The sequence below is a fragment of the Lissotriton vulgaris genome, chromosome 6 (assembly GCF_964263255.1).
Source record: "Lissotriton vulgaris chromosome 6, aLisVul1.2, whole genome shotgun sequence".
In the NCBI taxonomy this organism is placed as follows: Eukaryota; Metazoa; Chordata; class Amphibia; order Caudata; family Salamandridae; genus Lissotriton; species Lissotriton vulgaris.
Genome location: NC_141694.1, coordinates 71,788,243 through 72,941,675, shown reverse-complemented (window position 1 = coordinate 72,941,675; position 1,153,433 = coordinate 71,788,243). Strand labels below are relative to the sequence as shown.

The window sequence follows — 1,153,433 nt, the reverse complement described above, 5'->3', positions numbered from 1 at the left end:
TATCATCAAATGGCTGAGGAAAATCCTTTGGATGCTGCCCTCCTCCACTCAAAAAAACGTAGTCAATTCCCTCATAACATCGCGGCTTGACTACGGAAACATTCTGTACCCTGGTACCAACAAAGCGGTAGTTCGGCGGCTGCAGCATGTCAAAAACTCAGCTGTTGGACTACTGTGCAGAATCCCTAAAAATTCTGGAGTCTCGAGCTACCGTCGTGAGCTCCACTGGCTCAGGGTAGAAAACAGAATTAGATTCAAAGCCCTGAACTATATGTTCAGAATCAAAGCAGGCATTGCACCCAAAAACCTTCTAGCTCTTGCCCATGCATACACTCCCAAGCGCAACCTTCGGTCGCAATCAGCTGCCAATTTCTGCGTACCAAGGTTCAAACTTGCAAGAATGGGAGGCAGATCCTTTGCCCACCTAGGACCATCCCTTTGGAACACGCTTCCTCTTTACATTCGCAATGAGGAAAACCATGCTAGGTTCAGAAAGAACGTCAAGACTTGGCTATTCGAACAATAACTTGAGTAACCTGAAATCCCCTGCTACCATTATGCTGTGTCTCGGCGCCGGGAAACCCTTTTTGGGTAGCTGTCGCGCCTTACAAGTTTATAAAATGAAAATAAATAAATAAATACGTGTAGGAACATCTGGAGTAGCAAACTCAAGAGCCAAAACCAAGGCACGTAGCTCAGCTAATTGAGCCATGCTATCTCCAAGAGATTGTGTGTGCACCAAGAACAATTTAAAATCACCATCTACTATTGTGCCTGCTACAATTGCGCAAGCTGCCAAATAAGCATTTTTAGAACCAACTGCTGGCTGTGCAGACCCATCAGTGTAAATAATGCATTTGTACCGATCAAGAGGGGGCAGTGACAAGGGAGGAGGAGGATGAACATGTTCATACAGTAAAAACTCCTGAGTTTGCAAAGAAAGGTCAAAAATAAAGTTGGCATCAGCCGACGTCAAAGAACTAGCCCATTGTATCCAAGGTGGATGCAAAGCTTTGGAATTTGGGACTCTATGCTTTGTAACTGCTTCTAAAGCAGTAACTGGCAAAACCATGAAAATGCACTTAACCTGAGCCAGAGAGTATTCTTTCAGAATCACCATCTGAACAGCTGTTAAAATCTTTTCTGTAGAGAAGAAACACATCTCAGCTGGAGTATGCAAATGCAATTTATAAGCAATGGGGACCGTGTTCCCTTCATTGAAAGTTACGCATGTGAATCCTAACGCTCCTGGTATGACCAAATTAGTAGTATTATCTCTCGTTAACAAGAACTGGGTTGCAAGCAGATCAGACTGCAAGGACCGAAGTACTGCTGTATGTTCCGAAAGCCAAATGAAAGATGAAAAGGAGAGTTGTATCAATGCATATAGCAGTTTGATACGCTGGGCATAATCAGGAATGTAAGTTCTGCCAAAATTCTAAAAACCCAGCACTGACTGCAATTTTTTAAGGGTAGAGGGAGGCTGCAATTGAGCACATTTCTGCAAAAAGTGGGGGGCTAACCACCTACCTTCGTTATTGAGTTCATAACCAAGGAACAGTACTGCTAGAAAGGCAAAAGTGTGACTTTATTGTGTAGTTAATTAAAACCATACACTTTTAGCATAAAATCCTCAAGTGTGAAGACGCTCTGAGTGATTTCTTTTGTCTGCCACTAGGCTAGTCCAGATGTTTCCCTTACCATTATTAAAAGAGTCCCTGCTAATAAGTAATTTCAATCCTTGGCACAAGTCTAAAAAATTTGAATATATACATCTAAAAACAGGAAACAGTGACTGTGTGCAATATGTTTCCTAGTTGACAGTTGTCCTCCATTACAATTGTACCGTATGTACATCTTCACTGTGCCCTTTGTGCCTGCCACATGATTGAAGTTTGTGTGCAAAACATGTGAATAAATAGCACCATCTTAAACAGTTGGGAATAGAGTATGTTACCATCTAATCCAATGGGTTGTACCTGTGTGCGGATTATGTTGAATGGCCGCTACACTCTTTTCCAATGATTATGTGCTTGCACTTTACTGTGTACAAGCAGAACTATGGGTTTGATATTTGGTACAGTTTGCTGACCTGTTGCAAGAACTTGGCTGCCCTGCATGAGAGCTGTAGCAACTGGCTGTTTAGTAATGCCATAGCGGCAGGTTGACATAATCGAATCCAGAGAGAACGGAAATCTGGAAGTATCTCCAGTTATTAACAGCTGGGCAGATGCACAGGAAGTGTAAAAATGACTCTTCCGCCTGTTTGCAGAGTTGGCACAGACTGGTCGGCCATGTTCGTTTCCATGTTGAAACCTGAACTTTTGAGCAAAAAGCTCTCAGTCGAATCAAAAGTAGAGAGTGCTGTATAGTTGGAGATATATGTCGTACAAGATACGGCTGCGGCGACCGAACCCCGTATGAAGATGAAACTATCTATCTATGTTTTTTTTTCTTTGCCAGTGCTGCTTTGTCCAATAGCCAGGCGTTGTGTTTGACAGCATTGTTTGCTATTTTTTTAATGCAAGGAAGCTATAGTTTGTGCCCCATGCTTCGTACAAGTTGAGAGTGGTTAACGCTTGCTCAGGTGCGGTTGGCCAGTCTTTCTTACCTTTTGGCTGGTTCTTCAGTTCCATCCAGCAGAGACCTAGCAAGGATTCTTCTCGAGCTGCTCTCATCTTTCAGCACAATTTTAGTATTGCTGCTAACCTTTCCGGGAGTTGGTTAAGTAGCCCAAATTCCAAGCAAACTTGTACCTGGGATGTAAATTGCGGAATCCTGATATTTTTTTTTTTTTTTTTTGAAGAGGCCGTATTGTTGTAGATTAAAAAAGTTTACATCTTAGCCCTTAAGTAATTCGGAGCTGTAAGTGAGAGTTGGAAGAAACTTAGCGGCAATTACTTTTAAAAGATGGGATTTGGATGGCCACATTAATTTCAGTCTTAGAGTGTTTAGTGCAGAACGTGATTTGTTTGCCTGTGCTTGTCTTTTGGTTAGATGTTCTTGGAGTGTAAATCCTAAGTATTTGTAAGTGCCACTCTGCTCTATGCTGTTCCCTTCTGCATACCAATTATGTTTTTTACTGTGGGGCAGGCATTTGCAGAGAAGCAGATGCCCTTTGTTTTGTTGTGAATTCCAAGAGCTTCTTAATCAGGCGCAGTAGGCCGATCAGGGTCTGGCCGCATAGGATGATGTCATAAGCGTATTGCAGACTTCTGACTTGGTGGAGTGCTAGCTTTGGAGGGTCACTTTGGACTTCTGTTAGCCTTTTGTCTAGATCTGCTGTAAATATGTAAATAAACAGGGAGCTAGCATGCACCCTTCTTTTAGACCTCTGTGTGTTGGTATCCTTGCTGTGGTTCTTCCTCCATTTCCTAGCTTTAACTGAACCCAGGTAGCTGAGTACAAATTAATAATGGCCCTTAGTAGGCGAGGGGGAATGCCCCATGTTTTTATCTTTTGCCATAGGAGTTCTCTAGGTACCATGTCAAACACCTCTTTCAAGTCAACTAAACACTTATACAACTTGATGTACTTTTGCTGCGCTTTTTTGACAAGGCCAAAAGATTACCCATTGTTCTCGTGCCTGATCTGAAGCCTGTTTGTGAGATTGGAAGGATCTTGCTGGAGGTGACCCATTCTTCGAGGTCGACAAGAAGATTTGACACATACACTTTGGCTTGTACATCAATGAGCGCTATTAATCTGTAATTTTCTGGGTTTGATCTGCTGGCAGCTTTGAATATTGGTTGCAGTATACTGCCTCTACATGATGCTGGTATACTGCTTGATTGCAAAGGGTAATTGAATAGCGGTGTGAAGAGATCAGCCCAGAAACGTTGGTCTGACTTGAATAGCTCGTTTTGCAAGCTGTTTGCACCCAGGGCGCCACTAGATCTGTTTGTAGGGTTTCTTAACGCAATTAATTCAAATCCACTTCCCTTCGGACAGATCTTTTGCACGCTCACTTTTCAGTTGGTTCAGGTCATGATGATGTTCCTCTATGGCTTTTTGTCAGTGTGGCTCAGGTGGGCTATTCATTTGGCCTCAAGGATATTTGCGTTGTAATACCGAAAGGAGCCATTCGCTGTGCGGTTTATTTCTGCCCAGAACTTCTTGTTGGATTTTCTTGTATTCAGCAGCTTGAGCCAGATATTTGTTTGATGTAATTTCTTTGCTGTCCATACTTCCTGTTTGTATTGCCGCCTTAGCTGGTTAATTTGGAGATTCACATTTTCGCCTGTTGTTAGTGCGTTACCCCAAAGTCTTCCTATTACCCTGTGGAGCATCCGGAGCATCCTTGTTTTCCATAACAAGTTAACAAACTCTGGTATTTCTTTCCTGGTTCTGTTTTCATGTTGCTTGTTGTGTGAAGAGAATTTGGAGATGAGAACCGTTATCCTATTTTCCCAGTTTTGCCATGACCCTTGCCCGTTTGAGACTTGTTCGTTTACCATCAATTTTTTTATATAATTCATTAATACTAACCCTTGGCATAGTGGGCATAGCGGGGCTACGCGGAGGTCCATGGAATTGCAAACAAACTCTGTGGAACTCCGCTACGCCACCCGCCTCCACCCCCATATTATCAATGAAATCTACATTACCTACTATTAAATTTACACCACTTACCTGGCATGCAGCGTCCCCTGGCTGCCCGCCTCCTCCTCATCCTTGCAGGACCGGTAATCCTTGAGAAAACTGCATTCTTGCGAGAAATGCCCGGGCGGATCAGAGGTCTCTGCCTGGGGTTAATTAATACAGCAGCGCTTTTGCAGTTCCGTGCTAGCCTTTTTAGGTTATAGGGGCTTGGGACCAGCAGGTCGTTGCTTTCGAAGGCTCCCTGGGGATAAATACGGAAATCAATTACCTGGGGACTATGGTCACTCTATAGTCGATGGATGATTTGATAGCTGATAGTCATTGAAGTAACTCTGTATCCACTATTGTATAGTCTACAACGTAGTTAGCATGCCTCGATATTCTGGTTGGTGAAGCTGGTTGATCTTGTGGTAAACGACAATTTAGGGTTAGCATTGCTATTTTGGCTAATAATGAAACACACAATTTGCCATGATTTGTGATTACTGAAATAATGTTTTTCCTGTTAAGTTTGTTTTGTTGGTTTCCTTGGAATGGTCCAGGATGTAATAAAAACATCTTCAAATCACCTGACCACAGTTGCCTGCTTGCAGGTAAATTAATTGTAACAATTTACAACAGCTCTAATTTCACCCTCTGAGGCGGAAGCCTGAGGTTCTTTGCTCTGCCTTTTCTTATTTGTCTCATTAGAATTATGCTTAATTAAATAAGCATTTTTAGCTCGTTTTTTAAACTGTGTGTGCAAATTACCTCCGCTTCACTTAGAAAGCGTTTCCACCGGACTAGACTCTTCCATCATCCCACCGCCGCCTGGGTCACTCTCAGCTGAGTATTGACGCTGAGAGTTGGTCCCGGGGAGGTGAAGGCGTCACAGCGGCTATATTGCGTGTGGTTATGCCCTGACGCGCTCTAGTTCTCTACAAAAGGGGACGGTCCTACTCCGCATAGCGGACGCGTTTTGCGGACGCGCCGGATTCATGCCGGAGTCATGCCAGAGTCCTGCCCATCTGTGCCTGTCTGTGCCCGTCCGGGCCAGGACGAGCCCAGGGTCCAGGCACCCTGTTTGTTCAAACCTAATTTGCCCCTTTAAAAGCTATAGTCGTGACGATCTACTCGCACTAAGGAGAAGGGAAAGTTTTCTTTGTACTAAGCTTAACACACACTTAAGGACTTTTAAACCTTGCACAGGATGCAATTATAAATTCAACTCGGGCAATCCCTGTGGGACAGAGGATACACCTCATCGGTTCCGCCTCGCATTACTGAATTTCAGATCACTGCCAAAACATGCGATCGAGCTCCACATGCTCCTGGAGGAACGAGACCTTGATGTGCTCTTCCTGTCGGAGACATGGATGGATGATAGCTCGGAGCCTGACATTATCTGGGCTCTACCCCCCAACTTTGCGATACTGAGGCAAGATCGCTCAGAAGGCCGGGGGGAGGTATTGCTATTATCTATAGGAACATTTTGACCTGTAGAACAGAAGAGATTACAATCTCAGGGGCTGAAAGCCTAAAGTTTGCAATTTCTTTTTCCCCTACCGGCACTTTATCTGGATTTATGCTCTATAGACCCCCAGGTCCCTATGGCCAATTCTGTGAGGACCTTTCTATTAATGCAATACATTGTGCAAGCTCTGCCCCCAACTTCACCATTTTAGGTGATTTTAGTATCTATTTCGATGAGCCTCACTCTCCAGCCTGTCGTAATTTGACCTCCAATTTGGAAGTGCTCCAATTGAAGCAAATAGTTACAGGTCCAACGCATAAAGCAGGACACATCTTAGATCACTGCTATACCAATATAGATACCCTTAGTTTTGACAATTCGATTAGGGTTCCCTGGTCTGATCATTCACTATCACTTTTTTCCCTGACCCCGGAGGAACAGCATGAACCAGCAAATATTACCAAGAGGACAACCCGAGTCTGGACTAAACTCCCACCCGACAGTTGGAATATGAACCTTAAGAAAACGCTACCCGATTTAACGAATGATCCTCTGGAGGCTGATGCGCGGTTTAACCAATGGATGGAGGCTTCTTTGGATCTCACCCTTCCTAAGAGCAATTTATTCCACAGAAGCGGCGGAAACAAAAAACCCGGTACACCCCTGAGCTGAAAGCTCTCAAGTTGCTGTGTAAACAACAGGAGAGACGCTGGAGGAAAGATTACACTGCAGCCAGTAAGGAGAGCTATAGGCTAGCCTTAAGGAAGTATAAACAGGAAATTAAAACTACACAATCCAACTACTTCCAGATAAAAATTAGCTCAGCGGCCAATGCGCCTAGAGAAATTTTTAAAATATTCAAATCTCTCGTTACCCCCCTGTTCCTACAGCTGACCCTGGCCAAGCAACTACACGCTGTAATGAACTTGCTAACTTCTTTTCCACAAAGGTGGCTAGTATTTTTTCATCCTTTCAACAGCCTCCCACTGAATCTACCTTATTCCCTTATGTGGGCGTTACTGAGCTCAAGCAATTTGCCCCTCTAGATGGCCCGACTACCAAGATGCTTCTAAAGAATCTAAAATCTGGTTCTCCTCTAGATCCTGCACCTCCAACCATATTGAACCTGGTGTTCGATACTGTGACCCCAGTGATTCAGGAGGTGATTAACTCCTCCTTAGCATCAGGCATTGTGCCTTCTTCCTGGAAACAGGCAAGAGTTAGGGCCTTGCTAAAGAAGCCCAATCTTAATCCGGAAGACTGGGCAAACTATCGACCTATATCTCTTTTGCCAACTTTTAGCAAACTTGCTGAGAAGCATGTAAATTCCGTGCTCTCTTCCTTCTTAGAGGATAGTAACTCACTACACCCCCACACAGACAGGTTTCAGAAGCAAGCAGGGTACTGAAACAGCCTTGATCACAGTGGTGGAAGAAACAAGGAAGATCATGGACAGTGGAAGTTGTGCGGCCATACTACTTTTAGATCTCAGCGCGGCCTTTGACACCGTGAATCATTCCATTCTGATTCAGAGGCTAGGAGAAGTAGGTGTCACGGGCCAGGCGCTTAATTGGCTGTGATCCTTCCTGTCCGACAGGTCATTTGCGGTGGTTAAGGACAATGTATCCTCCTCCCAAATGTGTCTACAGTGTGGTGTTCCCCAGGGTTCATCCCTCAGCCCCACCTTATTTAACATATATATGAGGTTACTTCAATGACTATCAGCTATCAAATCATCCATCGACTATAGAGTGACCATAGTCCCCAGGTAATTGATTTCCGTATTTATCCCCAGGGAGCCTTCGAAAGCAACGACCTGCTGGTCCCAAGCCCCTATAACCTAAAAAGGCTAGCACGGAACTGCAAAAGCGCTGCTGTATTAATTAACCCCAGGCAGAGACCTCTGATCCGCCCGGGCATTTCTCGCAAGAATGCACAGTTTTCTCAAGGATTACCGGTCCTGCAAGGAGGAGGAGGAGGCAAGTAAGGCAGGAATCAATGAAGTCCTTGCATGAGGGTCTTCATCAGGACGAAGGAAGGGTGGTGGGGCTAACAACCTGAATAAATCAGTGCTTTCTGGTCATTGGTCAGGATGGGTCCGTTGAGAGGCATTCAATCGATGGACGATTTATCCAGCGTCGAGGCTCCCGCAAAGACGCTGGATAAATCTTCCATCGGTTACGACTCCTGATTAATGCGGACATAATCTATTGAAACGGGGACACTCTGAAATTCTCTACGCTAATCGATACGTAGAGTGGTCTCCTATGCCCAGTGTCCGGATCCATTTCCCCTATTATATCGGATTTAATCTAATAAGATTGAATGCCTCTCAACGGACCCATCCTGACCAATGACCAGAAAGCACTGATTTATTCAGGTTGTTAGCCCCACCACCCTTCCTTCGTCCTGATGAAGACCCTCATGCAAGGACTTCATTGATTCCTGCCTTACTTGGGGTCGAAACGTCGACACACTCCCCGGTTTATGACACAGTCTCTCTCCTTACCCACCATTCCTGTATATTATGGACAATGGGGCATGTGTACTATGAACTACTGGTCTGAACTTTGACCGTTTTGTTCTATATCTTTCATTGAATTTGTGCTAACGTCTGATATATACGTGTTTTTAGTGTCACTATCCCCTACCTACACCACCCTCACGACTTCACGTCCTCCTTACCCCCAGGGGCACTAATACAACCGCAATGTTTGAAATTATAATTGCTGGTTTTTTCCCTATAATGTGAATAAAACATTATAGACGCATTTTTGTACATTTGATTTAATTAATTGGTTGTGATCACACGCACCCCTCCGTAACTGGGACCCCTTCTTAATAAAAATCGGACCAGCACTTATTCAATCAATGTTCTGCCCATATAACCCCAAGCGGACTCTGAGATCCAATAACAAAAATTTGCTAGTGGTTCCCATAACAAGGAGAGTGCATACAGGGGGGAGACACTTTTCCTTACAAGCCACAAATTTATGGAACAACCTCCCCGAATCAATCAGAATGGAAGTAAACCATTTAAGATTTAGAAAGTTGCTAAAAACCTTCTTGTTCGCTTAAACCTCAGAGAATGAATGAGTCTAAATGGCTGGGATGCCTTCGGGTAGCCATGCGCTATACAAATGCATAATTCATTCATTCAAGTAAGGCTATAAAGGACTCAATTTTCTCAGATTTTTCCTTTGATCCCCAATTGGTCTACACATTACATATTAGTAATGAATCTTTCTCATGTTTGAGCAACGATTCTGTAAGAGTATCTTACGGTAAGGAAATATTGATTTATTGGATCCAGGTTTGGCCTAGCTCAATCAATTCCGATTTCCACCGTTTAGCGGTGGCAAGGTAGTTTGATAGACCATCAGACGCTCTGCCTGATTTTTTTCCCTTGATGGCGTATTGCTGGTATTCTTTGAAGCCAGTGATCTTTGTTGGTGCTGTGGCCCAGGTCTCCTGGAATAACAAGATGTCAAATTTTTTAAGAAAAGTTAAAAGGTCGGCCTCTTCTATCTTGCTGCCCAAGTCATTAATATTCCAAGAGAATGTGTTTTAAATTGCTTACTCATGCCTCACTCTTTGAGGCCACGGTGCCCCAGGCTGTCGGGATGCAAACTTGTCTGTTTTGAGTAGCTGCTCCAGATGCAGCGTAATGGGTGATGCGTAGATTGAAAAGGCTCTCCAGGGTACTGTTGGAAGGCCCTGCGGCCCCCCGGAGGTCTGACTTTTACTGTTGGACATAACCGGCCTGGGTACTGTTCTGTTTTGATTGTTTTAATTTCAATTCCCCATTTTGCAAACAGTTCTCTGTGGTGCCAGACTTCCATCGAAATTGTTGGATCACTCCAGGTTACCACTGTGATTTCTCTCCCTTTTGCACTTGTCTGGTTTGAATTTTACACTCAAATTCTCAATGGGAGCTCAGAGGGAAAAAGGAAAGGGTCGCCCTCCACTCAAACTCAGTAATACAACAAAAGACCCAGTCCACGGGCGTCAAAACATATCAGTGACTAAATCAAGGGCAGTCAATATGTACTGCTACCTACCACTGTCCTCTACAATTTATAAGGAGACACTGCACTGTACTCCGCCCAGGTTATCATTAAAAGGAAAGCCTATTCTCCTTGACAGCGACAAAGAACAGCAAGTACTATGACCTATATAGGTCAATGACAGGTGTCCACACAGTAGTGTTGGACTGAATTCTGCTTAGAAAAAATGTGTGAGAAACAAATGACCCCTCACGGAAACACCACCAACGGGGTAACTGGTATGTAATTTCCAGACAAGCCCCTGTCTCATCATCGGTAGTCACTTGATTCTCAAAGAAAATAAGAAGAAAGGAAAGAAGTGTCCAAAACAAACAACCAAATATGTGACAAACAGTGGAAAGCAGAAGCATCTGCTAGTGACAAACATATAACATAAACAAGTGCATAAAACACAGCATAAGGTTCCCTTAGCCTCTTGGCTGCTAATGACAAGGGTAACTCGTCATGGACTTTCCATTGATTTCAATGGAAATTAAAGACAAATTCAAATAATGCCTTAGCAGCCAAGAGGTTAACCAACTTTATTGATAGGGAAGTGGTTATATGCTGCAGTGCTAAAAAGGCTGGTAGCTATTCATGCATACCATTACCTCTTACCAGTGCCGATATGTTTCACTGCTATATCAATTTAAGCAGTTTCATCAGGGCTGCACTTATATGCCGCCACTCCACTTTTGGACACTCGTTCTGTGTGCACCAGAGTCAGCCTAGTTACTCCTCCACGAAAAGCGTCTAGATGACGGTAACACGAAAGCTTAATGATAAGTGAAGGTGAGAACTCACAGTTGGAGTCCCCCTGTATCCTTCTCAACCCCGGAGCAGCTCGTATGACTAACTAGGCTGACTCTGGTGCACACAGAACGAGTGTCCAAAAGTGGAGTGGCGGCATATAGGTGCAGCCCTGATGAAACTGCTTAACCCCTTCCATGCTGATGACAGAAAGGTTCCGTCATCAGCATCGGTTGAGCTGTGCTGATGACGGAACCGTTCCGTCATGACTCCGCCCGCGTAAGGCGGAGTCAGCACAGGCGGGGAATACGCCCCGCACGCAAGGGGTTAAATTGCTATAGCAGTGAAACATGTCGGCACTGGTAAGAGGTAATGGTATGCATGAATAGCTACCAGCCTTTTAAGCACTGCAGCATATAACCACTTCCCTATAAATAAAGTTGGTTAAGGGAACCTTATGCTGTGTTTTATGCACTTGTTTATGTTATATGTTTGTCACTAGCAGATGCTTCTGCTTTCCACTGTTTGTCACATATTTGGTTGTTTGTTTTGGACACTTCTTTCCTTTCTTCTTATTTTCTTTGAGAATCAAGTGACTACCAATGATGAGACAGGGGCTTGTCTGGAAATTACATACCAGTTACCCCGTTGGTGGTGTTTCCGTGAGGTGTCATTTGTTTCTCACACATTTTTTCTAAGCAGAATTCAGTCCAACACTACTGTGTGGACACCTGTCATTGACCTATATAGGTCATAGTACTTGCTGTTCTGTGTCGCTGTCAAGGAGAATAGGCTTTCCTTTTAATGATAACCTGGGCGGAGTACAGTGCAGTGTCTCCTTATAAATTGTAGAGGACAGTGGTAGGTAGCAGTACATATTGACTGCCCTTGATTTAGTCACTGATATGCTTTGACGCCCGTGGACTGGGTCTTTTGTTGTATTATTGAATTTTACACTGTCAATATGATTAGTGTTAAGAAATTTTAAAGTATAAATAGAGCTTGAAAGCTTTAATATTGCGCTACGGTTGAGTATGTCCTGGCGTCCTCTTGAATTATAGTGAAGAATCAATTCTAGTGTTTAAAGACCTTCAGGTGATATATGTCCTTCATTTTTTGAATGCATATCAGCACTGTGAAGGTATGGGCCAGCAGAATTTCCACTAAGTTTGTTTTCTTCTGTTGAGGATTTTGTTTCGATTGGATTTTGAGTCAAAGTTGTTACTGTCCGCTCAATTTTTTTATCTGGCTTTCAGCTTGCTCACTAGGTGTGGAACACAGAGTTTTTTAATTTGACGGGTAATGGGACATTTTGGCTGGTGGCCCTGTTTCATCCAAACCTTTCCTGTTGTGTTAATTTGATTGTTTTGGAAAATAGTGGGATATAATTGGCTGTTCTAACCGGGGATTGTGCGATGAAATTCCATATTCGCTTTGATCTGAGATAGTGAGAGATAATGGAGAAGTGGCTTTGTGGCCGCTAATCTTGGACGTTGTTGAAACTGAAGGGATTGTGGATTTTCCAAAGTGATCTATTTGTGGTTTGAGAACAAGCGTATTTTTAAGGGGATTTGTGTTAACCTTGTTCCCCAAGTCCCTGTTTCCGGGATCTGCTGAGTTGAAAGGTTTTGTTAATGACCTATGTTATTGCACGTGCTGACCCCATGGAGCGGTTGGTGTTTGAGGTAACTCTTGTGCCTGGTTTCGAGGCGACTGGACTATTACTTGCTGCCTTATCTGTTTGTTGTTCCTTGATTTCCTCAAATGCTTGCGTTCCCTTTTTATTAGCAAGCCACTAGGTTTTTGCAGCTGCAGAATTGTAACTCTTGCATGGGGCGATGGGCCACCACATTGTTGGTTTGTTTGTGTGAATGTGTTGTTCGGGATGTCATTAGCTGATTGTGTTTGTCTGAGTCCCAGTCTCTCATGAATCCATCAATTACGTTCTCACTTTCCAGTTTGCCCGAGGAAATGATGAGATCCAGTTCCCTCAGTCCTGAATTGGTTGGGACACTGGGTGATGAGGTGATATTCTGTGGTTTTACTTCTGCCACGATATCTGTAAGAATCTCCGGAATGGACTTCAGATGATTCATGGTACTGGAACATTGATATTTGTGATACATTGTGTGGGGATCTTTTTGCACCCGCTCAATTAGGGAGTTTAGGTCTTGAAGCTTTTTCTCGATGCTAGAAACATGAGACGCCAGGGCTTGAAGAGGACAACTTGCAGGTCTAGTTTTTCTGAGTGATGAAAAGTGCAGTAGAGATGGTCTTCTTTATGTTGATGAAAGGTGACCATAACAGGGCTGCGAGAGGTGGGGAATGCTGTGCATCCATACTCTGACTTAGGTGGATAAAATCGATTGAATTGTTCATGTTGTCCTCCATGGCATTCTGCACCAGACCGCTGCTCGGTTGAGTAATGCTGCCGGGCCCTGGCTAAGTCTTTATTGGAGAGAGTAAGGTGTTGTAATCGTGGAAGGGACCAGAGATTGTTTTGGCATTAGGTGACACAGTTGCTTCCTTCTGGGCTTCCTGTGTTAGCTCAAATGAACTAATGAAGAATTCCTGTGTTTCCACTATGACTTTTGGCAGGTCCTCTGATAGATCCCTGCTGCATTGACTTCTTCGATGGCGTTATTGTCCTGGCTATCCCTGGGCAGGGTGGGTAACCGACTTTCGCCTGTTGAGGCCCTCAGAATGGAGTAATGTATGGCTCCCAGTTTGCTGTTGTAATAGTGCTTCCTTTACATTTATTTGTGCTTTCACGATTACTTGGTTGCCGGCTGCTTTACAAATGTTTGGGGTTACTAAAGTTGTCCTCTGGCAAGTTATTGGTCTGTGCAAGCTACATGTTAGATGTGGATGAGGATGGAGACGAAATACTTGTAGTGGAGTCCAGTGTTCGGAACCCTGGAGAGATTAGAAAGTCCATGATTTTTGTCTTCCTGCCTACTGGCTTTTTATTGGCACAGGGGACAATGCTGTTGGTATATTAACGTTTGTTTCCAACTGTCTCTCTTCCAAGGTTGGAACTGGGGCTCTCTTGTTGTTCTCCCTTGTTCTTCTGGCAGGATCAATTGCATGTAAAATTGAAACAATGCATCCCGCAAACACACCTGGTCTATTCTTATATCCCATAGGCAATCTCCCATAGCGGCTCTGATTGCCTAGGGCACTGAATGAGGTCAAATCATGGCTTTCCGGTGCCAAAGAATGGCTGAAAAAGCAGTTGGAGATATCCAAAGTAGTTTTATTCTTTTTTTGGACAATATTGTTTTCTGATGCAGAGCTAAGTGTGTTCTGAACCGCAAATGTACGAACATGACTGTTCAAGCACCTGTAATATAAAACTATATGATATGAACTGTCCGGTATCAATATCGCAAAAAGAAAAAAGAGTGGTGTAAAACGATCCAAAACAGGCCAGGTGGCCCCATCGATAGACAAGGGGCCCATTCGAACAAAAGAAACAGGGTGAGGAAGGGCGCCATTAAACTAAATGGTATGCTCTCATGATGTCAACGGAACTTCAAGTAATGCATTAGCATGATATGCTACTGGAGAAGCAGTGACCGTATATTCACGAAACAAATTATCATTTCCATCCACTGCCGGAAATGTAACCCAAGAATATAATACCTCGGGCGTGGCCAACAGCATGGCCGGTTAGGACGTGCTCTGCCTCGGCTCCTGATGAGCTGCTCGAAATCCGACATTCATGCACCGACCTGAGGCCCCGTTTTGCTCCGAAAGGGAACGGAACAGTCCAGACGCGCTCAGGGGGCAAACAGAACCTGAGAGCCACCCGGAACACTGAGTTCTCGGACTCGGATGCGGCTGGGATTGAGGAACCGAGTCTCAAGATGGCAGCCGGACATTGAGAGAGGCGGACCAAGCACGGAGACGAGCCACGAGTGGGGGTCCCGCTGGGCGCGATCCCCGGGGACTGCAGAGAGGAGCGACAGCGGAGCTAAGCCAGCTAGCGGTCAGCCAGGCCAGCGGCGCCCGACGGCATGGAACTCCGGTCCCGGAGCAGTGCGGGAGGTGCCCCCGGGGGACGTAGGGGAGCGAGACCGAGGACCGCAGGCACGGAGCCTCAACATCAGGTCGGTGATGAGGGACTGCCGACAGGATCCGCGGCCCTCCCCCGTCTCATACCCCACACGCAGAAAGCATCTCGAACGGGCCCAGCTGCCTTGTAACACTGGGGGGGGGTCTCACGGTTGCTGTGCGCGGGCCCAGTGACGGGGGCTCCTGAACCAGGAGGCGGGTAGGCCCAGAAGACTAACGGGAGGCCGGCCCAGGGGCTTTATTGATGATCCGCCCCTGCCTCCCAGGCATAACTGTGTGAGGACCGTCCCCAATCCATAGGCGAGACCGGGAGAAAAACCCTGCACACCTGTTGGCACATAGGGGCAGAGGCAATAATGAGGCATGCACGGCAGATAGGCGCGGGACACCTGGAGATTCGGCGCTGATGGAGCCTGGGGAAGGCCGAAGCACTACGGATGGAAAGCCTGCACGCTAAGGAACGAGTGGGCCTGCACAGCACTGCTGTCTGTGGCCGCGGAGGTGCAGGCCGCTGGCCTAGGAGAAGCAGGGGAAGAGCCAGGAGAGCCCTGTGGACTACGGCAGATGCGGGGTTGCAGGAGGTGGCGGCCTGTGTAGTAAGAGAAGACTCCGCTGGCAGAGAAGAGCAAGGACCGGGTGGAGCTTCCACGGACGGGACATAGGAAGACAGCCCCCCCCTCACACCCAAACGGAGTGGAGGAGACGAGGGGTGCGAGAGGACGTCCTAGGTGACAGGGACCCCACGGAGGTGCCGGACATGGGAAAAGGGAACCGGCCGCCAAGACCTCTAGGCAGGCTACTATGGATAACTACACCACATCCAGGCCGCAGTCAGAAGCTGCACCCTCAGCCCCGGGAGCGCGCTCGGACACTGAGTTGCTGAATGGGGCGATCCAAGCGTCAAGGACTGACATCCAAGAGTTCCGGGCAGCCCTCGAGGTGAAGATCGCCGAGGTGGGTTTAGTGACATTATTGAGACAGGACTGAATAAATCTCACGGAGAGGGTCATGACGGCAGAGACGCGGCTTGGCAAAGCGGAAGACTAGTTTACCACACTCCGGAAAGACACTCCAGGCCTCCCATCGCCAGCTCATGTGGAAAGTGGACGATGCAGAAAATAGGGCAAGATGCAACAACCTGAGCTTTGTAGGTTTTAGAGAGGGCATGGTGACCTACCTCCATACGTGGCTGAAGAAAACTTTCCCGAAGACACAGTTCTCAAATTGCTTTATAATCGAACGAGCACACAGGGCTCTGTTAGTAAAGCCACCAGAGGGCGCGAGGCCAAGACCAGTCATTGCACGCTTCCTCAACTTTGCGGACCGCGACCTGATAATGCGAGAGGCAGGAAAGCTGGGGGAGATCCGACTAGACAATACGAACATCATGATGTTCCCAGATTACAGCCAAGAGGTCCAAAAACAGAGGCGCTCCTTTGATGTGGTTAAAGTGAAACTGAGAGACCGAAATATGCTCCTCTACCTGGTAAAATTGAAGGTGATATATGAGGACAAAACGCATTTCTTCACCCACCCGGATGATGCATGGCAGTGGCTGGAGGAGCGCCCTCAGTTCCCCAGAGTTGCAGACGAAGGTACCAGGAAGTCGGGCAGACGGGTGGGCAGGGGACCCCGGTGAGAACTGCCAAAGTCTCAGAGGCCAAAGAAACCAAGGAGCAAGAGAAGGAGACAGACAACGCCCTATCCAAGACACAGCTCGTCAGAGAGAAGGAGAAGAAACTCAGCCTCGCCTGGAAGGGGAGACGCGATGGGCAATATGTTCAGCTGCCTGGAAAGGAATGTAGGCTCGGAGCAAGAAGAGGACACTGGGGGCCGCTCATCTGGAGGAGAAGGAGAGGAACTCCGCTCTGTGCATCCTCAAGTGGAGGCGATCCATGAAATGGAGCACGAGGCGTCTGGTCATACGGACGATCCGAGAACTGAAACGCAGGACTCCCATTTCGTGAACGGGGACTGAGCAGGCAGTTGGGGGTGCAGCTTATTGTTGAAGGAGCACGCAAGTTGTTAAACCCCTTTACATATTGTTTTGTTTTGTATGGGTATATAATGTTCTCTTGATCTTCCAGGTTGATTGGGGGGGATTGTGTTACACACCCGCTGCATAGATCGCAGTGGTAGATTAAAGAGGGGGGGTTTCGCAGGAGGGCGACAGACCTTCTCCACCGGCGGTCCTATTTCTGTGGATGATGGGACTGAAGGGGGCGTGGGGAGGGGGGGAGTTTTGGGAGTTTACAGTTTTGGAGAGTGGAGGGAGGGAGGGAGTGAGTGGGGGGGATGGAGGAGGTGGGGGAAGGGATGAGGGGGAGGGGGAGGGACGGGAGCATGTCAGACAGGTCACACACACCGAGCTACGGGACACTCCACTGCCAACCGGCCAGTACAGCACTCACAGTGGAGCGTGGAGGGATGCAGGGTAGTCACGTGGGACAGGGACAAGACCTGGAGGGGCTCTCGATTCTGACATGGAATGTCAATGGGCTAGGCAGTAGGGTCAAGCGAGGCCTGGTAAATACATATATCAAAAGGGCTGGTCCAGACATTGTGTTGCTACAGGAAACACATCTCATGGGGAGCAACTGTGGATTCCTAGCGAGAGGGCACTACAAAGTACTAGCTCATGCGGGGTTTACGAAAGGCTCTCGAGGGGTGGCTATACTGATACGGAAGGACCAACCGTTCCAGGTAGTACAGACATGGACGGACCCACAGGGGACCTATGAAGGGGTGCGGGGCACTTGGAAGAGGAAAGACTACACGATACTGTTGGCGTATGCACCGCCTAAGCTCCAGGCAACCACACTGAATGGGATTACAGAGGTTCTACTTCAAACATCAGATACTATACAGGTGTTGGGAGGGGACTTCAATGATGTGATGTCCCCGACCCTGGATAGAACAGGTGACAGGACCAGGGACCAGACCCCGACTGCCCTCTTTAACCCCTTCCATGTTCATGACGAGCTGAGCTCGTCATGAACCATGGAAATCAATAACTCTCAACACAGAGGGAGAATTGCTGTATCATTGATGTGGTTAACATGATAACTACTATCGGGCTACTAGATATATGGCGGTGGCTATACCCGGGAGACAGGGCATATTCCTTCTTCTCAGGTGCTCATAAGGTCCACTCTAGATTGGATTATATTTTGTTGGCCCGACATGCCGTAGCAAGAGAGGACTTAGCCGAGTACAAGGCGAGGGGAATATCGGACAACTCTCTGCTCGTGGTCAAGGTGGGGAGAGGGATTTGGAGACAGGGGACCTGGAGACTGTCGGCCTGGGACCTGCAGAACCCGACTATGTTGAAGGGCCTTAGGGCTGATGTAAAGGTTACCATAGCAGAAAACGAAGGGTCGGTCTCATCCAAGGTGGTCCTATGGGAGGCCCTTAAGGCAGTCATGCGAGACAGGGCCCAAAACAGGCTGGCTGAGGTGCGCAGGGAGGTACAGAGGGAACTAGCAACATTGGAATCCAGGATAATGCAGCTAGAGAGGGAATATCTTGAGAGGAAAGCCCCGGGGACTCTCCGTCAACTGACGGACACCCAACGACAGTATAGAGACCTGGTGACGGGGGAGGCAAAAACACAGGCGCTGGCGACGTTACACAAGATATATGACGTAGGAGACAAATCAGGTAAATTATTGGCCTGGCTGAGCAGGAAGGAGAGGGATGCCCGGTGGGTTGAGCAGGTGCGAGACGCACATGGGAATCCGACGGGCTCGGATGTAATGATCGCAGAGGCATTTTCTGCACACTACCGAACATTTTATGAGGCCCAAGACCTGGGCACCCAGGACGATGCCCTGACGTATATGGAACACCTCGACCTACCTGCTCTGGCGGACCCAGATATTGAGAGTTTAGAGGCGCCCATCACTTTGGAGGAGGTGAGAAAGCCCCTGGCTCGGCTGCGTGCAGGGAAGGCCCCAGGCCCAAATGGGTTCCCGGCAGAGTTCTTAAAAAAAAACGGCGGACCTTTTGACTCGCCATCTGCTGGGTCTCTTTGAGGGGGCTCGCCAGGAGGGGATACTCCCCCGAGATCTTCGCATGGCCATGATCATTCCGATTATCAAGTAAGGTAAACCGCCGGAGGGCTGCGCCTCCTACCGTCCCCCTTCTCAATATTGAGGTAAAGCTACTGGCAACGATACTTGCACAGAGATTGCGAAGGGTCATACCGGACCTGGTCCATTTGGACCAGACGGGTTTTCTCCCAGGCAGGGCAACAAGATTTAACCTCAGGCGTGCCCATAATTGGCTACAGGAGGTGAGTGGGAGACGAGACACTCGTTGGTTCCTTTCGCTGGACGCTGAAAAAGCGTTCGACGCGGTCCACTCGCCCTTTCTGGAGGGAGTTCTGATACGGATGGGATTTGGTCCCATCTATCAACAGTGGGTGAGGCTATTATATACGGACCCGAGAGCGAGGGTCAGGGTGAACGGGATCACATCCGGAGACTTCCCAGTGCGCCGAGGAACTAGGCAGGGATGCCCTTTATCCCCCCTCCTCTTTACTCTGACAATTGAGGTGCTGGCAGCGGTAGTCAGACAGCATTCAGACATTAGCGGTTTCCAGCTGGGTGCTAATGAAGAAAAGATATCTCTCTACGCAGATGATGTCCTCCTTTATATTACGCGCCCAGAAAACAACAATACCTATGCTCTTCTCAGAGCTGGAAAGGTATGGGGAGCACGCGGGATATAGGATCAATTTGTCAGACTCCACACTGCAGGGTCCGGATGATGCACATAAACTCCACCTCCCGATCTCACCAACACACTGGTAAAAAACACAGTGGGTTCGAGCGATAGGGCGAGGGAAATAACAGGATACCAAGGAAGGGAAAGGAAGGGGGCTGCTGGGAAGGGATGGCTGAAAGACAAGAAAAACAATGCACTGGTTATATCTGGTCACTTCAAACCCCTGTCTCTATGCCTCTGTGCTACTTGTTGTTAGAGGGTTCACCTTTCTGGAATCAACGCTCTCCTCCTCCTCCCAGTATCATGGGTGTGTTTAACCTCCTCCCTGTGCAATGGTTGTGAATAGGGCTGCACCAAATTCCTAAGGAATATAAACAGTAATTAGGTCTCACTCACCCCTATAAGGAATGTAAAACTATTGGTATCGTGGCAATACCTACCCCTCCTTTGAAAAGTGTGTGCCTTAAATAAACGTGCAATAAATCCACCAAGTAAGTGTTATCAACTCAAACAAAGTTATGTTCTTCAAAAGAGCTTATATGTGATGCCAGTACATACAATATTCTCCTTCAGGAATACGGCAAGACGTAGCAACCAACTACAGTCCTCCGCTCCTTTTCAGCAACTCCAAATGTCTCTCAAAAATCCAAGGCTCCAAACACGGCAAGATGTAGGACTTCCCACTATCTTCCGCTTTGGCACTTAACACAATGGACACTAGTGCCTACTTCGTAGCGGCAGTGCGCAGAGTCTGACCCCACTACACTCCGCTCTCCGTCGACAAAAACAAATGTATTCCAATACAAGTCTTAGACAATCAGCAGTTCAATGTCTATGCATCACAGTTTTTTAACTTTCACTGCAGCGTGTTAATTTCACACGTTGCGTGTAAACTCACAGTACCCAAAGATGCTTCCTTTCGGTTCGCCTTTCATCCGTGGCTCTTCCTCCAGACTTCAGTCCCGATGATTAATAGCCCGTCTGCCCGGCCGGAGACAATCAAATGTAAGGGAAACTCCGTTCCCGTTTCCACAGGCAAAATACCAAACCCCTTGCGCGTCCCTCAATCACTCGCGCTGGAGCCAGGAAATGAACAGACAAAACTTCTCTGAATAACGATCCCAAGAGAAGACAGGAAACCAAGTATTACTAGAACCAAAAAGCACTGTCGGTCACAAAATTACGAACAGGAAGCAATGGGTCCACCTGACTTATATAGGACCCCGCCCCCTGTTTAGGCATTATGGGAGTTGTAGTCTCATGTCTTTAGGTAGGCGCCTTGGCAGATCCTGACACAATTGGCATAAATCGGTCCTGTATGATCCCAGGGGCCAGGAGCAGTGGTCGAACCTCCCAGGCAGGTTGCAGACGATGGTAGAGGGCTTTCAATACCTGGGAGTCTTTATGACACTGGATAAGACCACTTCGTACAACAGAAATGTCGGACGGATTATACATAACTTCCTGGAGGATGCGGCTAGGTGGCGGCTCCTGCCCTCACGCTTTTAGGACAAGCGGCCATGTTCAAGATGGTGACGCTGCCTAAGCTCCTATACGCGTTCCAGAATGAGTATTAAGATCTTCCTCGCAGGGTGTTCCGAGACATAAATTCGGAACTCCGCACTTTTCTTTGGCTTGGTAAGCAGCCTGGGGTGGCACTGTTGACTCTACAGCGACACCAATATAGCGGGGGGCTCTCTCTTCCCAATGTCAAAGCCTACTACTGGGCTGAACACTTGATAGTGGTTAATGACTGGTTCCATGCCCCAGCGACACACACCACGTACGCACTGGAGAGACAAGCTATGGGCACCCGTTCCTACAACTACTACCTCTACGGAGGCGGGGGAGGGGGAAATTGATCCCCGCCACAAGGCTCACATTGGTGCTATGGCACAGAGCGAACAGAACCCCAGGCTGGGAGTAGAGGCCCACCAGACAAACACCCCTGTGGCATTGTTCCTGGCTGCCGGAATTGAATAAACTGAAAGGATTCCAGAGGTGGGACGCCATTAGGATCTCGACGGTAGGGGATGTGCTCGCGAAAGGGGAACTGAAGCCGTTCTCAGTCCTAAAGGCAGAGTTTGTACTGCTCCCCACACAATATTTTAAATATATGCAGCTAAGACATGCGTGGAGGGCAGGGGGTATCCCAGTGGATTCGATCCCATAGTATGCCCCTCTGGAGGGTCGTCTACTGCAGGAATGCATACCTGAGAGGGCAGTGTCTCTCACATATAGGATTCTTCTGAATAACATGCCAGACGATCTAGGGACCCTTAGACGTACATGGGAGACGGATGTGGGCACCATGGACAAAGTAGAGTGGAACACTGTACTTATGCATCCACGAGAGGTAGCAATTAAATCAAGGCTGAGGCTTATACAATTTAATGTCCTCCATAGGACCTACTTTGATAGGGAACGCCTGTATAGAATGGGAAAGATAGGTGATACGAAATGTCTGAGATGCGGCCTGGAGGGGGGGGGGAAACTTCTTCCACACACTATGGACGTGTCCACGGATCCAGGCATACTGGGGGGGATTCTGAGAGAATTGGGGGAGGTCTTGGAGGCCCCTTTGCCAACAGATCCAAAATTAGTTTTACTGGGTATGACCAACGATGTAGACCTTGCCCGCCCAACACTGATCTTCTTGGTCCTGGCCTTAGTGGTAGCAGAATGGAGGAGAGGCCTGGACCTCTATATGGCTGCTTAAAGGGTTACATACAAGGCGCGGGCTGCCCTAAAAAATTTGGGAGAGTGTGGGGTAAATGGAGGACATATCGGGCCTTGATGGGGGTCTGTGAGGCACAAGGCGTGATGCAGGCACACATACAATTATGGAGGGGCGGGGGATACCATGAAGAGGTATGGCAGACATGGACACAACTGAGACTGGGTGATTGGAGGGAGATGATTAGTGGAATACTGTCTGTATTGGTTGGGATAGGTGGGTGGAGGGTCGGAAGGGGTGATAAGTTGACCTGTGATGACATGACTGTTTTGTTGCCATATGATAAAATGAAAATAAAAATGTTTATAAAAAAAAAAGAATATAATACCTCGAAGCGGTATGCAGGATCCGCCACAACAACGAAAATATTTGCCCCTGCATTGGCGACTCTGTGTTGAGTTAAATATGCCATAACAGTCACACAGTTATGTGCTGCAATAGCGACAGGTTGTACCATGTCCATAAAGAAAGCAACTATTAAAACAGCAGTGCAAAACAGGGTCAAAAACCTTTTAAACTTCTAGCTTGAGAAACCTATAGGAATAGTGATACCCTACAAATACATAAGGCGAAGCCCCCACCACCACCGACGTCTCTGGGAACCTGTGAGAGGGTATCGTGGACAAGCTCAAGCGCTACTCGCTGATCTCGGCAACGTTTGGGCAAGGGAGTTTAATGTCTCGCTACTTACTCATCAGCAAGAAGGACAGTTCTATCAGGCCCATTCTGGACCACAGTCCTTGACATCGGTACATCCTCTCCAAATACTTCCACTGCAGGATGTCAACCCTCTGCTTCAACAAGGCTTTATACCCCAAGGATGCCTCCTTTCACATCCCCATTCATTTTGCAAATCGATGCTACCTACGCTTCCCTATAAGTGCCCATCACTGCCATTTCAAAGTATTTCGATTCATGACACCACTGCCCCAAGGGTCTTCAAGTGCCTAGCATTAGTGCCCACCCAATTTTTTTTTGGTGGGGGGGAGTTTATATAGAGCAAATTCAACCTGAAGGTATAAGAGCGCTTCACATGAGTATTAGTAGCCTTACAGACGGACACATTCATTTTGTTAGGCACGGGGAGATTAAGTGATTTGCCCAGAATCACAGGATGTGGAGTGTCCCTGCTAAGCATCTAACCCAATTCCTTAGCTTCGAGCTTGACCACGTTAGCTGTTATGCCACATCCTCTCCCCTTAAGGGGGTAGGAACATCTACGTCTTCCTCAAACTTGACAATTGGCGGAGCAAGACCACAGGCAAGTACCAGTGGTTAGTGCATACCCAGCGTTCCAACTCACTCTCCACATTCTCAGGTTCCCTAAAAATGCCACCAAGACTCATGTATGCCCTCTAAATTCAGCCCTTCTTAGAGGAGGCAAAACCTACCCCTGTTTTTTATTCTAGCAGCTTTTTTTAGCCAAATCGTCATCTCTTAGACAGAACCATGATGTTACTCCTAGGTATGATGGTTACATTCATCCCCCAGGTTCCCCCCCAGTCCGGCTGCACATGTGTTATGGCAGGGTTTTTGGCTTTATTTAGCAGTGATAATAGATCATTATTCTTGCTCGCATCTAGTATAGGCCTTCTTAGCCTGTGTTGGCCCTTTTAAGCCCTTTTTCCAGACCTAGAAGAGGATAGCTGCTTAATATGCCTTTATTCTTGACTTTAACCTGTCTATTGCCTATTGGCTTTGACATATTAGACATATTGGTATGGTTCATGTAGGTATTCTGACAGAGCTAAGGAGCATTTCACCCCTTTCAGGCCTAAAGCTAGAGAGACTCCATCTTGATGGAAGCAGAGAGGCTTTTCAGGGCAAAGGCGAAGTTTATAGTTAAGGCTGTTTTCCACTTGGAGAGAACCGGTCTGGGCCAGCCCTTATCGGTAGGCTGTATTATTCTCTGTGTAGAAGACACAACAAAAGGCCGGCCGGCTGGTGTGTGTCCTTGATGCGAGGTGATGCAGAGACCTGGTAAGCGGTGGGCTGATGGATGGAACTTTCCATGAGGAAACAGCATTCTATATTTGTGAAGTGCAGAGGCGGAGTTAGTTAGTCAAGCAGAGGGGAGTCAAGCAGGAAGGAGTCGTGCAGAGGAGAGTCCAGCAGAGAGGAGAGCAGTGGAGTGGAGCTGGCAGAGAGAGAGAGAGGGTTCAATCTGGAGAAGAGCTGAGTTGAATAGTGAGCTGGAACTGAAGGAAGCAGTCAGAAGCAGTTGTTTATCAGGAGGAAGTGTGAGTAGCTGGAGTCTGAAGTAATGCCTTTTAGAAGAGATAGAGGAGAGCTCGTGGATTAACCTATGGGAGCAGATGGAATTGGACATTGGCGCAGAGATAGAGCGAATAAGAGAGACAGAATGAACGGTAATCAGAGCGGCAGGAACTATTAAAAGAGTGAAGAAGCAAAGTGGAGAGACAGTTCGTGTGGGGAAGAGGAGTCCAGAGACAGAGCGATCAGCGCAGAGGTGTACCCAAGAGTGCAGGAGAGGAGAGAGAGCATGAGATGAGCCAAGGCACAGACGAGAGAGGAACCCAGATGACAGCTAGAACAAGACTTCACACTAATCAGGTGATATTGTTTTCATCACATTAGCTACACTTAATCTTTTCCCTTTCAGCGGAGTGTTCCTGTTATGTGTAATCTTTTCTCTTTCAAGCGGTGTGTTCTACCTATAGCCTTTGTTAGATATGTATTAATGTTTATATTACTGTAATAAAATAACACCCCCCAGTTTATAACTAACTGGTGTGTAGTCCCTATTCTTGTTCACTAAAGGTAAATGTATCTCCTAGGTAATTGCTGCATGAATGGATGAGTAATCCCAATCAGGTGAGTGGTGATCACATAAATAGGGAGTGAGTGGACCTTTGATGCCAAGAACAGGTAATACATAGTAATCTGAAACCATATCCAAAGTCATCATTGTAGTTTCATCCCGAGTAGACAGCTGAGATAATATCCCAATATATATATATATATATGTATAGGTGTTCATAGGAATGTGGTCGTCGTTGATATGCGGCGTTAATGAGAGCGATAGGAGGGATACTATCGTTTAAAGCCACCGGATTGTGGCATAAGATTAATGAGAGCACTGGGGGGTCGAACCAGTGTGTAGGTTTCGCAGGATCGCGAACGATTTGGAAAAGGAGAGCACTGGGGCTGCAGACCCACGTGTGTAGCAGATCTGCCCTAGGGTAGAACGGTCTGGGTCAGGGTGGCCGCGAGACCAACTGATGTGAATAAGTGTAGTGTAGGGTATGGATATCCCTAGTAATCAGTGAGTATTCTTAGTATCCCTATAGATTTAGTGGTGTTCTTAATAATATGAGCTTGTATATTGCGAGTTCCCTATCCTCAGGTAGGTACCAGGTGCCTGGATATAGAGGAGTCCTGAGGACGGAAGGTGAGTACGTTTTGGCTGGGTCACAGGGGCCCCTGGGGGCTGATCCCATCTAAACAGAAAATCCAGCCATTACATTTTGGCGTAGTCGGACAGTTTACGAAGCCTGTGTGCCTGGCCATGTGCTTAGAGAGTTTCCCATGTGTTCTGAGGGAGTGCCCTGAACGCTAGTTCCATCTGGCATAATGTTGCAGTTTATGTAGCCTGTTAGACCTATTGGCTTGAACAGTTGCAGCGTGAGGAGATTGTATTTCATCATGGCATTTGGTTTATTCAGGGTGGAAGGAATAGTTTTCATCTTGGTGTTTAAACTGTCAGAGTTGAAGGATGGCATTACATGAGGAAGCCAGTTACATCTTTGTGATGGTCCAATTGTATAAATGTGTGTAAAAAATGCTTTTAAATTGCCCATTCAATTGCTTGCTGCATCTGCTTATGCTGTGCAATGTGAAATGTGTTCATTGTTCTATGATCTGTGGAGTTATGTGAATATAGCTCCTTGTGAATAGCGCCATATTTTTGTGATTTGTGAGGTGCATGTTCTCATGTTGATCTGTTGTGTTCCTTGTGCATTGCGCCTTGGATACATGGTTTGTGTAAAGATTGTCTTGTAAATATGATTTGTGAATAGCGCCATATTTTTGTGACTTGTGAGGTGCAGGTTCTCATGTTGATCTGTTGTGTTCCTTGTGCATTGCGCCTTGGAAATGTTGTTTGTGAAAGGCTTGTCTTGTAAATATAGCTTGTGAATAGCGCCGTGTGGTCATGGCTTGGACAGGGCATGTTATCATTACGTTTGGCAGGAGAGAGCTGGATCTTTCTCGGGTGCTTGGGGATAACGTTTTTGAAAATATGTACGTGTCATTTGTAAACGTGAAGAAATGTGCTAATGATTTTCCCATGTAAAAATGGACGTTGGGAAATGTTTCTATTTGAGCTGCCAAAGGGTTAATATCTTGAGTTGAGATGGCAGCCTTTATTTTTTACATGCTGTCAACATGCATGGTTATCTGACCTGACTATAAAAGTCAGTGAATTATTTTAAGGATTTTTGATGGTTTGATTTTGACTTTTTTTTTTTTTTGGTTTCTTGGTCAGCCTACGTGCTTTGTCAGTTTCTTGACGGAAAGGTAACATCTTGTGTTTTGAGAAGAGTTCTGTTCATTTCACATTCCTTTTGAAATGCGTCTACGTATTTGTGTGGGTTCACCTTGGAATTGATGTGGTTATAAATAAACGTTATGGAGAAAGCTATGTTCTTTTAAAATGAGTGAAATGTTAAAAAAGATAGCCCGTTAGAGTGCACGCTACGAGCTGTTTTCATTAATTATTTCTGTGAGGGGTTTCCATCTAGACAGGAATGTGCTGCTTTAAAAATAATAAATCTTGCCCGACTGTGCATGGTAACATGTGCTTTTAATTAGTGACTGGCAACTATTTGCCTTTGAAATGAAAATGTTAAAATGTAAATGTATGTTTTTATAAATGTGAACTTAAATACAATGTTGAAATGTATTTGCATTTTTATGCTGTTTTACAAATTATCTCTCTTTGACAAATGGACCCTAAATAAGTGAAATGTCTTGCCTTTAGTTGAGTTAGTTGGACAAACGTCTTTTTAAAAAAATTGGACCTTTTTTAATTGGCAATGCACTGTAACAGAATTGTTTTTGTTAAACTCGAGCTTCTGTTAGTTACAAAATAAGGCAGGAGAAATTTGTTTTTTGACCTTGGCAAGACCAGCTGGTCTGCGCAGACGAACTTTTTTTTTCTCATTCTGCAAGTTTCGATCACGTCCCAGTGTGTTATGATGGGCTACAATCCAATTTTCTTCCGCGCACGGCTTGTTTATTTAAGGGCGGGGTGGCCTGGCTCTTCAGACTCTGACCTGGGAAAATGGGAGGCTTGCAGTGCCCTGCTGATGCTGTCACCATTTGGCAGTATTTCAATTTTTTTTTCACACTGTAGCATGGTTCTTGCCCAGAAGGGTGAGACTGGCTTAGTTAGGATTAGGGTATGTTAGGCCCCACTCAATGTTGCTAAAAGTTAAAATTTTGAATGTTTTAATTAATTAGGATATTTCCTTTTCAATAATGAAAGGCACCCGGGGTGCTTTTTAAATGGAAAATTTTATTTTACAAGAATAATGATACTTGTTCTCTTGTTTCTAGGATGGCTGCAGTTGGGGTGCGTGCGTGCGTCTGCCCACTCCCTTTATTTGTTTTAGCTTTTTATTTTCATGTTATTATTTTAGTTTATTGTTTTGGATGATGGAACCAGACCAGACCAGACCAGACCAGACCGGGTGATGGATGGCCGCATTGGAGGAAGTGCCCAGGATGCAGGGTGGTGGCCTACACTGAAGAATTTGGACATTAAATAATCCCTTGGACAATCAGGCCCCACTTTTAAAGCAAAAAAAAAAAAAAATATGTCACCTATTATAGTTTTTCTAAATGAAGGACTTTTTTCAATGATGGTGCGCACATGTGTTCCACCGTGTGATTTAAAATGTTTTTTTTTTTTACTGTTCTTACATTTTCACCTTGACTTATCAATGGGTGGTTACCTTAAAATTTTGATTATTCTGGGTAGAGTGTCTTTTAGTATGATTATGTATTAATGTTTGCCCAGACCTTGTATCTGTATTTCTCAGATTTCACTTTAAATTGACAAATGTCAGCAGGTAGGCCTCATTTAGGCCTATTGTTATTTTCATCTCACATATTACCACCTACACCAATAGTTTCATGAGTCATCATTAGCTTAAGTTGCCTATAGTACGTAAGGCTCATTTAGGCCCTTTCTTGTTTTCTCATTAGAAATTGAAACACATTTAGTTTTTAAGTTCACAACTGTAGGTAGGCCTCATTTAGCCTTAAGTTGTCCGAAGTAGGCCCATTTAGGCCCCTTGCTGTTTTCATTCAACACATAAGTCCCTACATCATTAGATTTCACCAGTTATCGTTAGAAGTTGAGGCACATTTAGTTTGAGGATGCTTTGGTTAGTTTCTGTTGTTATCAGATCCAATCTCAGATATTTTCAGCATTCAAGTCAAGGGTGCTTTGATTTGTTTTTAGGTTTCTATTCCCTACAATTGAGTTTCAGGTGGAATTTTCTTGAGTTGTCATTGTTTTTAGGGAATTTTTTAGGTTTTGATTTGTTGATAGATTTTGTTGATGTTTGTTTATGTAGATGTTATTGTTTGTCAGATGTTCGCAAGATAAGGATCTAAGGGTGGATGGCAGAGTCTTTTGGGCTTTATTTAGCAGTGATATAGATCTTAATCTTGCTCACATCTAGGATAGGTATTTTTAGCCTATGTTGGATAGATTATGTTGATGTTTGTTTAGATGGTTGTTGTTGTTTATAAGATGCTCGCAAGATAAGGATCTAGGGTGCAATGTTATGGCAGGGTTTTTGGCTTTATTTAGCAGTGATAATAGATCATTATTCTTGCTCGCATCTAGTATAGGCCTTCTTAGCCTGTGTTGGCCCTTTTAAGCCCTTTTTCCAGACCTAGAAGAGGATAGCTGCTTAATATGCCTTTATTCTTGACTTTAACCTGTCTATTGCCTATTGGCTTTGACATATTAGACATATTGGTATGGTTCATGTAGGTATTCTGACAGAGCTAAGGAGCATTTCACCCCTTTCAGGCCTAAAGCTAGAGAGACTCCATCTTGATGGAAGCAGAGAGGCTTTTCAGGGCAAAGGCGAAGTTTATAGTTAAGGCTGTTTTCCACTTGGAGAGAACCGGTCTGGGCCAGCCCTTATCGGTAGGCTGTATTATTCTCTGTGTAGAAGACACAACAAAAGGCCGGCCGGCTGGTGTGTGTCCTTGATGCGAGGTGATGCAGAGACCTGGTAAGCGGTGGGCTGATGGATGGAACTTTCCATGAGGAAACAGCATTCTATATTTGTGAAGTGCAGAGGCGGAGTTAGTTAGTCAAGCAGAGGGGAGTCAAGCAGGAAGGAGTCGTGCAGAGGAGAGTCCAGCAGAGAGGAGAGCAGTGGAGTGGAGCTGGCAGAGAGAGAGAGAGGGTTCAATCTGGAGAAGAGCTGAGTTGAATAGTGAGCTGGAACTGAAGGAAGCAGTCAGAAGCAGTTGTTTATCAGGAGGAAGTGTGAGTAGCTGGAGTCTGAAGTAATGCCTTTTAGAAGAGATAGAGGAGAGCTCGTGGATTAACCTATGGGAGCAGATGGAATTGGACATTGGCGCAGAGATAGAGCGAATAAGAGAGACAGAATGAACGGTAATCAGAGCGGCAGGAACTATTAAAAGAGTGAAGAAGCAAAGTGGAGAGACAGTTCGTGTGGGGAAGAGGAGTCCAGAGACAGAGCGATCAGCGCAGAGGTGTACCCAAGAGTGCAGGAGAGGAGAGAGAGCATGAGATGAGCCAAGGCACAGACGAGAGAGGAACCCAGATGACAGCTAGAACAAGACTTCACACTAATCAGGTGATATTGTTTTCATCACATTAGCTACACTTAATCTTTTCCCTTTCAGCGGAGTGTTCCTGTTATGTGTAATCTTTTCTCTTTCAAGCGGTGTGTTCTACCTATAGCCTTTGTTAGATATGTATTAATGTTTATATTACTGTAATAAAATAACACCCCCCAGTTTATAACTAACTGGTGTGTAGTCCCTATTCTTGTTCACTAAAGGTAAATGTATCTCCTAGGTAATTGCTGCATGAATGGATGAGTAATCCCAATCAGGTGAGTGGTGATCACATAAATAGGGAGTGAGTGGACCTTTGATGCCAAGAACAGGTAATACATAGTAATCTGAAACCATATCCAAAGTCATCATTGTAGTTTCATCCCGAGTAGACAGCTGAGATAATATCCCAATATATATATATATATATGTATAGGTGTTCATAGGAATGTGGTCGTCGTTGATATGCGGCGTTAATGAGAGCGATAGGAGGGATACTATCGTTTAAAGCCACCGGATTGTGGCATAAGATTAATGAGAGCACTGGGGGGTCGAACCAGTGTGTAGGTTTCGCAGGATCGCGAACGATTTGGAAAAGGAGAGCACTGGGGCTGCAGACCCACGTGTGTAGCAGATCTGCCCTAGGGTAGAACGGTCTGGGTCAGGGTGGCCGCGAGACCAACTGATGTGAATAAGTGTAGTGTAGGGTATGGATATCCCTAGTAATCAGTGAGTATTCTTAGTATCCCTATAGATTTAGTGGTGTTCTTAATAATATGAGCTTGTATATTGCGAGTTCCCTATCCTCAGGTAGGTACCAGGTGCCTGGATATAGAGGAGTCCTGAGGACGGAAGGTGAGTACGTTTTGGCTGGGTCACAGGGGCCCCTGGGGGCTGATCCCATCTAAACAGAAAATCCAGCCATTACAACATGTGCCCGCTATAGCAGTGCCTTTCAGTCCAATGGTCACACACTTAGGGTTGAATGGATGATCTATTATTGGTAAAGGCCTGCACAATTCACCCTCTGTAGTGATGGAACAACAACAGTCTGTTGCATGACAGACCCCATTCGGCAAGTTACCATTACATGGACACCTCTCAAGTTGGTGGGGGTTATCTCAAACATACCACTGTGTATGGAATGCGGGCCCCTCTTCAACTGGGGCACCACATCAACTGTCTCCAGCTCCTCACCCTCACAGCCTTTCTTCCTCTCATTTGGCCCTAGTAACCCTCATCTGGACCAACTACATGACTACCGAGTACTACCTACAGGAGCGGGATAGCACTCACTCTCTACCCCCTCTCGCTGTGAGTGTTAAGCCCCCACACTAACCTGACACCGGAGTACCTTCCGGGGGTAGACAACGACCTTGCACACCTGCTCAGAAGGACTGATCAACAAGTGTAAGGATCCGGTAGCAGTTTCCGCAGGAGTGCCAGGAGCCGACGAGAAACCCGACCCTTCCCCCCTACACCTCCTGTGTCTATCAAACACTAGAACACAAGGGTGATATGGAGGGAAAGGAGGGAACAAAAAAAGAAAAGTTGGGGGAGACAAAACACTGGACTCTTCGGACAGTTCTCTTCTTCAAGTGGAAGATGATGCTAAAAGGAATGGTAGGTTAATACAACAACAGTCAACTCACCAGCCTATAATGTAGATACATAAACCACCTTTACCTGATAGCACAATGATGTGACAATGAAATCAACTAGGATATCTTCTGGAAATATAAGTATGATCTTGGAGTATATTGGTATCCAGTATGGCCTAGTTTGGGGGGTATGAAATGTTACTTCTGAGTATATCACAAATAAGTACATGAAGTGAGGGTATATCGTATCGTATCTTACCCAGCCAAAACCACAGCCACGCTAAGGTGTCTTATATAGTAAAAGGACTGGGTCACAGAAGTAGCTGGATGGAAGTCGATGATTGTATACATAAACATAAAAGAATCCTGACAAGAACACAATGTAAATGTAGTGCGCTACAAGCGCTTTACCGGTTCTTCGTGTCCCTGTACTGTGACGAATGCCAGCATCCGGGAAGTCCAGTGAACAAATAAAGGAAAATAAATGGAAGGAGGAGGAAATTCGCCAGGCGGACCACAAATCCCACAATGCCTCGAAAACCACCCGCACCACTACCCCAACAAATATCGGCCGTTCGACGGGACCGTAGTCCGGCCGAATAACGGGTCAGCTGGAAACAGGGCGCAGAATGAGTCCCAACAGCACAGAGGTAAGACAGCCGGCACTGAGCGAGGGGAGATAGGAAAGGTAGTACCCACGGGGCTAAAGGAGAGCTCTTCAGTAATACCGTTGAGAACCACCAGAGAAATGGTGACTCGGTGCGTGGTATTCTGAATGAAGAGCCCCGAAATGAAAATCAGGAAATGAAAGCGGCTTCAGGATAGGAAGAGTCGCTATGGCTTTCAGGTAAGAGGTGAGGTATCCGAAACCAGAAAGCCACGACTGGATCAAAGAAATTGAGTGGCACTTGAAATATAAATACCGTAACACGGATCAAGGAAAGATTCCAATAACAAACATAGTTGTGAAAACGGGGAAAAGGCCAAGTGGAAGTGACTAGCTGAAAGAGCGAGAAACTAGAGCGCAAAGCGCTGAGAGCCGGGGAGATCGAGCTTAAGTTCCGGCTCGAACCTCTCGTGCATGCGCATTACATCGAGGCCATCTTGGATTGGTCTTGTCAGTTCGGCGTTCTGTTCCTCGGATGATTGGCAGGCGTGACAACAAGTCCATAAGTGGGAACTCCAGTCCTGAGCCAGTATATTTGATGCTGGGGACTCCACTAATAGACCTACATGCCACCCCCAAAAACACAAAATGTCCAAGCTCCCCTTAAAGGTACCCACAGTCCCTGCGAAACACAGTATGGATAAACTGATCAGGGATCATTGCCTTTGCTTTTCTGCCTCTCCCGCTCCTTCCATTTGTGCTATGGAAGGTGCAGCAGCCTTCTCAGAGCAATAACAACAGACCTGCCCTACAGATTAATTAATATATAGGTGGTGCATCCTATAATAGAAATATCATCATTGTCCCACAGACAGTGTTTTTTTCTTAATTTATTTTATCAAAAACTATTTTTTGGAGTTTATATATAAATTCATTTATAAAAAATCTTATTAGTTCCTATACATGAAGTCAATGGAGCAGCCCCACCATGACATAATACAAAATCATCACAAACAAAGCCAAATGTGCAACACCTCAATTCACAAGCACACCAGACATAGCATACACAGCTCAATAAAGAAAAAAACAAAAATACATCCAACCCAACAGACCATCATTACAAAAACTGCACAGTAATTATTTCAAAATTCATAATAGAACAACAAACAAACAGCGCTGACGCGCATTTCGGAGTGAAAATTGGACCAACAATTCCTTCGTCAGGGCGCAGAAGGTACAATTCATGAGGTGGCCAGGTCCCATCCAAAGATTTCGAATATATATTTACAGAGTGGTTTTGGGGGCTCTTTTGTCACAATATATATGTATATAAACATAAACTGTGGACGACAATGAAGAAGCATATATAAATATATACAGCTCACCAATACATATAGGAGCTATAGTGAACATGGATTTAGAAACACACCCAAATTGTGAAAGTGCAAACAAAGCAATCTACTAAGAAGAATACCAGTGTAAAAGGAAGTTTTTGTACATGGCGACACCATTACCAAATTCAGGTAGATATGAAGATTAGAAACAGAAGGCCATAGACAAGAAAAATACAAAGAGCCAAATACCAAGGTGACCGTCTCAGATACTAGTCAAAATTTAAGAACTAGCACAAGGCGCCCAGTATAGCAGCAGACGATAGGCATTATAATCCTACAGGAAAACCTACTCAGATGACACGGACAAGCAGGAAAAAAGACCCTGTACTCGGTCATAAATCAGGGTAACTTCAAGGAGGTCAGAAGTACATTGGAATGTGGAAACAACCCGCTGAAAAAGTGAAACAAGCAGCAATTTATTAAAACCTTATAAATTCTTCTGGGAAATATTCCCCTAGCTGACATACATAAAGCAGCTACTGGGACAACCCCACATACATTCACTAAACAATATTGTATGGATATCTTAGCCAGACAAAAAGCAATGGTTGACCTGATGGTCTTAAGGACCTTATTTCAGACATCTGCATCATCCAAACACTACTCACCATTTGTAGGAGGTGGTACTGCTTTACAGTTTATGCAGAGCATGTTTATCTACAACAACACATGGGACAAATTCAAAATATTACTTGCCCTTTAAGCATGTGTTTGTAACATTCTGTGCTGTAGATTCCCTTGCACCCACCCTCTTCCCCGTAAGCGTATGCCTACGATCGCAGATCTTTCCTTATAAATGAGCTCCCTTTAGCAATACATGTGCACCATACTGCATTTTCTCATCACTCCATACTATTTTCACCTTCCATGCAAAAAAAATCTGCCACTGAGTCAACTGAGGGAGGAGTCACATTTAACATTGTGACTCAAAATACTTAGGGGCAGATTTATGATGCCCTTGCGCCGCAATTGCGTCACTTTATTTGACGCAACTGCGGCTCAAACAATGCGCCCTATTTACAACGTGACGCATCTAGGAGATGCGTCATGTTGTAAAGCCCTGCGCCATAAGGAGGCGTTCCTGCGCAGGGGGGGGCGTTCCTGTGCAGGAACGCCTCCTGAAAGTGGCTGAGTGAAATCTATGAGATTTCACTCAGTCACTTTCAGGCCAATGCTGCGTCAAAACCCTGCGCCTGCTTGAAGCAGGCGTAGGTCTTGATGCAGCATTGTGTAGATGGGGCACCCCCGAGCCTTGCTGGAGCTGCGTCGCGCTTACGACGCAACTCCAGCAATGCGCCTCATTTCCGGCACAGATGCGTCACGCATCTGTGCCGTTCTTGCACCATGGTGCGCCGCATTATAAATGCGGCGCACCATGGGTGGCGGAGCTGTGGCGCACTGTGGCGCACGTTAACTGGCGCATCCCTGGGGATGCGCCAGTTAACATAAATCTGCCCCTTAGAAGGAAAACAAGCTGCAGATGTCCAAACCCAACACTAGATGGCAGGAGTATGCAAAGCATGTGGAGGTACAGCACCACACTGTACGAACAAATGCTTTGTGTGTGTGTGTGTGTGTATGTATGTATATATATCTATATATACACGCGTGTGTGTGTATGTATATATATATATATATATATATATAATGTATTTAAAAAAAAACAGAGGTTAAAGTGACATTATAGTTAGGTGAGTATGTCAGTGAGAACATTAACATTTTGAACAAACCAAAAACACAAAGATTTACCAGCTATAAAAGAGCTATGTATAACATGTGCCCCCGCCATTCGCTGCTGATGCCGTCGCAAATCACATCGCTCATGACATGTTCTATAACATCGTTTATGATATCACTGATGACATAGTTGATTTTTTTTAACGTAAGGTAATATTTTATTACCATACTTAAAGCCAACATCCTGCCGCACACAGCCGGGACTGGCTGCAGCAGACTTCGCCACAGGCAGGCAACCCCACACTGGGCATTGCTTTCGGCCATTCACAGCAGGGGGTTGACCACATGTTCTGGCCTGCATCCAAGCCCTTTGGCAAACCCACCTGGAGGCGACCGACCACACACTGAGTATGGCCTTTCGTTACACATGTCATGGTGTTGGGTGCAAGCCAGGCCCTGCATCTAACTCCCCATAGGCAGCTACTTGGAGACAGCCAACAACACACACGGCTTTTGACTGTGAGTGGCATGGGGTTAGCAGCAGGACCTGTCTGCCAGCCAGGCCCTTCTTCCAACTCCCCACTGACAGACAATCCCATACAGCACACAGGCTTTAGCCTTACTCAGCTCCGTGCTGGCTACAGGGATTGTCATGCCTCCAGACCGTATGGGCAAACTTCAGCAGGGTGCTAACCCCTCAGCACATATACACTTTGGGAAGATTAAAAGACCAAAATCAGGTGACCTGTTTACACTACACTGACAAATATATTGCTACTGCAAGACATTACACACCAACAGTAGCCCCAACCATTTTCTGGTATTTTAATCCTGTAAGGAGAACCATCACATTAAAAAACGATTTGGAATCTCCTAGAAAGTTTTACTTCATTTTCCTCCATCCATTACATACAATCACCCCACACTTTAGGATAACCTCACACTTAAACCCATCATCATATGGCATAAACGACAAAAGATGTGGGGCCCTTAGGGCATTGCAGTGCCTGTACAACTAGGAGCAATACCCAATAATGAAGCATGAAATCCCTAGGGGTGTGTGATCCCAGCATAGAAAACAGTCTGTAGCATTCTCCTCTTGAAATTAGTCCACCTTTTTTATGTTCCCTCTCTCATCTTAGCAGGAACAGTACCTCCCTTTAATGGCTGCTTTCGGAGCTTAGGTACTTGACCTTTTTCGGTTCCTAGTCCCCCTCCTCTTTGTTTTGAGACCATTGTTAGCACTGCCATACGATGCAAAGCGTTGTTTCGATTTTGTAAAAGGATTTGCACGATCAACGTAGAATTTCATGCAGTGTTTCAAATCCAGTGAGTGCAAACCCCTATCAGGCATGGTGGCTGGTTGTGGGAAGAAAGTTGGCTCTATGGATTTTCTGGTTCAAATGGAACTTTTAAAATGAAAAGGCCGTTATGGGTTCACTACGGTTTTCAGCCATGATTTAACCCCTTTGCTGCGGGGGTTATTCCCCCGCTGTGCTGCGGGGGAGGGGGCGCGCACAGCGCCCGCATACTCATGATGAGCTGAGCTCGTCATGAGCTACAGTGCTCCTGTGCTCATGACGAGCTCAGCTCGTCACAAGCGCATTGGCTCCGTGTAACGTTCAGCACAGCCGGGGAATTCTCCCCGCACCTGAGCGTTCCACGGGCCATGACGAGCTGAACTCGTCATGAGCACCGGAGCACCGTGTCTCGTCATGAGCATGGAAGGGGTTAAGGGCGCTTAACAGATAGCACAGCACTTGAAGCTCATCCACTCTCCTGGCAGATGTGATGGGGAGAAAAGTAGCTGTTTTTCTGGACATCTTCAAAGGAGATCTATGAAAACGTTTGTATTGACTTTTCAAGACGCTTCCCAGGACAGTATTTCACTACCAGGCTGGCGAGTGTTTGGCTAGCATGGGTCGGTGTAGAATAAGCCATGCAACCTGGGAAGCGGAGACACTCCGTTCCTACTCACAGTGCACAGCGTAAGGCCCTAAGGCTTCTGCATTGAAATTCGTGATTCAAAATCTTTTTTTAACCAAACAATCAGACATTTTTTTCCATGTAATGAACAAGACTGTGTATCTTCATTTAAAGTTGAAACCTAATATATCCAACTTGTATTTAATCACAAATCATGATAATGAAATACAAATCCCATAATTCATACAAATCAATACAATGCGTTGACCATCAGCATGGTATTACATGTACATCTATCAACCCCAATGCATTTTGGGTTAATACCCTTCTTCAAGGGGAAAGTATTTTAACAATTCATCAATGCAAACAAAATTTCTGCAGCTTCCTGCCGAAACACACAAACAAAAAATTAAAAAGACTTATTTAGTTGCTGGTAAATGAAAAGGAATACATGACATCAAAGTTATTGTCATGGCTATTTGTAGTGCGCAACTGTTACACGAAGGTGTGCTGTGCTGTATGAAATCCTGCTGAGGGTTGTAGATGGTAAACCTAACTCTGGCAGTTAATTGTTGAAGAGCCATGTTTTTAAAGCTTTTCTAAATGCCAGAAGATTAGTTATATTCCTAAGGTAGAGTGGAAGGCCATTCCATGCCTTAGCCACATTGGTTACAAAACTTCTCCCTCCCTAGCAGGCTTTTTTTGCCTTTTGTACCATTGCCATTTTCCCACCAGATGATCTTAATGTTCTGTTCGGAGTGTACCAGCGTATTCGTTGTTGCAGGTAGTCTGGTCCATTACCATGGAGGGCCTTAAAGACCAAGCATAGTGTTTTGAAACGAGTATGCTTCCTGACCGGTAACCAGTGAAGTTTCCTTATCTCAGCTGAGATAGAGGCATACTTAGGGGTACTGGTCAAGATTCTTGCTGCCGCATTCTGCAATTTATTTATCCTAAATGTTGAGATAGAAACTATTGCAGTAGTCCAGACTGGACATTTTTAACGCAGTTATAATAGTTTTTTGAGAGTCTTTGGGAAGGAGTGGTAGTATTTTCCTACAAGACCTTAGGATGCATGAGGTAATTGAAGCCACATTGTTCACCTGGTCCGTGAAAATGAGATTGCTATTAATCCATACTCCCAGGTTTTTCACTTTCCTGCTGGGAGTGGGGAGGGGGCCCAAGGTGTCCAGCCAACATTCCGGGGACCAGAAGTTGGGGTTGTTACCGAAAAGCACAACCTCTGGTTTTCCTGAGTTGAGTTTTAGGCAATTTTGATTCATCCATACCCCAACGGCATTCATACAGTCCTGGAGCCAGGTTGCGGTACCCTGAATCCCCTCCGGCCGAATAGACACAACAATTTGGGTGTCATCCGCATAGGAAGTCAAATTGAAACCAGAGGATTCAATTAGAGGCGCCAGAGAGGGCACGTAGATATTAAAAAGGGTTGGACTTAAAGATGACCCTTGCGGCACTCCACAGGGTAATGAGAATGAATCAGCCTTGTATTCACCCAGAACAACCGTTTGCGTTCTGTTGGAGAGAAATTAATTGAGAAGTTTCCATGCAGAACCCTGGACTCCAATCTCATGTAAATGGTCCATCAGCAAAGCATGATGGACCGTATCAAAGGCTGCTGAGAGGTCCAGCATTATCAAAGCAGCTTTTCCTCCCTGATCTAAAATCGTCCTGATCTCCTCTGTGGATTTGATGAGCGCGGTTTCTGTGCTATGTCCCTCTCTGAAGCCATACTGAGTATCTATGTCAGCACATACTGTGATTCACCGTTCCCCAAACGTGTTACATTCTGTGACCGTGCTGCATGCAAAAATGTGCCTCTCCTTAAAAACGATGTGATATGACGATTTGTTTAAAAGAGCAATAGATATGTGATGTGATAAAATGCATCAGAAAAAGAGTGTGCGGTTAACCTGTTGATTACTGCGTGGAGGCATGCAAACAGCTCAGCGTCGTCTGTGTAGATCATATACATTCGAAACAACCCCCAAACTTAACTACCTCTTAATTATCATGGAAATCAGATGAACAAGTAAATGTCGAATCCCAGATAATTCCTGTTGTGAATAAAAAATACTGGTATAGTCTGAATACTAAGATTAAACAGACTACAAAAAAGCAGCATGTGGTCTTACCTTTCACATGCGCTGCTGTTATATACCTAAGTAAGAACAAGCAAACAGTGAACCCTTTCAATCTCCTGAGGCGGAAGCCGGGAGACCGCCGATCATTTTAAAAACTGTCACTTTGTTACTTTCTGTGTCACCACGTAAAATTGTACTTTTAAAGCGCACTCACCCGGCAAGCATCCCAGCAGCGGGCTAGAGTCACGCACAAACAGCGACCCCTTCGCTGCAACGAAGATAGTCAGGAAATCACTTTTCGCCGCCATTCACGGCGAGGAAGCGAGGCCACGCCCACCTGAGGCCACGCCCACTCCCGCAGTATAAATACGCTGCTGTCAGCGCTAAGCGACCAGAACCCTTTCAATCTCCTGAGGCGGAAGCCGGGAGACCGCCGATCATTTTAAAAATTGTCACTTTGTTACTTTCTGTGTCACCACGTAAAATTGTACTTTTAAAGCGCACTCACCCGGCAAGCATCCCAGCAGCGGGCTAGAGTCACGCACAAACAGCGACCCCTTCGCTGAAACGAAGATAGCCAGGAAATCACTTTTCGCCGCTATTCACGGCGAGGAAGCGAGGCCACGCCCACCTGAGGCCACGCCCACCTGCCCCCTTTTTTCTACCTATAAGGATGTGCAATCACCGGACGCGCAGCGGACGGACTCAGCGGGCGCGCCGTCAGCGCGCCGAAGGCGCGCCAAAGGCAAGCCCGTCTGGGCCCGTCCGGACCCAGACGGCCCTAGGCCCCGTTACTCTGCCAGGTGGCCCTCAGGATCGAGTGATGTATTCAGCAGATACATTACGCGCCCTTCGACCTAAGAACATCCTTGCCTGCTACCACACGCTTACCGCAGGTAATGCTTTCTCGATCTGTCCTCAATGCAATCCGACTCCCCCCCTGAAATCTACCACACTTGCTCTGAAGTTGGGACTTCTTAACTGCCGTTCCCTCCCCAAACATGCTACCGAAGTAAATCTTTTGATTCAGAATCAGGATCTTGACCTACTGTTCTTAACGGAAACATGGCTATCAGACAACACCGACCCGGACGTCGTCGCGGCCCTCCCCACTGGGTACCTCTGTCAAGCTTTAAATAGACCTAAAGGGAGAGGAGGCGGGGTAGCTATAATTCACAGGGAACAATTCACCTGTAGGATGGCTAACGCTGGTATCGAGGACTGCGAGAGCGGCCAATTCTCCATCCAAATCTCACCAGCCCTTACCCTGGCAGGGCTATTGATCTATCGCCCCCCAGGAGCCCCAGGCAATTTTATCAATTCCATATTCGAATCTGTATCACAACTAGCTTCCTCCATCTCCAACTTCCTTATACTAGGTGACCTGAACTTCCACTTCCTGGACCCCACGGATCGAGTAGCCTCGGACATTAGACACGACTTAACATCTTTAAAGATACATCTAGTGAACAACGAGCCAACCCATGAGAAGGGCCACCTATTGGACCCTAGCCTCACCAATATAGCAACGGTGACCACCAACTCACCTGTGACCCTACCATGGACGGACCACTTTCTGGTCCCTTTCTCCTGGGAAATCCCCACACCTATTCTCCTAACCCCTAAAACCCAGGTTACCGATCGACAATGGCGCAAACTGTCACCTGAGAAATGGGCTGCTTCCCTTGCAGATTCCATTCCCGAGCTCTCCTTTGACTCCAACACGGCTGACAAACAATTTAGTGATTGGATCACTTCGTCCCTTGATACGATGCTTCCGAAAACAACCACCTTTAAACAGCCCAAGAGAATTTCCCCCGCTTTATGGTATACTCCAGAGCTTAAAGCTCTGCGCCAAGAATGCAAAAAAACCGAACGCTCTTGGAGACGCGAAAAATCAGGAACCAATAAAAACATCTACTCTACTTCTCTTCTAGTCTACAAAACCGCTATACGCAAAACTAAAAGTGCGTTTTTTCAGGAGAGAATAGAGAAAGCGGGATGCTCCAGTAAGGAAGCATACGCCATCCTTAAAGAGCTCTCAAAGCCCCCAGAACAAGGACTGGGACCTCCCTCCGACCCTAAAGCCGACCAGGAGGAATGCCAACAATTGGCTAATTTCTTCCATGATAAAATCCGACTAATTCTGGACTCAATTCCTCCCTCGAGCCCGGGGGAAGAAATCGTTTTCCCATACAAGACATCTTCCACTTGTCTGTCCACATGGGGCCAGGTTACGATAGACGAAGTGAGAAATACGTTCAACTCCATGAAGAGCGGCTCCCCTAGGGACCCTGCTCCTCTTCGGATCCTCAAGGAGGTAGCCCCCACTATCATTCCCTCCCTTACTCATCTGATTAATACCTCACTCCAACAAGGAGTTGTACCCTTGAGCTGGAAGAAGGCTGTGGTAAAAGCCCTACTGAAGAAACCTTCTCTCGATCCTGAGAACCTGGCGAACTACAGGCCCATTTCCCTACTCCCAGGAGTCAGCAAGATTGCGGAAAAATTAGTCAACAGGAAACTCTCGCAGTTTCTAGAGGCCAATAACAAACTAAAAAGTTCCCAGACGGGCTTCCGACCAGGGCAGGGCAGGGACATCGCCCTCCTGGCAGTGGTAGAGGAGGCCAGAGCGCTACTGGATGGGGGAGGATCAGTGGCAGTGATCCTCCTCGACCTTAGCGCGGCGTTCGATACCGTTGACCATCAACTCCTTATCGAAAGATTGGCAAGAGTTGGAGTGGAAGGTACAGCCTTATCTTGGCTGTCATCTTTCCCGGCCCAACGGTCCTATCAGATTTGGGAGAAGAACGCCCGCTCCTCCGAAATGCCCCTCCAATGTGGTGTACCTCAGGGCTCTTCCCTGAGCCCCACATTATTTAATATCTATATGTCCACATTGGAGGAGGTTATCACCCCATTCGGAGTGAGCGTCGTCAGCTATGCTGACGACACACAATTAGTGGTGTCTTTGTCCCATCCCAAACAACAGAAAGCTGATCTCTTCAACTGCCTTACGCAGGTCCATCGTTGGATGAATAGATCAGCCCTAAAGCTAAATGGGACAAAAACTGAGGTCCTTATACTTGGCCCGAAAGGAACCTCACTCCCCCTGGACAGTTGGCCAGCTTGTCTAGGTCCTCCCCCTGACCCAAAAACAGAGGTGAAAAGTCTGGGGGTTTGGATCGATTCCGATCTTTCATTTATTTCGCAAGCAAAGAAGGTAGCAGGGACCTGCTTTGGTCTTCTAAAATCTTTGAGGAAAGTCCTGCCCCTTCTTCCCCCTAAATCCCAAAAATTACTAATCCAAGGTCTCATAATATCGAGACTAGATTACAGTAACGTGATTTATCTGGGCGCTCCCGAAGCGACCCTTAATAAACTGCAGAGAATTCAGAACACTGCTGCCCGGATTATCACAAACACCCCGGCCAGATCATCCGCTAAACCCGCTCTCAAACTCCTCCATTGGCTCCCCATAAGGGAGAGAGTCAAATTTAAGGCCTTGTGCCTCGTCCACAAAACGTTGCATAACCAAGGCCCCCCAGTCCTCAGCAATTTTGTCACCCCTTACATAACCACTAGATCCCTCCGTTCTAACGCAGAAAACCTCATCAATACCCCAAGATTCAGGAAAGCCCGAACAGGAGGAAGACGCTTCTCGGTACAAGCTGCCCGTCTTTGGAATTCACTCCCTCATGACTTACGTCTTGAACCACAATATCTGCGCTTCAGGAAGCTGCTAAAAACTCATCTTTTTCCCTAGCTTCCATGCCCCCCCCTGTTTTGATTTCTCACCCTTTCTCTCTTCTGCTCTCAGCTCCCGGTCCTCAGATTTACTGAATTAGGGATTTTAGCGCTGGGATACCTCCGGGTGACTATGCGCTTTATAAAAATAAATAATAATAATAATATAAAAATAAATATTAATCTTGGCCCATTGTATATTGTCTGGGATGCCTTTAAGGCGTGGCTTAGAGGGACACTAAAAGGGGCAGTCTCAGTGTGGGCTAGGTCAGTGAGGGAAAAATTGACCAATCTAGAACTGCAGATAGCGAGGGCTGAAGCTGAGCTTAGGGTGAGACCTCCTGAAGACCAGGGGAAAGAGCACTCGGTAAAGAAAGTGGAGGACTGTAAATTAAAATTCAAACTTAAAACTGAAGAAATTTTGCAGCAAAAGTGGGAGTTAAGCAAAATGAGGGAGTTTGATCAAGGGGAGAACTGCGGTAAGCTTCTTGCCATGAAGTCAAGGTTTGATAGAGCCAACATGTATATAAGTAAGATCAAGAAGGATACACAACTGACAGAGGAAAAAGATGAAATAGCTCAGGTTTTCACAGGGTTCTTTCAAGATCTATATCATGAAGACCTCCACGGGGTTGATGAGCTCACAGATAGCTGGCTTAAGGAGAAACGATTGCCGCGGTTAACATAGACCAGTCAAGAATTCCTCTCTCGAGATATATCAGGGAGTGAGATATTGGAAGTGTTAAACCTGGCTAAAAAGGGGAAAGCTGCCGGACCCGATTCAATTCCGATTGAGGTTTATTATATGCTGCAAGATGAAATTATCCCGGTCTGGTTGAACCTGTTTAATGAAATATTAAAGGGTACCTCTCCATTACCTGAGTCATGGTCAGATGCAGTTATCAGCCTGATTTTGAAGCCCGATAAGGACCCTTTGGAGTGTCAATCGTACCGCCCAATTTCATTATAAATTGTAGGATATAAAGTATTTGCAGGGATTTTGAACAAACATCTCTGTAAAATTATACCTCAGATAATACATGAAGACCAGAAGGGTTTTCTTCCTGGTAGGCAAATGTCAGAGATGGTTTATACCCTGATTGGTTCAGTCGACTTGGCTTTGTCTACGGGTTGCCCTCTGTCAATCATTACGGTTGACGCAGCCAAAGCTTTTGACCGCGTCAACTGGCATTTTTTAGATAGAACCTTGAATGTTATGGGCTTCATCGTGGGCTTTAGAGAGGTAATTAAAAAAATCAATAGTTCACCCAGTGCTTGTATTCTATTCAATGGTAGCCTATCCCCAATGGTGAACATAGAACGTGGAACAAGGCAAGGATGCCCGTTGTCTCCTATTTTATTTGATATCTATCTCGAGCCTTTTGCCCAGAGCTTAAGGTTAAATGAAAACATTGTCCCATTTAAAATGGGAGGGCTCGTTAGAAAATTGACTATCTACGCAGATGATCTAGTCTTGTTCTCCTCCTGTGTAGATACTACCCTGCCTGAGCTTATACGTAAATCTGATACCTACGGGAAGTTCTCAGGTTATGAGATAAATAAAGATAAAATGAAGGTCATGGCTTGGAATATGGCTAATCAGGGGGAAGTTTATGAGACAGAATTAAGATACCTTGGGATTACAATAACTCAAGACCCTAGGAAAATTCCAACGGCGAATCTAGGCAGAATTTCAAGAGAAGATGAGGTTCTCTTTAAAAGATGGCAAAACATACACTCTCACAATATGGTCGTGTTAATTTAATTAAGATGTCTGTTCTCCCAAAGTATACTTATCTTTTTAATAATATACCTTTGGAGATTCCAAAAACTGAGATGCTGAAAATCCAGGGTAGGATTTCTTCTTTTATCTGGGCAGGGAAGGGGATTAGACTGTCCTAGAAAAAATCTGGGCTTAAATTATCACAGGGGGGTGTGGGTTTACCTGACTTTCAACTTTACTGTTGGGCTTATCAACTAAAAAATGCTCAGATGTTACTGCACTCCCAGGATGATTCCTTGACTGGTATTATGTTCAAGGCTATGTTGGAGGGGATAGGGGAATCTAGATTTATGTATAAATTTGGTTCCCCCAAATTCTACAAAAAGGTTAGTCTGAAAACGCTGGGGATGGCGGCCAAACTTTGGTCGGACTCTCGACTCTGTCTGGGGCTTCCTTATTACAGAGAGTGGGCCCCGGTGTGGGATTACCCTGGAACGCCGGAGTGCATTTTAGAAGCCCTAGCTTACCCATTAAAAGCGGCAGGAGTCTTAGTATGGGGGGATCTGGTACAGAACAGCAAATGTCTTCCCTGGGAGTTTTGGAATCAAACCACTACTGGAACTTTGTCCCGATTGAAGTACTACCAGCTTCTGTTATGGTGTAAATCGCAAACTTGGTCGTGTAGTCTGAATGATGATATGGAGAATGACTTGCAAAATCAACTCCAGAGGAAGAAAGAAGTTGCTCTATGATATACCTATATTCTGGCTGTAGCAGAAAGAAGAATTGATAAGCCGTACCGGGTCTGGGAGAATAAATTGCCAGGCGAAGACTGGAAGGAGTTATGGCAAGTATCTATTGACATGCTTTATTCAGTGATTAAATCTGCTGCTCTCAGAAGAAATCATTTCTTCACACTCCATAGGATATATGGACTCCCCTTAAGGTCTTTAAACTGAGGGGTGGAGGTGCAGCAAGCTGCTGGAGGTGTGGTTTCCAGAGTGCAGATGATGTCCATATATTCATGTCCTGCCCCAGAATACACAAATTTTGGTTGGATGTCGGTAAGACCATCTCCAGGGTTCTGGGTCTAGAAATGGAGGTAAGTCCAATTCTCATTTTATTTGGTATGGCGGACATGCTTGGTGGGATACGACCTCAGTCTGGGTCCCAATGCAAATTGGTGTTTTACTTGATATTGTTGGCAAGGAGGGAGATTTGCCTGTTGTGGCGACAGGAAACGCCCCCTGGTTGGAACGATTGGTGGAAGTCTGTTAAATATTATCGAGCCATAGACCAGAGGGTTAATCTTTTGAGGGACAGGTCTGATTCTGCCTTGTTCTGGAATTGGCTGGATGACCCTCCTCCCCGCCCCCCTCCTGAGTAGAGTCTAGATTATAGATCTTGGATGTAATCTGGTTAGACCTGGATTTTGGAAATTTCCAATGATTAACACCTTTGGGTCAGCTCAAGTTGAGTATAAACGGGTTTTCCGGTTTAGAATATATCAGCTGAGACTAAGTAAACGAACGAATCGCGCGAATTTGCCCAAAAATCCGCAAATTCGCAAGCTGCGGATTTCTTTGCTTGGTCGCGCTTGAAAAATACAATATCACGCGCGCTGCGTTGACTTACCATGATTGTGTGTTCGCCGAGTTGTTTTTCTCCCGGTTTGCGTGTGCTGCGCCATTTTGGATCTTGCTGCGTTATCGCGCAAGAGTTTTTCGACCGAGATTACGTAATCGCAGCCCGCCATCTTGCACAGCGAGAGTTTGACAACGCGAGTATGTCATAAGGGCCCGCGATCACGTATCGCGGGAGTAAACAATGCCGAACACGTAGATGCTAATAACACAATAAATAATGTTCCTGAAGGAGTCATTCAATATTATTTTTCAATTCTCAAATTTGTCACATAAGTGAACATTAATTTCACAATGCTCAAGAGAAGTATACAATTTATTAATACTTTTATTCAATCAACCTATTTTTCATTTGTAATATAAACCATAAACCCATCCATATACGGCAACCTAAATCAATACTGCTACACAATTTTTTATATAACATGCGTAGTATCTTGTGATACTTTTGTACAGAATATATGGTGGAGTGGTGTGGCTCACTGGTTAGAGGCGGCAGACCCGAAAGCAAAGAACGGCCCGGGACCAGGGTTCAATTCCCGATGCGGCAGGGTCGTGGACCAGGGTCAGCGTACTTGATAATTCTCGCCTCAGTGCCTACTCTAACCAGGGATCACACTCGGCAACTCTGGGCATTAGCTTGCCTCATCTCTACAACGGCCCCCCACATTAGCCGGGGATGCCTGGTTTCACCTTGGAGATACCCAGTAGGGACCATCTCACAGGGAAAGCCAGGACGGGTTCCCCAGCGGTCCACAGCGCCACGACGCCTCAGGACAGCAGTGCGCTTTACAAGACCACATACATACATACATACATATATAGACAATATTTCATATATGTCATATATGCCTCATTTAGCAATTCTATGTACAATTCAAAATCAATGAATGATGATACTATTTACAAAGAAGTGGCATGTCATGGAATGGGCTAATGGATTTACAGCCTGATTCATCAAGCTGAAATCGGCTCGCAAAGGGTCAGATTCTGAGAATCTGGCCCTTTGCGAGCGCAATTTTTGCATTTGGGATTCATCATCCCAAATGCAAAAATCGGTAATTGCTAATTCGCTAAATTGCGAGGAATTACATTTAAGGAATCTCTATTTGAGATTCCTTAAATGCAATTCATAAACCATTTTTAAATTGCTAATTCGCAATTTCGGGCCGCTATTTACCGAGAGGTCAGACCTCTCGGTAAATAGCAAAAACTTAGAAAAATGCTTTTAAAAGCATTTTTCTAAGTTGCATGTTGCGCACACACATGTCCTTTGGACATGTGTGTGTGCAACACCTGTGTGAAATTTCATTTGAGGGGTGCTACAGGGTGTCCTGTGGACACCCCTGGCACCCTTCAAATCGCAATCTTATTTGCGATTAGCTAATTGCTAATCGCAAATAAGGAATACTCCCCATTCATTCCTATGCGCCTTTTGGCCCATAGGAATGAATGGCGAGTTATTCCTTATTTGCGATTAGCAATTAGCTAATCGCAAATAAGGAATTGTAAGGAATCGCATTTTTATTGCATATTCCTACTTGAATCCCGTTTTGCGAGTCCTTAATAGCGATTCGCTATGAATCGCTATTAGGGCCTCGCAAAACGGGAGCATGATGAATCAGGCGGTTAGTGTTTTTAAAAAAACGGCTAGTGGACTAAAAAATGCCTTCCATTATTTCAGGAGTTGTTAATAAAAGAGGCAGCAGGTAAGATAAAGTCACCAATGGGTGTTTCTAGGTCTGTTGTATATTGACTTCGACATTGTTTCAGCTAATGGGTGGTTATCTTTGTTTCATATATTAATAACTGAGGCGTAGTGCTATTTGTTCTAAGTATTTTTATGGATTCATTTTACACTGACACTTGAGGTGTGGGTGCATGTCAATTTGGGGCATGACCACAATATATGTATATATAGATGTAAATATTTTAGTCTTTTGGCACAATTGGTGTATTGTGATTACACGAGATCACTTCACTTAGTTTGATGTGGGCAGACGATTCAAGTTATTTACTCAAGAGTGTATATAAACAGAGTTTTTGATTGTATATACATTATTTTATAATATGTCCATGGTGCAACGCGGGTCCTGATGATGGTCTCGATGAACTGTATTTTATGAGACCGAAACGTTGACGACATGACACTTATTTGTAAATAGTATCATCATTCATTGATTTTGAATTGTACATAGAATTGCTAAATGAGGCATATATGACATATATGAAATATTGTCTATATATATTCTGTACAAAAGTGTCACAAGATACTGCGCATGTTAGATAAAAAATTAAATTGTGTAGCAGTATTGATTTAGGTTGCCGTATATGGATGGATTTATGGTTTATATTACAAATGAAAAATAGGATGATTGAATAAAAGTGTGAATACATTGTATACTTCTCTTGAGCATTGTGAAATTAATATTCACTTATGTGACAAATTTGAGAATTGAAAAATAATATTGAATGACTCCTTCAGGAACATCATTTATTGTGTTATTGACTATACCCAGTTCCTTGGGAATATTGGGTTGCCCTATTATTTTTGGAACACGTAGATGCGGCGCGCAGATGACTTTCGACGGGAGATTTGAACAGCTCGCTTTCCCGAAATTGCAAAAATTCTGCACAAGAAATCCACTGCAGGCAGCATAAACCTTCTGAAAATGATGATTTTGATCAGAATAACTCCTCAGATTGACATTTGGCTGCACTTTTTGGTGCAAGGAGTCTATTTTTGGGGGTGGGGGGGAGGAAGGAAGTCTCCAACTTCCTGTTCCTGTCCAGCAGGCTCCTCCCAGTGCTTTGTCCATGTCCTGGTCACTTTTCATTTGGATCTGGAGCTGGAAGGATTACTTTTTGTGGCTGCTGTTGGATATTTGTATTTGAGGACTTTTTGTTTGGATTACTTTTGGATTACTTTTGGATTTGAGATTTTACAAGTAAGTTGGTGTTGTTTGCTTGGGGCATTTCAGTTGCTGCAACTACAATTGTTAAACTTTTTCACAACTTTAAAAAAAATATATTGTGGGTAGCCACACTATGGAGTAGGCCCAGGGGTAGTCATGGGTGCATTATACAATTGTTTCTGTAAGTTTTGTTGAACTTAAATATCATTTAGGTAATGGAATTGAATAGCTCACTGTTATATGTGGATTTTTTTTATTTATTTTGGGGCTGTGTTTGGGGGAGCGTCTTGAATATAACCCCTTCCACGCTGATGACGAGCTGGGCTCGTCATGGCGTAGCCTCCTCGCACGCTGATGACGAGCCCAGCTCGTCACGTAACATGCGATTTAAAAAATCTCAGCGTGCGAGCGGAATTCCGCTAGCGCTCATGAGGTTAAACATCATGGAGGGCATGGATGGCATTGGATTGTGGTGATTTTTGTGTGTTTTTCGATTTTTTGGGGTGTTGATGGGGCCGGTCCATGTGGGTGGGGGCCATTTTGAGTGCTGGTACAGGCAGGGCCTAGCCATGTGCTGGGGGGCAAGGGGCCATTTTGAAGGCAGGCAGTGTTCTCAGGCCTGCACCCATTTTGCCTAGCTTTCATCCATCATGCCCAGGGATAGTGAGTGGTGCATGGGCCTAGTCTTTCTGTGGGGTGTCTTGAATGTAAACATCGTTGAGGGCATGGATGGCATGGGATTGTGCTGATTTATGTGTGTTTTTAGATTTTTTTGGCTGCTGTTGGGGCCTTTTGCTAAGGGGTTCCCAGTGCTGGATGGACCAAGTCTTTCTGTGGGGTCTCTTTAATGTAAACATCATGGAGGGCATGGATGGCATTGGATTGTGCTGATTTTTGTGTGTTTTTCGATTTTTTGGGGTGTTGATGGGGCCATTTTGAGTGCTGGTACAGGCAGGGCCTGGCCATGTGCTGGGGGGCAAGGGGCCATTTTGAAGGCAGGCAGTGTTCTCAGGCCTGCACCCATTTTGCCTAGCTTTCATCCATTATGCCCAGGGGTAGTGAGTGGTGCATGGGCCTAGTCTTTCTGTGGGGTGTCTTGAATTTAAACATCATTGAGGGCATGGATGGCATGGGATTGTGCTGATTTTTGTGTGTTTTTCGATTTTTTTGGCTGCTGTTGGGGCCTTTTGCTAAGGGGTACCCAGTGGTGCATGGACCGAGTCTTTCTGTGGGGTCTCTTTAATGTAAACATCATGGAGGGCATGGATGGCATAGGATTGTGGTGATTTTTTGTGTTTTTCGATTTTTTGAGGTGTTGATGGGGCCTGTCTATGTGGGTGGGGGCCATTTTCAGTGCTGGTACAGGCAGGGCCTGGCCATGTGCTGGGGGGCAAGGGGCCATTTTGAAGGCAGGCAGTGTTCTCAGGCCAGCACCCATTTTGCCTAGCTTTCATCCATTATGCCCAGGGGTAGTGAGTGGTGCATGGGCCTAGTCTTTCTGTGGGGTGTCTTGAATTTAAACATCCTTGAGGGCATGGATGGGATGAGATTGTGCTGATTTCTGTGTCTCTTTCGATTTTTTGGGGTGCTGTTGGGGCCTTTTGCCCAGGGGTACCCAGTGGTGCATGGACTGAGTCTTTCTGTGGGGTCTCTTTAATGTAAACATCATGAAGGGCATGGATAGCATTGGATTGTGGTGATTTTTGTTTGTTTTTCGATTTTTTGGGGTGTTGATGGGGCCTGTCCATGTGGGTGGGGGCCATTTTCAGTGCTGGTACAGGCAGGGCCTGGCCATGTGCTGGGGGGCAAGGGGCCATTTTGAAGGCAGGCAGTGTTCTCAGGCCTGCACCCATTTTGCCTAGCTTCCATCCATTATGCCCAGGGGTAGTGAGTGGTGCATGGGCCTAGTCTTCCTGCGGGATGTCTTGAATTTAAACATCATTGAGGGCATGGATGGCATGGGATTGTGCTGATTTTTGTGTGTTTTTCGATTTTTTTGGCTGCTGTTGGGGCCTTTTCCTAAGGGGTCCCCAGTGGTGCATGGACCAAGTCTTTCTGTGGGGTCTCTTTAATGTAAACATCATGGAGGGCATGGATGGCATTGGATTGTGCTGATTTTTGTAGGTTTTTCGATTTTTTGGGGTGTTGATGGGGCCATTTTGAGTGCTGGTACAGGCAGGGCCTGGCCATGTGCTGGGGGGCAAGGGGCCATTTTGAAGGCAGGCAGTGTTCTCAGGCCTGCACCCATTTTGCCTAGCTTTCATCCATTATGCACAGGGGTAGTGAGTGGTGCATGGGCCTAGTCTTTCTGTGGGGTGTCTTGAATTTAAACATCATTGAGGGCATGGATGGCATGGGATTGTGCTGATTTTTGTGTGTTTTTCGATTTTTTTGGCTGCTGTTGGGGCCTTTTGCTAAGGGGTACCCAGTGGTGCATGGACCGAGTCTTTCTGGGGGGTCTCTTTAATGTAAACATCATGGAGGGCATGGATGGCATAGGATTGTGGTGATTTTTTGTGTTTTTCGATTTTTTGGGGTGTTGATGGGGCCTGTCTATGTGGGTGGGGGCCATTTTCAGTGCTGGTACAGGCAGGGCCTGGCCATGTGCTGGGGGGCAAGGGGCCATTTTGAAGGCAGGCAGTGTTCTAAGGCCAGCACCCATTTTGCCTAGCTTTCATCCATTATGCCCAGGGGTAGTGAGTGGTGCATGGGCCTAGTCTTTCTGTGGGGTGTCTTGAATTTAAACATCCTTGAGGGCATGGATGGGATGAGATTGTGCTGATTTCTGTGTCTCTTTCGATTTTTTGGGGTGCTGTTGGGGCCTTTTGCCCAGGGGTACCCAGTGGTGCATGGACTGAGTCTTTCTGTGGGGTCTCTTTAATGTAAACATCATGAAGGGCATGGATGGCATTGGATTGTGCTGATTTTTGTAGGTTTTTCAATTTTTTGGGGTGTTGATGGGGCATGTCCATGTGGGTGGGGGCCATTTTGAGTGCTGGTACAGGCAGGGCCTGGCCATGTGCTGGGGGCAAGGGGCCATTTTGAAGGCAGGCAGTGTTCTCAGGCCTGCACCCTTTTTGCCTAGCTTTCATCCATTATGCTTAGGGGTAGTGAGTGGTGCATGGGCCTAGTCTTTCTGTGGGGTGTCTTGAATTTAAACATCATTGAGGGCATGGATGGCATGGGATTGTGCTGATTTTTGTGTGTTTTTCGATTTGTTTGGCTGCTGTTGTGGCCTTTTGCCCAGGGGTACCCAGTGGTGCATGGACTGAGTCTTTCTGTGGGGTCTCTTTAATCTAAACATCATGGAGGGCATGGATGGCATTGGATTGTGGTGATTTTTGTGAGTTTTTCGATTTTTTGGGGTGTTGATGGGGCCTGTCCATGTGGGTGGGGGACATTTTGAGTGCTGATACAGGCAGGGCCTGGCCATGTGCTGGGGGGCAATGGGCCATTTTGAAGGCAGGCAGTGTTCTCAGGCCTGCACCCATTTTGCCTAGCTTTCATCCGTTATGCCCAGGGGTAGTGAGTGGTGCATGGGCCTAGTCTTTCTGTGGGGTGTCTTGAATTTAAACATCCTTGAGGGCATGGATGGGATGAGATTGTGCTGATTTCTGTGTCTCTTTCGATTTTTTGGGGTGCTGTTGGGGCCTTTTGCCCAGGGGTACCCAGTGGTGCATGGACTGAGTCTTTTTGTGGGGTCTCTTTAATGTAAACATCATGAAGGGCATGGATAGCATTGGATTGTGGTGATTTTTGTTTGTTTTTCGATTTTTTGGGGTGTTGATGGGGCCTGTCCATGTGGGTGGGGGCCATTTTCAGTGCTGGTACAGGCAGGGCCTGGCCATGTGCTGGGGGGCAAGGGGCCATTTTGAAGGCAGGCAGTGTTCTCAGGCCTGCACCCATTTTGCCTAGCTTCCATCCATTATGCCCAGGGGTAGTGAGTGGTGCATGGGCCTAGACTTCCTGCGGGGTGTCTTGAATTTAAACATCATTGAGGGCATGGATGGCATGGGATTGTGCTGATTTTTGTGTGTTTTTCGATTTTTTTGCCTGCTGTTGAGGCCTTTTCCTAAGGGGTCCCCAGTGGTGCATGGACCAAGTCTTTCTGTGGGGTCTCTTTAATGTAAACATCATGAGGGCATGGATGGCATTGGATTGTGCTGATTTTTGTAGGTTTTTCAATTTTTTGGGGTGTTGATGGGGCCTGTCCATGTGGGTGGGGGCCATTTTGAGTGCTGGTACAGGCAGGGCCTGGCCATGTGCTGGGGGCAAGGGGCCATTTTGAAGGCAGGCAGTGTTCTCAGGCCTGCACCCTTTTTGCCTAGCTTTCATCCATTATGCTTAGGGGTAGTGAGTGGTGCATGGGCCTAGTCTTTCTGTGGGGTGTCTTGAATTTAAACATCATTGAGGGCATGGATGGCATGGGATTGTGCTGATTTTTGTGTGTTTTTCGATTTGTTTGACTGCTGTTGGGGCCTTTTGCCCAGGGGTACCCAGTGGTGCATGGACTGAGTCTTTCTGTGGGGTCTCTTTAATCTAAACATCATGGAGGGCATGGATGGCATTGGATTGTGGTGATTTTTGTGAGTTTTTCGATTTTTTGGGGTGTTGATGAGGCCTGTCCATGTGGGTGGGGGACATTTTGAGTGCTGATACAGGCAGGGCCTGGCCATGTGCTGGGGGGCAATGGGCCATTTTGAAGGCAGGCAGTGTTCTCAGGCCTGCACCCATTTTGCCTAGCTTTCATCCATTATGCCCAGGGGTAGTGAGTGGTGCATGGGCCTAGTCTTTCTGTGGGGTGTCTTGAATTTAAACATCATTGAGGGCATGGATGGCATGGGATTGTGGTGATTTCTATGTGTTTTTTGACTTTTTGGGGTGTATAACTGATGTTCCTCTGTCTTCCATTGCTTTTAGGTGCACAAGAGAACCACCAGTGTCAGGAAGAAGTCCTGCAGCGGTGTGTGCAGCATAACGTCACGCGACGTCACGTGTGGCCACAGACAAGACAACTCTGCAACTCGTGCAACTGCGACCTGCTGTTCTGACATTTGAAGAAGATGGCCCCAAAAAAAGTTCCCCGTAGCTCCTCTAGCAAGAAAGTTGCCAGTAAGGAGCAGAAGAAGCAAGTGGCGCCACTTACCAAGGAGACTGGTGTGCCGCCCGCCACATTTTTTGGGAAAAAAAGTACGCTTGCAGCAGCAGCGGGGTCTGCTGGGGACCAAGCTCGGAGCAGCACCCCCGATGCTTTGGGCTCCGTGCCACCACCACCACGCCAACTTAAGTCCAAGCCCTTGAGTGCTTTAGAGGCAGCCAGTATAGTTGTTCAATCACCATCGACCAGTGATGTTGGCTCATTGCAAGAAAGTAGCAGCATCCCTCAATCAACACAGGTTGTTGTAACTCATCTGACGAGTGTTCAACAACCACAGCCGCAACAACAACCACATGTGCAAGTACAAGCCCAAGTACATGTGGAAGGAGAGGCAGCGCAAGGAGATGCGCAAGCAGAGGTGCATGGAGCGGCACAAGTTTCCACAATAGTTGTTCCTCCCGAAGTAGGGGCACATCAGGAAATCGACATTCAAGCTGAGGTATCATTTGAGGAAGCCACTCCTCCTGATCATTCATTGTCTTCCAGATCCCTAGCAAGGAAAAGATCAAGGATGGTGTCTACATCTTCTTAAGCCCCTTTCCTTCTGATGATTTGGATGAAAATTGGGAACCACCACTGCCGTCTGAGAGTGAGGCACACCATGATCTGACAAAGGTAGCTAAGCGTAAAAGGAAGGTCCCCGAAACTCTCGTACTTATGGAGTGTGATGATGACTGAGGAAGCAGAAAATTTTATATGGCCAGTGTGTCCCCCACTCACACCCTATCCATGTACCTATGCCCCATGTATGTCCCTGTTATCGTGTAATTCCCATCCCGTGCCTGTAATAATAATGCCCCTGTATTTCCGTCTAATGTTAACATGTCAGTTATTAGGCCTTCCATGAATGAGACGTTAATTCTGCACTGAGGCCTACGTTGCCAATGCATTTACATGGTACACGTTTAAAAGTCGAGAAGCACACGTTTTTGTGGCCCAGCCGAGCCAGGCCCTGAATTCAGGCTCCGAGCCCCTTCTGACTCTGAAAGCTGCAGTTTAGGTATGCATCCCTGACCTCTCCCTTACTCCCTGCTCAGCCGAGAGGTGCCCGGCCTGGCCTGCCTGCCAAGACGGTATTTTGCCTACAGTTATCTGTTCTGCTCCGAAAAAACACATTCCAGTCTAGTGAAAGGGATAAACATATTCCGCCTGCAGAGCATAGGGCCTAGCCTTCCTGTCTCCATTCAAGTGATTTACAGAACCCGTTGCCATAGAAGGCCCATGGCCCCACGCAATGCACGAAGAAATATATGCACACACTAGCATTTAGTGATGAATGGCTTTTGCTCGAACGACCTTTACTTCAGACAATACATCCTCCAAACATAAGATATCAGATATGCCAAAGATGCAGGTTGTTCTGAAATCCCATTCTGACACCCCAGACTCCTCTACTAGTGCTAAAATCAGCTCCCCCCAGCTCCCCCCAGTTACACGTCAATTCCACGCCATGACCAGTTTTGCGCACACATGTAGGGTAAAGGTTTCTGCTGACCCTGCAGACCTCCTCTATGCATCCATCCACCTGTGACACACCTATGACTCATCAAGTGAACACCCACGTGTGCGCCTCTTTACACGCCTTCTTTCACGCCCATGTGTTCTTATCTCTTTCACTTGCTCTGCCTGGAGCGTTCCGCCTTCTCTATTCATTGCAATTGTATGGCTTTACTATATATAATGTGTTATGTGAATAAAACGTTAGATGACGACCCTTCCTGAACCTTAGTGGTGATGGAACCCGATTCTCCAGTGACTCGAGTCATTGTAATAAAGCCCTTTTGACTCGGACACCACGGACTCTGCCTCTCATTTTATGAGCTATCCTTATTCTTTATTAATGTATAGAAATTATGACAGGGTAATGTTTTATTTACCACATTAATCTGGCGCCCGAACAGGGACTAGTCCCCTTCCCCTTGCGATGAAAGCGCAGCCCCCTGACCCCTTCTATAGCCGTGACGGACTCCAAGTGTACACGTCAGCGGGATTTCCTGCCAACTCCCTCAGGCCCACGGAGGAGACGGAGACTGCGACCAGGCATCCACACGAGGCGGTGAGGATTGCGGACCATCCCGACCAGAGCCCAAGCCGAGAGAGCAAGGTCCGAGGTATCCCGAGGCCCACCTGTTCCGAGGCGCATGCGCAGCAAGCAGCAGTAGCAGTACCAGAAGCCGTAGCAGTCCAGTCCAGTTTCCGAGGCCTTCAGTTTTGCTTCCTGGTGAGTACCGTTGTTGGGAACGCATAAGAGACGGGTTCATTTATTTGTGCCCGGTCAAGACGGGTCTGGGTACACAGATCCGGTACAGACGTGTCCATTTCGGTGGATACGGTAAAGACGTGTCTCTTCATGAGACCGGTATGACTGTACTGTTTAGCAGTGCATAAAGTAACAAGTAATTCAGGATTGTGTATTTCTATGTACTAGTTAGTATCTGTTTCTAATGTTTTAATGTCATGGTATGAATGATTGTTTTCAGTCTATTATTGTGCTTATTGTGTTTTCGTTCGAGTTAGTTCAAACATGCCGCTGTTTCCGAAATTACGTCAGATAGGAACCAGGAAAGGGATACTCGAAGAGGCAGTTCCCGTCCCACCTAGGGACACTCCTGGTCATTTTATGTACCAGAAGCATGGCCTAGATGCCATACTGTTTTTAGATTTACGGGTAGATTACACGAAGGACCTGGAAGAGAAATATAGATGGCCTGTCTCAGGGACATGGGATGCTGATTGCATCATGAGAGTAGAGGAAGCACTGTGGAAAAAGAAAGCTAGACAATCCCAGAAAGATGCCATAGAGTTGTGACGTAGAGAAGCGCATAGAAGAACAGAGAAAGAAATCCACAAAGCAGAGAGAAGTAAAGAAGCATCAGAAAAAGCCAAAGAAAAAGAGCTAAAGGAAGAAGGTGAACGGGTTAGAGCAGAACAAATCGATAGACAAAGAAATGCCCTTATTAAAGGCATGTACCCCATCCTCGCCGAAGGCCTACCTAAAGTGACCCCGGAAGTACCTAGTAACTTGCCGCCACCACTGATCCCGACTAAACTTCATAGTCATGAACAGACAGCAGCGGACATTTTTCTTTCCTCCTATCTAGACGACGCTGCTCCGGATTATGTAAATGAAGATTTTCCTCCTCCCAACCCTACCAATCCTCCTGTCACCATCCCTACCAATCCTTTTCACCAACCACCCGTAGCACAAGATCAACCTGCATTAGCGGCAGCACTGGCAGTGCAAGGCGACTCAAGTCAAGGGGCATCGGGAGGGGGGCCGCCCACTAGAGACATACCGCACACCCCACCACCACTATCACGAACACTGCGAGATTTAGCACTACAACGCACGCCAAAACCAATGACACCAGCATCTCTTAGATAGTCACTTTCCGATTGTATATATGATCCAGTACCAGGTGAGGGTTTAATGCTCATATACTCAATACGTTTAAGACGCGTTGCAGACTATTTGATCACTTTACCAGACATGAAGGAACATTTAGACAGAATATACCACTTCATTAGAACGGGGGAGGGACCAGAAAGTACACATGAGGCCATGGCAAATAGAAAAGTGGAGCTTCAACGCCTGCTTTTAAAGTTTTTAGTTAATTGTTTGATCAGGGAACAAGACCAGCCAGATAAAGAAGTAACTAAAGGTATGATGAACTGGAGTGACAATATAGCTGTCGGTAAACATGATACACAGAACAGAATAGAATGCATGTACAAGAAAATTCGTAAAGAAATTCTTGATATACACAAGAAAGAACAAGCCGAGAAAGAGGACGACGAAGTCTCAGAAGACGATGATACAGAAACAGAGGAAATAAATAAAATGAATTACGTAGGCAGGCCCATAGGCCTAGATTACAATACAATACATGTTCCCTCTCTCCAATACCAGAACGATATTCCCTCAAACACCTATTCCAAGCTACTGAACATGCACTGAAAAAACGAGTAGGGAGTAGTGAACTTTGTACTATGCATGAACAGGAACTAGCCCGGTCAGCAGTTCAATGGGCTTGTAATTCTAACATATATAAGGATGACATAGTAGCGCAAACATTTTTGAGTCTTCCTCCGGAAGAACAGTGTTTAGCTGGTATTTACATGATTCAACATCTCATCACATTGTACGAGAGTCAGCATTCTGATCCAGGTCCCTTGTATAAATTATTGGACGATTTACTCCTGGCGAGATGGAGAGGCCTAGGAACCGAGTTGATTAATGTCATTCTAGATCAACGACATAAGTACTTGACTTTTCTGACCCCGCACTTGATTCCTGCCCCACATCGAGAAAGAAAGACCTTTCACATAGACAGACAGAACCCCCTACGAGAGGTTCATCCCGTTAGACTTGCAGGGGGTGCACTTCAACGAGTATACGTTTACACGCCCTTGACGAAAATGGAATTACTGGAAATGAAAAAATTATTGCCCTGTCACGATAAAGACCCAGGGGGGTTCCACCGTGAATTAAAAGACATGCTCCGCATGGGGGATTACACATACGCTGATACAATTAAATTATTGAAAGTACTGTTACCAGCAGGCATTTACGAAAAGCTTAAAGAAAAAGATTGGGAGGTGGGGGAGAAAAAGATCAATTGGACAGAATTAGAAGACGAGGATAAACTCCGAGGCCCTGGTGTTGGTCTTGGGGACAAAGCTAAGGAACTACCCGAACTATTAATACAGGTTTTGCCGAGATTATTGACTACTAAAAAGGAAGATTGGGATGCTATTTCAGCCTGCAAACAGAAACAAGATGAAAACACTAGTGATTCTAGATTCGAAAAATGTTTTATTATTAACAGTGACCTGAAGACAAGTAGTGAATCGTACCCCCATCTTTTTGTGAGCAAATTAGTAGAGAATTCCTTACCCCAGATCAAAAATAGAGTACTGAAGGTTGAAAGTACCTGGCAAGCAAATAGCCCTTCCCAAATGTTACAAATGTTACAGTATCACCAGAACCGAATTAGAGAAGAACAGGAACACGAAAAGAGACGTATGAAAGATACGAAAATGAAAGTACTAGTTGCTCAATCAGTTCCAGCCGATGGCCAGAAAAAGGGCGCGGCACCTGTCAAAGGGAACTGTAATTACTGCAAACAGCCAGGTCACTATATAAATGAATGTGCTGTCCTGAAACACAATATAGCTACAGGCAAGACAAAAGAAAGACCACGTCCTCCTAGACAGGATAACGTCCCGCAGAACACGCAAACTCCACAGAACACGCAACAGACAGTAGCTGTACCCCAACCCATTGCTGCCACACAACATGTCACGCAACAAAGGTACCAGTATGCACAGTCAGACTACCCAGATTATCAACAGTACTCATGAAACAGCCTAGAGAGGGAGGTTGGCTTGCCCCTTATTGAGGTTCCTGTAGATCAAGAGGGTCCCTATGTACATAGTCATGTATTGGGGAAAGACAGAAAATTTCTGATTGACACAGGGGCGAGCAGAACTACCATCAGTCATGACGAGGTTCCAGGGGCACCCCTCTCAGGCTCACAGAATATTTCCCTGGGATTTTCAGGAAAGCCTATTGTTAACGAAGTGTCAAAGCCAGTTTCCCTAGAAGTTGGTCCATTGTCCCGCACTACAGACTTGTTGCTTACTAAATCATGCCCAGAAAACTTGCTTGGTATAAAGACATTGAAAGAACTAGGAGCAGTGATTTGTTGTTCTCCGGAAGGAGTGAGATTGTTTTTACGTGATTTTAAAGGACATTATGTGTTGAGAGATTTTGATCCCAGACTCCAAAATGTACCACAGCATTTATGGGCGCAAGGTCCGACTGATGTAGGTTACATGCACATTACACCATACCGTGTCACACTCAAGCAAGGAGTTGTACTGCCACAAATCCGACAATACAAGTTACCACCTGATGCTGTAGTTGCATTACTGAAAATTGTTGACGAACTCATTGCACAGGGAGTGGTTGTAGAAACTGACTCCAATGTATGTAATTCCCCTATCATTCCGATTCTTAAACGAACTGACCCAAATGCACCACCGGTCTACAGACTAGTGATTGACCTCCGAGAATTGAACAAATGCATAATACCACAGTACCCAGTGGTCCCAGACATTTCGTCACTACTGACTGCAATTGATTCCGAAGCGACGTTCTTTACTGTCATAGATCTTAAGAACGCCTTCTTTAGTGTTCCGATCCATCCGGAGAGCCAATACCTCTTCGGATTCTGTTTAAATAGCCGAAGCTTCAAATTTACGAGGGCTCCTCAAGGGTTCACAGAAAGTCCTAGTATTTACAGTCAAGCATTGAAAAGACAACTAGACAGTATTCACATGCCTACTGACACTGCACTGCTCCAATACGTTGACGATCTTTTGATCACAGCACGAACAGAACGAGACTGTGAACGTGCATCACTGACAGTCTTATACTTCCTGGCAGAAAAGGGGCACAAAATGTCCCCTTCAAAATTACAGTTCTGTGCCCAGAAATTGGTGTATCTTGGACACTTGCTGTCCAAGAGGGGTAGACAGTTGACACCTGATCGCATTCAGTTAATTGCACAACTTCCACAGCCCAAGACACAAAAGGAAGTACGGGCCTTCATTGGCCTCACTTCTTACTGCAGACAATGGAATCCTCAGTACGCATATCTAGCCAAACCACTCATACAGTTGACAACACAGGAGGCAGCGACTTCGACTGTCCTCCCTTGGACTCAGGAACATACACTTGCATTTGATGAATTGAAGAAAGCTCTATGTCAAGCACCAGTTCTAGCGACACCATGTTACAGCAAACCTTTTACACTTTTTGTCACTGAACGCGATGGCACAGCATTATCTGTCCTTACACAAGATCAGGCAGGAAAACACAAGCCTTGTGCTTACTTCTCTAGTACATTGGATCCAGTGGCCCAGGCTCTGCCTGCGTGCCTGAAGTCAGTTGCAGCCACAGCTCTAGCAATCAGACAAAGCGATTCCATAGTGTTAGGACATCCCCTGACAGTACAGGTTCCACACTCAGTGGAGGTTCTCTTGAACAGGACACAGACACAGCACCTGACTATAGCAAGACTGACAGGATATGAACTGACATTGTTCCAGCCACACATAGAGATCAGACGATGCAATACTCTGAACCCTGCTACACTCTTGCCCTCAAGCACAGTAGATCCTGCGCCACATGACTGTGTGGAAGTAATTAATACAGTGACGAAGCCAAGACAAGACTTCACAGACATTGCATTATCCGACCCAGACCTGACACTTTATGTAGATGGTTCATGCATGAGAACAAACACAGGAGAGTTAGTGGCTGCATATGCAGTGACCGCTGATACTGAAGTCATAGAGACACATCGAATTGACACACTGTCAGCCCAAGCAGCAGAGCTCATCGCTCTGACCCAAGCCTGCATGCGAGCCAAGAACTTGAAAGTAAACATATACACAGATTCACAGTATGCATTCGGAGTCGTACACGACTTTGGAGTCCTTTGGCAAGAGAGAGGTTTTCTGACCTCTCATGGGGCCAAAATACAGCATGGTCCCCTCATTCAAGCTCTGTTAGATGCAATACACTTGCCTACAGCCATAGCCATCATGAAGTGCAAAGCACACACTAAAGTCACTGACACTATTTCCCAGTGTAACGACCTGGCAGATCGAACAGCTAAACTTACAGCCCAGACTCAAGCAGACGTTCCAGCTGACACGACAAAGACAGAAGTACCATCACTGACAAATTGCATGACAGAAAGGGATCCCTCACAAGATGTACTCGACATACAGACGCATGCCACTCCAGACGAAATCAAGAAATGGACTGAACAAGGAGGGGTCAAGACAGATCAGGGATGGATGACAAAAGGCAAAGTCACGTGGTTCCTCCCTGACTCCATGGTTCAAGCTATCATTAATACAGCACATAGTCCAGCACACTTAGGAGAAAAGGCCATGTTAGACAGTTTACAGAATATCTGGTTCAACAAACATTTACGTGCAGCAGCGAAACAGAAAGTGCGTACCTGCATGATCTGTTGTCAGTTCAATCCAGGCAAAGGCATTTCCGTGGAACAAGGTGGATTTCATCCTCCTGACCACCCTTTTGAAGTCCTCCAGATGGATTATATTCAGATGGACAGATGTCGAGGATTCAAGTATGTCCTCGTAGTTGTATGTGCCCTATCTAGATGGACAGAAGCGTATCCAGTCCCAGATTACACTGCCGTGACCACTGCCAAGCAGTTGGTCCGAGAATTCCTTCCCGCGATACAGCTTGCCCCGTGTCGTGTACTCAGATAATGGGCAGCCATTCTCTTCTGAACTAATGAAACAAGTATCTCTTCTGTTAGGGTACCAGTGGAAATTCCATTGCGTACGACACCCAGAGGCAGCAGGCCTCGTAGAGAGACACAATCAGACACTCAAAACAAAGTTAGCGAAAGTCTGTGCAGAAAAAGGCGTGGATTGGATGGTAGCCTTGCCGGTTGCCCTCTTTTACATGCGTATGGTAGCTCATTCCAGAACCGGATTATCCCCGTACGAGGTGGTTTTTGGTAGACCACCGAATATGTGGGGTACGTCTATGCCACGAAAAATAACCGATGTCGACAGTACTATGCTGACAGATTACCTGGCTTCCTTGATGTCTGCACTCCTTTCTTGTCGTTCACAGGTTGCAGCTGCCTTCCCCGACAACACCCAGGTGAAGACTCATTCAATTGTTCCGGGAGACCTGGTGTTTGTCCGCAACTTCGACCGTTCAAGCCCTCTGGAGCACCGCTGGCACACACCCAAGTTGGTCCTGTTGACGACGAGGACCGCCGTCAAGGTCGAAGGGAGAAAGGGCTGGCTCCACGCCCACCACGTGAAACGTTTCCATGGACTTGGTTCAGTAAAAGACTCTAAGGACTGTCCCGTAAACATTGACTCTAAACTCCCTTTGCTAGAAAAGACTCGGCAACAAGAATATAGACAAAAACTATGGTCTAGTAAGTCAGACAGCGTTTAATTGTTTAAGTCCCCCTCGGGTGAAGCGGTTAGACAGGTTCCTGACATGTATAAGATCATAGACCCAAATAACAGAGAGATAGGCAGAAAGAGATGAAAAATAAGTACTGCAAAACCTTACGCAGTAGATGCATAGTAACTCTGATCATTATGTTTTTTCTAAGTATATCGATTATATGTATAAGCTTGACGCTACATGTTTTCTTTCCTCCTCTTGGTTCACATATACACTCTTCTTTCAATGACACTGTAGAGCACACATTTAGTGATCTGCCACCACATGAATTGTCATATCGACTAGCACTGCGCAACAATACTTTTATTCGTATGTTACACCATTCTCACCAGACCAGCAATGTAACGAATTGCTGGGTATGTGGCCGACTCCCACCTTATCAGAAAATGAAGGGAGTTCTGCCCCTCTTTCCTTATCCGTTTTCGCACAATGGTTCGTGCGGAGCCTGGTTTGCTTTGATGTCCTCAACACAGGACAGACAGTTCACAAATTCCCAGAGTGAATGGATTTGGGGGGACCTGAATATAGTCATGAATAAGGCATGTTTTCCCGATAAAGATGGTTTTCCCCAAAGGAAAGGAACAGATCTAGAAAATGAAGTGTACGAATTAGGAAATGTTTCCCTTAGCCTCATGATTCTGAACGTCCAGTCCGAGACAAATACAGGTTCACCGTTTATAACAGTCTTACCAGTAAAAGGTGAATTATGCGTTAGGAAAAATGGTTCAGTGCACTTAGGACACAGTGATTGTAATACTGTGGTCGAATTCAATGATAAAGGAAAGTCTACTTTCAAAGCTTCCCGCCATTCCTATTTCATTTGCGGTCAGACTGCCTATGTACGTCTGCCCTTAGACTGGGGTGGAACGTATTATATTGCGTTCCTACTGCCACCTGTTTTTCTAGCCCCATCCCATTATCATCGAAATTCTCAACTCGTACATGTAAGACACAAGAGGGAGACCGAGTCCCCGGTTGTCGATCAGACTGAGACAGCGTGGGAGCAATATACAGACTTCAATAAAGGATTCTTTTTCTTCATAGGTCCCGTCCAAAACAGTAAATTAATACGCAAATTAACCAGAACTTTGGAAGCAGTAGTGAATGAGACTACTTCTGCCTTAGGTAACTTGACCGAGGAACAGTCTGCTATGAGACTCGTTGTTCTACAGAACCGCCTTGTTCTTGACGTCATCCTGGCCGATAGGGGCGGGGCTTGTAGAGTGATCGGCTCCAGTTGTTGTGTGTTTATTCCTAATAACGCACCATCAGTGTATGCAGCAATAACAAGGCTCCATAAGATAGCTCACGAGATACACCAGAACGCAGGCACCTGGACTTGGTCCGGTTGGCTCTGGAGTGTTATATCAGCCTGGGGATGGAAAGTATTGTCATTCCTAGGAATAATACTGCTCATAGTATTTAGTTGTTGTCTCTGTCTGCAATGTGGCCCAGCGATTTGCGGCTTGTGTGCCACTGCCTGTATTCCCCGTCCACATTCCCGTTCCCGTGCACAAATGAAAAAAGACGAGCAAATGATGCTGTATGAACAGATAGATGGTCTCATGAATATAGATGTATCCTAAAGGGCACAGTAGGGGACAAGGAGGGAATGAGGAAACAGAAAATTTTATATGGCCAGTGTGTCCCCCACTCGCACCCTATCCATGTACCTATGCCCCATGCATGTCCCTGTTATCGTGTAATTCCCATCCCGTGCCTGTAATAATAATGCCCCTGTATTTCCGTCTAATGTTAACATGTCAGTTATTAGGCCTTCCATGAATGAGACGTTAATTCTGCACTGAGGCCTACGTTGCCAATGCATTTACATGGTACACGTTTAAAAGTCGAGAAGCACACGTTTTTGTGGCCCAGCCGAGCCAGGCCCTGAATTCAGGCTCCGAGCCCCTTCTGACTCTGAAAGCTGCAGTTTAGGTATGCATCCCTGACCTCTCCCTTACTCCCTGCTCAGCTGAGAGGTGCCCGGCCAGGCCTGCCTGCCAAGACGGTATTTTGCCTACAGTTATCTGTTCTGCTCCGAAAAAACACATTCCAGTCTAGTGAAAGGGATAAACATATTCCGCCTGCAGAGCATAGGGCCTAGCCTTCCTGTCTCCATTCAAGTGATTTACAGAACCCGTTGCCATAGAAGGCCCATGGCCCCACGCAATGCACGAAGAAATATATGCACACACTAGCATTTAGTGATGAATGGCTTTTGCTCGAACGACCTTTACTTCAGACAATAAATCCTCCAAACATAAGATATCAGATATGCCAAAGGTGCAGGTCGTTCTGACATCCCATTCTGACACCCCAGACTCCTCTACTAGTGCTAAAATCAGCTCCCCCCAGCTCCCCCCAGTTACACGTCAATTCCACCTCATGACCAGTTTTGCGCGCACATGTAGGGTAAAGGTTTCTGCTGACCCTGCAGACCTCCTCTATGCATCCATCCACCTGTGACACACCTATGACTCATCAAGTGAACACCCACGTGTACGCCTCTTTACACGCCTTCTTTCACGCCCATGTGTTCTTATCTCTTTCACTTGCTCCGCCTGGAGCGTTCCGCCTTCTCTATTCATTGCAATTGTATGGCTTTACTATATATAATGTGTTATGTGAATAAAACGTTAGATGACGACCCTTCCTGAACCTTAGTCCGGGTCTGGTGGCTCAGTGGACTAATGCGTCCACTGCAGGGGCCTGTGTTCGACCTCATGGTCACAGGTTCAAATCCCGGCGGGTCCACTCAGCCTTTCATCCATCTGAGGTCGATAAAATGAGTACCATTGAGTTGGGTAACAATAAACATCTGTTATTCAGCGCCAAGAAACCGCTGGGTGAACGTGCGCTTTACAAATACACATGTTATGTTATGTTATGTTATGTTAGTGGTGATGGAACCCGATTCTCCAGTGACTCGAGTCATTGTAATAAAGCCCTTTTGACTCGGACACCACGGACTCTGCCTCTCATTTTATGAGCTATCCTTATTCTTTATTAATTTATAGAAATTATGACAGGGTAATGTTTTATTTACCACATGACGCTGAACAAGAAGCGGCGTATACTACTGCTGATGAAGACTCTCACGACGATGACGCAGTCATCATAAACGTCACTGCAGCCCCAGCGGGCATGCAGCAAACAGACATTTTGATCCTAGCCCGAAAAGCTGCTGAGCATGATGTTGTCGACGAGGCAATGGGACCACCACCAATGCAGTTAACTAGTACACCACCACCTACCGATTCCATATTTTCTCGCCAGAAGGGACCTCCATCCACCTCGACCTCCATTTCCTCAATTAGTGGTGCTGCAAGTGCACAACGTAGTAAAGTTCGGCAACACACATCCTCCACTTCATCTGGCATTAGCATGACCAGTATCGACTCCTCCGCCCCCCACAGACATTTGAAGTCCGCAGTTTGGGACTTCTTTAGTGTTAGCACAACAAGGGAAAACATAGCCATTTGTACCATTTGTAAGCTTGGTGTTAGTCGTGGTAAGCTTGGTACCAACTATGGTACCGGAGGCCAGAGAGGTCATCTTGAGAGACAGCACACTGTCAAATGGCATGCGCACCTAAAGAAGATCAAGGAAGCCCGAATTGCCAGTCAACAAACTGTATCCATTGATGTTTCATCTGATGATGACGAGGAGGAAGAAGCGTCAAACATTTCTTCACTTACACCCAGTACCCCTGTCAGTAGCACACCCCCTGCAAGATATATGAGCCACACTAAGGGTGTGGGAGAGAGTGAGACACCAATACGAAAAAGTTCATCATCACGGAGCCTAACTGGGTCGAAGAAGTCATCATCCCGTAAAATGGTCCAGCCTGAACCCACCATTAGAAGCATGTTGTTTTCAGATGCGCCATTTGAACGCAACCAACCAATGACGCGTCTGTATAACACTAAGCTGGCTAAAATGCTAGCGCTGGACCTTCTCCCTTTTTCTTTTCTGGAAGGGGTTTGTTTTCTTGAATTAGTGGCAACGCCTTGCCCTAAATGGAAGGTTCCTAGCCGGTTCTATTTTGCCAGAGTTGCGGTTCCAGCACTACATGAAGATGTGCTGGAGGTGATTGGGGCAGCTTTGCAGAAGAGTGCTGTTCACACTATACACCTGACAACAGACATGTGGACCAGTTGCCAAGGCGTTGATTACATGTGCATCATTGCACACTGTTTTTTTTTTTCAGGGGTTACAGCAAAGCTAAGGGCAGGTGTTGACCCGGACAACGTTTTTAAAGCTGCTCGGAAACATGCAACACTAGCCATGTTTGGCATGGAGAAAAGTCTTACAGGAGAAAACATTTTGCAGGAGTTTAACACAAAGTCAATGGCTGTCCCCAATAAAATGCAAGATTGGTTATGTTTCCACGGATAATGGCGCCAATGTAGTTAAGGCCATGGATATGGGTAACTATTTCAGAGTGCCGTGTTTGGCGCACTGTATAAACCTGGTTGTTAAAAAATTCTTGAGTGAAGAAAGTCCAGTGTGCGAGTTACTGACCACCTGCTGAAGAATGTGCACACATTTCAATCATTCTTTTAAGGCCCGGAAGCATCTGAGGGGCCTGCTACATGAACGTAAACTGCCAGTGAAAGAACTCATCCAGGAGGTGGCAACACGTTGGAACTCAACCTTCTACATGCTTGAGCGTCTGTTTGAGCAGTGTGCGGTAGTCGATCAGTATTTCTTTACACAGGGTGCAGCTATGAAGGACCTGAGGATACATGCGGAGCAATGGAAGCTAGTTCAAAGCCTGACAGACATGCTTCATCCTTTTGAGGTCTTCACGCGTGCAGTCAGCAGGGAGGACTGTAATTTGGGAAAAGCTATCCCATTGTTGCGCATGCTAGAGCACCAACTGAAGGCGGTGTCTTCTACGTTTCAAAAAGATGAAAAAATGCAAGAAGCTTTTGATTTGGCAGAGAAATTATTAGAGCGCCTACTTTGCGATGAACGTCTTCAAAAGATCCACTTCTGCATCTGTGGCTGTGGCAGAAGTGAGTGATTTTCCCTCTCAGCCGTTAAAGACACCAGCAACCAGATCAACTGTACCAGACACAACAGTAACATTGTGTGAAAAGAGGATTGGCTAACTCAGCTTGGGTTTGCTTCTCAAAAGGTCCCAGCAAAAAGTAAGCAAAGTGGAGGAACCGTGGAGAACCTTGAGTCGATGATGCAGGACTATCTGAATGACTCAATAGAGGTCTATGTTCATGATGACCAAATGGCGTATTGGCATGAGAAAAAAGAATTGTGGCCAGAGATCTCCAACCTGGCTATAAATTACTTGTCTTGCCCACTCGTAAGCGTGTCTTCTGAACGTGTTTTCAGTGCTGCTGGTGGCATTGTAACTTGCAAAAGGACCCGCCTCTCGCCCAAAAATGTGGAGAGGTTAACAATGATCAAGATGAATCAGCACCTCATACCACCAGATTACAAAATACGAAAATACACGCAGGAAGAAGACGAGGAGGACACCAACTTAGATGAGGGAAGTTCTTCTCTGTTAGGTGACCTACTCCTGCCTGAATTCGCAGAGTATGAGGACGAACTCTTCTTCCCTGACACCGAGCCCTGAAAATGAGCCAATGAATCAATAACTTTCTTTTTCGTCCTTATTCACTTCTATTCCTGTGTGTCTGTCTTTCTTTGTTTTGCAAAATCTACATAAAAACAACTTTAATCACCCAAGCACAAAAATAAGCCCATCAGCAGAACCGTCTTCACTTATTTGCTTATTGATTTGAAGGTGCCGCAGTCTGTATTCCTCAGGTTCACAAGTTCACAAGAACATGCTCCTCTATCCTCCTCGTCCAGACTCCTATTTCCCTCAAAGCAGATGGCTGGATTACGCCCAATGAAGAAAGACTCTGCACTTGTGGGGGTGTTCTACTTCTTTGCGGGTGAGTTGACGGGTCTGGGGCCATTGCTGGGAAGGTCTAACACCGGATAAAAGTGGTTTGGAGAAAATCGGAGCAGAAAAAGATTTTGGGCTTTTGACCACTTGCCTGTCTTTGGGGTGCTGTTTGGTGGGCTTTTAGGTTGTTGTGGGTGGGTTTTGGTGTCTGGGAGCACTGCTGGCATAGTCTAATGTGGATTGCATTTGTTTTTCAGGAAATCCATGGTGGAAAAGGGGAGTTAGGGCCTAGCTGCACAGCGCGTTTAGACAGGATTCCAGGTAGGTGGCCCATTTTTGCTTTTTGCTAGTTTGGGGGTGTTCTGTTTTTTTGCGGGTGGCTGCAGGGGTCTGGGGCCATTGCTGGGAATGTCTAATACCGGATCAAAGTGGTTCGGACAAAATCGGAGGTGACTTTTTTTTGCGTTTGTGCTGACTTGCTTGTCTTTGAGGTGCTGTTTGGGGGGGTTCCGGGTGTTTGTGGGTGGGTTTTGGGGTCTGGGAGCACTGCTGGCACAGTCTAATGTTGATTGCATTTGTTTTCCAGGACATCCATGGTGGAAAAGTTGAGTTATGACCTAGCTGCACAGCGCATTTGGACAGAATTGAAAGGAGGCCGAAAAATATTGTATGAGATTTTCCATTTTTACTTTTTGCCTGTTTGGGGGTGTTGTGCTTTTTTGCGGGTGTGTTGGCGGGTCTTGGGGCATTGCTGGGAAGGTCTATTACCGGATAAAAGTGGTTTGGAGAAAATCCATGAGGAATTCTTTTTTGCATTTTCTGACATTTCGCTCACTTTAGCGTTTTCGGGGGCCTGTTTGGGGGGGCTTCCTGGTGTTTGTGGGTGGGTTTGGGGGTCTTGGAGCAACGCTGGGTATGGATACCTTTGATTGCAAGTGGTTTGGAGAAAATCCATGCTGAAAAGCATTTTGGCACATTAACTTAGGGCTCGTTAGGGTTAGCAGTATTGTATTGCATGTGTTTGGGCGGGGGCTGTTTGTGGGGGGGTTTGCGAGTCTTGGAGCGATGCTGGGTATGGATACTTTTGCTTGCTTGCAAGTGGTTTGAATACAATCCATGGTGGGTAAGGGGGGATTTAGGCCAACTTTACTTTCAAAGTACGTTTTGTCACCATTTTCTACTAGGCCTCGTTTTTGGAGATCTGATTGGGGGTCTTCTACATTTTTGAGACTGGGTTTAGTAAGGGTCTGGGAGCACTGCTGGAAAGGTCTAATTTTGTTCTAAAATACAGTTTACCGTACACCTAGCTTGAGGGGAAAGATCCGCTAAATTAATTCGCCCATACTTATTTATCCTTCAAAAGGAGACTCAGACAGGGTACGCACTTTCAAATATATTGTACTGTCTAATAGGAAACTCAAAGTGTGACTTTTTGCACTACACAGCGTACATACCTTATATTTATTTGTCAGTGGTGTTCTAATATCACTTCCTGTTTTTCCATCAATAATTACGGGCCGGGTTTCAGCCTGTGCAATGGGAAAAGGATGAAGTCAGGCTTCACATTAGCGAGCCGCAATTCAGCATCCGCCAGGCAGGCAGTGGACAGGGTGTCTTCTGGTCACCAACATTGATGGACGGAGCGTCAGATAGAATGGAGGAGTCCCGCTAATAAGAGGAATGGTTGGATGCATCTTACAACTTCCCAAATTCAACAGGACAACTACAACAACATACAGATACAGTATCCGTTCTTTTCTAATTATCTTTTAAGTAATGTTATTGCTGTGAACTTCTATGAGTGTGACTCTGCATTTCTTTGATCTCTGCTTCTAAATTCATCCCTACAGCCATTGTATAGGTTTTACTTCTGCTATTTTTCAAACCTAATTTAATGTATGAAGTGTTTCTCTGAGTGCAGAGATAGGCAAGTGAAAACGCATAATTATTACTGCAGCCCTGTACTGTCGCATTCTTTCATTCACGGTTGTCGAAAGTACTACTTACTTTTCAGTAACCATGCATGCAGTAGTGCATGCACTTCCTTTATGTCACTTAAAAGATTTATGGTTAGCTTTGTACCCAAAGATTTGTTTATCTTCAATTATAGTTCGTCCATGCTGTGCTTTTTTTTTCTTCTCTCAACAAAACTTTCCCAAAAACCCCCATTCCCATCCATTTTCCAAACCCTAGCCCTCTTCCCCCGGGCTTTGTGGTTTTGATTGATGTGTGACTAAATGACAGCGATAATTGCACACACTTGCTGGGGAGGATAAGGTCATAGCAACAGGCTGGTGAAGGAATCCGAGGATATATTCTATTCTTACTCAGCTCGACACTGAGTCACTATTGGCAAATGAAAACAGATTTTCATGTTCGCCATCAACTTGATTGGTCATCAAGAACATCCTACTCCTAGACGTGGCAATTTATTACGCTGCTGTGTCCTTCACCTCCAGTACTATTTCTTGTAGTAGTAGCCAATGTCAAAGAAATTCAACGCAAGTACTAGTTATACTTTCAATACTTTACCATTTGTTAGGCTACATTGTGGCACTGTTCTAGTATACTGTCACCTGCTATATTCTCTATCGTACCGATTTAATGCTACGGTAAGGACAAACAAGGTTTCATTTTCTTTTTTTCCAGATGCTGCAACTGCCACTGTGTAACACCACAAGTACCACCGCAATGATGACATTTCATCCGCCCAGGATTGCCACCCTTAATCACCATTTCGCGTGCAGCCAGCCCTGTGCCTAGCCCTATTTCCAAGAACAAATTACAGGTAAGATAAGCGTTTGGGGGGAGGTAGTATAATGGAGTATTAGGAGAGACGAGAGACTGACGGTTCTAGGACTATTGAATTCACTTACTCTGTGAGAGGCACTTAGTTTTGAAAACATTTGGGCCATTAGTACTTACACAACTTCAATCAAGATGCCACTTAAGTTTCAGGACTGTTAAACCCCCACCCACCAGCCTCAAAAGCAGTAAAAAACACGTATGCTAAGATAAAGTTTAAACTATATTTATATATCCCTAACATAAATAATCTCCCGCAAGACCCAACCCAACCCACCCCCCTCCCGAACCCCAACGAATGTCCCTGAAAACTAAGTCCAAAAAAGTAGAAAACCCAACTCCCAATTCCCACCCCCCAGAAGTCTTTAAAAAAGGGGCAAGGGACAGTCTCCTCCTACTGCTGGCTGCTGTTGACTTTTCGGGCCAGGTCGGCATGCTCTTTGCGGAGGGTCTCGAGGTAGGAAACCCTCGGGGAAAGGCGGTGCATCCTTTTTTTGCAACTGCTGTGGGGGGCAGCTGATTTCTTTGCTGCTCGGAGGTGGCGGGTGGCTGCGGTACCCCGGCTCCGTACTGCTGGAGACCTGCTGCGCTGACTGGCTGACCCAGGGAGCGCGGAGGAGGAAGCAGGTGTCGCTGTGGATGTTGTTGACGTACTCTGCATGTCCTCCTCCTCCTGGGCCACCAGCCGCCGATATTCGGCGACAGTGGCCTCCAGCCTCCGTTGCCGGGCCCTTTTAGCCAGCTCCTTCCGTGTTGGTTTGGAAGGAGCATCTATATGAAGAAAGAAAGACATAGTCTGTAACCAATGCTCTTTAAGATTAACACAATATGATTCAGCAGAAAGTTGTGTCACCGTAGAACTAGCAACTTGCAAGCGCAGTACATAACCATTGTGGCCAGTATCTATCTAACCTCCCACTTCTTCATCCTTGCTCTAACATTAGTGGGAGTTTAAGGAATCAATTCTATGAGCACTATGGACTCACTCCATTAAAGTCGACTATGACAGTACACCAGTCTTATTCTTCTTCTTCTCTCTTGTTTAGCAAAATTGGTACGTTAACTTCTGCAAGCCGGCATAATGCCAGCGCAGTCAACTTGCACCCGAGAAAAACAGACGCCCGCCATGATGAGTGAAACAGACTTGCTTTCCTGTACCTGTCCAGTACATGCAGGTGGTGATGCTCTTACTTTTCTATTATGGGTGGCACTGAGAATACTCTGTTAAAAGGGCTACTGCTTAATTATTTTAACTTTCACCCTACAGTGCCAATGAATACTAGAAAAGGAAAATGAAGAAGATAAATAATCTGATTATCTATCACTGCACATGGTATGTATTTGCCTACATATGGGATGACTTTAGGTGCTTTGCTTTTTATTGAGTGAACAGTGATACATCCACACATGAATGACCGAGTTCTACTAAACTTTTTAACAGAGGTAGTGAGTGGCCATCGTAATAGCCGGATATATGCTGTGCTTGCAATACAAACTACTGCTACTATTCATGGTAGTATTCGGACAAAATTACAACTTCTTTTCCTTGCCTTTCCTACACTGGGACAGACGTGCGGGTGGGTGTTACATGCTCTTCAAAGTAACACTTAGTTCATCCAGTGACCATCTACTCTCTCTAGATACACATATGCTATCCAAGAGTCAGATAGTACCATGATCCAGGCATCCATCCATTCAAACTATATGTCAATCATTCTTCTTCATGTCTCTCATCAGGACAAACCTTACGTTTTCTCACGGGGAGCACACTATGCAGTCTGCATTCTCAATAAGTAAGGAATATAAGAGCTTACCACTGCCCGCCACTACTGTGGCAACCCGCACAGCAGTTTCGTCTGGCACTTGCACCGCCTCCTCCCCTGAAGTCTCCTCCTCCACCTCCGCGCTGGGCCCAGCAACAGATATTCCACCTACAAAGTACATTTAAGAATGTTAGATGTCATAGACATACACCACTCACTAGTATTTTGTCTAGGAATGAAGAAATGTGAATACAGGAACCAATCTAATAATTTTTGACTGTCTACTCTAAAGTAAAAATGTCCCTTTTTCCAGGGAAGGGTGTTGTCTTGCTGCACTTTTTGGCACAACTGATGAATGCTTGCTTTTTAACACACACCATTTTTCTCATAACAGACAGAAGCTTCACTTCTAAGAACAAATCATCATCACTAGGACGGAGTGACCAACGATTCAGCACCAAAAAGAAAAATTAAAGTTCAAACCAGGTGAGGGCTCGGCTCGCCCACAATAAATGTGTGAAATAAATCATCACTAAGCACTTTTCCATTTTTAATCAACCGTTTATGTTTTATGATAAGCTTGATTTTAATAAATATTTTTACTTTTAATAAAGCTTTAAAACTTAAATAGACTCTGTGGTTTTTGTTAAGAGTGAATGAGAAAAAGGTTTTGCAATTTGCAAGCATGAGTCCTTGCCTCTGACACTTCTGGACTCTGACTCCGTACTATTGTCCTGCGTTGGATAATCATCATTGGGGATCAATCATTGATGAATTCGGGAGCTAAATGACTCTGCCACACTATCTAGTCAGTAAGGAGATTGGGGGTTCTTCAAAGTCTGATATCACTGAGGTATGTGGAAAGTCTACTGGCGCCTATTATAATTGATAAGCAATGCACTATTTGGTGTCCATAGTTCTGTTTGTGCGGATTTGTCCCTGCAACAGTAGTAGTATGGATTGTCCTCCTATCCAAACCAAAAGTAAAGTAGTATCTTATTCTTTCTTAGTGGGCATTCACATTTTATTCTGGAGAATTGGCAAAGCATAAACATTTAGAAGACTTGAAAAGACATTATGGACAATCCCAGAGGACTGCACTCACTGCATAGAGCTATTGCTGACTAGAATGGGAGTTTCGGTTAACACCTTTTCCAACTGTGCAATCTTAGTTGGCTACACAGCCAGACTAATAAGAATAATCTAGTAATACCACAGGGAGTCATAGTAGAGGCAGGATAAGAATTTAGATACAGTCTACAAGAAGATCAAAGACGATTTAGAAAAAATCGAATGAAGAACGCTAGGAAAAACAGGTACTCTATATTAAAATGAAAACTTACTGGGGCCAGCATAGGAGCCCTCTCCTGACCGATCCTGGCCTGCATCCAGTTCCACAGCAGCCTCCTCCTCTGTCGTCTTGCCCCTGGGGGGAGTTGCTGTACAACATGAAAGAAAGAAAGACCCAAAAACATGGATGATTGTTGTCAACCAAATCAAACATTTCAAAAGAACGATAACAAAATATTTTGGCGAAATAGCAAATAGACAACTATTCCACGGGATATATTGACCTATCTCATGTGGTCTACTACGATATTTGTATTGCTTGATTTGCGGACCGTCGACTTGGAAAGTTATGTAACTCACTAAACAAACTACTAAAATGGTTCGCCTAGGACTTGCAGGCAGCAGTCCGCAGCACGAAAAGTGACAGACAAACTCCATCGTGATTGCAGATCAGCGACAACACTAAAAAGTTTCCTACTACATTAACAAGTTATTAAAATACTCAAACTATCAATCCACCACCACTATTTCTTCTTATTGCCAGGTGTACAAAGGAAGGACTGGACTTGAGTCTGTAGGGGCAGATTTACAAGCCCCTTGCAGCTCTTTTGCTCCATTGTTGCGTGACTTTTGTGACGCAGCGACAGACCAAAAGAGGCGCAATGGTGCGGCGTATATTAACAACGTGACGCTTATGGGAGATGCATCAAGTTGTAAAGCCTTGCGCCATCAGGGGGCGTTCCGGCGCAAGGGAGGGCGTTCCTGCGCAGGAACGCATCCTAAAAGTGGCTGAGGGAAATCTACAAGATTTCAATCAGTCACTTTTAGGACAATGATGCGTGACTCAAACCCTGCGCCTGCTTGAAACAGATGTACGGCCTGACGCAGCATTGGGGAGATAGGGCACCCCAGAGCATTGCTGGAGCTGCTCTATCATTGCGAGGCAACTCCAGCAATGCGCTGCCTTTACGGCACAGATGCGTAACGCTTCGGTGACGTATTGGGCCCATGGTGCGCCGCATTGTAAATACGGGGCACCATGGGTGGTGGTGGCGTGTCGCACAATTACTGGTGCATCCCTGCTACTTTGCAGGGATGCGCCGGTAATTTAAAATCTGACCCTTAGTGTCTAGCATTACGCAGTTCTTTAAACTACACTCATACATAATTTCTCAGGCCAATGAAATGAACACAACATCGAAAACAAATAAGCATAGTAGCAACGCTACTGAGAAGGAGAGCAGTACACCTGAAATGCCCAAAAATATAATTAAATTTACCTACAATGAAATCGGCAGCATTATTGCTCTTGGTAAAAAACAAAAATTTGCAATATAATAACACACAGAAGTAGTGATGAATAGCTACTACTACTCATCAAGCCCGGGGATCTCGAGGCCGAGCAGGTCGACCAAGTCGCGTTCCCAGTCCAGGAGATCCGTCCAACGGTGGGTCGCCTGGTTGTAGGTGCGCCGGACCCGAGAGTGTTGGTACATGGCCCGGCACACCTTCTCCCACCGCTTCCGGCGCTCCCGGATCCCGTAGCCGCTAGCGATCTTGCCGCCTGCCATGATGGTCCTGGGGAGGCAGCGCTGGACATAAAAAACTAGTGCGGCCACCTCCTCCGCGTTAAAGATCTCCCGGGCTGTGACTGTCTCCCCCCTCAAACACCCGCACGGGAGCCGGGCGCGGGGTGCGGGACCCTTCCCCTTCTCAGGCTGCTTCCCGGCTCCCTTTACCATGGTCTGGACAGAAAGGAAGGTAAATAATAAATAATAAATAGAATAGGGAAGAAGAAAAGAAAAGAGTTTAAAAAAGTAGTTTAAAATTAACCAAAAGTAGCAGAAAATACAAAAATATAGAGCTAGAAAAATAGAGGGATAGATAATGAGTAAAATAGATTAAAAAAAACTTCAAACAAGCAAAGGATGGCAGAGATTGACAGAGGATACAGAAAGCATGCCCAGAAACATAGCAATGAATGAGAAACAAGATGGCTGCGCCAGTTCACAACCGCATGGGTAAGTTCGCGCGAGATTTCCCTCGCGATCACACGCGAACTTGTACTAGCGAGCCACACACTTTGCGAGATTACACATAGCGCCCGGAAACGGAAATACGTCATGCAAACAAGATGGCCGCGCCCGTGAACGACCGTGAGGGTAACTTTCCGCCGTTGCGCTACAAGCGGCTCGCTAAAACGCACAAAACCTTGCGAACTAACACGCCGCAAAAAAACAAATTGCATATACGCACAAATTCACGGCTTCTGAATTCGATCTCGCGCAAATTTGCACCCGCGAATCCCGCGAATTTGCAGAAAAACGATTTTTGCAAAACTGAAAGCACTCAGCAGGTGCAAAAGTTCAAACTCATCATTAGTAACCATTCCCTGTAGTGCTTCCTGAGGGGCCTCTCCAGAGTTCAGTTGCCTACTCGCAACTATTCTATGACCCTTGCTCTGACCCTCACAGCAGGCTCAGAGAATAGCTACAAGTAGGCCACAAAGGTCCTGTGAAAAAAAATTGCACTGCAACAGAAAGCAATTACAGATAAGGAAGCAGGTGCCAGACTGGAAGTTCAAATTCAGTGACACATTAATCAACCCCAAATTAATTCATGTCAGTTGAAGCAGGGCAGGTGTGCTTTTCCCCCCCATAATCTACAGTGATGAACCAGAGAGTAGCAGTGATGTACCAGAGGGTGGCATGGGTCAACCAGAGAGTGGCAGTGGTGAAACAGAGGGTGCTGTGATGAACCAGACGTAGAAACAACATAGTCACGACCGTTGCAAGCCGTCAAGTAAGTTTGCGTTTGCGAACTGGTGCAAAACCCTTGCGAACTGGCAGAAACCCTTGCGAACCCAAAAAAAACAAAAAATCCGCAAATTCGTGAAAGTTCGCGGATTTTGCGGTTGCGAATCGTGAAAACCCCTACTTCTGATTGGGCAAAGAGATGGGAGAGGTAGTCACACCATACTAATGTCATTCTTTTTATTTAGTTCATTGTTCAATATTCCCACCCCTTAATTTACTTTCCCAAGCTTTATTCCCACCCGCATATTACATTAGGATCAATACATTCTATACACATTTTTTCCTTCCCCTCTTCGGGTCGAGAGGTGAGGTTCCCAAGCGCTTCTTGCTAGAGCAACCTTGGCTGAGTTTCAACGGACTCATCATGGTTCCGGATGGGTTTTGCATGTGCTTGTGCACAAGTTAGGTGGGGTAGGAATTTCAGTCACCCTCCAGGCCCAAATACGAACTATTAATAAAGTCAGAGAAAGACATGTTAGAATGCAAAAATAAATTAATGCACTGTATACCACTGATTTCTACTCTAATACCATTAAATTATGTAATCGTTTGCGTTAGAAATTTAACAAAAAGTGCAAGGTTTAGTTTAAGCACAGCATAGGCATTAACATGTGAGTTTCAAGCGACCATTTTAATAGCTATTGGGCAGCTGCAAAGTTTCCCCACCAAAGCAAAGGACGTCATACTACGGAGATGCAGTAGACACATGTGCAGAAAATTCCAGCGTTTTCGGCAACCATTTTAAGTCACTCTGGTAAAGGTTAGTAATACACTTAAGCAAGCTTCCCCTAGATTCTGTATAAAGAATGTAATGCATTATTAGTATTTACGAACATGTTGGTTACAGTATTACATGTTATTTGAGAGGATTGCATCTGAGCAAGTCTCTTTCATAAGAAACCTTGCTCCATCAATCTCCTCTCTGATGGCATTTTATACCATCACTAATTTCATTCACTAAATCAGATACCAACGTTAGCTATTTTCTAATTCAATTTCTTCAACTCTTTCAATTTTTCCCTTCTTTCTCTTATATTGTAAACCTTTCATTCTTTTGTAAATATCTCCTCTTATCGCTTCAAGCTGAATTTCATCAAATTTTCTCTTCTTTCCCTTCTCATTCACTCCATACCATTTTCTTTCACTGCAACATTTGCACCAAAACATTATTTCTAAAACTAATAAGGTTATTCCCATTATTGGCATTTTTATTTGACATATAATACTTTTACCTATGTTAGAAAACCAACTGCCTATGGTGAAAATACTATTTGTTAGTTTTTTCCATACACTGTCAACTTCCAGTGGTTTTAAATCTTCCTCGAAATTTGTGATATTTTTGATATAGCCTTCAATTTCAACGCTTTTGTCTGGAATATAAGTGCAACAATGTTGCGCTTTCAACATTTTACAGACTCGCCCTCTTTAGCCAATAATATATCAAGAGCAAGTCGATTTTGCAAAACCATAGACCTGACCGCAACCAATTCGGTATTGATCAATAAAAATCCTCCAGCAGTGTCAGTTGATAACCGACCAACTACTGTAGACAATTGACAGATTTTTCGTGAGTTCAAAAGAATTCCCACTGAAGGTATCAATGCACCACATATATCACCTACTCTATTTCTGAAAAACTAGCCCTTTTATATCGTGTTAGTCTGTTATTATCTTCATTGCTTCCAGTTATTCTTTTAACATGATATACTTTAGGGAATACTATTCTGAAATAGCAACTCCGTACCAATGATCAGGCAGCTTAAAATAAACTTTGTTTCCAAACACATAATAGATTCCGGGAAATACTGGATCTGTTCCTCCTTTTAGTCCCCATCCCCCAATTACTAAGAAATTGTGTTCACATTTACTGGAACCAATAAATATATGGTTATACTCTGTTTTTAACCTATGGAGACAGATTTTCCCTTTCTTCTCAAGATCGAGGGACATAGCAGCATGAGTCTTGCCAGTTGCAATTAGGTATTTTTTCTCTCTCGCCCATTTAGGTATCTGAGGTTTCAGTTCAAAGGCCCTTCTTTGGAAATCCTGTCTCCTTTGCTCAACTAAATTCAAAAATATCTTTTTTTTTTAATGTAATTTACATGTTAATTTGTGCTTGTGTGCTTCAGCTATATCTATTAGAAAAAATTCACCCATGAATTGTGAGTCTCTAGTACTAAGAACTGGGTTCATGCTTTTTCGCAAATGAACCTCAGAAAAAAATCACATCTGCATTAGAATATTAATATTGTAATTTTCCAGTTTGATCGAATAAACTAAGCTAAAACACTACATGAAATACCATATGTCAGCAGTAAATGATGATACGTTACACCTTCTGCTAGTGATGTTGGCAGTTTCATACACACATAACAATCGCTAACTTCCATGGTTTCTACATAGTGTACTAATAGGTTTGCAAAAACATATAAATCTGTATAATTTTTATTCATGGAGTGATATAGGTCTAACTCATCTGGTTTTTCCTAAATCTACTCTGTCCTGTTTAATGTTAGCCACTCTTTCAAGTATATTAGTGCTGTTCTGTTTGTTCATAACCATCAAATAGCGGTTGGCTATTGTTAATACTTACCATGTTATAAGTACTAAAAAATTTGCTACATATACATATTTTACAACATTTCTTTACACAGTTTTGTTTCGGTTTTCCAGCAGCTCTATTGTCTGTCATTTTGGGTTAAGAAGATTTCTCCCCTGTTTAGAAATTTTGTAAAAGATATAACCTGGGGAGTTGTCTTTTCTTCAAGTTGGTCTCACTTCTTCGTCAATTCGTTCAGCATTTAATTCTTCATCACTATCTCAACTTATTTCAAGATTCTCAAAATCTTCAAGAATTATGTATGTCCATTCAGGATCCTTGAATTTATTATTCAGTCTTTTCAATCTTGGACTTCTTCTTGGCTTTTCAGTGGACGGACCAGATTGGCTGGATACTTCATTTACTTGGTCAGGTTCTTCATTTATGGTTTTAAGATGGTACTTCAGTTCTTAATAATACTAGGCCAATTATCGCCTCTCCTGACCCTTTTAGCTTGCACTGTGCTTTCAGCTTCTTCTTCAAGAGTTCTTTTATTTTCACTGATTTGTGGCTCAACTTGATTGTTGTTGTCCTCAGAATTCCTCTCTATCTGACCTGTCCAGGGCTTATCACCTCAGCCGTTTCTGCCTGGATGCGTTCTTCTTTCCTAATCTGACCCTGTTCTGGATTCGTTTGGATTTATTTTTCTTCTTCCTCCTGAACTTGTTTTCCTTTTCCTAACTGATCCTGCTCAGGTCTTTCAGTTTCTTGATTTTCTCCTGCCCGGGCTTGTTCTCTAAGACCTATCTGTCCCACCTCAGACTTGTGGATGGGGTTTTTATTTTCTTCCATCTGAGTAGATTGTTCTTTCCTTAGCTGGTCTTGCTCAGGTTCTTTTACAACTGTATTTTCACTTATCTGAACATGTTCTTCTATTCCTAACTTGTCCTCACTCTCGTCCTGTCTTTCTAATAGGGTTTGACTTCTTGTTCTCACAATCACTTCAGGTATGTCCACTACTGGGATCCAGTCATCCTGACTAGTTCTAGGTTGTTTTTGATTTGCTACTTCAGGTTCTGCAATTTGCGACGCATCAGCTGCACAACCATCAGCGGCCTCAACTGCTCGAGTCAGTTGGGGCTCTACTTCATCAGGTGCTGGTACTCTTTTTGTATATCTTGCATGAATCCAATTAGGCAAGCCTGCACATTTGACAGCTGTTGTTGTAACCAATATAACCTGATGTGGTTTTTCCCACCTTGGTTCTAGGCACGATTCTCGAGTGTGATACTTCACAACTACCCAGTCACCGGGATTCAGATCAAGTGCTTGGTTCGGCTGCCTGGCAACTGCGTTTTTCCCAACCTGGTGAGAAATAGAACGCACTTGGTCAGCCAACTCTTTGCAATACTCCAGTACCAAATAATCAGATATATTCAACAGCTTGTGTCCTGGGATGCATGCTTGCCTCATTGCTCTTCCCATGAGTATTTCATGGTGACTCAACCCAGTATTTTTATCTGGGATACTTCTGAGTCCCATCAGGACAAGAGATAAAGCATCAGGCCACTCCAGTGGGGTGGATGCACAGACCTTTCCCAGTCTTCACTTGGTTGTTGTTCTACCACTCCAGATGCCTCTGGGCGGTATGCACAGTGCAGTTTTTGTTCAATTTTAAATGCTTTACAAATCAATCGAATTATTTCATTATTAAAATGAGACCCTCTATCTGATTCAATAGTCCCTCAATAGGAGTTTGGCCACTATCAAGCTTCCACCCACTTAAAATAAACAAACTATGACAAGTACATATTTCAGTCATCGACAAACAGGTAACTGAATGAAATCAATTTGAAGTCTTACAAATGGACCTTCTGCCTTTCCAATTTTTTCCGTGCTGACTACTATTTTCCTGCCTGGATTCATTTGTTGACATGTTTAGCATCTCTGGCAAAGACTGTCTGCGACATTCCTGAACCTAGCATTGAACCAATCTTGTCTGAAAAGTTTAATCATGGCATCTCTGCCTATGTGGGTGTCTCCATGATACATTCTAGCCGTGGATGCGAGCATACAGTCTGGCATCACTGGTCTTCCATCTAAATAGACCCACACACCATCTTCAGCTCTTCTATAACAACCTATTGTCTCCCACTCCTCCTTTTCTCTTATGTTTACTTCATCTTGTAGGTCTTTTACTTCTTCCCATGTTCCTATATCCCCAAGTAGCATAAGTTGGCAGCTGATTCCACATGTTTCAATGTTCTTGTTTAATACTATTTTGTATTTAGCAAAGTATTGGGCAACCTGGTCAGCATATCGATTACCGGCTGTCACATGATCATCTCCTGACTGGTGAGCAGCACACTTGATCACTGCCACTTCTTTTGGCAATTGAATTGCTTCAATCAATTCTTTCACAAAATTTCCATTTTTAATGGGGGATCCTGAAGAAGTCATGAAATCTCTCTGCATCCAAAGCTGGCAAAGTCGTGCACAACCTCGTAACCCTACTGTCTATCAGTGTAAATGGTTACTTTCCAAATGTTCCCAATTTTACAAGGTTTAATTAAAGCTATCAATTTGGCTACTTGTGCAGACTTGACTCCTGGTAAATAGGATGCTTCAACTATTCTAGCCCATGTACACACAGCGTAAGCAGCACTCAATCCTCCTCCTTCATGGTGCATACATGAGACATCTACAAAGAGCTCATGTTCTGCATCTTTCAAGGGTTCTTCCTGTATGTCACGCGGTTTGGTACTAACAGCCTTATTCATGAAGGCTAAATCGGCTCGCAAAGGGCCGGATTCTGAGAATCCGGCCCTTTGCGAGTGCGATTTTTGCATTTGGGATTCAGCATCCCAAATGCAAAAATCGGTAATTGCTAAATCGCTAAATTGCGAGGAATTACATTTAAGGAATCTCTATTTGAGATTCCTTAAATGCAATTCATGAAGCATTTGAAAATTGCGAAAATGCAATTTTGGGCCGCTATTTACCGAGAGGTCAGACCTCTCGGTAAATAGCAAAAACTTAGAAAAATGCTTTTAAAAGCATTTTTCTAAGTTGCATGTTGCACACACACATGTCCTTTGGACATGTGTGTGCGCAACACCTGTTTCAATTTGCATTTAAGGGGTGCTACAGGGTGTCCTTTGGACACCCCTGGCACCCTTTAAATCGCTATCTTATTTGCGAGTAGCAAATTGCTAATCGCAAATAAGGAATACTCCCCATGCATTCCTATGGGCCTTTTGGCCCATAGGAATGCATGGGGAGTTATTCCTTATTTGCGATTAGCAATTAGCTAATCGCAAATAAGGAATCAGTGGGAATCGCAATTAATATTGCGATTCCTACATGACTACCGTTTTGCGAGTCTCAAATAGCGATTCCTTATGATTCGCTATTTGAGCCTCGCAAAACGGCCCGATCATGAATCAGGCTGCAAGTTCAGTAACGTTGAGACATTCATGTTCAACTTCATCTTTCACCTCTTCCTGGTTTTAGAATAGTACGCCTGGCTATGGTCATGTTCTCAGCCCCTAGTATAACTCGCTAATATTTTGTCAATTGACTAGGAGTAAGATACAAAGTCTGTGTTCTTGTCAACAGAATTTCATCTGAGTGTGGGACGTACACTTTTACAGGGTGGCCCATCACAATTGATTTGCATTGTTCCAGACTCGTTCACATTGCAGCTACAACTGTTAGACAACCTGGCAGTGCAGATGCCACAGGGTCCAAAGTACCAGAAAAAGATGCCACAGGACGTCACATTAGGCCATGTCTCTGGGTTAGGACTGAGAGTGCACAATTGTCTCTCTCGTAGCAGAATAATGCAAATTCTTTCGAGTAGTCTGGCATACCAAGGGCATGTGCTTCACACAAAAAGTTTTGTAACTTTAAGAAGGCGGTCATGCTTTTATCATCCCACTCAACTGGATCTTTTCTCGTTTCTTGGTCATTTGTATCAAGGGTTTGTCAAGTAATGAAAATCCTACAATCCACTGCCTGCAATAACCTACGACTCCAAGAAACATTCCTATTTCTTTTTGGGTTTGTGGTAATCGTATTTGTCTTAATATTTATATTCTTTCTGTGGTCACTTTCCTAACTCCTCTTTCGATTTGGTGTCCCAAATATTTGACAGAATTTTTGCAAAACTGTAATTTCTCTGGTGACACTTTGTCCACCTTTAGTAACACAGTCACTTCGGCTTTTTGACGCAACCAATACGTCAGCAATATATTCCACCAAGACTGATTGTCTGGCCAACACCAGAGATTCAAGACATCTTTTCAAAAGTTAGTTAAAAATTGAAGGACTTTCAGTGTACCCTTGAGGAACACAATTCCAAACGTAAACACACTTGATAAATTTAAAAGAAAATAAAAATTGACTATCAGGATGCAATGGAATGGATAAAAAGGCATGGCATAAGTCAATTACGGTATCAGGGGGGTATCAGCACAAGACCCCAGACATACCTTGCTGCCAGACCTCGGACTGTGGGGGCTGCCATACCGAGGAGGGACAGGTCCTTGTGTGCCGTGAACGCTCACTCCCCGCCGCCGCTTTTTACATCGCACTGCGGCCGCTGAGAAGGGGAGAGCGTGAAAGGGCACTACATTTCCCTGAATCCATCGCGGCCGGAAGCTGCACACCTGGGACACGCGCCAGGCGGCGCAGAAATTGACGCGGCACTCCCGGCAGAGCGGGGGGTATCAGCACAAGACCCCAGACATACCTTGCTGCCAGACCTCGGACTGTGGGGGCTGCCATACCGAGGAGGGACAGGTCCTTGTGTGCCGTGAACGCTCACTCCCCGCCGCCGCTTTTTACATCGCACTGCGGCCGCTGAGAAGGGGAGAGCGTGAAAGGGCACTACATTTCCCTGAATCCATCGCGGCCGGAAGCTGCACACCTGGGACACGCGCCAGGCGGCGCAGAAATTGACGCGGCACTCCCCGCGTCGCGGGAGCGCGCGGGCAGCGCCGGGCTAAGCCCGGGCAAAGGGCGGGCCCTCTGTGGCCCTCAGAGGACCTGAGGAGGACGGGGCGGGCCACCCCCCTTGGCTTTCACACCTGACATTACACCACGAAGGTAAAGACTATTTCTTATGCATCTGTTGGTATTCCCTGTTTATCATGAATACTAAAGTGGATCACCCAGCTACCGTAGCAGGAACTGTGCAAAAGTTTTCTTGGTTGGACGAGCTAAACCTCCTATGTCAAACCACCTATGCACCATCAGAAACCCCCCTTTCGCCCAAAAGCGACATCATACTACCAGTTAAGTCCACTCTTTCGGAGCACCCCACATTACTCAACAAAACTTGTAGTCCTCATATCGCACCCCCCCAGGTTTCATCGGTGAAAAGGACTCAAACACTGCCTCCAGGTTCACGCATTGTTAATTCCCCAACGATATCATCGACTCCTGAGGCCCAAGATCCCTTAAGCCCTTCTATACACCCGCTTTTAGTACCGCTCATTGAAAAACTGCTTAGCTCTCTGATAGCCCCGTTGTTGGACAAAATTAACATGTTAGGGGATAGGCTTACTTGTTTAGAGTCAGCAATCAAGTCAAATTTGTCGGCCGACAAGCACCGTGACACATTCAACCGTCCAAAGTCACCTCCCACTCACGAAGGCTTTAAACGGGATAAAAGCTGCCAAACACAACTAACTGGCCCTAGTACAGTGGGGCAAAAAGTAATCAAACACTCTCCAAGTGTCTTCTCCCCCCAGTTGACCACACCTAGAGCAGTTCATGATAACATTAAACCAATCCATCTACCACCAGAAGCGGCCCCATTCGTGTGCATACTTGCTGGCGTCCCTGCTCTTCCACCTGGAAAAATTGAGAGCCAACATGACTTACTAAACAAAACCAAATTCTGGCTGTCAAAAAATAGGCCACTGCCTCGTCACCTATATGGAGCAATAAGGAGCGTCAGGAGGGTGGACTGGCTGGGTTCTCTTCATAAGGATCTTCCTGGGGACCTGGTACTCGTGAGATTCAGAGACACAAACATTGTCCCTTACTTGAAAACCTGGCCGCCACAAGAGACAGACGGCCCAATATCTATATGGGACCTATATGACTTTTATCCCTCAATCCCTGGTTTTCCCCCTTCCTTGAAATCATTCCCTACATCATGATCTTTTTGGGAAATACTGAGAGTGGTAATAATTAATTCTAACCCCCATTTTCACCATCTCAACCCGGGGGTGGAAGGGAACTAATTAGGTTTGGGACCCTGTCCTACTGTCTTTGGATTCAATCATGGAGGAATGTTGAACTTTGCAAGGTCATACCTAAATTTACTCCTCTTTTTAGACTTTTAAACCTTTTTTAATTTTTTATGTAAGCTGACACTGGTTCTTTTGATTTTTCTTTTTAAATGATGATCATCTTTCCCTTTACCCTTTTATTTGAATGAAATTGTTTAAATGTACTGTATTATTTTTTTTTTCTCTGTTACTGTATGCTTATATGATATTCTTTTGGTAATATCGAATAAAGCTTATTTTGAACCTCAATTACGGTAAACCATCCTGCTGTCCATGGTATCTGGTATAAAATTACTGCTGGATTTGGCACTACTGGGCAACATGGTATGACAATCTTATTAACCTTTCTCAGATCTTGAACCACCCTATATTTCCTGTTACATTTCTTTATTCCAATTATGGGTGAGTTACAAGGGCTACTTGTTATTTCTTTCAGAATGCCATGCTCAACCAATGGATCAATTTCTGCTGCAACACCAGCTTTAATTTCTGGACTCATTTTGTATTGTCGGGTATTTGGATAAACTGCACCTTCTTTCACAGTGACTTTTACTGGATCTACATTTCCCATTAATCCTACTTCTTTTCCTGTAAAATCCCACACTTCAGGATTTACAGTAGTTTTGACCTCATCTGGTAGCTCTTCTTCTGTCATCATGGAAACATTTCATTTACTTCTGTTCCCTGCTTGGCTAACATGATTTTGTAGACTACTTCTTCATCGGGGGTCTGAACTGCAACACCATCCGGTGTGCAGAATATTGTGCAATTCTTTTTGCACAATAAATACCTTCCTAGTAAGTTTTACAGTACTTGAGTCACACATCACAAATGTATGCATCTCTTTAAAACTGCCAATACATACCTCCATTGGTTTTTCAATTGGGGTCCTAATTTATAAGAAACGCCCACTACTTGGATTGCTTCTCCCGAGAGGGGTAGATTTGGGATGTCTGCTGTTCTCACAGTAGAATGGGTAGCACCAGTATCCAACAAGAAGGTGATGTAATTGCCTTCAACCTTACCATCTATATATAGACCTGACTGATCTACCGGCAAGGATGTGCCCAGAACGCACTCCTTTTACTCCCCTCTCACTCACCGTCATTGTATCTCATTGTCGAAATAGGAATCCTGCAAAAGAAACTGTGGTGTTACAAAATGTTTCTTACCGCTTCCATCCTGGAATCCGGTGTCCACACTGTACTTGGCTTGATTCACAAAATTTGGCATAGGGGCTGGTGGCAATTGACTCTGTAGATTTACAACCTTCTGCGGTTGTCTAATTAACACCTTATTCTGCGTCTGTGGATTTAAATTTTGGTTTTGGGTGTTATTATTCTGTATAATTTTACACTCTTTTTTCCAATTCCCCAATTTTACGCACCTGTGACAGGGAAACCTTTTCTTTGCCTCTTCTCTGCTCAATCGCCCTCTTGGTTTACCCCCACTATTTTTGCCTTGGTCTTGCCTATTTCCTTGGTTTCCTGCCTGATTATTTAACTGGAGTTCTTGCTGTAATGCTAATTTATCTTGGGCCCACATTACTTTTTCTTCTAAATTCTTTCATCTGTTATCCATTTCGTCTCCACAGTACTTGGTGTATTTGAGGATTTCATCTACGAGCTTTGCTTGCCAGCATAACATCTGCTGCTTAATCATTTGCGATATGTCCGACCTTAACCCAGGGCCAAATCAGTATACGAAATGTGTCATGTCTTTGTCTCCAATATTCTCAAACCCACTGTACTGCTTAAACCCCTGTAGAAGTCGTTCATAGTAGGCATGTACTGACTCATCCTTTTTTTTGCGTTGTTCTGTCTAATTTTATCCAATCAGTTTCTTTTGGGGAAATCTCCCCTTTCAGGAAAGCGATTACCTGGTGATATTTTTTCATTACTTCTTCTGATGGGGCTCCTGTCTTTTCATCCCTTGGGTACTCATCATTGGGCCAATTTACTGTAATTTTACATTCTGTCCACAAATCGGGAGGTACAAGTATGTCGAATAGACCATCTAAGTCCTTCAACAAAACTTTTGAAACCTTCACAAACCTTTCCTGTACCATTCTACTGGTTTTTCTCTCAACTCTGGGAAAATCATTGGTAAAAGATAAAATATCCTGTTGGGTACATAACCTCCTCCTGGAAATTCTCTCATTGGGCACAGTCTTTCAACCTTTTCTGTTTCTTTTATTAAATACTCAGATGCCTTTTGATTCGCCTGTACTTCTTCCTTCTTCTTTGTCCACCTAGTTTTCCATCTATCTAAATCTCCCCATTTTTGCAACAGTGTCAACAACTCTTTTATCTGTAATTTACTTCCTGACACATTCATGTTTTCTAAATCCTTATCAGAAAATTCTGCTCTATAGGGTTTCTGCAATACATTGGATTTCCCTATGTCAATTACCATTTCGGAGGCCAAATTCATCAATTTTTCATGAAATATTTTTGTATTTCGGGTAATGTTTCTGCATATGAACAGTAACTCTTCCTCACTAAAGTTGTTTAATCTATCCACTCTTACATTCCCAGCTATCATCTCTTCCAATTCAACTCTTAATTTAAATATATCTAATATTTTCTTTTTCTTGTGCCCATCTTTATATTTCTTCTGGGGTTACCGTTGTGGCTCTTTTTTTGTCCTGTTGATGTCTCAATTCGCACTTCTTTTGAACAACCTGGCATGACTTTTCTGGGTGAATCATTTATTTGCTCTCTTATTGGCAAATCTATTAATGAAATTACCGATTCACATTCACTGGCTTGATCATCAATTATTATATTTTCTTTTCTGGGTTGCATGATTGGTGTAGTCATGACAGGTGTTTTAGGGCAATTTTGCTTATCCCCATATGAGGGAACAACGGGGCCTATAGTTAGGGGTATCGTTAATGCTTCAGGATTTGTGTTCAGCTGGGTTATTTTCTGAATGAATTCACTTCTATATTTATTGATCACTTCCTTTTCTTTTTCTTGAAGTACCCTTACCATTGTAGTCTTGTGTACAACCTGCAAAACTAAAGGTGTTTTCAGAATCGGGGCACTAGGGGTAGTTCTATTTGACTCTTCTACGTAAGATGGAGGATTTTTCATCAAAATATCTTCAAAATAATCATCTTCTGAATCTCTGCATCTCCACTACCTGTCATTAAATGTTTTGTTTTCTCTGTACATTTACTTCCTGTCTGTTCTTCTGTTGTTACTACAGGATATAATCCTTCCACCGCTATGGCTTGTCTGCATTGTTTCATCTGACTATCTTGAGTTTCACGAGGAAATTTGGGATAAAATTTACTCAGCTTCTTGTTACTTCGTGATCTATCATGCTCAAATGCTTCAGTTTCCCATTCTTCTAAAGCTTCATACTGGGTCAATCTTGATCTTGGGTCTAACTCATTCATGCGAGTTCGTAAATTGTGTAAAATTCTCCCATTAAATGTTCAAACTCAGGAAATGCTAATATTCCATCATCTTTTATATATTCTATCCAATTTTCTAGCCATACACAGGTATGATAGCCTCTCTCCGTCATCATGTATGATGCAGGCATTTTCGGGGGTGGGATAAGAATTCCTTCCCTAGTTTTAATGGGTTTATCCTTTTTAAAATAATTTTAAATTTTCTGCATAAATGAAATTTTTCTCTTTTCTCCATACATTTTATGTCAATTTCCTTTAATATACTGTTCGTGAGCAAACCCTATAAATCTTCTATCTGGACGAGCCCCTATTATGTTTGGATTGTATCTCCACATACAAATCCCACTGTCTATTATTATCGGGGCTTCTATTTTGATGACTGATTAGATGTTCACTTTTACTCTGATGCTTCTCCAATACCCGAGCGTCTTCTATTCTGCTGACCAATCAACTTCTGTTTTGCTTATTCGCTTAACCAATGTTTGCACAGCTTTTCAGTGACATCAGTATCGCTCCTCTCTACTGACCCATCCTTTACAATTTCACATCAGCTACACGCCTGCTGTCTCGAAACCGGTGCCAGGATGCTTGTTTCCAGTCCAGGAAAGACATGGCTTAGCAGTTCAGGCTGGACTGTTCCCATGAGGCACAGGGTCAAGACTAATACGCATATAGCTGTGTCTGAACTGGGGTGGCGAAGTGAGCTAAAGAAGGATGATGTATTCAACCCAGATCTGTGACTTGGGGTGAGTGTCTGAAAAGTTTTAGCTCTCCATCCATCATCTCCTTGGGTTAACTTTGTTCGCCCTAAGTTGGCAGGGCATGCCCAGATGTGGGTCCCTTGCTCACTTTGCCACTGGATCAAGCTAGCCTGGCTGATAAATGCTTGTTTCTGGTCCAGGGAAGACATGGCTTGGCAGTTCGGGCTGGACTGTTCCCATGAGGCACAGGGTCAAGACTTATTTGCATATAGCTGTGTCTGAATTGGGACAGATTTAGACGCAGAAATTGGGACACTGAAGTTTTTGACAGCGGATCGGACTGGAACAATTCGATAAGTGGGTCTCTAATTTGTCAGGATATTAAGCTCATGAGCTTATAACGATTCAGTTGCAAACCTATTTTGTCCTTTAAAGGGTCCCCAGCGCCGTTATTCATCCGATATTCAAACTACTCTCAAACTTAAGTTATTTGATGTTCAATGGTCAAGGTTGTTGCAGGATGGTGCCAGGCATCGCATATCTGGTCACAGTAAGTTGTAGGGTTACTTGATGTATGAAAGTATTGTTTCTACCAAGCCACACAGTCTGGGAGGCGCCGTCATGGCAGTCGTTGAATGCTTCATTTATAAGGTTTGATTCTCTGAGCAGACTGAAAGCCATACTTTTACAGAAGGAGGTAGCCCTAACCTCCGCTCGAGAGACTTTTGATCTCCAAGTTGCAAGGTCTTCAGCTGAGGTACAGACTCTAGTCCAAACTAACTTCATGCTCCATTTCAGAGAAATGGAACATCATATCTTTAACACATCTGATACAAGTGAGATAGTATACCTGTTTAAGAGCATAGGTTCAGGGCTATTAAGCACCTACCAGACGGTTATCAGGATCATTCCATCTTTAATACACTTTGTATTTAGAGCATTTTTGGAAAGCTCCCACTGATCCTGATACTGGTAGTGGGTATCCTGGTTTAAATGTTTCTGCTATGCAATGGACATCCCCAATTTCAAGGAGATGGAAAAAAGCGCTCTTGGAGCAACATTGCCGTGAACACATGGTACTCCATATGGGCACAACTCAGCTTCAGGAGCTAAGCGAGCATTGGTAGTTTTCATTCAGATCAGTCTGGGTAGACTGCTTCTTGCCTGTACTCCACTGCTTATTCTGCGGACACAATTGCATGTTGCACATCTGTCTAACACTCAGACATCGGTTGTCCTCAGCTTATTCCAATCCTGATGACGGCATTCTTAGATCCACTACAGGATGCTTCATCTCCTGTTGGAATGGACACCGGCTCTGTACCAGGCTTACAGGCATCTATTGCTGCCTCAGCAATGGCTGTGAAAACCAGAGATGATCACCTTTGCTCTATTGACCTGATCCAAGAGGTGTTACAGGGACCGTAGTCTGCGAAGGCAGGCAACAGTGATGTTTCGTCTCCCACACAGGACACATACAAATTTGGCTCTCTGTGTGCTGGAACAATTTGGCTTTTTTTTTAAAACAAATAAAACTAGAATTTGAAAACATTATTTTGTTTTATTTTTCCTCTTCTGCTCTTACTGAGCACTATGGCTTTCGACGTACTCCGTTGGTCTCAAAGTATGTTGACTTTCTAGAGCACTCATAGGGATTTTTACGGCTACATCATTTATATATATCTTTTTACATATAGAGGGCCAGATGTAGGTAAATTGAATGTACCAACTGTAAAATACTGAATGTTACCGATTTGGTATTTTAGAATCGGTAAATGCAATGTAAAATTCAGAATCTGCCATTCGGTATTTCCCGAATAGGCCTTTGGGCCCATAGGAATGAATGGGAAATACCGATTCGGTAAATACTGAATAGGAAACAATATAAAAAAGAAAAAACTGAATCAGGCAGCCAATCCGGTGCTACCACCCTCCCCCACCCTACCAGGAAGTGGCTACACAGGCAGCTGCAAGTAATTAGAAGCTTCTGGAGAGGCAGTTGGAGCTAAGCTGAGTCCCTGAGCCACAGAAAAAGTTTTGCACTTTTAAACTGTGAAAATGGTAAGCAGCATTGAAAATAAACAGCCAGAGAGGAAGAGGAAAATTAAATTTAGCAACATGGAGCTGCAGGTCCTTGTGGAGGAGGTGGTGAAGGAACACCAGAAATTGTTGGGCAAGCTGTCCCTGACTGTGGCTGAATCTGCCAAAAGGAAGATTTGGCTGGACATTCAAGCAAAGGTGAATGCTGTAGGAGTGACTCCAAGGGACATAGACGACCTGAAAAAGAGGTGGTATGACCTCAGGAGCCCGACAAAGAAAGAAATTGCTGAGCTCCACAAACAGGCAAACAAAACTGGCGGAGGGAAGAACCGTGCACCCCCGCTGACTGACCTGGAGGAGCTGGTGGGGTCCACCATTGAACCAGAGAGCGTCTGTGGACTGGGAGATGCAGACAACTCTGCCAGAGCTGCCACCAGAAAAGGTAAGATGAATGCACAGCAATCACTACCACCCCATCAGCCTTCCCTTTACCCTATGTGGCAAAGTCAACCACTGTCCAGTAGAGGTAGCACTATACAGGAGCAATGCATTATGGGACATGTAGTCAGTAAATGAAGGACCATGTCATACAGCACAGCAAGCAACAAGTTAGGCTAATCATTTCAGACATAGTGAAGTGCATGCAACATGTAGATTGTACAAGTGAAAATTATTTAATTGTAGTGGCTGTGAGGCAGTTGCACCAAGCTAATGCACGCTCATATGTCCACAGGCGAAACATCACACAGGCGTACCAGAGAGACAGAAGGCACGGCACCAGAGAGGGATGAGAGCCAGGGCCAAGTGGAGAGAATGTCACAGAGGACACAGGTGCACCAACTACACAGCCACCATCCCAAGACCCAGAAATGTCTCCACATCTGCAGGCGTCCCCAGAATGTTCAGGTTCCCCTCTGCTACTGTCCTCACCTGAACTGCCTGCATCACTGCCTCTGACAACTCCTGCATCACAAAAGAGCAGGAGGCATGTAGTTGCCCCACTTGTCCAAATGGAATCACCAGCGGGTGACATGGAGGGGGATGCCACACCAATCTTGCCTGGGGAAGGTAGCCCTGCCACACAGCAGTCCAGTTCAGAGGTTGTCCGTACAGGTAGCAGACGCCGCAGGCACAGAGAAAGCATTGTACCAGCTAATGTGGGGGGTCCCAGTGTCTTCCGTGGGCTTGAGGGTAGCATGGTAAAAATCCAAAGGATGCAGGAGAAGGCCATCCAGTCTGTGCAACGCCAGATGAGGAACCTGAACACAAATGTGGAAGATATAGGGAAGGGCATTCGAGAACTGGTCGATTTGAACAAGGAGATGGCTGCAGGGATGCAGGACATGACACAATCAGTGCAGCTCCTATGCAGCAAACTGGACCAGGACATGTTAGCAAGGCGCAAGGTGAGGCAGCGTGCACAGCAGCAAAGTAAAGCAATAAACCGCCTGGCCACAGCCACTTCCCTGCTATGTAGACATTGCATTAACATGCAAGAGGGACTCACCCACAACAGCAATGAGGTGTCTAGGGGCATTGCTAGTTTGACCGGTGCTGTAGCGGTGCTGATTAATGCACAGACAGCACAAACTGCTGCCTTGGACGTCCCAGAAAGTGAGGAAAGCACCAGTAGGAGCAGCATGACAAGCCCCCTTGTTGTGGAGACACGGAGGACCAGCAGGCGCCATGGTGAGCCAACAGCCCAAACGCACAGTAAAGAAAGCCAGCCACTTACACCTGGCACTGGTAGGCGTGGGCGGAAATTACTTTTTCAGTTAATGGGGAATTGACCCAGGACTACCATTATTACATGGATGACATTTGTGTTGCACATTTGTGCTTTTGAATACCTACGTAGTGCCAAAAATTAAACTACGTTTGGTGCATACTCCACCTGTCGGGGTCTCTTTACTTACTTAAAAGTAGTTGCGTGTGATCTCTGCCCGTCTGGACTGCCATCTGTTGGTGTAGCAACTCCTGCTGTGTTGGGTTCAGGCAGTGCATGCTCATCATCATGGTCCTCATAGTCGCTCAATTCCACCTCTGTGCCCTTCTTAGTCGCAACGCAAGGTTGTGCAACATTGCACAAGAGGCAATCATCTTACAGCAGGCTATAGGTGTATACTGGTGTGCCCCTCCACTTTTATGGAGGCAGCGGAACCTGCTTTTCAAGAGGCCAAAGGTGCGCTCCACAATGTTCCTGGTTGATTTATGTGCCCTGTTGTATCGCCTCTGGCTGGGGTTTGAAGGGTTGAGGTAGGGTGTCAGGATAAAGGAGCGGACGGCATATGCACTGTCCCCTATTTGAAAATGGAAAAGACATTACTCACATGCACACATACAAATACATCTGCAATATCTATCAGGGTGTGTCACAGTGTTTTACCTAGCAGGTATCCTTCGCCAAATTCCCCCGCTGTCAGTAGTGTGTAGATCCCACTGTTCTGAAAGATGTTGGAGTCGTGGGTACTTCCTGGAAACTTGGCCACTATGTCCGTGATAATGTAGTTTGCATCATAGATCACCTGTACATTTATTGTGTGGGTTGACTTCCTGTTCCTGTAAATGTACTCTGTGGCAGCAGGAGGGCAAATTGGGATGTGGATGCCATCAATACAGCCGATGATGTTGGGAAATGTGCTATTTGATAGAAGTCTGTCTTGGTCCTGCGTAGTTCTGCGTGCGTTTCAGGGAAGCTGATGTAATGATGCATTCTCTGCATCATGGCCTCTAGGAACTTCCTAAAGAAACGGGACAGGCAGCTCTGGGACACCCCACCCAGCGCAGCAATCACACTCTGGTAACTCCCAGAGGCAAGCAGGTGTATGCTACACACACCTGCACATGGAGTGGGATGGCGTGCGCCCTTGGGGTTGGGTGCTCCAAAAGTGGGTGCAGGTCCCTGATCAAGTCCAGGATGGTTTGGGGGTGTATCCTGTACCTTTGTAGGATCTCTGCCTCAGTTAGTTGGAATAGGGTGATCCTCTGCCTGTAGACCTTCTCCAGACCCTCTCTCCTTCTGCCTGTAGCCGTAGCCGCCTCGCTATGACGTAGAATGCCACCATTATGGTCAAAGTGTTGCATTTTGCGGCTTTTTTTATAGCCTGCACCTGGTTACCACCTGCTTTCAATGCATGGTAAATACAGACTCTTAAATAGCTAATTTCATGCAAATTCGGTATTTTAGAGGTTACCTACATCTCAAAAGTCAATTTTTCCATTTCTTATTTACTGATTTGGTATATTTACCGATTCGGTAAATTTACCGATTCGGAAAATGTTCCGATTTGGTAAATTTACGGATGCGGTAAATGTTGCCGATTTGGAACATTTTTCGACCCCTACATCTCAATATCCAAATACCGGTCAGTAACGGCCGAAATTCGGTATTTTCGGCCATTACCGACCGGTATTTGATTACCTACATCTGGCCCAGAGTGTTTTAAGATGTTTTTATGCTCATATTTTAGCAATACGTTTATGCTTTTTAAACAGGCATATGTTAGCATTTATTATTATGTCATCCAGTCGGATGTGGAGTGGGTGTTATGAACCCCAATGTATCCCAATATAGGTCTAGGTAGTTGCACAACCTTTTACCTACATTCGTTCTACAATTGTTCTACATAACCGGTTTGGTGACCTTTTACCTAGTTTGGTGCTGCATAAATGTTGCATGGTTTTCTCTGAAAACTAGCCTTATGTATCATGCACGAGGATTCTCAGTATCACAGCAGGATTACCATCTTCTGCATAATAACTATATAAAAGGGTCACCTCGATCGTCATACTTGCATGACATGCCCATAGTACACTTAATGGTAGAATCCCTGAAGGTACCTTTCAGGTACAAAAGCACTAAATCTTCACTGGGCAAGCCAGAGGAGAAAAGACTTCCATGCTGACACGGTGACGCAAGGTGCTGTGGTCCCTGCACGCAGACACTTCAGCATGCAGTGCTCTGACATCCCTTGTGGGGTGTTCATCTGGAGACCAAAATGGGGTCCTTTGCTCTTCCACATCAGGTAATGGGGTTTGCTCCATCCTAAGGGAATTCTTGGCTATACACCTACATACATGCGAGGTAACCTTAGGTACATCTAGTTGTGGTTTGCATCGTAAGTGTACACATTATTATTGTTATGTATCTATATGCCTGTATATATTAATTGTTTTAGCACTATGGTAGAATTTTACCTTTTCTTTACTCTGCTGGTGCTTAAAACCGTATATATCTGTTTCTGTCTCATGGATGACACTGGTTCAATAAATTCTTATTGAAAACGTCCCCAGCGGTTATTCTGTGTATCGCTCTGAGACAAAATGAGCACGAGTGACTGAGCAAAAGGTACTGAACTGTTTCCACGATCCCTGAGGGGTCAGGGTTGTCATGTTCGATAGTTGCCAGAAATGATTTGCTCCTTGGTAAGAGGGGCTCATAGTGGCACTGAGAGCTAGCAGCTGGTATACAAAATAACGTATCCCTTCGTGGTGTCTGGAATCAGTCTGGACACTAATCCCATAGTTTATGTTGTCTAAATGCGCAGATCCTATATAGATTTATAGGAACTACACGACACAACATGCTGACTCTGGACGCAGGAACTTTTGGGAGGAGGAGGCAGTTACTGCCCAAGGAGAGGGAATGAGCGGCAGTATCAGGGGAGCCTGAGAGGGTAGGGGGAAGAGAGCGAGCACGAGAAAGATAAAGGGCTTGTTCGAATTTTAAAAATTGTTTCTGAACAGAAAGTCAAATAGAAAAAAGCGGAAGCCCACAAGTCCTGGGGCTATACTCTGGGGATTGAACAACTTGGAAAAAAGAAGGTAGGAGGAGACCAAGTAACCAATAGCAAGACAACCAACTGGACCAATCCAAAGTGATAGGAGGAGTCAAACCCCAAAAAAGTACATACAACAGATCATCTTTTAGTGCAAGCGCTTTGTGCCGCACTTACAAAAGGTAATATCAACAATTGCTAGACTGCCAATAAATAAGGTGCCTAGCCCAGAAAGGTTCACCCCATTTGCAAGCCTTTCACTGAAATGGAAATCTTAATGACACAAAGCAAGCAAGCAAGAGGCAGTAATAACCATAATTCCAAAACCAGGGAAGGATCCCGGTAAGTGAAATTCATATATGCCTATTATTCTATAAAGCATCAATGCTAAACTATTTATGGGGATCCTTGTGAAATGTTTAAATCCATATATGAAGGCACCCTGACCATGGTGGGTTCATAGCTGCAAGTGGATTTGGAGACAACATTAACTTAATGCGCAATGTTAAGAGAACTTTTGATTAATGTGAAAAGGCATTTGATGGAGTGCAATGGTCTTTACTTAAAGAGATCCTAGACAAAATATAAATAAGTCCTCAATTTAGAGGGGGAGGGGGTGCTCAGCCATTAAGGTAAACTGATAACCTAGGTCAGCGTGAATGGGGTGGCATCCAACACTTTTTATATAAGGAAATACATGAGACAGGACTGCTTCCGGTCTGCGCTCCTTTTCACTCTCTACATGTAGCCTCTAAGTTGATGGAGTGTGGCGCAAGGCAGATATATATGGGGTGAGACTGGCCGTCATACATTGCCCATTGTGCAGACGGTTTGATCAATCCCCATCTTCTTATCAGAACTTAGCAGCTTTGGCTTAGCCTAAGATTTTAAAATAAATGTTCAAAGGCCAAATATGGAACTTTTCCACACGTGGTGATTAACTGGAAACATTAAAATCTAAATTCACATTACAATGGGCTAAAACACATTCAATACCTAGGTATTAAAATAATGGCATACATAGATTAGGAAGCCTAAAAAAACTTCTCATATCCCCAAAGCTTTTCCGGGAAGGACGGGGGGATATCCTGGTTAGGAAGACACGCAGCAACTAAGATGACCTTCCGACCAAAAATACTATATGTGATGTAAGCCCTCCCATTACAAACCCTCAAAAATACTGTTAATAAGGTTAAAAAAATAGCACAAAGTAGTTTAATAGGTTGTAAGAAATCAAAAATGGTGATGAAGCAGGGCTAGCATTTACCTGAAAAGGGCAAACTGGGTTGCCCCCACCTGACCAATTATTGCCTAACGGCACAGATCTGATATTTTTCCTATTTGTCTCTAGTCACAAAGGTCACTGTGGCAGCTCAGGATAAAGTAGTTATAACGGGGGCTGCACGATCACTGCCTCACCAATAACACCCATCATAAGCAGCCCAGACCTCTCCTCAGTACTGAAAGAGGAAGCCTATATGCAGACTATACAAGATAGGGGATTTCTATCACCGCAAAGGCCTTAGGACTTTTCACCATTTAAAAAATATTTATTAGGATAAAAGAGCGAGAGTGAGATACCTTCAGATTAGGCACTGGGTCACACATGGCTCAGTCAGACCACATGACAGGACACCACTAACATCATTGGACAAGTGGCTCATCATGAAAAAGATGGCAAGCTTCTGTTGTCAGAATTGTATGCATTTCTCACAGAGACTCCACGAGCCAAAAGAAACATGACTATGCACTGAGGAGACTACATACACTAAACCACAATTAAAATATTTGCTGGCTGATGTGACTTTCTTCCAGGAGAAGACTACTGGGAGCTAATGCCAGAAACATCTCACCCCAAGGATATCTAAGCCTCTTTAGGCTTTAGCACCTACATTGCTACTCACAACGATGGAGAAACTACATATACACTAACTGTGAAAGGGGTGTTGTGAGTTTCCTACTAATCCGTAGAACCTACGCATTGTTCGGGCAACATAAATTAAGGGCTTGGTGTCAAACAGATTCCAGACACCACGGCAGGATATGTCGGCCTATAGAACAGCTAGCACACAGTACCACCGTAAGCCCCCCTAACCTACCAGGGAGCTAATGGTTTCTGACCAACACTGAACATGACAACCCTGATTCCTCAAAGAATCCTCAAAACAGTACAGAACCTTTCACTCAGTCACTCGTGCTCACTTATTCTCATAGAAATGTACGAAGAATGCACAGTGAGACGTTTTCAATAATATTTATTGAACTAACCTTGTTCTTGCATAAAATATGTGTGCTGCAATGATAAAACGTGATTACAAGCATAACAAGCGTAAATAGTAGATATAGTTATACATACAAACAAGATGTTGATCTAGCGTACTCCTACTATGCGAACCGATTCAAAGTGGACCTAGAGTGTGTGTAGGTGTGGAGCCAGGAATTCCCCTAAGGGACGATCCAATCCAATTACCTGATGGGATAGAGTGAAGGACCCCATCTTGGTCATGAACTGGACACCCCACACAAGATGTCAGACCGCTGCATGGTGATTTCTTAGCATGCAAGGAACTTCGGTGTCACCTGAAGGGCCTCCTCTACTAATCTATTGGGATGCTCATCTTTTATACCAGAAAGCAGCCTTGCGATGTACGCATGGATTAGTGATGTTGTGGATATGTAGAGAGCCCTGTCGCCCAGTGGATGAAGATAGTGACGACATTTGTACATAGTAAGGATCGAGACCTTGTATATGATGTTTAAGGCATTGTGATAATGTTGTGCGGAGCTAGATGTAAAACAAGTTTAGTTTCAGAGAAACTAATCTAACATTGTCGTGCGTTCAAATGTCTTCAAATGATTACAGCTTGGAAATGATATTTTGAGGACAATGTAAGAAATGAGCTGATTCACTACCTGGAACCAACCCGGTAATATTAATTAATTAATTAATTGTGGGTTTGTAATGCGCTAGAATCGACTCCCGAAGGAGTATCTCTGCGCAGTAGACCGCTGGGGAACCCATCCTGGTTTCCCTGTGAGATGGTCCCTACTGGGTATCTCCAAGGTGAAACCAGGCATCCCCAGCGTATGTGGGGGGCCGTTGTGGAGATGAGGCAAGCTAATGCCCAGAGTTGACGAGTGTGATCCCTGGTTAGAGTAGGCACCGAGATGAGAATTATCGAGTCCGCTGACCCTGGTCCACGACCCTGCCGCGTCGGGAATTAAACCCTGGTCCCAGGCTGTCCTCTGCTCTCGGGTCTGCCGCCTCTAACCAGGGAGCCACACGACTCCACAACATAACAGGGATGAGGGAGGTCACTGCTAAGAGCCATACAGATTGCATATTGAACATGTGCAATGTTTGTAGAGCTGCAGTGAGACTTGTCTATGCAACTTGAAAACTGTGCCGACTACACGCCATACTCTATTTCAAAGTAAAATTATGTTGACAAGCGTGGAAACTGAAATGTTTACTTTTCCTTTTGCTTTGTTGATCATAGATTTTTAATTAAAAATGAATATGTGGTGCTTAATAGAAAATTGCCTTAAACTGAGAAAGGTCTGGAGGAAGGTTCTGGCAGATGTTGACACAATCTTTAACACCAGATTCACAGCATACATACTCCTAGGCCTACCAATTAAGCAGACATACCCCTTACAGTCTCCTTGGATGAAAACTATCTCACTTTTGCCATGTGCAGCAGTGCAAACCATGACAAGCCTTTGGGACACAAACAAAGTACCAGAGCACCATAGCTGGCTATACCATATGTGGGATTTATTGGGCATCGAAAAGGTACTGGACCTAAGGGAGAATCATGCTGAAGACCTGCGGGCCCCATGATTACCCTTCCTAGCAAAAGAATTTAAATGGCTGAAATGTCTCAGAGTACTGGGGATAACCAACCAACATGTTACAGAAAGAGACAAAGGACAGGAAGACATATATAGTGAGAGGTAAGACACTGACCCTCAAAACAAAGACCAATAAAACATACTCTGAGATCCACCAAGGTTAAACAGAGAAACTGCAGGTATTAATTATGGTGTACTGGGAGGGAGAGAAGAGTATGCTTAAATTGTGAGTATGTCCCTGAGGTTATCCACTCCTCCAGTCAGCGAATGTAGGTGGGCATATGCGTTGTGAGGCAGAAAAACCCATAAAAATATAACTGAACCACAAAATCAGGCCTGGTATTCCGGCACCTAGAAAATCGAGGGCAGGAACACAGGGTCAGGTGTGATTGGGCAAAATGGTATCCCACCTGCAGATAGCACTCTGCCTACTGTCTATAGGGACCAACAGTGTGAAGAATGTTAATTGGAAGTAGGAGTTGTTGGGCTATTTATAATATATGCCATAGAGTGACATTATTTACCAGTCAACCAGTATTGCAGTAAAAAAGCCAGACCCTATTTCAAAGTAAAATATTGCTGCTGTTGATGGAACTAAAATGTTGACTTTGCTTTTGCTTTGTTTGTCATATAACTTTAACTAAACTGAAAAAGGTCCAGGAGGAGGTCCTGGCAGTAGTAAATACAGGGGCTTATTTACAAGCCTCTATCGCCACAGGAGCGTCACTTTTAGTGACATTCATGTTTCAATTTGGGCTTCGCATTATTCACAGGGCAGCATTAACCCACTTACCGTGGCTTACCGCTTCCTTGTAAATAAGGCCCCTTTCAGGCTATGCTGAGCGTGAAAGGGGTGAGCAATGGGTGTTGTGGTGGTCGTTTCACCCCAACACCCATTGTCTTTGGCGCTGCCTCATATTTTCAAGGGCAGCGTAAATATGGGGCAGCACCAAAATGAAGACCAGCGAAAATCGGGTCTTAAACAGGTGCAATGAGGAGAAACGTTAATTTCTCATTGTTTTTGCTGTTTCTATGTGTGCTGTGTTGTGCAGCACACAGAAACAGCAAAATGCCATTCATTGTTTGTGTGCAGGAAGATGTCCCTTCCTGCATATAAACAGTCAATTTGAAAAAAATGAAGTTTTGCAACTTCAATGTGTGAAGGCAGCACACATTACAAGTCACAAAATGCCATTTAAAGATTGTTTATGTGCAGGAAGGGACACCTTCCTGCACATAAACAATCTTATCCTACAATTCAGGGACCCTTGCACTATGGTGCAAGACTGTCTGCTTTGGTGCTAGGCAGCTAACATTAGCGCCAGAGCATGGGGAAACACAGGGCTGCACCGTAGCCTTCTAAATATGGAGCAGAACTGCGTTTTGGAAGTGGCGGAGTGGGGCGTTAAGCCAAGGAGGCTAAACTGCGCTCCGCCACATCCATGTAAATATGCTCCACAATGTTTAAAACAACACTTTCCAGATACCCAGCAAACATACTCCTAGGCCTACCAAATACGCAGATATACCTCTTGCAGTCAATCAATCAATCAGCATTTAAAGAGCGCTGCAATGTAATCCGTGGGTGTATCTTGGTGCTGGGGTACAAGGTATCTGTCGTACCAGCCTTCTCAGCAAAATGTCTTGAGGAAACAACTGAAAATGGCAAAACAGAGGGCAGAAAAACATTGGGAGCAGAAAAGGCAAAACTGAAGGCAGAAAAATTAGCCGAAAAGGCAAAACAAAGCAGAAGAGGGCTAAACAAAAGACAGAAAAAAGAGTAGAAAAGGCCAAAAAGAGGGTAGGAAAAAAAATACTGAAAGGGCGAAATCGGACAGAAAAATGAACAGAACAGGCTAAACAGAGCAGAAGAATTCAAAACAGGGCAAAAAACGAGAAGAAAGGCAAAACAGCAGGCAGAAAAATTAGGATAAAGGCAAAACAAAGTGCAGAAAAACAAGCCGAAAAAGACAAAAACAGAGGGCAGAAGAGCTAGTAGAAAAGGCAGAACAGAGCAGGAAACAAACACAGGAAGCGCCAACAGAGGGCAGCAGGTAGACAGGCAACAGAGGGTAGCGAACTGCGGGCAAGCTGGAAGGAGAGCTAGCACAATGGTCCCACTCAATTGGGTCTCTCTTCGCCTTCTTTAAGCAGGTCCTGGGGTGAGGGCAGGGTGCTGGGAAGCGGAATGAGGTAAACAATGGGAAAACTAGCAGAAAAAGGCAAAACTGAGGGCAGAAAAACTAGCAGAAAAGGCAAAACAGTGGGCAGAAAGATGAGCAGTAAAAAGGCAAAACCAGGGGGCAATAGAACGATCAGAAAGGCAAAACAAAGGAGAAGAAGGCATACCAGAGAGCAGAAAAACGAGCAGGAAAGGCTAAACAGAGGGCTGAAAAATAAGCAGACGATGGCAAAACAGATGGCAGAAAATCTACCAGTAAAAGCAAAACAGAGAGCAGAAAAAACAAGCGGAAAAACGTCAAACAGAGGGCAGAAAAGGCAAAAATAGAGGGCAGAATAATAAGTAGAAAGGTAAAACAGAGGAGAGAAACAAATGCAAAAAAGGCAAAACAGAGCTGAAGAGAGCAAAACAGAGGGCAGAAAAAGGCATAAACGAAGGCAGAGAAACAAGTAAAAAAGGCCAAACAGAGGGCATAATAACAAGTAGGAAAGGCTAAACAGAAGGCAGAAAAACAAGGACAAACAGGGAAAAACAGGGACAAACAGGGAAAAACAGGATGGAAAAATAAGCAGAAAAGGCAAAACAGAGTAAGAAACGAGCAGAGGAGGTGCAAACAGATGGCAATAGGTAGACAGGTAGCAGAGGGTAGTGAACCGCGGTGAGCTGGACAGGAGAACTGTTACAGGGGAGCTGGCATGAGGACCTGCTCAATGGGGTTGCACTGCGGCCTACATTAAGAAGGCTTTGGGGGGAGGAGCTACGCGGGCATCCAAGATGGTCGCGTGAGCAGCGAGCTCCCGAGACCCGCGCCGCCCTTCTTCATTTATCCTACACTTATCCTGATCATTTCGACGGGCTTTTGAAGCACTATCCTTACTGATGCTGACGATCCTTTTTTGGTCGAAATCGGACCTTGGGGACCATTTTTCTGTCGTCTTCAACTTTCTGGCCTGCCCACGAGCGCGACCGGGGACTCGGCTGCCTACTGTGGCCGACCCGTAATTCAACAACAACGGCTGCCTGGCATCTGGCCCACCGGAGGTGTACTGCTTTCGCTTTCGGTTTCCTGCCTCATTGTCTCTGTCTCCTCCTACTCTGCCCTCGCCTGCTGCCCTCATGGTCCACACTTTCCATCATTGGACTGGCAAGGAGGCCGCGATACTCCCTCTTGAATTGCACGTCGGAGTTTCTGGATTTTTCCTCCGTCTCACAGCTTCTCCTGGCTACTCGGCCGACATCGAATGCGACATGGCAACAAAAGCTGAGGCCGAAAAACGCAGGAAGGCTGCAACCCGGGGGGGGTCGATCCAGTCCAACATGATCGAACGCTACACCCAGCCGAGAGGCTCCCCCGGTGTTACAGGCGTGGGCGCTGAAGGACCTCAAACGGATATGCCGTCTTCTTCGGAAGTATCGCTCCAAGATCTGTTGGCTGCCATCTCTGGACTTAAGGCCGATATGAGTCAGCAATACGAAGCCATCGTGTCCAAAATAGACACGGTGGCTGTGGATGTTACTCTTATTCGGGCCGATTTAGCCAAAACAAATGAGCGGGTGAAGGCATTAGATCTTAAGGCGTCGAGTCTGGTGACGGACATGGCGGAGGCACAGTCTGAGATTGGGAATCTGCGTGCCTCGCACGATCTGCTGCTCAAGCGTATGGAGGACTATGACAACAGGGCCAGGCGGAACAACATACGCCTAGTCGGAGTGCCGGAATGTGATGGTGCTGCCTCGATCGACTTATTGGTCGAGGAACTTATCGTTGCCAAACTTGCTCCGGTTGGACTCAGTAAGTTCTTTGCCGTAGAGCGCGCCTATCGTTTTCCAGGAGGACAAGTGAAACCAGGAGGCCCGCCGAGGCCTATCATCGCAAGACTATTTCACTATCGAGACAGGGACGCTATCCTCCAGGCCGCCCGTAAACACGGCCCGTTGAAGTATGACAACAATTCTGTCTCCATCTATCCTGATTTCACTCCCCAAGTGCAGCGACAACGATCAGGGTTCCTTGGGGTGAAACGTCGCCTGAGAGACCGGGGACTGAAGTACGCCATGTTGTTTCCAGCCCGACTACCGATTGAATTTAGAGAACGTGCCTACTTTTTTGATCAACCGGAGCGTGCTGCCGACTGGTTGGACTCGTTGCCGACAGATGACTTTGGGAGCGGAGGCCCTGGTGGTGCGGAAGGTGGTGCAACGGCCCAGGAGTAATATGGGGCCCCGGAGGTCCGGACTGAGACTACGTATTGCACTGAGTAAACTAACTGTGTGCTTTATGGTTCTGCCCGTGGCGGTGCGGGAACGGGTGATTTCTCCCTTCCTCCTCGGGGGGTTCTTTGTGTAGATAAGATGGGGCGACTGGCACACTGCAGTTGGGGGTGGCTTTTTAGTCAGCAGGGGTGCAGGGTGGGGGGTGTTGTAACGGGTTTCTGTTGGGGGGTTGGTTCTTGGGGATTTGGTTGTGTTTTGTTTAGTTTGTTATGTCTCTGTTTTCATGGTATTTCACAGTCTGCAATCACTCCGAACTTGGGGTTGTGGAGGGGGAGGGGGGTGGAATGTAGTTGTCGTAATGGGGGGGGTGAAATGCGGGTTCTTTCTTGGAACGTAAACGGGTTGGGTGATAGGATCAAGCGGGGCATTGTACTACAATTCTTGAGGCGCCATGCCCCTGATGTTGTGTTCCTACAGGAGACCCACTTAATTGGAAATGCTTGTAAAGCCCTCGACCGCCGGGGCTATCGCCTGGTTGCACATGCTGGTTTCACTTCTGGGTCCCGGGGCGTGGGTATCATGGTGAAGTCTTCCCTTGCTCTCGCTATTGACGAGATTATCCTTGACGACCGTGGGCGGTATGCTGCTGTTTCTGGGAGGTGGGAGGGTAAACAGATTGTGCTGGTTGTTGTCTATATTCCCCCAGGACTGCAGGCTACCACCTATGCCGATCTTGGCAGGACTCTCCTTCGTCTTCCGGATGGACTGTTAATCCTGGGCGGGGACTTCAATTCTGTTATGTCTGGTGAATGTGATCGACTTCCCCCTAGGGTCCTGCTTCCGTCCCAGATGTGGCTCAGTGAGATGGCTGACACTTTTGGCTTAGTGGATGTTTGGCGCTCACTACACCCCACACTCCAACACTACACTTTTCACTCTGGTGCGCATGGCAGCCTCTCCCGTATCGATTATTTCTTTATGTTAGCCTCCACTCTGTCCACCGTTCGGGAGGTACGACATCTTCCCCGGGGTATTTCGGACCATTCTCCCTTGCTGCTTAGGATTACTGTGGGTGGTCTACTTGGCAACAGGGTCCCCCCGATTCCTCCCTGGCATTTCCGAAGCCCCCGGCTCCGTTCAGATTTGGTTAAGGCAATTGATTGCTACTTCGACAAGAATGTCGGCTCGGTCACTTCCCCCACTGTTCTTTGGGAGGCCTTCAAGACGGTTATCAGGGGTTCTGCCCTATCACTCATTGCTGCAGAGCGTAGGGTAAAGAGGGAGGCTGTTCTGGCTCTTGAAACTGAGATTACTGCGCTTGAAAGTGAGTTGGGTGGGAATGACACGCCTGCATTGTTGCACACTCTGGAATTAAAACAAGCTGACTATAAAGCTTGTGTCACAGATGCTGCTAAACTGATGCGATCGAATCAATTAGGCCGACTGTATGATGTGGGCGACAAGGCTAGCAAGCTCCTGGCGTGGCTGGATAAGTCTGAGCGAGCGAGTCGTGTTGTGCCTGTCATTGTTCGCGAGTCTGGTGAGAGTGTCTCTGATCCTGGTGAAATTGTGGATTGCTTTGTGGACCACTTCCGGAAGGTATATACGCCTGTTAGTGATCGGGATGAGGCCGATTCCAGGCTACTATTGCGGGACATTGCCCTGCCTACTGTCTCGGATGAGGATGGCCTTGTCTTGGAGGCCCCTTTCACCGTTGATGAGATTGCCCTTGCTATCCGATCCTTGCGCTCGGGAAAGGCGATGGGCCCAAATGGACTGCCCATTGAACTCTACAAACTTTGTCCGGACAGGATGGCCGCCCACCTGCGCCACATGTTCCTCGAGGCGGTTGAGGCTGGCAGCCTCCCCCTCGAGCAGCGCCTTGCTACCATAGTGGTCATTTATAAGGACGGCAAGCCTCGTGACCGCTGCGCCTCATACCGCCCCATCTCTCTCCTTAACGCGGAACCCAAAATCCTTGCCAAGGTTCTGGCCAATCGGCTGCTTAAGGTGATTTGCGACCTGATCCACCCGGATCAATCCGGTTTCATCCCACACAGGAACACGGCCCTTAATCTGCGTAGGCTCCACAGTGTTCTCGCGAGAGCTCCAATTCTCGCCGAGCCGGCTGTGGTTGCCTCCTTGGACGCCACTATGGCTTTCGACACTATCGAATGGCCCTATCTCTGGGCGGCTCTCGCTAAATTTGGCTTTGGCCCTAATTTCATCGCATGGGTCAGGCTCCTTTACGAAGGGCCATTGGCTCAGGTCGTGGTAAATGGTAGATGCTCTGATCCCTTCCCTTTAGGCCGTGGTACGCGCCAGGGCTGTCCGCTCTCCCCGCTTCTATTCGCGTTGGCGCTCGAGCCCCTTGCCGCGTGGCTTCGGTGGGAACCTTCCATTAAGGGGATCAGATGGTCTCCAGACCTCGAGGATCGTGTCTCCTTGTACGCGGATGATATCCTTCTTTATCTTACATCCCCTCAAAAGTCGCTTAACGTTCTCTTTGATGTTCTCACGTCCTTCGGTAAGAACTCGGGACTAGTCATTAACTGGACTAAGTCCTGTGTCTACGTCATAGCCGGGACTCTGCCGCCTCTACCTCGCAGGTTTCCCATACTGGTAGCGACAGACGGCTTTAAGTATTTGGGGATTTATGTCTCCATGACCTCTTCTGTCCGCTATGAGCGGAACTTGTATGCTCCGCTCCGTAGACTCAAGCAAGACGTTCGACGGTGGCGTGAATTGCCCTTATCCCCATTGGGCCGAGCGGCACTCTTCAAAATGATGTCGCTCCCCCGATTTCTCTACGCCCTGCAGAATTTTTTCGACCCTGTCCCTGCTCGCTACTTCCGTGAGGTTGAGAGTTTGCAGCGACAACTGATTTGGGATGGCCGTGCCCGCATTGCCCTGTCCAAGCTCACCCTCTCATGGTATGATGGCGGTATCGCGTTGCCGGATATTAGAAGATACTACTGGGCCTCTCACCTGAGCGCTATCAACCATGCGACATACGCCCCGGAACCTGCTCCTGCCTTTGCCTTGGATAAACTATTGTTACCCGGAGGCAACTTTAATAGGGCTCTGTATTCTAAGGCACCCTTCCGTCTCCTTACGGGCCCGACGAAATGTGCAGTGCGGGCGTGGAGGGATGCCACTGTGGCCACGGGCTGGGGTGGTAGGCTAACGCGTATGACGCCATTGTATGACTCGGATCGGTTGGGCAATCTGTGGAAGACGAAAGGATTTGAGAAGTGGGACATGATTGGGATCAGTACGGTGGAGGATCTATGGGCACGGGGCGCGGTTAAATCCTTCGAGTTATTGAAACTGGAATACCGGCTTGATGATAGAGAGCACTTCCGGTACATGCAGGTGAGGCATGCCTTGTCCTCCGTCTTTCCATCTGGTACCGACATACCGCAGTCCTCCCCTTTGGAGGATCGGGTTCTAGACGGCCACGTCCCTGATAGCACTATCTCCTTGATATACAAAAAGCTTGTCAACAACAGGGCTGACCAACTTGAGAAGCTTCGCGCCTCCTGGACGGCTGACGGACTCGAACTAGACGACGAGGACTGGCAGTCAGCTGTATCCTCCCCTAAGGAGGTGGCTATTCCGGCTCGGCTTCGCTTTGTCCAGTTGAAGATCCTCCACCGTGTGTATCTGGCTGGAATGCGTCTGGTGCGAATGGGTTTGGTTTCGGATGGACGATGTAGGCGTGGGTGTGGGATGGATGGTACCTTCCTTCATGTTCTGTGGGAATGCCCGATGATTGCAGCTTTTTGGTCTAGAGTGCATGATGTTATGGGCCGTGTCACCGGGATCCCACTCCTTCCTGAAGCACGACGTTGTCTGTTAAATGTGTGGGAACCGTCTGATTGTAATGCTGCCCAGACTGATGTAAATAATTAATTTACTCTCTTAATTTCTATGCAGATAAGTACTTAATCAATAATAACTCAATCGAAATGAAGGAAAACAGAGTCCGTGGTGTAAGAGTTTCTAAGGGTTTTATTCCTCATAAAGGAATCAGGATATCATGTTCTGACCACCACACAGGATGTCAGAAGGGATAGATGAGCGCGCTGTCGTTTATTGACAATACATAGCTTATATACTTGATTTACATCATAATGTTCAATGTAAGAGGCGTAACAGCTGAGAGAAGACAAGATAACAGTATACACGTGGTGCTAGTACATCATCAAGAGGCGTAAACTAGGCGTGAACTAGGGTGTGTGCTAGAAACGTCACTGATAGGTGACGCAAGTGGGTGGCACCAAGGGGTGGTGCTAACAGAATGTTGCAATGTCAGCAGAAATCGGAAGCTTGGATGCGCGCGCAGCTGCATGACGTGTGATAGACGGGGTGCAGGGGACTTGACATTTACACTGGCGGAAAGAGACAGAAGTCTGGCATGTCAGATCAACTTGTGCTTCTATCATATCTGATATCTGATGTTTAGGAACTAAGCTATCTGGGCAGAAAGGTCTCTAGAGCAGAAGCTATTCTATACTTGCTGTGAGTGCGTGTATAAGCGCCTGAGTGTCTGTATGAGAAGCGTGGGGGCATGGGGCCTTCCATGGAAGCATGGCAACAGAGGCTATGAATTACTTGCATAAAGACAGGTCGGCCCTTTAGCCCTGTAGCTGAGGAAGGATGTTTACTGAAGCTAGCAGGCTGGAATGTATCTTCGGGGAGGAAAACAGATAACTCGAAGATTATAGTCAATCTTGGCAGGCAGCAGGCTGAGCTGAGCACGGAGGGCCGCGCTAGAAGTAAGTCAGAGTTCACGGGTACGGGGGCTGCTTGGGCAGAGGCCCTCGCAGTCAGAAGCCAGAAAAGAGGCTCGGTGGCAGAGATTCAGGGCCTACTTTCAGCCAGGCTGAAAAACGTAGGAGTACACTTCAAAAAGACGTTGGCATAGCATACTTAGGAACGGACCATCAAACCCATTCATGGTGGGTCTGAAAGAGGACAAGTTAACGTTGGACGCAAATGTATTTGCGTCTTCATAGCTGGTACAGGAGGGAAGTTACATGCACTTTTAACTCGTACATGGAGTCGGTGGGGTACTCGCTAGGGAACACAACATGACCATAAAATTTATATTACCTCATTCCCTCCTTGTTCCCTACGGACCCTTCATGATATATCGATCCTCATAAATCGATCAGTTTGTTCTTGTAACATTATATGTTCGTCTTTCTTTCTTTGACTGTTTGAGAGGCAACTGGAATGCTCAATGCAGGATGTGGCACACAGTCCACATATCGCTGGCCCACACTGCAGGCACAGGCAACAACTGAATACTATAACAAGGCCAATGCCTAGGAAGGATAAGATCTTCCATCCCCAAGCTGTTAACGTAGTCCAGAACCAACCGGACCAAGTCCAGGTGCCTGGATTCTGATGTATCTGATTTGCAATTTTATGTAAACGGGTGATAGCTTGATAGACAGATGGTGCGTTTTGTGGAATGAAAACACAGCAACTTGACCCGATGACCTTACAGGCTCCACCTCTATCTGCCAAGATGACGTCAATCACAAGGCGATTTTGAAGGACAACAGTCCGTATAGCAGACTGCTCCTCTGTTAAGTTACCTAGAGCGGAGGCAGTTTCGTTCACTACTGCTTCGAGTGTTCTCGTTAATCTGCGTATTAATTTACTGTTTTGGACAGGCCCTAGGAAGAAAAAGAATCCTTTATTGAAATCAGTGTACTGTTCCCATGCCGTTTCTGTGTAGTCGACAAGGGGAATATCTCTTTTGGGTCTATTCGGTGCTAGATTCGTATTTCTATGGTAATCAGGGGGAGCTAGAAAAACAGGTGGCAGGAGGAAGGCAATGTAACAGGTACCATCCCAATCTGGAGGCAAACGTATGTATGCGGTATGACCACAAACAAAGTAGGAATGACTGATAGCTTTAAAGGACGATTTACCATGGTCACTGAACTCGACCACAGTAGTGCATTTACTATGACCTACGTGTACTGAACCTTTCTTGCTAACACATAATTCACCTGTGACTGGTAGTACTAACATATGGGGCAGAACTGGAGCAGTTTCAGATTCAACAGTGAGGATCATAAGGCTAATTGTGTAATTACCTAATCCATATACTTCATTTTCTAGATCAGTTCCTATTCGAGTGGGAAGTCCCTCTTTATCAGGATAACAGACGTTGAGCAGGACTAAGTTCAAGTTTCCCCAAACCCAGCCCCCATCGAAAACAGCAATATCAGGATCTAAAGAATTAATTATTTTAAACCATGCTCCACAGGAGCCATTGTGAGTGAATGGGTACGGAAAGAGAGGCAGAGCTCCCTTGTAATTCTGGTAGGGAGGGAGTCGGCCACATATCCAACAGTCTGTAGCATTATTTGTCTGATGGGAATGGTGTAACATACTAATGAATGTATTGTTGCGCAGCGCAAGTCTGTAAGAGAGTTCATGTGCGGGAAGTTCACTAAAAGTGTGTTCAGCAGAGACATTGTAAGCAGATTGTTCACGCCTGAAAATAGGCCAGTACATAGGAAGCAGAATGCTGGCAATAATAATTAGAATACTCAGAATAAACATGATTATTAGTGTCACTATGCAGTGACTACGAAGTGATTTGCAATATGTTCTTCTCTTTTCCTCTCTCTCTCTAACTCGATCTAGGGGATACATGTCAGAAACTATTTAACCGATTCACCTAGGGGAGGACTTAAACAATTAAACTGTCTGACTTGCTAGATCGAAGCTTCATACGGTAAAGTTCTTGAGGAGTCTTTTCTCTTTTAGGCACAGTAACGTCTTGTGCTTCAACACAGTCTTTGGTGGGGGTGGACGAGTCAGAGTCCTGTTTCAGTCCGTTTTTTAGTTCATTGCATAGTTTGATGTGACTCGTGTGGACCCACCCCTTTCTCCCCTCGATTTTCACGGCGGTCCTGGTGGTAAGCAGAACGGTCTTTGGAGACTTCCAGCGGGGCTCCAGCGGACTTTTCCGGTCGAAATTCCGGACGAGTACCAGGTCCCCTGGACGGACCTCATGCGCCTTTACATCGGTGTTGTCAGGGAAGGCTGCGGCAACCTGTGAACGACATGATTGGAGTGCAGACATCAAGGAGGCAAGGTAATCTGTCAACATGTTACAATCAATATCAGTGATCTTTTTCGGAACGGGCGTCCCCCACATATTCGGCGGTCTGCCAAAGACCACTTCGTACGGGGATAGCCCTGATCTCGAGTGGGCGACCATTCTCATGTAGAATAGTGCCACGGGCAGGGCGACTATCCAGTCGACCCCTTTTTCCTGACAGATCTTGGCAAGACGGATTTTTAGTGTCTGATTATGCCTTTCTACAAGGCCAGCTGCTTCGGGATGTCGGACACAGTGGAACCTCCACTGATATCCTAGCAAGAGGGAAACTTGTCTCATCAGCTCGGACGAGAACGGCTGTCCGTTATCTGAATACACGACACGGGGCAAACCGTACCGTGGGAAGAATTCACGAACCAACTGTCTGGCAGTGGTCGGAGCAGTGTAGTCTGGGACTGGGTATGCTTCGGTCCAGCGGGACAGAGCACAAACAATTACAAGGACATACTTAAATCCTCTACAGCTATTCATCTGGATATAATCCATCTGGAGGACTTCAAAAGGGTGATCGGGAGGATGAAATCCACCTTGCTCAACAGGGACACTTTTACCTGGATTGAACTGACAACAGATCATGCAAGTACGCACTTTCTGTTTTGCTGCTGCTCGTAAGTGTTTGTTGTACCAGAGATTCTGTAAACTGTCTAACATGGCTTTCTCTCCAAGATGGGCAGGACTATGTGCTGTATTTATCATGACTTGAACCATTGAGTCGGGGAGAAACCATATAGATTTTCCCTTCGTCACCCAACCTTGATCTGTCTGAATCCCTCCTAGTTCAGTCCATTTCTTTATCTCCTCTGGAGTAGCATGTGTCTGGATATCAATTACATCTAGGGCGGGATCTCTAACTGCCATACACTGGGTCTGGACTATTGTCTTTGTCACATCAGTAGTCTGGGTGTGAGTCAGTGCTGTATGTTTTGCTGTCTGGTCTGCCAGGTCGTTACCCTGGGAAACAGAATCTGTGACTTTAGTATGTGCCTTACACTTCATGACTGATATGCCCGAGGGCAAATGTATTGCTTCTAACAGTGCTTGAATGAGGGGGCCATGTTGGATCTTGGCCCCATGGGAAGTCAGAAAACCTCGTTCTTGCCAGAGGACTCCGAAGTCGTGTACAACTCCGAAGGCATAGCGGGAATCTGTGTATATGTTAACATTTCTGTTCTTGGCTAGAATACAGGCTCGAGTCAGAGCGATGAGCTCTGCCGCTTGAGCAGACAGTGTGTCAATACGATGTGTTTCTTTAATTTCAGTTTCAGTGGTCACGGCGTACGCGGCCACTAATTCTCCTGTACTTGTTCTCATGCATGAACCATCCACATAAAGTGTCAGGTCTGGATTTGTCAATGGGACATCTGTTAAGTCTCGTCTAGGCTTAGTTACTGCATTAATTATTTCTATACAATCATGCGGAGCTGGATCTGTCATAACTGTAGGTAACAGTGTTGCTGGGTTCAGGATGCTGCAACGTCTGATTTCTATGTGTGGCTGGAATAGTGTTAATTCATAACCTGTCAGTCGTGCTATAGTTAAGTGTTGAGTCTGGGTTCTGTTTAACAAAACCTCTACAGAATGTGGTACTTGAACTGTTAACTGATGACCTAAAACAATTGAATCACTTTGTCTTATTGCTAACGCTGTTGCTGCTACTGACTTTAAGCACGCAGGGAGTGCTTGAGCTACTGAATCCAATGTACTAGAAAAATAAGCACAAGGCTTATGTGAACCTGCTTGGTCTTGAGTGAGGACAGACAACGCTGTGCCATCACGTTCTGTAACAAAAAGTGTAAACGGTTTGCTGTAACATGGTGTCGCTAAAACTGGTGCTTGGCATAAAACTTTCTTTAATTCTTCAAAAGCTTGTGTGTGTTCCTGAGTCCAAGGGAGGACAGTCGAAGTCGCTGCCTCCTGTGTCGTTAACTGGATGAGTGGTTTAGCTAGAAATGCATACTGGGGAATCCATTGTCTGCAGTACGAGGTGAGGCCTATGAAGGCCCGCACTTCCTTTTGTGTCTTGGGTTGCGGCATGTTCACAATTAACTGAATGCGATCGGGAGTGAGCTGTCTCCCCACTTTGGACAGCAAGTGACCCAAGTACACAACTTGCTGAACACAGAATTGTAGCTTCGAAGGAGACACCTTGTGTCCCTTGTCGGCCAGGAAATGTAAAACTGTCAGTGATGCTTTTTCACATTCGGGCTCACTTCGTGCGGTGATCAGCAGATCATCGACGTATTGTAGTAAAGCGGTGTTAACTGGCATTTGAATACAATCTAGTTGTCTTTTCAGTGCTTGACTATAGATGCTGGGGCTTTCTGTGAATCCTTGAGGTGCGCGCGAAAATTTGAAACTGCGTCCATTTAAACAGAATCCGAAGAGATATTGGCTCTCTGGATCAATAGGCACGCTGAAGAAGGCGTTCTTGAGATCAATTACAGTAAAGAACGTTGCTTCTGAATCAATAGCAGTCAAGAGAGATGATATATCGGGGACCACAGGATACTGTGGGATAATGCATTTATTCAATTCTCGAAGATCAATCACCAGCCGATATACTGGCGGTGCATTGGGATCAGTACGTTTAAGAATCGGAATGATGGGTGAGTTACAGATATTGGAGTCGGTCTCGACGACCACTCCTTGGGCAATGAGCTCTTCAATGATTTTCAGTAAAGCCGCTACAGCATCGGGTGGTAACTTGTATTGTCTGATTCTGGGTAATACAACACCTGCCTTGAGGGTAACGCGGTATGGTGTAATGTGCATACATCCTACATCAGTTGGGCCTTTTGCCCACAAGTAATCAGGTACATTTTTCAATCTGACGTCAAACTCACGAAGGACGTAATGACCCTTGAAATCCCGCAGAAAGAGTCTAACCCCCTCCGGGGAGCAGCATATTATAGCTCCTAGAGCCTTCAGTGTTTTAATTCCTAACAGATTTTCCGGACATGATTTTGTTAGCAACAGGTCTGTAACGCGTGATAATGGACCCACAGCCAGGGGAACTGGTTCTGATACTTCATTTACAATAGGTTGTCCTGAAAAACCAAGGGAAACATTTTGTGAGCCTGAGAGGGGTGCCCCTGGAACTTCGTCATGACTTATTGTAGTGCGACTTGCCCCTGTGTCAATTAAAAACTTTCTATCTTTCCCCAATACTTGACTGTGTACATAAGGACCTTCTTGATCTACAGGAATCTCGATAAGAGGCAAGCCACCTTCCCTCTCTAGGCTGTTTCATGTATATCGGGAATATTCGGGGTAAGCAGACTGGGCATACTGGTACATCTGTTGTGAGACTTGCTGAGTTGCAGCAATGGGCTGTGTATTCTGTGTAGACTGATGCTGGTTATGGTCTTGTCTAGGCGGATGCGGTCTCTCTTTAGTTTTACCTGTCGCTATGTTATGTTTCAGAACTGCACATTCGTGTACGTAGTGACCTGGCTGCTTGCAATAATTGCATGTCCCTTTAACAGGAGCTGCAGCGTGACTTGTCTGGGTCGTACCTTTCCTGTGACTGTCGGATGGGACCGTCTGGGCTACTAACATTTTCATTTTCGTGTCTTTCATGCGCTTCTGTTCCTGATCTTGTTCTTCCCTAATTCTATTCTGGTGATATTGTAACATTTGTAACATCTGGGATGGCGTATTTGCTTGCCATGTACTCTCGACTTTATACACTCTATTTTTAACTAACGGTAGGGAATTCTCGACTAACTTTGATACAAAAAGATGTGGGTACGACTCGCTACTTGGCTGGAGGCCACTATTGATAATAAAACATTTCTCGAATCTTGAATAAAAGTCGCTAGTATCTTCATCATGTTTCTGTTTACAGGACGAGATTGCATCCCAATCCTCCTTTCTAGTTGTCAATAATCTGGGCAGGACCTGTACTATCAAACCTGGTAATGCTTTAGTTTTGTCCCCAAGGCCTAACCCTGGAACCCGTTTTTTCTCTTCGTCTTCTATTTCTGCCCAGGCAATCTTTGTGTCTCCCACCTCCCATTCCTTTTCCTTTAATTTCTCGAATATACCCGTAGGCAATAATACTTTCAACATTTTCATGATATCATCATATGTGTAGTCCCCCATTAATAACATGTCTTTAAGCTCTCTATGGAAACCTGCAGGGTCTTTATCATGGCATGGTACTAATTTCTTCATTTCTAACAGTTCTAATTTAGTCAGAGGCGTGTGCACATACACGCGTTTCAAAACCTTGTCCTCACCCATAACAGGGTGTACTTCTCGTAAGGGGTTCTGACTTTCAATACCACCCCCGCACTGCATATGGTACATTTTCCTTTCTGGAGGTGGGGCGGGGACATATTCAGGACTTACAAAGGTATCATATCTGCGTCGTTGTTCTAGAATTATTTGAACTAATTTAGTGCTTAGGCCTCTCCATCTATCCATCAGTAGTGCTTCTAGTGTCTCATGTAAGGGACCTGGATCGGAATAATGTTTTCTGTACTTAATGAGAAGGTGCTGAATCATATATACCCCTGCTAATTTCTGTTCGTCGGGGGAGAGGTTCAGAAATGTCTGTGCTACGGTGTCATCATTATATATGTCTGCATTTTCGGCCCATGATACCGCTGATCGGGCTAATTCTTGTTCATCCATAGAATTGAGTACATGGTACCCCACTCGATCTCGAAGCCGTTTATCAGTTTCCTGGAACTGATGCTCAGCAGAATTCGGATTCGTTAAGGCAGAGAAGAAAACTCTCTTGCTTTCTGGACGGATACCCTTCCTAAGATAAGTTCCCTTACCTACATATGCTATAGTGCTTGTAGTCGGTTCTAGTTCTTCAGATTCTTCTTCCTCCTCGGAGGGAGCCTTTTCTTTCTCTTTCTCGTGTACTGCTATCACTGCTTTCTTAATCTTTTTATACATGGCCTCTATGCAATTTTGTCTGTCATGTTTTCCATCAGCTATATTTTGACCCCACTTGTTCAATGCATCTAATTCACTCTGATCTGTTCCGGGCCTGTCTCGTTCTCTTATTAGACAATTTATGAAAAATCGTAGTATCAGTGCTTGCATGTTAACTTTCTGTTTCTCCAGGGCATCCTTAATACTGTCGGGGTCCTTTCCCGTTTGAACGAACTCATATATTCTATCTAGGCGCTCCTTCATTCCTGCATAACATAACAAACTATCAGTAGCAGATCTTAACCGTAAAGACGCTAATATCATTAAGTCGTCCTGTCCAGGTTCTGGATCATATCTACAAACTGACATATTTTCTTTTAGTGCATCAAGACGGGATGAATTAGAAGAACGGGGGGATCTGTGCGTAAGAGGACTCTGCATACCTCTGAGATTTAATCTGTGAGTCGGTGGCGGGGTCTGGAAACCCGCGGTCGCACCTCCTGAAGCGGAAACTTGGGCATTATCTCTGTGTGTAGTCAGTATCTGAATTTGTCTTTTAGTAGGATCTGATTGAAGTGGTTTCGGCAGATCAGTTTTAGGTGAGGGAAGTGGCGGAGCTGGCGGAACGGAACTAGTCTTTTTCGGTGTCGGCTGAGAGTGATCTTGGGGGGCAGTACCACCCCCGGCCCTGTCAGTAGGCAGGGCACGAACAGGCAGATTGGTGTAAGCTGGCGCTACATCTTCGAGATATGAATTTAGGAATATGTCTTTAGTAGTCTTATGCATTACTTTAGTTGGAACTAATGGTGACGGCAAATTTTTCGGTATTTCTGAAATGGCGTCAGGGGTACCATCGGCCAAAAGATACATGTTGTTCACTTTGCCATTTTGGATACGATCTATTTGTTCTACTTTTACTCGAATTCCCTCAGTAACTAATTCGTTTTCTTGGGCCTTTTCTGATTCTTTAAGCCTGTCTTCTCTACGGAGTGCTCTATCAGCACGCTTACGTGATTCCTTACGCCAAAATTCTATGGCGTCTTTCTGAGATTGTCTAGCTTTCTTTTTCCGTAATATTTCTTCTACCTTTATGATGCACTCGGCATCCCATGTTCCGTTAACTGGCCATCGGTATCTTTCCTCTAGGTGCTTGGTATAATCTGTCCATAACTCTAGATACAAGATGGCGTCTATGCCATGCTTATTATACATGAAATTACCTGGAGTGTCCCTAGGGGGGATTGGAATCTCTTCCTCTAACATCCCTTTCCTAGTTCCTATCTGCTTTAATTTGTTAAAAAACGGCATTGTGCCTACTTGATACTGAAATGCTTGATCCTTAATACTTAATTTCGCCTGTAACTATTTAAACAAAAAAAACACAATAATGCACAAAAACAATCACATTCATACCACGACATTAATCACATGAAACATTTAAAGACATAGCTAACTTCCCCCTACTCTGAATGTACCGCTCAACGATACAGATACACTGCTGTAACAGTGCAGAAATTCGGAATACTTTATATACTGCTAAACAGTACAGATACACTGCCTAAAAACAGTGCAGACCGGACTTGCGTACCCAAACCCGTCTAGATACGACCCAGCAATGGTACTCACCGGGAAGCACGGAAAACAGAAGGCCTCGGAAAACTCGACTGGACTCGACTCGGAACTTCGGAAAACTTCGGAAAACTTCGGAAAACTTCGGAAAACTTCGGAAAACTTCGGAAAACTGGTGGGCCTCTTCACACCTCGGACCTTGCTTCCTTCGGCTGGGCTCTGGTCGGGATCCTCCGCACTCCTCACCGCCTCGTCTGGGCACTGATCGCAGTCTTCGTCACCTCCGTGTGTCAGAGGGGGATGCAGGAAATCCTGCCAGTACACGTGTGGTCCGTCTAACTGATGGCAGGGGACACGGATTGCAACGCACCTTCCGGCGCGTGAGGTGGGGGAGGGGTCCCTATTCGGGCGCCAAAATGATGTAAATAATTAATTTACTCTCTTAATTTCTATGCAGATAAGTACTTAATCAATAATAACTCAATCGAAATGAAGGAAAACAGAGTCCGTGGTGTAAGAGTTTCTAAGGGTTTTATTCCTCATAAAGGAATCAGGATATCATGTTCTGACCACCACACAGGATGTCAGAAGGGATAGATGAGCGCGCTGTCGTTTATTGACAATACATAGCTTATATACTTGATTTACATCATAATGTTCAATGTAAGAGGCGTAACAGCTGAGAGAAGACAAGATAACAGTATACACGTGGTGCTAGTACATCATCAAGAGGCGTAAACTAGGCGTGAACTAGGGTGTGTGCTAGAAACGTCACTGATAGGTGACGCAAGTGGGTGGCACCAAGGGGTGGTGCTAACAGAATGTTGCAATGTCAGCAGAAATCGGAAGCTTGGATGCGCGCGCAGCTGCATGACGTGTGATAGACGGGGTGCAGGGGACTTGACATTTACACTGGCGGAAAGAGACAGAAGTCTGGCATGTCAGATCAACTTGTGCTTCTATCATATCTGATATCTGATGTTTAGGAACTAAGCTATCTGGGCAGAAAGGTCTCTAGAGCAGAAGCTATTCTATACTTGCTGTGAGTGCGTGTATAAGCGCCTGAGTGTCTGTATGAGAAGCGTGGGGGCATGGGGCCTTCCATGGAAGCATGGCAACAGAGGCTATGAATTACTTGCATAAAGACAGGTCGGCCCTTTAGCCCTGTAGCTGAGGAAGGATGTTTACTGAAGCTAGCAGGCTGGAATGTATCTTCGGGGAGGAAAACAGATAACTCGAAGATTATAGTCAATCTTGGCAGGCAGCAGGCTGAGCTGAGCACGGAGGGCCGCGCTAGAAGTAAGTCAGAGTTCACGGGTACGGGGGCTGCTTGGGCAGAGGCCCTCGCAGTCAGAAGCCAGAAAAGAGGCTCGGTGGCAGAGATTCAGGGCCTACTTTCAGCCAGGCTGAAAAACGTAGGAGTACACTTCAAAAAGACGTTGGCATAGCATACTTAGGAACGGACCATCAAACCCATTCATGGTGGGTCTGAAAGAGGACAAGTTAACGTTGGACGCAAATGTATTTGCGTCTTCATAGCTGGTACAGGAGGGAAGTTACATGCACTTTTAACTCGTACATGGAGTCGGTGGGGTACTCGCTAGGGAACACAACATGACCATAAAATTTATATTACCTCAAGACACTTTGGGTTACCCTGGGCAACATGGTCGCAAAGAGAGATATAGCGCAGCTCTGGGGCTCCCCTAGATTACCATTGCTCAGTGCCTGGAAGGAGAACATGGACTGGTGCATGTTCAGGGAAAAAACTGTGTATGAGGCGCGGGGGCGTCCAAAGAAATGGTCCAGGGTCTGGGCTCAGTGGAATTCGTATCGTGGGGATATTTGCTCTCCTCCATTGGACTATGAGGTTCCTCTCCCCTCCTCTCCATGATTTACGTTCCTTCTCCAATTTCCACCACACGCTTTGTTCTCCTCTCGTGCTCGCCCCCCCCTCGCCACACGTCCTTCTTTACTTGTTCACCTTCCCCCCCCACCTCCAGCAACCCTTGCCACTATGATACCATGTGTTTGTGTGTTGTTGTTCCTTTCGACAAAAACATAAAATTAAACCTTTCTTATCCTGTTTATATGGTGCTATGTTCTAACCGATAATGTGGACTCGAGAGATTGCTTTAAACGACGCACTGTCTCATAATCTACTTTTTAATCATCCTGCTTATGTCATAGCGGCCAGCCCCGCGGGGTTGTAGGCAGACGCTGTGTATTGTGCATTTATAAATAAAGGTTTAAAAAAAAAAAAAAAAAAAAAAAAAAGAAGGCTTTGGGGGAAGGTGGGGCGCTGGTTGGCGGGAGAAGGGAAAAGGCGTGAAGATGGAAACAGCAGGAAGAGGGAAGAAACAAGAGGAAAAGGCAAAACAGAGGTCACAAAGACAAGCAGAAAAAGGCAAAACAAAGGGCAGAAGAACAGGTAGAAAAGGTAAAAAAGAGCAAAAGAAGGGATAACAGAGAGCGAAAAACAAGCGGAGAAGGCCAAACAGAGGGCAGAAAAATTAGCGGAAAAGGCTAAACAGAAATGCATTAAAAAACGAGCTGGAAAGGCAAAATAGAGCTGAGGAGAGCAAACCAGAGGGCACAAAACATGCAGAAAAGGCAAAAACAGAGGGTAGAAAAACTAGCAGAATGGCAAAACATGGGGCAGGAAAATGAGTAGGAAAAGCAAAACAGACCAGAAGAGCGAAAAACAGGGGTCAGAAAAATGAGAAGAAAAGGGCAAACAAAGAAACAAGCAGAAAAGGTAAAACAGAGGGCCGAAAAATGAGTAGCAAAGGTAAAACAGAAGATACAAAAACAAGCAGAAACAGGTAAAACAGAGAGCAGAAAAACAGAGGATACGAAAACAAGCAGAAACAGGGAAAACAAAGAGTAGAACCAAGGAAAAAGGCAAAATAGAGTGTAGAAAAACAAGTAGAAAAGAGAAAACAGAAGGCAAAAAAACATGCAAAAAGAGCCGAATAGAGGGCAGAAAAGGCAAAAGAGAGGGTGGAATAACAAGTAGAAAAAAGCAGAGGGCAGAAAAACTAGCAGAAACAGGCAAAACAGAGTGCAGAAAAACGAGCTGCAAAGGCAAAACAGAGCAAGAAACGAGCAGGGGAGGCACAAACCGAGGGCACCAGGTAGAGAGGCAGCAGAGGGTAGCGGACTGTGGGAAAGCTGGACAGGAGAACTGTTGGAGGGGGAGCTGCCACAAGGATCTGCTCAATGGGGTCTCACTGCAGCCTTCATTAAGTAAGTCCTGGAGAAGGGTGGGGCGCTAGGTGGCTGGAGGAGGGAAACGGCAGAAGAGGGAAGAAACGCACAGAAAAGCCAAACGAAAAGGCAGAAAAACTAACAGAAAAGGCAAAACAGAGGGCAGAGAAATGAGCAGAAAAGTCACAATAGATTAGAAGAGGGCAAAACAGAGGCCAACAAAACTAGCAGAAAAGGCTAAACAAAGGGCAACAAATGAGCAGTAAAAGGCAGAACAGAGGGCAGAAAATCAAGAAGCAGGGCATCACAGAGCAAGAAACAAGCAAAGCAGGAGCAAATAGACGGCGGTAGGTAGACAGGCTGCAGAGGGTAGAAGACTGCAGGCAAGCTGGACAAGAGAACTGTTGCAGGTAAGTATGGGCGGAAAATCCGTTACGCTCGCGGATTTTGCGTAAATTCGCAATCCGCGAGATTTGCGAATTTCCCGCAAAATCCGCAAATTCGCACGCAGCGGATTTCTTTTTGTGGCACGCGGCGTTGATGATACAATTTTTGCGGCGCGCGGCGTTTATCATCGTTTGCCGAGTTGTTTTTCTCGATATTTTGCGAGTGCTGCGCCATTTTGGATCTTGCTGTGTGATCCCGCGGGAATTTGGCGAGCGCGATTACGTCATCGCGGCTTGCCAACTTGCACAGCGAGAGTTTGTCAACGCGAGTACGGCGAGATCACGTCTCGCGGTACTTCGCAATTGCGAGATTTGAGATGCGGCGAGCAGCAACAATCTCGCACAAGCGAAAATATAAAATTTGCAATTCTGCACAAGAAATCCACCAGCAAGCAGCATAAACCTTCTTGAAATGATGATTTTTATCTGAATAACTCCTTAGGTTGACATTTGCCTGCACTTTTTTAGCGAGGAGTCCATTTTGGGGAGGGGGGGAGGGGGGTGGGAGGAAGGAAGTGCCCCACAGTCTTCAACTTCCTGTTCCTGTCCAGCAGGCTCCTCCCAGTGCTTTGTCCATCTCCTGGTCAGTTTTCATTTGGATCTGGAGCTGGAAGGATTACTTTTTGTGGATGCTGCTGGATATTTGGATTTGAGGCCTTTTTGACTTTCTTTGGATCACTGTTGGATTAGAAATTTTACAAGTAAGTTTGTTTGGGGCATTACAGTTGCTGCAACTACAATTTTGGAATTTTCGATTTTTGGGCTGTTTTGGGGCCTTTTGCCCAGGGGTACTCAGTGGTGGGTGGACTGAGTCTTTCTGTGGGTTGTCTTGAACTTAAACATCATGGAGGGCATGGATGGATTGGGATTGTGCTGATTTTTCAGTGATTTTCGTTTTTTGGGGCTGTACTTGTGGCCTTTTCACCAGGGGTATTTGAGTCTAGCATGGGCCTAGTCTTTCTGTGGGGTGTCTTGAACTTAAACATCATGGAGGGCATGGAAGGAATGGGATTGTGCTGATTTTTCAGTGATTTTCGTTTTTTGGGGCTGTACTTGTGGCCTTTTCACCAGGGGTATTGAGTCTAGCATGGGCCTAGTGTTTTTGTGGGGTGTCTTGAACTTAAACATCATGGAGGGCATGGATGGAATGGGATTGTGCTGATTTTTCAGTGATTTTCGATTTTTGGGGGTGTTCATGGGGAGGGACAGGCCATGTGGCTGGGGGCCATTATGAGTGCTGCTACAGGCCCTGGCCATGTGCAGGGAGGCAAGTGGCCATTTTGAATGTAGGCATTGTTGTTAGGCCTGCAACCATTTTGCCTACTTTTCAACCTTTATGCCCAGGGGTAGTGAGTCTTGCATGGGCCTAGTCTTTCTGTGGGTTGTCTTGAATTTAAACATCATGGAGGGCATGGATGGAATGGGATTGTGCTGATTTTTCAGTGATTTTCGTTTTTTGGGGCTGTACTTGTGGCCATTTCACCAGGGGTGTTTGAGTCTAGCATGGGCCTAGTCTTTCCGTGGGTTGTCTTGAACTTAAACATCATGGAGGGCATGGATGGATTGGGATTGTGCTGATTTTTCAGTGATTTTCGTTTTTTGGGGCTGTACTTGTGGCCTTTTCACCAGGGGTATTTGAGTCTAGCATGGGCCTAGTCTTTCTGTGGGGTGTCTTGAACTTAAACATCATGGAGGGCATGGATGGAATGGGATTGTGCTGATTTTTCAGTGATTTTCGTTTTTTGGGGCTGTACTTGTGGCCTTTTCACCAGGGGTATTTGAGTCTAGCATGGGCCTAGTCTTTCTGTGGGGTGTCTTGAACTTAAACATCATGGAGGGTATGGATGGAATGGGATTGTGCTGATTTTACAGTGTTTTTCGATTTTTGGGGGTGTTCATGGGGAGGGACAGGCCATGTGGCTGGGGGCCATTTTGAGTGCTGCTACAGGCCCTGGCCATGTGCTGGGAGGCAAGTGGCCATTTTGAATGCAGGCATTGTTGTTAGGCCTGCAACAATTTTGCCTACTTTTCAACCTTTATGCCCAGGGGTAGTGAGTTTTGCATGGGCCTAGTCTTTCTGTGGGTTGTCTTGAATTTAAACATCATGGAGGGCATGGATGGAATGGGATTGTGCTGATTTTTCAGTGATTTTCGTTTTTTGGGGCTGTACTTGTGGCCTTTTCACCAGGGGTATTTGAGTCTAGCATGGGCCTAGTCTTTCTGTGGGGTGTCTTGAACTTAAACATCATGGAGGGCATGGATGGAATGGGATTGTGCTGATTTTTCAGTGATTTTCGTTTTTTGGGGCTGTACTTGTGGCCTTTTCACCAGGGGTATTTGAGTCTAGCAAGGGCCTAGTCTTTCTGTGGGGTGTCTTGAACTTAAACATCATGGAGGGCATGGATGGAATGGGATTGTGCTGATTTTGCAGTGTTTTTTGATTTTTGGGGGTGTTCATGGGGAGGGACAGGCCATGTGGCTGGGGGCCATTTTGAGTGCTGCTACAGACCCTGGCCATGTGCTAGGAGGCAAGTGGCCATTTTGAATGCAGGCATTGTTGTTAGGCCTGCAACCATTTTGCCTACTTTTCAACCTTTATGCCCAGGGGTAGTGAGTCTTGCATGGGCCTAGTCTTCCTGTGGGTTGTCTTGAATTTAAACATCATGGAGGGCATGGATGGAATGGGATTGTGCTGATTTTTCAGTGATTTTCGTTTTTTGGGGCTGTACTTGTGGCCTTTTCAACAGGGGTATTTGAGTCTAGCATGGGCCTAGTCTTTCTGTGGGGTGTCTTGAACTTAAACATCATGGAGGGCATGGATGGAATGGGATTGTGCTGATTTTTCAGTGATTTTCATTTTTTGGGGCTGTACTTGTGGCCTTTTCACCAGGGGTATTTGAGTCTAGCATGGGCCTAGTCTTTCTGTGGGGTGTCTTGAACTTAAACATCATGGAGGGCATGGATGGAATGGGATTGTGCTGATTTTGCAGTGTTTTTCGATTTTTGGGGGTGTTTATGGGGAGGGACAGGCCATGTGGCTGGGGGCCATTTTGAGTGCTGCTACAGGCCCTGGCCATGTGCTGGGAGGCAAGTGGCCATTTTGAATGCAGGCATTGTTGTTAGGCCTGCAACCATTTTGCCTACTTTTCAACCTTTATGCCCAGGGGTAGTGAGTCTTGCATGGGCCTAGTCTTTCTGTGGGTTGTCTTGAATTTAAACATCATGGAGGGCATGGATGGAATGGGATTGTGCTGATTTTTCAGTGATTTTCGTTTTTGGGGGCTGTACTTGTGGCCTTTTCACCAGGGGTATTTGAGTCTAGCATGGGCCTAGTCTTTCTGTGGGGTGTCTTGAACTTAAACATCATGGAGGGCATGGATGGAATGGGATTGTGCTGATTTTTCAGTGATTTTCGTTTTTTGGGGCTGTACTTGTGGCCTTTTTGCCAGGGGTATTTGAGTCTAGCATGGGCCTAGTCTTTCTGTGGGGTGTCTTGAACTTAAACATCATGGAGGGCATGGATGGAATGGGATTGTGCTGATTTTTCAGTGATTTTCGTTTTTTGGGGCTGTACTTGTGGCCTTTTCACCAGGGGTATTTGAGTCTAGCATGGGCCTAGTCTTTCTGTGGGGTGTCTTGAACTTAAACATCATGGAGGGCATGGATGGAATGGGATTGTGCTGATTTTTCAGTGATTTTCGTTTTTTGGGGCTGTACTTGTGGCCTTTTCGCCAGGGGTATTTGAGTCTTGCATGGGCCTAGTCTTTCTGTGGGGTGTCTTGAACTTAAACATCATGGAGGGCATGGATGGAATGGGATTGTGCTGATTTTTCAGTGATTTTCGTTGTTTGGGGCTGTACTTGTGGCCTTTTCACCAGGGGTATTGAGTCTTGCATGGGCCTAGTCTTTCTGTGGGGTGTCTTGAACTTAAACATCATGGAGGGCATGGATGGAATGGGATTGTGCTGATTTTTCTGGGGTTTTTTTCGATTTTTTTGGGGTGTATAACTGAACTGATGTTCCTATGTCTTCCATTGTTTTTAGGTGCACAAGACTCAAGAGAACCACCAGTGCCAGGAAGAAGTCTTGCAGCGGTGTGTGTACAGCATAACGTCACGCGACGTCACGTCTGGCCTCAGACAACTCTACAATTCGTGCAACTGCGGCCTGCTGTCTGACCTGCTCTGAAGAAGATGGCCCCAAAAAAAGGTCTCCGTAGCTCCTCTAGCAAGAAAGTTGCTAGTAAGGAGCAGAAGAAGCAAGTTACCAAGGAGGCTGGTGTGCCAACTGCCACGTTTTTTGGGAGCAAAAAAAAAAGTACGCCTGCAGCAGCAGGATCTGCTGGGGACCAAGCTGGGAGCAGCACCCCGCTCCATTGGGTTCAGTGCCTCCACCACCACGCCAACTTAAGTCAAAGCCCTTGAGTGCTTCAGAGGCAGTCAGTGTACTTCTCCAATCACCATCGACCAGTGATGTTGGCTCATCGCAAGAAAGTAGCAGCAATGTCCCTGAATCAACACAGGTTGTTGTAACTCATCTGACAAGTGTTGAACAACCACAGCCGCAATAACAACATGTGCAAGTAGTACAAGCCCAAGTACATGTGGAAGGAGAGGCAGCGCAAGGAGATGCGCAAGCAGAGGTGCATGGAGGGTCACAACAAGTTCCCACAATAGTTGTCCCTCCCGAAGTAGGGGCACATCAGGAAATCGACAATCAAGCCGAGGTATCATTGGAAGCCACTCCTCCTGATGATTATTCATTGTCTTCCACATCCCTAGCAAGGAAAAGATCAAGGTTGGTGTCTACATCTTCTTCAAGCCCACCGCCTTCTGATGATCTGGATGACGAATGGGTACCACCATGGCAGCCTGAGAGTGAGGCACACCATGATCTGACAAAGATACCTAAGCGTAAAAGGAAGATCATCGAAAAACTCATAGCTATGGAGTGTGATGAGGCACAACAAGAAGTGACGCATACTGCTGCTGGTGAAGCCTCTCACGATGACGACGAGCCAGTCATCATAAAGGTCACTGCAGCCCTAGCGGGCATGCAGCAAAGAGACATTTTGACCCTATCCCGAGAAGCTGCTGAGCGTGATGATGATGTCGACGAGGAGGCAATGGAAATGGAAACACAACAATCATTAGATTTGGAGTTAACTAGTACACCAACACCTACCGCTTCCGTATTTCTTCCTCGCAAGAAGGGACCTCCATCCACCTCGACCTCAATTCGTGGTGGTGAAAGTGCAAAACGTACTGAAGTTCGGCAATCCACATCCTCCACTTCATCTGGCATTAGCAGCAGGACCACCACCACCAGTATCGCCGCCTCCTCCGGCCCCCAAAGACATTTCAAGTCTCCAGTTTGGGACTTCTTTAGTGTTTGCCCAAGAATGGAAAACATAGCCATTTGTAGCATGTGTAAGTTTCGAGTTAGTCGTGGTAAGTTTGGTTCCAACTATGGTACCGGAGGCCAGAGAGGTCATCTTAAGAGAGCGCACCCTGTCCAATGGTTTGCGCACCTAGAGGCGGTCAAGGAAGCCCGAATTGCACGTAATGAAAACGTTGATTTTTCATCTGATGATGACGAGGAGGAAGAAGACGATTCAAACACTTCACTTACACCCAGTACCCCTGTCAGCAGCACACCCCATGTGAGGCACACTAAGAGTGTGGGAGAGAGTGAGACATCAATGCGGAAAAGTTCATCAGCGAGCGTAACTGGGTCGAAGATATCATCATCATCCCTTAAATCCTTGGTCCAGGGCAACATTAAAAAGATGTTGTTTACAGAAGCGCAATATGAACACAACCACCCACTGACGCGTCTGTATAACACTAAGCTGGCTAAAATGCTAGCTCTGGACCTACTCCCTTTTTCTTTTGTAGAAGGGGTTGGTTTTCTAGAATTAGTGGCAGCGCTCTGCCCTAAATGGAAGGTTCCTAGCCGGTTCTATTTTGCCAGAGTTGCGGTTCCAGCACTACATGAAGATGTTCTGAAGGTGATTGGGGCAGCTTTGCAGAAGAGTGCTGTTCACACTATACATCTGACAACAGACATGTGGACCAGTGGCGCAGGCGCTGATTACATGTGCATCACTGCACACTGGGTCTCTTTTTCAGTGGCTAAAGCAAAGCTAAACACAGGTGTTGACACGGACATTGTTTTTAAAGCTGCTCGGAAACATGCAACACTAGCCATGTTTGGTTTGGAGAAACGTCACACAGCAGAAAACATTTTGGATGTCTTTAACACAAAGGTCCTTAACTGGCTGTCCCCACTAAAACGCCAGGTTGGTTATGTTTCCACGGACAATGGCGCCAATATAGTTAAGGCCATGAGGCAGGGTAACTATTTCAGAGTGCCGTGTTTGGCGCACTGTATAAACCTGGTTGTCCAAAAATTCTTGGGTAATAAAGGCAGTGCAGCGTACAGAGTATTGGACACCTGCCGAAAAATGTGCAACCATTTCAGCCATTCTTTTAAGGCCCGGAAGCAGCTGAGGAGCCTGCTATATCAACGTCAAATGCCAGTGAAAGCACTCATCCAGGAGGTGGTAACACGTTGGAACTCAACCTTCTACATGCTTGAGCGTCTGTATGAGCAGTATACGGTACTCAATCAATATTTCTTAACAGAGGGTACAGCTCAGGATGACCTGAGGATGGGTGCGGCGCAATGGAACATAGTTCAAAGCCTGACACGCATGCTTCGTCCTTTTGAGTTCTTCACGCGTGCAGTTAGCAAGGAGGACTGTAATTTGGGAAAAGCTATCCCATTGTTGTACATGCTGGAGGACCAACTGAAAGAGGTGTGTTCTGTGTTTGAAAAAGATGTAAAAAACCAAGACTCTTTTGTTCTGGCTGAGAAATTATTAGAGCTCCTACAAGGTGATGAACGTCTTAAAATGATCCACTCAGAAGAGCATTACATTTGTGCTACTATTCTGGATCCACGCTACAAAAAGGCGCTGGCAGGCCAAGCATTCTTTCCTTTTGATGATGAACAGTTCCAAAGTACAAACGTTGGCTAGCCTTGTCAGCCAAGAGGTTTGAAAGAGAACAGCTGAAAATTGAAGGAAATGGCAGTACATCAGCAGGCCATCCCCAGTCAAAACAATCCACTTCTGCACCTGTGGCTGTGGCACAAGTGACCTCTCAGCCGTTAAAGACACCGGCAACCGGATCATCTGCACCAGACACAACAGAAACATTGGAGGCTGAAGAGGATTGGCTAGCTCTGCGTGGGTTTGGTTCTCAAAAGGTCACAGGCACAGCAAGAGCTAAGCAAAGTGGAGGAACCTTGGATGAGGACCTTGAGTCGATGGTGAAGGACTATCTGAATGACTCAACAGAGGTCTATGTTAATTCTGACCCATTGGTGTATTGGCATGGGAAAAAAGAATTGTGGCCACAGCTCACCAACCTGGCTTTAAACTACTTGTCTTGCCCACTCACAAGTGTGTCTTCTGAACGTGTTTTCAGTGCTGCTGGTGGCATTGTAACTCCCAAACGGAGCCGCCTCTCGCCCAAAAATGTGGAGAGGTTAACAATGATCAAGATGAATCAGCACCTCATACCACCAGATTTCAGAGTACGAGAAAGCGCGCCGGATGAAGACGAGGTGGCCAGCAACATAGATGAGGGAATTTCTACTCTGTCAGGTGACACTGAGCTCACCCTGCCTGAATTCGCAGAGTATGATGACGAAGCCTTATTCTCATTCCTGGACCGTGATACAGAGCCCTGAAAATGAGACAACAAATCAATAACTTTCTTTTTCGTCCTTATTCACTTTTATTCCTGTGTGTCTGTCTTTCTTTGTTGTGCACAGTTAATATATTTCAAACTTTAATCAGATAATCACAAAAACAAGCCCATCAGCAGAACTGTCTTCACTGGTTTGCTAATTGATTTGAAGTTGCCGCAGTCTGCATTCCTCAGGTTCACAAGTTCAGAAGAACATGCTCCTCTATCCTCCTCCTCCAGACTCCTATTTCCATCAAACCAGAGGGCTGGTTTACGCCCAATGAAGAAAGACTCAGCACTTGTGGGGGTGTTGTTCTACCTCTTTGCAGGTGAGTTGACGGCTCTGGGACCATTGTTGGGAAGCTCTAATACCGGATAAAAGTGGTTTGGACCAAGTCCGAGGTGCAAATTTTTTAGTGTTTTTGCTGACTTGCTTGCCTTTGAGGTGCTCTTAGGGGGGGTTCCGTCTGTTTGTGGGTGAGTTTCGGGGTCTGGGAGCACTGCTGGGACACTCTAATCTTGATTGCATTTGCTTTTCAGGAAATCCGTGGTGGCAACCCCGACTTATGGCCTAGCTACGCAGCGCGTTTGGACCGAAGGCCGAGAAATATTGCAAGTATGAGATTTTGCTTTTGGCCTGTTTGGGGGTGTTATGCTTCTTGGCGGGTGGGTTGGCGGGTCTTGGGGCATTCCTGGGAAGGTCTAATACCGGGTAGAAGTGGTTGGGACAAAATCCAGGCCGATTTTTTTTTTGCTATTTCTGACATTTTGCTCAATGTAGCGTTTTCGGGGGCCTGTTTGGGGGGCTTCCTGGTGTTTGTGGGTGAGTTTTGGGGTCTGGGAGCACTGCTGGGACACTCTAATCTTGATTGCATTTGCTTTTCAGGAAATCCGTGGTGGCAACCCCGACTTATGGCCTAGCTACGCAGCCCGTTTGGACCGAAGGCCGAGAAATATTGCAAGTATGAGATTTTGCTTTTGGCCTGTTTGGGGGTGTTATGCTTCTTGGCGGGTGGGTTGGCGGGTCTTAGGGCATTCCTGGGAAGGTCTAATACCGGGTAGAAGTGGTTGGGACAAAATCCTCGCGGAAAAGCCTTTTGGCACTTTTTGTAACTTAGGGTTCGTTAGGGTTAGCCCTAGCAGCAGGATTGCATGTGTTTCGGGGTGTTCTAGATTTTTGTAACTGAGTTCTGGGGTCTTAGAGCACTCGTGAGAATGTGTAATTTTGGTTGCAAGTCATTTGAAGAAAATCCATGGTGGGAAAGGGGGGATTTGGCATAGTTAAAGAAAGCCTTTGCCACTATTCTTAACTTAGGGTTCGTTAGGGTTAGCAGTATTTCTATTGCATGTGTTTGGGTGGGGGGGTTTTCGAGTCTTGGAGCGATGCTGGCTATGGATACTTTTGCTTGGTTGCTTGCAAGTGGTTTGAATGCAATCCACGGTGGGTAAGGGGGTACTTGGGCCTACTTTTACTTTCAAAGTACGTTTTGTCACCAGTTTTCTGCTAGGCCTAGTTTTTTGAGATTTGATTGGGGGTCTTCTACATTTTTGCGACTGGCTTTAGTAAGGGTCTGGGTAGGAGCACTGTTGGGAAGATCTAATTTTGTTCTAAAACACAGTTTACAGGACACCTAGCTTGAGGGGAAAGATCCGCTACATTAATTTGCCCATACTTATTTATCCTTCAAAAGGTGACTCTGACAGAGTGCGCACTTTCAAAAATATTGTACTGTCTACTAGGAAAATCAAAGTGTGACTTTTTGCACTCCACAGCCTACATACCTTATATTTATTTATCAGTGGTGTTGTAATATTATATCACTTCCTGTTTTTCGTTGAATAATTACAGGCCGGGTTTCAGTCTGTGCAATGGGGAAAAAAGGATGGAGTCAGGCTTCACATTAGCGAGCCACAATTCAGCATCAGGCAGGCAGTGGACAGGGTTGTAGGAAGGTACCTCCTGACTATGGTTGCCCCCAACTTTTTGCCCTGTGTTTTAGCTGGTTTTTGACATAGTCGACCTGGGATCCTGCCAATCAGGACCCCAGGCCTACTGCTCTCTCTTTAAAATGGATTCCATGTACCTTAGGTGCATTTCCAATTGGTACTGGGCCACCTTATCAGACCCCGTAACGCAGGGCATAGGTGTACCCAGGGCCGCCAGGGGCTGCAGCATGTATTATGCCACCCCTGGCTGGCCTCCTAAATTTGACACAACTGGCTGCATGACAGCTGGGGCAAAGTCGTGTAATCACCTTTTGCTTTAGGTATAGTAGCTCTATATCTAACCATACAATGGACACCCGAGTTCCTATCAGTCACTCCTATGGCAGGCCTTGACAATCCTGAAGGAGAGTGCGTGGGCTCGTGTGAACTAGGTTCTGGCCCGAGCCGAGCCCGGTTGCAGCTTGCGGAATCAAGACCCAATGGCTGTTCCATGATAACGCGTACCACATCGGTAACTTCGGTGTCGCGTTATCAAGGCATGTCGAGTAAGGTGTCATACGAATCGGGATGCTGCCCCCTCACCAATTCTGGCGACGAGGTTAGCATTCCGCCCTTGTAGAGGGACACGACATGTACGTAACTGTGAACCCCGGTTAAAGTTAACTAAAGCCTCAGCTCCACAAAATGGATGCTGCCACCACAGACACGAGTCTGACCTCCTGCTGCTGGGAGTCCTTCCAGCGAGGAGAGCTTGGACAAAGGGTTTCCTGTCGAGGCGGTGTTCGCACCGTCCCAGACAGGGTTTGTGTATTCTGGGTAGGTAGGGCTTTTGCGAGAAGGTGACTGCGGAGTGGCACCCCGGTGCTCACTACGCATCTGCCGGTTAGAACCAGTTCCAGGGGCACCAGCCCTGGCCTGGGGAAAGTCCGGTAGGGGAGAGGGGTGTAACTACCCCCCTTCCTGGTCCCACCCTTAGGGCAGGACCTAGTCATGTACCCACCCCTTTCTTTAGAATAAAGGCCGGAGCGGGGACCCTTCCAAATTAGATCATCTTTGAATCAAGAACTACTTTCTACGAAAGGACATTCAAGACTCTTCTCAAGATTTCTCCCTTGTGACTAAGGAGTAGTCACCCCGCATCAGCGGGCACCATCTAAGAACTCTGCGGTTTGCTGTAAGTCCTTCCTCAAGGAATCCGACGGCCCAGCTCGATGAGAACCGGCTTCCCTGGCACCTCTGACCTCTACCCACGTCATCAGCTCAGCTGTGATCTGTGGGTGCGACGAGACCTCGAGGGACCGGCCATCATCAGAACCTGCACGCTCTTAACCAGCACGACCATCGAAGCAATTCCCTGGTGAGTGCTCTGGGGTCCGAGAAGCCCCGACCCTGAGCCGCTCCAGCACCGAAGTGCAGTCTCCCAGCATCTCCACGATCTGCGTGGGGCCCTTCTGCTCGCTGCTCAGCACGTTGTCTGGTCACTAGCCGCTGGCTTGTGCCCTTCTGTGACGACATCCGACAATCAACACTGCTGGTCTGGTTGCTCCAGACTGGCCCTTGCTTCCATCCTTTCGAGAAGCACCCCGGACCCTCCTGGTCCACTCAAGACGCCATCTTAGGCCCACCACGTGGCCCTGAGATCTGCCAAGGCTTGTTGCCCATCCTGGGTCCAGCGACGCCGACAGCATCATCCTCCGTGGGACAGCTCGCACCTCCACCGTGGTCGCCGACAACGCCTCCTGGTCCGTGAGACTGCAGAGCCTAGCGTCGCCCACTCACCTGGTCGAGGTGACGGCCAACCGGTGCCTTCCTGGTACCCTCTGACTACTGGCTAGTAGTACGAACTTGGTCCCCTCTGCTTTCAGGTATCAACGATCTCTGATCCAGGCTTGGATCTCTACGAACTATTCATCACTGGTCGCCGGCCAGCAACTCCTTTTCTTCCGGCTCCTGGCTCGTCAGCGAAGACCCCGACGCCTGTAAGACTTGTGCAGCCGCAGCCCTCGTGGCTAGGTAACTCGGCATTTCGGTGCCTGCATAGCCTCTTTACTCTAGGGTCCCGAGTCCCTCGCTTCCGACTTGCCTTATCGGGTCCGCCCGAGACCTTAACTTTCCGTGTCCTCGGACACTTGTTTTAATTGTGCACTTGAAGTATTTTCCTAAGAGATTTGGTTTGTGCTTAGTACCCTGTCCTCATAAAGAGTACAGGGCTGTTGTGATTCTTAATAAATATCCTGTTTATTTTCATAACACTTGTGTGGTGTCCTTTCACTGGGTGTTCAAGGGGTACATGTGTGGTAAACAGCTGGCTTAACACGCCCTCTCGAGTCTTTAGCCTTAGACTGCTCGTATCCACGCTACTAGGATAGCTGGTCTATAGGTTGACTTACAACCAAACACCATAAGGGTCGTTGGAACGATACATAGCGGTCGCTAGAATAGCGAACGTTGCATATCGGGCCAACTTCTCACATTGGTGAGCAGCGGGTGGGATTTGAGCTTGCTGTTGTTTTACCACACGTATCCTAAGAATATCTTGTTGAAAGATCACATAAGTACTGTTAGTACATATAACTAAAGCTTAGAATACTCTGAGTTCTACTGAACCAGCTGTTGTAGCTCCTCAAGGCTTAGCACACCTTGGCTGCAACTCTTAGCAAGGGACCAGTAGGTAAACACATAGTGTAGGTAGGTGCATCACTTACACCACACTAGAAACAGTATGTCGGACAAAGGAGGAAACTCCGAGTCTCCCCTTGTGTCAGTTGACCCTCCACAGGTCATCCCTTCGAGATATACTGTGCTGAGCTTCAAGGAGTTAAGACAAGTGTGTCACTCCAGGAAGATCAAGCAGGGGTCTAACCCCACAACGTCCTTTCTGATTGGTCTCTTGGAGACTTATGATGCCAGAAAAGCTGAGACCCTTCCCAGCTCTTCTAATCCAGAAGGAGACATGCCTCCCCTCGAGGGAACCAGAGACGATCCTGACCTCATCCACCTCGCAACTGAGAACGAAGATGTGAAGGATGATGAGGATGAGGATCCCTCTGGGGATGAGGCAGATAAGGGACAGGTAGAAGTCGTAAGACTAAGCAGGTCCAACTTAAGCAAACATGACAGTGGTACTGGGGGACCCCTGGGGCCACTATCAGGTCAGCTTAACATTGGGAATGGACGAGTTAGGTCTCTATCAAGAGGCTCTAACAGATCCTTTCGAACCAATGGCTCTCTCAACTCTTCTCACAGAGGGATGTCTTCCCCTAAGAGGAGAGTGTATGAAGCTGAAGAAAGGGCAATCAAACTGAGGATTGAAAGGGAAGAACTTGCCCTGGCCAAAGAGAGACTTGCCCTTGCTAGAGAGCAAGAATTATGTGGGCTACAGCCCACTGGTGGCAGCATTGTACCTAGTAATAGGGAAAGGAGTTTTGATACAAAACACCTTGGTAAGATAGTGCCCCCCTTTAAACAAGGGGACGACATCCACAAATGGATTACTGCTTTGGAGAGGGCCTGCACTGTGCAAGGTGTTCCCCAGAGTCAGTGGGCAGCTATCTTGTGGCTCTCCTTTGAAGGTAAAGGTAGAGACAAGCTCCTCACCACAAGGGTAGAGGAGGCTAACAATTACCAAGTCTTGAAGAATACACTGGTTGAAGGGTTTGGCCTAACCACTGAGCAGTACAGGGTGCTGTTCAGGGATACCCAGAAAACGCAGTCTCAAGATTGGTCTGACTTTGTTGATTGTGCCACTAAGGCTTTTGAAGGCTGGCTACTGGGTAGTAAGGTTACTGATTTTAAAGGATTGTATAATCTAATTATAAGGGAGCAAATCTTAAATAATTGTCAGAACCAGTTATTACACCAGCACCTGGTAGACTCTGATCTGACCTCTCCACAGGAATTGGGTAAGAGGGCAGACAAATGGGTCAGAACCAGGGTTAGGCCTAAAAACCAGGGTGGTGACCAGAAAAAGGAATCAACCAAGCCTCAAGAGAAGGGTGGGGATAAATCCACAGAGAAGACTTCCCAAGGGCCCCAAAACTCCAACAAGGGTCGTGGGTCCCAGAACACTCCTTCAGAACAGAAGAAACCTTATTGCCATACCTGTAAACAGGTGGGCCATTACAAAAGTGATGCCAAGTGCCCTAAAAATAGCAATAAGAAAAACATACCCCCAAGTAACACTCCCAGACCTCCTGTTACCACTAGTGGTAATCCCCCAGGTGGTGGGAGTGCCCCCAAGAATGTGGTGGGCATTACTTTGGGCCATCAGGAGGACTATGGCCTAGCCAGGTTCCCTGACCACACTCTTGTCTGTGAGACTGGCATGGGGTTTGCCAACTTCACTACTGGACCCCACATTTTGGGAAAGTATAGACAAGAAGTTTTAGTGAATGGTCAGAAAGTTGAGGCATTCAGAGACACAGGGGCCAGCCTCAACATGGTGAGTGACCATCTGGTCCCCTCTGCTCAACTGACCCCTGGTTTTACTTATCAGGTGACAAACATTCATGGAATGAAGAGAAGGCATCCCATGGCAGTAGTCAAGCTCAGCTGGGGTAATGTCACAGGGCCCATGAGAGTGGCAGTGACAGATAACCTACCTGTAGATTGCTTACTAGGGAATGACCTGGAACTCTCAGCATGGGCTGAGGTGGAACAAGAAACTCATTCCAGAATGATAGGCCTATCCAGACAGGTTAGTGGGGCTGTAATAGCTACAGCCCCAGTCCAAGAACCATTCCTCCCTGAAAAGGTTGGAAGGGCAGGCTCAGACAGACTTTCCAGAACAGGATAGGAGGGCTGTGACAGTCACAGCCCAAACACAGACTGAGTGCTCTCCTGAAAAGGTTGGCAAGGTTGAAATGGTCTCAGCCTCTACTCAAACAGATAGTGAGGTTGTGAAGCCTGAAACAATGGATCACTCCACTCAGACAGAGAGCATTGAGGAGGAAGAAGAGTCTTCCCCCTCCCAGACACTAGGTGAGAGCCAGCCTCCTCCGGGAACTGACTCTACCCCTGTTGAAGGAACTGCCCCAGAGGTAGTCAGGCCTAGCCTGGCAGAGCCTCTGATGGCAGTGGACCCTTCCCAGGTGGGACCCAGTCTGAAGCAGGTAACCTGCCCCTCTCTACCCTGCCTCAGTCAGCCCAGGGCTGAAGAGATCAGGGAGGCCAGTGGTGGACCCCAAAGGGCCCCCTGTGCAAAAGAACCCCTTAATCAGCAGATTAGGATCACTGAAGCTGGTAAACCTAGCCAGGTGAAAATAGAACAGACTCCTGAGGGATCCCCCTTAAAAGTAGTTAGGGAACTCCCACAGCTGGACACTGTTGGGCACAGCCAAACATGGGGCCTAAAAACCCCAGACCTGACCTGTCCCTCCAGTAAGCCAAACAGAGGGACTCAGCCTCCAGCTTTAGGTAGCCAGAGACTGACCCTGAGAGCTCAGTGCATCTCAGCTAAATAAAGGAAGGCACACATGATGAATGGTGATTGGAGGAAGTTGAGCCCAAAGGTAGAGGAGCCTCACTTCAGTACTCCATCCCAGCATCAGCCTTCTTCTTTCCCAAGACACACCAGAGACAGAGATTCCCTATGGTGGAGACCCTCAGATACCCTTAGGGTGAGGGGTTGCCTAGTGGACCATGACACAGGGGGAAACCAAGCCAGAGCTGGTCCTTCCTTATATGGCCACTTAGGTAATAGAGGCTTACCTGGACAAGGATAGCCTCATCTCCTTTCGTTTGGTGGGGGGTTGTGTAGGAAGGTACCTCCTGACTATGGTTGCCCCCAACTTTTTGCCCTGTGTTTTAGCTGGTTTTTGACATAGTCGACCTGGGATCCTGCCAATCAGGACCCCAGGCCTACTGCTCTCTCTTTAAAATGGATTCCATGTACCTTAGGTGCATTTCCAATTGGTACTGGGCCACCTTATCAGACCCCGTAACGCAGGGCATAGGTGTACCCAGGGCCGCCAGGGGCTGCAGCATGTATTATGCCACCCCTGGCTGGCCTCCTAAATTTGACACAACTGGCTGCATGACAGCTGGGGCAAAGTCGTGTACTCACCCTTTGCTTTAGGTATAGTAGCTCTATATCTAACCATACAATGGACACCCGAGTTCCTATCAGTCACTCCTATGGCAGGCCTTGACAATCCTGAAGGAGAGTGCGTGGGCTCGTGTGAACTAGGTTCTGGCCCGAGCCGAGCCCGGTTGCAGCTTGCGGAATCAAGACCCAATGGCTGTTCCATGATAACGCGTACCACATCGGTAACTTCGGTGTCGCGTTATCAAGGCATGTCGAGTAAGGTGTCATACGAATCGGGATGCTGCCCCCTCACCAATTCTGGCGACGAGGTTAGCATTCCGCCCTTCTAGAGGGACACGACATGTACGTAACTGTGAACCCCGGTTAAAGTTAACTAAAGCCTCAGCTCCACAAAATGGATGCTGCCACCACAGACACGAGTCTGACCTCCTGCTGCTGGGAGTCCTTCCAGCGAGGAGAGCTTGGACAAAGGGTTTCCTGTCGAGGGCGGTGTTCGCACCGTCCCAGACAGGGTTTGTGTATTCTGGGTAGGTAGGGCTTTTGCGAGAAGGTGACTGCGGAGTGGCACCCCGGTGCTCACTACGCATCTGCCGGTTAGAACCAGTTCCAGGGGCACCAGCCCTGGCCTGGGGAAAGTCCGGTAGGGGAGAGGGGTGTAACTACCCCCCTTCCTGGTCCCACCCTTAGGGCAGGACCTAGTCATGTACCCACCCCTTTCTTTAGAATAAAGGCCGGAGCGGGGACCCTTCCAAATTAGATCATCTTTGAATCAAGAACTACTTTCTACGAAAGGACATTCAAGACTCTTCTCAAGATTTCTCCCTTGTGACTAAGGAGTAGTCACCCCGCATCAGCGGGCACCATCTAAGAACTCTGCGGTTTGCTGTAAGTCCTTCCTCAAGGAATCCGACGGCCCAGCTCGACGAGAACCGGCTTCCCTGGCACCTCTGACCTCTACCCACGTCATCAGCTCAGCTGTGATCTGTGGGTGCGACGAGACCTCGAGGGACCGGCCATCATCAGAACCTGCACGCTCTTAACCAGCACGACCATCGAAGCAATTCCCTGGTGAGTGCTCTGGGGTCCGAGAAGCCCCGACCCTGAGCCGCTCCAGCACCGAAGTGCAGTCTCCCAGCATCTCCACGATCTGCGTGGGGCCCTTCTGCTCGCTGCTCAGCACGTTGTCTGGTCACTAGCCGCTGGCTTGTGCCCTTCTGTGACGACATCCGGCAATCAACACTGCTGGTCTGGTTGCTCCAGACTGGCCCTTGCTTCCATCCTTTCGAGAAGCACCCCGGACCCTCCTGGTCCACTCAAGACGCCATCTTAGGCCCACCACGTGGCCCTGAGATCTGCCAAGGCTTGTTGCCCATCCTGGGTCCAGCGACGCCGACAGCATCATCCTCCGTGGGACAGCTCGCACCTCCACCGTGGTCGCCGACAACACCTCCTGGTCCGTGAGACTGCAGAGCCTAGCGTCGCCCACTCACCTGGTCGAGGTGACGGCCAACCGGTGCCTTCCTGGTACCCTCTGACTACTGGCTAGTAGTACGAACTTGGTCCCCTCTGCTTTCAGGTATCAACGATCTCTGATCCAGGCTTGGATCTCTACGAACTATTCATCACTGGTCGCCGGCCAGCAACTCCTTTTCTTCCGGCTCCTGGCTCGTCAGCGAAGACCCCGACGCCTGTAAGACTTGTGCAGCCGCAGCCCTCGTGGCTAGGTAACTCGGCATTTCGGTGCCTGCATAGCCTCTTTACTCTAGGGTCCCGAGTCCCTCGCTTCCGACTTGCCTTATCGGGTCCGCCCGAGACCTTAACTTTCCGTGTCCTCTGACACTTGTTTTAATTGTGCACTTGAAGTATTTTCCTAAGAGATTTGGTTTGTGCTTAGTACCCTGTCCTCATAAAGAGTACAGGGCTGTTGTGATTCTTAATAAATATCCTGTTTATTTTCATAACACTTGTGTGGTGTCCTTTCACTGGGTGTTCAAGGGGTACATGTGTGGTAAACAGCTGGCTTAACACGCCCTCTCGAGTCTTTAGCCTTAGACTGCTCGTATCCACGCTACTAGGATAGCTGGTCTATAGGTTGACTTACAACCAAACACCATAAGGGTCGTTGGAACGATACATAGCGGTCGCTAGAATAGCGAACGTTGCATATCGGGCCAACTTCTCACAAGGGTGTCTTCTGGTCACCAACATCGATGGACGAAGCGTCAGCTGCAATGGAGGAGTGCCGCTAATAAGAGGATTTTTTTTCTGCAGGCAACTTACTTACCAAATTCAACAGGACAACTACAACAACATACAGATACAGTATCCTTTGTCTTTTTCTCTGACTGTGACTGCATTTCTTGGATCTCTCTCTGCTTCTAAACTGATCCCTTAACACATCACTTAGTCCACTCCACTATCACATCTGCACCACACATAGTCATTTGTAAGTGCTCCTACGTAATTCGCAAGTCGCAGCACGCCCCAGTCCGTAGAGGACTGGGATGGCCCCAATGATGAAGCATGTCACCAAGGGGCAACCCTGGTGAGTGAGGGGACACCTAGAAAAAGAGCAATTTCTCCTTTTTTATCTACTATACCTTCCAGACCAACCCCATTGAGTGTTGTGAATAGATTTATAGTGACCAGCAAGGCTCTCAGGTATCTGGCAACAGAGACCTTATGTTGAATATAGTTATCAATAATTCCACACACGCCCTGTACTGTCGCATTCTTTCTTCCACAGTTGTCAAAAGTACTACTTACTTTTCACTGACATGCATCCAGTAGTGCATGCACTTTCAAAGATTGATGGATAGGTTTGTACCCAAAGATTTGTTTATGTTCAATTGTTTGTCCATGCTGTGCTTTTTTTGCAGGGTGTCTTCTGGTGGTGACCAACATCGATGGACGAAGCGTCGGCTGCAATGGAGGAGTGCCGCTAATAAGAGGATTTTTTTTCTGCAGGCAACTTACTTACCAAATTCAACAGGACAACTACAACAACATACAGATACAGTATCCTTTGTCTTTTTCTCTGACTGTGACTGCATTTCTTGGATTTCTCTCTGCTTCTAAATTGATCCCTTAACACATCACTTAGTCCACTCCACTATCACATCTGCACCACACATAGTCATATGTAAGTGCTCCTACGTAATTCGCAAGTCGCAGCACGCCCCAGCCCGTAGAGGACTGGGATGGCCCCAATGATGAAGCATGTCACCAAGGGGCAACCCTGGTGAGTGAGGGGACACCTAGAAAAAGAGCAATTTCTCCTTTTCTATCTACTATACCTTCCAGACCAACCCCATTGAGTGTTGTGAATGGATTTATAGTGACCAGCAAGGCTCTCCGGTATCTGGCAACAGAGACCTTATGTTGAATATAGTTATCAATAATTCCACACACTCCCTGTACTGTCGCATTCTTTCTTCCACAGTTGTCGAAAGTACTACTTACTTTTCACTGACATGCATGCAGTAGTGCATGCACTTTCAAAGATTGATGGATAGGCTTGTACCCAAAGATTTGTTTATGTTCACAATTGTTTGTCCATGCTGTGCTATTTTTTCTTGTCTCCCAAAACCTTTCCCAAAAACCCCCGTACCCATCCATTTTTCAAACCCTAACCCTCTTCCCCCGGGCTGTGTGGTTTTGATTGATGTGTGACTAAATTACAGCAATAAATCCACACACTTGCTGGGGAGGATAAGGTGATAGCAACAGGCTGGTGAAGAAATCCGAGTATATATTCTTACTCTGCTTGACAAAGACCCATGGCTAATGTCAAAGAACTTCAACCAAATTAGTAGTTATACTTTACCATTTGTTAGGCTACAATGTGGCACTGTTCTAGTGTACTTCTGTCACCTGCTATATTCTCTATTGTACCGTTGAATTGCTCAGGAGGACAAACCAGATTTAATTTTCTTTTTTTTCATAGGCATGCAACTGCCACTGTGTCACACCACTAGTACTACCGCTATGAGGAAATTTTATCCGCCCAGGATTGCCAACCTTATTCGCTGTTTCCCGTGGAGCCAGCCCTGGGCCTAGCCCTACTTTCAAACACAAATTACAGGTAAGATAAGCGTTTGGTGGTTTGGGGGTATAATGGAGTATTAGGAGAGACGAGAGACTGACGGTAGTACTACTAAAGTCCTAGGACTCTTGAATTCACTTCACTTACTATGTGAGAGGCACTTAGTGTTGAAAACATTTGGGCATTTACACTTAAAGGAAGAAAATGGAACTAAACTTTCAGGAAAACAAAGTCACTGTTAAACCCCCACCCACCAGGCAAGCAGTAAAAAACAGGTATGCTCAGATAAAGTTTGAAAAAGTATATTTATATCCCTAACAAAATAATCTCCCGCAAGACCCTCCCTAACCCCAACGATTGTCCTTCAAAAGTCCCCAAAAACCCAACTCCCAATTCCCACCCCCCAAAAGTCTCTAAAAAAGGGGCAAGGGACACTATGGGTGGATGCTGTTTACTTTTTGGGCCAGGGCATCATGCTCCTCGCGGTGCAAGGCGTGCTCTAAGCGGAGCCCCTCCAACACGTTTGTGAAGTGGTGGAGCTCCTGCTGAAGGCGGGACACCATCAGGGTACTGCGGCGCAGGCTTGCCTTGACTGCCTTGCAGGTGCAATGGCTGTGAGAGGCAGCTGTTGTCCTTGCTGCTCGGCGGTGGCGTTTGGCTTTGGCAGCCCGGCTCAGTCTGTGTGGACCACTGTGCTGGGTGGCAGCCCGTGGGGGCACGGAGGCCGATGCAGACGACGTTGTTGTTGTGGTCGACTGCACACTTTCTTCGTCCTCCAGGGCCACCAGCCGCCGATATTCCGCAACAGTGGCATCGATCCTCCGTTACCGGGCCGCTCTAGCCAGCTCCTTCCTCCTTGTTGGTTTGGAAGGAGCATCTATATGAAGAAAGAAAGACATAGTCTGTAACCAATGCTCTTTAAGATTAACTCAATCATTCAGCAGAAATTTGTGTTGCAGTACAACTAGCAACTTGCAAGCCCATTACATAACTATTGAGGCCAGTATCTATCTAACCTCCCACTTCTTCATCCTTGCTCTAACATTAGTGGGAGTTTAAGGAACAAATTCTACGAGCACTATGGACTTCCATTGGAGTCGACTATGAAAGTACACCAGTCTTATTCTTCTTCTTGTCTCTTGTTTAGGAAAATTGGTACGTTATCTTCTGCAAGCCGGCATAATGCCAGCGCAGTGAACTTGCACCCGAGAAAAACAGACGCACACCATGGTGAGTGAGACAGACTTGCGTTACTGTACCGGTCCAGTACATGCAGGTGGTGAAGCTCTTACTTTTCTATTACGGGTGGCACTGAGAATACTCTGTTACAAGGGCTACTGCTTAATTAATTTAACTTTCACCCTACAGTGCAAATGAGTACTAGAAATGGAAAATTGAAGAAGATAAATAATCTGATTATCTATCACTTCACACGGGATGTTTTTGCTTATATATGGGACGACTTTAGGTGCTTTGCTTTTTATTGAGTGACCAGTGATACATCCACACATGAATGACTGAGTACTACTAAACTTATTAAGAGAGGTAGGGAGTGGCCACCGTAATAACCGGATCTATGCTGTGCTTGCAATACAAACTACTGCTACTATTGATGGTAGTATTTGGACAAAATGAAAACTTCTTTTCCTTGCCTTTCCTACACTGGAACGGACGTGCGGGTGCAGTGTTACATGCTCTTCAAAGTTACACTTAGTTCATCCACTGACCGTCTACTCTCTCTAGATCATGGGTACACTACTCACAAACTTTCTCTCAGGGGCTAAATTTACAGTGTAGTTTGTGGCCGAGGGCCGCACTGGTGGGGGCGGAGTCAGAGGGGGCGGGGCTAAAGCAAAACTAAAACTTGTGACCATGAGGTTGCACACAGGTCCCTGCAGCAGATGCCTTCATCCACTGAGCCACCAGACCCAGCATTTACATACATCTCTCTCCCTCATGCTCTCCCTCCTGCCCTCCCTCTCCATCTCTCTCTCCCTCCTGCCCTCCCTCTCCCTCCCCCTCTGTCATCTCACTGTGTGTGTGTCTGTCTGTGTCAGCCTTCAGCCCAGGCTGAGACAGCTTCCTCAACGCGCACACACAGACAGCCACACCAAAGTACTTAACAGGTCTTTAAAAGACCATTAACATATTATTAAGGCTTTGTTTGTTGTAGCGCCCCTGCATCTACACCCTGACAATCACTGCTTGCCCGGCCCCACAGAGCAGAGGCTTTGTTCTATTTCACCTCTTTGTGGCCCTGCATCTCCACTCTGCTCTGTGGGGGCCGGGGGAGCAGTGATTGTCTGCAAGGTCTGCGCACCGCCAAGGAAGGCTTGCCGGGCCGCCACCGGCCCGCGGGCCGTACTATGAGTACCCCTGCTCTAGATACACATATGCTATCTGAGAGTCAGATAGTAGCATGATCCAGGTATATGGACACATACAGTTTCTGTGTCACCCACCCAGGCTGTTGTCCTTCCACCAATCATTGCTTCATCATTCACCCAGCCATGCATCTCATATTCTTTCCTTTCCAGCCACGTCTTCAATCTCAATAAGTAAGGAATATATAAGAGCTTACCTCTGCCCGCCACCACCACCGTCTGAACTCTCACAGCCGGCACTGGAACCTCCGCATCCTCCCCTCAGGAATTGCCCTCTGCCTCCGTGTCGAGCACCACCACCTCCGCGTTGGCCCCGTCACCAGATGTTCCACCTACAAAGTACATTTAAGAATGTTAGAATAAACCACTCACTAGTATTTGGTCTAGGAATGAAGACATGTGAAAACAATGTAATGCAGCACTTTTTGGCACAACTGATGAAGGCTGGCTTTTTAACACGCACCATTTTTTTCCACACAGACAGAAGATGGACTTCTAACAACAAGATCAAGTTGAAACAAGGTGAGAGCTCGGCTCGACCACAAGAAATGTCTTCAATTAATCGTCAGCACTAACCACTTTTCCATTCTCAGTTAAACGTTTCGTTTTTTTATTATGACTTCATTTTAATAAATGTGTTTACTTTTATTAAAGCTTTTAAACTTAGAGAGACTCTGTGTTTTTTGCTCCAGACTTGAGTGACTGAGCGAAAGGTTTTGCAATTTTTGCAAGCATGAGTCCGTGCCTCTGACACTTCTTGACTCTGACTCCGTACTCTTCAGCTACGTTGGATCATTGGGGATCAATCAGCGATGAATTCGGGAGGTAAATGACTGTGCCACACTTTGTAGTCTAGTCAGTCAGTAAGGACATTGGGGGTTCAAAGTCTGTTATCACAGAGGTATGTGGAAACTCTAACAGCGCCTATTATAATTGATAAGCAATGCACTATTTATTGTCCATAGTTCTGTTTCTGCAGAAGAATTGTCCGCGCCACTGTAGTGGTATGGATTGTACTCCTATCCAAACCAAAAGGTAGTATCTTATTCTTTCTTGGCGGTCATTCACATTTTATAGTTGGGAATTTTCAAAGCAGATAGAACACTTCAAAAGACATTATGGACAATCCCATGGGACTGCACTAAGTTGATAGAGCTATTGCTGACTAGAATGGGAGTTTCGCCAACCGTGCAATCTTAGTTAGCTACACAGACAGACTAATAGGAATAATCTAGTAATACCACAGGGAGTCATAGTAGAGGCAGGATAAGAGTTTAGATACAGTCTACAAAAAGATCAAAGACGATTTTGAAAAAATCAAATGAGGAACGCTAGGAAAAATAGGTACTAGTCTAAAATGAAAACTTACTGGGGCCAGCAAAGGAGCCCTCGCCTGCCCGATCCTGGCCCTGTTCAACAGCATCCGCCGCCTGCTGCTCCTGTGTCCTCCCCTCGCCCCTGGGGGGAGCTGACGTACAACATGAAAGAAAGAACAGAAAACATGGATGATTGTTGCTTGTCAATGTCAACCAAATCAAACATTTCAAAACAACAATAACAAAATATTTCCGCGAAATTATATTGATTAGGGGTAGTTTTCATTGATTTGCGGACCTGTGACTTCGAAAGTCACGTAACTCACTAAACAAAGTACTGAAAGGTTCACCTAGGACTGGCAGGCAGCAGTCCGCAGGCAAGACGCAAAGTGACAGACAAACTCCATTGTGATTTCAGTCAGATCAGTGACATCACTAACTGTTGCCTGCTACATTACCAGTCATTTAAATAGTCAAACTATCAATCCACCGCCACTATTTTTCTTATTGTCAGGGGTACAAAGGAAGGGGCAGATTTAGGCCCCTTGCGGCTCTTTTGCTCCGTTCTTGCGTGACTTTTGTGACGCAGCAGCTAAACAAAAGAGGCGCCATGGTGCGGCGTATAATATTATAACAACGTGACGCATTTGAGAGATGCATCCCGTTATAAAGCCCTGCGCCATCAGGGGGCGTTCCGGCGCAAGGGAGGGCATTCCTGCGCTGGAACACATCCTAAAAGTGGCTGAGGGAAATCTACAAAATTTCAATCAGTCACCTTTAGGACAATGATGCGTCACACAAACCCTGCACCTGCTTGAAGCAGACGTACGGCTTGACCCAGCATTGGGGAGATAGGGTACCCCAGAGCATTGCTGGAGCTGCGCCATCGTTGCGACACAACTCCAGCAGTAAAGCTTCGGTGACGTTTTGGGCCCATGGTGCGCCGCATTGCAAATACAAAAAAAGACAGGTGATGGACCGAATGTGGATCAATGTCACACATTCAACCCAGTCAAAAGATCTGGGCCCAAATCCATCGTTTTTTGCACTCCACACCACCCTGGGTTAGACAATGGCAATATGCAAATCAGCTCTGACCCTGTGCCCCATGGGAACAGTCCAGTCCGAACTACAACAGCCATGTCCTTCCCAGAACGGAATCAAGCATCCGAGGACCGGACCGGTTTCGAGGTAACACCTCTCATCAGCCCGGCTAGCTTGACTCCAGTGGTGTGGAGTGCCTGGGACCCACGTCTGAGCATCCCCAGCACACTTATGGCGGCAATTGCAAACAAAACAGGTGATGGACCGAATGTGGATCAATGTCACACATTCAACCCAGTCAAAAGATCTGGGCCCAAATCCATCGTTTTTTGCACTCCACACCACCCTGGGTTAGACAATGGCAATATGCAAATCAGCTCTGACCCTGTGCCCCATGGGAACAGTCCAGTCCGAACTACAACAGCCATGTCCTTCCCAGAACGGAATCAAGCATCCGAGGACTGGACCGGTTTCGAGGTAACACCTCTCATCAGCCCGGCTAGCTTGACTCCAGTGGTGTGGAGTGCCTGGGACCCACGTCTGAGCATCCCCAGCACACTTATGGCGGCAATTGCAAACAAAACAGGTGATGGACCGAATGTGGATCAATGTCACACATTCAACCCAGTCAAAAGATCTGGGCCCAAATCCATCGTTTTTTGCACTCCACACCACCCTGGGTTAGACAATGGCAATATGCAAATCAGCTCTGACCCTGTGCCCCATGGGAACAGTCCAGTCCGAACTACAACAGCCATGTCCTTCCCAGAACGGAATCAAGCATCCGAGGACCGGACCGGTTTCGAGGTAACACCTCTCATCAGCCCGGCTAGCTTGACTCCAGTGGTGTGGAGTGCCTGGGACCCACGTCTGAGCATCCCCAGCACACTTATGGCGGCAATTGCAAACAAAACAGGTGATGGACCGAATGTGGATCAATGTCACACATTCAACCCAGTCAAGTGCAAAAAAACGATGGATTTGGGCCCAGATCTTTGGACTGGGATGAATGTGTGACATTGATCCACATTCGGTCCATCACCTGTTTTGTTTGCAATTGCCGCCATAAGTGCGCTGGGGATGCCCAGACGTGGGTCCCAGGCACTCCACACCACTGGAGTCAAGCTAGCCGGGCTGATGAGAGGTGTTACCTCGAAACCGGTCCGGTCCTCGGATGCTTGATTCCGTTCTGGGAAGGACATGGCTTTTGTAGTTCGGACTGGACTGTCCCCATGGGGCACAGGGTCAGAGCTGATTTGCATATCGCCATTGTCTAACCCAGGGTGGTGTGGAGTGCAAAAAAACGATGGATTTGGGCCCAGATCTTTGGACTGGGATGAATGTGTGACATTGATCCACATTCGGTCCATCACCTGTTTTGTTTGCAATTGCCACCATAAGTGCGCTGGGGATGCCCAGATGTGGGTCCCAGGCACTCCACACCACTGGAGTCAAGCTAGCCGGGCTGATGAGAGGTGTTACCTCGAAACCGGTCCGGTCCTCGGATGCTTGATTCCGTTCTGGGAAGGACATGGCTTTTGTAGTTCGGATTGGACTGTTCCCATGGGGCACAGGGTCAGAGCTGATTTGCATATCGCCATTGTCTAACCCAGGGTGGTGTGGAGTGCAAAAAAACGATGGATTTGGGCCCAGATCTTTGGACTGGGATGAATGTGTGACATTGATCCACATTCGGTCCATCACCTGTTTTGTTTGCAATTGCCGCCATAAGTGCGCTGGGGATGCCCAGACGTGGGTCCCAGGCACTCCACACCACTGGAGTCAAGCTAGCCGGGCTGATGAGAGGTGTTACCTCGAAACCGGTCCGGTCCTCGGATGCTTGATTCCGTTCTGGGAAGGACATGGCTTTTGTAGTTCGGACTGGACTGTTCCCATGGGGCACAGGGTCAGAGCTGATTTGCATATCGCCATTGTCTAACCCAGGGTGGTGTGGAGTGCAAAAAAACGATGGATTTGGGCCCAGATCTTTGGACTGGGATGAATGTGTGACATTGATCCACATTCGGTCCATCACCTGTTTTGTTTGCAATTGCCGCCATAAGTGCGCTGGGGATGCCCAGACGTGGGTCCCAGGCACTCCACACCACTGGAGTCAAGCTAGCCGGGCTGATGAGAGGTGTTACCTCGAAACCGGTCCGGTCCTCGGATGCTTGATTACGTTCTGGGAAGGACATGGCTTTTGTAGTTCGGACTGGACTGTTCCCATGGGGCACAGGGTCAGAGCTGATTTGCATATCGCCATTGTCTAACCCAGGGTGGTGTGGAGTGCAAAAAAACGATGGATTTGGGCCCAGATCTTTGGACTGGGATGAATGTGTGGCATTGATCCACATTCGGTCCATCACCTGTTTTGTTTGCAATTGCCGCCATAAGTGCGCTGGGGATGCCCAGACGTGGGTCCCAGGCACTCCACACCACTGGAGTCAAGCTAGCCGGGCTGATGAGAGGTGTTACCTCGAAACCGGTCCGGTCCTCGGATGCTTGATTCCGTTCTGGGAAGGACATGGCTTTTGTAGTTCGGACTGGACTGTTCCCATGGGGCACAGGGTCAGAGCTGATTTGCATATCGCCATTGTCTAACCCAGGGTGGTGTGGAGTGCAAAAAAAAAAAAAAAAAAACGATGGATTTGGGCCCAGATCTTTGGACTGGGATGAATGTGTGACATTGATCCACATTCGGTCCATCACCTGTTTTGTTTGCAATTGCCGCCATAAGTGCGCTGGGGATGCCCAGACGTGGGTCCCAGGCACTCCACACCACTGGAGTCAAGCTAGCCGGGCTGATGAGAGGTGTTACCTCGAAACCGGTCCGGTCCTCGGATGCTTGATTCCGTTCTGGGAAGGACATGGCTTTTGTAGTTCGGACTGGACTGTTCCCATGGGGCACAGGGTCAGAGCTGATTTGCATATCGCCATTGTCTAACCCAGGGTGGTGTGGAGTGCAAAAAAAACCGATGGATTTGGGCCCAGATCTTTGGACTGGGATGAATGTGTGACATTGATCCACATTCGGTCCATCACCTGTTTTGTTTGCAATTGCCGCCATAAGTGCGCTGGGGATGCCCAGACGTGGGTCCCAGGCACTCCACACCACTGGAGTCAAGCTAGCCGGGCTGATGAGAGGTGTTACCTCGAAACCGGTCTGGTCCTCGGATGCTTGATTCCGTTCTGGGAAGGACATGGCTTTTGTAGTTCGGACTGGACTGTTCCCATGGGGCACAGGGTCAGAGCTGATTTGCATATCGCCATTGTCTAACCCAGGGTGGTGTGGAGTGCAAAAAAATGATGGATTTGGGCCCAGATCTTTGGACTGGGATGAATGTGTGACATTGATCCACATTCGGTCCATCACCTGTTTTGTTTGCAATTGCCGCCATAAGTGCGCTGGGGATGCCCAGACGTGGGTCCCAGGCACTCCACACCACTGGAGTCAAGCTAGCCGGGCTGATGAGAGGTGTTACCTCGAAACCGGTCCGGTCCTCGGATGCTTGATTCCGTTCTGGGAAGGACATGGCTTTTGTAGTTCGGACTGGACTGTTCCCATGGGGCACAGGGTCAGAGCTGATTTGCATATCGCCATTGTCTAACCCAGGGTGGTGTGGAGTGCAAAAAAACGATGGATTTGGGCCCAGATCTTTGGACTGGGATGAATGTGTGACATTGATCCACATTCGGTCCATCACCTGTTTTGTTTGCAATTGCCGCCATAAGTGCGCTGGGGATGCCCAGACGTGGGTCCCAGGCACTCCACATCACTGGAGTCAAGCTAGCCGGGCTGATGAGAGGTGTTACCTCGAAACCGGTCCGGTCCTCGGATGCTTGATTCCGTTCTGGGAAGGACATGGCTTTTGTAGTTCGGACTGGACTGTTCCCATGGGGCACAGGGTCAGAGCTGATTTGCATATCGCCATTGTCTAACCCAGGGTGGTGTGGAGTGCAAAAAAACGATGGATTTGGGCCCAGATCTTTGGACTGGGATGAATGTGTGACATTGATCCACATTCGGTCCATCACCTGTTTTGTTTGCAATTGCAAATACGGCGCACCATGTTTGGTGGTGGTAGCGGGCCGCACAATTAATGGCGCATCCCTGCTACTTTGCAGGGATGCGATGCTAATTGCAATTCTGCCCCTTAGGGGCATACTTACTTAGGCGTTCTGGCGCATCTCCAGAGATGCGCCAGATCAAATGCGTCACGCAAAACTACCCTTGCGACACGGCAGATGCGCCTCATTTACAATGCGGCGCGCCCTGGCGCAAGGGTAGGCACTTGCGTGACGCATCTCGTCACGTAAGAGCGGCGCATCGCTGGAGTCACGTCGCCAACGCAATGCAACTCCAGTAATGCTCAGGGCCACCCAATACTTAACATGCTGTGTCAGTCCTTACGCCTGCTTCAAGCAGGCATAAGGAATTGAATTGACGTAGCAGCGTCGCAGAAGTGCCTGCGTTAAATCTTGTAGATTTCACGCAGGCACTTTTGCGAGGCGCACATTCTAGAGCTATTGCTGACTAGAATGGGAGTTTCGCCAACCGTGCAATCTTAGTTAGCTACACAGACAGACTAATAAGAATAATCTAGTAATACCACAGGGAGTCATAGTAGAGGCAGGATAAGAATTTAGATACAGTCTACAAAAAGATCAAAGACGATTTTGAAAAAATCAAATGAGGAACGCTAGGAAAAATAGGTACTAGTCTAAAATGAAAACTTACTGGGGCCAGCAAAGGAGCCCTCGCCTGCCCGATCCTGGCCCTGTTCAACAGCATCCGCCGCCTGCTGCTCCTGTGTCCTCCCCTCGCCCCTGGGGGGAGCTGACGTACAACATGAAAGAAAGAACAGAAAACATGGATGATTGTTGCTTGTCAATGTCAACCAAATCAAACATTTCAAAACAACAATAACAAAATATTTCTGCGAAATTATATTGATTAGGGTTAGTTTTCATTGATTTGCGGACCTGTGACTTCGAAAGTCACGTAACTCACTAAACAAAGTACTGAAAGGTTCACCTAGGACTGGCAGGCAGCAGTCCGCAGGCAAGACGCAAAGTGACAGACAAACTCCATTGTGATTTCAGTCAGATCAGTGACATCACTAACTGTTGCCTGCTACATTACCAGTCATTTAAATAGTCAAACTATCAATCCACCGCCACTATTGTTCTTATTGTCAGGGGTACAAAGGAAGGGGCAGATTTAAGCCCCTTGCGGCTCTTTTGCTCCGTTCTTGCGTGACTTTTGTGACGCAGCAGCTAAACAAAAGAGGCGCCATGGTGCGGCGTATAATATTATAACAACGTAACGCATTTGGGAGATGCATTCCGTTATAAAGCCCTGCGCCATCAGGGGGCGTTCCGGCGCAAGGGAGGGCATTCCTGCGCTGGAACACATCCTAAAAGTGGCTGAGGGAAATCTACAAAATTTCAATCAGTCACCTTTAGGACAATGATGCGTCACACAAACCCTGCACCTGCTTGAAGCAGACGTACGGCTTGACCCAGCATTGGGGAGATAGGGTACCCCAGAGCATTGCTGGAGCTGCGCCATCGTTGCGACGCAACTCCAGCAGTAAAGCTTCGGTGACGTTTTGGGCCCATGGTGCGCCGCATTGCAAATACGGCGCACCATGTTTGGTGGTGGTAGCGGGCCGCACAATTAATGGCGCATCCCTGCTACTTTGCAGGGATGCGATGGTAATTGCAATTCTGCCCCTTAGGGGCATACTTACTTACGCGCTCTGGCGCATCTCCAGAGATGCGCCAGATCAAATGCGTCACGCAAAACTACCCTTGCGACACGGCAGATGCGCCTCATTTACAATGCGGCGCACCCTGGCGCAAGGGTAGGCACTTGCGTGACGCATCTCGTCACGTAAGAGCGGCGCATCGCTGGAGTCACGTCGCCAACGCAATGCAACTCCAGTAATGCTCAGGGCCACCCAATACTTAACATGCTGTGTCAGTCCTTACGCCTGCTTCAAGCAGGCATAAGGAATTGAATTGACGTAGCAGCGTCGCAGAAGTGCCTGCGTTAAATCTTGTAGATTTCACGCAGGCACTTTTGCGAGGCGCACAGCCGCCGGACCGCCCACCCTGCGTACTAGGAACGCACCCATTGTGGTGCAGGCACATGGCTTTATAACGTGACGCATCTCCCTAGATGCATCATGCTGTAAATGACTCGCAGGGATGCGCCACGTTTACGCCGCTGTTGCGTCACGCAAGGCAACGTAAACGTGGCGCAAGGGTCTTGTAAATGTAATCTGCCCCCTAGTGTCTAGCATTACGCAGTTCTGTAAAGTACACTCATACATAATAGTTACTCAGGCCAATGAGACCACAAAATAGAAAACAAATAAGCATAGTAGCAACGCCACTGAGAAGGAGAGCAGTGCACCTGAAATGCACAGAAGATTTTGAAATATAATTTAACTACAATGTAATCGTCATCAGCGGCATTATTGGCTTGCTCCATGTAAAAAACAAATATTTGCAATGCAACAACACAGAGCAGGAGAAAACATCATAGTAGTGAGTGATGAAATAGCTAGTACTACTCACCAAGCCCGGGGATCTCCAAGCCGAGCTGGTCCAGCAGGTCGCGCTCCCGGTCCAGGAGGTCCGTCCAGCGGTGGGTGACCTGGCTGTAGGTGCGCTGGACCCCGTAGAGGTGGGACATGGCCCAGCACACCTTCTCCCACCGCTTCCGGCGCTCCCGGATGTTGTAGCCGCCGGCCGCGATCCTGCCGCCTCCCGCGATGGTCCTGGGCAGGCGGCGCTGGACGAAGTAGACCAGCGCGCCCACTTCCTCCGGGCTGAAGATCTCCCGTCGCGTCACCTGCTCCCCCCTCAATCGACCGCATGCTGTCCTGGCACAGGGTCCAGGACTCCTCCTCCCCGCCGCCTCTGCGGCCCTCAAGTGCCTGGGCTGCTTCACGGCGCCTGGCTTCACCATGGTCTGGGCAGGTAAGGTAGGAAGTAGAAAATTAAGAAGGAATAGGATAGGGAAGAAGAAAAGAGTTTAAAAAAGTAGTTTAAAAGTAAAGAAAAATAGCAGAAAAGACAAAAATATACAGCTAGGAAAAGAGAGGGATAGATAAGAAGCAAAATCGTTAAAAAAAAACTGAAAACAAGCAAAGGATGGCAAAGATAGCAAGAGGATTAATCACCATGCCCAGACACAGGAAATTTATGAAAAACAAGATGGCCGCCCCTTCACGAGCGCGAAAGTAAGTTTGCACAAGATTTTCCTCGCGATCTTGTGCGAACTTATACTCGCAATGCGCTTACTGCGCGAGATTATACATAGCGGGCGGAAACGGAAATACGTCACGCAAACAAAATGGCCGCGCCCGTACTCGACCTTGGGGTAAATTCGCGTGTTGCGCTGCAAGCGGCTCGCAAATACTGCAAAAAAACTCGCGAAACAACAAGCCGCAAAAAAATATAAAGCTCATTCGCACGAATTGGCGGCTTCCGCGGTCGGTTTCGCACGACGCCGCGCCCCGCGAATAGCGCAAAAAAAAACGAAAAACGATTTTTGCAAAAGCAAAAGCAATGAGCAGGTGCAAAAGGTCAACCTCATGATTTGTAACGATTCCCTGTAGTGCTTCCTGAGGGGGCCCTCCAGAATTCGGTTGCCTGCTTGCAACTATTGTGTGACCCTGCTCTGACCTTAACTGTATGCCACAAAGGTCCTGATTTACAACTAAGGGAGCAGACAAGCAGGTGCCAGGCTGGAACTTCAAATTCAGTGACACATTAATTAGCCCCTAATTCATTATTGTCAGTTGGGGCAGGGCAGGTGTTGTTAATAAACTAACCCCAAATTAATTCATGTCAGTTCAAGCAGGGCAGGTGGGCTTGCTTTTCCCCCCCATCTTCTACAGTGATGATGAACAAGAGGGTGGCATTGATGTAACAGAGGGTGGCATGGGTCAAAGAGAGGGTGGCAGTGGTGAAACAGAGGGTGCTGGGAGGCTGTGATGATGAACCAGACGTAGAAACAACATAGTCGCGACCGTTGCGAGCCGACAAGTAAGTTCGCAATTGCGAACTAGTACCAAATCCTCGCGAACTGGCAGAAACGCTTGCGAACACAAAAAAAAAAATCCGCAAATTCGCGGGAATTCGCGGATTTTGCGGATTGCGAGTTCGCAAATCCGCAAAATTCGCGACCGCGAGATTCGCAAAATTCGCTTATACTTAGTCGCAGGGAGCGCTGGCACAGGACCTGCTAGGACAAACTCAGAGGGAGAAAACAATCTCATTTTACCAGTATGCAACAGCGCAAACCATGACATGCTTGTGGGGGATGGACAAACAACAAGAGTTTAGTTTAAATATCAAAAGGGGAAGGATCACTTGTACCTGAGTAAACAGGTTTCAATGTGCTTTCCGTCTTTTTAGGAAAACCCTAAATCACATACACATGCCGTGAGGCAATATGTCTTGATTCTACGCCTTGTTTAGAGACGTGACAGCATCATCATTGGGTTTCTTTTTTCATGCTGTCCTCCACCAGTTGGGAAAACCACTAGTTGTTTCAGTAGTGATCAGTTATAAAAAGTGAGGGTGCTCAGATGAGGTGAATAAAAAAAGGTTGAGACCTGAAGGAGGAGCTACATGGGCATCTAAGCTGCCGCGTAGGCTAGTAGCTCCGTGTGACCTGTGCCCTGCCTCCAGAATTTTGTCATTATCCTGTAGCGCCTTGGGGTGCTTTGGCTGGTGGAGAGGAAGCGGTGCACATCGGAGCCGCTCCGGGCCCGCTGCATGCTCGGGGAACGAAGCGGCGCGTTGGTGAAGTCTGGGCCTATTCGCGGACTGGACCGGGGACTGGCGTGGCTGCTGTGACCGGCGACAAATGCGAGAAGGAAACCTGAAGCTGCCAGCCGTGATGAACTCTCCATCGGATGCACTGATTGCAGCTTCGAAACACATAAGGAGACGCTTCGGACACAGTGTCCATCACGAGGAACCGTGCGGTGATGTATTGTGCCCCTCCGGCTGTGTTCGGAGGCAGGGTTGCTCTCGGTTCCACGAATTCGGGACCGAGGAGGTGCCGTCCGTTCCTGCGGTGGCCGGGTATTGCAACCCCAAGTGGATTAATAAATTGAACTGCCAATACTCCAGCGCTGAGGGGGCCTCTGCCCGGGGGCGAGATAACCCACCCGGCCAAGCAGTGCGAAGATCTGTGGGTCCAGTCTCCCACCTGCCCTGGATAGCGCAGCCCAGTGCACTTGAATTGCAGGTTGCTAAGACAGGGCAGCGAGCCAGTGTAGCTTCTGATGGGCGAAGATACATAGAGGCTCTGCGGCGGTGTTGGCGGCTGGCTGGGGTGCGGTCTGGGATGCTTTCAGCACCACATACTGGCAGTGGTGCTCCTGAGCAATCGGCTAGAGGCGCACTAGGATTACGGACATCGGGCCTCCTGGAGGGGATTGTTGAGGTGCGCACTTGAGGATTGAGGTGCAAGTGGAGTTCCTTCTGCGTCTTGCGGCACCTGAGGACGATCAGCCTACATGAAGCGGTGCAGCATATCTAATTGGAACCCCCGATAGATGCCCGCTGGGTTGCTAGGTGGTTAACGGGCAGCACCTCACGCGAAGACAGTTGAGCGTAAGTCTGCCACACCAGTGCCAACCAGTGATTGACATGAGGGTTGCCCCCCGGGGGGGGCCTGAGGGATCGACGGTGATTACCGGACCGGTCTGGTGAACATGACGTGATGTGGTGCGCAGCGCAAACCCGGATTTAAGATGCGGCGGACTGGTGGTTCTCGTTCGGTTGTGGTGACATTCTGGTTCTCTGATGGACTACTGTCGTGGCCAGGACTGTGGTGGGGTTATACCTTTCCAAGTAAAGAATTAAGATAGCGGCTAGACCCGAGGCAGAGAAGAAGCAGTCCAGGTCTACTAAGGGATCCCGCTCCGTTCAGACCAACAAGCTTGACCGATATACGCAGCCCAGGGGCTCACCTTCTGGGTCGGGGAGGATGCCAGATGTCAACAGAGAGTCCATAAGCTCGGCATCGGAACCTACTCTGCAAGATGTGATGGCCGTCATAGATGTGGTCAGAACTTCCCTCGGGAAGCAGATGGAGTCGCTGGACCACAAACTGGACACTGTGACCATAGAGGTCAACCTGATCGGTGCAGACCTCACCAAAACTAGTGAGAAAGTGAAAACGCTAGATATCAAAACGGCGAGCCTGACAGATGATGTGTCGCAGTTGAAGCAGGAGGTTCGTAATCTCAAAGAGGCTAGTGACCTGACATGTCACAAGCTGGACGAATACGAAGGGTGGGCCCGGAGGAACAACATACGCATAATTGGTGTCCCGGAGAAAGCAGAGGGTTTGGCCCAAGACCTCTTTGTAGAAGACATTATCCTTAATCATCTGAAACCGAAAGGGTTAGGAAATTTCTTTACAATAGAACAAAGCATAGAATACCAGGAGGAAGACCAAGGCCGGGAGCCCAGCCTCGTCCGATGATCGCGAGGGTGCTCAATTTTCGCGACAGAGATGTTATCTTGCAGGCTTTCAGATCTGGGGCCCCACTAAAGTACAAGAATTACACCCTCACCTTCTTCCCAGACTTTACTCAAACGGTCCAGAGGCAGAGTTTCTTTGGTGTCAAGAAGCAACTGCGGGATAGAGGCTTGAAATACGCGATGATGTTCCCTGCTAAGCTACGGGTTGAGGTTGATGGGAAGGTTTGGTTCTTTGACAATCCAGAAATAGCCTCTGTTTGGCTGGAGAGACTTCCCCTCCCGGGGGGATCCCGGGGACAGGACAGAGACGATGGTGATGGCACACAGGAACTGGAATGATGAGTATTGTCGATGCTTGTGGTGTGTGGACTTGTGGTGAGGGGATCCGCCTTTGAGAAGCTTCTATGGAGGGGCTCATCCAGATTACGAGCTATGAAGGGCGCAAAATATGTTATATTATGGGCGGGGGCAGGGTTGGGTAGCTCTTACATCCTCCTTCGATCTACATTTAGATAGTGGGGAGTTAGAATATGGGGCGACAGGCACACTGCGAATGGGGGGTTGGCGAGTGCCACGAGCAGGGGTGCAGGGTGGGGGGAGGAGGGATGGGACTGTTGTTGCATGGTTATTGTTTTCTTTCTCCTTGTTTTCTTTTTGTTGATGGCATCAGCATATTGTGCTTGGTTTGCATGCAGCAAACAGAAGACTGTTACTTCCATTTCATGTATGATGATGAGGGGTAGGGAACTGAAGGTTTTGATTTGGAATGTGAATGGGTTGGGGGACAAAATTAAACGCAGTGTGGGTCTTCAGTATCTCAAACGCCAAGCAGCGGATGTCGTCTTACTTCAAGAAACACATTAAGTCAGTAAATCATGAAAGGTGATGCACAGAATGGGGTACAAGTTGGTGGCCCATGCAGGATTCACATTTGGTTCCAGAAGGGAGGGTGGTCATCCTAATTCAGAGAGCGGATCCCCTTTGTGATAGATTCCACGTGGAAAGATGATAGGGGCAGACATGTTGGTATTACGGGTTGTTGGGAAGGGTATGTTCTTAATCTCTTGTCTGTCTATGTCCTCCCGGGTATGCATTTGTTGATCTGGGAAAGCTCCTGCTCAGGATGCCGGTCGGGCTCCTGATTTTGGGGGGTGATTTCAACACGGTGGTTTATGTAGCATTGGATAGGCATCCTCCACAAGATGTGGGGCGCACCCAGTGATGGCTACCCGATTTTATTGATGCCAAGGGGTGGTGGACGGGTGGAGATTGCTCCACCCTGATCAGAAGCAATATACGTTTCACTCTGGTGCTCACAGCAGCCTCTCCCACCTGGATTATTGTTTGGTTCCGGCTGCTCAGGCATCTTAATTCACTGAGGCTGTTCATCTCGCATGGGGTATTTCTGATCATTTCCCGCTCTGGTTCTGGTTTTGTATCGCTTTAGGAACAGCGGGTAGGGTAGCCCACATTAACCCCTGGTATCTACGTAACCCCAAACTTCGCAAGGACCCCATTAGGCGTTGGATGAATATTTTGTGGATAATGAGAGATCTGTGTCCTCCTCCGTGTCTCTCTGGGAAGCATTTAAAACGGCCTCAGGGATCAGGCTCTGTCAATAGAGCTGGAGCAAAAAAGGAAAAGAATAGAGAGGTAGTTGAGGCAGAGACTGAGATCGCTCGCCTGGAGGGGGAACTGGAACAGGAGGTAACACAGGCTAAAATTACATCTTCTAAGTCTTAAGAAGTGTGATTACAAATCAATGGTCACTGATAGTGCAAGGGTTCTTGGTAGGGAGCAGCAGGGTAGGCTCTACGACCTTGGGGACAAGGCCAGGAAACTTATCGCCTGGCTGGACAAGAGGGATAGAGCTGACCGAGTGGTCCCGGAAATTGTTAAGGAGGAGGGAGCATCGATTACAGATCCTCAGAGTGTCATCGATAGTTTTACGACATACTTCCACACTGTTTATACCTCAGTATCGGACCCACCGTAGGAGGACTTTCAATTGCTACTTCGAGATATACAGCTCCCCTGTTTGTCCAGTGAGGACCGAGACTTTATGGATAGTACCTAAACGGCTGACGAAATAGCTCAAGCTATTCGCTCCTTAAATTCGGGTAAGGCGATGGGTCCCAATGGGCTCCCAATTGAACTCTATAAGCTTAGACTTGATAAGCTTGCTCCTTATCTTAAAGGTATGTTTTTTGAGGCCCGGGAACAGGGGATCTTACCTAGTGATCAGAGAGTTGCGTCGGTGGTGGTGATTCACAAAGAGGGTAAACCCAGGACTAATTGTGCCTCTTATAGACCTATTTCATTATTGAATGCTGAGCCCAAAATTCTGGCTAAGCTTCTTTCCAATAGGCTGGTGAAAGTGGTCAGTGGACTGATCCACCCAGATCAATCGGGTTTTATTCCCCACAGAAATAAGGCCCTGAATTTACGTAGGTTGCATGGCGTGATAGCTAGGGCCCACACTCTGCAGGAAGCAGTCGTAATTGCTTCACTTGATGCGACCATGGCTTTTGATACAGTAGAATGATCCTATTTGTGGGTGGTCCTGACTAAATTTGGATTTGGCCCTGGTTTTATTGGCTGGTTGCGCTTACTGTATATGGAGCCATTTGCCCAAATAGTCGTTAATATTTGGGTTTCGGTGACCTTTAGTCTTGGTTGGGGCACTCGGCAGTGCTGCCCTCTTTCTTCCCTCCTCTTTTCGCTGGCCCTGGAGCCCCTGGCGGCTTGGGTGCGTTGGGAGCCATCTATTCAGGGCATCCGGTGGTCCCTGGACTGGGAGGACCGGATCTCCTTGTACGCGGATGATATTCTGCTGTATTTAACCTCTCCTCTGAAGTCCCTCATTGTCGTGAGCGATGTCCTGGCTTCCTTTGGTAAGAATACAAGGCTTTCTATTAACTGGGGGAAATCTCTGTTGTTTGTTCTTAAGGGGGAGCCCCCGGTCCCTCCACGGAACTGTCCCATTCAAATTAATACAGGCGGGTTCAAATATCTTGGAGTCTTCATCTCTCTTGATCCAGCAGTCCTGTTTACCAGGAATCTCCTTCCCCCTTTGCAGAGGCTTAAAAGTGATATCTCTAACTGGTGGAAACTTCCACTCTCTTTGTTGGGACGAGAGGCTCTGTTTAAAATTATGTCTCTGCCCCGTTTTCTTTATGCCCTCCAGAACACCTTAGATGTAGAGCCAGCCAGTTATTTCCGTGAGGTTGAAGGATTGCAGCGTAGTCTTTTATGGGAGGGCAGACCTCGTATCGCATTAGCTAAGCTGACGCTCCCCTGGTATGATGGAGGCGTTGCCCTCCCAGATATTAAACAATACTATTGGGCTTCCCAGTTGGCCGCGATCAATCACGGAACATATGGCCCTGTCGCAGATCCTGGTTACGCTATGGATAGATGGCTCTTCCCTGGAGGTAATTACAATAGGGCACTGTACTCTAAGCCAACGAAGTTGGACTTGACAGGGCCAACTAAGCATGCTGTTCGGATCTGGCACGATGTCACAAACTTTTTGGGAAGGAGGGCCAAACTGACACTAGCTACCCCTCTGTTTGGTTCAGAGAGGGTGGGTAAGCTTTGGAAGACGAAAGGGTTTATAAAGTGGAATCTGATCGGGATCTCCACCATTAAAGACATCTGGGGCAAGGGAAGGATTAAGTCATTTGAGGAAATGCAGGCAGAAATGAGCTGACAAGATTCGAGTACTTTCCCTACGCACAAATTCGACACTCACTACAGGCATCCCTGCCCGTGGATGCGGACATACCGGAGGCCTCCCCTCTCGAAGATACAATTTCAGATGGTCACCTCCGTGAAAAAACGACCTCCCTGATCTATAAGACACTAATCAATCACAGAGTGGATCAGCTCAGGGAGTTGAGGGATAAGTCGGTGCGAGACGGAATAGAGCTTGATAATGAGGACTGGCAATCGGCTATGTCCTCTCCAAGAGTGGTTGCCAATCCCACTCGACTGCGGCTCATTCAGTTAAAAATATTGCACAGGGTCTATGTTACAGGGCCCCGCCTTGTACGGATGGGGTTGACTGATGCCGGACGGTGTAGGTGGAAATGTGGCCTTGTGGGGAAGTTCCTCCATATCGTTTGGGTGTGTCGATATGTGGCTGAGTATTGGCGTGGGATTCACAACACTGTGCATGATGTTTTGGGGGTCTCCTTACTACCGAAGGCGAGGAAATGCCTCCTTAACATATGGGAACCCACTGACCTTATCTCTGCACAAACACAGTGGGTCACATTAAGTTTTATGATAGCGAAAAGAGATATTGCCCAGCAGTGGGGATCCAAACAGCCCCCCACCCTTGAGAGTTGGAAAAAAGATTTGGATTGGAGTATGTTCCGGGAAAAGACTGTTTACGTGGCAAGAGGCCGCCCTCAAAAGTGGGCCTCAATATGGGGACCCTGGAATACATATAGAGGAGAAATCTGTGTGCCGCCTAGGGATGCTGTTTTTGATGTACCCCCATCCCGTAAAGTTTTTGATATGTCTGTATTTTGGTTTCCTGTACCTCCGCACATGATATATTGACTGCAACATGATTCTTCTGTACTGTGTTCTGTTATGATGCCTTGTTCAATAAAAATAATTATTTTTAAAAATGGTTGAGACCTCCTATTCACTAAACTGTATTACTTTATTCAGTTTGGAACGAAGGTGAATTAAAACAGTGGTGTGCTTGCAGGGACGAGTTATTAGTCATAAAGCACTGCGTTGTCCTTATGTAGGGTCGACATGTTTCAGCCCCTTGTGGTCACCCTTGCGGGTCGGGGGGCCTTCATCAGGACCTATAAAAACTTAGGAACTGTGTTTTGCCTCAGTTCTTGTGAATACAGCATTGGCATATCACTAGTAATAAGGTCAATTAGTACTTATAAATGTGTACAAAAGAAGAAAATGAAGATACCTGTATTGTAAAAATGCATGTCACTATCTCACTTATATTTTCTCACAAGTGATCTATTCACAATAAAGTATTGAAATCCATAAGCAACTCAGAAAATGGCAATTCTCTAGCCCCGTTAGCCCAAAAGGTGGATGTAGGGGTACTACGGGGTTAGCATCCCCATTCATTAGAGTGTTCCATCTGATCATCTGGGACCCCGTTTTTTAAGACTTATTGATGTATTGTTGCATCAAAATACCTGCAAAAGGTGCCTTTATTGTTAGTCTAAGGTTTGCGCTGTCCAGTTTAACGTCTGTGAACTTCGTCGACATTAAACTATGTGGTACTATATTAGATCAGAGGACCTCAAAGTGGTAGTGACACTCGTAAACGGAAGCGCTTAGTCATTATTGTGTCTATGTGAGGTTTTTAGGTCTTGCATGCGCTGATCTGGCGAGACTTATCGTAAGGGCTTCAGAAAATACTACCACTGTGGCGATGAGCTTGTGGTTACGTGTGCAGGCGGGCGCTTCCGTCATGGCTCATTAAGTGCATCGCTCCACGATCACTTCCACTTTGACGGGCGCAGCTGAAGGCTGGATTTGCTGTTCCCTCCGAGCAGCGTCCCTATCACCACTCTTTCAGGCTCTTTCCACTCAGTGAAATAGTCCAGATCTGAAGGGCCATAAATCTATAGACGGCAACAGCGCGTGATAGCGATCTTGATCAGTTTCACTTTCATGGCAACAATAGTTTCACGGCCTCGAAAGTGCAACTGATCAACATCGCAATTGCGTGCTGTTGCCTTCTGCATGTTCTTCTGACTGCACTGAGAGGTTTGAGCAACTACCATGTCCTGTTCTCTACAGCTGCGTCTATTATTTGCCAGGGAAGAACCAACATGTTTCTGCGCCGGACGGCTTCTGCAGTTCTTCCAGCTATAATGCTGCTGCGCGCTCCGTTGTGTGCAACCTCTGAACATACAAAGGAAGCTTGCACACTGTTGTAGCAGCAGGTTAAGTAACATCACCCCATATCCTGGCGGTCTCTACTGCCACTCTCTTCAGCCACCGTTTATTTTTAACCAGGGATGCTTCTGCGCCCGATTGCTTCCAGCAACCTCCGAACATACAAAGGAAGCTTGCACGCTGCTCTGGCCGTAGTTTAACTAACTCCCTCGATAGCCGGCTCTCTGCGGCTCTCTGCAGTCACTGTCTATTTTTAGCCATGGATGAACAGCAATAATTCTGTGGGACTGCTTTACACTCTATTGTGTGCTACCTCTGAGCATGCAAAGGAAGTTTGCAAGCTGCTGCTGCCGCCTCCCGTTGACTGTCATCTTCCAGTGGATTGGAGCGCACCACTGTGGCTATCTGCAGCCACAGTCTATTTTTAGCCAAGGATGAGCGGGGATGCTCCTGCGCTGAATGCCTTCACAGGTTCCTCCCAGCCCTAATGCTGCTGCACGCTTTATTGTGCTTAACCTTGAGAAAGGAGCCACTAGGGTGCACATGCACACACACAACCACACACACAACAACACACACACAACCGCACACACAATCACAGCCCCAACCACACACACAACCATACACACAACCATACCCACACACACCCACACACACAACCACACACACACAACCCACAACCACACACACAACACCACAAACACAACCACACACACAACCACACCCACAACCACACACACACAACCACAGCCACACACGCACACAACCACACACACACACAACCACACACACACAACCACACACTATCACACACAACCACATGACAACCACACACACAGCTACAACCAACCACAACCACACACCCACAACCACACACCCACATACACACACCAACTCACACACACAACCACACACACAACACCACACACACCACAAACACAAACACAATCACACACACAAACACAATCACAACCACACACAACCACAACCACACACACAACCACACACACACACAACCACACACACACAACCACACCCACAACCACAATCACACCCACAACCAAACACACAACCATACCCACACACACAACCACCCACACAACCACACACAACCACACAACCACACACACACACAACCACACACACAACCAAACCCACAACCACACACACACAACCACACACAGGCACACTAGGGTGCACATGCACACACACAACCACACACATAACAACACACACACAACCACACCCACAACCGCACCCACAACCAAACACACAACCATACCCACACACACAACCACACACACAACCACACAACCACACACACAACCACACACACAACCACACACACACACAACCACACACAACCACATGCACAACCACACACACAACCACACCCAACCACAACCACACACCCACAACCACACCCACCAACACACACAAGCACACACAACACCACACACACAACCACACACAACTGCAGACACAACCACACACACACACACAAAACCACACACACAATCACACACACAACCACACACAACCGCAACCACACACACACAACCACACACACACAAACCACACACACAACCACACACACACAACCACAACCATGCATACAACCAAACACACAACCACACACACCCACAACCATACCCACAACTGCACCCACAACCACACACACAACCACACACATACAACCACAACCACACACACAACTACCATACACATAACCACACCCACACACCCGCACAAAACCACAATCACACACACAACCACACACACAACCACACAAACCACCACACACACAACCACACACACACAACCACACATAAAACCACACACACACACAACCACACACAACCACACACAACCACACACACACAACCACACATAAAACCACACACACACACAACCACACACAACCACACACAACCACACACACAATCCCAACCACACACCCAACCACACATCCACACCCACACACACAACCACAACCACACACACAGTCACACACCACACACAACCACACACACAATCACAACCACACACCCAACCACACATCCACACCCGCACCCACAACCACACACACACACACACACAACCACAACCACACACACATAACCACAACCATGCACACAACCACACCCAACCGCAAATCCACACACACACCACTCCCGCACCCACAACTGCACCCTCACCCACAACTGCACCCTCACCCACACCTGCACCCTTACCCACAGACACAACCACACACACAACCACACATAGAACCACAACCACACACATAACCACACCAATACACAAACACAAACAAACCACACACACCACCACAACCACACCAATACACAAACACACACAACCACACAACCACAACCACACACACAAACACACACTACCACACACAACCACACCTACTCACATACAACCACACACACCACCACAAACACCCACACCCCCCCTCCCCTCCACACACACAACCACACACACAACCACACATACAACCACAACCACACAAGCCACACACACACAACCACACACACAACCACACACACACCCACCCACACACACCACAACCACACCCACACACCCACACACAACACACACAACCACACACACACTACCATACACACCCAACCACACACACAACCACACACACACAACCACACACAACCACAACAACACCCAACCACTCACACAACCCCCCCACACACAATCACACACCCAACCACACACACACACAACCACACACACAACTGCACCTACAACCAAACACACAACCAAACACACAACCACACACACAACCACACACACACCACACACACAACCCCACACACAACCACACACACAAACAACCACAACCACACACACAAAAACCACACACAACCATGCACACACAACCACACACAATCACACACACACACAAAACCACACACAACCACACACACAACCACACACTCCAACACACACACAACTACACACACACACAATCACAACCACACATACAACCTCACACAACCACACCCAACTACACACCCACAAGCACACCCACACATACACACGCAACCACACACACACAAAATCACAACCACACACACAAACCACACCCAACCACACACACACACACACACACACAACCACACACACAACTGCACCTACAACCACACACACAACCAAACACACAACCACACACACAACCACACACACACCACACACACAACCCCACACACAACCACACACACAAACAACCACAACCACACACAAAAAACCACACACAACCATGCACACACAACCACACACAATTACACACACACACAAAACCACACACAACCACACACACAACCACACACTCCAACACACACACAACTACACACACACACAATCACAACCACACATACAACCTCACACAACCACACCCAACTACACACCCACAAACACACCCACAAACACACCCACACATACACACGCAACCACACACACACAAAATCACAACCACACACACAAACCACACCCAACCACACACACACACACACACACACACACACACAACCACACACACAACTGCACCTACAACCACACACACAACCAAACACACAACCACACACACAACCACACACACACCACACACACAACCCCACACACAACCACACACACAAACAACCACAACCACACACAAAAAAACACACACAACCATGTACACACAACCACACACAATCACACACACAAAACCACACACAACCACACACACAACCACAGACTCCAACACACACACAACTACACACACACAATCACAACCACACATACAACCTCACACAACCACACCCAACTACACACCCACAAACACACCCACACATACACACGCAACCACACACACACAAAATCACAACCACACACACAAACCACACCCATCCACACACACACACACACACACCCTGCCCCCAGCCACTCACTGCCTATCAGCCTCCTCTCAGCCAGCTAGCACAATCGCGACAAGTTTCACTTCCACGCAATCGCGATCAGTTTCACTTTCACGGCCGCGTTCACTGTGAAAATGTTCGCGTTTCTAGTTTTAGTCATCATTCACTCTTGATTCCTAGTGCTTGACAATCCAATCGCTACAATATTTAAGCAGCCTGCACGTCTCTTGTCAACCATACCACTCCATGCATTTTCTCCGATCCACATAGATATCAGTGGTACAGACAAAGGTAACCAGGTTTCTTATCCTTCCTTCAAGCAATAACCAGAATACTAAACTACATTTGTGCCTCACTTAGTTTTAAACATCAAACAGTTATTCTAATCAGTTTATTTCACAGAGGTTGTGTCTTAGGTGAAGGGCAGTGGCACTCACATGACACTATATGCAAGTGGGATCAAAAGAGTTGTTTACAAAAAATACGTTTTATGAAAAATTGACTCTCTTAAAAATTCTGATTCTACCAGACTCTGAGTCCTCCACAACACAATCTTTTTTTTTTGGTTGTCAGCTGTGAAAAGGAGACCAATATTGCCCCCATTTTAATTATTCTGTATCCTCGGTTCAGTTCTGGTGTGCTTTTTCAACTTGTTGCTAGTTCATTGTAAATCCTACCGTTACTAATTCAAATTTTGTTAGCTTTGGCTTATTTGCAATGCAAACTTTATCTCAATAAGTTGATGTAACAAGCTGCAAGTCCGCTATGGAAGCCCATTCATTTGCTAATTATTTTCCACATAATGTTGCAAGACCACAAAGCGGAGTTGTCAGGATTCTGAACAGTTTCTTGTTTGCAGATGTTACTCTCTCCTGCGCACCCCACTCCTGCACTAAGGTTACAAGTGACTTGGCACCCGCCTTTCAGAGGTTCTTGCATTCACCCAAGTATGGCCTGGCACTGCTGCGTCCCAGCCTGGCACACACCGGTTGATGATCTCCGCACCTCCTTCTAGAACCCAGCTCACTACTGTTTGCAGTATGTCACTCACCCCTCACCTCCCTGGCACTCACCCTTCACTACTCAGACCTGGCAGTAACCCCTCGTACCTGGCACTCACCCTTATCCTTCTCTGGCACTCAGTATTGACTCTACGTGACACTCAACTGTCACCTCCCTGATACTCACCCTTTACCCTCCTGGTACTCATACTTCCCCTCCCTGGGACATATCCTTCACCTCCGTGACACTCACCCATGTACCTCTTGGCATTCACTACTCGCCCCCTTGGCACTCACCCTTCACCTCCATGGCACTAGCCCTTCATTGCCCTGACCTGGCAGCTACCCTTCACCCCTTGCACTCACCCTTCCCCTCCCTGGCACTCACCTTTGACCCTCCTGACTTTTACATCTCACCACCATGAGTTTGAGTTTGAGATTAAAATATTTCTTAAGCGCGCGTACACCTAGCGGTTTCATGGCGCTATATTGAGCTGAACCCCTGAAGCGTCAGAGATGGGAGGATGGAAAGAGGGGTTTAAGAGGAAAAAGCTTGTGTGAAAAGTAAAGTTTTCAATGCCTTGCGAAAGAGTGTATATTGGGGACAAGATCTCAAATGAGCCGGAAGGGAGTTCCAAAAGGTAGGGGCGAGTGTGGGACTCACCCTTCATCTCCCTGGCACTCACCCTTCATCCCCCTGACCTGGCACTCAACCTTCACCTCCATGGCACTAGCCCTTCAACCCTCTGGCCTGGCAGCTACTCCTCACCCCTGGCACTCATACTTCCCCTTCTCGGCACTCACCCTTCCCCTCCCTGGCACTCACCCTTGACTCTCCTGACTCTTACGTCCCATCTCCCTGGCACTCACTCCTCACCTCTCTGGCACTCACCCTTCACCCCATGCCCTGACAGTCACCCTTGTCCCTCCTGGCATTCACTCCTCACTTCCCTGCCACTCACCCTTGAACCTCCGGGCACTAGCCTGGTTTCCCCCAAGAACAAAAAATTAACAAGCATTGGCATAGCCAATAGGTCTCGCCTGTGGGACCTTATAAGTGTTTAGCTACGCAACAGTTGATGTTGTTGCACCAAGGATATTGTGCTGCATAACTAAATACTTAGAAGGTCCCAAAAGCGAGACCTATTGGCTATGCTAATGCTTGTTTAAAATGTTGCAACCTTCGTCAGCATTAACTTGTTTTATAGAGGTGTCATTGGTTATGAGACTATAACTTCTTTTTTGCTGAAATTAAATAAGACTGCCCCAGGGATTGTAAAAAAGTATATATGAATGTTCTGTTCATGTTTTATGCGGTGCGAGTCAAAGGTCGCGGCGGAGCGATCGTGTTTCGTTAATGAGCAGTAATCTCAATTACCTTACTGTCCACGATTTAGGACTCCCTAGGCATGCCAGTGGGCAATTTTGCCTGCTTTGGATACCAAGCACGACTTGTGCTCACTCTTCCTGCGGTGTCCCGTTGAAGTAATCAGGTTTCCCAAGGCCTACATGCTCCGAAGACAACCCACTTACACTCAAGAACTGTTGGCACGGAAACTGTAAAAGGCAAAGAACAAGTTTATTAAGACCCCATGGGGTGGTGGTACACTCAAACAGCACCCTTCGGTAATGCAAGAGGTATCACACCGAACACCGGTGTGACCCCGATTTATATACAGTTTTGGGGCAATAAAAGATAGGCGGCACAAGTTAGAACACATTTTAGGGACATATATGGTCATGTTTTGGAATACTGCCAGCTCATTGGAGGGGGCACAACTCTGCTGGTCAGTTTGGCGCACATTCCTGTGGGCTTACTGGTCAGTTGGGACTGCGCATGTGTAAGCTTGACCAGTACTAAAAATAGCCTGTTGCTGGGCAGACTGAAGTGGTCAGTGGAACGGACAACGGACTAAAGGGCACGCCGGCCACGAGGCCGCTTATGGTCTAAGATGGCCGCCGCAACATTCAAAATGGCGTTTCCGTATATAGCCAAGTTAAGGAGGACAACGTGTAGTTTCAGCTAATCGCTAACGCGGCCATGCCAATTACGACAGACGACCCTTTTAGCGTTTAGCTGAATCTACCTCACAGTGAACATAATCAGGATGTTCGTCCTCGATGTCTATTAACATTATTTGGGTTACTTCTTTATGAAGCATCATTTTGTCATGAGCAAGAGCTCGTCTTGATGGTATGCAAGCTGATAGGCACATAGAACATAAGGCTGGGCCACATTGAATACATAGGCATATAAAAAACATTGCTCCCACGATTATACATAGAATCGTCAACAGTTTCCAGCCCCAGGTAGCAAGCATGGACCAGAACCATCCTGAAAGTGTCCAAGTTCCATTGTCCGGATGTATCTCAGCTGCGATCTTGTGGAGCTTGGATATGGCATCATAAACAGATGGAGAATTGTCCGGTATGTATACACAGCAGCTGCTTCCGATAATTCTGCATGCCCCCCCATGGTCAGCCAAAACTACGTCCAACACCATCCTATTTTGGAGCGTAACAATTCTGGAAATCTGTAGTTCCTCAGTGATGTTTCCCAGGGCAATGGCAGTGTCATTCGCTACAGCCTCAACAACACGTGTCTGTCGTCTTATTTTCCGACTGTTCAATGCAGCCCCCACGAAGGAAAATAGTCCCAAATTAAACTCCACATACTGTTGCAAAGCAGTATCGGTCTGGTCTATGTCATCCAGAACAACAGTCCGCTTAACCCTATTCAGGACGAAATCATGGTACAAAGTATAATCATTGTGATACATTGGTGGGGCAATGAATACAGGAGGTAGCACAAACGATACATAGCACGTGCCCAACCATCCCAATGGAAGCTGATGGTAACCCTTCGTTCCACAAATGAAGTACGTGTTTCGTGATGTTACAAATGAGATGCCATTCGGGCTATCAAAAGTAAGAGTAGTGTTACATTCGCTTTTCACCACTGCAATCGAACCCTTATTTCTAATACACAAATCGGCTTTAGTAGCAATGACATTAATAACATGTGCGCTGGATACATTAATATTTCTCTGGTTGCTGTACACACGTGGGGCAGACACATTATCGGGCCTGTACTCCTCCCATTCAAATCGAGTACCCTCAGCCCGTGGAAACCCATCCTTGTCATGGGAGCATACTTTATTCAAACGGAAAAGCACCCCCCCTTTTGTTGGCCATCTCAAGGTAAAGAGGAGGGTGTACCAGGCGTTGCATGATCCATTATGTGAAAACGGGAGTGGAATGAGTGGGGTGCCCCCTCTCTTCTGGTGCCCTGGCAACATCCCACACACCCAGCAATTCGAGGTATTGGTCATATTATGTGTGTGGTGAAGAATCTGAATAAAGCTGTTATTCAGATAGGTTTGCCGATGTCGTTCTTCGTGATAGGGTAATGTGAAGTGAAAATGTTCAGAAGGAGCCGGGGTAGTCGGCAGCAAATGTTCACGTACAGGCACCACAAGTTCAACTACCCAGGCTATTACAGCTATCACCACAATAGTCAGAACAAAGAGAAAGGCACCCAATATTCGTTTATCTCGTGATGCCGTTGAGGCCATAGTTCAGGAATGTTTGTGCAAAGTCTCAAATAACACAAATTGTTCACAGAGTCTCAGATACACATGCGTGTATACCTAAAAAAGAAAAATGCGGTGCTGAACTCCGAGGTAGCCGTTGTTTTCTTCTCCGGGCCAAGACGGGTGTCGCTACACTGGCAGAACTGATCCCCCCCCCTTGGAATTCCCGGTTTCCGTTTCACAAACCTGGAGCGGTAACCAACCAGTCATTAAAAAACCCCAAAAAATCTTCTTATCGAGGACGCAGGTTGTAGCGCTCTCGTCCGGCAACAGCGTGGTCCGGGAAGGCTCCCTCAACTTCGGCCGACGTCACAGCTGGGCTCTTTTCTTTCTCCAAGATCTCTTTGTAGTCGGTCAGCGCAGCAGGAGTCACCAGATCCGGAGAGACACGGCGACAGTGTGTCGAATGCACCCACCGCTTCCTGTTGGTCACTCGTACAGCGGTTCGGGTTGCAAGGAGGACCTGTTCGGGACCCTTCCACCTGGGCTCCAGACTGCTCGCTCTCTCAAACGACCGAATCATGACGTGGTCCCCAGGACGGAGATCATGGCCCTCTCCAGTAGAGTTGTCAGGGAGCGCTTCTCGAACCTGTTGATGAATAGAGAGTAAATCATCTGTTAATCGTGCCAAATAGTCGTTCATCATAACACAAGGCACATCATGTATTAATCGCGGCTTAGGCACCCCCCAGATGTTCATGGGGCGCCCAAACACCACCTCATAGGGCGTAAGGCCAGTTCGTGAATGGGGTACTGATCTAAGAGAGAGCAGTGCTAGCGGCAAAGCGTCTGGCCACTTCAACGATGTAGACGCCACAATTTTGGCCAGTTTAAGTTTCAACGTAGCATTGTACCGCTCGACCAGACCTGCTGACTGAGGGTGGAATACAGCGTGGAACTTCTGCTGAATCCCTAACCCCTTCAGTACATACTCCACAATCTTTCCAACAAAATGAGGCCCATTATCGCTCCACAGAAATTTGCAAACTCCAAAGCGAGGAAAGAATTCCTTAAGCAACACCTTAGCTGTTGTCAAAGCCGTATTGTCTTTCGTGGGGAAGGCCTCAACCCATTTGCTAAAGGCACATACCACCACTAGGACGTACTTCAGGTTGTTGCAGCGCTCAAGTTGGATGTAATCCATTTGGAGTACCTCAAATGGTGCAGAAGGTGGAACGAACCCTCCTTTCGGAGTATGGGTCCCCTTTCCAGGATTGTGTTGTAAACAAACCAGGCAGGTCTGCACTACTCTCTTCGCAGTATTAGCAATCTCAGGATGTTCCCAAACTCGTGTTAAGAGCCGAGTGATTGCAAGAGCTCTGACATGCGCCAGTCCATGTGTCATCTGGACCATCGCCTGCAAGTAAGCCGCAGGCAATTTCCATTTCTCCATGTCTTTGCTTCTCCAACAACCCTCGTCATCTAGTACCCCATCTGCTGCCCATGCCGCAAGTTCAGATTCAGTAGCTGATTTTTGAATGTCCAATATTTCTGCTCTAGCATCACTCCATCGCTCAGCCTGCGATTGTACCACATACATGGGGGAGCTAGTTCGGGACATAGCCGTTTGTCTCGCTATGCTGTCTGCAAAGGCATTTCCTTGGCCCACTTTATCCGTGATCTTTTTGTGGGCACTGCATTTTACTATCGCTACTTTCTTTGGGCCAAGTAACGCGTTTAGGAGATCACGCACTAGCTCTCCGTGCATAATGTGTTCTCCGTGAGATGTCAAAAACCCACGTTCTCTCCAGAGTAGCCCGAAGTCATGTGCCACTCCGAAGGCGTACCGGCTGTCTGTGTATATGTTCACACATAGACCAGCACTCAGTTCGCAGGCTCTTGTTAAAGCTATCAGCTCTGCTGCCTGAGCCGATTTTTGTGGTATCCTGGCTGTTTCTACCACTGTCTTAAGTGTCGTGATCGCATAGGCTGCGGAAGTCGTGCCATCTGGCAGCCTTAAACACGATCCATCAACCCACAGTTCCCCATCCACATCTGGAAGTGGGACATCCTGTAAGTCGACACGACCCTTTGTCTGTTCCTCAGTCAGGAAAACACAATCGTGATGTTTTTCTTCCTGACCCTCCTCGACCGGATAGGGCAATAAAGTGGCAGGGTTCAAAGTAGCGCATCTTTTCAGTGTAATATGTGGCGCCAAAAGTGTCAGCTCATATCCTGTTAGCCGTGCACTCGTGAGGTATTGGGTCTTTGTTTGGTTTAGCAGAGCATCTACTGCGTGAGGAACTAACACCAGCAGTTTGTGCGATAACACTATTCCCTCACTCTGTCGTATGGCTACTGCTGTTGCTGCTACCGCTCGAAAACACCCAGGCAACCCTCGTGCTACAGGATCCAGAATGGCAGAGAAGTATGCACATGGTCTCTGCTTATCCCCGTGTAATTGCACTAACACTGACAACGCGCACCCATCATTCTCGTGCACATACAATGTGAAAAGTTTCGTGTAGTCTGGTGTACCTAACACGGGTGCGGAACAAAGGGCCTGCCTCAACTGTTCAAAAGCCTTCTGACATTCATCTGTCCATTCTAGGGGCATTGGTGTAGCTTTGGACAATAACGCTAGCAAGGGTTTTATGATGTGTGAAAAACCCATGATCCACTGTCTACAAAAGGACGTCAACCCTATGAAGGCGCGTACATCTCTCTGCGTGCGGGGGACTGGTGTGTCTAAAATTGCTTGAATTCGATCAGATGTTAATGCACGCCCCTCCTTAGACAACAGATGACCGAGGTAGGTCACCTGAGGTCTACAGTATTGAAGCTTTTTCTTCGAAACCTTATGATTGTTCTGTGCCAAAAAGGAAAGCAAAGCAAGTGTACTTTCTTCACATTGTGCATAAGAGTCAGCAGCAAGCAGAAGGTCATCCACGTACTGGATGAGAGCAACGCCAGACTGCAATTTAAAGGAATCTAGCTGCCTTTTCAAAGCCTGGCTGTAGATGCTAGGGCATTCAGTATAACCTTGGGGAACACGACAAAATCTATACGATTTATTATTTAACGTGAAGCCAAACAAGTATCTGCTATCAGGATGAACAGGGATGGAAAAGAACGCATTCTTTAAATCAATTACGCTAAACGTGGTGGCCGTTGGTGGGACCAATGTAAGCAAGGTCGTAAAATCAGACACCACCGGGTATTGGGGAATGACAATTTTGTTGATCTCTCGCAAGTCAATAATAAAGCGATAGACTTTGTCGTCAGTATCTCTCTTAAGGATCGGAAGAATAGGACTGTTGCAAACATTATAAGGGACCTCCTCCACAACCCCTGCAGAAATTAAATCCTGAACAATATGTGTCAATGCAATTTCACCTTCTCTCGAGATCTTATACTGTGGCACTCGTGGTAGAGGGGCCCCGTCCTTAACAGTAATGTGTATTGGTGGAATACGCATCTCTCCCACATCCGTATCTGAGATCGCCCATAACGTATGCGGTAGAGAGGCCAGAGCTGGAATATCTGAGATGGCGTAAAACCTGTCGGGGTCAGGATAATTGTCATTCAGGATAACCCGCACTCCCTCAGGGGCGCAACGTATCGCTGCTCGAAAATATTTAAGCAAATCAATACCCAGGATATTATCTGGTGTATGGGGTGATAACAAAAATTGACCAAAACTGAAATATTTGTCAAGACATAGTGCAAGGGGCTTGGACAATGGGCTAGGGGAGGGTGTGCCATCGAACCCTACACATGTAATCATTTCGCCAGACAGGGGAGCCCTCGGAACCAAGTTTTTCGACAAAGCGCTACGTGTAGCTCCTGTGTCGACTAGAAATTGATCAGTAGAACCCAGAATACCCGCTGTTACATATGGACCCTGCTGATCTACCGGCACTTCAACTGATTCCTTACCCCATCCTATGCAGTCCTATGCATGCACATAATCCTGGTGTTCCACATTCTCACCCTCCGAAATCTGATATTGATTCCGCCTATCAAACGTGTTTCGTTCATCCTGGCCACGGCCCCTCTCCTCAACCTTTCCACGATCACTTCCGCCACCTCTCGCTCCCGTATAACCTCCTCTCGACCTACCACCTCCTCGACCACGCTGACTACGCTGCTCACGAAGTACCGGACAATCATCAGCCCAATGCCCAAACTCCTTACAATAAGCACACTGATCCTCCGCTATGTCCGTACGACCATACAACGTATTCCCTCCACCTCGTCTACCTCTCTCATTCCCTCTACCCTGTGTTCCCCGAACCTGCGCCAACATCACCTTCGTTTTCAATTCCTTCGCCTTTTTCTCAACACTTTCTTTAGCCTCCAATTCCTGCCGCTCATAATACTGAGCCATAGTTAACGAGGATGCAGGGGTCGCCGTGGCCCAGGAACTTTCACTCGACTTCAATCGTTTTGCAATCTCCGGTAGGAGATTAGCCACATACTTATCTACAAACAGATGCCGACCCGTATCGTCTGTTAAAGATTGACCACTGTAATCATGGAATGCCTCCTCGAAACGTGTAAAGAAATCTGAAACCGTTTCATCGGGTTTCTGTTTGCACGAAGTTAACATAGTCCAATCGATCTTTTTAGAGGGAACAAGCGTCTTTAATTTAATCAAGATAGCTGCCGGAAGATCTAGAATTAACTGACAAGGCTTACATGCCGGTTCCCTATCTAAATCGGCAGCATTTATTTCTTTCCATGTGCCCCCCAATATTGTTTCATCATTATGTTTACGAATTTGCCTCCACATATCAGGTGGTAGAATTAGCCCAAAGAACAAGTCTATATCCACGAGAGTCATCACACAAGACGAAATAGCCCCTTCCACCCCTTCATAAAATGCCGCCGGATTTTTCCGAAGATCAGGTAAAGAATTTTTCAATGCCATAACATCTGCTCTATTCCAGGGCGTGTACACCCAATTGTATACAAAATACCCCTTCGCATCTTTTGACAATTTATCGTCATCCGTACCTTGCCCTTTAGGAGGGACATACAAAGGTGCAGCTTCACGCATAGGCATAACATGCAATGCAGAACTCTTATCTGAACCACGGAGAGAACACTGCTTAATCTGCTCGTCAGGCTCCGACTCAGCCTCCTTTTGCCTCCTTTTCCGCTCCTCCCGCAATCTGGTCGTTTCATCCCGCAGCTTGATCAGTTGCTGGAAAAGGTCATCAACATCTGAAAGATCAAATTCACCTTTAACCAAATTCTCACGATGCACTGACACAGATTTAGGTTCTAGCGTGTCTGAAAGGTCTCGATACGCGACAACAACTTCATCCGCTAAACTAGACAAGAAATACATTAATTCAAGATCCGACCATGAACGCTTCTCCGCAATCACCTCAGCCTGAGAAACACATGTCTTATTCACTTTACGAGCCCAACTACGCAAATGTGCAGACCTCGACGCAGTAAACCTGAGAGCGGATACACCCTTCTGGTCCGACTTATCCTGTCCATCATCCTCCGAATCTGCATCTGGAGCCGTCGGCGAAACGTACGGAGGCGGTGACCGATCTAGCAAAGAAAAATCATCAGTTTCATTATTAAGGACAGGATAAAGCGGTCGGCGGATAGGAAATTGACCAGTCGTCTGCAATTTGCGTTCCTGTTCCTCCCTCTCTTTCTTCTCCTGAGCCTCCTTTTCCTCAAGCTGTAAAGCCTTATCCCGAGCAGCCTTGCGCTGCTCTTTGTCCGCCAAGGCAACTTCACGCTTCATTCGGTCGCGCACCGCTTTCTCCCACATTCGCACACAATCAAACATGTTTTGTCTAGACCTGCGTTGAAACAAACATTGCTCCACAAACTGTACTTTTCGTAAATCGAACGACCCATGTAGAGGCCATTGCAATTCAGGATCGGCCTTTGTATACTTATGCCATAATTTGCTGTACATAATAGGGGGAAGGCCAAGTTTGATGTACATCTCGCGATTTGGTGTTCCTTCTTGGGGAGCCGGCTGTGCTTCCGCTAACCTAATTGTGGTACCTTCTCCAAGACAGCACATCCCTCGGAGTGTGCTGAAAACAGGCATGTTCAAAAAGTATCACGAAAGCGTGACACCGTACAAAATGGCACTTACAGTACTTCACACAAATGTGCCGCTCAGAGGAAAAAACAAAGTTAGAGAAACATCTCTACATGCCTGCCTATGTGAAGTGCACTACACATATAAGTTCAAAGATCACAAAGTCACAATGTTAGCTAACTCAAATCAAAACGTAGATCGTAGGACTTCGGCAAGCGTCCGAGGACTACCTTACCGATCACAAAGCATAGAACTTCAGTAAGCGTCCGAAGACTACCTTACCGAACACAAATCATAGAACTTCAGTAAGCATCCGAAGACTACCTTACCGAACACAAATCTTACCCAAATTCTCAAATGTCCAGGTTCCAACTGCCAAGGTCTTGTAAGTCAAATCAGCCAAACGGCACTTTCCCAGCAACGCAGACACTCGAAAACTCAGTCGGAGACCGGCGGCACCTGGAAGGTCAGATCGGAAGGAAAGGAAGAAACACCGTGGGAGCCAAGACTCGAGTCACTCGTGGCAGCGCGCGTCCATGGCGAGTTTCCAAGCCTTCGTCACGACCTCTCCTTCGGGCATCCGAGTCGCCGATGAGTCCCTGGTCGTGGTCGCCAATTTGAAGTAATCAGGGTTCCCAAGGCCTACATGCTCCGAAGACAACCCACTTACACTCAAGAACTGTTGGCACGGAAACTGTAAAAGGCAAAGAACAAGTTTATTAAGACCCCATGGGGTGGTGGTACACTCAAACAGCACCCTTCGGTAATGCAAGAGGTATCACACCGAACACCGGTGTGACCCCGATTTATATACAGTTTTGGGGCAATAAAAGATAGGCGGCACAAGTTAGAACACATTTTAGGGACATATATGGTCATGTTTTGGAATACTGCCAGCTCATTGGAGGGGGCACAACTCCGCTGGTCAGTTTGGCGCACATTCCTGAGGGCTTACTGGTCAGTTGGGACTGCGCATGTGTAAGCTTGACCAGTACTAAAAATAGCCTGTTGCTGGGCAGACTGAAGTGGTCAGTGGAACGGACAACGGACTAAAGGGCACGCCGGCCACGAGGCCGCTTATGGTCTAAGATGGCCGCCGCAACATTCAAAATGGCGTTTCCGTATATAGCCAAGTTAAGGAGGACAACGTGTAGTTTCAGCTAATCGCTAACGCGGCCATGCCAATTACGACACCGTTAGAGGTGGGCTAGCTATTCGTCATTGTTATATTCCAACTCGATAGGAACCATAGTGAAAAGACTTATCAGTATGGTCCTATATCCCCAAAAAATTGAGGTTTTTTTGCAAAGAAAGGGATTTGCTTCTATAAACAGTACTTTCATATTTTGGAGTTTCGCAATGAATTTACTGTGTCAGGATGAGGCCTTGAGTTGATTTGCTTAGGGAGTGGTAGTTGTTTCTTTTAAAGATACTCCTTCAAAAATAGTTCATTACACTCGACACTGTATTTACTAAAAAAGGTTTTTGCAGATTGATTACGCTAATGTTCAGAGTAAATTTGGGTCCTTACTCTGAAAATCTTGTTGTTATGAGCACTGATTTCGTCTTACAATGGGGTCATATTTCAGAGTTTTGATTATTCCTCTTGTCAGAATTGACGTTTCTATTCATAGGAGATTGCGAGCTGGATTTGACCAATTCACTCTTTTGCGATGTCCTTTGTTTTAATTATTCATTCCAGGCTTATTATAACAATAAGGTGAAGAAAGGGTCACAGGGGAATTTAAAGACCTAGCCCAGGTTATCCCCCCTAAACAATTAATTTTATCACAAAGAAAACCTAGGGGTCTAGTTCAGAGGGATATACGAAAACCCTCAATCAAAATCACGCTGAATGGACATGGCAAACATTAGGAGTGGAATAGCCCAAAATCTGAACATGAGGAAGTGTCTATGGTTGTGAATAGAACCCGCTCGGTTCTTAGGATACCCATCAAACTATTGTATGATCAATTTTATCATCTGGTCATCCTACAGTGGTAATACGTTTCTAGATCATTGAGACCAAATCTTACCCTGTTAGAGAGCGGGATCACTGCCCACAAGCATTTAGTGACCAGTGGAAGTCCAAAGATGGGTCAAAAGTGCAGTGCAAAAAAAGGAGAAGTGGTGAATATAAAATAGGATAGAGGACAGAGCAATAATTTTATTAGGAATATGCCCTCTCCCTAATTAAAAACAAGGTGAACAGTGCAAGAACGCAGTATGGAACAAATCACTGCTTCAATGGCCAACATGTTTCAGCCTCAATGGGGAAGACCCTAGGCTTTCATCAGGACCTCTGTTCAAAACATTGCTACTGCCAAGTGAGAATACAAAATAATTCAAAATTGTGATACAAATAAAAGGATTAATTACAGCTCCTCCATGTAGATAGATCCTTTGCGTTATCTACAAAAACAAACACAAACCACCAATGTTCAGAAAAGGAGGTGGAATAATCAGTCACTCCTTGTTTCCAAAATATAAGGGTAAATAAACCCACTCACCCAGCACTACCGGGGAGAAGACCTCACCTCGCCTGGACTCAAACTCAGGAAAAAATGAGGCCACGCTCTAGGGGAAATAAGAACAAACACACTAGAACGCCAGCTATTGAACTACATTTTCTAAACATACTAGCATTCTTTTAACTATTGACATGTGATCCTTAGTTCCATTGTACTTCATAAGCGTGCAACCCCAAACCCAGTCAACTCTACCTTAAAGAACAATCTTCTCTATAGACCCTTTGAATGGTCATATTACAATTAATGCGAGCGTGTCTTAAAATCTCAGTATCTCACACGGACTAGCCGAGTGAAACTTTTTCAGTTAATGGCGAACGTTTTAGAAAAAAAAGAAGAAGAAAGAACTATGCACAACTGTGAGCATAAGCTAATTAGTTGCTCCCACTCACCTCTCCGTCGTTGCTTCGAGCAGTACCCGAGAAAGGGGGAGGCAACGACCTGAGAGGATGAGGGATATTTAAACTTTCAGCATAGACACGCCTATCAGGTATATACGTCACTGAACTGAACTCTCATAGGCGTGTCAGGCTAGGATCTTAAATGCCTTAATGTAAAGATTACCTTCCGGCGCGAATATGCCTCTTCTCAGTAAGTGACAATCGATGTTGTATCCCAGCATCCGACCAATAGGGAACGCGAACATTAACGTGTGTCGAACACGCAATAGACGCGCTCGCTCAAACCCTCGCGACATCTATTAGGAACTACAACATGACATCAATATCTTTCTTGTTGTAGTACTCTACGGGTCATAGTGCACCCGTCAAACATAAGGATCGCTATTAAAAATGTAGAAAAGCCATATAACTCGATTGCTAAGGAAGAATTAGAAAAGTTATTGATGCACCAAAGGGAACACTTTAAATCAAAAACCATCAATGGCGCTTTCTTAATTCTCCTTACTCTATGGTGTTAAGACAACGGACTGTTCTATAAAACATAGTGGAAAATAGTGCTAATAATGCGCTCTTAGCCTAAATCCATAGCACCACCTCGGAAAAAGGGGCAAAGATTGTAACCCTTGTTCAGCCCTGTGTGTGTGCATGTTCTAGCATACAAGCGGTCATTTAGGTATTTAAGAGATATGAGGGTACCATCTTCAAAGCACTGCATGAGTGAAAAGAACACTCTCAGTACCTCAAAGCGTGGTCCAGGGTATCTCATCGTTGAGTCCTTGGCTGTCCAACCGTAAGCGGTAAATCATTCCAGGCTTAGCCAGGGAAAGTTGTTGTTCTTGCCTCTGACAATGGCCGTTAGGCGGTGTACCCACCTTCGTTCCCTTTCCAAGAGTAGGCATTCTGTGTCTTGATTTTTAGAATCCATAGTTTCTTGGGTTACCCAATTCAGGTAGTCTATCATGTGCTGTAACTCAATGTAGTGGAGAGGCGTAGCTAGAGCTTGTGGCGCCCGGGGCTATCCCTCAGATTGCTGCCCAGTGGGGGGAGGGGTGCGGGGGAAAAGAAAATGTCGAGCACTTGAAAGAGAACTGAGAGACGCGTGGTATCACCGCTAATAGTTACCTCAATCATGCAAGTTACATGCACATACATGACACGGACCGCCCCCACCTAGCTACGCCGCTGAAGGAAAAGCAGAAGCAAACCCAAAACTTTCATCAGTTCTACCTGCTCTGTTTGTGACATCTCACTTATAACATCACAGCTTGTGCAGGACCCCCTGTCCCCTATCTGCCCCGCCCATGACATCTCACTTACGACATCACAGCACGTGCAGGACCGCTGTCACCTGTTCCCTACCTGTCCCATCCATGACATCTCATCCGTGACATCACAGCTGGTGCAGGACCCCTGTCCTCTGGTCATATTCAAGCCACCTACCCCATCACGTGCCCAGCTTCTGTGCACGAACACCTACTCCTCTAGGCATAAGCTGTGATTGTAGAGAACTGGTTTTAGGGTGTGCTTATCTGGTTACATTTACAAGATCTCACTAGAAAAGTCACCCTGCAAATCTTGTTGGTCGGAGAGATGCTTCTATACTTGCACCGATATTAGGCTCTCAGATAAATAGTTGCATGTTTAACCCAACACCTAATTGGTGCAAGAAAAAGGTTGTGGGTCGTATGCAAACACTGATTGCCCCACTATCACCCAATCAAAGGCTGAACTATTTTCAAACTCCATGGATGTGTCTGCTCAAAGAAGAGGTTCTGTAAGACAATTAGAGCAGCCAGACCAATGGGTGTGTATCTTGGTTCTCCATGAAGCATAAACATTTATCAAATAGTTGAATGAAAGGCTAAAGCAAATCTAGACTAATTATAAGACGTGGATGAATGATAACATTATCATCATGAAATGCATATCTTTCTATAACTAAAGAGTATTTTTCTACATCTGCACTTAGTTTGTATCGGCTTAATATACCCTTAAGATATTATGTATAATAGTTTGAGGCAGAAAAAAAACCGCCTGACTAAAATGCTGTCACAAGTTAAATAAAACTCTAGCCATACACTACTGGAAGAAAATAACCTCCAATCCGGTGTCAAATAGACGCAGGTACCACATCTTGTCCCATTATGGACGACCAAAGGATACTGTTTCTGGAAAAACAAAAACTCCAACCTGAAAGCCCCGCTGCTCTGGAAACCGAACCGTACCTTTTCATGACACCAAACAGCTTTCACCTATAAACTGTGATACGAAACCGCCTGCATCCTGGGCACACGCACACCTCAGTCTTTGTATCTAACCAGCCACTATTCACAAAAGAGTTCTACTACTGTTTTATCTTGCCTAAGATGATAATCAATTTACTACGTGTAGAATATTCCTTTAGCAATCTTTCTCTGTTGTTACTGTAGAATCAAATACATCAGTCAATCAATTTTATTTTTAAGTGATAATATAAGTAGTTCATTTATTACTTCATATTCAAGAATTATTTAATACTTTAAAAAGAAGTTTGCATATGAGGATAAAATAGATAATGTCCCTATCAGAATGGATAGACTGAGTCCAATAACTATTTGGTGCAATCTAATTTGTTAGGACACGACATGCGTAGACTTAGCATAAATGGGGTACAGTACTGAGCCGTCGATTCACCACTTACTAAACATCATTTAATTCATGTTACTAATGTGATTCCTTTATTGTACTACATTAAAGATGGGAGTATGACTGGTGATTAAGTGTCGAGAGTGAGAGATTGAGTGATTCATCAAACCTTCTCTAGTTGACTTGCCTGAGCTATGATTTACGGTGTCTATCATCTTGAATATGGTGTTACTGACTGTTGAAAGCCCCTTTGGTATAGATTTTACTATTACAACTGAATCTAAGACTGCACAGAGCCCTCAAGTTCCTGTTGTTGAAGAGTAGAAGTGAAGCCTAAATACACTATTGTTGCATTTTCCTTAGTCCATCTTTAGTAGCAGTTTTAATAGTGCCTGGAGGCTAATAGACAGAGGTCTTCAGCTATCTTCTCCATCCCATGTGTGAGTAAGAAATCACTCCTTAGTGAGCTCAGTTTGCCTGCCATTTGTAGCTGAATTTATACTCTTCTTAGGGCTGGCCAGGGAACAGCTTTAGTTGTTTGCCAGCCTCATGTAATCCAAAAAATAATGCCAGCCTCATGTAATCCATAAAATATATAAGTATATAAGTAAAATATAGATGCACATATACATACTGCGTCAGTCTCCGGTACGAACACGTAACCACCTTGATTTTACCCACGGAGGTGACCACATATTGGCAAGGGAAGATAACCTGTGGTTCCTCCATCCATTTTTTCCAATGTTTGCGCACAGCAGCCGTCACTGCCGCAAGTAGAAGGATGTCCTGAGCAGGCAGCTCGTGCCTGTCCATGAAGTCCTGAAATGGTAAGAGGGTACCATCCTCATATAGATCCCCAATGGAGGATATCCCCAGCTCCCGCCCATTGCTGCAGCCGCTGCCAATCCCCTCCGTGGGGCAGTTCCTCGCAGAACCACACCGGAATCTCAGGTGCATACGCAGGACTCACTTTATTGCGCCGTAGAGCCCTTTTCCAGCATTGCCGCACTACCCATAAATCTCTGGGCACTTCTCTTTCACGCACCGGTAGCTGTAACAGAATCCGAGTCAGGTGGAGAAGCCCCAGGTCCCTACCTCTCTGACCTACCTCAACTCCCAGTTTCTCCACCATCGGCTGTGTGAACCATTAGAACTGGGCCGCATGGTAGTAAGCCTCGAAATCAGGTACTGCGAAGCCCCCTTCTTTTCTGGGACGCATCATAGTAATCAGCGCCACTCTACGCCTCCCTAAGCCCCATAGAAAGCTCGAAACCATTGAGTTTAGTTGGGCAAAGCACTTCCCAGGCACCCAGAGTGGCAGCGTAACAAAGTAATAAAGCAAACGGGGCAGGGTGATAATTTTTAGCAATGCCACTCGTCCCGAGAACGATAGAGGTAAGGACCCCCAGAATTCTAGATTACTCTTGGTAGTTCGCAGGGCCCGTCCGACATTGCCCTCGAATAAGTCAGCAGCCTCATGATAAATTAGGACCCCCAAATAAGGCAAGTGACTGCCTTCCCATCTGACATCAATCCCCTCAGGAGGGTTGCCTCGCCTCCCATGCACCGGAAACAGGTCTTGGCCCAATTAACTTTGAGTCCTGCCACTCGCCCCAACCTCTCCAGCAATTCCCAGGCTCCCCGTAACTCATCAGCAGCGTTGGAAAGAAACATTAACAAATCATCGGGAGGAGCCAAGATGGCGACCGGAGCAGAAGCGTAGGCTCCCGGCTCCGTCAGCCCTTGAGCCCCGCACCGAAATCCTGATCACTATCCTGGTGTAGTTCTGCAGCGGGATGCCAGTGAAGACACGCTGACATCGCTCGCGTTCCCCCGAGGTCTCTGCCTGCCTGGCGACCGGAGATATTCGTGAAGCCGTCTGGTGGCCGCCGCAGCCCTGGAACCGTGACTTGTGCCACCGTGCGCCGCCGGGCTCGGATGGATCAACAGCGGCCAGATTGGTTCAGGCGGTGCCGGCTGTCGGGAAGCGTTGCTTCCTGAGGGGACAGGGACCGGACTTAGCTGCTCCGACATTGTTTCTCGCACAACGCGATTGCTGCACGCTTGCGAGGAGGGGGCCCACTGTGCAGGCATCTTCTTTGTTGAGCGCTGGAGGTGTGCCGTGCAGACTCCATTATTGATCTTGCCCGACATCGGCGGACCACTCCTGGATTTGCCCCAGCTCGGCGCCGGAGACGAGATGGCTCTCTGTAAGGGTCGTTTCATGGCAGTGGGCCATGCTAGCACCAGTGGTTCAGACTGCGGCTTGCCCATGCCACTTTCGCCCCAGTTTCCCCATTGCTTCTCCGACGGGGTGGACATGCCCGATTGCTTACAGACTGGGAAGGATCGCTTAACCCTGCCCCGGGACTGCAATACCCTGACTGGTGTCGAGCTGTGGGACGGACTGCAAGAGACCCCTCGTGATGCTGAGATGGGGGGACCGCAGTCTGTACTATCCTGTGGGGCCGTCCTAGCTGCCCTTTGTGATCTACGGTCTGCGCTGGAAGATGGCTCCCGTGTACTGGGTAAGAAGTTTGATGACATCGCGTTCGCACTGGGGCGGACACGGAGGGCCTGCTCCCAGCACCGTATGGATTTGCCTTTGCCGGTGATTGAAAGGGCTACAGTGTTTCCACATGGTCGTAGAGGGGAGTGGATTGTCTCTGATTGTGCTGGCGCCTGTGGACGGCCGTCCGCCAGCTCTGACTGTGCTACAATGTTTCTCCCTCCTCCGAGGAATGAGTCTTTGTCCATTTTACCACCACTATTGACTTGGGCACCGCTTATGCAGCTACTAGCCCCCCCGACTGCCATCTCTTTGCGGACTCCGTTCTCCCTACTGTGGAACTTGTGCCATCGGGCTACCCTGGGGGCACTATTCATTGAGGAAGACGGACCTAATTTATTTATTTAAAACATTTATTAAGCGCGGCTGTCACCTGGCAGGTATCCTGGCGCTGGTATCTGGTAGCTACTTCTGGGTTTTTGGGCGGGGGGGGTGAACTGAGGGTAGGCAGGCTAGAGGGGTGGGGGGAAAAGCCATGTTTTGATTCGCTTCCTGAAGGGTAGGAGATGAGGGATTTGACGAATATCGGCCGGCAGACTGTTCCAGAGCTTGGCTGCAGCTACTCTGAAGGATCTTCCCCCAGTCCTGGCTTTCTTACATCTGGTTACTTTCACAAGGCAGGCGGTTGAGGACCTAAGTGTTCTGGTGGGGGTGTACCACAAGAATAGACGTTGAAGGGGTCTAGGTCCTGCGCCGTGTAGTGCCTTGAAGACCAAGCAAAGGGCCTTGAAGGCAATGCGCTGCTTCAGAGGCAGCCAGTGCAGCTCGGCCAAGGCAGCGGTGGCCGAGGATCTCCTGGTCCGACCAAGAGCTAGTTTGGCTGCTGCCGACTGGACTCGTTGGAGTCTGTCCAGCAGTGTCGCAGGGGATTCCAACAGGAGGGCATTACAATAGTCAAGGCGGCTAAGAATAGTGCACCTGACTATCAATGCACGGGCTGAAGGTGGAAGAAGAGGGAGGACTTTGCGCAGCGAGCGCATAAGAGCAGAGCAGGTGGCGACTGTTCTTGAAACCTGCGTTTCCATGCTCAGTTGGTGATTTAGCATGACGCCCAAGTTGCGAACACTGGTAACAGGTAGCGGGTTGTTAGAGTTTTCCGGGGGCCAAAACTCAGCAGGCAGGGGGCGGGGTATGCGGCTCGCGGGACAGAACAGAACCTCGGTTTTTGAAGAGTTGAACTGGAGGGAGTTCCGGTGTAACCAGCCTGCTGTGTCTCTTAGGCAGTTGTGGAAGGCTTCTAAAGAGATGGAATCTTTGCCCTCCCAAGAGAAAAGGAGCTGGGTATCGTCCGCATAGTTTACTGTGGTCATATTGTGCGATTTAATTAATGTGACCAGAGGTTTCAGGTAAACATTAAAAAGAATCGGACTGATTGAAGAGCCCTGGGGAACACCGTGAGGGACAGGGGAGAAGACCGATTGGAAAGGGGGAAGGGATACAGCCTGTTTTCTGTCACTGAGATATGAAGGAAACCAGAGCAGGGCCCTGCCTCTCTCAGCCTCTCAAGCAAGGTCCCATGATTGACAGTATCGAATGCGGCAGACAGGTCTAATAAGATCAAGGCCACAGCTTGGCCCCTGTCTGCACTCATTCGAAGCTCTTCCATGGCAGTGAGCACTGCAGTTTCAGTGCCATGGGCTGGGCGAAACCCAAATTGGAATTCGTCCAGAACATGGTGCTGCTCGAGGTGGGTTGAGAGGCAATTGCTGACCCAACGTTCAAGCACCTTTGCCGGAAATGGCAGAAGTGATATGGGGCGGAAATTGGACAAGTATTCTGGATTCAACGTAGGTTTCTTTAGTAGCGGGGTGATGAGCGCTTGCTTCCATGGGGTGGGAACGAGACCACAGCTGAGAGATTGATTACAAATCATCCGTAGGGTGTGGAATAGCTCGTGCCCACATGCTTTCCAGATTTTCGGAGGTAAGGGGTCAAGGGGAGATCCCGAGGTGATGCCCAGTGTCAATTTCTCAAATTCTGCTTGAGAGATCAGGGGGAAGGCCAGGAGACTATTCATAGGAGGGCACGCTGACCTCGGAGAATCAGAGTGGATGGTGACTGACGACGTTCATTTTGTATTTACGTGCCTCTCCTCTCTCGTTCGTGGCCATTTTGTCCCTTTGTATCGGTTGGGGCTGGCTTTCCCCAGGGGGCATGTCTCGGGAGGCATCCACGATCAGGCCAGGGCTAGGTGGTTCCCTTTGTAGGTGTGATTTACTGGCTGGCGGAGAATAGGGTTGGAATGCTTATGTAACTGATTCGGATGCGCAATATGTGATGACTCTCCCCATTTGCACTCGTAACTGTTATTTGATACTTTTGCTTTTGTTTCATGGGGTGGAGGATGTATGCGTGGCTGAGGAGACCGGGAGCACACATGTTTGGCCCTCTTTTCGGTTCTTATGTGACTCCTTTTTCTTTTTTCTTCCTTTTCTTTCTTGTCTGTATTTCGGGTACTCTTTTTGGGCGACAGGCACACTGCAAGGGGGGGAGGTAGGCCGTAGCCTCTGCATGCATGTAGGGTGGGGGGTGGGGGGAGGGGCTTCTTTTTGTCTTCAGTTCTATGGGCCTTATTTTTTCTCCCTTTTGACTCCTGTTCTTTTCTTATTTCTTTCTTTGGATCGGTGGGGTGGTTAGGTGAGGTGGGGTTACGATCGGCACGCAGCGTGATTTGTCATGATCTATCCTTATATGTTGCTTTGTGCCGCTGCATTGACTATGTTTTTGCTTGTTTAATGCCTGCTGGTGGAAGTTGCCCGCTCCGGTTCTAGATGGGTTGTTTGGTCCCTGATCCTTCTTAGTCTCTATTCTTTATAGTATTTAAAATTTAAAAAAAATTAACCTTCACACCTCCTGTTTCTCGGCAGTTCAATGATATTCAGTGTAATTCGGACTGATTGTTAACTTGTATTGCGGCACTGCTGGGATCCCTCTACTTTGAAAATGTGCTTACAATGTCATCGAGGCCGGCCGGATGGTTGTGGGCCTGTATTTGTTCGCTATTTCTGCAAAATAAAGGTTTTAAAAAAAAAAAAATAAAAAAAAAATCATTAGCATAAAGGGCTATATAGTGCATCTGACCCATCCCCTCTAGGCCCCTGTAGTGCCTCCCTGTCCGTGCACGAGCCACCAGTGGCTCCATTGCCAGGGCAAACAGAGGGGGAGACAGTGGGCAGCCCTGTCTCGTCCCTCTGCCTGCGTCACAAGCCGCAGAAATCGCCCCTCCCGTCTGTACCCTGGCCGTCGAGCGAGTGTAGAGAATCTTCGTCCAGGCCACAAATACCTCACCTAAACCAAAGGCCCTTAAAACCCGAAACAGATAAGGCCACTCTAAGCTATGGAAGGCCTTTTCAATGTCTATCGATAGTACACATGCCTCATCACCCCCCCCGCCGCCTCGTGCAGCGATTGACACAATCTCCGAATATTCCTGGCCGTGCTCCGGGTAGGAATGAACCCCGTCTCGTATGGTGCGCACCAGAGTTGTTGTGTGCCCCATCAGGCGATTGGCCAGAATACCGCTCAGAATCTTATAGTCTATATTTAACATAGCCAGAGGGCAATACGCTGTATGGTCCCACTCTGGCTTACCCAGTTGAAGGAGTGGTACAATCACTGCCGCCCTTGTCGAGCGAGGCAAATAGCCAGTCTGTTTTGACCGGTTATAAAGGGCCATCAGCTGCGTAGCCAGCACGTCGATATAAGTGACATAGAACTCTGATGGTAACCCATCAGTGCCCTGCGTTTTGTTCCTGGCCATACGCTTGATAGCTCCCTGGACTTCGCCCAATTACACTGGACGGCCCAGGTTCTCCGCCTCTTCCACATCAATCTGAGGTAACTCTATGTCAAGAAAATCCCCTTCCTCTAACTCTCTAGGGTCCAACTTGCAGCAATAAAGGTTGGAATAGTATTCCAGGAACTGCGTGTTAATGGCCTGCTGTCTGTAGTGAACTGCCCGACCTCTTCTCGTAGTTCAAGAATCTGGGTACCTCTGCGCGACGGATTTGCCAACCAAGCTAGGAGCGCCCCAGACTTATACCGCTCCGCATGCGCCGGCACCATGTATGCCCTGTAATCAAAGCACCTCAGCCTCTCCTCTTGTGTTGCCAACTCTTCCTTCGCCTTCAGTAGCCCTTCTTGTGTGTCCTCCCGTCCCGGTCTCTCTCTTTCTTTCTCCTTGAGCCGTCGTTCTGCCTGCTGCACCTCACTCAATAGAGTTCTACGGACTCCCACAGCTTCCCCAATGCACCGTGTATCACTACCTTGAATGCGTCCCACTCATTATGCAGACTGGAAGAAGTGCCCATGTTGTGCTGGAAATAGTCCTCTATGGCGGTACCTATGGTGGTTCGGAAGACCTGGTCCTCCAAGACCTCCGTTCAAAGACGCCAATTAGGGATTGCCGTCCTAAGTCGAACCCAGTTTAGGGTCACCAAGAGGGGGTTATGATCTGAGGTTGTCCTAGCCAGATACGTGATCATCATGTGGACATCAGGGGAACACAACACAGTGTCTAGCCTGACGTGCAACTCATGGACCGCTGAAAAATAAGAGTAGTCTCGGTCCCTAGAGTGATGGGCCCTCCAAGTGTCCCTAAGCCCCGAGCGCTGCTGCCAGTCGTGCCTGATGTCTGCAAGCCTACGGGCAGGGACGTCTGGAATTGGTGGGTGGGATCGGTCCAGGTCCACGTCAGTCACACAATTGAAATCCCCCCCCAAAGAACAGAACCCGTTAGTTCCCCCGCCTATTTCTGTGAAAGTTGTGCAAAAAAGGAGGACTGGTCAATATTGGGAGCATATATGCTTCCTAGTGTAATGTCCCGTCCATCAAGGCGCCCCATGACCACTGAAAACCTGCCCTCTGGATCAATTACCTGCCTCACACATAGAAATGGTACCCCCTTCTGCACCCAAATCAATGTCCCCCTGGCATAGGCCGAGTAAGTACTGTGGAATACCTGCCCCCTCCAGCGGCGCTGTAATGCCATCCCCTCTGTCTTGGTCAAGTGGATTTCCTGAAGCAGTACGATTTGCACTCCCCGCCGCACTAGGTAAGCGTGTATTTTGTGTCACAACACATAGTGTGCATCCCCCGTACATTCCAAGACATACCTTTAAGACCTATGGAGGTACCCATGGATGCAACACATGCACTCTCACTTCTTAAACCCCCTTAGTGACATGTCTGACCCATCCCCATCCTTCCCAGCCTTCAAACTTCACCCAACTCCCACACCCCAGGACACGCACACAAGAACAGGTTCCCATCCAAACCAAACTGGTCGTATACAGAACTGTAACTAGGAGGTAACGTGTGGCTTGCGTACAATGCCCCCAGAACCCCCGCCCCCCCCCTCCTTTGTGGAAACCTGCTTAGCCCGTTGGGTCCCCGGCAGTCCTGGAAAGTTATCTTCTGCCATGTTGCCCTGCATCAGATTGGCCCCGAAGTCCAGCAAGCGCAACTGACCTTGTAATATGTGCCCCGCATACCCTCTGCAGTCCCATCACCCAAAGATCCCATCCGCTGTCTGGGGGGTGACGTCCGGCATCTCTGTGTCCTAAAGTCCTTGGGCGCTACCAGATCTTGGGCTCTCTATTCCACTCTTCTTGATGTCTGTATCATTGCCCGCCGGGCAAACCGCTCCTTGACTGATGGCCGCCACCACCTGCACCGCACTGTCTCGCTCCTGACGCTGATCCACCGGAGAAGTAGGCCTCCCCCTCGGCTGAGTCCTCGCCTGTTGTTCTCGGGGCGAGGCTGCCCAGGAGGCGGGCGCAGCTGCGCCACTGCGTCGCTCCAGCCAGTCCCATGCTGCCTGCGGTGTAAGAATGAAGTGGGTCTTTTCATCTGCGGTCACCCATTGGCATGCTGGAAACAGCATGGCGTAGGGGAGATGGAGCTTACGCATCTTTCTCTTAACAGCCAGGAAGGATGACCGTTGACGTTGGACCTCCCTGGTGTAATCCGAGAATATCAGCACCCTACTGTTTCCTATTTGCAAATTCTGTTGTTCTCGAGCCACCCTCAGGATAAAGTCCCTTTTGCGTTAATGTAACAGTCTCACCACCATTGGTCGCAGTGGAGCTCCAGGTTTAGGCGGGCGAGCCAGAACCCTGTGCGCCCGCTCCAGCTCGTAGAATAGAGATAGGCCCTCTGGTGCTACCTCTATTCTCAGCCAGTTTTCCAAGAACTGGACCGCATCCGCACCCTCCTCGTGCTCCAGGATCCCCACTATGGGGGGATTGTTGTGCCATGAGCGCCCCTCACTGTCCTCTGCTCGTACCTCCAGCAATTTGACTCTGTGTGTTACCTCATTCAACGAGTGGCGCAGGGCAACTACTGTATCCGGGATGTCCTTCATAAAGGTTTCGTGGGTCGCCACTCTCTCTTTAAGTGTCCGACGGTCATCCTTTAGGAGGGTGTGATCCGATCCAATGGCGTCCATTCTCTACTCGAGTGCCTCTCATGAAGCCACAATGGCCTGCATTATTTCCCCCAATGTAGGGTCTCCATTCCTTCCCGGCTTCCGTCTCCCATCCTCATCCTCGGTGTGCTGCTCCACTTCGTCCAAGCGTAGCACCTCAAATACCTTTTTCTTTGACACCCTGTCTATCGTGATCATCACGCACTGCTGACACTAGTAGCTCCGAGTATGCCCGAGATCTCACCCCGCACTAGCAGGGCACTGCCGTCCCTTGATGCCTGTTCCGGAATTCTCAGTACCCGACTCTGCTCCGAGCCCGTGCAGGACCAACCTGTCCGTCGCCACCAGGTCACTCTGTCCTTAACAGATTTGCCCCTCGCCCCCTTCCACCAAGGCAAGGCTCCTAGAGTAAGAGCGCCGTCCTGCAGTAGCTCTCTGGGCCAGTGTCGACCCCCACCGCCGGTGCAATCAACAGGACCCTGCAAGACCGTGATCGACGTCTATCCACCCTCCGTCGACCTTGTGGTAGCACACTTTAGAGGAGGCTCACGGTGTCAGCCCGCCCGGCGGCAAGCAGGAAGTCTCTAAGCAGTGCCTCTGGTGCACTGCCTGCTAGAGGGTGGCCCAGTTCACCCCCGTCTGTTCTCAATCTCACCCCAGATCCGCCATCAGCACAGCGACACCTAGATGCATCCCCAGTACGGTGACAGTCCCACTGTCTCACATGCCGCAGTCCTTCCTCAAAGTCATCCTCTAGGGCCACCTACCAGTGGGTCCCCCAGTCTGACGCGCCCTCCTCTCCTTCACCACCAAGGTCCGCCCGCCGGGGAGTTCGCAGGGGAGTCCCACCTCGCCCTCTCCCTCTGCAGCTCAAGCCAGGCAGTCCGTGGGAACTCACCCACTGTAATTGTAGCCGTCAACACCGCCGCTCTTGGTCGCTCTTTTGATTCCCCTCCTCTGCAAGCAGACACAGGGCCAAGAAGCAGCATTCCCAGAGTCACTCAGGGTTCCAGCTGGCAGCAATGGCGGCGCAGCGCCGGAACAAGGCGAAGGCCAAGGGCACATTCCCCACTGCTCCACTCCGGGGAAATTCACAGTGAGGGCCCAGACAGCACAACAGCACGGGCAACAAAGATGCAGGTCGGGGCCCCGAGCTCCGCCCCCCCTTCCTTAATTCCGGGCCGCTCCTAAGATCGCACCAGACTGCCCCAGCCCAGCAGTCATCAGTAAGTATAGGCGAAATGTGCAAATTTGCAGTACGCAAATTCGTGCGAAAGCGAATTCGCGATCTGCAAAATCCACGAATTCGTGTGAATTTGTGGATTATTTTTTGTGCATGTTCGCTGGCTTTTTGCGTATTCACGGGCCTCTTGCAGCGCACGGACCGCGAAGTTACCCATGCGGTCGTACATGGGCGCGGCCATCTTGTGCGCGTTGCGTAGTTCCGTTTCCGGGCGCTATTTGCAAGCTTGCGTTGTGTGCGTGGCGCGATTGCGTATTCACGTGCATTTTTGTGTGCTCGCGGGGGAAATATTGCGCAAACTTACTCACGCGGTCCTCAATGGGCGCGCCCATCTTGTTTTTCATTCATTGCTATGGTCCTGGGCATGCTTTTTGAATCCAGCTTGAATCTTTGCCATCCTTTCTTTGTTAGTAGTTTTTTTGGATCTTTTTTATTCATTTTCTATCCCTCTCTTTTTCTACATCTATATTTTGTGTTTTTTTCTACTTTTGGTTACTTTAAAATTACTTTTTTTTACTCTTTTTTCATTTCTTTACTTTTTCCCTTTTCTTTCCTTTTTTATTTTACTTTACTATCCAGGGCCATGGCAAAGGGAGCCGGCAAAGACCTGAAGGGGAAGGGTCCGGCACCCCGTAGCCGGCTCCCTTGCGGGCACTGGAGAGGGGAGGATGTGACGGCCAGGGAGATTTTTAGCCCGGTGGAGGTGGCTGCACTGATCTTTTATGTGCAGCACCACCTCCATAGGGCAGCAGGGTGCAGGCTCACGTCAGGGTATGGCCTCCGGGAGCGTCGCCAGATGTGGGCTAAGGTGTGCCGGGCCATGCGGAGGGAGTCGAGGATCCGGCGCACCTACCATCAAGCAACGCACCGGTGGTCGGACCTCCTTGACCGCGAGCAGGACTTGCTCCACCTGCTAGGTGTGGAGATCCCTGGCCTTGGTGAATAGCTATTTAATAACTACTTTGTTTTCTTCTGCTCTGTGTTATATTGCTAATATATGTTTTTACCGAAGAGCAAGAATGCTGCCGATTCGATTACATTGCAGGTAAATTTAACGTTTAAATAGCTTCTGTGCTTGCCTGCTCAGTGGTGTTGCTGCTATGCTTACTTGTTTGCAACTTTGTGCCTATTTGAAAGGAGAACTGCGTAATGCTAGAGAGACTAGAGACTCAAGTCTAGTTCTTCCTTTGTACTCCTGCTGCTAGTAAGAAGAGATAGTGGTGGATTGATTGGTTGAGTATATTATGACTAGTTATTTAGTAGTTGGACTTTTTTTAGTGGTCTGCAATCATGATGACGGACTGTGTCTGTCACGTTGCGTGCTGTTGAGTGCTGGCAGTCGTAGTAGAACCTTTTTGTTGTCGGTTTAGTTAGTGGTTTACATAACTTTCCAAGTAGACGGTCTGCGAATCCAGCAATCCTGTACTATCTATCCTAGTTGACCAGATCAGATAGGTCAATCAATACATGTAGTGCAATTGTTGGTAATTTGTTTCCCCGAGATAATTTTAGATTGTGGTCAAAGAAATCAAATATAAAAAAAAAACAATCATCCATGTTTGTGTTAATTTCATGATCATCAGCACCTCCCAGGGGCAAGAAGACAAACTCCGGCGGAACAAGGTGGGCAGGAACGGTCCTCTGCAGGCTCTTCTGCTGGCGCCAGTTTTCTTCTGCTGTTAATATTAATAATTATACTTCCCTAACTTTTACAGGTCCTATTCATTCAAAATTGTTTCCTAATTCTATTTTTTACAAAATAGTCTTTGACCTTCTTGTAGACTGTTTCTACATTCTTATCCTGCCTCTACCATCACTATCTGTGCTACTACTATTATTTACTATTATTATGAGTCGGTCTGTGTAGGTAGCTAAGCTTGCCCAGTCGGCATACGGTGTTAAACAAAACTCTGATCCAGGCACTGAGTGCAGTCCTCTGAGTTGCTCGTGCTGTCTATTCCAGTCTTCTTAATGTAAGTGCTTTGACAATTTCCAACAACAAAATGTCAATGTTCCAACAAGAATAAGCTAGTAGTTGGCTTTTTTGATTTGATAGGAGCACATACCATACCGCTAGTGTTTCAGGGACTATTCTGCACATACAGAAGTATGGACAAGAGAAATAGGACATTTTTGATGATAGGTGCAGTTCGACTTTCCACATACCTTATTCTGAACAGAAGTTGAACCCCCAATCCCCTGACTGACTATCAGTGTGTCTGACCAATGATTATTTACGACCCAGAAGAACAGAAGAAGACTACCGCCAAGTCCCGAACTATCAGAGTCACGGAAACATGCCTGCACAGTGCAGCACTTCAAAGTTCAAACCCTTCCGCTCACTCAGTCATGAACAAAAACCACACAGTGTTTGTTAGTTTTAAAGTTTTATTTTCAAATAAGAAATAAAAAAAACTATTTCTTCATTTTTAATAGCGCAGTATTTCGAGCGAGCACTGGTGATGAGATAGATGACCTTAAAGTTTAAACAACATTCCCTTGAATCAATATAACTTAACACATCAAATTATTAGAATAACTGTACGTGAGCCCCCACCTTCTTTAAAGTACTTAAAGTACTGCCGGTGATGAGGAGTAGGTGGTGAATTGTCCTGTTGGCAGAAGGGCAATGGAATCTTCTGTCTGTAATTATAAAAATGGTGCATGTTAAAAAGCAATCATTCATCAGTTGTGCCAAAAAGTGTAGCATTTAATGGCTAACCATATAAAAGGTTATCATCCTCCCCAAAACAGTCACTTTTTTTCATTCCCAATAATTAAAAATTGGTTATGTATTAAAATGTTCTTTCATTACGAGACGACATAGGGGGTGGTGTATGGCATCTGAAAATATGACATGTTTTTTCTAGACGTCACAACATCGGATACGGCACATAACATCAGTGCCGGCGCCACAACAAGTCCCACCAGGAGGAGTTGCGGGGAAGGCTCAGCCGCGGCGGACGGTGGTAAGTTATTATACTCCTTACTTATTGACATTTTTGAGTAGGCTCGCAAAGGAGTGTATATGATGTACTGTACAGTAGACAGTACACTAGTACAAGTACACTGTACTGTTAAGAACAGTTACTAATTTAGAACTACATTTTTGCCAATCACAGAGAAGACAGTCAACCTTGACTTAGCCATAGCATTAGTGGCAGTAGTTCTCGGGTAAGCAATGGCCCCCACTATGACTTCAACTCAGCTTGGAAACTTATATCGTGAAGCCAAGTCATATCAGATTAACTTGAGGGATGTGAAGAACGAAAAGGGAAAGAAGGGCGAAAGGAAGGACGAGCGAGTCGTAACATTTATGACTGTAAAGAACGATACGTGTTTTTGAATGCAGGCAGAGGTAGTTGATAGGAAGGAATCACACACATGGCTGCTTGAAGCAAGGATGGTTGGAGGAGAAAGAAAAGATGACTGCATGTGTGGGTGAATCAGAGAAAATGCATGTGTGGTGTGCATTGCAATATATCATTTGGGTCAAACTCAAATGCAAGTCAAGATGGCGGTTTACCAAATAAAATGAAAAGGGTGTTAGTTGGTTGTTGAGAAAGCAAGGCAAACTGGGTGCAGGCCTGAGCACACTGCCTGGCTTCAAAATGGCCCCTTGACCCCCAGCCACATGGCCAGGCCCTGCCTGGACCAGGCCTCAAAATGGCCCCCAACCACATGGCCAGGCCCCAACACCACCTCAAAAAGTCGAAAAACACACAAAAATCACCACAATCCAATGCCATTCATGCCCTCAATGATGTTTAAATTCAATACACCCTACAGAAAGAATTGGTCCATGCACCACTCACTACCCCTGGGCCTAATGGAAGAAAGCAAGGCAAACTGGGTGCAGGCCTGAGCACACTGCCTGGCTTCAAAATGGCCCCTTGACCCCCAGCCACATGGCTAGGCCCTGCCTGGACCAGGCCTCAAAATGGCCCCCACCCACATGGCCAGGCCCCAACACCACCCCAATAAGTCGAAAAACACACAAAAATCGCCCTAATCCAATGCCATCCATGACCTCAATGATGTTTATATTCAAGACGCCCTACAGAAAGTCTTGGTCCATGCACCACTCACTACCCCTGGGCCTAATGGAAGAAAGCAAGGCAAACTGGGTGCAGGCCTGACCATACTGTCTGGCTTCAAAATGGCTCCTTGACCCCCAGCCACATGCCCAGGCCCTGCCTGGACCAGGCCTCAAAATGGCCCCCATCCATATGGCCAGGCCCCAACACCACCCCAAAAAGTCGAAAAACACACAGAAATCACCACAATCCAATGCCATCCATGCCCTCAATGATGTCTAAATTAAAGACACCCCACAGAAAGACTTGGTCCATGCACCACTCACTACCCCTGGGCCTACTGGCTAGTGATGCTTTACAGGCACCCAAAAATGAAAAAAAAATAAAAACATATAACAGTAAGCTAAAATTCCATGACATAAATGAGAATTAAGTTAAAAAAAAAATCACAGAAACAGTTGTATCATGCACCCATGACTAACCCTGGGCCTACTGGATACTGTGGCTACCCACAATATGTAAGTTGTGAAAAAAGCTTTAAAACTGTAGTTGCAGCAACTGCAATGCCCCAAACAAACAACACCAACTACTTGTAAAATCCCAAGTCCAAAAGTGATCCAAACTCCAAAGTCCAAAAAGTCCTCAAATCCAAATATCCAGCAGCAGCCACAAAAAGTAATCCTTCCAGCTCCAGATCCAAATCAAAAGTGACCAGGACATGGACAAAGCACTGGGAGGAGACTGCTGGACAGGAACAGGAAGTTGGAGACTCTGGGGCACTAACTTCCTCCCCCCCGCCAAAAATGGACTCCTTGCACCAAAAAGTACAGCCAAATGTCAATCTGAGGAGTTATTCTGATCAAAATCATCATTTTCAGAAGATTTAAGCTGCCTGCGGTGGATTTCTTGTGCAGAAGTGCAATTTTTGCAATTTCCGGAAAGCGAGCTGTTCAAATCTCCCGCGGGAAGACAGCTGCGCGCCACATCTACGTGTTCGGCATTGTTTACTCTCGCGATGCTTGATCGCGGGCCCTTATGACGTACTCGCGGTGTCAAACTCTCGCTGTGCAAGATGTCGGGCCGCGATGACGTAATCGCGGTAAAAAAACTCTCGCACAATCACGCAGCAAGTTCCAAAATGACGCAGCACACGCAAACCGGGAGAAAAACAACTCAGCGGACTCAGAATCACTGTAAGTCAAAGCAGCGCGTGCGATATTATATTTTTCAAGCGCGACCAAGCAAAAAAATCAGCAGCTTGCGAATTTGCAGATTTTTGGGCAAATTCGCGGAATCTGCGGATCGCAAATTTGCCAAAAATCCGCAAATTTTGCGAATGAAATGGAGTTTACGCCCATGCTTAGTCATCAGGTGCCAATCACCGATTGTCGGGCCGGTCTCAGGGCCCCTGTGATCCCAGGTGACTGGCTTTTAGATCAGACAGCAGTTGAAGAGTCCAAGCTGAGCCCAAATGGCGCCTATTATGTCCCAGGTGCCGCCATTTTAGGATCAGGCATCTGCTGTTAGTCAGACGGGATAAAATCGCTCACCCCCGCCGATGCGCGATGTCTCCTCATGGCCCAGGTCCAGTGAAGCCGCAACCTCCCCTCCGGTGGCGTTAAGAAGGCCGCAAACACCCCCGGGGACACCTTCGATCTCGGTGGGCACCGCCGGAGTGAGGCGCCAAATCCTCTGCGCTGGGTCGCCATTTTGATGCCAGAGTCCGCAGTCTGCAGCAAGGGGAGAATTAACGGGGGCGTGGCTAAGCACGCAATGGCGGAGGACGTGCTTGGGTAGAGCTCCGTGAAAAGCTCCCCTTCCCCGAGCCTATTATCCGCCAAAGTATACTGAAACCGCCGGAAATTGCAGGCGGACACCCGCGGAGGTCATCTCGACAGCCTGGCTGACTTTTGACCCGAGGCTCCATCGGGCCAGACCCCGGCCTGCCCTACGACCCTCCTGCGGGCCTGGGGGCCTCCCGGCCGGCAGTGACGCCACGAGAGACCGGGGCTTGGGCCCGGCATGCAGGCCCCGGCCCATACTCCCTGAGGGCCGCCGGCGGACTGATGCTGCACCGAGAGTGACCACCGGGGGTTCGGCGGAGGCCAGCCTCGCCACTACCGATGCGACCAGCGGACCACGGCGGCCTGGCACCCGCGCCGCAGCCCCTGTGAGGCAGCCTGGGAGCGCGACCTGACCCGGTGAGGAGGGGGAGAGTCGGGCGACCCCTGGGGCGCTGCGCAACATCAGGCGCTGCCCGGGGAGCTGCGGGCACACAGGCAGGCACGGAGTGACCGGGACGGAGAGGCCGCCCACAACCCGCCACCGCGCCCGACCCGCACTCCCCGAGGGCCGCCGCTCAGAAAGCGACCGCCAAGGACCCGGCGGAGGCGCAGCCTGCACCTACTGCCCTGGCAAGAGGACGAAGAGGGCCCAACACCCACGCCGCACACCCAGCGAGACGGCCGCCGGCGCGCCTGAGGCGACCGAGGAGTGAGAACCGACCTGGTGAGGAGGGGGAGAGTCGAGCGACCCCTGGGGCGCCGCACAACACCTGGCGCCACCCGGGGGTTCACGGACACAAGAGCGGAGTCGGAGGGACCGGGGCGGAGGGGCCAACCACTGCTCGCCAACGCGGACCGGTGCCCCCGGCCAGGCCTGCAATCATCGGCTGGTGACACGGCGACCGTCCCCCCTCCCCCCCTCCCGCAGTGAGGGCGCCTGAAGAGACAATTGAGGACTACCCCCACCCCCTCCGCACGGACACACGCGCAGGGGATAACGGGCCAGGAAGGAGTGATCCGCCACACGCGAGACACCCGGACCCCTAGGACGCCCACTACACTGGGGGCTGCGCGGCGGAACCGGGCCACAGAGAGGAGGGGAACCACCGGACCCCCCTCACCCCCCCCTGCAGAGACACCGGCTACGGCCGGGGGGGAACCCCGGACCCGCGGACCTCCAACCCAGGCGGGAGGTGATCCCAGAGGTGCTAAACAGAGGTGCTAACGGAGTGGCGGGGACAATAACTTTGCTAGAAGAGCGCCCTCACACATGTCAGGAGGGGCGCGGACCCGCACCAGGACTGGTGGGGCCCCGCAGAAAGGAAAAGCGAACAAGCAGCTCGACAAAATGGCTGCCGAACAATTGGCCACGAGACTGGACAGCGTGCTGGCGGCCGTCGAGCGAATGGAGCAATCGCTACAACAGACCAGGACCTGCCTGGAGTCCAAGATAGACGGCGTGGCTGTGGACCTGACCCTCTTGCGAGACGACCACAGGAAGTTGTCCGACCGAACCAGGGTCCTGGAAGGCGCGGTGAAGGAGATCGAGCCCAAAGTCACCCAAATGGACAGACACGTGCAGGACCTCCTGAACAGAGTAGAGTTCCTGGAAGATAGGGCCGAAGATGCGGAAGGGAGGGCGAGACGCAACAACGTCAGGCTCGTAGGGGTCCCGGAAAAATGGGAAGGGGCCCACCCAGCCCAACATGTGGAAGACTGGCTGCGGACACTGCTGCCTGAAGGCACGCTATCGCCCCACTTTGTCGTGGAACGCGCGCACCGAGTGCCGACCAGGCCCTACGCGACCGGCGCCAACCCGAGGCCGCTACTCTTCAGGATACTAAACTACAGGGACCGTGACACAGTGCTACGGGAAACGAGGAAGATGGGTGAAATCCGCATAGACAATGCGGCGATCATGTTTTTCCCCGACTACACCATCCAGGTGCAACACCAGAGACACGACTTCCTGGAAGTAAAGAGGAGGCTACGCACTGCAGGCCTCAAATACTCCCTGCTCTTCCCCGCAAAGCTGAGAGTGGTGGCGGGGGACAACACGTACTTCTTCGGGACCCCCGGGGAGGTCAGCGAGTGGCTGGACGGAGGCATGGACGCAGCACCCAAGCACCATCGTGGGGGCGAGGCAAGGCCCAGGCGGCGCGGCCCACGACACCGCCGGAGACACGGAACTCAACAGTCCCAGCGGGCAGAAGAAGGGTCGCGACACTCTCCCCGTTGGATCAGATGCTCCAGGAACAACGCGATGCGCTGCGGAAAGTCTCTCAGCTCAGCAACCCACCCTCCCAGGAATCACACCATGAGGACGGGCAGCAGCCAGCGCCCAGCGATGACGACGAAGCCATCAACGGGATCCCAAACTCACAGATCTCTGTGGAATTGCCAGTGGTCACGCCGCAAACCTCAGACCTGATCCACTAGCCCCATAGGGGAGGCCAGGAAAATGACCGTACGGGAGGGGGGGAAGAAACAGTGGCCGGCGGGACGCTGAGGTGCAGCCAGCGCCGGGTGCAACTGGGAGTGCGCTCCTCTCCCCCCCTGACAACGGAATGGACAGCGGACCGCAGAAACAGTGAGTACAGCCTAATTGGCGTTGGTGGTTGACGGGGTTGGCGAGGGTGGGGTCACCCCTTGACCCGTGCTCATCCTTGGCCGTCTGCTGATGCGGCCTGGAAGAAGAGGGGTGCCCTTCATGACTGAGGCCGAGAGCTCGCACAGAAGCGCGACCCTTCCCCCCCAATGGCCGGGGTCCATGCAGGCGGGGCCCCATGGGACCAGAGCGCTGCCATGCGCCAGTCCACAACCGGTGGCCAGCGAACGGCCTGCAAACTGAGGCTCGGGGATGGAACTGGAATCCCTTTAACAGACTTAACTTCCTCTTAGCCTTAATCGTGCTTATGCACACTGCCCCTTAGACTGGAAATGTTGTCCCTCTCAATTGAGATTATGGACGGTGGCCCGTTTCGCCACTGCCCCTTTGGTATTTCAGTGGGTCTTGCCCACAGTTGGTTAATGTTGTTTATTGTTTTTCCCCTACCTAATGTCTACCTGAACAATACTGAGTGTACTACGGGGGGTGGGGTTGGGCATGCTGTGGATAGCGATGGGAGAGCCCCTGGTGGAACTGCTGCTGGCACGGGGGACGGGGTGGAGCACACACCGCTAATATGACTTCGATTAAGATATGCACTTGGAATATTAGGGGAATGCACATACCCGCGCGCAGATACCAGATATATTCCTACCTGAAAAGGCAGCAAGTACAGATCGCACTCCTGCAGGAAACTCACCTATGCGGGGCGGAAGTGGCTGCACTATGGCGCAGGTGGAGGGGTCAATTGTACGCCACAGAATACTCCTCGTTTGCCCGTGGGACACTACTGTGGGTTAGGCCGGGCACCCCTTTCACGATGTCGGAAGTGCTCACGGACCAGGGGAGGAGATATGTGCTTGTGAGGGGTAGGATGGACGGGCAACCAGTAGTCCTGGCGTCCGTTTACTCTCCGAACACGGACCAGGGAACCTTCCTGACACACCTATCGGAAAAGTTGGCGCCCTGGCACGGGGTCCCCTGGGTACTGGGAGGCGACTACAACACAGTGCTAGATCCTGTACTGGACCGCTCGACCCCACCCAGGCCAGATGCTACATCTTTAGGGGCTGCAAAGGCGTTCACTAGATGGGCGACACAGTGGGACCTCAAGGATGCATGGCGCGCGCACAACCCAGACACCAGGGTATATTCATATTACTCGGGGGCACACGCGCTACATGTCCGCCTAGATAGATTCATGGTGACAACGGAAATGCTGCCGCAAATCACTGAGTCACACTATCTCGGTCGGACACATTCAGACCACAACCCACACACGCTGGCAATAGCATGGGAGCGCCCACACACACCCATCCCCACGTGGCGGCTACAACCCGCCCTCCTACTCGACGCCCCCTTCAGAGACGCCCTACAGGCCCGAGTAGCGCAGTACTTCACCGACAACTCGGGCACGGCGTCCTCCCCGAGTGTGGAATGGGACGCCTTCAAAGTGGTGATACGGGGTCACTGCTTGAGCACACAAGGGAGCATACAGAGGAAGCTGGAAGCAGACCTATGCAGGGTGGAGGCAGACCTGCTCCATTGGGAGCGGGAGGCGGTGTCCGGCGCGGGTGACCACCTACGGGAGGCCCTGAAGAACATGCGGCACTACTAGAAAGACTGAGGCACGTCAACTTCGCTGCCCACTCTGCGCGGGTGCACCAATACGGCGACAAGCCGGGGAGATTACTGGCTTGGCTGGTCAAGCAGGAGTCCCGCACGGAACCGGTATCCGCTATTCGGACAGCTGAAGGGGAGATCGCGTACACACAAAGTAGGATACACCGGGCATTTGTGGGGCACTACCAAGCCCTATACAAGTCACAGCTGAGGGTCTCTGCGGCTACCATCGCGGATTTCCTTGCTGATATCCAGCTGCCTTCCCTGACGGACACGCAGCAGGGAGACTTAGGGGGCCCATTTACCCAGGAGGAAATGCGAGAGGCCATCTTTGCGTTGTCCAACGGCAAGTCTCCCGGCCCCGATGGCCTGCCTGCCGAGTTCTTCAAGGCCTGCTCAGACGTACTGGTCCCGGAGATGCTCAAACTATATACACATGCGATCGAGGACTCAGCGCTCCCGACCTCGCTTAATGAGGCGAACCTGGTTTCGCTGTTGAAGCCAGGCAGGGATGGCACGTGTATGGGGTCCTACAGGCCTTTAGCCATGTTAAACACGGACTACAAGGTATTCACCTCCCTGCTGGCCCGCCGCCTGACCCTGGAGGTCCCGGCGCTGGTACATGACGACCAAAACGGGTTCATGCCGGCGAGGAGCACTTCCCGCAACTTGCGACGCCTCTTCCGAGTCCAGGAAGCGGCCACCACACACTGGCCGAGGTCGGGGTGCCTCGTCTTAGACCTAGAGAAGGCCTTCGACTCGGTGGAGTGGCCGTACTTAGGTGCGGTGCTGGACAAACTTGGCGTGGGGGAAGCCTTCATGGACATGGTCGGGCTGCTATACCAGAGACCTAACGTCCGCGTGCGGACGGGCAAGCTACTGTCGGAGACGGTGCGGGTACGCAGGGGCACCAGACAAGGCTGCCCCCTGTCGCCCCTTCTCTTCTCCCTGGCCATAGAACCCCTGGCAGCTCTACTGCGGGACAAGGGAGTGGAATGGGGGATCCCGCTGGCTGACGGGGTGCACACGGTCTCGCTTTACGCGGACGACCTATTACTTTATGTGCGAGACCTCACTGCGGTGCCTGCAGCGCTGTCGGACATATTCCGGACCTTCGAAGGGGTGTCGGGCCTCAGGGTCAATTGGACCAAGTCCGGTGTATACGCCTTCAGCCCGGACCTGGAGGAATGCGAGGTACACCTTGGTGGCGCCCGGCTTACCTGGTACCCGACTACGTTCAAGTACCTCGGGCTACAAATCTACAGAGACCCGCAGAATATACTGGAGGGCAACCTGGTGCGCGCCGTGTCCTCGCTGAGGGCCCAGATGAACTTCTGGAAGACCCTGCCATTGAATGTGCCTAGCCGGATTGCCCTGTCTAAAATGATTGCGCTACCGAGACTACTCTATCACTTTGCAAATGTCCCACTGTATGTCCCCACAAGGATCTTCCGCGAACTGGAGTCGATGCTCCGCGGCTTAATCTGGAACACGGGGCGCCCGCGAGTAGCCTTGGCGAAGTTGTACTCCCCGACGGCGGAGGGAGGGCTGGCGGTCCCCAATATGGAATTGTATTACCTGGCAGCCCAGCTGCAGTGGGTTACATACTGGCTCAGCGACACGCACCTAGATGACACCGCCAACGCGGACTACCAATGGACACACCCGCAGGTGTGTGCCCTGTTTCACCCGCTGACCAAAGGTCCTCGCCCCCTGCCCCTTCACATGGCCGTAGCCCGCAAATGCTTCCTTCGCAGCTTGAAGCTGACACAGAACGTCAGGCCCTACGCCCCCGCCCTTCCCCTACTGGGTCCCCCCCGGAGGAATGGGATGGTGTCACTACGCAATATGGAGCCCTGGGTTGCAGCCGGAGTGGAGACAATGGGAGACCTCTAAACGGACGGGGGCCTGCTCCCATTCGCGGAACTATCAGCGAGCACAGGCCTACAGGCGGGGCAATTCTTGCTCCATGCGTCAGTGATGAGGACGTACACGGAGTCCTGGGGGGATATCCAGGAGGAGCCACCGCTCCATCACTTGATCCAATACCTACATGTTATGGGCAGAGGCTCACACATTACACACTGGCTGGCACAGGCGCTCCTCATACACACCCAGAGGACCACACAACCGATTAGGGACAAGTGGGCGGCCCACCGAGGGAGGGAATGGACAGACAAAGAATGGAAACTGGTCCTAGCCAGCCCTGTGAACGTCCCGCGCAACTCCCGCTTCCGCACTATCCAGCTATACATACTGCATCAGGCATATCTGTCACCTGACAGAATAAACAAATACTTCGCGACGGATACCGCAGCCTGTCCCAGATGCGACCTGCGGGACGCCGACATCCTGCACATGCTTTGGAGCTGCCCGACCCTGTCCACATACTGGGGGGAGGTGACATCGCTCCTGACACACAGCACAGGCCCGGGGCTACCTACCACGTGGGAGGCATGCGTTCTTGGGCTATACAAGAGGACTAAACAAAATAAAACACAAGCCCGGTTCTGGGACCTAGGCCTTATCACGGCCAAACGCCTGCTCACCAGACACTGGAAAAGAAGAGAACCACCAACCCCCGCACACTGGTACACATCCTTTACTAACTGGGCCAGAGCAGAGGGCACGGCGCTGCGCGATGAGGAGATAGCAGGTTTGAGACAGTTCCCGATCGCACACGTCTGGGATGACATCCTGGGATCCTTGCGGGGGGAGGGCGAGGCCAGGGGGCTTACGCAGAGACAACTGAGAGGGGTAGGCGCCCCGCGAGCGGCGCCACCATAGACAGGACTGCACGCTGCGCACACACCCCCCCCCCCAGGTGAGCAACACCGACCCCCGGAACACAGGCCACGACCACAATTGGACACACACACACACTGGGGCTCTCCACCACACAATGGCCCGGCCACTGCACTTAGCACTATAGCCTAGACACAACCCCCACGAGTACACTCCACCCACCCCCCCCTATTCCCGACGCCCCTACACACCCCCACGTTAAACGTTTCGCACTCCTATTCTTACTAGCTGCGTGTATACCCACCATCACACAGCGGCGGACAGGTGCCGCTACTTGAACCCTCGGCAGGGAACGCGGGAGCAGGTGACACCCATAGTCAGTGCAAATGGGGAGACATATATGTCTTGCCACACACGCCGTACACTGCACCGGCAGTTGGGGTGACATTACCGCTCACCGGGCCCGTACCCCACCAGATTTACAGCTACTCATGCAAGCGAGCCATAGATCCCACACTTGACTGACGCGCCACCAGCGCATACCTCACAAGTTGATGGGACACTGGTGCCGTGCTCGCCGTTGGTACGAGATGCAGCACTGGCACCACAGACACACTGGGACACACCGTAGTGAACAGCCCTGTTTTTATGCTGAGGAGTTAATGGTTGAGTTATAGAAAAATGTAAAACGAGACGTCAATTACAGGAATGGTCGTGCAAAAAATGTGAGGAATATGTACAAACTATCTGTGTCAAAGCACGCCAGACAACGAACGAGACACTGCATAATGCCTTCCCCTGTACCCTATGCCCCAACAATGCACGGACTACTTGCAGCCGGCCCGCAGGGTTGTAGGCTTGGCTATATGTATTGCATTTTTTCTCACAATAATAAACGTCTTCAAAAAAAAAAAAAAAAAAAAAAAAGGGGAGAATTAACTCTCCCTCTTTCCCTAGCGTGCTCTCCGTCGTCCCAATCTTAGCTCAGTGTGGGCACCGGCTGTTCCGCCACTGAATGCAGTGCCGGGGCCTCAAATTACATGCCAGGATCATCTATTTTGGAGGGTAGCCGCGGAGGAGCTCCGGAGTCCACTTCTGCTTACATCTGCGCTTAAGCCACGCCTCATCTATTTAACTGTTATTCATATTTTGCTTCCACCCACCAGAGCATAGAGAATTGGACAATGGATCAGTCTACTTTGGCTATTGACTACCTGGCACTATAAGTAACAGCAATGTGCTTGGTCACATTTGCATGCTCACCTTAAAAGTAGGAAAACGTCAGCACCAGGGCGAGTGAGCTAATAACTTATTTACAATTTTTTTCTAATTCTGTATCACTTTTATTGTTTTTAGTAAAAAAAAAATCTTTTTGTTAAGGTCGCAGTAATTTAAAACTAGTAATGATTTTTCTTTGTATCAATTTGTATCCTCTGATGTGCATTACAAATGAAAGGGTGCTTGCCTTTGACGCGAAGGCGCGTCAAAGGCAAGCACGTCTGCACCCGTCTGCGACCCGTCTGCAACCAGCACCAGGAACCCTGGACCTCCGCCCCGTCAACGCTACGACCCAGCAGCACTCCACGCACTCAACCCAGGCTGCAACAACAACTGCAAGCTAGCATCACCAGCCGACACCCATGGACCCTTCAGCTGTCACCGCTGCCGGCACACCTGCAGCACCGCCAAGAACACGGATCCAGCACAACCCACCCACAAGAACACAACCAAACCGAAGACCCTGCAATGCATCCTCCTCAACGTCCGATCCCTCCACAAACACGCAACAGAAATCTGGGACCTCCTCGACAGCACCACCCCAGACGTAGCATTCTTCACCGAAACCTGGACCAACACCACCTCGGGACCGGACATCGCCATTGCCATCCCCCAAGGATACAAGATCTCCAGGAAGGACCACCCCATCCACCCAGGAGGAGGAATTGCCATCGTCCACAAATCCAGCCTCCGCCTGAGCACACTCCCTGACGAGTCCACAGAACTGATGGAACACCTTCACTTCAAGATACTGGCCAGCCCCACCGCCGCCCTCCAAGGAACCCTCATCTACCGACCCCCTGGACCCCGCGGACCCTTCGCCAACTCCATCACGGACATTATCTCCCCGCAGGCCATCGCATCCACCAACTACACCCTGCTGGGAGACCTCAACTTCCACCTCGACAATCAACTGGACCCCAACACCACATCCCTCCTGGACAACCTCCACAACATTGGACTCCGCCAGATTGTGACCGAGCCCACGCACTCAGCAGGACACACCCTCGACCCCCTCTTCACTACAGGAAACTCCATCACCTTCAGCCACACCACCAAACTCCCATGGACCGACCATCGTTGCGTCCACTTCACCTTCAGAACACCCACCATCCACAGACACCAGCACCTGCTTCCACAAAGAAACTGGACCAAAATCACCGATGACCAGCTCACCTCCTCACTCAACAACTCCACCCCAACCATCACGGAAAACGACGACCCCAACACCGCAGCCCGAACCCTGCATAGATGGATCTCGGACAGCACCAACACCATAGCCCCCCTCAAGAAAAACAATACCCGTGCCAAGAAAGCCAGATGGTTTACCACCGAACTTCGAGACTACAGGCGCACATGCCGCCGCCATGAAAAGGCCTGGAGAAACACCAAATCCACAGAAGCCCACAACAACTTCAGAGCCGCCACCAACGCCCACCATCAACTCATCAGAGAAACGAGGAAAAAAGCGATTAAAGACAGAATCTCCACCCACGCACACAACAGCAAGGAACTCTTCAGCATCATCAAGGAGTTTGCCCAACCCACCAGCGAGTCTACCGACATCCCTCCCTCACAAGACCTCTGCGACAAACTCAGCATCTTTTTCCACCACAAAATCAAGAGCATCTACGACAACTTCGACGAAGACAACCAACACACTGAACCCTCACCAACCACCCCCGACACCCGGAAACCAGCGATTGATGACTGGACAGCCCTCACCACCGAAGACACACTGAAGGCAATGAAGTCAATCCACTCAGGGGCCCCCACGGACCCCTGCCCCCACCACATCTTCAACAGAGCCGCCAACACCATCGCACCCATGCTCCGCCAAACCATCAACCGCTCCCTGGCGACCGCCTCGTTCCCCGACGACTGGAAACACGCCGAGGTCAACCCCCTCCTAAAGAAACCCTCAGCGCACCTCACCGACCTCAAAAACTACAGACCCATCTCCCTGCTCCCGTTCCCAGCGAAAGTCATCGAGAAAGCCATCAACAGCCAACTCGCCACATTCATTGAAGAACACAACATCTCGACTCCTCCCAATCCGGCTTCAGAAAAAACCACAGTAAGGAAACCGCCCTCCTCGCCGCAACAGACGACATCCGCACCTTACTGGACAAAGGAGAAACAGTAGCCCTCATCCTCCTCGACCTATCAGCGGCGTTCGACACAGTCTCCCACCGCACCCTAATACGCAGACTCTACGATGCAGGAATCCAGGACAAGGCCCTCGACTGGATGTGCTCCTTCCTCTCCGGCAGGACGCAGCGGGTCAGACTCCCCCCTTTCCTCTCGGACCCCACACCGATCACCTGCGGAGTCCCCCAGGGCTCCCCCCTCAGCCCAACGCTCTTCAACGTCTACATGGCTCCACTTGCCCCCATCGTCAGAACCTACGAACTCAACATCGTGTCATATGCAGACGACACCCAGCTCATCCTCTCCCTATCCAACGAGCCCAACACCGCCAGACGCAACTTTCGAGAAGGCATGGAAGCCGTCGCCAAATGGATGAAAAACAGCTGCCTTCAACTAAACACCAACAAAACAGAAGTGCTCATCATGGGCCCAAACCCCGACGCCTGGAGCGACACCTGGTGGCCCACCGCCCTCGGAAACCCGCCAACCACCACAGACCACGCACGCAACCTGGGAATCATCCTGGACTCCGGGCTCAAAATGGACCGCCAGATCAACTCTGTCTCATCTTCCTGCTTCCACACCCTCCGCCTCCTTCGTAAGACCTTCAAATGGATCCCCCTCGAACACCGAAAGACAGTCACTCACGCCCTGGTCACCAGCAGACTCGACTACGGCAACGCACTCTACGCCGGAATAAACAAAAAGCTCATCCACAAGCTACAGAACATCCAGAACGCCGCCGCAAGACTGGTCCTCAACCTGCCAAAACACTGCCACATCTCACAACACCTGCGCACACTCCACTGGCTCCCCGTCGAGGCGAGAATAACCTTTAAGATGCTCACCCACGCACACAAGGCCCTCCACTGCACCGGACCAGCATACCTGAACAGCCGACTCAAATTCCACGCACCCCAAAGGACCCTACGATCAGCCCAGCTTTCCTAGGCCGTGGTCCCCCACACCAGAAAGACCAGATCGGGAGGCCGCTCCTTCTCCTTCCTCGCGGCCAAAGCATGGAACGCCCTTCCGCTCCACCTCAGACAGACAACATCGCTCCCCATCTTTGCAAGAAACCTCAAAACCTGCCTCTTCGACAGACCCCCTCCTTGATGGAATGGAACCTGCACCCCCCCACACCCCCCCCACCCCTAGCGCCTTGAGACCCTTACAGGTGAGTAGTCGCGCTTTAACAAACTCCTGATTGATTGATTGATTGAAAGGGTTTTAAATACCCCTGCTGCTAAAAAGCACCCATAGTTTTATAGTACAATTACAGTGACAATAAATATATTTTATAATGGCAGTGACAGGAAATATATTTTTGAATGTAAACATTCTCTTGCATTCATATGGCCGCCACATTTAGGTAGCTGCATTTTTTATTCTTCTTTTTACTTTGTGGTATAGTCTTGTAACAAAAAAATAAAAGAAATTGAACCAGCATATGAAAGGCAGACCTATTGGCGTAGCCAGTGCTTTTTATCTCCGTGCTAGTAGCTTTTGCAAGTTATAGTAGTCAAAAGGGTACCACAAGCACCTCTGAGCTCTGGTCACTGCTTTTAAAAGTCAGAGATATTATGAATATCAGGCACATTTTATGGGGCTTGAGGGCACTGTCATGCCCTCCGCTGCAGATCCTAAGGAGATCACAGCATCGCTAAAGCTTGGGGCTCTTAAACTCTTTAAGACTGAAGGGGCTTTGTACCCTCCTTCAATTGCTTTTTCCAGTTCCCCTCCACACTTCTCCGTAAGGTAGCTTTAAAAATGGTAGATGGAGTGATTGAATAGAGCGAGGGGGATTCTGTTAGCAGAACAGACCAGACACACCGACTAGGATACCGACCTAGAACACCAGTCCTCAGTGGAGCTGCTGCTACTCCTGGTATGTAGTCTATCTGCTCTGCTTGTTAGATTTAGTGGCTTCGGCTGTCTCTCATCAACACTTCAACCAGTCTGTCGTTGTTCACCCTAACTTGATACCTTGTTTATAGGCTTAAGGGCAGCTGGGCCCCCTCAGAATCACAAGTGTTCAGGGGTTCCAGCAGTCGCTCAACATTGGCACCTTCTTCCGCATGCAAGGCTATCTCCCTGCACACACTTGAGTATATAGTGTGCACCACCACCCGCCGCTTCCACTCTGAGGACAGTGTTACAGCAAAACCACACAAAAACTGACACATATTGGGAACATGCTCCTCTGGATGCCAAGTGCATATTCATCCCAAATACTACCACACATTTCCTACTAGAGTAAGTCTTCAACAGTTGAAGTGAAGTTATCACCCCTCGTGCGGCAAGAATTGAACGTCCTTCAGGGCAGTGACGCATCACCGCTACATCCTCAGGCGCGAGGGCTGGCCAAAAATTATGCCCAGGGCGCTCATTGGTAGCGCTTGTGTGCTACAAGATTGACGGCACTGGGACAGACATCACAGACAACCACAAATGCAGAGGTACGTCGTGCACCACACCACGACTAATCTAGGTGGTGGTGCGTGCGATGCAGGCAGCATTTGTTGCTTTTTGCAAGCAAGTTCACAGCGCCTGCACTTAAAACGGCGGCTGCGCAGCACTGGCCCGTTGCGGCCACCTTTATAATTTATTTGGGTACACTGACTGACAGTAGTGTCAGTCAGTGTCCCCAAATAAATGATAAAGGCCGCCGCCACGGGCCAGTGCCGCGCAGCTGCCGCCCTCAAAATAGTACCGTCTGGGGCGGACCGCCCTCACCGCCCCCCACCCCCCAAGCTACAACGCTGATGTAGTGAGTGCTCATTCTTGTCGTTGTTTTTTTGCACTTCACATTGCTACTGTGTTCCCATATTCTTTGCTTCACTTTCTGGTATGTCATCCCAATGTATCTTAGTGTGCATGGACGCATGGGTAATAGGTGGCATCGTGTGGTTGTTACTCTCTTCTGGAATGTTGAGTTGGTCTTGTGTGAACAAGGATGTCCTTGAAGTTTTTCGTTCTTTTGTTGGCAAACCTTGCTTTCGGACAATTAAGTGAGCCAGATGTTAGGATCCTCCAGTTCTTATTGATGATCTTTTAAGCTTCGTTGATCGCTGTACTGTACGTTGTGACACAGGTTAAGATATCTTGTTGTGGTTCTCTTGTTGTGGTTTCTAGTAGACTCTCTCTGGGTTGATTCCTGGCCCTTTTCTGACATGTTTATCACAGAGGTCTTCTGCCTGGGTTTTATATTCCATGAGGTCGCTACAGTGACGTCTAAGAGGTACAAATTGGCTGTACGGTAGGTTGTCTCTTAGTGGGCAAGGGTGACAACTTTTGTATGAAAATAAGCAGTTTTTGGATGTTGGTGTGAAGAATATCCTGGTTTTAATCTGATTATCCTCAATATAGATGGTTATATCCAGAAGGTCAAGTTCTTTATTGTCTGCACTGCAGGCAAATTTTAAACAGCGGACTCTGGTGTTGATCCATATAAGGAAGTTCTTCAGACTCTCATGGGTGCCTTCCCAGATCATGACTATGTCGTCTATGTAGCTTTTCCAAAAGCGTATCATAGAGACAAACGGGTTAGAGATGTTCTGTAAGTATGAATCTTCAAAATTGCTTACGTAGAGCTCGGCCACGCTTGGGGCAAAGGTGCTGCCCATTGATGTTCCGTGACATTGTTGGTACATAGTGTCCTCGTATTCAAAGTAGTTCTCAGTGAGGGCTGTTCGACAGCATTCCAAGACAAAGTGTCTTGGTGTCTGGAAATCCCATTGTTCCTTAAAAAGAAGTGTTTCTAGGGTCTCCAAAGTCTCTTGTTGGGGAGGCTCGTATATAAACTTTCTACGGCCAGTCCCACTAGGAGCATCTTTTCGTCTGCAAAAGTCTGGTCCAGTAGAAGGTTTAGCAGGTCCCGGGTATCTTTTAGATATGTTGGTGATTTTTGTACCAGCGGTCCCAGGTATTGATCAGCGAATTGTGAAAGTGGGTCTAAAACTGAACCAATACCTGAGACAATGGGACGTCCTGCTGGTGGTCTACGCTCCTTGTGTATTTTGGGGAGTGAGTAGAAGTAGGGGACTTTAGGCGAGTTAGTTCTTAAAAAATCTGCCTCATTCCTTGAATTCCAATCATTTAATTCTGCTTCGTCTACTGTTAGTTCTATGGTTCTCTGTATTCTTTTGGTTGGATCTGTGGTAATTAATTTGTAATATTTTCTGTCTGAAAGGAGTTCTTGGCACTGTTAATCATAGTCTACTTTTCTAAGTAGGACTATTCAACCTCCTTTATCAGCTGGCTTGAGTACAAGATTCTCATGTTGTCTGAGTTCATCTAGTGCCCATTGTTCTGAACTTGTCACGTTCATGAAAAGTTTTTTGACGTGTTTTCCCATATCTTCTACTTCCTTCATGATGGCATGTTCAAATGTTTGTATTTCTATTGGTATTTAGTCATTTAGAGGGCAGAAGGTCGATTTCCGTCGTAATGTAGTGTCACCTGCCTTTGCTGGTTCTTCCTTGTTGTTAAAGAAGAAATGTTAGTTTCCTGCAGAACTCGACCATCTCACATTGCAGTTTAAAGATATCTGGTGGTGGTGTAGGTGCATGACCTAAGCCTTTGTTAAGGACATTCTCTTGTTCTTCAGTCAAAGTGATATCAGTAAGGTCGACTATAAGCGTGTCGTTCTGGTATTTCTTTTGTCATGCTGCTGGTGTGGACTTGTCGCTCTTGGTCCGTCCATGTCACTCCTTTTCTCCTTCCTCTTTGGCTGGCCTGGCCCCTCCCAAAAAAGGTGGTTTTTGCATACAGTGAGGACCCATCATTGGTCCCACTGGTGGTGGTCCTTGGAAATAGGAGTTCATCCATTCTTGATATTTCATCGTGAAAGGTTGGAAGGGAGAAGGTGTTTTTTCTCCATACTGTGGTATGCGCCATGTGTTGGGTCTACAGCGTAGTTGGCGTCTGTTCTGTCCTCTGTTCCTCCGTTGAGCTGGTGTTTCGTCACTGCTCCAGTCTGAGCCTTCTGTGGAGAAGCCTCCACTTGAGTCATTATCAGATGTTTGGTCAGGTGCCTTGCAGTCATCTTTAACCCCTTGCCCGCGGCCGGAATTCCAGTCCTGTGCTGGACATTCTGATCGCGGGTGTGGTCATGACGGCCCCCAGCCGTCATCAGCACACGAGCACTGTGTGCCATGACGGCTAGGGGCCGTCATCAGCATCAAAGGGGTTAATGTAGGTATGCATCTTCTCTATTGATTAATGTTTTAAGTCCTTTCCTAGTTTTAGTATTTTATTTTGTGGTAAGTACTCCTTATTTCTTATTCATTTCACGATTGATCTCCGCTAATCGTTTTTTGCATACTGAAATATGGACCATGGTTTTCAGTTTGGCCTCACTTATTTGTATCTTCATTGTGAGTGCTTCTGTTATTCTTGTTGCTGTCTTTATGATCAAGACAAGGTAGTCTCAAGTACACTTCCATGAAATAGCTGACCAGTCTTCCGAAAGGCTATGTCCTGGAGGAATATGCGTGGGGTATTGTGTACCCAGAGGCCTTTAGGTGCAGCATTTGCGCGGAGGAACTCCGTCATAACTATTTCATGGATGGCGGTTATTACTTGTTCTTTTTTGATTTCTGAAAGTTCATCCCTGTCATTTGTTTGCGCTATGGTTTGGGTCAAATCACTCTTTTTTAGCATGGAGGGTAACAAGAGAATTGCTTTTATTTCTTCTGTTGAATAACTTAGGCCTAAGTTTCTGCCATCTTCATTTTCCGTGATTGAAATTAATTATATAGCCTTTGAATATCCAGACCAATTTGGTGGCGATTAAAAGAGGGGTTTACCAACACGGGTGGTAGACTTCAATTCTATTGTTCTCCCGCAGCTGTCCGCAGCTCAAATCATATCCTATCAAGAGGGGGGAGGAGAAGGAAGTGGTAGTGATCCATTCGACTTCCTTGTCACAATATTAAATATCAAAAGGGGGAAAGAAGCGTAGTGTTTTTATCTAGGAACCTGAACTGATACTACCAGTTTATGCCCTTACACGGCTATAATCAATAGATACCCCTATAATGGCATAAGAAGCAGATCCATATTTCAGTAAATCGCCCTTGCAGCCCAAGGCATGGCAAAAGCTACTTCCTTAGATTCCTAGAAAGCACAACGAGTTCTTTCAACATGCCAAACCTCCATTAACCTGGGAAATCCCCGCTTGCTTTGTTTTGATTTGTAATAGAACTCCTGCGAGCACTGTAAGAACGTTGAGTTCTTAGTGACATCTTTATTGACGTCTTATGTCCAAACCTTACGTCAAACTCGGCACCTTTCAGGTATACCAACGTTGCCTTAAGCAAACACACGGTGGTGGTTCTGGAGCAGAGCAGCTAAACTACTTGCCGAGAGCCTAGCAGACGCGGAGAGCCCACGGATTCTGCCCCTCCTCTTTTACGCGCTGAGAAAGACGCTGTCTTTTCTCCTGCAGAGAAAATCCAGCTCCGGCGTTTCCAGCCTACCCTTGCGGGTGACTGGGATATCGAGTCCTGAGAGAGAGATACCAGACCTCCTACATTCTATTCCCAAGGTACAGTGCTGACTAAACCCTTTGAGAGAATTCTTGAGTCAGATTCTTGGCAAAAACCTACTTAACTTAAACTGCTACTTACTTACTCCTTCCCACATATTAGGCTTAGGTCGGGTACACGTATTTTAGAAGCACCAGTTGAGCACATTAGCCTATGTAAATATGTATATATATTTTATCCATTTTAAAGTGTCTTATGGCTAAGAAACCATATCAATGCTTTTACAGTATTATTTCATAATAAATATAATTATACTCCTTTTACTGTACGTACTTTACTTTGCATTAAGTATTGCAATTGTGGCAATTCATTTCTCTTGCATGAGAAGGAAGACTGCTCAATAAATAATACGGTTTATTGAAAACGCCCATCTCTCTATTCTCTGCACTCTGGTGAAACTAAGTATGCACATCTGACTGAGTGAAATAGCTGTCTATTGTTTCACACGACTCTAGAGATTGACTCTTATTCTGAGGGAGCAAAGTTGTCATGTTTATGCGGTTGTCGAAAGCTGAATCCCTTCTCGTCTGAGCCAGGGAAGCTGATCACTTCCTATTCAGTCAAGAAAGCTTCCAGTGACCTCTGAGCTAGCTGGTGCAAACCTAAATTAAGTCTAACATAGTCAGTAGAGACCTAGATGACCTCAGTCCTACTTTTACACTGCTGTTTATGTTATTCCAATGCGCAGGGCCTATAGGGAAAATAGCAACTACACTACATGGCGCCCATTGTTTGGTAAGGCGATAAAACTAACGCAAGACGTTAGAGTAACTCAGTGGTGCTTTTTCACGCAGACCCTTTCTCCCGTAAATACTCCAATAGACGTCTGGAGTGGGTGAAAGGGTAAAATCTGCCAGAACTTAGTAGGAAGAGATTCCTATGTAGAGTTTCTGGTTTAGTCAACGTTGAAGGATACAGTGTTCCAAAATATTGTGCACCTAATATTTTGTCTCCTTGAAACTTGATCTGCTATAAAAACCTTTCTGACATTAAAATGCCAGGGAGTGAAGACGAAAGGGAAGAAGCTAGATTAGCAGCCCGACTAATGGAGGATGACACGAGTCTCCTACAGAATGACCAGAATGCTATCCTCATTCCGGTCAACATAAGAAAAACTATAACTTTAAAACTTATAGAAAACGGACTGACACCACGAGTTTGTACAGTCATTTTCGTGATAGAGGCACACGAATATCGGCAGACAGAGGTATTCTATACATGGATAAACTTTCTAGCGGCAAACGCTACAACACACTATTACAAAATAGAGGAACCACCGGAAGAATACACACCTTTCGAGGATATTGAAATACCACTAAATTACCAAGAGCACCTGCTCTGGTTTAAACGTGCCCTAAAACATAATGATCACATCACCAGGCTCGGTCCACTGGGTAGACCAGGAGCAACGTGGCCACTTCTAGCCAGCTACACACCACATCCTGACATTGATAAAATGTCAGACAAGGAACTTTTAGTCCAGCTAAAATTACTAATTAAAATTCACAGACAGTTAGTCCAATATGTAATACGGACTGCAACAGTCCAACCAGCTGTTAATATTCTACAGCTGACCCCTCATCAGGGGAACACAAATAAAATTACACCACAGAACATACAATCATGTCTAGGAAAAACTCCCGCAAAACGGGAACAAATTCCTTTTTGGTTAGCACAGAAAATTACTCAAATAGAGGCAGTATTCCCTAATACTACCCCTATTGAGAAACACAGAATTCTGACCATCTGCCTTCCAATGGGGGTCGCACCACATGTGGAGGACTGTGACACTTGGGGCACAGTCTTTGCTTCCATTTACACAAAAACACATGGTGTTTCGTCTCTGGCGGTAATACCAGATGTGCTAAAACAAATTCAAAATGAATACGGTCCAGAACCTGCTTTAACTCTTGGTATGAAATTACTGAAAGACTTCAAGCAGGTCTCGGCTATATTATTAGCCAACATAAAAAGAGAAGCAGCATCTGTGGCGATCCGCCAAAAATTGAAAGAAACAGATAAAACAGATCGACCAATTGAGCTTGCCAGAATCATAGAAAAATGCTATGAAGAATTAGGTAGAGATAGTTTGGGTGGGAAACCAGTAAAACCCCAACTACTTGAAAATCCTGAAAAGATATTTATTAAAAATAATCTAAACACTCCAAAAAAGAGCTGGGATGGAAATAAACAGTCCACTCCCAAAGAAAAAGGTTTCCAGTCCAGAGGAAGGTCTCCTCAGCGGAGAGTAAGAGCTCCGAACCGAGAACACCAGTCTCCCCAAAGGGAGCCCTCTGAAAAAAGATACAACCTTAGAAATAGGGATAATTTGAAAAAGCCTGATAGATATCAAGATATTGATACACGTCCCTCTCGATCTTTTTCGCAGAAATCGGAAAGAAGAGGACGGTCAGAACACAGGGAAGAGCATGTCAAGTCCAAAGACAAGGAACCTGCTCAAAGTAAAAAATTACAATTTCCAAAAAAGAAGGTAGCCAGTATTAAAATAATCGAACATGCCGAGGATACTGAGGACACAGCTGAAAAACGGAGAATGGGCACAGACAATGCTGGACAGCGCAGCAGAAATCACCATAGCTCGCAAGATCCTGATGAATCATCTGGAGACAGTGGACACGAATGAATACATTCAGGTGGAAACTGCAGATACCAGAGTTAGCGAACCTCATAAAATATACGAAATAACATTGCGTCTAGAGGGAGATAAGACTAGGAAGGTAAGGGGTCTGTTTTGGGATAACCTCTCAAAAGGCTATGACATCCTGTTAGCCGAGAAAGATTGGCCTCCAGAGTTTGTCAGGGAGTGCCCTCATGACGAAGAAATGATTATGCCTGCCTTCTCAAATCATATTCCAATACATAGAAAATATATATATGCCAGAAAATGGGATGGGATGAGGACTCTCCTCCTCACAAAATCCAGTTAAAAAGTCAACCAACTGCACAAAGGCAGTACCCAATAAAGCAAGAAGCTAAAAAACAGGTTAGGGAGATCTTAGATCAACTTGAATACCAAGGGGTGATTGAAACATGCACCTCTCAAATGAACAATCCTTTGTTTCCTATCTCCAAACCAGACAATTCATATCGTCTAGTCTTGGACTACAGACACCTTAACTCATGTTGCAAAACATTTGCGGTACAAAATTCGCAAAGTGCGGCACTAATGAATAGCATAGTTCTCAAAAAATACAAAACAACATTAGACATCTCTAATGGATTCTTTTGTCAAAATATCGCACCGGAAAGCAGGTATTTAACCGCTTTCTCAATAATGGGGTCACAGAAAAATTTCTGTCGACTCCCACAGGGATTCAAGAATAGCCCAGGATTATTTTCAGCAAGAGTAACAGAGTTACTATAAATGTATGATGATGAGGCATTATCTTATGTCGATGACATCTATCTCACAGACGACGACTTGGATACTCACTTGAAAAGAGTGAATACCATAATACTTGGGTTTGCAGCAGAGGGTTACAAATTCAACTTTAAAAAGTCACGAATTGCCCATCTAACTGTCCTATTTTTAGGATACGAATTATCAAGTGAAGGCAAAAGCCTAGCAGACAACAGAGAAGTGGAGAAGTGTGGCTCAGTGGTTAGAGGCGGCAGACCCGGAAGCTGGGATCGACCGTGGACCAGGGTTCGATTCCCCGCCTCAGCGGGTCTCGGGCTCAAAATTCCACGGCCTCGATAATTCTCTCTCCGGTGCCTACTCGACTCACGGGGTCTCACTCCGCAACTCTGGGCAATAGCTTGCTTAATCTCCACTACGGCCCCTCGCGGCGGGATGCCTGGCTTTCACCCTGTGGACACCCTGCCGGGGCCTCTCACAGGGGAATACCAGGACGGGTTCCCTAAGCAAGCGCCAGGATGCCCTTTGGGTGACAGGTTGTGCTATATAAGTACACCTACATTTACTAGTGCGCTTTACTCCAAGCACCAAAAACGCTGAAGAACTTACAATCGATACTAGGCTTCCTGAATTTCGGAAGAACTTACATTCTAAATTATGCTGAGAGGGTTAAACCTCTCTAGGAATTAATAAAACCTGATTTCAAACCAATAAATTGGACTCAAAAACACACAGAAATTTTGAGATCACTGCAAACAGACATGTTAGATAAAACAAAATTAGAAACGCGCGACAATACAGGCAATCTTGTAATCCGAGTCATCCCAGGAAGATGCGGATTCACGTACATGACCTCTAATGAGGGAGAAACGGTACCCATAGCTTACAAATCACACTTGTACACAAAAAGCAGAAAAAACATTCAGTCTTACAGAAAATACTGTAAAGGCAGTTCAGACAGCTATAGCAAAAGAAAGAACCCTAGCCCAAGGCAAAAGAATAACTGTTTTTCCAGCAGAATCAGCCTTTGAGGCACTATTCAGCCCAGTTAATTTAAAAACGGTGGCACTGGATCCAAAATGGATACAGCGGGAAAATTCTCTTGCTGCAGAAGATGTGACATACTATTTTGTCCTGAACATGAAAAAACTGATTTGAAATATGAAGAAGAATATCCTCTGTCAATCGAAATTCTGCCTCTCCAACAGTACTCTTGTATAATCTATACAGACAGATTTGTACAGCATTACAATGTAGAAGATAAATCCTACAATGCAGCCTGCGCGATCGTTTAAGGTCGCTGGCTCTGCGGTAAATTCAGACCGAAAATAACAAAAACTGAATCACTAAGAAACTGTTCGGCTCAGCGAGCTGAAATCAGATCTTTAAAGATGGCGCTTGAAAATGCTGAACGTGAATTCCCGACACTAATAGTGTGCGATTCGCATTTCTGTGTCAAATCTTAAAATAATGATTTGCAGAACTGGGTTCAAAACGATTACAAAGATGACACAGGTGCCACAATCAAGCATAAAATGCTTTGGAAACAGGTAGTTCTTTTACAGAAAAAACTACAAAAGACTCACGTGACACACACTCTGAGTCATCAACGTGATGGCGTTCACGTTGCAGGGAATTCATTGGCTAATACAGCCAAAGCAGAAGCTACTAAACCGGCTTCCGTAGCCACAAAAAAGTGTTCAGAAAAATACATAGACGGGGAACCAATGCTGGGGGTAAAAACGTCTTCAAAAGGCAACTGTGCAGCACATTCACAGTGGATGATTTGTAATTCGCTAAAACTGAACGGAGAGAAAACCGAAGTCTTGATCTTTGGAGGTGACCAGGATGCCTGGTCAACTGACTGGTGGCCCCCTTCCCTTGGAGAGTGCCCACGCCCCACTAAATCCGCACGGAATTTGGACGTGTTGATCGACACCTCTCTTGCTATGGACCAGCAGGTAAATAGAACAGTCGCTACCTGCTGGGGTATCATCAAGACCCTGAGGAAAATCACTCACTACCTCTCTCTGAAAGCCCGGAAACAGACTGTAGTGGCCCTTGTCACGTCCCGCTTAGATTACTGTAGTACACTCTACTCGGGTATCAACCTAGGCCTCATACAACGCCTGCAGACTATACAGAATGTGGCAGCCAGGTTCGTTCTTGACATCCCTGTTTGCTCATATGCCACCCTAGCCAATCAATCAATCAATCAATCAATCAAGGGCATTTATAGAGCGCACTACTTACCCGGAGGGTCTCAAGGTGCTTGGGGGAGGGGGGGTGCTGCTACTGCTCGAACAGCCAGGTCTTGAGCTTCTTCCTGAAGGAGAGGTGGTCTTGGGTCAGGCGCAGGTCGGTCGGGAGGGAGTTCCAGGTCTTGGCGGCCAGGTAGGAGAAGGACCTTCCTCCTGTTGTCGTTCTTCGGATGCGGGGGATGGCGGCAAGGGCGTGACTGGCTGATCGGAGATGGCGTTTGGGAGCGTAGAAGTTGATGCGGTTGTTGAGGTAGTTCGGGCCTGATCGTGTAGGGTTTTGAGTGCGTGGGTGAGGAGCCGGAAGGTGATTCTTTTGTTGACGGGGAGCCAATGTAGGCCTCTCAGTTGTCGGGAGATGTGGCTGTGTCGTGGGATGTCGAGGATGAGTCTGGCTGAGGTGTTCTGGATCCACTGGAGTCTCTTCTTTAGCTTGGCGTGGTTCCGGCGTAGAGGGCGTTGCCGTAGTCCAGTCGGCTGGTGACGAGGGCCTGGGTGACCGTCTTCCTGGTCTTGGTGGGGATCCACCGGAAGATCTTCCGTAGCATGCGCAGGATGTTGAAGCACGACGAGGAGACGGCGTTGACTTGTCTGGTCATGGAGAGGGAGGAGTCCAGGATGAAGCCCAGGTTGCGTGCGTGGTCTGTCGGTTTGGGTGCGGTGCCCAGGGCGGGGGGCCACCAGGAGTCGTCCCAGGCGGAGGGCGAGGAGCCCAGGATGAGGACTTCCGTCTTGTCTGAGTTCAGTTTCAGGCGGCTGGTCGTCATCCACTCGGCTACGTCTTTCATCCCTTCATGAAGGTTGGCTCTGGCGGCGGCAGGGTCGTTGGTCAGGGAGAGGATCAGCTGGGTGTCGTCAGCGTAGGAGATGATGTTGAGGTTGTGTTGGCGTGCGATGGTCGCGAGGGGGCTCATGTAGACGTTGAAGAGGGTGGGGCTCAGCGAGGATCCTTGAGGGACGCCGCAGAAGACTTCGGTGGCCTCTGACTTGTACGGTGGTAGACGGACTCTCTGTGTTCTTCCGTCGAGGAAGGAGATGATCCATTCCAGTGCCTTCTTATCTTATCTTATCTTATGCGGAATTTGTTAAGCGCACGGTCACCCAGGGGTTTCATGGCGCTGAAGAAACAGATGGTAGATGATAAATGAAGAGACAGATGGAACAGTGCTCTAACCGTGCGCTTGTTTGAATAGCCAGGTCTTCAATGCTCTTCTGAACTCTGTCAGCTTGGTACAGTTCCGAATAGACAAGGGCAATGAGTTCCAGGTTTTTGGGGCAAGGTATGCGAAACAAGATCCGCCAAGTCGTTTCTTTTTAAAAATGTCGGCACCGTGAGGAGGGACAGATGGAGGGCCTTGAAAATTATGCAGCCTGTCTTAAAGGTAATCCGATGGGCTATGGGGAGCCAGTGGAGGGAGGCCAACAAAGGTTTGGCTGACTTCCTGCGATTGCTCTTGAATATTAATCTGGCCGCTTGATTTTGAACAATCTGCAGGCGTTTGGCGATGACGAGGGGAAGGCCCCGGTAGATAGAGTTGGAAAAATCTAATCGTGAGAGAACCAATGCGAGTACCACCTGGATGAGAGCGGAATGGGTCAGCAGATGGGCGAATTTCTTAATCTTTCTGAGCTGAAAGAAACAGGAGGAGATCACTGGTCCGGCCTGGGTTTTCAGTGAGAGGTCGGCACAGAGAGTGAACCCAAGGCTTTTTACTGACTGGGAGGGGGATGGGGGGGTGCCCATTGAGGAAGGCCAGAAGTGGGGGCCCCAACTGAGTGCGCTGTTGCTAGGGAGTACCAGCTCAGTCTTTCCTGGATTCAGCTTAAGATGGTTCTGATCCATCCAGCCCCGAATGTGCAGCATGGTCTTTTGAAATTCCTCGATGGAATCCGGAGAGTTGAGGGGGAATACCACCTGCAGATCGTCTGCATAGTTGTAAATATTAACTTTTCTATTTTTTAGGGAGTGCAGTAGGAGTTTGAAGTTTTAAATTAAAAAGAAGGGGAGACAATGAGGAGCCCTGTGGGACACCGCAAGTGGTGGTCTTCTCCTGGATTCCGACGTTGCTGAGGCGCTGCACTAGGGTGCGGTGGCAGACAGTGTCGAATGCCGCGGAGAGGTCTAGGAGGATTAGGGCCGCTGTTTCTCCGTTGTCCATCAGGGCTCGGATGTCATCGGTGGCAGCGATGAGGGCGGTCTCGGTGCTGTGGTTGGCTCGGAAGCCAGACTGTGAGGGGTCGAGGGATCCATTCGTCTCGAGGAAGGCAGCCAGGAAGAGTCTGCATTGGCTTCCAATTCAGGCTAGGATCTCCTTTAAGATCCTATGCTTTGTCTATGGGGCGTTATGTGGTGACGGATCGGAAGACATACGGTCTCTCGTAGTCCTCTACACTCCCCGTAGAGACCTACGCTCCTCGAGTAAAAATCTTCTAACTATACCCCGGGCGCGGAAAGTCAGGTGGGGCGGAAGGGCCTTTTCTGTTTTGGCCCTGAGGCTGTGGAACACTCTTCCTGTGGAATTAAAATCACAACCCTCTATCGGTTCTTTCAGGAAGGCATTAAAAACATGGCTTTTCGCAGAGGCATATCTGTAAGTTGGTTTCCGGTACATATGCTTTCTTTATTTCTGTTAGGCGCCTTGATGCCCACGGGCTAAGTTTGCGCAATACAAGATGCCCTTCATTCATTCATTCATTCATTACCCGTGAACTATCCACTCAATTATACATACGTAATAGACGCAAACTCCGTTCCTTTTGCTCAAATCCCTGGAGTGGGGGATAGGGTAATTCCAAACATGAACAGGAGAATCCTATTAATAGCAGACACACACATGGGTGAAGGTCCGAGGCACAAACAGATGAAGGAATCTCTGACAGAATTACAATCAGAATACTGGTGGCCGGGGATGAGCCTGCAACATTATAAATTTGCAAAAAGCTGCCCAGACAGAGATCGCAGTAACGAGCCAACCATGGCTTTGACAAACTGTTGCTTTCGTTGATATGTAAAGCCATTTCTTATGATCTTGTTATTGATCTTACAAACGACATCAATGATGAAAAATACGTAAATGTAATATATTTGTGGTTTTGAGATAATGATTGAAGAATAAACAGAATGGTATAAAGAAAAAAATATTTTTTGTAGTGCGTACCAGAGTCCTAGTGATTCACGGCACTAGGCCACATAAATTTTTTCAATATTAGTTGGCAGGCACTAATCTGGTACAGCACACGTATCGTCAGAAAAGATTTAAGCCACAGCAAAAACCACGAGTGCAGCACCCTTCTTCATTCATATAGTTTCATACTGCACCCCAAGGGTACTTGCACCAAATTGAAAATGTCTTTCGACTCAATCGCCTCAATTACTGATAACCGTGCGAACACAAAGGCCTATACAGCAGATGAGGCCAGTCAAATATACAAACTTATCAAAGAAGCAAAGACTTTTGACACACAAGGAGGATCAGTTCAACAACAACTAAAGCAACTTGAATATTTAACTAGACGGGAATTGAATCAACGTTTGCATGCAACAACCTTAATCCAATACCATCGGGTTAGAAGGATTCCTAGAGGTCTCAGATTGGCCATTCGACCCATGTTATACAGACTCAACAACAATCCAAAATTTATGGAAAAATGGTTCGAGATCTTAAATAAGTGCTCCTTGCACCTAATTCTGTTGTTAGTTGAAGAACTCGCCAAAACGATAAAAGATCTAGAGGAAGAAATTTTTAATATAAAACGGGAATTATCTGAACGATTGGAAGAGACACAATGGGCAAGAATTTTGGAAGACACCAATACACGTCTTGATAAATATGGAAAAGAATTGCAGGAAACTAAGCTACGCAAGTTTAAGCACGATACCATCGATTATAAGCTTAATGAAACATATACGTGGCCAGAAGTTTATGCTAAAAGGAGGTTCACTGGCAAGAAACAACAGCCAGCCTCTTCAGATGAGAGTGTGGTAGGTATCTGATAGTGAGCTGAGCACCACAAGACAACCTATTGCATCCCAACCATCGCAAAGAACAGGTCAGACCACTGATTCCATGGAGATCACACCTGGGACCTCATCGATTGCTTTTTTAGAGAAGGATCTGCCATCCAGCAGACCACCAGATTTACCTTCGACACAACAAGAAAGAAGACGAGAAGAGGACAAGGAAAAAGAAAGGGAGAAAGAGAAGGAGAGAGAACAGCTAAAAAAAACGTCACTGCGGAGTCAGACCAAAAACTTGTCATAAACATCTCCAACTATTCGCTCTCGGATTTTGAAGAAAAACTTTTGAGCAAAGGAATCTTTTTTGTCAGAACGTATCAGTCAAATGAATTGGAAACAGAAATATCTTTCTTTAAATTTATGAGAGTTCTGAGACTGAAGTATTTCTTTACGGTTTTGAACCCAATAGAAAATTTGGATGAAACAGATAGACCATTCAAACCTAAAAGCAACTTCATGGCACCAACGTCTCATAAAAGTTTGGACATCTTTGAAATCTTAGTGAAAGCAGATTTAAGTAAAATTCATTACAAAAGGAAATTGAACAATTTGACAAGGGCAGAACAAAGCGCTATTCAATGATTAGCAAGAAATGACAATATTGCAATACAAAAAGCAGACAAGGGAGGAGGACTTGTGGTAATGGACTCTTCTTTTTACAAACAAAAAGGCGATGAACATGTGAATGATGCAAATACCTATGCTCAACTTGAACAAGACCCAATGACTAGTATTGTTCAGAATTTGGATGAAATACTGAATAATGCTGAAGAACTGAATTGGATAGATAATAACACCAAGCGGTACCTCAAGCAGATCTACCCAAGGAGACCGAAAATTTACTTTTTGCCTAAGGTGCATAAAAACATCGAAAATCCACCCTTCAGGCCGATAGTATCAGGTTGTTCGTCTATTTTTGAAAATCTGGGCATTTTTATCGATGCACACATGCAACCATTCATTCAAAATTGGCCAACCTATTTACAAGACACATCAGACTTCCTCAGAAGTCTGGCGAATATCAATACAACAGGATGTAGGGAATGGACCCTTTGTACCATAGACGTCACTTCGTTGTATACATCTATACCGCATAAGCAAGGGATAGAGGCCATGGAGTGGGCTCTCTTCAGAACAGACACACCCAATGAGCTAAAGATACTACTATTGCAACTACTGGAATTTTGCCTTTTCAACAGTTATTTTCTCTGGCAAGACAAGTACTACAATCAATTGACAGGTACAGCTATGGGTTTTCCAGGGGCATGTATATATGCCAACATCTACATGGCAAAATTTGAGTTGGATTACATCATAGAGGACCCAACTTGGCAGCAAGGTCTGATTTACTACAAGCGCTATATAGATGATATTTTCATCATATGGAAACGTCCAAAAGCTGAACTACTACATAACATTCATAGTCTGAATCTTGTGGACCCAAGGATCCAATTCACATATAATGCAAGCAATACAGCATTACCATTTTTGGATGTTCTTGTCGAAATTAAGGATGACTCTATCCAGACTAAACTATACAAAAAAGTAACGGACAAGAACACTGCGTTACTATACAGCAGTTTTCACCCAGCCAACTTGATAAATAATTTGCCAGTATCTCAATTCATGAGGATTAAACGCATATCTTCTAATACGGAACAATGTGACAAGAGTCTAAATGATCAAAAACAGCGGTATCTTGACAGGGGTTATCCAAAAAAACTACTGGAAGCACACCTTGAAAAAATAAAAGCAATACCGAGAACAGAACTCCTTACTAAGAAACCGAAAAATTCAAGCACCAGAATGGTTTTCGTGTCCAAATATTCAACTGCTTCTAGGGACATAAAAAGAACAATATCAAAAAGATGGGAGATTCTATTAGCAGAAAAAGACTTTGGAACATTGTTCAATGAACGACCATTATTTGCATATAAAAGAGCCCAAAATCTTAAGGAACTTCTCAATAAACCAACTCCATTGCAACAAGAACTGGCCTACAAAGGAACTACGAGATGCTTCAACTGCAAAAATTGTAATAATGTAATTCCAGGGAACATTTTGCAGCACCCACGGACTGGAGAAAAAATAATGCTTAGACATTCCACAAACTGCGACTCAGAACATGTAGTTTACTCGATCAAATGCCCGTGTGGGCTATTATATATTGGCAAAACTGATAGAAAGATGAAACTAAGACTTTCTGAGCATAAGAGCGCATACGAAACAAAAATTTAACGTCACCTCTGGCGCAACATTAGATTGACAAAAACCACAATATAGCTCAGCTTCGCTTTCAAATTATAGAATTGATACCTCAGAGACTAGGAATGGACAACGCCAAGGTACTACTACAAAGAGAAGTCTACTGGATCCGTAAATTACAGACAATGGCCCCTCTTGGATTAAATGATAAGATAGAAATGGCATGCTTTCTTTAAAGTCTAGGCGAGTAGAGATCCTCAAATTTAGCAAAATGCACACTATAGAACATGCGATTTTCCGCAAAGGTATAGCGTTTTAATTGAATATATTCTATAGTAATGAGATGTGACGCATTTACACTGTTACACTGTTAAACCTATCTTTTGAAATATGTCTATATTGTAAATAGGCAGGAATTAAATCACAGAAATTGGTTTGTTTAGACCTTAGGTCTCGTCCTATAACAGCAAGATAAAATTGTTACCTTTTCCCTCAATAGCACACATAAGTTAAAATAAACAGGATAGATGTTAGATTGATTTCGGTATTATGGAGGAGTCAAAACAAAAGCTTTGATCATAGAACACAAATTCTGAATTCAACATATGTTTGATGTAACAGCATAAAATCCCTTCATACATATCGGCTAAGAAAAGTTTCTTCGACCAACCATCATATACGTGTGTTCAGATTCTTATAGAGCATCTTCTGTCAAACAGCTCAAATGAGCTGACTTTGTATCAAATCACCGTTGTTTATGTTGAGTACGTTTAAGACGCATAAAGTATTTTTGATACTAATAGGAAAGCCGATCAACAATACGTTTGTCTTCATTCTTCATAGAGAACCATATATCAACAGTTTAAAAGAACGGACCTTATGTCAAATCACTGTTGTTCTTGTCGAGCGCATTTAAGACACATAAAGTTTTTTCGTTACGAACAGGGAAGCCGATTAACTAGGCGGTTCGTCTTGAGTCTGTTGTCGCTGTCTACTTTTGACAAGTGGACAGCTGAAATAGGTGAAGGACTTGCGCATCCATTAGAGTTTCCGGCCGGTGAGCTAGGTGACGGTTCAACCTTTCTGAATGAGAACATTAAAAATGTCGAACGGTAAGCTTACCTGTAGTAATTTCTTATAAAATATAGTGACTTATCAAGGTGAGAAAGGCAATGATAACAGCCTTCCTATCTTTGTTCTAACAGTATCGTGAAGGGAAACAGTTGCGAGATCGAATCCCCTATGTCTAGACTCGTAGGTAAAGGACGCCGTTTTCCTTGTTAACCCGCTTCATTAATTTGAACTCTTAGAACAGCGTATCGATGGAAGTCATTTGTTTCATTTAGGTTTCCTTCGCGTATACGAGACTTGTTTGATATGCAGGTGAGCCCTGTAATTTTATATTATATTATAAACTAAAATTAAAATTAAATGCCAATAAAACCGAAGTCATCTTCTTCGGGAAGGGCCCCACCCCCGCCCCAGAACTCTGGTGGCCTACGGAGATGGGCCCACCCCCTTCACCCAGTCACTCGGCAAAAAATCTTGGAGTGAGATGGGATGATAATATGTCCTTTACATCCCATATCCAACAAGTGGCCGGATGCTGCCTGAGCAAGCTAAAAAACCTCCGTAAAATTTTAAAACTTCTACCGGTGGGCTGCAGAAAAACAGTTGTCCACGCAACTGTCACCTCACGACTGGATTATGCCAATGGCTTGTACCTTGGCCTCCCTAAATACCTGACTCACAAGCTTCAGGTAGTTCAGAATGCGGCTGCGAGACTGTTACTGCGAATCCCGTTCAAGCAGTCAGTCTCTCCGCATCTTCGAACCCTGCATTGGCTACCAGTTGCCAACAGAACAAAATTCAAAGCGCTGACGCTTGCATTCAGATCTTTGCATGGTTCCTGCCCACAATACCTGAAAAACCGTCTCCCAAGATACTCCCAAAGCCGCGCACTACGGTCTAATGACCGTGTTCTACTGGCTGTCCCACGTGCAAAGAAGGCCCGACTAGGCGGTCGGACCTTCTCAGCGAATGTCTCCGCTTTGTGGAACTCCCTACCACAAGCAATTCAACAAGCTCCAACCGAACCCTGCTTTAAGAAACTGCTAAAGACCTGGCTTTTCACCCAGCCACGCTAGCTCCCCTATCTTTGGCCCAGGTTACCTGTGAACTACTAGCGCCGGGACACCTCCTTGTGAGGTAGCTGTTCGCGCTGTATAAAATCCAGTATTATTATTATTATTATTATATTCAAGAAAACGCATATATGCCACTTGTTGTAATCAGGTTATAAGAATTCTTAAAAAATTATTTTTCTCCATTTATAGATGCGATTTTGACTAACGGACAGGTAACATATTTTTCACTTTCCCACAAACACATCGTAGGAAAGATATCTTTTGGATAGACTTCTCATGATCGTTTATTTTTGGTTTTTTCAGAAATTTGCCTAAAAAAATAATACAAACCACACACAGGCTTCATTTTAGTCTCCGTTATTTAGGTAAGCTCCAGTTTAAAAAAACTCTTGAGGGTTAAATGTTCAAGTATTCAGAGAAATTGATGAGTAATATTCTCCTTATTTGTATGTTTTTTTCAGACCCCCGACGAAGGGGCAATCGCCCCGAAATGCATTGGGTTTTTTCTTTTTCTTTCTTTTTGTAAACCTGTGTTTTGACAAACTGTTGCTTTCGTTGCTATGTAAAGCCATTTGTTATGATCTTGTTATTGATCTTACAAAAGACATCAATGATGAAAAATACGTAAATGTAATATATTTGTGGTTTTGAGATAATGATTGAAGAATAAACAGAATGGTATAAAGAAAAAAATATTTTTTGTAGTGCGTACCAGAGTCCTAGTGATTCACGGCACTAGGCCACATACATTTTTTCGATATTAGTTGGCAGGCACTAATCTGGTACAGCACTCGTATCGTCAGAAAAGATTTAAGCCACAGCAAAAACCACGAGTGCAGCACCCTTCTTCATTCATATAGTTTCATACTGCACCCCAAGGGTACTTGCACCAAATTGAAAATGTCTTTCGACTCAATCGCCTCAATTACTGATAACCGTGCGAACACAAAGGCCTATACAGCAGACGAGGCCAGTCAAATATACAAACTTATCAAAGAAGCAAAGACTTTTGACACACAAGGAGGATCAGTTCAACAACAACTAAAGCAACTTGAATATTTAACTAGACGGGAATTGAATCAGCGTTTGCATGCAACAACCTTAATCCAATACCATCGGGTTAGAAGGATTCCTAGAGGTCTCAGATTGGCCATTCGCCCCATGTTATACAGACTCAACAACAATCCAAAATTTATGGAAAAATGGTTCGAGATCTTAAATAAGTGCTCCTTGGACCTAATTCTGTTGTTAGTTGAAGAACTCGCCAAAACGATAAAAGATCTAGAGGAAGAAATTTTTAATATAAAACGGGAATTATCTGAACGATTGGAAGAGACACAATGGGCAAGAATTTTGGAAGACACCAATACACGTCTTGATAAATATGGAAAAGAATTGCAGGAAACTAAGCTACGCAAGTTTAAGCACGATACCATCGATTATAAGCTTAATGAAACATATACGTGGGCAGAAGTTTATGCTAAAAGGAGGTTCACTGGCAAGAAACAACAGCCAGCCTCTTCAGATGAGAGTGTGGTATCTGATAGTGAGCTGAGCACCACAAGACAACCTATTGCATCCCAACCATCGCAAAGAACAGGTCAGACCACTGATTCCATGGAGATCACACCTGGGACATCATCGATTGCTTTTTTAGAGAAGGATCTGCCATCCAGCAGACCACCGGATTTACCTTCGACACAACAAGAAAGAAGACGAGAAGAGGACAAGGAAAAAAAGAGGGAGAAAGAGAAGGAGAGAGAACAGCTAAAAAAAAACGTCACTGCGGAGTCAGACTAAAAACTTGTCATAAACATCTCCAACTATTCGCTCTCGGATTTTGAAGAAAAACTTTTGAGCAAAGGAATCTCTTTTGTCAGAACGTATCAGTCAAATGAATTGGAAACAGAAATATCTTTCTTTAAATTTATGAGAGTTCTGAGACTGAAGTATTTCTTTACGGTTTTGAACCCAATAGAAAATTTGGATGAAACAGATAGACCATTCAAACCTAAAAGCAACTTCATGGCACCAACGTCTCATAAAAGTTTGGACACCTTTGAAATCTTAGAGAAAGCAGATTTAAGTAAAATTCATTACAAAAGGAAATTGAACAATTTGACAAGGACAGAACAAAGCGCTATTCAACGATTAGCAAGAAATGACAATATTACAATACAAAAAGCAGACAAGGCAGGAGGACTTGTGGTAATGGACTCTTCTTTTTACAATCAAAAAGGCGATGAACATGTGAATGATGCAAATACCTATGCTCAACTTGAACAAGACCCAACGACTAGTATTATTCAGAATTTGGATGAAATACTGAATAATGCTGAAGAACTGAATTGGATAGATAATAACACCAAGCGGTACCTCAAGCAGATCTACCCAAGGAGACCGAAAATTTACTTTTTGCCTAAGGTGCATAAAAACATCGAAAATCCACCCTTCAGGCCAATAGTATCAGGTTGTTCGTCTATTTTTGAAAATCTGGGCATTTTTATCGATGCACACATGCAACCATTCATTCAAAATTGGCCAACCTATTTACAAGACACATCAGACTTCCTCAGAAGTCTGGCGAATATCAATACAACAGGATGTAGGGAATGGACCCTTTGTACCATAGACATCACTTCGATGTATACATCTATACCGCATAAGCAAGGGATAGAGGCCATGGAGTGGGCTCTCCTCAGAACAGACAAACCCAATGAGCTAAAGATACTACTATTGCAACTACTGGAATTTTGCCTTCTCAACAGTTATTTTCTCTGGCAAGACAAGTACTACAATTAATTGACAGGTACAGCTATGGGTTTTCCAGGGGCATGTATATATTGCAACATCTACATGGCAAAATTTGAGTTGGATTACATCATAGAGGACCCAACTTGGCAGCAAGGTCTGATTTACTACAAGCGCTATATAGATGATATTTTCATCATATGGAAACGTCCAAAAGCTGAACTACTAAATAACATTCAAAGTCTGAATCTTGTGGACCCAAGGATCCAATTCACATATAATGCAAGCAATACAGCATTACCATTTTTGGATGTTCTTGTCGAAATTAAGGATGACTCTATCCAGACTAAACTATACAAAAAAGTAACGGACAAGAACACTGCGTTACTATACAGCAGTTTTCACCCAGCCAACCTGATAAATAATTTGCCAGTATCTCAATTCATGAGGATTAAACGCATATCTTCTAATACGGAACAATGTGACAAGAGTCTAAATGATCAAAAACAGCGGTATCTTGACAGGGGTTATCCAAAAAAACTACTGGAAGCACACCTTGAAAAAATAAAAGCAATACCGAGAACAGAACTCCTTAAAAAGAAACCGAAAAATTCAAGCACCAGAATGGTTTTCGTGTCCAAATATTCAACTGCTTCTAGGGACATAAAAAGAACAATATCAAAAAGATGGGAGATTCTATTAGCAGAAAAAGACTTTGAAACATTGTTCAATGAACGACCATTATTTGCATATAAAAGAGCCCAAAATCTTAAGGAACTTCTCAATAAACCAACTCCATTGCAACAAGAACTGGCCTACAAAGGAACTACGAGATGCTTCAACTGCAAAAATTGTAATAATGTAATTCCAGGGAACATTTTGCAGCACCCACGGACTGGAGAAAAAATAATGCTTAGACATTCCACAAACTGCGACTCAGAACATGTAGTTTACTTGATCAAATGCCCGTGTGGGCTATTATATATTGGCAAAACTGATAGAAAGGTTAAACTAAGACTTTCTGAGCATAAGAGTCGCATACGAAACAAAAATTTAACGTCACCTCTGGCGCAACATTGGATTGACAAAAACCACAATATAGCTCAGCTTCGCTTTCAAATTATAGAATTGATACCTCAGAGACTAGGAATGGACAACGCCAAGGTACTACTACAAAGAGAAGTCTACTGGATCCGTAAATTACAGACAATGGCCCCTCTTGGATTAAATGAGAAGATAGAAATGGCATGCTTTCTTTAAAGTCTAGGCGAGTAGGGATCCTCAAATTTAGCAAAATGCACACTATAGAACATGCGATTTTCCGCAAAGGTATAGCGTTTTAATTGAATATATTCTATAGTAATGAGATGTGAAGCATTTACACTGTTACACTGTTACACCTATCTTTTGAAATATGTCTATAGCTTGTAAATAGGCAGGAATTAAATCACAAAAATTGGTTTGTTTAGACCTTAGGTCTCATCCTATAACAGCAAGATAAAATTGTTACCTTTTGCCTCAATAGCACACATAAGTTAAAATAATCAGGATAGATGTTAGATTGATTTCGGTATTATGGAGTCAAAACAAAAGCTTTGATCATAGAACACAAATTCTGAATTCAACATATGTTTGATGTAACAGCATAAAATCCCTTCATACATATCGGCTAAGAAAAGTTTCTTCGACCAACCATCATATACGTGTGTTCAGATTCTTATAGAGCATCTTCTGTCAAACAGCTCGAATGAGCGGACTTTGTATCAAATCACCGTTGTTTATGTTGAGTACGTTTAAGACGCATAAAGTATTTTTGATACTAATAGGAAAGCCGATCAACAATACGTTCGTCTTCATTCTTCATAGAGAACCATATATCAACAGTTTAAAAGAACGGACCTTGTGTCAAATCACTGTTGTTCATGTCGAGCACGTTTAAGACACATAAAGTTTTTTCGTTACGAACAGGGAAGCCGATTAACTAGGCAGTTCGTCTTGAGTCTGTTGTCGCTGTCTACTTTTGACAAGTGGACAGCTGAAATAGGTGAAGGACTTGCGCATCCATTAGAGTTTCCGGCCGGTGAGCTAGGTGACGGTTCAAGCTTTCTGAATGAGAACATTAAAAATGTCGAACGGTAAGCTTACCTGTAGTAATTTCTTATAAAATATAGTGACTTATCAAGGTGAGAAAGGCAATGATAACAGCCTTCCTATCTTTGTTCTAACAGTATCGTGAAGGGAAACAGTTGCGAGATCGAATCCCCTATGTCTAGACTCGCAGGTAAAGGACGCCGTTTTCCTTGTTAACCCGCTTCATTAATTTGAACTCTTAGAACAGCGTATTGATGGAAGTCATTTGTTTCATTTAGGTTTCCTTCGCGTATACGAGACTTGTTTGATATGCAGGTGAGCCCTGTAATTTATATTCAAGAAAACGCATATATGCCACTTGTTGTAATCAGGTTATAAGAATTCTTAAAAAATTATTTTTCTCCATTGATAGATGCGATTTTGACTAACGGACAAGTAACATATTTTTCACTTTCCCACAAACACATCGTAGGAAAGATATCTTTTGGATAGACTTCTCATGATCGTTTCTTTTTGGTTTTTTCAGAAATTTGCCTAAAAAAAAATACAAACCACACACAGGCTCCATTTTAGTCTCCGTTATTTAGGTAAGCTCCAGTTTAAAAAAACTCTTGAGGGTTAAATGTTCAAGTATTCCGAGAAATTGATGAGTAATATTCTCCTTATTTGTATGTTTTTTTCAGACCCCCGACGAAGGGGCAATCGCCCCGAAATGCATTGGGTTTTTTCTTTTTCTTTCTTTTTGTAAACCTGTGTTTTGACAAACTGTTGCTTTCGTTGCTATGTAAAGCCATTTGTTATGATCTTGTTATTGATCTTACAAATGACATCAATGATGAAAAATACGTAAATGTAATATATTTGTGGTTTTGAGATAATGATTGAAGAATAAACAGAATGGTATAAAGAAAAAAATATTTTTTGTAGTGCGTACCAGAGTCCTAGTGATTCACGGCACTAGGCCACATACATTTTTTCAATATTAGTTGGCAGGCACTAATCTGGTACAGCACACGTATCGTCAGAAAATATTTAAGCCACAGCAAAAACCACGAGTGCAGCACCCTTCTTCATTCACAAAACGGATTACGGCATATATGGACTGGTCGAATATATCCTCATCAGTTTAAGGTTTCATTAAGTGATTTTGTAAAACCAAGTACATTCTCTGATGATTGGGACTTTGAAAGCATAAATAATATGATATCAGATTTAGTAATGTCAGCAAAATTTACAGAACATGATTATTTACAAGGTTCATCGAATTAGGAACAGATGTATTGCTATAACCACTATGCACACCACTACTTGCATAAATCTGCTCAACCTAGAAATGTTTTTAAATATAATCAATGGGAACATTGTGCAACTTCACCTAAAAGCAGTTCAAAAACATTCTATGAGAAATTCTCACATTTCTCAGGGTTTAACACAAGTGATGCAGAAACATCTTATTACAAACTGTTAGATAAAACAGGGACAAAAAACATGCTGACAAATACTTAATTGATTTATTCAGAAACATTTTATGAAAAAATGATTACATTTCGTTTTGATTTCTGGAAAAATAACATTGAAACAAAAACCATCTGGGGTACAAAAGAATGGCAGGTACAAGGCCTAGAAGCATTATTTCGAGCCTGCATGATCCCAGAACAAATAATGTTCTTGAATGACACCATTCAACAAACTACCTGTTTTGGCCTAGCCAAGATCAAAGACTTAAACAAACCGTCTATTCCAAAACCAATACCTGATAACACAACCACAGATATTGAGATAGACGTATCCCAAATGTTACATCATAACAGAACACATCCTGATTGGAAAAAGTGGTCAATCTGGCCAACCGACCCAAAAATAAATGTCAAGATAGATTCCCGAACAAAATACAGGGGTTAAAAATGACCAGACCAGACCCTAGATACTCCCAGAGACAACATCCAGGGATAGTAACAACATACAGTGTAGGGAAACTATGCCTTGAATGGCTACAAACATTCACACTGGCAGAAATTAAGCAACACCTGACTTTACTTGCTGACTTGCGCGATTTCATAATGGGACCACGCAAACAGCGTCAAAAACGTTTCATAGCGGCCAGAATATACGCTGCATACAACGAAGCTTGGAAAGTGACTCAAATTGAGACAGCAGAGAAAATACGAGAAATTGATCGTATTAATTTGGAAAAATCACTTTCTGTTGTGGACAATGGGTTAACGACTCTGTCCTCCAGAATATATTCACAGGACAGTATTGTATCATCTGCTATAGATATAATAGATCAGGACTTGCTAATGTTAAATCATGGTCAGTCCCAATTACGTTCTATTGTACAGCTAGGCTGGACGTTGCAAAATCTGCGTTCAGGCTATGTGCCTTGGCGTTTAATCAACACAACGTCATTGTTCTCTATCTTTAACCTTACTGATGAACAAATCATTTTGGCACAAAAGGGAGCAGACTATACGAATCTGAGCATTGAAAAACTTGAGAGATTACCATTGACAATGCCAGAAAGACCTGTCATTGAATGCATAATACATGGAATTATCACAATTCTGATAACAGCTTTCCAATTTAAAAAATGCCAGGAGTATATACCAGCAGGCCAGTATGAAAGGTTGGGTAAAGGCTACATTAAGTCATCATGGAAATTACCTTATACACATACATGTTATAGTGACAAAAACCAGAATGTATTTCTTAGTGGCAATAATTGTAAACAATCACTAAGCGGTATACTTCTGTACCAAGGTATTAATTTACATGGGGCCTGTGAGGGGACCTCAAATAACCTTTCATGCCACCAGCATGGCACACCTGCAACACAAATAGAGCCATTCTTTAGACAACTTTCTAACCGGAGTTACGTTCTAATAACGAACCACAGCTGTTGTGGCATGGTGCCAGGAAAAGCATATCTCGTAAGCGTTCGTTCCATGGTCACTTGCTGTATGCAAGCATTGTATCCAACCGTCCCTACTGATACAGAGGCGACAATTTGGCCTCCGTTGAATATCTCTTCTATACGAATTGATGCTTTAAGCAGAATGAAGTCTGTGCTTTTACAGACAACAGTGCATATTTCGTCATCAAAAGAAAACGTATGATCTTCAAGTTGCAAGGACAACGGCAGAGATACATACACTTTTATCAACTAATTGCCCGGTGCATTTCGTGGAAATGTTAAACCAAATCCTAAATATGTCAGATGCCAGTGGTACCGCAAATGTATTTAAGACAATTTTTTCGGGACTGTTAGCACCCTTCGAAGCAGTCCTGGGCATCTTTCCCAATTTTGTCCATTCGGTCTTTGGCGGCCTACCACTACTTTTGGGACTCGTGGCAGGAATCTTATTTTTGACCCTTCTGCTCTGATATGGCAAGCCAAAACACAGACATGACTCCAGCTACAATGGAAGAAACGATCCTAGCAATACGCTACCGGGACCGCATAACTAAAGTCCTTGGATTAGCCCGGCTAAGAGATCTGAATATGACCTGGTTTCTTTCATTCAGACCTATATGGCAGAACTGCATCTTACCTGTGCTTCAATGTATGCTATGCGGAGAAGAATGCGTGTTGGACACCTGTCTTACACTACAATCAGCAGTACCAATGGATATCGATACTTTGCTAAGTCCAGTAACGGCTCATGCATCGTGTTGTCCCCAGCGGTTACCAATCCTGATGACGGATTCGTTGAGACTCCTCCACTACGATTAGGTGGTGGCAGTGAAGCAAGAAATGAGAGCAACATCACCCAGGTACGACCTTCTGTGAGCATTGCTGATCCCGACACCGATGATAGCAATCATTCTCACTACTGCCCAGTTACAGCATTATCATCCTTGGTCGAACTTTCACCTGAAGCTGTAGACTGTTTTTTTGCACATCTATCTGAATTCATGGTCTCCCCTGAACCAAAAGAATAACTTTTAAGCAAACCGGCACACAGCGTTCCCCTGAACAATGAATTCGGCCTTCAGCTTTGAAAAAAAAAGCTACTAAAAAGATTTGGAACTATTTTTTCCTCTGAAACGAAATTATTTTTTTCCAAATTCCAAAATATTTCCTTTTTTTGGCACATGTACTCTGCTTACAGTAGAAATATTCATAAAGAACAGAGCTTCTATTTTTAGTAAATCTAGAGACAATATGTTACCGCAGCCTCTAGCACACTCACAAGCAATTTCATTTATATGTGATGAAATAGTCTTGACCTTCTTTTCTGTAATTAAGAGACATTTCATGTGTAATTTTCGCAAATCGTTCAGCTAAAGATATATGCAATTTTTTTGAATGATTACACTGCTTAAAAGCGTACAGTACCTATAACGTTTCGTGTATTTCGCATACACCATTTCGAATGCAAAATGTATTTTGGGGTGGGTTGAAATACACATGCATCTTTGTTGCTTAGTTTTTAGTAATTGATGGACATAAAATAGTGGAGTGGGTGTAGTGTTTTTATCTAGAAACCTGATTCGATACAACCATTTTTTGCCCTTACATGGCTATAATCAATAGATATCCCTATAATGGCATAAGAAGCAGATCCATATTTCAGTAAATCGCCCTTGCAGCCCAAGGCATGGCAAAAGCTACTTCCTTAGATTCCTAGAAAGCACAACAAGTTCTTTCAACATACCAAACCTCCAGCAACCTGGGAAATCCCCGAGCGCTTTTTTTGATTTGTAATAGAACTCCTGCAAGCACTGTGAGAACGGCCAGTTCTTAGGGACATCTTTATTGACGTTTATGTCCAAACCTTACGTCAAACTCGGCACCTTTCAGGTATAAATGTACCAACGTTGCCTTAAGCAAACACACAGTGGTGGTTCTGGAGCAGAGCAGCTAATCTTCTTGCCATGAGCCCAGCAGACACGGAGAGCCCACGGACGCTGCCCCTCCTCTTTGACGCGCTGAGAAAGACGCTGTCTTTTCTCGTGCCGAAAAAATCCAGCTCCGGCGTTTCCAGCCTACCCTTGCGGGTGACTGGGATATCGAGTCCTGAGAGAGAGATACCAGACCTCCTACATTCTATTCCCAAGGTACAGTGCTGACTAAACCCTTACAGAGAATTCTTGAGTCAGATTCTTGGCAAAAACCTACTTAACTTAAACTGCTACTTACTTACTCCTTCCCACGTATTAGGCTTAGGTCAGGTACACCGGGGTAGGCGTATTTTAGAAGCACCAGTTGAGCATGTTAGCCTATGTATATATGTATATATATTTTTATCCATTTTAAAGTGTCTTATGGCTAAGAAACCATATCAATGTTTTTACAGTATTATTTCATAATATTCCTTTTACTGTACGTACTTTACTTTGCATTAAGTATTGCAATTGTGGCAATTAATTTCTCTTGCATGAGAAGGAAGACTGCTCAATAAATAATACCATTTATTGAAAACGCCCGTCTCTCTATTCTCTGCACTCTGGTGAAACTAAGTATGCACATCTGACTGAGTGAAATAGCTGTCTATTGTTTCACACGACTCTAGAGATTGACTCTTATTCTGAGGGAGCAAAGTTGTCATGTTTATGCGGTTGTCGGAAGCTGAATCCCTTCTTGTCTGAGACAGGGAAGCTGATCACTTCCTATTCAGTCAAGAAAGTTTCCAGTGACCTTTGAGCTAGCTGGCGCAAACCTAAATTAAGTCTAACATAGTCAGTAGAGACCTAGATGACCTCAGTCCTACGTCTACACTGCTGTTTATGTTATTCCAATGCGCAGGGCCTATAGGGAAAATAGGAACTACACTGCAGAAGGATCACTTGTACCTGAGTAACCTGGGTTGAATGTGCTTTCCGTTTTTTTAAGAAAACCCTCAATCACGTACACAGGCCGTGAGGCGGTATATCTTGATTCTCCGCCTTGTTTAGAGACATGACAGCATCATCATTGGGTGCCTTTTTTCATGCTGTCCTCCAGCAGGAGGGAAAACCATTGGTTGTTTCAGTAGTGATCAGTTATAAAAAGTGAGGTTGCTCAGGTGAGGTGAATTAAAAAATAGTTGCGACTTCCTATTCGCTAAACTGTATCTTTATTCAGTTTGGAATGAAGGTGAATAAAAACAGTGGTGTGCTTGCAGGGACGAGTTATTAGTCACAAAGCACTACGTTGTCCATATGTAGGGTTGACATGTTTCAGCCCCTTGTGGGTCGGGGGGCCTTCATCAGGACCTATTTAAAAATTCAGGAACTGTGTTTTGTCTCAGTTCTTGTGAATAAAGCATTGGTATATCACTAGTAATAAGGTCAATTAGTACCTATAAATGTGCAGAAAAGAAGAAAAAGTAAATGAAGATACCTGTATTGTAAAAGTGCATGTCACTATCTTACTTATGTTTTCTCACAAGTGATCTATTCACAATAAAGTATTGAAATTCATAAGCAACTCAGAAAATGACAATTCCCTACGCCTGTTAGTACAAAAGGTGGATGTATGGGGTGCTACGGGGTTAGCATCCCTATTCATTAGAGTGTTCCATCTGATCATCTGGGACCGAGTTTTTTAAGAGTTATTGATGTGTTGTTTCATCAAAATACATGCAAGGTGCCTGTATTATCAGCCTAGGGTTTGCGCTGTCAAGTATAACGTCTGTGACCTTCGTCGACATTAAAGTATGTGGTACTATATTAGATGAGAGGACCTCTACGTGGTAGTGACACTCGTAAATGGAAGAGCGTAGTCATTATTGTGGCTATGTGCAGTTTTTTTAAATGACGCAACCTTCGTGAGGATTAACTTGTTTGATAGAGGTGCCGTTGGTTATGAGACTATAAATTCTTTTTTGCTGAAAGTAAATAAGACTGCCTCAGGGATTGTAGAAAATATATATGCACGTGCTGTTTGTGTTTTATGCAGAGTGAGTCAAAGGTTGTGGCAGAGCGATCGTGTTTCGCTAATGAGCAGTAATATCAATTACCTTCGTGTCCACGATTTAGGACTTCATCGGGGTGCTGGTGGGCAATTTCGCCTGATTTGGATACCAAGCACGACTTAAAATCTGAGCCCAAGATAATGAGATTGGGCACTCTAATGACAAGGGATGCTAACCCCGTAGCACTCCTACATCCACCTTTTGGGCTAACAGGGGTAGAGAAGAAAATAAGTTACTTACCTGTAACTACAGTTATCCAGTATTGGTATCTTTCATAGATTCACATGCCTGAATCATTCCCTGTCACCGAGGTGGGAGTCCCACGGTAATAATACATACAAAAGCAGTGCCTTAGTAAGAAACCGTAGTAGGCTGACAAGATCATAGGCCCCAAAGGCCCAAAGCTTAGTAGCCTATCTACCTCATTGTATGAAAAGAACCGAAAAATAGTTCCAACCAATCAGATACCAGCACCATCTAGAACCTTCCCAGCAGAGGCAGTTCTCCTCAAATTTTCAACGCACGTCGTGTGGAAGAGACTCTCCCTGAGTGCCTACTCAGTTTCTTCTTTTTCTTTCAGGATGTCTGAAAAGAAAGCTCTCTTCAACGCTTGCAGGACCTGTGATAAAAAGAGGGTCCATGTAGATGATCAGCATAAAGACTGCATCTACTGTCTACATCCTAACTATATTGTTAAGGATTGTAGGATTTGTCAAACCTTCCCTGCCAAAAACATCAGGGACAGGGAGGCAAGGGTTCTTTAATGGCTCAAATCATCTTCTACAGATGAGGAGGACAGAGCCTCTACTTCCAGCAAAAGAGCCAGATCCAGGGACAGCTCTTCCCTGAGAGGAGGAAACATAAAACATCCTCTCATAGAGCTTCAGAACACACAAAGGGGTCATCTTCTCCTTCTGGTTCACCTTTATCTCCGCCTTCAGAGTCTTCCAAATCTTCAGCTACAAAAACATTGAGTAAAGCCCAGATCAAGACTCTTTCTATGATGTCTTCTCACACAGTTTCTGTGACTTCTTCTACTTCAAGTACTTCATCTACAGTCTCTACAAGAGCTATAACCTCTCCTATTGTGTCTTCAAAAATGTATACTACAAAGAAGTCTTCTGGGACTAAGGAATCATTTTCTGTCACTCCTTCTTCTAAATCGCCGTCGACGACAGCGTCAACGTCAATCCCATCGACGACGGTTCCTTCATCTACAAAGTCATCATCGACGAAAACCCTGTCGACGCCGAGCCATCGATGACGAAGAGCCCGTCGACGTCGAAGTCATCGACGACAAAGAGCCCGTCGTCGTCAAAGATGACGTCGATGGGCAGTCGGTGGTGGCGCACATTCGCACGGTTACTGAACTCCAGATGGAGCTGACCCCCCTTCATTGTTTATTAGCTTTGGTCCCCAGGCCCAAGAAGTGTAATTTGTCCTACAAAATGTTACAACTACTTTTAGTACTGGCAAGGAGAAGGGTGGCAATCACATGGATGGGACAGAGGGCCCCAGAGATGTCGCAGTGGCTTAGGGATATGAGGGAATGATCCCTGGCGGAGGAAACCTTCATGCAAACCGTGCGTAGAGATGTAAAGCTACAGGACGACCTGCTTGCGTGGAGAATGATGCGAGTGGTGGGAGCGACAGCCGAGGATTCGGATGGTACGAGTGCGGAGTTGTTCACCCCTGAGGATACAGGGTCTGAGGATGAGGCTGGAGGGGAGGGAGAGAGAGGGCAGTGAGTTGGGGGAGTGCCTGGCCGTACACGCACGTGTAGGATACAATTGGGAGGAATTATGTTTTGGTATCTCAAGGTTTCATTCCTAATCTAAGTAACTATTGCTGTCTTATCTGCCGCTAGGAGTGCCATAATGAGGTGAACGAACTGCATACACATGTCTTAGTCATTAATGCCAAGGTTTTGGGGGGGGGGTTCCATTGGGGAGTTGGGGGGTAACCTGCATAAAAGAAAAATAAAAGCAGATCAGAATATCCTGCCGCGCAGTTACATTGCTAGGTTCATTGCCTGGTTTACATGCTACCACCTACCGCCGCCCGGCCTTCGTGTTGTGGGCTGATGGGCCGTGTGCACAGCAGTATGTTATTTGAAGTAAAGTCGTTATTTTATTGAAGCTGTCGGCGCAACTGTTGTATGCTATCACTGTCTGCGACAAAAATAAAGTTTTTTTTAAAAAAAGATGACGTCGATGAAGAGCCTGTCGACGGCAGTCTCATCAACGAAGAGCCCGCCGAGGAGTAGCCCGTTGACAGTAGCCCCGTCGGCGAGGAGCCCGTCGACGACAGCCCCGTCGACGAAGAGTCCATCGACGGCAGCACCATCGACGATGACGATTCCGTCGACGACGAGCCCGTCGACGAAGATTCCATCAACAACATCATTATCAACGTCTCAGTTGTCTATTACACCTTTGGTCAAGACGCCCCTGTCGACGAAGAGTCCCTTAATGACCAGAAGTCCACCTGCGAGAACTTGGTCAGCGATTCCGCAAGTATCTCAAGCGTCGTCTGTTATGTTCACCCAATTTCAACTAAAAACGTACCATAGGCAAGACCATACTAATATATCTCTGTTGTTACCATCACATATCTTGGAGACATATATAGAGGAAGAGGAATCTGATGAAGATAACGGGGAGGAAAAAGGCCCTTTTGGGATTGCACGCCATCCGTCAGAGTTGCAAATAAAATGTCAAAAAGAGGATGAAGAGGGAGACTATCAGGAACATTTTTATCATAAGACTTGTCTATGCCCTATCATAGACAGTCACATAAGGTTCCACGTTCGGAAGAAACAAGTCATCTTCCTCCTTCTCTGATCCAAGATTTGCAGGCAATGTTGGCTGATTATCGGCAGAGGTTTCCACCTACACCGACTACTCCAATGTTACCTACCATGCCGGCGGTTAAACCTACGCCACCAAAAGAAAATCCTATTTCACCGAGACACCCTGTAGAAGCTATACCGCAAGGGGGTCAGGATACTTCATCATCAGATGAGGATGAAAGAGAGGAAGGTGAATTGCCTAATGATAATGTACCTGGGGATCCTTGGGATGAATATATAATTCCCATGCCTTCGCCTCCTATGCCGCAACCCTCTGATTCAATTTCAATTTCAAAGTGCTTTATTCGGTTTGTAAAGAAAATACAACCATATAGCAACAAACATAAAAATTTACACAAAACTAACGCAAGTTACCATGATTATAAAAACATAATGCATCAAGATAGATCTACATATACATTTGGCAGCATTTATAGAACATAAACCTTAAGCCATTTGACAAATGCATTTACCTGTAATTTGACAATTATACGACCTTTAGTTATGTGCAAATATGCAGTTAAAGTGCTAAGTTTTGTCGCTATGTGCAATTTAGCAAATCAAGAGAAAGGTTCGGCAACATCCTTCCTAAAGTGCAATATGCAATTAGCAGCACTTAATCTAACCATACACAGAAAAAAATTAAAAAAATAAAAATAGATAAAAATAGATAAAACAAAGTGCAAGTGCTATGCCATTCCAACAGTGCATATTATACAATAGCAGCAATTAATCCAACATACATGTATGTGCAAAATAGCATAATAAAGTGCATGATGTCAACAACAGCTTATTTTAAAGTGCACAGTACATTTAGCAGCTAGGAAATTCATATAATTATTGATTTTGTTGCAAAAATACATTTTAAAATATAAGTGGCCACATAAAAGCATACATCTGGGGTCGCTAAATTAAACACTAGTTTCATTGCTGTTTGTAAATGATGCGTATTATATTTTAAAAAGATGGGTTTCAAATAATATTTCCTAAAAGAGATATAAAAAGTACAAGATAGCATAAAGTGACACGTGCTCTGTTTTGTTTTACCATCACATGGGCACAAACAAGTTCCAGGTTTTTTTGGCACAGGAAAGGCCACCAGGTGATGCACAATTCCTAGGCGGAGACGGGTTAACACAAATCGGTGGGAAGGGATGCTAACTGTTACAAAATAAGATTGAAAACCTGGGTTGATGTTATATTGCTAGTAAAAATTGAATGTTCTCTGTTTTTCATATTTTTCCATTCTAGCCTCTGCTATATATTTTAAAAACGAGACCTTCAACTCCCGTTTTGATAATATAGGCTCCATTATTAAATCGTTATAAATATCCAAACCATACAATGTTTTATACCAATGATGTATGTGATTCAGCCAAGGGATATTCGATCGACGATCAAGTTTAATACAGTCAGTTATTACGTCCTGTCAAGTTTAATACAGTCAGTTATTACGTCTCAACACCCAAGGATATTGGCGGCTTTCATATCATTATGCAACGGGCTACAGCATGGTTCGAACTTCCAGTTACTATCAAACAATCTGAATGTTTTCTTCATGACTTCAAAAAAGGTTATAAAAGAATCACCAGAGCAATACCAATCATAGATTTTATTTGGAAGGAAGGTCTTAAGATAATGAAGACACCTGCCTCTATACCCGCGGTCCTTGCTTGAATTGAAAAGAAATATCGAGCACTGCCAGACACTCCATCTTGCCTGTGGGACACCCGCATCCGGACTCTGTAATTTCGCAGGCTGCACAGCAGAGGTCAAAGAATCCATCCACTCCAATCTCAACTCCACCAGATAAAGAAGGTAGACGATTGGATTTGATAGGCAAAAGAATTTCCACCAATGCTGCATCATCCATCAAGGCAGCAAACTCGCTGGCAATCTTAGCACGTTATGACCGCCAGATGTGGTCAGAGTTATCTGAGTTCTTAGACCTTATACTTGAAGATCGCCAGCAGGAAGCACAGAGAATAGTGCTCAAAGGGGAACGGGCGGCATTGGAAATTATTGACTACGCCTTAGACATTTCTAATACTAATTTTCGGCAGCTAGCGGGGGCTGCTGTTCTAAGACGCCAGGGATGGCTCAAAGCAACCTCTTTTAGACCTGAGGTACAGACTGAAATACTGGACATGGCTTACGATGGCGACTCACTATTTGGTAAGTATATAGATGAGGCCTTGCTGACCATCAAGACAGATACTGACACTTGCAAATCGCTGGGTACCCTGCAGTATAAAAGAGGATCTTTTAGGGGATCAAGAGGTCATGGTTTTTCCTCTAGAGGAAATTACCACAATCAACAAAACAGGCAATACCAATCTCAATATAAGCAGCCTTATTACGAGTCCTCTTACAGGCAATCATCTTCAAGCAATTTCCCTCGTCAGGGCGGACAACAGTGGTCAAACAATCAAGGCTGTGACTCAAATAAAAGACAATGAGCTTTGCCGGACGGCAGTCAAACCTTCTCCCCTCCCTGTGGGTGCAAAGATCTCAGCCTTTTTCCAACAATGGCAGTACATCACATATAATCAGTGGGTCCTCGACCTTGTTCAAGGAGGTCACATTCTATAGTTCTTAAAGAAGCCACCTACGATCCCGCCCAAGGGTCCACCTTCCCCTCGTCTTCACAACAACCAGGGAGGAACGAGGTCTCTCTCCCTATTGCAGGAAGCTCAGGAACCCTCAGAGCAGAACATGTCAAAGGAATTCAGAATTCTCTGTCCGACAACCACAGCAGATCTCTCACAGGATGTCACCAGTGGGAGTTAGAACAAGAACAGGTGAAGAGGATCTTCCGGATGTGGGGCACGGCAACCCTAGATCTGTTTGCAACACAACAGAACAGCAAATGCCTTTATTACGCCAGCAGATTTCCTCAACAGGGATCAAGAGGGAATGCCCTGTCCATGCGATGGTCAGGGATTTATGCGTACGCTTTTCCCCCGATGCCATTAATACAGTGGGTTCTGAAAAAAATGAAGAGGGAACATTGCAGTCTCATCCTAAGTGCTCCTCGCTGGCCGAGGCAGTATTGGTTCCAAGAGTTATTCCTGTTGTCACAACAGTGTCCTGTTAGTCTAAAACCAACACTCACAATGCTCTTGTTGCACTGCTTTTGTATGTATTATTTCCGTGGGACTCCCGCCTCGGCGACGGAGAATTATCCAGGCATGTGAATCTACAAAAGATACCCCAATAATGGATAATTGTCATTTTCGGAGTTGCTTATGAATTTCAATACTTTATTGTGAATAGATCAGTTGTGAGAAAATATAAGTGAGATTGTGACATGCACTTTTACAATACAGGTATCTTCATTTTCCTATTCTTCTTCCAGGCACATTTATAGATACTAATTGACCTTATTACTAGTGATATACCAATGCTGTATTCACCAGAACTGAGACAAAATACAGTTCCTACGTTTTTATAGGTCCTGATGAAGGCCACCCGACCCGCAAGGGCAACCACAAGGGGCTGAAACAGGTTGACCATACATATGGATAACAAAGTGCTTTGTGACTGATAACTCGTCCCTGCAAGCACACCACTGTTTTTATTCACCTTCATTCCAAACTGAGATACAGTATAGTAAATAGGAGTTCTCAACTATTTTTTTATTCACTTCACCTGAGCACCCTTTTTTATAACTGATCACTACTGAAACAACTAGTAGTTTTCCCTCCCAGTGGAGCACAGCATGAAAAAAGAAACCCAATTCTGTCACGTCTCTAAACAAGGTGATAAATCAAGATATACCGCCTCACGGCCTGTGTTCGTGATTGAGGGTTTTCTTAAAAAGACGCAACGCATATTGAACCCTGGTTACTCAGGTACAAGTGATCCTTCTCCTCCCCTTTTGATATTTAATATTGCGACAAGGAAGTTGAACGGATCACTAACTCTTCCTTCTCTCCCCCCATGATATGATATGATATGATATATATATATATTCACTGAAAAAACCATAGGTTTCAGGCATGTTATAGTTAGAAATGAGCATTTAAAAAACCTTAGAAATTAGCAATAAAAAAAACCTTAGAAATTTACTGAAAAATCATAGGTTTTAGGGAAAGTTATACTTAGATGGACATTTCACTTGTACAAAACCAGAGAAATTCCCCCGTTATAGTTAGTTCAGCTAACTATAACTCGCGACCCCGCAATGCACTGCTGATGATGTCACATATTACATGACATGGTCAGTAACATCACTGATGACATCTCAAATGACATCACTGATGACATCATCCAGTGACTGTGTTTCTGTAAAGTTTAAATATGTTTAATAAATATAGGGAAAGGCGTATTGAAGAACGAATGGGTGTATAAGTTTCTGAATGGATGATTTAGTAGGTGCATGACTGACTCTATAAGTGAGTGATTAAACGTATGTTACTGAATGCATGGCTTAGTAACTAAACTGTGTTAATGTCTGTATCCGTCTGTCTATTGGTGTGTAAGCGGCTGCATGGGTTTGTGAATAGCTACATGAGTGTCAATATAGGTTGATTGGTTGTCTGAGTATCAGTATGGCTGCCTGAGTGTTTGTGTAGGTGGAGTGTGTGTGACTCTGTGCATAGATGTGTGAGTGGGTGATTCACTTGGTGCATGGTTTCAAGAGTGCATCTGTGATGGACTGTATGGGTGGGTGAGTGTGTGTATGGGTGTGTTAATGAGTGAAATGTATATCTCAGTGGTACATGTGTTAGTAACTACATATTTGAAAGGCAGTATATATGTGTATTGGAGTAAATAAATGGCTATAAGTGAGAGTGTGTAATTGTGAGAGTGGCTGTATGGATGAGTGTGTGCTTGTATCAGTGATTGTATAAGAGCATAAAAATGTGCTAGTATTTGTATGAGTAAGTGAGCTGGTGTTCGTATACCTGTATAGGTGAGTAAATGGCAGTGTGATTAATTATTTGCATGACTGACTAGGTGTGTGACTACCTCTATGGATGTGTGGCGATGTGTGAGTGTCTATATAGGTATAAGAGTGCATATGATAGTCCTGTACTGAGTGACCATAAGTATGTGTGACTGTACGGATGAGTGAGTAGATGTATGATGTCGCAGGGATTCTGCTCCTACTCAGAACTGTGCCTAGAGACTTGAAACCTCAGTGAATTAGGGTGTGCCAAAACTCACCTTAGTATCCAAAATACCCTACCAGACTAGCAATCAGTGTCTCATTGGTTCTTCCATACCCCCAATGATTAGACAACCCAGAACATGGACTTAGAACACCTCAGGTAACGTGGAACACACAAACACTCTTTCGTTATACTATCATACCAGTCCAAAACGAGGAGTAAATGAAGACACGTGCAAGTTTGAAATATTGATTTCTAATGCCGTCTTCTCAGGCGCAGTATCTTGGCTAATACAAACAGACATATTATAAGCAACAAGGTTATCAGCATAGTTACTATTCCATAAAATACAAAGGGAGAAAGCATGTTAAAATGCTAAAGGGAAAAAGGCTAATTCTTACCCTCCCTTGCTAGTATATTATATTATATCTACAGAAGGTCTCTTGGGATTACAAGGACGGCCCCATACCTCTTGTCCTAGTAGAAAGGTATCACATAATTTTCTACTCCAGCTCTCTGCATGCAAATGTTCTCCAACTGTGTGTGCATGCTCTGCGCAGTGCATTATTAAATGCGCCAAAATCAGAGGTGGCCGCAGCTGCATATGTGTTATGTCTAGGACGTGCGCTGATCAGACCGAACAACAACCACTGTGTTGAAATAACCTTGAAGGCCTCGGCACTCACTGTTCAGACATAGCTTACAAGCAAGACTGATACTATAGGAAAACATATTATTCTCGTGTGAAGCAAAATATTCTGCTAGACTCTAAACAGTTATAATATTGTGTGCCGTGTGCAAAAGCAGCAGAAAGGAAAAATGCTGTTTAAACTTCTAATAAGCTCAAGCACAATTTCTCTGGTTTTGTACGAGTGAAATGTCCAACTAACTATAACTTTCCCTAAAACCTATGTTTTTTTCAGTGAATTTCTAAGGTTTTTGAAATGCTAATTTCTAACTGTAACGTGCCTGAAACCTATGGTTTTTTAAGTGAATTTCAAAGGTTTTTTAAATGCTAATTCTTAACTTTGCCTACAAAGGTAGGACATGTGCAAAAGGAGGAAGAAAGGCGCAGAAAGAAGCAAGAGAAATCAGAAAGAGGCTAGAGAATTGTAGAACGGAGCAAGTTAGGTACAGAAGGGGCCAACAGAGGTGGAAAAAGAGGCAAGAGAGGTGCGGAAACAGTCAAGAGAAGTACACAAAGATGCAAGAGAATTGCTCAAAGAAGCAACAGAGGTGTGGCAAGAGAAGTGCAGAAAGAGGCAAGAGTGTTGCAGAAAATGGCAAGGGAACAGCAGAAAGAGGAAAGATAGATGCATAAAAAGGGAAGAAGGGTGCAGAAAGAAAGAAGCAAAAGAGGTACAGAAAGAAGCAAGAGACACCACCTAAAGGTCCTCGAATAACATAGAGCACAGACTTCTTCCAAAACCATAGGAGACTAACACATTCTAACGTACAGAAAAGACACCAACCTTTCAGCAATAAAATACTCATATCATGCAAAAAAAAAAACACAGGGAAACATATGCCTTCTAAAAGACTGAATATAAGCACCTTCCAGTAACAACGGCCACTAGTTCGTCCAAAATATGCACTAACACAGAGGGAATTATCATAATGAAAGACATACAATTGATGGACGGAATGCAGAATATCTCAAAACATTCTCCCCAGTCAAGAGATCTGGTTTAAATCCATCATTATTTTGCTCACCATGCCACCCCAGTTTAGACATGGCCATATGCAAATCAGTCTTGAGCCTGTGCCTTATGGGAACAGTCCAGCCGGAACTGCCAAGCCAGGTTCTCCCTGCACCGGAAACAAGCATCCTAGGACCGGTTTCAGGGTTTCTCCCCTCTTCAGCCAAGATAGCTTGAATCCAGTGGCAAAATGAGCCTGGGACCTACGTCTGAGCAAAATAAGAAGGGATTAAACCCAGATCCATGACTGGGGGTGAATGTTTGACAAGGTTCAACATTCCGTCCATCATCTTTCTGTGTTTTCATTTTCACCCTAAGTGGGAAGGGTATGCCCACACGTGGGTCCCGTGCTCACTACGCCACTGGAGTCAAGCTATCCTGGCTGATGAGAGCTGAAAGCCCGAAACCATTCCTAGGATGCTTGTTTCCAGTGAGGACCTTGCCTGGCAGTTCGGGATGGACTGTTGAAATTGGGCGCAGGGTCAGGACTGATTTGCATATGGCTGGGTCCAAACTGGAATGGCGTGGTGAGCAAAATAACAATGGATTAAACCCAGATCTGTGACTGGGGGTGAATGTTTGACAATGTTCAACATTATCATAATGACACAGAAATAAAAAGTTTGTCTTATCATGCAAGACAGAAACTCGTACCAACAGCACAGAATATAAGATTCAAACAGTGCACAAACTCTGTTAAAAAATGCGATAAGAAAAATGCATTCAAATGACATGAGCACAACAGGGACACACCTGTACTCACACCCATCCTCTTTTACAGTGCTTAAGCATGCTTTATTTTGGAAAATAGGCTTTTATCTCGAGCACTAGTGATCAGCGCCCTGAGACCCATATGTCACGGAAACAGACATGGAGTACACTTGTGGCAGTAGCAGTCAGAAGCCAATGAGCTGTAAGGTGCAACACTCCATCTCCACTGGTACAGAAAAGCCTGCAGCTCGCATGCACATTCACTGCTCATGAAACCATGACATATATTTGGGGTTGTGTGGATGACAAAGAGGATGTCTTGGTGGCTATGGCTAGTTAAGGGAAATTGTTTTTCTAACACCCCATAGTTCCAACAATACAAGTGGCAATCCGCTGGTGCTTTAGTTTTGCGTTGACAACACCATAGATGCTATGCAACGAGTTTACAGGTGCATGGTCACTTACAATAATATTATGAAAAAGCTGCCGGGGCAGCCTGAGAGAGCTAGCTGACTGCGGCACTCTATCACCGTCAGCTCCACACAGCCGAGAGGCTTCAATTTAAAGGGTGGGGGCACACTCCCAGCGCCGCTGGAAAGCCGAGACAATAGACACCCAAAGTCAAGTACCTGCACAAGAACTTTACGAAAGTTTTCGCATTTTCCAGGCGAGATGCCACTGCTTTTATTCACATCCCACCACTCTTACTGGTCCCTCCGTCTGAGGTACAAGATGGCTGCCAACACTTCCTGGTTTGAAGTGTTGGCAGCCAATTAGAGCCAAGCTCATGCTCGGAGATATCGAAACTTTTTATTTTTTTAATATCTCAGGAACTACTGAATGGATTTACACCATTTAACAAAAAACGCTCTTTCTGAACCAATGGCTACTTTTTTGCCAAATTTGGGGTAATTCCGTTCAGCAGTTGGGGCTATGGCCCTGTCTAAAGTTTCCTACGGAAAATAACATGGAGAAAATACGGTTTGGGACCCCCCTTTTTTCTCTGCCCCCGTTTGGCAGATCACCCCAAAACTTCCAAGATAGGAGCTGACCGGAACGGGCCATAAGTTTTGAAAATATTGCGACGATTCGGCAACCGGCGCCAAAGTTATTGGGAAAACAAAAAAACGCTTTTCCTTGGGTCAGCTTTTGTCTTTGCCCGTAAAGTGGATGCTGTGTGGCGAAGTCGAGAGACGCACACACAGACACACACACGCACACTCACACACACACACACACCCCCAATGAATACCCTTCTTAGCGCAGGACTTTAATATGCCCCAAATTTCTCAGAGTGCTTGGGATACCCAATCAGTATGTTCCAGATATAGCCAAAGCACAACATGACTTATATAGTGAGAGGTAAGACACTGACTCTCAGAACAAAGGTCAATAACGTATACTACAGGTATTGGTTATGGGGAATTGGGAGGGAAAGAGGAGTATGTTTAAATTGAGAATATGTCCCTGAGCATGTCCACTCCTCTAGTCAGCTGATGTAGGCGGGCATATATCAGCCATTTATGCCTCCTTCCCAGACAAAACCCCCCCACTGCCCACTGATAACAGCCCAGTCAACTCAGTTTCCACCCCTGCTTTTACTAATTTCGCAGAAATCTCCCTTGAACGTTCTCTGACAGAACTATCAAAATGTAAGTCAGGGTCACCCACAGACCCTTGGCCGGCCAAACATTACAAATCCCTGGCCCCGCTTCTTAATCCATTTCTTAATGAGATTTGGAATGATTCATTCCAGACAGGTATCTTCCCTGATTCCTGGAAGCATGCCCGTCTGGTTCCTATTCTTAAAAAACCCAATGCCGATCCCAACGAACCATCTAATTATAGGCCAATCTCGCTGCTACCTGCACCTGCAAAGGTACTTGAAAAACTGCCCATCAACAACTGGCGGACTTCCTTGAATCCAACGGCTCCTTTCACAACTCCCAGTCCCAACATGGGTTCAGAACCGGTCATAGTACTGAGTCGGCATTAATAGAAATGGCTGACTCTGTAAGATGGAGACTGGATGAAGGATCTAGAGCGGTGTTGGTGCTGCTCGACTTGTCGGCAGCATTCAATACCGTCTCCCACCCAGTCCTCCTTGACCGACTTCAATCTAAGGGCATTCAAGGTAAGGCACTGGAATGGCTTACCTCCTTTTTAAAAAAACGAACTCAAGTGGTTTTCACCCCTCCTTACACCTCGGCTAATCGCCCTCTGAAGTGGGGAGTCCCACAGGGCTCCTCACTTAGCCCCCTCCTATTTATTGTTTACTTTTCCCCATTAGCTGAGATCATTGCCCAATCAGGTATAAAATCTACCTCCTATGCTGATGATATTCAGCTACTGTTTGCTTACAATAACCCTAAACAGTCCACCTGCGACCCATTAAAGAACTGCCTCAACAACATAGCCAGTTGGATGGACGACAATTTCCTTTGGCTTAATGCCGGTAAAACTGAGGTCCTCTTCTTCCACCAATCCTTCCCCCTTGACTCCAATCTTTGGTGGCCCCACGAATTAAACACACCCCCCTTACCCAAAGAATCTGTGAAGAATCTTGGAGTCAAATGGGATACCAGTCTCTCATTTCATAAACAAATCCAAATGGTATCGGCTGCATGCTTTTCGAAAATCAGAATGATCAAAAAATGTATTAACTTTCTATCCAACAACACCAGGCATTGATCACGTCCCATTTGGATTATGCGAATGGCCTTTATATTGGACTCTCCCCTGACCTCTGCCATCGTCTTCAGATGGTTCAAAATGCTGCAGTCCGCCTGGTCTGTGGAATTTCCTTGCGTGACCATATCTCCCCTCACAGACAACCCCTCCATTGGCTTCCGATCAAACAAAGAGCAGAATTCAAGGCCTTGACTTTGACTTTGACCCACCGAGCTGTAAGGGGCAAGGGCTCTGCATATTTTTTCTCCTTCCTCCGCCCCTACAACAACACCAGACTCCTCCGCTCCAGTTCAAAAAAATTTCTTGTCATCTCTAAATTTAAAAAGGTACGTTCAGGTGGAAGAACGTTTCAAGTAGGTGCCACCACTCTCTGGAATAACCTTTCCCATTCGACAAATCCAAGAAGAACTACCATTCTGAAATGCTGTAAAATCATTCTTATTCTGTTAAACTCCATCAAGAGCCAGTAAATCAATATACTCACATACAACGAGCGCCGGGACACCCCGTTGGGGTAGCCGTGCGCTATACAAGATACACTAAATAAAATAAAATAAATAAATAAGGTAGAAAACCCCATAAAAATAGAACTGAACCTAAAAATCAGGCATGGTATCCCTGCATCTGAAAAATCAAGAGCAGGAACACCGGGTGAGGTGGGAGTGGACTGAGTGGTATCCCACCTGGGAATAGCGATCTGCCAACTCATAATCAGGGCCAAATGTGTGAAGTCTGTTAAATGCGAGTAGGAATTGCTGGGCTACTTTAAATTTAGGGCTATGAGAGAGGGGAACTTCTAGGCATATGCAACTGAAGTGACATTATTTAATGGAGGAAGAAGTTTGAAGAATGGACTATCAGTCACCCGGTATCACGGTTACAGGCAAATCCTTTCCTGGGCGATGACTTGTCTTGTGTATGACCAAGCTGCTCTCCAACAACTCTGCCTCTCTCCAGCAGACTTTGGTGTAACTTTGAGTCTTAGTCTCTGGTGCTAAATGGCAATGGGAAGTGGTTGCTGGGGCTACCAATTCAACACAGCAAGCGTCTTCAACTATTATGGCCCGATGCTACGAACAGGAGGTAAGCCAGTTTCTTACTTTGGTTGGGCTTCGGAGACGACCGCTCCAAAAGCAGGACACAGCATGTACAGACCTTTCTCCTTAGATAGGTATCAGGTTCGGCAGGTGCAGTCCACACTGGTGCAGCATCTATTTGCCGGTTTCTCGGTGCAGCAGGGCAGTCCTTCTTTGGTCCTCTTTTTCAGTCCAACGATGGATGTATGTCGTTACAACGCATACTTTTACTCCGCGTACCATTACAACGCGGTATTTACAACGCATACCGCTACAACGCATAGCGCTTTGGGGTGCTGGATAGTGGTAAGTATAATTTACTATTCTAACTCCAGTCCCCGTGGACCCTAGGGAAGGTGTTGGATAGTAAATTAAACTTACCTCTTATCCTAGAGCGCCCCCCAGCGCAATGCGTTGTAACGGTATGCGTTGTAATGCCTGCGTTGTAGTGGTAGTGCGGAGTAAAAAATGCGTTGTAACAGGTGAATACCTCCAAGGATATCTGACTTCAGAATGTCAGGGCTAAACATAGGGTCCCTCTTTCCTGATGACCACTTCCTACAAAGTTTGGCATGTGGCTATCCCAGGATCCACCATTCTGCCTGCTTCCAATATGTCAGAACTCCTTTCCTGGTGTCTAGAGCTCCTTAGCCCAACCCAGAGGTATTGCTACCAAGCGGAATTCATGCACCTAGGAAAGAAGCATCCTGAGAACGGAGGGCAAGTACCAAGGATACCCGTTTGTTAGCCAGTGGAGGGGGCTTGGAGTATACCCTTGCCAGGGTTGATATTGATCTCAAAGGCAAGACAGCCATGGCTGATGTTGGGGTAAATGAAAAGCAAAAAAGCTGGATGTCTCTTGGGCTAAGGGTGCACATCAGTCTCATAATGGGACTAGGCTGATTCTTGATTTGCAGAGACCAAGGCACGGTAGTTTGCAGGAAAAGGCAGATGCTGTGAAGGCAGTGGCCATAAGAGTCACACTTCTGCCCTAAAGGGAGTGGAGGATGAGGCTCCTGAAGCAGACCAGGTGCATGAGTATGTATAAATCATCCAACCTAGTACGTGACTACAACCAGAGTACAATATGCAGTTCGAAAGATCAGAGGTAAAGCAATTAATACAACATAATACAATAAAACATAATTTAAACACATTATAAATGAGTAGGAGGAAGCGCTACAATATTTCACAGTGTGGTGCCTGTTCTGTTGGACCCAGGATAGCTTGAAAGCTCACTTCTACTGGCCAGGGATGCTTGGCGGGTGCTGCAGTGCCTCCTGCGTGTTGCCGACTCTCCAAGTAGGACCACAGCCTTGCACGTGCCCACGGATGGGGCTCCCGTTGAGATGCTGCATTCTTTCTTGCTGTTTGGAATGGGTTAAACTGGTTATGGGCCTGTGGCCCCCGTGAGACTCGCTGCTAAGAGCGCTGCGCTGCCAAGACACTTATCACAACTTTCTAAGAGTTGAAGTGGACTCTTGAGTTAAGGCTACAAGAACATTTCCTCGAGGCAGTCACCAGTGAATGGGGAATAACCCCAATCACATTACATAGAGCTAGTGGAACAGGGATCTGCCAGTGAAACACTAGAGCCCCGGCCTCAAGGGGGAATGTGTTATTGTTTACCTATATTGTAACATTTCATTGAATACGAAGATTCTTGCAAAGGGCTATTGATCTTCGAACCTAGTTTTGTATAATGATTTTCATTAAGGTCGCGCTAAGGAACACAAGAGGGTTGTGCCAAATAAATTGTCCGTCAATTGTTTCCAATTAACTTTGTTGTGGGCAGGTGACGTTCATGAATTGTATTTTAATTGTTTTTTAACTGTATAAACATGTACTTTTATGGTATTTTTAAAACACCGAATAAAGGATTATTGAATTGAATTGAATGCGAAGAGTCAGAAATAAAAGACTTCTTTTCATTATAAAAATAAGTATTTGATTAAAATGTGATTGATGGACATCGCTGTGCGCTCTTTGAATTATGAATTGTGTTCACTAATTTCTATTCGCACATCCCCCAAGTGAGCTTTTGACTACTCGTCCACAGCTACAACAGAGAGTTATGTGCAGAGGGGGTACTTGGCCCACTTGCTCAGGATCTATAGTAGGCTGGGTCCCAGGACATCAGGAATAACACGCTTTAAACCACATGGTTGGATCCAGCAACCCCTGCGTGACCCATGGGCATCTGAAAGGTGTTCTGACAGGGGGTTTACCAAGGCAGTGAAAAGAAACTCTGCCAGAGCACATCAGGAGGAAGTGGGATCTTCTCCTGCCATGTCTCTTGTTTGCTTATTGAGAGATTCCACAGGCGGCGGTAGGGTTCAGTCCCTTTGAGATTCTGTATGGATACCCGGTGAGGGCTCCTCTCACCTTAGCCAGAGGAGGGTGGGAAGGGACCTGAGAGTCTCCAGAGAAGGGTGGATGCTAGTCTGTCGGTGGCAGAGACAGAGGCATCCATTTGAAACAACTGGACAGTAACTGTGCTGGGGTGAGAAGGGGGAGGCACATAGCGCTACTTTGGCCCGTATTCTGCTGGCTATACTTTTCAATCTGCATTGTTCTTAAAATTTGCTTGTCATTTTTAAAACTGTATACTACTGCTAAAATCTTTGTTTGCTGACTCGGGAGTCCTTACCTGCTTCTTTGTCCCGCTACGGTCCGCAGCGTCCATTGTGGGCCTTTGTGCGTAGGGTGAGGAACCCACCACTTCCTGCCTCCTCAGCGCTCGGGTTAGCGCTCTAATTGTTCTTGACCTATTTTTATTTAGGGAGGGAGGGACGGAGGCAGTGCCGTGGATGCTAGTCTGTCGGTGGCAGAGACAGACGCATCCATTTGAAACAACTGGACATTAACAGTCCTGGGGTGAGAAGGGGGAGGCACATAGCGCTACTTTGGCCCGTATTCTGCTGGCTATACTTTTTAATCTGCATTGTTCTTAAAATTTGCTAGTCATTTTTAAAACTGTATACTACTGCTAAATTGTTTGTTTGCTGACTCGGGAGTCCTTACCTGCTTCTTTGTCCCGCCCCGGTCCGCCGCGTCCATTGTGGGCCTATGTGCGGAGGGTGAGGAACCCACCACTTCCTGCCTCCTCAGCGCTCGGGTTAGCGCTCTAGTTGTTCTTGACCTACCTCTACTTAATGAGGGTGGGACAGCGGGCACGCCCAGTGCGAGCCAAAGGCATGCACAAGCTAAGCCCATCCGCGCCCGTCCATGACCGGATGCGGCCAGGGGCCAGAACCCCTGCTCCTATACCTAGGGAGACGGTCAAAGGTTCGCGATATTCACGCGAACAACTTGTACTTATCCGCCCCGCCCCTAGTGCCGCCTGTAAACACAACATGCGGCCTGAAAATATGCCCCATGAGTGTAGGGTATGTCACTTCAACACTGTTCTTGTTGGGGAGAACGCAGGGATGGTTGACCAATTGTCCATGTTTTTAGTGAATTGTCGCTCATTTAAAAAACACAAATTGGACATCCGTGACGTTTCAACTGACTACCTGCCGGATCTACTGTTCTTAACGGAGACCTGGCTGGACGAGGCTTCAGCGCCGGAGATTTTGGAGGCTCTTCCACCGGCTTATGGTATGCTAAGAATCGATAGGGGTGGCCAAAGAGGGGGTGGCTTTGTGATAGTGCATAAAATCGAGCTGGTGTGCTCTCTTGAGCCAGTGAGAATTAATAACAGTGAAGCAGGATTTTTCTCTATTAAAGTGTCCCCTGAGTGTACAATCATGGGCTATCTTATATATCGCCCCTCAGGGGGTCCACAAAATTTGTGGAGAGTCTACTAGAAACGGTGACTCAACCGGCCCTACGTTATAGTGAACTCCTCATACTAGGTGATTTGAATTTACATTTTGAGGATGGTAATTGTGCAGAGGCACAATCAGTAATCGCCTCTTTGAAGTCCCTGATGTTTAGACTTGCTGGTGGGATGCCAACGCATCAAGCGGGACATCTTCTTGACCCCATTTTTGCTAATTGGTAAGATATTAAGGTGCTCCCCCCCATCAGGATCCCGTGGTCAGATCATCTCTTGATTCCGTGCTCAGTAACAGGCACGCCCAGAGAGGATAAAGCTAATAGAACCATGCTACCTAAACGTAGGAATTGGAAAAAATTTGACCAGGAGGCATTCGAACTTGCACTAAAGCAGGAAACCCCTCCGCTTAGTGAGACTCTTAAGGAGATATGGAAGGATTATGAGGAATGGGTGTCTAAAGCACTATATAAGTTGGCTACATGGACCTTAAAGGCCCCAGTATGGGGTACCTGGTCAGCCCCGTGGTATAATGAGGAAATGCGTGCAGCCAAAACTAAATGTAAAGGTCTGGAACGCCTCTGGCGCAAAAACTATGATAATGCCCGCAAAGGGTTATACAATAGTGGTCTAAGGGAGTACCATAGTTTGATTAAGAAGGCAAAAAGGACATTTATTAAAGAGAGGATTGAGTCATCCGATAATTCCTCCAAAGACCTCTTCTTAATTTACACGGAGCTAACGTAACTCACAAGGACAGTGACCAAGGACCTCTTTTCCACAGAGATATGTGAATTCATTGCTGACCACTTTGTGAACTAAGTGGAAAAGATATATATGACTTTTCAGGAGAATCCGACTGTTGATATTCCAGCTTCGGATATTTGTCAGAGGATTATTAAGAATACATGTCTCACTGAGTTTAAGGTTCCTTCGAGGGAAGAGTTGTTAAAATGAATCACGGGTATCCAATCCGGATCCCCTATGGATGTTGCTCCCCCTAAGATTCTTAAGAGTCACATACATCTCCTGAGTACCCATATAGGTAACCTGGCTACTCTATCTTTTCAAGAGAGTCATGTCCCAGAGGAATGGAAACTTGCCCAGGTAGTCCCTATAAAAAAGAAAGCCAATCAGAATATATCTCAGTTGGATAATCTCCGCCCTATTTCCCTCCTGCCTTTTTGTGCTAAGGTGGTGGAGAAACTGGTCAATAATCAATTGGTAAAATTTGTGGTAGTCATCTTCTACATTTTTCCCTATCTGGTTTTAGGGCGAAACATTATACGGAAACTGCCCTTCTCTTCTCCACAGAATTGCTTTGTCAGAAATTAGACGGAGGACAAACAGCGGCCTTGGTATTGCTGGACTTGAGTGCGGTGTTTGATACCATGTCACACGCTAAGCTTCTGGCCCGCCTGAGCGAGGCTGGGGTAGCAGGGTCAGCCCATGACTGGATGTGCTCTTTTTTGGCGGAAAGGAAATTCCAAGTACACTGCCCCCCTTTTAAATCCATGTGTAGGTCTCTTAGACATGGGGTCCCCCAGGGCTCTATATTGAGCCCTACGTTGTTTAACCTGTATATGGAACCCCTTGCCAGGATGGTGAAATCTTATAGGGTAGATATTGTGTCATATGCCGATGACACCCAACTGGTGGTCACTCTATCTAACAACCCAGTTGAGACAGCAAATAATTTCTCCGCTTGTCTGGTGGCACTTGCCGGCTGGATGAATACCAATTGCCTTCGCCTCAATGGTAATAAGACAGAACTTCTAGTGATTGGTTCCTCTCCGTCGATCTGGGTCCCACACCTGCCCCCTCTGATACGGTGAAGAACCTGGGTGTTCTCTTGGACACTAACCTCTCATATTCCCAACACATTGGGAATCTGGTGGGAAAATGTTATGGTATACTAAAGGTTTTACGCAAAATCCTTGATCTTCTACCTATTAATGCTAAGAAAACATTAGTGCACGCCATGGTCACTTCTCATCTTGGCTATGGGAATTCTCTGTTCTGTGGCCTCAATAAAAAAGGACTGAACCAACTTCAAAGTGACCACAACGCGGCCGCTAGGCTCATTTTGAATCTGCCTAGAAGGTCGTCTGGGAAACGTACTCTTCAGACCTTGCATTGGCCACCCATTCAGGAATGTATTCGGTTTAAAGCCATGTGCATGACTCATCGTATTGCACATGGCAAAGGCCCAGTCTATCTCCAAAAGATGCTGACTATATACCGTACTGAACGCCTTTTGAGATCTATGGGTAGCATGCAATTTCTGGCACCCCGTATCTATAAAGCGCGGATGGGTGGTCGTTCCTTCAGGTATCTAGCTAGCAAGCAATGGAATGAACTCCCCATTGAACCTAGGATGGAACCCTCAGAAAAGCTGTTACGGCTTAAACTTAAGACATACTTGTTCCCCAAAGACAATAACTGAGGCTGCTTTCGCCCGTCCCGTCCCCTCCCTTCACTTTAGGAGTCCTGTTGGATTGCATCCGCAGCGCGGGGACGCACTGTTCCCTAGTGGAACCATGCGCTTTATAAATGTTATTATTATTATTATTATTATTATTATTATTATTAATAAAGTGGTGGGCTATGTGTATGGCCTCAGGATGTTGATGGCGCACTACAAGAGTCAGGTAAAGGAAAACCTTCAGCCTAGCAAAGCGCTGATGAAGGACTGTATGACCACATAGCTGCACTGAGTAGGTATCAGGAAATTCAGGAGGTGTTGGTGTTAAAGCCTATTTGTCCCAGGGCTTTGGAGGACAAATAGTGGGAACCATACAAGGTACTTCAGAAGGTTTCTGAGGTTAACTACTTGGCGGACCCATGTGCCACAACAGAACCCAAAGAGGTGTTTCATGTGAACAGCTGAAGCCTTACTTACCAAGAGATTACACTAAGAATATCATGGCTATGACAAAGGAAGTAGAAGATAGTGAGCCACTTCCTTACTTGCTGTATAGGGACATGAGGAGTCACCTGAAGCCATTAAAGAGTGGAAGGCACAGGCCATGGCAAAAACTTACCCTGGAAGCTTTTAATTAGATATTTCCTCAATTCAAGGTGGACCCTGGGCAACATTGCCAGGATCCCTTTGGCTACTTTGGCCAGTTTTAATTCTGCTTTAGTAAAGACATCTGATGTAGGTATTCCTTTTTAAGTTCAAAAAGAATTTTATTTCAGAGAAGGAGAAAGGAATAAGGTGTCAATACATGATATCATGAGAAATAGAAAGTACAAATACATCGATAAGTAATGGGCATAATGCAGTCATAAACAATAATGAAAGTTAAACATAGGCGTCAAAACTAAATAAAATAAAAACAACAGTTGTAGAAATAAAATTATACAAAGAGAAGTACATACAATTGACAATGTAGAAGAAACTGAATGTGGGGGGCATTTAAAGAGGCTTGAGAACTTCTTGTTGTGAAGTTTGCGGGCAAAAAGAGCGTTTAGTACACACATCAAGATAAAGCGTAACAGGAAGCCATAAGTCTATACGCTTTGCTGCCATATGGGCCGGAAAAACAAAAGCAGTATCTAGTCTGTGATTATTGCAAACGTTGTACCACCATGCTTTAAAAGAGATATTAGAAAAGGTCTTCCAGTTGACTGTAATTTGCTGAAACGCAACAGCTAATAATAAATCAATAATCTGACTATTAAGTTCAGCATTTTTCCAACAAGGAGAAAGACTTCCTAAAAAAACATTAGTGTAAGAAAAAGGAATGCAAGTATGAAACATTACATTAATTTGGGCCCAGACCTGCAGCCAAAAGTCATGAACCGGTTTACATAGAAATAACATATGAAACAAAGTCGCCTGCGGAGAAGAGCAGGACCAGCAAATGTGTGGAGTTGTAGGAAAACGTTTATGCAAATCAAATGGGGTGAAAAGAAGTCTATTATAAATGAAAAACAAGGTTTGTGTCAAGGTCGCTGCTCTGGAAGACTTGCGAATTTTATTCCATATCTTATCCCACAAAGGAATGGACCAAGATGCAGCAAGATCCTGTTCCCAACGTTCCTCCACCTTAGATTTGGATCTGATAGAGTCTCTAGTATGAAGGTGTTTGTAAATGGAGGAGGCTTTAGGAGTAGTGCGTAGAAAGGAATGAAGTAGTGAGATAGGCATAGAAGAAGAAGAAGGGGAAGGTGCGTGCAGAAGGCGATTGTAAGTTGCCAATGCAGCTTCTTTAGGAAGTATATATTTATGGGTAAAAGAAGCAGGCAAGCCAAAGGTGGTGCAGAGAGTGGGGAAGGGTATGAAAGAAGAATGTGAAAATAGTTGGGAAACCCAGATGAGTCCTTTGTGTCGCCACGACTTCCAATAAAAGGGCTTACCCCTTATTAAAAGGGAGGTGTTGTGCCAAATGGTGGAAGCAAGGAACTCAGCAACAGTCACAGGGGGAGTAGGAGAAGAAGATAAAAGTAACTTAGCGGTGAATTTGTGGATGGGAGTATGAGTAGAGGAGGGTTTGCGTGAAAAAGAAAGATATTCAGCAAGAGAGAAAGGGCAAAGGAAGAGGCGTTCAAGTTTGGCCCATAGGGGACAAGGGGAGGTCGGGTCTTGCAACCAAAGGGAAGCCTGTCGTAATAGAAACGCCTTATGATAAACTGGGAAATCTGGGAAGTTAACTCCACCTTCTGATTTGGGTCGTATAAGTTGAGCAAGGGACATCCTAGGTTTTTGGTTACTCCAGAGAAAAGATGTCAACATTGAGTTAATTCTCCTGAAAAATTTAGAGGGAATGGAGACAGGAATGTTAGAAATAGTATAGAGGACTATGGGAGACAGCATCATTTTAATTGTATCAAGGCGGCCCCACCATGATAAGTAAAGGGGATGCCATCTAGATGTTAAGTCTGATAGTTTTTGAATGCATTTATTTAAGCAAAGAGAGACCGTGTCTGAAATAGAAGGGGTGATATGAAGGCAAAGATATTTAATGTTGGAGGAGCTCCATGTAAAGTTGGAGGTACTAAAATCAGGCTTAAATGTGAACTTCGTCAAGGGCAAAATCTCGCACTTGTCATTATTAAGCTTGTAACCAGATATCTGGGAATAATCTTTTACTTCAGCAAGAAAGGCAGGAATGGATTCAGTTGGGTTGGAAATAAAAAGTAAAATGTCATCTGCATACGCGGCAAGCTTAACTTGAGAATCTGAAGCATGAAAGCCATGAATGTTAGGGTTTTGACGGAGTTTGGATAAAAAAGGTTCTAAGGCCAGGTTAGAAAGAAAAGGGGATAGGGGACAGCCTTGACGAACTCCTCTCCCTAAATCAAAAAAGGAGGAGACTAGGACATTGGCGCAGAGTTAAATTTAGGGCCAAAACCGAACCATTTAAGGGTATGAAACAAATAGGTCCACTCAACCCTATCAAAAGCTTTCTCAGCATCTAGGGCGATTGCTACAAGGGCATTGGGTAATTTATGAGATTTTGATAAAACATTAAACAAAAGTCTAGTATTATCCGTGATAAATCGGCCCTTGACGAAGCCTGATTGTTCCTCGCCTAAGAGATCAGGAAGTAAGAAGTCAAGACGTGCTGCAAGTGATTTAGCAAATATCTTGTAGTCAATATTGACCAAGGAAATGGGCCTATAGTTCTTACAATATTGAGCATATTTCCCTTCTTTGAGTATGAGGCAGATGTGAGCATCAGAGAAAGGACCTGAGGAACGCCTAAGGCAAGAAAAGAATCTAAGAGAGAGTGTAGTTTAGGGAGAAGGAGTTTTCAAAAATGAAGAAAAAATTCAACAGTGAGGCCATCTGGTCCAGGGACCTTGTCTTTTTTGAGAGTCTGGAGTGCTAGAAGTAATTCATGTTGAGAGATATCTAATTCTAGGGAAGATAGATCAAGAGGGAAATGGGCAGGTTTATGTATGGTAGAGAAGAAATGATCTAAAGAGTGGATGGAGGGCTGGAATTCAGAGGAGTATAACGTTTTGTAGAAAGAGGAGAATTCAGTGAGGATGTCTGCATCTTTATGTTGAAGATTAGAATGAGTGTCGTAGATAGACTCAATATTCAATTTGTTGTGCTAGATTTTCAGATAGTTGGCTAAAATTGTCCCCGCTTTATTTCTACCACCATAGAATTTTGCACTGGATTTCAATAAATATAGAGAGGCATCCTCTGTAGATTTTTTGTTGAAACTCATTTTGGCATTAACAAGGGCTGTTAAACTGTCTTGTGAGTGAGAGGTAAAATAGGCGTGTTCCAATTTCTTGATATCTTGAAGAAGATCACCAGTAAGTTTGCGGGCAAGTTTTCGTTTCTTTGCAACATATCCAATTATAAAGTCTCTTGCCGCAGCCTTAAAGGCATCCCAGATAGTGTGTTTGGGGATGGAGGAAGTATCATGAAACAAAAAAAAATCATCAAAAAATTCAATGAAGGAAGCGGTGAATTTGGGATCCAATAGAAGGGCGTTATTAAAACGCCATCTCTTAGGACCAATAGGTTTAGGAAGTATGTCAATATGGGCTATGGTAGGAGCATGATCCGAAAGTAAGATAGGACCAATTTCAGCATTAGTAAGAGTTTGGGAAATATTATGACTAATAAAATATAATCGATCCGAGACTGGGAATGATGGCATGGGGAATAAAAAGTAAATTCTCTCGTTGTCGGATTGCACAAGCGCCAGGCGTCAATGAGCTTGTGTTGAGAGATAGCTTGAGTAAATAACTTGTGAGATTTATTTGGGACATAAGGAATTTTGGAATTCCGGTCAAGGAAAGGATCGAGGGGGTGATTGCAGGCACCTGCTAAGATGAAGTTATCATCAGCAAATCTGGTGATATAGTGGGAAAAGTCATGCCAAAAAGCAGGATCACCACCAGTGGGGGCATAGACATTAAGAAGGGAAATTGGAACACCCTTTAGAGACAACTTAACATATATCAATCGACCTTCATAATCAGATTCTCAGAATCTGGCCCTGCAAGCCGATTTCGGCTTGATGAATCAGGCTGTAAGTAATGCAGTATGAACAATAAACGTAGCAAGTCAAACAGGAAAAAACACAAAACAACTCAAAAAAGTAATGGAGGAAAGGACGAAGAAGAAGCGCCAGACAAATCCATGTCAGCTGATCGGCAGGAATTTAAGAAGCTCTGAAGTCGAACAGGATCCTCATAGGTCGTTGTTTTGTTGTTGTAGGTAACCCTGAAAAGGCAAGAATGGAAAAGACCATATCTGGTGCCAATTGAACGGAGCAACGGTGTCAGAATGTGTCAAGCACACTTACCTGCATATTCTCGAACCCTTACCTGTAAGGTGCTTGATAGGTTTTGCAGAGACGCTATGTGCCAAACTCCCAGAAACCCTATCCTACAACCTGTGAATCTTTTATAACAGTAGGATGAAAGATAATAGTCAGGGAGGATGGCCGGAATCGGACGCTAGGGTTTCTTTTCTTGTAGTCGACCTGCGAAGCAACAAGAAGCTCCCCTTTAACTTTTGTTCAATTATGTAATTTTTTATTTTAGGAACATCAAACAATAATCCAATTGGTGTCTATTCTTAGATTCCTACCTGCGATCTACTTGTATTAAGCTCCGCGTCCTGGAAGTCGTGGATGTCAAGGTGAGCGAAGTCAAGTTGGGCTGAAAGTGGTTGAAGTCTTTTTGAGGCTTACGTTTTGATTGAGTTGTCACCCCTTGATCTTTTGCCTTGGACAATACTTCAAATAGTCGGTGAAACAATAACATAAAATCAGTGCTTTTCCTTTTTTCAGACTTTCCTATTATTACTTACTTAGTATTCCCCTGCTTGATACTCAATTCAACTTCAAGTTGAACGCTTCCTAAATTTAACATTTAGACCAAACAAACAGAAACATTCTAAAACCTTTTCACTGTACACGTTGTATTGTTTTAAACTTGTCTTTTCATCTGTAAATCTCTTATTCCCTTCTTTTTTTAAAAAGAGTCCAAAAATTGTTCTTTTTTGAAGAGTTGCCTTTAGCTAGCGTTGGGCGCCTTTAAAAAAAAGTAATTTGTACTTAGCTTTCTTCTTTCTTTGGCAGGTGCATCATGGATTCCTGAAGACTCTGACTGGCATGCAGCACCGATGTCCTCAAGGCCCGAAATCTCTCTGGAAATCTCAGGTAAGCACACAGTTAAACACGATGTAGCTCTGAAGCTGTCTGGAAGGCTAAGCACCTTCTGGAAGTCCGGGTGTGGCTTTTATAGTCTTGCCACACCCTAGGACGTCCGCTTGCCGTCTGCGTGAACCTCGCCCTACGTTGTGCTCAAACTGAACACAGCACGAGGGACTATGCGTGCAACTTAAAAGCTCCGAAAGTCTTTCCTTTTCAGATTACCCTCCCGTGCTGTGTTAAAACATGCACACAGCGTGAGAACATGTTTTCCTTTTAGGCGTTTAGTGATAGTGTGATCGTAAACAACTTTGGCATTCATAATGACTCAAATGAAAACAAGCATTGGCATAATCTCAGAATGCAATTGAAAATCAAGTTGGCATTTAAAACAGTACGCACCAAACATACTCATATACATAAAGGAGTGCTGGATGCATGGGACAGGGGCGGGTTTCTTTAAGGGAAGATCTCTTTTATTTACAAGGAGTTTTCTAAGTGTAGTAAAACACGGGTGGCAGAATCATGACAGTACCCTCCCCGTAGAATCCCCCCTAATACCATGTCAAGTCAAGTCAAGTCAATAAATTTATATAGCGCGCTACATACCCAGAGGGTCTCAAGGCGCTTGAGAAGGGGTGGGGAATTACTTCTCGAATATCCAGGTTTTAAGCTGCTTTTTGAATGCTAGGTGGTTTTGAGTGAGGCGAAGGTGCATGGGAAGTGAGTTCCAGGTTTTGGCCGCTAGGTAGGAGAATGATCTTCCTCCCATGGTGGTTTTGTTGACGCGGGGAACAGTAGCGAGGGCTTGGTTGGAAGAGCGCAGCTGGCAGGAGGGGGTGTAGAAGGAAAGACGTGAATTGAGGCATTCGGGTCCAAGTTCGTAGAGAGCTTTGTGTGCGTGGGTGAGGAGGCGGAAAGTTATTCTCTTATTGATGGGGAGCCAGTGGAGGTTTTTCAGGTGACCAGAAATGTGTTCTTTACGCGGGATGTCTAATATGAGTCTGGCTGATGCATTCTGGATGCGTTGGAGTTTTTTCTGAAGTTTTGCGGTGGTACCGGCGTAAAGGGTGTTTCCGTAGTCAAGGCGGCTTGTAACCAGTGCGTGGGTGACCGTTTTTCTAGTTTCGGTGGGGATCCAGCGAAATGTTTTTTTGAGCATGCGAAGAATGTTGAAGCAAGATGAGGAGACAGCGTTGACTTGTCTGGTCATCGAGAGTGAGGAATCCAGGATGACGCCTAGGTTCCGTGCGTGATCCGTTGGGATGGGTGTTTTTCCAAGGGCTTCTGGCCACCAAGAGTCGTCCCAGGTGGAGGGGGAGGTACCTAAGATAAGGACAGGTTTTGGTTTCTCAGGGTATTTGATATGAAAGGTTCTAAGAATTCTTGGGGCATTTTTCAAATTGGCTAAAGGTTCCCAAGAACGGTCTTCTGGACCGTAACCTTTCCAATCTACTAAGTAAAATAGTTCACCTTTAATCCTTTTTGAATCTAGTACAGCTTTAACTTCAAATTCAGGCATCCCGTCTACTTCTATAGCCGGGGGATGATCTAGTAATCTAGTTTCTGGATTGCATGGTTTAATCAAAGATACATGAAACCGGATGAATCCGATAAGTTGCTGGTAATTGTAATTTCACACAAACAGGATTGATTACCTTTTCTACAGTGAATGGGCCTATGAGTCTTGGACGAAAGGTTTTATGACACTTTAATTTTAGATTTTTGGTTGCTAACCATACTTTGTCTCCCACTGAATAAAATGGTGGATCAGAACGATGTTTATCAGCAAACAACTTTTGGGTTTCTTTTGCATGTTGTAAGTGTTGTTGAGCCTTTTGCTGAACAGCAACTAAGTGTTTCACATATTCGGTAACTGCTGGAATGAAGGTTGAGTTCCTACTTACACCTAACATGTATTTTGGATGAAAACCATGTACACAGAAAAAAGGAGACATTCCAATAGAAGAGTGATCAGAGTTATTGTAAGCAAAATTCTGTAGCCCATAAAATTTCAGACCATTCCTGATCACAAGTTACCAGCATACATCGCAGGAATTGTTCAATAGTTTGATTTGTGCCTTCAGTTAAACTATCTGTTTGTGGATGATAACTAGAAGACATGCGCACTTCCATATTTAGAGATTTCCCCAAGGTTTGCCAAAAATGAGAAATAAACTGAAGGCCTCTGTCCGAGATCACTATTGATGGAAGACCATGTAACTTAACAATCTGTTCCACAAAAATATGAGCCATTTCTATGGCTAAAGGAAGCTTTTTTAGGGGAATGAAATGGGCATATCGTGAAAAATGATCAACAACAGTCCGAATTGTGGTGAATCCAGATTTAGTGCGAGGCAATTCTACAATAAAATCAAGTGATAATGTATGCCATGGCTGTGGAGGTACAGGTAGAGGCAAAAGCAGACCACTAGGAGATTGATGAGTAGGTTTGTTTTGACTACAAACAGTACAAGTTTCTACATAGCTTTTAACATCTTTGAGCATAGTTGGCCACCAAAATCTTCTTTTAAGTAGTTGGTATATTTTGGTTACTCCTGGATGGATTGACAGGTATGAATCATGATATGTTTGCATAACACGTTTTTGAAGTGACTCAACGGGCACAAATACCTGATCGTGCATGTACAATACATTTTCTTTCCATTGTAATAGCGGATAATCTTTGTTCCAGTCTTCTTTTGATTGAGTTTGTAGAAAATTTTCTATATCTGGAATTACATCAGAATCAATGAGACCTACAACAAAGCGATCTGCTGAAATCACCGGATGTATAATTTCCTGTTTTACATTTAAATCATCACTTATACCTATTCTGGATAACGCATCTGCCTTGCTGTTTTCTTTCCCTGGGCAGAAAGTGATGATGAAATCATAATCATTAAAGAACAGTGTCCAGCGCAACTGGCGAGGAGATAAAGCTTTAGCAGATCTAAGTGATTGTAAATTTCTATGATCAGTATAAATTGTCACTGGATGACGAGCCCCCAGCAAGTAGTGTCGCCATTCTTTAAACACAGCTTTAATGGCCAATAATTCTCTGTCAGCTATTGCATAATTTTGTTCCGTGGGAGATAATTTTCTAGAGAAATATGCGATTGGATGCATTTGGCCAGAACTTTTGCTCCTTTGAGATAAAATGCCTCCTATTGCAAATTGGGAGGCATCTGCTTCTACAATGAAAGGCTGAGTGGGATCTGGGTGTTTTAATATTGGGGCAGAAATGAATTGGTTCTTTAGATCTTGAAAAACCAATTCAGTTTCTGGAGTCCATTCAAATTTTGTGTTTTTCCTTAACAATTTAGTGATTGAAGTTATCCTTTGTGAGAAATTATTTATGAACCGTCTATAGAAGTTTGCAAAACCCAAAAAGCTTTGAACTTGTTTTACTGACGTTGGACAAGCCAATCTATTATTGCTTGCACTTTTTTGGATACATTTCGATGCCAGCTGGACTAAGGATATATCCAAGAAAATCTACTGTCGTAACGTGGAACAAGCTCTTTTCTAATTTTACAAATAACACATTTTGTAAAAGCTGTTAAAGAATGGCTCGTACTTGCTTTACATGCTTGGATTCATTTCTGGAATAAATGAGAATATCATCTATATAGACGATGCAGCAGATGTCAAGAAATTCTCTTAAAACTTCATTTATAAAAAACTGGAATGCGGCTGGAGCATTGCAGAGTCCGAAGGGCATGACTTGATATTCATATAGTCCGAATTTAGTACGGAATGCTGTTTTCCATTCATCGCCCTCTCGGACTCTCACCAGATGATATGCTCCACGCAGATCCAGCTTGGTATAAATGGTAGCATCTTTGATTTGATCTAGTAATGTAGGAATTAACGACAATGGGTATCGATTTTTTACCGTTACATTGTTAATTGCACGATAGTCAATGCACAAACGCAATTCCCCTCCCTTTTTCGGAATGAAAAGAGGGGGGAAGAGACCGGGGACTTAGAATGCCTGATGAAGCCGTTAGCTAAATACTCATCAAGATAATTGCGTAGATGTTCGTTTTCCTTTTCTGTTAGCGCGTAAATGTGGCTAAAAGGTAAAGTTGCACCAGGAACTAAGGGGTCGATTAGGATCGCGGACGGAAACGTGTTCCGTCCGCCGAGGAAGGTGGCAAGATACTCCGACCTGTCCGCGGAAAAACCGCAATAGCGATTAGGATCAAATTTGATAGAAACGCCGATCGCGGCGGACGGAGCACAACAATCTCCGTCCGCGGCGGTCGAAGTACACCTGAGTCCGCGGCAGGCGGACGGAACCAAATGAACACCGACCGCCGCGTACGCACATGACCAGGAAAACAACAACCTCCCCCGCGATACCTGCGTAGTGTCCGTGTCCGCAATTAGGATAACTCTGCAAGTACCCCGGTAGCCACCGCGATCCACGTCCGCGGCCGTACCAATGCTACGAGAAGCCGTGCACCACAGCGGAAGTCCAACTCGAACAACATCCCTACAGTCAAACCAGTGCCATACATTGCGACAGAATTTATCACCAAACACAGGAAAATGAACGACCACCCACCTGACACATCTAAACCAAACACAAGACACAATGACCCACCCCCAAGAACCGCATAAACCACACCTGCCAACACACCCACCTATCACCTGACTGCCAATCAACATTCACACAGGGCCAACACACAGACTATAAATTAACTCCCACCCACACCAGAAATCCTCTGCATCACAGCATAGCTGCTAGCAGGAGACACCACTTAGCCAACAGCATAAAACACATATCATACACATAACCCACACCCAAACACACCCTGTACACAAAGACCCACCACACCATCCCTAAACACCACACACCAGCACCTCCTAATTCACACAAACACACACCCCGAGCACCATGGCACCCAAGAAAAACCCGAAGTTCACCGACACAGAGTTAAGGGTTATGGTCAATGAGATTATTCGTGTCGAACCCCACTTGTTTGGGGCCCTAGTGCAGCAGACCAGCATAGCTAGGAAGAACAGCATGTGGGACCGGATCGTCACCAGGGTCAATGCCTCCGGGACCGTCCCGAGGACGAAGCAGGAAATTCAGAGGCGGTGGCACGACCTCAAGACCCGGGTGAAATCCATCAGAGCCAAAAACTTTCTCCGGGCCAACCACACAGGCGGTGGAACCCCCCCGGAGCCCCTACCGTACACCGAGTGGGAGGAGAAGGTGCTGACCATCCTGCACCCGGAGAGCATTGATGGACTTGATGAGGGAGAAGAGGCTGGTAAGTACCAACCAAGCACCACAAACACAACAACACGTTGTGCCTCACACAACTCTGAAGACACATCTCCCAGACCACAACCCATGCATGCAGTCCACATACTCACCAACGTCTAAACCACTCCTACAGGCCCCCATGACCATAGGGAGGGTGGTGGTGGTGGGTGGGGTGTGTGAGGGGACGGAACTACTACTCCCAACAGGCCCCCATGTCCATAGAGAGGGTGGTGGTGGTGGGTGGGGTGTGCTACAGGTCACTAGACCAACTCCCAACAGGCCCCCATGTCCATAGAGAGGGTGGTGGTGGTGGGTGGGGTGTGTGAGGGGACGGAACTACAACTCCCAACAGGCCCCCATGTCCATAGAGAGGGTGGTGGTGGTGGGTGGGGTGTGCTACAGGTCACTAGACCAACTCCCAACAGGCCCCCATGTCCATAGAGAGGGTGGTGGTGGTGGGTGGGGTGTGTGAGGGGACGGAACTACTACTCCCAACAGGCCCCCATATCCATAGAAAGGGTGGTGGTGGTGGGTGGGGTGTGCTACAGGTCACTAGACCAACTCCCAACAGGCCCCCATGTCCATAGAGAGGGTGGTGGTGGTGGGTGGGGTGTGTGAGGGGACGGAACTACTACTCCCAACAGGCCCCCATGTCCATAGAGAGGGTGGTGGTGGTGGGTGGGGTGTGTGAGGGGACGGAACTACAACTCCCACCAGGCCCCCATGTCCATAGAGAGGGTGGTGGTGGTGGGTGGGGTGTGTGAGGGGACAGAACTACAACTCCCAACAGGCCCCCATGTCCATAGAGAGGGTGGTGGTGGTGGGTGGGGTGTGCTACAGGTCACTAGACCAACTCCCAACAGGCCCCCATGTCCATAGAGAGGGTGGTGGTGGTGGGTGGGGTGTGTGAGGGGATGGAACTACTTCTCCCAACAGGCCCCCATCTCCATAGAGAGGGTGGTGGTGGTGGGTGGGGTGTGTGAGGGGACGGAACTACTACTCCCAACAGGCCCCCATGTCCATAGAGAGGGTGGTGGTGGTGGGTGGGGTGTGTGCCAGTGCCGACTGAATGTCAAATATGAATAAATGTACACGTAATGGCCACATGACTCATCCTCACATTTTTGTTTTGCAGGGGATCCTAATCTGACAGCTGCAATAAACACCCGGCCTCCAGCCTCCCCACACTCAGAAGTTTCAGGGGACGATTGGCCAGCCACCTCCGGGGCTGAGAATGGTGCCGGCTCAAGCAGGCAGCCAGGGACATCTGGCTCCCAGGTCACACCTGCACCAACAACTACTACGGCCTCTGGCATTACCACAACACCGGCTACTGTGACCTGCACAGCTAACTCCAGCACCACCTCCACCACCACTACTACCACCACTTCTGCACCTGCCAACATGCCCAACCCACCGCCCAACGCTGGGCCAGCGCCATCCCAGCCACGCAGGGAGAGTGTGAGGCAAACCACAGATGCTAGGCCAGATCCGGCAGGCAGGAGCACTGCACAAAGAAGGCTTGATGAAACAACTACACCCAATGCCGTGCAACAGTGTCTAGAAGCACTAGCCAGGGTGGAGGAAAACTATCTACGTGGCCAGGCACAGGCAGACCGGGCCCACCAGGACTTTGTTGACAACACAGCAATGTTGGGGGACATCGAGAGGCGGCTTGGCCAACTCGTGGACATTTTTAGCACGTGGACATCCGCCAACACCACCCTCCCCACACCCCCTCAAACCACGCCACCGCCACCACCACCTGCGCCACTGGCGGCGGATGTGGTACCTGATCAGCCAGCGCCCCCAGCTGACTCCGTCCCGACACAAAGACGGAGGGGCCGTCCGAGGCTGGAAGTGGGCGAGAGCAGTGTCGAAGCTCCTGCCACACGCTCAAAGAGGAGCCGACAATGACTCTTTTGAGTACCTGAGCCTGCCATTCACCCTGCCAACTATCCGGTCCCACCTAGCACAGGCCTGCTGCACTAGGCAGACACCACCCTATGTGGTGTCAGCACGGACATCTCATCGGCCATAACCTTTGACTCTCACTCCTCCACCCCTTCACTCATTTGTAAATATGCACCTACACCTATGCACAATCTGTAAATAAATAACACTTACTCACTCAATGATGTGTTGCCTCCATGTTTATTCACATGATTGCAACAGAAACAGACGTAACCAGGTTCAGGGATCCAATTGCTACAGAATCATGCCGCAAGGGAGTGACCTAGGGAAACATAGAAAACGCAAACACACGTTAGGAAACACCATCACACTCATCCCAACACACTGCAGTGCAACATTCAACAAACCACACATATCACAACAGGAATGGATGAGACTACACACATCATGGAGACGTGCATGTACTCATAAATGAAGAGACACACACACATGCATACATCACATAACAGAACACATAGATGATGCCCAACACAATGACACAAGAGCAGCAAACCTACACAGGGCATACACAAGCAGCACATGAGGATCACACTCACATTCAAGGGAAGTGGCGATCAATGAGCTGGCGCCTCTAGTCCACACCTTCCTCCTCACCACTATCCTCATCAGTCGACATGGGTGGGTCGGGAGGGCAAGGAACTTGCTGTTCATCTGGGTCCAAGAGCAGTTCAATGTTATTGCGCACAGCCAGGTTGTGGAGCATGCAGCAGGCAATCACAATCTTGCATACTTTGCCTGGTGAGTAAGGCAGGGCCCCTCCAGTCTTATCCAGGCACCGAAACCTAGACTTAAGCAGGCCAAATGTTCGTTCCACCACTCGACGTGTCCTTCCATGGGCATCATTGTATCGCATTTCTCCCGCTATAGTGGGATTGCGTATTGGACTCAGAAGCCAAGGCCTGTTTGAGTAAGCCGAGTCGCCTGTGTTTGTGGAAATTAGAGAGAGAAAAACATCACTACCTGAACATGTGGGCACACCAAGCCACACAGATATCCCTCCTGTCACCACAGCATACTCACCAACAAGCCACGCTTGTGCCGGACGCAGATTTGCCATCAGTTGGGGGACAATGCTGCTCCGCATGATGTGGGCGCCATGTGCAGAGCCAGGAAATCTTGCACACACATGTGAGATTATGTTGTCGTCCTGGCACACCACCTGCACGTTTAGGGAATGGAAGTGCTTCCGATTCCTAAACACCTGCTCACGTGCCCGTGGTGGAATGATTGCAATATGCGTGCCATCAATGGAACCCACAACGTGTGGTATGCGACCCAGTGCATAGAAGTCTGCCTTGACCGCTGCCAACTCTGCCGCCTGTGGAAAATGGATGTAGTCATGCTTGTACAGCATCATGGCTGTCAGTACATCCCGAAGTACCGTGCTGAACATGGCCTGTGACATTCCCCCGGCATGTCCAACAGTGTACTGAAATGTGCCTGTTGCAAAAAAATGGAGTGCCGCCATCACCTTTTGGGTGGGTGAAATGGAACCTGGATAGGTTCTTCGCGGCTGCAGGTGAGGAGACAATTGGTTCACAAGCTCCAGCAATCGACGTCGATCAAGCCTGAATTTCCTGATCACCTCCTCGTCCACCATATTCTCCAGCACAGTGTATGGGCGATGGACATTTTGAGCCCTCCTGTGTGGGAGTAAATGGAATGGAAGTCAATTCACATACAACGCATGTCTGTGCAACTCACTCACATGTCATCGCACTCTATCCAACATGTAATAGGCAGTGTTCAATTAGCATATGTGTGACATCTCTGATTGTCACAACAACATGGATTGACGTAGCAACAATGTGCATCCACTAGCTACATGATGTGTTGCAACATGTGCAATGCACTTTGTCTCACCTCAACATTACTGCCAACAAGACATGTGACATGACCCACATGTGTATGCGCAACATGACATACACACATGCAAGTGCATGCACACAAACGAAAATATCCACACACCATTTCTTGATGCACCAATGGCAACACCAATAATGGTGACCAAACGGACATCACATGCATGGTCACCCAATAGGCAACACGCATGCACTGAACACAAGCGAACCCCCACCATAGTCAATATCACACATATACCACTCACTGACAACTGAATCACAATGTGCCAATACATCCGGAATCTACTGTGTAGATCTGAGGTACGATAAACTTGTGTATGGAAATAACCGATGTCGACATGCACATGTGATGGACATTTGTGGCACACCGATGGGCATGGTATGGACACACATGGGATAGAGCATGAAGTGTGGAGTCACGCAATCACACACACAACCGTCATCATGCAGCTGCAGACAATGAAACAAGGTGCATCGTCAGCTGACATGCAATCATTGACCCCGCCATGGCGGTGCACTGCTTCCACTGTTTACGTCTGGCCATACGCGGCCTGCGTTCAACATTCCCATCGTCTGCATGTGCACAGACCGTCACGCTCACACACCGGCAAGTGCATGTGCTAGACACCGGGACGGATGCATCATTTGCAACAACGTTCAAACAGTGGCGCCACCATGGCGGGGCACGTATTCGGCAGGGGAGGTGCAGGCCAAAACAACCATAAGCTGATGTCCATGCACATGGCAGTTCATGACCCCCCTTACAGTGACATTGCATCAGCCAGCCTACACCAGGCGGCCCAGCCCTGCCCATGACCGCCGTGCCGGCCATGCCAACTACCGCCGTTTCAGGCCCCGTCCACTTCCGCCGTGCCGGCCATGCCAACTACCGCCGTTTCAGGCCCCGACCACTACCGCCGTGAGGACCGCCGTGCCGGCCATGCCAACTACCGCCGTTTCAGGCCCCGTCCACTTCCGCCGTGCCAGGCCCTGCCCATGACCGCCGTGCCGGCCATGCCTACTACCGCCGTTTCAGGCCCCGTTCACTTCCGCCGTGCCCTGGCGGGGCCTGGCACGGCGGTCATGGGCAGGGCCTGGCACGGCGGAAGTGGACGGGGCCTGAAACGGCGGTAGTTGGCATGGCCGGCACGGCGGTCATGGGCAGGGCCTGGCACGGCGGAAGTGGACGGGGCCTGAAACGGCGGTAGTTGGCATGGCCGGCACGGCGGTCATGGGCAGGGCCTGGCACGGCGGTAGTGGTCGGGGCCTGAAACGGCGGTAGTTGGCATGGCCGGCACGGCGGAAGTGGACGGGGCCTGAAACGGCAGTAGTTGGCATGGCCGGCACGGCGGTCATGGGCAGGGCCTGGCACCGCGGAAGTGGACGGGCCTGAAACGGCAGTAGTTGGCATGGCCGGCACGGCGGTCCTCACGGCGGTAGTGGTCGGGGCCTGAAACGGCGGTAGTTGGCATGGCCGGCACGGCGGAAGTGGACGGGGCCTGAAACGACGGTAGTTGGCATGGCCGGCACGGCGGAAGTGGACGGGGCCTGAAACGGCGGTAGTTGGCATGGCCGGCACGGCGGTCATGGGCAGGGCTGGGCCGCCCGGTGTAGGCTGGCTGATGCAATCTCACTGTAAGGGGGGTCATGAACTGCCATGTGCATGGACATCAGCTTATGGTTGTTTTGGCCTGCACCTCCCCCGCCGAATACGTGCCCCGCCATGGTGGCGCCACTGTTTGAACTTTGTTGCAAATGATGCATCCGTCCCGGTGTCTAGCACATGCACTTGCCGGTGTGTGAGCGTGACGGTCTGTGCACGTGCAGCCAATGGGAGGTGTGGACATGGGCCACGTGTGCCCAATAGTAAGTACCGTATGCTGTTCACCGCAACACCAGGGCCAATCATTGGCCCAATTCCAAACACGCTTCCACGGCTGACCAATGGCTGGCGCCGTATGCCACTGACATGGCCACAGGGCCCTATATATGTGTGATGTGCAAAACCATACATTCTACGATGACCACCGACTGCTGCCTGTGACCATCACCTCCACCTGCTACTGCGGAGCTGACCACCGACTGCTGCCTGTGACCATCACCTCCACCTGCTACTGCGGAGCTGACCACCGACTGCTGCCTGTGACCATCACCTCCACCTGCTGCTGCGGAGCTGACCACCGACTGCTGTCTGTGACCATCACCTCCACCTGCTGCTGCGGAGCTGACCACCGACTGCCGCTCTAGTGCCATACTCCGTGACCTTGGTATGTCGAGAGTCAAAGAGATCCGGTCTCGTCCCTTCACCGCCGCGGAGCTTGATGTCCTCGTGGACGGTGTGCTCCGCAACTACGGACGCCTGTACGGCGCACACGGACAGGTGGTAAGTGCAGTGGGGGATAAGTTGTTGTGCATGAGGTGTCCTATGACACCTGGGCTCTGGAAACTTGGCGGTGTGATGTGTGACCAACAAATGAATCGAAATGTGCATGGCTGCAGAGAGAAATGTGTTGCCCCTATCTGTGTGACTGGCCAACTGGCCACTGACTTGGACCCTTTTCTCTCCCATCATGGTAGGTCAAGCTGCACCTTCGCAAGGACGTGTGGAGGAGCATTGCACGTGATGTACGAGCAGTGGGGGTGTCCAATAGACGACATACACACTGCCACAAACGCTGGGACGACATTTCCAGACTGAGCAAGAATGTAGCCGAAGTGACACTAGGGATGATTCCAAGGACGGCACGTCTGGCCCGACGCTCAGTGACCCCTCTCATGCACCGTATCTTAGCTGTGACGCATCCTGACCTGTCCGAGCGGTTGCGTGTGGATGAACAGCAACGTGGCGGTAAGCATACTGTCAGTGTATGTTGCTTGTGAATGCAATGCATGTATTGTTGGCCACACACATTAGTGACTTCCGTCTATCGTGTGGCTCATTCCAATGGCATGTTGGTGACATTGGCGCAGTAAAATTTCACTTCCCGGTGCGGCATGTTGAGACGCCACCCGCTAAGCAGTTCAGTGTTCATGCACATGCTGTAGTGCTCCGTCACCCCTTGGCAACACTAGTGTGCAGATGTAGTTCCTCATGCCCAGTCTGCATGCTGTACATGTATTACGGCCAACGCCACTTAATTCCTGTGAGGATGACTGGTTGGGGTGGGCCGTGTGCAGAGGGCACTCAGCCACAGACGGCGGAGAAGATAGAAGGCAATGCATCCGGATCAGACGTCGCGCACACGCAGACTGACACCGAAGGGGCCAGCGCCGGAGAGGGGGACAGGACCGTCCCGGAGGACTCGCATGTGGAGACAACATCGTCATCATCTTCCGACAGTGTTGGTGAGTCAGCACTGTTGTCACAGACTGGGAGTGGGCAATCAACACCTTCGGTCGGGACACAGCACACAGGGCCCACCCTGCCGCCAACTGCACCATGTACTGTTCGTGCACGCAGGAGTAGGGGGAGCAGAGTGGCCTTCAGTGTCGGCACCGCTGCCCCAGCCTCGGTGAGCCAAAATGCACTTTGTGCAGAGGCTGTTGATCTGCTGCGACAGCTGTGTGTGGGGCAGACCAATATGATAAATGCTTTCCAAGACCACGATAGGAAGTTGGGGCAGGTGGTGGCATTCATGGAAGGTATGCATGGTGATCTGGCTGGTGTACACAGGACAGTCCAGTCATTGGCTAACAGTGTGTCGTCTGCCATTGTACTGTCGCATGGACGGGGTGGTACTTCTGTTCCACCATCTACAACACTGGATGTCTCAGGGGGGAGTGAATATTCTGACCAGGACTCTAATACAGGTTATTGCACTAGAAGCAGCGTCAGCCAGCACGTCAAGGCACGGAGGCCTCAGACCCCATCCCCTAGGTTTGCTAAATCTGTTCACAAGGACAACGTCAGATATAGTGGAGTACACACACGTGAAGCAAAAGAGGGTTTGGGTGTAATGGCTACCCATGCTGCACAGCCATCCCACACACAAGGTACTACCAAGGCAAGCCTCACTCCCACTTCCATTGAGACTACCTTGGACGAGGACATTCGGAAGACGAATGAATCTCTTGAGGGCTCGCATACTCCCAGTGCCAGGGAGACTAGGAAAGAAGGAGCCACTCCCAAGGGCAGGGAAACTAGGAAGGAGGGAGCCACTCCCAAGGGCAGGGAGACTAGGCAGGGAGGAGCCACTCCCAAGGGCAGGGAAACTAGGAAGGAAGGAGCCACTCCCAAGGGCAGGGAGACTAGGCATGAAGGAGCCACTCCCAAGGGCAGGGAAACTAGGAAGGAAGGAGCCACTCCCAAGGGCAGAGAGACTAGGCAGGAAGGAGCCACTCCCAAGGGCAGGGAAACTAGGAAGGAAGGAGCCACTCCCAAGGGCAGGGAGACTAGGCAGGAAGGAGCCACTCCCAAGGGCAGGGAAACTAGGAAGGAAGGAGCCACTCCCAAGGGCAGGGAGACTAGGCAGGAAGGAGCTTCTACCAAGGGCAGGGAAACTAGGAAGGAAGGAGCCACTCCCAAGGGCAGGGACAAGGACAGTCACAAGACAAACGCACCTAAGAAGATCACGGACACTCCCAGGGGCAGGGACACACACAGGGAGAAGGTGTGTCCTGGGGATATGTACACCACAGACGACAAGTCTGCTGCCTGGAACAGGGCACCATCCAGGGAACAGGGAATGTCCGCAGACAACAGTACTCCTACGGAAATCGAACATCCAAGGCCCAAGGCATCTCCCATGGACAGTGGCGCTGTCAGGGACAGGCATACATCACCCATTGATGCACTGAGGCTGCTGTTTTCTGGGAAACGGAATACAGATGTCTCCGCAGTGGAGTCACCACTTACCTCCACTCCCATCAGGGCCCGTCAGGGGCGGATGCAGGTGGACCCTGTAGTAGCATCCCCCATGACACATGTTGCAGAGGCCACAAGGCAGACACACAGCAAACGACAAGCAGGCTCCAGCACGTCCCCAGAGAGCATTCCCCCCCAGCAGATGCACCTGCCATGGTGGGTGAAAATTCTTCTCAGTCCGGCCCACTTCTCAGTCCTGTCCTGTCCAGGGTGCAGGCACATGTCCACAAGAAACGTAGACACACAGCATTGACACATGCACAATCCGATGTCGGACAATTGCAACTATCCCCCGCTCCCAGAGCCACCCTGCCTCCTGGACCATACAGCCCTGTGGCTCTTCATTTCAGTGGTCCCAGTGGCGCTGGTGCAGTTGACTCGCATGTGTCTGTTAGTGGCAGTGTATCAGTCGAGACCTATCCTGTATCAGGTGCTGGCAGTGTATCTGGGTCTATGGGCCATGTGTCATTCACTCGGGCTGTGGCTGTGTCTCACACTCCTGTATCAGGTGCTGCCAGTGTATCTGGGTCTATGGGCCATGTGTCATTCACTCGGTCTGTGGCTGTGTCTCACACTCCTGTATCAGGTGCTGGCAGTGTATCTGGGTCTATGGGCCATGTGTCATTCACTCGGACTGTGGCTGTGTCTCACACTCCTGTATCAGGTGCTGGCAGTGTATCTGGGTCTATGGGCCATGTGTCAGTCACTCGGGCTGTGGCTGTGTCTCACACTCATGAATCAGGTGCTGGCAGTGTATCTGGGTCTGTGGCTCACGTGTCAGTCACTACATCTGTGGCTGTGTGTCACACTCCGGTTTCTGGTGCTGCCAGTCTGTCCGATGCGGGTACTTCACGCAATCCACCTGATAGTGTGATGTAAGTTGCTGTTGTGTGCCCTCTGATGTGCCTGCTCTGGTGTCCACACTGCCCTGTTGCTGTTCTCATACTGATGTACTGCATCTGATGTACCTGCTCTGGTGTCCACACTGCCCTGTTGCTGTTCTCATACTGATGTATGCCCTCTGATGTACCTGCTCTGGTGTCCACACTGCCCTGTTGCTGTTCTCATACTGATGTACTGCATCTGATGTACCTGCTCTGGTGTCCACACTGCCCTGTTGCTGTTCTCATACTGATGTATGCCCTCTGATGTACCTGCTCTGGTGTCCACACTGCCCTGTTGCTGTTCTCATACTGATGTACTGCATCTGATGTACCTGCTCTGGTGTCCACCCTGCCCTGTTGCTGTTCTCATACTGATGTACTGCATCTGATGTGCCTGCTCTGGTGTCCACACTGCCCTGTTGCTGTTCTCATACTGATGTACTGCATCTGATGTGCCTGCTCTGGTGTCCACACTGCCCTGTTGCTATTCTCATACTGATGTATGCCCTCTGATGTACCTGCTCTGGTGTCCACACTGCCCTGTTGCTATTCTCATACTGATGTATGCCCTCTGATGTGCCTGCTCTGGTGTCCACACTGCCCTGTTGCTATTCTCATACTGATGTATGCCCTCTGATGTGCCTGCTCTGGTGTCCACACTGCCCTGTTGCTATTCTCATACTGATGTATGCCCTCTGATGTGCCTGCTCTGGTGTCCACACTGCCCTGTTGCTATTCTCATACTGATGTATGCCCTCTGATGTGCCTGCTCTGGTGTCCACACTGCCCTGTTGCTGTTCTCATACTGCTGGCTGCCCTCTCATGTGCTGCCTCTGATGTAGCTGTTCGATGCCATGGACTGTTAATGCACCTGGGCCCTCTCATGTGCTGCCTCTGATGTAGCTGTTCGATGCCATGGACTGTTAATGCACCTGGCCCCTCTCATGTGCTGCCTCTGATGTAGCTGTTCGATGCCATGGACTGTTAATGCACCTGGCCCCTCTCATGTGCTGCCTCTGATGTAGCTGTTCGATGCCATGGACTGTTAATGCACCTGGCCCCTCTCATGTGATGCCTCTGATGTAGCTGTTCGATTCCATGGACTGTTAATGCACCTGGGCCCTCTCATGTGCTGCCTCTGATGTAGCTGTTCGATGCCATGGACTGTTAATGCACCTGGCCCCTCTCATGTGCTGCCTCTGATGTAGCTGTTCGATGCCATGGACTGTTAATGCACCTGGCCCCTCTCATGTGATGCCTCTGATGTAGCTGTTCGATGCCATGGACTGTTAATGCACCTGGGCCCTCTCATGTGCTGCCTCTGATGTAGCTGTTCGATGCCATGGACTGTTAATGCACCTGGCCCCTCTCATGTGCTGCCTCTGATGTAGCTGTTCGATGCCATGGACTGTTAATGCACCTGGCCCCTCTCATGTGCTGCCTCTGATGTAGCTGTTCGATGCCATGGACTGTTAATGCACCTGGCCCCTCTCATGTGCTGCCTCTGATGTAGCTGTTCGATGCCATGGACTGTTAATGCACCTGGCCCCTCTCATGTGCTGCATCTGATGTAGCTGTTCGATGCCATGGACTGTTAATGCACCTGGCCCCTCTCATGTGCTGCCTCTGATGTAGCTGTTCGATGCCATGGACTTTTAATGCACCTGGCCCCTCTCATGTGCTGCCTCTGATGTAGCTGTTCGATGCCATGGACTGTTAATGCACCTGGCCCCTCTCATGTGCTGCCTCTGATGTAGCTGCTCTGGTGTCCACACTGCCCTGTTGCTGTTCTCATACTGATGTATGCCCTCTGATGTACCTGCTCTGGTGTCCACACTGCCCTATTGCTGTTCTGATACTGATGTACTGCATCTGATGTGCCTGCTCTGGTGTCCACACTGCCCTGTTGCTGTTCTCATACTGATGTATGCCCTCTGATGTACCTGCTCTGGTGTCCACACTGCCCATGCTCGATCCTAGACTGTGATGTTACTCCGATTATGCGTAAATAAAATTGTCAATCATGTGTCGTGGGTTGTCGGAGTCATTCTTGCGTGTGTGATGCTGGTGTGTATTTGTGTTCACTTGAGGGCGGTGAGTTCAGATACATGTCACTCCCCCCATACCTAGGTGACGACCCTTGGAGGCGTTGCCGTACACAAGAATATGTGGTTTCCGGGACATGCCACTCTCCCCTCCCAACGTCACGGACCTTGCAGGTGCTCCTCTCCAGACAGCGAATGGTTTGTAGCCTACCTGCGTCGTCCTCGATGGTGGGCCAAGACTAGGACGTAGTGGATCGCGAAGAGTATCGGGTAAGCTTGTAGTGCAGGATTCATGTCGGCGAGCGGCTCGTGGTGGGTATGGTCGCTGTGGGGCATCCGCAGTGTTCAGGCAGGTTGTTTTTCCGCAGCGCTTTTATGTGTATTTTCCGCCATCTTGATTTGGAGGACGGTCCTGGACGTCAGTCCGTATGGCGGAGTCTCTGGATAGGTTACGTCCGCCGCGTGGTTGGGTGTGGTGGTGCGGCGGACCGTGATCTACCGCCGCGGATGGATTTTGGCCCATATTTCGTATCCTGATTTGGCGGACGGAGTGTCCGCGACGGGCGCACGGAAAATAGGCATGTTCCGCATGCTCTGGGTCTGCGGAGGCACTTCCGTCCGCCATCCTAATGAACCCCTAAATCTATTTGACAATCAAAGTCCCTGTGAGGTGGTAGGGTGTTGGCTTTTTTTATCAAAAACATCCAACAGATCATGGTACTCTTCAGGAACTTCAGCAATAATCAAAACACTCTTTGATTCCTTAGGAAAATCATATCCTTGTATTAACAATTCAGAACTTGGGAATTGCTGAAAGCATTTAGCATGACAGAAGTCTGATTTAAACAATATGGTTCTATTAGTCCAATCTATATAAGGATTGTGTAGTACAAGCCAAGGAATGCCTAAAATTAAGCCAAACTGTGGAGCATCGATTATATCAAAGGTTATTTCTTCTACATGTTTTTTAGCACAAGTCATGTTCAATAACTCAGTATGATGTTGTATTGGTTCAAAAGTCAATTCCTTACCGTCCACTGCTCTAACTATTTCTGGAGAAACCTTCAAAATCTTTTGTAAACCCAACTTACTAAGCAATTGGGTGTCTACGAAGTTTCCAGTAGCTCCTGAGTCAATTAAGGCATCTATGGACCAAGATCGGGTTCTATCATTTTGTGACTGAAGCAAACTTTGCATGCTTAGATGGCAATGTGAGGCAGTTGGTGTTAGGGAGGCCAAACTAGTATGTGCACTTGGTAAATTGACCTCTTTGTCTACCGAGTACTCTAGCTTTCCGACTGTTGTGTAGCTACAACATCTGTGAATTTAGTCTTTGGTTTTACTGGACGTGTGGGGCAGTCTTTTACAAAATGTCCTGTTTTTCCACAGTACAAGCATTGATTTAATTTCCTACGCTTCTCCTTCTCATCTTTTGACAAAGGTCCTCTAATGGTCCCAATTTGCATAGGTTCTACTGTATCTAATTTGGGAGTGGAGGATTCATTCTTAGTGTTTATCCTTTCCTTAAACCAAATCATTCTATTGTCAGTTTTACCTCTTTCACCTTTCCTTTCAGAAATTCTATGATTTAATTTAACTACTAGATCAATGAATTCCTCACAATCGGTTGGTGGATCTAAGAATTGTGTTACCATATCTTTTAATTCTTCTCGCAAACCTTGATAGAACAAGGACACACGTTTTTCCTCTGGCCATTCTGCTTCTATGACTAGCCTGTTAAAGGTAGAGATGTAATGCAAAAGATCTGATGATCCTTGTTTTAAATTAAGCAGTTTGTGATCTGCGGATTGAACAAAAACATGTTTTGCAAATAATGATTTCATGGCTAATTTGAACCGTCTAAAGTCATTTAAAAGTGGATCATTCCTTTCTACATATGGTACAGACCACAAAGCTGCGTCTCCTCCCAAATACGAGAGAACGAAGGCAACCTTGGAGGAATCATCAGGAAATGGGGCTGGTTTTGCCACGAAATGTAACTGGCACTGATTCATAAAAATTGTAAACTTATTACAATCACCAAAAAACCTTTCTGGGGGTGCTAAAGGTACTGTAACTGGTGTCCCTACCTGAATCTGGGTATTAGCAGAGGTTGAAGGTGTAGTATTCCCACTGTACAATGTTTGCAAAGTGGGTTGAAACGCAGATGGTTTTAAATAGGATTTCTTTTCAGAGGAAAAGGTCCATGTTGAAGGACTAGGAGCCTGCAACCTACTCTGAATTGCTGTTACCTCTCTTCGCAATTCAACATTTTCAGTTCTAATTTCAGCTAACATTGCAGCTATTTGCTGAAACGAATTCTGAGATGTTTGATCCATAGCGTCTGGGCAAAACTAAGTCCGTGGGCTTACCCTTCTGTCAGAATGTATCAAGCACTCTTACCTGCGAATTCTCGAACCCTTACCTGTAAGGTGCTTGATACGTTTTGCAGAGACTCTATGTGCCAAACTCCCAGAAACCCTATCCTACAACCTGTGAATCTTTTATAACACTAGGATGAAAGATAATAGTCAGGGAGGAAGGCCGGAATCGGACGCTAGAGTTTCTTTTCTTGTAGTTGACCTGCGAAGCAACAAGAAGCTCCCCTTTAACTTTTGTTCAAATATGTAACTTTTAGTTTTAAGAACATCAAACAATAATCCAATTGGTGTCTATTCTTAGATTCCTACCTGCGACCTACTTGTATTAAGCTTCGCGTCCTGGAATTCGTGGATGTCCTGGTGAACGAAGTCAAGTTGGGCTGAAAGTGGTTGAAGTCTTTTTGAGGCTTGCGTTTTGATTAAGTTGTCACCCCTTGATCTTTTGCCTTGGACAATGCTTGAAATAGTCTGTGAAACAATAACATAAAATCAGTGCTTTTCCTTTTTTCAGACTTTCCTATTAATTAAACCTCTCCTGAATTTACTTACTTAGCATTCCCCTGCTTGATACTCAATTCGAATTCACGTTGAACGTTTCCTACATTTAGACCAAACAAACAGAAACATTCTAAAACCTTTTCACTGTACACGTTGTATTGCTTTAAACTTGTCTTTTCATCTGTAAATCTCTTACTCCCTTTTTTTTAAAAAAAGAGTCCAAAAATTGTTCTTTTTTGAAGAGTTGCCTTTAGCTAGCATTGTTGAACAAAAACTACTGGGTTGTTTGGGCTCCCAACAGCACAGCTTGCCACAAGCTAATAATAAACAACAGAAGATGCACGTGCTGCTAATCAATTACCTGCCTTCTTTTTGGCTAAACATCAGAGTTAAAACAAATGTTTATTTTGACCATAAAGTGTCGTTTATTTATTTTATTTTGATTGGACTCATTTAGTCAGTTTTATCTCAAAGGAATTACATTTTTACCAAGTTCATTTTTTAAGACCTTATGTACAACATAAACAACAAATAGCATATATTCAAATATATATTTTTTTTACAAAATAGAAAAATTGGAAAAAATTAAGCAAAACAAATCACACATCATCAGTCATCAGGACATTTATTCGCGTGGCTGACTCCCTTGATTAAAAGGTGGGAGGGGAGATAGAGACTGTAAGGGGCACAGCGAAACTATCTTGAACCCTCTGGTCAGGTCGACATGTTTCTTGCCCAATTGGCAATTCCTCAGGACCTCAAGTAATCAGTACTACACAGTGATAATAGAACTAAAAAGAAAAAGAGTAAATACAACCTCTCTGGGTCTGTAAGGGGGCAGGCCAAGGGGTTCTGCAGTAGTGAGGTGACCCTAAAGGTGTCCCTAATGGGCCCCGCAGTCTGTTCCCGTGGGGCAGCACAGTGAGGTATGGTAACCTCTAGTGCGTGCAGCCAAAGCTTGTCAACCTACCCACACGCATGGCGCTCCTGCGGTAGCGCGGAACAGCTGGGTGTGTGAGGCCTCTTAGTTCCAACAAGGGAGCTCCTTGCTCCCTGTCTCTGCCCTCCTTATATATAACATACACACTTCTTTTCTATTCTTCGGGGAACTTTGTCCTTTCTGCATTTTATGGTTGGTTGGACATGTACACTGGACCCCGCTAAATATTGTCCAGAACTGGTTCCCCCTATTTGTATGGAAACACAAAATGCCCGCCAAAAACGTGAAGGGCTGTATCAATAATAAAAATGTGAGCAGAAAGCCAGGAAAGTCAGTGTAATGAAGAGGGGAATGACATTAGCCCACCTCATTGGATAAATCAGAGCCAAGCATTGTAGGGGCTCGTTGGAGGCAGGAAAGCGTCCCTCAAAGAGATCGCGGTAAACACTCAAAATGGCGGCCGCGGCCGCTGTGAAGCCGCGGCCGGAGAAAGCCCTATGAGAAAAAAGGAAAGGAAGCTACAAGGAGCCTCACCCAAGGTGTCAGGGCATGCCTGGTGTATACCGCGGACTTAAGTCTCCATCCACGAGTAAGAAGGAGCGCGCCAACCGCCTGTCTCCCTCAGCAGGTACGGAACGCTCACAGGGACGCCGCCATTCTCGACGGGCGCTAAGCCACGCCCCCTGATGTAGTTATTCCTGAGAAAAAAAACAACCCAGTTACTCAGCGTCCTTCTGCCCCCTGGTATTCTGGTAACCTGACAACTAAAAAGTCATTATGTAAAGCTTTAGAGAGACGTTGGAGGTGTACAAAGAATTCTGTTGATAAACTAACTTACAAATCAGCTTTATCTCATTATCATCAATCAAGCAAAACTGCCAGATGTCTATATCTTCGTAACCAAATTGAACAATCTGGAAATTCCTCTAAAGCATTATTTAACATTGTCAAGGATTTTTCATCCCCTCCAGCTTGCAATCGTACGCTATTGAGTCACAACTCAATAGCGTACTTTTTCCAAGAAAAAATGTCTTTGATTTATGCTAACTTTCCTTTTATGAGCACTAACACCAATGGACCCATTAAGAATCTAGTTGCGGGGGGAGGAGCTACGACACCAACCAAGATGGCCGCATAGTCTCCCGGCTCCGCTGACCTCCGTTCTTCGCTCTATTATCCTGTTGCTCATCCTGATTACCTGCACCGGATCCGTGTGTGTGATACGACCCGCATTCCAGGGATGCAATCCCGGTGTTTCTCCGCCGTTGTGGAGCGGAGCTATGTCGAGTGCCGCATTGAGGCCTAACCCAGCAGGGAAGCCGGGGTCTCGAGTGCTGGCTCTGCCGGGTCCGAGTTGAATAACAACGGACTGCTGAGTGTGGTTGGGTCCGGTCTCTGGAGCACTTAGACTTTTTTGATTGTTCTGCTACCATCAGCTGCCTGGTGCCCTACAGTAGGTGAGGTGACGAGTGTCGCACGGTGCTGTGTCGCGGGGGTCCCCGACCGGGGGTTTGGCATTCACATCGCCGATTCCCCCTGGTCGGTGCCTCGATCCGTCCTATTGCTCACTGACCATCAGTCCCTCATGGCTTACTCCTGCTCCGCCTAATTTTGCCCCGGAGAAGGCACCTCTCCGTGGGGACCACCATGTTGGAGGACGTAAGGCATCTAGCGGAGCAGGCTTGAACTGGCCCGTCATTGCGAACGGTGCTGGAGGCACTCGTGGCACTTAAGGGGACTATTGAAGTCCAGACTTGCAGTTTGTTGTCTGCGACGGATGGACTCGCAGGCCTGAGACCGGATCCTGACTCAATAGATGTCTCGGAGAAGTATTTTGACCCGGCGCTGTAAGCAGTGATTGCCCCTATTGTACTGGATCTACATGACTGTACTTTGCCTGATCACCAAATGGAACCGTTGGAACCCCCGATTGTGTATCCCTCGGAACATTTACATGTCGTCCCCATTTTGGAATTTTTTACTTTCTATCCTTTGCTGTTTCGGACCGTGTCGACTCCCCTCAGTCCTTCAAGATGGCGGATGGGGTAAAGCTTGGCTTCGAAGGCTGGGAGGGGCAACATTGGGACCAGCCATCTACATTGGGACCTACCATTCTTTTCTCATCCTGTTTTGCAGACTTTTGCAGTATTTTGTGGAAAGGGCTTTCCTTAATTGACAACTTCAGTGATTTCGATCGACGGGGCAAGGGTTGAGATTTTATCTGGGTCTCTCATTGTGGCACTATGTTTAACGGGATTGTTTTATTGACCTAACGGAGTCCGGGGCGGGGCTGGCTACGACGGGGGAAGGAGACCGGGAGTCCGTAGAAATATGCCCTCCTCCGCTTTCCCTCATTGAGTGGGGTTCTTTGCCTTTTCCTTTCTTTCCCTTTCTTCTATATTTCGGGTTCTGGTTACTGGGCGACAGGCACGCTGCGAGGGGGTGGCCGTAGTCATCAGCAGGGGTGCAGGGTGAGGGGGTGTGGGGACGGGTGTTCGTTTTTATTTTTGTTCTATGGCCTCTTTTCTTCCTTCTCTTCCCTTGTCTTTCTTCTTTTTCCTTTTCCGAGTTAGTGTAGTGGGTTCGGCTTTCTTACATCCTTGTTTCTACATCTGTACCTTGACTTTTCTGAGGTTTTGGTGCTATGGGGAGGACAAAATTATGGCGTAGACGAATAATAATGTGCTAGTTTATCCTGATGTAGTATGTCTTAACGCCGTTGACTTACATTATAGCAAGCTTATTCTGGGCACGTTGTTCTTTTGCTCGCCCCCCTTTGTGATCCGAGACACTGTACGACACCTGATCCTTTCTACTTATTATTGTAAAATGAAAACCTCCCATCCTGTTTCCGAATTGAACTGCCTTTGCAACCGATGCGCTTTGTGGATGGAGTTCTTAAGCTCCCCAGGGAGGCGGGTTTGAAGTTTGATTGTAATACCGTACTGAAACGTTTAGCGGCCAGCCCTGGGGGTTGTAGGCCCTTGTCTGTATTTGATTGCAAATGTTAAATAAAGGTTTAAAAAAAAAAAAGAATCTAGATGCTTCTTTAACATCCACCACCTGTCATCTTAATCAGTTTGACACCATTTCGCTGGAAGATACTAACAATTTAATGTTGGTAGCGAAATCGGGTTCTCCGGCTGACTTATGTTCCCCCAGCATTATGGCCCTCCTGTCCCCAGCGTGTGCTCCTGCAATACAAACATGTTCTAATTCTTCTATTTTGACTGGTCTTATCCCGGCCACCTGGAAGGAAGCCTACGTTCGACCCATTCTTAAGAAACCACATGCAGGCCCTTCAGGTGCTCAGCAATTATAGACCAATCTTTCTCCTGCCCTTGCTCGGTAAAACATTGGAAATGGTCATAAACAAACAACTCAGCCAGTATTTAGAACTTAATGACATTCTCGACTCTTCACAGTCGGCTTTCGTCCGGGTTTTAGCATTGAGACAGCCATTTTGCCTGTCACTGATTCATTGAGACTAACTCTTGATGCTGGAGGTTCCATGATACTGATCCTCTTGGACCTCTCCGCAGCTTTCAATACTATCTCTCATCGACTGCTGGTGGAATGATTACATGAGTATGGTACCAGGGGCGTGGCCCTGCAGTGGCTGAGGAACTTCCTAACCAATAGATGGTAAACCACTATTCTGGGTCCCTTTACATCTCAAAAATCTTTGTTGGACAAGGGAGTGCCCCAGGGCTCTTGCCTAAGCCCCACGCTTTTTAACATGTATGTGGCTCCTCTGGCCAAGATCGACCAACCATTCGGCTTTGAGATAGTATTTTATGCCGATGATACACAGCTGTTATTTCCAATTGGTTCCAACCCCACCGACGAGAAATTAAATTTCTCCGGGGGCATGCTGGCAATCTCAGACTAGATGATTGAGCGATGTCTCCAGCTTAACCCGGAAAAAAACCGAGCTTATGCTCCTTGGTAGAGCTGCTCACACCTGGTCGGCCGACTGGTGTACGAAATACAGGAACCCTATGTCAAGGGTCCAGAGACCTGGTAGGTGTTTGTATGGTCACTGCTTACTAAGTCAGTGTGTACCAAAAATGTGTAAGAAAGAAAAATGTCTTTCTAGAGTCCCCTCACTCACCGGGGTTGCCCCACAGTGACATGCTTCATCATTGGGGCCATCCCAGTTCTCTACGAAAAGGGGCGTGCTGCGACAAGGCGACTACGCTGGAGCACTGGTTTTGTGAGATGACTATGTGTGGTGCATGTGTGGTGATGGTGGAGTGGGTGTGGAATTAAAAATACCGTGCTAGTGGGCCTCAACAATTTATTTTGCTCCTAGTGTGGTATGAAAAATTAAAAAGGGGTAACACTGTATTCCAACTTTTACTGAGCCGACTGGTGGCCTTCCCAGTTGGGAGAGGCCCCTGCCCCCACCTCCTCAGTAAAAAGTCTAGGAATACAACTGGATCACAAACTCACCATGAAAGATAACATCAAGAACATTTCAGGGGCATGCTATTACAGCCTCCGCCTTCTACGTAGGATACTTCCCTATCTGCCATTAGAACACTGCAGAACTGTGGCCCAGGTGATGGTTATGAGTCGCCTCGACTATGGGAATGCGCTGTTGGCGGAAGGGGGTGAGACTACGTTAGCTAAACTTCAAGTGATCCAAAACACTGCAGCGAGGATGGTTCTAAACCGCTCCCCAGGCTCCCCATCTCTTCCTTTACTTAGAGAGCTTCACTGGCTTCCAGTAAAAAAAAAATATTTTTTTAAGATCTGTTGTCTTTCTTTTAAAGCATTCAAGGGGTGGGGCCCCTGTTATCTGCAAAAAAAAGCTCTGCAAACAGATGTCCGGATGTCATCTAAGATCATTTCATTGGCGCTTCTGAAGGTCCCTCATAAACGTTTAACCGTACAGGTGGTAGAGCGTTTTCATACATTGCTCCCAAGTACTGGAACTTGTTACCAGATGCTCTGCGTAAATCCACGTCCTATCTGGTTTTTAGAAAACAATTCAAAACCTTTTTTTTCTAACCTGTTCCTGTTTGATTAATTCCATCTGGATATGCTTCATGTTATCCCTAGGTAAGCGCTGAGATGCCCCTGGGTGAGTTACGCGCTATATAAGACTCTATAACATAACATAACATAACATAACAGGGGTTCAGTTGTACAGACCAGGAGCGATATTTACAAGAAAATGTTGAAGCGCAGTGTTACGCCGAAATTGGCACTGCTGTGCTCTGACATTTTCAAAACACAAGGATGCGCCACTTTTACAAAAATATGGCGCATCCCTGCATTTCCTCTAGCGCTGGTTAAATATGCTGCCTAGTGCCAGCGCTGGCACCCTGCTGCCATGTTGCAGGTAAGCACCCCTTCCTGCAAATAACCAATCAATAAGGATGATTTCTTCTTTCTATATTGTGCTACAGAATGCAGCATTCATAGAAAGAGCAGAAAACAAGGAGAATTTAGTATTTCGACATCCTAAGACCAGGTATTACCTGGACTTACCTGGCCTTAGTTTATGACACTGCCCCATTCTTGTAAATCTGGAGCAGCCTCAAAAACTAATGCATGCTGCGGTGGAACATCAATTTGCCCCCAGGTATCTCCAACCAGTCGATCACAAGCTACCAGTAGTTCAAAGACACACTTAGAGTAGCGTGCTGCCTTCTGTTTGCTAAAGTCATTAAAAGTTTATTGAAAAAATAAACATATCTCGATTAAATATGAATAGCAATTAAGACTTATTTCATTATGCTAGCAAGTCTTTTCAAGTGAATGCTCTGGCTTGCCACTTGCTCAAGGCCAGCATGACGGTAGCAGCAGCCAAGCACTGGAGTCTTGTGAGAGGACTGGTGCTGTGGCTGGGGGGCTGACGCTAGGGTTGTGCCTGTTGGCAGATCCCAGCACAAAGTTCTGCTGTCACACTGCAGGGAACAGGGTCTTACATTAAGCTGTGCCTGATTCCGTTTTCCCCACCGCACTGTATTGGGGTATTCAATTAACACTTGAGGTTAATTACATTATGAGAGCAATATGCTGTGGGTGGATGCTTTTAACTGGGAGAAAAATATAATGAAGAGTTAACTTCAAAATTAAGTTAACTCTTCATTTTAATGTTATCCCATTTAAAAGTGTTGCATTTACAAACAGGTGACATCTTGCACCCAGTGGATGGTAGACATAGTGCAATATTTATAAGGGAAAAATACAGCTATTGTTTTAAGGGGTGAAATTGAAGGAAATTTAAAGCACAGGGGCTTAGTCATTATGGGATAGCCATCGCTCAAGTCAGAGTAAATGGGGCAGCATCAAAGGGGTATATTCTCAAGAACGTGTGATCATCATCGCAAAAGTAACTTAACGCAAATTCCAACATTGCAATGTATCGAGGGAAAATGACTCAGTGTTAACCAAGCATTCTCAACCTGTCGGTACCATGCAATAGTCTCCAGATAATGCGTCAACTGACCGCGTTAAAATCAACGCCACGCTGCAAACATGCAAACTTGAATGCAAAAAAGCTGTGATGAGGCCAATTGCAATACTAAGATGAGCAAAAAACAGCTACAGGCTTGCAATTCACACGCGTCATGTGGGAAAAATCCCCATAAAAGTAGAAAAAAAACTGACAAACAAATGCCAAACAACAGCGAAGCACAATGGATGTTGCCGGAGCAAGTACAGAGGAGAACCAGAACCCCACAAGCAAGTTCAAGTTCAAGCATTTATATAGCGCACTACTCACCCAGAGGGTCTCAAGGCGCTTGAGGATGGGGTTCATTATTTTTTCGAATAGCCAGGTTTTAAGTTCTTTTCTGAAGGAGATGTGGATCTGTGTAAGGCGGAGGTGGGTGGGGAGTGACCCCGAGGACCTGCCTGGGACCTCGGGGTCAGGGAAGGCCAAGGAGAAGAAGAGTAGGAAGAAGCGGTTCAGTCCGCAGGAAAACAGGATCCTGATAACGGAGGTGGTCGAACACCATCAACAATTCTTTGTCACCTCCACTGTGTCATTGGCAATCAAAAATGGACTACGGCAGTCCATCGTGGACAAGGTGAGTGCAGTGGGAGAGCTGAAGAGGACAATGGAAGAGGTCAAGAGGCGCTGGAATGACATAAAGCGCAAAACCAAGCGTAAACTCACCAAGAACCGGAGGGCAGCAATGCAGACTAGAGGTGGGAATCCTGCGCCACTGGAGGAGCTGGACGATATGGAGGAAATGGTGTCCACAGTCATCAGTGGGGAGACCGTGACTGGAGTCGGAAGACTAGACACTGATCAACATGACCGAACACAACAGTAATAGTGTCAGTAACAACCAGGGACTAGGGAAGGGGGGAGATGGCACACATGCACAATTGAGCTGAGCACATCTGCGGAAAAAAACTATGCCCCAGACCCCAACTGTCACCAAGAGACCAATGCACCCAAGTATACAACATCTCAGCACTGTATAAGCAAAGAAGGCAAAGGCACATCACAGAAAAGTTATAAGGGGCAGCAAAACAGAGCAGCAGGGGCCACCCTCGAACTGCAACACACACACACACATAACATGCAGAGCACAGCAACACTGACAACAATGTGGCACAAACCGCAACACGTCCACAACAGGACACAGGACACAGCTGGTGCCGACTGGGTGTAGAAACTGGCCAATCACAAGTGGCATTGCAGGGAAATGTGAGATGATAATGTACAAGTACAAACACACACACACACGTCTGTTGTTGAGATGTCCACTGTCCCCCATCAAATAGCCAGCTCCTCCCAAGCAGCCACGATGAACACAGCCATGCGTTCTGTATGTAAAGATGTACAATGCGATAACACACTTGAACACATTGTTAAACTGCATCTCCCCTTCACATTGCAGAGGGACAATCAACACCTCCTGCAGAGCAGCCCAACTCTCTTTTTTCTGATGACGAAGAGGACCACCACAGCTCCGACTCCGACGCCCTCCAGGAGTTCATTGACACCCTCCGCAGCCCACCTCCAGGAGCGGGGCAGACCAGCTGCAATGAGGACACCCCACCCCTGCACAGAATGCACAGCAGGCAGCACCCACCACCACGGCTGCCTCCCAGAACCCCACGAAGAACACATGGTCTTCCAACGCTGTGTGTTGGGATGCCAGGAGCAGCTGGCTGAACAGGTGTGTGTGGGCTTTGACCACATGGCAGACAAACTAGATGTCATACGTGGGTGTCGAAGTCTCATCAGGGACCACTCACAGTTCCTAACGGACGCCCACAGTCCGCTCCATGCTCTCCAATGAACCATGGCTGACATCGCCAGATTCCTGATTCAGAGACAAGAATGACTGTCTAGTCCGAGTGGCTCCAGCGAGCTTGCCTGGGAGGTGGGAAACATGCGGAGGCTCATGGAGAGGGCCAATGTGGAAAGAGTGGCTGCCACGGCTACACACCAGCGAGTGCTAGCTGGGTTCCTCAATGACCTAAAATCCATCCTAATGGCATTGCTGCCAGAAGGCCTGGCGCTGATGCATGCTGCTGCTACCACTATATCCACATCTCCGGCCCCTGAAGTGTCAGTGCCACACAGTGTGGCAGACATTCCACCTCCGGCCCCTGAGGTGTCACTGCCAAACAGTGCTGGAGAAAGGCCAGCACCACTCACACGTGAGGCACATGGAAGAGCAGAGGAGGAAGAGGCGGATGAAAGCGCCATTGTGGTAAGAAGGACGAAGTAGCATTCATCTCCGCCATCTGGCCCGTTTCAGCTTGGCTCTGCCCTCTGCATCAACACCTTCAACTGTTCCCTGATGCACTCTGTGACACTCACCTTGGACCTCGCAATGGAGTGCCTCGTTCTGTTTTATCGTCAATGACAAAGCAAACAGACTGCAGAATGAACCCTTCCTCTACCTTTGGACTTGTCATTCCCTGAAGGACTCTGGCTGGCCCTCCATGGGCCAATATTGTAAAGTGGGGTTTGCGTGGCCCTGCACTGCTCCAGATGCAACACTCCACTGAATGTGCATTAAACATTCAGAATAACACACATTTGTCTTGTCTATAGTCTTTCATGTGTGGTAATATTGATGAATGTAGGGTCAGTGAATTCCCCCTACGTCCATGTGGCTCATGGTGTTGGACTTGGGTCACAGGAAGACACATTGCCGAATGTTGTCCGGGTGGCGTTGACGAAACACAGAGACTCAAGCATTTGTTACTTCCTAGTCCAGCCCCGGACGGAACTAAGCGTAGAGCCCTGGGGTCAGTGTTCAAACACTTACGCTGGAATGGCATACGCCAGGCCAGCCCACAGAGCTTACGCTCCAGTGGGGGAAAACAACACTACATGTGCCAGGACTTTCCTGTAGTGATCTGCTGATCAAAAGGTCTAGTTGTCAGCATGCCACAGCCACTCCCTCAAGGCTGGTATACACCCACACCAAAACCCATCCAGCACACGCATCAAAGGACATGTGACACTGCCAATAAAAAAGCCCGGGCGTAAGTGCACAACACCACTTCCAACCTCTCTCGGAGTGTATCCGTGTGGTGTGCATGTAGGCATGTGGGCCCAGGGATCTGCGTCCGCAGGCCCGGCGGTGACATGATGGTGTCCGCACCACGATCCCAATCATAGAGTGTCCATGCTTAGCGGGCACCGACTTGGTGGCACCGGATACATTGCAGCTGGCACACGCACACCGTCACGGGACGGAGACTTTCGGTGCACTGAGGTAGGGGCACCTTTAGTGCTGAGTGGGTGTGCAGCCTGTGATGATGCCCCGTCCCGGCGGTCCAGACGGCTCAGGTTTTGTGTGCCTTGCTGGACCGCAGTGTAGGCCTGAGCCAGCGGGCAGCGCGGGCCTACCGCCATGTGGCGTCCCCTCGCGGTTCACAGAGTTAATGGCACCTCAAGTGCTGAGCGGGTATGCAGCCTGTGATGATGCCGCGTGCACTGGTATGTCCTCTGCCATGGCAAAATCAAGACCCAGCACCAAATGCGAGACCTGGTAGTCTGCGGAGTGGGGCTGCATGATGTGGAGGGTGCCATGTCCACGGGCCCCGGGCTTGTAGCTTGCAGGGACACGTGGTGGGCACTCTTTTCTACACGCCGGTGGCGGAAGGTGAGCTGTGAGGCCTGGGTGCGCAGTGGCGGGCATGCACCGCTGGGCAGCAGAAAGGGCTGGGGTGCAGCTGCCATGGTGTGCAAGGGCGTACAGGCAATGATGTCACGTGCAATTGTATGTACTTTGCTATTCCTGTATTTGGACTCCGTTTCACATGACAGGTCTGTCTCAGATGTGGGACCTGGTGAACTACACTACATACTGTCATGTGGTTGGAGACACACTGGTGGCAACAGGTGAGCAGTGTGGCCTGGGTGTGCAGTGTCGGCACTCTCTTGTTGTGAACGTATCTAGGACCCTATTTAAAACATTCCCGATTTATGCCCTTATGTGGTTATACCAAATCATATCCTGATAAAGGCATAAGAATCATATCCATATTAAGTCATAGCCAATGCAGTCCAAATACGGCAAGGCTACACCCATAGACTCCTAGAAAGCACAACGCGTTCTTAAACAAACCAAGCCTCCAGCAGCCCGGGAATTCCCCCTGCTTCGGTATTGATTTGTCCTAGAACTCCTGGAGTCCTGAAAGAAGTGCGAGTTCTTAGTGACATCTTATGTGCAGCCTTACGTCAAACTCAGCACCTTCCAGGTATAAATATACCAACATCTGCCTTAAACAACACACAGTGGTTTGGAGCAGATCGGCTATCTACTTGCCTGATGCCCTGCTGATGCAAGTGCAGAAGGAAGCCGACCCTCCCTGCTGACGCTGACGCACTGACGCACTGAGAGAGAATGCTGTCTTTCCAGCTCCAGTGTTTCCCTGTCACCCTTATGGGTTGCTTGGAGATCGAGTCCTGAGAAATAGATACAAGACCTCCTTCATTTTATAACCAACTGATTAGACCCTTAGAGAATTCTTGATTCAGATTCTTGGCAAAAACTATAACTCATCTACTCCTTCCCACGTACTAGGCTTAGGTTAGGTACACCGGGGTAGGCGTATCTTAGAAACACCAGTTGAGTACGTTTAGTCATTATTTTATCATTGTATGTATTTTATCAATTGTAAGTATCTTATGGCTTAGAAACCATATAAATGCTTTTACAGTATTATTTCATAATACTAATTTTACTGTACGCACTTTACTTTATGACAAGTATTGCAATTGCAGCAATTCACTTCTCTTGCATGAGAAAGAAGACTTCTCAATAAATAACCCTTTTATTGAAAACGCCCGTCTCTCTATTTCTCTGCACTTTTGGTGAAACGAAGCATGCACGATTGACTGAGTAAAATAGCTATCTATTGTTTCCGCGACTCTGGAGATATTCCTTATTTCAGGGGGAACAAAGTTGTCATGTTATATGGTTGTCAGAAACGAATCCCTTCTTGTGTATTTCAGAAAGTTTCTAGTGACCTATGAACTAGCTGGCACACACAATTAAGTCTAACATATTTAATAGAGACCTAGTCGACCTAGTCCTACGTCTAAACTATTGTTTGTTATTCCAATGCGCAGAGCCTATTGGGAATATAGGAACTACACTACATGGCGCACAACGTTTGGTAAGGCGATAACTTAACGCTAGATACTAGAGTAACTCAGTCGTGCTTTTCACACAGACCCCTTTTTACCGTAAAATACTCCAGTAGACGTCTGGAGTGGGTAAAAGGTTAATATCCCCCAAAACTTAGTAGGAAGAGATTCCTATGTATTAGTTTTTGGTTTAGTCAACGTTGAAGGATAGAGTGTTCCAAAATATTGTGCACCTAATCTTTGTCTCCTTGAAACTTGCTCTGCAAGCTTTCATTAAACAATGTCAACTAACGGCGACAACAACACAACCGGTGGAGCATCAGTAGATGCGAATCAACCGGGTTCAGACGTTACAGTGTTTAATGAAAATTAACCGGATGCAATACTCATCCCGGTAAATGTAAGGAAAACCATAACTATAATACTTATAGAAAATGGAGTATCATCAAGATGTGGTACAGTCATATTTGTTGTCGAGGCACATGAATATCGGCAGACAGAGGTATTCTATTCATGGATAACTTTTCCAGTAGAAAATGCTGTGACACGCGAGTTCCACTACTACAAAATAGAGGAACCTCCAGAGGAATACGCCCCTTTCGAGGAAGTTGAAATTCCACTAACTTACCCAGAGCATGAGCTCTGGTTTAATGGTGCCCTAAAACATCAAAATCACATTACCAGGCTCGGTCTACTAGGTAGACCAGGAGCCACATGGCTGTTTCTAGCCAGCTATACACCACATCCTGACATTGAAAAAATGTCCAGCGGAGAACTTTTAGTTCAGCTTAGACAACTAATTAAAATACATAGACAATTGGTACAATATGTCATGCGGACTTTAACAGTCCAACCAGCAATAAAAATTCCACAGCATACCCCTCACCAGGGGAACACAAATAAAATTACACCACAGACTATTCAATCAGTCATTGGCAAGTTACCCACAAAACAGGAACAAATTCCATTCTGGTTAGCTCAAAAAATTACTCAGATAGAGGCAGTATTTCCTGATACCACCCCTCACGAAAAACACAGAATTCTGATAATCTGCCTACCAATGGGGATTGCACCACATGTGGAGGACTGTGACACTTGGGGAACAGTCTTTGCGTCAATCTACACAAAAACACATGGTGTTCCGTCCATCGCGGTTATACCAGATGTACTAAGACAGATTAAAAATGAATACGGTCCAGAGCCTGCTTTAAATCTAGGTATGAAATTACTGAAAGACTTTAAGCAAGTCTCGGCTATACTACTAGCCAACATAAAAGGAGAAGCAGCATCCGTGGCGATCTGCCAAAAAGTAAAAGAAACAGATATAGCAGACCAACCAGAATAATTGAAAAATCCTATGAAGAATTAGGTAGAGATAGTTTGGGTGGGAAACCACTAAAGCCCCAACTAACTGAAAATCCTGAAAAAACATTTAATTAAAATAATCTCAATTCTCAAAAAATGAAGTGGGAGGGTAATAAGCAAACCACTCCCAGAGAAAAACATTTTCAGACCAGAGGAAGGTCTCCCCAACGAAGAGATAGATCTCCAGAAAGGGGGGGCAAGTCTCCACAACGGGAGCCCTCTGAAAAAAGATATAACCTCAGGAATAGGGACAATTTGAGAAAACCTGACAGATATCAAGATATTGATACACGTCCCTCTCGATCTTTTCAGACTTCCTCACAGAAATCGGAAAGAAGAGGACGGTCAGAACATAAAGAAGAGCGCGTCAAGTCCAAAGACAAAGAACCTGCTCATCAAAGTAAAAAATTACTATTTCCCAAAAAGAAGGTAGCCAGTATTAAAGTAGAACATGCTGAGGATCCTGAGGGCACAACTCAAGAATGGAGAGTGGGCCCAAACAATGCTAGACAGCGCAGCAGAAGTGACCATAGCTCGCAAGCTCCTGATGAATCTTCTGGAGACAGTGGACACGAATGAATACATTCAGGTGGAAACTGCAGACACCAGAGTTAGCGTGCCCCATAAATTATATGAAATAACATTACGTATAGAGGGGGACAGAACTAGGAAAATAAAAGGTCTCTTTTGGGAGAATCTATCTAAAGGCTATGATATCCTTCTAGCAGAGAAAGATTAGCCACCAGAGTTTGTCAGGGAGTGCCCACATGGCTAATAAATGATTATGCCTGCCTTCTCAAATCACATTCCAATTCATAAAAAATATACATATGCTAGAAAATGGGCAGTGGCCCAGGCCCCTGCATTATATAAAAATCATGTAGGATGGGATGAGGATTCTCCTCACCATAAAATTCAGTTAAAAAATCAACCTACTGCACAGCACACCCCTCACCAGGGGTGTGCAGGTAAGCAGGAAGCTAAAAAACAAGTCAGAGAGATCTTAGATCAACTTGAATACCAGGGGGTGATTGTAACATGCACCTCACAAATGAACAATCCTTTGTTTCCTGTCTCCAAACCAGATGATTCATATCGTCTAGTTTTGGACTACAGACACCTAAACTCTTGTTGCAAAACATTTGCAGTACAAAACTCACACAGTGCAGCACTAATGAATAATATCGTGCACAAAAAATATAAAACAACATTAGATATTTCAAATGTTTTTTTCTGTCAAAACATTACACCGGAAAGCAGGTATTTAACCGCTTTCTCCAGCATGGTTCCCCAAAAGCAATTTTGTCGTCTCCCACAGGGTTTCAAGAATAGCTTAGGATTATTTTCAGCCAGAGTAACAGAGTTACTACAAATGTATGATGATGAGGCATTATCTTATGTCGATGACATCTATCTTACAAACAATGACCTGGAGACACACTTGAAAAGAGTGAACATCATCATACTTGGGTTCGCATCTGAAGGATACAAATTTAACTTTAAAAAGTCACAAATTGCCCACTTCACTGTCCTATTTTTAGGATATGAATTATCAAGTGAAGGCAAAAGTCTAGGAGACAAATTCTTAGAGAAGTGTGCAGTACTCCAAGCTCCAAAAACGCTGAAAAACTTACAATCAATTCTAAGTTTTCTGAATTTCTGAAGAACTTACATTCTAAATTATGCCGAGAGGGTTAAACCACTCTACAAATTAATAAAACCTGATTTCAAAGCAATTAATTGGACTCAGAAACACACAGAAATTTTATGATCATTACAAACAGACATGTTAACTAAAACAAAACTGCAAACGCACGTAAACAAACGCAACCTTGTAATCTGAGTCATCCCAGGAAGATGCAGATTTACATACCTAACCTCTAATGAGGGAGAAAAGGTACCCATACCTTACAAATCACATTTGTACACACAAGCTGAAATGAAATTCAGTTCTACAGAAAAAATTTCGACTGCGGTTCAAAAGGCTGTAGCAAAAGAAAAAGGGCTAGCTCAAGGGAAGAGCATATCTGTTTTAACACCAGTATCAGCCCTTGAGGCAGTAACAAGACCGAGCATTTCAAATGCTATGGCATTAGATCCAAGATGGATACAATGGGTTAATTCTCTTGCTGCAACTGACGTGATACTCGCATTTGATCCCAAAATGAAAAAATTAGAACATCTGGAATACGAACAAAAATGTCCTCTGCCGATCAAAATTCTGCCTCTGGAACAGTACACCTGTGTAATCTACATAGATAGATTTGCACAACACTACTTTGTGGATACAAAAGTTTACAATGCTGCATGCGCGATTGTTAAAGGTCCCTGGCGCATAGGTAAATTCAGACCAATGGTCACTAAAACTGAATCACTCAGAAACTGTACAGCTCAGTGAGCTGAACTAGGAACTTTGAAGATGGAGCTTGAAAATGCAGATCCCGAATTCCCCACACTAATAGTGTGCGATTCGCATTACTGCGTCGAATCTTACAATATTTCCATGCAGACCTGGATTGAAAACGGTTACAAAGATGAGACAGGTGGCACAATAAAACATAAAAAACTATGGTAACAGGTAGTTCTTTTACAGAGAGAACTACGAAAGACTCACGTGATACATACGCAGAGTCTTCAACGTGATGGCGTTCACGTTGCAGGGAATTCATTGGCTAACAGAGCCACAGCGGCAGCTGGTCACCCGGCTTCCGTAGCTACAAAAAAGATTCCTAAAAAACAAATAGATGGAGAAACGCTACTAGCAGTAAGAGCCTCAATGGAAGGCAATAATGCAGTGTTACCTCTAAGCTATCCACTCGGAAAAACATACATTATTGATGCGAACTCCGTTCCGTTTGCTCAAATCCCTGGAGTCGGGGATAGAGTAATTCCAAACACGAACCGGAGGGCTTACTTGATTCAAGAAGCACAGATGGGAATGGGTCTGAGGCACCAGGAGATCCTGAAATCTCTAATAGAATTGCAATCAAAATACTGGTGGCCGGGAATGAGCGTGCAAATTTATAACTTTGCAATTAATTGTCAAAACTGCAACAGAGATCGCAGTCATGAACCGGACCAGGGGACTGACAATAGCACAGTCAGTCCAGCCCAGACACCTCTGTTAGACAGCATTAGACTATCTACACGCAGGCGTCCAACCAGACAAATGCGATCCCATAAATATTAAGACGAGATTCATTTGGATGTGGCCCCAGCGCTCGGCTGACGCAAGAACTGTTATAAAAGATTTGCGAGTCTTTATCAGCACATACGCAATTGGCATGCTACATTCTGACCAGGGTCCTGCGTTTAGCTCTCGAGCTTACAAGGAGGCCATGACCAGCTTGGGCATTGCATTGCGGTACTCTAGTCCACTTCATCCTGTGGGAAATGCAGTAGCCGAGAGAAAATAACGTGACATAACGCAATCTATAGCAGCGAGGGTATTAGGTTCGGGTGATGGGTGGGTCAAACATCTAATACGTGTCCAACACAGTCTTAATAATCCGCCAAGACATTCTCTGGGTGGAATCCCTCCGTATGAAATTTTGTTTGGTACAAGAATGATAATCGAAGATCTCGATTGTCAGACTTCAGTGGTGGAACAAAAAGCTTTTGATATCAAAGATCGTTTGGCTGTTTTACAGGACTTGAATGAAACAAGAAAAAATCTAAGTAACACAAAGCTGGAGCCAACGGCCATTGAAGAAAAACCATCTGTCCCAACAAGACCTGTCTGGATTCCAAAGATTGGGGATCTGGTCAGAGAAAAGATCACGGTGAAGAAGGAATTTGTGCCTTCTTACAGAAAAGCAGTACCTGTCTTAGCTATCGGCGGAACAAGAGCAGTAGTACTACCGCCCCTTGCAGGTAAAAAGGGAAACAGAGTTGTATCAATTGACCTGGTAAAACTACAACCATGTGGTCAATAATAAGTAGTAGGCCCAGTGGACTCCCAAGAAGTAGCAGAAGACAAACCCTTGCTACAATCCAAGAGGTTCAAACTGAGAGACTAATCACATTCGATAAACCTGCAGTGCATAAAAAAGGACTATGCAACAAAGCCATGGAACTTGTGTCTCTTGAAACCCAAATTGAAACAGTTCGTCAAGAAACACCTTTCTACAATGATGTAGCCTCAGACTATACTAATATGAAAAAGGAAGAAGCAACTACGAAGATTAATAACAATCCGGATGCCATCCAAACAATTGACAGAGCTGTATCTGGCTACTTCATCAATTTCGATTATTTTTCTGATGATCCAGGTGAACATGAAGACAAGCCAGCAAACAAAACTTTTAAAGAGAAAACTACAGAACTCTTTCATCAACTTGGGGAAACATATCTGATTTTACCATGGATTGAATTGTGGATTGTGTTAGGTGTACTTTTTCTCCTGATCTGGCTCATTTTCATTCTAAGCTTGGGAAGAATGATTGATGGAAAATACAGTACAATGGAAACAGCAAGTCAGAACATCAACTTGGTTCTAAAACATCACAGATCCTCTCACATTGAAAAAAGAGAACTATCATCAGTGAACATCACAGCCATTCCTATACCTGGTGGTGTAGCATGGGACACTACTGATTACGAAATCTATGGCCTGGTTGAACTCTTGAAATATCCACATCAGTTCAAGATTTCTTTAAGTGACTTTGTATCACCTAGTACTTTCTCTGATGATTGGGACTTTGAAAATATTACCAATATGATGTCAGATTTAGAAATGTCAGCAAAATATACAGAACATGATTATTTACAAGGATCATCAAATTATGAAGAAATGTATTGCTTTAATCATTATGGGCATCACTATTTGCATAAATCTGCTAATCCTAGAAATGTTTTTATGTATAATCAATGGGAACATTGCCCAACTCCGCCAAAAGGCAGCTCAAAAACATTTTATGAGAAATTCCCATACTTTTCAGGGTTTAATATCACTGATCCAGAAACGTTTTATTTTAAAATAATGAATAAGACAGGAATGAAAAACATGTTGACAAATACTAAACTGATTTATTCTGAAAAATGTTATGAAAAAATGTCTATGTTACTTTTGACTTTTGGAAAAACAACATTGAGACAAAAACTGTCTGGGGTACAAAAGACTGGCAGGTACAAGGTTTTGAATCATTATTCAGAGCCTGCATGATCCCAGAACAAATAATGTTCCTGAATGACACCATTCAACAAACAACCTGTCTTGGCCTAGCCAGGATAAAGGATTTAAACAACCCGTCAAAGCCTATGCCTGATAGAAATAACACTGCAGATGAGGGGTTAGACGTGTCCTATATTTTAAAACAAAACAGAACTAATCCTGATTGGAAAAAATGGTTGATCTGGTCCACAGACACTAATAACTGTCAAGATAGATTCCTGAACAAAACACAGGGGTTCAAACAGAACAGGCCAGACCCAAGATATTCCCAGCTACAACAACCAGGGATAATAACAACATACAGTGTAGGAAAACTATGCCTCGAATGGCTACAGAAATCCACACTACCTGAAATTAAGCAACACTTGACTTTACTTAAAGAAGGTGCTGACTTGCGAAATTTCTTACTGGGACCTCGCAAACAGCGTCAAAAACGTTTCATATACGCCGGTATATACGCAGCTTACAACGAAGCTTGGAAAGTAACACAAATTGAAACTGCTGAAAAAATATGAGAAATTGATCGTATTAATTTGGAAAAATCACTGTCTGTAGTGGACAATGGGTTAACGACTCTGTCCTCCAGAATGTATTCACTGGACAGCATTGTGTCATCTGCTATTGATATAATAGAACAGGATATGCTAATGTTACAACATGGCCAGTCCCAATTACGTTCTATTGTACAGTTATGCTGGACGTTACAAAATCTGCGTTCAGGCTAAGTGCCATGGCATCTAATCAACACAACATCATTATTTTCTATCTTTAACCTTACTGATAAACAAATCTCTTTAGCACAAAGAGGGGCAGACTATACGGTGCTGAGCATTGAAAAACTAGAAAGATTGCCATTGACAGTCTCCGAAAAACCTGTCATTAAATGGATAATACATGGCACCATTACAATTCCGATAACGACTTTCCAGTTTCAATTTTGCCAAAAGTATATACCAGCAGGCCTGCATGAAAGGTTGGGTAAGGGGTACATCAAGTCAACCTGGAATTTGCCTTACACACATAGATGTTGGATTAGGGGCAAGAAAGAGGTATTTCTTAGTGGTAACAACTGTAAAAATGGAAAGGGAAGACCACTCGGTCCCCCCGAACATATGGATGGGTGCCCCGATCATTCCGGGAAACCATTTTGGGCGGGGGCGTGGTTCGGCTGGTATGCCCAAAGCGGCGTAGCCGGAGCACGCCCTTCCCGCCCAGAAGGGGTTGTCCTAGACACCCACCCGGAAGACCGCGCCCCGTGGGCGTACCTGAGGAGGGTCCCCGCCCTCCTGCAGACGGATAAAAGAGCGGGAATCCAAAGAAGCGTCCTCTTGTTCCAGTGCTCTGAAGGCTGCACCACTCGTTGCTCGTGAGCCCTCGACGGAACAAGCGGCAATTTTGAGAACTTGTAATCTTGTTTTTTCTCTTTCAGTTATCGAGAGTTCGAAGGATCTGGGACCTCGTTGATCGACTTGAGCAGAGTAAACGAAGCTATGGCCGGCAAAAAAGCGGGAAAGAGCTCCGAGCTGGAGAAGGTACTGCGCACCTTGTCGAACCGAATGGCAATCATGGACCGAAAACTCGGTAAAGTTGATTTGATCGGTCGAGGTTTGGCCGAAGTTAAAAAGCAGTTAGCTGCCCAGAACAACCCCTCAGGCCGCCCTAAGAAGGTAATAGGCCCGGCCTTGCCGGGAGTCGTCCCTGAGGGTAGGGGGAAGCGTATTAAGAGGAGAGCGGTTTCCGGGGAGGATCTGGTTCCTGAGGTGCCCCCATCCGCCCCCATCACACCGGCGGACAGCCCAGTACCAAGTCCAGATATAGGTCTACCAATCCCGGTTGTAATTACCCCTGTTAATGATGATCAGATGCCACCGGAACTGGCTCTTCAGTTAGCGGCAGTGTTGCCCTGGCTTAAAAAGAAAACAGGGGGGCAGTGGCTGCGGGGGATCCGGCCGAGGAGGCAAGATTAATAATCGAGCAGTTACGGCAGTCGAGGGAAGCCGGGACGGCGAATGTTCCTTCTATTTCCCAACAGGTGGCGCCAGGAGCAACCACGGTTGGCCGGGAAAAGAAAAACAGACACGGCGGTTGAACCTGGTAAGAACCCATTGCCAATGGTGGGGGAAAGTTCAGTGCCTTCGCGGCGTGAGAGGGTGGCCCAGCACATCCCAGCGGCCACCAAGGAAATGATATGGGGAGACAAGTATGTGAATATGTTTTCTTTATTGACCGACCATCGTGAGATGGAATATGCAAAGACCCAGAAAGATCTATGGCACCCCAGCGTATGGCGGGCCAAGATGGCGGAATTTAGGGTCGACGAGACCGTAACGAACTGGGTGAAGGCCTTCTCGATATTTACGGCAGCAAGGGGGGAGCGTAAGCCTGAAGTGTTGCCCGAGCTATCCTGTTACCAGAATAGGATCATGGATTTTCATAACATGTACGGGGGGAATGAGTGGAAAGGATATGACATGCAATTCCGAAAGTCTAAAGAGTTTGATGTAACTTTGACATGGGACTGCCTCGACACGGTATCGTGGCACAGGCAGCTCTTGCCTGGATCGGCAGGTACGTCCTCGCCGGGCGGGAGCGGGCCTGGGACAGTTCAGCAAAGACCAGCACAGCCCTTTCGAGCAAGCGCCGGTGGGGAATCACAGCCCAAGACCGGCGGAAATGGGGGCAAGCGCGGGGTCTGTTGGGGCTTCAACAGAGGAAACTGTAACAGACCCCAGGGAACGTGTAGGTTCCGGCATGCTTGTGCGGGCTGTGGGAACTTCTCACACCCGGAGAGTAGCTGTAGATCCAAGAACGGTGGTGCGGGAGGAAAGGGGGGGTCCAAACAAGAGTGAGGTGATGCTAGGTAAACAATCCCCTTCACCCGTTAATATCATGGCTTTGACTCCCTGGTTGAACAAATACCCTGATCATATATCCGCCAGGATGTTGAGGAATGGTTTCTTATATGGCTTCAACATCCCGGCGGGAAATTTTCAGGTACTCCCTTTTGTAAAAATCAGCTATCCGTCCAACACAACCCTGCAGTGGCAGCCAGAAAAATTACCAAAGAAGTCAGCCTGGGGCGGGTAGCAGGACCCTTCCCATGCCCGCCGGTGGCAGATTTCGTGTGTTCACCTCTGGGAGTGGTCCCGAAGAAAGACCCAGGGGAGTATAGACTCATTCACAACCTGTCGGCCCCGAAGGGCGCTTCGGTGAATGAAGCCATTGATCCGGATATCTGTTCAGTCTGGTACGCATCGTTTGACGATGCTGTGACCCTGCTGAATCGCCTGGGCCCTGGGGCTCTGATGGCGAAATCGGTCATCGAATCGGCATTCAGGTTGCTCCCGGTACACCCACGGGACCAGCGCTTGCTAGGATTTACGTTCCAAGGGAAATATTACATGGATAAATGCATGCCCATGGGTTGCTCAATTTCTTGTGCTTATTTTGAGATGTTCAGCTGTTTTTTAGAATGGGCATTCACTAAGGCCACAGGACATGGAGAAGTGATGCACTATTTAGATGACTTCCTGTTCTTGGGGCCGGCAGGCAATGCGAACTGTGCACAGGCACTGCAGGATTTCTGCATTCTCATGCAGGAGTTTGGCGTCCCATTGGCACCAGGTAAGACGGTGGGGCCATCTACTTCACTCGAGTTTCTGGGAATTGAGCTCGACTCAGTGGAGGGATGCTTCTGTTTGCCAATGGAGAAGGTGGCCAAGTTCAGGGCATCCTTAACGCAATGCATGGGCAAAGAGAAAGTGACCCTGCACCAGTTACAACAAACAGTGGGTCAGCTTAACTTTGCCTTGAGAGTAATACCAATGGCTCGCCCATTCTCCCACTCCATTGCACAAACTATGGGTACAGAGCAGGAATATCGTCGTAAAAATATCGACTAACCTAAATATCGCTGCAAAAATATCTACAGGAAGAAATATCGATGGCAAAAATATCGTCTGACCAGAATATCGACAGACAGGTAAGTAATATCGTTAACATTAATATAGTTGTAATAAATATCGTTTACAAAAACATAGTTTACAATAATATCGTTTTTTAAATAATTATAAATAATGTAGTGTTTTTAATGAATATTTGTAGTCAAAGTAGTATTTTTAGTAGTATATTATTATTTAATAATGTATTTTAAGTTGAATTTAGTATTAATAGTTCCGTAGCCGGTTGTGGGTTTATAGGGGAGTAGGGTGGGAAGTAATTTAAATATAATGAAATAATAGATTAATTAATGTTTTAAATGAATATAAATAGTGTAATAAATAATAGTTAATTAATTTCAATTAGTTAATTGAATAATAATTATGTAATTAATTATGTTAATTTTTTTTATTAATTTTAGGTGTGTGTACAGGATTTTTTTAGTGAAAATGTTTTTGGGTAAAGGGGTATTTTTAGGGTTCAGGGTCAGTTTTCAGTTTTTGGATAAAGGGGTATTTTTAGGGTTCAGGGTCAGTTTTCAGTTTTTGGGTAAAGGGGTATTTTTAGGGTTCAGGGTCAGTTTTCAGTTTTTGGGTAAAGGGGTATTTTTAGGGTTCAGGGTCAGTTTTCAGTTCTTGGGTAAAGGGGTATTTTTTGGGTTCAGGGTCAGTTTTCAGTTTTTGGGTAAAGGGGTATTTAAATATAATGAAATAATAGATTAATTAATGTTTTAAATGAATATAAATAGTGTAATAAATAATAGTTAATTAATTTCAATTAGTTAATTGAATAATAATTATGTAATTAATTATGTTAATTTTTTAATTAATTTTAGGTGTGTGTACAGGATTTTTTTAGTGAAAATGTTTTTGGGTAAAGGGGTATTTTTAGGGTTCAGGGTCAGTTTTCAGTTTTTGGGTAAAGGGGTATTTTTAGGGTTCAGGGTCAGTTTTGGGTTTTTGGGTAAAGGGGTATTTTTAGGGTTCAGGGTCAGTTTTCAGTTCTTGGCTAAAGGGATATTTTTTGGGTTCAGGGTCAGTTTTCCCTACTGTTGCACCCACTGGAGTGGGAATAGTAATTTTAACCCCTACGCTATCCAACGCTTTCCCTACTGTTGCACCCTCTGGAGTGGGAATAGTAATTTTTACTCCTACGCTATCAAATGTTTTAATTAGTAATATATTGTATATTTTAATTATATGTATGTATTATTGTTGTTATATAAAGTAATGTGTAAAATCAATTTATATGTCCACATTTATTAAGTTTATAATTAAAAAGTGTAGTAAATTTTTTTGAAATAGTTAAAAAATAAAAGTAATGTAATGTATTTTGTTAATAGTAATTATATTTATTTATTATTTAATGTAATTTTAATTATTTTGAAAAGTCGATATTTTTTACATCTATATTAATTACAACGATATTTTGGAGTCGATATTTATGTACTTACCTGTTTAAGTATAGGGTGTCGATATTTTTGTAAACAATATTTTTACAACGATATTTATGTCAGCTATATTTTTGTAATCGATATTTTAACACCCTACCCAAGCTATGGTCGGCCTCAAGGAGGGACACCACCGCACGAGACTGTCGGCAGAGGTTCGCCAGGATATGCGCATTTGGTTGGCATTTCTGGCGGACTTCAATGGTCGAGTAGTGTGGAACAAACCCCCAGGTTCATCGGATGAACTGGGTTTGTGGACCGATTCAGCCAGGAGCGTGGGATTTGGCGCCATCTTTGGTAACCGATGGTCGGCACAAGTATGGCCGACGTGGTGGCACTCCAGTGGCCTAACAGGTAACATTGGGTTCTTGGAGCTGTTCCCCATTTTGGTGGCTCTGTTGGCATGGCCAGACGATTTCAGGGACCGATCAGTAGTGTTTTGGTCGGACAATATGACTGTGGTTGAGTGCATCAATCAGCAAGCGGCCCGCTGCAAGTGGATCTTGAGACTGTTGAAAGAGATTGTGTTACATTGCATGAGATTGAATGTACAGTTCAGGGCAAAACATGTGCCGGGTGTACTGAATAATGCAGCTGATGCACTCTCTCGTTCACACATGCAGGCTTTCAGGGGCTATCTACCCACAGCGGACCTAGTGGCGGCACCATTCCCCGAAGCACTGTGGCTGATCGGTGCCCCGGATTACAAGACCTCGTGGCAGCCAGCTTAGCGCCCAGGACGAGGAAGGCTTATGAGGGAGCGTTTCGTTCTTACTGCGCCTTTTTGGGCCCGGCAGGGAGACATAGCTGGGGGCAGGAGGAATCCTTCCTGGGGTTCCTAGTAGCACTGCACAGAGAAGGCCGATCAGCCGCGACTGCCAACAGACGTAGGGCAGCCATATCATTCATGGCACAGCTCCACGGCATAAGGGATCCAACGGGTTCCTGTTTAGTCAGAAAGGCGCTTCGCGGCTGGCAACGCCTGGAGAGTCGCAAACAAGATACGAGGCACCCGATTGGTTTAGAGAGATTGTCTCGGCTTTTAGCAAAGCTGGATGAGACATGCTCCTCCCCTTCTGAAGCAGTTCTGTTCCGGGCAGCTTTCGCCTTGGCATTTCATGGGGCCATGCGGGTAAGCAAACTCGTGGCGAGGAACAAGAAAGATATGGAGGGAGGCCTTTGCAGGGATCACGTGCAAATACGGGGTGATTCGATGCTAATCTCGATAGCTAGGTCCAAGACAGACCAGGATGCTGTGGGGGATAGTGTGGTTGTGCAGCGCTCTCGAGGGTGCCCCACTTGTCCGATAAAGTGTTTAGAGGAATACTTGGCACAGAGGCCGGCGACATGGGGAGGGAGCCAGCTTAGGCACAAAGATGGCACCCCTCTGACGAGATTTCAGTTTCAGAGGGTGCTAGCACTGACAATCGCCGAGGCGGGCATGGCCCCGTGCGATTTTGGGACCCACTCCTTCAGAATAGGGGCCGCTACTGAGGCTACGGCTCGGGGTCTGGGTGCAGAAGAGGTAAAACAGCTAGGCCGTTGGTCCTCGAACTGTTTCAAAAGGTATGTGCGGCTGCACATGTTGTAAAAGACTGATGAAATGCACTCACGCTTGTTGTCTTTTGCTTGAATTACAGTTTCGCGAGCCTGTGACGCGGGGCGGAATCTGGGATCAACCCATCACCGGAGGACCAGCGGTCGAGGATCACCGACTGGAGAGCAAGTGGTATGGGTTCTGGGCCACTCATACGTGAGGCGCGCCGGGGACGTATTCATGGCAGGTGACGCGACTCGCGCATCTGGGGAATACGGGTTTAGAGTGTCCTTCCATGGGAAGGGAGGCCTCTGTTTTGACCAATTTCAATCGTTTGTGGAGGGTCTTCTAGGGCGGCAAAGGTCACCGCCATCTATAATCATAGTACACTTGGGGGGCAATGACTTGGTAAGACTGGGAAGACGAGTGTTAGTGGACACGTTTTGTCGGCAGTCAGCTGGTTGGCTAAGAGGCTCCCGGGGTGTACAATTGCCTGGTCTCACATGATTCCCAGGCAAGTTTGGCGGGGGGGTTTCTCTGTGTCAGCGTTGAACCACTCGGTTAAGAGGGTCAACAATAAAATTGGGAAACTGTTTCGCTCCGCGCATCTGCATAGCATTCCACATGGGTGTATTCGGGGTGATCACTTTTATTTGAATGATGGGGTTCACCTGTCCAGGGAGGGGAATGATTTACTCATAGGAGACTTCATAGCATGGCTAAGGGGTTTGAGGAGGCATGACCTTTAGGAGGTGTGGGGGGGCCGGATAGTCGGTCAACTATCCGGCCTGTGGCGGTAAGGTCATGATCGGTGAGCAGTAATTTCAAGGTCCCTAGGGGGGGCGCCACCCAGAATGGATGGGAGCGCCCGGGGGGAGGCGGCCATTGGCCCCTCCCACGGGTAGGCGGCACCTACTACGGATGGCTCGCCTAGGGGGAGACGGCCATAGGCCCCTCCCAGGGGGGAGACGGCTAGATGCCCCTCCTACGAATTTCCCGGGGGCCGGATATCCGCGACGGCGGAAGAGAGTGTGGGGAACGGGGGGAGTCCACGCTGTCCTTCTTACAGATACCTCACACGGGGACTCGGACGACCTTTAAGATGGCGTTGAGTGAGAGGGGGCCCCCACGACAAGGGAAGTTACAGTTGGCAACGAGGGTAAAGTCCTCTGCACATGCGCCACTCACACCGTGAGGGCGGGAGTTTGGTAGTAGGGATCTGACACCGGTTAAGACCTTGCCGTTGGCCCTTAATGCTAGGATGTACAATTTTAATTTAGAATGTATACATTTTCTGGATGCTAGACTCGGCTAGGAAACCTTTGTATTAGAGAGCTGTTAAGGTTAGCCAAAGAACATGTCTTCATCAAAAATGTAACAAAAGTAAAATTGTACATAATTCATGAAACGTTTTAATTTAATGTTTTAAATTTTGTTTCATATTTTAATAAATACGGCCGGGGGGTAACTCCCCCCCGCCTTCCAAAAGCTCAAACCAATGTCTGTCTCCTCCCCTTGGGGAATTGGTGTTGGGAGGGGGTGGCGGGCATCCCGGCCATATGGAAAGGGAAGACCACTCGGTCCCCCCGAACGTATGGATGGGTGCCCCGATCCCCCCGGGAAACCATTTTGGGCGGGGGGCGTGGTTCGGCTGGTATGCCCAAAGCGGCATAGCCGGAGCACGCCCTTCCCATCCAGAAGGGGTTGTCCTAGACACCCACCCGGAAGACCGCGCCCCGTGGGCGTACCTGAGGAGGGTCCCCGCCCTCCTGCAGACGGATAAAAGAGCGGGAATCCAAAGAAGCGTCCTCTTGTTCCAGTGCTCTGAAGGCTGCACCACTCGTTGCTCGTGAGCCCTCGACGGAACAAGCGGCAATTTTGACCCACCCACCAACCCCTATTGCAATGTTTTTGAATAAAGCAATTTGTTGATGATATCAGATTGTATTAAAGAGATGCAGTCAAGTTGTTTCAGCATTGAATAAATGTGTATAGGCCTTTCTTCCTTTGTAGAAAAGTAAAGGAATGTATCAAGTAATGTAATTGTCTTGTGCTTTAGGACCTTTTTCCCTTTGTAGAAATGAAAAGTTGATGAATCATCAAGCTGTTTCACGTTAGGTGAATTTTCTTCCCTTAGTAGGTAAAACAACTGTCGTATTTATTTTTGGTCGGGCGGTAAGGTCATGATCGGTGAGCAGTAATTTCAAGGTCCCTAGAGGGGGGGCCACCCAGAATGGATGGGAGCGCCCAGGGGGGGGGTGGCCATTGGCCCCTCCCACGGGTAGGCGGCACCCACTACGGATGGGTCGCCTAGGGGGAGACGGCCATAGGCCCCTCCCAGGGGGGAGACGGCTAGATGCCCCTCCTACCAATTTCCCAGGGGCCGGATTTCCGCGACGGCGGAAGAGAGTGTGGGGAAGGGGGGGGAGTCCACGCTGTCCTTCGTACAGATACCTCACACGGGGACTCGGACGACCTTTAAGATGGCGTCGAGTGAGAGGGGGCCCCCACGACAAGGGAAGTTACAGTTGGCAACGAGGGTAAAGTCCTCTGCGCATGCGCCACTCACACCGTGAGGGCGGGAGTTTGGTAGTAGGGATCTGACACCGGTTAAGACCTTGCCGTTGGCCCTTAATGCTAGGATGTACAATTTTAATTTAGAATGTATACATTTTCAGGATGCTAGACTCGGCTAGGAAACCTTTGTATTAGAGAGCTCTTAAGGTTAGCCAAAGAACATGTCTTCATCAAAAATGTAACGAAAGTAAAAATGCACATAATTCATGAAACGTTTTAATTTAATGTTTTAAATTTTGTTTAATATTTTAATAAATACGGCCGGGGGGGTAACTCCCCCCCGCCTTCCAAAAGCTCAAACCAGTGTCTGTCTCCTCCCCTTGGGGAATTGGTGTTGGGAGGGGGTGGCGGGCATCCCGGCTATATTCACTAAGCGGTACATTTCTGTGTCAAAGAATTAACTTGCATGGAGCCTGCGAAGGTTCATCAAAGAACTGTTCATGCCACCTGCACGGCACCCCTGCTACACAGATAGAGCCTTTTTTCAGACAGCTTTCCACCGGCAGCTATGTTATAATAAGTGACCACAGTTGTTGTGGCATGGTGCCAGGAACGGCCTATCTCGTGAGCGTTACTTCCAGGGTCACTTGTTGTATGCAAGTATTGTATCCAAACAGCAAACCAGACATGGAGGCAGCAATATGGCATTCTTTGAATATCTCTTCTATTCGAAATGATACTTTAAGCAGAATGAAGTCTATTCTTTTACAAACAACTGTGCCTTTAACCTCGTCTAGAGAAACGTATGATCTGCAAGTTGCAAGGACATGCATTATTATCAACAAATTGCCCCGTGTATTTCGTGGAAATTTTAAGTGAAATCTTAAACATGTCAGATACCAGTGTCATCGCACATGTATTTAAGACAAGTTTTTCGGGACTGTTAGCACCCTTTGAAGCAGTCCTGAGCATCTTCCCGAATTTCGTACACTCTGTGTTCGGCGGCTTGCCTCTCATCTTGGAACTCAAAGCAGGAATCGTATTTTTGTTCCTTCTGCTCCGATATGGCAAGTCAAGTCACAGACAAAACTCAGGCTACAATGGAAGACACGATCCTAGCAATGCAATACCGAGAGCGGATTACTAAAGTCCTCGACTTGGCTCGGCTAAAAGATCTGAATACTACCTATTTTCTTTCATTCAGACCAATCTGGCAAGATTGCATCTTACCTGTTCTACGATGCCTGCTTTGCGGAGAAGAATGCGTGTTAGACGTCTGTCTCACACTCCCATCAGCAGTACCTATGGATGTCGATACTTTGCTTGATTCGGTAACCCCCAGCGGCTACCCATTCTGATGACAGAATTCGTTGACACCTCACCATTACGATTAGGTGGCGGTGAGGTACGAGATGAAAGCGGCACACAAGTATAACCTTCCGTGACCGTTGCTGATCTAGACACCGATGATGGCAATGCTTCGCACATATGCACTATTTCTACTTTTTTGGACCTGGTCCAACTTTCACCTACTGTTGTAGACACATTTTTTACCAGCCTATCTGAGTTAATGTTCTCTCCTAACAACGAGAATAACTTTTGAAATAGCGAGCACACAGCGTTCCCTGAACTCTGAATTTGGCCTTCAGTTTTGATAAACAGAACTTCTAAAAAACATTGGAACTATTTTTCTTCCTGAAAGCAAAATTATTTTTTTCTCCAGTTCCCAAAATATTTACCTATTTGGCACATGATACTGTGCTTAAAGTAGAACTATTCTTAGAGAACAATATTTCTATTTTTAAAATATCTAGAGACAATATTTTGACTTAGCCTCTAGCACATGTACAGTCTTGTATAAATATGTGATGAAATGGTCTCGACCTTCTGTGAAGTAGTGTGGCTCACTGTTTAGAGGCGGCAGACCCGAGAGCAGAGGACGGCCCGGGACCAGGGTTCGATTCCCGGCGCGGCAGGTTTCTGGACCAGGGTCAGCGGACTCGATAATTCTCTCGCCTCGGTGCCCACTCTGATCAGCGATCACACTCGGCAACTCTGGGCATTAGCTTGCCTCATCTTCACTAACGGCCCCACCAGACCGCCGGGGATGCCTGGTCTCACCCTGGAGATACCCATTAAGGGACCATCTGTCAGGGAAGCCAGGAAGGGTTTCGCAGCGGTCGAAGCGCCTTGGGACCCTACGGGTAAGTGGTGCGCTATATAAATGCCTATACATTTACATTTACATTTACATTCTCTTCTGTATTAAGAGCCATTTCATAAATGTAAATTTCGTGACTCATTCAGTCAACATTCTAAATGCACAAAATATGCATTATCTGAATGACACCACTGCTTACAAAAAATGTACAGTATTATACCCTTCGTTCGGCTTCATTGCATTTGACATCCAAGGCAAAAATTAAGAAAGCCCGTTGGGGTGGCCGTTCTTTTACTCACTCAGCGGCGAAGGCATGGAACTCCTTGCCTCTATCCCTCAGACAAAACGACAACCTGATGTCATTTAGGAGAGATTTAAAAACCTACCTGTTTTCAAAAGTGTACTAATTTACCCTGTAGCCGGACACAGTAATCAGTCAACAGCGCTGCGAGGCCTCCGGGTGGTTATGCGCTATATAAGTGGAATTTTTCATTTCATTTCATATACCATTTCAAATGCTTACTATGTAGTTTGGGGTGGGCTGGAAAACACATGCATCATTATATGTTTAGTATTGCTTAGTATTTAGTAATGAGGACCATTATACGTGGAGTGGGTGTTGTGAACGTATCTAGGACCCTATTTAAAACATTCCCGATTTATGCCCTAATGTGGTTATACCAAATCATCTATACTAATATAATAAAGAGGGAGCCGAAAACCTTTGAGAGGGGTAATCTCAGGAACCACAGCACCAATCACAACACCCAATGCAGCGTTGGAAAGGGCACTTGCAGCAGAAGGACATAGGCTATGGAGACGCCCACCATACACATTTAAAAGGTAAAAGAACCGTGCCAGCAAAGTAGTCCCTTGTGGGCGTGTCTGCGTTGTGCTGTGGGTGTGTGCTGGGGGCGTGACAAACGCTGGGGGCGTGTGGTACGTTCGTCCCTTCATGCCATGTCTCATATCGTGTGCTGTGGGCGTGTACTGGGGGCATGGGAGTGTGCAGGGCGCGGGATTATGGAAAAAAAAGCTAGCGTTGTGCCCAATATTTCATTGTTTTTTCTTCCCAGGTTCTGTATATTCCAGCTCCGGATGTCCACCCTGCTCCCTTTAAATACCCCTGCACCCCATAATCATAACCCACCCTTACTCCTTAAAATACCCCAACACCCTTAAACACTAACCCATCTTAACCCTATAAATATACCCTGTCCCCCAAACCCAAACCTATCCCTAAACCCTAGAAATACCCCTGTACCCCAAAACCCAAACCTAGCCCTGAACTCTATAAATACCCCTGTACCTCACACCCCAAACCTACCCCATAACCCTAAAAATACCCCTGTACCCCAAAACCCAAAACATAGCCCTGAACCCTAAAAATATCCCTGTACCCCAAAACCCAAACCTACCCCTGAACCCTAAAATACCCCTGTACCCCAAAACCCAAACCTAGCCCTGAACCCTTAAAATACCCCTGTACCCCAAAACCCAAACCTACCTCTGAACCCTAAAAATACCCCTGTACGCCAAAACCCAAACCTAGCCCTGAACCATAAAAATAACCCTGTACCCCAAAACCCAAACCTCCCGCTGAACCCTAAAATACCCCTGTACCCAAAACCCAAACCTAGCCCTGAACCCTAAGAATACCCCTGTACCCCAAAACCCAAACCTAGCCCTGAACCCTTAAAATACCCCTGTACCCCAAAACCCAAACCTACCCCTCAACCCTAAAAATACCCCTATACCCCAAAACCCAAACCTAGCCCTGAACCCTAAAAATACCCCTGTACCCCATAACCCAAACCTATATCTGAACCCTTAAAATACCCAAACACCCCAAAACATATACCTCAGTACCCCAAAACATATACCCCTATACCCATACTTTCCTTATCCAAACATAAAAAAAAAATGCTTTTACCATTCATGCATTTACAACTAATTTTGTTGTAAATGTATGCGTTGTAAAGCATGTAAAATGTAATGCCATGCGTTATAATGGCAGTGCGGAGTCATGGTACTTTCGTAATGAAAGTATGCGGAGTGATGATATGCGGAAAGAAAGTTGCGGAATAATGGGTGTTTACCCTCCCCCGGTAAGTACATTGGTGGCACGGCGGCCCACATCTCCAGCAAAATACTCGTATTTTTTCACCACCGATTTGAAAAATGCACAGGTCTCTCTCATTGATGGCCAGCACCGACATACACTTTTAGACACACCTCCCGCCACAAGTTCTAGAATTGCAAACTTTAGAAGTGGGGAGCTACGTTCGAATCTCGGCATCAGCTCAACATCCTGTGATTCCAGGCAAATCGCTTTGTCTCCCCGTGCCTACCACAAATGAATGTGTTCTTCTGTAATGTAAATTGTGCTCATGCCATGTTGTCGAGATCGCGCTATATAATATTGCAAGGAAAAATAAAGTATGGAAACTCGAGTTCACACACTACTGAACGCGCACTCTTAAGTGCATCAGCAGTGCACTGTGAATCGGAGCGTTTCACAGGCCTGTTACAGATAAGAAATGGTATCAAAACGAAATCCTACAAAACAATATACTACTGGCCGGCAACAATTCATACCCGGACAACGTCGGGACGGTCTGCTAGTATCCTTATAATGGCATAAGAATCATATCCATATTAAGTCATAGCCAATGCAGTCCAAATATGGCAAGGCTACTCCCTTAGACTCCTAACTCCTAGAAAGCACAACGCGTTCTTAAACAAACCAAGCCTCCATCAGCCGGGGAATTCCCCCTGCTTCGGTATTGATTTGTTCTAGAACTCCTGGAGTCCTGAAAGAACTGCGAGTTCCTAGTGACGTCTTATGACCAACCTTACGTCAAATTCGGCATCTTCCAGGTATAAATATACCAACATCTGCCTTAAGCAATACACAGTGGTTTGAAGCAGATCGGCTATCTACTTGCCCGACGCCCTGCTGATGCGAGTGCAGAAGGAGGCCGACCCACCCTGCTGACGCTCTGAGAGAGACGCTGTCTTTTCTCCTGCCGAGAACTCCAGCTCCAGTGTTTCCCTGTCACCCTTGCGGGTTGCTGGGAGATTGAGTCCTGAGAAAGAGATACAAGACCTCCTTCATTCTATAACCAAGGTACGCGGAGCTGATTAGACCCTTAGAGAATTCTTGATTCAGATTATTGGCAAAAACTATAACTCATCTACTCCTTCCCATGTACTAGGCTTAGGTTAGGTACACCGGGGTAGGCGTATCTTAGAAACACCAGTTGAGTACGTTTATTCATTATTTTATCATTGTATGTATTTTATCCATTTTAAGTATCTTATGGCTTAGAAACCATATAAATGCTTTTACAGTATTATTTCATAATACTCATTTTACTGTACGCACTTTACTTTATGACAAGTATTGCAATTGTAGCAATTCACTTCTCTTGCATGAGAAAGAAGACTGCTCAAAAAATAACCCTTTTATTGAAAACGTTCGTCTCTCTATTTCTCTGCACTTCTGGTGAAACGAAGCATGCACGATTGACTGAGTAACATAGCTATCTATTTTTTCCGCGACTCTGGAGATATTCCTTAATGCAGGGGGAACAAAGTTGTCATGTTACATGGTTGTCAGAAACAAATCCCTTCTTGTGTACTCAAGAAAGTTTCTAGTGACCTCTGAGCTAGCTGGCACACACAATTATGTCTAACATATTCAATAGAGACCTAGTCTACCTAAGTCCTACGTCTAAACTATAGTTTATGTTATTCCAATGTGCAGAGCCTATTGGGAATATAGAAACTACACTACACTCTCTCCCTGTCCATCTCTTCTGTTATCTGTGTCTCTCTCCCTCTCTGTCCATCTCTCTCTCTCGCTCCCTTTCTCTCTCTCTCCTTTGCTCTCTCTGTCCCTTGATGTGTGCAGGACACACCTTCTCATCATGATATTTGTCTTACAGGCCGTGACCTACGGAGTATCCCAAGGGGTGCCCCCATGTGTCTTCATTTCTGTTATCTTTGTTTTAATACATTGTCATTTGTTGCTTTGAAGGTGAATGTGTGATGATCATTTTTGTGTCGATACATGCATGTAACCAGATACATGCATGTAACCAGATGTGATAGTGCGTACATGATTCCGTGTAGTTGATGTGGCATGTCTTTGTCCAGGGGGGTCCTGGGGAGGCGGGGTCCTGGCGTGGTGTGTGTTGTGGCCCTCTTGGGTGTCCGGGTTGCATGATCAGTGGCTCCATGGCATCTGTTGTTCAGGTGTGGCTCTGGGCTGGGCTCCCGTTTGTGGTGCAGGCTGTGGTCCGACTTTACACCAGGTCAGAGCAGGTGTTTCCTGCTGCTAAAGCGCCTTATCGCATTTTTTGTGATCTTATCACAGATCTGACTGGTTGTTGAGAATGTTGCGTAGTGGTGTTGTTGCTGATTTTTGCTCGGGAACCCCGACTCTGCATCTCATTAGCGATAGTTGCGGGGGTCATCTGTGGCGATGTTTTTTGCGGCTGCTGTTGCAGGTAAACTGGTATTATGGGCTGTTAGCACCAGCTTGTGAATGTGACGATACGTTTATCGCAACTTTGGCTGCAATATAGTGCTGTTAACTCGGCGATAGCTCCTTGAGAATATGCCCCAAAGACGTTTGATATGAGGAGAGGAATGTGACAGGACTATATTTCGCCCTCTACATGTAGCTTTTCTTGGACAAAGTGTGACGCAAGGAAGATATACAGGGGCTGAGACTGGCCAAAACAGTTGTAAAATGCAGATTGTGCAGACGATGCACCAGTAATACTTACAGACTGGTTTGGTCTATCCCCATCCTATTAAAAGAACTTACTACCTTTGGCTTAGCCTCGGATTTAAAAATAAATGTACAAAATTCTCAAATATTCAACATTTCCACACCCAGTGATTAACAGGAAACATTACAATCTGCGGGCCTCATTTATGAGGCCCTACCGGCATTTCTTGGCCACCGCAATGTCACTTTTTTGGCGTTCTGGTGGCGCAATGTGCCAGGCAAGGCCACAAAAAGGCACTTTACGTGACTTTTCAAGGCCTCATAAATATGTGCCCCTTTCACACAGAACACTGCATGAAAGGGGTGTTATATGGGTTTTGCGGGGGGTGTTCCCAAACGATACCCATGGACCTGACACATTCCCCGATTTATGAGAAACCGTAAACCTGGGAATAGGTCAGAACCTAATGCCACCTCTGGGGTGGTGTTACGGAGACGCAACAAGATGAAATGTTTTAATTCCTCTGCATACTTTTCTTTTTCTATGTGTGCTGCATTCTGCAACACAAATAGAACAAGCTTTGGCATAGCTGATAGGTCTCGCCTTTGGGACCTTATAAGTGTTTAGTTATCCATCACAATATCCTTGGTGCAACAACATCAACTGTTGCATGGCTAAACACTTATGAGGTCCCAAGGCGAAACCTATTGGCTATGCCAATGCTTGTTTTGTTTTAACAATGCCCACTGCAAACTCGTGACTGCAGCACTCTTCTGAACAGTGACCTATTAGACACAAAACCTTTATATGAAAGTCGAAAAGTTAAATATGTAATTACTCCTAAAAGTACCACCACCAGATTGGTAAATCGGGTGGATTGCAAAGTACTTAAGCACAATTAACCTTCAACAACCAAAATGCAACTAGTTATCATAATGGACATCCACGAGATACATTTTCCTAATGCTGTCAGCTCAAGTTTAATTAAGTGGGAAGTACAGAAGCCTTCTATAGCTCAGTGACTTTTTTTTTTTAAGCGGACACGCACATACAAGCATAGCTCTAGCCTGATCTGCGATGGGCGTACAAGGTGTTTGCAGCACACAAAAACATATCCCAATCCCTCGTACCTGTTAGTCAAGTATATAAGTAGGTTATAACAGAAACCACGGAAGGTAATGGGGCAATGCCAGCCTCTGAATAAGCAGAGAGCTGAAAGCTGCTTAGCCTCAACCTACTCACACGCGCTCTCCACTCAAAGCATCAGACAAGAACTGCACAAAAAACAGAGCATACTCCGAATTCAAGTGACCTACCTCCAGGGCCCTACTCCCAACCATTCCTGGAAGACAAGGAAACTAGGTGTTTACTTAATGCTTACTAGTCAGTTTCGCCACAAATCCACACCGTCTTCGGCTCTCCTGTCTCCTTTCTTCCAAACAAGTGATAACGTGGAGATAATTAGATCTTTAGTTATGGTCTCATTGGACTACTGTAACATTGTGTTTTATGGACCCACAAAGAGGCCAGTAGAGGCCGAGTGCAGACCTGAAGAAGCAAGAGTGGCTTGTAATCTAAAACGTTCGACATCACATCAAACCTCCCGTGAAATCCTTTCACTGGCTGCAGTTAAAGCACAGATTTAGTTGAAAGTCATCCGCTCTGTGGACAAGGCCTACTGGGAGGAAAAGGAGCTGGCTACCTAAGAACTGCACGTTAAAGCCAATTCAGAGCTCTTCCGAGACACATTTTAATAGCCAAAAGAAATTAAAAAGCAATCAATCTCTTGGGGAAACCAATAGGCGTGGCCTGGTTAACATACCTTTTAAATGTTAAAAAAAACTAGCCTAGGGCATTGAAAGTTTAAAAGCAATGCAAATTACACCATTTTTAAAGCCACAAGGCCACCTCTGTGAGTATCAAAAGGTGTAATTGCGAGGCAATCTTAGAATAGTAACAATGATTGGTTGGTACTGGATATGGCCAGGGTCGCTGCTTAACCAGTTACCCTGGATGAGTTGTTTGACTCGAACGATACGAAACGGTCAGAACTTAGTCACGACAAATTTACACCAAAGCCCTGTCTATGATGAAAACGGAGAGGCTGAGTGGCTCGAACAGACAGTTTGTGGCGTCGCTGCTCCAGCAGTTTACAGTCACAAATTTGCTAACTTGGCTCTTTTGTCCTCCATAAACCAGAAATAACAAAAGTGGGAGGGTTGAGGGGAGTGCTGCCGACAGCACACAAAGCGTTTCCCTTGCGGGAACGAGCCAGAGGCCCCATTTGTTTGTTTGTTAGTTAATTACAAACATATGGTGTCAAGCTTGCGCCCGCAAGGGAATCGCCAAACGTGCACGCTTTGCCGTTGAAAACAACGGAACGCATGCACGTTTATGTGACAAAAACCTAAGCGATTGCTAAAAGTCTTTTTCCTATGCAGCGCATGCGTGCTGCGTAGGCGAGACCTAAAATGAAAATTGCCTAGTGAAGGAAGGTGTTCCTTCCTGCACAAAACAATCAGCCCAGCATCACAGGCACCCTTGCACCATGGTGCAAGGGTGCCTGCGTTGGCTCATGGCAGCCCACTGTGCGCCGGCGCTGGGAAAAGGACAGGAATGCGCCGTATTGTATAGATACAGCGCATTCCTGCTCTTTTGTTTTGACATAGGGCACTGCTGTAAGATTCCTTGCGCCGCTGCCATACATTAAAACCTCTTAAATGAGGCCCTAAATTCGCATTAAAATGGGCTAAAAATCACCTTCAATAGTTAGGTATTATAATAATGGCATTGTTATATTGAAGAACCTCTACAATCTTCTTGTATCTTCTGAGCTCTTCTTGGTCGGGTACCGGGAGGATAACCTAGTTAGGAAGACTAGCAGCACTTAATATGACCATGCGACCAAGAATACCATATGTGATGCAAGCCCTCCCATTAAGTTTCCTCAACAATTCACTCAATAGGGTGCAAAAATTTGCAGAAAGTAGTTATTTATGGGTTGGTAAGAAACCAAAAACGGCGGAAAGCACGCCTAACATTCGCCCGAAAAGGGCGGACCTGATTTTTTTTCAACCTGACCAATTACTGCCTAGAGGCACTTATTTTATATATTGAGGAATTGAAATGAAAATAATTAGACAAAAATTGGTGTTTTGCTGATCATTTGATAGTAGTTGGACATATTTGGAAGGAAGCTAGGCTAACCAGGATAAATAGGTCATGGGATCTCTATTTGTTTCTGGTCACAAAAGCCACTGGGACAGCTTGGGACAAAGTAGTTACAGCTGGAGGCTGAACTATCACCGCCTCACCAATAACACCCATCATAAGCAGCCCAGACCTCTCCCCGGTGCTGAAAGGGGAAGCCTATATTCAGTGGCAGAATGCAAGCTGCACCAGAATGGGGCATTTCTATGACCACAAAGGCCCTAGGGCTTTTCACCATTAAAAAAAAATAATAGTATAATAGAGAAAGATACTGAGAGATTAGGCACTGGGTCACACATGACTCAGTCAGACCGCACATGGCAGGAGACTATTCACATCATTTGACATGAAACTCATCATGAAAAAGATGGCAAGTTTTTGTTGTCAGAAATGTATGCATTTCTCACATAGACTCCACCGGAAGATACACTATAAGCCCAGGAGAGCAGGGAAGCATTAATAGGTTAAACCCTTACAATTAGAAGGACATATAGATTTCAGACTACATTCAGTAGAAACTCTGGAAGAGACATATTGGAAACAATACTTCCTGATGGTTCTACATCCTGGTGAGGGTTTAGGATGGAATCCCTCAAATCATTAGAGTGTTGGAGGAAGTGTGGGTGGGCAGACACATTATTCCACCTAAAGTGGTGGCTTTGCTGGGACATGTATAAGATACACCAACTGGCACCCGTCGGTTGACAGCACTGATTCTGCTGCTAGCCCAAATAAACACACCTATGCACTGCGGACACTACACTAGCCCATGCCAGCAAAGTCTCGCATCAAGGACACCTAGAGCCCCTTTAGCACCTACATTGCTATAAACAATAGATGAGAACCCTCAAAGACAGAGAAAATACATAAACACTAACTGGGGTGGGATGAGGTATATTACCACTTTGGACTTTGCAGATTGCATATTGAGTGCAATATTTCTACAGCCGCAGTGAGACTTGTCAATGCAACTTAAAAACTGCAACAGCATGCCATATCCTATTTCAAAGCAAAATGATGCTGCTAAGCATGAGAACTCAAATGTTTACTTTGACTTTTGTTTTGTTTGTCATAGATCTTTGATTAAAAATATACATGTGGTACTTACTGTGACATTGCCCTCAACTTTAAAAGGTCAGAGAGAAGGTTCTGGAAGATGTAAACACAATCTTAAACACCACACTCTCCAGATTCCCAGCATACATACCCCTATCAATCAATCAAGAGTATTTGTAAAGCGCGCTACTCACCCGCTAGGGTCTCAAGGCGCTGGGGGGTGGGGGGAGCTGCTAGTGCTCGAAAAGCCAGGTCTTGAGTTGCTTCCTGAAGGAGAGATGGTCCTGGGTGAGTCGTAGGTGGGTGGGGAGGGTTTTCCAGGTCTTGGCCGCTAGGTAGGTGAAGGATCTTCCTCCGGTGGGGGTTCTGCGGATCTGTGGGATGGTGGCGAGGGCGAGGCTGACGGAGCGGAGCTGGCGGGTTGGCGTGTAGAACGTGAGGCGGTTGTTGAGGTATTTGGGCCCAAGTTGTGAAGAGCTTGTGTGCGTAGGCGAGGAGTCTGAACGTGATCCTTTTGCTGACGGGGAGCCAGTGCAGCCTACCAAACAGCCTACCAAAAAGCAGACATACCAATTACAGCTTCCTAGTGAGAACACAATCTCACTTTCCTGGTGTGCAGCTGTAGTGTAGTTCCTATTTCCCTAATAGGCTCTGCGCATTGGAATAATGTACAACATAGGTTTGGCCTAGGACTGAGGTCAGTATACCCTTATTGAGTATATTAAACTTAATTACTTTGTGTGCCAGCTAACTCAGAGGCCACTAGAAACTCCTTGTAAACAAGAAGGGAGTCGTTTCTGCAACCACATAAACATGACAACTTTGTTTTCTTTTAGAATCGGAACACTCTGAGAATCGTGGAAACAATAGAAAACAGTTTTCCTCAGCTAATAGTGCATGCTTAGTTTCTGCAGAGTTACACAGAAAGAATAGGCGGGCGTTTCAATAAAAAGGTTTATTGAACAGTCTTATTTCTCGTGTAAGAGATATGTGCTGTTACAATCAGAAGACAGTATACAAGATATATTATGTACAACGTAAGCAGTAGAAAGAAATAACACTGCGCTAGCATTATCTTTTAGCTATAACACATAGATTCATATACACAAATAACATAGGCTAAACATGTGAGTACTCATATGATGCATTCCCTAACTAGTTCTACCCCAGTGTACCTAAGTGTAGGACAAGGTAAGAAGTAGGTGCTGTGCTCTTTAGTATGGTATGCAATAGTTTAGTTATGCCAAGAGTCCCTCTAGCTACATACCTTAAGAATGAGAGAGGTTGGACTCTCTTTCCGGGTCTCGAACTTTAACACCCCGTGAAGGGAGTCAGAACACCGGAAGCTGGATTCTCTGCGAGCAGGGATGACACTGTCTTGTCAGTGCGTCAGGCCGGGTCACGGGCTCCTCTAAGTCGAGGTCTTCTCCTTACGTGCTGCCTTCAGCCATAGCCATAGCCTGTAGCAAGGGGAGGTATATTTATACCTGGAAGGTGGCTAGGAATGTTAGCATTGACGTAAAGTCGGGCAGAGGAAGACATCAGGAATGAATCCTTAGGGTATAGCGGCACGTGCATAATAAATGAGTTCTCAGAGAAATCAATAATCCTGGGCTAGGGAAACTCCCAACAGCTTAAGAGTCTGTTTTCTAAAAACTCCTTGTGACGTTGGGGTGGACGGACGTAGGTGACCATGCCTGTATTTGGATAGCATGGATAATGCCTAAATAAGGATTGGTATCTTATGCCTTTATAAGGGCAATGCGAATTATGCCTATATAATGACATGTATCGGGAAAACTTATATATGGACACCCAAAGCGGAATACAACACAGCAGTGCAAACCAATACAAGCCTGTGAGGAACAAAGTACCAGAGAACCGGAGCTGGCAATAACATATGTGGGAATTATTGGGCATTAAAAAGATTTTAGTGTCGCTGGACTTAAGGGATGATCAATTTAAAGGTCTGTGGGCCCCATGCACACCCAATGTAGTACAGGAATTTAACATGCCCACATTTCTCAGAGTACTTTGGATAACCAACCAGAAAGTTACAGACAGAGCCAAAGCACAGGAGGACATATGTAGTGAGAGGTAAGACAATAACCCTCAGAACAAAGGCCAATAACTTATACTCTGAGATCCACTAAGGTTAAACAGAGAAACTGCAGTTATTAGCTATGGGGAATTAGGAGGGAGAGAGGAGTATCTTTAAATTGTGAGTATGTCCATAAAACGGTCCACTCCGCCGTTCACCCGGTGTAGTCGAGCATAAGTGTTATGAGGCAGAAAACCCAATAAAAATAGAACTGAATCGCAAAATCAGGCCTGGTATTCCTGCATCTGGAAAACTGAGGGCAAAAACACTGTGTGTGGTGTGAGTGGGCAGAGTGGCATCCAACCTGGGAATAGTGCTCTGCTAACTTATAATTGGGGCCAAAGGTGTGAAGAGTGTTAAATGGGAGTAGGCGTTTCTTGGCTATTATAAATAAGCACTGTGAGAGAGGATAACTTGTAGGCACGAGACTGAAATGAAATTATTTAGTGAGGGAAGAAAATTGAAGAATGGGTTACCAGGGTCCCAGTATCTTAGTTACAGGCAAAACATTTTGTGGGCGTTGACTTGTTATTTACATGACCAAGGTGCACTCCAACAACTCTCAAGGGCCCAACACTTGGGTGCAACTTTGAGCATTGGGTACTACATCTCTGGCTTCAAACGGTGATGGGAAGTGGCTTCTTCAACATTTGGGTTACCAATCCCGCTGCAGAAGGCTTCTTCAGCTGGTATGGCCTTGTGCTACGAACAGAAGGTCAGCCATCCGACCCTTGTAATCTCTTGCTTTGGTTGAGCTCCAGAGATGACTTCTCAACAAGCTGGAAACAGAGTGCACAGTCCTTCCTTCTATGCTAGCCGCCAACTTCAGCAGATGCAGTGCCCACCGGTGCAGCTACTCTTTGCCGGTTCCTCAGTGCAGCAGGGTGGTCCTTCTTCTGTACTCTTTTCCAGTCCAATGAGATTTGAGCTTGGGGTCCCAGGGCTAACAAAAGGCTACTAGGCTCCCTGTCCCCTGATAACCACTTCCTACTAAGTATGACATGTGGCTATCCCAGGATGCACCATTCTGCACGCTTCTAATATGCCAAAATCAATTTTTCGTGTCCAGATGTCCTTAGCCAAATCTGGAATTGTGGCTGCCAAGCAGGCTACATGCCCCTGGAAAAGCAGCATCATGAGAACGAAGGACAGAGAAGTCCTTCCAAGTCCAAGCTGGTGACTTGCTTCAAATGCCACAGGGTGGGACATTTTAAGAGGGATTCTCAGATGAAAGACCCTGACCCAGCAACTCCTGTGATAGCAAGCATGTTGCACATAGGTGAAGGGACTCCCGTGTTCCTGTTTGTGTTCAACCTAGTTGCTTAGGGGATGTGAGAGAGGGACTCACATGCTCTGAAGCACATGCATCCTAACACAATGGAGTTTGAGCAGGAAGTTAGCATTAATGAGAGGGCAGTGTTGGTCTTGAGGGATACTGGAGCCTTTCTCACTATGCAGAAGATGCGGAGATGGTCCTTGGCACCAAGGATACCTCTTTGTAATCCGGTGGAGGGAGCATGGAGTATCCGTTTCGCAGGGTTGAGATTGAGCTCCATGGAAAAAAAGCCATGGTTGATGCAGAGGTAAAGGAAAAGGAACATGCTGGATGTCTCATGAGCACTTTTTTGATTGCCCCAGGCTTGGTGCCTAGACCAAGCCTGAATGGCTTCCCCCATGCTAGCTGTGCTGAGCAGTGTACAGGCTGCACATCAGTCTCAGTGGTTTTGGGATGATTCTTGATTTGCAAGGACCAGTACAAGGTAGTTTGAAGGAAAAGGCAGATGCTGGGAAGGCAGTGGACATGAAGGTCATGGCTTCTGTCACAAAGGGAGAGGAGGATGAGGCTACTGAAGCGCAGCAGGTTCCTGAGACTGGATGGTTTCAAGCGCTGCAGGACCTGTCAGCTGCCGGAAGGCATAGTCATGGAGATATCTGCAAGGCACAGGAACAGTGGCCTATGCTTCATGTGTGTAGGGCACTCTTCTGTGAAGAAGCAATGGTGTGGTTGGGAAACACTATGTAGACTAGGAGAATGGCCTATTGTATAGTGAGCCAGTGAAATCTGAGGAAGGAACTAGCAGACTAGGGCTTTTCACTACTGCACAGGAATATGCCATTGTTACTGGCCCACAAAGTTCCTTTGGCTTAAAACCTGGGCATTAGAAAAACCCAACAAAGGTTGAACTCCCTATTCGGCTGGCCAGGGATGCTTCCTGGGTGCTGCTGTGCCTCCTGTATTATTAACAACAAGGGGACATGAGTCCCTTTCTCACTGCTCCATCAGGATTCAAGCAAGCCGGGCCGAAGAGGCTGAAATGCCAGAAACCGGTCCCCGGTAGCTTGTCTCCTTTCTGGTAAAGAATTGGCTTGGTAGTTTAGTCTGCCCTGTTCCCATGATGCACTGGGCCAGGGACAGACTGATTTGCATATAGCCAGGTTCTGAGCTGGGATTGGGCAGTGAGATAAATAACGGTGATGGATCAAGCCCTGATCTTTGGACTGGGTAAGAGTGGTCTGCTCAATTCAGACACTCTGTTCATCACCACCCCCTTTTGTAAATCGATTTTGGCCACTATAGGTGTGGCAGGGTATACTCAGACATGAGTCCCTTTCTCACTGCTCCATCAGGATTCAAGCAAGCCGGGCCGAAGAGGCTGAAATGCCAGAAACCGGTCCCCGGTAGCTTGTCTCCTTTCTGGTAAAGAATTGGCTTGGTAGTTTAGTCTGCCCTGTTCCCATGATGCACTGGGCCAGGGACAGACTGATTTGCATATAGCCAGGTTCTGAGCTGGGATGGGGCAGTGAGATAAATAACGGTGATGGATCAAGCCCTGATCTTTGGACTGGGTAAGAGTGGTCTGCTCAATTCAGACACTCTGTTCATCACCACCCCCTTTTGTAAATCGATTTTGGCCACTATAGGTGTGGCAGGGTATACTCAGACATGAGTCCCTTTCTCACTGCTCCATCAGGATTCAAGCAAGCCGGGCCGAAGAGGCTGAAATGCCAGAAACCGGTCCCCGGTAGCTTGTCTCCTTTCTGGTAAAGAATTGGCTTGGTAGTTTAGTCTGCCCTGTTCCCATGATGCACTGGGCCAGGGACAGACTGATTTGCATATAGCCAGGTTCTGAGCTGGGATGGGGCAGTGAGATAAATAACGGTGATGGATCAAGCCCTGATCTTTGGACTGGGTAAGAGTGGTCTGCTCAATTCAGACACTCTGTTCATCACCACCCCCTTTTGTAAATCGATTTTGGCCACTATAGGTGTGGCAGGGTATACTCAGACATGAGTCCCTTTCTCACTGCTCCATCAGGATTCAAGCAAGCCGGGCCGAAGAGGCTGAAATGCCAGAAACCGGTCCCCGGTAGCTTGTCTCCTTTCTGGTAAAGAATTGGCTTGGTAGTTTAGTCTGCCCTGTTCCCATGATGCACTGGGCCAGGGACAGACTGATTTGCATATAGCCAGGTTCTGAGCTGGGATGGGGCAGTGAGATAAATAACGGTGATGGATCAAGCCCTGATCTTTGGACTGGGTAAGAGTGGTCTGCTTAATTCAGACACTCTGTTCATCACCACCCCCTTTTGTAAATCGCTGTGCCTCCTGTATGCAGCTGACTCTCTGAGCAGGACCATAGCCTTGCAAGTGTCCTAGGATGGGACATCCGCTGAGACCCTGCATGCTTACTTGCTGCTGGATTGGGTAAGACTAGTAACAGGCAGATTGGGCCCAGGAGGGCATGCTGCTAAGAGCGCTGCGCCGCCAAGATACTTTTGACTTATTTACAAGTGTTGGAGTGGTCTCTTGAGTTAAGGCGACTAGTAAGCATTCCCTAGAGGAAGCCACCAGTGAATGGGGAATAACCCCAAACACATTCCAAAAAGAGGGCGGAACAGGGATCTGCCAGTGAGACACTAGAGCCTCGACCTCAAGGTGAAATTTGTCATTGTTTATCTATGTCATAGCACTTTGTTGAATGTGTAGAGTTAGAAATAATATTCTTATTTTTGTTATAAGAATAAGTATGTGAGTGGGTGTTGCTTGATTGGCACTGCTGTGCACTCTTTGAGTTATGAATCGTGTTCAGTAATCTGTATTTGCACATTCCCCACGAGGGAGTCTTTGACTCCTTGTCCACAGCTACAACAGAGAGTCAAGTGCAGAAGGGGTATTTTCTCAGGATCCATAGTAGGCTGGGCCCCGGGACATCATGAATAAAAAACCTCAAACCACACGGTGGTTGGGTCCAGTAACCCCTGGGTGCACCGTGGCCTTCTGTAAGGAGTCTGACAAGCCATTTACCAAGACACGGAAGGGGAAATCTGCCAGAGCACCTCTGGACAAAGTAGAATGTCTCGTGTTTGCCTACTGAGAAAGTTCACAAAATTAGGTAGGGTTCAGTCTCTTTTGAGATTCTGTAGGGATACCTGGTGAGAGTCCACTCACCTTAGTCAGAGAAGGGTGACAAGGAACCTGATAGTCTACAGAGAAGGAAGTGGTGGACTATATATTTGGATTCTAGAAAATGATATCGCAATACACGAGTCAGGCCTTGGAAAACCTGCAGGCTAGCCAAGTACTGATAAAGTAGTGGGGAGACCGGATAGCTACACTGAGTGGGTGTCAAGAAAGTCAGAAGGTGTTGGTGCTAAAGCCTATATGCCCCAGGGCTTTGGATAAAAAATAGTATGAACATACAAGGTTGTTCAGAAGGTTTCTGAGGTTAACTACTTAGTGGACACGTTCCACCAGGGAACCCAAATGGGTGTTCCATGTGATCAGCTGAGCCCTTAACTCCAGAGAGATTACATAGTGAATATCATGGCTATGGCAGAGAAAGTAGAAGATAGGGAACCTCTTCCTGGGTTGGTGTATAGTGACCTGAGGAATTGCACTGTCGATGGGGTTTAGACAAGGTGTCTCCAACCAGTCGAATGCACGCTACCAGTATATCACCGACATCCTATGATTAGCTCAAGACCTTGTATTTGCTAAAGTCATTCAAAGTTTAGTGAAAAATCTTGCTTAATATTTAATAGTGATTCAGCCTTATTTCATTATGTAAGCAAGCCTTTGAAAGTGAGTGCTTCGGGCTCTGGCTTGCCGCTTGTACAAACTAGTGAAAGAAAGTTATAGCTAGAAAAAGTTCTAAACAATTACTATCTTAAAGAATACCCTTCTGTGTCTAGGATATAGACATATGTGAGACAAGCACTCTACAACAACCCGATAAACAAAAAATACTTATTTTGATCAGTTTATTTAAATTATTTTTTCTTTTTTTGATTTATACAAAGTTCATGTTTAAATAGATAGAACAATAATACAATTGTGCATTTGAGAATCAAAATTGATTACATGTGGATGAACTCATACACCATCAAAAAATATATATACAAATCCATGTGATAGACGAAAACGATGACTCAGGCAGTGCGGCAGATGTCTACAACTCGCGTTTCGGCATACATGCCTTCATCAGGTAGCCGTCCACTACTCTATAAAACACATAACATCAATGTAAATGATACAGTACGAGTGCCTATCTGACATATAACATATTGATAAATGCAGGTATTCACTAGAAGAAAAAAACTAATATTACATGTATATATACACTTGCACAATAGGTAACCTGATACATTACACTATAGAGTCCAAAAAGCCTTCAACGTGATGGTTTATAGCTTCACACAATGAATAATTAGGAAAATAGAATGAAGAGGACAATTTTTTACAAAAATATATACATTTATATACATATATCATAGAAAAATAAGAAAAATACATTCTTATCTACATATATTTACAACAAATTTTAAAATGTCCTATTCAGATTGACTAGTTCAATCAACCTAATCATTATGGCACATTACTCTTATCTTTTACTTGACAGTTCACTTCCATCGTTTATGAGTGTATATGGGTATAAATGTTCTTACCACAAAGAAGATGACAAACAGAGATATACTGTGGTTTCAGCTCAGTTGGAATATCATGGTGAACAGAACAAAGCTCTGTGCAGATGCATGAGGATATTATCTATGAATGAGAATCTGAATGTGACCAGAAAAAAGTCTAGATAGATGATCAGTAGCTATGGTCCGCTGCTAATCTAACCAGTACCTATCAATGATAAAACAGTAAAGAAAGAAGAATCTATATATTTTTCAAAAAAGATGTTTACTAGAGGCCTGGCATAACCTTGTCTTATACTAGTCCTTCTTTTTAAACGATTTTAGTCTGTATTACTGTTTTTCTCTCGATTTGTTTGATTAATATGAAACCACTTTCTGTCTAGGCACTGATAGTAAATATCGCCCTTTACATAACCGCTTGTACAAAACCAGAGAGATGCTACCAGCAGCCAAGCACTGGAGTCTTGTGAGAGGACTGGGGCTATGGCTGTGCAGCTGATGCTGGGCCTGTGTCTTTTGGCAGAGCCCAGCAAACAGTCCTGCCATCGGGTTCCAGGAAGCAGGGCCTTACATTTCGCCGTGCATGACTCTATTTTCACCACTGCACTGTGCAAGGGTGCTAAAATAAAACTTAAAGCTAAATAAATTATGAGAGCTAGATGCTGACTGCGAATGCTTTTAACTAGTAGAAAAGAAAATAGAGAATTAACTTAAACATTAAGTTAACTCTTCACGTTTATTTTCTACCATTTAAAAATGTTGCAATTACAAACAGCAGGCATCTTGCAACCAGTGGATGGTAGACACATCCCCATATTTATAAGAGTAAAATACAGCCATTGTTTCAAGGGGGGGAGAAATTCAAAGTTAAAATGTTTTAAAGCATGGGGGATTTGTCATTAACCCCTTCGCTGCTGGCCCGTTTCCGCCGCTGTGCGGTAAACAAAAGAACAGGGGCGGGCCATGACGAACCCCAGCCGTCATCAGCACACGAGCACCGTAGTGCATGACGGCTGGGGTTCGTCATCAGCCAGTGGTCGAAGTGGGAAAAAAAAAGTAGGGGAACTGTGGGTGGAGAATCAGGGGGCAGAAATAACCGAAGATTGAATCAGTGGGCGGAGTCAGGGGTGTGGCTAGAAATAGCAAAACATACAAATTTTTAGTACGTTTAGCATTTCACTGACCAGTTACAGCTTATAACGTTATTTAACTAAAACAATGGATAAACATGTTTATTTGAGGTTTAATTCAGGAAAAAGCAAACACTCATAAGGAATACAAGTTTATGTAAAGCGTGTGAAATATAAGTCGGAACAACATATTACCTTAATGCTTTTACTCTCATTGTTCAGAAATCCATGATTATTTTTTGTCTCAAACATTGAGGTCATGAATGCAGGGCTCCTCCTATACACATGTGTTAAGCAGGGCTCAGAAGAGAAAGGGACTCTTCAGGAGAATCTAGACTCAGGGAAACCCACAAAGGCTCTTTCATATTCATGTCAGCCAGCTAGCTGCTCAATCATAATATAGCAAAAAGAACAACTGAATGCAGAAAAATATCATACATTCACCCCAGTACAGAGATCGGGGCCTAAATCCATTGTTTCTTTGCTCACCATGCCATTCCAGTTTGGACCCAGCCATTTGCAAATCAGTCTTGATCCTGCACCCAATTGGAACAGGGTCCTCCCTGGACTGGAAACAAGCATCCTAGGACCGGTTTCGGGCTTTCAGCCCTTATCAACCAGGATAGCTTGATTGTAGTGGCAGGGAGAGCACGGGACTCATGTCTGACCATACCTGTCCCACTCAGGGTGACAAATGCAAAAAGAACAATTGATGTACAGAATGCAGAACAATGTCATACATTCACCCCAGTTCAGAGATCTGGGCTTAAATCCATCATTTTTTGCTCACCATGCCATTCCAGTTTGGACCCAGCCATATGCAAATCAGTCTTGATCCTGCGCCCAATGTGAACAGTCCAGCCCGAACTGCCAGGCCATATGTATTCAAGTGTCCTTTCATTTGGAAAGTGAAAACAAAGCAGTAACCCCTGCACTATGCACATAACATATTGCTCTTTGATATGCATGGTACATGTTCTTTGCAGGAGGCATATTACCCCTCTGCACTACCTTAGATGAGGCAAACAGCCACCAGACAAAACATGCTCCCATCTCTCTCCAGCAGGTACATTGATCACCAAAGTTATCTTGGCACTTGTATTGTTGACCAAAACCTGCTGAATATACAAAGAAATGTGCAGTGTTTTTAAAACTCCTGCACTTATACAAGACCGGTCCCCCCAAACTAAACTGGCCCTCTACCCTTCCAGTCGCCCTGGGAAACGCCTGCTCCTGTCCTTTCACTGCTCCTGTCCAGTCAGTACTCCTGCTCGATCAACACTGCGGCTTCGTCAATTCCCCTGCCCCCTCCCTCCTCCTGTCCTGTCACTGCTCCTGCCCTGTTCACTGCTCCTGCCCCGTTTACTGTTCCTGCCCTGTTTACTGCTCCTGCCCTGTTCACTGCTCCTACCCTGTTCACTGCTCCTGTCTGTTCCCCGCTTCTGCCCTGTTCCCCGCTCCTGCCCTGTTCACCGCTCCTGTCCGTTCCCTGCTCCTGTCCGTTCCCCGCTCCTGTCCGTTCCCCGCTCCTGCCCTGTTCACCGCTCCTGTCCGTTCCCCGCTCCTGTCCGTTCCCAGTGCCTAATCACTGCTTCTGCCCCTTCACCTCTCCTGCCCCGTCACCTCTCCTGCCCCGTCACCTCTCCTGCCCCGTCACCTCTCCTGCCCCTTCAACTCTCCTGCTCCGTCACCTCTCCTGCCCGTCATGTCACCTGCCTGTCATGTTGCCTGCCCGTCACTTCTTGTACCCGATCACCTCTCCTGCCCCGTCACTTCTCACTTCTCCTGTCTTGTCACTTCTCCTGTCTTGTCACTTCTCCTGTCCCGTCACTTCTGCTGTCCCGTCACTTCTCCTGTCCCGTCACTTCTCCTGTCCCGTCACTTCTCCTGTCCCGTCACCGCTCCTGCCCCGTTCACCGCTCCTGCCCCGTTCACCGCTCCTGCCCCGTTCACTGCTCCTGCCCCATTCACCGCTCCTGCCCCGTTCACCGCTCCTGCCCCGTTCACTGCTCCTGCCCCGTTCACTGCTCCTGCCCCGTTCACCACTCCTGCCCCGTTCACCGCTCCTGCCCCGTTCACTGCTCCTGCCCCGCTCACTGCTCCTGCCCTGTTCACTGCTCCTGTCCATTCCCCGCTCCTGCCCCGTTCCCCGCTTCTGCCCCGTTCACCGCTCCTGCCCCGTTCAATGCTCCTGCCCCGTTCACCGCTCCTGCCCCGTTCACTGCTCCTGCCCCATTCACTGCTCCTGCCCCGTTCACTGCTCCTGCCCGCTCACTGCTCCTGCCCCGCTCACTGCTCCTGCCCTGTTCCCCGCTCCTGCCCCGTTCCCCGCTCCTGCCCCGCTCACTGCTCCTGCCCTGTTCACGGCTCCTGTCCGTTCCCCGCTCCTTTCCCGTTCACTGCTCCTGCCCCGCTCACTGCTCCTGCCCTGTTCACTGCTACTGTCCGTTCCCCGCTCCTGCCCCGTTTACTGCTCCTGCCCCGTTCACTGCTCCTGCCCCGTTCCCTGCTCCTGCCCCGTTCACTGCTCCTGCCCGGTTACCATTCCTGCTCAAGCCTAATCATTGCTCCTGCCCCATTACTTCTAATGCTTCGTCACTTCTCCTGCCCCGTCGCCTCTCCTGCCCCATCACCTCTCCTGCCCCGTCGCCTCCCCTGCCCAGTCGCCTCCCCTGCCCAGTCGCCTCTCCTGCCCAGTCACCTCTTCTTTCCTGCAAAGTTCACATAGTGCCAAGAAGTAACTCAGTTCTGTGAGACTGCTGTACAGACTGCCCACTCAGAGTTACCAGCATCCACCTCAAGAGCTGTAGCTTTAGGCTCGCTGGCCCAATGCTGTAAAATTTCACACCAGCTGAAATTCGTTTTGGCAAACAGCCTTCTGTCCAGTCCACTACACAGCTCCAGACCCTGCTGTTCATATACAATCCTTGGGACAATTAGGAGCTTAGCAGGGAAGTGTATGTTCTTTTGTGCAGTTTATCATACCCAAATCCCCCTCAACATGCACAGCTACCAAATTAAACATTGATACCATCTCTGGTGGTACGTGCATAACACCCCAAATTAGTGATACACACTGAGACGTTTGCTGGAATCTCCCATCTACCCCCACCCCCACCCCAGCCCTCCACACGCCTCCCTTGGCCCACGAGGCCTGCATTCAACATTTAGTAGACCGATTGGCTCCTGTAAGACACAGCCCTCTACTGACTTCAGACAGAAACACTTTTACTCAGCCATCAACAAAAATCTGGAATTTGAGTGCAGCTGGAGTTAAAATGACTAACAAACAGCATCAGTAATCTATGCGTGTGAGTGATGCAACCTACTTTCTATTGGTGTCCATTCAAGGCAATTGGTTTCATATAGCGTGGTAAAAAACATAACGTATATTTTGCAGTGAAATACTCCTTACGAATGTACTGCAGCTTCTGCCTCAGAGTTCAAACAGCCTTTCACACTGATGCATTTGTTGGCATCTCAGCACGCCCGGGCTGATGAGAACTGAAATTTCAGCTTAAAGTTTACTGAGACTTTGACTTAGAGGAGGTACATAATTAATAATTATAGCATCTGTTCGCGGCGCCCCTGTTTAGTTTTAAAGGCACACCAGGGTGCGGCACAGATTGGGAACCCCTGTGCTAAAGGCAAAGGGCAGGCGCATTGTCATTCGAAAGGGGCTAATCAGCCTCAATCGGAATGACAATGGGCCTGCCCTCAGGCTGAGAGCGCTCAGGGAGGGGCTGCTGCAGCCTCTGGAGTCACAGAGAAGTGCGAGCAGCCCCTGGAATCAGGATGAAAAAAAAAAGTTCTCGTTTTTATTTAGGACTATTCTTGCCGTCCCGGGATGCTTTGTGGAAAATAAGAAGTAGGGGAACGGACTGAAAGAATTTCTAGAAGTAGGGGCACGCCGTGCCCTTCCGTCCCCGCCCACTTCTATCACTGTCATCAGCATACAAGGGGTTAAAGGATACTGATTGACGGTGTCATAGTAAATGAGGCTGCATCAAAGACTTTTGATATAAGGAGAGGCATGTCACAGAACTACTTTTTGACACTACATGTAGCCTCTCTGAGAACATGTAACATAAGGAAGATATATATTAAACAGCTTCTAAATTCTTCTCATATCTCCTGAGCTCCTCTTAGGGGGATATCCTGGTTAGGAAAACTAGCAGCAAATAACATGACCCTTCTACCAAGAATACTATGGGGCATATTCTCAAGGAACTATTGCCGAGTTATCATCACATTATTGCAGCCAAAGTCGAGATAAATTTATCACCTCATTCACAAGCTGGTGCTAACAGCCAATATCACCAGTTTTCCCGCGATAGCAGCTGCAAAAAGCATCGTCACAGACGACCCCGGCAACTATCGCTAATGAGATGCATTGTAGGCATTCCCGTGCCAAAAGCCGCGACAACACCACTCCACAACATTCTCAACGACCAGCCAGATCGGCGATAAGATCACAAAACATGCGATAAGATGCGTTAGCAGCAGTAAATTAACACCTGCTCTGACCTGGTGCATCGGATGACAGCCTGCACCACAAAAGGGAGTCCAGCCCATAGCTACACCTGAAGACAAACAGATGCCATGGAGCCACTGATCATGTGAGCCGGACACCCAAGAGGGCCACAACACCCACCAAGACCACCCCCAGGACTACCACCTGGGCCCCACTCTGGGCACCCTCCACCTCCCCCAGACCAAGATACCGCCCTTCAACGGCCCGAAATCATGAACAAAAGTACTCGCCTGATGTCGCACAGTTACAACAATCAATATACATGGGAGTACAGAAATCCTGATTCATTGATTCAACATTGAAAGTCCAAACAAAATATCACATTCCAATTTGTCTCTTAACAACTATTTTGAAGAGGCATGGCGGGGCATCCTTGAACAATCTGTGAGTCACAGTCTGCAAGACAATATCCAAGATAAGAAGGTGTGTCAGGCACTCATCAAAGGACAGAGAGAGAAAGAGAGAGAGAGAGAAATAAAGAGAGAGAAAGAGACAGACTGAACAAGGAGCACAAGGCCCATTGGGCCGTTGGCTCATTCAAACATGCCAAATGCTGTGTGTGTTTTGTAATTGGTGCACCCCAAATCACAGGCCTGGCATCAAAGTCAGCATGAAGACCACATCATATTTAAGAAATGCAAGCAGTAGTCAGACTAAAATTAGGTAAAGAAGCTCCTTTGTCTCAATACACAAGCTGGAAGGACAACCGAATACCCGACCTTGGTCCTGAATGTGTCTGGCACACCCTGCATGAGATACCATACCAGCCTCCGACTGCTCCCACACCACGAACTGCGCTAATGAAAGACCAACGTGCTCACACCCCACACACACTTGTCCATGCACGAGTTACACCTGCAAGGGATGCCCTTGACACATTGGTCAAAAACAACTCATATGTACAAACGTTGAACACACATACAACTCATTGCCCAGAGCTGTGGCATATCGTCCACCGAACTGCCGCCGGTCTGAGGAGTGCCAATGTTACGAGACTAACAAACGCAATGACAGCCATTCCCGAGCACTTGCACAACCCCTGTCACTTGGAACTGTACCGTGCACAAATGCTGCATAGGTTGGGATCTGTGCCAATGGCAGTGTTGCGGATCAGTTTCTGTCTGAATTTCTGTCTTGACTCCGTCACCTGCTTCCAGTCCTGGTTCCACTGTCGATCATGCACATTCGAGTTGCCGATAGAGGCCTGCCTATCCAACGCAACGGTAGCTGAATTGGATTATGACCAGACAGTGTGCCCCTTGTTGGCCCACGAACAGGATTTTCACCGGGATAGCCGTGCATGGGATGCACTGATCTTTGGCGTATGTGCTTGCAGTTGTGCATGGGAGATTGCACAACTCCTCGTGTGCAGTGACCACATCGAGGCGCTCCCCTATTGGGCAGTGTTGCGGACTGGTGAAACGGCGTGGACTGAGCACATCCGCCCAGACCAGTTAATAGATTGTCTCACCCTGGTGTTCCTTGAACCAGACAATGACGTACTATTTGAACAGAGTGCCCATGAAGCTGCCCTCACATTCATGGACGAGTAACTATGTTGCACATGGTGTATTTAGAGGCCCGTGCGTAGGAATTAGATGAATAGGTTCCCCCCTTCACTTAGTCACATATGGTGTGTTCTGGTAATGAAGAAGAGGGGTGATATACTTTGTTAGCCTGACCACTCCGAGGTTTTGGTAAATATTTGTAAGATGTATATAGTTGTATATAGTGTATAGGGAACCCTGACTTAGAATTCATATAGTAATGAATACATACAGTAATTGGTACTCTTTTGTATGATTCTGTAGACGGACCTCTGCATTAGCCCAAGTCCTGATGAGGCCCATAGTAAGAGGGCTGAAACGCGTCGACACTTTTGTTTGAGAGAAGACCCCAGCCTAAAAATATTGGAAACTATACATGAAACAGATGGTTTCACAAGGAGTAAAAAAGACATTGAACAGATCAAAAAATTAAAAATGATCTGGTATACTCTTTTGTAAATAGGTCTGGAGGAGCTTACTACCTAAGGAATGCTGAAGCCATACTAAAGAGCTAGCATCCTGTGAAAATAATTGGGCTATTAGAATTTTTCACAATATTAGTTTATCAGTGTTTGTATGTATTGTATATAAATATATATATGTAAAAAGTGATGTATATATGTATGTTTGTTTAAATGTGGCAAAAATAGACTCAAATGAACAAGAAGTCTGATTCTAGGTTATGTTATAATTAAATCAAAATCAAATGCATAAAAACATCGTTTTTGGTGTTCTCTATATAGATTTGGGTGACCAGTGAAAATGAAATATAAGAATTTGATTCATCTAAATACGACAGATTGGGTATAGGATGAGATAATTTAGTGGTCCCATTCTTGAATTAGTACTGTGCTAGTTGTGTCCAAGGCATCATTTTGCTTTATAATAATAGTTTTCATTCACCCAGATGCCATTGGGTTACCGGGTTCTCCCTGTTTTTGAAGAAGAAGATTGTCACCCACAGCACAGGTCCCAACAGCTTGTTGCGTTGTGGGGAATGCTCATATACCCCACCAAAAAAAGTTGACATGTCTGCCTTCGTCTGGACTCAGAATGCATGTGCGTGGAACTACACGTGTGTACCCACACCTGTACAAGGTGATGCAGATCCATGGGCGGAGCAGCACAGCATCGTTTAGCAATGTTAACAATTCACACATACTGCTGGGGGAGTGTACACACATGGCAATGTAGCACGACATGTGACCTTGTCGGACCCTTACACTTGATTACTGTCAGCATTGCAGAGAGTCGCGCAGTCTGGTGGCACAGCACTATGCAGATTCCATGGGCTGTGAGTCGTGTCCCCTCACACGGGGCGATGAGCAGACGCCAAACATCACATGATATGTCCAGCAAGGCAAGGTGGGCTGAGACCAATGCCATCCGTAATGATTTTGTGTACATGTCTGCCTATCCATTTCTTGCGCCTCAACATGTTCCAATGCTGCGTGTAAGTCTCTTAAGTATTTCCCTGCCCTAGTCGATGCCTTGTCCGTACTGACAAGCACATGCCAAAAACGTATACACAACTTCACTGGTGTCTCACTGTGATGAGTGTTGATTAGATTGACAAATCGTGTGCCACAATGAGCAACTTCCCTACACAGGGAGGGACAGACTGACGCATGTACAATGTGGATGGGTTCCTTTAGACAGCTCCACCTCTGTGAGCCAGACATTGTGTTTGGGATAGTTGCTAGCAGACCTGTACACTTAAGTGTCTTCAGTAATGTGAGTATGGCGTCTTACCTCTGGCTACGTGGAGCAATGTTATACATCTAAAACAGTGGTCGAAGTGGGGAAAAAAAAGTAGGGGAACTGTGGGTGGAGAATCAGGGGGCGGGAATAACCGAAGATTGAATCAGTGGGCGGAGTCAGGGGCGTGGCTAGAAATAGCAAAACATACCAATTTTTAGTACGTTTAGCATTTCACTGACCAGTTACAGCTTATAACGTTATTTCATTAAAACAATGGATAAACATGTTTGAGGTTTAATTCAGGAAAAAGCAAACAGTCATAGGGAATACAGGTTTATGTAAAGCGTGTGAAATATAAGCAGGAACAACATGTTACCTTAATGCTTTTACTCAATGTTCAGAAATCCATGATTATTTTTTGTCTCAAACATTGAGGTCATGAATACAGGGCTCCTCCTGTACACATGTGTTAAGCAGGGCTCAGAAGAGAAAGGGACTCTTCAGGAGAATCTAGGCTCACGGAAACCCACAAAGGCTCCTTCATATTCATGTCGCCAGCTAGCTGCTCAATCATAATATAGCAAAAAGAACTGAATGCAGAACAATATCATACATTCACCCCAGTACAGAGATCTGGGCCTAAATCCATTGTTTCTTTGCTCACCATGCCATTCCAGTTTGGACCCAGCCATATGCAAATCAGTCTAGATTCTGCGCCCAATAGGAACAGTCCTGCCCCCTCCCTTCTCCTGCCCCCGTCACTTCTCCTGCCACCGTCACTTCTACTGCCCCCTCTCTTCTCCTGTCCTCATCACTTCTCCTGTCCCCGTCACTTCTCCTGTCCCCGTCACCTCTCCTGTCCCCGTCACTTCTCCTTCTCCTGTCCCTGCACTTCTCCTGTCCCTTCACTTCTCCTGTCCCTTCACTTCTCCTTTCCCTTCACTTCTCCTGTCCCGTCACTTCTCCTTCTCCTGTCCCGTCACGTCTCCTGTCCCGTCACGTCTCCTGTCCCGTCACTTCTCCTGTCCCGTCACTTCTCCTGTCCCATCATTTCTCCTTCTCCTGTCCCGTCACTTCTCCTGTCCCGTCACTTCTCCTGTCCTGTCACTTCTCCTGTCCTGTCACTTCTCCTGTCCTGTTACTTCTCCTGTCCCTTCACTTCTCCTTCTCCTGTCCCATCCCTTCTCCTTCTCCTGGTCCCTTCGCTTCTCCTTCTCCTGGTCCCTTCACTTCTCCTTCTCCTGTCCCGTCACTTCTCCTTCTCCTGTCCCTTCACTTCTCCTGTCCCTTCACTTTTCCTGTCCCCGTCACTTTTCCTGTCCCCGTCACTTCTCCTGCCCCCGTCACTTCTCCTGCCCCTGTCACTTCTCCTGCCCCCGTCACTTCTCTTGTCCCGTCACTTCTCCTGTCCTGTAACTTCTCCTGTCCCGTCACTTCTCCGTCTCCTGTCCCGTCACTTCTCCTGTCTCTTTACTTCTCCTGTCCCCGTCACTTCTCCTGTACCGTCACTTCTCCTGTCCCGTCACTTCTCCTGTCCCATCACTTCTCCTGTCCCGTCCCTTCTCCTGTCACTTATCCTGTCCCGTCACTTCTCCGTCTCCTGTCCCGTCACTTCTCCTGTCCCTTCACTTCTTCTATCCCTTCACTTCTCCTGTCCCGTCACTTCTCCTGTCCCGTCACTTCTCCTGTCCCGTCACTTCTCCTGTCCCCATCACTTCTCCTTCTCCTGTCCCCGTCACTTCTCCTGTCCCCGTCACTTCCCCTGTCCCATCACTTCTCCTGTCCCGTCACTTCTCCTGTCACTTCTCCTGTCCCGTCACTTCTCCTTCTCCTGTCCCCGTCACTTTTACTGTCCCTTCACTTCTACTGTCCCTTCACTTCTCCTGTCCCTTCACTTCTCCTGTACCCCGTCACTTTTCCTGTCCCGTCACTTCTCCTGTCACTTCTCCTGTCCCGTCATTCCTCCTTCTCCTGTCCCTTCACTTCTCCTGTCCCTTCACTTCTCCTGTCCCTTCACTTCTGCCCCGTTCACTGCTCCTGCCCCCGTCACTTCTCCTTCTCCTGACCCCGTCACTTCACTTCTCCTTCTCCTGTCCCTTCACTTCATTTCTCCTTCTCCTGTCCCTTCACTTCACTTCTCCTTCTCCTGTCCCGTCACTTCTCCTGTCCCCGTCACTTCTTCGAGTGGAGGATGGGCACATTTACTTATTTTGCTTGGTGTGCATCAGAGGTTTACTGCAAAATGGGGGGAATTCTAATTTTCTGACTACTCCCTTGGTTGGATGGAGCAGTGAAGGCCGCTCTTTTAGGGAGTGCAAAGGACACTCTCATCAGATGCTGCTTGCCATTATAAGTGTAGTTCAATGTTCGGGGCATTTTGATTTTCTGGCTTCTCCCCAGAGCAGAGCCTCACACCTTAAAGGCCACAGGATCGCAGAGGAGGGCTTAAGATCGCGCTGTCCGGGGTCTGGCAGTTCAAAGGAAAACCCCGTTCTGTTTATCAAGACCTGTATTTCGAACAATCCCCAACAATAGGCATCCCACGATGTTCCCTTGTTCAATTACGTCTGCTGGGTGTTGAGACTAATGTAATATTCGCCTTTAATACATCACATACCGAGCAGCAAAACACACTTATAAAAACACAGCTTAGAGCACTAAGCAAAATATATATTCCATAAAACGCATTAGAAGAAGCAAGCACCTTCGGGCACGCCTTTGACAGCTACAAGTGTTTTTACAAGTGTACCGTCTATAAAAATAGCTTGATCGAATGTAATGCTTTTCCTCGCCTCCTCCGCGTCGTGGATGTCAGGGTTGTGTTTTCCAAACAGCAGATTACACTGCCCACAGCGCACCTCTCACGCCCCAGCGGGATTGTTTTAAGGTTTTGATTACACATTTGTGGACCCATCTCGTATATTTGTTGCACAAGAACCATGGCCTGCACCCAGATACCAGAGACACCTCATGCAGATCTCGCTGACATATGCTAAAGGCAGGCAGCGGGCGGGCGCATTGTCATTCCAAAGGAGATAATCAGCCTCAATCGAAATGACAATGGGCCCGCCCTCGGTCTGTGCGAGCTCAGGGAGGGGCTGCTGCAGCCTTTGGAGTTCAACAGAGAAGTGCGAGCAGCCCCTGGAAGCAGAAAAAAAAAGTTATCGTTTTTAGTAGGACTATTCTCTCCGTCCCGGGATGCTTTTTTCAAAGAAAGAAGTAGGGGAACGGGCTGAAATTATTTTTAGAAGTAGTGGCACGCCGTGCCCTTCCATCCGCGCCCACTTCTACCGCTGATCTAAACAGAATGTGTACACACAGATGTGTCCGAGTAGGTTTGCAAAGTGACCTTCTGTTGTCACATGTGATGTAGGACACCACTACCGGCCTGCTACCCGTTTGGTCATTTCTACGCACAGCCCTATTCAATACATGGACGTGGGCCTACGTTGGGGGGTTGCGAGATTGTTGTTCATGTGCAATGAGGCCACAGCTAGTTTACACCTTGACAGTCATCTAATTGGCCATGTGGCTCAGGGTCAAACATGCACATTGATGTCATTTACCAGGGTGTACCTTCTTGTGCAATCATTGTCCCTACATCCATCCATACTTTCACACTTGAGTGAACATAGACATGACAGATCTGTGTGGTTTAGAATGTTTTATTCACATTCTGGTGAATGCCGGAGCGGGAGCTGCACATGGCCATGCCAAGCCCACATTACATGGTAGCCCAGTGGTGGACCAACCAAAGTCCTTTGGGGATTGAAAAGTGAATTGGAAGAGAGAGAGTGCAGTCCGCAGCAGGATTGCCGTGTAATTGTCAACCAGTGAAGATATGGCAGTCCATGTCGGGGTCCAGGTGAATGTCGCAGAGTGTTCCGGGGGTCAGTGGGAGGTATTGTCCCAGGGCAAGATGCACAGGGCTGAACCAGGCAGGGACAGCCATATGGCAGGGATGGATGCTACTCTTTCCTCATACAGTAATTACCATCCACATCCTTCTGCTCTGATACTTCTTCTGTGTCCGGTGTGTCCAGTGTGTGTTGTGGTATAATCGTTGCATCACTGAGTACCACTGGCACATCAGGGTGCGAAGGTGATAGGCCTGCATCACTGTGTGCTACTGACCCATCAGGGGTCAGAGATGTGTGTGTCAAAGTTCCCGCAGCAGTTATCTGGGACAGGCTCAGTGGCAGTAATGGCAAGATGAACAACTGCAAGGCATGGAAGAACACAGCTACATCTCGCTGGTGTTCAGCCATGGCAGCCATACTTCCAGCCTGAATCTGCTCCATGGTCTCCGTTGTCCTGCACATCTGTGCCAACTCTGTGCTGTCATCGTTGGTGCTTGTCTGAATTGACAGTTCTTGTATCCGAGTAATGGCCCCAGCGATGTCAGCCAAGGTTTGTCGGGGAGCATGGAGCAGACAGTGGGTGTCCGTTATGGACTGTAAGTGGTCCCTAATGGGACTCAGACACCCAAGTATGGCAAAGAGTTTGGCTGCCACAAACTCGAAACCCACTCGCAGCTGATCAGCCATCTCCAACTGGCAACCCAACACACGGCGTTGGAATTCCATGTGTTGTTTGGGGGGGGTCCTGGGAGAAAGCCGTGGTAGTGGGTGCTTCCTGCTGTGTAGTCTGTGCAGGGGGTGGGGTCACCTCGAGGCAGGTGGGCTGCCCTGCTCCTGGGGGTAGGTTGTGGAGGCTGTTCATTAGCCGTTGGAGGGTGTCTGAGCATATGTGCAGGTTGTCCTCTTCATCATCATTGATTAAATTTGTGGTCTGCTCTGCAGAAGGTGTTGCTTGTCCCTCTACAATATAAAGGGGAGATGCAGGTTAACAGAGTATCCCATGTATGTTGACACTTTGCAGATGTTTACATACAGACTGCATGACAATGTACATTGTGATGTTTTTGGTGGAGCTGTCTATTTGATGGCAGACAGTGGGAATTTCGACTACATGACGGATGTGTGGTTGTACTCGTACATTATCATCACATAGTTGCAGGCAATGCCAGATGTGAGTGGCTAGTTACTGTTCACAAGCGGAATATGTTGTGTCCTCTGTCCTGTGGTGTAGGTGTTGTACTTTGTACCACATTGCCATCAATGTTGATGTGCTGTGATTGCCATGTGTTTCTGCTGCATTGTGGGAGAGTCGCCCCTGCAGCTCTGATTTCACGGACCCTTATCTCTTTGAGGCGGTGTGCCTTTGAATTGGGTGCTTTCTTGGGGGCTGAATTGTTTGTGACTTGGGTCATTTGTGCTCTTGGACAGATGTTGTGGTCTTGTGCATTGTTTGTTTGCTGGTGTGTAATGGACGTCAAGGGTTGTAGATGGACATGGATGTGTCAGAGTGTGACCTGCTCCTTTACGGATGTGATCCACACTGGGCCACCTCAATGTCGAAGTGGGCACCATGTCATGCATTGTGACTGCAGCCATGCTATCGGTCATGCAGTGTCACTTGCATAGTCAGTGTGGCTCACACAGCCGCTGCTTTTCTGGATTCTGCACATATGCGTGGGTAGGTTGTGTCGTTGGTGATATGGAGGGGGCCCATATGTGCAGAATGTGGATGGGGGCCTACTTGGTGTTTGTATGTGTGCTGCAGTGTGCCAAGGGTATTAGGGACAAGTTCCACTATCATTGTGCGTGTGCAGTGTGCTACACATGATTGTGCGTGTGTGCCCATCATTTGCTCGCGATAGACTGCGATATGCAAAGTTGCGTTAAGCTAAATTTGCGATGGTTATCATACATTCTTGAGAATATGCAAAGCAAGCTCTCCCATTACAATTCCTCAAAAATACACCCAATAGGCTGCAAAACCGAGCAAAAATTAGTTATTTATGGGTTGGTAAGAAACCAAAAATGGCGAGGACGCAGGCCTAACATTCACCTGAAAAGGGCGGACCTGGTGTTTCCAACCTAACCAATTACTGCCTAAGGACACAAATTTGATATATTGCAGAATGAAAATTAACATAATTAGGCAAAAATTGGTATTTTACTGATCATTTCATAATAGGTGAACATATGTGGAAGGCAGCTCGTCTGACCACGATACATAGGTCATGGGATGTCTATTTGTCTCAGGTCACAAAGGTCACTGTGACAGATTGAGTGAGACAAAGTAGTTATAACGGGGGCTGCACCACCACCGCCTCACCAATAACACTCATAATACGCAGCCCAGACCTCTCCCCGGTGGTTAAAGGGGAAGCCCATTTTGAGTGGCAGAATGCAGGCTGCACAAGAATATGGGATTTCTATAACTGCAAAGGCCTTAGAGCTTTTCACCATTACAAAGAAGATAATACGATAATAGGGAGGGAGTGAGATCCCTTCAGATTAGGCACCGGGTCACACATGAATCAGTCAGACCACATGACAGGACACCACTAACATCATTGGACAAGTGGCTCATCATGAAAAAGATGGCAAGCTTCTGTTGTCAGAATTGTATGCATTTCTCACAAAGACGCCACAGGAAGATGAATCCTCAGTCCAGGACATAAGGGAAGCATCATTAGGTTAAACCCTCACAAGTGGAAGGCCAAATATGAAAGAACTCAGGCAACACCCAGTAGAACCTATGGCAGAGAAATATTGGTAAAAGTACCTTCCTAATGGATCTACATCCTGGTGAGGGTTTAGGGATGAAATCCCGGAAAATCAGTAGAGTGTTGGATGAAGGGTGGAAAAATAGACTCATTACTCCACCTAATGGGACATCTAATGTGGTGGATTTGCTAGGACACGTTTAAGATACACAAACTGGCACCCCCGGCTGATGGCGATGATTCTGCTGAGAGCCAAAAGAAAAGACAGCGTTGCACTGAGGACACTACACTAGCCCATGCTTGAAAGACTCACTGGCTCATGTGACTTTTTGCCAGGAGAGACTGGAAGACTACTCAGAGATAATGCCAGAAAAGTCTCGCCCGATGACATCTGGAGCCCCTTAGCGCCTACATGGGACTATTTTTTTGTTGTTTTTTTTAAATTTGTTTTTATTGCAGAATTAGAAACCACAGAATACAAATGTTCAACCAGTCCACTCGTAATGTCCCCCCCGATCAACATTAAAACGTATACCATACACAGCCATTCAGCCCGCATCCCGGAGGCCGGGCGGCATAGTACCCTACATAGTAGGAAAGCATCACGGTGAGTGTCCCTTAGGGACAATGGTCGAAAGATCATTTTACGTATCTGCATTTTACCCCCCCACCCACAACAATAACATCGTCAGCCATCCCACTTGCGCGATCTATGCTACCATCCGCTTCCGGACCCACCCCGAGCACTGTAGAGCCCACCATACCTGGCCCGCTCCTCTTAGCCACCTCTCGCTCAGCATCTACGCCCCACTGGCCCTTCCTAACTCGAAGTCGCCATCGCGGGCAACCAACCTCCTGGCTTCCGGCCCACCCCGAACTCCCACTGAACAACCCCCCGGTGTCCCCTCCCCGGCAACTGCTAATGGTGTGTGTCCCGTCCTTAAGTGTAGTATGGATCCCGCTACAGTGTCAATGACAACTCTGAGTTAGTACGCCACGCAGTGTCCACAGGCCCCATTCACTCAGTCCTCATCCTCCACTAAAGAGTCACGCAAGGCTTGCACCACCAACTACAACGCACGCGCTGCATCCAAGGCCTTCTCATTACCAAGCTTGATAGCCTGTTTCATCCGGAGCACACTCTCGCATTCAGACCACCGCAGCAATTCATTCTTCCACCTCCTTACTGACCCCCCGCCCCTGGACTTCCAATGCCATGAGATTTCTCTTTGTGCCAGTATCAGACCCAAGTCAATAAATTTGCTCGTCACCTTGGTGTGTTTGGTGTGCGGGAACCAGAGCAACAAACACGCCGCCACATCGAAGTCCACCTCCCTGTCGGTCACATCGTTTAGGAGATCCCCCACCTCCGCCCAGTAGGCCTCCAAATGCGGACAACCCCAAAACAAATGATCCATGTCCTCTCCCGGAGACGAACACCTCGGGCACCGCGCGTCTTGCACCTGGAAGTACCGCCGTATTTTTTCCGGGGTCAGATAGGCCCTATGGAGCACATAGAAATGCACTTGTTGGAAGCGCGCATTTCTCGTGCCTTTCCATGTGCGCCGTAAAATGTGGCTCCACACCGTGTCTGGAATGGGCCTGCCCACACTCTCCTCCCATTTAGCTTTGAGCCCCTGGAGCGGTTCCAGTCCCTCATGTAACATCCTGTTATGGAGGCAGGTCACAGCCTTGAAGGTGCCCGCTGCCATCACCACATACTGGCACGCCATAGTCGTGGCCGGTTCTATGAGCCCTCCCTTCCAGTGCTTCTGTATAGCCGCTACCACCGCCGCATGCAAGAGGAACCCCCCGTCAGACAACCCGAACTGTTCCTGAAGCACTCCGAAGGGCACCAAAGTCCCATCGATATACAGGTCTCCTACCACCTGAAGTCCCGCCTCCTCCCATTCCAGCAATGGGGACCAATCGCCCCCGTGTGGCAGGGCCGCCAGCATACCGATCGGAATTTCCGGCGCATAAGGCCGCGTCGCCTTCGCTCTCCTAAGACTCCTCTGCCAGCACAGCCTGAGTGTCCGTTCCTCCATAGTGAGGCCCCGCAGCTCAAGCCTCTGCTGCATGACGATATAAGACAGCACATGGCGTTGTATCCCCAGCTCTCGGTCCTCCTCCGGTCCCCTAAACACCCTGGCCACATGTTGCGTGAGAACCTGTAGTTGCGCCGCCAAGTAATATAGTTCAAAATCAGGAACAGCCACCCCCCCTCAATCTTGGGGCGAAGCAACGTACTCAGAGCCACTCTACGGTGGCCATGTCCCCACAGGAAACCAATAATCATCGTCCTCAGGTCCCTAAAGATCCTCTGAGGAATCCAGATAGGTAACGTCCGGAAGTAGTACAGGAGGCGGGGGAGCGCCACCATTTTCAAGAGAGCAATCCTACCCAGTACCGTTAGCGGGAGGGTCGACCAAAAGGACATACTGCCCCTCAGCGCCCGAACGCACCGACCAATGTTGCCTTCTAATAGGTCCTCGGTCACGTGGTAGATACGGACTCCCAGATAAGTGAAGCAAGATGGCTCCCAAACTACCCCCAAGTGGCGAGCAGGGCTGGGCGACTCCGCTCTCAGCGGGAACACACAGGTCTTCGCCCAGTTGACCTTAAGGCCCGACAGCTGGCCAAACTCCGATAACAGGTCCATCGCTCCCTCCAGGGCCCGCTCCGTATCGTCTAGGTACAGGAGCAGGTTGTCCGCATACAGCGAGATGTGATGTAGCTGCCCGCCGCTATTTATCCCCGCGTATCTGTCACCCGACCTAGCGTGGACCGCCAAGGGTTCCATCGCCAGAGCAAACAAGAGGGGGGAAAGGGAGCACCCCTGTCTCGTGCCCCTACCCACCGGGTATGCCGCAGACACCAGACCACCCAAACGTACCCGCGCCGTTACTGAGGAGTACAAGACCCTCGTCCACCGGCGGAACCCATCACCTATGCCAAACCTCTCCAGCACTCCATCCAGGAAGGTCCATTCCAAACTATCAAAGGCCTTCTCTATGTCCACGGACAAGATCGCTTGGGCCCCGTCTCCATCCAAGATGGCGTCCATTATCCCAACCAGGCGACGGATATTCAGCGCCGTGCTCCTCGTGGGGATAAACCCCGCCTGATCCCTGTGCACCAGGCCCGTCATGTGTGGGGCCAGTCTGGTGGCCAGAATCCGGCTCAGGATTTTGTAGTCCACCGTCAACATGGACAACGGGCGATAGGACCTCACATCTGTTGCATCCCTGCCGGGCTTTAGGAGCGGCACAATCAAAGCCTCCCACATGGACCCAGGCAAACCCCCTGACTCATAAGCCTCTGTATACACCACCAGCAGCCTGGGCGCTAAGCTGTCGAGAAACTGCTGATAGAATTCTATTGGTAACCCGTCCACCCCGGGTGTTTTATTCCGAGCCATATTTTTAATGGCCACCCGTATTTCAGTGAGCGTGATCGGGCCGCCCAACTCTTTCACGTCCTCCTCATCTAGGACCGGAAGCTGCCTCGCCCCTAGGTACTCCGCAATTTCCTGGACCTCCACTCCCAACTGACTCTGGTATAATTCCTGATAATACACCCGAAAGCACTCCAACACCGCTGCCTGGGAATACACCGTCTCCCCCTGTGCGTTGTTAATGCTAAGGACCGGGCAGCCCCTAAGTTCTGGGTTAGCGAGTCTGGCCAAGAGCGTGCCCACCTTATCCCGTTCGGCATGCGCTCTGATGGCGTATTGCCTGTAGTCGTAACATCTCAACCGTTCTGTCTCGGTGGCGACCACCTCCTTCGCTTCCAACAACTGGGTCTGTAAGTCTGGCCTGGCCGGCCTGCGCAGCTTAATTCTCTCAGATTCTCCTCCGCTTTCGCAAGTGCATTCAACACAGTCGTACGAGCATTCGAAAACCGACCCAGACACACCCCTCTCACCACCACTTTCATCGCATCCCATTCAGTGGACCTATTCGTGGCCGTACCCTCGTTCTCGCCAAAGTAACGATCGATGCCTTGTTGGACAGCGTCACTAAACACTGAGTCCTCCAGCGTGTCTGGCCGGAGCCGCCATGTTGGTATCGCCGAGCGCTCCCGCTGCCACTGGATATGTACCAATAGGGGATTATGATCCGAAATGGTTCTAGCCAAGTATTCCGTGTGTGAAATCAATGGGGCTAGGGACCCACTACAGAGCACTGAATCTATCCTCACATGTAGTGCATGGAGAGCTGAGTAAAAGGAATAGTCCCTGGCGTCCCTGTGCTGTTCCCGCCAAACATCCAGCAACCCCCATCTGTCCTGCCAATCCTTCCTGTGCATGGCCAACTTACGTACCGGGGAATCAACAAGGGGGGGGTGAGACCTATCCAGAGCCACATCCGTAATCGAGTTGAAGTCCCCCCCTAGCACTACCGGGCCCGCCAGGAAAGAGGCCAAGGACCCGGAGAGGCCATCGAAGTATCGGGCCTGATCAGTGTTCGGCGCATACACACAACAGAGAACCACATCCCTACCATACAACCTCCCCTCCACCGCCACAAACCTGCCATCAGGGTCCACTACTTGGTTCAGCACCTGGAACGGTATCCCCGCCCTCACCCAAATCAATACCCCCCTGGCATATGCTGAGTAAGTGGTGCCGAACACCTGGCCCCGCCATCTTTTCTGCAACGCAGCGCACTCTTTTTTAGTCAGATGGGTTTCTTGTAACATAGCAATCTGGACCCCCCTTCGCACCAGGTATGCGTGCACTTTGTGGCGTTTGACCATGGTTCGTAGCCCCCGGACATTCCACGTTAGGCATTTTAAGTTAGGTAACGTCCCCATACCAGCATCGATCAGTCCGAGTCAAACAACGACAGTCCACATCCCCCCCAAAGCAGTTGCCCCCCCCAAAACAAACCCTGAACAGAAAAACACCCCAAACCCCACTCCCCAGGACAGAGCCTACAAACCCAGTGTCAGCCCCAATCCAAACCTCAAACCAACCACACATTCTCCTAACCTGTGGTCTCCACCACAGAAGGCCTTAAGGGCCCTAGGGGGGTGAGTTATCGCCGACCCCAGCTAGCGGAGCCCACATCCCGCGCCCCCATCCCATCCTGCGTACGTGGCACCCTATCCGGCAACCCACCCATCACCAACAGGATACCGCCCTACCATTAGATCTTGTCCAAGTCCCAACACAGTCTCAACCGTGAAATATCCCATCAGAGGTCTGGGGGGTCACCACCGGCCCCTTCGAGCTTTCCGCTTCTGAGAGGTCCTCTCCCGTCCTGCTGCCTTCCCCGCCAGAGTCCGTTTCTACCAGGTCACTGTTCTGTTGCGACCCCGTGATGGCCGCCGTCGCTGCGAGCGCATCTCTCTTTTCCGCAGCCATTTGAGCCTCCCGTTTCTCCCGCTGGCGCCTATTGCGGGACCGGATGCGTTGCGATTGTCTGACCCGGGGTTGTTTAGGCTGATCTCGCCTACTTTTGTGCGACCTGTCCGTCCCCGCTCTGTACGACTCCAGCCACTGCCATGCCTCGTCCGGAGTCTGGAAGAAGTGCGTGGTCTCATCCAGGATGACCCGCAGCTTGGCCGGGAAGAGCAAGGAGTATTGAATGCCCTCCTCCCGCAGCTCCTTCTTCACCGCCAGGAACGATGCTCTGTTCCTCTGGACCGCCTGAGTGTAGTCCGGGAAGATTGTGATCCTGCTGTTCTCCACCTCAAACGGGCCTGACATCCGAGCCCTCTGGATGAGGAGGTCCCGGTCCTTATAATGGAGGAGCCGCACTACCATCGGTCGGGGGGCGGCCAAGCCCTGGCGGGCGAGCAGGCACCCTGTGGGCTCGCTCCAGGGTAAAGAAAGGAGTAAGCCCCTCCGGTGCCACCACAGTACGAAACCAGTTCTCCATGTAGGCCACCGCATCCTCCCCCTCAATTCGTTCCGGCAGGCCTACGACCCGCACGTTGTTCCTCCTATTGCGGCCTTCGGCATCCTCCGCACGTCGTTCCAGGGAGTCCAACCGGGCCAGTATGTCTGTGATCTTATGTTCCGCGGTCACTACCGACAGTTTCAGGTCCAATAGCAGCTGATCATGGTCCTTGCCCTATCCGCCAGCTTCACATGGTCCGCTCGCAATAGCCCCAGCCCCGTGGCTACTTGCGCGATGTCCTGGTGCAGCGCCTCCTTGGTCGAGGTGATTGCAACGAGTATGGCGTCCAGACGTCGATTCAATCGCTGCTCCTGGTCCAACTCCGACGGGGGGGTCTCACCCATCTGGGACGATGCCGCTAGGTCCCCCTGTCCGCGCTCCACGGCCACCAGCCCTCCCGTCGCCGCCATTTCAGGGTACTGCGTCACAGGCCACGAAACCCGTCCAGCTCCGGCACTCGTGGGTCGGTGCCAACTCCCCGATATTGAACAGGATCAAGTGCCACCGCCGATGCCCTCAGGTCCAAGGGCCAAGTGGGCGAGCACCGTTCGGTCGACCCCCTCTTGAGCCTGGAGGAGGAAGGGAAAAGGGAGGGATAGCGGCCAGCAAGAGTCCTCAAAGTCCGAGAGGGGCGAATCCCTGTCCCCCGACCTTCGGAACTGTCGCCACAGTCCCCAACGCCTCGATCTTTCGGCTGCAGAGCCTCCCGCCAGTCGGCGCCAACTCGGCTTAAAGTCGGTGTCCGGAGCTGCCCGACCTCACCGCCGCCATTTTCTTCTCACTCTCGGCGACACCTCAGCCATCGCCCAACTGGGTCTCCTCGGGGCCAGCAGTCCCCCGGCAACTTTCCGTCAGCGCCCTGCGGTCCCCCCACACTTCGTAGGGCAGGAGTGTCGACCTCGGGTCGCCCAGGGTGCAGAAATCAGGAGAATTAGCGGGACTCCGCGCGGAGCTGCGAGCTCACGCCGCCATCCCGATCGGCGTCCAAGCCACGCCCCCGCGCCTACATGGGACTACACAATAGAACTCAAAAAGACCAAGAAACTACATATACACTAACCGGGGGAGGGATGAGGGAGGCTGCCGCTATGGGATACGCAGATTGCATATTGAATGTCTGCAATATTTGTAGAGTTGCAGTGAGACTCTCTATGCAACTTGAAAACTGTGCAAACTACTTGCCATACCCTATTGTTATTGTCAATGTTTTCTTTCGCTTTGTTTGCCATAGAACTTTAATTGAAAAGAAATACGTGGTACTTACTATGACATTGCCCTAAACTAAAAAAGGTCCAGGGGGTGGTTCTGGCAGAAGAGGACACAGGGCCTCATTTATGAAAAGTGACGCATCGCTGCGAGAAAACAGCGATACGTCACTTTTCATTGCGCCCTCCTTGCGGCACCAATGATGCTTAATATTTACAGTATGACGCATCATGTCGCAAGGAGTTACAGATACGTCGGTATTTCTGACATATCTGTAGGCGCAAAAATGACGCATTGCTGGAGTGTGTCACAAAAGTGACGCAACTCCAGCAATGGGTCATTACACATGGGCAAGTCCCATGTGAAATGTGTCTGTGTCAGTCTTACGCTTGCAATGAGGCAGGCATAAGATATTGATGCATTTGCATCCTTGAAGTTGTGCAGTGAAATCTTATAGATTTCACTGCGTCACTTCTATGACCCTTTCTTGCATCGGAATGCCCCCCTGCATACATTTTAATTGACGCAGGTAGAATGTGGCGCAGGGGTTTACAAAGTGACACATCTGCCTAGATGCGTCACTTTGTAAAAATGGTGCAACAATGCGCATTGTTTAACCACTCGTGCATCACGAAAAGTGACGCAAGGGCTCATAAATAAGCCCCACAATGTTTAACACCACATTCTCCAAATGTCCAACACACATACTCCTACACCTACCAAATAATCACATATGCCCATTACAGTCTCCTAGGGAGAAAAACAATCTCACTTTCCCTATGTGCAGCAGTGCAAACCATGGGAAGCCTGTGGGGACGGGTAAAGTACCAGAGGCCCGGAATGGCCTACACCATATGTGGAAATTATTGGCCATGGTAAAGGTGTAAGTTGCACTGGACCCCATGGAGGATCAATTAGAATGCATGTGGGCCCTATGACTACACTTCCTAGCACAGGAATTTAACATGCCCCACATTTCTTAGAGAACTTGGGATAACCAATCAGCACGTTACCGGCCGAGCCAAATGACAGGAGGACAGATATTGTGAAAGGTAATACACTGACCCTAGAAATAAAGACAAATAACACATACTCTGAGATCCACCAAGGTCAAACAGAGCAACTGCAGGACGCCCCTTCGCTGGGGCAGCTGTGCGCCGAATAAAAGTTATTAACATAACATAACATAACATAACATAACATAACATAACATTAATAATGGGAGATTCGTAGGGAGAGAAATGTATGATTACATTGTGAGTATGCCCATGAGACTGTCCAGTCCTCCTGTCAGGAGATGTAGGCGGGTATATATGTTATGAGGCAAAAAAAACTTAAAAATATAACTGAAGCACAAAATGAGGCCTGGTATTCCTGCACCTTGAAAATCGAGGGTAGGAACACAGGGTCAGGTGTGACTGGGCAGAGTTGCATTCCACCTGGGAATAACGGTCTGCAGACCATTAATCGGGGCCAAAAGTGTGAAGTCTGGTAAATAGGAGTAGGAGTTACTGGGCTACTTTAAATAAGCACCATGAGAGAGGAGAATTTCTAGACACGCGAAAATGAAGGGCCATTATTTAGTGAAGGAAGAATGGATTACCATTCAACCAGGATTGCGGTTCCAGGCAAATCATTTCCTGGACGATGATTTGTCTTCTGGATGACCAAGCTGCACTCCGACAACTCTCTTGGGTCCATCATCTTGGGTGCAACCTTAAGCATCGGGTCCTAGTCTCTGGTGCTAAACGACGTTGAGAAATGGCTGCTTGAACATTGGGGCTACGAACTTGCCCAATAAGGCTTCTGCAGCTGTTCTGGCTCTGTGCCACAAATATGAGGTCAGCCAACTGACCCTTGGAGACTCCCGCTTTGTATGGGCTCCGGTGACAACTTTTCCAGAAGCAGGACACAGCATGCACAGTTTTTTCTCCTTTGCTAGTCACAAAGTTCAATAGGTCAAAATACACGCCAGTGCAATCTTTCTATGCCTGTTTCTCGGTGCAGCACGGCAGTCCTTCTTCGGGCCTCTTTTCCAGTCCAATGAGACCTGATGTCGGGTTGCTAGGGCTAACAAGGCCTATCAGGTTCCCTCCCTCGTGATGACCACTTCCTACAAAGACTTCCTATTTCAGAATATATGTTCTTCCCGCTTCCAAAATGTCAGAACCTCTTTCTCGGACTCCTGAGTTCCCTGGCTCAATCCAGAAGGGTAGCTCCCAAGGGGGCTGCAGGGCCCTGGAAAAGCAGTATCTTGAGACCGGTGGACAGAGATGTTCTTCTAAGTCCAAGGAGGTGACTTGCTACAAGTGCCACCAAGTAGGACATTTCAGGAGGGATTCTCAGATGAATTACCCTGACCCAGCAACTCCTGTGATAGCAAGCATGTTGAACATAGGTGAAGGGACCAAAAAGGTCCTGTTTGTGCTCCAACTAGTTGCTTTGGAGATCTGGGAGAGGGACTCACATGCTCTGAAGAACATTCATCCTAACATGAGGTGCTTTTAGCAGGAAGATAATATTAATGGGGGGGCAGTGTCTATTTCGAGGCATACTGGAGCTTTCCACACTATTAAGGAATGGAAGTACCTTAAGCCTGAGGAGATGGTCCCTGTTACAAAGGATACCTGTTTGTTAGCCAGTGGAGGGGGCATGGAGTATACGCTTACCAGGGTTGAGATTGATTTCAGTGGTACAAAAGGGGGTGGTGATGGACGGAGCATCTGAATCAATCAAACACTCACACCCAGTCAAAAGATCTGGGTTTAATCCATCACCCTTCTTTAGCTCACTCTGCCACCCCAGTTCAGACATGGCTATATGCAAATCAGTCTGACCCTGTGCCTCATGGGAACAGTCCAGCCCGAACTGCCAAGCCATGTCTTCCCTGGACTGGATACAAGCTTCAGAGGATGGATTAAACCCAGATCTTTTGCCTGGGTGTGAGTGTTTGATTGATTCAGATGCTCCGTCCATCACCACCCCCTTTTGTACCGCTTTTGGCCACCATAAGTGTGGCAGGGTATGCTCAGACGTGAGTACCTTGCTCACTTTGCCACTGGATTCAAGCAAGCCGGGCTGAAGACGGCTGGAATGCAAGAAACCGGTCCTCGGAAGCTTGTTTCCGGTCCAGGGAAGACATGGCTTGGCAGTTCGGGCTGGACTGTTCCCATGAGGCACAGGGTCAGACTGATTTGCATATAGCCATGTCTGAACTGGGGTGGCAGAGTGGGCTAAAGAACCGTGATGGATTAAAACCAGATCTTTTGACTGGGTGTGAGTGTTTGATTAATACAGATGCTCCGTCCATCACCACCCCCTTTTGTACCGCTTTTGGCCACCATAAGTGTGACAGGGTTTTGCTCAGACGTGAGTCCCTTGCTCACTTTGCCACTGGATTCAAGCAAGCCCGGCTGAAGACGGCTGGAATACCAGAAACCGGTCCTCGGAAGCTTGTGTCCGGTCCAGGGAAGACCTGGTTTGGCAGTTCGGGCTGGACTGTTCCCATGAGGCACAGGGTCAGACTGATTTGCATATAGCCATGTCTGAACTGGGGTGGCAGAGTGGGCTAAAGAACGGTGATGGATTAAACCCAGATCTTTTGACTGGGTGTGAGTGTTTGATTGATTCAGATGCTCCGTCCATCACCACCCCCTTTTGTACCGAGATTGATTTCTGTGGCAAAACAGCCTCAGCTGATGTTGGGGTAAAGAAAAAGCAACATTCTTGGTGTGTCTTGGGCTAAGATTGCACATCAGTTTCATAGTGGGTTGGGTGATTCTTGATTTGCAGGGATCAAGACCAGGTAGTTTACAGGAAACGGGAGATGCTGGGAAGGCAGTGGCCAAAAAGGTCTGGGAAGGCATGCAGCCGACTCTCCAAGGAGGACTAGAGCCTTGCAAGTGCCCATGGATGGGGCTCCGGCTGAGATGCTGCACTCTTCCTTGCTGTTTGCAATGGGTTAGACTGGTAATGGGCCTATCGGGCCCCACAAGACTTGCTGCTAATAGCGCTTCGCTGCAAAGACACTTTTGACTACCTTCTAAGAGTTAAAGTGGATTCTGGGGTTAAGGCTACAAGTGAGCATTCCCTGGAGGCAGCCATTGGTGAGTGGGGAATAACCTCAACCACATTAAGTAGACTGGGTGAAACAGAGATCTACCAGTGAAACACTCGAGCCCCGACCTCAAGGGAAAATGTGTCACTGTTTCTCTATGTTGTAGCATTTCATTGAATGCAAAGAGCAAGAAATAAAATCATTCTTTTTATTATAAAAAAAGTATTAGATTAAACCTTGATTGATTGACACTGCTGTGCGCTCTTTGAGTTATGAATTGTGTTCACTAATCTCTATTTGCCCATCCCCCGAGTAAGAATTTGACTCCTCGTTCACTGCTACAACAGAGAGTTAGTGCAGAGATGGTACTTGGCCCATTTTATCAGGCTCCATAGTAGGCTGGGTCCCAGCACATCAGAAGTAAAACACCTCAAACCACACTTCTGGGTCCAATATCCCTGCATGCCCCATGGACCTCTGAAAGGGGTTCTGACAAGTCATTTACCAAGGCAATGAAGCGAAACTCTGCCAGAGCACATCAGGAGGAAGTGGCATCTTTTCCTGCTGTGTCTTTTGTCTGCTTATTGAGAGATTTCATGGGCGGATGTAGGGTTCAGTGCCTTTGAGCTTCTGTATGGATACTCAGTGAGGGCTCCTCTCACCTTAGTAAGAGGAGGATGGGAGAGTCTCCAGAGAAGAAAGTGGTGCACTATGTGTTTGGCCACAGTGAGTTGAAGGCGCACTATATGAGTCAGGCAAAGGAAAACCTTCAAGCTTGACAAGAGCTGATGAAGGACTGTACGACCAGAAAGTTACACTGAGTGGATATCGGGAAAGTCAGGAGGTGTTGGTGTAAAAGTCTATTTGTCCCAGGGCTTTGGAGGACAAATAGTGTGAACCATACAATGTAGTTCCGAAGGTTTCTGATGTTAACTACTTGGCGGACCCATGTGCCACAACGGAAACCAAAGATGTGTTTCATGTGAACAGCTGAAGCCTGAACTACGGAGAGATTACACCATGAATATCATGGCTATGGCAAAGGAAGTAGAAGATAGTGAGCCTCTACCTTACTTGCTGCATAGTGACATGAGGAATTGCACTGTGGAAGAAGTTCAGTTGTACAGACCAAGGGTGATATTTACAAGAAAATGCCAGAGCGCAGTGTTACGCCAAAATTGGCACTGCTGTGCTCTGACATTTTCAAAACTAGGGATACGCTGTATATACAAAAATACGGCGCACCTCTGCATTTTCTGGTGCTGAAAAAGCTGCCTAGCGCCAGGGCTAGCACCCTACTGCAATGTTGCATGGGTGCCTGCTCTGCAGGGGAGATTGCTTATGTGCAGGAAGGCACACCTTCCTGCAAATAAACAATCAATAATGGCGATTAGTTCTTTCTATGTGTGCTACAGAATGCAAAACACATAGAAAGAGCAAAAAACAAGGAGAAATTAATAATTTCTTGTCGTATCAACATCCTAACACCAGATATTACCAGGCTTTGATTTTTGGCTCTGCCCCAGCCTTGTAAATCTGGGGCAGTGTAAAAAAAACAATGGGTGGAACATCCACAGCAACACCCATAGCCCTCCCCTTTGCTGCAGCGGATTGCGGCAGAAAGGGGCATATTTACAAGGTGGCATTTAACCACGCTAAGTGGCTTAGCACCGCCTTGTAATATGGGGAATGGCACATCATCACCAAAGCGTCAGAAAAAGTGATGCTCAGGTGGCGTTAGCGGCTTGTAAATATGCCCCCAGGTCTCTCCAACCAGTTGATCACAAGCTACCAGTAGTTCACCGACACTCTTGGAGTAGATCACCGCCTTCTGTTTTCTAAAGTCATTAAAAGTTTATTGAAAAAATAAACACGTCTCACTTAAATGTGAATAGTGACTAAGCCTTATTTCATTATGTTTGCAAGTCTTTTCAAGTGAATGCTCTGGCTTGCCACTTGCTCAAGGCCTGTGTGACGCTAGCAGCAGCCAAGCGCTGGAGTCTTGTGAGAGGACTGGTGCTGTGGGCTGACACTAGGGTTGTGCCTGTTGGGACATAGTCCTGCTGTCAGACTGCAGGGAGCGGGGCCTTACATTAAGCCGTGCCTGACTCCTTTGTCCCCACCGCACTGTATTAGGGTATTCAATTAAAACTTGAGGTTAATTACATTTTGGGAGCATGAGAACAAAATGTTGTAGGTGAATGCTTTTAACTGGGAAGAAAAATATAATGAAAGTGTACTTAAAAATTAAGTTAACTCTTTATTTTAATTTTCTCCCATTTAAAAGTGTTACATTTACAAACAGGTGGCATCTTGCACCCAGTGGATGGTAGAAATAGTGCCCTATTTATAAGAGAAAAATACAGCCATTGTTTTAAGGAGTGAAAGTAAAGGAAATTTAAAGCAGGGGGCTTAGTCATTACGGGATAGTCATCGCCCAAGTCAGAGTAAATGGGGCAGCATAAAAGACTTTTGATATAAGGAGAGGCATGATACAGGACTATATTTCGCCCTCTGCATGTAGCCTCTCTTGGAGAAAGGGTAACGAAAGGAAGCTATACAGGGGCTGAGACTGGCCAAAACAGTTGTAAATTGCAGATTGGGCAGACAATGTCCCAGTAATACTTACAGACCGGTTTGGTCAGACCCCATCCTATTAGCAGAACTTACTACCTTTTGCTTAGCCTCAAATATTGAATATTTCCACACCCAGTGATTAACGGGAAACATTACAATCTCAGGGCGTCGAGGCCCTACTGGCACTTTTGGGTCACCGGAACATCACTTTTTTGATGTTCCGGTGGTGCAATGTGCCATGGCATCTTTATGAGGCCACATAAAGCCATTTTTCTTGGCTTATAAATATGTGCCCCTTTCACGCAGAACACTGCATGAAAGGGGCGTTACATGGCTGTTGCTGTGGGTGTTTCCACGCAACACCCATAGAACGAGACACATTCCCCGATTTTCGAGAAATCGTAAACCTGGGACTACGTCAGAATGTAACGCCACCCCAAGGACGGCATTAGGGAGGCGCAATGAGGAGAAATCTTTTTATTTCTCCTTGAGCTTTTCATTTTCTATGCCTGCTGCCTTCTGCAGCCCCATAGAAAAAGGAAATCGCCTCTTGTGATTGATATTGTGCAGTAATGTGTTCCTTCCTGCACAAAATCAATCGGCCCTGCAACACAGGCACCCTTGCACCATGGTGCAAGGGTGCCTACGTTGGCGCATGGCAGCCCATTGTGAGTCAGCACTGGGGAAAAGGACAGGAATGCGCTGTATCATATAGTTACAGCGCATTCCCGCCCTTTTGTTTTGACGTAGGGCAGCCCTGCATGATTCCTTGCGGCACTGCTCTACGTTTAAGTCTCATAAATGAGCCCAACACTCTCATTATGAAGGGCTAAAAATCCCCTTCAATAGCTAGGTATTATAATAATGCATTTTTAGATTGAAGAATCTCTACAATCTTCTTGTATCTTCTGATCTCTTCTTGGTCGGGCAGCACTTAAAATGACCCTGCGACCAAGAATACTATTTCTGATGCAAGCTCTCCCATTATGATTCCTCAACAATACACTCAATGGGATGCAAAAATGAGCAGAAATTAGTTAGTTATGAGTTGGTAAGAAACCCAAAACATCGAAGAAGCACGCCTAACATTTTCTTGAAAAGGGCGGACCTATTGTTTCCAACCAGACCAATTACTGCACAGATCTGATATTTCGCGGAATGGGAATGAACATAATTAGACACATATTGGTGTTTTGCTGATCATTTCATAGTAGGTGAACATATTTGGAAGGCAGCTAGGCTAACCAGGATAAATAGGTCGTGGAATCACTATTTGTTCTGGTCACAAAAGCCACGGGGACAGATTGGGACAAAGTAGTTACAGCTGGAGGCTGCACGATCCCTGCCTCACCAATAACACCTATCATAAGCAGCCCAGACCTCTCCCCAGTGCTGAAAGAGGAAGCCCATATTGAGTGGAAGAATGCAGGCTGCACAAGAATAGGGGATTTCTATGACCACAAAGGCCTTAGAGATTTTCACCAATAAAAAAAAGATAATAGGATAATAGGGAGAGAGTGAAATACCTTAAGATTAGGCACTGGGTCACACATGACAGAACACCATTAACATCACTGGACAAGTGGCTCATCATGAAAAAGATGGCAAGCTTTTGTTGTCAGTAATGCATGCATTTCTCGCAGAGACTTCACAGGAAGATAAATCATAACCACAGGACATAAGGGAAGCATCAAATAAAGAACTCGGGCTACACCCAGTAAAACAGTTAGCAGAGAAATATTGGTAAAATTAACATCCTGGTGATGGTTCAGGAATGGAGTCCCTGAAAACCAGTCCCGTGTTGCAGGAAGTGTGGAAGAGCAGAAGCATTACTCCACCTAATGTGGTGGCATTGCTGGGACATGTTAAAGCTGTACCAACTGGCACCAGCCAGCTGACGGCGGTGATTCTGCTGCGAGCCAAAAGAAGCATGGCTATGCACTGGGGACACTACACTAGCCCACGGTTGAAATACTGGCTGGCTGTTGTGAATTTCTGCCAGGAGGGGCTAGGAGACTACTAGGAACTAATGGCAGCAAAATATCATGCCCCATTAGCACCTATATGGCTCTGCACAATAGACAAGAGAACTCACAAAGATGGAAAAAATACAAATACACTAACTGGTGGAGGGGTGAGGAATGCGGGTGCTATGGGCTTTATAGGTTTCACATTGAATGTGTTCAATGGGGCATATCCTCAAGGACTTATCGCTGAGTTAGCAGCACTTTGTCGCAGCAAAAGTGGCGATAAATATATCGCCCTATTCACAAGCCGGTGCCATCAGCCAATTTCACCAGTTTTCCTACAATAGCAGCCGCAAAAACATCGCCACAGATGACACCGGCAACTAACGCTAATGATATGCAGATTAGGCGTTCCCGTGCAAAAAGCTGCAAAAACACCACTTCGCAACATTCTGAACGACCAGCCAGATTGGCGATAAGATACCAAAACAGGCAATAAGGCGCGTTAGCAGCAGGGATTTAACACCTGCTCTTACCTGGTGTAAAGTCGGACGACACCCTGCACCATATAAGGGAGCCCAGCCCAGAGCCACACCTGAAGAACAACAGATGCCATGGAGCTACTGATCATCCAGCTCGGACACCCAAGAGGGCCACAACACCCACCGCTACCACCCTCAGGATGGCGCATCATCGCAGGCTGCACACCCGCTCAGCACTTAAGGTGCCCCTACCTCAGTGCACCGAAAGTCACCGTCCCATTTGGGAAGGCCCATGCCGGCCACAGTCTACCCGGTGCCACCAAGTCTGTGCAAAGCAAGTCATGGACCCTCTATGATTGAGTATCGTGGTGCGGACGCCATCATGTCACCTGCGGCAGTGGGGAATGTAATCTGGTAGGGCCATAGGCCCGCATGCATAAATAATAACCACACGGATATACCCAGATAGAGAGTGGAAATGGCGTTGAGCACGTGCGCCCGGCCCTTTTTATTGTCAGGGTCACATGTCCTGTGACGCATGTGCTGGATGGGTGTGGTGTGGGTGTATACCAGCCGTGAGGGAGTGGCTGTGGCATGCTGACAACTAGACCTGTGATCAGCAGATCACTACAGGGAAGACCTGGTAGCGGTACCTGTAGCGTTGCCCCCCCTGTAAGCGTAAGCGTAGTGGGCTGGCCTGGCATATATCAGTCCAGTGTACGGGTGTGAACAATGACCCTGGGGCTCTGGGCCTGGTACCATCCTGGGCTGGACAAGAGAGTAACTAATGTGTGTGTCTCTGTTGTAGTGTCGGCGCCACCCGAACCGCAATTTGTAATGTTGCACCCTGTGATTCAAGCCCCACAACACAGGGAACATGGACATAAGGGGGAATCACTAACCCTACATTCATCCGTACTTCCACATTTGAATGATCTTAGACATGACACATCTGTGTGAAAATGAATTTTTAATGCACATTCAGTGGAGTGTTGTAGCTGGAGCAGTACAGGGCCATGCAAACCCCACTTTACATTGTTGGCCCGTAGAGGGCCAGCCAGAGTCCTTTCAGAATAAGAAGTTCATCAGAAGAGGAGGAGTCAAGTCCACAGTCTGATTGCTGTGTCATTGGTAACCAAACCGAATATGGCAGTCCATGTCGAGGTCCAAGGTGAGTGTTGCACAGTGTATCGGGGACAGTGGAAGGTAATGATGCAGAGGGCAGAACCAAGCAGAAACAGGCCATATGGAGGAGATGAATACTACTGCATCCTCATTACCACTAAGGCAGAATCATCTGCATCCGCATCTTTATCCTCTGCTGTGTCATGTGCCTCACATGTGGGTGGTTGGTGGTGTTGTGTCTCCAGCACTGCGTGGCAGTGACACCTCAGGGCTGGAGGTGGAATGTCTGCCGCACTGTGTGGCATTGACACTTCAGGGGGCGGAGATGTGGATGGAGTGGTAGGAGCAGCATTCATCAGCACCAGGTCTTGTGGCAGCAAAGCCAAGAGGAGGGTCTGCAGGGCATTGAGGAAACCAGCTACCTCTCGCTGGTGTGCAGCCATGGCAGCCGCTCTTTCCACCTACATCTGCTCCATGTTCTTCATGATCCTAAATCCCGGGTGACATCGCTGGAGCCACTCTGACTAGACAGTTGTTCTTGTCTCAGAGTCAGGACTCCAGCGATGTCAGCCATGGATCGTTGGAGAGCATGGAGCGGACTGTGGGTGTCCGTTAGTGACTGTGAGTGGTCCCTGATAGGACTTAGACACCCACATATGGCATCTAGTTTGGCTGCCATGAGGTCGAACCCCACCCACCTTCTCCTGACACCCCAACACACAGCGTTGGAAGGCCATGTGTTGTTCGTGGGTTTGTGGGAATCCTGGGAGGCAGCCGTGGTGGTGGGTTACGCTTGCTGTGTGGTCTGTGCAGGGGGTGGCGTCTCATCGATGCAGCTGGGCTGCCCTGCTCCTGGAGGTGGGTTGACGTAGCTGTCAATTAACTCTTCGAGGGAGTTGGTGTCGAAGGTGTGGAGGTCCTCTTCGTCATCAGAGAAGAGAGGTTTGGTTTGCTTTGCAGGAGGTGTTGGTTTTCCCTCTGCAATGTGAAGGAGAGATGCAGTTTGACACTGTGTTGACATGTATGTTGACACATTGTATTTGTTTACATACAGACTGCATGACATGGTACATTGTGACTGTTTGGGAGGAGCTGCCTATTTGATGCGGGACAGTGGACATTTCGATGACATCACAGATGTGTGTTTATACTTGTACATTATCATCTCACATTTCCATGCTATGCCAAATGTGATTGGCCAGTTTCTACACACAAGCGGCACCAGTTTTGTCCTCTGTTCTGGACATGTTGCGGTTTATACCAAATTGTTGTCACTGTTGATGTGCTCTGCATGTTATGTGTGTGTGCTGCATTTTGGGAGAGTCGTCCCTGCAGCTCTGATTTTGCTACCCCTCATCCCTTTCATGCGGTGCGCCGTTGACTTCTGCGCTTATACAGTGCTGAGATGTTGCATACTTGGGTACATTGGGCTCTAGGTGGGAGTTGGGGGTCTGGGGCATTGTTTGTCTGCAGATGTGTTGTTGATGTCAGGGCTTGTTTGTGCAGGTGGATGTGTCAGAGTGTGACTTGCTCCTTTACGGATGTGGATCCACACTCAGCCACCTGTGTCGTGGCGTGCAACATTTCATGATATATTGACTTCAACAATGCTATTCGTCATGCAGTGTCACTTGCATTGTCAGTGTTGCTCACTGCCACGCCGCTTTGCTGGGTTTAACACATGTGCATGGGTTGGTTGTGAGATTGGTGGTGTGTGGGAAGGGCCCCCTCTGGGCAAATAGTTGACGGGGGCTTACTTGCTGTTTCTACGTGTGCTGCAGTGTGCCAAGGGGATCAGAAACATGCTCCAGAGTCATTGTGGGTATGCAGTGTGCTCTACTTAATTGTGCATGTGGGCTATTATGCCCATCTCCCGTCGTTCCCCCAGTCCCTTGTTTTTACTCACCCTGTTGCGTCAGGTCATGTTGAGCAGTGTCCGGTGCCACAACTCCTGCCACCCTCTCCAGACTGATGACTGTGGACACCATTTCATACATCTCATCCAGCTCCTCCTGTGGCGCTGGACTCCCACCTCTAGTCTACATTGCTGCCTTCCGGTTGTTGGTGAGTTTCTGCTTGGTTTTGCGCTTCACATCATTCCAGCATCTCTTGACCTCTTCCATTGTCCTCTTCAGCACTCCGACTGCATTCACCTTGTCCACGATGGACTGCCACATTCAATTTTTTGTTGCCAATGACACAGTGGAGGTGACAAACAGTAGTTGATGGTGTTCTATCACCTCCGTTATAAGGATCCTGTTTTTCTGCGGACTGAACCGCATCTTCCTCTTCTTCTGGTCCTTGCCCTTCCCTGACCCCGAGGTCCCGGCCTGGGCCTCCGGGGGGCTTGAGGGGTTCTGGTTGTTCTTTGTACTTTCTCTGGCTACCTCCATTGTGCTTCACAGTTGTTTTGCTTTTGTTTGTATTTAGTTTTTTCTACTTTTATAGTGAATTTTTCCCGCCTGACGTTTGTGAATTGCAGCCCTGGCACAGCTTATCGCAGATTTTTTTATCGCAGTTTGGCCCACCGCAAATTTTTTCATGTTGGGGTTTAGATTTTTTATCGCCATCGATGACATTTAATGCGTTATTGGGAGACTATCGCATGTTACCACTGTGTTGTGAATAGGATGTTAACACTGAATTATTTTCCAGCGACAGACGGGGATATGACACATTGCTTTAACCGATTTTGACAATGATTATTGTACGTTCTTGAGAATATCCCCCCAATATTTCTAGAGTTGCATTGAGACTTGTATATGCAAATTGAAAACGGTGCAGACTACACCTCATACTCTATTTCAAAGTAAAACAATGTATGGGAACTGAAATGTTTCCTCTGAGTTTTGTTTTGTTTGTCATAGTACTTTAATTAAAAGAAATATGTGGGGGTATACTTACAAGCCCCTTGTGCCCCCGATGCGTCACTTTTTGTGATGTACCGGTGGCGCAACCTGCTGCCCCATATTTATAAGGACACGTGAAGCTACCCTGCCTGGCTTTTTTGTCCTTGTAAATATGGCTTATACCAAAAGGGAGTCACCGTTCCGATGTAGAGAGAGACAAAAAGAGGGGAAGTAAGAGGTACTCTCGTTGTGTGCTACTCTAATTGTGGGGGGCAGTGTGTCCTCATCTTGATGCCCTCACACACCCTGAAGGATGTCATGCTTCATCATCGGGCTTTTGCTCCTCCTCGGGCCGGCACCCCAATGCCCTACGGGTCCCCTGAAGGATGTCTTTTTCAGAGATCTTTTGATGAATCCATATGGGTGAGTGGGTGTAAGTGGCAGTGAAGTCCTTTGACGGTGTATTAAAAAATGGCTAGTTTACGGTCTGGGCACAGACACAGGCACTGAGGTCTGGTTGACTGGCCTCAGTGCACTCTCTGATTCGAAAAACCAGCAGGTTTAGTCCAAAAACCTGAGGGGGTCCATACAAAAAGAGGAATTCCTTTACATTTCAGGTATTGCCTTCTCCTTGAGTTGCTCTGTCACCATCAGCTGATTAAGGGACTGAAAGTCTTTGGTCTCCAACCCCCTCATCTGCTCATTCCAAAAACCCAATACTACACAAATCAAAGTCTCAAACTTAACATCATAAGCTCTCTTGCAGTCCAGGAATTTATGAAGGTACTGAACTGGCTTCAGCCCAAACTGTCTAATCAGAGCTTCCTTCATTCACCCGTAGACCACCTTGTCTGCCACAGCCTTCCTTTCAAAGATGGCTGTCCCTTCCAATGGCATGCACACCACATTCAAGTCCTACTCCTTATGAGCGCCCTCAAAGTTCATAAACTGCTCAAAGAAGTCCTGACCTTCCACATACACAAGATGGAAACCTTGGCCACAACCTGGCCTCAACTGGATGTTGAGTCACTTATCCCAGATGGAATTGTCATTGCTGCAATCCAAGGTTTCCCTCCTTTGAGCTTACGCAGTTGGCTTCAACAGTGAATGAAGGTGCTCAGGTTCTCTTCTATGCTTCTTTGTGGATTCCAGTATGGAGTGTTGATGGAGTACGTAGTATGGATCAGTGCTCCAGCCGGTGGGCCCTCATCTGGAGTTATCCTAAAAGAACAGGCCAGCTCGAGCAGCACTGTCCTGCCGATGTGAGACCCCTAACTTCTACGGTGCCTGCAGATGAGGCAGCGATCATTGTTTTGAGTCCCCAACACAATGACTTGAGGAACTGGTGCACTCGTGAGCCTAGATTGGTGACCACAGTCTGACAGGCGGTTTGCAGTTGGTACATGCCAGGGTACTACCAGAAGGCTGCTCAGAGGCTAATTACAAAGACGCAGGGAGACAGCACATAAATCGATTGCGATACAGTGGGTAGAAGAGTACGATCTGCCAATGGGCCCCACATAGGCATGGGTGAAGCAGTCATTCCATCATTTTAAAATGGGGAACAGCAGATTACTGATTAGTGACAATGGGTAGTGCATGGGCTAATTGAAATGATGTCTCTGAATATGTGTTGACTACTGATAGCGGGCTGCTGTTTAAGATTACACATTGATAGACAATGTCAGGTAACAGCTGCTGCGTGTAAGACTTTAGGTGTTGTGCTGTGTTATTGGCTGGTGAAGGAGCAGAAATTATGAGTAGAAATGCTCCGTTCAACCTATTAATTGTAGCATGAGCCTGCTTTAGCAAACTGTTTTACCAGCGTAGAACTTTAATTCAATACAGTGTGCCCTAGGAATGATGGTGTTTCTTTCTGAGGGTATATGTCAAGATCAAACTCATTGAATTCAAACTTCCATAGAATGCAAGATAAAGCGCCGCCAACATGCTGTTCCTTGGGAGTGTGAGGATTACTTAACTTGCGCTCAGTTTGGCGGCCCACGACAGGATATATTTGGAGGTGACTGATGCAGAGCAGTATACTATGTCCAACCAATAATAGAGAGACAGTGTAGGTGATTGTGGGAGGAAACAATCCCTCCTTTCCTGGAGAAGAAGCGGAAATACTTTGAGAGGCCATTTTGGAAGTGGAAAAAACTAGGCTTAAGGAGTTGTGTGAAGAAAGCCCCATTTCCCTTTAAAAATAGACCAACAGGTGCTGAAGGCCAAAATTCAGTGACAGGCACACCTTGATCCTTAGGGTGGTGAAAGCAAGCTTGTCCTAGGCTAACTCTGTGATGGACCCATGCACATTGAGCTTATGCAGTCTGTTGAAGTAAGTATAGTGCAGTTTTAAAGTGAGGTTTCCTAGCGCTGCTGTCAGGTATTAGGAGGGAAGTAAAATTAAGAGAAAGTGTAATGCAACTTTACCTTCCATGAGAGTGTGGGTCCTGGAGTTTAAGGTGAAATACTAGAAATATGAGTTTCAACTATATCAGGCATAATTAATAAACTTAAAACACATAAAACATAAGAGAAACATGAATAAATTGTGCTTAGTCCTCTAATCATCTGTCAGTTCTCCAGGGAAAACATTACTGAAAGGATGGGGAAAGAGATGGTGGTAGCTGGCACATTTGTGGAGGTGTCTGCAGAGTTTGTGAGGGCCAAACCTTGTAGTTTCAATTACCTGAAGGTCAAACTCTACAGGATATCCTGCAAGCAATAACAACCTCCTGGGGGTGCCAGAGAACAAAATAAATATCCTAATTGCAGATATGGGTATTTTAAGAGATGATCACTGTCACCTGACAGAAAGAGTCACAACAGCAGAGAGTTCTAGTTGAGATTCCCAAGGTGTTGACGTCCGTGAATGAGCGCCTCGCCACGACTGAGGCGAAGGTTCAAATGCTAGAGTTGCTGGTAGAGAATGCCAAAAATAGATTGCACCGAAATAATATAATAGTAGTGGGGTTATGGGAGAAGTTGGAAGGTAATAATATGCTGGACTAATTGGAGGGCTGGCTACAGGACAAAATAGCGCTGGAGCACCTTTCGTCATAGGAACGAGTACACCGAGTGCCAGCGAGACCTCCACTGCCAGGGGCTCAACCGCGCTCAGTGGTGGCCCACTTACCCTACTACAAAGATCAAGACCATATTCTCAACCAAGCTAAACAGAAGGGTGATCTTACTCTGGGAAACAGTATATTCAGTTTATTCCTGGACTTCTGAAAAGAAGTGGAAAAAACAACACTCTACATTTTTAAATGTGAAGAAGAAATGTAGGCAGCTGAGTATACCATATGCTGTGATGTTCCCTGCTCAGCTGCGGGTAGCAACAGCGAAGGCAGTATATTTCTTTCATGCCCAGCAAGAGGTCTGAGGCTCGAGTGGAACCAACTGCTAAGGCCAAGTTGGTCACCTCAGAACAAGCAATCATTAAGGCACAGATTACAGAGCAGACCTAAACGTTAGAGCAAGGCCACCCCTTCCCGAGTAGAAGGTCAGCAAGAATGACAGCAGGTGATGGCTGTAGTAGAATCCATAAGTGCCGGTGGAGCGAGCCTCAGTTCAGCAATAGGAGACATAGTTGCGCAAGACTTGGATTCCTTCAGCGTATTCAGTTCATCTGGGGACTTGAGTACTGAACCACCTGCGATCACACCAGGAATGTCTGATGAAATTATTTGATGCTGATGACAGCGGAAATTACATGATGTGCTATTTAGGGAGAGGGGAGCAAATGTTTTTAATTATTGAGTCTGGTAGATCCTTGAGATGATAGATGGGGAGGTAACCGGGATGGCGCACAAAACCTTAACCCCGTAGTTGATGTTACATGTGGGTCACCTGTGAGCTATAGTGGTTTGATGGTGTGGGAGTTGGGATAAATGTTGTTTATTAGTTAGTTGGGTGACCATGACCACTGACCACTTGAGTTTCTTATCCTGGCCCAAATGTTGGATGAACCATCTATCCTTGTTTCACAGTTGGAAGATATTGTCACAGGATGGAAACGATGCTCTGAAAGCACATGGGAGGAATAGCGACCCTCATGACATATATGTTCCTCTCTTGGAACATAAGGGAGATGCACCCAATGTCGAAGAGCTACAGGGTGTTTTCCTACCTAAACAGGAGGGGAATCAATATTGAGTTCTTGAAGGAGACACACCTAATAGCTAAGGAAGGAGCAGCACTTCAGAGAAGATGGAAAGTTCAGGCATACTATACTTCTTTTTCAGCCTATGTAAGCGGGGCAATGATATGGATACGAGAGGGGTGCCTTTCCAACATACAGGAGAGGTGAATGACCCAGAAGGAAGGTATGTGGTAGTAACGGGCAGGCATTACACTGATGAATATTTATGACGCAAACCCATAACAGGGTGCCTTTCTGACAACTTTATCTGGGACTATGGCTCCTTACCTAAATCCATCGGCAATGTTAGGGGCAATTTTAATTGTGTAGCGGACCCTGCATTTGACCGATCCCACCCGTCCTTGAGGGAGCCTCCGGAGTGTTGAACAGCTCATGTCTTTATGACCTGGCTGACCAAAGGGGGGCTAATTGACTCCTGGGGTCAGTTAGACCCAGATGCATGTTATTACTTGTTTTTCTTGAGCCTGCATAATTTGCACTTTTGCCTTGACACATTCCTCTGCACACTTGATGTTCACAGCATTGTATAGGGTATTGAATATCTATTGCAGACTATATCTGATCACAACCCTCTCCTTATCTAACTTAGATGGGAGCACCCTGAGCCCTGTATTCCTATTTGGGAGTTGAAACCCGAGATGTTGGAAGATCCAATGTAGCGAGATGTGATTTGGGGAAAACATATGCCAGTACTTTGAGGAGAATAATGGTACTGCATCCTCCACCCAGGTGGATTGGAATGCGTTCAGGGCAGTGTTTAGGGGTAAGTGTATAGCTGAATCAGTGTTAGAAGTACACTGATGCGGATATTCTGGTGACAGAGCAGGAATTGCCTTAGGTGGAAAGGAATAGCTCAGGACAATGGGAGTTACAGTGTACCATGCTAGATACTTAACTTAAGAAAGATTAGCGGACCAAGTTAAGAGACTCTGTTGTTTTGATTACAAAAAATATATGGAGTGGATGCATGCACAGCATGATCGAACGGGGTCCCTTTTGGCCTGGCTCACAAAATCAACAAAGAGTGGCTCGATGATAGTAGAAATTGACACTGACTGTAAAGGCAAATGGAGATAAATCAGTACTTCAGCGTTTTATACAAACTTATACACCAGTGTAACCGTGTGTACTGACCGGTTGGATTTCTATATAAAAAATCTTCTTTTCTCTAATCAATGGGATTCTATTCAAATTTGCATGTTTGGCACAGGGATTAATGAACATGTATGGGTGTCAGGAATGTTTGCATGAAGTAGTAAGCCTTTCCCACACAATCACCATCTGCACAGCACCATTCTTGGATGCTACTTTGCTGGTATCACACCTGGCAACCTACCCTTCATATTAAGGTTCTCCTCCAAAGCATAGGAGGTCATTTTTGCTGGTCTTGACACCATTTTATGTTCTGTTTTTAGCCAAGTCTTCATATCATACCCACCTATGGAAATGATCCAGAACATTGTTGTGTGGTCCTGAAGAAGGTGACAGGCACATTATATGCCCACACCGAAACGTGCGTTGACCTCTGTTGGATAACAGATCCCAGCCCACAACACCACAGCAGATAACAACAATTGCTGTATTACTGCTTAGGCGTGTTTTTTCTGTGTAGAAAACTGGGACTGTTGTATGAATGCTGAGTATGCCAGTGGTACAGTGTGGAAGGTAGCAAGAATGAAAGTGTTGGGTGTTAGATTTCTCCCCAACGTTGTCCCACACCACGGAAGCGAGGATGGCCCCACCCCTCTACCCCTATTCGGAACGCCACACGCCCTTTAGTTTTTAGCGTGGAAGCGGACAGAACAAAGGAAGAAGGTAGGAGATAAAAAAAAAGAAAGAGATAAACGCCCAGGCTCTTTCTATGTCACCGGCAGAAAAACTTGATATAGGCCTCTAGGATAAGTTCTCTAACCTGCAGCATGACAAGACAAAAAGCAGAGAAGGGTACATGGGGTTACTCACAATTCCAGTGTCCTCCGAATGTATCCCCCTCCCTACCTTAAACACTGCCCAACACACCCCCTTTTCCTCCTTACCTGTGTAACATAGAAGGCTCTTCCAAGGGGAGATGTGTATCAGGTAGTCCCACAGGATGTAGTAAACAAACTCCCAACAACGAGCGTGAAAAATCAATATAGGGGAAAAGAAGTCATTCCTCTGACTCAAAAAACCCCTTAAACCCGTTTGCCCGTGTCTATTGGCCGGGTATACATTAAACAAAAAACCTAACTGTGGCCACAAACTATAGAGCGTTCTAACAAAAACGCGAGAAGCTATATGCTTCGTGAAAGGGTCCCAACTGCACACAACGATGCGGATTGGGTACTCGAAAAACCCGGAAATCGGCACCGCAGTAGCGTTCACTGAGTCCTGAACGTACTCCCAATACTCCAAAAATTACACAATACACTGTCCCCTTTTCTTTACACGCTTCCAAGTCCGGAAGCGCTGCTCGAATCTCCCAAAGACATCCAATTTCGGAACGGAGTTCCAGGCACGGGGATCCGGATGGCAGAACGAAGCCTCGATCTGCGCAGCGCTGCTTACAGCGGGACGACGCCGAGAAGATTAGAACGCTCTCCTCGGGATTCCGAATGAACCCACACAACATGCACTGGCAAGGAAAGGAAAAACCCAACCAGGTTAGAAACCAAGCCCCGATGAAAGGCACGGGCACCTAGTTATGGAAGGAGTGGAAGGGAAAGGGGGCGGAGGCTACCGAAAGGTAGACACAAACAGAGGACACCGGTAAAGTCACGCATACAGGCAGAAAGGAAGAAAGGAAAAGCCAGCCTAATTCCTAACATTGGGTATGGTTATAGGAGTTTCATCTATGGTTACACCGCTGTATTCTTTACAAAAACATTAGAAATGTATGCTTATAAATGTGTCACAATACATAGAAATGAATCCGGAAATATGTTTGTAGACACCAGGTAATAATGAAATTATTTTTGCAACAATTTTGATGGAATGATAGAAAATTTTGAAAAATATATATTTGTAAAGTAAACATAATAAAATTGATCTTAAGACAATCTTTTCATTTGAGAACGTTTGACTAGAAGTGGGTCAGTACCAACAGCATGTATCTGCGAAATTGAAGTCATACCGCCCTGTGGGTGTGCTCATCATGTTCCTGTGAGGCTGATAGTGCCACAACACAGGCAATTGGAGTGACTAGAGTTCACACCTGGATGTCAGCCAATTGGATATGTGCATCAAAAGATTAATCCCTGGCTCCCAGCCCTACTCCTTATGATTTTTCCCTTATTAACACTATCTCCTTCCTGAGATGTGTCCTGCCGCTTGCTTATGATCACCCACTGTCACTCTCTCCCTTTTCCAGTGCGCCCAACCAGCTCACAAGAATGCAGCAATACACATATCTGTCTTAGGGGATTGTTCTACCTCCTCATGTCTTCACCATGCAGGTGTGGGCAGTGCAGTGCAAACCATAAGACGCGTGTGGTAGACACTCAGAGGCCTGTCCCAGGCTAAAACCCCAACGCACTAAAATAAAGTCCTCAATCTCTGTTGGTGGGTAATAAGAATGAAAGCTATAGGGAGCTGGAGAAGAATGAGAGGATGGAGATGAAATGTGATCTTTAATGGACAACTTAACAGCCTTTCAAAAGCTGTAAAAATACGGAATGAGTATTGCCCTAAGGAGCTCATTTAAACCCTGTGCTTCAAGAGATTAAAAACCCTGATGCTGATCCATGAAGCAGCTTCCACAGAGTGTAGGAAATGGAGAGGACAACAACACATCTCAAGATCCATCACATGTTACAGCCTGGGTGATCAATATTTGTGATTGATACTACCAAGATGTCAAATTGGAAAAGCAATGTAGAAGATTCCAAGACTGAGAATAATGCACTGAAGCTCTTGACACAAGATAGGGCAATGACTGATGAAGAAACGACAGTAGTTACATTTTTTTATTTGACTAGCGATTCTCTTCCCTTTGAGTCAAATCAAATCAAATGATCTTTATTCGGTTTTCCATAATTTTTGAAAGACCATAAAAGTTCTTAAAAATACATCAATTTCATATTCATATATATAAAAACCCTTTAAAAACATAATAAAAGTTCACATTTTCAAGTTTCAGGTATAAAAAAGCTATTCTTTACCAGTATTCTTATACACTTAAAACAGTTTGATCCAGTTTATCATAGATTAGTGCGATGTCTAACACAAAATTTAAGGAAGTGCACTATAGATTTTGTCATAGGTTCATTTTCCAAGAACTGTAACGCCAGATAGGCTGGACGACACTGACACAACTTTAGAACCTTCAAAAGTGGTACTATCCACCGCCTACGTGGTGAAACATAAAACTTGCAGAAAAAAAGTACATGAATAGTAGATTGTAAAGAAATAAAATCGCAAGGGCAGGGAGAAAGATTTACAGACCAATCATTTTGAGAAGGAAAGGAAATCATACGATGAAACATGTTAAACCTAAAACGGGTCAACAAAAATTTGCCATAATGATTTAAATTAAACTGTAGGTATGGTTGGATAGCACGAACAAGTTATATTAGTCGACATTGCTGTACAGTTGGTTTCCCTATTTCACTTAGAGGATGCATTTGGGACAGATGGGACAAGCATGCTGCTTTTAGGTCTTTTTTCGAAAGGTCCATTACTGATGGGGGATCATCAAAAAATCTTGCAAATCCAATGTCAGTGAGGAATGTTTTGACGTAAACCAGCCACCTGATCTTCCCCATATTGTCAAGTTTCATGCAGTCTTGGACAATTGTTCTCGTGAGATGACATTGCTCCGTTGCCCAAATCCTTCGCCACAGCATGACTGGTTGGATTTTAATAATGTCGGAAATATAGTCCAATCCAAGTTCAAGGTGACAACCATATGTTGTGGTACTTTTTGGGACTGCCAACAAGAACCTTAAAAAGGAGTTTTCAATTTTTTGGAGCTGATCTACATTTGCCCCACCCCAGACCCCTACTCACACATTATATATAGTAAAACTGTACAATTGAAATGAATACAGTAGGCGTAACAAGTGAAAAGAGAGAGATAAGAACACATTGGCATAAAAGAAGGCGTGTAAGGGGGCGTACACGTAGGCGTGCACTTGATGAGTCAGAGAAGTGTCACAAGTGGGTGGATGCTTAGAGAAAGTTTACAGGGTCAGCAGAAACCTTTACCACATATGCGCGCGCAACTGAGCATGACGTGGTGTAGACGTGTAGCTGGGGAGAGCTGGGGGCTTGACTTTAGCACTAGTAGAGGAGACTGGTGTCTGGGATGTCAGAACGACCTGCACCTATAGCATATCTGGTATCTTGTGTTTAGAGGATGTATTATCTGAAGTAAAAGGTCTCTCGGGCAGAGGCCGTTCAATACAGAATGCGAGTGCGTGCATATGGTTCTTCATGCAATGTACGGGGGCCATGGGCCTACCATGGTAACGGGTGCAGAAAATTACTTGCAAGGAGACAGGAAGGCAGGGCCCTTTGCTCTGCAGCCGGGAATATGTTTACCTATTTCACTAGACTGGAATGTGTTTTTGCGGAGGCTGAGCAGATAACTGTAGGCAAAATACCTTCTTGGCAGGCAGGCCAGGCCGAGCCGGGCACCGCTCGCCTGGGCAGGATGTAAGGTAGAGGTCAGGGATGCATACCTTAACTGCAGATTTCAGAGACAGAAGAGACTCGGAGCCTCAATTAAGGGCCTGGCTCGACTGAGCCAGAAAAACGTGGAGAACGTATGCTTTGCGATATTTAAAAGTGCACCATGTAAATACATTGGAAACGTAGGCCTTAATGCGGAATCAGTACTTTATACATGGAAGGTTCACTAACTGACATGCTAACATTAGACGGAAATGCAGAGGCATTATCATAGCAGGCATGGGAAGGGAATTACAGGACATACATGGGGCACGGGTGCATGGATAGGGTGCGAGTGGGGAACACATTGACTACCTAAAAATTTCTATTTCCTCATTCCCTCCTTGGCCCCTACTTCACCCTTTAGGATATGTCTATTTTCATGAGACCATCTATTTGTTCGTATAACATCATTTGCTCATCCTTTTTCATTCGGGAACAGGAACGTGAACGTGGACGGGGATGGGGAATACAGGCTGTGGCGCACAAGCCGCAAATCGCTGGCCCACATTGCAGACAGAGACAACAACTGAATAATATAAGCAGTATTATTCCTAGGAATGATAACACTTTCCATCCCCAGGCGGATATCACACTCCAAAGCCAACCGGACCATGTCCAGGTGCCAGGATTCTGGTGTATCAGGTGAGCTATTTTATGAAGCCTTGTTATTGCTTTATACACTGATGGCGCGTTATTAGGAATAAACACGCAACAACTGGATCCGATCACTCTACAAGCCCCGCCCCTATCGGCCAGGATGACGTCAAGAACAAGGCGGTTTTGAAGAACAACAATTCTCATAGCAGACTGCTCTTCGGTCAGGTTACCTAAAGCAAAAGTAGTTTCGTTCACTAGTGCTTCAAGGGTTCTTGTTAATCTACGTATTATTTTACTGTTCTGGACGGGGCCTATGAACCAGAAGTATCCTTTAATGTAATCCTTATACTGGTCCCACGCTGACTCAGAGTAATCGATAACAGGAGGAAGGTCTCTCTTATGTCTAACATGCATAAGATGTGAATTTCGATGATAATCAGATGGGGCTAGAAAAACAGGTGGTAGTAGGAACGCGATATAACACGTTCCATCCCAATCCAGGGGCAGATGTACATAAGCTGTCTGACCACAAATAAAATAGGAATGGCGAGAAGCTTTGAAAGTAGACTTTCCTTTATCACTGAATTCGACCACAGTATTACAATCACTGTGTCCTAGATGTACTGAACCATTCTTTCTAACGCATAATTCGCCTTTCACTGGTAAAACTGTTATAAACGGCAAGTCCGAATTAGTCTCGGACTGGACGTTCAGAATCATGAGGTTGAGGGAAAAATTGCCTAATTCATACACTTCATTTTCTAGATCGGTTCCTATCCTTTGGGGAAGACCGTCTGCGTCTGGAAAACATGCTTTATTCATGACTGTATTCAGGTTCCCCCATGTCCAATTGCCTTGGGAAACTTTGGACTTACTGTCTAAGGAGGACATTAAAGCAAACCATGCTCCGCACGAACCATTATGTGTAAACGGGTAGGGAAAGAGGGGCAGAGCTCCCTTGTATTTCTGATAAGGTGGGAGTCGGCCACATACCCAGCAATTTGTGGCATTGCTGGTCTGGTGAGTATGGTGTAACATACGAATGAAAGTGTTGTTGCGCATTGCTAATCGATAGGATAGCTCGTGAGGGGGCAGGTCACTGAAAGTGTGCTCTACGGTGTCATTAAAGGAAGAATGTACATGGGAACCAAGAGGAGGAAAGAAAACATGTAGCATCAAGCTTATACATATAATCGATATACTCAGAACAAACATAATAATTAAAGTAATGATGCATCTACTGTGCAGGTTTTTGCAATATTTTTCTCTCTTTTCGATTCGCCTATCTCTCCGACTATTTGGGTCTATCTTATACATGTCAGGAACCTGTCTAACCGCTTCACCCGAGAGGGACTTAAACAATTAAACGCTGCCTGACTTACTAGACCTTAATTTGCTTCTGTACTCCTGTCGCAGAATCAGGGCAGTCCTTGGGAAATGTCTCTGGACACAGTCCATGGAATCTTTTTACATGGCTGGAATGTAGCCAGCCTTTTCTTCCCTCTATTTTCACAGCGGTCCTCGTGGTCATCAACACCAGCTTCGGCTCCCGCCACCTGGGCTCCAGAGGGCTTGAGCGGTCGAAATTCCTTATACAGACAAAATCTCCCGGAACGATTTCATGCGGTTTCACTTGGGTGTTATCCGGGAAAGCAGCCGCGACCTGTGAACGACAAGAGAGTAGTGCAGACATCAAGGAAGCCAGGTAATCTGTCAGCATATTACTATCAACATCGGTGATCTTACGCGGCATAGGCGTACCCCACATGTTTGGAGGTCTGCCGAAGACTACCTCATAAGGAGATAGTCCGGTTCTGGAATGAGCTACCATACGCATGTAAAAGAGGGCAACCGGCAGGGCTACCATCCAATCTACACCTTTTTCTGCACAGACCTTCGCTAACCGTGTTTTCAGAGTCTGATTATGTCTCTCAACGAGACCAGCTTCTTTGGGGTGTCGTACGCAGTGAAATTTCCACTGGTACCCTAACAGGAGTGATACCTGTTTCATCAGTTCGGACGAGAATGGCTGTCCATTATCTGAGTACACGACACGGGGCAAGCCGTATCGCGGGAAAAATTCACGGACCAACTGTTTGGCAGTGGTCACGGCAGTGTAATCTGGGACTGGGTACGCTTCTGTCCATCTGGAAAGGGCACATACAACTACGAGGACATACTTGAATCCTCGACATCGGTCCATCTGGATATAATCCATCTGGAGGACTTCGAAAGGGTGGTCAGGAGGATGAAATGCACCTTGTTCCACGGGAATGCCTTTGCCTGGATTGAACTGACAACAGATCATGCAGGTACGCACTTTCTGTTTTGCTGCTGCACGTAAATGCTTGTTGGACCAGATATTCTGTATGCTGTCTAACATGGCTTTTTCTCCTAAGTGTGCTGGACTATGTGCTGTATTTATGATAACTTGAACCATAGAGTCGGGGAGAAACCATGTGGCCTTTCCCTTCGTCATCCATCCCTGATCTGTCTGGATCCCTCCTTGTTCAGTCCATTTCTTGATTTCATCTGGAGTGGCATGTGTCTGTATGTCGAGTACATCTTGTGTGGGATCCTTAACTGTCATACAATGTGTCTGTGATGATACTTCAGTCTTTGTCGGGTCAGTCGGTATGTCTGTTTGAGTCTGAGCTGTGAGTTTATCTGTTCGATCTGCCAGGTCGTTACCCTGGGAAATAATGTCAGTAACTTTCGTATGTGCTTTGCACTTCATGATAGCAATGGATGCAGGTAGATGTATGGCATCTAGCAGAGCTTGAATGAGGGGACCATGTTGTATCTTGGCGCCGTGAGAAGTCAAAAAACCTCTCTCTTGCCAGAGGATACCGAAGTCGTGAATGACTCCGAATGCGTACTGTGAATCTGTGTATATGTTTACTTTCAGGTTCTTGGCTCGTATGCAGGCTTGGGTCAGAGCGATGAGCTCTGCTGCTTGGGCAGACAATGTGTCAATACAATGTGTTTCTATGACTTCAGTTTCAGTGGTCACTGCATATGCGGCCACTAACTCTCCTGTGCTTGTTCTCATACATGAACCATCCACGTAAAGTGTCAGGTCTGGGTCGGGCAATGCAATATCTGTCAAGTCTTGTCTTGGTTTTGTTACAGTATTAATGACTTCCACACAGTCATGTGGTGTAGGGTCAGTTGTGCTTGATGGTAACAATGTGGCAGGGTTTAAAGTGTTGCAACGTCTGATCTCTATGTGTGGCTGAAACAATGTCAATTCATATCCTGTCAGTCTCGCTATGGTCAGGTGCTGTGTCTGGGTTCGGTTCAGGAGAACTTCCACGGAGTGTGGAACCTGTACTGTCAGGGGATGTCCTAACACTATTGAGTCGCTTTGTCTGATTGCTAGAGCTGTTGCTACAACTGATTTTAGGCACGCAGGCAGAGCCTGGGCTACTGGATCCAATGTACTAGAAAAATAAGCACAAGGCTTGTGCTTTCCTGCTTGATCTTGTGTAAGAACAGATAATGCTGTGCCATCGCGTTCAGTGACAAAAAGTGTAAAAGGTTTGCTGTAACATGGTGTCGCTAAAACAGGTGCTTGACATAGGGCTTTCTTCAATTCGTCAAAAGCAAGTGTATGTTCCTGAGTCCAAGGGAGGACAGTCGAAGTCGCTGCCTCCTGTGTTGTCAACTGTATGAGTGGCTTGGCTAGATATGCATACTGAGGAATCCATTGTCTGCAGTAAGAAGTGAGGCCAATGAAGGCCCGTACTTCCTTTTGTGTCTTGGGCTGTGGAAGATGTGCAATTAACTGGATGCGGTCTGGTGTCAACTGTCTACCCCACTTGGAAAGCAAGTGCCCAAGGTATACCACTTGCTGGGCACAGAATTGCAGCTTCGAAGGGGACACCTTATGCCCCTTTTCGGCCAAGAAATACAAGACAGTCAGTGATGCACGTTCGCAGTCACGTTCTGTCCGTGCTGTAATCAATAGATCGTCAACGTACTGGAGTAGGGCAGTGTCCGTAGGCATGTGAATACTGTCTAGTTGTCGTTTCAGAGCTTGACTATAAATACTAGGACTTTCCGTGAACCCTTGAGGAGCACGTGCAAATTTGAAGCTTCGGCCATTTAAACAGAATCCGAAAAGATACTGGCTTTCCGGATGGATGGGGACACTAAAGAAGGCGTTCTTGAGATCGATTACAGTGAAGAACGCAGCTTCGGAATCAATGGCAGTCAATAAAGAAGAAATGTCTGGGACCACTGGGTACTGGGGTATTTTGCATTTGTTTAATTCTCGAAGGTCGATCACCAATCTGTAGACCGGTGGTGCTTTTGGGTCAGTTCGTTTAAGAATCGGAATGATTGGAGAATTACATACATTGGAGTCGGTTTCTACAACCACTCCTTGTGCAATCAGTTCGTCAATAATTTTCAGTAAGGCTGCTAAAGCCTCAGGTGGTAACTTGTATTGTCGGATCCGGGGCAGGACAACTCCTTGTTTGAGAGTAACACGATATGGTGTAATGTGCATACAACCTACATCAGTCGGACCTTGTGCCCATAAATGCTGTGGTACATTCTGCAATCTTGGATCAAAATCTCTCAACACATAATGTCCTTTAAAATCACGTAAAAACAATCTCACTCCTTCCGGAGAACAACATATTACTGCTCCTAGTGCTTTCAACGTTTTTATACCAAGCAGATTTTCAGGACATGATTTCGTAAGCAACAAGTCTGTAGTACGGGACAATGGACCAACTTCTAGGGAAACTGGCTTTGACACTTCGTTAACAATAGGCTTTCCTGAAAAACCCAGGGAAACATTCTGTGAGCCTGAGAGGGGTGCCCCTGGAACCTCGTCATGACTGATGGTAGTTCTGCTCGCCCCTGTGTCAATCAAAAATTTTCTGTCTTTCCCTAATACCTGACTATGTACATAGGGACCCTCTTGATCTACAGGTACCTCGATAAGGGGCAAGCCAACCTCCCTCTCTAGGCTGTTTCATGAGTACTGCTGATAGTCGGGGTAGTCTGACTGTGCATACTGGTACATTTGTTGCGTGACATGTTGTGTGGCAGCAATGGGTTGGGGTTGGGGTACAGCTACTGTCTGTTGTGTATTCTGTGGAGGTTGCGTGTTCTGCGGAATATTTTGTGGAACATGTTCTTGTCTAGGTGGACGCGGTCTTTCTTTCGTCTTGCCTGTAGCGATATTGTGTTTCAGAACGGCACATTCGTTTATATAGTGACCTGGCTGTTTACAATAATTGCAGTTCCCTTTAACAGGACCTGCAGAATGACCGGACGGTGCCGTACCCCTCTTCTGACCATCAGCTGGGACAGACTGAGCAATTAGTACTTTCATTTTCGTGTCTTTAATACGTCTCTGTTTGTGTTCGTGTTCCTCTCTAATTCGGTTCTGGTGGTACTGTAACATTTGTAACATTTGGGAAGGGCTATTTGCTTGCCATGTACTCTCAACTTTCAGTACTCTATTTTTAACTTGTGGTAAGGAATTCTCTACTAATTTGGTCACAAAAAGATGTGGGTACGATTCACTACTTGTTTTCAGGCCGCTATTAATAATGAAACATTTCTCGAATCTGGAATAAAAATCACTAGTGTCTTCGTCTTGTTTCTGTTTGCAGGCTGAGATTGCATCCCAGTCCTCCTTTTTAGTAGCTAGTAATCTTGGCAAAACCTGTATTAACAACTCGGGCAATGCTCTGGCTTTTTCCCCAAGACCAGTACCAGGGATTCGTGTATTGTCTTCGTCTTCTAATTCTGCCCAGTCAATCTTTTTCTCTCCCACCTCCCACTCTTTAAGTTTTTCGTAAATGCCGGCTGGCAACAGTACCTTTAACATTTTAATAATATCGGGATACGTATACTCCCCCATGCGGAGCATATCTTTTAATTCACGGTGGAACCCTGCTGGATCTTTATCGTGACAGGGCACTAATTTATTCATTTCCAATAAATCTATTTTCTTTAAGGGGGTGTAAACAAATACCCGTTCAAGCCCACCACCTGCTGTCCGAACGGGATGAACTTCTCGTAAGGGATTCAGTTTGTCCATGAAAAAAGTCTTTCGATTTCGATTAGGGGCAGGAACGAAATGGGGAGTTAGGAAAGTCATATATCTATGTCGTTGTTCCAAAATTTTATGAATTAGTTCGGTACCCAAACCTCTCCATCTAGCTAGCAATAAGTCTTCCAATAAGTTATATAGGGGGCCTGGGTCAGAATGCTGACTCTCATATAGTGTAATGAGATGCTGGATCATATACATACCAGCTAATCGTTGTTCGTCTGGGGAAAGATTCAAAAATGTTTGCGCTACTACGTCATCTTTATATATGGTAGAATTGCTAGCCCATTGAACTGCTGACCGGGCTAGTTCCTGTTCGTGCAAAGTACTAAGCTCGCTACTCCCTATTCGTTTTTTCAATTCTTGGTCAGTGGCTTGGAATATGCGTTCAAGGGAATAGTGTTCTGGTATGGGAGAGAGGGAACGTGTCTTGTATTCTAGACGTATCGGCCTATCAAAAGGCCTTGCTCTACCTACGTAACTTATTTTGCTCATGTTCGCTGGAGTTACTTCTTCGTCCTCTGAAACTTCGTCGTCCTCTTTCTTAGTTTCGTTCTCGTCGGCCTGTGCCAAGGCCCGTTCTTTCTCACGTATGTCAACAATTTCCTTACGGATTTTCCTGTACATTGACTCTACACAACTTTGTTTATCATGCTTCCCGACCGATATGTTGTCACTCCAATTTAACATACGTTTAGTTACTTCTCTGTGTGGTTGGTCTTGTTCCCTGATCAAACAATTTATCAAAAACTGTAAAATCATACGTTGAGTATCCACTTTTTGGTGTGCCTTGGCCTCATGTACACTTTCTGGTCCCTCCCCCGTTCTAATGAAGTTATATATCTTGTCTAATTTCTCTCTCATGCCTGGTAAAGTGATCAAATAATCTGCAACGCGCCTTAATCGTAGTGAGTGTAAGACCAATGAATCTTCACCCGGTACTGGATCATATATACAATCAGTAAGGTTCTTTCTAAGGGATGCGTATGTTGCCTTTGGTGTTTGTTCCAGTGCTAAGTCTCGTAACGATATTCGTTTCACTGGAGGAGGGGTGGAAAAACCTCCTGCTGCGCCTCCTAGATGTGAGCCACCGGGGGCTTGCAGACTGCGCTGGCACTGCTAATATTGGTGCTGGTAAAGTAGGTGTAGGTTGGTCCTGAGTTACAGGTGCTGCGTGAAAAGGATTGGGAGGGGGGTTGGTAACAGGTTGAACAGTGGGGGGAATCAAGTCAGCAGGGTGCTGAGGATTATTATTAGTAGGTGGTACACGTGCATTGGCATACTCTGGAGCAACGTCATCTAGATAGGAAGAAAGGAAAATGTCCGCTGCGGTCTGTTTATGACGGAGTTTAGTCGGGACCAATGGTGGCGGCAAGTTACGGGGTACTTCCGGGGTCACGTTGGGTAGGCCCTCGGCGAGGACAGGATACAGACCTGTAATAAGGGCATTTCTTTGTCTGTCTAATTGTTCTGCTTTAACTCGTTCACCTTCTTCTAGTAGTTCTCTTTCTTTAGCTTTTTCGGATTCTTCTCTAATTCTCTCTGCTTTCCTGATTTCTTTCTCTGTTCTTCTATGCGCTTCTTTACGCCATAATTCTATGGCATCTTTCTGAGATTGTCTGGCTTTCTTTTTCCATAGTGCTTCTTCTACTCTCATGATGCATTCAGCATCCCATGTCCCTGAGACAGGCCATCTATACTTCTCTTCCAGATCCTTGGTATAGTCAACCCATAAGTCTAAGTACAGTATGGCATCTAAGCCATGTTTATGGTACCTAAAATGTCCGGGAGTGTCCCTAGGCGGGACGGGAACTGCCTCTTCGAGTATCCCTTTCCTGGTTCCTATCTGACGTAATTTCGAAAACAGCGGCATATTTGAACTGACTTGAACGTGAACACAATAAACACAGTAATAAATTGCAAACAATCATTCATACCACGACATTAAACACATTAAAACATTTCGGACAGATGCTACCTAGTACATAGAAAAACACAATTCTGAAGATCTCGAGATACAATACTAGAATACTGAATTACTGGATGCACTGCTAGAACAGTACAGACATACCGGTCCCATAAAGAGACACGTCATACCGTATTCACGTAAGTGAACACGTCTGGACCGGGTCTGTGTACCCAGACCCGTCTTGACCGGGCACAAATTAATGAACCCGTCTAGATGCGTTCCCAACAACGGTACTCACCGGGAAGCAGAAACTGAAGGCCTCGGAAACTCGATACTGGACTGGACTGGACTGCTACGGCGTCTGGCTGCTACGCATGCGCTTCGGAACAGGTGGGCCTCCGGATACCTCGGACCTTGCTCTCTCGGCTTGGGGCTCTGGTCGGGACTCTCCGCATTCCTCACCGCCTCGTCTGGATGCCGGGTCGCAGTCTCCGTCTCCTCCGTGGGCCTGAGGGAGTTAGCAGGAAAACCCGCAGGTGTGCACAGGAGTCCGTCACGGCTGTAGAAGGGGTCAGGGGCCTGCGTTACATCGCCGGCGCGTGGGGAAGGGGAGGGGTCCTTATTCGGGCGCCAGATTATGTGGTAAATAAAATTACCGGGACTATTTTTCTATACATTAAATGACAATAAGGATAGCTCAATAAAATGAGAGGCAGAGTCCGTGGTATCAGAGTCATACAAGCTTTAATTAAGTGGCTCGAGACACTGGACATCGGGTTCCATCACCACTAAGGTTCAGGAAGGGATATTCAACGTTTTATTAACATCACACATTATATATAGTAAAACTGTACAATTGAAATGAATACAGTAGGCGTAACAAGTGAAAAGAGAGAGATAAGAACACATTGGCATAAAAGAAGGCGTGTAAGGGGGCGTACACGTAGGCGTGCACTTGATGAGTCAGAGAAGTGTCACAAGTGGGTGGATGCTTAGAGAAAGTTTACAGGGTCAGCAGAAACCTTTACCACAAATGCGCGCGCAACTGAGCATGACGTGGTGTAGATGTGTAGCTGGGGAGAGCTGGGGGCTTGACTTTAGCACTAGTAGAGGAGACTGGTGTCTGGGATGTCAGAACGACCTGCACCTATAGCATATCTGGTATCTTGTGTTTAGAAGATGTATTATCTGAAGTAAAAGCTCTCTTGGGCAGAGGCCGTTCAATACAGAATGCGAGTGCGTGCATATGGTTCTTCATGCAATGTACGGGGGCCATGGGCCTACCATGGTAACGGGTGCAGTAAATTACTTGCAAGGAGACAAGGAGACTTGCTCTGCAGCCGGGAATATGTTTACCTATTTCACTAGACTGGAATGTGTTTTTGCGGAGGCTGAGCAGATAACTGTAGGCAAAATACCGTCTTGGCAGGCAGGCCAGGCCGAGCCGGGCACCGCTCGCCTGGGCAGGATGTAAGGTAGAGGTCAGGGATGCATACCTTAACTGCAGCTTTCAGAGACAGAAGAGACTCGGAGCCTCAATTAAGGGCCTGGCTCGGCTGAGCCAGAAAAACGTGGAGAACGTGTGCTTTGCGATATTTAAAAGTGCACCATGTAAATGCATTGGAAACGTAGGCCTTAATGCGGAATCAGTACTTTATACATGGAAGGTTCACTAACTGACATGCTAACATTAGACGGAAATGCAGAGGCATTATCATAGCAGGCATGGGAAGGGAATTACAGGACATACATGGGGCACGGGTGCATGGATAGGGTGCGAGTGGGGAACACATTGACAACCTAAAAATTTCTATTTCCTCATATTGAATATCTATTGTAGACTATATCTGATCACAACCCTCTCCTTATCTAACTTAGATGGGAGCACCCTAAGCCCTGTATTCCTATTTGGGAGTTGAAACCCGAGATGTTGGAAGATCCAATGTAGCGAGATGTGATTTGGGGAAAACATGTGCCAGTACTTTGAGGAGAATAATGGTACTGCATCCTCCACCCAGGTGGATTGGAATGCGTTCAGGGCAGTGTTTAGGGGTAAGTGTATAGCTGAATCAGTGTTAGAAGTACGCTGATGCGGATATTCTGGTGACAGAGCAGGAATTGCCTTAGGTGGGAAGGAATAGATCAGGACAATGGGAGTTACAGTGTACCATGCTAGATACTTAACTTAAGAAAGATTAGCGGACCAAGTTAAGAGACTCTGTTGTTTTGATTACAAAAAAAATATGGAGTGGATGCATGCACAGCATGATCGAACGGGGTCCCTTTTGGCCTGGCTCACAAAATCAACAAAGAGTGGCTCGATGATAGTAGAAATTGACACTGACTGTAAAGGCAAATGGAGATAAATCAGTACTTCAGCGTTTTTATACAAACTTATACACCAGTGTAACCGTGTGTACTGACCGGTTGGATTTCTATATAAAAAATCTTCTTTTCTCTAATCAATGGGATTCTATTCAAATTTGCATGTTTGGCACAGGGATTAATGAACATGTATGGGTGTCAGGAATGTTTGCATGAAGTAGTAAGCCTTTCCCACACAATCACCATCTGCACAGCACCATTCTTGGATGCTACTTTGCTGGTATCACACCTGGCAACCTACCCTTCATATTAAGGTTCTCCTCCAAAGCATAGGAGGTCATTTTTGCTGGTCTTGACACCATTTTATGTTCTGTTTTTAGTAGAGACTTCATATCATACCCACCTATGGAAATGATCCAGAACATTGTTGTGTGGTCCTGAAGAAGGTGACAGGCACATTATATGCCCACACCGAAACGTGCGTTGACCTCTGTTGGATAACAGATCCCAGCCCACAACACCACAGCAGATAACAACAATTGCTGTATTACTGCTTAGGCGTGTTTTTTCTGTGTAGAAAACTGGGACTGTTGTATGAATGCTGAGTATGCCAGTGGTACAGTGTGGAAGGTAGCAAGAATGAAACTGTTGGGTATGGTTATAGGAGTTTCATCTATGGTTACACCGCTGTATTCTTTACAAAAACATTAGAAATGTATGCTTATAAATGTGTCACAATACATAGAAATGAATCCGGAAATATGTTTGTAGACACCTGGTAATAATGAAATTATTTTTGCAACAATTTTGATGGAATGATAGAAAATTTTGAAAAATATATATTTGTAAAGTAAACATAATAAAATTGATCTGAAGACAATCTTTTCATTTGAGATAGTTTGACTAGAAGTGGGTCAGTACCAACAGCATGTATCTGCGAAATTGAAGTCATACCGCCCTGTAGGTGTGCTCATCATGTTCCTGTGAGGCTGATAGTGCCACAACACAGGCAATTGGAGTGACTAGAGTTCACACCTGGATGTCAGCCAATAGGATATGTGCATCAAAAGATTAATCCCTGGCTCCCAGCCCTACTCCTTATGATTTTTCCCTTATTAACACTATCTCCTTCCTGAGATGTGTCCTGCCGCTTGCTTATGATCTCCCACTGTCACTCTCTCCCTTTTCCAGTGCGCCCAACCAGCTCACAAGAATGCAGCAATACACATATCTGTCTTAGGGGATTGTTCTACCTCCTCATGTCTTCACCATGCAGGTGTGGGCAGTGCAGTGCAAACCATAAGACGCCTTTGGTAGACACTCAGAGGCCTGTCCCAGGCTAAAACCCCAACGCACTAAAATAAAGTCCTCAATCTCTGTTGGTGGGTAATAAGAATGAAAGCTATAGGGAGCTGGAGAAGAATGAGAGGATGGAGATGAAATGTGATCTTTAATGGACAACTTAACAGCCTTTCAAAAGCTGTAAAAATACGGAATGAGTATTGCCCTAAGGAGCTCATTTAAACCCTGTGCTTCAAGAAGGTTCTACTGATACAGTAGGTTGAGAAGATGAGATTAAAAACCCTGATGCTGATCCATGAAGCAGCTTCCACAGAGTGTAGGAAATGGAGAGGACAACAACACATCTCAAGATCCATCACATGTTAGTCCCACCTACGGATAGCATCATTTATCCTACAACATCTCCTTGGTTTCACATTCACATCCCCACAGTGAATTTACTGGGCAGCCTGGGTGATCAATATTTGTGATTGATACTACCAAGATGTCAAATTGGAAAAGCAATGTAGAAGATTCCAAGACTGAGAATAATGCACTGAAGCTCTTGACACAAGATAGGGCAATGACTGGTGAAGAAACGACAGTATTTACATTTTTTTATTTGACTAGCGATTCTCTTCCCTTTGAGTCAAATCAAATCAAATGATCTTTATTCGGTTTTCCATAATTTTTGAAAGACCATAAAAGTTCTTAAAAATACATCAATTTCATATTCATATATATAAAAACCCTTTAAAAACATAATAAAAGTTCACATTTTCAAGTTTCAGGTATAAAAAAGCTATTCTTTACCAGTATTCTTATATACTTAAAACAGTTTGATCCAGTTTATCATAGATTAGTGCGATGTCTAACACAAAATTTAAGGAAGTGCACTATAGATTTTGTCATAGGTTCATTTTCCAAGAACTGCAAGGCCAGATAGGCTGGACGACACTGACGCAACTTTAGAACCTTCAAAAGTGGTACTATCCACCGCCTACGTGGTGAAACATAAAACTTGCAGAAAAAAAGTACATGAATAGTAGATTGTAAAGAAATAAAATCGCAAGGGCAGGGAGAAAGATTTACAGACCAATCCTTTTGAGAAGGAAAGGAAATCATACGATGAAAAATGTTAAACCTAAAACGGGTCAACAAAAATTTGCCATAATGATTTAAATTAAACTGTAGGTATGGTTGGATAGCAGGAACAAGTTATATTAGTCGACATTGCTGTACAGTTGGTTTCCCTATTTCACTTAGAGGATGCATTTGGGGCAGATGGGACAAGCATGCTGCTTTTAGGTCTTTTTTCGAAAGGTCCATTACTGATGGGGGATCATCAAAAAATCTTGCAAATCCAATGTCAGTGAGGAATGTTTTGAAGTAAACCAGTCACCTGATCATCCCCATATTGTCAAGTTTCATGCAGTCTTGGACAATTGTTCTCGTGAGATGACATTGCTCCGTTGCCCAAATCCTTCGCCACAGCATGACTGGTTGGATTTTAATAATGTTGGAAATATAGTCCAATCCAAGTTCAAGGTGACAACCATATGTTGTGGTACTTTTTGGGACTGCCAACAAGAACCTTAAAAAGGAGTTTTCAATTTTTTGGAGCTGATCTACATTTGCCCCACCCCAGACCCCTGCTCCATAAATTGCAATGCTGAGACATTTTGCGTTACATATTTTAAGCATTTCAGTCGGGGGTCTTTTACCTAACCGGAGTGCAAAAGCCTTCAGTGCACCAACAGCCCTTAAAAAAGCCAATTTGCGGGAATTAACAGCTTCCCTCCATTTAAAAGCCTCATCAATTAAAATTCCTAAATAGGGATATGTTTCCGTTCTTTCAAGGGAGGATTTGTCCACAAAAATTGTCTTGGGTTTTTTACGTTTTATGCCAGCATGCATCACATATGTCTTTTTAATATTTACTCTGAGATTCGAGCTGGTCATAAACGAGCAATACTTGTTCAAAACCCGTTGGAGCTGGACTGGGGTTCTGGCTAGGATCACCACATCGTCGGCGTATAATAAGGCTGGTATCTGCCGACGGCCGGCTGCTGGGAGATCTTTTGCACCCTTCAACATTGCGGCCTCTAACCCGTTAGTATACAAGGTGAATAAGAAAGGGGCCAGCACACACCCTTGTCTGACCCCCTTCTCTATACGAAAACTATCGGTAAGCTGGCCTCCAGTCTCAAATCTGACTCTCCCCGTTGCCCCTGAATATAATTCTCGGAGGAAGTCAACTACTGGGGGATCAATTCCCATTTGCAGCATAATTGTCCATAGCCTTGAGTGTACAACACAATCGAACGCTGCTGTTAGGTCCACGTATACCATATGTAAAGAAGAGCTTTTTGCCTCTACATACTTTCCGGCTAGTAATGTCAAGTTTAGGGCCTGATCCACCGTACTCAATCCTGCCCTGAACCCATATTGCAGATCCGAGATTGCCTCATGGTCGTTCGTCCACTCCTGAAGACGGTCGAGAAGAATACGCCCTGCCATCTTCCCGAGCAAATCCAGGAGTGAAATGGGACGATAGCAGGCAGGACTGTCTCTATCTCCCTTTTTAAAGATGGGAATCAATATCGAGCACGACCAGGAATCGACTAAGCTGATCTCTTTGGCCGCATGCAATACATTAGTAAGTAATGGGGACCACAGATCTGGGTTATGTTTAAATAGGTCCACGGGGGCTGAATCCGGTCCTGGTGCCTTTCCGGATTTAGCAGTTTTTATTGCTTTCTCCATCTCATTTAATGTAAAGTAGAGGACTAATGGATATTTCACTGGTGTCAGGAAATCTAGATGTTCTGATTCAGGGACTTTTTTGATGCTAAAAACCTCAGAGAAGTATTGCACCCATTCCCCTGCGTCGATTACGACATCTAGAGATGGTGCATCTACTTTATCAGTTAGGAAAGGAGATTTCACTATCTGCCAAAAGGCTGTGCTGTCCTTTAGGATGATACTTCTCTGTAGTTGGGCCCATAGATAAGCTTGTATTTCCTTTTTCCTGGTTCGAATTGCGAACACGTAGGCCTTCCTTAATTGTATGATCTCCTCTCTGGCCCACATGCATCAATCTCGGCTTTTGCGATTTCTAAATTGCGATAAAAAGCGATTCGCAATTTAGAAATCGCAAAAGCCTATGCATGATTATTTTTTAAATGTTTATGCAATTCGGTAGAAATCGCTATTTCTACCGAATCTCATAAAAAATGCGATTTTGAAATTGCGAATTCGCAATTCCCATTCATTCCTATGGGCCAAAAGGCCCATAGGAATGAATAGGAATTGCGAATTCGCAATTTCAAAATCGCAAATCCTGATTGCATTTCAAGGGTGGTGAGGGGGGTTCAAATGTACCCCCAGTGCACCCCTGAAATGTATTTTTCGCATCATGTTGCACTCACACATGTCCTAAGGACATGTGTGTCCGTAACATGAATGCTTTTAAAATGCGTTTTCTGTGTTAATTACACTTTTTGCAAATTTACCGAGTAGTTCAACTACTCAGTAAATTTGTCCCTCTAATTGCGAATTCGCAATTTCAAAAGTATTCATGCATTGCTTTTAAGAAATCGCAAATTTGCGATTTCTTAAAAGCAATCGCATTTTTGGAAATCGCAAAAATGTTGCGATTTCTAAAAATGCTTGATGCATTCCAAAAAGCATTTTTGGAATCGCAAACGGACGATTTTAAGGAATCGCACCGTTTGCGACTCCAAAAATGCTTGATGCATGTGGGCCTCTGTCTCTCTCTGTTTTAGCTAGAGCCTTCTTTAGGTTGGTATGAGCTTTGGTACATTCTGTGCTAAACCATCTCTTTCTGGTGCTCTTATTTTGCTTGCAGTCCCTGGTTAGTTTTTTCCTAATATTTTCTACAATATCACCGTAACTGGCCAGAATTTCAGTTGGAGTTGTAGAGGGATCTAGACATCTTTCTATCTCGTTTCTGCTGGATTTTACTATTTCTGTAGTTATGGCTTCCTGATCTAAATTTCCCCATTTTAATGTAAAACCATTTACTTTAGCCTATCCAATGTTAATGTCTGTTGGTGTAACAGGCTTAACTGGACCATATCTCCTCTCTTGTGTGGTTTTGGTTCTTGAAGTGTCATACTAATGGGGGAATGATCACAAGTGCATTGTTAAGTACTTCAAATGTCTTGATATTTGAAGCTTTGTTGGTAGACACTAAAACATATTCTATCAAGCTTTTAAAGCCCTGCCATGAAAGGTTGGTTTAAATTCAGTTATAGGTGTTTTTAATTTATTGGCGAACCCCATATCCAGTTCTACCATCATCATCTGCATGTTGTTACCCTCAGATGTGTGTGTGAAGTGGGTTAGACAATTTCCGTCTTCATCAGTTGTTCCACAGTTAGGGGTATCGCTCTTGTTGTATAGGTGCAAATTAAAATCTCCTCCCCAGACTACAGTGTGGAATTCCTTCACATATTTTTTGGCGAGATCGTGTACCAGATGGGAAATCTCGCTTAAGACCCTGAATAACTCAAGTAGGGTCATATTATTATAAAAATTAATTATGGTATAGACCTCTTGTCTAATTCCACGTAAGATAATAAGCTGGTAGTTCTGCTCTAATTTTAAGGGAGTTATTTCACAACATGGACAGAGATTTGAGACATATGTTACTAACCCTCCCTTACTCCTACCTGCATTAGATCTTATGGCTGCAGAGAAGTATGTTTTGTAGCCCAGGAGATGTATAGGATCGTTAAGCCAAGTTTCCTGGAGGCAGATTAGATTACTTAAATTTGCCAAATAAAGGAAACTACTCTCAGAGTGTTTGGAGGCTAAACCCGCCACATTCCAAAATAGTAATCTTAATTCGGAGTTGGAACTTGCGGCGATTGATATCCTACTCTGAGTACTACTTTCTTCAGGGTAACTTAACTGTGTTTCGTGATTCGGTTTTGGAATGGTTCCCTGCGCCTCTAGGGTATTTTGCGTGGAAGAAACAGTACCAGTGGAATCCTCGAGAGAGGCAGGGAGCTCATGTGTTAGATCTACCATGATCGGGTGTGCAGTTTGGTTAATTAATCCAATTGATCCTTTAGCTGATGTACGGCATCCCTCATAGAGACAGTTGTTTGTAGGGTTTTCTAATATATTTGTGGTTGTATCTCCGGTGTTTATTGGGCTGATCATGTCTCTAGACAGCTGTAACTATTAAAAGTTGGTGTTCCCTTTGTGATTGTAGCTGTACTCTCCTACCATTGGTTTTCCAATCAGCCCATTCTCTGTTTTCATGCCCCCATCCTCCCTGGTTCCAGCCCCTTTGCCCGTTGTCTGTCTGATTCCAGGACCAGTTTGCGGACCAATTTGAGCCTTCAGGATAGTGGGATATCTGGGGGTAAAAAAAGGATAGATGTTTGGTGTTTATACCTCCATTCCTATCCACTGTATCCCAGGAGCAAATATAGTCCACTGCCCGAGGGTTTTCAAAATTAACTATAACACAATCACCTGGGATTGTTTTTTGTTGGTGTCCTATCCATGAAACCCTTCGTGCTGTGATATTTCTAGTAACATAGTTTTGCGGGTTTGGTCTGTTGGCATTCAACCAATGCCGAACTTTGTTTAATAGGGACCAAGTTGGTTCATCTGTGTCATAACTTAGTTCAGGCACCCCTGTCAAAATAACTACAAACGGGGTTGTTTCAGGGGGGAGGTTTATGGGCTTGGTCCATCCTTTCTTTGTCCGTTCTCCCTGTGTTTTATACCTCTGTGAATGATCGTGATGTGGAGTATTTGCTGGAAGTGGCTTCGGGGGGATATGTGTTGTGGGTGGGTGTTTTCTGTACCTCTGGAACTTTCTTGGGGGGCTTTTGTGGGGACTTGATTTTTGGGGTTGGGGTTGCAGGGCCCTTGGTTGAGTTTTTGACAGTTTCTCCTACCTTAATGATAGGGGTGTTACTTGCAGCAATACCATTTTTGGAAGGTTGTCCTGACATGGTGTTAACAGTTTTGTTTTTTGATCCTCCCATATTTGTCAGCCCTAAGTTCTTTAGATTTGCAGGGTTTTTTAGAGTGGCGGCTAATACTGCTATTTGCTTCTCTATGAATTCCAGACTCTTTTGAATGGGCTGTAGCTGATGCTTTATTAGTTCAGCTATCCGAACCATCAGATGCTGATCTGGATCGCCTATTTTAAATCCTTTGTCCGTGTCCGTGTCAAGATCTTCCTTGTGAGCGCTGTCATCATTACTTTCATTTGCGCTGATATCCACGATATCCACGATGTCTGCTCTAACTTCGTTAGAGGTATTGTTTTTCTGCCTTTGCTCATTTGGTTTATTTCCCTCTCTCTGGTTCTTGGGACGTGGCGTAGGTTGTAACTTACTTATTTTTGATGCATTGACGTCTTTCGTTTTTTTTTTACTTATGATCTTCTGTTTCGGAATTGCTCCCTCCCTTAGCCCCCTTTCTTCGTTCTGGTCGGGGTTGTTGTCCTGTAGAGGCGGACTCGCAAAGATATCAGGCGTTTTTTCAAGCGCCTGGGTCAGTTGCGAGTCCAACAATGACAAAGATGCGGACAGATCAACCAGATTTGGGATGCCATGGATGTCAGCGCGTGTTTCCTGAGCAGCTTCCTTCTCCGGTTGAGTTAGAGGTGTTTGCGCTAACATCAGGGGTCCTAATGACGATCGTCTATCTTGTGCCAGTTCGTACGAGACTCGACGATCTAGTAGTATTATACCCTGATCAATGGTTTGATTGGCTTTAGTGATGAATTGATCAATGGGTCCAACGGTTTTAGCCATGTTTAGAAGTGTTTTGCTTCTGGTACCCCTGGGTGACATTTGTTATGGAGGAAGATGAACGGACACTTGTAAAAAGACAGTCAGGCAGGATAAGAGAATTACCTTGTATACACTGTTAGAGGGGGGCCCAGTCCAGTCTCTTCCGGTCTGTGACGGGATAGGACGGGCCCGCCCTTGGCCCGGGCTTCGCCGGCGTCCCGCGAGACGGGTCTGATGCCGTTTTGAAGCACCGCCTGGCGCTCCCAGGTGACACGGATCACCGCAAGGACTTCTGGGGGATGTAGTTTGCCCCTCGCCAGTCTCCTCTAGGCGGCCCCGCTCTAGCTGGATACAGAGCAGCGGGGCAGCGGAAGACAGGCGGGCGGGTCCGTAGCAGCAGTCAGGGGTCCACAGAAGACTCGTGATCAAAGCAGAGCAACAACAACAAGGGCAGCAAAAGTTCCCCCAGTCAATGGGGCTGATGCCGTTTTAAAGCGCCGCCTGTCGCTCCCAGGTGACACGGATCACCGCAAGGGCTTCTGGGGGATGTAGTTCGCCCCTCGCCGGTCTCCTCTCGGCGGCCCCTCTCTAGCTGGATACAGAGCAGCCGGGCAGCGGGAGACAGGCGGGCGGGTCCGTAGCAGCAGTCAGGGGTCCACAGAAGACTCGTGGGCAAAGCAGAGCAACACCAACAAGGGCAGCAAAAGTTCCCCCACTCAATGGGGCTGATGCCGTTTTAAAGCGCCGCCTGGCGCTCCCAGGTGACACGGATCACCGCAAGGGCTTCTGGGGGATGCAGTTCGCCCCTCGCCGGTCTCCTCTCGGCGGCTCGTTCTAGCTGGATACAGACCAGCCGGGAGCGGGAGACAGGCAGGCGGGTCCGTAGCAGCAGTCAGGGGTCCACAGAAGACTCGTTGGCAAAGCAGAGCAACAACAACAAGGGCAGAAAAAGTTCCCCCACTCAATGGGGCTGATGCCGTTTTAAAGTGCCGCCTGACGCTCCCAGGTGACACGTATCACCGCAAGGGCTTCTGGGGGATGTAGTTCGCCCCTCGCCGGTCTCCTCTCCACGGCCCCGCTCTAGCTGGATACAGAGCAGCCGGGCAGCGGGAGACAGGCGAGCGGGTCCGTAGACGCAGTCAGGGGTCCACAGAAGACTCGTGGGCAAAGCAGAGCAACAACAACAAGGGCAGCAAAAGTTCCTTTGAGTCTGTATGGTCATATTTTGGGATTTGACCAGTGGTTGTCTGTCCAATATGTTCATATTGTTTTATTTGTCCCACTGTTCTCTTACTTTCTGCTCTACCACCTTACACTGTCATATTTTGAGATCTGACCAGTGATTCTCTTCCCTTCTGACCAGTATGGTCATATCTGGTGATGTGACCAGCACAGTTGCGGCCCGTACATGTAAGAGCTGTGGGACAGTGGAGCCAGGTGGGGGAGATTTCGACAGATGACGACGAGGGAAAAATATTTATTTCATTTTCCTTTGTGGTCGTCTGCCGAAGGCCCACTCAACGCAGCCCACAGCTCTTTCCTGCACAGGCTGTGACGGGAAACATCCTTTACAATACAACTTTTACCACGCAGTGCTTTTACATCGCAACTTTTACAACGCAAACCATTATAACGCATTGCGCTGGGGGGCGCTTTAGGATAGGGAATAGATTTAATTTACTATCCAACACCTTCCCTACTATCCACGGGGACTGGAGTTGGAATAGTAAATTAAACTATTCACTATCCAGCACCCCTCAACACTATGCGTTGTAAAGGCATGCGTTGTAAAACTTGCGATGTAAAAGTATGCGATGTAAAAGCATGCGTTGTGATGTCATACATCCGCTGTGGCTGTACCAGCAGTTTCCTTGCCTTCTGCCCTATATAGTCCTATTGTATGAACTGGCCAGCAGTTCTTTTTACATGTGTTTTAGCATATAGCTCCAACTGACAACTTTCTAGCAAAAGCCTAGACCATTTGAAATGCCAACTATATTTTGTTATTTTGCTTTGTGTTTATTGTTAATTTAGCCTTTTTTGTCCCATTAATACATTAATACAAAATCTTCTGGTGGAGGAGTGGAGACAACAAAAAGGCAAAGTGACTTTCATGGAATTCGAACCCTGACAGCAAGCCTGATCGAGGCTTTCTGTGTTTAAAACGCTGACCTTCAGTAATGGAGTTATAATCAAAAAAGTTATCTTGTGTGATAACATGTAGTGCAAATTTCCTTCGGAGTCGCAATTAACGGTGATACTGTGAGCAGCAGGCCACACAGAACTAGGGAGAATATGTGTTGAAACCAGTGTTTTACCAGCAGAGTTAGGGAGTCCTGCTGTCTCCTGATGCAGTGCAAAGGGAGCCCAAAATCTAGAGAGGATCGCAACATATGCATGATAATAATATTAGTTGTGATTGAAAAGTGTATGGAATGTTTATATGGAAAGATGACTTCGTATGCATCAGGACTTTCCACATCCTGCTTCAGTTTAGGAGAGAGCTGAAGACAAACTACTTTAACCCCTTCGCTGCTAGGCCTTTTCCCCTCTGTGCTAAGCCGTTCTTTGGCTATTTGGGGTAGTTTGCGCTTAGGCTGTTTGACCACATAAGGTATCAATGCCAAATTTGCGTCCTTTTCTTCTAAGTTCATGTGGATTCTAAAGGTGCCCAGGGTTTGTGGATTCCCTGGAGGGGACCCAGAAATTGGCCAAAATACAACTACATTTTTTTGGGGGGGAGGAAAAATGGGAAAAAAGTGCTGCAAATGAAAGCGTCTGGAGTTTCCCTTGCATACCTTAAGTGCCCTAGAAAAGAGTTCTGGCCCGTATTCTCCAGGAGAGATTTGCATTGATTAAGTAATCATTTCTCTATTGTTTGTGTCCCTGTGGCCTTCCTTTAAATACAGCTTGAACTGGTGAGTGAGCTTTATACACTTTACATTTTGTTTTTCTTGGGCCACCTGGAGATTTAGAGAAACAGGACAAGCTTTGTCTCTATCATGTTGGATGAGAAGCTAGACAGGGCATTAAGATCTCCCATTTCGAATTTCATTTTTGCTGCTCAACCTATAGGCAACCTCATCTGGACACAGACTCACAACTGTGAACCTTATTTTACTATCACAACGCACCTGCAATTCAATCAAAGCAAAATTAACTGCCTGTAAAATTAAGATGTGGACAATACCACCATAGACTTGACCGCTGTGAAAACATACTCAAAATGTGTTACATTACGCTCATATTTGGTCGTGTCTGGTGGCCTAGTGGAGTAATGATTTGATTTGATTTGATTTATCTATTTCTAAAGCGCGCGAATGCCCGGAGGCGTCTTGGCGCTATGATATGTCCATAGTCCTGAACTGGTCCTAGGTTTATGCAGTGAACAATCATGTTTTAATTTGCTTTCTGAACAGGTCCAAGGATGGGCTGTTTTTTATATCTAATGGAAGTTGATTCCATGTCCTTGCTGCGTGGACGAAGAAACTTCTTCCCCCCCAGTTCGCTCGTTTGAACTTAGGTATTGCTATCAGTTTTTGTTGGCCAGATCTTAGTAGTCTGGATGGTTCGTATTTCCTCAACTGCGTTTTTATGAAGAGAGGTCCTTTGCCCTGGAGGGCCTTATAGGTCAAACATAGTGATTTAAATTTGACTCTTTTGGCAACTGGAAGCCAATGAAGTGAAGCTAATTTGTGGCTGACGGACTGAAACTTTGGTATATCCAGGATCAGTCTTGCTGCAGCATTTTGCAGGCGCTGCATCTTATCTATGATTTTTATTCTGGCTCCTGCATACAGTGCATTTCCGTAGTCCAGACGGGATAAAGCTAGCGCTGTGACTACCGTTTTGCGTGCATCTTGAGGCAAATATGGTAGTATTTTTTTAATCATTTTTAATATTAACCAAAACGAAGATGCCAGTTTGTTTACTTGGGCTTCGTATGCTAGCTTGGTGTCTATCATGAATCCCAAATTTTTCACTTTCTCCGAGGGATCTGGACGTGTTCCTAGCTTGTCGGGCCACCAGTCTGGGGACCAGATGTCTGAGTTACCTCCCAGAAACATTACCTCACTCTTTTCTCCATTGAGTTTAAGGCAATTTTGTTGCATCCAATGGCTAACTTTTACCATGCAACGTTGGAATTTGTCCGCTGTTAACTTTGTGTCTTTATCTATGGATATGACGATTTGGGTATCGTCTGCGTACGAGATTGGCGTGAAGCCATTTTCCCTTATTACTTCTGCAAGGGGGGCCACGTACAAGTTAAAAAGCGTTGGGCTTAATGATGAGCCCTGTGGGACACCACATGGTACCTCAAAGGAGTCGGATTTTGAGTTTCCTACTTCCACTGTGAACTTTCTATCCTTCAGGTATGATTTGATGAGATTACATGTAGATTCACTTGCTCTAACTTCTCTGATGCGGTTTATTAGAATCTCGTGGCTGACCGTATCGAAGGCCGCCGAGAGATCCAACAATACCAAGGCGGCCTTCTCCCCGTTGTCCAATACTTTCCTAAGCTCTTCAACTGCCGTGAGGAGAGCTGTCTCTGTGCCGTGCCCTTCACGGAATCCGAATTGGGAATGGTCGAGCCAAATATTGTCCAATAGATATCGTGATAGCTGTTTATTTAGTAATTTTTCTAATACTTTTGCAGCAAAAGGGAGCCTAGCTATGGGTCTATAGTTGCTAGGAACCTCACAGTCCAAGTTGGGTTTCTTCAGGAGTGGCCTGATTGATATCGTTTTCCAATCATTTGGAAATGTGTTAGTGTCTAGAATTATAGCAAACAATTTTTGTAGTACCAGTCCTATTTGTTCTGAGCAGCTCTGCATCACCTTGGGTGGGCAAGGGTCTAGGGGGCTGCCTGAGTTAGTTGCCATCATTTCTTTACTAATTTGTTCCACTGTTGGTAGGGTCCATTGAAAAGATGGTGGGCCGATGGGTGGGTTGATTAGCTTTGCCTCAATGATGGGGTCTAAGGTAGTTTTTTCTACTTGATTATTTTTAAACAGCTCATAAACTGATGTCACTTTACTTACAAAGAATTGACCTAGTGTATTGCAGAAGTCAGAAGATATATCGTCGGGTTTGTTATTTTCAATTTTAGCAAGTTTTTTGACTACTGCAAATAGGTCTTTGCTTGAGTTTTTTGATGTATTTATTTTCTCTACAAAGAATTTGCTTTTTTCTGCCCTAGTCATATTTTTGTAAGTAGCCAATTCATTTTTATAGTTTTCTCTTAGTTTGGGGTCATAATGTGTTCTCCACTTTTTCTCTGCTCTTCTGCAGGTCTGTTTTTGTGTCTTCAAGGCGTCTGAGTACCAGGGTTGCGAGGGGGATTTTCTTTTAAATGTCACTCTTTTTTGAGGTACTGAAGTCTGGATTGCTGTTTTAAGCCAGTCATTAAATTGCGTACAGGCTGTGTTACAGTCGCTATCCAGAATTGGGTATGAAGCCTTCAATGTCTCTACCAGCATGTGGGGGTTGACTTTAGACCAGTCAGGGTAGGTGGCTCTTTTTTGACCTTCGTTTGGTTTCCTCAGCTCCTCTGTAATTTCTAGTTGGAAAGAGACCAATTTATGGTCTGTCCAGGCGATTGGGTGGACTTCTACCTTCGTTAGTTTTTGACATGAAGTGAAGATACCATCTAGTGTATGTCCAGCTACATGCGTATCTAGATGGACTTTTTGATCTAGGTCAAAATTGGCCATTGCATCTTTAAAGGCATTTACCTTGGGGTCTGAGGCTTTCTCGAGATGTAAGTTGAAATCTCCCAGGATTGTATAGTCTGGGTTCGTTACACTAGATTCTAGGAATGGACTTAATAATTCAATGAGCGGTCTTTTGGCATTTGGAGGTTTGTAAATTAGTAGTCCATTAAAAGTGTAGTTGTTAGTGATCTGAATTTGGAATGTCATGGTCTCACAGTCAGGATGACTTCCTTTTTCAGAGCTCTTGACTCTGAAATTTTCTTTAGCTATAATCGCTAATCCTCCCCCCCCGTTTAATATTTCTGTCTGCTCTGAAAAACGAGTATCTTTCAGGTATTGCCAAAGATATATCGGCGTCTGATGCCTCGTCTGCCCAGGTTTCAGTTATAAATAATACATCGATTTCTCGATTTTCGATCATATATGCAATATGGGTATTATGTTTAACCATTGATCTGGCATTTATCAGTCCTGCCTTGATTGTAAGGTTCTTGATATTCTCTATATTACATTGTGTTTGAGCTTTGTTAATATTTTTTATTGAAGTGAATTCAAAAGTTTGAGGGCAGCAGGGACATTGCTTACCTTCCTTCTTTAGGTCTATTGGTGGACATGTTGCGCTGTGTCTTAAAGACAGAATCTCCTGTGATGAGTATTTTCTGGGTATGATGTCTGTGTCTTTTTGGGCAGGGGGTCGGGCCCTGGGCTCTGTCCTGGCGCAGACGGGCTTGCCTTAGGCGCTCCCGCTGCGCTCGTCCGCTGCGCTTCCGGTGGCAACACATGATATAGGCGTTCAAGGTGGGTATGGCCTAATTAGTGGGCGTGTCCGAGGTCTCGCCTGGAGTGGCGTGTCAAGGATCGATGCAGCCGGCGCTTTGAAACGCTGCCCGGACTGATTCAGGTAATTTCAGATAATGCGCAGAGTATCTAGCACACAATTATTCAGCATTAGGTTAAAAGAATATATTTAAAACATAGCGTCGTTGCTCGTGGCTATGCCAGTGGAGTTCAAACAAATCTATGAGAGCGCTGGATTCTCGCGCTTAAATGTGATGCCCGGTGGGCGTGGCCTAATTAGTGGGCGTGTCCGAGGTCTCGCCTGGAGTGGCGTGTCAAGGATCGATGCAGCCGGCGCTTTGAAACGCTACCCGGACTGATTCAGGTAATTTCAGATAATGCGCAGAGTATCTAGCACACAATTATTCAGCATTAGGTTAAAAGAATATATTTAAAACATAGCGTCGTTGCTCGTGGCTATGCCAGTGGAGTTCAAACAAATCTATGAGAGCGCTGGATTCTCGCGCTTAAATGTGATGCCCGGTGGGCGTGGCCCAATTAGTGGGCGTGTCCGAGGTCTCGCCTGGAGTGGCGTGTCAAGGATCGATGCAGCCGGCGCTTTGAAACGCTGCCCGGACTGATTCAGGTAATTTCAGATAATGCGCAGAGTATCTAGCACACAATTATTCAGCATTAGGTTAAAAGAATATATTTAAAACATAGCGTCGCTGCTCGTGGCTATGCCAGTGGAGTTCAAACAAATCTATGAGAGCGCTGGATTCTCGCGCTTAAATGTGATGCCCGGTGGGCGTGGCCTAATTAGTGGGCGTGTCCGAGATCTCGCCTGGAGTGGCGTGTCAAGGATCGATGCAGCCGGCGCTTTGAAACGCTGCCCGGACTGATTCAGGTAATTTCAGATAATGCGCAGAGTATCTAGCACACAATTATTCAGCATTAGGTTAAAAGAATATATTTAAAACATAGCGTCGTTGCTCGTGGCTATGCCAGTGGAGTTCAAACAAATCTATGAGAGCGCTGGATTCTCGCGCTTAAATGTGATGCCCGGTGGGCGGGGCCTAATTAGTGGGCGTGTCCGAGGTCTCGCCTGGAGTGGCGTGTCAAGGATCGATGCAGCCGGCGCTTTGAAACGCTGCCCGGACTGATTCAGGTAATTTCAGATAATGCGCAGAGTATCTAGCACACAATTATTCAGCATTAGGTTAAAAGAATATATTTAAAACATAGCGTCGTTGCTCGTGGCTATGCCAGTGGAGTTCAAACAAATCTATGAGAGCGCTGGATTCTCGCGCTTAAATGTGATGCCCGGTGGGCGTGGCCTAATTAGTGGGCGTGTCCGAGGTCTCGCCTGGAGTGGCGTGTCAAGGATCGATGCAGCCGGCGCTTTGAAACGCTGCCCGGACTGATTCAGGTAATTTCAGATAATGCGCAGAGTATCTAGCACACAATTATTCAGCATTAGGTTAAACGAATATATTTAAAACATAGCGTCGTTGCTCGTGGCTATGCCAGTGGAGTTCAAACAAATCTATGAGAGCGCTGGATTCTCGCGCTTAAATGTGATGCCCGGTGGGCGTGGCCTAATTAGTGGGCGTGTCCGAGGTCTCGCCTGGAGTGGCGTGTCAAGGATCGATGCAGCCGGCGCTTTGAAACGCTGCACGGACTGATTCAGGTAATTTCAGATAATGCGCAGAGTATCTAGCACACAATTATTCAGCATTAGGTTAAAAGAATATATTTAAAACATAGCGTCGTTGCTCGTGGCTATGCCAGTGGAGTTCAAACAAATCTATGAGAGCGCTGGATTCTCGCGCTTAAATGTGATGCCCGGTGGGCGTGGCCTAATTAGTGGGCGTGTCCGAGGTCTCGCCTGGAGTGGCGTGTCAAGGATCGATGCAGCCGGCGCTTTGAAACGCTGCCCGGACTGATTCAGGTAATTTCAGATAATGCGCAGAGTATCTAGCACACAATTATTCAGCATTAGGTTAAAAGGATATATTTAAAACATAGCGTCGTTGCTCGTGGCTATGCCAATGGAGTTCAAACAAATCTATGAGAGCGCTGGATTCTCGCGCTTAAATGTGATGCCCGGTGGGCGTGGTCTAATTAGTGGGCGTGTCCGAGGTCTCGCCTGGAGTGATGTGTCAAGGATCGATGCAGCCGGCGCTTTGAAACGCTGCCCGGACTGATTCAGGTAATTTCAGATAATGCGCAGAGTATCTAGCACACAATTATTCAGCATTAGGTTAAAAGAATATATTTAAAACATAGCGTCGTTGCTCGTGGCTATGCCAGTGGAGTTCAAACAAATCTATGAGAGCGCTGGATTCTCGCGCTTAAATGTGATGCCCGGTGGGCGTGGCCTAATTAGTGGACGTGTCCGAGGTCTCGCCTGGAGTGGCGTGTCAAGGATCGATGCAGCCGGCGCTTTGAAACGCTGCCCGGACTGATTCAGGTAATTTCAGATAATGCGCAGAGTATCTAGCACACAATTATTCAGCATTAGGTTACAAGAATATATTTAAAACATAGCGTCGTTGCTCGTGGCTATGCCAGTGGAGTTCAAACAAATCTATGAGAGCGCTGGATTCTCGCGCTTAAATGTGATGCCCGGTGGGCGTGGCCTAATTAGTGGGCGTGTCCGAGGTCTCGCCTGGAGTGGCGTGTCAAGGATCGATGCAGCCGGCGCTTTGAAACGCTGCCCGGACTGATTCAGGTAATTTCAGATAATGCGCAGAGTATCTAGCACACAATTATTCAGCATTAGGTTAAAAGAATATATTTAAAACATAGCGTCGTTGCTCGTGGCTATGCCAGTGGAGTTCAAACAAATCTATGAGAGCGCTGGATTCTCGCGCTTAAATGTGATGCCCGGTGGGCGTGGCCTAATTAGTGGGCGTGTCCGAGGTCTCGCCTGGAGTGGCGTGTCAAGGATCGATGCAGCCGGCGCTTTGAAACGCTGCACGGACTGATTCAGGTAATTTCAGATAATGCGCAGAGTATCTAGCACACAATTATTCAGCATTAGGTTAAAAGAATATATTTAAAACATAGCGTCGTTGCTCGTGGCTATGCCAGTGGAGTTCAAACAAATCTATGAGAGCGCTGGATTCTCGCGCTTAAATGTGATGCCCGGTGGGCGTGGCCTAATTAGTGGGCGTGTCCGAGGTCTCGCCTGGAGTGGCGTGTCAAGGATCGATGCAGCCGGCGCTTTGAAACGCTGCCCGGACTGATTCAGGTAATTTCAGATAATGCGCAGAGTATCTAGCACACAATTATTCAGCATTAGGTTAAAAGGATATATTTAAAACATAGCGTCGTTGCTCGTGGCTATGCCAATGGAGTTCAAACAAATCTATGAGAGCGCTGGATTCTCGCGCTTAAATGTGATGCCCTGTGGGCGTGGCCTAATTAGTGGGCGTGTCCGAGGTCTCGCCTGGAGTGATGTGTCAAGGATCGATGCAGCCGGCGCTTTGAAACGCTGCCCGGACTGATTCAGGTAATTTCAGATAATGCGCAGAGTATCTAGCACACAATTATTCAGCATTAGGTTAAACGAATATATTTAAAACATAGCGTCGTTGCTCGTGGCTATGCCAGTGGAGTTCAAACAAATCTATGAGAGCGCTGGATTCTCGCGCTTAAATGTGATGCCCGGTGGGCGTGGCCTAATTAGTGGGCGTGTCCGAGGTCTCGCCTGGAGTGGCGTGTCAAGGATCGATGCAGCCGGCGCTTTGAAACGCTGCACGGACTGATTCAGGTAATTTCAGATAATGCGCAGAGTATCTAGCACACAATTATTCAGCATTAGGTTAAAAGAATATATTTAAAACATAGCGTCGTTGCTCGTGGCTATGCCAGTGGAGTTCAAACAAATCTATGAGAGCGCTGGATTCTCGCGCTTAAATGTGATGCCCGGTGGGCGTGGCCTAATTAGTGGGCGTGTCCGAGGTCTCGCCTGGAGTGGCGTGTCAAGGATCGATGCAGCCGGCGCTTTGAAACGCTGCCCGGACTGATTCAGGTAATTTCAGATAATGCGCAGAGTATCTAGCACACAATTATTCAGCATTAGGTTAAAAGGATATATTTAAAACATAGCGTCGTTGCTCGTGGCTATGCCAATGGAGTTCAAACAAATCTATGAGAGCGCTGGATTCTCGCGCTTAAATGTGATGCCCGGTGGGCGTGGTCTAATTAGTGGGCGTGTCCGAGGTCTCGCCTGGAGTGATGTGTCAAGGATCGATGCAGCCGGCGCTTTGAAACGCTGCCCGGACTGATTCAGGTAATTTCAGATAATGCGCAGAGTATCTAGCACACAATTATTCAGCATTAGGTTAAAAGAATATATTTAAAACATAGCGTCGTTGCTCGTGGCTATGCCAGTGGAGTTCAAACAAATCTATGAGAGCGCTGGATTCTCGCGCTTAAATGTGATGCCCGGTGGGCGTGGCCTAATTAGTGGACGTGTCCGAGGTCTCGCCTGGAGTGGCGTGTCAAGGATCGATGCAGCCGGCGCTTTGAAACGCTGCCCGGACTGATTCAGGTAATTTCAGATAATGCGCAGAGTATCTAGCACACAATTATTCAGCATTAGGTTACAAGAATATATTTAAAACATAGCGTCGTTGCTCGTGGCTATGCCAGTGGAGTTCAAACAAATCTATGAGAGCGCTGGATTCTCGCGCTTAAATGTGATGCCCGGTGGGCGTGGCCTAATTAGTGGGCGTGTCCGAGGTCTCGCCTGGAGTGGCGTGTCAAGGATCGATGCAGCCGGCGCTTTGAAACGCTGCCCGGACTGATTCAGGTAATTTCAGATAATGCGCAGAGTATCTAGCACACAATTATTCAGCATTAGGTTAAAAGAATATATTTAAAACATAGCGTCGTTGCTCGTGGCTATGCCAGTGGAGTTCAAACAAATCTATGAGAGCGCTGGATTCTCGCGCTTAAATGTGATGCCCGGTGGGCGTGGCCTAATTAGTGGGCGTGTCCGAGGTCTCGCCTGGAGTGGCGTGTCAAGGATCGATGCAGCCGGCGCTTTGAAACGCTGCACGGACTGATTCAGGTAATTTCAGATAATGCGCAGAGTATCTAGCACACAATTATTCAGCATTAGGTTAAAAGAATATATTTAAAACATAGCGTCGTTGCTCGTGGCTATGCCAGTGGAGTTCAAACAAATCTATGAGAGCGCTGGATTCTCGCGCTTAAATGTGATGCCCGGTGGGCGTGGCCTAATTAGTGGGCGTGTCCGAGGTCTCGCCTGGAGTGGCGTGTCAAGGATCGATGCAGCCGGCGCTTTGAAACGCTGCCCGGACTGATTCAGGTAATTTCAGATAATGCGCAGAGTATCTAGCACACAATTATTCAGCATTAGGTTAAAAGGATATATTTAAAACATAGCGTCGTTGCTCGTGGCTATGCCAATGGAGTTCAAACAAATCTATGAGAGCGCTGGATTCTCGCGCTTAAATGTGATGCCCTGTGGGCGTGGCCTAATTAGTGGGCGTGTCCGAGGTCTCGCCTGGAGTGATGTGTCAAGGATCGATGCAGCCGGCGCTTTGAAACGCTGCCCGGACTGATTCAGGTAATTTCAGATAATGCGCAGAGTATCTAGCACACAATTATTCAGCATTAGGTTAAAAGAATATATTTAAAACATAGCGTCGTTGCTCGTGGCTATGCCAGTGGAGTTCAAACAAATCTATGAGAGCGCTGGATTCTCGCGCTTAAATGTGATGCCCGGTGGGCGTGGCCTAATTAGTGGACGTGTCCGAGGTCTCGCCTGGAGTGGCGTGTCAAGGATCGATGCAGCCGGCGCTTTGAAACGCTGGCCGGACTGATTCAGGTAATTTCAGATAATGCGCAGAGTATCTAGCACACAATTATTCAGCATTAGGTTACAAGAATATATTTAAAACATAGCGTCGTTGCTCGTGGCTATGCCAGTGGAGTTCAAACAAATCTATGAGAGCGCTGGATTCTCGCGCTTAAATGTGATGCCTGGTGGGCGTGGCCTAATTAGTGGGCGTGTCCGAGGTCTCGCCTGGAGTGGCGTGTCAAGGATCGATGCAGCCGGCGCTTTGAAACGCTGCCCGGACTGATTCAGGTAATTTCAGATAATGCGCAGAGTATCTAGCACACAATTATTCAGCATTAGGTTAAAAGAATATATTTAAAACATAGCGTCGTTGCTCGTGGCTATGCCAGTGGAGTTCAAACAAATCTATGAGAGCGCTGGATTCTCGCGCTTAAATGTGATGCCCGGTGGGCGTGGCCTAATTAGTGGGCGTGTCCGAGGTCTCGCCTGGAGTGGCGTGTCAAGGATCGATGCAGCCGGCGCTTTGAAACGCTGCCCGGACTGATTCAGGTAATTTCAGATAATGCGCAGAGTATCTAGCACACAATTATTCAGCATTAGGTTAAAAGAATATATTTAAAACATAGCGTCGTTGCTCGTGGCTATGCCAGTGGAGTTCAAACAAATCTATGAGAGCGCTGGATTCTCGCGCTTAAATGTGATGCCCGGTGGGCGTGGCCTAATTAGTGGGCGTGTCCGAGGTCTCGCCTGGAGTGGCGTGTCAAGGATCGATGCAGCCGGCGCTTTGAAACGCTGCCCAGACTGATTCAGGTAATTTCAGATAATGCGCAGAGTATCTAGCACACAATTATTCAGCATTAGGTTAAAAGAATATATTTAAAACATAGCGTCGTTGCTCGTGGCTATGCCAGTGGAGTTCAAACAAATCTATGAGAGCGCTGGATTCTCGCGCTTAAATGTGATGCCCGGTGGGGGTGGCCCAATTAGTGGGCGTGTCCGAGGTCTCGCCTGGAGTGGCGTGTCAAGGATCGATGCAGCCGGCGCTTTGAAACGCTGCCCGGACTGATTCAGGTAATTTCAGATAATGCGCAGAGTATCTAGCAAACAATTATTCAGCATTAGGTTAAAAGAATATATTTAAAACATAGCGTCGTTGCTCGTGGCTATGCCAGTGGAGTTCAAACAAATCTATGAGAGCGCTGGATTCTCGCGCTTAAATGTGATGCCCGGTGGGCGTGGCCTAATTAGTGGGCGTGTCCGAGGTCTCGCCTGGAGTGGCGTGTCAAGGATCGATGCAGCCGGCGCTTTGAAACGCTGCCCGGACTGATTCAGGTAATTTCAGATAATGCGCAGAGTATCTATCACACAATTATTCAGCATTAGGTTAAAAGAATATATTTAAAACATAGCGTCGTTGCTCGTGGCTATGCCAGTGGAGTTCAAACAAATCTATGAGAGCGCTGGATTCTTGCGCTTAAATGTGATGCCCGGTGGGCGTGGCCTAATTAGTGGGCGTGTCCGAGGTCTCGCCTGGAGTGGCGTGTCAAGGATCGATGCAGCCGGCGCTTTGAAACGCTGCCCGGACTGATTCAGGTAATTTCGGATAATGCGCAGAGTATCTAGCACACAATTATTCAGCATTAGGTTAAAAGAATATATTTAAAACATAGCGTCGTTGCTCGTGGCTATGCCAGTGGAGTTCAAACAAATCTATGAGAGCGCTGGATTCTCGCGCTTAAATGTAATGCCCGGTGGGCGTGGCCTAATTAGTGGGCGTGTCCGAGGTCTCGCCTGGAGTGGCGTGTCAAGGATCGATGCAGCCGGCGCTTTGAAACGCTGCACGGACTGATTCAGGTAATTTCAGATAATGCGCAGAGTATCTAGCACACAATCATTCAGCATTAGGTTAAAAGAATATATTTAAAACATAGCGTCGTTGCTCGTGGCTATGCCAGTGGAGTTCAAACAAATCTATGAGAGTGCTGGATTCTCGCGCTTAAATGTGATGCCCGGTGGGCGTGGCCTAATTAGTGGGCGTGTCCAAGATCTCGCCTGGAGTGGCGTGTCAAGGATCGATGCAGCCGGCGCTTTGAAACGCTGCCCGGACTGATTCAGGTAATTTCAGATAATGCGCAGAGTATCTAGCACACAATTATTCAGCATTAGGTTAAAAGAATATATTTAAAACATAGCGTCGTTGCTCGTGGCTATGCCAGTGGAGTTCAAACAAATCTATGAGAGCGCTGGATTCTCGCGCTTAAATGTGATGCCCGGTGGGCGTGGCCTAATTAGTGGGCGTGTCCGAGGTCTCGCCTGGAGTGATGTGTCAAGGATCGATGCAGCCGGCGCTTTGAAACGCTGCCCGGACTGATTCAGGTAATTTCAGATAATGCGCAGAGTATCTAGCACACAATTATTCAGCATTAGGTTAAAAGAATATATTTAAAACATAGCGTCGTTGCTCGTGGCTATGCCAGTGGAGTTCAAACAAATCTATGAGAGCGCTGGATTCTCGCCCTTAAATGTGATGCCCGGTGGGCGTGGCCTAATTAGTGGACGTGTCCGAGGTCTCGCCTGGAGTGGCGTGTCAAGGATCGATGCAGCCGGCGCTTTGAAACGCTGCCCGGACTGATTCAGGTAATTTCAGATAATGCGCAGAGTATCTAGCACACAATTATTCAGCATTAGGTTAAAAGAATATATTTAAAACATAGCGTCGTTGCTCGTGGCTATGCCAGTGGAGTTCAAACAAATCTATGAGAGCGCTGGATTCTCGCGCTTAAATGTGATGCCCGGTGGGCGTGGCCTAATTAGTGGGCGTGTCCGAGGTCTCGCCTGGAGTGGCGTGTCAAGGATCGATGCAGCCGGCGCTTTGAAACGCTGCCCGGACTGATTCAGGTAATTTCAGATAATGCGCAGAGCATCTAGCACACAATTATTCAGCATTAGGTTAAAAGAATATATTTAAAACATAGCGTCGTTGCTCGTGGCTATGCCAGTGGAGTTCAAACAAATCTATGAGAGCGCTGGATTCTTGCGCTTAAATGTGATGCCCGGTGGGCGTGGCCTAATTAGTGGGCGTGTCCGAGGTCTCGCCTGGAGTGGCGTGTCAAGGATCGATGCAGCTGGCGCTTTGAAACGCTGCCCGGACTGATTCAGGTAATTTCAGATAATGCGCAGAGTATCTAGCACACAATTATTCAGCATTAGGTTAAAAGAATATATTTAAAACATAGCGTCATTGCTCTTGGCTATGCCAGTGGAGTTCAAACAAATCTATGAGAGCGCTGGATTCTCGCGCTTAAATGTGATGCCCGGTGGGCGTGGCCTAATTAGTGGGCGTGTCCGAGGTCTCGCCTGGAGTGGCGTGTCAAGGATCGATGCAGCCGGCGCTTTGAAACGCTGCCCGGACTGATTCAGGTAATTTCAGATAATGCGCAGAGTATCTAGCACACAATTATTCAGCATTAGGTTAAAAGAATATATTTAACACATAGCGTCGTTGCTCGTGGCTATGCAAGTGGAGTTCAAACAAATCTATGAGAGCGCTGGATTCTCGCGCTTAAATGTGATGCCCGGTGGGCGAGGCCTAATTAGTGGGCGTGTCCGAGGTCTCGCCTGGAGTGGCGTGTCAAGGATCGATGCAGCCGGCGCTTTGAAACGCTGCCCGGACTGATTCAGGTAATTTCAGATAATGCGCAGAGTATCTAGCACACAATTATTCAGCATTAGGTTAAAAGAATATATTTAAAACATAGCGTCGTTGCTCGTGGCTATGCCAGTGGAGTTCAAACAAATCTATGAGAGCGCTGGATTCTCGCGCTTAAATGTGATGCCCGGTGGGCGTGGCCTAATTAGTGGGCGTGTCCGAGGTCTCGCCTGGAGTGGCGTGTCAAGGATCGATGCAGCCGGCGCTTTAAAACGCTGCCCGGACTGATTCAGGTAATTTCAGATAATGCGCAGAGTATCTAGCACACAATTATTCAGCATTAGGTTAAAAGAATATATTTAAAACATAGCGTCGTTGCTCGTGGCTATGCCAGTGGAGTTCAAACAAATCTATGAGAGCGCTGGATTCTCGCGCTTAAATGTGATGCCCAGTGGGCGTGGCCTAATTAGTGGGCGTGTCCGAGGTCTCGCCTGGAGTGGCGTGTCAAGGATCGATGCAGCCGGCGCTTTGAAACGCTGCCCGGACTGATTCAGGTAATTTCAGATAATGCGCAGAGTATCTAGCACACAATTATTCAGCATTAGGTTAAAAGAATATATTTAAAACATAGCGTCGTTGCTCGTGGCTATGCCAGTGGAGTTCAAACAAATCTATGAGAGCGCTGGATTCTCGCGCTTAAATGTGATGCCCGGTGGGCGTGGCCTAATTAGTGGGCGTGTCCGAGGTCTCGCCTGGAGTGATGTGTCAAGGATCGATGCAGCCGGCGCTTTGAAACGCTGCCCGGACTGATTCAGGTAATTTCAGATAATGCGCAGAGTATCTAGCACACAATTATTCAGCATTAGGTTAAAAGAATATATTTAAAACATAGCGTCGTTGCTCGTGGCTATGCCAGTGGAGTTCAAACAAATCTATGAGAGCGCTGGATTCTCGCCCTTAAATGTGATGCCCGGTGGGCGTGGCCTAATTAGTGGACGTGTCCGAGGTCTCGCCTGGAGTGGCGTGTCAAGGATCGATGCAGCCGGCGCTTTGAAACGCTGCCCGGACTGATTCAGGTAATTTCAGATAATGCGCAGAGTATCTAGCACACAATTATTCAGCATTAGGTTAAAAGAATATATTTAAAACATAGCGTCGTTGCTCGTGGCTATGCCAGTGGAGTTCAAACAAATCTATGAGAGCGCTGGATTCTCGCGCTTAAATGTGATGCCCGGTGGGCGTGGCCTAATTAGTGGGCGTGTCCGAGGTCTCGCCTGGAGTGGCGTGTCAAGGATCGATGCAGCCGGCGCTTTGAAACGCTGCCCGGACTGATTCAGGTAATTTCAGATAATGCGCAGAGCATCTAGCACACAATTATTCAGCATTAGGTTAAAAGAATATATTTAAAACATAGCGTCGTTGCTCGTGGCTATGCCAGTGGAGTTCAAACAAATCTATGAGAGCGCTGGATTCTTGCGCTTAAATGTGATGCCCGGTGGGCGTGGCCTAATTAGTGGGCGTGTCCGAGGTCTCGCCTGGAGTGGCGTGTCAAGGATCGATGCAGCTGGCGCTTTGAAACGCTGCCCGGACTGATTCAGGTAATTTCAGATAATGCGCAGAGTATCTAGCACACAATTATTCAGCATTAGGTTAAAAGAATATATTTAAAACATAGCGTCATTGCTCTTGGCTATGCCAGTGGAGTTCAAACAAATCTATGAGAGCGCTGGATTCTCGCGCTTAAATGTGATGCCCGGTGGGCGTGGCCTAATTAGTGGGCGTGTCCGAGGTCTCGCCTGGAGTGGCGTGTCAAGGATCGATGCAGCCGGCGCTTTGAAACGCTGCCCGGACTGATTCAGGTAATTTCAGATAATGCGCAGAGTATCTAGCACACAATTATTCAGCATTAGGTTAAAAGAATATATTTAACACATAGCGTCGTTGCTCGTGGCTATGCAAGTGGAGTTCAAACAAATCTATGAGAGCGCTGGATTCTCGCGCTTAAATGTGATGCCCGGTGGGCGAGGCCTAATTAGTGGGCGTGTCCGAGGTCTCGCCTGGAGTGGCGTGTCAAGGATCGATGCAGCCGGCGCTTTGAAACGCTGCCCGGACTGATTCAGGTAATTTCAGATAATGCGCAGAGTATCTAGCACACAATTATTCAGCATTAGGTTAAAAGAATATATTTAAAACATAGCGTCGTTGCTCGTGGCTATGCCAGTGGAGTTCAAACAAATCTATGAGAGCGCTGGATTCTCGCGCTTAAATGTGATGCCCGGTGGGCGTGGCCTAATTAGTGGGCGTGTCCGAGGTCTCGCCTGGAGTGGCGTGTCAAGGATCGATGCAGCCGGCGCTTTAAAACGCTGCCCGGACTGATTCAGGTAATTTCAGATAATGCGCAGAGTATCTAGCACACAATTATTCAGCATTAGGTTAAAAGAATATATTTAAAACATAGCGTCGTTGCTCGTGGCTATGCCAGTGGAGTTCAAACAAATCTATGAGAGCGCTGGATTCTCGCGCTTAAATGTGATGCCCAGTGGGCGTGGCCTAATTAGTGGGCGTGTCCGAGGTCTCGCCTGGAGTGGCGTGTCAAGGATCGATGCAGCCGGCGCTTTGAAACGCTGCCCGGACTGATTCAGGTAATTTCAGATAATGCGCAGAGTATCTAGCACACAATTATTCAGCATTAGGTTAAAAGAATATATTTAAAACATAGCGTCGTTGCTCGTGGCTATGCCAGTGGAGTTCAAACAAATCTATGAGAGCGCTGGATTCTTGCGCTTAAATGTGATGCCCGGTGGGCGTGGCCTAATTAGTGGGCGTGTCCGAGGTCTCGCCTGGAGTGGCGTGTCAAGGATCGATGCAGCCGGCGCTTTGAAACGCTGCCCGGACTGATTCAGGTAATTTCGGATTATGCGCAGAGTATCTAGCACACAATTATTCAGCATTAGGTTAAAAGAATATATTTAAAACATAGCGTCGTTGCTCGTGGCTATGCCAGTGGAGTTCAAACAAATCTATGAGAGCGCTGGATTCTCGCGCTTAAATGTGATGCCCGGTGGGCGTGGCCTAATTAGTGGGCGTGTCCGAGGTCTCGCCTGGAGTGGCGTGTCAAGGATCGATGCAGCCGGCGCTTTGAAACGCTGCACGGACTGATTCAGGTAATTTCAGATAATGCGCAGAGTATCTAGCACACAATTATTCAGCATTAGGTTAAAAGAATATATTTAAAACATAGCGTCGTTGCTCGTGGCTATGCCAGTGGAGTTCAAACAAATCTATGAGAGTGCTGGATTCTCGCGCTTAAATGTGATGCCCGGTGGGCGTGGCCTAATTAGTGGGCGTGTCCGAGGTCTCGCCTGGAGTGGCGTGTCAAGGATCGATGCAGCCGGCGCTTTGAAACGCTGCCCGGACTGATTCAGGTAATTTCAGATAATGCGCAGAGTATCTAGCACACAATTATTCAGCATTAGGTTAAAAGAATATATTTAAAACATAGCGTCGTTGCTCGTGGCTATGCCAGTGGAGTTCAAACAAATCTATGAGAGCGCTGGATTCTCGCGCTTAAATGTGATGCCCGGTGGGCGTGGCCTAATTAGTGGGCGTGTCCGAGGTCTCGCCTGGAGTGATGTGTCAAGGATCGATGCAGCCGGCGCTTTGAAACGCTGCCCGGACTGATTCAGGTAATTTCAGATAATGCGCAGAGTATCTAGCACACAATTATTCAGCATTAGGTTAAAAGAATATATTTAAAACATAGCGTCGTTGCTCGTGGCTATGCCAGTGGAGTTCAAACAAATCTATGAGAGCGCTGGATTCTCGCCCTTAAATGTGATGCCCGGTGGGCGTGGCCTAATTAGTGGACGTGTCCGAGGTCTCGCCTGGAGTGGCGTGTCAAGGATCGATGCAGCCGGCGCTTTGAAACGCTGCCCGGACTGATTCAGGTAATTTCAGATAATGCGCAGAGTATCTAGCACACAATTATTCAGCATTAGGTTAAAAGAATATATTTAAAACATAGCGTCGTTGCTCGTGGCTATGCCAGTGGAGTTCAAACAAATCTATGAGAGCGCTGGATTCTCGCGCTTAAATGTGATGCCCGGTGGGCGTGGCCTAATTAGTGGGCGTGTCCGAGGTCTCGCCTGGAGTGGCGTGTCAAGGATCGATGCAGCCGGCGCTTTGAAACGCTGCCCGGACTGATTCAGGTAATTTCAGATAATGCGCAGAGCATCTAGCACACAATTATTCAGCATTAGGTTAAAAGAATATATTTAAAACATAGCGTCGTTGCTCGTGGCTATGCCAGTGGAGTTCAAACAAATCTATGAGAGCGCTGGATTCTTGCGCTTAAATGTGATGCCCGGTGGGCGTGGCCTAATTAGTGGGCGTGTCCGAGGTCTCGCCTGGAGTGGCGTGTCAAGGATCGATGCAGCTGGCGCTTTGAAACGCTGCCCGGACTGATTCAGGTAATTTCAGATAATGCGCAGAGTATCTAGCACACAATTATTCAGCATTAGGTTAAAAGAATATATTTAAAACATAGCGTCGTTGCTCTTGGCTATGCCAGTGGAGTTCAAACAAATCTATGAGAGCGCTGGATTCTCGCGCTTAAATGTGATGCCCGGTGGGCGTGGCCTAATTAGTGGGCGTGTCCGAGGTCTCGCCTGGAGTGGCGTGTCAAGGATTGATGCAGCCGGAGCTTTGAAACGCTGCCCGGACTGATTCAGGTAATTTCAGATAATGCGCAGAGTATCTAGCACACAATTATTCAGCATTAGGTTAAAAGAATATATTTAAAACATAGCGTCGTTGCTCGTGGCTATGCAAGTGGAGTTCAAACAAATCTATGAGAGCGCTGGATTCTCGCGCTTAAATGTGATGCCCGGTGGGCGTGGCCTAATTAGTGGGCGTGTCCGAGGTCTCGCCTGGAGTGATGTGTCAAGGATCGATGCAGCCGGCGCTTTGAAACGCTGCCCGGACTGATTCAGGTAATTTCAGATAATGCGCAGAGTATCTAGCACACAATTATTCAGCATTAGGTTAAAAGAATATATTTAAAACATAGCGTCGTTGCTCGTGGCTATGCCAGTGGAGTTCAAACAAATCTATGAGAGCGCTGGATTCTCGCCCTTAAATGTGATGCCCGGTGGGCGTGGCCTAATTAGTGGACGTGTCCGAGGTCTCGCCTGGAGTGGCGTGTCAAGGATCGATGCAGCCGGCGCTTTGAAACGCTGCCCGGACTGATTCAGGTAATTTCAGATAATGCGCAGAGTATCTAGCACACAATTATTCAGCATTAGGTTAAAAGAATATATTTAAAACATAGCGTCGTTGCTCGTGGCTATGCCAGTGGAGTTCAAACAAATCTATGAGAGCGCTGGATTCTCGCGCTTAAATGTGATGCCCGGTGGGCGTGGCCTAATTAGTGGGCGTGTCCGAGGTCTCGCCTGGAGTGGCGTGTCAAGGATCGATGCAGCCGGCGCTTTGAAACGCTGCCCGGACTGATTCAGGTAATTTCAGATAATGCGCAGAGCATCTAGCACACAATTATTCAGCATTAGGTTAAAAGAATATATTTAAAACATAGCGTCGTTGCTCGTGGCTATGCCAGTGGAGTTCAAACAAATCTATGAGAGCGCTGGATTCTTGCGCTTAAATGTGATGCCCGGTGGGCGTGGCCTAATTAGTGGGCGTGTCCGAGGTCTCGCCTGGAGTGGCGTGTCAAGGATCGATGCAGCTGGCGCTTTGAAACGCTGCCCGGACTGATTCAGGTAATTTCAGATAATGCGCAGAGTATCTAGCACACAATTATTCAGCATTAGGTTAAAAGAATATATTTAAAACATAGCGTCGTTGCTCTTGGCTATGCCAGTGGAGTTCAAACAAATCTATGAGAGCGCTGGATTCTCGCGCTTAAATGTGATGCCCGGTGGGCGTGGCCTAATTAGTGGGCGTTTCCGAGGTCTCGCCTGGAGTGGCGTGTCAAGGATCGATGCAGCCGGCGCTTTGAAACGCTGCCCGGACTGATTCAGGTAATTTCAGATAATGCGCAGAGTATCTAGCACACAATTATTCAGCATTAGGTTAAAAGAATATATTTAAAACATAGCGTCGTTGCTCGTGGCTATGCAAGTGGAGTTCAAACAAATCTATGAGAGCGCTGGATTCTCGCGCTTAAATGTGATGCCCGGTGGGCGAGGCCTAATTAGTGGGCGTGTCCGAGGTCTCGCCTGGAGTGGCGTGTCAAGGATCGATGCAGCCGGCGCTTTGAAACGCTGCCCGGACTGATTCAGGTAATTTCAGATAATGCGCAGAGTATCTAGCACACAATTATTCAGCATTAGGTTAAAAGAATATATTTAAAACATAGCGTCGTTGCTCGTGGCTATGCCAGTGGAGTTCAAACAAATCTATGAGAGCGCTGGATTCTCGCGCTTAAATGTGATGCCCGGTGGGCGTGGCCTAATTAGTGGGCGTGTCCGAGGTCTCGCCTGGAGTGGCGTGTCAAGGATCGATGCAGCCGGCGATTTGAAACGCTGCCCGGACTGATTCAGGTAATTTCAGATAATGCGCAGAGTATCTAGCACACAATTATTCAGCATTAGGTTAAAAGAATATATTTAAAACATAGCGTCGTTGCTCGTGGCTATGCCAGTGGAGTTCAAACAAATCTATGAGAGCGCTGGATTCTCGCGCTTAAATGTGATGCCCGGTGGGCGTGGCCTAATTAGTGGGCGTGTCCGAGGTCTCGCCTGGAGTGGCGTGTCAAGGATCGATGCAGCCGGCGCTTTGAAACGCTGCCCGGACTGATTCAGGTAATTTCAGATAATGCGCAGAGCATCTAGCACACAATTATTCAGCATTAGGTTAAAAGAATATATTTAAAACATAGCGTCGTTGCTCGTGGCTATGCCAGTGGAGTTCAAACAAATCTATGAGAGCGCTGGATTCTTGCGCTTAAATGTGATGCCCGGTGGGCGTGGCCTAATTAGTGGGCGTGTCCGAGGTCTCGCCTGGAGTGGCGTGTCAAGGATCGATGCAGCTGGCGCTTTGAAACGCTGCCCGGACTGATTCAGGTAATTTCAGATAATGCGCAGAGTATCTAGCACACAATTATTCAGCATTAGGTTAAAAGAATATATTTAAAACATAGCGTCGTTGCTCTTGGCTATGCCAGTGGAGTTCAAACAAATCTATGAGAGCGCTGGATTCTCGCGCTTAAATGTGATGCCCGGTGGGCGTGGCCTAATTAGTGGGCGTGTCCGAGGTCTCGCCTGGAGTGGCGTGTCAAGGATCGATGCAGCCGGCGCTTTGAAACGCTGCCCGGACTGATTCAGGTAATTTCAGATAATGCGCAGAGTATCTAGCACACAATTATTCAGCATTAGGTTAAAAGAATATATTTAAAACATAGCGTCGTTGCTCGTGGCTATGCAAGTGGAGTTCAAACAAATCTATGAGAGCGCTGGATTCTCGCGCTTAAATGTGATGCCCGGTGGGCGAGGCCTAATTAGTGGGCGTGTCCGAGGTCTCGCCTGGAGTGGCGTGTCAAGGATCGATGCAGCCGGCGCTTTGAAACGCTGCCCGGACTGATTCAGGTAATTTCAGATAATGCGCAGAGTATCTAGCACACAATTATTCAGCATTAGGTTAAAAGAATATATTTAAAACATAGCGTCGTTGCTCGTGGCTATGCCAGTGGAGTTCAAACAAATCTATGAGAGCGCTGGATTCTCGCGCTTAAATGTGATGCCCGGTGGGCGTGGCCTAATTAGTGGGCGTGTCCGAGGTCTCGCCTGGAGTGGCGTGTCAAGGATCGATGCAGCCGGCGCTTTGAAACGCTGCCCGGACTGATTCAGGTAATTTCAGATAATGCGCAGAGTATCTAGCACACAATTATTCAGCATTAGGTTAAAAGAATATATTTAAAACATAGCGTCGTTGCTCGTGGCTATGCCAGTGGAGTTCAAACAAATCTATGAGAGCGCTGGATTCTCGCGCTTAAATGTGATGCCCGGTGGGCGTGGCCTAATTAGTGGGCGTGTCCAAGGTCTCGCCTGGAGTGGCGTGTCAAGGATCGATGCAGCCGGCGCTTTGAAACGCTGCCCGGACTGATTCAGGTAATTTCAGATAATGCGCAGAGTATCTAGCACACAATTATTCAGCATTAGGTTAAAAGAATATATTTAAAACTAGCGTCGTTGCTCGTGGCTATGCCAGTGGAGTTCAAACAAATCTATGAGAGCGCTGGATTCTCGCGCTTAAATGTGATGCCCGGTGGGCGTGGCCTAATTAGTGGGCGTGTCCGAGGTCTCACCTGGAGTGGCGTGTCAAGGATCGATGCAGCCGGCGCTTTGAAACGCTGCCCGGACTGATTCAGGTAATTTCAGATAATGCGCAGAGTATCTAGCACACAATTATTCAGCATTAGGTTAAAAGAATATATTTAAAAGATAGCGTCGTTGCTCGTGGCTATGCCAGTGGAGTTCAAACAAATCTATGAGAGCGCTGGATTCTCGCGCTTAAATGTGATGCCCGGTGGGCGTGGCCTAATTAGTGGGCGTGTCCGAGGTCTCGCCTGGAGTGGCGTGTCAAGGATCGATGCAGCCGGCGCTTTGAAACACTGCCCGGACTGATTCAGGTAATTTCAGATAATGCGCAGAGTATCTAGCACACAATTATTCAGCATTAGGTTAAAAGAATATATTTAAAACATAGCGTCGTTGCTCGTGGCTATGCCAGTGGAGTTAAAACAAATCTATGAGAGCGCTGGATTCTCGCGCTTAAATGTGATGACCGGTGGGCATGGCCCAATTAGTGGGCGTGTCCGAGGTCTCGCCTGGAGTGGCGTGTCAAGGATCGATGCAGCCGGCGCTTTGAAACGCTGCCCGGACTGATTCAGGTAATTTCAGATAATGCGCAGAGTATCGTGCACACAATTATTCAGCATTAGGTTAAAAGAATATATTTAAAACATAGCGTCGTTGCTCGTGGCTATGCCAGTGGAGTTCAAACAAATCTATGAGAGCGCTGGATTCTCGCGCTTAAATGTGATGCCCGGTGGGCGTGGCCTAATTAGTGGGCGTGTCCGAGGTCTCGCCTGGAGTGGCGTGTCAAGGATCGATGCAGCCGGCGCTTTGAAACGCTGCCCGGACTGATTCAGGTAATTTCAGATAATGCGCAGAGTATCTAGCACACAATTATTCAGCATTAGGTTAAAAGAATATATTTAAAACATAGCGTCGTTGCTCGTGGCTATGCCAGTGGAGTTCAAACAAATCTATGAGAGCACTGGATTCTCGCGCTTAAATGTGATGCCCGGTGGGCGTGGCCTAATTAGTGGGCGTGTCCGAGGTCTCGCCTGGAGTGGCGTGTCAAGGATCGATGCAGCCGGCGCTTTGAAACGCTGCCCGGACTGATTCAGGTAATTTCAGATAATGCGCAGAGTATCTAGCACACAATTATTCAGCATTAGGTTAAAAGAATATATTTAAAACATAGCGTAGTTGCTCGTGGCTATGCCAGTGGAGTTCAAACAAATCTATGAGAGCGCTGGATTCTCGCGCTTAAATGTGATGCCCGGTGGGCGTGGCCTAATTAGTGGGCGTGTCCGAGGTCTCGCCTGGAGTGGCGTGTCAAGGATCGATGCAGCCGGCGCTTTGAAACGCTGCCCGGACTGATTCAGGTAATTTCAGATAATGCGCAGAGTATCTAGCACACAATTATTCAGCATTAGTTTAAAAGAATATATTTAAAACATAGCGTCGTTGCTTGTGGCTATGCCAGAGGAGTTCAAACAAATCTATGAGAGCGCTGGATTCTCGCGCTTAAATGTGATGCCCGGTGGGCGTGGCCTAATTAGTGGGCGTGTCAGAGGTCTCGCCTGGAGTGGCGTGTCAAGGATCGATGCAGCCGGCGCTTTGAAACGCTGCCCGGACTGATTCAGGTAATTTCAGATAATGCGCAGAGTATCTAGCACACAATTATTCAGCATTAGGTTAAAAGAATATATTTAAAACATAGCGTCGTTGCTCGTGGCTATGCCAGTGGAGTTCAAACAAATCTATGAGAGCGCTGGATTCTCGCGCTTAAATGTGATGCCCGGTGGGCGTGGCCTAATTAGTGGGCGTGTCCGAGGTCTCGCCTGGAGTGGCGTGTCAAGGATCGATGCAGCCGGCGCTTTGAAACGCTGCCCGGACTGATTCAGGTAATTTCAGATAATGCGCAGAGTATCTAGCACACAATTATTCAGCATTAGTTTAAAAGAATATATTTAAAACATAGCGTCGTTGCTTGTGGCTATGCCAGAGGAGTTCAAACAAATCTATGAGAGCGCTGGATTCTCGCGCTTAAATGTGATGCCCGGTGGGCGTGGCCTAATTAGTGGGCGTGTCAGAGGTCTCGCCTGGAGTGGCGTGTCAAGGATCGATGCAGCCGGCGCTTTGAAACGCTGCCCGGACTGATTCAGGTAATTTCAGATAATGCGCAGAGTATCTAGCACACAATTATTCAGCATTAGGTTAAAAGAATATATTTAAAACATAGCGTCGTTGCTCGTGGCTATGCCAGTGGAGTTCAAACAAATCTATGAGAGCGCTGGATTCTCGCGCTTAAATGTGATGCCCGGTGGGCGTGGCCTAATTAGTGGGCGTGTCCGAGGTCTCGCCTGGAGTGGCGTGTCAAGGATCGATGCAGCCGGCGCTTTGAAACGCTGCCCGGACTGATTCAGGTAATTTCAGATAATGCGCAGAGTATCTAGCACACAATTATTCAGCATTAGGTTAGAATGCGCCCTCTATATAACCCTGTGTTTGACCTCATGGTCACAGGTTTAAGTCTTGGTAGGTCTACCTAGTCTTTCATCTTTCTGAAGTCAAACAAATGAGTACCATTGACTTGGGAAATAATAAACATCTGTTTTTCAGCACCAAGATACTCTCGGGTGAACGTGCAATTTACAAATTCAATGTTATGTCAAAGACTGATGAAGAGAAATGCTGGTAGCCTTATATGTACTCACAAATGTATCCACTGTTAATCAAATATGAATTTTGATCTCCATTTATTTGAAGCTTTTCATGGTATTGTATTAACTGCAAACCTTTCAGGGCCTTGGCCAGCCCAGGAGCCATAATACTCCATGTTTTACATTGCACATTCTAATAAGTGTAACCTAGTTTTCAAAACTGGCAAGAAAAGCAGGATTTTGTCAGAAAACCAATTTTTTTTTACAGTTTTGGCATTTTACTGGGATATAACCTATTTTTGCTTTTTTTGTGTGTGCTTTCAACCTTCTTCCAATTAATGGTAGACATGGGTATGAAAGCAATAATGGATCCTGGAAAGCTATACATTTTAAAAAGTAGACAAAATTCTAAATTTAGCAAGGGGTCATTTGTGTAGATTCTTTAAGATTTCTTTATAGAAACTAACGGCTAAATAAACGAATAATTGAAAATTCGTTGACAAAAACAGCCATTTGGGCCAAAGTTTTCACCTGTAACTTTTTCTAATTGTGACAGCTGTTCAAAAGCAATATGCCATTACATCCTCTGGACATTTCTGGTTGTGGGGATATATAGGACTTGTAGGTTCACCAAAAACCTGAATGAGCCAGAGCCAATAATTGAGCATCGTCTTGCAATAGTTTTTTATTATGTACCGGGTATTTAGCAATTGATTTGGGAAAAAATATACATGGAAAAATCGGTGTGAAAGACTCCTATGTATTTCTGAAATTGGAACAAAATATAGAGTTTAGAAACAGTAGATATTTGCTCATTTCCGAAATTGTGAGTACCCATACCAGCATGAGAATTATAGGTCATTTTTCAAAATGACTTTTTTTACACAGTCTTTCATTTGGAAGGCAGAAATGCATTGAAAGTCAATAGGTAATAACAATTGCTCTACAATTCTGTGTTACCCTAAGTCTCCCAATAAAAATGGTAACTCACTTGTGTGGGTAGGCCTAGTGCCCACATGAGAAAACAGCTCAAAACGCAATGTGGACACACTTTAATTTTACATTGAAAATTGACCCTTTTTTGCAAAGTGCCTAGCTGTAGATTTTGAACCCTAGGTCTGCCGGCACCTAAGGAAACCTATCAAACCTATACATTTTTAAAAACTAGACACCCAGGGAAATCCAGGATAGGGTGACTTGACTGGCTCTCACCAGGTTCTGGTACCCAGAATCCCTTGCAAACCTACAAGTTTGTGAGAAAAAAAACACATTTTCTGCGTGGATCCACAAATTTCCTCCCACCCAGCGTCTCCCTATAAAAATGGTATCTCACTTGTGTGGGTAGGCATAGTGGCTGAAACAGGAAATGGCCCAAATAGTACTGTGGAGACTTCAAAATTACCTATAATAAAATTAACTGGTTGGGGGGGGGGCACTTGGTGTTTTAGCCAATTATGCTTTGGACATCCAGACAAGTGAGGTATCATTTTACTCGGGAGACTGAGGGGAACGCTGTGGGGTAGTACAGTGATTACACACAAAAATATGTGGAAAACGTGTTTCAGTTAAATTTGAGGTTTGCAAAAGTGACATACAAAAGGGTATGTGCGATTCACCAATCCCTTGGGAATCAGAAAAGGCATGTTTGAGGTTACTGACAATATCTATTACTCTGGGGGTTTAGGAGTTTAGATGTGATAGTGTCCTAGCCAAATCCGCATTTACTGATTATATATATGAGGACTTAGCCCCTGTATTATGAAGTTTTGTTGATCCAAATACACAGTCCACTAAATTCATATAACTAACTGTGGGCAATGAACTTCGTTCCGCTAGCGGAGGTTGCGGAGATTTGCTAAACACGCATTACATTGAAAAAACAGAATTCATGCTCGCAATCGAGCGGGGTTAGCCACTGCACCCACAATATAATAAAACAACTTTACTGTTACATGCTAAAAAGCATATACCAATTCACAGAAATGAGCTTTGAAAAATATCAGGCAATAAGAGTGGTGATGATTTTGGGGTCCCCCTAACGCACGGTGATGTGTGGGAAAAGTGACTTGTTTTCTGCTTAATTTGAGGTTTGCAAGGGATTCCGGGTAGGAAGTCTTTGAAGAATCTACGCAAGCCGTACCCCCTGGCCTCCCTAGGGTGTCTAGTTTTCTGAAATATGTTGGTTTGCTTGGTTTCCTTGGATGGCTGCCGAGCCCAGAGCTCCAGATGCCCCCCTTGCAAAACCAGGTTGTTTTTTGATGAGTAATATTGATGTCTCCACGTTTAGGACCCTTCCAAGCCCCGGGCAATCGGACCAACCACACAAGTGAGGGAACATTTTTATCAGCAGAATTTAGAGAATGCGGGGTGAGTGGAAGTTTGTGGACCCACGCAGACTGCAGAACTTTCCATCACAGAAATGTGGGGAAAATGTTTTTTTTTACAAAGTTTGAGGTTTGTAAGGGATTATGGGTAACAGAACCTGATGAGAGCCACACAAGTCACCCCTCCTTGATTCCCCGGGGTGTCTATTTTTTAAAAATGTATAGGTTTACTAGTTATCCCTAGGTGCCGGCAGAGCTAGGGTTCAAAATCCACAACTAGGCACTTTGCATAAAATGTGTTAACTTTCACTGTAAAAACGTGGTGTGTCCACATTGCGTTTTGGCCCCTTTCCTGCCACGGGCACTAGGCCTACCCACACAAGTGAGATACCATTTTCATCAGGAGACTTTGGGGAATTAAGGGGTGGGAGGAAGTTTGTGGATCCACACAGATTCCAGAACTTCCCATCACAAAAATGTGAGGAAAATATGTATTTTTTTTTAAGTTTGAGATTTGCCAAGGGGTTCTGGGTAACAGAAGTTCTGGAACCTGGTGAGAGTGACCCAAGTTGCTCCCTCCTAGATTTCCATGGGAGTCTAGTTTTAAAAACTGTATAGGTTTGCCAAGGTGCTGTCAGAGCTAGGGTTCAAAATCCAGTTAGGTACTTTTGCAAAAAAGGGTTAGTTTTTACTGTAAAAATGTGGTGTGTACACGTTGTTTTTTGGCCCGTTTCTTGTTGCAGGCACAAGGCCTACCCACACAAGTGAGGTACAATTTTTATAAGGAGACTCTGGTGAATTATGCGGTGGGTGAAAGTTTGTGGATCCACGCAGATTCCAGAACTTTACATCACAGAAATGTGAGGAAAATATGGGTTTTTGACAAAGTTTGAGGTTTACAGGGGATTCAGGGTAACAGAACTTGGTGAGAGTCACCCGAGTTGGTCCTCCTGGATTCCCCTGGGTTTCTAGTTTTAAAAAATGTATAGGTTTGCCAAGGTGCCGGCAAAGCTAGGGTTCAAAATCTATAGCTTGGAAGTTTGTAAAACAAGCATTTATAATGCAATGGTCTCGGCATTATTAAAGGTAGAGCTTTTGGCATTGCTCATGCCTTTTTTTTATCATAAATAAATGGCATTGTCATTTACATTGCCAATAGCTTAATCGTTAAATAAATGGCATTGTCATTCACAATGTCAATAACTTAATTGCTCGCAAATGCATGTCCTTTTGCATTTACACCCACACTGAGCCACACACACAAAGCCACCCACACACACATACAGAGCCACCCACAGTCATTCACATAGAGCCACCTACACAGAGCTGCCCTCACATAGACAGAGCCACCCACACATAGCCACCTACAAAAAAGCTATCCACACAGAGCCACACACACACTCAGAGCCACACACACACACAGAGCCACACACACACAGACAAAGTGCAATACGGGGCAACACAATAGTTGGAGTCTAATGTAATGGGCAGAAGTTGGGGTCTGTACGTTGCCATTAAGCTGGTCTAATTAAATCGCCAATCTACTTTTTGGGGTGACCGCAGCGCTTTATGAATATATTTGCATTTCGATCCATTCCAGCGTGTGCACACCATCGGAGCACAGATAGGATTGTTGCATCGAGAATTGCCATAGTATCAAGAGAGCTGCACTACGAACCACAGAGCAAGCTAAATGCATTATAGATAGGCTGTGGGGTTTTAGGTTTAAACCTATATTAACTGATAAAACCCCACTGAAAGAAAAATAGCCTTCACCGGTGAAAACATATAAACACTGAAAAAAAACCTGCACAACCACAAACTAAATGCCATTTGAAGAAAGGAAAAAGAAAGTGAAAGAGTCATTTTGTTCTTACTGAAGGGGGTCAATAAAATGTCACTTTGTTATACAAGCTAGTAGCAAGAAAGACTGGCTAACATTATTCTGCTTGAGTTTTGTTCTTTAGGGATGCCACTAAAATATTCTTTCTACTTCCTTTTACTTTTTTCAGTTTTATGGCCTTTGGTCTAAAGATGCAGGGTTTAGTTTCACGTTTTAGGTTTAGTTTAATTATTTTATAAACTGTAGAGAATCAGGACATATCAAACTCACATTTGATATTTTGGCTGCATTTGATTCTTTCACTGATAGGTAAAACGGCTAGTTTCATAAAAATCTTTCCTAATATGTGTCATCACATTTACCCACAGAGAATGGGTAAAAACCCTTAATACATCAGACCATAGTTTCTAGTGGGACAGTATTGATAGTAAGTGAATTGCACCTTAGGCTTTAAACATTAAATGCAAGGTATAGTGACAAGTATATATATCACCAAGCATCTGGGATAGTGGCGAAAACATGACACCAGACTTTTGGAAAACATGGAATGCAGTGTCCCTTGTTATGCTCTGCAAAAAAGGTTCTTTCCAAGTTCAACAAATATTGAAGTGATATTGTTTGTATTTGTAATGATTCAGCTACGTATATAAAAAATGTGTGTGATTACCTGACAAAATTGATACCCGAGCTGAAGTGATTCCCTGTAGGAGATCCTTGCCACTTGTTAGATGGTATGCTGAAACCATCTTTACAATCTTCAGAGTTAATGAGGGATGCTATTGACTTTTTAGTCCATTCTGGTGCACTGTTTTCTTATGCCCAGGAACTAAAACGCAAATATTTATCAATTTGTGCTTTATGTGGCATCAAAGAAAGAGTCATCCCAACTGTGTCCCTTAGCTGACGGTTCTCAGCCCAAGGGGCTATGAATGCTGAGAGGGCCTTTTCACAGAAGTTTACATGGGAAGGAAAGCACGAGCGCACATGACCAAAGACTCACTGAAGAAGTATTGTATGGTGTACTACAATAAGATTAATTTGCATAAATCTCTTTGGACCTCATATACGCTATACGTACACTGTCTATATACCATGTTTTTTCAGTGCAGAAAGTAAGCAATGATAAAGCAAAATGTTCCATAAACACCGGAAAAACACTTTTTCTGTTGTTTTTAGTTGCGTGAAAATGTGTAACCACTGATAACAACTGTTTTTTAGGATATTGAAAATACTGAAAAAACCCCACCAGAATTTACCAAAAATAGAAACTGAAAACAGGACAGCCTAATTATAGAGGATGCACAGGATATACAAAAGGGATTATGTAGTGTAGTTCCTATTTTCCCTATAGGCCCTGCGCATTGGAATAACATAAACAGCAGTGTAGACGTAGATGTGCGGTCTTCCAGGTCTCTACTGACTATGCTAAACTTAATTTGGTTTGTACCAACTAGCTCAGAGGTCACTGGAAAGTTTCTTGACTGAATAGGAAGTGATCAGCTTCCCTGGCACAGACAAGAAGGGATTCAGTTTTCCAACAACCGCATAAACATGACAACTTTGCTCCTTAGAATAAGAGTCAATCTCTAGAGTCGTATGAAACAATAGACAGCTATTTCACTCAGTCAGTTGTGCAGATTACTTTCACCATTATGCAGAGAATAGAGAGACGGGCGTTTTCAATAAAATGTATTATTTATTGAACAGTCTTTCTTCTCATGCAAGAGAAATGAATTGCCACAATTGCAAGACTTGTTATTATAAAAAGTGCGTACAGTAAAAGGAGGATTGCGAAATAATACTGTAAAAGCATTGATATGGTTTCTTAGCCATACAATAGTTAAAATGAATAAAATATATACATTCATATATACATTTGGCTAACGTTCTCAACTGGTGCTTCTAACTACGCCTACCCAAGTGTACCTGACCTAAGCCTAATTCTTGGGAGCGAGTAAGTAGCAGTTGAAGTTAAGTTGGTTTTGCCAAGGATTTGCTTCAAGAATTCTCTCTAAGGGTTTAGTCAACACCATACCTCTGGAATAGAATGTTGGAGGTCTTGTATCTCCTTCCAGGACTTGATATCCCAGTTTACCAGCAAGGGTAGGCTGGAAACGCCGGAGATGGATTTTCTCGGCAAGGAGGAGGAGGGGCAGCGTCCGTGGGCTGCTTGCATCTGCTGGGCTCTGCAAGGGACAGCTGTTCGGCTCCTGTATTCACCACACCATCGCTCTTGCTTAAGGCAACGTTGGTAATATTTATACCTGAAAGGTGCCTTGTTTGACGTACGTTTTTGGACATAAGACGTCAATAAAGATGTCACAAGAAACGTCGTTCTTACAGTGCTCATTAGAGTTCTATTACTAATCAAAACATAGCAAGCGGGGCTTTCCCAGGTTGCTGGGGGTTTTATCTTGTTGAAGAACTCAGAGTGTAATCTAGGAATCTAAGATAGTGGCTTCTGCTGTGTCATGTACTGTAATGAGCTGCAAAGGCGAGTTTCTGAAATATGGCTGAAATATGGCTCTGATCGTTTATGCCATTATAGGAGTATGAATGGATTATAGCCGTATAGGGGCATAAGGTCACAATATTGATCGGGGTCCTAGATAGAACACGACACCCACTCCACGAATTTATGTTCATCAAATTACTAAAAACTAAAGCAATAAGATGCGTGTGTAACATTACCCACCCCAAAATACATATTGCATTTGAAATGGCGTATTTGAAATACATGAAAGTATAGTTACTGTACGTTATTAAGCATAGAAATCATTCCAAAAATTATAGCATATGTAATCAGTTGAACAATTTTGCGAAAAATTACACATGAAATATCTCTTTATACAGAAAAGAAGTGCGAGATAATTACATCACATATAAATGCATTTGCTGTAAAAATGTGCTAGAGGCTGAGGTAAAGTTTATTTTGTCTCTAGATTTACTAAAAATAGAAGTTCTGTTCTTTATGAATAGTTCTACTTTAAGCAAAGAATTTGTGCCAGAAAAAAGGTAAATATTTTGAAAAAATGTTCAATCCCAAAAAAATATTTTCATGGTGAACGGGGGAATAGAGTTCCAACGCTTTTCAGTAGTTTTTTGTTGATCAAAACTGAAGGCCGAATTCAGAGTTCATGCGAACGCTGTGTGTCGGAATGCTTTCCAAAAATTATTGTTTCTGTTCAGGGGAGAACATCATATCAGACAGGCTCTCAAAGAATTGGTCTACAAAATCAGGTGACAGTTCGACCAAGTTCGATAATGCTATAACTTGGCAGGTGTGAGAATGATTGCTATAATCAAAGTCTGGATCAGCAATGCTCACAGAAGGTTGTACCTGGGTGATGTTGCTTTTATTTCTTGCTCCACTGTCACCACCTAGTCGTAGCACAGGAGTCTCAACGAATGCCGTCATCAGGATTGGTAGCCGCTGGGGATAACACAATGCGTGAGCCATTACAGGACTTAGCAAAGTATCGATATCCATTGGTACTGCTGATGAAAGTGCAAGACAGGTGTCCAACACGCATTCATCTCCGCATAGCATACATCGAAGCACAGGTAAGATGCAGGTCTGCCATATAGGTCTGAATGAAAGAAACCAGGTCATATTCAGATCTCTCAGCCTGGCCAAACCAAGGACTCTAGTTATCCGGTCCTGGTAGCGTACTGCTAGGATCGTTTCTTCCATCCCTGCCGGAGTTATGTCTGTGTTTTGGCTTGCCATATCGGAGCAGGGGGGTCAAAAATAAAAAGCCTGCTACAAGTCCCAAAATAAGGGGTATGCCGCCAAAGACTGAATGGACAAAATTGGGAATGATGCCCAGAATTGCTTTGAATGGTGTTAGTAGTCCCGTAAAAATCGTCTTAAATACGCCTGAGATACCTACGGCATCTGACATGTTTAGAATTTGGATAAGCATTTCTGTGAAATGCACGGGGTAATTTGTTGATAAAAGGTCATGTATCTCCGAAGCCGCCCTTGCAACTTGGAGATCATACGTCTCTTTTGAAGACGTGATGGGCACTGTTGTATGTAAAAGCACCGACTTCATTCTGCTTAAAGTATCAATTCGTATAGAAGAGACATTGAAACGAGGCCAAATGGGAGTCTCGGAGTCTCCATGGCCGTTTGGAAACAATGCTTGCATACATCAAGTGACCATGGAAGCTACGCTTACGAGATATGCTTTCCCTGGCATAAGGCCACAACAGCTGTGAGTAAGTGTGTAAGTAATGGTCTCCGTAATTTGAGAAGCAGTACATTTGTTCATAATTAGACGAACCTTGTAAATAATCATGTTCTGTAAATCTTGCTGACAACACTAAATCAGACATCATATTATTTATACTTTCAAAATCCCAATCATCAGAGAATGTACTCGGTTTTACAAAGTCACTTAGTGAAACCTTGAACTGGTGAGGATATTTCAAGATCTACACCGGGCCATATACTTCATAGTCAGTCTTGTCCCATAATACCCTGCCGGGTATTGGAATGGCTGTGACATTTACTGATGATAGTCCTCTTTTCTTCACGTGAGATGATCTGTGTGGTTTCAGGACTAAGTTGATGTTCTGACTTGCTGTGTCCATTGAACTGTAATAAATTTTCCTAAAATTAAAACCAATATTAGGCCTAGTAGGAGTATAAGTACCTCTGATATAATCCAATGCTCAATCAATGGTGCATCCAGATATACTTCTTTGATGTGATGAAAGAGTTCTGTTGCTTTTTCTTTAAAAGTCTTTGTTTCTGGCATCACTTCAGGGTCGTTTTGATCTTCAGTAAAGGTATCGAAGTTGATGAAGTAGCCAGAGGCAGTTCTGTCTATTGTTAGAATTGTTTTCTCAATTTGTCTTTCGGTAGCACATTCTGATGCCACATCATTGTAGACTGGTGTTTCATGACGAACTGTTTCAATCTGTGTTTCAAGAGGCACGAGTTCCATGGCATTATTGCATAGTCCCTCTCTGTGCACTGTAGGTTTATCAAATGTGATTAGTCTTTCAGTTTGAACCTCTTGGATTGTTGCAAATTTGGGTATTCTGTTGTTTCTTGGGAGTCCACTGGGCCTACTGTTGATTATAGGCCACATGATTGTGGTTTTACCAGGTCGATTGATACAACTCGGTTCTCAAAGTCAAAGTCAAAAGCAAGCTTTATTCGATTACTTAAAATCTCCTTTTTACCAGCAAGAGGCGGTAGTACTACTGATCTTGTTCAGTTGATTGCTAAGACAGGTACTGCTTTTCTGTAAGACGGCCCAAATTCCTTCTTTACCGCTATTTTCTCTCTGACTAGATCCCCAACCTTTGGAATCCAGACAGGTCTCGCTGGGGCTGGTGGTGCCTCTTCAGTGGTAGTTGGCTGTTGCTTTAACTTTATGTTGCTTAAGGATTTTCTTGTTTCATTCAAGTCCTGTAAAACAGCCAAACGATCTTTGATATCAAAGTCTTTATTCTTATCTTTTACCACTGATACTTGACTATCGAGGTCCTGAACATGCATTCTAGTTCTGAACAATAGTTCGTACGGGCTGAAACCTTTTAGAGAATTTCTTGGCAAATTATTTAGACTAAGTTGGACACTTATTAAATGTTTGACCCACCCATCACCCGAACCTAATACCTTCGCTGTTATAGATTGCTTTATGTCTCGGTTTTTTCTTTCCACTACACTGTTCCCCTCAGGGTGTGATGGACAAGAGTATCGCAACCCAACACCCATACTGGCCATGGCCTCCTTATAAGCTCGAGAGCTGAAAGCAGGACCCTGGCCAGAATGGAACATGGCAATTGTGCATGTGCCGATAAAGACTTGCAGATCTTTTATAACAGTTTTGGCGTCAGCCGAGCGCTGGGGCCACATTTTCTAAGTGAATATAGTCTAAAACACTTAATAGGACGCTGGATTGCATATAGACAGCATTACGCTACCTACATACCAGGGCATGGCATTACTCCGCTTGATTCGCTGCTGCGATCTCTGTCGCAGTTGGGACAGTTCTTTACATATTTATAGTGGTGCAGGCTCATCTCCGGCCACCAGTATACTGATTGTAATTCAGTCAGAGATTCCTTCAACTGTTTGTGCCTTGGACCTTCACTCATGTGTGCGTCTGCTAATAATAACTTTCTCCGGTTCGTGTTTGGAATTACCCTATCCCCCACTCCAGGGATTCCAGCAAAAGGAACGGAGTTTGCATCAATTACGTATGCATAATTGAGTGGATAGTTCACGGGTAGTGCTGCACAGTTGCCTTTTAAGTACGACTTTACTGCCAGCATGGTTTCCCCGTCTATGTATTTTTCTGAACGCTTTTTTGTGGCTACGGAAGCCGGTTTAGTTGCTTCCGCTATGGCTGTATTAGCCAATGAATTCCCTGCAACGTGAATGCCATCACGTTGATGACTCAGAGTGTGTCTTTTGTAGTTCTTTCTGTAAAAGAACTACCTGTTTCCAAAGCATTTTATGCTTGATTGTGGCACCTGTGTCATCTTTGTAAATCATTTTGAATCCAGCTCTGCAACTTATTATTGTAAGAGTTGATGCAATAATGTGAATCGCACACGATTAGTGTCGGGAATTCACGTTCGGCATTTTCAAGCGCCATATTTAAAGATCTGATTTCAGCTCTCTGAGCCGAACAGTTTCTCACTGATTCAGTTTTTGTTATTTTCGGTCTGAATTTACCGCACAGCCAGCGACCTTTAACAATCGCGCATGCTGCATCGTAGGATTTACTTTCTACGTTGTAATGTTGTACAAATCTGTCTGTATAGATTATACAGGAGTACTGTTGGAGAGGCAGAATTTCGATTGACAGAGGATATTCTTGTTCATAATTTAAATCATTCAGTTTTTTCATGTGCGGGGCGAAATAGTATTTCACGTCTTCCGCAGCAAGAGAATTTTCCCACTGTATCCATTTCGGATCCAGTGACACTGTAGGCAGGTTTACTGGGCTGAATAGCGCCTCGAAGGCGGATTCCGCTGTGAGGACAATGATCCTTTTGCCTTGTGCTAGTTCTCGTTCATACGCTATTGCAGTTTGTACTGCTTTCACAGTATTTTCTGTGAGACTGAATGTTTTTTCTGCTTGTGTGTACAAGTGAGATTTGTAGGCTATCGGTATCGTTTCTCCCTCATTAGAGGTCAGGTACGTGAATCCGTATCTTCCTGGGATGACTCGGATTACAAGGTTGCGTGTATTGTCACGTGTTTCTAATTTTGTTTTTGCTAACATGTCTGTTTGCAGTGATCTCAAAATTTCAGTGTGTTTTTGAGTCCAGTTGATTGGTTTGGAATCAGGTTTAATTAGTTCGTAGAGAGGTTTAACCCTCTCCGCATAATTTAGAATGTAAGTTCTTCCGAAATTCAGAAAGCCTAGAATCGATTGTAAGTTCTTCAGCGTTTTTGGTGCTTGGATTACAGCGCACTTCTCTAAGAAGTTGTCCGCTAGGCTTTTCCCTTCACTTGATAATTTGTATCCTATAAATAAGACTGTCAGATGGGCAATTCAAGACTTTTTAAAGTTGAATTTGTAACCCTCTGCTGCGAAACCAAGTATTATGGTATTCACCCTTTTCAAGTGAGTCTCCAAGTCGTCGTCTGTGAGATGGTAAACAGTCATAATATCGATTCCAAAATATAGAATGGACATAATATCGAAGTAAAAATATAGAATGGACAAAATATCGAATGGACACAATATAGTGGTTAAAAATATCGAATTTAAGGTAAGTAATATCGATTTTCAGAATATAGAAGTCAAAATATCGAAGTATACAATATAGGCATTAAATATATCGATTTGTTAATAATATACATTTTTTTAAAGTGTTTTGTATGTTAGTATATGTGTGAAAAGTGTATATTAATTTTTGTAATGTATGTTTAATGTATTTTAAGTAATGAATTTTATGTTACTTAATTTTTTCGTAGTTTAATTCTGTAGCGGGTTGTGGGTTTATAGGCGAATAGGGTGGGAAGTAATTGAATTATATTAAATTAAATATTAATTTTTAGCAATTATTATTAATTTTTAAATAAATTTTGCCTTTTAGTTCTGTAGCAGATTGTGAGTTTATAGGGGAATAGGGTGGGAAGTAATTTCATTGTAATTAATTAAATATTTATATTTATTTATTGGCATTCATTTTGAATTAATTGTTATTTTTTAATTGGTAATTCATTTTTATTAATTGTCAATTAATTTGTATTAATTGATTAATTGTTAATTATGTTAATTTTCTACATTTATTTTCTGTAGCGGGTTGTGGGTTTATAGGGGAATAGGGTGGGAAGTAATTTAATTGTAATTAAGTAAATAATTTTTTTCATTCATTGGTATTGATTTTAAATTTATTGTTAATGAATTTTTAATTGGTAATTAATTTCTATTAATTGGCAAATAATTTTTATTAATTGGTAATTATTTTGTATTAATTAAATATTTGATCATTATGATAATTGTACTAATGTATTTTCTGTAGTGGGATGTGGGTTTATAGCGGAATAGGGTGGGAAGTAATGTAATTGTAATTAAGTACATGTTAAAAATACTTTTTGATAATTAATTTACTGTTAATTTTTAATTGGTATTAATTTGTATTATTAATTAGTTTTTGTTATTGAAAATTAATTAGTTGTTAAAATAATAACTAATATGTAGTTGTATTTCTAATTAATTATTACATAATATTAAATTGGGTATTAATTTCAATTAATGTTTTATTGGGATTGGTATTTAATTTATTTTTAATAATATATTAAATCATTACTTTCCCTACTATTAAACTCACTGGAGTGGGAATAGTAATTTTCACCCTCCCGCTATCCAACGCTTTCCCTACTGTTGCACTCACTGGAGTGGGAATAGTATTTTTTACCCCTACGATATCCAACGCTTTCCCTACTGTTGCACTCTCTGGAGTGGGAATAGTCATTTTTACCCTTACGCTATCCAACGCTTTCCCTACTGTTGCACTCACTGGAGTGGGAATAGTATTTTTTACCCCTACGCTATCCAACGCTTTCCCTACTGTTGCACTCTCTTGAGTGGGAATAGTAATTTTTACCCCTATGCTATCCAACGCTTTCCCTACTGTTGCACTCTCTGGAGTGGGAATAGTATTTTTTACCCCTACGCTATCCAACGCTTTCCCTACTTTTGCACCCACTGGAGTGGGAATAGTATTTTTTACCCCTACGCTATCCAACGCTTTCCCTACTGTTGCACTCACTGGAGTGGTAATATTAAATGTTACCCTCCTGCTATCCTACGGTAAAATATTGTACATTTTTTATTAATAACTTAAATTAATTATATCTTAATTTTAAGGTTATTTGAGTATTTTTAAGTATGTTTTAGTTAATTATATTTATTATTTCATTAATTTAAAAAAATTCGATATTTTGACTGACTATATTTTTTACAGACTATATTTTGGATTCGATATTTTTGTACTTACCTGTTTGTAGATAGGAATTCGATATTTTGGCATTCTATATTTTGGTAAGTCTATATTTTGTCATTCTATATTATGTCAGTGATCCCTGTGAGATAGATGTCATCGACGTAAGATAATGCCTCATCATCATATATTTGTAGTAACTCTGTTCCTCTGGCAATAATAGTCCTGGGCTGTTCTTGAATCCCTGTGGGAGCCTACAGAAATTTTTCTGGGACCCCATTACTGAGAAAGCTGTCAAGTATCTGCTTTCTGGTGCAATATTTTGACAAAAGAAACCATTAGATATGTCTAATGTTGTTTTATATTTTTTGCGAACTATGTTATTCATTAGTGCAGCACTATGCGAATTTTGTACTGCAAATGTTTTGCAACATGAGTTAAGGTGTCTGTAGTCCAAAACTAGACGATATGAATCGTCCGGTTTGGAGACAGGAAACAAAGGATTGTTCATTTGAGAGGTGCATGTTTCAATCACCCCTTGCTATTCAAGTTGATCTAAGATCTCCCTGACCTGTTTTTTAGCTTCTTGCTTAATTGGATACTGCCTTTGTGCAGTCGGTTGACTTTTTAACTGGATTTTGTGAGGAGAAGAGTCCTCATCCCATCCTACATGATTTTTATATAATGCTGGTGCCTGAGCCACTGCCCATTTCCTTGCATATATATATTTAGTGTGAATCGGAATGTGATTCGAGAAGGCAGGCATAATCATTACTTCGCCACGAGGGCACTCCCTGACAAACTCTGGGGGCCAGTCTTTTTCAGCTAACAGGATGTCATAGCCTTTTGAGAGGTTATCCCAAAATAGATTCCTTATTTTTCTAGTCTTATCTCCCTCTATACGCAATGTTATTTTGTATATATTATGAGGTTTGCTAACTCTGGTGTCTGCAGTTTTTACCTGAATGTATTAATTTGTGTCCACTGTGTCCAGATGACTCCTCAGGATCTTGCGAGCTACGCTGATTTCTGCTGCACTGTTTAGCATTGTCTGTGCCCACTCCCCGTTTTTCAGCTGTGTCCTCAGTATTCTCGGCATGTTCGATTACTCTAATACTGGCTACCTTCTTTCTTGGAAATTGTGATTTTTTACTTTGAGCAGGCTCCTTGTCTTTGGACTTGGTGTGCTCTCCTGGATCTGACCGTCCTCTTCTTTCCGATTTCTGCGAAAAAGATCGAGAGGGACGTGTTTCAATACTTTGATATCTATCAGGTTTTTTCAAGTTATCCCTATTTCTAAGGTTATATCTTTTCTCAGAGGAGACCTTCCTCTGGACTGGAAAACTTTTTCCTTGGGAGTGGATTGTTTATTTCCATCCCAGCTCTTTTTAGGAGTGTTTGAATTATTTTTAATAAATAATTTTTCAGGATTTTCGAGTAGTTGGGGTTTTACTGGTTTCCCACCCAAGCTGTCTCTACCTAATTCTTCATAGCATTTTTCTATGATTCTGGAAAGCTCAATTGGTTGATCTGTTATATCTGTTTCCTTCAATTTCTGGCGGATCGCCACAGATGCTGCTTCTCCTTTTATATTGGCTAGTAATATAGCCGAGACCTGCTTGAAGTCTTTCAGTAATTTCATACCTTTTTTTTTTGTTTTTTAAATCTTTTTATTGCCAAATTTTTCCCCAAATTTTACATGCATACAGGGCACAACAATAGTTTTTGCATTACAGATAACTAGGCAAGTTAAGAGAAGAAAAATGAAATACAATGTGTTTTAATTTCCATATGAATCAAACAATATTAATACATTCTATCCAAATCAATCCAAACCATCAAATATTTAAATCAAACCTTTCATTCCACTCTCTCTTCCTTCCATCGAGTAATAGGGCCCCAGATCTGTCTACCAATTTTCCTACCCTTTTTTCCCTTTCTTGCATAGATCTCTATCTCCAAGTTATATATTGAGAGTAATTTAGCCAGCCATTGGTGGTATGTCGGAGTTTTGGGATCTAGCCATGCCGATGCAATACAGAGTCTTAATACTGCCATAGCCAAAAATAAGAAATATTCCCATCTCTCATCTGCCCTGATGTTGCTCTGCTGCTGTCCATCCCCCTCTTCTTTTACCCCCAAAAGAATAATTGAAGGAGTAAGAATCGCATCTATTGCTAATCCTTGATTTATAAAACCCTCAATGTCTTTTATCAACGACTGCAGGGGAGGGCATGTTGCAAATATATGTATTAAGTCTGCTTCTGAGTCCCCACATCTAAAGCAATTAATTCCGGTTGTACCACCCCATTGAGCTATTTTAGCAGGCGTATGATATAGGTGATATCATGTTTTGTAATGTTGTGCCTGTAGAGGCGCTGAGCATAACAATGTGTACCCCATTTCTAAGGATATATCGAAACTTTCCTCACTAATTTCCAGACTATGTTTCCACTTAGTTGCCCATTTCTCTATATCATCCTCTTTTGAGATCAGCAATTCTGCATAAAATCTCTTAATGGTGCAATCCTCCCCTGCTTGTATCACTTCCATAATTGTATTTTTATTAAACCCTGATGGACCACCTTTCTTATTATATAGAAAACTCCTAATTTGTAAATACTTAAAAAATTGTCTTCTATCTAATGCAAACTTAATTTGTAATTCAGAAAACTGGTAGACTCCCTGCTGCCCCAACATGTCTCCCACCTTTCTAAGCCCTTTTCTTTCCCATTCTGCCAATATAGTCCCAGATGTAATTTCCTCGGATAGATTTGGGTTTCCTTTCAATCTCGTGTATGCATTATACCGCCCAAACCCAAATCTTTTTGTGAAAGCTTTCCAGACAGTATATGCAGCAATGCGCGTCATAAACCGTGTCCTTTTGTAATAGCTGGGTTCAGTATACTTCAAAAGAACATTTTCTGCTTCTGGCCCTAGTAGCAAGCCATAGATTGCCAATGAGCCTAACTCATTCCCTCCTTCATTTTCTCCCCCGCCTACCAAACCCACCATATTTTGTAAAGCTGCTGCCCAATAATAAAACCTTAAATCTGGCAGTGCCCACCCTCCCCTCTCTCTTGGTAACGTCATGAACCTGAGTGCTCTCCTGGTTTTTCCCTTTGCCCATATAAACCTATTAATCGTATTTTCTATCTTCTTAAATAAGTTGTTCTCAAATAATAAAGGGACTGCTCTAAAAAAATAAAGAAACTTCGGTAACACCAGCATTTTAACCACATTGGTCCGCCCCAGAATTGATAAATGCAAGTTATCTATTCTATCTAAATCCTTCCGTACTTTGTTTATTAAAGGGGTTATGTTTGTTTCCACTAAGTTATCCAGCTCAGCCGATATAATGACCCCCAAATATGTCCCAGATTTAGTTACTCGACTATCTGTACAGGGAGTGTGCCAATTTTTAATAATCTGGGTCTTAGCAGTGTTAAGTTCATAGCCCGAGATTATTCCAAACTTCAGGGCTTCCGTTTCTACTTGAGGGATAGCCTCTGTTGGATCTGGTGTAATTACTGCAACATCATCGGCATATGCCAATATTTTACAATACCCAATCCGTGTAGGTAATGGTTTTATTAAAACACTCATTTCTATTCTCCGGATTAGTGGGTCCATGTACATTGCGAATAACAATGGGGAACACGGGCATCCCTGTCTTGTACCTCTCCTTATCCCAAAGTGGGTAGTAACCCCCGCATTCACCCTCACCGAGGCCACGGGGTTTACATATAGCGCCTGGACTGCTTTAATGAACCCCTGTTTGACTCCTGCTTTTTCCAGTGTATACCACAGATAGTCCCAGGAGACCCGATCAAATGCCTTTTCTGCATCTAATAACATAATTGCCATCGGATCCCCTGAGACTGCTGCAGCGTCAAACAGTGTAATCACTTTACGCGTATGGTGGGTGGTGCCCCTCTCAGGTATGAAGCCATGCTGATTTTTGCTCACCACTCTGTCTATTATCTTAGCGTGTCTTGTCGCCAATGCCATAGAAAAAATTTTAGTGTCCGTATTCATCAGCGTAATAGGCCTATATGATCCAGGTTCTTCTGCTGGTTTCCCTTTTTTTAATATTATAACTATTTCGGCACCTCCCCATGTCTTAGGTATTGAATTACCATCTTGTGCCTTCTGCATTGTCCTAAGCATATCTATTTTTAGAACATCCCAGAATATTTTATAAAACTCTATTGGGATCGTGTCCGGACCTGCTGCTTTTCCAGATGGGAGATTTGATATAGCATTTTTTGTTTCTTCCTCCAAGAAAATCTCCTCTAAACTGTCTGCCTCCTCTCCCGTAAATCTAGTCGCCGGAATATCCTGTAAATAGTCTCTAATTCTCCCGGGATCACTCCTTATCGGTTCCTCATATAGCTCTTCATAAAAAGATCTGAAAACTTCCCTTATTTTCTCAGTCTCTGTATGTATCCTACCTGAAGAATCCTTACTCTCCCTTACAGTACCTAGTGCTTCTTGTTGTCTTGTTTGAACTGCTAAAGTTCTTCCCACTGCTTCGCTAAACTCATGACATTTTTCTCTTTTACTAGTATAAAGTTTTGCAGCCCTTCTAGCAATATCTCCCTCAGCTTCACCTTTCACTTTTAATAGTTTTAAGTACGCATTTTCTGCAGGGGTTCCACTCAAAATACATTCCTCCAATTCCTCCTCAGCTTTAAGTACTGCCTCGGCGATTTCCAAATTTTTCCTTTGTTCCTCTTTTCTCTTATACGAGCTAAAACTCAGAGTCTCTCCCCGTACCCCCGACAGTAATTTCATACCAAGAGTTAAAGCAGGTTCTGGACCGTATTCATTCTAATCTTTTTTAGCACATCTGGTATTATCGCCATGGACGGAACACCATGTGTTTTCGTGTAAATGGAAGCAAAGACTGTACCCCAAATGCCACAGTCCTCCACGTGTGGTGCGACCCCCATTGGAAGGCAGATGGTCAGAATTCTGTGTTTCTCAATAGGGGTAGTATTCGGAAATACTGCCTCTATTTGAGTAATTTTCTGCGCTAACCAGAAAGGAATTTGTTCCCGTTTTATGGGTGTTTTACCAAGACATGATTGTGTGTTCTGTGGTGTAATTTTATTTGTGTTCCCCTGACGAGGGGTCAGCTGTGGGACATTAGCAGCTGTTTGGATTGTTGCAGTCCGCATTACATATTGGACTAACTGTCTATGTATTTTAATTAAGGTTTTTAGCTGTGCTAACAGCTCTTCTTTCGACATTTTTGCAATGTCCGGATGTGGTGTGTAGCTGGCTAGAACCGGCCACGTTGCTCCTGGTCTACCTAGTGGACCGAGCCTGGTAATATGATCATTGTGTTTTAGGGCGCCTTTAAACCAGAGCAGGTGCTCTTGGTATTTTAATGGGATTTCAATCTCCTCGAAAGGAGCGTACTCTTCCGGTGGATCCCCTATTTTGTAATAGTGGAACTCGTGTGTTGCAGCGTTTTCCGCTGGAAATTTTATCCAAGAATCGAATACCTCTGTCTGCCGATATTCGTGTGCCTCTATCACGAAGACGACTGTGCCACCTTGTGTGGTCAGTCCATTTTCTATAAGTTTTAACGTTATAGTTTTTCTTATGTTGACCGGGATGATTATTGCACCCGGTTCATTAATTTCATCGGGACCCTGCTGAGTCGCATTTACTGCGGCATCAGTGGTTCCGTTGTTCCCGCCTTCTCCTGGCATTTTACTCTCAGGAAGGTCTTTTGTTGCAGATCAGATTTCAAGGAAACAAAGATTCGGTGCACAATATTTTGGAACACTGTATCCTTCAACGTTGAAAAAACCAGAGCTTTACATAGGAATCTCTTCCTACTAAGTTCGGGCGGATTTTAACCTTTCACCCACTCCAGACGTCTATTGGAGGGTAGACAGTCAAAATATCGAGTTGTTAATGTCGATGTACCATAATATCGAGTCCAAAATATCGATGGTACGAAATGTCGAAAACAAAAATATCGTCGTAGAAAATATCGATTTATGTGTGTGTTAAAAATATCGAAGACATGAATGTCGAAATCAATAATATCGATGGTGAAAATATCGATTGTCAAAAATATCGATATGTTAAAGTGATGTTTTAAAGTATGTTAAGTAATGATTTATTTATATGTTGTTTATATATAAGATCATTTTTATATATAATTTTATTATTTTTAGTAAGAAGTCTAGGAGCGGGATGTAGAGTTTATAGGGGATAAGGGTGGGTAGTGTATTAAAAAAGTATAGTGTAAATATGGAATAATAAATTTCGCATTTGAAGTAAATTTATAAATTTGCGAAATTTTAATCAAAATATTTATAAAAGCGAAATTTTATATAAAATTATTGAGTATTGTTAAATTATTTGTTCTTTGATTTTGGATATATATTAATAAATTGTGTAAATATATCTAAATATTTATTTTTTTACTAAATAATTGTATATTAATGTTAGGAGCGGGATGTAGAGTTTATAGGGGATAAGGGTGGGTAGTGTTTTAAAAAAGTATAGTGAAATTGTAAAATTTTAAATTTCGCATTTACTTTAGATTTCAAAATTTCGATATTTATAAAAATTGTTTGGGAGTAGTCGAAATTTGAACGAAATTTAGGGAGTACATTAAACATTATGAATAATTTTTGTGTATGTACAAAAAAGATTTTTAAATAATAAAATATTACATTACATATTTATATTATTTTTACTATAAATTTAGGAGCGGGATGTAGAGTTTATAGGGGATAAGGGTGGGTAGTGTTTTAAAAATATATAGGGTAATTATATAAATTAAAATTTCGCAATTTCATATAAATTTGCGAAATTTAAAAAATTAAAATTAATATTTCGATATTTGCGAAATGATATCGATTTTATTCGAATATAGTATTTATTTTTTAAGTTTGCTGTTGTTTATGTACTAAAATATATTTGTAATTATACTATTTTCATATATTTTCTGAAAATATTTGACTAATTATGTTATGAGTGGGATGTATATTTTCAAGGGGATAAGGGTGGGTAGTGTATAAACAAAGTATACTCTAATTATAGAATTAAAAATTTCGCCTTGTATTTCATTTTAGTTTCGAATCGAAATTTTATATAAATATTATTAAAATACGAAATTATGAACACTATTATGTTGTTGTTCTAATTTGAGGTATTTTGTGTATGTAGTAAAAAGAATCAAAAATATATAATGTAGTAGATATTAAATAAATAAATGTATCATATTTTTAGGAGTGGGATGTAGAGTTTATAGTAGGTCAGGGTGGCTAGTTTTATCAAAGGTACATTTTGTGCGTTTAGGGTCTTGTTTTTGTGTATGTGCGAAGGGGTATTTTAACTGTTCAGGGTCAGTTTTTGGTTTGTGTGTAAAGGGGTAGTTTTAGGTTTCAGGCTCAGTTTTTAGTTTGTGGGTAAAGGTGTTTTGTCAGGTTTCAGGGTCAGTTTTTAGTTTGTGGGTAAAGGTGTTTTGTGAGGTTTCAGAGTCAGTTTTCAGTTTGTGGGTAAAGGGGTATTTTTAGGTTTCTGGGTCAGTTTTTAGTTTGTTGGTGAAGGGGTTATGTTAGGTTTCAGGGTCAGTTTTTAGTTTGTGGGTAAAGGGGTATTTATAGGTTTCAGGGTCAGTTTTTAGTTTGTTGGTTAAGGTGTTTTGTCAGGTTTCAGGGTCAGTTTTTAGTTTGTGGGTAAAGGGGTATTTTTAGGTTTCAGGGTCAGTTTTTAGTTTGTGGGTAAAGGTGTTTTGTAAGGTTTCAGGGTCAGTTTTTAGTTTGTGGGTAAAGGGGTATTTTTAGGTTTCAGGGTCAGTTTTTAGTTTGTTGGTAAAGGAGTTTTGTGAGGTTTCAGAGTCAGTTTTCAGTTTGTGGGTAAAGGGGTATTTTTAGGTTTCTGGGTCAGTTTTTAGTTTGTGGGTAAAGGAGTTTTGTGAGGTTTCAGAGTCAGTTTTCAGTTTGTGGGTAAAGGGGTATTTTTAGGTTTCTGGGTCAGTTTTTAGTTTGTGGGTAAAGGAGTTTTGTGAGGCTTCAGAGTCAGTTTTCAGTTTGTGGGTAAAGGGGTATTTTTAGGTTTCTGGGTCAGTTTTTAGTTTGTGGGTAAAGGTGTTTTGTGAGGTTTCAGAGTCAGTTTTCAGTTTGTGGGTAAAGGGGTATTTTTAGGTTTCTGGGTCAGTTTTTAGTTTGTGGGTAAAGGAGTTTTGTGAGGTTTCAGAGTCAGTTTTCAGTTTGTGGGTAAAGGGGTATTTTTAGGTTTCTGGGTCAGTTTTTAGTTTGTGGGTAAAGGAGTTTTGTGAGGCTTCAGAGTCAGTTTTCAGTTTGTGGTTAAAGGGGTATTTTTTGGTTTCTGGGTCAGTTTTTAGTTTGTTGGTGAAGGGGTTTTGTCAGGTTTCAGGGTCAGTTTTTAGTTTGTGGGTAAAGGGGTATTTTTAGGTTTCAGGGTCAGTTTTTAGTTTGTGGGTAAAGGTGTTTTGTAAGGTTTCAGCGTCAGTTTTTAGTTTGTGGGTAAAGGGGTTTTGTGAGTTTTCAGAGTCAGTTTTCAGTTTGTGGGTAAAGGGGTATTTTTAGGTTTCAGGGTCAGTTTTTAGTTTGTGGGTAAAGGGGTTTTGTGAGGTTTCAGGGTCAGTTTTTTGTTTGTGGGTGAAGGGGTATTTTTAGGTTTCAGGGTCAGTTTTTTATTATAGGGGTACAGGGAAAACATAAATTAAGATTATTTTTAAATTAAAATTATTATATTAAATTAATTTTAATGCGATTACATTATTAATTTTTAAACATTTCATTTTTTATAGTAATTAATTAATATTTAATGTCCTGCAGTTACTTAAATTAATTGTTAATTGGTGTTGGAAGAGTAAATTTAATATGTTCTGTGTTCTGCACTTACTCTAATTAAATGGTGATTGCATTTCTAATTGTAAATTAATTACTGTTTTTGAGAAGAAATTACCGAAAGTAAATGGTTATTGGAGTCGGAATATTTAAAATTTAATTATGTGTATTTCAAAAATTGATATTATATGTATATGGGTGTATGAATAATAATTTTTATAACTTCAGTGTATAGTATGTTATTTATTTACATGTGGTATATAGAAATAGATATAACATTACACTTATAATACATTTGCAAAAATTCATAAAAATGATTTTGTCATAGGTAATACAAAATAATGACACCAGTTTTCTTTCCAGTAAATTTTTTTATTCAACACTTGAAATATACGAACATATATACATTTTATTAAGCTATGTTTGGTATACATATAAAAAAAATGGAGGACAATGTCTTTTTATTAATCACATTTTATAGTAATTTTCTTGACAAGTACTTTTAATTTGTAGAGAAAAAATGGTTAGTTCACATAATGTAATGTATGATATTATACATACATAATACTATTATTGTTTCTTAATAAAACATCAACATGTGTAATGAAAAACATAAGTCACTAATTTTTAATACATATAGTGATATACTGATGATGATATTAACATATGAACACTTTTAAAATTATAATATAATATAAATATCCTAATTAGAACATGGACATCATCATCAATGATTCTTTTAACATTACAATATTCTTATGTATGATTATTATTATTAATAAATACGTTTTAATAATAACACTTTTCACATATTAGTCATATTGTAAACATTTAAATCTGATAAACAAAAACAATATTACACATTTAGTTATATAATAATTTTAATAAATATTACATTAAATATTTTTATTTTTTTGTACTTAATGTAATAAATATTAAAAGTATGTAATATATAATTAATATACAGGCAAATACATTTTATATTCACAATATACTATACAATTTTTTTAACATTACACATAATTTCGAGCCATATTTATAACAATAATCGACATTTATTGTAGTTCTTTTCACAGTTACATATAATTTGGATCGTTTCTTTTGTAACCACTCTTTGTCTTTTTGCGTTATTTTGGTAAATGGAAAGTCGCGGTTGGAAACAGATTCACTTTTGAGTAGGTACGAATCTACTTTTATATTGTTAAAGTATTGTAAATTATAATTAAAGGTTATATTTTGGTATTTTGGGGTTGAGAATTAAAGTATGACTATTTACATATAATGGAGTGGAATCAATACGTATTTTCGGTCACGCATTTTTGAGCCATTTAAAATAGTTGGAGTTAATGAGTATGTGGTATAATTTAATGAAATTATAAATTAATAGGAATATTATCTTTAAATATTCTGGGATATTCGTTAGTGTTATGTCGGTGGGATTGTTTAGCTGTTTTTTTTTCTCGTATTTTGAAACAGCTATTTCCGTTTCCGATAATTTTTTTTTAAGGGAAAGGAAGTGTGTTTCAGTTGTTAGAACGGAGATGATTTACATTCTGCCTTTATATTTTGAGTTCGGTGATATATTTATCACACTTTAAGATAACAGTCGTTATTGTAAATGGCATTTAAATAGTCGTTTAATTTGGATGATGGATAGTTTTTGCAGAGTTAAAGAAAACATAATTAATGAATCGTTGGATTAAGTGTTTGATATTTACACATTGTATTGTCGGATAAAGGATTATCTTTATGATGTTCTATTTAAAGGTAAGTTATAAATTTATGTTCTTTTATTTGGATGGAAGCAGTTTTTAAAAACAAATATTGTGATATAATAATATATTTATTTAGTCTTTTTAGAATAGTGTTAAAAAATAAATTAGACTAAATAAATATTTTTTATTATATTAAAATATGTGTTTTTTTAAATTAAGGATATTGTTTGATCTCTATCAATTAATTTAGTTATAGCAATTAGTTCAATGTTTTGGCTATCATTTTTAAATATTCCAGTCCTCTTGTTGTAGGATATAGTTGGACTTGCTGTTGTAGATATAAATACATTTGAGCAGTTTGTCTAGAGAGTTTTGGTTTCAGTTGTATGACTGATTGCTGCATACGTAGTTCCTGAAAGCTTTGCTCTTTTTGTATAGCTGAGACTAGCTTGTGTAATGTGGGTGTTGTACGTCCAGTAGAAGAGAGGAAGGCATTGTGCCAACCTTCAACAGCATTGTTCGTTTTTGCTTCTTGGTTGAGTGTTGGTAGATAGACATTCCACCAGGGAATTGCAAATTTTGGCTGGCGTCTGTGGCCTGACCTATGTAGTCTTCCTACCCAGTTGTCCTCAAAGTAATCTAAAAGTGGGGCAAGTCTTTGCTCATTTTGGGTGTAGAAAGGACTTTCAATTAACAAATTGTAATGTTCGGCCACATCAGTTACTGGTACATATGCCAGAGCAATGAGATGTTTGATCTGGTATGCAAAATTTATATTTGTTGCATACTCAACACTAAGGGCAGATTTTTGTAAATGTCTCCAGAGACATTGATTGAAATGAAAATAACATCCTTGAATGGATGTGTGTGGGTACGTTTTCAAAATAGAATTAATCATAGCTTGCTCGAAGTCTATGATGATTTTCATTGGGAAGTAGTCAGAACTTTGTTCCTTTATTTTTTGTAAGATTTCAGAGTAAGTAGTGGCTTGTTTGTTTGGTAATAAACAATATATGAAGGGGATACAGGTATTATGATATTGCCCATGAATTGTGTATAACTGGTAGAAAGGTTTTGGGCATATAGAAAAAGTACCATCCATCATCCAAGTAGTACTTTCAGTTAATTTTTTTATATTGTTATTAGTTGCAAACATGATTATTCTTTTGTCCTTGCTATGATTGTCATAAAATATAAATGGCTCCTCATTATGAGTAATTACAAGCTCTGGCGGAATTATGACTTCTTCAAAAGTTTTTGGAGTTGGTATATTGGGTCTACTTGCTTTTTTGGTTCTTGCTATTGTTCTTTTAATGGTAGCAATAGATGGTAGCTGACCTCTTGCTTCTTTGGGAACTTTAGGTAGTAATTCTTTCAGAATTACGTTGGTAGGTAATTCTGATCTGGTACTGAATTCCTTGATATTTTCAAGAGTGGATCTCACTTCTATTTCGGAGATGTTTGGTGGGTGATTATGTTCAGTGGTATTTATAACACTAGTTTCCCTTGTTGTAGCACGGCCATAGCATTTATTGGAGTAATATTTTGTACACTTCCAATTCACTTTAAGGTCTTTTTGTTTCTCTTGAGTATAAATGTAGCCCATATAGCATAACAAAAATTTCCCTTTCTGAGAAGTAATAAATCTTGCATCATCAGTCATTCTTTACTTCTGGTATCTAGAAAAGTTAATATACAAATATTAATACAATATGAAATGTATAAAAGATTTTAAATAAAGCTAGTATTCTTCTAGTAATTTACTTACCAACAGTAATGTTCTATTTATCGAAAGTAGATGCTTGTTCAGTTAGATGTTGTTCTTGTATTGCCACGGTCTGTTGAGAAATAATTAAGTATGTTATAGGAAAAGTTACCACTTTTTTGCTTGGTAACTTATTTTTTACGTTATAATGTCTCTAAAAATAGTTTTGTTTATTGAATGTAAAAAGAGAAATTTCCAAGATTATACTAACAGATGCATAAAAAGAGTCATTTTTATTTCTAGTACATTCTATAGAGTTTATAAAGACTAGTTATGTTTTATTTATGAACTTACCAAGAGAATTATAGTAGTAGCAGAATGTTTGTTCTTTGATGTGAATTATCTGTTTTCTGTACCTTTGAGTTCTGTTTAGAGAGAAAGATGATGAAAATTACTAATGCGTTTATATGTAATATAAATAATACACATTTGTTATAAAGCATTGTTACTTAATTGCTAAAATGAATCGGGGATGATACATGTATTATGAGTAAAAGCACAAAAAACATATTTAAGAACAGGAAGATTATACTAACAGATGCATAACAAGAGGCATTTTATTTCTAGTACATTGCATAGAGTTTATAAAGACTAGTTATGTTTTATTTATGATCTTACCAAGAGAATTATAGTAGTAGCAGAATGTTTGTTCTTTGATGTGAATTATCTGTTTTCTGTACCTATGTGTTCTGTTTAGAGAGAAAGTTGATGAAAATTACTAATGCGTTTATATGTTATATAAATAATACACATTTGTTATAAAGCATTGTTACTTAATTGCTAAAAAGAACCGAGGATGACACATGTATTATGAGTAAAAGCACATTAAAACATATTTAAGAACAGGAAGAAAATATTTTTTACACAGCATTGTAACTTTTTTTTCCAAAAAATTCTGCCAGCACAATATGTATTAAGATTTACAGGCTAAGAAACAAAGTATAGAGTTTTAAATTAGGCCAATAGTTGGCTAAGAACGCTAAGTAAATGTTAAACATATGTAGATACCTTTTTTAAATGTAAAGTGTCCTGTATCTTGAAGTTGAAGTATAACTTGATTTGTTTGTAGAGTCTGTTTAAAGGTAAAGTACATAAAGAAATAACAAATTAGGTTACAAATCTTGGTCTATAATTAATAGACAAAAAAATTAGAATTTATTAACAGAGTTATATGATTACTTACTTGTAGTTTTAGGACGAATTTTCTTGAAGAGAAGAATATAGATGGTGCTCCCAAAATTGGCAGTATGTGGTCACGAAGAATATTTCCTGCAACTTGTATGGCTGTTTGTGATTGGTTTATATAGTCTATGTGTAATTAAGTTTGCCATCTGATTGGTCAGATATGTAAAGACGAGTTACTATTGGTTAGTTTGAATTTTTTTTAAGTAAAACATTTAAGATATATCTTCTTATATAGTTTATGTTAAGGAATTAAAATGATATATTTATGTAAAATAAAAGTCTTGTTATAAATAAAGTTTATGTAAAATGAGTACTAAGTATTAAATAAGTATGTTTACAAAGAGTTTATATACAAATTGCGTCAGTTAGCGAAAACATAATATTGTACACTAAATGTTACTTAATAATTTGAAAATACATTAGTGAAGTCATTAGAAATGTGTGTATTACTTAGAGAATAGATTTATTGGTGTTATATATAAAAAAAGGAGTATAATTTAGCTATCGATATTTTGATATTGACGAAAATAGTGCTATCGAAATTTTTGTATTCGATATTATTGTAGTGTGGTATATGTAGTATTGAGTGTCGATATTATGGTAATCGAAAATAATGCTAACGATATTTCTGTAGACGATATTTTTGTGCATCGATATAGTTTGCTCGATATTTTTGTAGTTTACATGTTAAGTATAGGGTGTCGATATTAGTGCTATCGATATTAGAGACTCGATGTTATAGTAGGTCGATTTTTTGGAAATCGATATTCTGTCAGTGATTCCTATTGGAGTATTTACGGGAGAAAGAGTCTGTGTGAAAAAGCACGACTGTTTTACTCTAACGTCTTGCGTTAGTTTTATCGCCTTACCAAACGTTGGGCGCTATGTAGTGTAGTTCCTATTTTCCCTATAGGCCCTGCGCATTGGAATATCATAAACAGCAGTGTAGACGTACAAGTGCGGTCTTCCAGGTCTCTACTGACTATGCTAAACTTAATTGGGTTTGTACCAACTAGCTCAGAGGTCACTGGAAACTTTCTTGACTGAATAGGAAGTGATCAGCTTCCCTGGCACAGACAAGAAGGGATTCAGTTTTCCAACAACCGCATAAACATGACAATTTTGCTCCTTAGAATAAGAGTCAATCTCTAGAGTCGTGTGAAACAATAGACAGCTATTTCACTCAGTCAGTTGTGCAGATTACTTTCACCATTATGCAGAGAATAGAGAGACGGGCGTTTTCAATAAAAGGTATTATTTATTGAACAGTCTTTCTTCTCATGCAAGAGAAATGAATTGCCACAATTGCAAGACTTGTTATTATAAAAAGTGCGTACAGTAAAAGGAGGATTGCGAAATAATACTGTAAAAGCATTGATATGGTTTCTTAGCCATACAATAGTTAAAATGAATAAAATATATACATTCATATATACATTTGGCTAACGTTCTCAACTGGTGCTTCTAACTACGCCTACCCCAGTGTACCTGACCTAAGCTTAATACTTGGGAGGGAGTAAGTAGCAGTTTAAGTTAAGTTGGTTTTGCCAAGGATTTGCTTCAAGAATTCTCTATAAGGGTTTAGTCAACACCATACCTCTGGAATAGAATGTCGGAGGTCTTGTATCTCCTTCCAGGACTAGATATCCCAGTTTACCTGCAAGGGTAGGCTGGAAACGCCGGAGCTGGATTTTCTCGGCAAGAGAAAAGACAGCGTCTCTCTCAGCGCGTCAAGAAGGAGGAGGGGCAGCGTCCGTGGGCTGCTTGCATCTGCTGGGCTCTGCAAGGGACAGCTGTTCGGCTCCTGTATTCACCATACCATCGCTCTTGCTTAAGGCAACGTTGGTAATATTTATACCTGAAAGGTGCCTTGTTTGACGTACGTTTTGGGACATAAGACGTCAATAAAGATGTCACAAGAACCGGTCGTTCTTACAGTGCTCATTAGAGTTCTATTACTAATCAAAACATAGCAAGCGGGGCTTTCCCAGGTTGCTGGGGGTTTTATCTTGTTGAAGAACTCGGAGTGTAATCTAGGAATCTAAGATAGTGGCTTCTGCTGTGTCATGTACTGTAAAGAGCTGCAGAGGCGAGTTTCTGAAATATGGCTGAAATATGGCTCTGATCGTTTATGCCATTATAGGGGTATGAATGGATTATAGCCGTATAGGGGCATAAGGTCACAATATTGATCGGGGTCCTAGATAGAACACGACAATTACAGCAAAACACACAACCAAATCCAAAACAGGACCACTGCAGTGTGCAACCTGCAAAAGCCTATATCCAACAAACCAGAGAGTTAATGCGGGATGCCATCTGACAAATGCTGTGAAACAGTTTATGGTAAAGAGCCTTTGCTTGTAAAAGAGAGAGGTTGACTCAAATAAAGATCAAAGCACCACTAGCAAATAACAGTAACACATACTGCTGAAGAGCTGATTGCACATAATGCAAGTGACACATCAACCACAAAATAATAACAAAAAAATGGGGGGGAAGGAGGTGATCATTCAAAGAGAGGTCAATTCTACAGAGATGTAGTATTTCATTCCATTTTGCACAAAGTTATGCCAAAACCCCTATGAATAATCAATGATCATGCAAGAGGAAAAACCACAGAGGTAGATCACTGCATATATAAGGCCGTGGACCTCTGGAACGCACACCTGAAATCAAAACCACACAAGATATTCGGAAAACTGAACATTTCAATCTTCCCCTTCAGCTGATCTCAACACAAAACGAAGGTCACAACTGAAGATGAGACAGCGCTGGAACAGGGGTAGTGGGTTAGGCTGGGGGCCGCAGCTGAAGAAACCCTTAAGCAGATGAAGCTACATCCCTTTGTTCTCACCCTGCTTCACAAAATGTGTAAGATCTTCCTCAATTCTTTTAAATCTTTGTGTTCCTCTGGGTTCTGTCCCAATTGTGGGCGCTTAGAAGCAGAGTAAATGACAGATTGACTGCTATGTACCACTGCCAATTTGATAAGGGATTTCGCCTACTACGGGAAGGCCACCTAAGGTCTGACACTACTGGAGGTGAAGGGCTGAAGTGCACCATGTACACCTGAAGATATACTGCCCGCCTTCCTTACTTGGCGGTGGAGGGGTCAGTACTTCAGTGGCATGGAAATGTATTTCTGCCTACATAGATGTATATTAACCACTAGTGCGGAAGACTTACTCACTGTAGTAACTCCTGTGCTTCCGGCACAAAAGATATCTTTGCATCATTAAAAATCTAAACTCTCATGACAGTCCGCCTTCTCAGTGCTGTGGCTGCTGTGATGCCGGGGGAGGCCTGCGCCGCGTGTAACTTCCATTTTCCGCTTGTTAAATGTCAGCGTGCGGTTAGACTCCATTCATTTTTCAGCAGCTTTGGGTAAAGTAAACGCACTGATGAAATAGCGTGTATCCTGCCTACCTGTGCACACGAGCAAGGACGGGAGGGTCTGGCGTGTGCCTGCTGGTCCTCATGCTGCTCCCCACCACTATTGACCTTTCAGCGGCACATGGCTGCCGTGCAGTGCCCCCCAGATGCGAGCATCTCTCCCCCAGATGCACAGGTTTTTGAGTCTCAGCAGCTTGCTGAGGAATATCGCGGTCACCCGCAGACAGAGCTGCCCACGTCTGCAAGTAGCTAACGGAAAGTTACCGGATGCCTCCATGTCACAAAGGAAGCACTGCTACAGTCCTGGGATTTAGTCTAATGCTCTACTGCATTGTGGTAGTCCGGTTTCACTTTAGATAATCCCGGCGAATAAACACGCTTGAAAGCGACTCGTCTGTAAAAGAGAAGTCCATGACACTTAGCCCATCAGATCAGTATGGACAGTGTTGTTTCCAATGCAACAATACAATTCTCCAACCCCCCTTTTGCTGTAAGTAGCCCTTGTTCCCCCTCCTCCATCTACAAGCACACGACTTATAGAGAGGAAGGGTTTCCTGTCTCTATGACGACGAAGCGTCGTATTACTTCCGCAGCAGCTGCAATGGTGCCCGCAGCTTAAAGGGGAAAGGTAACAAACAGCCCAGCTGTTGTGAATGAAGGGAAAGAGTTTTCGCTTCAATTTGGACGGTTCTCAACGGTCATTCCCCCGTCCCCATAGCCAGGCGGGGCTCCGCTTTCTTCTCAACAGCCAGGGAAAGCATACGACGGGGGAAGAGGGGGGCAGAGAGAAGGGGGAGGCGAGAGTGGGACAGAGGAGGGCTGTGGGCAGAGGGAAGGGGGGAGTCGAGCGGAGCCGAGCAGCTTCAGAAAAAGCAGTATGGCGGGGGAACACTGGGGGCAACAACACGAGGACAAAGAGCAGAAGTTGCCTGCTGATGGTTACATGCAGCACAGGAACACACCAGAAACATGCTTTTGTTCTGGGACACAGGATCCAACACCACCATGTTTCTCCGAGGCGAGGCAGAACTGCCTCGGAGAAACCAGCGTCTTTTTCAGATTTGGGGGTGTGGTTTTCTTTCTCCCCTCTTCCCATTGGCTGGAAGGTAAAATTCCAGCCAATGGGAAGAGGAGAGAAAGTAAATAGAAAGAAGCTTACAAAAACGCCCCCGAATCTGAAAAATACGGGGCTTGAACCGAGTGACGCCCCTCTCCTCCAATGGCTGGCCTCCATTTAGGAAGCCAGCCAATGGAGAAGAGGGGCGGGTTCCAAGCCCCCTCTAAGAAACATTAAATCTTCGGGCTCCGCCCACACTGCTTACAGCAGTGCGACTGAGTCCTCTACATGAAAAGGGACAGTTTTCACATTAAAAATGTGGTGTGTCCACTTTGCTTTTTGGCCCGTTTCTTGTCGCAGGGACTAGGCCTACCCACACAAGTGAGGTAACAATTTTATCGGGAGACTGTGGGGGATGCGGAGTGGGTGGAATTTTGTGGATTCAGGCAGAATCCAGAACTTTCCATTGCAGAAATGTGAGGATAATTTGTTTTTTTTTTACAAAGTTAAAGGTTTGCAATGGATTCTGGGTAACAGAACCTGGTGAGAGTCCACAAGTTGCCCTCTCCTAGATTCCCCTGGGTGTCTAGTTTTAAAAAATGTATAGGTTTGCTAGGTTTGCCAAGGTGCCGGAAGAGCTAGGGTTAAAAAATCCACAGCTAGGACCTTTAAAAAAAGGGCAGTTTTCACTGTAAGAATGTGGTGTGTCCACGTTGAATTTTGGCTTATTTCCTGTTGCGCGAACTAGACTTACCCACACAAGTGAGGTACCATTTTTATCAGAAGACTTTGGGGAATGCGGGGTGGTTGGACTTTTGTGCCTCCACGCAGATTCCAGAACTTTCCATCACAGAAATGTGAGGGAAATATGTTTTTTTACAAAGTGTGAGGTTTGCAAGGGAACCTCAAGTTGCCCCCTCCTAGATTCCCCTGGGTGTCTAGTTTTCAAAAATGTATAGGTTTGATAGGTTTGCCATGGTGCCGGAAGAGCTAGGCTTCAAAATCCACAGCTAGATATTTTGAACAAAAAGGGTCAGTTTTCCCTGTAAAAATGTTCTGTGTCCACTTCGCTTTTTGGCCTGTTTCTTGTTGCGGGCACTGGGCCTACCCACACAAGTGAGGTATCATTTCTATCGGGAGACTTTTGGGAATGAGGGGTGGGTGGAATTTGGAGGATCCAGGCAGATTCCAGAACTTTCCATCACAGAATTGTGAGGAAAATATGTTTTTTTTACAAAGTATGAGGTTTGCAAGGGATTCTGGGTAACAGAACCTGGTGAGAGTCATACAAGTCACCCCTCCCTCCCAGATTCCCCTGTGTGTCTAGTTTTAAAAAATGTATAGGTTTGCTAAGGTGCCGGCAGATCTAGAGTTCTAAGTCCACAGCTAGGACCTTTGCAAAAAAATTGTCATTTTTCTTTATTGATGCACTTTATAATAATGCTATCAATGTAATATCGACCAATTCCTAAAGCTTATATACATGTTCTTCTTATGCATGCCATAACTTCAATGCATTTGTGTGCTTTTGTTTCTATTTTTACCAATAAAACAGTTTATGAAACTAAAAAATAAATGCCATTTTCAGTGTAAAAATGTGGTGTGTCCACGTTGCTTTTTGGTCCATTTCTTGTTGTGGACAATAGGCCTACCCATACAAGTGAGGTACCATTTGTAATGGGAGACTTTGGAAAATGAGAGGTGGATGGAATGTTGTGGATCCACGCAGATTTCAGAACTTTCCATCACAGAGATATGAGTAAAATGTTTTTTTTTAAAAGTTTGAGGTTTGCTAGGGATTCTGGGTAACAGAACCTGGTGAGAGTCACCAGGTTCTGTTCTGATTCCAGGAGGGCACCCCCTCCTGGATTCCCCCGGTCGTCCTATTTTTTTAAATGTAAAGGTTTGCTAGGTTTACCAAGGTGCCAGTAGAGCTAGGGTTCAAAATCCACAGCTAGGCACTTTGCAAAAAAATGGTTAATTTTCACTGTAAAAATGTGGCGTGTCCACATTGCGCTTTGGCCCAATTCCTGTTGCAGACACTAGACCTACCCACACAAGGGAGGTACAATTTTTATCGGGACACTTTGGGGAATGCCGCCTGGGTGGAATTTATTTTTTACAAAGTTTGAAAGGGATTCTTGGTAACAGAACCTGGTGGGAGCCACACAAGTCACCCCTCCCAGATTCCCCTGGGTGTCTATGCTTAAAAAATGTATGGGTTTGCTAGGTTTCACTAGGTGCTGGCAAACCTAGGGTTCAAAATCCACAGCTAGGTACTTTGCAAAAAAAGGGGTCAGTTTTCAGAGTAAAAATGTGCTGTGTCCACATTGCGTTTTGGGCCGTTTCCTGCTGTGGGCACCAGGCCTACCGACACATGTGAGGTACATTTTTATCGGGAGACTTAGGAGACTTAGGGGAACACAGAATTGTAGGGTAACTGTTATTACCTATTGACTTTCTATGCATTTCTGTCTTATGAATGTAAGACAATGTATAAAAAAGAAGTCAATTTGATAATTCACATGCTAATACGGGTACGCACAAAAAGCTACTGCTTCTAAATTCTATATTTTGTCCTGTTTTGGAAATACATAGGTGTCCTTGATACCTATTTTTCACTCTTTATATTTTACCAAATGAATTGCTTTATACCCGGTACACAATGAAAAACCATTGCAAGACGCAGCTCAGTTATTGGCTATGGGTTCCTCTGGTTCTTGGTGAACCTACAAGTCCTATATAGCCCCACAACCAGAAGGTTCCAGCGGATGTAACAGTATATTGCTTTAAAATATCTGTCTTATTTCGAAGTTGTTACAGCAGTAAACGTTGGCACAAATGGCTGTTTTTTTCAACTCATTTTCAGTTTTTCTTATTTTCAACTGTTAGTTACTATACCAAAAGAATTGAAGGATCTACACAGATGACCGCTTGCTGAATTCAGAATTTTGTCTACTTTCAGAAATATATAGCTTTCCGGGATCCATTATTGCTTTCATACCCATCCCACCACTAACTGGAAGGATGTTGAAAGCACAAAAGGTAGCAAAAATAGGCTTTGTCCCAGTAAATTTCCAAAACTGTAAAGAATTTTAGTTTTCTTACGAAAGTCTGCTTGTCCCTGAAAGCTGGGAAGATGGTGAATTCAGCACCACAAACATATTGTTGATACCATTTGCAGGGAAAAAAACAGAAGCTTTCTTCTGCAGCACGTAGCAGTATTTTGGCTAATTTCTGGGTCCCCTCTAGGGGAATTCACAAACCATAGTACCTTTAAAATTCCCATGATGTTGGTAGAAAAGAACACAAATTTGGCGTGGATACCTTATGTGGACAAAAAGTTACAGGGGCCTAAGAGCAAACTAACCCAAAAATAGACAAAAAAGGCTTTGGGGGTAGAAAGGCCAGGCAGCAAAAGGGTTAAGTATGCACCATATACTAAGCCAGGTTCCTACAACACCCATCATCCTCCATGTAGAAAAGTGATACGCCCATTATCCGTAGCTGAATTTGGAAAACATCTTGCCCAGGATATACAACACGTAGCTACCACCCTGAATACCCCGTGTAAAAGTTAGCCGGTCTCATGTTCCAAACAGGAAGACTAGAACAGACCTTTAAAGCCCATAATCCCGCATGATAAAAGAGCTAATTAGCATATCTATACAGGCAACATGAATATACAGAGCCAGGTACATGGTATAGCCATTTATAACCCATCATCCCCCCAAGTAGAAAATCATTATACCCATTATCCCAAAAGGAATCAGTAAAACACTGAGTCCAGGATACATAGCAGCCGTGTATCACCTATAATCCCCCAAGTAAAAATGAGGTACAATATACATTGAACGGACATTGAAATTCATAGTATCCCCATATCATAAATAGCCCATGGGCCCTAACGAAACATATTCTATTCAGTGTCAGGTATATGATAGTCATTGCGCACACTTAAATCCCCATGAAAAAAATAGCCATCCCCTTTTCCTTAAAAGAAACGTATCACCTACTTTGCCAGGTATGTGTTACTGTCATTTAACATCCATAATTGCCTTATTAAAAAGGTCTAGTAGAAGTGCCTTCTGCGTAAATTCTAAATGTAACTGTTGCAAATGTCACATATTCTGTCTATTTTCCGATTTGAATAAACTAACATTCATTGCTAATTACATCATTACCATACTTCAACTAATTATTCCTTTTAACTAAAGTTCATTATGTATCCACTACCACTTAAAACTCTTGTGTTACAAGTGCCTATGATCCAGCACATACTCGCCAGGAATGTACAATAGAATATACATCCTCATAGCTTAAATGAATTTATAGGTAGGTGAAAATGTACAGTAAGGGCCTGATTACCAGTTTGGCAGTGCATGAGCGGCTTCCGGACCACCAACCTGTGTGCACACTGCCCTCATGTCTGGCGGGCTGTTTTTGGCAATCCCATGGCGGTACCCCTCAAAATGGGCACAGCAATCGGAACACCAAAGAAAGTTCATGCACGCCATGGACTTTAAATTCCATGCCTTTCAGGTACTGGGGTGCATGCACACAGGGGGGAACATATTGTGCCCCCCTGCATGCATCCCCATGCAAATGCCCCTGTAGGGCACCATTTATTTCAGGACCGCCAGCCTTTTCATGGAGTAAAGACCTCCATGACACCGCTGGCGGTCCTGAAACTCGTAATATGCATGGCTGTGCCACAGAGGCACCACCAGCATATTACTGAGGTCCTGACTGCCACGCAGCTCATAAGTGCAATGATGGTTAGACCGCCAATGTTGTGATATGGCGGTCTGACCACTGGTGCAGTGGTGGCTCGACTGTTAATGCCACGCTCCTGCAAGATTGTCGGTCTTCAGACTGCCAAACTCTTAATTAGGCCCTAAGTGACTTCCTACCAGCAAGGAAATGGTTAATGAAAAGAGTGTTTGTGACAAATGGACCATTGTGATCTGTCATGGAAGCATACAAAAAGCACATTTCCCAAGTGGTTTAGTTCATACATTGCTAAAACAGAACCGTTACATAATTGTGTGGCTTTACAGCCAGCAATTCAATTGTTAAAAATGTGTGATGTGGGATATAGGTAATAAAACCATAAAAACAACTTTGGTGGGTAATCAATACAAAATTATGAAAACCGAGTGCACCTTCCCTGTGTATGTGTGAGTTTTAATTAGCACTCCCTCTAGTTGACACTTCAGAGAATGCAGCCCATCATCCCCTGTGATTCTTTCAGTACACCCCCTGGAGAACAGCGGACGGTTTGTTAGGTATCGCCTAGGCAGTACATGCGCTGTCTCAGTGAGACATGCAGTATATGCTTTAGTGGGGGAATCCCCGCCTCTGTTTGCCTCCATTTTTCTTTTTGTTTTTGGAGTGTGTCTTTCTAAATCTTGTACTTTTTATTGGCTAACTCTGTTTTATGTCCCTCCTTTTTCCCTGTTGGGCAGGCATATGGCTATTGGCCCCTTTAGAGGTATTCGTGCTTTTTTTGGGGGGTTCGTTGTTTATTGGGGATCTCTTTTTTTAAATAGGCCTTGCTTTCTTTTTACTTCGAGGCAAGCCCGTGACGAGTGGATGCCTGTGTGTGTGTGCGAGCACGCTGGTATATCACTGAGGCTGCAGGAGTGGACAGATGGAGGATTTCACGCTCGCCAGGCAACCCAATATGTTTTCCTTCTACGCTGCTGCCTCATTCTGCTGCCGCCTTCCCCTTGCCGCCGGGCTGCAGGGAGAGCTGTGCCCCAGACATGCGGCCTTGGGAAGGCGTGTGTTTTTGTTTGTTTCTGCTTGAACACTCTTTTGGTACACACCACATTCACCTGACGTGAGCTTTTAAAAAATGCTTTTCTAGTTTGCATTTGCGGTCACACTCCGTTGAACCTGGCCCAGTGCAGCACCTTTACCCTTCTCCGCAACCCGCCCTCAATAGCTCTCCCATATCACTGCTTGCAGACACGCCCACAAGGGACTTCTTTGCTGGCAATGTTATTCATGCACAATGTTTGCAAGACATTACTATTCAGTTCAGGCAATCGCTACAGATTTATGTCTAGTACTAGCAGCCCGTCCCGACGTTGTCCGGGTATGAATTGCTGCCGGCCAGTAGTATATTGTTATGTAGGATTTCGTTTTGATAGCATTTCTTATCTGTGACAGGCCTGTAAAAACGCTCAGATTCACAGTGCACTGCTGATGCACTTACGAGTGCGCGTTCAGTAGTGTGTGAACTTGAGTTTCCCTACTTTATTTTTCCTTGCAATATTATATAGCGCGAACTCGACAACATGGCATGAGCACAATTTACATTACAGAAGAACACATTCATGTGTGGTAGGCACGGGGAGACAAAGCGATTTGTCTGGAATCACAGGATGTTGAGCTGATGCAGAGATTCGAACGTCGCTCCCCAGCTCTAAAGTTCGCAATTCTAGAACTTGTGGCGGGAGGTGTGTCTAAAAGTGTATGTCGGTGCTGGCCATCAATAAGAGAGATCTGTGCATTTTTCAAATGGGTGGTGAAAAAATATGAGTATGTTGCTGGAGATGTGGGCCGCCGTGCTAGGGGGAGGGTAAACACCCATTATTCCGCAACTTTCTTTCCGCATACCATCACTCCGCATACTTTCATTATGAAAGTACCATGACTCCGCAATGCCATTATAACGCATGGCATTACATTTTATATGCTTTTACCACGCATACATTTACAACAAAATTCGTTGTAAATGCATGAATGGTAGAAGCATGTTTTTTTCAAATGTTTGGATAAGGTAAGTATGGGTATAGAGGTATATGTTTTGGGGTACTGAGGTATATGTTTTGGGGTGTTTGGGTATTTTAAGGGTTCAGATATAGGTATGGGTTTTCGGGTACAGGGGTATTTTTAGGGTTCAGGGCTAGGTTTGGGTTTTGGGGTACAGGGGTATTTTTAGGGTTTAGGGATAGGTTTGGGTTTTGGGGTATAGGGTCTATTTATAGGGTTAAGATGGGTTAGTGTTTAAGGGTGTTGGGGTATTTTAAGGCTTATGATTATGGGGTGCAGGGGTATTTAAAGGGAGCAGGGTGGGATTAGCACACGATATGGGACATGGCATGACAGGCGGAATGTACCACACGCCCCCAGCGTTTGTCATGCCCCCACCACACGCCCACAGCACAACGCAGACACGCCCACAAGGGACTTCTTTGCTGGCACGGTTCCTTTACCTTTTAAATGTATATGGTGGGCGTCTGCATAGCCTATGTCCTTCTGCTGCAACTGCCCTTTCCAACGCTGTATTGGGTGTTGTGATTGGTGCTGTGGTTCCTGAGATTACCCGCCTCAAAGGTTTGGGCTCTCTATTATATTAGTATAGATTATAACCTAATACAATGTTACTATTTTTGCTATTCATAATTCGTATATGTAATACCAGTGTGTTGTTTATTTAATGTATTGACATCAGTGGTCCTACTGTCCTGTTGCGCCCAAGTATGTAACGATGATTCAGGACTACCTTCAATACTGTCCGCGTGATGAGGCTCTCTTTCAACATGGCCACCTTGTTAGTGCACCAGTATAGAGGAGGCTTTTGCGGCTGCCACGCCCGACTCCTACTGCAGCCACCGCATCCCAACCCTCAGTCAGCCTCCCTTTCTGGAGCCACCTCATCCTGCTGCTTGACTGTCCACTGCAGCAGCAGCTCCCTGACCCAAGTGCACAGCACATGGCACACCCCTTCTATCTCCCTGCCCTGCTGCCTGTCGCCCGCCTCCTGCACTCGCCCATGTGCTTCTCCTCATTTCCTCCCATGTTTTACTTCCTTGTCCCGCCCCTGTGTTATCTCGATAGTACAAGCAATACTGCTGAAGTGTTACACAGCTTTCGGCTGTTGTTTTTGAGGGGCAGATACCCACTTGGTTTTATTCAGGGACACCGTATGGATGTTCTGTCAGTGGGATTTCTCCTTACATTTTTTGTGTGTAATGTTGCCCTATGCTTCACCCCTAAACCGTTTAGTTTGCTGAAATTAACCCGGAACGTATTTTTTTGATGAGCAAGTGTAGCACTAAGGAAAATTCCTTTTTTTTTTTTTCTTTGCCTAGCGGTTATAACTCTCTGGTGTTGCTCCTGTCCTGATTTTATCGAGCTCAGAGAGTTAAAAGACTCAGGGGCATACTATCAAGACAGGCGATAAAATGATCGTCGCTTTAGCGGCAGAAAACTGCAGCTAAAGCGGCGATAATGAGCTTGATAATATGCTCTATGGAATTCCAATTGAAGCTCATGTTAGATGTCCTTCACATTTAACATGGGGTTCAATTGGAATTCCATAGAGCATATTATCAAGCCCATTATCTCCGTTTTAGCGGCAGTTTTCTGCCGCTAAAGCAGCAATAATGTTATCGCCTGTCTTGATAATATGCCCCTCATTTAGCCAAATAGTATTAGCAAGTAGTGTCCTGCAGGCCATACACAAATCGCAGCAATGTGTGCGTTAGCCCGGTATGCACCCCGATGATCATGTCATACATACTGTTCATCCCCAAAACTCTGCAGCAGATGCACGGACCATTTGCGCTAGTTTACTGACATTATGACCGGCAGGCGATGCCTGGTGCTCTAAACCACTTAGCTTTTATACTGAAACTGTAAGCTCCAGGCATATCGCAGCATCAGGTACATTTAGCCATCTAGCAGTTCTACCTGAAACCAATGGATAGGGTTGGTCAAGTGCACACTGCGTTGCAAAGGAAAGACATAGACGTGATGTACCCAAATCACCATAAGAAAAGGAACCTGTGACTTGAAGGTTACACATCAAACTCTGCAGTGAGCTCTCAACCCTGTGCACTATCTTCATATTTGGGAATTCCCAAAGTGTGGTCCAGACACCCAGGAAGTGCTGTTCAATCCCATAGGCTGTTTTTTTTCTTTGTGCCAGGCACATATCTTTGCATCTGATTATTTTTCATCTGCTTATGATCGGTTGCTGCGTTGTCAACCAGGTAGAATGCTGCATAGTTAATGTGCAAGGTAAAATATTCTATAAGAAGCGGCATCATGTGTGGGCGATGATAACAAACATCTGTGGTGGGGATACTATAACATTCTGCAAACTCCTCTGACTCCTTACCGACACCCCAAACCCTTCTGATATGACACCAGTGCTTCATTTGAGCTGGTGTTTACAGGTGGGGTTCACAGGCATCCGATTTTGCAGACTGGCACTCATCATATTTTGACGCAGAGCAAGGGAGAGCAAAACATAAAAGAACAAGATTTGAAATGCAATAGGTCTCGCATTTATGTGAGTTTGAGCTATTGGCATTGTAAATGACAATGCCTTTTATTTATTATTATTATTTCGTAATTTTTAAATCTTAGTTTCTTAATAATATTCTTATTATTTATTTATTCTTCAACACAAATCCCCTCCCTACCACACAATACCGCACCACACAATTACACACCTAACTAATCCAATCCAACCTACATAATTCCACAACCCACCACATACACTCCATAACACATAAGTAAAAGCAATTCCATTTACAATGCCAATAACTCCAATAAATACAAGTCCTATTGCAATAACAATAAACATTGCCATTTACAATGCCAATAGCTCCAACTCTAACAAATGCGAGACCGATTGCATTTCCAATGCTTGTTTTTAAACGCTGAGGCTGCCGCCGCTACCCACTTCATTGTATTCATAACAATGGCTACGAAGTAAACAAAACATCACTATGGGCAGCTGGGCTACCTCCCTTTTGGCTCTCTGCCGTTGGTTATGGGACGACCTGTAAAATGCAGCAATTAATAAAGGCAGTTTCTTTTCGTGAGCAAAAAACTCTTGCACCCTTGCCTATCCGGGAATCAAGATCAGGCAGCACTGGGGGGAAAAACATGTTACTTTAGTATATGTATGTCTGTGTTTTAATTCTGTGCAGTCTTGGTAGACTTGTAGAAAGGTAAACAGGATAAGGCATGTGCTGCAGGGGTCATGGTATCACGTGTGCACATGCCATATGTTATCTAGCACAGCTTGACTCTATATCCTTAGTTTAGATTTCCGAAACCCACATTCAGGACAAGTCACAGGCCTAGAAGTAGGATTTTATTTTGGAAACCACAGATGATATAGGACTACAACGGCAAATCTCAAGGAGAAAGCAGGATATAAGAACAGCAGCTAGTGGTAATCCTACCCAGAAAATTAAGTGCACAATTGATGGCCCTTTTAAATTAGCTTATTTAGGCCCCAACACATGACTTTGATTGGCTGAGTGAGTATAGGGTAAGAATGGGAACCTGCATCATGCTCAGCAGTGATCTAGTTTGCAGACCCCATCTCAGTCTGTAATTATGCTGGAGCTGGGGAGAACAGTAGGTGATTTGCACTTGTTGTACATAAGAGTAAGTACCAAAGGTGGTCTGTATTTAGGCTGAAGCTGGGAAAAATACAGAGGGTGGTCTGTGCTTGTGTTGGTGCCGAGAAGGTGCAGCTGGTTGCTTGTTCTACTGCTGGAGCGGTGGAGACGCAGGAGGTGGTCTGTGCTTTTGTTGGTGCCGAGAAGGTTAAGATGATTGCTTGTTCTACTGCTGGAGCGGTGGAGACGCAGGAGGTGGTCTGTGCTTGTGTTGGTGCTGAAAAGGTGCAGCTGGTTGCTTGTTCTACTGCTGGAGCGGTGGAGATGCAGGAGGTGGTCTGTGCTTGTGTTGGTGCTGAAAAGGTGTAGCTGGTTGCTTGTTCTACTGCTGGAGCGGTGGAGACACAGGAGGTGGTCTGTGCTTGTGTTGGTGCCGAGAAGGTGCAGCTGGTTGCTTGTTCTACTGCTGGAGCGGTGGAGACGCAGGAGGTGGTCTTTACTTGTGTTGGTGCCGAGAAGGTTCAGCTGGTTGCTTGTTCTACTGCTAGAGCGGTGGAGACGCAGGAGGTGGTCTGTGCTTGTGTTGGTGCCGAAAAGGTGCAGCAGGTTGCTTGTTCTACTGCTGGAGCGGTGGAGACGCAGGAGGTGGTCTGTGCTTGTGTTGGTGCCGAGAAGGTGCGGCTGGTTGCTTGTTCTACTGCTGGAGCGGTAGAGACGCAGGAGGTGGTCTGTGCTTGTGTTGGTGCTGAAAAGGTGCAGCTGGTTGCTTGTTCTACTGCTGGAGCGGTGGAGACGCAGGAGGTGGTCTGTGCTTGTGTTGGTGCTGAAAAGGTGCAGCTTGTTGCTTGTTCTACTGCTGGAGTGGTGGAGACGCAGGAGGTGGTCTGTGCTTGTGTTGGTGCCGAGAAGGTGTGGCTGGTTGCTTGTTCTACTGCTGGAGCGGTAGAGACGCAGGAGGTGGTCTGTGCTTGTGTTGGTGCTGAAAAGGTGCAGCTGGTTGCTTGTTCTACTGCTGGAGCGGTGGAGACGCAGGAGGTGGTCTGTGCTTGTGTTTGTGCCGAGAAGGTGCAGCTGGTTGCTTGTTCTACTGCTGGAGCTGTGGAGATGCAGGAGTAGGTCTGTAACAGGGTTGTATTTGAAGAAGTCAAGTAAGTTACAGTGCTAAAGCTAGGGGGTGATCAATACTCACGCTGAGGAAGTGCAGGAGGTGGTAAGTACTTGTGTTATGGCTGGGAGTCGCTTGTTGCTAGTTGTACTGGAGCTGTGGGAAGTGCAGGAGGTTGTTTTTATTGCGCTGGAGATTGGGAAGGTACAGGTGGAGAGCTGTACTCGAGTTGAAGCGGGAGGAAGTGATGGAGGTAGACTAGTTGTACATGAGCTGGATAAACTGATTGAGTTTGTACTTGTGTTGGAGCTCAGGGAAAAGCATGAGGTGGGCTGTACTTCTGTTGGAGCTTCTGGGGTACGGGAGGTGACCTGAACTACTTCTGAAGCTTGGGCAGGTGTGGGAAATGGTCTATGCTATTTATAATGTCCACCTAATGATTTGATGCCATACATCATCCTTCCCATCTGCTCTGGCGCGGTAACCTTGGTGCACTATCAAACCCCATGAATTATCACGGCCACCAGTAATTACAGCACCACAATAGGGTGGGCCCCATGATTCCATGTGTCTCCTAATAAATTTGTGTACTAGTTGTTCTTTCACCACCTTAGGGGTGACATAATCAGGACCTTAAGTGGGCCAGGTCCTGCGGGTGCTCTGCACCAGCAGTTCTAAAAAGCAGGTGCCGAGACGGGTCTCTATCGGGATCTCCATTTCTGCCCTCACCATCAGGGTGAAAAAAAATTGTAACTCTGCAGCAGCACCACCCTTCACTGCCTTTGATGTAACTTCAAATTTCAGAACTGAAGCATTTTCAATATAATATACAACAAACCTATAGCTGTTGCCTATTTATCTTATGCAACTAACAGCCATTGAGAAAGCCAATAGATGGTTTGTTGTAGGTGTAATGTTACATGTTGTATACTATATCTGGATACAATGACAGAAGAGGCAAAATACAAGTCAGGCGGCACACTCTGTTAAGCACAGATTTTTAGATTAAATGTTTTAAGCCACGCCCTTAATTATAAACCCTTGATTGATTGATTGATTTAAAGTGCACTACTCACCCTTAAGGGTCTCAAGGCCCTTGGGGCATGTACAGTTCCGTTGGGGTCATCTGAAGAGCCAGGTCTTGAGATCCCTCCCGAACTTTAGCCGTGTAGGGCTTTGCTGGAAGTGGAGGGGGAGGCTGCCCGGTAGGAGATGGACTTTCCACCCACTCTGTTTCTGTATAAGCGTGAGATGGTGGCCAGGGAGAGGTTGGCTAAACAGAGGTTTCTCTTGGGGGCATGGAAGGTGTTGCGCCTTACCCCAATGATGACAGGAGCCCGGAGTAGAGTTAAACACGTCTTTATTTTATTGTGTCTACTCGCAACTGAACTTCCCCAACCTCATTTCCTCTTCCTCCCCACGCCCCTTCCTGTCCTGCCTGTCCTGTCGCAGACAAGGGCCAGGCAGTGACGATATGACACCTACCCCCTTTGTACAAAGTCTTACTGTTTCTTAAATTGCCTCTATGAGGCGTGCTGGGCGTCTGGTCTGTCGCCTGGGGCGTTCAGGCGGTTCCGGTGTCCCGGCTCCGCGCGCATGACGTTGTCTTGTCTTGCTGGACTGAGATGGTTTTTGTCACTGCTTCCGCTTCGACTTTCTGTGTCAATGGTGGATTCCAAATGTTGACTTTCATTTCGCCCGTGAGAGTTACATTTCTTGAAATGTGAAATGTTCCTAGTTATCCGTTTGTGGTCAGCATCTGCCATGATCATAGTTCTTTTCCGGCTGCTAACCTTCAGGGGGTGAGCGAGGTAGCAGCTGCCTGCTTTTGTTCTTTGATCACCCCGGACCATCACCCAGTTTCCCTCTTGAATGTCAGCGTGTCTCGCGCGTGTACGCTGATCAGCATATGTCTTCATTTGTAGTTTCTTGTCATATTCTATTTTGACCAATGTCTCATGATCGATGTTTGTAGCTTGAGGTTGGAGTGCACTGTCCAGAGTGGGCAGTCTTGTGGGGCGTGGTGCGATATGCCCTCAGCACTTCATTCAGGTCTTGCTGGATGTCTCCGTGAGCCGGTTCCGCTTGCTGCACTGCTTTCTTCAAAGTTCCCATAAAGCGTTCCACCATGCCGTTGGCTTGGGGCCATAATGGTGTGATCTTTTGGTGTTTAAAATTGAGATGTCTTGCGAATTATGCAAATTAGTGGCCATTTAACGGGGGTCCATTGTCCGACTTGACTCGCAATGGAATGCCCCATGCTGCGAAGGTTTCATCGAGGACTGGAATCACTACAGTCGCCTTGGTGGATGATATCAGGTGTGAGAACGGGAACCGGGAGTACTCGTCCATAATGACGACGATGTATTGGCTTGATTTTAGGGGGCCAAAGAAATCAATGGTGACTTGTTGCCATACTCCTTCTGGTAGTTCCGACATCTGTAGAGGGGCCGGTGGTTCGTCACGGCTTACCAGCTGACACGAGACACAGTCTTTGAGTGTGGTTTCTACCATCTGATCGAGTGTCGGAAACTAGACACGTTCTCATGGAGCTTTTTTTGTGGCACTTATTGCTCTGTGGCCTTCATGAGCGAGGTTAATCACTCCTTGTCTTAGTCTTTGAGGAATGACAATCCTCCCCCCTCTCAGAATCAAACCGTCTTCGCTGATGGACAGTTCTTCATGAATGTGTTTGAACGCAGTTAGTTCTTGGGACCTCTGGTCAGAGTTCTGAGACATGTCCTTCACGTGTCGCCATGAGTTGTTGCGTATGCGATCCGTGACGTCTTGAATGATTGGGTCCTGGACAGATGCTTCTCGGATCGCCTCAAGGGGAACTGTGGGCGACACGCCGTGTCAATGACAAAGTGGATATATTCTTCAGCCAATGAGCGCTCCTCATTGGTAGTTGTCTTAGGGTGTCGGGACATGTAGTCTGCTAGATTTTCCGACTTCCTGGGTTTGTGGACAATGGTTTATATGTAATCCTGGAGTCGTAGTCCCCATCGTTCGATGCACGGGGGCATCTTGGCTTTGGGATTACCAAAAATGGTGACAAGTGCTTGGTGGTCGGCCGTTGGCTTGGGGCCATAATGGCGTGATCTTTTGGTGTTTAAAATTGAGATGTCTTGCGAATTATGCAAATTAGTGGCCATTTAACGGGGGTCCATTGTCCGACTTGACTCGCAATGGAATGCCCCATGCTGCGAAGGTTTCATCGAGGACTGGAATCACTGCAGTCGCCTTGGTGGATGATATCAGGTGTGAGAACGGGAACCGGGAGTACTCGTCCATAATGACGACGATGTATTGGCTTGATTTTAGGGGGCCAAAGAAATCAATGGTGACTTGTTGCCATACTCCTTCTGGTAGTTCCGACATCTGTAGAGGGGCCGGTGGTTCGTCACGGCTTACCAGCTGACACGAGACACAGTCTTTGAGTGTGGTTTCTACCATCTGATCGAGTGTCGGAAACTAGACACGTTCTCATGGAGCTTTTTTTGTGGCACTTATCCCTCTGTGGCCTTCATGAGCGAGGTTAATCACTCCTTGTCTTAGTCTTTGAGGAATGACAATCCTCCCTCCTCTCAGAATCAAACCGTCTTCGCTGATGGACAGTTCTTCATGAATGTGTTTGAACACAGTTAGTTATTGGGACCTCTGTTCAGAGTTCTGAGACATGTCCTTCACGTGTCGCCATGAGTTGTTGCGTATGCGATCCGTGACGTCTTGAATGATTGGGTCCTGGACAGATGCTTCTCGGATAGCCTCAAGGGGAACTGTCGGCGACACGCCTTGTCGATGACAAAGTGGATATATTCTTCAGCCAATGAGCGCTCCTCATTGGTAGTTGTCTTAGGGTGTCGGGACATGTAGTCTGCTAGATTTTCCGACTTCCCGGGTTTGTGGACAATGATTTATATGTGATCCTGGAGTCGTAGTCCCCATCGTTCGATGCACGGGGGCATCTTGGCTTTGGGATTACCAAAAATGGTGACAAGTGCTTGGTGGTCGGCCGTTGGCTTGGGCCCATAATGGCGTGATCTTTTGGTGTTTAAAATTGAGATGTATTCGAATTATGCAAATTAGTGGCCATTTAACGGGGGTCCATTGTCCGACTTGACTCGCAATGGAATGCCCCATGCTGCGAAGGTTTCATCGAGGACTGGAATCACTGCAGTCGCCTTGGTGGATGATATCAGGTGTGAGAACGGGAACCGGGAGTACTCGTCCATAATGACGACGATGTATTGGCTTGATTTTAGGGGGCCAAAGAAATCAATGGTGACTTGTTGCCATACTCCTTCTGGTAGTTCCGACATCTGTAGAGGGGCCGGTGGTTCGTCACGGCTTACCAGCTGACACGAGACACAGTCTTTGAGTGTGGTTTCTACCATCTGATCGAGTGTCGGAAACTAGACACGTTCTCATGGAGCTTTTTTTGTGGCACTTATCCCTCTGTGGCCTTCATGAGCGAGGTTAATCACTCCTTGTCTTAGTCTTTGAGGAATGACAATCCTCCCTCCTCTCAGAATCAAACCGTCTTCGCTGATGGACAGTTCTTCATGAATGTGTTTGAACACAGTTAGTTATTGGGACCTCTGTTCAGAGTTCTGAGACATGTCCTTCACGTGTCGCCATGAGTTGTTGCGTATGCGATCCGTGACGTCTTGAATGATTGGGTCCTGGACAGATGCTTCTCGGATCGCCTCAAGGGGAACTGTCGGCGACACGCCTTGTCGATGACAAAGTGGATATATTCTTCAGCCAATGAGCGCTCCTCATTGGTAGTTGTCTTAGGGTGTCGGGACATGTAGTCTGCTAGATTTTCCGACTTCCCGGGTTTGTGGACAATGATTTATATGTGATCCTGGAGTCGTAGTCCCCATCGTTCGATGCACGGGGGCATCTTGGCTTTGGGATTACCAAAAATGGTGACAAGTGCTTGGTGGTCGGCCGTTGGCTTGGGCCCATAATGGCGTGATCTTTTGGTGTTTAAAATTGAGATGTATTCGAATTATGCAAATTAGTGGCCATTTAACGGGGGTCCATTGTCCGACTTGACTCGCAATGGAATGCCCCATGCTGCGAAGGTTTCATCGAGGACTGGAATCACTGCAGTCGCCTTGGTGGATGATATCAGGTGTGAGAACGGGAACCGGGAGTACTCGTCCATAATGACGACGATGTATTGGCTTGATTTTAGGGGGCCAAAGAAATCAATGGTGACTTGTTGCCATACTCCTTCTGGTAGTTCCGACATCTGTAGAGGGGCCGGTGGTTCATCACGGCTTACCAGCTGACACGAGACACAGTCTTTGAGTGTGGTTTCTACCATCTGATCGAGTGTCGGAAACTAGACACGTTCTCATGGAGCTTTTTTTGTGGCACTTATCCCTCTGTGGCCTTCATGAGCGAGGTTAATCACTCCTTGTCTTAGTCTTTGAGGAATGACAATCCTCCCTCCTCTCAGAATCAAACCGTCTTCGCTGATGGACAGTTCTTCATGAATGTGTTTGAACACAGTTAGTTATTGGGACCTCTGTTCAGAGTTCTGAGACATGTCCTTCACGTGTCGCCATGAGTTGTTGCGTATGCGATCCGTGACGTCTTGAATGATTGGGTCCTGGACAGATGCTTCTCGGATCGCCTCAAGGGGAACTGTCGGCGACACGCCTTGTCGATGACAAAGTGGATATATTCTTCAGCCAATGAGCGCTCCTCATTGGTAGTTGTCTTAGGGTGTCGGGACATGTAGTCTGCTAGATTTTCCGACTTCCCGGGTTTGTGGACAATGATTTATATGTGATCCTGGAGTCGTAGTCCCCATCGTTCGATGCACGGGGGCATCTTGGCTTTGGGATTACCAAAAATGGTGACAAGTGCTTGGTGGTCGGCCGTTGGCTTGGGCCCATAATGGCGTGATCTTTTGGTGTTTAAAATTGAGATGTATGCGAATTATGCAAATTAGTGGCCATTTAACGGGGGTCCATTGTCCGACTTGACTCGCAATGGAATGCCCCATGCTGCGAAGGTTTCATAGAGGACTGGAATCACTGCAGTCGCCTTGGTGGATGATATCAGGTGTGAGAACGGGAACCAGGAGTACTCGTCCATAATGACGACGATGTATTGGCTTGATTTTAGGGGGCCAAAGAAATCAATGGTGACTTGTTGCCATACTCCTTCTGGTAGTTCCGACATCTGTAGAGGGGCCGGTGGTTCGTCACGGCTTACCAGCTGACACGAGACACAGTCTTTGAGTGTGGTTTCTACCATCTGATCGAGTGTCGGAAACTAGACACGTTCTCATGGAGCTTTTTTTGTGGCACTTATCGCTCTGTGGCCTTCATGAGCGAGGTTAATCACTCCTTGTCTTAGTCTTTGAGGAATGACAATCCTCCCCCCTCTCAGAATCAAACCGTCTTCGCTGATGGACAGTTCTTCATGAATGTGTTTGAACGCAGTTAGTTCTTGGGACCTCTGGTCAGAGTTCTGAGACATGTCCTTCACGTGTCGCCATGAGTTGTTGCGTATGCGATCCGTGACGTCTTGAATGATTGGGTCCTGGACAGATGCTTCTCGGATCGCCTCAAGGGGAACTGTGGGCGACACGCCGTGTCGATGACAAAGTGGATATATTCTTCAGCCAATGAGCGCTCCTCATTGGTAGTTGTCTTAGGGTGTCGGGACATGTAGTCTGCTAGATTTTCCGACTTCCCGGGTTTGTGGACAATGATTTATATGTAATCCTGGAGTCGTAGTCCCCATCGTTCGATGCACGGGGGCATCTTGGCTTTGGGATTACCAAAAATGGTGACAAGTGCTTGGTGGTCGGCCGTTGGCTTGGGCCCATAATGGCGTGATCTTTTGGTGTTTAAAATTGAGATGTATGCAAATTATGCAAATTAGTGGCCATTTAACGGGGGTCCATTGTCCGACTTGACTCGCAATGGAATGCCCCATGCTGCGAAGGTTTCATCGAGGACTGGAATCACTGCAGTCGCCTTGGTGGATGATATCAGGTGTGAGAACGGGAACCGGGAGTACTCGTCCATAATGACGACGATGTATTGGCTTGATTTTAGAGGGCCAAAGATATCAATGGTGACTTGTTGCCATACTCCTTCTGGTAGTTCCGACATCTGTAGAGGGGCCGGTGGTTTGTCACGGCTTACCAGCTGACACGAGACACAGTCTTTGAGTGTGGTTTCTACCATCTGATCGAGTGTTGGAAACTAGACACGTTCTCATGGAGCTTTTTTTGTGGCACTTATCGCTCTGTGGCCTTCATGAGCGAGGTTAATCACTCCTTGTCTTAGTCTTTGAGGAATGACAATCCTCCCCCCTCTCAGAATCAAACCGTCTTCGCTGATGGACAGTTCTTCATGAATGTGTTTGAACGCAGTTAGTTCTTGGGACCTCTGGTCAGAGTTCTGAGACATGTCCTTCACGTGTCGCCATGAGTTGTTGCGTATGCGATCCGTGACGTCTTGAATGATTGGGTCCTGGACAGATGCTTCTCGGATCGCCTCAAGGGGAACTGTGGGCGACACGCCGTGTCGATGACAAAGTGGATATATTCTTCAGCCAATGAGCGCTCCTCATTGGTAGTTGTCTTAGGGTGTCGGGACATGTAGTCTGCTAGATTTTCCGACTTCCCGGGTTTGTGGACAATGATTTATATGTAATCCTGGAGTCGTAGTCCCCATCGTTCGATGCACGGGGGCATCTTGGCTTTGGGATTACCAAAAATGGTGACAAGTGCTTGGTGGTCGGCCGTTGGCTTGGGCCCATAATGGCGTGATCTTTTGGTGTTTAAAATTGAGATGTATTCGAATTATGCAAATTAGTGGCCATTTAACGGGGGTCCATTGTCCGACTTGACTCGCAATGGAATGCCCCATGCTGCGAAGGTTTCATCGAGGACTGGAATCACTGCAGTCGCCTTGGTGGATGATATCAGGTGTGACAACGGGAACCGGGAGTACTCGTCCATAATGACGACGATGTATTGGCTTGATTTTAGGGGGCCAAAGAAATCAATGGTGACTTGTTGCCATACTCCTTCTGGTAGTTCCGACATCTGTAGAGGGGCCGGTGGTTCGTCACGGCTTACCAGCTGACACGAGACACAGTCTTTGAGTGTGGTTTCTACCATCTGATCGAGTGTCGGAAACTAGACACGTTCTCATGGAGCTTTTTTGTGGCACTTATCCCTCTGTGGCCTTCATGAGCGAGGTTAATCACTCCTTGTCTTAGTCTTTGAGGAATGACAATCCTCCCCCCTCTCAGAATCAAACCATCTTCGCTGATGGACAGTTCTTCATGAATGTGTTTGAACGCAGTTAGTTCTTGGGACCTCTGGTCAGAGTTCTGAGACATGTCCTTCACGTGTCGCCATGAGTTGTTGCGTATGCGATCCGTGACGTCTTGAATGATTGGGTCCTGGACAGATGCTTCTCGGATCGCCTCAAGGGGAACTGTGGGCGACACGCCGTGTCGATGACAAAGTGGATATATTCTTCAGCCAATGAGCGCTCCTCATTGGTAGTTGTCTTAGGGTGTCGGGACATGTAGTCTGCTAGATTTTCCGACTTCCCGGGTTTGTGGACAATGGTTTTAATGTAATCCTGGAGTCGTAGTCCCCATCGTTCGATGCACGGGGGCATCTTGGCTTTTGGATTACCAAAAATGGTGACAAGTGCTTGGTGGTCGGTGATGATGGTAAAATGTTTGCCATAAACAAAGAGGAGGAAATGTTCCCAATCCCAGACCACCACCTGGCTCTCCTTCTCCGGTTGAGAGTATCGTTTCTCAGTGCTGGTAAGACTGTGACTGGTGTATGCGATGATATGGCGTTGGTCTGAGTCCTCCTGATACTGTGCCAGGATGGCGCTGAGGCCCACCGGGCTGGTGTCAACAGTAATTTCAGTTTGTTTCTTAGCATCAAAGTAAGCCAGGTTGATGGCAGAGTTGAAAGCGTGTTTGATTTTGTGGAAGGAGCGATCACAGGCATCTGTCCAAGCAAAAGGCTGACCCTGACGAGGGAGCTCTCTGACCGGGTGGCTGATGGTGGCGAAATCCTGGATATACCGTGTACAATAGCTTGCCATACCGAGGAAAGAACGGAGGTCACTCACATCTTGTGGTGTTGGTGTGTCCGCGAGGGCAGAGACTTTATCAGGATCGGGTTTCATACCATCTTTGGAAAAGATGTGGCCATAAAATGTCAAAGTAGATCTGTGAAACTCGCATTTTTCTGCATTCAGAGTCAAGTTTGCATTCAGCAGAACGTGGCATACTATGTCTAGAGCCGTGTCGTGTTCAGTCTGATCTTTCCCAAACACTAACAGATCATCGCTGTAGTTGAACGCGTTAGGGATCCCTTGAATTACTCGTCTGATAGCATCTTGAAAAATTTCGGCAGCTGACGAGATGCCAAAGTTCAAGCGCTTATAGCGGAAGAGTCCTTGATGGGTTGTAAAAGTAGTAATGTAGCGTGACTTGTCATGGAGTTCAAGCTGATGGTATCCCTTGTTAAGATCGAGTTTCAAGAATACCGTGGCTCCGTTGAGGCAAGCGATCATATCACTGATGTGTGGTCCAGGGTGGCGTTCTCTTTCAATGGCCACATTGGGTGCACGCATGTCCACACACAGGCGCACTTTGTTGTCTTGTCCCTTTTTTGGTACGACCACCACAGGCGACACCCATGGAGTTGGACCTGAAGTGCGCTCAATGATGTCAGTTTTTAGCAGATCTTGGAGTTCGTCATCAACAGCTTGCTGTAAATGGAACGGTACTTTCCTGTGGTGTTGTGCCACTGGAGTCACGCGCTCATCAATGTGTAGTTTCACCTTGAATTGGTTTAAATTCCCTAGCCCCTTGAAGAGGTTTGGAAATTTTGCAACAATGTCCGGGGCATCTTCAGTCATGAAGAGGAGTTCCACGAGCTTCAGCCTTTCAGCTGTCGGCAGGCTGAGCAGGCAGTCGGCCACATCTGGGCCCTCGACAACGTGGATATAAGCTGGGATTTGTCGGTCTTTGTACGACAAGGTCGTGCTAAAACGGCCTAGGCATGGCAGTGGCTTCCTGGATATCCACGTGAATATTCGGACAGCTGCAGGTTCTAGTTTGCGTTGTGGTTTCATGCTCTGGTATTCCAATGCGCAGATGTAATTTAAAGAGGCTCCAGAGTCTAGGACAAACTTTGCCGGGTGTTCTCCTATCCGGATGTCTAGCTTCGGGCATTTCTTCAGTCGGTCCGGGTCTGATACCATACAGATGTATTCATCACTGTCTTGTGACACGGGTGTGTGTGACGATGACTCGCTGGATGTTGGTTTTCGTGATCGATATGAGCTTACAGACCGGACACTCGACCGGGAAGAACTATAGAAGCGTTCTTCTCGTCCCTTCACTGCACGGGCGTGATGCTGTGTGGTAGTTCGAGTTTTGGATGACCTTTGGCCCGAGCGTTGGGTCTGACAGACAATCTCCCTGCCGCAGCGATGGCACCTTTGCTCGATGGCTGGGCATTGTCCTGAATGAGGGTAGTCCTGGCCTCATCTGTAACACGTGGGTGCCGTTTTTGCTGGGCTTGGTGTGTCACGATTCATAACGTGCAGACGACCTCCGGGAAGACGTAAAAGGTGTTGACTTACTCATTTTGTGGTGATCGGTCCGATGCTTCTTTTCCTTGTGCACTTGCATTCTGAAGGCTTGCTCCTTCCTATCAGTCTTATTAGTCTCCATCTACTTTGCGTGGTCCTCAGCCTGGTCGTTAATGTGTGTCATTTCCTCAATTTCTTCGAGGGTGTAATGCTTCTTCAGCAGTCGCCGACGTAGTGACTCAAAGTGACACCCTTCAATTATGCGGAGCGGTAGCGCGTCCTCGGTGTTGAAGATGTCGAATTCGCAATGACGAGCTAACCGTCTGATGCGCACGATGAAGTCGCACATGCGCTCATCTCTCTCTTGAGTGGCTAGGTTGAATGTGTAGCGTTCATAGTCCAAGTTGCGTTTGTTTAGAAATCTTCGGTCAAGGGCTCCCTTGACATCGTCGTATGGGGCGGTGGCCGCGTTAGGCAGTTCCTTAATGATCTGCGCGATGTCTTTCCCCACCAGGTTCCGTAGGGCTTTTAACTTCTGCTTGGGGTCTTGTACTTGGGACCCAGTCATGTAGTCTTCAAAATCCTCGGCCCAACTCTTCCACTTAGGTCCCATGATGTTACCGGTCGTCAGCTCCAGGGGGTCCGGTGTCCGCAGTGATGGTACTCCCATGAGTGCTTGGTGGGCTGGTGCTAGCAGTGGTGGGTTGCCTGGGGCTGCCGGTGCTCCTCCTGAGGCACCTGTTGAGCTGGTAACCGACATCTCTGCTTGTTGGTTCACTCAGCTGGCTGCTGCAGTTTAATCAGTAAATTCGGCTTCTCCAATGTCCACTGAGCAAATCTGTGTCTGTTATTTGGTGACGCCTGACATCAAAATGGCTGTCACCAAATTTTCAATGAATGTCTATGGGGGGTGCCTGACCTTAAGATGGCCGCCGCTCGGGACACGTGGCTTTGTGTAAACCTGCACTTGCAGTCTTCAGTGTCTCTTGCTGGGTCTCTGTAGACATCCACTTCGCCTGCCAAGTCATACAATTGAATTTCCAGGCCTTTGGGACTCACCCTCTCACCACCGATCGTGGCAGTCTGTCACCAGGCGCTCCCTGGCTTCCGCGCCGTTTTCGTGCCGTTTCAGTGTTTCTGGCCGTTTCTATCAGGCGCGCTCTGAGCGTTCCTCCAGCCGTGCAGGCAGCTTCGTCGTTGCTGATCGTTGCGCTAGGGCAGCATTCAGGCGCGGCGTGTGGAGCGTTCCGTTTTTCGCGCTCCTCACACGCTGCGCCGACACAGGCTGCAGGCTCTCGGTTCTTTGGCCGTTCACGGACGGCAGGGGTTTAGGCAATGTGTGGGCTTTGGAGCTTATCCCACCCTCGTCGCCAGTGTCGCGCCTTACCCCAATGATAACAGGAGACCGGAGTAGAGTTAAACACGTCTTTATTTTATCGTGTTTACTCGCAACTGAACTTGCCCAACCTCATTTCCTCTTCCTCCCCACGCCCCTTCCTGTCCTGCCTGTCCTGTCGCAGACAAGGGTCAGGCAGTGACGATATGACAGAAGGAAATATGGTTGTTGAGGTATTGTGGTTCGATGTTGTGGAGGGCCTTGTACACGTGTGTGAGCAGCTTAAAACTGACCCTCTTTTCAGCGGGAAGCCGTGAAGATCACAGAGGTGTTGGGTGATGTGGTTGTCCCTTGGGATGCCGAAGACTAGTCTGGCTGCGGCGGTCTGAACGGTCTAGAGTTTGCGGAGGTTTTTTTTGTTAATTACATCAACCCACACACCTTTGAGAGACCCCCTAGTTTTTTCATCCCACTTAAAGCCCTGGACGTAATGATTCACTGTGGCTCTGAGTGCATTTTTGCACAGGTGGTTCCGGTACCACTACAGAAGTTGAACATGATGATTCAGAGATTTTACTAGTACACCAGTGGTTACTACAACACAGCAGACAGTGGACACATTGACTCACAGTGTCGTCTAGTACACTTATACTTCAGTAGTTCCTGCACCACTACAGATGTTGCAAAATGACTCCCAGGATCTCCTACACTGGTACATCAATGTTTACTGCAAAACAGCAGATGGTGAGCACAAGGACTCACAGGGTCTCCTTGTACATTAGTACATCAGTGGTTACTGCATCACTACATGCAGTGAACACAGTGATTCACAGGTCTCCTTGTACATAGTGCTTATGGCTCCAGTGCAAGCAGTGGATATGATTCACAGGGCCTCCTTGTACACTAGCAGACCACTAGTTACTGCACCACAGGAGTCAGTGGACACAATGAAAGAGAGCGTTCAAGAACCTTAGTAAAGTGACAGCTCTTGCACCACAATAGGAGTAAAGCACAATGGTTTACAGATCTCTTCAAGTATTTGAACAGTGATGGTGTTGGTAGCACATGAGACCCGGCCCAGTACCCAGGGCCGGATTGGCAGTAGCAGGCATCAGGCGTTTCCTCCGGTCGGACCACCTGGAGGGTGGGGGGAAAGAGGGGGCGGTTTTGGGCACCTCAGGGCCATTTTTGTTACCGGGGCCGTCAATATTGGCCCATTTAACAGAATCTTCCGAAACCAGCCCTAGCGAACAGCTCTCTCCCTCACCAGGGGCCAGCCGAGCAGTTTCCCAGGTCCGGTTTTGGTTCCCCACCTGGCCCTGCCAGTACCGACCTGGGTGTTCCATGCTTCTGCTGGGTATCACTGCAGCCCTGCACAGCAGTGTGAAGCTCATCTGTTGTTCAAGCCACTAGGTAGGTACAGGGCAGGGCGGACCATTCTGGGCATTGGCATTGGGCCTTTCCTCGGGAGGCCACAAGGGTGGGGGGAAGTTTTGCAGCTGTGCTGCAATATTGGTCCCCAGTAACAAAAGCAGCAGTGCTTCACACTTGCGTCCGCCACGCCCATGGTAGCTGGTCGGACAAAATGGCCAAGGCTGTTTTGAAGTCCCAGTCATGCCCTGGGTGGCACCCTATAGGTAAGTCAAACACACAAAAGGTGATGGGAGGAATGCTTGCAATACGTCTCACCACCAGTAATTGCTCAGGGTATCATTCCAACCCACTGAACTAAGACGGATTAACCCTGATGGGGGCTCGTCCGCCGTGTATAGTTTGACACCAATTGGTCTAAGTTACTTGTGTTCCTGTCTAGAGAGAGAACTGTTAGTGGTGCACCTGTGCCCCTGCACGACCTTGGGGAGCACACCTCATGTGGTTTGTTTGCTGTGCTGTTATTAAGACTTTGTTTATTCCCTCCCACTACTTCACCAAGAACTGATTATCCTAAGTAAGTTTGCATTTGTTTTTATTAATTTTTTCCTCTTATATAAACCTCATGTGCCCTGAGCCTTCCACTTCCATTTCACCAGAGTTAAGCACTCACTCTCCATTCTCTCTCCTCAACGGTGACAACATGGCAGACATGATAGCGATCATCGCTAAGCTGAAGCGTGAGCTTCTGAAGGCGGGCGGGGGTGGCGAGCACAGCAACGCCATCAAGTACCTGAACCAGGACTACGAGAGCCTGAAGCAGCAGTGTCTGAAGAGTGGCACCCTCTTCGAGGACCCCGAATTCCCCGCGGTCGCCGCCTCGCTTGGCTATGATGAACTGGGTCCGGACTCTGACGAGGGAAAGGGGGTGCAATGGAAGCGTCCCTCAGTAAGTACAAGCGAATCCACAGGAGAAGCCAGGAAAATATACCACTCTCCCAATTTTGAATCTTCCTCAAATGACTCTGAAATTATAAGAATACCCTGATACTTCTTAAAAATGTTTTTTCATGATGATGTAAAAATGGTGCATTTTACTGCACCTTTCTCTAAGACTTTTGTCAAAAAGTTACATGTTTTCCTGCATTTCTTGAGCAGAGCTAAGGGAATAATGCAAAAATGCTAAATAAGGCTCACCTACCCTAGGAGGTTGTGGGGAGGAAGGGGTGGGTGGTCCACCCAAGGAAAGCGAGGCCAAAGCATTCGACCCTAAGGGTTCCATCAGTAGTATGGTTCTGTTAATTAAAGGCTGACTGCTAAAGCATGTGGTGATGTGCAGATCACAACTTAAAATTCTGGCCATCCCATTTTGGCCTATGAATCCTCACAGGTTGTCAAGTTGGGTAATAGTAGCAACTGCATTTACAGTTCTTAGAAAGGCAGAAGTTCAGCGTTAAGGGCTATATAGAAAGATTATTCCTAATTACTCCTTTCTTTAGTTTTACAGTAAGTGAACGTTGTGCTTTTTTAGCTAAATCAGTACTTGTTCAATATCCTGAATGAATTTGCCTTTTAAAGAATACAAATTTAGTTCAGGAATACCTGTAGGTCAGGCATGCCTTCACGCTGTAATTCTCCTGGAGCAGCGGAGGTAGTGGAGCCAGGCCCAACAGCAGGAGCAGGGCAGAGGACACCGATCTGGGAGAAAGGTAAGTCTCCCACTTCACAGGTGAACTCCGTTCCGCTGCGTAGGGGGAGTTTTGGAAAACTTCTCACTCCAAACGGAGTGCAGAGTTACTAAATCTCCGCCAACTTCGCTGGCAGAGCGGAGTTCACCCCTGCCCTTACTCCTGCCCCACACTCTCAAGAAAGTCAGGATCGACTGGGCTCATAACATCGTAGTGTTTTTGAACTGGGCAAGGAGAATTTGGTAACCAAAACTCCACCTTTATGTGTGGAGATTGAGCGGTGACAGTTGAATGCCTTCGATCTTTCTCTCGAAATTTGTAATGTCATCTTGGCAGCCAGGCATCTCTCAACACGCAAATGTATATGAATGCCATTGGGACAAATTTGTGGCTTGCTGCTCCTCCTGCCATGTTGACAAATGTTCTGCTTCCTTGTCGGAGGAGTTATTGTTTGTGTAGGTTGTGTTGTGTTATGTTAACTGGAGTTGTAAAGCACAACTTATCATCCAAGGGGTATCCAGGAGCTGGAGACGGTGTGAAGGCCATCTACAGGGTCTTAGTTGAAGAGCTAGGTTTTCAGTTTCTAGCAGAATTCTAGAAGCAAGGAGGAAGCCCTTAAGTGTTTAAAGAAGGTTGTTCCACGTTTTGGGTGCTAGGTATGAGAAAGCTAGGCCTCCTGTGTTTCTTTTGGGCATGAGGGGTGTGTTTACAAGAGAGAGCGAGGCAGAGCAGAGATGTCGGTTGGGGTGATGGAATTGGAGGCTATAGTTGAGATACAGTGGTCCGATGTTGTGAGTTCCTTGCATGCGGGAATGAGGAGTTTGAATTAGCAGCATTTGTGTATTGGTAGCCCGTGGACATCTCTTAAGTGAGGCGTGATGTGGGAGCACCGAGGGAGGAGCAGGACGAGTTTGGCAACAGCATTCTCGGTGTTCTGAAGATGGCGGAGGAGGTGGTTGGGGATATTGGTGAAGAGTGCATTGCCATAATCAAGTCTGCTGGTTATTAGGGCTTAAGTGATGATGTGTATGCTGCTCTTGGGAATCCATCTGATGATTTTTTTGAGGATGCGTAGCATGTAGAAGCAGGATGATTAGAATGCGTTCAATTGTGCAGCCCTGTTGAATTTCTCATATAATATGATCCCCAGGTTACTTGTGGGGTGGGTGATGGTGTTGGATGAAGTTCTGATGGCCACCAAGTGGAGTACCAGGGCAAGTTCTTGTTCCCAAAGATCAGCAATTCTGTTCTTAACCTGGCAAGGCCTTGCCTTGGGCTCAGTTAAGGGTTATCTTTCTGGCACCTTGGCTTGTTTGCAGTTGCTGAATCAGCCCTCACTGATGAAGCCTCCTGGTGTGACATGTTTCCTTAAGAGTTTGCATAATTTGTTCTTTCCCATCTCTTTCATCATGCCTCAGTGGGACTTAAATTTGGCCCTGACGTTTCCTATGGGCTCCCAATTTGAGCCCCTACATAGCTGTTCCTTGTGACTTCTGACCCTTAAACCGGTACTCCATTACATTGGCAGGGAGGGTCAAGCTCTTTTTAACCAGTTTCTGCCCAGGCACAATGTTTCTTTATACTCAAGCCCCCATTCTTTGGAAGGAAGTGACTCCATTTCAAGGTGGCTAAACCATCATGTTGCTGACATTTTTCGTTCTACCAATCATCTAAGAATGAAGAAATGCTCCACTGCCTGGATCCAAAAAGAGCTAGATATTTTTACATTGATCATATTAAAGACCGTAGTGTGCACAATCAGCCCTTCATCGTATTCACAGGAGCAAAAAAAGGCGAGGCTGAGCAGAAGAGTACCATTGCCCGATGGATTGTACTTCACATTAAGATCTGCTATGCACTGGCTAAGAAGTAGCATCCTGAGAGCTTGGAGGTAAGGGGTAAGGCTGTTACTACTGTGTTAGCAATGTGAAGATATCATTCCAGGCTATCTTAAACAGAAAAACCTTACTAGCTATGTACTGAAATCAAAAAATGATAAGCATAAACTATAACACAACAATAAAAATTGATATCAAAAGGATTTTTTAATTTAAAAAGAGAAAGTGATTTCACATTTGTGTCTTATATACATAATAAATTGGTATAAAACGTATATTTTTAAGCATAAAACATATTTGATTAAAAAAGCGTTCAATAGACAATATTATTGTCTTGTGTATTAATGCTGCGGCTGTAGTCTGCCAACGCGTTTCGACACGGCGTGGTGTCTTCCTCAGGACAAGTTATTTTGCAGCCCAATAATCTAGAAAGAACAAAACATTTTCAGTTTTTGTTTATTTCTATAAAAAAAGAAGTGTTATAGTGCATGATCACATTTTTAATACTTAACAGATAAAAGAGGGAATTGCTATTGAAATACCGATTATTATTCAATTCTTTGTAAGCAATGCCTCTCTCTCTAAACATAGCATAGTCTTGGATTTATATAAAGGATATTCCATTGGAGGTACACAGGAAAAGGGGTTTTACGAATGTAGGTCCTAAAGGACTTGAATACATATTAATTTGATTTAACACCAGAACTAGATAGAACGGCATCTTTCTTCTATACAGTTATTTTCCATACAGTTATTTTCTCATATTTTGATACGATGTCTACTCTTAGTAACCCTTTTGATGAAAACATATTGATAACGTTTTGGTCAAAAAATCATTCTAAGTTACATAAATGCTTTGCAACCCATACGAACACCATACTCCAAACCGTAGGGTATTTCTTTTCCCCAAATTTATTAAGGAAAAGAAAGTTCAAATGGATAGTTTACGAAAAAATAGAACAAGAAATTCAGAGATGAGAGAGAGTCTATTCATGTTTTATCGGTGGCCAGTATAAGACGTGAAGTAAGGATGACTCAATTCTTGTTTCAATCTTTAAACTATATATTTATTTCTACTTTCTAATATCCCTGACTTTCCCTCTTCATCTATTTTTATTTATCATGTAACAATTTTATAATTTCCTAAATTTATATATTTGATGTTCTGTCTTTTTTACCTTATGTAAACTTTATTCGTTAAAAACCTTGAAATCTCCGTGTAGTCGTAGCAAAGAGTGAGGCACCTTTGAATATATATTTCATGGTATGTGAAATCTGAAAGGACAAGATCACAATTGTAGGTCTTTCTTCTATTCAAGTATTATTTTGGGAAACCTAAGTTCTTAATTTGTATAGTCGCGATCTTTTATTTATATAATATTGCGTTACCTTTTGTTTAAGATTTCACTGCTCCCATCTCACTCTATGCGGTTAAAAAATGGAACGTCTTTTTCTTATTTTAAAAGACCTGCGTTCTCTGTTGGGAAATATGATTACATATTCGGTTACAGACTAGTATAACACTTTAAAATCAGATTTCAAAGAGGTTTGTCAGCTTAAATTGCTGCTAAAATTCTTACCGCCTCGAGGTCTGCTTTTAGTATAAAGCGGAACAGTCAGTGAAGCCGGTACATACTGGGTAATGATGATAAATGGCTCGCTCAAAGCGTTTGCAAACCAAATAGATATTCCTGTTGTAACCCTATAGAGAAAAAAACTCTAATGAGTCTTCTTATTTATTTTGGACGATTATCGTTAACGCTATTCTCATTATGTTGCGACGCGTCTTCCTACCTTGACAAAAACACTTTTTTCGCGGGAGATAATCCGCAGTATCGTCTATTTCCGGGGTCTCTTGCGTTTGTAAACAACCCGTCTTGTCGCGTCTTGCGTAGCGTTGCATTGACGTCCAAAAGGACGTAGTGCTCTTCTTAAAGGGATCTATGAGAATATCACGGCAGGAAATTAGTATTGTGGTGTCCCACTATTCTCAAAAGCAACTACTTAAAAAGCGAGGGTCAGGGGCAGAGTAACGCTTACCTTCAAAATGTACTGTGTTAGCATGCAGAATACCTGTCAGGTACATTTGCCAAGCTTCTACTTGGGCATCACGCTTTACATTCACTAAGTACTACTGCTTGGACAGTCAGAGCTGGTGGGATGGCCATTTTACCTGTTTGGTCCGCCGGAATTTTCTGGTTTGAGCAGTTTGCAGACCTGGGAGGTATTGCTTGGGTATCTAGTTGAAGGTACGTAATATGTGGTTAGAAATCTCTATCAGACGAACAAGTTACTTACAGTTGGTAATGTTTTTTCCGGTAAAGACTGTAATCACAGATTCCTTATGTACCCTCCCTTCTGTTCCACCCTGCGAAATTAGCTCATCAGCCAGAAGCTACAGTTAATTTCTGCACACTCGTCATACATCATTCAGTCATAGCTCTGTATTTTTGGTTTGGAAATAGTCATGAAAGAAACTGCCATCACAACGCTTGGGTTGCACCTAAATAGACACTGTGCATGTTACTTCTAACGTTGACATCTCCAATGCAGAGCAACACAATACGACCTTCTGGGGTGCCGAGGTACTGCTCAAGATATTCTGAATCCAGTCTGATGCCTAGGGAATATTCTAAGGTGAGGAGTCTACAGTTAGATAGAGTGTCTACCAGAAAAGGTGTTACCGTAGGAATGTAGCTCGTTCATCACTGGACTTCCCTGACTTTGCTCAACAAAGCTATTTCCACAGAGACACCACACCTGAAGAGAAACAATACAACAGATACATAGTGTCAACTTCTGGAGCTTTCAAGCAACAGCCAGGAGTGTTGCTTGTAAGGCTCTGCTTACCGAGGCTGACCTCCCAGGGGGCAGTCGGCTGGACATATTTAAATGTTGTTGATGTCCATATTCTTTGAAATACAATGTTTATAGAAGGAAACAAAGTCAAATTTTGGTCTAATCAATTTCATTTGAGAATGATTAGGCAACAATATTTGTGAATGTAGTTAGCTGAGTAATTCAGTTTTGGATTACATGGTACACATTTTAAAAAAAACATATTTTATTGCATTTATGTGGTACCTTTTGGGCGATTGTCCGACATAATCCAATTGAAAACAATATAGGAGTACATTACAAGACATAGGGACACCTGAGAACCATTCTTATATGAAACCAACAACAGCAAACAGAGAACTTTACGCAGACACTCCCACCCCACCCACTTAGCAAACAGGATACGATACATACAAATACCCAAATAAAAACATCAATACCTCATACATTATGGCCCCCAGACAGTACATGAAAATATTGACGGGGATTGCGAAGGAAGAAGGGGAAGTCTATACCCCAGTACTCTGCCCATCTAGCCCATATCTTTCTATGCTTTTGAGGGCAGCCCTCGCTTGAAATACCACTTTCTCGGAGCCCATACATTTGTCCAGTTCTTGTCACTACTTTCCCAGTGTGACAGAGAGCACCGACTTAGTCTCAGTCCTCACTGGTGCTTTATGAGTGTTACAGTCAGAATTAAATACTGTGCCATAGAGAGGAGTAGCACAGAGTGTTGTGGAGTGTTGTAGAGTGAAGTTGTGTGGCATAGAAGGTGTTGCTTAGAGTGGTGTCGAGTAGAGTGGCGTAGATTGGAGTAGATTGGCATAGAGTGGAGTGGCATAGAGTGCAGTAGTGTAGTAGAGTGGAATGGCATAGAGTGGCATCGAGTAGAGTGGCATAGAGCTGAGTGGCATGGAGTGAAGTGCTGGCATGGCGTAGAGTCGAGTAGTGGAGTAGAGTAGTGTGTCATAGAATTGAGTGGAGGAAAGAGGCATGGAGGGGTGTAGAAAGAGTTGTGTAGAGAGTCGTAGAGTGGAGCAGTGTCATAGAGTGAAGTAGAGTAGAGCGTCATGGAGTGGAGTGTTGTAGAGTGGCCTGGAGTGAAGTGGGGTAATGTACCGTGGTGCAGAGTAGATTGGCATACAGTGCAGTTGCTTAGAGTACATTGGTTTGAGGAAAGTGGTATAGGCTGCATTGATGCACAGTGCAATGACACAGAGTAGAGTGGCATAGAGTAGAGTGGTGCCAAGAAGAGTAGCGTGGAAGGCGCAACGTAGATTGCAGTGGGATATGATGCAACTGCATTGAGTGGAGTGGCACAGGGTGGAGTAGAGTGGCTTTGAGTGCAGTGGCATATAGTGCAGTGATGTAGAGTAGAGGGAAGTGGTGAAGGGTAAAGTAGAGTGGTGCAAGATAGAGGACAGAGGTGTAGATTAGAGTGACAAAGAGTGCAGTAGCCTGGAGTGCAGTAGAACAGAGTAGAGTGGTGTAGAGTTCAGTGGCTGAGAGTGCAGTGTTGATGAGTAGAATGGGGTAGAGTGCAGTAGCGTTGAGTGGCGCAGAGTGCATTAAAATACAGTGCAGTGGTGTAGAGTACAGTGGTGAATAAAGTGGTGTAGAGTGCAGTGACACTGAGTAGAGTGTTGCAGAGTAGAGTATAGTGGTGTAGTGCAATGGTGCAGAGTGTATTGTTTTGAGTAGAGTGCAATGGAGTAGAGTACAGTGGCATAGAATGGAATAGTGCAGAGTGGAATAGAGTGGAATAGAGTGGAATGGAGTGGCATAGAGTGGAATGGAGTGACATAGAGTGGAATGGAGTGGCATAGAGTAGGTTGTTTCACAGTAGCATGACGCTGCGTAGAGTGCAGTGACATAGAGTAGAGTGCCTAAATTTGCAATGTCATATAGTGCAGTGTGCAGAGTACATTAGAGTGGCTTAGAATAGATTGGCGTAAAGTGCTGGGGCAAAGAGTGGAGTGGTGAAGGGGAGAGTAGAGTAGTGTGTCTTTGAGTGATACAGAGTAGAGTCGTGAAGAGTGCATTAACATAGACTGTCATACAACAGAGCGCTGCAGAGTAGACTGCAGTGGCTTAGAGTAGAGTGGCGTAGACACAAAACCCAAGAAAAGTGGTAACAGGAACGCACACGTGATGGTAGAAATCAATCAATAACAGTGGCTCTTGACCTCCAAGGGTCCTACTGCTCATGAGCCTTGCTTATTTACACAACAATTCTAACCAACATAGGGAGCACTGCAAAATATCCCACGAAGAGTTAATAGTCCATTCTAACTAGTACCCAAAAAAATGCGAAGCAGTCCCGTAGGATAGATGATTCTTGGTTTAGTCCATTAATACACAGAAGCTGTAATATTGAACACAGATGATCCTTTTAGACTTCACACATCATCTTGCCGAGCCAACACATTTTGTCCCTTTAAAAGGACTTCATCAGGGTTGTAAATAGATGTACACATTGCTTCATTAAAACACATAAAACACTAAACACATTAACAATTACTGTAACTCCCAATTAATAAATCCCTGGAATCTGAAGTATTTCTGGATATCTGGAAGGACACCATTGTATTCCCATTATTAAAAAAAGCTGGCATGCAAACTAACCACCAATCTCTCAAATTCCTTACTTGTCTAACGGTTTTGGAGAGACTGGTCAACAAACAACTGGTTACCTTCTTAGAAACCAATGACCTCCTAGACCTATCTCAGACTGGCTTTAGAGCTTCAAACAGTACAGAAGCCACCATATTCGTGGTAGTAAACAACATCAGATCCTTGGTGGACCAAGGCAAAGCTTCCACTCTGATCCTTTTGGACTTATCTGCAGCTTTCAATACCGTATCTGACAAGCTTCTTCTGAGCATTTTACACAAAAAGGGACTTCACTCGAAAGCCCTTCAGTGGTTCAACTCCTTTCTATGCAATAGAACACACAGAGTTCAAATGGGCCCCTTTTCCTTTAGCTCAAGAACCATTAACTATGGTGTCCCACAGGGAGTCTCTATGACAGGGGTTTTCAATCTGTGGGGCGCGACCCCCAGTTGGGTCGTGGAGTCCTGGGAAGGGGGTCGCAGATTGTCAGTTTGCCTTAGTGGCGTCGGGTGGAGGCCTAATGCACACCGAGGGGTGAAAAACAACAAAGCCTCATTAACAAGTAAAAGGTCTTTTAAAGACCTGTGAAGTACTCAGGTGCCGCTTTGTGTGTGTCCCTGAAGGTGTATAAGCCCGGCTCACATACACGAGGAGGGGAAGGGATGGGGGCAGCGGAGGGTGGACAATCCGGCACATAGGAAATAAAATAGTCCTAATCACAAACAGGAGTAACACTATAGTAACACTCAAGCATATACAGCGCAAAAGGAAGGAAAAAACAAAGAAACACACATGGCCAATCTAAAAATACTTTCGATTAATATCTGTGGAATAAATGACCTACGAAAAAGACAAAAAGTTGCAATAGGTCTAAGATCAACCGGGGCTAGCATCATTTGTCTCCAAGAGACTCACGTGGAAGGGTCGCAACATCATCTACTACAAACACTAGGCTATAAACTGATTATAGCTTCAACACAAGCAACTAAGACCTGTGGGGTAGCTATCTTGGCAATACATAGAGGGCTCCAGTTTACCCGATCCGCAGCTGATAAATTTGGGAGATGGGCGATAACGGAATGTATTTACGATCTTGGAAAGAGACTAACCATCTGCACCATTTATGGAAGCGTCACAGACGATCCAGACCTACTAGAGTTTATCACTAATGAACTAACACACTGGCCACAGCCAATAGTAATATGTGGGGACTTTAACCTAAATCTTCCCTCAGGAGGCTCCTCCGGACCCAACAGTAAATACCAGGGCAGGAAACCCAAGGTTTTTAGAGCGTTTCAAGAGTTATGTAATGTACAGGGACTAACCGACTGTTGGCAATACAACCACCCCAAAAAATCTGGGTATACGTTCTTCTCCCATCCCCATTCAACATTCGCTAGACTAGATTACATACTGGTCTCCCATGTCATTTTAACTAAGTGTCACATAGATAAACTACCCAGGGTCCTATCAGACCACAACCCACTAATTCTGAATATTGATGTTGGCAAAATCCAACAAGAACAAAATAACTGGACATTCGAAAGGGCTCTACTATTAAATGAAAAATACTGTTTACTCATGGAGAAGTGGATACCAGAATTTCTGGAAGACAACCTGGGTAGCGCACCATTAGAAGTGGTATGGGACACACTCAAAGCCGGAATCAGGGGTGAAACACTCCGATTTTCTATAAGAAACAATCAAGAGACAAAACGAAAGGTAACAGAACTACAGGGGAAATTAGTAGAAGCGGAAGAAGGACTTATTAGAACAGTCGAGGGGGGTCTAAATCCAGAAATCGCATTACAAAGAGTGGCTATTGCTAAAAACAGAATAACGGAAATATTCGTAGAGAAAGCAATCTGTAAAGCCACAACAGCCAAAGAGAAAGCATACGAATTAAGTGAGCAAATTGGGCACCACCTAGCAATCCGCACTAGGCAACAAAACACCGCAAACATAATTAAAGAGATCAGAGATCAGAATAACTCTCTTAGACATGACCCAGAAGAGATTAGATCAGAGTTTCAGAATTATTACCAAAATCTATATAAAGAAACCAATAAGGATGAAGAACTAATCAGGGAATATCTAGATCAGGCTACTATGGTCCAACTACCCCAAACGGATCAAGAGAATCTAGCGATAGAACCTCAGTGGATCGAAATCCTATTATCCTTGAACAGTCTGTCCCCGGGGAAAGCAGCAGGTATTGATGGTATACCGGTGGAATTTTACGTCAAATTCCACAAACCGCTTAAAGGAATATTAACTGATTTGATAACCCAAGTATTTCTGGGGGGGAAGCCACCAAATTCATGGGCACGGGCCAAAATCGTTGTTTTCCCAAAGAAAAATAAAGATCCAACCGAGCTGGGATCCTATCGCCCGATTACATTAATTAATTCCGACTCGAAAATCTACTCTAAATTATTAGCTACCCGATTGTCCCCAATTATTCATAAGATAATCTCAGCCCGACAACACAGTTTCGTGCCTGGCAGATCCACGACTGATCATGTACAAAGGGTAATCACACTCTTTGACGTGGCAGAAGTGGCAGGAGACCCAAGGGCGCTCATACTTTTGGACGCCGAAAAGGCATTCGATAGGGTCTCCTGGCAATATCTCTGGATAGCTATGTCAAAGAGTGGGATTGGCGATCAATTTATAACCGCCATTCGTAGTCTATATCACAACCCAGAAGCCGTGGTCATGATCAATGGCGGAATGTCGGGTAAGATCGAGGTGACCAGAGGGACTAGACAGGGCTGCCCGTGTTCTCCCCTACTGTTTGCGATATTTATCGATCCCTTCATTCGCAAACTGGAGAACAATCAGAGCATATTACCTATCAAAACTCAGAATGGAAACACCAAAACTCTGGCATACGCTGATGACATCGCGATTACCACAAGTAATCCCAGTGTAGCTATCAAAATGATGGAAGAAGAAGCTAAGAGCTTTGGAGAAATCTCTGGGTACAAATTAAATCAAGGAAAAACCCAAATAATCATCAACAAAAACACTAATTACACAGATGAAAGAATAGTTGGAAATACCGTATATCTGGGTGTTAACATCACTTCCAACCTAGACCAATTAGTAAAAATTAATATGGACCCACTTTTGAAACAAACCAAGAAAAATCTCAGTAAACTACATAATTTACACCTCACCCTAATTGGCAGATGTAACGTTATCAAAATGATTTATTTACCAAAATTTCTATACCTTTTCAGAACCATCTGCCTAAATTTTGAACAGCAAATCTTTAGAGAAATAGAGAGCATTTTTTCTGGATTCATCTGGGGATATAAAAGATCACGCAGAGCCTACAAGTTTATTTCGCTTCCAAGAGATAGAGGAGGCCTCTCTGTCCCTAATCTCAAGATTTATTGGTGGGCTACACTATTGAAGTATTGTAAAACTTTATTGACCCCAAATAGACATCCGATACAAGAAGGTGGGGTTCCAACTCCCCAAGAACTCATCCTAGGCTCGGAGACAGGCGAGCATTTGTGGCGATTAACATATGACAACCACTTTAAAAAAGTCCGTTTTAAAACACTCGCAGGAATTTACAATGCATGGAAAAATATACGTAAACTTCTAGGTATCGGACGGTACTCCTTCTACACTAGCCTCTGTCAAAATAGCAATCTACCAGAAATATTTTCAGATCCCTATATGCAAAGATGGGCTAACTTTGGGATTACCCAATGTGGGGCCTTTTTTTCGACAACTGGCTTCAAATCGTTCGAAGAATTGAAGTGTGAGTTTGGCCTAGAATATAGAGATTTTTTTAAATACCTTCAAATTAGAGATTTTCTAATGAAAAAAGGTGGTGGTAAGGCAGAGTTTTACAAAATCCAGGCAATTGAGACAGTTACCCGGAACACCACAGTCAAAATAGGGGAAATCTATAACAATCTAGTTTCTTCATTACAGGACGATTTGGATAAACATATCTGCAATTGGCAAAATAAATTACACATAAACGAAGGTTCAGTCCAACAGGCATATCAGCTTTCACAAACGATACTAATCTCACCAAAACTACAAGCACAATATTATAAAACTTTTTTTCAACTATATTACACCCCACACAAAATAGCTAAATGGGGCACCGGAAAAGGTACTCAATGTCCAAGATGTGCATTACACGAAGCCGATATAATTCATATATTTGCTACATGCGACTCACTAACACTCATTAGACGTGAAATCTCAAATTTTCTGTCCGGAATTTGGAACACAAGAATCGAAATTTCAATAGCCGAAATGATACTCGGCACCGATGAAAACCTCAGACCAAAAGAAATACAGGGACTGATCTTTATCTCTATGGCAGTTTTCAGGATATGTTTGGCATCCAGCTGGCTGGATCCGAATCCTCCAACCTTTCATCAATGGCGGTCAAGATTTTTAGCTACATATAACCTAGAAATAGCAATTTATAGGAGGAAGGGGGTCTGAAGGAAAAAGAAAGGCCTCGAAATATGGAATCCTCTGATACAATGGATGGAATACACTGAATTGTAAATTGTAAAGTATAACATCTAATAAGTGAAACTAATGTGACTTTAACATGAGTTAATCTTCGGCTGATTTGTGACTAAGTTGTAAGGAAATGTATCCCGACCTCCCTTCCCTTTTTTTTCTTTTTTCTTTAAAATTATTATTATTATTTTTTTTTCTTCATCTTCTCTCTCTTTTCTCAACTACCTGTTAAATGTGGCCGGAGGGGGGAGGGAAAAGGGGGTGGGTACATGGGAAGGGTGTTCCACCATTCAAGTCCGAGGCCACTGAAGTCATCTGTGGTGTACCACAAGGATCCTCACTCAGTCCCACCCTCTTCAACGTATACATGAGCCCCCTCGCGGCCATCGCCCGCCAACACAACCTCAACATCATCTCTTACGCGGATGACACTCAACTGATCCTTTCTCTCACCAATGACCCCAGCACCGCCAAAACTAACCTACACGAAGGAATGAAAGAAGTTGCCGAATGGATGAAACACAGCCGTCTGTAACTGAACTCAGACAAAACAGAAGTCCTCATCTTAGGTACATCCTCCTCTGCATGGGACGACTCTTGGTGGCCGGAAGCCCTTGGAAAAGCACCCATCCCGACAGACCACGCACGGAACCTAGGCGTTATCCTGGATTCTTCACTTTCAATGAACAGACAAGTCAGCGCCGTATCCTCATCCTGCTTCAACATTCTTCGCATGCTCAAAAAAAATTTCGCTGGATCCCCACCGAAACCAGAAAAACAGTCACCCATGCTCTGGTCACGAGCCGACTGGACTACGGAAACACCCTCTACGCAGGTACTACCGCTAAACTCCAGAAGAAACTCCAACGAATCCAAAACGCCTCAGCCAGGATCATATTAGACATCCCGCGTAACGAACACATCTCTGGTCACCTGAAAGACCTCCACTGGCTACCCGTCAATAAGAGGATCACTTTCCGACTGCTAACCCATGCACACAAATCACTCTACGACATCGGACCAGAATGCCTCAACTCACGACTGTCCTTCTACACCCCCTCCCGCCAACTACGTTCTTCCAGCCAAGCCCTCGCCACTGTACCTCGCATCAACAAGACAACCATGGGAGGCAGATCCTTCTCATACCTGGCTGCTAAAAAATGGAACTCACTCCCCACTTACCTTCGCCTTACCCAGAACCACCTAGCATTCAGAAAGCAACTTAAAACTTGGATATTTGACAAGTAATCCTCTTCCCCTCCCTAAGCGCCTTGAGACCCTCTGTGTATGTAGTGCGCTATATAAATTCTTTGACTTGACTTTTGTGGCAAAGGGGCACCATAATGTGAAAAAGAATAAAAACCATCTTATGATTCTATGATTTTATATAATATAGAGCTGACATTCCGCTATTCCTCACCAAGACCTAACAGTAGACAGACACTCAAATACCAGAAAAATGACACTTTATGTTTTAGGGAACCAAAAACTGTTGAGGAGACTGCAATCTGGCTTCATGTGATCAATAAGAGCAACTGATTTCATTACAACTTTTATGTTTTTAGGCAAACTCCTAACTAAAGGATAGGTGTCCTGCTAAAAATAATTTCTGTAAGGATATATAATGCCTTGCATCCTAGGTTGCAAGACCTGACAAATAAGCTAGTGTTCAGATGATATATTTGTTAACTATGTGTCCTTCAGCAGATATTTCCAGCCTTTCTTGCTAGATTTTTTAATTTGGAAAGTGTTGCAAGTATCCATTTTATTGCAGGAGATACCATCAAATCTGCCGTTAAGGCAGTGACATTCGTAGCCCCGACATTTAGGATGTTAGTGGCACAATTTACAATGTGGTTTATTTATTTCCTATTCATTTCTGTAGGCCCTCGGGTCTATATAAACAAACAATAAAATGACCTTTTCTTAGCCATCAAAACTACCACTGAATTTTATGACCCTGCTCAGTTAGCGATTGAATAAGAGTTTGTGGGAATGATTTAGACTTTAGTGGTGAGGATACTCCGTCCCTATAGTAGCCTCTTTCCATTTAGGACTACTATAAGTGTTCAGGGGGCCATAGGTTAACATGGGCTGGCACCCGGACACCTCAAGGTGACCAGCTCCAGTATGGTCTCACTGAGAAGTGGCATTTTGGTATCAAACAGCTTGTCTCATCAAATCCAGCTGTTTCACAGAGTGAGATTTGATGTGGCATGCAGCCGGTAGCTACCTTAGAGGTTACCCACCTAGTTGCCACAGCCTATCCTGTGCCCTGGCTGACAGCCTGCAGCTTCTGCTGCCATGAACACTCCCAGGCATCAGAAACAAGGCCTGCCAGGGAAGGAGGTGACACCTCCCCCACTGACAGGATGGCTAGTGAAGTGGCATATCAAGGCGGTGAGCTTCAAAGCTTACACTGCCTCTGATATACATTAAGGCTACATCCCAAATAAGGAAACAGCCAACCCCCTACCCCAGGCACATTTTCTCCTGGGCAGGTAGAAAAATCGTCTAGACAGGAGGTGTATACCCCCAAGTTAGCCACACCCCTAAGGTGGGCAACCTGGTCTGTACAGCGGAAGAAGGTTTCTGCCATTTTTTAAAGTGGGAGAATAGAGGATTTTGGGTTGCAAAGGTGGCACCAACCTCGGATGTGGTCACCTCAGGGGCGGATTAGCCGCTGGGGCTAGCTGCCCATTAACTACTTACGCCCACACCCCTAACACTTTTAAATCTAGGCGCCAGTATCCCAGATCTGATTCAGCTTGCAACAAATGACAAAGAAGAGATCTGAATCTGAGACTTCGGGACCTTCACAAATCAAAGGCACAATACCCTGCACTTGTGGCAACCACTCTGCAACTGCACGACTGCGACTTGTTCTGAACCAGAGACAGGTTTCCCAGGAAAGAGGAACCGCTCTGAGAGGTAAATGCCACTGCAGAACTCCGTTGGACTAGAGGCACTCTCATGGATCCAAACAATCACTGGCCATCAGGCACACTGAGGGATCAACAAAAAGTAAATGGTAAAGTGCAGTGTGGGAAACATGGTCCTCACCTCCAGCATGTTTCAGGTGGCTACTGTTTTCCTCGGGACTCCAGGACGTTGAAGTAACCCACGGCTGAGCTTGTAGCTGCCAAGGCCTTTTCCTGGTCAGTTAGGCTACCACTACCTTTGTTCAATGCTGTGCCTCGAGGGAAAAGTGGTCAGTTGTTGAGTTATTGCATCCATTTTCCACACCAACAACATATAAGTGGCAAATCCAGCTCATCCACGGCTCCCGCTTCAGCATCAGGGACAGCCAGAAAAACTCTGCACCCGGGCCCTACGAGCCAGTCAGAAATAACCGACTGTCGTGGCCTGGTTCTGGGACTTGTATCACCTTATCCTCCCTCCCATCTCATGGTTTCCACTGAACTTGACCTGCAAGTGACAGATTGTCACTAGTGATTTTCTCCATCGACTGCAACGTTAAAGTTTTGAAGTAGTAAATTTAACTGATTTATTTTTCTTCCAAAATCCATAACTCCAGATATACTCATACAATTGTGTTCATTTTGGTGTCTAAACTTATATACAAATCTGCTTTTATGTTAATACATTGGTGTTGGATTTCAAAAAAAAAAAAAGAAACCAATGACCTCCTAGACCTATCTCAGACTGGCTTTAGAGCTTCAAACAGTACAGAAGCCACCATATTCGTGGTAGTAAACAACATCAGATCCTTGGTGGACCAAGGCAAAGCTTCCACTCTGATCCTTTTGGACTTATCTGCAGCTTTCAATACCGTATCTGACAAGCTTCTTCTGAGCATTTTACACAAAAAGGGACTTCACTCGAAAGCCCTTCAGTGGTTCAACTCCTTTCTATGCAATAGAACACACAGAGTTCAAATGGGCCCCTTTTCCTTTAGCTCAACAACCATTAACTATGGTGTCCCACAGGGAGTCTCTATGACAGGGGTTTTCAATCTGTGGGGCGCAACCCCTAGTTGGGTCGTGGAGTCCTGGGAAGGGGGTCGCAGATTGTCAGTTTGCCTTAGTGGCGTCGGGTGGAGGCCTAATGCACACCGAGGGGTGAAAAACAACAAAGCCTCATTAACAAGTAAAAGGTCTTTTAAAGACCTGTGAAGTACTCAGGTGCCGCTTTGTGTGTGTCCCTGAAGGTGTATAAGCCCGGCTCACATACACGAGGAGGGGAAGGGATGGGGGCAGGGGAAGGTGGCTGGGGGAGGAGGCTGTATCCCTTTGAGTTCAAAGGACGTTGCGCGCCTGGAGCTGTGGGTCCACCTGTAAAGCACAAAGCACGAACCCTCATACCTGGCGCCTGTGCGTGAGAAATATGCTCGAGAGTCTGTTCTTCAGGTGAGATGTTCTTACAGCCTATCTGCCCCCTCCATCCCCCCCCCCCCCGCCCTCAGCAGAAAGGCACAGAGATGCCCTCCCATGAGAGAGGAAGAAGAAGGAAGAAGACGCAGAGAGATACTGACCCCCCACCAACTCCCCCCCACCCCCCATGAGAGAGGCACAGAAAAGGATGGTGGATGAATGGATGAAAGGGTGGATGGATGAAGGATGGATGCATGGATGGATAAAACATTGCATGGATCATGATGGATGGATGTCTAAAAAGGTGGGTGGATGAATGATGGGTGAATGGATGGATGAAAGGGTGGATGGATGAAGGATGAATGTATGGATGTAAGGATGAAAGGGTGGATGGATGAAGGATGGATGGATGGATATGTGAAAAGGTGGGTGGATGAATGATGAGTGGATGGATGGATGAAAGGGTGGATGGATGTAGGATGGATGGATGGATGGAAGGAAGGATGAAACAGTAGATGGATGAAGGATCGATGTATGGATGGATAAAAGGTTGCATGGTTGAATGATGGATGCATGGATGTGTGGGAAAAGTGGGTGGATAAATGATGGGTGAATGGATGGATGAAAGGGTGGATAGATGAAGGATGTATGGATGGATGGAAGGAAGGTTGAAACAGTAGGTGGATGAAGGATGGATGTATGGATGGATAAAAGGTTGCATGGATGAATGATGGATGGATGGATGTGTGGAAAAAGTGGGTGGATGAATGATGGGTGAATGGATGGATGAAAGGGTGGATAGATGAAGGATGTATGGATGGATGGAAGGAAGGATGAAACGGTAGATGGATGAAGGATGGATGTATGGATGGATAAAAGGTTGCATGGATCATGATGGATGGATGTGTGAAAAGGTGGGTGGATGAATGATGGGTGGATGGATGGATGGATGGATGGATGGATGAAAGGGTGGGTGGATGAAGGATGGATGTATGGATGGAAGGATGAAAGGATGGATGGATGAAGGATGGATGTATGGATGGAAGGATGAAAGGGTGGATGGATGAAGGGTGGATGTATGGATGAAAGGGTGGATGGATGACGGATGGATGTATGGATGGAAGGATGAAAGGGTGGATGGATGAAGGATGGATGTATGGATGGATAAAAGGTTGCATAGATGAATGATGGATGGATGTGTGAAAAGGTGGGTGGATGAATGATGGATTGATGGATGGATGGATGGATGGAAGGGTGGATGGGTAAAGGATGGATGTAAGGATGAAAGGGTGGATGGATGAAGGATGGATGTATGGATGGAAGGATGAAAGGGTGGGTGGGTGGATGAAGGATGGATGGATGGATGTGTGAAAGTGTGGGTGGATGAATGATGGATGGATGGATGTGATGAGGTCTAACAGGTGCATAAATGCGCCTGTTAGACCTCATCACATCCATCCATCATTGTTGGCAATAGTTGTTGATGATGAGGAGTACCAGTTTCTAGACACTTTTGTTGGAAGGGGGTCCTTAAGCCTAAAAAGGTTTTACAAGGGGGTCTCAGCATCAAAAAGTTTGAAGACCTCTACTCTATGAGCCCCACCCTTTTCAAAGCCTGTGTCTCCTCTTTGGCCAAAATTGGCAGATAAAGGGGCTTTAACTTCTGCTCCTATGCTGATGATACTCAGCTTATAATCCCCTTCGAACGAAAGCATGTGGACACTAGGAACAACTTAATCAACTGTCTCTCAGAAACAGCAACTTGGATGTCAGAACACTGTCTGAAACTGAATGCTAAGAAATCCGAGAGCCTGCTTTTTTTAGGGGCTCACCTAATCTGGGACTATACCTGGTGGCCTCAGACACTAGGGACTGCCCCAGAACATAAACAGGTTGTAAAAAGCCTGGGCATTCTTATCGACAATGCACTAACCATGAAGGACCAAGTCTGAGCGCTGTGCGGAAAAAGCTTTGCCATGCTAAAGTTATTAAGAAGGCTTTTTTTCATAGATCCCCCTGAACTGTAGAAAGACCATCACTCAGGCTCTAGTCTCTAGTAAGCGGGGTTATGGGAATGCACTCTATGTGGGCATGCCAGACTATCTCTTCTCCCAATTGCAGGTAATTCAGAACGCAGTTGCCAAGTTTATTTGTAATAAAAACAAATACGGCTCAGCATCAGAATGTTTGTGAAGGCTCCACTGGCTGCCTGTGCACCAAAGAGCCAAGTTTAAACTCATGTGCTGTGCACACAGAGCGCTACACAAGATGCAGGACAAAATTTAATTCTACACTCCCACGCGAAAACTGAGGTCTTGCAATCACGCTTCGGCCAAAATCAAAGATATTAAGAAAGTCCGACTAGGAGGCCGCTCCGTCTCTAATTTGGTGGCCGTTCACTGGAATGAACTCCCCTTAGACCTTTGCCTTATGGACGACTACATGGTATTCAGAAAGAAGCTGAAAACATCACTGTTCCCTAAGCTGTAACCGATGACACTTGCAGCTTTTGCCTCGACTCCCCCGCTCAGATATCCAGGTTGCTACTCACTTTCACATCAGGATACAGCTTTTCTAGCACTGTGATATCCCTTGGGATGACTGTTGCGCCTAATAAATACAAATAAAAACAAATCCCAACATATACCACATTGAACAATAGGAATATAAGCCTCAACCATTTTAACTTCAAGAAACCATTTTCTTGGTATATAAGAATGATGTATTAAAACACACAACTTTTTTACTAAGTTCCAAATATCAAGTAATAGTGCATTAGTTATAATATAGCACAAACTAATATTTACATGTACTAACAAAAGAGCTGTGTAAATCAGAATTCACATACATAGCCAAATTAGCTTCACATCCCATTTTTGCTATACACTTAGTTCATTATAATTTCTCAAAAAGTACTCACATCAGTAAGTTTGTTAGACTTGTATTATCCAAGAATATATTATCCAACATCTACTGTGGATCATTCATATATTACTAGCGATGTTAGCCCTAAAGAAGAAAGAATTGTTCAATATTTCACCCATGCTATTTATCACCTTAACATCATTTCACAGCTCATTGCCGCTACTCTTTAACGTGTAAAACCAACTATCTCAAACTCAAATGGAACATAAAGCAATATATAATCTACTCAAAACAATCCGCTTCATTCATAAACAAAGCATTCAAAATACATGTATTATTTTTTTACACCAATCGTACATGTCTGTCCGAACCTGCTTGTTCTGCCAATAGACCAAAAACTCACATAAAAATAAAAAATCATTTAAACTATTGCATTGGATAGTTTTTGCCAATCAAAAGTAATTCGTCATTCAAAAACCGTCAGAGCAGCTTATCCCAGTTGCCGATTTCATACCCATTCTTGTATACTGATATCGTTTTTCGTGAAACATGACTATGTACAATCACATACCATCATGTCATAAGGGCAAATGTAAACTTACATTTTAAAACCTTATCTTAACAAGATCCCCGAATTCAACACAATAGTACGATAAGCCTCACAAGATGACTATCCATACAATCTCAAAGATGCTGACCTCTCGACCTTCCAGACCGCAGCACATGGTAAGACTTTCCATAAGAAATGAATTTATATACTGTGATGGAAACAAAGGTTTTAATGCTATCAAAATAAATACATCAGTTTACTTGGTGACGTGATCATGATACATTTTTGCTGACACCCCAAACATTATCCTTTGTGCGTCCTATAGTTTCAGCAACAACACTGCATGTCTGTGCACATTGTGTGCCCATTTTAATGGAAAATGTGCTGTCAGTAAATAATCGTGCACTACCTCACCAAGCATTTCTAATATATTGGCAGCATTGTGATCCAGAATGCAACACCAGTACATACCACATCTTTAACACTGTCCTACAAAATGGACATGACTCATTTGCTACACTTGTTCTTTGTATAGCTCTTGTATTTTTCAAAATACCCCTGTCTTCAGTAATGCAACATTGATAAGAGTGGATCACTGAGACAATATTGTGGCAAACAATATTGTCGATAAAAATATTTGTGTCAAAGATATTGTTTACCACAATATCATGCTCCTATACCAGTAATGATAAGTACAAAAATAACAGAAAAAAATATCTGTGAGCCCGATTTACAGAACTAATTTAAGACAAAATCCTAAACTTTGGTATTCACAGAATGCACTTACTACTTTTGGAATTCACAGAATGCACTTACTACTTTTGGTATTCATGGAATGGATTTATGACTATTAACTTTACGTCCGCACTCGGGCCAAGAGGCGGAGCTTCTGGCCAAGAGGCAGAGTTTCCAGCCAAGAGGAAGAGCTTCTGGCCCAGAGGTGGAGATTTCAGCCATGGCTAAATCCCCGCCTCCGAGCCGGAAGCTCTGCCTCCAAGCCGGAAGCTTCGCCTCCGGGCCGCAAGCTCCACCTCTTGGCCGGAAGCTCCGCCTCCGGGCCAGAATTTCCGGCCCGAGTGCGGATGTAAAGTTAGTAGTCGTAAATCCATTCTGTGAATACCAAAAGTAGTAAGTGCATTCTGTGAATACCAAAAGTAGTAAGTGCATTCTGTGAATACCAAAAGTAGTACGTTTAGGATTTTGTCTTAAGTTAGTTCTGTGAATCGGGCCCTTTGACACTAACTTTGAGTGTAAAGTAGAAAATGCTAAATAATGTAATATGTAATTTAATATACTGTAAATTAAATTGATTCCACTAATATTTAATACTATATATAAACATACACTTTTACAAACACATATGTGTATGTGTTGCAAAGTCATCCTGTAGCCTGTCCCCCCTCACCAAACTTTTTTGCTGACTCTGACTGACCCTCGGCTCTGCCTAACCAGGCCCAGGGCCAGTGCTATGCTGAAGACACACAGAATACAGTGAAAACACCCACACACACTAAGGTGTACTATAGGTTAGGGTACCCCTATGATTGGCATGCCCTCCCCTATAAGGCCCTGGTAAATAATAGGGCAGCGGGATTGAAACTACCTTTAAGTCCCTAGTATATATTATATCATGGCAGTTTAGAGGCCAGCAGTCTTTTTAGGTTGAGCTAGACAGCGCAAACATGCTGTAATCAGTCTGTGTGAATCAAGTCCATCTCCTTTTTGCCAATGCTTTTCATATGTCTATGTCAGTGTCTCTCAAAAAGCCCTGCTTGCTAGTGGTCAGTCCTGCCTCTTTGTCCCTCCTTTCTCTCCTCTGTTCCTCCCATAAGGCAAGGACTTTGTACTGCCTCATTCCTCTATGGTTCTTTATCAGTTCTCTCGGAAACTACTTTTCTCTTCGTTTCCTGCTCTGTTACTCTGTGTCTGTGTTCAGCTTCAGTGCCCTAGCTGCATACATTTAAATATAGCATTCTTCCTCCCACCCCTGTTAACACCACCGTTGTATTACTGCTGCTTACCCTGCTGTGCCTCCCCTTCCTTGCTTCCTGTCTTCTTCTCTGGCATTGTGGCATGTGAAGGCTCTCCTTATGCACAGTTGCTCCCCCTGCCTTTTCATTTGGAGTGCAAGTGAAAACAGGCCGGTAAATCTTGTGCCTGCAGTGTCATGCTTCACAATGGTGCCTTTTATGTGATCAGAACGCTGCCCTACAGCTGTTCCTAATTGTCGTAGGGTTCAGCGCTCTGGAGACCGGGTGATCTTAGGTGTGTTTATGGATTTCTTTGCTCCAATGGAGCGGGCACTTTGCAGTGCCCCCAGGGCTCAAGCAGGGACCAACTAGAGTCCTCCTGTATCAGTATGCACTCTACGGTCCCCCTGGGGTACAAGGAGGCATCCACTGAAGTGCAGCCTTAGCTTGCTGGTGGTAGTGTCTAGGCGGAGTGGAGGAAGGTGGTATTTCCGACTGTGCCCCGCAATGCAGCGTCTAGTTGTGCTATCCACAGTACTGTCACTGTGGGGGCATAGCGTAGGGTCATTTAGCGGCTTTCTAAAAGCATCCGTGCAGATCCGACGGGAGAAGATGGAGGCCAAGGATGCATGCCGGAACTACCAGTCGTCGCTGGAGGACCTGACTTTCAACAGCAAGCCGCACATCAACATGCTGACCATCGTGGCAGAAGAGAATCTGCCCTTTGCCAGGGATATCGCCGCCCTTATCGAAGCTCACATTGCCAATGTTTTTTATATTAAAAGAATGTGATTTTATCTAACAAGCCCCCCCTCCCCTTATTATCTGGTTGCAGGACCGTAGGGCCAAATAACATGGCGCACTATTCTCGCCACGTGCGCAGCCCTGGGGTAACATGACGGGTACTATGATAAGAATATAGGGATACTCCCCTTTAGCCACTGATTATTAGCCCGCCCTAAGCAGATTTTCCCGTGGCTCTCAATAAGTATCATGGCTTGTGGCATGGTTCCTGTGGCTAACTCACCTTGTCTCTGCCCCCTTCTTCAGTCAGCATTTTGTGAGCTGTATTTTCACAGTCCATCTCATTAGCAAAAAAGTTTGGGGCCATCAAAGTGTGATCCACAACCCATCCCATGCCTCTGTACTTCTGTTATCTGGCTCCTTAAAAGGATGTGGTCTCCCATAAAAGCAACTATGTTGTTTTCTTTTTCATAATGTTTTCTTTTGCTTCAGTTGTCTGTCCCTTTGGGGAGTTCCATATCGTCCCCGTGGTCTTGTCCATGCGGTTAACCGCCAACTGTTGATAACCTGTTCTTGTACAACACCATAAAATACATGCCACTTGTAGTAAGACCCCAGCGCCCACGAGTGGGGGGCTCTATCTATGTCGTAATTCTTTAACGCGTGTATGGCAGCTGTCAAGAGGTATTTTCTTAATTGGGGGACTCTTGGAGAGAGAATGGTACATGGGTTTATAATTTTTGCCGAGCACTCACGCCTAAGAACCTCTCCTTCCGTAGTGGAGTCACTACCTCTGATCTTTAACCCCTTACCCCCGAACCACTGCTGCCTCTTAATGGGTTTCATTCAATCGCAAACACAGGGGGCCTCATTTATGAAAAGTGACGCATCGCTGCGTGAAAACAGCATTGCGTCACTTTTCATTGCACCCTCCTTGCGAAATGCTAGATGCGTCATATTTACAGTATGACGCATCATGTCGCAATAAGGTTTACAGATACGTCAGTATTTCTGACGTATCTGTAGGTGCAAAAATGACGCATTGCTGGATTGTGTCACAAAAGTGATGCAACTCCAGTAATGGGTCATTTCAGATGGGCAAGTCCCATTTCAAATGTGCCTGCATCAGTCTTACACCTGCTGTGAGGGAGACTTAAAATATTGACGCATTTGCGTCCTAGAAGTGGATTTATGAGATTTCACTACGTCACTTCTATGAGGCTCACTTGCATCGGAATGCCCACCCTGCATACATTATACATGGCGCAGGTATAATGTGGCGCAGGGGTTTACAAAGTGACGCATCTACCTAGATTGTCTTTTTTATTTACTACAATGCTCAGTGTGTGGCTGTCGTTTTAAAATAACACAAAGTATTTCCACTGTTGTAAGTCTAGTTTTCTTTTGTAAAGTAACCTTTACATCACATTTTTTGAATGCGCTCTATTCCGGGATGTACAAAAGTAGTTATTTTTATCTTGCTACACCAGCGCAACTTTTGTTTCTGTAGGTTGATGAGTGGGAGAAAGAGGTGACCTAACTAGAAGCTATGAAATGGAGACTCTCTGGATGTCATTGTATCGCCTCCTAAAAGTCAGGTTACCTTTAAAAAGTTGTTCCGTTTTGTTTCAGTTGATTAGCTATTTCCTGTCTGTGGCTATCTTGGTAGAAAGCTGAACATCAGGGGAGGAGATTGTTCGGATGCCGCATGGGATGTTAGTGTAGTCAGTGTGTCCATGGCCAGTTAACTTATGATGCGTCAGTGCTCAGTTAACTTTCGATCTAGACACATTTTAGAACGAGCAAGATACGGTCAGATTATAAACCAACTGAAAAACAAGGTATGTACTTTATTTTACATCCAGGTGTGCAGATTTTCCGTTATTTGAAGATGGGCTTTTTGTACATCAATACTTAATTTTCGTAACCGTCAGGAACTTTTTTCTAAGCTTAATATTACAAAGAATCTTGATAAGTTGCTTTTTTTTGTTTTGTTCAGGCCACCAACTTTAAGCTAAATTCTCTTAAGTTAATGTACTTTTATCATCGAAGTTGGTTGGGTTTTTAGAGGAAACCCAAACGGGAGCCATTTTGCAGTTAAGCATTGCATTTTGAAATGTTCTCCATATATGTACCCTGATACGCAGTTATTTGTGGACATTATCTAATTTACTTTTTTCCCTGCAGCGGCAAAGGAGAAAGTAGGCTTTTTCCAAAACGTAAATGTGCGCATTTATTTAGCATTGCCCACATTTAAATTTGATCCATCCAATAAGGTGGTCAACATACCAATTAATCATAAACATTAGGATCTACCCGTGAAGGATTATGGTAGAGGATTACTTAAATCCAAGGTCGTGTGCATTGCCTACATTGGTTTGAAGCACATAGAGGTATAGATGCATCAAAGGAAAAACCGGGCGCAAAGGGTCAGATTCTCAGAATCTGCCGCTTTGCGACCGGTATTTTTGTATTTGGGATGCATCATCCCGAATACAATAATTGCAATTTAAGGAATCTCTAAATTGAGATTCCTTAAATAGCGATTGCATTTAAGGAATCCCAAATTGAGATTCCTTAAATGCAATGCATCAAAGTAAAAAAATTAGAGATTCCGATAATAGGGGGAGCAAATTACCATGAAGTTGAACTTCATGGTAATTTGCAAAAACTTTGAAAAATGCACTAAAGTGCATTTTTCAAAGTTCCATTTTACACACACCCTTGCCCTTGGGGCATGTGTGTGTGCAAGATGTTCTCAGATGCAGATTTCAGGGGTGCAACAGGGTGTCCTTTTGACACCCTGGCACCCTTGAAATTGCATTCTCAATTTGCGATTCTCTAATTAAGAATCGCAAATTGAGAATGTCTTCCCATTCCTTCCTATGGGCCTCTAGGGCCATAGGAATGAATGGGGAGGTATTCCTTAATTGCGACTCGCAATTTGCGAGTCGAAATTAAGGAATGTTTAGAAATCGCTATTTTTTTTGCTATTTCTACATGAATAGCCTTTTGCTATTCCTTATTAGCGAATCCTTATTTTTTGCTGATAAGGAATCGCAAATGGCATTGTTGATGCATCTATACCAGTGTTTCTTAACCCCTTCCAGGCTCATGACGAGCTGGGCTCGTCATGGTGTAGCCTCCTCGCACGCTGATGACGAGCCCAGCTCGTCATGTAACATGGGTTTTTAAAAATCTCAGCATAGGCGCAGAATTCCACTAGCGCGCATGTGGTTAAATACCCCTCACAGACCAAAAGGGCCCTTGGTGTCATGCTTCATCATAGGGGTCTTCAATGCCTCTCTACGGGACGCAGCGTGCTATTACCTGCGGATACGTGGGAGCACTCATATTATTCACTATGTGTGGTGTGAAAATAAGTGAGTGGAAGGGTCAGGAGTGAGTTAAAAAGGTGTGAGACGGAGGTATGCTGTGTCAATGTACAAAATCTCCTGAGTGTGTCAACATGGTGAGTGAGGGGCATTTAAGAAACACTATGGGGCATATTGCCAAGTGGGGTGATGGATAATTATCGCCGATTTAGCGGCCGTTTTCAGCTGCTAAGCGGCAATAATTCTATCGCCCTATTAGCAAGCTGTCCCTAACTGATGTTAGCGACAGCTTTTTGGCGTTAGCGAGCGGTTTGGGGCCCACTTTGCATGTCAGCGATGTTTATCGCTAATAACATGCAAAGTGGGCGTACCCAACATGTTAGCGACTGAAAGCATTCGATAACGTCGCTATCGCATCGCCTATTAACAAGGCAGGCGTAGCGTTGGAAATATTCGCGCTAAGCGCGAAAATCTCCAAAAACTAACGCCTGCTCAGACCAGTTCTTAGCCATGTTATCCAATGGGAGGTGGATAACATGGCTAAGAGCATTTTGTCGCTAATGCGTGAATATTGCTGTATTTTCAGCGATATTCACGCTATCGCCAGAAAATGTATCGCATTGGAAATAAACGTTGATAATAGCACGTTATCTCAGCGATAATTTCCGGCGATGCTTAGCGATAAAAAATGTGTTGCTAAGCCTAGTTAGTGATAAATATCGCTAATCGTTGGTAATATGCCCCTATGTGCTTTCAACCAATGTAGGCAATGCACATGACCCTGGATTTAAGTAATCCTCTACCGTAATCCTTCATGGGTGGATCCAATTGTTTATGAATAATTACAAGGGAGGTCGAATCCACCCCTGGTGTTCGTGTAGGACACCACCTCCCCACTCCCACTTTTGTTATTTATAACATACCATTTAAACCATATACGTTTTAGAGTCATGCCTCCAATGTTGTCGTTTTTAGGTGATTGTGTTCATTGCTGGGACTTTCCACAATGCATACTTGCCCTAAGATATGGTTAGTGATCGTGTTTTTATATACTGTAAAATCAAATTACTGTTCCATATTAGCGGTAAAAAATGAGAACCAAGCAATTGTGTGCTGCTGTGTCAACTGAGACCAGTGAGACGATTTCACCTCCAGACAATCGAGAGAACACTTCCCAATGCCGAATACACTGTTTGCATTTTCCATCACATTTGCTTCCTGTTTGAATTTTTTTATGCACTCAAATTGGCTTCTTATTTAAGAATGTCTAGACATTGTTTGTGATGAGACCGGAATGGATGCACCCATTTCGTAAATCACGCAGAGCTGAAAATGGCTGTGGGTCAAATGTTGTACATGCCGTGTCAGGTCTACAGGGAAGTCTACAGTGCCTGGAGGCTGCTCTACCTGGTCAGTGTGTGGGCTGATTTTATGGCTGTTTATGGACCTCTTTTATTGTCTGCTGGGCCGGTTCCTGCCACAAACATTGCCTGCAGCAAACACAAATCTATATCTTCTCTACAACATAGAAAACATCCATACAAAAATTCTCTTTACAAATTCAGAACTGTCCGGATTTGCAAATGTGGAACACTTTTTTAGCTGTCTGATTCATTGATGGGGGCACTTTTATTTGTAGGTGCCGGGGCCTATTTTCTGACCCTGTTCATTTGGGTTGTGTGAGTCCAGCACAGGTAGAGGTCAGTAAATATAAGACCATCCCTCAGCTCCAAATTTAGTTTTATAATAAACAACCCATTTTGGAAGGTATTTTCATAAACAATAACATAAATGGTTATTTTCAAATTGGACACAGCAAAGAGCAAATGAAAGATACAATGTTTAGGTTATTTAATGTTGCTCATTTCAAGATCTCGGAATGATAAAAGACTGAGGGGACCTATCAGGATTTTAACTTGTAGTCTGGGGTCAAACACAGAGGCCTCCTCTGACGAGGCCCTTGTTACCGAAAAAAAGGCTTTGGAGGTTTTTGAGAAGACAGTCCGAGAATTTGATACAACCAAACAACAGCATAAACTAGGTAAATTGGCCATTACGTTTTATGACAAGAAGGTAACCTGCCCTTACCTCCACGAGGAATATTATAAGCAGAACACCGATGGTAGACACACCAGCAGAGGTAGAGGGAGATTTAGGAGATACACCACCTTCTCCGAACCCTCAGGTGCCAGCGGACTGAAGCGACTCAGATCGACCTAGCACTAGGGCAGGTTCGTACGATCAAGGTTATAATCACAAAGACCAGGCACATAGGACTATTTTAGGGGATGGACAATGGGCTCCACACAAGGGTCGGGCCAACCATGGAACAAGAGTTAAGTCAGAGAACAGGGATGGGTCAGAGGAAGGAGACAGGTACGTTTCCTGCAGGAGAGCCATGGAGATTTATAGACACAGAGACATTTCTACAAGTGGTGAACCAAGCGATTTTTAGACCCATGGTGAATTAGTCCAGCTACTGGTTGGTACCAGGTGAACAGCAGATACTATGCAAGGGCCTCTCTTTTGTACCAACTACTTTACCAAACTCTCTTAATATGAAGATAGAACTTCATCAGTTTTTTCGCAAGGTCTATTTAAGACATTATTTTAACAAAATTTCCTTCCATCCTACATTTTCCAATACAGGATTGAGAATACCGTCCAATTACAAACCTCCAGCACACCTCATGTCACATAAGATGCTTGCTTTCGAACAGGTTGTGGTGAGGGATGTGATGAGTCTCTGATCTCAGGGAAACATTTCTAAAATTGAACGTGAAGCCCTTCAGTCATTGAAGCACAATAAGAAAGCTTCATCATAGAGCAGATCCTTTTTGGGCTGGCGTTCCAATGCCAAATGGGCCCCGCATGGGGGGCTCTTTTCCGGAGATCTTCTATGTTGTCAGCCAGGAGGCCCTATGTGATGAGGTGGAGGGGCAGGCATGTACTGAGTAGAGTGGATGCAGTGAGCGTGTTAAAAATAGCTATGAGTGTCTTTAATAGCTGGACACTGATGCTATGGCTAAAGACAGACTACGAAAGTCGTGGCTGGCAAGGAGAACTAAACCTGATGCAGCCTAGTGTGTGCGGTGATGGTGGTTAAAAGGTCGAATGTTTCACGCCTATAATCTTCTAATGGATGAGTGGCATTTCATCAGGACCGAGGGGGATGACGGGGGGAGGGTGGAACTAATCTACTCAGAAGTTGAGAACTGACCCTGTATCATGGATTCAACGGTAATCCGGAAAGGGAAAAAAAGAAGCACAAGAGAATACGTCCTTTTCACGAAACTGGAGGGAAAGAAGGTTAGGGAACAAAAAACATGTGTAAGGCAACATGGTATCAAATTTGTAAAGAAACATGTGGCGTAATACACACATGTGACAAGAATATGAACAACACCTCCAAAGGTGGCACACAATGTTGGCTAACCCACCTTGTGGAACTGGGTATGAAAAAAAAAAAGAAAATATCTGAGTTACATACTGGTTACTCGTATACTTTTTGAGGTATGCTATAGTGGTGATACAGAGGAATAAACAGGTGCAGCCGGTTGGGGACGGTAGAACCGAACTGCCACAACAGTGTCCCTGTGGCCAAACTGACTAGAAAGGAGAAACTAAGGCGAGACTCACCTCTTAGGGGATGAAGTAGGGCTTCAGCCTGCACGTCCAAAACAACCGCAACAATGATGGGAAGGAGTCACCTGTGGGAAAGTCATAATCTGGAATGAGGATATGTCCGATAGTGTGCCCCAGTAATGGAAGTCCCAATAATGGGCGTGGAGGCGTTCGAGTAACTTTGTGCGTCGCCACAAGGGTGGGGGGAGGTGGCTGCGCCGTAGGAGTACACCAGTTTACTGCCTTGTTTATATGCCTGCAGATATACACTGTTTTAACACCATAGTAGAAGTATATCTACTATTTACGCTTTTGGTGCTCTAATCACTTTCATCTGCTTCTGTCTACTAATTATCGCAGCACAATTATTCTATACGAGAACAACATTGGTTAAATAAATATATAAACATCCCAGTGTGTATTGCCTGTGTACTTATCTGAGAATAAGTAAGCATGAGTGAGCTCCAGCCTTGAAAAGTGCCCCTGCTATACTAGTGAGCGAAAAGTGCTGAGGTGCAGGTATTGGTGGTGGTGGTATTGGTGGTAGTTGTATTAGTGTGGCTTGTATGGGTGGTAGTGCTGGTATTGGTGGGATTGATGGTGGTGGTATTGATGGTGGTATTGGTGGTGGTGGAATTGGTAGTGCTGGTATTTGTGGTATTGATGGTGGTGGTATTGGTGGTGATATTGGTGGGAGTCTTGGTTGCGGTGGTGGTATTGGTATTAGTGGTGTTGGTATTGGTGGTGGTGTTATTGGTGGTATTTGTGGTGGTATTGGTGGTGGTATTGGTGGAAGTGTTGGTGTTATTGGTGGTGGTATTGGTATTGGGGATAGTATTGGTTGTGGTATTGGTGGTGGTGGTATTAGTGGTGGTGTTGGTAGTATTTGTGGGATTTGTGCTAGTATTGGTGGTATTAGTGGTCGTGATATTGGTGGTAGTGGAATTGGTTGTGGTGTTATTGGTGGTGGTATTGGCATTAGTGGCGGTGGTATTGGTATTGGCAGTGGTGGTAGTGACATTGGTGGTTCTTGGTGGTGGTGTTACTGGTGGTGAGGGTATCGGTGGTGGTATTGGGGATGGTATTAGTGGTGGTATTGGTGTTGGTGGTGGTATTGGTCTTGGTGGTATTGATGGCATTGGTGATGGTATTGGTGGTGGTGGGATTTGTGTTGGTATTAGTAGTAGTAGTATTGGTGGTGTTGTTGTTAGCATTGGTTGTGGTATTGGTGGTGGTGGTATTGGCATTGGTGGTAGTGATATTGGTGGTGGTATTGGTGGTGGTGGTATTGGCATTGGTGGTAGTGATATTGGTGGTGGTATTGTTGGTTGTGGTATCAGTGGGGTTGATGGTATTGGTAGTGATGGTGGGATTGGTGGTGGGGTTATTGTTGGTGGTCGTGGTATTGTCGGTGGTGGTATTGGTAGTGGTGGTGGTATTGGTGGTGGTATTCGTGTTGTTGTTAATAAAACAGGCTTTTGAAAACAATGTGTCAGGTGGCTTTAATGCAGATGACATGTAACATAGATGTGCTGTTGTCAGCTTCACTTGGGGGGTTGAAAAAGACACGAGATATGCCGGGTTAAAGTGATTGAAAGCGGGCGCCCATGTTACCGGGGCGGCCGTGCTGCTTAAAAATATACAAGCAGGTTCAGCTGAAGAAGCGCATGTCGGGCCTGCAGTAAGAGAAACTCAATAAAGTAAATAGTGCTTACAGACTAAATAACAGGTCCCATGTAACAATTGAAGTAAAGGGGCTAGTAGCTATGGGAGGTTACACATGAAGCCAGGCCGTATTAGGGAGTGACTAACAAGCCTATTAACGAATCCGAAGGCAGTATTTAAGAAAGTCAATGACACAAGCCAATGTAAAATATGGGCGGAGAGTGGGCGTGGCTTCTCTCCCATACTCTACTACAACAGTCTTATAGAACGGGCAGCACATGTGCGCTGTCGCTTGGCTCGACCTAAAAACAAAATAAATGAATATGTGAATGTAGGAAAGTAGGATCTGCTTTCGTGGTTATCCCTACTTTTTGCTTGGTGTCGAAATGTTTTGGACCTAGTCTGACTTCCTTCTAATCAGGATCCCAGTCACTATGTGTTCTCCCTAAATTGACCATGGTAAGTACTTTCGTAGATCCACACACTGATACAACGCCTCAGCGACACCGGAATCCAAGGCGCAGCCCTGGAGTGGATCGTCTCGTTCCTTGCCGGAAGAACCCAGAGAGTCCACCTCCCCCCGTTCCGGTCCGCGGCCACCAAAGTCATCTGCGGCGTTCCACAAGGATCCTCGCTCAGCCCCACCCTCTTCAACGTCTACATGAGCTCCCTCGCAGCCATCGCACGCTAACACAACCTCAACATCATCTCCTACGCCGACGACACACAGCTGATCCTCTCCCTCACCAACGACCCGGACACTGCCAGAGCCAGCCTCCAGGAAGGAATGAAAGACGTCGCGGAATGGATGAAGCTCAGCCGCCTGAAACTGAACTCAGACAAGAAGGAAGTCCTCATCCTGGGTCCATCCCCCTCTGCCTGAGACGACTCCTGGTGGCCACCTGCCCTGGGCACCGCCCCCAAACCCACAGACCACGCACGTAACCTGGGCTTCATCCTGGACTCCTCCCTCACGATGACCAAGCAAGTCAACGCCGTCCCATCGTCCTGTTTCAACACCCTGCGCATGCTCCGAAAAATCTTCCGGTGGATCCCCACCGAAACCAGGAAGACGGTCACCCAGGCCCTCATCACCAGCCACCTGGACTACGGAAACACCCTCTACGCCGAACCACAGCCAAGCTCCAGAAAAGACTACAGCGCATACAGAACGACTCGGCAAGACTCATCCTAGACATCCCCCGCCACAGCCACATCTCTGCCCATCTGAAAGATCTGCACTGGCTCCCCGTCAGCAAGAGAATCACATTCCGCCTCCTCACCCATGCACACAAGGCTCTCCACGACGCGGGCCCCATGTACCTCAACAATCGCCTCGCATTCTACACACCAACCCGCCAGCTCCGCTCCGCCAGCCTCGCCCTCGTCCCACGAATTCGCAAAGCCACCGCCGGAGGAAGATCTTTCTCTTATCTGGCAGCCAAGACATGGAACTCCCTCCACACCCACCTCTGGCTGACCCAGGACCATCTCGCCTTCAGGAAACAACTCAAGACCTGGCTGTTCGAGCAGTAGCCACCCCCCCCCCCCCCAGGTGAGTAGCGCGCTTTACAAATTCCTTGATTGATTGATTGATTGAATCACATTTTGTCAATTCCTAATTCAGTTTCCACGTCTATAGGCCATCCAGAATTGGGTTTAAAATATTTTACTGATACGGCTTAACTTGCCCTGTTACTTCTTTGGTTTAAGATTTGCACCTTTGCCAAAGAAGCTTTTATTGAACTAGTTATGAGAGACTGCCCAGCATTGAATGGAGCGGGTGAGATCTGTGCCTGAAATAAATGAAGCACGTTTTGAGCAATGGGATATCACTGACTGTTATAGCAACCCATTATTGGCCACTGCTCTGTTTAAAGAAAAACTTGACTGATCATTTATCCCAAGTTCATGCAAAATAGGCTTTAATTATTCAAATGGTAATTGCCCACTTTAAATCAACGACAACTACGGGGCTAGACCCATACTGTAGTATGGAATGGTTTAATGTATTTGAATGTAACTATGTTTTTTATGTTCATTGTATTCTGGAATATAGAATGTATTCGGGATTTTCTGTTCTTTCTTGACAGCATTCTGATCCTGGTTGCTGAGTTGACCAGTGCTTCCGCTTCTATTCTGTTGTGGGTTCTTCACAGCGTATTGAACTTTCTACATTTGACACCAGTATTGTCCTAGCTCCTCTTTGCCTTGCTACATAATTTAGTACCAGGAGAGGCGTAACGAATTGAGATGTCATCATCATCTTTCACAACCCACTGGCAGTACTCAATGATAGTGGCGTAACAATAGGCCCGCATCCCTCAGTGCAGGGGGGGGCGAGCTCCAGGGTACCCCCTGGCATTGTGCATGGGCAGCAGGCCCCTAGCCTGATATCTCCTGACTGGGACCAGATTGTGGGGGCCCCTTCGTCTATTTTGCAAGCGCCCTCCTCAAGTTTTGCTACGCCACTGCTCATTGAGTTGAGATTATGATATGGTAGGAGGAATTAGCTGTCTTAAAACTACACAAAGATTAGAGTTGGGGGGCTTAGAGCTGATGAAAAGAATACAAAATTGAGATGCGCTGCCGTTTCTACACTTTGTGGTGAGCTGTTGGTCTTGAACAGTTGAGCAGTTTGTATTTGAAGAACAACCGCTGGGAATGTGGAGCGTGAGATCCACGTGAGTGCGACCATCACTGTGAGGATTCACAGTGTGAGATCCAGATGAGCGAGTCCCTGATGTGCTCGCATCTTCTTCGAGAGGAATGCCGACAGTAGGAATGCTTGCGCATGACATAAGTGATTTTGCCGTCCGACATAAGATGCTTAGTGGCAATCTGGGAACAGTCTTGTTCGTGGTGCACATGCCCACATTACTACCCCAAGGCACCATATTGGAGTGGGCTGGTTATGTTGGTGGATAATCACACAACAGTAAATCCTGTTTAAAGCTGCCTGGCAGTTGATGGATGTGCTAAGGCGCAGAAGTGGTTAATCTTCCTTGGTTCGCTAATATTTTGTGCACTTTTCTATCATTTTAAGCTCCCCCGGAGGGTTGCTGCATGGAGCAACTGATTTGAAACTTCAAAAATTCGAACAATAGATGACTGAAAATTCTTATAATTTTTTTTGATTTGGTATCAGTGACAGTTTTATTTGAGACCAGCAGCCCGTCCCGACGGTGTCTGGGTATGAAATAGAATGTGTGTAATGTGTGTATTCAGATACGGTCATTCGCGTGTTCCCCCGTTTGAGGCCCAGCTGCAGCCCTGGTTCATGTTAGCAGGCGCATGTAATTAGTGTAGTGATCCGCCGCCTGAGCCCGGCTACAGCCCTTGCTGATGTTAGCAGGCGCGTGTAATTTGGTTTAATGTGATAGTTCAGTAACAGCGCGCCTGAGAGGCTGCAGTAATTGTCCCAGCAGACATGCTCACTCGCGTGTGCCCCCGCTTGAGGGCCAGCGGCCACCGTCTAACAATTAGAATTGTGTGAGTCTTGAATGATTGTTTCCCACTGTTCTTATTTTTTTATGACCCACACCGATGCTCTTCGACCCGAGTGCTATTTAGACGCACCCAGGCCAAGCCACACACTGCATTCGGCACCCCCAGTATGTGTGAGACAACGGGCAGTCCCCCAAGGGAGTCTTGCGAATGGTTACTTACCACATTTCGAGGTAAACGCCTTTGGGACGCCCCCAGCACACGGCCACAGCACATGATCTGATTAATGTACGACCCAGATGGCATGAAGTGCGGAATGTAGCACACGCCCCCAGCGTTTGTCGTGCCCCTTGATGCGGCGCAATTGCGTCATTGGTGCTTCACATAGCATGAAGGGCGGACACACGCCCACAGCGCGGACACACGCCCACAGTGTTTGTCACGGCCCCAGCGTGTCATGCCCCCAGCGTGTCACGCCCCCAGTGTGCCCCTTGATGCGGCGCAATTATGACTAACACGGCATGAAGGGCGGAACGTACCACACGCCCCCAGCGTTTGTCACGCCCCCAGCACACGCCCACAGCAGAATGCAGACACGCCCACAGGGATTACTTTGCTGGCACAGTACTTTTACCTTTCACATGTATATGGTGACCGTCTGCATAGCCTATGTCCAACTGCCCTTTCCAACGATGTATTGGGTGTTGTGATTAGTGCTATGGTTACTGAGATTACCCGCCTCAAAGGTTTGGGCTCTCTCTTTATAATATTAGTCCATACTCATGGTAACTGCTGGGATTAACTAGTTGCAAACAAGGCTCCAGCTAGGGGGCAAGTTAGCGGAAACCAGGAGATTACTGTTTGCAGACCGCTCTTATGGCGACAGGTACAAGTAATGGAGAGAGGGTTGTGACAGGGAGTTCTATTAAGGGGACATTAGACCAATTTATAGTCAGGGCAACATCGGTGCTAGAAAATGAAATAGCACTGACAGAACGCAGGCTTTCACTAGAACCTATGAACTTGAGAAGATCATCCCTGGGGCCCATAATGGCGGCAATTTCACCTAATAATGGCGAGGTGCAGGCACTTATTAAAAATAACATCTCGGGTGCCTGTACCGAACACTTGACAGAGAGGCTCTCCGCTTCCCCTGATTTACTCATGATAAATGAGAATAGCCCTCTTATAGATTACATTAGCTCCCTCTCTGACGATGCATCTAACAACTTGGCCCTGCGTGCCCCTATAGGACCTGATCCCAAACACAATCCTAAAACCTTAAGTGTAAAACAAACTGCAGGCACAGCACTTTCTGCAAAGATGATTCACCAAGGCGGCCTGCAAAAAGGAAGGAGCCCAAAAGTCATAACATTTTCAAATGCTACGGAAAAGGGCGTGGAAGAAAGGTTGGTACCCCGAGGCTTTATTGCCTCCTTCACCCGCCCCTCCCCTAATACCACCAGCCTCTAAGAGGGACGATTCCACCATGATACCAATCCAAACTACTGAGGCCTGATGTTTCAGGTTGAGCATTTAATTAAGTCTCTAATTATACCCCTTGTAGAGAGGACAAAGATAATTTGCGATAGATTGGGGAAGCTAGAACAAATTGCTACTGACAATTTTGTCATTTTGAATACATTGCTCGAGTGCCCACCCAGGCAAAACATCTCAGTAAATAAACCACTATTAGAAACGGTAGGCCCAGGTCCCCTTTTGCCCACTTTGATCACAGCCAATGCACCCCATCCAACATTAAATAAAAACACCCTATCTGCTGTAGTACCGGAAAATAGGGCTACACTTTCTGGGAGAGAGGGTTGTCCAGTGTTAAGGGAGGCAAGGGAGTCGAGGCCGAAGCAGGGGCACACAGTAGCAGAGCAGACTAAGGATTCTACAGTTGTAGCCAGCGAAACACCTAATACTGGTAAGCAGAAATGTGTGTTAAAATGTATTGACTTACCTCCTGAATCCCTCCCATATGTAGTTGTTCTTACTGGGGTCCCAGAGTTAGAATATGGCAAAACAGAGACTTATTTAGAACTAAAAAATAAGGTAACTTTCTGGTTGAAAAAGAATAGACCGCTTCCAGGGTATATTGATGGCGAGACTTTGCATGTTCGAAGAATTCGTTGGTTAGGGCGAAGACCTAAGGATATAGGCGGAGACTGCATTATAGTTAACTTTAGGTATAGACGAGTGGTTGGCTATGTTTGCAATCCTATTATCGATAAAGCAATAGTGATATATGCACTTATGACCTAAGCTACTTTTATTGCCCAATTTCTCTTGCAAATACCAATTTGAATTTTAATCCAATGAGTGCACACCGGTCAGGGGCTCCAGAGGGATTCAAAAACCAATTTAATATCCCCACTACAAATCGCTTCAAACTATTTCATGGCCTTGATGGAGTTGACTGACTGAGCCCTGTAAAATGCACCATCTCACTAGGGTTTGGCACTGTGATCAATAGTTTATTAAGCGAGCGTAACAATGTGACCCCTTGTAACTTGATGGTGCCAGACTCCGCGTATGTAAGTACCCTGGTCAGAGATTTCTTCCCTGAAAGTAATAATGAGGAACCAATACCTATTTCTGCCACTAATAATGGATTGTTCAATAAGGCCATCCGGGAGATACTAAATGATAGAAGCCATGTATCTCTTGTTAGTGATGGAAACATATACGACAGACACAGTGAGATGGATGACCAGGATGATAAAATTAAAAAACCATTCAGGCAATGGTGAAGTTCCATATAATGCCTTAGATCTCACAAAAGAAGTAGAAGTTAATATTGTAAGGATAAATGACAATATTCGGGACACAGGCGTAAACTTAACCACAAAACAAACATCCTGGAACATCCCAGGTATTAAAAAAAATGTAAGCGATCCCATGTGGCAAGAGTACATTGATATTGTCTTATTTCAAGAAACATGGACAGTTGAAAGCCTGTTTAAAGTGGGCTACAAGACTTTTAATGTACCTGCTACAATTTTAACTAAAGGTAGACCCTCTGGGGGCCTGGTAATTTGGATAAAAATTACACTGGGGATCGACGTTAAACAAATTGACTCTGGTAGCCATGATATATTAGGAATTAAGTGCACAGGTCCTGATAAAAGGGAGGTCTGTATCCTGAATATTTATAGTAGGCCATCAGTTCCCTCTAAAGAAGTGGAAGTAATCAAGCAACTAGATAATATCCTTTCTAAGCTTGATCCGAGCGTAATGGTAATCATTGGGGGGACTTTAACCGTAAGTTCGAACCGATAGCAGGCCTAGAGGATATCTTTGAGATGGAGGATAATGCAAACAATATCCCTGTAATTGAGACCAGCCCGGCAGTTCGCTGCTCGCCTGCTGTAGCACAGTTGCTGCGACTGGCTTGTAATGGGCGCTTACCTTCGGGCAGCCCAAGTCAGCCTGCTTTCAAGCGGGCCAACTGTCACAGCTATATAGACTACGTAATGGTCTCAATCCCACTCTGGCCTATGACTATTGATTTTGTAGTGGAATAGCGTATAGAGAGTTACCACTTCCCCCTTAGTTTGACGCTTAGAGCGTCACTATTTAATTGTAATAACAAGGGAGACAATAACACTAGATAAAGTGAAATTGAGCCTATGGTCTCCAATAACCATAGAGCACTGAAATGGCCACTCGTACTGGGGAATGATCACATTGTAAAAAAAATCTACGAGACATATGTAGAATTAGTATCACCATATGCTAATCTTCCAGTAGAAGAAATTCCCATCATGCAGATTCACGGTAATATGGTAAAAGGACTTACTCAAATATTAACTAAAATCCCCAAATCCCAGAAAAAGAGCCAATTAGAGATAACACCTAAAGGTGATCCGTGGTTTAGTAAGGAATGCCGCAACGCTAAAAGGGAACTTATTGCGGCAGTGAAAAGAGATGATATCCTAGTTGGAAGGGAGAAAAGGAGAAGCTACAAGGTAGTAATATCTGATGCAAAGAAATGCTGGGATGAGCAAATCTGGTCCGAGTTACTAAACACATATAAAACTAATGATCAGGCCATGTTCTGGCGTCTGATTGCAAAGGGTAACAGGACTGGGACCAGTCGAAGGGATTTGCATCTAGATGCCGACATTTGGGTTTCACATTTTTCAGATTTATATGCTCCCGTCAATAGTGAGGTGCCCCCCGGTAATGATTCTCCAGCTGATAACTTAAGTGAGAATCCTTTAATTTTTACCTTGATGGAAACTGTGGAAGCTATTAACGCAATTAAATCAGGGACGGCTCCTGGGCCGGATCGGATGCCCGGGAAACATGCGAACATGATATGGGCCCAGTATATTAATTGCTTGTCTAACGCTATTGCAAAGGGCGCCCCAATACCCGATTCGTTGCAGGGTGCAGAGATAGTAGCCATTTTTAAGAAGGGCGACCGCATGAACCCGGCCCATTATAGACCAATAAGCTTAATTGATGTCCTACAAAATGTATTTGCTAGGCAAATTTTAACTAAGTTAGGTTCCTGGATTGAAGAAAATAGAGTTTTAACTAAATTCCAAGCAGGTTTTAGAGAAAAAATCAGCACGATCGACCAGGTGTTCAGATTCCTTTGCATTATCTGGAAGTACATTAAAATAAAAAAGGCACACTTGTATATTGCCTTTGTTGACCTCAGGGCAGATTTTGATGTGGTCCCTAGGGGGGCGCTCTGGATGAGACTAAGGGACCAGGGCGTCCCTGGGGAACTATTGGGAAGATTGTTAGGCTTCATGAGGCCAACTATGCTAGGGTGAGATGGGGTCCAAATGGAGAACTGACAGACCGCATCAATGTGAACAGGGGAGTAAGGCAGGGATGTGTACTGGCCCCAAATTGTTTCTCTTTATATGTGAACGACATACCAGGCTGCCTCTTGGGCTGCGATCATGATTCTCCCAAGTTGGGTGGGATACATGTCCCTGCCCTCCTGTTTGCAGACAATACTATTTTATTATCACAGACACCCAAAGGCCTGCAAAACGTACTTAATTCTTTCAGATTTTACTGCAAAACCAAGGGTTTGGAGATTAACTCGTCGAAAACCAAATACATGGCGGTTAACCTTCATAGAACTTTAAAAAAAACCTTGACTGTGAACATGGAAAGGATCGAACACGTGCAAAAGTTTAACTATTTAGGCATTACTTTAGATCCTGAATTGGACTGGAAATCGCAATTAGATAAAAGTAAAACCACTCTTATTCAGCACTTGGTCCCAATAGCTAAACGGGATAAGAATAGCCACTCCAAAGCGGTGTCTCCAGCCTTGGAGTTATACAAATTTAAGGCACAATCTGCATCTCTTTACGGGGCGGAATTATGGGGTTACGCAGCAAAAGCTGCCTTTAGGCTACAAGAAAACATCTTTTTTAGGAAATTATTAGGTATCCCACGGCATACACCATTACTTCCCCTTATATTGGACTTAGGCGTTCATCGTACTGATGACCTCGCGGCCCTGCGGCCTTTAATGTTTTGGGTCCGCGTGTGGCCTACTGATGAATTAGCTGATTACAGAAATGCACTAAAAGAAATTCTAAGAATAAAAAACAACATAAGGCTGCCATGGTTGACTCATATTGAGGGTTGGTTATCCACGCTGGGTTTGAAACACTACTGGGAAGATCCTGAAAGCTTAACTTTGAGCTGCAAATAGGAGTTGAAATCAAGTTATTGGGAGTTTGTTTCAAATTCCCACTTAAAAAACTTTAAGTTAGGTTCTTTATCATTGAGGTTTCTTGCAAAGAAAACTGACAGTAAATTCGATCCTTTCATGGACGAAATTTTACCCTGCTTCGCAAAATCTCTGTACTTAAAATTCCGTTATGGTATATTGCAGATTAAAGAAAATGCTACTAACTGGACGTGTAACGCAGGGAATGATGATGTGACCAGTTGTGACCTTTGCAACACTGGTATAAAAGAAGATGAGGCCCATGTATTATTCTTCTGCCCAGGTTATACCCGTCCAAGAAGAACATGGATAAAGCCTATTTGTCGTCTTTTGGGCTTTAGACGCTTCAGCGAGGCAGAAAGAATACTTAAAACTGAAACCACCCAACCAATTGTTTTTAGTATAAGTAGATATCGTTTTTCTGTGTACCTCGTAAGGAGAAGAGGGGGCTTGAAGCTATAGGGACCTGTAGTATAATCTGTAGATAAATCCAAACAAGTTCTCAAAGTTACGCAATGATTCATGAATGTTATGGCACTTAATGTAAATACTTTTTTTAAGTAGTTGGTCTAAATGAATTATAAATATTATAAACTACGCACAAAATACCTGCCTTTTAATGTTTTTAGAATTTATCTTGTATTTATTATTTTTAAAACTTGCAATAACCTTTATTGGGCCTCATAGAGCAGATATAAGTATATGTTGGAAAAGATGGGAGCGGGCTGTGAAAATGTGATTGTTTTTACTGCATGTATATCTTTTATGGTTTTTATAACCGTAATAAAGATTATTGACTTGACTTGACTTCTGTGAGACCGCACTTGACACTCTTTATACGGACGTGTTGTCCAACCTGCTGCCTAAGTGCTGAGTGTAGTAAATAAGTGATAATTTATCATGCTTAGTTAATTAAAATCTTTACATTAAAAAAAGTCATACAATTATCTCATTCCAAGAATCTAAAAGGAACATGTTGGCAACTATTCACATTACACTCCACTTAAATTAAAAGCAATCATTTAAAATCCATTACTCTGTACAAAAATCTAAGAAGAACAGATTAAAATTTGTTTAGAGTCCTTTCATCTTTAATTCAAAATAATATTTTGAATTTATGTCGAGTCCCCTTTATGGTACTAATGTAACATTTAAAAAAGTGGCTGATGGTAGAAGATTCGTGATTAACGGTATTATGAGGTTAAAATGAGCTACTTAAAGATCTATTTGAATAATCTGACGGTGTGACAACGTTTTGATCTATTCTGTGAATTGAGACAGGGCTTTAGGGCTTCCTAACATTGCATAATATACATATAAAGATCATTTTGATGAGTACTTGGTACTCACTCTTTACCCCAGGGCAACAGCACAGAAGGTGCAATATTGATTCCCCTGTGTTGTCACACAATCTGCATCTTGGATTTGAAAATTGGCACTTGGACCTGCATAATTTGAGTTATTTTATTGGAAACTGTATAAAACCGCAAGCAAACAACAGATGATCTTTCTGGATTATGTATTGTTTCTTTTAAAGAAAGCTGAGCGGTTATAGCTTTATAGGATTCCAGAGTGTAGTGCAAATGTTTATTTTCTGCCAGATCTGAGATGTCAGCTGTAAGACAAACCAATGCTGATTTCAATGCTGCATAAGAGATATTACTTTCTCAGATTGCCTTTGTTTCCAAGTCCCTGATTGCACGCTATAAATAAATGGGTCAAGGATTCCCAACAGAACAGCTGTTGACAAAAATTGGCTTCATGACTTATTTCACTGTTCCTTTCTGTGCTTTCTTGACCAGTAAAATGTCAACTAATTAGCTTTACATGTTATGTCTAGGCAAACTAGCCCACATACTAAACTTGTTTGTGATCTCGAAGGACGCTAAGGATGCCTGGCCTCCACCTTGGGGGTGCCCAGGAGTGGACGCCTCACAGGGAAAGCCAGGATGGGTTCCACAGCGGTATTCGTACAAGCGCCTTGAGACCCTTGCGGGTGAGTAGCGCGCTATACAAATATCAAAATATCAATTTAAGTGGAATAGCTTTCGAAAGTTATTGCACTGTATTGACTCTAATGTTGATGCAAAGCATCATGGGAAGCCTTAATGACTGCCTAATATGGATGGTAGGGGTTTGACTCTTGGTATCTTCTGTGTCGCACTGGCTGATGAACTTGTAACTTTTCATCGAGTCTCCATAAATTGAATGCAACTGTGGCTCCTCTAGATTCCCTTTTCGTGAATGGGTATCTCGGTGTGCCTTTCTGTGAGCCAGATGCCCAGGTATTACAGGCCGCAGCTTTGGTTCTGGAAGAAGGAAAGGAACCAGTGTAAAGTAATGGCAGGATCCATGATCCAGTCATTTAGTCTTTTCTAAGAGATCTCATGGTCCTTGGTATCGAATGTTGTGGAGACATCAAGGAGTATCAAAGTGGCTTGTGCACCTTCGCCATTGTGGTGAAAAGTTTAGCCCTGATATTAGCAAATGCAGTGCTTGTTCCTCACCTTTTGCTGTTCTTAAAACCTGATTGCACACAAACAAGGGACATACGGGATCTTATTTGAGCTTTGGGCCCTGCTAGGAAACAAGACAGCTGGGAGATGGACCTCTGCACACCAAGGCAGGGACAGGAGCCTCACAAATGTGGATCTGAGATCTTTTTTCCCTCACCAAGGCCACAGAGTGCAGGTGGGAGTTTGCTCAATGCTACACCGGACAGAATCCACCCGTTACTGGCAGAGAGCAAGGCGGAGGAGTCCCATGTAGGTGAAAAAAGTATGCCCTGGCACAGGAATGAAGTGCTTTCCAGGAAGTCACCCTCATCTCACCTGCACTTGCATGTTCAGGCTGGTCAGCCTTTCTCTGATCCGTAGTGATGAGTGACCAGGAACTCTGTTATCCCTCGATCAGATCTCCGGGCTGTGGTCTGCTTTCAAGATTCCATACAGACAAGGTCGGTACCACAGCAGGTCAGCAGGGTTTCAGCAGGGCATAAGCTTCATACTTGTTTTGAGAAAAAGGCAACATTTTGCACCATAATGACAATTCTGGGCTCTCACAGGTGTGTGTGTGGATGCAACTTTACAAAATGCTGGCTAGTGGTGCCACCTTATATTCACAGCTCTGGGCTGCAGGACAGGGTCCACTGTTTTCTATTCCAAGAATGTCCTTTCAGCTGGGCGGGTGTCAAGGTAACACCACACACAAGTATTCTCTTCCGGGGTCAACTTTGGGGATGGAAGCAATTGCAGGGAATGAACAGCAGATATAATCACCTGAGGTCTTTCATCTTCATAGGCACCATACAGTATGTGCAGAATCATACAAGAGACGGCACTGCACAGTATGCACCTTAATGAGGAATCGTGCAAGATGTGAGCTATGCAGTATGTACATCAATAAGAAATAGTGGTCATGTGAGCTGTGCACCATCCGTGACAATGAGGTCTTATGCATCATGCAGCATTATTTAATGTACATATCAATAAGTTACTAATCAAGATCTGGCACTACACATTATGTATGGCAGTGGGAAATGGAGCAAAATGTGGCACTGTCCTATAAGCCTGGCAGTAACGAATTGCGCAGTATGTGGCAATGCATAGAATGAGTGCCATAAAGAGTCCTGCAAGATGGGGCACAGTATGTACCAAGTAAGGAATTATGAATGGCATCACCTACAATTATCACACTGTTTCTAAGCACCAAGGGAATGGATTTGCAGGGACAGAAAGCACGCGTCTGCATTTGCCCTGCCTCTGGTGCGGTAGTGTGTGACACTGTGGAGAGTCTCTAGCATCTGGGCCAGTGTCAAAACCTTTCTGTGGCCACTGAGCTGCCACTTGGAAAGCCAGAGTGAGTGCTGCTCCCATGCGGCCCTCAGCATCTAGTGGCTACCATGGCACCACTGTTCTCTCTCTTGACTAACCACTCTCGGCCATCTTATCCTTGGGTGATGACATTATAAAGGATCCAATCTCATCCCCTTTAGTATATTTGTATATTGTCCAATCTGATTGCTGGTCTTATAAAGAAACAACTAGTCCACTTCTGGTGACTTCACAGCACTAGAGAGCCAGCTTGTGCAGATCAGGAAATCGACTGGCGGAGTGGTACCAAGACAGATCTCTGCTTTAAGGTCTGGCACCTCAATCTTTGATCCATGCAGGTTTGTCAACTCATGGGATCCTCCAGGGATCCGGTGGCAGGGGGTGCAACAACAGATGGGTGGGACTCTACAGGCTCCTTGATAGACAGGTCGTTAGGGGTCTCAAGAACAATGAACAATAGAAAGAACAATAGCAGTTCCAGGTGTAGATTTACAATGGTCAGCATCATTGGCTCATCACCGTGGCGACTGTTCCTCTGCATCGCTGGAAGGATAGCTTACTGCTGCCCGATCTTATGCTAGACCCAGGGATGTACTGGGAAACCAACTTCACACACTGTTACTAGTCTTCTTCTCCCAGAGGCTGTGTGGAAATTATATAATCAGTGTTTTAAATGGGCAGGTACTGTCCGGTACTGAGTACCTGCACTTCTTTAATATGAAAGGGAAAGTACCTGCACTTCTCAGCACAAGGGTAATATATTTAATAGGGGAGTAACAAGACTTCTCGCGGGCAAACAAGTACTCTAAAGGGTGGGTACTTGCACTTCTATACTTTAAGTAATATTTTGTATCTCAGCAATTGCTCCACCGGGAGCCTATGAACCTCGTCTGCGGAAAAATTGAAACGACTGCAGAACTAAGACCCCCGGTAATACGACCAAATGGGGTTAAGACCTCAATTGGGGGGAGGAGCCGCGCTGGCGACCAAGATGGCCGCTTGAGCACCGGCTCCGCCGGCCACCACATCCTGACTTGCCATCCGGCACACTATCCTGAGCCCCGACCCTACCATCTGGTGGGGGACCCGCTCCTGAGCCACTGGGCGAAATTCCGAATGATTTGGGCGCTCGGATGACTTGAATTCATCGTCTGGAACTTTTGAGGCCTATTGGGTGCGCCACCGGGATCCAGCGTGTGGCACTGCCCGTTTTGGAGTTCAACAACAACGGCGAGAGGGACCGGAAGTTTGCGGTGACACTCGTTCTGTAGAAGTCGCGTCCCACTCGAGTCGCTCTCGGACCCCCATCTCAAGCCAATTGACTCTGCACACCTACGCCACTACGGAGCAACCTGTGACTGCGCCGATTGCCCTTGTGAAATAGGGGTTTATTCGGCTGGCGGAGTTGGTGGTCGCACAGAAGCTGAAAATGGCGGCGAGGGGGGATCCCGAGAAGCTACCTCCAACAACGCTGAGGAACACCAAACGTACAGTTTCTCCAAAGGGTCCCCGGTGGACGAGAAACGCACGCAAGTGAGTAGCCATGAGGATGGCCCGCCCGGGGCAGACCCGACATTGAAAGACCTGATCGCGGCGATCACCGGGATTCAGCCATCCCTTGGTTAGATGGACACCAAGTTGGACACTGTCCACTTCGAGGTGGGCCTAATCCGAGCAGACCTGACTAAAACCTCGTAAAAAGTCATATCACTCGAGATGAAAACATCGAGTCTCACGGACGATGTGTCGGACCTCCAGCGAGAAGTGAGAGAGTTGAAGGAGTTTTGGACCCAATTTGCTCGCAAGCTGGACGAGTACGAAGGACAGGCGAGGTGCAATAACGTCCGTATCCTTGGCATACCGGAGAGATCAGAGGGACAGGCCCCAGACCTGTTCGTGGAAGATCTTATCCTGAACCATTTAAAACCCAAGGGTCTCAGCAACTTTTTTACCGTGGAGAGGGCCCACAGAGTACCTGGCGGCCGCCCGAAGACGGGGGCGCCCCCTCGCCCTATGATTGTCCGCATTTTGAACTTTCGGGACAGAGACACTATTCTGCAGACTGCGAGATCCTCTGGACCTCTGGCTTATGAAAACGCGTCCCTCCTTTTTTCCCTGACTTCACCCAGGCTGTTCCGAAACAAAGGCAGGGATTCATAAACATCAAAAGAAGGCTGCGCGCCTCGGAACTCAAATACTCAAGTTTGTTCCCTGCCCGCCTCCGGATAGAATGCGACGGCAAAGCCTGGTTCTTTGATCACCCAGATGCGGCATCGGACTTGTTGGACTGAATCCAGGGGCCTGATACCGAAGGCGACACCCCAATGGACGATGAGGAACAATGATCCTGTGTTGGTAGTAGCAGTTGAACAGGGTGGCAAGGGAGCTGGTTTGATGGGGGAGATCTCTTAATCCCCGCTGACTTTGTTAATATTCTGGGGGGTTTTTATTGGTACTGATGGGGGTTCGTATGCGGGTTGGGATGGGGTGGGCTGGTGGCCTGTTGTAAGGTCCTCCTCTGTTTTCTACGTTTAGATATTGTAGTTAGTTTTGGGGCTACAGGCACACTGCTGGTTGGGGATGTGCACATGTGCGCATGCAGGGGTGCAGGGTGGGGGGTTGGGGGGCTGGGTTGTGGGCACTTTTGTTCGATGATTTGTTTTTTGTTTATGACCTATGCTTGCAATGGATGTCGCGTAATGCTTTTGGATTTTCCGGGGATGAATATGGCATCAGCTAGACTGGGTTTGGGTGTGTCGGTCCTCAGTTGGAATTTGAATGGCATGGGAGACAAGATCAAATGTGCAATGGTGGGACAGCTGATCAGGCGCCGTTTGCTAGATGTAGTCTTACTCCAAGAGACTCATCTCATGGGAAAGAGATGTATGGCGCTACACAGGGGTGGGTATAAATTGGTTGCCCACGCCAGTTATACCTCAGGCTTCAGAGGGGTGGGGATACTGGTCAAGAATTCCTTCCCGCTCACCATACGGGCTATCTGGTCTGATAATCGTGGCCGGTATGTCGGTGTCTCAGGGCTGTGGGAGGGCAGAAGAATTACGTTCCTTTCAGTTTATGTACCCCCACATTGCAGACAGGCACCTTTCGTGACCTGAGTAGGATGTTCTTGTCGCTACCCATTGGCATCATGGCGATAGGGGGGGATTTTAATGCAGTCATGGACGGTGAAATAGATAGATACCCCTCCTGTGGGTTACCTCCCTCTAGTAGGTGGTTGTCGGAGTTTGTTACTGGTACGGGTATGGTGTATGGGTGGAGGCTTCGGCACCCTGTAGACTTGGAATACATGCACACATCCGCGGCACACCTCTCTCTCTAGAATTGACTATCTGCTGTTGCCTGCATCGCAGGCGGCATTCGTCCAGGAAGTGCGCCATCTGGCCAGCGGAGTGTCTGATCACTCTCCGATATGGTTGCAATTGAAAGTCGGACCGGACAATGTCGCTAGGGTTGCACCAATTAGTGCTTGGCGGTTGAGAGATCCCGCCACCAAAAAAGAGCTGGTACGTGTCACTGATAGCTACTTTAGCGAGAACTCAGGGACATTCAAATCTGACTGGTCTCTCTGGGAGGCCTATAAAACAGTTGTCAGAGGGGAGGCCCTCTACCTAATCTCTGGGCAGAAGAAGAAGAGCAGGGCGGAAATTGACAGGGTCGAGGCGGAGCTATTGGTGACGGAAAAGGAGGTCTCCACCTCTGGGGACCCGGGCGATGAACATCGCCTCAGTCTCCTTCGGGACGAGTTCAAACACCTAGCGCGAGAGGGGGCGAGGGAACAACACGCTAACACACAAAGCAGAATTTACGAACATGGAGACAAGGCGAGGAAACTAATAGCGTGGTTAGAGACTAGGGGTCGCGTCTGGTCCCGGAGCTGCAGATTGCGGGCTAGGGGATCACGGCGGATCCGCAGCTCATAGTGGACGAGTTTGCCAGTTATTACGAGGAGGTTTACACCTCAGCGGGGCTGCATGCGGTAGAAGAGAACGCGGAGGTCATCCGGGATATCCGAATGCCCTTTTTATCGCCCGAGGATCGGGAGTTTATGGATTCCGATATAACAAACGACGTGGTCGCGATGGCCATCCATGGGGTGCACTCTGGGAAAGCCTCGGGCCGAATGGTATTCCCGTTGAACTCTATAAACTCCATGCTGACCGCATAGCTCCTTTCATGAAGGCCATGTATATTGAGAGCAGGGAAAATGGCATGCTTCCTTATGACCAGCCTATTGCCAACAATGTAGTTATATATAAGGATGGTAAGCCGCGTCCGGAATGCTCCTCCTATCGCCCAATCTCCCTGTTGAATGCGGAGCCTAAAATTCTGGCCAAACTGCTCGTGAATCGGCTAGTGAAAATTATAACTGAACTGGTACACCCGGATCAGTCCGGTTTTATGCCGCGCCGCAATGCCGCCCTTAATCTTCGTAGAATCCATGGGGTGGTGGCAGGTTTGGCTCGCATTCATGAGCCAGCGGCGCTTTTGTCATTGGACACCACTATGGCGTTCGACAGAGTGGAATGGCCTTATTTATTTGCGGTGTTGGAGAAATTCGGGTTCGGCCCGGAATTCATACGATGGATAGTGGTGAACAACCACAAGTCCCGTGATTTTCAGCCTGGGAGGGGCACCAGACAAGGATGTCCCCTCTCGCCACTTCTATTTGCTCTGGCACTAGAGCCGCTTGCGGCCTGGGTACGATCAGATAGATCGATCAAAGGGTTACGCTGGACTTCGGAGTGGGAAGACAAAATTTCGCTATACGCAAATGATATCCTGATGTATTTGACCTCCCCCGACAGTCCCTCATTGTCTTCATGGATATCTTGGCGATATACAGTAGATATTCGGTATTCGCCATCAATTGGAAGAAATCGGTCCTATTTGTGTTGAGCGGCGACCCCCCCTAGAGTGCCAGAAACTTGCACGGTAAGGGTGGAGCAGGTGGGTTTTCGCTATCTTGGTATCTACATCTCACAGGACCCTAAACAGTGTTTCGATGCTAACCTGGTTCCTGCCTTGGCCAGACTCCGCCGGGATATCGCAAAATGGAAGGAACTGCCACTCTCACTACTGGGTCGTGCGGTTCTGTTTAAAATGATGGCGCTACCGCGGTTCTTATACGCTTTACAGAACTTCTTTGACCCTGTGCCTTCCTCTTATTTCAATGAGATAGAATTAAGCATGGGCGAATTTTGCGAATTTGCGGTTCGCAAATTTGTATATTCACGAATTCGCAATCCGCAAATTCCGCGAACTCTCGCAAATTTGCGGATTTTTTCTTTTTTTGGTGTTTGCAAGGGTTTCTGCCAGTTCGCAAGGGTTTCTTACCAGTTCGCAAATGCGAACTTACTTGTCGGCTCGCAACGGTCGCGACTATGTTGTTTCTACGTCTGGTTCATCACAGCAACCTCTGTTTCACCACTGCCACCCTCTGGTTCACCCATGTCACCCTCTGGTACATCACTACCACCCTCTGGTTCATCACTGTAGATTAATGGGGGGGAAAAGCACACCTGCTCTGCTTCAACTGATATGAATTAATTTGGGGTTGATTAATGTGTCACTGAACAGTCTGGCACCTGCTTCCTTATCTGTAATTGCTTTCTGTTGCAGTGCAATTTTTTTTCACAGGACCTTTGTGGCCTCCTTGTAGCTATTCTCTGAGTCTGCTGTGAGGGTCAGAGCAGGGTCATAGAATAGTTGCAAGTAGGCAACTGAACTCTGGAGGGGCCCCTCAGGAAGCAATACAGGGAATGGTTACTAACGATAAGTTTGAACTTTTGCACCTGCTGAGTGCTTTCAGTTTTGCAAAAATCGTTTTTCTGCAATTTCGCGGGATTCGCGGGGCGCGAATTTGCGCGAGATCGAATTCGGAAGCCGCGAATTAGTGCGAATATGCGATTTGTTTTTTTGCGGAGTGTTAGTTCGCAAGGTTTTGTGCGTTTTAGCGAGCCGCTTGTAGCGCATCGGCGCAAAGTTACCCAAACGGTCATTCACGGGCGCAGCCATCTTGTTTGCATGACGTATTTCCATTTCCGGGCGCTATGTATAATCTCGCAAAGTGTGCGGCTCGCTAGTACAAGTTCGCGTGTGATTACAAGGGAAATCTCGCGCGAACTTACCCACGCGGTCCTGAACGGGCGCGGCCATCTTGTTTCTCATTCATTGCTATGGTTCTGTATCCTCTGTCAATCTCTGCCATCCTTTGCTTGTTTGAAGTTTTTTTTAATCTATTTTACTTATTATCTATCACTCTATTTTTCTAGCTCTATATTTTTGTGTTTTCTTCTACTTTTGGTTTATTTTAAACTACTTTTTAAACTCTTTTCTTTTCTTCTTCCCTATTCTATTTCATATTTATTATTTACCTTCCTTTCTGCCCAGGCCATGGTAAAGGGAGCCAGAAAGCAACCTGAGAAGGGGAAGGGTCCTGCACCCTGTGCCCTGCTCCCGTGCGGGCGTTTGAGGGGGGAGACAGTCACAGCCCGGGAGATCTTTAGCGCGGAGGAGGTGGCCGCACTAGTTTTTATGTCCAGCGCCGCCTCCCCAGGACCATCATGGCAGGCGGCAAGATCGCTGGCGGCTACGCAATCCGGGAGCGCCGGAAGCGGTGGGAGAAGGTGTGCCAGGCCATGTACCAACACTCTCTGGTCCGGCGCACCTACAACCAGGCCACCCACCGTTAGACGGATCTCCTGGACCGGGAGCGCGACTTAGTCGACCTGCTCGGCCTCGAGATCCCCGGGCTTGGTGAGTAGTAGTAGCTATTTCATCACTACTCTGTTTTCTCCTGCTCTGTGTGTTATTATATTGCACATTTTTGTTTTTTGCCAAGAGCAATAATGCTGCTGAATACATTGTAGGTAAATTTAATTATATTTCAAAATCTTCTGGGCATTTCAGGTGCACTGCTCTCCTTCTCAGTAGCGTTGCTACTATGCTTATTTGTTTTCGATTTTGTGTTCATTTCATTGGCCTGAGAAATTATGTATGAGTGTAGTTTAAAGAACTGCTTAATGCTAGACACTAAGGGTCAGATTTTCAATTACCGGTGCATCCCTGCAAAGTAGCAGGGATGCGCCAGTAATTGTGCGCCACGCCACCACCACCCATGGTGCGCCGTATTTACAATGCGGCGCACCATGGGCCCAAAACGTCACCGAAGTGTTACGCATCAGTGCCGTAAAGGCGGCGCATTGCTGGAGTTGCGTCGCAACGATGGCGCAGCTCCAGCTTTGCTCTGGGGTGCCCTATCTCACCAATGCTGTGTCAAGCCATACGTCTGTTTCAAGCAGGCGCAGGGTTTGAGTCACGTATCATTGTCCTAAAAGTGACTGATTGAAATCTTGTAGATTTCCCTCAGCCACTTTTAGGATGCGTTCCTGCGCAGGAACACCCTCCCTTGCACCGGAACGCTCCCTGATGGCGCAGGGCTTTACAACGTGATGCATCTCCCATATGCGTCACGTTGTTAATATACGCCGCACCATGTCGCCTCCTTTGTTCTGCCGCTGCGTCACAAAAGTCATGCAACAATGGAGCAAAAGAGCTGCAAGGGGCTTGTAAATCTGCCCCTACAGACTCAAGTCCAGTCCTTCCTTTATACACCTGGCAATAAGAAATAGTGGTGGTGGATTGATAGTTTGAGTATTTTAATGACTGGTTAATGTAGTAGGAAACTATTTAGTGTTGTCGCTGATCTGCAATCACGATGGAGTTTGTCTGTCACTTCGTGTGCTGCGCACTGCTGCCTGCCAGTCCTAGGCGAACCATTTTAGTAGTTTGTTTAGTGAGTTACATAACTTTCCAAGTCGACGGTCCGCAAATCAAGCAATACTAATATCGTAGTAGACCACATGAGTTAGGTCAATATATCCCGTGGAATAGTTGTCTATTTGCTATTTCGCCAAAATATTTTGTTATTGTTCTTTTGAAATGTTTGATTTGGTTGACAACAATCATCCATGTTTTCGGGTCTTTCTTTCTTTCATGTTGTACATCAGCTCCCCCCAGGGGCAAGAGGACAGAGGAGGAGGCTGCTGTGGAACTGGATGCAGGCCAGGATCGATCAGGCGAGGGCTCCTATGCTGGCCCCAGTAAGTTTTCATTTTAATATAGAGTACCTATTTTTTCCTAGCGTTCCTCAGTCGATTTTTTCTAAATCGTCTTTGATCTTCTTGTAGACTGTATCTAAATTCTTATCCTGCCTCTACTATGACTCCCTGTGGTATTACTAGATTATTCTTATTAGTCTGTCTGTGTAGCTAACTAAGATTGCACAGTTGGCAAAAGGTGTTAACCGAAACTCCCATTCTAGTCAGCAATAGCTCTATGCACTGAGTGCAGTCCTCTGGGATTGTCCATAATGTCTTTTCAAGTCTTCTAAATGTTTATGCTTTGACAATTCCCCACAATAAAATGTGAATGACCACCAAGAAAGAATAATATACTACTTTACTTTTGGTTTGGATAGGAGGACAATCCATACTACTACTGTTGCAGGGACAAATCTGCACAAACAGAACTATGGACACTAAATAGTGCATTGTTTATCAATTATAATAGGCGCAGGTACACTTTTCCACATACCTCAGTGATATCAGACTTTGAAGAACCCCCAATCTCCTTACTGAGTAGATAGTGTGGCAGAGTCATTTAGCTCCCGAATTCATCGATGATTGATCGCCAATGATGATTATCCAGCGCAGGGCAAGAGTACGGAGTCAGAGTCCAGAAGTGTCAGAGGCATGGACTCATGCTTGCAAATTGTAAAACCTTTTGCTCATTCACTCTTGACCAAAAACCACAGAGTCTATTTAAGTTTTAAAGCCTTATTAAAAGTAAAAATATTTATTAAAATCAAGCTTGTCCTAAAACATAAACGGTTGATTAAAAATGGAAAAGTGCTTAGTGATGATTTATTTCACACATTTATTGTGGTCGAGCCGAGCCCTCACCTGGTTTGAACTTTAATTTTTCTTTTTGGTGCTGAATCGTTGGTGACTCCGTCCTAGTGATGATGATTTGTTCTTAGAAGTGAAGCTTCTGTCTGTTATGAGAAAAATGGTGCGTGTTAAAAAGCAAGCATTCATCAGTTGTGACAAAAAGTGCAGCAAGACAATACCCTTCCCTGGAAAAAGGGACATTTTTACTTTAGAGTAGACAGCCACAAATTGTTAGATTGGTTTCTGTATTCACATTTCTTCATTCCTAGACAAAATACTAGTGAGTGGTGTATGTCTATGACAGCTAACATTCTTAAATGTACTTTGTAGGTGGAACATCTGTTGCTGGGCCCAGCACGGAGGCGGAGACTTCAGGGGAGGAGTCGGTGCAAGTGCCGGACAAACTGCTGTGCGGGTTGCCACGGTAGTGGCGGGCAGTGGTAAGCTCTTATATTCCTTACTTATTGAGATTGCAGACTGCATAGTGTGCTCCCCGTGAGAAAACGTAAGGTTTGTCCAGATGAGAGACATAAAGAAGAATGATTGACATATAGTTTGAATGGATGGATGCCTGGATCATGGTACTATCTGACTCTTAGATAGCATATGTGTATCTAGAGAGAGTAGACGGTCACTAGATGAACTATGTGTTACTTTGAAGAGCATGTAACACCGCACCCGCACGTCTGTCCCAGTGTAGGAAAGGCAAGGAAAAGAAGTTTTAAATACATTTTGTCCGAATACTACCATGAATAGTAGCAGTAGTTTGTATTGCAAGCACAGCATATATCCGGCTATTACGATGGCCACTCACTACCTCTGTTAATAAGTTTAGTAGAACTCAGTCATTCATGTGTGGATCTATCACTGTTCACTAAATAAAAAGCAAAGCACCTAAAGTCATCCCATATGTAAGCAAATACATACCATGTGCTGTGATAGATAATCAGATTATTTATCTTCTTCATTTTCCTTTTCTAGTATTCATTGGCACTGTAGGGTGAAAGTTAAATTAATTAAGCAGTAGCCCTTGTAACAGAGTATTCTCAGTGCTACCCGTAATAGAAAAGTAAGAGCATCACCACCTGCATGTACTGGACTGGTACAGAAACGCAAGTCAGTCTCACTCAACATGGCGGGCGTCTGTTTTTCTCGGGTGCAAGTTGACTGCGCTGGCATTATGCCGGCTTGCAGAAGTTAACGTACCAATTTTGCTAAACAAGAGAGAAGAATAAGAATAAGACTGGTGTACTGTCATAGTCGACTCTAATGGAGTGAGTCCATAGTGGTCGTAGAATTGATTCCTTAAACTCCCACTAATGTTAGAGCAAGGATGAAGAAGTGAGAGGTTAGATAGATACTGGCCACAATAGTTATGTACTGCGCTTGCAAGTTGCTAGTTCTACTGTGACACAACTTTCTGCTGAATCATTTTGTGTTAATCTTAAAGAGCATTGGTTACAGACTATGTCTTTCTTTCTTCATATAGATGCTCCTTCCAAACCAACACGGAAGGAGCTGACTAAAAGGGCCCGGCAACGGAGGCTGGAGGCCACTGTCGCCGAATATCGGCAGCTGGTGGCCCAGGAGGAGGACACGCAGAGTACGTCAACAACATCCACGGCGACACCTGCATCCTCCTCCGCGCTCCCTGGGTTAGCCAGTCAGCACAGCAGGTCTCCAGCAGTACGGAGCCGGGGTACCGCAGCCACTCGCCACCGCCGAGCAGCAAAGAAATCAGCTGCCCCCACAGCAGTTGCAAAAAAAGGATGCACCGCCTTTCCCTGAGGGTTTCCTACCTCGAGCAGGAGCTCCTCAACACCAAAGACTTCTGGGGGGTGGAAATTGGGAGTTGGGTTTTCTACTTTTTTGGACTTAGTTTTCAGGGACATTCGTTGGGGTTCGGGAGGGGGGTGGGTTGGATCTTGCGGGAGATTATTTATGTTAGGGATATATAAATATACTTTAAACTTTATCTTAGCATACATGTTTTTTACTGCTTTTGAGGCTGGTGGGTTGGGGTTTAACAGTCCTGAAACTTAAGTGGCATCTTGATTCAAGTTGTGTAAGTACTAATGGCCCAAATGTTTTCAAAACTAAGTGCCTCTCACAGAGTAAGTGAATTCAATAGTCCTAGGACCGTCAGTCTCTCGTCCCTCCTAATACTCCATTATACTACCTCCCCCCAAACGCTTATCCTACCTGTAATTTGTGTTTGGAAATAGGGCTAGGCACAGGGCTGGCTGCAAAATGGCGATTAAGGTTGGCAATCCTGGGCGGATGAAATGTCATCATTGCGGTGGTACTTGTGGTGTTACACAGTGGCAGTTGCAGCATCTGAAAAAAAGAAAATGAAACCTTGTTTGTCCTTACCGTAGCATTAGAACGGTACAATAGAGAATATAGCAGGTGACAGTACACTAGAACAGTGCCACAATGTAGCCTAACAAATGGTAAAGTATTGAAAGTATAACTAGTACTTGCGTTGAATTTCTTTGACATTGGCTACTACTACAAGAAATAGTACTGAAAGGTGAAGGACACAGCAGCATAATAATTTGCCACGTCTAGGAGGAGGATGTTCTTGATGACCATTAAGTTGATGGCACACATGAAAATCTGCTTTCATTTGCCTATAGTGACTCAGTGTCAAGCTGAGTAAGAATAGAATATATCCTCGGATTCCTTCACCAGCATGTTGCTATGACCTTATCCTCCCCAGCAAGTGTGTGGAATTATTGCTGTCATTTAGTCACACATCAATCAAAACCACACAGCCCGGGGGAAGAGGTTTAGGGTTTGGAAAATGGATGGGAATGGGGTTTTTTGGGAAAGTTTTGTTGAGAGAAGAAAAAAAAGCACAGCATGGACAAACAATAAAAGATAAACAAATCTTTGGGTACAAAGCTAACCATAAATCTTTTAAGTGCCATAAAGGAAGTGCATGCACTACTGCATGCATGGTTACTGAAAAGTAAGTAGTATTTTCGACAACCGCGAATGAAAGAATGCGACAGTACAGGGCTGCAGTAATAATTATGCGTTTTCACTTGCCTATCTCTGCACTCAGAGAAACACTTCGTACATTAAATTAGGTTTGAAAAATAGCAGAAGTAAAACCTATACAATGGCTGTAGGGATGAATTTAGAAGCAGAGATCAAAGAAATGCACAGTCACACTCATAGAAGTTCACAGCAATAACATTACTTAAAAGATAATTAGAAAAGAACGGATACTGTATCTGTATGTTGTTGTAGTTGTCCTGTTGAATTTGGGAAGTTGTAAGATGCATCAAACCATTCCTCTTATTAGCGGGACTCCTCCATTCCATCTGACGCTCCGTCCATCAATGTTGGTGACCAGAAGACACCCTGTCCACTGCCTGCCTGGCGGATGCTGAATTGCGGCTCGCTAATGTGAACCCTGACTTCATCCTTTTCCCATTGCACAGGCTGAAACCCGGCCTGTAATTATTGATGGAAAAACAGGAAGTGATATTAGAACACCACTGACAAATAAATATAAGGTATGTACGCTGTGTAGTGCAAAAAGTCACACTTTGAGTTTCTTAATAGACAGTACACTATTTTTGAAAGTGCGTACTCTGTCTGAGTCTCCTTTTGAAGGATAAATAAGTATGGGCGAATTAATTTAGCGGATCTTTCCCCTCAAGCTAGGTATACTGTAAACTGTGTTTTAGAACAAACTTAGACCTTCCCAGCAGTGCTCCCAGACCCATAGTAAACCCAGTCAGAAAAATGTAGAAGACCCCCAATCAGATCTCAAAAAACGAGGCCTAGTAGAAAATGGTGACAAAACGTACTTTGAAAGTAAAGTAGGCCCAAATCCCCGCTTACCCACCGTGGATTGTATTCAAACCACTTGCAAGCAAGCAAAAGTATCCATACCTAGCAACGCTCCAAGACTCGCAAACCCCCCAGCAAACAGCCCCCCGCCCAAAGACATGCAATACAATACTGCTAGCCCTAACGAGCCCTATGTTAAGAATAGTGGCAAACGCTTTCTTTAACTAGGCCAAATCCCCCCTTTCCCACCATGGATTTTCTTCAAACCACTTGCAACCAAAATTACACATTCCCACGAGTGCTCTAAGACCCCAGAGCTCAGTTGCAAAAATCTAGAACACCCCGAAACACATGCAATCCTGCTGCTAGTGCTAACCCTAACGAGCCCTAAGTTAATGTGCCAAAACGCTTTTCAGCATGGATTTTCTCCAAACCACTTTTATCCGGTATTAGACCTTCCCAGCAATGCCCCACGACCTGCCGAACCACCCACAAAAAAAAGCAGAACATACTGCCCCATACAGGCAAAAAGCAAAAATGGAAAATCTCATACTTAGAATACTTTCGGCCTTCTTTCAATTCTGTCCAAACGCGCTGTGCAGCTAGGCCCCAACTCCCTTTTTCCACCATGGATTTCCTGAAAAACAAATGCAATCTACATTAGACTGTGCCAGCAGTGCTCCCAGACCCCAAAACCCACCCACAACAACCTAAAAGCCCGCTAAACAGCACCCCAAAGACAGGCAAGTGATCAAGTGATCAAAAGCGCAAAACCTTTTCTGCTCCGATTTTCTCCAAACCACTTTTATCCGGTATTAGGTCCTCCCAGCAATGGCCCCAGACCCGTCAACTCACCCGCAAAGAAGTAGAACACCCCCACAAGTGCAGAGTCTTTCCCCATTGGGCGTAATCCAGCCATCTGCTTTGAGGGCAATAGGAGTCTGGAGGAGGAGGATAGAGGAGCATGTTCTTGTGAACTTGTGAACCTGAGGAATGCAGACTGCAGCACCTTCAAATCAATAAGCAAATAAGTGAAGACAGTTCTGCTGATGGGCTTGTTTTTTTGCTTAGGTGATTAAAGTTTTTTTCATATAGATTTTGTAAAACAAAGAAAGACAGACACATAGGAATAAAAGTGAATAAGGACAAAAAAGAAAGTTATTGATTCATTGGCTCATTTTAAGGGCTCGGTGTCAGGGAAGAAGAGTTCGTCCTCATACTCTGCGAATTCAGGCGGGAGTAACAGAGAAGAACTTCTCTCATCTAAGTTGGTGTTCTCCTCGTCTTCTTCCTGCGTTTATTCTCGTATTTTGTAATCTGGTGGTATGAGGTGCTGATTCATCTTGATCATTGTTAACCTCTCCACATTTTTGGGCGAGAGGCGGGTCCTTTTGCAAGTTACAATGCCACCAGCAGCACTGAAAACACGTTCAGCAGATACACTTGCGAGTGGGCAAGACAAGTAATTTATAGCCAGGTTGGAGATCTCTGGCCACAATTCTTTTTTCCCCTGCCAATACGCCAATGGGTCATCATGAACATAGACCTCTGTTGAGTCTTTCAGATAGTCCTGCACCATCGACTCAAGGTTCTCCACGGTTCCTCCACTTTGCTTACTTTTTGCTGGGACCTTTTGAGAAGCAAACCCAAGCTGAGTTAGCCAATCCTCTTCTTCACACAATGTTACTGTTGTGTCTGGTGCAGATGATCCGGTTGCTGGTGTCTTTAACGGCTGAAAGGGAAAATTACTCACTTCTGCCACAGCCACGGATGCAGAAGTGGATTTTTTTGACTCCGGATGGCCTGCTGATGCTGATGTACTGCCTTTTCCTTCAATTTCCTGCCGTTCTCTTTCAAACCGAGTGGCTGACACAGCTAGCCAACGTTTGTACTTTGTAACTTCTGCATCATCAAAAGGAAAGAATACTCTGCCTGCCAGTGACTTTTTGTACCGTGGATCCAGAATAGTAGCACAAATGTAATGCTGTTCTGTGTGGATCTTTTGAAGACGTTCATCGCAAAGTAGGCGCTCTAATAATTTCTCCGCCAAATCAGAACCTTCTTGTTTGTTCATCTTTTTGAAACGTAGAAGACACAGCCTTTAGTTGGTGCTCTAGCATGCGCAACAATGGGATAGCTTTTCCCAAATTACAGTCCTCCCTGCTGACTGCACGCATGAAGACCTCAAAAGGACGAAGCATGTCTGTCAGGCTTTGAACTAGCTTCCATTGCTCCGCATGTATCCTCAGGTCCTTCATAGCTGCACCCTGTGTAAAGAAATACTGATCAACTACCGCACACTGCTCAAACAGATGCTAAAGCATGTAAAAGGTTGAGTTCCAACGTGTTGCCACCTCCTGGATGAGTGCTTTCACTGGCAGTTTACGTTCATGTAGCAGGCCCCTCAGATGCTTCCGGGCCTTAAAAGAATGGTTGAAATGTGTGCACATTCTTCGGCAGGTGGTCAGTAACTCGCACACTGGACTTCCTTCACTCAAGAATTTTTTAACAACCAGGTTTATACAGGGCGCCAAACACGGCACTCTGAAATAGTTACCCATATCCATGGCCTTAACTACATTGGCGCCATTATCCGTGGAAACATAACCAATCTTGCATTTTATTGGGGACAACCATTGAAAGACCTTTGTGTTAAACTCCTGCAAAATGTTTTCTTCTGTATGACTTTTCTCCATGCCAAACATGGCTAGTGTTGCATGTTTCCGAGCAGCTTTAAAAACGTTGTCCGGGTCAACACTTGCCCTTAGCTTTGCTGTAACCCCTGAAAAAGAGACCCAGTGTGCAGTGATGCACATGTAATCAACGCCTTGGCAACTGGTCCACATGTCTGTTGTCAGATGTATAGTGTGAACAGCACTCTTCTGCAAAGCTGCCCCAATCACCTCCAGCACATCTTCATGTAGTGCTGAAACCGCAACTCTGGCAAAATAGAACCGGCTAGGAACCTTCCATTTAGGGCAGAGCGTTGCCACTAATTCAAGAAAACCAACCCCTTCCACAAAAGAAAAAGGGTTAAGGTCCAGCGCTAGCATTTTAGCCAGCTTAGTGTTATACAGACGCGTCATTGGGTGGTTGCGTCCAATTGGGCATCTTCAAACAACATGCTTCTAATGGTGGGCTGGACCATTTTACGGGATGATGATGATGATGACTTCTTCGACCCAGTTACGCTCGGTGATGATGACCTTTTTCGCATTGGTGTCTCACTCTCTCCCACACTCTTTAGTGTGGCTCATATATCTTGCAGGGGGTGTGCTGCTGACAGGGGTACTGGGTGTAAGTGAAGAAATGTTTGACGCGTCTTCCTCCTCCTCATCATCAGATGAAACATCAACGGATACAGTTTGTTGACTTGCAATTCGGGCTTCCTTGATCTCCTTTAGGTGCGCATGCCATTTGACAGTGTGCTGTCTCTCAAGATGACCTCTCTGGCCTCCGGTACCATATTTGGTACCAAGCTTACCACGACTAACTCCAAGCTTACAAATGGTACAAATGGCTATGTTTTCCCTTGTTGTGCTAACACTAAAGAAGTCCCAAACTGCGGACTTCAAATTTCTGTGGGGGGCAGAGGAGGCGATACTGGTCATGCTAATGCCAGATGAAGTGGAGGATGTGTGTTGCCGAACTTTACTACGTTGTGCACTTGCAGCACCACTAATTGAGGAAATGGAGGTCGAGGTGGATGGAGGTCCCTTCTGGCGAGAAAATATGGAAGCGGTAGGTGGTGGCATACTAGTTAACTGCATTGGTGGTGGTCCCATTGCCTCGTCGACAACATCACGTTCAGCAGCTTTTCGGGCTAGGGTCAAAATGTCTGTTTGCTGCATGCCCGCTGGGGCTGCAGTGACGTTTATGATGACTGCGTCGTCGTCGTGAGAGTCTTCATCAGCAGTAGTATATGCCACTTCTTGTTCAGCGTCATCATCACACTCCATAAGTACGAGAGTTTCGGGGACCTTCCTTTTGCGCTTAGCTACCTTTGTCAGATCATGGTGTGCCTAACTCTCAGACGGCAGTGGTGGTTCCCAATTTTCATCCATAACATCAGAAGGAAGGGGGCTTGAAGAAGATGTAGACACCATCCTTGATCTTTTCCTTGCTAGGGATCTGGAAGACAATGAATGATCAGGAGGAGTGGCTTCCTCAAATGATACCTTGGCTTGAATGTCGATTTCCTGATGTGCCCCTACTTCGGGAGGAACAACTATTGTGGGCACTTGTGCCGCCCCATGCACCTCTGCTTGTGCATCTTCTTGCGCTGCCTCTCCTTCCACATGTACTTGGGATTGTACTTGCAAATGTGGTTGTTGTTGGGGCTGTGGTTGTTGAACACTCGTCAGATGAGTTACAACAACCTGTGTTGATTGAGAGATGCTGCTACTTTCTTGCGATGAGCCAACATCACTGGTCGATGGTGATTGAACAACTATACTGGCTGCCTCTAAAGCACTCAAGGGCTTGGACTTAAGTTGGCGTGGTGGTGGTGGCACTGAGCCCAATGGAGCGGGGGTGCTGCTCTCAGCTTGGTCCCCAGCAGACCCCGCTGCAGGCGTACTTTTTTTTTCTCCAAAAAATGTGGCAGGCGGCACACCAGTCTCCTTGGTAAGTGGCACCACTTGCTTCTTCTGCTCCTTACTGGCAACTTTCTTGCTAGAGGAGCTACGGGGAACCTTTTTTGGGGCCATCTTCTTCAGATCTCAGAACAGCAGGCCGCAGTTGCACGAGTTGCAGAGTTGTCTTGTCTGTGGCCACACGTGACGTCGCTTGACGTTATGCTGCACACACCGCTGCAGGACTTCTTCCAGGCACTGGTGGTTCTCTTGTGCACCTAAAAGAAATGGAAGAGAGAGGAACATCAGTTATACACCCCAAAAAGTCGAAAAACACATAAAAATCACCACAATCCCATGCCATCCATGCCCTCAATTATGTTTAAATTCAAGACACTCCACAGAAAGACTAGGCCCATGCACCACTCACTACCCCTGGGCATAATGGATGAAAGCTAGGCAAAATGGGTGCAGGCCGGAGAACACTGCCTGACTTCAAAATGGCCCCTTGCCCCCCAGCACATGGCCAGGCCCTGCCTGTACCAGCACTCAAAATGGCCCCCACCCACATGGACAGGCCCCATCAACACCCCGAAAAAATCGAAAAACACACAAAAATCACCAAAATCCAATGCCATCCATGCCCTCCATGATGTTTACATTAAAGAGACCCCACAGTAAGACTCAGTCCATGCACCATTGGGTACCCCTGGGCAAAAGGCACCAACAGCAGCCAAAAAAATCGAAAAACACACAAAAATCTGCACAATCCCATGCCATCCATGCCCTCAATGATGTTTAAATTCAAGACACCCCACAGAAAGATTAGGCCCATACACCACTCACTACCCTTGGGCATAATGGATGAAAGCTAGGCAAAATGGGTGCAGGCCTGAGAACACTGCCTGCCTTCAAAATGGCCCCTTGCCCCCCCCCAGCACATGGCCAGGCCCTGCCTGTACCAGCACTCAAAATGGCCCCCACCCACATGGACTGGCCCCATCAACACCCCAAAAAATCGAAAAACACACAAAAATCACAAAAATCCAATGCCATCCATACCCTCCATGCTGTTTACATTAAAGAGACCCCACAGAAAGACTCAGTCCATGCACCACTGGGTACCCCTGGGCAAAAGGCCCAAACAGGAGCCCAAAAAATTGAAAAACACACAAAAATCAGCACAATCCCATGTAATCCATGCCCTAAATCACGTTTACATTCAACAAAATAGTTGTATCATGCACCCATAACTAACCCTGGTCCTACTGGATACTGTGGCTCCCCACAATATATTTTATTTAATGTTCTGTAAAAGTTGCAAAATTGTAGTTGCAGCAACTGTAATGCCCCAAACAAACTTACTTGTGAAATTTGATTTCTAATCCAAAAGTGATCCAAAGAAAGTCAAAAAGGCCTCAAATCCAAATATCCAGCAGCATCCACAAAAAGTAATCCTTCCAGGTCAAGATCCAAATGAAAGTGACCAGCACATGAAGAAAACACTGGGAGGAGCCTGCTGGACAGGAACAGGAAGTTGGAGACTGTGGGGCACTTCCTCCCCCCCCCCCCAAAATGGACTCTTTGCAAAAAAAAGTTCAGGCAAATGTCAACCTGAGGAGTTATTCTGATAAAAATCATCATTTTCAGAAGGTTTTTGCTGCTTGCTGGTGGATTTCTTGTGCAGAGTTTCAAATTTTGTAATTTCGCGAGTGCGAGATTCTTGCTGCCCGCCGCATCTACGTGTTCGCAATTATGAACTCTCGTGATGCGTGCTGTGCAAGGTGGCAAGCCGCGATGACGTAATTGCGGTTGACAAACTCCCACGGGATCCCGCAGCAAGATCCAAAATGGCGCAGCACACGCAAAATATGGAGAAAAATAACTCTGCAAACGCTGAATGATGGTAAGTGAACGCCGCGCGCCGCAATATTGTATCAACAAGCAAAAAAATCCGCTGCGTGCGAATTTGCAAATTTTCGGCAAATTTGCGAGTTTGTAGATTGCGAATTTGCCGAAAATCTGCAAATTCCGGGAGCGGAACGGATTTTACGCCCATGCTTAGATAGAATCGCTACAGCGTCAGATTCTTTGGGCTGGGAGGCCGCGGATTGCGTTATCTAAATTGATGTTACCCTGTTATGACGGTGGGATTGGACTACCCAGCATCAGGAAATACTACTGGGCTTCCCAACTGGCCCCCATTAATCACGCGATCTATGGCTTCCCGGCCGACCGCGGGTTTGCAATGGATCGGGCCCAGTTGCCGGGGGGTGAGTACACCCGGAAATTGTATGCCAAGCGAGGTAGGTTCCCTTTGATGGGTCCCGTGACGGCTTCGGCACGGGCGTGGCATGATGCCAACCGTGCTCTCCAATGGGAGGGTAGGATAACTATGGCCACCCCACTATGGAACTCCGAAGGCCTGGGCAGCCTGTGGAAGTCGAAGGGTTTCGATTGTTGGGACCTAATAGGTATCTCCAAGATTCGAGACATATGGGGCAAGAAGGGGATATTGACCTTCGAGGATTTGCAGGCCAGACACCGTCTGAATGAGAGGGAACGATTCCGATATCTGCAAATTAAACATGCCCTGGCTGCAGCTGTCCCTCGAGATGTGACACCGCCGGAGGCCTCCCCACTGGAAGATCGAATCCTGGATGGGTATCTCCCCACCAGAGCAATCTCTCTGGTTTGCAAAAAGTTGGTCAACCATGCAGAAGATCCCCTGGTGAGAGTCCGTGAGCAATGGGTGGCAGATGGTTTGATTTTGGATGATGAGAATTGGGTGGAGGCTGTGTACTCCCCTCGAGAAGTGGCGATCTCCATTAGACTTTGGTTGGTGCAACTTAAGATTCTCCACCGGTCCTACACCACCGGCCCGGGGTTGTGCCGAATGGGGCTCGCCTCAAATGCAAACTGTCGAAGGGGTTGTGGTATGTTAGGTACCTTTCTGCACATTCTGTGGGAGTGCCCAGAGATCCTGAAATACTGGACCAAGATTTATGAGAAAATGAGCGAGGGTGGGGTGTACAGGTTGCATTGGAGGCACGCTGCTGTTTGCTGAATGTATGGGAGCCTTCCGACCTTTCGATTCATGGCAGGCTTTGGGTAACACTTGCCTGTGTGATTGCCAAGCGAAACATCGCACAACTATGGGGGGCTGGTCGAGCACCCTGGGTTCGGGAATGAATGGATGACCTTGATTGGTGTATGTTTCGGGAGAGAGCTGTGTATGTGGTCAGAAGGAGACCCCGCAAATAGAGAAAGATATGGGATGCCTGGAATGTATATCGAGGAGATATTTGCACACCACCAGAACCCGATTCAGTAATGGAGGACACTGAAGCACCATGAACCCAACTGTGATACTCCTGCATGATTCTGTATCGCTGGAACTCTGATTTGCCGAAACTGTATTGCAGATGTCCGTTGCATGATGGTCTTGTTTGTTGTAATTGCCTTTTATTTTCAATAAAAACAATAAAAAAAAAAAGACCTCAATTGGATTCTGTACTTCAGACACAGGGGACATGACGCCCTGTATGATGGACAACTTGGAGGGCGCATCTGCTTTGGCTCAACAGAATTGGAGGATTAGGGGGTTTTCGACTTGGTGGATTTTTAGAAGACATTTGTGAGAGCTTCCTGCAGCTCACCGTCTCGCAGAACAATTGTGCTGATACTGAGAGTACATGTACAAAGCAAGAAAGGGATTATAAAAAAAAATCTTGTATGCTATAACAAACAAATGTTCGCTAATGGTCCGCATGCTTTCTTTGATAATAACGGTTTTTATCTCGCCTCTTTGCAGGTAAAGTATTGGACCGCAGTGTTGTTGTTTCTATGACAGAATCTATTGCAATCATGTTTATTGTCATCTTAGTGCTTCGCCTTTCTCGCGGTCGGGTGATGGGGGGACACTGAGCGCCAGCGGTCTCTTTCAGTGCTGGGTGAAGCGCTCCCTGATAGATGTTGGGGCCAAATCGACACTCGACAAATATCTAGTTTGAAAATTTATTCCTCCAGAAAAGTGCTTGAAATGATAACTTAGAAGTGCAGGAAATCTGTGCCAGAGTACCTGTGTGTTTCAGGGAAGTGCCGGTACTCTACAAATAAAGTCATTACGTCTCTCTTGAGAAGTGCAGTCACTCTCCCTCTCTAAATAAACAAGCATTGGATGCGCGGCCGTGAAAGTTACACGGCCGCGCGACAGCGAAAGTGATCGCGATTGCGATCGGAAGTTGTTTGCGTGCGCGCGCAAAAGTGAAAGAGCTCAGCAACAGTGCGTGCTTGTGCGCGTAATAGCAAGCTGGTAGCCGGCAAAAGCCTTTTAGCAGCACTTGAAAAACCCACTTAATAAATGTCTCGCCAGTCCAGCGCATGCACTGGCTCTAGCGAGACCTAAAAACCATCTCCCTACTCTTTATTTTCCTTGTAAAATATTTGAAAACAATTGTGTTCGTTTTCAGATGCGTGCATCATCTTTCACAAAGGGTTGTGAACTTTAGCTAACCTCGAAGAGTATGTGGAATTCCAACCCGGCTCTCTGTCGTCTATTACTTCTTTTGACATTTATATTAAATCTGGTTCTCAGTGGGACCTTTTCCTGCCTATGTTCTGACCCGAAATCTAGAGATGATAGCTCTAGCAATATCTTTCTTGCCTCTGCTCTTAAAACCTTCAGCGGACTCAAAACTTCTCAGCTTCTTCTGACATCTCTTTGCTGCTTTTTTTGTCAAAAATCCCACAATAATTGTATATAATAATTAAAAGGCAGAAGTATATTGTAAGACCTTTACCTTTGGTCAGGGGGAATAGGTGATTTATTGGCAGTGTCTGTTGTGGATACCGTTGTTTACAATTATTGTTTCAGAAATTATTACAATCCCATTTCATTTGGATAAGAGCTTTTCCTTTTGAAAACTTGTCTCTCCAAAGGTGCCACTAGCGGGCAGTCACTGCTTAAAATAGGAGGAGATAAAGGCATTAGCCAGACACGAGCCCTACATTTTCTAGAATATGGAGAATCTGAACAAAGTGGACCATCAGGTCTCCCACATCTACAAACTACTCCGCCCCTTCTATCTAGATGCATCACTTTGTAAATATGAAGCAACATTGTGCACTTTTTACCCTGCTGGTGCGTCTGAAAAAGTGATGCACCGGCGGCGCACAAGTGGCGCAAGGGCTCATAAATAAGCCCCTAAAGGTTCTGCTTCTATTCCTTGTATCTGAAATAAACATGAAAGAACAAGAAACAAGGATTTAATCTCTTTTGGGAGGGTGATGGGATAATCATGCATTATAAGGAATAAAACAACCCCTGACGTACATTATAAGGATACTGCAAGTAACCTGGGAGTTCAGTCTCGTTATGTTATATGGTCATGAAATTTCCCTGCAACTTGCAATATCCTTATAATGTGTGGCAGGGGGTATTTTAGCCCATATATACAGTATATAAAATTTTGTATGCCTAAATTGGTGATGGTGACAAGCCAATTGTAATAGCTGATTTTCTCACTAGGTAAAAGTATTTAAAGCACCATGAGTCTGATCTATTTATTACAAATAGCACGACAAAGGCTGTAAGCCTTATTTACTTACTATCCAATACACATGTCAAAGCCAAAAGACCTTCAATAGTGGACTGTTTTTGCACTGCGTTTAAGCTTGTAGTCAGGGATTTTGTTACATGAATTCCACCAGATTACCTTTGTGGGGAAGAATTTTGGTGTTAGTTACCAACTTTGACTAACCCTCCTGGTAGAAGATTTGCATGGTAATCATTCTTGCTAGAATTTCTTCTGAAGGTTGCATTCTCCCCATTGGAGCATGGTCGAGACTGATTTGCATTTTGGGCGGTCTAAACCAATGGGAAAAAACCCTCTTGGCCAATTGCTCTACCCTTTTAAGTTGTATGTCTGTTGGACTCCCACATACCCAACATTCCAGATAACTATATTTTTTAATTTCTTAAAAACTACTTAACAGATTTACACCAAATCACAACAAGCAGCAGTTTTTTTCAGTACATTTATCTTTCTGCCAGATATGGTGTAGTTCTGTTCAACTGTTTTAGCTGTAGCACTGTTCAAAAATGCCTTTGGACATGAGATGGGAAAAGTGCATTTTGAGACCCTCCCTTTTTCTCTGCCCTACTTGAAGGATCACTTCAAAACGTTTAAGCAAGGAGCTATGGTGGATGAACTTTTTTTGGTAAACTTTCATGAAGATTTGTCAAATGGCTTCAAAATTATTGGCAAAACCAAAAATAAATTACCTGTCCTAACTAGGTCATAACTAGAACTTTATATTAGAAAACTGTAAAAATTCACTGAAAAAAACAAAGGTTAAAGTAACATTATAGTCAGTTGAAGCAGCCATTTTAAACGGGCAGTACCACTGAAATTACCAGTTATAGCAGGTAACTAAAACTTGTGCCCTAAACTAACTACAACTGATGCCCTCGCCATGCACTGCTAATTACCCCACATATTACATCACACAAGACATGTTCTATGACATCATTGATATCACTGCAACATTTGAAATTATTGATGAGAAATCTGCATTGCAGGTGCCCTATGATGATACTTTAACCTGTGTTTTTTCCCCCAGTGGACAAAAAAAATATATATATATATATATATATATATATATATATATATATATATATATATATATATATATGTATATATATATATATATATATATTTATATATATATATATATATATATATATATATATATATATATATATATATATATATATATATATATATATTCCAAAGGAATCTTCTTCTGTTGTGGTAGATAAGGCGACACAGCGGGGCTTATAAAACAATCATTTATTAAACAGGCATGACACGTTTCGGAGTTAATCCTTTATCAAATGCCCTTTAATTTTAAGAGTGCCTCTGGTGCTCGCAGCTCCCAAGTGAATCTTTTATTGGCCCCAATTACTGAAGTAGTATCGAGCACCTGGAAAACGTTGCGCAGAATCACTGGAGCCTCCACCATTTGGACTGCATTATCCAGCATGCAGTGTACCCATCTTGCTGGTTGGTGGTTCCATTTGGTTGGTGTTTTCTTCACATTCCCAACTGGGAAACCAACTTGCAGCGTGGCCAGGTTAAAGCTATGGCACTTGTACTGGGCTAAATAGTGTTCGCATCCCATACTTATATATATATATGTATATATATATATGTGTATATGTGTATATATATATATATATATATATATATATATATATATATATATATATATATATAGTCAGGGGCACCCACAGCTCTGTTTTTACTAGTCATGTTTTAAAATGGATCGATGCAATATATTGATGACGTTTTTATTATACGGAGAAGGGACGAAAAAAGTGCTATTGAATTTGTTAATAGGATTGATGACTTTTTAGACGTTAGCATTTTTATTCGTGAAGGCCAAATAGCTACTACCCTCCACAGGAAAAGCACTGCGGGTAATTCCAACCTACATGCCAGCAGTGCCCATTCCAAACATGTCATCAGCAATTTCCCTTTTGGCGAGCTATTAAGGCTCAAGCGTATCTGCAGCACGGATGACATTTCTCGTGAGAAATGCGCATGCGCAGGCGGCCGCGCATGCGCATTAGTATCCAAGATGGCGGCGCGGTTACCAGAGGAGGCCCAGAGACGCAGCCGACAAGGTAAGTGGTGTTTATTCTTTTTAAAAACATTATTTAAGTATTTAGGGAGGGCGGGAGGGAGGCGGGTGGCGGGCAACTTTGCTATGCCCACGGAGTGGGCGTAGTGTTGCCTACTACGCAAATGGCGAAGTAGGCAACACTACGTCCACTCCGTGGGCGTAGCGAAGTACTACGCCCAGGGTTAGTAACAACCTATAACTATCAGGAGAGGAAAATCAGAGCCATTTTAACACAAAGCTGCTGTATATTACTTACTGATGAGGTTAGGGCGCCAAGGCTCCCCCATACCCCCACCATACCCCCACCATCACGTACAGAAAAGGACCATCAATGAGAGCACAGATCACAAAATGTTTTCCTGAACTCAGTAAAGATCAAACGTGGTTACAACCCCGGCCGGGGTTTGTAAAATGTTCCAGCTGCAGGGCTTGCAGGTTTGGAATCAATACCACAAAATATGCCACCCCATTTAGCCAAGAAATGGTCAAGATCGAAGGTAATTACAATTGTAAAACTGAATATGCTGTCTATGTTTTGACATGCACCTGCGGCTTGAGATATGTGGGCAGCACCAAGCTGCAGGTGCATGTCAGAATCCTCCAGCATCTACGAGCAATCGTTAACAACGATAGCACGTACCCAGTCGCAAGACACTTCAAGTCAGTACACAAGAATAATCTACAGTGGCTCAGTTATTTTGTATTGGCAGCGATTCCCAAACCACGCAGAGGTGGGGACAGAGATAAGATGCTTAGACAACTGGAATCTAAAACTATTTTAGAACTGGACAGCAAATTGCCAAACGGGTTAAATACAACAGAGGATTTATACAATTTTTTATAATTGCATGACGGGCAATTATATATTGGTTGATTTTTGGAATCTAGCATGAATTTCTTTTTGGAATTTTTTCAATTCCTACATAGATTAAATTCGGCTGCCTCCCTGCATCAGTATGTTTTAGATAAGAACTTCTCAGTCATAAGATTCTATCGGGACACCGCACAATTACATTACCAGGTGTAGCAATAGATGTATAGATTATATATTGCTTTCAAAACAACTTTGCATAAATTTGCACATATCTTTGCACATGTTTCTAGATTCTTTTGCTCTGATTTGCACATTAGATTCATGTTGTATTCTGATATACAAATATTTAGATTTGCGTAATATTGCAGAGGTCCCTCTGTTTTATGGCATACATATCCTGTATGTGATGCGATATATGCACAGAGGTTATTGCTGCTACGAAAAATGTGCGTAATTTTCACATGAAAGTATATATGTTTACGTAACTGACCTGATTTGCACATTAGATTTATTCTGCATGTGAGGCGATATACGTACAGAGGTTATTCCTGCTACTAAAAAGTGAAAGTATATATGTTTACATACCTGGCTTGATTTGCACATTAGTTCTTTCAACCCCTTTCCTGCGGCCGCGACTCTGCAGCAGTGCGGCACTTCTGCAAAATGGGCGGGCCCCGTCGGCCGTTGGCCGACGGCAGCACCAGCGAGGTAGTGCTCCCGTTGGCCAACGGCCGACAGAAGCACGCAAGGGGTTAAAGGTGATATTTTGCACATTATAATAGGAATTGCGTGATATTACACATATTTCAATAACCTCTGTGCATATATCGCATCACATACAGGATATGTATGCCATATTTCTTTGCTTAATGTCGTTTATATTTATTTGCAGTTTTTTGCGCAGCAAAAAGCTAGAAGCAATATAGTGGCATATGAATATATAATACTAATGGTTGCCAGTCATGCACTTGAGCGTTTCCCATAGTTTGTTTATTCATACATGAATTGAAGTTTTGCATTTATGCATTTTATTGATGGTCGTTCTTGGATTTGTTTTATGTTTATTATGTTTTTCTCCTGCTATAGTCAGCAGGATTTACAAACCATCTGTGACTAGTTGGAAAAAAGACTAACCGACAACCAACACAGTCAGCCTATGCATAGTATCTTGTTTATGTGTATTTCATCATGAGGTGCACACCAAAGCATATTTTAAAAAATGTCGGGCCAAGATCTGACTGTCTGTGAGCAAGGGCATCCGCCCGAAACGCATCAGATTTGCGAGCTCTGTAACGAATAAAGAACCTTGCCTGAACTTTGGGATTCGCGTTGTCTCTGTTTGCCTGTTGGGAAGTGCGGGGACGGCTTATCTTTTACTTCATATAACAAACTAAGGGCCAGATGTACAACTCATTACAAGTCGCAAATTGCAAAGCGCTAAATGAAATGTACAACAGTGTTATTTCACAGTTTCCCAATTCCCAGTGGGGTCGCAAATTGAGAGGCTCATTAATATTAATGAGCCTATCGCAATTTGTGAGTCCATTGGGAATGCCAGCCCTCCCAGGGATGTTTGCCTGCTGGGGTCAACAGACCACCATGTCTGGGACTGCTTTTTTAATAAAACAGTTTTTTTTAAAACACAGCTCGTTTGCCTTAAAGGAAAACAAGATGCATTTAAAAAAGATAAATGAGGAGGAGCTACGCTCGCAAACAAGATGGCTGCCTAGGCTCCCGGATCCGTCGACCTCCGTCCCCCGCCAGATGATCCAGATGAAAATCCTGATTTTGCGCCCGACCTCAAGGTGTACGAATCCATGTGGGCTCTGATGGTGCTATCCCGGAAACTTAATTCGCTGATTTGACGAAGTTATGTCGAATTGAAGTTTGAGGCCTAGTTCAGCTGGAAAGCCGGGGTCTCGAGTTTTGGTCTGGCCGGGCTGCAGTTGAACAACATGGGTCCGGTCTACAGCGGTGAAAGTATTGTAAGCCCAATTTTGATGGCAATCACTTTGGAGTGTTCAACTTTGGTGAGAGAAGTGCAGCGGCAATACTGAGGCTGTGGGCGGAGGTCCTCGTCCCGTGGACCCAGTTTGGCCCCCGCCGGGGCTCGGTGGTCGGGGCCTCCGCCTGCGGCAGCGGGGTACTGTTTGCAGCAGTAGGAAGTGTGCGGCCACCCTCTAAAGCCATCCGCACTGCTATTGTCCGCTCCCCCCGGAGAGCCCGGGGTCTCTGGAGGGTACGTAAATGTTCGCTTCGGTGAGTGGAGTGATGAACCGGACTGAGCGTGAGCCGTCGCTTGCTACAGTAATGGCAGCCATCGGGGCGTTTCACGCTCGTATGAACGCCCTGATGGGCAGAATGATTGCGGGCTTAACGGATAAAGGATTTGCGGGACCGGACCCTGTTTCGCAACAAGACCTGCGCCCGGCTACGACACCTGAGACCGCCATGGGTTTTTCCAATGTCCTTGTGCTACAAGAGTGCTTGGAGCCCTTGGTCCGTGCATCGGAAGATTGTGACCCTAATGCCTAGAACGTTCTGCAGTGTGCATCGTCTCCTTTGTGGGTGCAAGACTTGACTGACGTTTTTTTCCTTGAGTTTCCTGTCGCTGAATGTATTGGTGCCTTCTCTTCATCCTGTTCCCCCATGGCTGCGGTGTGGCTGTGGAGAAAGCAGAGTTTCGCTGCTGATGGGGTTGTTCAGGATCCTAGGTTTTGGATTTGTCTCGGACACTCACTTTTTGAACTCTCTTGGCATGCGGCTGATGTGTCGACTCAGTGGTTCTACTAGGAGGGGTAAGTATGATGGTGCGGAAGGGTCAGGGCTGAGATGTATGGCCTAGGGTTAGTATTAGGGTCCTCTTGGAGGTGGGATTTATACTGTTGGGCACACGGGAGGCCAGGCGGTGTTTTCAAGTGCTCCCCTGATCTGTTTTCTTTTCATTATTGGTTAGACTGTTGCTTTATCTCACGGGTTACTGTTTCTGGCGGGGGGAAGAGGACCGGGAGCCTGTTTGGAACTATCCTCCTCCACTCTTTCTCTTTTTCTTCTTTTAGAACTTAGTTAGCTGGGGCGACAGGCACACTGCTAGTTGGGGTTAGGCGAGAGCCATATACAGGGGTGCAGGGTGGGAGAATGTGTTTATTATTTTGTCCGTGTCCTTTCTTTTATGTTTTCTCTGTCCTTTATTTTCTTTTGGTCTCTTTATATGCATAACGTGGGTGAATTATCTTGAACGTATTTATTCCAGTATCTGGTAACCGTACTTCCTTTTCTATCCTGGTGTCAATGGGTGGGCGGGGTCTGAGTGCGGGCGGCTGCGTTCTGTTATAGATCGCTTGGTCGTATATCCTGTCTTGTGCTTGCTAGCGCAGGCGTCTAGGTCGTTCTCTTTAAATTGATGTGACTATTCTATTTTCACCCGCTCACTTTATCATTGTGTTTGAAGGTATGGCACCAGATATGTCTGTTCCTTTTTCCTTGCTTTTCTGGTGGGGGGGGGGGGGTTAAACATAAAATGAAACCTTTGTCTTATCCTGCAACGTGTTATAAGTTCAATACAATGTTTATCCTGATTTGCTGCCGGACCTCAGGATTGTCAGCTGAAGAGCTGTGTCGTTCGATAATACATTGGATCGTATTCTTGTTTTGCGGCCGGCCCCTGCGGTTGTTGGCCCGTGCTTGTAATTTATTGAACTGTACAATAAAGGTTTAAAAAAAAATAATAATAATATTATTTAAGGGCAGGTGGTCTCAGGGACCACTGCCTGCTCTTAAAAAGTATTTTCCCACATACTCACAAAGGGGAAAGGGTCCCCTGGGTACCCCTTTCCCTTTCGAGTAGTTTACCACCTACTTGAAGTAGGTGGTAAACTGTGTTTTGCGGCTGCAAAACATTAGTACATAGAATGTTGACTCGCAATTAGGAAGGGACGCCCCTTCCTAATTGTGAGAGTCGCAAATGCTGTTTTGCGAGTGAGTGACTCGCAAAATAGCATTTGAACATGTTGTTACCCTTTTTTGCGGAGGATCTCCCATTGCGGGCAACAAAAAAGGGTCGTACATCTGGCCCTTAGTATCTATGGTAACATATCAAACAGCATGCTGCTTCTACAATTCCGCTTCAGTATTACAATTTGCCTTTTTTGGGGAATTTGAGTTCAATCTGCTCTTTCACTACAGTCTTCCATGTTCTGCTCAGATGTAAACAAACCTGAGGTTATGTGTCAGTATCTTGGATGAGGAAAGTGAGTGTTCTAAAAATCTGTAAATATGACTATGTTTATGGTTGATTGTTCTTAGTGAGACTGGTAGACACATACACAGGGTGATCAGGCCAGAGTAGTCACAGCCTGCTGTTTACCTTCTCTTCGTCGTCATAGATCAATGTGAGACATCTCGAATTTTTAGCTAAATCGTTCATGAAGTGTAAATTGTGCTGAATATTTGAAAGTTTAATTCTGATCCATGCAGGTACTTGCTAACACTTCTGTTTTTCTTCTTTCACAGGAAATCACCAGAAACCCTCAGTTTATCATCGGCGGAGCGACGCGGACAGACATCCGCCAGGGGAGTCTGTGTGAGTATCTGGTTAGAAGTAAAATGGGACGAAGGTGGAGAGCATGAAACGGATTTACGTTGAGAGAAATACTACAATGTTGACAGACCCTGAGACTGGTCATAGAAGAGCATCAGATGACCAGCATATGCCATGGAGGGCGGTGGTTCTTTCAGCTTAGGAAGCAGCAGTTGGTGAAGTATTAACAGTACATGTCTGAGTATCAAGTCAAAAACCATGTCAGGTGATTACAGAGTCATTTTGGGACTTCAAAGCAGCCCTGGAAATTTTGTTGGACCAGCTTTTGGGGACTGGGGGGCCGCAAGTGTGAGCACTGTTGCTTTGGTTACTGGAGGCCGATATTGCTGCTCAGCTGTAAAACCGACCTCGACTAGCAAAATAGTCCGCCAATGCTGCAAAACAGGCCCCCCCCCCTTCGAGCCTCCCTGGGAAACACCCGATGCCTGGTACGGTGAGTCCAGCCCTGGTTGATGAGTGCCTGCTCACTCACCTCATCTTGTTCTATCTTATGTTAGCCACAACCCTAGAACATAGCCTCTCTACTATTCTTTTGATTGGCTGACCAATACCCATCCACTGCTCATTTTAGGGAACTACTTTTTTCTCTTTGCTTATGCACTCCATGAGTTCATATGTTTTACAGCTCTCTCCCTAGTATGCTTCTCTGCCGCCAAACAAACACCCCTGCGCTCCGTGTTGCCTTCATGCTCATGTGCTCATGTGCATCCCTCCCCACCCTCATGTGCTCCCTTTTGCCACCCACACCACCCCCATTGCCCCCCACACACACATCTTTTTGTTTCCTAATATTTTTATTTGCTTACTAATTGATTAATTTATTTAAATGCCTAGGCAGTAAATTGCTGCTGGCTTCCTCTCATGAAAAGAGCTTTTATGCTACGTCTATTCCTTTTTAAAAATGTACTGATCCATCTCGGAATGGTAAATATAACATTTTAAAAATGCTGCCCGCACATTTAATGACACATGCATGCACTTCTTCACGATGCTGTACAGCAAAGCAAATGCTTGTTGAGCATTCCTGCTCTTTAAACGTCTGTTCTTACTTGTTTCTAATTTATTCTGTTTATTATTAACAGCATTCATTGCACCTTTCAAAGATGGCTGCCCTAGTTCTCCTTCTCACTGATTTCTCACTTGCTGCCTTCATTGTGACTACCTTCAACATGAAGGGATCTGTTTTCCTATCGACATTTGTATGGCTACTGTAACTCTTCTTCACCCGTAGTTTTAACAACCTGAAGAGTACTTTGGGGCCCATTAGGACGACATCCTTTGCCGCCCGCCACCCATTTCCCCCCGCCATATTAGTATGGCAGAGGGGACCGCGGCGGACGGAAAGACCGTCTGCCGATTTTCCGCCCCGGTCTCCTTGCGACCCGGGCGGAAATGTTTAATATGGTGGCGGTGTCTATTAGACACCGCCAGCCATATTATGATGGGCTTTGGGGAATGCCACCACGGAAAGGCAAGCGAAGACTCCCTGCGGGGGCAGTTGCAGGCCCCCTGGGACTCCGGGGGGGGGGGGGTAGGAGGGTGCACATGGGGGTACCTATGGTACTCCCCCGCATTACAAAGTGCAACATGGCAGGCGCGGTGCCTGTCATGTTGTGCTTTGAAATGCACAACGTGCATGTTTACCATTGCGGCGGGCAATGGTAAAAATACAGGATGCGCCCGCCAGTGTGGTGGGCGCATCCGAATGGCCAAGGCGGGACCGCCGCTCCGATGGCGGGCGGTCCCGTTTTGCATGGGGGTGGCGAGCGGGCAAAGTCCGCCCGCCATCCAAATGGACCCCTTGATTGCCAAGACTGTCAAATAAGTGATAAAAAACATTAAACATACATATTTTATCTCCTCTGAAATATAACACAAACAAATAGAAAATTGTCAACTCATCAAAAAATTGTTAATGACGTATACAGAATTGTTTTTTACATCAAATAGAGAACTACTATGAATACAAAATACAGCAAATTTTACACAAACTGCTATTCAAATATCTGCTCCAGGCCTGGAAGCCCACAACACAAACAATGTATTTTTACTTTGCCCCCAGAAGAATGCCAAATTTCTTTAAGCATTTTGCTTGGTTTTGTTGTTGCTGTAGAAGTATTGTTAGCAGATTCTCTGATGTCGTCTAGAATACCCGTGTGCAGCACAAAACTCAGGACGTCATCTTGGAACATTTTGTTGGTTGCACCAGAGATATCATGATTGTTGCCTCAGGTGTTTGATGGCAATAACATTCTGTAGTAGGTTTCCCTGTAAGTGTAAAACTCACTTTTATGTTCATATTGTCCTTGATTATGATATCAGTTTGAAACGGTGTTTGTACGAAAGTGGAGTATGCATTGAAGCTGGTTAGGCTTAATTATGCAACACTCTCACAATACCCCAATCTGGGTCCTATGGATTCACACTAATAAATCCCAAGCTCAGTCCTGGTAGTGTGGCACAGAGCAGTCAATCTTTACTAGAGGAACAGCATTTCAGAGCACCAACATGGGCTGTAAATAAATGACATGACTCGGAAGAAATGCAACAACAATTTATAATAAAAAATAGAGCTGATTTGTATAAACATTTAGGCACCCATATGAACACAATCAGATAAATATAACCGGAGTTATAGATTTGTGAAGAAAAAGTAAAACAGTTCAATTCCTTACATCAAAACGTTAATGTTCGGTCAATGGAGGAATCAGCTAGTGACAATCATTCAGTCACATGCAGGTTGAGTCCAGTGGAAATCACTGGGGGTTAAGCTGATGCGGGTCCCAGGACCAAGCTTCGGCAGTCAGTTCAATTTTACTTGGCCCCGGTGCAGATATGTCCTGGCTGTCCTTGGTGCTGTAGTGGGAGCCGCTGGATTGCTGGTTTACCACTTAGATGGTGCTGGTGAGAAAATGTGATGCTTAAGTTAGACAACAGTCTGCTGAGGTTGCGAGCTGACGATGCTGCAGGATTCATTTGAGGTGCAGCATCTAGCAAAGGTAGTGGTTGCCAGACTGGCCACCAACAAGCAATGCCAGCATTAAGCTGAGAAAAATATTAAAAAGCTGCAGGTGTTACAGAATTCGGCAGCTCGCCTGGTCCTAAGGCTCCCTCGTCGAGCACCATCACGCCCCTCTCTGGTAGCCCTCCACTGGCTGCCTATCAGGAGGAGGATTGACTTTAAAGCTATGCTTTGGTGCCATAAAATAATTCATCTTAGAGCACCGGCCTACATGTCGGATCTGGCTTCTGTTTACGAACCTAACAGGTCGCTCAGATCTAAAGGTATGGGCCTGCTTAGAACTTCATGCCCCAAAAAAGCGAGAATGGGAGGCAGATCTTTCCGGACTTTAGCGGCCAGGAAATGGAACCTCCTTCCTTTGGATATCAGGATGGAGAATAATGAAATCCTGTTTAGGAAGAAATTGAAAACGTGCCTCTTTACTGGGTGATGGGTTTCTCCTTCACACCTCTTCACACTTTCTCCACAGCGCGGGGACACGCCGGGAGGCGTCACCAGGCGCTCTACAAGCTCCTTTAAATTAAATTAAGCTCAGTTTCAGGATATTTCGATGTACTAGAGTCCGGAGAAAACGGTTGCCACCTGACAATTTCTGGAGGTCAGGACTACAAATGCGCACAATACACTAGTCCATTCAATTTAGGGTTTTCCTTTGATGGGCCGAAGGCCAGTGATTCTTTGGTTCAGGGAGCCTTTGATAACTGTGGTTGCAGGGGACTAGTTCCTCTTATCGAAGGGAGTTTTGGAGTTGCTCTTGGTGCTCAGAGAAGTTCCACATACTTTTGGAACCGTTCTCTGGTCCAGGGCGAGTCACAGTGTGCAGTTGTATGGTAGTTGCCCAAGTGCAGGTTATTGCGCATTTGCTTTGTGCTGTTCCTGAAATCACCAACTCAGGTCTCCTCTTTGCTGCAAGTTAAATCAGATCTGAAGTTCTGGGGCCAGGGTGCCCCTTAAATCTTAGATTTAGGGGCAGTAGGGGTGTGAGTGCAAGTAGCCTTTGGGCTACTAACCCCAGCGACTAATTGGCTCATGAGATGACCACATCCGGGTGAGGGGTGTCACCTTTCCCACCCAGAACCCTCTATCCTCTCCTTCCAGCAATTCCAGACCCCATCCTCAGGTGTACAGCCCACCTTAGAAGTGTGACTAACCTTCTAGACTCTAGAGGGTACGCCTCCTGACTGCCTATATTTTCTCATCTGCCCAGGTACAAAAGTACCTTGGGGCAGAGGGATGGCTTTGTCCTCTTTTGGGAGATAGCCTGATTGCATATCAGAGGTGATGCAGGCTTTGAAGCTCACCACCTTGATGTACCACTTCACTAACCATCCTGTCAGGGAGGGATGTGACACCTGCCTTAGAGGCAGGCCTTTGTTCACACCTCCTGGCAGGGGGTCAGATTCCTGTCTTGGCGGCAGCAGCTGCAGGCTGCCAGCCAGGACACAGGAAAAGCTGAGGAAACCAAGTGGGAAACCTCCAAGGTAGCCACCTAGGTGCATGTCACACTAAATCTGATTTTTGAATAAAGTCAGGTTTAATCAGACAAGTCGTTTGGTACCAACCATGACATATTTCAGCGGCGATAATGGAGTTGGTGACCTTGGGATGTTCAGGTCCCAGCCCATGTTTGCGTATAGTAGCCCCTAATAGAAAAGGCCACTATACATATATATAAGCTTGCACTTATATGTCCACATCTTTAATATAAAGGGCCCTGCCTCCTGGGCTCAAGAAGCCTCCCTTAGGGGTGAATAGCATTTATGAAAATAGTGCTTTGAGTTTGCCACACATGGTGAGAGCAAAGTCAATGTGGATGAGTTTGCATGCTCCTGTGGTCAGCAATGGCAGACCTGCTTTCATCCGTTTACTTGGATCACTATGGGTGGCGCAAACAGTGCTTCAGGCCCTGGTGACTCCTTTAACTCCCATGCCCTGGGTACCGCTGGTATCAATTACCAGGGACAATTCTTGATACCAATTCACATTCACCATATTTAGGGAGAGAGCGCTGGCACTGGGACCTGGTTAACAGGCACCAGTGCATTTTCAGAGTCATAACCGTCAGCATTGGGGAAATAGCTGTGGGGTGATCCATACAAAAAGGGCACTTGGGGTTTTTGTTGGGAGTGAATGACAGAAGCAGTATTTTTTTTTCAATTTACTGAAGAAAAACTGTTGCTACTTTGAAACTTCAATTATGGTTTTTGTTGGACCCGGCCCTTTTGGCAGGTTCACCCTGAGACTTTTTGCTTTTTCCTAGCCTGTTTCTGGAACCTGGTGGTGGTGATTTTAGGCCTCTGCGCACTTTTTCACTGTGGTACAGTGTAAAGTGTGTGAGCTCGCTGTGTATGTGTGGTGAGTGACCTGCCCTCCCAGAGAGAGACTGAGGGGGCTGCCCTTGCTGTGTGATCTGGGGCTCACCTGCAGTTTGTTGTTTCCACTAAGGTAGAGGAAAGGGGACTTTGCTGTGTGCTGTGTCCCCCCACCTGCTTGAAGAGGAACTGTGCTGTGTGCTTTGTACCTCAGAAGTGAAATAGTCTCCAGGTGGTAGACCAGTGAGGGAGTGAGGTCCTGATCTGGTAGGAGAATTGTGTTCTGGTGAGTGCTTCCCTGTGAGGGTGCGGAAACCCAGAAGTAGAAGTAGGGTGGGGCATTCATGCCCGTGACCTCTGGTCAGCCTGAGGGTATGGTCCCTAGGTTGAAGGATCAGTGGTAGTTGTAGCTACCCTGAGAGGGAGAGTGGAGAATGGCTATTGTGTGCTAGGGGTTACTGCCCCCCCCTCTTTGGATTGGTCAGGACGTGTGATATTTGGATGGCTTTGGGCCTGGTCCTGGCCGTGGACCGCTAGAGAGTACCAGTGGGGTATCCTAGTTGGGTCAGAGAGTTCTTGTTTGGAGGAAACAATGTGGGTTCAGAGTGGTGAAAAACCGGAAGGTGTCCCTGCCGTACGGGTCTGTGTCCGTGTTTTGTCACCCAAAGCAGGGAAGCCCATCAGTGGAGTGATTGGTCTACCCTGTGCTTTGGCTGGAAGGGGGTTGTGTTGGACCCGGCCCTTTTGGCAGGTTCACCCCGAGACTTTTTGCTTTTTCCTAGCCTGTTTCTTGAACCTGGTGGTGGTGATTTTAGGCCTCTGCGCACTTTTTCACTGTGGTACAGTGTAAAGTGCGTGAGCTCTCTGTGTATGTGTGGTGAGTGACCTGCCCTCCCATAGGAATGAATGGGGAATATGTATGCCCATGGTAGTTCCTGATGTGTGGGGAGTGCAGGGTTGAGTTTGGTATGTGCAAACTCGTGAGATTGAATGCTGCACAATGGTATATGAGGCATGATTGTATCTAGTGTAGAAGTGCCACTTTTAGAAGTTGGCATATTTGTGTAATTTGTGTCTGGCGTGTGATTGGCTGAGGCTGGCTGGTGAGCCTTGCTCCAAGAGTCTGGGAGGGTCTGCCCCGGTGGTGAATGGAGTGTTTAGCATGCTGATGTGAGGGGAGGAGTGAGCCTGGGCCTGCTTGTGGATTGACCGTCTGGTTTGAGGGTCCTGAATGAGGCTGAGTTTTCCCCACACAATGCTGGCTCCACCCCCTGGGGTGCGTCTGATGTCCCTAGCCTGGCCAGTGAAAGGAATTCCCCATAACCAGTTATAGCTGGTTCTCACACTGCCTGCACCCTTTAGACAAAGGATTTTGGGTATAAAAAGGGTGCTGTGACACTCTAAAAAGGTTCTTGTTTTTGGACTTGAATCCTGCAAGGGGCGTGCTGCTGCTTGGGCTCAGGGGAAGGCGTGCATCCCTGAGCCCTGACCAGCCCCTGGATTCCTGATTGATGCTGGAGGACTCTTCTTTGCAGGGAGCTGTTTTGCTCCACTTTTACTCCTCCAGGACTTTTGGGTACCCCTTGGCCTGGCTCTCCTGCCCCCTTCACTCATGGGGGCTGCTTTATTGCTTATAGCGCTGGGAGAGCGCTTTATTTTGTCCCACAGCGCTTGGGAGCGCTGTACTGTCCTCAAAGCACCGGGGAGCGCTTTACTTTCCTTCCAAGCACCTGTGAGCGCTTCATTTCTGCCCTAGCCACCAAGGGCCGCGCTGCCATTGGCGGCCTAGGTTCAGGAAGCCAGGAACCAAACGCCCGGACGTGGGCGGAGCTCTGAGGTGAAGAAGAAGCTTCAGCCCAAGCAGCGGAGGAGGAGCCCCCGCCCAATGTCCCGGTGAGTGGGGGGCCCGTGGTGGGCTCGTAGGGAGAGGGGGGCGCTAAGGCACATTGACAGTGACCGTTCCCCCCCCCCCAGTGGCAGTATATTATGCAGAGCCTGCGAGGCTCCGAGTCCCCAGCGCCCGTGGCCATTGTTGATTTAGAGCCTGAGAAGGCTCCCGGGGGCATTGGTGCTTGTGAGTCCGCAAGGGATTCCCCCTACCAGGGGGCAGTTGTAATTATGAGCTGGCGAGGCTCGAGGTGGCATCTCTGTGTTTCTGAGTCCCCGCCGAGGGACTCTAATGACGGTGGCAGAATTGTTGAAGAGCCCGAGAGGCTCCCCGTCCCCAGTTGTGTTTAGAGCCTAGATAGGCTCTGGGGGCATTCTTTTTGGAACCCAGAGAGGCTCGTGGGGGCATATTCGTTGAGCCTTGAGAGGCTCCTGCCCACATGGATGTTTAGATCCCAGTGAGGCTCTTGGGGGACACAAGTTGTTCAGAGCCTGTGTGGCTCCCACATGGCCCAATCATTATTGATTCCCAGCTGCCCAGCAATATGTGGGCAGCTGCACCATTTAGGCCCCTGACATTTGGACACGGGCGTCCTAGCCCCAACAAGGCCAGTTGGCCTAGGGACTGCCACAAGTGGTGGCCTATGTAAGTTTTGCGCAATTGTGTGGTTTATTACACCTCTGAATGTTTTTAGGCATCATGTGTTTTTGCGCTATTGAGTTATGTTCTAGCACCTCTGAATGTTTTTATGCATCATGTGTCTTCCTGGATTTTACACCTCTCAATGTGTTGGTTTATGCATCATGTGTTTTTCCTTCCTTACACCTCTGAAGGTTTTAGGCATCATGTGTTTTTCTCCGGTACCTCTGAATGTGTGATTGAAGCTTCATGTGCCATGTTATTACACCGCTGAATGTATGTTTTATGCATCATTTGTTTTTCCTTCCCTACACCTCTAAATGTTGGTTTTGCACCATGTGTAATGTGTTCTTACCTATACCCCTAAATGTATTTTATTCTTAGGTGGTTGTTCTTTCCAGTACAGGTGGTCCTAGTGAGGTCCTGGTTCCCTGCGTGACATTTCTCCTAAGGTGTTTAGGGTTGCGTAGGTGGTACTTACCTGTTCCCAGTAGTTACTGGATGTGATCTATAACTGTTATTTTGTGCTATACTTATTCTAAGTTCTAGAAGTCCTATTTCTAAAAGTGTTGAAACTGACAGTGGCCCATGTGGCCCTGTCCTGTAAATAATCCCTTGTGAATATTGGCCGTGCCAGTTGGCACAATGTACATGTGTGACTTCTATCTGATGTGTTTTTACATTACAGAAGTTATTTTTATATAACCTTGTGTGGAGTTCCTGTCGTGTGCTGGCGCAAATGCTTTACACATTGCCTCCGGGATAAGCCGGTCTGCTCGTGCCAAGCTACCAAGGGGGTGAGCAGGGGTTATCTTGGCGTGTGACTCCCTTGCCCTGACTAGAATGGTGGTTTCTGCCTAGCTTTGGCATCAGCCTTAGCCAACCAGAAATAGCCAGTTCTAACAGTTTCCATTAATTCATGATAGAAGTTACATACAGGATACATAATGCTTGTAAACATCACTCAATTGACGTGCCAATAAAGTCTCGTGGGGGAGCAGGCCTTTCAGCTGTGGTGGCCGAGTCCTCATCTGCCCCCGCCAATGGCTCTTTAACCCTCTGCGGGTAGGCCTCCCCACATCCAGTTCTAAGACTTTTTTTTTGCTATTTGGGGTAGTTTGCACTTTTGCCTCCATAACATTTTGTTCACATAAACTATCTGCACAAAATGTGAGTCCTTTTTTTCCAACATGCTGGGGATTCCTCAGGTGCCCAGGTTTAGTGGATTCTCTTGGAGGAGACTGAGAAAATAGCCAAAAAATGGCTAAACTTTGTTATTTAGGAAAAATAGGAAAGAAAACGATTTTTTTACCACAGATTTGGCATTTTTCAAAGAGGTAGTCCATTTTCCTATTTTTGTGCTTTAAACTTACTTTCTGTGTGAAACCCATGGATTATCGAGGAAAGCTATATATTTCTAAAAAGTAGGAAAAATGCCAATTCAGCAAGGGATCATATATGTAGATCCCTCAAGGCTTTCACAAAGAAATTAACTGTTGAAATAAATAAATATTGAAAACGACTAAAAAAAACAGAGATTTGTGAAAATGTTTTCATCTGTAATTTGTTTGTCAAAATGGCTAATTTACAAAAGCAATGTACCATTACGTGTGCTAGACCCTTTTTGTTGTTGAGCTATTTAGGGTTGGAAGGTTCTCTAAGAACCCAAGGTATGCAGAGCTAACAACTGAGCTGCACCGTACAATGGTTTTTCATTGTCTACTGAGTGTAGACATATTCATATGGTGAAATATGTAGCGTGAAAAATGGGTATCAAGGTAACCTATGTATTTCTGAAATGGGCAGAAAATATGGAGTTTAGAAGCAGTGATTATTTGTACATCTCTGAATTTGTGGGTACCTGTGTGAGCACATGACTTTAAAAAATGTAATCTTTTTTTCAAACCTTGGCTTATATTTGGAAGGCACAAATGCAAGCTAACCCAATTGGGAATAATAAATAGCATACTATTCGATGGTCCCAAATGTCTTTTGAGAAAAATAGTACCACACTTCTGCAGGTAGGCCTGGTACCTGCAACAGGAAATGGGCCAAAATGCAACATTGATGCAACACATTTTTCTTCAAAACAAGTGGCCCTTGTTTTGCAATGTGGGTAGCTGTGGATTTTGGGCCTAGTTCAGCCGGCACCTGAGAAAACCTTGCAAACCTGTACCGTTTTGAAAAATAGACACCTAAGGAAATGCTTGATACGGGTGACTTGCATGCCACTCACCAGACTGTTTTACTCAGAATCCATTGCAAACCTCTAACTTTGACTAAAAAACGAATTTACTCACATTTATGTGATGGAAAGTTCTGAAATCAGTGGGGTGCCACAAATGTCCTTCCACTCAGCATTCACTTGTGTCTTCTTATAAAAATGCTACCTCACTACTGTGGGTAGCCTAGCACCTACGACAGATAACGCATCATGTTTATATTACATTTTTCCACTCAAAACTGACCCATATTTTACAAAATGGGTAGCTGTGGATTTTGAGCTATAGCTCAGCCGGCACCTAGGGAAGCCTAGCAAACTTGTCATTTTTTTTAAACTAGACATATAGAAAAATAAATAATGGGGTGACTTGTGTGGCTCAAACTTTGACCAAAAAACACATTTTTCTCACATGTATGTGTTGGAAAGTTCTGGAATCTACAGGAGCCACAAACCTACTTCCACTCTTCTCCTAAAAATGGCACCTCACATGTGTGGGCAGTGCCTGCAACAGGAAAGGCTCCGAAATACAATGTGGAGGGATCAACATTTCATAGCAGCCTCTAATCTGCCTAGGGGAAATTACTTTCATCCCTGGGAGGAGAGGATAGGGGCTAGGCTTGATGGATGGGAGGGCTACCCAATCTGCTAAAAAAAACACAATCCATGGTGTCTTGTGGGCTTTCTGCCACCCCCTAGCAACCTCTAGTCTGCCCTGGGCAGAAAGACTTTGTGCCTGGGAGGTGGAGGGGAGCATTAGGCCATTGGAAGGGGACTCCAATGCATTAAGGTCAAACCCTGTTTTGGGAACCGCCTTTTTTCTTTGCACCACCTTGACCAAACATTGCACAACTTTCCATCCTCTGTTATGTAATGGGGGCAATAGGTCTGGAAAATTTTGCAGATAATTGTCAAACAAGTGTAAAGTTATTAAGGGGTAGAAATCAGAGGAATTCCTATCCCTGGCAACCCTAACTATAACTATAGAGCTGTACGAGATGCCACTCCACTTTATACGTTTCTTCAAATCTATGCTATGCCACTTCACTGTATGCTATTCCACTCTACACCACTCCACTCTACGCTGTTCCATTATACAGCACTACACTCTAAGCTTTTACACTGAACGCAACTTCAATGTTCGCCACTCTACTGTATGGCATACCACTCTACCACACTCCACTGTAAGCCACTCCATTCTACTTTATTCCATCGGACGTCAAGGCACTGTACACTATTACACTCTACTCTTCTCCAGTATACAGTACTCCACTGTATGTTATTCCACTGTATGCCTCTCCAGCCTACGCTACACCACTATATACTATTCCACTGTATGCCACTCCACTGTATGCTGCTACTCCACTCTATGCCGCAACAGTGTACAATCCTCTACATAACTTCACTCTAAAAAAACTCTACTACACTCAATGCCACTCTACTAGACTCTACTCCACTCTATCTCTGTACACTCCACTGTCCAAATTTGTACTCCACTCTATGCCCGTACCCTCTACTATACAACACTCTACTCCACTCTATGACACTTTCCAACACTGCACGACACATCACTTCACTCTAAGGTATTAGACACTACTCCAATTTATACCAGTTTCCTTGACTTTAACCTATGCCACTTCAATGTACATTACTCCACTCTATCATAACCCACTATACCCTACTCCACTCTATGCCACTGCACTGTACACCACTTCCCTCTGTGCTATTCCACTCTATGGCACTCTACAGTATTCCACCGTATGCTATTTACCTGTATTCTGCTACACTCCACTCTCCTCCTCTCTATATACCTACACTATATAAAAGTCTACTCCACTTTATGGCACTCCACGACACTCTACTCAACTCTATCCCTATACAGTCTACGATCCAACTCTATATACACTCCATCGTGCAACACTGTTCTAAGCTCCACTCTACTGTACGAGACCACAACCTGAATTATAACAGTTTACTACCTACGCTAAGCCACTCCACTCCATGTCGCTCTAATCTAGGAAACGCCACTCCACTTTAGGAGACTTACCTGACTCTACACTACTGTGGAACAGTCTACCTAGATCCACTGTTTGACACACTACTGTCCTCTATGCAGCCCCACTCTACAACACTGTATGCCACTCTCTGACACTTCACTCCGGTCTATACCCCTACATTTCAGTGTACACCACAGTACTCTACTGTATGCCACTGTACAACACTGTTCAACTCTAACGCTTTACGATACTCTAGTCCACTATACAACACTATAAGCAACTCTTTGCATGCCACTGCACCCCATATTACTTCACTTTACTCTGACACAGGACTCCACTCTACTCCACTATTCCACTCTGCACCACTCCAATTTGTGTTGCTCTATTCCATTGTACTCTATAACACTGTAAGCCAATACACTGTACCACACTCTACAATACTGTACTGTACATCACTCCACTCTACAAAACCCAACTAGACTATGTGACTTTTTACTCTACAACAATCTACAACACTTTCCAATACTGTAGTACTCACACCTGCACTCTACTGGATAACACAGTAGTCCAATCTATGAGTCTTCACTCTACTGTATGCTATGCCAGTCTACTCTACTGCATTCCACACCACTAAAGTCAATCAATCAATAAACTTTATTTTTGGTCAACATGCATAAATTAAGTCATACCTTTAGCCAATCTTTCGCCAAGATATTCAAAGCTACGAAACCGCTCTAAGCGAGTGTTGTTTAGGGTTAATCGTCCTTTAAACGATTTATGGGGGTTTAGTATCACGAGTTTTGTCTTAGTGGTATTTATTTATAGACCCCTCTCATCGCAGAAAGCCTTGAATTGGTCTATTGGCATCTGGAGCCCCTTGGGAGCTTTAGAAACAAGGAGCATATAATCCGCAAAGAGAAGTGTGGCCATCTTCATATTCCCTAATGAGGGAGCATCAGCAGGAATTCTAGCCAAGGAGTTCACAACTTGGTTGATACAGAGAGAAAATAAAGTAGAAGCCAAGACAAAACTTTTCCGGACCCTCTGTTGACATTAATGGGGTATGTGACTTGGCCCTGATTCCCTCAGCCTACCCTGGCATGGTTGCTTCATGATGACGAACAACTAATGCCAGGATCTCCAGAGGAATTCCCGTGTCTGTCAACGCCACCCAAAGCTTTCCAGGAGGCTCAAGATCCGATGCGGACTTCAGATCTATGAAGGCAGCATATAGGCTCCCCTTGCCCAATACCACCACCTTCCAGTAAAGAAGAAAGAATCTAACAATCTGATCGATTTTTCCAGTTTTTTATCGAAATCCAGCTTGGAAATGCAACAGTATATTATTCTCAGCCATCCAGTCCTGGATTCTCACTAGGAGAGTACTGCTGAATACCTTTTGAATACAGTCTATTAAACTGATAGTCCTGTAGTTAGTTGGATTATTTTTATCGCCTTTTTTATTTAAAAACTGGAATAACCTCTGCTCCCATCCATGAGTCTGGAATTCGGCCACCACCTGCAATAGCATTATAAATTGCCAGCATTTATAAGTGGAAAATTCCTTTTATTGAGCCAAAACAGGTCACCAGGAATTCCATCTGGTCCCCGAGCTTTAGAGGGTACAATGGATTCAATTGAAGTTTCTATTTCCTCCTTGGTGAAAATGACCCTCGCTGGGTTTGGGGGTAAACTTAAAAGTATATTTAATAGTAGTGGATTGGAGGGCACCAAAGTGCTTCTGCCTATCCCCAACTGTAATATTATTAGCTAGCACAGGTTGATTTCTTAAATTACCCCTCCCTACAAAAAACCCAAATTTTCTGAAATCTTTCAGGGAGCACGCCTCCCCAATTTGCTTAGCCAGGCCTAAACGTTGAAGTTAAGCTCCATGTTTACTGAAGAATACATATATCGTGGGATTGGACCAGCTGTACCCAATGAGGTAGGCAAAATTTGCTTCTAATTCCGGCCACATTCCAAGGGATTACTTTAAGCGAGTGATGGATTATAGGCAACTGGAAGAACAGTATCCACTCCCTTTTCCTCATGGGCAGGTGCTGTGCTAAAGTTGGTGTTAATGCTGTCCTGGCTTTGAGTTACTTCTTTAAAGATGATTTGCACAAGGGACTTTGGACCAGCCTTACAGAGTGAAAGTGGCAATAACTCCCGGTTATTGGAGGGTTTATGCAAGGCGAGGGGCACTAGTTTTAATGGACATACGTGCCGAGCTGAGCTGTAGTCAATCAATATCCGCTGGGGCAGGGGGTGATGGAAATGGCCTTTTGAGCGGCAAATTGGAGTTATACAAAGGGGTAAAAATTGCCAACTGCCTCTTAAATTGGATATTTCACTTGTCTGAAGGAAGACCTACAAAGCAAAAAGATTATGCATTAAACTCCCATCAGGTAAAGTCAGCTCTATGGCGTCTGTTGAGTTATTAGCTAAAGCACATCTCCTTGCATGTAGAATGTCTGCACTGATCATGGACCTACAACCTCTAACGTGCCTGATCCAATGAATAGATTTCTTTTGGAGGAATTCCTCATTCTTATGTCTTGTGGGATGATTACATTTAGGAAGATTAATCATGTAGATTTTATGATGCTGAGTGATGATAGGGGTAGAAGGTCCTGCCCAGTGATGTGGCATATCCCGCTTCGCTACTTCTCTAGGTGGAGATTGTGGATGTTTGTGTGTTTTCTCATATGTTGTTTGCACCTGGCATACCACCCTCTACATCTCCAACCCTTCGTGCTGTACATCTACTGGACCGGGACTTATAGTTGATGATAAGGAAGCATCATGTGTAACTTATCACTGGCAACTTCCCTCATGTGCTCGGAACCAGGTTCTATGCCTTGGCCATTTGATTTCCCAAGTCTGTCTAGCAACCTATGAATGAGCCCAGTTAGTGCTCCAATTTTATTTTTCAGGGCACAAACCTCCTTATATAAGTCAGATACGGAGCTGGAAGCTTCAAAATCAATTAAACCTGCATCAATGAGTGGGGAGATACTTCCTTTGTTAGCTTTCACGCTTTCATCTTGGTCCAAAATGGCAGTGCTAGTTTCTTGCAGATCTTGCAGGGGTAACAAGAAAGTACTGCATAGAAGCCCAGCAGCGGGTGTTAATGGGTCAATGGTTATATTTTGTGAATCATCCAAGGGCATTACTGGCCCTCCCCGGGCAGGTTACCGTTACCAATGTTCACCTTTCTAAAAGTGCTGGGTATGCGCCCTTCTTTAGCAGAAGTTCCATTTACTGTAATGGCCTTGGATTTAGTCTTAGCGTCAGTAGCAGTTGGAACCAGTAATCCCTCACATTTGGCCAATAAGTTGTCATTGGGATCGAAGAAGATGCAGAGCTCTGCATCATCTTCGATTTCTTGGATGCTTCATGTACTCCACCAGCCCCTGCCACCCCCTCCACAATGTTCCCTTTTCCCATGGAGCCTCCAACAAACCTTAGAAAAGCCAGAAGGGGAGATTGTTGTAATGTAAGATAACATTGAAAGCAGGAGTTATATTAAAAGGATTTATTTAGAATAAATCAGGAAAAGTAAACCCAGAAGAAAAGGCTATGAAGAGCGATGCTGTTGTGTCCAGGTAACGGAACAGAATGACATTACAGCAAAACTCAATCATAGAATACAGAACATTGTACATGTCATGAAGGAACATTATACATGTCATGAAGGAATAAATTAAAGGTACAGATACAACATCTCCTTTCCATAAACAAAAGAAAAGCAAATGAAAGTAAAAACATTAATTGGTTGGTTGATTGCTTTATTTCGATATGCATATATCATAAAAGCATTACAAAAGGTATAAAACAGCATATCATGAAATTTGACTGTACATATGGAATAAAAGAATAAAAACACAATTACTCAAGATAAATTAAGTAAAAAATGAATTAAATAGATATAGACAGTCTTTTTAGTCGAATCAACCAAGCCCATTTTAAAAACTTGGATACGGCCAGACAATTGGAGGGGCTGTGTTAGTTAATAAAATCCGGAGGGCGACCAAGTGCTGTCAAGTACCCAGTTCTCTGCAAATAGGTTTAAGCCAACGTGACCTAGGGCGCACGTAGTCCGGACATTCAAAAAGAAAGTGTGGCACAGTTTCAGGTTTGTCGGAGCATAGGGCACAATGACGTGATGCTGGCTGGGACTTATTCCACCTGGAACAAAAGTCGGCAAGGGGAAGGGTTCCTAGACGGAATTTGATGTATAAAGTCCGGTCCATGGCGATGGTGATAAGATCCATATAGGGCTCAAAGGAAACAACGTCTTTTATTTTCAAGTAAGCTGCGGTGGCATTGCAGTGACGCTGATTACTGATGCGCTTCAGGGAGACCCATTCCCAATATAGTTTTTTAGGGCCTCCTTGGGGGGGGGGCTGATTGATTGGACCAGCAGGACCCCAAGCCTATGTCCCCTAGCAAATGTTTGATGTACCTAAGCCATTTGATCTTCTGCCAGCCGTCCGAGCTCATCACCTCGGCTAACCCGTCAGCATAGGATTTTAGTTCCGGAACCCTCCACAAGCGAGCCCAAAGCAAGAGAGGGCGAAGTCGAGCCTGGTCCCTAATTTCTTTGCAGCCTACATCCATTAAAACCGGGACTGTCGGAGTACTCGTTGGAATGGCGAGGAGGTCCTTGATGAATTTATTCTCTGCCTTACTTAGAGACTTCATATTGCCTAGGCCCCACAGTTCGGCTCCGTAAAGTGACGCGGATACAGCACGGGCTTTGTAGATATCTATTAGCGGGGCTACACAATGTTTTGTTGAATTGCTGTATTCCTTGAGAAGGGCCCCCGCCCACCCTTTTGTGACCGACTGTCATTTTATTGATATGCGCGGTCCAACTCATAGCATCACTCAGTCGGATTCCCAGGTAGTCGAATTCTGCCACTCTTTCGAGGGGGGTGGAGTTCAAAATGGGGGGACGGCCAAGTTTGCGGGGGGGGGGTGGATGATTACATACTTAGTTTTGTCCACGTTGATAACTAGTCCTCTGATAGTGCAAAAGTCCTGGAAGCGGTTCAGGAGTTTCTGGAGGCCTTGGGGAGTTTTCGAGATGAGGAGGGTGTCATCGGCGAACAGCAAGGTTGGAATTTTTACGCCTCCCAATGTGGGGGCGTCTGCTGGTTCGCCGAGCAGGTGCTCTACCACCCCAATAACATAGAGGGAGAATAGGGTGAGAGCTAGAACACAGCCCTGCCGCACTCCCCTCTCGACCCTGATCTTATCGGTCTTTTCCCCATTCAGCCCCCATCTAACCTGGGCATAATTGGCATTGTGCAATTTAATAAGGAGGTCTAAGATGTATGATGGCATCCCTAGGCCATACAACACCCTCCAGAGTTCCTCCCTAGGAACCAGGTCAAAGGCAGTCTTTAGATCTATGAAGGCCAAGTAGAGACTGCCTTTGCCTAGCTCCACCACCTTCCAGTACAATAACAAAAGCCTGAACACCTGCTCAATCGTCCCGGTTCCTGAGCGGAACCCCGCTTGCATATCAGATAGTATGTGGTTGTCATCCACCCATTGTAAAATCCTCCCCAAAATTGCTTTCCCCGCCAATTTCTGGCTCGAGTCTATTAGGCTTATGGGCCTGTAATTCCCAGGTAAGTCCCGGCATCCCTTTTTAAAAATTGGGACTACCTCTGCCCCTTTCCAGGAATCAGGCACAAGTCCTCCCTCGATGATGGCATTAAGGAGGGCCGAGATCAATGCCCCCCATTCTTTTGGGTAGGCTCGAAGGACGTCTCCCGGAAGCCCGTCCGGGCCAGCAGCTTTTAGTGGTACCAGAGTTTTAATCAGGTTTATGACTTCCCGCTCAGTAAACAAGGCCAAATCTCTATCCAGGATGTAAGATGGAAGGATGAAGGGGACGTTAAGTGGGCCTTCAATGGCGGAATAGAGTGACTGGAAGTGGGTAAACCATGACTGGGCAGAGATGCTGCAGGTCCTCAATGTGTCATCGGGGCGATTCCTGCTTCCCACCAAATCCCAAAAGCCTTTAGCGTCTTTCCCTGGACTGGCAGTCAAAAGGTCCTGCCAGTATCTGTCCTCCCATTCCTTTTTAGCATTTTTTTGGCAGAGGGAGTATTGCCTTCTTGCCTCCCTAGTCCTAGTGTATATTTTGGACGTAACTGCTTCAACAAGGGTTGTCTTCGCCTCTCTACATTTCCGGTTGAACCAGCCCTGTCTAGCCCATGGGCGGGGATTCCTCCTGTTGGCACTAGCTGGGACAAAGAAGAGGTCACTAATAATAATCTTTAAACCTAGAAGGAATAACAATATTTCTTTTTCCACTATTCTGATTAGAATCAGAATTAGTTTCAGAAGTTTCTTCTTCTAACAAACCTTCCGCACAACCATCAGAATCAATCAAATTGTTCTCACCCTTTTCCTTACTAATACAAGATTGATAACTAGTCTCACTAACATGTGAATCATGTAGTGATTGTTCTACAACATCTGAATCTTGTAATGAAGTTTGTTCTACAACATCCGAATCATGTGATGGTTGGGCTACATTCAAGAAGTCTTTATAACACAAAAAAGAGGAATTGTCCAAAATACCTTTACCATCAACTTTTTTTAAAAATAATGTCTTTTTGAAAAGGTTCTATCTTAATAACAGCACTTTTGTTCCACCATCCTTTGTTTTTAATCATACCAGATGAATTAGAAGCTCTAACGACCTGTTGAGGCAAGGAATACTTAGATTCACCTTTAACAACTTTTTTAGGTTTTTTGATAATAACCCAATCACCAGTTGTAAACTCACAGTTATTAAGTGGAGAAATTACATTACCCAACTTATATTTTTTCTCAAAGTTATTCACATTCATCAATAGAACTCGCAGTAGTAAGCCCATCTAATTTTTTTAAAGAAGACAAGTTTTTATCAAATACTGGTTTGATTATATCATTTGCATCCCTTCCCTTCAACAAGAAAAAAGGGGTAAAACCAGTAATTGAATGTGGAGTGTTCAAATAACTCCAAACTTTTTGTTTTATATGTTTCCTTACATCCATACCTGATGATAAGGCTGTTTGTATACCTTCCTTGAAAATTTTATTTGCTCTCTCGACCAGTCCATTTGCAGCTGGAAAATACAAAGGACTTTTAATATGCTTTATATCATGCTTACTCAAAAAATCAACCATTTTTTTAAATACAAAATGTGTACCATTATCGGACACTAATTTCTTAGGAAATCCTTCAACATTAAAAATGTTTTCTAGAAAGTCAATTACAACATCTGTACTTGGAAATTTCACGAAATCATTTTTTTTTTTTTTTTTTTTTAGGTTTTTATAGAGCGCGTAGTCACCCAAGAGTATCCCAGCGCTAAACCTCAGGCTCCTAAGGGTTGAAAGTAGGGGATGTCGACGACTTAAGGGAAGCGTAGGGTTTTAAGAGACTTCCTGAATCGCAGGAGGTTTGGTTCCGATCTGAGACTCGGGGGGAGCGCGTTCCATTTTTTTGCTGTATTGACTGAGAAGCGGCGGCCACCTGCGCGGGCCTTCTTCACCCTGAGAATCATGATAAGGTTTCCATGTTCTGACCGAAGCGCTCTCGTAGGTCTATAGGGTGTGATCCAGTTGTTGAGGATTGGTGGGCCTGCGCTGTGCAGTACCTTGTGGGCCAAGCAAAGGGCCTTGAATGTTACTCTTTCCCTAATCGGGAGCCAGTGTAGCTTCCTCAATGCAGGTTTGGCTGATGTTCTGGCTGGAGTATTCGTAAGTAGTCGGGCTGCGGCATTCTGGGTTTTTTGCAATGTTTGGAGAGTGGATTCCGGTGCTCCCAGGTAAATGGCGTTGCTGTAGTCCAGCCTGGATAAAATTAGGCCTTGGATCAGCAGTAGTCGGGACTGGAATGGGAGTAGGGGGAGCACCTTTCTGCATGATCTGAGTAGGCCATAGCAGATGCCGGCCGTTTTTCTTGCCTGTGTTCTGAAGGTGAGATCTGTCTCTAACCATACTCCCAGACTCTTAACTTCCGTCTTGGGGGTAGGGGGTTCACCCATACAGGCGGGCCAGATGTTAGGGGGAAGATTCATGGTTTTGTGTCCTAGGAGCAGGATCTCCGTTTTTGATCCATTTAATTTTAGGGCTGAGTCACTCATCCATTGATGGATATTGGAGAGGCAATCGTGGAGATTGGAAGGCTCTAGCTTGGGGTGAGAGAGCGTCACCACCAGCTGAGTATCGTCAGCATAGCTGACGATGGTGACTCCAAATGGTGAGACCAGCTCCTCCAGTGGGGCCATGTACACGTTAAACAACGTGGGGCTTAGTGATGAGCCCTGTGGCACACCACACCGGAGGGGGATGGAGGGGGAGCGGCTTTCACCTTCCCAGACTTGGAAGGAGCGTCGGGAGAGAAAGGACGTGCGCCATTTCAGTGCTGTGTCTTTCACTCCGATGTTATCTAGGCGTTGGGTTAGGACCTGGTGGCTGACAGTGTCGAAGGCCGCGCTCAGGTCTAGGAGGACCACTGCCACTGATCCTCCTGTATCGATGATTTCTCTGGTCTTCTCTACTGCTGCGAGGAGAGCGGTGTCAGTGCCCTGACCTGGTCTAAAGCCTGTCTGTGAGTTTTTGAGGAGGTGGTTTGATTCAAGGAAGTGTGACAGCTTTTTATTCGCTAGTTTCTCGGCGACCTTACCTATCCAGGGGAGGAGCGAGATTGGTCTGTAATTAGATAGATCCGCAGGGTCTAGCGATGGTTTCTTGAGGAGCCCTTTTACGACTGCCTCCTTCCAGCTTAAAGGGACTTCTCCTTGGGCTAACGAGATGTTGATGAGGGCAGTCAGTTGGGGCACAATGGTCCGGGTGATATCTTTGACGAACCGTATGGGAACTGGGTCACTGGGAACTGAAATCATATGAAACCCATTTTAAATAATAGTCAGTCAAAACTATTAAATATTTCATATCTTCTCCCAAGATATTATATGGTCCTGAAAAATCTATTGCTAATTTTTCCCATGCTTGTTCAGGCAATAAATTAGTAGAAGTAAGAGTTTTTTTACTTTTCCAATGCTTGTCGGACAGGAGGCATTCAGGACATTGGTTAACAAATCGATCAACAAAAGAATCCATGCTGGGCCACCAATAAAATGTTCTCAATATTTTCTTAGTACAAGACATACCTGGGTGTCCAGAATGCGCTCTTTCTACAAGACCTTCTTTCAAAACATTGGGTGGGACAAAAAGTCCACATCTAGTTATGAACCCATTCTCCAGACTTAACTCAGAAGACACTTGTTGAAAAGGTACCAAATCCTTACTAAGATTTCTTAAAGGAGGCCATCCTTTTCTGATGTATTCTTTTATTTTTATCAAAATGTCATCCTTCTTGTAACCATCCAACCAATCATTTTCTGTAAAACAACCCAAAGAATTTTCACAAGCGTCTAAAGCGGAAACAACAGCGCATTCATCATCATAGATGTCTGAAACTCCAGTTTGATTGACAAGAGGAATTCTAGACAAACAGTCCGCCCTAAAATTTGCTCCTCCAGAGATGTGTTTCACTTCGAAATTATATTCCTGTAATTTCGAAATTATCCTTACCAATTTCGAAGTTGCTTGGCCAGTTCCATTTCCATTCATCAAGAATATAAGTGGCTTATGATCTGTAAATAGATCAAAGCGAGTTCCCCATAAGTAACTCCTGAACTTTTCTACTGCCCACGAGCAGGCTAAAACTTCACGCTCTATGGTGCTGTAATTAGATTCAGCTGTAGTTAAAGTTCTTGAAATAAAAGCAATAGTATTCTCTTTGCCCTTCACAAATTGTGTTAATACACCACCTAGACCTACACAACTCGCATCTACAGTGACAATACACTTGAAACCACAAGAAAAAGGTTTTAAAGCTGGAGCATTCTTGATCATTTCTTTCACTTTTTTAAACGCTTCATCATGAATCAAAGACCATTCATACTTTTCATTCTTTCTGGTTAAACATCTGAGTGGTTCAACCACAAATGCATAACCATGCACAAAACGTGCATAGTACTCGCTAAGTCCTAAAAAAGATCTTAGTGAGTCCTTATCAACAGGAGCTGGTGCAAGCATAATTGAATCAATCAGGTTCTGTTTTGGTTTAATGCCTTCCTTAGTAATTGAGTGCCCTAAATTTTCCAATTCTTGAACCAAAAAACTGCTCAAAATGCTTAACACTTTTTCCAGAGTTTTATTATGCTCATCCACTCCATTACCAAAAATGAGAATGTCATCTTGAAATGCTTGCACCCCTTTGATGTCTCCAAATAACGAGTCCATTAGCTTCTGAAATACACTAGCTGCAGAAGCTAATCCAAAAGGGAGTCTCGTATATTTGAAGGCACCAAAGGGAGTAACAAACGTGGTAAGATCCTGTGACCTTTCTGACAAAACAACCTGATGGTAGGCTGACTTTAAGTCAATTAGCGAAAAATGTGTAGAATTTCCTATTGCCATCAGCATCTCTTGAATCAAAGGCAAAGGGTGGCAATCCACCAAAATGTTTTTATTCAGAGAGCGCAAATAAGTACCCATGCGCAACTTACCATTTTTCCGTTTAGCTAAAACTACGGCTGAAACCCACTCAGATGAATTCGTAGGTTTAATTACTCCATCTTTACACAGGCTATCCAAATGTTCTTTTAACTCTTCTCTGACACTTAATGGTACATTTCTGACCTTATGTATCACAGGTAACGCATTTTTTTTAAATTTAATGTCATGCTCAACACCTTTCACACAACCAATTCTGTCCTCAAATATTTCTTTATATTTACTGAGAATAGAATCCAAATCATTTGAATTCTTATTTTCTTTGCAAACATCTATTGAAGCTATTGGAATGTCACCAAGAATAATGGGTGTATCACTATCAGGTTTTAACATGATACCCATTTTTCCTAAATCACGCCAACCAATTATATCTCTCCCTTTCTTGACAACATAAACCTTAGTTGTTATTTCCCTTCCTAGTAGCTCAACTAAACCAGTAAAGTATCCTAACATGTTAATGAAATGTCCACCAATTGCTTTTGGATTAACATCAGTAACAGAAAGCTTACTTGGAAAAGAATAATTAGCATAAGTCATTTAATCTAAAATGGTTATTGGCGATCCTGAATCTGCCATTACTTCCAATTTGACACCTTCAATAATTGCTTCACCTAAAGGTGCTTTGAAAGTAATCTCAGAATCAATCAAATTTAATGACAAGATTACTAATTTCATCCTCCATGTCATCTAATGCATTAACACTAGTTTGTGAAACATTCCTATTCTTTAAAATAGTTTTGCATGCACTTTCAAGATGTCCGATTTTTTTACATTTTGCACATCTTTTTCCCTGTGCAGGACAATTTGGATTATTTCCGATGTGAGTCTTAGAACCACAACGATAACAAATCAGATTCTTCTTTACAGAAATGGATCCTTTTTCTTTTCTATAGTCTTGTACTCTCTGGTTACTGAACATACTGCTTCAGAATTATTAGTTCCTGTAATAACCTTAGTTGAAACCTGAGACCTCGCAATTCCGATTGCGATGTCAATGACCTCATTTAAAGTTGGATTCCTGCATGCTAGAAGACGTTCTTGTACTTTTTTTGAAAAGCAATGAAAAACCAATTGGTAGACGCGTAAATTCGAAACATAGTCTTCAATACTTTCCTCAGCCAACTGTTTTCTTTTATTAAAACCATGCCTCTCTACCACAATGTTAGGCTGTTCATGAAATCTTTTTTCCAACCTTTTAACTGCTTCTGTGTATTCATCCCATGGAATGAACTGTCCAGGTGGTGGTTCACTTTCAGGTATGTTGTCAAAAATTTCCCTTCCTGCATCACCTAAAAGTCCATATAAAACAGCCTTTTTCCTTTCCTTAGAATAATCTTTACCATCTATTGCAACAAGATAGCTTTCAAAAGATTTATGCCACTGTTCCCACCTAACTGGCGGTTTACCTGCATTCTGTAGAAAAGGATTTATTTGATAAGGTTGAATTTGATAAGCCATTGTCAAATTATACCCTTTATGTATTTTTTATTTTGGCTTATTTGAAAAAGCACTCTCTTTTATTAATAAATGTTTACTCTTATTAATAAATGTTTTCTTTTATAAAACAAAAACTTTAAAAGTATTCACCTCCCATTCCGATTTTTAAATAAATAGAGTTACCAGCAAAGATCTTTTGTGTTCTTAAAATATGTGCTCGATCTCTTCAAAATACAGTTTCTTTCGATGTTTTCCTCTTATTACAAATGGCCGCTGCGTGGGGTCACGTCTATTGACCTTGCGTGATGACGAACGCTATGATGAGGAGACACGCTCTAGTGATGACGAGTGCTTCAGCGCGTAAACACGCTCTGCTTTACTCGCGCACTCAGCTCTGCGCAACACGCTGAGAACACTCACGCGCTTCCTTCACTGGCTGCAGTCACGCGAAGCACTGGAACACGGGGTAAATTTCAAATAGCGCATTCAACCTCCTTCCGGCATCCGATGCATACCAATTAGGTAAAGTAATCTTACCAAAAGTATGTAGTCGATGCCTTTAAAAGTTGTTGTTCTTCTTTCAAAAGCCTTACTTTTTTCTCGGTGGGTTAAAATTAAACTCAACTGCCAAATTAGAAAAAATAGTTCAAAATATTTTTTCGATCCCAATCCATCGTCGCCATATTTATGTTGTAATGTAAGACAACATTGAAGGTAGGAGTTATATTAAAAGGATTTATTTAGAATAAATCAGGAAAAGTAAACCCACAAGAAAAGGCTATGAAGAGCGATGCTGTCGTGTCCAGGTAACGGAACAGAATGACACGACAGCAAAACTCAATCATAGAATACAGAACATTGTACATGTCATGAAGGAACATTATACATGTCATGAAGGAATAAATTAAAGGTACAGATACAACAGAGATGAAAGGAAGAAGACGAACTCCCAAGCCAAGGCACCCAATAGGAGGGTGCAAATAACGCCCTGATTGGACTTCAGTAGGCACAATACCTTAAGTAAGTCTCCATTGTACAGGACTTTGGGGGAGAGAAAACAAGCCCCTAAGCCAATGCACCCAATGGGGAAGAACTAGCAGAGCACTAGTTAGGCTACAGTACGCTCAGTACCTTAAATGGAACTCCGAAACGTAAAAATTAGAGGGGTGGCCCAGCCTCTTCTGGCGGCAGACAGGGCCCACCCTTGGCCCGGGCTTTGCTTGGGCGCGGCCCGGTGCACCTGCGCGCGTCCCACGCTGCGGGAGTGTTCCAGTGCCTTTACGGCGTGTTGGGGTTAGCTCTGCCCCCTTGTGACGTATGCAAAGCACTGCGGGACTATGTCCCACCCCAGCAGGATGGCAGCAGCAGAACAGGTCGGTGGGGCCTCCGATGGCCCAGAGAGGCAGCAGTGCAGTTCAGTGAGGGGCCTTAAATGGCCCAGCAAAGCGTCTATGACACTCCATTTCACTCTGTGACACTTTACTACACTGGACACTATCCCACTCCAGTGCACTGCACTATACTCCACTCTAATACACTTTATCCCACTCTATGCCTCTGTACCATACGCTGCTCTACACCACTCCGCTGTTCTACACTCTACTCTAATGTCGAAATTCACTGTAAAAAACAAAGTTTAAAGTAACATTATAGTTAAGTGTAAGATTGTTTTTTTTTTTAAAACCTTAGATAATTACAGAAAAAACTAAGGTTAAAATAATGTTATAGTTGGGTGAATTTGTCACTGACATGAACGTTTTGAACTAAAAAAAACACAGAAATTCACCAGTTATAGTTAACAGTGCTAACTATAACTTGCAACACTGCCATGCACTGTTATGACCTCACATATGAAATCACTAGTGGCATATTCTACGGCATCATTTATGACATCACTGATGACATCTCAAATTACATTATTTCACTGGTGAGACCTGTTGACTGCCAATGCTTGTCATTACTCAAGTACAGGTTTTATTACAAAGGGAATAAAAAAAAGGTTTTCATTTTGTTTGAGATAAACATGCCAGTGATATGGAATTGATGCATTCATGCAGATGAAGAGACTTTTGAACTAAAATCATGAATAAGAATAAACAGCAAGTGTTTCAGATAGGCTGTGGCTTTCCCTTGCTTCACTCACCCCCTCTGGCTCATGACACCTCTTTGTGGTGACCCTTTACTTTTTGCCTTGTGCCAGTCTGGGGAAATTCAGTACATCCACATTTAATTCTTTTCTTCATACCTACCACACGCTAATACTTAATGCATGAGTTTTTCTGAGTGTGAGTTTCTTAAAAAAGAGTCACTCTATGGTGCAGCAACTGATTCTGTTTGAAGTCCTTGCTCTTGTGCTCAACACCTTGCTTTTCTTCATGAACATCTTCTAATGCACATTTCCGCTTGTGTTGCAGCTGATTGCTGGTTGCTGTCTGCAATTGGATGCCTCACCCTCAATGAAGAGCTTCTGCATCGTGTGGTCCCTCATGGGCAGGGATTCCAGGACGGTTATGCTGGGATCTTTCACTTCCAGGTACCGGGTTAGAGAGCAAGGCATTGTGAGCCAAGGAAGAAAGTAACTTCCAACTACCTGATCAACTTAGCCAAAGTGTTTGATAAATCATGAGATGAGGCTGATCCGTGAGCACTCAATGCGAGATGGACCACTAGGCAAACCCCCTGCTGGGTGGAAGGAGCTACTGCTTCAGTGGTTCCATTCTCAGGGCAATCATAGACGCTCTGTGGTAATGGGCTATCAATTACCCCATATGAGCAGTAGTTGCCCCTCTAAGGCAAAACTTTTGCCTTAGTGTTAGGTAAGATGTTTTTTTTATTTTGGACTCAAAGTAGCAAGCAAGTCTGATTCCCACCAGACAGTCTCAGGAGAAGGGAGGGTCACTCACAGAGAATTTATTTCAGTGGGATTACATGGTGCATTTCACAGCACACTTTTCAACTTACTTGGCAAAATAGGTAAAGGTTTTTAGAAGCATTTCTTGAAAGCCATTCAGGCCGTAATCCAGGGTATCTGTATCTACTTATAAAAACTGGAATTCCCAAGGGTGCTGGAGGCAGTGGGTGGTGGGGGAGGAGTGAGTTTACCCACAAACAATTGGGTCAAACATTGAATTTCAGTGTAATTTCCCAGAGGAATGGGCTAAAATGCACAAAAGGAGCTAAGACTATTAATGTACCAGCTTCAGTACACTACATGTGGCTGGCAGGCAGCAGGTTTTTATTCCAGGACGATATTTCAATGAGTTAATATCTTGTAGGAGGGTCACTCACAGAGAATTTATTTCAGTGGGATTACATGGTGCATTTCACAGCACACTTTTCAACTTACTTGGCAAAATAGGTAAAGGTTTTTAGAAGCATTTCTTGAAAGCCATTCAGGCCGTAATCCAGGGTATCTGTATCTACTTATAAAAACTGGAATTCCCAAGGGTGCTGGAGGCAGTGGGTGGTGGGGGAGGAGTGAGTTTACCCACAAACAATTGGGTCAAACATTGAATTTCAGTGTAATTTCCCAGAGGAATGGGCTAAAATGCACAAAAGGAGCTAAGACTATTAATGTACCAGCTTCAGTACACTACATGTGGCTGGCAGGCAGCAGGTTTTTATTCCAGGACGATATTTCAATGAGTTAATATCTTGTAGTTTATGTGTCGGCTGCAAACACCTGCATCTAGCCAGCCCAATGGTGAAGCTTTGGAGATCAATATAACTCTATGACAAATGTTTAGCTTGCTGGAGTTGGATATCAGAATACTGAGGTTTTAACATTGTCCTGCTATAATATCATAGCAAAAATATTAGCTACTAAAATATTGGGAACGTAAATATTCATACATTGGTAGGAATGGATTTACTATTCTTTACTCCGCATTGACATACCTTGTAAATAGGTTTTGTGAGGGTGCAGTTATGTGGAGTTAAGAATAGTAAACCTATTCAGTCAGGTTGAGCTGCATGAGAGATATCCCCTTAAATACACTCTACAAAAATACGGCCTTTCAGAGTTTCACAGGCCATTCTGCAGGCAGTAACGCCAAAGTTACCAGCAGCAGGCATGACGTGCATGTTTGTTGAATCATAAGCCTCCGATTGACAGGGGCAAAGGAAATAAAACATTGTCGAATTCATATGGATAGTGCTCCTGGACATATTGTACTTTATCAAAGGGAACAGGCACAATGGGCACGCCCCTTAGACACCACTGGCAAAATGCTAAATCCAACAAGAAAGTCCAGTTAGTCACTTAAAAGTGAAAAGAGGACTTGCTACGAACTGGTGTTAAATTGTATTAGTTAGCAAGAAGGTAAAAAGTGAAAATAGGACTTGCTACGAACTGGTTTTAAATTTGATTAGTTAGCAAGAAGCCAAATACCACATGTGGCATGGCGACAGTACGGATGGCGCAGAGGACGATAGTCTCATAAGCTTCCGGAAGGTGGACACCTGCCACCACAGCTCGCAAGCATAGTGGAAGTTCTGGTGCAACTGCATCAAGTAGGTAATGGGTTTATTTTGGTCTCCGTGATTCTTCACCAATAGCCTTGAAGCAAACCCATGCTTTGTATGACAGTATAGTGTGAATGGCTGGTTATAATCATCCAGTTCCAGAGCAGGGTCAGAGGATAATAATTACAAAGGGTTGCTCTGCCTCCTTAGACTAATGCAATGGGCCAGGAACCCACCATTCCTAGAAAGTGTGTACCTGAGATACAGTGGCTCTGGGGAAGACGAGGGCGTCCATGTATTTCTTGAGAGATTGGGAGAAGATGCAATGAAGCTTAGTAAGCCCCTCGGGCAAGCAAGACCATGTTAGCTCCCCACTGAGAATGAGAAAACAAAGATCTTGGCTGTGTGGATGGCTAAGGATCGAAAACAAAACAGAACCACTGTCAACCAATTAACAGTTGCTTGGTTACAGGACAGTGTGGTAGGAGGGTAGAAACAACATGCAATGTAGGGTTTACAACAGCATTGATGGCACATAGTTTTTGGAAACATCTGTAAATATCTTGTCCAGGCGTTTTGTTTGGACAATGGAGGTCTTACACACACTCACGATGGACATTAGCATCCTGCCTTTTATCGGAGTGATAATAATGTGTTGAATCCCGCTTTCATCCCAGGATGCCAATGGGCACTGGAGGATGCAAGGGGGCTTCTTCATTGGAGTTATCTTAGTTTTTATTGGTTCGGCAGTTGAAATACAATCAACATCATGATTAGGTTCTGACCACAAAGAAGGACGCACTTGAGCAAGTACATCAGAGGTAGATTGCAACATTGTATTTTCACAGCCAACATTAGTACATTCTTGGCTTTGCCAAAATACAGATGAAACATAATTGTCGTTGTTTTTGGCACATTCAGGAATGCAACATCACTGGAACAATACACAGTACCGTTCAATGTACACAAAATATATCTCCTGAAGAAGTAGGGTTTAACAGAAACATGTTGATCTGTGAGGAGGCCCAGGTCTATACTAATGGAATCAGCTATAGGCAAGAGGATAAGTTTTTTTTTAAATGGCAACTGCACAAATGGAGAAGCCTGAGAGAGGTAGGGAAGAAAATCCAGAGGTCTTTAAAGCAGGTTGGCTAGCATCTGTCTCAACGTGACAGGAGATGGGGCTTTGGTTAATAGTTCATGGTGTCAAAACATCTAAAGAGCACTCTGAGAAAAGTGGATAACATCAAGTTGTATGTGCTGTAGTTGTGCACTTGAGGTAAAGTAGCAAAAACTTGCTTTCAGGTCTAACAGCTCTTTCCTGAATTTGCTCGTGTAGGGTGGCTGGAATGTTTGTCCGTCAACGCCCTTGTTATCGAAATTGACCACTCACAGATTTTTGCGACTCAAGGAGCTCCGTCAGCCTTCCTCTTTGATTCACACATTCATCCCTTTAGAACTGTGCTGGGGTTGTAAGCGCTGTTGTGCCTCTAATTTGTGCCTTCTTCCCACTCTTTATAGAGATTCATGCTTTATTCTGTAGACTGCACACACTTCTGACTCTCCATATCCTGGAATTATCCCTTTACTTACCCAAACGGGTTTATCCAATTGTTACCTGCCCATACAACTATTTTCAAGATTGTACATAAATCTATACGTGAATAAACACAATAAGACTTTATACTTCATAAAATTGCAAAGCGCGCTTGCGCTGTGTGACCTGATTGGTGAGTCGAACCCCAAGCCGTCCTCCACCCAAATTCCCCATAAGAATTATGGTCCCTGACTTCAGCGCCTGGGAGAGTTGAGTGGAGTCACCCCCTCCAGCAAGCCTTGGAGCCCTAAGGCAGGGTGCATTATAGCACATGTGAGGACATATGGGGAGAGGATGTGGTCTCTCGGCTAGACTGCTGACTTTGGAGCTGGGAAACCAAGGTGTGAGCCTCGGGGTCGACTCCACATCCTGTGATTTTGGGCAAATCACTTAATCTCCTCTTGCCTACCAACCACGCTCTCAGGCTCCGGCCAAGCATAGGCACTTCCAGGCTAGTTGTTTCAACTTTCAAGAAATTCTGCCCACACACCAACTCAAAGGTGTCAAAGTGTTTCTTAACAAGAGAAAAACATATCTGTGAATCCCAAAGATGGGTACCAAAGGGATTCCTTGGCACCCTAAATAAACTTAAGGACACAAGCAGAGTCAAGAGACAAGACATAAACTTATAGGTTTATGTATACAGTACTCCAATAGAGATCACGTGATGAAACCAAAACAATGGAAATACACAGACACAGGACTCTGGAATCATGAGAAGTTAGCCAGTGCTTAATTTGTAAAAGAATGAGCGGGGCCAAAGTTTTTCTCTGAAGCCCATCGGCGCTGCTGCCAAATGTCTAAGTTGCTGAATACCAACACAATCTCTGTGCCCTTCTGTCTCCCTCTTGCAGGTTCTTTTTCATCCCTGCTTCCTCCTTTTGTAACTTTTTCTATCTTCCTCCTTCTTTCATCTTCTTCAGTGCTTCTCTCTGTAGCTCTGGGTGAAAGTCGAAAGATGAAAAATAAAAGATCTGCGCCCTAAAAAAAAAGAGTGCTGGTGGAACCCACCAGTACTCAGCACTGCACACATGACCATCATATAGGAACATGAACTTTTGCTGCTTGGTTTATCAGAAATCCTTGCAGGCCAGACATCAAACAAGACTTTACACGTCATTGACAGGCACAATTTCAATGCATGCTTAACATTGGTAGGAACTATGGGCCCGATTCACAGAACTAACTTAAGACAAAATCATAAAATACTACCATTTTGGTATTCACAGAAGGCACTTACTCATTTCGGTATTCACAGAAGTTAGGAGTCTTAACTTTAGGACTCCTAAATGCCTTCTGTGAATACTGAAAGTCTTAAAGTTAGGATTTTTCTCAGTTTAGGAGTAGTAAAGTTAGGACTCCTGACTTCTGTGAATACCGAAATGAGTAAGTGCCTTCTGTGAATACCAAAATGGTAGTAAGTTTAGGATTTTGTATTAAGTTAGTTCTGTGAATCGGGTACAATGTCTGTAGCAGCTAATTTTACCCTTGTGCAAAAAGTTAAAGGTTTCACACTGTCTATACTTACCTTATCAATGTTTTTGATATAGTGTTATAATGTCACGATATCAAAGACTCAGTTTATTAGTACCAAACCATTTGTTGGTCTTAGGCTTCTGACCAGTTCCAGAGTGATCCTAAGGTTAGGTCTTTGTGGGACTGTGTTCAGGTGGGGGTACAGTTGACAAGAGACATTTCTTTGAGGACCAAGCGGACAAGCAATTTTTTACAGTCCTTTGCTGATACAAAATGAATCCTCTGAGTCTGAGGTGTCAATGGGGCATGCCATAAAGAGGAACCCTGAGCATGTAATTATATATTATCAAATTGCTTGTGGCTGCAAAATTGGGAACACAAACACCCACTCTTCTTTGAGGTGGGAGAGAAGAACTCTCCTTGACACATTATATCTTTTACCTTTTCTAGCCAGTTTGCTAACAGAGGGAACAATATCCATGGAGGGGGAGTTGGGAAGTATTGTAGATGACCTAAGTAAGGTTGTGAGATGACTCCCTGCCCTCCCGGACACCGAGTCCCAGTTCTGAGCTTCCTTTTGCAGATCATTGTTTTCAGCTATGGGAGTCTAATTGGATTAGTGCTACAACTCCCATAATGCATCAGATTATTAAATACACACTCATGACTGGAGCACAGCATTCTTAGATGGCATGATGTCATCTGTTAATATTATAATTAAAGAAGTTGTGGCTGTAATTTGTGAAGGAAAACTGCTTCCTGGCTCTTATACGACTGGCGATTGGACTTGTTGGTACCATACAGGTATGTGATGGGGAAGATACATCAGCTCTTCTGTTTAAAGGGGAACATTACGGCTCAATGACCTGGATGATGCTCTTCTACTGGCCAGCTTGTCTACTGGTAATTTGTATCTCTTGGGCATCTACAGCACATTGAGACAATATCCACTTGATTTCTCCAGTCAGTTGGACCTTGTGGTGATCTTCCAGGACTCAGATTGGTTTCTCCTGACAGGTGCAACCCAGCTTCTTGCTCAGGAAGGTGAGCGCTGCGTCTTTTGACAGGTCACAGCAGCCAAGGCTTTACACAGGATTTCCATACAGAGCCCAGTCTGGAGGAAAAGTGGCCACCCACTAGAGATTCTGCTCTTGGTCAGTTGTCATATGGCCCTCTGGTGGCTAACGGGTTAAAAACTGAGCCCTCCAGAGGGTCTGCTTTGTTTGAAAATGTTTGCACTTCTCCGAACTTGGAGAAGTTCATGTCTCTTTTTTGTAGGCTCTGATAGACAAGTCAGATGGGTTTAGACAGGTGCCGTCGATGTGTGGATTGAGACTAGGAGAGTTCTCCACCTTTTGATGATAGCTTTGGATACGCAAGCACTGCAGGAAATGCGGGATATGCTGGTTTTCCTCTTGGGGGAGGGGGTTTGGCTGAACAAAAGAATGGGCTGGTTAAGTCCCATTCCACCACCAGGTACAATAGGTTTTCTGGAAGGGGCCTGCACAGGAGTATGTTCAGGCTGCAGCCGGGCATGCCTAGTGTGAATGTAGCCAGCTTACACAAAAGATTCACCATCTTGTGCAACACAAACTGAGATCAAATACACTCCAATATTAAGTATGTCATCTATGATCGATACTCTTAGCAAACACACCCTTACACATACGATCTTCCAAAAGGTAAAACAGTGCACCAGAGTTATAGGGAGAGACAGTGCATAATTTGAGCAGTTGGTTTCCGGTGCTAGGCACCGGCAATTAATTGTCAACACAGGCACTTCTGACAGTCTACCACAAGATGGTGATGTCTGTTTACGTTACAGATGAGCACAACAATGGTTGTTTCTTAATAGAATATACATTAAAATGACTAATGCCTGCTGCTGAAAGCCATTCTTATAGCTACGAGGGACTGGAATAATATAAATCTACACATTTGTAGGAGTGCGATTGGTCAGTACTTACGGTGGTATGAGGTTTGCACTGCTGGCCGGGGAATGGGTGTTGCACGTTGCAGTGGCCTTCTAACGATGGCCCAGGGTTTTTTTATTTTTTTAATCTATACTAATATAATAAAGAGAGAGCCCAAACCTTTGAGGCGGGTAATCTCAGGAACCACAGTACCAATCACAACACCAAATACAGCGTTGGAAAGTGCAGTTGCAGCAGAAGAACATAGGCTATGCAGACGCCCACCATATACATTTAAAAGTTAAAAGAACCGTGCCAGCAAAGTAGTCCCTTGTGGGCGTGTCTGCTTTGTGCTGTGGGCATGAAAAACGCTGGGGGCGTGTGGTACGTTCCGCCCTTCATGCCATGTCTCATATCGTGTGCTGTGGGCGTGTGCTGGGGGCGTGGGCGTGTGTGGGGCACGGGATTACGGAAAAAAAAGCGAGCATTGTGCCCAATATTTCATTGTTTTTTCTTTCCAGGTTCTGTACATTCCGGCTCCGGGTGTGCTTGCCCCGTGCTCCCAGTGACGTGCACCTGCTTTACTGTATGGAGGTCAGGCATGGCGCTATTCCCAAGGGCCGGAAGGAGCGCAAACAGGGGCCATTGTGCAGGAAATGTAATCTCGCCTTAACTTCCGGTGACGCCTGAAGCGCACACTGGAGATTTTCCACTTCTGTTGCGCACAGGCCTCGGGCCACGCGCATCCGGACACAAGGCCCTCCTCCACGGAAAAAGCAAGAAAGGGACTATCCCTCCCCTGGGATTATGTGATGATATTCCGCAAACCAACATCCCGCATACCATCACTCCGCAATGTTTATAACGCGGGACTATAACTCCGCAAAGACATCATTTGTAAAACGCATATGACTTTATCAAGCATGCCATTATAACGCAAATGCATGTGTGGTAAAGTCATATACATTGTAAAAGTACATTATTAAAACATCAAATATATGTTTGTATATATATATATATATATATATATATATATATATATATATATATATATCTATACTACTATTATAAAGAGAGAACTGTGTCCTTTGAGCCAGGTAAACTCGAAAAGTACACCACCAATCCAAACACCCAATACATGTTTGAAAACGTCAGGGCAAGCAAAAGTACATAGGCTATATAAATAAAAAAAATAAGCGTTATTTAGAAAATTTATATTAAAAAAAAAGTAGTCCCTCCAAAGTAGCGCCGTCCGCGACGTGCATGCTTACGTCAGGAGCACTGGGAGGAGCGGCGTCCGAGGAGCGACGGACATGGCGCGGGGGAGGAGCAATGACCTGAGGAGCAGCGGACAGGCCAGCGGCGGTGCGAGCAGCAGAGAGGCAGACATGGTGCGGGGGAGGAGCGGCGGCGGACAGGCGGTGAGGAGCAGAGAGGCGAGGAGCGGTTAACTGAGGAGCGGCGGATCAGGTAAGCCTCCGGGGACAATGTCCGGACAGGCGGGTGTCGGGCCGCGGTGAGGAGCAGAGAGGCGAGGAGCGGTAAACTGAGGAGCGGCGGATCAGGTAAGCCTCCGGGGATAATGTCGGGGCAGGCGGGTGTCGGGCCAGGCGGGGGACGGGGATCGGCTGAGGAAAGTTCACAAGATGCACAGATACTCCTGCTACCATTTGGGGTTACTGCAACACGCTGTAGTATGTCGGTCCAGGCGGGGGACGAGATGTTGGGATGCACGGATACTCCTGCTACCATTCGGGGTTACTGTAACACGCTTTAATAATGAATAGATGCATGTGTGTTTTTATGGAGCATAGAGGCGAAAGTCAGAGTCTCTGGGGCATAACAATCACCACCTCATCTGTCTTTCCATTCACTGTCAGAATCTACTTGGTAGTAGACCACATCACGAAGACAGGTGAACGCACCTTACACTGGGGCAGCCAGGGGTCGGGTCAGGCGGGGGACAGGGCGGGCGAGGGCACGGGCTGCTGGGCAATGTCGGGGCAGGTGGGGGTAGGGGTAGCCTGAATGCTCCCGCACAAGGTCGGGACGGGCTGCTAGTATATATATATATATATATATATATATATATATATATATATATATATATATTGCGCTCGTCAAATCCCGGCAAATCCCGAGGAATGAAAACAGCACTCGGGAGGTTCCTTCTCACAGAGTTAGTTTATTTGACTGCAAGCTACACCACAGACGTGTTTCGGCGATTTGCCTTCACCAGTGTGTGTGTCCACACGCACAACCAGGTACATTTGTCTCGGTCAACATTCGAATCGTGTAAGGGTTACGCCTCTTAATGAGCATAGACAGAGGACTATATCCCTCCCAACAAATGCGAGCTCCATCTTGTACTGGTCAATATCCACCATATACATTAGTCACAACAGATGCAATGAGACATTATGTAACCTATAGATAGGTAAACACGCTGTAGTGGGAGGTAACATACATCACTATGCTTAGGTTGCATTAAGGGATACAGCCGTGGATCGGCAATTGTCCTCAGAAGATATTCTAGCTCATTGGAGGTGAGTCCAACTCTTACACTGGAATGGGTGTATAACCAAATTAATGAAAAAAGTCTGTGTCAGCATGTATAAACTAAGAAAAGGGTCAACAAGGAAAAAGTGCCACAACTAGATCATACTTAAATACAAAAGTCATGTTCTATTATAAATCAAAGAGCCCTTTGAACCTATAAATCATCATTACAAATACTTTGAACCATAAATAGTCATTCATGTGCATAGATTCTGTACGGCAACAGCTGTCTGATCTAGAATTCATCAGATTAATTGTTATGCCAATAGTCTTTAGCACAAGATATATATGGTTCATACAATAGATCCACAGAAGTTCGACAAACAGAATCCTATCTTATAAAGTGAGACTTACAGAAGACACATACATCATTTACCTAGATGAAATACCATCTCTTCCCCACTGTTCATACCTTTAGGCCATTTTGTAGAAAGATCTATAATATAACGTGATTCTAGCCTACGTAATCGTCGTAGGCGATCTCCTCCCCTAACGTTATTTCTGATAGTGTCAAGACCAAAGTATTGCAACTGACTACGGTCTCTGTTATGTTTCTCGGCGAAGTGCTGGGCGACTGGATAAGATGGATCTGCTTTATCAATCGCTCTTAGGTGTTCCAGGATCCGTAGTTTTAGCATATTGATGGTGCTCCCTATGTAGCTGAGGCCACATGGGCAGGTCAGGCAATAGACCGCTAGGGGTGTGCTACATGTAATAAATTGCTTGATCTGCAACTTCTTACCGGTTTCAGGCACCTCAATAGAGAGAACCCTTTTGCTCCCTGCGCAGGCCTTGCATTTTCCACATGGGTAAAACCCACTAATGGTTTTTAAGGTATTGCTCTTCGGAGGAGGTTTCTCTAAGTGACTAGTTACTAGGTGGTCCCCTAGAGATCTGGCTTTACTGAAGGTAATGAGTGGGTGGGTAGGTAAGTCCTCCTTGAGTATGTTGTCTGTCTTGAGAATGTGCCAGTTTCTACGGAGCATAGCCCTAAGATCATCAGCTCCAGCGGAAAAAGGAGTTATTAATCTAAACTTTCCGTTGTCAGCCAGTGATGCTTTGGGATCCTTCCTTGTGGTGGATCTAGGTGTCAGCAAGGAATCTCTTGGGATGGCCCGTACTCTTTTCAAGGTTTTATTAAGTAGGACTTCTCCATATCCCCTGGCAACAAATCTACTCACACATTCCTTCGCCGCCACCTCAAAGTCCTCTAATTTCGAGCAATTTCTCCGGAGTCGGAGTAGCTCTCCGTAAGGAATGCTCTTAATGAGTTGCGGGGGTGGCTGCTGCTGGCAAAAAGTGTAGAATTATCAGCAGTGGTTTTTCTGTGTAGGGCTGTGTAAATGTGATGATCTTCTGAAAACACTTTCAGGTCAAGATAGTCCGCAGCCACCGGACTCACCGTCCCTGAAAAGTGTAGATTATAATCATTCTCATTGAGTAGGTTGATGTAGGCCTGTGCTGTCTCAGATGTGCCCCGCCAGACGATAAACAGGTCATCAATGTACCTGAACCAACCCTCAATCATGCCCTCTGAACCATCTACAATACAGCTCCTGGGTACCTGCTCCTCCCACCAGCCAACAAAAAGGTTTGCATAGCTGGGAGCGAAGCAGGTACCCATCGCCGTTCCAGACACCTGCCTGAACAGTTGATCCTCAAACAAAAAAATGTTGTTGCTCAAACAAAACTCAGTAAATTCGAGGATCATAGTATTGTGTTTGGTGAATCTTAATTGTCTTAAGTTCAGGAAATGCTGTATAGCCTCCAGGCCATGCTGGTGTTCTATGACTGTGTACAGACTTGTGATGTCCAACACAATTAACTGGCAGTCGTCGTCCCATTTCACATTCCGAATTTTATTAAGAAAGTCCTTGGTATCCTGGACATATGAGGGTAGAGTTAGTACCAAAGGGAATAAAAACTTATCAATGAAACGGGACATGTTTTCAGTGAGACTGCCAATGGATGACACAATGGGGTGGCCCGGTGGGTATTTATTGTCTTTATGCAGTTTAGGTAGATGGTAAAATGTCGGTGTGAGTGGTTGGCTATTCCGGAAATTCGTCCTTACTCAGCATGTTGCATTCATGCCATTTCCCTATTAGTTTGTCATAACTCCGGATACTTTCTTGGTATACTTCATTGGTACACTTGATGTAGAAGTTGGTGTCAGAAAGCTGGAGTATTGCTTCATATCTGTAATAGTCTCTTGTTAACAGCACCACATTCCCCCCTTTATCCGAGGGTTTAATTATGCTGTTGTTATCCTTCATGAGGTTATGTAGAGCCAGTTTTTGTTGCTCTGTGATGTTGTGTTTCATGGGATGGTTCGCTTTTCTTTACTGCATTAGTTCTTGAGTCATGGCTTCAGTAAAGGCGTCAATAGCATCCCAGGGCATCTGTGGGATGAACACTGAAGGAGGTTTATACCCGCTCTCTTCCCGATCTTGCTCAATTCCAAGGGCCTGCGCTCTCTGTGCTCTATTGAGGATCTCTGATGGATTCTGTGCAGACTTTTCTTCCCGCAATTCCTCAAGAGTTTCGAGGGCTTCAATCTCTCTGCCCGTCAGGGCATCCGTAGCTGTGAGTCTTGTACCCTTGTCACCAGTTTCTTTCAGGTGAGGTCGTAGCTTAAAGTGTTTGTGTAATTTGAGCTTACCTGTAAATCGAAAGAGATCGATCCGGGTTTGGGTGTATTCAAGGGGGGGTGCTGGGGAAAAAGGTTAGTCCAAGGCTGAGTAGATTCTTTTCGCAGTCAGTTAGAGTTCTGTTCGTTAAATTAACCACCGTTAAATTATGGCTTGTGTTGGTCTCCTGTCCAAAATTTACTTTTTGTTGCTCCGGGTTCGATTGCCCCAGTTGTTGGGCTTCGCTCTGCCTCTGCCCTTTGCGCCGCCGCTTCCCGCCGCCTGATCTCCTTGTCCGCCTTGTTTTTTTTTGTGTGTTGTTGTTGGACCATATCTGGTGGTTTTGTTTTGCCACCTCGTAACCAGGTTCCCTTGATTACATCGACTTCCTGATGAAAAGGAGTTTTCTCACTGTCATTGGGGATGTCTGTCCGTGCTCTTTGTCGTGTTTTTGCTGCTACTCTTACATTTTGATGTTCGTCCCCGGATTCATTTTCAGTCACTACGGACTCTGACGTGACAGTTTCAGATGTTGAGGTAGTGCTGGATTGAAGTGCTTGACGCGAGGCATCGTATTTTTTGGCATACGTTAATATGCGGCCTTGCAGGTAGTCATCCTCATCCCTTTCGTACTTTTCTTGCTTCCTTGTACGAATTTTCTGTTCATATTTGGTCAGACGGGATTTCATCTGAGTTTTGAGCTGGAGCACAAGCTCTTTGTCCGTTTCCTTCTCCAGCTCGTCCTCCAAAAGTTTTATCTCTTCCAGTGCTTTCTCTCGGTCACTCCAAGCATATTTAATTAATATCTTGAGTGTACCTTCCGTGTAAGAGGCTGTATGCATTTCCCAGTCAGTTAGCAGCTGCGGATCCGGGTTCTCGTACGATGGTACGGTATGGACCCTAAGACCGCGTGGCACCCTTTTTACTTCCACATAACTAGTGAGACTGGTGGCCTCCCACCACTTGCGTGTCTCGCGTTCATGCAGTTTTTCTAGTTTGACCATCATTTCTGTTATTTTCATATTCTGTGGGTCGACTGGTGGCACTTTGTCGATGACCTTTTCTCGTCTATCACGATGCTTGATCATGTCCTGTGCCGCGTTGCGGCGTTCAGTCTCTGAGAACATTGCACCGGTTAAGAGGAGCCCGTTACAAGATAGAATCCGGGCGCATCAATTAGATGGATGTAGCTGGCAATAGCTCCGTGGATAGTGAACACTCCCTGACGCTCTGCCTCAATAACCGCTACACTTCTTATGATATCAAACGAGGGATGCAGAAAAAATGGTCATGTGATGGTCCGCTTACCCGCCGCGCTGTTTCCGAGTTTTCTCCGGGTGAAGACCGGGGTGAGCCGCCGTCCTCCAGGCGTCCTCTCGTACTATCCACGGTGGGCGTGGGCCGTCCTCCAATAGACCTTCCTGCTAGCGCTGAGGCGGTGCACAGGAGACTGCTGCGTCCAACGCTCCTTCCCCTCGAAATCCCGTGCACTCGTGGGCGGGTGCTGTCAGCGGCTCGAAGGAAACCGCAAAACACTGCGCTCGTCAAATCCCGGCAAATCCCCAGGAATGAAAACAGCACTCGGGAGGTTCCTTCTCACAGAGTTAGTTTATTTGACTGCAAGCTACACCACAGACGCGTTTCGGCGATTTGCCTTTATCAGTGTGTGTGTCCACACGCACAACCAGGTACATTTGTCTCGGTCAACATTCGAATCGTGTAAGGGTTACGCCTCTTAATGAGCATAGACAGAGGACTATATCCCTCCCAACAAATGCGAGCTCCATCTTGTACTGGTCAATATCCACCATATACATTAGTCACAACAGATGCAATGAGACATTATGTAACCTATAGATAGGTAAACACGCTGTAGTGGGAGGTAACATACATCACTATGCTTTGGTTGCATTACATATATATATATATTACCTACTGGCGATAGCCAGTAGGTATATATAGTTAGGATTTTTTCTCTATGGAACTTTTGAAAATTCTATGTCTAATAACTTTGGCGTTTGTGGACGGAATCGGCTGAAATTTTCAGGAAAATGGCACATTTTGTTTCTGAGCAGCCCCTGAAATTTTGGGGGGGTTTCGTCAAGGGGGGCCGAGAAAAAAGGGGGGTCCCAAAACGCGTTTTTCCCATTCATTTTTCCATAGGGCGTTTGGCCTCACTTTTAGCTCGAACGGCTGAATGGATTTGCACGAAACTTGGCAAAATTGTAGGGACTGTTAGCCCGATGTGCCTTTGCTGGGTCTCAATATATGTGCTCCAGTGGATTTTGAGAAATTAACGTTTAAAAAAACAGATATATCTGTGACAGCGTACCGGATAGCGTACCAGTTCGCGTACTTTTCGCGTAACGGAGCTTTGCGAAGCGAAGCTGATTGGCTCGAGAGACAAGAGGAGGCCAAAACGAAGGGGGAAATGAAGGAAAGGGGGCAAGGTAGACCCCTTCTGACCCCCTAGGATTGATGAGGGGGATATTAAAGTGCCCCGCGGGGCCAAAAAAAAATAAATAATAAAATTGCGATTTTTTTGTCGTAGAGGCGCAAATCGGTACGTGAACCGGGCAGCTAACTGGCAGCGTAACGGGAGTCTGAGGAGAGGCTGATTGGCTGTTAACATTGTAAACAGTCTGGAGTGGCCGCCATCTTGTCTCTCGGTAGGATCGAGAGACAAGAGGTGGTGAAAAACGAAGGGGGAAATGAAGGAAAGGGGGCAAGGTAGACCCCTCCTAACCCCCTAGGATTGATGAGGGGAATATTAAAGTGCCCCGCGGGGCAAAAAAAAAAAAAAAAAAATTGCGATTTTTCGCCGTAGAGGCGCGTCCCGGTACGCGAACCGGGCAGCTAACCGGCAGCGTAACGGGAGTCTGAGGAGAGGCTGATTGGCTGTCAACATTGTAAACAGTCTGGGGTGGTCGCCATCTTGTCTCTCGGTAGGATCGAGAGACAAGAGGTGGTGAAAATCGAAGGGGGAAATGAAGGAAAGGGGGCAAGGTAGACCCCTCCTGACCCCCTAGGATTGATGAGGGGAATATTAAAGTGCCCCGCGGGGCAAAAAAAAAAAAAAAATTGCGATTTTTCGCCGTAGAGGCGCGTCCCGGTACGCGAACCGGGCAGCTAACCGGCAGCGTAACGGGAGTCTGAGGAGAAGCTGATTGGCTGTCAACATTGTAAACAGTCCGGAGCGGCCGCCATCTTGTCTCTTGTCTCTCGGTAGGATCTAGAGACAAGAGGTGGTGAAAAACAAAGGGGGAAATGAAGGAAAGGGAAAGGAAAGATGTCATCAGTGATGTCATTTGAGATGTCATCAGTGATGTCATCAGTGATGTCACTGACCATGTCATGAATGATGTAATATGTGACATCATCAGCAGTGGATTGCGGGTGCGCGATATATAGTTATTGCAACTAACTATATATGCGAATTTCTATGGTTTTGTGCGAGTAAATTAAGGCTTTGTAAATGCTAATCCCTAACTATATATGGTCTATAACCAATGGTTTTTTCAGTGAATATATATATATATATATATATATATATATATATATATATATATATATATGTACTAATATAATAAAGAGAGAGCCCAAACCTTTGAGGCGGGTAATCTCAGGAACCACAGCACCAATCACAACACCCAATACAGCATTGGAAAGGGCAGCTGCAGCAGAAGGACATAGGCTATGCAGACGCCCACCGTATACATTTAAAAGGTAAAAGAACCGTGCCAGCAAAGTAGTCCCTGGTGGGCGTGTCGTGTTGTGCTGTGGGCGTGTGCTGGGGGCGTGTGGTACGTTCCGCCCTTCATGCCATGTCTCATATCGTGTGCTAATCCCACCCTTCTCCCTTTAAATACCCCTACACCACATAATCATATCCCACCCTTACTCCTTAAAATACCTCAACACCCTTAAACAATAACCCATCTTAACCCTATAAATAGACCCCTGTATCCCAAAAACCCAAACCTAGCCCTGAACCCTATAAATACCACTGTACCTCAAAACCCAAACCTACCCCTGAACCCTAAAAATACCCCTGTACCCCAAAACCCAAACCTAGCCCTGAACGCTAAAAATACCACTGTACCCCAAAACCCAAACCTACCCCTGAACCCTAAAATACCCCTGTAACCCAAAACCCAAACCTAGCCCTGAACCCTCAAAATACCCCTGTACCCCAAAACCCAAACCTACCCCTCAACCCTAAAAATACCCCTGAACCTCAAAACCCAAACCTAGCCCTGAACCCTAAAAATAACCCTGTACCCCAAAACCCAAACCAACCACTGAAACCTAAAATACCCCTGTACCTCAAAACCCAAACCTAGCCCTGAACACTAAAAATACCCTTGTACCCCAAAACCCATACCTATCCGTAAACCCTAAAACTACCCCTGTACCCCATAACCCAAAACTATATCTGAACCCTTAAAATACCCAAACTCCCCAAAACATATACCTCAGTACCCCAAAACATATACCTCTATACCCATACTAACCTTATCCAAACATTTAAAAAAAACATGCTTCTACCATTCATGCATTTACAACGAATTTCGTTGTAAATGTATGCGTGGTAAAAGCATATAAAATGTAATACCATGCGTTATAATGGCATTGCGGAGTCATGGTACTTTTGTAATGAAAGTATGCGGAGTGATGGTATGCGGAAAGTAAAGTTGGGGAATAATGGGTGTTTACCCTCCCATGGTAAGTACATTGGTGGCACGGCGGCCCACATGTCCAGCAACATACTCAAATATTTTCATCACCACCCATTTCAAAAATGCACAGGTCTCTCTCATTGATGGCCAGCATCGACATACACTTTTAGACACACCTCCCGCCACAAGTTCTAGAATTGCGAACTTTAGAGCTGGGTAGCTATGTTGGAATCTTGGCATCAGCTCAACATCCTGTGATTCCAGGCAAATCGCTTTGTCCCCCCGTGCCTACCACAAATGAATGTGTTCTTCTGTAATGTAAATTGTGCTCATGACATGTTGTCGAGTTCGCGCTATATAATATAGCAAGGAAAAATAAAGTAGGGAAACTCGAGTTCACACACTACTGAACGCGCACTCGTAAGTGCATCAGCAGTGCACTGTGAATCTGAGCGTTTCACAGGCCTGTCACAGATAAGAAATGCTATCAAAACGAAATCCTACAAAACAATATACTACTGGCCGGCAGCAATTCATACCCAAACAACATCGGGACGGGCTGCTAGTTATTAAATAAAGCACTGGGGAGAGAGCAGGGCTTTAGCTGATAATAAGTTACAAAGCAGTCTCCACACAGTCTGGGGTTAGAGTCAACAGCCAACACCATCAATGTGTGTCTTTAGGGAGGGCTGAGGGTTGATTTGTACTCTACAACTCTACAACCTCCCTGTTGTCGAAATGAGCACCGAGTTTGATGAATGACAGGATTAAATATTAGACCTGGAAATTTATTTATGCTGGAAAAAATTCAAAAATGTGTATGTTATGCACATTTTGTCAAAGTTCTTAACATTTCAGAGGTAGAAACGTTCAAATATTTTTTGCCTGTGAGTCATTGGCTTAAGCAGATAATGTGTTGCTGGAACAGTAATTCTGCAGCCAAGGTGCTTCAGCGTAGGACATAGAGGTCATAAACAGAATATAAATACTACAATACAAGGGGCATATTGTATTCAAGCCACTTTCTTGATGGTATTTCGTGTGACCTTTCAACTCCAGGTTTGCCACGAATTCAATATTCACATCAGATACTGGCTAGTAAACCTTAATGCCATATGTGTGAAATGTGTGAGTTTCATGGAAAAGATTGAATTTGCGCCAACTCCTAATATTCCTCTTGTTAATACTGATACTGGGAGCACTCCTGATTGCCTGGACAGTCTGCGTTCGTTCCTGGTGGACACTGTGAAACTCATAAGGATGGTGCTCAGAAGGAAGCAGGTGGCTTGCACTTTATCTGCAACACGGAGCTTACAGTGTAGTTAGTAGAGCATATGGAGACCTCTTGTGAATATGTGGTACACAAAAGTGAGCAACCCAATATACCCATGAGGGTTTGGGCAATAGATATGTTATGGTAGTTGAACCTTCAAGTGTTTTAATTGTCTTAATGTTTCAAATATTATTTTAAATATCTACAATTGTACGACCTGATATATTTGATGCCGTTAATGCACAAAAACTGTGACAAATGTCTTTTTAAGTTAATTTCTGTTTGTCACTGAACAGTGATCTTTTTGAGACAAAAGAGAGAAAAAGAAAGGGTGTATATGAAAGAGTATTCGGATTTAATATTTGTTACAAGGGTACATGATAGACATACAACGTTGTAAGAGAACATACAAATAAATTGATCTACAAAAATTCTCTACACAACAATTGCAGAAGCTTTTCTACCGATTCACAATCTAATTTATTATCCGGTAGAAAAAGCAATCGTCGACGTTTCGGTCTCTATTCTTGTGTTTCCGAGACCATCCTCAGGACATAAAAAATCATATCTTGGGAGACCCTCAATCACGAAAATTCTGAATATAGTGGTAATGTGCGACACGGCATAAATCAAAATGGTTGTATCTCTCTTAGTAGAATAACCTGTTTGAAGTCCTTCCAAGTCAGTTCAGGAGCTCCTGAACTGACTTGGAAGTGACGGGCTGCAGCAAACTAATTTCAGTTGTTGAGAGCTGACTGCGATAGACTCAACGTTGTAACTACAAACGCCAGAATAATACAATAGGAGATTTTCACAATTTTCTTAGATATCTTATCTGCCCAATTCCTTTTCTATACATCTATGAAGTCAAGCGAATAAGGACTTCAAACAGGTTATTCTACTAAGAGAGATACAATCATTTTGATTTATGCCGTGTCGCACATTACCACTATATTCAGAATTTTCGTGATTGAGGGTCTCCCAAGATATGATTTTTTATGTCCTGAGGATGGTCTCGGAAACGCAAGAATAGAGACCGAAACGTTGACGATTGCTTTTTCTACCGGATAATAAATTAGATTGTAAATAGGTAGAAAAGATTCTGCAATTGTTGTACAGAGAATTTTTGTAGATCAATTTATTTGTATGTTCTCTTACAATGTTGTATATCTATCATGTTCCCTTGTAACAAATATTAAATCCGAATACTCTTTCATATACACCCTTTCTTTTTCTCTCTTTTGTCTCAAAAAGATCACTGTTCAGTGGCAAACAGAAATTAACTTAAAAAGACATTTGTCACAGTTGTTGTGCATTAACGGCATCAAATATATCAGGTCGTATAATTGTAGATATTTAAAATAATATTTGAAACATTAAGACAATTAAAACCCTTGAAGGTTCAATTACCATAACATATCTTGTGAATATGTAGCAGTCTCGCAAAGGGAATACGTCGTACATTTAGTGGCTCACTGCGATTGTCACATGGTGAGGCTGCTGGAAGCATTTGTGTTCTTTTAAGGCCTTGTAGCTATCTTATCTCTGCCCAGTAATGTCGCCTTTTGTCTGTTCTTTTCATTCTGACTTTGCTTTATCCCTTAGATTTGGCAGTTTGGAGAATGGGTGGATGTGGTGATCGATGACAGGTTACCAGTCAAGAAAGGCAAGTTGATGTTTGTGCACTCCGCTGACCGCAAGGAATTCTGGAGCGCGCTGCTGGAGAAGGCCTATGCCAAGTAAGTGGTCTTTGCTTCTCCCCACCAAGCCAATAAAACCCAATGATGCCCTGAATCTTATCTTACCATTCCAGAGGGTTGAGTGTGCAGTGACCATGCCAGAGGGTTGAGGTTAGAAACTGATCACAACAGAGGCTTGAGGATACAAACAGTGGCCACACCAGAGGCTGGAGGTTACCAACAGTGCCCACTCCAGAAGCTTGAGGATACAAACAGTTACCAAAGACTGGAGGTTACAAAAACTTACCACACCAGAGGCTTGAGGTTACAAACACTGATCACTTCAGACGCTGGAGGCTACAAACAGTGACTACAGCAAGGGCTGGAGTTTACAACCATTGATTTCACTAGAGGCTTGAGGTTACAAACAGTGACCACAGCAAAGACTTGGAATTACAGTGACAACACCAGAAGCATTGGCGTATAGGGACCACACCAGAAGCTTGAGCTTACAATCATTGACCATATCAGAGGTTTGAGGTTACAAATACTGATCACACCAAAGACGTAAAGTTACAAACAGTGACAACACCAGAGGCCTGCGTTTAGAAACAGTGACCACACCAGAGGGTTGAAGTTACAACAAGTGACTACACCAGAGGCTTGAGGTTACAAACAGTGATCACTCCAGAAACGTGAGATTGCATACAGTGACACATCTTCATAGCGCAGGGAGAACGCAGCACTCCAAAAAGATACTAAACCAAATCCGTAGATAATTAGAAAAACTTCACAATATTCTATGCCAGCCAGAGATTGCACTACATGTCAACAAGTTACAACTGATGTTGCTAACATGCAGATTCAGACGAAAACAATCCATTCTCTTCAGAAATTTTGAGGTTGCTAATTGGCATGACATTTCTTTTAATGCTATTTTGTGACTGTAGTATTTTAATTTGAATATTCAGTCATGATAAAAATTGGGACAAAAATAACTGGAATACAAATGCATGTGAATAGCTTTTATTGTTTTATCAAGTAAGTTCAGCAAATTTAGAACTTTAGTTCTCAAAGAATCTGCTCTGCTTCATATTTGGTTTTAACTAAAATTGACTAAACCCATTTTGTAGGAAGCTGGCTCTCTATATACTAACTACCAAAGTAAGGTAGAGTGTGCACAGAGTCAAGGGAGTCACCTGAGGTCTAGCAGAGGTTACATTAGGTAATTACTAACAGCTCTCTTTGTGGTAGTTTGGGCCAGCAGTTAGGCTTATCCAGAGGGTGTGTTAAGCATTTATTGTATTAATTGAATCAAGGCTAATGTCACACATTCAAAGACAGAACCAGACCAATTAGGTAAGTTTAAAAAATATATACCTATATTTTATTTCTAGAACCAAGAAGGACTTGGCACAGGTAAGTAAAATATACTCTCAAATGCAGGGCTGTACACAGGGATTATTATTATTATTATTAAAAGGTTCTTTTATAGCGCATGGCCACTCGGGAGCATCCCAGCGCTTAAGACTGACCAGACAGAGATGAATTAAAATGCAGATCTGAGTAATCTAGTTTTTGGAAACAGAAGAGTTTTTAACTTTTTCCGGAAGACAAGAAGGTTAGGCTCCTGGCGAAGAGGTGGAGGAAGAGCATTCCACAACCCAGCCGCATTGTGCGAGAACAGACGACCTCCTGTGCGGGCTCTGCTGATCCTAGGAGCTGTCAGCAGGTTTTGTTGGTTCGAGCGAAGATTCCTGGTGGGTTTGTATGGTCTGATCATGTCATCTAGAATGGGGGGGCCACTCCCATAGAGTGTTTTATGGACCGTGCAGAGTGTCTTAAAATGGATTCGCTCCTTTATGGGGAGCCAGTGCAAGGTGCAGACTGCGGGCCTGGCTGATGTACGATGGTTAGTGCCCGTAAGTAGCCGTGCTGCGGAATTCTGGACAACCTGAAGTTGCCGGATAACCGACACGGGGGCTCCAAGATAGAGCGCATTTCCATAATCCAGCCTAGATAAAATAAGGGACTGGACTATGGTTTTCTTTGCTGTTTCGGGTAGCTGAGGGAGGATTTTCCGAATTGTTTTCAGCAGTCCGAAGCAGGTGGCCACTGTCTTCCTTGCCTGGGTCTTGAATGACAACTCTGCATCCAACCAAAACCCAACACTCTTTATCTCGGTCTTTGGGGTAGGTCCTGGACCCATACAGGAGGGCCAATGTATCACGTTGTTGAATATGGCTCGTTTTCCTAAAAGCATCAGCTCTGTTTTTCCTCCATTCAATTTCAGGTGGGACAAATCCATCCAGTTTGCTACTGACTCCAGGCAACGGCAAAGCCTGAGATGAAATTGTAGATTGAACTGGAGTCATTACAGGTTTGCATTGGCTTTGAAAACTGTTAAAATTACACAGGAATTACTTTTGGAGTACTTTTTGATTACTTTTGGATTACATCGACTATTTGGGGTGGTATGCCTATATACCACACACGGGATCTCACAATACAAAGAAAGTAAGACTTTTTAAGGATTGCAGTTTAGTTACTTTTATTTCATACAAAGTACAACTCAACACTTAGGAAAAAAACATCACAACAATAGTTCCCATGGGGAAAAAGTGTTAGGGGTTTCTCAGTTAGTAAACAACTTGCAAGAAGAAGGGTTAGAGGTTAGGGCAAAGGTTCCCCAAGGTCTAGAAGGCACTCAAATCGCACCACCAGCGGCAGTGGGCCGGCCGGGTGCACAGTGCAGGTGCCCAACATTAGCCAACAATCAGCACAGGAGCTGCACCACCAGCGGCACAGGGACGGCTGGGTGCAGGGTGCCAAGATGACGTGGGGGACCCTTCGATTTTCAATGGAGACATTCAGTTCCGCAAAGTTGCTGCAGGCTCAGGTGTGGAGACTACCTGATGGTAACCACAGGCTGGAGAGGTAAGTTGGATTCTTGGGGGATGCTTGGACACCGTCGGTTGGGCCACCCAAAGCTGTGGGGCATCGGGTGCAGGGATGTCTTCTGGTGTTAGGTTTTCTTACCAGCTCTGGTTGGGTGACCATTCGTCTTGAGGCTTGAGGGGGATTGGGGATCACCAGATCCCGGGTCAGGATCGCTGAGGAGACCTACGCGTAGAGTCACAGAGCCTCCTGGATCCGGATTCTGGGGGTGAGTCTTCATTTGGGCAAAGCTGGTGCTCAGAGGACACAGAGTCTATTAGATGAGTGCAGTGCAGGTTCTCCGGGCTCTAGGGATTGCTGGCTGCTGGACTTGCCGGGATTCCTGCAGTAGGCAGGTAGTAAACAGGACAGGCCGGGAGGGCTGGGGCCAAAAATGTTTGTATCCTCTTCTTATTGGGTCAGAAGGGCTCTTGGGTCCTTCTTCTTTCTTCCTCAAATCTGAAGAGGCAAGGTTCAAGGTGGCCCTAAAATGAGGGGCATGGCCAGCAACATGGCTGAGTAAGTTGTGAGCCACCACAGCTCCGGCGAGCCGAGCAGATCCGTCTTACTTATTGAAGTCCAGAGGTCCCCTAACAGCCGCAACGGGACACAGGAGAACCCCGCCGCCAGGTGGAAAGGGGAAAACTCCAACATGACAGCAGAAAAAGCCTTGGAACCTGGCAACGAACCGCGGCCCTCCGGAGAGACAGGGCAGACCCAAGATGGTGGCGCCCTCGCGGGCGTGACCATGAGACTGCGGTGATGGCTAGTGCGGCTCCCTGACGGACACTGGTGTGAGGAAGAGGTCCAGTATATCGGGACTGCCCTCCGGCGACTGAGGAGTGACACCGGGGTCTGGACGGCGGCAGTCTGCGCTGCCACACTGAAATTGGGGCCGCGGCGGAAACAGGACCTGCGGCGGTGAGCCCGTCTAGTGGAGCGGAGGGGGGCCGACCCTGATTTGGACTCCCAGACTATCTGAGGGGACGCGGGGCGCCAAGCACATCGGATAGCGTCCCGCGATGAGAGGGAGACACGGCCACTGCAGCCGGAGATTAGGCGACGGAAGCAACACGGCGCAGCGAGGCCTGGCTGCGAGATTGCCGCATCGGGAGAGGCCCCTGGGCGGGCTGCCCATCGCGGTACTGGGCGCTGAAACACGGATTGGGGGAAAGGGCCATACCCCAAAGGAGCAAGAAGCCACAGCACGAGGGGACACATATGGCCAGCTGGTGGTGAATTGACCTGGTAGCAAGGGGTTTGGGGCTGTCGAACCGGTGCCCTGGACATCCATTGTTTCCTCCCCCTCCCTCCCTCCCTCCCCCCAGCCTGGATACTGACACAGTGGTGGAGCCCTGACCAAAGGAAGACTACTGGTTTGGACACTAGTGATATGGGGGTGACCCTACGCTACATCCAGGCACGCAGACGCCGTGGCTGATGACCGGGTCGCGAGCTGCCTGTGCATAAACGGACCTGCAGGGATACGTGAGGCCGGACGACGCGGAGATTACATCAGAAGGCGACATCTTGAGGCCGGAGCACAGGCGGTGGGAGACAGTCTGTGTAGCCATTGCGGACACTGCGACTACCCGTGAGTACGGATATGGGTAAAAAGGAAGAGGCCAGCAGGGTCCCGCGCCAGGGTACACTAGATCGTTATGCGACGGCCCCTCCAGCTGCAGAAACGGACCCCTCGGGCCAGCGCTCGGACACGGCCCTCCTGATGGGGGCAATACAGGCGTCCAGAGAAGACATACAAGCATCCCGCACGGCTCTGGAGTTCAAAATCGGGGAAGTGGGCTCAGAGGTTACGCTATTGCGCCAGGATTTTCGCAACCTAACGGAGAGGATGACAATGGCGGAGACCAGACTGGGGGAGGCAGAAGATATCAGCCACATCCTGCAGAAGGACGTAAAGGAGCTCTGGGCCTCTCATAAACATTTTCAATGGAAGGTGGACGATGCAGAAAATAGGGCACGCCAGAACAACCTCTGCTTTGTGGGATTTGGCGAAGGAATCAAGGGGACTAATATGGTAGAATTCTTGCATTCCTGGCTGCTGAAGACACTGCCGAAAGCGACATTCTCCACCTGCTTCGTGATCGAAAGAGCGCATCGGGCACTTTTGGCGAAGCCCTTGGTGGGGGTGAGACCGAGGCCGGTCATTGCTCGATTTCTGAACTTTGCAGATCGAGATATGATATTGCGCGAAGCCAGGAAATTGGGGGAGATCCGCCTGGAGAACTCACAGATCATGATATTTCCGAAATATAGTCAAGAGGTTCAGAAGCAGAGGCGCTCCTTAGATGCGGTAAAGGCAAAATTGAGCGACCTGCGGATCCAATACATGCTGCTTTTTCCGGCGAAGCTGAAAGTTATATATAAAGAGAAGACATACTTTTTTACCCACCCTAAAGATGCGTGGCAATGGTTGGAAGAGCGCCCTCCCCTCAGGAGGCGAGAGGAAGGGATGAGTAGCACGGCTGAGGACGAGAACGCCGCCGGGCAGCAGTGGGAGTCACCGAAGACGCAGCGGAGAAGGAAAGGAAGCAGGAGAGCGAAGACTACGCCTTATCCTACACAGAACCCGACTAGCAAACGACAACAGGACTCAACCCCCCTCGGTCGAAGTGGTCCAGCCGGATCCAGGTTTCGGTACCTGGCTGATAACGCCCGCTTGGAAGGGGAGGAAGATACAGGTGGCCACACGACGGGGAGTGAAGATCGGGAAGATCGTTCAATTCATCCGTTGATGGCGGCGATCACTGAGATGGAACAAGATTCAGCCACCGGGGCGGCGGCCTCGCCGATAGACATTCAGGACTCCAACACTTGAACTGGGACACTCTGGACGAACGAGATACAGGCTCATAGCCCGGGAGCACGCAAGTTGTTTTACTCCCTATAAACATTGTTTTTTCTGTTTCTGGGTGTATTGCATAGACGTGTAAGTTGGTATCGGACAACAGTTTGTATGCTTCTAGATAGACTGTTTAGAGTTGGTTTGTAGGGAGTGAACTTGGGGAGGGCGACAGACCTCCTTCGCCTGAAAGTCCTATACACAATCTGTGCAGAGGATGGGACAGACGGGAGTGAGGGGTGGGGAGGGAGGAGAGGGGGGAATTATGGTTGTTCTGAGTTTGTGAATGTTGGGGGAAGGGCAGAGGGGGATGGGGAGGTTTGGCGAGGAAGGGGAGTTGGGGGAGGGAGGGGGGATTTGGCATGTCACAAAGGTCATATGCACCTGCCCCTGCCCCTTGAACGCCCTATTAGTACTGAGTCTCAACACCACACAGCATGGATCAGGGCACAATGTCAGTTGAACGTATGGAAATGGTACAGGTTCAGGAGGGGATTAAGATACTAACTTGGAATGTAAATGATCTTGGCAGTAAAATAAATAGAGGGCTAGTCCATGCCTACATAAAACGGGTAGGCCCCGACGTAATCCAATTACAAGAAACACACCTGCAGGGCACCAAATGTGGCTTTTTGGCCAGAGGACGGTACAAAGTTCTGGCACGTGTGGGATTTACCAAAGTCTCCAGGGGGGTAGCCATATTGATTAAAAAGAATCCACCATTTCAGATAACGCCGCAGGTATGGACAGATACACAGGGGACGTATGTGGGAGTGAGGGGCCAGTGAGGACGCCAAGAGTATACGATTGTATCGGCATATGCCCCACCTAAATTACAGGCAGCCACACTCAAGGGTGTCACAGATATCCTCCTCAACATGTCCGACACTCTACAGATACTGGGAGGTGACTTTAATGATGTGATGGTTCCGACACAAGACAGGACAGGAGACAGGACTAGAGACTCGACCCCGACCCTGCTTTCCAAGACGATCACTACTTCGGGACTGATTGACATATGGAGATGGCTCCATCCCGAGGTTAGAGCGTACTCATTCTTCTCAGGTGCACACAAGGTATACTCTAGGCTGGACTATATCTTCATGGCTCGCCATGCTCTAACGGTGGAAGATACAGCTGAGTACCAAGCAAGAGGGATATCGGATCATTTCCCGCTCCTAGTTCGGTTGGGAGGAGGGAAGGGAGTGAGGAACGGGTCCTGGAGGTTGACAACATGGGACCTGCAAAATGCGGCCATATTAAATGGCCTTCGAGCTGCCGTGAAAGTCTACACTGCAGAAAATGAGGGCTTGGTCTCGTCGAGAGTGATCCTATGGGAGCCTTGAAGGCGGTCCTATGAGATAGAGCGCAGAATAGGCTGGCGGAGTGAAGTACTGGGTTTTAAGAACCCAGCGGTGCCAGGAACACACCTGAAGACTTCGAGTCCTTCCCGTTTCAGACTACAGAAACACAGAGTCTTCTTGGTGAAGTCAAAGATCGTATTTATTGGCTGCAGCCAGTAACAGGTATCCTAGAAGTACAACACGGTGTATGTTCTCAGGAGACTGCTCAATCTTACAAAGCCAGCCTTCTCTTTTTATACAAAATATTATGCTTCGGGCAAACATTCCTTATTTTACAGTTGACCATTCACATATTTTCACTACAAAGAAAAAGCAGAGTCATGATGACAAGCCCACATTTCAGTTTGTTCAGCCCACAATCAATTATCCGGCAAGGCCCAGTATTTTCATCAGATATCGACGGACCCCTAATAAAAACAGGCACCTCCTCCTCGTAAAGCAAGTCATAAAGAAAGAAACAGGGACAGGTGTGTGTAAGATTAGGCATGGTTTGTGTGCGATGAAAGGTTTATGACATGTTGTGCTTTGATGCTAATCTCATTTGGCCACTGGGAAAGGAACTGGCCGAACAGGTTTGGCTTCAGGCAGTGGACTTAGCTCGCCTAGGTCACAGAAGAGGAGTCAGCGAAGGTGTACGTGTCCTTCTGACTCGATTTCGGCTTTAGTCATTGAGCCTATGTGAGGGCAATCACAAAATGGCTACCGTTCACAAAATGGAACCCGAGGGTTCAGGACGGAAACTTCTAATTCGGGGTGATTTCGTCACCCGAATATGACGGAAATACTTGTACATAGTATCTCAATCATTACCGGTCTGCTGATACCAAAATCGTCATGATACGACGATGTTTATAACACGGGTCCAGAATTTTCAGTACCACAGGAGGGTAAACGGAAACTACAGGAGGAAGCCAGATCACTAGAAACCCTGATTTGGAACCGGAAAAGGAACATCAACTCACTAGGGCTCCGGGGACCCTTAGAAGACTGATAGATGTTCAGCGCCAGTATAGAGAATTGGTGACAGGGGAAGCCAAGACGCTAGCTCTGGCGAAGTTGCACCGTTTATATGATGTGGGGGACAAATCAGGAAAGTTGCTAGCCTGGCTCAGTCGGAAGGAAAGAGATGCTAAATGGGTGGAGCAGGTCCGGGATGCCCAGGGGAACCTGGTGAGGTCAGATGCACAGATTGCAGAGGCCTTCGCAGCGCACTACAAATTGTTCTATGAAGCTAGAGACTTGGGGATGCAGGAGGATGCCCTACAGTACATGACGCGCATTGAGCTCCCAGGGCTGACAGATGAGGACCAACAGGATTTGGAGGCGGACATTACGTTAAAAGACATTAAGACAGCCCTGGCCAAGCTTCGGGCGGGGAAGACACTCGGCCCTAATGTGTTCCCAGCGGACTTTTTTAAACGAACGGCAGACCTGTTGGCCCGCCATTTGCTGGGACTCTTTGAAGAGGCAGTGAAGGAGGGAGAGTTGCCGCCAGACCTTCGTTTGGCCACAATAGTCCTGATTTATAAGGAGGGTAAGCCAGTGGAGGACTGTGGGTCGTATCGCCCCATCTCCCTTTTAAACACTGAAGTGAAGCTCCTGGTGACCATCCTAGCCCTCAGACTGAGGAAGGTGATATTGGGGCTGATACACCGAGATCAAACGGGTTTCCTCCCTGATAGGGCCACTAGATTAAACCCTAGACAGACTCATAACTGGCTTCAGGAGGTAAGCAAGTGGCAGGACCCACATTGGTTCCTGTCTTTGGACGCAGAAAAAGTGTTCAACGCAGTTTACTGGTCTTTCCTTGAAGGGGTCCTGGTACGGTTTGGGTTTGGACCTAAGTTTAGGAAATTGGTACAGTTGTTATACACCGATCCCAGAGCCAAAGTTAAAGTCAATGGGATCCTATCTTGGGACTTTCCAGTGCGACGGGGGACCAGGCAGGGGTGCTCCCTGTCCCCCCTGCTCTTCGCACTAACTATTGAGGTGCTGGAATGTGCGATTAGGCAAAATGCCGACATTAGGGGTTTCAGACTGGGGCCGACCGATACTACGGAGGAAAAAATATCGCTATATGCTGACGATGTCCTCCTATATATAACGCACCCAGGGACTACGATAGCGGCACTGTTTTTAGAGCTGGAACACTATGGAGCACATGCAGGCTACCAGATAAATTGGCATAAGTCGATCCTTTACGATTCCCGGGGTCAGGAACAATGGACAGGCCTCCCAGGGAGGTTGCAGACAACAAGCGAGGGGTTTGTTTACCTTGGTGTTTTTGTGATGCTTGATAGTGGACGCTCCTATGACAGGAATATTAAATGAATACTACATAATTTTATAGATGATGCAAATAGGTGGCGGCTGCTCCCTCTTACGATCCAGGGATGTGCGGCCATGTTTAAAATGTTGACGTTACCAAGGTTTTTATACGCATTTCAAAATGAATATTATCCCCTCCCACGTATGGTGTTCGTGGAGATCAATGCAGAACTGCAAGCCTTTTTGTGGTTGGGTAAACAGCAACGAGTGGCTCTGACAACCTTGCACAGACATCAATACAATGGCGGGATCTCCCTCCCTAACGTTGAAGCCTGCTATTGGGCAGACCACCTGGTGCCCATCAATGACTGGTTGCACGCTCCTGCTACACATCCCACCTACGCACTTGAAAGACATACTATGGCAACCCGTACATGCATCTATTATCTTTATGGAGGCAAAGGGAAAGGTAGATTGCCTTCGGCCACCAGGCTTACCCTGGCGATCTGGTGTCAAGCGACTAAGAGTATAGGCTGGGAGAAGAAACCTACTAGGCAGACCCCGATATGGCAGTGTACCTGGCTGAAGGAACTCAGCAAATTAAAGGGGGTCCAGAGATGGGATGACATAGGGATATTGACACTGGGCGACGTGATTAAGAAAGGGGAACTGAAGCATTTCAAACACTGAGGGCAGAATTTGGCCTACACCGCTTGCAATATTTTAAGTACGCACAGCTGAGACATGCCTGGCGGGCAGAAGGGATACTGGCAGGAACGCTCCCCGAGCATGCACTTCTAGTGGGCCGCCTACTACAGGAACACATACCAGGAAGGGCGGTGTCGCTAACATATAGAGCGGTGATGAATAACATACCAGATGGTCGGTCAACCTTAAAAGTAAATGGGAATGTGATGTGGGGGAACTAGATACAGTGGATTGGGATATGGTGTTGATGCACCCGAGAGAGGTAGCCATTAAATTCCGTCTGCGACTTATCCAATACAATATACTTCATAGGACCTACTTTGACAGGGTACGCCTATACAAAATGGGAAGGGCTGGAGATTCGAACTGCCTGTGATGTGGTCGGGACGGGGGGATTTCTACCACATCGTTTGGTCCTGCCCGATAATCCTGACTTAGTGGGCTGAGGTCTTGAGAGAACTGGGGGAAGTGCTGGAGATCACCCTGTCGTTGGACCCTAGGATGGTGCTGCTGGGGATGACTAACGACGTGGATCTCGCTCGCCCCTTACTGATTTTCTTGGTCTTGGCATTGGTAGTAGCTTAGAGGGACGTGGCTAGGAAATGGGGGGTGGCTACACTGCCACAGTTGGAGGAGTGGAGGAGGGGTCTGGATTTGTACATGGCAGATGAAAGGGTCACGTATAAGGGACGGGGTTGTCCATAGAAATTTGGCAGAGTATGGGGCAAATGGCGCCGATACCATTGTCTAGATGGAGGACTCTAAACCTGGACAATTGAGAGTGTACTCATGCTGGTACAGCAGGGGAATCGATGACAGACACGATGTCCACATGAACTTGAACCCGGGACAAACTCCATTGGGGCTACTTGAGCTGGAGGGGAATGTATTGCTTACTGGTGATGCTCGGTGGGTGGGGGGATGACCGGGGGGTGTCATGATCAATGATGACATGCCTGTTTTGTTCTTGTATGATAAAAAGCAAATAAAAATGTTTTTTTTAAAAAAAAGGTAGCCCTAAATACTAAATTTAGGTTTGTTAAAGGGGTTTGCAGGTCAAGGACAATGGATCCCTACCTTGAGGTGGGTACCACTCCTAGTATGCCCCTCAGTGGGAGGGAGTGGTTGGGTCCCCTCATCTTTAAGATGGAGGGGACCTGAAGGATGGGATTGGCAAATGGAGGCTAACCTCTCCCCCACCTCTCCTCCTAGCTTGGTTTTTCCGCCCATTCTTCCGCCCAAAGTAGTGGTAAAACTGGTAGGAGCCAGTTGCAGCAAACGGCAAGGACTCTCACTAAGGTGGCATGCCTTTGATGCTTCCCATTTTGTGGACCCAGCCCATCCTGGGGGAGGAGGTGTGACACCTCTGCCCAGGACGTGCTTTGTTTCTGTACCCAGAGAGCAGAGGCTCTTTACCCAGAGGTCCAGAAATGGTGTGCAGACAGAATATCGAGTTGGAAATGTCGAACTACAGAAATATTGAGTCCTATATATCATAAATCAGAAATATCGACAGTAAGAATATCGTGGTCAATAATATCGATTTTAAGGTACGAAGTAACGTTTTTAAAAATATATAGAAGTCATTAATATCATTTGCAAAAATAGTTGTTTAAAATATCGATTTTTTTCATTAGTGTTATGTATTTTAGTATATTTTTTACATTTAACTTTGTTTGATTGACATTTTGCAAGAAGAAAACCACATACACAATAGGTACCCACGCCCCTAAAATTAAGGGGTCGATTAGGATCCCAGAGCAGGAGGGAACCTCCGCATGGCATGCGGAGTTTCCTCCTGTGCAATTAGGATGTGACCGCCACCCTGGCGGTCACATCCTCTATTTTTAACATTGCAGCGGGTGCAGCTTCAAGCTGCACCCGCGTCAATGTTAAAAATGCACGCATTGCATTTGCATGCAGAAAGAGGCAGGCACCGCGCGGTGCCTGCCGCTTTCTGCATGCAAATGCAGGGGGGTACCATAGGTACCCCCCATGTGCACCCTCCACCCCCCCTTCACCTAGGGGGCCCGCAACGGGCCCCCGCAGTGAACATCCGTATGCTTTTCCACGGCGGAAAACCCGCAGCGGAAAAGCACTTTTTAAAGCCCATCCTGATATGGCGGACAGTGTCTGAGAGACACCGTCACCATATCAGAGCTTTTCCGCTGCGGTTGTAAGCCAACCGCGGCGGAAAAGCCCTTTTTAAAGCCCATCCTGATATGGCGGACGGTGTCTGAGAGACACCGTCACCATATCAGAGCTTTTCCGCCGCGGTTGTAAGCCGACCGCGGCGGAAAAGCTGCGGACGGAAACCAGGACCCACCAGCTATCCTAATGTGGCGGTGGGTCTTTGGTCAGTCCGCTGCTGTTTTTCCGCATCCTCTGGGCCGGCGGTGGCTTCCGCCGGCCCCGAGGATGCGGAAAAACCGTAATCATAATCGGCCCCTATGTATCCCCCTTCCTGATCAATCGTGCATACAAAATCATCTAATTGGAGGCACTCGAGTGTCCACAGAGTGCGACTGTGGGGTTGGTCTTTGTCAAAGCTTATTGCGAGGTTTGCCCCCATCGGCCATGTCAAAAATTTAACATACCAATAACTTCCCCCCAACCCCACCTCTGAACTGGTGATCTTAAATCCTATCTCAGCTGTAACTCGTACAGGTAGCCTCATGTATCTCACCCGGCTCCGTGAGTCGGAGAAGTCGAAGATACTTCGGGCAGGTCACTTCATTCATCTCCATAGCCAACAGGGATATCAGGGGCTTCCGAATTGTTTTAAATCACTCTTCAGTGTTAGTAAGGGAAGCATGGATCGTTTCCATTCCTAGGATGTACCACAGCCTGTGTAATCATCCTGTGTGTGTCCGTCGAGGCTGCGTTCCCCAAAACGATAAGATGTGTTGAACCTGCGCTCCTAGGGCCAGCCCCAATTGCTTCCCTCGTATGGATTTCAGGGGGTAAGTTAGTGGGTTAGGTAGCCCCAGCACTACATAAGCAGGAAACGGTGGTATCTCACTCTCAAACTGTCTGTCAATGTCATCTGGAATCTTGGTCCAATAATCCGTCAGTTCCTTACAATCCCATAGCAGGTGTGAACAATAGTTACTTACCTGTAAACAGGTGGTTCTCCAGTATTGGTGTCTTTCATAGATTCACATGCTTGAATATTCCCCGTCGTCGAAGTGGGAGTCCCACGGTAAATAAAATAGCAATAATGCTAATATAAATACATATGTAATATCATAACACATAATAAAATAGATAAAACATATACTGAAAAACCTCAACAAAGGTTCCTACATAGGAATGCATTAGAAAGAAAAAACTCATTTGCAACATATCAGTGTCATTATGTTAGTCCAAACTGCAGCCAATCAGGCTCAAGCACCCTCTAGAACCTTCTCCTCAGAAGCTCAAGCCCTCAGATTTTCGTAGCACAAGTAATAAGAGCGTATGAGGAGAACAAGAGCCTCTGAGGGGAGGAGGGTGGGTCGCATGTGAATCTATGAAAGACACCAATACTGGAGAACCACCTGTTTACAGGTAAGTAACTATTGTTCTTCTCCAGTATTAGGGGTGTCTTTCATAGATTCACATGCTTGAATAGAATAGCTAGCAGTAACCTCCTAGAACTGAGATTGCAAGAATTCTTAACACTTGAAAAGAACAACATACAGTTTAAAAGCAAAGGCAATCTCAAAGAAATGAGGAGGGAACAGAGGCTCACCTTATTTGAAAAGATGACGAAGCACTGCTTGCCCAACTGCGGTATCCGCTTCGTTGACGGCTTCCAAACAATAATGTCTGGTAAAGGTGTGCCTACTGGACCATGTCACTGCTCGACAAATCTGGTGTAGAGGCACCCCCGCAAACAACGCGGTGGACGACGCCATCGCTCTTGTTGAATGTGCCTTCACTGGACTCAGTAAAGGCCTGCCAGCCTGCTAATGACAAAAGGATATGGCTGAAGAGAGCCATCGTGCAATTGTTTGTTTAGTCACTTAATGCCCTTTTCGTAGCAGTCCATAAGCTATAAATAGCTGATCGGATTTACGGACAGGGGCTGTTGTGGAAATGTAGAATTTTAGACAACGTTTGATGTCTAAAGAATGTAGTCGTTGTTCTGCTGGAGACTTAGGATCCGGGAAAAAAGTCTTTAAGAAGACAGGTTTGTTCAAATGGAAGTCAGTAGGTACTTTTGGTAGAAAAGTAGGATTGGTTCGTAGTGACACTCCATCGGGCTTAAACTGTAAATACGGAGGCTTGATGGTGAAAGCGTGTAGGTCACTTACACGGCGAGACGATGTTAAAGCCAAAAGTAAAGCAACCTTCCAGGTGAGAAACTTGATTTGTGCTCTATGAACTGGCTCAAATGGAGGCTTCATAAGTTGTGATAATACCATGTTGAGGTGCCATGCTGGAGGAGGGCGCCTTAACGGAGGGAACGTCCTGAACAGACCTTTAAAGAACTGCCGGATGATCCTGGAGGAACAGAGAGACGTAGAGCCATCATGGCGGTAGCGTGAAATGGCTGCCAGAAAGACTTTCAATGTGGCATGTGAGAGACCAGATTGAGCGAGGCTCAGAAAGAACGGTAGAAGTTGCTCCGGAGTGGAATCAATTGGATGAATATTGGATGCAGCGCACCAATGACAGAAACGCTTCCACTTTAACTTATATGTTTTGATGGTTGATGGAGCTCTAGCCGACGCTAGAATGTCTCTACATTCTTGGGGCATGGTTAAGGAAGCAAATTCAACGTACTCTGGTTCCATGCCGACAATTGAAGCGTCGACTGGTCTGGATGGCAAATCTGCCCGCCGTCCATTGTCAGGAGGTCCGAACGTGGATGGAGATGAATGGGCTTGCATTGTGACATTAGAAGAAGTTCCGAAAACCAAGCCTGCCTGGGCCAACGAGGGGCGATTAGAATCAAGCGGCAGGGTTGCCTGCGCATCTTCCACAACGTTCTTGGCACCAATGGGATCGGTGGAAACGCATAAGCAAATAGTCCGCACCAATCCATGAGTAGGGCATTGCCGCTGGATTCTGGATGAGGATGCCAACTTGCGAAAGTCTGGCACTTCCGATTCACTGGGGTTGCAAAGAGGTCGATCTTGGGATGACCCCACCGACGGAACACCAAGTCTAGAGTTGGCTGGTGCAACTCCCATTCGTAAGTGGATGACGCAGACCTGCTCAGGGAATCTGCCAGTATGTTGGATGCTCCCGGCAGATGGACTGCCGTCAAAGAAATGTTGTGACGAAGTGCCCATTCCCAAATCCTTTGCGCTAGAAGAGACAGAGGCTGAGATTTTGTGCCGCCCTGTTTGTTCATGTAGTGCATGCTGGTGGTGTTGTCTGTTTGGACCAGCACCGATTCCCCTTGCACTACGGGCAAGAATGCTTTGAGCGCCAGGAAGATTGCCAGCAACTCCAGTCGGTTGATATGCCAGGTTCGCTGAACCGCCGTCCATTTTCCCTTGATGGAAAGGTCCAGGAGATGGGCACCCCATCCTTCCATGGACGCGTCCGTGGTCAGTGTCAGATCCGGAGGTTGGGCCAGGAAAGAGACCCCTTCGTCCAGATTGGTTCGTTGCTCCCACCAGAGCAGACTGGTCTTCATGCGGGGTGTGACTGTCACCTGGTCGTTGAACGACCCTGACACTTGACGCCATTGATGGTCCAACTCCTCCTGTATAGGACGGGTACGTAACCTGCAATTTGGGATCAGTGCGATACAAGATGATGCCATCCCCAGAAATGATTTTAACATCCGCACTGAAATTGACTTTTTTGATCTGATGGTGGAGACCAGACGAACTATTTTCTGTCGCCGTTCGATGGAGACAAACGCCTTCGACACGTCCGTGTCTAGGATAGCTCCGAGGAAGTTCCTGTTCCGCAGAGGTGTGAAGTGTGACTTTTCCACATTGATGGTCAACCCTAGAGACTCGAACAGGGTTTGGCACAAACGTGTGTCGTGAGCCAACTGGAGCGAGGATTGGGATTTCAGAAGACAATCGTCCAGGTAGGGAAATATCTGGACCCCCTGAAGTCGCAGATGAGCCATGACCGGGGCCAGAACCTTCGTGAAAACACGAGGAGCCGACCGGAGGCCAAAAGGTAGGACCTTGAACTGATAGTGAACGTGACCCACCTTGAACCTCAGGTATTGCTGATGTCGATGGATTACTGGCACATGAAAATGGGCGTCTTGCAGGTCTATTGTCGTCAAGAAATCTCCGCTGCAAAGAAGTCGCAAGACTTCCGACAATTTCAACATGCGGAAAGATTGTTGCTTCAGGAATTGATTGAGAGCTCTCAAGTCCATAATGGGACGCCACTCCCCCGTTTTCTTCAGAACGAGGAAAAACCTTGAATAGAAACCTTTCCCTCGCTGAGATACAGGAACCACTTCGACTGCACCCTTTGTTAACAAAAGTAGAACTTGATGTTGCAGTTATTCTAGATGGGGAGGTGGCGGGCCCGAAGGCGGAGAATGAGGAGGAACCTCTGTGAACTCCAAGGCATGACCCTTGCGCACAATGTCCAAAACCCATTGGTCTGATGTTATTTGAGACCACTGGGAGTAAAACTGCGAGATTCGCCCTCCAACATTCTGCTGAACTCGAAAGTCATTGACGTTTGTTGTTGTTGTTGGAACCTCGATAATTAGACTTTCCTCTGTAGGACTTTGAGTGTTGTTGACGAGAAGACTGCTGATTTGAGTAACGTTGGTTTCCCTGATTGTACTGGCGGTACTGCGATTGTCCTCCTCGCGAATAATTGGACGAGGTGCCCCGTCCACTCGCCCCACGAAAGGGTTGCTTTTTGAACTGCAAGGACCCAAGCGACTTTGCCGTGTCTGTATCCTTCTTTATGGACTCCAACGATTCATCGATGTGAGAACCAAACATAGATTCTCCATCATACGGCATGTCAAGAATTTTTGACTGGACCTCTTGCCTGAACGATGTGGATTTCAACCATCCCTGGCGTCGGAGCGCCGCTGCACTGGCAAGAATACGGAAGGCAGTACTTGCCACGTCCACAGCACAGTCAATCATTTCCTCCGAAGCTCTTTGCCCATCTTGAAGGATCTGGAGCGCTTCCGCTTTGGATGTTTCCGGAAGGTGCGCAAGCAGCATAGAAATGTCCGACCACATTTGTCGATCGAAACGACCTAAAATGGCCAAAGCATTAGCGGCACGGGCTGAAGTAGACGCCATGGACGAGAATTTCTTTCCAATAGCATCTAAACGTCGACCCTCTCTATCGGGAGGGGAAGAGACCGGTGTTGCTGAGTTGCGCGCACGACGTTGTGCTGCCTGAGTCACTACGGAGTCTGGCTTAGGATGCAAGAGTAAACATGCAGGCGAGCCCGTTGGGGCCTTATATTTCTTCTCCAATCGAGGTATTTAAGCAGGCAAGGAGTTAGGGGCCTGCATGATCTTCAGCCCCTCTTTCCAAACAAAGTCTATGATTGGTATGGTATGGACTTGCTTATAAGGCTGGTTTTTAAAATCATAAAGAAAACAGTCTTCCTCTCGCTGCACCCTAGGCAACTTGAAGCGGTCCGCCGCTTTATCCATTAATTTATGGAAGCTAGCGATGTCAACCGGAGGTGAATCACTGGAAGCGCCCTGTTGTGGCGAGGGCGTCTGAACTCGGTAGTCATCAAATTCCGCCATATATGGATCTTGTTCATCATCCGTATCTTGATTAACCTCACCTTCCTCTATTTCCGGCTCTGATTCATCATTTAAATCCTGTTGAGAATTAGTGGGGAGAGTTGTACGCGGAAACTCTGAAGGAGCTTGCCGAGAAGGTGTTTGCTGAGGCTGAAAAGACATCGCTGCGTCAGAAGAAACATGTCCCGGGGTACCCTGGGGGGTAGGCGGAAATCTTCTATTATAATCATCCAACATATGCTGGAGGTTGGAAAATAGCGACACTGGAATAGCCGCCATAGGAACCTGCACGCATTGCTCCTCGTGCTGATCTACAGTCTCATCCTCATCCTCTTCAGAACTAGAGTCCTGACATTTGATTATTAAATCCGATGGACTCTGAGCATCACCATAAGCAGACTCATCCGGAACGGATTCAGTCTCATGGTCCGATACTAACAATGGAGAAGGTGGCTCTAGAGTAGGTTGTTGCAGTTGGAGAGCAGAATCCTCCACAATGCTGACAGAAGACCCAGTTGCAGGGACTGAAGTGTTCAAGGGCACTAAGGGCATATTGGCGAAGGACAGAATACTTGAAGCTGTCGTCGACACAGCCGTTGACGTAGACCCTTGCGTCGAAGACGATGATGATTTTGAAACAGTCGTCGGAGACGGTGATGTCTTGGATGTATTTGTCGACATAGGAGGCTTTGATGCTACCGTCAACGTTGTTTTCGTCGACGGGATCGTCGTCGAATCCTTGGATGAATACTTCGTCGTCGACGAAGTTGTCGCCGACGAACTGGTCGACGAGGTCCTTGACGTCGACGGTGTTTTCGACGTCGACTGGGTCATCGACGGTGTCTTCGACGTCGACGGTGCCTTCGACGTCGACGGTGTCTTCGACGTCGACGGAGCCTTCGCCGACGGAATCTTCGTCGTCGACGGGAGCTTAGCCGTCGTCGGGATCTTCGACGTCGACGGAACAGTCGACGATAGTTTATTCGTCGACGATGGCTTCTTCGTCGACGATATAATAGGGACCGTCGACGAGACTGAAGAGGTGGAGGCTTTCGTAGACGTGAAAGCCGTCGACGAGAATTTCGATGACGACGCCAACGTCGTTGTGACAGTTATCGTCGACAAAGCCACAGTAGCCAATCTCGTCGATGGAACGGTCGTCGACGAGCCCGTCGACGACCGCGCTGTCATAAGTGTAACCACACTTATAGAGACTGGAAAAGACGCCTGAGAGCCAGGTCTCGTGGGCATAGACACAGCAGTCATAGTGGCAGTTGGTGGTACTGTAGCCACAGTCAAAGCCAGCTTTTTCTTCTTCAGAAAAGGAGATGGTAACTCCTGAACACTGCCACACTTGGAAGCCACAGAAGAAGGACCTGACTGGAAACTTTCTGCGTCAGATAAAACTGCGTCCTTATCTTGAAGGCGCTTCAGCCATAAAAGGAGACGACCCTCCCTGTCTCTGAGGGTTTTAGGAGGGAAAGTTCTACAGAACTTACAGTCAGCCACCTTGTGCTCTGGATACAAGCAGTAAATACACTTTTGGTGGGGGTCCTTCTCAAATAAACGCAGTTTCCCACAGGAAGAGCAAGGTCTAAATAAAGACTTCTTTCTTGACATTTTGAGAAAACACTGAGTAGAAGAGTAGGTATGAAGAAAACTGAGCAGAGCTCAGGGAGACTCCCTTCACACGACGTGCGGTAGAAAATCTGAGGGCTTGAGCTTCTGAGGAGAAGGTTCTAAAGGGTGCTTGAGCCTGATTGGCTGCAGTTTAGACTAACATAATGACACTGATATGTTGCAAATGAGTTTTTTCTTTCTAATGCATTCCTATGTAGGAACCTTTGTTGAGGTTTTTCAGTAGATGTTTTATCTATTTTATTATGTGTTATGATATTACATATGTATTTATATTAGCATTATTGCTATTTTATTTACCGTGGGACTCCCACTTCGACGACGGGGAATATTCAAGCATGTGAATCTATGAAAGACACCCCTAATACTGGAGAAACTAGAGTGCCCTCTTCCTCGCATCCTCGCTAGCACGTCAGGCTGTGGTCCGTGTTCCCCTTTTGCAAACGGGTTGGTGTCAAGTATCAGTAGGTGGCTACTTTGACCGCCGATTCCCTGATGGCGGTGTTGCGTACTGTATGATTGGCCATATAATATATATCCCTCCACTACTTTTCTGTAAGCTCCCTCCCCAATTCCCTTGCCCATCGTTTCTGGCCATCCGTGGGTCTCGAAGGGGCAGGAGGTCTCAGCATGCTATACAATTCTGGGATAATTTTCTTGTCAGAATGTTTCATCACCAGCCACTTTTCGTATTTTGTGAGGGTCCTGCTCACCTTAGGCCATACTTCTGGCTGGAGGAGCCTATGGCGGAGTTGGAAGTACTTGAACCGATCTGATTCCGGAATGGCATACAATTATCGCACCTCCAAAAACAGGAGGATTCCATCCAGATCAAAAAAGTGCCCCGGCGCCTTGCAGTCCGAGTCGCGTCACACCGAAAACGCTCCCTCCTCCATCCCTGGACTGAACTCCCGGTTGTCAAATAAGGGAGTCATAGGTGAGGGGAAGGACGTCAACCCTTTCCTGACGGCCACCCCATCAGCAAGGAATTCTTTATGGGTGAGCCCGTGAGGTTCGGTGGTCTATCTGCCTTCTTCAAGAAGGGAATCAAACAATCAATCAATCAATCAATCAATCATAGCATTTATAAAGCGCACTACTTACCTGTCAGGGTCTCAAGGCGCTAGGGGGTGGGGGAGCTGCTACTGTTCGAAGATCCAGGTCTTGAGGAGTTTTCTGAAGGTCAGTAGGTCTTGGGTCTGCCGTAGGTGGATGGGGAGGGTGTTCCATGTCTTGGAGGCAAGGTGGGAAAATGATCTGCCACCGGTGGTTTCCCTTCAGATTAGGGGGACAGTGGCGAGGGCGAAGTCGGCGGAGTGGAGCTGGCGGTAAAGAATCTGAGTCGGCTGTTGAGGTACGCTGGTTCGCTTGTGGAGTGCCTTGTGGGTGTGGGTGCGGAGCTTGAAGGTTATCCTCTTGTTGACAGGGAGCCAATGCAGGTCTCTTAGGTGGGATGTGATGTGGCTGCAGCGAGGGTTGTCGAAGATCAGGCATGCGGAGGCGTTCTGGATGCGTTGGAGCCGTTTTAGGAGTTTGGCCAAGGCTCCTGAATAGAGGGCATTTCCGTAGTCCAGCCTGCTGCTGACGAGGGCGTGGGTGACCGTTCTTCTCATTTCGGTGGTGATCCACTTGTAGATCCTGCGGAGCATGCGGAGGGTGTTGAAGCAGGAGGAAGAGCTGGTGTTGACTTGCTTCGTCATGGAAAGTGTGGGGTCAAGGATGACCCCTAGGTTACGTGCGTGGTCGGTGGGTGTTGGAGCTGTTCCTAGTGCGATCGGCCACCAGGAGTCGTCCCAGGCCGAGGGGGTGGTTCCAAGGATGAGGACCTCCATCTTGTCCGAGTTCGGCTTCAGTCGGCTGTTCCTCATCCAGTCGTCGACTGCCTTCATTCCTTCGTGGAGGTTGGTTTTGGCGGTGTGGGGGTCCTTGGTGAGGGAGAGGATCAACTGGGTGTCATCGGCATAGGAGATGATATTGAAGTTGTGCAGTCGAGCGAAGTGGGTGAGCGGTCCCATGTAGATGTTGAACAGAGTTGGGCTGAGGGATGAGCCCTGGGGTATGCCGCAGATGATCTCGGTGGCTTCAGAGCGGAAGGGTGGGAGACGGACGCTCTGTGTTCTGCCGAAGAGGAAGGAGGTGGTCCAGTCCAGGGCCTTCTCTTGGATCCAGGCATCTTGGAGGCGTGTTTGTAGTGTGCGGTGGCAGACCGTATTGAAGGCGGTGACAGGTCCAGGAGAATGAGGGCCGCGGTTTCTCCGTTGTCTAGCAGGGTCCTGATGTCATCAGTGGCGGCGATGAGGGTAGTTTCGGTGCTGTGGTTGCTGCGGAACCCGAACTGGGACAGGCCAGTATGCTGTTCTCCTCAAGGTAGCTGGTCAGTTGTGTGTTGACGGCCTTCTCAGTGAACTTCACCGGGAATGGGAGCAGGGAGATGGGGCGGAAGTTTTTGAGGTCCTTGGGGTCTGCCTTGTGTTTCTTGAGTAGGGCATTGATCTTGGCGGGCTTCCAGCTCCCCAGGAAGATTGCTGTCTTGAAAGAGATGTGGATGGCTTTCCAGAGATGGGGTGTGATGGTGCTGCTTGCTTTGCTGAAGATGTGGTGTGGGCATGGGTCTGACGAGGATCCAGAGTGGATGGTGTTCACAATCTTGATGGTGTCGTCGTCGTTGATGATGGTCAAGAAGAGCAGGCGGTTGGTGCAGGTGGTGGTTGTGGAGGCGGAGGTCTCTGGTTGCTGGGGCGGTCGTGGCATTGAAGCTGTCGTGGATATCTATGATCTTGTGGTGAAAGAAGGTGGCCAGCGAGTCGCACAGGTCTTGTGAAGGTGGAATGTCATTGGTGTTGAAGCTGGGGTTGGAGAGTTCTTTCACAATGTTGAAGAGCTCTTTGCTGTTGTGTGCTTTGTTGTCTAGGTGGTCTTTGAAGGAGCCCTTTCGGCAGATCTGATGAGGTGGTGGTGTCTGTGGGTGGCGTTCTTGTGGGCTGCGTGGCTTTCTGGTGTACGTTCAAGGAGCCAGTTCTTCTCCAGCTTTCGGCAGGTTTGCTTGGAGGCCTGGAGGTCTTCGGTGAACCAGCTGGCTTTCTTGCTGGTGTGGCTGTTGGAGGGTTTCTTGAGCGGGGCAAGGGTATTGGCGCAGTCGTCGATCCACTGCCTGAGGTTACGCGCAGTGGGGTCAGTTGGGTCTACGGGTGGGCTTTGGGCGAGGGTGGGAGATAGCTGGTCTTCGGTGCCTTTGCTCCAGCAGCGGCGAGGCAACTGTTGGATATGGTGGTCCGTGATAGGTTTCCGGAAGGTGAAAAGGATGCAACGGTGGTCGGTCCAGAGGAGTTTGGTGGTGTGGTTGAAGGAGACGTGGATGCTCAAGCGTGCGCCCGGTGGCGTGGGTGGGTGTTGTGACGAGTTGTCCGAGGTTGGCAAGGTTGGCGATCAGGGTGGAAGAATTGGAGTCGGTGTTTTTCTCGAGGTGGAAGTTCAGGTTCCCGAGGAGGATGTAGTTCATGGAAGCGAGGGCATGTGCTGATGAAGTCAGCGATGGAGTCACTTAACTGTGGTCATGGTCCAGGAGGTCTTTAGATGAGGGTTCCTCTGAGGGTGGTGTTGGGGTTGGTGTTGATCTGGAAGTGCAGGTGTTCAGCGGTGCTGAGGGTGTAGTCGGAATTGGTCAAGACATTGAGAGTGTTCCTGTGAACGATGGCGATTCCTCCTCCTACTCCGTTGGTGCGGTACATGTGGGTGAGCTTCTAGCCTTTCGGGATGGCAATGGCGATGTGGGGTGCTGAGGAGGGGTTCAGCCAGGTCTACGTCAGGAAGGCAACGTCTGGGGTGCTGAAGTCGAGGAGGTCCCAGAGTTCAACGCCGTGTTTGCGGGCGGAGCGGGTGTTGAGAAGGATGCATCTGAGGTGGTTGGGTTCTTTGGTAGGTGGGTTGGCGGGACGGATGCTGGTGAAGCTGCAGTTCCGGCAGGAGAAGGGGCCTTGGGTGCGCTTCGGGGCGGCTAGGATGCAGGTGTGTGATCGCCTGGTATTGAGTGTGTTAATGGTGCTGCCATCGTAGTGGAGATGGGCGTCATGGCGTTCGCGGGGGCCAGGGGTTCTGGCGCTGGGGGCAGGCCAGGCGCCGACGGGCACAGACGTGCTTGCCCTAGGCAGCGACCAGCATATATGGGGAGGTGGGAGAGAGTAGCAGCTGGGAGGCGGGGCCGCAGAGACGGCGTGGCGGGAAGACACGGGTGAGGAATGTAGGAAAATAGAGGGCAAGGGGCACAAAAAAAATCAAAGGGTGAAAAACGAGTTTGGCAGGGATCAACACAGGTAACAAGTAAGGTAGGGCACAAATGAGAATAAATCACAGGGGGAGAAGAACGGGGAAACCTTTAACAGGGAGAGTTTCGCCAGCGCCCTGTCCTGAAACAACCACCTCTTTTCAGATTCTGGTCGACTCCATTCTACCAAGTATCTAAGCTGTGCTGCTCTAAAATATTCCAACACATTCAGGTCTCCTAGCCCTCCTTCGTCTGGGGCTCTGTAGGCAAGGTATGGGGTGGGGCAGAGGCGGGGTCGTGTCCCACCCCATACGAACTGCTGTATTGCCTGTTGTAGCTTATGGAGAGTCCCCGGCGGGGGCCAGACCTGCACCGTCTGGAATAGGTACAGAGCCCTATGGAGAATGGACATTTTGATAGCAGCGACGCGTCCCAGCAGCGACAGTGGGTGATGCTACCATTGCTGAAGGTCTATCTTGATCTGAGTGAGTAATTTGGAGTAGTTTGGTGCTACCGTCTGTGATATGGATGGGGCCAGATCCATCCCAGATATGGGACCAAGTCCCAGGCCTGTAACCCCCACAAAGGGTTCCATGCCCCACCCCCGAGAGCCCCCCCCCCTGTGGCCCACCAGTCATGGACTTTCCTACATTTACCCGAAAACCATAGACCTGGCCAAAGGACTCCAGTTTGTGCAAAAACGCAGGTACTGATTGCTCTGGCTTTTCCAGGGTTGCAAGGATATCATCGGCATGTAGGCTCACAGAGTGTCTCTCCCCGCTAAACGCTTGGATGTTGTTATTCACATGCATGGATACACGCTTGGACACATCAAAGATTTCAGATTAGTTAACAGATTGGCTGTAATAGGCAGCGAGGGATTCTCAGTCCAAAACGTATTCTGCCCAACCATGCCAGATAGTAGTATATATCCTTGAAAGATTATTTTATATGCAGAAGACAGGAGGATAATTATTCGTGTACTAAGAAACATTTTTCTTACAAAGTTTACTTTTAGTTCTCAAAATTCAGATTTTTGTAACTAATCATCTCTTGAAGAAGAATGCCTCAAGGGTGTATCATCTGTGCTTTAACAATCCTAGCAGGTAACCTTGATTAAGAAGAGTGCATTAAGATGCCCGACTTGTAGCTTTAGATTTTGTACAATTTAGAGGACCATTGCTGTAAACAGATGTGTTTTAAATTGTTGACTGCCTAAAGGCTTAAGATAATGTTTCCAATGCCAACATGTATAAAAACTGTGGGGTATATTCTCCGAGAGTTATCGCCGCATTAGCGGCACTTTTCTGCCACTTTTCTGCCGCTAATGCTAATGCAGTAATAATTTTATCGCTCTATTACCAAGCTGTTGCTAGCAGCCGTTAGCGACAGTTTTTAGGCAAAAGCGCCTATTGTAAAAATTGCCACTTCTGTTAGCGATAGTTATATGCAGGAGAGGCGTTACTGTGCAAAAACGCACGTAAACACCATTACTCCGTATTCACAAGGGGATCCTTGAACTTCTGAAGACCAAATAAACTGGCTCTAACTGCAGTTAGAGCCAGTTACTTAAGACCAGAACATAGCTGGTCTTAAAAATGGGGCCAGCACTTGGGGCCACATCTCAGCACGTTTTGATGCTGGACAGCGCGCAAGCAATGTTGCAGCGCTGCCTTGCCACAAAACTACATTGCAGGAATGCACACCATCAATAAGATAGCGAGCATTTTTGGGCCCCCTATAATGAAAAGTGTTGCAGCGCTGCAAAAAGACTGTGTTGCAACACTTCTCACTATGTCCTTCTTGCGACAGCATGGATGCGCTGTATTAACTGGACAGCGCTCCTTGATGCAAGCAATGACAGATATGTCAGGATTCCTGAAGTATCTGTCTACGCTAAAGTCACACATTGCTGCATTCGTGTCACAACCATGAGGCAACTCAAGCAATGCATGGGGCCAGCCTAACCCTGTGGCACTGCGTCACCCTCAAGCCTGCCATCAGGCTGGTGGAAAGTACTGATGCAATGCTGTTCATGAGGGGTGCCCGAATGTCGGCGCAGTTGGAGATCCATCATTGGTGGTTGTGCACTACGTGTCATCGTTTGGAAGAATTGGTGGAGTGTTGGGGCTGAGGGAGTTGACGAGACGTTCTTCGGTTGCCTTGATCCAGCTGCGAGGGGGTGCGATGATGGCCGTGGTGTCCGTTGGGCAAGGTGAAGACGTGATGTTACCAATGATGGTCGGTCCAGGAGAGTCCGGTGTTGTGGCTGCAGTCAAAGTTCCCGCTGGCAGAGTTGACGTGCTATGTGGCTTGTTGAGGTGACTTACTGCTTGCGTCTGATTTAGGGGACCTAGCCTTGTCCTGGCCACAAGGGTTGTCCAGGTGGAACTTGAGCTCACTGAGTAGGATGTCATTGGTGGATGGGAGACCCTTAAGTGCAATGAGGTCTAAAATGGTATTGGAGAATAGGGGGGCATGGCCTGGGGGGCCTGCACATGAGGGTGCCACATAGGATGTGCTTGGTACGGATCTGGGAGTTGAGGGGGTCCATGGTCACCCTTGGGTCATAAGAGTGCGTGGTCAATCAGAGTGTGCTTCTGTAGGTGATGGCAATGCCTCCTCCTTGATGGTCGGGGTGCTCCTTGAGGGTGATACTGCAGCCGTCAGTGATGGTCCATGGCGATGTCCGGTCCGGAGTGAAGGTTGGTCCTGGCAGGCGAGGTGGCATCCAGGTTTGATGGCGAGGAGGGTCCAGGCATTGTAGAGGTGGAATGTCCAAGAGGAAGAATCCTTGGTAATGAGCGCGGTCTAGGGGCAGACGGACGGAAAGGGCATAGCATACGGGTTTCCATCAGCATGGGAGATGACCATTAGAACGCAGGCAGTACATCGTTAACAACGCAACTCCGACAACGCAGGTGCCCTTACATGGTGTGAGAAGTTGGCCTGATATATAATGTTCACTATTCTAGTGAGCACTTTGTATCAGTCCAAACAACCCTTATGGTGATTGGTTGTAAGTCAACCTTATAGACCAGCTATCCTAGTAGCGTGGATACGAGCAGTCTTCGGGCTAAACTCTAGAGGGCGTGTTAAGCCAGCTGTTATACCATCACATATACCCCTTGAACACTAAGTGAAAGGACACCACACAAGTGTTATGAAAATAAACAGTGTATTTATTTAGATCACAACAGCCCTGTACTCTTTATGAGGACAGGGTACTAAGCACACAACAAAACTCTTATGAAAATACTTTAAGTTGCACAATTTACACAAATGCCCGAGGGGCACGAAAAACCATATACTCTGAAAGTGGAATGCAAAATTACTAGCAGGTAAGTACTGTTCTAATAGGCTTTGGAATCGCTAGGACTACGTTACTGAACCTTCAGATTACTAGTAGGAGGCCTAGGGGACTCGGGTGCAGAGTGTGCACTCTCACGCGGGATGCGGGACAAAGTCTATGGGAGCTAGTAAAGACAAAGTTAGTGTTCTCGGGCGAACCCGATAAGGTAGATCGAAAACGACAGTGGATCCTGACCCTTGGATAGTGAGGCTATGCTGGGGCACCGAAATGCCGAAGTTACCTAGCCCAGGGGCTGCAGCTGCATAGGTCTCAAAAGACGTCGGGAATCCTCGTAGACGAACCAGGAGCCTGAAGAAAGAAGTTGCTGGCAGGCGACCAGTGAAGATTGTTCGAGTGATCCAAGCCTGGATCGAAGATGGATGACATCTGAAAGCAGAGGGGACCAAGTTCGTGACCACTAGCCAGTAGTCAGATGGCACCAGGAGGGCACCGGATGGTAGTCACCTCGGCCAGGTGGGTGGGCGACGCTGGGCTCTGCAGTCTTACGGACCAGGAGGCGTTGTCGGCGACCAGGATGGAGGTGCGAGCTGTCCCACGATGGATGAAGCTGTCGACGTCGCTGGACCCAGGATTTGGGCAACAAGTCTTGGCAAATTCAAGCCCACGCGGTGGACCTAAAATGGCGTCTGGTGTGGACCAGGAGGGTCCGGGGTGCTCCTCTTTTGGAAGGGAGCAAGGGCCAGTCTGGAGCAACCAGACCAGCAGTGGTGATGTCGTCGGGCGTCGTTAGGAAGGCCACAAGCCAGCGGGCTAGTAGCCAAACAACGCGGTGAGCAGCAAAAAGCAGAAGGGCCCCACGCAGATCGTGGAGATGCTGGGAGGCTGGACTTGGGTGCTGGAGCTGCTCAGGGTCGGGGCTTCTCGGACCCCAAAGCACTCACCAGACGATCCCTCGGCGGTCGTGCTGGATAGAAGTCGTGCAGTTCTCATGATGGCCGGTCCCTCGAGGTCTCGTCGCACCTACGGTTCTCAGCTTAGCTGTAGAGGTAGGTAGAGGTCAGAGGTGCCAGGGAAGCCGGGTCTCGTCGTGCTGGTCGGTCGGATTCCTGAGGAAGGACGTGCAGCAAACCGCAGAGTTCTTAGATGGTGCCTGCGGGTGCAGGGTGACTACTCCTTAGCCACAAGGGAGAAATCTTGAGAAGAAGTCGAGAGTTCCTTTCGTAGAAAGTAGTTTCTTGATTCAAAGATGATCTAATTTGGAAGGGTCCCTGCTCCTGCCTTTATCCTAAAGAAAGGGGTGGGTACGCGACTAGGTCCTGCCCTAGGGGTGGGACCAGGAAGGGGGGTGGTTACACCCCTCTCCCATGCCGGACTTTCCCCAGGCCAGGGGCTGGTGTGCCCCTGGAACTGGTTCTAGCCGGCGGATGCGCAGTGAGCACCACTCTGCAGTCACCTTCCTGTAAAACCCTGCCTACCCAGGATACACAAAACCCTGTCTGGGATGGTGCTAGCACCGCCCCTGACAGGAAACCCTTTGTCCAAGCTCTCCTCGCTGGAAGGACTCCCAGCAGCAGGAGGTCAGACTTGTGTCTGTGGTGGCAGCATCCATTTTGTGGAGCTGAGGCTTCAGTTAACTTTAACCGGGGTTCACAGTTACATACATGTCGTGTCCCTCTAGAAGGGTGGAATGCTAACCCCGTCGCCAGAATTGGCGAGGAGTTAGTATTCCAATTCGTATGACACCTTACTCGACATGTTTTGATAAAGCCATACCAAAGATAGCATTTAACCGCGAGGATTATAATGCACTTAAGAGTATATGGTATGCGTTATCATGGAACAGCTATTAGGACTTGGTTCCGCAAGCTGCAAACGGGCTCAGATCATGCCAGAGCACCATTTCACACGATTCCAAGCACTCTGCCTTCAGGATTGTCAAGGCCTGCCATAGGAGTGACTGATAGGAATCTGTGTGTCCATTTTTAGGGTTAGATATAGGTATACTATATCTAAAGCAAGGGGTGATTACACCACCTTGCCCCAGCTGTCGTGCAGCCAGTTGTGTCAGATTTAGATGGCCATCCAGGGGTGGCATAATACATGCTTCAGCCCCTGGTAGGCCCTGGGTACACCTATGCCCTGAGTTACAGGGTCTGATAAGGTGGCCCAGTCCCAATTGGATAATGCACCTAAGGAACACATGTCAATTTAGTGAGAGAACAGCTAGGCTGTGGGTCTGATTAGCAGGCCCACAGCCAGAGAAAGTCATAAACCAGTGAAACAAAAGCAAAAAATCTGGGTGATCATAGGATTGCAGACCCTACTCTCCTACATGACCCCCCCCCCCCCCCAAACGTTGGGACAATAAATTAACCTTGACCAGGTGAGTCTTCTTGCTCTAAGTGGAAATACCTGGAGAGCCCATCTGCATTGCCATGATCAGTGCCAGGTCTATGCTCCACTGTAAAGTCCATCCCCTGTAGGGAAATGGACCACCTAAGCAGTTTGGGGTTTTCACCCTTCATCTGATTTAGCCACAAGAGGGGCTTATGGTCGGTCTGAATCTTGAAATGAGTGCCAAACAAGTATGGCCTCAGTTTCTTCAGGGCCCAAACCACAGCAAAGGCCTCCCTCTCATAGCTGACCAATTTTTCTCTCTGGGGGTCAGCCTTCTGCTTATGAAAGCAATGGGCTGGTCTTGACCATCAAAATTCAGTTGAGATAGAACAGCTCCCACACCCAACTCAGAAGCATCTGTTTGGACAATGAATGGTTTGGAGTAGTCTGGACTCTTGAGGATAGGTGCTGTGCACATGGCCTGCTTTAGGTCATCGAATGCTTTTTGACAGCCTGCTGTCCACTGAACCTTTTTTGGCATTTTTTTACTTGTCAGTTTATTAAGTGGAGTCACAATTGATCCATAATTCCTGACAAACTTTCTGTAGTAACCAGTCAGGCCCAAGAAAGCTCGAACCTGAGTCTGGGAGGTTGGAGGAGCCCAGTCCCTGATTGACTGTATTTTGCTCTCCAGTGGCTGAACTTGACCTCCAACTACAAGGTGGCCCAAGTATACAACCTGTGTCTGCCCTATCTGGCACTTTGTGGCCTTGATAGTGAGACCTGCTACTTGCAGTGCCTCTAACACTTTCCTCAGGTGGACCAGGTGATCCTCCCAGGTGGAGCTAAAGACAGCAATATCATCAAGATATGCTGCACAGAAGTCATCCAGCCCAGTGAGAACATGATTCACCAACTTTTGGAAGGTGGCAGGTGCATTTTTCAAACCAAAGGGCATTACCACAAATTGATAATGCCCACCAGGGGTAGAAAATGCTGTCTTGGGCTTGGCATCCTCAGCTAACCTGATTTGCCAATACTCAGCTGTCAGGTCAAATGTACTTAAGTAGTTGGCAGAAGCCAATCTATCTATAAGCTCATCTGCCCTTGGTATTGGGTGGGCATCAGTCTTAGTGACTGCATTGAGACCTCTGTAGTCTACGCAAAACCTCATCTCTCTCTTACCACCCTGGGTGTGAGGCTTTGGCACTAGAACTACTGGACTAGCCCAAGGGCTATCTGAGGGTTCAATGACTCCCAACTCCAACATTTTCTGCACTTCTGTTTTGATGCAGTCTCTAACATGATCAGGCTGCCTGTGGATTTTACTCTTGACTGGCAACCTCATGGGTACACCAATTGGTTTGACTGGGTGTTAGAGAGAACATATGTCTGAAGGATTGAAGAACTTGTTTGCAATCCTTCTGTTGATGTTCAGAGAGGCTGCCACAAAAGACAACACCATCTACTGATCCATCATCAGGATTCTGAGTGAGCAGGTCTGGGAGAGGGTCACTCTCTTCCTCCTGTCCCTCATCTATGGCCATGAGCAAGCTCATGTCCTTCCTGTCGACATATGCTTTGAGCCTGTTAACATGGAGCACCCTGTGGGGGCTCCTGGGAGTCCCAAGGTCCACCAGGAAGGTGACCGCTCCCTTTTGCTCAAGAATTGTGTGGGGCCCAGACCATTTGTCTTTGAGTGCTGCTGGGGCCACTGGCTCCAACACCCACACCTTCTGTCCAGGCTGATGCACAGTCAGGACAGCCTTTTGGTCATGCCAAGCTTTTTGGAGTTCTTGGCTGGCCTTAAGGTTTTCAGATGCCTTCTCCATATACTCAGCCATCCTGGAGCGGAGAGCAAGTACATAGTCCACTATGTTGGTTGCAGGCTTTTTGAGAGGTCTCTCCCATCCTTCCTTCACCAAACACAGGGGTCCTCTTACAGGATGCCCATACAAAAGTTCAAAAGGGCTGTAGCCAACCCCCTTTTGTGGGACCTCTCTGTAAGCAAACAGAAGGCAGGGTATCAGGACATCCCATCTACGCCTGAGCTTTTCAGGTAGTCCATGAATCATCCCTTTTAGGGTCCTGTTGAACCTTTCAACAAGCCCATTGCATTGTGGATGATAGGGTGTAGTGAACTTGTAGTTGACACCATATTCCTTCCACATAGCAGTTAAGGAGCTTGACATGAAGTTTGCACCTCTGTCAGAGACAACCTCCTTAGGGAAGCCCACTCTGGAGAACACTCCAACTAGGGCTCTTGCCACAACAGGTGCTGTAGTGGCCCTAAGGGGAATAGCTTCAGGATACCTGGTGGCATGATCCACTACCACCAGTATAAACTTGTGCCCTGATGCTGTCTGGGGTTCCATTGGACCAACAATGTCAATCCCCACTCTTTCAAAGGGCACCCCCAACACAGGCATTAGTATAAGGGGGGCCTTTGTTGTGCCACCTGACGTACCACTGGCTTGGCAAGTGACACAGGAGCGACAAAACTCCTTGGTATCCTCATTCATGTGAGGCCAGTGACAGTGTGAGACAAGTCTGTCCCAAGTCTTTGTCTGGCCTAAGTGTCCTGCTAAGGGAATCTCATGGGCCAAGGTAAGAAGGAAGCCTCTCTGAGACAAGGGGATAACCAGCCTCCTGGCCATGCCAGGCTTGGGGTCTCTTGCCTCAGTGTACAGGAGTCCATCATCCCAGTATACCTTGTGGGTACCTGTGGCGTTCCCAGCAGCCTCATCAGCAGCCTGCTGTCTGAGGGGTTCAAGGGAAGGGCAGTCTAATTGTTCCTTCCCCAGGTCTTCTCTTGAGGGTCCCCCTGAGCCCAGAAACTCAACTTGATCAAGTTCAAATTCTTTAGGCTCAGTTTCCCTCAATTCCTGTAGGTCAGCCTCCTCTGAGACCTGATCCTCAACCTGGGGCAAGGGGGAAGGCAATGCCTTAACCCTACTGCTCTTCTTCTTGGAAGGTGTCTGGTCCATTGTTCCAGCATCCAGCACCTGTTCAGTGGGGCATTTTCTGGCCTGTGACCTAGTCACAGCAAGCACATGTGCTGGCAAGCCTAACATCTCCATGTGAGTCCTCTGCTCCACTTCTGACCATTGTGATGACTCCAAATCATTGCCCAACAAACAATCCACTGGGAGGTCTGAACTAACTACAACCTTCTTTTGGCCATTTACCCCTCCCTAGGAGAAAGCAACAATTGCCATACTATGACTGGTAGTGACATTGCTTGCATTGGTCACCAGGAAATCTGTACCTGGCATGATCTGTCCAGGGTCCACAAAGTTAGGTGTCACCATTGTGACACTGGCACAAGTGTCCCTATAGGCCTGAGCCATTTTTCCGTTGATTAAAGGTGTCTGCCTGTATTTGCCCAAAGTATTGGGACTGACATCAGGGGATGTATCCATATCCCCTGTACAGACAAGGACAGCCTGAGTGAGTGTGCCAACTAAGTTGTCATACCCCTCAGAACCCAAGGTTAACCCAACTAAACCCTTGGGAGGTGCACTACTACTGCTGGCTGTACTAGGGGGCACAGGTGCCTTAGGGGCTGCAGTAGCAGGAGTCTGCCCTCCTTTCTTGGTGCACTCACTAAACCAGTGAGTTTTACTTTTACAGTATTGGCACCACCTTTTTGACTGGCCTTCGTGATTCTTCTTTTTCTGGGAAGCCTGGCCCCCACCCTCTTTGGGTTGTTGGGGACCTGTCGAAGACTTCTGGTCATTTTGTTCACCCTTAGAATCTTTACCCTTCTGGTCTGCTTTCTTCTGACCACCCTGGTTCTGGCCCTGGTTCTGCTTAACTCTTGTTCTGACCCATCTGTCTGCCTTCTTTCCCAATTCTTGGGGAGAGGTCAGATCTGAGTCAACAAGATGCTGATGCAACAACTGGTTCTGACAATTGTTTAAAATCTGTTCCCTCATGATCAGATTATACAATCCTGTGTAATCAGTAACCTTACTGCCCAGCAACCAGCCCTCCAAAGCCTTAGTGGCACAATCTACAAAGTCAGACCAATCCTGAGACTGAGTTTTCTGGGTATCCCTGAACAGCAACCTGTACTGCTCAGTGGTTAGGCCAAACCCATCAATCAGTGTACTCTTCAGGACTTGGTAATTGTTAGCATCCTCAGCTCTAGTAGTGAGGAGCTTATCTCTACCTTTACCTTCAAAGGAGAGCCACAAGATAGTTGCCCACTGACTCTGGGGGACACACTGTACAGTGCAGGCCCTCTTCAAAGCAGTAATCCATTTGTGGATATCATCCCCTTGTTTAAAGGGGGGCACTATCTTACTCAGGTGTCTAGTATCTAAACTCCTGTTTTCCCTTGGGGGAATGCTACCACCAGTGAGATCTAACCCACTTAACTTTTGCTCTCTAGCAAAGGCAAGTCTCTCTTTGGCCAGGGCCAGTTCTTCCCTTTCAATCCTCAGATTGACTTCCCTTACTTTGGCTTCATACATTCTCCTCTGAGGGGATGTCATCCCTCTTTGAGAAGAGCCCTGAGAGCCATTGGTTCAAATGGATCTGTTAGAGCCTCTGGATAGAGACCTAACTCGTCCATTCCCAATGTTAAGCTGGCCTGAGAGGGGCCCCAGGGGTCTCCTAGTACCATTCTCATGCCTGCTTAAGTTGTCCCTAGTTAGCTGGCTAACTACTTCTGGACCTTTGTCTGCCTCGCCCTCAGATGGCTCTAGATCCTCATCCTCCTCTTCACCTTCTGCAGAGAGATGGATAAGGTCAGGGTCACCTGTGGTTCCCTCTAGGGGGGGCATATTCCCATCTGGATGAGAAGGATCTGTGTTACCAGCCCTCCTAGCATCATAAGTTTCTAAGAGACCAATCAGAAAAGGAATGGTAGGGCTTGAACCCTGTTTTAGCTTCCTGGAGGTACACACTTGTCTCATCTCCTGGAAGCTAAGTGCTGCATATCTGGACATGACCTGTGGAGGGTCAACTGACACAAGAGGAGACTCAGAGTTTCCTCCTTTGTCTGACATGCTGCTTTTCTAGTGTGGTGTAAGTGATGCACCTACCTACACTATATGTTTGCCTACTGATCCCTTGCTAAGAGTTGTAGCCAAGGTGTGCTAAGCCTTGAGGAGCTACAACAGCTGGTTCAGTAGAACTCAGAGTATTCTAAGCTACGTTATATGTACCTGGAGTACTTATGTGATCTTTCACAAGATATTCTTAGGATACGTGTGGTAAAACAACAGCAAGCTCAAATCCCAACCGCTGCTCACCAATGTGAGAAGTTGGCCTGATATATAATGTTCACTATTCTAGTGAGCACTTTGTATCAGTCCAAACAACCTTTATGGTGATTGGTTGTAAGTTAACCTTATAGACCACCTATCCTAGTAGCGTGGATACGAGCAGTCTTCGGGCTAAACTCTAGAGGGCGTGTTAAGCCAGCTGTTATACCATCACATATACCCCTTGAACACCAAGTGAAAGGACACCACACAAGTGTTATGAAAATAAACAGTGTATTTATTTAGATCACAACAGCCCTGTACTCTTTATGAGGACAGGGTACTAAGCACACAACAAAACTCTTATGAAAATACTTTAAGTTGCACAATTTACACAAATGCCCGAGGGGCACGAAAAACCATATACTCTGAAAGTGGAATGCGAAATTACTAGTAGGTAAGTACTGTACTAATAGGCTTTGGAATCGCTAGGACTATGTTACTGAACCTTCAGATTACTAGTAGGAGGCCTAGGGGACTCGGGTGCAGAGTGTGCACTCTCACGCGGGATGCGGGACAAAGTCTATGGGAGCTAGTAAAGACAAAGTTAGTGTTCTCGGGCGAACCCGATAAGGTAGATCGAAAACGACAGTGGATCCTGACCCTTGGATAGTGAGGCTATGCTGGGGCACCGAAATGCCGAAGTTACCTAGCCCAGGGGCTGCAGCTGCATAGGTCTCAAAAGATGTCGGGAATCCTCGTAGACGAACCAGGAGCCTGAAGAAAGAAGTTGCTGGCAGGCGACCAGTGAAGATTGTTCGAGTGATCCAAGCATGGATCGAAGATGGATGACACCTGAAAGCAGAGGGGACCAAGTTCGTGACCACTAGCCAGTAGTCAGATGGCACCAGGAGGGCACCGGATGGTAGTCACCTCGGCCAGGTGGGTGGGCGACGCTGGGCTCTGCAGTCTCACGGACCAGGAGGCGTTGTCGGCGACCAGGATGGAGGTGCGAGCTGTCCCACGATGGATGAAGCTGTCGACGTCGCTGGACCCAGGATTAGGGCAACAAGTCTTGGCAAATTCAAGCCCACGCGAAGGACCTAAAATGGCGTCTGGTGTGGACCAGGAGGGTCCGGGGTGCTCCTCTTTTGGAAGGGAGCAAGGGCCAGTCTGGAGCAACCAGACCAGCAGTGGTGATGTCGTCGGGCGTCGTTAGGAAGGCCACAAGCCAGCGGGCTAGTAGCCAAACAACGCGGTGAGCAGCAAAAAGCAGAAGGGCCCCACGCAGATCGTGGAGATGCTGGAAGCTGGACTTCGGTGCTGGAGCTGCTCAGGGTCGGGGCTTCTCGGACCCCGAAGCACTCACCAGAGGATCCCTCGGCAGTCGTGCTGGATAGAAGTCGTGCAGTTCTGATGATGGCCGGTCCCTCGAGGTCTCGTCGCACCTACGGTTCTCAGCTTAGCTGTAGAGGTAGGTAGGGGTCAGAGGTGCCAGGGAAGCCGGGTCTCGTCGTGCTGGTCGGTCGGATTCCTGAGGAAGGACGTGCAGCAAACCGCAGAGTTCTTAGATGGTGCCTGCGGGTGCAGGGTGACTACTCCTTAGCCACAAGGGAGAAATCTTGAGAAGAAGTCGAGAGTTCCTTTCGTAGAAAGTAGTTTCTTGATTCAAAGATAATCTAATTTGGAAGGGTCCCCGCTCCTGCCTTTATCCTAAAGAAAGGGGTGGGTACGCGACTAGGTCCTGCCCTATGGGTGGGACCAGGAAGGGGGGTGGTTACACCCCTCTCCCATGCCGGACTTTCCCCAGGCCAGGGGCTGGTGTGCCCCTGGAACTGGTTCTAGCCGGCGGATGCGTAGTGAGCACCGGGGTGCCACTCTGCAGTCACCTTCCTGTAAAGCCCTGCCTACCCAGGATACACAAAACCCTGTCTGGGATGGTGCTAGCACCGCCCCTGACAGGAAACCCTTTGTCCAAGCTCTCCTCGCTGGAAGGACTCCCAGCAGCAGGAGGTCAGACTTGTGTCTGTGGTGGCAGCATCCATTTTGTGGAGCTGAGGCTTCAGTTAACTTTAACCGGGGTTCACAGTTACATACATGTCGTGTCCCTCTAGAAGGGTGGAATGCTAACCCCGTCGCCAGAATTGGCGAGGGGTTAGTATTCCAATTTGTATGACACCTTACTCGACATGTTTTGATAAAGCCATACCAAAGATAGCATTTAACCGCGAGGATTATAATGCACTTAAGAGTATATGGTATGCGTTATCATGGAACAGCTATTAGGACTTGGTTCCGCAAGCTGCAAACGGGCTCAGCTCATGCCAGAGCACCATTTCACACGATTCCAAGCACTCTGCCTTCAGGATTGTCAAGGCCTGCCATAGGAGTGACTGATAGGAATCTGTGTGTCCATTTTTAGGGTAGATATAGGTATACTATATCTAAAGCAAGGGGTGATTACACCACCTTGCCCCAGCTGTCGTGCAGCCAGTTGTGTCAGATTTAGATGGCCAACCAGGGGCGGCATAATACATGCTTCAGCCCCTGGTAGGCCCTGGGTACACCTATGCCCTGAGTTACAGGGTCTGATAAGGTGGCCCAGTCCCAATTGGATAATGCACCTAAGGTACACATGTCAATTTAGTGAGAGAACAGCTAGGCCGAGGGTCTGATTCGCAGGCCCACAGCCAGAGAAAGTCATAAACCAGTGAAACAAAAGCAAAAAATCTGGGCGATCATAGGATTGCAGACCCTACTCTCCTACACATGGCATTTGATTAAAATGCATTGTGAGGTCAGTAATGGGGTAATTTAAAGTTTTTCAGGTGGGTATGAGTTTCAGATGTAAAATTTGAAAGTTCGGGTGTGTTGTGGGGTAGAATATGAAAATTGGGGTGTGCATTTGGGGTAAAATATGAAAATTGGGGTGTGCATTTGGGTCAAATTTAATTTTTGGGTGTGTTATGGGGGCTCAAAAGGGAATTCCAGGGTTCACGGTTGGGTTTGGGGTGCAAAGGTTAGTTTTGGGTTGCACTCACTGAAGTGGGAATAGTGATATTAATGTCTCCGCTATGCAACACCTACTCTACTGTTGCAATGTGCCTAGTATTAGTATGCATTGGAATGGAATGCAATGTTATGGCATGCTTCGCAACCACATATGTGCCTTTGGCACATGGGTGGTGTGCTGTGCATGGGCACACAGCAGTTGAGAAGTGCTGGGGCGCCTGGACAGCTGTGAGGTGGTAAATGCTAGAAAGAACACTGGATGGAGTGTGGGTGGGTTTAGTAAAAATTTCAATAATGAAAGTCTTACCTCAAAGCCTGGTCCTGTGTCTTTGTTGCTCCTTCTCTCCTGCGTCTGCTTCCAGGAACAAGTAGGCAGGCAGGCTCCCTCCCCTGAGCCAATCACGATGCTGCGATGCAGCAGTGGGATTGGTAATTGGCAACGGGACAAGGCATGCAGCCAGGGGATGGAGGGGTGGGCATGTTCTGGAAGCAGGAGCAATGTAGCCTGCATTACTTACAGGGAAGTGTGCAAGTGTGGGGCGATCATACAGTAATTGCGCACTTGAGTGGGCATGCCAATCTGCCCATGCCTTGCACTATGCTTGCAGCAGTCCTACACACCCTCCCACCCGCAGGGGAAACATAGCACGGTTACATCAGTAAGTTTTCATCATGTGATGATTGTTCCTCTTCTGCACTGTTTGAAAGCAGTAGGGCAACACTCTTCCACCATAGCAGATGAGCCCTCACTGGGGGTGCGTTATCTACATGTGCTAGACCTGAGAAACTCGACCCCCCGGCGCCTGCGATATGCGTCCCACCTTCTCCTTACCTGAACATTGACACCATAGCGCAATTCGCTGCACTCTCTCCAAATCTGTGACTCAGCCAGCAGAAGCCTAGCCTGGAGGGAGTTCAGAAGCCTGGGTACAGCAGTCGACGCCAAGTCCGCTGGTGAACCTCCCGATGCAGTTGATGCAGCAGGGCCCCCTTAGGCATGAAGTGGAGCTCAGGGGCCTCACCCTCCACAGCGTCCAGCCAGCCCAACATCATCCGGCCTGTGATGCAGAGTGGCGGCACCCACCATTTTTAATCCCAACCGTGCACCTCGGTGTAGTGGTGGATCGTAGTATGCGATGCAGACCTCCCTACGTTGGGGTGCAGGAGCGCCTCTACTATTAACAGCTCCAAGGTGTGCTCACACAGGTCCGCGATGTGTCTCCACGCAACCTGCCAGACTTCACCACCAGGTACGGGCGATCGTTGCGCCTCAATGTCTACCGCCATGGCTCATCGACTCCACAGCTCCACCGCATCCCACTCTTGGCTCCAGACGCAGGTCCAGCGAGGCATCCAGGCTCCAGATGCAGGTCCAGGGAGACATCCAGGCTCCAGGGGCAGGTCCAGCGAGGCCTCCAGGCTCCAGACGCAGGTCCAGCGAGGCATCCAGGCTCCAGACGCAGGCCCAGCAAGGCATCCAGGCTCCAGGCGCAGGTCCAGTGAGGCATCAAGGCTCTCCTCCTGGTCATCCTGAATGTTGGGTGGATTGCAGGGGTTGTTGAGTTGTACTGCACTCGGCTGCTCCATTCTGCATTTTATTGGTTTTTATGCCTATTTTATAATGGAGGTTGACTGATAAGGCTATTTTTTGCATTAAAGACAAAAAAACCTCAGGTTTGGCTGACTAGCGTGAGTTTTTTTGCCGCTAATGGGCCTTTCGGTAGTTATCCCCCGCTAACGCCGGATTTCCTATTGCCATCACGCTGATATTAGCAGCAGTTTTTACTGCCTTTCCCTGATACTATCGCCATGTAGCGACAGCTTGGCAATACACCACTAAAATGGTGAAAGACCAAAACACTGTATGAGTTTTCTTTATGTGTCAAGCTTGAAAATGTTTTGTTGAGACTTCAGCTTCTCACACTTATAGTCATTAGTTACTTTTCATACTTTTCATGCATTTCTCCCTTCCAAGGCTTTAATATGTTTTAAGACTTTTTATTGTATTTTTTGTAGTTTCTATCATAGGCTGTAAATGTGTTTTTATGGCTTTTATGGATTTATAGTTTTTGCATAATTTTTCTTCAGTTTCACACACTCATATTCTGTTTCTAACACTGAAAGTCAATGAATACACTTTTATTCGTTTCATGTACTTCCGGGCTTTGACTATGTCTTTAGTTTCTCACATTCAGGCAGTTTCTTATACTCTTATACTGTGAATATGATTTGTTGAATTTTTGCGTATTTACAGACTTTAAGATGGTTGAGTTTCACATCATATCTGTGGAGTATGTTTTAATGTGTTTGTTATACCCATTTACTGTGAGTATGTTTGCTGCCGTACCCTTAAAAGTAACCAAAGATACTGGCATAAGTAGCCATCTAAACGGCCTACACTTCTGTTTCATTCACTGTTTTCTTCCAACCCCTCTCCTACAGGCTGAATGGCTCCTATGAAGGCCTGTCTGGAGGTTATAACAGCGAGAGCTTTGTGGATTTCACTGGAGGCATAGCAGAGACGTACGACCTGACAGAGGCACCCGTGGACCTGTACGGAATCATCCAGAGAGCGATTGCACGAGGCTCGTTACTCGGCTGCTTCATTGAGGTAAGGAACTTTTCATTAGCTAGAGCAAACACTCTAGATTATTCATCTGTCACATGCGGGAAACAACCATTACCATGTGATCATTGCATCGCGGGTATTACAACGCAAGACGTTACACAGGCCTACTTGTTTCAAAGAGCTTTGTTTGAATTAAGAGCCTTAGTGATATGTAACCTGCACCTTGGGTATCACCTTGAATGTTATTGACAACAAACTGGAGTATTTATTGCTGGGAAAGAACGGTATAGAGACAAAATATCGACTCCAAAATATCGACTGGACATAATATCGAGTTTTAAATATAGACTGGACAAAATATCGACTGGACATAATATCGACTACAAAAATATAGTTTTTCAGGTAAGTGAAGTAATATCGACTGTATAAAATATAGTTAGCAAAAATATCGATTTTTTAATAATATATAATATTTTATAGTGTATTTTTATGTAATAATATGTGTGAATAGTGTGTATTAATGTTATAAAATATTTTATTACATGAATTTTGTTTTGTTAATAATTGCATAATGTAATTCTGTAGCGGGTTGTGGGTTTATAGGGGAATAGGGTGGGAAGTAATTTAATAATAATTAATTAATTATTATATGTGTGTTAATATTTTGAATTAATAATTAATTGATAATTAATTAATATTAATTAGTTAATTAATTAATATAATTTTGAATACATTTTGTATTAGTAAATAATTGTTAATTAATTAATTGTAATTAGTTAATTACATTAATTAGAGTACATTTTTAATATATATAATTTTGTGTTATTTTTAAGTAATTAATTTTGAAAAAATATTAATTATTAAAATAATTACACCTAATGTTCTAATATATTTATTTTATTGTTATTGTTAATTAATAATTAATTGGTAATTAAATAATATTGATAAATTTTGGGTAAAGGAGCATTTTTAGGGTTCAGGGTCAGTTTTCAGTTCATGGGTAAAGGGGTATTTTTAGGGTTCAGGGTCAGTTTTCAGTTCATGGGTAAAGGGGTATTTTTAGGGTTCAGGGTCAGTTTTCAGTTCATGGGTAAAGGGGTATTTTTAGGGTTCAGGGTCAGTTTTCAGTTCATGGGTAAAGGGGTATTTTTAGGGTTCAGGGTCAGTTTTCAGTTCATGGGTAAAGGGGTATTTTTAGGGTTCAGGGTCAGTTTTCAGTTCATGGGTAAAGGGGTATTTTTAGGGTTCAGGGTCAGTTTTCAGTTTTTGGGTAAAGGGGTATTTTTAGGGTTCAGGGTCAGTTTTCAGTTTTTGGGTAAAGGGGCATTTTTAGGGTTCAGGGTCAGTTTTCGGGTAAAGGGGTATTTTTAGGGTTCAGGGTCAGTTTTGGGTTTTTGGGTAAAGGGGTATTTTTAGGGTTCAGGGTCAGTTTTGGGTTTTTGGGTAAAGGGGTATTTTTAGGGTTCAGGGTCAACAAATAAGATTTTAAAAAATTATTTTTATTATTTTCATTTATTATTTAATTATTATAATTTAATTTAAGTCGTTTTAAGTATATTTTATTAATTAAAATTTAATATTATTTTAATTTAACACTGTTTTTAATAAAGTCGATATTTTTTACATCTATATTTTTGTTAACGATATTTTGTACTCGATATTTTTGTACTTACCTGTTTGTAGATACAAACTCGATATTTTGACTGTCGATATTTTGTCCACGATATTTTGGCAAGTCGATATTTTGTCAGTCGATATTATTTCAGTGATCCGAAAGAACAATATCTTTCTCGAAGCGGATATGCCTTGCATAGTGGTAGCTGGGAACATGTATTTGAGGGTGGTGGAATCGCCCCACAAGGAGTTGATGTCACTATGACCCATTCTGGTTCATCCCATTGAACTCATATCAGCCACATCGCAAAGGTGCAGATTAAGTTCATATTATTATAATTAACTGTGTAACACGTTAGAACTTAGGTCACTGTTAAGAGGGTTGTCAAAGAGATGGAGTTTAGGTAAAGTATATTTTAAACTTCAAGTATTGGGCTCAGGATAGTGGCCTTTTTCCTTTTATCGAAGCAACAGTAGTTTGAAGCAATGGTATGTGGAATGTAATGACCTGCAATCAGGCTCTTTACTCTCACCGATGCAAAAGTAAATTTAGCTGCACTTCTGCACCTTCTCTGCGAACCTTTTGCAAGTGCACCTTGTTGCGTGTATTTAGACATGCTCTGGTGATTGACTCTTCTTTCTGCTTGAGCACCAAGGTTAATTGGCCACATCACATACTGGTTCAGTGTATTCTCATGTTGAAGCGGGGAGGCATCCCCCTGCATGGCGCCTTCAGAGCTCTCAGAGAGACCTAACCCACAGTCTCATTACGATGTTGGGTGTGTGCAGTGTGACTGGTGTCCAGGATGGGGTCATCCATAGTAGGTGTTGGCTCTTCTAGTGGTTCCTCAGGTAGCCTTCCATTGAGATCTATTAAGATCACATACATCGATTGAGATCTTCCTTAGGCTTTGGCAGAACTAAAGATGTTGATATTGATTTATCAGTCATTGGGCAGGACCATGATCATGAATGGAATCAGATATTTCCTTTCAAAGCTTTGGTTTTGTTGTCAGTCATTCTAGGGGTAGGAACCAGTTGTGCGACAAGGGTCCTCTAATGGAGTGAGTAGAGTCAGCAGGATGATCACAACAAAAATGTCAAAACTGAGCGCAGGTGAGTTTAGTGTCTGTTCATGTATGGCTGAGGCTGGAAAAAAAGGCCATAGTGGGAGTCAGTTGCAGGCGAATGGAAGACAAGCCAAAACATGTGAGTGATGTTTTTAGCAGTGAATAGTGATTTTTAAGCCATGTTCCCGTCAAGAGAAACTAACATCCAGCCATAAATCAGCTGAGACGCAGGCCTGCATGCAGGGGTTGAAAGCAGCTGGTGGTGTCAGTGTGCAGTAGTGGATAGTAGATGGTGGTGCCTTCCTACAATGGCGTGTTTTTGCCTGCATGCAGAAGCGGATATTGGATTGAAGTGTCTGCCTGTATGGGGAGCTGGTTTCTGCAGAATATCACTAGAATGCACCAGATGTGGATGTGTAATTGTTGTGCTCATATTTGCCGCTCTTCCCTTCCATTGTCTTTTAGACATTCAGTTCCTCTGACACGGAAAAGGAAACGGACACGAAGTTGGTGAAGGGCCACACTTACTCAATCACTGCTCTCAAAGAGGTGAGTGTCTTATCATAACATGATGCTAATGTAACTGGTGTGCTGCAGATCACTGGTTAAATGTCATATTTGTAGCATGTGTCGGCTGCAGATACACATGCTATGCATACTACTTCCGCCTAGTGTTGAGCCTGGACTCTGCAAGTTGTTTTTCCTCATGGAAGTTTTATGATCGGCGCCATTTGTCGTCTATCCTCCGCCTCGAGGCATTGAGCATGTTCAGCAGCTCCTTTGTTAGAAAGTTTTTTTCCGCCACTGGGTTCGGACAGACTGCATCAGAGGAAGCAGCCTACAGTAAAGAAAGATGAAGGGGGACATCCAGTGAAGTTCATCCAACAGATTCGAGATGCTGAGAGGTGAGTACCCAGCAGGTGACACATACCAGTCGAGAATGCCCGCTCCAGGTGATGGAGATGAAGGAAGACCTTTGTCGATAGTACCCTTGGTGCGGGGCCATGTACGCATACTCCGACACTTACGAGGTGTCTAATCTGTATCCCCAGAGCTCAAAGAAACAAGTGAGCAGTCAGCTCATTATTTAAAAACAAAATGACACACTTGACCCGAAGGGATCGTCATTTGGCACACACCATGGAGCAGGCAGCTGAGGCAGAGTTCTCACATGATAGCGAGAAAGATATCGAGGTCGATGCACCAACAGGAGGCCCGGTACATGTTGAGGGGCCCACATCGATGATTCCTGTGTTGTGACTGAGGACCAAAGCGAACCCACGTACCGTGAGTACTGTTGTCTGACAATGTGCAAAGACGATCTTGCACACACCTCCTCTACAAAACAACAGCCCTTTGACTCAGGTTGACACCGCAAGCATATCTCGGACCTGAGAAGAGACGAGAACGTTCTCGAGCCCACCTGGGCGACAAGGCCACCTTACAGGGATAGCAACACATCGGCACCAAAACCTAAGTTTGCACTGACAAGCACAATGGCACCAAAAGCTACCAAGTAGACTTTAACCACACATAAAGCATCGGATCTAAAGAAACTCTAGGGAACAAACCTCATGGAATGTGAATAGCCCTCACCTCCGAGCACAGACAAACACGATGGCCACACTTTGAGCCAGAAGATGAGCCATGCATCTAGGGTTACGAAGCCAACACAGTTTCTGAGGACACTCCAACACCTCCAAAGAAACAAAAGACACAACCTCATATGCCAACTGAAGAACAGGGCATAGCTTTTGAAGCACTGGAACAATTCATGTAGAAGAATTGCAAAGAGAGTGCTTATACACAAGCACAAGAGCAGGATTTGCACCTGCCTCCACCTAAGAAGGTGGCGCTATAACATAAGGCCACAAGCCCAATGACTTTCAGCCACCCTCTCCATATGAAGAGGAAGAGGAGGAGATCCCAGACACAGATACACAAGGGACACAAGACACCCATTACACCACAGAACAATGGGATGACTACAACGTGGTTCTCCCTGACCTAGACACGGAACCACCGGTACCATCAAAAGTAACACGACCGGATGACACCTCCTCCTATCAGAGTGTCATTCAGAGAGCTTCAGAGTACCGCAAGCTTCCAGTGCACACCACTGAGGAGCCAACTGATGTCTTAGTTGAGACACTATTGCACATATGAGAGCACCGTACAGTACCTGTCCATGATAGGATCTGTACATGACATCTTAAAAAACCCAGTCAAGTCCAGGGTCTTAACGTGTTGCTTTGAAAGGAAGTACAGACTGTCACACCCCTTAGTCTCCTTAGTTGTTACAACTGCAAGGAAAAGGGCAGCAGGACAGCCACATCCAGATAAAGAAAGCAAAAGGAGAGATGATGCATGCAACCGGTGGCGATTGGGCCATGTATTGGAAGATTGCCAACTTAGTGGGGCTACTCTCCCACCTTAACAGTGCAACCTGGAAAGAGACGCAGGAACTGATGCAACATCTCCCAGACAAATATAAAAAGAGAGGAGAAGACTTGGTAAATGAGGGAAGGCAAATATATAATGCCACAATTAAATGAGCACTATAGTTGCCGTTACCAAGGTAGGCAAACCACAATGCGTTCTACCACTGACAACACATCATATCAATGCCAAAAACAGCATTACCACCAGCAAAACCGTGGCTATTATAGAGGCGGATGCAAAAACAGAGGTGGCAGTACACCCAATAAGGGAGCCTCTACACCTAAACAGTGACTTTCCCACACTCTCCCTGATCACAAAACACCAGCCACCAAATATCCAGCCAAAAACAACACATATCAAATCCTTAGCATCTACATCTGCTGAAGGAAGAAGTAAAGACACTATTACTAAAAGGGGCCATAGAACCTGTCCCAAGTAAACATCTCAACAAGGGAGTCTACTCCATTTATTTTCTCATACCAAACTAAACTGTGAGTGTTTTGCGACCGCAAGTTGCTATTAGGAAGGGACGCCCTTGGCATGCCCCTTCCTAATAGAGAAATATAGTTTTTCTATTGGGTAGACCAATTTTGCAGTCGCAAACAGGTCATTTCCCGTTTGCAACCGAAAAAAATGGTCGAATATCTGACCCCTGGCCCTTTGAACAATATTTGACGCAAACACACCATCTCATGCCCAAAGCCACTGTGAAAGGGGTACTGCTTTACAGTCTATGCATAGCAAGTGTATCCGCAGCCAACACATGCTACAAATGAGCATCTATCCGTAGCGTGTAATGCTGCAAATTCACATGCACCCTCCTACTTCCCTAGCAGGAATTAGATGGGGACACATATACACACAAATACAGCATGTTCAACAGCAAAGCTAACTTAGCAGACTATATCCTCCCTTCTTATTTGGCAAGGAGAAAAAAGTTATCCAACAAAGGAGCCACTGAAGATGCGCAATGCCTTGAGGCGGGGAAGGGGAGAGGCGATGCACAAAGCTGAGCATAAAGCTTCCTCGAGGAAATACAATTTGCAAAGTCTAGGCCCAATACTAGATGGCAGGAATATGCAAAGCAAGTGAATCTGCAGCACTACCAGCTACAAATAGATGCTGACAGGGTAAGTAACATACTCCTTTCTGTTCCCTTGGCCTGCTATAGGTGAAATACAGAGGTCTCCCAGAAAAACTCATAAGGCTTCGGAACCCTTGGGGTCATGTGGAGTGGACAGGTGCCTGGAGTGACAAGTAAGTGGCAGTCTTACTGCATTTGTCCAAAATCATGGAATGAACGCTTCAGGGGAATCCTGCACCTACTGGGAAAATGGACAGTCCCCAGTCCCCCCTAGTGAAAGGAGCACAGCTGCTTTGAAGCTCATTTTGTCGCAGATCCCAGTCCCCATTGCAAACGGATGTGACAAGCTCACACTGCCCCAGTCCCTTCCGGTGTCAGATTGACGCTTCTGCGTTAGACTGACAATGTCATAGTCACACATTTTAGCAAAAAAATGGGATAGTTCTGCTGCTGTTATGGGGTGGGCAAAATGAAGTATGAACCTTTAAACGAGTGTCTGGTTTCTTACTACTTCTGCTCTCCGTCACAGATCATCTGAGTGGAATGATGTAGACCCCACCAAAAAAAAAGAACTTTACGTGAAGATGGAGGATGGGGAGTTCTGGTAAGAAAAGGCAGACAATTCATGAGTACCGTTAAAGCAGACACAACTCATTGGTCTCATTTACTGGTTATAAATTACCTTGTCCTTGTGCCACCCTCTTAATCCACACAGGTTGTTAATTTAACCATAGAAGTGGTTTGAGATTCCTTTCCTAGAGATGTTTCTGATATACTGAAAAGGAATTTGAAAATTATGTTTTCTTTCTTAAAACAAAGTAAAACAGGAGTGAAAGCTTAAGCAACTCCTTAATTAGTTTGTTCATTAGTCAAAAAAACATACTGATACATGCAAAACGTTCCTACACAACCCACCCTCCTCCACCCCCCAACCAAAAGGAGATGAGACTAACCTTACCCAGTCGAGTCTTTATTTTCTAAGTGAAAATATCTGGAGACCATCTGTGTTGGCATAGTTACTCCCAGGTATATGTTCCACAGAAAAGTCCATCCCCTGTAGGGAATTGGACCACCTCCAAAATTTGGGATTTTTACCCTTCATTTCTTTTAGCCATAAGAGAGGCTTATGGTCCGTCTGAACAATGAGTGAGTACTAAACAGGCATAGCCTCAACTTCTTCAGGCCCAGACCACAGCAAAGGCCTCCCTCTCAATAGCTGACCAACGCTTATAAAGCCAACCTTCTGCTTATAAAAGCTACTGGCTGGTCCTGGCCATCTGCATTAAGTTGTGATAGAACTGCACCTACTCCAATTTCAGAAGCATCTGTCTAGACAAAGAAGATTCACGAGTAAGCAGGACTTTGCAGAATGGGAGCATTACAAATGACCTGCTTCAGGTCCTCAAATGCCTTCTGACAAATAACTGTCTACTGAAATTTCTCAGGCATTCTTTTGGAGGTGAGATCATTAAGGAGAGTCACTATGGACCCATTCTTCCTTAACAAACCTTCTGTATTACGCACGCAGGCCCAAGAAACCTCTGACCTGAGTCTGGGTAGTCGGAGCAACCCAGTCCATTATGGTCTGGATTTTGCTCTCCAATGGCTGAACCTGGCCTCCACCTATAAGGTGGCCTAAGTACACAAGCTTGCTCTGCCCTATCTGGCATTTTGTGTCCTTGATAGTGTTGCCTGCCTTTTGCAGGGCCTCCAGAACATTCCTGAGGTGGACCACTTGATCCTCCCAGGTGGAGCTAAAGACAGCAATATCATCTTATCAGCTATATATACTGCAGTATAGGCTTCCAAACCCTTTGAGAACTTTGTTCACCAACTTATGAAATGTGTCAGGTGCATTCTTCAAACCAAAAGGCAAAGGCTACCAAAATTGATAATGCTTACTATGGGTTGAAAATGCTGTCTTTGGCTTGGCATCCTCAGAGAGTCTGATTTGCCAGTAGATAGCATACAGGTAAAATGTGCTGAGATACTTGGCTGAGGCCAGAGTATCAATCAGCTCATCTGCCCTGGGAATTGGATGGGCATCAGTCCTAGTGACTGAATTGAGACCTATAAAGTCTACACACAACCTAATCTCTCTCTTACCATCTTGGGTTAAAGGTTTTGACAAAAGCACTACAGGACTATCCCAAAGGATATTCGATGGTTCAATGACCCCCAACCCCAGCATCTTCTGGACCTCGATCTTGATGCAGTTTCTGACATGGTCAGCCTGTCTGCAGATTTTACTCTTGACAAGCAGACTGTCAACTGTGCCCACTTCATGGGTTCACCAGGTGGAGTCAGAGAGAACACGTTTGGAAACTGTTGGACCCGGCTATTTTTTGCAGGTTCACCCCGAGACGTTTTGCTTTTTCCTAGCCTGTTTCTGTAACCTGGTGTTGGTGATTTTAGGCCTCTACGCACTTTTTCACTGTGGTACAGTGTAAAGTGCGTGAGCTCTCTTTGTGTGTAGTAAGAGTGACCTGCCCTCCCATAGGAATGAATGGGGAATATGTATGCCCATGGTAGTTCCTGATGTGTGGGGAGTGCAGGGTCGAGTTTGGTATGTGCGCACTCGTGAGATTGAACGCTGCGTAGTGATATATGCGGCATGATTGTGTCTAGTGTAGAAGTGCCACTTCTAGAAGTTGGCATATTTGTGTAATTTGTGTCTGGCATGTGATTGGCTGAGGCTGGCTGGTGAGCCTGGCTCCAAGAGTCTGGGAGGGTCTGCCCCGGTGGTGAATGGAGTGTTTAGCTTGCTGATGTGAGGGGAGGAGTGAGCCTTGTCCTGCTTGTGGATTGACCGTCTGGTTTGAGGGTCCTGAATGAGGCTGGGTTTTCCCCACACAATGCTGGCTCCACCCCCTGGGGTGCGTCTGATGTCCCTAGCCTGGCCAGTGAAAGGAATTCCCTATAACCAGTTCTAGCTGGTTCTCACACTGCCTGCACCCTGCTAGACAAAGGATTTCTCTGAATAAAAAGGGGCTGTGTCCCCTTCCAAAATGTTCTTGTTTCTGACTTGAATCCTGCCAGGGGAGTGCTACTGCTTGGGCTCAGGGGGAAGGCTTGCCTCCCTGAGCCCTGCCCAGCCCCTGGATGCCTGGAGGACTTCTGGGGGACCCCTCTGCCTTGCCTGGGCTGATGGGGGGACTTTGCTTTGCCATGGATGCTGGATGGACTCTTGTTTTATGGACCCCTCTGCTTTGCTTGGGGGGGTTGAAAGACTTCCTTTTTGACCCTCCTGCCCTCTGCTCCTAGGAGGGCCTTGTTGCTGGGTCCCTGGTCTCTGAGGGGGGGCCATCCCTGAGGAGCCTCGTGCTGCCTGTGCCCCTCATCGCTATGAGGCGCTGTAATTTGTGCCTTCGCGCTGAAGAGCTTGGGAGCGCGTTCTGTTGCTCTAGCGCTTGAGAGCGCCTTTATTTTCCCCGTGCGGCTGCCACGCCGCATCCTTGCCTTGAATTATTTAATTAATTAAAGCGGTTGCCTACCCCGCGTTTCACCTGGGAAATCACAGCGGCGGCACCGGGCCCGAGGAGAAGCCGAAGGAGCAGCCGCTGACGTCACCCGGGAGCCGCGCTGCCATTGGTTGAGGCTGCGGGAGGCTCGCTGGGTGACCTACGCGGTGATCGGCTGCCCAAAGGAAGCACAGAAATCAGGAAGCGGTCAAGAGGCCACCCCGCGCTCCTGCGGAGAGAAGAAGGACACAGTGTCCTCCTGTGAGGCTCCCCCGAGGAGGGAGCCCCGCCGCCCAGGAGAGCAGAGCCCGGCCGCGAGAACCACGAGGCCCGCCGCCCAAGAGGGAGAGGAGCCTCCGCCTGAGAGCCCGGTTAGTGTACACGGGCAGGGGGAGAGCTCCGGTCCCATGGCATTGGTGTTCGAGCCCCGAGCGGCTCAAAGGGCATGGTTGTCTCGAGTCCACAGAGGACCCCAATGCTCCGGGCATTGTGTTTCTTGCCCACAAGGGCTCAGGGGGCATAATAATTTCTCGAGTCCCCCGAGAGGGATTCCAACTTTCTAAAGGGTATTAAGGGTGTTAGAGCGGCCCCAGTTGGCAGCAGGCCGCTCCCCCTGGTGTGGCGCATTTCTTCGAGCCCACGAAGCTCCCAGCCCCATTTGTTCTAGAGCCCAGGAGAGGCTCAGCGGCATTTCTGGAAAGCCCACAAGGGCAAAGGGGGCATTGCCAGAGGGGGGACTCCAACAACAAGGCATCACCTTGTTGAGAGCCCAAGAGGCTCAGAAGCGCCACATTCGGTTTGAGAGCCCAGAGAGGCTCTAGGGGGCATTTCCTTTTGTTCAGAGCCTGTGTGGCTCCCACGTGGCCCCATCATTATTGATGCCCCAGCTGCCCAGCAATTAGTGGGCAGCAGCACCGTTTAGGCCCCTGACTTTTGGACACAGGGCGTCCTAGCCCCAACAAGGCCAGTTGGCCTAGGGACTGCCACAAGTGGTGGCGTATGTACGTTTTTGCGCTATGAGTTATGTTCTGGCACCTTTGAATGTTTTTATGCATCAGGTGTCTTCCTTGATTTTACACCTCTGAATGTGTTGGTTTATGCATCATGTGTTTTTCCTTCCTTACACCTCTGAATGTTTTAGGCATCAAGTGTTTTCTCCGGTACCTCTGAATGTGTTTTGATGCATCATGTGCCTTGTCCTTACACCGCTGAATGTATGTTTTATGCATCATGTGTTTTCCTTCCCTACACCTCTGAATGTTGTGAGTCATCATGTGTAATGTGTTCTTGCTTATACCCCTAATTATATTGTGATACTTAGGTGGTTGTTCTTTCTAGTACAGGTGGTCCTAGTGAGGTCCTGGTTCCCTGCGTGACATTCTCCTAAGGTGTTTAGGGTTGCGTAGGTGGTACTTACCTGTTACCAGTAGTTACTGGTTGTGATTTATATTTGCTAATTTGTGCTACAGTGATTTTATATCCTATATTCTATTTTTCTACTAAGTGCTGATTCTGACAGGCGCCAACTTGGCCCTTTCCTGTGTAAATAATCCCTTGTGAATATTGCCCGTGCCAGTTGGCACAATGAACATGTGTGACTTCTATCTGATGTGTTTTTACAATACAGAAGTTATTTTTATATAACCTGTGTGGAGTTCCTTTTGTGGTGTGCCTAGGATGTTGTTGCTGTTGTGTGCTGGCGCAAATGCTTTACACATTGCCTCCGGGAAAGGCCTGTCTGCTCGTCTCGTGCCAAGCTACCAAGGGGGTGAGCAGGGGTTATCTTGGCGTGTGACTCCCTTGCCCTGACTAGAATGGTGGTTTCAGCCTTAGCCAACCAGAAATAGCCAGTTCTAACAGAAACTGATTAAAGACTTGCCCACAATCAGCTTGTTGCTGGTCAGCGAGTCTGTCTGCCAAGGCTACTGCATCAGCTAACTCATCAACAGGGTCCTCACTCAGACAGGAGATCAGCGACAAGATCACTCACTTCCTCCTGTCCCTCATCAATTGCCATGAGCAAGCTCATGTCAGCCCTGTCAATAAAAGGCTTTAGGCTGTTCACATGAAGAACTCTGGGAGGACTCATGGGAGTGCCTAGGTCCAAGAAGTAGGTGTCTTCACCTTTTTTTCTCATGGAGAAGTGTGGCTCAATGGTTAGAGCGGTAGACCCTGATGCAGAGGTCTAGCCCGGGACCAGGGTTCAATTCCCGCCTTGGTGGGTCTTAGGCTCAAAATTCCACGGACTTGATAATTCTCTCCTCGGTGCCTATTCCAATCATGGAGTCCCACTCTGCAGCTCTGGGCAATAGCTTGCTTAATCTCCACAATGGCCCCCACAATGCTAAGGATTCCTGGCCTCCACCTTGGGGGTGCCCAGGAGTGGACGCCTCACAGGGAAAGCCAGGAGGGGTTCCACAGCGGTATTCGTACAAGAGCCTTGAGACCCTTGCGGGTGAGTAGTGCGCTATACAAGTATCAATTTACATTTACATTTTACATATCAATTTACATTTACAATTTACAAGGATGTTGTGGTGCCACTCCATTTTTCTTGGAGAGTTCGTGTTGCATGCAATCTGCACAAATACAGAACTATCCACAGGAATATGGGACCTTGATGTTTGGGGCTGGTGGGGCTGGGTCTTCCTACCACCTTAGTACCCACGAACACAGGACTGACTAGCTATAGTGTCTCACTTGCTCTCCTGCCCACTCACAGAGAAACAAATGATTAGATAACCCAGAACACAACACTACCAGTTCTCTCAGGAATTGCAGTAACAAGACACACCCTTGCGCTCGCACTCTTGTACTTGTCCACAGTAAGATCTGACAGAGACACGAAAAAAGTTAAAATAAAAATTTTATACAACGTGCCCTAACATGCATTATATGTGCCACAACAAGCAGCAAAATGCATGGTACAAATGTAGTTAGCATAGCAGCTAGTCCATATATCATAAATGGAGAGGTCATCATAGGCTTGGTATTCTCTACTCTCAGAAAACAGAATCCCATCTTCCCAATAGATCCCATTGGACCCGTTGACATTGCCTGCTTCCTCAGAAGCAGCTTGCTGTCTAAGCTGTTCAATAGAGGGGCAGGATTTCAGCTCCAGACTCAAGTCTGCCCTGGAATGGCCACCTGCTCCTGAGAACTATGTTGTCTAAGGTCCAAGTTCCTCTAGGATGATTCCTTCACAGGGACTAAGATCCTCTCCCCCAGGAGACTGATATTCACTGGAAGTCTAGGAGGAGGATATTTCCTCACCCTTCCTGATCCTTCTCTTAGGGGGTAGCTTTTCCTTTTTTCTAGGATCCAGAGCTCCCTCAGTTCCTAACTGTTTGCCTGAGCCCCAGTAATAGCAAATGCATAGGCAGAAATTCACATCATCACTGCATGTGGCATGAACTCCACTTCAGACCAGGCTGAAGTTTCCAAACATTGCCCAACAGACAGTTCACAGATAGGTCTGGGGAAACCACAATTCCTTTACGGTCAGTTACCCCTCCCCAGCTGGGATTTACAATGGCTAAGGTATGATCAGTCCTGCCATTGCTTGCAGTGGTTACTTGGTAAGGTTGACCACGTATGATCTGATCAGGAGACAGACGTTTCTCTGTCATTATGGTGATACTGGCCCCTGTGTCCCTGTATGCCACAGGTTCCTGACTATAATCAGAGGCTGTTGCCTGGACTTTCCCAAGTTAGTGGGACTTACATGAAAAGTGGCACATTATATGCTACTGTCACAGACAAGGACAGCATGTGTGGGTGCTCTGACTAGGCCAGAAACTAATTCATACCACAAGGTTAACCCTGCTAATCCCTTGGGGGCTGTACTACCACTTGCACTGCTGCTAGGGCTCCTAGTTACCTTAGTGGCAGTAGTAGTAGCTTATTTGTTGTTAGCTTTAGAGTAATCAGCATCCCTTGCTTTATGGCCTTTCTCCTTACACAGGTAACACCAAGGCTACTTGCCAGAGGAAGAGGACTTTGGTACCCACCCCAAGAGGAGATTTTTGGGGACCGTGTAAAGACTCATTTTTGTCTATACCTTTCTCCCCACCCTTCTCTTTGGTCTTAGAAGAATCTTGCTTCTGCTGGTCACCTCCACCACCATTGTTTTTCTGCTTAACCCTGGTGCGGACCCATCTGCCTGCCTTCTTTCCCAATATTTGGGGCGAGGTCAGATCAGAGTCCACCAGGTACTGGATTCAGCTGCTGGTTTGGACAGTTATTAAGGGTGTTCTCCCTCATCAATAAATTGTACAATGCCTCATAGTCATGCACATTACTCCAATGAAGTCATGAAGCCATCCTTCCAGAGCCTTAATAGCACTGTCTACAAAGTCAACCCAGTCTTGGGTGTGTGCCTTCTGTGTGTCCCTGAATTTGACCCTGTACTAATCAAATTGTAAACCCATCAGTGTTGGTACTCTTCAAGACTGTATAGTTGTCAGCATCTTCCTCCTAGCAAAGGAGAGCCGAGAGCCACAGGATAGCTACCTACTTCCTTTGAGGGACCTTCTGTACTTTACAGGCTCTCTCTAAAACAGTGATTTATTTATGGATATCATCCCCCTCCTGGTAAGGAGGGACTATCCTGCGCAGGTTCCTAGCATCAAAAGATCTCTCCCTGACCCTAGGGACACTAGTGCTGCCACCATAGGACTCCAGTCCCAAGTTCTTCCAAGCCCTATGAACTTCCAAGGTTTCCTTATCAAAGGCCAGGTGCTCTTGCTTGATTCTGAGCTTGGCTCTCACAAACTAAAGCAGGTGGTATTCCCCTTCTAAGGAGTCCTCCCTCTGACTAGAGATGGAAGTCCCTATGGAATTGTTAGAGGCATTGGAATTGACAGAGGAGGATCTCAACCCCCCTCCCCCCGAATCCTCTGCACTCTCTCTGTAGGAAAAGAGGGAAGCCTACCCATGGGAACTTTCTCTGTATTATTCCCTGGGGGTCAGAGTTCACCAGTGTGGAGTCGATAGACTGTTCCTGGTCATATTCAGAATTAGTGTCACTGCGGTGCACCACCCCTGACCCCCCTTCTGGAGCTACCCCACCCTCATTGTTATGCCCTGCTTTCCTTCCAGCTTTCTGGAGATGATCCTGCAGCAGCAGCTTTAACAGTTGCTGAGTGCTAGGGTTGCTACATGGCTTTAACTTTCTGCATGCAGCCAAGGTCCTACGTTCCTGAAACCTAAGACCACTGTATATAGAAGATTGGGACCCACTGGCTTCCCCAACTAAAGACGTTGTAAACTGTGTGTAGTGTGGTGTTGTGCCTACCTACCCCAATGAAAACTAAACTTCTAAAGGATTGTAGAAAGGGTTATACTTGGCCCTCAAATACCAATCCAAAATGTTCAGTAGAACTTACCACTTACAAGTGATGGTTTTTCATTTAACCACACCTAGATTGGCTGGTAAATTGTGCAAGCTTAAATTCCAAACACTGCACACCAATGTAGGAGGCTGGTTTAGTGTATGGCGCACTCTTATTTAAGTGAGGCACCTTGCACTAATCCAGACAACCCTTATGGTGATTTAAGTGGTCATAGAAAAACCTTAGAAAGCTCTCTAAGTGGTAGATGTGGAGAGCAGCCTTCAGGCTTATCCAGAAGGAGTGTTAAGCACCTTGTTTTACCAGATCGTAATCATATAGTGTAGGTTGAATAAAAAAGAATCACACAGTGTATATAAAATATGTATTTATTATACAACACTAAACTAGCACATTGGTTTATCCCCTACCCGGAGATTTAAACACAATTGCACAAGAATACTTCAATTATAACAGGTAAGAAAGCACAGAAATGCAGTGGTCTCCAGGGGGAGACTAAACCATACATTAAACAAGCATTTGCAATGCAATGGGTCTCACATTCATGAGAGTTGGAGCTATTGGTATTGCAAATGACAATGCCTTTTATTTATATTTTGGGTTTTTAAACATAAATAAAAGGCATTGTCATTTACAATACTAATAGCTTAAACTATCGCAAATGCGAGACCTATTGCATTGCAATAAAGTGCTTTCCCGACCGCTTGTTAGATTGTAAATATCAGAGGAAAAGACCGACCTGAGACGTGTTCAAAGTAGTGATAAATAGTGCAGTGAAGAACATGTGTAAGTGTTGTAAATTACACAGACACAAAGTGTGAAGTGAGAATTACATATGATCTGAGCTATAAACACTAACAAAGCGCTATAACACCTTTCGCTCTGTGATTACACTGTCACGGCTCAGAAAGAAGTGCAGGGGCGGGAGCTATGTCCTGCCCTATCCGTGATTTGAGTGTGCAGTGTTGCATTGTGTAATGTCATTGCTATCTGTGGCCTAATAAAAGCACTCAAGCTGTAGTAGGGCCCTGGCTTCACCTCCTGGTGCAGGGCAGGCTGTGCTTTATGGCAGGCATGGAGGTAGGGAGGAAGGGAGAGATGCTCTTGGCTGCAGCTCCGGCCTTGTATAGTGCCCCTGCTACTGCTAGTGAGCAAGAGGCGCTGAGGTGGTGGTATTGGTGGTGGAGGTATTGGCGGTTGTGGTATTGGTGGCTGTATTGGTATTGGTGGTGGTGGTGGTACTGGTATTGGTGGTTGTGGTATTGGTGGTGGTGGTATTGGTGATGGTACTGGTGGTGATATTTCTTGGTGGGATTGGTAGTGGTGGTGGTATTGGTGGGGTGATATTGGTGGTGGTATTGGTGGAGGTATTAGTGGTGGGGATGGTATTGGTGGTGGTGGTAGTGCTGGTGGTGGTGATATTGGTGGTAGTATTAGTGGGGAATTGGTGGTGGTATTGGTGGTGATGGTGGTATTTGGTGGTGGTATTAGGGGTGGTGGTGGTATTGGTGGTGGTATTGGCAGTGGTATTGGATTGGTGGTGGTATTGGTGGTAGTGGATTGGTGGTGGTATTGGCGGTGGTGGTAGTGGTGGTGGTGGTATTGATGGTGGTGGTGGTATCGGTGGCGGTGATATTGATGGCGGTTTTGGTATTGATGGTGGTGGTATTAGTGGTGGTGATGGTATTGGTGGTGGTGATGTTGGTGGTAGTATTAGTGGGGTATTGGTGGTGGTATTGGTGGTGATGGTGGTATTTGGTGGTGGTGGAATTGAGGTTGGGGGTGGTATTGGCAGTGGTATTGGATTGGTGGTGGTATTGGTGGTAGTGGTATTGGTGGTGGTATTGGTGGTGGTGGTATTGGTGGCGATGGTATTGATGGTCATGGTATTGGTGGTGGTGGTATTGGTGGTGGGGTATTGGTGGTGGTGGTGGTGGCATTGGTGGTGGTACTGATGGTGGTATTGGTGAGGCTATTGGTATTGGTGGTGTTGGTGATATTGGTGGTGGTGGTATTGGTGGTGGTGGTATTGGTGGTTGTGGTATTGGTGGTCGTGGCATTGGTGGTGATGTGATTGCTGGTGGTATTGGTGGTGGGTATTGGTGGTGCTATTAGTATTGGTGGTGTTGGGGGTGGTATTGGTGGTGGTTGTATTGATGGTGGTGGTATTGGTGGTGCTATTAGTATTGGTGGTGTTGGGGGTGGTATTGGTGGTAGTTGTATTGATGGTGGTGGTATTGGTGGTCTTGGTGGATGTGGTAGTGGTGGTGGTTGTGGTATTGGAAGTGGTGGTTGTATTGGTGGTGGTATTAGTGGTGGTATTGGTGGTGCTATTGGCGGTGATGGTGGTATTGGTGGTGGTATTAGTGGTGGTTGTATTGGTGGTGGTGATATTGGTGGTGGTATTGATGGTGGTAATAGTGGTGGTAATGGTGGTGGTGGTGGTAATGATGGTGGCGGTGGTATTGGTGACGGTGGTATTGGTGGTAGTGGTATTGGTGGTTGTATTGGGGTGGTGATATTGATTGTGGTATTGGTGGTGATATTAGTGGTGGTATTGGTGGGGATATTGGTGGTGATGGTGGTATTGGCGGTGGTGATGGTGGAGGTGGTGGTGATGATGGAGGTGGTGTTGGTGGTGATAGTATTGTTATTAAAACAGGCTTTTGAAAACAAACAGTCAGGTGGCTTAGTGCAGATGACATGCAACACAGATGTGCTGTTGTCAGCGTCAGCCTTTTAGCACACAATGTGCTACCTGGAATTCACATGACACAATGTGCTACCTGGGGTTCACATGGAATTCGCTAATCATTTCTAAATCCATTTACTTGGGCAGTTGAAACAGACACAAAATAATGCTGGGTTAAAGTGTTTGAAAGTGGACAACCATTTTATGTGTCGGCCGTGCTGCTAAATAAAACACAATCAGTTTGAGCTGAAGCAGGGCTAGTCCTACCAGCAGTAAGAGAAACTCGATAAAGTAAATAGTGCTTACAGACAAAATAACAGGTCCCGTATAAAAACAGAAGTAAAGGGGCCAGTAGCTAGGGGAGGTTACAAATGAAGACAAGGTTGTACTAAGGAGGGACTAACAAGCCTATTAACGAATCAGAAGGCAGCATTTACGAAAGACAATGACACAAGCAAATGAAAAATATGGGAGAGTGGGTGCGGCTTCTCTTCCATACTCTACTACAGCTGGACCACAGTGGTGGACTTCAGTAAAGATCAATGCCCACAAATGTTGGAGGATGCAGGAGTCAAGTTAGCCTGGCTGATGAGGAGTGAAACCCTAAATCCGGGTCCAGGATGCTTGTTTCTGGTCCTGGGAGGACCTAGCCTGGCAGTTAAGGCTTGACTGTTACCATGGGGAGCAGGGTCAGGACTGATTTGCATATGGCTGGTTTTAAACTGGATTGGCAGGGGAGCAAAAAAGCGATGGATTAAGTCCCAGATCTCTTTACTGACATGAATGTTTGACATTGTTCAAAACTCTGTCCATCAATTGTTCTTTTTTTGTCACCCCGAGTGGGAAGGGTAGACCCAGACGTGGGCCCTGTGTTCTCCAAGTCACTGGAGTCAAGCTAGCCTAGCTGATGAGGGATGAAACCCCGAAACCGGTCCCAGGATGCTTGTTTCTGGTCCAGGGAAGACCTGACCTTGCAGTTTGGGCTGGACTGTTCCCATGGGGAGCAGGATCAAGCTTGATTTGCATATGGCCCGGTTTAAACTGGAATGGTATGGGGAGCCCAGGAAAGATGGATTTAAGCCTAGATCTCTTTACTGGAGTGTATGTTTGACATTGTTCAACATTCTGTCCATCAATTATTGTATTAAAAAACAATCAATGGCGGCTGCATGTTTCAACCAGTCAGAAGTATTGGGGCAGCACCATTCATTCAAGTCATTGCGAGTCTCCGCTTCGCCAGCAGCATCATTATTACCATCTATTGTTTAACTGACTTCGGAATTAGTTTATTATAACTCAATAACATTGTCCAAGGTGAGCACTCAAATGTGATCTCAGCTATACCCCAAGTTATGCCTGGTATTGCTGTCCAGTATTTTGCTGCCACTGGACACCATGACACTAGGTGGAAAAACCCAGCTGAATCAGCCTGAACTGTGTACATTGCAGGAACTTAGTGAGATCCATTTTATGCAAGAAGTTGATAGAGCAATACAGTCTGTGTAAACATTTTCAATGGGTCGGTTTGTGTCTGCAGTTGACAGAATTAGCTTGGTCTGAGCACAGCACTACTTCTGTCTGTCTGGGTGAACCGTTTCCCCCCAATCTGCCTCCCATTTTGCTATGGTGGAGTGGCCTACTATGTCAGTCAACTTAGAGCAAACTTTGTAGAGCTGGAGACCCAACACTTCTGGTTCAGGTATTTAATCATGTGAGTCTGTGGTGAAAAATCCCGGGGCTTCTCTGGGAATGTCTGCCACCTGGATTTTGCTGCTTGTCTTAATCTAAAATAGTCGAACATCTAAATGACTGAGCTCTCCCTGATAATGGTCAAGGGTGAGGAATTTCTGATCAGGGTACAGTTGGCTAAGTTCAAGAAAGCCAGACTTCACCAGTCTGTGTTTAATCCCTCTATTGAGCAAGGAGATAATGGCTAGGTTATTCAACAGAGCTTGCCACGGTGAGTATATGGTTAGGATGTCACTATTCCCAGCCATGGACCATACTGATCAGTTGGTGCAACAAGCCGGTTGAATATTCTGAAGAAGTCGAGCAGACTTGGTGGCAATACTCTTATGTAAGCTAGCTTTCTTAAGCTGGTCTTTCTGTATAGGCATGTGTGGTACTTTACCCTGTCGGGCAAACTAGTTCATGGCATAATAGGACTGAATCGCATAATATTACCGTTTAGGATTTGGCACTCCCCATTTAAATGGCAGTGTTTGGATCTCCCATCGCAGACTAGGGCTCCTACCGCCCTGCACCAGTCTGGTAAGTAATGTTTGTAACCTTCAAACAACTTTTTACCCAGAGGGATGGGAATACTTTTGAACAGATACAGAAGCTAGAGTAAAACAGGCATTTTAATTTGTACCACACAGCCAAGGGAATTTGTATCCATTGTTTGATTTGATTCTTCAATTTTTCAAACACTGGTCCATAGTTATCTTAGATGGCTGTTTTTTTATCTCTATTTAATCACAAACCCAATATTTGACCAAGCTGTATCACGAACGCAATACGTAATCAATTAATGGTTTACGAGCAGCATCTGTTAGCGGGAACATCTCAGATTTTCCTTGATTAATCTGTATTGATGAAAGCTCCCAAATCTCCTTCCCTAGGAGGGAAAGCTGCCTCGTGACGCACATGTAACATGATTTCATCTGCATAGATCAACAACAAAATATGTTTACGGTAATAGCACTGTTACTTTGATGCTGGTGCAACCAAGATGCCAACGGCTTCATTGCGTGAGTAAAGAGGAGCGGCGAGAGCCAGCAGCCCTGCCACGTACCTCTCTGCACCCGGAGAGGCCGTGAGGCACAGCCATTTATGAACACCCTAGCAGTGATCTACATATATATTAATTTAATAAGCCCCAAGATGTTTAGGATGATGCCCAACCTACGAAGGGCCACAAATAGGTTTGACCAATCAAGGGAGATGAACACCCTTTCAGCATCCAAAAAGACAGTGTCCTCAAGTTGTTTCATGTGGCACAAACCCGGTATGAACCCAGACTGTTCAGGGAGCGCAAGGCTCTTCATTAATGAGCTAATCCGATTTGTGATTATGTGAGCAAAGATCTTAATATCAAGGTTCATTCAAACCTATGGCCAGTAGGACCCCCCCCCCCCCCCAGTCTTGAGGATCCTTGCCCAGCTTTAGCAGGACAGTTATGTGAAATGTGAGGGAGCACTTCCTTGTCCACTGCCTCATTCTGGAGATCTACTATCCACGAGGGTCCAGCAAGGACTTATACCTTCTATAAAACTAATCCTGGGGCTTAGCCTACCCCAACTCTTCAATATCTGTCTCAATCTCTTGATTTAACCCCTCCTTCAATTCACACCAGGGCCACACCGTTGAGATAGTCGTCAATACGGTCATGTGTAGAGAAATACCTACAGATGTAAAACTGTCTTTAATAAACAAAGAATTACATTAAGATGTGTTTTCCCCGAACTGCATTTACCCTGTTTATTATGTTTATGAGGTTATTCAGTTGCACGTTCTTCAATGGCCAAGGAAGAATTCTCCCAGGTTGCTCACCTTTGCCATAACTATGTGTCTGGGAGTCTTGCCCCATGTGTAGTGTTAGATCTGGGGGTCTCTAGTTGGCAGTGGTATTCACCTTTGTCCAAATAGGGACCCTTACTTCTAAGTCAGTATAAGGGTATTACACTCCTTAATAACCCCTGCTCACCCCCTTGGTAGCTTGGCAGCAGCAGACAGGCTTATCTCAGAGGCAGTGTGTTAAGCATTTGTGAATATACACAGTAATACAGTGAAAACACTACAGATGGACACAACACAGGTTTTATAAAAATAAGTATTCTTTATAAAGACTTAACACAAGACCACAAATGACAAAAATCCACAATACTACACTCAAGATTGCTTAAAGATGATAAAACATTGCTTAGTTCAAGTTGATGATCAATGCGAAAAAGTTCTCAATAAAGTACCTGGATGCGTAACGCAAAGTAAACAAAAGGCTTGCAAAATAGAAGATGCGTCGGTTCCGTGATCCGGGGGAGGTGATGCATCGGGCCTTAATGCTTGCGCAGAGTAGGGGATGCATCGTGATCCTTACCGGTCCGGAGGTGATGCGTAGCTTCTCGGCCTGCGGGCCCGTTGCGGTGCGCAAGATGGTGCCTTGATGCGATGCGATGATCCGGTTGCGATGCGAGAAGGTGGCGCTCTCGACGCGGCGATCCGATGACAAAGCGTAGACGCCCTGGCAGCCTTGTGACTACTCTGTACTTTGGAGCCGCGACAGGCCCTATGACACGCCTCTCCGGTGATGCAACAGCAGGCACCTTCGATGAACACACGCTTCCAGGGAGATGCAGCCAAGGCTCGCTTCTCCGTTAATGTGACGATTTCAGCTGCGGCGGCGACACGCTTCCTCTCGATGCATCACGCTTCCAGCTCCCGGCGACACGCAAATGCCTGTAGTCAGAATTCCCAGCACGGAAATTCAGAGGGGAGCTGTAGAATAAGTCTTTTGTCCCTAAGACTTTAGTTGGAGGCAAGCACAGTTCAAGCCCTTGGAGGATATTCTGTAAATGATGAAAGTCCTTAAAAGTTCCTACTCCTTTCCTTGGTAATGAAGCAACCACTGCAGGCCAACCCAGCAAACAGCACACTGGCAGTAAACTCCTGCAGCTTCCTTGGTTCCTCTCCTTGGCAAAAGGTTTCTTGTTCCAGAAGTGCTCTAATTTCTTGGGATCAGGGTCCCAAAATTTATACCCCAAAATCCTTTGGCCTCTGCCTAGTCAAAACCAGTTCCTGAGCACTTTTTTACATGACTCTCTCCATCCTTTCACTGTGCAGGACAGAGACATCAGCCGCCCTACAGGAGGTGGAGCCAGCACAGGGGAGGGAAGGCACAGCTCTGGAGTACTTTGTTGACATGATTCATTCTCTCCTTAAATAGTGCAGGGTAGAGACATCAGACCCGCCACATGAGGTGGAGCCAGCATTGTAGAGGGAAGGCCCAGCCCTATTCAGGTCCCAGGTGCAACTCCTTCCTCCCATCTAGATTCAGATTCCTCTATTCACCACTGGGCTGCCCCAGCATGTCTCCTGGAATCCCCCAGCCCTGTCACTCACAAACCCAGACAAGGGATACACAACCTAGCAGAGGCAGGCCTGGACAGTTAGGTAAGAAAATACCTACTTTCTAAGAGTGGTATTTTCAAACACAGAATGCTAAAACCAACTTTACTAAAATATGTATTTTATCATTCTGAGTTCAGACATACTAAATTCGAATAATTTCTACTATGTTCCCAGAGTCAGTTAGGATTATAAGAATGTAATAATCTAACTGCCCATTCTAGCCTATAGAGAACAGGTAGCCTTGCAATAGTAAAAACTTAAAAAGGCTGTAATTCACTACTAGGACATGCTACACACATCTGAGTATTTCCTACCTTATACTTACAATGCACCCTGCCCTTGGGCCTACCATAGGGGTGACTGATATGAAGCAAAGGGACGGTTTAGGGACTGGCAAGTGGGTGCACATAGCCAAAATCGACATGGCAGTGCTAGACTGCCCAAAGGCCTTGCAATGTCAGGCCTGAGACACACTTTACAAGCTGCTTCTGTGTGTGGCACAACCAGTGCTGCAAGCCCACCAGCAGCATTTGTATTTACAAGCCCTGGCACTCCTGGTGCACTTTTCTGGGGCCTGACAAGTAAATCAAATAACCCAATCATGAAGTCACTAATTAGTACATCAATTTAACATAGGGAGAACTTTCACTGTAGCACCGATTAGCAGTGGCACAGTGCCCAAAGCATATAACCAGCAAAAACATATCAAATCAGAGGAGGCAATCCGCCAAAAATAGAAGGGAGACTCACACCAATGATGCCAGGTCTAACTTATAGGAACTCTTGTTGGACAAGGGGGCAGATGTATCAAAATTCCATTTTGCGAGTCCGTAATTGCGATTTGTAGCGAATCGCAATTTCGGAATCGCAAAACGGTATGTAACATTAAATCTGCGAGAAAATAGCGATTCCATAAAAGTCGCAGAAATTAATGCGAGAAATATGCGATTCGCATATCTGCGAATTTCGCATTTAAGGAAATCGCAAAAACGGGAATCATGCAATGCTGGCACAAGTTGATGACATCACAAGCAGGAAGTACCAGTGATTGCTTGCACCTGCTCCCCAGAACCACACCCAGTGGCAGTTGGAAGAGTGTGCTGAGGCAGAGCAGACCTGTTTGTTGAGCTATGGAGGCACAGAAGGCACAGGAGGAGCAGCCAATTGAGAAGAAAAAAAGAAAGCAGAAGTTTTCAGAGAAGGAGCAAGAAGTGCTCATAGAAGAAATGGTTTGTAACCATGAGGACCTCTTTGGAAAAAAATCTCTAAAGGTACCTGAGTCCAGGAAGAGAAAAATATGGCTGGAGATCCAGGAGAAGGTCAACTCAATAGGAGTCACCACTCGCTCCATTGATGAAATCAAAAAAAGGTGGTATGATATGAGACTGAGATCCAAGGAAAAACTTGCGGAGAGGCTGAAGGATAGCAACCTGACAGGTGGTGGAAGTTCCATGGTGGACAAACCGACACCCCATGAGGAACTGATCGAATCCACACTGACAACGGAAAGTGTGAGTGGAGTGACCAACATAGACAGCTCAGAACCCACAGCACCAGCACAAGGTAAGAGGAAATGAAAGTGCATCCATGTGTGTGTACAAAAAATGTGTGTGTGTGTGTGTGTGTGTGTGTGTGTGTGTGTGTGTGCACTGCATTTGAGATTAGCATTAGTCCATGAACACTGTGAAACAAGACCACAGCAATGCATTATGGGAGTTGTAGTCCAATCGCCCTAGTAACACTCACAATGACAGTCACTCATATGACTCCTTAATGTGGGACAACGTAATGCTGAAACAGTGCAGTACAAGTAATACAGTGCCATGAGTGATGTTTATTTTGCAATGAACACAAATTCATATTTTGCACTCTACATTCACAGGACATACCAGTGAGGACAGGACTGACAATGAAGTTGAATTGTCACCTCCCCATGTGATGTCAGATACAGACAATGAAGTCAGTAATGCCCCTGTGACCATACAGAGGAAGCGCAGAAGAGTACTTCCTCTACAACCAATGGAAGAGGAAGAAAACACAGATGTTGAAGCAGTCTCCAATGAGACAGTCACTGTGTCCAGCCAAGATGCACAACAGCCTTCACAAAGTCCACGGAGGGCACGTGCATTCCGTCTTGAGCCATCTGCAAATAACACAGAACAGAGTGAGGTTGTGACAGTGTTTGCAGGGCTTGAGCAAAACATGCTTGAGGTACAACGCCTTCAACATAAGGCACTCAGATCCATCAATAGGCAGCTAGTGAAGTCCAACAAGAACCAGGAACGCATGGCTGATGCCATTGATAAACTTTGCCTGACACTTGTGAACACAGAGGATGCACGGAACAGGGCTGCACAGGCTGCGCAGGACACAATGCACAGCTACACCAAAGCCATCAACCGGCTATGTGCAGTCACCAGCAACTTCACACGTCGCAGTGTGAACATGCAGCGTGAATTGAGTGATTGCACACGTTCAGTTGGACAGAGTGTGAACAATATGACATTGGTACTGGAAAGTATGCAAACAAACCAATCAGGTGCAAGGGCCCTTCTGTGCTCAGGTGAAAGCGAGGACAACTCCAGTAGGAGTAGCAACAACCCCACACCAACAAACATCATGGTGCAACGCAGGAGTGGAAGGCGTTCCACTACTGGAGCAGACCAAGAGGCCATGCCGCCACTTGATCAACCTGCTGGCAGTCGCCTGCGCAGAAAATAACTTACCTTGTTCAAGTACCCATGAAGTACCCATGCAGCAGTCATGCATAGATACTGTTTTTTTTTATTAATAGTATGGAAATGTGAAATCACAAGGATTACTTATAATGTAACATACATATAGCAATGTTTTCTTGTTCTGAAGTAAAGAACAATGGCAAAGTGAAAATGGGTTTCTGTCTTTTTTTCTCACCTAAAAATAGTTACGTGTAATCTCTGCCCTCCTTTGCCGACCAGCCATGGCTCCTACTCCTGCCACTGCCATTCTTGGGGGAGGGTTTTCATCTTCATCATCAGATGTGTCTGAGTCACTCACTTCAATTTCTGTGCCTTTGCGGATTGCTATGTTATGCAGCATTGCACATGCTGTCACTATTTTGCAACATGTTGCTGGGTTGTATTGCAATGCACCTCCACTTTTGTGAATGCGTCTGAAACGGCTTTTCAGAATTCCAAATGTACGTTCTATTACCCCACGTGTGGACCGGTGTGCCCTGTTGTAGCGTCTTTCACTTGCATTTGCAGGATTCAAGTATGGTGTGAGTATGAAATCACGCACTGCATAAGCACTATCACCTGCAAGTTAGAGAGGGAAAAGTGACTCAGAGTTACATTACATTGTTTGGGTGGAAGGGAGGATGGATGAGTATTACTTACCTAGCAGGTATCCATCTCCAAACTGACCAGCACTGAGACGTCTATGTATTGCACTATGTCTGAAGATGTAGGAGTCATGTGTACTCCCTGGAAACTTTGCCACAATGTCCTGTATTATGTATTTAGCGTTGCATATGACCTGGATGTTCAGTGAGTGGTAGTGTTTTCTGTTGCGGAAAACATATTCAATGGCTGCTGGTGGGGTGATGGCAATATGGGTTCCATCTATGCATCCAATCACATGTGGGAATCTTGCTATTTGATAGAAATCCAACTTGGCTTCCTGTATGGCTTGCTGTGTATTAGAAAAATATATATGATGTTGAAGTCTACTGATCATTGCATCCAAGAAGACATGGAAAAAACACGATAGGGCACTCTGTGAGACTCCACCAACCTCTGCTATTACTGTTTGAAAGGAGCCAGAAGCCAAAAGGTGCAGTGAGCACAATACCTGCACATGTGTTGGTATGGATTGTGTTCTGGCAGTTGTGCGTTGTAAAAATGGTTTCAATTCAGTAATTAGGTCCAGAATGCTGTGAGGATGTAGCCTGTATTTTTCATATCTCTCCTCCTGTGTCTGCTGGAACAGCGTAATGCGTATTCGGAATATCCTTTCCTGACGTTGTCTTCTCTGGGCAAGAGCTTGGATGCGCATCCTTCTGGCAATCAGGTACAGTCCCGCCATTTTGGAAAGAGTGAAAATGCATTCTGGGTGTTCTTTTATATATTTTTTTTTTTTACCACCTGCTTGTACCTGGTGTTAATTGCGATTCCTTATTATGCGAAAATGACAAAATCGCAATTTGCGATTTTTTCTTACATATCCATGCGAATTTCGCTATTTTGCACCAATGCTAAATCGCGATTCGCACAATTATCTGCGAATTTTCATTTCTCGCACATTAGGAATTCGCAAACATGCGAATTCCTAATGTGCGATGCGATTTCTTTCATACATGCCATTTTCGTTTTTGCATGTCGCAAACGCTGGAAAATAGAGAATCGCAGCTTTTGCGACATGCAAAACACATGATACATCTGCCCCAAGGTCTCTAAAGCTTGCAAAGTTATACCAAGCTCAGTCAGTGATCTCATATCTTCACCTCTCTCCTGTTGTTTTTCTAACTCAGTGAATCATTGTTAAGTCGAGCCCAACTGCAAGTGAATTGAGCATCGAGGACCCCTCTTTGCCTGCCAAGGGTAAGCCTCTGAATATAGACTTTGATGGCCTCCCAGACAATAGAGAAATTGTCCACACAGCTCACGTTATTCTTAAAGTTAATTATAGCCACCTGTATGTCACTACAGAACACACTATCAGGGAGAGCTCTTGCAAGAAAGCGCAATATTCTGCAGTGCAGACAGTTGTGAAAAACTTCAAGCACCAAAAGAATGGAGGAGTGGTCGGACAGAATGTAAGTAGGATAGGTCTGTATCCCATAAGAGTGTGTCAGGAAAAGCAAGCCAGAAATTAATTCAAGAATATATGTTTTTTTGGGACTGCCCGGTAATACAACATTTCTGGGGGAAGGTAACGCGGGTAATGTCGGAGGTTATTGGGCAGACAGTTCGTGCAGAGGCCAGGTGGCATATACTCTGTGTATCAGGGGAACAGAAATGGCTGATATATCAAAGAATTTGGCTACTGGTGGTGGCCATGGTGGCCAAGAGGAATGGAAGTGCAATGGGAAATAGATATGGTTTGGTGCTGCACAGCGCAGAAGACAATATATGAGAGCAGAGGTTCCCTCAAAAATTGGGAAAAAGTGTGAAACCATTGGGGCACATACAGGAATCCATAAAGCAAGTTAGACTCCGAAGATGGGACGGGGTGGTGGGCTGGGGGTACACATGATTGGGGTCCTTTTAGAGTTGTTGGTTGACCTGTGAATATTGCAGCACCAAAAGATTGTAATGTATGATGCAGGGGGGGGGGGGCACACATGTATAATCAAATATTGAAGGAAGTAATGCTGTTCAGTATCACCGACATCTGTTGTATAAATAGAAGTTTTAAAAAAAAAGAATATGCGTTGTAAACAGATGAATAAAATGAGAAAGTCCTTTCCAGTCCTCTTTGAGACCTCCATGTGTCAATTAGTCCGTCCATCTCAAGAATTGAGTTCAGTGTTTGTTTAGCCAGCAGATGATCTACCCTGGCAGGATTAGTGCTTTCCAAATCCGGCTGCAGTGTTAGATTGAAGTCCTAGCCCCATATGATGTTGGAAGCGCTGTGCCGGCCGCATGTAGCTAGTAATATTTAAAAAAAACTCAGGAGAGTCAGTATTAGGGGCATAGACATTTATGAAGGCTATCGAGGACTTGTGAAGTGCCACCATGAAAATGAGAAATCTACCCAGAGGGTCTTTGTGCATGTGTAAGGGTTTAAAACATAGTGCATTTTTAATCAGTATGGCAACTCCTCTGGCATATGTGTTATAGGAGTTGAAATATTGGGACCAATCCCAGGTGCTAGTAAAGGGGATATTAGATCTCGCACACAGGTGTGTCTCCTGGGGTATGGCTACCTCAATGTGTCTCCAAATAAGCCTGTATCCGTCTTTTCTTTCTGCGAATACCCAGCCCTCGACTATTCTACGTCATGACTTTAATGGGTCTCATTCCTGCACCTTATTAATTGAGTTAGGCATCACTGTGTTGTGCCAATATTGTCAATGAGGGAACAGTTTCTTACCTGTAACTCCAGTTCTCTTTTAGGGGTAGTTCCATGATAAGTCATAAGCACTGAATAGTCTCGCCCATGTGCATTTTAAGGCACAGCCTCTATTTGTGAGCCATACAATGCAGCCTCTGAGGCTCTGCTGTTCGACTCTCATTTATTTCTATAATGAAAAAAGGTTTTATGAAAAATGATTTATTTTGTGTTTAAAACATTTCAAATTTCTCTCAAATATGGTGTACTGGCACCTTTTTCATTTCATGATGAAGACTTTGGCCATTGCAGCCTCTGTACTTAGGCTGCACTGTTTGTCTTTCTATCTCTTAAGTGTCTTAACCTCATGCGCGCTATTTGAATTCAGCACGTATGCTGAGATTTTAAAAAACCCATGTTACATGACGAGCTGGGCTCGTCATCAGCGTGCGAGGAGGCTACACCATGACGAGCCCAGCTCGTCATCAGCGTGGAAGGGGTTAACTGACCTTCCTGAAGAAAGTCAAAGAATATCCACTTAAGAATGTTTAGCTAAAAGAAGTGCTCCAAAGTCCCCTCATGTGGGCGGGACTATTCAGAGCTTATGACTATACATGGAAATCCCCTACGAGAGAATTATAGTTACAGTTGTATTCTCTGAACCACCTGTTAGTTACATTCGTCATTTGTAAATGTCACACTTAACCAATCTTCCTGTCACCCCTGACCTCACCCACACTGAGCACTGACTTTCAGTGACATTCCCCAATTCAACATTTGAAGTCTGACTCAAATCAAGTGAAAGTATATAGCCCAGGGAGAAGGGGGCCAGTAAAGTCCATCCTTGTGACCCCAACAGCATCCAAAATGTCAATAATAATCCCTAGCGCTGAGGACTTCCAACTGGTGTGCACAGGACAGGATTATTGCTATATCAATTCAATGTTATTGATCCTATAAATCACGCTCATCCTTCTGTAGCCCACCGCTGCAGGACTACCCCAAATGAAAAATCACACAATAAAGGGAGCGCCATATTCAGTAATCTGTATTTGCAAATGCTAATTTGTTCCCAAATGATTCAATCAAAAAGACAGATTTCCTTGAATCCACAGATCCACAATTTATTGCACTTCACTTTAGGATAGTGTTTCCACAACGATTATGACAGTTCATCAATATTAATTGACAAGCTTGTAGCAGTTCATCAACATGAGTTCCTTTTTTTTTTTACATTTTTTTATTGAGCAGAAAGAGTTTAAAATACAAATCATGAATGAAGAATTTGAGCAATGGAAATGAAAACAAGGTTAGAAAAAATGCTTCTTCAAATAGAGTCATGCAAGAGTAAAACATGATTAAGGAGCAGGTTAAAAAAAAGGGGGAGAAATTTAAAATACATAAAACTCGAAAGCAGGCATTGTTGTACTCCTTATTTCACAACATATTAATTAGTTTTCAAGTACAAACAATGTGCAACGACCGCAAACTTTGATCATAAAGTGCAAGTGCAATACAGTACAATCCAACCTAATACAGTCAATGTGCAACATCCGCAAACTTGAGTGTCAAGTGCAAGTGCAAAATAGTGCAATCCAACCTGGAATAAAGTGCTTGAGCAAAGAAGTTTGCTTATTTAATTTAGTCTAGCAACATTTCATGACTGCTTTTAAAATCATTTTGATTTAGTTTTAGTATTCAATCTAATTTTTAATTTAACCCCCCTTTTATTGCCTCCAGATTCTTTAAATACTTCCATTTTCTTTCAAAATTTTCTGACTGCTCCCACTCTACAGGCATATGCTTTTTTGAAATTCCGGGACCTCCTCATTTTGTTAAACCATTTTAGATGGGATGGAGGTTCCTTAGATTTCCAGTTTTGGAGTATTAGGGAACGAGCAACTGTACAAGAGATAAACAAAAACTTTTCCTCGTTCTCATTGAGGGAACCTCTATCTTTGGATATACCAAAGAGGGCAAGTTCAGCTGAGTGTGTTAGTGTTTTCCCTATTGCCTCCTCAATATCTATGAGTATGGCCCCCCAGAAAGATTTCAATTGAGGACACGAGAATAAGGTACGGAGCCAACCCCCTGACCGGCGGCTAAGCATCTAAAGCATTTATTCTCAACCTCTGGGAACCTTTTCTCAAGGGCTTCCGAGTCCAGTACACTAGCCAACGGGACAAGACGACCATCCTTTTAAAGTTAGCGGCACATAGCGATTTATAGCCTAACAAACCTATAGTTTCCAAGTCCTTGTGTGTTGAATTGCATTGGGTTTGGCTAAGTATTTTCTCAAGATGGCTATCCACCATGTCTAAATGACCACCTTTTGTACCAATTTCCTATGCCGGTGATTTTGGCCTCATAAAGGAAAGTAACCGGCTCACCCATTGTGGGGAGATGTCCACCAATAGTTTTTCTCAAAAAGTGAACCATTTGTAGATATTCAAAGAAAGTTGGTTGTATGGGAGTACTTATTCTAGCCTGTACTTCTTGCCATAAAATAATTCTATTCTGGACAAAGAAGTGTCTTAACTCCCGAAATCCCAAATTCTCCCAATTTAGTATTCGGCTACTACTAATTTGGAGGCCCAAACAGAAACACTCACGTAAGCTTAAAAACTGGGAAGCTGAGGAGCTCAGATTTTTCTTGAAAAAGGACTGTAATCTAGATAATTGTTCTTTTATGGTCTTATATCTCTTCCTTTTGGGGAGTTTTGCGGTCTTTAAAAATACCTGGGTTTGAGAATCGGACTCTTGTAGCATTTTTACTAAGAAGAAGCTATCTCGTGTGTTTTTTAGACCTATCAGACCTGCCACCAAGTCCATAAAGACTGCCTCATAATATGTTTTTATGTGTGGAAAAGCAAGTCTCCCCTGGTCAACTGGGAGTTGAATCACGGATAGCTAAACTCTGCCCCCCCCCCAAACAAAACATCTGATCATTGATTCGATATCTTTAAAAAAAAATAGAATTCAACTTAATAGGGATATTGCTAAACAAAAATGTTAATAAGAGTAGAATCGACATCTTGATCAGAGATATCCTACCAATCAAGGAGAGAGGAGTTAAAAGCCATTGGGAGAGAAGATTCTTAATTTTATTCTTCATTCTCACACAGTTAATGTAGATAAAGCTGATGGTAATCACAGGTCACATATATGCCTAAATATCTAATAGGGTCTCGACTTATGGCCTGGACATGCAAGCAAGACTGGTGTTTAAGGAGATGACCTCTAATTTTTTCTATTGATTTTGTAACCTCCTATTTGTTCATATGCTTTAAATTCTTTTAATATGCTTTCAATATTCTCCTTGTTTGGCTTTGCGTAAAGGATAATATCATCCGCGAATAGCTTAAGCTTCGCCATCCGGGTGATAGGGGGGAGGATGTCGGGATTGTTTCTAATTTTAATAACCAAGGGTTCAATAAAAAAAGTAAAAAGGAGAGGGGATAAAGGGCAGCCCTGCCTGGTTCCACGGTTGATTTGGATTGAGCCAGCATTTTCTGAGTTTATTATAATCTGTGCAGAGGCGCCTAGATAGATGCTCTGGAGCATCTTAATCACTTGTTCGGGGAACCCGAATTTGGTAAGAGAATGAAACATGGTTGCCCAGTTAACTAGGTCGAACGCTTTTTCCGCGTCGACCATGAGGATACAGGCGGGGGTTGAATTCACATTAAAATAGTCTAATGCCTGAATTAAGAATTCAGTTTTAGAAGCCATAACACGACCTGCTATGAATCCTGACTGATCGTTATGTATGACTTCTTGTGCCGCATACATAAAAGAATGGGCCCAGATTTTCATGAGGATTTTATAGTCAGAATTCAGAAGGCTTATTGGCCTATAAGAATTGATATCTTCTGGACTTTTGTCTTTTTTTACAAAAGATATTATTATTGCTTCTTTAAAGGACGCGGGTACCATTCCTCCTAGTTTGATGTAATTAAATAAATTCATGAGCGGAGTAACTAGTTCTTTTATGAAGATTTTATAGAATTCAATTGGGAACCCGTCTTGTCCACAGGCTTTCGCCCCTGGTGTTGCCTTTATAGCATCAACTATTTCCCCTGTATTAATTTCTAACCCTAGTTGTAAAGCCCGATTGGGCGTGATCTTTAGGATATCTAGGTTCATAAAATAATTCTAAAATCAGACCCTCCTCTACTTGATATTCAGTGGAGTAATTGTGATTAAAATGCTCCAGAAAAGCCCTTTGAATCGAACTATTGTCTACTATCTGTTGGTTATTTAATGGATTTCTGATTTTAACTATTGCAGCAGATTCTTGTTTTTTCCTCACTGAGTTCGCCAAGAGCTTTCCTGCCAATTGGCTATCCTCAAATATCCTTTGTTGGAAGGTTCTAGAACTGTTGATCTCTTCCAAGACAAAGAAATCCCTTAATTCTGCCTTTGCTTGCTCCAAGTGATTCGGGCAAAGGAGGAGCTGTAAAGCATATTCTTTATCTACGGCCTTTTGGAGCGTAGATATCTTTTGTCTCCTCTTTTTGACCTTGGCGGAAGTAAAAGATAATATCTGTCCACGTGCTGCCGCCTTGAATCCCTCCCAGACCGAGAATGGTTCTGCTGAATTATTGTTAATAGTAAAGTATTCTGAGATCCATTCCCCGAAACCAGCCACCCAGTCGGGCTTCGGGAGCAGGTTCCGATCCAACTGCCACCTGGACTGGTCCCTGCCCCCACCACCTAAATTAACTTCCAGCTCTATTTTCCCATGGTCGGAAAAGGGATTACGACCAATAGATGAAGTTAAAATCTGAATCGATCATGATATCAAAAAGTAATCGATTCTTGACGCCGTCTGGAAGCGGTGTGAATAGCAAGTGAAGGATGCCCCTTCTGGGTTTATTGTACGCCATGGATCTATAAGCTGATATTCTAAGATAAGGAGGTCCACAACTTTTTAGTATTAGGCTTTAGTCGTTACTTATTTTTATTAGAGGTGTCTTTTTTAAATCTTGTAAGTAATTGAAATCTCCTCCCATGATGATCTGTCCAGGGACTCCCCTAAGAAGGTTGTTGATTTCTAAAATACTAGACACCTCATCGAATATCTGCCCATAATAGTTTACGAAATTCATTACTTTACCTTGGATTTTGGTTGCTACCCATAACCATCTCCCTTTGGGATCCCTTCTTATTTTAAAAATTTCTCAGGATAGTTTCCTTGGAAAATAAATTGCAACGCCTCTCTGTGCCACCCCAGCTGAAGCAAAAAACACATGGGAGAAATATTTCGGGATAAATAAATTGGGGGTGTTGGTTTTTAAATGGGTTTCTTGGAGAAATATCACTTGGGGACTCAGAGAGACTGCCCATTTTATGAGAGCACCGTATTTTTGTTTATTTAAAACACCATTGGCATTAACTGATAGGATATTACATTTGTTCATTTCCATAAAAGAGTTTTCGCATCATTAAATCCTTCATTCAAATTTTGGTACAAACCCTGCCTACAATTTCTGCTCTTTTTTACTGCTTTCAACCCAACCCTCCCTCTCCCTCCCCGAGTGGACCCCCTCCCTCCCCTGGGAAGTGGCCCCTTCCATACCCCCCACACAGACCACATTCCCCCCCTTTCAGATCGACTGGGTGTCTTCTTGTTATACCCTTAGTGACCCTTTAAGCCCGGTGCCCCCCCTCGGCAGGCAAAAAGTTTTTATGCTATTCTATTTTGTTATCGAGAAAAACAGGTTTTTTTTTGGGACTAATAGAAATTTTTCCTTCAAGGTCAAGCTCTACCAATATTGCTCAGTGGGCTGGTTTTAATTACTCAAACATTTGTTTCTGGAGTTATCTCTTTTAGTAGAGATTGAGCTACTTCAAGATTGGAAAACATATAAAACTTTCCCTTTACGAGAACTTTTAACTTTGACTGCTGGGCGATTGAGGCTTGGGCGCCGTTCATTTTAAACAAATGGAGGATTTTAACAAATTCTTTCCTAAGGCGTGCAGCTGCAGCAGTCATGTCTGAAAAAATTCTACATTTATTTGTCTCAGTAACGGAAAATTGTCTTTGTTGAAATGCTTTTGATGAAATCTCTTCTTTTATCCTAAAATCAGCAAAGTTCATTAGGATAGTTCTAGGAAAAGTTGAATTGGTGAACCTCTGAGCAAGGACCCGATGTGCTCTCATGATGGACAGATCACCTTCAAACTCTGGCAGTACTTTATGATGAATAAAAGAGTTGACCCACTGGAGCATATTTGAACCTTCCAGTCCTTCAGGTACCCCCACTATCCTGAGATTGGATCTTCGGGAATGGTTCTCAAGGTCCTCGAGCTTGTTTTCAAGTTTGCTTTCCATGAGGCTCTTTTTAGTTGCAGTCTTTTCAGCCTCTATTCTTGCTTGATTGATGTGGTCCTCAAGAGCCGAGATTCTTTCCTCCGCCTCGTTCAATCTTGTGGGGACTCCTTGCATTGATTCTTCAAATGTCTCCAATCTGGAATGTAGAGCGGCTATCTACACTTGCTGATTTGACTTTATCTCCCGGATTTCATCCAGAATTAGGTTTAACATCTCACGGATGTCCATTTGATAACTCACTTCCTTCTCAGGGCTGCTGCTTTCCCCCTTTTGAAATAACTGGGACGCCGTGATTGAGATTGCAGATGTTAAACCTTTTGGGTTCCCTACTTGATGCACTCCGACATATGAGCAAGAGGGAGATTGAATAGCTGCAGCGGATGGTGAATTCTGCTCAGAAAGAGTCTCTAGGTTAGGATCTTCACTAATCAGGATCGTACTTGCTTCCGTTTCATTTGCTATACTGCTTGATTGAAGCTTTTCTCCCATCACAGGGCTGCTTGACCTTGGCGATGAGGGAGCTACACATGTCATTAGTGGGACAATCTTGGGCAGTTGTGTAAGAGAGTCATTCCCTACCACTGTTACTGAAGTTGAGGCTGAAATTTCAGTTCCCGTTTCTGGATTTTTTTCAAGCGGGACAGCTGATGTTTGGGGGGTACGCCCGTTTTTTTTTTCAAATAAGGGAATGTCTCCTTTCTCCTTCACTATGTTCATAATTTTCTCGTCAGGGGAAGACTCGAACCCCGCTCCATTTTTAATTGATGCTCCATTTTTATTTGAAACTGGAATATTTTCCGCCACATTCTCCATGAGGCTTTCTCCCCCATCTTTTTCTCCTACTTTTCCTAATTCTCCTATCCTTCCATTAGGAGGAGAAGTTAGAGTAATATGAAGTTCATCTTCAGAGCTATCAACCGCAGAATCCTTCCCCAAAACGGGCGAGGCTGAGCTTCCCTCTCCTTTCTTAGCCTTCTCCATTTCTTTAGCAGCTAACCGTGCTGCTTTTCTGGCAAGGGATAAGCGTGTTTTACTTTTGAGACGAGCAGTTAACTCCATTTTCGCGGTTTTACTTGCTTCCTCACTGTCTTCGTTGTCTTTTAGTTGCCTCCCAATGCCACCCGCGGGGTTCAAAAATGTTATTTTGTTATTATTTTTTTTAAATCAAGGCAGATACTGCGAATAGCGATGGAAAACAGCAAACAGCGAACAGGAAACAGTTTATAGTTCAGTCTTAATGTGCAGCCTACTGTATCTCTTTTTTTTTTATGCTACCCCTCGCCTCACCTTTAACTTGCAGAAGGTGTGGAGAACGTGATGCAGGTCGCGATGGACGAAAATGAAGAACAGCTGCCTCGCTGCTTGTCCCTCCAGTGGGAGAAAGCCTTCCTTCCTTCCTTTAAGCGGCTGTGCAGGAGTAAATCTTTTATCCTGCGCGGGTGCAATCACAAATCCAACAAGCCTCCTCGAAGTCTCCACACGGAACAACCAGGGGTGGTGGGTGGGTGAAGCGAGGGGAGCGCTTCTCCTTACCAACAATTCCTTACGGACTCCACAAACTACAGGGAGCTCCAGCTCAAGAGGACAATGAGCTGTGGTTTTCTCGCAGCTCCGCACTTCAAAAACGCCTAAAACGCCAAAACGCCATTACCGCGGCAACTCGCTGCCGCGATTCACTGCCGCGCTGCCGGGGTGGGCGGGGCCAAGGGTCGTGACCGCTATCTGGAGGCGTGGAACTCCGGAGCCGTCTCCCCCCACACACCATGAGTTCCTAATAAATTCAGCCAATGCGTTTCGTCCAACATAGGACGTCATCAGGGCTGGAAAAAAACAAAACACCGTTCATATTTCCCGAACCACATAATTAAAATCATCTTGATTGATGACACATCATGTTATCATCAACATCCCCAATATATCATTGTCATTGTCATCAGCACTAACAATGTCCCTCTATAAGGAAGCCTGCCTATATAACAATCTCAACCAAAATCGATCAAATATAGCAAATTGCAAACAATTCTAAGAAACAACTAAACACTGGGAGAAAAACATATTCCTCCTATATGTAGAAAAGCTTGGCCCCCCAAAACATAATCTCATGGTTATTGAATCATAATCGTACATTGACCAGTTCATTCATGTCACCTAATTGTCTTTCCTGACATTGATCATTCAGTTATTATTTAGCTCAACCCGGACATTATTACGTGCCAGAATTCTCTATCCTAAAATCCTATTTACAGTATTAGGACACAAAAGTAAAACACCTACCTATAGTTCAATGTTCTTTCTGTGTAACTTCTATCTATCACGCAAAAAGTTCAGATTTTTATTTTTATTTTCCTGTAGATAAAAGGAGATACATAAAATATGATTATTACATCTGCCCCAATCCTCTTATCTCTTGCCATCCGTTTCGAATCTGATAACCTCATGGCCCATTAAACGCACCTTCTAAAATAATGGTTTCCAAAATGTCATGAGCACCGTATTTCATTAGATCATCCGTGCCTACTAAACTTCCAATCAGCAGTTCTGCAAGAAAATAAAATTAGAACATATTACACCAAAGTCCACTAAAGTCTTCATCATACAAAAGTTTCAACATTGAACCCACCCACCATATTTATTATGAGCTCACCTTACATATATCCGCATCTAAATTCAACAACGATATCCCTGTAAACAGCTATTACAGTGGTCTTGTAAAAGCATCTTACTGATTTGCAGTCTAATCCCTACAATTGAAACAACAATAGAAAAACCTATTACTCAAAAGCCTAAAAGGCTGTGTACTAAGTGCTAGTGTAAGTGTAATGAAAAGTATCAAATTACAGATTTAAGCAAAAATTCTCTCTAAGTTTAAGCAAACGAAGCTAACATGCTTTTGGCTTCCCTTACATCTGTAAAAAAATATGTATGCCCTCCCTTAATAATTTTTAAGCCTTTTGAGTAGGGATGAGGTGGAGCTTCTAGCTGCTTCTTTGGTTAGCTTCCAATTCAACGGCAGCAGGAGCTTCTGTGGGGGGGGGGGCCCTTTTGAGAGAGGGAAGGAGGCAGGTAGTGGGTGGGGGAACAGAGGGGTTGGCAGGGGTGGGGAGGTTTTTGTTTGAAAATGCAACTCAGGAAGGGTCTTGTTTGGAAAAAACAATTCAGGGAGAGGAGTCCCGGAAGTATTGTGAGATCAGCTCACTTTGAATTTCAGCCTTACAGAATGACAGGATATATCTCAATTTTCTTTTTAAATGGTGCCACTAAAATGCTTGACATGGAACGTTGAAGGTTTAAATAGTAAAACAAAAAGATGGGTGGTACGGCAGAAATCAGCCTTGCAGGATCCGAATTTTGGTTTTTTGTCTGAAACACATATAGCTTATAAAGATAGGAAGATTTGGAACAATTGGGCTATGAGGTGATAGTTTGTTCCACCTTTAACGCTTCAATGAGAGGGGTCGCCATTCTTAAGGACAAACGCTTTAAGTTAGAAATCCGCAAAACTGTATGTGACAAGAATGGTAGATGGGTTATTGTGCAATTACTAATTGAGAATTGTAAATTTGTTTTTTGTGTGATATATGGTTCAAATTTTGATGAAGCGTTTATCTTTGATCAACTAAACATGGAATTGTTACAGTGGGAAGGAGAACTAGTTATTATGGGTGATTTTAATTGTATAATGGATTACCGGATTGATACCACTAGGCGTAATGCTTTCCAACGCATGCGCAGAACTCGGTCTGCCATTCTAGAGCTAAGCCGTATTCATAATATTAAAGACGTCTGGGGGAGTGTCCCAGGTTACACATACTACTCCGCTCCTCACAAGCTTTGCTCGCGGATTGACATGGTTTGGGCACCGAATAATCTTATGTCTGCTAGTACTATAGAACTTCTACCGAGAATTAACTCTGACCACAACCCTATTTTATTTTCCTTCGACACTAAACAGAATCATATAATACCCCAGTCTTTTTCTTTTCCCAGACATTTATTCACTAATACTTCTTTTATCTCACAACTTAAACTGCATATTATTGATTTCATTGAACTTAATCTTAATTCCAATACATGCCTCATGGTATGGGATGCTTGTAAAGCAAGTATTCGAGGGTTTACGCAGCAAATTCTCCATCAACAGAATGCTGAACGCCGCAGGAGAGATAGAATATTGGTCAATGATATCATGGCAGCTGAATTGTTACTGGCTGATGCTCTTTGCTTGCGCGCTGCATATGTGTTGGCGCTGGGTTTGCAATTAGTTTAAGTTTAAGTTTGTTTATTTGCATAGTTAATTAAAACCATTGCTTACAGTAAAACCAGGTCAAATATGCAGAGTAAAAGATATAAAAGGTAAAATTATTAGCATCTCAGTCCGGCTCTGAAGCCCTTAGCATTTTTAACATTTGTCGGAACATTTCTAGGTTTGTACAAAAGGTCCTGCGATTAAAAGTCTTATACAAAAAAAGGTTCTGTACAGTCGGTCTTAAAATTATTGTATGTTCTTTAGAGGCAACAATTAGGGTGTTTGAAGGCTAGAATAAAAACTATTTTTGGGGAAAAGAGCTGTACAAAATTACACAAACTCCATCTCTCCCAGTACGAGAGTGGAGATAAAGTTGGGAAACTCTTAGCCTACAAGATAGCTGATGAAAGAGCTAATTGTGGTCCCAACAGTACTATATATGATCAACCATCGCAAATCCTTGAACAATTTGCAATGTTCTACGAAAAATGATATACCCCTGAAATCTACCCCTCATCAGCTGCTATCGAAAACTATTTGGATCAATACACAGGAAAACCTGACATCCCCGAACTGGAACAATTGTCTAATGACATTAGTCAATCTTGAGAGCAGACAGGCAATCTCTTCTTTACCATCGGGAAAAGCGTCTGGGGAAGACGTAATACCCATTGAGATCTATAAAATATGTCAGGACGAGCTTATACTGCTTTTTCAACAAGTCATTAATTATATTGGGGACAAAGGGAAAGCCCCTCCCTCGTGGAACAGGGTAAAACTGTTTTTTTTTAATAAAAAAAAGGGAAACCACCAGATAACTGTGGTTCTTACCGCCCTATTTCGTTGGTCAACTCTGATGCGAAGGTATTTGCCAAGGTGCTGGCTACTCGTTTGGCCCCGTATATACCAAAATAGTCAATCCACAGCAACATGGCTTCGTAATGGGTAGGGATACAATGGCTCACATCAATATGGCATTAACTACCTTTGATATAGCAGAAACAGAATCCACCCCACTCGGTAGGATATTGCTTGACGCAGAGAAGGCTTTTGACCGAGTGGGGTGGGATTATCTTTGACAGGTGATGACTAACTTCGGTTTTAGCGGCAAATTTATGAATTTGGCCCAATCACTATATGACAATCCCACAGCTAAAATCAGCTACGCAGATTTGACATCAGCGCCTTTCTCCATAGCCCAGGGCACCCGCCAGGGGTGCACCTTATCACCTTTACTGTTTGCCCTATCATTGGAACCATTTCTCCAAGCCTTGCAGCTGCAATCTTGCATTCCTCCTTTTAAGTTTGGTCCCCACCGATTAAAAATGATGGCTTATGCCGACGATATAGCCATCTATTTCACTGACATAGTGGAAGCACTGAAGGGTATAACAGGGGAGGCAAACAAATTCGGGGATGTCTCCGAATATAAAGTGAACTCAAATTATCGCGAACCATAAGCCATTATTGGCAACCGAAGGGCTATGCCAGACTGCAACTTATTTAGGGGTCCAAATCACCGCTAAAATTAAGAATATAATAAAAATAAATTATGATGCTTTAGTTAAAACTACTGTTTCATTATTAAAGAAGTTGCACAAACTCCCTTTAAATATCATAGGCAGAATTAATTTGATTTGAATGATAATTTTACCTAATTTTCTATATTTATTCTGCTCTATGCCTTTAGCCCTTAATAACTGTTTTTTTTTTAAAATTAGACGGAATATTTAGTAGCTTTATTTGGGGGTATCGTAAAGCCCGTCGTTCCATGATCTTGTTAAAAGGGCCTCTAGATGTGGGTGGGTTAAATTTTCCGGACTTTAAGTTATACTTTTGGGCAACCTTTTTAGGACGCTACCGACATTTAATCAACACGGACAACGATGATAACCAACTTTATTTTCTTACCTTCATGTTAGATACGGACTCTAATATGTTTTTGCGGAGAGTTAATGACCCCAACTACTTTAAAAGGGTCAGATTCAAGACTGCTAAGGATTTGGTTAAAATATGGCAGAATATTTTGGACTTTTGCCATACCTCCTTCTATCACTCTAAATTACCATTGTGGGGCAACACCGGACTCCCAGAAATTTTCAGTGATGGCGCGACAAATACTTGGTTGGCACATGGTATAAGGACACTTGGGGATCTCTATGGGGCACAAGGCTTTTTGAATTTTGATACACTAACATTGTTATATAAAGTCACAGACTCAATGAGTTACAAATATATACAGATACACGATTTTCTTATACGAAAGATTAAACTCTCGAGTATCTTGGATTTGGATATCTGGGACTGTATATATTTACATAAAAATAAAGCACTAATTAGCATTGGCTATAAGTGCTTTAACACCTTCAAAACTAACGATTGCAATAAATTGGCGGAAAAATGGAGTAAAATGTTGGGGAGTAACATCACCCTGCGATGATTAATTTATCTCTGCACAATATTAATAATGCTGTACTCTCCTCTAGTTTAAGACTCCAACAATTTAGAATGACATGTATGCTTTATCATACCCCAGAAAGAGTATCCAAATGGGCCATGAATGCCTTATTTAACGATCGAACTAAATGCCCCAAGTGTGCGCTTGTCGCTGCAGATCTGGCGCATATAATGTTTTCGTGTCGCATGTTAGCAGAATTTTGGGGGGCCATGGACAAGATAATGAAACAAAAACTGACTTGTACTTTCCCGCTAACAGCTTCCACAGGTTTACTTGATATTAATACCATTAATACCTCCGAAAAGTAATAGTAAGTAATACTTTATTCGATATTTCTATATCATAAAAGTGCAGACATCATAAAATCAATATACAAAAAAGTATCACATTCATAATATAATTTCATTTTAAAAAGAGGGTTTAAAAACACTTTTTACATTAAAAAGTAATCACAAAAGCCTAAAATGCATTTTCAGTAAGAAAGATCAATCAGGAGGAGATTAGCATTTCTATTTTGTGGCATCTAGCTGCCTAGTCCTTATGAACCAAGCGCTAGAGAGATACTTTGCAATCCCACATACAATGAACATAGAGGATGTGTCAGTTAGAAGAATACGTAATGCAATCTTAAAATCTCTAACACCCATCTCTCTGCACACAGTTTTTAACCACCTACTTCGAGGTATCTTATAAGCCCTACAAGCAAACAGAAAATGCAGTAGAGAATCCTTCTTGCATAAACAGCCTGGACAGGTAACATCGTAGTCTCCTACTCCTTTCCACCCAGCTATAAACTTTTTCAAGGGGAGTGTACCATATCTCATTTTCAAATAGAGTGATCTGTCTCTAGGGATTTGAATGTAATCCAAGAGTGTCTCTAACTTCCTGGTTAGTTTATATTCCAGAAATTGATTGGTTAATGGTCCCCGCTTTGAACTTTTTAGTTCCTCGGCCTCCACACACTCCAAGTAAATTTTTTTAACAATTTGTTTGTGAGGTGGTGATTGAGAAACCCAAAATTCTCTCATTCCTAGATTAATCACCAGCTGTTTTAATTTATTGAGCCATTTTATTTTATTGGAGACATTCAAATTGATCAATTCATCCAACACCAAAGCGTATTTAGCCAGTTCTGGTGTCCTTCTTAGGCGCACCCAGAACAGCAGGGGCGTAGGCGTACTATGTCACCAATTTATCTCTTACCCAAATCGATATAAAGGGGTCTTAGAGGTGTTGAAATGGGGAGTGAAACTAAGGGCCCGATGTAGGTAAAAGGGATTTTCCGATTTCAAAATACCGAGGCGGGCCGAATCGGTATTCTGAAATCGGAAAACGAGATGTAGCAAACAAACGGCGAAAAAATACCGAATCGGTCGGCATCGGTAATGTGAATCGGTACGTTCCGAATCGGCACGGACCGAATCGGAAAGTACCGAATCGGCTACCACCGAATCGTAAATAGCCGAATCGGCTACCAACGAATCGGAAATAGCCGAGTCGGTAAAATCCGATTCGGCAATTAACGAATCGTAGCTATGAAAACACACCCATGGCCAAAAAGCCCATAGGAATGCATTGAAGAAACCGAATCGGTAAAATCCCGATTCGGTAATATCCGAATCGGTAAAAGCCGAATCGGCAAAAGCCGATTCAGCCAATGAGGTGGCTCCCCCTCCCCCACCCAAACAGGGAGTGGCAACCCTGGCAGGTGCAGCTAATTAAGAACATTCTGGAGAGCCAGCCTGAGCTGAACACTCACAGTTAGCAGCAGTGGGAGTAGGAGGTTGTGAACTGTTCTGAAGAAGATGGCAAACCAGAGTGAGAGCCAGAAGTCCTCCCAGAAGAGGAAGCCTAAGTTCAGCACCACCGAGCTGCAGGTGTTGGTTGAGGAGGTGGTGAGGGTGCACCAGCAGCTATTTGGAAAGCTGTCCCTCAATGTGCCAGACAGCACCAAGAGGAGGATCTGGAGCGAAATCGCCCAAAAGGTGAATGCTGTGGGTGTCACCCCCAGGTCCCTGGATGAGCTCAAGAAGCGATTCTATGACATCCGCAGCCTCACAAAACGGAAGATGGCAGAGATCCAGAGGCAGGCTGGAGGCACTGGTGGAGGCAGGAACCCGGCGCCACCCCTCACAGACCTCGAGGAAATGGTCTCAACCACCATTGAGAGGGAGAGTGTAACCGGAATTGGGACCCTGGACAGCTCAGCCAGAGCTACAGCTACAGGTAAGAAGCATGCGCATCATGACACACCCTACCAGACACCTCCCCATTAGACACAATGCATAGGCAAACCCCAGCACAGTACTGTAACCAACATACAAGAGACAAGCATCATGGTACATGTAGTCAGCAGAAGTTAGCAAACTATGGCAGTGCAGAATCACAAGACAGGAAACAGTGGAACACATTCTAAGGAGATGCAAGGACATGTGGAATGCTTTAATTGTACTGACTGTAATACATCGGCACTCAATTTACAAATGCTTCTTTGTACCTAGGGGCACCATCAGGCGGACAAACAATGTCAACAGAGGCAGCAGCACCATCTGACACTGCACTCGCAGGGCCGAGCACCAGCCAGGCTGCCGAGGAGGAGGAGGATGAAAACACCATAGGGCTTGGTATGGAGGGAGACCTGGTGATAGACTTTGAAGCACTGCACTCCCCACAAATGCCCAGCACACCCCCCTTGCAGTTCTCCCCAGAGAACTCCCCGACAAGGGACCTCCTTCCACCTACACCAGCTCCTGCCACGACCATGGCTGTGGCACCAGTACAACCTGTCCTGGGAGCAGGGGCTCAGGCCCCGGCCAGCACCACACCCCCACCAGTGGCACCCCAGCCCACTCAGCAGGCCGGCAGCAGCAGTACCCGGCGCCGTGCCATCCCCACCACTGCAGCACCAGCACCGGAGGGCAGTGTCTTCCTGGGCCTCGAAGGAAAGATGGTAAAGGTACAAAGGCTGCAGGCGAAATCCATGATGGCCTGCCAACGCCAGCTCCTGCAGCACAACCTGCAGATGGGGGAAATGGTAAAAGGATTTCAGGCCTTCGTGGATTCAAACAAGGAGGTAGCAGCAGGTTTAGGCAGGCTAACCACTGCCATAACCCAATTATGTGGCAGACTGGAGGAGCATGAGCTGGTGCGCAGGCGGGATGCCCGGGTGCAGAACCGCTCCATGAGCCGCCTTGCTGCGGCAACGGCACAACTCTGCCAGCGCAGTGCCAACATGGAGTGTAGCCTCACACAAAATACGGCAGAGTTAACAAGGGGAATGGCCCGCATCACGACTGCAATGGAGGCCATGATCATCTCTAACACTGCCGCAAATCCTGCCCTGGACCTGGGGGATGCTGGGGACAGCAGCAGCCGCAGCAGCCCGGCCAGCGCTGCGTCAGAGCCACGCAGGAGCACCAGGCGCTCCGCAGATGCTGCTGGTCATTGTGAGGGGGCTGAGGGACACCCCAGTGGGGCTGCCAAGCGGTCAAAGAAATAGCCTTGCAAGGGCGGGTGAGGCAACCTGGACCTTGGACTTTTGTTTTCTTTGACATTACACCTTTTTTTTGTTGCACATCAGTGCAGTAACTGTGTTGCAACAGTATTAAAATTTGTTTTTTCACAACAACCATTTAGCTGTCTTTGCATCTGTACTCACTCAGAAATAGTTTTCTGTAATCTCCTCACGTCTGTATCTGCCATCACTTGGCGTACACACCCCAGCTGGCTGTGTCAGTGGCACAGCTTCGTCGTCGTCATGGTCCTCGTAGTCAGACAACTCCACCTCAGTGCCCTTCTTCACCGCAAGGTTGTGTAACATTGCACATACAGCTATGACCTTGCAGCAGGTTATGGGGGTATACTGCCTTGCACCTCCACTCTTGTGCAGGCATCTGAATCTACTTTTCCAGATGCCAAAGGTCCGTTCGACAACATTCCTTGTGCGTATGTGGGCCCGGTTATACCTCCTTTGGCTGGGTGTGGAGGGGTTGAGGTAGGGGGTGAGTATGAATGAGCGGAGGGCATATGCACTGTCGCCTGGAAGAGAAAGGGGTAACATTACACACATGCATACATGTATTCCACCTAGCTACTGTGTGTTATGGGGGTCTGATGATGTGTCTCACCTAGGAGGTATCCTTCACCAAATTCGCCAGCCATCAGCCGTGCATAGATGCCGCTCTGTTGGAAAATATAGGAGTCATGGCTACTCCCTGGAAATTTTGCTACCAGGTCTGTGATGGTGCACTTCGCATTGCAGATCACCTGCACGTTGATGGTGTGTGTAGACTTCCGATTGCGGTATATGTATTCTGTGTCCGCTGGTGGGCAAATCGGAATGTGCGTGCCATCTATGCAACCAATGATTTGGGGAAATTGTGCCATCTGGTAGAAGTCAGCTTTAGTTTGTAGCAGTTCTGCGTGGGTTGCAGGGAAAGAGATGTATTGGTCCATCCTGTGTATCATGGCGTCAAGGAATGTGTGGAAGAACCTTGACAGGCTGCTCTGGCTCACCCCTCCTGCCGCTGCAACTCCACTTTGATAGCTGCCAGACGCTAGCAGGTGTAGGCTGCATAGCACCTGGACGTGTGCTGGGATGGCGTGTGCCCTTGGGGTGTGGTGGTCCAAGAATGGTTTGAGATCCCTGATGAGCTCAAGTATGGTGTCAGAGTCCAGCCTGTATCTCTGTAGGATCTCTGCCTCTGTGAGCATGAACAGGGTTATCCTCTGTCTGTAGACCTGTTCATTTCTTAGCCATTCCCTCTGTCCTTCCTGCTGTAGCCATAGCCGCCTCGCAATGACATAAAAAGCTGCCATCCTGCAAGTTGCAATGCATTTTGGGGCTGTTTATATGGGTTGGAGTTGGTTACCACCTGATTGTAATCCATGGTAAATACCGAGTGAATTCTACCGATTCTGAGCCGATTTCGGTGTTTCTGTGCCTCCCTACATCTCCCCATCTGTCGGAATCGGGGAATTTCCCGATCGGTGATTCATACGAATCGGTATGTTCTCCGATTCGGCTCATGTCCGATTCGGTCTATCTACCGATTCGGTACATGGACCGAATCGGCTTCATTCCGAATCGGTGTGTCTACCGAATCGGTACATGGGCCGATTCGGATAATTTCCGATTCGGTGTCACTACCGAATCGGTACATGGACCGAATCGGTTATTTTCCGATTCGGTGTCACTACCGATTTGGTACATGGACCGAATCGGTTATTTTCCGATTCGGTGTCACTACCGAATCGGTACATTGACCGAATCGGTGTTTGCATCCGATTCGGTGTGTTACCGATTCGTTACATATCCGATTTTCGGTATGTACGTATCGTTTTCTTTTCCATTCGGTACTCATTCCGAATCGGTTTTCACTCCGATTATGATTTTTTTTTGTTCCCTACATCTCGATGGCTGTTTACCGATCGGTAAGGGCCAAAAATCGGTATTTTCGGCCGTTACCGATCGGTAACGGCCTACCTACATCGGGCCCTAGGTCTCTCACAAACTTGTTTTCAGCTCTTACCAAATCCATTGTGTTTTCTCCTCCCCATAATTTGGAGCCATAGACCGCCGCAGCTATTGCCTTTCCCTCATAGACTGCGAGGGCTGGAGCTATTGGCCTGCTAATCCATAGGCGCTGGTTCCTCAGTATTACTCCAGAAACCCTTTTAAGATTTAGGAGCATTTTTGCAAAATGAGAATCCCATTTCATATTGTTACATAATCTGACTCCCAGATAGTCAAATTCTTCAACCACCTCCAAAGCGACCCCATTTAGTTTGAGATGAAGTTTCCTAACCTTTTTTTAAGCTAACACCATCAACTTTGTTTTAAGAGTGTTGATGGTTAGCCCTCGCTCATCGCAGAACACACTGAATCGATCAGCAGTTTCTGTAAACCCGATGGGGTTTTGACATCAGGAGAGTGTCGTCAGCTAAGAGGAGGGTCGGTGTTTTTTCCCCTGCCAGGACTGGGGCATCCGCACAGTCCTCCCTCAAATGGTCTACCACCCCATTAATGAAGAGGGAGAACAATGTCGGAGCCATAACACACCCCTGGCGGACTCCTCTGCTGACTGGCACCCTCTCTGTAAATTGACCCTGACTACCCCACCGGATTCTGGCATAGGTGTCTTCATGAAGCCTAACAACGAGCTGCAAGAGATAACACGGAAACCCCATGGCCAACAAGACCTTCCAGAGTTTAGCACGGGGGATTACATCAAATGCTGTTTTTAAATCGATGAAGGCCAAATATAGGCTACCCTTTGCGATGGTTACAGATTTCCAATACACTGCACAAAACCTGAAAACCTGGTCCATCGTGCCTACATTTTTCCTAAAGCCTGCCTGGAAGTGGGTTAAAATGTTGTAGTCATGGAGCCATGTCTCAACTCTATTAACTATGACCCTGCCAACTACCTTCTGGATTGTGTCAATTAAACTTATTGGTCTGTAGTTGGCAGGGTCCTCTCTGTTTCCTTTTTTATATATAGTAACAACCTCTGCACCTTTCCAGGATTCTGGTACTGGATATCCAGCCATAACTAAATTCATTAAGTGTGCAATGAGGTCGGACCATAACTTAGGGTCATGCAGTCACCGTCATCCGGACCTGCCGCCTTACCTGGTATTATTTTGGTAATAGCATCCTGCACTTCCCGGGAAACAAAGTTTTCTAGAACTGTACTGTGTATATGCTAGAGGTTCTAAGGGAGGGCAATTGTCACTAACAATAACCCTACTTGATGAGACATTGGCGTCTATTCCATCAAAGGCCAAAGTGATAGTAGGAGGCAACTTTAACTGTACCTATGAACCCTTAGATGATAAGGAGATAGCAGACTTAATGCAGACGTCTGTAAGCAATCTATCCCCCTGCGCAAGCCTATTAAAAAGTGGACGGCTAGAGCAATACAGATGAATGCTCTAACCATAGAACATAATCTACGGGCACTCAACGGGAGGACTGACTCAGACCCTGATGGGGCAATGACATATAATAGACTGGGATGTCCTTCACGTATAGATTATATATTGATGGACACGCAATCTTGGGATAGTTTGGTAGATATGATGGTTAGGCCATCTCAAGATAGTGACCTGTATGAGCTTTACCTGGGGGAACAAGATTAAAGCAACAAATACCCCAAGGATGACTACTAAAGAAGTCATCCCTACAAATTGCAATCGGAAAGTAAAATGGAGTAGGATTATCTGCGAGGAAGGGAAATTAAATAGCATTAAAGAATTGGTACACGCAGAGATTAGAAAGTTAACATCGAACAGCCTAATACAGCCCACTTTACAAGATTACAAACCAATGGATTCCTTTAAGATTCTAGTAGATAAAATAGGAGTCTTTTTACCATTGAGACGAGAAAGAGCTCTTGTAACACTAGAGTTCCGAACTGTACCCCTTGGTATACTGCTGAGTGTAGGGCAAAGAGGAAGGCAATAACAACTGCCATTAAAAGTAATGACCCTCCAGCAGTAAGAATAGCTAGAAAGCAGGATCATCAAAGTAGCTAAGAGGAACTGGGAAGAGGATCATTGGCAGCAACTCAAATTAGCTACCAATGCAAAAGATTCAACCCAGTTTTGGAATTTGGTTAAAGAAGTCGAGGCAATGCCAAACCATATAACAGAATGACAGTGACATGCCCATTTCTTCAAATTATATTGTGGGACAGCAGATCTAGAGCATCCCATGGGAGTCTATAATAACAACAACATGGAAAAACAAATGCAGCTAGAAAACTTTGTACCTCCGAAAAGGTTATAATTACTACTATGCTTTTTTGCGCTAAACTAACAATCGAACGTGCTTGGATCTCTCCTAGACCCCCGCTTATTATGGAGTGGTGGCCCTTATTTAATGAAATTTACTGTATAGAATCTGCGTTAGCTAGCGGTAGGGGCACCCAATCTCTAGTTGGGTTTGATAAGAGTTGGGGGTCACTCAGTATGTGAAGGATATCTGTCACTCAAAGTTCATTCTGTAGTCAAACTTCGAACTCATATGCTAAAATACGTTCTTATCTTTCTTTGTTTTTTTTTCCTGCAGTGTCATGTATACTAATTTTGTATTCCGAACTGAATTATTCTGATTTTGTCATTGATGCTGTGCTCATTTTGTCTTCGCTGTGTTATTTTCATTTACTGTCTGGTCTTTTGTATATTTATTTCCTGAGTTGCAAGAAAAAAAAAGAAAAACCTATCACTCAAATGTCCAGGACGCAAGCCCAAAATTATATAAACTCTCCATTCCACGCCAAAACTTGCACACCTTCAATGAAAGCCCCATTCAGCTAAGACAACCTCATTCCTCGCAGCCGGCCTGATAAATCCCGCTGTCAGAGCACTTCCAGGGTCCATCTCCTTCAAGTCTAATCACAACCAATCATGAGCGAGTCCCTTTAGTTCATTACTTATCATAAAACCCGTACTGTTTATACTGTGGTCCTCGTCACCTTTAAACCAATGAAAGCCCTTCTTTATATATTTCCTGTGCCCCAAAACCAGCCTATCAGAAGAACAAAAGTTACTTACCTGTAAACTGTGGTTCTCCAGTATTGGTGTCTTTCATAGATTCGCATGCTTGAATAATTCCCCGTCATTGAAGTGGGAGTCCCACGGTACATAAAAAAGTAGTAATATATATATATATATATATATATATATATATATATATATATATATATATATATATATATATATATATATATATATATACATATATATATATATATATATATATATATATATATATTAGCTCCAAAATCCCAGGAAAATCAATCCTAAAGGAAGGTAGCACACACAGGGGAGGTTTCACAGAGATTTAATAAGGAAACCAACAGCAACTTGCTGTTGGTTTCCTTATTAAATCTCTGTGAAACCTCCCCTGTGTGTGCTACCTTCCTTTAGGATTGATTTTCCTGGGATTTTGGAGCTAATTTATAACTCGGGCACGCCCCCGTTTCGGTGTGCACCCACCCGTGTGTGCAACTGGTTGGTGTTTTGGAGCCTCATATATATATATATATATATATATATATATATATATATATATATATATATATATATATATATATATATATATATATATATATATATATATATGTATATATATATAACATCATAAATATACATATACATATAAATATATAATATATATAAATAGATACAAATAAGAAATTTAAAAGTACCATAGAACAATATAGGCCCATAGAAGCCTAAAGGGAAAATTCACTTTAGTAACATATCCATGTCATTATAATAGTCCACATCCCAGCCAATCAGGCTGCAGCACCCTCTAGAACCTTCTCCTCAGAAGCTCAAGCCCTCAGATTTCCGTAGCACCAAAGTGACCAAGAGTGCATGAGGAGAAGAGAGCCTCTGTGGGGAGGAAGGGTGGGTCGCATGTGAATCTATGAAAGACACCAATACAGGAGAACCACAGTTTACAGGTAAGTAACTATTGTTCTTCTCCAGTAATAGGGTGTCCTTCATAGATTCACATGCTTCAATACGAATAGAAAGCAGTACGCCAACACATGAGAGTCATAAAAGGCAATAAGAACAAATGCAAGCAAATAAATGCACATATGAACATTGCATATATATGAAAGAACCTTTTATGACAGGAGGCTGGAAGCAACAGAGGCTCACCTTCATCTGAAGAGATTTCGTAGCACCGCTTGACCCACAGCAGTGTCTGCAGCGTCAGCTTCCTCCAGAGAGTAGTGCCTTGTGAACGTGTGCCTGCTGGACCACGTTGCCGCCCTGCAGATTTGATGTAGAGGCACTCCAGCAAAGAGGGCGGAAAAGGATGCAACTGCCCTTGTCGAGTGTGCTCGCACCGGAGCAGAAAGAGGCTTGCCAGCCCGTTGATGGCAGAAGGAGATGGCAGAAGAAATTCATTGAGTAATGGATTGTTTAGTGACCGGATGTCCCTTGCGCATCCGTCCATAGGCAACAAAGAGCAGGTCTGATTTACGAAAGGCAGCAGTGTGTTGGATGTAGAATTTAAGGCAGCACTTTAAGTCCAAAGAATGAAGAGAGCGCTCAGCGGGAGACTGAGGGTCTGGGAAAAAAGTCTTGAGAATGACAGGTTCATTAAGGTGGAAGTCAGAAGGAACCTTAGGAATAAATGTAGGATTTGTACGAAGTGTAACAGCGTCCCTTGAGAATTGAAGAAAAGGAGGCTGAATGGTGAAAGCTTGGATGTCGCTCACTCGCCTGGAGGATGTAAGTGCGAGGAGGAGGGCAACTTTCCAAGTAAGGAATTTTAATTCCGCTGAATGAATAGGCTCGAAAGGAGGTCGGAGGAGCTGTGATAAGACCAGATTCAAACGCCAAGCAGGTGGTGGACGACGGATAGGTGGAAACATCCGGAACAGGCCCTTAAAGAACTGCGGAATGATCCGAGAGGGGTACAGTGACGTGGAGCCGTCGTGGCGAAAGCGGGAAATCGCGGCCAGGAAGACTTTAAGAGTGGAATGCGAAAGTCCCGACTTTGCCAAAAGGAGGAAAAAAGGCAGGATTTGCTCAGGTGTGGCGAGCAGAGGAACGACCTTCTCCTTGTGGCACCAGACACAAAACCGTTTCCATTTCAGTTTATAGGTCTTGACTGTGGAAGGAGAGCGTGCATGAGCAAGCACTCTGCACTCAGGAGCAATAGTCAGATGTGCAAATTCATTGTGCTCAGGTTCCAAGCGTGAAGCTGGTGAGACGCCGGATCTGGATGGCAAATCTGGCCCCAGCTCATGGTGAGAAAGATGAGGCAGGGGACGAAGAAGAATGGTATCACACTGGGAAAACAGTAGAAGATCCGTGAACCACGGGCGACGCGGCCACTTGGGCGCAATCAAGAGAATGTGACACAGCTGAAGTCTCATCTTGAGTAGTAGGCGTGGAATCAGAAGGATCGGCGGAAAAACGTAAGCAAATTTGTTCAACCAGTTGATTGAAAACGCATTCCCGCTCGATCCGCTGTGGGGATGCCGACTTGCGAAGTGTAGTAATTTGCGGTTGAGTGGAGTCGCAAACAGATCCAGCTGCTAAAATGGGGGATCTCACCTTCGCTCTCAAATATCTAAATTAAGGTAGACCTAGTATAGGTTCAAATTGACAGTAGAGTATCAAACATAAAATTATAATCAATAACAATTTTGTAACAGTGTTGTTATGACCATAAGTAACTGGTCAAAAGCGGGCAGTAATCATTCCTCCAATCCTGGTCAGAAACTTCAATGTGTTCAAAATCAAAATTCAAAGTTAATGTCCACAATTATATGTTTGGTCGTGATGTTCTTCTTTATTCTTTAATTTTGTTGCTTGGTGTATCTAATTCCAATACAGTCAGTTATCAGCCAACACGTGTTTCTTCTGGCCCGATACAACGGCCAATGACTTCATCAGGGCTGTATTATAAAAATAAAATAAATATATATCAGTATACTATTATTTTTAGTGTACTAACCGAAGGTAAAAAGGGATAGTAAGCATCCACCTAGTAAATACCAGTGTTTTGAGACGAAGATACAAGAAAGTATATAACACATCCAAAGTTATAGGGTCACACTTGTGCACACCATATTGCACAAGATCTGTTTATGATGTGTGTTATAATCACCTCAAATTTTAAATGAAATCGCATCACAGAATATTCATCTCATCCTCTAGACTAATCGAACGGTCATCATGTCCTCTGAATTGAAATAAATATGATCAGTAATTATTCTAGCTGAACTGCAATACCCCACTTTATTGTCCACGCCACGTATAGTCCAATAATATAATAATCATCTTAACTCACCAATAATATATATTTCTCTCCTCATTAATCAATACCCCAAAGGTAATATGAATTTTGGATTATATTCTGCTCCTAGCTGCACAAGTGGTAATGGTAACCTGCAGCAAAAATTCCATATCAGTAATGTTCTCACAATATACCGTCTAAACGTTTGGTTAAACTCTCCCTATGAATCAACCTTACCAGGTAGTCTCCTTCTGTTATTCTAGCATATCTCACAATAGTGCAGATAATGGAATATTTCAGTAATTTTTAAATGGTCTGCATAAAAAAGAATAATGTTTTATAAGATTTGAGACAAGTATTAGCCATCCAGTGTTTCATATCTATACCTAATTTATAAGACAGTCTTATCTCAGGCTAGATCTTTATCATAACTGGCCTGGGAATAATGGAAATAGATACAATCAGCTAACTCCCATAGAGTGAATAATTTCTCCTATAAATATAAACCCAAGACGGGTACTCACCCACTATTCCCGTATCTGTAGTAGACCTGTTAGTTGATACCGGGAGATTGTAAAAAAGAAAGAATAATTGAAGGTAAGAAGGTTAAAAAGCATTGTTTTTTACAATTGGTTCACTAGCACTCGAAATCGAAATTGAATAACAATTATATTATCGTCAATATACTCATATCGGTAAATTAAAACTATTTTGATATATCGTAGTTTGTAAGCTAGAGGTAAACCCTCAACTGCCGATATTAACTCACCAGAGTAACGTAGAGTTTCATCCGTATTCAGAATCTGGCGTGCAGCGCGGTCGCCATGTTTGAATCTCAATTTATACTGCAGCGTGTATGAGCGCCCTATTGTAATATGCAATTATTTTCAAGTTCAACAAAAATCTTGTGTAAACTCTAGTATTCAAGATTGTGTCTATCAAAAACATCTATATTATACAGTCCGGTCATCACTAAGGCACCATCCCCGCGTGCGGCCTCTTAATAATTATCGATCGGATTTTCTGAACGTTATATTTACATATATTCTCCTATATTCCCTTCTCTTGTCACGGGGAATTAAGTTATCAATAAAGGCAAAATTTTTTATTCGATCCAGCTCCGGCTGGCCCCACAAGCGAAACACATACTCCAGAGTTGGTTGAGTTCTCACTTGTGACCGTAGCCGATCTGCTGAGAGAGTCGGCAAGGGCGTTGGAGGCACCCGGCACGTGAACTGCTGTCAGCTGGACTGGATGATGAATCACCCATTCCCAGATTTGTTGTGCCTGTCTGGACAGCAGAAGAGATCACGTACCTCCTTGCTTGTTGAGGTAGTGGATACTGGTCGTGTAGTCCGTACGCACCAGCAGCGACTTCCCTTCCACCAGCAGCCGGAAAGATTTCAGGGCAAGGAAGATAGCCAAGAGTTCCAGACAATTTATGTGCCACATTGAACTGACGTCCATTTGCCCTTGACTGACAACCCTTTTAGGTGTGCACCCCAACCCTCTATAGAAAGCGTCCGTCGTAAGGGTAAGCGTGGGGTCTGCGTCCTGGAACGGCTGCCCCGTTACGATGTTTGGAAGGTGAGCCCACCATTCCAATGCGCCCTGAATGCAGGGGGTCAGGCAGACTTTGTTGTTGAGCGACCCTGAGACTTGCCGCCATTGTTTGTCTAATTCCTCTTGGAGGACTCGCAAGTGTAGCCTGCAATTGGGGATTAGCTGTATGCGGTACAATACCATGCCAAGAAAAGATTTTAACATCCGGACCGAAGCGGACCTTCTTGAGCGTAGAAGAGCCACCGTATTGACAATGCGATCTTGTCGTTCCTGCGAAACAAACACCTTCGCCAGACGAGAGTCGATTAATCCCCCCAGAAAGATCCTTTGCTGTGCTGGATGGACATGTGATTTCTCGTGATTTATGGAAAGACACAAGGCGTGAAAGACGGATAGGTAAGTCTGAGTGTGTTGTCTTGCTGCACGAAAGGTTTGAGCCTTTATCAGGCAGTCGTCCAAATAAGGGTAGAAAAGCTGCAACCGGAGCCATGATCTTTGTGAAGACTCTTGGAGCGGAACGAAGGCTGAAAGGTAAAACTGTGAATTGGAAATGTTTCGATCCCACTGTGAAGGGAAGGTACTTCCTGTGTGTGTGATGGATTGGCACATGAAAGTATGCATCTTGGAGGTCGATTGTGGAGAGGAACTCTCCGGGATTCAGGAACTGTAAAATTTACAGCAAGGTCAGCATCAGAAATGTTTGTGATTTGATTAACTTGTTGAGGGCTCGGAGGTCTAGGATAGGGCGCCACTCTCTTGATTTTTTCCTGATAAGGAAAAAGCAGGAATAAAAGCCCTTGCCTTGTTGTAATCGAGGAACCACTTCGACAGCTCTTTCTTTATCATAACTGCGACCTGCGCAAACAGTTCCTTCAAATGTGCTGGGGGAGGGCCAGAGGGTGGGCCGGTGGGAGGAAATTTGAGAAATTCAAGAGCGTGGCCCTTTAAGATGACATCCGAGACCCAACGATCTGAAGTTATTTTTAACCAATTGTAGAAGTGTTGGGAGATTCGATCTCCAATTTTCCGAGCAGGAGACCACTTGCCCCATGGAAAGTCACTGTTTTTTAGAGGTGGCACCTCCACTGTAGGTGTTTTTCCGTCGATAAGGCCTGGAATCGGATTGCCTATTCTGATTTTGATAGGAGTAGCACTGCTTGTTTTCACCATAGGAGCGGTACTGGAAGGAGCCACGAAAATTGGAGGAAGTACCTCTGCCACGTGCTCCACGAAAGGGTCGCTTCCGTACTGGAGAGAACCCAGGGCACGAGCAGTGTCTGTGTCTTTCTTGATGGACTCTAAGGCGTCGTCCACATGCTTGCCGAAGAGGGACTCTCCATCAAAAGGCAAGTCGAGCACTCTTGCCTGCACTTCAGGCCGAAAAGCCGTAGCCTTAAGCCAGCCCTGCCTCCGTAAGACTGCAGCACCTGCTGAGCTGCCTGGATTCCGTAGCGTAGAAGAAATATCAATTGCACAGTCTATAATTTCAGAGGAGATTTTCTCTCCCTCTTGCACGATCTTAAGGGCTTCCGCCCTGGAGGAGTCCGGAAGCAGGTCAACCAAAGCTGCGATCTCTGACCACATCTGACGGTCATATCGTCCGAGGATGGCCAAGGAGTTTGCCGCCCTGACCGTCGTGGCAGCCATAGTGGTGAATTTCTTTCCTCCTGATCCGGTGGTGAAGTTAACAGAGTTGCCGGGTTACGCGACCTCTTTTGGGCGGCTTGCGTAATGACTGAGTCAGTTTTTGTTTGTGAGACAAGACATGCCAGTGAATCTGCAGGCGCTTTATACTTTTTGTCAAGGCGCGGAAGCACGGCCGGGATGGAGGTACGCCGTTCCCTTAGTTTAAGTCCCTCCTGCCATATAAAGTCAATTATTGGGATAGTATGTACTTGCTTCAGAGGTTGATCCTTGACGTCATAAAGGAAACAGTCTTGTTGCTTGACGTCCATGGGCAAATGAAAATGCTTCGCAGCTCTCACCATCAAGTTGTGGAAACCCCCAATGTCCACTGGAGGAGAAGCCAGGGGAGAAGTAGGAGGAGGAGGCGGGGTCCGGGCCCGATAGTTGTCCTATCTGCAAAGACAGCGTCGTCTTCCTGGTCCGTATCATTGCGGACGTCATCATCGTCAGTATCTGGTTCAGGAATAACTGGTGATTTTGGCTGAGCAACATGAAATGGCTCCTGTGTTGGAGGAGGCGGAGCAGGGGAATTCTGCGCAGAAGGTGGGAAACAACCATTATAATCATCTAACATGTGCTGAAGGTTTGATATCAAAGACACCAGTATTTGTGCCATAGGAACCTCGTGGTCAACATCCAGCGGATCATCGTGAACTGGGAAGAGTGAACCCCTGTCATCATTGTCCTCATCCTCATAGTCCTGATATTTTATATTGAGCTCCGAAAAACTTACAGCAGGGCCAACGGTGTCATCAACATAAGACCCTTCTAAAGATTCCTCCTCTGCAGACGCAAAGAGTTGAGCAGGGGGCCCAGAACCACCTTGAACAGGACTCAAAACCAGTGGAGCATGACGTTTAACAAGAGAAGTTGTCACATCAATAAAGGTTGTTGCAGTTGCCAGAGAATAGTGTCCCATCGATGAGCTCGTGGTCGAAACCTTCATCGAAGGATTCGCCAATGTAGAACAAGGCGTTGACGAAGGACCGGAAGCCGTTGATGTAGCTAGGACTTTTCCCCTTCGACGGTGCGGCCGTCGTCGACGAGGTCCTCTTCTTCGTCGTTGCCGGAGCTGTCGACGAGGAGGTGGTCGTTGACGAGGAACTCGACGTCGACGAGGCTACCGTCGACGAAGGTGGTACCGTTGACGAGCGGCGCGTTGACGAAGCCGTCGTCGATGAATGCTTCTTTGGCAAGGTCGTCAACGAGACGGATTTCTTCGCCGTCGACAAGATCTTCACAATGGATGGTATGGGCCTAACCTCTTGGCTCGTCGTCGATGATGCGGATGTTGTCGTCGCCGTCTTCGTCGACATAGAGCATGTCGTCGTCATCGTAGGCACAACGTCGACGGATCGTTTTGGACGACGAGGGCACAGAATGGGACTGCGACGCCAGAGAACTAGGTCCCGTAGGCTGAAGTCTTCAACCTCTGTAGCCACAGAAGGAGACGGGTCTCTCTATCCTTTAGGGTCTTCGAAGAAAAAGTTCTGCAAAACTTGCAGTCCCTCACCTCCTGGTCCGGGTACAAGCAATAGATGCACTTTTTATGAGGATCCTGATGGAACAGGCAAAGTTTTCCACAAGCAGAACAAGGCCTGAATAAAGATTTCTTTGTTGAAGACATTGTAGAAGAAGATGAAAAGGTTTGAAGATTGAAGAAACTGAGCAGAGCTCAGCGAGACTCCCTTCACACGACGTGGGCTTGAGCTTCTGAGGGTGCTGCAGCCTGATTGGCTGGGATGTGGACTATTATAATGATATGGATATGTTACTAAAGTGAATTCTCCCTTTAGGCTTCTATGGGCCTATATTGTTCTAGGGTATATTACATTTCTTATTTATATCTATTTATATATATATTATATATTTATATGTATATTTATGATGTTTTCTATTAATATATATATATATATATATATATATATATATATATATATATATATATATATATATATATATATATATATATATATATATATATATATTACTACTATTTTATGTTTGTGGGACTCCCACTTCGACGACGGGAAATTATTCAAGCATGTGAATCTATGAAAGACACCCTAATACTGTAGAATCCTGCTTTTGCGGAAACCAGTACTGTTTCAACTGTGGTCCTCCTCACCTTTCAACCAATGAAAGCCCTTCTTGATATATTTCCTGTGCCCGAAACCAGCCTATGGGAATCCTGCTTCTGGGCAAACCAGTATTGTTTCAACTGTGGTCCTCCTCACCTTTCAACCAATGAAAGCCCTTCTTTATATATTTCCTGTGCCCGAAAACCAGCCTATCAGAATCCTGCTTCAGCGCAAACCAGTGCAGTCCTCCTCACCTTTCAACCAAAGAAAGCCCTTCTTGATATATTTCCTTAAAAATCTTCCTGTCTATCAATCAATCATTACATTTGTAAAGCGTGCTAACCACCTGTGAGGGTCTCAAGGCACTGATGGAGGGGGGCTACTACTGCTCGAAGAGCCAGGTCTTGAGTAGCCTCCTGAAGGTGAGTAGGTCATGGGTCTGCCGTAGGAGGATGGGGAGGGTGTTCCAGGTTTTGGCGGCGAGGTGGGAGAACGATCTCCCACCGGTGTTTGTTCTTCGGATGCGGGGGATGGTGGCGAGGTCAGCCGAGAGGAGCTGGAGGTTCGGGTGTAGAAGGTGAGTTGGCTGTTGAGGTATGTCAGTCCGGTGTTGTGAAGTGCTTTGTGTGCGTGTGTGACATGCGTGAAGGTGATCCTCTTGTTGAGGGGAAGCCTGTGCAAGTCTTTTAGGTAGGGTGTAATGTGGCTGAGATGAGGGATGTCAAGGATCAAGCGTGTGGAGGCGCTCTGTATGCGTTGTAGTCGTTTTAGGAGTTTTGCCGAGGCTACTGTGTAGAGGGCGTTGCCATAGTCTAGTCTGCTGCTGACGAGGGCCTGGGTGACCGTTCTTCTTGTTTTGGTGGGGATCCACCAGTAAATCTTTCGGAGCATGTGGAGGGTGTTGAAGCAGGAGGACAAGACTGCGTTGACCTACTTGGTCATGGAGAGTGCTGCGTCTAGGATGAAACCTGGGTTGTGTGCCTGGTCGGTGAGTGTTGGTGCTGCTCCCAGTGTGGTCGGCCACCAGGAGTCGTCCTATGCCGAGGGAGTGGAGCCTTGGGGTACACCGCAGATGATCTCGGTGGCTTCGGAACGGAAAGGGGGAGGCAAACGCTCTGGGTTCTGCCGGAGAGGAAGGAGATGGTCCAGTCCAGTGCTTTGTCTTGGATTCCAGCATTGTGGAGGCATGTGCTTAGGGTGCGGTGGCAGACAGTGTTGAAGGCAGCTGACAGGTTCATGAGGATGAGGGCTGCGGTTTCGCCGTTGTCCAGTAGGATACTGATGTCATCTGTGGCAGCGATGAGGACAGTTTCGGTGCTGTGGTTGCTGCGAAACCCACACTGGGATGGATCTAGGATGCTGTTCTCCTCGAGGTAGCGGGTCAGTTGTCTGTTGACGGTCTTCTCGATGACCTACGTTGGGAACCGCAGGGAGATGGATTGGAAGTTCTTGAGGTCTTTGGGGTTTGCCTTGCATTTCTTGATTAGGGCATTGATTTCGGCTTGCTTCCAGCTGTCCAGGAATGTCGCAGCCTCGAAGGAGATGTTGATGGCCTTGCGAGATGGGGTGCGATGGTGGGGCTGGCTTTGTTGAAGATGTTATGTGGGCATGGGTCTGACGGAGAGCCGCAGTGGATGGTGTTCATGATTTTGATGGTGTTGTCGTCGTTTATGGTGGTCCAGGCGAGCAGGTGCTCGGTGAGGGTGGTGGTTGTGAGGTTGGTGGTCTCGGCAATTGTCGGGGTGGTCAGGGTGTTGAAGCTGTCGTGGATGTCTGCGATCTTGCAATGGAAGAAGGTGGCGAGGGCATCGCACAGGTCTTGCGAAGGTGGGATGTCATTGGTGTTGGAGCTAAGGTTACAAGTTACCTATTTTCTCTCTGGTCCGCCTTGCAGTTTTCTCCAATCAAAATCTTTCTATTCATTCTGGCTTGCGTCAGCCTGAATTTCTCAACACAATTGACGTACCCACACTGTAGTATGTCACTGCAGAGCTCTCGAAAGCCATTGGGTACTTGTTACATTATTAAATTCCCCTATTTTTGATCTCATAATTAAAAATAAAAAAATATATGATTAAAATGGGATGCCCCTTCACTCAATATCCAACATCAATATACAACACCTCATTCCTCCCCAAAATGTCATTATCAATTAATTTGTACCAATGGATCCTACAATAAATTCAGTTGTGTAAACAAAAGGGGTACTAAGCTATAATCCTATACATAAACCAAACCTTAAATATCCAACTTCTCGGGTGCTGTCCCCAACATAAAAGGAGTCCTATATTATTCAATAAATAAATCAAATGCTCAGAACTACAAGCACCCAATAAACTCATTTGACAAATGTGAACGACAATCCATGGCAAGATCGCTTCCTTCTAAAAATCAATGAATCAAAACTATGAACACCCAATGAACTCCATTTAACTGATGCGAACGAAAATCTGTCGCAAAATCTGTTTATTCTACTCCCATTCACAAAGTCCAAAAGGCCACATGTAACCAGGTCCTATACCAATTATTTCTCCAGAAAATTGTGAAACTCATTGTCACTGTTCAGGCCTAACGATACAGACTTACATCTACTGACCCAACGTGCTTCTTGCTGACAGAAACTCAGCAGCAGATCACCACCCCTCACCATGGGAATAAGCCTTTGAATCCTCGGGAACCTAATCCCTTTTCTATTCTTATGGTGATCTCTAATATGTTAAAAAATTGGTGACTTGATATCCTATCGCACAATTAAGTACAATTAAGTACTACAAGACATCTCAAAAGTACAGTCCAAACAGGTATCCATAATAATCTTGATCCCTTAACACGTTAAAAGATGGCTGCAGCAAGTAAGAGCCAGGCACCTCCTTTTAGATTGAGCCTAGAAAGCGTATGCGCTGTAGTAGGGGAAAAAGACTTGAAAAGGACTTATGTCCCCCCTCCTGCCTTCCCATTGGTTTAACCATCAGTCGCTCTTCTTTGCTGCTTGCTAAATAGTTCAAGCAGCGATACCTCACTTCTGTTTTCCTAAGAGCAGCACCGACCAACTACAGTAACCTTCAACTTTCATTCTTCCGAACCCGGACCTCAGAAGCTTGTTTCCAGTCCAGGGAAGGCATGGCTTGGCAGTTCGGGCTGGACTGTTCCCATGAGGCACAGGGTCAGACTGATTTGCATATAGATATGTCTGAACTGGGGTGGCAGAGTAGGCTAAAGAACGGTGATGGATTAAACCCAGATCTTTTGACTGGGTGTGAGTGTTTGATTGGTTCAGACGCTCCGTCCATTACCACCCCATTTTGTACCGCTTTTGGCCACCAGAAGTGTGGCAGGGTATGCTCAGACGTGAGTCCCTTGCTCACTTTGCCACTGGATTCAAGCAAGCCGGGCTGAAGACGGCTGGAATGCCAGAAACTGGTCCTCGGAAGCTTGTTTCCGGTCCAGGGAAGGCATGGCTTGGCAGTTCGGGCTGGACTGTTCCCATGAGGCACAGGGTCAGACTGATTTGCATATAGCCATGTCTGAATTGGGGTGGCACAGTGGGCTAAAGAACGGTGATGGATTAAACCCAGATCTTTTGACTAGGTGTGAGTGTTTGATTGGGTCAGATGCTCCATCCATTACCACCCCCTTTTGTACCGCTTTTGGCCACCATAAGTGTGGCAGGGTATGCTCAGACGTGAGTCCCTTGCTCACTTTGCCACTGGATTCAAGCAAGCCGGACTGAAGACGGCTGGAATGCCAGAAACCGGTCCTCGGAAGCTTGTTTCCGGTCCAGGGAAGGCATGGCTTGGCAGTTCGGGATGGACTGTTCCCATGAGGCACAGGGTCAGACTGATTTGCATATAGCCATGTCTGAACTGGGGTGGCAGAGTGGGCTAAAGAACGGTGATGGATTAAACCCTAATCATTTGACTGGATGTGAGTGTTTGATTGGTTCAGATGCTCCGTCCATTACCACCCCCTTTTGTACCGCTTTTGGCCGCCATAAGTGTGGCAGGGTATGCTCAGACATGAGTCCCTTGCTCACTTTGCCACTGGATTCAAGCAAGCCGGGCTGAAGACGGCTGGAATGCCAGAAACCGGTCCTCGGAAGCTTGTTTCCGGTCCAGGGAAGGCATGGCTTGGCAGTTGGGGCTGGACCGTTCTCATGAGGCACAGGGTCAGACTGATTTGCATATAGCCATGTCTGAACTGGGGTGGCAGAGTGGGCTAAAGAACGGTGATGGATTAAACCCAGATCTTTTGACTGGGTGTGAGTGTTTGATTGTTTCAGATGCTCTGTCCATTACCACCCCCTTTTGTACCAACCTCTAGTGTCTGGCAGGTGTGTAAAATGCAAAGTGCTTAGTAAGATATTCAGGCACCCCGCATGAAGAGCAAGGTGCGCGATAACCAGGGCCTTGAACTTTACACGTTTCATGACAGGCAACCAGTGCAGCATACGCAGATGTAGCCTGACACTGTTTCTGATAGGAATGTTAAACACAAGACTACCTTCCGCATTCTGGACCACCTGCAGTTTTTGAGATTGTAGTCTGGGAGGCCAATGTACAATGCATTGGCATTGTCAATGCGGGACAGGATCAGTACACGGGTCACTATTTCTTTCGCTGCCCTGGGAAGCAGCTGAAGGAATTTTTTAACAGGCTGTAGTATCCCAAAGCAGCCTGGCCAGTTTTTTAATTTGGGTCGAAAAGGACAACTGCTCGTCGAACCAAACACCCAAGTTCTTAACTGGTTGGCCCGAGGAGGAGGGAAGAGTATAGTCGGACGGCCAAAGAGATTCTCTGAACCGGGGAGGGAAATTCCCATGAAGAAGGATTTCTGACTTATCCTCATTGCATTTGAGCTGAGCAGCAGAGAGCCACTGAAAAGCTGTCAGGCAATCTTTTGCCTCTAGAGTAGAAAACTCTGTTTTACCCCAAGTAAACAGAAGTTGGGTATCGTCGGTGTATGCCACGATCTTGGCTCCCCGATCTTCTGCCAACTGGACCAGAGGAGTGACGTAGATATTAAAGAGCAGGGGACTCAAAGAGGACCCCTGCGGCACTCCGTGGTCACTGATTGAGGTCGGGATGAAAATGGCGGGAACCACACCTGTTGTGAACGTCCCTCCAGGAAGGATTTCAACCACCTCCATGCCAACCCTGAGATACCTATGTCCGCCTGCCGGGCCAGAAGCAGCGAATGGGGGACAGTTTTGAATGCTGCTGAAAGGTCCAGCATTATAAGGGCCGCATTTCCATCAGAGTTCAAGCAGTCCCAAATAGCTTCGGAGACTTCAACATGAGCAGACTCAGAGCTGTAGGCAGCTCTAAAACCAGTAAGCTAGAGCCTTCAATAAAATCAGTAAGGTGTTTGTTAACCGCCTTCTCACAGATGTTTGCCATACAAGGGAGCAGAGAGATAGGGCGGTAGCTCCCCGGGTCACATGGATCCAACAATGGTATTTTTAAAAGCGGCAGGATCTTTGCCTGTTTCCACTCTACTGGGACAAGCGCCTCTTGAAAGGAGAGATTGATGAGTGCATTAACCTCTGGGTTGACAGACTGCAACGAAGGCCAAGAGCCTGGCCACGCAGGGGTCAGACAGAGACCTGGATTTCATGGACTCCAGCAAGTCAATAGGAGAAAAGGCCTCAAGCATGAACGAAGAAGCTAGCACCCCAACCGGGGGCACAGTTTCCGGCCTAGGCAAGCTCTTACCTGTAAACGTTGCCTGTATGGCGCGCATCTAATTAACAAAGAAATGGGAAAGCTTTTCCCACCAGGCATCTGAAGTAGGGAGCTTAGTAGCCTCGACCTTAGGAGACAGAAAGCTCTGAACAATAGAGAACATTTCCCTGGAGTTATTGCTAGCTGAATCTATGCGCTCGGTATAATAGAGACCTTTGGCCTGACTGATGGCAGAGTAATACTTTTTCTGGGCTTCTCTGAGTGTCTTCTTTGCTGAAGGGCAGTAGTCCTTACGCCAGCGGCGTTCCAGCTTTTTACATTGCTGCTTAAGTATTTTTAGATCAGATGAGACCGGGGTTTAGAGGGGGATTCCTTGCACCACCTGCGACACGGGGGCGGTGAAAGACTATCCACCGCCTGCATAATCCATTTGGTGAAACTGGCTAGCACACCTCTCAAGTCGGAGGCAGGTCTTGATTCTGTCAGAGCAATGCCGAAAGCCAACTGATCGATTTTAGCGGTGGCAGGGCCAGATCTGCACTGACGATCCTTGTAGCTGCCTTCAGCAGCCCAGGAAAAACAGGATAGAAAGTGATCCGACCAGAGCACCGGGAGCGGGTCCTCAATTATGATGGGAAAATTGGAACAGATGGGATCAAGGATATGCCTGCCGCTATGGGTATGTAGGCTGACCCACTGAGTTAGCCGAGCCAGGTTCAAGAAATCCAGAAAATTTCCGGTTATTCTCTAACTCCATCTCATCCAGGTGGATATTGAGGTCCCCGTAAAAGAGATCCTGCAAAAAGCGGAAGGCACGGGGGACAATAACATATTCCACTCCTTTGATAAAGGACACTGCAGATCCAGGGGGCCTATAAACCAGGGTCCCCCCAATGTGGAAAGGGGTGAAACAGCAATGCTAAAGTTCAGAAATTCGCCCTCACCCACTAGTACGGTCTCCCTGCGATTAAACTCCCTCTTATCCCTCTACACAGCAGCAACAACGCCCCCTGTGCCATTTTGGCGGTCAGTACGGGAGATCTTAAAACCTTCTGGAATAGCCATCTGCACTACCGGATTGGAGGATTCATTCAACCAAGTCTCCGTAATAAAAAGAAGATCAATATGATTATCCGAGAGAAGGTCGAATATGCCCTGGTGATGTTTCACCAGCGAGCAGGTATTTATCAGAGCAGCCCTAATGGTGGGCCTGTTTTTGACAGCATGGGGCATGCCATTAGATTGTACTTGCCCCCCCGGCCTAAACCTAGCTGGAACTTGTACCGCTGACAGACTCTCGGCTGTTAATGGAACACATCCCACCTAGTAACTGGTTGTGTTGAACATAGAAAATCTTATCAGCGGGTCTCACTGATACTTGGTCCTTTTAAAAACACCAAAGAAGAAATTGGCACAGAAGCTGTAATATAAAATACATTTTTATTAAACCTCAGATGAGGGAGACTACGTCATACAGACGCCTTAGCAACTGAATGAGGCAGTCTAAGGAGTACAGAAAACTGGGCCTTATATATGCTTAGGGTCACATAGTCAGCATAAGAACAAGGGGCAGTCCTGGCTCATGTAAGCATGCAAAATGACTAATATGGGCATACAAGATCTGCTTGCTCAACAAAGTGGGAGAAGAGTTACTTCTCCATACAGCAGCAAAAATAGCCTGACAGTTATACTAGAGAAGCAGGTGCATTCTATTAGCTAGGCCCTTCTGAGCATGTGCTAAGGTGGAAGATGTTGAATATAGTTTGTTTCTAGGCAGATTACAAGAGCAGCCAACACCAAGGAGGGCAGAGCACATGGCGAGCACATGGCAGCACATGGCTAACTAAAATGGCTGCCAGAAATACAAAATGGCTTTCAGCTCGTGCTAACAAATCCGTCCAATATTTAACAGTTGGATCCCTTTGGAGGCCAGGAAACCATTAGTCCAGGGCCTGATAATAAATCGCATGGATTATGGAACTGCCCTGTTGTCCTCAATAAACGAAGGCCTTCTGACCAAACTCCAGATCTTGCAGAATACTGCGGCCAGACTGGTTTTGAACCTTCCGCCAAGATCCCCGTCTGCCCCTTGTCTGAGATCTCTACATTGGCTTCCTGTCAGACAGAAAATCCTATTTAAGACCCTCTGTCTGACACATAAAAACGTGTATGGAAAAGGCCTGGAGTACTGGTCCCAAAAATGACGTTGGTATCAGCCTTGTTGGTCGCTGAGATCGAGCAATGAATCCCTTCTTATGCCCCTCAGAATCCGCATGGCAAGATATGGAGGAAGGTTCTTTTTCCAATCTTGCTCCTGTCTCCTGGAATTAACTTCCCCTGATCTCATGACTGCTTTTGCAAAAAACTGATACAAGGCTATTTGACAACTAAACAAGTACTCTATCAGAGCCGTCTGCAAGCGCCATGAGACTTTCGAGTGATATGTGCGCAGTACAAATGTCCCTGATTTGATTTAATTCGTTGGCAAGGACATGGCCAAAGCAGCAGCAGCTCGTCACGGCTATAGTTTAGATGGGCCACATGCTAGGAAGTGGAACGGGCAGCAGGCCTGGAGCTGGCCACTTCTGGGACACTGATGGGCGCAAACGGGCTTGCCTTAGGCGCCGCGCGCATACTCATGTGTCTGCTGCCTGAAAAACTAGAGAGCGCACTCGCAAAATGGCATCTCTAGGTAGCCAGTAGAGCCTAAGATACTGTCGCACACTCGCAGTATCGGGAAAGGAAATGGCACAGATTTTAAACAAAGTGAGCACAGTGGAACATGAAGTAACGTGTAAAATTCATACATTTTTTTTTAAAACAACCGTAAACAAAGTGCAAAAAGAAATTATGGTATAGCAGCGGAGTAAACCTCTAAGGCTCCGTCACTCCTGCATCGCGCATATTTATGCATCTGCAGCCCAAACAATTATAGAGCGCACTCGTAAAATGGCATCTCTAGGTGTCCAGTAGAGCCTAAGATACTGTCGCACACTCGCCGTATCGGGAAAGGAAATGGCACAGATTTTAAACAAAGTGAGCACAGTGGAACATGACGTAACATTTAAAATTCATAATTTTTTTTTAAAAACAGCCGTAAACACAGTGCAAGAAGCAATTATGGTATAGCAGCGGAGCAAACCTCTAAGGCTCCCTCGCCCGCGCAGCACATATATTTATGCATCTGCAGCCCAAATAACTATAGAGCGCACTTGCAAAATGGCGTCTCTAGGTGTCCAGTAGAGCCTAATATACTGTCGCACACTCGCAGTATCGGGAAAGGAAATGGCACAGATTTTAAACAAAGTGAGCACAGTGGAACATGAAGTAACGTATAAAATTCATAAAAAGCTTTTTAAAAACAGCTGGAAACAAAGTGCAAAAAGCAATTATGGTATAGCAGCGGACCAAACCTCTAAGGCTCCCTCGCCCACGCAGTGCGCATATTTATGCCTCTACAGCCCAAACAACTAGAGAGAGCACTCGCAGAATGGCATCTCTAGGTGTCCGTTAGAGCCTAAGATACTGTCACACACTCGCAGTATCAGGAAAGGAAATGGCACAGATTTTAAACAAAAGTGAGCACAGTGGTACATGAAGTAACGTTTAAAATTCATAAAAAGTTTTAAAAAACAGCTGTAAACAAAGTGCAAAAAGCAATTATGGTATAGCAGCGGAGCAAACTTTCTGAAAACAAGCTTGTGCTTTTGCAGGATTTCCAGAACAAAACAGAGCTAGAAAACAAGGCAACACTCGTAGTACACAAATTTAGATTCATTCCCCATCTGATGGAGGAGATTAAACAACTAGAAGTACCAGGGGTTATTAAGTCAATAGATAACTCTGAATGGCTCGCCCCCACAGTGGTAACAAACAAGGCACAGGAAAAGGGAGAAGCCTATGTGTAGACCTGAGGGACCTTAATGCCAACAACTGGGTAGAGTGGTTTCCCCTTCCCGGAATTAACAAAATGTTAAGCCTGATTGGGAATTCTAGTTGATTTAGAGTAATTGATCTATCTTTGGCATACCATCCGGTGGAACTCCATCCTGTTTCTACATCTTCTACATCTTTAATCACTCCTTTTGGTACGTGCAGGTACTGCAGGATGCCATTTGGGTTGGCCTCTGCCACTGCAATATTTCAGAGGATCACGAAGCATGTATTGAGTGGGTTTAAAAAGGTTCTGTGCTTTCAGGATGATATCAAAGTGTATGGTAGTTTGGAAAAGAACGCAATGAAACATTGAGGATGGCATTTTCAGCTTTGAGGAAAGCAAGGTTGACCCTTAAATTGGAAAAATGTCAAAATCGAGTGGGATCAGTCGATTATCTAGGCCATACAATTTCTAAAGGTGGTATGAAGCCCATAATTGATCTAATGGACGTAGTCAGAGAAGCTCCCTCACCAACGTCCAAAGAGGTACTTAAATTGTTGTTTTTGGGCTTGGTTGAGTATATGTCCAAATTTGTAAGATAAAGTATCTCCCCTAAGAGAATTACTAAAGAAAGGATGCCATTTCAAACAGGATGTAGCCTACCACAGAACCTTCAATGAGATCAAGCATTCAATTAACATAGCACCTATGTTGGGAAACTTTGATGTCAGACGTAAAAGCATTTTGACCACTGGTGAAAGCACCAAAGTAATCGGACACACCCTAACATAGATAGTTGACAATAATGTATAGTTGCTTTCACATCCCGTGCCTTAAAGGATTCGGAGTCCAACTATTCTACAGTTGAGAGGGAAGTTTTAGCTTGCTATTGGGTGATACCACATTTAAATTTGTTATGAGGTTTGCCTTTCACCTTATGAACAGATCATAAACCACTCACATTCATTTTCACATCCCCAAAAATTGAACGACTTGCATAGCCAAATGGGTGTTGAGCCTTGAGGTATATAATTTTAAAATGGACTATTTTCCAGGAAACAAGAACCTAGTGGTAGACTGTCTTTCTAGGATGCCCCTGAATAAAGATACATATCAACAAAGCAACACTGAAAGACCAGTACTCTCAGTTAATATAGCAGGCATAAAAAAAGAAAAATGGGAGAGAGGAATGAGTACAGATGATGCTTTAAACCTGGTTAAAGAAAAGATAGTCCAGGGGTTCACCAAATAGACAATATGATCTACCTGTTGAAATCCAGAGTCACTGGGGAATAAGACAGGAGTTGAGCACTGAGGGAAATGTATTAAGGAGAGGACACATGTTAGTTCCTTCAAGAAATGTATGGGATAGATTAGCTGACCTGGCTCATGAAGGACATCCGGGAAGAAATATCACAGAGAATAAAGGAAGGGCTAACTATTAGTTCCCTGGTATGGATTCATTTACTTTCTAATATGGAATCTATACTATAAAAAAGTAAGACTGCATGAGTTTTGCCTTAAGTTACAAAGCAACCCCCCTCACGCCCCAGGAAGGTTTCGTTATCATCTGTAGATGTTCCCTGCAAGCCATGGGACAAATTAGCATTAGAGATTGTTGGACCTTTCAGACAATCTACATTGGAGGGTAAATACATACTAGTGTTAGTAGAATATCTCTCATACTGGATCGTGACCAAGGTTGTAAACTCTATTACTACAAGAATACTAATTGATTTTTTTACTGATACTTTTTTTGATAGAAGGTATTCCTAGCACATTCGTAACAGATAATGGAGTAAAATTTAGCTCAGATAAATAAAGGGATTCTTATGTCCATAAAACATTAAAACACAGCCTGTATTGTCCTACAGCTAATGGTCTGGTTGAACGTGTAAAGAGAATGATCAAGGAATGTGTACTACTGTCTAGCATTTCCAATGAACATTTAGGGAAATCCCTTCAAACTATGTTATGGTTATACCACACTGCACCTAATGCATTTACAGAGATTTCTCCACTAGTTTCACTTATTTGCAGACAACCAGAAACTAAATTCTCACCCAATTGGTTGGATGAGGGCAGACAAGTGTGGGTGCAGACAGACGTGGCAATGGAATGCACCAAGAAATACCAGGAAGGCTAAAAGGTACAGTATGACAATAAACATGGGGTCTTAAGGAAAGATTGGGATGTAGGAGATAATTGTCAGACTACCCAATCTCTATAAAGGCAAGAATAGTAGTTACTTCAACCACATGAAAATAACTCAAGTACATAAGAATGTTGGTCCTTGAAGGTGGTAGGACCTGAAGCATGTACAGACTGCCCAAGTGTCATACCATTCCAGGGGCACAATTCAATCAGACATGGTCTGTTAGTGTCAATAGTGAGACAAATAAAAATGATTGACAGACAGACAGAACTAAGAGGGTATTCAATGAACAAAGATGACATAGTTGAATAATAATTTTCAATGGTCTGTCAGGCAATTATAAGGGTACTCAAATCTTGAAATGCAGTATATGGAAAATAAATATATACATATACCCATTGTAGTCTCCTTACAGTTATGGAAAATTATAATGTTCTGGGGACATTTATTCCAAGTGGCAGTTTTCGATTCCAGTGGCACAGCAGCACTTTGCTCACCTTGTAACCAGCATACCGATCCCACCTCTCGCAGCACCCGCTTCGCGGGTGCCGCTTCGACGCAGGCAGCGGACACCGGCCCAGCAGGGCATCTCTTGTGGCGGTAAGGCGGCTGTGGGCGCGAGGCGACAGCGGGGCTGCGAGCGTGCAGGGACTTCATTTCCCAGAAGTCCCTGCTAGACCGACGGTGAGCTTCCGGTCCGCTCTCCCTGCTGGCCCGCCCCCCGCCTCCCCAAGGAGGTGCTTAAGAGGTGCTTCAAACCTCCAACGTGTGGGACATTTATTCCAAGTGGCAGTTTTCGATTCCAGTGGCACAGCAGCACTTTGCTCACCTTGTAACCAGCATACCGATCCCACCTCTCGCAGCACCCGCTTCGCGGGTGCCGCTTCGACGCAGGCAGCGGACACCGGCCCAGCAGGGTATCTCTTGTGGCGGTAAGGCGGCTGTGGGCGCGAGGCGACAGCGGGGCTGCGAGCGTGCAGGGACTTCATTTCCCAGAAGTCCCTGCTAGACCGACGGAGAGCTTCCGGTCCGCTCTCCCTGCTGGCCCGCCCCCCGCCCCCCCCAACGAGGTGCTTAAGAGGTGCTTCAAACCTCCAACGTGTGGGACATTTATTCCAAGTGGCAGTTTTCGATTCCAGTGGCACAGCAGCACTTTGCTCACCTTGTAACCAGCATACCGATCCCACCTCTCGCAGCACCCGCTTCGCGGGTGCCGCTTCGACGCAGGCAGCGGACACCGGCCCAGCAGGGCATCTCTTGTGGCGGTAAGGCGGCTGTGGGCGCGAGGCGACAGCGGGGCTGCGAGCGTGCAGGGACTTCATTTCCCAGAAGTCCCTGCTAGACCGACGGAGAGCTTCCGGTCCGCTCTCCCTGCTGGCCCGCCCCCCGCCCCCCCAACGAGGTGCTTAAGAGGTGCTTCAAACCTCCAACGTGTGGGACATTTATTCCAAGTGGCAGTTTTCGATTCCAGTGGCACAGCAGCACTTTGCTCACCTTGTAACCAGCATACCGATCCCACCTCTCGCAGCACCCGCTTCGCGGGTGCCGCTTCGACGCAGGCAGCGGACACCGGCCCAGCAGGGCATCTCTTGTGGCGGTAAGGCGGCTGTGGGCGCGAGGCGACAGCGGGGCTGCGAGCGTGCAGGGACTTCATTTCCCAGAAGTCCCTGCTAGACCGACGGAGAGCTTCCGGTCCGCTCTCCCTGCTGGCCCGCCCCCCGCCCCCCCAACGAGGTGCTTAAGAGGTGCTTCAAACCTCCAACGTGTGGGACATTTATTCCAAGTGGCAGTTTTCGATTCCAGTGGCACAGCAGCACTTTGCTCACCTTGTAACCAGCATACCGATCCCACCTCTCGCAGCACCCGCTTCGCGGGTGCCGCTTCGACGCAGGCAGCGGACACCGGCCCAGCAGGGCATCTCTTGTGGCGGTAAGGCGGCTGTGGGCGCGAGGCGACAGCGGGGCTGCGAGCGTGCAGGGACTTCATTTCCCAGAAGTCCCTGCTAGACCGACGGAGAGCTTCCGGTCCGCTCTCCCTGCTGGCCCGCCCCCCCAACGAGGTGCTTAAGAGGTGCTTCAAACCTCCAACGTGTGGGACATTTATTCCAAGTGGCAGTTTTCGATTCCAGTGGCACAGCAGCACTTTGCTCACCTTGTAACCAGCATACCGATCCCACCTCTCGCAGCACCCGCTTCGCGGGTGCCGCTTCGACGCAGGCAGCGGACACCGGCCCAGCAGGGCATCTCTTGTGGCGGTAAGGCGGCTGTGGGCGCGAGGCGACAGCGGGGCTGCGAGCGTGCAGGGACTTCATTCCCCAGAAGTCCCTGCTAGACCGACGGAGAGCTTCCGGTCCGCTCTCCCTGCTGGCCCGCCCCCCCGCCCCCCCAACGAGGTGCTTAAGAGGTGCTTCAAACCTCCAACGTGTGGGACATTTATTCCAAGTGGCAGTTTTCGATTCCAGTGGCACAGCAGCACTTTGCTCACCTTGTAACCAGCATACCGATCCCACCTCTCGCAGCACCCGCTTCGCGGGTGCCGCTTCGACGCAGGCAGCGGACACCGGCCCAGCAGGGCATCTCTTGTGGCGGTAAGGCGGCTGTGGGCGCGAGGCGACAGCAGGGCTGCGAACGTGCAGGGACTTCATTTCCCAGAAGTCCCTGCTAGACCGACGGAGAGCTTCCGGTCCGCTCTCCCTGCTGGCCCGCCCCCCACGCTCCCTATATTACCACTTCCGCCTCCCGCAGCGCGGGCGAAGACGGGGCAAAGACAGGGCCGTTCTAGGCCGTTAGAGACCGTTCAGGACCGGACCGGGCCATTCCTCTTGGTTTTAATTTCTGTGTTTCATTAGCTGGCCTTCCTGCACTATTCATATATTTATTGTAACATCCCTTCCACACAATGTCCTCACGTGAAACTAGGAGTAAGGCTACTAAGACCTCCAAAAAAGCCACAGGCACCTTAGATGATTTTATCACCAGGACCAGCCTCTCTATTGATAATGAAATAACTAAACTACAGCACAAAGTATCAATAGAACTTGAGTGTGCTAGGAGGCTCTCAACTGAACTTGCACTCAGAAAAAAATCTTCTCTAGGCAGCATTGCAACCTCCAAAACTCCTGAACGCATTACTGGCCCAAAACCAATTATAACTTTGGCCGAGGTTTATTCAACAGTAGAGGAAACAACCCCTCCTATTAATCATGAACCTCCTGGGCCTTCCGTTAGAGCCGAATCCGAAAGACTATCACCGCTGAATCTTTCAAAGGAGAGTGCTGAGGATATTGCAAATGGGGCGTCCTGTCAGCTACCAGTTGAGACAGAGTCTAATAAAAGCAAGTCACCCGCCAAGGCACCATCAAAGCATAAAAGAAAGCGCAAACACCTAACCGCTTTCGCTAGGAAAAAAGCAAAAGTAGCACTTAGCCACAATATCACGGGGGGAACACCAAGTATGCCTACTGTAACAACTGATAACACTGTAGACGATGTAGCGCCAGTAACTGTAGAAAATACTAATGCCAATATAGATGAACAAATCTCTATCGTCATGTCTGATCATTCAGTCAGTGAGGGGCAAAGAGTCTCGTCTGATATGGCAGAACAAGATGGTGGAAGGGAAGAATTTTTAAAATTAGTGTGGGAGACGCTTAAGAGACTACTTAAACCACTAGAAATCAGGCTAACTGGCATTGAGAACCAGCTACTTGAAGTTGAGAAAAGTGTCATCACCCTGTCAAGTTTAAGCCTTAACTGTACTGAAGTGCCTAGAGCCACTCAGCAAGCTCCAGTCCCCGCCCCGGTCTTAACTATAAATACAAATCCATCGAATGTGCAGCAAAAAAAGGAGGGGATAGTAAGAAATACAAATGTTAAACAACCAACTAGCACTAAAGAAAAATCGAATCCAACTCCCTCAACTTCTACAGCTGTAAATATTACTAGTAAACCTTCACAGAAAAATCAGGTACATAGTAACACTTCTCAATTGCCAATTCCTCCCTCTACCCACTCTTCCAACCAGAGTGTATTAGTCCCAAATAAACCCCAATTCAATCCGCCTGCATACCCTTATATTACTCCTGCAAGTAATCAATCCTTGCCTGATAAATCTTTTATAAATACCACCCATAAGTCAAACCATCAGTCTAGCCACACGTATAGCAATTTTAGAGGAGGGTATATAGATCTGCCACCAGACGCTAGTCCATTTGTAGCTGTTCTCACAGGGGTGCCAGAATTGGATAGCCAATATGAAGAAAACTTCCAATCTTTAAAAAACAAAGTGATTTTTTGGCTAAACAAATATAAACCCATTCCTAACCAGATGAAAAGTAAGATCCTCATGGTTAGGAGGGTAGCATGGGTAGGGCCAACGGCCAAATCAACCACGGGTGACTGTATTGTCATATCCTTTGAAGAACCCCAAAGTGCTGAACAAATCTGCAATTGGAAATCGTACGGTGCGAATCCTCCCATTGAAGCTAGACCCCTATCATTCTTTTACCCTCCACCTAGACCCATTCATCATGGCCCCAAGTGGAACCCTGTCAACCAGTATTATGGCAGTGCTCCCAATTTGGCTAGACATGGTGATTATAATATGTGGTCTGGCATTCCCACCTTCAATAGATTCAGTTGCCTAGATGCTGTCGATTGACTTGGCACTATGCCTGACTGTATCTCTGAGTTATATGACACCTTCTGTAGCATGGACAAAGGTAATCCCAATCTTAAAAATGTCCTACAATTGCATGATGATGATCAGATCACTAAGGATAGGATGCATAGGACCATCTCAAATCCCCAGAAAATTGAATTATCTTATAAAGCCGGAAATGTATGCTATAGTATAGCTAAGGGTGGTCCGGATGGGGAATTTAACACTGTAGTTAGAGAAAGAGCCAGGGATGCAGAGAAAGATATGCCAAACCTACAGCTAGGCAGCGTATCTAAACAGTGTGTAGCCAATCCTTCCCCTGACACTCAGAGCCTATCACCTCGCTTACTTATTCTATCGTGGAACATCGCAGGTGTTTGCAAGAACCTAAAAGACCCTGACTGGGCAGACTATATTGACACCTGTGACATTTGTCTGCTACAAGAAACCTGGGCTACAGAAGTTCCACACCGGGTAGGATATAAAACTTATGGTATCGAGGCAGTCCAGTCCGACAGAGGAAGACCATCAGGGGGCCTAATAATTTGGCTAAAAATCACCTTGGTCATGCAGGTTGATCTTGTTGATACAGGCTCTCCTGATATTCTGGCCCTAAGGGTCACTCCACCCTGTGGAAACGAATGTTACATCGTCAATGTTTACAACAGACTGATCGGCCACTCCAAGGTTTCACCAACACTTGAAGCCCTGGATCTCCTCTTGAAAAACGTAGTTGGAGACACCCCGGTTATCTTGGGAGGAGACCTAAATTGTCATTTCGAACCTGTCCCGGGCATCTCTGATGTGTTTGAAGATGAGGACCAAGCGTATAACATTCCCCAGCTTGAAACCACAAAATCTGTTAAATACTCTACATTGGCCAGCCAACTATTAAGACTCACCGCAGATCACGGCCTTAGAGCAGGCAATGGCCGTCTCCCGTCGGACTTGCAAAAACAACCAACCTTCTCCAAAGCTAAAAGCAATCTAGACTTTGTACTTGTTTCCCTTAGCATCTGGCACTTTCTGATTGATCTGAAAGTAATAAGTAGGGGGGAAAGTGATCACTATCCTCTGGAACTTTACATCAACACGAATATGGTTAGTGACACCATCAGGGCCGGCTCTAGGCTCATGGTGGCCCTGTGCAGGGAGCGTAGGTGGGGGCCCCGGAAGAGGGGGTCCGGACCCTCACGGACATCGATTCGCCAAAACGTTATGGGTGACAAAAGCGACATGTCACTCCCTTTCACACCCAGTGACATCACAGGTGTGTCTAACCTTGGACTTTCGACGGCCTCTTATTTACTGCTTGAGGTGTTATGGAAAGAGCAAGAAATGGAGACAACAGAAAAGTAAACAAAGCTCCATGGGCCCTCTTTAGTTTCTGTTCTCTCTGTCAGTCAGTCTCTCTCTCTCTGTCAGTCTCTGTCAGTCAATCTCTCTCTCAGTCAGTCTCTCTCTCTGTCAGTCTCTCTCTCTGTCAGTCTATCTCTCTCTGACAGTCTCTCTCTCAGCCAGTAAGTCTCCCAGTCTCTCTCTCTCTCTCTCTTAGTCTCTCTCTCTCTGTCAGCCAGTCTCGCTCTCTCCCAGTCAGTCTCTCTCTCTCCTAGTCAGTCAGTCTCTCTCAGTCAGTCATTCTCTCTCTACCTCAGTCAGTCTCTCTCTCTCTCTCCCTGTCAGTCCCCCTCTCAATCAGACTCTCTCTCTCTCTGTCAGTCTCTCTCAGTCAGTCAGTCTCTCTCAGTCAGTCAGTCTCTCTCGCAGTCAATCAGTCTATTTCTCTCAGTCAGTCAGTCTCTGCCTCTCTCTCTGTCTCTCTCTCTGTCAGTCAGTATCTCTCTACCTCAGTCAGTCTCTCTCTCTGCCAGTCAGTCTCACTCTCAATCAGTCTCTCTCTCTCTGTTAGTCAGTCAGTCACTCTCTTAGTCAGCCAATCTTGCTCTCTCTCTCTGTCAGTTTCCTAGCCAGTCAGTCTCTCAGTCAGTCAGTATTCAGTCTGAGTCAGTCAGTCAGTCAGTCTCTCTCTCTCTCAACTCTCTCTCTCTCTCCATTCTCTCTCTCAACTCTGTCCACTCCATCTCCACTGTCTCTCCACTCTCTCTCCACTGTCTCTCTCTCCACTTTCTCTCTCTCTACTCTCTCTCCACTCTCTCTCCACTATCTCCCTCCACTGTCTCCCTCCACTCTCTCTACTCTCTCTCCACTCTCCCCCCACTCTCTCCCCACTCTCTCTCTCCACTCTCTCCACCCTCTCTCCCTTCACACTCTCTCTCTACTTTCTCTCCACTCTCTCTTTCTCTCCGCTCTCTCTCTCCCTCTCTCTCTCCACTCTCTCACTCCACTCTCTCACTCTCTCTCTCACTCTCTGTCTCACTCTCTTTCCACCCTCTATCTACTCTCTCCACCCTCTTTCTACTCTCTCTCCACTCCCTCTCCACTCTCTCTCCACTCTCTCCACACTCTCTCTCTGCACTGTCTCCTCCACTGTCTCCCTCCACTGTCTCCCTCCACTCTCTCCCTCCACTCTCCCTCCACTCTCTATGCACTCTCTCTCCTCTCTCTCTTCTCTCTCTCTCTCCACTCTCTCTCTCTTCTATCTGTCTCTCCACTGTCTCCTCCACTGTCTCCCTCCACTCTCTCTCCACTCTCTCTCCACTCTCTCTCCACTCTCTATCTCCTCTCTCTCTCTCCACTCTCCACTCTCCACTCTCTCTCTCCACTGTCTCTCTCTCCACTTTCTCTCTCTCTCTCCACTGTCTAGCTCCACTCCCTCCACTCTCTCTCTCTCTCTCTCTCTCACTCTCTCTCTCTCCACTCTCTCTCTTCACTGTCTTTCTCACCACTTTCTCTCTCTCTCTCCACTCTCTATCCACTGTCTAGCTCCACTTTCTCTCGACTCTCTCTCCACTCTTTCTCCACTCTCTCTCTCTACTCTCTCTCCACTCTCTCTCTCCACTCTCTCTCCCTCCACTCTCTCTCCCTCCACTCTCTCTCCCTCCACTCTCGCTCTCTACTCTCTCTCCACTCTCTCTCCACTCTCTCTCCACTGTCTTTCTCTCCACTCTCTCTCCACTCTCTCTCCACTGTCTCCCTCCACTCTCTCTCTCTCCACTCTCTTGCTCACTCTCTCCACTGTCTCCATGCTCTCTCCACTCTCTCTCTCTCCACTGTCTAGCTCCACTCTCTCTCCACTCTATCTCTCTACTCTCTCTCCACTCTCTCTCTCTATTCTCTCTCCACGCTCTCTCTCCACTCTCTCTCTCCACTCTCTCTCTCCACTCTCTCTCTACTCTCTCTCCACTGTCTTTCTCCCCACTCTCTCTACTCTCTCTCCACTGACTCTCTCTCGCTACTCTCTCGCTACTCTCTCTCTCCACTCTCTCTATACTCTCTCTCCACTGCCTCACTCCACTCGTTCTCCACTCTCTCTCCACTCTCTCTCTCCACCCTCTCTCTCCACCCTCACTCTCTCTCCACTCTCTCTCTCTACTCTCGCTCTCTACTCTCGCTCTCTACTCTCGCTCTCCACTCTCTCTCTCCACTCTCTCTCTCTCCACTCTCTCCCACTCTCTCTCACAAAGTAGTGTGCGTTCCATGGGCATCCGCAGAAATGTTTCCGGGGGGGGCACATTTTTAACTTCATCTCCATCCCCCTTGCACCCTTCTCCCCTCTGCCTTGCAGCACCCTTCTCGCCCTCACCCTTCTCCCCCTCCCCCTTGCACCCTTCTCCACCTCCGCCCTGCACCCTTTTCTACCTTGCACCATTCTCCCCTCTGCCTTGCACCCTTCTCCCCTCTGCCTTGCACCCTTCTCCTCTCTGCCTTGCACCCTTCTCCCCTCTGCCTAGCACCCTTCTCCCCTCTGCCTTGCAGCACCCTTCTCGCCCTCCCCCTTGCACCCTTCTCCCCTCTGCCTTGCAGCACCCTTCTCGCCCTCACCCTTCTCCCCCTCCCCCTTGCACCCTTCTCCACCTCCGCCCTGCACCCTTTTCTACCTTGCACCATTCTCCCCTCTGCCTTGCACCCTTCTCCCCTCTGCCTTGCACCCTTCTCCTCTCGGCCTTGCACCCTTCTCCCCTCTGCCTAGCACCCTTCTCCCCTCTGCCTTGCAGCACCCTTCTCGCCCTCCCCCTTGCACCCTTCTCCCCCTCCCCCTTGCACCCTTCTCCACCTCCGCCTTGCACCCTTTTCTACCTTGCACCATTCTCCCCTCTGCCTTGCACCCTTCTCCCCTCTGCCTTGCACCCTTCTCCTCTCTGCCTTGCACCCTTCTCCCCTCTGCCTTGCACCCTTCTCCCCTCTGCCTTGCACCCTTCTCCCCTCTGCCTTGCACCCTTCTCCTCTCTGCCTTGCACACTTCTCCCCTCTGCCTTGCACCCTTCTCCCCTCTGCCTTGCACCCTTCTCCTCTCTGCCTTGCAGCCTTCTCTACCGTGCACCCTTCTCCTCTCTGCCTTGCACCCTTCTCCTCTCTTCCTTGCACCCTTCTCACCTCCCCGTGGCACCCTTCTCCTCTCCACCTTGCACCCTTCTCCCCTCCGCCTTGCACCCTTCTCCCCCTCCCCGTTGCACCATTCTCCCCTCTTCCTTGCACCCTTCTCCTCTCCACCTTGCACCCTTCTCCTCTCTGCCTTGCACCCTTCTCCCCTCTGCCTTGCACCCTTCTCCCCTCCGCCTTGCGCCCTTCTCCTCTCTGCCTTGCGCCCTTCTCCTCTCTGCCTTGCGCCCTTCTTCCCTCTGCCTTGCACCCTTCTCCTCTCTGCCTTGCACCCTTCTCCCCTCTGCCTTGCACCCTTCTCCTCTCTGCCTTGCACCCTTCTCCCCTCTGCCTTGCACCCTTCTCCCCTCCGCCTTGCACCCTTCTCCCCCTCCCCGTTGCACCATTCTCCCCTCTTCCTTGCACCCGTCTCCCCTCTGCCTTGCACCCTTCTCCTCTCTGCCTTGCACCCTTCTCCCCTCTGCCTTGCACCTTCTCCCCTCTGCCTTGCACCCTTCTCCTCTCTGCCTTGCACCCTTCTCCCCTCTGCCTTGCACCCTTCTCTACCGTGCACCCTTTCTACTCTCTGCCTTGCACCCTTCTCCCCTCTGCCTTGCACCCTTCTCCCCTCCGCCTTGCTCCCTTCTCTACTTTGCACCCTTCTCTACCTTGCACCCTTCTCTACCTTGCACCCTTCTCTACCTTGCACCCTTCTCCTCTCTGCCTTCCACCTTTCTCCCCTCTGCCTTGCACCCTTCTCCTCTCTGCCTTGCACCATTCTCCCCTCTTCCTTGCACCCGTCTCCCCTCTGCCTTGCAGCACCCTTCTCGCCCTCCCCCTTGCACCCTTCTCCCCCTCCCCCTTGCACCCTTCTCCACCTCCGCCTTGCACCCTTTTCTACCTTGCACCATTCTCCCCTCTGCCTTGCACCCTTCTCCCCTCTGCCTTGCACCCTTCTCCTCTCTGCCTTGCACCCTTCTCCCCTCTGCCTTGCACCCTTCTCCCCTCTGCCTTGCACCCTTCTCCCCTCTGCCTTGCACCCTTCTCCTCTCTGCCTTGCACACTTCTCCCCTCTGCCTTGCACCCTTCTCCCCTCTGCCTTGCACCCTTCTCCTCTCTGCCTTGCAGCCTTCTCTACCGTGCACCCTTCTCCTCTCTGCCTTGCACCCTTCTCCTCTCTTCCTTGCACCCTTCTCACCTCCCCGTGGCACCCTTCTCCTCTCCACCTTGCACCCTTCTCCCCTCCGCCTTGCACCCTTCTCCCCCTCCCCGTTGCACCATTCTCCCCTCTTCCTTGCACCCTTCTCCTCTCCACCTTGCACCCTTCTCCTCTCTGCCTTGCACCCTTCTCCCCTCTGCCTTGCACCCTTCTCCCCTCCGCCTTGCGCCCTTCTCCTCTCTGCCTTGCGCCCTTCTCCTCTCTGCCTTGCGCCCTTCTTCCCTCTGCCTTGCACCCTTCTCCTCTCTGCCTTGCACCCTTCTCCCCTCTGCCTTGCACCCTTCTCCTCTCTGCCTTGCACCCTTCTCCCCTCTGCCTTGCACCCTTCTCCCCTCCGCCTTGCACCCTTCTCCCCCTCCCCGTTGCACCATTCTCCCCTCTTCCTTGCACCCGTCTCCCCTCTGCCTTGCACCCTTCTCCTCTCTGCCTTGCACCCTTCTCCCCTCTGCCTTGCACCTTCTCCCCTCTGCCTTGCACCCTTCTCCTCTCTGCCTTGCACCCTTCTCCCCTCTGCCTTGCACCCTTCTCCCCTCCGCCTTGCACCCTTCTCCTCTCTGTCTTGCATCCTACTCCCCTCTGCCTTGCACCTTTCTCTTCTCTGCCTTGCACCCTTCTCCTCTCTGCCTTGCAACCTTCTACCCTCTGCCTTGCAACCTTCTCCCCTCTGCCTTGCACCCTTCTCTACCGTGCACCCTTTCTACTCTCTGCCTTGCACCCTTCTCCCCTCTGCCTTGCACCCTTCTCCCCTCCGCCTTGCTCCCTTCTCTACTTTGCACCCTTCTCTACCTTGCACCCTTCTCTACCTTGCACCCTTCTCCTCTCTGCCTTCCACCTTTCTCCCCTCTGCCTTGCACCCTTCTCCTCTCTGCCTTGCACCCTTCTCCCCTCTGCCTTGCACCCTTCTCCTCTCTGCCTTGCACCCTTCTCCCCTCTGCCTTGCAACCTTCTCCCCTCTGCCTTGCACCCTTCTCTACCGTGCACCCTTTCTACTCTCTGCCTTGCACCCTTCTCCCCTCTGCCTTGCACCCTTCTCTACTTTGCACCCTTCTCTACCTTGCACCCTTCTCTACCTTGCACCCTTCTCCTCTCTGCCTTCCACCTTTCTCCCCTCTGCCTTGCACCCTTCTCCTCTCTGCCGTGCACCCTTCTCCTCTCTGCCTTGCGCCCTTCTCCTCTCTGCCTTCCGCCCTTCTCCCCTCTGCCTTGCACCCTTCTCCCCTCTGCCTTGCACCCTTCTCCCCCTCCGCCTGGACTCCAAAACGTAAGCTGATCACTTTCTTCAAACAAAATAATTTTGACCTAATAGACAAGTGTTGGACAGGCCACATGAAGGGCCGCTCTCCCCCGGCCCGACCAGGCCCGAGCCCGGTCACGCAAGTACCACACACCACCATTGCACGTCCTCCGTCCCCTCAGGGACCCCTGCCCCCGAGCACGTTAACCTCGTGGATCCGATTCACTGCCGGCCCGCGCGCCCAGCCCGGGCCGCCATCTTGGACACTTCACCACGAGGCCGCCTGGCCCCCGATCGACCTCAACCCTGGGCCTAGCCCGGCCTCAGACATTCCGGCACCACCCTCCACCCAGGAGGTGAGCGGGCTACTTGGCAAGTCAATGGGAGGAAGAGGTGCCGATGGCTCTCCCCCGCCAAGTGCCGCTCGCCCATCGCCTCCCCGAGCGCTGGCTCCACCCCCCTGCTGGGTGTCTGGACTCCCTCATCCCGGACCTCCCGACCTCCAAGTGCGAGGGTCCGGACATCAAAGCACACCAGCCCTATAACTGGGGCAGCTCCAGAGCAGGAAGGCAGTTGTATCTTGGAGTCGAGAGACGTAAAGAGGAACTCATCCTGGACGGACTACTGGCGCTGCCGTAGCTCTGTCCTGTGCACCATCGTCCTGCCTGTTGGCGCTGCCACAGCCGTCGTAACCTTCATCCTTCATCGTCGTCGGGATCTGCTGGCGTGGCCGCGGACCGTTGTAACCGTCATCTTTCACCGGGACCTGCAGGCTCCGCCGCGGACCGTTGTCCTTCCTTCATCCATCTCGGGACCTGCTTGGCTCCTCCACGGCCCGATCATCCAGAACGCCGAGCTCGAGGATTGAGAGCTATTTTTGTACTCATTGGTAACTAAGACTGTCCCGCTACCCCTTTCCTCAACCAAAGACTAGAACCGAGGGGACCCCTGAGTCCAGACCTCCTTGTATCATACCAACGTAACCTAAGAATTGCATATAAAGTCTCGTTAACCTTCAATCTTGTGTGGTGTCCGTCTGTGGGGGGGAAGTTACTTGTCTGTACAGTCGTTGGAGACGGCTCTCCCTGGAGACCTCTCCCCGTAATCTCGGCCGACCCTCCCGGTCCGTCTAACATTGGTGGCCAGCGGCGCGATCCGAATCACCGCATAACGTACAGAGAGTAGCTCACCCCACAACGAACCACAATGACAACTAAAGAGAGCGGATCAACTGAGAAGTTCGTCGTCGGGATCTGCTGGCGTGGCCGCGGACCGTTGTAACCGTCATCTTTCACCGGGACCTGCAGGCTCCGCCGCGGACCGTTGTCCTTCCTTCATCCATCTCGGGACCTGCTTGGCTCCTCCACGGCCCGATCATCCAGAACGCCGAGCTCGAGGATTGAGAGCTATTTTTGTACTCATTGGTAACTAAGACTGTCCCGCTACCCCTTTCCTCAACCAAAGACTAGAACCGAGGGGACCCCTGAGTCCAGACCTCCTTGTATCATACCAACGTAACCTAAGAATTGCATATAAAGTCTCGTTAACCTTCAATCTTGTGTGGTGTCCGTCTGTGGGGGGGAAGTTACTTGTCTGTACAGTCGTTGGAGACGGCTCTCCCTGGAGACCTCTCCCCGTAATCTCGGCCGACCCTCCCGGTCCGTCTAACAACAAGCTTTTTATTTTTAGTAAATGCATGGCAGGTGCTCTACTATCAGTTTGCAGTTTCCATCCAGCATCCATATGTACTCTGGCCATACTAGGAAAGTGCCACCATCCCAAGCCAAGGATACACACTAAATACTAAGAACTACCAACAATATATCGCCCAAACAAGGGTGGGCAGAGAGCACATCACCCTCACATGCATTCATGTTTTAATGAGGCTGCTTTTCTCTCACAATAAAATTAATGTTTGTACAAATGCCATTTTGACACCTCTATGTGCTGTACATAACGATTGTCACTGTAACTCAGCTTACCGAACTCAGAGGGAAGGTTGACTTGGTACACCGAGAGAATAACAAATGACTCGGAGGACTTAAACAGATGTCAGGGTGAGCGTGAAACGGACTACGATAAAGAAAGCAATTAAAATTGTATTTTGTTTAAAAGAACCATGACTTGTCGGAAAACAGTTTCTATTATGTATAAAAGTTCCTAAAAATGTCAGAGTGATTACAAACTATATTACACAGGCACGTATGTTGGAGAAAGGACCTACTTGCAGGCCCGTTATCCCATTCCACCGAGACCTCTGTTTCACCTTTCAACAATAAAAATACACTTACTCACTGTCTCGTTCCTTGTCCCAAACTTGGTGGCTGAGGAAGTGCTTCTGCATCTGGAGCGTTCTTTCTAATAATTATAATTCACCATGGGCCAACCTGTGCACAATCACATAGCAGAACACTGCATCTTCGCCACATGCCAGCATGCCAGCTCTCCACATTTACCGAGGCCCACTCAAGAGGGGTGTGCAAATCGCTTTCACTTTCGCAATGTTAGACATGCGTAGTCGAGCTGGCTGAAATCACCCAGAAAAGGTGAGCATGCTTTTAAAATGCTGATGTGGAAACACAGAGCCAGCTTCAGCATTGTAATTGTGTCTTTAGATAACTTGTAGGGGGTGGCAGGGAAGCAGTTTTTTAAGGGTGCCACAATCACATTAAGAGGTCCCCAGCCCATGCAGCCCCCCAAACCCTGAACCACCCCCCCCCCCACCCCTCACCCCTCACAGCCCTGGCCTCCTCCCTTCTCAAAGGAGTAGTGCCCTGAGGAGAATGCACTATCTCAGGGCCCCCACCCCCTCCTCTTTCCGGGCCTGGCTCGTGGCTTTGACTGAAGAGAAACATTGGAAGTTGATACTTTGTTTCTCTTCAGTCAAAGGTCAGCAGTGCGAGGAGAGGAGCAGGCTGCAGGCAGCAGCAGCTGCTTTAGAGAGAGAGACACAGCTCTCTACCGGGGAGCTCAGCTGAGGGGCCCCCTTCATCGACTGGAGACGTGGCGGCCCCTGGGGTTTGGCGGCCCTGTGCAGGTGCACAGTTTGCACATGCCTAGGGCCGGCCCTGACACCATCACAACATCAACTGAGAATACCCATGTAAGCATGTGTGAGGACGTCCACACAAACAACAACAGACGTGCAGTAAGATGGCCACGTGTTTTGGCGGATGGTAAGGCCTTAGCGTTGGTGTACTCTCTTTTTGAGCAAACGTTTGCACATATAGTTGACCATGCCTTCTTACCTGAACACTTTGATCATTTCGTTGATCTGCACAAAGTCTTCTTTTCAGAACTAAAAACGTATCTATCAAAAATGCCGAGAAAGAAGCAACAAAACATAAGAGTGGCCAATCACGGAAAGTTATGGTATGACCACTCGTGCAGGATTGCTAAAAGAAACTTATTGCTTGCCATTAAAAATAAGGCAAAAGAAGAAGTTGAACTTGCAAGGGTGGAATACAAACGTATACTAAAAACATCCAAAAAACTATGGGAGGAATCAATTTGGGCTGAAATGCTAGCTGCTGCAAAAATTAATGATAACGTTGGCTTCTGGAGGCTGATGGCTAATGGGGGGCATGCTGGGAGAGCTGTGAAAGATGTATTCCTGGATGAGATGACCTGGGTAACTCACTTTACAAATCTCTATAAACAATACGATGGTGACAGTAAAGGGAGCCTATGGTCCCCCCCCCCCTATTGAACCCCTCAACTTTACATTGGATGAGACAGTAAGGGCGATCAACGAACTTAAAAACACCAAAGCCCCTGGCCCGGATAAAATACCGGGGGATCTTTACAAACACGAAGTTGACGTCTGGGCCCCTTATGTGAACCGCCTGTTTAATGTCTTATCCTCAAACTGCAATTTTCCAGATAGTTGGCGTGCAGCGGAGGTTGTGTTAATATTTAAAAAGGGGGACAGACTGATACCCTCTAACTACAGACCTATTAGTCTGATGGACACGCTCCAAAAATTATATGCTAAACACTTGCTATTCAGGATCAACGACTGGCTGGAAGATTCGAACATAATTTCCAAATTCCAAGCTGGTTTTAGGAGTAAGACCAGCACTATAGACCAAATTTTTCGATTTTGTTGTTTGATTTGGAAATATGTGCACATTAAAAAAGGTCACCTGTATGTAGCCTTCGTTGACCTGAGGGCTGCATTCGATCTTGTCCCACGCAGTCTACTTTGGAAAACTTTAAGAGAAACAGGTCTACCGGGATGCCTCCTAGCCCAAATAGTCGAGCTGCATGCTGACAACTTTGCAAACATCAGGTGGGGCCCTAATGGCGAGTTGACACGCAATATTCCTATTGAACGCGGGGTTCGCCAGGGATGTGTCCTGGCCCCTACCTTGTTCTCTCTGTTTATTAATGATGTCCCCGAATATTTGAATGCTTGTGTTAATGATTCGCCGCAGCTCAATGGTGAAAGGGTGCCTGCGTTGCTCTTCGCAGACGACACAATACTTATATCTCAAACAAAAAAGGGCCTCCAGGCACTCCTTAATTCCTTCAGCTGCTATTGTCAGACAAAGGGCTTGGAAATCAATGCTGATAAAACAAAATGTATGTCACTAAATCCCAGTATGCCAGATAGAGGGCTCCTGACCTTGAATAGCCAAAAATTAGGCACTGTGGAAAACTTTTCCTATTTGGGTGTTGTACTCGATTCCAAACTAAGTTGGAAAGCCCAAATCGAGAAAAGTAAGATATCACATGCCCAAAATGTCAAACCAATTTTATGCAAAATGAATACTAGCACAAGCAAAAGTGTAACCCCGGTTTTAGAACTTTTTAAATTTAAAATACAATCTGCTGTGCTATATGGAGCAGAGATATGGGGCCCATGGGCAAAGAATAGTTTTCAAAATCTGGACAATAAATTAATGCGTGCTTCTGTAAGGGTTCCTAATAGTACATCTCTTTTACCTCTCCAACTTGACCTGAACTTTAGGAGAACAGACCACCTAGCTATCCTAAGACCATTAATATTCTGGGTTAGGCTTTGGACCACCCCGGAGCTGATAGAATACAGAAATGGTCTGCATGAACTGATGACTCTTGATTCTTTTAATAACATCCAATGGCTAGTGCATATTAAAAAATGGTTTACACTCCTGGGCTTATATTCAATGTGGGAGACTCCCGACAAAATGTCCACCTCTTCCAAACTAATAGTTAAGCGAGCCTTTTGGACCCACATGAGTGGAAAATTAGTGGATGGAAGTAGTGTTGGTTCCGCAGTCCAGGTTTTTCTGTCATTTAAGGATGAGTTCCGTTTTGAATCATTCCTGGACGAGATAGAGCCACCCATTGCAAAAACCCTTTACTTAAAGTTCAGATACGGGATACTTATGCTGAATTACAATACCGAAAGATGGGCACAAAAAAGACTGGGAGAATCGAATGTTAAAACGGGGTGTTGCCCTATGTGTTCCAATGTCTGTTCTGAGAATGAGGTTCACATGTTTTTTGTTTGTAGCGCATACATGAATGCTAGAAAGAAATGGCTAAAACCAATGTGTAACCTCTTGGGAACTAGGTCCTGCTCAATAGCCTATAGGATCATGAAAAGTAATTCAACCCAGTACATTGTATTTAGCATAAGTAAATTCCTATATTCTGCTTACATAACCCGCAAGAAACAAGGACAGGTACTTTGAGTTTGAAAGGTGTATATGTTTACATAACTCTTATTTTTTTAATATTTTTATATATTTTTAAAATTGAAATGAAATATATTGCGTGTTTTTTAAAAAAATGAATTGTAAAAGCTATTCTTTCTCCATGTACCATTTTCTTAATTGCTGCCATGCTTACTGCTTGATTTTCTATGTATGTATGTGACTTTTATGGCCAAATTGGCCGAAATAAAGTAATAAATAAATAAATAAAAAATATAATGTTCTAAATTTTACATAAGAAGAAGATGTTATATTTTATATTATATACATAATATCTAATCTCATTAGTGAGTTGTGAGAATGTTTTATCTTATAATTTAGTGTACTCCCCATTTCTTCCCTTAACAGAATTTGGTCTCTTCCACTACCAAGCATCCCTTCCCTCACCTTCCCCACAGGGGACGTTCATTTGTCACTGACAGTTACAACCTTTCTGTCAGTTGAGCTTGTGAGGTGACACTGGAGGTTGTGTGACTATTGCTGAAAAAAAATAGTTAAATCTACTGAGTGATCTTTCCTTCTTTTGAACTGATCTCTATGCATATAAGGCACTTTCTTGAGGAGCATTCAGTATGTCAAGCAACCATGCTAGAGTTTCATGCCTATTACTCAGCCTTTGCAAGAGCTCGGAGGATCACCCCATTCCAATGAGAAGTCACGGGTCACTGTATTGCGTGAAGAGTGGTGATGGGGCTAGACACGCACACAGATAATCTTGCCTTTGTGAAATGCGTACTGTTTAGCTGAGTGGTGATCTACTTTTCATGGAACAGGGATTTGGGCAAGGTGATGCCACTGCAGACATACAACAAACACTCCATAGCTTGAGACCAAGGGACATCACTATAACCCAGGAACTCTGTAGTAAATGCTAATTTACCGACTCTTAGGAGGATGAAAAGTGTCCTTGTCCCACACACTTCTGGTAATATGCTTGCAGAAAGTGTACCCTTTCACACTGATGGGAAATAGAAGTTGAGCATCACTCATGTTGATGGGTGCTGTATAAAAGGATCTTCACAGGAAGTAAGCGTTAACAGCAGTGAGGGATTTATTCCAGCTGGAGTGAGTCCTTGGAGTCCTAGTATGGGTGATTACATTGTCCCATGAGTAGATGCAAAACTTAAGGGGGCACTTCACTTCACAGTTGTCTAGGGGTGTGGCTGTCATTTGTGCAGTCGGTGCAGTACCACCAGCGCCCCATTGTGTAAGGTTCCATCTTCACCCCAGTTATGGCTGTTGTTTATTGTCCACTCGTAGGCAACATGCCCCATTTTCTTTGCTTGCACTAGACCCTAAGCGAGAGAGACTGCATGAAGCATGAAACTTGAGACCGGAATAGTTGATTTGTTTCCACTGCCAGAACATGGGTAGTCTTCTGTGCATTTTATGTTTTGCCTTTTTGCTGGATTGTTTTAAAACTCGTCTCTTGCATAAAAATCAAGCACATCCAGGGGGCTTGCGACTACGGATGCATTGATACAATAGGGTCCTTATGCATTGGTGCAGAATGATTCTTGCATCACAGCGGTGAGCCGGTTGTAATAATGTATTGAATCCTTATACATTGGTTCATGGATTGTTCTTGCACCAGAGCAGGAGCTGGGCATGATGATCATGGGGCCATGTAACATTAGTAGAGCAAGAGGTCTTGCAATGTAGAAGTGGGCTGGTCGCAAGATTCCGTGCTGTCCATTCCAACTCGATTTGATTGAACCAGGTCTGAAAACAATTTAACTTGTTTCTTAATTATATTGTGGTTCCTCAATTAGTATCACTGGATTCCACAGATGAACTTTCATGAAGGACACAGAGCACTATATGCCTTTAACCCGCACTTTACCATTATGCTGATGTTTGCAGTCTAAAGGATTATTTTTCTAGCTTTCCTATGTTTGTGCTTGTTGCTCATTTACCATTTATTAACACATACAAAAACTTGTATTTTACTCTCTCACTGTAATAATTCAGTGGTTGATATGATTTAGTTGAAATATATCACCTTATCCCAAAAGCTACTCATCTCACCTTCACCTGAAGTTTGTATCACAACCTCTCTATCTCTCTCTGTGCCCCCATCACTTTGTACCCCTTAGGATGTCCTTCAAGGACTTCCTGCAACAGTTTACCATACTTGAGATCTGCAATTTGACTCCAGATGCTCTTACCAAGAAAGACGTCAGCAAGTGGCACACCACGATGTTTGATGGCACCTGGCGTCGAGGTAGCTCGGCTGGTGGAAACAGAAAAAACCCTGGTAAGTGAGACAACACATACGGTGCAAATGCAATAGACAGGATCAAACTTCTGTAGAGGCTATACCACACTGTTTCTGTCCCAAAGCTAGTTTTGGAAGGAGTCTTCCATAGTACAATGACATATGTCTAACCTTAACCTATCCTTTAAAGTCGTCTCACACATTCCTTTGTGCATTTGCATATTCTGGGTCAAACTCTGGTCTATCAGAACTAGTTTTAGGTCTGTCTTGACAGTGCAGCTGCCTGCAAAACATATTGTAACCAAATGTTTAAAATAGGCACTGTGTGGGCTGTGGCTCCATCCAGAGGTTTAGCTTCTCACTTCATGCTATTGGCTATTTGGTGTATCATTCCACTCCACAGGAAGTGCTTTCATCGTAATGTATGAAAAATTATTTTTGACCTGGAAATTGCACTCAATCATCACACTGTTTCCCACATTGAAGTCTCCAACTCCTATTTGCATTCTATACAGAAAGCCATTATATTTTGCTACTTTTTACTATCACTTGGAAAACCAACAGTGCAGGCTTTAGTGTTATAAATAACATTTGTTTGTCAATGCATGTAAACAGCATTCGTGAATGCAAGTGTTCACATGCGTTGGCACAATAAAGCAAGATATATTGGCTTTGCAAATGCTTGTTGTAAAGGTTTTATACAAGCATTGTGAGGCTACAGTAATAGCAAATTGTGTGCTATGCAAATGTCCAGTAAAAATAATAGCAATTTGTGTGCTAAGTCGCTATGGAATGTGATGCATGGCACCTCCTGGTCAAGGCTGACATAAGATGGCTCTGTCCTGTATCTAGGATGGGGAATGCCGTTTGTCATAATCTAGATTTCCTTTAAAAATCATAGCTGGCTTTGGTCATGGATTGTTAGAAACCGGGTACTACATACTCTACCAGGAGCCCACCATGTAGCAGTAAAAAGAAATAAATAGCTTTAGTTCTGAATATGAAACAATATTCAGAGCAGTCTTGTTAAAATCAGAAAAGGCTGTCATTTGGGAATCGGTTGGTATTCAAATCTGAATTTTACAAGTTAACAACAATCTCAGAATATGAAATAAAAGCCGATTTGGGGGCCGATTAGGATTGCGGTGAATCCGCATCCTCCGGGCCGGCGGAAGCCACCGCCGGCCCGGAGGATGCGGATTCACCGCTGCGGTGATAGGAAAGACCCCCGCCAGATTAGGATGGCAGGGGGGTCATCCGCGGAGGTGAAGACCGCGGCGGAAAAGCTCCAATATGGTGGCGGTGTCTATCGGACACCGCCAGCCATATTAGGATGCATGCAGAAACATGCTTTTCCACAGCGGGTTTTCCCGCCGTGGAAAAGCATGTGGTCTTTGCCGTTTGGGGGCCGATGTAAAACATGCATATTTAACTTGCGGCGGGTGCTGCTTCAAGCAGCACCGGCCGCAAGGTTAAATATACAGGATGTGACTGCTAGGATGGCGGTCACATCCTAATTCGCACGGTGGGACCGCCGCTGCCCCTGCGGACGGTCCCTCCACCTCGGGAGTGGAGGACGGGCGCTGGTCCGTCCGCCATCCTATTAGGCCCCTTTGTTTGAAGGATGATCTCTATTCCAGTGCATTGGGAGTGTGAATATCCCTATTGTTCGAAATCCTCAGTGCAAATCACGTGTTGTAAGGTATCCTGTCGGTGAAAAAGGCATGACAACTCAGAATGCCACAGTAACGTCCCAGATAGGCGCGACTGGCCCACGTAACCAAGGTGGGGCGGTGAGGGGGGATGGAGATGAGGGGAGGTCGACAGACGACAGAATTGGATTTTTTTATTAATTTATTTAATTTTCCCTATTCCGTCTGTTGACTTCCCCCGCACCCTGCCGCGGTTAGCTGTGCCGACCGTGATTGGTCCGAGATGAGTCTCTTTCAAGAGATTAGGGGAAGGAATAGGGAATTTAAAAGTGAGTCTTCTGTCAGAGTCTGCAGGCCATCACACCGAAGGACTTCCAAAAAGTAGCTCAACCACTGTAGCCTCACTGAAGGTTTACCATCTGGACAGTGAGACTGTGTTCCATACTGCTGGATTGCTCTGATGATACGAAAGAAGATTGATCTCTTGTAAGCCTCTTTTGGCTATCATTTTTCTTACTCTAATGCTTTACATGTAACATACCCAGTTTAAAGAGGGACATTGCTGCCTACTCCTTTTTGCTCCTTTTTGTTTGCGCCTGGGAAATGTTTTTTTCATTAAATGCTCTGTCATGAATGCTCCTTATTGTTGGAAGGTGGATTGCAGGGGCAGCCGGCACAGCTCGTGGGTAAGGGTGCAGGCGCCGGCGGGTGTGATGGGTCGGTCTGCTTTTAAAAAATAAAAATAAAACATACCTTTCTGCCGCTGGGTCATGCCTCTTCTCTCCTGCTCGCCCGTGTCTGGATCCAGGTCGGAACAGGACGCAGGCAGCCAGGCTCCCACTCCTAAGCCAATCACAGTCGTGCAATGCAGCGTTGTCATTGGTCTGAGCGCTGTGACAAAGCAGCCTGGAGAACAGGGATGTGCGCACAACTGTTTTGGGCGGCCCGAGAGGGGCGACCAAACTGTCACTGCGCACATGAGTGTACTACCACTCCTCCCTGCAACTCTGCCCGCCCCCTCACGCAGTGTCGAAGCAGAAGGAAGTGTGTGAAGCATTTAAGAACACCAATACATTGAATGAGTAAGACACAACAAACACAAAAAATCCACCACCAATTTATAAAAATTGGAAATATTTTTATTGTTAAAATTACACCCACACGACGAAAATCCAATAGGGATATGGAGTTTTAAAGAATAAACCCTTTCTAGTGCTTAAAAACATATAGTGCCAACTTGAGACATCTGGTCGCGCTTGACTGGGACGGAGGCCGACCTGGATGGAACCCTGGTAGGATACACTAAGCAGGTGTTTACCTTCGCACTTTTCTGGAGAATTTTCTCTCTGTCGAGTGAGGCTCATCTTCAGGTTGGGATCAGAGTCAATAATGGTGGCTTGACTCAGCGTGAGCACTTGGTGAAATTTGGTAGCCTTGAGCTCTGGAGGTTTCAGCAGGACGAACGTGACATCCAGGCAGGGTCACGGTTCGACATTGGCGGCCTGACTCACGCAGACCGGTCGGTCACCTTGTTGAGCTTATTCCAAAAGTTGCTCCAAACTTCTGGGTTCAAAGTGTCCAAAACACAAATTCAAGGCTCCAGAAGCTCTGAGATGGTCATTTGAAGTTTAGGACTACAACTACCACAATGCACCTGGACACATCCAGGCTGGGGACATCTTGGGGGAGATGGTGCAGGTGAGCTCTGTTAACTTGTTGCTTTCAGGAAGTCCACTGTTTAATCCTTTTGGAAGCAAGGCAAAGTCCCCAGGGCTGTAGTTCCCAGTGCACAGCAGGGGCAGCCCTTCAGAGTGCAATCCTTTTGGATGCAGAACAGGGTTCCAGCAGGGCAGTTTTTCTTCTCCTTGTAGCTTCAGGCAGCAGATATGAGCTGCTGCACAGCTCACACATATTTTATTCAGTGTTCTGGGGTGACAAACAGGGGGCTACCCTGACCAATGGGGTACAGGTTGCTGCCCAGAAGCATGACAGCTTCCTCCAAAGTGCTGCATATTCATGTCCCACAAAGCACTGCACATTACAATTAAAGATGGAGAATTCCTCTCCTTGGGAGTAAGACCTGGCTGAGTCAACCCAATGGTGTGTCTCATTTTCCTTAACATCCCCTTTTCACTCTTGGGGCTGCCATCTGGCTGGGTGCTACAGGAAGAGTGGGTAGGCCTGACTGGCATTTCTTACTGTTCTGCAATATTTGAATCCCAGTTTGATTTACTCAACCTCTGTCCTGGCCTGTTGTCTGCAGACAGCCCCCTATTAGATAACCTCTGCCTCCATGCAGGCCACTTATCAACTCATCAAAGCAGGTTGCCTAAGGTTGTTAAAGTTGGCCAATCAGGAGAGGCTGCTAGAAAGCTGGATTTTTGCTCTCAGAAAAACAGTCTCCTATCAATAGCTATACTGTATTACAGAATCCCCATGTTAGCCGAAGGAGCAAAAGTGCTACTATGGAGCAAAATATAATGTACTTTTTCCCTCACAAGGCATATAAAACATCTTTTAAAATGTCCCTACTTATCTTTACATGGCACCCTACTCTGGGGGCACACAGGCCTGACTTATATGTAAAAATAAGACATTTTAATTCTTTGGAAGTACCGTTAAATCCAAACTCGAATATGAATGTAATTTCAATTTAAAAGCAGCTTGCAAAGCAGGACTGATTTTCCAAATGACAGCAGTCAACACCGCATTGTACACTTAAGTGTCTCAAAGCTGCTGGGTCTCTACATCTACATGCCCTACCATTTACTAGGGACCTACAGGTAGGATTACCAGATACATGTTTAATCAGAACACTGGGCCTGATGAGCAGAGACAGGGGCATATGTAGAGTCAGTTACCACCAGTATCAGTCAGAAAATGAGGATGATCAGGGCAAAAAGGATGACTTTCTCACATGCCCCCACCCTAAACAAAAGGTGATGGGTATCTAACCTACACCCTGGTAGTCCTCGGTAGAAAAACCTGAAAAGTCCACCGGCATTGGCATGGGCAAGCCCATCACCTGTAGAGAATTGGACCACCTCAATAGCGAGGTCTGTGGTTGGTTTTAACACAGAAGTGAGTACAAAACAGGTACTGTCTCAGCATTTTTAGGGACCAAACCACCGCAAAGGCTTTCGTCTCAATGTCCATCCACCTCTGTTCGCTGGAGACAAGCCGCCCCCTAATGAAGGCAAGGCCCTCCTTATTTACTTGTGCCCACACTGGCCCAATCCCTTATTCTGAAGCATCTGTCTAAACCACAAATTAATCTGTGTAGTCAGGGGCTGCACACATAGTCTCTTTCAGAGTGTTAAAGGCCTTCTGACACTCAGGAGTCCACATAACCTTCTTTGGCCACTTTTTAGTAGTGAGTTCTGTCAGGGGAGCCACAATGGTTCCATATTTCTGAACAAATCTTTTATCAATCAATCAATCACTTGTAAAGCGCGCTACTCACCCGTGAGGGTCTCAAGCGGCTGAGGCGAGGGGGTGCTGCTACTGCTTTATAATACCCGGTCAGACCAAGGAAGGCCCTGACCTGCGTCAATATTTGTTGTTTGTGTACATGTGTCTTGAGAATATATGTTCCAATAGTAAGGTGTCCCAAAGGGAATATTTGTTTGACGAAAGTCTATTGTGGTACTCCATCCCTTTGGTTGTGGGGTCCCTCTCTCTTTTATTAGAAACTTCTAAGTAACACCGCATTCTTCCCACATCACCTTCAGATAGCTGGACATGATATTCAAGCCCCTCTCTGAAACAGCCTTCTTTGGGAAACCTGCTGTGGTGAACACACCCAGTAGGGCCCTAACCACCAAAGGAACAGTGACTGTTCTGAAGGGTATTGCATCAGGGTATCTTGTGGCATGGTCTACTACCACCAAGATATACTTGCTCCCTTCTGCCGTTATTGGGTCTAGAGGACCAACAAAGTCCATCCCCACAGAGTCCCAACCACTTGCAGTGGTATCTAGGGAGCCTTAGGCTTGCCCAATCTTGCCACTGGCCTGTCTGACAGGGTGCACAGGAGCTGCCAAAACTCCTTCACTTTGACAGTCATGTTGGGCAAATAGAAATGGCTACCCAACCTTATCCATGTCTTATCTGTAGAGGGTAAACAAGCCCTTTGGGTGCCTTTGTGTAAGGGCAGGGCCCAGCCTATACAAACGTAAGTCTGCCCCACCTCCCTGTCTCCCAGCCCAGGAAGACCATTCAGTATGCAGATGAATGTAGCTGCAACTCTGTTACACCCAACCCATCCTGTATCATGGCTGTCTGGAAAGTGTGCACAAAGCCCAGCTGTCACTCTACCCTAGACGTGGATTGGAGTCAGGCTGCAAAGCACAAGAGACATAGGCATAGTGAAATGCCCACTTTCTAAAAGTGGCATTTCTACCACAGTAATGAAAATCCATCTACACCAACAAGCAAGATATATCATCACTATTCCAAACATACCAACCATGGCAACTCTACTCCTTTCAGATCAGAAATTACCACTTCCAAACGTATAAGGGAATTCCCAATACTAGCCTATGTGAAGAGCAGCTCTGCCAGCAGTGAGAAATCAAATAGGCTGTTTGTCACTACCAGGGCACTCCACACAATAAAGGCACATTTCCTTCCTTTTAGCTATACAGCACACTGCACATAGGGCTACCTAGGACCTACCTTAGGGGTGACCTGTTTGTAGTAAAAGTTTCAGACTTGTCAGGTATTTTTAAATGCCAAGTCAAGGTGAGAGTAAACTGCGCACGCAGGCCCTGCAGTGGCAGGCCTGAAACAGGGTTGAAAGGCTTCTTCTGTTAGTAGCGCAAGCAGCACTACAGGCCCACTAGTAGCATTTAATTTACAGGCCCCTGGGTATATGTGATAATGTATGTATACTAGTAAAGCGCACTATCACCTGACAGGCATCTTGGCGCTGTATACCGCTGTGGAACCCGTCCTGGCTTTCCCTGTGAGATGCTCCCTACTGGGCACCCCCAAGGTGAAACCAAGCATCCCAGCGCTTTAGGGCCGTTGTGGAGATTTAGCAAGCTATTGCCCAGAGTTGCAGAGTGGGGACCCATGATTAGAGTAGGCACCGAGGCGAGAATTATCAAGTCTGTGGACATTGAGCCCAAGACCCTGCTGTGTCGGGAATTGAACCCTGGTCCCGGCCAGACCTCTGCATTAGGGTCTGCCGCTCTTACCATTGAGCCACACTTCTCCACTACAAAGTAACAAGGGACTTACAAGTAGATTAAATATGACAAACAGGTGTAGACCAATCACATCATGTTTAAAGGAGATAGCACATGCATGTTAGCACTGAATAGCAGTGGTAAAGTGCCCAGATTCCTAAAGCAAAGAAAAACAGGTCAGATAAAGTATAGGAAGAAAGCAAAATGTTTGAGGATAACCCTGCAAAAAAGGGCCAGGTTCAACAATACCCTTTCCGGACCTCCTGCAAATTCCACTCTTGGGGCTGTTATCTGGCTGGGGGGTTAGGGAAGAGAGGGTAGGCCTGGCTAGCACTCATTACAGTCCTGTTCTTTGAAGCCCAATTTGATCTACCCAGCCCCCTATGTGGACTGTTCTCTGCAGGGCTCATCCCATCAGATAACCTCTGCCTCTATGCAGGCTACTTTTCACCTCATCAAAGCAGTTTGGCTGAATCTGTTAAGGCTGGCCAATCAGGAGAGGCTGCTACAAGGCTGAATCTTGGCTCACAGAAAAGAAAGTTCTATTACTTCTGTTCTGTAGTAGTTATGATAAATCCAACAGTGGCAAGTTGTTGGATTTATCATTACCGATCTTTGAAGCCCTTGAAACATTATTTTAGCTCACTCCGATCAATAGTTTAAAAAACAACTTGATTGGCATTTAGGATGGAAAATTTTGCATTCAATAACAATCAGCAATCCACATAATGAGTAAGGGCTTGATACAAATGGGGAGAATAATAAAAACAGGTGAAGGGTGAGAAAGGGAAAAAGAAAAAATGGCAATGAAGACCAGCAGTATATAATCATAGGAGGGATGATGTGATAGTTTTATGTAAACCTACATACGAAATGTAACATTGGCCCGGAGTATTGTACAATGTTTGAAGGCTAAAACCAATAAAAATGTATTTAAAAAAAGAATTATTCATAGGAGGGAGGAAGAAGCCATTGGGCTTCCTGTCAAAGGTAAAAAATCAAGGCAAGAATAGATCACTTGTAGCTGTATTACTAGGGTCAGGTGTGGTAAACAACTTAAAAACCCTCATTCACGTACAGGAGAGGTAGAGCGGTATATCTTGGTTCTCCGCTTGTCTTAGAACCTGAAAGCATCATCATTGGGTCTTTTTGATAATGTGCTTTCCTCCACCTGGAGGTAGACCAACTGGCGATAGCAGTAGTGATCAGTGATAGTTGAACTAGAGTGAAGTGAATTTAAAATTGCTTCCCACTCCTTTACAAACAAACTTTAGTCGGTAGGAGAGGCGGCAAGGTTAAAAAAAAAGGAGGGCGGTGCGCTAATAGAAATGTTACTGTTCTATAGCACCTTGTTGTCCATGTGAGAAGTCAACATGTTTCAGCCCTTATCTCTGCCCCGGTCACCGTAATCGGAGGGAGCACAAGCTAGATAACCTGCAACTTTAGGTTACAGAGCCCACCGGTCCTCTGAGGAAGCCCAAATCGGGAACGATAAATTATAGGTACTATTGACCTGTCACAAAGACGAAGGGTGTGTTAATTACCTGCCTTGACAGGGTGCTGAGAAATGGTATCCTAGCACTTTACATAGGTCCTGAAGAAACCTCCCGATCCTTGTAAATTGTTCTTCTCTGTTGACTCCTTTTCACATTGGCCCTGGTAAGTAGCTTTTTTTCTATTCACTCCTTCATGTAGTGCCCCTTTTTAAGTTATCCTCTTTATTCAAGCCTTCTCACATTACACTTTGTAAACTGCTCCTTTTTGGTCTCTCCCTTTCGTATTGGCCCTCCCCTTTGTAGGCTGAACCAGTTTGTTTGCTCTTTCTCACATTTTTCCTCTGTAAATTGCTCCTTTGCAATTCCTTCTTTACTGTTTGTTCAGACTTGTTCCGGATCAACCCCCAGTACAAGGTCACACTCTTGGAGGAAGATGATGACCCCAAAGACAACAAAGTTCTGTGCAGCCTCCTTGTTGCCCTCATGCAGAAGAACCGGCGAAAACTTCGAGAATTAAAGGAGCACAATCTCAACATTGGCTTTGATGTTTATGAGGTACGGAGCATATTTAAACATTGGTGCCTTGTAAAGAGATTGTAATGCCTGACGTTGTTTTTCATACAAGCAGCAGTTAAAGCATATTGAGAGCAGTTCATGCTTCCTCGCATACATCTTAAGAATGCACTATAAATTAGAAGGTTGAGGGATGGCTGTTTGGGCACTGGATTCATTTTTAATGCCTCTGATTAGGGCAGGAGAGTGAAGAAAATGTATTGAAATCCAACTTCTGCATATCACTGAAAGTATCAACTTGCTTCCAGCTAGGGTAACACTGCATAGGAGAGTGCACAGGTAGCCCACGCTTCTCGCTAATTTGATGCTGTTGAGATATCTGTTACGTTACTGAAAAACAATGTGTTACGCCTTTTATCAAAGATTTCTTAAACAACAGTGAAGTGTAACTAAAATCTGCACGTTAGCAATATGTATTCATCAAACATTTTAGGGGGATATTCTCAACGTGTGATAATTATCGCAAAATTCGCTTAACGCAACTCTTCACATCGCAGTCCATCGCGGGAAAATAACGCTGTGTTGTAGTGTAGTTCCAATGTTCCCAATAGGCTCTGCGCATTGGAATAATATATCCTATAGTATTGACGTAGGACTTAGGTCGATTAGGTCTCTATCGAATATATTAGACTTAATTGTGAGAGCCAGCTAGCTCAGAGGTCACTAGAAACTTTCTCGAATAAACACGAAGGGATTAGTTTCTGACAACCGAATAAACATGGCAACTTTGTTTCCCAAGAATAAGAAATGAATCTCTAGAGTCGCGGAAACAATAGATAGATATTTCACGCAGTCAATCGTGCATGCTTCGTTTCACCAGAGGTGCAGAGAAATAGAGAGACAGGCGTTTTCAATAAAAGTATTTATTGAACAGTCTGCTTTCTCATGCAGAAGAAATTAACTGCTACAATCGTAATACTGGTTGCAAAGTACAATGCATATAGTACGAAGAGTATTATAAAATAATACTGTAAAAGCGTGGTATGGTTTCTAAGCCATATAAAATAACATACATAAATAACAATGACTAAAAATTACTCAACTGGTGCTTCTAAAATACGCCTACCCTGGTGTACCTAACCTTAGTTTTAGTACGAGGGAAGAAGTAAGTGAGGTGTAGCTTAGTTTTAGTATTCATTGCCAAGAATCTTATCCAAGAATTCTCTACGGGTCTAATCAGCTCCGTACCTTGGTTTAGAATGAAGGAGGTCTGGTATCTCTCTCTCAGGCCTCGATTTCCCGACACCCCGCAAGGGGAGCTTGGAAATACTGGAGCTGGATTTCTCGGCAGGAGAAAAGACAGCGTCTTTCTCAGTGCGTCTGCTGGAGGGTCGGTTTCCTTCGGCACTTGCTGTAGCGAGCTGCGTCGGGCAAGTAGATAGTCGAACTGCTCCAAACCACTGTGTGTTTGCTAGGACAAGTGAGGGCATATTTATACCTTGAAGGTGCCGAGTTTGACATTAAGTTGGACATAATAGTGTCATCAAAGAATCTCAGTTCTTTGAAAACTCCATGAGTTCTTGGATAAATCAATATTCAAGCAGGGGGAAGTTCCTAGCTGCTGAAGGCGAGTTTTCCAAGAAATTGTTGTGGATATTCGGAACTAGTGGAAGTAGCCATGCCGTATTTGGACTGCATGGAATAAGTCTAAATATGGTTATGATTTCTATGCCTATATAAGGAAATGGTGATTTATACCTATATATGGGCAGGAATCTGGAAAATTACACTAGGGTCCTAAAATGCTCTACAACAGTGTTAATGTTGTATTCTCAACACAACAGTACCATGCGATAGTCTCACGACAACGCGTCAAATGACCTCGTTAAAATCAACGTGACAACACAAAAATGCAAAACACGAACGCGAAAAAAGTGGTGAGGAGGCCAATCGCGGCACAAAAATTTGCGATAACCAGGGCCAGGCCTGCAATTCCCATGCCTTATGCGGGAAAATGCACCATACAAGCAGAACGAAAAAAAAGAAACTGAGTGGCACAATGGATGCACCTGGACCGAGTGCAGAGGTCAACGTGAATCCTGCAAGCACCACAGACCACCAGAAAGGAACCTCAGGGTTGGGGAAGGCCAAGGAAAAAAGGAAAAGGAAGACAGGGTACAGTTCGGGGCCAACCACAGCACCGAGACCACCCTCATTGCAGCCACTGACGACATCGGAGCCCTGCTCGATAACGGGGAAACAGCGGCCCTCATCCTCCTGGACCTCTCCGCGGCATTCGACACTGTCTGCCACCGCACCCTAGTGCGGCGACTCAACAACGTCGGAATCCAAGAGAAGGCACTAGAATGGATCATCTCCTTCCTTGCCGGAAGGACACAGAGAGTCCGCCTCCCTCCGTTCAGATAAGAAGCCACCAAAGTCATCTGCGGCGTTCCTCAAGGCTCCTCGCTCAGCCCCACCCTCTTCAATGTCTACATGAGCCCCCTTGCGGCCATCGCACGCCAACACAACCTCAACATCATCTCTTACGCCGACGACACCCAGCTGATGCTCTCCCTCACCAACGACCCCGCCACCGCCAGAACCAACCTACATGAAGGGATGAAAGACGTAGCCGAGTGGATGATGAACAGCCGCCTGAAACTGAACTCAGACAAGATGGAAGTCCTCATCCTGGGGTCTTCGCCCTCCGCCTGGGACGACTCCTGGTGGCCCACTGCCCTGGGCAGCGCACCCAAACCAACGGACCACGCACGCAACCTGGGCTTCATCCTGGACTCCTCCCTCTCCATGACCAGACAAGTCAACGCCGTCTCCTCGTCATGCTTTAACATCCTGCGCATGCTACGTAAGATCTTCCGGTGGATCCCCACCGAGACCAGGAAGACGGTCACCCAGGCCCTCGTCACCAGCCGACTGGACTACGGCAACTCCCTCTATGCCGGAACCACTGCCAAACTCCAGAAGAGACTCCAGCGGATCCAGAACGCCTCAGCAAGACTCATCCTGGACATCCCCCGACACAGCCCCATCTCTGGACACCTGAGAAACCTGCACTGGCTCCCGGTCGACAAGAGAATCACGTTCCGACTCCTCACCCACGCACACAAAGCCCTGCACAACCAAGGACCAGGATACCTCAACAACCGCCTCAACTTCTACACTCCCACACACCAGCTTCGATTGACCAGCCACGCCCTCGCCGCCGTTCCCCGCATCCGAAGAGCCACCACAGGAGGAAGGTCCTTCTCCTACCTGGCCGCCAAGATGTGGAACTCCCTCCCGACCCACCTCCGCCTGACCCAAGACCACCTCGCATTCAGGAAGCAGCTCAAGACCTGGCTGTTCGAGCAGTAGCGGACCCCCCCTCCCCAAGCGCCTTCAGACCCTCTGGGTGAGTTGCGCGCTATATAAATGCTTTGATTGATTGATTGATTGCTTGCAATACAAACTACTTCTACTATTCATGGTAGTATTCGGACAAAATTAATTTAAAACTTCTTTTCCTTGCCTTTCCTACACTGGGACGGACGTGCGGGTGCAGTGTTACTAGCTCTTCAAAGTAACACTTAGTTCATCCAGTGACCGTCTACTCTCTCTACATACACATATGCTATCTAAGAGTCAGATAGTACCATGATCCAGGCATCCATCCATTCAAACTATATGTCAATCATTCTTCTTCATGTCTCTCATCTGGACAAACCTTACGTTTTCTCAGTGGAAAACAACCTTTTCATTTTGTTTGGGAAACCGCAAGCCATACATCCGTGCTTGACTTGCATTTGAATTTCAACCAAAGGATATATTGCGCACACATACAGTTTGTGGTTCACCCACCCAGGCTGTTCTCCTTCGACCCATCCTTGCTTCATCCTTCCCCCAGCCATGCATCATATTCCTTCCCAGCCACCTCGGGCACCAATCAAACAGGTATCATTCTTCTTTGTCAGTCATCAATACTTTTAACTTGCTCGTCCTTCCACACTTACTTACACCCTTCTTTCGCTTTTCTTTCATCTCATCCATCAAGTTTATCTCAGATCTGATTTGGATTCTCGAAAAAAAAATCACCGCTGAGTTGAAGTAAATTTAGAGGAGGCTACTTTGTTCTAAATTTGAAAGTCTGCTTAACAGTATAGTAACTTAACTGTTGAACATATATACTACACCCGTGCAGAGAGCACACTCTGCAGTCTGCAATCTAAATAAGTAAGGAATAGAAGAGCTTACCACTGCCCACCACTACCGTGGCAACCCGCATAGCAGTTTCCTCCGGCACTTGCACCGCCTCCTCCCCAGAAGTGTCCTTCTCCACCTCCGCGCTGGGCCCGGCAACAGATGTTCCACCTACAAAGTACATTTAAGAATGTTACATGTCATAGACATACACCACTCACTAGTATTTTGTCTAGGAATGAAGAAATGTGAATACAGAAACCAATCTAATAATTTGTGACTGTCTACTCTGAATGCTTGGTTTTTAACACGCACCATTTTTCTCATAACAGACAGAAGCTTCACTTCTAAGAACAAGAGCAAGATCAGATCATCATCACTAGGACGGAGTGACCAACGATTCAGCACCAAAAAGAAAAATTAAAGTGCAAACCAGGTGAGGGCTCGGCTCGCCCACAATAAATGTGTGAAATAAATCACTAAGCACTTTTCCATTTTTAATCAACTGTTTATGTTTTATGACAAGCTTAATTTTAATAAATGTTTTTACTTTTAATAAAGCTTTAAAACTGAAATAGACTCTGTGGTTTTTGGTCAAGAGTGACTGAGCAAAAGGTTTTGCAATTTGCAAGCATGAGTCCGTGTCTCTGACACTTCTGGACTCTGACTCCGTACTCTTGTCCTGCGTTGGATAATCATCATTGGGGATCAATCATCAATGAATTCGGGAGTCAAATGACTCTGCCACACTATTTTTTTTTAATTTGTTTTCATTGCAGAATTAGAAACCATAGCATACAATTGCTCAACCAGTCCACTCATGGTGTCCCCCCGCATCAATCGTAAGAGCGTATATCATACACAGCCATTCAGCCCGCATCCCGGAGGCCGGGCGGCACAGCGTCCCAATTTAGTAGCAAGACATCATGGTGAGCGTCCCTGAGGGACAATGGTCGAAATCTTTTTACGTATCCGCATTTTACCCCCCCAACCATAACCTGTCCCCAACATCAGCCATCTTATGCTAACATTCCAGTGCTACAGAGCCGCTGCCATTCCGTTCCCCGTACCCTATGAGGCCCTCATCATGTCCGTCCCGTGCGCCCCTGCCGCTTCCCGCCATCCACCCACGCTCCACAGACCCAGTCATCAGTCCCAATCCAGAATCGCTGCCGTAGCTAATCGGCTTCCCGGCTCCTAGCCCACCCCGAACAGCCCCAAAACAACCCCTAGTCCCACCCCCCCAGCAACCGCTAATGGTGTGTGCCATGTTCCTGACTCTTGCATGGGTCCCGCTACAGATCCAATGATATCTCAGTACTCATAAGCCTCGCGGTGTCCTCGAGTCCTATCCATTCAGTCCTCATCCTCCACTAATGAATCGCGCAAGGCCTGCACTATCAATTCCCATGCATGCGCTGATTCTAAGGTCTTCTCATTATCAAGCTTGACAGCCTGCCTCATTCGTAGCACACTCTCGCACTCGGACCACCTCAGCAAGTCATTCGTCCACCTCCTCACAGACGGTCCTTCCCTGGACTTCCAGTGCCAGGTAATCTCTCTCTGCGCCAGTATCAGCCCTAGGTCAATAAACTTACTTGTCACCTTAGTGTGTTTGGTGTGTGGGAACCAGAGCAACAGACACACCGCCATATCAAACTCCACCTCCCTGTCGGTCACTGCATTGAGAAGTTCCCCCACCTCCGCCCAGTAAGCCTCCAAGTTCGGACAGCCCCAGAACAGGTGATCCATATCCGCCCCGACTCCAAGCACCTCGGACACCGTGCGTCCTGTACCTGGAAGTACCGTCTGATCTTCTCCGGAGTCAAGTAGGCCCTATGTAATACGAAGAAGTGCACCTGCTGGAAGCGCGCGTTCCTCGTGCCCTTCCACGTACGCTGAAGAAGGTGGCTACACACCGTGTCCGGAATGGGCCTACCTATTCTCGCCTCCCATGTCGCTTTCAGCCCCAGGAGCGGTTCCAGCCCCTCGTTCAGCATCCTATTATGGAGGCAGGTCACCTCCTTAAAGGTGCCAGCGGGCATCACTACGTACTGGCATGCCATGGTCGTGTCCGGTTCGATGAGCCCCCCCTCCAGTGTTTCTGTATGGCCGCCACCACTGCCGCATGCAAGAGGAAGCCCCCCTCCGGCAGCCCAAACTGTTCCTGTAGCACCCCAAAGGGCACCAAGGTCCCGTCAACATATAGGTCCCCTACTACTTGCAGTCCCGACTCCTCCCATTCCGACAGTGGGGATCAATTGCCCCCATGCGGCAGAGCTGTCAACATGCCGATCGGTATCTCCGGTGCATATGGTCGAGTCGCCTTCGCCCTCCTCAGACTCCTCTGCCAACATAACCTGAGCGTCCGCTCCTCCATAGTGAGGCCTCGCAACTCCAGTTTCTGCTACATAACGATATAGGCCAGTACATGGCGTTGTATCCCCAACTCTCGGTCGCACTCCGGCCCCCTGAACAGCCTAGCCACATGCTGTGTAAGAACCTGAAGCTGCGCCGCCAAGTAATACAATTCAAAGTCGGGGACGGCCATCCCCCCCTCAATCTTAGGGCGCAGCAACGTGCTCAGTGCCACTCTACGGCGGCCATGCCCCCAAAGGAAATCAATAACCATCGTCCGCAAGTCCCTAAAGATCCTCTGAGGAATCCAGATGGGCAGCGTCCGGAAATAATACAGGAGTCGTGGAAGCGCTACCATTTTCAAAAGAGCAATCCTACCCAACACCGTCAGGGGAAGGGATGCCCAAAAGGACATACAACCTCTCAGCGCCCGTACACACCGTCCAATATTGCCCTCTAATGGGGTCGCGGCCTCGTGGTAGATACGGACTTCCAAATAAGTAAAGCAAGATGGCTCCCAGACCACCCCCAAATCACGTGCAGGGCAGGGTGCATCCGCTCGAAGCGGGAAGACACAGGTCTTCGCCCAGTTAACCCTGAGGCCCGACAACCGGCCAAACTCTGACAGTATTTCCATCGCCCCTTCCAAAGCCCGTTCCGTGTCCTCCATATACAGCAGCAGATCATCCGCGTACAGCGAGATGTGGTGCAACTGCCCACCGCTTGCAATCCCTGCATATCCGTCTCCCGACCTGGCATGCACCGCCAAGGGTTCCATCGCCAGTGCGAACAAAAGAGGGGAAAGGGAGCACCCCTGTCGCGTTCCCCTACCGACCGGGTAAGCCGCGGACACCAAACTGCCCAGGCGTACTCGCGCCGTTGCCGAGGAATACAGCACCTTCGTCCACCTGCGGAACCCTTCACCAATACCAAACCTCACTAGCACTTCATCCAGATAGACCCATTCCAAACTATCAAAAGCCTTCTCAATGTCTACAGACAACACCGCCTGGGCACCGTCCGCATCCAGTGCACCGTCCAGTATCCCAACCAGGCGACGAATATTTAACGCCGTGCTCCTCGTGGGGATAAACCCCGCCTGATCCATGTGCACCAGGTCAGTCATGTGTGGGGCCAACCTGGTGGCCAAGATCCGGCTCAATATCTTGTAGTCCACCGTCAGCATGGACAATGGTCTATAGGACCTCACATCCGTCGCTTCCCTGCCGGGTTTTAGCAATGGCACTATCAATGCTTCCCTCATTGATCCGGGCAGACCCCCCAACCTGTAAGCCTCCGTATACACCACCAGCAGTCTGGGCGCCAAACTATCTACGTACTTCTGGTAGAACTCTATCGGTAAACCATCCACCCCGGGCGTTTTATTCCGCGCCATGTGCTTAATGGCCGTCCTGATCTCGGCCAGCGTGATCGGCCCACCTAAGGTTTTCGCATCGTCATCGTCAAGGACCGGAAGCTGCCTCGACTCCAGATACGCCGCGATTTCGTGGGCCTCTACTCCCAACTGACTCTCGTACAGCTCCGCGTAATAAGCCCGAAAGCACTCCAGCACCGCCGATTGGGAATACACAGTTTCCCCCAGTGCATTGTTGATGCTAGGGACCGGGCAGCCTCTAAGTTCAGGATTAGCAAGCCTGGCCAGGAGCGTACCCACCTTATCCCTTTCGGCATGCGCTCTAATGGCGTATTGTCTGTAGTCATAGCTCCGTAACCGTTCCGTTTCGGTGGCTACCACCTCCTTTGCCTCCAGCAACCGGGCCTGCAAGTCCGGTCGGGTCGGTCTGCGCCGCTCCAATTCCCTCAGTTTCTCCTCCGCACTGGCAAGCGCATTCAGCACTGACAATCGAGCATTCAAAAACCTACCCCGGCACACACCTCTCACCACCACTTTCATTGCATCCCATTCAGTGGACCTACATGTAGCTGTACCCTCATTCTCACTGAAATACTGATCGATGCCCTGTTGGACCGCCTCACTGAACACTGAGTCCTCCAGCGTGTCGGGCCGGAGCCGCCATGTTGGAATCGCGGAACGTTCCCACTGCCATTGGACATGCACCAGCAGAGGATTGTGGTCCGAGATGGTTCTAGCCAGATACTCCGTATGAGAGATCAGTGGGGCCAGGGACCCGCTACACAGCACCGAGTCAATTCTTACGTGGAGAGCATGGAGTGCTGAGAAAAAGGAGTAGTCCCTAGCATCCCTGTGTTGTTCCCGCCATGCATCTAGTAGCCCCCACCTATCCTGCCAATCCTTCCTATGCAAGGCTAGCTTACGTACCGGAGAGTCAACAAGGGGGGGGTGAGATCTGTCTAAGGCCACATCCGTGATAGAATTAAAGTCCCCCCCCCCAGTATCACTGGGCCCGCTAGGAAGGAGGCCAAGGACCTGGATAAACCATCGAAAAAGCGGGCCTGATCAACATTTGGAGCATACACACAGTAGAGAACCACATCCCGACCATATAACCTCCCCTCCACCGCCACATATCTGCCCTCAGGATCCACCAATTGATTCAGCACCTGAAACGGTATCCCCGCTCTCACCCATATCAGTACCCCTCTAGCAAACGCTGAGTAAGTGGTGCCAAATACCTGACCCCGCCATCTCTTCTGTAGTGCCGTACATTCCTGATTCGTTAAATGAGTCTCCTGCAACATGGCAACCTGAACCCCCCTCCTCACCAAATACGCATGTACTTTGTGGCGCTTGACCATAGTTCGCAGCCCTCGGACATTCCACGTCAGGCATTTCAAGTTAGGTAACGTCCCCATACCAGCATAAAGTGATCCAATTCAAATGCAGCCAGTCAATATCCACACCATAGCAGTTGCTCCCCCCAAAACAAACTTTAGGAAAGAAAACACCCCGAACCCCACTCCCCAGGACAGAGCCCACAAACCCAGTGTCAGCCCCGATCCAAACCTTAAACCAAACACACATCCGACTAACCTGTGGTCGCCACCACAGAAGGCCTTAAGGGCCCTGGGGGGGTGAGTTATCGCCGTTCCCGGCAAGCGGAGCCCGCGCCCCGCGCCCTCCATCCCATCATGCCAACACGGCACCCTACCCGGCGACCCACCCAGCTCCAGCAGGATGTGACCCTACCAAGAACCGTGTCCAAGTCCCAATGAAGAATCAGCCATGAAAAATCCCGTCGGAAGTCTGGGGGGTGACCACCGGCCCCTTCAAGCTCTCCGCCTCCGAAAGTTCCTCTCCGGTCCTGCCGCCTTCGTCTCCAGAGTCCGTCTCTGCCAGTTCACTCTCCGGCTGCGATCCCATGATGGCCGCCGTCGCTGCAAGCGCCTCTCTCTTGTCTGCAGCCATTTGGGCCTCCCGTTTCTCCCGCTGACGCCTATTGCGGGAGCGGATCCTTTGTGACTGCCGGACCTGAGGCGGTTTAGGCCGATCTCGTCGACTTTTGTGAGTCCTGTCCATGCCAGCTCGGTACGATTCCAGCCACTGCCACGCTTCATCCGGGGTCTGAAAAAAGTGCGTGGCCCCATCCAGGATTATCCGCAGCTTGGCCGGGAAGAGCAAGGAGTACTGGATGCCCTCCTCCCTCAGTTCTTTTTTCACTGCCAGAAACGATGCCCTGTTCTTCTGGACCGCCTGAGTGTAGTCCGGAAAGATCGTGACCCTGTTGTTTTCCACCTCATATGGGCCCGAAGCTCGAGCTCTCTGGATTAGGAGGTCCCGGTCCTTATAATGAAGGAGCCTCACCACCATCGGTCGGGGGGGGGGGGGGAGGGAGGGGGGGGGCGGCCAAGCGCTGGCGGGCGAGCCGGCACCCTGTGAGCCCGTTCCAGTGTAAAGAAAGGAGTAAGCCCCTCCGGTGCCACCACAGTTCGGAACCATTCCTCCATGTAGGCCACCGCATCCTCCCCCTCAATTTGTTCCGGCAGGCCTACGTTGTTCCTTCTGTTGCGACTTTCGGCATCCTCCGCTCGTCGTTCCAGCATGTCCAGCCGGGTCAGGATGTCCGTTATCTTATGTTCCGTGGTCACCACCGCCGGTTTCAGGTCCAATAAGAGCTGTTCATGGTCCTTAACCTTATCCGCCAACTTTGCATGATCCGCCCGCAGGAGCCCCAGCCCCGTGGCGACCTGCGCAATGTCCTGCTGCAATGCCTCCTTGGTCGAGGTGATAGCGTCCAGTATGGCATCCAAGCGCCGATGCAGCCTCTGCTCCTGGTCCATCATCGGCGGGGGGGCCTCGCCAACCTGGGACAGTGCAGCCACATCCTCCTGTCCCCGCTCCATGGAGGTCGCTCCCCCTGTAGCCGCCATCTTGGGTTGCTTCGTCACGGGCAAAGGGTCTCGCCAAGTCCCAACAACCACTGGGTAGTGGGACGTGCGTCTCAGCAATGATCGCGATAAAGTGCCACCACAATGCCCGCAACTCCAAGGATCATAAGGGCCAGCGCCTTCCGCCTCGCCGCCGCCAGGTCCGGGGGGAGGGGGAGGGGGAGAAGGAGTAGAGACGAGCAATCGTCCCCAGCACCCGATCAATGCTGGGTTCCAAACTCCCCGCCGTCAGGACCGCATCCACAGCTCTCACAGCACCGATCTCGCAGCAGCGGGCCACCCCGCCAGTCGATGCCAATGCCGCTCAGTGTCGGTGTCCGGAGCCATCGGCCCGCGCCGCCGCCATTTTCTTCACACTCCCAGCAACACCTCGGCCGTCGTCTTACGAGGTCTCCACGGGGCCAGCGAACCCCAAAGTGCTTTCCGCCGCTCCCCAGTGGCTCCCTAACTCTTCGTAGGCCAGTCACTTCGACCAGGGGTCGCTCCGGATGCTGAATTCAGCAGAATTAGCGGGACCCTGCGCGGAGCTGCAAGCTCACGCCGCCATCCCGATCGGCGTCCAAGCCACGCCCTCACTCTGCCACACTATCTAGTCAGTAAGGAGATTGGGGGTTCTTCAAAGTCTGATATCACTGAGGTATGTGGAAATTCTACCTGCGCCTATTATAATTGATAACCAATGCACTATTTAGTGTCCATAGTTCTGTTTGTGCAGATTTGTCCCTGCAACAGTAGTAGTATGGATTGTCCTCCTATCCAAACCAAAAGTATCTTATTCTTTCTTGGTGGTCATTCACATTTTATTTTTGGGAATTGTCAAAGCATAAACAATCCCAGAGGACTGCACTCAGTGCACAGAGCTATTGCTGACTAGAATGGGAGTTTCGTTTAACACCTTTTGCCAAATGTGCAATCTTAGTTAGCTACACAGACAGACTAATAAGAATAATCTAGTAATACCACAGGGAGTCATAGTAGAGGCAGGATAAGAATTTAGATACAGTCTACAAGAAGATCAAAGATGATTTAGAAAAAATCGAATGAGGAACGCTAGGAAAAAATAGGTACCCTATATTAAAATTAAAACTTACCGGGGCCAGCAAAGGAGCCCTCGCCTGACCGATCCTGGCCTTGTACAGCAGCAGCAGCCTCCCCCTCTGTCGTCCTGCCCCTGGGGGGAGCTGATGTACAACATGAAAGAAAGAAAGACCCGAAAACATGGATGATTGTTGTCAACCAAATGAAATATTTCAAAAGAACAATAACAAAATATTTTGGCGAAATAGCAAATAGACAACTCTTCCACAGGATATATTGACCTATCTCATGTGGTCTAATACGATATTAGTATTGCTTGATTTGCGGACCGTCGACTTGGAAAGTTATGTAACTCACTAAACAAACTACTAAAAAGGTTCGCCTAGGACTGGCAGGCAGCAGTCCGCAGCACGCAAAGTGACAGACCATTGTGTTTGCAGATCAGTGACAACACTAAAAAGTTTCCTACTACATTAACCAGTCATTAAAATACTCAAACTATCAATCCACCACCACTATTTCTTCTTATTGCCAGGTGTACAAAGGAAGGACTGGGCTTGAGTCTGTAGGGGCAGATTTACAAGCCCCTTGCGGCTCTTTTGCTCCGTTGTTGCATGACTTTTATGACGCAGCGGCAGAACAAAAGAGGCGCCATGGTGCGGGGTATATTAACAACGCATGCCCAGAACCATAGCAATGAATGAAAAACAAGATGGCTGCGCCCGTTCACGACCGTGTGGGTAAGTTCGCGCCAGATTTCCCCCGCGATCACACGCGAACTTGTACTAGCGAGCCGCACACTTTGCGGGATTACACATAGCGCCCGGAAACGGAAATACGTCACACAAACAAGATGGCCACGCCCAATTACGACCTCTAGGGTAACTTCGCCTCGTTGCACTACCAGCGGCTTGCGAAAACACAAAAAAACACGCAAACTAACATGCCGCAAAAAAACAAATCGCATATTCGCACGAATTCACGGCTTCCGAATTCGATCTCGTGCAAATTCGCGCCCCGCGAATACCGTGATATTGCAGAAAAACGATTTTTGCGAAACTGAAAGCACTCAGCAGGTGCAAAAGTTCAAGCTCATCATTAGTAACCATTCCCTGTAGTGCTTCCTGAGGGCCCCCTCCAGAGTTCAGTTGCCTACTTGCAACTATTCTATGACCCTGCTCTGACCCTCATAGCCAGCTCAGAGAATAGCTACAAGTATGCCACAAATGTCCTGTTAAAAAAAATTACACTGCAACAGAAAGCAATTACAGATAAGGAAGCAGGTGCCATACTGGAAGTTCAAATTCAGTGACACATTAATCAACCCCTAATTCATTCATGTCAGTTGAGGCAGGGCAGGTGTGCTAACGAATTTTGCAAAACTGAAAGCACTTAGCAGGTGCAAAAGTTCAAGCTCATCATTAATCAGGAAGTACTTACAGCTAAGGGGGCAGGTGCCAGCTCAAATTCAGTGACACATTAATCAGCCCCAAATTAATTCATGCCAGTTGAGGCAGGGCAGGTGTGCTTTTCCCCCCATAATCTACAGTGATGAACCAGAGGGTGGCAGTGATGTACCAGAGGGCGGCATGGGTGAGACAGAGGGTGGCAGTGGTGAAACAGAGGGTGCTGTGATGAACCAGACGTAGAAACAACATAATCGTGACCGTTGCGACCCGACAAGTAAGTTCGCGTTTTCGAACTGGTACAAAACCCTCGCGAACTGGCAGAAAACCTTGCGAACACAAAAAAAAGAAAAAATCCGCAAATTCGCGAAAGTTTGCGGATTTTGCGGATTGCGAATTCGTGAATACCCAAATTCGTGAAGCGCGAATTTGCAAAATTCGCCCATATTTAATCTATTGCTGTCAACTTGAGTTTGGAAGGGGGACAGGAAATGTGCACTTTCCGAGATACTTACTCATGGGTTCTGCGACTGTTCACAAATCTAAATAATATTAGCACATTAATTAAGTATATATACATAAAAAGCTAAATAAAATTAACATTTCAAAATACTCAGTAAATGTTAAGTTGGAATGCTTAGTTTGATTTGTGAGAGCAGCACAAGTACAGCAAACCCAGTTAGTATGGAGAGTTGATACCCTCAATTGGAGCATTGTGGTTACATGCAGACACAAAGAGGAATAGCACAAGTATCGGCAAAGCCAATCAGTCTCGGCGATTAGAGAGATATTGGCTTTGCCAATACACTTAAATAAGCATCTGAAAATATATATCAAAGCTCTCAAGTTTCCATGCTGCATGGTTGACTTGCTTTGCCAGGCCAGCAGATGTTTAGAAGAGAGGGTGTTGTGGAGACTAGAGCTGTTAGAGTGTCAACTAAAGGTACAGCAGGAATGGGCCTAACAGGAAACATCTGGCTGTAAACTGTCCTCCATGAACCCAGGTTTGTTGATAGGGCTGCTTCAGTCCCTGCAACATGCTGGTGCTCTTCTCCCAACCTCTTTCAGCTGCTGACAGGTTTTTTGAAGCTGAAAGAATGCTGTTAAGACTGTATTCCGTGGGGCGTGGCTTGAAGATCAAAGAAGATGGCGGTGTCAGCTCTCAGCTCCGTCTCAACAGGACACCTACTTGCAGAAATCTTCATCAATCTGACATCCCACACAATAGACTCATTGTGGGTAAACCACTGAGATACCAACATGTCGATCTCATCCTTTCGTTTATGAGGAAACAAAATCACTTACTGTGGAAGAGAAACAAGATTTATATTTCTCAAGACTATCTATAGTCGACACAAGGAAAAGCTTTCTGGCCCTCTGATCTAGGATGAAAGAAATGGGTTTCCAATACTCTTTTCCAGGACCAAAAAGACATTGTGTGGTTGCCCATGGTACCTCTCATCTGTTCACTGATGGAATACCTCTTAAAGTAATTCAAGACAACTATGAGGACCCAAAGATGGGTACTTCAAACAGGGAATTGTGAAGCGTGCTACTCACCCTTGAGTGTCTCAAGGCACTGGGGGAGGGGGGATATTGGGCTCCGGTGTTGTGGAGGCATTTGTAGGCGTGGGTGAGTATCTTGAAGCTTACTCTCTTCTTGACGGGGAGCCAGTGGAGGTGTTGTAGGTGTTGGGTGATGTGTTCATGTTGAGGGATGCAGAGGATGAGTCTGGCTGCGGCTTTCTGTATGGTCTGGAGCTTGCCAAGCAGGGATTTGTTGATTCCGGCATAGAGGGCATTTCCATAGTCCAGTCTGCTGGTTATGTGCGAAGGTGACGGTCTTCCTGGATTCGGGGGGGGATCCAGTTGAAGGTCTTGCGAAGGATGCAGAGGGTGTTAAAACAGTTGGCAGCGACGGCGTTGATTTGTCAATTCATAGCGAGGGAGGAGTCGAGTATGATGCAGAGGTTCTGGGCGTAGGTCCGTGAGGGTGGAGGCGGGTTACTGAGGGTGGTGGACCACCATGTGTTGTCCCATGCAGAAGGGGAGGGTCAGAGGATGAAGACTTCTGTCTTCTCCAATTTGAGCTTTAGGCAGCTGCTGCTCATCCAGGTTGCAACGTCCTTTATTCCTTCTGGAAGCTGGGTCTGGTGGTGTGGGGGTTCTTGGTGAGGGAAAGGATGAACTGGGTGTCATCGGCAGCGGATACTTTGCTGAGTCCCTGCTGTCTGACAATGGCAGCGAGGGGGGCCATGTAGATTTTGAAGAGCGTGGGGCTGTGCGACGATCCCTGGGGCACTCTGCAGTTGATCTCTGTGGGTCCGGAGAGGAAGGGTATGAGTCTGATTCTTTGGGTTCTGGCGGTGAAGGAGTGGAGCCAGTCGAGGAAAGCTCCCTGCATGCCTGTGTTGTGGAGTCTGGCTCCGAAAGTGCGGTGGGAGATGGTGTTGAAGGCTGCAGAGAAGTCAAGCAGCATCAGGGCTGCGGTGTGACCTTGGTTGAGGAGGGTGCAATCTCATCTGTGGTGGCGAGTAGGACAGTCTCAGTGCAGTGCTTGCTATAGAATCTTGATTGGGAGGGGTCAAGAATGGAGTGCTCTTCAATGAGGTTTGTTGGTTGGGCGTTGACTATATTCTCTGTGACTTTGGCTATGAAAGGGAGGAGAGAGATGGGTTGGTAGTTCTTGAGGTCCGTCGGAGATGATGAGGGTCTCTTGAGGAGGGGCTTGACAGCGCGTTTGTAGTCATTGAGGAATGTGCCTGCTTCAAAGGTGGCGATGATGGTGTGCCGATGCTCAGGTGCTATGGCGGTGGCGGCTCTGTGGAAGATGTGCAGAGGGCAGAGGTTCATGGGGGCTCCTGAGCGAATGCCATTCATGGTTGATGCGGTGTATTCGTGGTGACTGGGGTCCCGGAGGAGATGGTAGGCTGGCTGTCATTGCTGGGGAGAGGAAGGGGTTTGGTGTCCACAGTCTGTTGAAGTTGTCATAGAGGGATCTTATCTTCAGGTGGAAATAGGAGCCAAGTTTATTTCAGAGGTTTTGGGAGGGAGTGATATCCGTGGCATCGGTGGGGGGGCTTGGTGAATTCCTGAATGATGCTGAAAAGTTCCTTGGAGTTGCTGGCGTTGGCGTGGATTTTGTTTTGGTTGAAGGTCCTTTTAGTGTATCTGATGAGTTGGTGGTATCTTGTTATGGCGTTCTTGTAGGTGGTACGTTTTTCTGAGGTGTTACTGTTTCTCCATGGCTTCTTGAAACATTTTCAGGTGCGTCTGGATTCTTTGAGGTCGGCGGTGAATCCAGGTGGCCTTACTGGGGCACTGTCTGTCAGGGTTGAGGACGGGGGTGAGCTTGTCTGCACAGTTGGTGATCCATCTGAGAAGTTCTTTGTCTGCGAAGTTGGCATCCGTCGGGGTGGGTGGGGGATGTGGATGAAGGTGGAGTTGAGGGGCTCCTCAGTGACCTTGCTTCAGATCCTTCGCGGCGGGCATGGTGTAGGTTTGGGGCATTTGCTTTGTCGAAAGAGAAGTGTACTCAGTGGTGGTCCCGTCCAGGTGGGTTGCGTGGTGTGGCTGAAGTGGATGTTGTTACGTCCTGCGAAGATGGGGTCAAAGGTGTGTCCTGCCTTGTGGGTGGGTATGGTGACAAGCTGTTTCAGTCCAAGGTTGGTGAGGTTGTCCAAGAGAGAGGCGGAGTTGGGGACGCTGAGGTTGTCGAGGTGGACGTTGAGGTCTCTGATGAGTATGTAGTCCATGGAGGTAAATGGCGTGGGGCGCAATAAGGTCAGCGATGGTAGTGGTGAACGAGGTTTGAGACCTAGGCGGTCTGTAGGCGAGCATGTCTGGACAGGAAGCGCAGGTTGAGGAGGAAGCACCGCAGGGCTTCGGGGGCGTGGCAGCCGCAGTGGTGCGGAGGAGGGTGTAGGATTGTTGGCAAAAGAACTGGCCCTGGGTGGGGTTCGGCATAGACAGCTAGCTAGTTGTTCCTTCCGGGGTTGAGTGCCTGGATGTCAGTTGAGTCGTAGTGGTGGGTGGTCGAAGAGCCAGGGTCCGTGGTGCTGTTTGCGGCCGGGTCACCGAAAGACATGCTTGCCTTTGGATACTTTTGCTCAAGTTGACCCTATTGCTAACAGACAGAGCTGAATCCCCAAATATTGGTTCTGTGTGACCATTATACAGATATAACTACACTATGAAGTCCTTGTATGGGATTTTCTACTCCGGATGCACCTAGGATTAAGGCTCACTCCTGATGCCCGACAGCCACTCTACATGTACCACAGAACAGATATTTCTAGACACAAATACAGTAGTTGTTGTAATAATCTCTGTAATAATTGTTGAAATTGAATTGGGGAATTGAATTTGATTGTTAACATAAACAATGCCTAGCTGGACCTTGTTGGTAAAACCAATGTCTGGTTGGACCTTATATTTAGAAGTCAACAACAAACTGGATAGGAGGAGCTTAGCGCGCATCCAAGATGGACGCGTGAGCACAGGGCTCCCCGGACCCTCGCCACCCTTCGCAATCTATCCTGAAGTTATCCTGATTTCTCGGACGGATTCTTTGAGATGAACCTCGGCTGAGTTCATAACTCTTTTCAGAACTAAAACCGGACTTGGGCAACCGAAACTGCGTCGATCTGAACTTCTTGGGTCCACCTGGAGGCGAGCCGGGGACTGGGCGACTCATGGATCCGGGACGGAGTCGAACAACAACGGCAGTGGGGTCTCCTCAGTAGCCCCATCACTACTTTCGGTTTCGTTTCTGGATCCCGACACGGTTTGATTGTGAGACTGTATACCTCGGCTTGGGGCCATTCCAGCCTCCATCTAATGGAACCACTGCCTTAACTCCGCAGTCATTTGGATCGCTCTTGTGCTTTTGTTTTGGCACTACGAGCCGGCTTTTGTGGTTTATTGGTGCCCGGCCTGACGGCGGCCATTTTCACCAGGTCTCGCGGGCCCCTCTGGGGCACATCTTCCAACATGGCTGGTAAAGGTGACGCTGAAAAGCGAAAGACAAAGGCACCTCTTCGTGGGGGACTGGTCCAGACAAATGTCATCAATCGCTACACTCAGCCTAATGGATCCCCCGGACTCTCCAGTCGTACCCCAGAGGATGCCAAAGAGGACCCATCCGCTCCTGTTGATCTGTCCCTGCAGGACATTATGGGCGCCATCTCCAATATGAAGGAGACCATCGGTCAGCAATATGAGGCACTGGCTCGTAAAATTGACACGGTGGCCATTGATGTCACCTTGATCAGGGCTGAATTGTCCAAGACCAATGAGAAAGTGAAGTCATTGGATCTAAAGACTTCCAGCCTCACGACCGATGTGTCGGAACTTCAGACAGAGGTTGGTAACTTGAAATCTGCCAATGACTTGATGTCCCATCAGCTGGAGGATTTTGAGAACAGGGCGCGACGCAACAACATTTGCGCCATAGGTGTGGCAGAAAATCCCGAGCCTCACTCGGTAGATCTCCTGGTCGAGGATCTTGTCCTGAAACATCTTTCTCCCTCTGGACTCGGCAAGTTTTTTGCAGTGGAGCGTGCACATCGTGTGCCGAGTGGAAAGCCCAAGCCAGGCGCTCCTCCGCGGCCCATCATTGCGAAACTCTTCCACTTCAGAGATCGAGATGCTATCCTGCAGGCTTCGAGAGTACATGGCCCGGTAAACTTTGAGAACTCCTCTGTCAACTTCTTCCCGGACTTTACTCAGCATGTCCAGAGACAAAGGATGGCTTTCCAGGGGGTAAAACGACGTCTTCGGGACCTTGGTTTGAAGTATGCGATGCTTTTCCCTACTAGGCTTCGAGTGGAGTATGAGGAGCGGACTTTCTTTTTTGATTGGCCGGACAATGTAAGTGACAGGCTGGACACCCTACCTGGCTGAGGTGATCGGACGGAACACCCTGGCGGTGCCGAAGATGGTGAGCCTACGCAGAAGTGACTTTTCTGTCCCTGACCTTCGAACATTAGACATTTCTCAGCTGGGGTCTATTTCTTTTCCCAATATGTTTCATTGCGGTCCACGTCTGGGTGGCGGGTGGCGACGGGCCTCTTTCCTCCTCCGGGGTCTTTTTGTAGAGTGGGGTTTTTAGGGTGACAAGCACACTGCACGTTGGGGTGGCTTTTTGGCCTACTGCAGGGGTGCAGGGAGGGGGGAGTTGTAAAGGGTGTGGGTTGGGGGGTGGGATGGGGTGTTCGGGTGTGTGTTTTTTTCTCTCAAGGCGACAAATTGGTCTTTTCCTTGCTTCAGGTGTCCGGCTCTTGGTGGGGTGATCTATGCATTACTTGTGGGGGTGGGGGGTAGTGGTTGAGGTTGGTATCATGGAACGTCAATGGATTGGGGGATCGTATCAAACGGGGTGTTGTGTTGCAATATTTACGTCGTTTGTCTCCTGATGTGGTACTCTTGCAGGAAACGCATTTGGTGGGAAACGTGTGTCATGCTTTAAACAGGTGGGGTTATCGACTGGTTGCTCACTCGGGGTTTACCACTGGTTCCAGAGGGGTTGGTATTTTGATCCGGTCTTCTCTCCCTATTGAGATAGATAATGTCATCCTTGATGATAGAGGGCGCTACGCCGCTATCACTGGTAGGTGGGAGGGTAAAACTCTTTCCTTGATTACTGTATACATTCCACCGGGTCTCCAGACCTCTACTTTCTCTGATGTTGGCCGGATGATGCTGGGCCTCCCTGACCGTCTCCTCCTTATGGGTGGGGATTTTAATTCTGTTCTTTCTGGCAGTACGGATCGCCACCCCCCCAGGACACTTCCCACTTCCCAATCTTGGCTCGGGGGGTTCATAGACACTTTTGGCCAGGTGGACAGTTGGAGGTAAATGCACCCGACGCAATGTCAGTACACTTTTCACTCTGGGGCTCATGGGAGTCTATCCAGGCTCGATTATGTCCTTATGCCCGAGGTCCAGTCTTCCTACATCAGGGAGATCAGACATTTGGCCCGAGGCATTTCTGATCATTCTCCTTTGTGGCTTAGTTTTGACACGGGGATACACGCTGCGGGGCCGATCGCCCCTATCAATCCATGGTATTTGCGCAACCCCAAGACTCGTAGTAGCCTGATAAAGTCCCTAGATTCTTACTTCCTGGAAAATGAGGGGTCTGTCTCGTCTTCTGTATCCCTGTGGGAGGCATTCAAAAGTGTCATTCATGGTTAGGCCCTATCCTTAATAGCTGAGACCAAGAAGGCTCGAAATATGGAGGTTGAGAGTCTGGAGGCAGAAATACTTGAGTTGGAGGCCGACCTGGAATTAGGCGTCACCCGGGAGAAACTCCATGCCCTTAGTTTGAAGCAGTTTGATTATAAATCCCATGTCACAGATGCCGCCAAGACAATGTTCAGGGAACAGCAGGGTAGATTGTACGACGTTGGTGATAAGGCGGGCAAATTGATCGCATGGCTTGATAGAAAGGAAAGAGCGAATCGTGTGGTTCCCGTGATACTGACTTCGGATGGTGTGTGCGTGACTGACCCTGGCGAGATTGTGGAATGCTTTGCCGATTATTTTAGTGTGGTTTACTCCCCGGTGTCTGACAGAGATGAAGATGACTATCGTTTGCTGCTGAGGGACATTGCTTTGCCTTGTCTGTCTGAGGAGGACCGAGAGCGCATGGAGGCCCCGTTGTCGGTTGATGAGATTGCTACCGCAATCCGATCCCTCCGTTTTGGTAAGGCCATGGGCCCTAATGGCCTTCCTGTCAAACTGTATAAACTGCGCCCGGACATAGTTGCGCCCTACCTTCGCACAATGTTCAGGGAGTCACGTGAGCTCGGCGCCATCCCTTATGATCAGCGTCTGGCTACTATAGTTGTGATTCCTAAGGAGGGCAAGCCTCGTGATCGCTGTGCGTTTTATCGGCCTATTTCCCTACTTAATGCAGAGCCTAAGATCCTTGCCAAGGTCCTTCCCAATCGCTTAATCACTGTAATTTGTGACCTGATCCACCAGGATCAATCCGGTTTCATTCCGCACCGAAACACTGCTCTTAACCTGCGGCGCCTGCACGGTGTTCTCGCTAGGGCGGAATCTCTATCGGAGCCGGCCATCTTGGCTTCCTTGGACGCCACGATGGCCTTTGATACGATTGAATGGCCATATCTTTGGGCCACTCTGGCGAAATTCGGTTTCGGTGCGGACTTTATTAGTTGGGTTAAGCTTTTGTATTCGGATCCGTTAGCTCAGGTCCTCGTCAATGGCAGAGTGTCCCGGTCCTTTGCTCTCGGGAGGGGTACGCGGCAGGGATGCCCGCTGTCCCCCTTGCTTTTTGCTCTTGCTCTCGAACCGCTCGCAGCCTGGCTCCGTTGGGAGCCGTTGATAAAGGGCATCCAGTGGTCCTCCGATTTTGAAGATCGTGTTTCGTTGTACGCCGACGACATCCTTTTATACCTTACCTCCCCTCGTAAATCCCTTAACGTCCTGTTCGATATTCTCACTTCTTTTGGCAAGAACTCCGGCCTGATTATCAATTGGTCCAAATCGTTTGTGTATGTCATCTCGGGTGGCCTTCCCCCCTTACCGAGTAGGTTTCCCATTCAAGTCTCGCAATCAGGCTTCAAGTACTTGGGAGTCTATATATCGTTGGACCCGGTTGCCCGCTATGAGCACAATCTCCTCCCTCCTCTCCTACGATTGAAGGTGGACGTGGCTCGGTGGCGTAAACTGCCGTTGTCGCCACTTAGTCGAGCGGCACTCTGCCTGTCTCTGTCTCTGCCTCGCTTTCTCTATGCACTTCAAAATTCTTTCGACGCTATTCCGGCTGCGTACTTTCGGGAAGTGGAAGGTTTGCAGAGGAGGCTCGTTTGGGACGGTCGTGCTCGCATCGCTCTTGCAAGGCTCACTCTCCCCTGGTATGACGGGGGCATCGCGCTCCCGGACATCAGGAGGTATTACTGGGCCTCTCAGTTGTCCGCCATCAGCCATGCCACGTATGGACCCGGTCCGGCTCCTGCATTCGAGATGGACAAACATCAGTTGCCCGGTGGTAACTTCAATAGAGCACTCTACTCTCGGACCGCGGGGAGAAACCTCACGGGACCCACTAAGATTGCGGTGCGTGTGTGGAAAGATGCAAATGCGGCTATGGGATGGAATGATCGATTGACGCAAGCGACCCCATGGTATGCATCGGAACAATTGGGATGCCTCTGGACAACAAGAGGTTTTGAGAAATGGGACATGATTGTTATCACCAGAGTGGGTAATCTTTGGGTGAAAGGCGCGGTGAAGACCTTTGCGATGCTTCAAAGTGAGTACGAGTTGGGGGATCGAGAGTTCTTCAGGTATGTGCAGGTTCGCCACGCTTTGCTGTCTGTCATCACAGCTGGTGATTCGGTTCCTGAATTATCCCCACTCGAGGAGCGTATAGTTGATGGTCATCTGCCCGATAGTACGATCTCCTTGATCTATAAGAAACTAATCAACAATTTGGCAGACCTTCTTGTGCGTCTCAGGGGGGTTTGGTCCGGAGACGGGTTGGAGTTGGACAACGAGGACTGGCAGGCCGCCTTATCCTCCCCAAAAGAAGCCATTCCGGCCCGTCTCCGTCTCGTCCAGCTCAAGATACTCCATCGTGTATATGTTACCGGTCCTCGTTTGGTTGCGATGGGTTTTTCCTTGGATGGGTTGTGTAGGCGTGAATGTGGTATGAGTGCTACCTTTCTCCACATCCTTTGTGAGTGCCGGGAGGTGGCGGCGTATTGGCAGCGGGCGCATGCGGTCATTGAGTGTGTTACCGGGGCCGCTCTGCTGCCTGAAGCTCGTAGATGTCTGTTGAATGTGTGGGAGCCGATTGATTACAACATTGCCCAGGCCCGGTGGGCGGCACTGGGGAACATGATTGCAAAAAGAGATATTGCGCAATTGTGGGGTTCCCCACGGCCTCCCACCGTGTCGGCATGGAAGGAGAATATGGACTGGTGCATGTTTAGAGAGAAGACGGTATATCTGGCTAGGGGCAAGCCTAGGGCGTGGAGTAAAATCTGGGGTCAGTGGAACGCCTACCGAGGGAACATTTGCACACCCCCCCCTTGAAAACACTTTGGACATTCCACCTTCACTCTGATCCGGAGGTTCCCGGAACAATCTATTCCTTTTCTCCTATTGTCTGACTTCCCAACTGCCTTCCCCCCGATTATCTTTCATGCCCTCCTGATTCGTTATTGGGTACTGTGGGTCCACCCCCATCGGAGCTTGACATGGTCTATAACGTCTTTCGCCTTGAGTCTTTTTTTCTTTGTTTCTTTTCTCGTTTTATTTTTTAAAAAATTAAACATTTCTATATCCTGCCTACATCCTGTGTTGCCGAAAAGGTATCCTGTGTTAAATTGGACCACGAAAGAGCGGTCGCTGCTTTGTGAATCACATAAATGCCTCACCTGTTCTAGCGGCCGGCCCTTGTGGTTGTAGGCCCATACCTGTAATGCTATTTTTGCACAATAAAGTTTAAAAAAAAAAAACAACAACAAACTGGATAAGGTAAATAACCAATGCCTTGTTGGACCCTATGATACTTAGATGTCAACAAAAGACTGGATGAGGAAAAATAAGCATCTTACTTCTAGCGTGACATGCCTAAGATTTAGAATGGTATTATAGAAAGATATCTCAGATGATTGGATGGATATTCATACAGCACTATGGTTAAAAGTTACTTAAACAAGTTTACATACTTATACAAGTTAGATAGGATTACCAACTGTGCCCTACAAGCTCGGTTCACAACCTCTCGTGTTTCACTATTCCCTAGCACTATTTATAATGCTCATATACATACAGTTCTCAGAGTGCTACACAGGCTTAGGCTGACAATTATAGATAAAACGTAGTTTCTTCCAAATTAAATGAAGGAATATTTTCCAACCACTTGTTACTTGCTCCTATGTACGTCACCGTTGAGCTGCGCATAGGTCCAATACATAGACCCCTTAGGGATCCATAAGAACAGATAATATGATGTGTTTAGGGCTACTACACAACCGAATCCTGACAATAAACAAGAATATACGTCATGCTGATAAGAATTTATAGTTATGTTAAAGCACATATGTTATGACCTTGCTTAGTTTACTACTACAATAATAATAGACCTCTCTTTCTAGGTAGTTGTCCTGGAGAACGATGCGTTGTCTTATTGTTATCACGAAACCTACTCTTCACTTAGGGGAGAAGAAGGGTGGGCTAGAGGGATGGGAAGGTGTGGGTTGGTTTTATTTTGGTTTACATTAATTGTTTATTATGTTAACTGTTTATGCGTGTTTTTAATTCATATATATCTTCAACTTCAACCTCAATGATTGCCGGTGATTTTAATCTCCCACTCGACTCTAGTATTGACAGGAATTCCTCTTGCCAATTCAAACCAAACAAATCACACAAAGCTCTCAAAAACTTCTGTATTAGATTTAACATGAAGATGCATGGAGACTTCAGAATCCGACTGAAAGAGACTATACGTTTTACTCTTATCCACACAATTCATACTCTAGTATAGATTACTTTTTAATATCTGGGAATGCAACAAGCAGGATACACCAAACAACAATTGAGCCGAGAGTGGTATCTGATCACTCCTGCATTACACTAACACTCACAGACTCATCCACTGTGCATAAAGAACCACTCTGGAGATTTAATCATGATGTCCTCTCCTCTGCGCAGAATGAAAAAATAATTGAGGATGCAATTTTAAATTTTGCTTGAAAATAAAAGAAAATGAGACATCACATCTAGTAAGATGGGAAGCGTTAAAACCCACCGTTAGTGCATTCATTATAAAAATTAAATCAAATATGAACAAGGGAGCAAACTCACAAGTACTAAAATTAGAGAAGGATATTTCCAATCTAGAGAAACTACACATTTAAAAAAATTAACCAGAAACCTTAAAGAAAATCTTAAATAAAAAATAAGAATACAATACAATTTTTAGCCCTAGAGCAGGTATATGGATAAATAAACAGAAAAGACTTTGACTCTGTGAGGTCAATAAAGCAGGGAAGACGCTTGGCTTTTACTTAAAATTTAAAAATCAGAAATATGCTATCAATGCGATTAAGGACGGCTCGGGCAATATCCATACCAACCAACACATGAATGGCGACACATTTAAAGACTTTTACCATAACTTATATGATACCAACCCAAGCGTGAATTATCAGAACGTCAAGCAATACCTCGACAGGATCTCACTCAACTCCTTAAATGATCAGGAGAGGGACTCTATTAATGGCCCAATCACTATGGAAGAACTAGAATCCGCCATTAAAAACCTCAAAACAGGCAAAGACCTTGGCCTAGACGGTTATAACGCCACCTTTTATAAAACGTTCGCCATACATCTAACGAAACTACTACGACACCTACACGTTCATTTTGGGTCCTCTAGACAAATATCAACCTATAATAACAGTCACTCCAAAAGAAGGTAAAGATACGCTACAAACTAAGAACTGTAGGTCAATCTCCATGAAGAATCTTTACTGTGAAATATATGCCATGATTTTAGCTAACCGATTATAAAAACACATTGCCAAACGTATTAACTCTTGTCAAACAGGTTTCCTAAAACAAAGGCTATCTAGCGATAACACCAGGATTTGAAAAATCAAAACTGCTGAACTCCCCGACTGTCGCCATAACACTCAATGCAGAAAAATCATTCGATAAAGTTGATTGGTCCTTTCTACTCACGACACTTAAGAAATTTAACTTAGGAGACACCTTAATACTCATGATCATCGCATTATATCACAACCCAAAAGCAGGTGTTAGAGCAGGAGGAGCTATCTCTTCTACTTTTCCATTAAAACAAGGTACCATAGAAGGTTGTCCCCTGCCTCTCTTGCTTTTCCTATTAGCAGTAAAATCGTTTCTCCAGTATCTAAGGAAAAACTAGAACATCCCAGGTATAAACTTCAGGACAACTAACTTTAAAGTAGCAGCATATTCGGAGGAAGACAGACTAGTGATATCAAAAGAAGCAATCACAGCTATACCGGCACTCATGAGATCTATTCATGAATTTGCAGAGGTTTCAGGATACACCCTTAACGAGGACAAAACAGAAGTTAAATTACTCAATCTATGCGGCAGTAGAGGAATATTGGTTGATTCTGGTTTGAGGTGATAGACAGGTACGATCAGATACCTAGGCATAGAATTCTCAAATGATCTTATCACTACCCTAGAAGACAAAAAAAATATTATTTACAAAAAAAAAACACTGAATGGATGGTCACCAACATTTCTAACCTGGTGGGCAAGAGTGGAAACAGTTAAAATGAAGATAACGCCTCTTATAAACTACCTCATTAGTATGTTACCTATGATACTATCTGAAAATTTCCTAAAGAAAATCGATAAGGTCCTTAACAGCTTTCTATGGCAAGGGAAGAAACCTAGGATCCCATTAGGAAAACTCAGACTAGTCAAGAATAAAGGAGGAGTAGGCCTACAAAATGTTAAGAACTACCAAATGGCCTTTCTATATAAACAAGGTGCTGCATCGTTTCAGGAACAATTTGAGTACAAACTCCAGTGGCTAGAGGTACAAAAGAATTTGATAAAAGCATTCCACTTTCAGCTATCATGACAATGCACACTTCAACTTCGCCTCACTCTTAATACATTATTCAGAACACTAAAAAAAGTCTTGGCCTGTCTAGACTTACACTCCTGCACAAAAATTGGTGCATCAAACATGAAGGTTATCTGGTACGATCCCAATATAAAAACAGATAAACAGAAAATATACTTGCGAGAGTGGTCACTAAGAGGTATTAACCTGATCAACGATCTGTATGAGGATAACATCCCCATACCCTTCTTGGTTCTTAAAAAGCTGAGAGGATTAGGGGACATAGACTTTTATCATTTCTTGAAATTTAAAGTACAGATTTCTAAATTATCTCCCAAAACTACTCACCCCTGGCTTCCTATCAAACTGAGCCACTTATCAAAGGCGGGACATATGGTATCAAGAATTCATAGGATCTTATTCTCTGAACCATGTAAAACCCAGATGCTCTCTGACATGAAATGGTAATCTGAACCATATAGTAAGGCACTAAAGCTCGACTGGGAGCAAATCCATCTGATGTCATTCAATAATAAAATAACTCGCATATTGTCCCACACAAAGTACATGATTATAAATAGGAACTACTGGATCCCAACAAGACTACATAAACGTAATCTTATCCAATCTCCACAATGCTGGAATTGTAATTCACAAATAGGGGACCTACCACACAAGCTTCTTCTTTGTCCGATGCTACAAAAACTTTTCGGACAGGATCTTTGAGTGCATCTCCCAGACACCACATATCGCTCCACCCAAAGAGCTATTGTATATCCTAATGGGATCTCATGATCCAGAGCTAAAAAAGGACGGTGACTGTTTCTTGCTTGACCTAATGCTGAAGTTGGTGTGTAAAATAATTCTATGTAACTGGAAACAGATTAACAAAATATCCCTCAAAATATGGCAAGAAGGGCTTACCTTTCTGAGGGGAGCAGATAACACAGCTCTTCAATCCTCTCCAAGGCAATTGAGACGTAGGAAAATGTGAGAATCTTTAGACTCCGCCTCACTGGCGTTTAAGCCCCCCTGAAAATCTGAATCTATCACTCCACCCAGATGGGGCCTGTAAGATTCTCGTGTGAATTGTCAGTTGTGGACCTTCATATCCCTCATAACTTCAACATTATTCCCCGATTATTGATACAGCTTACTTACTGGTGCTACTAGTACACCCTTGAATCTGTTTAGGATTTCTTTACTCTAGTTATCATTCCTTTTTACACTTAATCTACTATTTCTCTGGTTTAACATTACAAAGGTAGGAGTTAACAGTCGCAACAGCACCCAAGTAAGCATGAGCGAATTTTGCGGATCTCGCGTTCGCGAATTTTGCGGATTTGCGGATTCGCAATCCGCAAAATCCGCGAATTCCCGCGAATTTGCGGATTTTTTTTTTTTTTGTGTTCGCCCGTGTTTCTGCCAGTTCGCGAGGGTTTTGTACACTTTCGCAAATTGCGAACTTACCTGTCGGGTCGCAAGTTTCGCGAACTTGTTGTTTCTACGTGTCCAGCCTGTTTGGGACACTCTTCTTCATCACTGCCACTCTCTGTCACCACTGCCACTCTCTGACTACTCATGCCACCCTCTGGCCCACCCATGCCACCCTCTGTTTCATCACCACACCCTCTGGTTGTCCAGTGTACATTATTTTCGGCAAAGCAAAGCACACCTTCCCTGCCTCAAGTGACCTGAATTAATTTGGGGCTGATTCATGTGTCACAGAATATTTTTTTAGCTGGCACCTGCTTCCTTAGTGCGCCCTGATTAGTGATCTTTTGCACTTGCTAAGTGCTTTCATTGTTGCAAAATTAGTTACAACACCTGCCCTGCCCCAACTGACAATAATGAATTAGGGGCTGATTAATGGATTTTAACTTCCAGCCTGGCTCCTGCTTGTCTCCCTTAGCTGTAATTCAGGACCTTTGTGGCATATGTGTAACTATTCTGAGGTTCAGAGCAGGGTCACATAATAGTTTCAACTGGCAACTGAACTCTGGAGGGGCCCCTCAGGAAGCACTCCAGGAAATGGCTACTAATGATGAGCCTGAACTTTTGAACCTGGTAAGTAGTTACTTTCAGTTTTGCTAAGATCGTATTTCTGCAATTTTGCACTTATTCGCGGGGCGCGAACTCACGCGAACAGTGCGAGCAGTGCGAGCAAAATCCGCTGCTCGCGGATTTGCGGATTTTGCGGGAAATTCGCAAATCTCGCGGATTGCGGATTTCCCGAAAATCCGCAAAATCCGCGAGCGGAACGGATTTTCCGCCCACGCCTACACCCAAGGTCTTGTTATTGCCTGAACTAAATGGATTATTTCACTTAACTATCCTACAATCTAGCAAAGATCTTGAAGATGCCAAATGTAAGGTTTAAACACATATGTTTTATCAATATATGTCAACTGTAAGACCTGATAACCAAACATCATCCTTCTACCTGTACTGTTGGAAGCGAAATCTTTTCTGTGATCTTCTTTTATTATGATTTATTTTTCCTTTTGTACATTCTTGTTAAAATCTAATAAAAACTATTTGAAATAAAAATACTTTGTATTCTGCCAGCTGCACTCTGTGAGTGCGAGCCAGGAATAGAGCGAGCTGGGCATCGAGAAGCACAAAGGCTGGAGAAATGAATAGCGGCACGGGTGACAGAGGGGGACAAAATAGATGGGAACTGTAGCATTTTCATGCTGGGGTGCCGAGAAGCACACAGTGTTTTTGAGCGACATGGAAGGAGGGGAGGAGTGTTCACAAAAATGAAAGAAAGACATTCACTAACCACACATGGTAGGGAGAGCAACAGTGGTGCGGGTGAGGAAGGGAGGCAAAAATAGATGATGAACCGCAATATTTAGCGTTGTGGTGCAGGGAAGACGAAAATTATTTCGCAAATGAGCAAGCTATATTAAACACAAGCACTCATGTGGAGTGCTAAAATGAAAAGAAAAAAGTAGCTCCAAAAACTGGAGCAATGGATAGAGAAAAGTACTTGGTCCATGCTCCAGGGGAGGGCTAAACACCAGAAGAGGTATGACGCATTCATACCATTGACAAATAGGAACAAAGAAAATGAGAGCGATGAAGGAGCAAGCAAATGCTAAGCCTATGAGCAGGCGGGAGCCCACAGATTGAATACAAACATGTCCCTTCGAGACGGCACATGCGCTGTCTGCCGAGACCTAAAAAAGAATGCGTCATACTAGAGTCTAGTATACCACATTATCTATTAGAAGTAAAACATTTTTGATAAGCTCCAGCCTTTGCATTAAAGTTTCAGTTTTTATATATTCTTTTGTTCATGAATGAAATAAAATATCCTATAATTTGTGTGTTTGTTAGATCTCTACTTGTTTGTGAATTTTCTGTACTGTTTTGAAATTCAAATGTAGACATTACATAGGTTGTGGTTCCCAGCTTCTTGTAGTGTTTCACTGGGTGTCCACCTAAGTCAGAAGGTTAAGAACTGCTGCTGTAGATATATCGGGCTTGATGTACAGTTTGGCAGATGTGGTGCTCCATTACAAACTTAAGGACATCCTGTCTGCCTTATTACAGGTGCATTACATTCTATGGCACTTATAATATGGTGGGACTGAATATCAGGAGCATTTGTGACTGAGTGTCCATCAACCAAACTAACTCAGACCCAGAGTTCTTTAAATGATATTTAAATATGCGTGTGACAATGATACTTCAGCGTATTTAGAACACCAAAATATGTGTACCTGCGATGTTTAGATTACCTGGGTGATCTAGAAATGCTGAGCCTCGTTATGAATGTTTTTATGGGCTCTTCTGTCTGGGGTATGGTCTCAGTGAGGCTCCAAGGACAAAATCAGCGCATCCTTTGGAGTAAGGCCACCTTTAGGGCCTGGTTCGAGTGCAGCAGACAGGCTGCATTGCATCAGCATGTTGGAGTACTGTGCAAGCGCCACACCTAGGGTATTCCATAATATTGGCCCAGCAGACATCTTTCAATGAAAATGTTCCATGCAGGGCCATTTTGTTAACACGATGGAGCCGTATGGCCCACTTTAAATAACTTTTTTTATTTTCAAAAAGAAAATCCCAAGGAAGGAGTTTTCTTCCATGGAGTGGAGGTCATTATAATGTTGTTACTTTCGCTTACCACCACCTATTGGATGCTGGTGTGTGAAAGTAAAAACATGCTATTTCTTTGCCCATTTTAAGTAGGATGGCAAGTCAAATGGCAAAACTTCCGATGGGCCTCAGTCCCTTGGACTATCGGAGGTGTATGTCAGTGGCTGAGACCTAGTAGTCTCCACTGCTGACATACAGAACGTGCACTTGACAAAATGAAGCGGGCGCACCCTAAATACATCCAAAGTATACTCTGCCGCTGTTGTGATGAAGTACCCTTTCTGCCGCACTTAAATCAGGCACACAACAGTTTTATTGTGGTGTATTGCTGTGAATGCTACTGCCTGCTGTATCAGACTTTAGTCAGTCCTTCTTGATAACGGCTCTTCGTGCTTTATCCCACAGGTTCCCGATGAGGTACGTCATCCTGGAATGCTCCAGCACTGAGCTTCAAAGCTGTAGACTCTGTGTACATCAGCCCTGCCATGGTCGGGGAAGCAAAAATGTGGCTGTGATGGCTTCCGGGTGAAATTGTATTTTTGCAGAACTACACCCCGGCAGCACACGCCTCTTCCTAACCCACGCTAATGCATTTATGGATTCGGGTTCCCTGGATTCTGATGATGCCTGGTGCTTAAGCTCTGGGTTCTACTGAAAAGAGCATGTGCAGATGCTACTGTTGTTTTTATGTTTGTTGACTTATTTTTGGGAGAGCAGATTAAAGGAAGTATTAATTTGCTAATTCTTAATCTTTCAGAGTAGCTAGATTGTTCTGCGTTTAGGAAAGGAAGCACGTTTTACTTTGGATGGTCGCTGTGATACATAAAAGACCTGGAAGGCAGCATTCTTTGGAGCCTGCAGCCATGATTGTATGTGGGTTGTATGGCTGCCACCATGCTGTCAATTACTCTTTGTTAAGAGTCTGATACTGTTTGTGAGGGTAAACGACCTGAGCTCTTGACAGAATATCACGGGCTGCGAAATGCACGGACAAGTAACTTACCACCGTAGTGGCAGCGCCTCTACTCCCAGGGGCTGCTCACACCATTCTCTGGTACATTTATAGCTTGTTAGTTACATCTGCTCCTCGTCTTCCTAGCCCCAAGGTTAGCATTAATTAGAAACACTGCACTGCAAATAACTGCATGAGTTCATGACATTTCATTGAGTAATGCTCTGTATTAACTGATGGTTACTCACAGCAGTCGTAGGCTGACCTGGGTATCACCTTCCTGCAGTAGGTGCAGCTGTCCTGAATCTGGTATCACTTCCTACCGCAGGTGAACCTTTCTTGACCCCAGTATCCCATCCCTGCACTAGCTGTATTTGTCCTAGTCCAGCTGTCACCTTCCTACTGTAGTTGCAGCTGTTCTGATGTCACCTTTCTACAGTATTTGTATCTGTACTGTTTCAGGAGTCAAATACCTACAGTAGTAGCAGCTGTTCTAGTATTGGTGTCTTTTATAGATTCACATGCCTGAATCATTCCCCGTCATCGGGATGGGAGTCCCCGGTACATAAATAAGTAATCTATACTACTATTATAAAGAGAGAACTGTGTCCTTTGAGCCAGGTAAACTCGAAAAGTACACCACCAATCAAAACACCCAAGACATCTTTGAAAACCTCAGGGCAAGCTGAAGGACATAGGCTATTAAAAATAAAAAACATACGTTGTTTAAAAAATTTAGAAATAAAAATAAAGTAGTCCCTTGCAAGTAGCGCCGGCCGCGACGTCTGCGTGATGACATCATTTGCGCTCCCAACACTTCCTGAACACTTCCTGAAATGGCGGCGAGGATCGCGATCTGCTGGGAGGACTGCCGCGGCCCTGCTTGCTGCTGGGCGAAGTGGCGGCCTATGCGGGCGGGGCGCCTGGATCGGGACCGGCGGCTGAGGTAAGGATCAGGCTCTCCGGGACACGGGCGGGAGGGGGCCGGGCCGGGCGGGAGGGGGCCGGGCCGTAGCGGGGCGGGAGGGGGAGGGGGGCGGGAGGTTGGCCCTGAACAACGGTGGCTGAGGTAAGGCGCAGGCTCCGGGACACAGACAATGTTGTGGCGGGCGGGGGCCGGGGCGGGAGTGCACACAAGCCTCAAATGCTGCCCCCAGCCCCTTTCTGCCCCAGGCAACGCTGGGGCGGAATGCTAGTGTCCTATAAACATATAGAGAATAGTAGGTCTAAAGGCCTCACCTTAGTAACATATCCATGTCCTTTTATAAAAAGGTCCAAACTCTAGAGAAGAGCCGAACAGCTGTCACTTTCCTCTAGAACCCTCCTGGCAGGAGCCTCAATCCCTCAGATTTTCATACGCACTAAGCTAAGTAGGCGTGTTACTGAGAGAATTAGGTGAGTTCTTCAAGGGGAGGTGGGAGGGTTGCATGTGAATCTATGAAAGACACCAATACTGGATAACTGCAGTTACAAGTAAGTAACGCATTCCTTATCCAGTATTATGGGTGTCTTTCATATATTCGCATGTCTGAATCAGAGTACCAAGCAAATCAGAGTGCAGATTTCTGATGGTACAGTATATACAAGTCATTCGATAATAACATATCATGCGACTAGTAACAGCCAATAGACATCAATAACAAGCATCTGTAAAGAAATGTGCATACTAGGGAAGGATGGAGGGACAAAAGAAGGCTCACCTCAGTGAAATAGATGGCGCAATACTGCTTGTCCCACCGCTGCATCTTTTATCAGCTCCGTGTCCAGGCAGTAATGGCTAGTGAAGGTATGCGGCGACTTCCATGTGGCCGCTCTGCAAATGTCAATGAGTGGCACCCCTGCAAAGAGTGCCATGGAAGTGGACATAGCTCTAATGGAGTGAGCTCTCACTTTAGAGCGTAGTGGCTGTCCTGCTTGTTCATGATAGAAAGAGATGGCCGCAGAAATCCATCGCGAGATGCTCTGCTTAGTAAGTGGGAGACCTTCCTAGGACTGCTGTAAGCCACAAACAGCTGGTTCGACTTTCTGAATGCTTTTGTTTTGTCGATGTAAAATTTCAAGCAACCTTTGAGATCCAATGAATGTAACAATCTCTCAGCTGCTGTGCTTGGATTTGGAAAGAAGGAACGCAAAACCACAGGCTCATTAAGGTGGAAATTCGACGGAACCTTCAGGATAAACCTCCGATTGGTCCTCAGGATCACCCTGTCGTTTTTAAACTGTAGAAAAGGATCCTGGATTGAAAACCCCTGCAGCTCCCTCACCCTCCTTGCAGAGGTGAGCACAAGTAGGACCGCTGTTTTCCAAGAGATGTATTTTAGGTCAGCTCTGTGCACTGGCTCGAATGGATGTTTCATGAGCTGATTAAGAACTACATTCAGATGCCAGGTAGGTGGTAACATCCTTACTGGCGGGAAAGACCTGTATAACCCGTTGAAGTTTTCTTATAAAGGGATATCGCCGCCAAGTGTACTTTAATGGAGCAGTGGGCTAGGCCTAACTGTGCCAGATGTAACAGGTAAGGTAAGACTTGCTCTGGTGAGGAAGAGAAAGGGCGTATCCCTTGATCTGCACACCAAACACAAAACCGCTGCCATTTCAGGGAATATGTTTTGGTAGTTCTAACCACCTGTGCTCTGGCCAGAATGTTTCTACAGTCTTGTGGAATATTCAAATTTCGGAACTCTCGGAACTCAGGAGCCAGGCGGCTAACCTGAGAGATTTCAGATCCGGATGTTGAACTTGTCTGTCATTCATTGTGAGCAGAGACAGACAATGCTTCAGACGGATCGGCGGTCTCAGGGATAGACGGTGGAGTTCTGTAAACCAATGTTCCCTCGGCCAAGTTGGGGCTATTAGAATTCGAGTACAAGGCTCCACCTTCATCTTCCTTAGTACTCTGGGAAGCATCGGGAATGGCGGAAAGGTGTACGCAAAGATGTTGCGCCATGCGATGGAAAATGCATTCCCTAGAGACCCTGACTGGGGATGCCAACTTGCGAGATGTGGGCATTTGGCGTTCATCCTCGTCGCAAAGAGATCAATCCGTGGGGTGCCCCATTTGGAGAAGATTTGGTTGAGAATCTTCTGATCTAGCTCCCACTCGTGTGATGATGTTTTCTGCCTGCTCACGAGTCAGCGAGTACATTGTCTGTGCCTGGGAAATATTTTTTGATCCTTGGCAGGAAAAACTGCAGGGCCAGGAAGACCGCTCTCAGCTCGAGCAGATTGATATGGAGTTTTTTCTCTGCAGTTGACCATTTTCCGCTTATCTGCAGCTCCTGCAGAAAGGCCCCCCAACCTTCCAAGGAGGCGTCCGTTGTAATAACATGGGGAGCTGCAGGAAGTAGGAATGTCAATCCTTGAGATAGGTTTCTTGACGACATCCACCATCGCAAAGCTTTGACCATTTGAAAAGTCACCTTTATGCGGTCGTCGAATGACCCCGTGCATTGGACCCATTGCTTGGAAAGTGCCTCCTGCAGAGGACGCATCTTTAGACGGCAATGAGGGATCAACAGGATGCACGATGACATCATCCCCAAAAGGGACTTGAAGAGACGGACCGTCAACACTTTTTTCGAGGCCACTCCAGACGCTAGTGCTAGGAGTTTGTGTTTTCTCTCCTGCGATGGGAACGCTCTTGCCGAACATGTATCCAGGGTTGCACCTAGAGAGGTGATGGTTTGAGAAGGTTGCAGGGTCGACTTCTCTTGGTTGAGTGTGAGATCCAGATGATTGAAGAGACTTAGACAGGTGTTGGAAGACCTGGAAGCGTCTTCGAAGGATGGTGCCTTGATCAGCCAGTCGTCCAGATATGGGAAGACTTGGTGACTGTGCGGCCTGAGGTATGCCGCCACTGGGGAAAGACATTTTGCGAAGAGGCGGGGCGCAGACTTGAGTCCAAAGGGCAGGACAAGGAACTGGAAATGCCTGCCGGCTACTGCAAATCTCAAGTACTTTTTGTGATTTTTGTGAATTGGTATATGAAAATAAGCGTCCTGTAAATCCAGTGACGCCATGAAATCTCCCTCCTCCAGAAGATGCAAGACTTCTTGTATCGTGACCATGCAAAACGACTGCTTCTTCAGGAATTTGTTGAGTGCCCTGAGGTCTGGGATTGGCCTCCACTTCTTTTCTTTTTTATGGATCAGAAAGAATCGGGAATAAAATCCTTTTCCCCTCTGTGATGGTGGTACCTTCTCTATTGCTCCCTTCTGTAGCATGGCAGAGATTTCTCGTAGAAGCAGCCGTAAGTTCTTGTGATGCATTGGGCGAGGTGGAGTTTGAGGAGGAGTGTTCCGTAGTAATTCTCCTCCAATTTTGTAGAAAGTGGGTACGTGAGATAAGGTCTGGACTGGCTGAATAAACAAGTCATTGTCTTCGTCCGTTATTTCTCTTTTGTCCTTTGCCCCGAAAGGATGACTTTCCATTGTTGGCCTTGTTGTTGGCGCTGCTGGTACTGTGGTCTACTCTGGTTGGAAGAGTAAGATGACCTGTATTGGTAACCTCCCTTGTAGGAAGATTGACCTCTTCCTCTGTTTCCTCGAAAGGACTGATTTTTATACTGGAGCGTGCCCAGTGCCCTTGCAGTGTCAGTGTCCTTTTTGATATTTTGTAGAGCCTCGTCAATTTTGGAGCCAAACAGTAGTTGGCCGTCCTATGGCATATCCAGAACCTTTGACTGCACCTCAGGACGAAATGAGGTTGCTTTCAACCATCCTTGATGCCTCAAAACTGCTGCCCCAGCCGCTGCCCCGCTTTCAACCATCCTTGACGCCTCAAAACCGCTGCCCCAGCTAGTTGGCGGAATGCTGTCATCGCCACGTCCATTGCACAGTCTATCATTTCTGATGCTGATGTTTCACCCTCCAGAAGTATCGTTTTTATCTCCTCCTTGAATGCATCAGGCAATTCAGACAGGTATGGGGCTATATCCGCCCACAATTGTCTATTATAACGCCAAAGAAGCGCTAGGGCATTTGCAGCTCTGACAGTCATTGCCGACATTGTGGAAAATCGTTTTCCGATGTTGTCCAACTTCCTTCCCTCTTTATCTGGCGGCACCGATAAAGGAGATGAGGGATTTCTGGAATTCTTCTGTGCTGCCTGTGTCACCACCGAATCAGGTTTAGGATGACCTGTCAGACAGGCCGGTGCCATATTTGGAGCTTTCAATTTTTTGTCCAAACGAGGGACCACTGGTGAAACCGAGGCGGGATTCTGCATAAATTGAACCCCCTGTGTCCAAAGATAATCAATATTAGGAATTGACCTCGTTGATTTCTTAAGATGTTCCTTGAAATCGTACAGGAAGCAGTACTGCTCCCGGGAATCTATTGTAATTTGGAAGCGCTTAGCGGCCCTTTCCACCACATTATGGAAACCACCTATGTCAACCGGTGGAGAATCCAAGGTTGCGGGTACTGGAGATGCTGGGGAAGGTATAACGTAATCCTCCCAGTCCTCATGGACAGATTGATCGTCCTGCAATTCACCTTCCTCTTGTTGTTCCTCCTCTTCTTCTTCATCAGAAGATTGAGGACTTGGCAAATTCACCCTTTCTTTCTGAATAGATGAGGGCGGCGGTCGCAGTCTTGGTGATGGCGCTGCTGTGGTAGTTGGAGGAGCTGGAGAGTCTGGGAATCTCTGCTTGTAATCCTGGATGAGGTATCGCAGATCTGTAACCAGGGATGCTGGAAGACAGACCGTAGGTGTAATAGGCGGATGAACTACCTCCTCCTGAACATCCTCCTCATCCGAGCTCTGGCATTTAACATGCAGTTCTGAGGCGCTAGTTGCTTGAAACATATCCCGGTCATCAGAATCCTCATCTTGAGGAGACATGCTGGTGGTAAAAGTTGCACATGGCTAGGAGAAGTTAACTCTGGCGTCAGCGTCTTTCTGGTGATCTTCAGACGCACAGAAGCTGTTTGACATCCAGAATCACTCAGCATCAACGGGCCCGTCGACGGTGTGATTGCCGACAGAGTAGTGCCGACAGTTGCCATAGTCTGTGAATCTGTGGTCGACGGGGTCGTCGTCTTCGACGGTATAGATGGTACCGTCGACAGTGTCGTCGTCGATGGCATAGATGCTGCCGTCGACAGTGTCTTCGTCGACGGTGTCTTCGTCGACGATGCCTTCGACAACGGTGTCTTCGACGATGAGGCCTTCGCCAACGGTGTCGATGTCGACAGTGATGATCTCGTCGTCGACGCTGTCGTCGGCGAGGCAATCGTCGGCGGGATCTTGGACGTCGACGATGATCTCTTAATTATTATCGTCGACGATAAAGCCTTACCTGCCGTCGACGATGGGGTCGTCGTCGTCGATGAAGATAATGATGACGATGCCGTCGAGACTGTCATCATCGACGTAGAGACATAAACAGGAGACACTGCTTTCTTGAACGCTGAAGATGTCGTTGAAGATATCGTCGTCGTCGACGGCGCAGGCTTCTTGAAGGTGTGAACGTCTTTCTCAGAATTGTATTGTATTGTATATTGGATTTATATAGCGCTTATCACCCAGGGGTCTCTAAGCGCTTGCCTAGGGAACCCATCCTGGCTTTTCCCTGTGAGATAGCCTCCCCAAGGTGAAAGCCAGGAATCCCGCCGCGGGGGGCCGTTGTGAAGATTAAGCAAGCTTAATGCCCAGAGTTGCAGAGTGTGAACCCATGATTAGGTCAGGCACCGAAGTGAGAATTATCGAGTCCGTGGACATTTGAGCTCAAGACCCTGCCGCGTCGGGAATTGAACCCTGGTCCCGGGTATGACCTCTGCTTCAGGGTCTGCCTGCTCTAACCAGTGAGCCACACTTCTCCAGAAGCTGATTTTGACATAGCCTCTGAAGATTTTCTTGGTGTCTTCTTTTGAGGAGCGTCCAGGGGGCTAGGGGAAGCTACCCTTGGCCTTTTTAGAGATATTTTTGAGGAGACCGAAGAGTCCTCACTTTCCTCAGAGGAATCCAAATTATCTCTATCTTTAAGCCTTTGGAGCCAGATTAAAAGGCGTCCTTCTCGGTCTTTGAGAGTTTTGGTTGAAAAGGTTCCACATACCTTGCAGTCCTTAGCTGAATGATCAGGGTACAGGCAGTACAGGCAGTCCTTATGTTGGTCATCTATGTGAAGTATTTTCTTTCCACAAGAGCCACAGGCTCTAAAGAGACCTTTCTTTGGAGTGTCAGCCATAGTATATAGCTTTCACTTGAGGAAAATATTCCAAATGTTGAAGAAAAAAGCTGTGAATAAACAAACCTGAGCAGAACTCAGGGGACACTCCCTTAGCACAACGTGCGGTAGAACATCTGAGGGACTGAGGCTCATGCCAGGAGGGTTCTAGAGGGAGGTGACAGCTGATTGGCTCTTCTCTAGAGTTTGGTCCTTTTTACAAAAGGACATGGATATGTTACTAAGGTGAGGCCTTTAGGCCTACTATTCTCTATATGTCTATAGGACAATACTTATTTATGTACCGGGGACTCCCATCCTGACGGATGATTCAGGCATGTGAATCTATGAAAGACACCCATAATACTGGATAAGTAACAGCTGTCCTGGTCCAGATGTCGCCTTCCTACTATAGCAGCAGCTGTCCTGGTTCAGATGTCACCTTCTTACAGTAGTTGCAGCTGGTTTGATGTCACCTTTCTACAGTATTTGCAGTTGTCCTGGTTCCAGGAGTCACCCTCCTACAGTAGTAGCAGCTGTTCTGTTCAGGGTGTCACATTCCTTCTGTAGTTGCAGCTGTCCTGGTGTCTTCTTTCTACTGGAGTTGCAGCTGTCCTGGCCCAGGTGTCAGCTTCCTACTGTAATGTAACACAATGAGCAAGCCAATATACCCTTGAGGGTTTGGGCAGAGAGATGAAAGGGTAGAAGTACCTTCAAGGAATTTTGATTATGGAATTTAGATATTTTTTAATGATTTAAATCTAAGACCCACACAAATGACAGTCTGTAAATAAATTAAATAACTTTTGTCAAATTAATCAATTCGATATGGTCACACTATGTGATCCAAGCACAAAGAACAGAAAAAACACGGGTGTATGTAAAAAGTTGTATTTTATATGTATTGTAAATCATAAATAGGGTACTGAAAGTATATCAACAGGAATACAAGAAGTGCATGTATCAGAAATCAAACAACTTCATTGTAACCGTTGTAAACGCTTTTCTTCTATAATGAAATTTGATATCTTAAATCCCGGAATAAAGAGCGTAGCACGACGTTTCGGTCTCTAACAAGAATTGCCAAGACCATCTTCAGGACAGAAAAGATATACAAGATGACTCCTAAAAGTTGTGTAAAATATCAATTAATATTCATACTTTTTAGTGTCTTAAATATAGACAGCTATATATTTTATACATTTTAATCACAAACATATCACCCGGACTTTAACATCAGAAAAAACTAATTTAAAAAATATATACATATTCCAAGCAGTCAATTTATGTAATTACTGCATTTCACAAAAAATGTCTTCCTACATTCATTTGTATAATCCAATAGTAATCTGTCAATTAATCACATTTTAAATTCAAAGATGCACATTTACTGGATAGCCATGACATTTATGCCTATGCATGTAAAAAGTTCTAAACTGCATAAACCATGATATAATGCATATTAAACATGTATAATCAAAACAGTCTAAAGAAACCAGTCTAAAAAAACATATTTTACAATGCATAATGGTACCTGTACAGGCATCACATCAGATTCCTGTAGATGAATTGATTGTTTTTGAAAATCCATCATGTCCTATATATCCTATTATGCCAATATTTCCTGAAGATTTCATTACAAGACAAGGCGGCTACATTATGCATTAATCCTTTAATGCAACTCACAAACAGCTGCTTACATCATAAAGAAAGAATAAGAATGTGATGACCACATAGCAACAATATAAGGCATGAGCAAGAGTAGAGCTGCCTCTTTTAAATGCGGCTCGCAAACAGATAAGTTGCTCTCCTTTCTCTTCTTACTTGATACTATTTAGATATTGATATTGACATTATTGATGCTGATTGTTATTTACTGCTATGTTACTTGCTACTACTGCGCTCTTTAGCCAGTTTGCTGCTTTATTATACCTTCTCTGTCTGCTTGTTTCCCTTGGTTATCTTCCCTGTTATCTTCTCGTCGCCCGCCCTCCGCCCTCCCGATGTGTGAGCTTCTCCTTTCTTTGGACTTCCCCCGTCCTCGAGGCATTCCCTTCTCCTTTCCTAAGGGTGACTCTCCTTTAAAATGGGGCTGCGCGAGGATGTAAATATCTTCCGCGCTACATTTTAAAAAGAACCCCCCCCCCCCTTCTTAAATTACCGGTGCGCTACTTCGGCAACTTTAACTCCACTTGTTCTTCATCGCGGGCGCATCTCATGTAGAGGAATGGACCTCAGCAGCGGCGGCGCTACGCCCCCGCCTCCTAAGGTTCCATTCCTCTAGTTTTCCGAGAGCGACTGAACGGCTGTCTCCTGAGCGTCGGTTGCGCTCCTCAGCCGCTCCTGGTTTACCGATCAGCTGTTTTGGCTTCTCCTGCCTGCCGATCAGCTGTTTTGGCCTCTCCTGCCTCCTCGTTTCTTTTTCGTGCCATATATATCAGATCTCTCTGTTTCCCCCAACTTAGTAACCCTTAGTAAGCTATTTCACAATCTCTTAACCTAAAAAAAAAATGGGGGTTAGATTGCTTTATATCTAATTTATGTAATATATATAAATAAAAGAAAAAAAAATGTATATAATTTATCTATACCTTAGTGTTCCTAATACCTAATTTGTTGTCTATACCTAATTTAGTATTGTCTTACCTTATTATTGCTACCCGTCATGTCTGACGTGGAGTCAGATGACACTGTCGCTATCTCCCCTAACCACACTAGTGATTCCTTTAAAACCTTCCTACAGAAGGAGATGAGATCATGTATGCTGGACACGCTGAAACAGGTCATGTCGCATAAGAGGTCCATGCTAAACGACGGCGACACTCCTCGTGATGCTGAAACTGCATACTCTAAGCCCTCTAAAAAGGTGAAACAACGTGAAAGCCCTATTGGAGGTCGCGCTACCTCACATGACCTGGGAGGTCCCAGCACCTCACACACTATGGGAGGCCCTTGCGCCTCAAAAGGTAATGGTGCCCCTCGCAGCACAACCAGGATTGGTGTCCCTAATGGCACAGATTTGGCGGGTACCCTCAGCGGCACAATTGTTGATTGTGCACGTGTTGACATAGACTCTAACTCAGACGAAGACGAGGTCTTCAATGACCCTTACGACGAGTTCGCTTTTGACGCTTTTTTCCCACATGACCATGTCGCCAAATTTATTACTAAATGGCTGAGAAATTCTCTCTCTCTCTCTCTCTCTAGAGAGAGAGAGAGAGAGAGAGAGAGAGAGAGAGAAACACGCAGTACCATGAGATCAGAATGTCCTAGGCCATGCATCGAAGACAAGGTCTTCCAGACCCCCAATCTAGATCCTGACCTCATTAAATTTTTATTCAAACTAGGTAAAGACCCTAGAAAGGGCCTCGAGCAGGCCCTTAAGGCTTGTCAGGATCACCTTCTTGATGTTCTCGGCCCCCTCACTAAAATCCTCAACCTGGCCGAGGAATCCCATATCTCAAATTTACCCCTCGACACTAACTTACTTTGGGACTGAAGCCAGAGAGCGATAGTCCTTCTCGGTAATGCTAACTCTGGACTTAATATCAAAAGGAGGAAGACTATCCTCAATAGGATTAACCCTAAACTAGGTGACCTTGCCGAGAAGGAACCTTCTAATAAACCCAAGGGTCTTCTCTTCGGCGAAGATATGATTAAGACCATTGGAAAGTACGTTGCAACTTTCACCGCTCTCGATAAGGCACAAAATAATATGAGACGCGTCTTCTCAAATAACCTTTTTGGACAGGCCGGAAGAAGGGGCCGTTCTTCCGGCCGCGGAAACTTCAGGCCCTTCTCATCCTGAAGAGGAAGAGGTGCCACTGGCAGAGGCTTCTACCCCTCCAATCGACAATTGTACCCCTAAAGAGGAAGAGGTTCTCGCGGCAGAGGCTTCCCTTCCCGTGGAGCTTCCAACAACAACTCTCAAAGTAAGTGCTTCTCTTTCTTCCTCCCCTCCCAGGGTCAGGGGAAGGCTCAGACACTTCTATCATGTTTGGAAATTCTTGACTCAAGACCCGCGGGTTCTCGAGACTGTTCGGGGGTTCCGAATAGATTTTCTAGATGTTCCTTGTCAGAGTGTTGCCCCCAAACCTTTGGTTCTTCCTTTAGAACATCTAAAAATTATCAAAGAGGAAATTTCCTCTATGCTCCAGAAAGGTGCTATCATCGAGGCCCCTTGGTCTCAAAGAAAATTTGTGAGCACGCTCTTCTTAGTCGAGAAGAAGGACAAAGGTTGGAGACCGGTGATAAATCTTCGGGAAATAAACAAATACCTGGTTTACCAACATTTCAAGATGGAGGGCATCCATCTTCTCAGAGACCTTCTTCTACGAGGAGATTGGTTGGTCAAATTGGATTTAAAAGATGCCTATTTTACCATCCCTATGGCAGTAGAACATCAACCCTTTCTTCAATTTATATGGGATGGCCACCTCTTTCAATTTCAGGCCCTTCCTTTCGGCATTTCATCTACCCCTTGGTGTTTCACGAAGGTCATGAGAACAATTGTCTCCCTCCTGAGAGCGAATGGTATTCTGCTCATTATCTACCTAGACGACATTATCATCATGTCACAAACTCATTCCCAACTCTTGGAAGATCTCAGGATCTCCATGAATCTCATAGAGGACTTTGGCTTCATTATAAAGCAGGAAAAATCCATTCTTTCCCCTTCCAAATCTCTAGAGTTCCTAGGTTTCACTGTGGACACCTCCAGATGTCTCCTTTTACTTCCCAAAAAGAAATTTAATCTTTGACCTTCTTCACTTTATTTTCAGATAATTCGAACTGACGGATCTCGATGGATTTACCTTCGCTTCCTTCCTTAGTTTTCAGCTTTTGCAGCACCCTTACTCCAAGTTGCAGCTTGATTTTAATGACTTTCTGCTAGTTTCATTGCATTTAAAAGAGACAGCTCTACTCTTGCTCATGCCTTATATTGTTGCTATGCTGTCATCACATTCTTATTCTTTCTTAATGATGTAAGCGGCTGTTTGTGAGTTGCATTAAAGGATTAATGCATAATGTTAGCCACCGTGTCTTTAATGAAATCCAGATTCTCTGGTCATGTTAATAGGAGAATCGCAATTGACGGGGTCCTTCGGAGGCCTTTGTACTGTAGAGGATCATGTTGCTGTGTTTCCCTGCACAGTCAGGAGATAAGGTGAAATTAACATGAGGAAGAGACGCACAAAGGGCGTTTGTGTGCCTGGTTGCAGCCAAGCCCTTCCTTGATGCGCCAGATGGAATCATGCTTGGCAAACTGCCTGGAAAATGCTTTTCCTTGGATTCCCAGGCCTGAGACCTGAGGTCATAGCTCCTACTTTTGCATTGGTGTACATATTCCCACAATCTGTACCTTATTCCTAATTCTGACACTAAAATATAGTAAACTGTGCCCAAAGTAAAACTGATAAAGTTAGAGAGGTTTGTGGCATGCCTTTTCTGGAAAGATGGGGAGATGTACTCTAGAAGCTGAGCTGCATCCTCCTGTAGCCGGAGACCAATGTTCTAATGACTGCTTCGATCCTCATCCCAATCAGGTGTTCTCTTGTTTTTATGTTCTCTGTCAAACACTTCATTGCCCCTGGGAGCTACTACAGCACTGTATCAAACACCAAAATAAATGGACGGAGCTCCAAGGTGCAGCACTTCTCTGGCACTGCAGCGTCCGCTGCTGCAAGCACTTCATTCAAGCAGAGGTTCTTTTAAGGATAGGGTAGAGGATGTTTGCCCGTGAATGCCAGATCCATGGCAGGGTTTTAAGAGCTCCATTGAAACTTTAAATTATTTCCATGAAAGTTTGGAACAATTGTTCCACATTGCTATCCCGAAAGTCCAACATAGGGTTTGCCCTTGTGGGACAATATTGTGCACATCAAAATCTTCTTTTAAGGTTCAGCTTACAAAGCAGCCCCACAACCAGGCGTACATGACAGATCAGGTGTTATAGGGTGTTTCTTTAAAGCTGATTGTGTGTATCGTTGTTGTTTTGCTGTTCGCTTCTGAGTGAGACATCTTTCGAAGGGCCTAATCTAAACACAGAAAATGTGATCTACCAAAATGTACAAATAGGGAACGGAGAAAATGTAATTTAAACTACAGACAATATAATCCACCAAAATGTACGAATGGGGAACACCGAAATTTTTATTTAAGCGACAGAAAATGTAATCCACCAAAATGTAAAAATAGGGAACATAAAAAATTTAATTTAAGCCACGAAAATGTAATCCACCAAAATTTGCAAATAGGGAACATAGAAATTTTATTTAAACCCCAGAAAACTTAATCCACTAGAATTTGCACATAGGGAATGCAGAAAAAGTAAAGACTCGGAAAGTGATTAAAGTTAAGTTTTAAGTATAAATGTAGGGATATTGTTAGGATTTTAGGTTATCTTTTGGATTAGGGTTTAGATTTAGGATGTACCTTCTGGATCCCGCATAAAGTTAGGATTTAGTAGGAAACGTTTTGGATGTTTACAATTAGGTGCTTATTGTTCCAATGCTCTAAAGCAGGTAGAATACCATGTGCTTGTTTGTGTGTATTGTCTGCATTGTTTTGCTGTTGTTGGTGATTGTCATGTTGGACTCTCTTCAGTTCAAAGGTAGCAAAAGCGTTCAGCTTACGAAAGACTTCTTCCTCCATCATGAACCCTGTGCTCATGCCGAGACCCCCTACCCCCTTCGAGAAGTCTGCACCCAAATCCGCCTGCCGCCTGGAGAGTACATGGTGGTCCCCTATATCACAGAAGCCAATAAAGAAGCAGACTTTGTCCTGCGTGTCTTCACAGAGAAACTCTCCAACACAGAGTGAGTGAGATGTCCTTAACTGCATTTGAGGTTCATTAATGTGAAATCTGCATCTGGGTGACTCAGTAGTGGGGATATCAGACTATTTCTCTGCATGTGCCAGATTTCTGATTCACAAATCTGGACAACAATCCTCTTACAATAAATGAAGTTTTCATTGTGTCATTGCCTTAACACTAGACTTTTTCTGGGATTTTTCGTGTCTTTCTATCTTTGATTTACTTCACATAACCTGTCCGCAAACATGTGCAATATAGAAAAGAAACCCAGATGTGTTAGAGTAAAGATTGTACTAGTGACCTGCGAAGAGGAGGTGTCAATGCCACAAGAAGACGAAAGAAGGTGGACCCCCTTTTGTTGTATGTAGGATGTGTAGCCTTTTATTCCACAAACATTTATATTTTGGGTATTTGCAGTTTGCATATATAGAAGGGATAGCACTGAAGTAAGATTCACAGCACCAAGTCTTTGATTAACCCCATGCGCGCTAGCGGTTTTCCCGCTGTGCGCTGAGGTTTTTAAAAACCCGCGTTACATGACGAGCTCAGCTCGTCATGAGCGTACGAGAACCCTAACTCATGACGATCTGAGCTCGTCATGAGTGTTGAAGGGGTTAATGAATGCATGGTAGTATTGTAGATGTTGCCTCATGTCTGATAGGAGAATTATGCCTGAGGCTGATGTTATGTGGCTGACATGTTAATGGAAAATGTCAAATACCTTGTGGAGAATAGCTGATATCAGGATGATGGCAGACAAGGGTTTTTGAAGGCGTATTTATGATGGAAGTATTTTTGGAGTATCTATTTTGAGATTCATGCCATTGGCTGATCTGAGGGTGTTTAGTAAACCATATCTGAGGATGATGTCAAACCTGAGAGTAATAAGGGCTGCTTGATGACGGTGAATCTGAGGCGGATGCCTGAGATGGATAGGGTTTTTCCGAGGCAGTTTGAAGCTAACATTTGACAGCTGATCGGAGGCTGATTTAAACAAATGTTTGAAAGAATATCTCAGGTTTCTGGTACTATTGCATGATTAATCTGAGTCTGAAGTGTGACGTCAATGAGCTGAGCAAAGCTCTAAGGCTGATACTTGGGAGCTGATCCGAGGCTTATAATTTACACCTCACCCAAGGTTTATTACGGTTAATCCATGGATGTTCGGAGGTTGATATTTGGTGGTATTTCGAAGGACGAGGCCTAATGCTGCTATTGGAGTATAAAGTGTCTGAAGCTGAACCTAGTGACTGATCTGAGGTTTATATGCGCTTTGGTTGATCTCAGGTTGATGTCTGGTGTTGATGTTTGGTGGCTAATCTCAAACCAATGGAAAGAAGATAGTTGATGACTAAGGAAGACTCAGGAAGAGATGAATTTCATGCTTGGAAACTTGAGAAAGGGACAGAAAGAAACAGAAAAATGGCAGGTCTGAGTTGGCCAATGGTATCTAACCTGAATTCATATGACCATGATATGTAACAATGTGGTTAATAGGCTGAGAGGAGAGTTATGTTCGTCAGATATTGAAAAATACGTGTCAAAAACGTAAAATGTGAGCTAAAAGCAGGAATAGCTGTAATTTCTTGGGGCCACAATTCTGACTGGATTTTTCTTGTGTATTATTAGAGAGATGGATGATGAAGTCACTGTAAATCTTCCAGATGAGGTAAGAAACGCATTTAGTCATTAATTAATTCGCACCAATGCATAGAAAAATCCAAAAAGTTACTAAAACAAGGTAGACCGCAATTTGGGATATGCTGAGTTTGTATATGTACAGCAGAAACCTATAAACAAAAGGATTTGGGCCAAGGAAAGCATAACATCAACTGATATAACTTAATCCACTCACGTAAGATGGGGATCATTTGAATGCATTTCCCTAATTCACTGGCAATCTCATGACTGCAGCCTGTGCCCATTGATTATCCCATTTTACGAGGAATAACAGAGCAATTGCCCTTCTTGTCTTGTATGCCATATGTTTTTATTAATGTGTTTCGGCGAACACGTCTAAATGAGTTGTGTTTTGACATGTGATGAATTTCTGGAGCCATAGAGAGCCAACAATTAATTTTCAAAACATCCATGTCTGAAATAATTGTATTTACCCAGTTGTGAAAGACAGAAATTCTCTTGTACATCAACAGAAAGTTGAATCCTTCAGGTAATTCTCCAGCTCTGAGTGCTTCAACTGTTTAAAAAGTATATATAAGCTCTTCTTCGTTGTATTGCTCTCCAAGAGTTCGCTCATGACAATAGCAGTAGTCAGCTTTGTTCACTAGCCTCCTCCAATAAGCTGATAATTCGATTTTCAGAATATTCCATACTTGTCCACCAGTATTAAATTGTTTGGCTACCACAATATCCCAGGAGTGTGGCATTATTTCCAGTTTTTTTAGGGATAATTTGGGCACATCTATGTCCATCTCTGAGCTGACACTTCTACTTAGCGTTGGTGTTTCTTGGAATGGGATCTGGCTCAGACCGGGTTCTGCATATGTTCCCAATACACAGCAGGCCTGTTTCACAGAAGTATATATGATTATGGAAAGAAGCACCACCTGAGTACTAGTTTACGTACTCATCCATAACTTTGTGAATCCAATCCAAAACATCCAACTCCCTATTAGTAAAAGTGAAGAGTGGGTACAGTCTATTCAGTGTGCACTGCATGTATATGAACATTACCTGGATAGTCCAGTTTTAGATGTTTTGAGCCAATTCACAAGGTTGTGTGAGGGTACATAAAAAGAGTAATTCAGGAGTACTGCTTTACATGCATACTGCTTTACATACTTCTACATGCCTTCGTGAATAGGCCCTTGGGAGTATGACCCCTAACCTCAGGCCCTCTGTCACAATCTTCCTTGAAGGAAGCCCATCTGTGTCAGCTAAGATCTGATTTCAGCTTCTGAGACTTGTGCATATGTTAAGTAACCATTGTGTCCAACAGTGTCATTAGTGGGATAAGATGGAAGCCCCCAAAGAATATAATACCATTTTATTATCACAAGAAAGATGTCATCGTCATCTTCTTTAGATGGTTTCTCAAGTGCACAAATGGTCAATAACCTTACTGACGGACAGTTATTCATCTCCACTATAGGCATTCTTTGTGGATATCATCCTAAATATTGATTTCTTTTTTCAGAACGAGACACTTGTATTTTATCACAGATATTACAATGTTCAGGTTCTACTCCATAGCCCTCCAAAGCCCCTTGTTGCTTCCTCACCACTCTTTGTGTCCTACCTAAAAATGGATGGATCACCTACTAATGTGGAATATGTACTTGGGGTTTTACTCAGTGTTGACCCGTGTGGCAGTTTATTACATGAGGATTCTGCTAACCTGGTGCTGTAAGATGTGTCATGTGTAAATCAGCAGTTTTAATTCAAGGCATCCGTCAGGGCTGGTGGTACAAGATGTGCAACTTGCAGGTGAATAGCACACACCGTGCACTACTCTGAAAGTTCAGGGACTAGTGCAGTGCACCTCTCTGCCATCAGCGTCGCGTCGATTCACCAAAATGCCACGGGTTTGACATTAATGAAATCACAGGAAGTGACATCATTTGACTCTTGACCCTGATATTTCCCAGGAAGGCATGTCTCATGACCCTAAGATTACAACAATTCATACTGCTGGAGTTCTACAGTAACTGCATGTTAGATCTGGTACCATTGGCATGAGTCTACTCTGTTTTTGATATGTATTGCTGGTTTTAGATGCTTTGGGCACTGTGCCACTGCTATTCAGTGCCACAGTGCAAATGCTTTCTATGAACAATTGTTACTTACCTGTAAACAGGTGGTTCTCCAGTTTTGGTGTCTTTCATAGATTCACATGCTTGAATATTCCCTGTCGTTGGAGTGGGAGTCCCACTGTAAATAAAATAGCTATAGCATACTCATATATGTATATGTAAAAACATAACACATGAAATATACATTAGAAAAGAGGCACAAAATGACTAAACATAATTCCACATAGGAATACATGGAGAGAGAAAAAACACTTATAGTCTATCCTTGTCATTATGTTGGTCCAAACTGCAGCCATTCAGGCGTCAGCAACCCTCTAGAACCTTGTCCTCAGAGCTCAGTACCTCAGATTTTCGTAGCACAAGAGAGACCATAGAGTCTATGAGGAGAAGAGAGCCTCTGAGGGGAGAAGGGAGGGTTGCATGTGAATCTATGAAAGACACAAATACTGGAGAACCACCTGTTTACAGGTAAGTAACAATTGTTCTTCTCCAGTATTAGGGTGTCTTTCGTAGATTCACATGCTTGAATATAGAATAGATAGCAGTAATAACCGGATAAGGTTTCCATAGTCATAATACATATGAACAGACTTAAGAATCAATATATGTATATATACTAGCAGCCCGTCCCGACGTTGTCCGGGCATGAATTGCTGCCGGCCAGTAGTATATTGTTTTGTAGGAATTCGTTTTGATAGCATTTCTTATCTGTGACAGGCCTGTGAAACGCTCTGATTCACAGTGCACTGCTGATGCACTTAAGAGTACGCGTTTAGTAGTGTGTGAACTCGAGTTTCTCTACTTTATTTTTCCTTGCAATATTATATAGCGCGAACTCGACAACATGGCATGAGCACAATTTACAATACAGAAGAACACATTCATTTGTGGTAGGCACGGGGAGACAAAGCGATTTGCCTGTAATCCCAGGATGTTGAGCTGATGCAGAGATTCGAACGTAGCTCCCCAGCTCTAAAGTTCGCACTTCTAGAACTTTTGGCGGGAGGTGTGTCTAAAAGTGTATGTCGGTGCTGGCCATCAATGAGAGAGACCTGTGCATTTTTCAAATGGGTGGTGAAAAAATATGAGTATGTTGCTGGAGATGTGGGCCGCCATGCCACCAATATACTTACCGGGGGAGGGTAAACACCCATTATTCCGCAACTTTCTTTCCGCATACCATCACTCCGCATACTTTCATTACGAATGTACCATGACTCCGCAATGCCATTACAACACATAGCATTACATTTTATATGTTTTTACCACTCGTGCATTTGCAACGAAATTCGTTGTAAATGCGTGAATGGTAAAAGCATGTTTTTTGTTTGGATAAGGTAAGTATGGGTATAGGGGTATATGTTTTGGGGTACTGAGGTATACATTTTGGGGTGTTTGGGTATTTTAAGGGTTCAGATATAGTTTTGGGTTATGGGGTACAGGGGTAGTTTTAGGGTTTAGGGATAGGTATGGGTTTTGGGGTACAGGGGTATTTTTAGAGTTCAGGGCTAGGTTTGGGATTTGGGGTATAGGGGTATTTTTAGGGTTCAGGGCTAGGTTTGGGTTTTGGGGTACAGGGGTATTTTAGGGTTCAGGGGTAGGTTTGGGTTTTGGGGTACAGGGTTATTTTTAGGGTTCAGGGCTAGGTTTGGGCTTTGGGTTACAGGGGTATTTTTAGGCTTCGGGCTAGGTTTGGGTTTTGGGGTACAGGGGTATTTTAGGGTTCAGGGGTAGGTTTGGGTTTTGGGGTACAGGGTTATTTTTAGGGTTCAGGGCTAGGTTTGGGTTTTGGGGTACAGGGGTATTTTTAGGGTTCAGGGGTAGGTTTGGGTTTTGGGGTACAGCGGTATTTTAAGGGATTAGGGCTAGGTTTGGGTTTTGGGGTACAGGGGTATTTTAGGGTTCAGGGGTTGGTTTGGGTTTTGGGGTACAGGGGTATTTTTAGGATTCTGGGGTAGGTTTGGGTTTTGAGGTACAGGGGTATTTATAGGGTTCAGGGCTAGGTTTGGGTTTTGGGGTACAGGGGTATATTTAGAGTTTAGGGATAGGTTTGGGTTTTGGGGTACAGGGTATATTTATAGGGTTAAGATGGGTTAGTGTTTAAGGGTGTTGGGGTATTTTAAGGAGTAAAGGTGGGTTATGATTATGGGGTGCAAGGGTATTTAAAGGGAGCAGGGTGGGATTAGCACACAATATGAGACACGGCATGAAGGGCGGAACGTACGACACGCCCCCAGCGTTTGTCATGCCCCCAGCACACGCCCACAGCACAAGGCAGACACGCCCACAAGGGACTACTTTGCTGGCACGGTTCTTTTACCTTTTTTTTTAATAACGTTTATTTTTATTGAGTTCAGCAAAGCAAAACAGTACAGCATTTGGACAAATTTAGCATTGCGTGGGCTTCCCATCCCGCTTACCTCCTGCCCCCCAGACAGTTGAGCATTGGGGAGGAATTTCATGTGTCCATGTAAGCTCGTAAAATGAGAACCAGACCATTCAATGCAAGCTAGAACTCCTATATACAAACCTCCCCTGAGACCCTCCCCCATCCAAACTGCCCCCCTCCCTCAGTGCCCCTTATCCCCCTTCCCCCCTCCCCTAGGTGTGTTCTGGTGCGTCGTCAGAAGGTGACTAAAAGGACCTGTGCTAGACCTCACGTGCCTCCTTAGGCGTCTTATCGTGAAATTCATCCGATAACTTTAGGACCCTTAGGAATTTAGGGCAAGTAAGCTCATTAAGTTCTTGGGACAGCAGGGAAACTAGAGGCTGCCAAATTTCTTTGAAAGTGTCGGACGTTTGTGTGAGTGAAGCTTGTATCCTCTCCATCCCCATGATATACCACAGCCTGTGTAGCCATCCCGTGTGCGTGGGTTTTCTCGACGTGCCCCATAGTGAGAGGATGTGTTGTGTTGCAGCCCCTAACGCCATTCCCATCTGTTTCCCCTGTATTGATTTGCGTGGGAACATGAGTCTATTGGGGAGCCCGAGGATCGCATACGCTGGGAAGCAGGGGATTTCTGTCTCAAAGTAGGTGTCTATGTCTTTGAGTACTCCCTTCCAGTATTCCTGTACCTCCATACATTCCCAGAGTATGTGTAGCATGGTCCCAGTGTGCCTGCATCCCCTCCAACATGTGGGGTCTCTACGTGGGTTTCCCTGATGCAAGCGTTCCGGTGTAAAGTGCCAATAATAGGCCACTTTCACCTCCGATTCTGTGCTGGCCGTGTTTCTAGCAGTGTGGAGTGCTCTATAAAAGATGTCTTGCCATTCTTTGTCTGAGAGCGTGCGTCCCAGCTCCCTCTCCCATCTTTTCTGACCGGCGGACCTTGTCGTGGGCGGTGGGGGGGATAGCAGTTTATAGAGTTCCGTGATTGACCGCTAGTCAGAGAATTTAGTGATAAGCCCCATCTCTCATATGGTGTGAGAGGACGGCTGGCAAGTGGCGCAACGTCTTTGTGTGTAAGCCAGTGCCTAAGCTGAAAGTACTGGAAGCGTTGCGGTCTGTCAAGTGCATAGTCCTCTATTACCGTGTCCCACGTCAGGAAGCCCTGTGGGTCAAATAAATGGCCCGCGGAGCGGCATTCAGTCTGTCGCCATTGGGGAAAGAAGCCTGGAGGCAGCCCTGGTGGGAACGCTGGGTTGTCCAGCAGGGGCGTCATTGGTGATGGAAAGGTCGTTAGGCCTTTTGGGACCGCAGTTGCGTCCCACACCTGGAGAAGCGTCCTGGTGATGGGCGACTTCTTGAGGTAAGCCGGCCTGTCCGGTCTCGCCAGAAAAGGAACTTTCTGACTTTATGCCTGCCATAGCCCTATCCTGAAATAGCCAGTGTTTTTCGGAAAGAGGCCGGGACCATTCTAATAGATATCGCATCTGTGCCGCTTGGAAATATCGCCGTAAGTCGGGCACTCCTAACCCTCCCTCCGCCGTTACACGTGTGACCAAATCACGTCATAGTCGAGGGCGTTTACCAGCCCAGACGTACTGTAGCAGGGTGTCCTGCAGCTTCTTAAGCATACCCAAGGGAGGAGTGACGGGGATGGTCTGGAACAGGTATAGTACCTTCGGCAAGAGGGACATCTTGACGGCTGCCATGCGGCCCAGCCATGAGAGCGGTTGTTGTCTCCATCTCGAAATGTCACTTTGGATGCGCGTCAGGAGTTTGGTGTAGTTTAAGTCGACTGTCTGGGCCGTAGTGGGCGTCAGTTCAATCCCCAGGTATTGTAATGCTGTTCGAACGGCCAGCCCCTCAATGTGTAGCGTCCCACTATTGGCCTGACAGGTGTTGCTACCTAAGGGAAGAACCACGGACTTCCCTGCGTTCATTTTGAAGCCTGACACTGCCCCAAACTTTTCCATCTCTGTCAGGAATGCTGGTATCGATACCCTGGGGCTGTCTACGGCGACTAGTATGTCGTAAGCGTATAGACTTAAGGTCTGCTCTTCCCCCCCGAACTTGATGCCCGTGATGTCCTTGTTGTCTCAAACGCGTTGGGCAAATGGTTCGAGATAGAGAGCGAATAGTAGCGGCGAGAGCGGGCAGCCCAGCCGTGTGCCCCGTCGAATGTTGAAAGGTCTAGAGCTGACCCGTTCACTTTGATCGTCGCCTGTGGTGACGCGCAGCAACTGGCCACCCAGGCCCGGAACTCGTCCCCCATGCCGAATTTTGCCAGTGGGTTGTCCAAATACTTCCAGTCAACCCTGTTGAACGCTTTTTCGGCGTCTACCGACAGCAAGGCCGCATCTGAGGCGTTGAAGTGTGCCTTGTAGATGACGTGCATCAGGCGTTTAGTGTGGTCCGCACTTTGCCGGGTGGGCACAAAGCCTGCCTGATCTGGCTCTATTATGCCTGGTAGACACGGGCCTAGTCGCGCGGCCAGGATGCCTGTGAATAACTTTAGGTCTAGGTTGAGGAGCGAGATCGGCCTGTATGCCGCACATCGAGTCGGGTCTTTGCCTGTTTTCGGTAGGACTATGACTTCTGCCTCCAGCATCTCCTGTGGGATCGAGCCTGGGCCCTTGAAGGAGTTAAATATTTTGTTAGTATGGGCACCAAGAGGGGGCAGAATGTTTTATAAAAGCCTGCAGAGAAGCCGTCTGGGCACGGGGCTTTTAGAGGTTTGAGTTTGGCGATTGCTGAAATCACCTCCTCCAGTCGAATGGGGGCATCTAATGCTAGGGCATTCGCCTCGTTAAGCGCCGTGACCTCCATGGTCTCTAAGTATGCGTTTCCTGCCTCGCCATCTAAGGCCGGGTCCGCCGCGTAGAGTTTCGCATAAAAAGCTCTGAATGCCTCCGCAATGCGGTCGTCTTCCTGGATGTCATCCCCTCCCTCCTTGCGGATGACAGGAATCTTGGATCGAACAGTTTTTGGTTTAAGCTTACTGGCCAACAGGCGGCCAGTTTTGTCCCCCCCCACATAGTACGTGTGGCGGAGGTGGAGTGCCACGTATTCCGCCCTGTCCAGATCCAGGCTTGCGAGCTGTGCTCTGGCCGCCTTCAACTTGCGCCATATTCTGGGGGCCCGGTTCGACAATGAACCCTCTCTAGTTCTAGCACTTGCTCCTCCAACCCCTGGCACCTCTCCTTCCGCTCTCTATTGTCCGCCGCTGCGACCGCCATGATTTTGCCTCAGAGAACTGCCTTTAGCGCCCCCCAAACAGTTGACAGGGCCACCTCCCCTGTGTCGTTTCGACTTAGATAATCAGTAATACTCTGGGATAATTGCTGTGCAACCCCTTTGCGGGAAAGTGAGCTTTCTTTAAGTCGCCATCTACCCCTGTGTGGAAGTGTGTGTGGAACCGTCAACTGAAGGACCACCGCGTCGTGGTCTGACAGTGCCACTGGGGTGATGTCCACGTCCCGTACCATAGGGGTCAGGTCCGCGGAGCCCAAAAAGTGGTCAATCCTGGCGTATGTGCGTTGCACGTGAGAATAGAAAGTGTACCCCGGGGCGGTGCGGTGCATCTCTCGCCATTCGTCTACCAGCCCCCTGTCAGTCAGCCATTGCTTCCCCGCTGTGGATAGTGCCCCAGAATCTCCAAATCTCCGCCTGACCTGTCCACCTCATTATCCATTACCAGATTAATATCCCCTCCTATCAAGATGTGTCTTGCGTCACCGGCCAGTACATCTGATAGCGCCCCCTTTAGGAAGGCCTCTTGTTTGGTGTTGGGTGCATAGATATATCCCACTATAAGCGTCAAATTACCTATGAGGATAGTGTGGGCCAGGAGTCTACCTTTGATTTCGGCCACTTTGCCCCCTACCCGCCCCTTGAAGTGTCTGGCTATTAAAAGGGCCACCCCTGCTTTCTTCTCGGTGGTGGCGGAGTGAAATTGATGGGGGAAGGACCTAGATTTCATGCAGTGCCAGTCTTTCACTAATAAGTGTGTCTCCTGGAGCAGACAAATTTCGGCCCCAGAGTGTTCTAGGAATGAAAGGACCGCCCTCGTCTTAACTGGATTATTGAGCCCTTTTACGTTAAGGGTGAGGACCCGGATGGGTTCGTCAGCCATAAGGCACTGCGTGCCCTGTCCGCTCCTGTCTCGGTCCGGAGTCACCTCCCAGTCTCATACCTGTTGCCTGATCGAATCGAACACACCGAACCCCCTGCCCCACTCCCTCCCTCCCCCCCACCCTCACCCGAACCCCAACATTGAAACCCCAACTTGTGAACATTGTCCAAGGCCTATCCAACGACAGTCCAGGCCTGTGGTATAGTGTCTGGTGAAAGGGAAGCGTGTCTATGGCGGACCTGAAGTCCCCGTCCCGCCTCCCCACGGCAAAGCTGCGGCAATGCGAACAAACACTCCCGCTCATTCCCTCTCATGGTCTGGCATTCGTTTCCTTAGTGACCTCTTGAATCGCCGCTGCATGCTCGATTGCCACGGTCTCGGGATCCGGCTTGAACCCTTTCCTAGGCGTGCGTCTGTTTCTCACCTTCTGCCACCCGTCTCTCATCGATTGTGAAGACCTTGACTGTGAGGGTTGTTGTCCGGAGCCGTCATCTGGTGCCTCCCTTTCCTGGGGAATGCCTAGTACGGTGCATGTGTCTCTCAAGGACCTAAGTTGATGGAGTGCCCCTTTCCATTTGAAAATCAGTCTAAAGGGATGACCCCAGGAGTATGGGACTCCATTGTCCCGTAGGAAGGTGGTTGCCACTTTGAACGCCCGTCTCTTCTGTAGAGTGATCGTGGACAGGTCCTGGAAGAGTTCTATTGCATGATCTCTTAATCGAATGGGTTGTTTTTGGCGCGCCAACTTCAAAATGTGCTCCTTAAGAGGATAGTCGGGCAAGAAGGCCAGGATATCCGGAGGGGGGGGGGGCAGTGACTTGCGTGCTAGGCCCACCCTGTGGGCCCTATCTATTCGGATCTCGAAGTCCTCATTTTCCCCTAGTACCTCAAGGAACAGATCTTGCAGGTAGGCTGAGATGTCTCCCCAATCCGCTTTGGATGGCACATTACGCACCCGTATGTTGTTCCGTCTGGAACGATTCTCAAGGTCCTCCCCGTGGGCCTGGAGGTCCGTTTGTTGTTTGTGTAGCCTGATTATTTCTTGCTGCAGATGCTCTACCTCTTCACTCCAGGCCTGCTCCGTGTTTTTAACTGCCGCCACTCTTTCCCCTATATCGTCTATGTCTTGGCGCAATTCTTTATAACCTTCCACCATGTCTTGCCGGAGGGTTTGAATATCCTCTCTGAGAGACGTGAACAGGGCCTCCATAAATGATTTTGTTGCTGGAGCTTCACCCTCATCCCTCTCCTTGTCCTTCGGTTGGCTTGATGGCGTCGGTTTGTCTGGACTCTTGTCCCCCTTGGAAGTCCCTTTAGCCAACAGTTCAGGGATGGTGCGCCCCCCCCTGCGATTTGTGGAGGATATGTTCCCCTCCCTTCTCTTCGGGTGGATCCACCTGTGTCTATGGAGTCTTAAGGCCCAGATCTCTGTACTGGGGTGAATGTATGACATTGTTCTGCATTCTGTCCATCAACTGTTGTTTTGCATTTATCACCCCGAGTGGGATGGGTATGCTCAGACGTGAGTCCCATGCTCTCCACACCACTGGAGTCAAGCTATCCTGGCTGAAGACGGCTGATAGCCAGAAACCGGTCCTAGTATGCTTGATTCTGGTCCAGGAAAGACATGTCTTGGCAGTTCGGGCTGGACTGTTCCCATGAGGCACAGGGTCAAGGCTGATTTGTATATGGCCATGTCTAAACTGGGGTGGTGTGGAGTGCAAAAAAACGATGGATTAAGGCCCAGATCTCTGTACTGGGGTGAATGTATGACATTGTTCTGCATTCTGTCCATCAACTGTTGTTTTTCATTTGTCACCCCGAGTGGGATGGGTATGCTCAGACGTGAGTCCCATGCTCTCCACACCACTGGAGTCAAGCTATCCTGGCGGAAGACGGCTGATAGCCAGACACCGGTCCTAGGATGCTTGATTCCGGTCCAGGAAAGACATGGCTCGGCAGTTCGGGCTGGACTGTTCCCATGAGGCACAGGGTCAAGGCTGATTTGCATATGGCCTTGTCTGAACTGGGGTGGTGTGGAGTGCAAAAAAACGATGGATTAAGGCCCAGATCTCTATACTGGGATGAATGTATGACATTGTTCTGCATTCTGTCCATCAACTGTTGTTTAACACAATGTTAAGGCGCCAAGAAGGAGGAGGGCGCCGAACAGGTGGGAATTTGCGAAACAATCCTTTGAAAAATTGACACATTATCCTTGAAGAGCAGAGGGAGGTGGAGCCATCTTGACGGAAGCGGGAAATTGCCGCCAGAAAAACTTTCAATGTTGCATGAGAAAGTCCGGACTGAGCCAGTTGTAAAAAGAACGGAAGGAGCTGCGCAGGCGTTGAACGAATGGGATGAACACCAGCAGCAGCACACCAATGGCAGAATCTTTTCCATTTCAACTTGTAGGTTTCAACAGTGGAAGGAGCCCTGGCCTGAGCAAGGATGTCCCTACTGTCTGGCGGGGTGGTTAGATGGGCAAATTCACAGTGCTCAGGTTCCAGGCTGACAAACTCAGAGAAGAGGGGTCCGGATGGCAAATTTGACCCTTGTCCATCGTGAGGAGGTCTATCCGAAGATGTAGAAGGATGGGCTTGCACTGGGATAGAAGAAGTAACTCCGAGAACCATGCCTGTCGAGGCCATCTGGGAGCAATGAGAAGAATGTGGCAAGGCTGTCTCCACATCTTCCACAGCACACGAGGCACCAGAGGGATTGGAGGAAAGGTTTAAGCAAACAGATTGCACCAGTTTATCAAAAGGGCATTGCCCTGTGACCCTCGGTGGAGATGCCAGCTTGCGTAAGATGGGCACTTCTGGTTCTCTGGTGTGGCAAAGAGATCCATTGACGGACGACCCCATAGCCGAAATTTCAGCTCGAGTGTTGGTTGATGTAGCTCCCACTCGTGGGTCGATGACGTGGACCTGCTGAGGGAATCCGCTAGAATGTTGGAAACCCCTGGAAGATGGACTGCGGTGATTGTGATGTGGTGACTGAGAGGCCAGTCCCAGATTGACTGCGCCAGTTGAGACAAGATTGGAAATTTTGTTCCGTCCTGTTTTTTTATATAATGGGATTTGGGGTACAGGGGTATTTTAGCGTTCAGGGGTAGGTTTGGGTTTTGGGGTACAGGGTTATTTTTAGGGTTCAGGGCTAGGTTTGGGCTTTGGGGTACAGGGGTATTTTTAGGGTTCGGGGATAGGTTTGGGTTTTGGGGTACAGGGCTATTTTAGGGTTCAGGGGTAGGTTTGAGTTTTGGGGTACAGGGTTATTTTTAGGGTTCAGCGCTAGGTTCGGGTTTTGGGGTACAGGGGTATTTTTAGGGTTCATGGATAGGTTTGGGTTTTGGGGTACAGCGGTATTTTAAGGGATTAGGGCTAGGTTTGGGTTTTGGGGTACAGGGGTATTTTAGGGTTCAGGGGTTGGTTTGGGTTTTGGGGTACAGCTGTAATTTTAGGGTTCAGGGCTAGGTTTGGGTTTTGGGGTACAGGGGTAGTTTTAGGATTCAGGGGTAGGTTTGGGTTTTGGGGTACAGGGTATATTTAGAGTTTAGGGATAGGTTTGGGTTTTGGGGTACAGGGTATATTTATAGGGTTAAGATGGGTTAGTGTTTAAGGGTGTTGGGGTATTTTAAGGAGTAAAGGTGGGTTATGATTATGGGGTGCAGGGGTATTTAAAGGGAGCAGGGTGGGATTAGCACACAATATGAGACATGGCATGAAGGGCGGAACGTACCACACGTCCCCAGCGTTTGTCATGCCCCCAGCACACACCCACAGCACAACGCAGACACGCCCACAAGGGACTACTTTGCTGGCACGGTTCTTTTGCCTTTTTTCTTTTTTATAACATTTATTTTGATTGAGTTTAGCAAAGCAAAACAGTACAGCATTTGGACAAACTTAGCATTGCGTGGGCTTCCCATCCCGCTTGCCTCCTGCCCCCCAGACAGTTGAGCATTGGGGAGGAATTTCATGTGTCCATGTAAGCTCGTAAGATGAGAACCAGACCATTAAATGCAAGCTAGAACCCCTATATACAAACCTCCCCTGAGACCCTCCCCCATCCAAACTGCCCCCCCCCTCGGTGCCGTTACACGTGTGACCAAATAACGTCGTAGTCGAGGGCGTTTACCTGCCCAGACGTACTGTAGCAGGGTGTCCTGAAGCTTCTTAAGCATACCCAAGGGGGGAGTGACGGGGATGGTCTGGAACAGGTATAGTACCTTCGGCAAGAGGGACATCTTGACGGCTGCCATGCTGCCCAGCCATGAAAGCGGTTGTTGTCTCCATCTCGAAATGTCACTTTGGATGTGCGTCAGGAGTTTGGTATAGTTTAAGTCGACTGTCTGGGCCGTAGTGGGCGTCAGTTCAATCCCCAGGTATTGTAATGCTGTTCGAATGGCCAGCCCCTCAATGTGTAGCGTCCCACTATTGGCCTGACAGGTGTTGCTACCTAAGGGAAGAACCACGGACTTCCCTACTTTCATTTTGAAGCCTGATACTGCCCCAAACTTTTCCATCTCTGTCAGGAATGCTGGTATCGGTACCCTGGGGCTGTCTACGGCGACTAGTATGTCGTCCGCGTATAGACTTAAGGTCTGCTCTTCCCCCCCGAACTTGATGCCTGTGATGTCCTTGTTGTCTCGAACGTGTTGGGAAAATGGTTCGAGATAGAGGGCGAATAATAGCGGCGAGAGCGGGCAGCCCAGCCGTGTGCCCCGTTGAATGTCGAAAGGTCTAGAGCTGACCCCGTTCACTTTGATCGTCGCCTGTGGTGACGCGTAGCAACTGGCCACCCAGGCCCAGAACCCGTCCCCCATGCCGAATTTTGCCAGTGGGTTGTCCAAATACTTCCAGTCAACACTGTTGAACGCTTTTTCGGCGTCTACCGACAGCAAGGCCGCATCTGAGGCGTTGAAGTGTGCCTTGTCGATGACGTGCATCAGGCGTTTAGTGTTGTCTGCACTTTGCCGGGTGGGCACAAAGCCTGCCTGATCTGGCTCTTTTTATCCATTATAGACACGGGCCTAGTCGCGCGGCCAGGATGCCTGTGAATAACTTTAGGTCTAGGTTGAGGAGCGAGATCGGCCTGTATGCTGCACATCGAGTCGGGTCTTTGCCTGGTTTCGGTAGGACTATGACTTCTGCCTCCAGCATCTCCTGTGGGATCGAGCCTGGGCCCTTGAAGGAGTTAAATAATTTTGTTGATATGGGCGCCAAGAGGGGGCAGAATGTTTTATAAAAGCCTGCCGAGAAGCCGTCTGGCCACATGGCTTTTAGAGGTTTGAGTCTAGCAATTGCTGAAATCACCTCCTCCAGTCGAACGGGGGCATCTAATGCTAGGGCATTCGCCTTGTCAAGCGCCGTGACCTCCATGGTCTCTAAGTATGCTTTTCCCGCCTCGCCATCTAAGGCCGGGTCCGCCGCGTAGAGTTTCGCATAAAAAGCTCTAAATGCCTCTGCAATGCGGTCGTCTTCCTGGATGTCGTCCCCTCCCTCCTTGCGGATGACAGGAATCTTGGATTGAACAGTTTTTGCTTTAAGCTTACTGGCCAACAGGCGGCCGGTTTTGTCCCCCCCACATAGTACGTGTGGCGGAGGTGGAGTGCCACGTATTCCGCCCTGTCCAGATCCAGGCTTGCGAGCTGTGCCCTGGCCGCCTTCAACTTGCGCCATATTCTGGGGGCCCCGGTTGGACAATGAACCCTCTCTAGTTCTAGCACTTGCTCCTCCAACCCCTGGCGCCTCTCCTTCCGCTCTCTATTGTCCGAAGCTGCGACCGCCATGATTTCGCCTCAGAGAACCGCCTTTAGCGCCCCCCAAACAGTTGACAGGGCCACCTCCCCTGTGTCGTTTCGACTTAGATAATCAGTAATACTCTGGGATAATTGCTGCGCAACCCCTTTGCTGGAAAGTAGGCTTTCTCTAAGTCGCCATCTACCCCTGTGTGAAAGTGTGTGTGGAACCGTCAACTGAAGGACCACCGCGTCGTGGTCTGACAGTGCCACTGGGGTGATGTCCACGTCCCGTACCATAGGGGTCAGGTCCGCGGAGCCCAAAAAGTGGTCAATCCTGGCGTATGTGCGTTGCACGTGAGAATAGAAAGTGTACCCCGGGGCGGTGCGGTGCATCTCTCGCCATTCGTCTACCAGCCCCCTGTCAGTCAGCCATTGCTTCCCCGCTGTGGATAGTGCCCCAGAATCTCCAAATCTCCGCCTGACCTGTCCACCTCATTATCCATTACCAGATTAATATCCCCTCCTATCAAGATTTGTCTTGCGTCACCGGCCAGTACATCTGATAGCGCCCCCTTTAGGAAGGCCTCTTGTTTGGTGTTGGGTGCATAGATATATCCCACTATAAGCGTCAAATTACCTATGAGGATAGTGTGGGCCAGGAGTCTACCTTTGATTTCGGCCACTTTGCCCCCTACCCGCCCCTTGAAGTGTCTGGCTATTAAAAGGGCCACCCCTGCTTTCTTCTCGGTGGTGGCGGAGTAAAATTGATGGGGGAAGGACCTAGATTTCATGCAGTGCCAGTCTTTCGCTAATAAGTGTGTCTCCTGGAGCAGACAAATTTCGGCCCCAGAGTGTTCTAGGAATGAAAGGACCGCCCTCGTCTTAACTGGATTATTGAGCTCTTTTACGTTAAGGTTGAGGACCCGGATGGGTTCGTCAGCCATAAGGCAGTGCGTGCCCTGTCCGCTCCTGTCTCGGTCCGGAGTCACCTCCCGGTCTCATACCTGTTGCCTGATCAAATCGAACACACCGAACCCCCTGCCCCACTCCCTCCCGCCCCCCTCACCCGAACCCCAACATTGAAACCCCAACTGGTGAACATTGTCCAAGGCCTATCCAACGACAGTCCAGGCCTGTGGTATAGTGTCTGGTGAAAGGGAAGCGTGTCTGTGGCGGACCTGAAGCCCCCGTCCCGCCTCCCCACGGCAAAGCTGCGGCAATGCGAACAAACACTCCCGCTCATTCCCTCTCATGGTCTGGCATTCGTGTCCTTGGTGACCTCTTGAATCGCCGCTGCATGCTCGATTGCCACGGTCTCGGATCCGGCTTGAACCCTTTCCTAGGCGTGCGTCTGTTTCTCACCTTCTGCCACCCGTCTCTCATCGATTGTGAAGACCTTGACTGTGAGGGTTGTTGTCCGGAGCCGTCGTCTGGTGCCTCCCTTTCCTGGGGAATGCCTAGTACGGTGCATGTGTCTCTCAAGGACCTAAGTTGATGGAGTGCCCCTTTCCATTTGAAAATCAGTCTAAAGGGATGACCCCAGGAGTATGGGACTCCATTGTCCCGTAGGAAGGTGGTTGCCACTTTGAACGCTCGTCTCTTCTGTAGAGTGATCGTGGACAGGTCCTGGAAGAGTTCTATTGCATGATCTCTTAATCGAATGGGTTGTTTTTGGCGCGCCGCCTTCAAAATGTGCTCCTTAAGGGGATAGTCGGGCAAGAAGGCCAGGATATCCGGAGGGGGGGGGGGGGCGGGGACTTGCGTGCTAGGCCCACCTTGTGGGCCCTATCTATTCGGATCTCGAAGTCCTCATTTTCCCCTAGTACCTCAAGGAACAGATCTTGCAGGTAGGCTGAGATGTCTCCCCCCTCCGCTTTGGATGGCACATTACGCACCCGTATGTTGTTCCGTCTGGAACGATTCTCAAGGTCCTCCCCGTGGGCCTGGAGGTCCGTTTGTTGTTCGTGTAGCCTGATGATTTCTTGCTGCAGATGCTCTACCTCTTCACTCCTGGCCTGCTCCGTGTTTTTAACTGCCGCCACTCTTTCCCCTATATCGTCTATGTCTTGGCGCAATTCTTTATAACCTCCCGCCATGTCTTGCCGGAGGGTTTGAATATCCTCTCTGAGAGACGTGAACAGGACCTCCATAAATGATTTTGTTGCTGGAGCTTCACCCTCATCTCTCTCCTAGTCCTTTGGCTGGCTCGATGGCGTCGGTTTGTCTGGACTCTGGTCCCCCTTGGGAGTCCCTTTAGACAACAGTTCAGGGATGGTGCGCCCCCCCCCCTGCGATTTGTGGAGGACATGTTCCCCTCCCTTCTCTTCAGTGTATCCACCTGTGTCTATGGAGTCTTAAGGCCCAGATCTCTGTACTGGGGTGAATGTATGACATTGTTCTGCATTCTGTCCATCAACTGTTGTTTTGCATTTATCACCCCGAGTGGGATGGGTATGCTCAGACGTGAGTCCCATGCTCTCCACACCACTGGAGTCAAGCTATCCTGGCTGAAGACGGCTGATAGCCAGAAACCGGTCCTAGGATGCTTGATTCCGGTCCAGGAAACATGGCTTGGCAGTTCGGGCTGGACTGTTCCCATGAGGCACAGGGTCAAGGCTGATTTGCATATGGCCATGTCTGAACTGGGGTGGTGTGGAGTGCAAAAAAACGATGGATTAAGGCCCAGATCTCTGTACTGGGGTGAATGTATGACATTGTTCTGCATTCTGTCCATCAACTGTTGTTTTGCATTTGTCACCCCGAGTGGGATGGGTATGCTCAGACGTGAGTCCCATGCTCTCAACACCACTGGAGTCAAGCTATCCTGGAGGAAGACGGCTGATAGGCAGAAACCGGTCCTAGGATGCTTGATTCCGGTCCAGGAAATACATGGTTTGGCAGTTCGAGCTGGACTGTTCCCATGAGACACAGGGTCAAGGCTGATTTGCATATGGCCTTGTCTGAGCTGGGGTGGTGTGGAGTGTAAAAAAACGATGGATTAAGGCCCATATCTCTGTCCCGGGGTGAATGTATGACATTGTTCTGCATTCTGTCCATCAACTGTTGTTTAACACGATGTTAGGGCGCCAAGAAGGAGGAGGGCGCCGAACAGGTGGGAATTTGTGAAACAATCCTTTGAAAAATTGACACATTATCCTTGAAGAGCAGAGGGAGGTGGAGCCATCTTGGCGGAAGTGGGGAATTGCCGCCAGAAAAACTTTCAAAGTTGCATGAGAAAGTCCAGACTGATCCAGTTGTAAAAAGAACGGAAGGAGCTGCGCAGGCGTTTAACGAATGGGATGAACACCAGCAGCAGCACACCAATGGCAGAATCTTTTCCATTTCAACTTGTAGGTTTCAACAGTGGAAGGAGCCCTGGCCTGAGCAAGGATGTCCCTACTGTCTGGCGGGATGGTTAGATGGGCAAATTCACAGTGCTCAGGTTCTAGGCTGACAAACTCAGAGAAGAGGGGTCCGGATGGCAAATTTGACCCTTGTCCATCGTGAGGAGGTCTATCCGAGGATGTAGAAGGATGGGCTCGCACTGGGATAGAAGAAGTAACTCCGAGAACCATGCCTGTCAAGGCCATCTGGGAGCAATTAGAAGAATGTGGCAAGGCTGTCTCCACATCTTCCACAGTACACGAGGCACCAGAGGGATTGGAGGAAAGGTGTAAGCAAACAGATTGCACCAGTTCATCAAAAGGGCATTGCCCTGGGACCCTCGGTGGGGATGCCAGCTTGCGTAAGATGGGCATTTCTGGTTCTCTGGTGTGGCAAAGAGATCCAGTGAAGGACGACCCCATAGCCGAAATTTCAGCTCGAGTGTTGGTTGATGTAGCTCCCACTCGTGGGTCGACGACGTGGACCTGCTGAGGGAATCCGCTAGAATATTGGAAACCCCTGAAAGATGGACTGCGGTGATTGTGATGTGGTGACTGAGAGACCAGTCCCAGATTGACTGCACCAGTTGAGACAAGATTGGAGATTTTGTTCCACCCTGCTTGTTAATATAATGCATGCTGGTTGTGTTGTCCGTCTGTATAAGGACTGACTCTCCTTGAATCAAGGGATGGAATGACTTGAGCGCTAGAAAACTAGCCATGAGCTCTAGCCTGTTGATGTGCCAGGCTCTCTGAGGTAGAGTCCATTTTCCCTTTATGGACAGGCCTTGAAGATGTGCACCCCATCCCTCCAATGAGGCGTCCCTTGTTAGCGTCAGGTCTGGAGTGGTAGAGAGGAACGAAGTCCCCGCCGAAAGATTGGATGGCTGTGCCTACCATTTGAGCGCCGTCTTCATGCGACCTGTGACACACACTGTGCCGTTGAAGGAACCGGTGACTTGACGCCACTGTCTGACCAATTCTTCCCGAATGGGGGGTGTCCGTGGTCTGCAATGTGGGATCAGTGCGATGCACGATGATGCCATCCCTAGAAATTACCTTAATAGTCGGACTGAAACTGACTGTTTTGTTCGTAGTGAAGGGACACCAAACGAAGAATCCTTTGTTGACGCTCCTGGGACACAAATGCTTTTGCAAGAGTTGTATTCAATGTGGCTCCTAGAAAATCATTGCAGGGAGCAGGATGTAATTGGGACTTTTCTGTGTTTATAGAAAGTCCTAAGGATCGAAACACCTCCTGACAAAGGAGTGTATCCTGAAGCAGCTGCGTGCAAGACTGTGATTTCAGGAGGCAGTCGTCCAGGTATGGAAATATTTGGACACCCTGAAGGCGCAGGTAAGCTACTACAGGAGCTAACACCTTCGTAAAGACTTGAGGGGCGGAGCGTAGGCCGAAAGGCAGTACTTTGAACTGGAAGTCCTTCCGCCCCACGCGAAGCGTAAGAACTTTCGATGTTGTGGGAGAATAGGGACATGGAAGTAGGCGTCTTGGAGGTCGATAGTTGCCATGAAATCTCCCATTGAGAGTAAGCGCAAGATCTCCACCAGCGTTAGCATGCGGAAGGATTGGCTCTGGAGATACTTGTTGAGTGCTCGCAAGTCCAATATCGGCCGCCAATCCCCGTTCTTCTTGATGATAAGGAAAAAACGGGAATAAAATCCCTTCTCTCTTTGAGACTTTGGCACCACGTCCACGGCATCCTTCTGTAACATAAGTCGAACTTGATGGAAGAGTGGTGGTGGGCCGGAAGTTGGAGTGGGAGGAGGAATTTTGATGAATTCTAATGCATGGCCCTTCTCTACAATGTCTAGAACCCAACAGTCTGAAGTGATGGAGGACCATTGAGAACAAAACAGGGAGATTCGACCTCCAACCTCTTGGGGTAAAGGCAAGTCATTGCCTCTTGGGAGTAGATCCTCTGTACGAAGATTTCCCTCTATAGGTCTTAGAAGACTGTTGATGAAAAGACAGTTGTTGGTTGTTGGAATAGCGTTGGTTGCCCTGGCTGTAGGAGCGATACTGATTGCTTTCTCCTCTAAAATTAGAAGAGGTGCCGCGTCCGTGTGCACCCCAAAAGGGCTGTTTCCTAAATTGTAAGGTTCCTAAAGAACAAGCAGTGTCCGTGTCTTTTTTGATGGACTGTAATGCTTCATCAACATGTGCTCCAAAAAGTGACTCGCCGTCATACGGCATATCCAGGATCTTCGCCTGAACTTCTTGGCGGAAAGATGTGGAACGCAACCAACCTTGCCTTCGTAAAACAGCCGCTCAAGCGAGCTGCCGGAAACCAGTACAGGCAATATCCAATGCACAATCAATAATTTCTTCCGATGTTCTTTCCCCTTCTTGGAGAAGTTTTAAGGCTTCCACCTTGGAAGCATCTGGAACCAAAGCCACAAAAGCAGTCATGTCTGCCCATATCTGGTGGTCGTAGCGCCCCAAAATGGCCAAAGCATTGGCAGCTCTCACAGTAGTGGAGGACATTGTAGAGAACTTGCGGCCTATAGCGTCCAGACGACGGCCCTCACAATCTGGTGGTGCAGTAATAGCAGAAGCAGGATTCCGGGAACGACGCTGAGCTGCCTGCGTAAGTACTGAATCTGGTTTGGGCTGCCCAATGAGGCACGCTGGAGAGCCAACAGGCGCCATATATTTCTTTACCAACCGGGGTAATTGTGCTGGTAAGGAATTCAGAGTTTGCATCAAGTTCACCCCTTCAGCCCAGATAAAGTCAATAATAGGAACAGTATGGACTTGTTTGAATGGTTGGTTTTTAAAATCATAGAGGAAACAGTCCTCTTCCCTTTGGTCTCTTGGTAACTTGAAACGTTGAGTCGCCCTGTCCATTAGCTGATGGAAACTAGCAATATCCACAGGAGGAGAATCTCCTGGCGTTACCGGAGATGGGGACGATGTTTGAACCTGATAGTCATCCCACTCCGCCATATCGTCATCATCATCTCGAACCTCACCATCTTCGCGGTCTGGAGGATTCACATCGTCTTCGTCGGCATACACCGTAGTGTGTATTTGAACTGAAGTGTGCCTTTGAGGAACAGAAGTTGGCGGAGGCGACAGAGGGGCCGGCGGAGGCTCTGCAACAGGCGTTAGGACAGAAGGAACTGTAGGCACCTGTGGCGATGGTGGGAAACACCATCACGAGCTGTTTGTCCTACTCGATACTGAGAAGCCTGACTTACTGCTCTTGACCGAGACCTGGTTCTGTGATTCTTCCCTCCCCGTCCTCTTGGCTACCCTCCCCCCTTCCTACGTTGCCTTACGCGCCGATCGCCCGGCGGGCAGGGTTGGCGGTGGTGTGGCGTTGATCGCTCGGTCTGATTTGAATTTTCAAGCCCTTCCCTCTCTCCCCATCCCCCTCACTGAGTCCCTTGTAGTCCGCTCCCTCTTTTTCTCCCCCCCTATTACTTGCCTTCTAATGTATCGTCCACCCCAGTCTTCGTCTCTTTTCCTACCGGCATTTCAAGACCTGCTGGCCAATTTGGTGGTCAACTACGCTTCGGTCTTGGTGCTTGGGGATTTTAACTACTGGCCCTCGGACCCCTTTGAATGCACCGCTTCGAAAGAGTTCACAGAATCCCTTCTTTCTCTGAACTTTGTCCCGCACATAACTGTCCCTACTCATTCCCACGGTCACATACTCGACCAGGTCTGGTCCCTCAACCTGCCAGTCTCCTCGGTGACTGTATCTCCTTGTCCCTGGTCCGACCATGCCCTTATCTCTTTCTCCATCTCTCTCAACCCTGTGTCCAAAGCCCCACACGCCAAAAACACCTGGGCGCGGAATTGGAACAGAGTTGATCTTCCTTCCCTGTCCTCCCTGCTTCGGAACTCCACTCCAACCCTTTCTGGTCTCTCATCCGACTCTCAAGCCAACGCTATTAATACCTGGCTGGCTGGAGGTTGAGACTCAGTGGCTCCCCTGCGTCGCATCTCCACACGGCGACCCAAGGACTTCAACAGATGGTTCAATGACCACCTAAAAAAGCTGAAACTGACCACCCGACAGGCAGAGAGACAGTGGAGGAAAAATTACTGCCCCTCACTAAAAACCATCTACCTCACATCACTTACCGAATACAAAACTGCAATGCTCTCCGCCAAAACTACCTACTTCTCAACAAAAATATTGTCAGCCGAAAACAAACCGAGGGAAATTTTCGGTATAGTGAAGGACCTGGCCTATTCCGATAGAGCTTCACCCCAAATCCCTCCATCCCAGTCATTATGCGACCAACTCAACATTTATTTTGTGGATAAGATTGTTACTATCAAGGCCAACATCCCCCCCCCCTTCATCTGCCTTTATTGATCCCTCCCCTCCCACTGTTCAATGTCATCTTACCTCCATTCCCCCCCTCACTGAGGCAATATTCCTGGCGACACTCCCTAAAGTAAAGTCGGGTTCTCCGGCAGACATCTGTCCAGCACGCATCCTGCAACAAATATATTCCTCTTGCCCTGAACCCCCCATCACTTTCCTCAACAGCTCCCTTACACAGGGAGTAGTGACCCCTGCGCTTAAATCAGCCACCATAGTGCCTATTTTAAAGAAGCCTGGCGCTGACCCGTCCATCTCAGCCAACTACCGCCCCATTTCCCTGCTGCCCTATTTGGGCAAGGTGCTGGAACGCCATGTCACCGCGGTACTCAGCGCCCATGTAGAGGTCAATGGGGGACTGGCCTCCCGCCAAGCCGGCTTCCGTCCCAGGCACTCGACCGAATCAGTTGTGGTCTCGGTCCTGGATAACCTCAGGAAGGGTATGGATAATAACAAACACCAGGCGCTGGTGCTCCTCGATCTCTCCGCCGCCTTTGACACGGTGGACCATACCATCTTACTGTCCCGTGTCAAGGCGGCTGGAATTGAGGGTTCAGCCCTGATCTGGCTTTCCTCCTTCCTGAGGGACCGCACCCAGGCGGTCCGGCTAGGAGACTTTACGACCACCCCACTCCCTGTCACCTGTGGTGTTCCCCAGGGCTCCTCTCTTTCCCCCTTACTATTCAATCTCTATATCTTTCCTCTCATTTTCGCGCTTCAGCAGCTGGAGGTCGCCGTGTACAATTATGCGGATGACCTCCAGCTCGTCTTTGATCTATCCTCTTCTTCCCTCTCTGTTTCTAATTTCCAGTCCACCATGACATTCATCAGGGACTGGATGAACCACAACCATCTCAAATTGAACCCGGATAAAACCGAGTTGGTTCTCACAGGTGGTTCTTCCAGTCCCTGGAACTCTCTCTTCTGGCCCCCCACTCTTGGTCCCTCCCCCACTCCATCAACCACGGTCAAAACACTGGGTGTTAAAATTAACAACCAGCTCACCCTTCATTCACAAATCAGCTCTGTAGTCTCCTCTTGTTTCCTCATCCTCCGAACCATCCGCACTGTCTCCCGTTTCTTTTCCCCCCAGGCACTTAAGTTGATCATGGCCGCACTGGTGATATCGCGGCTGGACTATGCCAACGCCCTTTACAACGGCATCCCAGCATACAGCCTGCGGAGGCTCCAGTTGGTCCAGAACAAGGCGGCCCGGTTGGTCTATGGTCTCTCACGTTACCATCACTCCACTCCCCTCCTTAGGGAGCTTCACTGGCTTCCTGTCAAGGAACGTTCCTTTTTTAAGACCGGCTGCATGGTCTTCCAGGCCCGTCAAGGCACTGCCCCCGCCTTCATTTCCTCGCTAATAAAAGACTACATCCCCACTAGAGAGCTTCGATCTTCCTCCAAGTCTCTCCTTCAAATTCCACGTTTCAAACGCAAAAAGTGGGGTGGAACCACTTTTTCTACCTTGGCTCCCACTTTCTGGAACTCTCTCCCCGTTCACCTTCGTTCTGCCACTCATTATCTTTCTTTCCGTAAGGATCTAAAAACGTTCCTTTTCAAGCAGGCCTTCCCCGTGTAACTTCCCTTCTTCTCCACGACAGGGCTTATTTTGCCTCAGTTGCCGAACTCTCTACTAGCGCCAAGAAACCGTACGGTGCACTCTGCGCTCTATAAATGTTTTAAATTGGAAATTGGAAATATAGTCGTCCAACATGTGTTGGAGATTTGAAATGAGCGACACAGGCAAAGTCGCAGAAGGAACCTGAACAGGCATTTCCTCTTGTTGGTAATATTGTTCTTCATCATCATTACTATAATCTTGGCATTTAGGGGTCGATTAAGATGGCGGACGGACTTGCGTCCGTCCGCCACCCCTGAGTAGGAGGGACCGTCCGCATGGGCAGCGGCGGTCCCTCCATTGCAATTAGGATGTGACCGCCACCCTGGCGGTCAGATCCTGTATGTTTTACATTGCGGCGGGTGCTGCTTCAAGCAGCACCCGCCACAATGTAAAAAATGAAAGCAGTGCATTTGCATGCACAAAGCGTTAGGCACCGCGCGGTGCCTGCCGCTTCGTGCACGCAAAGGCAGGGGGGTACCATAGGTACCCCCCATGTGCACCCCCCACGCAACCTTCACCCAGGGGGCCCACAACGGGCCCCCGAAGTGAATGTCCGTATGCTTTTCCACGGCGGAAAAGCCGCCGTGGAAAAGCATTACTTTCCCTACATCCTAATATGGCTGGCGGTGTCTGATAGACACCGCCAGCCATGTTAGTGCTTTTCCGCCGTGGTCGCCTTCCGACCGCGGCGGAAAAGTGGAGGACAGATTGTGAGGCCCACCAGCCATCCTAATTTGGCGGTGGGTCTTTCAGGCCTCCTCGGTGGATTCCCCGCATACTCCGGGCCGGCGGTGGCTTCCGCCGGCCCGGAGTATGCGGGGAATCCGCCATCATAATGACCCCCCAAATGTCTAAATCAGATGGACTCCGTGCCGCTCTGAAAGACTGATGTACATCTTCTTCCGAATCCTGATCTGAGTCCATAGCAAACAAGGGCGAAGGAGGCTGTGGATCACTAGTGATTGAAATCTGGTCAATAGGGACCTTGCGGTGTTGGTGAAGCATGTCGACAGTGGCTGAGCCGGTGGACAACAGTGGCAGCAAAGGCAGAGAGGCAAATGTTGAAGTAGTCGTCGACGGAGCCGACGACGACAATGTAGTTGTTTGTACCAAAATCGGAGAATCCGTCGTCAACGGTAACGTTGTCGATGGCAATGGCTCAGTCGACAGTATTTTCGTCGATGGAGACGACGACGATGATTTCTTCGTTGACGGTGCGGTCGTCGACGGTGTCGTCGTCGATGGCAATGGTGCCGTCGACGGTATTTTTGTCGACGAAGACGACGCCGAAGATGACTTCTTCTTCGTCGATGGGCCTGTCGTCGACGGAGCGGTCGTCGACGGAACACTTGTCGACGAGGACGTCGACAAAGCTGTATCCTTAGCACTTTTCGTCGACGATGATTTCGTCGTCGACGGAGGAGTTTTCTTCGTCGACGATGAAGCAATAGGAATAACAGAAGGCACAATCTTGAAACTGAGAGTTACCTTCGTCAACGACGATGACGTCGACGAAAGGGCTGTCGACGATCCTGAAGCAAACGTCGTCGTCACTGTTGTCGTCAACGAGCCAGAGACAGCAGATCTCGTCGTCAGAACGTCCGTCGACACTGCCGTCAACGATGAAACAGTTTTCCTCACAGAAATAGGAGAAGAAGATGCAGCATTCGCTTAAGAGCCAGGTCTCGTGGGCGTGGAAGTAGTAGGAAGAGGTGAAGACACCACAGGGGCCAAAGAAAGAGACAATATCCTCTTCTTCATGAATGGAGAGGGCAACTCCTGCACACTACAACGTTTAGAGGCTGCTTGGGAACGGCCAGAAATAAGACTTTCAGCATCAGAAAGTGCAGTATCTTTATCTTTAAGTCTCTGAAGCTACTGCAGGAGACAGCCTTCCCTGTCCTTTAAAGTCTTTGTAGAAAAGGTTCTACAGAACTTACATTTACTCACCTCATGGTCGGGGTAAAGACAGTAAATACACTTACTGTGTGGATCTTCTGAATAAAGGTGTAGCTTTCCACAAGAAGAGCAAGCTCGAAAAAGAAACTACTTACTTGAAGACATGCTGAGAAAACACAGGAAAACCTGAAGAGTTGAGAAAACTGAGCAGAGCTCAGGGAGACTCCCTTTCACACGACGTGCTGTAGAAAATCTGAGGTACTGAGCTCTGAGGAGAAGGTTCTAGAGGGTTGCTGACGCCTGATTGGCTGCAGTTTGGACCAACATATTGACAAGGATAGACTACAAGTGTTTTTTCTCTCTCCATGTGTTCCTACGTGAAATTATGTTTAGGCATTTTGTGCCTCTTTTCTAATGTATATTTCATGTGTTATGTTTTTACATATACATATATGACTATGTTATTGCTATTTTATTTACCGTGGGACTCCCACTCCGACGACGGGTAATATTCAAGCATGTGAATCTATGAAAGACACCCTAATACTGGAGTATGTAAATTACTGTAATGGATTAGTGACTCCATGATTGGCTTATTTGATTTACCTGTCAGGCCCTAGTACAGTGCACCATGTGTGCCCAGGGCCTGTAGATCAAATGCTGCTAGTGGGCTTGCAGCACTGATTGTGCCACCCACAGAAGCAGCTTGTAAAGTGTGTCCCAGGTCTGCCATTGCAGAGCCTGTGTGCAGTCTAGTACTGCCATATGACTTGGTAAGTGCACCCACTGACCAGTCCCTAAACCTTCCCCTTTCTATTTGTTTGTTTATTCTATTTGTATAGCGCATTATCACCGATTGGTCTCTAAGCGCTTGTACTTGAAAAAGACCTGGACCATTTAGAGAGTAGACACCCCAGTTATATCATACCCCATGCTTCTCGAAAAAGCACTGTTTTTAAGGATCGCCTAAAAGGCATTAGATTTGGTTCCTTCCTAAGACTTGATGGTAGCTTATTCCAGGCTAAGGGGAGAGTAGTAGAAAAAGCCCGTCCACCCAAAGTGGTCCGACGATAGCGCGGGTTCACTAAAAGAGCGTCTTCAGATGACCGTAAGGTTCTACTGGGTGTGTATTGCACCAACCTGGCTTTAATATAATTGGGTGAATTGCCATAAACCGATTTGTGAGCGATGCACGGACCTTTAAATAGGATCCTCTGCCTAATCGGAAGCCAATGTAATTGGCGTAAGAGAGGAGAGGCGTGAGTATATCTAGGATTTCCAAAAATCAGTCTGGCTGCATCGTTCATCACGATTTGTAGTCTCGCAAGTTGCTGCTGGGGAAGCCCAATATAGAGGGCCTTCCCATAATCGAGACGTCCTAGAATCATTGCGGACACCACCGTCCGTGGAAAAAGAGAGCATTGGGAAAAATTTTCGGAGTTGCCTTAGGAGGCCAACGCATGTGCCAACCACCGAAGACACTTGATTTTTCATAGATAGATTACCATCTATATGGATACCCAGGCTTTTCACCACTTTTGCAGGTGCCGGTGTCCTACCCAACTCCTGAGGCCAGAGAAGATCTTTCCAAGGATTGCTTGAGGTGGTAATAGGCAATACTTCGGTCTTCTCTGGATTAATCTTCAAGGAGTTGGTGGACATCCAGTTAGTCGTGTATTTTAAGATGTTATGTAACCTAGCCTGGGTATCAGATGACTCTTCAATTTGTATGATAATCTGTGTGTCATCAGCGTAGTTAAAAATTTGACACTTCATTTGATTTAGAGCAGAAATCAGTGGCTGTAGGTATATATTAAAAAGGAGCGGTGAGAGGGCAGATCCTTGAGGCACTCCGCATGTTATTGCCGCAGATGTAGAGACCAGGTCTGACAGCCTTTCTACATGTTAGCCACCCCTAAGGTAGGCCTTAGGGCAGGGTGCATTGTATGTGAAAGGTAATACAGCCAATTTCGTTTTTACTATTGCAAGGCTACCTGTTCCCATAAGCCAGAATGGGCAGTTTTGATTATAACATCTTATAATCCTAACTGACCCAGGGAACATGGTAGAACAAGCATTTGCAATACAATAGATCTCGCATTTACTCAAGTTTGAGTTATTGACATTGCAAATGACAATGCCTCTAATTTTTTTTTTTTAAACATAAATAAAAGGCATTGTCATTTACAATGCCAATAGCTTAAACTCACGTAAATGTGATACCTAATGTATTGTAAATGCTTCACAGAATTAAGGAGATGAAGGGAAGGAAAAACAGAATGATATAAGGAGACAAAGGAGCAGGAAGAACGCCTACAGAAAAGCGAGAGAGTACAAGGGCCCAACTAGAGAGAAGGTGGAAAGCGTTGTAAGATGAAGACAGAAATTTGAAGTAGAGGGCCAGCGGCAGGATAGAAAGTCATTCGGGAGGAGATCCCATGTCATAGCATAAGGAAATGTATCTTTATCTGAAAGTTGTAACAGGACCTGTGGGTGAGCCTCCACAAAGACGTAATGGAGACAGAAATAGACAATATGCGGGATAGCAAGCCTTATGGAAGCAAAGGCAAAATCAAAGGTCTAACAGAGTGCTGGGGACGACAGCACTTGACAACAGAAATCCTTAAGAATACTGGGGGAACAAATTTGCACCCTATATCTCGAATACAGTCCCTCCTCGATTTTGCCAAAAACAAAGCAGGACTTAAAAAAGAATTGTAACAAAACAACTTACTACAATTATTTTTCCAATGTTTTCACTCCTACCTGCTTTGCACAGTAAGAAACGATGGTGTGGAACACCTCAACTGATAAATGGATTTTAGGATGTGCACATAACAGTCCTATCTACTTCATAGAGTGCAGCAGTTTAACACTGTGCGCGGCGTCGCTTCAAGGCCACCGCGCTCAGTTTCTTTTTTTTTTAATTAACTTTAACACAGAGCGCGGTGTCCTTGAGGCGAGCCCCACGCTCAGTGTTAATGTAAAAAAAGCAAAAAACAGAGCATGGTGTCCCTGAAGTGGACGCCGCGCTCAACATCAATAATAAATATAAATAAATAAAGTGAGCGCGGTGTCCTTTGCGAGCGCCGCGCTCCTTAATGTAATATTAATGAAAAGCATACAATTTAAAGTGAGCACTGTGTACCTTGCAGGGGCTGCGCTCCTTAAAGTAATAATAATGAAAAGCTTACAATTTAGAGCGCATAGCGCTGCAGCCGCCATTGTCTTCATCACTGTGCACTTTCAAAATAGTGCTGACCCACCAGATAAAGTCCACTATGTAACAGGCTGAGTAAAAGATCCAGTCAGGAAGGGCATTCCAAAAGGAGACAGGACGGTAACAAGGAGGGATTAAGAAGCCTCCTTTTCAATCGGAATCTTGCATTTACTATACACGATTACACAAACCAATCCAAATGATGGGCGTGGCTACAAGTTCCCTTGTGAAATGTTATTGATTATTATACACCTTACAGAGCGAGGAGCGCATGCGCGCTCCAAGGCTAGGTGAGACCTTAAAACAAATTTAGTATGCCTGAACTCAGATTGATAAAATACATCTTTTAGTGAAGTTGGTTTTAACTTTCTGTGTTTGAAAATGCCACTTTTAGAAAGTAGGTATTTTCTTGCCTAACCATCCAGCATGCCTCTGCTAGGTTGTGTATTGCATGTCTGGTTTGTGAGTGACAGGGGCTGGAGTGGCTCGAGGAGGCAGGGTGAGTCAGCACTAGGCTGAATAGACATATCTGCATTGGAAGTAGAGGGAGGAGTAGCATCTAAGCCTGACTAGGGCTGAGCCTGTTCCACAATGCTGGCTCCGCCATCTGTAGTGTGTCTGATGACCCTGGCCCACACTGACAAAGGAAGCAGTTGTGCACTGGCAGAATGCACCCAGAACTGGTTTGGACTAGGCATAGACACTCTCTGCCTTCAGAGACAAGGATTTGTGTGTATAAAAAGGGGGAACCAGACCCCAGAACTTTAGATCACTTCTGGACATCAAGACTGACCTTTTGCCAAGAAGAAGAACCAGAGAATCTGAAGGAGTTTTTGACTACCCCTATGTAATTTCTGAGCTTGGCTTGCAGTGGTTTCTTTATTGCCAAGGAAAGGAGAAAGACTTGTTTTTATTTGCAACTTTCATCATCTTGAAGAAGAATCTCCAAGGGCTTGAACTGTGCTTGCCTCCTGATGAAGTCTCAGGGATACAAGAATTCACCACCAGCTCCCCCCTGAATTACCTTGCTGGGAATTCTGTCTGCAGGAGCCTGCGTGTTGTTGGGAGCTGGAAGCACGACTCAATGAGAAGAAACATGCCACATCCGCAGCTGTTGCTGTCGCATCATCGGAGAAGCTTGTCGCCACCGCAAGGGTTGCAGTTGCATCACAGGAGAAGCGTGTCTCCATTGCAGCTGTTGGTCATCGCATCCTCGGAGAAGCGTGTTGCCATCGCAAGGGTCGCCGTCGCATCACTGGAGAAGCGTGTAGCAGGGCCTGTTGCGGCTCTAAAGTTCAGAGTCGCCGCATTGTGCGTTCACGCATCGTCTTCACGTCATCTCATCGCATCAAGGGCGCCATCTTCTCGCATCGCACCGGATCGTCGTATCTAGGCGCCATCTTGTCGCATTGCAACCGGGACGCACCACGAGATCGTCTCATCACTTCTCCTCCCATAAGGAACAGATGCATCGCCTACTTTGCGCAAGCACTGAGGAACAGACGCATCGCCTCCCCCAAAGCAAGGAACCAACACACCATTCTCACTGTGTACCTTTTGTTTATCTTGCGTGGCTCATCCAAAGGTATGTTGTGAGAAACGTGTCGCATTTACCATGTAAAGTAAACAGAGGTATTTCCACCATTTTAAGGTCATTTTCTAACTACTGTATTGTGTTTTTTTTGTCGATCGGGTCTTGTGTTAAGGCTATATAAAGAATACTTATTTTCATAAAACTTGTGTTGTGTCCATCTGTAGTGTTTTCACTGTATTACTGTATGTGTTCACAAATGCTTTACACACTGCCTCTGAGATAGGCCTTCCTGCTTGTGGCAAGCTACCACAGGGTGGAGCACAGGTTATTTTAGGAGTATAGCCCCTTACCCTGACTAGAAGCAAGGGTCCCTATTTGGACAACGGTGCAAGCCATTGCCAACTTGAGACCCCCAGTTCTAACAGTGGTGGTCAGTGGTGAGGATTTGGACTTGCATTTGTGACTCTTATACAGTGATTGGTGTACACTACTAGTGAGTGCAGACCAAGCATAACCACATACATTTTTTGGTAGAATTTGTTTTCACTTGGAACTGTTATTTTTGCTAAAGACTGCCAGTTCTTATTGCCATGAGTAAAGCAGCATCCAACTCATCTTTGGCTCTAGATATTGAGGAAGAAAGGTTGGAGGCCTACAATGTGAAACAGCTGAAAGCCTTCTGTAGAAAATTTAAAGTTGCTACTCCAGGCCTCACCAAGAAGGATGAGTTCCAAAAGTCAAGTCAAGTCAAGTCATAAAATTTATATAGCGCACTACATACCCAGAGGGTTTCAAGGCGCTTGGGGAGGGGAGGGGGATTATTTGTCAAATATCCACGTTTTAAGTTGTTTTCTGAACGCTAGGTGATTCTGGGTGAGGCGAAGGTAAGCGGGGAGTGAGTTCCATGTTTTGGCAGCCAGGTATGAGAAGGATCTGCCTCCCATGGTGGTTTTGTTGATGCGAGGGACAGTGGCGAATGCTTGGCTGGAAGATCGAAGTTGGCGGGAGGGGGTGTAGAAGGACAGTCGAGAGTTGAGGCAATCTGGTCCGATGTCGTAGAGTGATTTGTGTGCGTGGGTAAGCAGTCGGAAAGTAATCCTCTTATTGACGGGTAGCCAGTGGAGGTCTTTAAGGTGACCAGAGATGTGTTCGTTGCGTGGGATGTCTAATATGAGCCTGGCTGAGGCGTTTTGGATTCGTTGTAGTTTCTTCTGTAGATTGGCGGTGGTACCTGCGTAGAGGGTGTTTCCGTAGTCCAGTCGGCTCGTGACCAGAGCATGGGTGACTGTTTTCCTTGTTTCGGTGGGGATCCAGCGAAATGTTTTTCTGAGCATGCGAAGGATGTTGAAGCAGGATGAGGATACGGCGCTGACTTGTCTGTTCATTGAAAGTGAAGAGTCCAGGATGACGCCAAGGTTCCGTGCGTGGTCTGTCGGGATGGGTGCTTTTCCGAGGGCTTCCGGCCACCAGGAGTCGTCCCATGCAGAGGGGGATTTACCTAAGATGAGGACTTCTGTTTTGTCTGAGTTCAGTTTCAGACGGCTTTGTTTCATCCATTCGGCGACTTCTTTCATTCCTTCGTGTAGGTTAGTTTTGGCGGTGCTGGGGTCCTTGGTGAGAGAAAGGATCAGTTGAGTGTCATCCGCGTAAGAGATGATGTTGAGGTTGTGTTGGCGGGCGATGGTCGCGAGGGGGCTCATGTATACGTTGAAGAGGGTGGGGCTGAGTGAGGATCCTTGTGGTACGCCGCAGATGATTTCAGAGGCCTCGGACTTGAATGGTGGGAGGCGGACTCTCTGGGTTCTTCCGGAGAGGAACGAGGTGATCCATTCCAGTGCCTTTCCTTGGATTCCGATGTTTCTGAGGCGCTGTAAAAGGGTGCTGTGGCAGACTGTGTCGAAGGCTGCGGAGAGGTCGAGGAGGATGAGGGCGACTGTGTCTCCATTGTCCAGTAGAGTTCGAATGTCGTCTGTTGCTGCGATGAGGGCGGTCTCAGTGCTGTGCTTTGCTCGGAAGCCAGATTGTGAGGAGTCGAGGGATTTGTTGGCCTCGAGGAAGGCGGCGAGCTGGTTGTTGACAGCTTTCTCGATGACTTTGGCCGGGAATGGAAGAAGCGAGATGGGGCGGTAGTTTTTGAGTTCGGTGGGGTCTGCTGTTGGTTTTTTCAGAAGGGCGGTGAGTTCAGCGTGTTTCCAGTCTTCTGGGAAGGTAGCGGAGTTGAAGGAGCAGTTGATGACGTCTCGGAGGTGCGGAGCTATGACGGAGTCTGCTTTGTTGAAGATGTGGTGAGGGCATGGGTCTGTGGGGGATCCAGAGTGGATGGAATTCATCAGGCGGATGGTGTCCTCAGTGGTGATTGGGTTCCAGGCGTTGAGGGTGTTAACGGGGGGAAGATAGTCAGCTGATGGTAGGGTGGGTTGGCTTCCGGGTTGGTTGTCAAAGCTGTTGTGGATGTCAGCAATCTTGTTGTGGAAAAAAGAGGCTAGGGAGTCGCAGAGAGTTTGAGAGGGGGTGATGTCGTTGGAGTTGGCCGAGGGGTTGGAAAATTCCTTGACGATGTTGAAAAGTTCCTTGCTGTTGTGGGCGTTGTTGTCGAGTCGATCCTTGAATGCTGTTTTTTTGGCTTTTCGGATCAGTTGGTGGTGAGTACGGATGGCGTTTTTGAAGGCGTCCTTGTTGCTGGTGGATGAGTCTTTTTTCCAGGCCTTTTCAAGGGAGCGGCATAGTTTCTTGGATTTCTTGAGGTCCTCGTTGAACCATGAGGCCTTCTTGATTTTGTGTTGGCGTTTTTTCAGTGGTGCTAAGGTGTCTGCGGTGTTGGATAACCAAAGGGTGAGGTTGGAGGCGGCTTCGTTGGCGTTAGAAGAGAGGGCTGGGGAGGTTTGAAGGAGCGATGAGGAGATCTGTTCCGTGGTGATTCTGTTCCAGTTTCTTTGTAGAGTTGGTTGGAGGTGGATGATGGGTTTCGGCTTGTTGTAGGTGAAGTGGACGCAGCTGTGGTCAGTCCAGAGGAGCTCCGTAGTGTGGTTGAAAGAGACATGGTTGCTAGAGGTGAAGATGGGGTCGAGTGTGTGACCTGCGATGTGGGTGGGGGAAGTGACCAGTTGTTTAAGTCCGAGGTTGGCGAGGTTGTCTAAGAGGGTGGCGGTGTTGCGGTCGTTGATCTTCTCAAGGTGGAAGTTGAGGTCTCCCAGGAGGATGTAGTCTTTGGAGGGGAGCGCGTGTGGGGTGATGAAGTCCGTGATGTCTTCACTGAATTTTGCGCGGGGTCCTGGTGGTCTGTAGAGGAGGGTGCCTCTGAGTGTGGTCTTGGGGTCGATGTGGATCTGGAAGTGGAGGTGTTCGGAGTTGGCGAGGTTGGCGTCAGAGCTGGTTGAGATGCGGATTGATTTCTTGTGGACGATAGCGATTCCTCCTCCTGTTTGGTCGGTGCGGTCTTTGCGTGTAATCTTATAGTCGTCAGGGATAGCGATGGCGATGTCAGGGGCGGAGGAGGCGTTCATCCATGTTTCCGTTAGGAAGGCGACGTCTGGAGAGATGGTGTCTAGTAGGTTCCAAAGGTCAATGGCGTGCCTGTGGACCGAGCGGGTGTTGAGAAGGATGCATTCTAGGTGGTTGGGGTCGGGAATCTGTGGTGTGGTCGGAGCGGAGATGTTGACGGTGCCGCTGAATTTGCAGGAGAGGCAGGAGAACGGTCCATGGGTGCGTCCTGGAGCGGCTTGGATGCAGTTGGGGGCGCGACCGGGGTTAAGGGCTAGGAGGGTGGCGGCATCGTAGGTAACGCGGGGGGGCTGGGCAGTGCGAGGGGCAGGGGGTCTGGCGCTGGGCGCGGTCCAGGCGCGGACGGGCGTAGACGGGCTTACCTTTGGCGCACCTTCGGCGCGGGTTGGGCACGGTCGCTGCGCGTGAACGCTGCGCGCGGGGACTCCTGTCATATATGGATAGTGGGAGGGGGAGGGGCGAGGGCTGTTCAGCTGGGAGGATGGGGCGGGCTCAGCAAGCACAACAACAACAACAGGGACAAAATGGAGGGGGGAGCAGAGCAGGGCGCCGGGGGTATATCGCGCTAGAATCTATTTGCGGAGCGGAGATGGTACAGGCAGGCAAGCGCTAATTAAATAACAGGCAAACAAAAATGAACAATGGCACACTTATAATCAGAGCAGCACACCAGAGCAGGGCGCCGGGGGTATATCGCGCTACAAACAAATTGCGGAGCGGAGATGGTACAGGCAGGCAAGCGCTAATTAAATATCAGGCGAACATGAATAAACAAAGGCACAGTTATGAACAAAGCAGCAAAGCAAGTACGATACCGAGTCTCGGCAGAGACACAGGGGAGCGAACCACTCAAGGCAGAGGCAGAGAGGGGTCACAGCGCTGCGAGGACCAGGAGCGCCGTAAATAGGTAGTGGGAGGGCTGTTCAGCTGGGAGGCGGGGCGGGCTCAGCAAGCACAACAACAACAACAGGGACAAAATGGAGGGGGGAGCAGAGCAGGGCGCCGGGGGTATATCGCGCTAGAATCTATTTGCGGAGCGGAGATGGTACAGGCAGGCAAGCGCTAATTAAATAACAGGCAAGCAAAAATGAACAATGGCACACTTATAATCAGAGCAGCACACCAGAGCAGGGCGCCGGGGGTATATCGCGCTACAAACAAATTGCGGAGCGGAGATGGTACAGGCAGGCAAGCGCTAATTAAATATCAGGCGAACATGAATAAACAAAGGCACAGTTATGAACAAAGCAGCAAAGCAAGTACGATACCGAGTCTCGGCAGAGACACAGGGGAGCGAACCACTCAAGGCAGAGGCCTTGGTAGAAGCAAGAAATGCCTCTGAGCAGGTGGAAGAGCCTGCTGAGGAGGCTGAGAATGCAGCAGGTGAGCTAGATAGGCTATTAGGTCCAGCCAGGGAGAGAGTGTCTTCCCCCTTAGGCAGCAGTGTTTCTTCCAAGGGCCTGTCCCCAGGAGAGCTGGAGGACAGGGGGAGAAATAGATTGCATAGAATGGAGTTGGCCAAGCTCTTGTTGGAGGGTCAAAGGACCTAGAGAGTAAGAAACTGGAGCTTGAGAATAACAAAATAGCTTTTGAAATGGAAAGAGAAATTAGCACATGAGAGATTTTTTAAGGGAATTGGAGTTAAAGGCTAACGGTTTAGAAAATAGTCCCTCTGTTGGCAGCGCACCATCTGTGCCTGCAGAAGGCAGGGTATATTTCCCCAACGATGTCATCAAAGATTTCCATAAGCATGAAGATATTGGGCAGTGGTTTGCAGCCTATGAAATGGCAATGTTAGCCCACCAGGTCCCTGAGAATGATTGGGGAGCGGGTCTTGTGGAGCCGCTTTGTTAGTGATGGGAGAGATACATTGTTAGACCTGCCCAGTGAGAGTAGGATGCTTTATGCCCACATGAAGGAAGCCCTGATAACCAGGTGTGGGTTGACCCCAGAACTCTATAGACAGAGGTTCGGGTATTGTAAAAAGCTGGAGGCAACCACATGGGTAGAATATGTATTTCTTTTGCAGAGCTATGGATGGTTGGGTGAAGGGTAGGAAAGTGATTACTTTTGAGAAGCTCTATTATTTGTTTGCATGGGGGCACTTGTCTGGTAATTGTTTTCCAGAGCTACGCCAAAACCTTATTGATAGCAAGCTAACTAACCCTAGATTGCTTGATGAGGAGGCGGACCGCTGGGTGAGAACCCGGGTACACAAGGGTACAGGGGTCATGTGGGAGACTCCGCCAAGGGTGGGCAAGGTCCACAGCAAAAGAATGCGGGGGACAAGGGTAAACAGAGAGAGTTCCAGGAAGGGCCCCAAAGTAATTCCCAAGGGAACCAAGGTAAGGGTTCCCAGCCTCTCCCTGAGAAGAAGTCAGAGCCCCCAACAGGTAAACCTGTTCACACTGGGCCACCTACATACTTTCAGTGTAAGCAAGTACGACACCGTTGGCATGATCCCCAGTGTCCCCAGAAGGACCGCAATGCACCACCCCGAGCACCACCCGTCAGTTGGCAAGTGTAGCCCTGGGAGGGGAGGAGATGGGTACCCAAGGTAGGTAGGGTCCAGCAGAAATGTCCCTTGTCTCTTTAGGAGATTGTGAGATGGTCTCCAGGACCCAGCTGCTTGATAATACTAAAAAATACAGGCAGTGGGTGACCATCAATGGCCATAGGTTGGATGCTCTGAGAGACACCGGTGCAAGTGTGACAGCTGTCAGTTGTCGGCTGGTGTCTCAGGAGCTGGTGATCCCCATGCATTCTTCCCTGTGATTGCCACAGACAATTCAGGGAGCCAGTGTGAGGTGGCTCAGGTTCCCTTTGAGTGGGGCGGTCTCAGGTACTCTCCAAGTAGCTGTGAGGCCAGCCATGGCTGTGGATTGTCTGTTGGGCAACGATTTCCTTGGGCTAAGGCGGAGAAGCAGTCTCATTTAGAGATGTTGGGTCTGCCTGAGTGGGCGTGTCTGACCACTCGGTCTATGGCAGCCAGTAAGAGTGTTCAAGAGGTCCTGGAGTCTGAAAGTATGGCCTAGGTACCTGCCCTAAAGAGAAGAGGTAGGGGGCGCAGGAAACTAGCCCCCACAGTTACCACAGTCCAGGAAGAGGCAGACCTTGAGGGGGATGCCCTGGAACCTACAGGGGAGCAAGTTGCTGAACTGGGGGACCTGCCTGAGCAGACCCATTGGCAGCAAGAACGAGGACCCTCCAGCCAGGGAGGAATTTTGTAAAGAGCAGAAGGAGTGCCCTTCTCTTGTGGCAACAGGCCACAAACCAGGTAGCAAGTGATCAGTCTGGATCACATTGGATCTACTAGTAGAATGACCTCCTGTAAAGCGAGCCTAAGGCTGCTGAGCCTGGTTCAACCCTTGTGCTGGTGGTAGCCCAGTGCTTCAGAGCCTTCCTTCTGGGTTTGGCTCATGATATACCTTTAGCTGAACATTTGGGGCAGGACAAGACCTTTGAAAGGCTTCTCACCTACTTTTATTGGCCCCAGATGCGCAAGAGTTCAGATACTCATTGTAGGACTTGTCAAACTTGCCTGGCAAGTGGAAAGGAAGCACAAGGCTCCTCTCCAGCCCTTCCCTGTGGTCAGCACCCCCTTTGAAAGGGTGGGCAGTGACATTGTGGAGCCTCTGGACCCCAAGACAGCCATGGGCAACAGGTTTATCCTCGTCTTGGTGGACCATGCTACCCGGTACTAGGAAGCCATCCCTCTCAGAACAGTGACGGCCCCCATGGTGGGACGTGCATTGATAGGGATTTTCTCCCCTATTGGGTTCCCCGAGACGTGGTGTCAGACCGTGGTACAAACTTCATTTCTAAGTATATGAAGTCCCTGTGGCATGAGTCTGGAGTAACTTATACGTTCACCACTCCTTACCTCCCCCAAGGTAATGAGCTGGTTGAGAGATGCAACCGGGCCCTCAAAGACATGATTATGGGTCTTGAAGAACCTATGAGGCCTAAGTGGGACGTCATCTTGCCATGCCTTCTATTTGCTTACCGTGAGGGTTCAGTCCCTTTGAACTGATGTATGGACACCCGGTAAGAGGACCTCGGAGTCTGGTTAAGGAAGGCTGGGACAAAGTTTCCACGAAATCTCCCCAGGATGTGTATAGTTACATGCTGGCCTCCAGGAACAAGACTAGGCGATTCAGACAACTCGCTCAGGCGAATCTTGAAGCCAGCCAGAAAGAGATGAAGCGGTGGTACGATCAGAATGCCACTCTGATTGAGCTTCAGCCTGGTCAGAAAGTTTGGGTCATGGCCCCAGTGGAGACCTCTGTGCTCAGGATAAGTGGACCAGTCCATTTGAGGTGGTGGAGCGCAAAAGTAATGTCACCTACTTGGTGGACTTGCGATTTCCCAGGAACCCTTTGTGGGTCCTACATGTCAACCGTCTGAAGCCCCACTTAGAAAGGTCCGAAGTGGGCATAGTCTTAGCGACAGATGCTGGAATGGAGGAGGAGACCGAGCTTCTTCCTGACCTCCTGTCTGCAACAGAGCTAGATGGGTCAGTGGATGGAGTCAGCCTCTCTTCCACCCTGACACCTGAACAGCAGATTGAATGTCGCCAACTGTTGGGGCAAGTCTCTGATTTGTTCTCCCTGGTTCCAGGTGTCACTGAGTGGTGCATCCATGATGTAGACACTGGGGACAGTCCTCCTGTTAAGCACATGGCTTACAGAGTGACTGACAGGGTCAGAGCTTACATCAAGAAGGAGGTCTCTGAGATGTTTGCCTTAGGGGTGTTTGAGTCTTCCAACAGCCCTTGGGCCAGACCAGTGGTCTTGGTCCCAAAGGCTGGTGCCACACCTGAACTCCGGTTCTGTGTAGACTACCGAGAACTCAATTCAGTCACCAGGACTGACGCGCACCCCATCACCAGAGCTGATGAGCTCATTGATCGGCTAGGGGCTGCACGGTACCTCAGTACGTTTGATTTGGCGTCTGATACTGACAGATTGTCTTGACTGATGGGGCCAAAGAGAGGTCAGCATTCTCCACACCTGACGGGCACTAACAATTACGGGCTATGCCCTTTGGGATGAAGAATGCCCCTGCCACCTTTCAAAGGTTGGTCAAGCAGGTGTTGGCTGGGCTGGAAGATTTCAGTGCTGACTATCTGGATGACATTGCAGTGTACAGCACCAGTTGAAAAGAACATCTGCGCCACTTCTGGGAAGTGATGGCACTGCGCAGAGCAGGCCTCGCGATCAAGGCGAGTAAGTGCCAGATCGGGCAGGGTTCTGTGGTGTACTTGGGGTACCAGGTAGGAAGCGACAGGTGGCACCCCTAAAACCCAAGATTGATACCATCCTGGCATGGGAACCCCCAAAACCCAGACACAGGTGAGAGCCTTTTTAGGACTCACAGGGTACTACAGGAGGTTTGTCAAGGGGTTTGAGCACATTGTTACACCCTTGACTGAGCTGACTTCCAGGAAGCAGCCCAAGAAGGTAAACTGGACTGACACCAGTCAGAAAACTTTTGACGCCCTGAAGACTGCTATGTGCACAGCACCCGTACTTCAGGCACCCAACTTCTCAAAGGAATTCATTGTCCAAACAGATGCTTCAGAGCATGGTGTGGGGGCTGTTCTTTCACAGGTATATGACGAGGGCCTAGACTAACCTGCAGCCTTCATCAGTAGGAGGTTACTTCCTCTGGAACAGAGGTGGAATGCAATTGAGCGTGAGGCATTTGCTGTGGTCTGGGCACTGAAGAAGTTGAGACCATACTTTTTTGGGACTCATTTCCAGGTTCAGACCACATGCCCCTCAAATGGTTGATGCGGATGAGGGGTGAGAAGCCAAAGTTGTTGAGGTGGTCCATTTCTCTACAGGGTATGGACTTTACGGTGGAACACCACCCTGGTACAGAACACACCAATGCTGATGATCTGTCCAGATTTTTCCACCCTAGTGAAAGAACTGCCAAGAGGATGGGTAGTTCTCCCCACATTTAAGCTGGGGGGGGGGGCACATGTTAGACCTGGTACCATTGGCGTGAGTCTCCCTTCCATTTGTTTGCTGTTATCTCCTCTGTTTTTGATATGTTTTGCTGGTTTTAGATGCTTTGGGCACTGTGCCACTGCCATTCAGTGCCACAGTGCAAGTGCTCCCTATTGTAAATTACTGTAATGGTTTAGTGACTCCATGATTGCCTTATTTGATTTACCTGTCAGGCCCTAGTACAGTGCATCATGTGTGCTGAGGGCCTGTAGATCAAATGCTGCTAGTGGGCTTGCAGCACTGATTGTGTCACCCACAGAAGCAGCTTGTAAAGTGTGTCTCAGGCCTGCCATTGCAGAGCCTGTGTGCAGTCTAGTACTGACATTCGACTTGGTAAGTGCACCCACTTACCAATCCCAAAACTTCCCTTTTCTTCATGTTAACCAACTATAAGGTAGGCCGTAGGGCAGGGTGCATTGTATGTGAAAGGTAGGACATGCCCTGATGAGGGTGTTATGTTACGGTATGTTATGCTATAGTTATTTTATATCGCGCACAATTACTCGTGAGTATCCTGGCGCGCAGAGTTACCGTGACCTGACGGAGCAAGGAGTTAAACCAGCTGGTTAAAGAGGAAAGTTTTAAGTTGTTTTTTAAACAGCCTAGAGTCCTGAATATAACGTAATTCAAAGGGAAGGGAGTTCCATGCTGTACCTGCTTTCACGGAGAGAGACTGACCTTCAAGCCGCATCCTACGGAATCTGGGAATCACCAACCGGCGTTGGGTGGCTGAGCGCAGAGAGCTGCTAGGAGCATAGAAAGCAAAACGCTTCATAAGGTACATTGGTCCAAGACCGTGCAGGGCTCTGAGGACCAGAGTGAGGGCTTTGAATTGCACTCCATGGGCCACAGGAAGCTAGTGTAGATCCCGAAGGTGCTGTCTTACGCTTGATCTTCTGGAGATGTTGAACAGAAGTCTAGCCGCGGCATTCTGTATGGTCTGCAATTTTTTTTACCAGATAGCCCGGAATGCTAATGTACAGGGCATTGGGGTAGTCAATGTGAGAAAAAATAAGAGCCTGAGCGACCATTTCCTTAGCTGGCCTGGGAAGTAGGGGGAAGAATTGTCTTAGTGGTTTAAGAGTGCCGAAGCACACTCCGGTGAGTTTCTTAATTTGCACCGAGAACCGAAGGTCTTCTCCAAACCATACCCCAAGTTCTTGATTGGGGCACCCACAGAGTTGGGTTGAGGGAAGTCAGGTAGCCATAGAGATTTTCTAAAGGCAAGCAGGAACTGACCATACAGAAGGACCTCTGACTTGTCCTTGTTGCACTTCAGTTGGGCAAGTGCAAGCCACTGAAACACAGACGCAAGACATTTCTGGGCCATTTCGGTCGACAGATCAGAGTCTTTCCAGGTAAATAGGGGCTGGGTATCGTCAGCATAAGCTAATATTTTTGCTCCCAGCTCCTCTGCCACAATAATCAGCGGAGTCAGGTAGATATTGAAAAGCAAAGGGCTCAAAGTAGAACCATGTGGGACTCCCGTAGATATTTTCCTAGCAACCGATAAAAAAGGTGTCATCCAGACCTGCTGGGTGCGTTCTTCCAAAAAAGATTTCTGCCAATCCCAGACGGGGCCAACGATGCCAATGTCGAGTGAGAAGGAATTGGTGGGGCACCGTATCGAAGGCTGCATGTGTGGCATGTCCTGATGGTGAATTACAGCCATTTTCGTTTTTTCACTATTGCAAGGCTACCTGTCCCCATAGGCCAGAATGGGCAGTTTGATTATAACATCTTATAATCCTAAATGACCCAGGGAACATGGTAGAACAACACATTTAGTATGCCTGAACTCAGAATGATAAAATACATATTTGAGTGAAGTTGGTTTTAACATTCATTTTCTTGCCTAACCATCCAGCCTGCCTCTGCTAGGTTGTATATTGCATGTCTCGTTTGTGAGTGACAGGGGCTGGGGAGACAGGGTGAGTCAGCACTAGGCTGAATAGACCTATCTGCATTGGGAATGGTGGGAGGAGTAGCACCTTGTCCTGAATAGGGATGTGCCTGCCTTCCACAATGCTGGCTCCACCTCCTGTGGTGCAACTGGTGACCCTGGCCTACACTGACAAAGGAAGACGTTGTGCACTGGCAGAATGCACCCAGAACTGGTTTGGACTAGGTAAAGACACACTCTGCCTTCAGAGACAAAGTATTTGTCTGTATAAAAAGGGGGACCCGGACCCCAGAACTTTAGATCATTTCTGGACATCAAGATGACCTTTTGCCAAGGGGAAGAACCAGAGAATCCAGGAGTTTTTGACTACCCCTGTGCTAGTGTGTAATTGCTAGTCTTGGCCTGCAGTGGTTTATTTATTGCCCAGGAAAGAAGAAATACTTTTTTTTATTTGCAACTTTCATCATCTTGAAGAAGAATCTCCAAGGGCTTGAACTGAGCTTGCCTCCTGCTGAAGTCTCAGGGATACAAGGAATTCTGTCTGCAGAAGCCTGCGTGTTGTTGGGAGCTGGAAGCGCGACTCGACGAGAAAAAGAGTGTTGCATCCGCAGCTGTTGCCTTTGCATCATCTGAGAAGCGTGTTGCCAATGCAAGGGTCGCCGTCGCATTACAGGAGAAGCGTGTCACCATCGCAGCTGTTGGTTGTTGCATCCCCGGAGAAGCGTATTGCCACCGCAAGGGTCGCTGTGGAATCACCGGAGAAGTGTGTCGCAGGGCCTGTTGCGGCTCCAAAGTTACAGAGTTGCCGCACAGCTGACTGGCGCGCACAAATCGTCTTCACGTCATCTCATCGCATAGAGGGCGCCATCTTCTCGCATCGCACCGGATCGTCGCATAACATTGAGGCGCCATCTTGTCGCATAGTAACCGGGACACACCACGAGATCGTTGCATCACCTCCTCTCCGGTAAGGAACAGACGCATTGCCTACTTTGCGCAAGCACTGAGGAACAGACGCATCGCCTCCCGGGAAGCAAGGACCCACCGCTTTGTTCTCCCTGCGAAACATTTGTTTATTTTGCATTATGCATCTAAAGGTACTTTGTGAGAAACGTGTTGCACTTACCATCTAAAGTGAACTGAGATATTACCATCATCTTAAGCTAATTTTCTTAATACTGTATTGTGTATTTTTTGTTGTTTGGGTCTTGTATTAAATCTATATAAAGAATATTTATTTTTATAAAACCTGTGTTGTGTCCATCTGTAGTGTTTTCACTGTATTACAGTATGTGTTCAGAAATGCTTTACACACTGCCTCTGAGACAAGCCTTGCTGCTCGTGCCAAGTTACCACAGGGTTGAACAGGGGTTATTTAAGGAGTGTAGCCCCCTTACCCTGACTAGAAGCAAGGGTCCCTATTTGACAATGGTGCACGCCATTGCTAACTGGAGACTCCAGTTCAAACACTGCATAATTAGTAGAACATCACAACACTAACTGAGTTCCAGGGTTGAACTGGCCTAGAGGGCAATCAGGTATTGCCTGACGGGCTAGTCTGACAGGTCAGTGTGTAGGCGGTTCTTTGTGCTGTTTTGGGCCTATGTTATGGTCTGTTGAGCCAGTTTTTACAGTTGATTTCACAGATATTAAAACAAACTGCCTGCAGCAAGGTCAAATCCATGCACTCTTCCATACCTTGCTAGACAACTATACACTTTTTTACAGCTTCAAAACTGCCCCAATTTGCAAACATAGATCACTTTTTTAACGATCTAATTCATTAGTTGTAGGGGGCAGGGGGGCATTTTTACTTTGGTGCCTGGGCCTATTTACTGTCCCAGACCGACCATACAAATGTCTACTTTAGATACCATCTATATTATCATGCTGACTAGATAAAAATATAAATCTATTAATTTTCATGTGTGAAAGTAAGTGATGATAGGAGTGCCTTCAAAATTCTTTGTAAATGTGTGAAACGTTTTCAGCTAAGGTGGCAAGTGTTAAGTTTATGCCGTCCTCCCCTCACAAATTATCTTTAAATGGCTTAGAATAGTTTAGGTTAAAGTTTTATAGACTTTAAAAATCCTCTTTTTTTTAAAGGCACCATTGCTTAGAGATAGAATCAACTTTCTGACGTGCAATGGTCGAGGTTTTTCAGTGGCTTGTAGTGTAATTCGGCGCCACCTTCCTCAGGACCTGCCAGATATCAGACCAAGGTCGCTCAACCCGGGGGGAACCTACAAGAGTACACGTATAGTGAGAGTACAGCCCACATACATTTATTTTTTGACAAAGTTATATTGATTGGACTTTACACTAAATATACAGTGTACATGTATTTTAATTTCATTCTGATAGAACACATGTTGAGATACCACAATCTATACCAATAATAATGTGCCAATCACCATCACCAAGAGACCGTGTGCTCATCTAGCCCCTAATTACTAAGGGCTAAAAATGAGTAAACAAAGTATTCCATTAACTCTATCACCACCACCAATTTATCATAAAAACACAAGGACATAGTACAGACAACCAAAGATACCACACTAACAAATATTAATTAAAACCACCTATCTGAACATCAAGTGCTATAAACTAGAACAGAAATGTTCTGTTTGGAAACTTACTAATGATTCTTCTCCACTGAAACGTAATTGGTATACTCCGATGTGCCAAAGGTTTTTTTTTAATTCCTGTATTCTGTCAAAAATAAACGGAAAACGGTTCAGGAAATGGCCTGTCTCTAAGTGTCCTGCTGCACTTTTGAATTCGTTCTGAATCAAACTAAAGTAATATAGGTCCAGAGGGAGTCTCATTTCTTGTTTTGACATATTTGAACTGTGAACATCTAAACAATCTATGTAAAAAGTCATTTCCACTTATTCTAGGACTTGGGTAATTTCCTGTTCTAACTGCAGGATTAACATTTTTTGGTGACATAAGAGGCACCTGCTGGAAGGTAAAATCCTCCTGCTACGTTCATGGGGACACCCTGGAATGTGGATTTGTATTATAGGTGTTTGAGTAAAGAGTCTTATTAGGAAAGGGGCGTCACATTAAATCATTGTGAAGTACTGAGGAGAGGCAGTGAGGTAATAGTGCTCCACAGCATGTTCAAAGGGCAGTGGCACTGCACATGAGTGGCAGAAAGGGGCAGTGGTTATTCTTATGGGGTTACGGAGAGAAGCAGTGGGATTTCATAGGTTTCTGAGAGGGGCAGAAGGGCAGTGGTGCTGCATAGGAGTGGTATAGAAAGGAAGTGGTATTTCATAGGAGGTTCCAGTGTGGGGCAGGTGCTATATCACAGGAGGTCCAGAAGAGGGGCCGTAGTCTTTCATAGGAGGTTCCAGAGCGGGGCAGTGGTATTTCATGAGAGGTTCCAGAGCGGGGCAGTGGTATTTCATGAGAGGTTCCAGAGCGGGGCAGTGGTATTTCATGAGAGGTTCCAGAGCGGGGCAGTGGTCTTTCATAGGAGGTTCCAGAGCGGGGCAGTGGTATTTCATGAGAGGTTCCATAGCGGGGCAGTGGTATTTCATGAGAGGTTCCAGAGCGGGGCAGTGGTATTTCGTGAGAGGTTCCAGAGCGGGGCAGTGGTATTTCATTGGATTTTACGGAGCGGAGCAGTGGTATTTCATGAGAGGTTCCAGAGCGGGGCAGTGGTATTTCATGAGAGGTTCCAGAGCAGGGCAGTGGTATTTCATAGGAGGTTCCAGTGTGGGGCAGGTGCTATATCACAGGAGGTCCAGAAGAGGGGCCGTGGTCTTTCATAGGAGGTTCCAGAGCAGGGCACTGGTATTTCATAGGAGGTTCTGGAGATGGGCAGGGGTATTTCATAAGAGGTTTCTGAGAGAGGCAGAAGGGCAATGGTGCTGCATATGACTGGTATAGAAAGGAAGTGGTATTTCATATGAGATTCCAGTATGGGGCAGGTGCTATATCACAGGAGGTCCAGAAGAGGGGCAGTGGTCTTTCATAGGAGGTTCCAGAGCGGGGCAGTGGTATTTCATGAGAGGTTCCAGAGCGGGGCAATGGTATTTCATGAGAGGTTCCAGAGCGGAGCAGTGGTCTTTAATAGGAGGTTCCAGAGCGGGGCAGTGGTATTTCCTGAGAGGTTCCAGAGCAGGGCAGTGGTATTTCATGAGAGGTTCCAGAGCGGGGCAGTGGTATTTCATGAGAGGTTCTGGAGCGGGGCAGTGGTATTTCATGGGAGGTTCCGGAGCGGGGCAGTGGTATTTCATGGGAGGTTCCGGAGCGGGCAGTGGTATTTCATGCGAGGTTCCAGAGCGGGGCAGCTGTATTTCATGAGAGGTTCCAGAGCAGGGCAGTGGTATTTCATGAGAGGTTCCAGAGCAGGGCAGTGGTCTTTCATAAGAGGTCTAGAAGAGGGGCCGTGGTATTTCATAGGAGGTCCAGAAGAGGGGCCGTGGTCTTTCATAGGAGGTCCAGAAGAAGGGCAGTGGTCTTTCATAGGAGGTCCAGAAGAGGGGCCGCGGTCTTTCATAGGAGGTCCAGAAGAGGGGCAGTGGTCTTTCATGAGAGGTTCCAGAGCGGGGCAGTGGTCTTTCATAAGAGGTTCCGGAGCGGGCAGTGGTATTTTATGAGAGTTTCCGGAGCGGGCAGTGGTATTTCATGAGAGGTTCCAGAGCGGGCAGTGGTATTTCATGAGAGGTTCCAGAGCGGGGCAGTGGTATTTCATGAGAGGTTCCAGAGCGGGGCAGTGGTATTTCATGGGAGGTTCCGGAGCGGGGCAGTGGTATTTCATGAGAGGTTACAGAGCGGGCAGTGGTATTTCATGAGAGGTTCCGGAGCGGGGCAGTGATATTTCATGGGAGGTTCCGGAGCGGGGCAGTGGTATTTCATGGGAGGTTCCGGAGCGGGGCAGTGGCATTTCATGAGAGGTTCCAGAGCGGGGCAGAGGTATTTCATGAGAGGTTCCAGAGCGGGGCAGTGGTATTTCATAGGAGATTCCGGAGCGGGCAGTCGTATTTCATAGGAGGTTCCGGGGAGGGGCAGTGGTATTTCATAGGAGGTCCAGAAGAGGGGCAGTGGTCTTTCATGAGAGGTTCCAGAGCGGGGCAGTGGTCTTTCATAAGAGGTTCCGGAGCGGGCAGTGGTATTTCATGAGAGGTTCCGGAGCGGGGCAGTGGTATTTCATGGGAGGTTCCGGTGCGGGGCAGTGGTATTTCATTAGAGGTTACAGAGCGGGCAGTGGTATTTCATGAGAGGTTCCGGAGCGGGGCAGTGGTATTTCATGGGAGGTTCCGGAGCGGGGCAGTGGTATTTCATGGGAGGTTCCGGAGCGGGTCAGTGGTATTTCATAGGAGATTCCGGAGCGGGCAGAGGTATTTCATAGGAGGTTCCGGAGAGGGGCAGTGGTATTTCATAGGAGGTCCAGAAGAGGGGCAGTGGTCTTTCATGAGAGGTTCCAGAGCAGGGCAGTGGTCTTTCATAAGAGGTTCCAGAGCGGGCAGTGGTATTTCATGGGAGGTTCCAGAGCGGGCAGTGGTATTTCATGGGAGGTTCCAGAGCGGGCAGTGGTATTTCATAGGAGGTCCAGAAGAGGGGGAGTGGTCTTTCATGAGAGGTTCCAGAGCGGGGCAGTGGTCTTTCATAAGAGGTTCCGGAGCGGGCAGTGGTATTTCATGGGAGGTTCCAGAGCGGGCAGTGGTATTTCATGGGAGGTTCCAGAGCGGGCAGTGGTATTTCATAAGAGGTCCAGAAGAGGGGCAATGATATTTCATAGGAGATTCCAGAGGGGGGCAATGGTATTTCCTAAGATGTTCCAGAGAGTGCTAGTGGTATTCCATAGGAGGTTTCAAGTGGGACAGAGGTATTCTGCAGGATGACTTCGAGAGGGGCTTCGGTATGTCATAAAAAGGATCTAAAAAGAGACAGTAGTATTTATTGGGAGGGTTGATTTAGATTCAGTGGAAGGTTCCAGTGGCAGGCAGTCATATTTCAAGACAGGAAGGTCATCGAAAGACAATGAAAGTTGTAAGTCCAAGCAGTGAAATATGTCCGTATAAAGAAAGTGCTACTGCCTGAAAAATAATGCAGCTTTTAGAGACTTTTTTTCTGTAAAAAGTATGATCTGTGTTTATACGTGTATGTTCACAGGGCCATTGAAGGGGCACTGATTAGGACATCCTACTGGGCAGGACACCACAGTCAATAGGGCACTCGCTAAATGCCACCTGATCGCCCAGCTCTTATGCCAACCACAGGGATGTCCTCTACAATTTCTCTAATGATGAGTTTGAGAAGTCACATAACCTTTCTTATTTTCTCACAGAAAGAAATTTCTACTAAAGATGTGGAGGTTTCCGTTCGCAAAATATTTGAAGCTAAGGCAGGACAGGTGAGTTGGTTGCTAGTTCTTACACCTCGACTGAAGCTTGAGGGAGGAGGCACTTTGTTTTTCTTGTTGGCATACTCATATTCTCGATGTGGGTGCTCGGTTGCTTTTCAGTAGAGGCACAGTACAAAAGTTAGGAGAAAGAGATTTCACTGCAAACAATAACTTCTGAAACAGTCCACAATGAAACTTTTACACCCACGGGAAAGACTTTTCTCCTGTTATATTTTTACAGGACTCTGCCATCAGCCAACTGAAAAGTGAACACTTCCAGCTATTCCTCGTAGGGAAACTAGAAAGTATCTTATGCCAGTGCATGTCTGCTGTATCTATGTGATGACCAGCCTCTCAATGTGTGTAGTCAAAGCCCAGGAGATGATGTCCTACCTCTGCAGACTGCGTCACAAAGTACCCGTGGCGTTGTCTGTCCGGATAGGGACTTCTCCTAGACAGAGACGCAGCGTGAGAATGTTGGATGTTGTTTCTAGTGCTTTCATGGTTATCGGGTATAATGACTCACTGCAGCCACTAATGGCCAGTGGTTATATTGTCATAGTGCTCTACCCTTCCTGCTGTCAGGATACTTCCCTTTTACATCACGTCACCTGACATTGCATTGTTAGATGCTACTTGTAACACATAGCTTAAATATAAACATTACTTAGAAAAGCTCATGCAATGTAATAGGTCTCACATTTGGGACAGTTAGAGCTATTGGCATTGTAAACAAGAATGTTTGTAACCACATGTTTTGCTTTGGAGTGTAGTGGGTGTATGTGGTGTGGAGTGGAATAGTAATGTTAATTGCTGCATAATGGTGTGCACAGATTTATTATCACTATTTTAGAAATGCCACTGTTAGAAGTGGGCATTTCTGTGTGCTGTGTGTCTTTGTGCTTGCCTGTTGTGGATTGCATGTCTGGTTCTGGAGTGACAGGGGCTGTTGAGGTATGAGTCTCCAGAGGGGCTGGGTGAGTCAGCGCTAGGCTGAATGGGCAGATCTGCATTTGGAGTAGTGGGAGGAGTAGTCCCGGACCCTGAATGGATCTGTGCCTGCCTTGTATAGTGCTGGTTCCGCCCCCCTGTGGTGTGTCTGGGGCCAGGACCTACTCTGACAATGAGGATGTTCGTGCCCTGTAAACAAAGGTTGGAGTGCCCACAGAACTAGTGTGGACCGGGTCTAGGAGTGTGCCAGGGGGAGAGAACAAAGACAAGCATGGTATAAATATTGGGGCTGTGACCCTATGTCTGAGTGCTTTGGGGCTTACTTAAAGCAGTGTGCCTGCTTGGACTGTTGGGCACCAGGAGGAACCGCCATGAGAGATTGCCCCTCTGCTGGAGGGCCCTGTGAGCTGGCCTGTCTGGGCCCAGCTCTGCCCCTCAGACCTTAGGGGGTGATCTGCAGCAAGCGCGTGGTGAGCGCTTTGTCTTCCTTGCCCTTTGAGTCCTAGAAGTGGGCTCTTGCTTGCTGGTGCAGGGCTAGCGCTTCTGATCGCGTTTTGTTGGAGCCCCAGGTGTAGGCTCGCACCGCCAAGGCGCGAGGAATGTGACAGGAGTTAAAGTGAAAAAAAGCTCTGAGTTGCGCAGTCCGCCCCATCACTGAATTCCCCTGAGAAAGAATCCCGACGTGGGGGATCCCTCGGTCAAGCAAACGCATCCCAGAAGTCAGGCGGACTTCCTGGATGTGGGTGGAGCCTTGCCGGAGACAGCGGGAAGAAGCAGCACAAGACAGGAAGTCATGCGTCTTGTGCCTGAGTGTGGGCGGGGCTCCCGTGTGCTGAGGCCAGCCAACCGCGCCGGCCGGAGGTAGACGGAGCCTCGCCGGTTGCCCCCATGCTGAAGAACGGATCGGAGCCTTGCGGGCTCCAGGCAGTGACATCCCCTCATTTGGGCCGGCGAAAGGAGGACAGCCCCAGTGAGTTGGGCTGAAATTGAGCATTGTTGGTGCCTTTGAGTGGCACCAGAAGAGCTCCAGTGAAGGGGGCTCTCAAGGCACTGTTGGTGCCAGTGCTGATTTTCACAGCTGCACCACGTGGTTACTGGCAGCAGCAACGACGGGGTATCTATTTTGCATCCCCCAGGGGAGGATGGGCCGATGTAGGCCTCGTGAGGAAAGGAGTCCCGGGAAGGAGGGGCTCCCAAGGCACTGTGGGTGCCTAGTATTTTGTACACAGCTGTACCGCCAGTTCGCGGCAGCTGCAGTGTTGGAGGCATTTTGGGTCTCAAGAGAGACCAGGGTGGGTTACACCCTTGCACCCCTATTCTGCAGTGGCAGCTTGGAGCCCTGACTATTTGGACATAGGCATGGCAGGGAAGTCCCAGGTGGGCTGCAGAGGAAGGCCAGTTGGCCTGTGAGCACCTGAGTTGAACTGGGGTGGTATAGTGGGCTAAAGAACGGTGATAGATTAAACCCAGATCTTTTGACTGGGTGTGAGTGCTTGATTGATTCCGATGCTCCGTCAATCACCACCCCCTTTTGTACCAACTGAGGTGCTGGTAGGGCGCAAGGCCGCAATGTGATGCATAATGTGTTTATGCCCAGCAATTATGCATAATGTGTTCATGCCTGATGTGATGATGCATAATATGTTTATGCTAGCTGTACCTTTGCCATTGATTACTGGTTGTTTCCTCCAAATGTGAGATATGATCGTTATGCCTAAAATGTTCTGCATATACTAAGTGCTGTGTTGCCGGTAGTTACTGGTTGTTTTCTTTTCACTACTAAGTGAGATCTAATGGTTCTGACAGTGGCCCGATTAGCCCTGTCATGTATATAATCCCCCTGTAAAATAATTGCCTACTGCCGGTTGGCACAGGGTATATTTGTGATTATGATTCTAATGTGTTTTAAGAATATTACAAAGGCTATTTTTACATAACCTTGTGTGGAGTTTCTTTTGTGGTGTGCCTAGTGTGTCGCTGCTGTGTGAGAGTGTTGCGCAAATGCTTTACACATTGCCTCTGGGATAAGCCTGACTGCTCGTGCCCAGCTACCAAGGGGGTGAGCAGGGGTTATCTACGGTGTGTAACTCCCTTGACTTGACTACAGTGGGGGTTTCTGCCTGGCTTAGGCGCTTGCCCTAGCCAACCAGAAGTCCCATTTCCAACACCTTCTATATCACACAGCACCAAAACATGCCCCCGAAACGAGGCGACCGAGAGGAGTCTCTACACTGAAGATGGTAGCTGGTGAAGAGTAGATGCAGGCTTTACATGAGAAGTGACTACAGAAGGCAGGCGCTGAAGAGGCGGAGCACACACAAGTACAAATCTGGGATAAATGAAAAATAAATCAAAAAAACATGTTAAAGTTGAGACCTCTCATTGCCTAGTGTGAACACCAGCTCTCTGAAGCCAACCTCTTCTTCAACCAGGCATTAGGTGCTCGTGCGCAAAATAATATGAACCAACTGATAGAGAAAGCAGAATATAAATATTACAAGACTAGAAAATTACTCTGTTTGTTAACTGCACAAACAACAATAGCAGAAACAAGAAAATGGACGAGGACATGAAGTGGGCTGGAGAAATGGAAGAGAAACCAAACGTGTTTGATAGAGTACCGAAGTGAGCGCATACCATGAATTCAGCCAATGATGAGGCAGAAGACGGAAACAGGTGTGATCTACGATTTGGCTCTAATGAAAATGATAACATATGAAATACACAGGCCCTCTTAATTTCAGATGAGCAATTAACGGAGATGCTCTGGTCAGCAAAGTGTTTGGTGACAGGGACTGCCTAGCCTCCTCCCGCGATCACCATCCTCCACCCCTACTCAAAGATGTAGTTTAAGGATGCTGCCCCAAGGCCCCAAACAGAGAGGCTCCCAACAAGATGGCAGCAATGTGGGGAGCAGGCCCACTTCCTCCCGTTCAGGAGGCTGGGAATCAAGAGACAGAATTCACACAACACCTCGGAGCCAAGGGCAAAAAAAAAACGGTGTTTCTGACCAATGAACATGTCACCAGTCCTGCCAAGAACCACGCATCAGGCATTAGACTAACGCATTTCCGTGTGGTGCTCCGCATCACTGCACTGAAATGCATTGTCACACATACATGCATTGGTCTCAACTGTCACTGTAGCATTGGAACTGAGAGTGTGGCAGGTGGCAGAGCGACACCTGTGGCTGCGTGCCCCGCTCCCACTGCAGGCTTGGGGCCTGCGCTCCACCTGAGTTAAAGCACTGGGCTGGCTGGCTAAGAATGCTACAATGTATCTTTAATAATAGTTCCCACTGCACCGCGCGACTCTGAGTGAGACAGCCTGAGATCACGGCTGATCAGGTAGTGCCTAATTGCTACTGCAGAGAAAGCTGAAGCCACTCACGTTGTTTGATACATTAGGTCAAAGGGTGGGGAGTTTGTGAGGAAGCCGGCAGCTGACTGGTTTACGGGTGGCGCAGGTTGGAAATCATGCTGCTTGGCTCGCAGAGCTGCTGACTCTAATGCTTGCAGCGGCCCGGCTAGACTGCCAGCACTTGGTGCTTATATATGGCCAATATGCAATGTTTCTGAGCAGAGCCCCACCGGCCCTAGGGAGAGTGAAGTGGATGTCGTCCGAGTCATGACTGAATGTGTCACACTGACCCCTTACAGTGCGGCAGCCTGCAAGGACTCAGGACAGATACAGGACTCAAAGGCAGCCTGAAACCGAAATGATTGCCGCAAGTGTTGACTCCCAGCCTGAGCCTCGCACCCAGTTGCAGAGAACCATTGACACCAGAATGACCCCACCCCCCACAATTAAATAAACACAGAGCAGAGGGAGTCAGAGTGGAGTGAGTGACTCGGGTTGCAGCGAACACCATGACAATGTCTATGTGTCACTGGACGGCCGCTCCCAGGTCTCACTGGCCAGCCAGCCAGGAAAGTGACTATCACTGAGGTGGGCCGGCAAACCCAAATTTCATTGGCCTGTGGTGGCTTATGGCCTGATTGAGCCAGAAGCCACTGCCCTGCAGAGAGACACTGCCTCAGCAATTATTGGAGCGTCACTGCCACACTCCTTCGGACTCTGCTGCCGGCCCCAGACAAAGTAAGTGCCAGCCTCTGTGTGCTTAAGTTAACACAATGAAAGACCCCCATATTTCATACTTCTGCTGGAGTTCTTACAGTACACCAGGCAGTATGCTTGTGAACACTAAGTACTTCAATTTCAACCCACACTATTGCTGGATGCATGTACTACCTTCTATAAAAACACTTCAGCTGTTGTCAGGGGAGATGTGCTACAGAATAAAATTTGTTAGACTGGATTCCCCACAAATGAAATCGCACTTCTGTATACTGTGTGTATGTGATGTAAAGTGCTCTGACACCCTGCACTGGTATGAACAGCACTATAAAACAAATACACTGTTTGTGAGAGAGGGACCCTAAGATTTTGGAGTGCTTTACAAATGGAATAGATGATAAAAGACATATAAATGATACTAAGCAATGGTGTTCAGCCATTTACAACAAACAAAAAGCTTTAAAGTAGAAATTACAGCAGGCACAAATATTAAGTTACAGCAGAGTCATAGGTCAATTGCAGCAGTTTTAAGATCTTCTTAGAGTTTCTCTTTGCTCAAATATAATTTCTGACATTTATATGATTTATTCATCTTCATTGCTTCATTTTGCACACAAAAAAGGGTCACTCATAGTGTTCAAATGTCACTCATAATTACACTGAAAATATGAAAATGTCACACATGAGCAATCTGAAACCTTGACAGCTATGTGTCCTTAACATGTCAACGAGAAGCATGTCTCAGACAAATGACAAAAAGTAGCACCCTCTGACATAATAAACAAGCATTTGCAAAGCAACAGGTCTCGCATTTACGCAAGTTTGAGCTATCAGCATTGTAAATGGCAATGCCTTTTATTTATGTTTTAGTTTTTGAAGCATAAATACAACGCATTGTCATTTACAATGTCAATAGCTCAAACTTGCGTAAATGCGAGACCTATTGCATTGCAAATGCTTGTTATATACTTTTTAATACAGGATTATTTGGTATGCTATAGCTTAAGGTGTGAGCAGATCATATAGCCAGCACAAAATATGATGAGACTGCGATGAATAGAGATTGAATTGACATGTACGTAAGTGTGGTAAGTACAGCACGTAAAAAAGAAACACACCTTTCAGCTAAATGAAAACTTTTAAACCTATTTACCGACACCACTGAGATGTTAAGCTTCAAAAAGAAAGTGTTTTCCAAAATGCTCCAAAATGTAGTTGGCACTTAAAAAACGTACAGACGTATAGCACTATGATTGTTTTGCTAACTGAACACACGGCGAGATGTTTGACTGAGATTCAAAACATGCTATTCAGACAGAAGAGAGGCATGGGTCGGTCGTCTTTATCGTGATCAAAAGGAAAACGTCCTGTTTATTCAAAGTTTTGTGAAGGCCTGGTGCATTCTCAAACAATAAGATATTTCTTATAGGCAGGTTGTTATGCCACAGAGGTGTGACAAACTGATACAGTACATATTAATGGGTTTTAAAAAAAAAAGTAACTGGGATTGGGGGTGACACCCCAGTCCAGACACCTCTTTGTAGTCTGCAGCCAGGGCAAGTGACGGGGGCTTTTAAGCACTGTGAAAAGGATCAGACGGGAGCACGAAAGGACAGAAGCCAAGATCCACATGGTGAGTGATGACTCGTTGCTGTTCTGCCTTCGGATTGGTGGGTTCCAACAGCTCATCAGAGCAGTTTTATTTAACGCGAAACCGACCCGAGGGAGCACTTATATCATATCAAATTCTTTTATTCGGTTAGACAGTTAGTTAACCATAAAAAGTACATCATAATTTTAAGAATACATATTCACATGAATACAAGACATATAATATTATTACAATGTTATAATACAATTTAAAACGCCTGTAACGTTACACAAGAAAAAAATAAGAAAAGGGAAAAATACACTTTCAATCAACTACCTTGCTCAATGTTTCAATGTGTTAGTTCCTCATTCCTTATTGCTTTACGCATTATTATACATGATTTCAAATACATTGCCAGGCTTTTAGCCTCGTGTTGTGAGTTTAGCTGTTGCAGTGCAAGAAGCGCTGGTCGACAGGTCCTCAACCCCATCTGACGCAACACGGGCAATACCCAGCGTTTACGGGGTGTGGCATAATAAAAGCAGAAAAAAGCTATATGTATGGTGGTTTGGGATGAGACCTTATCGCATGGGCATTTCTCTAGATTGTGGGACCAATTCAATGGATTTGGAAAGGTTATCAATCGGAAAAACAAATTAAAACGAAACCTAGTTAGGAGGTATTTTTCGTAGTTAGTCAAATAATAAGTGAGATAAGGCTGTAAGCCTGGAGATACTTGTACCATCATGACATGAGCATTAGATTGCTTGGGTAGTTCGCTGCTCAAACGAAGTTCCCTAAGATGGTTAAGGCAATGGTACTTAAAGGTTTTTCTAGTAAGCTCACTGATTAATGACGGCTCCGTTATGTATTGGTTAAAATCCAAATCTTCCAGGAATTTGACAACGTATGCCAACCAAGGGATCTTTTTCCAAGAGGTCAGCCCCAGACAGTCCGAAATCAGGGCACGGGTAAGGTGACATTCAGGCTTAGACCAGATACGGTGCCATAGGAGCATTGGTTGACATTTGATGTAATCAGCTAGGTAGTCAATCCCAAGCTCAGTATGGCATCCGTATGTGGGGGCACTCTGGGGAAGGGCCAACAAATATTTTACGAAGCCATTTTGAATTTTTTGGAGTTCGGCCGTATTTACATAACCCCATACACCAGCCCCATATGTGGCAATGCTCTGGCACTTAGCTTGATGGATTTTAAGTAGTGGGGTGGGAGATGGCTTACCCAGTTTTCTAGAAAATGAGATTAGGGCAGATGTAGCACGTTGGTACAGCAATTTTCTAGTTACCAGTGCCCTTTTCCATGTTAGCTGGTCATCTATTAATATACCCAAATAAGGGTATTCCCTGACTCGTTCTAATTTTGATTGCTCGATGGAAAGGTGCTTCGAGCTTGTCACCTTGGGCCCCGATTGCATGACAAAGGTCTTGGTCTTATTCACCTTTAGCCCCAGGGAAAGCATAAAGTTGCAGTATTTGTCCAGTTGTTTCTGCAGTTGTACCAGAGATCTAGCAAAAATAACTGAATCATCAGCATAGAGCAATGCTGGGATAGGGCGGTGGTTAATGGTAGGTAAATCCTGGCTCCCTTCAAGCATGGCTGCTTCCAAACCATTGGTGTATAAATTAAACAAGAAGGGAGCCAGGACACAGCCCTGCCTAACTCCGCGTGTTATTTGGAAGGAAGATGTTAGTTCGCCACCTGTGCCAAACCTTACGCGTGCCGAAGCTTCAGAGTAAAGCTCGCGCAAGAATTTGATTAGCGGCGGATCAACCCCCAGTTTCTCCAGGATGGGCCATAGCTTGGCGTGAATTACACAGTCAAACGCCGCACTAAGGTCGACGTAGACCATGTATAGGTTTCCCCGTTTAGCTCCCACATACTTCCCCATTAAAAGTGTCAGATTTAAAGCCTGTTCGACAGTGCCCAGTCCCTCCCGGAATCCATATTGGAGGTCGGTAAAGATGTTATTCTCAGCCGCCCAATCCTGCAAACGGTCAAGGATTAGGCGACCCGCGACTTTTCCCAATGAATCCAGGAGGGAGATGGGCCTGTAGCAGGCAGGGTTGTTTCTATCCCCTTTTTTAAAAATAGGAAGAAGTATGGAGGAGGACCAAGAATCCAGAAGGCCAGTGCTAAGAACTGCTTTCATTAGCTGGGTGATAATTGGAGACCATAGGTCAATATTGGAGACAAATATATCTAATGGGACGCCATCCGGGCCGGGAGCCTTTCCAGTTTTTGAGGAAGATAGTACGCTTATGACCTCCCCCAGGGTGAAGGATAGATCAATTGGATACACTCCTTTTCTAGGGGATCCAGGTTCTTGATTGCATTGTGCCGCACTGTCCGAGGGGAAGTCACTAAAGATTTTAGAAAAGTGAGTCACCCACTCATCCGCGGACACTGCTACATCTAGGTATTGGTGAGAATTGGCCTCAAGCAAGAAAGGAGATTTTAAAACTTTCCAGAACTGGGAACTGTCCTTTATTAGGCAGCTCTCATGTAGCTGTGCCCATAGTTTTACCTTGGTCTCTTTTTTACAACTAATTTGGGCCTGCTTATATTCAGATCTTAGCTTAGCTATTTTGGCATTATCTCTGACTGGATTGTGGAGTTCTTTCTTTAGGGCATTTAATGCTTTTCGGCATGCCGTGTTGAACCATTTTGGACCTGGGTGGGTAGCTGTTTTGTGAGTTCGGACTAATTCACTCTGGATAGTTTTGAGGATTTCACCAAAACTGGAAATAATTTGCTCGGGGGTAGAATCCTCATCAAGGCATGAATTTATCCAGGGGAGTGCTTTGGTTACAATTTTAGTTGATGTTATTTGGGGGTCTACCCGGGACCATTTCACTGAATAACCATTGGTTCTATCCATAGTTAGTGCATTTTGGGTCAATAAACTCTTCAGTGAAGGGTGGGGAGTATTAGTAGGTAGTTTCAGTGCAATGCTATTGGAAAAGTGATCACTAGATACTTCTGTTCCTGTAGTGAATTCAATAAGAGTACCCTTTAAAGAATATGAACACAAAATAAAATCAATAGTACTAAAACAGCCCCTACCGTGGAACGTAGGTTTAAATTCCACTAGGGGGTCAACTAGTTCGTTGGCATACAACAGTTCTAAAAACATTAAACTTTCGTTAATAGAGTCTCCTAGCGCAGAATGAGTAAAATGTGTCAGTGGGCAGTCGTTTTCATCTGAAAGGCCACAATCAGTTGTCCTATGTTTTGGGCACAATTGTACATTGAAATCGCCACCCCATATTACATTACACAATGTGGGTGAATGTTTAGCACGTTGTTCACTTATAGACATAGTAATTTCTGACACAATTTTCATACAGTTTAGCGGAGATAGGTTATTGTAAAAGTTGATTATACTATATGATGTACCGTTTTTAAAAATGATCACAAGAATTTGATAATTCGAAGAAGTACGTTTTATTAAAAGTTTTCTTACTTCAAGTTTATTTGAAATATATATAACAAGGCCCCCCATCGGTCTACCGTGAGTTGATGGGCAGGCCGGTGAATGAAACGTTAGGTAACCCTGTATATGCAGTGGGACAATTGCCCAAGTCTCTTGGAAGCAGAGTATCTGATGTGCTGTAACAAAGTCCAGCCAAGCAGTAGATAAGATCTTGGTTCGGAGACCTGCCACGTTCCAGAACAATATTGATACTAGCTGGAACGACTCCGTTTCATTAATAGATACAGGGCTTCTTATCTGTGCAGATGGATCCAGAGATGCACGGTTGATGTTCTTAAGAGGGGGGAGAACTGGGAAACACCGTTGCTGGGGTTAATAACATTGATTACATTGGTAGAACACCGAGACGGGACTGGGTGGAGTGAACCTTCCGCCTCAATAATGTTTATATCTGTTGCAATTTTATCTACTGTGGGAGATAAAAGCATCCTATTAAGCTGCGGACATCGGGATTGGGAGAGATTTGCTGGGGTTGAGGATGGTAGATCAAATAGAGATAAGATCTCATTTTCCAGACCCTGTACTGCTGATGGTCAGTCCACCATCTCCAGGCCGTCAAACCTGTTGTAGGTGGAGACACCCCTCCAGTCCGGAAATGACGTAGTTTCCCTGCCTCCTTGTCCTTGCCAAGTTGACCAGTTCGTTTTATTATTCCAGTTGCCAACCTGGGTCCAGTTCCATTCGTGTCCTGGTAGTAGGGGCTTGGCTGGCGGGTAGAAAAAAGCTAATCTTTTTGTTGAAATTCCTTCAGGGGAAGTTTGAGGCCTCCATGAGGAAATAAGTTCCACGGTTTGGGGGTCTTCAAAGTTTATTATTATGCAATCCCCTGGGATCTGTTTTGGCTCCTTCCCTACCCACGGAACTCTACGGACCGATACAACTCTGTTGTTTGCGTAGGGGGGAAGTGGACGATTCATTGACAACCAGTGAAGAACCTTGTTTTTTAAGGACCAGCCGGGCTCATCGGAATTAATATGTAGCTCCGGGACCCCAGTCATAATAATGACATAAGGTGTTGCTTCTGGTGGAAGGTAAGCTGGGCGCGCACCATTGCGTCTAGTATTATATGCTGCGTTCTTTGTAGCGGGTGTCTTGTTGGGTACAGTCGTCTTTTTAGGGGCTGGTGTCTTTGCTGGAATTGGGGTAGAGAGGTGGTTGGTAGATTGGCCCTCTAGTACAGGTGGAACAGGAAGGGAAGAAGAGGCAGAGGTAGTAGGTTTGTTTGCAGATGTAGTGACTGATGGTTGCTGCGAATTAGTGTGTATTGAGTTTGCTGATTTTTGTTGGGTCACTATTTTCTGTTGGACCACCGTTGTAGCATTAGCCGCTTTGGGTGCTTTGTGTGTTTGTGTAGGATTTGTTCCCCCGGCAGTTTTTTGTTTTGAGTTACAAGTTAAGACTGCAGGTAGTGGGTGCGTAGAAGGTAAGTTTTTCTTGGATTTAAGGTCGGAGGTTAGTGTAGCTAAGGATTTTTCAATCTTAGTTAATGATACCATGAAAGGTTGAAGGTGATACTTTATTAGTGCCTCGATTGAGTTTAGCAGGTTGGTATCATGTAAAACTATGTCCTGCCCAGTGCACATATTGCCACTCGAAAGCAGGTTGTGGGTGTCAGATGAGAGATTAATGGTTTCTGAAGCAGGTATAGCAATTGGCTGTTGGAACATGGCCGAGTGATTTGAAGCTGCTGATGAGGAGGAATTTTTATCTGATTGTATCAAAAGATCCTGTCGTGCTTTGCTGGTATTTTGGGGGGAGTTCTTATTTCCTTTTCTTTTTCCCTTGCTTTTTTTCGGGATAGCACCTTCTCTCTGGCCCCTCGTAGAGGGGGATGGAAGGTCCTCCTCTGGGGGGTTTGTAAACAGGGTCGGGGTTCGCTCAAGTGAAGGGGGAAGGTGAGATACAGAGGTTTGAGATATTTGAGTTGTGGATAGGTCAATGGACACAGACAGGTCTACAGTCCCAAGGGCTGTTGGGGTCTCTTGTTGGGTACCAGAGCCGAGGGTACGTTGAGGAGTTACGGCGGATGCGAGTAGTCCCAGTGAAGAACGCCTTGCTGCCGCTAAGACCTGCGAGACCCTCCTTTCTAAAAGGAGGACTCCTTGGTTAATAGCATTGTTCGCCTTGGCGATGAATTGGTCGATAGGCCCTATGACCTGAGCAGCATGTGTGAGCTTAGTGTTTCTAGTAATTCTGGGTGACATTGTAGTAGATTACAGGAGGGCACAGTAAAATAAATACAATGAAACAGCAACTAGATGTTGGTAGTGAAAAAGAAGCACAGTGATGCTTAAATAAAGTGAATTTTCAAGGGAGTGGCCCAGTCCAGTCTTACCCGGGCTTGAACGGGATTAAACGGGCCCGCCCTTGGCCCGGGCTTCGCCCGGCGTCCCGCGAGACGGGGATGACGGTTAATTTATGCGCCTCCTGGCGCCGAAATCTCGCGGTATGTCCCGCTAGGCCTGCTGGGTGTTGTGGTCCTATGCCTGGACCACGCCCACACTCCGCTCGTCAGCCGGACTCCCTAGATGGCAGAAGGGGTCCCACGGCGAGAGGCGGGAGGCGGGCGGGCTGGCAGGGTCTTGAAGAGAGTCCCAGGGCAAGATACAGGCAGCGCCTGTCCGACGGCAAAAGGATTCAGGTATTCCACTGATGGGTCACCCCCTCGACCGGGATGACGGTTAATTTATGCGCCTCCTGGCGCCGAAATCTCGCGGTATGTCCCGCTAGGCCTGCTGGGTGTTGTGGTCTTATGCCTGGACCACGCCCACACTCCGCTCGTCAGCCGGACTCCCTAGATGGCAGAAGGGGTCCCACGGCGAGAGGCGGGAGGCGGGCGGGCTGGCAGGGTCTTGAAGAGAGTCCCAGGGCAAGATACAGGCAGCGCCTGTCCGACGGCAAAAGGATTCAGGTATTCCACTGATGGGTCACCCCCTCGACCGGGATGACGGTTAATTTATGCGCCTCCTGGCGCCGAAATCTCGCGGTATGTCCCGCTAGGCCTGCTGGGTGTTGTGGTCCTATGCCTGGACCACGCCCACACTCCGCTCGTCAGCCGGACTCCCTAGATGGCAGAAGGGGTCCCACGGCGAGAGGGGGGAGGCGGGCGGGCTGGCAGGGTCTTGAAGAGAGTCCCAGGGCAAGATACAGGCAGCGCCTGTCCGACGGCAAAAGGATTCAGGTATTCCACTGATGGGTCACCCCCTCGACCGGGATGACGGTTAATTTATGCGCCTCCTGGCGCCGAAATCTCGCGGTATGTCCCGCTAGGCCTGCTGGGTGTTGTGGTCCTATGCCTGGACCACGCCCACACTCCGCTCGTCAGCCGGACTCCCTAGATGGCAGAAGGGGTCCCACGGCGAGAGGCGGGAGGCGGGCGGGCTGGCAGGGTCTTGAAGAGAGTCCCAGGGCAAGATACAGGCAGCGCCTGTCCGACGGCAAAAGGATTCAGGTATTCCACTGATGGGTCACCCCCTCGACCGGGATGACGGTTAATTTATGCGCCTCCTGGCGCCGAAATCTCGCGGTATGTCCCGCTAGGCCTGCTGGGTGTTGTGGTCCTATGCCTGGACCACGCCCACACTCCGCTCGTCAGCCGGACTCCCTAGATGGCAGAAGGGGTCCCACGGCGAGAGGCGGGAGGCGGGCGGGCTGGCAGGGTCTTGAAGAGAGTCCCAGGGCAAGATACAGGCAGCGCCTGTCCGACGGCAAAAGGATTCAGGTATTCCACTGATGGGTCACCCCCTCGACCGGGATGACGGTTAATTTATGCGCCTCCTGGCGCCGAAATCTCGCGGTATGTCCCGCTAGGCCTGCTGGGTGTTGTGGTCCTATGCCTGGACCACGCCCACACTCCGCTCGTCAGCCGGACTCCCTAGATGGCAGAAGGGGTCCCACGGCGAGAGGCGGGAGGCGGGCGGGCTGGCAGGGTCTTGAAGAGAGTCCCAGGGCAAGATACAGGCAGCGCCTGTCCGACGGCAAAAGGATTCAGGTATTCCACTGATGGGTCACCCCCTCGACCGGGATGACGGTTAATTTATGCGCCTCCTGGCGCCGAAATCTCGCGGTATGTCCCGCTAGGCCTGCTGGGTGTTGTGGTCCTATGCCTGGACCACGCCCACACTCCGCTCGTCAGCCGGACTCCCTAGATGGCAGAAGGGGTCCCACGGCGAGAGGCGGGAGGCGGGCGGGCTGGCAGGGTCTTGAAGAGAGTCCCAGGGCAAGATACAGGCAGCGCCTGTCCGACGGCAAAAGGATTCAGGTATTCCACTTTACACGAGCACCAGTTACATAACACAGGGACGCATTCATATTGTGATCAAGAGAAGGTGAAGCGATTTGCCTGGAATCACAGGGTGCTGAGCCGACGCCTGGACTCGAGTCTGATTGCCTAGTTCCAAAGTCAGCATCTCTGTAATGGCCCATCCTCTCCCAGCCAATAACATCGAGGGCTTCTAGGCACCGAGTCTGAGCACAGGCAGCGCTCACCACAGCAAGAACAAAACAAACAAGAGGGAGCGCTTTACACGAGCACCAGTTACATAACACAGGGAGGCATTCATATTATGAACAAGGGAAGTTGAAGCGATTTGCCTGGAATCACAGGGTGCTGAGCCGACGCCGGGACTCGAGTCTGATTGCCTAGTTCCAAAGTCAGCATCTCTGTAATGACCCATCCTCTACCAGCCAATAACATCGAGGGCTTCTAGGCACCGAGTCTGAGCACAGGCAGCGCTCACCACAGCAAGAAAAAACAAACAAGAGGGAGCGCTTTACACGAGCACCAGTTACATAACACAGGGAGGCATTCATATTGTGAACAAGGGAAGGTGAAGCTTTTTTCCTGGCATCACAGGGTGCTGAGCCGACGCCGGGACTCAAGTCTGATTGCCTAGTTCCAAAGTCAGCATCTCTGTAATGACCCATCCTCTCCCAGCCAATACAATCGAGGGCTTCTAGGCACTGAGTCTGAACACAGGCAGCGTTTACCACAGCAAGAGAAAACAAACCCGAGGGAGCGCTTTACACGAGCACCAGTTACATAACCGAGGGACGCATTCACATTGTGAACAATGGAAGGTGAAGCAATTTGCCTGGAATCACAGGGTGCTGAGCCGACGCCAGGACTCGAGTCTGATTGCCTAGTTCCAAAGTAAGCATCTCTGTAATGACCCATCCTCTCCCAGCCAATAACATTGAGGGCTTCTAGGAACTGAGTCTGAGAACAGGCGCTCACTGCAGCAAGAGAAAACAAGTTTCAGCTAAATGAAACCAACTGAGGAATGAAAGCACGCTGACTCTCCTGATGTCCATGCCGATGCCCGGCCTATGTCGGAAGAATGGGTTAAATTACATTAAAAACAAGCTCTCTGCATTGCCAAAGGCCGCCATTGGTTTATAATTGCATCGAGCTTTAAAAATAAACAAGCGGCTGCCTTTGCCAAAGCCGAATGAGAACAAAAAAGTGTGTAGCGCCTAATTAGGAGACACTGTCTCCCGCCGCCAGTAAAAGATGCAATCCCGGTGAGAGGGGCCAAAAGCGGACAGGGTGGTAACCAGGAGGGACTAAAAACCCTCCTGGACAATCATAACACCCGGTTTTGCATAATTGGTGACGCAAATGACACACACCAATGCAAAACACGGGCGGAGCAGAAAGCGAGCTTCTGGAATCGTATCGATTCCAAGAAGCCCTCGCAAGGCGAGAGCAGAGCATTGGCACTGCTAACGCCAGGTGGGACTTAAAAGCACACCATGGGCCAGATGTTTAACATGTTTAACGTTTTTTAACGTAAATCTACCTAAACTTTTTGATGTAGCTGGTCTGTTACATAGAAATATGTGTCAAGCGCTCAATGGTCAAGCAGAACTATGTAGGGGTTCTTCTTAAGGCGCATTTTCTTCAGGTTAGTCATTTCCTTATCTACGGATCTTGAAAGCAAAACGCTTGGTTTCCACGCACTGCTTCAGGTCTCATTGAGCCCCATAATCTGCGCATCCACTGGGCTGCCAACCATAAAGGCAAACAGAAGATAAGAAAGAAAAAGAGCCCTTCTACATACCCCAACAACGCAGCCATCTTGAAATTGCCTCGTTTTCTGATGTTTTTCGAAACGTTTTACATAATAACCTGACATTTTTTGGAACACACAAAAAACGTCTGCAAAATATAGAATATAATGATAGATTTACATTTTTAACTCAAATATGAATTCTTTTCCGACAAAGTCTAAAAAAGCACACTTCATATACTAAATTTTGAAAAGGATATCTATACTAATATAATAAAGAGAGAGGCCAAACCTTTGAGGCGGGTAATCTCAGGAACCACAGCACCAATCACAACACCCAATACAGCGTTGGAAAGCGCAGTTGCAGCAGAAGGACATAGGCTATGCAGACGCCCACCATATACATTCAAAAGGTAAAAGAACCATGCCAGCAAAGTAGTCTCTTGTGGGCGTGTCTGCGTTGTGCCGTGGGCGTGACAAACGCTGGGGGCGAGTGGTACGTTCCGCCCTTCATGCCATGTCTCATATCGTGTACTAATCCCACCCTGCTCCCTTTAAATACCCCCGCACCCCATAATCATAAACCACCCATGTTCCTTAAAATACCCCAACACCCTTAAACACTTACCCATCTTAACCCTATAAATATACCCTGTACCCCAAAACTCAAATCTATCCCTCAACCCTAAAAATACCCCTGTACCCCAAAACCCTAACCTAGCTCTGAACCCTACAAATACCCCTGTACCTCAAAACCCAAACCTATCCCTGAACCCTAAAAATACCCCTGTACCCCAAAACCCAAACCTAGCCCTGAACCCTAAAAATAACACTGTACCGCAAAACCCAAACCTAGCCCTGAACCCCTAAAAAAAACCTGAATCCCCAAAACACAAAGCTAGCCCTGAACCCTAAAATACCACTGTACCCCAAACCTAGCCCTGAACCCCAAAAATACCCCTGTACCCCAAAACCCAAACCAGGCTCTGAACCCTTAAAATACCCCTGTACCCCAAAACCCAAACCTACCCCTGAACCCTAAAAATACCCCTATACCCCAAAATCCAAACCTAGCCCGGAACCCTAAAATACCCTTGTACCCCAAAACCCATACATATCCCTAAACCCTAAAACTACCCCTGTACCCCATAACCCAAAACTATATCTGAACCCTTAAAATACCCAAACACCCCAAAACATATACCTCAGTACCCAAAAACATATACCCCTATACCCATACTTACCTTATCCAAACATTTTAAAAAAAAACATGCTTTTACCATTCATGCATTTACAACGAATTTCGTTGTAAATGTATGTGTGGTAAAAGCATATAAAATGTAATGGCATGCGTCATAATGGCATTGCAGAGTCATGGTACTTTCGTAATGAAAGTATGCGGAGTGATGGTATGAGGAAAGAAAGTTGCGGAATAATGGGTGTTTACCCTCCCCCGGTAAGTACATTGATGGCACGGCGGCCACCATCTCCAGCAACATACTCCTATTTTTTTTCCACCCATTTGAAAAATGCACAGGTCTCTCTCATTGATGGCCAGCACCGACATACACTTTTAGACACACCTCCCGCCACAAGTTCTAGAATTGCGAACTTTAGAGCTGGGGAGCTACGTTCGAATCTCGGCATCAGCTCAACATCCTGTGATTCCAGGCAAATCGCTTTGTCTCCCCGTGCCTACCACAAATGAATGTGTTCTTCTGTAATGTAAATTGTGCTCATGCCATGTTGTGGAGTTCGCGCTATATAATATTGCAAGGAAAAATAAAGTAGGGAAACTCGAGTTCACACACTAATGAACGCGCACTCTTAAGTGCATCAGCAGTGCACTGTGAATCAAAGCGTTTCACAGGCCTGTCACAGATAAGAAATGCTATCTAAACAAAATCCTACAAAACAATATACTACTGGCCGGCAGCAATTCATACCCGGACAACGTCGGGACGGGCTGCTAGTGGATAATAAAAAGTGTTTATAGTATTGACATAGGAAGGACTTATCTTTTCGGAGATGGTACCATCGCACCGGAAATTGATAATCAGTATAGGCAACACTTAATCTAATGCTCTAGTCTCTTTCAATATCATGTGTTCGACTGGCAAAGCTGCAGGTCATATGGCAAACTTGTGTATTTTTATTTTGTGTTTATATTGGCATCAACGTGCCTCTGTGTCTGGGAAATGTTGCTGAGGGATCCAAGAACTCATATTACAGAGTGAGGAATGCAGCATCCCGCTCACAAACAATTCACAAGCTCATTATGTGCTCCAGGATTCCACCTGAACGGAAATGCATTGTTAGCCAATAGGCCACATTAAAAGCATATAATAATTGAATGCTGGCACTGTGCCTTTAAGACCTCCAGGACCTCCTGTATCCCCTCATTCCCCAAAGGTGACAGTTAGGTCAGTACTTTAGGTTGAGGACCGTAGGCTGCGCTTGCGCAGTCTCGTTCAGAGAATTAATGTTCTCTAGAGTGGGGCTTGAACCCGCCCCTCTTCTCAATTGGCTGGCTTCCTAAACGGAGGCCAGCCATTGGAGGAGAGGGGCATCACTCTGTTCAAGCCCCGTCTTTTTCAGATTTGGGGGCGTGTTTTTTCGCTTCTTTCTTGTTTTCGTTCTCTCCTCTTCCCATTGGCTGGAATTTTCCCTTCCAGCCAATGGGAAGAGGAGGGAACGAAAACCACGCCCCAGAGTCTGAAAAAGACGATGCTTTCTCCGAGGCATTTCTGCCTCGCCTCGGAGAAATGTGGTGGTGTTCGGCTGTCCTCCTGACGGCTTGCAGCATCCTCCCGCCTCCCTCGCCACCTCTCGCACTTCCTGGGCGCTGTGGAGCTTCCCCCGGGCGCCTAAGTGATACACAGACCTTAGTGGTAGTTTGTGCAGCGTCTGCCAAGGCCTGTCTCTGCCAGTGCGTATGACTCGCCCCGTGGGATCGGTTCAAAGCTGGGATCTGTAAACACATAGAGGCCTCCTTCCTGCATCCTTTGTTTGTTGGCAAGTGCTCGGCTTCCGCGCTGTCGGTGTGGTTTTGTTTCTCAGGGTGGACCCTTGTGCATGGGGAGGTCACGGGGGAGGTGAGCTCGCGCTCGGCTGTGCCATGGCTGACGGAAGTCGGTGCCTACCGAGGACAACAGAAAGCAGTTACCCACGACTGGTCCAGCCGTGACTGCCCTCCATCACCCCAGACCCTAGCTGTAACAGTTACATTGCACCTCAGCCAAAAACATTTCAAGGGCTTTGCGTTAGTGCACCTTAATCCTTGCATTTTAAGTATTGTCACCTCTAGCTTTAACCCAGCCAGTACGCAGAGAGCCCCCCGCGCGCTTTCAGCCCAAGGCCTGTACATGTCTACGGCCTGGGAATGTCAGTGAGATTATTGGATGCTCAGAGGCCCTTCATCACAATTTGTCAAGGGTGGTGGTGTGTGTGTGTGGAGGGGGGAGCAACCAGTACTAATATTCTGTGGTACCCCATTGCCCGCACCATCAGCATGACCTATAGCCCGCGCCATAGCCGTCCAGTGAGAGGCCCCCCCTTCACACCCTCCACGGCCACCACCTCCGAGGCGCTATTGTTTTGGAAACGCACCCCTAGGTCGGGCCCGGAGAGTGACCCGCAGTGCCCCATTTGCCGCTTGAGACAGCACCAACACCAGCCTCCCCACCGCTCCCTCCACCTCCTGCGCAGGACCTCCTAGGAATAGCAGGCTTAGTCCGCCATACTCCCATGTTGGATAACATGCACATCACTCACATTGCTCATGGTAGCATCTGCTATAAATCGACTGCAAAAGCTGCGTGCACAGAGCTCCCGCTTCTCTCCCCCCCCAGATCCCGTCTCGCGGCCAATGCTTGTTGTCAAATGTTCATTCCTGCAGCCTTTGGCTTGCGGGAGTAAGCAGCGCGTAGGGTGGAAGCATTCCTTTCCTCGTGGGTCAAATTACATAACGCGCTATGCTTTCGCTTTTGAATGTATCTTTCACCAACCCCTGACTTTCACCTCCGGCCCATTGAATTGAAACGAACATCGCGAGTGAGGTCTGTCTCCCTAATCCTTCTCTGAAGGAGCTCATAATCTCTCAATTACAAGGAAATCGGCTCACAGAAAGGCCCATTATGAAGAATATGACTGCCCTTAACAAGGTTTATAAGAAGGAGTGATAGCGTGCCTCAGTTTTCCAAACGCAAGGCCTGATCCCAAGTAAAGCACTGACCAGGTAATACAAAAAATTAATAAAAAAAAAAAACAGGGATTTATTAAAATGTTACATTTCTTTCACAATTCCATCCTCGGTTACAGGGCAGCTATCGCCCAAGCTTTGTCTTTTCGGAAGGAGGGTGATTTATTGCTCATGCTGCAAAAGTCTGTTTGAGGGAAGAGAGCATTAATCAGCCCCTCTCCGCTTCTTAGAAAAATATCCCCCTTTCGTCTGAAGTTTTAAAATATGTTTATGAAGGCGACCGCAGCACAGACCCGGCGAGCAATAAAGCAATGTTTACTTTCAAACACTCTGCTCCTCAGTTGGGCTCTGCCGGAGGGGCCATTGGAGGAGGGGGCGGGGTGGAGCCAGGGGCGAGGTCTTCTGTATTCTGGGATATATATACTGCAGCTGAAAGCAGCCCCATCGTGTTAGTCCTTTCCAGAGGCGTCAGAAGCAGACCTGCTGGCTGAGACCCCCTTGGTTACTCAGAGAGTCTGTTTCATTTTTGCAACGTTTCTTCCGCCAGCCTGTTAATTTATAAATGCATGAAGACAAGGGGGAAGGTACGATTCTTCCTGTTTGTTTTGTAAGCCATGGGCCAGACATTGGAGGAGGGGGAGGAGTAGAGCCGGCCATAGCATTAGAAACAAGAAGAATCTTACCTTCCCCCTTGTCTTCATGCATTTATAAATTAACAGGCTGCGGAAGAAATGTTGCAAAAATTGAAACAGACTCTCTGAGTAACCAAGTGTGTCTCAGCCAGCAGGTCTGCTTCTGACGCCTCTGGAAACTTTCAAGGAAGCTCTAATCACTGTGCCTCCTGCAGAGCTCCCAACTTGCACAGTAATTATCTGCCGTCACCCATAAAGCATTGTCAGGGAAGCCGTTAAAAAAAAGAAACATTCTTAGTGGAGTGCCAGGACAAAAAGTAACAACCAGCATTTGCAATACAACAAGTCTCGTATTTACACCAGTTTCGGCTATTGGCATTGTAAGTGACAATGCCTTTTAGTTAGGTTTTGTTTTTTTAAACATAAATAACACGCATTGTTATTTACAATGCCAATAGCTTAAATTTGTTTAAAAACATGCTATCGCAGGTGTATTTTGGTTTCCATAATAAGGGCATGTGTTATTTGATGGCCGCAAGTAGAGGCCCTGAAAACCCTGACATGTAACATACCAGGTAGACCTTATGTCTCCCTCAACGATGAGCAGACAGCAAAACGCTCACACTGCCTTGTGAAAACTCTGAAAATTGCAATAATCCTCCTTTCCATGCACCCCACAACTGTGAGGTTTAAACGCTTTAAAATCCTACAAGTTGTAAAAACAATTACAGACATAATTTAAAAAATAAGCAGAAGGCTGCCTTCAAAAGAATGTGAACCTTTAACACTTCACAGCTAAACAGGGCCTTGTGCTGCAGCCGGGAGGAGGCCGGGCCTGAGAAAAAGCAGAGGCGTCCTGACGTGAATTTGTTTGTGTGTGGCTCTGTCTGTATGTGTGGCTCTGTGTGTGGTTGTTGGGCTCTGTGTGTGTGTTGGGCTCTGTGTGTGGGTAGCTTTTTTTTTAAGGTGGGTCTGTGTGACGGTGGCTCGGTGTGTGTGTGTGTGTAGGTGGGTCTGTGTGAGGTTGGCTCTGTGTGTGTGTATGTGGCTCTGTGTGTAGGTGGCTCTGTGTGTGTGACTCTGTGTGTGTGGCTCTGCCTGTGTGTGTGGCTCTGTCTGTCTGTGTGTGTGGCTCTGTCTGTGTGTTGCTCTGTCTGTCTGTGTGTGTGGCTCTGTCTGTCGTGTGTGTGGCTCTGTCTCTGTGTGTGTCTGTGTGTGTGTGGGTCTGTGTGTGTCTGTGTGTGTGTGTGTGTGTCTGTGTGTGGCTCTGTGTGTGTGTGTGTGTGTGTGTGGCTCTGTGTGTGTGTGTGTGTGTGTGGCTCTGTGTGTGTGTGTGTGGCTCTGTCTGTGTCTGTGTGTGGCTCTGTGTGTGTGTGTGTGTGCGTGTGTGGCTGTGTGTGTGTGTGTGTGTGTGTGGCTCTGTGTGTGTGTGTGTGTGTGGCTCTGTGTGTGTGTGTGTGTGTGTGTGGCTCTGTGTGTGTATGGCTCGGTGTGGGTAGCATTTTTTGGAGGTGGCTCTATGCGTGGGTGGGTCTGTCTGTGTGAGGGTGGCTCTGTGTGTGTGTAGGTGGCTCTGTGTGTGTGTGGGTGGCTTTGTGTGAATGACTCTGTGTGGGTGGCTCTGTATGTGTGTGTGTCGGTGGCTGTGTGTGTGGCTCTGTGTGTGTGCAAATGCAATAGGTCTTGCATTTGCGAGCGATTAGGCTATTGGCATTGTAAATGACAATGCCATTTATTTATGTTAAATAATGTCATGAGCAATGCCAATAGCTCTACCTTTAACAATGCTGAGACCATTGCATTGTAAATGCTTGATTTTATGGTGACATGAATAACAGACCACAGACTTGTATTAACTGCCGTATTCAAGATTCGTCCAGGGAGGTGGGCGGGTTGCTTATGACTTTGATGAGGATTCCCCTGGAAGAGAACTAGGATTACAGGTAACATATCCTTCTCTTCTTCCAGGGGATCATCCTCAATAGGGATAAGTACTGAACAGAGTACTTACCTGCAGACTAATCAAGAACAAACAAAAGCAGTTGTAAACATCCTCAAAATTGATTTCGTTAAGCGAGGCCTGCCCAACTTGAGTGTCTGAATGTCTAAATCTAGACTGTAATGCCTTGTAAAAGTAGGCACCGATCTCCAAGTAGCAGCTTTGCAGATTTTCGAGATGGGAATATTCCTTAGTAGGGCTGCTGTTGCCACCTTGTCCCTTGTAGAGTGGGCTTTGGGTCGGGCAGGTAATTGTTTGTTGTCTAATTGGTAGGTGAACAGGATACAAGAAACTATCCATCGATAAATGGACAGCTTGGAAGAGGTGATGCCTGTCCTCATAGGGCCATAGTTCACAGACAGTCAGATTGTCAGTTGGCATTGATCTTGTCTAAATAAAATGCCAATACTCTCTTAAGATCTAAACAGTGTAACACAATTTCTGCTGGTGTGGAAAGCTTTGGAAGGATGATAGAGAGTGAAATCATCTGGTTAATGTGAAAATCAGGCACTACCTTGGGGAAGAAAACTCGGATGAGTTCTCATCACCACCCTGTTAGCATCGAATACAGTGTAAGGCTCTTTGGCACAGAGGCTGATTCTCACTGACTCTGAGTGACAAATTAGTAGCCACCAGAAAAGGAGCTTTCCAGGTAAGGTGTTGTAAGGATGCCTTATGTATAGGTTTGAAAGGGGGACCCATGAGTTTAAAAAGAACCACATTCATTTCCCAAGGAGCAGAGGGAGAATGTACAGGTGGGAATGTCTCAGAGAACACCTCCCTAAATCCCTCTAAGAAATGCTTCACTACAGGAATTTGGAAGAATGACCTCTTTTCAGGGGATTTTTGGTATGCAGTAATGGCTGGGAGATGTACCTCAACCCGTTCTGTGCTGCCGTCGGCCATTGGCCAACGGCAGCATACCTCCCCAGTGCTGCTTTCAGCCAATGGCCGACACAACCCCGTCCGTTTGGCACTTCGGCAAAATCGCGGCCGCCTATAAGGCGTTAATAGATGAGAATTGCAGACCAATTTTTTCTAAGTGGAGAATATTAGATACTATTACATCCTCCTGCCCCAGAATTAGATGGAGCTCACATTGAACACACCACATGCAAAATCTCTTCCACTTGAAAGAGTAGGAATGTCTGCTCAATGGCCTTTTGGACTCCATAAAAATGTCCACACACTCCTGCGAAACGCCTTAGTGTCCATACTGCAGGAATTCAATCAATCAATCAATCAATCAGAGCATTTATATAGCGCACTACTCACCCACAGGGTCTCAAGGCGCTTGGGGAGGGGGGTCCGCTACTGCTCGAACAGCCAGGTCTTGAGCTGCTTCCTGAAGGTGAGGTTGTCCTGGGTCAGGCGGAGGTGGGTCGGGAGGGAGTTGCAGGTCTTGGCGGCGAGGTAGGAGAAGGACCTTCCCCCTGTGATAGCTCTTCGTATGCGGGGGACGGCGGCCAGGGCGTGGACGGTCGATCTGAGCTGGCGTTTGGGAGCGTAGAAGTTGAGGCGGCTGTTGAGGTATCCTGGTCCTTGGTTGTGCAGGGCTTTGTGTGCGTGGGTGAGGAGACGGAAGGTGATTCTCTTGTTGACCGGGAGCCAGTGCAGGTCTCGCAGGTGTCCGGAGATGTGGCTGCGACGGGGGATGTGCGAAGAAAAAGATAGATCTGCCCCGTTTTTAATCAATAATAGGCTCTTCAAGAGTCCAGTTTTTTTCAATAGTCACTCATTTAGCGCTCACCAAAGTATCAGTGCCACATTAGATTCAGACAAGAACACATTCAAATTTATAAAAAAATATATCATTTTTATTTTTATTTACTTCATGTTTTAGAGTGCATATAGACATATTCATTTATTCAAACATTTCAATATAACAAGATAAAAACGACGGGGGATGTCCAGGATGAGTCTTGCTGAGGCGTTCTGGATCCGCTGGAGTCTCTTCTGGAGTTTGGCGGTGATTCCGGCGTAGAGGGAGTTGCCGTAGTCCAGTCGGCTGGAGCCATGCTGTTGAACTCAGCAAGGGGAAGTTGTGGTAGACAATCGTCCCTCAAGGCTTGTAGTGGAGATCCAGTCTGCATGGCTTCCTCCTGTGTGGTCTTTCTGATAGGTGGAGCAGTTCTGGCAGGAACACAGACAAAATATCGAGTTTTAAATTTCGATATACAATTATATCGAAGTTTAAATATCGATGGGACAAAATATAGAAGGTAAGTAATATCGGCAGTCTTAATATCGATATTAGTATGATATCAGTAATATCGAAGTTTTAAATATCGATGTCAATAATATCGAAATAAATAATTTCGATGTTACTAATATCAATTTTTAAATAAATTTAGTGTATATTATATTGTATTTATTATGTTTTATTATTTATTTTTAATGTAATTTAATTAAATATTGTCTTTTAGTACTGTAGCGGGTTGTGGGTTTATAGGGGAATAGGGTGGGAAGTAATTTAATTATGTTAAATTAATTATTAATTAGTAGGAATTATTAATTAATTAATTGAGAATTAATTTTTAATTAATTTTAATTAATTGATTAATTGATAAATATGTTCTGTAGCGGGTTATGGGTTTATAGGGGAATAGGGTGGGAAGTAATTTAATAATAATTAATTAATTAATATATGTTTGTAAATATTTTAATTAATAATTAATTGGTAATTAATTTATATTAATCAGTTAATTAATTAATATAATTTTGTACATATTTTTAATTATTAATTAGTTGGTAATTAATTAATATTTATTAGTTAATTACATTAATTAGAGTAATTTTTTTATATATAATTTTTTGTTATTCTTAATTAATTAATTGGAAAAGAATAATATTAATTATTAAATTAAATTATTTACAGCAAATGTGCTAATATATTTACTTTATTGTTATTGTTAATTAATAATTAATTGGTAATTAAATAATATTAATTAATTTTGGGTAAAGGAGTATTTTTAGGGTTCAGGGTCAGTTTTCAGTTCTTGGGTAAAGGGGTATTTTTAGGGTTCAGGGTCAGTTTTCAGTTTTTGGGTAAAGGGGTATTTTTAGGGTTCAGGGTCAGTTTTCAGTTTTTGGGTAAAGGGGTATTTTTAGGGTTCAGGGTCAGTTTTCAGTTCTTGGGTAAAGGGGTATTTTTAGAGTTCAGGGTCAGTTTTCAGTTTTTGGGTAAAGGGGTATTTTTAGGGTTCAGGGTCAGTTTTCAGTTTTTGGGTAAAGGGGTATTTTTAGGGTTCAGGGTCAGTTTTCAGTTCTTGGGTAAAGGGGTATTTTTTGGGTTCAGGGTCAGTTTTCAGTTCTTGGGTAAAGGGGTATTTTTTGGGTTCAGGGTCAGTTTTCAGTTTTTTGGTAAAGGGGTATTTTTAGGGTTCAGGGTCAGTTTTGGGTTTTTGGGGTACAGGGATATTTTTAGGGTTCAGGGTCAGTTTTGGGTTTTTGGGGTACAGGCGTACAGGGTAAAAATAAAATAAATTTACATTAAATCAATTAAATGAAATTAAAAAAAATAAAATTACATTAAATTATTAAGTGTTTTATTTATTTTAAATGTATATGTATTAGTTTTAATTTTGTTTTAATATTTTTATTTAATATTTGTAAAATTATATGTATTTTAAAATTATTTTTACATTATTATTAATACATTTAAAAAAACGATATTTTTAATTTTGATATTTTTGTACTACGATATGAATTTTTCGATATTTTTGTACTTACCTTTATGAAGATAGGACTCCCATATTTTTGATTTCGATATTTTTGTGCCGATATTATTGTATTTCGATATTCTGTCTGTCGATATTATGTCAGACATTCGTTCCGGCAACCACCAATGGCAAGGCCATTCTGGAGATAGTGGGATCATTCTGGTCCTGACTCAGTAGAGTTTGTTGATGACTGTCGGTATCAGGGGAATGGGAGGAAACGCATACAGAAATGTCCGAGCCAGTTTATCACATTTTATTAAAAGGGCATTCCCCTTTGTTCCTAGTTAGTAGAAGCTGGATGTGAAGTTTGGGCCTTTTTTGTTACTTTTGTCTGCAAACAGGTCTATCTGCAGATGCCCCCATTCTCAAAAGATTTCTTGCACAACGTTGTCTTGCTAAATCCAGTTCTGCATTTCTGTAAAGTTGAGCAAGTGTGCTTTTGTGTTCAGGACTTCTGGCAGGTGAATCAACTTCCTCGCAATGAGACAGTTCCAGATGCCCTGTACTTCCATGGATAGATGGCCAGAAAGAGTGCCCTCTTGCTTGTTTAGATAATGCATCATGGTCGTGTTGTAAGTTTGGATTAGGAGAACACTAGTTTGAAAGGATGGATAAAAGGACTTGAGGGCTATATGGACCTCCAGCAGCTCCAGCATATTTATATGGTATAGTTGATCTTTGGCTGACGACAGGCCCTTTGCCGGTAGGGCATCCATGTAAACACCCCAGCCCTTGAGAGCATATGTTATGAGCGTTTGCGTCAGAGTGTCCTGGTGAAAAGGGGAATCAACCAGCATATTTTGTTGGTGAGGGCACCACGGTTGCAAATCTGGACTTATTATTCAACGTTGACCTGGAGACCTAAAGATTGAAGTGTCTCTATGCAGATGAGGTAGTGTTTTTTCATTTGATCTGAGAGGAACTTTTTTCCAGCCAGTGATTAAGTATGGGTAAACAAATATTATTTTCCTTTAAAAGGCTGCAGCTACAACAGCCATGCATGAGAATGTTGATGGGGGGGTGGGGTGATTTCAGGCCAAAAGGTAGCACCCTGTACTGGTAATACTTGGATGGTACTTTGAACTATAGGAATTTATGATGCTTCCTAGCGACTGGGATGTGGAAGTAGGCATTCTGGAGGTTGATGGAAAACATCCACTCCCCCTGATGGAGCTGGGGGTACATCTGGGGGAAAGCAAGCATTCTGTGTTTCTCCTTGCGTATGCATTTGTTTAGCAGATATAAGTCCAGAATGGGCCTGAATTGTCTGTTTTGCCCTTTTTTCCTAACAAGGAAATACCAAGAGTATACTCCTACGGCCCTTTGAGAAAATGGGACCTCCTCTATTGCCTCCTTGTGATGTAGAGCGGAGACTTTGTTCTGTTGTAGCATCCACTGATGGCAAGAGGCTTCTGAAGGTGAAACACCCGAGGAGGGTACGTGAAGCAGATTGAAAACTAATTTTTGCTGTTCCCAGTTGTTGCTGGTGATGGTAAGCCATTCATGCAAATGTGTGGTGATACTTCCCCCCCCCCCCCCCCACCCCACCGAAGTGGGTAACAGCGACAGGGGAAGCAACACCTCATTCTTTGCCTGGTGTCTTGAAGGAAGCTGGTAGTTGTCAATTAGCTCCTCGTCTATGCGTTGGTTTGGGGAACTTGTAGCAAGATCTGGCTTGTTGGTGTTGAATCCAGTGAGGGGTTTGTACCTCTGATGGTAGAGGCGCCTGTCCTAAGGCATGTACCTTGAAGTAATTTCCTCTGTTTTTCTAGGACAAGAGCCTTGAGTGTGTCCAGCTCTGTTTTCCTTTTTGCCATCTTGTCATCTGAGTGGGAGCTAAACAATGAGTTGCCAGTGAAGCGAAGGTTGAGGAAACGTTGCTGTGCCTTTAGCTCAGGCCTGTAGGGCAAAGCCATGATGAACTTCTGGTACATTTTAAACATGCATTTTCGTGGGCAGCGATTTCAGAGACATCTGCCACCATTCTCATTATCTGATTAGCGACCAGACAATCCTTCCTGCAAGATCTGGCCAGTGAGTGCCAAAGGTACGTATCATATCGTCTCATTAATGTGGTAGCTTTAGACACCTTCATAAATAAGGCAAATGTACCACACATTTTCCTGCCGAAGGAATCCATTTGTTTACTGTACTTTTGCGGACAGTCGGATAAGTAAGCTGCAATGGTGTGCATCTTCTTGGCAGCAGCTATAATGATCGAGTCTGGTGGATGGTCATTTCTCGGAAATAAGGGTCTTGATCTGGAGCCTTATATTTCTTTAGAATTCTAGCTGGAGCCAATGGCGGGGAGGGTGGAGTAAGAAAAATGTCCATTACTGGTTGGAGCAGACCTGAGACCACAGGAAGCAATGGTCTTGAGGTAAACCTATTATGTAAGGTCTCGAAAATGATCAATGAGGTAGTAGTGGGTGCTGGAATATAAATGTTCAGATTAGCAGTCCCTCTAACCAATACCTCATTAAACATTTTCAGGTTGTCTACTGGGGATACTCTCACAGGTGGAGTGTCTGAAGTGTTGGTGAGTCATCCCTCTTTGATGATTTCGTAGAAGTAGACCATGTAGGGTATCTGTGTGCACTGTGGAATGATCGAGACCTTTGGGGAGGTGTACGGGATCTTGTTCTGGTCCTGCGTCGAGACCTACTCCATGTCCATGGCCTGGTTCTGCACCAAGTAATGGTCTCCCTAGGTAACCTGCATCTTGTTGGGGACCTGGGGGTGGGGGGATGGTATATGCAGAGCGTGCTAGAAGAGTTTTAGCTTGCAGAGGTGGCTTCGGAGAGGGTGTAAGCAGGAGAGGCAATGAAAGTGAATATGTCTGTGAATGTTGTGAGTCTGGACTCTGTGGAACAGGCCCTTTGCCCTTTTAGCCATCAAGGAGAACGGCGAATAGGGGTCTGCGAGCCTCTGACTGATGGAAAGATCTTTGTCTCCATGTACAGGAGTGGGAGGGAGCTTCTGAAGACGCAGCTAAAGCTTGTCCCTTTGATATTTGTCTAGAAGACAAGTTATGCAATGTAGGCCTAACAGTAGGCAAATGTTGGCTCGACATCATAAGATGAGGTGCTGACATTTATGGGGATGTTGAGGACGAATCACTATGTTTAGCCAGTGAGGAAGGCATCGACATCAACCGAGACCGCAGAGGAGATGCCTGCCTCGACCTTGATTGGTGTCTGGTTGCCACAGTGGTAAATGCCTTCCTTGATGTCAAGCAGCGCCTAATTTCTGCCGATGGAGATGTCTGCCTCGACAAAGAACGGCGTCTGTTTGCTGCCGACAGAGATGTCTGCCTTGACATCGAACGGTGCCTGGTAACAGCTGACGGAGACTGTCTTGGTGAAGTATGTCTCGACGTTTAACGGAAATGTGACATCGTCAATGGAGTCCTCATTGCAGTATGGCTCAAAGCCGAATGTCGATGGGCAGCCGTCAACGAATGGCAATGGACGATGGAGACCTGCCATTGACAGGAATTCCCCCTGAAAGAAAGCGTGGACTTCGAGCGGCATGCAATAGTGGTTTTCCGTTGATGAAGACTTTACAGGTGTAGAGTTTCTTGACATCAGAGGTCTTGCTAGCGAAGAGTGCATCGTGGTTGAGGGCACTTTCGACGTCGAAGTCTGACGGGGAACAAATAGATATTTTCCTACATCTAAATGCTGATCATGTTCTCCTTTTCTTCCACCTGTCAGGAGGTCTGCCCCCTGAAAGGAGCCCTGTGAAGAGAGGTAGTCTTCTTGGAGAAAGATGGAAGAATTGCTCATGCTGATTCAGTTTTTTCCCTCTCTTGAAGACCATGGAGATGTATTTTCTCTCTATCTTTTAAGGTCCTTTTAGAGAGTTTCTGGCAATGGTGGCCAGATTCAGGCAGATGCGTCAGGTAGACATTTGATACAGCTTGAATGGGGATCAGCCTGTGCCTTCTTTTTGCCATAGACAAAGCACTTGACAAAAATATAGGGCATTTGTGACAGGAAAAAATATTATTTCCTGTGAGAAAATAATTTCTCTGCACTCTAGATGGTAAAAGATGTTGAGTGTAGTAAATAAACGTATTTTTTATTAAGCAATTATTTTGAAAAAAGAAAGAGCCCAGAGCTCCACGAACTCACTAAAGGGGTGAGGAAAAAAGTACCTAACTGTCACCTTTGGGTAATGATTGGATACTGTAGGTCTTAAAGACACAGTGCCAGTATTCACTTGTTATGCTTTCAATGCAGCCTATTGGCTAACAATAAAGGCTGTGTTCTGCAATTTATGTTCTCTCTTCCTGATTTACAGAAATGCTTGAGTCTGGTAAGAAACTTATTAAAGGAAAATATCAATGTAAATTGGTCACTTTTAGCTCTTAATGAGGGCTGCTTAGATATATATGTATATATATTAAAGTACGACGTACATCTGCTATGCTATATACATATATATTTATTTAATATGTGCTCCGGCGTCCCTGCATGTAGGCGGTAATATTCAGTGCTTATGACTTTGATGCAGATTCCCCTGGAAAAGAACAAAGATGTTACCACCTTAAATGTAGAGCTGTTACAATCACAGCAACCTGTCTCTTCAACGGAGATCTTTATTGTTCAACAGGTTGTTTGAAACCCTCCATTTCATGTAGTCAATTTCTGGGACAGGAGGCAGGAAAACTGAGCTTTTTTCCAGTAACATCATCAGGCAGAAGATTCCGTCTGCAAGAATTGATGGAAAGCAATGAACACCTTCAGCTGTGTGTTGTGGTGTAGACAAGATCTTCACTCCTGAGAAGGTCTTGCCATTCAAATGTTGAGGCAGCAGAAATTACCCCCGTTACTGTCTTCCTTTCACAGAGAAAAACTATAAAGTGACGTGTGGAATGCTTGAATCAATCTAAAATTGATCCGTTCCAGTTTGCCATTTTCTTGCTTGCTATGCCAAGGCGGATGGATGTCAGCCTTGTGGTCCTACTAAAATAGGGGCAGTCCAGCTTTAGCCCTTCTGACTGGGAGCGCAGGCGACCTTAAACATGTTTCAATGTTATTGTGCCTCATTAGAATAGTGCGGCTGTGGGACCTATAGAGAGGTACGGCAACCCCGTCTGGGCATATCCGATGCACTTACAGAGGTTCACTATGAAATAAAGTACCCAGCAATGATGTGAATTATAAATTACATCAGACCAGCAGGGACCAATGAACAATGACGGGAGAAAGACTCACTTACCTTCCTCTGCTTCTCCCGCAGGACATGGAGATCAGTGTCTCTGAACTACAGACCATTCTCAACGATGCTGTGAGCAATAGTAAGTATGGAGCCCTGCGGCTTTCTTGAGGTCCAGCTCCTCTCCATAAGAATCTAAAGCATTCAGATCAGCCTATGAGTCCCAGTACATGCACACATGGTAGTGGAGGGAAGACAGAATTCGAGATAAGGTGGGTGCTAAATATTGGTGATTGGACAGTAAGGCAAGGGGCAGAAGTATGTGACAGACAGGGATGAGAACAGGGGAATATGACAAGATCACAAGGTAGTGGGTGCAGTATCCTAGGTGCGTAAGTGTGCATATGTTGGGGTAGTGATAGGAGACTGGATGCATTTGGCCTTCGAGGAAAAATATTGTATGACGAGATGTGAAGATAAGCAGCACATATTGGAGAGATGGAGAAGAGAGTGGGCGAAAGGGCAAACAGGAACAGACATGTGTCTTGGTGTACAGTGAGCTGGGCATGGGTGTCATGGGACTATCTCCATAGCAAACCACAAAAAACCCTATTTAAAATTGTACAAAACATTGATATAATTGAAGTCTGTGTTTAAAGGATGAGTTGCCATTATCCAATGGCCAATGTTTGATTGAGTGTTATTCACATGGCCATCTAAATGCAACATATTTGTGTGTCTTCCCTTCCTAGCCCCTGAATACCACATTTCTCTGGTACATACCTCTCTGTTCCCCTCTATGATTCATAACCTCAAGATCTTCCACTGCCATTGACCATTTTTGCCAAACCTGTGTCTTTGTTCATTGATTTCTGTTGTACAGTTCTTCGACACTTAGTAATCAGAGTATAGCTCTGCCAGGCTGACACTCAGGTAAGGTTTGCAGAACTATCTCTAACACTGGCCTCTGCCCCCTAGGCAAGGACCTGAAGACAGACGGCTTCAGCATGGAGTCCTGCCGCCACATGATCTGCCTAATGGACGTATCCTTTCATGGTGTCCAGTTCATTGACTTGTAGATTTTGATACAGAGTGAACGATGACTACAACTTTGTGTGTCTGAGCATTTAACAAAGTGTGTAATACAATCACAGACAACAACCTGTGGCCATGAAGCATGAACTGGAGAAAGAGCAGTCCTGACCTCTCTAAATATTAACATAGTCAATGTTAGATTTGAAGAAAAGAACTTATGTTAATGGAATATTATCATCCTGGTCTTTTGACACTGTAGATTAATGTATGCACTCTAAGAATCTGTATTTGACCACATAGTCATAGGTTTAAATCCCTGCATGTCCACCCAGCCTTTAATGCTTCTCAGGCCGTTAAAATAAACACCATTCAGTTGGGTAACATCAACAGCTGTTATTCAGCAGCAAGATTCACTAAGGGTGAACTCGTGCTTTTATGGTATAAGAGAGGAAGGCCCAGGTTCACAAACGTTTAGCGCTGGGTTAGCTAACCTGATGTTGAACCTTTTAGGAGCCTTTTTGGAGATTAACAAACCAACTCTAATTGGTATCAGCGTTGGTTTGTATGGGGAAAAAATGCAGAGCCGCGCAAAACGCTGCCCTTTGCGTCAAGGGAGCGTTACATGGATGCTCTCATGCAACCACCAATGCTTTTTGACACTAAACCCAATCGACTAACATGAGTAGACAGGGTTTAGCGCCAAAAATTAATCCAGTTGGAAAGCAGATGTTAAAAGGAGAATTGTTTTATATTTCTCCTTTTCTTTCCTACTTTGCATGCATGCTGCACCGTGCAGCATACATACATAACAGGAAAAGCTCTAAGGTGTGTCGAGCCGCTGCATATTGTACAGGAAGGGTACAGTTCCTGTACAGACTCTATGGTAGTCTCAGGCACTCAGTCAGTCATAAAAACTTTTATTCGGTTACCATTTGACATAACCATAAAAAGTGCTCAGGCACTCAACCTAGCACTACGGCGCTAAGGTGTGTGCCTGGCGCACGGCAGCTGAAGTCCGCGCTGGCGCTAGGGAAAGGCGAGGAGAGTGCCACATGTCTGTGCATACAGTATTTTCATGCTCTCTCCCTGTCACGCAATGCAGCATTTTTGGCTGCTGCACTGCGTTCATAATCTTGGCAGAATAGTACAATAAGCAACATAACAGAGGCGCAATATCAAGAAATAAGTGAATGTCTTTTTAACTTAAACTCGATGCTAAACTTTTTTGGAGCATTAAAAAATGCTGCTTTGCGTTACTTTCCATACAAGCCAACCCTAGTATCAATGAGCGTTGGTTTGTATGGAAAAGTAATGCAAAGCAGAGCAAAATGCTGCTTTGCATAACTTTGTGTCAACGGGGCAGTACATGGGTAGTATATGTGTATTCCCATGCAACCACCCATTATTTTTGACGCTAAACCCCCTCTTCTAACGTAAGTAGATAGGGTTTAGCGCCCAAAATGAATGCTACTATAAAGCAGTCGTTAAAAGGAGGAATGCCATTTCTCCTTGCATTTACGACTTTGTATGTGTGCTGCACTGTACGTGGAAGGGTATACTCAGATGTGAGTCCCTTGCTCATTGCACCATCAGGATTCAAGCAAGCCGGGCCGACGACGGCTGAAACGCCAGAAACCGGTCCCCGGTAGCTTGTTTTCTTCCCAGTATAAGAATTGGCTTGGTAGTTTGGTTTGCCCTGTTCCCATCATGCACTGGGACAGGAACAGACTAATTTGCATGTAGCCAGGTTCTGAGCTGGGATGGTGCAGTGAGCTAAAAAAACGGTGATGGATCAAGCCCTGATCTTTGGACTGGGTAAGAGTGGTCTGCTTAATTCAGACACTCTGTTCATTAACACCCCTTTTCTGAATCATTTTGTCCACCATAAGCGTGGAAGGGTATACTCAGATGTGAGTCCTTTGCTCATTGCACCATCAGGATTCAAGCAAGCCGGGCCGACGACGGCTGAAATGCCAGAAACCGGTCCCCGGTAGCTTGTTTCCTTCCCAGTATAAGAATTGGCTCGGTAGTTTGGTTTGCCCTGTTCCCATCATGCACTGGGACGGGAACAGACTAATTTGCATGTAGCCAGGTTCTGAGCTGGGATGGTGCAGTGAGCTAAAAAACGGTGATGGATCAAGCCCTGATCTTTGGACTGGGTAGGAGTGGTCTGCTTAATTCAGACACTCTGTTCATCACCACCCCCTTTTCTGAATCATTTTGTCCACCATAAGCGTGGAAGGGTATACTCAGATGTGAGTCCCTTGCTCATTGCCCCATCAGGATTCAAGCAAGCCGGGCCGACGACGGCTGAAATGCCAGAAACCGGTCCCCGGTAGCTTGTTTCCTTCCCAGTATAAGAATTGGATTGGTAGTTTGGTTTGCCCTGTTCCCATCATGCACTGGGACAGGAACAGACTAATTTGCATGTAGCCAGGTTCTGAGCTGGGATGGTGCAGTGAGCTAAAAAACGGTGATGGATCAAGCCCTGATCTTTGGACTGGGTAAGAGTGGTCTGCTTAATTCAGACACTCTGTTCATCACCACCCCCTTTTCTGAATCATTTTGTCCACCATAAGCGTGGAAGGGTATACTCAGATGTGAGTCCCTTGCTCATTGCACCATCAGGATTCAAGCAAGCCGGGCCGACGACGGCTGAAATGGCAGAAACCAGTCCCCGGTAGCTTGTTTCCTTCCCAGTATAAGAATTGGCTTGGAAGATCTTTGAGGCACAACTGATCTGGGAGGATCAGATTTGGCACTAGGGTTTACAGTCTGTTTTTAATTATTTTGGCAAGGATTTTGGTGTCTATGTTTATTAATGACTTTGGTCTATACAAGTCACACCTATTGCCCTCTTTATCTGGCTTCAACACTATTTATTCTTCCCTCAAGGAGGGTGGCAGTACACCTCTGTTGTATGCCTCCATGTACACCTCCAACAATTTCGGAGCCAGACTGTCAACCTATGTCTTGTAAAATTCCTCTATCAGGCCATCAATTCCTGCCGCCTTGCAGTTAGGCAACACCATAATACCTTTCCTGATGTTGTCTACTATCTAGGGTTGAATTAGATACTCTCTTTGTCCAGATGATAGCCAGCCCAGGTTGATATCCTCAAAATATTGGGGTATGTCACTTTCCGCAAACGTCGCCCTACGCCCATATAATCTGGAGTAAAACTCTGTGAATACTTTTAGGATCTCAGGTGTGGGGTAGTGTTTGTTGAGCGTATGATCCATCAACTCAGCTATGTGTTCCTGTTCCCTAGGCTGCACCATTTTACTTCCCTGCCTCCTTCCCCATACGCTCTAGCTCTCCACCTTCTAGATCTATGACATACCTCCTATTGGGCTAGTTCAGCATGTTCAGAGACCAGCTTCCTCATCTGGGGCACCAGGGCATGTGTGGGGTTTTGCTCGTATGTTTGCTCATGTGTATGTATTTTGCCTTCTACATCCTTTAATCTATTACGTAGCAATTTCAGTATTCCAGCTTGTACCCCCATACATTCACCTCTGATGGTGACCTTGAAGGCCTTCCACAGTGTCCGACTCCCTCCACTGAGCCTTCATTTTCAGAGAAACAATTTGTGATGGCTGGTCCCACAGTTGTACGAAATACCTGGTCTATCAGCTAAGATGGTTGCAGCCTCCATTGGAATGGTGGCCTGGTGCATGTGGGTATTGCTTTGCTGCAACTCACTTGAAATCGCTCGGACTCTGTGCTTTTGGTTCCTTTTTGACACCCCTGCTACTCCTCGCGGAACCCGCTTCGCGGGTCCCGCTTCGTGGGGTGTTTTTCTACATCATCTGAGGACTTTGCTTGTGGAGAACTCAGGACACGGACTGTGGGTGTAAGTGTAGCGAGCAGGGCTGCGAGCGAGCTGCGGGTCCGGGACTACAATTCCCAGGAGCGCTCGCAAGCCCGAATCGACAACACCTGGGCCGCTCTCCCTGCCTGCTCCTCCCCACCTACGCGCTCAAAAGCCCCAGCCTCTGGAAGCAAATTGGGACACTTTGCTGCAACTCACTTGAAATCGCTGGGACTCTGTACTTTTGGTTCCTCTTTGACACCCCTGCTACTCCTCGTGGAACCCGCTTCGCGGGTCCCGCTTCGTAGGGAGTTTTTCTACATCATCTGAGGACTTTGCTTGTGGGTGTAAGTGTAGCGAGCAGGGCTGCGAGCGAGCTGCGGGTCCGGGACTACAATTCCCAGGAGCGCCCGCCAGCCCGAATTTACAGCACCTGGGCCGCTCTCCCTGCCTGCTCCTCCCCACATACGCAGTCCCTATAATTGTATTCCCCCAGTCCCGGTGCGCGGGAGCGACCGGGAGAAGCCCAGGACAAGGGCGGGGCCGTCTGTGGCCGTCCGAAGCCGATTGAGGTCGGGTGGGGCCACCCCTCTTTCATTTTTCTTCTATGCTGACCGGTCTAGGAAGATCTCTGGGTAAATAGTGTTTGTTTGTTTTCATTTCATATTGTTTTATTTAATTTTTTTGTCTGCCAGAAGGGTGGGCAAGTATACATCAACAAAATGCCCTACGTTCTGGTAAGGAAAGACAGGTCCAGGTATCGACCTCAAATGCAGTTTTCACAGGCACTATCAATCAATTCTTTAAACGTACTACCTGTATTCTAGAAAAAGAATTTGCACTCGCAGAAAAACGCTTATCTCTTGACTTGGTCACGGGTAAGCGCTCTTCACTTGGGAAAATCCGTGAGGCTGTTTCCCCGGTTCCCCTAACACAATTGGCTTGTACCGTTAGTAATGTTACAGCTACAGATACTGTACCCGTTGACCAAGAGTTGGAGTTGAAGGGGGGTGCTATTGATATCGTCCTAGATTCCACATCGGAAGGTAGTTCTTTATATCACAACTTAGTCAACATTGAGACCGATATTACGGCTTCCTCTAGTATTGTACTAAGCCAAGAGTCCGAAACCCGATCTCGAAACTTGGAAAACATGACCACACACAAATCTAGTAAAAGGAAACGGGAAGATTCGTCACAGAAGGGGGGCAATAAAAAGGTCCTGAGAACCAATAACACAGCTCCTCCCCCAAATAGCACATCAGCTCTGCTACCAAACCCCCCAGTGAATAATAAAACCACAGAAAATGATGCAGAAGGTATTCTTTTGGATAAAATCGAGCTGTTGATTAAATCTCTTCTTTTGCCCCTATTTGAACGTACTAGGCTATTAAACGATAAAATGGACCTCATGGAAACATTAGTAAGAGAAAATGTGGGCATTTTGAAAAAGATACAACAATCTACTGCCCCCATGGGGACAGAACTAATTTGCACACAGCAAAAGCTGTCGAGTAATAGGGATAAGGGGAAAATGGCCAAACCTGTATCATCTTCCTTGAGAGCCCCCCAGCAGAAGCCTGCTACCGATAAAAATAAGCAGACATCTGCGAAGACCATATCACATAAGGTAGATTTAGTTAACAATTCACAGCCCACCCCCAGAGGATTACCCAAACCTATCCGTCCAATAGACCAAAACAATCAGGCTAGGAAAACAGTTCCACCTAGAAAACAATGTGTGAATCTCCCCCCTGAGTCACTGCCCTATACTATAATCTTAACTGGAGTGGCCCCATTGGGAGAGGGAAAGGTGGAAACACATAGAGATTTACATAATAAAGTAAACTTCTGGTTAAATAAGAACCAACCTCTTCCACCAATGTCTAAAACAGAAATCCTTAATGTCAGGAGAGTGGACTGGGTGGGATTTAGTAAAAAAGACCTCGAGGGGGACTGTGTGGTCATTAGTATTAGGGAGCCATGGGTAGTGGATTTTATCTGCAGGGAACCAAGATTTGGAAGAATGGGTGACGTCCAAACTCTGTCCCTGCACTATTTCTACCCTAAATTCAATTTAGTGAGAGATAATATTCCCGCCAAAATCATTCCAACCAAAACAATAGATTTAGAGGAAGATATCCTCCAGAAGTGGCTACCTACCCCATGTTTTTGCCCCACCTCTCGAATCGCTTTGCACCATTAAGTGTGCTGGACGGAGTTGACTGACTCAATAGGGGGTTAGTGGAACACAATAATAGGGTGCCCAGATTGTCCATTGGAGTAACGTCCCCTCATTCCTTATACACACAGGTGATGGATAGTAGCACCGAAAGCCCAAGAATCAACGCATAAGTCTTATTGGGGGATCAGTTAGGAAATGGCCCTATTGGTATAAGTTCGGTAGATGAATGTAAAAGTAGCTCCCTATCACAAGAGAGAAGTCGGGGAATGTTGCTTCACTTGGAAAGGAATCAGTAGTTCTTGTAAACACACTTAGGATATTATCCTGGAACATTGCGGGGCTGAAAGGGAAAATGGACGAGACAGAATGGGGGGCCTTTATAGAGCAATATGAAATTGTAGTATTCCAAGAAAGTTGGTCAACCGATGCAGTATTTCGTCTAGGTTATTTGAATTTTAATAAACCAGCACACAAAGGGCCAAAGGGACGACCGTCTGGGGGGCTTGTTATTTGTATTAGACAATCAATATGTTATAGGCCCCATGAGTTGTCTATCCCAAATGCTGATATACAGGGGCTAAAACTTAGCAGAGCAAACTACCGGGATTTATATTTAATCAATATATATGCAAGGGGGCAACCAGGAGGTAAGAGTCCCGAAATTATTGAGGACTTAGATCTCCCATCGAATAATATTGGTAGAGACAAGTGTGTAACAGTGGCAGGGGATCTAAACTGTACGTTTGAACCACTACCTACTTTGGAAGACGGTTGCTATGGTGAGGTAGATCAGTTATGGAATATTCCCAGCCTGGCCATATCACCAGTTAAAAAGGTTACTGAGGCCGTTTTGCAGTGGCTTGGTTTATGTTTGGAGTGGGATTTAAGGGCAGCAAACAGGAGGTCTATGTCCGATTTGGCGGGAAATGCCACCTTCGATACCGGCTACAGTACCAGCCGCATAGATTATTTCCTAATTAAAATGGAGTTTTGGACCCTACTAGGGGATATGGAAATAATTGAAAGACCAGAAAATGACCACAACCCTCTATCAATAAACCTGAAAGTTGATGGTGGCTTGCTCAGAAAAAATGCAACAAACTATATCACAGCCGAGGCAGTCCTCATAAACGACTGTCGTAGGGTACGCTGGGGTAGGGTTCTGGAAGATCCTGGCACTATCGAAAAAATATCATTATAAGTATCAGCAGCGAATAAAAAAGCGAAGTCACTACTGGATGATGTGGGGTCACTGGAGCAAATTAGCTCAATCCATGAGTCCCTTTTTGCTAAACCTAAATCTTTCTTTACAAAACCGGGTGGCTCGACGAAAACTGGTAGGAAATTCTTGGGTGCCAAATGGTATGACAAGACCTGCCGTAAGGCACATAGTTCCCTGATAGCTGTTATTAAAACTAGGGTAACATTGGATATCAGAGTAGAAAGGGCTAAATACAAGAAAGTATTAAAGCAAGCAAGGACAGCATGGGATGACCAACGCTGGCTGGAACTTTATAAGGCTAGCCTGTCCACCAACCAGCTTAAATTTGGGCAGGTAGTGAAGTGGGGAGGGTCATGGGACTTGCAAACCCCAGTTAACCACGTCTCAGCCAAGGACTGGGTTGAGCATTTCTCGGCCCAGTTCAGTGGCATGGTGACAGGAAGACATAATGTAGGGGAGAGTAACCTGCCTCCCACTCCTGTAGCTATTTGTGGGAGCATAGTTTTTAAAGAAATCGAGACAGAGAATGCATTAAAGCTGGTCCAAACTGGCAAAGCACCCGGTATGGACTGCTTTCCTGCGGATCTCTTTACACATGATATGGATAATTGGGTTCCTTATATAACCACCCTGGCTAATGCTATCGCCAGAGGCGCCAGAGTACCAGACTCCTGGAAAGGGGCCGAAATCCTCCCTGTATATAAAAAAGGTGATAAGACCCATGCGGGGAACTACCGCCCTATAAGCCTTATCGATGCCCTGCAGAAAGTAATTGCTAGAATGTTGCTGGGTAGAATTCAGTTTTGGATGAGCGAAGAAAACATCCTGTCCCCGCTGCAAGCTGGCTTCAGGGCCAGTACAAGCACTGTCGACCAAGTGCTCAGAATTATTATGATTTATTGGAAGACAGTGCATTTAGGCGAAGGCACTATATACGCAGCGTTTGTGGATCTTAAATCTGCGTTCGACTTGGTCCCCAGAGAGAAGATGTGGGTAGCCCTAAGGAGAATGGGAATGCCGCCTGAATTGCTTGAGCTAACCATCAGGCTACATGAATTAAACTTTGCCAGAGTTAGATGGGGCTGCCAGGGCCAGCTGACGGAGCCCTTCCCAGTGACCCGTGGAGTAAGACAAGGGTGTGTCTTGGCACCAACTTTGTTTTTACTCTTTATTAACCAAGTAGTGCAGTTTCTTTCAACTACCCCGACAGATGCGCCAGTTTTGGGTGGGACCAGGTTCCCCCTTTTAATTTTTGCCGATGACACTTTGATTTTGGCAAAAACACAGGTGGGTCTCCAGACTGCAATAAACAAGTTTGTGGAGTTTTGTAAAATAAATGACCTTGAAATTAACGTTTCAAAAACCAAATTTATGGTCCTGACCAAGAACAAACCGCTAAGGGGTCAAGTAACTATGAACGGTGCCATCTTGGAACAAGTAGGGGTGATGACCTACCTAGGGGTGGTTATAGACTACAGGCTGCGGTGGAAAGAGCAGATCGAGGCACTCTGTTTAAAATGTGCCCATTTATTGGAATGCCTTGTTAAAGAACAGCGTTGCTCCCAAACTAAAAGAGTTCTGCCAGCGCTAAAAATTTATAATGCAAAAATTAGCTCAGCCATCCTCTATGGCTCGGATCTATGGGCTAATGTAGACCTCGCCCCTCTAGATAACATCCAGAATAAGTTTTTCCGTAGTCTGGTAGGTCTCCCACTATCAACACCATCACTCCCCCTTATGTTAGACATGGGCTGCCAATCCATTAAATATCAGGCACAATATAGGATGGTAGCCTTGTGGAGACGTATCTGGTCCACTCCGGAACTATCTATGTTTGCTAATGAGATTCTGGATGTGAGATCGATATTAGGGTCAGGGAATCTATCTTGGTTTAAAACCGTGAAGGCTACACTCTTCAGACTGGGTCTTCATATGCAGTGGTCAGATCCGGGAAATCAGGTATTCCCGTCGAAAAAAGAATTCAAACTATTGTTTTGGGCTACTGTAAAAGAAGATCTGGTTTTGCTTTCACAGACTCCCAACCTGACAGGTATTTTTCTGCTCTACAAAGTGGTTCCACATACTGAGACCTATTTGGACAATATTACCAAAAGTGCAGACAGGAAACTCTATCACCAATTTAGAGTTGGCACGCTGCCAATAAGGGAGTTTACCAACAAATGGCATAACCAATCGTCTTTGCACTGTCCCTGGTGTAGTGAGCAAAAGGAAACTATGGGCCACTTTCTTTTTGCTTGTCCAGCTTACTGCGCACCACGTCGGAAATGGCTTAAACCCATGTGCAGAAGGGTTAATACACGGGTGTGTGAAGAAGCTTTGCTAATTTTAAGATCTAATACAGCAGAGTGGATGTCCATAGGTATGGCGAAATACCTCGGATGGGCTTGGACCATCAGAGCTAGGCACCTACAAGGTGATAAATGAGATAACTGTAACAGTAGGAACACACTTACTGTAGTTGTTTAATGAGTGAATTGTAAACTTTTATCGACTTCTAAAAACGTCTTTTGATGTTATTTAATTGAATTTTTTATAGAGAAATGATTGGCTGCATTGTACTTTTTAAAGACCTGTATTTACTATGTTGCATTTTTGTATATATTTTATCTGTTGTCTTTTATGAAGAAAAGTTCGAAATAAAGACGTTAAAAACTGAAACTGGTATTGCTAACTCCAGCATCACCGGAGCATGATATGATGTTTTGGCCAGGTGCCTGACCACCCCCAGTCGGAACGCTCACTTCCCTTGAAACAAGCCAGTAATCCAACCTGGACCAGGAGCCATGGACTGTGGACATATAGATTCCCTCCCTGGTAGTTGGGTTCTGACTCCTCCACACATCTACTAGCCCCTCAGCATCCATCTTTTCCTGATTATTTTAGCTGCTTGTTTACCATGTGTGGTAGAAGAGGCCAAGCGATCCAGTTGTGGGTCCAGATACACATTTAAATCTTCACCCCAGATCTCTAATGGCGTTGATAGGCTATCTATGCGCCTCCAGACATCATTATAAAATTCAGGGTCTAAGTTGGGGCCATAAGTGTTTACTAACAGAATCGTCTGCCCACCCAGGCATCCTTGCATCAGGAGCAGCCTTCCGTGATCATCTGCCTCGATGTGTGTCAAGACAAAAGGTGTTCCTCTTCTGACTAATATCAATACACCTCTGGAGTATGCAGAGTATGACGACACTGCCCTAACCACCGTCCATCTTTTCCCTACCTTGTGCTCTTTGTGCTTTGTGAGGTGGGTCTCCTGTAGAAACGCCACGTGGATATTATGCCTTTCCAAATAAGCTAGGACATGGTGTATTTTGTTAGGATTGTTGAGTCCCCACACATTCCATGTAATAAGTTTAGTTAGGGAGCCAGTTTGTGCTATTTCCTATGATTGGTTATCCAGGGTACCCGCCATATTGCATTCTCCAAAATGATAGGCCCACTGACCTGTCATATACCTTGCCTGTACTGCAGTTGCAACTTAACTATCCCCGGTAATCCACCCCCACCCACTTCAGCGTACCCAACTTGCTAAAGACAGTCCCAAACAACCCTAACTTGCCTAAACCAGAAAAATATCCCCATTGACAGTTTTGGGGTATTCCAATGTGGGGGCACTAGTGCACAGTCTTGGCACTTACGCAATGTTTCATCAATGCTCTGTCCCATCCTTGGCAAAGTTCAATGCCATTGCGGTCATCTGACATGGCATGTACCATTTGAGCACCTCCATGACACCTGCTAGTCCGCTACGCGTGGCAATACCCTCATCTTATTACAGTCCAGTTTCATAGTGTCTCATGCCCTCTATATCCTTCTGTTCTGGCATCACATGCTTAAATTGGAAATTCTTTAGCTCCTGTGTTTCAATGTTCATACTGGTTCCATCTAGCAATGTGGTATTTTTATTGTTCCTCCTCATCGGTCCTGTCTGCTGGCTCTTGTCAAATTTTTTTAGTGACAGCTTGGTTTTCCGTCTACCTCAATATGCAGACGAGCTGGATACAGCATTGTGTAGGGGATGTTTGCTGCCATCAGTTGTTTCTTTACCGGCTGGAATTCTCACCGGGCCACCTAGACATCTGCAGTAAAATCTAGATGAAAGGCCAGATCATTTCATTTGTAAAATAATACAGTCCCCGAGCACAATCACACAAAATTATGAAGAAAAAATCAAAATATCAGTTTTTCAAGATATTCGACAGTCTTTTTTATTTTCTTTTTCTTGTTTTATCTTCTTCTTCAAAGTTTCATCATTCCATAGTTCATAAAGAATACATTGTACAGCTAGCGTAGCCAAAGAAACCAAAGCCAACACGTGTTTCGTCACGGGAACAGTCTCCCAATGACTTCCTCAGGGCTACAAACAAAAATGGAAATCGAATATGTGTAAATATTTAAACAATATTTTACAGATTCAACTACACTAGTCTTCAAGCGTTCTCTACCAGAAAAGGTCATGTTTTAAATATTTAAATCAACCATCGACAAAAATCCCAAATCGAAAGAGAGAAGGCGGTGTCTAAATAAAATTCAAAACCAAAAAAACAACCAACCACCTAGTGCAAAGAAAGAAAGAGAATAGTCCATTATAAACTACACCAGTAACAGAAGCCTAATTAGCAAGCTTGCAATAGGTATACTAGGAAAAAGAAGAAAGAAGTGAAGAGAAAAGAAGAGTAATTGAGATGTGCAACCTACACTCACCATTAAAATCGATTTTCTCACAATTGTCCCAATTTCATCCAATGTATTATCACTCTTCACAGGGTAATTTTAAAATACTGTAAATAGATAAGTTTATAGGGGAGAGCTTAAAATTAAGTCCTTAAATTTTTTATCCAAAGCAAAATTATTAGCCCCAGATATAACTTCCAAACAAATATCATGCGGTGTTTTGAATTTTAAGACAGAGCAATTACGAGTGAAAATCAGGGCACTATTTATCAACTGCACTACATGATGGTCTATTTCAAACACATATCATGCGGTGTTATGAGTTTTAAAGACAGAGCAATTACGAGTGAAAATCAGGGCACTATTTTTCAACTGCACTACATGATGGTCTATTTATTGGTTTATATCACAAGAAAGTCAAAGGAGACCTCTATTGTTTTACCTCATACAGGCTCCATAGGTCAATTTTCACAGTAGTTAAATAGGTAGATTATCAATGTATCTGAAAGAAAGAACATTGTAGTATATTATTGTCTGATTCAGTTTAAGAAAGATTGTATTATTCCAATCTAAATCGGGGACACACCATTTGTACCCCCAATTCTAAAACCAACTCAAGTTTTAAAACCGCTTTAAAAGCGTTTTGAATTGTTCAGGGCTCAGGTATATTGCACAGTATTACTGTGTTAACCCAGATAGTAACAGCTTGGTGTGCATAAATATAATACAATGCAGTTAGGCATATTAGACTTTAACTTTTCAAATTTGTCAGAGCCCACCTATAAGAATGAACCCAACCTTTATCGTAAGCACACAACTTCATATATTCAGTTAGTTAGGGGCTAAGCACAAAGCGACCTCCCTGTTTATTGTTTATTTAAGCTCCGTGGGTCAAGTGGCACAACACGCTAAAGTCGCTTGTAAAAGACCGAATTTAATAGTCTAAAGTAGTTCACTTGTAGCGTAACCCAAATTAGTTTCACTGTCACCCTCACTAAGTATCTGGGAGAGCCCGTATTCGACCCTATATTTACATTTGCGCTAACCTTAAAAAACACCCTAATGGGTCGATCCGCTTCCGTGCTACATCAGTGTCAAACCACCCTAATTCCCCACTTACCGGGAGAGTGCTCCCATCGTCTCTGCTTCTAATGCGTATGGTATAAACAAACTTGCGCGCCATGGTGCCGCGTTTAAATACACACATGGACACTGGCGTTTCAATAGTCAGACATAGACAAAGGACATTTCCAGAAGCGCACTGGTTTAGTGCCGCCATCTTAGCCTAGTCAATTTGACTGTTGTTCCGTTTACGATAAGAGATACAGCAGCATTTAGTTATCTGTTTGAATATTCCTAATTTCATATTCGCGATTTAAACGATTAAATGCATATTTAAAGAATTTTTAATTTGTACAGTTTTCACAAATTAGGTCATTATTAACCTGTCAAATATAATACAACTTACCAGTCAATTGAATATGTGGTTACTAATTATTTTAGGTTGTTACTCTTAAAGGTCAGAGTGACTCAAACCACCTGGAGCAAGAAACCATATCATTGAATCAGACAAAGAAAACTTAAGCAGGTAAAAAGAAGGAGAGTGATATTAGAGGAGGAAAGAAAAAAGAGAAGAGAGAAAAAATAATTTTTGCTTCTCAAAGAGGAACAATAATACTACATGAATGATAAATAATTCAAATTTAACAAGGAATAATTATTCCACAATTGTCACAAATATCCACAAGGGCTCAGTAAGTATATGTATACATATATTTATATATATATATATGTCCAGCTTCTGTGAATCAAGACCTCAATTCACATTTTACCTAAACATTTCATATTCAATATAGTATCCCAAACCTAAATAACTGTATATGATCACAATAGACATCCAGATTCTTTAAAGTTTCATCATACATTTGAATCCTACAGGAAATAATGCAGTTCCTGATCGACATTAATCCCACACTCCACAGCCCGAAGTTTGAGAATCCATCTGGCTTTACATTGTCTAAGATTCTGTTCTTTATCTCCGCCCCTTGGGTTACTAAATATGGCTTCAATTCCATGAAATTGGAATCCCAGAGTTTTCTGTTGTTCAACACATACTGCTGCATGACAGCCTATAGGGTACCTTTTGTCCATATTTTTCAGGGCACGGAAATGTTCTATCATTCTCTCTTTAAGTGGTCGAATGGTACTACCCACATAGATTTTCTTACATCTACAGACAATAACATAAACTACACATTTCGTTGTACAGTCTATATGTTGGCGGATCTTATACCTGCGGGAGTCATTATACGCAAATTCTTTAATACCCTTAAGTGCCATCCGGCACATACTGCAATTTCCACAAGCAAATGAACCAATATTCAATTTGCTCAACCAGTTTTTTGGAGTTCCCAGTAGTTTCGGGTAGCTAGGACTAATGATACTTTGGATAGTCTTACCCCTTCTGTACGTGATGCCAGGTGAACTAGTTATATGGTCTAGCAAAGTTTTATCCGCCAGTAGTAATGGCCAATTCTTTTAAAGAATCATGAATAACTTATGTTTCCATGGATGGTAGTTCGTCACCAATCGGATTTTTTTACTGTTTTTAGATTCTAACCTCTTATTTGTTTTCAGGGTGTCCTCATGCTTCAGCTTAATTGCTCGCAGTTTTGACTTCATAATTACTGATTCAGAGTAGCCCCTATTCTGGAATCTTCTTTCTATATCAGTCATGTTAGTCAAAAAATCCTCATCCAAGCTACAATTCCTCCGAGCCCTTAGCATTTCACCAAAGGGAATTGCATTTTTTTGGCTCTTAGGATGTGCACTTTCTGCATGCAATATAGCATTGCATGCAGTGGTTTTGCGATACATTTTACTTTGTATTCTGCCCTCATGGTGAAACAGCTCTAAGTCAAGAAACACAATACTATTATCATCAGATGTTTTTGTGAAAGTCATATTGCAGGTGTTATTATTCATATAGGTGAAAAATTCAGATAGATCTTCATCCGTACCTGTCCAAATGAACAGACAATCGTCTATATAACGACCATAGTATAAAATGAACTCTTGCCACTTAGCTCCCGATGGGCCCCAGATATGCCCCGCCTCGAACCATCCCATAAATAGACAGGCGAAAGACGGAGCAAATCTAGAACCCATCGCAGTTCCACATGTCTGTAAATACCAGTCGTTATTGAACAAAAAAGCATTATTTTTGAGAATGAGAGTGGACATCTTAATCAACATCTCTGAATGTTCAAGGAGTTCAACTGGGCGTCTGAATAGGAATTTTTTAAGGTTTTCTAGGCCTTGTTCATGTACGATGTTAGTATATAATGAACAGACGTCCATTGTCACAAATTTCATACCTTGTTCCCATGTTAAGTCATGTAACAAATTAAGTACATGTTTGCCATCTCTTATATAGGATGGTAAATTTATCACATATGTCTGCAAGAACCCATCCACAAATTCTGACATTTTTTCAGTCGGGCCCCCAATACCCGATATAATAGGTCTACCCGGTGGGTTAACAGGATTTTTATGTAATTTAGGTAACGTGTATAAACACGGATAACGTGGTTTGTCCGTTTTTAAAAACATGAATTCATCCATAGTTAACAAACCACGGTCCTGCCACCTAGATAACTCAGTGTTAATTAATTTGACAATAGCGAACATAGGATTACTGTTCAATTTTCTATAGCAAGATTGATTTGCTAGTTGTGTCAGTATTTCGGTGTCATAGTTTACTCTATCCATCACAACCATATTTCCACCTTTATCCGCTTTTCTCACTATTAAGTCACAATCATTAGCCAAATCAGTAAGAGCTACCCGTTCTTTCATTGTCAAATTACATCTTTTTGGTTTAAAATTACATTCAATCATCCGTGTATCCCATTTGTCTAATTCCATAATCACATTTTTATGGAACAGGTCAATGTTATTTCCACTAGTCAGCTGGGGGGTCCACCTTGATTTTCTCTTTAAACCACTATCCTCACTCTTATTAGTACACAAATCTAAATCTGCAGCAAGTTCGTGCATGCTATTAACAGTTCCATCATCATCATTTAGAGACATTAACAGAGCAGTACTGTGTAAAACATCAATTGACATGTCCCCAGATAGAGATTCACGTGGTTTTTGTACAGACAAATCTGAATTATTTGCAAAAAACTTTTTTAATTTTAGATGCACAAATTTGTACAAATCAATTTTAGCATCTGTTACATCATACATTGTAGTTGGACAAAAATTCATTCCTTTTTGTAAAACAGTAATCAGGTCATCTGACAGGCTCTTGCTAGACAAATTTACCACCTGTATATTTCTTGAATCATGAGCGTCTAGTTCTTGGTTTTGTTGTACGAGCGGGTTTGTACCCCTTCTCTTGTTTTTCCTCCCTCCCCTCTTTCCTCTCCTTGTTTTACCTGAGGTACCGGGTTTGTTCTCTTTTCTCCACCATTGTTCCCTATTCTTATTCTCTGCACTTCCCGTAAAAAAGCATTATCCGGTAGTGCAGCAGCAGCATTACCAGTAGAATTTTCATCACCGCTACTGGAAAGGTTACTCAGAGATCCCATGCTAGTACAGCTTGATGTTGAGCTTTTGGAGTTTTGCCTGGATTGATCTTTCTTGACGATGTCATCAAACCTTTTCGCGAAAGTAAAGATTCTGCCATTAGCATAATCTATCTCATCACGCCTTAGTTTTCGTGCCTTACGCTGTTTTATATCATCCTCATATCTTCCCAATATTTCTTCAAGGATGGTGAAGTTCTTTTTAGTTGGTTCTGGTAGATTAAGATCACTTATTTTCTTTTCTAATTGGTCTACCTTTAAGGCTGTTTTACTCACTTTGCGATCGGCATTTTCAATCAAGATGCCCATCAATTTGAAGCTATTGTCACTTAATTCTTTTTCCCAGGCTAGAAGCAAATCTTCTTCCAAGTCATCATATGTAGGGAAAATTTGTGCCCGCAAACCCCTTGGTACTCTATTCAGTTTTATGTATTGTTTAAGCGTAGCACCATCCCACCATTTGGAAATTTCAAATTTTCGCAGTCTCTCCAATCGAATAAACTTCAATTTTAAACCTTCATTTGGTTTGGGCACTCCCTGAGTAACCGCTTTATTAACAGGTAGTCCTGCAGTTAAATTTTTGAAAAGATCCTCAGCAACCTTCTCTCGATCTTGTCTGGAACTCATTCTAGCGTTAATACTTTATATCTGAATATTAAGATCCTGATTGTATTCTAAGTAGTGTGCTGCACTAACCCAATTAACAGAGAATTAGTTATAGATAGGTGGCTGGGTTTATAGTGCGCAACACTACTTATTTTTATCTTTTCTACCTCAAATCTGTGGCTCTAGGGAACAAGGGAAAAACGGCCACTAGCGTCCCCACGGTTTCTCTGTAAACAGAGAATACAAGCAAAATAATACAGTCCCCGAGCACAATCACACAAAATTATGAAGAAAAAAATCAAAATATCAGTTTTTCAAGATATTCGACAGTCTTTTTTATTTTCTTTTTCTTGTTTTATCTTCTTCTTCAAAGTTTCATCATTCCATAGTTCATAAAGAATACATTGTACAGCAAGCGTAGCCAAAGAAACCAAAGCCAACACGTGTTTCGTCACGGGAACAGTCTCCCAATGACTTCCTCAGGGCTACAAACAAAAATGGAAATCGAATATGTGTAAATATTTAAACAATATTTTACAGATTCAACTACACTAGTCTTTAAGCGTTCTCTACCAGAAAAGGTCATGTTTTAAATATTTAAATCAACCATCGAAAAAATCCCAATTGTGCTCGGGGACTGTATTATTTTGCTTGTATTCTCTGTTTACAGAAAAACCGTGGGGACGCTGGTGGCCGTTTTTCCTTTGTTCCCTAGAGCCACAGATTTGAGGTAGAAAAGATAAAAATAAGTAGTGTTGCGCACTATAAACCCAGCCACCTATCTATAACTAATTCTCATTTCATTTGTAATTAATGGTTTGCTTCTCTCTCGCCATGCGCAAGACCGCATCCCTCTCCCTATAATTAAAGAGTCTTGCCATGATTGCCCGTGGTGGGGCCCCAGGTGGCGGTCTTGCCACCAGTAATCTATGCGCCCTCTCCACAGTCAACACCCCGGAAAAATTCTCAGGTCCAAAGATGTCTTTGAGCATGTCCTCTACGCAAAGCGCCAGCTTGCCCATGTTTGCAAATTCTGGTAGGCCCATGATTCTGAGGTTATTTTGCCTCAACCTTGCTTCTAGGTCCTGCTTCTTGGCCTAAATTACAACCAGGACCTTCTCCATGTTGAGGCACATGGATTAGACGGTCTGCAAGCTATCCTCTGTGTCTGAGATTCGTTTTTTGGCTTCCCCCAGCCTGGCGCCATGCTTGTCTAATTTAGTGGACATGTGATCCAACCTTAAATTGAGTGCGTCTATTTTGCCAACTATAGACTGAAACTACTCTGCACGGTGATAATAGCAGATTTGAGGGAAGTAGCGACTTCCATCGGCGTGTCTTGTTCTGAGTCCGACAATGCCCGCTGCTGGGACCTGCTCGGTTTCCTCATCTCAAATGTGAGGCGTTCTTGATTCTTGTCAGTTTCCCCATCTTGGTGTATCCAACGACTCAATGACCATACAGTCATCCTGTATTGTGGGCGTAGGGATTGGCCTGCTCCTGTGCGGTGATACTCTGTACTATGTCTATTAGAGTGCATGCAGTATGGCAGTGCCTGAGTAACTCTGTAGCAGTAGCGGTGTAGTTATGGATTTGCTGCGCTTGCTGTGATCCTCTTCCCCTCCGAGGGCTTCTCCTTCAGGCCGGGTGTGTCTACAGGCTTTCACGAAGCCCAGGCTCTCGGCCCAGTCCCAGCTGCGAGCAGCGTTTGTGACTCACTGATTGGCAGATCTTATCTGGGGATGCTGCTTACGGAACAGATCACAAGCGCAGACCCAAAGCCCATCTGTGTGCTATTTCGGGTTCTCACCACTGCTATGCAACGCTGTCCAGCCCGTCGAGGCAGCCGCCTCCTTCATCCTCGCAGCTTCACCCATTTACATCTCACCACTAGTTATGTCACAGCCGTAGGGCTCACCGCAGCTCACCGCAGCCTTTGAGATATCCCAGTTCCCAGGATCTCTTCACTCCTCGGTGTGCTGCAAGCATGACCCTTGCTTACCATGTTCCTCTACCCTACCAAAGCCCCCTTTTTAGACCTCACATGCAACAGCACATGCATGCGCTCTCGCTTGTGAGGGGTATTGTTCACAATAAAGGGCTTAGAGCCCATGTATTACTTACCATTTGTTGGTTTCATTGTAGCTCTTCTTTCCTGCCTCCTAATTACCGGGAGCCGCTTCGTCTTCTTTGTGTGACGCATGGACCAACCACATATTGATTAAACTCAGTGTACGATCGCTGCTTGTGCTGTGATTCAGATAGTATTTCTTCACCAGTTACACTTTTATATACACCTTTTTAAATATTTTATATTGCTTATCACTGTACACGTATGTGTTTCAGGCTGCTTCTGTTTCCATTACCAAGCTACTGACTCCAATGCACTCTCTGCCATCCTACACCAGTACACTCTACTCTACGCCACTCTACTCTACCACTTCACTCTACGCCTCTCCATTTTACTCCTCTCCCAGCCACTCTATGCCACTCTACTCCATGCCACTCCACACCAATCCACTCTACTTATGCCACTCTGTACTACACCGCTCTACTCTGCACTACTCTATATGCTTTGTCACTCCACACACTCTACTCTACGCGATTCCACTTCACGCCACCGCACTCCACGCTATGCCACTTCACTCAACCCACTCTAGGCCACTCCGTACCACTCTTTACCAAGCCACCCTACTCTCCTCTACGTTGCTCTACTACATGCCACTAACTTTTAACTTTTAGCCTGCTGAACAGCAGCCACACTACTGAACAACATGGCTATAAGACATTTGCAAAACCAATAGCTCTTGTATACCTGAGACCTTGTGTCTTTCCCAGTTCTTCTTTAGTTAATAAGTAAGACGTTCTCGCATTTTTCTACAGCTTCTTAATAAATGTACAATTGTTACTTCTGCAACTGGCACGTGACAAGCTCGCCTTTTGCCCTTCTTTTCCTTCAATTTTTTGGGCTTTTTTTGCATTCTTTAGCACTGCAAACCTGCAGATCCACATAGCCTAATTTTCACAGTTCCTTCCCAGTGTTATTTTAATGTTATTGGTCTCCCAGGCAAGATATATTTTGGGGGCCCCAAATAAAACAAATTAAAATGTTGTTAACCCATTTCCTGAGATTTCATACCCTGGTGGTAGCAAACAATACTAAATTATATATTACACTTTAACAGGGTCACACAACACTTGAACATGCTTAAGAGGACACTAGGCAGAGGGAATGAGTCAGTGCCGAGGTAGGCAAGGGAGCGAGGTTTAAAGAGAGAGACATAGAATAGAGCTAGGTCAAACAGAGACCTATCACCGGGCGCCACTTGGCAATTGCACATTTTTCCTAGGTCTTAAAATGTCTCTTTCTGTCCTGCCATTCTCTTTACTGATAATGTGGTGGGAATTTCCCAGTATGTCAGATCTGTGCATTACACACCCAGGGAAAACACTGATCATTAAGCTGCATGCTCTTCAGCAGAGTCCACAAGGACAGGAATAGCCCTCATGTGGCCAGCCACACATAATGCAATACTACAGCTTATAAAAATCAAACAATAAACGTTTTTAACAGGCCTATATAAAAAGCATCCCATATAAAATCACAAACATTCACCAGGAAGCATTTGTAAACATAACATGGCTGGTCTCACCAGGATAAACTTTAAGACCTTTAACAAAGGACTTATAGAATCTTTATGCAATTGCTTGTAAAACCATAAAACACGGTAAAGTGCATACTATCCTGTTGAAAACTGAATCACAGCTACAATACCTTAAGGTTTTAACTTTAGATCATCCTCTGGATACTGAAAATAGAGAATAAAACAAATTCAGCCTTAACCTAATTTATAACATCGATGATTAGGGGGCATGTTCTAAAGAAGAAAGATAGTGGGCGTGTGAAATTTTAGCGTCCCGGCCTCCGTAAGCAATTCGGGGCTACCCTAGCCAGCCCCACCGGCCTTGTCCATCTTGCGTGGGTAGATCGGCACACGGCCGATTGAGCCATGCAGAGCTACGTGGGCTGTGGCTGGACGCCTCTGGACTGTTGGAATCATGCAAGTGTTGTCTGTTTGAGACGCCAGCGGCTGAATCGCCCTGAGAGCTGGTGGTGGTTTGGGGGATTTTACTGGTGCAGACTCCCTAGTGAGTTGTGTGACCCTAAATGGGTGGACCGAGCTCCTGATGAGCAGAAGAGAACCACAGCCCATGGCAGACCTGGTTGATGGAAGTGGAGCCCTGCTGCATGCTGGGAGACCTACCTGCTTGGTTCTCAGGGCTTGGGCAGATTTGACTAACACCTGGCTGGGGACTGCTAAACGCAGGGCAACAAGCTGGGGCCTAGGAGGGCAACTCTTGTAGCAGAGTCAAAGTGGGTTGAGGGGGGACATATTGTAGCTTAGAAAGACATACTTTGGGTCTTGGCCTTGGGCAGAGGACCAAGGGCTTGGTACTTCCCAAGCAGGGCGTAGATGTGCTTGGTGCTTCCCAAGCGGGGCATAGATGTATTGATGAGGGTCTGGAGGGGTTACACTCAGCCTTTAACCAGTAATGGTTGAGTGGCCGGCCTGTTCTCTCTACCTGCAGGGCCCTGGTTGTGGCTGGACATTACAGGGAGTGCGGAGTTCTCTGACCCTTATCGTTTAGCATATTGTTTAGCATTAACAAATGGCTGTTTGGTGACCAACATGGCCCACTAGTAAGACTTGAATTGTCTAGTATTAAGAACCACAAACTAATGAACATTCTATATGGGAGCTCCATTACACATGTCCTCCCCTTGGTCTCTCGGTTGACTATTCTGTGTTGTCACAAGGCTCTACGATTTACCAATTGCTTGGTCCCACCAAAGCTAATGTTCTGTGAAAGGGATCCTGGCTTCCTCATGTTGTCCAGCTCCCAGGGTCCACACAATGGGATCTTATTGGTATAACTACACAGGGTGACGTTTGGTCACACAACTATATTAAATCATTCAAAGCCTTTAAGCAGGTATTTTACCTAGACACATCACAACTTTTTCATTACCATTACAGTACTTAACAGTTCAACACATTAGAGATTACATTTATTTTGAAGTAACAGGGGAAAAATTGAATTTCCAGATCATACCAAGCGCTTGTGCTTGACGTCCCAGACCCCTTGCTAATGCTCAGATGGAAATGGTAGGTTGACCTTTGTGAATCCGATGATGAAGAATGGTCTGAAATTATGATGACCCTGTATTTGCTGGCCATTTTTTTCCACTTTCACCTTATTCAGTTAAAATGCCTTCACAGGTGGCATTATTACACCCAATGAGACTCTGGCATATGGGGAGGGCTCAACATCCCAGTTGCATCAAATCGTATTCTCCTGAGGGCACCTTTTGTCACATGACATTGACATGTTCCATGGTGATGGTGCACTGGTACAAAATAATCTCAGTCCTTAGCAAGGTGATAGACAAAAAAAGCTTGAGCCTAAGTTAGCAGTACTGGGCCTGATGGATGAGTAGGGGGTTGAGGGAGACACCTTTGCACTTTGTGGCATTCAGTTTCCTTGTGGCCCACAGGGACATTGCTTGTCACTGTAGAGATGCCAAAGCCCACCACACTGGCCGAATTGAAAAAGGGTATAGAGTTTTGTGCAAAAGGGGAGAAACTGGCGTACAGGGCCCTTGGTGCTATGAAAAAGCATATGAACATTTGGAGTGGGTGGTGGTATTAGTCACAACTGTAATATGTATTCTCCTGTTCCATGGCTTCTGTGGGCATACCCGTGCCTTGAATATAGGTTGTGCCTGATCCATGCACCAATCTAGAGCCGTCTTCCAGGATCCCAGCTTGGGTGGAGCCTGGGTCTTCCATGCCTCAGCTATGTCTATTTTTGCCAAGGTGAAGCCCAAGAACAACAAATGCCTTTTATACCGATTACCACCAATTTCTTCTGTGACATGCAGTAAGGAGAGCTTTGGGGATAAGGGTATATGCAACACTTCAGACATACAAGTTGTGACTCCCCCTAAAATCTATTGAGTGCAGTGCATTGCCAAATTGTGTGTATGAATGTGCCCTCTGCGCCAACACAGCGCAGACAGGTAGGGGAGGGTATCAGTCCCGCCCTCCACAGTGTCAAAGGAAATTTTTGTCCCTGATTTACAACGAGTAAGATCTGATGTACAAGTGAAACAAGACAAGATGAAGCAGGAAATATAACACACATACCCCCCAAAAAACATGTGTTGCAGACGGCAAAGCTTCCTCGGTTTATGTAGGGCTAAGTGAGGTAGTGTGTCCCCCATCCACCACTGTTCCACTCGATACACCTGGTCGCTTCTATTCCCGTACCATCATCATTCAAAACCAAGAGATGAGATGATTCATAATACGATTGGATATCCCCCCCACAGTACGTGGGTTGAAAGCACGTTTTAAATGCAACTTTAGCGGCTCGGTCAGCCAAAGAAAGTGACTCAACCCTGAGTTAATCAGACGGATCCAGGTGGGTGGAATCCGAAAGGGATGATTTTGCAGCTGGTGGGAGTGACAACATCTTAAAAATTGCCAATCTCCCAAGAATAGAAAGAGGCATGCGCGCCCACAACTTCATCTCAGCCTAACTGGCGTCCAAATGGGGGTAAAATTTTTCTCCCAAGATACTGATTGACATGACGACAGATTCACCCCAAGATACTTAAACCCAGTTGAGGCTAGCGTTCCCTCCCCAGCCCAGGCACCCATCTCCGATTACCCCTGCAGAGGCCACAGTATAGACTAGTGGGTATTCATAAATAGTCCTGTAGCCTCACTGAACACTTGTATTTTAGGGAGCAGCCGTGGTCTTGTCCGATGTGGCTCCAAAAGAAAAAAGAGAAAATCGTCCGCATACAGGGTGATCCGGTCGGATATCCCTCCAGGCCACTCAAACCTCTTGACCTGTGCGTCAATTCTGACCCACAAGGCCAATGATTTCCATGGCCAATGCAAATAGGTACAGGGACATGGGGCATTCCTGGCGGGTATCGCGCCCTATAGAGAATTGATTAGAGAGCACACCTGCCAACCTGACCGAGGCCGTGAGGTTGGTATACAACAAACGAATACAGGAAATAAATTGCAGCCCTATATTCAATCGGTGTAGGAGGGCAAATAAGTATGTCCAGCCCAGTGAATCAAATGCCCTGTTTATATATCGGCCAGTAACAGCACTGCCAGACCTTTCAAATGTTCAATTGCTGCCACTGCACTGTGAGCACACCGAATGCTATGGCGAGTGGCACGATGAGGTATAAATCATGCCTGGTCTGGATGGACCCGATCCACCATATGGGGAAGGATCCGATTTGTCAGGGCTTTAGCAATAGTTTGGCCTCAACATTCAGCAGCGATATAGGACGATATAATGTGTATTGATCAAGGGGCCGGCCGGGCTTAAGAAACACCGCAATTTTGGCGTGTCGCCAGTCGGTTGGGAGTCTTCCCTCGAGAGGCACAATGAGGTATATTCATGCCTGGTCTGGATGGACCAGATCTACCAAATGGGGAAGGATCCGATTTGCCGGGCTTTGGCAATAGTTTTGCCTTGACATTCAGCAGCGATATAGGACGATGAAATGTGTATTAATCCAGGGGCCGGCCAGGCTTAAGAAACACTGCAATTTTGGCATGTCGCCAGTCGGTTGGGAGTCTTCCCTCTTTGAGGGCCGCATTTACTGCAACAAGATAGTGGGTAACAAACTGGGACTGAAAACTCTTATAGAATTTGCACGGGAAGCTGTTAGGGCCCTGTGGTTTACCTGTGCGCAAATCCATAAGGACTGCACCCAGTTCCTCAACCGTCAGGGGGGCATCTACTTCTGCGCGTGCCAAATCCGACAGAGTCTTTGGAGGTCGGTCATCGAGAAGCGTTGTATCTTGGATTCTTGCAGGGCATCTTTGGGAGTGTATAAACAGAATAATAGGCTGCCAAGCTGGATGCAATGTGGACTGGGTCGGTGAGTGTTTGGCCATCCACACCCAGAACACAAGGCGCTGTTGGTGGGTGAAGTGTATGTTGACATAGACGACGTAGGAGAGAGCTTGACTTGTCCCCGATTGATATATTCTGCTGCGGGAGGCCAGTCATGCTTGGTTGGCTTCATCCCGCAATGCGCTAGTGTGTATTTGCTGCAAGTGAACCAATTGATTGTGCATCTACATCCCATTCTCCCCCCTACTGTGCTGCCTTAAGTCGATTAGATGTGCCTCTCTCTGAAGTAATGTTTCCAGACGTTTCTTATGTTAGGCAGTAGAGAAAGATATATCTACACCAGTGAGGGTTGGCTTCCTGCCCTCCCAAATCGTCTTCGCCAGGTCCATAGTTCCCAGGTTGTTCCATAGTTCCCAGGTTGTTAGAGAAATAGCCTGTGAAGGCCTGATGCATGTATGTCTTATATTGTGGGTCATGTAGGTGCCAAATCGAGAGGTGCCATCGGAAGGGGGGATGGGGCGATCTACGCCCAGCCGCAGTTCCAGCACCACTGGGGAATTATCCAACAGGCCCCAAGTCAGTATGTCCATTGTCGCGATCCTATAAAAGTAGCTGGCAATCAATGAACCTTTTAAATTCCAACTTGTTTCAGAGACTTATATCTCATCCCATGTAGGCTGCACTACTCCTCTGTCTGCTGTTGACCAGCGCAGATGCTGCGCTCTTAGTGTGATGGAGCACCGCAGCAGGAGATTCCCCTCATACAAATAGTCTAAAAGTGGCTGCCATGCTGTTTTTTTGATCAGTCTGAACAGTTTGTTTGGACAATGTCCGAGTCAAGTTGATGATGTAAGAATGTTGCTTTGGAGCTTCGAATGTGTCTACTGTGGGTGCTCCATCTTTTTCGTAGGTGCTTAAGGTTAGACACAGGAGGGGTATTTCTTCAAGCTCTTTCAGCAAGTCTCAAGCATCAATGTTCCTCATTAAGGTTGCAGTTCAACCAAGGCTTGGATCTTTTGGGCGGGATTCCCTTTACTTGTGTCCATGATTTTTGGTATCCATGATTTTTGTCATGGAGTTGATGTAGTGAGTTCATGAGATTCATACATGTTGGAGGGGGGAGCAGGTTGTGGTTACTAATAGTTGACAAAAAGATGGGTCGATGTTGTGGGTGTCTCTGATCCAATGTTTGGCTTTTCTCGGTTGGCCCTTAGAGCTGATCACTGTTTCAGATTTAACAAAGGTGATGCAATGGCTGTCATTTCAGTCGCAGGGTAGGATTGATTCAATGTAAACAATGTTTTCTTTAGCGATGATTAAATCTAAGGTGGCACCTTTGTTGTCGGTAGGGTTGGTGCAGGCTTGGATAAAGGTGAGGTCGTGGAGGAAGGCTTGAATAAAAGGCCATTCAACATATTTGAATGACTACTCTGCACCTATCCACAGGAACACCATGGGTATGTCAGGTCTATTGGCCTTTTCAATCAGTTGTAATATCCAAATGTTGTCAAAAGTGTTGCATTTCGTAATTGCATTGATCCAGATCTATCTAGTAAGGCATAAAATTCTTTAGCATGTTAGCCATTACTTTCATATGCATTAACAGATCAGAATTTAGCAGCGATATGTGCCTGTAAGCCACATATTGTTCTATATTTTTCCCTCTTTATGTATTAGGATAATGTCCATGCTGGTCATTGTGTCTGTTACCCTGCCTGATTCCTAAAAGGTATTGAACAGCTCAGTTAGTTGGGTGGACAGGAGTGAAGCAAAATATTTGTAAAATATGTTTGTTAGAGTGTCCTGGCCCCGCAATGTGTGTAGGTGGAGGGTTTTAGTTACCCTAGTCACCTCCTCAATAGATATCTCTATTCCTAAATCAAAGTGCATGGCCAGTGGTAGGACTGTTAGCTGTAGGACTGCAACAATTCAGCTGTCTCATTCTGGGAGAGGACGTGGCTCGGATACAGGAAGCTGTAGTATTCCATAAAGGATTTCTGTTGTTCTGTCCCGGTCTATGAAAGTGTGCCTCCCTTACTCCTTACATGAAGTGTGCTCTCCTCAGTTGTGTTACCAAGAGCTTGTCAGCATTTTTAGCCTTCTCAAAGAATGTTTATTTCTGGAATAACAATGTTTCTTAGATCCCGCAGTGATCAGTAGAGTTTAGTCATTCATCTCATCAGGAAGATTGTCTTCCTCTCCCTGTATTGTTGTTCTTTTATCTTCAATTTCTCTTCTGGCCAGTCTCTAGGTATCTGTCCTATCTTCTTGGCTGCTCTTTAATCAATATCGCTTCCCACAGATTAACTGACTTACAGACATCCCAAGTTAGGACAGGTGCTGTCTCCCGGTTAATTAAGTTCAAAACATTCTTTAACCTGTTTCCTCATTTGATTTTCATGTAGTCTATTTTTCAGTATTGTCGGGTCGAACATAATGTTTCTCGTTTCTGTGCCATTCACCCCGGAAGAAGTCCCTTATCACTGTTTCATGGACCAAGATGGCTATCAAGTCAATTATATTGTAATAGTTTGCAAGTGCGTGTTTCCCATATATGACGTATCCAGGAGAATATTCTGTTACTGTGTGAAAAAAAGTTGTAGTATTAGCTGTTCCGTGCTGCCCTTTGTTTGTGGTGTCATGGAGAAGCATTCTCCATTATTGTTCTAAGGTTGTTAGAATTAGCCATCATTCTGTTCTTAGAATTTTATTGTTCAACTGACCAGTTCTGTTAAAGCTGTGGTGGTGGCCGGTGGAGTCTGTGCTCCCTGACTCCTTAATCGTGTAGTCAATCAATACATCTATTCTACTTACCCTGGCTCTAGCGTCGTCACTACAAATTGTTGGTGATGATCTGGCTACAAGGTAAAACCTTCAGAGTGCTGACCTCTTCAAGGGTCCATCTCTGCACATGCTAACAGTTGTTCCTGACGACCAGGTTTTGTTGAAAAATAGTGTGTTCCTGTTGCTGCCTGCTGCTGCTTCACGAGATTGACAACTTGCATCCTGTTTCTGTGGGCACCCTCTGTTTCAGCTTTGCCTGCCTAATTGCCAGTCACTAAGCATCGTGAGGGGAGTCTGCCTCTTCTTTGGTCGGAGTCTGCCTCTTCTTTGGTCTATATCATGGGTACTCACAAACTTTCTCTCGGGGGCCAAATTTACAGTGTGGTTTGTGTCCGAGGGCCGCACCGGTGGGGGCGGGGTCAGTGGGGGAGGGGGCGGAGCTAGAGCAACAAAAAAAACTGACCATGAGGTTGATCACAGATCCCTGCAGCGGACGCCTTAGTCCACTGAGCAACCAGACCCGGCATACACACATCTTTCTCTCTCTCTCTCCCTCCCTCTCCCTCTCTCATCCTCCCTCTCCCTCTCTCGTTCACTGTGTCTCCCTCCCCCTCACTCTGTTTCCGTCTCCCTCCCCCTGTTTCCCTCTCCCTCCCCCTGTTTCTCTTTCCCTCCCCCTGTTTCCCTCTCTCTCCCTCTCTCCTTTCCTCTCCCTCACTCCGAGGTCTCCCTCTCGCTCCATCCCTCTCCCCCCTCCCCTCTGTCCCTCTCCCGCCTCCCCTTTCCCTCCTCCCCTTTCCCTCTCTCTCCTTTCCTCTCTCTCCTTCCCTCTGTCTCTCTCTCTCCTTCCCTCTCCCCCTCCTTCCGTCTCCCTCTCTCTCCTTCCCTCTCCCTCCTTCCCTCTGTCACCCTCTCTCTACTTCCCTCTCCCTCACTCTGAGGTCTGTCTCCCTCCCTCCCTCTGCCTCCCTCTGCCTGCTTCCCTCCCTCCTCTGCCTCCTCTCCCTCCCTGCCTCCTCTGCCTCCCTGCCTCCTCTCCCTCCCTGCCTCCTCTGCCTCCTTCCCTCCTCTGCCTCCCTCCCTCCTTTGCCTCCTTCCCTCCGTCTCTTTCTCTCTCCTTTCCTCTGTCTCCCTCTCTCTCCTTCCCTCTCCCTCACTCTGAGGTCTGCCTCCCTCCCCCTCCCTGCTCCCTCCTTTCCTCTGTCTCTCTCCTTTCCTTCCCTCTGTCATCCTCACTCACTCTGAGGTCTCCTTCCCTCCTCTCCTTCCCTGTCTCCCCCTGCGCCCAGGCTGAGACACACACACACAGTTGCTCCAGGCAGAAGTGCTGGAAAGCAGGGACAGACACAGGACGTGAGAAAGTCGTGCATTTATTGTAGGAGAGGGTAGAAGTACTGGAAAAACCAAAAGTTTTATGCAGTGAACGTAGAGGTGTATAAAAGTACTGAACGCTGTGTGGTTAAGGCAGATGGCGTGGGTCGGTCATGCAGTTTGTGAGGTGAAGCCGGGAGGTTTGAATGACTCCTACATCATGTCAGGAAGCAGCAGAGGGTGCATGAAAGCACGGGTGTTGTGGGTGATAGTCGAGGTACTGTTGAGCGTTACTTTCTCTGAGACGAAGACAGAAGAAAGAGCAAGTCTTAGGTATTGTGATGTCTACATTGAGCTCTCAGGAGTTTTGCGAATAGAACACGTTTCCAATGACAACATAATACTTATTGATTTTATTTTAAAGAATCAAAGTAAACCCGCTGTTCTGTGAGTGTCATGGAAGCTGCTTCAGAGGCAAACAAATGTGTACACAGAAATAGTTGAATGTGCAGTTGGACTAGGTTTGATGCCTTATTTATGAGGCTGTCACAAGGGAAGCTCCTGTACATTAATCTGCATTACAGGTTCCGGTTAATGCGGTGCTAGTGTGTGCTTCTGACGTCATGCTGCTGTCTCTTTCGAAGCATTTAGTGCGGGATCCGAATTGGTTGCATTATGGAAAGCCACTGGGCTCATTTTAACCGCTACTGACTGACCCCTTTCGCTTTCCCCGCCGGCACACACAGCAGTCAGTACCCTGGTAGTCACCGAGGGCTCTGCTAATATATAGGTGCCGAACAAATGTGTTTTTCAGCAGGAATTCTTTCAGAAATTTGCAAGTTGGCTTGTGCTGAAAGTGGCATGGAGGCGAATCTAGGGTGTGCTGTAGCCCTGCTGGGTCACACCTCGTCTATCACAAGTGCCAAACCCCACATCGAAGGGGTGCAGTTCGTTATGTGATGAGGTGTCTTCCGGAGGCTTTATATTAGTTTTTGTGCTGCTGTGTAGGATACTTCTGTTCAGGATCACACTAATTAGATTACAATAGCACGATTATATATGTGCAGATGAACACACACGTGCACGAAAGCGCAAACACATCACCAAGCATTTCACAGGTCGTTAAAAGACCATTCCGATGTTAATGAGGCTTTGTTCACCTCTTTGCGCCCCTGGAGCCCCACTCTGACAATGATAGGAATCGCCTGGCCCCCACAGAGCTGCTGTCTGAGTCGCGCTGCGCAGGGTGTTTCCTGACACTCTTAAAAAAAAAATTGGAAACACGGGCGATGTCTGCAGGGTCCGCGGGCCGCCAGGGAAGGCTTGCCGGGCCTCACCTGGCCCGCGGGCCGTACTATGAGTACCCCTGGTCTATATTCTTCTGCCGTACCCTGACTCGTGTTGGAGTAAAAGGCTGTATTGGGGCCTTGGATACTACAGTTAATTTTTCTTTTGTTAATATTCAAGGAGACGTGCATGGAAGCCTGCGCGCTGTGTGCGTGCAGCTGCAGTTGCTTGGTGACAGTGCTGCACCCAGTTGCCTTTCCTCTTTGATCTCCTGGTTCTCACTGCGGTGTCCTGCAGTATGCAGAGTGTTTCTCTCCACTTCTCTGATGCCCGCTCTTCATGACTTTCTGTTTTCCTTCATGCTGAACCTTAAACATGGCTTCGGACTCCTCTTGAGGGCGAGTATCAGGGATCCCGGCAATTGGAACACCTTGTTATTTCCTTTTTCAACATAACTTTAATTCTGCTGACGCTTGACAGCACCTCAGTGTAAAGCAGATCGTAGTGATTTGCACATCCAGTGACATCTTTGTAAATTATTTTGTACAATGTCCTCCTATTCAGCAAATCGCGGTGATTCACACACATTGTGACATTTATTTATTCAAAATACTGTGCAGCGCTTGGAATATTTTGTCCTGCGTGTTTCTGTCAAACTACTTGCAATAATTATTACAAAGTCAATTCCGGTGTTTCACCCACCTCTACTAACTTAGTGTTCTGTTACCTATTTTATGTTTTATGTTGTTTATTTTCCCTCTTTTTAGGGTTTATTTCTCATGTGTTCTATCCCAGAACAACATTGATTTTGTCATTTAACATTCTGTACCATGTTATATATATATATATATATTTTTTTGTTTTGTTATACATATATGTATGTATTGCCTACTGGTGGTCGCCAGTAGGTAGTTATAGTTAGGTCCTATTTTCAATAGGAAATCCGCAACATTCTATTTGCGATGACGAATCTTTGCGAAATTTTCAAAACTGGTGGGGCCCTCTGTTCCGCTCCTATCCTGAAAGTTTCACGGTGATTAGTCAAGCAGGGGATGGAAAAAAAGGGGGTCCCAAAACGTGTTTTCCCCATGCAATTTCCCGTAGGAACTTTTAGCCGCAGCTACAGCCCGCACTGCTGAACGGAATTACACCAAATTTGGTTCAGAGTCGTGCCTTTTTGTTAAATGGTGTAAATCTGTTCAGTAGTTCCTGAGAAAATCAAAAGTAAAATCATATATATATCTATGGCCGCGCATGATCCGCGCACCCTCACTGATGACAAGCTGTATGCTAATTGCCTGTCAACACTCCAAACCAGGAAGTGTTGGCAGCCATCTTGTGCCTCTGTAGAACCGAGGCACAAGAAAACAGAAAAACAAATGCGCGAAACGCAAAAAGGGGGCAGGGTAGAAATACCCTGACCCTCTAGGCTTGCTAAGGGGGTCCCAAAAAAATAGATATATTTTTTTTTTAAATCAGCAAAATCCACACAATTGCGCGGATATTGCAGAAAAAAAAAAAAAGAACGAAGAGCGGGCTCCCACCCTTCCTTGGTAATTAGCCCCCGGGAGGCCAAATCCCAAGGGCAATATTGGAAATGTAAAGGAGGGCCCAGAGGGGCCCCCAGCCCCGGGGACCGCCACCCCCGGGGTTTTTTTCAATTATGTGCGGGGGGCTCTCAGGCCCGCCCAGCCCTGGGGACCGCCACCCCCTTGGGCTTAGAAAAGCAATGGGTGTGGGGGATCAAAAGCCCCCCAAGCCCCGGGGGCTGCCACCCTTCAGGGCTTTTTAAAAACTATATTGAGGGCTCACAGCCCCCCAGCCCCAGGGACCACCACCCCCAGGGCTTATAAATATATGGGAGTGGGGGCTCAAAGGCCCCCCAAGCCCCGGGGACCGCCATCCCCAGGGCTTTTGTCAAAAAAAATACCCTGTGTGGGGGGGCTCAAGCCCCCCACACGCCCCGGAGACCGCCACCTCCCCGGGGCTCTAAATATTTAAATTGGGGGGGTCCGTGATGGACCCCCCCAGCCCTGGAGAACACCACACCCCGGTGCTTTGTAGATTGTGCCCTCCTGGAGCCTTGTCATGGCCTTGGGGACCGCCACCCCCAAAGCCGGCTACTGCAGTGTCCCGTGGTGCCTACCCCCGGGACACTGTAGTTTGCTATGGCAGGGCGGGAGCCTAGCGGCTCCCGTCCTGCCATAGCAAACTTGGTTTGAATTTTGAAAGAGAGAGCAGGAAATCCTGCTCTCTCTTTCAAAATTCAAACCAAATTGCTTTTCTACACGGGGAGCTGCATCTTAGAAGCTCCCTGTGTGGAAAAGCAATGCCGGCTCCCAAAGGACGCGGGGAGACGGCAGGACCGTGGGGGGATTGGGGACCCTCCCATGGTCCCCAACGGAGGCAGCCAGCCCTGGAGGATGGGATGGGCTACAAGTGGCCCGGGAGGGGGGCCACGCGGCCCCCCTCCCCAAAATTAAAAAAAAACAACAAAGGCCGGCCTTGGGAGGGGGGCCACGCAGACTCCTTCCCAAAATGTTTTTTTTTTAAATTTGGGGACAGGCCCTGGGGGATGGGGCCCTCAGGGCCAAGAATATTTAGAAAAGACGGGGGGCACACAGCCCCACTCCTTAAAGAAAAAAGACCGGCATAGTGCCGGAGGCCACGCCCCCTCCTTTGAGCACTCCAGGGGGCGCGTTTGCAGATGAGGAACGAATACCCCTTGAATACTGGGGGTCCCTGGGGGCCCACTAGCCCACCAGGAACCTCCAGTATGCACCAGGGGGCTGCGTTGTAGAGAGGTGTTCTGAGGCCATGCCCCTTTTTACACCTCTCTGCAACACAGCTCTTTGGGGGCTAATTGAGGTACCTGGTGGGCTACTTGCACCCCACGAACCCTCAGAATTCAAGTCGAGTTAATCCCCCAACTTAAAACGCACCACAGGGCGCGTTTGCACAGTGGTGAAGGGAGGGGGCGGGCCTGAGTTGACATGTGTGCAAACACACCCTGTGGCGCCATTTAAGTTGGGGAATTAATTCCTCTTCAATCCTGAGGGTCCCTGGGGGCCAACTAGCCCACCAGGTACCTCCAGTATGAGCCACGGAGCTGCTTTGCAGAGTGTTGTAAAAAGGGGCGTGGCCTCAGAACACCTCTCTGCAGCGCAGCTCTCTGGCGCATACTGGAGCTCCCTGGTGGGCTAGTTGGCATTCAGGGACCCTCAGGACTGAGGAGAAATTCATTCCCCAACTTAAACCGCGCCACAGGGTGTGTTTGCAAACATGTCACTTCAGGCCACGGCCCCCTCCCTCACCAATGTGAAAACGCGCCCTGTGGCACATTTTAAGTTGGGGGATTAACTCTCTTTTAATACTGAGGGTACCTGAGGGCCAACTAGCCCACCAGGTATCTCCAGTATGCGCCAGGGAGTTGCAGTGCAAACACGTGTTCAGAGGCCATGCCCCTTTTTACAAAAGTTTGCAACGCAGCTCCATGGCGCTTACTGGAGGTACCTAGTGGGCTAGTTTGACCCTAGGGACCCTTAGGATTCAAGGGTACTTAATCTTCGAACTTAGAACCACCACAGGGCGTTTTTACACAGTTGTGAAGGGAGGGTACGGGCCTGAGGTGACATGTGCAAACACGCCATGTGGCGTGTTTTAAGTTGGGGAATTAATTCCCCTTGAATCCTGAAGGCCCCTGGGGGCTAACTAGCCCACCAGGTGCTTCCAGTAAGCGCCACTGCACTGCGTTGCAGAGAGGGGTCCAGGCCGTGACACTTTTTACACCTCTCTGCGCTTACTGGAGGTACCTATTGGGCTAATTTGCTCCTTGGGACCCTCCGGATTCAAATGAACTTAATCAGCCAACTTAAAACGGACACAGGACGTGTTTAGTCAGTGGTGAAGGGAGGGGACGGGCCAGATGTGACATGTGCCAACAGGCCCTGTGACACGTTTTAAGTTGGGGAAATAATTCCCCTTCAATCCTAAGGGCCCATGAGGGCCAACTAGTTCACCAGGTGCTTCCAGTAAGCGCCACTTCGCTGCGTTGCAGAGGGGTGGTCAAGCCGTGCCTCTTTTTACACCACTCTGCAACGCAGCTCTGTGGTGCTAAATAGAGATACTTGGTGGGCTAGTTGTACCTAAGGGACACTCAGGATTCAAGTTGGCTTTATTCACCAAATTCAATCGCCACAGGGCTGGTTTGCACACGTCAGCTCAGAAACTAGCATTTAAAAAACCTTTTAAGTTCACTTAAAAAACCATAGGTTTTAGTTACGTTAAAGTTTGAAAGTAGCATTTAAAAAACCATTGAAATTCACTGAAAAAAACCATAGGTTTCAGGCACGTTATAGTTAGGAAGGAAAATTTAAAAAACCTTATAAATTCACTGAAAAAAACATAGTTTCAGGGGCATTATAGTTAGCTGGACATTTCACTTGTACAAAACCATTGAAATTCCACTGGTATAGTTAGTTCAGCTAACTATAACTTGCGCGCCCGCAATACACTGCTGATGACGTCACATATTACATCGCTCTTGACATGGTCAGTGACATCACTCATAAACAAAGCACAAGGACAATTGCTGCAAGTGTGTGGACTACATTTGGAGAATCCGCGCTTCTCACATGGACAACTGTATGTGGCCAGCTCACGCGTCGGAAAACCTTCTGATTTATTTGTGTACGCACCAGACGGAAAAACAAAAAATACTGTGTATCCACAAGCACTCGAATAAATAAACAGAATTAAAACAACACTTTAAAATGTTTTCCATATTAAAATGAATGATTCAATAAAAAATGACACAAGGTAAATTGAATGTTATCATATCAAGTTTCCTTAAATTTCCTTTTTCCAACGCGCGACGGGTAAGCTAGTCTATATATATAAAAACGAAAGAATGTCTGTCTGTCTGTTTATCCTTTATGCATTACTACACCATTCATCCGATCGCCATAAAACTTTGGGAAGTTGTTGAGTACACTCCCATGAAGGTTTCAGCGCCCTCATAATCTTTCGAATACTGAAATAGACAGCAAATTTGCGAGCACCGTCGACAGTTATGACCCCCATACGGAAATCGATTGGTCAATGTACATCAGAAGCACGAAAGAAAGAGGCATTACGAGATTCAGAAACAGTCGAGCAACAGGAAGCAAGATTAGAAGCTGTTCGAATACAAACTGCTCAAGCCCGTAATTCTCAAACAAACGAGCAACGAGAATCAAGATTGGAAGCCGATCGAGTACGCTCTGCTCAAGCCAATTCTTCTCAAACGAACAAGCATCGAGAATCAAGATTGGAAACAGATCGATTACGTACTGCTCAAGCCCGCTTGAATGAAACAGGAGAGCAACCAAAATCAAAATTGGAAAACGATCAATTACGCACCGCTCAAGCCCGCTCGAATGAAACAGGAGAGCAACCAGAATCAAGATTGGAAGCCAATCGAGGATGCACTGCTCAAGCCACACTTAGAATTGTTTAAAAAAATGAAATGAATAAGTTTTAATAACAATGACACAATGTAAATTTAAGGTTATCATATCAAGTTTCCTTGAATTTCCTTTCTTCTGAGATCCCAGCAACGCACGATGGGTAAGCTAGTATATATATATATATATATATATATATATATATATATATATATAAAATATATATTCTTTACACATGTTGTCCGGAGACGAAAGCGCGACTCCACAGAAGATTAAAGACACAGCTTTATTGATCGCAGGAGCATGACTGTGCATTCATATTCGAAATTACAAATGGCCTGATGCATTTCGAGCCTCCTGGCTCTTGTTCACAGGCTTGGCTGGCAAAACGGAAACCATCATTTTCGGCATTTTAACAGGTAACTTCCTCTTGGCGCCGTGCACTCTGGTCATTGAAGTGCCTACAACAGAAAAAACCTTTCAGTAGGTCGTTCCGTTTGTCAGAAATGTTATTCAACAATGTTATAGCCCTCCAGTGGGCCTCCAAACATGCCTGCACAGTACATTAAATTATCTCCTGTGGCCACACTGAGGCATGAACAGTTCTTCCCCCCAGCAGCACCTTCCAAACTTTTCACAAGGCGGTGCGCTTTCCCGGCGGGACGGCCGTTAGTTATTCTTTACACATGTTGTTTGGAGTCTAAAAAACGTGGAGTTGTTGAGTGCGGCGTCTTTGTTGGGAATTTAAAAAAAAATATATATATATATATATATATATATATATATTCACTGAAAAAAACATAGGTTTCACACCAGTTATAGTTAGGAATTAGCATTTAAAAAACCTATTAAATTCACTGAAAAAACCATAGGTTTCACACCAGTTATAGTTACCTGGAAATTTTACTGACATAAAACCATTGAAATTCCTACGTTATAGTTAGTTGGACTCACTATAACTTGCGCGTGTAATGCACTGCTGATGACATCACATATTACATCACTCATGACATGGTCAGTGACATCACTCATGACATCACTGATGACACCATCCTTGTGACAGAGAGACTGACCTCCTTTCACTGTAAAGTAACCCTTGAAACACATATTCAAAAATAGAAACTAACATTTTCAAAAAAGTGGAGATACCTATACCAGTTAATACAACCAATTCAGTAATTCCACCATTTACATACACAAAATTTCCAGGTAACTATAACTGGTGTGAAACCTATGGTGTTTATATGTGTTTTGAAGACAGCATATGTGCCGGACTGTATGGGTGAATGAGTGTGTATATGTATGTGTTAGTAAGTGAATGACTGTCTTACTAGTGTCTTTATCAGTAACTACATATGTTTTAATCTAGTATATGTGAGTATTGGTGTATATAAGTGAGTATATGTGAGAGTGAGAGATTGAAAGAGTTCTTGTTTAAATAAGTATGTGTTTCTATAAGTGATTGTTTAAGAGAGTAAGTATGTGTAAGTTTCCTTAGAAGTAAGGTGGTAGTGTGTGTATAGCTGTATATGCAAAAAAATGGATGTTCAATATTTTATTTGCATGTGTGAATGTGTGTGTGAGCAACTTTTGGAAGACTGTCAGTGTGTTAACGGATGTATAGGTGTCTCACTACATATGATGAGTGAGTATATGTATGACTGACTGTATAGAACTGTTGGTGAATGAGTGGATGTGTATGTAAATGGTGGAATTACTGAATTGGTTGTTGTAACTGGTATGTCATGAGTGATGTAATATGTGATGTCATCAGCAGTGCATTACACGCGCAAGTTATCGTGAGTCCACCTAACTATACCGTGGGAATTTCAATGGTTTTATGTCAGTAAAATTTCCAGGTAACTATAACTGGTGTGAAACCTATGGTTTTTTCAGTGAATTTAATAGGTTTTTTAAATGCTAATTCCTAACTATAACTGGTGTGAAACCTATGGTTTTTTCAGTGAATTTCAAAGGTTTTTTTAATGCTAATTCCTAACTAAAAGTCTCACTCTATAAGTAAGACTGTTAGCGCTCTAGTTGTTCTATAGAACACTCTGGTACATACTATCATTGGGCTATAGTTGCGCTACATCTGGCTGATATTTGGGCTACATTTGTATTTTTTTGTCTCTGGTGGCCATCTTTAGGCTACATTGGGCTACATTTGGGCTCTAACATATATATAGCCCAATGTAGCCCAATATATATTGTTTAAAAGTTAATTTTCTTAAAAACAACTGGAGCATATATCTTGAGACATAGCAAGCGCACATCGGGCTACCAGTCCTTACAATTTTTCAAATTTTTTTTGTATTTTTTTTTTTTGCCCTGGAGCGCTCCCGGTGAGCGCCCCGGAAAGCGTAGTATTTTGAAGCGCCCCGGTGCGCGAAACGGGAAGCGTCTCGTTAGCGCCAATGTCGCGATCAAAAACAACATCGTGACGCGTCGCGTAAGCGTGACGTATCGCGTAGCCACGCGATGTGTCTTATGACGCGCTGTGTGAACGCACCCGGAAGCGCTCCGCGGCACGGCCCGGAGCGCGTAACGTAAGCGCGCCGGAGCGCGTAACGTAAGCATATCGGGTCATGTGACTTGAAAATAACACTTTTCATTGGTTTCTAATATTTTTTTTTTCCAAATGAGGAAAGCCCCCACCTTTTTTCCTCATTCTTACTTTCTTCTTTGAGAGAGCAAGAGCTATTTCTTTGGGAGAGACCAATAATGGCTACTCTACTTGCTGCTGCTGGTGCTCCAACACCACCACCACCACCACCACCACCACCACCACCACCACCACCACCACCAAAAGGACCACCACCACCTCTGCTTTTTGGTGGTGAGCAGGACGAAGAGGAGGAAGAGGAGCAGGAGGAGCAGGAGAGACAGTTCCTACCAGAGGAACCCCACCCATCTCGTGTAAAGGAGCACTACATTTGGCAATTCTTTAAGTTTCCTGCAGGACTGAAGAAAGTTAATGCCCCTAAAGTAACATGTCTAATTTGCAAGAACATCCTTTCACGTGGCAATCCTGCTAAAAAATATAGTTTTGGCAACCACACCATGATTCGCCACATGGAGAGGTGGCACCCAAATAATTTGGCCCAAGCACAGGTGAGAGCTATGGCTGAAAACCCACAGACCCCTCAGCCTAGCACCTCAAGTGTGGAATCATCTTTTGCAGCATCTGAAGGGCGTCAAATGGTGCCCAACATCCAAAGCAAATTCTCACACTTCAAAATAGTTTGTATTTATTGTGGGGCTACTATTGCTTATGGTGAAAAAAGTATCACCTTAATTAACAGAGCAGAAGAAAACCACAAGTGCTCTCACAAACAAAAGCAATGATTCTTTATTGGGTTTTTTTGCTCCTGTTGAGCCATTTTCAAATCCTTCTGTTTTTTTCGAAGTACTAAAAATACCAAAAAAATATAAAATTGTTTTGAAAAACCAAAAAAAGTAAAAAATGTTCACAAAAAAAATATATAAAATAAAAACAATTTAAAAAAAAGTTCTTTTCAGAACTACCTCCCATTTATATAAAATGACTTAAATTTTTAAACTCTGCCATTCTCTTTTCTCTTCGGTGCGCTCCCCGGTACGCGTACCGGGGCGCGCACCAAGAGCGCAACCAAAAAAAAAACGGATTGAGCATAAGGGAAGGACTCAGAGAGAGTAATGATAAAAGAAATACAGCTAGAGGGATGTTCTCTGCAAGTCTCTATCTAGGTTTTGTAAATGCAAATTCTATTAGCGAATAACGTTTTTATATGTTAATATCCTTCTGGTACCACCTGAGCAGCCATCTCATTTCTCAGTAGAACTGAGGCACAAGAGAGCACAAAACAAGAGTGGAAAACGCAAAAAGGGGTAAGGGTAGAGACCCCCTTACCCCCTAGCCCTTCTCAGGTTGTCCCAGAAGGACTCCCAAGGCCAAAAAAAAAAGAAAAAAAATTATTTTTTAATGAAATTGCTGGGTGCATGTACGGTACGTACGCGGACCTGTACGCGTACCGTGCGCACAACCCGTGATTTTTTCGTTTTTTTTTTCCACCGGTAAGCGCTCCCCAAAAAAAGGTGGCCAAAACAAAGGGGGAAATGACCATAAGCTTTAGGGGCCTCACAGCTTTCATCTCCCGAAGTAGACAAAGCCGCCAGTGTCCATTAAAAGTCACACGATAACATAATCCTCGCTGATGAAGCCAGGAAATCTTCACATCCGCACCGCACGGGTCAGTCTCCCCTGCTGACAGGAGTCCGGGTCCCCTATTGATGGTGGTTGTAAAGTCACCCTTACAGACAAGCTATCCTAGTGGTAGCATGGACCAGCAGTCTTAGGCTAAACTCCAAAGAGCATGGGAAGCTGTTTGTTTTACCAATTATAATCCCTTGAATACCAAATGAAAGGACACCGCACAAGGTATATATCAAATATATATGTATTTATTTCTAACACAACCCCTCTGCACTCTTTATGAGGTCCGAGGTAAAAATACATTACAAGTTACTCAATTAGCATACTATAAGTTGCACAAAATACAGTTCTGCCACAGGGGCCTCAAAAACCATACACTAAAATAGTGGTATAAGAGCCACTACAGGAATAGTGAAAAGTCCTAGGGCCTGGAGAATCGCTGGGGCTACACTAGACAACCAAAGGTTAGGAAGTAGGAGACCCACGGGAGACGCGTGCAGTTTCTAAACACAGCCGCAAGTTACTATTGACTTATAATGGGAACGTAAAAGTTACAAAGTTAAAGATTTAGGGCACTTCCAGATGAACTACAACAAAACCACTTTAGAGTAGGACACTTCGAAAGTCAAGACCCACGGGAGCACCGGAGTACTCGTGTTACCTCACCCAGGGAAGCCGGTGCATAGGTGCCTTTTGGTGTCGGGTTTCGTAGATTGTTTCAATGGAGATCTGCAAAGAACTGCTGCAGGCGACCAGAAGAAAAGTGTCCGGGTGGATCCAAGGGTGGATCGAGGAACTGAAGAATCTGAAAGCAGAGGGGATAGAATTTGGGTCACTAGCCAGTGACCAGAAAGGAACCAGGCGATGTCGAGTTGATTTCAGGTGAAGAGGTGAAGCTTGTCTCTGCAGCCACAGGGACCAGGAGGTGTTGACGAAAACCAGGAGTTGGATTTGAGCTGTCCCACAAAGGATCTAGTTGACTGCAGCGTTGGTATCCAGATTGGACCAAACAAGCCTTGGCAAATGCAACCCACACAGGAAGTGAAGATTGGCTTCGAGTCAGACCAGCAAGGTCTGGGGAGCTTCTCCTTTGCAGGGAAGCTGAAGCGAGCCTGAAGCAACCAGGCCAGTGGTGTAAATTCAAAAAGAAGTCTTCAGAGGGCTAACTAGCCAGTGGGCTAGCAACCAAGAAGACGTGTCAAGCTGAAATGCAGGAGCAGGCCCCACGCAACACTCGTGGAGTGTGGAGGGCTGAGCTTTGGTGCAAATAGTGCTCGGGTCTGGGGCTTCTCGTACCCCAATGCACAACTTCAAGTTACCTCAGGAGTCGATGCAGTTCACAAAATGCAGGAGGTCCAGGATGTCCGGTCCCACGTCTCTCGTGTCTGCCACGGGTCTCAGCTTTGCTGTGGAGGTGGAGCGGAGTCAGAGACGTCTGGAAGTCCAGTTTCTGTGTTGCTGAGTCTTCAGGATCCAGCAGTAGCATCGACAAAGCAAACCGGCAAGTTACTGGTGATGCTTGTTTGCACAGGGTTGTCACTCCTTGACCACAAGGGAGATGTCTTCAGTCTTCTAGTCAAAATAGAACGTCAAAGGTCCAAGAGTTCTGTATCAAAGTTTCATTCCAGGATAATCCAAAGTCCTGGGGACACAGCTCCTATACTTATACTCAGAAAATGGGCTGGATTACCTGCTAGGTCCCTCCTATGGGTGGACCTGGGAAGGTGGTGGTTACACCCCTTTCCCTTTGTCCAGTTTCACACCAGAGCGGGGTTGGAGTGCCTCAGCAATTGGTTTGAACCGGGCTATGCATGGAGCACGTTATGTGCCCCAGGCAGTGTCTGGAAAAGCATCTTTCCATTCAACCCACCCTGCCCCAATACACTACAGGCTGTCTGGGGAGGTGCTGGCACCTCCCTTGACAGGAAACCTATTGTCCAGGCCTCCCTGCCTGGAGTTTCCCCCAGCAACAGGTGGTCAGACTCGTGTCTGTGGCAGCAGCATCCATTTTGTAATGCTGAGGCTCTGTTTAACTTTAACCGGGTAAAGCAGTAACTACATGTCTTCTCCCTCTAGAAGGGTGGAATGCTACCGCTGCCGCCAGGACTGGCAGTGGGGTAGTATTCCAAAGTGTTTGACACCGTACACGACATGTTTTGATAAAGCCAAACCAAAGTTAGCATTAACCACGAGGATTATAAGGCACTTGAGTATATGGTATGGCTATATTATAGAACTGCTATAAGGAGATGGTTCCGAAAGCTGCAGAGGGGCTTAGCTCATGCTAGGGCACCCTCTCACATAAAACCAAGCACTCTGGGCCCGAATCACAGAACTAACTTAAGACAAAATCCTAAACTTACTACCATTTTGGTATTCACAGAAGGCACTTACTCATTTAGGTATTCACAGAAGTTAGGAGTCATAACTTTAGGACTCCTAAATGACTTCTGTGAATACTGAAAGTCTTAAAGTTAGGATTTTGCTCAGTTTAGGAGTAGTAAAGTTAGGGGACTCCTAACTTTAGGACTCCTAAACTGAGAAGAATCCTAACTTTAAAACTTTCGGTATTCACAGAAGGCATTTAGGAGTCCTAAAGTTAGGACACCTAACTTTACTACTCCTAAACTGAGAAAATTCCTAACTTTAAAACTTTCGGTATTCACCGAAGGCATTTAGGAGTCCTAAAGTTAGGACACCTAACTTCTGTGAATACCGAAATGACTAAGTTCCTTCTGTGAATACCAAAATGGTAGCACGTTTAGGATTTGGTCTTAAATTAGTTCTGTGAATCGGGCCCTCTGCCTTCAGGATTGTCAAGGCCTGCCATAGGAGTGACTTATAGGTGCATATGTGCCTATATATAAGGTAGATATAGATATACTATATCTAAGTAAGGGGTGATTACACCACCTTACCCAAGCTGAGTGATCAGCCTGTGGTGTCCGTTTTGATGGACTGCCAAGGGTGGCATAATACATGCTGCAGCTCCTGGTGGGCCTTGGATACACCTATGCCCAGGGTACCTATGGTACACTATGCAGGGGCTCACAAAGGTGACCCAATACCCAATCTGGTATGTACCTAAAGTACATGGTATCAATTTAGAGAGAGAACAGCTGGGCTGTGGGTCTGATTAGGAGGCCCACAGCCACACTGAAGTCGAAAACCTAGAATATGACAGCAAAAAGTGGGGGTGACCATAGGAAGCAGACCATACTCTCCTACAAATACACAACCTAGCAGAGGCAGGTTTGAATGGTTAGATGAGCAAATACCTACTTTCTAAAAGTGGTATTTGCAAACACAGAATATTAAAATTAACTTCACTAAAAGATGTATTTTATTGTTCTGAGTTTAGGCATACTAAACTTGAAGTTCTACCATGTTCTCTGAGCCTGTTAAGATTATAAAAGGTAACAATTCTAACAGCCCATTCTGGCCTATGGAGAACAGGTAGCCTTGCAATAGTGAACAACGAAAATGGCTGTAATTCACTATTAGGATATTCCACACACATCAAGGCTTGTCCTACCTTATGCTTACAATGTACCCTGCCCTTGGGCCTACCATAGGGCTGACTGATATGAAGAAAAGGGAAGGTTTAGGGACTGGCTAGTGGGTGCACTTGCCCAGTCAGCATGACAGTACGAGACTGCACGCAGGCTCAGCAATGGCAGATCTTAGACACACATTACAAGGCTGCTTCTGTGGGTGGCACAACCAGTGCTGCAGGCCCACTAGCAGCATTTGGATTACACGCCCTGGCACACTCAGTGCACTAGACTAGAGACTGATAAGTAAACCAAAATAGCCAAACATGGAATCACTAATCCATTAATCAATTTACAATAGGGAGCACTTGCACTGTGGCACTGGACAGCAGTGGCACAGTGCCCAAAGCACCTAACACCAGCAACAACACATGAGGTAACAGCAAAAATGGAAGGGAGGCCCACGCCAATGGTGCCAGGTCTAACACCCATGCATTCATCAGTCTACTCACGCACCCTTCCATCCATCTGTGCATGCAACCCACCCGACCTATCCTCTCAGACCTGCATCCAATACCGGGCATTCTTCCATCTATCCACTCCCCAGCCCACACAATCCACCCATCCATGATTCACCCATTAATTCAAACCCACGATACTTACTCCCTTCAACAGTCCATCTACTCATGCAATCAATCTAACCTAGTAAACAAATGCATTCACTCAATTGTGGGCAATCTCCTGCCTGATGCCTGCTTCGGACATTGAAAGCTTGCACAGCTCTGCCACAGCTCCCTCTTCACAATACAGAGGGGTGACACCCACAGCCCAGATGAAGGATTCATTAGGGGTCCCAGGGCTGGCAGGGCCCCACCCATTCCGCCTGCCGCAGCGCCACCCATCTTCATGAGGGCTCGAGTTCCCAAAGCATCCCTGACACTAATTGCCTTTGTAGATAAACAAACCCGATAAAAATTTAACAGTAGCTTTCTGATGAGGAGGGGAAAACAGCAAACCGAGGTTGGTGGCAGAGCACGAGGAAACCGAGCACGCGGGGCGTCCAAAAACTATCACCGTAGAAAAGGCTCTGCCATTTACTCTTGACCAGATTGCCCAAACATCAGATGCCTTTTGGTGTTTATTGATTGGTCTAGAACTTTTCTGACTCTGCTTTGGTTATAAAAATCTATTGCTCTTTCCGGTTTCAACGAATACCCTTTCTATTACATATTTTTTTTTACTTATTAAAAAAATGTCTGCATTATCTGATATAATTTTAAAACGTCTATGCTGCTGTGAGGCTGAATCAGAGCATTTAAAGCGGAAACAACATACTGAATATATACAAACTTTTCATTAATTCTTTGAAATTGTTTGTTTATGTATCGATCATCTCATATATTGTATTGCCAATTGATGTCGTTATTTTACCCTTACAACCTGTTTCTTTAGGTGTTTGGGCTTTTAATTTTATTTAACTCACCGCCCACTCCCGGCGCGTCATGTGACCAAGCCCCGTTCGCGGGGCGAAACGCGTCATGGAGGGCACTTGCTCTGCACTTTCCACTGCTAATTAAAATGCACTGCTTCAACTAAACAACGTTGGTGTCTGGCTCATCTATTTCTTGTTGAAGATTAAGGAGTTATTTCGAGGTCTGCGCTCGCCAAATACTGCGACCATAGCAGTTGGGAGTCTGCTGTTTTCATTCATTCTACCGGGAGTGGATTGCTTCCGGTTTCGTGGACCCGCCCCTGCTGAGAGGCACGGCGTTTGCAATCCGACTACGCCTTCGGCGTTTGGGACTTATACTGTGTTCAGTATTTCTTGCTGTGCCCCCCGCTATTCAGGAGATTTCGGCATTGATCAACGCGTCTCTGGTGACCGGTTCCGGTGAAGAGCTTTGCAACCTGGGAGGTCGGCGGACTTTCCACGGTTTTGGAGGCGGAAGCTGGTAGGGCACCGGTGGTGCGTTTGTTTGCCTGTCCCATAAGACTGAATATTTAGCGGGTTGGGGCTTATTCTCCTTCTATTGAAGCCAGCTAGCAGTGAAGCGGTATATTGTTTTAACCGCGAAATAACTTTGCAGAAAATAATGTTTTCCACGGAGGCGCTGAGGAGTAGGGAGTCAGCGGCAGAGGCTCTTTATGGTAATTTGCCGACCACTTCCAGTGAAACTGCCCAGGAGATTCGTATTGCAAGCACCAACAGCAATACCAAAGAACTCTTAAAAACGCTGGAAAAACTGCTTCGAAGCGAATTATCGAAGTGGTGGGAAAAGAAGTCATTGGAGAAGTATGTCGAGGCTAACCGAGTTCCTCGTGGTTTGAGAATATTGATTGTTCCCACTTACGAAAATCCGGACCCCAAAATGCTTCAGGAATGGGCAGACAACAGCTTGGAATCATCAAAAAAGATGTTGGCAATCTTAATAAAATATGCCCATACAGACAGAGAAGCGCTACTGATGGAAATTGACAGAATTAACAACTTGTTGGAAGCCTCTGGTGAAACAGAGTTAATAACTACTACCAGGAAGGAAATTGATCTACGTCTAGCAAAACTGGAACATACCATTCAAGAGCGCAAGATTCACAAGTTTGCTAGAGACAAACAAGACTATGCCACAGGACGCATCTTTACCTTCTCTCGTAAGTACGACTCTTATAAGAGAAAGGCAATGTCTCTACAACAAAAACCAAGTGCTGCTCCAGGTTCCACTACACAAACCGCTGCCACTGTTGGTGCGAGTGAGGACAATTTATCAGTTTCCTCTTTTACCGGCTCTGAAGACAGTACGCTATCTACAGACACTGGGTCAACCGTTCCAACATCCTTTACAGTGATTGATGAACTAAATTTTGTGAGCGAGGACCGGAGGTATTCCCTGCGCCCACGGTCCAACCCTCCCCAAGCAGGCAAACCAGCAGCCAAAAACGTCGGCGCAGAAAACGAGCTGCCAAAAAGAGGTGGAGGGAGGGGCAGAGCGCGCAGGAATTGGAACAAGTAATTGAAACACAAGATAACACTGTGATCAATCTGACTGACCTTGTATTATCTAAAGCAGAAGAGCAACTTTTATCCTTAGGTCTTTCTTATTGCCCATCGAACAATTTCTCTTATGTGCAGGCAAGAATCGATGTTTTCAAATTTATAAGGAAAATTAAGTTACAAAAATACTTCCTTTTACATCCTGGGAAACCTGAGGATAATAGACAACGAGCTGATCCTTCTACAAATGCGGCTCTTTCAGTCAGGAATTTGCAGGGATTACAAACCCTCATTTCTCTGGCCCATGAAGATAGCTCACAAAATGAGCCTACAGTCAGTCAGGTTGTCACAGTAAACCGCTCACCATCTACGGAATTTCGGGGAAAGTCTACGTTCATGCCATTGATGCCAAAGGACGCTGTTGATGTTTTCAGCGATAGGGTCATCACGGAGCTCAAGATGTTAAATAAGACCATACTGGGAAAGAAAAAACAGTGTGACTATAACAACTCCCAATATACTAAATTGGTGAAAAAAATCCAAGGCAACAATCAGATAGTTGTGAAAAGTGCGGATAAAGGGGGGAACACAGTTCTTTGGGCTAAGGACGATTATGTAACAGAAGCAACTCGTCAATTGAATGACCCCCTTTGTTATTCTAAATCAACTAAGTTTGTGATGCAGAACAGTCATGTGAAAACAAGAAAGGACATTAACATCTGGTCCAAAAACGGTCTTCTAACCAAAGAAGAATCTAAATTCTTGAATGTTTTGCACCCTATCACACCTTTATTTTATTTGTTGCCTAAAATCCACAAATGCACTACCCCAGTCCCAGGTCGCCCCATTATTTCAGCACAGGGGAGCATGAACGAGAATATTTCTAAGTATGTTGACTTTTTTTTACAGCCCCACATGAGTTCTCTCCCTTCTTTTTTGAAAGACACTACTGATTTTTTGGGGAAGCTAAGTTGTATCACCTGGGGTCCTGAATTATGTTTTCTGGTGATGGACATAGAAGCACTTTACACCAGCATTAATCATCACCAGGGTTTGGAAGCAGTTCAGTATTTTTTGGATTCCCGTGAGGCAACCATGAGGGATCACAACCAAATGTTATTTGATATGATCCGTATATGCCTTTACAACAACTACTTCCAATTTGGCAAGGAGATCTATCATCAGGAGCGTGGGGTGGCAATGGGTTCATGCTTCTCCCCCAGTTATTCATGCTTGCATGTTGGCTGGTGGGAGGAGCATGTGCTTGGCGTCACCCATGCTCATTGGCTGCCTCATCTGCTGGCATATTGGCGGTTCATAGACGATATTTTTATCGTCTGGAAAGGATCGCAAACCTTAGCTGCTGAATTTGTTAATGAAATCAATGTGAACACCAGAAACCTTAAATTCACTGCCACAATCACTGATACATCAGCTGAATTTTTAGATGTACTGGTTTACATTGAGGATAACAAAATTCAATCCAAGCTGTTCAGGAAGAGCACTGCGGGCAATTCCATCTTACATGCCCGTAGTGCTCACCCCCGCCATACGATCAACAGTATACCCCTGGGTGAATTTATCAGGATTAAGCGCATTTGTAGTGATCCAGTTGTCACCGAACAATGTCTCACAGAATCTAGGGATAGATTCCTTCGGAGGGGTTACAAAAAAGCAGTTTTAGATAAGGCCTTCAATTCAGTGTCTATACGCACACGAGAATCACTGCTGACCCCTAAGACAACAGTTGATATTGATGTTAACAAATCTACAACTGCTAGATTTATTACTACTTTTTGTGCTCAAAGCTCCAAGCTTAGCCAGATTATTAGATCTGAATGGCCAATTGTTTTAACTGATGTGATTCTTGCTCCCTTTTTGCCTAAATCTCCTGCAATAACTTTCAGGAGGGCTCCCTCCATGAAAGATTCGCTGGACCGTGCACAACCAGAAAACCAATTGAAAACAACTTGGCTTCATAAATCTGGTTTCTTCAGATGCACCTCATGCCGTGCCTGCACGTTTGCAGTCAACGGCACGGAATATACATCTGCATTCAGTAATCGGCCTATACCAATCAGGGAACACCTGACATGTCGCAGTGACTTTGTCGTATACAAATTGACCTGCACATGTTCATTATCATATATAGGGAGTACAAAGTTGCCAGCAAATCAACGCATCTTGCAACACATCCGGGCAATAGTAAATTCGGACATGAATTACCCGGTTGCTCGCCATTTTAAATCTGTTCATGACAAGAAACTGAAAGATCTCACATATACCTTGTTATGCTCAGTGGCTAATCCAGGTAGGGGGGGTGACCGAGAGAGACTTCTCCGTCAAAGAGAGGCTTATTTCATCGCCCTGCTTGATACCAGATCCCCTAATGGATTGAATGCTTTTGATGAATTGCACCATTATTTATAATTTCAGTTTGTTTTTCTTGATGCGTATCAAAAAATGTGTACCTTCTGGTATTTGTGAAGAGGGAGAGTTGTTTGCAGTCTTTTTTCAGTTTTTTCAGATATTTATAAAATGAAATAACAGCTGGGCTCAGTATAGCCATGAAATCTGAAGTGTGTTTATGTCAAATTTCCATGAATGGAAGTCTTTGTCGCCATTTGTTTCCCCATATTTATAACATCGTAAAGAGGAAAAAATTCTTTTTGGTCTAAATTAGTTGACTTGTATATATTGGCAACCTGTGATGTTCTATTGATGATGGCGAGGGACATGATGCATTTACATATCTTTCAAGAAAAATATTTCACTTTTTTGCACTTGCACATTAATTCAGTGGTTTCATTTTTATCATGAATTTCTGTTATTTTTCCTAAAGTAGATATGTTATATGATCCCTAATCGCCTATGAGCACTATGCTCTAATTTTGTTGCAAACTTTTCATTAATTCTTTGAAATTGTTTGTTTATGTATCGATCATCTCATATATTGTATTGCCAATTGATGTCGTTATTTTACCCTTACAACCTGTTTCTTTAGGTGTTTGGGCTTTTAATTTTATTTAACTCACCGCCCACTCCCGGCGCGTCATGTGACCAAGCCCCGTTCGCGGGGCGAAACGCGTCATGGAGGGCACTTGCTCTGCACTTTCCACTGCTAATTAAAATGCACTGCTTCAACTAAACAACGTTGGTGTCTGGCTCATCTATTTCTTGTTGAAGATTAAGGAGTTATTTCGAGGTCTGCGCTCGCCAAATACTGCGACCATAGCAGTTGGGAGTCTGCTGTTTTCATATATATATATATATATATATATTCACTGAAAAAACCATAGGTTTCACACCAGTTATAGTTACCTGGAAATTTTACTGACATAAAACCATTGAAATTCCAACGTTATAGTTAGTTGGACTCACTATAACTTGCGCGTGTAATGCACTGCTGATGACATCACATATTACATCACTCATGACATGGTCAATGGCATCACTCATGACATCACTGATGACACCATCCAGTGAATGTGTGCCTTTCTGAAAAATAAACATGTTTTATATATGTATATGTAAAGGTCAATGGAAGAATAAATGTTTAAATAAGTGTCTTAATGGTTGTTTTTTTTTTTTAAATGATTGGTTAACTGGCTTATTAAGTGTGTCATAGTGAATACATATATTAGTGAGTATTGTTTAAATATTTAAATGTTTGTATCAGTGTTTCACTTTGTGTATAAGTGGCTGCATGGGTTGGTGAGTAGCTACATGTGTGTGTATATGGGTTATTAGATGTTTTTTTAGTATCAGTATAAGTGTCTGTATGATTTGGTGGGGGTGTTACTTAGCACACAGATGCATCAATGACTGTCTCACTGTTTGTATGTGTTTTGAAGACAGCATGTGTGCCGGACTGTATGGGTGAATGAGTGTGCATATGTATGTGTTAGTAAGTGAATGACTGTCTTACTAGTGTCTTTATCAGGAACTACATATGTTTTAATCTAGTATATTTGAGTATTGGTGTATATAAGGGAGTATATGTGAGAGTGAGAGATTGAAAGAGTTCTTGTTTAAATAAGTATGTGTTTCTATAAGTGATTGTTCAAGAGAGTAAGTATGTGTAAGTTTCCTTAGAAGTAAGGTGGTAGTGTGTGTATAGCTGTATATGCAAAAAAATGGATGTTCAATATTTTATTTGCATGTGTGAATATGTGTGTGAGCAACTTTTGGAAGACTGTCGGTGTGTTAACGGATGTATAGGTGTCTCACTACATATGATGAGTGAGTATATGTATGACTGACTATATACAACTGTTGATGAATGAGTGGATGTGTATGTAAATGGTGGAATTACTGAATTGGTTGTTGTAACTGGTGTAGGTATCTCCACGTTTTTGAAAATGTTAGTTTCTATTTTTGAATATGTGTTTCAAGGGTTACTTTACAGTGAAAGGAGGTCAGTCTCTCTGTCACAAGGATGGTGTCATCAGTGATGTCATGAGTGATGTCACTGACCATGTCATGAGTGATGTAATATGTGATGTCATCAGCAGTGCATTTCACGCGCAAGTTATAGTGAGTCCAACTAACTATACCGTGGGAATTTCAATGGTTTTATGTCAGTAAAATTTCCAGGTAACTATAACTGGTGTGAAACCTATGGTTTTTTCAGTGAATTTAATAGGTTTTTTAAATGCTAATTCCTAACTATAACTGGTGTGAAACCTATGGTTTTTTCAGTGAATTTCAAAGTTTTTTTTAATGCTAATTCCTAACTAAAAGTCTCACTTTATAAGTAAGACTGTTAGCGCTCTAGTTGTTCTTTAGAACACTCTGGTACATACTATCATTGGGCTATAGTTGCGCTACATCTGGCTGATATTTGGGCTACATTTGTATTTTTTTGTCTCTGGTGGCCATCTTTGGGCTACATTGGGCTACATTAGGCTACATTTGGGCTACATTTGGGCTCTAACATATATATAGCCCAATGTAGCCCAATATATATTTTTTAAAAGTTAATTTTCTTAAAAACAACTGGAGCATATAGACATAGCAAACGCACATCGGGCTACCAGTCCTTACAATTTTAAAAAAAATTTTTGTTGTATTTTTTTTGCCCTGGAGCGCTCCCGGTGGGCTCCCTGATGAGCGCCCCGAAAAGCGTAGTATTTTGAAGCGCCCCGGTACGCGAACCGGGAAGCGTCCCGTTAGCGCCAATGTCGCGATCGAACACAACATCGTGACACGTCGCATAAGCGTGACATATCGCGTAGCCGTGCGATGTGTCTTATGACACGCTGCCTAAACGTACCCGGAAGCGCTTCGCGGCGCGGCCCGGAGCGCATAACGTAAGCGCGCCGGAGCGTAACGTAAGCGCATCGGGTCATGTGACTTGAAAATAACACTTTTTATTGGTTCCTAATATTTTTCTTTCCAAATGAGGAAAGCCCCAACCTTTTTTCCTCATTCTTACTTTCTTCTTTGAGAGAGCAAGAGCTATTTGTTTGTGAGAGACCAATAATGGCTACTCTACTGTGGTAAATAAATTATTTACACTGCCGGAATTTCTATAGATATCAAAGAAGGGTAATACATAAAATGAGGAGCAGAGTCCGTGGTCTTCGAGTAAAAGGGCTTTATTCCAGAACTCGAGTTAAGGGAGAGCTCCTTCACCAAGCGGGTTCAGGAGTTCAGTTTTACTTGAAACATGACAGCACTTATATACATTACTTTCACAATCAAAGGAAGGAGTTCCCTGGGCATGATTTAATTATCCGTGATATAATCATGCAGAAGACATAGCAGGCTTGTTTTCGTTTAAAGAATAACTTGAATCACATTTGTTAGACATAGACAAACACATGGCATCAGGGTGATTCTGGTGACAAGTTACAGAGTTACTAGTGTCTGGGGACAGAGAATTGAGGCATTGTTACAGAGTCATTTTTATCTGAAAGGTAAAGAGAACGAGGCATTGTGTGCTCCTTACTTCCACACAAGGGCGGTGATGTTTCACAATGGTATGTGTGTACAGCTGGAAAGGAGGAGAATGGGCCGTGTTTAACTATTCTCTTCGTGTCTGTCTCGTGTACTTGATCAGTTTACTCTTGATTGTTGACCCAACCCGTGGCTTCACCCGCAAGCTGAGAGATCATTGATGAGCGAGAGCTGCTCGTTCTTTGATAGAGTTAGGGAGGGGGGGAAAATTTGACGAGGCAACCATTTAAACTGACTCCGTTCTGCTTTAAGGAAAATATTGAACAGGACAAAAACAACCCGTAAGATGCATGATGGCTGGCCATCATTCTTTGCATGTGTCAGTACAACGAAAAAGACAGGCAAGGGAGGGGGTATAATAGGATTCATGCTTAAAATAGAAAAACCGGCTTGCCTGGTCGGTGATAGGGTGAATAGGGTGCATGATGGGACACCAGGAAGAAAAGAGAGTTTTTAGTCAACTTTCCACACTACTTGCTGCTGCTGATGCTCCAACACCACCACCACCACCAAAAGGACCACCTGCGCTTTTTGGTGGTGAGCAGGACGAAGAGGAGGAAGAGGAGCAGGAGGAGCAGGAGAGACAGTTCCTATCAGAGGAAACCCACCCATCTCGTGTAAAGGAGCACTACATTTGGCAATTCTTTAAGTTTCCTGCAGGACTGAAGAAAGTTAATGCCCCTAAAGTAACATGTCTAATTTGCAAGAACATCCTTTCACGTGGCAATCCTGCTAAAAAATATAGTTTTGGCAACCACACCATGATTTGCCACATCTAGAGGTGGCACCCAAATAATTTGGCCCAAGCACAGGTGAGAGCTATGGCTGAAAACCCACAGACCCCTCAGCCTAGCACCTCAAGTGCGGAATCATCTTTTGCAGCACCTGAAGTGCGTCAAATGGTGCCCAACATCCAAAGCAAATTCTCACACTTCAAAATAGTTTGTATTTATTGTGGGGCTACTATTGCTTATGGTGAAAAAAGTATCACCTTAATTAACAGAGCATAAGAAAACCACAAGTGCTCTCACAAACGAAAGCAATGATTCTTTATTGTTTTTTTTTGCTCCTGTTGAGCCATTTTCAAATCCTTCTGTTTTTTTTTCGACGTACTAAAAAACCAAAAAAAATATATAAAATTGTTTTGAAAAACCAAAAAAAGTAAAACATGTTATTTAATTAATTAATTACGGGTTTATATAGCGCTAGGATCGACTCCCAGAGGAGTATCTCCGCGCTTCGACCGCTGGGGAACCCGTCCTGGCTCACCCTGAGAGATGGTCCCTAATGGGTATCTCTAAGGTGCGACCAAGCATTCCCGGCGGTCTGGGGGGGCCGTTGTGAAGATGAGGCAAGCTAATGCCCAGAGTTGCCGAGTGTGGTCCCTGACTGGAGTAGGCACTGAGGCGAGAATTATCGAGCCCGCTGACCCTGGTCCACGACCCTGCCGCGTCGGGAATCGAACCCTGGTCCCGAGCCATCCTCTGCTTACGGGTCTGCCGCCTCTAACCAGTGAGCCACACCACTCCACACAAAAAAAAATATATAAAACAACAAAAACAATTTAAAAAAAAGTTCTTTTCAGAACTACCTCCCATTTATATAAAATGACTTACATTTTTAAACTCTGCCATTCTCTTTTCTCTTCGGTGCGCTCCCCGGTACGCGTACCGGGGCGCGCACCGAGAGCGCAACCAAAAAAAAAAGGAGTGAGCATAAGGGAAGGACACAGAGAGAGTAATGATAAAAGAAATACAGCTAGAGGGATGTTCTCTACAAGTCTCTATCTAGGTTTTGTAAATGCAAATTCTATTAGCGAATAACGTTTTTATATGTTAATATCCTTCTGGTACCACCTGAGCAGCCATCTCATTTCTCAGTAGAACTGAGGCACAAGAGAGCACAAAACAAGAGTGGAAAACGGAAAAAGGGGGCAGGGTAGACACCCCTTTACCCCCTAGCCCTACTCAGGTTGTCCCAGAAGGACTCCCAAGGCCAAAAAAAAAAAAAAAGTATTTTTTAATGAAATTGCTGGGTGCATGTACGGTACGTACGCGGACCTGTACGCGTACCGTGCGCGCACCCTGTGATTTTTTTTTTTCCCCCCACCGGTAAGCGCTCCCCCCAAAAAATGTGGGAAATAAAATTACATAAAAACCACTGGACAGACTTTCACCAAATATAGAATAGACCCTACTACATAACAGTCCCTACCATTATACCACATTTGATGGTATTCCATTGAGCCATTTGGGCTGTAGCCCTGTCTAAATATCCTGAGGTAAATTACATGACAAAAACACATATGAAAATGTTAGAATTTTCAACCAATTAAAATGTTACTTTCATATCCTACTTTTTTTTCATGACATTTAATTTGTTATGCACATGAATATAAATTAAAAATGAGAGGGAAAACACGGCCATTTTGACTACAACTACCTGAGATACATCTTTTGAAACATTTCCTCATTTATCTTCATCACCTTTCTATAAGGGAAGTTATAAATTTGTGAAGAGGCACTTTAAGTTCATTTGTAAAAACTTTTCTGACAGTTATTTAATGTCCCACTGTTATAATTACAGATTCAGATAGGCTTCTCTGTTATAGTTATAGATTAAATTAGGCTCCTCTGTTATAATATAATTATATTAGGCTTCTTCACATACACTTTTTTATATTTCTACTTCCTACTACATCCAATTTATAAAAAAGGCTAAATTTTTTGAAAAGTCAGTCATTCTTTTTTCCTCATGGTACCCTCCCCGGTGCGCGTACCGGGCGCTCCCCGATGCGCGTACCGGGCGCCCCTCCGCAGCAAAAATCAAAAATGTTTTTATTTTTTTTGCCCAGCGGGACCCTTTTATAGCCCCCACATCAAACCTAGGGGGTCAGGGGGGTCTACCCTGCCCCCTTATGGTCATTTCCTCCTTTGTTTTGGCCACCTCTTGTGTCTCGATCCTACCGAGACACAAGATGGCGGCCGCTCTGGACTGTTTCGAATGTTTACAGACACCCAAGAACCAATCAGCTTTCTGCGCGCAAGTCGCGTGGCGCGCCCGGAGCGCGTACCGGGGCGCTGCCATAGATATATATATTTTTTTAACCTAAATTACTCAAAATCCACTGAAGCACATATCTTGAGACATAGCAAAGGCACATCGGGCTACCAGTCCCTACAATTTTGCCAAGTTTGGTGGAAATCCATTCAGCCGTTCGGGCTAAAAGTGAGGTCGACCGCCCAATGGAAATTAACATGAGGAAAACACGTTTTGGGACCCCCCTTTTATCTCAGCCCCCGCTTTACAAATCCCCCCCAAACTTTCAGGGAAGGACCGGGGCGCCGCGAGGCCATTTTGAGGACATTTTCAGGCAGATTCGTCAACCGGCGCCAAAGTTATTCCAAATAGAATTTTGAGATCCTGCAATACCAAAAATTTGATTTTTTAAGTCAATGTGATTCTCCCCCCTACACAGACCTTATTCTCATAAACAAGTGTGCAAATCCTCAGTGGCATTAAGTCCATTCGGGTGTTTACTGTCTAATTCCAGAATGTATCTCGTTTCGAGAAGTCGAAGCCTCGCTTCTCTATCCCCTCTTCTTTTCAGAGGCCAGACCGAGTAAATAACATAATACTGGACATTAGAGGGATTGGATCCATGCATCTCCTTGAAGTGTCTAGCCACTGGGTAGGCTTGATCTTTGCTGATTATAGCCCTTATGTGTTGGAGTATTCGTTTGTGGGCCGGCAATCTGGTGCTCCCCACATACCTAAGCCCACATGTACACTCCAGCACATAAACCGCGAAATCTGTTTTGCACGTAAATTTTTAAGTGATTTCAAGCGGTTGTTGTTTGAATGGGCTGGTGTGAGTGCTCTTATTACACCCGTAATGACAAGCCTTACATTGTGCACATTTTTTGAACCCTTTACTGAGGGCCAACCAAGTATTAGACATCTGTGGTTCTAGGGAATTTTTAACCAATGATTTGGCCATAGAGGTACATCTTCTAAAAGTGAGCATTGGTTTTTCTGGCACCCTCTGAATAATGACTGGATCCCCTTTAACACCTTGGCTGCTGTGCATTTTACCCTCCTGTGCTGATATTTGATGTATCCTATTGTTCATGACGAGCTCAGCTCGTCATCAGCACAGCTCAACTGTGCCTCATGACGAGCTGAGCTCGTCATGAGCATCGAAAGGGTTAACAAGGTTCCAGTTTCGATACATAATTTTTCTTATTGCAGAGTGTTGCCTACTGTACGTCAAAATCATGCGTGACTGAATATTTTCATTTTGGGAGGCAATAGGCGCATTCCGAGGCTTAGGAATTAGTGCCTCACTCCGAGACATCTGTTGGGTCCTTCTTATGGCTGACTCAACAGTTTTTTTGGAGTATCCCCTCTCCAAAAATCTTTGTTTGCTAGCTTCCTGTGCAGCCGCACATTCAGTCTCAACACTACAAATGCGTCTGATCTGCAGCATCTCCCCATAGGGGATGCTACTGATCAGATGGAGCGGACGGTGACTTGCTGCGTGTAAAATAGTGTTGCCAGCTGTTGGCTTCCTGTAAAGTTTTGTGGCTAGAGTGTTATTGTCCACATAAATTTGCATGTCCAGGAAGCAAATGGAAGTGGCATGAAGATGAGACGTAAATCCAAGGTTCAAAACATTGGTATTTAACTCATTGACAAACTCCATAGCTGCCCTCTCTGTTCCCCGCCAAATAAAAAACAGGCCACACCCACTTTTCCAGGCCACGCCCCCCTTGATTATGTAACGCGCCGACGCCCAGCCCTTCCCAGAATCTGTACTCCTGAGGCACAGCCGGGAGCTCTGTTGGAAATTTGATCGTTTTTAAAAATATTGTGTGTGAATTAATTTTAATAATTTACGCTTCTTTCCCTCACCTGCCAGGCTGGTTGGGGCACTCATCCTGTTACTAATTACCCGTGCAGCCGATCTGAACGCTGCCACGGGGTAGGAAACTGCTAGTACCGCCATCAGCGAGCGAGCCTGCTCACAGGCCACGCCCACTTTTCCAGGCCACGCCCCCTTGATTATATAACGCGCCGACGCCCAGCCCTTCCCAGAATCTGTACTCCTGAGGCACAGCCGGGAGCTCTGTTGGAAATTTGATCGTTTTTAAAAATATTGTGTGTGAATTGATTTTAATAATTTACGCTTCTTTCCCTCACCTGCCAGGCTGGTTGGGGCACTCATCCTGTTAGTAATTACCCGTGCAGCCGATCTGAACGCTGCCACGGGGTAGGAAACTGCTAGCACCGCCATCAGCGAGCGAGCCTGCTCACAGGCCACGCCCACTTTTCCAGGCCACACCCCCCCACGCCCTTTTCCCTGCATAAAAAGATGTGTAACACCCGGACGCGCAGCGGACGGGCGCAGCGGGCGCGCCGTCAGCGCGCCTAAGGCGCGCCAAAGGCAAGCCCGTCTGGGCCCCAGGCCCTACCACTATGCCCATTTTCGCCAGGAACAACCTGACATACTCCCGGGACAAGCTTCTAGCCTTAAAAACCCAGAAACACCCAGCCTGCACGCGCACCTTGACGGGCGACAACCCATTCATTAGATGCAACCTCTGCAACCCTACCGCCTCGGATCCGGCTCCCAGTGGACTTCAACTAGGCCTACTCAATTGCAGGTCGCTCGTGAAGCACGCGCACGAAATCAACCTCCTAATCGCAAACCACGCCACAGACATCCTGTTTCTAACTGAAACTTGGCTCACTTCCAGCAACGGCCCCGACATAGTCCTCGCACTCCCTCCCGGGTACCTTATGTGCTCGCTGAACAGACCAGAGGGTAGAGGAGGTGGACTAGCCATAATTTACAAAGACGTCTTTACCTGCAGATCCTCAGACGGCAACATCAAGGGATGCGAAAGCTGTCACTTCGCCACACAAATTTCCCCAGTTACCTCGTTAACGGGAATGCTGGTATACCGCCCCCCGGGCCACCTGGCGGAATTTCCAAGCAAAATCATCGATCAGATCTCCATTGAGTGTACGTCCTCCTCCAACTACCTACTACTGGGGGACCTCAATGTCCACTTCTTGGACCCGGTCGACAAGCAGGCGACAGAACTGCTACAGGACATCACCTCCACCGGCCTTGACCTAAAAAATCCACAGGCTACTCATGAAAGAGGGCAACTGCTCGACCCCATATTTACAAACATCCCAGACCTGAAAGCCCAAGATCACGTACTCCTCCCTTGGACCGACCACTTCCTGGTCCCCTTTGTATGGGCTATCAACATTCCGCCCCCTCAACCCCCCAAAATCAGAACCCTTACTAGACGATGGCATAAATTGGACCCAGACGAATGGGCAGCCAAACTAAGGGAAAACTCTCCCCTCCCCTCTCAAGACCCCATAGCCGCGGACAAGGAATTCAACACTTGGGTCACCCAATCTCTTGATGCCATCCTGCCAAAAACCAGCTCTCTGAAACGCACCAAGAGAGTCAACCCATCCCCCTGGTACACCCCCAAACTCAACCTTCTGCGGAAGGCTTGCAAAAGGAACGAACGCCTTTGGAGGAGGGACAAAACAGCAGAGAAAAAAGACACATTCCGTACCTCTGTAAATGCCTACAAAAAGGAGCTACGTAACACCAAAATCGCATTCTACGAGAGCAGAATCAAAAACGCTGCATGCTCGGCCCACGAAACCTTTGCCGTTCTTAAAGAACTCCTTCACCCCCCTGACCCCCCTCTCAAACCACTCGACCCCAAAGAAGCGGAAAGCAAATGTACTAATCTTGTTTCCTTCTTTGACGAGAAAATAAAAAAAATTCTCGTGGCCATTCCCCCCTCCGAACCAGGTCAACCGGGTCACACGGATTGGGATCCTACCAGCCCCTCACCTTCCCTGGACGCCTTTGGTCCAGTCACCACGGAAGAGGTTGTGGCAACACTGGCCTCAATCAAAAGTGGGTCCCCCCTCGACCCCGCACCCCTCCGCCTCCTGAAAAAAGTGACCAGCACCATCATCCCCCCCCCTCACGGCACTGATCAACTCCTCCCTCTCGCAGGGCATAGTTCCCCCCAGCTGGAAAGCGGCAGCGGTTAAAGGCCTACTAAAAAAACCCTCTTTGGACCCACAGGACCTCTCCAATTACAGACCCATCTCCCTTCTCCCAGGAAATAGTAAGATCACGGAAAAGTTAGTGAACAAACAACTGCCACTATTCCTGGAGAGCAACAACCTACTAGGGGTCTCCCAGACAGGGTTTCGTCCAGGCCAGGGCACTGACATCGCCCTCCTGGCAGCAGTGGAGAAGGCCAGAAGCATTCTGGACACGGGAGGATCAGTGGCAGTGATCCTCCTGGACCTCAGTGCGGCCTTCGACACTGTGGACCATCTCACCTTAATCCAACGACTGGGAGAAATCGGAGTAAGGGGTACGGCCCGGAAGTGGCTAAAATCCTTTCTAGCAGGCCGTTCCTTCAAAGTTTGGGAGAACGACAGCCACTCACCCGTTATCCCCCACCACAGGGCTCATCCTTGAGCCCTACGTTATTCAACGTATACATGGCCCCACTGGAGAAATTGGTCAGTCCGTTCGGCGTATCAATCATCAACTACGCCGACGACACCCAGCTGGTGGTAACCCTCTCACACACCCACCACTCCCCCTCTGACCTTCACAGTTGTCTCACCGAAGTCCACCACTGGATGAACCTCTCCTCACTAAAGCTAAACGGCTCAAAGACCGAGATACTGATGCTTGGCCACAAAGGGCCCTCCTTGCCGCCTCACCTCTGGCCCAACTGCTTGGGTGATCCCCCCGCTCCCAAGGAAGAGGTCAAAAGCCTAGGCGTTTGGATCGAAAAAGACCTGAGCTTCAGAACACAGGCAAAAAAGACGGCAGGAACATGCTTCGGACTACTCAGAGCCTGTAGAAAGATCTTCCCCTTGCTCCCTGCGAACGCCAAGAAACTCCTGATTCAGGGCCTCAGCCTGGCGAGACTGGACTACTGCAACGCAATCTACCTGGGAGCTCCCGAAGCCACCCTCAACACCTTGCAGAAAGTCCAAAACGCCGCAGCCCGCCTGCTTACTGGCACACCCGCAAGATCCTCGGCTAAGCCAGCTCTCAAGTCTCTCCACTGGCTCCCAGACAGAGAAAGGGTTGCCTTCAAGGCTCTCTGTCTTGCCCACAAAACCCTTAACAACAACGGCCCCCCTCTCCTCAAGGAATTCATTATCCCCTACAAAGCGGAAAGGGCCCTCCGGTCCAGCGGAGAAAATCTCATCACAGTCCCCAGAGTAAAAAAAGCCAGGGCCGGTGGCCGCCGCTTCTCGGTCCACACGGCCAAACACTGGAACAACCTCCCACGAAGACTGAGGACAGAACCCAATCTCCTCCAGTTCAGGAAATCACTAAAGACCCTCCTTTTTCCTCACCCATAATTCCCTCCTCTGCTGAAACCACAAGAGACTCAGGTTTAGCGCTGGGATGCTCTAGGGTTACTACGCGCTCTACAAACCCTTTAAATAAATAAATAAATGTTGCAGAGATACAGGACAATATTTTGCTCCATGATATCCCGGTGTTGCCTCAACAGGACCTGTTCCTCCCACAGTCCCATGTGCAGACATGCGTAACTGGGGGAGAAATAGGCCCCTATCGCGACACCCCTGGTTTGCTGATAAATTTGGTTGTTAAAAACAAAATAATTTTGCTCCAAACACATTTTTATCTTGGATAGCAGCATTCTATTGTGAATTGCACAATGAATCGGGCATTTATCAAGAGTGTTCCACTGCCTTCAGCCCATCCAAGTGTCCAATAGAAGTATAAAGGGAAGCTACATCTAAAGTCATTAAAAACATGTCTGAACACCACTGAACACCTTCAATTTTACGAATAAAATCAGAAAAACCCTAGACATATGAACTCAGTCCTTTGACCCAATCTTGTAGAAAGAAATCTATATACTTTGATATGTTTTCAAGGGAGCTGTTTATTGCTGATATAATGGGTCCCTCCGGGGGATTTGTGCAGTCCTTATGTATCTTGGGGATCAAATAAAAAGTGGGGATAACCAGGGGTTCTTTCTTTGTAAATGTAAATGTAAAACAGTTTTTGTAGAGCGCATTCTATCGCTCCAAGGAGCATCTTGGCGCTGTAGTCCATAGCCTAGAATGGTGGGCCGGAAAAACTACTCACATCAATTTCATTTTACCTGAGAGTCATTTAGAGCCTAGACTAGCAGTTTGCTAACCGTGTCTGGTAAATTAAAAATCCAGGTCTTCAGGGCTTTCCTGAATTCGCTCTCAGTGGGAATTTGCCGTAGGCTTTGTGGGAGTTTATTCCAGGCCTTGGTACCTAGAACGGCCAGGGATTTTCCTCCTTTGGTGGCCAATCTAAATCTGGGGACTGTCAGAAGACACATATCTGATGACCTCGGGTTCCGAGCTGGTATGTACGGCTTGAACCCTGGGAGCAGATATTTAGGCCCTTTTTTGTGGTACGCTCTAAAGGTAATTACCAATATCTTAAAAAGCACTCGCTTATGTATGGGGAGCCAGTGTCGCTGTTTTAGGGCAGCAGAGGCAGAAGACCTCCTAGGAAGATTAAGCACCAGGCGTGCAGCAGCATTTTGGACAACCTGCAGCCTATGCAGGGTAGCTCTATTCACTCCTGCATATATACTATTGCAGTAGTCCAAGCGTGATGAAATTAATACTACTGCAACTGTCTTCCTTGCTTCCAAAGGGAGAAAGTTAAAGAACTTTCGAAGTCCATGAATGATGTTGAAGCAAGATCCTGCCACGGCAACCACTTGCTGTTTAAAAGAGAGTTTTTCATCAAATCTGACTCCCAGATTACGTGCGGATAATACTGTTTTTGGCGGAATATCCTCATTAGGGGGCCACCACATCTGAGGGGAAAACAGATTTTGGGAACCCACAGGGAGAATTTCAGTCTTGCCCGTGCTGCATTTTAGATGGTTAGCCTTCATCCAATTAAAGGTTGCAGTGAGGCAATTTCCAAGATTCTCTTCTGCTCTTTTGGACTTGCTGTCTAGTACTAAGATGAGCTGAGTATCATCCGCGTATGATACTGTATTGATGTTAAATGATGTTATTAGCTCAACTAAAGGTGTCATATATAGATTAAACAGCACCGGGCTTAGCCTTGATCCCTGGGGTACACCTGTAGGATTTGACTTTTTAGCTGATAGATACTGTCCAAGAACAGTAATCGGTTTCCTATCCACAAGGAGATTTTCCAGCCATGCCAATGCAGTGCCCCCTATGCCCACCGTAGCTAAACGGTTGATCAGTATCTCATGAGAGACCGTGTCGAAGGCCGCCGACAGATCAAGGAGAACTAGGACAGCCCTGTCTCCCTATCCATGGCGGCCCTCAGTGTCTCAGTTGTGTAAAGGAGAGCTGATTCCGTGGAGTGGGAGGCTCTAAAACCAGATTGGTTGTGGTGTAAAAGATCCTCATCCTCCAGAAATTTGGTCAGTTGTTTATTTACAACTGCCTCGGTGAGCTTAAAGAGGAACGGTAGTAATGAGATTGGCCGTAGGTTAGATAGAGTGGAGGGATCAGCCAGCGCTTTCTTCTGCAGAGGTTTAACCGCCGCTAACCTCCATTCCTGAGGGACTGTGGCTGATGCAAGGGAGGAGATTATTATGTCATTAATAATTGGGTTCACTAGATCAATCAAAGAATGTAGTACCTTGGGGGGGGGCACAGATCAAAGGGAGATCCGGATCTTCCGGTCAAGATTGCCTGTCGGCTGTCTTCCAAACTAATTGGAAGAAACTCATTCAACTCAGCCCTTTTGGTGTCTGGGTCTAATGTTCCCTTTTCATGTCCCTTCAATGGTGTAGGGAAAGCTTTTGTGAGCTCCTGGACCTTTGCCTCAAAATAGTTTGCAATGGAGTCACATAGGGTCTGAGAGGGGGGGATGTCTTGCTTGGTAATCTTGGGATTTAGGAAGTCATCCACTATTTTAAAGATCTCCTTCTGCTTATTTTCTGCCGATGAAATTGCCTCAAAGTAAAATACTTCTTTGGCATCTTTAATCTGCACATGATATTGATTTCTTGCTTCTTTATAAATTCGTCGTTCTTCTATTGTGTATGAGCGCCTCCACTTCCTCTCCAATAGTCTAACCTCCGCACGCTTCTCTCTAAGAGATTGTGAGAACCAGAGTGCTATTTTTTTCTTATTCTTAGACATGCTCTTTAATCCCTTAGTACTAATTAATTCTAGACTTGTTGTGATCCAATGATTAAAGATCTCACTATCTACCTCGGTGTCACCCGTCAGGGTAGGTTTGCCCTTTTTCATAAGATCCTGAAAGTCCGGGTCATGACTAATTTTACTCCAATCGTGTTTATTTTGGGAAGGTACTATTCGCTGCCTTTTGTTCGCTGTTTCCTTTGCTTTAGTTAGTTCCAAAGGAATAAGCATATGATCGGTCCATATCTGAGGGCATGGTTTATTTGCCTTAAGGGTCATTAGATTCGTACAAATACAGTCTAGAATGTGTTCAGCTTCATGAGTAGGGTCTCTGTTTAATAACGATAGCCCCCACATATTAAGAAGTTCTAGAAAGTCCCTGGTATTCGGGTCAGTATTCGTGTCCAAATGGAAGTTTATATCTCCCAAAATAGTAAAGTTAGCGTATTTAGGGATGATGTTACTGAACGCTTCGGGCGTCCTTTGAGCGCTCAACAGGCTAGAGCGTTACATACAAAGTCAGCTTCTCCCTCCATCCGGACAAAAGAATGCAATGGACACTGCAGATTTTCTGAGGCTGCCTTCATTCGGGTTAACAACACGACCGGTTTCGGCGTTTGCCTTCTTCAAGTGTTCATTGCCCACAGAGTAGTCCTCATTTGAAGGTTGTTTTAAGGGCTCCTCCTCCTGGTGGTTTCAGAAGCCCCTCCTTCCACTGATTCGATTCACCTGCGCCGACTCCGGGGACTACTAATCCCACAATGCTGCATTTTGAAAAGTTCAGTGCTGTGTGGATTCGCCCGTTATTACATCAATTCCCACCTCTGACTCCATACTCTCGTTGCCACAAACACCTGCTCGGTACGCATTTGGGAGACACAGTTTGTAGACCAGCGTCTCACTCAACTGTCTGGGTCCGCCACACTGCAGCAGCTTGAGCGCACCAGGTAGGGTATTGAGGCGGGTCACGATAATTGTCCAACACCTTGGTTACCTTCAAGAATTGCCTATTTTCACCGTGTCCACTTGTAGCGAGATGGTCCTTCGAGCGCTCAACAGGCTAGAGCGTTACATACCAAGTCAGCTTCTCCCTCCATCCGGACAAAAGAATGCAAAGGACACTGCAGATTTTCAGAGGCTGCCTTTATTCGGGTTAACAACATGACCGGTTTCGGCGTTTGCCTTCTTCAAGTGTTCGTTGCCCACAGTGTACTCCTCATTTGAAGGTTGTTTTAAGGGATTCTTCTCCTGGTGGTTTCAGTAGCCCCTCCTTCCACTGATTCGATTCACCTGCGCCGATTCCGGGAACTACTAGTCCCACAATGCAGCATTTTGAAAAGTTCAGTGCTGTGTGGAGTCGCCCGTTATTACAGCAATTCCCACCTCTGACTCCATACTCTCGTTGCCACAAATACCTGCTCGGTACGCATTTGGGAGACACCGTTTGTAGACCAGCGTCTCACCCAACAGTCTGGGTCCGCCGCACTGCAGCAGCTTGAGCGCACCAGGTAGGGTATTGTGGCCGGTCACGATAATTGTCCAACACCTTGGTTACCTTCATGAATTTAATTTTTTTACTGTGTCCACTTGTAGCGAGATGGTCCTTTGAGCCCTTAACAGGCTAGAGCGTTACATACCAAGTTAGCTTCTCCCTCTATCCGGACAAAAGAATGCAAAGGACACTGCGGATTTTCAGAGGCTGTAAATAAAAATCTGTGAACTGACCTGTGGCTGTGCCGTGACTTCATCCGTGGTAAATCGATGTAAGAAGAAACAAAGCATATATATATATGTATCAAGTCAGCTTCTCCCTCCATCCGGACAAAAGAATGCAAAGGACACTGCGGATTTTCAGAGGCTGCCTTTATTCGGGTTAACAACACGACCGGTTTCGGCGTTTGCCTTCTTCAAGTGTTCGTTGCCCACAGCGTACTCCTCATTTGAAGGTTGTTTTAAGGGCTCCTCCTCCTGGTGATTTCAGAAGCCCCTCCTTCCACTGATTCGATTCACCTGCGCCGATTCCGGGGACTACTAGTCCCACAATGCTGCATTTTGAAAAGTTCAGTGCTGTGTGGAGTCGCCCGTTATTACAGCAATTCCCACCTCTGACTCCATACTCTCGTTGCCACAAACACCTGCTCGGTACGCATTTGGGAGACACCGTTTGTAGACCAGCGTCTCACCCAACAGTCTGGGTCTGCCGCACTGCGGCAGCTTGAGCGCACCAGGTAGGGTATTTTGGCGGGTCACGATATTTGTCCAACACCTTGGTTACCTTCAAAAATTGCCTATTTTCACCGTGTCCACTTGTAGCGAGATGGTCCTTTGAGCGCTCAACAGGCTAGAGCGTTACATACAAAGTCAGCTTCTCCCTCCATCCGGACAAAAGAATGCAATGGACACTGCGGATTTTCTGAGGCTGCCTTCATTCGGGTTAACAACACGACCGGTTTCGGCGTTTGCCTTCTTCAAGTGTTCATTGCCCACAGAGTACTCCTCATTTGAAGGTTGTTTTAAGGGCTCCTCCTCCTGGTGGTTTCAGAAGCCCCTCCTTCCACTGATTCGATTCACCTGCGCCGACTCCGGGGACTACTAATCCCACAATGCTGCATTTTGAAAAGTTCAGTGCTGTGTGGATTCGCCCGTTATTACAGCAATTCCCACCTCTGACTCCATACTCTCGTTGCCACAAACACCTGCTCGGTACGCATTTGGGAGACACAGTTTGTAGACCAGCGTCTCACCCAACAGTCTGGGTCCGCCACACTGCAGCAGCTTGAGCGCACCAGGTAGGGTATTGTGGTGGGTCACGATAATTGTCCAACACCTTCGTTACCTTCAAGAATTGCCTATTTTCACCGTGTCCACTTGTAGCGAGATGGTCCTTCGAACGCTCAACAGGCTAGAGCGTTACATACCAAGTCAGCTGCTCCCTCCATCCGGACAAAAGAATGCAGAGGACACTGCGTATTTTGAGAGGCTGCCTTTATTCGGGTTAACAACACGACCGGTTTCGGCGTTTGCCTTCTTCAAGTGTTCGTTGCCCACAGTGTGTCAATACAAAGATAAGCAGATAAGGGAGAAGTTGTTAGTTATAGGGCAATCCCTTGCTGAAGGAAACTATCAAAGTAGCTAATAGTATAGAGATTTCTCTTGTCTCTCTAAAAGAATTGGAGGATAACCCATCTGATACTGTTAGGGTAAGTAAACCCTGACAAAAACCTGTACATAATAGCAATTCCACAAGTGCTAAATGCAGAGTAAACCCCAGCAACAATATGTGTTTCTCGTGCAGGAATATTCTTTCACATTCTGGTGGGCCTCCCTTCATAAGACTAAGGCCTACATGTGTGAGCGTGTGGCATTCCCACCCTTCCCCATATGTTTATCCAACACCAGATCCAGCATTAGATTGAAATATCTTCACATATGATCTTCCCCCAGCCTTCATCTGAAGCATATTGAGAATCTCTCATGTATGCCTCCTGGCTCATGTTGGGGGATGTGGGAAAACACTAGTGTTATTTCTTTGGTGCTTATTTTCCCTAGTATTAACATTTACCTACTCTCCTCCCTGCCCGTCATAATTTCTTCAACTTCTACGGGTTGGTGTGTGTGAATGGCTGCCATAACTACCTTTGTTTTTGTCTCCTTGGCTGTGGTGAAAACTGTGTCGCATAGAATTTGTCTCACTAATTTTGCATTCTTTGCCTATAAGTTTGTTCCTGGTAGGTGGACTAAGTCTGGTTTCTCCCTAACGATGGTTCCCCACAAGTTGGGCCTTTACACCAGTGAATATAGTCTCCTTATGTTCCATGTGAGTAGCCTACCCATTGGAATTCATCAGAGGATGTTCTATCGAGAACGTGACAGCTTATGCAGTTAGCTTTTACCTACTTGCTCCTTTTCCAGAGTTTTTGAGTGTTTCTGGTCTGCATATGGGTTGCCTCCCTCCTTCCTCTTGATACCAAATCCCTCAAACAGAACATACATAGAACTAACATAACTATAGTTATAGACCATGGATGTTTTAGAAAGTCACAACCTGTTTGTCCAACTCTCGGTTGCGTTCACACACTCCAGTGCGGGGTGGCCTTTTTGTCTCATCATCTTGTTGTACGTGAAAGAGAGTAAAGCCCCTAATTTCTCCCTCTGATTCAGCCTTGCTGCTCAGTTCCTCGTATCTTTGTATACTTCCCCTCATTTCCTTTCTTCAATTGTTTCTTTTTGGTGGCCCAGTCGACCCCCATATCTCTTGCAGCCAAGTTGTCCATGGCATCAGTGCCTGCTCCCTCTTCCAGTATGCCCAGAACCTGTTTGCCCTTCAATAATATATGTTTGCAATTGTGACAGTGTCTCTTAATCACTGTTCACCCATTGAACTATGGAGGTGATTTCTCGTATCATATCAGCCACTGCATTCTGGTCGCCCATTTTTACTGTCAAAGTTGGTTGGCCAGCGTGTTCACGAGTTTGCTTGCAGATTTGCCAGACTCGAGAGCAAATCTTGCTTAGTGGGAGTCTGATGGTGGCTTTGCTCCCTCTGATGGGGGCCATTGCTGGGTCTGATCCTGCAAGTGCAGTGATGTCTGCTACGCGAGCTCTTTTTTCAGTTGCCAACACGTTCTAAGGTTGTGCTGTGTCCTTAGGGTGGTGATGGATCTCATGGACTTGGAAACCTGAATGTAGTGCAATATGCGTATTATCATTGAAGCTGTACATTCCTTACATTGTTCTAAGTTCAAGAAGTTTCCTTACACCTCAGAACCTTACTCAGGCCTCACTGGGTGCAGTAAAGTGAAGACTAGCACCTCACACACCCATACAAGCTGCTATCCGCTTATGCCACGGGGTGTCTTTCAGGGTCTGCTATGCATCTGTAATTCCACTTCTCATACAATAATGCTTTTCAGTATTGCAAAGATGATTCCTGCCAGTTACATATCCGTCTCTCCTCCTTCCGTTGTGTACTGGCCTTGTGAATTGGCTCTCTGGAAAAAAGCATGGGCCCCTGTAAATAAGGATAATACCCTAACAAGGAAAACAACTTGTTTGAAAAAAGGTTTGCACTGGGCAGGAGTCCTACTAATACATCCGTGCTAACAACTATATCATAGATATACAAACAAATAATTAATCTAGACACACATCATATACTTATTCTTATATATGTTTTTTTCCCCTATTTTTGTTTCTTCGATTTGTAATTATTATCCAAAAATCCAAAATGACATTACATACAATCAAGCGACAATAAAATTGGTCAAAGACAAAAAGTTTTTTCCATTTGATATATCAGTTATTATGATGAGGTATGACCACACAAAAACAATCAAAAAAAGAGGAGACTATTTGTTGACAATAACAATAATATATCAGTGGATCCTGGGATGTGAAGATGGAATTAGATGTTAATGTCCAAAATTAATTTGGAAACACTGGTTGAAGGACATCGATATAGTTGTTAGCACAGATGTATTAGTAGCACTTCTGCCCAGTGCAAACCTTTTTTCAAACAACTTGTGAATTGGCTCCACATGGTACATGGGCCCATTAAGTTGTCAAGTCAAGTCAAGTCAAGAAATACTTTATTTGGTTCATTTTACAATTAAAAAAGACTAGAAAGACTAATAGGATTATAGTCACTAAACCTGCTGCATACATCCTTAAAATAATTTATCTGTTGGGTAAGGGTAGTCGAAACAAATATAAAATCAATACCAGAAAAACACCTTCTCCCAATAAAAGTGTGATTGCTCAAGTGATCATATGAACATTTCTTTCCTTGATTATGGAATCAAGATTAACACCATTTTACGTGGAATTGAGCATTTCACCTTGCTTAGTGTATTCTAAATGTAAATTTTCTTACAAAACAGACTTTTATTCTTTAAACATCTTTCCTCGCAGGGATTCATACTAAAACCTCCCAAAAGCACGGTGAGGTAAATGATAGCTACTCCTCTCTGTAGCCATCAAGAAATAACAACAAGGTGTACATGTGCTCTGTGTTCCTTTGTGAGTGGGAACTATAAACGTTTAGTATCACCAAAATTTGTGTTTTTGAAAAGTATAATAACGCAACAACCAAATTGGGTGAGCCCATAAGTATCTCGGTCATTTTTCACTGTAAAGAGAGCGTTAATAATGTAATAAAACCACCATTGGCTCCACTAGTTGAGGAGGAAGTGGGAAGGGGAAACAAGGATCAAAATCCAACCAGGATAAATTGGTTTGAAACCTCCAAGGTTTCCTGGAAACATAAAATACTGTATTGTTTAATCCAATCAGAGTGCATCGTAGTGCCCAGTCCACAAACCCTAAATGTTCCAACTTAGAAACCCCAGAAAGGGTGAAGGTAAGAACGGAGTTAAGCTATCATTAGCTGCATCAGAAATGCCAGAATTAGTTCCCTCTTTAGGGGAATGCTCCAGGCAGGCATCCTTCTCTAAAGTATTTAGAGTCTCAAGCCTGTTAGATGTGTGGTAATCTTTTCCCTTACTTCATCTATGGGATCTGATTTATCTGCTCTCCAGATAGGTTTGAGAAAAATTGCATCTTGGATACAAAATAACTTGCTCAGACTAAATCGACATAGAACTGAGGTTATGATTTTAGGAAAAGAGCAAGACCTCTGGGGATCGCAACATTGGCACCCTGAAATGGGCTTTCTACTCCAACTGGTACATGAAGTGCGCAGCTTGGGTATCATCATTGACAACCGCCTGTCAATGAAACAACAAATCACTAGGGTGGCTGCGACTTGGTTTACCATTCTGCGATGGTTGAGCAAAATTCTGTGGATGATACACCTCTCTGTTCAACGTACTGTGGATCAGGCCTTGATTATGCCCTGGCTTGACTACGGTAACATTCTATACTTAGGCTCTAATAAAACCATAATACGTAGGCTACTGGTGGTGCAAAAAGGAGCAGCTACCAAGGATGGTGTCGGCTACCGACTCTCTTCGCAAATTACATTGGCTAAAAATGGAGAACCGTATTAAATTTAAGGCCCTGAGCTTTATGTTTAAAATTCAATCCTGAACAGCACCATAATATTTTCAATCTTTAATCCATCTGTACACTGCTCCTTGTCTTTTGCATTCTGCTGAACAGTCTAAGTTTGTTATCCCCATAATTAAACTGACATGGGTGGGTGGTAGGTCCTTCTCTTTTTTGGGACCCTCCCTGTGGAATTCTCTTCCTATCTTTATATGGGTGGAAACTGTCCTTAGTAGCTTCCGTAGACAAATGAAGACCTGGATCTTTAATCAGTAATCTCTACTTACTCTTTTTTGTTCTACCTGCTGGTGCCGGGACACCCCTTGTGGTAGCTGTGCGCCTTATAAATTTAAAATAACATTACATGTGTGAACAGTAAGGTTACCAGGAATACCAATACCCCAATATCTGCTTGGGGCAGGGAAGTTAGAAGAGCCCTGGGTCAGATGAAGTTTATTTAAAGTAGACTAAGGGGCCACTCTGGATTACTGAAGGGGAGCTTTGAGCAAGAGAAAGCTGTAGCATTAGCCACCCTGCCAAATCTCTTGATCAAAACTCACAACAATGCAGCTACCCTCAAAAGACTTCGGATCCGATCCAATCCACCAAATATGTCTGACCATATTTATGTGACGAAAAAGGAAACAACTTCACACCTCCAATATGTCTATTTAAACCAATTACCTACTTATTTTATAACCGAGAAATGTTTTCTGTTGACCCTTCGTTTAATATTGTGGCATTAACTAGAATAAGATCATATAGTGTGCAGTCAGGTGACAGTGGAGCGGTGGGGTGCAGCGGTCAGGGCAGCTGACTTTGGAGCACAGGGTTCACGGTTCGATCGACTCTGGGCAATAGCGCACTTAATTTCCACGACGGTCCCAGCACCTTGAGACCCGTAAGGGTGAGTAGTTCACGCTTTACAAATACGGATTTACATTTTCTTTTTACATTTGATGTACAGGAATTCATAGCCAAAGTCAATTGCGGGAAATGCCCACAACTAGAAACAGCCCTACCTTTCACCTGACAAACAATAAATTGTCTTGGATATAAAATGTGATGGCCTCTGTAACACCAGGGGCAAACCTTGGTGCTTGGGGTACCAGGGTGGGAAGAGTAATGCTTGAGTGCAGTGCCAGACCTCGGTCCTGGCATATTATGAATCCCTCTCCTAGATGATGCAGGGTGGCTGACATCAGAGCAATCTTCTGTCAACGGTGCGACTGTACCATTTTGGAGGGCTGATTAACTGACAAAAGTGGCCCCAATGATGAAAAGAGTTGGGCTCAGTATAATCAGTCAAACCTAAAATTGCCTTTTCAATTGCTGATAAACTTGTGTTACAGTCCTCACACGAGTTCTTTACAAATACTTCCAGTTTACCCTAAAATTGGTTTAAGAGAGCTTCAATTGGATTACTAACAACCAATGTTCCCTCTAATTTTTTTTCTGTGTGCGGCAGTGGAGGGTCTCTGTGCGCTGCAACCATGGCTATGTGCCAAAACCAAAACAGGGTCTGGGCTTCACTGGCAATAAGGACAAGCCTCACTATCAATAAACTATAAACCAAAACACAATACCAGTATTGCCAAATTAATTACACTTGGACCACGGATGATCACTCGAATCGCTGACTGAAACAGTGACTCTCGGAGAACAGTTTTGTCCGAAATAAATCAAAATGTTTTAATTTTTATATCACATATATCATATCAATGAGCAATTTTTGTTAGTTAGATAAACATTTGGATAGCTCCACAGAAGTATGTCGAAACAACAAATAATGAAAATAAATACAAAAGACACTTTTTAGACAAATTGACAACTTGCATTCAACATTCATACGGGACAACAAACATATAAATATACATATATACACATTCAGAAGATTATATTTACAGCATATATTTTTGAAAAACAACGCATTGGAACAAACAACTAAACAATTTTAATGTGTTTGAGAGTAAATCAACAATTCCTAATGCTGGATAGAGGAGGTCTACGCGTTTCGATGACCCCTGGTTGTGGGGAAATCTCGTCAGGACCAAAAAGCCTGTGGATGAAGAAACAAGATTGGGTCAACTAAGGGGACCGGACTCTACCTCTCAACGTGTCAGAAAGGGTAAGTGAAACTAATCATACCTTAGAGTTGCTGGGTTCTCTTTAGAGATTTAGACTGTAATAAAAACAGAACCTGTTTTAACCCAAGGTTTAAAGACGCAGAAAAAACCGCAATCGCATTTTCCTAACTATCTCATTCACTCGTGAGTACTTACATAGTGCTGCGCGGGGCGCGCTCTCAAAGGGTTTTGTTCTCATCCAAAAGTGGAGGAAGTGGAGATCTAAAAAAATGGAAGGACTAGTAAGAGATCTAATGGATTTGCTGGTGGTAGCAGTTGCTCTCAGTGAACCGGAGACTACTTACATCTAGTTGAAGCGTGGAGACGGGGCTGTTTCCCGGATCCGCACGGTGAAACGCCTTGTTAGATTGATTGGTTCCTAAAAGGAAAAGTGGAGACTACTGTCAGTATTCTTCCTGGGAACTACGTGGGCAGGGTGGCTGTTTCTGTCAGGTTGTTCCGATGTACCTGTAGGTTTGTAGTATGTTGAGTATATCTGGGGGTCCACGTTCTTCGGTCTCTGTCAAATGAATGCAGATACCGGCATCATCCAGTTCGATGTTTCTTGTCTCGTGTGTCCTGGTTTTTAACTCACTTCCTGGTCATAGGATTTGTGGGGATTGTAGTTTTTGATTCGTTGTCATGGAGACGTTATGTCTGTCATGTGACCTTGTGTAGTCGGGCTCGCAGTCTGCGCAGGAGACGGTAACCCGAATCTTTCATTGTATGAGTTTAAAGACGGTAGATCTCAGAGAGTTCGTTAAGGCCATCAGTAGCTGTATTAAACTTGACAATAAGCATGGCTTCGTGGCGAGATAGTTTAGCCTCAATATCTCCTCCTCTGGGGTCCTTTTCGATTTTGGCAATGACAGTCCATTTCAGGTCGTCTAGTGTGTGCTCGTGACTGATCCAATGATTGACAAGGGGGGCAGTTGTGACTTTCTTTTTTATGCGGGATTTGTGTTGAGTGATGCGGCATCTAATTTCTTGGCTTGTTTTCCCAATCTATAGCATGTCACAAGGACATTTTATGCCGTAGATGACGTATTTTGATTTGCAGTTTGTGAACTTTTCGTGTTTCCAAAAAAGTTGTTTATGTTGAAACAAACATCCTTCTTCTGTGCTTGCGCAACAAATGCAAGATCCGCATTTGTGGTGACCCTGTATCGGTGGTAGGCCTAGCATGGTGTTAATTGTGGGCGGGTTCTGCTTCACTGCTGCTCGTACAAGGTGGTTGGCCACACTCTGGTCCTTTTTAAAGGCAAATAATGGTTTCTCTTTTAGTGTCTCAGCTACATTTTCTACTAGATGCCAATTTTGTAAAATGGTTTTCTTGAGTTGGTTGGAATTGGGGCAAAATGTTGAGACACATACTATCCTGTCGAGAGATGGTTTTGTCCTTTTTACTAGTAGTGTTTCTCGAGGGATCCACCATACTCTCTTCATAGTTCTTTTGAGAAGTTTGACGGGATAGCCTCTTGCTGCTAGATTGTCAGTGAGGTTGGAAGCGTGAAACATGTATTCGTCTTTGAAGTGGCAATTTCTTTTTATCCGCAAGTACTGTCCGAAGGGAAGATTTTCTTTTAGGTTTCTCGGGTGGTTGCTTGTAAAGTGTAAAGCCTTGTTTCTGTCTGTCACTTTCTTAAATAATGTTGTCACTAAGCCTTCATCTGTAGGATATACTTCAACATCGAGAAATGCCATTTTGATTTTGGAAAAGTTCATGCTGAACTTAATCTCTTCTGTGCGAGTATTAAGCCACTCGTGAAATTCTTTTAATTCTTCTTCTGATCCTCTCCAGGTTAAGAAGACGTCGTCTATGTAACGACTCCAACTTGTGATATTTTCCGAGTATGGATTTGATTGGTAAACAAATTTCTCTTCATAGAGTGACATAAATAATACAGCTAATTCTGGGGCAAACGGACACCCCATGGCTACACCGCTTATCTGGTAGAAAAAATCTCCGTTAAAATTGAAATAATTTTTCTTCAGAGCCAATGTAGCTAGTTGCATGATAAATTCCGTTGGTACTCTAGTCGGTTTGGGTCGTTGGTCAAGATAGTACTGAATGGCATCCAGGCCGTCACTCTGAGGAATCTGGGTGTACAATGAACAAACGTCCATTGTCACCAGGAAATCTGCGTTCTGTTCAAAAGGTATAGTTGGCAATTTATTTATAAAATCCGTCGTGTCTCGGAGGAATGACTTCACCTCGGACATGAAGGGTTTCAGAAAGAAGTCTACAAACTTTGATATCGGTTCAAACAGAGACTCGCAACCGGAGACAATTGGTCTTCCGGGAGGGGCGTTGATGTCTTTATGGATTTTGGGTAAGACATAAAATAAGGGTATCCTTGGGTTGTTGCATTTAAGGTATTCATATTCTTTCTTCCCAATTATTCCGTCTGTCAGTCCTTTCTCCAAGATTGGGTTGAGTAATTGTTGAAGTTCTGTTGTTGGATTCCTGACTATTTTCCTATAGCATCTCGGGTTGTTAAGTTGACTCATTACCTCTCCGATGTATTTACCCGTGTCCCACACTACTATTGATCCTCCTTTGTCCGCCTGTTTGATTGTAATTGACGTGTCCTTTTTGAGATTGTCTAGGGCATTTTTCTCTGCTTGCGAGATATTAAATTTAGTCCAACTCCGGCTTTCCTCCATTTTGTTTATGGATGACAAGATGGTTTTTTCGAAAATGAGAATTTCTTTCGCTATTTTATTTCCTGGTGGACAAAATGTGGATTTTCTCCTCAGTCCTGTGACTTCTATTGGTGATTGGATCGGAGTTTGTGCGAAGAAGGATTTTAGTTTAATTTTCCGGCAGAATTCAATTGCCTCCATTTTGAGTTTGACAAAATTGGTATGTCTCATGGGGACAAAGGAGAGTCCTTTTTCCAAGACACTAGTTTCTGCTTGAGTGAGAACTTTGTTGGATAAATTGAAAATTGGAGAGACTACCAGTTCTTGTAGTTGTGCCTCCGTGTGGACATCTCCCATGGCTGGTTGTACCGTGGGCGTGCTCGATTTTGTGGTTGGCCTCTTCCTAAAAAAAAGAGCCGAAGAGGGTCCTGGTTGTTGTTGAAAAGATCCTCTTTTATTGCCTCCTCTTCTTGGATTGCTAGTCTCACTTTCACTTCCACTTGATGCTGATGAGGTATCCGAGAAAGAAATGAATTTATTGGTTGATCGTCCTTGGTATTCCCCTAAGTATCTCCTTGAGTCTGCTCGGGAGTAGAAATCTGTCTGAAGATATGGATATGTTTTTTCTAGGTTGAAGTTCTTCTTATCTTTTTGAAACTGATTTTCCTTTTGGTTAATTGTGTAGTCCTTGAATTCTAGGATCTCCTTTTCTACTTTTTCTAGTAATGATTTTGCGTCCGGAATCTGTTGGTTCTTTTCTATCTCAGATTCTAAAGTTTTAATCTCTTCGAGTTGTTGCAATGAGATTCTTTGTGCCGTCTCAACCGTTAAGACCATGAGGTCTCGGCTACACTTGGTCTCAATAAAACTGTATCCTTTTTTGTAAATTGGGTCGTCTGTAAATATCACGGGGATGTTTTTTATCTGAAGTCCTCCTGGGATGGTACCAGCTCTCAAATGCTGGAGGAGTAATTTGGCAATACTGGTATTGTGTTTTGGTTTATACCATGGCTATGTGCGCCAGGAACCAAACCGCGCTTGTCTGCGGCACCAACTGGCACTCAAAACGTATACTTTACAAAGTGAAAAGATGGTGCATTTTCACACATACAGCGCCACAATAAGGGTCTTGAGGGCAGTTTGCAAATTGGATAAGCACGCCATGACATGAATTAGTTACACTGGCGCGTTCTGCCCTCTGTTCCACTCGTTTTTCCCTCGTTTTTGTTCCCCTCTGCCCTCTGTTCCACTCTTTATTTTGTGCCTTTCTGCCCTCTGTTCCACTTGTTTTCCCCTCGTTTTTTGTGCCTTTCTGCCCTCTGTTCCACTTGTTTTCCCCTCGTTTTTTGTGCCCTTCTGCCCTCTGTTCCACTCGTTTTTTGTACCTTTCTGCCCTTCGTTCCACTCGTTTTCCCCTCGTTTTTTGTGCCCTTCTGCCCTCTGTTCCAATCGTTTTTGGTGCCTTTCTGCCCTCTGTTCCACTAATTTTTCCCTTATTTTTTGTGCTCTTCTGCCCTCTTTTCCATTCGTTTTTGTGCCCTTCTGCCCTCTATTCTACTTGTTTTTGTGCCTTTCTGCCCTCTGTTCCACTCGTTTTTTGTGCCCTTCTGCCCTCTGCTCTACTTGTTTTTGTGCCTTTCTGCCCTCTGTTCCACTTGTTTTTCCCGTTTTTTGTGCTTTTCAGCCCTCTGTTCCACTCGTTTTTTATGCCCTTCTGCCCTCTGTTCTCCTTGTTTTTGTGCCTTTCTGCCCTCTGTTCCGCTCGTTTTTCCCTTGTTTTTGTGCTTTTCTGCCCCGTTTCACTCGTTTCCCCCTATTTTTGTGCCCTTCTGCCCTGTGTTCCCCTCGTTTTCCCCTTCTTTTTAGTCCCCTTCTGCCCTCTGTTTCACTCATTTTCCCCTTTTTTTGTGCCCTTCAGCCATGTTTCACTCGTTTTCCCCTTTTTTTGTGCCCTCGGTTACACTTGTTTTCCCCTTCTTTTTTGTGGCCTTGTGTGTCACAGCTCTTGAGTGCTGTGAGGACGCGGGGCAGACTCTGCCTTTTTGCTTAAGTATTGCTGTTAATCGGAGCCCCTTCACAGGCTCTGATTAACAAAAATACTTAAACAAAAGGCAAGAGTCCTGTCTTGTTTGGCTCTGGATGGCCTGATTTCTTTTTGTATTTTAGTGGGCCACCCCAAGTAGGATGGGTATGCCAAGATTGGTGTGCCATGCACACTGTGTCACTGGAACTGTCACTGGAACCTCACTGATGAGCTCTAATTAAAGAGAAACCGGTCCTGGGTTGCTTGTGTTCAGGTCAGGATGAACCTCACCTGGTACGGGATGGACTGCAACCACTGGAACAAGGGCAAGCCTGATGTCTGTGTCCAAACTGAGGTGGCATGGTGTGCAAAGTAACAATGGACTAGGATGTGGCCCAAATGAATATCAGTGTCTGAAATTAATTCAAGCATTCCATTCATCACTTTTTTGTGTGGTTTAGTGTGTCACCCTGAAAGGGATGAATATGCCCCAACGTGGGTCCTATGCACACTGTATCACTGGAACCAAGCTATAACTGGCTGATGAGCCCTAACTAGGGCGATATCGGTCCTGGGTTGGTTGTGTTTCAGTTCAAGGAGAACCTGGCCTGGCAGTTCAGACTAAACTGTTCCCACTGGAGCAGGGTCATGACTGATTTGCATACGGTTGGATTCAAAGTGAGAGGCATGGCGTTCAAAATAACAATGGATTGGAATGTGGGGCGAGTGATTACCAGTGGTTGAGATAAACTAAAGCATTTCATCCATCATTTTTTTGTATTCTTTACCACTCGGTCATGCCCTGTGCCACAGAAATCCCAGCATGCTCTTGCAACAGCATTTAGCTTCCCTTTCTTCTTCACAAGGTGATGCAAAGTAGTGTGGGCTTAGATCTCTAAAAGCCCCATAAAGAGCATCTCCTGCCATGGGAATCTCAGTGCGCTATAAGAGAGCTAGGATGCAGCCCACCTTTTTTATTCTTTTCGAACTTCATTTTTATTTCAATTTGGCATAAAAAGTATGGTACCAGCAAGCTCTGTAGTCAATACATATTATGATGGTAGCAAGCAAATCATGGGACCGCTGGTGCAGTGAGCCCTCATGTAACACAGTAGTTTAACCCAGAGCTAGACCCCCCACCCCCTTTCCGTGGTCCCTTGTGGTACATAGCTCCAATATAAACAGTGTTTCAAAATACATCAGATTCATGATGGGGGTCTCAAGTATGTCTTTGACCAGGATGCCAAGGGAATATCGGGTAATCTCTCAGTAACATTCTACTGCTATTGGTAATTTCATGACTGGGATATCACCTGAAATCACAAAGGCTTCAGCCCATTAGCTACCACTTCATGTGTGCTGCCAACTATCTAGGAGGATTGATATTTCATCCTACATTGCTTCCAGTAAACCCTCCAGTGCAAATTTAAGGGATCCTTTTCAATTTTTTGGCTTCACTGAAGAGAATGATGCTACCTGATAAGCTCCATCTTCCACCTTTCCACCCACTGCCGATTTCCATTTAAGCGTTATTTCTCGTTTGGCCACAATCAAAGCCAGATCGATTAACTGAGTTGTGAGTTTTATTTAGCCTGGCGTTGATACAGACCCAACAAACACTTTGTTGGGGACTGCACTATATTTTGATCAGTGGAATCATTAAGGATTGTAAGAACTTCCAGCCAGTATTCAGAAAGATGTGTGCATTCCCAAACTATTTGAAAAGTCTACACCCTCATAGCACAACATCTGGGACATGTAGCTTGGACAAGTGGGAAAATGGGCCTGATTCACTGAAGCAATCTGAGACAAAATCCTAAACGGAATATTTTTGTTATTCACAGAAGGCATTTAGTAGTAGTGAATTTAGGATTTTGTCTTAAGTCTGTCTTAAGTCTGTCCTATGTCTGTCCTGAGTTTGTCTTAAGTTTGTCTTAAGTCTATCTTAAGTATGTCTTAAGTCAAACTTAGGAAAAAATCCTAACTTTACTACTACTAAATGCCTTCTGTGAATACCAAAAGTTGTAAGTTGAGGATTTTGTCTCAGATTAGTTCTGGAAATCGTCCCCGCTATATTTATTTTAAAAGGCATGGGATACACTCTGTGGATGAAGAAGAAATTGATTAATTTTGACTTAGTATTACTAGAGACACTTTGGGACCGGGCCGAGCCCTTTTACCCAATCCTCCTTCACAATGGGTACCCCCATATCTTCTGCACGTTTGCCTTTAAAGGAGTAATTATATCTTCTCTTAAAGCTCAATAAAGTCTTGCAACTGCCACTTACTTGCACATGGTGGAAACAGCCATGTCTCCTCCACTAGGTGATGCCAAGCAGTATGAGCATAGATGTCCTAAAGCCCCATATAGTGCGTCATTTACAAAGTCTACAGTTATAATGAAAACCTGGCGCAGATTTGCAAATTCAACTTTCAAAAGCTGAAACAAGTACTTAGAGAAAGAATTGTTTTAAAATAGATAGACTAAACAAGACTAAAGCAAAAAGGTCCTTGGCCTCGATGCCAGCTGAAAATGCCCCACCAACCTCTTACTCATGAAAAAATCCATGGACACATTTTCACAACTGTGTTCTTAAAATCAGAAATAAATCCCCTGCAAGTGAGATTTGCACACTCCCTTCTGGAGTTCTGCAGAAAAAGAGAACCTTATCTTTTTTCAATGAGAAAGCTTAAACCGTCCAGATCCCACTGGTGTCCCATTAAATTTACAAGAACTCAAATCATCTCCCAAGCCCCATCAATGGAACAGGCCCGGTTTCTCCCCCTACCACATTCTGCTATTGTTATCTCAATGGTAATAACTACATACATACATTGCTTTATGATGATGACTAGCTTTGCAACATGTGTTTATGGCCATTGCTGTCATACACGGTCCTTCGACCCATCCCGTAGAAGCCTTTGACAGCGCTTTTTATATCAAGCACTAAGCACTCTTGCACATCCAAGCCTCGAAGAAAAACATCAACGGGCTAATCTTGGCCATTTTTGCACGGAGCCACAAAAGTTGTTGTTGCATTACGCACTTTAAACTTGTACCCTATCCTCATTCTGCTGCCACGACTCTGACCAGGGGGCTAATTCTACCTTACGAACTGCTGCTAAATTTCCTCTTACAAAAATGAAGGAACTGGACTATGTGTCACCAAGGCAGGGTGACTGAATCTCTTTTGTAATTTTAACTGCGAACTTAACTGTGGCTATCAGCCTTTTAAATTGATGATTTACAGCTTTATAAGAGATGGCCAACTTTTGTAAAGGTTTTAATTAATTGTACAATAAATATATAACTTACTTACTTACTTACACAGTCCTTCACGCTTTTTTGAATTTTCGATTGGTACATATAAATAATATAAAAATAGTTATTGAGGAAACTTATGTATTTCCGAAATGGGAACAAGATATGAAGTTTAGAAGCAGTGGTTATCTGCACATCTCTGAATTCGTAGGTAACCATTCTAGCATATGATTTAGAGGGCATTTTTCAAGATGTCTCCTTTTTTTAGACACTCTTACTTTTGGAAGGCGGAATGCATAGAAAGAAAATGGGCAATAACACTCCTACTCCTATTCTGTGTTCCCCCTAAGTCTCCCAATAAAAACAGTACCTCACTTGTGTGGGTAGGCCTAGTGCCTGCAACAGAAAACGGGTGAACGTGGACCCATCACATTTTTAAGCATAAAATGTACCCTTTTTTGCAATGTGCCTAGCTGTGGAGTTCTGGCCCTACCTCAGCCGGCACCAAGGGAAACCTAGCAAACCTGTCAATGTTTGAAAACTAGACACCCAGGGGAATCCAGGATGAGGTGACTTGTGTGACTCTCACCAGGTTCTGTTACCCAGAATCCCTTGCTAACCTTAAACTTTGTAAAAAAAAAAAGACATTTTCCTCACATTTCTGGGATGGAAAGTCCTGGAATCTGCAGGGAGACACAAAGGTTCACCCTGCCAGCATTTTTCCACAGAAAATGTTCAATGTTCTTAGCTGTAGTTTTTGAACCCTACCTCAGCTGGCAGCTAGAGAAACCTATTAAACCTGTACATTTTTTTAAACTAGACACCCAGGGGAGTCCAGAATGGAGTGACTTGTGTTGCTCAACGCAGGTTATTTCATCCAGAATCCCTTGCAAACCTCAAATTTTGTAAAAAAACAAACACATTTTCCTCACTTTTATATGATGGAAAGTTCTGGAATCAGTGGGGAGCCACACACTTCCACCCACCCAGCATTCCCCCATCTCCCTATAAAAATAGTACCTTACTTGTGTGGCTAGGCCTAGTGCCCGTGACAGGAAATGGCCCAAAAGGTACTGTGGAGACTTGAAAATTATTGATCACAAAAAGACCTTGTTTTGCAAGGAGTCACCTGTGTTTTTGGTTCTGAGCTCGGCGGCCATGTAGGGAAACCTACCAAACCGAGACATTTCTAAAAACTGGACACCCGGAGAGTCCAGGAACGTGTCGCTTGCGTGGATCACCCACAGTTTTCTTACCCAGAATCCCCTACAAACCTCAAATTTAACGAAAAAGTCACATTTTCCTGAACATTTCAGGGTGGAAAGGTTGTGAGATCAAAGCAAACACAATACGATGATGGACGGAGCCTTTTGAGACACTCAAACCCAATCACTGTTAGATCTGGGTTGAATCCATCATTGTTCTTTTGCTCACTTCACAACTCCAGTTCAAGCCTAGTCCATCCCGAATTGCCAAGCCTGGTCTTCCCTGGACCAGAAACAAGGATCCTGGGACCGATTTCGGGGTAACACTACTCCTCAGCCAGGCTAACTTGAATCCAGTGGCAAAGTCAGCAGCAAAGTGAGCAACGGACCCACGTCTGAGCATTTGTTTCACCCAAAGGGCCAGCAGGTTTTTTCAAGGCTGATTAAGAAAACGTAAGCATCAATAAATCAAAAAGATGGAATAGACCAGGGGTCTCCAACCTTTTCTGTAATGCGAGCTAATTCTGCTCGAGGAAACTCCTGCTGAGCTACTAGCATATTTTATCACTGTCAAATGCTGATGATATGTATTAACATTACACTATGACCACCCTAAGCACAATTATCAGTAGTAACCACAAACGGTATTACCACAGCAGTAAGTCTCCCAAACTCAGATTTAAAGTGGATAAACATGTTTCATGTGGCAGACCTATAGGCCACGCTGCAGCTTCCACATGCTTCAACACCCTCGACATACTGAGCAAGACCTTCAAATGGACCCACCCCCCGAATCAAGGAAGACCGTCACCCATGCACTCATCACCAGCAGGCTGGACTACAGGAATGCCCTCTATGCCTGAATCAACAATTCTCTACTCCACAAACTTCACACTGTCCAGAACGCCACAGCCAGACTCATCCTCAGCTTCCCACGACAAGACCACATTACCCAGCATAAACAAGCACTCCACTTGCTCCCTGTCGAAAAAAGAGTGACCGTCAAGCTGCTCACACGCACCTATAAAGCCCTCCACAATACAGGAACCCAATACCTCAATCTCCTTCTACACCCCAAAAGAAACCTCCACTCCGCTGACCAGGCCTTGGCCGAAATCCTCTGCATCCACAGGACCAGACAGGAGGCACACCCTTCTCCTACATCATGGCCAAGACCTGGAATGAACTCCCCCTCAGCATCAGATGAAGCCCCACACTGAAAGCATTCAGGAAGAGCCATTAGACCTGGCTTTTTGAATGACCAAAGCTGCACAAATACCCCCCACACACTCCCCCAGCGCCTGGAGACCCTCACAGGTGAATAATGTGCTCTATACATCCCTGATTGATAGGCCACAACAGTGTGTGTTTGAGTGTTATCAACAGCCCATGCCATTGGTTTGACTGTCTAACTCTTAAGGATAGTGAAATAAGCAGTGCTGCCTTCTTTAATATACACAGAATCTCTGAGATTTGCTTGGTTTGGCTTCACCTCTGAGAGCTACTTTGAGGGTGCTGGTGAGCTACCAGTAGCTCCCGAGCTACTGGTTGGAGACCCCTGGAATAGACTGATACATAGTTGATAAGACATATAGGTACATAAAGTTAGATGACAAGTGGAGGCCCAGAGGGAATATAGTGGCATACAAGTAAGGGTTAGAGAAGTATGGTATGCAGTCATCATGAGAAGGAAGGAAACGTTAGGAAGGAATGAGACAGGAGGGGAGAAGGAAAAAATGGTATAGCAAAATTGGGGAGGGAGCTTTGTTTAGTATCTGTGTGGGTTAGGTACGAATAAGGAAAATTGCGATGTGATTCAATGTCTAGAAGGGGATCAAGTGACATGCACCTGAGATAAAAAAAACACAGGCGAAACACGTGTCAGCTGTTTCTGTGTTTACTTGCATTTGAATAAAAAAGAAAATACTATAAAACCACAATATTCTACTTACTGTATCCACAACACCAATCCAGAATTTGTGATTCTCTTACCTTAGGATCTCAGGTACTTGCCTACGGCCCAAACCTATCATATTTTAGAAATACTTATCTTACACTAGGTAGTCCATGGGTGAAGCCACCTGATAGGTACGTGCTATACCAATGATTGGGTCCTGTCCAATTGTGTGTGAACCCTGGCAACACCCACCACCTGTATGGGCAAACAATTACTAGATGCCATGGAATCATTCACACCAATACGACTCTCAAATACAATTTAAGTAATTTGGATCATTGACCCTTATACAACCCTGAAAATCAATCCAACCAAATCTTGCCGGTCAACCAGGTCTGAGCAAACCCTTCCAACTTAGGGCAAACAATGCAAACACAATAAGATGGTATATCAATTGGTGAAACTTTTCAAACATTCACCACCAGTCACTATTAGAGCTGGGTTGAATCCATTGTCATTCTTTTGCTCACTTCGCCACCACAGTTCAGACCCAGCCATATGCAAATCATTCTTGACCCTGTTCCTCATGGGAATAGTCTAACCCAAAGTGCCAAGCCAGGTCTTTCCTGGACTAGAAACAAGCATCCTTGGGACAATTTTCAGGGTAACACCCCTCATCAGCCAGGCTATCTTGAATTCTGTGGGAATAGTAGAAAAGAAGCAACAGACCCACGTCTGAACATTGCCTGCCAACTTAGGGTGTACAGAACAAACACAATAAGATGATGGACCGAGCGCTGAAACTTTTCAGCCATTCACCCCGAGTCACTGTTAGATCTGGGTTGAATACATCATTGTTCTTTTGCTCACTGTGCCACCCAGGTTCAGACCCAGCAATATGCAAATCAGTCTTAACCCTATTGCTCATGAGAATAGTCCAGCCTGAACTGCCGAACCAGGTCTTTCCTGGACTGGAAATAAGCATCCTAGGACCGTTTTTGGGGTAACACCCCTCATCAGCCAGTTTAGCTTGAATCTAAACCAAAAGGAGCAAGGGACCACGTCTGGGCATGCACTGCCAACTTAGAGCAAACAAAGCAAACTCAAAAGGATGATGAATGGAGCACTGAAACTTTTCAGACACTCACCCCAGTCACTACTAGACCTGGTATGAATTCAATATTGTTCTTTTGCTCCCTTCGTCACCCCAGTCCAGACCCAGCTATATGCAAATCAGTCTTGACCCTGTTCTTCCAGAGAACAGTCCATCCCGAAATGCCAAGCCTGGTCTTCCCTGGACCAGAAACAAGCATCCTGGGATCAGTTTCGGGGTAGCATGCCTCGTCAGTCAGGCAAACTAGAATCCAGTGGCAAAGTGAGCAAGGGACCCACATCTGGCCATACCCTGCCAAATTAGGGCGAACAAAGAAAACAAAATAAGATGATGGACAGAAAGCTGAAACTTATCTGACATTCACCCCCAGTCACTATTAGTTCTGGGTTGAATCCATCATCGTTCTTTTGCTCAATGAGCCACACCAGTTCAGACCGAGCAATAGGCAAATCCGTCTTAACCATATTCCTCATGAAAATAGTCCAGCCCTAAATGCCAAGCCATGTCTTTCTTGGACTGGAAACAAGCATCCTAGGACCGATTTAGAGTAGCACCCCACATCAGCCACGCTAGTTTGAATCCAGTGGCAAAGTGAGTAAGGGACCAACGTCTTAGAATACCCTACCAACTTAAGGTGAACAAAGCAAAGACAATAAGTTGAGGTACTGAGCGCTGAAAATTTTCAGACACTCACCCCAGTCACTTTTAGATCTGGGTTGAATTGTTCATTGTTCTTTTGCTCACTTTGCTGCCCCAGTTCAGACCAAGCTATATGTAAATCAGTCTTGACCTTGTTCTTCCTGGTAACAGTTCAGCCGGAACTGCCAAGCCAGGTCTTCCCTGGACTAGAAACAAGCATCTTAGGACCAGTTTCGGGATAGCATCCCTCATCTTCTTAGCAAGCTAGAATCCAGTAGCAAAGTGAGCAAGGGACCCACATTTAGGCATAGCCTGCCAACTAAGGGAGAACAAAGTAAACTCAATAAGATGATGGACCAAGCGCTGAAACTTTTCAGACATTCACCCAAGTCACTATTAGATCACCACCCCAGTTCAGACCAGGCACATGCAAATCAGTCTTGACCCTATACCGGCTTTAGAGTAACACCCCTTATCAGCCAGGCTACCTTGAATCCAGTGGTAAAGTGAGCAAGGGACCCACGTATGGGCATACCCTGTCAACATAGGGCGAACAAAGCAAACACAATAAGATGATGGTCTGAGCATTGAAACTTTTCAGATGCTCACCCCAGTCACTCTTAGATCTGGGTTGAATCCATCATCGATCCTTTGCTCACTTTGCCACCCCAGTTCGGACCCAGCCATATGCAAATAAGTCTTGACCTTATTCCTCATGGGAATAGTCCAGCTCAAACTGCTAAGCCAGGTCTTCCTTGGACTAGAAACAATCATCCTGGGACCGGTTTCAGGTTAACACCACTCATTAGCCTGGCTAGCTTGAATCCAGTGGCGAAGTTAGTAGCAAAGTGAGCAACAGACCCATGTCTGAGGATTGCCTACCAATTTTGGGTGAACAAAGGAAACACACAAAGATGATGGACCGAGCACCGAAACTTTTCAGACACTCACCCCAATCACTATTAGATCTAGCAAATCAGTATTTACCCTATTCCTCCTGTGAATAGTCCAGCCTGAACTGCCAAGCTGTGTCTTCCCTGGACTGCAAACAAGCATCCTGCAACCAGTTTTGGTGTAACACCCCTCACCAGCTAGGCTAACTTGAATCCAGTGGCAAAGTGAGCAAGGAACCCACGTCTGGGCACACCCTGCCAACTTAGGGTGAACAAAGCAAACAAAATAAGATGTTAGACCGAGTGCTGAAACTTTTCAGACATTCACCCCCAGTCACTATTAGATCTGGATTGAATCCATCATTGTTTTTTTGCTCACTTCACCACCCCAGTTAAGACCCAGCCATATGCAAATCAGTCTTGACCCTGTTCCTCCTGGGAACAGTCCAGCCCGAACTGCTGAAAATGGTCTTCCCTGGACTGAAAACAAGCATCCGGGGATAAGTTTCTGATGAACACCCCATATCAGCCAGGCTAGCTTGAAACCTTTGGCAAAGTGAACAAGGAACCCACATCTGGGCCTACCCTGCCAACTCAGGACGAACAAAGCAAACACAATAAGAAGAAGGACCGAGCGTTGAAACTTTTCACACATTCACACCCAGTCACTTCTAGGTCTGGATTGAATCTGCCAACTTAGGGCAAACAAAGCAAACTCAAAAGGATGATGGATGGACTTTTCAGACACTCACCCCAATCACTATTAAATCTGGTTTGAATTCAACATCATTCTTTTGCTCACTTCGCCACCCCACTTCAGACCCAGCCATATGCAAATCAGTCTTGACCCTATTCTCCATGAGAACAGTCCAGCCCGACCTGCCAAACCAGGTCTTTCCTGGACTGGAAACAAGCATCTAAGGACCGGTTTCGGGGGAACACCCCTCATTGGCTAGGCTAGCTTGAATCAAGTGGAAAAGTGAGCAAAGGAACCACGTCTGGGCATACCCTGCCGACCTAGGGCAAACAAAGCAAACACTATAAGATGATGGACTGAGTGTTAAAACCTTTCAGACCCTCAAACCAGTCACTACAAAATATAAGTTAAGTCCATCATTGTACTTTTGCTCACTTTGGCACCCCAGTTCAGACCCAGCCGTATGCAAATCAGTCTTGACCCAGTTCCTCAAGGGAACAGTCAATTCCAAACTGCCAAGCCAGGTCTTCCCTGGACTGGAAACAAACATCCTGCGACCGGTTTCAGAGTAATGCCCCTCACCAGCCAGGCTAGCTTGAATTCAGTGCCAAAGGGAGCAAGGGACCCATGTCTGGGCATACCCTGCCAACTTAGGGGGAAAAAGCATTTATAGTAAAGTGATGGACCGAGCGCTGAAACTTTTCAGACATTCACCCCCCAGTCTTCCCTGGACTGGAAACAAGCATCCTGGGACTGGTTTGGGGGTGGCATTCCCTTATTAGCCAGGTAAGCTTGAATACAGTGGCAAAGTGAGCAAGGGAGCAACATCTGGGCACGCCCTGTCAACGTAGGGAGAACAAAGCAAACACAAGAGGATGATGGACAGAGAACTGACGTTTTTTTCTGTTGTGAGGTCACCGCACAGCACAAGTTTCCCACCACCAAGGTTTGCCCTCAGTCTCCCGACAAAAATGATACCTCACTTGTGTGGGTGCCCAAAGCAGAGTCAGCCTAAAAACTTATGGAAAAAAACTGCCATGCTGGACCCACTTTGGTGTCTACTCAGCGTTTGAAGTTATCTGCTTGAAGCACCCACACAAGTGAGGTATAATTTTTATCCGGAGACTGAGGGTAATGCTGGGTGGTAAGAAATTTGTGCCGGCACAGTGAACCCATGAGCACTGAAGCAGTTAAATTGAAACAAGACATTCGTCTCATTTCCGTTTCACTTTCAATGTAATGACGTCAGCGTTCACCATCTCCTGAGACTATAAATCCATGTTTACAGCAGAGGGAGGACGCAGTGGTGTGCCGAGGACATAACAGTTACGTCCTTGGCACACCAGCACCACAGCCAAGGACATAACCGTTATGTCCTCAGCACCGAATGGGTTAATAGCCCTGGACAACTTTATGTTGTTTAGCAGATGGCTCAACGTTCCAGTGTTATAAAGTGTAGCATCGGGGAATGCGTAGATGGCGTAAGAACTACCTCAGCACAGAACGCAGCAAATACAAAAAGACCAAGAAAGCGTATCATGCCTTAATCAAACAGGCTAAAATAAAGTATTTCACGTCAGCCATAGCAACAGCCAATTGTAAACAGAAGGCGATTTTTAATATTGTAAAAGATTTTAGTAAACCCAAATGTCTAACACAGGACATCCCCCCCTCTCAAATGCTTTGCAACTCCATCGCAGACTTTTTTGAGGAAAAGGTAAAGGGTCTGACGAAAGACTTTGAGGCTCCCAGCTTTGATCAAATATGTGAGGACGAAACTACTAGGCAGGAAGTCACCCAGCTTACAGCTTTCCGCACAATCAGCCTGGAAGAGACAAAAAAGGCCATCCTGGCAACCAAATCAGGATCACCATTTGATCCATGTCCTATAGGACTCTTACATCTTATTGCGGATATTATCAACCCGGACATAAATGTTATCGTTAACAACTCTCTGTCCACCGCCTATGTCCCCCCCGAGTGGAAACTGGCAGCTGTAAAACCCTTACAAAAAAAACAACTTCCCGACCCCTCCACACTATCCAATCTACGTCCGATTTCATTACTTCCAGCTTTGTGTAAAATCACTGAGTCTACAGTGAACAAACAGCTGACACTTTTCTTGGAAAATAATGAAGTATGGCACCCCAATCAGGCTGGCTTTAGAACCCAGCATTCCACCGAATCGGCTCTCCTGTTCACTACGGAAACTATCCGCTCAGCTCTAGACCAAGGCAAGAAGGCCGTCCTGATACTATTAGACCTGTCGGCGGCCTTCGACACGGTCTCACATGCCATCTTAATAGACCGGCTAATAACATCTGGCATTAAAGGTATTGCCTTAGAGTGGATAAAAAACTTCCTTAGTGACAGGAGACAAGTGGTGACTCTGGGAGAATTCCGTTCCAGCGAGAAGCCACTGTCAACGGGAGTACCTCAGGGCTCCAGTCTGAGTCCGACATTGTTTAATGTTTACACCGCACCCCTGATTCAGTTGATATCGTCCTACGGCATAGATGTAATAGCATATGCCGACGATACCCAACTGATCCTGGTCATGGACAAAGACAACCAGGCCTGGGAGGAAAAGCTTAAGTGCTGCTTAACGGCCACCTTTGAGTGGATGCGGAAAAACCACCTAAAATGTAACACAGGAAAGACCGAGATCATGCCCATAGGCTCAAATAATGATTTCATCCCCAGACTGTGGTGGCCTGAGAAGGCAGAAATTCCACCTCACACTACCTCCTCGGCTCGCAACCTTGGGGTACAGTTTGACGCCGATCTATCCTTCAAACATCAAGCGTCAAAAGTGGCAGGCACCTGTTTCGGGGTAATAAAAATGCTTAGAAAGTTCTTCGACCTGCTGCCCCTCGAAGCAAGGAAAACTGTTACGATTGCATTAGTCACCTCCCGCATTGACTACTGCAATAGCCTGTACGCTGGCACCAATAAGATGGTTACCCATAAACTCCAGATGGTGCAGCATGCAGCTGCAAGGCTGGTTCTGAAATGGCCAAGAAGATCCTCAGCAACCAAAGCCCTCAATGCACTACACTGGCTGCCTATAACTAAAAGGGTCCTCCACAAAGTTTTAACTATCACTTTTCGCGCTGTGCATAATTCAGGCCCCACTTACCTAAGAAATAAATTTGTAAAATACTGTCCAAACCGCGCACTAAGATCCTCCAATGCCAATCTTTTGACCATCCCTAGATTCAGACTCAAAACCCGCGGGGGCAAATCCCTAGCGGTGTTGGGTGCCAAAGCATGGAATGCCCTACCCCCTCTATTAAGAGCACTGGACAAGGAGTCTGAGTTCCGCAAGCAATTGAAAACCTGGATTTACAATCTTCCAGACTCAATGGCCAGAGCGCTAGTGTGATCCCGGTTATGGTCTCCTTAGCAGTAAGGCAACCTTTTCATCTGGTTGTCCTCATATTGGCGCCGAGATGCTCCTTGGAGCGATTGCTAGCGCGTTATAAATGGACTCTACATCTACAATGCCTGTGAATTAGGGTACCATTTTACAATCATAGACAGAAATTACTTTACATAACCATCAGACAGAATTATATGGGTTACTGCTTTGGAACACATTACAAATTAGTGCCACTAAAATTATCAAGCATTTACAATGCAATGGTCTCGGCATTGTTTAAATTAGAGCCATTGGCATTGCTCATGACATTTTTATTTATATTTTTGTTTTGAAGACATAAATAAATGACATTGTCATGCTGAGCCCTAGAAAGTAAAGGAACTGTGGAAGAAGAAGATTACGCGAGTTGCCCAGGATCACACCGTTAAATTAAATGAGCAAGCTGTGATATGAACTGGCAGTCGGTACATTAACCACTCGACCATCTATCCTTTCAGAGTAGATGTTAATGATATGCCCATATGTATAATGTAACCACTTTATGGTAATAGCAATTTTGTAACTCACATTTTCATAGCAATATCAAACCTACTCAGAGCTGTAGCACCATATTGAATGTACGCAGTGTATAGCGCTATAGTGCGTTACGTTTTATAGCAGTGCAGCCAGGCTGCTTGCAGTCTAAGAACGTAATGCCACATGCACGGCGCCTCGTGACCCTGGCGAGGCCCAGAGCCCGGTACTCACGGTTTTATAATTGTCGAATGAGAATTTGCTGTTGCTCCTGAGGGGGATGCAGAAGTTCATGGCGACGGGCATGCTGTCCCGCCGGGGTCTCTGCGCTCCCTCTGCCCTCCTGCTCCGATGGGTGCCGGGTTTAAATGCCGCTGGGGCTGGCGTGCCGCAGCTTGTCTGTTAATTTTAGCCGGAGTCCCAGGGTGGCGGATGCCAGGTTCTCTTACACTCTGCACTGGAGGGCTTCTGTGAGGCCCTGGTGGCGCGCTCCTCTGCCCCAGTCTCCTCGCCTCCCCTCCTATTCCTTCCAGACGAGCTCCACTCACACCACCAAGAACAAACAATAGCATGTTTGCTTTGAACTCTCCCCTAATTCAATTGGACACCCACCTCTGACCTAGGTTGGTTACAGGTAAACACAAGAGAGGACACGCCACAATCCTCAGCAGAGGCGGCACTTCTCTGGAACCAGGGCCGTTACTCACCGATAGTGCCCCAGGCCAAGAGACTGCCTCAAGCAGGTGCCCCCTGGAGAACGAGCCTGGAAGTGCTACGGATGGCACTGACCGCCCTATGTCGATACCCCTGGGACTAATGCTTCATGGCAGCACCCTTTGAATGGATGAATGAATGAATGGGTTGTACAGCGCCTAGCTGCTTCAAGGTGCTCGCCAACGCTAGTGAAAAACAGTATCAACTAGGCAACGTAGTGAATGTCCCCATAAAGTTTTTTTTACTTTTTTTCAACACAGACAGGGGAGCACAGAGGCACGAAAACCGGAACAAAGACAGGGGAGCACAGAGGCACAAAAACCGGAACACAGACAGGGGAGCACAGAGGTCAGGACAGCAAGCGCAACCACTGAGTGGGGGGGGGGGCAGGACAGCAAGCACAACCACCGAGTGGGGGAGGGGGGGGGGGTCAGGACAGCAAGCACAACCACCGAGTGTGAGGGGGGTGGAGGGTCAGGACAGCAAGCACAACCAACGAGGGGGGGGGGGGGGTCAGGACAGCAAGCCCAAACACAGACAGGGGAGCACAGAGGTCAGGACAGCAAGCACAACCAACGAGGGGGGGTCAGGACAGCAAGCACAACCACCCAGTGGAGGGGGGTCAGGAGAGCAGCAAAAAAACGGGATGACAGACAGGGGAGCACAGAGGCGCAACCAGTAAGCACAGTGCCAAATCGCCAGGTGTGTGTAGGTATGAAAGTTACAAACACAATGATTCACTGTGAAAAACAAATGATTTTGTGCCACTTTTACAACGTGCACAAGCACTACTCAAACCCAATGCTTTCTGCAAAACAAGCCTTCCAAATAAACCAAACTGCTACGCTTACGGGACTGAGAGAGTGGCGCTTGGTAACAAGAAGCTAGACAAGTATAGGCTTGGAAGGACAATATAACTGAGAAAACTATAGTACAGAACACAGTGCTAAATTAGTGCAATGCCTGTACTCTAGACGAACGTCAACATCCAGCTGAAGAATTTAGTGCAATATCAAAAAAAGCTTCTTGAGCACATTAAAAAAATAACTCTTACTGTCCCGGAATCCAGCAGTGGCCCCACCAGAAGTCAGGCAAGGTCGCCAGTGACGGGGGCGGGGCCGCTCCGGACCGGAAGAGGAGGCAGGCGGAGGAAATGTGTCTCGCGGCCCGGGGCTCCTGTGAGCGGTGGATAGCCCCGGGGCAGCCAGCAGGAGGTTGCACAAGTGTTGCGGGCTCTCTTGACCAAGAGGGAGCCCCGGGAAAGGAGCTGGTAAGAGCCGCAGCGTCAACTCTGCGGAGGGGGCACGAGGCACATGCCCGCTGCCTGCCCCTGCCGCGTGCTGAGAGCGGAGTCCCCCGAGATTGCCACAGTAAGTTCAAAAGGAGGGGGGGGGGGGTCGGTGCACTCGTGTGTGTGTGTGTGTGTGTGCGCGCGTGTGTGCGTGCGTGGGGGGGTTCTGTATGTATGTGCGTGCGTGCTTGTGTGTGTGTTTCTGTGTATGCGCATGCGTGTGTTGTGTTGGAACTTCGCGCAGCGCTCGTACTTGTGCACGTGCCAGTTTCAAATCGCCTGCGCGCAGCCAGGATTGTCTCCTGGAAAGCAGACACTGCGACAAAAGGTTCTCTGCAAGAACGCGCTTCTGTGCGCTTAGCCGAGACCTAAAAAGTGAGGACTGCGTTGTGCTTGCTGTGGGACAACACTCAGGTGGTGCCTTACTAATGTGGAGCACGTTGTGCTTGCTGTGGGACACAACTCAGCCAGCGCCTCACTGATGAGGACCACGTTGTGCTCCCTGTGGAACAAGACTCAGGCTGCATCTCACTGATGAGGACCACGTTGTGCTTCCTGTAAAACAAGACTCAGGCTGCATCTCACTGATGAGGACCACGTTGTGCTCGCTGTGGGACAAGACTCAGTTGGCACCTCACTAATGAGGACCATGTTGTGCTCGCTGTGGGACAAGACTCAGGCTGCATCTCACTGATGAGGACCACGTTGTGCTTCCTGTGGGACAAGACTCAGGTGGCGCCTCACTAATGAGGACCACGTTGTGCTCGCTGTGGGACAAGACTTAACATTGCCTCACTGATGAGGTCCAATTAGCCTGAAAGTGGTCTAGGCAATTTGTGTTCTCAGCTACAGGGGAACTGGCCTGGAAGTTCATTAAGGTTAAAGGAAAGATGCATTGTAATGCAACCGAAGAAGACACCAGAGGCTTTCAAACATCACCTTTGTGTTTCAGAATAATGTATCTTACTCTGATGTACTACTAAAGTGACATTACTTTTCCATTAGATTTCATGTGCTATAAATCTTTCTGAAGAGGATTGGTTTATTAAAAAAGTACAAATAAAAACTCAAATAAAATCCACCCAACCACAAATCCTAGTTCAAATTAGCTGCAGCTAAATACCACTATGTGGCAACATTGCAAACTGAGGCATAGCCCACATTGGTGAAACTGTACTATTTGCAACCATTTATTTTGGTCAAACAGCACACATTGTGCATGTCTGAAACTGAAAACAACTGTAACATCATTGTAGTGTGCCAGCCAGCTCTGACCACCCACCATTTGAGACGGCTGTGCAGACCTATTGCTCAGAGTGCGCAATGGTGTTCACTTTTCACACAGCACGAGCACACCTTAAGTACATGACTTCTTTTCAGGTTTGTTTCACAACCACAAGTCCAAGTATCCCAGGTGCATGTATGTCTACATTCCAACTGACTTATGGTTCCAAAGTTCCACAAGAGTAACTCTGCAGGATGTAGAGGTGGCCCTGGTAAGTTGGACCTCTTTGAATGATAAAGTCTGCCATGAAGCTGATTTTAGTTTTTTTCTGAAAAATCTGAAGATATGGCTTTTCCCGCCTATTAACCTTAGTCATTCCTTCCCGACTCAAATTCCGCCTATATTTGGATATCTTAGTAAGAGAGCCTAGAATTAAGAAACTGTTCAAGAACGTGTCTTACACCAGAATAATTAACATAATGTTTTACACCAGTACAGGGATTTTCTTTGCATTCTTGGATTTGTAGTCCTAGATTTACAGTTGGATAAACAGCACCGCAAGTTCCAGAATAGAAAAAAAACCTGGATGGGAGCAGTTTGTTCCCAGTGCCTGAGAAACTTGGCAAGGCTGCACAGACTCTCAAACATGTTGGGATCCTCTGCTGTGCTTTTCCTCGCTATTAAGAACGCTATTAGCTTTTATTCCTTGATCAAATGTCACTTGCCTCATTCCTAAGCTATATGTTTACCAGTACTTGTTTTCAGATGTGTTCAGGGCCATTGGTTCAAGTCAGATGAATCATACCTACAACTACCAGATTTGGCTGCCACCAGGGCAGTAGTTTACTGGCCTGGCTGGTATTTTCATGCCAGGATGGGTAAAAAAGAAAATCAGAAAATTCAATAAAATCCATTCCTTTTAGCCCTTGGAATATAAAATCAAAGAAACAGATGTAAGATGAAAACATAGAAAAGGAATGTTAAAGTTGTCTCTACTATTACCACATGGTTTTCAAAGCAATGAAGCAGTTTGCTGTGTGAAAAAAGAACACATTGGATTTTACATAAATTGTTATTCCAGTACCTGCTCTTGGCCATCCAAAAAACAACAAAACACAAAAACGGGCAGCATGTTTGCCCGAGAAAGGTAACAGCTCCCAGAAGAACATTGGAATGTCATTCGAAAGCCTGGCAGCAGAGTTTGAATTCTGTGGTAACTAGTAGCGTGGCCAACTGTCTATCAGAACTTAACAGGTCACTCGACACACACACTGAGCGTGTGGCCTCACAAGACACGTATTTGAGGTGGAATGGACTGAGTAGCTGAGCACTTTTTTTGTTGTTTTATTCCGTAACACCCACATGTTTTCCTGCTGAAAACTAGCACAAAACATGATAGCTGCTCTGGGCAAGTTTTCCTTAACTAGATGCCTCCACAGAAAGACGGCAACGCCACGCTGGGTCTGGTCGAATTCCAGATTGTGTGGACGAAGGTGCAGCATTGGAAGGTAAGTCTTCTGGCACCAGTAATCATGCTTACGCTTGCCGGCAAAATAATACTCAATAACTGGAAGAATTCAAAGGAAGTTTATTTCAGGAAATGGCAAGAATGGTTGTCCTTTCTCAGAGGGGCGGGTAATACCTGCCCTGGCGTCCTTCACATAGGAAGCTATGGAAGTCCCTTCATTTAAATATGACCCTCGCTGAACCAAACGACCTCACAGGAGTCTGATGCATACATTGTATTGTCTCCTTAGATGATAACCAGTATACAACTGGTGATAGGACATTCTCCCTATAGGTCTCTTTCCCTAACTTACACCCTCTCATCTGTCCCTTCACTTAGGGAACGTAACACATTGGACAGACTTCACTTTATCCGCATAATGTCTTTAATATAATACCATATACACGATATGGGAAGATATGTGGGTTACCTGCTGTTTAGATATTCTAGACTGACATCAAGATTGAAAACAGGATATGTGATTATGAATATTATTAATACTGTACTGGATGCTCTGACATTATATCCTTGACATTGATTATTCAAACATTTATAGCTCCAAATGTATGTCTATCAAACGACCTCATGGCCAAACTACATAAACGTGTCAGCAACAAGGTCAAACTGTGGCTTCAATATAACCGCAATTCCATTTGTCACTTCATTTGTAATTTCCTCCTCTTTTGTAATTCTTTCCTTCATTTCTAATTGTAAATAATTATCATTTATAATATCATTTGAAATTGCTTATCAACTCATGCCAGTGTGTGTTTTTTTTATTTTCACTTCTGTTCTAATTTTTCTTGAAAAAACCCAATAAAAATTACTTGAACTGAGGTACCTGGTTTTTATGGACCCGGCGGTGCCAGGGAGAACACCCAAAGACCTCGAGTCCTTCGTGTTTCAGACTACAGAAACACAGAGTCTTCTAAGTGAAGTCAAAGATCGTATTTATTGGCTGCAACCAGTAACAGGTATCCTAGAAGTACAACAGCATGTATGTTCTCAGGAGACTGCTCGTTTTTACAGAACCAGCCTTCTCTTTTTATACAAAATAATGCGCTTCAGGCAGGAATTCCTTGTTTTAAAGTTGGTCATACAAATATTTCTACTACAAAGAAAAAGCAGAGTCATGATGACAAGCCCACATTTCAGTTTGTCCAGTTCATGATAGATTACCCGGCAAGGCCCAGAACTTCCATCAGATATCGACGGACCCCTAATAAAATCGGGCACCTCCTCCTTGTAAAACAGGTCATAAAGAAGAAACAGGACAGGTGTGTGTGAGATTAGACATAGCTTGTGTGCGATGAACGGTTTATGACATGTTGTGCCTTGATACTAATCTCATTCGGCCACTGGGAGAGGAACTGCCCGAACAGGTTTGGCTTGAGGCAGTGGAGTCAGCTCGCCCAGGTCACAGAGGAGTCAGCAAAGGTGTACGTGTCCTTTCAGATCGAATTCAGCCTTTGTCATTTGGCTATGTAAGGGCAATCACAAAATGGATGCCGCTCACAAAATGGAACCCGAGGGTTCAGGACGAAAACTACGACTTCAGGGTGATTTCGCCACTCGATCATGACGCAAATGCTTAGGCATAGTATCTCAATCATTACCGGTCTGCCAATACCAAAAACGTCATGATACGATGATATTTTTGACACGAGTGTAGAGCTTCGGTACCACACAATAGCAGGGTCCAGAATTTCCAGTACCACAGGCCCTCCTTTTGCCCTTACATAGGCAATAACCCATACTCATGCTAATCTGAGTCCAGGTCTGTATTTATAAAGTCATTGAGATGCTGCTGTAGCATTATCCTATTACTTAGTTCATCTCTTGATACAGGTTTCCTTACACATGATGTAGCACAGAGGCCACATATTGCAGGAGCACACTGCACACACAACAGAAAAAGGATGGCTAGGATCATCCCAATGACTATCAGAATCTTCCATCCCCAGGCAGATATCAGTTCCCAGACCCACCCCATTAAGGACCAGTCTCCTTCATCCACGTGAATGGACTCAGAGATCTTATGCAATTTGGAGATGGCCTGGTATCCTGTCAGAGCGTTATCGGGGATGAAAACGCAGCAACTTGATTGGATCACTTTACATACCCCACCACGGTCTGCAAGTATGACATCTAACGCGACCCTGTTCTGAAGAGTCATGAGGCGATCCGACTGGAGCTCAGCAGTCAAATTACTAAGGGCACCGGCAGTTTCGACTACAGTGGATTCAACCACCCTTGTCAATTGCCTCATGTTCCTGCTGTTCACCATAGGCCACCAAAACAGCAGAAAATCCTTTGCAAAATCTCCAAATTCTTGTCCTGCAGTGTCTTCTTTACTGATGACACCTCTAACTATCCTTGTCCTATGGTAATCTGCCTCGGCCGTGTAGGTGGGAGGCAACAGGAACGAGACAAAACATGTGCCCGAGAAGTCAGGGGGCAACCATGTATAGGCTCTATTATGGCAGATGAAATAAGTACCCTTAGCTGCTAAGAACGAAGGGGAGTTTCGAGATGCAAACACATATGTTTCCGTGCAGACGTTCTTCCCCAACTGAGCTCTGGGATTTTTGCCATTACCTTGCAGACATAGGTGACCCTGATGGGGTACAATCCAAATAGAGGAGGATCTCTTCGCTCGCTGGTTCTCACTCAAAGCAATTCCATATTTCGTCATATTCCATCTAACATAAGCTTGCAACTCATCTTTGGGGATCGTTCTATACAAGTCAATTGTTCTGCTCATATTTGCAATTCCTACCACCAATGCTTTGTTACTTGAGTTACTCTTCATGGAATGTGGGGAATACGGTTCGATGGCGAATATGAACATTGTTTGGAATGCCCATAACGAACCATTATAGCTAAATGGTAAGACCAAGTATAGGATACCCTTGTCTGTCGTATGTGGCATAAGACCACACAACCAACAGTTAGTCGTGTTCACTACTAATTGGTGTTGGTGTAAAAGCTGAATGAAAGAGTTATTAATAAACTCTAATCTTCTTGAGGACTCATGTTCAGGCAGGGGGTGAAAAGAATGCACGGAAACAGTAGGAGGAGGTATGGGCTGAGTAGTGGGCGCAAATGAAACTTGAAAAGTGTATAAAGCATATCCTATTAAAAACATCATGACACCAAGCAACATAAAGATACAACATATTAACGATCTCTTCTTTGACATTAATATACACATTTTATCTTTAAAGTTCATTCGTTTGGCAGGTCTCTCCATCTCAGAAAACTCCATCCTCTCTAATTTGCTGCCCGCAGTAGTAGGGTGTTTCTGCTGAAGAGTGCTTCTGTCAGTTCAGGGTAACTCCCTTGAACCAACTAGAACTGTTGACCTAACCGTCTCCAGCTGCACTCCAAAGACTGTGGCAACCGCGACCCTAGCAGCAGAACCGGATGGCGGTTCGAAAAACAAAAATGAGCAAGTTTCTTAGATGAGAGAGCTGCACAATAAAAAGTAAAAAGAAATTTATTTGTCCATAGTCATAGGTCTTGGCCTCAAATTGTAACGATTTCTACCAGGTGCTGTCTGGTCTTGAAATAAGAGTTCAGGCTCCGTAGTGTTCAATCGAATTGACGGAGGCACAGCCTCTTGCAAAATGTTGTTGCTCTCCTTTTCAGAAGTTGTTCCTTTTATACGTGCATCGCTAAAAGGTAGAAAACGAGGCACAGTCTCAGCCTCAGAGTCAGTGATTCCATCCTGGACCCACCGGTCGTACGGAAGAGGCAGTGGTACCCTCTTACAATGATTGCCGTGGACTCAATGTTTCTTTCCTTCTACTCGAATGGCAGATCTTGTCGAGAGAAGAACTAGATGAGGGCCAGTCCACCGGGGCTGGTCATTCTTTGTTTGCTGGAAATTCTTAACCAGCACGTAGGATCCAGGATCGATAGGATGCCCTGGAGCTTCAGAGGCCTGAGGTAGAGTGTCGTGAACCTGTTGGTGTAAAACAAGCAATTTAGCCGTCAATTCATACAGATAATCAAGCAGTACAGGATGTTCTATTTCACTAAACCTGGTGGGCCTTTGCACTCCCCATATGTCGGCCAGGCGGCCGAACACAATTTCATAGGGACTGAGTCCCACTCTAGAGTGAACAGTCATTCTCGTTGATAGGAGTGCCAAAGGCAGAACGTCAGGCCATTTAAGACCTGTGCTTGCTTTAATCTTGGCCAGTTTCAGTTTTAACGTGCCATTATAGCACTCTACTAGTCCAGCTGATTGGGAGTGATTTGCAGCATGAAACTTATGCTGAATGCCTAGCCACTCACACACTTTCTTCATCACTCGACCCACAAATTCACTCCCATTATCACTCCAAACCATTCTAGGCATTCCAAATCTAGGGAAAAACTCTTTGACAAGGGCTTTGGCTGTGGACAGAGCAGTATTGTCCTTCAGGGGGTATGCTTCAACCCATCTTGAAAAGGCACAAACAACAACGAGTACATATTTCAAATTGTTGCACCTTTCCATGTGGATGAAGTCTAGCTGCAAAACCTCAAACGGATACGTTGGAGGCGCAAAATGACCAGCTGGAGTTGGGGTTCCCTTACCAGGGTTGTATTTCAGGCACACCATACAATTCTTGACCACATTCTCTGCACACTTCGGGATTCCACCATTCTGCCATACTGGAGCCAACAACTTACAAATCCCTTTCACGCTGATATGAGCCATTCCATGATCCATTGTCACCACTGCAAGCACATACGCATCGGGTAACAACCATCTCTGATGCTCTGACAATTCAATCCAACAACCATTCGCATCCAGTTTACCCTTACTTTCTCTCCATTCATTCAACTCTTTCTCCGTGGCTTCAGCTTGTATAGACTTCACACTCTCAATCGTATCTTCACACATACCAACGTCACCAATCCATCTCGCAGGGCCTGCAACATGCATTCGACTCATTACATTCCTAGCAGTTTCTTTTGCAACTTCATCCGCAAACGCATTTCCACGACCAACATCATCTGTCACCTTTTTGTGCGCACTGCATTTCACAATTGCAACCTGTAACGGCAAGGTCAGTGACTCGAGAAGCTCATTCACCAACTGACCATGCTGGATCTTAGCACCATGCGAAGTCAGGAACCCACGTTCTTTCCACAATCGTCCAAAACTGTGAGCCACACCAAATGCGTATTGGCTGTCCGTGTACACATTCACTCGTTTTCCTTTCGCCAACACACATGCTCTTGTGAGTGCAATCAACTCTGCTGCTTGTGCTGAATTATGGGGGATACGTGCAGCTTCAACAATAGTATGCAAAGTCGTCACAGCATACGCTGCAGTCGTATCACCATTCGGCAACTTGAAACACGAACCATCAACCCATAAAGTACCATCACACTCTGGAAGAGGAGTGCCCCTAAGGTCTATCCTCCCTTTCGTCTCTTCCTCTGTTCTCAGAAAACAGTCATGCTGATCTTCACTATCCTCATCTGTCTCAGATAAAATCGGCAATAATGTGGCTGGGTTTAGTGCATTACACCTCTTTATGTGCACATGACTTGCCAATAGTGTCAGCTCATACCCTGACAATCGAGCACTAGTCAAATGCTGTGTCCTTGTTTTATTTAACAGAATGTCCACTGCATGCGGGACCATTACAATCAGCATATTATTCATTACTAATCCAGCAGACTGTCGAATAGCGACAGCTGCTGCCGCAGTAGCTCTCAAACAACTTGGCAACGCCTTAGCTACCGGATCTAAAGTTGCCGAAAAATACGCGCATGGACGCTGTTTGTCCCCAAAAGACTGTGTCAGAACTGACAATGCGCAACCTTCTTTCTCATGGACATATAATGTAAAAGGCTTACTGTAGTCGGGGGTACCCAACACAGGAGCCGAACATAATGCATCACGCAATTCGGAAAAACTTTTCTGACACTCTTCAGACCACGGAATGGGTTTCGGTGTATCTTTACAAGTTAGTGCCACCAAAGGTTTGGCCAATAAGGAAAAATTCAGTATCCATTGTCTGCAATATGATGTAATGCCCAAGAAAGCACGCACTTCTCTCTGTGTCCTTGGGACACTCAATTTTGCAATTGCCTGAATTCTTTCTGGGGTCAGTTTCCTTCCCTCCTTCGATAAGAGGTGACCTAAGTAGGTTACTTCTTGTCGACAATATTGTAATTTCGAAAGAGAGACTTTGTGGCACAAATCACACAAATGACGCAACAACGACAATGAGTCTTCTTTACAAATATCCTCAGTATCTGCAGCTATTAGCAAATCATCGACGTACTGAATAAGAGCAGCGCCATCAGGTAAAACAATCGTGTCAAGCTGTGATTTTAGAGCCTGACTGAATATTGATAGACTTTCACAGTAGCCCTGAGGAGCGCGTTTGAAGCGGAAACTTCGGCCTCCTAAATTGAAGCCAAAAATATCCCTGCTCTCCTCGGCAATCGGGATGCTGAAGAAAGCATTCCTCAAGTCAATCACTGAGAACCAAGTGGCTGAAGCTGGAATCATAGTCAATAGGGCAGTAATATCAGGGACAACGGGAAACTGCGGCACAACAATCTTATTGACCTCCCTAAGATCAATCACAAATCTGTAAACAGGTGGCTGGGAAGGATCAGTACGCTTCAGAACCGGCAGAACAGGACTATTACAAATGTTGCCTCTTGTCTCTTCAATTACATCTTTCTCAATCAAATCATAAATAATCGCTAACAACGCCTTTTCACCTTCACTAGAGATCTTGTATTGGGGAATGCGCGGCATTCTAACATTGGCTTTCAGTGTCACAACATATGGCGCTATTTCCAAGAGACCCACATCATTTGAGCCAGTAGCCCAAAGAATATCCGGAAGAGAAGACAATTCCGTCGGAAGTTTATCCTTTGACAAATACATTGGAGAAACCACTTTCTTACCCAGTGTAAGTTGTACTCCCGAAGGAGAACAGTGTAATATAGTTGACAGTCTAGTAGCTGGGGTGGGCGGAGTTAGGTGGGCTGAGGGGAAGAGGAGGAGTCAGGACAGGATGAGGACAGTTAGAGTAGGGACAGGGACAGGGACAAGGATGGATGTATGTAATAAAGCTCCCTTATACCCCTAAGATAATTGTCTGTCATTATTGTGAGGACATGACAACTGGCGACGAGGGTGGGATCTGCATGCCCAGTACCCACAGAACCTCCTGAGAGCACCCTGTCCCATGCAGTGCCCAGAAGAAAAGAACGCTGCTGTGTGGAGCCGAATTGCCGCCTAAAAAAGAGGCCTGCAGCAAGAGACCCTCTCCCCACAGCCAGGAGGTCGAGGGAGCCCAGAAGAACTGAGTGAACAAGCGCCCGAGCGTCCGAAGAAAGAAACGCTTGATCGCGCCAAAAACGCGACTCACGCCGGATGCATGCAACTTGGTGTGCCACAAAAGAAAACAGAGGTCGGGAGCCCACTCCGACTCTGTCCAGTGCCCCTAGAAGTGCAGGAGCATCCCCTCGAGTGAAGGACGTGGTCCCAAAGAAGTCCGGCGGTGAGTGAAGCCGAGCGCGGTGGAACCGGAGCTTCCAAAGCAGCCGGCATCGGAAATCTCACGCCCGATGCGTGAGCTTTGGCATCGTGTCGCAGCGTCATTGCGGCAGCTAGAGCAGCAAGACGTCGGGAGCCCACCCCGGTCCTACCTGATGTGAGGAGATCCTGAGCGAGAGCTGCGAGGAGCAAAGACCCCAGCATTCAGCGTGGACCTCACATGCCTGCCCGGTGAGTGCATGAAGCCTGCCGGTACCCGATAGCTGAAAGTCAATAAGGGGATCCAAATCTCGGGAGACACGGGATTTCAAGCCCGGCGGCCATCTTTAAGTCAGGCAGCCACAGACATCCCCTATGTGAGAACTAGAAGCGGCCATTTTGGAGTCAGGCACCCTCCAGTTTAATAAAAACATTGGCAACCGTAAGGAAACAAACCTGGGGAAATGTAAAGAACAAGCACTGGTAAAGACAAGAAGAGAAATGAGAAACAAGCATTGATATACACAAAGAGCCAAGCATTGGTACATACAAATAGACAAGCATTGGCACCTGCAAATCAACAAGCATTGGCCAAACATTGGCAAAGGAAGAAAACTAGCATTGGCGAAGACCAGACAAGCATTGGCGAAGGCCAGACAAGCAGTGGCGAAGGCCAAAACAAGCAGTGGCGAAGGCCAAACAAGCATTGGCGAAGACCAAACAAACACTAGCAAAAGCAAGCAAGCATTGGTACATGCAAATAAACGAGCATTGGCGAAGACCAAACAAACATTGGCAAAGACAAGCAAGACAAGCCTTGGTATGTGCAAATAAATAAGCACTGATAAATGTCAAGAAACAGGCATTGGTAAGGCAAATAAATAAGCGTGGATAACGGCGCGTGAACAAGTCTTGGCAACCCAAAACAGAATAAGCACATGCAAACACGAGAGTGAATCAACTAACAAGCACAAGCAACCACAAGAGTGACTTACCAAACATGCATTGACAAAAACACATGTCAGCACGGGTGGAAACGCGAACATTGAGAAACGCAAGCGAATGCGCAGTAAGACGACACTGAGCACAATCCGAAGAGCGCCGAAGGGAGAAGAGCTGCTGGGCAGAACTGCAGAAGACCCAGAGGAGGGCAGTCCTACAGAGGACCCCGGAGAGAGTAGAACCATCCAAGTTCATTCATCGGCGCATACAGTGATGGTTACAAAGACTATCAATTTCTAAGCAAACGACAGACCAAAGACCTTGAACAGAATCTCCCTCTCTCATGGCGAGAGGAGACGTAACACAGCGGGTCACTCCACACGTTGAAGTACCGCCCTCAGCGGTGCAGACTGATGATTGGATCTCGGATCTCAAACGACACTGGTGGCTCGAAGCATTGGAAGATTTCTTAAAGGCCAATGGTGAGCAAAGAGAGAGAAAATGTCTGATCCTACTCCTCCGCCTGGTGGGTCCTGAGGGCCGATGCCCAATCAGGACATTTTCCAAAGAGGATACAGAAATCTATAAAAGACTCCAAAGGGAGCTCTGTGCCCATCTCAACGCACAGACAGATGTGGATCATTATCGCATGGTTTTCAATACAGCACGGCAGGAACCAGGCGAACCGTTGCCAAATGTCATCACTCGGTTGCAAAGTCTGGTACGAGGCTGCCACTTCAACACTTTTACGAATTAGGATGCGGTTCGACTTCGGATAGTTGAAGGTTGCACAAACCCTGACACAAAGCACAAGATCCTGCAAGGGCATTGGTCGTTAAAGGAAATCATCAAGAAGGCCGAAATTGGAATGCAAATCAAAGCAAGAGACGGATTGAAGGACGTGCACCTGAAAACAAACCATCAAGATACCTGGGAAGATAGAACTCAGAAAACAAACAGAACTGAAAGGAGAGAGAGGGAAGGCAGACCAGCAAAAAGACAACGGGAAAGATACAGTGACAAAGAAAGTGACAAGGATTACTCAGAGTCAGATTCCTCAAGGCAACGGGAAAGATACAGTGACAAAGAAAGTGACAAGGATTACTCACAGTCAGATTCCTCAGTGTCTGACTTCTCAAAGTCAACCAAGGATTACTCTGAGTCAGGTGACTCAGGGTCAACCATCCAAAAGACAATTCCAAGAAGTTATTCACCCCCCAGGAGTTTCTCAAGGAGTCATTCAAAGTATGGCACTCAGTACTCTGATGAGGAAAGAGTATCAAGTGGGACAGATCACACTCCTGGACAAGAGGGCATCCAGCACAACAAGTGGGAGAGAAAGACAAACCATAGAAGAAGGGGTCGCACTGGTCAACACCGGAAGTCGGCGCAGGAACATCAGTCGCCCAGCAGTGAAGACGAGTCCAAGGAAACATCTGGCAGGAGAACACATCACCCCCAAATCAGAGGTGTTAGAGCATCAAACAAGCGAGAGGGAGAAACAGGTCGCACAAGACGGACTGATACTCCACAGCAACAAACCAGAAAAGATCCATGCATCCATGGCTCCCGCGACAACGAAGAAACGGAGAGGAAATCGTTAACTTCAGTCGAGAAGGACAAAGAGGCAAAAGCCTGGGATCAAGCACAAGAAACAAACACAGGATCATCAAACAACCTCCCAAATGAGACAGCATTGAAGATGTTCCAACAAAGGCACACGGAGAAGCATCTCAAAGACAATTCAAAGGGGAAAAGCAATTTGTCATGGACTACGGAATTCAAAAATCCATTACCAAAGACAGTTTCAAAGAAACGTTTGAGAAGGAATGGGGAGAAGGATCTCTCTGATGCGGAGTGCACATCTATCCGATCCTGGAAGTCGACAAAAGACTTCTCTGACCCAGAAAGCACGTCTATGGCCAGGAACTCCTCTAGTTCAGAGAGCGCGTCTGTCCGATCCTGGAAGTCGACAAGAGACTTATCTGACCCAGAGAGCACGTCTGTTCGATCCCGTGAGTTGACAGAGTCATGGTCCCGACAACAGCCATGGCGTCAACCACCCGAACGCACCATGGAACCAAAGGACATCCTTCCCATCAAGAGCAACATGTCACACACTAAGGCCTCTGAATACTCAGTCACGCTACAAGACAACCTGTCATGTCAATCACAAGTACGTCCAGACATAGATCAGACACCGTCACCCCTGAAGGGGTCCGCGAGACTGACTCAAAGGACCTACAAAAGGAAAACAGAGACAGTGGACCTTAGTCACCGGACGGGAAGGGACCAGCCAGCCACCCCGCAAGGAAAGCCGGACATGTCAGTAGAGAGAGATCATCAGATGAGAGAGAGAGACATGCCTATGCACAGATAGCCCACGAGTTTGCCAGACAACCCGAGGCCGTGAATGAGTTATCGGACCAAACCAACACAGTCTCGTCAGATAACACCGTACTGTCTGGTATACATGACCCTGAATTGGAGGACAGTGTTGCCCTCGACCGGACAAGACAAGAGGAAGTAAAAGTAGATGCAGGTGCCCAGAAGAGGACCAGAACATTATCCACTCATGAAAGGGAACGAGCATCAGAACCAACAGGTACACCACAGGAAGGGAACATGATGACTGTGGAGTGTGGGAGTAAACAGTTCACACGCAACGTGGTTAACAATGCCCTGATTAAGGCAACGGAAAGATTGACCGAAACCAAGCCCACCACTGATTCGACACTACTGAGGCTTGAAGAACAGGCTGTCCGCCGACCCGTGTGGTGGATCGAAGAATTGCGAACACTGAAGACATTAAGCTCATTTTGTTAAGAAGGGGGGAGATGTAATATAGTTGACAGTCTAGTAGCTGGGGTGGGCGGAGATAGGTGGGCTGAGGGGAAGAGGAGGAGTCAGGACAGGATGAGGACAGTTAGAGTAGGGACAGGGACAAGGATGGATGTATGTAATAAAGCTCCCTTATACCCCTAAGATAATTGTCTGTCATTATTGTGAGGACATGACAAACAGTACAAAGTCGCATATAATCTTTTCAGCAAGTCTAATCCCAACAAGTTTTCACCACAACCTGTTGTAAGAATGAGGGGTGCTTTGAATTCACAAGGTCCAACAGAAAGAGGCATAGGACTAGAAATCGGGTTCCTAACCGGGGCGCCAGAAAATGTTATGTTATGTTATGTTAATTGATTTTTTGAGCGCACAGCTGCCCCAGCGAAGGGGAGTCCCGGCGCTATATCTGAGAAGGTAACATAACTAACAAAAATAGACAAAGTAGGGAAATTTTAATAAGGCAGGGGGAAAATATACGTTTTAACAGCTTTCCTGAAAGCAAAGAGATCTTCTAAAGATCGAATATGCACAGGGAGCGCGTTCCTGAGCTTGGAGGCCAAGACAGTGAAGGATCGGCCGCCTAGTCTGCATTTTTGGAAGCGTGGAACAAGTGCTAGATTTTGACCTGCAGAGCGAAGGCTACGTGGAGGAGTATACAGGGTCAGGAGGTGCTGGAGGATGGTAGGGGTGTCGGTTTTAAGAATTTTAAACGCGAAACACAGAGTCTTAAACTCTATGCGTCTGATTACAGGCAGCCAGTGCAGTTTAGAGATTGTACTGCGGGCTGAACAGAAGCGTGGCAGGCCTACCAGGGCCCTGGCAGCCGCGTTCTGCACCCGTTGGAGTCGCAGGACCTCCGCCTGATTGGCACCCAAAAACAGTGAACTCGCGTAGTCAAGCCTTGATAATACGCTAGCTTGAATCACCATCTGGCGAGTGGAGGCATCAAAAAATTTGAGGATAGGCCTCAAACCACGAAGAATGCCGAAGCATGTAGATGCCACCTTCTTAGTATGACACGAGAAGGTTAGTTTGGAGTCCAGCCACACGCCAAGATTTTTAAGTTCGGAGACCGGTTATGGGGGGGGGTCCCAGCTCGTTAGGCCACCAGCTCGCACCCCACAGATCAGGATGTTTCCCTAATACCATCACCTCGGTTTTGAGGGCGTTGAGCTGTAAACAGTTGGTAGTAAGCCAGCCAGCAACAGTCCTCAAACCATCCACAAAGTTTGATGCCAATTGGTCAGAGTCCCCGTTGAGAACCACCGCCAACTGGGTATCATCGGCGTATGATACCATTGTGAGACCCCAACTCTTCGCAACCGCCGCCATAGGTTGGACGTATAAGTTGAAGAGAGTGGGGCTCAACGCCTATCCCTGCGGAACTCCTTGAGTGATGGCATGAGGCTTAGATCTGAACGGTGGCACTACTACCTGGAATGATAGTTCCGAAAGGAACGATTGAAACCAATCCAACGCCTTGCCAGATATGCCAGCCAATCCAAGCCTGCGGATAAGAATGGTGTGGGATACAGTGTCAAAGGCGGCACTAAGGTCTAATAAGACCAGTGCCGCCGTTTGACCTGCATCTAGTACAGAGCGGAGATGTTCAACCATATATAGGAGTGCCGTCTCTGTACTGTGTCCAGGTCTAAAACCATTCTGTGTAGGATCCAGTAGGTGTGCAGAGGTCAGATGTTTCGTTAAGATGTTATTCACATGAGCCTCTGTGATCTTTGTCACCCATGGAAGGAGGGAGATAGGTCGATAGCTCTCCGGCTTCACTGGATCCAGTCCCGGCTTCTTTATAATGGGCATGACACAGGCAGCCTTCCAGCTAGGTGGAACTAACCCGGTGGTAAGGGATTGATCTACCAGTTGTCGAATCGGTGGGAGGCAGATGGACGCCGAGTCCAAAAACTGGGCCGGTCTCAAAGGGTCATCCGGCGAGCCAGACTTGACCTTGGCCGCTAGGAGATTAAACTCCTGTTCCGATGGTATGGGAAGCGAGGCCAAGCACTGTGAGGTACGCAATGTGAAAATCGTACTGTCAGGGTCAGCTTTGGGAAAGGAGCGATAGATGGTGTTTACTTTTTCCACAAAAAAGCTGGCTAACAACTCACAGTGAGCGAGGGAGCAAATCTCCGTAATAGGAAGTCTGTTCGCTGTGAGCTCCTTCAAGACTTTAAAAACAAGTTTGGACGGATTGGAACTCGCCTGGAACTCTCTAGCATAGTAGTCAGCTCGAGCCCGGCAGACAGCTCTATGATATATCTTTACCTTAGCCAGGTAGCATACCTTTAGATCTCTGTCATAGTTCTTCCTCCATGCTCTTTCGGCTTGACGGCAGGTGGCTTTAGTCCGCCTAAGTGCCTCCGAGTACCAGGGGTTAGGCTGAGAAGATCGATTTCTGCTCCAGCTGGCCGGGATTAGTGCATCGAGCGCTTGAACAATCCAAGCGCAAAAGATGTTGTACCCAGTTGCAACGTCATCCTTAAGAACCAGAGGAGTAGTGGCCAAGAGACGGTGGAAATCTTCCAATTTGAGCTTTTTCCAGGGTCGCCTGAAAGATGTTTTATCGGGCTTCCCGGTAGAACGTGTTACCATTGTGAACCTACTGAAACATTCATTTCGCCAGACAAAGGTGCGCCAGGGAGTTTTGAGTGCATAATAGAACTCTTTGTAGCAACAGTATCCAACAGAAAAGGCTCTGACACGCCTGATGTAATCACCTCAACATAGGGCCCACTCTGATCTACTGGAACTGAAACAACTCCCTCTCTTTGTCCATGGCTGTCCTAGCAATCATTACCTTCCACATACCCATCTTCTGCATAATAGTCATCAGCATAGTATTGAGCCGTCCTAGTAAACTCGTTATTCTGCTGGTCGAAACTATTCATGGAATTCTGAAGCGGGAAGGAACATGCGTTCTGGGGGAAATTTCCACGTCCCCTACCTCTAGGAGCTTGTTGAACGCCTCGACCTCTCGCACCAGAAGCACCATTCGTACGCTGTAACAAAACCGGACAACTACTCTTGAAATGACCCTCTTCTTTACAATACGCACACTGATTGGGACCATACGGTAAACGTTGCTGAGAAGACTCGTTACTTTGAGAGTTCCTTGAATATTGCTGAGGTTACTGGTAGTCGCGCTGACTATTATTACAGGGTGGATAAGCTTGCTGTAGAAGGACTTTAATCTTCAATTCCTTAGTCTTGTTGTCCGCTTTCTCTAACTCATCTTTACGCCTATTCTCATAGAAAGAAAACTTGTCCCAATTAACACGCAATTCGGGCATCAGAGTCTTTATATACGTAATAATCCTACCGGGAAGTTCTGCTACTAAGGGCTCAGGTTTAGCACCACCAACTTGTCTAGCATCAGCAGAGGCAATATTTACCCATGTGTCGCCTAACTCTTGATCATGATCCGCATGACGAATCTTTCCCCATAAAGGCTGTGGAACAACATTTCCAAACAACATGTCTACATCGGCTAAATTCATGATGCAGGAGCCTGCAGTCTGTGATAATTCTTTGTAATATCCAGCAGGATTTTTATGGGGGTCAGGCAATGTTTGCTTAAGAGCCAAAACTTCAGCCGCTTCCATGGGACATGTACCCACACATGCTGAAAATGTGGCAGAATAGCTGGAACAGCATTTGCGTCCCCTTCCCTCCAAACTGGGGGGACCTCTCTCATGGGATACTGTCTTGCCTTTTTCTTAACCTCAGAGTCAAACAACGACTGGGACACACTCTCACTCCTAAACGACAATAATGTTGCAACTGCTTTCTCAACATCAGAACCCACAATTGTGCCCTTCGCAAACTCGAACCGCACACGATACAACTCAGACATATTGCGTTCCGAATTATCTTCCTCCAATTCCTCACAAAGGAAAACACACATTTTCTCAAAAACGTATCTCTGTTTTGATGCTTCCCACTGATGGAAGACATCCATAATAGAATCCAGCTCATATCGCACCAGGTCTGTAACCCATTTATGCGCCAACCGATCCAATATATCTTTCTCTCTAGAGTCAGGCAATTGACAACGTGACTGTCTACTCTCTGTAGCAGGGGACATTCTCAGTTGTCCCAACCAAGGAGAAAAGAAACCAGAAACGGCAGCAGTCATTCGCTGTCTGGCAGAAGGAGAAGACGAAAGAATAAGGGAAGACGGAGAAGAATCCAGAGTCAGAGCAGGAGGAGCATTAGGCACAGACGTAGAAGTAGCAGGCAAAGGCATAGTTGGCGGCCCCTGAGAGGGCTGCGCCAAAGGAACAGCAACCAACGGAAGAGGAGCTGGTTGTGGAGGAATCACAGGAGGCACGATAATCGGGGGTTGTACAGCCACAACTGGTGGCGGTGGTGCTGTAGCATTCTGTGCATAAGGGGGTGGTGAACTCAGGAGATGTGACATTAACGGATCTTTCTCAAGATTGTCCCTTGCTTCCTGTGCTTTAGTTGGCAAGGCTGGGTAGCATCTATCTACCGCTAACTTCTTTACTCGTTTCATCTGTTCACTTTCTTGCTCTTCTTCATTATCCCTGAATGCAACAGCAGCTTGCACCATTGACATACCTCGTTTATTTTTCTTCGCTAATTTCATTTCTTTCTGTTTAGCTTCTTTGCGCCATAGGCGAAAAGAGTCAAACATCGCCGGCCGGGCTTTCTTCTTAAAAAGTTTAACCTCTAGATTATCCAGGATTTCTGTGTCAAAGCTACCATATTGTGGCCATTTTAAAACACCATCCTTTCTGGTGTATCGAATCCATACTTCGTTATATGTGATAGGGCCTACGCCATGCTTCACATAGAGCTCATATGTTGGAGTTCCAATCGGAGGAACCGGACACGAGTCCTCCAATCGGGAGTCCCTACTACAACTAAGACAAAACAAATTCCCAAGTCTGCTAAGACCAGGCATCTTCGCACATTAGTCTAGCTTCAGACTTCAAAGGATTATCGAATACGATAGTCTCGTGAATGCACGAGTCCTTCGGCTTTGGCACTTGCAAGTTCCAAACAAAGCGATCCCGAAGGGATACCAAACTAAGAACCAAACTAAGGACTGGGAGACGCTCCACTTATACTTAACCCCTTCCATGCTCATGACGAGCTCAGCTCGTCATGCAGTACAGTGCTCCTGTGCTCATGACGAGCTGAGATCATCATGACCACACCAGTTTTAGTTGCTGTCCAGCACAGGAGGGGAAACTTGCAAGCAGCGATGTGGTTAACTGAAGTGTCGATGACCTCACCAGAAGACTCGTCTATCGTTTCTCTCTACCAATCGTCAAGGGTCCAAAACAGGGCGATAGTCAGGGCAGCAGTCCTTCGTAGCCGTCGGACGCGGGGAACCTCGCAGCAAAGACCTTCGGACCACGTCGACATGCAGGGGTCGCTGAAGTGGTTGGCCGTCCTCCGGAATTTTCACACGAAGCTCCTCACGAACCTCTGGCTTGGACCGGTACCGCTGATACCGCCCCACTTGGGCGCCAACTGAGGTACTGGGTTTTTATGGACCCGGCGGTGCCAGGGAGAACACCCAAAGACCTCGAGTCCTTCCTGTTTCAGACTACAGAAACACAGAGTCTTCTAGGTGAAGTCAAAGATCGTATTTATTGGCTGTTACCAGTAACAGGTATCCTAGAAGTACAACAGCATGTATGTTCTCAGGAGACTGCTCGTTTTTACAGAACCAGCCTTCTCTTTTTATACAAAATATTAAGCTTCAGGCAAGAATTCCTTGTTATACAGTTGGTCATACAAATATTTCTGCTACAAAGAAAAAGCAGAGTAATGATGACAAGCCCACATTTCAGTTTGTCCAGTTCATGATAGATTACCCGGCAAGGCCCAGAACTTCCATCAGATATCGACGGACCCCTAATAAAATCGGGCACCTCCTCCTTGTAAAACAGGTCATAAAGAAGAAACAGGGACAGGTGTGTGTGAGATTAGACATAGCTTGTGTGCGATGAACGGTTTATGACATGTTGTGCCTTGATACTAATCTCATTCGGCCACCGGGAGAGGAACTGCCCAAACAGGTTTGGCTTGAGGCAGTGGAGTCAGCTCACCCAGGTCTCAGAGGAGTCAGCAAAGGTGTACGTGTCCTTTCAGATCGAATTCAGCCTTTGTCATTTGGCTATGTAAGGGCAATCACAAAATTGATGCCGCTCACAGAATGGAACCCGAGGGTTCAAGACGAAAACTACGACTTCAGGGTGATTTCGTCACTCGATCATGACGCAAATGCTTAGGCATAGTATCTCAATCATTACAGGTCTGCCAATACCAAAATTGTCATGATACGATGATATTTTTGACACAAGTGTAGAGCTTCGGTACCACACAATAGCAGGGTCCAGAATTTTCAGTACCACAGAAGAAAAAAAAAAGAAATCATGGGGGAGGGATGGTCGGTGTCTAGAGAACAGTTCACAGAGATAACGTAAAGTGGCCATAGACAGAGTCTAGGCTTTCTGGTGTCATCAAATCTAGCTGCATTACTCTGAATGCCACAAGACGGGAGGCCTGGCACGGTGAGCTGTTGTGACCTTGCAAAGGCACAGGCATGTCTGGAGAAGCTAGAGAAGTTAGCTGTGAACTAGACACATTGTCTGACATCACTGCAAACACAACATTGGCTGACATTCATGAGTGTTTTTACTTTCACCAGCCCACCAACTTGGTGAGGTGGTACATTACATTTGTTCCCTACTTTCACAATTTCCAACAAAATGAGCTTACAGTATAGCAGGATTGAAAGTAATACAGTTAACCAAATAAACAAAAATTAATATTGATACATATTTACCCCACTGTCGGCCTCAGCTCTGGGGTCAGCAGCGCCCGGCTTACACCAGGAAGTCCACCAGGTGGGACGATATCGCCAGGTTACCTCTCAGGCGATACTGGGAGTAGTTACTGTGTCATGACCTTTCCTGGGAACAAAGTCTATCTTCTCTGCTCTCTGGCGGGTGCTGCTGGTTTGGGCAAGGTGTTGTCAGCAACTCACTACTATGTTAGGAGCAGTCTAGTGAGACAATTCATAGAGGTAAAGGGGAATACGGTGCAGGGTCAAAGTCATGGGCATCTCTGCCTGGTTTAGAAGAATGTTCACTGGAATCAGTGCCCTAGTTTTGAACTTTCTTGAAGAATGAAATATATTGTATGACTTCTTCATCTCCTTTATGAGCAGTGACCATTGTGCCTTTGCAGTGTACTACCACCCACGTATGTTGTTTGAAGGGCAGACGGAATTTGCTGCCTGGATGTATACTGAGTCACCCGGTTGGATCTCCTATTGATGGGCATTCTGTCATGCACTGGAGTGTTCAATCGTGATCTTTCTTCCGTTGAGAACCTCACATCACACATCATCAATGGGTTCAGGAATCAAGGTGGGGGGATGGGGATGGTATCAGCGACTATGCACCCCATACAGGCATGTCCAGGAGCTTGACCTGTTGTTGTGTGTGGGGGGGGGGGTTAGTCTGTACTCATGCAGGAATCCATAAATGGCTTTCTCCACCGGTTGGTGATCAGTGTGGGCTATAAGGACAATCTTGTTGAGGGTCTGCATAAACCTCTCCACTTCTCTGTTGGCTTGGGGCCATCGAGGTGTCATTTTGTGTTGGTGCATTCCCCATGACTTTAGGTCATCAGCAAATTCTTGGCCATGAAACGGAGGGCCATTATCAGTCTTCACAACCTTAATTATCCTGTGAGTATCAATGACTTTTTCCACTTTTGCAATGGCTTCTGACCCCATCTGAGATCCTGCTATCTCCACTTCCGGGTATATGGTATAGTCATCAATGATCAGTAAAGCATGTCGTCCATCACGTAGATGGCCAAAATCAAGACTGTCAAATGCCAGTGGGAGTAAGAGTGGGCGAGACCTTTCGGCAACATATCTCACATAGACTTCCTTTGCTTCTACTTCTTCTGCTTCCTGAGAGGTGGCAGCACAGGGATGGCATGAAAGATAGTCAGTGGGGTTTGAAGAGCCTGGTCGATTTTCAACTTGATAATCGTGTTCTTGGAGTTGTGACAGCCATTTCTTGATACAGAGCTGCAGTTTAGACGAGGACCGATGAAAACAGGTATGAGTGGTTTATGACCATGGAGACATCAAATGGGCGACCATACACAGAGATATGGAAATGTCAACAAGCCCAGTGTATTGCAATGGCCTCTTGCTCTATTTGTGAATAACGTTGCTCGGTCTCTGTCAGGGATCGACTGCCATAAGCTACTGGGGTCCACCTGTCATCTGATTGCTGCATTAGTACTGCCCGAGGCCATGAGGGTTTGCATCCACCGTACATTGGTAGCTTTCTTAGGATCAAAATTGGATAGAGCGGTGTCCACTGACAGCACTTCTTTGGTTTGTCGAAAGACCATCTCTAGTTTAGGACCCCTCTGCCATAGTATTATCGGCTTGGTGAGCTCTCTGAGGGGTCAAGTGAGGACTGTGAAGTCAGGGATGAACCTACCACAGAAATTCAACATGCCAAGAAAACTTCTCACTTTAGTGATATTGCGGGCGCCTGGGATTCTTGCACGCCACACACTTTTCCAGGATCTGGGGCAACTCCATTCTCTGAAAACGTATATCAAAAGAAAATGATTTTCTTCTTTAGAAATTCACATTTTTCCTTATGTAAGGTGAGTCCTGCGTCTTTGATCAGTTGTAGCACTTCTCTGAGATTGATTGGGTATTCTAACAGGGACTTACGTGGATGAGGATCTCATCACTAACACTGACGGCGGGGAGGACGCCGAACACCTCTCTTATGGAGTTTTCAAAGATTTTCGCTGAAATAGAGATTCCAAAGTTGAGGTGGTGATGCCTGTGTAGACCCATGTGCATTAAAAACATTGTGAAATACCTGGAGTCAGGATGGAGTGGTAGTTGATATCCTGAACAGGGATCCACCTTCAAGAAACATTCAGCACCACTAGGTTTGACCAGTATGTCGTTTACCATAGGAGTGAGGTGTCGTTCCCGCTGCATAGCAACACTGTGTAGTCCCACATCCACACATATGCAGACCTGCCATAGTTGTTTTGGCTCCCTGGCCACCATAATCGGGGACACCCACGGACTGGGTCCAGTGACCTTCTCAATGATGCCAGTCCTTTCCAGCTTCTTCTGCTCTTCTAAAACTTTCGGTCTCAGGTGGAAGGCTATGCAGCAGTGACGTAGGGCCACTGGTTGGATAACTGAGTCTATATGTACCTTGACTTGTCTGTTCTTTAGGCATCCGTTCCCTCTGAAGACAGTGTTGAATTCTTCTTGAATGGTCAATAGTTCTTCCTGAACTTCAAAAGCAAAGAAGATCAATCCCAGTGCCTCTGCGGTCGCTCAATTGACAAGCATGCTGTGGCCCTCTTCTGCCACATGCACTGTTGTGTCTCCCTTGATTCCTAGATGGGATACTGTGGACTTAAAACAGCCAAGGAGGGGGATTGGTGACTTCTGCCCATATGCAAGACTTTGATTTTTGTTTTGTCTAGTGGGGGTTGGTGGGCCATGGTGTGATATGTGGTCATTGACATGACTTCAATCGATGCTCCTGTGACAATGGTGGTGGTGATTGGCTGGTCTTGAGTTGACACCACGGGAGGCGGCGATAGGTAGAAGGTGGAGTACCTTCTGCAAAGAGGTAGTGGACTGAGCATTCTTCTTTATCATCATCCATGTCTTGTTTGCTATCAGGCTCATTTAATACCAAGTGGACCATTTGTTTTGAGGTCTTGGATGTTTCCCACACGCTGAGCATCGTTTGCCTTTGGTGGGTCAGTCAGTCATCTTGTATGGGGACCCTCTGAAGTATCTGCATTCCTCTTTCCTGTCTTGGGAACGTCTTGGAGGGTTCGGTGCTGGGCAAGTCCAGGTCACATTACTTGTTCTGTTTTGATGGGTCAGTGTAGTGCTGCTTCAATGTATGAAGCTCTCATCTTTCTTAATTCCTTGGACCACACTAATGTCAAATTTACTCGCAGAGATTTCCCTGAATCTTGCAGATTTGTTCCTTGTAGCTTTGTGGAGTAGCACCCTTATATTATCTGGGCGCAAATCTCTTCCTGTCCATCCTGGAACCCACACATTCTTGGAATTCCTTCAAATTGCTGTGGAAGGTGTCTATAGAATCCTCTGCTTCCTGGCAGGCTTACCTGAATACGAGGCATTCATATTCTTTATTCGCCATTGGCTTGAAATAAGCATTGAGTGCATTCAGCAGAGTGGTGTAAGTTTTTGCTGTTGCTTCCACCAGCGTTTTATATATTCTGTGAATGTCCTTTGCTCCTATTGATATCCACCTCTCGTTAGATATGCCAGCCTCCTAAAAGTAGAATTGTATGAGTTCTGTCCAGTCTTTCAATTTCGACTCTACAGTCGATGACCATCCATCAACCACAAAAGACACCATTGTCGGAATCGAGGCCATGGTGGGCGAGAAGTGATGGATCACCCCCCTTGGGCACCTCGCTGGAAGAACATTTTCCCTGAGGGTGTAGGGACAGCCTTGGGAGCCGATAACGTGGTGTGTCAACCCTTTGCAGAGAGAAGCTAGGTCAAAGACTAGCTGAGAGCTGCCCGCCAGGACCAGGTAAAGTTTGAACCTGATTTCTGCAGCTAGATATTGATTGTAGTGAATGTCTGTTAGATAAGTGCACTTTATGTGCGGTTGTCTTTGTTTTGTTTTTTTGAATGCAGGAGGCAAGATTTCAATTCTGTTCACCAAACAGATAACTCTGCCATGGTACTCTTCTGGGGTATGTTTGGGCCAAGCACAGTCACCTCACTTGACTAAGCAGAATGGGCCAAAAGAGCAAAGAAGACCTTGTGGAGCTGCATAGGACAATGGGAGCATGTGGGACAGTCAAGTTCCAACCGCGCCTCTGCCACATGGTCAGGGCGGCAGGTGTGACACAGCCGATGAGGCAGTGACAGGTAGAGAGGCTGAAGCGACACCACGCGTCCTCGCAGCACTGCGAGACACGAGTCAATGAGTTGCAAACTCATGGGGCCCGATTCAAAGAACTAACTTAAGACAAAATCCTAAACGTACTACTTTTGGTATTCACAGAAGTTAGGATTTTGTCTTAAGTTTGTCTTAAGAAAACTTAAGACAGACTGAAGACATACTTAAGTTTGGATTTTGTCTTAAGTCTGTCTTAAGACAAACTTAAGACAAAATCCTAACTTCTGTGAATACCAAAAGTAGTAAGTTTAGGATTTTGTCTTAAGTTAGTTCTGTGAATCGGGCCCATGCAGAGCAAACCGCAGGCCTCTAGCAAACATCGCAATTTGACCCTTCTACTGTGGAGACTGGTAGCTGGTACGTGCGGACGTCCGTGATAGCCACGAGCAAAGCAGAGGCGCGTCCTGCAGATTCAAGAACCCTCAGGTGCTCCAGTGTGGTGAGGACAGGCGAACTGGCGTTTGGCGGGGTTCATGACCATTTTTGGGTTGGCCCAGTGCCTGGTTGGGTGTCAGACCTGGTACCAAAGGCCTATAAATAAATTACAAGCCACACAGAGAATATGGTCTCAGGCATTGCTACATGACTGCTGAGCATCCCCGCCTCAGTTTTATTTATTGGAGTCCCAACATCATAAGGGACCCCACCAAAAGCTACAAATTCATGGGGGCTTTTACTTTGGCCACCTCACCAACTTGGTGAGGTGGTACATTTCAATCCCTGCAGGCATCACAACTGGCCGACATGCCTTTGCTTCTACTGGTGCGATACAATTGATGCAGCAGGACTCTACTACTGACTGGTGTGCTTTTGTTCCACGTGCCATTTGTATCCAGTTGGCAACGTGCCTAATTTCTTGCTTTTATTATCTATGAGCTAGGGTGGACTGTAATCTGTTTACTGATGCCAGTGGGGATGATTTGTAGCTGATAGCAGTGGTGCTGGAATAGTTTTTAGAGTAGAGGTGCAGCCATCAATGTTACATCACTGAAGTCATAGGGATTGGTAAGAGTCCAAACTTCAACCAAAGCCTAGAAAATGTATTTAGAAGGAGAGTGATGAGTATAGTGTATGTAACTGGTGGTGCATTTTGGAGAACATGGTTACAAATATATTACTAAAACATAGTGTGGTAGCATAATGTATTTTATAGACAGCACATTTTCTATTCTTATGGCCATCCAATGTTCACATTCAGTTTTACTCATAAAACTATCAAGTGCAAATACAATAATATGTGAAAATCGTGTTTAAGCAAATATTTATCATTTATGTATCACCAAGAAAAATATCTTTAATTATTTTATTCCCCTAAAATCTTTGTTTTCATCACAATTCAGAATGTAAAAAACTATGCCTTCTGTGCTTTTCTAATGAGCAATATATATTGACAAATGTTGTCGATTTATTTACATGTTGCTGTGTGTTAGAATAAAATTGACATTGCACTCCCTGTGCCCCAGTAAGACTGTCCTATTGTTCAGTCTACAAAATACTCTCACTTTGGAGTCAAAGAAAGAAAAGTAAGCACAAATCTCTCTGCTAAAAGAATAAACAGCAATATGTCAGAAAACATAGCCTGACATTTAAACCTCTGTCTTTAAAAATGAACAATAAATATTGTAAGATAAAAACAAAATCTAAACAACTCTTGATAGCATATTCATCTGAACTCCCGCATGGCTATTTTGGGGGTGCTGCAGGACTCATGCATCCCTACATCCAGCTCCTAATTGGAGATAGTTGTGGGGGCAGGAGAGAAATGTGCTAGTGAAGGAGGAGGGTGTGGAGTCTTCAGAGGGTGGGTTAAATGTAAGGAGGAACACAGCGAGGAAGAAGGAATATTCCTCTTGCAACGATTTTACACAGACTACACCCCAGCATGTTCTCTGACCAAACATTCCTCTTCTTTTCAGACTATCTTCCTACAGCACGACCTGGATAGATCTGGCACCATGAGCTCCTACGAGCTGCGGGTGGCCCTGGAGGCAGCTGGTGAGTGAGGTGGGGTACAAGGAGTGGGGTACATGAGATGGCACCGTGGCAGCTTGCACATATAACATCAAATTGCTACTTTGAGGGTGTTTTTGCAATTGTTTTAAAGAAAAAAAGAAAGATGTTACTAAACATCAACGAAAGCGTTTTAGATTTCTCTATGCAAAGTATTATTTAGGTTATTTCTTGAACTGCACATGTATTGATAGCAAAGTGACATTGGTGCACTATGCTCGTTACTCCAATTTAATATATTTTAAAACGGGAAGCAGTTCCACTATAATCGTGTATTACAACATTCTTATTGAAATGCAATGGGTTTTTAAATGTTATATGTATTTTTTCTATATCTATGAATGACACAAGTTAAATGAGTTGAACAAAATGGCATTCACAAGATTGATAAAGGCTGCTGCTACAGCCGAAACGCGTCTGTCCTGTTTGTTGGGTCGAGGGAGGCTCAACGCAATAAAAAAGCCTTATCTCTGCAGCCCTCTTCTGCATGATATATATATATATATATTACCTACTGGCGGTCGCCAGTAGGTATATATAGTTAGGATTTTTTCTCTATGGGATTTTTGAAAATTCTATGTCTAATAACTTTGGCGTTTGTGGACGGAATTGGCTGAAATTTTCAGGAAAATGGAACATTTTGTTTCTGAGCAGCCCCTGAAAATTTGGGGGGGTTTCCTCAAGGGGGGGCGGAGAAAAAAGGGGGGTCCCAAAACGCGTTTTTCCCATTCATTTTTCCATAGGGTGGTTGGCCTCACTTTTAGCTCGAACGGCTGAATGGATTTGCACGAAACTTGGCAAAATTGTAGGGACTGTTAGCCCGATGTGCCTTTGCTAGGTCTCAATATATGTGCTCCAGTGGATTTTGAGAAATTAACGTTCAAAAAAAGATATATATCTGTAACAGCGCTCCGGGCAGCGCTCCGGTTCGCGTACTTGACGCGTAACGGAACTTTGCGAAGCGAAGCTGATTGGCTCTCCGGTGTCTGTCAACATTCTAAACAGTCCGGAGCGGCCGCCATCTTGTCTCTCGGTAGGATCGAGAGACAAGAGGAGGCCGAAACAAAGGGGGAAATGAAGGAAAGGGGGCAAGGTAGACCCCTTCTGACCCCCTAGGATTATTGAGGGGGATATTATAGAGCCACGCGGGGCAAAAAAAAATAAAATGCGATTTTTTTCGCCGTAGAGACGCGTTTTGGTACGCGAACCGGGCAGCTAACCGGGAAGCTAACCGGCAGCGTAACGGGAGTCTGAGGAGTAGCTGATTGGCTGTCAACATTGTAAACAGTCCGGAGCGGCTGCCATCTTGTCTCTCTGTAGGATCGAGAGACAAGAGCTGGTGAAAAACGAAGGGGGAAATGAAGGAAAGGGGGCAAGGTAGACCCCTCCTGACCCCCTAGGATTGATGAGGGGGATATTAAAGAGCCCCGCGGGGCAAAAAAAAAAAAAAAGAAATTGGGATTTTTCGCCGTAGAGGCCCGTCCCGGTATGCGAACCGGGCAGCTAACTGGGCAGCTAACCGGCAGCGTAACGGGAGTCTGAGGAGAAGCTGATTGGCTGTTAACATTGTAAACAGTCCGGAGCGGCCGCCATCTTGTCTCTCGGTGGGATCGAGAGACAAGGTGGAAAAAAAAGGTGTATATGAAGGAAAGGGGTAAGGTAGACCCCTCCTGAACCCCTAGGATTGATGAGGGGGCTATTAAAGTTCCCCGCGGGGCAAAAGAAAAAAAAATTGCGATTTTTCGCGGTAGAGGCGCTTCCCGGTACGTTAACCGGGCAGCTAACCGGCAGCGTAACGGGAGTCCGACATATTGTGTTTTTGGAGCGTTTGTTTGCATACCGGGTAGCGTTCCGGTAAGCGTAACAAGGGGAAAATCAAGAGAAACAGTAAAATAAAATTTAAAGGAGTAGATTTCCCCCAAACTTGGCAAAATTGTAGGGACTGTTTGTTTGATGTGCCTTTGCAAGGCCTCAAGATATGTGCACGTGTGGATTTTGTCTAATTAAGGTTAAAAAAATATATATATATCTGTAAGCATGCTCCGGCGCGCTTACGTTACGGGTTTTGTTTGCGCTGCAGAGACGATACGTCACGGTTATGCGATGCGTCATGAGGCGTCTCACGGGCTACGTTATAAGTCACGTAATAAAGAATATATTTTACAGCTATAGATATTAGCTTTTAAAAAACCAATGAAATTTACTGAAAAAACCATAGGTTATAGACCATATATAGTTAGGAATTTGCATTTACAAAACCTTGAAAATTCACTGAAAAAACCATAGGTTATAGACCATATATAGTTAGGGATTAGCATTTACAAAACCTTATTTTACTCGCACAAAACCATTGAAATTCCATATATAGTTAGTTGCACTAACTATATATCGCGCATCCGCAATCCACTGCTAATGATGTCACATATTACATCATTCATGACATGGTCAGTGACATCACTGATGACATCACTGATGACATCTCAAATGACATCACTGATGACATCACTGATGACATCTCAAATGGCATCACTGATGACATCACTGATGACATCTTATTTGACATTACTGATCACATCACTGATGATATCATTTATGTGATAATACAATGAACATCTTCAGACTCTAATATAACCTTAGATACAATCATTATAAACAGACACTCACAGACTGTCACTTATCCATGGAGTTACTCACACACCTAGTCAGTCATGCAAAAAATCAATCACACCTCCATTTCCTCAACTATACAGTTATACACACCTTACTTATTCAAACATATACTAACACATATTTACTCTCTTATACAATCCCTGATACAAGTTCACAATGATCCATACAGCCACTCTCACATTCACTGGCTCTTATGTTCAGTTATTTATATATGTCAACTCTCACATGGACTGTGTTTTACATATGTACTTACTTTGACATGTAGCACTGAGATATCCATTCACTCACCAATACACTCATGCACACAGTCAACTGTCCATACTGCTGTTTCCACATGCACTTTTGAACCCATACATTTAGTGAATCAACTGCTCACACATCTATGCACAGAGTCAAACACCTCCCAGCCACCCACACACATACTCAGTCTCCCATACAAATACTTGGGCAACCATTCAATAACCCATATAGTTACTCATATAGCTACTGATCAACACATGCAGCAGTTTACAGAACAGACATAATGATGCACAAATTAAGACAGTTTAGTCACTAACCCATGCACTCAGTGAGACACATTTAATCATTCTCTCATACAGTCAGTCATGCACCTACTAAATCCTTCATCCAGACACTTATACATCCACTCATTCTTCAATATGTAAGACATATTTTAACTTTACAGAAACATTCAGTCACTGGGTGTTGTCATCAGTGATGTCATTTGAGATGTCATCAGTGATGTCATCAGTGATGTCACTGACCATGTCATGAATGATGTATTATGTGACATCATTAGCAGTGGATTGCGGGTGCGCGATATATAGTTAGTGCAACTAACTATATATGGAATTTCAATGGTTTTGTGCGAGTAAAATAAGGTTTTGTAAATGCTAATCCCTAACTATATATGGTCTATAACCTATGGTTTTTTCAGTGAATATATATATATATATGTATATATATATATATATGTGTGTGTGTGTGTGCTGAAACTCCAAGTTGCCACCTCCAATCTCATAGAACTGGCGAAGCAGGAGACAGACCACAAACTTCAGGTAACTGGTTTTATTTGCAGATTTTTCTGGTGCAACCAACCATGACGCGTTTCAGGCTATGCAGCCCTTGTTCACATGCAAGGAGTAGCTACATTTGGTGATATTTAAAGTGCAATTTGCTCCGCCTCCTAGCCGCCTCCCACAAGGTCATGTGGCCTACTAACACAGACAACAGACTTAATGCGCCTTAGTTCATAATTAAGCAACATGATTTTGTAAAGCAGTAAATGTAAATGTAAATGTGTTGTATTTGTATAGCGCGAACAGTCACCCGTAAGTATCCCGGCGCTTGTACTCCTACCACAAGGGAACCCCTCCTGGCTTTTCCTTGTGAGGTGTCCACTCCTGGGCATCCCATGGTGAAACCAGGCATCCCTTGTGTATCGGGGGCCGTTGTGGAGACTAAGCAAGCTATTGCCCAGAGTTGCAGCGTGGGGCCCATGCTTAGATTCGGCACTGAGGCGAGAATATCCAGTCAGAGGAATTTAAGCCCGATCCCGCCGAGGCGGGAATCGAACCCTGGTCCCTGGCCAGCACTCTGCATCAAGGTCTGCCACTCTAACCATTGAGCCACACTTCTCCACATATTTGCTATTAGTAAAAGCAATAATATGCACAAACCACAGTATAAATTATTAGAAATTATGGCACATAAAGATACATACTCTGCATAAATGCATTTTTAAAATATAGACACCATTTTCTATAACTCAACATAGAGTTCATACCAACAAATGAATGAAGAATAACCGGATAAATCCGTTTTGTCACCATAAATATGGATGAACGACATTCATAACTGGAATGGTGTCCTTGCTAATAATTTCAACCAGACCTCTGTGCACTTGCACAGAGGATTGGGCAGCTAGGTGTGCAAATGAGCAAAAAAAGTGCTATAGTGTCAACCACCTAAAGCTAAGACAACCTTGTCTAGTGTGCAAAGAGGCTAAATCTAAAGTGCAAATATTCACATCACAAGAGTGATAAAATTCATGATATATATGTTAATGTTTATAAAGAATGCATATAAAAGACGTTACCAGTAATAAGAATATGGGCAAAGCCATATTATATAATGAAAGGTAAGTATAAAACTGCTTTTCTAAAAACAGTAATTCATCATGATTTAACAAGTGAGGAATAAGTGTAGTGATTAAATATACAGTGATAAAATAGAAATGTAGATGGGGAGGGAGGCCACAGATGTGCAATGGCCAAAAGACAGAGACACACTAGGGAAAAGGGGACACTAAAATCCAATAGATAACAGGGAACCTGACTATCTAGTATACATCATAAATAGTACTGGTTTATCCCTTCTTGTATGTCCAAAAAAGTAGATGGGCAACAGGAAACCTGACTACCCACCTAACTCGAATTTCATCATGATGAATTTGGCATCAAATGGCTGCACTAAATGAATCTCATGCTGATATCATGCAAAGCACCAATGACCATGTAAAGCACACATGTGGAGAAGTGTGGCTCAGGGGTTAGAGGCGGCAGACCCGGAAGCTGAGATCGGCCCTGGACCAGGGTTCAATTCCCCGCCTCGGCGGGTCTTGAGCTCAAAAAATTCCACGGACTCGATAATTCTCGCTCCGGTGCCTTCTCAACTCACGGGTTCACACTCTGCGACTCTGGGCAATAGCTTGCTTAATCTCCACAACGGCCCCTCGCGACGGGATGCCTGGCTTTCACCTTGTGGATACCCTGCCAGGGTTATCTCACAGGGGAATACCAGGACGGGTTCCCTAAGCAAGCGCCGGGAAACCCTTTGTGGGTAGCTGTGCGCTATATAAGCTCAAATACATTTACATTTACCTGAAAGAAACAGCCATAAGTAAAACATGTCTCAGAATAGCAACAACAATAAGCTCTACAAGAAGTTGTGTATGTCCTCGGTGTTATTGCGCCCATTGGGCCACTTACTATCAAACTGAAGAATGAAACGTGTTTCTAACCCGACCCGAGCCCGACCTTCAGGTAGCTGTACCGGAAGGTTATAAGGTGCATAGGCAGGACAGACAGGGGAGAAAAAGAGGAGGTGGCCTGGCTATCATCACCCGGGTCATCTTCCCAGTTAGACTCTCCCCGGTACCATCGTCGGCATGCGAGGCGCTGCACTTTGCCATTAAATTGAACGCGTCGCACAATTTTAAGGGAGTGCTTATCTACAGGCCACCAGGACCTCGCTCAGAATTTCTTTCCACTTTTTCCTCCTGGTTGGAACCCTTAGCCATTGAGGATTCCTTTATGGCATTAGGAGACTTAAATTTCCATCTGGACAGGACAGATGAGGCGGACACACTAACGTTACTAGGAGATTGTAACACACTGGGCTTAACCCAGTACATAAAAGCCCCAACACACGAGGCAGGACATACCCTGGACGCTATTTTTTCTAACATCAGTGATCTGGAGGTATCTAAAATCTTGCCGCTCACATGGACAGATCACCATGCTATTTTCTGTCATTTACCGTTCAAACGACCCAAACCGGAAAAACAGGTCCATTATCAAAACAAATTCAGAGTATGGAAGGACATCGATGACGAAACCTTTAAGATGTCCCTGTCCAACACCTGCCCGAATATCCAGTCTGACCCCACCGAAGCAGTGGAGCAGTACCATAACTGGGTAGACAAGGCGGTAGACATGCACGCTCCTTTAAAAACTATATCAAAAAACAGAAAGGTGCCTTCAGCGCCGTGGTATTCAAAAACCCTTAGACTGCAAAAACAGATTTGTAGAAATAAGGAAAGAACCTGGCGTAAAACATATGATAACTTAAGCAAAGCTCAGTATAAAGATGAACTCATCATCTATAAAAAAATGATTCAGGAGGAAAAAAAGGACTACTTCGAGCAGCAAATTGAGCAATCAAAAAATTCGAGTCGACAACTGTTTGAAGTAGTTAAGACTCTGGCAGGGAAGGTGGTAGATCTGAATCCTCCACACACTCAGGAATTCTGCAATAATTTAGCAGATTACTTTTTCTCAAAAGTAAACGATATATATGCAGAATTCTCGGTCATTCCATCAAACACCAGCATTTATCCTAAATCATCAAAAAATAGTATGGACTGTTCGTTTTCCCGATTTAGGGATATGACGGAACAGGAAATAGGAGATATTATGAGACTGGTTAAAACAGGTTCAGCCTTAGATCCTTGCCCCCCTAAAATTTTTATTCCAGTAACTGATGTGGTGAGCAAAGTCATAACCCCCATCTGTAACGCCATGTTCCAATCGGGGATCTTTCCGGATAAGTTAAAAAACACTTTGCTGAAACCCTTACTGAAAAAAACGGGTCTTGATAAAACAATTCTCAAAAACTACAGACCCATTGCTAGCCTACCCTACTTGGCTAAAATTGTGGAAAGAGCAATGAATGTTCAACTAGCCGAATATATTGAGCAAAACAGTCTCCTGGACGAATCGCAGTTTGGATTCCGGAAACTTCATGGGACGGAGACTGCCCTCATTAAGGCCGCCGATGATATCAGAGCCATTAGGGACCAAGGAGGGACAGCTATACTGGTCCTACTGGATCTCTCGGCGGCCTTCGACACGGTCAATCATACCGTTCTGATTGACCGTGTCGAGGAGATGGGCATTTGCTCAAAGGCCAAAGAGCTTCTGGCATCATTCCTGTCCAATAGAACACAGGCAGTAACATTGGGCGCATTTCAATCCCCTCAGCTCGCCCTCCCATGTGGCGTCCCGCAAGGCTCATCCCTAAGTCCGACACTCTTTAACATCTACGTGTCGGACTTAGCAAGGGTGATTAAGAACCACCGGATGAGCCTTACCTCCTACGCCGACGACACCCAACTGGTGATCGCTATTAAGAACAACGGTGAGGAGGTTGCCGCCAGATTCCAAGAAGGCATGCTTGCCATCAAGGAATGGATGTCGGAAAACTGCCTGCGCCTCAACTCGGAGAAAACCGAGGTAGTGATCTTTGGAAATTTATCACCACAGTGGTCCACTCTTTGGTGGCCGACACCCCTCGGAGCCCCTCCAGAACCAGTAAAAAAGGTCAGGAACTTAGGCATTATATTTGACGACAATCTTAATTTTTCCAACCATGCCAACCAGGTTGCGTCGTCTGCTTTCTACAAGCTTAAGATAATTAAAAAAATCCTGCCCTATCTTCCGGAGAGTGCTAGGAAAACAGTGGTGAGCTCCTTAGTACTCTCTTCACTCGACTACTGTAACGGACTGTTTGTAAACGCCCAGGCAAGGGTGGTGGCCAAACTCCAGCTTATACAAAATGCGGCCGCAAGGCTACTAGCTGCCATTCCTAAGTTTCAGTCCACCAGGCATGCGATTAGAAATCTCCACTGGCTAACAGTGAGAAATCGCATCAGATTCAAGACCCTGTGTCTCACCTACAAAGCTCTCAAGGGTCTTGGACCAGCCTTTCTCAAACGAAAACTTCAATACTATTCACCAAAAAGATCCTTACGCTCCGAACATAGTCACCTACTGGTAGTGCCTCGCACCAGGACGGTAACATGGGGCGACAGAAGTTTTACCAATGCTGCAGCCAAAATCTGGAACATGCTCCCAAAGGAAATAAAACTGGCACCATCGTTATTTCAGTTTAGAAAACTGGTAAAAACTTGGTTATTTGATCAATAATCCGCTCAGAAACAATACGTTTGAAGGAAGATACCACCTTATTCTGGGATTTTCAGCAAAATTATAGCGCCAAGACACCCACGGGTATACGCCGCGCTTTATAAATTTTTTAAATAAATAACTGCCTCAGTAGCAACTCTCTGTTCCCTCCTCTGCGTGAGGGAGGTACCGATCCCACCACAAAGTACGTTAGACACTGCAGATCTTGATTGTGTCTTAGAGCAAAATGGCGCGCCACTGGATAGGCGGGATCGTTATGGAGTACTGCTCTGAGGTGTAGGAGAATTCTGATGTGCACCTGGGCTTTGGTACTACCAATGTAATTTAGTCCACAGGTGCACGTCAGATCATAGACTGCAAAATCAGTTTTACAATCATGGTTGCCCTTGATAGGAATCTCAGTCATGCTAAAAGGTGTGCGGTAATGAGTCTTATTCACACCGAATTTGCATGCCCTACAGTGTGTGCATTTGCGAAATCCAGCTTTAGTTTTCAGCCATGTGCCCTTTGATTTCAGCTCAGGACTGCTGATATCTAAGGAAGCCCCCATATTTCTGGCCCGACGAAAGGTCACAAGAGGTTTGCGGGGCAAAGTAGAATTGAGAACATTATCTGTCAGGACTATCGGCCAATTATTACGAATAATCTTTTGAATGGCCTTTTCTTCACTGCAATAAGCAGTGATGAATCTGGGACAAGTGGTGCTTTTCAAGACTGAATCAGCAATTGAGTCAGTTTCACCAGAATCTGAGTCAGTTTTCGGCAAGAGGCTCTCTCTGCTCCTTAACCTTGCTTTAGCCAAAGCTTGGTTAAAGGTGCGATCTGAATAGCCTCGGTCTTTTAGACGAGCCTTGAGTTCAGTGATGCAAATTTCAAAATCAGTGGTGGAGCTGCAAATTCGTTTAATCCTTAGGATTTCTCCATAAGGAATACTGGATATGGTATGCTGTGGGTGGAGACTGGAGGGCATGTAGTGTGGTATTGCCTGATGTGGGTTTACGAAATAGGGTGGATTCTAATCTATTAGCATTGATGTATACCTTGACGTCCAAGAATTCTATTTGGTTGGGACTGATATGAGAAGTAATATATATATATGTTCAGTTCCTGGCGCAATATTCATATCTTGAAACACCAGAGTCGAAGCCCAAATTAAATTTTCAGTGGAGTACAGGTAAACGCGCCAAACTTTTGAAGTGAAACAGACACAGTGTTACACATACCATGTGGTGATAGACATCAAAGACATACTATCCGGGCTACAGTGTTTCAACTCAAACGTGTTATCCAGCAAACCAAGGTAAATAATAACGTTTGCATCAAGCATTATATGGCCCATTACATTTAAACACAAATGCAGATTTCTTGAAATTTAAACGGTAAATGGATGCCACGTTATATAATCACATTGCATAATAGTGTTGCTCAAATGCTAAACAAACCAGCATCGGTGTGCATATATCTTGTGGCAATGATTATGATAAATACCACATACCGATTGTCAAATTAACAAAAAGTGTCCCGCAATATTTATGCATATTGAATATATTTTGAAACCTAGGGATAACGCCCCAGTGGGCATGCACCATCTGGTATATTGTAGAATAGATTTCTCAGTTTTCAATTCAGCCCAAGTGGGCAAAGAGTCCAACACCTGCAACAAGAAACAACAGTATATTTTCAGCCCGTATGTCCTCGACACCAACATATATTATACTGTGCACGTGCATATTAAAATAATCAGATGTTATTTAAAAGTAAGCAGTGATCACAAAAGAGGCGGCTGCAAGTTATTAAGATTCAGACAATGTATGCACTACAAACAGTTCCAGTCATGCAGGTTATAAGATTCAATCTCGAAGGTGGACTGCTAATTCTTCCCCGAGGTTGTGACCAACAGGTTGAATCGTATTATACTTGATTATGTATCTGGACTCCAGCCTTCTTAGATCTAGCCACCGATTGCCACCTCTCTCCTTGTTGTCCACACAATCCAGTACCACAAATTTTAACAAATTTGGGTTTTGATTATGTTCTAAGGCAAAATGTCTAGCCACAGGGTACTGCTGATTAAGATTTGTTATGGCCCTAAGGTGCTCCAGGACTCTAAGTTTTGCTTGTTTGGTGGTGCAACCAATGTAAAATTTGTCACAGGGACATTGTAACGCATATATAGCGTATTCGGTGGTACAGCTAAGATGCTTGGTAATTTTGTGTTCCTCCTGATCTGATGAAATTCTGATTGATTTACAATTTTTGCTAAACCTGCACGCCTTACATCTCTTACAGAGAAAAAATCCTTGTATCGCATTAGGTTTGGGGCTTTCTTTAATAAGTGTAGTGCTTAAGATGTCTCTCAGTGATTTGGCTTTTTTGTATGTAACTGATAGGGTATCACATATTGTTTCCTGCAGGTCTTTGTCCAATCTAAGGACATCCCAGAATTTTTTCAAGCCTCACCTTATCTCCCATGGTTGACAATCATAGTTAGTTATGAAGCGAATAGTGTCGTCTCTCTGGCGCTCTTTTGGGACCAGGAGGTCCCCCTGTCCATCTGGGCAACTCTAGCTACTGCCTGTTTTATAGTTTTCTTGGAGTATCCCCTAGCAGTAAAAATTTTCATCATTAATTGTTTTTCTTGCTCATAACTCTCAACTGTGCTACTGTTCTATTTGGCCCTGATAAGTTTACCCAACGGTATACTGCGTATGAGTGTAGCCTGATGACAGCTATCAGCATTCAGGAGACTATTTCCCGCAGTCTTCTTGCGGTATAGTGAGCTAGTAAGAGCCCCGTTCTTAACTACCAAACTCACATCTAAGAATTCAAGTTGTGTTTGGCTCATTTGACTAGTGAATTTGAGATTGAGACAGTTATTTTTGATAATTGTCTCAAATTCTTTAGCTTGATTAAGTGTGCCATTCCAGACGCAGAAAATGTCGTCTATGTACCTTATCCACAGGACGGCGTGGGTACTATAGTGGGAGATGTTGCTCACCACTAACTCCTCCCACCAGCCCGGGTACAACCCCGTGAAACTGGGGGCAAAGGCAAAGGAAGGAATGATAAATACCTTCCAGAAGCCAGATCCAGAGCTCATCAACGAGTGGATGGAAAACAACAATACATTTTCTAACAACATGTTAAAAATACTGATTGAATACGCAGAGAAAGAGTGTGCTAAATTGCACGAGGAAAGTGAAGTTCTGATAAATAAACTTAAAGAGAAATTTTCTGAAAGTGATTTTTCAATTAAGATGGACAAATTGAATAAACGTTTAGAGAAAATTGAGCATGAAATAAAAGATAAAAAACAAAGAAAATGCCACCGTGACAAGGTCGATTATAAAAAAGGACAGATTCTAACCTTTGCACAGAGATTTGATGCTCTAAGAGACTCGGCCAAGAAAGAACGGAAAACCAAAAAGGTCAAAACGAATACGGTTGTCTATGAGGCCACTGTAGTTACAGAAGAGGAAACTGCACTGGTAGAAACAGAAAGCGAGTCTGGTGAGAGCGACATTTCGGAATTGGATGAAACTGTTGCTCCAAAAGACAGAATTTAAAACGATTTCGCACTGATGGTACAAGGACGTCAAATGGGCACGCCTCCAAGGAATCGTGGAAGAGGCGGCAGAGGAGGAAACAAAGCAATTGGAAGAGGAATCGCAAAGAATGTGGCCAGCCCAGTGGGAATGCGCACAAGGGGCAAATCTGCGAAGAAATGACGACAAAAACTGTTGTAAATTTATATAAACGCATTTTAACGTCTGATCAATTGGAAGTGTTATCAAGGGGTCTTTCATTTTGCCCTACAGCGCGCATAGATCTATTTCGGTTTACCCGTAAACTCAAGCTAAAAAAATGGTTTGCCAGTAAAATACGTTTGAAAAAAGATGACATTTATGATAAAGCGGCTGTGATAATGTTTTTGATGATCCCGTATTGAATCTGGTTGAAACAGAAACAGTTGACATGAGTAGTATGAGTGGTTTTAAACCCAAATCTGTCTTTGTACCCAACATTGTGAACAGTTATATTGATACTTTTGAACAGGGCATGTTGGAGGAAATGCGTAGAATTGATAGGAAAAGACCCAAGCTTAATATGAACCTTTGTAGGAATCAATTTCTCGCATTGAAAGACATGGAAAGTTGGTCCCATGTGGTGATCAAAAATAGTGACAAGGGGGGGAATGTGGTCATTTGGCCCCTGGACATGTACTTAAAGGAAGGATACAGGCAGTTGAGTGATGTGGAAAATTATGTAACAGCTACCAAACAGGAATACAATGATATGAAACAAATGTATTTTGATAAATTGTATAACTGGAAAGAAATGGGTATAAGCTACTGGGGTTCTCCCTGCAAGAACCAAAAGGTAGGATCCTGACTGGATTGTTATGCTATAGACCACCAGGTGCGGACACACAATACCAGGCGCTGTTTGACACTATTGCTGCCCTTGCCCTGTCTCACTCCAGAATGTTGATTCTGAGAGACTTTAATCTATGGGACAATGGGTCCCTGGGGAGTCATCTGAGGGATTTGAAGGACATTTGTGGTAACTGGGGTCTTGATCAGCTGGTACAAAAACCAACCCACTCAGGGGGACATATCCTAGATATGGTCTTTGCCAACCAGACTGAGACTATGGTGACTGATATCCTACCTCAGTGTTGGACCGACCACTCCCTAATCCATTTACAGATCTCCATACTCACTGAGGGGAACGGAAATGAGTGCCCGGTGACTTATAGGAAGGGACGGAATTGGTCTAAATTACCACAGGATAAAACAAAGCCTATCTTTATAAGCAACATATCCTATGATCCAGAGGAATCGGTAGACCTGAACTATCAAAAATACTGTAAACACATCATAAATACCCTGGATACATTTGCTCCTCTGAAAAATATACAAAATAAGAGGAAACCATCTGCTCCCTGGTTTAATGAGGAGCTGAAATCCCTACGCAATGCACGCCGACAGGCAGAAAAGAAATGGCGCAGATGCTATTCGGAACCGGATAAAAAACTGCTGAAAATGGAACAGGCAAAATATAAAGGAGCTATTGCCAAAGCTAAGGCACTCTTCTATGCCAACACTATTCTCCAGTCCCCTAACAGTACTAAAACCCTTTTTAACATCATAAGGGATCTCTCACACCCCACTTGTACAAGCAACAAGGTGGTTGCTACCCAAGAACTGTGATGAGATTGCATTCCACTTTGAGGAAAAGATTGCTAAAATTGTAGGGGGACTGAAGGAGGAAACGACTAACTGCACAAGGTGCAGATAGAAGAAGAGGAACCTAAACCAATTTCGTCATCATTGGAAAATTTCATCCCTCTTACAGAGGAGCTCTTTTTTACCCTGGCCCATAATGTGTCACCAGGATCGCCTTTAGACCCCCTTCCGCATAGGATCTGGAAGGAATATGGGCCACAGCTGTTCCCTAGGATGCATCAGATTTGTCGCCAATCCCTTGAGGAAGGCACAGTGCCGGAAGCATGGAAACAGCCAGTGGTTACTCCCCTGTTAAAAAAAGCCTTCGCTGGACCCTACCATTCCGGCACACTTCAGGCCCATATCCCTCCTGCCCTACCCGATAAAAATCGTTGAAAGGCTGGTCAGCAGATCCCTGTCAGGATATTTGGAAGACAATTGTTTACTGGACAAGGACCAATTTGGCTTCCGCCCAGGCCACGGAACAGAAACTGCATTGACAACCATGTTGGACAACCTTCGAATGCGAGCCGACATTGGCAATTCCTCAGTCTTGGTGCTGTTGGACATGTCGGCCGCATTCGATAAGGAAAGCCATGCAGTTCTGCTAAGTAGGCTGGAAAAACTGGGCGTGAAGGGCAAGGCCCTGAGGTGGATACAATCCTACCTGACAGGCAGACAACAGATGGTGACTCTAGCACCCTTTTCATCTTCCAAGTCCCCAGTCAGTCATGGATTACCTCAGGGCTCCTCGATCAGCCCTATTCATTTTAATATCTATTTGCAGCCTTTGATCCCTATGATCAAATCTTATGGAATAGATTTGATAAATTACGCTGACGACACCCAACTGGTGTTCTCCTTAGAAGGACGACAGGCGGTGACAATGGAGACCTTTCAGAAATGCATGAGCAGGGTCTCCAGATGGCTGAAAGTAAACTCCCTCCAATTTAACGAGAGTAAGACAGAGGTAGTCTATTGCTCGTCAGCCAAACTGAGTCAGCAACCTTCCTACGAGATCAGGCTTGCGCCGGGAGCTGATCCTTGCATCCCAGTCAAGACCGTGCGTAATTTAGGGGTAATGTTTGATGCGGATCTCCAAATGACCTCTCAGACCAATAAAACCATCAGTGTCTGCTTTGGATTGCTCAAAGCGCTCAGACAGATTTTGCCCCTTCTGCCTGATGAGTCTAGACCGCTAGTGGTTAGGAGTGTGATCCTGGCCAGACTGGACTACTGTAACTCCCTATATCTAGGGGCCCCCTTTATACATCCTACAGGTGCTCCAAGAGTCCAGTCCATAGCGGCCAAGCTGGCACTTAAAAGACCTCGCAGCTCCTCCACTACGCTGGCGCTCAGAGATCTACACTGGCTGCTAATCGGGAGTAGAGTCGCTTTTAAGTCCTTATGTATTCTGTATAGAGCCCTGCACAACACGGGACCTATTCCTTTACAGGAAAGGCTCAACTGGTATAAGCATACCAGGTCCCTGTGTTCCTCTAGCCTGGGTTTAGCAGCAACCACCAGGATCAGGATATCGAGGATGGGAGGTAGAGCCTTCTGCACCTCCGCATCTAGGATGTGGAACGAGCTTCCCCAGAACATCAGGCAAATTGACACACTGCTTGGATTTAGAAAGAGTCTGAAAACATGGCTGTTTGCCAAAGTTTAATCCCCTTAACTCCATTTAATGGAACTGGCGGCTGTTTTACATGTCATGACAGCCAGTGTATTGTTGTTCCATCTGACTACTTCCTGTTTGGGCACCAGGATACCCTTAGGGTAACAGTTGCGCGATACAAATACAAATACAATACAATACAATACAATAATAGAAGATGAGGAGTATAAGTTCCTTCTATGCAGATACATTTTGATACCGGCATTATATTTACTGCCTAAACTGCATAAAAACATTGAAACACCACCTGGGAGACCGATCGTCTCATCGGTGGGTAGTCTACTAGAAAATACCTCTAGGTATATCGATCACTTTCAGCAGCCTTTAGTGCATGCCTTACCATCTTACGTTAGAGACACCTCTGACTTTTTGAAAATTATTGACAAATTCACATGGAAACCTGAATATTGGTTGATCAGCTTTGATGTGATCAGCTTGTATACAAGCATACCACAAAATCTGGGTATTGATGCATGTAAATATTTTCTAAAAATCGTTCCATCTCCCATTTGGTACATGCCAATATGTTACTTGAAATGATGTGGCTATGCCTCACGAACAAATTTTTCATTTTTAATAAATGTATGTACAAACAAATCCGTGGGACGGCGATGGGTACTTGCTTTGCCCCCAGTTTCACAGGGTTGTACCTGGGCTAGTGGGAGGAGTTGGTGGTGAGCAACATCTCCCACTATAGTACCCACGCCGTCCTGTGGATAAGGTACATAGACGACATTTTCTGCGTCTGGAATGGCACACTTAATCAAGCTAAAGAATTTGAGACAATTATCAATGATAACTGTCTCAATCTCAAATTCACTAGTCAAATGAGCCAAACACAACTTGAATTCTTAGATGCGAGTTTGGTAGTTAAGAACGGGGCTCTTACTAGCTCACTATTCCGCAAGAAGACTGCGGGAAATAGTCTCCTGAATGCTGATAGCTGTCATCCGGCTACACTCATACGCAGTATACCGTTGGGTGACCTTATCAGGGCCAAACGGAACTGTAGCACGTGAGAGTTATGAGCAAGAAAAACAATTAATGATGAAAAGGTTTACTGCTAGGTGATACTCCAAGAAAACTATAAAACAGGCAGTAGCTAGAGTTGCCCAGATGGACAGGGGGGACCTCCTGATCCTAAAAGAGCGCCAGAGAGACGACACTATTCGCTTCATAACTACTATGATTGTCAATCATGGAAGATAAGGCGAGGCTTGAAAAATTCTGGGATGTCCTTAGATTGGACAAAGACCTGCAGGAAACAATATGTGATACCCCATCAGTTACATACAAAAAAGCCAAATCACTGAGAGACATCTTAAGCACTACACTTATTAAAGAAAGCCCCAAACCTAATGCTATACAAGGATTTTTTCCCTGTAAGAGATGTAAGGCGTGCAGATTTAGCAAAAATTGTAAATCAATCAGAATTTCATCAGATCAGGAGGAACACAAAATTACCAAGCATCTTAGCTGTACCATCGAATACGCTATATATGCGTTACAATGTCCCTGTGACAAATTTTACATTGGTTGCACCACCAAACAAGCAAAACTTAGAGTCCTGGAGCACCTTAGGGCCATAACAAATCTTAATCAGCAGTACCCTGTGGCTAGACATTTTGCCTTAGAACATAATCAAAACCCAAATTTGTTAAAATTTGTGGTACTGGATTGTGTGGACAACAAGGAGAGAGGTGGCAATCTGTGGCTAGATCTAAAAGCTGGAGTCCAGATACATAATCAAGTATAATACGATTCAACCTGTTGGTCACAACCTCGGGGAAGAATTAGCAGTCCACCTTCGAGATTGAATCTTATAACCTGCATGACTGGAACTGTTTGTAGTGCATACATTGACTGAATCTTATTAACTTGCAGCCGCCTCTTTTGTGATCACTGCTAACTTTTAAATAACATCTGATTATTTTAATATGCACGTGCACTGTATAGTATATGTTGGTGTCGAGGACATACGGGCTGAAAATATACTGTTGTTTCTTGTTGCAGGTGTTGGACTCTTTGCCCACTTGGGCTGAATTGAAAACTGAGAAATCTATTCTACAATATACCAGATGGTGCATGCCCACTGGGTTTCAAAATATATTCAATATGCATAAATATTGAGAGACACTTTTTGTTAATTTGACAATCGGTATGTGGTATTTATCATAACCATTGCCACAAGATATATGCACACCGATGCAGGTTTGTTTACCATTTGAGCAACACTGTTATGCAATGTGATTATATAACGTGGCATCCATTTACCGTTTAAATTTCAAGAAATCTGCATTTGTGTTTAAATGTAATGGGCCATATAATGCTTGATGCAAACGTTATTATTTACCTTGGTTTGTTGGATAACACGTTTGAGTTGAAACACCGTAGCCTGGATAGTATGTCTTTGATGTCTATCACCACGTGGTATGTGTAACACTGTGTCTGTTTCACTTTAAAAGTTTGGCGCGTTTACCTGTACTCCACCCGTGAGCAAGAAGTAGGCTTACCTCGAAACGCGTAGGTGCTGTTTTTCCGCCAATAAACCTGAGCACTGAAAATTGAATTTGGGCTTCGACTCTGGTGTTTCAAGATATGAATATTGCGCCAGGAACTGAACATTTCTAAGGTTTGGCGACCCTGTCGAGCGCCCGCTGTAAAAGCGGCAGAAGAACGCCAGCCTTGTGCTTTTCGATATATATATATATATCTCCTCCAAAAGCAGCCGCACTTGCGTGGTCAGTTGTAAAGGATTAATTTATTGCACAAACAGGACGCGTTTCGGCGAACGTGCCTTTTTCCTCTGTATCAACCTGGTTACAAAGTTTGCCGCCATTTAAAGCATTAAGAAAAAACAATCAAATTTTTATCTGTGACTTCATGAACACAAAAGATGGACACAAACATCAATGTTTCTTTGGCAGCCATTTTAGAGTGGTTTTCTATGTAATTAGAAAAGCAACCATATCACTACATATCTGATTTGCAATTGATTAATATTTTATAATCAAATTGTTTCTGATCAAAAGTTAAATAAATGGTTAAATAAAAGGCCACAATTCATCATTCAAAGTCCTTCGCATGTAAATTATGCAACAACAAAAAAATATAAATCAAGCCCTGTATGGGCAATACCGCTATATTCATACTCTATCAACAAAATTGAGCCCTGTATGGGCAATACCACTTTACCGATGGTGTGTCTAATTCATGCAGATAAGCGAAACAATTCAGTACAGTATAAGCATTCAAAAATAACATCCTTGATATACACTCAAGGCATCGGAATTTTACGTTACTACTGGCAGAGAAGGTATATATACATACAGCCCGATGGATCTGAAGGAACATGATGCTATTATCCAAGAGGTATTGAAAGTTTCTCTTCAAAGTTAAGACCAAAGGGAATAATGGTATGCAGGTCAATAATGTACCTCAATTCAAGTCTGCGCAGTCTTTGCAGTCTATCTCCACCCCGTTCACTCACTGGGACATGGTCAATACAAAAGAATTTCAACAATGTTCGGTCACTATTATGAACCCCAGAAAAGTGTCTTGCCACCGGATAGGTGGGGTCCTTGTTTTCAATGGCCCGAGCATGCTCTAGAAATCTCTTTTTGGCGGGATGTTTAGTGCTACCAACATAAGTTTTCATGCAAGGACATACTAAACAGTAAACGCAGAAAGGTGTGGTACAAGTCAAGAAATAGTTTATCTTCTTGATGACTTTTCTGCCTGGCAACTGAAATGTTTGAACCTTAGTGCTATTCTTGCATGCCTTGCATTTAGAGCATGGAAGGAATCCTGCCATGGCATGTAGTCTAGGGACAAAGGGAACTGTTAGATAATGACTCTTGACTAGATGATCTTTCAATGGTCTACTGCGTCTAAAGGTTATCTGTGGTTGTTCCGGTAACTCTTTACCAATTACTAGATCTGCCTTAAGTATATGCCAGTTCCGATAGAGTATCTTTCTTAGTCCCTCAGCTTCTCCAGAAAAAGTGGTGATAAATCTACTTGATTTTACATCACTTTCAATGGGTTGTCTACGTTCTTTCAAAAGGCTGTTGCGGGGAATTTTCTTTACTTTTTCCAAAGTCTGGCTTAGTTAACCGCTCTTGTGTCCCCTGACCTTCAAACGATCAATAGCATCTATTGCTGCTTGTTCAAAATCTGTATCATTTGAACAATTTCTCTTGAGCCGAAGTAGCTCCCCATAGGGAATGCTTTTCTTCAGAGATGTCTGATGGCTACTGCTTGCCTCAAGGGTCGAATTAACAGCTGTGGATTTTCTAAACAGCTTCGTACAAAGTCTATCATCTTGAATGAAAACTTGGAGGTCTAGAAAGGATACCGTGGTTTGACTCATCTGTCCACTGAAGTGGAGGTTAAGAGAGTTCTTATTGAATTGATCAATGTATGCCTCCGCCTGTGATTTAGGGCCCTTCCATAGGATAAATAAATCTTCAATGTACATAGGGCATGATACAGTGCAGTTCACATATTCATTAAAGGGTTCTGCCCAGGCCACCTGCTTCTCCCACTAGCCCACGAATAAATTCGCGTAGCTGGGGGCGAAGCAGGTGCCCATCGCCGTCCCCCTTATTTTCCGGTAATGTTGCTTATAGAAGAGGAAGATATTATTGTGAAGAACAAACTCTACAAATGCTAACAACATTTCATTGTGGTCAGAATATTCAAGAGATCTCCCTTTAAGAAAATACCGGACTGCCTGTATACCCTTTTGGTGATCAATGACAGTATATAGACTAGTTATGTCTAGTGTAATCATCCACATGTCAGGTTCCCATGGTATATCCATAATGTTCTTAATAAAATGAGTGGAATCTTGGCTGTATGAAGGCAAAGTCTTGACAAAGTCTGCAAGGAAAAAGTCAATGTATTGAGACATAGAGTCAGTTAGGCAGTCAATTGAGGAGACGATCGGTCTGCCAGGTGGTCGTTTGGTGTCCTTATGCATTTTTGGTAAATGATAAAATGTAGATGTTACAGGGTAAGGGCAAGCAAGAAATGTATGTTCCTTGTCATTTATCATACCTCTTTCTGCCCATTTCATAAGCAACTTGTGATAATGATCAATGCTTCTGATGTAATCATCTCTACTGATTCTTTGATAGCAGTTTTCATCCGACAGTTGACCGCATCACCTCCTGCGTATAATATTGACTTGTCATCGAAACTACCTTGCCACCCTTATCAGAGGGTTTGAATATTATCTTGTCATTATCCTGGAGTTCTTTTAAGGCTTTTTGTTCTCCTCTGGTTAGATTGTTTTATTTTTTTGTATATTCTTATATAGCGCTCGAATCACCCGGAGGCATCTCGGCGCTTGCCTTGGGAACCCGTCCTGGATTTTCCCTGTGAGATAGCCCCTAACAGGCATCCCCAAGGTGAAAGCCAGGCATCCCGCCGCGGGGGGCCGTTGTGGAGATTAAGCAAGCTTAATGCCCAGAGTTGCAGAGTGTGAACCCATGATTAGGTCAGGCACCGAAGTGAGAATTATCGAGTCCGTGGACATTTGAGCTCAAGACCCTGCCGCGTCGGGAATTGAACCCTGGTCCCGGGTCTGACCTCTGCTTCAGGGTCTGCCTGCTCTAACCAGTGAGCCACACTTCTCCGATTGTATCGTGGATTAGGCACTGTAGTTGTTCTCATTCTCAAGAGATCTTGATTTACCGCCTTTTCAAATACATCGATAGCATCATAAGCTGACACTGGTATAAAGGTCGATTTTGGTTTGAAATTCGTAGGTGCCAATCTTTGTTTAATGCCAAATCGTATGGCTTCTGTCACATTAGATTGAGGGTCTTGAGAGTCCTTTGGTACTTGACTGGAAATAAGTTGCATTGCTCTAAGGTCAGTGCTGGTCAAGGAAGAGGATTCAGTATGAGCATCAGATGTTACTGCCAGGGTTGATCGATTTTCACCTCTTAATTTAAAGAATGTTTGCAGTTTCAATTTGAGTGAGAAAAGATATAGATCAATGCGAGTTTGAGTGTATTCCAATTTCTTAGATGGGCAAAAAGTCATTCCTTTTTTCAACACACTTTCTTGATCTTTAGATAGCTTGTGTTGTGTCAAATTAATGAAGGAGAGATCTGCAGATCGTTTCACTTTTCAGGCTTCTCTGACTGCATGTTTGAGTGGCCATTCCTAATTGTCGTCCTGTATCTGCCGCCCCTTCTTGTCTTCCTGTTACTCAGCTTTGTCGGCTTTGTTGGGCCTGTGGTCTGCCTCTCCTTCCCCCCTCTTTGTCGAGAGTTGTGCATTAATTCGAACTCCTCTAAAAAACGCCCTCTGCCACTCAAGGAATATGTGGTTGTACCAGTAGTTTCCTCCCCTGATTGCTCTGTATCTGTGCTCACAGCTGACTCTGAGGTTTCTTTGGACTGTGTGCTCTTTAGTCCTCTTCCTCTCAGGGCTCTTCGTCGGGCATCAAATTTGCGAGCAAAGGTAAGGATTTTACCTTGTTCGTAATCATTTTCGTCGCGATTGAATTTCGTGTGTTTTCTTAATTAAATTTTTTCTTGATAAGCGATCAAACAAGTTTTCATTTTTTCACGTAGGTCAGCTTTGTCAGCTATTTCAGTATTTGCATCAATTAAAGCCTCTGTCTCCACGATTTCCTGCAGACATTTCTCCCTATCACTCCAGGCAAATTTTATGAGCATCTTTAACATCCCGGCGCTGGACTCTGCGGTGTACTCCGACCACTCTTCGAGAAGCGCATGGTCCGGATTCTCGTAAGAAGGAATAGTGTAGATACGTAATCCGCGGAGTAGTATTTTTTTTACCTCAAGATAGCGTTGCAGTGAGGTCGCTTCCCACCATTTTCGGATCTCACATTCTATAAGTCTTTCCAATTTATTCAACAAGGCCTGTAGTGAATTGGTAGTTTCATTTACTGTGACTTTGTCAGGGCGTTGCATTGGGCTGCATTTAAACACATCATCTGCTTCTGCATTCCTTACGGTATCAGAAAACATTTTTATCGATGGCTTAGGCAGGGGCTTGTAAACAGGTTGAATGTGCGTTTTTACAAGCGAGAAATTGAAGTTGCTTATTTGCCACTCACTCCGACTGCTAATTATTCGAACAGTTCAAGCGCAGCGTGCTCATATATCACGATGTTACTGAAAGGGCAATCGGGCAGGCGCGATGAAATATGTTTTGCATCATGTAGACTTGAAATAGTAGGAAATGGTTCAAGTTGCTCTGAACACAAGCCCCCCAAATATATCCTGCCTGGGCCTTCCCAGTGTTCTAATAGTGTTATAGCCATTCTGCAGCTAGGGCCCATGACTCTGGCTCAGGGTCTCTTATGGCCGTTACAGCCCTCGTGATCAGACTGAATTAAACAGAAGTAATATGCAGGAGGCAACAGAGCGGGCGTATGCTGGCACATCGCCTCAAGGCACAAGCAGTTGACTGGAGAATCCCCAAACTATGGGGTGCGGATGGCTCCCCACGGTGCAGTGTCAAAACTTCCTTCAAAAAAGGTATCAGGAGATGTATTTTGTCTTTGATGGTATCTATTCAGCAGTATCCATCAGAAGAACAAGTTACTTAACTTGGGAAACGCTCGTTCTGTGAGATGCTCTCTATAACTACTGATTACTCACAACTATCCCTCCTCCCAGTATATGAAGTGGACTTGTATAGATTATAATAAGGTCCCAAGTCAGAATTCAGCACACTTTCACCCACAGTTTGTTTTAATTACTCCTCATCTTACAGCACAGAAGGATAACATTTAAGAAACTGATGTTAGTGCTCTTGGTGGTGCTTATTTGTGGCTCCACTCCATCATTTCTGGCATTGTAGCGATTTACCAAGAAGCCACACGGTGACACGTGGCAGTGGGCAATAGTCTTGGGATCCAGTCTACCGTCTGGGGGATTCAAAAGATGAGGAGTTTGCAGTTACAGTATCCATCAGAAAGCGTTCATTGGATGTAAATCACTTGTCCATTACACCTACTCCAGGAGATACAAGTTCAGTGCTCAAATGTTCCATAACGTATAAGAGTAGGCCACTCTATCTAGTTTTTACTTAGCATTCTAGAGCTTGTAGTCCTAAATTTCCTATTATAAAATTATAATCTACTGTCACAAAATACAAAGAAAAAAGAAAAACCCGAATAGATGAATTTCTTATGCCTGAGCCTGGGATACTTGAGAGCTCTGATGTGCCAAGCAGTTGGAACTTGTAGCAAGTGTGATGAGCACTTAAGTCACATCCCCCTGCTTCTACTGCAACACAATGTCCACAGTGTCCGGACCACCAGGGGGGCCAAAGTCTCAAGAGGAGGTGGTCCGAGGCTTCCCCGGGCTCTGCCCTGGATTGGTGGTGCACCTGAAATGGCTGCTGGAATTATGAGCTATTATATACCTACTAGCAGCACGTCTCGACGTTGTCCGGGTATGAATTGCTGCCAGCCAGTAGTATATTGTTTTGTAGGATTTCGTTTTCATAGCATTTCTTATCTGTGACAGGCCTGTCAAACGCTCCGATTCACAGTGCACTGCTGATGCACTTAAGAGTGCGCGTTCAGTAGTGTGTGAACTCGAGTTTCCCTACTTTATTTTTCCTAGCAATATTATATACCGCGAACTAGACAACATGGCATGAGCACAATTTACATTACAGAAGAACACATTCATTTGTGGTAGGCACGGGGAGACAAAGCGATTGGCCTGGAATCACAGGATGTTGAGCTGATGCCGAGATTCGAACGCAGCTCCCCAGCTCTAAAGTTCGCAATTCTAGAACTTGTGGCGGGAGGTGTGTCTAAAAGTGTATGTCAGTGCTGGCCATCAATGAGAGAGACCTGTGCATTTTTCAAATGGGTGGTGAAAAAATATGAGTATGTTGCTGGAGATGTGGGCCGCCGTGCCACCACTGTATTTACCGGGGGAGGGTAAACACCCATTATTCCTCAACTTTCTTTCCGCATACCATCACTCCGCATACTTTCATTACAAAAGTACCATGACTCCGCAATGCCATTATAACGCATGGCATTACATTTTATATGCTTTTACCACGTATACATTTACAACAAAATTCGTTGTAAATGCATGAATGGTAAAAGCATGTTTTTTTTAATGTTTGGACAAGGTAAGTATGGGTATAGGGGTATATGTTTTGGGGTACTGAAGTATGTGTTTTGGGGTGTTTGGGTATTTTAAGGATTCAGATATAGTTTTGGGTTATGGGGTACATGGGTAGTTATAGGGTTTAGGGATAGGTATGGGTTTGGGGTACAGGGGTATTTTTAGGGTTCAGGTCTAGGTTTGGGTTTTGGGGTATAGGGGTATTTTTAGGGTTCAGGGGTAGGTTTGGGTTTTGGGGTACAGGGGTATTTTAAGGGTTCAGGGCTAGGTTTGGGTTTTGGGGTACAAGGGTATTTTTAGGGTTCAGGGCTAGGTTTGGGTTTTGGGGTACAGGGGTATTTTTAGGGTTCAGGGGTAGGTTTTGGTTTTGTGGTACAGGGTTATTTTTAGGGTTCAGGGCTAGGTTTGGGTTTTGGGGTACAGGGGTATTTTTAGGGTTCAGGGGTAGGTTTGGGTTTCGGGGTACAGGGGTATTTTCAGGCTTCAGGGCTAGGTTTGGGTTTTGGGGTACATGGGTATTTTAGAGTTCAGGGGTAGGTTTGGGTTTTGGGGTACAGTGGTATTTTTAGGGTTCAGGGGTAGGTTTGGGTTTTGAGGTGCAGGGGTATTTATAGGGTTCAGGGCTAGGTGTGGGTTTTGGGCTACAGGGGTATTTTTAGGGTTTAGGGACGTTTGGGTTTTCCGGTACAGGGTATATTTATAGGGTTAAGATGGGTTAGTGTTTAAGGGTGTTGGGGTATTTTAAGGAGTACGGGTGGGTTATGATTATGGGGTGCAGGGGTATTTAAAGGGAGCAGGGTGGGATTAGCACACGATATGAGACATGGCATGAAGGGTGGAACGTACCACACGCCCCCAGCGTTTGTCACTCCCCCAGCACACGCCCACAGCACAACGCAGACACGCCCAAAAGGGACTACTTTGCTGGCACAGTTCTTTTACCTTTTAAATGTATATGGTGGGCATCTGCATAGCCTAGGTCCTTCTGCTGCAACTGCCCTTTCCAACGCTGTATTGGGTGTTGTGATTGGTGCTGTGGTTCCTGAGATTACCCGCCTCAAAGGTTTGGGCTCTCTCTTTATTATATTAGTATAGATATGATTATTATTAATAGCTAAATTATTAATGTGACTGTATCACTCAAAATACATTGTCTTTTTCTTTATTTCTGGCTTTTTTCTTTCTCTACTAAGTCTTTTAAAAGTGATTGGTATTGGTGTTTTTTCCATTGGACTGGCAGGGAGGATCCCTTCCTGGGACCCCTGACCTCTCTTTGCTCTGTGATATGTTTTCCATCTTTTAACCTGTAGGCATCCGGCATGTGAGCGCGGCCTACCGCTGCGCTCCGTATCAATGCTGCTCACCTGTTCCAATGATCAATAGGACTGTTTTAAGGTCTCATCACAGTGAGGATGCAGAGATTTGATTTATAGACTTGTAAAGTGCGCTTATGCCCGATGGCGTCTTGGCACTGGAATTGGCAGGAGTGCTGAACTTTGTTAGACCCTGGTACTCCTGACATTTTAGTTGACGAATAGCCAAGTTTTCAGTAGTCTTCTAAATGCCATGAGCGACGTGCTATTCTTTATCGAGATCGGTAAACGATTCCAGGTCTCCGCTGTCCCTAATAAGAAACTTCTGCCCCCCCCCCAGCGAGCCTGTTTGTGTCTGGGAATTGACAGTAGCTGTGAGTGAGCTGACCTCAGGTTTCTGGCTGGCATATATCTTCTGAGTTGTGTCCTCAAATACAGTGGTCCATTTCCCTGTAATGCCTTATATGCTAGGCATTGTGACTTGAATAGAATTATTTTTTCCACTGGAAGCCAATGGAGATCTCTCAATCGATGGGAAACAGGATATCCAAAATTAATTTTGCTGCACCATTCTGCATTCGCTGGAGCTTCTATAAGAACAGGGACTGTAGCCCCACATATAGGGCATTGCGGTAGTCCTGTCTGGAAAGGGTCAATGCTGTAACCAAAGTCTTTAATGCATCCAATGGTATAAAAGGGCGTATTTTCCTTTTCATTTTTAAAATATCCCAAAAAGTAGATGCAAGCTTATTGATTTGACACTCAAATGTCAGTCTTTCATCAAATACCACCCCTAGGTTCCTGAACTTTGGGACCGGGGTAGCCCAGATCGGCTGGCCACTATCTTGGAGACCAGAAGGAGGTATTTGACCCCAACAGCAGAACCTGTTTTTTCGCCGTTCAATTTAAGGCAGTTATTCTGCATCCAAGTATTTATCTGAGTCATGCAGATGTTGAACCGATCAGCTGTTTCTTCAATATTATTTGAGACTGATACCACCACCTGAGTGTCATCGGCATATGAGACCACCAAAAAACCACACTGCCTGATGATCGCTGCCAAAGGGGCCACGTAAATGAAGGATTTAGATGCCGATCCATCCACTTCTACTACAAAGGTTCTGCCCATTAGATCGGAGGACAGTAGGGTAATGGCAGTGAAATCTCGTGGTTGACAGTGTCGAAGGCCTCCGACAGATCTAACAAGATCAAGGCGGCCTTCCTTCCTGCATCCAGTGTTCTTCTCAGTTCCTCTGCTGCCATAACCAAAGCAGTCCCTGTTCCGTGGCCCTCTCTAAACCCATACTGTGAATAGTCCAGGAGATCTCCGGCGGAGATAAAAGTTGTAATCTGCATGTTGAGTAGTTTCTCCAGCACCTTAGACGGAAAGGGAATCCTGGAGATTGGCCGGTAGCTACTGGATTCACTAGGGTCAATATAAGAGGCCGGAATGAGGCCGTCTTCTACGCCTCTGGGAACAGACCAGATCGAATTATCTCAGAGAACACTGCTTTTATTTGCTCACTGAATAGTTCTGGGAACAGATGAAAGACTTTAGGAGGGCAGGGTTCAGACGGGGCTCCTGACATGGTGGTCTTTAACACTTGGATAATCTGTTTCATTGTAGGCGAGGACAGAAAAACATAATATGTAACTCATTTTCCAAGTCACAGTCACAACTGGGACAATTTTCCGGGTAGGTGGGAGACCACTTGGTGGTAAAAGCTCTAATTAGTAAAATCCCATACTTTCACTGCAGATACAACTTCCTAGTTAAAACAGGAAAAATATCATCCAGAACACATTCAAAATAGCAGCAATCTTTTATCTTTAGAAAACTGTCTGTAAGGGTTCCTGTTTGTACATTGGCTATGGAGATAGATAATTTATTGTTGTAATAAAGTTTGGATAAGCTTTTTCTTGAGACCCTGGTGCAAGCTGTTTCTGGGTCATACCACAGCTCTGAGACCCTTAGCTTGAGGAATTCATTTTTTTTTTTTTTTAATTTTTATTTGGAAAACCTCAAACATTACAGCAAAGCAAGTATAGGCCAGGGGGCCACCAAACAATACAATTCCAGATGTCGAAATGTCATGCAACAATGGGAAACAATACGGTGTACCCTGGCCCGACCAGCCACATTAAGTCAGGATCGACGTGCAAAATTGTCCACATTATTACAGGATATGGGAGGATTCCAATTTATAATAGAGTTGAAGGATCAAACAGCAAGCATTGATACGACGTCGCATATCAATCAAAGCACAGGACAGGATAGTAGCCTTTAGTCGAACACAGCATTGGGAGAACAATAGGAAGATATGAAGCCAAATACGATCAAACTGAACCACAGTGCCCCATTCACGAAAGCGAGCAATGACAGCCAAAATCCGTAGCTTAAAGGGACACAAGCGATGATCCTCCCAAGAACCCGAACCCCCGCCTCCAACTATAAGGGAGTATATAAGAAAGGAAGATACACCAAGAAAGAACAAGAAAAGAAGAAAGAAAGTAGGGCCATAGAGACTAAAACAGAAATACGTCCCGCCCCCACCCCCCACCCTGCATGCAGCGGAAGGCCACGCCTGTCGCCCCAGAAAACCCACAAGAGGGAAATTAGGAGGAGGGCCCTAGCTCCGGCCCCAGATACGCCCCCTCCCCCACCCTTCCCGAAAACCATGGAAGCCCGCCATGATGGAGGGCAAACAACAATATATAGTCATCCCGATCACCCCAAATCACTGTCACAAGCCATGGTACAGTCCGACACCAAGAACATCCAACAAGTACATAAACAGCCCAGGTTCAGCCCTGGCCAGTCCGAACTGAAATAGTAAAGCACCGTATATCATGGAGAGGCAAGTACAATGAGTCCACAATCCCTGTTGGAGCCGATCCGATTACGAGTAAGAACAAACGCGTCGATGCGATGATGCATCTTCATGTCACACTAGCCATCGGGAGACCTGGGCGCTGCAGAGCAGGAGAGGAAAGAATGGGCTGGAGGGTAGGAAAGTCAGCAAACACAGAAGCTCGGCCACATGATCCGCCAACTCCAGTTTCCAGTGTTACGCACTCCAGGGAATCCTCAGCCTCGGCAAACTGGGACAGATCGTGCTCTCGATCGACAGTCTGTCCTCCCATCATTGTATAACTTACCGCCGCCTGCAGGTCTTCCACGACCGTCCATCGATGTCTCAAAGCTGAGTGCAGATCTATAAGGGCCAGCAGGATGTCCTGCATTGTGGGCTCCATCGCCATTTCAACGATTTACGTAGTGCACCCCTCCTCCAGGGAACCTCAGAGCAGGAGAGGAAGCAAGTCCCATAGGCAGCCGAGAGATCAAGCGCTGCCCGTAACACACGCACGGGTCATATCAGGCACACTCTGCACTGCCAATCGCTTACCAGCCGTAGCCGGAGACTCCCATAATAAACAGCATTGCAGGGAGATCGTTCGGCCGCCAGCAGTCCCCGAGGTAGGGCAAATCCAGGCCGTGTGTCGGTGGGTGTAGCTGAGGTTGCACGCAATTCCAGACACCAACGTAAAACCTTAGGTGGGCTGCTCAGGGGCTCCAGCGCCAAGCTCCGATAGACCGTCTATGGCCACGTACAGTCACAAGTCCCGGTCTGGGTCACCGGACAAACATGGCCGACCAGAGCCATTGTTGATCAACCCTGTGCCGGCCGCTGCGTCACTCGAGGTCCCGGTTCGCTCACTCCAAGGGCCAGAAAGTTTAGATCGACGGATCACGGCCATCAGGGGTGGGTTTCACGCCGGAGTCACACCACCGAGCTCCACACGCCTTCACCAATACGGGGCCACGATCGGGATACAGGATATACGCCAGGATGGTGCGGGAGGCGAGGGCGTGCGGCGGAGCCGGGCGTCTATGCGGCCATTTTGGCCGCCGTCTTGGCTCCTCCCTCGATGAATTCATTTTTAATGTACTCAAGCCAAGGCACTTTCATAGTTTTTGTCAGGTTTAAAATTTTAAGGAGCGCCTGCCTATAATTCAGGAGCTCTGGCGTGCTCCAAAACCTTCGCCAGAATGTCAGTGGCTTGAGACCCACGACCTCATCTATCGGCCTAAGACCCATATCGAGTCTGAGAGGAAGCAGGGGAGTGCCAGGGGGTAAAGTTAAAAGTTGTCTAAGAAATTTATTTTCTGTAATGACAATGTCAGGCCTGCAGACATGCCCCCATAGTTCACCCCCATAGATGACTGCACCTCTTGCCTGTGTTTTGTAAATCTCGATGGGAGGACCAATAGGTTTAATTGTGGAGGAATTAGAGATCTTGGAAACGCCTCCTATTAGCTGAGTAAGTTTGAGTTGGGATATTTGATTTGGTGAGGGACCCAAGTCATGCTTTTGTTGATAGTTACCGTTAAGTAATCAAAAATCCCAACCCTTTCCAATCTGGTTACTGCTATTGTGGGGTTGGGCGTGTGTTTGCTGGCGAGTTAAAAATCATGAACTTGGTTTTCATGGCATTGATTTCCAAGCCACGTTCCACACAGAATGCTGTAAAGCCATTTAATACCCGTTGTATCCCCATCTGAGATTTTGACAGCAGCAGGGTGTCATCTGCAAACATTATTGCAGGCACCCAGCTGCCGGCCAACTTAGGTGCATCAGTATTCGGTATCCCATTTAGATGGGAGATTACCCCGTTGACAAAGAGAAAAAACAGGGTGGACAGCGCACAATTCCTCCCGCACCTCACCCGAGCAAAATGATCTTGATGGAGTCGGATTAAAACATTCAGAAGTTGGGGGGGGGGGAATGCCCATTTCAGCCAGTACTACCCAAAGCTTGCCTCTCGGGACCAAGTCAAAGGCGGCACGTAGGTCCTCAAAAACTGTGTATAGACATCCCCCCTCAAACTTAACAGTCTTCTAGAATAACATGGAGAGGCGTAGGATCTGGTCTGTTGTGGATGTATTTCTTCTGAACCCTGCCTGATATGGACTCAATACGGAGTTATCCTCCATCCAGTCCTGTAGGCGCTCTAAGATTAACCTGCCGAAGATCTTTTGCGGCACGTCAATCAAACTGATAGGCCTGTAGTTGCCTGGGAGCAGAGGCGACCCCGTCTTGAGAATGGGCACGATCTCTGCGCCCAGCCTAGTACTAGGTAGAGACATGCCTCTAAGGACTGCATTGTGGATGGCTGTCAAATATGGAGCCCATATAATGGGTTCATGTTTGAATAGGTCGCCTGGGAGCTTATCCAGCCTTGGGACCTTTCCCGCAGCTAATTTGAGTATTGTCTCAGTAACCTCCTTAACCGTGAAATCCACATCATCCATTGCAGAATTGGGATCTCAAGAAACCACCTCTACTCCCCCTTCCGGATTACCATCTCCCATTACATATAGAGTCCGAAAGTGGTCCTCCCAGGTACTTGCAGCTATATTTGCCTCGACAGCAGCAATGGGACCCGTCGAGCTAGTATTTACAATTGACCAGAATTTGCGCGAGTCCCGGGCTGCAAGAGCATTAGTTAGACGTATCCAATTTTCATGGTCCCATTCCTCTTTCGCGGACTTGAGTAAAAGTTTATACTCAGCTCTTCTAGCTTTAATTGCTGTTTTATCAGTGTTCTGTTTCAGGGCAGAGATGAATTCAGCTTTCGCTTTTCTGCAAGCGGAATTATACCATGTAGCTCTGTTGGCCTTAGTCAAATGCTTTGTAGTGCGCGGGTAGAACACCTCAGCCAGGTTAAGTATTAACTGTTCATGCAACACCCCCAGATTGTGTTGCTTGTCTGAAGAATGTTCAAGCACGTTTAAGGCACTAACCTCAACAAGTACAGGTAATATTCGGGCATAGAGCTCCGATATCCGCTCTGGATGTGCCACTAATTTAGCCCACTTCACTCTTCTCCTATCATTGGAGAGGGTCAGTCTCGGATCGGGAACGTCGCGACTCTCCTTGTTCTCCATATAAATGCCAGGAATGGAGAATTCTAAGATTAACATGTTGTGGTCACGATCATTTCTTTCGACCACAGCAAAGTCCCTTATTTTAGCCCAAGGAATTAGTTACTTACCTGTACACTATAGTTCTCCAGTATTATCTTTCATAGATTCACATGCTTGTATCTTCCCCGTCGTCATGGTGGGAGTTTCACGGTAACAGAATGACCAAGCAGTATCATAGAGAAGAAAAAACTGCATAGAAAATCCCCATAGGGACTGTAATATTTGGTAACCAGACCATATCCTTGTTTGGTCCAAAAGTCAGCCAATAAGCATTGCATTGCTGCCCTGCCCTCACACTCCCCAGCAGAAGCTTCCTGCCTCAGATTTCCGTCCCCGAGTGAGAGACATGGATAATACCGAGAAACAGGATCTGTCTGAGAAACGGGGAGGCGGGCGGGCGCATGTGAATCTATGAAAGATAATACTGGAGAACTATAGTGTACAGGTAAGTAACTAATTCCTTCTCCAGTATTACATCTTTCATAGATTCACATGCTTGTATCAGAGTAGTAAGCAGTGCCCACAAAATTTGCAGCGTTTCCAGGACAGAACCCAGAAGGCAGCTCTGCAGCAAAGCAATGATAGAACAATACATATCAATATAATACTATATGTGCAGATATATATATATATGTACAAACATAAATCAAAGCACTGCATAGAAAAATAATCAGACAATTAGATCATACCTTACTGAAATAGGCGTTTCAGAACAGCTTGTCCCACTGCCGTGTCCTCTTTCCATGCAGTGTCTAGACAGTAGTGCCTTGTAAATGAATGCACGCTCTTCCACGTCGCTGCTCTGCAGATGTCGGGCAGCGACACTCCTGCGAACAAGGCCATTGAGGTCGCCATCTTCCTTGTGGAATGTGCATTCACTTTAGAACAGAGCGGCTTTCCCGCTTTCTCATGACATTTCAGGATAGCTGATGATATCCATCTGGCAATACTCAGTCTGGACAGAGGAAGGCCCTTCCTTTGACCTTCGAAAGCAATAAATAATTGATTGGATTTGCGGAATGTCCTTGTCTGTTCAATGTAGAACTTCAAGCATCTAGAGATGTCCAGAGAGTGCAATGCCCTTTCTGCTTCCGATAAGGGATTGCTGAAAAATGTAGGTAGAATGATAGGCTCATTGAGGTGAAAAGACGTAGGAACTTTAGGAATAAAAGTTGGATTTGTCCTTAATATAACCCTGTCCTTGCGAAATTGTAAGAAGGGCTCTTCTACTGAAAAGGCCTGAATTTCGCTAACCCTCCTTGCTGATGTTAGTGCAAGCAGTAAGGCTGTCTTCCAAGATAGGAACTGTAAGTCTGTTTTGTGTATAGGCTCGAAAGGTGGCCTCATAAGTTGAGATAGGACTGTATTGAGGTGCCACGGCACTGGTGGACGCCGGATGGGTGGATAAACTCTAAAAAGTCCTTTGATAAATTCTTTTATAATCCTGGAAGACCAGAGTGATGGCTCGTTTGGCTTCCTCCTGACGTGATATTGCTGCCAAGTGCACTTTGACCGAGGCATGCGACAGACCTGCCTTAGATAGTGAAAGCAGGTAAGGTAGGATACCTTCGGGGTGAACTTCAAACGGATGTAAGTTTTGACTGTCGCACCAGTGGCAGAAACGGGTCCATTTCGCTGCATATGCTTTGTTTGTTGACATAGCTCTGGCTTGCGAGAGAATATGCCTGCATTCCTGTGGATGTCTAGGTTTTGAAATTCCAGCTCATGAGGTTCCATGCTGACAATTTTAGTGATCGCAGATCCGGATGCAGAATCTGACCGTCTTTCATGGAAATGAGCTCCTGGAATGTCGGAAGCTGGATCTTGCTGCCCTTCGACATCTGAAGTAGGTCTGAAAACCACGCCTGTCTCGGCCAGGCTGGTGCTATCAGTATGACATGGCACGGTTCCAATCTCATCTTGCGAAGAACTCGCGGTATCAATGGAAATGGAGGGAACGCGTAGGCAAACCTTCCTGTCCAGTCCATGTGGAATGCATTTCCCTTGGATCCTTGCTGATGGAACCTGGACGCAAACTGAACGCACTTTGAGTTGTTTTTTGTTGCGAACAAGTCTAATGTGGGAGTGCCCCACCTTTGAAACAGGTTGTGAAGCTGAGTGTCGTGCAGTTCCCATTCGTGCGTCACCTTGGAAGTGCGACTCAGGGCATCTGCCCGTATGTTGAGGACTCCTTGAATATGTTGAACCTGAATTGAAATGCCGTTGGTTATCAGCCATTTCCAGATTCTTTGCGCCAATGTCGACAGCTGTTTGGATCTTGTTCCACCCTGTTTTAGCAGGTAAAACATAGTCGTGATGCTGTCCGTTTGGATAAGTACCGACGATTGGCGTATCGTGGGAAGGAATGCTTGAAACCCAAGAAACACCGCTTTGAGCTCCAACATGTTTATGTGAAGCTGTGCTTCCCAGTCTGACCACAGGCCCTGAATCTCCAGCTCCTGAAGATGCGCACCCCATCCTTTCAGCGAAGCGTCCGTTGTCATCACGAAGTCGTGATCTCGAGGAACAAAGTTCAAGCCCTGGTCCAAGTTCTTTTGAACCTTCCACCATGACATGGCCACCTTTATACGGGTCGTGATGGCAATCCGATCTTCGAAGGTTCCTTTGGACTGAACCCACTGCTCGTCCAGTTGTTCCTGTAAAGGCCTCATTCGAAGGCGACAATTTGGCACCAGTGGGATGCAGGATGATATCATCCCCAACATGGACTTGTACACTCTCACAGAAGTGGACCTTTTTGTTTGAAGTGACGCCGTTAGACTCATGATCTTTCTCATTCGGTCTTCGGAAGGATAGGCCTTCGCTGCTCTGGTGCATATCCATGCCCCTAAGAATTGGATGCCCTGGGCCGGGGTCAGCGAGGATTTCTCCAAGTTGGTCCGAAGTCCCAAGAGCCGAAACAGTCGGATGCAGCACTGAAGCGATCTTGTTGCCTCTCTGAAAGATGGACCTGTCACCAACCAGTCGTCCAGATATGGGTAAATGTAATGCCCTTGTAATCTTAATTGGGCCGCCACCGGGGCCATGCATTTGGTGAATACCCTCGGGGCCGATTTGAGTCCGAATGGCAGGACTTTGAATTGAAAGTGGCGACTCTCCATGACAAATCGTAAATACTTCCTGTGCTTCCGATGAATGGGAATATGGAAGTACGCGTCCATGAGATCCAAAGACGCCGTGTAGTCCTTTTCCTTTATCATTAGTAGGATCTCTTGCAACGATAGCATTCTGAAGGGTATCTTTTTTATGTATTGATTCAGATCCCTCAAATCCAATACCTGTCTCCATTTCAGGGTTTGTTTCTTTTTGATGAGGAAGAAATGCGAATAGAAGCCTTTCCCTCTGAGATGTTGCGGCACTTCTTCTATGGCTCCCTTTTGCAGAAGCGAGTGTACTTCCTTCTGCATTTCCTGACGATGGTGGTTAAGCCTGAGCACTGGGGGATGATCTGGTGGTATTTCTACAAATTCCAGAGTATGACCCCTGCTTGTGACATCTAGAACCCATTTGTCCGATGTTATGGACATCCAGTTGTTGAAGTATTGAGACAGATAGTGGTCGTTTTCCGAGATCTGTTGTGTGGGGAGCGCCGGCCTGAAATCATTGACGTCTGTTAGACTGTTGATTCTTCCCTCTGGTGTTTGTTTTGCCCCTAGACTCTTGCTGATAAGAGGAGTTGGAGGACCTGTACTGGTTGTTGGCATTGTATTGTCGATATCCCTGTTGGTTATACGGCTGATATCGATTGGACTGAAAAGAGGATCTTTGATTAAATTGACCTCTTGCACCCCTTTTTCGAAAGGACTGAAACCTTCCCTGTTGAAGGGATCCCAGCGCTTTAGCTGTATCCGTGTCAGATTTTATGCCTTGCAACGCCTCGTCTATATGTTTCCCAAATAAATGTTCGCCATCAAAAGGCATATCGACGATCTTCGCCTGCACTTCCGGGCGAAACGATGTCGCTTTAAGCCAGCCTTGTCTGCGAAGCGAAACCGCTCCAGCCATCTGTCTGAAGGCCATAGACGAGACATCCATGGCGATGTCTATAGATTCGGCAGCAGACTTCGCTCCATCTTTAAGGATGGCCGCCGCTTCCTCCTTTCTATCTTCCGGTAGCGCAGATAGTATGGGTGCAAGATCGGACCACATTTGCCTGTTGAAACGGCTAATAAGGGCCATTGCATTTGCCGCTTTAATAGTAGAGGCTGCCATGACCGCAAACCTCTTTCCGGCACCGTCCATTCTCCTTCCTTCTTTGTCTGGTGGCACCAAGGAAGTAGCCACCGGGTTCTTAGAATTTCTCTGCGCCGCCTGCGTCACAACTGATTCCGGTCTGGGGTGCCCTATGAGACAGGCTGCTGCAGACTCCGGTGCTCTGTACTTTTTTTCAATCCGAGGAACAGAAACCGCTATGGAAGCCGGTGTTTTCAAAATCTTTAGGCCCTCTTCCCAGATGTGAGGGATAATAGGAATTGAACGAACCGATCTTTTGGCATCGTCCTTGAAATCATACAAGAAACAATCCGTCTCTTGAACTTCCATATCCAGATTGAACCTCTTAGCCGCTTTTTCCATGATATCATGGAAACCTCCGATGTCTTGAGGAGGGGAGGTAGACGGTAAAGGGATAGGTGACGGAGCTGATGGCAAAATATATTCATTCCATTCTTGCCCCGAAGCGTCATGAACAAGTTCTCCTTCTTCGGGCTGTTCATCCTCGTCGGAATCCGTTAGGTCATCCCTTATAGTAACTACTGGCGGTGATCTCACCACTTGTTCTTGTGAGGCAGAGCTTGTTTTTGGAGGCTGCGATGAAGGCACCTGCGTAGATGGTTGAGAGTTGTTCGCCTCTGGGAAAAGACGGTAGTAGTCGTTTATCATTAACCTAAGGTCAGATACAAGAGACACAGGTATGGAAACCGTCTCTTGCCGCTCTTCCTCACGTGAGTCCTCTTGCTGGTCCTCCAACTCATTATAATCACCAGATTCCTGAAAAGACTCGTATCTGGAAGATTGAGGTCTGTCCTGGAAGGAATATACTTCCTCTTCGTCCGTGTCTTGGCTCTTTATCTGAAGCTGAGAAGGACTGTAGGCGGCACCTGAGGACTCCTCTCCATCTGAGTCCTGCTCTAGCAATGAGGATGGTGGCAAAGGTGAAATCTGCGTCCAAGAAGTGAACTCCGCAGATTTGCTGATAGTCGCCGAACCCCTGGTCGACTGAAAAGACCGTATAGAGATCATGGTCTTCGACTGTGGCGATTTGAATGCTTTCGCAGTTGTTAGAATGATTTTCGTCGACGGTGCCGTCGACGGGACCATCGTCGACGGAGCCTTCGTCGACGGGACCATCGTCGACGGGGCCCCCGTTGACATCCTCGACGTCGAACCAGTCGTCGACGGAGTCGTCGTCGTCGACGGTGTCTTCGTCGACGGTGAAATCTTACTCGTCGACGTAGTTGTCGTCGGCGTTGTCGCCGTCGACGCAGCCTTAGATCCTATCGTCGACGAAGCCGTCGACGAAGTCGTCGACGGAGCTGAAGTCTTCACCACAGATTTTGGAGCAGAAGCTAGGGAACTGGTCGATGGAGCAGACCCAGGCCCTTTCAGACTTGACTGCTTTTTCAGAGGAGTAATAGGAAGAGATGATGTTGATTTCTCCTTTGATTTACTCTTTTTAGGCTTTACTTTCTCCTCAGAAACAGAGGCCTTTCTTTTCTTGGGTGTCAAATGAGAAGATTCCTCCTCAGAATCAGAGCCTGATGTGGCCTTCTTCTTCTGAAGCCATAACAGCAAGCGAGCCTCTCTGTCTCTTTTAGTTTTGACAGAAAAGGTTCTACAGTATTTACAATCCTTAGCCACATGTTTAGGATGCAGACAATAAAGGCAGTCCTTATGTGGGTCCTCAGAGTAGAGCCTGGCCTTCCCACAGGATCTGCAAGGCCTGAACAGCCTCTTTTTAGAGCTTTCAGCCATAATGAAAAAAATAGGTACACACAATACCTTAATCCAGAAGACAGGAAAATAAGATTCCCAAAAGGTCAAAAGTTCACTCAGGAACAGAAAACTGAGCAGAGCTCAGGGAGACTCCTTTCTCACACGAAGGCGGTTGGAAATCTGAGGCAGGAAGCTTCTGCTGGGGAGTGTGAGGGCAGGGCAGCAATGCTGATTGGCTGACTTTTGGACCAAACAAGGATATGGTCTGGTTACCAAATATTACAGTCCCTATGGGGATTTTCTATGCAGTTTTTTCTTCTCTATGATACTGCTTGGTCATTCTGTTACCGTGAGACTCCCACCATGACGACGGGGAAGATACAAGCATGTGAATCTATGAAAGATGTAATACTGGAGAAGATATAATGTCAACGAATATATAATCTATAAGAGACTCCTGACCCACTTTATTATAGGTGCATTTCGGGGGCACATCTGATTTCCGCTGTCCATTACATGCCCTGATCGAGTGCTTTAGTGTTAGAGACATAATTTGGACTACTAGCGGTGTCCAAGACCTGGGAGGTAGTGCCGCGGAAGGCGGTATTGCCCACTGCTCATCTTCTTCCATGATGACACCATCCGCCAGGCTAGGGAATGGCTCAAAATGGCAGTTGAAGTCATCCCCGATCACGAGCTGAGTGCCACTAGGAATGGTGCTTAAAAAGATGGACAATTTCTCGACTGTTTTAGACTCTGTGGTGATACTCACTGGTCTAGAGTACACATTGACCAGTGCAAGCCTAGAGCCATTAGGCCACTCCAAAAGCACGCACTGGACAACGTCAGATGACGTGGTCAGCAACTTGGCCGCCCAGCCCAGATGGGAGCCCACCCAATTTGTGAGGCCACCCGATGGCCCCCCTTAACCCCACATCTAGCCGGAACAAAACAAGAGGCAAAGCCGATACACATTTTGTCCTCTCTAGCCCAGGTTTCCTGGAAATGACAAACTTCCTTCCCATCTATAAATGATCTCCATTCTGGGCAATCCATCTTATTACAAAGCCCTGCCAGGTTCCACGACAATATAGTTAGGGATCCTGGATTGGGACTATTAACTTGTCCCACCTTAACCCCATTTGAACCTCTTGTGTTCACTCTCGCTATTTCCTGCGATTCTTGCATCGTGGGTGCGATGTATACGCCTAAGTTTTGGCCAGACTGGTCAGTGTTATTTGAAAGTGCCCGCTGGTGGCGGGTCAAGTGCTTACTCTCCCCCTGCTGAATGTCTTCAGTTTCAAAGAGGGGCGTGGCTTCGTGGACAGGTGCGGGACATCTGGTTGGCTGTGTGAACATATAGTTACTGCCCACTAATTCTGATCGACCCTCCCCAGCTTCATTACAGCAGAGTCAATCAACCATGTCCAGACAGCTATAACGATTCTGATTAACAAATGGACCTGGCGGTTCGGAATATCCTCTTGTATCCTTGTACCCTCTTCTTCCTTGACCCACTCCCACTCTCGTCCAACCTTCCTCCATTGCCCAATTGGTGCTCTGAAAACCTGGTGGGTAAAAGAAGGACAGAGGCTGGGGCTGAATAGTCGTGTCAAAATCTTGATGGGGCCATGAGCATATGTGGTGAGCTATTCTTGGGTCTCTAAAGTTGACCACTACACAGTCCCCACTTATCTTTTTAGCAGTGTTGCCTACCCATTGTAGCCTACGTACCATCAAAATCTCACTCGAGATTGGAGGGCGGGAGGGGGCTATTTTTGCTCAACCAGCTGACAACCTTATTTTTGAGCGAGGCGAAGGATTCCCTTGCAGATGCTTCCAACACCAGCACACCCGTTAGCACGACTACCAAGGGGTTCGCCTCAGGAGGTAAATCTAATATCAGTTTACTTGGGGTAAAACTATCTTCTGACGTTTTCTTTTTGCTGAGTTGATCACAGTTATTAACTGTGGTCGAAGGCGCCTCCAGAGATTGGGGCGGAGCATTCGTAATAAGAATGTTCTGTGCTAACGAGTTCCCCTCTGATATAGGGTTGGAGGTGTGTATTGGGAGTTCCCCCTGGTCCTTTCCCTTCACTCCCTCTTCCAGCATATCCTTCACCTTATTCAGGCCGTCACCAGCTGCCACAGCGGCCCTTTTTATACTTAGCAGATTCGCTTCTAACTGAGCAAGTCTAGCTTCGAGGGGTTTAAGCAGATTCTTAAAAAGTACACCCAGATTGGCAATTGTAAGCTCATCTTACGGTGATATTTGACTACTAGTGTCTACATCACCCGAATTTGTTATAAGCGGACCCGCCACTGAGGGGGCGGGAGCGGCAGAAACCTCTATGGTGGTCATTCCTTCTGTGAGCAAGCAGCTTGTTTGCTTAGTGAGCTTTGCCTTTCTCCCCCTGATTTGTCAGTTACACGTTTCCTTTTGGGTATAGCACCCTCCCGCTTCCCCCGTAACTGCCTACCAGCCTGCTTTACTAGACTATTATTTACAGACATCACTTGCACATTAGGTGAAATATTATTTTCAAGTGTAGATTTTAAAATGACGTCATTGCATGAAGATGCAGCACCCCCTGGGAGTTGTAGCACATTGGGGGTTCCAATGTCTGTCCTATGTGCACAGTCGTCTCGCCTTTCCGGCGTTCTAACATTCATTATGTGCCCCAGCGAGGATCTTTTAACATTTAGAAGTTCCTGAGAGAGCCACCGCTCAAGTATGGTAATTTCACGCGCTAAGTGTGAGCTAGCTCTAGTGATGAAGTTATCCATAGTACCTGCAGCTAGTTCGCCTGATGAAGCAGCTTTACTCCTCAGTCCCCGACCTGCCATCGCTGTCTATTCGAATTGGCATATATGAGTTAACATCGTCTCTGTCTTCAGCGTAGTGCGGGGAGACAAATCAAAGAGGGGTGGCCCGGTCCGGTCTCGCCCGGCCTCGAACGTCCTTGGCCCGGGCTTCACCTGGAGCTCACCCGCGCGCGTCCCGCGATTCACGGATGTGGGTGTGGCTAAGTAGACGATGGAGGGGGGCGGGAAGAGGGCCAGGTGCGTTTGATCACCTACACGCACAGCCTCCTGGACCTCGCAGTCCCGCTCCCTCTCTGTGGCTCTTCCACAAGCAGCCCCGGTCGGCAATCCGTTGTCAGGAATTAACAATCCAAAGTCCCAAAAGCCAGGTGAAAGGGAAAGGTCTCTGTGTCCACAAAAAACGGCAGCGAGCGGCACAGTTTTATGTATTTTGACAGAGTATATGCATATTACATTTTCTCTCCTGATCATAACTAGCTCTCCACCTTCTTTCGGACTTTCTACATGCTTTTTTTGTTCCCTAAGTTTTTCTGAGTACCAAAGCTCGGACATTTTTTTTCTTTTCACCAAGAAGCTCTTTTTGGGGGCTGCTGCATCTACCTCTGTTTTAACCCAGGTGGTTACTCTATTAACCACAGTATTAGAGTCTGAGTCTAAATTTGGATTTGATGTTCGTAGCAGGGCCTGTAGATTTGGGACGTTGATTTTGGCCCAATCTTGATAAGCGACCACAGTATGGGTGCTAGTTGATGGTTTAAGTTGCCAGTTATCCTGTATAGAAAATATTATGGCTTTGTGGTCCGACCAAAGGATAGGGATGATTTCCGAAATGTTTACACTGGGATTGGAAGTAAAAACTCGATCCCGGGGCGTGGCTTGGGGTACGGCAAAATGGCCGCATTGTAGTGCTGCTCTGCCGGCCGCCTTGATCATCCTGCTCCCTGAAAGCTCATTAACTCCATCTACTGTACACATATTGAAGCCTCTGTGGCGGGCTGCCGGAATCTGTCACCGTTGGTGCAAGAGGAGTTTACTGGAACCGACAACAGGAATTGAGGCCGGTTCCCGGGCTGCTGCTGGAGGTGAGATGGGCTTGGTGAGGACAGCCTGTGGCAACGCTGAAAGAATGATCAGAGCGCGCCCTGCGGTGAGGCGCTGAAAGTGAGCTGTGCTGCCTAACGGATCGGCGCTGAGGTTCCCTGGATTCCGAGTCGCAGGAGCCGCTAATCCTGAGGTGAGTCCTAGCGGCTGGCACGGAGGTCGCGGGGCACTGCACCTACGCGAGCCGCCGGTCTGCACTGGCAGGATAGGCCACGGCGGGCCCGCGTCTGATTTCCACTGCACTGCCCAACTGGCAGAACTCTTCACGTGGCAAGAGGCAATTTGGATATACAGCGCCATCTGCCTGCAATTATTGACGGGTGTTCCCACAGACAAGGGGCACCAAAAGAAGGCGATGGGCAGCGAATTGGGCTCGTTTTTCCTCCTAGGGTGCTCCATCATTGTTGAGGTCCTGCTTGTGGCTGCCATTGTATATGCAGAAACACTGAATAGCACACGCACCAGGCCTGCAATAAAGACTGGATACCTCTTACAATTCAATTCATAAAGCTTTATTCGGTGCATATAAAAATGACCATAAAAGCACATGAGCGACACATAGGATAACAAATATTGCAGAATTTAACAAATAATACTTGAATAGAATTTAAAACAACATACTTTTCCTGGCATTAATTGATTGATTTAAAAATGTAGCAGTAAAAAAGCATATATCTGCAGATGGCATGTTAAAAATTAATTTCATTGCATCATTAATAGTTCGGGAAGCATACTTGATAAACAAAGGTTTTAAAAAGGCAATACGAAAACTCTTGTAAATTTGCATATCAATAAAAAGTGCAAGGTGCTCTGCTTAGCAAGACCATCACATGGACAGGGTCCGGTTGGATAGTTCTTAAGGTGGGGGGATGCCACCAGATGGTGTACCAACCCGAACCTAGGTCTAATAAGTACAAATCTATGGGACGGCCTGGTCACCATGGATAGATATAGGGGATAACCTTCATTAACAATTTGGCTATTATAAAACGGTGTGGAAGACAATACCCCAGTCTTTAATGAGCGCCTCCTCATTCTGTGCACTAAGAATGTTGACTTCAGCTCACTTTTGGGTATTGCGGCAGCAGCACATGGATCGGCCATTATATTTATGTCAAAGATTTCCAGAAAACAGTTGACAATATATTTTAACTAGGAGATTTTTAAATAATTATCTAAGGCGAGACAGTCCTCTATAACAGATCTATTAAATGCGGTCTCCTCCTTCAACCAGATGGATCGCCAAACAATAAGAGGCCTTAGGGATAACAACTCTATCATATAGTTGATCTCTCTATGGATCAGCTCAGTTGGGTCGGAAGTAGGTAAACATAGAAGCTTTTTGAGGAAAGAATTTTCCTCCGTCTGCAAACTATGATCACAACAATGTCCCCAAACTCCGGCCCCATATAGTGCAATTGACACACATCTGGCTTGATAGATCTGAAGCATATCCCTGATACGTCTGTCTCCGATCTTAGCCGCAAATCTAAAAACCTTGTGAGCACTTTTAGCCATCTTATTGCGAACATTAATAAATTCATTTTTTCTTTGAATATGTTTATTGCATTTTTGTCATTTTACAGCATTACACATATGAGGAAAAAAAAAGATTAACTATGCCGTAGTACAGAATATTTGTCACAGATCGCTTCAGTTGTTCATACACATGAAGGAGCTCGGTCGTAAGGATCGAAATAAAAGTAAAGTATTTAGAACAGCATGGCAGTATCATTGGTTACAGTTATGCCAAAGAGAGAATATTGATCAACAGTGGCAGTTCACAATATAAAAGGAAAAAAAAAGAATAAATCAAGAGCTGTTTCCCGGTAACACATCAGATATCTGTTCAGTTCGGAGCACAGGTTATGCTATAGCAGCGGATCAAGGCAAATTGGGCACATCAGTAATGTAATATATATCCAAAGCTTTATTTCAAAACTAACAAATGTAAAGAACAACCTGAAGATTTCGGAAATGAGAGACTGGGCGGTGGCTAACAGTGAATGCGTGTGTACACGTTCATGGGGCAGGCGGGGAGCAGGTATGTACGGTGCTATGTCAATAGTGAGGATCAAACTGCGCGACCAGTCATGTACGCAGCGGGAGGGAGGGGGGTGGCCGGAGGGGGAGGGGGAGGGGGGGGGGAAAACTCAGCCGGAATTATGCGAAGAGTGGCACAAGCGTCTAAACAATGCCACTCTGTAGGCACACCTGGTGGTAAGCCGTCAAGGTGCTATCCCAGTCCAGCGCTATGGGATACATGCGGTGCCCCGCTGTCTCCTCTCTATTTAGCGCTACACTTTCCGCCCTTGCTCAGTTGTCAAATGAGTTGCGCCAGTGAATCGCCTGGGGGTGCACTATTCTTTCAGCGCTTGGTAATGAGACGTTTCGCAGTTATCAGCCCCAGGTCCCAGAACCTCGCCCGGACTTTCGTCTGTTTCGTTCTTCTAAACAAGCCCAATAGGCAAGCTACCCACGTATGCGGCAAGCTGCCTACTGTCGCTTTTGCCAAAGTACCTGACACTGTAGTCCAGTAGGTGTGTAGTGAAGGGCATGTCCAGAGTACATGCAGGAGTTGTGCGTCCACAAGTCCGCATCTGGGATGTATCAAGCCCAAAGTATCGATTGAGCTTATCCGGAGATTGATACGCACGGTGCACAATATAATATTGTATGATCTTGAAACGTGCATTGCTCAGTATATTTTGTGTCCCAGCCAGTACCTGCGCCCATTCTCGGTCAGTCCAGTCCTGGCCTTTATCGACTGTCCATTTGTCTCACAGCCACTGTGACGAGAACTGCGTGTGTGTGTGTAGTGCTTGGGGGAGCTAATGTACTATGTGAGAGCCGTTTCCCATCGCATGTAGATATTGGATGAGCAAATGTGTTGGTGGCTCCTCTGTTAGAGCTCCCCAGGCTCATGTCAATGTATGCAGGAGCGTCGCATGTGTCAGGAACTGCCCAGCTGGTAGTCCTGTGTTGTCCGCTAGGGCCGCAAAAGAGAGCAGCGCACCATCTGCAAATAAGTCGCCTAGGCTCTCCAAATCAGCAGCCGCCCAGCTGCCCGAAGCAGGTTCCGTAAGTGCGCCTCCCTCCCAAGGTGTACCCAGCAGTGGTAGATTGGGAGCATATGGCTTGGTAGCGTTTGTAAGTTTCAGGCTCGTCACATAGCACTTCCTCGCCATCGCGAGGTGTAGCTAATCAGGGCAGCGGATCTTAGTTAAGGGATGAAACAGCGCGTGTACCTGTGCGACCGTCATGACTGCGTCGTCCGAGGCAGTATCCCCCAAGTTCTTCCCACTCAACCAGTAAGTGACCCACTGTAACTGCGCGGCCAAGTAGTAAAGCTTGTGGTTAGGGACAGACAATCCTCCACTCTCCGTTGCAGCATAATGAGCCCTCAACGCAACTCTGGGGCGCCCTGCGTTCCAGATCAATCGTCTGGTTAGAGTTTCCAGCTAGCGGAAAATGCGAGTTGAGACATATACCGGTAGATTTGCATAGAAGTAGAGTAACCTAGGCAGGGCAACCATCTTTGTCAGTGTAATACGACCGGGGACATTCAGCGGAAGAGAGTTCCAAAAGGACACTTGAGCTGTAAGTGACAAAATTGTTCTCGTGAGGTTACCTTCCAACAGATCAGCGGGTTCACGATAAACCTGAATCCTCAAATATCGAAAAACGGTTGGATACCAGAAGAGTCATTCACCCATTACTACAACATCGCACTCCGGGGTGTCCGTGGCAAAAGAATATACACCTGATTTCGCCCAATTAACGCGAAGTCCCGACACATCCCCAAAATTGCTAAATATGGCAGTGAGCGCGCATGGGAAGCAGGTCAGGTCTTTAATGTAGATCAATAAATCATCTGCATACAGTGATACTGAGTGCACCCCGTCAGCTAAGGGGATACCCCAATCTGCACCGGAAGCACGCAACTGCGTCGCCAAGATTTCCATCATAAGTGCAAAAATCAAGGTGGAAAGGGGGCATCCTTGTCTGGTGCCTCTGCGAACACGGATCGGGTTAGAGAAAAGTCTGCCGGTGCGCACACGCACTACAGGGTCAGAGTAAAGGAGTTCCACCATCCGTAGGTAGGCAGCACCCAAATCAAATTTTTCCAGCACTTGCATGCGGTAGGGCCATTCCACAGAATCGAACGCTTTCTCAAGATCGAGAACTACGCACCCCGAGCAAGGCCACCGGGATACGGCCAGACTTTGCACACAAAATAGCGGTCTAATGTTATAAGATGTGCTGCGGGTTGGCACAAAACCGTTCTGGTCGGCGTGTACTAGCGCAGGGACCAGAGGCACCAATCTCTGGGCCAGCGCAGATGCTAGGATCTGGTAGTCCGTATTAAGGAGGGCAAGTGGCCTGTATGATCCCATATTGAGCACATCCCTGGCAGGCTTCAAAAGCGTTATCACGTTCGCCTCATTCAGGGTCGGTGGGAGAGCAGCATCTTCTATTGCCGCCGCGTACACCCGTAAAAGCTCAGGAATGAGGATAGTAGAGTAGGCCTTATAAAACTCCGCAGGTAATCCATCTGGGCCCGGGGTTCTACCATTGGAGAGGGAGAATATAACTGCCCGAAGTTCCTCCGCCGCAAGTGGTGCGCCTAATTCTTGGCGTTGCGCATTAGGGACCGCTGGTATCGGTAGTTCCGACAGATACCTGGATATATCATCTCCAGTGGCTCGTAAACGGGAACGGTACAGATTCTCGTAATGACCCATAAAAGCCTTGTGTGTAGCTCTCTGTGTGTAGACAATGGCGCCCTGTGTGGTGCGGACTGACAGTACTGGTAACGTTTGGGTGTCTCGTTGTATCAGCCAAGTTAATAACTTACCTGGCTTATCCCCAGCGTGGTGCGTGCGCGCCGAGTGTGCAGCATAGTTTAAGTTCCTTAGTCTATCTAGAAGTTGAGCATGTTGTTCGCGGGCAGTCACTAACCTCGTATCGCCACTCCCCGCTGCCTCCTGCTCGCCGATCAGTAGGGCGGATTCTACCTTCGTCAAATACCTATCCACCTGTCGTCTCATTCCCACCTGTGTGCCCAGACATGACCCAGTGTGACCACTTTAAACGCATCCCACTCAACCTGTCGGGTAGATGCAGTGTCAGTATTGTCCTCAAAGTATTGTAAAATGCGAGCCGAGAGCGATTCCCTGAATGGGGCGTCCAATAAGACATCTGGCTGGAGTCGCCACGTGGGGATCAGTGGGTGTGGGCGTTCCCAAGCAAAGTCAAGAGTGTGAGGGTTATGGTCTGAGTGAGTGCGACCCAGATAGCAGGAGTCTGTGACATGGGGCAGTAGGTCGCTCGATAACATGAATCTGTCGAGTCTGACATGTAGTGCATGGGCACCCGAGTAATATGAATAAGTCCTCGTATTGGGATTGCGACTGCGCCAGGCATCATAGAGATCCCACTGTGCTGCCCAGTCAGCGAACGCTTTCGATGCTCCAACCATCTGCGCGTTGGCCAGGGGGGGAGTGATCGGTCCAGAGTGACATTTAGAACACAATTATAGTCGCCTCCAAGCAAAAGTGGCACACCCGGTCATGGCGCTATCGCTGACGATAATCGTGTAAGGAAACGCCCTTGATCAGTGTTAGGAGCATAAACAGAGGCTATGACTACCCGTTGTCCATCTAGTCTACCCTGAAGTATCACATATCTGCCCTCAGCATCTATTTGCTTTGAGTGAGAGCAAAGGGGACCCCTGGACGAATCCATATCAGGGTTCCACGCGTATATGCTGGGAAACCTGTGGCATACATTTGCCCCCTCCTCCGGCGGCGCAGTATGAGTACCTCCGGGTCTGTCAAGTGGGTCTCTTGCAATAGCGCTACCTGTACCTGGTGTCGCTTGAGATATGAGTAAACCTGGTAACGGCGTGAGGGGGTATGCATACCACGCACGTTCCAGGTGCAAAATTTAACTGTAGACATTGCAACTCCGCTTCCCCACGTCCCGTCCCCACTACCCACCCACAGCACCCAGGCCAGCAGCACAACAGATCAGATTGCCATTTAATGCACAGCACATCGTCTGCATTTTCCCACCGCCTCGCAAGCACACATCAGGGGGAAGGGAAAAAACCACCAGTCTCATAAACATGGAAAACATAACCACAATTCCAAAAGGTCGACAGCGGAACATGCTGTCGTCCAAACGCTCTAGTGAGCACTAACAGTCCGTAAGTTCAAGGGGGGTTCATCGAGTTTTTTGTACTAATTATACAAAGGGTTCATGCAATCAGGGTGAGGGTGTAATCTCCCCACCACAGGCAGCCATTGTTGTATAGCCCATCATCAGCAAGAGTTCCCGGTGTATGGGGCATCCAGTTTACATTTACATTTACAGTGACCAGATCTGGGCCTCGTTGTTGCGTTAGAGCAGCACTTCCAACAACTCTTCAGCGACTTATGAATTCAGCAGCACATTAGCCGCAGATACTTTTTTGTATCCCAATGGCAGGTCGTTTATACTGAAGTGTGTTCAATGGACTAGATCAGCGGTCTGTGGTGTAACATCTGGGAGATCCGCTGATACTTGAGAATCCATCAATCTGTAAAGGTACTCATCATCGCTCACAAGACCTTCAGGGATAGCTCCAGGGGCAGGGTCTTTTGTCAACGAACCACTGATCTCCGCCACCATGCGGAGGGCCTCTTGTTGTTCGTTTTGCCTAAGTTCAGGAGTAGGGCCCACTTCTATATCCGCACGCGTCAAATTCGCCGCTGTGGGTCGTCCGCGCCGGCGAGCTCCTCCGTCACGGCGCATCTTCAGGGGCATCTCACTAGGTTTGTTGTCAATGCCCGAGTCGAGCCAAGCCTCGGCCGTTTCAGGGGTATTGAAAAAGTGTGTCTTGTCTTGAGCCACGACTCGTAGGCGAGCAGGGAACAGCAAGGAGAATTTGAGAGCCAGGCGGCAGAGTCGTTTCACTGCCAGAAATGAGTGCCATTGACGCTGCACTTGTACAGTGTAGTCCGGAAAGAACATAATTTTTGCATTTTCAACCCTGACTTCAGACCAGTTCCTAACCTCTCGTAGAATGGCGTAACGATCGCGATAGTTCAATACACGGATGAGCATGGGTCTCGGGTTTGAGCCCTCAGGTGGAGGTCGGGCCGGTACTCGGTGGGCTCGCTCCACAACAAAGTGCTGCGAGAGGGTACCTTCCGGGAGGATGTCCATAAGCCAACGCTCCACGTGTTCCGGTGTTTCTCTAGGTTCCAACCTCTCCGGTAAGCCCACTATGCGGATGTTGTTTCTTCTCGCCCGCCCTTCCGCATCCTCTGCGCGATCTTCCAGGAACTCCACCCTGTTAAGAAGATCATGAACATGTTTGTCCATCTGAGTTATCTTGGGAGACAAATCTGTCATTGCAGTCTCCAGGGTTGTGGTCCGTTCAGAGAGTTTTTTGTGGTCAGCTCGAAGGTGCGTCAGATCTATGGCCACACTGTCAATTTTAATCTCTAAGGAGGTGCGGGTCAGTTGCATCGACTCCTCTAGTCTTTCCATTACTGCCAGCATCGTGTCCAGTTTGGAGGCGTTTTGGTCCAGTTCAGCCTGCTTCGCCATCTTCCCCTTCACCTGCGCACCGCCGGTTCCAGCTCTTGTCTTAGGTCCCACCGACATGGGAGGCACCGAAGTGTTTAGTCAAGAGTATGTTCAGAAGAATCTCCTTACGCAACCCGCGAAGAAAGGCTTGCAGTGAGGGTGACTCAGTTCAACTGTGAAGGAGCGTAAGTCGTCTGTACCCTGCGGACATGCCGCAAGTATGCTCACGGTAGGACCGGCCGCTGCTGTAAGGTGCATCAGTCCCAAGCCGATCGCGCCATTTCCCAGGTGCAAGGAGGAGCCAACGGTGCAGCTAGCTGGCGAGCAGATGCTTGGTGTAGGGATCCAGTGCAGAGGGGGGTGCGATCCAAGAGGGGCGGCTCCATCTGCCAGGTGCACACCCGGCTGTTGCAGTAGGTAGTGACTGCAGCGCACAAGGGAGGTCAGCTAGCGGTTTTCACTACACCTTCTCCCGCTTCGTACCTCATGCACCATCTCCCCGTGCAACCAGTAGCCTCGTCCGTACTCGGGCGCACGTTCACTGCAGTTATGTGGAAGATCCCAGTGTGCATGGGCAAGCGCCAAAGCAGAGCCACAACAACATCAGGGTCCGCCTCTGACACCGTAGGACTATAGTTCAGTTGATGCGGCGTTTAGAGCGTGTCTACGTTCCACTGGTAGGGTAGGTATGCAGCGTGAATGTGGGCTCAGGGCGGGCTCCGTGCAATGGAGTACCTCAAAAGAGCATCAGTGCCAGAGGTGGGCAAGTGGCAGGGCGAGGTGGAGATAGAGTCCCAGCTTCACCCACTCAGTCGTATCGCTGTTCGTATCGCTAGTGCAAGCAGAGGCCTAATCTCAAATCCACTCACTCAGTAGTTAGAGGGGAGCCAGGTGCAACACACTCACAGCGTCGCCTCCCTCAGCTTGAACCACAGGTGGTACGGAGTCTCTGCCGCGGTAGGGAAGTTAATGTTCGCTCACTGCTGAGCGCAGCATCTAGTGAGGCTCTGGACAAAGCGTTGTGGCACCAAGTGATCCCCGTCACCCTCTGTCTCCGCAGGGCCCAGCAGACAGGATGCGTCCCCGGTCTCAGGTGGCTGCCGACGCCGACCGGAAGTGGCCGCAGACGGGGGTATCGTATCTCCGACTCAGTGGAGCAGTCCAGTGCAAGTGGTCGGTTCCAGATCCCGCCAGGCAAGGGAGGAACACCTCAGGCTCCCTCGTCGAAGACGACAGGCAAAAACTGGTGAGCTCAACGCCGTAGCAAGCTGCAGTGGGGGATCTCCGGTCACAAATCTCTCCGCATGGCAGTCGGCAGGGGGGCCAATTGCATCACGCCTCCACTGGAGTCACCCCTGTCCTCCGAGATGGGCACAGGGGGTGGTCAGGTTCCGCTGACACTATTAGGACACAGTTCACAGCCACGGGGCCCAGCAGGCTAGTTGGGTCCCTGACCTCAGGTGATTATTCCCGCCGGTCGGAAGCATCCGTAGGCGGGGCATCCAGAACTTCTCACCGCCAGGGTAGTCCGGTTGGAGCAATCGGTGTCAAACTTCAGCAGCCGATAGTAGGGCGCTTCAGACTCCATCGCTGATGATTTCAGGCCAAAACCGATGATTTGGAGGAGAAATAGCCTGTGGTATGGGAGCTTCTTACGGAGCTCTACTCAGGGACGTCCGCCACCATTGCGTGCTCAGCCACGCCCCGCGAACATTAATAAATTCATTAGACCAAGTTCTATCTTTAGAAAAGGTTATTCCCAAATAACAAAATTTGTCTACATGTTGCACTTTTTGGCCATCTATAAAAAATGCATTAGGCAACTTATTTTGGCCCCACAGGTCATGGTATGCGTTTTCCCTTTGTTGATAACCAGTTTCCTGTCCTTGATAAAAACAGAGAATCTGTCAATCAAACGTTGTAAACCAATGGGGGTTCTTGATAGTAGCACAGCATCGTCCGCGTATAACAACACCGGCACTATGACCCCATTAACCTGGGGGGCATCAGCATTAATAGTTTTTAAAACTACATCAATTTTATTAATAAATAAAGTAAAAAGCAAGGGGGCATTATCACAGCCTTGTCTAATACCTCTGTTAACGCTGAATTTAGGGGTTTACTCTCCTTTGACGCCGTAGCGCACGCTTGTTTGTAATTTTTCATAAAACCTGGCCAGAAAGAAGATTATACCCTCCGGTGCCCCAAGCTGTAACAGGGTTGGCCATAAGATGGAATGGTCCGCCAGATCAAAAGCACTGCTTAAATCTGCAAAGCAGAGATAAAGTGAGCCTTGTTTGGCCTGGGTATACTTCCCGATCAATAGATCTGAATTTATACACTGATCGAGTGTGCCCCGTCCTTTCCGGAATCCATACTGGCTATTGGCCAAAATCCCCTTGCTCTCCACCCACTCTTCCAATCTGGCCAACATTACTCTACTCATGATCTTAACTGAGGAGTCCAAAAGAGAGATGGGGCAGTAGTTTTTAGCATCTGACCTATTGCCCTTCTTATGTATCGGGATTATAATTGACTCCCCCCAAGTCACGGGAGCCTTGATACATACAGCTGCATTAAAAACAATAGCTAAAATAGGGCTCCACATCGCCGGGGCTGCTTTATAGACGTCGATAGGTACACCATCTGGACCCTGAGCCTTCCCCCTTTCCTTGCACAATTGCCTAGTTCGACCTCTGGAACAGTGATGTCTAAAGGCACAATCGGCCAGTTACTATGGTTGGTTTCATAACAGTTATCAGATTTAAAAATCATAGAACAATGGGATACCCACCCCTCACTAGAAACATTCGAGGTAAGCTCAGGGATAGAATCCTCCTTAAGGAAGGGAGAGTTGACCGTAGGACAGAAAAGGGCACAGTTAGACAGTTCTGCAGCTTGATTTAGAGTTTCCCAAGCCTGCTGCTGCAGCTCTCCTTTCCTGTGTTTCAGGGCGGTTTTATAATCTGATCTCAACCTAATGATTGATTTTGTATCCCTGGGGCTTAACGTCAGTGATTGTTTTAATTCAGTTAAGAGTGTGGTACAAGTATGATCGAACCAAGCCAGTCTATGATTAGATTGCACTCTGTGAGGCCTAGTGAACCTAGCATCTATGAGTTTGTTAATGCCATTAAAAACGTCTAAAACCCGGTCTGGTTCGTTATTATTATTTAGGATGAGGGTAATATCTGCAAAGCACTCTTTAACAATAGAACTCAATAGTTCATCAGATATTTCCCCTTTCCATCTCAATCTTACACCGTTAGGCCTATGTGGTTCAATATTCATTACTGTTCTCCCTGGACAAACAGTCCTGCATCCCAGATTGTAGTTTCTAGGATAATACAATTATGGTCGCTCAAAGAGGAGCCTTCTATCCTGGGGGCCTGACAGTAGGGGACAATATTAGAAGAAACAATTACATGGTCTATGATAGAACTGGTGTTCCGACTCTTAAACGTAGGCACAGTCTGACCATTTTCATCTTTTGAGTAGTTTAAAATTTCCAAATCATGGTCACCCATGAATTTGTTAAGTATTTCTCCATAGCTGTTATGGCGGAAATGCAGATCGTCCAGACCAGCATTATTTTTGACCCCACAGACTTTTTGGGTTGACATTTCACAGATCGGGATGTTAAAATCACCCACCCAAATAAAATCAAAAAGGACATTTGATTCTGCATTCAAATTATCAATGGCAGCGGCCAGGTCCTTTACAACTTGCATCCTAGTATTTTTGAAGATATTGTTATAAAAATTAAGAAGGAGTACATTGCCAAAGCATCTGTACATGAGCACCAACAGTCAAATAGCTTTTTATAGTTTTAGACTGATTAATAGAAACTAAAATCAAAAGTCCACCTTTGGCTCTTCCTGACACAGAACCCTGTGCTAATAAATTATATGAAACAAAGCCATCATAGTTAACAAAATCCGTACACCACGTTTCCTGGAAACAAACTATGTCATATGGGTTAATTAAATTCATCCAGCCCAAAATAGCGCCCTTAGAGTTCAACCTGGTGATATTCCAGCTAACTACAGATATTCCATTTTTACCACCAATCCCAATGCTGTCTAGAATGGGCACTTCATGTTGTACAGCCCCTACGTTATGATCACCATTTTGCATATCCCTATCGTCTGCTTCTGCACTCGGATAGACCATAGATAATGGTCCGGGATCTACAGATTGTTCCCTTACTTCAGCAACCTGGCAAGCTGGGATCACCTCAGGGTTGGTACAACAATCTTGGTTGAGTCAATCGTTAGCATCTAAAGTACTTAGGGCTTGGTAACGATTTAACAGTGGTACCTCAAACGCAGGACATAAATGAGTACGTTTGTTAAGGGTAGAGAGGCTTCTTCTGTCTTTGTCAATGGTTTCATTAATAATGTGGCTATAGAAGAAACCAAGTGGGCATAAACTTATACCCTTCTCAAAGTATGGTAATGAAGCCGCTCTTAGCAGGGTAGTTGCAGCATGTTGAGGATATTTAAAATCAACAATAATACAGTCGCCTTCGTTGCTCTTTAGGGAGTTGCCAATCCAATCAACCCTTCTGGTGGTAAGAATCTGGTTCGAATAATTCATAGGGAACCCACATTGTTTATGGAGCCAGAACACTGTTTTATTTTTAAGAGAATCATGCCACAACAGCAAGGAACTTTTCAACATCGTCAAGGAATTTACCAATCCCTCGGCCAACTCCAACGACATCACCCCCTCTCAAGCCCTCTGCGACTCCCTGGCTTTATTCTTCCACAACAAAATTGCAGACATCCACAACAGCTTCGACAACAAACCCGGAGACCAACCCACCCAACCATATGATGAACATTCTCCCCCCTTGAACACCCTTAACGACTGGAACCCAATCTCCACTGAGGACACCATCCGCCTGATGAACTCCATCCACTCAGGATCCCCCACAGACCCATGCCCTCACCACATCTTCAACAAAGTAGACTCCGTCATAGCACCGCACCTCCGAGACGTCATCAACTGCTCCTTCAACTCCGCCACCTTCCCGGAAAGCTGGAAACACGCTGAACTCACCGCCCTTCTGAAAAAACCCACAGCGGACCCCACCGAACTCAAAAATTACCGCCCCATCTCGCTCCTTCCTTTCCCGGCCAAAATCATCGAGAAAGTTGTCAACAACCAGCTCGCCGCCTTCCTCGAAGCCAACAAATCCCTCGACTCCTCACAGTCTGGCTTCCGAGCAAAACACAGCACTGAGACCGCCCTCATCGCAGCAACAAACGACATTCGAACTCTACTGGACAATGGAGACACAGTCGCCCTCATCCTCCTCGATCTCTCTGCAGCCTTCGACACAGTCTGCCACAACACCCTTTTACAACGCCTCAGAAACATCGGAATACAAGGAAAAGCACTTGAATGGATCACCTCGTTCCTCACCGGAAGAACCCAGAGAGTCCGCCTTCCACCATTCAAGTCCGAGGCCACTGAAGTCATCTGTGGCGTACCACAAGGATCCTCACTCAGTCCCACCCTCTTCAACGTATACATGAGCCCCCTCGCGGCCATCGCCCGCCAACACAACCTCAACATCATCTCTTACGCGGATGACACTCAACTGATCCTTTCTCTCACCAATGACCCCAGCACCGCCAAAACTAACCTACATGAAGGAATGAAAGAAGTTGCCGAATGGATGAAACACAGCCGTCTGAAACTGAACTCAGATAAAACAGAAGTCCTCATCTTAGGTACATCCCCCTCTGCATGGGACGACTCTTGGTGGCCGGAAGCCCTTGGAAAAGCACCCATCCCGACAGACCACGCACGGAACCTAGGCGTTATCCTGGATTCCTCACTTTCAATGAACAGACAAGTCAACGCCGTCTCCTCATCCTGCTTCAACATTCTTCGCATGCTCAAAAAAACATTTAGCTGGATCCCCACCGAAACCAGAAAAACAGTCACCCATGCTCTGGTCACGAGCCGATTGGACTACGGAAACACCCTCTACGCAGGTACTACCGCTAAACTCCAGAAAAAACTCCAACGAATCCAAAACGCCCCAGCCAGGATCATATTAGACATCCCGCGTAACGAACACATCTCTGGTCACCTGAAAAACCTCCACTGGCTACCCGTCAATAAGAGGATCACTTTCCGACTTCTAACCCACGCACACAAATCACTCTACGATATCGGACCAGAATGCAGCCCTCGCCACTGTACCTCGCATCAACAAGACCACCATGGGAGGTAGATCCTTCTCATACCTGGCAGCTAAAACCTGGAACTCACTCCCCACTTACCTTCGCCTTACCCAGAACCACCTAGCATTCAGAAAGCAACTTAAAACGTGGATATTTGACAAGTAATCCTCCTCCCCTACCTAAGCGCCTTGAGACCCTCTGGGTATGTAGTGCGCTATATAAATTCTTTGACTTGACTTGACTTGACAATTCCTGTTGGTTCTGGTTCGAATGTTGTTCAAAGGGTGGCACATTTGTTAGGACAACCACGTATGGGGCACAATCAGGGGGTAGGTTAATGATGTGGCTTCTCTTCACTTCTTTCAGCGTCGGACCGCTCTCAGGTTCTACTACTACCAGGCTCTTCTGGCATCCTGTCGATTGGGGATTAGGCTTGCCTGTTACTATCATGTTCATCTCCCCATTACGTTCGACAGCTAAATTAGATATACCTGGGGCAACGTTACTGGCCCTATATCCTTCCCCCTTGTCCCTAGGTCTTTTTACCAATTCAATGCAGGCAGAAAATTGGTCACCTAACCTAGAAACCTTACTAGAGATAGAATCTAGCTTTTCTATTAGAGGTTTAATTACATTTTCTATTTTGGCACCCATAATGTTAACTAACAGGTCAAACTGGCCAGCATTTAATTTGACTGTGCTTGGGTTATCCATTGACTCATCTCCACCTAGTGCGCCTGTTGGCTGTGTTTTAGCTCCCTTTTTCTTATAATTTCCTCCACGTTTTGTTTGGGCTTTTCTACAGCCCCTTCTTGTTCTAGGGGCCGGGGACCTCTGGGTAGAAGTATTGAAAATATCAACCAGTATAGTAGGTGTTATTGGTATTTGGGCTGGAGCCTCCGGGGTTGTACCAACTAAATTGCTTGATTCCCTACTTCCTATGGGTGGTGCTGCCAGGGGTGCCGAGGGCATCGTTGGCAAACTGCCTAAGCCCAGCGAAAGTCGCAGTTCTGTTTTGTCAATTTCAGTGTTTATTTTATTTACTGCTTTCACCAGATAGTTGTCGAGCGTGGCACTAGCCAGCTCAAGAGAGGTTTGTTTTATTTCCCTTTTGTTTTGACATATTTGCAATAGGCAGCTAAATATACATTGTGTCAGGTTTAAAAAAGCTATGAGTAAAAAACTGGATAAACTATAAACCAAATTTCCTCATTGGAGGAAAAATAAAATACGATAATAAAAACACAACAAAATGTTCATCGTCCCCTTATATAGCCATTAATAGCACGTGTGAGTCTCATTTTGTTGTTGTATGGGATCCTAATGTTAGACAGCCAAGGGGTCCGGCCCAGCCCAGCCACGTCCAGCCTCGGACGGCCTCAGACGGTCCCGCCCTTGTCCTGGGCTTTTCCTGATGCTGCCTGTGCGCGTCCCGCAACTCGGGATCTCCCCGGTGATTTTATGCGCCGGTGGGCGCAGGAACAGCGTCGGCGGCGTCCAAGCCGCGAGTGGTGTCGGGAGATGTAGTCCCGGTACAAGGCCACACCACGAGTAGCTTGGTGCTCTGTACAGGAGGTCAGGAAGTGTAGTGGCAGCAGGATAGCGGGAGCGGCGTGCTCAGGTGAGAGCCCCCAGCTCTGTATAATGTTGAAACTCTTTTTACTGCCACCAAGTTCCCCAAATTCCAAAAAATTGGAGATACCGTGTTTGAGCCAGAGATCTCGTAAATCAGCATTAAAGAACACTACTGGAAGGCACCAGTCGCTTTCCCCACTCCACACGGGCAGACAAACCCCTCCAGACAGATGGAATATCTACAAGTATTCAGGGAGAGCCGCAGCCGCTACTCGCGCCGCTGCAACCTATCCTGCCGCTTTCACCACTTTGCTGCCTTTCACTTTTGCACCTTCTTCGACTAAGCCCAGCTGTGATGCAGCCTCTTAGCTGTAATAAAGATCCGCTGTTTTGCTTTATTCTCCCTTGCCTTCAGATGAAAGCTTAACTGCTACAATTCAATCCAGATCAGCCGCAGCCCCAGACTCTCTATCCTCACCTTCAGCAGGCTCCGTCCGAGCCCACCGGGGAAAGCATCCGTCCAGAGAAACGCTCAGTTTCAGTTTAGCGAGGGAAAGTCAAACAAAACCCCTTTGCCATTCGCCCTTGCCGCCTTTCACTTTTGCACTTTCTTCCACTAAGCCTAGCTGTGATAAAGATTTGTTGTTTTGCTTTATTCTACCTTGCCTTCAGAGAAAGCTGAACTGCTCCTTCACCTTCCGTCCGAGCTCAGCGGGAAAAGCATCTGTCCAGAAAAATGCTCAATTTTAGTTTAGCGAGGGAAAGTCAGACAAAAAGCATATTACTCGAGCCAAGGTACGCCGCCTCAGGGCTCACAGAGACTAAAACGCCTGCTCGCCAGCGCACCAGGTCGAAACACCATTGCTGGAGGCGGGGCAAGGCAGCGATCACCTGAGTCTGGATACCTCTTACAATTGACCTACCCCTAGACACAGCTAGTTCTTTGCTGAGCCCACTCGAGTGGCGGCCATCTTCTCGCCGGGAGATCCACTTTAAGCTTGCGGCCATTTTGAAGAGACACTGCTGCATTACCGCAACTTTTTTTTTTAACTGCGCTGGCTTTGGGCTGGTGTCCACTAGTTGGTCTCGGTGCGCATTCATCTCTAGCTGCTCCTATACAAGTGCGAGGAGGAGGGACACTCGACTGGCGCAGAGAGACCCCCGGGCTAAACAATAGTACCTCGGTGAAAACTCCACTGCCTTGCGAACCACTGACAACTACCCTTGGTCACTAACCTGCACGGACATCACCAAAAGCTATGGGTAAACCAGAGAAAAATCAACCGAGGCTAACCTTTGAACTGCACAAAGGGGGCAAAACGTCGCAAAATGCAGCCTCAGACTCTGAGTTGGACTCTGCTGCGCAGGCCCCGTCTGCCATAGAAAAAACGCTCTTCGCCATCCAAGCCAGCCTACAATCGATAGATGGGAAAATAGAAGCTCTCAACCGTCGGATGGACCAATGTTCGCAAAATTGGACATGCAGGCAACGCGAATCGGCGAGGCTCAACAACGTATCTCGGACACCGAAGACTGTCTACAACAAGTCGCAGCCAATACCAACTACATCACACAACTCCTGGCAATGATTCAGGTTAAAAATTATGACATTGAAGCCCGCTCGCAGCACAATAATGTGTGTATTTTAGGATTACTGGAATCCACAAACGTGGGGCGACTGGGGAAGACTTTGTAGAGTTAATGATCAGAGACATCTGCGGAGCTGAGAGCCTCTCTGCCATGTTCACCATCGAACGCGCGCACAGGTCCCTGGTGCCGCGTCCGACGCCTGGGGCTCCACCTCGGCCCATTATTGCGAGACTTCTAAACTTTAGGGATCGGGACACTATACTACGCATTACCCGGCAAAAGGGCACCGTAAATTATCAAGACAATGTCCTGTCCTTTTTACTGGATTTTACAGCAAGAGTGCAGGCGGCGGATTAAGAATTCCAAGGGGTCAAAAAACTTCTCATGAAAGAACATCCCATACGCTATGCTGTACCCGGCTCGGCTTCGCATAGGTACAGATCGTGAAGCCAAGATATTCTAGAACCCGAAGCTTGCCATGGATCATGCCAAACAATTGCGAAGAAACCAGCGTTCCTCCATGCAGACATCTGACATTGATGATTGACTGATGCAAGCCCTATTTTCCACTCTATATCCTTTTATTACGCTGGCTACATAAATGACACAGGGTTAGCGGCCTAGCTGGAAATATGTCAATGTTTTCCCTGGCTATGACCCACGAATAAAGATGGGCTGTGTTTATTGAATAACATTTATTTTTCTGCTGTTAACATTCAGATATAACAATGTAGTGTTGCTTCCGAATGGCACTGGGCAGCGCCTGAATGCATATACACAGGGGTCCCTGGATCTGAGATTACGGGGGCTTCCTTGAAGGTGCTCTGCGATGATCTAGTCAACTCGATATGTTTCTCTATCACTCCGTGCGGCGAGAGGTTTTCAGAAAATGTCTAGGATTATCCCCTTGTGTTAGCATAGTGGGCTATTGGGCGAGAGCGCTAAAACTCCTAAGACGACCCCTCCCCGGTTTCTTGGGGAGGAGTTGTGGCCTCTATGTCCCCTATTGGGTATACCCCACTACTACTGTTTCGTTCTTAAGTTTGGTTATGTCAATGGGATTTGCCTTTGGCAAGATTGGATTGCTGAAGTGGGAGGTGGGAGGAAATGGGACGAGGGTTCCAGAGACTGTCAATAATGAGATCAGAGTGCTTGATGCAGTGATAATTGCAGAGATGTCGTTCAATGGGTGCTGTTGGCCATATACACGATACATATCAGGATCTTTCACAATAGATATTGGATGAGGAATACCGGTGCATGACATGGAACATTCGAGGCCTCAATTCCCCAAAAGAGACCAGGCAGGTGCTGTCATATTTGGCACAAGGGAAGGACAAGGGAACCCTACTCACAAAGGAACCAGGGTGATTAGTTTATCAAGTAAACAATGGTTCCTGCGGTATGATAATTGTACAGTGCATAGTCAGTACATAGCGTAATAGCAATTATAAAGTCGTAGAGGGTTTGTAAGGGATGTCAAAGGGAGATTCAAGGCTCAAGATACCAGTTATATGTCATCAAAGTTTTTGTATTTCCAAACAATGGTTTCATCAATAATATATAGTTGTACACATAGTATTTCAAAAGAAGTGCAGAGTGTCCCAAGTGCTTTTTGTGAAAACTAAAGAGTAATTAAGTGACAGTGAGTGAATATATACAGCTTTCTGCTGGGGATATTTACAAGAAACGGAAAATGACCAAGACTATTCGTATAAACAATGATTACACCGTGGCTATCTATATTCATAGGCACTGTTTTGCACGGTTCATTTCCTATGGTGTCGACGGCGTTTCGACCCGTCAGGATGTGGGTCTCGTCAGGAATGGTCGTTTTGAGACATCTAAGGGAATTAAAAAAAAGGGGGGGTTTAAGGGCATGTATTATGTGTCTCAGTAAGGCCAATGTGCGGACTGTTAATTATAGGGGATTACCTCAGGTTGTGTAGATTTCCATATCGCAACCCATGCGTGATAGAGGAACGTAAAACAACTTACAGTGGGCCCAGCCGGGTACTGTTGCATGGAGGAGGGCAGAAGGATTAAAAGCAGGGGGTGAGTCGGAACAGATTACGCTTAGTAACATACATGTTAGCCTCCATGTAGGCAGGCTGTGTCTAGTACTTACAACTGTGGTGGTAATCAGACTGTGATAGACTGTGATTATCAGCTTCTCTGTGAGTCGAGATTGGTTGGTGGCGGACGGTGCCGTCAATGAAATTTCCTTCAGCCAAGACGATGTCTGGGAGGAGAAGGGGCTAGTTAGTCAGGGATCTAGGCTAAATGGACCCTGGGATTGTTGGGAGAACCTGGGAATCAAAGTACCTGTGTGCTTTAACAGGGACGCGCGATCGCGTCTTCCAGAACGCCAAAGTCCGTCTGGAAGGCTCTGTGTAGTGCCGGGCCAACGTCCTCGCAGTATTTACCGTAGTATGTCTAGTACGTGTGCAGGCCTGACAAGGAGAGTCAGAGTCTCTATCCTCGTCAGGATGCACTGGATGGCGATGATCTCAGGAAAAATAGAGTAGGCTTAGGGGCTTACAATGAGTAGAGTGTGCACGTATGTGACAATTAGATTAGTGGCCATCCCAATAGTAAAGACATTTACAGGGGAATGTTCACAGAATTCATCTGCACATGTTACATGAGGTATGGGCATACGGTGATTAACAGTATAAATTGTTCACGACATATATATTTACATAGATGACGCTAGGGTTGTAGTAATGAAGGTGTACAGCCTACACAGAGTGCGTATATACATTGATGAATTACAGGGTGTGCCAAGCACTTACATATTGGAATGGACAAAACAGATGGTAACTTAGCATCACGTACAGAGTCAGTTAGTAGCAACCACATATTTGTACACAAGTGTGCTTAATAGGAACTATAGGTACTAGACCTACTAATTACTTAGGGTAAACACAGCATGACAGGGTGTATCGGCAAGAGTATGTTGTGTGTACAGGATTAATTGGCAAGATTTGACACAAACCCTCTCCATTCATCCGCAGAATTTAGCCCTTCGCTAATTGAATTGATTCTATCGATCCAATGACATTCTCGGCGCTGTAGGATTTGGGCAATGTCACCTCCTCTTTCGGGTATTGTGGCAATATCAACAACTTGCCATTTGATCTCATCTGCAGTGTGTTTTTTTTTCTTTGTAGTGTGCTACCAATGGCGCAGTCATGACCAACTTTCTAATGCAGCAGCAATGTTGTCCTATCCTGGATATGACAGGCTGTAGCGTTTGGCCAATGTATGGAAAACCACAGGGACACCAAATGCAGTATACCACATTGCGCGTATTGCAATTGGAAAAGGATTCCAATGTGTGTACACAAGTTCCTTGTTCGAACGTGGTGTTTTTTTCTGTGAAAGGGCATATCACACAGTTGCCACAAGGGTGGTGGCCCAAGACGGGTGGAAGGCCCCAGGCAGATTCTAGTGTACCACTTCTCTTTTTCAACGTTTCTGTGGATGACCTCACTAGGTGATCCTTTAGATTCTTTGCCCTCTTATATGCAAAGAGTGGTACTTCCATTAGGGGATCAATGCTTTTAATGATGTGCCAATTTTTGGTTATCATGTTGCGGATCTTGTTGGTATGTGTACCGAACGTGGTGCCACAGACAACTTTGTCCATTTCCTTTTTGGGTCTGGTGACGAGAAGCTCCTCTCGTGGGCAGTACTACGCACTTTTGAGTGATCCTCTCATTATCTTGTTGGGATAACCTCTGCTTAGTAATTTCTTTTTCAATATCTCGGCCTCTCTCGTGTAGTCCTCCTTTAGAGCACAATTGCGGTGGATGCGCAAAAACTGCCCGAAGGGTAGACCATCCCTAAGGGGTCTGGGATGTTGACTCTTGTATGACAGTAAGGTGTTCCTCTCCGTCGGTTTCCTATTTAGTGAGGTAAACAGTTTGCCTTCTTCGCTTTGGATATTTAAGTCCAAAAACGCAATGGTGGATTTGTGAATTGTAAACGTGAAGGTAAGGTGTGTTTGGATTTGATTGCCACTCCAAATAAGGAAGATGTAATCTATATACATATACCAGCATTTTAATCTGGTTCGGTAAGGATTTTGGTCACTTAGAGCGAAGGTCTGTTCAACCTGGTTCATGTAAATATTCGCCAGGTTGGGAGCAAAAATTGCTCCCATGCTGGTCCCACAGCATTGTTGATAGTATTGACCATTTGATACAAAATAGTTTCTTTGGAGAGCCACCTGTAGTAGAGAGATTATGAATGAGGTAGGAACAGTTACTGGTCTGGGTCTGGTGTCTAGAATGTGTACTATACTCTGGATGCTTTCAGTTTGTGGGATGTTGGTGTATAATGACGAAATGTCGAGAGTTGCTAACCAGTCAGTCTCTCTATTGTAGGGTAATTCTTCTACCAAGTTGATCATATGAATTGTGTTGCGGACGTAGCTCTGTTACGTGGGAACATATTCTCTAATAAAGAAGTCAACGTATCTTCCAATTGGTTCTAGAATAGAGCCACAACCGGTGAGTCGGAACAGATTACGCTTAGTAACATACATGTTAGCCTCCATGTAGGCAGGCTGTGTCTAGTACTTACAACTGTGGTGGTAATCAGACTGTGAAAGCCTGTGATTATCAGCTTCTCGGTGAGACAGAACACGTGGGGCCATTTCAAAAGGAACCAGCCAGTCACATTCTCAGAATCATCAGGTGGCTCCAGTAATTCAGACGACCAGGCAGGCCCGAGTAACTTTAATAAACACCAAGGTCAGCCTTTTACAGCACACAGCCTTTTACAGCACACAGGTACTTTGATTCCCAGGTTCTCCCAACAATCCCCAGGTCCATGTAGCTTAGATCCCTGACTAACTAGCCCCTTCTCCTCCCAGACATCGTCTTGGCTGAAGGAATATTTCATTGACGGCACCGTCCGCCACCGACCAATCTCGACTCACCGAGAAGCTGATAATCACAGTCTATCACAGTCTGATTACCACCACAGTGGTAAGTATTAGACACAGCCTGCCTACATGGATGCCAACATGTATGTTACTAAGCGTAATCTGTTCCGACTCAACCCCGCTTTTTCTCCTTCTGCCCCTCCTCCATGCAACAGTACCCGGCTGGGCCCACTGTAAGTTGTTTTACGTTCCTCTATCACGCATGGGTTGCGATATGGAAATCTACACAACCTGAGGTAACCCCTAAAATTAACAGTCCGCTCATTGGCTAACTGAGACACATAATACATGCCCTTAAACCCCCCCTTTTTAAAATTCCCTTAGATGTCTCACAACGATCAGTCCTGATGAGACCCCCATCCTGACGGGTCGAAACGCCGTCGACACCATAGGAAATGAACCGTGCAAAACAGTGCCTATGAATATAGATAGCCACTGTGTAATCATTGTTTATACGAATATTCTTGGTCATTTTCAGTTTCTTGTAAATATCCCCAGCAGAAACCTATATATATATATATATATATATACACTCACTGTCACTTAATTACTCTTTGGTTCTCACAAAAGCACTTGGGACACTCTGCACTTCTTTTGAAATACTATGTGTACAACTGTATATTATTGATGAAACCATTGTTTGGAAATACAAAAACTTTGATGACATATAACTGGTATCTTGAGCCTTGTGTCTCCCTTTGACATCCCTTGCAAACCCTCTACGACTTTATAATTGCTATTACGCTATGTACTGACTATGCACTGTACAATTATCATACCGCCAAAACCATTGTTCGTCATATTTGGACAGGCATACTGTACAGATTGCATTATTACAGGAGAACCACCTGAACAAACGCACAGACTCCAAAGTGGCCCATAGATGGTCGGGGTTCCGACTGGCCTCGTACTATTCTTCTTATGCACGTGGCGTGCTGATTCTGATTAAGAAGGATATCCCGTTCTGCCCCACGCACACTCACACGGATGTAGACGTCCGTTGCGCCATGGTACAGGGCAAACTGGGGATGACTACTCTTACCATCATCAATATGCACGGACCAGTGGTTAATGATCCCGCACCTTTTATACAAATGCTCACTATTCTGCGATCCTGGCCTGACACAGCAGCACTATGGGGTGGGGACCTAAACACACATCTAGACCCACACGTAGACAAATCTAATCCGTCAGGGGCTTGTACACTTAAAGTTGCCTAATGTATACGTGAAGCAATGTCGGAGCAAGGTCTGGTAGATGTCTGGCGGCTGCGGAATGGGCAAGTTCAGGAAGGCACGCATATTACACCCGCTCATAACAGCTGGTCCCGGCTGGACTACTGGTTGCTTAATGAAAACGCAAACAACTGGGTTACTCACACACACACACACTGCCCTGCACATTGTCGGATCATAATCCTGTGCTTCTACAGTTACGTATTTACTAATCCACATTGCCCATTCACATGGCGCTTCCGTGCTGAAGCACTGCTTGATCCCATTTTTAACAAAGCTATCAGAACTGCCATAGTCCCTTATTTTGATGAAAACACTGGCACAGTGGAAAGTCAGGCATCACTTTGGGAAGCATTGAAGGTGACAATAAGAGGTGTCTTTATAGGCACTTCATCGGGCATACTGAAGGACATAAGAGGGCAACTCTCCAAAACAGAGACGGCACTGGAGGGGCTGGAAAAAGAGTACTGGGCGGCGTCATCCAATGCGTTACTCCCCGCATCAGAGCACTGCTGGAAGACTCCGACAAGTTAGCAGTAACAGAAGCGCGCTATAGAGGGAGGAGACACGTAGCCAGGGCGTATGGTGAAGGGGGAAGACCTGGCAGGGTCCTAGCCGCCAAATTACTGTTTAGTGAACATAATAATCAGATCGACAAGATTGTTGACAGAAGTGGCTCAGAGCATTTCCCCCCACAAGCTATTGTAGAACAGTTCAGGGAATACCTACAGGCATTATATACCACACAAGGTTGTGCGGCTGAGGACGACATGGCAGAATACCTATCAGACATCGCCTGTGCGTGGTTGTCAGATGTACATCGAAAATACTTATCCCTTCCTATAGATGAAACGGATGTTAAAGATGCTATCCTTTCCCTTCCTAATGGTACGGTCCCGGGACCGGATGGTCTGACAGCAGAATTTTATAAAGCATATGCGGACCTTCAGGTGCTCCATCTTCTGGCAATGTATGCAGAAGCACATGAATCCGGAAGCCTGCCCCCCTCGCTTCGACAAGCCATGATCATCACACTTCTTAAAAAAGATAAACCCGCTACCTCAGTTGACTCTTACCACCCCCTATCGCTAATCAACCTAGACGCTAAGATATTGACAAAAATACTAGCGACAAAAATTCAACCTTGAATGCCCCTCCTTGTACTTCCGGATCAGACTGGATTTATACCGGAAAGATCCACTTCCCACAATTTGCGCACTATTTTTTCCATGTTCCATATCCTTAATCCTAACTTGCTTGTTTTCGCTATCATGCTTGATGCTGCTAAACCCGCTACCTCAGTTGACTCTTACCACCCCCTATCGCTAATCAACCTAGATGCTAAGATATTGGCAAAAATACTAGTGACAAAAATTCAACCTTGAATTCCCCTCCTCGTACTTCCGGATCAGACTGGATTTATACCGGAAAGATCCACTTCCCACAATTTGCGCACTATTTTTTCCATGTTCCATATCCTTAATCCTAATCATGCTTGATGCCGCTATGGCATTTGATTCAATAGAGTGGGGGTACATGTTTCATATACTCTGCAAGATGGGGTTCCCTAGTTTCATATTACACTGGATCAAGATCTTATACACAAATACGACAGCCAGGGTGTGCGTGGGCGGCCACACCTCCATACCACTCCAGAAAAAGCGTGGCACCAGGTAGGGCAGTCCCTTATCCCCTCTCCTATTTGCCCTAGTGCTCGAACCACTCGCATGTAAGATTCGGCAAAGGCACAGACCGTCTGCCCTCAATTTTAGGCACCGACCGGTCGGAATCTCAATGTATGCGGATGACATGGTCCTCAACAGCACCTGTCTCCTGTTCTACGTGAATACATAAAGTTTGGTCAGTTCTCTGGTCTCACGCTCAATTGGGAAAAGTCAGTCATCATACCGCTAACCACGATCACACCTCAGCCTTCCCTGGACTACCCCCTAGAATGGACAACGGATCAAATTAAATACCTAGGTGTCCGGGTACACCGCGACCACGAAGTAGTAGTCAGGGAGAACAATGGTTGAGCACACAACATACTGGAGAAACAAGTGAATAGGTGGATGCACCTACCCTTGTCTCTGGCAGATCGCATTGCTGTGATAAAGATGGCTGTACTTCCCAGCTTTCTGTTTCTCTTTAGCTATATACCAATTAAACTAACGCAACAGTTTTTTAAAACACTGAGGACTCTTCTAACATTGATCTGGGGTACAGGACAGCCGAGGATTAGCTGGCAAACGCTGACGCTACCATATGATAAAGGCAGTTTCACAGCGCCAGATTTGTATGTGTATTATCTATGTGCCCAGGCGTAACATGCAGACTATTGGGTCAGACAACACACCTTTACACCACATGTGGTGGTGGAAGATGGGGATGCCTATCCAACCCCACTTGGCAGCCTACTGATACATGTGACCAGACATACACTAAGGACAGATAACAAGCTAGAAACAACCGTAGCTGCATGGCAGGCGATAGGTAACCGAGCACGCTGTACGCACCCGCGCTCCCCCTGGCCCATCATGCCGCACTATTGGTCACTCAGGAGGCAGGATCACTAAAACCTCCCAGAGAAGCTGGCACTGCTCAGATGGGTGACCTCCATCTTAATGGGCAATATCTTGCACACAGTGATATGGAATATATACAAAACCCTACCTCCCTATTTCAGTATACCTGTTACTGCCTAAAACGGGCCATACGAGACCACTACCCTGACTTTCCTACCAAGCCCCCGACACTCCAGTCTTTGCAGCTGCTTCTGGTGCTACCCACAAAGAAAAAATTAATTGCTAGATTATGCAGGGTGGTACAGGTGGAGACGAGTAAAGGGCCTGACAAACTAAATGGAATGAAATCTTAGACCCACAAATAAAGGGGGACGACTGGGAGTGAATATGCCAATTGACAGGCTGTCTGACACCCAATGGGAATTTACGTATTATCCATTTTAAATTCATAGACCAGATATATCATACCCCTTCAAAGTTACACAGAATGGGCCTCAGGGACAGGAGCGATGCAAACGTTGTAGGCAACTACATGTGGACTTTATACACCTAGCCTGGAGCTGTAGCCCGGTATTCAAATACTGGGAGGGAGTGCTGAACCGGCATCACACCATGACTGGCGCGTTGCTACCCTGCACACCACTAGTATGCTTACTACACCACGTCACACATCTTAAAGGTATCATGGGCAGATTTGTCAGAGTTGCCCTTCTGCTAGCGAAGCGCCGCATCTTTTTCACGTGGGACAGTGCTCTTGACCCAAAATTGGAAAAATATGGTATATTGTTATGAAAACCTGGTATATTGGTAAATATGGTATATTGTTATGAAAACCTGTCTACGTACGCTAAAGAACTGCCTGTGATGTCTAGGCCGAAGGACATTTGGGGTCCACTTGAACAATTTCTTGCTATTCCAATACTTGAAAGTGATGATGACAACTCTTCAATAGTTGAGTGAATTGTTGAAATGCTGTATGGTCGTGCTCACTGTGATATGTCTGTGAGGTTTATGTGCTAGAAACATAATATACTCTGATCATTGTGGAAGTACATGCTATTGTATTACTGACTTCTCATGTTCGCTACAAGCGCACTGCCGCTGTTGGCAGTAAATGTATGTTCTGCTATAACACAATAAAAAGATTTACAAAAAAAAAATCCATTTAGGATATGTCCTGCGACATGTGTCTCTTGTCTGACAATCTGTCTCAAGGAAAAATTTGCCATAGCGTAAATAAACACGCTCATGTTTTGGTTTTCTTCTTTTTCTAGGTGATAATTAAAATCTTCTAAAACTGTGAAATCTGAACAGTTTATACTGGAATCCAAGACGGGACTAATTTTGTCCATCAGTGGTGTCCGGGCTTTCGGTGGACGATATATGAGAAGTCTTTAAGTGTATAGTTGTTATTGAGTGACATCCGGAAGGCTAACATTTCACAATCCCGAGGGCTGCCTGTTGAACACCCACCCACTCTAAGTTCTTCCCTGGAAATGATAGCTAGTCCCCCTGCTTGTGTGTTCTATCAGCTCTAGTCATAGAGCAGTCATGGAGAAGCCTGCGAGAAGAGCTAGTATCATCTCTGGATCTGACGCTGTATCTGCCCAAGTCTCGGTTATACAGGCCAGATCGAGCTTGTGACTTTCTGTCATTTCTTCGAGTTCAGTGTTGTGTTTTACTAGCGAGCGTGGATTAATTACAGCTTTAAACTCCTTAGTGTTAGCCATGGGTGCTTGTTTTTGCTGAGTTATCAAGGTCTTCACTTTCCTGTAGCTAAGCTGCAACCTACAGCGTTCACATCGATTTGGCTCCTTCTGGAGATCGAGTCGCAGTCCGCAAGATGTTGTGCTCTTTCTGTACAGCCTAATTAATTCATCTCTTGAGTATGTAACATTTCTCCGAGCTATTGGAAAATGCACACGGGGTCCGGCACTGGGCGCGGGCCAGGCGCGGACGGGCGCAGACGGGCTCGCCTTTGCCTGCGTGCAACCGCTGCGTGTGTGCTTTTGCATCGGGTTTAGTAGTGTTGCCAGCAAGAAGACTAGTCCGCTACCCACTCTCACCCGGATGTGTCCAAATCCGCCCAAAATGTCCGCACAGAATCACTTTGCGCGCAACGCTAGGTGAGCGTGCATGTGCAAAAATGAGATTTATCACTTTTAAACAAATTTCAAGCCACTTGGTAGGTAGCAGCAATTCAGTGACCTCAGGACACCCCCGCGCCGTACGGCCCCCTAGCTGTGTGTGTGCCCCCTCGCTGCTGCTCATTGTGCCAATCTGCCGTTTTTCTCCCTGTTTTGCCTTGTAGTCGTTTTTTTCCATGCTATTTGCCCTGTTGTCACTCGCTGTTTACCCTGCTGTTTTATTGTTATATTTCTACTTCTGTGCTTAGGGTCCTACCTCCCCTGGTGTAACCCCTGCTCCCTGCTTCCGGCCGCCTTGATTTCGCGGCCCCGCCCCTTTTCTTCCATGTCCTCCCCGCTCCCACCTCCCAGCTGCTCCTCCCTCCCAATTCGCCTTAAATGGAGACCGTGCGGACGCACAGCGGTCACACGCAGGGGGCACGTAGATTGTGCGCCGAAGGCGCGCTAAAGGCAAGCCCGTCTGCGCCCGTCCGCGCCTGGACCACGCCCAGCGCCAGGACCCCTGGCCCTCGCCGACGCCAGACTAGACGATGGACCTACGACGCCGCCACCCTCAACGCACTCAATGCCAGCCGGAAATCTGCCTGCTACCGAGCCACCCCGAAACGCAACCACGGACCCTTCATCTGTCAAGCCTGCCGGTTCACCTGCCTCCTGACCTGCACCGCACCCGCCAAGCCGAGCACCAGCAAGAACCACCTTAAGTGCATCTTGCTCAACACCCGCTCCGTCCACAGACACGCCGTGGTACTCTGGAACCTCCTCGACACAACATCACCAGACGTCGCCTTCCTCACGGAAACCTGGATGAACGCCTCCTCAGCCCCCGACATCGCCATCGCCATCCCGGACGGGTACAAGATCACCAGGAGGGACCGCGCCAACCAGACCATCGTACACAAGAACACCATCCGCATCACGACCAACTCCGACGACACCCTCACCGCCGCTGAACACCTCCACTTCCAGATACACACCGACCCCAAGACAACCCTCAGAGGCACCCTCATCTACAGACCCCCGGGACCACGCACACAATTCAGCAAAGACATAGCAGACTTCATCAGCCCGCACGCCCTCCCCTCCGCTGACAACATCCTCCTAGGGGACTTCAACTTCCACCTGGAGAACAACAACGACACCAACACCACCACCCTGCTGGACTACCTCGCCAACCTCTGACTCAAGCAACCGGTGAACACCCCCACCCACCACCCAGCCACAGGCTTGACCCCGTCTTTCCCATCCAGCAAGCACATCTCCTTCAGCCACTCCACCGGACTTCATTGGACGGACCACAGCTGCGTCCACTTCAGCTTCAGAAGAACCACGAACCACCACCACCCGCAACAGGCTCCCCGCAGGAGCTGGAACAAGATCCCAGACGACCAGCTCACCACCTGCCTCAGCCAGAACACTCCCGCCAGCACAACTTACCCCAACGAAGCAGACATCAACCTCACACAGTAGATCACAATCTGCGCTGACTACCTCGCACCATTGAAGACCCATCCCAGCAGACCCGGCAGCAAGAAAGCCTCCTGGTTCACCAATGAGCTCAAGAACTCCAAGAAGAACTGCTGCACCCTCGAGAAAGCCTGGAGCAACAACCAGATCACAGACAACATGACTGCCCTCAAGCACGCCATCCGCAAACACCACCAGCTGATCCGCACCACCAAGAAGACAGCGTTCAAGGAACGACTGGACAACAACGCCCACAACAGCAAGGAACTCTTCAACATCATCAAAGAGCTCTCCAACCCTAGTGCCGGAAACAACGATATCACTCCTTCGTAAGACCTCTGCGACACCCTCGCCTCGTTTTTCCACAGCAAGATCGCCGACATACACAACAGCTTCGACGCACAGACCACGCACCCTACCACCGAGCCAACGCCCCCCCACCAACACCCTCTGCGCCTGGACTCCGGTCAGCACTGAACACACCACCCTCATGATGAACACCATCCACTCCGGATCACCAACCGACCCCTGACCCCACCACGTCTTCAACAAGGCCGACTCCATCATAGCACCCCAACTCCGGGACATCATCATCACTTCCTTCAACACTGCCACCTTCCCGGAGAGCAGGTAGCACGCCGAGCTCAGCGCCCTCCTGAAGAAACCAACAGCGGACCCCACCGATCTCAAGAACTACCGTCCCATCTTGCTCCTCCCTTTTCCTACCAAGGTCATCGAGAAGACCGTCAACAGTCAGCTGGCGCCTTCCTCGAGAAGAACGGATCCCTCGACCACTCGCAATCCGGCTTCCGTGCCAACCACAGCACCGAGACTGCCCTCATCGCAGCCACAGACGACATCAGGTCCCTGCTCGACAACGGAGATACAGCGGCCTCATCCTCCTGGACCTCTCCGCAGCATTCGACACGGTCTGCCACCGCACCCTAATGCAGCGCCTCAACAACATCGGAATCCAAGAGAAGGCACTGGAATGGATCATCTCGTTCCTCACCGGAAGAACCCAGAGGGTCCGTCTGCCCCCGTTCAGATCCGAAGCCACCGAAGCCATCTGCGGCGTACCACAAGGATCCTCACTCAGCCCCACCCTCTTCAATGTCCACATGAGCCCCCTCGCAGCCATTACTTGCCAGCACAACCTCAACATCATCTCCTACGCCGACGACACCCAGCTGATCCTCTCCCTCACTAACAACCCCGCCACCGCCAGAACCAACCTACACGAAGGGATGAAAGACGTCGCTGAATGGATGAAGAACAGCCGCCTGAAACTGAACTCAGACAAGACGGAAGTCCTCATCTTGGGATCATAGCCCTCCGCCTGGGACAACTCCTGGTGGCCGCCTGCCCTGGGCACCGCCCCCAAGCCAACGGACCACACACGTAACCTAGGCTTCATCCTGGACACCTCCCTCTCAATGACCAGACAAGTCAACGCCGTCTCGTCGTCATGCTTCAACACCCTGCGTATGCTCCGAAAGATCTTCAATGGATCCCCACTGAAACCAGGAAGACGGTCACCCAGGCACTCGTCACCAGCCGACTGGACTACAGGAACACCCTCTACGCTGGAACCATAGCCAAACTTCAGAAAAGACTCCAACGCATCCAGAATGCCTCCACTCGACTCATCCTGGACATCCCCCGACACGGCCACATCTCCGGACACCTGAGAGACCTGCACTGGCTCCCCGTCAGCAAGAGGATCACGTTCAGACTCTTCACCCACGCACACAAGGCTCTCTACGACCTGGGACCCAGGTACCTCAACAACCGCCTGACCTTCTACACTCCCACCCGCCAGCTACGTTCCACCAGCCTCGCCCTCGCGGCCGTTCCACGCATCCGCAGAGTCACCGCCGGAGGAAGATCCTTCTCCTACCTGGCAGCCAAGACATGGAACTCCCTCCCCATACACCTACGACGGACCCAGAACCACCTCTCCTTCAGGAAGCAACTCAAGACCTGGCTCTTCGAGTAGTACAGACCCCCCCCCCACCAAGCACCTTGATACCCCTCCGGGTGAGTAGCGCGCTATACAAATGCTATGATTGATTGATTGATTCAGTGTGCAAATGTGCAAAGTATCGGTTTTTAAAACAGTTTCAAGCCTGTTAACGATATAGCATTAATGTTGGATTTCAACACATAAAATCTTTATCTTTAAAATCTAGCTCCACCCAGCTAGCAGCGCCGCCTTAGCACAAGCAGTCTTACCGCGTCCACTGCACGTGCGCTTTTGCATCGGGTTTAGTAGTGTTGCCAGCGGAAAGACTAGTCCGCAACCCACTCTCACCCTGATGTGTCCAACTCCCCCCTAATATGTCCGCCCAGAACTGCTTTACGCTCAACAGCACTTGCCGAGTCGGACCGAGGCGTAGTTGGTGAGGACTGAGCAAAACTAGGTGAGCGCAGGTGTGCAAAAATGCAATTTATCAGTTTGAAACAATTTTCAAGCGTCTTGGCAGGCAGCAGCAATTTTTCAGTGTGCAAATGTGCAAAGTATCGGTTTTTAAAACCGTTTTCAAGCCTGTTAACGATATAGCAGAGGGTGGTGGTGCAGCTGTATCGTGCACAGCTAAGGGTGCCACCCAGGGTTGGATTGCGATCAAAAAGCGTCTGAGCACCCACAAAGAAAGTGGCCTACATTTGTGCATTGTTATTTTTGCAAAACGTTGTTTCAGTGTTCTAAGTAGTAAAAAAGAAGGGAGGGGGTTCTAAACAAGGCATGTTTCTTAACTTCACTGAGATAAAAAAAAGTGCAAATGTTGCCTGGCCTCTTTGTGCAACGAATAGTTCATACCGGTGAACCACACCTTAACATGATTGAAGCCACATCTGCTCAGGCCCTCTGCCCTTGCTCAAGCTGCAGACATTAAAGTGACCAGCCAAAGTCAGCTTTTTGCATCAATGGATCGGTCCAGTGGGGGACTGGCAATTCAACCTATTGCCACTTGGTGAAAGTAGGGTAACAGAGGTCCATCTGCTTCCAGCTACAGGCCTCTAGATAGGCTTCCCAGTCCTGCATTGGGCCGCTGGCGGCATCTGAACAAACTGACTAACATGTTGCCCCAAAAAATCAACACACAGCTGCAACTCAGATACCAGCCCATTGTACAAATGCCCGCCTTACCAATCTGGCCCTCTTGCCAACTTTCAACATCCTGTAAATTTCCAGGCAGGAGTCTAAAGTACAGCTTTATAAGAAAACGTCTGTATTCATTTTTAACATGGCCTTTCCTTGTTTACTTTAATTAACACTGGGGGTCATTGAGGCAGCTGTCAAACACCTTTAAAGTGTTTCTTTTTATATTTATTGTTTACATGGTCAACTAATAAGGGAAAAAATACCGGCGTTATGTGATTTTTTCAATTATTCTACCATCTGGGGCATTAAAATCCAAGTCAGGACGGTTAAAACCTGGCCATGTAGCAACCCTATGCACAGCACAGAGAGGGGAGAATGCCCTGGACCATTCGCGACTGCCTCTCGACCCCACACTTCTCTATATTTCACTTCTACAACTATAAGCTGTTTAAAGAAACTGATTGGGATGGGCACCTTCCGCAATACACAGCACGTAAAGGGCTGCCACGAACGGCTCCAATCACTGATCCTGCAAGGAGAAAGAGGTTAGCTGAGATCCAATCAGGCACACTCTGGGTGTGGTATTCTATTGGCTGCGTGTGACAGCACAGGATGAGAACAGGAGTACAGGGTAGGAAATTGGTATTTGTTGGTGAGAAATGCGATGTGAGCTCAATAGCTGATTTGCGGCAGCGTTCTGAGTGCTCACAGTTAGGCGGACAATTCCTTGAATGGGTTAATCTAACTTGCAGTGTGTGGCACTTGGGGTGGCCGCCTGAGAGGTGCAGATCCAAGGTGATACCCAAGTGTGCTTGATGAACCCCGTGTGAAATTTCCTGTTGAGCTCATGACAGGGCTTGTGGAACAAGAGCCTGCTGGAGGGGTTGATTGAACCCCACGGTGCTGAGGTTTCAGCTGATACTGAGATTAACATACCTTCCTTCTCTGTTTTCCAGGGTTCAAGCTGAATAAAAAAATCATGCAGGTTCTGGTACCTCGTTACTCCGACACCGCACTGGGGGTCGACTTCGATAACTTTGTCTGCTGCCTGCTTCAGCTGGAGGCCATGTTAAGTGAGTGCTTTTTTAGGAAGTTCAACCTTGGGAATCGAAGGACACTCTTTGTCCTGCTTACTCCCTTCTGACCTCTTTGTTGATGAGTCCTCTTCTCACACTCTGCTTCTATATCGTAATTCTTCATGCTTGAGGTCCCTCTGGCCTTCTGTGCTGATATGGCTGGCAAAAGTCTCTGTCATTGTGCACAGCACAACGTGTGTCAGGCTCTTGACCTGCTCTTACAACAAAACTAATTGTTCCCCTGTTTGCTTTAGTACTCTTCAATTTCATCGCCAAAGACGACAGTGAAATATCCGCCATCGGCCTGGCAGAGGTGAGCTGCTTGGAGCACCTACTTCTATTTCCACTTAGCACATGAGCACATGAAGGCAGTGATGAGTGGCATTAGGTGCCTAACCATAGTAGGAAGAAAGGATTGTGCATGACTGTGCCTTTGAGTGGACCTGTTTTCTATCAAATTTCCAGGTATGTCCAATGTATGGAAAGGAAGACTAGGACTATTCCAGATTTTCAGGATATCCATATATCATGAATTGACATACATTGAGTCAAAATACACATACAAGTTGAATCTTCAAGTTTACGGTAGAAGTGGCTACAAAAGAAGCCCTATTATAAGCACTGCTTAGAATATACATAAAGGACGAAGTCTGCAATCATACAAGAATAAGGTTATGCTTAAGCATATCATAAGACTGCAATAGGATCCTGTAGATCAGGAGTGCCCAGAGTCTGCCCAAGAGCGTTGCATCATTGCCAGATATTCACAAAAGCAAATGTGTGTGAACAGCAATTCCATTTTTACTTTATATCTATATTTCTTTTGAGAATTTCCTGAACATGTGGCATGGTTTGGGATCTTCTGGACTTATGAGCAACAAGAAACTGACTAAAATGTAAAGACTATCAGACTCCTGTTCCTACGCATTGACAAAGTGTGATGACTAGGGATCACTTACAGATAGGGCAAATGTAAGTATGTAGTAATGGAAAACCACATTATGCGACAGGGTTGGCCAAATGAAATTTAGTTACTTACCTGTAACTGTAGTTCTCTAGTATTGGGACATTTCATACATTCAAATGTTTGAATCATTCCATGCCATAGAAGTGGGAGTACCACAGTACAACAACTTCAACGAATGAACACCAGACTCCGAAACTACTTTCTCCTCCAACAACGCCAGCTAACCCATCATCTCCGACTGGACCCCAGCCACCACGAAGACACTGAATCAACCATGAAAGGAGCACCCACTGACCCCTGCCCTTCGCACATTTTCCACAGAGCCACCATCGCACCGGAACTACGACGCACCATCAACACCACCTTCAAAACCGACATTTTTCCTGATGACTGTAAACACGCAGAAGTCAAGCCCCTGCTCAAGAAGCCCACGGCAGATCCTTCGGACACCAAAAACTACCGACCCATCTCCCTCCTCCCCTTCGAGGACAAAGTCACAGAGAAGACCGCCAAAGTCCAACTAACAAAATTCATCGAAGAGAACTCCATCCATTTACCCTTCCCAATCCAGATACCGCAGCAATTACAGCACTGAGACCGCTCTACTCGCAGCCACCTCCTCCGCCCCTTCCTCACTACCAACACCCAAAGAATCAGACTGCCGCCCTTCCTCTCGGAACCCACCCTTCCTCCCTCCTACCCCCACGGACCATGCATGGAACCTCAGCATCGTATTTGTACTCTACTCCTCCCTCTCCATGACCCGACAGGTCAACGCTGGTGCGGCCACCTGCATCCTTAGCAAGACCATCAAATGGATCCCCCAAATCAAGAAAGATTGTCCCCCAAGCACTCATAAGCAGCCGACTAGTCTACGAAATGCCCTTCATGCCGGAATCAACACTTCTCTGCTCCGCAAACTCCAGACCATACAGACACCACAGCCAGACTCGGCATCCCTCGACTAGAACACAATACCCAACACCTGCGAGACCTCCACTGGCTCCCCGTCGAGAAGAGAGTAACCTTCAAGACATTCACCCACGCCTAGAAATGCCTCCATAACACCGGATCCCAATACCTCAACAAGAGAATCTCCTTCCACGTACCCAAGAGAAACCTCCGATCTGCTGATCTCGCACTCGCTTGACTCCCGCGCATCCGCAGAGCCAGAACAGGTGGAAGGGCCTTCTCCTACATTGTGGCCAAGACCTGGAACGAGCTCCAGATCGACATCAGACGCACCCCCTCTCTGCACATCTACAGGAAGACCCTCAAGACCTGGCTCTTCGACTAACCAGAGCTGCTTAACCCCCTCCCCCCAGAGCCTTGAGACCCTCATGGGTGAGTAACACGCTTGACAATTCCCTGATTGATTAACTATTAGAAAGCAATGTGTATTACTACAAGAGACTATAATGACAATGAACTATAGGTTTTAGAGCCTATCTATATCTTTTTTTGAAAAAAGGACCACAGTATGAACTTTAGCCAGTCAGACGACAGCACCCTCTAGAATACTCAAAAGAGAGATTAACAGCTAGATTCATCATTGTCCCGTTTTGCGAGTCCTTAATAGCGATTATTAAGGAATCGCTATTAAGGACTTGCAAAACGGGATTCATGTAGGAATCGCTAAATAAATTGCAATTCGTACACATTCCTTATTTGCGATTAGCAAATTGATAATCGCAAATAAGGAATAACTCCCCATTCATTCCTATGAATGAATGGGGCTAAAGGCCCATAGGAAGGAATAGGGAGTTATTCCTTATTTGCGATTAGCAATTTGCTAATCGCAAATAAGGATGCGATTTCAAGGGTGCCAGGGGTGTCCAAAGGACACCCTGTAGCACCCCTGAAATGTAAATTTAGACTTATGTTGCGCACACACATGTCCAAAGGACATGTGTGTGTGTAACATACAACTGAGAAAAATGCACAAAAGTGCATTTTTCTCAGTTATCGCTATTTACCACGAAGTCAGACTTCACGGTAAATAGTGGCATAAAATAGCGAAATCGCAATATTTTAATGGTTCATGAATAGCATTTAAGGAATCTCAAATTGAGATTCCTTAAATGCGATCGCAATTTGAAAAATCACAATTTTTTGCGATTTTTCAAATTGCGAGTTCATGACCCATTGATGAATTCCAAATGCCATTTTTGCAGGCGCAAACGGCCGAATTCAGCGATTCGCACCGTTTGCGCCCGCAAAAATGCTTGATGAATCTAGCTGTAAATCCCTCAGGTTTCCTAGCACAAGTACAATAGTCTAGCATTAAATAAACGGGGAGTCTCTCAGCGGAGGAGGGTCGGTCACATGTCAATCAATGAAAGATACCAATCCTGGCAAACTACAATTACAGGTAAGTAACTAATTTTCTTCGCCAGTATTCGATCTTTCATGGATTCACATACTGGAATTGCAATAGTTAGCAATAAATCAAGTCAACAACCATAAAATTCTACACAGCGGATGGTGGGAAAGAAAGGTATGAAAAGGCTCACCTCATTAAAACAGTTGTCTCATCACCGCTAGTCCCACAGCTGGTTCAATCTTCTCAGTTGCATCCAAGCAACAAGACCTCATGAATGTGTGTCTGCTGGACAATGTTGCTGCTTGGCAAATGGGCTGGATGGGTACACCAGCAAAGAGAGCTGTAAAGGTGGGCTTTAACCTTGTCTTGCAATGATTTCCCTGCTTGCCCGAGGCAAAATTGGACAGTAGATGCAATCCGTCTGGCAATGGTCTGTTTAGAAACTGGGGGACCTTTCCTGAGATTGGCATGAGCAACAAATTGAGACATTGCTAGATATCTAAGGAATGCAATGATTTGGCTGCAACAGTTTGAGGATTTGGAAAGAACACCCACAGAATTACTGGCTCATTCAAGTGGAAGTCTGAAGGGACTTTGGGGATAAACACTGGATTGTTCCAAAGTATTACAGTGTCTGACTAGAATTAGAGGAAAGGTTCCTTAATGGTAAATGCCTGAATGTCACTCACTCGTTTGGCAGATGTGAGAGTTACAAAAAGCGTAGTTTTCCAAGTGATGTTCTTTAATTCTGCTTTGTGAATGGGCTGAAATGGTGTTCTCATAAGCTGTCCTAGCATCGCATTAAAGAACCACAATGGCAAAGATCTCCACAGCTGAGGAATTGTTTTATAATTCTGTTAGACCATAAAGAAAGGGCATTACCGGATCACCTAAATCTGGAAATTGCTGCCAGATGCACTTTGATGGAAGGATGAGTCAAGCTGGATCTTGCCAGATGGAGTAGATACGGGAGAATTTGCTCCAATGGCTATGTAAAAGGATGGACCTTAGATCCAACACACCAGAGGCATAAGCGTTTCCATTTGAGTTTATAAGTTCTGTTTATAGTGTCAGTTCTTCCTTTGGAAAGTATTTTCATGCAGTCTGAATGAATATCTAACCTGGCAAAATCATTGAACTCAGGTGCAAGGCCGATAAATGTAGTGATGCCGGTTTGGGATGATTAGTCTGGCCCTGGTTTATGGTCAGTAGAGCTAGTATTGGTCTAAGAAGAACATGAGATTGTTCCAACAGGAGCTCCATAAACAAGAACTGACTGGGCCACTTGGGAGCAATGAGGAGAACTTGTCAAGGCTCTCTCTTCATTTTGCTGAGCAACCTCGGGTTCAATGGGATCGGGGGGAAAAGCATAAGCATAGATTCCTGACCATCTCATTGAAAAAGCATTCCCCCATGCTCCCTTTTGGAGATGCTAACTTGCGAAGAATTGGCATTTCTTGTTCATTTTTGTCTAAACCAAGTCTAAGTTTGGCTTGCCCCAACCGTGGAAAAGGTTGCCTAGAATGTGTTGGTCAAGCTCCCATTTGTGGCAGGTAATATTGGTTCTGCTAAGCGAGTCTGAGGATATTGGAAACTCTTGGCACATGTTCCGCTCTGAGCGTATCTGATGTTGAAGAGCCCCATTCCAGATGTTTTGAACTTGATGAGATAGCGCTGGTGAGTGTGCTTCCCCCCTGCTTGTTGATATAAAACATGCTTCCAGGAATGCATCAGATGTTATGACGTACTGGGACACTTATGCCAGGTATGATAGACCTCTGGATAGGTTTGATGTTTGTGTCCACCTGATCATGGCTTTGGCCATTGTTGGAGTTATCTGAATGACATTGTTGAACGACCCCTGAGTCTGTAGCCATTGTTGTCCAATTCCAGTTGACTTGGATGCATTTGTAGACAGCAAAGTAATAATAGGAAAATACCGAACAGATTTCTTGGTGGGCTCTCTAAAATCACAGAGGAAACAATCTGCTTTTTTAGTGAGAAGTTGAAGTTAAAACCTTTTAGCCACCCTTTCCACGAGTTTATGGAAGCTGCCAATACTGGTGGAGGTGCTGGGAGGATGAAGGGGGGGCAAGAATTGGGATAAGATAGTCATCCCGCTCATTTGGAAATGAGGCAGTGCCTCTTATTTCTCCCTCTTCTCTGTCTTTATCAGTAGAAGGGGCAGCATCTGCTTGGGGGTCAGCCAGAGTATCCACTAATCTTGTTAGAGGAGTTGAAGGTATAGCAAGCAGTCGTAATGACTGCGGGAGCGAAGTAGAAATTTGTGAAAATTGCATCATTTTGTTGTTGTTTGCGGGATAGGATTGGTGGTCGAAGATGTTGGAAACCTGTGGTAATAATCTTGGAGCATACTTTACAAACTGCTTACAAGAGACATAGGTGTTTGAATGGAGGGTTCCTGTAGTTGTTGACCTTGCATTGAATACTCTTCTTGTTATTGTTCAGAGTGATTTCTCACAGTACAGTAGAGTTCCTCATGATATTGCTAGTCATCGTCATCAAACCCCGACATTTTACATTAAGTTGGGCTGGACTATGAGCCATTCTAAAGGGCCTTCCTTAATCAGAGTCATCCTCATCATCCAATAGGAGTGCTGGTGGGTAAGGCTTTACTTTACATGGAGAAGTGTTGGCTCAAAGAATTGTCTCTGTAGAACACTTATCCCCAAAAGTGATTAAGAATAATGGAGGAAATGCAGGTTTTAGAGCTATTTTTGTTTTCAACGTATTCGATTGATCTATAGTGAAGGATTCTTTGGACTCCCTCATCGACAGTATCATACTCGACGAGCCCACTGTGGACGGTATCATCGCCAATTGCTCTATCTTTGCTGGTATTATCGTTATCTGCTGCGGCGAAACCTTTAAATAGTGGGATGTTGGCAATGACAGTGTCGTTGACGGGAACGTAATTATCGACATTAACGCAACCAGGTACGTCCACGGTAAAGTCTTGGTCAACGGTGGTTTTAGTATTACCGTGTTATGATCGTTGTGGATGACAATGTTGAAGAGGAAACGGTCATAGGCGAAGATGCTGTGGTAAACGTCAACGTTAAGGTCATCGTTGTAATCATAGACACTGTCATCGACAAAGTGGTCGTCGACAGCCGTTGCTTGACAAGAACATAAAGGTAGAACTAGAAGGCTTCTCAGGGATCTGGTTGTCGAGCTGAGCTTCTATAAGGGAAGGATTATTAGGCTCAGAATGAATATTTTCTGAGGCAATCTTTTCTGTTTTTGAAGGACAGTCCACATGCCTCTTTAAGTAGCCAGAAGTGGTATGGTGAGACTTTTTTACCACTTTAGAAGGTGGCTCTCAGGAGACTTTCTCAGCAGATCTATCTCGCTTGTGAGACTGATCACTTTCCTCCTCAGATAAAGGGCAATCCCTTGTGAGGTCGAGCGACAGCGTGCATGCGCTGTCTGCAAGACCTATTGTCATCACTAAAACCATTCTATTCCCACCTCCTACTTACTGTTGGCTTCTACCACCATCATTCTTCTTTTAAGCCTCCTGTTTCGTTGTAGCAGCCGATACCTCACTTCCTTTCAGCTGAAGAGCACCGATAAAGTACAGTGTTCATTCGCATGCCTGCTTTATCTCCCATTTGGGAGAACTTATATTTTTAATTGATTCTTACCTCGTTGTTGCATGTTTCCTTTTACTTTGTCTTACCTTTTAACTTACATTGGGCAATTTGAAGGTTTGCTCTTAGCTTCCTGCCGCAATGACCTATTCACAGCTGATGCCAAACAGGAGGCTGCTCAGAGCATTTGTGATGCAATAGGTCTCGTATTAGTCAAAATGCGAGCTATTGACATCGCAAATTTTTCTTTCATTTCAAAGTATGCCAGCAGTACCATAATTCTTGCCCTGCTGCTGTTTAGGAAGTAGCCTCCATTTTACTTCATGCTGGTAGTATGATTGTTTCCGTGGATTCTGTCATTCATGGTACATGTCCCTATATATTGGATGGCCTGATTTAAAAAAAAAAAACAGAGCATGGAAGCAGACAAAAAAGCAGGACTACACATTTGTAGTGACTTCAAGGCATGGACTGACATAATTGATAACATTTTCCAAACAAGAAGACCGACAAAACGTGTATGATTCAATGCAACTTTGACAAAAAGTGATGTAAGTTGTTAACTTATTTTGCGTTTCAACGTATGGCAGCAGTAGCATAACAAACAAAGAAATTAATTTCACAAAGAAAAGGGCCTAGTACCATAGGCTGTTACTTGGTGTCCCTGGTCCTGCACCCTTTCCTTTGTGAAAGAAGTTTATTTGTGTATTTTGCTACTGCTGGCATAATCTGAAATGGAAACACGCATTTGCAATGGAACAGGTTTCGCATTTACCCGAGTTTGAGCTATTGGCATTTTAAATGATAATGCCTTTTATTCATGTTTTGGTTTTTGAAACATAAATAAAAGGCATTGTCATTTACAATACCAATAGCTTAAACTTGCATTTAAATTTTGGGAGCCATGATAAAAGTCTATCAGCCTGATACATCATAGACCCGTTTTGCGAGTCTATAATAGCGATTCATAAGGAATCGCTATTACAGACTCGCAAAACGGGATTCATGTAGGAATCGCAAAAAGATTTGCGATTCCTACACAATCCTTATTTGCGATTAGCAAATTGCTAATCGCAAACAAGGAATAACTCCCCATTCATTCCTATGGGCCAAAAGGCCCATAGGAATGAATGGGGAGTATTCCTAATTTGCGATTAGCAATTTGCTAATCACAAATAAGATAGCGATTTAAAGGGTGCCAGGGGTGTCCAAAGGACACCCTGTAGCACCCCTTAAATGAAAATTGAAACAGGTGTTGCGCACACACATGTCCAAAGGACATGTGTGTGTGCAACATGCAACTTAGAAAAATGCTTTTAAAAGCATTTTTCTAAGTTTTCGCTATTTACCACGAGGTTTGACCTCACGGTAAATAGCGGGCCGAAATTGCGAATTCGCAATTTTTTAATGGATGATGAATTGCATTTAAGGAATCTCAAATAGAGATTCCTTAAATGTAATTCTTCGCAAAATTGCGACATCGCTATTACCGATTTTTGCATTTGGGATGATGAATCCCAAATGCAAAAATAGAGCTCGCAAAGGGCCAGATTCTCAGAATCTGGACCTTTGCGAGCCAATTTCGGCTTGATGAATCAGGCTGTGACTTCTCTATCTTTTAAGGTCTTCTGAGAAAAGGTGAGGCAGATTTTGCAGTCTCTCACCTTATGTTCCGGATGGAGGCAATATATACAATCCTTTTAAGGGTCATCCTCGTGGATCCTCTATTTCCCCACGTGAGTCACAGGATCTGAATAATCTTTTTTTGGTTGGTTGGGACATGCTGTTCAGCCAGAGTATGTAGATATTTGAAGTAAATTCTTTTGAAGATCTGGGTGAAAAACCAGTAGATTGAGTAGAGCTCAAGGAGACTCCCATAACACGAAGTGCAGTAGAAAATCTGAAGGATTCAGGCTCTCTTGGGAGTTTTCTAGAAGGTGGCGTTGCCAGATAGGCTACATTTCATACTTTGGTCCTTTTTTAAAAAAGAACACAGATAGGCTATAAAACCAATGGTTCACTGGCGTTATAGTCTATTGTAGTAATACACAATGCTTTATTATAGTACCGTAGGACTCAGACTTTGATGACGGGGTATGATTCAAGCATGTGAATCCATGAAAGATCCAATACTGTTGAATATCCGGTAACAAAAGACAAACATATGTGTCATAATTTGGCACATTCTGTGAGAGGTTTATTTAGCTATTTTGGCATTTTAACACATAATAATAATACATAGGAAAATGCTTCACCTCAGTAATACCAGACTACAGCTGCCACCAAGTTCATGATGAGCAAAGGATCTGTAACTGTGCGACACCGCGTGTGGTTCTTTTTACTTTTTTTAGTAACTTTTGATCCATTTGAGATAGAACTATCCGCACAACCAATGCATTATATGGTGGATTATTAGGCAGATGCTTAAGAGCCAAATGCAGGAAACACAGCAGCGGCACCACGGAATAATTCCAGTGGCCCTACATATGGGACGCAAAGATGAGGCACTGGAGAATACCCAGCGACAATATTGAACTGAACCAAGTTTTTAGACAAGGATTGAAACCTAAAATAGTTATAATCATTCAGGCCAATAGGGGTACAATTGTGCTACGGTTCATGGTAAAGGAGGATTTATATTGGACAAAGAGTTTGCATCTTTAAACAACATTAGCAATCAGACAATGTGGATGAGGGAAGGGCCAAGTCACAGTGATGGTAGGTATTTTAAAGTTGCTGTACAATGTTGTGTCTTCTCCACTGGGAAGTGTTAGGGTAGTTGCTGATGTACTGATCACATGTTGGTGTGTTTTTGCCTTCTCAGTGGCTGAGGCTGACCATGCGTGGTTGAAAAGCGAGAAGTGGTGCGCCTGCCAAGACCACAACATGGCTCTATCCTGTGCGTCCTACAATTGCCTCTCTCCTGTTCCTGAAAACAAGAGGACAAAAATAATCTTTGCCCTATTATAACCACTATTTCTCCCCTGACTTGTCTTATTCTGCAAAACGCCGCCTTCCTGTAGAGAATCATTGCATATTTCTGTAGTGCCTTCATGCTTTTAATCGCCACCGTCCCTGCAAAAAGAGGGGGGGGAGGCAAGCTTCTAACCCCAGGACATGGGGCCAGCTCATAATGTGAATTGTATTTTGGGGCTTTGTACGGTAGTCTTTAATTTGAAGGGTGGGAGGAACGAAGTGGATAGAGATTTTATTTGGGGTAGGGGTGGAGTTAGTAGAGTTAGCTGCTTTGTTTAAGTCATGGCAAAAAGCATTGATGAATAATGTCACTAATGGCCGTCAGTAATAAATAATTGCCTGTTTTATTCACAAGTTGGTCTTGCCTGAAATTATTGAACTCAGTTAGCAAGGTCATGCACCTAAGGTGAGGACACCTAAGATAACAAGTTGGTTTTGCTTAATTAGCGTTCTCAGTTGGCTGGAAGTCCTCATAGCACACATGAGCTCTGTGTCTTTCTCAGCATGGCTTTAAACCAAAATGGATGCCTCTTTTGTCTTCTGTGTTTGGTGGACTTGTAAACAGTGGAGCAGGAACCAAGGGTGCAGGTGGTGCTGCAGCACCCCCATAAAACCTGAAAGAGTTTATATAGAGAATGAATAATAAAGAGCCCCTTCAAATGTGTTTTCTTTATTGCAACAATGGTTTTGTTTTCAAAAACAGATTTTGACATATTGGGCTGATTTACTGGTCAGCACACCCCAAGCTAACATTCGTTCCAGCACCAATGGGAATGTACACCGAGATACACTTTATTTTTTTAACACTATTGTTACACATTGGGAAATGCTCTGCTCGTTGTGAAAGAGTCCACTGTGGTGGCAAAAGCAGCCCCATAACTAATGCATATGAAGTCACATTTCCATTTCACATACACGTTTTAAATGATGCATTGGGCAGTTGTAGGCAGACCTTTCATACTGCCTTTGGATATGCACAGGATGCTATTTATATAGCTCAATCAAAGTGTGAACTTACTTCTTTATCATCACTCAAAGTTTATTTCTGGATGACGAAATGTTTACCCCAATAAAGTTTCTGATTCAAAATCAAATAGTTTATGAGGGTATAGATACATGTGTGTGCGTGTGTGTTCGTAGCATGTGTTGCTGCAAATACACAGCCTACTCCTTCCGTCTAGTGTTGGGCTCAGACATTTGCAGGCTGCAAGGTGTGCTTCAAGTCACAAGGTATAGTAGGACTCCTCCGTTGGAACGGCACCTGGTGGCCTCCAGACCCGAGACCCACACCCATCTCACATACAGCTATTATTCGTACAAGGACACTATTGGGAACAAGCCAGGCCCAGGTAAGGTACCTCACAGTCATGGTCTAGCGCTACGGGGCCAAGAGGTAGGGCGCACCACTGCCCTGCCCTTCCATCCATTGTCTAGCACTGCAAGGCCCAATTCCAACTTTGTGAGGCCTAGGAGAAGGAGGCCTACTACTCTGTGTCTCACAGCCATGGTATTTTGCTGAAAGGTTAAGGAGATGGACCCCTCCTGCACTAAGCTACATAGCTATGGGCTAGCTCTGTGAGGCCCAAGGTAGGAGAGCCCACTGCTCCTGCTTGGCCCATGAAAGTGTGTGCTTGACCCAATTCGTCCAGCACTCGACAATGCATATCGGCATGCTTACGGTTTCTGGATTAGCCCTCTCTGTTCAAGTGACCAGTTGTGACTCATTCCATGAAAGGACTGTAACAATAATATGTTTCCTCTAAAACCCTTCAATATTCTCGATGGGACCTCATGTTAATTTTAATGATTTTGATATGCTCATCAGACATAGCCAAGAGGTGCAGAGGACAATGATCAAAACAGTCTATTAAGTGGTCATTAAATCGCCAAAGTGAGATTCAGGCGCTCTCTGAGCACCCCCTTACACCAACATTTTCCAAGACAAAGTGGTTCTCTGCACCATGGCTCTTACGTACCAACTGTGGTGATACCCATCCACATCAGCCAGACTACCAAACTGCTGACATTCTTTGCTCCACCGCACCCATCTACAGCCCCTGCGTGGAGGTCTACGGTTATGTTATGTTATGTTAGGAGGTTTTTGTAAAGCGCACTATCACCGTAGGTTTCCTGGCGCTGATTGGGATACTGAGAAAGGCAGATTAGAGTTTATCCAGATTGGGGGAAAAGCCAGGTTTTAAGGGACTTACGGAAAAGGATGAGTGATGTGACAGATTTAAGAGAAAAGGGAAGAGAATTCCAGAATGTAGGGGCAAGATATGAGAAGCTTCGGCCTCCCATCCTTGTAAGCTTGAAGGGTGGGATGACCAGGAGGTGAAGATGAGAGGATCTGAGAGTGCGGGGGGGGGCAGTAGGGGGTGGTAAGAGATTTCAGAAAACTAGGTAATCTACTTTGCTTCTCAGCTGCATTCGCACAGATACATTTTCACAATCCATGATCCCATACTTTGTCCCTTGGGGAAGTACATAAAGGAAGATGCCAGGTGTAACCCCTGCAGGTTCTCCCTCACATTTGCCAATAAAACAGTAAACAGGTCTCTGAAGGACAATACATATACAACTACCATTAAACTGTGTAGCATTAACTGTGATGCCATCATGCTGATACCCTTGATGTCATCATGGATCAATTACTAGATATAAATGTAAATTGATACTTGTATAGCGCACTACTCACCCGCAAGGGTCTCAAGGCGCTTGTACGAATACCGCTGTGTAACCCGTCCTGGCTTTCCCTGTGAGGTGTCCACTCCTGGGCACTCCCAGGGTGAAGGCCAGGCATCCTTAGCGTTGTGGGGGCCATTGTGGAGATTAAGCAAGCTATTGCCCAGAGTTGCAGAGTGGGACTCCATGATTGGAATAGGCACCGAGGCGAGAATTATCAGGTTCGTGGAATTTTGAGCCCAAGACCCGCCGAGGCGGGAAATTGAACCCTGGTCCCGGGCTAGACCTCTGCATCAGGGTCTGCCGGTCTAACCATTGAGCCACACTATATTGTTTCCTACAGAAACCTGGCTAAACCAGACTACACATGCTGAATCAGCATTAGCTCTTCCTTCAGGTTACTGCATCAAAGGATGTGGCAGACCCATGGGGGACAGCCAACTGCAATTATTGACATCCTTCTACTTGGTGTAGTGTGACATCATGCTCTATCCCAGGCTGTAAAAGGATGCTGCCTAAGCTTTATTTTAATCAAAAGTTTACCTTTTCGGATCTTTTGCTTGATAGACGCCGAGATCCACTCAAACATTTCAGGGACAGATTAATAGATTACTCTTCTCAATTGGTACTAAAGCAATCGATTTTAATATTATTGGTGATTTAAATTTACATTGCGATTACAATAATGGCAACTATGCAATTGACTCAACTAGTGGTGGATATGAAGCATACAGCGGGATGTCTTTTGGATCCTGTCTTTTCTAACCTATCCAAGCATCAATATCCACCCCCACCCCTGTGACATAGTCAGACTATTATGTGTTGCCCATTATTATCAACATCCCTAGAGGGGCGCTCTCGACTTAACAATTTTCATCTCCTGGGCTGCCCTGAGCGGTAGGACCGCTCCAAAGTAGAGCTTTTCCAGGCAGACTGGTTAACCACTACAGTTTTGGTCAACCAGATTCCAAAGTTTTTTTTCCATTGAGAGAGCACCCAGGGTTCCTGGTCGCCCTCCTCCATCTCCAGTGATAGCATGCCTGCTCAACTTTAAAGACACGGATCTCTTACTGCAATAATTCAGAGCATAAGGCCCCTAGACCTATAACAGAAATAACATCACGGTGTAACTGGACTACACAGCAGAGGTCCAGAGAATCTGCAGCACCTTTGGAGCATTCAAGGCACAGCTACGCACTCAGGGATTGACATATATATTACTTTTTCCTGCCAAGCTTAGGGTTGTGGATGCTGACACAACACATTTCTTCCCCTCTCCGTAAGAGGCGTGAGCTTGCCCTCCAAGTGGTAACAAGACTATCTGGGATGGATTGGAGCTGATTCGCTGGGCTGGTCCGAGGGGTGGCACAGGCGCCGATTGCGCCAACCCCGATCTCACCCCTATGAGGAACAAGCCTGCTAAGGAATGGGTACAGGTGGTAGCAGAGGTCTGCCTACACAGTGCCAAAAGAATTCAGGTCCCGGCCCCAGATATGGATCAAGAATCAGTGAGTTCTGTGACCTCAGATGTGGAGTCCACGATTGGGCTGGGAAGATCGCCCTGAGGGGAGGCCCCAGCTCTGTAACTTTCCATTGCTGGTGAGTGTAATAGCCTGAGTTCATTTACGATGGGGATGGATGGGGGGGGGGGGGGGGGGGGGGGGGGGGGGGGGGGCGGGATCTGCATATCCCTTGACACATATGCTTACTATGTTGGAAACTCTGTACTATATGAACTCCCAGGAGGACCAGATTGTTCCAGGTTCTGCTGTCACATAGTTCTTGGTCCAACCCTCCAGATGCTTCTGCAAGGACTGTTTGGCACTAAGAACACGTTTTCGTTATTTATTAAACTGTTGAGGACTTTGTGTCACCATTCCTCTTAGCATCCAAGCCAAGAGTGAGGTAGTTATTGTTATGTTAAAGTTTTTGGTTTTTGCTAGGATTGGGCAGAGCAGCACTTGTGAATATATGGCACTGGTAAGTGACACGGAGAGAGGGTGCAATAAAAGGTCTGGGCCTCGGGCAGGTACACCATGCACATGGCTACCACATACAATATCCTGGCCCGATAAGGCGACACAGGATATATGTGTACTTTAGGCGTAGGCACAATCATATTGCTTGCCTCCAGGAGACACACCTTATGGCCACAAAGCTAGACAAAGTATCCAGGCACTGGAGGGAACAGGTATTTGGCACAGGATATTCCGCCTATGTTTGGGCCCAGATTCAAAAGTGCACCACGTGCAGAGTAGACCCCGATGCCCACTATGTGCTATTAGGAGGTGCACCAGATAGTCTGCCTCTCAGTGGTCTCATTGTATGCACCAAACATTCTACAGGGCGGTTTACTTCACTCGCTTTGTCACTGGCCCTGCCTTTGAATTCTCTGGCACTGAGATTATGGGGAGGGGATTTCAATTGTGTGCACAACGTCGACATGGATCGCTTAATACTTCCCCTCCCGGGGGCATTGGGCCTCCAAGTGACTAGGCACTTTAGGCAATAGACAACTGCAGCGCAGCTACATGATATCTGGCAGATGGGTCACCCGGGGGAGGCAGAATACTCACACTATGCTCCAGGCCACCAGGTACACACTAGGTTTGATTATATCCTCTGCAATGCAGAGTTATGGCCTCGGGTGATCAGTTCTGAATACTAGGGCCAGACACCGTCTAGCCACAGCCCTTTCAAAGTTGCCTTTTGCTGAGGAGAGGTCAGGGCGCAGATACCAAATTGATGACTGCAAACAGAGACCCTTCTCGACACAGCATATTGGGACACCAGGTCGGGATCATTTAGAAGTGAGTTCTTATTGCCCATTATAAGTGTTCAACATTGATTATGTTATGTTATGTTATACTTTCTTATATAGCGCACGGCTGCCCCAGCAAAGGGGGGTCCCGGCGCTTGATCAGAAGAGAGAAAGTAGACATAGCCAACAGACAGAGCACAGCAAAACCAATTACTGACAGAAAAGGTGTGTCTTAATGGCCTTTCTAAAGGCCAAAAGATCATTTAGATTCCGGATCTGTATTGGAAGAGCGTTCCAGAGTATTGCAGCCAGATAGCGGAAGGAACGTCCTCCCGTCAGAGCTAGCTTAACCCGAGGAACCACAGCCAGACACTGTCCCATCAATCTAAGAGCTCTTTGAGGGGAGTACTTTGTCATCAAAGGGCAGAGCCTAGGAGGAGAGTCCATTTTCAGAATCTTAAAAGCGAGACACAAAGTCTTGAAGTGGATTCTTTTGTCGATAGGAAGCCAGTGTAGCTTTTAGAGCGTATCAGATACTGATTTAAACCGGGGGAGTCCAGTCAAGGCACAAGCTGCTGCGTTTTGGACGCGTTGTAGACGAGCCTTCTCCGTCTGGTTGGTTACCAGAAACAGAGAACTTGCGTAGTCCAGTCTTGAGAGGATTGTAGACTGCACCACAAGCTGACACGTAGGCAGATCAAAAATTTTTAGTATTGGCCTCAGATTACGCAGGAGTCCAAAACACATAGCAGCTGTTTTCTCAGTGTGGACCACAAAACTTAGTGAGGAGTCAAACCAAACTCCTAGATTTTTAACTTCCTTTTCAGGTTCTGGAAGGTTGCCAAGAATGTCTGGCCACCAGTCCTCACTCCTTGCTGCAGCATTTTTACCGACTACCAACACCTCCGTTTTATCGGCATTAAGCTGAAGATAGTGTGCCGTCAGCCAAGATGTTATTGCAGTCAGGCCCTGTTTGAACTTGTGTACTTTTACCCCGGCTTCGTCACTCAGCAACACCACCAGCTGAGTGTCATCCGCGTATGAAACTATAGATAGGTACCACCGTTTGGCGACCTCAGCCAGTGGTTGGACATACAGATTAAAGAGTGTCGGGCTGAGCGCGAGCCCTGGGGTACGCCTTGTTCAATGCTACATTCTTTAGACAGAAACGGAGGGGTGGAGACCCGAAAAGATCTCTCGGTCAAAGAAGCTTTGAACCATGCCAGGGCTTGTCCCACAATTCCTAACGTTTCCAGTCTATGTAGCAGGACCTCGTGTGACACCGTATCAAAGGCAGCACTGAGATCTAATAAAATCAGTGCTGCCGTCTGCCCGGAATCCAAAATTGTCCGGAGGTGTTCTGTCACACTGAGAAGGGCGGTCTCCGTGCTGTGTCCAGCACGGAAGCCGTGCCGGGAAGCATCCAGAATGTTATGCGACTGGAGATGTTGATTGTAAGTCTTTAAGCAAGGTGCTCGGTAATAGGCTGCTCCCAATGCTTCGGACACTTGCCCACCCTGTGGATTCATTCGCCACGGGACAACTTACTATAGTATGTGTCAATTGTTTCACATTATGGGAACAGTCGAAGAGGCTAAGGAGCTCCCAGTGGCGTCTTCTTAGACTTTGAAAAACCATTCAAAACCCTAGGGAGATTTTATTTGCTGCTAGTGTTAGAGGCCCTAGGGATGAGACCAGTGTTTCTATGGTGGGTCAAATTGCGCCACACACCACCAAGAGCCAGGTTGATAAAATGACACCAAATGTTCCAGCACTTTGAGATCAGCAGAGGCACATACCAGCGCTGTTCATTATCGCCCACAATTTTTGCATTGGCCGTGGAGCTGTCAGCTGAACTACTGCGAGTGGGGGCCCAGACTGAGACATAGTTAAGGGTGGGCGGGCAGCTACGCTCCGCGCATGGAGTGTGCGTAGTGCCGGCTTCTACGCATTTTGCGTAGCAGGCGTAGAATTTGGCACTAGGCACGCTCCGCAGACGGTGCGTAGCTGGCCGCCACCCGCCTCCCTCCCGCCCTCCCTAAATACTTTAATTTAAATGTGTGAACGAATTAAAATGCACTTACCTTGCCCGCAGCTGCCCGCCGCGTCCCCGGGGCTCGCTCTCTTCAACGCTGCCGTCTTGGGTACTGTCATATGGATACTTCGTTACATATATTGTGTTAAGTTAGCATGAGTGCATTACATGTTTAAACAGCCTTTTTTCCTTCGGCTTCAGTTTTGCACACGACACATACTTGTTGTTGTCGCCTTCACCCTAGAAGCGGTGAGGTGGTTTATTTGAGAATAATATGTTATTTCTATGCTATCAGCTTTGCCTGGTACACTTGGTACAACTGTCTGCACACTGAGAGCTGCACACTCTGAAATTAACCTAACACAAGGTTGCTGGGAGGCTTGATCCTCGCACCACATTAGACATAACACAAATAATGTTGATGCCAACATTTTGGGCTCTACGCGGGTTTAAGATAGAGTTACACGGAATGAACGTAGACACTTGGTGCTGCGCATGAAGAGAGCAGGTAGCGGTTGATGTGAACTGCTCCTACTGACATTGAGAGGTATGGGGCCGCCCTGCTAAAACCCGAATGAGACCTTCTTAGATATAATATAATATGCTAGATAGGGTGCGCGAAATATAGGTGATACAGATTTCTATAGAAATTGCATTATAACATGCTAGCACCTTTTGCTTATTATGGATTAGTGACTATGCTGCTGACTCTGATTTTTATAATCTGCATTTTGGTATTATACAAGATACTGCGTTTGAGAACTTTGCATTGAATAATAAATATTTCAAACTTGCACTTGTGTTCTTTGACTCTCAGTTTTGGTTTGAAATGATTATATAACAAAAGAGTGTTCATGTGTTCCACGACTCCTGAGGTATTCTAAAGATCATGTTCTGGTTTGTCTAATACATGGATCATTCCATAATGATCCATGAGACACTGTAGCTAGCTAGGTAACGAGATTTCTGACACTGAGATGAGTTTTTGGATCATCCTAACTCACTGAGGTTCTAGATCTCTATGCACAGTTCTGTGGGAGAACGGAAACCCTGCTACATGGCGCCCAACGGATTGGTTGGCCGTATTTCATGACACTCGAGTAGTATATCATTCATACCTTGACACCTTCATTTCCGTTTCCGGTAAACGGCGGTGTCGGAAAACCTACCTGTTTTTGAAATAGGTCTTTTCAAGCTTGAATTCTTCTACAAAAGGTTTCTTTGAATCACTACCCAGTTGTGCTACAAAGTGTTCTTTGTCTAGTTTTTCTTCTTCCTGTGCTAACATGGCAGTGGAAATAGCGCAGCATAGCCGCGTCGCGGTTCGCGACCACTTGCGGGGTTATAATGTACCCGCGGAAGGCTTAGCTGTGGTTCTAGTAGTGAGTGCGGAACATGCGTACCCGTACGAATTGTTTTATTCCTGGGTGACATTTCCGGAAATAGACGCTAATTCGGGTGTCTACCATTCATACACTGCCACGGATGTACCGGCGGCTTATGCTCCGTACAGGGCACTGGAAGTACCTATAGACGCTTGGCAGCACGGAGTTTGGTTTGGTGGCGCCCTACCCCATTCTTTAACGGCTCCGAGGTTAGGTCCCTTATCCATTCCGGGCACAAATTGGCCCGCTTTGGGTGGATTTACTCCTCATCCTAATCGCACCACTTGTAATGTGGGTGACCTGCGGCGTCTTCATGAGGTCGCAGTTGGTGTGATTAGAGCGCTTGTTCATTACATTGGTCGTAATATTCATGGCGCAGCCCCCGCAGGGGCGCAGCTTCGAGGAGACCAGGCTGGCTTGAAAATAAGTCCGGTCTTGGTGAATTCCGTTATGGGCAGAAAGCCAGACAATAAGGATGATTTTCCTTACTGGCTTGCCGAGAAATTCGACCAGCTGGAAGCTGTGTTTCCTAATACGACTCCGGGTGAAAAACACCGGATTCTTACGCTTAGTTTACCGAAAGATTTAGCCCCGGAACTTGTTGACTGTGAGACATGGGGTAAGACTTTTGCAGCGGTTTACTCGAGGTGCTTTGGCACACCGTCAGTGTCGAACCTGTCTGCGATCCTCAAACGTGTTCAGGATGATCACGGACCTGAGTCGGCGGTTGAGTTGGGTATGCGCCTGAACGGTTCATTTGAGACAGTTTGCGGTATTATCCTTGCCATTGTAAAAGGGGATGCAGTGAACTTTCAAGTGGCCAATGGTCTGGCGTTAATTCCCGATGCCGAGAAACCCCGTCAGCTGGCAAGAATAATTGTGGCGGCTTATAAAATGGTTGGCCGCAATTCTAAGGGTGCGAAGGTTTTTCTTGAAAAAGAAAAGAAGCAACCCCAGGGGCAGTCTTCGGAAACAGGTGGACAGCCCAGGTCCAAGAAACAAAATTGGCCTAAAAAGCAGAATCAGGGTAAGCAACAACAACAACAGACACAGGTCTCGAGTCCGGCGCCTTCACAACCTGCGCAGTCAGAGCGTGTTTATGAATTGCGCGATCGCGCTACGATTAAAACACCTGATAGATATCAGGCATCTGACCAACGCTCTCCTCGTTCCTTTCAGGACTCATCGGCTCCGTCAACCGGTGGTGGAGGGGGCGGCAGGGGCAGGGGTGGTCAGCAAGGACGTGGCCAGCCCCGCACGCGAAGTGAAGGGGATCAGCGGGACGACTCTACGCCTAAGAGACCGCAGTTTGCCAAGAAGAAAGTCGCTGCCTTAACGGCGCATCGATATGCCCCAGATAGTGAGAACGCGGCTTCGGAATCTGACGTGGGCTCTGACCTTGCTGGACAGCGCGGCGGAGATTACCATAGTGAGAGAGGCCCTCCGTCCACTGTTGAAGGTGACAGCGACTGAGACTTTTATTGTGATTGAAACAGCTGATACGCATGTTGCTCCCCCTGAAAGACTTTTTGAAATTGTCCTGTTAATTGAAGGTGACATGCAGCGAACTGTAAAAGGGGTATTTTGGGAGAATCTTTCGGATACGTATGACATTTTGCTTTCGGAGGCTGACTGGCCCCCACCTTTTGTTCTCGCAGCTCCGCGAGGGGAGGAGGTAATCCTCCCCAGTTTCGCGCACACTGTACCGAGAGTGGAAGCGCTGCATTTTGCAGAAGAGTGGGCTCTGGCGCTTGCGCCGGCTGTGTACCGAAATCAGTGTGGCTGGGATAAATTGTCTCCTAGCCATGAGATTCCTTTACGGTCACAGCCTCAGCCACAACCCCAGTATCCCATACGGCGTGAAGCTAAGGCTTCAGTCGCGGCTATCCTTGAACAATTGGAATATCAAGGTGTAATTGAAACATGTGTGTCACCAATGAATAATCCCCTTTTTACTGTTAACAAGCCAGACGGCTCGTATCGTCTGGTTTTGGATTACCGGCATTTGAACTCGCATTGCCGTAACTGTGCAGTACAGAATACTCACGGCTCTGCCCTAGTGAATAGTCTTGAGCGTAAACGGTTCAAAACCACGCTTGACATTTCCAATGGTTTTTATGCACATAGATTAGATGGTCTAAGTTCCCAATGGACCAGTTTTACGTGCGGCGGTGTACAAAAAATGTTTAAACGACTCCCAATGGGATATAAAAATAGTCCTGGAGTGTTTTCCGCCCGCATAGTCTCTCTTTTGGAGAGTTTCGATCCAGTTGCATGTTCGTATGTGGATGACATTTATCTCACAGACGACGAGCTTTGGGTGCATCTGTGTCGAGTAAACAGCATAATTTGTAACTTTGCAGACATGGGTTACAAGTTTAACTTTGCGAAGTCACACATTGCGGAGTACACAGTGTTGTTTCTAGGTTATGAACTTAACCATGAAGGAAAGGGATTGGCTCCTCACTTCCTGGAGAAGTGCGCGCAGTTGCGCTCTCCGACAACTCTGAAAAAATTACAGTCTTTACTGGGTTTTTTAAATTTCGGGAGGACATACATTCCGGAATATGCCCAGCGTATCAAGCCTTTATATGCCTTGGTACAACCATCTTTTTCCAAATCATGCTGGCTGCCTGAGCATTCAGCCATTCTGCAGTCTTTGCAGGCTGATTTGCTCACTTCTGACTACTTACAGACCCGTGATAACCAGACCAACCTGGTGATAAGAATTATCCCTGGGACGGTGGGTTTCACGTACCTGACTTTTAACGAGGGGGATACTGTACCTATTGCTTACAAGTCGCACTTGTACACTTCGGCTGAACTGCGTTTTTCCACTGTGGAGAAAGTGTTAACGGCTGTGCAGATGGCAATTCTTAAAGAACGTGCCCTGTCGCAGGGAAAGCGCATGTTGGTTGTTACCCCGTGTCCTGCCTTGGAGGCGGTCACGAAAGCCAGTGTACCTAATTCTAAAGCTTTGCACCCTCGGTGGATTCAGTGGGCTACTTCCTTGACATCTCAGGATGTCACGTTTATTTTTGACGCCGCTTTACGGTCGCAGGAGTATTTACAGTATGAATTTGTTCATCCTGCTCCTTTAGCAATGCGGCCGTTGGAGGATTTCCACTGTATCATTTACACGGATGGTTCGGCGCAGGTTGCGCATGGCTCTAAACATGCCTACGTTTCCGCTTGCGCCATTGTGGTCGGTGCAATGGTGAACGATGAGTTCGAGTCCAGTGTCGTGCACACGCAGACACTTGGGGACTGCACTGCACAATTAGCAGAGCTCCGTGCTCTGATGCTTGCATTGGAGTACGCAGATCCTAGTGTGACAACTTTAATCGTAAGTGATTCTTACTACTGTGTCCAGTCTTACAATGAGAACTTGTTCTTTTGGATTCAGAATGATTTTCGTGATTCCAAAGGTAGCACAATAAAACATAAAATGATCTGGGTCCGAGTAGCGGAACTTAAAGAAAAGCTACCGCTCGTGTTTGTGATTCATACTCTCGGCCACCAGCGCGTGGGAGTCCACGCTGTTGGCAACTCGCTTGCGGATGAAGCAGCGAAATCAGCGGTATCTAAATACTTAGTTGCAGCAGTCACGAGTTCCAAAAGCAAAATAGATGATGACATCTTGGCGGCTGTTGCTGCCACGGCGAAGGGAGGTAAATATCCTGCGGGGTTCCCTTCGAAATACTCATACCACTTAAGTCCCGATAAGGTTCCTTATGTGAAAATTCCTGAAGTTGGAGAGCGTCTAGTTCCCAACTCGGATCGCAGAGCTTCTCTGATTACAGCGGCTCATGAAGGCGTGGCGTCTGCGCATGCGGGCGTCTCAGCCACTGTATCTCAGCTACAACAGAGATTCTGGTGGCGGGGACTGTACAAACAGACGCGTGATTATGTCCTTATGTGTGACATTTGTCAGCAGATTAAGCCTTCTACTGCTGCGCGTCCGCCTCAGACACAGTTGTACATCTCTAATAAACCACTTGGATGTGTTTATTTGGATCACTGCGGTCCTTTCTCTTCTGATACTGCGTATAAATACATCTTAGTAGCAGTTGACTCATGCACACGCTTTGTGTGGTTATGGCCGCATCGCAGCGCTGATTCACGGACTGTCATTAAGGATTTGCGTGTCTTTGTGGGAATCTTTGCTTGTGGTGCTTTCCATTCGGACCAGGGTCCGGCTTTCGCCTCTAAGGCGTATAAGGATGCTATGGTTTCGTTGGGAGTACAGGTGAAGTTTTCAAGCCCCTACAGGCCTGAGGGCAATTCTGTGGTAGAAAGAATGAACCGCGACTTAAAGCAATCTTTGACAGCCCGAGTTATAGGCACTGGTAGAAACTGGCTGACCCACCTCTATGGCGTGCAGCGTGCGCTTAATAATCTCCCTAGAAGGTCTCTGGGTGGGCGGACCCCATACGAAATGCTCTTTGGTATCAAGATGTACGTCCCTGACCTTGATGGTGCAGACTGCGAGGCCCAGGCCGCGGCCTTTGACGTAGATGAACATTGCAATGTTTTACAGGATCTACAAAAGACCAGAGACAGTCTTGCAAAGGAACACTTGCCCTCCACGTCGGATGATGCGTTGCAGATCCCGGTAGTTGGCTGGCTACCCCAAGTTGGAGAACTGGTTCGAGAGAAGATCGAAAACAAAAAGGAGTTTGGTCCCTCATATCGAGCGCCAGTTCGGGTCCTTGGAGTGAAGGGCACAAGAACAGTCATTTTACCACCACTTCCAGGTCGTAAAGAAAACAGATTTATTTCTATTGACAATGTCAAGACACACAGGGTGGCCGATTCTTCATAGCATGACACCGGCTGTATCCTGTCCTTCCATGGTGAGGCACTCTGTGCTGGCTATTACATCTGGTGCAGATCAGGAGGTGTCCCTCGAGATGCCTGCCCTATCAAGTCCTTTATTAAATACTATTCCTGTTACTAACATTGATGAGGTGACCTATGCAGATCCTGCTGATTTATCCATGTCCGATTTACATGCTCGTTTGGCTAACCAGTCCAGATTCTCTTTTGACTCTGATTCGGAACTTTCAAAGAAACCATCGACTATTGCAAAATATGCCACGTTGTTTAAAAAACATTTTTTAGTTCCACCTTGGACATACATTTGGCTGATACTATTTTCATTTTATCTTTTTATGTCAATTGGTTTTGTGTTTTATTTTTTCCGCCTGATTGATGGCCATTATGTGAAAGAAAGAACAGGAATTCGGTACCTTAATGGAACATTGGCCCCTCACTCCTCCTCACATTCAGCACACAGACTAAAGAGAGACTTAAATTCAGTACAAATTACTGCTTGGCCTGTCCTTGATGGGATTGTGTGGGATGCGGTTAGGTTTCAGATACATGGCCCCACAGAAGTTATTAATGTTCCTAATGTGCTTAGAGTAAACATGGGAGATGTGATTAAGCAGAATATTCGTTCTGATGATTGGGATCTTCAGGCCGTAGAAGCATTGTTCTCTGATTTGAAATATTATGCGGCCTTTGATGATGAGGATTTGTATTTAGATTCTGTCAATTATGGTGATTTGTTTTGTTACCAACATTATGGAAATCATTTCTTGCACAAGACAAGTTCCAGGCGGGTTCCTGTGAATTACACTCAGTGGGAACATTGCCCAGCTCCTTTACAGGGGAGCTCAAGTACGTTTCTGGGGAAATACTCTTACTTTACAGATTTTAATCAGTCAAATCCTGAGTCGTTTTATTTTAAAGTGAAACAGAAATCCATGCCAAAAGTTAGACTAACTGACACAAAATTGTTGTATTCAAAGTCCTTTCTAGAAAGGTTATCTGTGGATGGCTATGAGTTATGGAAGGAGGCTGTTGACCTTAAATCGGTTTGGGGTACCAAAGATTGGCAGGTACAAGGCACTGAGGCTTTGCATCGTGCATGTCTCATCCCGAATCACATGTTGTTTTTAAACTCGACTATTTCCCAAACAACATGTTTTGGATTGGCTACATCTAAAAAATTAAATAACCCTACTATCCCTGATTTGGAAGAATATTCAGGTTGGAGTAATTTCACTACATTGTCCATAAGTGAGATACAAGCACTTTTGCAGAATTCCTCCTTTAATATTTCCAGTTTTGATCCAGATGGGTGGCTTTTATGGCAGAGAAGCTCTGATTCTTGCCAACGTCGTTTTTTGGGTTTGTCTGAAGGTTTTACACGCATCAGGCCAGATCCCAGGTTTGACTCAGATCACACTGTTACAACTTATTCAGTAGGCAAATTGTGTCAGAACTGGTTACAACATTCCACTTTAACTGCAGTTAAACTGCATCTGTCCCAGTTGAATGAGAACATAGAGTTAAATGATTTTATAAAAGGCCCGACTATGGGTAGGTCTAAACGCTTTATTTATGCTATTTACAATGAAATTTGGAAATTTTCACGAGTCGAAGCAGCTAAACGCCTGAGGGCTATTGATCAAGCCAATTTGGAAAAAGTGCTTGCAGTGGTCGATAACAGTATTAACACGCTTTCTTCCAGAATTTACACATTGGATAATATTGTTTCTTCTGTTGTTGATATTGTACATGATGAAGTGTCCACGTTATACCATGGTCAAAATCAATTGCGTTCTGTAATGCAGTTTGCCTGGACTCTACAGACAATTAAGGCTGGTCGAGTTCCCTGGACCGCATTGAACGTTTCATCACTTTTTGCCCCTTTTAATCTTACTGAAAAACAACGCATGCTTTCAATGCGTGATGCATCATTTTCTATGTTACATATTGAGAAGCTAGAATCCTTGCCTTTTTCTGTTGCTGAAACCACTACTGCCACGTGGCTTATTCATGGTTTAATTACATTACCATTTCCTTTATATAAATTTACTAACTGTATGCGATATATTGCTATAGGACGATATGAACCACTAGGCAATGCATTCCTACATGAGACATGGTCATTACCATACACATACAGATGTCTGAAGGATGGGAAAGAAGTGAATCTTAATGGTGAGGAATGCACACAGTCACCTGACCATTCATTAATATGCAGACACATTCAGTTACACGGTTCTTGTAATCAGGACCGCCCAAATTTAGCATGTGTTTTGAAAGGCACGCCAGTTCCAGCAGTGGTTCCCACATTCACATTGTTAGCTAATGGTAGTTATTTACTTTTAAACAACGAATTATGTTGTGGTTTATTAATTGGTGTGGCATATGTGGTAACTGTATCAGAGCGTGTAGTGTGCTGCAAGAATGTTCTATACCCACCCACGCATGGTTCTTCAGATGTCTCCATCTGGCCACGGATTCTAACCTTGGAAGCAAAATTCAATGGTTTAAGCAGAATAAGGGCCCTTTTGTCTCAAAAACAAGTGACCCTGAGTTCGGCCCGGGAAAATTATGTCCTTCACATAGCCAACACCCGCACAGAGGTGCAGGCGCTTTTAAATACTGATTTGCAGTTTCATTTCTGCGAGCTGGTACACCAGATTTTTAATGCTTCTTCAACGACTGGGCTGGCACATTTTTTCAAGTTAGTGAGCAGTGGCCTCGTGACTACGTTTGAGAAGGTTTTTGGTATCATTCCCACGTTTTTTCATACTATTTTTTCGAGTTTGTTTGGTGGACTACCTGTGTTATTGGCTGTAGCCGCTGGCATTCTGTTGGTATTTTTCTTCATAAAACATGGATGCCCATCCTGCACAAGACGCCGTTCAACGCCTCCTGACACTGTGCCGTAATCGGATGCTCAATTACTATGGAACATTGCCGCTTGCAGCATTAAGCACGGCCTATAGATTGTCATTTCGGTTCACCGACTTCACGTGTGTCCAACCTGTGTTTCACTGCCTGAACTGCGAGTTCGATTGGGCCATTGATTTGTGCCTATGCTTGAGGAATGCTCCTGACGTCGATTTTGATCAGCTAATGCGTCCCGTGGTGGCTCATGAGTTGATCTGTTCTGGGGAGAGAGTTATGGCCTTGGCAGCAATAAATGGAGTTCTGGGCCAATGGGAGATCTCTGCAGCGGCGGATGCCTTTCTGACACACAGCGATCTGGTGAACCCACCGAGTTGTCCTCTGGCGTTACAGGAGGATCCGATGCTGGAGGAGCACGTATGTTCTTTTCCATTGCTGAATTGGATGGCTGAACTATTTTCGGATGATGGCAGTGATTTCATACTGGAGGCTGTTGCAACGTTCTTTGCATATACTTTCCATTCATGACATACCTGGGAGGAGTGCTTTGTTGTGAAATATGACTTTCTCTTCGCTGAATTGGAGAGCTGGAGTGTGTTCAGCTGATGGAGAATTCAATCACGTGATGTCGCTGAGGATAACGTCATTGTGGCACATGACTTTGGATATTGGATAAGTGCCTTGTTTTTTCTCTTACAGACATTTGGATTGATGCGACCTGGTCTTACTTTCATATTTTTGAGACCTGGCGAATGACTTTTAGTTCGAAAGTTTTGTTTTTATTTTTAGACTTGAGGCCACTGTAGGCATTCATACATATACATTCATACATATTTTTAGCTTATTTTAGCTTAAGATTATTGAACTTTGCTTTCAATCTTTGTATCTGATTTAGTATTGCCTTTTCCCTTATGTTTGACGGTGCTCGGACCAATGGGGGGGTGTCATATGGATACTTCGTTACATATATTGTGTTAAGTTAGCATGAGTGCATTACATGTTTAAACAGCCTTTTTTCCTTCGGCTTCAGTTTTGCACACGACACATACTTGTTGTTGTCGCCTTCACCCTAGAAGCGGTGAGGTGGTTTATTTGAGAATAATATGTTATTTCTATGCTATCAGCTTTGCCTGGTACACTTGGTACAACTGTCTGCACACTGAGAGCTGCACACTCTGAAATTAACCTAACACAAGGTTGCTGGGAGGCTTGATCCTCGCACCACATTAGACATAACACAAATAATGTTGATGCCAACATTTTGGGCTCTACGCGGGTTTAAGATAGAGTTACACGGAATGAACGTAGACACTTGGTGCTGCGCATGAAGAGAGCAGGTAGCGGTTGATGTGAACTGCTCCTACTGACATTGAGAGGTATGGGGCCGCCCTGCTAAAACCCGAATGAGACCTTCTTAGATATAATATAATATGCTAGATAGGGTGCGCGAAATATAGGTGATACAGATTTCTATAGAAATTGCATTATAACATGCTAGCACCTTTTGCTTATTATGGATTAGTGACTATGCTGCTGACTCTGATTTTTATAATCTGCATTTTGGTATTATACAAGATACTGCGTTTGAGAACTTTGCATTGAATAATAAATATTTCAAACTTGCACTTGTGTTCTTTGACTCTCAGTTTTGGTTTGAAATGATTATATAACAAAAGAGTGTTCATGTGTTCCACGACTCCTGAGGTATTCTAAAGATCATGTTCTGGTTTGTCTAATACATGGATCATTCCATAATGATCCATGAGACACTGTAGCTAGCTAGGTAACGAGATTTCTGACACTGAGATGAGTTTTTGGATCATCCTAACTCACTGAGGTTCTAGATCTCTATGCACAGTTCTGTGGGAGAACGGAAACCCTGCTACAGTACTAATGCGCCCGCACATGCGCATTAGTACCCAAGACGGCGCGATGAAGAGAGGGTGCCCCGGAGACGCGGCGGGCAGCGGTGGGCAAGGTAAGTGCCTTTTAATTCTTTTACACATTTAATGTAAAGTATTTAGGGAGGGCGGGAGGGAGGCCTGCGGTGCGTAGTGGGGCTACGTGGAGTGCGGAGGTGGGCGTAGTTTCTCGCCCACTTCACGTAGCTCCGCGAAGCCCCACTACGCCCAGGGTTAGACATAGTGGGGTGACCATTCTGGCATACAGTCTGTGTTAGAAGCTGGCCTGGTACATGATGTCCATTAAGGGTAGGGGAATCCTATCGCCCGACGCCCGAACCATGCTGTTTTTATTGATGGGCAAGAAGATGTATTGTCTATTAAGTACGACGGACAAGTAGACATTGAGGGCCATATGTATGAACACATTTTCCCATAGACACAGAATGGGTAAAACCCTTTGATACATCTGGCTCTGAATCACATTAATACAACAGGCTGGAGGCATCTGATTGGCTAGCAGCCCATGACTGAGGTCTAGCCAGTGATTGGCTGAGGGGCTGAAACGTCACTTAGCCTCTGCAAGCAGTAGTCGTATGTGCCTGCGCGAGGCTCGCATTCAGGTAAAATAAGCAGTTTTGCCCGCTACAGCATTTACAGCTAGATTCATCAAAGTCCCGATTTGCGAGTCCTTAATAGCTATTATTAAGGAATCGCAATTAAGGACTTGCAAATCGGGATTCATGTAGAAATCGCAAAATAAATTGCGATTCCTATTGCCTCCTTATTTGCGATTAGCAAATTGCTAATCGCAAATAAGGAATAACTCCCCATTCATTTCTATAGGCCTAAGGCCCATAGGAATGAATGGAGAGTTATTCCTTATTTGCGATTAGCAATTTGCTAATCGCAAATAAGGATGCGATTTCAAGGGTGCCAGGGGTGTCCAAAGGACACCCTGTAGCACCCCTGAAATGTGAATTTACACTGATGTTGTGCACACACATGTCCAAAGGACATGTGTGTGTAACATGCAACTTAGAAAAATGCATTTAAATGCATTTTTCTAAGTTTTCGCAATTTACCACGAGGTTTGACTTCGTGGTAAATAGCGCTCCTAAATTGAGAATTCGCAATTTTTAAATGTTTCATGAATAGCATTTAAGGAATCTCTAATAGAGACTCCTTAAATGCTAATCCTCGAAAATTTGCAAATTCTCTATTAGCGATTTTTGCATTTGGGATAATGAATCCCAAATGCAAAAATTGCACTCGCAAAGGGCCAGATTCTCAGAATCTGGCCCTTTTGCGAGCGCATTTCACTTGATGAATCTGGCTGTTAGTATGTTGAAGTGTGAGGTTGGATACTCGCATAAAACTATACTTTACTTGATTGCATGATATTGTGACAGAGGTGTGATTTATTTTTTTTAGCAACCATGGGTAAAAAGATTCATTAGTGCAAAAGCCTAGCCCTGGCTCGCCTTGGCGCCTTAAAAGAGGACGTCAAAAAAGCAACGTATTGCAAGCAGGTGCGCTGCGCTACCACCCTGACAAAAACAAGGAGCCAGGCTGCTTCAGACGTGGTTAGTGACCCCAAATAGCGAGAGTTCTTCGACAAGTACATTGAAGATAATTATGAAGGACGTGGGTGGCGAGCTCGGTGGACCTAATGACCCGTCATTCAGTTACACTTCACTACGATCCTCATGCTATGTTTTCACAGTTCTTCAGAGGCCGCAATCCTTTTCGTACGTTCTTCAGTGCACGGAACGAAACGAGGCCATGGAAGTTAATAACCCATTTGCCAGCTTTGGGATGAGGGTCGGTGGATTAGGTAACAGGTTTTCCGAGGGCTCGGCGAGGACGTGATCACATCCAGTAGTGCGTGAGCTTAAAAGGCCTCTTGATGAAATCTACACTGGCCGCAGCAGTAAATGAAGATTTCTGATAAGCGCCTGAATCCAGACGGCAGAACTGCACACTCCGAAGGGCGAGATCGTATTACCTTAGAAATCAAGAAAGGGTACGAAGATTACCTTCCCTAATGAAGGAGATGAAGCACCCACAAACATCCTCACCGATCTAGTGTGTGTTCTGAAAGATAAACCCCATTTAGCCTTTAGTGGGAAGGCTCAGACATTATCCACCGAGCAAAAATTACCCTGAGAGAGGCGTTCTGTGAATTTACCGGTAATGCCCCGACCGTGGACAGAAGGACCATCCGACCGGTTTCAAGGATGACGTTATTGAAACTGAGAATCCCAGGCGAAGGTCTCCTTCCCACCCAAAGACCCAGAGCAGCAGGGCGACCTCATCCTCGACTGAATTCCTCCTTCCTCAAAGGAAGAACTGGAGCGGATATTGCCCGCATAGCTACACCGCTGACAAGACAACCGAATCAGAAAGTTGGTGATTGTTTACAGCTGATATAATCTGTCAGGAGAGGGCGCTGTATGGCCTGAAGAAAAATTATAAAAAGCAAGAGTTACACAGAAATATTAAATCGTAACATGCCTAAGCACTTTTTTATTAAAACTTGTTTCATGTTAAGTTTTTATCTACTGGGCCTGACCAAAGTTAGTCTCAGTGTGTGTGAAACTTGGGGTTGCATTTTGGCAAGCGGTTGTTTTTCACCGATATACAGCGGGGTATCATGACTTCACTGTGACCGAGGGTTAGGTTCTTGTAAAATATGAAAAAATGTAAATCCAAATTTGTATAGCGCAGACTTGAACATCTGCATAGTGAAATTAAAATAAGCCAGACAGCAGAGGCGCAACTAGAGCCACATTTCGGGGGTGGGGGGAGGGCTAATCTTTAGCCATAGGCATATAGTGCTGATGCAGGGACTCCGTTAGAGATTGAAAAGGTAATCGGGTGGGTAGCCCCCCGGAAGGCAGCAGGTCCAGATGGCCTACCGGGGGATCTCATGCGGGCATATCCAGTGGCGTGGGGAAGGGTTATTACAGCACTCCTTAATGACATCATGAAGGGGGGGCCAGTGCCCGATTCCTGGAAGGGGGCGGTGGTGGTCCCGATTTATAAAAAAGGATGCAGAGAAATTCCGGGGAACTACCGCCCCATAAGCCTCATTGACTCCACCCAAAAGATAGCAGGTAAAGCTATACTTGGTAGGATTCTTTATTGGGTGGAGGAAAATAAAATATTATCAGACTTCCAGGCAGGGTTTCGGGCAGGAATGGGGACGATAGAACAGGTGTTTAGGCTAGCACTACTAGGCTGGAAGGTGGTGGAGCTAGGCAAGGGCAGTCTATACCTGGCTTTTATAGACCTGAGGACTGCCTTTGACCTAGTTCCCCGGGAGGAGTTATGGAGGGTGCTTTATGGGCTGGGATTGCCTCCTTACATCTTGTCCCTCCTTATTAGCCTTCACGCCCACACCTTTGCTCAGGTTCGCTGGGGAAGAAATGGAGAGTTAACAGAGAAAATCCCAGTGTCTAGGGGAGTGAGACAGGGATGCGTCCTAGCGCCCACCCTCTTCTCACTATATGTGAATGGGGTGGTGGAATATCTCCAGAAAGAACCAGCCGACGCTCCCTGTCTCGGGGGAGTGCGGATCCCAACCCTGCTTTTTGCAGACGATACGCTCTTGATTTCCAAGACTCCGCAAGGCCTCCAGAAGTTGCTAACTCGTTTCCAGAACTTCTGTGTTTCAAGGGGCTTAGTAATCAACGTGGATAAAACTAAGTTTTTAATCCTAAACCCTCCAAGGAAACTGGGCCGCCCACCTATTCTCAATTCTGTTCCCTTGGAGAAAGTATCCGAATTTGATACCTTGGAATTCGGATTACAGATAGCATGAACTGGTCACCTCACATTGCCAAGATGATCTTGAACCATAAGAGAGTAGGAGGTGCCCTTCTGAGGGAATTCCGGGCATCACCGGGGAGGTCGCTTGCCCCAGCAATTGACATTTACAAAGCTAAGGGAGTAACATCAGCCTTGTATGGGGCAGAACTGTGGGGGCATTGCTGTCTGGATTCCCTGGCAACAGCAGAGAGCAAGCACTTGAAATCTTTAATCGCCATCCCTCCGAGCACTCCAACAGTACCTGTGCTGTTGGACACAGGTTGTAAGAACATTAAAGATCAAGCCCGGCTTCGCCCACTTCTCTTATGGACACGTATTTGGAGGGGTGATGAGCTAAAATCTTATGCTGAAGGGTTGGCTGAGATAATGAGCCTGGGCGGTTGGGCGAAGATTAAGTGGTTGAGAGACACCAAAAAACTTTTGGAGGAACTTGGGCTGGGGGACTGTTGGTCATCAAGATCGGCTCCACCAAAAGAGGTTCTGAAAAGATTATACTGGAATTGGGTTGCGGACCAGTTAGTTATAAATTCTGGACATTGTAAATCTACAGCTGCCTTTTTAACAATAAAAGATGTAGTAGTTTACAAGCCTTACCTGGACCTAATTACCCTTCCAACTGATCGAGCACTGTATTTTAAATTCAGAGTGGGCTCCCTTCAGTTGGGGCCCTGGTGTCAAAGTGGAAATCAGGTGCACACACGTCCCCTTCTTGTGCCCGTTGTTCCACTAGGATAGAGTCTATTGCGCATATCCTGTTCGAATGTCCGGACTATGCTAAACCCAGGAGTTTTTGGCTCAAACCCCTTTGTCGCAATATGGGTACGCGTAGTTATCTGGTAGCCCTTCGCATCCTAATGACAGACACTCCCCCCCCCATTGTTTGTGGTGTAGCCAAATTTTTAAAGCATTTTTGGTTGATCCGATGCAAGAGATTGTCAATAGCGGTTTAATTCATTTTTAGCTAATTTATTCTGGCATTATATGTCCTTTTATCTCTCTTAAATATACATTCAATATTGCTTTTTAAAATGTTTTTTCTAGTTTTGTAAATTGCTGTATTCTGTGTACGCTTACAAGATATCTTGCATATCGAATAAAAGCTTCAACCAACCAAGGGGTGAAAACACAATAAAAGCCTCGTTAACAAGTGAATGGTCTTTGAAAGACCTGTGAAGTACTCAGGTGCGAATGTGTGTGTGCCTGCGAGCTGTCTCAGCCCTGGCTGACAGACACGACAGGGGTTGGGGGGGGTGGGAGAGTGGGGGTTGAAGCCCTTTATTTATTTAAGAAGTTTTATATAGCGCTGGCTGGGCCGAAGAGTATCAGAGCGCTTTACAAGGTGTTTCAATACAGGTACAGTGTGTATAAGCATAGACAATGGAATAATAAAAGAGCAAGTCCACATAGGATACATGACATTCAGATAAGCGAGTAAAAACAAATTGCTAGACATTATGAATAATACAAAATAGCGGTCACAATTTGGCAGGAAGCCTCACTTAAGTATACAAAAGAAAACATGCAAGAGAACTGAGGGTCATGAGGAGGGGAGGTAGGTGATCATATAGAAGGAAAGGGAGTTGGCTAGGCGGGAGGTCACAAGTCATATGCGGAGCAGCTAGTCGGGGTGATGCAGACGGGCGAGGCTACCAGGGAGTAATCAAAACCCCCAGTATTTATTGAGGAGAAGAAGTTTGAGTTCTTTTTTGAAGCTGGGGTAGGACTGGTTACAGCGGAGGTCTTTTGGGACGGCATTCCAAAGAAGTGGGGCATTGCCTGAAAAGGAGCGTGACTGAGTGGAATTCTTTTTCTGAAGGGGGGGATAAGTAGGAGGGTGTCTGAGCTTCTCAGCGATCGCGTGCAGCCTGCTTTGGTCAGTTTGTTGGAGAGGTATGTCGTTGTGTTTTGGTGGAGGATTTTGTGTGTAATGCAGGCTGTTTTATAAGTGGATCTACCTTCAATGGGGAGCCATTTAAGGGATTTAAGGGCGGGAGAGATGTGTTCAAATCATTTGCAGTCTGTGATAAGCCTAGCCGCAAGGTTGAGCACAGATTTAAGAGGTGCCAGGTAGGTTTTGGGAATTCCGGTGAGGGTGGCATTGCCGTAATCAATGCGTGAAAGAACAAGCGATTGGACTGCCAGTTTAAAGTCATCAATTGGGATGAAGGGCTTAATTTTCTTAAGTTTACGGAGGGTAAAGAGGGCTCCTTTGGCAGAGTAGTTGATGTGTACGTTGAGAGTTAGGCGGTTGTCAAGGGAGATGCCCAAGGATTTGACTGAGGAGGCTAGGGACAAGGAGCAGTTGAGGGCGTTAAGGTCTTTGACCCACTTTTGGATAGGGAGCTGGTTGTTTTTTGGGGAGAAAAGAATAATTTCAGGTTTTTTTGGGTTAAGTTTGAGATGGTTCGAGTGGAACCAGGCTTGGATTTTGATGAGGGTGTTGTTGAGGTGGAGGATGTCAGCATGGGTTTTTATTTTATGGTAGAGTTGTGTATCGTCAGCGTAGAGGTGATAGTTAATCCCTGCTTGTTTGAGAATGAGGGTGAGAGGTTCCATGAAGAGGTTAAAGAGAGAGGGAGATAGTATGGATCCTTGTGGAACTCATAGAGAGATGGGGAAGGGGTTGGAAAGGCAATAGTGGATTTTAATTTGCTGAGCGCGGTGTTGCAGGTATGAGACAAACCAATTATGAGTCATGCCATTAAGGCCGAATCGTTCTTTAAGGACTTAGAGAAGAACAGAGTGGTTAACGGTATCAAACGCTGCGGAGAGATCGAGGAGGATCAGTAGGCTAGATTCGCCATTGTTGAGGGAGTGGTGGATGTCATCTATAATGTTAAGCATGGCGGTTTCGGTGCTGCAGCCTTTCCTGAAGCCTGATTGGAGGGGGTCAAGTAAGTTATAAAGTTCAATGTGTCTGTCAAGCTGAAGAAGGACACATTTTTCAAGGGCTTTCGAGAGGAGGGGCAAGTTGGAGATAGGGCGGAGGTTGTTGAGGTCATTAGGGTCAGCCGTAGGGTTTTTAAGAATGGGGGTGATTTGTCCCAGTTGAAGGGAGGTGGGGACACAGCCGGTGGCAAGGGAGGTGTTAATGATCAAGGTCCAGGCAGGTGTGATGATATGTTTGAGGTTTTGGACGAGTTTAGAAGGGAGAGGGTCTTTAGTGTGAGAGGAAAGTTTGAGTTTAGCAATGATGTCCAAGACATCACTTTCAGTGACTGGCTGGAAATTATGCCAAGCTGCGTTATTTTTAGGGCGAGTGTTAGGGGGATTAGAATTTTGGAGGGTGGAGGGAAAGGAGGAGGGAGTGAGATCAGTATTATGGAGGGTCATGGGGGGGAGTGGGCAGGAAGCAGGTGCCGTTGGGGGGATGTGTAGTATGGGGGTAGGGGTCAGAGTCGGCAGGAAGGATTGCTCTATTTTCTTAATTTTTTCAGAGAAAAAGAGGGCTATTTCTTCGCATCTGGTCGTGGAGGCCATAAGTACAGGTGGAGCGGCTGAGGTTTGATTGCGAACAATGTTGAACAGTTCTCTGGGTCTGTTTTTGGCTTGGCCAAGTTGTGTTCTGAAGAATGATGCTTTTAGTTTAAAGATGTGTTTTTTTGTAGGAGGATCTTGCCTTTCCTTTCTTTTCCCCTTATTTTCTTTTACCTTTAATTTTCTTCTTTCTGTTCATTCTTTCCTTTATTTTATCCATCAATCATCTTTCTCGAGCAGTCAGTTACACATGATTTCTAATGTTTTTCATTTATTTTTTATTGGTAACATGGATGGTAGATTATAAAGCATTTAATTGTTTACTGATTTTAATAAAACAAAAATATATTGAATGTTTCTCTGTCAGCCCTTCTAATTGTTGTAGGGACGGGAGTAGGTGGGACAAGTGGATTTTACAGGACATGTAGATCTCAGTGGCATTTTGTCCCTTGGCCAAGTAGATTATTTTAAAAATTCCACACCCCTGTGTAAGTGGGCACCTTGCACCAGTCCAGACAACCCTTATGGTGACAGAAGAGGTATTAGGCAACCTTAGAAAGATTTCTAAGTGGTAGCTGTGGAGAGCAACCTTCAGGCTTAGTCCAGAAGGAGTGTAAAGCAGCTTGTTTTACCAGAATACAATCTTATAGTATTGATTAAGTGAAAAAGAACCACACCAAGTAGTTATTGTATTTATTATATAATATTCTTTAGTATGTGCTAATATCTCGAACACGGAGAAAAACACAATGCACACAATACTGTAGCAAAGAAACACAGTAAATCGGACAACATACACAGTGGACCACAGGGGGGGACCAAACCATATACTAAGAAAGTGGTATGAGAACTACGACTTTGATCAAGACAGGGTTGAGAGGACGTTGAAGCGCTGGGACCCCAAGGAACCACCCAAGGTGAGTAGATAGAGACCCCATTGAGAGCATGTGCAGTATGGAAACACAACTGCGTGCTCCACACAACTCTATGTGCAAGTCGTGCTCGGATTTTTAAAGATTAAGGACCCTTCTCTTTGGACCCTGAAGACACCCCATGGAAGACAGTGGGTTGGAGAGGCACCCACCTGTGGATACCCTAGTACCCACCTTACCTACACCGGGGAAGCCGGTTGCATACGTGTGAAATGGTGTCGGAAACCGCCGTAGAACCCAATGGAGGACTTCGGGAAAGTGCCGCTGTGTAAGGAGGAAGGCATGTGCGGTAGAATCCGAGGAGGAATTCTTGATGAGAGGGACCTGCAAGCAGAGGGGACAGAGTCTGTGCCACTCAGGAGTGACCAGGAGACTTGGAAGACGAATGCCCTCCGATGTCGAGGACCGGGAGCCGTGCACGAGATGTCCCACGAAGGATGTCAAATGCTGAGGGGTCGGTGTCCGGCAGGAGCACCAACAAGCCTTTAAAAATGCAACCAATGCAGGAATCAAAGAAGGAGCAACGTCGAGATCAGCAAGATCCAGGGGACTCACCAACAGCAGGGGAGTCAGGGCATGCCTGAGCAATCAGGGAAGCCCAAAAGAAACAAGTATGAAGCTCAAGTGAACCCACAGGCCAGAGGTATTGGAGTCGCGAGAGGACCTCAAGCATCTCATTAAAAGATGCAGTCCACGATGTACACAGTGGGGTGTAGCTAAATATTCTGGTCACTGGAGGTGCTCCAGGTTGGGGCTACTTGGACCCCAAAGATCTTCTTGCAAGGAGGCCAACAAGCCTTTGCAACTGCAAGTTGGACACAGTGCACAGGGGTTTGGTTATTGCAGCCCCACAAGGGATACTGGCCTCAAACTTGGTCAGAGAGAAAGGCAGGCCTCGGGACCTGTGGAAAAACACCATCTATGTTGCAGAGCCCGCAGAGTCTGGAGGAACTCAGGATCTGCAGACCGGTCCGCTTAGTTACAGTGTCTGCAAATGCAGGGGAGTGACTCCTTCACTCCAAGGGAGATTTCTTCAAGTGTCTTGGATGCTTCACATGCCTTGGATGGTTCCTGTATGATGCACAGGCAGACGATGCAGCAGAATGGAAGGGAGACGAAGTCAGGCCCAAACGAAGTCCAGCCAATTCCAGAGTTCCCAAACGGTAGAAGTGGTGTCGGATCTGAATCTTATCCCACGACAAATCTTGTAAGTACCTTAGGGAAAGGGTTGGGAGGATTCAGAGGATCCTACAAGGGGAGGGTCTGGACAGGGGGGGTTACTCCTATGTCCTTTGTCCAGTTTTGCGCCAGAGCTGGAACCAACAGCTCCTAGAACTGGTTTGAACTGGATAATGCACTAGGACATCAAGTGTGCCCCTCATGCAGAATTTCTGGCGCTGGCAAGCGTACCCCCTGGATCCAAATACACTAAGGGCCCGATGTAGGTAAACGCGATTTTCCGATTTCAAAATACCGAGGCGGGCCGAATCGGTATTCTGAAATCGGAAAACGAGATGTAGGAAAAAAATACCGAATGAATACGAATTCGGTCGGCATCGGTAATGAGATTCGGTACGTTCCGATTCTGCTCGGTCCGAATCGGAAAGTACCGAATCGGCCAACAACGAATCGGAAATCACCGAATCGGCTACCACCGATTCGGATATTCCCGATTCGGCGAATACCGATTCGGTAAAAGCCGATTCGGTAAAATCCGATTCGGCAATCATAGATTCGTAGCCATGAAAACAGACCCATGGCGAAAAAGCCCATAGGAATGCATTGAATGAACCGATTCGGCTTTTACCGATTCGGATAATACCGAATCGGATTTTACCGATTCGGATATTACCGAATCGGTAAAAGCCGATTCGGCAATAGGCGATTCAGCCAATGAGGTGGCTCCCCCTCCCCCACCCAAACAGGGAGTGGCAACCCTGGCAGGTGCAGCTAATTAAGAAGTTTCTAGAAAGCCTGCCTGAGCCCAACACACACAGTTAGCAGCAGTGGGAGAAGGAGGTTGCAAACTGAACAGGAGAAAATGGCAGATCAGGCAGGAAGCCAGAAGTCCTCCCAAAAGAGGAAGCCCAAGTTCACCACCACCGAACTTCAGGTGCTGGTTGAGGAGGTGGTGAGGGTGCACCGCCAGCTGTTTGGCAAGCTGTCCCTCAACGTGCCAGACAGCACCAAGAGGAGAATCTGGGCCGACATCGCCCAGAAGGTGAATGCTGCGGGTGTCACCCCCAGGTCCATAGAGGAACTGAAAAAAAGGTTTTACGACATCCGCAGCCTCACGAAGAAGCTGGCTGACATTCAAAGGCAGGCTGGACACACTGGAGGAGGCAAGAACCCGGCGCCACCCCTCACCGAGCTGGAGGAAATTGTCTCCAGCACCATCGAGAGGGAGAGTATCGTAGGAATCGGGACCCTGGACAGCTCTGCGAGAGCCACAGCTACAGGTAAGAAGCATGCGCATCATGACACACCCTACCAGACACCTCCCCATTAGACACAATGCATAGGCAAACACCAGCACTGTACTGTCACCAACATACAAGAGACAAGCATCATGGTACATGTAGTCAGCAGAAGTTAGCCAAATATGTCAGTGCAGAATCACAAGACAGGAAACAGTGTGACACGGTGTAAGGAGATGCAAGGACATGTGGAATGCCATAATTGTACTGACTGTAATACATCGGCACTCAGTTTACAAAAGCTTCTTTGTACCTAGGGGCCCCATCAGGCGGAACAACTGTGACAGCAGAGGGAGCAGCAACGTCCAACACTGCAGTCGCAGGGCCGAGCACCAGCCAGGCTGGCCAGGAGGAGGAGGAGGAGGATGAGGAAGGAGACACCCCAGGGCTAGGAATGGAGGGAGTCCTGGTCATTGACTTCCAAGCAGTGCACTTCCCCAGTACTGTCCAGCACACCCCCCTTGCAATTCTCACCAGAAAACTCCCCTACGAGGCAGACCATTCCGCCTACACCAGCTCCTGCCACAACCGTGGCCTTGCCACCTGTCCAACCTATCCTGGGAGCAGGGGCTCAGGGACCGGCCAGCACCACACCCCCACCAGTGGCACCCCAGCCCAGTCAGCAGGCCGGAAGCAGCAGTGCCCGACGCCGTGCCACCACCACCACTGCTGCACCAGCACGGGAGGGCAGTGTGTTCCTGGGCCTGGAGGGACAGATGGTTAAAATCCAGCGCCAACAGGCCAGATCCACCATGGCCTGCCAACGCCAGCTCCTGCAGCACAACATGCAGATGGGGGAGTTGGTGAAGGGTTTCCAGGCTGTTGTGGACAGCAACAAGGAGGTGGCAGCAGGGTTAGGCAGGCTGACCACTGCCATCACCCACTCATCTGCCAGACAGGAGGAGCATGAGGTTGCACGCAGGAGGGATGCCCGGGTGCTGAACCGGGCCATGGCCCGCCTTGCAGCGGCGACCGCACAACTGTGCCATCGCAGCTCAAACCAAGAATCTGTGCTCAGTCAGCATACGGCTGAGCTCACTAGGGGGATGGCCAGGATCACCACGGCCATGGAGGCCATGATAATATCAAACACCGCCTCCAATCCTGCCCTGGACCTGGGTGATGCTGGAGACAGCAGCAGCCGCAGCAGCCCGGCCAGCGCTGCATCTGAGCCGCGGAGGAGCACCAGGCGATCCGCTGATGCTGCTGGGCATTCGGAGGGGGCCGAGGGACACCCCAGTGGGTCTGGCAAGCGGGCCAAAAAATAGCCTGGCAAGGGGGGATGAGCAAACCAGAACCCTAGACTTTATTTGATTTTACATACTCCATTATTTGATGCACATCAGTGCTGTAACTGTGGTGCATCACCATTAAAATTTGTTTTTTGCAAGCAACATTTAGCTGTCTTTGCATCTGTACTCAGTCAGAAATAGTTCTCAGTGATCTCCTCACGTCTGTATCTGCCATCACTTGGCGTACACACCCCAGCTGGCTGTGTCAGTGGCACAGCTTCGTCGTCGTCATAGTCCTCGTAGTCAGACAACTCCACCTCAGTGCCCTTCTTGACCGCAAGGTTGTGTAACATTGCACATACAGCTATGATCTTGCAGCAGGTGATGGGGGTATACTGCCTTGCACCTCCACTCTTGTGCAGGCATCTGAATCTACTTTTCCAGATGCCAAAGGTCCGTTCAACAACATTCCTTGTGCGTATGTGGGCCCGGTTATACCTCCTTTGGCTGGGTGTGGAGGGGTTGAGGTAGGGGGTGAGTATGAATGAGCGGAGGGCATATGCACTGTCGCCTGGAAGAGAAAGGGGTCACATTAGACACATGCATACATGTATTCCACCTACCTACTATGTGTTATGGGGGTCTGATGATGTGTCTCACCTAGGAGGTATCCTTTTCCAAATTCGCCAGCCATCAGCCGTGCATATATGCCGCTCTGTTGGAATATATAGGAGTCATGGGTACTCCCTGGAAATTTTGCTACCAGGTCTGTGATGGTGCACTTGGCATTGCAGATCACCTGCACGTTGATGGTGTGTGTAGATTTCCGATTGCGGTATATGTATTCGGTGTCCGCTGGTGGGCAAATCGGAATGTGTGTGCCATCTATGCAACCGATGATTTGGGGAAATTGTGCCATCTGGTAGAAGTCAGCTTTAGTTTGTAGCAGTTCTGCGTGGGTTGCAGGGAAAGAGATGTATTGGTCCATCCTGTCTATCATGGCGTCAAGGAATATGTGGAAGAACCTTGACAGGCTGCTCTGGCTCACCCCTCCTGCTGCTGCTACTCCACTTTGATAGCTGCCAGACGCAAGCAAATGTAGGCTGCATAGCACCTGGACGTGCGCAGGGATGGCGTGTGCCCTTGGGGTGTGGTGGTCCAAGAATGGCTTAAGGTCCCTGATGAGCTCAAGTATGGTGTCAGAGTCCAGCCTGTATCTCTGTAGGATCTCAGCCTCAGTGAGCATGAACAGGGTTACCCTCTGTCTGTAGACCTGTTCATTTCTTAGCCATTCCCTCTGTCCTTCCTGCTGTAGCCGTAGCCGCCTCGCAATGACATAGAAAGCTGCCATCCTGCAAGTTGCAATGCATTTTGGGACTGTTTATATGGGTTGGAGTTGGTTACCACCTGATTGCAATCCATGGTAAATACCGAGTGAATTCTACCGATTTTGAGCCGATTTCGGTGTTTCTGTGCCTCCCTACATCTCCCCAACTGTCGGAATCGGGGAATTTCCCGATCGGAGATTCATACGAATCGGCATGTTTTCCGATTCGGATCATGTCCGATTCGGTATTTGTACCGAATCGGTAATTGGACCGAATCGGTGAATTTCCGAATCGGTGTCACTAACGATTCGGTAATTGGACCGAATCGGTGATTTTCCGATTCGGTGTCACTAACGAATCGGTAATTGGACCGATTCGGTCTTTGCATCCGATTCGGTGTTTTTCCGATTCGTTACATATCCGATTTTCGGTATGTACGTATCGGATTCTTTCCCATTCGGTACTCATTCCGATTCGGTTTTCTATCCGATTCTTTCTGTTTTTGGTTCCCTACATCTCGATGGCTGTTTACCGATCGGTAAGGGCCAAAAATCGGTATTTTCGGCCGTTACCGATCGGTAACGCCCTACCTACATCGGGCCCTAAATTCTGTATTTATGGGTGACCTACAAGACCATAAAATCTCCAAGATACATCACTCTGGTGACATATTGCCCCACTACATTAAAAAAACGTAGGTAGAGGTGGGGGGATGACCTTGGTCCCCTGGATGAGGAGGACTGGACGGAAGCGCTTGAGTCCCCTCAAGGAGCGGCGATAGCCATGCGCTTTTGGTTGATCCGGATGTATGTTGTTACAATGCATGCTTTTACAACGCATGCCATTACGACGCAACTTTCACAACGCAAGTCGTTACAACGACTTGCGTTGGGGGGCGCTGGATAGTGAATAGTTTAATTTACTATTCCAAATCCAGTTCCCGTGAATAGTAGGGAAGGTGTTGGATAGTAATTAAACTATTCCCTATCCTAGAGCGGCCTCCAGCGCAATGCGTTGTAATGACTTGCGTTGTAAAAGTTGCGTCGTAATGGTAGTACTTTGTAAAAGTTGTGTTGTAAAGGATGTTTCCCGGTTGATCCAATTTAATTATCTTCACTGTGTATATTATACTTGCGTCAGGCTGTGGAGGGCGGGCTTGATAGAGACTCCGGTGTGCCTAAGATGTGGCTCTGTGGATGGTACCCTGTTTCACACAATTTGGCAGTGCGCGGTGCTTGAAAGGTTCTGGCAGGGGATTTTGGCATGCCTTGCTGAGGTCTTGGGGTGGGAGCTCCCTTCCTCCTGTAAATTGGTGCTGTTACATATAATAAAGGGGGTGGGGGGAATATTTATAAGCTCCGTCTGATGCTACTGGGCTTTGCACTTGCTAAACGGAACATTGCCCGCAAGTGGAAGGCTGGGGCTCCACCTCTGCTCTCGGTGTGGAAGTATGGTTTAGATTTCAATATGGGGTTGGAGGTTCCTATCTTTCAGGCACTAGGGTGCCCGTTGAAGCATTTTATGATCTGGAAGAGGTGGGCGCCGTATGGGGGATTGGACCTGGAGCCCCCAGCCATGAGGGAAGTAGCAGTTGAGGGTTAAGTTGGGCAGGAGTTGTGGTTCTGGACCTTGTTTCTTTATGTGCAGGCGAATTTGTGTTATTATTGGTGTGACACAAAGACAATGAAGGGGTGGGGTTTGTTTCTTTATTATTTCAGTTTTTGCATAATGTATATACTAAAAGTGGGGGCGCTACAGGGCGCACAAGTGGAATGGCTGCTTAGGCACGTAGCTCCCGCTCCTTGACAAGTTATCCTTAATCTATCCTTTGCCACAGGGTGCCAAATCGCTAAACTTTCCCCTCGTCTGCTGCAGGAAGCTGCTAACTACACTCGACCCAAGACTGGGGCCGCTACGAGGTCCAGAGCCGGAGTTATCGCTATTTTAAAATCCACCGGAGATTGCCCTGGAACCGGCGAGCGGAGAGAGCCGGCTGCGGCAACCTACGCGACACCAGGGACGGCCACGAGGAGGTGGGCCGCGAGCTCGGGCGTCCGCCTGGAGTCGAGACGGACACTGCGTAAATACCCGAGGCAGGGGCGAGGAGCTGTCGCCCCCTCACATGAGAAGGTCCCCCCCCGCTGCTGCTGATTCTCGACGCCAGTACCGCAGGTGAGCCGCCTCTTACACCCGGAGGCGCGCCGAGTGGCAGGACGACCCCCGAGCGCCCAGAAAAATCCGTCCCAAGCTAATACTCTCAGCGGGGAGGCGCGGACCGAGGGGTGCCCAGGCTAGAAGGCGGCAGCCGCCTCGTTGAGTCCCGACGCGGGAGGAGTCACTGCACCTGGCTATGTCTCTGGGACAACTGGACCCTATGTTTGGAGCCGAATGCGCCTCTGCCCGTTTGTGAACTCCTGGGACCTATTGAGAGCAAGGCCGTATCCCCCGAGCTGCCCGATCTAGAGTATCCCCCGCTAACGAGCTCCGTGGTTGGGCTCTGGACTGTACCTGATCGCGGCGGGATCTCAGACGGCGCCTTATTTATACTGGACTTCGCCTTCCCTTAGGCCTGGTGCTCAAGGTCTTCAAACTTGCTACTGCATTACGGGACTGCACCCGCGGCCTGCCTGCCCCGCGGGAGGAAGCTATAGCACCACTGCTGTCTGAGCCTTATCACCCATCATCGCTGGAACGCCTGGGGGGCACGAGAGTGCCGGGTGCCCACGCCACTCCCGCTAGACATCTACTGATCCACAATGGCGCCGCCTTGCCCGGCGACTGCTGCATCGCGCCCTACCTGTGCGGGCTGCTCACACGGACTGCTTTTGCGTCCACTTGCTTGACCTCTGGGCCCATAGCGCTGACAAGATACGCGACATCCAAGCGCCGCGACTTGTTGCCACCATGGTGCGGCCTGATAACCGTCAAGCGAAGCTCAGTTTCGATGGCGCCAAGAAAGGCACGAAATCGGTACTGGCAGATCCTGGGCCCAGCGCGGCAGCCCCGAAGGCCATCACGTCCCCCGCTAAAGACCTTGACCTGCACAACCTGTTTCAGGAGATTAGGCAGGGGTTTGCAACAGTCATCAAAAAGGTCGACGGCGTCACTGCCCGATTGGACGCCTCGGTTCATAAGGAGGATCGCCACGAGGAGCGGCTAACGGCTGCGGAACAATGCATTTCTGACAACACAGATGCCACCTCGACTCACACGACGCAACTGGCTAGGATGGACAATCTGCTCAGGGTCATAGCGGCTAAAAACGAGGACTTGGAAGCCCGCACCCGCTGTAACAACATACGTGTCACTCATGTGCCAGAATCCACAGACACGGGCAAGATGGAACTCTATATCAAAAAAATGCTTAAAGGCTCGATTGGTGAGGACGCCTTCTCTCCCCAATTCATCGTAGAGAGAGCACACCGTTCCTTAGCGCCTGTGCCCAAGCCCGGCCTTCCGCCGAGGCCAATTATTGCTAAACTATTGAACTATCGGGACACTGCATTGAGGGGCCCCCTGATCTCAATGGACATTGCAGTACAATGGCGTCACTTTCTCCATATACCCGGATTTCACACCACTGGTGCAGTAAGAACGACGCAAATTTTTCCAGGTGAAGAAGAAGCTGCGAGAAGCCCAAGTGGACTATGCGCACCTATACCCGGCAAAGCTGCGGATTACACATCAGGGAAAGCAACGATTTTTCACAAACCCGCAGAAAGTGGAGGATTTTCTAAAATCGCTCCTGAGAGCACGCAGGGAGGACCGCGATGCCGCAGAGGAACGAGAGGACGGAGGCCTGTCTCCGGCACTACATGATCACGGACTGCTTACACCAGCTGGACTGGGCGCATCACCTGCACTGTTTGAATTCTCTCTATTGCAATGAGCGCAGACATTGGGATGACTACGCATGCTGGACCTGCACGGACTCAACACTCCTGTGGTAATGTAAACCAAGGACTACTCTCTTGGCCCTAGTCTCCACCGAGGGCGGTACAGAACTGGAGCTATGGACCGGGATGTGGCTGTGCGTACTCTATGCTTTACCCCTACAGGGTGTTCCCCTTAAGACTGCTAATGTTTTTGTTGTTGTTGCAGCGGTTGGGAGGGAAGGGGTGGGGGGAGGGGTGCTGGGTGGGGCTCAATGGCTGCTGGCATGATTGCGATGCTGGGGTGGGAGGGGGGGTGGGTTGTTCTATGAAGAGGCATTCATCGCTTGGACTATATGTGCGAACTCTATTCGGGTGTGTGCACCGATGTTGGCGGGGCGGGCCCTATCTCATTGCCTTGGCTGGCACTACTCCGCTTACTGTTGACCTATCTATGGCTGCTCTGAATGCTAACACACAATTGACTTGCTTGTCCTGGAATGTTCGGGGTTTGAATGATGCTAAAAAATGTCGCAATGTCATTGCCTATCTTGATAGACACCACGTCAAGGTTGCCATGTTGCAGGAAACCCATTTGTCGCCGCAGGGTAGGATCACCTTTGCGAGCAGATGGGCTGGGGACCGTACCTTCTCCTCATACTCCACCTATGCAAGGGGGGTTGCTATCCTTGTCGCCCGCAGTGTACCGTTTCAGAGATATGGTGAACTGATTGATAAGGAGGGGCGCTATGCATTGCTGTGGGGTAGACTGGGTCGTGACACATACACATTTGTCGTCACATATGCACCAAATGTCGATGCACCTTCTTTTTTCACTACTCTATTGGGCAAGATCATGACTGCTGGGTCACGACACGTTATTTGGGGTGGGGATTTCAACCTGGCGCTGGTACCTCAGCTGGATAGGGCGGACGGAGTCTGCTCCTATAAGCCTAGAGCACGAGAGGCGCTGGAAGGAGTGATCGCGGAGGGCGGGATGTTAGATGCCTGGAGACACTCGCACCCACATGGGAGGGAAGGCACACATTTTACCTCACACACGGGAACATGGGCACACTTAGACTACTTCCTGGTCACCAGAGGTGTAGAGAACATACTCTGATCGCAGTCCCGTTATGCTTCACTTCCGTCCACCTGGGTGGGATAGCCCAAGGCCACACTGGAGACTCCGCCCTGAAATCTTGTTGGACAATCTGTTTCGCACTGAACTAGGGGAGGAGATAGCAGCCTTTTTTCCCAGAAATAAGGGGTCAGTGGACTCGGTCTAACAAATTTCAAATTTTATTTATTATGTTTTGGCTCTCAAAAGAGGGCCACATAAACATGAACATACAAAACAATACAATCATCAAAAATACAAGAGTTATAAAAACATGCTATTCGAACTGTGATAGGTGCACTGCAAACCATCAGTCCCACAAGGCCAGGCCGGGACCACCTTCCAGAAGATTAATAAATAGCTAAAAATCCTTTAAAAAAGTTAAAAACATAGGCACAAAACATTTCATTAGGTGGGCAATAAAGTGCATGAAGAAAATCTTGAAAAGTGACGATACTGAGGCGTAGACAGATTACTTTAAGCCATCGGTTGCGCAAGCTACGTAGCATAGGACAAATCAAAAGTACATGCATACAGTCCTGGTTATTCAATTTACATAAATTGCACAACGGCGAGGTGCCATACCATTTGGACAGCAGCACATTAAGAGGGATTAAGTCATACCGTAATAAGAACCAGAACCTACGTATGCCATGTGGTAAATTCCACAGGGCGTACGGTTGGGGCTGTTTCAACCTATAGGAGGAGATTAGCGGCTCCACGTTCCTTTTGTCGCCAACTGTTTTTTTGTCGGTTAGGAAACAGTACTCCCACGAAGCCTCCTTAAGGACCTGCTTTAACTGCGTGGGAGTATAGGAGAAGAGTGCGCTTTCCTCCAGCCCCAAGATTTTCACAGCCCTTCTGAAATTGCCAACGAGTTTGGAGAACTCCTTGAAATTGCCCAAAAGTTCTTTTTTGAGCAAAGCTCGCAGGGTTCCTTCTCTCGCTCTAGCCAAGCTGGCTATCCACCTTATTAAGGCGCATAGACCCTGCACCCAGGCACTCCTGAGTCCAAAATCCAGCCTGCAGGCGGCCAGTGGACAGGCGTTATTAAGAGTTGAGAGGGATCTTAGGAGTTTTCCCTCAGTCTTGTGGCAGAAGTCCCAATATTTTATCTCAATTATTTCTATACCATACAAAATGGTTGCGGGGATTTTAGCTCTGAATACTTCCAAGAGGCTAGAAAAATGTCTTCTCCCCGTTGCCAGGTATAGGGACTTTAACCCGTTGCCATGGGCAAGAGCTTTGCGAGAGCAATGCTCTATGTGAAGACTCTCGCTCATATTGGCCGAGAATATTTTCCCTAAAAAGGTATAACAAGTAACGACCTCCAATCTGTGCCCTCCAATGGCCCAACGAAAATCTGTCGAGCGGCATTTCTTTCGACCAGCAATACACATCACTTTACTTTTATTGGTATTGATCTTCATATAATGCTCCCTGGCGAAGCCCTGCAGAGCCTGAAGCCGATTTGCCAGTCCCACGGGTGTTAAGTCAAGCAATAACACATCATCGGCATACATCAGGCAGGCCATAGGCACCCCTCCAATCAATGGTGCGATCCCCTCGCTGTGGGACACAACAGCAGGGAGGTCAGTTGTATATAAGGAGAATAACAGGGGCGCCAATAGGCATCCCTGTTTAAGGCCATTCTGAGCTGGAATTTTGGCCGAAAGCCCCCTTTCGCCCCCCATTAAGACCCTGCACCAGGTCTCAGTGTGCAGAGCCCGCACCAATTCCAACAGGTGTGAAGGGAGGCCCAGCATCGCCAATTTTCTCCACAGCGTTCCCCGATCTACTTTGTCGAACGCTGTGGAGAAATCAATGAATGCGGCGTATACCACTCCCCCTCTCACCTGGACATATTTATCCGTAATAACCTGCAGGGCAGTCAGGTTGTCCAACGTGCCATGTTCCCTTCGGAAGCCAGTCTGTTCCAAAGGCAGGATGTTGCGCTCCTCGACCCAATCGGAAAGAGAACTCAGGAGGCATTTCGCAAAGACCTTTCCGATGGAGTCGAGGAGCGCAATCATGCGATAGTTACTGGGACTGTCCCTTGCCCCCTTTTTAAAGATAGGAACCAGAATGCTTCCTCTCCAAGATGCAGGGACACATTTAGAAGAATGGCACGCCTTAAACAGGGGATACAGGATTTTACTCCAGGTCAATGGGTCTTGTTTTAGGACCGTCATCGGAAGTTCATCCGGTCCCATGGCCCCAGAGGATCGCATATTTTTTATAGCCAACTCGATTTCCTTCTCAGAGGGAAAGAAAACCGAGTCATCAGGGGCCGGATCCGAGACGTTATCAACAGCTATGGTCCCATTTCCAGCATATAATTCACAAATATGGGAGAACCATAGATCTTCTGGTATAGCTATAGGGATAGGGGAGTGGCGTGTACCACATCCTTTCCCAATTATTGCCCAAAAATCTTTAATGTTGCCGTGTACAGCAGATTCCCTTAATTTAATCCATGCCTCATCCTCCCTGTCCCGTTTAATTTTTTTCTTGAGTCTGCTTCTCTTTCTTCTTAACCTAGCGATAACTTTCCCACGTTCCGGTACCCTTTCAGCATACTGTGCACGGATTAGTTTGTTTAACTCCCTATTCAGATTACGGAGGGGCAGAGGCACTACCTCTCCTTTTTTCCTAAGCGGGGCAGATTTTTTAACATTCGAATGAATCTTTAACATGAATGCCTCGAAGCAAACTATTTCATTTCCGTTCCACACTTCAATTTCCCTGAGAGTGTCGGACAATAGCTCCTGGACCCCATTAATGGCAGCATTATTCCAGAAGCATCTTCCAGCTGTTGGGTTGAAGGTAGCCTCTTTACCGTTTAGAGCCCAGGATGCCGTATTCAGGGAATTTAACGAAATTGATAATGCTAAAATACTATGGTCACTCAGAGTCGTGGGTATAATCTTTAAGTCAAGAATCAGGGGAAACAGGCTGTAACTGGCGATAGCATAGTCCAGAATTGATGATCCAAAGGGGGAATTATGGGTATAATTTGCGGGGACTCGGTCTAACACATTTGGGAGGCATTCAAGGTAACTATTAGGGGATATTGCATCTCCAAGAGCCATGGTGTTCTGCGCGACATCCTCCATATGATTGGCACATTAGAGAAAGAGCTGCAGGCTCTGGAACTCCGTATGGTGACTGAGACTGGACCTGAACCGCATGCTGCTTTCAGAGAGGCATTGTTGAGGTATGAGGAGGAAGCTGCCAGGGAGGCTAAGTTCCGTGGTAAACACTGGCAAGCCCGGAAATATTGCGAGCGAGATCGGCCTGGGAAGGTGCTCGCCACACTCACACAAACTCCACGAGCACATAATGTCATACTTGAACTCACGGACACTCATGGTGCCACAATCAGGGACTCGGATGAAATACGCAATACATTCACGGCACATTACCATTCGCTCTACACTTCCACCACAGGGTCCGACACATCCTATGCTGATTACATAAAAGATGTAGTGCTATGCTGGCTCAGTGATGGGGACAGGGCGTTCCTAGCGGCGCCTTTCGAGCTAGACGAGGTCCGCGAGGCCATTATGTCCCTCAAGAACGGCAAGGCCCCCGGCCTCGATGGCATTCCTGCCGAGTTTTACAAAGCATACATTGATATCATGGCCCCTGTCCTTCGTGAGGTATATTCGGAATCGTTCTGTGACGGTGCTCTTCCATGCTCCATGCGCGAGGTGGTGATCACCTCTCTCCTGTAGCCCGACAAAGATCCCAGCTCCTGCAATTCTTACGGCCCCTCTCCCTCTTAAATTGTGATGTTAAAATACTCGCTAAGGTCCTGGCCACCCGACTGTCGCTGTTGATGACTAGAATTGTGTTGCCCGATCAGTCTGGTTTTGAGGCTGGCCGGTCCACTTCCCACAACCTCCGTACCCTGTTCTCTCTGCTTCGCACAGTTCATCCCGATATGCCTGTTGCAGCCATTTTCCTCGACGCATCCAAGGCTTTCGACTCAGTCGATTGGCCTTACCTATTCTCGGTCCTGGCTAGCATGGGGTTCCCGAAATTGTTTATATCCTTAATCCGCCTACTCTATACTCGCCCCACGGCGAGGGTGTTGAATAATGGTCGCCTGTCACAACCTATTGCAATTACCAGAGGCACGCGCCAGGGTTGCCCACTTTCTCCCCTGTTATTTGCCATAGCAGTCGAACCTCTTGCCTGTCGCCTGCGTCAACTACACCGAGACGGGGCGGTGCAATGCTTACAGCGTCAAATAGATGTGTCTCTATATGCGGATGACATCACGCTATATGTTAAGCACCCTGAGACGCACCTCAATCCCTTACTCAGGGAGTTTGTTACGTTTGGCGGGATGTCAGGTGTGCATATTAACTGGTCCAAGTCACAATTCTTCCCTTTAACGGAAGCGATTGCTGACTTTCCTCTTGACTATCCACTGGAGTGGTGCTGGACCGACCTCCGTTACCTGGGGATCCGTATCTCCCGGGATAGGGAAGAGACATTACAGTCCAATTATGGAGTGGCAATAACCAAGCTGACCGCTTCTGTGGATCGCTGGATCACCTTACCACTTTCCATGGCCGGAAGGGCCTCCCTCATAAAAATGGTAATCCTCCCCAGTTTTCTTTATCTCCTCCTCAACATTCCCTATTTCCCTGGCGCTTTCTTCTTCAAAACCCAGAAGATGGAGCTGCGCAGGCTACTCTGGGGAGGCAGGAGCCCCCGGCTCAAATGGTCCACGCTTACCCTCCCCTATGAGAGAGGAGGATTTGATGTCCCTGATTTTGAGGCATATTATCAGTGCGCACAGGCACACTTTGCCTACCACTGGATGGCTCCTACGCCTTTCATGCCACATATTGCAGTGGAGGACTGGATAGTGCATCCTCTCCCGCTCAATGGGTTGCTTCACTGCCCAGAATCGTCCATAACCACGCCAAATACTTCGGTCTCATGCACATTGGACGCGTGGCGACGTATAGCCAAGAGCTCGTCATGTCATCTACCCTACTCACCCAGGCTGCCGCTTACCTATCATCCTAATCTCACCCTTTTGTGGGAACAAAGATTCCGCAACCTTTGTGCAAGGATTCATATCACCTGTTGGGGTGACTTGCTCTCTAATGGTCATTTTAAGTCGGCGGAACTCTTTTTTGCGACGCACAGACACACCCCTCTTGAGCTTTTTTAATATACACGCCTACGAGCGGGGATGAGAGATATCCTACCCGACTTCCCCGACGAACCCGAAGTCCTACCTCCGCTTCATTTCCTGTTGTGCTCACAAGATGGGGCCCACTTGGTCTCCGGCCTTTACCGTCAGCTCAGGGGAGCTGCTCCGATGCCGGTATCTAGTGCTCGGGCGCGCTGGACTACTGAACTGGCCACTGACGTTACCGACGAGCAATGGCACTATTGCTGTGCGCTCACCTACCGCATCTCCGCTAGTAGCAGATTGAAAATCATACATTATAAATTCCTACAGCAGGTGTACTATACGCCGGTGAGGAAACACAGATTTGGCCTGGCGGATGATGATCGCTGCGAACGCTGCCGCGCCGAACATGCGGACTTTCTGCATTTAGCATGGGAGTGCCTCCAGGTGGCACGCTACTGGCAGCAGGTGACTAGTGCCCTCGCAGAGATGATGGGGGAAGCGGTGCCCATGGATCCCTTGGTGACACTCCTCGGGTATACTTTGCAGATCCCTAGATCTTGCCGGGAATTCGTTAATACTGTGCTACTCTTGGCTAAGAGGCGTGTAGCATGCCGCTGGGGTCGAGGCAGGGCGCCCAAATTTAAGGACTGGCTGGAGGACTTGACCTACTGTCAAAAACAACATACTACGTTCGCTGAATTATTACCCATCTCAAGTCAGCCCAGAGACATCTGGGATCCATTAGTGAGCTATCTGCTCGCACGTTCCGATGACGCAGATCCGCCTGAAGAACACCCTGTTACAGTCTAAAGTCCTGGCTTGAACTCTGGCCCCGACCTTTGATCCCACTCACGCATCCACATCTCATTTCGGGCAGTCCTCACCGGGACCTATTACCCTCGGGCCACGACGATTCGACCTTCTTTCTGGGCCCCACATGGTACCCAACATCGAAGACCTCCCTTCTTACGTTGCCTATTTCTCCCCCTCTGTCACTAAGGGATTCCCTACGCCACATCCGACACATACTTGCACTTTTTCTATTACTTACCTCTCCGTGACGCCACGCACATCGCTACTTATAGCACTGATGGTTGGTTGTTGGGATAAGTGAGCTGCGGCTACCGTGACATGCATGTCTCTGCCTACCTGGGTTGCCACACCGACTCGATACCTTCTTTCCTTCCGAGCGGACGTGAATTGCCTCTTAGTTTCTGTACTGTTGGGGTTTTTTGTTACCTGTTACGAACATGAACATAACATTTAAAAAACACTGTTCTACTGCTGCTCATCCTTCATTGCCCCACAACACCGGCTGTGTCATCATCCTCATTCACAGATGTACTGCGCCGCCGGGCCTCAGGGATGCCGGCCACGAGGCTGTGTTATGGTTCCCTCACTATGCTGCCAGCCTCCGGCGCAAAAAGCTATGTACTATGATTCCTCTTGTGCAATAAAGCAGTTTTGAACTCCAAAAAAAAAAAAATGTATATACTAAAAGTCATGCGATATATCTTATGTAACATGTGGCAGTCTGTCTCTGGGTAACAGAGCTCTGCATTGTATTTGACAATTGAAATAATAAAAACTGTTGTTAAAAAAAAAATACACTAAATCCTGTCTGGGAGGTGGTCGCACCTCCCTGTGACAGGATGGCTATTGTTCCACCTGCCTCTGCTCGACCTTGGCTCAGTAGGAAGGCAGAAATGTGTCTCTGATCGGCAGCAACTTTTTTGTGCTGTCCGGGTCAAGAAGGTTGGTACTGGGAACACTGAGAGCCTAACGGAGGGCTCTTCCAGTGCATGGAATCATACCTCCCACGCGGTTTACGGTGTGGGGGCATGATTCCAACATGTTTGAAACCAAGCATGATAGGATTCGTTGCAGCTGTTTTCGAGATGGTCATTGCGCAATTACTCAGTCCCCTTCCATCTATACTTATATAATAAAGAGAGAGCCCAAACCTTTGAGACGGGTAATCTCAGGAACCACAGCACCAATCACAACACCCAATACAGCGTTGGAAAGGGCAGTTGCAGCAGAAGGACATAGGCTATGCAGACGCCTACCATATACATTTAAAAGGTAAAAGAACCGTGCCAGCAAAGTAGTCCCTTGTGGTCGTGTCTGCGTTGTGCTGTGGGCGTGTGCTGGGGGCGTGACAAAGTCTGGGGGCGTGTGGTACGTTCCGCCCTTCATGCCATGTCTCATATCGTGTGCTAATCCCACCCTGCTCCCTTTAAATACCCCTGTAACCCATAATCATAACCCACCCTTACTCCTTAAAATACCCAAACACCCTTAAACACTAAACCATCTTAACCCTATAAATATACCCTGTACCCCAAAACCCAAACCTATCCCTAAACCCTAAAAATACACCTGTTCCCCAAAACCCAAACCTAGCCCTGAATCCTATACATACCCCTGTACCTCAAAACCCAAACCTACCCCTGAACCCTAAAAATACCCCTGTACCCCAAAACCCAAACCTAGCCCTGAACCCTAAAAATACCCCTGTATCCCAAACCTAGCCCTGAACCCTAAAAATAACCCTGTACCCCAAAACCCAAACCTACCCCTGAAGCCTAAAATACCCATGTACCCCAAAACCCAAACCTAGCCCTGAACCCTAAAAATACCCCTGTACCCCAAAACCCAAACCTACCCCTGAACCCTAAAAATACCCATATAACCCAAAACCTAGCCCTGAACCCAAAAAATACCCCTGTACCCCAAAACCCATACCTATCCCTAAACCCTAAAATGCCCCTGTACCCCTAAACCCAAACCTAGTCCTGAACCCTAAAAATACTCCTGTACCCCAAAACCCAAATCTAGCCCTGAACCCTAAAATACCCCTGTACCCCAAAACCCAAACCTAGCCCTGAACCCTAAAAATACCCCTGTACCTCAAAACCCAAACCTACCCCTGAACCTTAAAAATACCCATATACCCCAAAACCTAGCCCTGAACCCTATAAATTCCCCTGTACCCCTAAACCAATACCTATCCCTAAACCCTAAAATACCCCTGTACCCCAAAACCCAAACCTAGACCTGAACCCTAAAAATACCCCTGTACCCCAAAACCCAAATCTAGCCCTGAACCCTTAAAATACCCCTGTACCCCAAAACCCAAACCTACCCCTGAACCCTAAAAATACCCATATACCCCAAAACCTAGCCCTGAACCCTAAAAATACCCCTGTACCCCAAAACCCACACCTATCCCTAAACCCTAAAACTACCCCTGTGCCCCATAACCTAAAACTATATCTGAACCCTTAAAATACCCAAACACCCCAAAACATATACCCCTATACCCATACTTACCTTATCCAAACATTAAAAAAAACATGTTTTTACCATTCATGCATTTACAACGAATTTCATTGTAAATGTATGTGTGGTAAAAGCATATAAAATGTAATGACATGCGTTATAATGTTTTTGCGGAGTCATGGTACTTTCGTAATGAAAGTATGCGGAGTGATGGTATGCTGAAAGAAAGTTGTGGAATAATGGGTGTTTACCCTCCCCCGGTAAGTACATTGGTGGCACGGTAGCCCACATCTCCAGCAACATACTCATATTTTTTCACCACCCATTTGAAAAATGCACAGGTCTCTCTCATTGATGGCCAGCACCGACATACACTTTTAGACACACCTCCCGCCACAAGTTCTAGAATTGCGAACTTTGGAGCTGGGGAGCTACGTTCGAATGTCGGCATCAGCTCAACATCCTGTGATTCCAGGCAAATCGCTTTGTCTCCCCGTGCCTACCACACATGAATGTGTTCTTCTGTAATGTAAATTCTGGTCATGCCATGTTGTCGAGTTCGCGCCATATAATATTGTAAGGAAAAATAAAGTAGGGAAACTCGAGTTCACACACTACTGAACCGCACTCTTTAGTGCATCAGCAGTGCATGTGAAACAGAGCGTTTCACAGGCCTGTCACAGATAAGAAATACTATCAAAACGAAATCCTACAAAACAATATACTAGTGGCGGGCAGCAATTCATACCAGGACAACGTCGGAACGGGCTGTTAGTATAGTATTTGGCTGCTTCACTGCCAACCCAGGAGAATGGACTCTGTAGGCTGCAGGGGTGTCCTGCTCATGCGGGGGTTCCCTCTCAATTAGTGCCAAGCACCATGCTTTCAGGATTGCAAAGGCGTGCTATAGGGGTGACTTATAGTTTTTAAGTGCAGTGACCTCTTGACATTGGCAGATATAAACCTTCTTCCAGAGTTGGGTAAAAAGTAGTTGGAGGGAAAGTGAACTTGCAAACACTCGCATGAGAAAATGTACACATGCATATTTGCTCATGCTAAAATGCAGTTCACAAATATTTTCTAGGAGTACTATTCCTTGTCCTACTTCTGTAAATTCGTGGGAATTCACGAAAGCTCTATAGCTGCACTTAATGCACGGACATATACCATGGGTGCACTTTTGTGACTTTTTTTTAATAACTGGGCCTCTATTTTGTTCTGGTGGTGACCATGACCTTTGGCATTTACTAAAATTCTGTCTCTCTCTCTCTCTATGTATCGGCTGGCTTCGCTGTGAGTGACAGCTTTCTGCTCTTTCACAAGGAGCATATTGGCACACCAAGTAGTTTTGTTCATTACCAATAACTACAGTGCAGTGTGTGCTTTTTGAGACCCAAAAACTATTTTTTCTTTTGCCCATGGTTCTTATAATGGTGAGGGCCCAGCAGCCCTCACACCAATAAGGTTTTATCAAAACCATGCCAAAACAATTCACACATTGACAAAACTAAAAAGCTGACCACCAATTTAAGCCCTACTTGCTTTGCCAAGGATTATTTCATTGTTTTGTTTTCCATAATCTTATTGAAACTGGTTACATTGATTTTCCATTATGAGTATTTTGGGGAAATACTAGCATGCATCAACACATGTTACTAAATGATGCTTCAAAGAAATGGTACCTGCAATTTTACATTAGTTTAGCAAAATGTTTTTTTCCTGCTTTAATTTTTTTATGACCATTTTATTTTGAAAAAAGAAACAATTGATAAACGGAATGCTGGACAATACAACCATTCACCCCAAGTCACAAGGATCTAGACTTAATCCATCCTTCTTTTGCTCACCACACCACCCCAGCTATATGCAAAGCAGTCTTGACCCTTTTGCTTGTGGGAACAGTCCAGCCCGAACTGCCAAGCCAGGTCCTCCCTGGACCAGAAACAAGCATCCTGGGACCGGTTTCAGGGCATCACCCTTCATCAACCAGGCTAGATTGAATCCAGTGGTGCAGTGAGCACGGGACCAACATCTGGGCAAACCCTTCCCTATTATATAACTAGACAGCAAGGTCCCTAATGGATTGAACACGACAGAGGATCTTTACCATTTTTATAGGGCTCTATGAAGAATGAGGGGTAGCTAAATACAATTTATTTAGGGTAGACATTATATAGATTCTCATTCCTTGACTCAAAACCTCCTGTACCCAATTAAGTACTATGATACAACAATACTAAATGAAATGATCAGTAACATTTTTCTTATTCTGGACAAATTATCCTCTTGTTTTTTGTATTTTTCAATCACATGGGGTTATACGGATGTGGTTTATTAAATCCAGCTGTATAGGCACATCTCACTTTTCTTTAGGTCCCTATTTGTTGGGTTTTCTTTATACTATTCTCGGTTCCACCACATGGATTCATCCTTTTCAGCCTAGGTTCTTTTCTTTTCCACCCCCTTTTTTCATTTAAGGGCCCAATAGAACCATGGGGCTGCCATCTACTATTAGATGTCTCCGTAAACCATTACGCGGATGAATGTATTTAGATCAAATAACAGACATTGTATTTAATAATTAGTTTACACTGCGACATTTTGCACATTCCAACTTTGGCAAGAATGGTTTTTAGAGCAATTTTTGAAAATTCAATGTGGATTTTATGTATTTATAATATTACTTTTAACACATGCCATTCTATTTTGCACTTTACCTATCGGTTTACAAAATGCAATGTTTTGCACATAAAAACATGCTGCTTTGTTATAATGTATTTATAATAAAATGTACTGGTATTACTTGCTTTAAAACATCTGACGTTGGTTTTTGCATTCATGCAGATATACAATTGTTAATGAATTCACTCAGTAATATGTTAATATACAATGATCAAAGTGGAACCGTTGCAGTGAAAACTCACACCACAAATGACTTTTTCAATGTTCATTGTTGGAATGACATTCACTTTAAAGTATGTTGTCTATTTCTATTAATCACATGGTGTATTCCACAGCATTTAAGAACAAGGCTTTCAATATTGCATTTCACTGTGATCAAGGGCATCCGCCCGAAACGCGTCAGTCCGCTGCACACTTTTTGAAACTGGTGCAATAAAACATCTTGCCTTACTTCGGGATTCGCTGGTCTTTGTTCGCCACTGGTTGGAGGTTCGAGATCGTGTTACTTGGATATATATATATATATATATATATATATATATATATATATATATATATATATATATATATATATATATATATATATATATATATATATATATATATATATATATATATATATATATATATATATATGAGGTACGTGGCGCTCCTGCAGGCAACACACAGCAATTAAGCCGATCAGTAGACACAGGAACCAGCAAGACCCGTAGTTTGGTGCAAATGTTTTTATTTTAGTTTTTAGCCCAGCACCAGTCCGCCATGACGCGTTTCGGCTAGAGATAGCCTTGATCACATGACAACGTCACAAGGGCTTATCACCCTTTTAAAGTGCAATGTGCCATCACATGGGATAGAAACAGACAAAATACTATCAATGTTTCTAGCCTTCCCAAAACATACAATTACGGCATGAATGCCCGTATATTACAATCACACAATAGGCATCATGAAATTTGTCAAACATTATGAAGCTATGCACAATATAAAAACCCTTTTGAGAATTCATGTTAATAAAAGGAAATTACATGGCATTTGGCAAAGTTAAACTTTTAAAATTCATATAAAAGTTAAAAGCCTATAAATAGTTATATAAATATTAAAATATAACTAAAATTGTAGTTGATTTATTTACACATTTGATCCAAGTGTCTTGTATTGATAGCCATGGATCAACGTAAAGTGCAATGATGCCCCAGTGGGCATATACCAAAGCCTGAGATGTAAACAATATATTGTGCAAATATGCTTTTGTGCAACATGAGCTGATGGCAAGAAAGTGCTACCCAGTGCGTGAAAATTAATTAAATCAAAATTATGAAAATTCTGTTGGTCATGGAGGGAAAAAGGGATTAAGTTGTTTAAACAGAATGTATAATCCACAGTTCCAAATCAACAGGTCCAATTTTTAAATGCAACAACTCAGATCATATAATTTCATGGATGACCGGCTCAACATGACTTTCATAGATATATTCAGAGATAAGTGTGGCAGTCCTCCCCTGTGTTAAGGCCTAGCGGTGCCTTGGTATCTAAAAGGATTATATAGCGAGTCTCAAGTTTCCTTAAAAGTGACTCTCTATCACCGCCTCTCCTTTGGGGAGGAACACAATCAATCGTGAAATATCTTAGCAATGACGCATCCTTTCCATGGTTACTTTCGAAGTGCCTAGCTACTGGATAAGCTGCATCTGCATGAGTAATTGCTCGCAGGTGTTGTAGTATGCGCTTATGCACCTGTGGCCTAGTGCTGCCAACATATCTTAGGCCACACGGGCACTCCAAAACGTACACAACAAATTCTGATTTACAGTTTAATTTTTGTTGGATTTTAATTGGAAAGGGTGAAAGAGGGGTGGAAACCTCCGTCTTGCTAATGCCATGTTTACAAGCTTTGCAGCTTGAGCATCTTAAAAAGCCTTTACTGTCATTTAGCCATGTTCCTGAAACCACTTCAGGGCTGCTAGATACTAGACTATCCTTCATTGAGTGTGCTTTACGATAGGTAATGCTGGGATTCTTGCTGATGGAGGATCCAATCACTGGATCACAAGAGACCAAAGACCAGTTGTCTTTAACTATTTTATGGATACTCTTGTGTTGTTTGTTGTATGCCATAATTAGTCTTGTCTCACCATCAGTGCTCACAGGGACAGAGCTAGTTAGTGCACTACCTGAGCCCAGGAGTGCAGTTCTATCAATCCTATAAGCTCTGTTGGTGGCATTATCTATTGTGTCTAACTTATAGCCACGCTCAACAAATCGGGCCCTACATGCAGATTGTGCCAGCCGGCATTCATCCTCACTACTACATATCCTTCTGATACGAAGCATCTCCCCATAAGGGATGCTCCGTATCAAATGTGCTGGGTGGTGACTTTCAGCATGTAGTAGTGTGTTCCCCGCTGTGGGCTTGCGGTATAGTCTAGTGTGTAAGCTATTGTCACAAACATAGTTCCACATCCAAGAATACAATGGATTCTCTACTCAGGGTACTCGTGAATTGTATATTTAAGCTGTTGTTATTCAATTCCTCAATGAAGAGGGTCACCTCTGACTCAGATCCATCCCATACAAAAACCAGGTCATCTATATATCTTAACCAAAGTTTAACTTTGGTATCCATGACGGTAGCAAACTGCTTCCTCAGGACCTGCTCCTCCCAGTACCCCATATGTAAACAGGCGTAACTGGGAGAGAAGCAGGCCCCCATTGCCACCCCCCTGGTCTGCATGAATAGCTGGTTGGCAAAGAGAAAGATGTTATTCTCAAGAGAGGTATTGATCATATCCAACAACATTTTAGAATGGTCATGAAAACACGGATTTCTTTTCCCCAAAAAATGTTGCACAGCCCTCAAACCATCAATATGGAATATGCTGGTATACAGCGAAGTGACATCCATAGATATTAGGACATAATTGGGGCACCATACGAAGTCTTGGATCTTTCTCAATAAGTCACTGGTGTCAAGAATGAATGACGGCAGGCCCCTCACATATTCCTGTAGGAAAAAGTCGATATATCTGCTCATGTTCTCCAACAAGCTATTACAAGCAGATATTATCGGCCTGCCAGGGGGTTGTTGTAAGTTTTTATGTACTTTGGGGATGAAGTATATCACCGGCATAACCGGGTAGTCTTTTTTCAGGAACTTATATTCATCCATCGTGATGAGGCCATTGCTTCTCCAAGCCGATAATTTGAGGTAAATTTCGTTCCTAGAATTCGATGCCTCTTGCATGGAAATGCGGCGATAGCACTCTCTATCGTTAAGTTGTTTGTGGGCTTCATCTAAGTACATTTTGCGTGGCCAAAGGACCACGTTGCCCCCCTTGTCAGATTGTCTGATCACCAAGTTCTTATTTGCTCTCAGTTTTTTGATTAAAGAGTGGTATTCTCTGTCTCTGTGGTCATATCGTTTGGTTTGGTTGGCAGTTCTGATTTGTAGTTCCTTGAGTTGTGTGACAACACGGTCGTGAAAGATATCTATGTTGTCTTTAGGCATTAGGGGGCAGAATTTCGATTTCAACTTGAAATTGGTTACACAAGATGTTGGTAAAGGTTCACCCCCCAGCGCATTCTGACTCAGTGTCGGGACCAAATTCCTCTTGTTGTAGTTCCAATAATTCCTTTGTTAAAGCTGCTACTAACACAGTAGTGTCACCTTCACTACCAGTTAAATTCATGGTGGGAGCTGTTGCTTCACAGATATCAACAGAATTGTCATTGGAACTGGTACGTGATGCAAAGTATTTCCGTAGCTTGAGCTTGCGAACAAACTTAAACACATCAATTTTTGTGGTCGCATAATCAAAATTTTCCTTTGGACTATACGATAGCCCCAACGAGAGTATTGAAGTTTCTTTGGGTGTTAGATTCACATCTGATAGGTTAATGACCGCTTGTGAGTTGGGTTGGAAAGCCTCTGAGGTAGCTATTGCTGTTGAGCTACCTGCGGTTTGTTCCACTGCTTTCTGGTGCGCTGTTTTCTCGGCTTCCCATTTGCGTTTGCGGCGTTTGTTACAGGCCCGCCTTTCTGCGCGTTTCCTATTTTTGCGCTGGCGGCGGCCGATTGTGTCCCAGAACGAAGAGTGAGCTTTCGGTCCTGGTGGACCATTTCCATCTCTTGCCCTGGAGTAAACTTGCAAAACCCCGACATCTGTTGGCGTCTGATCTCCGAGTCTGACTCACTTTCATATTGTGAACTCTCACCCGAAACAGAGGATACTTCATTCTGTCGTGTTGCCGAAATTGCACTTTTATCAGCGTTGGTGGTGGGAGCAGTGTTTAAAAGTTCTTTTCCATGTCGCTGTTTAATTTTATCGTAACGCTTGGCAAACGTGAAGATTTGGCCATTCTCTTAGTCCAGCCGATCACGCTGGAATTTGTATGCCTTCCTCTTCTTTATTATATCTTCCTCACGCTTAAGTCTCACTGCCATTTTCTCTCTGTATTTGGATATCTCTGCAGATGGAGGAAATTTGTCGATTTCAGCGTTGATAGTGTCAATTTCCTCAAGCAATTTGACCCTATCACTTTCAGCGTATTGTATTAGGATTCCCATCAAGCGTTTAGAGTTTTCTAAGTTACATTGTGCCCAGTCAGCTAACATTTGGGGGTCCGGCTTTTCATATGATGGTGCTAATAGAATGTGCAGACCCCATGGCACACGTCCCACCTCTAGGTAGCCTGACAGCGATGTGTGCTCCCACCACTTGGACTGTTCACTTTTGCTGCACTTTTCCAATTTTTTAAAAAGTCCTTTTATTCTAGAGCTCTGCTCCGGTGCAGAGTTCGAACTGGGATGAACGACGGACTCCCCAGCCGGGGGGTCCGTAAACATACCCTTAGACGCCTCCATGCGCCCCCTTAACGTGTCTGCGGACATGGTGCTACTGGGCAATGTTATTACGCAAGCACACTCAGAGACGTGTCCTACCGGCAATGCTGCGGAAAGCGTTTCTGGAACTCCTCACAGGGAATGATGCAGTCCGTTTAGGCAGCCGCTCCTTAATATATATATATATATATATATATATATATATTTTTTTTTTTTTTTTTTTCAAGTTCATATGAAAATTAAAGTTCCAAAAAATCTTTTTAATTAATCCTAAAGAAGGAACACTTCCATCTCCTTCTGTCATCGAGGATGAAGACACAGAAGAGGTTTCCCCCAAGGTAAATACCTTCCGTGCAACGTCAACTTTACAAGCACTGGAGAGTCTGGGCGCCGGAGAATTGATGGTCCCCAATACTCAAGAGTACTTAGAACAAGCAGGGATAACTCAAGGTGGAGGGAAAAGCAATTTCAAAAGAAAATCAAGAAAAATTCCTCAGACATCTTTTGATGCGATAGATGTCTTCAATGAAGCAATCATCAATGATTTGAAAAACTTGGCCAAACCCTAAAAAATGAGAAATCTATAGAGATAAAACCTTCAGACAAAGGTGGAAACATGGTGATTTCTAATAAAGAACACTATCAGAAAGAAGCAATGAGGCAATTGGATGATATTCAATGTTACACTAAAATTCAACGTAACATATATGTGGCAAGTATCCTACAGTACCATCAACTACTGGAACAATGGAAAGAAGAGGGCATGCTAAATCATGATGAATATCTTTTTCTGCTCTGTGAAGAACCTACATTACCCACATTTTACCATTTGCCCAAAATACATAAACACTATAGTGACCCACCAGGAAGACCTATAGTTGCTTCAAATAATAGTTTGCTAGAAAATACAGCAATATATGTGGACTCTTTTTTATCGCCTTTTGTCAAGAACCTGACATCTTATATACAAGATACACAGGATTTCTTGAAACATGTGGAGGGAATATGTTGGGAAGAAAACTTGTTGCTTATAACTCTAGATATCACGAGGTTGTACACCTGTATCTGTCACTCTGATGGTTTAAATGCTATAAAATGGTTCTTAGGCCAAAAACATCCAAAATTCACGCTACACAATGACATGCTCTTACAGATGGTATCCTATTGTCTTAACAACAACATCTTTATTTTTGATGGACAACTGTACCTACAAAAGCGGGGTACAGCGATGGGCACGTGCTTCGCCCCCAGCTATGCGAACCTTTTCGTAGGCTGGTGGGAGAAGCACGTGGCCTGGGGGGATGCTAATGACCATTGGCTGGATAGAATCGTGCTTTGGACACGGTATATTGACGACCTGTTTATTATTTTGAGAGACGATCGGTCCTCTGCGAGGAGTACATCGCGGCTCTAAATGATAATGAGCTAAATCTTGAGTTCACAGGGACCATTAGTGACAACACAGTCAACTATCTGGACCTTCAGGTTTATATTGAGAATAATGTCTTGGCCACCCGTCTTTTTAGGAAACCCACAGCGGGCAATGCAATCTTGCACGCAAACAGTCACCATCCGACTAGCCTTATCAAAAGCATACCATATGGTGAGCTCCTACGCCTTAAGTGCAATTGCTCGACTGATAAGAGCTATGACAGTGCGAAAAACAAGCACTAAAACGTTTCAAAGATAGGGGCCACAAGGAAGGACATTTTAAAACTGCCGAACTCAAAGTACAGCAAATAGATAGAAAAACTTTATAAAGGATCATTGACGTTGGACACTTGGAGGGCCTTGCGGCTTATGTTTTAATTCATATGTGATAATGTTGTTGTTGCACAAAAGCTGATTTTGATATAAGCTGACAGTTGAGAGATCGTAGAAATAACACCACACAGTCAGCGTGGAAAATACATCAGAGGGAGGGCGGAGCATTTTTATTGAATACTTGGGGTGCTTTGGGATGATCAGGGTCACGGGGGACGAACTTAGGAGAGCAACTGTTTATGCAAAACATGAGGAGTAAGGTTGTAATTTAAAGTGCATTGTGGGATTTGGAGGCAGAAACTGGGACAAGAAGGAGAGTAACAATTAGGTTACGTAATGAGAGAGGGTTGATGTGTAACAGGTGAATGGGAGGGGAGGAGACAACCGATTGAAAAAAGGTTAAAAGTCAAAGGGTTGAAAATCAAGGTGGTTCCGGTGGAATAGTGAAGAGGCCAGGAGGATGTTTGCACTTTCTCGGAAAGGTACTGTTTTAGAAGAATGATTACGGAATGGGAAATAGAATGTTGCCTTTTTATTTAACATCATGGGTTTGTCAGGAAAATAGGGCAGAACAATGTTTAATTTGTACCTGTTTAAGAGAATAAGTGGAGATGGGCAGAAAGCAGGGGTATTAATTTACAATTGTAACAAGAGATCACATTTCTTAGCGGGAAAACGTTGACATGGGGAGTTAGCAACAACTGTATATGTAATGATTAATGAAGAGCACTGGGTCACGTACGGAGTCTAACAGATGTGTTTTACATTTATAGAATGTAACCCCTGACGAAGAGCCAGAGTTTAGGCTCGAAATGCATTGGGTGTACAAGAATGAAGTTTATGGATTAACTTATGCGCACTGTCATGGCGCAGGAGAAGGCCTGGATGGGCATTCCTGCACCAATAAGAATCTAGTGAAGGTGTAAGTGTCCCTTTTGTGACATGAGAAAACTCGAAAAAAAGAATAACATTGGATTATATTTGGAAAATAAAATAATTGGACAACAAGAAGTTTTTGGCATTTTTCAGTATGCTAGTACACTAAGGCTGTGCACCTGGATGGGGGCGGAGTTTCGCTCCTAACTTTCTTGAAGAAATGATTATGCCTGCTTTCTCAAATCATATTCCAATTTATAAAAAATACACATATGCTAGGAAATGGGCTGTGGGGGGGGGGCGTGGCTTGGAGCCACGGATGGAAGCCGCCTAGATCGCGAGCTCCGTAACTGAGCCCTTATTTATCCTGTTGGGAAGGTTCCCCGGACCCCCCTGACCCACTCAGGGGACAAAAGAAGGGGTCAAGACCAATCGACACAAGTTTGGTGCGGATCTCTGACTGACGGCCCGAGAACTGGCGATCAAAAGTTTCGCCGGTGGACACGGAGGCGAGCAGCCCAAAATTGCGGCCTGATGGGGCAAGCGAAACCCGAGGTAAGAGAAAGCGCTCGACCGCCAACGCCTGGCTGAAACAAGCGGCGGACGACGAATTGTGGAGAAGGGAGAACCGCGACACAGACTTGCTACTGCCAGAGCGGGGTGTGTGTAAAGCGGACCTCCCCCCTGCCTCGTAAGGACCCTGAGCAGCAGTGGAAACGGGGACGTGGAGGCCCAGGACGGGGCCCAGGACGGGGCATGGCGAGGCGTGAGACACAGCAACTGCGGTGCAACACCATACGGGAGCCGACTTGCAGCCAATTGAAACGCTGAGGCGCCCTAAGCCCATGAGCGCTCTAGGCCAGGGAGCACGTGAGCCTGCGAGCTAGTGAACCCCATGGGCCCAGACACCCGACAATCGCCTGACGACTCTCCATATTGGAATCAAGAGCAGAAATGCAAAGGCGATAGAGCGACGGGCGGCAGTGAAACGTGGAGACGAAACCAGTGGGGAACTACTGCTGGGATGACGGCCGAAAGCACTCCTGGGCCTCCTACAGGTGCGGATTGCAGGGATGACCTAGAGCGATAGGAGGAAGGCCCAACGGGAGAACGCGGACGCCTCTGAAGGGGGAACACTGAATAAATAAAGACCGCTGAACGAAAGGAGATTTGCAGTACCAATGCATTGACCTTGGGAGGCCTGGTTCTATCGGAGAGCTGATGACTAAAACCCGGGGTCTGTAGTCCTACTGTAAACACTGGCTGGCGATAATAGCGCTGAGCTCTGATCCCATTGCGCAGAGCTGAATAACCAGAGACTGGCTACGGAACAATACTACTTCCCTCGGTGAAGAGGTGTGGCGAGGTGGCATACAAAGGGTGGCAGCTCATTCTTAGGTATTGAACAGCTGAGCTTGGTGGCGACCTCCACCACCGGGCCTCACCAATTGTTGGCCTGGCGACTGGAACTGAAGAGAGTGCCGCACAAAGAAGATACGGAGTGCATACCGGGGACCTTTGCCAGCACTGGTACAGCAACGGAAGCAAGGACTGAAGAGTCCGGAAGACGCGCTTGCACAGCACTGGACTGAGACCTGACAGGGGGCGAACGACACACTGGCCTGGCTGTTGTAAGGAAAACGTGCGAGCCCCTTGACTCTAGGAGCCCTCCGGGCTGGACGAGAGAGAGGAGGGTCCCTGCCTCTACGACAACCCACCATGGGGGAACCTAAAGGCAAGAAAGAAGGAACACAACGACAGTCAGATACTGAACTGCCGGGGCACGGCGGACATGAAGAACAGGAACAACCATGCGACCAAAACCTGCTACTACAATTGGACAAGATCTTGGCAGCGATAGTAGACCCCAAGGCGGCGTTACAGCAGGATATAGCGCAGGTGGCCACGGGACTGGGTCTCTTGCGAGCGGACCATGGCAAGCTCGTAGATAGAGTGACAGAGGTGGAAGATACGCTTCAGACCATGGGACCAGTACAGACTGCTCTCAAGGCCACTATGTCCGATGTTCTGAATCGAGTTGGAGCGTTGGAAAACAAGAGCGGAGGAGGCGGAAGGGAGCAATCGCCGAAACAATATCCGTATAGTGGGACTACCAGAAAAAACAGAGGGGAATGACATGATGAAGTACCTGGAGGACTGGCTCAAGACGGTGGTAGCTCCTGAGGGCCTATCGACCTTCAACACGCTGTAGAGGGCTCACAGGGTGCCCGCTAGACCACCTCAACAGGGGCGACCCCCACGACCGGTAGTGGCGAGGCTACTACACTACCGCAATAGAGACCTCCTGCTCCAGAGAGCGCGAGTGCAAGTCCCTTACCAGGTGGGAAACAGCAAGGTAAACCTATTCCCGGATTACACATATGAAACCCAATGGCGCTGGTCCTCCTTTTTAGCTATCAAGAGAGAACTGAGGGAAGAAGGACTCCCAATATTCGCTGTTATTTCCGGCCGGACTGCGTGTCATCATGGATGGCTCGACGAACTTCTATGACACATCGGAAGAGGCCTGTGCATGGTTGGAACTATATAGGTCAGGAAAAGATGGAACGGGACACAATGCACAGATTCCCACAGATCTTCTGCACCAAAGGAGATCAAGGAGGATTAGACGCCGGCAAAGGAGCTTAAAGAGACCTCTGTCGCAGGAAGCAGAGACGGAGCAGCGAAGTGCACTGGATGCGGTGATAGCGCTGTCGAGCTCGCAAGGCCAACAATCTCCGGAACGAACAGACTTCGACAAAGATAAAGATGGCTCCAACGCTGAACAGTCTGAAGCGGACAGTACACACCTGCCGAAGGTCACGCCAGCCACGGCAGACGGGATGATAGATGAAGGCTAAGGCGGCTGTGGGACTGCTAACGGTGAACCGCCCTGGACTTGCTGGACTCATTACCGCAGGTTTGACATGAGAATGGAGGGAAGGGAGGCAACGAAAGCAGCTGAGGAAATGTGGGAAATGAGATAAATGAGCCTGGAGAGAAGACCAGATTACAGACCTGGTGCTGGCATGGACTCCTAGGCGTGAGCTATCGAGAGAGATTGACCCTATGCTATTGGGGGGAAAGGGGATATCAGTGGGGCCTGATTATAGAGGGCTCAGGTGGACACTGTGCTATAGAAGATTGGTGGCGGCTACCCGCTGGTAACCAGTCCCCCCTCATTGCCCATAAGGCATGCCCACAGTGTCTGCTGTTGGGCTTAACAGTTGTTTGACAGATGTCATGGTTTGGATGGGAACTAGATGGCAGTTACTAGGTCCTATTCTTGGGGGGTGTGGGGGGAGTGAGACAGTTGGGGGAAAGTTGGGGAGGGGTCACCACCGATGCAGAAACAGAAGAATGTTTTCTTTCGCACAGGATGTTATGGGAGAATGGCTGATTCCACTAATTTGAGATGTATTACCTGGAATGTGAGGGGGCTTCATACTATGACGAGACAACATAAAGTTCATGCCAATCTAGTCCGCAGGGGAGTACACATTGCACTACTCCAAAAAACACACTTAACAAAGGCTGAGGGGATAGCGCTGCAGCGAAGATGGAGGGGACAGGTATACAACACCACATACTCTGCATTTGCTAGAGGAGCACTGATCTGGATTAGAGCGGGGTCACATTTCAGGTGACTCGGCAGACGATCGACCCTGAGGGTAGATATGTAGCTATTGAGGGGAATCTGAGAGGCAGGGACATCGCCTTTTGTAGTATATACGCACCCAATGTTGATCAGCTGGGTTTTCTGGCGAGGGTGTCTGGAGCTTTGGCGCATTATCTTGCGAGTCCACTAGTAATGAGGGGGACTTTAACTCCGTCGCGGACATCTCCCTAGATAGATGACACCCTACCCTAGCAGATTCCCCAATACATCGCTTGGCCAAAGGTAGACTAGATTGGCAGGTGCACTGGGGACTGATAGACGCATGGCGTGCACAACACCTGGGAGACCGAGACTACTCCGATTTCTTTAGCGTGCATGAATTACACGTAAGGTTAGATGCGGTGGTATGCTCCCCAACAGGAATGCCAGCTATTGTGCGAACTGAATATCTAACCAGAACGATATCAGATCATAACCCCCTGTTAGTTACCATGGACTGGATGGCTGGGACCTCGTGTGTCCCTACTTGGAAATTGCGCCCCGAAACGCTGGATGACCCGCTTTTCCATGCCGCGCTGGAGGTGGGGATAACACAGTATTTTGCGGAAAACGCTGGTACAACCGCGACGAGGGCGACAGAATGGGATGCCTTTAAAGTGGTCATCAGGGGACTCTGCATAGGGAAACATGCGGGAATACGGAAAGTACTCCTGAGCAATCTAGACAAAGCTGAATCCAAGCTGCGAGAGGTAGAGATAGCGAGACCTGGCCACCCTGAACTACAGGAAGAGGTTAGTGTAGCTAAAGAAGTAGTAGCTGTTGAAATAGAGTGCTTGCCGGGCTTTGACCATAAGGCTTACACGATGAGAGCTCATGCGGAGGGAGACAAGGCGGGGACTTTATTGGCCTGGTTGGCCAACCCGACAAAGATAAGTTCCCCTATCCTAGCCTTAGAAATGGAAGGAGGATAAATGGCCCACACCCAGAATGAAATCTTGCAGTGTTTCAAGCCTTATCATGAGACACTTTATAAGAGTAAACTAGAGGTCAGAGACCCAGCCATCGACATTTTCTTGGACGAATTGACTTTGCCAGGACTTGATCAGACGTGGGTCCCAGGCACTCCACACCACTGGAGTCAAGCTAGCCGGGCTGATGAGAGGTGTTACCTCGAAACCGGTCCGGTCCTCGGATGCTTGATTCCGTTCTGGGAAGGACATGGCTTTTGTAGTTCGGACTGGACTGTTCCCATGGGGCACAGGGTCAGAACTGATTTGCATATCGCCATTGTCTAACCCAGGGTGGTGTGGAGTGCAAAATAACGATGGATTTGGGCCCAGATCTTTGGACTGGGTTGAGTGTGTGACATTGATCCACATTCGGTCCATCACTTGTTGTGTTTGCATATTCCGCCATAAGTGCGCTGGGGATGCCCAGACGTGGGTCCCAGGCACTCCACACCACTGGAGTCAAGCTAGCCGGGCTGATGAGAGGTGTTACCTCGAAACCGGTCCGGTCCTCGGATGCTTGATTCCGTTCTGGGAAGGACATGGCTTTTGTAGTTCGGACTGGACTGTTCCCATGGGGCACAGGGTCAGAGCTGATTTGCATATCGCCATTGTCTAACCCAGGGTGGTGTGGAGTGCAAAATAACGATGGATTTGGGCCCAGATCTTTGGACTGGGTTGAGTGTGTGACATTGATCCACATTCGGTCCATCACTTGTTGTGTTTGCATATTCCGCCATAAGTGCGCTGGGGATGCCCAGACGTGGGTCCCAGGCACTCCACACCACTGGAGTCAAGCTAGCCGGGCTGATGAGAGGTGTTACCTCGAAACCGGTCCGGTCCTCGGATGCTTGATTCCGTTCTGGGAAGGACATGGCTTTTGTAGTTCGGACTGGACTGTTCCCATGGGGCACAGGGTCAGAGCTGATTTGCATATCGCCATTGTCTAACCCAGGGTGGTGTGGAGTGCAAAATAACGATGGATTTGGGCCCAGATCTTTGGACTGGGTTGAGTGTGTGACATTGATCCACATTCGGTCCATCACTTGTTGTGTTTGCATATTCCGCCATAAGTGCGCTGGGGATGCCCAGACGTGGGTCCCAGGCACTCCACACCACTGGAGTCAAGCTAGCCGGGCTGATGAGAGGTGTTACCTCGAAACCGGTTCGGTCCTCGGATGCTTGATTCCGTTCTGGGAAGGACATGGCTTTTGTAGTTCGGACTGGACTGTTCCCATGGGGCACAGGGTCAGAGCTGATTTGCATATCGCCATTGTCTAACCCAGGGTGGTGTGGAGTGCAAAATAACGATGGATTTGGGCCCAGATCTTTGGACTGGGTTGAGTGTGTGACATTGATCCACATTCGGTCCATCACTTGTTGTGTTTGCATATTCCGCCATAAGTGCGCTGGGGATGCCCAGACGAGGGTCCCAGGCACTCCACACCACTGGAGTCAAGCTAGCCGGGCTGATGAGAGGTGTTACCTCGAAACCGGTCCGGTCCTCGGATGCTTGATTCCGTTCTGGGAAGGACATGGCTTTTGTAGTTCGGACTGGACTGTTCCCATGGGGCAGAGGGTCAGAGCTGATTTGCATATCGCCATTGTCTAACCCAGGGTGGTGTGGAGTGCAAAATAACGATGGATTTGGGCCCAGATCTTTGGACTGGGTTGAGTGTGTGACATTGATCCACATTCGGTCCATCACTTGTTGTGTTTGCATATTCCGCCATAAGTGCGCTGGGGATGCCCAGACGTGGGTCCCAGGCACTCCACACCACTGGAGTCAAGCTAGCCGGGCTGATGAGAGGTGTTACCTCGAAACCGGTCCGGTCCTCGGATGCTTGATTCCGTTCTGGGAAGGACATGGCTTTTGTAGTTCGGACTGGACTGTTCCCATGGGGCACAGGGTCAGAGCTGATTTGCATATCGCCATTGTCTAACCCAGGGTGGTGTGGAGTGCAAAATAACGATGGATTTGGGCCCAGATCTTTGGACTGGGTTGAGTGTGTGACATTGATCCACATTCGGTCCATCACTTGTTGTGTTTGCAGGACTTGATCAAGAGCAGACGAAAGACTTGGGTAAAGACATAGAACTCGGAGAATTTCGAGGTGCCATTAAGCATATGGCTCGCAACAACACTCCGGGGCTAGATGGACTACGCATAGAATTTTATGGGAAATATGTTGACCTGTTGGCACCACGGCTCCAGGAAGTCTATAAAGAGGCAAGAGAGGCGGGACAGTTACCCCAATCGATGCGCGAAGCGCTGGTGATCCCCCTGCTCAAACCAGGGAGGGAGAGTGAGGACGGTGCGACTACTGGAGGACGATCACCCAGAGACGCAGAAACCAATGATACGGTCAGTGGATATCGAGAAAGCTTTCGATAGCTTAGAATGGAGGTATTTATAGGACGTTCTGAGACGTTTTGGCTTAGGAGAGGGCTATCTACAATGGACGAAGGTACATCGGCGGTGGACAGAGTGAGAATAGGTTCGCTGATATCATCGCAATACCCGGTGGAGCGAGGGACGAAGCACGGGTACTCGCTATCCCCGTTATTGTTCGCCTTGGCAGTAGAACCCCTCGTGGTTGAGACTCGGACAGGAAAACACTATGGAGGCCTAGGGAGCAGAGACGGGCAACAGTGCACATCGCTTTACGCAGACGACCTCCTACTCTTCCTTGAGGACGCCTAAAGAGCAATGACGGGGGAGAAAAACCTGCTCTCGGACTTTGGGGAAGTCTCAGGCCTGAGAGTAAATTGGTCCAAGACATGTCTGTTCCCGGTAAGGCGGGGGGAGACTCGACCAAACATAGCTCGAGCAGTGAGCTGGGAACCCACCTGCTTGAAATACCTTGGCGTACACATCTATCACATGGCGGTGGACATCCTGGAGGGGAATGTGGGCCGTGGCCTGAGGGCGCTGAAAGGCAGCATGGCCTTCTGGGCCACCCTTCCGCTATAGGTGACAGGCCGCATATCCCTCTTGAAAATGATAGCACTCCCTCGTTTCTTATATTACTTTAGAACGCTGTCAGTGTGGATACCTGGTTCCACTTTCAAATTACTGAAATCGCTAATAGTGGGTTTTCTCTGAGGTGCGGGCAGGGGTGGAGTCGCACAGGCGCCGCTCATACGACCCAAAGCCGAGGGAGGACTGGCAGTCCCAGACTTTGAGCTATATTATTTAGCAGCTCAACTGCAGATATTCACACAAGAAATAGCACGGGAATTCAGAGGACCGGAATACAAGAGGGGTAGAGGAACGCCGCACCACGTCCTCTCATGTATAGCATTGCAGCAGAAGCTTCTCACAGAGGAGAAAACGATCAGACTCTGCTGGAATCGCTCCCAACGCAGGGCAGGAGTGTTGCACCCATATGCGCCCGAGATGCCACTTGGGATGGTGACAGCATTACCACATGGCGGGGATTGGTCACAATTACAGATTTGGGAGGAAGCAGGATTACAAATGTTAGGGGACCTGTAAGAAGATGGAGTTATGCTACCCTACCAAACTCTCCAGGAGAGATTTGACCTGCGGAGAGGAGGTGTCTTGCTGCATGCAGCATTACCTAGAGCGATACAGGCGCACTGGAAGGAAGGACTGATGGAACCTAAGACGTTGATGGCCTGCCAGTACACCATGATGGCGGCAGGGACTTTTAAGGCGGTCACATGCTTGTACTCTAGAATGCTCAATGAAGGCCTACCGCCCCAGGCTGCGTTGAAAGAAAAGTGGGAAATTGATTTAGGTAAAGATATCCCCAAAGCGGCCTGGACGCAGTCAGTGCGACGAGCCTGGAAGGGCATGAGGAATACAAGGTTCCAATTAGTACACTTCTACATACTCCACAGAGCATACTTGACACCTGGGAAAAAACGGAAATATTTTAAGGTAGAAGAGGCGGCCTGCCCCAGATGCACGAGACTCTATTGGGAGGAGGTGGGAAATACCCTAAATGCAATAACAGAGAGGCGATTGGAGTTTGATATGGCCGTTAGTATACTACACTGGTTCCCCCACACATCCAAGAATAAGATTACGAGTAAATGTATAGATATGGGACTTATATTGGCAAAACAAGAAATTACGAAACATTGGAAAGCAACAGTGGGTCCCACCAGCACAAGATGGAAGGGCGAGTTCTTAAAGTGGGCCACCAGTGAAAGCGCGCTAAGATATCAGTTGGCACGTAGGAGAAACGACAATAAAATGCTAGAAGCAGCGGTAGCATGGGAAGCATTAGTACAGGCACTAGGAGAATACAAGCCACATGATGATTGAGAGGGGCAGATCATTAGTAGGGGGGTAGCCCCAGTGACAGGTACATCGCACGGCTCAACACATAGTCACTCCTGAGAACAGATGTTAAAAGGGCACAGATACGATTGTCTGCGTTGGTGGGGGGGAAGTTTGGGTGGGGGGAGGGGAGTTACAGTTCTAGCAGAAATGGGTAAAGGGGCTATTTTACAAAGGGTTACGTTTCATCCAGTGCACTGATTGCGAAGAACCAATATAACATTACACCATGTAATGTATAACTGTTGGGGGGTTTTCGACTGATTCTTTGCGGATGCGATGACAGCTATTATGTAAGGATTTATGTATGTTTTGTATAAAAAAAACAATAAACTAGGTTTAAAAAAATAAAAATGCTAGGAAATAGGCTATAGCACAAGCCCCAGCATTATATAAAAATCATGCAGGATGGGTTGAGGATTCTCCTCTCCATAAAATCCAATTAAAAAAATCAACCTACTGCAAAAAGGCAGTATCCTGTTAAGCAAGATGCTAAAAAACAAGTCAGGGAGATCTTAGATCAACTTGAATACCAGGGGGTAATTGAAACATGCACCTCACCAAAGAACAATCCTTTATTTCCTGTCTCTAAACCAGACAATTCATATTGTCTAGTATTGGACTACAGACACTTAAACTCTTGTTGCAAAACATTTGCAGTACAAGATTCACACTGTGCAGCACTGATGAATAACATTGTGCACAAACAATATAAAACGACATTAGATATTTCAAACTGTTTCTTCTGTCAAAACATAGCACCAGAATGTAGGTATTTGACCGCTTTCTCAAGTATGGGGGCCCAGAGGCAATTTTGCCGTCTCCCCCAGGGATTCAAGATTAGCCCTGGGTTATTTTCAGCAAGAGTAACAGAGTTACTACAAATGTATGATGATGAGGCATTATCTTATGTCAATGGCATCAATCTAACAGACAATGATTTGGACAGGCACTTTATTTTATTTTTATAGCACTTATAAGGCGCGCAGCTACCCACAAAGGGTTTCCCGGCGCCGGACTAGCTAGGCACAAGACACAACTAGAGAGAGAGCAATCAAAAGGCAATTATTTGTCGAACAACCAGGTTTTTACGCTTTTCCTGAATCTCCTATAGTTTTCTTCCTTGCGTATATGAATGGGCAGTGTGTTCCAGAGAGTTGGACCCAGATATGAAAAGGATCTCCCGCCCATTCTAGCCCGTTTGTACCTCGGCACCGCGAAGTTCGCTGCTGTACATGAACGGAGACTGCGATTGGGGAGGTAAGGCTTGGCAAGGTCTTGTAGATACTTGGGGGCAGTACCAGCTTTGATTTTAAACAGATAGTTCAGGGTTTTAAAGCGAATCCGGTTTTCAACCCTGAGCCAATGCAGGTCCCTAAGATGTTTGGTGATCCTGGCGGATCTAGGGATTCTGCAAAGCAGTCTGGCAGCAGCGTTTTGCACGAGTTGCAAGCGTCTTATTACTGCTTTGTTTGAGCCCAGGTACAGGATGTTACCGTAATCAAGCCGAGATGTCACTAAGGCATTGACTACGGTCTTCTGGGTGGTAGGTGGTAACATCCAGACAATTTTGCGTAGCCATCTAAGAATGGTAAAGCCTATGCCTGCCACTTTGTTGGCTTGCTGTGTCATAGATAAACTGTCATCTATGATGACCCCAAGGTTTCTGACCTGAGAAGTTGGTGGCGGGAGCTTACCTAACGACGTCGGCCAATGGGGATCACTCCAAAGATCTTTACTATTCCCTAAGAGGAGGATCTCGGTCTCTCCCCATTTAGTTTAAGTTAGTTAGCCGACATCCAACTAAATATTTCGTGAAGGCCTATTTTTAGTGCAGATGGAGCAGACGGGTCAGATTTAGAGAGTGAAAACAGAATTTGAGAGTCGTCTGCATAGGTCATTAAGGTGAGACCGAAGTTTTCTGCAAGGTTGGCCAGTGGTCGTAGGTACAAGTTAAAAAATAGAGGACTCAGGATAGATCCCTGTGGTACACCATGGGGAGAGTAGAATACATCAGAACATGCCACAGAAGAGGTGATCTGGAAGGTGCGGAGGGATAGGTATGATCTAATCCACTCTAGTGCCCTGCCCTCAACACCATTCTCCTCCAGCCTGGCAAGCAGTCTGGAGTGAGAAATGGTGTCAAAGGCCGCACTTAGGTCCAACAAGACCAATGCTACCGTTTGGCCATCATCCATGAGTTCCCTGATCCTTTCTGTGACCCCGAGCAGGGCAGTCTCGGTGGAGTAACCACTCCTAAAACCAGATTGGGACGGATGAAGTAGGTCATTGTTTTCCACATAAGTTGAAAGAGCCTTATGAATGTGCCTCTCCAAAATTTTGGAAAAAGCAGGCAGTAGCGATATTGGTCGATAATTGGCCAATATCGTAGGGTCGGCGGTCGGCTTTTTGAGCAGAGGACTGACCATAGCGTGTTTCCATAAGGCAGGAACTGTGGCCTGTTCTATGGAGGCGTTAAGTATCTCTGCTATGGAAGTCATGGCAGAGTCCTCCAGTTTACCAATGATGCTGATAGGAATGGGGTCACGTGGGGAACCCGATTTGATAGATTTTAATAGTTCCTTTAGTTTATCCAAATTAATGGGAGGCCAAGCTTCAAGGTGACAACTTCCTCTGGAGACTTGGGGGGTGTTGTCTTGCTTGTGTGTGATAATACTGTTTCCGTTGATGTTAGAGACAATATTCTCAATCTTTTCAGTGAAAAAAGATGCCAGATCCTGGCATTGCTGAGTATTGAGAAGGATAGCCTCCGCTCTTGAATTCTCTCCAGCCAACTCTTTTACAGTGTTAAAGAGAGTCTGGGATTTGTTTACGGCCGTGTTAATAGTAGTAGTAACATAGCATGCCTAGGCTTTCATGCATGCCGAGTAGTACCTATTTCTGGCCTTGCGATAAACCTCTTTTTGATGCAGTTCATAGTTCTTACGCCACTGCCTCTCCAGGGTCTTACATGTAGATTTTTCTTTCTTGAGGGCCTCTGTATACCAGGGGGCGGGGGGGCGATGCACTTTCCCTTTGCAGCGGGATGGGGGCAGGCAGTTGAAAAGAGTGAACACAATTATACTTGGGTTCGCATCTGAAGGGTAGAAGTTAAATTTTAAGAAATCACGGATTGCCGACCTCACTGTCCTATTTCTAGGATATGAGTTATCAAGTGAAGGCAAAAGCCTGGCAGCCAACTTCTTAGAGAAATGTGCGCTGCTCCAAGCTCCAAAAAAGCGGAAAAACTTACAATCAATTCTAGGTTTCATGAATTTTTGAAGAACTTATGTTCTGAATTACGCAGAGAGGGTTAAATCTCTCTACGCATTCATTAAACCTGATTTCAAAACAACTAATTGGACACAGAAACAAACAGAAATTTAACGTTCAGTACAGACATGTTAACTAAAACAAAACTACAAACATGTGTGAATGAACGAAACCTTGTAATCTGAGCCATCCCAGGAAGATGCGGATTCACGTACCTGACCTATAACAAAGGTGAAACTGTACCAATAGCTTAAAAATCACACTTGTAAACACAAGCTGAAATAAAACTCACACCTACGGAGAAAATTCTGACAGCGGTTCAAACTGCTGTAGCAGAAGAAAGAGTCCTCGCACAGGGTAAACGTATAATAATCGTTACACCTGTACCTGCCTTGGAGGCAGTGACAAGAGCAAGCATCCCTAATGCTAAAGCTTTACATCCAAGATGGATACAATGAGTTAATTGTCTTGCTGCATCAGACGTCGTATACAAATTTGATCCTAACTTCAAAACACAACAATTTCTCCAATACAAGTACGAATGTCCTCTGCTGACCGAGATTCTGCCTCTAGAACATTACGGCTGTATAATATATACACACGGACCCGCACAGCCGGCAGTTCGGAGTAAACAAGCCTATAGTGCTGCGTGCGAGATTGTTAAAGGTCGCTGGCACGAAGATAAATTCAGACCTATGGTCACTAAAACTCAATCACTCGGAGACTGTACAGCTCAGCGAGCTGAACTACAGGCTTTCAAGATGGTGCTTGAAAATACTGATCGCGAATTCCCCACACTAATAGTGTGCGATTTGTATTACTGCGTCCAGTCTTACAATGAATACTTGCAGAACTGGGTTCAAAACGGTTTCAAAGATGCGAAAGGTGGCACAATAAAGCATAAAATGCTTTGGGAACAAGTAGTTCTTTTACAGCAAGAACTACAAAAGACGTGATCCATACACAGTCATCAACGTGATGGCGTTCACGTTGCAGGGAATTCATTGGCTGATGAAGCCGCAAAGGCAGCTGTACAAACAGCTTCCGTAGCTACAATCAAGCGTTCTAGAAAAAGAATAGACAGTGAAACGCTACTAGCAGTAAAAGTCTCAATGGAAGGCAACTATGCGGCGTTACCTCTAAATTATCCACCCGGAAATAGATACATAATTGATGCATACTCCGTTCCTTTTGCTCAAATCCCTGGAGTGGGGGACAGAGTAATTCCAAACAGGAAACGGAGGGCTTACTTGATTCAAGAAGCACATATGGGAATGGGTCTGAGGCATCAAGGGATCCTAAAATCTCTAATAGAATTACAAATGATGTACTGGTGGCCGGGAATGAGCGTGCAAGTTTATAACTTTGCAATGGATTGTCAAAACTGCAGCAGAGATCGCAGTTATGAACCGGACTAGATAACTGACTCAAGCACAGTCAGACCAGCCCAGACACCTCTATTAGATAACATTAGACTATCTAGACGCAGGCGTACATATGGACAAATGCGGTCCCATAAATATTAAGACGAGATTTATTTGGATGTGGCCCCAGCGCTCGGCTGACGCCAGAACTGTTATAAAAGATTTGCAAGTCTTTATCGGCACATACGCAATCGGCCCGCTACATTCTGACCAGGTTCCTGCGTTTAGCTTTCGTGCTTACAAGGAGGCCATGGCCAGTTTGGGCGTAGCATTGCTGTATTCTAGTCCCTTCCATCCTGAGGGTAATGCTGTAGTGGAGAGAAAAAACTGACATAAAGCAATCTATAACAGCAAGGGTATTAGGTTCGGGTGACGGGTGGGTCAAACACAACAATAAGTGTCCAACGTAGTCTTAATAATCTGCCAAGACATTCACTGGGTGGAATCACTCCGTATGTACTTTTATTTGGTAATAGAACGATAATCGAAGACCTCGATAGTCACACTTCAGTGGTAGAACAAAAACCCTTTGATATCAAAGATCGTTTGGCTGTTTTACAAGACTTAAATGAAACAAGAAGAAGTCTAAGTAACACAAAGCAAAAGCCAACAACCACTGAAGAAAAACCACCTGTCCCAGCAAGACCTGTCTGGATTCCAAAGATTGGGGATCTGGTCAGAGAAAAGATCGCGGTAAAGAAGGAATTTGGGCCTTCTTACAGAAAAGCAGTACCTGTCTTAGCAATCCACGGAACAAGATCAGTAGTACTACCGCCCCTTGCTGGTAAAAAGGAGCACACAGTTGTATCAATCAACCTGGTAAAAGCACAATCATGTGGCCGATAATAAGTAGAAGGCCCAGTGGACTCCCAGGATGTAGCAGAAGACCAAACCTTGCTACAATTCAAGAGGTTCAAACTGAGAGACTAATCACATTTGATAAACCTGCAGTGAGAAGGACTATGCAGCAGAGCCATGGAACTTGTGCCTCTTTACAAATTACAACAGTTCGTCAAGAAACACCTGTCTACAATGAAGTAGCCTCTGACTATACTAATATGACAAAGGAAGAAGCAACTACAAAGATTACTAACAATCCTGATGCGATTCCAACAATTGACAGAACTGCCTCTGGCTATTTCATCAATTTTGATAACTTTTCTGAAGATCCCAGTGTACATGAAGAAAAGCCAGCAAATAAAACTTTCAAAGAAAAAATTACAGAACTCTTTCATCAACTTGGAGAAATATATCTGATTTCACCATGGATTGAATTGTGGATTGTGTTAGGTGGACTTGTTCTCCTGCTCTGGCTCATTTTTGTTTTAAGCTTGGGAAGAATGATGATGGAAAATACAGTACAATGGACACAGCAAGTCAGAAAATCAACTTGGTCCTAAAACCTCACAAATCATCTCATGTTGAAACAAGCATTTGCAATGCAATAGGTCTCGAATTATAAAAGTTTGAGCTGTTGGCATTGCTAATAATAATGCAACACTAGTAGCTAAAAGATTCAGTAATGTGAGACCTATTGCATTGCAATAGTTTTTTTTCTCGTTTTTTTATATAGCACAAACTACACACAAAACCACACACACAACCACACCAAGCATTGTCATAGCCAATAGTTCTCGCTTTTGGGACCTTCTAAGTATTTTTTTATGCAGCATAATATCCTTTGTGCAACCACATTAACTGTTGCGTAGCTAAACACTTATAAGGTCCCAAAAGCGAAACCTATTGGCTATGCCAATGCTTTGTGTGGTTGTGTGTGTGTGGTTGTGTGTGTGGTTGTGTGTGTGGCTGTGTGTGTGGTTGCATGTGTGGTTGTGCGTGTGTGGTTGTGCATGTGTGGTTGTGCATGTGTGGTTGTGCATGTGTGGTTGTTGTGTGTGGTTGTGTGTGGTTGTTGTGTGTGGTTGTTGTGTGTGGTTGTTGTGTGTGGGTGTTGTGTGTGGGTGTTGTGGGTGTAGTTGTGTGTGTGTGGCTGTGGGTGTGGGTGCGGGTGTGTTTGTGGGTGCGGGTGTGGGTGCGGGTGCGGGTGCGGTTGTGGATGTGTGTGTGGGTTTGTATGTGGCATAGCCAATAGGTCTCGCTTTTGGGACCCTATAAGTGTTTAGTTATGCACCACAATATCCTTGGTGCAACATCCTCTACTGTTGCCTGGCTAAACACTTATAAGGTCCTAAAGGCAAAACCTAGTGGTTGTTGAAGCAGCTACAGAATGGAATGTGAATGCCTCACGAATGTATATATGGAGGGGGGTAAAATGGCCACAGTATAAACCACGGTGATGTATGGGAGTGTTGCACTGCATCAATACACTGCAGCGCATTACAGTACAGCAATGCAGGACAATATTGCATATGGAAGTGCTGGAATAATTAACGTGCGGCATTGCATGAAAGCACTGCAGGCACTGAAGCACCGAAATACCCAAGATGGGGAGCTGTCCAGTCTGGTCTTCGGGCAGTGCAGACATTCTTAGAGTCACAGTGATGCACTGAGCAACACTGCAGCAGATGCTTGTGTAACCAACTGGCACTCTGCATGAAAGGGTTCATGAGCTCATGCAAGTATGAGGCCTCTCCTTGGAAAGGGTGGGGGAGCCACAATCTGTACTGTGTGCATAATTGACTGAGGAATTGTCGAAACCTCAGGGCACACTAAGACTACTGGGGCGATGTGTCGCTTCCACATTACAACAATCAGTAATCATGCCACAGGTCCTGCATGGCAGAGTTCATTGCCCACAAAAAGGATTCCACAAAACCACGGTACACTAAACTAAAAGGGGATGAAATCGATCAAACAAAAAAATACCTCTAGCAGATCAGTGCTGTTCTGTTTACACATACGGTGGCACTTTAAAATAAAAAAAGATTTTCAGGGCCGTCGGAGCTTGGAAACACGAGCGCTTGTGAAGCCACTATAAGCAGCACGGCACATTACGTAGGAATAAAAAGAAATGACAGGGCTGTCGGAGTCCAGGGATTGAAAACACATCGATTGGATAAAAAAAAATGTATAGGGCCGCCTGAGCTTGGAAACACGAGTGCTTACTAAAACTAGTGACAAACGACAGAAGTAGGTAACCAGCACAAAAATGCCCGATTTCAGTAAGAAAGAAAATACATAGAGCCTACGCGATAACATGGCGTGTGCTTTACAATCACAGCAATGGCAAATGCATTTACGGAAAGATGTGAGTCGAGGCAAGGGGGGTCATAAATGAGTCACTTCTCCAAAGAGTGTAAGTCTCGCCCAGTGAAGGAAGTTATACTGCCAGCTGCTGTTCAGTCAGAAAATTGGTTGTGATTTGGGCACCACGCACGCCTATCTCGTGACAACCGCCTATGCTAAAAAGCACTTAATTTGCATAAACACAGCCAGCACACTAGTAGTCCAGCTCACAGCTCGGTGCATTCAAATAGACTTCTCATTTAATGAAAAGAGTTGATTCCAAAATAGAAATCTAAGACTGGAATGGTAAACTATTTTGAGATAATAGTGTGACAGTGCGATAACAGAATGATTGGAAGAAACTCGTCTTAATGGATTTACTGAGTGCAGATTGTTGGCATTAATGGCGGTTCCTTTCCCTTCCCTCTTGCGGTCAAACCTCACTTTTGCATTGAAGGAAATTACAGCTGCAGCAGCTTTAGAGCATGACTTAATGAAGTATAAACTGCCCTTTTCTCTCAGAATGCGCAAAGAGGAATTACTGTCAGTAATCATGCCACAGGTCCCGCATGGCAGAGTTCATTACGTAGGAATAAAAAGAAATGACAGGGCTGTTGGAGTCCTGGGATTGAAAACCTGATTGGATAAAAAACAAGCTGAAGAAGCAGTGTCGCCGGCGGGGGCGAAACCAGGAAGTCAGGCATCCTTGCCCGTGACATGGGCGGGGCCTGTGACGCGTCCGGAAGAGGCCGGTGTTGCTCGTTGATGCGGGGCTCCCATCATGGAGGGAGAGCCCCGCGGTAGCGTGAAAATACAGAGAAGTGCCCCGCGTGTGGAGATGCGCTGGAGAAAAGGAGCGCAGCGAGGCAACGCGACAAATGAGCACGGTGAGTGGAGGGGGGATATGTGTGTG

The 1,153,433-nt window shown here is 46.1% G+C and overlaps 2 protein-coding genes and 1 pseudogene across 2 annotated transcripts; all 3 read left to right on the top strand.

Annotated features, from left to right (window-relative positions):
* The first annotated feature begins 485,412 nt into the window (after positions 1 to 485,412).
* On the top strand, positions 485,413 to 1,086,708 carry LOC147706808 (calpain-1 catalytic subunit-like). Its single transcript, XM_086925586.1, has 20 exons — positions 485,413 to 485,700; positions 560,683 to 560,752; positions 587,297 to 587,415; positions 607,079 to 607,212; positions 647,209 to 647,377; positions 650,485 to 650,568; positions 653,633 to 653,718; positions 654,075 to 654,149; positions 737,459 to 737,619; positions 746,306 to 746,475; positions 792,216 to 792,427; positions 794,056 to 794,095; positions 842,213 to 842,278; positions 874,215 to 874,272; positions 875,109 to 875,173; positions 971,010 to 971,078; positions 995,302 to 995,380; positions 1,070,340 to 1,070,456; positions 1,070,714 to 1,070,772; positions 1,086,613 to 1,086,708. Exons 1-20 carry the CDS (start codon positions 485,455 to 485,457, stop codon positions 1,086,706 to 1,086,708), a joined length of 2,175 nt encoding a protein of 724 aa, XP_086781712.1. The 5' UTR covers positions 485,413 to 485,454.
* On the top strand, positions 691,059 to 692,752 carry LOC147706809 (uncharacterized). Its single transcript, XM_086925937.1, has 2 exons — positions 691,059 to 691,479; positions 691,755 to 692,752. Exons 1-2 carry the CDS (start codon positions 691,059 to 691,061, stop codon positions 692,750 to 692,752), a joined length of 1,419 nt encoding a protein of 472 aa, XP_086782063.1.
* A 13,547-nt stretch (positions 1,086,709 to 1,100,255) lies between the features above and the next one.
* LOC147706807 (dnaJ homolog subfamily B member 1 pseudogene) lies at positions 1,100,256 to 1,101,192 on the top strand (annotated as a pseudogene).
* Positions 1,101,193 to 1,153,433: the final 52,241 nt, after the last annotated feature.

Excerpts from the sequence above, each read along its gene's own strand:
- LOC147706808 (XM_086925586.1), top strand. The coding sequence starts at position 485,455 with ATGGCAGACATGATAGCGATCATCGCTAAGCTGAAGCGTGAGCTTCTG. Across the intron at positions 874,273-875,108 it reads CAACGATGCTGTGAGCAATA|GCAAGGACCTGAAGACAGAC; the intron begins GTAAGTATGGAG and ends TCTGCCCCCTAG. Across the intron at positions 971,079-995,301 it reads CGAAGGTGCAGCATTGGAAG|ACTATCTTCCTACAGCACGA; the intron begins GTAAGTCTTCTG and ends TCTTCTTTTCAG.
- LOC147706809 (XM_086925937.1), top strand. The coding sequence starts at position 691,059 with ATGGCAAACCAGAGTGAGAGCCAGAAGTCCTCCCAGAAGAGGAAGCCT. Across the intron at positions 691,480-691,754 it reads AGCCAGAGCTACAGCTACAG|GGGCACCATCAGGCGGACAA; the intron begins GTAAGAAGCATG and ends CTTTGTACCTAG.